The following is a 1110351-nucleotide window of genomic DNA, read 5'->3' on the forward strand; positions in this document are numbered from 1 at the left end:
ACCACTTTCCTGAACTAAACTGGTGTTCTTTTCTTCCTGAATACACTGTCTGTTATTCCATATTCTCATACACACACGCGCCCGTCGTCTTCACCAGGTTTCCTCTCTTCTACTTCCTACTTCCTGTTCCCTTGACCCCGAACTATTCTCCAAGCTCATAATACACATTACATAAAATATACATTTTCATTACTTTTTAACAAAACATAAAACATTTGCGCAACTTTCCCATATTATTAATATATTTATTTTTAATTAAGTATTTTAACAAACACTTTGCATTTAACATCCTGTAAACAATACAGTGCATAAACTCAACAAAGTTACATACCTTTTCATAAATACATTATCTTTTTAATACTCCCACACTGAAATGGTTTTAATTTTTAACCCTTTGTATTCCACTTATGAACTTAGGTATTTATGTATTTATGCTATTTTTTTTTTTTTTTTTTTTTTTTTTTTTTTACCTTTTAACACACACCCATTCCCCTTATTTCCATCGGGCTACTCTACAATTCCAATTGACTTCAAACTTGGTATACAGCTTCTGTATGATGATGTCAACAAAAGTTAGTGAAATTATTTGGATCTGGATCTGATTCTGGATTTGGTGCCACTTTGAAAAATGTTCCCATTGTCAGAGATAGGAAGTGGATGGATGCAGTAACTCGGTAAATCTAAATGATATCCAGTGTAAATTTCTCCAGTCCAGCCCTGATGGGGAGATGACCCAAACATAATGTCCACATGCTGATCAGGATCTTCTTCTGGATCTGGAACTGACACGAAATTTAACATGGGCCCTTAAGGGGAAAACATTTCAATCGTCTTTTTCTCTGAAACTCCAGTTCTGATTGACTTCAAACTTGGTATACAGCTTCTGTATGATGATGTCAACACAAGGGATTGAAATTATTTCGATCCGGATCTGATTCTGGATTTGGTGCCACTTTGAAAAATTTTCTCATTATAACAGATAGGAAGTGGATTGATCCAATAAATCAGTATCAATGATATCAAATTGGAATTTGAATTTTTTACAGATCTGATTGGAATATGACCAAAACATGGGCTATTTCTGTAATAGAATAAACACACAGAACTGGATGAGAATAAATGGATCTGGATACATTTCCCGAAGCTTTGAGTAAAAAAAACAACAACAACAAAACAGTCCAATTCTGTAAAAATGAAAATGTTTACATGTACAAGCTGTACTTGAACAGAACATGAACAAATATGAACGACCTCAACATTCTACAGAACGGTCAGTGCAATGTTACCAATATCCTGCCAGTTTATCATTTACACATGCATGTTCTAACTCACAGATCACAGTGGATCCACAAACACACAAAACATGTAATAACAGACAGAATATTATTCAGATTCCACATCCTTCTCTAAAGACATTTCAGTTTGTTCATATTTGCTCTGGGTCACAGTTTTTGTAAAAGGGTTTGTCTAAATGTAAACATTTTGTGTAATTTGGCTTTTTTTTTTTACACTAAATCAAAAGAGGAAAATGAGTGTTTTTCATTATTTATAGGTTCTTATAATAGTATATATAATAGATTCTTCGTCTTCATATCAGCTGTCTACACTGACGTCACACACCTACGCCAAGCACACACACACACACTCACATGTTTTAAACAGCTGTCAATGATATCTTTAGGGGTTTTTTTGGTAAACAACTTCTTGGTAGATTTAGAAACTACAAGTTTAGTTTTATTGGGAACAGGGGGTTTTACTCTGATGAAAACTATCTGACAAACCCATCCTTTCTAAAGCAGCCAGTGGTGAAACAGTCCAAGTGTATTTCACTGAACCAATGTTGTGTTCACTGTCAGACATTTTTTTTTACACATAGATTTTTGTTTTCAACGGCATGCCACCCTTGAAAAAAAAAAAAACAAATAGATTGTGGCTCTTACAGACCCATCTCATTGCTTAATATTGATTTAAAAATTCTGTCTAAAATTCTTGCAACACGTATGGAAAGTATCTTGCCCTGTGTAATAAATACTGATCAAACAGGCTTTATTAAGGGTCACAATTTGTGTAATAACCTCAGATGTCTTCTAAACACAATTCAGTTCTGTCAGCTGCACGCTGTGAATGGTCTGGTGGTTTCCCTCGACGCAGAAAAAGCGTTTGACCGTGTTGAGTGGTCCTACTTGATTTACACTGTACAACAATTTGGGTTGGGTTCTAATTTTATCAACTGGATTCAAATCCTTTATAATGGTCCTCTGGCTGCAGTTATTCCAAATGGGCTTAGGTCTAAAAACTTTGAGGTTGGGAGAGGAAACAGACAGGGCTGTCCTCTCTCCCCTCTTCTGTTCACTCTTGTAATTGAACCGCTAGCTGAGCTAATTCGAGGTGATTCTAATGTATTTGGAGTCAGCACTGAGCAAGGGGTCCATAAAATTTCTCTTTATGCCAATGATGTTTTGTTGTTTCTTTCCAAGCCTGCTGTGTCAGTTCATAGGGTTATTACAATTATCAGTGAGTTTAGTTTGTTTTCTGGCGATAAAATCAACCTCTCAAAATCTGAGGCTATGCCTTTGGGGAAACACCACCTTCCCAGTTCTCCCTTTAAGTGGTCACCTGCAGGATTTGTATACCTGGGTATTTTTGTCACTCCCTGTTTTGATCAGATGTTTAAGGCTAACTTTGTCCCATTACTTGACAAAATCAAACAAGACCTTGAAAGTTGGACCAGCCTTCCCATAGGCAGGATCTCACTCCTTAAAATGAACATTCTTCCTCGCCTGCTTTACCCGATGAGAATGATTCCTATTCTGTTTCCACACAAACTAATCCAAAAAATAAAAGGCTGGTTCAGTTCCTTTATTTGGAGCAAAAAAAGGGTTCTTATAAAAATGTCAACATTACAGCTTCCAAATCATATGGGAGGCCTGGATCTGCCAGATCTGAAAAAATATCAGGTGAGTTCACTTTTATTATATACCTGAGTAGATCTGTGAACACTCATCTGCAGTGTGGCTGGACATAGAAGCCTCAGTATGTGAATGCCCTCTTAAAAGCTTGCTTTTTTGGAAAAACATGAAAATGGTAAATAAATTTAGTAATAATCCAATAATCGCTAATACAGTCAGGGCTTGGCGAATGGCTCGTCACATTGAAGGGAGAACTGGGAAAACCTCCCCCTACACCCCTATTGTCAATAATCTGGACTTTCTTCCAGGTGTGCTAGATTCAGGTTTTGAGGACTGGGTAACTAAAGGCATTTCCACTTTCGGTTGTCTTTCTAAGGAAGGAATTTTCATGTCATTTGACCAAGTTGTTGAAGTCTTTGGAATAGGGAAAAACAATCTTTTTCGCTTTTTTCAGATAAGAGACTTTATTAAAAAAGAAACATCGTTAATGAAAGACAATGAGGTTCCGGACATTGAAAAGTTGTTCTTTGGAACTAGGAAGGTGTTACTTAGTCTGTGCTATAAAACTCTGAAAGGTCATTGTAAGCTTGATTCTCCTAGTTTGACTCAGTCCTGGGGAAGACAACTGGATATTGATATCACAGAAGATGTGTGGAGGGAAATTTGGAATACGGCCAAAAAAATTACTATCTGCAATGGTTCTTGGGCTTTACAGCTTAAACTGCTACATAGAGCCCACTTGGCGCCAAACCGTATATCTAAATGTAAACCGGGCTCTTCTCCACAGTGTTTCAAATGTAGAATATATGAAGGCAGCCTCACACACTGTCTGTGGTCCTGCCCTAACATTCAAGGAGACTGGGAGTCTGTCCTACTGGAAATTAGAAAAATTCTCAAAACTCACATTGATTTTGATCCTCTATCTCTTCTCCTTGGTTTACCAAATAGGTGGATCAGTAACAAACATAACAGGAAACTATATAATATTTTAACTTTTTGTGCCCAAAAGAACAAACTACTACCCTAGACTTCTGATAAACCCCTTCTGTTTCTGGAAGGCGGAAGCTGATACTGAAGCACATTCCACTTAACTTTTTGACATGCCTGACACACTCTAGGATCGACATATTCAATCACATTTGGAAACCCTTCCTGGACTATACTGAGGGAAATGTGTCCTCAATTCTGTCTCGAGCTTTCATCTGCTCTTGAATGAACTTTTTGTTGTATTGTATAGATATGAATGTGAGGAGTATCTGTCTCCATGATGACTATGAATCTCTGTTTCAGTTTTGACTGTGGTGCTGAGCTGTTTGGGTTTGTTTTGTGTTGTTTTGAAAAAATGAAAATTGAATAAATATATTCTTTAAAAAAAAAAGTCTATCCTAGCTTTGACAGGAGCCAGTGCAGAGAAGCCAACACAGGACAAATATGGTCTGTGATACTGGTTCTAGTGAGTACATGGGCAGCAGCATTTTGGACTAGCTGAAGGGTCTGTAAGGACTTTTGGATTAGCTGAAGGGTCTTTAAGGACTTTTTGGGACAGCCTGAGAGAAGTGAGTTACAATAATCTAGTCTGGATGGAATAAAAGCATGGACTAATTTTTCTACATCGTTCTGTGTTCAAATCTGTCTAATTTTAGTAATATTACGCAGATGAAAGAAAGCAGTTCTAGAAATCTGTTTTATGTGAGAGTTAAACGACAGATCCTGATGGAAAATAAGGCCTAGATTCCTCACAGTGGTTTTGGTCTCCATGGTAACACCATCCACAGTGACTACTTGGCTGGGCACCACATCCCTAACAGTTTTTGGTCTAAACACAATGACTTCAGCTTAGTTTGAGTTTAACAGCAGAAAGTTGTTGTTCATCCAATCTTTAATCTCTTTAATGCACTCTTGTAGTTTGGCTAGCTGATTGGCTTCATCAGGTTTAATGGATAAATGTAACTGGGTATCATCAGCATAGCAATGAAAGTTGATGGAATGTTTCCTTATTAAGTTACCTAAAGGAAGCATGTATATGATAAACAGTATTGGTCCAAGAACCGAGCCTTGAGGTACTCCGTAACTAACTATAGCACACTGAGAGGATTCATTATTAATGCTAACAAAGTGAGAACCATCTGTTAGATGGGATTTGTTAAAAGATAAAACAGACGATAAATGGAGCAGGAGAACCAACGCTGACCTGGACCATGTAGAAAACTGTCTGCTAGAAATAAGAATACGCTCACTAAAGTTAAGAGGTTTTTATTTATTGTCATTAAAAGTCACTGGTCACATCACTGGCCAACAGACGCCGTTAGTCTATACATTCATATTTCACAAAATATTACAGTATGAACATGGATGTGTCACAGAAGGAACTGAAGGAACAGATGATTTTTCTGCCTTTCCGCAGGTTTTCTATTTGAACACACTGGAACCCTGAGTCAGCACGCTGCATTCACAGCGCCTGGGAAAAACATCCCTGACTAGAGAAACCTCATCTGGTATGTATTTGTGTAGTAAAACTGTATGTTTGTACCTTTTTTTATGCAGGAATCAGTTTACTGTTAATACACAAAAATAAGATTCAACAGATGCAGAACATATGGTTTTACGTGTTAAAGTCTGATCAAACTGTCGTGACGGTGGTTTTCAGAAGGATTTGATGATGATGATCCAAAGCTTCAGTTGTAATCTGTAACTTTACAATCAGTTTCTGTATAAAACTAGGAGTTTAGCAGATGTGTTTTTATGCAGCATCCTCTCCAGATGTTACCTGTGGAGTTGAACTGGAACCTGCAGCTTTAGGCCTAACGTCAGAGCGCTGCTTTAATCCTGTCTCTTTTCATGCTTTTACAATCTGATTTAATGTTACTTTTGTTTACTATACTTATTTTAATCTTTTTTGCTGACTTTTTCTTCTTTAAGTGCTTGGCTGTTAGGTTAAAGAAAATGAGAAATTAGAGAAGAATTTTTTTTCTCTCTTTTTTTGTAAATACGACCGTAAATGCAGAAGTATTTTGTTAAAGGGGCAGAAAACCGAATCGAAGCCTTATCTTCATGTCTTTTCCAGTTTTTTCCCACAGGTTGTGAACGCAGCGTCACAAAAAAATGACGTACGCGGACAACGGGGGGTTGTCGGCGCCGTCTGAGGGGCAGGGGACGCTCTGGTCTGAAGGGTCATTCTCCTCCACGCCGAAACCAACCACCTGACGAGGGCCAGAAAACCAGCGCGTTGGAACGTGGGTGAAACAAAGACTAACGTTAAATCTAATGACACCAGTGAATATTACAGCAGAACATGGAAGTGTTGTAGTATAGATCATATTTTATATAAACTAATAGAGTTGTGGGATATATAAAAAGATCATTGAAATAGTCATATATAGTGTAAATTCGAAGGAACAATGCATATAATTATGGATTATAGCCAACTGTATTTATATGGGTTTCTATGAAGTGCACTGCAAAAATCTACATCTGTCCACATGTATTTGTCTCATTTCTAGTTCAAATATCTGATCCCACTGGAAATCAGACAGAATCACCTGAAGAGGAACTTTTCAGTCAGATAGAAGAACTGATTTATAGACAATAGATATGGAAAATCTGACTTCAAGAAATCTGAACAAGATAATTTTCACTTGGTCCATTGGCAGATTTTTTTGCTTGAATTAAGCAAAAAAAAAATTGTGTGTGTGTATGTATGTATGTATGTATGTATGTGTATATACACACACACACACACACACACACACACACACACACACACACACATACATACATACATACATACATATATTTGTGTGTAGACTTCTTGTATTGATCTAATTAGTGTTGTATTAAAGGGAGTGGGATAAACAGTTTGTTCCTGTGAGCTACCACTAACCCTGCAGTCAGTCTTCTTTTGTGTAACTGTATGAATGTGTCTTTGGTTTTGGTCGTCTTAGTTTCTTTTACTTATGTGGACGCTGAATTTTCTGCTGCTGTTTCTCTGTTCCAGGAACCAGGAAACCAGTTCAGCCTGAAAGAAGAGTTTCAGAGCCTCGATCTGGAGGAGAAACCACAGAGGATCAAGACCAGGACCAGGTCACAGAGCACAGACTGGAACCCCACAACAGGACTACAGATCAGAACCAAAGGCCACAACCACATACCAGAACCAGGTCCACAGACCAGGACCCACGATCACTTAAAAAAACAATCACTTTCCCACTAGAGAATATTAATTATATATTAATTATCTCAGCCTTAAATTTAAAAGGAACACAAAGAAAGTAATTCTGTCGTCAATTTCATTTACATTTAACCTGTCCTCAGTGATTCATCACCATTTATTAAAACATTATCCTCTGCATTTTTCAGCGTAAAGCAAGTATTTTCCTACATTTAATTCATGTAGATGTTCATAAAAGCTCAGAGTAAATTCAAACCTTATTAGATGAAATCAGGAAAAAAAAAAAAGGAAAAAGTGACTTTTCCAGCAAAATATATCATGAACTGAACATAAACCAAATGTCTCCATCCACTGTCACTGATCCAACTACTTCAGTTCCTCTACATGTATTGATAGATTAGTGCACAGGTGTCAAACATGCGGCCCGGGGGCCAAACCTGGCCCGCTGAAGGGTCCAGTCCGGCCTCTGGGATCAATGTGTGAAATGCAAAAATTATACTGAAGATATGAACAATCAATGATGTTAAAGTCGTTTTAAGTCAGTTCAATCTAAAGTGGGTCAGACCAGTAAAATACTATTATAAGAACCTATAAATAATGAAAAACACTCATTTTCCTCTTTTGATTTAGTGTAAAAAAAAAAAGCCAAATTACACAAAATGTTTACATTTAGACTAACCCTTTTACAAAAACTGTGACCCAGAGCAAATATGAACAAACTGAAATGTCTTTAGAGAAGGATGTGGAATCTGAATAATATTCTGTCTGTTATTACATGTTTTGTGTGTTTGTGGATCCACTGTGATCTGTGAGTTAGAACATGCATGTGTAAATGATAAACTGGCAGGATATTGGTAACATTGCACTGACCGTTCTGTAGAATGTTGAGGTCGTTCATATTTGTTCATGTTCTGTTCAAGTACAGCTTGTACATGTAAACATTTTCATTTTTACAGAATTGGACTGTTTTGTTGTTTTTTTTTTACTCAAAGCTTTGGGAAATGTATCCAGATCCATTTATTCTCATCCAGTTCTGTGTGTTTATTCTATTACAGAAATAGCCCATGTTTTGGTCATATTCCAATCAGATCTGTAAAAAATTCAAATTCCAATTTGATATCATTGATACTGATTTATTGGATCAATCCACTTCCTATCTGTTATAATGGGAAAATTTTTCAAAGTGGCACCAAATCCAGAATCAGATCCGGATCGAAATAATTTCAATCCCTTGTGTTGACATCATCATACAGAAGCTGTATACCAAGTTTGAAGTCAATCAGAACTGGAGTTTCAGAGAAAAAGACGATTGAAATGTTTTCCCCTTAAGAGCCCATGTTAAATTTTGTGTCAGTTCCAGATCCAGAAGAAGATCCTGATCAGCATGTGGACATTATGTTTGGGTCATCTCCCCATCAGGGCTGGACTGGAGAAATTTACACTGGATATCATTTAGATTTACCGAGTTACTGCATCCATCCACTTCCTATCTCTGACAATGGGGACATTTTTCAAAGTGGTACCAAATCCAGAATCAGATCCAGATCCAAATAATTTCACTAACTTTTGTTGACATCATCATACAGAAGCTGTATACCAAGTTTGAAGTCAACTGGAATTGTAGTGTAGCCCGATGGAAATAAGGGGATGGGTGTGTGTTAAAAAGTAAAAAAAAAAAAAAAAAAAAAAAAAAAAAAAAAAAAAAAGCATAAATACATAAATACCTAAGTTCATAAGTGGAATACAAAGGGTTAAAAATTAAAACCATTTCAGTGTGGGAGTATTAAAAAGATCATGTATTTGTGAAAAGGTATGTAACTTTGTTGAGTTTATGCATTGTATTGTTTACAGGATGTTAAATGCAAAGTGTTTGTTAAAATAGTTAATTAAAAATAACAATATTAATAATATGGGAAAGTTGCGCAAATGTTTTATGTTTTGTTAAAAAGTAATGAAAATGTATATTTTATGTAATGTGTATTATGAGCTTGGAGAATAGTTCGGGGTCAAGGGAACAGGAAGTAGGAAGTAGAAGAGAGGAAACCTGGTGAAGACGACGGGCGCGTGTGTGTATGAGAATATGGAATAACACAGACAGTGTATTCAGGAAGAAAAGAACACCAGTTTAGTTCAGGAAAGTGGTCGGACAGATGACAAACGTGACTTTAATGGTGAGAGACTCTGTGTTGTAACAGCACTTCGACTAGAAGTCCAACGTTAAAAAAAAGACAGACTGCGACCTCAGTAAGTTAGCTGCATGTGGCTAGCTATGGACGGACTAAGCTAGCAGGTTAGCTAACCGCTAACTGCAGAATGTACGGAGGATCCAGACTGAGCCCACAGCAACACTGGAGCTGACGGACAGGAGGACTGCCGATTACCGGATTCTGGATTTCCTTTTCCCTGGACGTGTGGATTAACATTTCTCGGGAGCTGGTGATACAGGTACCTTTTTGTTTTTTTTTTATTGCGCTATGAGGTGAAGAGGCCATTTGGTTTTAGGCTGCAGCGCACAGGCCTGCACAGCCCTTATAAACTGTGTGTGTGTTTTTGCATTGTAAATGGAAGATTTCAAGTGCATACAGTGTGGTTAAAGTGCTCTCAGTGTTTATAAAAGGGTTCATTTCAAGGGTAAATGTTTTAAAAAAGTACATTAAGTTACATTGCACTAAAAATGGTCTAAAAAATAAAATACTGCCATAGTTTAAATAATCGTTAATATTGTAAGAGATTACATACTTAACAAGAACCCAGGTTAGCTACCCCTGTCAAAGCAATGAAGAGCAAAGGGGCGCTACAGTAGTTTCGGAGAAGAAGACGATTGAAATTTTTGTAACAGATGACAGACGCCACATGACGACAATAGCTTACAGGCCGAAAATCAGTTTGCAATTTGCACAGAAGGATGTGGATGATACAAAGACACAGTTGGGCAATCCAAAACAACAGAGTAACACCACCCAGACAGACTTGTACAAGGTATGTGACAGTTTGCTGGTCGTGTCTGATAAAATAGAGTATCTGGAGTCTCAGTCCAGGAGAAACAACCTGATGATAGATGGCGTTACAGAGTCACCTGGAGAAAGCTGGACGGACACAGAACTAAAAGTGAAAAAGCTTTGAAGTGAGAAGTTCCAGTTCCAGAAGGATGTTGAGATGGAGAGGGCTCACCGTGCTGGAAAACCTAAAGGAGACAGACCAAGGCCCATTGTGGTCCGACTTCAGAAGTTCAAGGATAAATCCGAGATACTACAGAGAGCCAAATGCCTCCGAGGTACGAAAATCTATATTAACGAGGACCGCACAGATGCTGTTTAGATAAAAAGAAGAGAACTAATGCCAAAGCCAAAAAAACACTGGACTACATTGAAACTACAATGGATCCACATCCAGGGATAGATCCTGATAATAACTTTCTTTCTACCATAGCAACGGATTGCAATGATTTCACCCAAGAGCAGTATGAAAATGATATTAAATCAGTAGGTAAGTTGTCAATCATATATTTTAACAGCAGAAGTATGTATAAAAATTGTAATTCCATCAAAGAATATTTCAACAACACTCATCCATTCAGTTTCATTGTAATTTCAGAAACCTGGTTTGACATTGATAAAGGTATTGACTTTTGTTTAGAGGATTATGAATCGAGATATATGAACAGAAAAAAGAAAATGGGGGGTGGGGTTGCACTATATATTCATAAATCAGTAAAATGTATGATCTTAACAGAGATGACATTAGAAATAGATGAAACGATGGAATGTGTGACTGTAGAGATCCACAATGAAAAGAAGAAAAATGTAATTCTAAGCTGTGTATATCGATCACCTGGTTCAAGTATTGAACTTTTCAGTGAATGGATGGAGAAACAATTTTCTCCTGTAAAAGAAACTAAACTAAAAACTATAGCTGACTTCCTGGACATAATGTACAGTATGTCCCTTTATCCATCAATAACTAAACCAAACAGAATAACATCACACAGTGCCACGATTCTAGATAATATCTACACTAACATCATGGGAAATCAAACCACTCGTGGCCTGCTTATATGTGACATCACTGATCACTTCCCTGTTTTCACTCTGTTTGACTGTGACATAAAGAGAAGTAAAGAAGACATGAAAATTATTTGTAAACCAATCAGAATGGAAGAAATGATCAATGCCTTGAACAACAGTCTAATGCTCCAGGATTGGAGTACAGTCTACAGGGAATCCGACGTGGAGAGTGCATATGGTAATTTCTTCGATGTATTTATTTCTCTGTATAACACACACTGCCCTGCCAAAGAACTCTGCATAAAGAAAAAGAAAATAAAAACACCCATGGCTTATTAAAGAAATAATAAATGCTTGTAAAAAGAAAAATAATCTCTATAAATCGTTCATTAAGTTACAAACTAAAGAAGCAGAACAAAGATATAAGACCTACTGAAATAAATGAACAAACATAATCAGAACTACCAAAAAGCAATATTATAATAAATTATTATATGAAAGTAAGAATAATATAAAAGGAACTTGGGATTTATTGAACAACTTAATTAAACAAGGACCTACTAAAGCAGCATATTCTGACTACTTTATAGATAAAAATAGTGTAAATCACAGCATGAATAACATAGTCAACCATTTTAATAGTTTTTTTGTAAATGTGTGCCTGGAGTTGGCTGCAGATATTCCCAACCAAGGTGATGACCAATGTAATGAAACCATTAAAAGGAATCCATATTCAATTTTTCTGTGTGCAACAAATGAGCAGGAGGTGATAAACACTGTTCTAACGTGCAAAAGTAAGCTATCCACTGACTGTCATGATATTGACTTGATTGTTAAAAGAGTCATAAATAACTTTGCAAAACCTCTAACCCATATCTGTAACTTATCCTTCCATTCAGGTCGTTTCCCAAATAAAATGAAAATAGCAAAAGTCATTCCACTGCACAAAAATGAGAGTAAACACAGCTACACAATGTACAAATTTTCCAGGTCATATGAAATCTGGAGTTTGTAGACATTCGTGGAGGGGGCATGTCTACGATGTCCAGATTTTGTACAAACCCATTGTTTTTAAGAATCTTTGTGACCTAGGTATTAGCGCTCTTTCCTTGAAAATGACAACATCCGGTCTCAGAAAATGAAAAAGACGGGCACTTTTGGTCCATTTTCCATTTTGTCAGGTAATAACTTTCGTTTTTGTTACTAGAAAGAGAAAACGAACATCAAAGAAGTAACAATAAATGAACAGCATTATGGTTCTTTGTAGCAACGACACCAGCGCCACCACCTGGAGCTCCTACAGTATAGAGGGTCTGCACATACGTCACTTCCCCCCAGGCCACGCCCCTCTCAGTCAGACTGAGTGTCTTAAACCAACCTGCTCAACATGACGGAGTATAGCAGTAAACACAGCCAGAGAAAAGGAACATGGGAAATCTGAAATTAAATGAAGGACAACTGGACTGGACATGGATCTGTATGAGCTACCAAAGAACAAGTGGTCCGTGAACACTGACATGTGGACACAAATGGAGGATCCAGACCTGATCCAGGGGGGAGGGGATCATCGCTATTTGGACCTGAAACAGATATACATGGTTTCATCAGGACTGACAACCAGGGTCCAAAACTAGGGCCCAGAACCAGCTGATCCAAAGGCTCCAAAACTAGGGCCCAGAACCAGCTGATCCAAAGGCTCCAAAACTAGGGCCCAGAACCAGCTGATCCAAAGGTCATTTCCAGTCGAGCATGGACTGACCCCAGTGAATATATGCATGATCTACTGAGACTGAGCAGATTTACTGAGTCTTGTTCAGATCCAGTCCTTTATCCAACACAGATACTACTGCTGTGGACCAGCAGGGCACCACTGGATTCTGGGAAATTAGCAGATTTACACCACCTGTTTTTAAATTGCGACATTATTCTTGTAATATTATGGTTTTATTGTTGGAATATGACGACTTTAATCTCATAAACGAATGACATTTTTCTGAGTTCTTTTTGTAACTACAACTTTATTCTCATAACATTGATTCTTTTTGTATTCGACTTTATTCTCATAAAATGACAGGTTTTATATCGTTGTTTTATGACTTTATACTCGTAGTCACAAAGTGTTTTTCTTTTCTTCTGTGGTCCTAATACTTCGTCGTAGCTTTATTCTCCAGTTCCCCCGTCTTTGTAAAACTAGGTTGGCCTCAGTTTCCGTTAGTTTACTTATCATGTAGGAGCACAAGGTTCACAATCACAAAATGAAGACAAAAACCAGGAAAGATCTGATCATGAAACCAAGAGCTGCACTAAGACGGAACGTTAGCCAAAACAATAGGTCATTTAAGGTATAATTTTACCCAAAAATACAGCATCAATGAATGTTAGCTGACACCGAACAGGATCCACAGATCTAGGTTTGGTTTCCTGGATTTGTGGATCCATCTCCTTCTCTTTTTATTGTCTTTGGGTGTCTGTAAAACGATAGCTCCGACTGCTTTCAGAACCTGTTCATACAATCAATCACACAACAGCTCTTTCCCCATTTTTAATTAAATGTTGTTCTTCAGTTTAGACAGGATTGAAGCCAACGCTGTCACTCATCTCCCTCTCTCTGCCACTCAGTGGGTGGAACTGCGGTGACTTCCGCTAGCGCTGACGTCACGTGCAGACCCTCTATTGTTTGCCACAGACGTTCAAGTCTTCAGGTAGTGAGTACTCCACTTTACATTTCAGTCAGGAGCTTTGATGTCACTTTTTTCTAACTTCAATCAAGTCACAATCCACCAAATCATCTCATAATGAAGTCCAGTTAAAAGATTGTTGTGTCTGGTGCAGCATTAACTGACAGTATGTGAAGCAAGTGAAGCTGGGAGCAGCCGGACTGGGAAGCCACACAACAGAAGAGGTGAGGTGGTAGCTTTGCCAGACGGTCACTTGTTTGACATGAACTTTTGATTTATATGAATAATGCATCTCTTCTTTCCTTCAGAACAAGCTGCTTCTGTATCTGAGCCATCAGAAACAAGTGACCGCTGCCAAGGTCCATCCAGGCTTTATGTTAACGGTGAGCACAAACCCAAAAATGTTTTTTTTTGTTTTTGAGTTTTGTGTTTTTTTGACACTTTTATAAACATTTTAGTTTTACAAAACATGAACATGAAATTGAGGTCTAGGTATGGCGATTATAACATCAAACACGCATACAACATCAAATGCGTTTATTAACTAGTACTGTCACTGTTTGTAAAGTCTGTCCATTTTCTCCAGCGCCTTTTTCAGGGCTCCTCCTGGAGCCGCAGGGTGAAAGTCAGCTGTTCTATCAGTCAAATGTTTTCTGCGATAGAAATAAAAAAGCCTGTTGCGGGTGGCTCTTTCTGTAGCCAACATTTTGTTGTGACTCTTTTAGCTGATGTCAACAGAATCTTTAGGAGATAAACATTGTCTAAATCCAGTTTGTCTGGGAAGCAACCAAAATACAGTACAGTAAAGGAGCAACTGATGTGAAACTGATGTTTTGCTGGTTTTGAAATGTACAGACAGATTAGAAACAGCCAGATGAACGAATAGAATAGAATAAGTAAGTAAAGTAAGTAAAGTAAATTTTATTTATAGAGCACTTTTCACAGACAGAGTCACAAAGTGCTTAATAGAATAGAATAGAATAGAATAGAATAGAATAGAATAGAATAGCCTTTATTGTCATTGTGTGTACAATGAAATTAGGAAAATTAATATCGTTAGACACTTCTGGACTTTCTTTTTTGTTACTAGAAAGAAAATGAAAATCTGTTTTTTAAATTTGGTTTCCCTCAGGATTGAAGCCAACGCTGTCACTCATCTCCCTCTCTCTGCCACTCAGTGGGTGGAACTGCGGTGACTTCCGCTAGCGCTGACGTCACGTGCAGACCCTCTATTGTTTGCCACAGAAGTTGAAGCCTTCAGGTGGTGAGTACTCCACTTTACATTTCAGTCAGGAGCTTTGATGTCACTTTTTTCTAACTTCAATCAAGTCACAATTCACCAAATCATCTCATAATGAAGTCCAGTTAAAAGATTGTTGTGTCTGGTGCAGCATTAACTGACAGTATGTGAAGCAAGTGAAGCTGGGAGCAGCCGGACTGGGAAGCCACACAACAGAAGAGGTGAGGTGGTAGCTTTGCCAGACGGTCACTTGTTTGACATGAACTTTTGATTTATATGAATAATGCATCTCTTCTTTCCTTCAGAACAAGCTGCTTCTGTATCTGAGCCATCAGAAACAAGTGACCGCTGCCAAGGTCCATCCAGGCTTTATGTTAACGGTGAGCACAAACCCAAAAATGTTTTTTTTTGTTTTTGAGTTTTGTGTTTTTTTGACACTTTTATAAACATTTTAGTTTTACAAAACATGAACATGAAATTGAGGTCTAGGTATGGCGATTATAACATCAAACACGCATACAACATCAAATGCGTTTATTAACTAGTACTGTCACTGTTTGTAAAGTCTGTCCATTTTCTCCAGCGCCTTTTTCAGGGCTCCTCCTGGAGCCGCAGGGTGAAAGTCAGCTGTTCTATCAGTCAAATGTTTTCTGCGATAGAAATAAAAAAGCCTGTTGCGGGTGGCTCTTTCTGTAGCCAACATTTTGTTGTGACTCTTTTAGCTGATGTCAACAGAATCTTTAGGAGATAAACATTGTCTAAATCCAGTTTGTCTGGGAAGCAACCAAAATACAGTACAGTAAAGGAGCAACTGATGTGAAACTGATGTTTTGCTGGTTTTGAAATGTACAGACAGATTAGAAACAGCCAGATGAACGAATAGAATAGAATAAGTAAGTAAAGTAAAGTAAGTAAAGTAAATTTTATTTATAGAGCACTTTTCACAGACAGAGTCACAAAGTGCTTAATAGAATAGAATAGAATAGAATAGAATAGAATAGAATAGCCTTTATTGTCATTGTGTGTACAATGAAATTAGGAAAATTAATATCGTTAGACACTTCTGGACTTTCTTTTTTGTTACTAGAAAGAAAATGAAAATCTGTTTTTTAAATTTGGTTTCCCTCAGGATTGAAGCCAACGCTGTCACTCATCTCCCTCTCTCTGCCACTCAGTGGGTGGAACTGCGGTGACTTCCGCTAGCGCTGACGTCACGTGCAGACCCTCTATTGTTTGCCACAGAAGTTGAAGCCTTCAGGTGGTGAGTACTCCACTTTACATTTCAGTCAGGAGCTTTGATGTCACTTTTTTCTAACTTCAATCAAGTCACAATTCACCAAATCATCTCATAATGAAGTCCAGTTAAAAGATTGTTGTGTCTGGTGCAGCATTAACTGACAATATGTGAAGCAAGTGAAGCTGGGAGCAGCCGGACTGGGAAGCCACACAACAGAAGAGGTGAGGTGGTAGCTTTGCCACACCGTCACTTGTTTGACATGAACTTTTGATTTATATGAATAATGCATCTCTTCTTTTCTTCAGAACAAGCTGCTTCTGTATCTGAGCCATCAGAAACAAGTGATCGCTGCCAAGGTCCATCCAGGCTTTATGTTAACGGTGAGCACAAACCCAAAAATGTTTTTTTTTTTGTTTTGTTTTTGTGTTTTTTTTTGTTTTTTTTTTTGACACCTGTATAAACATTTTAGTTTTACAAAACATGAACATGAAATTGAGGTCTAGGTATGGCGATTATAATATCAAACATGCATACAACATCAAATGCTTTTATTGACTAGTACTGTCACTGTTTGTAAAGTCTGTCCATTTTCTCCAGCGCCTTTTTCAGGGCTCCTCCTGGAACCGCAGGGTAAAAGTCAGCTGTTCCATCAGTCAAATGTTTTCTGCGATAGAAATAAAAAAGCCTGTTGCGGGTGGCTCTTTCTGTAGCCAACATTTTGTTGTGACTCTTTTAGCTGATGTCAACAGAATCTTTAGGAGATAAACATTGTCTAAATCCAGTTTGTCTGGGAAGCAACCAAGATACAGTACAGCAAAGGAGCAACTGATGGGATGAACTGAAGGACAAGTCAAACAGATGAACAACTTCTCTGTAGTTTCACGTTGACTGAGCTGCTGCCACAGCTTCACGGAGGACAAAACTACAATGCCTGGCTTTTATTCTGGTTAAAATAACAAGCCTGTAATTCACAGAAACTGCTTTTCTTCAATTGTGTCATATCTGTTGGTGATACGATTTAATGCCCAACTTTTTACACAGCACTGTAGCAGATTATTTAGTTGGATCAGCAGTTACCCTGTTGACGTCTGTGGCTTCAGACTGTATCGTGAAATGGTTTTTAATTATTAGCTCGCTGCTTTAAGAATAATTTTTACACAATTTAGCTAAAATGACATTCATTCCTGAATATAAATGAGATGAAATTGTGGCCTTCATTGCCCATCATAATGTTTTCATTCATTCATTTTCTGAACCTGCTTTATCCTCACTAGGGTCGCTGGAGTCTATCCCAGCTACACAGGGGCGAAGGCGGGGTTCACCCTGGACAAGTCTCCAGTTCATCTCAGGGCTGAACATATAGAGACAAACAATCACTGTCACATTCACACCTGTGGGCAATTTAGATTAACCAGTTAACCTATCGGTGCATGTCTTTGGATGGTGGGAGGAAGCCGGAGTACCTGGAGAGAACCCACGCAGACACGGGGAGAACAGGTAAACTTCACACAGAAAGGTCCCACCCCCCATCGACGGTGTTGGAATGGAACCCAGGACCTTCTGTCTGTGAGGCACCAGTGCTAACCACTGCACCACCGAGTCACCCATCATAATGTTTTGTTCATGTTAAATCTGTTTTTGTCTGCCATATTTTTGTTAAGTCCTCTGAAGATGTTATTTTCTCTCCGTTTGCTTGTTAATTTATTTCTCTGAATATCCACTGCACATATATTCATGAAACCTGGATGAAGCGTAGAGCGTCGGCCATGGATGAACCCAGTAGTTTCTGGAGCAGACATGTACAAATTGGATACTACTTTTTTTTTCCCTCATTGCAAGATTTTGATTGAATTAAATGAGTTTCTGTGGAGGTATGTCCTACTTTTTTGGTTTTTCACATTGTTTACATCTATTGTATATTTATTGTATAGTTAATTACTTTGGAATCAATGAGCCTGGTGCTTGTGGATCAAATATTTGCCACCAGATACCACTGATTTAATTATTGCCTTTGGAAGTTTTTGTTGAAATAGTAAACTAATTATTATGTTGGAGTTCAGTCTCATGTTAAACTTCCAAATATGGAAATGAACAATCATACCATTATATTTAAGTGTCAAAACATGAATTCAAACCCAATCAGATGTTTGTTTTAAAAAGATGCAATAATATTTGTAATTTGGACTTAAATCTAATGCTGTTTATTGTAATGTACATAAAAGCCTGAATTATTTAGTTCAAGGCTGTTGTAAATTTGTTTTACCATTCTTATTTTTTTTTTTATACTGAAAATGTTGAGTTGATGTTGTGACTCCTTTGAGCCAGCAATGAGAGCTTAATGCCCTCATAAACCGTTATTGTAGCCAAACAGAAGCACCGCACCGGTTATAAACTTAGATCAAAGCCCAAACTAATATGAAATATTCGGTTACAGTCATGTAAAAGGTAGGTTTATTTCAGTGGCATTAGGTTTTGTGTAGGGTTATTAGTTGATTGTTGACCTCAAAATGAAAGACACTTTTGTATATATATATATTTTTTATTTTTATTTCTTTATTTTTTTCATTTTTCTCCTTTTTTTCATTCTTCAATTACAAAATACCATATACACATAGGCCAGAACATGGCATGGAGAAAAAAAAACAATGCTCGAGGTGAGGCAGGAAGAAATTAAATACAATTACATAAATAGGTAAGTAAATTAAATAAAAGTAAAGGAATAAACAAAAAGAGAAAAAAATAAAATAAAAATAAATAAATTACAACTTAAACTCTTCACATAAGGCTTTAGTCTTCACAGCTTTAGGGTTAGTGCAAAAGTTAAGTGTGTCTAGATAGGATTTCAAATAAGATTTAAAGACCACAGAGCTGGGTTTCTGGTTGGCAGACTTGCTTGTATGTATATGAAATTTAGCTAATAAGGAAATGAGATTAAGAATAAACGATTTCCGAACAGGCAAATCAGTAATAAAGAAACCAAATAAAATATCTTCAATTTTGAAGTTAAAAGAAATATCCAGCTTTCTATTAAAAAAAAAAAAAAAAAAAGATATCACACCAAAAAGTTGAAGAAAAGGCACATTCCCAAAACAAATGAGTTAATGTTTCATCTGAATTATGACAAACAGAACAAAAAGGGTCGACACTGATCTTCTACTTAATCAGAGCTGAATTAGTTGGATAACACCTATGGGACAGTTTTAAAGACACCTCTGTCACTTTATTGGAAATGAAACACTTCCTTGGTAATAACCATACCTTTTCCCATTCCACATCAGAATATAAATGACTCCAAAAAAAGATGGAAGCTGGCTTCCAAATTGTATCCCTTTGAATCACTTCTCTAATGCATTTATTATGAGTTGTTTTTACTCAAGAATGGATGTAAATTTCCAGTGTATAATTCTGATTGTGCAGTTTGAGGGCTAATGGTTGTTGAAGGACTAATAGTAGAAGATAGCATCAAACACAACTGCATATTCTCTAGGGAGTACCGGAGTTTTATATTCCAACCAAAATTCACTGTAAGTAAATAAGTGACCTTCCCTGTTAAACAACTGACAGACAAGCAGTGCTCCGTAATCAACCCAATTCTTTAAAAACAACGACTTACGTTTGAAACATATATTCCGGTTATTCCACATACAGGGTGTCCCATAAGTCTCCATACATAGGAGACATAATCCATTCCATGGTTCTAACATGTATTTCTTTCTATTTCTTCTTTCTAGTTCTTCAGCAGTGGAGGACACGCATTGAAATGTGTTCCTGACAAAATGGCAGTCATATAGAGCATATTGTAGAAATCAAAATGGTTTATGTCAAGAAACGTTTATTTTTCCTATGTATGGAGACTTATGGGACACCCTGTATAAGATTTGTGAGGGAAAAAGTTATGGAGGACCAACATAAAAGTAAGTGTTGATGAAAATGATAAAGTTTCTTTGGTCTAAATCCGGTATTTCCTCCCGTTTGCAAAGACATGAATTTGCACGTACCCTTGCCTCTGATTGGCTAGAAAGGCTCTTCCGCGATTGGCTACTTCAATCTTTATTTATTTTATTTCTTTTACTTATTTTTAATTATTATTATCTTTATTTGACTTGATTTGAGGCGTTTACTCATTTCCAAGGCAGGCTGTCAGTAGTGGTTTTTTTTTTTTTTTTTTTTTTTTAGAACGTTCAGGTGGAATTTTGGGGGTGGGAGGGGTGAGGCGTGACGTAATTTTCATAAGGGTTAAATATTAGGGTTATTGGTCTAAGCTCATGTCTCGCGAAGCAGATGTTGTGGGTACGAGTCCAGGTGGGAACCCCTATGGTCAGACGTAGGTGTAGACGCAGATGGTGAGGGAGGGTGCGAGCGGAATGACGTGGGGCGTGTCCACTGCAAGAAGGGTTGTGCGTGCGTGCGTGTCTGTGTGCGTGTGTGGGTGAGCATGGGTGAGGGTCGCTGCGCTGGCGTGTTGTCCTTTTGGGTGTGCGTCAAAATTACGTCATCCACATTCTAGAATAGAAATAGAGAATGCTTTTTTTTCTCTTTTTTTATGCTGTACAGACGCATTAATAGGGGTGAATGGATGAATGCATGGGAGGTATGTTTTGTATGTTTTAACCTAATAAATTATATTATATTTATAATTATATTAAATTTGTAATTATATTATATTAACTGTATAATTATATTATTAAATTTATAATTATATTAAATTTGTAATTATATTATATTAAATTTATAATTATATTATTAAATTTATAATTATATTAAATTTGTAATTATATTATATGAAATTTATAATTATATTAAATTTATAATTACATTATATGAAATTTAAAATTATATTAAATTTATAATTATATTGAATAATTCTTTTCTATCTTTTTCCTTTTTTTTTTTTTAATAGACATAAAAATATCAGGACACATCTACAGCTTGTAGAACTTGACATTTAGTTATTTGACATATTGTGACTGACATAAATGCCAAGTTGTCAATAATTTTTAGGGTAAATATCAAAGCAGTATTTCTTGTAAGTTTACGTTGGATTAATTGTGCAGCTCTAGTTTTAGCCTTCCTGGATGCACCGCCACAGGGATTCCCATATTCAGTCATTTGTCCATGTTTTGTAGAGGGATCCTCTGTTTGTTTTCTTCATGGAGCGGGACCTGCTTATGTGACCGTTGGCACAGACAGTCTGTGCAGGTGTCCGCACAGCTGCTCTACCGAACTGAGAAGAAACAGAAGAAGGGAGAAGAAGAGCCCGAATGAGCCAGTGCGTGTGGAAGTAGGTCAACAACACAGATGTGCCTGACCAAAGAGCATTTAATAAGAAAACAAGAGCTTTTGAAGGGGACAGAAATCAGTAGATAATTTCTGCTAGTGGCAAAACAGGCCGAACCTTGTGGAAGGACGGAAAAGGGTGTAGAAGCTTGTGGGCTCTTGTGGAGAACAGCCCGTGTGTTTACTGTGTGTACCCATGGAAAAGCTGCTGAAGACGGCCTGACCCAACTCTGCTTTTTTCACTCCAACTGTGAGTTTTTGAACTTCTGTTAGGAACAGGACTTAGTATTCAGTTCCAGTGAATTAGTTTAAGAATAGAGTGATTTGGTCTTCTGTTAACGGACGGGTTTTCCCGTCAGTTGAACCTCCAGAAGGAAGCAAACAGAAACAAATGGAAACACACTGAAAAAAGGGCAAAGGGAGGGCGCTTCACTTTTCAAATATGTACTTGGCATATACAGCACAGTTTAATTCATAACATATACAACAGTTTAATTGTGTTCTTCCTCCTAACATGTGTGGGTCAGGCTGACTTCTGAAACACTCCTGCTTTAGGAGGAAAAGCTCAGCTGCACTCGGACAGTTTTTCGCTGGGACTCAGAATAATGCTGCTTTGGACCACTCTGTACAAGGTAAGGATGAATTTAATCTTATGCAACGTTATTCAGAATGACTTTATGCACTGTTTTCACAGAGCCAAGCTGTTCTATGCTATTAGCACCGAGCAACATGAATCTGTCAGTGTCAATGCTAAGGTTAGCTTAAGCTACCACTTACGTTAGCTACACGACTGTTGGTGAGTAGTGTTTTATATGCGGTCATATTTCTTGAAATGTACACACAGCGTATGTTTTGTGTCGACTTCAGTCTAAAGTGTGTGCTTTCAAGAGGGCTGTTGACAACTGAGCTGAGTTTAGTGGGGCAGAGGCAGTTGGAAGCGGTGCAGAGGAGAGCTAACATGATGGTTCTCGGTAAACATCATTCTTTACATTTACATTACGGCTAAAATTTCCGAGAGACAGCGAGTGCATATTGCGGCACCGACACTACAGCATAATACTTCTAGTCATATATTTATGTGTTTTATTTGATTTAATCTTGTGCCTTTTGTGACTGTTCACTCTGCAGGCTGATGATGAAGCCTTCCAAGGATCCATTGAGGACACCATGGTAGGAATAGTACATTGTCAGACCAGGAGAGGCCACCAGTAAACCAGAGGACATCGGGGTTGTCCTTGAAGGCCAGATGGTACTGCAGGATCTGGACAATGTTACTTTTGGTGTTGCAGTGTTGTTGGGCTTAATGTATGCTTTCAACCTCAGCTGCCCCACTGAACTGAAGTATACCTTTGAAGTGCTCCAGAAAGTTGTGATGGAGCTCGACAGTGACACTCTCTAAGAAAGCCCAAGTTCTTAAAAACAAACTGTATCAGTGAGCTGTTGCCAGATATGACGTGGGTGAGACAACAGTTCACCGTGTTTGCTCCTTGGGATACAGAACATTGTTGCTCTTTGGTTGCATTGATGATGCTTTGTACACTGACAGAACTCACTTGCACTGCCTTTATATTTGCTACATCATATTTAGTTTAAAAATGGGGAGCCTTGCGTGGAGCATTGCTTAGCTTTAACACTTCTGAACCCCAGTCTACCATGTTAGTCCGTTGGAATATGGACTGTTTATTGCACTAGTACTGGACTGAAATGTTCCAACTCACATATTGCCACATTATTTTCATGTATGTTTTTGGTAATATTTGTTTATTACATCTGCTTACAAATTGGACGTCACAAGTGTTTTATGTTACTCTGACTGTTGTTTTTTTGCTCCACACTCTTGATTACAATTGTTGATATTGTAAAGGGAAAGGCTACTTTGTTGTGATTATTGCCATTTGTTTTTGTCCGCACATACCCCATTGTGATGCATTGTTACCTCCGCCAAGGAGGTTCTGTTTTTGCCGGCGTTGGTTTGTCTGTTTGTCTGTCTGTGTGCAAGATAACTCAAAAAGTTGTGGACGGATTTGGATGAAAATTTCAGGAAATGTTGATACTGGCACAAGGAACAAATGATTACATTTTGGTGGTGATCGGGGGTGGGGGGGACCATTGGGGCCCACTGATCTGCCTTGGCGGAGGTCTGCGCTCTCCGAGTGCTTTTCTAGTTTATTGATGTTTTGTTTTCAGTAGGAAGCTGGTTTAAGGACAGACAGTACTTTGTTCTAATAAGTGGTGTGTCCATACATTCATACATATATTTACACAGACATTCATACCTTAGATTTTTTTTTCTTTCTCTCATTAGGAAGCTGTTTTAAAGACAGACAGTACTTTGTTTGAATAAGTGAACATACTATACATAAAGAAGTCATGTTGGTTTAACATAGGTTAGTTTTGTATACATGACATAAAAGAATACATTTAAATTTATGTAAAAATAAGTTATGTTATTTGAACGAATAAGAATTGAGTATACATTACCAAACAATATTTATTTGTGTTAACATAAATTTATTATGTGCAACCGATACACATATTTTTTTCATGCAAATTGAACAGACTTTTTTTTCAGTGTACACTCAAAAAAAATGGATCATTGACTTAACATTTTTTTCTTTTCAACAGGTTCCAAATTGTTGAATTTAGTTAGCTGAAAGCAAAAAAGCTAAGGTAACCTTACTGTACAACGTTATATTTAACTAACGTATAATTAATGAATTGATTCAACTACTTCAAATCACTTCTGGTGGACAAAAGGGACATTAGCTGAAAAAACTATTTTTATTTGTTAGTTCGATAAAACGTATATACTTTAGCTCACCTGTTTTGTATTTTTTTACTCAACATAAACAAATTATGTTACCTCAACAACTAAAATTCTCACTCAGTCAATTGATTAAGTTTTTAAATTCAACTAATTTTTTGGAGTTAGGTAAACTAAATTCAAGAGTGTCAACAGGTTCCACACAAACGAATTGAGTAGAGCCAATGAAATTCTATTATCTTTATTGAACACATCAATGATATGCTGAACATGGTGCCATTATGTACATTAAATATACTGGCACTAGTGCCATTAAAAATAAATAAATACATTGTCTTTGGACTGACAATCACAACAATAAAACCATATTGTGCCCTTGCATTGATAAATAAGCAAAAACTCTTACTTTTAACCCATAAGGACCCAGTATGACATTTGTGGTAGTTCTAAAAGGAATTTTTCTCTATTTAACTGTCCTTAGGTGGTTTATCACCATTTATTGTAACATTATCTTCTGTATTTTGTGCTTTTTTTCAGTGAAAATCTCCCTCATCAGTAAAGTTGAGGGTTATTGTATCAATAACAGATCAAATTGAATAAACAGTGTCTTTTTCAGTCCAATCTGTCATTAACCCTTTCATGCATAGTGGTCACTACAGTGGACCATTATTCTACAGCTGTTCTCTTGTACATTCATGAGCTTGGTTGTTTTAGTTCCATATCAGCCGACACAGCACGATCCCATACACTGCAATTCATGTCGTAACTGTAACTTTGCTGTTCTTGATAAACTTGATCTGCACTAATATATTTGAGTGGAAATCAATTGCTTGTCATTGTTAGACTGTAATTAACATGTTTTTTTTTTTTTTTTTTTTTTTTTTTACAAAAAGGTTTTTTTTTTTTTTAAGTGAGTAATGACTAGTATTAGTGTGTGTTAAAATGTGAGAAAACATCAGATTAGCCGCATTAAAAATGTTTTTATTTCATAGTTTTCACACAGTATTTCAGTAAATACATTTCTTTGCCTCAGAAATTAAACACGATCCCCCCTGGAATATCTTACCAATATCATACATAACAGTGTAGATCAGTTCTACAGAGTGTGTCACCCATTTTTGGACTATATTGGACCGGACCTCTCTTTTACTCTATTAAAAGGACTGTTGTGCACTTAAATGATATTCATAAATGTAATTCCTGTACGTTGTAAGTCTGACCTACCACCTTCTGTATTAAGCTATGTTTTTGTGTTTTTATTTCCAATGTAAGAGCTGTCATGCATGTTTTGTTTGGTGTCTAGTCCTTAGAAGACACTTTTTTGTTGAATGGAAAACAAAAAATTGCAATAAACACAATGAAACAAAAATTTAAACACATGGTGTCCAGGTGAGTGGAAATTTTTGCACCTCCATGAAAAATAGGTTCATAAAAAAATGTATTCGCTTTGTTTTTTTAATGCCTAGAGGAATTAAAACATTCAGAAAAAAAATATCTTGACTAAGGCTCTCCTAATTCATGCATGAAAGGGTTAACTGAACATAAACCCAGTGTGTCCATCCACTGTCATTGATCCAACTCCATGGGTTTGACGGTGTTTCCACGGTAACTACAGAGCCTCTGAACGTCCAAATGTGTCATATCTGATGACCATGAAAAGATGACAAATTATTTTACACCAATTATTTACATGTATTAGTGGGTCAAAAAGGGATTAAACAGTTTATTTCAGTAGATGATCATGTTTAAATTTATTTGAATTGGAAATAAGTAAAAAGTGGAGAAAAAAAAGTCTTTTGCAAGTAGCAGGCATAGTAGAATGAAGGCAGAGCTAATGTATGAGTTGCAAAATTCAGATCACTTATTTTATAACGGGGTGTCAAACTCATTTTAGTTGAGGGGCCACATTAAGTCCAAATTGATCTTAAGTGGGCCGGACCAGTAAAAAAATAGCATAACAACCTGTAAATAATGACGACTCAAAATTTTTTCTCATTATTTTAGTGCAATCAAAAGTAGATTATAAAAATATGTACATTTGCAAACTGTCCAAACAAAAATGATGTGAATAACCTAAAAAAAAGCAAATTTCTCAAGAAAATTAAGTGCAATTTTAACAATATTACACCTCAACTTATCATTTATACATGCATATTATGGATTGGATCTACAAAGGCACAAAATATTGAATAACAGGAAGAATAATGTTAAAATTTCACTTTCAAAATTTCAGGTTTTTCACATTTTATTGTTAACGGATAGTTTGTAAATGTTAATATTTTCATCATTTAATGTAAGTTTTTACACTAAAACAAAGAGAAAAATTTGGAGTTGTCATTACTTATTTATATATGGAATGTAATATTATGTTTTTCGCATTCAACCAAGAAATTTTGGAGTCATTATTTATAGGTTATTTTGCTGTTTTTTTAGTTGAGATCACTTTGGTCTGTATGTGGAACCTGAACAAAATCAACTTCGACATCCTTGATTGTTAATATCTTGAGTGTGATTTTTGTGCTTTGCAAATTCATGGATTGAACCCTTTGGTGGGCCGATTTTAGCCCCCGGGCTGCATCTTTGACATCTGTGTTTTATAACATGTTATTTCATTGTAAAATACTGTAAATGGTTTATTTTTCTACAAGTAACCCCATAGTTGTAACTTCTGTAGAAGAGGCCAAGGTGTTTCAGACTAGTCTGTCCACTAGAGGGAGCTACTGTACTGAATAGGACAGACCAGCTGGGGTTTCTGGGGGTTATTCAAGTGCAAAAAGTCTATGTGAAACAAATCTATTCTGAAGCAGGGTTTAGTTTTATTGTTTTTAGGATGTTTTGAAAAATTGCTTTGACAGTATAATTGAAAGCAAATTAAATAAATGACACTGTAGTTCGAGACGAAAAAGAAACATGTGTGGAATTTCTATTTCAAAAAAAAAACTTTCACAAGTGTGGCTGGAAAACATTATAAAATAAAATGAAACCCATATTAATCATTGTGTGTTTGTTTTCTGAATGTGATGATGAGAAACAGGTTCATGTTTTGACTTTTTTTTTTTTTTTCATGTTTTGCCCAGTGTCTGTGCAGTGGTTGCAGCAGAAAGGAAACCGACTTCCTTCTGGACGTGAGACACACACTACTCATCAGGCCATCGAGATCAAGAGGGAAAACCCAGAATTCACAATGCCATTCCTTGTGACTTAGTGCTTACTGGTGTGAGTGTGAATGTGTGTTTGTGCACTCATATAACCACTACATGTGCATGCAAAAACAGCACGGTCTGAAATTCTCTCTTGAAATTTTCATTCGTCAATCCGTGTCCTGCATTTGTTGCCACTCCCGAGGCATGTGTTGCTCAGAGCATACCTGAAATTTTTGTGGGTTGGGAGAGCCTTTGAGCAACAGGAGTGTGTGTGTGTGTGGGGGGGAGACGACAACACAAGAGGTGTTTTAGTGTTCTGGGGAGACCAGTTTAGCAAGCATTTTCACTTCTGTTTCTGTCCCCGAAAGAAAAGAATGTACTACACAACACCTGACTGACACATGTAGTCTTGAATTAATCAGGTTGCAGTTGTAGTTTTGCATAATACTTGCAGAGCAGCGGTGGTGGTGGTGGTGGTGGTGTACCTGGCCTGTAAGATAAAAATAACCAGGATGGATATAACAGCATGTCAACACCTCTACAATCTAATTTCCTGGAGAGGCAAACTTTTTTTTTTTTTCTTTTTTTGAGTGCAGCTACTTCTCAGAGGTAACAAAGACATGCATATAAATGGAAACAGAGGTGAGGAGGCAATGAGACAGGAGGACAGTGAGACATATAGAAAGACAGACGGAGGGAGGATGATGAGAGCAGCAGCAGCAGCAGCCCCTTTGATGTGGGCCTCAGCGGGGCCTTGTGTGTCTAAGACTAAGGCAGGCCTGCTGAGGGAAGGGGATTTCCACCAGCACTCGGCCTCCTGCTTCCTCCGTGGGCTATAATATAACTTAAAAACACACTCTTAGACAAAAAAAAAAAAAAAACTCCACGGCAACCCCCCCACATACACACACACCTCCCTATGTCACTGCGGGATGACAGGTATTGTCAGTTTAAGACACTGTTTTATTACCACATCCCTTTGGGGGTTAAGTGGAATAGGATCTGCGATACTGCGGGTTACTTTGCTGTGGGGCTTTAGTTTCTATTCTTCAGCCTTGCAGCACATACTGTCATATTTTCAGACTTACATCACAGCACCTCAAACAGCTTTTGTCAAATTGAAGTCATGCACTGCCTGCGTTTTGCATGCACCACACATTATCACTGTATATTTATATTATTTCCACATGTGCGCTGAACACATCCATATCTGCATGATTATCTTCACTGCTGCAAAAGCCCTGGTGCAAGTTTTTCTCACACTTGTTGCACTTCACACGACGCTCACTCACTGTCTGTCTTCTACACAATGCCCTTTACACACCCAAACACACATGCACACACCCAAATACAGAAACATGCATTTGACTGTCAAAAAAAAGAACACTTTGGTATATTTACACACACTCATACACACTCACACTCACACACATTGGGCTGTGGAAAGTCCCTGGCACTGCTCTACCTCCTATCTCAGCTGCAAGTCTGCTAGTACAGGTGGCTGCTGCTACAATGACAACAATGCAAAGATAATATGCCCTGTGAACCTTGACTTGACTAGCTGCACGTGTCCCCATTGAGCCTAGGCTTGTTTATTGAGAACAGATCTTTAAAATGTGTCGAATTTAATACATTTGTCAAGTAAAACATGCAGCAACGAGCTGATTAGAATCAGCAGATAGGTTAGTGTGGTTCGTCCACTCAGAGGTTTCTTCTGTGCATTCAGTTATTGTTTCCAAAAGCTGCAGAAAACTTTGACTTATCTTTTCTTTTTTTTAAAAAAGGGGATATTTTGTGGCTTCAGGGTTTTGAGGAAATAAGAGCAAAGAGAAAGACAGGGGCGACAACATGCAAAAAAAAAGACTTGAACATGATATGTTTTGGTTTAGTTTCACTTGCAGCATTTTGAGGCACAACTTTAAAAAAAAAAAAGGCTTATATGTAGAAATCCTTTGGTGATGTTACTGTTTGTTTTTCTGTTTTGGGCATTTAGTTAAGAGAATATGAACTTGCAGACAGAGGTGATTTTAATGCACCTGGAAACTTGATACAAAATGCTATAAACTACAAAAACAAAGAAGAGGATGCCAAATCTACACAGGTATGCAGTGCAACAAGCTAGTCTGCTCCTACCGTAGATATGAAGGTTATAGGTATAGGCGCCCTACATTCTCAGATGGAACATGAGGCGTAAAAGAGTAAAAACATGATTAACCCTTTCATGCATACTGGTCACTACAGTGGACAGCTATTCTACAGCTGTTCTATATTTTATTCATGGGTTTTGTTGTTTTAGTTCCATATCAGGACTCTTATGCATCATCCAAAACACTTCAATACATACAATTACAGTAACTTTGGTGTTCTTGATAAACCTGATCTGCAGTAACATGTTTTAGTGCAAATCAATTGCTAATTCTTATTAGACTGTAATTAACAATTTTTTTTTTCTTTTTTTTTTTTGCATATCCTCCTGAGACCCAGCAATGCATTTTGTCCTCTGTAGGGGACAAAAGTTTGACAGTTTTACTTTAAAAATGCTGTCCATTGCAAAGGACATTCCATTAAAAAAATCAATAAATAAAATTTTTAAAAAAAATGTATTTGAAAAAACTGTTGCATGATGCAGTTTCCAATCAAGACAATTTTTCAATGTAAAAAAGCTACAACTGTCCATTTCCTGGGTCTCAGGAGGATTTTATCTCCATGAAATGAGTAATAACTAATATTAGAGTATGATAAAATGTGAGAAACCAGTAGCAATTTAGCAATTAGTGGCATTAAAAATGCTTTTATTTCATAGTTTTCACACAGTATATCACTTTCTGATGATGATTTTTAAATAAATGTTTCTTTGCTTCAAAACTTAAATGCATGGTGTCCAGCTGAGTGGACATTTTTGTAACTCCACGAAAAATACGTTCATAAAAAAAAAAAAAAAAAAAATCAATTGCATTGTTTTTTTCATGCCTAAAGCGGAACAAAAACACTCAAGAAAAAAAATATTGACTAAGGTTCTCATAATTCGTGCATGAAAGGGTTAAACAAAAAGTTACCAAAGTTATACAGTGAAAAAAACTTATAAGAAAAAGTTTTAGTCATAAATATTAAAATTAAAAAAAAAAAAGAAGCTAAATACAAAAGTAATTAAAATGAATAAAATTAGCAATTAAACCTTGAGAATGTCCCATGTGAAGTAAATGCAGACCCTAAATGTTTGGTTCATGTAAAGTGAGCCAATACACTGTGAGCAGATACAATGGTTATAGATACAAAGTTCAAGGAATATTTATTATCCCTGAAGGAGCAATTGATTTACAGCCAGCAGAAAAAAAATGAACAACTGTAACCACCATCAGTCATCCAACAACAACAAATACTGGCACAATTCCAGATTACACTGTCATTTACAAATGCACTACCTAGCAGGAGTAGAGGGAGGGACATTAAATAAAATATCTTCATAAATAAATAAAAACAAGTGTTGCTCTTTTTTTGTTTAGAGGGCAGGTACAGCAGACACATGTGCCATAGAGATGATTCATAGTAAATACTAATGTTAAATGACATGTTGTGTCTATTGGTTAAAGGGTTGAATTGGCCACCTGACTGTAAGTAACATCCACGGAATCTAAAACAAGACTGAAAAAACACCTCAACAACCCTTTATCAGATGGAAAAGCTCAGTGCGTTTCCACTGAAATTAAAAAAATTTCCCTCAACCCCAGACTTTTTTCACACCTTCACCATTATGAACATTATAGTTTATGTTGCAGCTTATAGTTTTATTATACCATTTTTTGTTTTTTTTTTGTTCCATCCATGTCTGTTTTTATACTTGTAATTTATTATGTATGGTGTGTTTGCTCTTGAGTTCTATCTTTCTGTTTGGGTTTTTTTACAGTTGTTTTTTTTGTTTTTTCTCTATCTTTTCAGATTCCCCAGAATTCCTGAGGGGTGGGGCTGGTTGCTGAATAACACTGATCAGTGGAACACACTTTCAGCGTTCTGCACTTATGTTCACCCACAATTGTTTAAGCCAGTGTACGGATGCATTCATTCATTTTCTGAACCCGCTTTATCCTCACTAGGGTCACGGGGGTCGCTTGGAGCCTATCCCAGCTACATAGGGGCGAAGGCGGGGTACACCCTGGACAAGTTGCCAGTTCATCGCAGGGCTGAACATATAGAGACAAACAATCACTCACACATTCACACCAATGGGCAATTTAGATTAACCAATTAACCTGTTAGTGCATGTCTTTGGATGGTGGGAGGAAGCCGGAGTACCCGAAGAGAACCCACGCAGACACGGGGAGAACATGCAAACTCCACACAGAAAGGTCCTATCCCCCGTCGACTGGTGTTGGAATCGAACCCAGGACTTTCTGTCTGTGAGGCCCAAGTGCTAACCACTGCTGTGTACGGATGCAAACTTTTTAATTCCATTTCTACTAACACTTCTGCGATGACGTATTAGGGCCACATAAGAAAATAAAATCACTTATCACAACAAGAATAAAGTCATAAAATATCAAGATAAAACCCATGATTTTATGAGAATAAAGTCAAATACAAAAAAGTCATAATTTTATGAGAATGAAGTTGTGATATTTTGAGAATAAAGCCTTAATATTATGAGAATAATGTCGTAATTTAAAAACAGGTGGAAAGAATATAATTTACGAGAATAAAGTTGGACCCACTCATCAGATACTGGAGAACTTGGAACATTTTGTGCGGTTCTATTTTCATTTGGGGTTCGTCCAGTCCAGCAGAAATGAAAGTTGCTGCTTCGCTTGTTACATTCACTGTAACCTGAAACAAGGCTTGAGGCTTACCATTTCTAAATTATGACTTTTTATCACACTTTTGCAAATTTATTTTCAAAATATCACAACTTCAATCTTATTAAAGGACAATATTATTTTCAATATAATTTTGAGGGTTTTTTTAAACTATGACTTTAATATTATGGCTTTATTCTCGAAATACTACGACTTTTTTCTCGTAGTGACAAGTGTTTTCATTTTTCCTATTTTCAAAATATTACAACTTTAATCTCATAAAAGTACAACATTATTTTTGTTCAATTATGAGAGTTATTAACCATGACTTTATTCTCCCAATATTATGACTTTATTCTCGTAGTGACAAGAGTTTTTATTTTTCCTGTATGGCCCTAATACATGATTGTACACTTCACTTTGTTTATGATCATTTGGAATGAAGCACAAAAGAAGAGAAACTACAAGAAGGGGGCAAACAACAAGCTCCACTGGCCAAATACACTCTGAGTTGCAGCTTGAAACAACTGAGCCTGGTTTGAATAAATTTCCAGGAAGTTTGAGTGACTTGGTGGAAACACAATGCATGCAGATTACCAGGAATTCTTTTACCCAGGTAAATAAGTTCCTGGTAATAAATGTTTCTGGGTATGTTGGTGGAAAAGATAGATATCTATTTTCCTATCTAAACCATCCTCCACCCTAAAGGTATTTATGAAGCTGGACTCTCTTAATCAACATGTTGTAATAAGAACAAATCTCACAAATACTGTATTCAATATTTACTGTCTCTGAGTATAGAATCCACTTAGTTTAGGACTAATTTCAGATAATGTAAATGTGTTTGAATGATATTAACCCCATTAAGCCTGCCATTATAACAGGCTGCCTAGATGTCTTCATGTTTTCTTTGCAATAAAAGTATCAGAAAATGTCCTTTTTGCTTATCTTAACCCATAAAGACCCAAACATCCACTGGAGTCCAAAAGCATCTACTGATCTAAACTCTTTAATACCTGTTGATAAATTAATCCTATCAATACATGTAAATATTTGGTGTAAAATGCAGTTTGTCATCTTTTCGTGGTCATCAGATATGATGACAGAGGCTCCATAGTTACTGTGGAAACACTCATCTTCTACAACATTGATTCACCAGTTAAACCCATAGAATTGGATCAATGACAGTGGATGGAAAGGCTTGTTTTTACATTCAGTTATTGATATCTTTGCTGAAAAAGTACAGGGTGTCCCATAAGTCTCCATACATAGGAGACATAATACATATGGTTCTAACATGTATTTCTTTCTATTTCTTCTTTCTAGTTCTTCAGCAGTGGAGGACACGCATTGAAATGTGTTCCCGACAAAATGGCAGTCATATAGAGCATATTATACAAATAACTAGAAGCACTTGGAGAGCGCAGACCTCCGCCAAGGCTGATCAGTGGCCCCCCCCGTGGGCCCCGCCACCCCCGATCACCACCAAAATTTAATCATTTCTTCCTTATCCCATTTCCAACAAACCCTGAAAATTTCATCCAAATCTGTCCATAACTTTTTGAGTTATGTTGCACACTAACAGACAGACAAACAAACAGACAAACAAACCCTGGCAAAACTAGAAGCACTCGGAGAGCGCAGATCTCCACCAAGGCTGATCAGTGGCCCCCCCTATGGGCCCCCCCACGCCAAGGAGGTTATGTTTTTGCCAGGGTTTGTTTGTTAGTTTGTCTGTCCGTTAGTGTGCAACATAACTCAAAAAGTTATGGACAGATTTTGATGAAATTTTCAGGGTTTGTTGGAAATGGGCCCCCCCGTGGGCCCCCCCACCCCCGATCACCACCAAAATTTAATCATTTCTTCCTTATCCCATTTCCAACAAACCCTGAAAATTTCATCAAAATCTGTCCATAACTTTTTGAGTTATGTTGCACACTAACGGACAGACAAACAAACAAACAAACAAACCCTGGCAAAAACATAACCTCCTTGGCGGAGGTAAACATAACCTCCTTGGCGGAGGTAAAAATGGTTTATGTCAAGAAACGTTTATTTTTCCTATGTTTGGAGACTTATGGGACATGCTGTAGTTTTTTCTTGAGTTTTCTCTGTTTCTGATATAATAACCTTCAACTTCAATCTGAGCTTTAACATCGACATGGTCAGTAGAATATATATATATATATATGGGAAAATACCTGATATTCACTGAAAAACCGCAAAATGCAGAGGATAATATTATAAGAAATGGTGATAAATCACTTAAGAAAAGTTAAATATTGAGAAAAAAAAACTATTTTTTTAACTGCCACAAAAGTAGTATGGGTTAGTTTGGTCAGTTTAACTCATCACTGTACATGTTTTCCTTCCAAATATCGTTTCGACTCGCAACAAATAGGTTGTTTTCGCCTCCTGATTTCGTTGAAGGACAGTTGGCTGGTCAGTGGGTGTTTTGTTTTGCAGGGTGGAGGCCTGCTCCCTTTTTCAAAACGGTTTATGTAACTGTTTGGTCAGGGAGAAACTATAGTGAAACATCCTCTGCACAATAATCTGTCTGGGTGGAGGGTGGCGCTTTTTAACGGACACTGAGGTCCAGATGTATTCTTTAGGTACTTTCCTGTGGAAGGCGCAGCCCCCAGTGTCCGTCACTCATGTTTCAGATGGGATATGCAGGCAGCCGACAGTGGGGATGGAAGGGGGTGTTTGGTGACAAAAACACAGACAACAACAGTATGGAGTATTAATAATCTAACAAATACATCTGGGGAAAAGGGTTCATGTGTTTTTACATGTAGCCAGATTAAGCAGCCTTTTTTTTTTTTAGTCATACTTTCAGTAGTTCTGTCTGGAAAATGTGGTATGTATGTATTTATTCAGCTTTAGATGTTTGGTTTGGATACTAATCCCTGCTGGGATGGGTGTAAGAAGAAATTTCTCAACATTACTGGTATCATACCAGAAAAAAACAGACTTAAACTGATGTATATAGGGTAATAGTGTAACTCCTGCTAAGACAGGTATGAAAATAATATGAATCACTCATATACAACATAGACTTTGGAAAATCACTTTTACTTTCTCTTTTCTCTTGTTTTTTCCTGTAATAACTTGCATTGCTCACTATGATCATGGCCATCTTCACTTAAGGAATAAATTACACTTTTACAGCAAATGACAGCATAAATATTAATAAGGATTTTACTTACAAAGTACTCTACTGCTATTTGGGTCTTTCCATGAAAATGGGTTTTTTTGGTATCTGGCACTTTCCCAGCTTTTTAGATCCAATAATAAAAGAGAAATTTAGACATATTTCCTCCCAGGACACTACCTAATGGTGACCTCAAAAAAATTATACTCTTTCTCTGAGCCATCCCAAAATTGATACATTTTTGATAAAATATTGACGCCAAAAATAGGACCAAAATTGAGACATGAAAACCTACCGAGGTGTCCGTGCATTTTATCTTGAAAACATCTCCTGAAATGGTCTTATATAGCACTATAAATAAAGACACTATTAAATTTGATGATCCTAGTGGTTTTTCTAATGCAGACATGCAGGTTTTTTATGAATCCGAAGTCTCATTTTAGGTTTCGTGTGTAACCCATCGTGTCCACTTGTGTTACATGCAGAACCTGCCCATTTAAAGAAAAATTTGTGATTTTGCAACAGCAGTCATCGGCCTTGCATAATTAGTCTGATTCCCAAAATGTACCTGTGAAAGAATAAAAAGATATTCGAAAAAAAATAGTAGCGCGTAATTTTCATGTCCTTTTCACCGTGTTACATGCTAATTTTCGTTTAAGGAATAATATAAAAATTATATAAAAATGTTTTTGTTGTTTTTATCTGAAAAATAGTTTCTGTTTTATCTCAGTAAATACTTCTTTTTAAAATAGACCCAAAGTGCTTCCAAACTTGCTTCATAACATTAGTCTACATCTGGTTTGAATTTTTAGCCCCTCTGTCCTGTTTTTAGGGACCAGTTTCATAGACGTGCTGTTATATCAAATGTTCGCATAAATATTGTCTGTCTTTAGATCTTTGTGTAACAATAGAATGTAGTTTTTTGGGGGGGTTTTTCAGCAAGAAGAGTGAAAACAAGTGACAACAACTAACAAACACAGAGCAATAATATTCATCTGGAGCTTTGTTATGATCACATGATGACTAGAAGTCCAACATCCACCCTCCCTCTGTCCCTCATCTGGAGTGTCAGACTTTATCAGAGTTTTTCTGCTGAAAAGAAAAACAGTTGCCTACTGTGGCTTGAAATTAATGTTGAGTAGTGCAGTAAAAATCCACCCAAAACCAAAATAATAGACTGATGTACAGACTAAAATATCCAATGTTATCTGATGATTCATCACTACAAATAACCTGAAGGCATCACCATCATTAGTCGCAGTCATTTGACCTGTTACTAATAGAAAAATGCTATTTAGTGTAGCTTTAAATATCATTTATGTATAGAAGTGTTGGTGATACCCAAAGCAAAAAGAGGCCAGTAATCCAGATGGAGATGCCTCTGACTATACAATAATCCTCTGGTCTGAAGTCGGACTAATGCAGAAGGCACCACACAGAACACCCACATGAAACCAAAAGGCTTTCCACTTCTATAGTTAGACACTTGGAGTCATTTTGAAAGGAGAACATCCACCCCTGTATTTATAGTGCAGCTTCCTGTCTGTTTATGTCCAGGTAGGTAAAGAAAACAAAGGAGAACAGAAAGAAGCACCGCTGCCTCTGTTGAATCATATGGGACACAGTGTAGATTAGAACATTTACTGTATCTCACATCATTTATTGAGCTGGATATGTCAAACCTGTGTGTGTGTGTGTGTGTGTGTGTGTGTGTGTGTGTCACGTATTAAGAGGAAGAACAGGGGCAAAGGTCACTGACATGGAGTAAGTTTGAGTCTTCAGGGTGGCTTGTATTGTAATTCTGACCATGCTGTGGTATGAACAGAAAAAAATCACCTCTAAAACCCCCCATGATGGAGACCAGAATAATAAAAAACTTAAAAATGCAACATTACGTGATGATTTAAAAATTTTTTTATTTATTTAATTTTTTTTTTACATAATATCTCTTTCGTTTTGGTTTTTCACCAGAATCCTGAATCACCACAGATGATTCCATTGTATTTCAGCCGTGACAGAAGAGGTCAGCCAGTAAAATACAGATATTTCTTCATCAGAACATCTTGTTCAGAATCTTAAAATGCTAATACAAGGAAATCTCCCAACATCCTGGAGGAGAGGAAACTCCCTGCTTTTGTTGTGTTCCAGGCCAGCCCACGCAGCAGCAAAACAATGGATATTTTTAGCCTTTTTTACTGTTAAATTTAACCCACTTACCAGCACAGATAAAATTAAATTACTATTTACATTTTTTGCAGGCGAGCACAAGCCTGTCTTCTGCTTTTGTGCTTGGGTGAAACCTTCATGGGGGAAATCTTTGCATTTTTCTTTTGTCATAGTGAGGACATGTGCGGTGAGGTGCATTCAAAGCCCACAATGCTGAATACAGACCTATGGCTAAGTGCTTGTTATGTCTGTGCCTCATACACACAACTGTATATTTACAGAAAGACTTGGCTGTTTTATCTTCTTCCCCTTAAATTTCCTCAAAAAAAAAAAAAAAAAAAAAAAAAAAAGAAGGATCCCACGCCTTCTAGAGTCGCTACCAGACCGGCCTGTTTGTCTGTCTGTGGGGAAACGGTTCATGACACACAGAGGGAAATATGAGAGGAAGAACAGCGGGAGGCAGTCAAGCAACTCATTGTCCTGAAGCTGGATTGAGGAGGACAAAATACACGGAGACGCACAGTGAGAGAGGAATTCCCCCAGTGAGTTCAAACGATTGCAGATGTGCGCCTGGCTGCCTGCTACTGAACACATCTGGGCCAGAAATCTTCCCTGCACGCCTGCTCCTCCATCCTCCCTCCCTCCCTTCCTCCCTCCATCTTATATGTCTCGTCTTTATAACACTGCCCTTCGCTCTACCCTGGAAAAGCAATTTAGAAGAACACATGGTAGGTGTAAACTACCACACACCAGCCAGCCAGGCAGCCGGTTCACCAGCTGCGGTGGATCCAGCTCAGTGTATCATGGGAGGCCTGCTAAGGCCATTATCAAGGCGTCTGGAAGGAGAGATTTGGCGGAGGGAAAATTTGGGGGATTTCAGAAGGGAGAGCTACAGCCTCTGAGTAACAGTGCTACTGGAGGTCAGCAGAAGTCCGCCACCTCTGCACAACTTTTACCATGCTGCAGGGACTGTACAGTTTTAAAGCATGATTTTCATTTCTCTAAACTACTGTCTGAATGAATCAGCTGTCCACTGCATACGCACAACTTGGGAATGATAGTAGGTTTTTTCACAGTTGATACAGAAGCAGATTATTGACACAATACATTTTATTGTACCTTACACTGTAAAAAAAAAACCTGGTAAAAAGCAGTATTATTCCGGCAGCAGGGGCACCGAAAAAATACTGTTAAATAACAGAAAATAACCATCTCATAAAAATACGGTAATTTTCCATGATTAAAATACAGTTTTTTGCCCTAACTTTACATAAGATTTTGCATATTTTTTTTTTTAACTTTTTAATGTTTAATAAAGTATATTTACATGTATTAAAACAATAAAATTATCTATCTATCTATCTATCTATCTATCTATCTATCTATCTATCTATCTATCTATCTATCTATCTATCTATCTATCTATCTATCTATCTATCTATCTATCTATCTATCTATATATATGTGTATATATGTGTATATATATATATATATATATATATATATATATATATATATATATATATATATATATATATATATAATTTTCAGTGAGACTAAGTTGTACAATCCACTGATAAAAACTATATTTGGACAGTTTTTATCAGTGCTTATACATGTTACACATTCACAAAAATACATTTATTTAACATTTTTGTTGTGAAACCTCCCGTAATTACACAAGATATTTGTCAATTAACAAACAAGTCTTGTTAAACTTACAGAACAAATACTTCTTTTATGGTTAATTGTCAGTAATTTTATCTGGTTTTAATATTTATTTTTTTTTTACAGTATTAAACTTTAAATTAACAGTTTAATCTCATAAATATAAAATAAAATTTGTGAAATTATGATACATTTGCAAATGTATTTTAACTGTATTTTTCTGTGACAAAAGAAAACATTTCTTTAAAAAAAAAGAAACTTTGTGGTTATTCACAGTTACAGTTTTTTCAAGTTATTTTACATTTCACGTGTAAAATCACAGTCTATTTTTGTAATTTCACTGAGATTTTCCTGTATCCTAAAAATACAGGAAGAATCTGTAAAATAAACAGTGAAAATTCTGTTAAATTACAGAATTTTTTTTTTTACAGTGTACTCTGTTTTACTATGTAAAGTGTGTTTGCTCTTGTGTTCTGTTGTTATTCTTATATTAAATCATCAATAAATTCTAAAACCTATCTATCTATCTATCTATCTATCTATCTATCTATCTATCTATCTATCTATCTATCTATCTATCTATCTATCTATCTATCTATCTATCTATCTATCTATCTATCTATCTATCTATCTATCTATCTATCTATCTGTCTGTCTGTCTGTCTGTCTCTGTATGTGTGTGTATTATTTTAGAGCAGTTCTTTTTTTTTTTATTGACATACCATTCTGTCCCATGAAATGTTCTGTCTTAGACCTTGAACTGTTATGTAAATTGAAACAAAATATGCAAGTAGGTAAATTAGTGAATAATGTATAGGTAGGTGGTCATTATTGTATATAACATGGTAATAGAAGGACAGACAGTTGAATGTTGCCAATCAGCATCGACAGTTAAAGACCTAGAACTATTTTTGTGTCAGCTTCCAAATGACTTTTCCTGAATGATTGTCACCGGTAGCAGTTTAGGTCTTTGAGGGTTAATCAGTTCAGTGTGAAGGTCACATGTACTTTATCGGACATTGAACTGCATGTTGATGTAGGTTTGGTCAGACTAATGTACAGGAGCAAAAAATGATGGCACAAAAAAGGATTGACAATAGAAGTAATCGTGCATGGGGAGTAAAATGCTCCCAAATCAGGCTCTGTTTTGCATCTCATCAAAATCACAATGATCTGTCAACAAATTACAGAACAAACAGTAAATGTGAATCTTGTCCAGTCTCTTTCAATCAATCTCCCACATACACTACGGCAGTCATTCCCAACCTTTTTTGCCCCATTTTAACATCACAAATTTCTGGTGACCCCAAACATTCGAAACAGAGACTTTTTTTTTTTTTTTGGCCAAAATTAATTTGTTTTTGATCAGGTAATAGTTTGCTATACTATGTTGCTAATAAACTCTAATTTTAGATGACATTTAGTCTATATAATGTATATTATTATGGATGGAGGCAGAAAAGCCAGGTGTAGATTACTGCACAAAGTGAGAATTTTATTTTCTTTGGTCAGGATATGTACAGTCAGTCCAGATTGTATTTACAAGGCTGACAATTAATATTGAACAAACAAGAACTCAAACTATGAATTATGAAAGAGCTGCAGCATCTGAAACTGACCACAATGAACATTTGAAAGATAAACAGTACCACAGTGCTTCAGTTTCAGCTTCAGATTTTGTCATGTCTTTCATGTATTGTGATTGTCTCTTTCAACTCACCACATATTTTTAATTAGCAAGTTGTTTTGTTTGTTATTTTCATCAATTACTAGAATTTTTAGGCGACCCCATTTGAATTCCAGGCGACCCTTGGGGTCCCGACCCAAAGGCTGAAAAACACTGCACTAAGGTGTAACTTACAATTTACAATAATTGTTATCAAAACTTTTGCCATAGTTTAAATCACAACATTCCTCCAGAGTACACTGTTATATTGACAACATGACTAAGCAATTTGACTAAGTTATGTGTACACAATGACACAAGGACTTGTCATTCTGATGACACTGACATGTTCAGTGGCACAGATTTACTTTTGAGAGATGAACAAAGGATTTTGAGCAAGAAACTGTCTTTTGCAGGTAATCCATGGTGCTTTGCTATTTGTACGAATTGTTTTGAGAAATGCACTTACTGTTTTGCAAATGTCAAGGAAGATTCGAGAAACACTGCAATAACAATACCAATCATTGTAAAATGTGAATATCAGAACAGGCAATACCTACTGCAGTTACATGTCAAGATGCACAAAGAACATCATGGACAGGAATTACTTGATCAGATAATAAAGGAACATATGAATGACTAAGCCTGCAAATCTGTTTTACATAACTTAAGTCTGGGACAATTTGTACTAATGATAATCCATAAATAGGGTTGAACCGGTCTCCAACAAAAACAACAGGAGATATTCCTGGCCCCGTCATCACTCATCTGGCAGGCTCTTATTGTTTACCTCTCTAAAAGAAGCCCTACACCTGAATCACTCAGACTTGTTTGTGCTCATCTGAGACAAGCAGCGTTCCACATAAGCAGCAGTCATGCTGCGTGTACGCATGTGCACACACACACACTAGTGGGAAATTCCCAGCAAAATTCCACTCTAGCAGTCCTCTGTGAGTACATTACATTCCTGCGTTTTTCATAACATCTCCATGCTGAAATGAAAGTCCAAATTTACAGTTGTGGGGCAGTTTTGAAGATCCAGCATAGCCTCAAGCTAGCAATAAATCTCACAAGACTGAGGATATTGCATGTAAGCTTATATCCCAGCTAGACTTCCTGGATGCAGTTCCTTTTGGGTAATGTGGGGGAGCATGAAGGAACAGGCAGAGGAGAAAAAGCAGGAACACAACAAAGGTTCTATCAACGAACGGATGATTTTTATCCAGTATAGTCAGACATTGTGCAGTTTCTAATAAAGTCTATGCTTTGCCAGAACACAAAATAGCATCATGACTAACTAACCGCCACAGAGAAATACACAGGCAAATCAGTTGTTCAGTTTTTGGGAAGAGTTTTTCATTTCAAATTCCCCTAGCATTCCCTGCTGACTTCACTGCTAAATGTAGTAATGTATTTTTAATCCAGTTTGACTATCTAACATAACCAAATAAGATCGATGAGGGCATGTTTTCCGTTCACGGACAATGTGGACATTCAATTAATGCATGCATAAGTGCGTGAAACGGGGGGATTTTTATAGGCGTACAGTAGTGTGCAGAAAATGAGTCATGCTCTTTGCTCACTTGGATCTTGCTCCGTCTCCCTCCTAACATGCCACAAGCGTGTCTATCAAGCTGTGGTCCTACACCAAGATCGCCCAATAATTGGTAACACAACAGTACCATTGTTCTTGTTGATTTTTTTTTATTTTATTTTTTTTACATATCGCTTTGAAGGACCACTTTCATCATCATGTATGTAATGGTCCAAAGCATAGTTGGTTTGGCTGCTGTTGCATGGTACAGTTGGCATCAGTGCAGAACAGCAGGGTGTTTCCTCTCTTCTTAAGCCATCAGGAGATTACTGACTGCACCCCTCTGTTATTACTGAAGCCACCAGGAACCACTGGCCTCCAAAATTACTGTACGGATGAGTTTTCCAGGTTTACTATCAGCCATCTTTCTGTACCTAAAGAATATCGCCATTGTCCTATTTGAAAGACTTTAAAGGTACAATATGTAACTTCTTAACATTAAATATCTCAAAAGAACTATGACAATTTGTTGACTTACATAGATAATATCAACTATCTTGAGCAATGTTCAGATTCAAAGAAATTCATAATTTTATTCAGTCTAACAGCCTGTTTCATTCATTCAGTCATTCAGTATTTTTGGCTACAATAATTTTATTAATTGCATGCAGTCGTGCAACAGTAATCTAATACAGAGCTTATTGACATGAGAACCTAGCTTTCTGTGATATGCAACCACGGGCTCATGCAAACCACCAAGCTAATTGTCACAGGCTTTAGTCCCTTCTCTAGGAGGGTTGCATTGTGGGCTTCCTGTATGTGATGTATGACCTTATATGGTGAGGCAGGGTCAGAGGTAACAGCGTGGGTTATGATGCCAATGACTTGGTAAAGTAACAAAAGTGTTATTACTCTAGCGGTATAGATGTATGAATTTCCTGCAGCTTCTGAAGGAGAAAATAAAAGGTCAGAGTTGTTCAGTGTTACGTAAATGTCTCGCTGCCTCTTTTAGTGCAGAATAGACCAAGGTAGTGAATCTGTTACCAACAACAAGCCACGCTAAATAGAAGACATGTAGCATTAGAGGAGCAATATTTTGCTTTTTTTAATGGAATTATGCATTTTAAAACATTTCCCTGCGGTCTACATAAACTGTAAATGCCCTGCTTAGGTCTGAAGTCTTCATTAATTCAACTCCACAGGTCCATATTCAACCCTATTTCTGAGTCATGAGCGCTGGCCCTTTAAATGCACATGAGCCACTTCACGCCCCACCCCCCTCCAGGTTGCTGGCTGTGCTGCTCTGTCCAACAACTGAACATTTTAGGTAGGGATGCTCCGATACCGATACGAGTATCGGGCATCGGCTCCGATACTCAGTGTGTGTACTCGTACTCGTAAAAGATATCCGATACAAATGCACCGATACCACTTACGGCCGTGTGACATTCACAGTTCGCTGCAGCAGGTACGTGGCGGTGGAATAATGTGTGTGGAGTGTGAAGAGTGTGGAGATTTTTCAAAATAAATGACGGTGATAAAAGTAATGCTGACTGCAAGTAACGTTAAAGACACAGACAGATACGGACAAAGTGTTCTGTCCATCCTCTGCGTACATTCCATCCATTTTCCAGGTGCTGGCGGATGCATACCCAGACAGAGTCAGACACCAGGAGTACGGAGCGATGCGGACCGCTGCCAGCGGAAGTGAAAACGAAACTTATTTCTCATTTCTCTTTTCTCTACCTGCTGAAGTTTCGCTTTTAAACCTTACCAGTGAAAACGCTGCAATGTTAGTATCACAATAGTGTTGCCTCTGTCATCTCCATGTTTGTTATTACTGACTTTCTTCTTCTCAAAAAAACTTTACTCTTCTTCGTGGTATTTGTCCAGTATGGTTAATTCAGAGCGGCGCCCCCTGGTGGATTAATTGAGAAACGCTCATTCCAACACATTAAATGTCAGTAGCAGCACTTTTTTTCCAGACTAATGAAAACGACAATAAAGCACATTTACAAAAGGAACTAACAACTGGAATGGGATTATTAAGTACTCGTATCGATACTCGGTATCGGCAAGTACTCAAATGTAAGTACTCGTACTCGTACTTGGTCTGGAAAAAAGTGGTATCGGTGAATCCCTAATTTTAGGTAACTGGCTCGAAGTTTAGACATATTTTCAGTGTGGACTACAACTACAGCCGCTGCTGACAAACAATTATGTTGTACTCGGAGAAATGTTCATCAGAAGTCTTGACCTTATATGTGCAAATATCGTGACGTAACTAGCTGTAGACGTAACAAATTAAGCAGGAATTAAAGCGGGTTGTAGAACTCCACTTGATTTTTGCCAAAATGAATATAAAGATAGCTTTGCACCACATGGAGGGTTCAAATTCAAACTTTTTGGACTACACAAATAAATGTACCAAAGACAAATAAAAGTGGTTTTAGTAAAATATGACCCCTTTAACACCAGAGGTCTGCATGCAGTAATTACAACAGAGGTAACATAGTGTTAATAATTAACTTAGAAGTATAATGAGTGACATTTATCAATTAACATATTTAAAAACAACCAGAACTACTTAATATATTTTGTTAACTTATGCAATTCTATCATTTTATCCAATGTATTGGTGCATTTCATTTGATCGCCTGCGCTGGCATCAAATCCCAACAAAGACAGCATATTAAACACTGGATATAGTGTTATTAATACAGGGAAATCCCACATATAGTGTTTTTGTAAGCCATCTTGCAAAAACACACAATCCAGTGGAAAGCTAAGCTGTGGATATGTTTCAATATCCATTTACCTTCATAAGATGTGCAACCAGTAGCTTATAACCAAGAATATAAGGTTAATAGCTAACTCACCTAATGTTAACATTTAACATTTCGTAAGGTAGATCTAGAATGAAGTGTCTTTTGACATGACTATGCATAACTAAAAGTAATGTAGACTGTAATGTGAAAAGTTCACACCAGTAGCCTCTGCCTACAACTCAACAAATAGACTTCCACTGGTTATGATAGCGAAAACAGCAGCTCCCATGATTCCCTGCTACAATGGTATATTGTAGCACACTGTAAAAAAAATCCTGTTGTTTTTACAGAAAACAACTGGCAGCTGTAGTTACTAGAACAATACTGTGAAAAACACGTCCAACTGTAAACACATTTACAGAGTAACATTGTAAACATGTAGATTTAAATGGTAAATGGACTGCACTTATTTAGCACATTTTTTACACCTTCATGGTGTCCAAAGCACTTTCCAAACCCACCAGGTCCAACTGGGAACAATTTAGGGTTCAGTGTCTTCCATGGACACTTTGACATATGGACAGTCTGAGCCAGGATTCGAACCACCAACCCTTTGGTTATTGGATGAGCCGCTTTACCAACTATACCAACCCATTAATTTACAAATTTCAAATGTTAAATTGTTAAATGTTTACTTTTTTATAATTTTTTTTATTAAAAAAAAAAAAAGCAAATATGCCGTTATTTCAACATTATGGTTTTGCAATTTAAACGACACCACATTGTTTTTCAATTTACAGTTTTATTTTCTAAAAATAATAGAAATACATAATTTCTACATACAGATCTGGTTTTGCTCGCATACTCTTCCTGTAAAAACTACAGCTGTATTTGATTCAGTCGTTAACACAAAAACATTTTCAAATAAACAACTTTGCATTGTATTGTCACTTACGGTTTTTTTATGTTGCAATTTTACAACTTTTTGGTGTTAATTCTACAGTCATTTTTTACAGTGCAGGGAATCAGCATCTTGTAGTGCAATCCTTAATTACAATTTGTGGATAGTATTTATTTTTAGATATTTATTACACGTCACCGTGCTATTGTTGTTTAACTGTTTTTACACTGCTTTTACATTTTTGTATAATTTTATACTCCTTATGTCTTTGACTTTTATTTGATTGTGCCTTTTAACCTTTATGCTTGAACTCTTAGACCTCTGCATAAGAATTCCTGTGTACCTGAATGTGTACAAATGCCAAATAAAACTAGCTAGCTAGCTGACATCAAACCATATGTTATGTTTAGAGGCGATTTCTCAAAGACTACAAGGGAAGCTCAGCTTCCTCTAAAATTATGAAAATTAAATGGTTAAATATGTACGGTTGTGTTGACATTTCATTGACTACAAATGTGTTAGAACATGTTCATCTCAAGGACGAGTTTGTTCAGAATCAGCTTTATCACAAATCAGCAGACTCGATGTTGTTCAATTCTCATACATTCCCGTTGCGCTGTTTTCTCATACAATCTCTGCTCAGTGCATTTGTCCGTAGACGCTCAGCGTCCATGCACTTCAATGGGACTGAGTGGAACAGTTTTTTTCATTGCCTCAAAACTGGACGGTAATTGGATAAATGCCATGATGTTGTCCCACCCCCGGACGCTCAGCGTCTCTGGGGGTGAATGGAGCTGTGGGCGGACCTCGGCCGGGCTGGACGCTGGGCTTCCACGTGCTGATTGGAGGATCAGTCGAAAGGCTGAATCCTGTTTGACTGACAGCTATTTTGAGATCTATTCCTTCACTTGACAGAGTTGAGTTTAATACCGTCGCACATTCTGCTGTGAAATCAAGAGAGAAACCACTACGAAATTACTTGTTCATTTCTTGCACTGTAAATAAAACACACTCACTGTACTTCCTTGTTTCAATTTAACATAATTTCAACGTTTTCTTGTTTACTTGGTACGATAAGGTCACTGACCATTTTCTTAAAAAGGAACGGAGGGCCGAATTTATGTTTAAATAACATGACTTTTTTTTTTTTTTTTTATGTAAGCTGATAATGAGCTTCCCCTCTCTGAAAGATGAGCAGCCGACACTGGTTTTGTTATTGTTTGTTATTGTTTTCACCCATTGCCCATAGCCACAATAATGACAACATATGCACTTTTTTTTTTTTTTTTTTACAAGTCAACCCTTAAATCTGCACCAAACTGTATATTTCTGTAAATAAAAAGTCAGATGAGTTCTACAGCATACTATACACAAACAATTTCAGTAAATTCTAAACCCTCCAGGAAAAGACATCCAGAAACATTTCATAATTACTGTGATTGCAAAGCTTGGCAAAATAAAACTGTAGCACATTACTGAGTCACTCTTTGGAAGTTTTCATCCTTACTCATATTGGATTAGGTTGTTTTCTGGTTTAAGCTTTTACAAAGTCAAAAATCCAGCTCCACAGCCTGAGGGCAGGGAGTACAGTTACACATGTTGTCAGCACATGAGTAAAAACCCTGCGTGTCTGGTTTGCAGGACGCTATCGAATGATGGGCATTACAGGTACACTTAATGATACAGCACGGCATGAGGCTAAAGCGACTGCAGCGTGATACAATGGGCAGAGTATGAGGCATGGCTGACAGCTCCAGCACACCAGCAGAACCTGATAGTTAAGGCCTGTCTGAATTCGCCTTCTGGTGTGTATTAAGAGCCACTCTGCAAAGCTCTAAGCCTCAAAGACAGAGAAGAGGACTCAGAAAAAGAGAAGAAGAGGTTTTAGGTTTCCTGCTGCCCCTGTGGCACAGCAGAGTGAGACATGTTTACTTCCTCATGTGGTTGACTTACTTAAGAGAATGTGAACATTGGGGTTGTTTTTGTTGTTTGAAGTCCTCGTCTACACGTGACTTTACTTCATATCCTGTCGTCGTGCTCTTAACATGGCTTTCATTTCATTTTTATGCACTCAGGCTCTACTGCTGTAACAGACAAATAAAAAAAACAGACCTTAGAGCTGAATTTCCATCTTACAAGACAAATCTCTGGTTAAATACAGGAACAAGGGAAGTATGTGGGAGTCGACTTTCTAAAAAAGCTCCTGATCTCATTCTACTCCAACATCCACCAGTGTGTGTTTCTTTACATATTTCTATTACATTACAAGCTGTGCACTTACTGTTTTAAATGAAAAAGCATTTTCTGTGTCTGTGAATGTCGCTTGTGTTCTGTCTGGGGGATTTTAACTTGGTTATTTCAGTCTTTTTGTGTCAGATGTTTATAGTAGCTGATGCAGCCTCAAACCAAACATACTCCCCCTTTATTCCATTCTGGCTCTATTATCACCGCAGACACCTGTTCTGATACGGTTCACTCAGAAAGACCAACAACTAAGGCCTCAGTCAGTGTTACTCATCCTCCATTGAGTCAATTCATAAACTTATTTTTTACTGGAAAAGGAAGAGGCAACTTCTTCATAGGTGGGACGAGACGGGTTCATCTCAGGGACATGGAGGTCACAGTCAAATTGGAGTTTCACTAACCTTTGCCATTCAGGTTAGATTACTTAGATGACCTAATTGGGGTTTTACTTTAAATTCTGCCGTTTACAAAAAAAAGTCGCATGAGCTTTCCTTTTTGTATCAACTGTTTTCCCCTTTTTAATTTCATGTTACTTGTCAACACTAAGGTGCAGAGCTAGTATATTGGTGGCAGGTGGTATAAAATGAAAATCTCTGCATAAAACAGCATCTGTCTCTGAGTAAAAACAGAGAAAGGCCCATGCCAAAACACACAATCATCTGTTCTACCAGCAGACTGCTTTAATTCAGCCCTTTCCTCTGGCTTTGGTTTTTAAGTAAACTGCAAAGTCAATTCACCACATGGCTATCAAAGTTAAGTGCTCAATTTTCCAGCTGAAAGTAATCAGCTATAGCTCGAAAACCGTCCAGACGCTGTGGTATGGATATTTTAGCATTCTGTTTAAGTAATATAAAGCATCGACCACATTATGTAAACACGTCTAAAGTCACTTTCCAACTGTGAGAGAATTACAACCTGGGCCCAGTCATGTGGCCTGCAGCACCGTGGTGAAATATGGACTATATGTATAAAAGAAAAAATGATTCATCCGAAGCATGAAGTCCCCTATGGGCTCAAATTAGAGTCAATATGATGTTGAGGTTGTAAAGAAAGTCTGAAGCTTGTAGTTGACAAACCTTTGTAAACCTGTAAAATAAATCTACATGAATGACTTAGATCATAATTTAAAGGGGTTTCATGTAATATTGATATTCCAAACCCCAGCAGAGGGAGGTCAGAATCAGAATCACCTTTATTCGCCAAGTATCTTGAAAAAAGAATACAAGGAATTTTACCCTTTTTTTTTTTTTTTTTTTTTTTTCCAACTATGCTCTCTCTGTACAAGAAAGCAAACAAGCACTAAAAAACAGAACTAAAAAAGAGTTTAAATATGGTAAAAAAAAACAACAACAACTAACTTTTGTCCAAAAAGTGTTTGAACATTTAAGTTAAGTAGTGCAATTGAAAGATGTGCTATGGAAAAAAAATGTGCAAGGAGAAAGAAGAGCAGTCAACAGGTTGAGGTTGTGAATTACTGTTATATTGCAGGTCATGTACCAGAACACACTTAGTACGACCAAAACTACCAACCAATCAATACTATGTTTTCACAAATTATAAGACTCACTAAATAATTTATAAAGCTCATTGTTCACACACATATCTGTATTATGTTGTCATCAAGTTTTCTTCCTCAAACTAAAACTTTCTGCCGCTTATTTTAACAGTCAAAATATCACTGTGGTTTATAATCTTCACACGCTGCATCAGCTGATAGTTTACATTATAGCTCTGTTAGCTTAGCTCTGTTTTTAGACTGAAAACAACCACAGTTAAACCACAAATGGTCAACATAGCAAAGATAATAACATCCCATAATAACTTTATATCTTCATAAGCCTCATAATCAAACTCACCCGTGTAGAACAGGAGTGTCAAACTCGTTTTAGTTCAGCCCCCCCCCCATATGATCTCAGTTGGGCTGGACCAAAAAAATAATACCATCATAATATAGAAATAACATCAACTACAAACTTTTTTCTGCTTTAGAGTTAAAAAAAAAAAAAAGGAAAATGACATTACAAAAATGTTTACCTGTACAAAGTATCATTTAAAAAAATGTGAAAAACTGAATTAATTTTAAGTGCAATTTTAACAATACTATGCCTGAGCTTTTCATTTACACATGTACATTACAACTTACAGATCATAATAGATCTACAAATGCACATTTAGGTCAAATATGGTAAAAAATTACATTTAACTTTCTTCAGACATTCCAGGTTGTTCATATTTGTTCAAGTTATTCATATTTCTTGTGAATGGGTAGTTTATGTAAACATGTAAACACATAGTATTCCTTTTTTGTACACTAAAACAAAGAGGAAAATATGGAGTTGTCATTATTTTTAGGTTATTATGATCTGACCCATTTGAAATAATTTTTGCATTTCACAAATTCATCCCACGGGTCAGATCGGACCCTTTGGCGGGCCAGTTTTGGCCCATGGGCCATATGTTTGACACCCGTGGTGTAGAAGCAATACTGCTATTTCAGCATCAAACTCCATTCTTTTCATTCACGGCTGTGTCCAGTGGTAAAAACAACAACAGTGCTACTAGCATTTATCACAGACTCGCTTTCTTTGACTCTAAATGTTGTTTCTTTGTGGTTCTCATCTATTCTTGTGATTCAAACACTGAGACTGGCAGAGTGACTCACTACTCCATCTAGTATCTATATAAATCCACCAGACTGTCACTGTAAATATTTTAAATAATTAAATCTCTACAGTTCATTTCAAAGACATCTTCGGCACGATATCAGAGCTGTTTATTTAGTAACACTTAGGTTATTGTTCAATATTTGACAGTAGAAATAGTTCATATATTCCCCTTTAAGCTTAACACACTTGAACACTGTATGAACATTACATGCTTGGTCGAAATTTTATTGACATTAACTTGAGCTCGTAGTTGGTTTTGCTTATTGCTCATTATCATGTTATGTTGGTTTGTAGGTCTCTGGCAAAAGGAACTGAAAATCCAGTACTTGAGCTGAGCCTGGTTTCCTTATTATCTACGTAAGTCTGAACACATGCAACATTTCGCTGGAAGGTGATGACAGCAGCACTGATAGCAATTTGGGCAGAAGAGCGGACGTAATACCTTAGCAGTAGCTGCATCAGTGAAACTTGCGCAAATAAATTAACAGCCCATCAGAAAAATCCCCAACAGATAATTTGGCGAAGAAATAGATTTCACCTCTGAAATCTGACCATCTCATTAAAGATAAAGAAACAGAGCAGGAAACACTTCAGATAGACAGAGATGCGTGTGAGGTTATATGTCAGCAGTTATTTATGAGGAAAGTAGTCTCAAAAGTTGCATATTAGTAGTTAGATAAAAAATTGTACTGTCTGTAATGTTCAACAAGCAGTAGTTTAATTTACAGCAAAATGCATATCTGTGCATGGAATCTAAATAAACTTTTTTTTTTTTAAATTTCGTAGAGGTTCAGTATGCAAGGTTTGTGTGTGCTTGTGCACATTTATGAAGCTTGTGTTGGTGCCTGTGCTGCACTGGGAATTGTTTGGCGTTCACAAACAAAGAAAGTGACAATAACATGTTTTTTGTTTTTTTGTTTTTTTTTTTTGCGATTTATTTATGTACCCTTTATTTAATCATGAGGTCCCTTGAGAGTAAAAGTGGGGACCTCACTAAGAAGACACATCAGTCCAGAATTCCAAAATTCACAAAATCAAATATGACAAACATGTACCAAATATAGATACAGATAAAATCAACAGGTAAAAACTAGAACAACAGAACAGAGGGAAAACACCATGAGACAAAATCAAGCTATATAAAGCAATTATATGGTTATGCAGCTTCTGAATGGAAGTGTAAATTCACCCAATGTGGTAAAATCATGCAGTTGTAAAATATTCTGAGAGTTAATCCCAAAAACAGGGGGAAAAATAACGCCCTCTCCACACTGACATGGGTATTTTTCTGTTTTCTGACCTTTGTTTTACGAAATATGTCTGTGCACACAACAATACCCAAACTGTAAACTGGACCGAACGCACAGACAAACCATAGTTAGTGTTGTTCAAACTGTAAACACTGTGGAAAAAACAGGAAGTAGCAGATTCAGAGGCTTTGTCTGTCATGAAGGTGAAGCAGCAACAACTTTAGTTATAAATTAAAGTTTCTTTAAGTTTTGTTTTGAAATATCTACACTTTGGGAAGGGTTTCTCCATTTTTGCAACCTGAAATAATGTTTATATGTGAACGAGAAGCCCATACTCACAGAAAAATATCCATCTTATAAGATATCTAAATTAGTGTTGACAGGGTATGTAAGTTCTATGTTCATTGTACCATCTAGATCAGTGGTTGTTAAACTTTTTACAGTGGAGTACCCCCTGAAATATACTTTTTAAGCCAAATACCCCCAACTCTCACTTCAGCCTTTTTTGATTAACAAAAATGAGGCAAAATTTGTTTCTGTGCCAAACATGTCTGTTTATATTTTCAAAACTTTGTAAACAGTCAACATATATTTAACTGTAATATATAAAAAACACATTTTTTAAAGTAAATTTGATGTGCAAAATATAAATTGAAAAGTGTCATCTTTCATTGATAAGAAAAATAAATACATTGGTTATTAATAAGTAATTAATAATTAATAATTAATAATTAATACATGAACCTTTCATTAACAAAATATAATTACATAGCTACTCAAATCAACTCATTTTGAATAATATAAAATAGAAATGTTCTGAAAATGTTACCAAAGCTTAAACAAGATGACTGACAATAAAACTATTATATGAATGTATTCATTATGCTTCATATTTCAGCATTAATTCTCATTATTTATTTTGTATTTGGTACATGATGACTTATTTACTATATTTTTCCAAAAACATTTCAAGTATCCCCTGCGCTTCTTCCAAATACCCCTGGGGGTACACGTACCCCACTTTGGGAACCCCTGATCTAGATGAATAAAAGTTATAATGGGTGAAATGTACTGGGTGGAATAAGACCAGGAAACCATGTTATAGAGTACATATGGTTGGTACTGGAGAATGCATTGGATATAAAATGTAAAGCCCTTTAATATACAGAACCCAGGTATCGCTATTGGAAATGGAGTTACCTAACACCAAGAAATAACTGAATAAAACAGACTCCACCTCAAAGATGACAAAATTAAAACTGTAAACTACACCTACTGCTAATTTCCATCTGCAATACATTGGAACTGTGTTACTTGACACTTTTTGTAATTGCAGCAACCAAATATTTGCACCATGCTCCACTTTGCTCTGTCACTGTTATGCAATCAGTCCAAAATGGCCTAATTCTGTTTGAATTTGCATGTTAGAGTCTCAGCCGGATGTACAAAGCAGTTCTCAAGAAGCGCTATGATTAATTGCAACATACCTTGAGGCTATTTTGCAACTATTTGTGTTATGTTTGCAACATGACAAACCACAAAATAATTTACAGGGAACAACATACACCTTCAGCTGAATGTGTGTGTAGTCAGAGGAAACCGACACACAGCTGATAATGGCATCACACAGAGGCTCAGTCAATCTGTAGTGCATCAGTCTGTTTCAGTCCAGTTAGATAAGCTGATTCCTAGAAGCTGCTCAGAGCATTCAGTTTCTCAGAAACAGTACGTTTAATGTGTACTGCGTATGAACATATGATTCAACATATGATGAATAAGCCCTTCTTTCATGAATATGTAAAGTTTCAGGAACAGTCTATATAGAAACCCACAAAATATTTTGGTGATATCCTGTAAATCTGGAAAAATTCAAACTAGCTCCGCAAAATGAAAATATTAAAAAAAAAAAAAAAAAAAGAGTGACTAATGTTTTATTTGGGGTTAAGATAGTTTTCTGTAAAGGCCTCATCATCAAAATAGTGTTTCCCATATTGCCTAACATCTTCATTTTTGTGCTTGGAAAACATTTGCCATGCAGAGTGTAGCATTTCAATGTGAAAATGCTTTTTCATAGATGCTGGAGATCCCCCTGCACTCCAAAACCCTGCCCCACGCCTCTTTGTGTTGACTCGGGGGTGGGGGTCTTTCTAATCTCAAATGTTAAAGCTGCGTCGGTACAGTATGAATGAGCCACACTTTCATACTCGACTGTGAAGATGAACAGGGGGTAACAGAAAGAGAAAGAACAGAGGTGGGAAGGGGACAGGAAAGGGGGAGGAAGGTGAGAAGTATCAGGATGGAGGGGCAAAAACGTGGGTGGGGGGGTTTACTGTTTGGGTTTTGAAATATCAAAGCAAAAATGGAGTTGAAGCTCCTCATGTTGCATGTCCTAGAAGCAGTAGAATCATGTTAGCCTTTTGTTTAAATCACATATTTCTGTTTTTCTAAAATGAATGCTTGTATTTAAGCACCTCCACTTTAAACATACATGACATTTCCTTTTTTTTTTTTTTTTTAAAATAGTATGACACCAACACTTTTAGATTTGCAGAACAAACACTTCTGCAGAATTATTACATAAGAAAAGACTCTTGCGGTTGTGCCGGCGTGGACAAACTCTTCTGCAACAATGGCTTTTCTATTAATTTTTAGATGATTAATGTTTCTTGTGAAAATATCTTGTTGCATAAATATGAAAATAACACTTTCAACACTCCCCGAATGTCAGCTATGAATGTGTCACTGATTATTTTTAAAAAATGGATTAAAAAAACCATGAAAGACGGGGACTTTTGGAAGGAAACCCAATCAAAACCACAGATAACTCCTGCTGGCACGCCGCTCAGTGGACTGCTAATCGCCGATGGTGATACCATGCTGACTAGATGTATGACTCATTGTCTTATGAGTTAGTAATTTATAAAGAGGAAGCAAACATCCTTTATTCAGCTGTATTAGTTACCTGGGACAGGGGGAAAATCCCTTATGACACAAATACATCTGCAGGTGTTTTTTTTTTCTGGAACAAGGAAATGGGAATTGAGCTCATACCAAATAATCAGACAGCTTCTTTTTTCAGAATTAAAGGAAGAAAGTTTTTCACTTGGCTTGTGATATGATAAGGAAATGTAAACCTGCAGCATGATGAGATAAACCACTCGAGTTAAGCCAAATGCTTTGCACCATCTAACACAATCTGACACGCATAGGGTAACAATTTTAGCTTTTCAATGCAAAAAAGGAAGCTGCAATTGCATGTAGTATTTGTAACATAATACTTTATGTGTCTATAAATGTGTTGAAAGAGATACAAACCCTGCAGGGACTGATAAATGAACAATAATGACTAAAAACTGCTTGTAACTTTAACCCCTTTCTTTTTGATTTTCAGTCATTCAGACATTTTTACTTCTAAGCGGAGCAAAATAAACTAATGACAAAGATGGATGAGTCACACTGAAGGATTTACAATGAAAGTTGATGATGAAGTAACATGCTCACAGGAAGATGTGTAAATAATAAAACGCATTCAGTCTCACGCTGGCACATTGTAGTTTACTTAAACTCAGCTGAAGTACTGTCAATATTGTGAGTATTTCTTGAGCTTTTCCTACATTAAGTCAAAAGTTCTACTACGGAAAAGGTGTTGTCTATTTCTTACACTACATCACAATACAATAGAGTTTGATCCTATTACATGGACTGACTGTACTCGGCTAGGCCCATATGAGTCCAAAACAGGTTACGATACCTAACCTATATGTAACTAACTGAACCCAGAAAGACCCAGTGCTACTTTGGTGGCAGTTCCCAAATAATTTTTCTCTCTATTTAGCCTTTCCTAAATGATTTATCACTATCTACTATAATATTATCCTCTGTATTTTGTGTTTTTAATTTGCCATGTTATTTAATTTGCTGATCATGCAAATGCTCATAAAAGCTCAGATTAAAGTTCATGGTTATTATAACAGAAACGGAGAAAACTGAAGAAAAAGTGACTTTTTCAACAAGGATATCAATACCTGAGCAAGTGTCTTCATTTACTGTCTTTTATCAAACTGTGGGTTTTACTAGTGAATCAATGTTGCACTGCAAAAATCAAAATCTTATGTATAATAATTTTTACTTGTTACATTGGCAGAATTGTTTTTTGTTTTTTTTTTGCTTAATTCAAGATTTTTTTTTTTTTTAATTCAAGATTTATTTACTTATTTTTGCTTAATTCAAGCAAAAAACAAAACAAAACAAAACAATCTGCCAATGGAACAAGTGAAAATTATCTTGGTAAGATTTCTTGAAATAAGATTTTCAAGATCTATTGTCTGAAAGTAAGTTCTTATATCTCACCTACAAGTTACTCTTTAGGTGATTATGTCTTATTTTAAGTGTGATGAGATATTTTAGGTAGAAATGAGAAAAAATACACTTGGTAAGATTTAGATTTTTGCAGTGTGTAGAGGATGACGGTGTTTCTACATTCACTATGGAGCCTCTGAACATCCAAATGGGTCATATCTGATGTTGATTTAAAACTGAGATACTGCATTTTACATTTTAATAAATTTACATGTATTAATAGGATTAGTGGATCAGCAGGCATTAAACAGTTTACAACTGTATGCTTTTGGTCACCGGTGTCTGTTTGGGTCTTTATGGGTTAATGTGTGCAGTGCACTACATGACACAGCACATTCAAACTTGTACATTTAAATATATTTATCTATTTAAATCATCATTCTTTCAAAATGAGATGTTATGGAATAGTCATGGGTTTGTCTGTGTTCTATGGTATCTACACACAAATTAATCATTTACACATGGACGAACGCCCCAAGTTCAGTACTTCATCACTATGGCAACACGCCGGGGCCTGTGACACCGGATGTAGTTGAGAATCCGGCCATTGAACTTCCGGGTGAAAATATTGTGCATGAAGATTTGGTTGCAAATTCATTTGGACGAACTTCTCGGTTAACTTAACCTTTTAAAATGTCTCGAGGCTCAAGTGCAGGGTTCGATCGACATATTACCATCTTCTCTCCTGAAGGACGACTGTACCAAGTTGGTCAGTATTGGGATTTGTTTAGACAAAAGCCGGCTCGCAGGCTCACTTGTTTGCTTGCTAGCTAAATGCTCTGTCATGGTTCGCCTAGCGTCTTATTAGCTGATAAATAATACTCCGGCAAAGTGAAAGTAGTGATATATGAAGCAGTCAACATCTTACTGATTGTTATGTAAGGTGTTATTTTACACATACTCTGTTGAAGCAAGTGTAAAATAAAACCAAGCAAAATAGCTAGTTAGCTTTTAGGCTAAATAGCATTGTTAGCATTGCCACCAAGCTGATTCATTGCTGAAAGTGTCGGGATAACCACACACTGGCTGAACTGTTAGGGGTTCTGGAAGTAAATCAAGTATTTCTCTTTATTAAAGTAACTGTATCATAATTAAATTAAATACTAAATGTTAATCTTTTTTCTAGTACGGATTGTGTTGACTGAGCTGAAGGGATAATTCGCCGTAAAATGTTAACTTTTCCTTTGTTTCTATGTGCAAAAGTTCAGTATTTGTTCATTTATTTTCGCCGATTCTCCTGTTTAGCTGAATAGGGCACAGGCAGGATGATGTTGATGTCACACAGATGATAAACAAAGGAACAACTCCGTACCCTCTTCTTATAGCCACATTTTTTTTGTTTTGGTTATATTCTAAATTTGAGTCCCATAGAATTGTTAATTCAGTGTCATTGGGTTAACCTGAGGTCACCTCATGACATTTGGAGGTTTTGTTTTGTTTATTCGCAGGGTGAGAGTAAAATGCTGTCCTTGCTTATTTCCACACCTCCACTGTCACTATTGATTCAGTATTATGAAATCCCTAATTGATTTCCTGTTTGTTAATACAGAGGATGCAAACAATATTGGTCCATAACTGACTCCTTGTATTGTCTTACTTTCTTGCAGAATATGCTTTCAAGGCCATAAACCAAGGTGGGCTCACGTCAGTAGCAGTCAGGGGGAAGGACTGTGCAGTTGTTGTAACACAGAAAAAAGTACCGGTGAGTTGACATCAGGGCAGGATAAGATAGGTGTACAAGTGTATCCTATCTGATCCAGTTCAGCAAACCTCATTAGAAGATGACTCAGTCTTATATAGCAACATACTGCTAAAGCTACTCAGGGGATAAAAGCTAGAATTGAAAATACATACATTACAATATAATCCTTCTGTAGCTGTTTTCTCTTTATCCAAATCAAAAGACTAAATATCAAGGTAGCAATATGAAATAGTCTGATCGTATTTCATGTTGTTCTGGAAAACTGAAACCACTTTTCTCACCTTCTGTTATGAGGCAGTAGAGTCACATCTGAAGGATTTTATCTAGGGCTGGATACTGAACTGCGATGCTAAATGTGACCCAGGGCCAAATTGTTAAACACCAGAGTGTCAGACAGGGTGCTTGTGCAGGTCTTGAAAGTCTTAAAAAGTATGGAATTTTGAAACGCTCTTTTCCAGACCTTGAAAAGTCTGGAATTTTGTATGAAAGTCTAAGTAAAGTATGGAAAAAAAGTTTCTCTCATAGTCGAGTTTTAGCATATGCTCAAAGGCACATAATCTTGTAAGATAAGAAATGTGTGAGGAAAGCTAGCCTGGCCAGCCATCTGTCTTTCTCAATGAGAAATCTGTCTGGAATCACGGGGCTTGAATCCAAATATGAAGGCGGAACTAACAGGCGTCGAGTAAACCAATCACAGCTAAGACTGATGTGATTATTGTCGCTTTTGTCAGAGACACTTGAGAATAAAGGGTGTTATCTGTAATTCAATCCTTATTTTTGAATCAAGTAAACAACCGATAACAGTTGTTTAAGAGATTTGTGGACTTGGAACTGACTTTGACTCGTGACAGAAAAAGAGTCAGTGCGTATGACGCATTATGAAGCACCCGCCCCCCAGACTTGTGATTGGTCAGTATAGAATAAATTGTGCATGTTTCACAGCGGCTGACCCAATTCCGGACTGTTTTCTTAGAATTGAATACACTGAGAAAACTGGATGGCTGGCGAGGCTAGAGGAAAGCATATACAAAAAACTTGGTATGATTTCCCTAACCAGTCAGTACTGGAATGATTCTAGTGAAACTTGTTTATGTGATATTCGTGCACTTTTGTGATTTTCATGTTTTGAAAATGTTTCTGTCAAAAAATTAGTTTTTCTACTACACACAACAGGTACAATCTCAACCAAAAAAGTAGGCATGCAAGTATAAAAGTACAAGAAGTCAAGTTCATGGGGAAAAAATAACAATTTGGAAAAAGTCTGGAATTTTTATTTGGATAAAGAGCAAGCACCTGATCAGATTAGATATTATTGTTTGTTCAACGGTGCTGAAGAAAGAAAAGAACAAAAATAGAAAAGTTGTTTGGCTAATTTTTCTCACCAACTCCATATCTGACTAAGACGTTAACCTACGATACATTTTTAATAAGAGGTGTGGGTTATTTCTCTATGACACCTCAGCTCAGAGCAGCTCAAACATACAGACATTCTAGAAACACCAGCTGGCGTTAAACCAGAGAACTGCACAGGAAAATAGACGCTTCACCTGATGATGTGGAGCAACAAGTCTTGGGCAGAAACATGAACTACCTGACAAGTAGTGGTGGAGAAATGAACAATTGGATGTTTAGCTCATATTTCTTGTTATGCACCACTGTGCCAGCAGCCTGGAGCACAAATATGAACAAGCGTTAATGATTTAAATGGACCAGAAGCGGCTGATTGCTTCACTATGGATCCTTTCATAAATTTAATGTGGAATGATTATAGCATCATCTGATCTATTTGTCATAAATTCAGAACAGAAGGTTTAGACGTCTGAAAGCTGCAGGAAAACCAATACACTGTCAAAATAGTGACAGTCCTGTACTCAGTTTGATACTTACAAGTGACGAGTGGAAGACTGTATTCTTCTGCAATAAATAATTATACTGTGTTATTTTTTTCACACAGCTACCATTTAAAGAACTCATTATATGACAGTAATTAGTTCAAGTCAATGCTTCTACACTTTCCTAACAATGAATATAAATTAAGCCCCACATACAAATGAGAAAGTAGTGCAAATAATTCTGCTCACAGTTTGACCTGTAACCTAAAATAAAGACTAAAATAAGATCTCGTAAGAATATCATTAAAGCACCAGATTGATAAGAGTAGTAGCACAGAAAAAAATGAAATTTAGTTGGAGCCATAAATCAGCAACTTCATGTCTGTCAGCAGGTAGATTTTCTACAGTCCAAAAACAGAGCCAAGAGAAGTTTTGAACTCTTGTTTTCTTTCATAGTATTTGGATTACTACATTTTTTTTAAGTAATCATTGAATTTTTGCCCAATGTTGCAAAAAAGGAAAAGAAAAACACTGCAGCTTTAAGCACTAATATGCAAATATGCTCATATCCTGAAGAGAAAAATGAGTAAAAAAAAAAAAAAAGTAGGCTAATTATAATTGCTATTCGTATGTAGATGAGCATCAGAAAAGGCAAGGTGAGAAGCAATGCTTTCTCAATTTTGCAAACAAATACTAATACTTCAATCTGAGAACGTGTCATTTCACCACAAAACTTCAATGAGTGTCAATAGTGGCTTTTCCATTGGACATCTGTGCAAAACTTTCCCAATATTTACTAAATGTTGCAAAAACAGAAGTGCGTAATGTCGGTTTTTCCATTAAATCACAGATGTAATGATTTGTTTATTTATTATCGCGAGATGACATGAGAAGTCATTCCATGAACATGGCAACAAACATTGATTTACAGATATATTCATTATTATTGTGTATTACCCCTCTACCCCATACTAAATTGAAAAATGATTCAGTTTCCTGGTGTGTCCACACATACCGCGCCATGTTTCTTTTAAAACTCTTCTTCTCTTGTTGTAACGTCTGTCAACATCCGTTTTTTTTTATTCATGTGACTCTAGTTGCAGAAAAACGTCTTTCCATTGCAGTTTTGTGTGATATACCCATTTCGCTATGCCCAAAAAAACACCTCTTGCCAGCACTTAAACTTCTCATCGAAAAACGAGAGTTTTGGTGAAATTATGTTTTTTTCATTAGGCAAATTTTTATGCGGAAGTTATATTCGCACAATTTGAGGGTCCATGGAAAAGCAACTACTGTCGGTTTATATGAATAGAGGTAAAAGTATTTTTTAAATCTGCAGCAAGTTAAATGACATAAAAGATTATCCATGATTAGAACCAATAATGTTGTCAATTAAATAAACAGTGTTTCAGTGTATAAAGTTATTATCCGCACCAAGTAATTTTCTTTCTACGAATGCCTTTTTTACAGGACAAGCTTCTGGATGCCTCCACAGTCACCCACCTTTTCAGAATAACAGATAATATTGGATGTGTAATGTCTGGGATGACAGGTAAATACTGAAATACTTTAAATATTGTTGGACTATTGGGATGTTATATTTGATTTCCTCATAGAATTCATGGTCACTGTCTATATTCTATAATTTTAATTTTTTATTTATAGAAACAGTCACTTTTTTCTGTATATTCTGATGATAAAAACAGATGTATGAATAAAAAATATGAACTGACTTAATATTTCCGTCAGTACGAATTTATTAAGGGCATATGTTGAGCTGTTTCTTTGCATTGTATTCTGTTTTTTTCTATGCTTTCTGTTTTTGCCAAAACTAAAGTAGTGCTGCTTCTTCAATTAGGAGGCACATAACCCTGTGAATAGCGCTGTTGATGTAATTCCTTATGTGGCGACAGACTTTTCTCTAAATGTTCCATAAGAAATTTGAGGTGGGATGCTTTAGAGCAAGTCAGCTGATTTTTTTTTTTCCTCACCACCTGCTCTGCACAATATCTTCAGACAGTATTATGAGATTAGTGTGTTAAATATTGTAACGTAATAATCGTGGTCTCATGAGTCTGCTGCTCAAAGATGTGCACAGATTAACATTGCTTTAGAAGCTACTCATATAAGGGCCAGATCAAGCAAAAAGTGTCAAAAATGAAAGTTTCACCTATCATTTCTCAAATGGGCTCATTTTTTAGCTTAAGAACTCTATTTTATGGAACTGTTTAAAAAATTTCAGTATGACTTGTAGAGAAAAAGTTATAATCAATTTACAATGAAACCTGAAAGGGACTCAAATATATAAATGCACTACTAACTTTAATAATAATAATTTTTCTTGCTTGTATAAGTGATATTTTAAGTCTGTGAATCTGTAGGAACTAATTATTCAACAGTACAAGAACATAGAAAGGTTATGTACAATCTAATTATTTGTAAAATATGCTCTGCTATTAGCTGTATATGTCACTTCAGTTGTAATATGTATGTTCAATAAAAGTTTATTAGCATATTTGTAGTGTTTTGGGTCCAGCAAAATATTTTATTCTGATAGTGAACAAAGTGACACACTGCTGTCCCCATGTCACAACATATTTGTGTTCATAAAAACTTATCATTTAAGCATTTTTTCCAATATTAATCACAGTTGTAGTTTAACATCAGAGCTGAAGTCCTCTGTTTCATTTAATATCAATTTCTTATGAGAACAGCATGTTTTGTACATTTGAGTAAAGTGAAAAAAAAAAAAGTTTATTTTGAATCCCTGTGTCATGCAGCAGTAATTTAAGTATTTTTTACCGCAAAATTGTATTTCTGTAAATTGTAACGTGTCATGTGAAAGTACTTACTGAGACCTATTCATACATGTATTAAACACAGAGATAAGTTATTTAGTTTTCAACACAGCTTATTGAACATGACATGTGCCCCTATGTCACCACTTGATCTGGCCCATAAAGGTGTTGTGTTACCACATGGTGTAAAGACTTTGCATGTTTCACACAGTAGTTCCTTCCACTTAGTATCAGTGACTTAAATCAACAATGTGGCTCAAATGGATCATCATGTAAACAGCACATCCCACACTGTTTTATGCAAATAAACATAAACTGTGCAACTCTTTATTATCATGGAAAATAAACACAGGGCATGCATTCACATGTAAATGAGGCACTTAATTATATTTCAGTCTTTGTCAGTTGTAAACTCCAGCAGCTCACACTGCATCAACAGATTAATTCTGCTCTGATCCTCCTACAGCTGACAGTCGGTCCCAAGTCCAGCGAGCCCGCTATGAAGCAGCCAACTGGCAATACAAGTACGGTTATGAGATTCCAGTGGACATGCTCTGCAAGAGAATTGCTGACATCTCACAAGTCTACACGCAGAATGCTGAAATGAGACCACTGGGCTGCTGTGAGTAGTGTTCACTGACTTTACTTACCCTTCACAAACAAGGCAGGATTAATTATTTTGTTTTTCAGCTGTTAAATTGCCCATTCTTATTGTTGCTGTAAGGGGAAACCTCGTAACTCCAGTTTTGGCCTTTCTTTCTTTCTTTCTTTCTTTCTTTCTTTCTTTCTTTCTTTCTTTCTTTCTTTCTTTCTTTCTGTCTTTCTGTCTTTCTTTCTTTCTTTCTTTTTGTGACTCTATTGGTCAGTCTTCACTTTAGCCTGGTGGTTTTAGAAATATTTAACCAATGAAAAATGTTGAAAATGGCTTGTGACTACATCTCTTATCAGTTGTTCTCAACCGGGGGGCGCGCGAGCACATGGGAGGGGGTTGCAAGTGACATTGTTGCTACTGTTGTACTTCACAACATTATAAATCACTCGCCACATACTCTCCCCCTGCTCACGGATTGAGGTCTGTGAGGGGTGGGTTTGCATATCGTCCACATTGTCCTCACCCCCTGGTTACAGAAGTGTTTTTGGGGGGCAGCAGGTAGTCAGTGATTAGGTGAGGGGAGCTCACTTTCACTTTCTCACAGCTTTTTCTACAGAGCTATATAACCTCCTCATATAGGTCCGTCGCGTTACTTTTACAATTACATACTTCCCTGCGCCCCCTGTCCTACAAATTTTTCAGGCATGGGGAGGCGCCAATAGGTTCATGATGCTGATAGCGGGGTGTGGTTCAAAAAAGGTTGAGAAACCTTGTCTTAACTCCATTCATTTATTTAGAATATACATCCTTTTACCAGTTTCCTGAAAAATAACCATTTAGAACATAAGAGGTTTCCTCCCAACAGCGACACTATGCATTTTGTGTTCATATAGGGATCCTGTTAGGTGAAGGATGTTGTTGAAAGATATTTGGTGTTTGTATTTAAAATTTGCACAAATGTTCAGGAGCTGTTTTCTCCAGAGGATTTATCAAAGCAACACAAAAAAAATGAAAACACTGGATCTTTATGTAACTGGGTCTCTGTTCCGGTATCTGCAGGTATGATCGTAATCGGCATAGATGAGGAGCACGGGCCCCAGGTGTACAAATGTGACCCTGCAGGATATTACTGCGGCTTTAAGGCCACAGCCGCCGGGGTGAAGCAGACAGAAGCCACCAGCTTCCTGGAGAAGAAAGTGAAAAAGAAACTGGACTGGACTTTCGAACAAACTGTTGAGGTACAGAACGTTCGTCATGCTGATGCAGTTCAGTTTGATAAGGCAGGAACATGAATGTGAAAGTCAGCTCAGGGGCTGCTGGTGAATTCCAGACGTGTGTTTCAGTGACCATTATCTGAACTATTAACACTGCCGTCAATTAACTGTAAAGAGGATGTGAAAAATGGTTGGTGATAATAAAGCCAGGCTCATCTTTCTCCTCCCCTCAGACTGCCATCTCCTGTCTGTCAACTGTTCTCTCCATTGACTTCAAGCCCTCGGAGCTGGAGGTGGGAGTTCTCACAACGCAGGATCCAAAGTTCAGGTAACAGATGCACGGTCATCGCTGCTCGTAAACATACATTAGCTCTAATCCAACTGCAACCAGGGTGTCCACGGCATTTGAGAAGTGAACTTTTGGCCTTCAAATGTCTTAAAAATCACATGGATCATGGACTATTATCCTATTGGTTTGTTTCTTTGTTTAACACTTTAGCAGCAAAACTATTGGTTGAATTCATACCAAATTAGGTTTATAGATTGCCAGTGACCCAGAATAGATGTGATTACATTTTGGGAAAAGTAGGTCAGAGTTCAAATAATGATTTTTTTTTTTTTTTTTAATCTTTTTTTTTCCCCCATTTACTCATCATGGCCAAAATTTGTCTATGCTGACATCAGCACATGCATAGACATGATGACATCAGCTGGATCTATGCCAAAATTAGCTACATCATGTGTGAGGGGTGGGGTTTGTTGTGCCTGGCACCACTTGTTTACATGTGTTTTGGGGAAAATTTGTGTTGATCATGTTGCAACAAAAATAAAAATAAAACAGACATGGAACTAATGATTAATGCAAACTGAGGCAAAAGATCCTGTTGAAAATGAAAGATGCACATTGTACAACATAGGAACTTTTTGCCTAAGGCCAGCCTATGGTAAAGCTGTACTTTTCTACTGTTATGGTTATGAAATAGGCTTTCAGTTAACTTTGTAATCGGCCTAAATACAGGGTTCCTGCATCTTAAAAAGTCTTAAAAGTCTTGAATTTACAAATCTGCATTTAATATTGTAAAAAAAAGAAAAAGTCTTTAAAAGGTATTAAATTTTGTATGGTAGGTCTTAAGTTATGTAGCCATAAACTTGTTGATTGTATTGTGTTTAAATGTGAAATGTCCAAGCAGCTAAGTAACGTTAGTCAACTCTGTTCCAACCCGATGATTTAGGCTACATTCAGACTGCAGGCAAATGTGGCCCAAATCCAATTATTTTGCCTATATGTAACCTGTAACTGCTCTGTTAAAGACAGTTTGAACAGCACAAATCCAACCCAGGCCACTTTCGTATGTGGTCCTAAATCCGATTCGTATCAGATATTTTGCATTGCGACTTCTGTCTGTACGGCCAGGTCACATTTATCTGACCTTTACATTATTGAAATGCGACAAACCTCACAATTCCCAGAAGTGTTTCTTCCATAAACACAGTGCGTGCCTGCGTGGTCACGAATTACATCAGGACCTCTTTTGTGCATGCGGGTCACTTCAGAGCCGCATTCAGTTCATACTTAAAACTGATAGAAGTCACATTTAATGTGTAATATGAATGAGCATACAAAAAAACTGGATTTCACCAGAAAATCTGAATTGTGCATTCAGACCTGCTTTACGAATGTAGCCTTATATTGAAATTACAAAGCAGTTATCGCTAGCTTTGCAGCCCCTGGGGAGAAATGACTTGGAACGGTGGGAATCAAGGCATTAGAGTAAATAAATACATTTTCCTAAATTCTAGGAGTTATGGATTTTTGGCAGTATGGCCTTGAAATGGGCATTAAATTCTGCTCTAAGTAGTCTTAAAAGGTCTTAAAAAGTCTTAAATTGAACTTGTAGAAACCTGTAGGAACCCTGTAAATAGCTTTTAGTGTACCATGTCCAACCCACCAGAACCCATATGTAACATGGAGAGTGTTGTTGAATATGTCTGGGATGTGAAAGTCCTTGTCCTTGTTGTTGTCTCTCCAGGATTCTGACAGAGACTGAAGTGGACTCCCACCTGATGTCCCTGGCAGAGCGGGACTGAGCGAGCAGATAAAGCGTCACCTGTTGGATTAAGTTTAGAGCATGATGGGAAATCCGTTTCCCAGATGGAGACTGGTGTTATCTTTGTTTGCTGTACATTTACCCCACTGTTTCATTCAACAATAAAAAAAAAAAGTTTTTGGAGTAAAATAACCCTTGTAGTCTACATCTTTATTTATTCTATTCTTTATTCTGTTTATTCTCTGTAAAATACAATTATGTATTTTACAGATGTAGAGCGTTACAACACCAAACTGCGCAGTCTAATGCCTCTGTTTCACCAGACAAATATAGAAGCAAAGGTAAATGTTTATGGGAACATGAGCGCTACAGAGCACAGCATTTTGAGCTTCCTGTCGTGGCTCCGAATGCATTGAAATCACATGACAGATCAAGGTGCTGTGCAGTGGTTACTTTACTACTCACTGGTGTCGGCTTCTGATTTGACCTCATTTTCTTGACATTTTGGCTTTTTTTTTTCTCTCTCTCTTTTTACGTACATGTCAGAAATAGATGACTTCAAATCACCGGATATACACAACACAAATAGTTTCTCTTTGCAGGGGAAATTTGTTCCTCATTGATACTTGTCGATGGTTTTTCACAATGCTGACATTTTACATTTAACGCAGCTGACATATATGGGGGTATAATGTGTGTGTGTGTCGGAGTTAAAACTTGATTAGTGTTCGTGTAAATGACCACGTCCAGATTAGTGTTAAGATGCTGACATCAACATGTAACCAGAAACTCATTGACCATTTCCCATAATCCCTTGCTCATCATCTTCTGCCCCTTCCTTTCTTTCTTGTGGGACTTCCTTCAACTATTACTAAATTTAAAAAAAATCCAACTCAAATGTCAGTTTTTCCTTTTCCTTTACAAAATGTTTGAGACTTTCTGTGTTAATTCCTGTGTAGAGCCTTTTTTATTTCTTATGTAATTTCCGCATTATGTGTGGAAACAGCCATTCACCTGTGTTAAAGGAATCGCTTGTCCTTAGATGAGTCAGATTCCCTTGGGAAAATCCCCCCAGAGTCCTGAACAGGTTAATGTTTACAACCTCCAGGATAGTTACAGGCTGTATAGTTGATATAACACTATAAACCCGGTCATTCACAGACACTTTTATGACACTAATTAAGGATTGGCTCAAGAAACAGCAAGCAATGCCAATTTTTTTTTTTTTTTTTTTTTTTTTTTAGACAATTCCTCTTTTTAACCCATAATGACCCAGTGCTACTTGTGGCAGTTCCCAAATATTTGTCACCATTTCTTATAATATTATCCTCTGCGTTTTTTTTTTGGTTTTTTTTTAGTAAATATGTATTTTTCTGTATTTACTTCGCTAATCATGGAGATGTTCATTAAAGCTCATTAAAGTTGAGGTTTATTATATCAGAAACAGAAAACTGAAGAAAAAGTGAATTTTTCAGCAAAGATATCAATAACTGAATGTAAAAACAAGTTTCTCCATCAACTGTCATTGATGCCAGCTCCTTGGGTTTTACTGGTGAATCAGTGTTGTAGAAAATGACAGTGTTTCCATGGTAACTATGGAGCCTCTGAATATCCAAATGGGTCACTTTGGAAATGTTTAATTCATTTTTATTCGTTATTTTATTTCTTTTTGCTCATTTTTATAATTTTTTCATCAGTTTTGTTCAGTTTGTGGCTTATTTTGTCTACCTAACGTATTATTTTGATTAATTTTCATTTTATTGATAATTTTGGCTGTTTTTGTTCATTTTGTTGCTTACTTTATACTGTTTAACTTCATTATAGTACATGTTTTGCTTATTTTTTTCATGTTATTTATAACTTTATATGTTTTATTATTATTATTATTATTATTATTATTATTATTATTATTATTATTGGTTCATTTTATTTAATACATATCAACCCAGTGTGACCATCCACTGTCATTGATCCAACTCCATGGGTTTTACTAGTGAATCAATGTTGTAGAAGATGACAGTGTTTCCACGGTAACTACAGAGCCTCTGAACATCCAAATGGGTCATATCTGATGACCATGAAAATATGATAAACTGTATTTGACCTAAATTATTTACATGCATTGATAGGATTAACTGTTCAAAAGTTATTAAACATTTTATATCAGTAGATAATGGGGGTCGGTTTGGGCCGTTTGGGTCTTTATGGGTTAAAAATCCCTGATGTGCACTCATGTATCAGCTGACAGGGAAATACTGGACTTCCCAAAACCAAAGTTTCCCGGTCACCGTGACACAGCAGCAACACATTTAAGAATTCCCGTCTTGATTAAACTATTTCCTCGTCACATTTCCTTGGTGGTTTTTTTTTTTTTTTTTTTTTACTGTGTGCTATATTCTAGCTTCTATTTACACTAAAGGGAGGGTGGAATATTCAGTACATTTTGTTCCTCTTAATGCTGCCCAGGGACTTTTCAACGCGGTGACTCAGAGACCCAGTGACCTCGCCCCAACAAGGAAATCCCAGACTGTTCCAAGGGGTTGAGTGTGAACCTTTTTTGTCTGTCGGCTTGAAGTCTACGTGATGACTATCATCTTTGTCACTTTGTCTAAAAGTGTGAAATGAGAAACGTCGCTGGTTTTACAAACAGGGCTCATGTGACAGAAAACACACCAGATCAAAGCCACATAGAGTCATAAACATCTTTTTTTATTCTGTTAATAGTGTTTAAATTCACACATCATATTTACAGGTACAAAAATAATATCTCTGTATTTACAATATATTACACTTCTAGTCTTGTATATACATATCAATATATATATTCATACAGTATGTAAAAGGACTACATGGAGGTCAAGGTCGCGCTGTTTTATGATTGTCGGTGCAGATTGTTCCGAGCTCTCCGTTCTGGACCGGACTGGACTCTGTCTTCATTCCCGTTTGTGGTCCCAGCCAAGCCCGGCCAGCCCCTGTGGACTTCTGGAGCGGTTATATGTGTAGGGGGGACGTATACCGATTCGTCTACTCCCCAGTAGCAGCTTCACTGTTGTTCACACCACCAGTAGAAGAACGCTTGGTCTTACTTTCCAAACTTTATGTCGTCATACAGCTGCAAAACAAGCAAAATGAAACAACTGTTAGGACCAATATTCAAGACCGGTTGTGTAGAATCTGCCTGTAAGACCCATAGAGAAAGGGATCTGTGTCATAGATCAGATACTGACCTCGTCATCTGACAGGTCCAAGTCGTCCATGTCGCTCTCGTCCGACTCGCTTTCAGGCAGCGGCCTCAGCTCCTGCGCCGTCCTCTCGAACAGCTCGCAGCGGATCTCTTCATTCTGGCGGCCGTAGGTTAGGTGGTACGGCGTGAAGCCCCCGTAGTTTAAGCTGTTGACATCGGCGCCGAGGTCGAGGAGGCGACGGACCAGCATTGGGTTCTGGTGGTCCACGGCCAAATGGAGCGCCGTCCGACCACTGCACTGTTCCTGATGGAGAAAAAAAAAGAGGAATAACATTAGATTCCTGCTTTATTTTTATTCATGTTTACATTACGGCATCTGGTTCATTTGTTGTTGTTCTTACCTGTGCGTTGATGTCTGCACCCAGGCCCACAAGGCTTTCAACCAATGAAATGTAGCCGTAGATGGACGCCAAGTGGAGGCAGTTGTGTCCTAAAAAAGAGAGAAATCAGGAAAATCTATTAAAACTTCAGCTTTGGAATGCTAAATAAGTGGCCCGCTGCAGTCCGTTCCCATGCTGCTGGTGTGATTTTAATAGAATGCGTACCACTGTAGTTGGGGAAGGACACGATGGAGGTAAGGTGGCGCTGGGAGTTCTGGGTAATGACGCCGAAGCAGGCCAGGGAGCCCCTCTTACAGGCGATGTGGAGAGCTGTGTTCCCGCTGTCGTCGGCCAGCCGGGGGTCGCAGCCGGCCTTCAGGAGCCTGTCCACCAAATGGGGCTGTTCTGTGATCACTGCCAGGTGGAGGGCAGTCTGTGGAGGAAACAGGAACGAAAACAGAAGGTTAGTTTTTGGAGGAAATTCTAAAATGTGTTGCATAAGGTGGGGTTTGTTTGGATTTGATATTCAGGGACTTGTGGTTACCTGTCTTTGGTGGTTCTGTACGTTGAGGAAGGGGTGGTTGTGAGACAGTTGGATCATCTGAAGGGCATGTTCATTGGCTTCATGAATGATAGCCAAGTGGAGAAGCCTGTGGTTGGGGTGGAAAAAAAAGAGAAAGAGGTTAGTTAAAATAGTGCTTTAAAAAAAAAAATACACACAGAGGAAGTGGTTCCAGCCAAATAAGAAAGAACAAAGCGGTGAGCAGTGGAGCGTTTCGCAAGAATGGAGTTTTGTCGGGTTATTTCCACCAGTTGTGGCTTGACACATCTGATGCTTTATCAGTTACTGGCAGAGGGCCAGGGACTTTCCTGAACGCGCACAGAGGCCTGTAGCGCCGCCCAGACTGCGCTCCCAGCCAAAGTACACACACACACGCACACACACACTGCACTGCGCACACACACATGTTAAAGAACCTCTTGTTTTCGTGCAACATTAGACTAAAATTTTCATGCTTTTGTATTTTTTGCAGCTTTTTACGCGTCTCCATTTCAGCTGCTTTTGCGTCTGAATGCAAATCACTTGATCTACTTCACCAAGCATTTGCAGACAGATATGCGTATTTTGCGCAAAGGAAAAAAAAAAGAAGGCAAAATGTCCACTTACGTGTCACCGTCCTCTGTCAGAGCCGTCATCCAAGGTTCATATTCGTGCGTACTCTCCTCCTTCATATTCATTTCGTCGAAGTCGCGGACCAGCTCGTCCTCTTTTAAGGAATCCAGGCCGCTGTCAAAACGGTCCTCCTGGCATCCCAGCATTTTCCCAGCGTGCTTGGGCTCCATGTCGTCGAAGTTATAATCCATTTGGTTGTGGTTCGACACTCTGTGCACATCCATGTTGACTTTGTGACTGTCACGAGTACAGCTCCGTATCTATCCAAAGGTCAGGGCAGGAATGGTGCAGCAGAGGGAGGCGCACTGGGTTTTGTGCGCTCGGATGGGCGGAGCATCTTGTTGGGGATTTCCAATTGACTTATCTTAGAAAAAGCAGGGAAATCACATTGAGCTGTGCTTTTGTGAGAAAAATCCCCCCCAAAGAGAGTCAGAATGAGAACTTGTAGTTTCCTATTAGGCACCTATTTTCACCTGTGATGTAGGTTAAGGGACAAATCAGTGTTTATTCTAATGAATGAGCAGAGCATGGGCATGAATGAGAGGGGAGACAGCCCCTGACATGCTCTTGAAGAATTCCCTTTGACATGGGGAAATTATCTGTTTTAAGTGGCTAACCATTGTAACATTTCATACTTTCCACTCCCCCTGCTTTTTGACCAAATTAAACCAGTTTAGAAAGGAAACCAGGTTGCATTTATGAAGATGAAGTTAAATTTACAGTGAACATCATTTTTTATTTATATTGCACTGTTAACCACATACTGTTACAATAGAACAGAATAGAATAGAATATTTTGAATACACTGAGTAAAGGTCTTAATATAAAAATAATATACAAATCTAAATAGATTGGGTACTAATATGTGTGTGTGTTTATGTATATATGTATGTGTGTGTGTGTATATACATATATATATATATATATATATATATATATATATATATATATATATATATATATATATATATATATATATATATATATGTATAGATAGATAGATGTGTATATATATGGGTGTATATGTGTATGTATGTATGTATATGTGTGTGTGTATGTATGTATGATGTATGTATGTATGTATGTACATATTGTTGGTTTAGACAAAGGGGTGAGAGCTAATAAGCTATGCTTCTTCTCACTCCTTTTCAAATATGACTTTTTTTTTTCTTTTTCTTTTTGCGTGTATCATTATTTTATGCTTCATTGAATTTTCATTTCTATATTATGTTGTGCAAAGAAGTCAAATAGTAGTAATCAGGAAGCTTGTATCATATCCATATTCAAAATAAATCAATAAAAACAAAAAAAACCCAAGGGTAGTACAGTGTTGTGAAAGTTTAACTATTAGCATAAATAAACATATGTTTAATATTTTTATTTCACATTATCCAATGCAGGTGTAGCGTCTTGCACTGAATTCCATATTATTTACTGCACTGATACTTATATTTAGACAAAACTGCAGTCGGGCAAACTAACTAAAACCTTACATTTTACTTTTTGTCCTTTTATTCAGCTCTGTACTGAATTTCTTTCCACATGTACAATGGCTGTTTGTATACTTCATGAGATTTATGCTGTTTGTTTTAAATTTACATCTAAGCTTTATTTCTTTCATATGTGGTGCTATTGTTGCATATAAGTACATCTATCATATGCCTGTCAGGAATATAAGTCTAGATCTTTTAAAGTAATAAAAACTAGACATTCTCTTTTCTATGGTCAGGTCTGCAAAATTTATCACTAAAGCTCTAACACATATTTTTAATAAGTTTTAAAGAATACATTTTTATTGAAACATATAGTGACTGGGTGTGCATGACTGAGTAATAGTGTGTGTATGCAGTTTATAAATGACAGAAACTTCCACCCAGCTTTGTCAGGACTTACAGACAGAAGAATGTGGCCAGGTTTCCACACTTCTTTCAGTCCTGGGTTTAGTACATGGTTACACTACAAAGTGAAGTCGCGGACTGCAGAGGAGGGGGGAAAGATTCTAAAGTTTCCTCATGGAGACTCCCTTATGAAACCAGACTTCATGTTCCACAATAGGATGTTCTGGACTTGCCCATCTAGAGTTGCACATGCTTAACACACCACTGGAGGTGAATTCCTGCAGGAAATACTACTGATCCTGACAAACATTATGTGAAGTCAGGAAATCTGTATATTTTTGTATAATTTTTAGTAGGTATATTTTATGTTTTGCGTAAAAGACCATGTGTGTTGTAATTTTCCATGTGGTCTTTTTGCATTTGTCTCACAATTGCTTTGTAAATATTTAAGGCATTTCTGCAAGAGGAAATTCCTTTCTCTTGCTCAACCCTGCGGCAAAGTGCGTGACAGATCTACCTGTCTGTGTTCTCCTGACATTTAAGATAAAATTCCCAGGTTCACTTGTGTTTACACTGTGAAAGGTACACCCGGTGAAAACATAGCAACAGTATCCAGGAGCAGTGAAGCATTCACACCTCTGTGGGGCGATACTCACAGATTACGCTGAACAAATTCCCAACACACACACACACACACACACACGCACACACACACACACACACACACACACACACACACACACACACACGCACATACACACACATACACACACCCATCAGCTGTGATGTCACTGTCTCATTCATCCTTCTGAGTGTCTATGAGTCTGCGTCACTTCAGATAAACGTCATTTATATAGAAACATAACATCTCCTCAGTGTTTTTTCTTACATTCCATACATGCTTTAATCATTGCCAGTTCTCATAATGAAGTATGTGGGGACAAACTGTTCTTACTGGATGGTGGGATTTTTCTCCTGTTGCCAAGATTACATGTTTGTGTATATAACTGTATATGGTCAGATATTCACACCCCATAGGAAATAATGGGACTTCCACCTTACATGTTTGTGATTTTTTGGTTTTTTTTTTTTTTTGTGCTGCGCAAGTGCTCTTGTCTCTACTTGCCTCATGTTTACTGGTGGTTGCTATGGAGACCAACCGCTCTGACGCCATTTCGTCGTCACATGCTGTAGATCGCCCTCTGTCTGCAAGGTTGGTAAAGTACAAGTCAGTCAAGCACCTTTGAATGTTGGGAAGTCACAAAAATTTTACATATTCTGACCAACCTCACCCAGTACTCACTGAAAATAAAGTCTGGTTTGCTCAAGTGCACTGATCTTCAAGCAAAATTAAAATAAATAAATAAATAAATAAAATTATATATATATATATATATATATATATATATATATATATATATATATATATATATATATATATATAAAAAATACATGAATACATATGCTATATACTATATAAGTCATTATGACCTTTTGAGGGGAAATTTATTCATAACGACCCAAACATCCATCTTATGAAGTAAACGGTTTAATACCTGTTGAACCACTAATTTTATCAATCCATGTAAATAATTGGTGTAAAATACAGTTTTTCATCTTTTCATGGGCATCAGATATGACCCACTTGGACGTTTAGAGGCTCCATAGTGAACATGGAAACACTGTCATCTTCTACAACATGGGTGTCAAACTCATTTTAGTTCAGGGGCCACATTCAGCTAAATTTGATCTGAAGTGGGCCGAACTAGTAAAATAATAACATAATAATATATAAATAATGTCAACTCCAAACTTTTCTCTGTTTTAGAGTGAAAAGAGTAAATTTACATTATGAACAGGTTTACAAACTATCTTTTCAAAAGATGTGAATAACATGAACAAACTAAAAAAATAAGTGTGATTTTAACAATATTATGCTTCCGTTTATCATTTGCACATGTACATTATAACGTACAGATCACAGTGGATCTACAAATACACAAAACATTTAGTAACAGGCAGAATCTTGTTAAAATTGCACTTCTCTTAAGACATTTCAGGTTGTTTATATTTGTTCAGGTTATTCACATTTTTTTGTGAAATTATACTTTTAGTGTAAATACATGAAAATGTTTACATTTCCAAAGAGAAAAATTTGGAGTTGTCATTATTTACATGTTATTATGGTAGTATTTTACTGAATCGTGCCCACTTGAGATTGATTTGGTCTGAAAGTGGAACCTGAACTAAAAGGATTGTTAATATCTTAGCGTAATTTTTGCATTTCACAAATTCATCCCAAGGGCCGGACTGGACCCTTTGGCAGGCTAGATTTGACACCTGTGTTCTACAACATTGATTCACCAGTAAAACCCATGGACTTTGATCAATGACAATGGATGGAGACGCTTGGTTTATGTTCAGTTATTGACCAAAAAAGCCATTATTTCTTCAGTTTTCTCAGTTTTTGATAAATAATCCTCAACTTTAATCTGAGCTTTTAAGAACATTTGCATGATCAGTGTATTAAATGGAAGAATATACTTGATTTTCACTGAAAAGTGTAAAATACAGGTGAAAATATTTTAATAAATGTTAATAAATCACTTAAAGAGAAGTTTAAATAGAGAGAAAAATTTATTTGAGGGCAACAACAAAAAATCTCACTGGGTCTTTACTGGTTAAATATGTACTATTTACCTTGTTTCTGTCTATGCCAAAAAAATAAATCTGTGTAGATGATTATATCAATGCCTTGTCGACATGTGAACAGTGTTTCAAGTCACTTAAACACAGATTTAAAACAATAATTAATTACTTAATCCATTTTTAAGTGCAGATATATCAAAACTCTGGTTTGTGCATGCCTGTGTAGGAAATGAAGAGATCAGAAACATTGATGTGACCTGATTTGTGCATGTGCGTAGTTCCTTTGTGTAATTAATATGAGACCAAACAAACCTGACATGGCAGCCCACTGCTCCTAGTCTGTGAGTGTGTGGGGGTCCTGCAGGTTCAGCTAGTGATGGGCTAAAAGCAGAGGGTCATTTTCAGTGTATGTTATAGGTCTGCATGTAAAATAGTCTATATACTGACAAATAATGATTCTTAATTCTTAATAAGTCAGTGCATGATCTGTAGTATATGAAGATCAGCATGGGCACATTTAGGATATGGACACATTGTGGGTGTGTGTGGAAAAAACTAATACGAAAACCTGAACTTTTAATATTTTCTGACATCATCAGTGTTGAAATCCATTACAAACAGTAGTTAATCCAAGCCTTTCTACCAGTTTGTTGTTGTTTTTGTGTTGTCGTGTGGACAGAGATACTTTATAAAACACAAGGCCAGTACACAGAGTTTTTTCTCAAAACCAAGGAGCAAAATACCTGTTTAGATGAACATCTGTATTAGTGTGGAATTTGTATTTGGTTACTTTTGCGTCACGTGACTTAGCTTGTTTAGACTAGATCAGTTAAACTTTGCCTAGCGTCAAGCATGGAAACCAGAGGAGTAACAGCCACAGCCAGGAAGGGAAACCAGTGCAGAAGAACCTGTAACTGTAGTACCACTGACAGCCACTAGATGCTGACTTCAAAAACCACAGACTACCACTGAGCATCTCAGCTGAAATATTAAGTACATGCATGTTATTGCTTTATTTGGACTCTCTATTGAGCGTGTTCCTTATTGCCCCTTTAATAAGATTTAATGCCTAATAGAAGCTGTGTTGTCTGCCTCGATGTCCTGCATTGACACACTGAATCTCTGCTCACCAAATTCTGTTTTTTATTCTGACAGCTCTAATTATTAATAGCTGAACTGGGTTAATAAGTTCCTCTAAACAGACTTATTCATGCGTTAGTTACACAATGTCTCATGAGGCTTGATGCTTCACTGTGAAAATTATTATTAGCATTAGCCCACCGTTCACTCCTCATATTTCCCCAGATCCACCTTTTTGTCCAAATATAGTCACTTCAAGAGCAGTTTAAGAACAAATGGGGCATATTACTGTGGCTACATCCACTTCTTTTATAAAGTCACAAGTAAAAACATATGAAGCCTTCGACCTCATACATAGAGCCATAATGGCTTTTACATCTTCATTCTCTGGTAGCCTGTTGCACCGACTCAACAAAAGTTTCGTCATGAGTCGAAATGTCTTTACTAGGCGACAAATTAAGCTTCACAATAAATCCACCAGTGTGTTCAGTCTGAGCCACAGTTATATCACATATAACTTTCAGGGAAGAATAATGCAACATCTTGCATTACCTCATGGATAAATCACTTTTATTAAGTGAATGGTTGTTACTTCATTGCCTGCATTAGTCTTCAGTTTTTTAAGGGTTTCGGGTGATGTCAACATCTAAACAGTGACTAGCTTGTCATATGAGAAAGTGAAGCAACAGTGGCAATTTTCATGTCAAATAAATGGAGCATGAAATCATAATTGCTCCTTTTCCACTTCCAAGTGTCATTACTGAAGGTATGCTGTCTGTCCCAGAAGTGTACTGTCTGGGACAGAGTGATATTTTGCTTTTTTTTTTAAAAATGGAATTATGCATTTTAAATCATTTCCCTGTGGTCTACATAAACTGTAAATGCTATGCTTGGGTCTGAATTTTTCATTAATTCAACTCCACAGGTCCATCTTCAACCCTATTTTTGAGGAATGACACCAGAAAGGTCATTTTGAGTGCTGGCCCTTTAAATGCAAATGAGGCACTTCACACCTCACCCCCTCCAGGTTCTTGGCTGTACTGCTCTGTCCCATTCAACCAACAACTGAACATTTTAGGCAATCGGCTGAAAGTTTGGACATATTTTCAGTATGGACTACAGCCGCTGCTGCTGACAAACAGTTATGGTGTACTCAGAGAAATGTTCGTCGGAGGTCTTGTGCAAATATTGTGACATAACTAGTTATAGACGTAACAAATTCAGCAGGAATTGAAACAGGGTGCAGAAATCCACTCGATTTTTGCCAAAATATGAATAAATATAAATATAAAGATAGCTTTGCAGTACCTGGAGGGTCCATGTCAAACTTTTTGAACTATTAGGGTCCAAATACACAAATAAATGTACCAAAGACTAATAAAAGTGGGTTTAGCAAAATATGACCCCTTTAAGTATTGTCAAGACTCTCTTTTTTAATTTAACCCATAAATAACGAACATCCTCTGTCGACCAAAAGAATCTACTGATGTAAAATGTGTAATACCTGTTGATCCATTAATCCTATCAGTACCTCTACATTACTGGTGTAAATTACAGTCTGTCATCTTTTCATGGTCATCAGATATAACCCATTTGGACGTTCAGAGGCTCTGTAGTTACCATGGAAACACCATCATCTTCTACAACATTGATTCACCAGTAAAACCCATGGAGCTGGATCAGTGACAGTGGATGGAGACACTAGGTTTATGTTCAGTTATTGATATCTTTGTTGCAAAACTCACTTTTTTTCAGTTTTCTCTGTTTTGATATAATATTTTTTTTTAAAATTTACTCTGACTTTTCATGTGCATCCAAATTAAATATAAGAGGTTCAATATAGGAAATGCAAAATATTAAGGATAATACTATAATAAATGGTGATAAATCACTTAAAAAAGGTTAAATCAAGAGAAAAATTAATTTGGCAACTGCCCCAAAGGTAGCTATGGATCTTTGTGGGTTAAAAGCGCAATGATTTTTAGCCTTAGCACGTTAAACCTATCTTACCCGGTCTTTATGTCAGTAGGTCATATCTGTACCTGTCAGTTGTCTATAAATAAATCCAGCTTCCCAGACGTGTTAGTGTCATTCATGACAACTTCCTTCCTGTTCGAAAAGAAACCTATTGCTCCATTCTTACAGTAATCACTCAGTGGACAACCAAACATCAACCGGTCCATGTCTAATGTGGGTTCAATGACACAGCAAGTTAAACACTCAGAGTTGACACAAACTACACCTACTTTGTGATTTCACAGTGTGTGGCTTTATTTTTTTATGGCTGTTTTCCATGGTTTGTGTGAAATAATGGGTAGCCACACACTCTATTTCACTCTGACTCAGTCTTTTCTCAGTCCGATACTTCAACTACGCTAGATGAAAAGAAAGCAGTACATGTATCGGTTATCACATTGAATTACACGCTTTACATGCCTGTCATGACTGCAATGGAGTCACAAGACAAGAATGAAGATCATATTCCGTGATCTTTATTCTAATGACAGTATTGAATGATCTCATGGAAGGAGTAGCGAAGAAATGCTCAGAACTATGGGAGGAGAGGTGAAATTTAGGCCAATAAATGATAAAAAGCTGTTCAAATGGGTCATTGGGTGTTAAAGGCCTGATCATTGTTAAATCATGTATCTTCATGAAGTAAAACATTTCAATGGATAATACAGCAAATATAGAACAAGAAAAAAACCTGCACACCACTTTAGCTCCTGAGCAAAAATGTCATAATGTTTCTAGCAGCACTGCTCAATACAGAGATGTCGTCTTAAATACCCCAAATCCCTTGCTGTTACATCATATCATCAATGATCTGAGAGGAAACTGCTTTAAGAAAAAAAGATGAGGAATACTTTTTCTCATTATTTCCCTAACCCCCGAAGGGCAGGCAAGGGGTATTGTTTTTAATTTGGTTTGTTTATTTGTTAACACTCTAACAGCAAAACTATTGGTTGAATTCATACCAAATTTGGTTTATAGATTGCCAGTGACACAGAACAGATCTCATTACATTTTGGGAAAAGTAGGTCAAAGTTCACATTTTTTATGAATTTTTTAATCTTTTTTTTCTTCATTTACTTATAATGGGCGAAATTTCAAATGTCTGTAGGAGCAAAACTATTGGTTGAATTCAGACCAAATTTAGTTTATAGATTGCCAGTGATGCAGTATAGCTGTGATTGCGTTTTGGGTAAAGTAGGTCAAAGGTCAAATTTTTTATGCTTTTTTTTAAATCTTTTTTTTCCTCCCATTTACTTATAATGGGCAAAATTTCAAATGTCTATAAAACATAAATTTTGTTTCAATTTACTCAAACTTGCCACATATATAGAGGCAATTGATATGCTGACATCAGCACATGCATAGACATGATGACGTCAGCTGGATCGACACCAAAATAAGCTGCAATACGTACAGAATTTGTTGTGCCTGGCACCGCTTGTGTATTGTTTATTGTTTATTGGGGATCCTCATTAGCTTCCACCACAGTGGTTGCTAGTCTTCCTGGGGTCCCAGTTAAAAAGACATCAAAAATTTATACATCATTCACAATAAATGCAACAACAATGCAGTAGCAATAAATTATAGTTAACTTAATTATGTGTGAAAGACAAATGTAGAAACAATACCACATTGAGTGGAAAATCAGGTTATATATCCATCATAAGTAGTAAATATACAGGACAGTCCTGTATAGAGGCTAAGTTATGACGGACCAAAAAGAAAAAAAAACAACTTAGATTTATACCAAGACATGTAAAGACAACTGCTACTAGGCTAAAGAATAAATAACTCAATGTTAAAAAAAAAAAACAAAAAAAAACATGTAACATTTTCAGAATACCTTCTGAGGGCCAAGACAAGATGCAAAAAGACTTTTACATATACAAAAATATGCAAATTGTGCCTCAAGATCAAAAACAAATTCAGCCCACAAAGTCCTCATTCATGCCTTTAGAACTAAAGAGCCCAATATGTAGATCCCAACAGTTCTCATTTAAGTAGAAGATATTGATGTCTCTCCATTTATGTGGGTGTTTAATTGTCTCAATACTCTTATTTCTCAGTACAGAAATGTTATGTTTTTCAGTTTGTAATATAATCTCATTTCTGATTGCTCTATGATATTCAACAGTCCAAGTTTAATTGTTTGTTTGTTTTTTGTTCTTGTAATGTGCCCCATGTACGGCAGTCCACACATGCATTTTATCATACACATGGTATTACAGGTAATGCATGAAACAGTGCTTTTTATGTGATTTATAAAATTTTATAAGTAAAGTGACATTATTGACATGAGCCACATGAATAACAGCCAGATGGATCAGAGAAAGTGTGAAGGTGGAGGCAAGAGAAGATGTACTTTCACCGGTGTATTACATAGATGTGGAGGTCTATTATGTAGCACCAGAGTGGGTTTAGCAGAACAGGTGTTAAGATCTGGGCTCATATTAATCCATAAAAACCCAAATATCCACCACTGAAGATGAGCCATCTACTGATCTAAAATGTTTAAAAGCTGTTGATCCACTAATCCCATCAATACATGTAAATAATTGGTGTAAAATACAGTTTGTCAACTTTTCATGGTCATCAGATATGACCCATTTGGACGTTCAGAGGCTCCATAGGGAACATGGAAACACCATCATCTTCTACAACATTGATTCACCAGTAAAACCCATGGAATTGGATCTATGACAGTGGATGGAGACACTTGGTTTATGTTCAGCTAATGATATCTTTGCTGAAAAAGTCACTTTTTCTTCAGTTTTCTCTATTTCTGATATAATAACTCTCAATTTTAATCTGAGCTTTTAAGAACATCTATATGATCAGTGAATTAAATATAGGAAAATACCAGATTTTCCCCTAAAAAAAATGCAAAATACAGAGGTTAATAGTATAATAAATGGTGAATAATCTATTTTGCTAAACCCACTTTTATTAGTCATTGGTACATTTATTTGTGTATTTGGACCCTAATAGTTAAAAAAGTTTTAATTTGAACCCTCCAGCTGCTGCAAAGCTATCTTTATATTCATTTTGGTAAAAATCGTGCGAATTTCTACAACCGGTTTTAATTCCTGCTTAATTTGTTACATCTATAACTAGTTATGTCACGACATTTGCACATATAAGGTCAAGACATCCAATGAACATTTCTCCGACTACGCCATAATTGTTTGTCAGCAGCAGCGGTTATAGTAAAAACTGAAAATGGGTCCAAACTTCCAACCGATTACCTAAAATGTTCAGTAGTTGGTTGAATGGGACAGAGCAGAATGGTCAACAACCTGGAGGATGAAGTGGCTCATTTGCATCAAAACGACCTTTGTGGTGTCATTACTCAGAAATAGGGTTGAAGATGGACCTGTGGAGTTGAATTAATGAAGAATTGAGACCCAAGCATAGCATTTACAGTTTATGTAGACCACAGGGACTTGTTTTAAAATGCATAATTCCATTTCAAAAAGCAAATTCCACTCCTTGAACATTTCATACAAGCCTCTGCTCTTTTTCCTTTGGATTTGTTGGTGGTCGAATCATCTGTTTCACCTTCTTTATTTTTGCTCTGCTTTCTGAAAATATGACTGAGCGCATCTGGAACAGACTGGTTGACTGAAACTTTCAAACTGAGGTGAAAAACTCTGAGATCCTCCCCCTGTGATGCTACAGTTTCACGCTGAATGTGCAAGTGCATATTTTTTCGGGGAAGTGTGGGTGTTTTTCGGAGAGGGGGTAATACCTTTATTTCCCTCCCTAACCATTCCCACGGTGTTAGAGATACAAACACACACACACAATGGGATTAATTATGTGTGCTGTGATCTGTTGTCCTACTGCCCCACTGCCACCAGGTATCTCTCACGGTCATAGTTTCACTGTCAGGTCCTCATGTGTCAGTTAAGTCTGAAAGCAGCATGAAAGTACATTAAAGGGCGTTGTTTTTACACTAGTGACCCTGTTTTAATCCATAAAGACCCAAACATGAATGTCAACCAAAAGCATCTTCTGATCTAAATGTTTAATACCTGTTAATCCACTAATCCTATCAGTATATATAAATAATTGGTGTAAAATACAGTTTGTCATCTTTACGTTGTCATCAGATATGACTCATTTGGACGTTCAGAGGCTCCATAGTGAATGTGGAAACACCATCATCTTCTACAACATTGAGTCACCAGTAAAACCCATGGAGTTGGATCAATGACAGTGGATGGAGACACTGGCTTTATGTTCAGTTAACCCTGTAAAGCCTGAACCATTACATCACTGACAGAAAATTCCAGTTCTTTGAAACTGGAGCCTTTATTGGTCCTTCTGAACAACCAAAAAAATGTTTTCCAAATGTCAATTTCCATGCATGAATTCCAATTTTGTATCATATTTGATACATCGGGTCTCAACGCTCAAATATTATTATTTTTGAACAAACAAAAACATAATATAATACAAACATGTCTGACAAATTGGTAATTCCTTTTCAAAATTGGCAAAGTTCTGCCTCCTTCCTCATTAATGACAGTCTTGTAGTGCAGTGGTTCCCAACCTTTTTTTGGCCCGTGACCCCATTTTAACATCACAAATTTCTGGCAACCCCAGACATTCAGAATGGAGACATTTTTTTTGCTAAAATTAATTTGTTTTTGATCATTTACTAGTTTTCTATGGTATGCTGCAAATAAATGTTAATTTTAGAGAACTTTTAGTCTATATAATGTAAATTATTTGGATGGAGGCAGAAAAGCCAGGTGTACGTTACTGCACACAGTGAGAATTTATTTTCCTTGGTCAGGATATGTACAGTCAGTCCAGTTTGTATTTACTAGGCTGACAATTAATACTGAACAAACAATATCTGAAACTATGAATTATGAAAGAGCTGCAGCATCTGAAACTGACCACAATGAACATTTGACAGATAAACAGTTCCACAGGGCTTCAGTTTCAGCTTCACAGTTTGTCATGCCTGTTATGTTTTGTGATTGTCTGTCAACTCGCCGTATATTTTTTATGAGTAAGGTTTTTATTTTTATCAGTTACAAAAAAGGCAAAAAGGTGACCCCATTTGAATTCCAGGCAACCCCACATAGGTCCAGACCCCAAGGTTGAAAAACAGTGTTGTAGTGTCACTGGAAAGGCCTGTGGTGAACGAACTCCTCCCTCCTGGTGGATTATCAGTGTATTGCATGTATCTAATTGTTTACGTCAGTTTTTTCAAGAACAAAAATATCACACTCATGTAGAGGGCTTCAGAACTCATGGATCAAATTTGATACATTTGGTGTTATACGGTTAATGATATGTTTTGCTGAAAAAGTGACTTTTTTTTTCAGTTTTCTCTGTTTTTGATATAAAAACCCTCAACTTTAATTTCAGCTTTTATGGACATCTACATGATCAGTAAATTAGGAAAATACCTGATTTTCTTCAAAAGAAAGCAAAATACAGACAATAATATTACAAAAAATGGTGATAAATCACTTAAGAAAGGTTAAATGGAGAGAAAAAAAAAAGTTATTTGTGAACTGCCACAAAAGTAGCTCTGGGTCTTCATGGGTTAAATGACATGAACAGTAAAAAAAATAAATAAATAAATTTTTTTTAAAAAAGTAAAATTAATCACATGTAAAAGATATGTTTTCAACAGTAGTTTAAGGAGCTGGAGGATCTCAAACTGTGCCCATGTGAACTTTAATGCATGTTAAATGATTTATATGGTTTAGACAGTGTTAAGCAGGTCGGAGGTGAGTTAAAGTGAAGGATCCTAGAGTTTTATTTTCTTTAGAAATGCAAAAAGAAAGATACAGTAGATCATGCGTGTCAAACAAACCTGTGGTGGGCCAAAACTGGTCCACTAAAGGGTTTAATCTGGCCTGTGGGATGAACATGTGAAGATATTAACAATCATTTTAGCTAGGGGGCCACATTCAGGTCACCTCGATGTCAAGTGGGTTGGATCAGTAAAATACTATCATAATGAAATATAAATTACGACAACTCCAAATTTGTGTAAAAAAGTAAAAACACATAGAAATATGTACATTTACAAACTATCCTTTCACAAAAATGTGAATAACCTGAACAAATACGAACAACATGAAATGTCTTAAGAGAAGTAAGTGTAATGTTACCAATATTCTGCCTGTTACTAAATGTTTTGTGTCTTTGTAGATCTACTGTGATGTGTAAGTTGTAATGCGCATGTGTAAATGATAAACTGAGGCAGAATATTGTTAAAATTGCACTTATTTTTCTTAAGAAATGTCAGGTTGTTCGTTTTTGTTCATGTTATTCACATTTTTTTCAAAGGATTGTTTGTAGATGTAAATATTTTATTGTAAAACTTTTTATATTTTTACAATAATTTTATTTTTTTCACTCCAAAACATAGAGAAAAGTTTGGAGTTATGTTATTATTTTACTGGTACAGTCCACTGGAGATAATACTGGGCTGAATGTGGCCCCTGAAATAAAATGAGTTTGACACCTCTGCAGTAGATCATAGAGACTACTAGAAAAATGTGAAGGAACAACAATTTAAAAGTCAGACTGTTATTTTTTTCAACATACAAGGTGATTTCTGTGTCCTCTGTAGGCCAGTCCAGTTTGAGGGTAAAGTGGTCATCTATTCTACTGATACTGAGTGCTGAGTGTCATGTGAGTATGTATGCACTCAACACAAACACTGTTCCAAATCAGTTTCAGCTGGAAAAGAATCTTTGCAGAGCAGTAAATAATACAAGAAACTTCCACCAAACAACCCTGTTCATCATCATCTCTGTTCTCTTTTGGGCTTTCTTCTCATGTTTGAGTTTTCCACATTCCTTTTTATGTGATTTTATTGATTGTCCATTGTGTCATCTGTCTCAACTCTGGACTTTATGGGGGAGAGGAAAAAAAAAAATCTCAGTATTATGAAATAAGCCACAACGACAGCTCAGACTTTCTGCACAATGTTACAACCCTAATTACAAATGAGACCAACAAAGTTTCCTGACACATTGGTATCAGTGTGAAAATCAACACGAGTGGCAGTGTGCTGCACACCACGGAAATAGTGAGACTACATGAAAAACCACAATCATCTGAGCTAAATCTTTTGTTGTTCAGTATTCTCATGCACAGATCTGTATTTGTTAGGTTTCAGTACGCTCTTATACATTTATATATTGTATCATATTCTTCTTACCGTAAGCCTATTTAAAGCTTATTTGTTTGTTGATGATATGCATGATTTAATGCAATACATTAATTTCTGTACAAACATTACAACACTAAAGCAATAACAGATACTTGTGTGGTGAGCACATACATTTTTTCATACATTTTAGAAACAGCTTCATTTTTCAGTCTAATCACATATTCATTTTCACATTTTTTTTTTAACCCTTTATAGGGCACTTGTAGAAATACTCTGAAATTCATCATTTTAACCTTAGTGTGTTATTGGAGGACATAACAAGACTTTATTACTTTTGTGAAATTTTTCCAAAAAAATGTTATTGTTGTGTAAAAAATCAAGGTCAATGAAGTTACCATATTTGGCTCCTTACCCATAACTAGCCAAAAATAAGAAATATATATATATAAAAAAAAAAATCCAAGAAAAACCCACATAATCTGAAAGGAACTTGTATTTGATAACATTAGAACATGACTTTTATAACACTAGAACATCAAAAGTGCTGATCCAGACCCCTGTCGACATCCACATTATGCTTTTGAACATCATTCCTGACATTAGTACCATTACTTCATGGTACCTAACAAAGCAGGTACACTCACTGTTCATGCAGAGGTGGACCTTACAGACCCTGTAGACCACATTGGACCTGAGATTGATGACTCACTGTCCTCACTGTAACTATCACTGTCACTGTCTTGTAATGTATGTGGAAATTACCAAAAATAGTTGCTTGCCGGATAAAGGGTTAATATATGTTTATATCTTATGTGTTATTTAGATGTAAATGCGCTGTTGCCGGCAGAGACTACCTGTAATTTTGTTGCACAACTGGTGTAATGACATAAAGTCTATTCTATTCTATTCTATTCTATTCTATTCTATTCTATTCTATTCTATTCTATTCTATTCTATTCTATTCTATTCTATTCATTGTTTAAGGTTCAGAATGTAGTATTTATTGACATCTACTGGTGACATAGCAGATAGTCCCTCTCTACAGCACTGCTAAAACATAAATGTCTCTCATTATAGAGTCAGTGTTTATTCATTCTAGGATTTTTGGTTGACTGTAGTCGACACTCAAACACGGTAGGTGACAGTTATGCATATTAACATCAGATGCCACCGAAAAACAGGAGAAAGAAGATGAAGCCTATTTGGACATGCTGTCAAAACATGGTCCAGATGATGAACTCCCTCCATTTCTCTCTCAATGCCTTGCATCTCTTTAAATCTTTACAATAGAATAGAATAGAATAGAATAGAATAGAATAGAATAGAATAGAATAGAATAGAATAGAATAGAATAGAACAGGTATTTATCGTCCTTATTAAAGGATCAATGAAAATCAGTTTGCAGCTCTGTTTCTGTTGAGTAACAGATTCTTTAAGTGCAAAAAGAGTGTATAAAACTATCACACAAGAATTTATACTGAAAACATACACAGAAAAATATTGACAATATGTAAAACTACAAATACTAAAATGTACAAAATGGCAACTCTGCACCACAGATAGAAGAAATATATGCAACGTATGCTGGATATATACAAGGTAAAATTAAATGAAATTAAAAACAAGGTGCATGAATTGTGAGTATTGGATGTTTTTATGTAATACTTCTGAGTATTGAGTATATTTTCAGCATTTTTATGATTTCATATACACTTCACATATGCTTTTGTAGCAATTACTTTTCACTTTGATTATCAGTATTATTTATTCTTCTTTTTGCAGTAGCCTCATAAATCACACCCTAAATAATGGAAGACTAGAGAAGGGATCATCAGAACACCCAGCTCCAGACCAGGTCTTTATCGCCCTCTTGTGGTTAAAATGCTGAATGCAGGTCCTAGAAATGCAGCACATTCTCTTGATCAGTTAAATAACGTTAATATTGTGATAAAACTCCTGTAAAATGCATATGAATAAAAAAACAATATGCTGATGAAAAATGTGAGTTTCGAGGCAAGGAAAATTCAATCTATTTAAATGATCACATGCTTCAGTACTTCTGTAAAACAATAGAAAAAGCCTCAATACCAGCACAGATATTCTAAAGTTTGTTGGATTTTAGCTGATATACAGCGGAGATGGTTTGTCAGACGGTCACTAGTGAAAGAGATAGTCACTGGATACACAGTCAGCCTGGGGGGATGGCTATGAATTTAAAGTAGTTGCATTGCTTTAGTTTCACACCACAGTGGAATAAAGGGAACTTTTGTTTTCAAACTGAAGTGATGAAGTACTTTTTCTGGTGATACACAAACTCACACAGGCTCTCACTTTCAACTGTTCATCAGTGTTCACAGCTCCAGCCTCCACCCACTCCTCCGTCTGTCCATCACTGCCTCCCAGGTGTGGGAGAAGGGAGTCAAACAGCAAATCATGATAACTTTAGCCCCAGGGTGCTCGAATCATCTGTCAATCAGCTTTGGCAGAGGCTCTGTAGCAGCTCTTCGACATATCCCTGCAGCTGAACAGGGTGTGTTCGCTGTGAAGACCTCCTGTGTTTTCAAGTAGCCTGACAGACTGACTGACAGAATGACTGACTGACTGACTACATGATGAGAGCTCCTACAGTTTTCAGTGGAAATCTGTGAATCTAGAGCTGCAGGCCCAAGCATACTGTACTTACACAACCTGTCAGACCAAAGTCAGCACATAGTTTTTCTGTTACGGTGTATTCTAACCACTTCTGTTCATTTAAATACCAAAGAAGCTGGAACACTGTACAATGTTAATACACACATAATACAGTAATTGGTAAAACTCATAAACCTATACTTTATTCACAATAGAACAGGGATCTGCAAGCTTTACAATCTAAAGAGCCATTTTTGACTCTTAAAAGAAGAAAAAATGTGACTAGAGCCAAAAAAATAAAATAAAATAAAATAAACACATTTACATTTTACCGTGAGGTGACAGTCCTTCTGTAGCATATTTGGGATTAGTTTGTTATTAAACTTTGAATTTCCATTACAGTAATGCAATGTTCAGTGCAGTTATTAAATTATACAACTACAATTAAGAAAACATTCAAGATTTGTACAGTTTTCTAACGATGTACACTATTTCCAAAAAAAATTACATTGTGTAATAGATAAAAAAAACCCCTCAATTTTCATGTATATGGGCTGATTTTTAAACAGCCAAACTATGAACAATTGCAAACTGAGTATCTTGTATTAAATTTGGCAAGAAAATAATGTAGTGTGACATACATTTTGGTTTATATGCTGTCAAAAAATAATTTTATTCTGTGTATAGCCTGCCCATTTTTGCAGATGAACAATGTTAGAATAGATTTAGGCCTACAACAATGTTAAAAAGTAATGGTTCATTCAATTCATTTCAAAATGCTCTTTATATTTTTTGACCCGAGGAACCATAGAGAGATGCTAAAGAGCCACATTTGGCCCAGGAGCCATAGGTTGAGGACCCCTGCAATAGAACATAGCAAACATGTCAAATGTATAAACTGATTAAATGGATCGTTTTAAGAACATAACAGCAATTATTTTTATTTTATTATTATTAATTTATTTATTTCGTTCATGGTTGTGCATTTCATCAGTAAACATTCAATAATCATCAAGTAAACAAACATGTACACACCCATGCTCGAAAAGGAGCAGGATGAAGAAAATCTTATATTTCCTGCCCCCTTTTAAATAATAATCACCTTAATGGTTAGCCATACACAACTAGCTATGAAATCATACTGTATAAAGTCAGACAAACCAACTAAATACATCCAAGATAGTACCAAATGAATACAAAACCGAGTGCAAAACCACATGTCCAGAAAGTACAAAACATAGGTAAATATAAACCTGATGAAATGATGCAAAAACATTTTACCTGTCCAAAATAAGTAAATAAATATGTCACAAAATACAAAACAAATATGAAGCCAAATGTAAAACTTACAACTGTTCATATAATCTCATTGTTCTTTCTTTATACACTTTTTTTCAGTTGGAATATGTTTTTACAGTCCTTCAGCTCATTATAAAAAGAATTCCAGAGTTTAACACCAACCACTGATACACACATTTGCTTCAAAGTTGTCCGTGCACACTGGTGCCTGAAATGACCTTTCCATCTATGCTCTTCATTCTCTGAAGTGAAGACAAACAGTTCTTGTAATTTAGCTGGTAGTGCTTTACTTTTGGCTTTGAACATAGTAATAACAGTCATAACAGTAATACATCCATAAGATCAAATCCTTTTTTAGTAATGAAGTGAAGTTATACATTCCAGTTTAAGTATTACTCATGAAACATCAAGCAGGACCCTCAGGCTCAGATGAATTTAACAAAAACATACAGGTACAGTTATGGCACACAAAAAAACTACAAATCCCATGTCTCTTTAAAAGCCGTACTAACAGTTGATTGGATGGCCGCAGTACCGCTCCTTGTGATTGGTCGACGGTGGCCATGTTTGCATCTCCAGCTGTCTAGATGCGAGCTAGCTAACCGGTTAGCTGTCTGAGCTACATGTCCCCTCTTTATCCTGGAAAAAAATCATCGTACAGCTCTGTCACCCCGTTAACACCGGTTTAACCGTAGTCACCATGCCGGTTCACTCCCGGGAGAAGAAGGAGAACAACCAGGAAGAAATGGAGGTGGATTATCCGGAGCAGGACGGCAGCAGCACAGACGAGGAGGACACGGTTAGCTCGTCGGTGTCTGAAGATGGAGACAGCTCGGGTAGGAAAAATAGGCCTTAAATATCAACCCACAGTTAAGTTCAAGAAAGACGCTTGTGTGTCAGACATGGGCTCAACACAATATATGGCTGCTGTTTAAAATGAGCCAACATTTTTGTTAAGGAGGCGGTTAAACAGTGTTCAACAGTAATGCTATGAATAATGAGGATGCTGGTTGAATAAAGGAAATGATCAGATATGGAAGTGATGCTAAGCTATTTATGTGTTTATGTGAACAGAGATGGATGATGAGGACTGTGAGAGAAGGAGGATGGAGTGCCTGGATGAGATGACGACCCTGGAGAAGCAGTTTACTGACCTGAAGGAGCAGTAAGTTCCCTTCTGTGGGGTTTCCAAGAAAAAAATAAACCAAAAAACATCTGTCACCTTCTGCTCCCTGCTCTGTGTTAACCCTGCATTACATTGTAGACTTTTGCAGACACTCTGAGATGCTTGTCATTTCGTATACCTCAAGGAAGACCCCTTTTGACCCCTTCCTCTGGCTGTCAAGACTTGGATCATCACTTGGTGTACAAGATTAGAGTACTCTTTACTCTTATTACTCTTTTCGCAGCATGTGTGTCTCAACTGAGCTTCGCCGGATAGTAATAAACGTAACTAAATAATATAACTGTCTTGCTGCTGCAGCCAAACACATTGTGCCATCAAGAGATAAATAAGATTTTGAGCTTCCATGAGCAAAGGGAAATCTGATTTCTCCCATGTGTCCTCTTTTTGTTGTTGTTGTTGTTGCTCTTTCTTGATACATTTGTTCATGGTTTACAGTAATACTCAGAGAATTGATTGGATTTGTCTTTGTTTTTATTTGCTTATCAGGTTGTACAAGGAGCGTCTGAGCCAGGTGGACATCAAGTTGCAGGAGGTCATGGCTGGCTGTGCACAAGAGTACCTGGAGCCTTTAGCTAACCTGCAGGAAAATATGCAGATCAGGACCAAAGTTGCTGGTAAGTTTGTGTGTGTGTATCTATGAGTGCCATCTTCATATGACAAACACAGCTGATTTGCAATGTCTTCTTGAATGAATGTGAAAATAAATTCCAGCTCTGTTTGGCCGCCTGTTACCTTGAGTGTAGAAGTTGCATTAATGTCAGATGTTCTTCCTTTAATATACAGTAGAGATCAGAGGTTTAAATACACCTAGGCTAAATGCATTGATGGAATTCTAAACACCTCATTGCAATATACAGAGCCTGGCCAAAAATATTTCACTCGACCACTTTTGCTTTGATTATAGCACATATTCGTTGAGGCATTATTTCAATGAGCTTATGCAAAGTTACAACATGTATTTCTGTCATTTTTTGGACACATAGCCTATCGTTGCTGAACCTAGACCTGATCAACTGAAGCCCTGAACCCTAGATCTTAACACTGCCCCCACAGGCTTGTACTGTCAGCACTAGGCATGATGGGTAATCACTATATCTGCCACTCTTCTCACCCTGATTCACTCATCACTCTGGAACCAATCTGGACTTCTCAGACCACATGACATTTTTCCATTTAAACACAGTCCAATCTTTATTCTCTTTATCAAACTGAAGTTGTTTTAGAAATGAGCTACTCACTGCATCAGTTAGAGTTAAAGAACTTGTTGCAGCTGACACACATTAATCACTGCAGTGATTATCCAATGGGAGAATCTGAACTATTTGGTGAATTAAATCCAGGTGGAGACTTTTTTTGGGGCTGATTGTGTACATTACATATTTTGGTCCGCTTAGGCTGGCTAGAGAGAATGTTTTATTTAATCTTTTATGTATTTTAGGGCATTCCCAGAGGGTCAGATGTTTAACATACGTTAAGTTTGTTATATATTAAAACAACCTGGAAACCTTCAAGAATTTGATGTAGTTATTTTAGAACCTTCAGAATGTCGTTACCAGGAGTCAGGGCTGGGTGATTATGGACATAAATTGTATTGCTATGTATGTTGGCAATATTGCAAATATTTTTCTGAAGTGAGTGAAAATTATAGTTGGAAACCAAAGCCATACAAAATACCTTAAACACATTTTTTAGCCTCTTTATCAAAATAAAGATTGAAATATATGACACATAAACATATGTACAGTCATAAATTTTTACAGTATGTCAAAGATAGTGTTTTCAAAAGTAGGAAAGTAGGTTAAGAACATATTGAAAATTAAATAAAATGTTTAAATATTAGCAAAAATGCCATAACTGTCGTAAAAATATCTGTGACAGTTAAATGTACATATTGGTTATAATCTGATATAGAATATCAGGAGATAAGGAAACTGCCTTCAACCATGCTACCTGGACGCAGTAGTGATTGTAATGTTTGTGATGAACCACACAGCAAAGAGAGATGATGTATTGAGATAGAAACCACAACAGGACTCACAAGTACATTTAGGTCTTCCTTAGTATATTGCACGCAACTGTGTAAGATCACTGTGTTACTGCAGGCAGTCTCTCACTCTGACAGCGCACACAGTTCAGTCTGTGTTTTGACTCCGTCTTTCTAAACTCATCATCTGTGTTGTTTCAGCAGTAAAGACGTCATGACGTGATCTGAAGTCCTTTTCATTTGGAAGCTGAACGCATGACATTAACACATCCACATTAAAGCAGATTAACCAAAGTGTTTTATTGCTGTAGAATCCCTATAAATGGGCTTTAAAAGAGTCAGGGGTGTTGATGGTATATCCTGTGATGCGACACTATCTGTAATTACATGGTCTGAATGTGTGTCTGAGTGGGACAGTGTTGTATGAGAGAGTGAGGAGAGTGAAATGGTGAGCCTGTATACATACACACCAATACTCCAGTCATTATCTGATTTCTGGAGTTATCAGATTATTCAAGTGCTCATGTAAACAGGATAATCTGATAGCCTTTATCAGATAAGGGCAGTAATCTGATTATGACAAATCAGATTAACACACCTCGATTTCTCCCCAGTACTCCAATGTCTTCCTGCATGTATACCAGTTAATCTGATTTATTTCATTCATTTACATCTTCGCATGTGTAAACACAATTAAAATTGTATAGAATGTAGTGAGCAGAAGACAAAAGGAAGTTTGATTGTACCATTACTATGTATGTACGTACGCCAAAAGAAATCCGATAATGGACTAGAGCATCTAAACCAGGGTTTTTTGATTATCGCATTTCATAAGTACATGTAAATTAGGGCTGCACGATATTGGAAAAAACTGACTTTGCAATTTTTTTTTTAACCTTGCAATATATATTGTGATGTGAGAAAATACTCAGGAGGATATAATAGCTGTGTGGTGCCAACATAAATGGTCAAACTAATTAGTTGTGTTACCTCTTGTTGTGGCAGCAGGTGCAAGGCACTGTCAACACAGAACATGTTTCCATATCATCCTTCTTGTAACTAAAATAATTCCTGATAGCTGGCGTTGCTTTTCTTTTTGGCACCAAGGGCCTGATTTACTAAGATCACAAATAACGGGTGCAAATGTGCTTGCTTGCACTAAAATATGCGTGTGCTATTGATTTGCGTGTCAGGGGTGATCAACTAAGATTGCCTGCGCAAATGACACCAGGTGCAAAGTCTTGGAGACCGCCCTAATTAAATGAGGATTTTGCGTGCGCTACTGGTTGTCGTCATGGAGACAGTGCACTGTAAAAACTGCTCTTGGATATCCCAGCAGTCATAAATATGAAGTTGCTCTTTTTCCACACAGAGGGGTGAATGGGCATTTCTCTGTTGTTGTTTATCAGTGGTGAAGTGTGTTATTAGTGAAATAAATACCTTCTCTCTTTATGTTGCTCTGCATGGTGAACGAAAACCTTTAAGTCAGTGCTGATATAGGCAGTTCAGGAGCCCAGTCACAACACTGTGGACATCGCTGTGTGTGTGTGTTGTACAGCGCTATAACCTGTCCCGTTTGGTCTCCCTTGCGTGCACGGCGGAGGTCTGCGCTCTATGAGTGCTTTTCTAGAAAAGACAGCGCAGACCTCCGCCAAGGCAGATCAGTGCCCCCCACCCCACCCCCAATCACCACCAAAATTTAATCATTTGTTCCTTGTGCCAGTATCAACATTTCCTGAAATTTTCATCCAAATCCGGGGCACTGATCTGCCTTGGCGGAGGTCTGTACTCTCTGAGTGCTTCTAGTTTACAACGATTTTCTCTTGTTTGTTGCTCATTTGTCAATATTGTTACCAGCGACTCACTCCAAACTGATAAAGAGCGATTGTGACTGGTGAATCGCTGTGTGTCACATACCATTGAAATTAGATGAGAACATCTTGAGTTCATTTGCCACCTACATTGCAGAACCTGCAATGTGATTATTGCACCCACGTACATCTCGATGTTGATGCTCAAATGATATATTGTGCAGCTCTAATGTAAATGCATTAGATCTGATTATTACAATTATACGATATACTCCCAGTTATCCGAATTTTATGGTCATGTAAACAGACTCACTGATGCCAGCAGCTAAAACATACTTCGTGACAGTTTGTACTCAATGTAGACGCCATAGTCATTTATTATATCCCACTGAGAACAAGCCGTGACACTTTGAATATATTCAAGGTATCACCCAGTGAGATGGAACGTACCTATGACTGTACTTTAGTTCTCCCTTCACACCCAGTGTCATTTGTATTCTGCAAAATCCAAAGATGTCTGCCACATGCAATAAATATGACAGATTTCCAAAAAGCTGGTATTTCCCTGGGAGAAACTTCAAAATGTTTCAGATATTTAACGATCATATTTGCTTAGATTAAAATAAATGGTCATCATTCGTGTTGGCTGCCTCAGTTTTTACTGTTTATCGCTGTCTGTTGTTGCAGGGATCTACAGGGAGCTGTGTTTGGAGTCAGTGAAGAACAAGTATGAGTGTGAGATCCAGGCTGCCTGCCAGCACTGGGAGGTGAGAGGCCCACCGATGAGTCAGGGGTTATGTGGGGTTGAATTCTGTTTTTATGACAAAAGCACCTTTTGTTCAGACAGACATCCACTGCAGAACCATCTGACTGTCGGTGCCTATTTTTCTTTTTTTATTTTCTTTCTTTTTTTTTTTTTTATGTTGATCAGCGTATCTCCTCCGTTTTTCCTTCAGAGTGAGAAGCTGCTGCTTTTTGACACTGTGCAGAGTGAACTGGAGGAAAAGATAAGAAGACTGGAGGAAGACAGACACAGTATCGATATAACCTCAGGTACCTGCTTGGCCTGTGAGCAGTGAATACAAAATATCAACCAGAAGGACCTGATGCAGATGCACGGTGGATCTCACTGTTTTTAATCTGTCCTCTTTGCTTTTCAGAGTTATGGAATGATGGGCTGCACTCTCGGAAAAACAAGAAAAAAGACCCATTCTGCCCTGTCAAGAAGAAGAAGCCTGTTGTTGTGTCTGATATCCTTTGCCCCTTATTGTCTTATTCATCCCATCTTTCATCCATATACTGCAGGATGTCTGTAGGTGTGTTTCCATGTACTTATTCATGCACATTTTGAAGTTTTGCAGTAGAAATAGCGAAATTTGGAAAAAAAAAACTCAGGAATTTTTCATTCACTTCTGTTTTTGACACCTGAAGGGGAAATGGAAACACCTTTTTCAAATAAAATCAACAGTTTGACTGATCAGTTGGTTATAGCATCTTCCTAGATATTCTATTAAATCACTCAAACACATCTGGGACAACAGTAGTGTGGACTAACAAGGATGCTAAACGGTTTTCATCTGTGGTAAACTTTGAAAACAGCAACAGAATGCTGTTCTTCTTCTGCACTTTTTTTATTACCATGTGTAACATAGTCTATAGCAGTGGTTCTCAGCTGGTGCTTTTCTACTCAAAAGTGGGTCATAAACCTGTTTTCGGGTTGCGGGCCTCTGTCTGGGAAAAAAATAATGTTGAGTAACCAATCCTGTGCTTTATTTTTATGGAGTTTAGAGCTGTCCATTCACACTCCCTAACAGTAGGTGGTGGTAATGCACTGTAATGCGAATTAACACCAGACATTTCACAGCATAAAAGACGACCCAAAAGTTTCTATTCATACCATGGAGAAACTCAGGTATGACGACTACATCAGATATGGTTTTACCTACATTTAGGACAAAAACCTCAGTGTGTTTTTATGCTTTATTAAGTGACTGAATGTACTTTTAATTTTTAACTGAGTGAACTTTTTAGTTTTGGTCAAAATGGACCTAATTTAATGTTAACCCTTTATAGGACACTCATTGAAACACTCTGAAATTTTAAAATTTCGACCTTAGTGGGTTATTGGACATTGTCATCTACCTTCTTGTTGGTTGCTGTGACAACAGTCTCCCTCCTCTTGCAATAAAATATCCGAGCAGCACTTGCTAAAAAGTAAACACAAGCAATAAAACAACTGTTATAAGGTCATTAACTGACAAAAATCTCTTATATTCACAATTTACAACTTTAAAATTTCTTTAAAAATCTCTCTGAATCACTGTATAGTGACCTCACTGAGGCACGGGATTGGCCCCATATTTAATGTTTTTGGAAATTACCAAAAATAGTCACTTGCCCGATAAAGGGTTAAACGGAAAATATCCACTTACCGGTCAGTTTGGTTTATCATTAAACTTGTCTTCTGTGTTGGCACACTGTGACATTCTGTATTATCTCAGGTTCAAAACAAACCGTCTTTTCATTAAATAAATTTGTGACGTTTAACTTTTATCAGTTTGTGTCGCAGCTTATCTTTGAGGGGTGATAGTGGGTCCTGAAGTCAAACCAATTGAGACCTGATGACACCACACACATAAGTTATTCAGTTCATCTGATAGAAAGGCCTGTAATTTCCATTTCTCTATACTTTAAGGTTACCTGATGTTTAATGGAAACATGGATAGAGACATGCTAGTAAGTCATGTCATGTCTCCTGACAGTTAAAGCTACACTTTTCCTTAGCCGATCATCACGGCCTTATATTGTTTATATGCTGCAAGACCTGGATATTCTTGAAGACTGGACAGCAATAAGAAAGGTATTGTCTTTGAAGTAGACATAGTTGTCATTTTTGTCAAGTGTATCTAAGCTGACCTTTTCACTTGTGTGTTTCCTTTCCTTTTTTTTCTCTCACAGGCGATGGCGTCTCTGGGTCCACACAGGGTGAAGGTTGACGGTAAGGGCAGCAATCCGACCCGTAGATGCACTGGAGGGTTGGTGAATTCAGCACCAACTATTGATCCTCCATAGATCTTCTTGCTTTCTTTCCCTGTCCTGTCTTTACATTTTTTATGCTGTCTCCTAACATACTCCTGTCTTCTTCCTTTTCCTCATCTCCCCCTCTCTTTGCTCCTTCCAGTCCCCGCGGTCAAGCCTGACAGACACCACCATGTGGCGCGCTCGGAGGATGGTCGACTTTTCTATGACAACCAGTGGTACTGCAGAGGACAGGCCATCTGTATCAACAGGAAGGACGAATATCCCACCAGGTGTGTAAATGTGTGTGTAGGAGGAGGTTTAATTAGCTGCAGTGTGGATGGATAGATGGTTACAGTGGTCAAACATTACATCTCAAAGCAAGATAACAAATAATTTTCCAGCTCATTCATGAAAAATACAATCTGTCCAAGCTAAAATGTGCTCCAAAAAAGTATTTTCCTACAGCATAACTTTTATCAGCTTCAAGCCCAATCACACAAGTATGAATGCAGAACATTTTGACAACATTTTGTCTCTTATGAACCTCATTTTTCCCCAAAGTCTGTTTGACGAAAAATAATGTTCTTTGTCTTTTGTTTAAATTGTACTTCACATAGGATTCCTTGTTGTGAGTTATCCTTTGGGACAGGGGTTCCCAAAGTGGGGTACATGTACCCCCAGGGGTAGTTGAAATTTTTTTGGAAAAATACATTAAATAAGTCATCATGTACTGAATACAAAATAAATAATGACAATTAATGCTGAATTATAAAACACAATAAATACATTCATATAATATTTTCCTTGTCAATCATCTCGTTTAAGCTTTGGTAACATTTTAAGAACATTACTATTTTTATATTATTCAAAATGAGTTTATTTGAGTAGCTAAGTAATTATTTTTTGTCGATGGAAAGGTTCATTTATTAATTAATGACCGATTTATTTTTCTTATCAATGAAAGAGGGCACTTTTAGTTTATATTTTGCACACAAAATTTACTTATATATTACGGTTGAATATATGTTGTTTGTTTTGAAAGTTTGTTTGAAAGTTTTGAAAATATAAACACACACCTTTGGCACGGGGACACATTTTGCCTAATTTTTTTTCAATCAAAAATGCTGAAGCGGAAGTTGGGGGTACTTGGCTAAAAGAGTATATTTCAGGGAGTACTCCACTGTAAAAAAAAGTTAGAGAACCACTGCTTTAGGAGATACTAAATTCATCATTTCTGTCTATAGCATACAACAACAGAGCATTTTGCTGTTCATCTCCTGAATATTGTGGAAAGTAATGGTAGATAGTTGAAATAAAATGAGGAGTTCTGCTCATTAGTCCAAGGACCGCTAAGTAAAATGCCCCAATTAAATATCATTTTAGTAAGTCACTTAATTTTAGCAGGTCTATTCCAAAGCCAAAGCACTTGTCATTTCTGTTTGATGTTTAGAGGTTCCCATTCCATAACTCTACTATCGGCCAAAACTGAAATAAATTCTTGGACTTCCAAGAAAAGATCAAATGGCTCCATGATGCACAGTGTTATAACTTGTGGAAACTTCAAACACACAGCACGCAGTTGGATGCCATAGACATGAATTATAGAGTTGTGTATATGTGTGGAATCCCAGGTTGTAACTTTCAGTCCAGTACAGATCCTAGTCCTGACAGTACTAAAACACTGACATTCTTTATAAGAGTTATATGCTCATGCAGTAGACGAAGTTTTACAAATATATAGTAAATAGAATTGCAGCTTAGTTGTAGTTATAGCATCAGTAAGTGTGAAATTATATATGTGGTACGAAAGAACAGTAATAATGTGTGTGTTTGGCCCAGAAGCACATTTCTCAGGATGTTAGAGATCATAGATGGGCTTGAACAAAAACAATGTAAGACTGCATGTTCTGCTGTTTGTGCCACCTGCATTGTGTGTTTTCAGGGCACACAGTGAATAGATGGTATGCATTGATGTCAGCTTTTCACATCACACCACCCCACACACATCCGCACAATGGCAAAACAATCCCAACAGGTGGTTGGTGCAAACAGCCCTGAATAACATCATCTGTTCATCTGCGCAACATGCCACACTGTATACTTACAATCCTGTGTAAAAGACCTAGGCCAACATTAGGTTTGTTAGTTTAGTAAAGTTCTAATGACCACGCGTGTATTTCTCAGTCGCTGTATTAATCTGACATATGTGAAGTATGTACAGCAGGAAAAATATAAGTTTCAGGAAAAAAACAGCTTCTATAAAACTAGAGTGGTCATATTTAGTGTGACCTCCCTTTACACTTAACATGTCTTTAACCCTTTTATTCAGATAATATAAGATTTAGGCTATTGGATGAATGTTCTGCTTTTTTATATAAGGTTTCGTTAAACACATGTCAGATATTTTTAACTGTTTGTGCTGTTTCTTTTCATGGGGAAAGGGGTCACAGTAAATAGTAAATTTAACTTTTACAACCCATTTAGTTTAGTTTTTTGTGTGTCTTTTAAGGCTGTACATATACAGTATTTTCAGGATTTTCCTGTTGTGTCTGAAGAAAAGAGAAGAAGAAAGAAATATGTATACTCATTTTAATCATGCAGAAACGATAAAGCTATAGGTGGGCTAAGACTTTTGCAAAGTACTGTATATTCCTGGTAGATGGAGATGAGTGATATATTTACACCACCAGTGCATGAATGTGTTATTATTATTATTATTATTTAGGTGTTATTACCCTTTTTAGCAGTGGTGGCAAAAGTGCATAGGGAGTAAAAGCAGAAATCTTGTCAGAAATGTAAATATTCAAGTAAAGTACAGATACCTGAAAATTTTAGATTGCAAATAAGTATGTAAACTTTATTTCTGTATCATTTTTCACAGATAAAATCACTAAGTGCTGTACAATATAAGTGCAGAGAGGTGTAAAACAAAAATAGGGCAATTAAAATAACACATTAAAATAATATGTGTACTGTGTTACTTCCCACCTCTGTGTTTTAGAAAGGAAACCCTCTGTTTCTCATGTCCTTTGTGTTGAGTGCAGTTTGATTTGTTGCTAATATATGTGTCTGTTTGTGTCATGCAGTGCCATCATCACCACCATCAACAATGACGAGGTGTGGTTCAAGCGACTGGACGGCACCAAGTCAAAGCTGTACATCAGCCAGTTGCAGAAAGGCAAATACACTATCAAGCACTCGTAAAAACCAAACGCACACGCACATCTCAGACGCCATCTCTACTGTGTTTCTCCTTTCTGTGTGGTATGGTTCTACATGCTTGACAAGTACATACGAACATATAAAAAACACACACAAAACACACATACATCTGTCTTCAAAGAAGTAACAAAAAAAAAAAAAAACTTGTGTAAAAATGGTCAATCACTCATCCGAGGGGATGATCCTCTCTGTAAATATGTACGTATGTTGATATCGACAAGGTCACAAAGTGTCATTTTCTCTGGAACGGAGACGAATGCAAAGTGCTGCTAAAAATGAAGGGAGAAGAAAAAAAATGACGCAGTAGCGTACTGTGAAGCGCGGAGCTCAGTCGCGTGCCTTTCTGAGACAAGACAATGCCTTGGCTTAAAAAAGGAATTAAAAAAAAAAAAAAACAAGTCCTGAGCTATCAATGCAGTGAAGCCTTACTCTGTTCTGTGTCAGCACCACGAGGACTCAAAGCAGGTCAAAGCGGGTCAGTTAAAGAGTGCGTGAGAAACCCTGATCCAGGGAAAGATGCCGTCGGCAGTATGTTTGATTTGCTTCTCCAGATGCACAGGGTTAGACTTGAATTTCATGCTCTACAGAGCTTCATAAATCTGTATTAGGATCCCAAGGGACCCCCGGTAAAAAAAAAAAAAAAAAAATCAGTTTTGCGTAAATTGAATTGCACAAGTGTTAATGTGCAGATGGAGAGTAAAAGCAATGATTAATCCATTTTGAGTATATGATTATGTTGTGCTAATAATGAGATAAAAGTATTGCTCGGTGAACCCTCCACATGGGTTTGTTGAAACCCACCAGGGGAGCCGCTGTACTAAGCAGTCTCTTGATGTTTTAGTGTAATTTTCATGGTAGTATGTTTTCTGTTCAAACTCAGGCCAGCCCCATGCACTAATCAGATCAGAATTGTTTTAATGGAGGCCTACTGTATTGAATCATACAGTAATAAGAGGCGGCCTGTATATAGTCAAAAAGGCAGCGTTTTGTGTTAATTTCACTGTGATACTCCTCCCTCCGTCTTCTGTCATATCGCCATGTGTCTTACAGTGCCTCCTAATCAGCATTTAAGGCAGGATTCAGGTTTTATTTGGATCAAGAACTATCACAAGCTCTGCTCCAAAGATCTGGTCTGCATCTTTTTTTTTTTTTTTTTTTTCTGTGGTGCCAGGGTCGTGACAGCCTCAAATTTATAATCCATAATGCCATTTTTTTTTCTTTGGCCGTTGCATATTTTTTATCTATAGGTTAAATAGTTCTAGTGCAGTGTAAATCAAACAAATCTCCTGTTCTTTCTCTGTTTTTGACTTTTCCTATTTCCCCTCATCTCCCTCCGTGTTGTCAGTAAAGATACAACAAAAACTTCTATGAAAAGCCAAGGTTACAAAGTTGTTAGGTGTTAAATCCGTCCATTTGAACCTTATTGTGTAAGTGTTAATGATACTTGGTTCGGCGAAGGGGATCTTACATTGTGTTGTATTTCCAGTTCTTTCTATTTTTAACACCCCAGACATATTTCAACATATTACCTACTAACAGTATTGTAAAGAGAGGTGCTTGTAACATTATATCATAGATATAAATGTGACAAAGTGTCTGAAGCCTCACGCTGCATCCACTGTAGAGAACAACTTTGGGAGGTTGTTGCAATTTTTTTAAAAAAAGAAAATGTCTTCTTTCTTTCTACCTTTTCATGCATCATGTTCTTTTTCCACATTTAGGTGGGAGGTGAGAAGAAAAATGTGACATTGTGCCAATGCATGTACAGCTAATTATTAAAAACTTTGTTTATATCATCTGTGGGGAGTGTAACTTGCACTTTAAATGTCCTGTACAGTTCATATCACAGTTAGATTTACGAATATAAAAGTGGTTTTATTATCATTTTGATTGATTTTAAAATTTTTATGTTTCAGTGCAATTTTTCAGGAGTTATGAGAAAAACAGAGTTGTTGAAGCTGAAAAAGGCTGGATGTAAGAATGCATGACTACAAGTGTCATTTATAAAAACCATTGTTTATTAAACGTCTCTTATTGTGCAAAACTATTTTATTCTTGTGCATCATGAACCCTTTACACTGGAGAAAAAAAAGTTGATTGTACCTGCAGGTTTGCATTTTCAGTTTTTTGGTTTTTAGTTTGCATAGAATACAATAGAATAGATCTTTATTGACACTGTCACTGGACCAATGAAAATTTGTTTAGCATCTCTGTTCTGCTTAGCAGCAAAAACAATTAGTGTAAAAAGTAGACTGTATAAAATATCACACAAAATACTAAAAAAAAAGTAAGCAATGTACAAAAGTTACAAAATAAAATATATACTACTAAAGTACTACAAAAACTACTGAAATATACAAAAAGCTAACTCTATACTACAGATGAGAAATATGTACAACAATAAGGATATATACAAGGTGAGACTAAGAAAAACAAGGTGCATGTATTGAGAGTATTGCACTGTCAATTAATGTAATAATATAAGAACCTTGGTTCAGTCTCCATTTGACAGACATTGTTTTTATCTTATCTTTCATATTGGCTCATATTTGTGTGTCTTACAAAAAATGAAGTTGGTTTGTTACTGCTTTCAATCCTCCACGTCTCAGCTTGGGTCAAGCTAATTTCCTTTTTCGGACTAAGAAGTGTTAAGATCAAAGCATTCCACTGAACCTTAAATATCCTCCTGGATTTGGCCTCGAATGCTCCTAAAAAAAAAAAAAAACTCTCTGATACAATCTTACATAACTCTTCAGTGTATAAAGGGACAATGTCCCTGACGTTGCTCAACCCAAAGTCACCCCTGAGGTTCGCTGAACGCTGGCTCGTCTCCTGCGACACACAAAGTGACTTATTTGGGGGGAAAATGCTGAGCTAGTCTTATTTGATAATGGCTCTTCAGTGTGCTGCGCTGTTCAACCTTTCACACACTTCTTTCTGCCAGAGATTAACACCACATACTGGTATCGATTGAAGATCTACTCTGAAGTGCCATTTCCCTGCCTCCCTTAGCGTCTGTGTCTTTACTCTGAGGCCTGTGGAGACGTCACATGCAGAACTGCAGTGACCTTTGTTTGCCCTATTGGTAATATTAAGTCGTCAGTCAGTTAATAAAGCTGTAAATGTAAAAGAATCAATCATAAGGCTGTGGAGACAACTTTTAACAAGATACATGGAGTCAGAGCTGGATGATAAAGCCACAAAATTAAATCTGTTCAATTTTTTTCAGTTATTGCCAATTTCACAGTTTTAATCCATTATATTTGTCCACATGAACTCATTAAATATGTTTTTTCATTGAAACTATACTGCATATATGTGCTACAGTGTTGCAGTCGAGATGACCTACATTGAGAGAAAGTATAACAAAGACTGAGGCTGGACATTATAATTACAACCATCACAGTAGTTTTCACACTGCATAATTTACAAAGTGAAGGAGGCTTATGTTTTCTGTTTAGGTTGCCACATTTTATTGAATTACTGAAGAAAGTTGGCTGATAACATCCTCTAGTCACAGCCTCTTCTCCAAAAATTTTCAATTATAGAGTAATATTGGTTGCATTTGACGCAAGAGTCATTTCACTGTAATGGCGGTGACAAATAATTCCGAGACTGTATAGATAACTTAATGATATCCACAGTTTTATCTTGACTGAGTCCTCTTTGTCTGAGGCAATGTAAAATCGGGTCAAAATGTGGTTCATTTTCAAACCAAGGCCTTCAGAAGTGGTCATGAATAACACACCACTTGTAAATGAGTATATGCATTATTATTATTATTATTATTATTATTATTGTTATTGTTATTCTTTTTATTATTGCTCAGGAGTGATTGAAGAAACATTAAATAAATACATCAAAACTAACAGGCTGAGTAGAGGAAACACTCATCTCTAGTTCTTTTTCACCTTGTTCTAATGCTAATCTGTGATTAATGACTACTACTTCCTTATATTACGCAAAAAACATGATTAAAAGTGAACACGCATAACTTTAATTTGTTTAGACTTCATCGTAGTCATAAGAAGTTAATAGCCTGGAGTTTATGAAGGTTAATATATTCCAGAAACCCGCATCTCAATCTTGTTTGGAGTGCCTTTCTGCATTTCCCCACTTTTTCCCACAAGGTGTCAGTAGTGGACCAGAGTTGGGAGGCAGCTGCTGCGTTAGTTAAGAGGAGGGAGGTGGTCTCTGAATCTGGGGCACCCTGCTGCTGAAGCCTTCCAGCTGATGAGAGAGAGAGAGAGGAGGGATGAAGGCACAGTTTGATCACAGCTCGCTGGCCACGTCTGCTACCGCAACAGAGAAAGAGGAAAATCCCCATCACCGCGTCAAAGGCAGCAGCAGCAGCAGCAAGGAACACGGCTGTGTCTTCAAACACCATGCAGCATCTCTCTAGAGACTTCCTTGAATCCCTGCATTCACACATTACTCTAAATAAATATGCACATGGATCTGCTAAATGTATGGACTTGATCAAATATGATTATTTTCTCCCCCAACATGTACTTGCACATTCATAACCCTAAAGGAGGATGCTTCCCCTGTTTGCATTCTGTTTATCTGTTATGGTACTGGTTGAATATATATGGTGCTCATCTGGAGGTTCTGGAGGGTTCTAGGAGCCACAGCGGTGGTGACGAGTCGGGTCCTGATGGATAAGCGAGGCTGGCCATCCTCAGCCCCATCTATACTTAATGAGTAACCAGAACTGGAGGGTCATTGGGATGTGTTTACTGCAACACTGGGGCTAATTAGACCGTGAAAGTGTCACACTGTGCTAAATTACTTATATTCCTGCCCCTCTGTGTATGTGTATGTGCATGTGGATGTATGTGCATGTGTGTCGTTTATGTGTTTTCTTTTTTCAACAGAACGAGACTGTGGATGTGTGGATCGCTTTGTGCATGCATGCATGTGCTTCGAGCCAGGCCTGTGCGTGGGCATGTACTTTTGATGCTGATTGTGTAAGAGAATGCTAAATGCATACATCTATAAGTTGACATCAAAGGGATGTGGCAAGCAAGCTCATCATCATAATAGACTGGGAAAGAGAGAGACAAAAAGAGAGTGAGGAGGATTCCAATGATAGCGGTTCAACCTGCTGTCTCTACCCTAGATGAGGACGGTATCACCTCTCTAGGTGTCTCAGTGCCACTGCCCTAGAACTCCCAATTAGCATTCAAGGTATAGCTATGTCTTTATCTAACACTGTCTAGACTCCTCTTGCATCAAGTTCTCTTGGTAAGGCTTAATTTGCCTTCCACACTGCAAGCTAGCTAATTATACTGCAGGTGTGGAAGGAAGTGACGATGTGGCTTACTATGTAAATATGAAGGTACATATACATTATGTATATTCATCCATTAACCCTGTGTAATTTTACATCATTCAGACATGGCTTCACTGGAAATATTAAATGGGTCTCCAGAGTCCACAAGGCAACCATAACCAATGAAATGACTTCAGATCTAATGAACTTTAATTCATGATCCATTTGGTGGACGGTTCTGAGAAGCACCTCAGTTTCCACACAGTGGTGTTCGATGGTTGATGAGTGAAGATAAGTGATGTGAAAGGGATGTTTCAAGGGAACACAAATGGTTTTTCACCAACATGGCTCTTAATAGGAAGTTTGTAGTTTACGTTGAATACAGTAACAGTCCTAATTTACTGAGCAGGATGGAGTGAATGGGTTAGTCAACTTAAGTTCCTCTTAATGGAGCATAATAATAAACAAGTGGTGCCGGGCACAACAAACCCCACCCCTCGCACGTATTTTGCCCATTATAAGAAAATGGGAAGATTTTTAGAGTGTCATAAAAAACTAGAACTTTGACCTGTCTTTCCCAAAATGTAATGACATCTACTCTGGGTCACTGGCAATCTAGAAACCCAATTTGGTATGAATTGAACCAATAATTTTGCTGCTAAAGTGTTAACCAGCAAAGAACAGAACAAAAAGCAATACTCCTTCCCTCCCCCTTCAGGGAGTGGGGTAATAAGATCCAGTGCTTGGGACCTTTAGAAGGTATGTCTTAGACACTGGTTTTATGTCATTTTAGTAAGCACATTGTTTCCATACCAAAGAAGCATTTTGATTCTTCTGGCAGTACCATGCCAACTGCCAAACCCAAGCAATGATTTGATTGTTTCCAGTGTCCTTTCTGTGATAGAGCCCCATTTGTGGATCGAGTAAAAGCCCATACACAGCACTCATTCTTCTTTCAGATCCATCGGAGGCCAGTAGATTTTCTGGTTGTGTTACACCCAGAGGGTTGTCAGTGTCCTAGTCATCGGCTTCTTCATCAGTTTTCACTGCTTTTGTCATTGTGTCCTAGAATCTACCCTGACTTCAGACCTGTGTCCTTCTCCTCAGACCTTCTTGTTTGTCCCACCAGGGTTTGAGCAGCATCTTTCTTTTGGTCTGACTCAAAACACCAGGCGAGCTCTTGGTTTCAGCCAATAAAAAGATTGTTATGCCCTGCAAAGCGGGGTACATAAATTGTCCAAGGAATCAAAGTTATCCCTTACTGCTGTTGAGCTAAATTTGGTCTGGCTTTGCAAATTTCCCCACAGTACCGGTAGTATGTACTGCACTGTGGAAATCCTCTGGGGTGTCAGCTCTGTCCTTGCAGACTTCTGAGTGTCCCACAGACCTTCAAAGCTAGAGAGGTGGCTATTGCTGAAGCAGTTCAAAGAATGCTGCATGAGGCCCTTTTCCACTGCAGGAACTTTTGCAGCAACTTTGAGCATTACCCGGAACTTTGTTTCCATCTAAATTACACGGGTAAAATCTTTCCCTTGCCCCCAAACTTTCCCTGAGGAAGTTCCTGGTAGGGAGGTAGTACTTTTCAGATTACCCAGAATTCTTGAGGGTCTGGCTGTGTGCTGAAGAACGCTGATTGGTGGACTACACCTGCAGCGTCCCGCATTCCGTTCACCTGCCATTAAGCCTCTATACGGGAAAGCAAACTTTTTTTTATTTCATTTCCACAAGCTTCATATTTTGATAATTTGCAAAATGGACCAAAAGAGAAGCTACAACAAGTGGACAGACGACGAGGTCCAGGCTCTTTTGAGTGTATTTGTGGAAGAGGAAACTCAGAGCAATTTTGAATTGACAACTTGAAATGATGTTTATGTAAAATTAGCCAACAAGCTGGCAGAGCTAAATGTAAGATACGTGCCTAAACAAATACGAGAAAGTTGAAGAAACTTAAGCAGGATTATAAGAAACTAAAGGACCACGATGGTCGCAGTGGATCCGACCACCAAACAAACAAATTCTATGACCAGCTGGAGTGGCTGTCGTGGACAAGCTGGTCCAGACCCTGGTCCAGAAGCACTAACCTTTCACACGTTTATTTCCCTTTTAATCTGAAGGCACCTTGTTATTTGTACCTTTTGTTTATGTGTTTAAAATTTTTATTAACCCCCCCCCAAAAAAAAAAACAAAAACATTCTAACCTAATATTGTCTGTTTATTTACATGGCATCAAAATATAAGTAGAATACAAGTACTTTTCAAGTAAATCTGTATGCCTTTAGGGTTTAAACGGGACTATATCTATAAAACAATAAAACAATAGAAATGAAGAAAAGGACCATCCATCACACGTTAAGTTGGACAGGATTTAGTTTAATGACTGAGAAGCTGAAAATACATGTTCTACCATTTTTAAATAAAAATGAACGATATGTAATGATGGTTATCTTCACCTAAAATGTATTCCAGAGGGATTAAGTAATTAAAAAAACAACATAATGTTAAGCTGAAACCACCCAGTACTGTGTAATTTTATTGTGCTAGAACTTAGGTTCTGAATGTACATGAACTGTACTTGTTACAAGTTCAGCTAAAATGTGCTATAATACTGCAGCTGGGACAGGTTTATGGGGCTGAAACTTTGCTGATGATTTTATAATTTTTTACAGCGTGTGTATATGTGGGACTCCCTAAACCGAATGACAGTAGTGGTTCTGGTACGGTCCAATAACTGCTCCCTTTGGTTTATACTGTCGCTCACTTTACAAATGTGTATACGTTTTGTGTACAGCATCAAAACCGAATTACACTCATTTGGGGTGAAATTACACTGGATTAAAGCAGAATGACAGTGAAGTTGGGCTGAAGAACACTCTCCAGCCCCCTCCCACCCCTGGCTCGCAGAAATCCCCTTAAATTTGATCCAAATTGGGTACATGTTTGTACTGAATGACAGAAGTATCAACCAAAGGACAAGGGAGCGGTTATTGTACCGGACCAGAACCACTATTATCATTTGGTTTAGGGAGTCCCACATGTACACATACTGGAACGGATGCATTTCACAGTCAGTCTCCTCAACGACTTGTAAAATCTGTTTTCTTTTTGAAGATGTTCTCTTCATGCATTCACAAATGTCTTTGCAAATTTCGTTTGTTGTCTTTCCCATTCAGATCGCATCGTTTTATTCAGGATGCAGTAAAACATGAGAACAACTTCGGCCTCCTCCATCCTGGGTGGATTGTGTCGCACAAACAATGAGGCATGATTGTTGGTCGCCATTTTATAGCGTCATTGTGCTTTTTGGGCCTTCAGTTTCTTTATCTTAGCACCACCTGCTGGACTGGAAGTGTAGTGCAGTTTCTTTTACCGCTCCACCTTTACGACATCATTCTGACTTGAATAAATTACCCTGAACTTTGGGGTGCAGTGGAAACGCAAAGCACACAGATTACCGGGAATTCTTTTACCCAGGTAAATAACTTCCTGGTAATAACAGTTCCTGGTGTTTTGGTGGAAAAGGGCCTATTGTAAGGCGGTGACAGCCTTGACTGTCATACTTTAAAGCTAAATGCACACTGTACCCACTCAAGATCTTCCAGTCACAGGAGTAGAGTTATTTCCGACTCATGGCCACAAATTCTGCTTTACATTTTTCTTCACCATCTGTCTGATATTTAAGGCTCTTTAACTCAACAGCAGCGTAATAAACAGCTGTCAAAATGCTAGCTGAAATAATCAGCCCTTTGGGGTGTTTTCATATATAATTTGCAGGACTTGCACAATAGTTTCCTTGAAGCCTGGATCCTTAACTGGAGAAGGTGCATCTGTTGATTCCAGCGCCGGTGAAGTCCATTTCACTGGTTTTTCAAAAGCGTTTTGAGTGAGAGGGTTGACCCAGAGATTTATCCAATCTTCTCTACACTGTCTTTTGTGTCACACACACTGCTATTAAGGTGTGTGCATCAGTGGTCTCTCCTTGTCACAACAGCTTTTGAGAATTTATTTTTAACCTCCCCCTAACTAACTGAGATGGCTGCATCCTGTGCTACTTTTGTGGAAACTGCCAGTTTATTCCCATTAGGCAGTTATCTAACCTGACTGCCCGTTCTGTCATCAGCTAAGAGGGTGAATGGCTCGTGTTCCCCTTTGAATCCATCTAAAATATACTCAGTGGAGGAGACCTTATAGCTTCTACCTTCAAACTTGTTGTCATGCCAGCAAACAAAAAGTTTGTTTAAGGTAGATGATGGCTTATTTTCAGTGCTTTTTACTCTGACCTCTGCAGGGGACAGAGATGAAAGACTGAATCATCTTTTCCCAACATGAGCTGTGGCATACATTTGCAACTTGCAGCACTTTTTCTGCTTTACCAACAGTGTTGATGGTAACCTCCCCATGGCTTTGCCACTGGCTGTACAACGGTATCTTGTAAACTGATTTGTTGGCACAGAAGAAACCCCTTAGCTGTCTGTGTGTGCTCAACAAAGAATGCAACAGCAACTGGCATCATGTTGATGATGTCAGTGATGCTTTACATTTGTATCAGATTTGATCTGTTAAATGTTGGCACTTGTTAAAGGGACAGTAACATGATGCTAATTTTCTTGTGTCTTTATGGTTTACTTCTATTAAAATATGAAAAAAAATTCATATAACTTTCTTTTTTGAGGACTTAGTCTAAAATTTATCCCATTTTAATCACTTTTGACAAAATTTTTCCACCATGGCAGAAATGTCAGTATAGTGTAGCTGTAAAACTTAAGGCTTATGAATGATTACATTTTCATTTATACAGCTTAGGAATACACGGTGCATATCCATGTACTCATATTTTTCTTTTTTGATTTAGAATTTTTAAAATAAGAATATAATGAAGTATAAAATATGAATGATATAAAATGTAAAAAGTTAATTTAAACTCAGTTGTATTTAGAAAGAAGATAAATAGTGATTCTTTTAAGTTTTTTCCCAGTAAATTTTTGAAACTTAAACACTGCTTATAATTAAAAAGAAAAAAAAAAACTGCTTACAAAAACAAAATTTGTGTCACTGCCAATAGTTTCGGCCATTAATTGAATACTAACATATAGTATTATTTAAGAGACCAACCAAAAATGAATACAAGCCTAATGTAAATATAGATTTATAAAATATAAATATGGAGCCATTTTAAAAATCTAAAACCAAGACAACCAAAATAATATAATACCATAATATACATACAGTCGTCCTCAAAATTATTCATACCCCTGCCATTTTTTTTGTAACTTTTTGTTTTTGTGATGAAATGAATGAGTTTCGTCAAGTTTGTTTGTGACTTATATGTGATACACAAGTGAGGAAATAAGAACAAATGATACTTGGAGAAATACTTTATTTCAGGAGTATTTTATTAGAGGATTTCCAAAAAATGCCACGTTCAAAATTATTCATACCCTAGGTTTACAAAGTCCAATGTCTTTTCTTAATAGTCAGTAGAATAGCCTTTGTTCTTGATAATGGTTCCTGTAAGTGTCCACAGGTTCTCTTCTGTCTCCTGTGGGGTTTTGGTCCACTCTTCCAGGACCAAAACCTCTAGCTGGGTCCGGTTGGATGGTTTCCTACCCATAATGCTAGTCTTTGGCTCCCTCCACAGATTCTCCATATGATTAGGTCAGAGCTTTGACTGGGTCATGTCCTTGAACCACTACTGCACTACCTTGATGGTATGCTTGGGGTCAGTGTCCTGCTGGGACATCCAGTCAGGACCAATCTAGAGTTTCTCAGCAGACACTTCCACATTGTCATCCAGGATGTTGATATAATCCTCCTTTTTCATGATGCCCTGTATCTTGATGAGGTTCTCGGTGCCACTAGCAGAAAAGCAACCCCATAGCATTATGTTGCCACCACCATGCTTGATGGCTGGGGCTGTGTTCAGCTTGCGTTCTTCTCCTTGCTTCCTTCAGATGCAGTCAACATCCATGTGGCCAAACAACTCCATCTTTGTTTCATCAGATCACTGGATTGATGACCAAAAGCTTGGATCTTGGTTAAGAAGAGCTCTAGGAAATGCCAGATGAGCCTCCTGATGTTTCATCTTGAGTCATGCCATCTTCCTGTGTCTGCATCCATGGAGAACTCCTTTGTGCAATACTGGCTGGATGGTTGTCTGTGATACCTTCATACCTCGGTTATTTTGGTGGCAACATAATGCTCTGGTTATAACCTATAATGCTAGGATGCTTCTCTGCTAGTGGCACTGGAAACCTCATGAAGTTACAAGGCATCATGAATTTAACATAATTATATCAACGTCCTGGATGACAGCGTGAAAGTGCTGAGAAACTCTAGACTGGTCCTGATTGGATGTCCCAGCAGGACACTGACCCCAAGCATACCACCAAGGTAGTGCAGTAGTGGTTCAAGGACATGACCCAGTCAAAGTCCTAACCTAAATCATTTAGAGGATCTGTGGAGGGAGCTAAAGACCAGAGTGATGGGTAGGAGACCATCCAACCGGACCCAGCTGGAGGCTTTGGTCCAGGAAGAGTGGACCAAAACCCCACAGGAGACAGAAGAGAACTTATGGACACTTACAGGAACCATTATCAAGAAAAAAGGCTACTCTATTGACTATTAAGAAAAGACTTTGGACTTAGTAAACCTAGGGTATGAATAATCTTGAACATGGCATTTTTTGGAAATCCTCTAATAAAATACTCCTGAAATAAAGTATTTCTCCAAGTATCATTTGTTCTTATTTCCTCACTTGTGTATCACATATAAGTCACAAACAAACTTGACGAAACTCATTCATTTCATCACAAAAACAAAAAGTTACAAAAAAATGGCAGGGGTATGAATAATTTTGAGGACGACTGTATGTGAAATATATTTATTAAACAAAGTACTCCCTCAAGATGCTATTACCACATTCATGTTCACTCTCCTCCATTTTTTTTTTTTTGTGTTGTGCCTTCATGCAAATATCCTGCCTCCAACATGTGCTGTGTAGAAGAATGCAAAGCATTGTCCAGATGGCAAATATGTTGCTGAAAGGAGTGGGATTTACAGTACAAAGTAAACAACAGAGCACAATGTGAAATAACAGTACTGCATTGAAGAACGTCTTGGCCTTTACTTGTAAATGTACATAAATAGAAGTGGTCATGCTGCACAAATGACCAGATTTAATGTGTATCCATCACTACATATAGATCAACGTTATTTATCCCAAGGGAGAAATTGTTTTTTTAGCAACTCAAGATAATAAAACATTGGAATCCATGAGAAAAATCCTAAACTTAGTCTTACATAGCAATGCATAATGAAAGTAACATGTATGTTTTTTGTTTTGTGTACTTGGTGAGGTCAAGGGTGTCACAGATGGATAGCCCACTACTGTTTGATTCATAACTTTTGACAAGTTTAAGACAAATCTTACACATAATTGGAAAGGTCTAAATGCCATCTTAAAAGTGCTCAAAGGGCAAAATTCAGTTTAAAATATTTTTAAATTAAAAATATCAAACACTGCTGCGTCACAGATGGACAAAAATGAACGTAATTTTTTTTGCAAGAATTACAAAGTTCTCAAAAGTGAAGTTCCTATGACATTTTCGTCCTAAAATATATTCAGTGTATACCTTAAACCCTCCACTTTACAACCTTATAATTGGTTAGAGGAAAAAAAAAATTGTATTATACCTAAATAGCAAGAGTTTTGTGGATGGACAAAGCCAAAAACGTCACAGATGGACAACAAAAGTAAATATCAAATTATACATTTTTTATTCCAAATTATCAATATCATGTACATTTTGTTTTACAATATTTACAACATACTAGGGATGCACCGATACCACTTTTTTCCAGACCGAGTACAAGTACAAGTACTTACATTTGAGTACTTGCCAATACTGAGTACCAACATGAGTACTTAATAATACCATTACAGTTCTTAGTTCCTTTTGTAAATGTGCTTTATTGTCGTTGTCATTAGTCACTAGTCATTAGTAACCATACTGGCCGAATCCCACGAAGAAAAGTAAAGTTTTCTGAGAGGAAGAAAGTCAGTAATAATAAACATAAAGACGACAGAGCTAACACTTATGTGGATACTAATGATGATATTGATGAGGGTAGTTGTCATAAATCTGTCAGTAGTTTTTCTCTAACTCACACAGTGGCTCTTTGAACAGATCTTCTACCTCCACGGTTCCCGTTGGTATTCTCCGTATGGGTACATATTCGCGAGCACCTGGAAAAGGGATGGAATGTATGCAGAGGACGGACAGAACGCTCTGTCTGTATCCATCTGTGTCTTTAACGTTACTTTCAGTCAGCGTTACTTTTGTCACCGTCATTTATTTTGAAAAATCTCCACACTCTTCACACTCCCCACACATCACTCCTCCGCCGTGTACCTACTGCACTTAAGTGCAAAAGTCATGCTGCCATAAGTGGTATCAGTGCAATTGTAGTACAAGTACCCACACTGAGTATCGGACTCAATACTGGTATTGGTATCGGTGCATCCCTACAACATACAAATAATATTAACATTACATTCTAAATGTATTTTGCATAGCTATATGCATTTATTAATCTTAAACACTGTGTTTAGAATATGACATAAATAATATAATAGCCAAATATCAATGTATTTGGAATAAATTTACTTTATTTATGAGAGTTTATAAAATGAACCCAGAATGACGGCAGAAAACTTTGTCACTTTCCAAACATTCACACTCATAAAACTCCTCAAATTTTTTTTCACCAATTTTTTCTCATTTCAGAATACATTTTCCTGAAAAAAATAAGTAATTACCTACCCAAAAATATAAGTTTGGTATAGATTATTGTAATTCAATTATTTAACCTTCCCTTGACTCCGCCCTACTATAGTTAACCATGAACTACTGCCATATGTCGAATCTATACATGTGATGTATGCTCACGACAGACCTGCAATTAGAGATTTTTACCACTGGAGATGTAATTGTTTTTGACTCCATGTCTTGAAATTAAAGACCTCCGATTGGCTGGTGGGCCTGTACGTGTCAGCTCCATTTAGCTGGCCAGACGGGTTCTCAGTATCACCTTCCACCTCCACACCCACTGTCCTCACACACCATACAGTATCTCCTCATTATGTCAGGTCTGGTATGCAAAGGAGCCCTAGGAACCACCGGAGCACTGTAGCAAGGGTCGTGTCTTTTTGTGTGTGTGTGTGTGTGTGTGTGTGTGTGTGTGTGTGTGTGTGTGTGTGTGTGTATGTGTAAACGATGTGCACTCGTGTGTGTCGTCAGGCTCCCCGGCCTGTGGCGGCACGTTTGTTATGATTTTCACAAAGACAGAGGATCAACTTCGGCATCATCTCCCCAAACAGATCAACACACAAACCTTATCATCCTCTCGTAGACTTGAGCTCACATGTTCAATATGGAAATGTAGTCAAATGGCCAACTGGCATCAACGACAGGATAAGAGACTACAGAGACACTGGTCGTCTAGGTGATTCTTCTGCATCATCATGTATTGAGGTTTTGCACAAACGTCACATGATCACGTGGTTTTCTGTTTACGACGCCATATTGGTAGGCAAGCTTTCCTTGGATCGTACAACGTGTTAAACGATGGACCTGCTAAACTCCTGTGTGCCGTTTATTACTTAGCTTTCACCAATTATAAATTAGGCATACAAACCGCTGGGTTCCATTGGTGGCAGCGGTGGTTCTGTTCTGCCGACCGCTGTTTATAGTTATTACCACGGTTAGCGTAGCTTCTCAGTATAGTTAGCCTGCGTCCCTGTGGCGCTTGGTGGCGTGGAAAAAAAGAATTGTCATCATGTGGTACAGTGATGAAGACCCCTTTAAACCTACCGGGAGGGCTTCCCCTGACCTATCACCCTATAGAGACAGAGTGATTGTGGATCTACCTGCTCCCTTTGAGTTTCCTCAGCTGGGTGAGGCAGATGGAAATGGCAGTTGGAGCTACAGCGGGCAACACCTGTGAGTTCAGCGGGGAGCTGGTGACAATACTCCCCACCTGTCTGTGCCAGTCTGCTTTTCTACAATGGGACAGCCTTCCTGATGCGGTCAAGTCAAATTATGCGGCCGTGAAAGAGAAGATGGGATCGGTTTTTGGACAGAGACAGTTCATGGACCGTTTTAGAGCTAACATATCGGTTCGTTCACCAGTTCTGGGGCAGAGCCTGGAGGTGTACGCGGCTGATGTGAGCCGGCTGGGAGCTGGTACTCGTGTTTTTGCCTCCAAGTTGCCCGCGCATCACTGTTGTTAGTAAACATTGAAACTCATCTATGGTGCCTTTATCACAAGCAGACATATTCGCAAATAACAAACCACGCAAACACGAGTCCAAAGACAAACACGATATAAAGCAACAGTTCTGACTTTCTGGATCCAGATAGCGTGCCTACCAATATGGTGGTGTAAACAACAATCACATGACCAGTGATGTCACCTGCAAGTCTTCAATAGGCCTTCTCTATTGTCATGACTGTTTGTTTACTTTCACCTAAAAGCACACATGTGCATATATGTGTAGCTAAATACATACGTGTTTCACTTGAATATGTGCGTGTGTTATGGACTGTGAGTATATATGTGTACACCAGGGTGTGTGTTTGTGCTGGATGCAGAATCAGTGGAGTGATAAACTGAAAACTCAACCAGCTATTTGGCTGCAGTCCTAATTGGCTGTGTGCTGTTGACAGGATGCTGACAGAGCACATCGCACAGACAGGTACTCTGTTTCTCTCTGTTTCATCTTTTGAGTTTGTGAAAATATTTCCTCTGAGGAATTCCCTGCTCTACTCATTTTCAGGCGTAAAAAAAAAAACTTAAGTGGCGCCCTTTGACGAGTTACAAAGCATGTTGTTTTTCCAGTGTTTGGAAACAGAAAAAAAGGAAATGGAGAGGCTGGAGATAGGCCAGACTTAATGAGAGTGTTTTTTGCTGCTTATTGGCCCTGGGCTCGTTTACTGTTCAGTGACCTGCTTGGCCTCTGAGTATATGTGTGTGTGCGTGTGTGTTTGTGTGCGTCTGTCTGTGTGTGTGTGTGTGTGTGTGTGTGTATGTGTGTGTGTGTGTGCACACGCACACACCCCTAAACAATTCCACACATAAATTAGCACTGATGAAAACATAATGGAATTCATTTTACACAGAAGCACAGAATCACTGCAAAGTAGGGATGACTGATGTGGACAGAAACTCTCATGTCTTAACACATTTTGCCTAAATGGTGATGTTTCTAAAATGGGTCAAATTGTCAGTTATAAACCTAAGCTATAGTCTTACATGTCGTTAGCGTCATAGCATAATTGCCTAAGTCATATTTTTTGGCCAAATTGTGATATCTGCATGAAATTAATCAACAGTGTTAGGACATTTAAGTTACTCAGACATCACAATTTTTTTTTCGATCAGTGTATTTTTATTAAGTCTTTCAAACATACAAAAAGTAAGACAAACACTGAGACATATAGCAGAGGTATAAGACGCCACAAAAAAAGAAAAAAAAAATTAAATTAAAAAAGTAAGGGGTTCCATTATGTAATTAATCACTTTGTACGCAGCACACATTATCCAGAGTCAAGGTGCATTATCAGCTGTTCTACATAAAAAATGAAAGGATGCCATACCACATTAAACTTTCCCATTGATCCATTCAATGTGTATCTTATCTTTTCAATTTTAAGGAAAAACATGACATCACATATTCATCTGCCAAAGGAGGGGGGTTTGTCATTCTACCAATTTAAAAGAATGAGTCGCCATGCTAAAAGGGAGGAGTAGGCTATACTATTTAAATGTGGCCTTTGGAGAGGGAGATTTTCTAATGGTACGCCAAGATATCACAATTTGACCAAAAATATGACTTAGGTAATTATATCCCCAAAATCGAGTTTTGGAGATATAATGGTTTTGCCCCAAGCGCCACCACCAGCTATCCTTCGTGTGAACGCGATAACTAGGACAGATTTGGTTGGATTTCTTCTCCCTTGACAACCAACTTAGGGGACCCCGAGTGGAAGAACCCTATCAATTTCAGCTTCTCTATGAGTATTATAAGTCATCCACATGGGGGCGCTTTAGTTGATTTCAGTTTTTGGGACATAAATCAAGCAATAATAGACCGATTGAGATAAAATTAAATTCATATTGATCATCTTTCAAATGTCCATTTTCTGACTACCATCCAGAGTTCATATGGTGTCATTTTCATTCACTAGGTGGAGTTTTGTGGGAAAAAATGGTTCTCTGACCATTATTCTCCCACTATCAGATCCATGTAGCGCAAATTGAGTTCAAATCGACTGTCTAACAATTATCATGGGTGGATTTATATAAACACTGCAAAAATCAAAATCTTACCAAGTGTATTTTTCTCATTTCTAGTCAAAATATCTCATCACACTTAAAAAAAAAGACATAATCACCTAAAGAGTAACTTTTCAGTGAGATGTAAGAACTTATTTTTAGACAAGTTATTTCAAGAAATCTTACCAAGATAATTTTCACTTGTTCCACTGGCAGATTTTTTGCTTGAATTAAGCTAAAAAAAAATCTTGAATTAGGAAAAAAAATCTGCCAATGGAACAAGTGAAAATTATCTTGGTAAGATTTCTTGAAATAAGATTTTCAAGATCTGTTGTCTGAAAATAAGTTCTTATATCTCGCTGAAAAGTTGCTCTTTAGGTGATTATGGTTTATTTTAAATGTGATGAGATATTTTGACTAGAAATGAGAAAAATACACTTGGTAAGATTTAGATTTTTACAGTGTAGCAGAGGGTTGGGGGGATTTCGGGGATATACCCTTGCTGTCAATGTAAGCCTCATTATGCTATGAGGCTAACAACATCCAGATCTATCTCCATACTTAGTTAGCCTAGTGTCTATGCTTTACATAGGTCTGGCTTCTCTGATATTGTTCTGGAAAAGGAAGAACAGTCATCTGACTTGTTTGACTTTTTGTTGTGCGATGCTGAGTATAGGATGCTGCAACAGTGAGTTTGCAAAATAGTGCTGGGGAAAGAAGATGTTTTGGTGGAACGTGTGTGCTGTGGTATCAAAATAACTAAACCCCTACAAAAATAAACTGACATATAAAAAGATGCGTGTTTGTCAAAACTTGTCATTTTCAAGGTGCAGTTGCAGCTCAGATGTTAAACTTCTTTCATGCGGTGAGGGGGACTTTCACTGTGATAACATGGAGATGGAAGACAGAAGGAGAGTGACGTTCTTTACACTGCACAACTCACATATTCAGCCCTATACGAGCAGAGAACTTCCAGAGAGTCAGACTGACAAGACAAGATGTTACTGACTTATCAGTGGTTTGTGAAGCAAAACATGATACACAACCTCCTGCAGCTTAAAGTGGACTGACTAAAGCCTGGTGCTGACATCCCATATGAAGGATGTTTATTAACATACCATGTGTACCCTGGTACTCGGCCCCTTTTGGAATGAATATGTCTTTGAGAGCGAGATAACAAGATAGAAGAGGACAAGACAAATCTGAGTCTGGTTTAGACCAGCTCTAAATGTAAAGTGTCATGGGATAACTTTTGTTGTGATGTGACACTATATAAATAACATTTTATTGCTTGATTTGATTGAAAAATGAAACATCAAAGCAAGTCTTGTGTTGCCAACTTTGCTACCCCCCCCCTTTTAGTTGTTATTGTATGTTTGTTTGTTTGTCAAACTTTGGCACTCAGCACGTCACCTCATTTTCAGTTTTATCAGAGAGAAATTCCAAAGAAACCATTTAGGGATATCTTCACAACATAGATTTCATTTGATCAACAAAAACTCTTAAGAGCTAACAATGCATTTTTTTATAGGATATTCCTGTTAGCTGTCAGGAAGGTGCTGGTGCATCATTTGGGGCTGAATAAACACTGGAAAAGGCAGCCCAGTAAGACTGGTTTCATACATGTTTTCCATTATTTGTTAATAACAGTGTGTTAAACTGGTTAACGTTTGCTGATGTCTTACCTTAGAGCACCCAAAAGAGTTTTTAGTGATGTTAATTAAGGTCAGAATATGAAAGAACCTCTTCAACACATATACTGGTCCTTTCTGTTTACATCTTTCTAATGTTTTAGAAATATTATTATAGTATTCTTACATTATTTCCTTGAAAATACCTGATCTATATCTGACTGATGGTTAAGTTATTAGCATGTATTAAAATCCCTCCACGAGTTCTCAAACACCCTTAAGCTAAAACACTGTTTGCAGTTGATAAATAGTATATTAGATATTGTTAGCCTCAGAGCATAACTGCCTAACTCATACATTATATAGACAAAAGTATTGGGATGTGTTGAATTCAGGTGTTTCTTTTCTAAGAGGGGTCTGGGATACAAAACAATAATGACAAATGTCATAATATAGTTTGCGTATTGATTATTAATATTGATGTTCATATCTCAAATCAGCATGAACAGGACATCTTATCAGAGGTGTCAAGTAACGAAGTACAATTTCTTTGTTACCTTACTTAAATACAAATTTTGGCTATCTATGCTTTACTGGAGTATTTATTTTTCAGCTGACTTTTTACTTCTACTACTTCTACTCCTTACATTTTCTTTACTCCTTTTTCATTTCAGCTTGTTTTCATTCTGGCTTGTCATCGTTCACATAAAAAAAAAAAAAAAAAACTATCCAGATAAATGGCACCATCCGGATAGAATGAATTTGATTGTGGTTGGATGAGAAGTATAAACATATACCATTCCAACACCCTATTGGTTTGTACACGATCCATCACACCTAACTTTTTGCACCATTCCAATACTTATATTCAACTAGTCATTATATCTTCTGCTCCACTAAACATATGTTAATGCTCAGTAGGACACATATATGGTTCTTTAATAGTTTTGTATAGGACAAAAATGCATTCATTTTCAATAGACATATATGCAGCTGAAACAGGTAGACTAGTGTATCCCAAATTTGTCAACATTAACATTTTAATATAACATTATAGTCATTAAGGCCTTTAGAAAAATTTTTTTTTAAGGAGGTGGGGTAGTGTACTATAGGCCCCTGTGGCGCCGCCTAAGCTTTTGTCCTAATGGCATTTTTTCCCCTTACATTTACTTTTATACTTTAAGTAGTTTTGAAACCAGTACTTCTACACTTTTACTGGAGTAAAAAGCTTGAGTTGATACTTTATCTTCTACAGAAGTCTTTTTAAACCCTAGTATCTATACTTCTACCTGAGTAATGAATGGGAATACTTTTGACACCTCTGCGTCTCATGAGCTGTAGCCATGATGTCTTCTAATATTTTTGTCCATATAGTTTATAAACATCAATATTTCCTTAAAGTTTAATGGGGAATTTTTCTTCTTCAGTGAGATGTGAAGATAGTAGATGGTTAGATGTGGTAGAAAATTATTATTTACAGTCAGGGCATGAAAAGTGTTTTAGAAATTTAGGGGTAGAATATTTAAAATCATAGTCATGGATTAAAAAAGAAAAAAAGAATATCAATGTTGAGAGAAATTAAGTAAAAACTATCTCTGAGGCATTTTGGAAGCAAAGATAACAATTTAAACCAAACTAATCAATGCAATGATATTTATCCCAGTATAAAACTATATTATGATATTTGTCATTATTGTTTTATAGACCCCTGACCCCTCTTAGAAAAGAAGCACCTGAATTCAACATGTCCTAATACTTCTGTCCATATAATGAATGACTTAGGCACTTACTCTATGACACTAACAATATTATATTGCTATATTATATTAAAAAGCATATTAATCATTGACTAAATACATGCACATTTGTGTATATATGAGGTCCATTCACACACTCACTCACTTTGACAAGTCTCTCATTCTTGGTTACACTTGCCATGGGGGCAGCTGTGGCTTGTGACAGAAGGGTCTGGTTCGATTTCCCAGACTGGCAGAAGGGTCATTGGCTGATGTGCCCTTTAGCAAGGCACTTGACCCCCCATTTGTTCCCCGGGCGCTTGATAAGTTAAGCCCACTGCTCTTAATCAGCAGTGTGTGTGGTGTGTTCCTACTTGTTCTAGTGATGGGTTAAAAGCAGAAGGTGTGTGGCGCATGTCTATATACTGACAAATAAAGAATCTTAATCTAATGTAGGACTGGAGATTAGCCGTTTGTGGGAGGAGCTTGGTGAATGGTTAATTTGATCCACAAAATAGTCATTTACTCCATCGCACCAATTCATCAAGTATGCATCAAGCCCAATATGTATAATCAAAAGCAGCAGTCGTCTTAGAGGCATTCTTGACTCTTTGAGGGTGAATACAGTACACAACAAGCACTTACAAAGCTTGTGATGGACAGCAGTGATACAAACAAAAAAGGGAGGTCGAGAAGCGAGCAACATTGAAACGCACTATGTCTAAAGACAGCAAACCCTCAGGCTGCTTTTACCCAACACTTTACACTGATGGGTCACAATGATATCACTTAATGCACTTCTTTCTCATTGTGCCGCTCATTCATAAATACATTTACAGCATCTCAGACCCCTTCAGGTGTGTTTCAACATTGTGTACACTTTATGTCATACACTGTATGTCTTTCAGTGTTGTACATGTTTTCATGCGTTAAGTCAGTGATGTTTGCAAAAATAACACAGAATCATCGTTATGTCAGTCAGTCTAGACTCATACATTAGGGAAATGTTGTGCTTTTCCCATCAGGTTTTGTGTGTTGAAACTGACATTTTTTTACTCTCAGCTTTTTCACGTGCATTAACAAAATTCTACTGAAATAGTTGTGATTACTGAAAAGTTATGTTAGATTCAAGTGTATGTGTGTTAAGTTTGTGTTAGCATAGCATAACTGCCTATACACTATGAGGACAAAAGTATTGGGACACACTAAATTCAGGTGTTTCTTTTCTAACAGGGATCTGGGATACAAAACAATAATGACAAATATCATAATATAGTTTTATATTGGGATAAATATCATTGCATTGATTAGTTTGGTTTAAATTATTATCTTTGCTTCCAAATGCCTCAGAGATGATTTTTACTTAATTTCTCTCAACATTTTCTTTTTTTTAATCCATGACTATGATTTTAAATGTTCTACCTCTAGCATTTCTAAAATGTTTTCATGCTCTGACTGTGAATAATAATTTTCTACCACATTTTTCTACTTTCATCACATTTCACTTTAACTTTAAGGAAATAATAATGTTTATAAACTATATGGACAAAAATGTTGGGACGCATCATAGCTACAGCTGTAAGATGTCCTGTTCATGCTGATTTGAGACATAAACATCAATATTTATGATATTTATCCCAATATAAAGCTGTATTATGCCATTATTGTTTTGTATCCAAGACCCCTGTTAGGAAAGTAACATCTGAATTCAATGTGTCCCAAAACTTTAGTCCATATAATGCATGACTTAAGCAATTATGCTATGAGGCTAACGATATTTGTCCCAGCATGAAACAAAACTACAACATAAAATTTACATATACACAGCAGGATTTAATATATTGAACATTTGAGGAGTCATGGTTATCTCAGCAAAAGCAGACTCCAACATCAACTTTACATGAATACAAAAAAATGTTGTGTAGTGAATCTGAAAATCACAATAGTTTAAATTTCAACTTTTCATAAGAAACCTTTAATAGTGAACCAACACAAAATTATTATATATAGATACCTGATTTCATTGTCTAAGTATTTCTTAATTGCAGTTTTTCTAATCTTATTATTGTGTGGTTACTCGGTTATATGTAATGTAATATATACATTACATAAATATAAGCATGTTAGATTGGTTTTAATTAATATAGGTGCGGTCGATTAAAGCTGTAATATGTAACATTTCTGCATTAAAATGTATAAAAACTACAATGCTGACATATTTACTTGCATTACATTAAATATTTCTGGCTGTGTTTTCAGATATTCTGAATTTATCTACATGTTTGATTACATGTCCATGGCGTCACATCATTTTTTATTAACTTTAACATTTAAATTTACTTGCCATGATTTCATTAGAATCAAATGACAAACTGTTTATATAAGGGCTGTCAAAATTAACGCATTAACGTGGATTAATCCATCATCATAATTAGTCTTTTCAAAAATGTTAACGCAATTAACCCATCTGCATCACAGAATGACTCTGAACATCTCTGCCAACGCATTTTGGGCAGTTTGTCCAAGTAGAGTTAGCGTCGCGCATGCACAAATGGGCAGGTGATTCGGTAGTGACAGGCAGCAGAACCAACCCATAAAGATGGAAGACGCTAAACAGTACGTTGGCTCTCTGGATGGAAATATGAGGACGAAAAAACCCAAGACAGAATTGTCGACTGACATAAAGTATTATACACACTCTGCAGGAAGGAGTTGTCTTTTCACAGAAGCACTCAGTTTAAAATACCACATCAACATGAAACATATGTTAGTCGGGGATTCTGCTAGCGCTTCAGCTAACATGTCTCCCAACCTCCTACAAACACATTAGGTGCATATATTCACTTCTTTGTTGAGTCTGTTTGCTCATGCAAAATGAAACACGATTAATATAGATTAAAATGAATGATATTTAATCGTGATTAATCTAAATTAATCTACAGCAACGCTGTGATTAATCTGATTAAAAATTTTAATCGTTTGACAGCACTAGTACAGTACTTTCTGAACTACTGGCCGCACCTGACTATAAGCCACACCTACGCTTCACCTGCCGTCTTCAACATCTCACCATCAACTCATTGATGCCAAGCTTACATGCAGCAGCTGTATTTCCTTCTTCGACAGCCAGATCGATTGTTAGCCCGTGAAACATAAATTAGCTGCCTCGTTATTTGAGCTGAGGGTTTACAGCGTGTGAAAAAAGTAGTGGCTTATAGACCAGAAATTACGGTATATATGATATGATTTCTTCTTGAGCCATACAGAAACACTTTTCTTTAGCAACGGTGGTGAAAAAAACTCCCATGATCCCATGCTACTTGTCTTTAGTTAATATCTGGACTGAAAGGCCCCATAGTGACAGGACTCTGATACTGTGCATTTAAAAAGCTTATTACACTCATTGTGGTCTTATAAAGTTAATAAAGTTGAGCAAAACAACATTAATTGTATATTGTGTTTCCTTCTCTCAAGGAATCTTCTGACTCAAGTATTGTTTGGGACTCGTGGGGACAGTGCACTAACAGGAGCTGAAGCATCCTTAATTCCCTTAAACTGAAGCGAGGGTTGAAAAGTTGAAACTGATGTAGCTGTGAGTGCAATGAGGAAAGGCAGGAGGAGTTTTAGAGCCAACAGGGGATGACCATATTTTTCAAAGTACAGCCTCTGTCTTGGTTTTAACACTGTTGTGCTCAGTCTTCTCAGACCACCTCTTTAATGATACATCACTTTCTACATTCTTGAGGTTTTCTCCCCCACCCCTATTTTCTCTTAGATCCTGTATCTCTTATAACTAAGGCCTTTCATTTGGATCTGAATCTTTTCCCTGGTCTTTAGATTCTTCATTTTCACTTTCTCAAAACTACTTCACACCCAGCGCACGGCAGAGGACAGGTATTAGAAATGCAACTCCCAGAAGTTTTATTTGGTGTTTTTCTTCTTCTTACCTTCTGACCTTTTCACTACATTACATAATTCACAGACTAAAAAAGGAACTGAACTGAGAGACAGACTCCAAGGGCACAGGATCACTGAAGTTTAGTGCGCTCACAGAGCTTAGAGTTCACCTCATGTGACTGTGGACAGGTTTAATATTTTGAAATATTGAAGTGATCCTCCAGTTTTAATAAAGCTTTACCAACAGAAGTAATAGCTGAGTATATGGCAGATGACATGTGCAGCTACTTTGAGGGTAGCAAACATGCCTTAGCTCTTTCCTCATTGGGATGCACTTCAACACACCTGTTTGATGGAGCTGACTGCTGTAAACAGTGCCACCTGACTGGGTTTTCTTATGAATTATTTAATGTATTGATTAATCTCCATTTTGTCTTGATTAAAACTATAATATGTAGCATTTCCCTGTTAATAAATCTCAAAAGGACCACACTGATCTTATATATATATATATATATATATATATATATATATATATATATATATATATATATATATATATATATATATACTGTATATGTGTGTGTGTGTGTGTGTGTCTGTGTACATGTATATATGTGCATACATAACGGAAAGGAAGGAAGGAAGGAAGAAAGACAGAAAGAAAGACTACATGTTACATAATAATAGTATGATATGTATATTAATTAACTTAACACTTAAAGACCTGAACAGCCTCTGGTGAACAAATGTATCTACTGATCTAAATGTTTAATAACTGCTGAACAATTAATCCTATCAATACAGTTAAATCATTGTAGCAAAATGCAGTGTCATCTTTTCATGGTCATCAGATATGACCCATTTGGAAGTTCAGAGGGTCCATAGTGAACGTGAAAACACCGTCATCTTCTAAAATATTTATTCATTCAGTGGTCATAGACACTTGTTTTATACTGAGTTAGTGATGTATTTTGCAGAGAAAGTCACTTTTTCTTCAGTTTTCTCTGTTCTAATATAATGGCCTGGATTTACTCCTTTATGAGCATCTACATGATAAATGAATTAAACACAGGAAAATACCAGATTTTTGCTGAAAAATGTAAAATGCAGAGGATAATATTATGATTAATGGTGATAAATCACTCAGGAATGGTTAGATAGTTTCTGTATCTATCCAATAAATCAGCCATTCGTTAAACTTTGCACCAATTAGCTAGGCTACTTGTCACCGGTTTTTGGTCAATAATGTAACTCAACGATGGACTAATGAATAGATTGACAAACTTTATTTGGCACTGCTGAAGTTCCTCAAAGCATATATGACTGTGATTGAATTAACAGTTGACTCTGTTCCTCCAGTTGTCATTGAGAAAAACACATGAGCACAAATGAAATCCTGCAGTGCATCATTGCTTTTCCAAAACTGACTTCCACTTCTGTCACCTACATTTCACTCCTGATGCCACATCAAATGCACAGCTGTGAGCTGAGCAGTGCTGCCAAGGGAATACAGAATACAGCGGGAATATGAGGGTGCTTGTCAGTGTCTGGGCCCATAGGCTTGGCCTCATCACAACTCTCTAAAGCTGACATCAGATTGGCTGTCATCTCCATTTATGATCAAGAGTGTGCCTGGGTATTATCGAAACTACTGTAGCAACTCTCTGTGCCGCCATTGTGGAGTTGAAAGGCGGTTGTCGAGCACGTGGTCCGGAGCCATTCAAGGACATGATGAGAAGCACTGACTCATAAAAACAAGAGAGAACACAGTGTGAAATTGTTGAAGTGCTACGATGCCTTTCCAAACCACTTTATTAGCCCATGCAGAGGTCACTCGCCTTATTACAGTGATGGAGCATGTGTGTGGTTAATGGCCTAATGATATCAAAGAGAGCCGGCCGTCCATATAAGGATTCATGATCCTCAACATCCAGACAAACACACCGTTCCTACTGAAGACTTACACCTTTAAGCATCAACCTGGTCCAACCTGGATACTGCGGTCATATATAGGACAGATGTACGCCATCGTGACGGAAAAGTGAAGATGCAGACCACAGTATTCTCCAGCCAGACTGTGTAAACATGAAAGCATGTAGGTGGATTTGAGTTTGTGCATGTGTTTCGACATTTGGATGTGCGTGGGCGTGTGGGATGTCAGAGAAAGACAGAAAGAGAGAGAGAGAGAGCACCACACATGCATAGTGTACAGCACGAGTGTACTTGTGTGTTTTCGCGCAATGGGGATTTCTTGGGGCTGATCTCAGCGATTTCTGTTGCGTCTCCAACAGTGTTGGCAACATGAATATTTATGTGGTCGTCTTGTCTTCGGTAAAAGCCTCGTGTTGTTCCACAGAGCCTGTTGGAGACCTGAGAAGGGGGGTCAGTGAGGGGGTGTGGGCTTTGTTCGCACCGCTGAGGTGAATCAATGTTTCATTGCCTTTTGGTCTGCTAAACCAGAGGCTAGGGGTTATTATGTCATTTTCCACGCATGTGCATATTTCTGATGAAGTTGGAGATGCGAAGGAATTCTTTTGTCTTTAGGTTTATAGTAGTTAAACATGTAATACTTGCATGTAAAGTTTGTTTTGGAGTCTGTGATGGACTGGGAAGTGGTTGGTTGTTCACATTAGCCAACTCCATCTCTAACCTAATGCTAACAACTTTACTATTGTAAACAAGCTGAAAATAGGCATTGAGGAACAGTTTTAGCTGGAAAACCAACCTCCATGACGTCAAAATCAGCAAACAGCCTTTTATTACCAAGGTAATAAAAACAGCTTCCAACAGAACACAGACACTTAAAGTGAATCTTATTTACTGAACATCTGGCTGTACATTGGATATAGGAAAAAAAAACATTACTGATAATTAATCAGTCAGTCATCAATCAATCTATATTGTTATCTTCTGTCTCTTTATTATTGACTTTGGATCAAATCTATCTGTGTGAAGATACCTGAGGAACAGATCCACATTATGATAATCACTATTGTAAAATGAAAATGATCTCTGTTCACATCACAAAAAATCACCCAAACACATCTGAAGAACATATCACATGACCAGGGTATTGATGCTGAACATGCTATGAATATAGTTAAAAGTAGTAGTATGAAAAAAACACACAAGCGCGCTGCACAAGTGCTAGCAGAGAAAAAAAAAAAAAGACAGAATCAGCTATAGTTCAGTATCTCAGTTATTAGTTTCTTGAAGCTGCTGTTCAAGGCTGAGATACGTTTTCTTTTGAAATCATGTATTCAACAAATTCAAGAACACATAATGACTGATTTAATTTCCAAAGCATTCCCAAAATAAAAAACATAAACATCAGCATTTCCAGAAGTCTCCCTATTAGCAATTCCTAAAATGCTGGAGGAGTGTGGATTCTAAATGTAAACACAGAAAAAGTGATACGTTTTACAAGAAAATTGTTTTAGTGTGGATGTAGCCTGAAACGGATGAACCCAACTTGATTTCCCATACCATACCATACCGTACCGTACCATGCCATGCCATGCCATGCCATGCTATGCCATACCATACCAACTTTATTTATAAAGGACTTCAAAAATTTTACAACTCGCCAAAGTGCCATACACAAATCACAAAACAAGGGAATAAATAAGTAAAACAGTGATAACAGAAGATGCAAAGCAGGTTAAGAACAGCAAAACACAACCATCATTAGGGGTGAGTACTGGCAAGAATCTGGCAATACGATACAAATCACAATACTAGGATCACGATTTGATATATCATGATATATCATGATATTGTTAAAGCAGTTTTTTGCTTGTTTCTTTCTTTCTTTCTTTCTTTTTTTTTAAGATTATTTCCTGGAAGGACTGAATTACACCAGAAATATGTACAAATACTAAACACATTTTTATTTGATCAGAACAGGATCTAATGCTATAGCACAACATTTTTCTAATTGTCCTAGTTTCCAAAGGAACTAACATCTGCCACTCTCAGACAGTAAAAAGTGCTTTTAGGATGCTTCAAATAACCTTTTTTTTTTAATAAAACAGTGTTAAATAATAATAAATAAGATAGCAACAACAAAGAAAAACAAAAAACAAAAATGAACCTCTGCCATATCTGCATTTGAATAAATACCTAAAAATATCAATACAGAACTTTTTAATATCAATACAGTATTGTGAAATGAAATATCGCGATATATTACAGAACCAATATTTTCTAACACTCCTAACCATCATAAAACAAAGACAAATTCAAATCTAGTAAAAACAATATAGGAAAAATCGAAAAAACATCTCACTCATTGATTAAAAGCCAATGAGAAACTGTACAATTTTACATGTGATTTATCTCTCATCGACTAGCATTTTTTTCTGCATGTGCTTGATATGTGAAACCACACATGCATGCATACACAACCACACAAACTTGATCAACACAGTACATGATGTGAATGTGTTGGAAAAACCAGCCCCCGAGCTCTATATTTATGAATAAGTAAATAGAATTTTCTGTCCAGTAGTGGCTCCATTTGCCTCAGCCCTGCCCACCCCTTCTGGCTGTTTTTGTTTTGGTTTGGTTTTTTTGTTCTCTCTCTCTCCCCTCTCTCTCTCTCTCTCTCTCTCTCTCTCACATGCACACACATATATCTATCACCCCTTTGGCTTAACAGGCGTGTTTGCACCTCCAGCTGCAACAGCACCAGTATGCCTGCATCTCCTATTCTTATGTAACCCTCAGAAGCCGAGCAAGCAGGCTCACTCTGTCTTTATGTGCTGGCTTCATTGAGCTTCAGTGATGCCCGGGGGGTGCATGTTAAGCCCCGCAGACTGCACACTGGAACATACATAAAGACAGAGCGCCCTCAGAGCAAGCGCAAGTCCCTTCTACCTGACCCATCCAACCACATACATGTTTAAAGCGGAAATGAATAGAATGATGTGTCTGCGCCTCTTTATAAGGAAACATTCTGTTCCCTTTATCTGTCAGTGAAGTAATGTAGGGGGCTGGGGAAGGGTGAAAAAAAAGGCTTTTATTGTGAAATGGATGCATCCTTTAATGGGTTAGAGAGCGGGAGGGAGAGGGAGACTACATGAGCAGCAAGATGCAAGGGGGGGAGCGAGCATGCACTAATGGAATCCACCATCATCCAATTGTTTTCAAGTCCAAATCATTCCAATAGGCTTTTTATAGAGGCAAATTTTCTCTGCTTCTGAGGCGATTATAACTGTACACAGTCTGATGTAAGTACGCCTTATTTTGGCACAATAATAATGTGAGTGAGCACTTCTCAAAAGGATGAGTGCCGGATTTTCCAGTCGGGTTATTAAGAGTACACCTGCGCTCATTAATGTTGCATCGGATCAGCTTCGGTGGAACATTCTAGCAGGATTTAACAAGCAAAAGAAATATGTGCTATCAGCACTGATCAGAAACAGCAGCTGTGTTCAAGGTTTGCCTGGTGGGTGAGGGTTAGAATTTACAGTAGCCGGTGTTCCCTCTGTGTCCATGTAGGTTTTTACTAAGGGGGTTGTTTGTCCTTTCAACAACATAGTATGCAGTCTACTTACACAATATAAAGTGCAATTACTATAATATGACGTGCAATACTACAAATAACATCAACATAATCTGTTTACATTTCAGTCATTTCTCCTCCTCTGTATGTTGATTTATTTATTTATTTGTTAGTATTATTATTATTATTATTATCTACACTTTGCCTTGTTTTCTATTTCTATTTTAAATGTTTGGGTTTTTTTAATGTTTATTTCATTTCATTATCCATCCTGTGGATTGTAATTTTGTTCATCATACCATATCTTGAATCTTGAATACTGATAAGCAGGTTAAGTACAAATAAAGTGAACTCAATGAAACGTATTGAATTTGATCATCAGAATTAGTACTTTAAAATAATTTACCTGATATTTTCTGCTCCTCAGACAATTTTATAACAAGTTGAAATCTTTCTTTTATTTATACATCTATATCTATATCAATATATCTATATCTATATCTATATCTATAAGTTTGTGTAGCAACAAAAAAGATAAGTGTGAAATTAAAATATCTAAAAATGACCAGAGCTATGTTATGTATTTTGTTGAGTGGACTTACATTATATTAAATATTTCAAACAATGGTCAAATTTCATCAAATGGAATGGCGCATTTTCTTTGGTTATCTATCACTGATGTTATATTGCCTCTAAGCACTAGATAAAACATTTGAGAGTGGCAATTATATTATTAGATTATACTTGGAAAAAGATATACGTTTGTATTTAGACCACACTTCATATATTTTTGGATAAATTGCATTTTCAATCTATTAGAGAGCTAATTTGTTCATATATTTCAATGCTGATTTAGCTAATTATGATGTGCAACCATGGCTGTTAGCCACCTAGCTACTGTTAATAGCTCACTTAGCCTGTTAATATATGAAATTATGGCTATTTCATTAGAATGAAAGGTGAGCAATGGTCACTAAATGTAATGTGAATAAAACTCAATAAACCTTAATTAGCAATTTTAATCCAGTTTACTGTAATTTATGGCTTTTGCTAGCCGCTAAGCTAGTGTGCACAAGAACCTAATGCTAATAGCTACTGTAACTCACCATTGGATAAGATGACTCATCTAATGTAAGATTAGCTTTAGCACACTGAACATTATGATAGGTAAAATCATCTGTTTTATTAGAACAAAATGACATAATGTGAATATGTGTTTCATACCTTGTCAGTAAATGTCAGATAACTTTTTTTTTTGCAACCACTGATTATTAAAACAACTTCTATTTTACAACCTCAAATTATACCCTGTGGTTTTGGAAACTAAGTAAATATTAAAGCAACTGAACATAAATTATTACTTATAAGTTATGTATTTGGAAAAATAAGGTATCCTCTGTCCATTGGTCTATTTTATATCTTTACAAATTGAATGTTAAGATTTGTATAATATATGCCCCCAAAAATAAGAGTGAAAGCTGAAGTCATTAGACATAACAATAAACTATTAAAATTTTAGAATAAAACAGATAAATGGACGTGTTTTCCATCTTTATGTACAACTAGTATCAGCTGAGCTTCTCTATACTAGGAAATAATAACCAATATATGTAAAAATGAATAGAAATATGTCTTCTATAGAAAGGATTTTTCTGGAGTATGAAATAAAGAGATTGGGTAAAAATGAATGTGACAGCCACCGACAGCTTTTCGGGGTTTTCAGTTCTTGATCAAAAAACTGGATCAGTGCCACAACAGGCGAATTCCTCCTCCTGTCATGCTCTGTCTGCTCAGAATACTGCTGGGTCTCATTATCACTGTTCTGTGTCGGTGACCCGGGTCTGGCTCGGTGCCTCTGGCCTGCCCAGGATCTGTGCCTGCTGGCCTTTACTTGCCCCTCTCACTTGTTGCCCCTCTCTGGAGTTAAAGTATGAGCTTTTAAATGTTGGCTTGTCACCGCACCAGCCTGCACCTGAGCTCTAACCACAGCCCAGTGAGTTCACCTGCTCTCACCGGCCTACAGTCCCTCTATTATTCATCAGCCTTCTCAGGTGACCTCTCATAAACACTCTGTTATCATTTAGGATCCAGTGTCTCATTAGCAGGCCATTCAGCTTCCTCAAATATTGCTTTTGTGACTTCATCGGACCGCTATCCGCTGCCCTCATCAGACCGGTTGATCCCTGGCCGTCTGTCATCTGGAGGCCGACACCGTCAGGCTGCTGTGATTGGCCCTCAACACAGACGCTCCAACGGAAACTGAAGATGCTTCAGCCAGAGGTGGCGAGTTTCAGCAGGCCGCTACCGTTATCTCAGGTTTTCATCTTTAAAGTCTCGGCAAGTCTCCTTGGTAACCGCGGATGAAGTGTACTTTTTTTCTTTCACCCTTTAATATGCTGGCACTCAGCTCAGTCTCATTACATTTAGAATTATATAATATATGTAGAGTATTATTTTTAGTTCAGCAAGCCGTGCCTCTATGTGTTTAGCTTCTGAGCTGCCATTAGTGCTGTACTGGACTTCATTGGGATGTCATCGTCCGCTTAGATTGAACTCCCAACACTAAATGGAACAGTTCCATTACTATCCAGTTTGCCTAGAGCTCTTTATTTAATCATGCTTTGAAGCTTTTGTACAACCTGGTGTGTGTGTGTGTGTGTGTGTGTGTGTGTGTGTGTGTGTGTGTGTGTGTGTGTGTGTGTGTGTGTGTGTGTGTAACTGTGGAGATATCTGAAGAAATATGTAAGAGTAGGACATTACCGTTGACATTTACTTAAAAAACTTTAATATCAATCTCTAAGTAAATTAATCTTAATCACCCAATCCAAGAATCAAAACATCATTTCAGTAAATTTTGGGGGAAGGCTGCTCTTTTCTAATTCTTTTTTTTTTTACTCTCTGATGGTGCTGTATTGACTTAAGGGTTGAGTAAATGATATTTAGCAACATCTTTCTTTAATAGCATTACCATCTAACAGTGAATTTTCAGTTTACAAGTCCCTTATTAGTGCTAGTGTTTTGTTTTGTTTTGTTTTGTTTTTGTTTTTTTGTCTGCTCTTGGCTTTTTAGTTAAGGGGATATTAACTCTGGTCCATAGGTGATGCAAATGTTCTTAAGCTGCTCTAAATCGTGGAGAGAAAAAAAAAAAGGTTGGGAAGTTTTTTTTTTTTTGGGGTGGGGGTGGGGGGGTTGCGCTATTGTACAAACACAGTGGAGTCCATGGAGGCAACTCATCTCTGTATTTATACACCTCAGTCTACAGTAACAAAATCACAATTCCTCTTTTTGCATGATCATACACTAATGAATATTCTGTTCCACTTCTGGAATTAGATCCCCATATAGTGAGCCTTTTGGTCTACTATGAAGGTTTTATTTTCATAGTCATCATCCCTCTGTAAGTTGATTGACTCATATCAGGTGTCTGATGTCTCATCGTGTAACAGGGTCTAAAGTTGCACTGTTCAATACTTATAGACTTGAATTACCATGTAATGAAAATGCAAACTTTGTAACTTTGAGCTCTGCAGTACACTTTATCTCACTGTTTTGGTTAAGGGCCCACAGCATTGCTCTTTTGGTTTACTCATCATCATTTTCAGCAAAAGCCCCCAGCTCTTGTTCATGAAAATGCTCAGATAAACCCACTCTATGGTGCCCAAACCTGCAAGCAGCAAAGATAAGAATGGCAATAGACCTGTAAGATAGTAGACTTGTATTCATTGGATAAATATGACTCCAAATTTGGGCTAATGTTGCTTTGTTTCTGCTGTTTGTGTAAATAGCTAAGTGATGTTACCAATTTTAACCCATAAAGACTCAGTGCTACTTTTGTGGCCGTTCCCAAATGATTTTTTTTCTCTATATTTAACTTTCTTGAGAGATTTATCACCATTGATTGTAATATTGCATTTTTTTCAGTGTATTTCATGTGTTTTCCTATATTTAATTCACTGATCATGTAGATGTTCATAAAAGTTCAGAGTAAAGTTGAGGGTTATTATATCAGAAATAGAGAAAACTGAATAAAAAGTGACTTTTTCAGCAAAGATATCAATTATTGAACATAAAAACAAGTGTCTCCATCCTCTGTCATTGATCCAACTCCATGGATTTTACTGGTGAATCAATGTCGTAGAAGATGACGGTGTTTCCACGTTCACTACGGAGCCTCAGAACGTCCAAATGGGTCATATCTGATGACTACGAAAAGATGACAAACTCTTTTTTACACAGAATTTGTGGATGACCAAGTATTAAACAGTTAAGATCAGTGGATAATTTTTGTCGCCAGTGGCTGTTTGGGTCTTTATGGGTTTAAATTCTTCCCGTAAAATGGTGGTAAATGGGTTGATTTCATGTTTGCGGTGGATATACAGTACAAACAAAATGCATACTATAGACAAGAAGACACTTAAAAGACTTAGGAAAAGTATGACACTCTCTCATATTTAAAGAAAATGTGTCATTAGTCACAAAGTACAAGATTTTGCAAAAAGTGAGAATTTTACAGGGTCTGCAATGGGTTTTTGGCTTTGAGTAAATTTAAGCTTTATATCCACTATCAGATTGGAGCATTTAGTGAATAAAAGAAATTAAATACTGGGGATGTATCAATGTATTTAAATGACAGTCAGGCCTGTAGTGGATGCTAAAATGACTGTAATGATTTGACTGTAGAAAAATAAGTTAACCCTATAACGCCAAACGTATCATATTTGATACATGAGTTTTGAAGCCCTCTACATGATCAGTGTGGGTTTTTTTTTTTTTAAAAACCTGATATATACAATTAGATACATGCAATACACGAATAATCCACCAGGGAGGAGGAATTCATTCACCAGAGGCCTTTCCAGTGACACTACAAGACTGTCATTAATGAGGAAGGAGGCAGAACTTTGCCAATTTTTAAAAGGAATTATCAATTTGTTAGACATGTTTGTGTTATATTATGTTTTTATTTGTTCAAAAATGATAATATTTGAGCATTGAGACCTGATGTATCAAATATGATACAGAATTGAAACTAATACAGGGAAATTGATATTTGAAAAAAAAAAAAAAAATTGTTGTTCAGAAGGACAAGTAAAGGCTCCAGTTTCAAAGAACTGGAATTTTCTGTCAGTGATTTAATGGTTCAAGCTTTACAGGGTTAAGAGAGTAAACTTATACATCTCCCCTCACTTCTCTACATCCACCAAACTGGATTCTGTTGTTATTTTTCCGATTAAATTAAAGATGTGCCATTAGGGATTTTATATATACCCCTATTCAATAAATGTACTGTCCTAAGCACAAAGAGGTGTGGCTTACACAAACATAAAGACAGGTGATTGAGTGGTTGATGTGTGAAATGACTCCTATGCTGTAGATTTTATAGTCACCAGGTCTTAAAACAACTGAGCACCTATGGGAGATGATGGATGTTAGACTTCGCTCTCATCATCATCATCATCATCATCATCATCATCATCGTCATCATCATCATCTAAATAGGGCAGTGTCTTTTGGAAGAGCAGCGTTTCATCCCTCTCATATACTCAACAAACTGGCACACATAAATACATGCATGCACGCCCAAACACATCAGACGACATTCCCCACCATTTTGATCTTTTGTTGGGGAGGCCTTTATTTGTCCCAATGTCAGTGAGGACCGGGCCTTTATTAGATCCTCTGCTCTCTGCCACAGTGTTTTCAAAAAACAAGCCAGAGAAGCTGCTAATTAAGGGCCAGGCTGCTGTTTGTATTTAACCAAAGGATCCTCCTCATTAGTTTGCTAGGCAGTAATTAGAGAGAAAGCGGAACGAGAGGGACTGTGTTTAAGTATGTATGTTTTTATCTACAGTAGAGGGCAAAACTAAATTGGAAATTGTCCCTTTGATCACATTATTTTAAATGAAATAAATGTGTAATTTGAAGTCTTGACTAGAATTATAAAAAAAAACAAAAAATAGACAAACCTTTAAATAATTACAGAAACAAAACATAGAGCATTTTATAAGAAACACCCTCTTGAATTCAAAGACCTTGTACTTAAAAAAGGGAAAAATGGAGAATCAAATAAAATTAAATAAATATAGAAATATGATAAAGAAACAAAGAAAAAACAAGACAGAAGAACTGTGATGGAGAAAGTTTAGCTTCCTTTTGTCTAGACGATGAGACAGACAGAAGTGTTTTGCCCAAGGACTTCATTAAGCTGCTCAAACAGCAAAACACGGCTCTCTCTGTCTCAATTATTTTAAACACTACTTGCTTTGCAGAGTAAAAGCATTTTCTTACTAAGCGGCGTATTTCTTAAAACTACTCCATGTAACATCAGTCATTGGTAAATGCAGACTCTCACCCCTTAGATCATATCCACCACACTGAATAATCCACTGTGTTGTTAATATTCAAAGAAATGTGCATTTAATAAAGCAGTTCTTTGACCCTTATAACATCATTTAGATTGGTGTTTCTATCATGAATTACTTTGAGGTTACTGATGGTGGACTAGATGAGAATTCAGTGTCAGTTCTACAATCAAAATGAGTACGAACAGGTTTTAATTGAAAAAGGAATGAATGAGTGGAAAAAACAAATCTGAAGTTCAAAACCTTTGACAGGAAAGCCCGTTAAAAGTGAAAACTCTACTCTCAGAACTGGATCATCCTTTGGATCACCATCAAATGGATCATGGTGGTATTGTTATGCAGCATGTCCAACTTTGTGCAGAGAAAATTACAAAAATGTCCAAACTATCTCCTAATGGTGAAGAATCATGTAAATCAGTGGTTCTCAACCTTTTTACAGTGGAGTACCCCCTGATATATACTTTTTTAGCCAAGTACCCCCAGCTCTCGCTTCAGCATTTTTGAATTTTTGAAAAATTTGTTTCTGTGCCAAAGGTGTCTGTTTGTATTTTCAAAACTTTGTAAACAAACAACATATATTTAACTGAAATATATATATATTTTTATATATATATATATATATATATATATATATATATATATATATATATATATATATATATATATATATATATATATATATTTAAAAACACACACACATTTTTTTAAAGTTAATTTTGTGTGCAAAATATGAACTGAAAAGTTCCCTCTTTCATTGATAAGAAAAATAAATAAATTGGTCATTCATTAAAAAATGAACCTTTCATCTACAAAAAATAATTACTTAGCTACTCAAATAAAGTAATTTTGAATAATATAAAATAGAAATGTTCTGAAAATGTTGCCAAAGCTTAAACAAGATGAATGACAATAAAACTGCTATATAAATGTATTTATTGTGTTTTATATTTCAAGATTAATTCTCATTATTTATTTTGTGTTTGGTACATGACAACTTATTTAATGTATTTAAAAAAAAAAAAAAAAAAATTCAAGTACCCCCTTGGCTTCTTCCAAGTACACCTGGGGGTACGCATACCCCACTTTGGGAACCCATGTTATAAATCAGGGGTGTCAAACTCATTTTAGTTCAGGGGCCACATTCAGCCCAATTTGATCTCAAGTGGGCTGAACCAGAAAATGATAACAGTGAAAAAAGTAAAAGTATATTATGATCAGGTTTACCTCTACAAAGTTTCCTTAAAAAATCTGAATAACATGAACAACTTGAATTGTCTTAAGAAAAAACAAGTGCAATTTTAACAATATTATGTTCTTATTCTTATTCTTATTCTTATTATGCCTCGGTTTATCAGTTTATCATTTTCACATGTGCATTACAATCACACAAAACATGTAGTAAAAGGCAGAATACTGGTAAAATCGCATTTACTTTTCTTAAGACATTTCCATTTGTTCAGGTTATTCACATTTTTTGTAAAAGTACAGTTTGGTAATGTAAACATTTTCATGTAATTTTACTTTTTTACACCAGAAAAAAGAAAGAGAAAATTTGGGGTTGTCATAATTTATAGGGTATTATGATAATATTTTACTGGTTCTGACCCACTTGAAATCTAATTGGACTGTATTTGTCTGTATGTGGAACCTGAATTAAAATGATTCTGACATCATTGATTGTTAAAATCTTCAGTGTAATTTTTGCATTTCACAAATCCATCCCGCGGGCTGGATTGGACCCTTTGACGGGCCAGATTTGGCCCCCAAGCCGCATGTTTGACACCTGTGCTATAAATGATTCTGGAAACTGGATCCTGATCTGGACCTTATTCTAGGAGGACTCTATTGGACAGACCTACCTTCTGTTTTTGAGTTCCAGACAGACAGACACAGACAGCCAGACCTGTTTGCAGAACGCTGTTGGGGGCGAGGGACATAACAATTCAGGGGCTCTTTAAAGGATGTTTGGTTACATAACTATATAACCAAGAATGCTTCTCTCATCTTGAGTTGTTCACTAATGTTTTTCAGGGTTCCAGGGTTGGAAAAAGTCTGATTAATCACTTTCTGTCCAACTGAAGGCGGATGTTAATTACAAAGTGAAGCACTTAAGGAAATGTTTTAATGTTTTAACCCCACTGACTCCCATTTACATGAACAGTGGCTGTTTCATTTGCTTGAATGATATAAAAATTAGAACTGGTCAGGCTTTCCAAACTCAGTGTGACTCATTTCTTAGAAATTCTAACCATCACTTTAAATTCTCAGCAAAGGCTCATCAAGGGAGGATGATGGCATAACTATTTATATCGAGGTAACTCTGTTCTGAATCAGCCCCAGCTCATCACTTCGGCAGGGGTACATTTGAGTGGGGAGATGAAGAGATGGAAATCGTCTTTTGGCTGGGAGAACCATCCTCATGCTGTTTCCAGTGGACAGGCGGCCTCCACTGGCCAATGAGAGTGGCCTGCCAGCCGCCCACCTGGTGACTAGGCCTCTGTGTGGGTGGACACGGCGGAGAGGACACTGCTGCTTTCCAGCCTGGTCTCTGATGCATATACAGAATTGTGTTCACTTTCATATTAATAAAGCCTTATTAGAGTGCGATGCCACAGAGTAAATAACTGAATTAACTCAACTTCCCTTGTTGATGTATTGTACATATTACGCAGTGGTGGGCCATGCATTTGATACCGGGGCCTTCAGTGGGGACTAACTCGACTTCAAACACCTCTTAATACCACCACTATGGCGTCACAATTACAGAAACCATCAATACTATACAAAAAAAACAAAATAACAAGGCATTACAGAGAGAGAGAGAGAGAGAGAGAGAGAGACATTTGATGTATTGGGTGTAAATACCATTATTAGTAATGCTGTAAACCCAGTTTAGACAACTCCAGACCTCTACACTAAAACCACAGCTGCACCATGTACATCATCTGGAGCAGTTCAGAATTAATATTTATCTAATAACATGACAAAAACATAAAAAGTTGAAATAAAAAAACATAATAGCCGACTCACCAGAGATGCTCATTATCTATATACAAACTCCAACCTCCTGTCTTTGTGCAGGAAAACTTCACTGACTCTGTCATAAATATGATCTGTGTGTTTCAGTTCCATCATTAAGTCCTTTTTTATGTCCATGGAGGCCAAGGCTGTAAGTCTCCTCAGTCCAGTCGTATTCCTGACATAAGTTTCTCTTCTTAAGGGCAGAGAATGTCCGCTCTGCCATGCTAGCTAGTGTCAGGGGTTGGCCGACCTCTCCTCATGATGTCCCACTTTTCTGAAAAAGTCCGCCTTAAAAATGTCTTTTTAAAGTATGTTTGAGACCAAATCATTGTCCTCTCCTCCATTAGCTATTGTGGGCATAAAAAATCTACCTCAAATGTAGTAATAGTTCAATTACATTTAATTAAAATGATTTTTTTGGCATGAATCAGAAAGAATATTGCTAAAGCTATATCAAATGAGTTTTGCTCTTACCATCCAATCAGAGGACGGATAAAAGCTGATGACACTGTTGGCCAGTTAGCTGACCATGTGAGGTGAAACTGTAATCTGATTGGTTGAAGGAGCAGTCCTGATGTTATAGAGTTTAAGTTACTCAAGCATTCACTACTCATTCTGAAGGCCCAGGGCAGATTAGATTAACCCTGGCAACACATAGAGACTGAAATCTGATTGGACAAAATATTTCACATCCACATCCACGTACTGGAAGCAGTGCAGCCAAGAGAAACACTAAGAAATGAAGAGAATTGTCTGTTGGGAATAAATTAATACAATTTCATGAAACAAATATTAGAATTTAGGTTGTAAATGTAGGTCAGTGTTTCTGATTATGTTTACGCCAGCAGAGAAGGCCTTGCTGGCCTTGACGGCCCACCACTGATATTACGTAGGTGTTCAATGCTCTGAAATTAGATGCAAAAGAACATTTTTTAAGATAAATATCTATGTTTTTGGAAAGGACCATTTTAGAATCTGCTTGACCTTATGCTTTGTGCTGAAAATTGCCCTGTTAAATAAGACTAATGGGTTTCTGATTTCTCCTTATACTTCATTAAGCAAATTCTTCTTTTTTTTTTTTTATGCCTTCAACATTGACTTTTTTTTGGTTTTCATGCTTGTGTACCTCCTGGGGTACCTCCACTACTGATATCTGCCTGGTTCTCATAGATTTTCACTAAACTGGTCTCATTTGTTTAATTTAGACTCTCTACTAAGTGTTCTGGTGGTCTATGTTTAGATTATTCCATAACCAAGACTGTTTTTAGTTTAGAAACACAAAACCAACACCCAGAACAACTCCATGACTAGCAAAAACTATAAGCATGCAAACAAACATGCTAATTTTACATTTTGAACCTTTAAAGTGTGGGCCATTCGTGTAAGTAAATGGTGAATTCTACTTTTCATTCTGTTATTATTTAGAACTGATGAGAGGAAAATGTTAACCAGCTAATAGCTGTCTTAGACTGCCTGATAGTTTCCAGAATTTATTTGTTTTTGCTGAAAATCAGCCTGTCCATGAAATTAATGAAAATAAATTAGCATGCAGATCTCCAAAGTAAGGGCCTTCCCATGGGCCTCAGGTTCATACTTTGTGTACACTTGCAATTAGGAAATGCTTCCTGATGTCTGTGTACTGCTTTACAGAACTGCTAGCATGGCTGTACACTTGTGTGTACGTGTAAAAGTGTATATGACCCATTCTTTGCAATAATGGTGATAAATAAACAACAGATAATATTTTAATGCTTATAACATAACTATTCAAAAAGACTAAAATAATGAATTACCGTACAATTTTGTGTGAGGTCTTGATCATGTTGTATCAAACAAATGGTTACCTCTGTTTCTATGTTAAGGTCTAACAATTATATGTGACACATGCTCGTGCAAGGCGATGCTGTTGTGCCTATATCCTCTTATTGGTGCTGAAATCTCCAGACGGTTTGCCCTCTGTCAGTCAACACAGTCCTGGATGAGCTTGCAGTGACTGTTGGCTGACCGACCCATCCTGGGACCGAATGTGCTGCCCTTCCCACACTGTCGCCTGTCAGCACCTTTCACATATAATATTATACAAATGCAGAGCCTTTCCATTCCCATCACATTTCTCCCCGTGGTCTCCTCCAACTACCCCGATGACAGCAGGTCTTTTTACCCCCCCACAGCACAAAATGTGGCCCGCGGCTCGTCACTGCAGGACAGAAAAATTCTGAGTCGGCTAGTTGCCTCAGCTTTCTTGGCACTCAAACGTACTGTCAATGCAGAAAGAACTGACAGAAAGAAAGAGGAAAGGACTGTGAGGTGGTTGGGGCTTAGGGGTTATACAAACACGACGAACAAATAAGTGATCTAAGCATAAACCAGACTGTCACAACATGTTGTCTGGCTAATTGAATTGTTCCTGGCAGCCCTGAGAGAGCACAGACCATTTTAAGTTTAGCTTTATTGAATTATTAAATTAGAAAAGGAGGACGTTAACATTTAAGGGAACATTCTCCAGACTTGTTCACTGAGTGAAAAGGGAATGGTGTTGTGACTTTCTGACTGTACACAGTCTAACAAGACCTGAAACATGATTACTTTTGAAAATTGTATTACTCCGAACTGCATCAGTGTAGACCGCCGTATCTACATTACCTAAAGCCCTGCCTATTCATAGTCATGACTTCTTTTGTGTCAAGGAACATTTGAGCCCTTTGTGTTTTGTTCAGACAGTGCGTACATTGACCATGAATAAATAAACAGTCAGGCACGTGTGTACATTGTTACGTGTGTGCGTGTACACATCTGTGAATGTGTATGTGTGTACTTATGCTCACAGGAGGATGGGTTGGATGTTGGACTTGATGCCCTGTCAAACCAATCAGTTGTTTGGGACACAAGCTTTGGCCATTCTCACTTTCATCTGCAGCTGCTGTTGCACATTTTCATTTCATATTAATGTCTAATTCATATTTTACATCTATCAAGGCCGAAGGATCCATTCACATATCATCAGTTGTGCCCATGGGGGATCAGAGTAACAGCCTTTACTTGGATGTCCTTGCCCTGTCTAATCTGCAATGACTCCACTAGCACCACTGCATTATGTTGCATTTGCATCGGATTGCCTCTGCATTGCCTCTGCAAGACTGGCCCCCTTTTCCCTTCTCCCCCTCCCCCTCTTTTCTCCTGTCTCTTGCCCTTTTACACCCCCCCCCCCCATCATCCCTTTCTCCAGTGTCAGGTTGGTGCCAATCTGCAGGGCTTGGCAGCGGGTTGTTGTGCAGACGGGGCAGGACAGGACAGGACGTGGCTCAGTAGGTCTGCAGCAGCACTGTTGGTGTTTGAAGTGCAAGAGTAGCGGTGTGCAGGTCTTGGGTATTGGCAGGGAATATGCAATGAGCCCAGGAAAGATTACGTTGCGGTAAAAAAAAAAAAAAAAAGAAAAGAAAAAAAAGGAGGGGGGAAATACATCAGAGGGAGGAAATCCCTCCTAGCAGGAGGATCCCAGCTCAGCGCTTTCTCTCTCCTACCCTTGACATCCCCCCTCCTTTTCCTCCTACCATCCTTATGCTTCATTCTGCCTTTTCCTCATTCCCCTTTTCTCTCTGCATTTTTTTCTTTTTCGTTCACTTGGTTTCTCTGCATTGATCTTATTCTCTCTCTCAGTTTTTCCCCCCTCCTCCAGTCCAGAAGGTTTATCTCCCTTGGAAGACATACTGCTGCTGATGCAATCCACTGTCACTAACTTCCCTCATCCATAGAAGAACTTTGTATATTAGATATATACCAATACTCATTAGTAATCAAATAGAACAATAACTAATATTTCAAAGTAATACACGCTTGAGGTAAAAATGTAAATATTTCTGACAAACGTTAAAATAGGATACCGTAGCTCAGTGGTTCCCAACCTTTTTTAGCTCGTGACCCCATTTTTAGCATCACAAATTTCTGGCGACCCCAGACATTCAATATGGAGATTTTTTTTTTCTTTTTTGCTAAAATGAATTTGTTTTTGATCATGCAATAGTTTGCTGTTCTGTGTTGCAAATAAATGTTAATTTGAGACGACATTTAGTCTGTATAATATATATTATTATGGACGGAGGCAGAAAAGCCAGGTTGAGATTACTGCATAAAGTGAGAATTTTATTTTCTTTGGTCAGGATATGTACAGTCAGTCCAGCCAGAATGGATCAAAAAAGATATTTAACTAACAGTGAAAAGTCCAAAATTGTAAATGACCTTTCAGATGAATTTTGAATGGATGAATGAAATGCTCTTGAAATAGCTAAACTATTGAAGCACAAGCACCAGATTACCATATGCTTTGTCGCCAATAGTCAACAGGGTTACAAAAAATGCAAGGAGAAGATGCAAATTAACAGCAAAAGATTTAAGAAGAATCAAGTAGGAAGCTCCCAGGAACCCACTGACCTCCAGTGCCACTATGTTCCAGAACTAAAACCTTCCTGGAGTTTCTAGAGTTACAAGATATTCAGTGTTCAGAGACATGGTAAAGGTGAGGCCTCTAAACAATACACATAGTTTGAAATATCAAGGCTGGTCCGAAAAATATCTGAAGAGAAATTCTTCAAAGGTTTTATGGATTGATGAGATCAGAGTAACTTTTGATGGACCAGACAGATGGAGCCATGGCTGCCTCAGTAACGAACACAGAACATTACTTAGATACCAGCAAGGTGGAGGTGGGGCACTGGTATGGGCTGGTATTATTAAAGATTAGACCATTTTGGGCTGAAGATGTACACAAAATCAACTACCAGACTTATTGCCAGTTTTTAGAAGACATGATATTTATGCAGAACAATGCTCCATCACATGCACTGAAGTATTCCAGTTTGTGGCTAACCAGTAAAGGCCTTAAAAATGGAAGAATAATGACATGGCTGCCCTCCTCACCTGACAAATGGAACGGATGAATGGAAGCCTTATGGCTGCTTCTGAAAAGAAGGGTGTATATATTGGTCACAATTTTTTTTTTTTTTTTTTTTGTATGTCAGAAATGTTTACTTGTTAAGTTTAAGTTATTATCCTCACTTTAACAGATGTAAATAAACAAGTGAGTTTTTTTGTTTGTCATTTAGTTGTAAAATAACTCTGCACACTAATAGTTGCTCATTAATTGTGTACACATGTATATTTTCCTAAGAAAGCCAAAACCTCAGTTTTATTTTCTTAAATATTCAGGTTGGACTTTTTTTTAACAATCTGAATTGACTAAGAGCATTATAGTTGTTCAATAATAAAACTGATCCTCAAAAACAAGTTGCCTAATAATTGAGCATACAGTGTAGAGTTGTTGCTCTTCCACATTAGGAGGAGCCAGTTGTTGTGGTTTTGACATCTGGTTAGGGCGCCTCCTTGATGCCACCCTGGTGAGGTGGTTTTTGGGAATGTCCAACTAGAAGACCCTTAAGGTGGCCATACACTGTGTGATTTTAGAGACAATTTCTCACTTGTGTGACTATTTCTGGGATCGGGCCAGATGTGCCTCTAATCGTGTGTCATGCTTCGTGCAGTGTACATGGGGTAAGGAGAAGCGATTAACACCTCACGACCACCTCACGACCAGCAATCGTGTGTTCGCAAGGAAAACAGAGCTGTTTGAAATCCTGCTCGCTCCTTGTGAGGGTATCGCACTGTCAAAGCAGTGCCACGAGCCGATGTGCCTCAAATTCTCACACTGTGCATGCGCGAATACAATAATAGCCAGCTACTGTAAGCTAATTCTAAGCTTACAGTAGCTGGCTATTGGCCTAGTGCAATTTAGCTTTTGCAGCTTACCTCTAGTTCCCTTTGCTGTAGGATTGACAGCCCGTACTGTCCACATCTGGCCAACCAATTCCTGCACCAAACACGTCGTCGTCTTTTCTTCTTTTTTGATTCCCCACAGATAATGGCACATATTGCCAAGGCAGCTCGTTGGTTTTTGTTTAGCACTACCATTTCGTGACTCACGCCAATACACAACTGTCTATGCACTTCCAGATTCCTTGGTATTTTAACGTTGTATTTCTAGATACAACACTCGAATGTGTCATGCGTCCTCTGTGAGCAGTCGGGTCGCATACGAGCATCAGTCTGTACAGTGTGTGAACATGAATCGTGAGCCTGACTTTACGATTGATTCGCACAATTTGAGATGGAGCTGCAGGCAACGATTGAAATAATCACACAGTGTACGGCCGCCTTTAGGCAGACCAAGGACATGCTTGGAGGGACTGTATCTCTTGACTTGCCTGGAAATGCATTTGTGTTCACCCAGAAGAACTGGACCAGGTGACCCAGGAGAGGGAGGTCTTAGCCTAAGCAGTGAAATGTTTCCTCTATCATTATATCAGGGGGGTGCCCTGCCCTGTGTCAGGTAATTTTTAAATTCTTTTGTAAACTACAACAGAAGTCCATCACTTTGTATAACTGTATGTCAGGAACAAAGCTGTTTACCTAGAAGAAACACTGCAGCACATGAATGGATAGACATGACTGTTGTGATGGAATTTTAACTTCTTTATCTAATTCCCTTCTCTGTTTCCCATATCCTTTCCTGAAAACCCTCCCCACTGTATGCTAACTTTCCTGAATACCCCCCACTGCCTGACAACTTTCCCATATCCTTACCCAAACCCCCGTATCACTCAATCAAAAGGCCCATTGAAGAGACTGGAGGTGTCACATGCAAATGGGATTGGCCCTATAAAAGGTGGATCCTGTGAGAAGCTCTTTGTCTTTTCTTCCCAATCACTGCTCGTGTGCAGAACTGACCTTTCTTGACAAAGAAATAAAATCTTGTCGGCCGGCAGATGTCTCTATTTCATTATTCACCAGCAGCAGAGAAAAATTTCCGTAACACTGTCAGTAAAAGTACTATTCAGTACTGTCTATTGTCAGTTTTTGTACTGAACCGAAGGTATTTTAACTGAGTAGTGTATATTGCTGACCATCTATCTCATGTGCTTTGTATGTGTATGCATTTGTTCTACACATAAATGTGTTGCGTGTGCATTATGAGGTGGGGGATATCCGGAGCCAAAGCACCTCTCTATACACAGCTTCCCCAGCCTTGTCACCATTAACGTGCACAATGTCTTTGCTACAGCTTAAACAATGTAGTCATTTCAAAAGGTAGGACTGGATAGCAGGATGTGACCTCCTGTGCTAAAGATTGTTGGTACGATGAAGATAATAGTGGCTCTTATGTAGGTAAGCCTCATGGTGCACATGGGCCCCATGGAGCAAACAGGTCTATGGGTGCTGGTGCCTGCACTCCAGAGGCCCAGTGCTGATGTACAGGGTCTCTCAGACTCTGGTTGCAACCAGCTGACAGCGCTCGTGAAGTTCAGTGGGGAGCAGGCTGTTCTGCCAGCCTGTTATTAAAGGGCTGTTTGTATTGCCTGCTGTTTTTTTCATTAGCAGGAATCTTATATCATCACCTCTGAATATTGCATGAGGTTCAGGGAGGCTTGGTTGTCGTGACACCGCCGTAATATTTCACAACAATCAAAGATGGATGAGCCTATTCTTCTAGGTAAATAGAGGGAGGCCTGGCACCGATGAGGAAAAGCCCAAAGATGGTGACGGTGACACTGACGCACTGTAAAAAAGGGCTGGAGGATTAGGAAGAAAAAAAAACAGAAGAGTGATTGGAGTCCATAAAAATGAAAATGCACTGTAAGACAAATGGAGCAGGCAGAGAAGAAGGTAAATGAAGGGGAAAGAGAGAGAGAGAGATAGGACAGGAGAGGGAGACAGAGCGAGAAATCAAGACGGAGAGAGTGACAGAGTGAGGAGGATAAAAAAGCGAGAGATGGAGCTATTAGAGGTTGAGAGAAAGAGTTAGTGAGAGACCCACGCTGCTCCCAGTAATTGAAAAGGCACTGGGACTGATTTAGAGGGGAGCTTAGCTGGGTTTGTTGGGATGGAGGTGGAGGTGGTGGCAGTGGGTGGATGGGGGGGTACGCTGCATTGCAGAGTATGAGGAGCAAGAACTGCCAAACCCCCTGTGGTGCATTGCTCAACCACCTCGATAGTCATCATTAGCGCAACACAGTGAAAACGACCCTCCAAGGTCCATAATAAGCAGTGAGGTTGCAAAAACATTATGGGAAAATCCATACAACCTAATTACTGTAGGTGTCTTTGTTTTTTGGCATGAATAATACAGTGAAATGAAGAAAAGAAAGGAGTGCTTTAAAGGAAAAGAATAACAAAAAACAGTAATGAAGTAGGAGGATAGTTCACATGCTGCCCCTGGAGAGGTCTGTGAAGTGCAAAAAATACAAAGAAATTTCACATCAAGTGTTTGCCTGTGTTTTTCAGTGTAATTTTAAGTGTGTTTACATGCACAAGTATGAGTGTCAAACAGGAAAAGTGGACAGTCACCGTGTTACCATGTCAGTGGCCATGTTGGTTTTTTGGGGGGCCAGAGGTGCTGAATTTGGACATGACGCTGGAGCTGGGAAATGAGAGGGGAAAATCAATAATCATTAGCCTCACAGCTTAATTGCCTTACTCATACACAAATGGACAAAGGTATTGGGACACATTGAATTCAGGTGTTTCTTTTATTAACAGGGGTCTGGGATATAAAACAATAATGACAAATGTCATTATATTGTTACCCTGTCCCCCAAAGGGGAGGCAAGGGGTATTGTTTTTGGTTCTGTTTGTTTGTTTGTTTGTTTTTGTTTGTTTGTTTGTTAACACTTTAACAGCAAAAGTGACCCAGAATAGATGTGATTACATTTTGGGAAAGGTAGGTCAACGTTCAAATTTTTAATGATTTTTTAAAATCTTCCCATTGACTTATAATGGGTGAAATACAAGTGAGGGGAGGGGTTTGTTGTGCCTGGCACCACATGTTTTGTATTGGGATGAATAACATTGCATTTGTTAATCTGGTTTGAATTGTTATCTTTGCTTCCAAAATGCCTCTCAACAGTTTCTCTCAACATTGATTTTTTTTTTTAATCCAATGTAGAGGCAGGACCTCTAAATTTCTAAAAGATTTTTCATGCTCTGACGAAATAATACTTTTCTACCACAACTAACCATCTACTTTCTTCACATCTGACTTAGGAAGAAAATTCTCCCATTAAACTTAAAGGAAATATTGATATTTGTAAATTAAGTGCCCACGTCAATATAAAGCTATAGGAGGCATATCACGCCAGCGTCTTTCATAAAATCCAAGTGATCATAATTGTGATGGCTTTGAAGACAAATTTGTTGTAGTCAAAAGTGGTACAGAGCTGAAAGCTAAGTTTCATTGAAGCCCAGAGTGGAGAGCTCTTTGTTACCTCCGCCAGGAGGTATTGTGATCACTTTGCTTTGTGTGCTTGTGTGCTTGTGTATTTGCGCGTTTGTTTGTTAGCAAGAGAACTCAAAAAGTTATGGACGGATTTTCATGAAATTTTCAGGAAATGTTGATACTGGCAAAAGGAAGAAATGATTAAATTTTGGTGGTGATCAGTGAGGGCAGATCTGTCTTGGCGGAGGTCTGCGCTCTCTGAGTGCTTTTCTTGTTGATCCTATGTTCCCGTCAAAACTCAAATGTCCGGCATTAACAAACAGGGATTCATTTGTGCAAGTGGTGCAACATTTTTTGGGCAAATATAGAGCTTCAACTTATGATCATGAATGGATGGGCTACAGAATGTTGCTTTATTTCCTCTCCACCTTGATTTCTTCAACCCAGAAGAAATTGATTGTACAAGAAACTGATATTCATATCAATAAGTAAATGTGACTGATTTAGCGCAGTTTATCTTCAGATTAAGAACACGCACAAAAAAAAAGCTTTGGTGCAAGATTGGAACATTAGTGTTTTGTTTGTTTGTTTGTTTGTTTTTACATGTTCTCATAAGTCAAAGTCCTGATGTGCTGTCAAAATTCTTATTTCAGATTTAGGATCAGTGTGCCTGATTTCGTCAAATACATTTTTTCATGGGGGAATGTCAAGCGAAAATATCACTGAGTAACTTCAGGTTCTTGCTACAACACATATAGTTTCATTAGTCATCTTTGTGTTAGCCTATGTGCAAACACAGTAATTATCAAGCTAGCTGACAGATCATATAGTACAATATTGAGTTAAACATTAGCAAATATAGTCATGTTATGCTAGCAGCCTTAATTTAGCCAAGCCTTTCTGAGTCAGTTGCCTAAGAATGTCCTTGCCAGTCATGTTCATATAACTTCTGGTATAATTTCACATAAGTTCTGTAAAATTTCATTCAATAAACAGAAGCTCCAAAAGTCTGACATGTGGGTGATTGAGCTGTCAATCACACATAGATGCTCGCCATCTGTGATGTTACCGGGCTGTAACTCAAACCAGCCACACCTTTAATTAAATGTAACTCAAAGACTTAAAACAGTCTGACTAGGTGACAATATAAAATTAGCTGTACAGACTAAAACCATTTTTATATGAGGTTGTGAGCACATTTCTTACTCTGTACTATCTGGCATTTTAACATGGTCCATGGAGACTGACTCCCTTTTAAAGACAGCCTCAAGTGGCTATTTGAGGTAATGCAGATTTTGGCTCAAAACATTTCATTCAGCCACGGAGGTAGCAAAATATACTGCCAGTTTGTGAAAGTTCCAGTATTTTCAGCTTCATCCAAGTGCTTGCGACACTGCATCTTTAACGTTAAAAGAAGTGAGTTATTTCTGTAACATTTTCAGGCACCAGGAATTTAAATATACACGTTTAGACTCATAGAGCATCATCCAAAACGCATTAAGCCAGTGCTAATGGACTCCCACAACTGTGTGTGGTACAAAGTGCCAGAAGCTTCCCCATATTGATGTTGTGCCTGGCTCAGCTCACCGCATCTACTTCCTTAACTTGCTAATACAGCTGGACACTACACAAACAAACAGGGCTCCATGTCGCTGCACACATGCCCTGTCTGCCCCCGCCCACACACACACACACACACACACACACACACACACACACACAGATACACAAACACAGGCAACACAGCCTCTAATAGACATACACACTGACCCATACAAGCTAATCAACACAAACACGTAGTCACTCCTGCAGTATGTCATGGGCCTCGTCTCATACGTGTGCCTGTTCTTTCCAGGGGCGCTGATACGTGATACCTCTGCCCGGTCAATCCTTCTCGCATTACTGCCTCCGCAGTGTGCTGCTTCATTTACACGTGAAATATTGATGTTCTTAATTTAACCCCCAGGGTGCTCAGGTGTCCCTTCCTACCCAGAGAGGAGGGGAGGCCTTTTCCAGGCAACCTGCAGCCTTTAGTGCTAAAACCACACCTGTTCCGCCTTGAGATTGGTTGGCAACGTGTGTTTAGCTCTGCCTCATTTGGCATATTGAAGAGCAGCAGTCTTAACATAGTGGAGCTGTCTGATGTGTGGAACTCCCACTAATCTGTATTGTACATCTGTCATGTAATTAATTAGTACTTTTGTGGATTATAGAAAATTATCATCAGGGAAAAACTATCCTTAAATCTCTAAACATTCATACAGTACTTGTAGTAAATGAGCTTATTCTGAATGTCACGCATCCAAACTTCTTACCAAAATATTTATGACCTCTATTAATTTTGTCTTTTAAGCACTTGACCAGCTGAGCTAACCTGGAAGAGATGCCTTTGAGACCCAGGTGTCAATCAACTTCACACCAATTCCTATTGGCTGAGATTGTGCTGCAGGGAGGGGCCTCAGAAGGCTGAGTGCATGTAGTTTGCCTGGATTTTTTCTAAATAAACCCCCATAGCTGTAATCAGCAGATGTCAGACATACTTCCCACTTCCTGACAGTATTTGGGCAGGGGTTCTTACCCCATCTGTCAGTACAGACTTGTTCCCTGTAAGAAGCTTGATTTGGCAGATTAAAACCTATCATTCCATAGAAGCTCAATGGCAGCACATTTAAAACAGATCAACAGACCTGATGTGACTGAGGAATGCAGGGATGTTTTATTTCCTCTGTCTTTGACATAATAGGAGACATAGGTGTGTGTGTGTGTGACTATATGTAGGGTTATGATAACATATAAGTGTTCACTCTCTCTTAGATTCATGCTTGATCTTGCCCGGTGTGCGTAGGAGGGTGGAGAGCTGTCTCAGCCTATCTTTGCTCCTTCCCAAACATGGTCAAATTACAGTCCAAATATAGTAAAACAATGTGGTGCTTACTTGACTTTTTGGACATTTAGGTAGTAATGTGTCAGAGGCCTGTCCTGTGCTCTCTGTGGATGTGTGGTGTTTTAAAAAGCGTGCGCAGCAGCAGCAGCAGCAGCAGCAGCAGCAGCAGCAGCAGCAGCCTTGTGGCCTGGTTTGCCTTACTAGGACAAGCCAACATGGAGTCATCAGCAGAAGCAGGAGGGTTTATTCAAACTCCCACTTGCCTTTTCAAAAACCCCCATCATCCCAGTTACAGCATGGTCCTGTTGCCTAGCAACCAGCTGGGTCTTCAGAGAGAAGAGAGGCGTCATAGATGTGTATGTATATTCACGGCTGAGTGCGAGAGCAAACACTCTGCCTCTCCCTCCCCTGTGAGCAGCTCACTCTCTCCACAACCTCAGCGCCGTGTAATGGAACACAGTATTACACACTCCCAGTCCTGCCTTTGCTCAACATCAAGCGCACCGAATGACACCGCACATGGAGAGAACGATGCTTGAAATAATTTATTCGACACATTAGACTAGTTGTTCAACAACATACAGACATGTTATGCTGTCTTGATAGAATAGTTTCACAATTAAGCATTTAAAACTTGAAGAAAAATGACATAAGACATGATAAAGTTCATGGTCTTTTATTTGAAAAAAAAATAAAGACTAGCATGTACAACTTGGAATGAATGTAAACTGAACTCAGGTGAGCAATGCAAAGACAGGTGCACTGACACTCTAACAGCATGCGCTGCCAACACAGTACACCCCTAACTATGCTCTTGTCTGAGTCGAGAAACAGAAGAAGAAAAAGAAAAGTGAAGGCCAGTGATTCTCTCTTGCAAGAAAAGAGGACAGACACTCCATCTCAGCGAAAAAAAAGAAAAAAAAAAAAGAAAGCTCACCGTAAGACTCTTTAAGTCCCCCCTCCTTTAAAGGGCAGGACGCACAACTACTAAGATGGCCGTCCAAATAACATAACAAAAACAAAAGAACATGCCAAACATTTGAAAATGTATTTTTTGTACATTGTTTTTTCACTTTTTATCTAGCATACAATTAAGTCCCATTCCACTTTACGCTTGAATTAGAATCTGGTATATTCTCTCATCTTAACAGTACAGGGTTCCTCTCCAAATACAAAAAAACTGTACCAAACCAACAAGAGGACAGCTTATAGTGGAATCAGCACGCTCTGGTAGCCCGGAGGAGGGATGGGGGCGGGGGGGTTAGTGCTCCGGTCTCAAGCTGCATGCATGAAGAACAGAAAACAGAGAGAGAAAGAAGAGATGGCCAGCCCAGACATTTACCACTAGCAAATGGAACTGGAAGGAGTTCGCCAAATGCTTTTGCTTTAGTCTGAAGGTAGTAGTTACAGGGTTGTTGTTATTATTTTACTTGTTAAGTACTGATGCTAAACTGATCTCCGGGAGGAGGGGACAGGATCACTAACCATCATTTTCATGCAGATATTTTTTGTATATTTTTATATTTTTCCTGTGTGGACAGAAGGATATTTTATTTCAACATTCAATTATTTTCTATACAGAAACAGTATGAATAAATGAACATTTTTTCCAAGAGGTAAGTAAAACATTTTGATTTTTTTTTTCTTTTTTTTTTCTTCTAAGAGGGGACAGGACGGGGCGGGCAAGCTTCACTTTGCAGTCATCATCTGTACAAACTCTGCAGAGACAAAGAGAGAACAGAAGACAACAGGACATCAGGTTCAGACACTGTAGCAGAGCCTGTTGCCAGTAGGAGCAGTCACCTGATAAATTGTTAAATGCTTTATTAATTTTTTTTAATCAACCTGAGCAGGTTCAGAAGACACATCCTAATTAGTGTCCCCTTTCCAAACAGCTTCCATGTTCATCTCATTAAACCCAATTGATTAAAAAGCCCCTGTGTTGTGCTTACAGTTGTGGAGCGAAATGACGGCAATACACTTTCTCACACATGCACACAAAATCAAATTAAATGACTAAAAAGGAAGCTTTTATTGTGCATAGAGTACATATTCTGTCTGTGGTACAAAGGGAGTGCAGAAGTAGGACACTTTTCAGCCTAGACTTATGGACTGTTCATAATATATCAACAGCCTTCTAGAAAATGAGCGCAGTCTCTCGTGTAATGTGCCAAGGGAACGACAGTAAGGGGGAGGGAGAAAGTGGGAGATAGGCAGCAAGAAATAGAGAGTGAAAAGGCTCCTGGCACACTGATGATAATTCAGAAGGATAGCTTTCTCCCATCTCTGTTTCAGTGCCCTCCATCTATAGCCCCTATCTAATAACTGATATTATGTGTGGCTGGCTTGTCTTGCAGTCGCCCTTAGAGAAATACGTAGCTTGGAAAATGAATTCTTCTGTTTCTCCCCTGTTTAATAATGGTACACACTATGGCCTTACAGCTAGTACCGCATGCTGGAAGTTTCTTTCCCATCTCGCCCATGTGTTACTGATTTTACCTTCGTAGTTGACCTGTCCGTCTCCGTCAATGTCTGCTTCTCTGATCATCTCGTCCACCTCCTCGTCTGTTAACTTCTCTCCAAGGTTCGTCATGACGTGACGGAGCTCTGCAGCGCTGATATAGCCATTTCCGTCCTGCAAATATGCAATATACAATCAAATGTGTGAAAAAGTAATAATCCCACAGATTACAACAAGAGGAACTCTGTACTCTTTAGACTTAATGAGGGGACATGGTGAAGGCTTTTTTTTTTAAACACCAAGTTAATTTAATCACAGGTCTGGACCTCCACACTTATTTTTAGGATTCACCACAAATTAAACTTCAAAATTTTATAGTTATGAAGTTACCCAGCATGGACTATCTACAATTTACACATTATGATGTAAAAACCTCATTTACCTTATCAAATACCCTGAAAGCTTCGCGGATCTCCTCCTCGCTGTCTGTGTCCTTCATTTTTCTGGCCATCATAGTCAGGAACTCCGGGAAGTCAATGGTGCCATTACCTGGAATGGGTGATCAATGAGGCACATTTAATCAGCAAAAACTGTAATTACTTAGAAGCAAACTGAGATAAGTAGAGATAATATAACCCAGCATTTAGCTGATGAAAAACAGACTAACTGGAAATATTAATTTAGTGCTACGGCACTTTCTGTTTTTCTCTCTCTGTTGTACAACAGTTGAGTTTACATTGTTGTACGGCCCATAATTTGTCTCCAGAGGCATTCCTGGTGGTGATGGTGCAACTTGAGACATGAGTAATCGCAGAGAGGGAAGCAGCCCTCAAATCACTTTAGTATACACCTTCCTTCCTGTGATAAACACAGCCCCTGCAGCCTGGGAGGGAGGTTATGTATATGTGTGTGTTTCCCTTACTTCCTCAGGGAAGCCCTGGAAAGAGGTTGTGGATGTTATACACAGCGCAGCAGGATTGCAGGGCTTGCCCATGGTCAGCCATCCATAATGCAGACGTACAGTATACTGTACAGATTGGCCTTGGAGGAGCTGATATAAATCAAAGGCTCGTCTCGTAGTGTCAGAAACCCTGGCTGCAGTTAAAGAGGGAATGACAAGAAGTGGGCGTCAAGAATGCTGACACTTCATCCCTCCTGTCCCCTTTTATCTAAGTCCCTCTTTTCATCCCCTTCAACTATTTGACACTTGTGTTTGTAGGTTGTCCAGATATGTGAGAATTCAGTTGGCGGCAGTGTTTTTGGTCTTGCTAATAGCAGCTGCTGGGTTGGTTGAGCATGTATGCACGCAGCTGTTGGATCAATATCCATGTTGCCGTTGTCAAGACGGGATTACCAGGGGATCAGACCCTCTTGACAGGAGGAAGGATCTATGAAGAGCTTTATTGAAACCACAGCAGGAAAGACAGGAGGGGTTGTGGTGAATCTAATGGAAGACCTGTATTTACTGGGAACCTGAAGAAGGGGCATGAGGGTGTATTAAAATTAAAAGTGACTACATGCACCAGAAATTTGAGGCTGCATTGCAGTGAAGGTCAGGGAGGCTGAGGGCAAAGTACCCAGGAGGATTAGCCTTGGGGTGGGGGGATTGTACACAGATTAACCAGTGACAGAGCACGCTTCAGAGAGAGAGAATGGAGAGCGAGAATGAATGTGCACCGGAAAAAAGGGATGCAGTAATGTGATGGGGCAGATGGTGATCTCATGGCCCAGGGTAACAATGTAAGGACCTGTTATCTAACACACAGAGACAGCCGGCAGCACCAAAGGAACACATGCTGCCAATGGGGGGGTTGGGACGAAGGCTGGGGGGGAGGGGGGTGTCCCAGTCTTGGAGAAGGGCAAGACTTGCAACTGGAAAATCATCAACTGACGGGCAAGAAGCAAGAAAGCCCTCGGGTGTTATCTGCTGTGCTTATCTGCACCTCAGGCCAGCTGCTGAAGTGGAGGAAGGAGGGATGGAAGACAGGGAGGATGGCAGGCAAGAAGAGAGAAAGAGAGAAAATGGTGGGAGGGAAAGAGAGAGATAGAAAGGCAGAGGGAGGAGGTGGGCGGCAGAGAGGGAGATGTGAAGAGGAGAGAATATAAGGAGTGAACCGAGTGGGAGATGGTGCGATTACACATAAGAGGTGCTGACGCAAACTATCGAAGGCTGAGGCATCTCAGCAAGCTCATATGTGTGTGGTCATCCTTTTTTCCTGCATCATAAAGCCACCTTCTATCACTCCGATGAGAACGAAGGGTAGGATTGTGTAACAATGAAGAGCCCTGCACTTCAGCCAGTATTTTTGTCAAGGATTTAATATGTAATAAAATGAGGTGAATCTTCTCACTAGGAGATGTACCCTGATTGTTGATGTCCATTTGCAATACATGAAAGAAATCATTATGTGTCTTCTGCAAGATCCCTGATTGATTTAAAGCAGGTGTGGTTAGCTTGTATTCTCATCCATGTGGCTAAACTGCCCCAATAAACTGCACCAGTTTTGTTCGATACTATAATCACAAATTGTGGTTAAGATAAAATAGCCAAGAGACTATTCCTACTAACAGCTCCATCTTCTCTTCCATTCATTGTAATTCATTGCCACAGCTTCCTTGTTTGGTAAATAAAGCTGATTTTCAATGGGCCAGCTGACATCCCATGGCTGCCGATGTGGGTACTGGATGTGCAAAGCGCAGAGAGGCCTTATGTAACCACTTTTATTTTCCATTACTAGCTTCACTGCTGTCTGACCTAGATTGCATCAGCCAAGGGAGGCAGAGGCAGAACAAGGGGATGTTAGTGATGGTGTGTGCGCATGCATATATGTGTGTGTTTGCTCTTGGGTGTAACTGAAGCAGAGGGGGAGGGCACTGAGGATGGTAGGAGGACGTTTCAATAAAGGGGCAGCCAAGCTGCGGTGCAATTGATTTCTCCTGATCAATGCGGTCCCATTTACGAAATCCTATAAGCTGACAGAGCACCACTGGGGTAAAAACCCCACTGACAGCTAACATCCTCAACTCCACCGCCCAAGGACGACCAGTTCTAGAGATCCTAGCCAACTTCTTTGACTCCCCTCTCTCTTTCCTCTATCACTCTCATCCAGGCTGAGCATCTTTGGGAGGCACAATGGACGGGGAAGGAAAACATCTGAATTATGCCACTTGATGGCCGCTCAGCACAGGCCGCCAACGCTGACACTCTGTTGACACTCAACCTGCTCTACTACTCGCCAAGCAAAGCACCTCCTGCACATGCACATCCCTGACATTGTCAACTATGATGGAGCTCGACACACACTGACTAAACTGCTGACACAGAGGGACACGTCATCTCAAAATAAAGCTGGCCGGACAGTTGGCTTGGACAGTTGGTTGACAGTTGGTAGAAAAGGGAGGGTGGTGGGCAACAGTAATGGATGCTCTCTATCTAATCCCTAATGCATTTGTAACAGAGGCTTTACATCTAAAATCGTGCAACAAAATGTTAACTTAAATGTTGCTTTTCTTGCTCCAAAGCAACATTAAAAAAATCTCTCAAATCCTGTGCAAAGTTGTGTTGATCCAATCTGTGCAAAGCGAATGGGAAAATGTGTCAGTCTTACTGTTGCGCAGCTATTAGTGACAGTTGCAGTTCATTTTGTTGATTAAAAATGGGGTGTGAACAGGAAAGGATCACAAAATCATCTCATTAACCTCAATACAAAAACCCTTCCTCATTTGTACCAGTTCATGTCACAAATATGTGGACTTCAAAATTTAACTGCACATTTTTATCCACCTTTTATATTTTAAGACTGGCCACTGCCAGTATTTGCAATAGGGCTGCTATGGTTATTTGAGAAAATAGTAAACAATGTTGATTAAAGTTTCCTTTGAGGCCATAAGGACATGATCAAATGTCTTGTTGGGTGCACTACCTCAAGTTATTCATCTTAGAAACAAAACAATATTAAAACTTATGACGCTGGAATCAGATAAATTCCTTTTCTTCCCCAAACAAACCCTCCAATTAAATAATAGCTGCCAGTGACACATTTTAGTTGCAGTGACAGACAAATATCCACCCAATAGTTGAACATTCAAACATCACATAATGATTGGATTAGCCCTTCTGTTCACAATTTTGCAGAAAAGTCTTGCATCAGCCTGTGTCAGATGATGTTTATACAGATAAAGACACACTAATATTAATTGTTCCATCTTGTGATTAGAAAACTGCTCCAACTTCATCATTTGGGATCTATCAAACAGGGATCATCATGCTCTATTTCCTTCACTTCATTTGCAAATGAAGCATGTGTATACTGACCGTCAGCGTCCACCTCATTGATCATATCCTGCAGTTCGGCCTCTGTGGGGTTCTGGCCCAGCGACCTCATGACGGTGCCAAGTTCTTTGGTGGTGATGGTGCCGTCACCATCCTTGTCAAATAAGGAGAAAGCCTCCTTGAACTCTGCGGGGGTGAGGGTAAAGGTGCAGGTTAGGTTACGGCAGCTGTGCAATAAAATGGGTTATGTTAGGGTTCTGCAGTCTGGTCGACAAAGGTTAATCGATTCTTGTTAGCAATGTGGCTACAGGGGCTCTATTAAATAACTTCATGCTTGTCTGTAAATTGGCCCACATGAGCATGAACTGAAATTGTAAATGTGCTGAGCCCTGAAACCACACAGGACTCTTATCTTTTACTGACAGAGGGAAAAAAAGAGAACAAGGCAGAATAGTGGAAGTTGTGAACAGAACTGTGCTGTAAGAAGTTCAATGTGCGCATACATCTCTTTGTACGAACAGGCTTCTAAACTATGGGCCATAAAAACCCATCCAGGGAATCTGAAGTGCAGGCAACAGTCAGTATTAGACTTGAAGCCTTAGCACAAACTAATTAGCCACAAAGGAGGCTTGGCTGAGAAGAAACTGTACCACCTCCAGTTTGAGTGCAAAGCACGCATCATTTATTTATCAAGAATATCAAGGTGTCTGGTTGATTGAAACTACTCTTAAGCTGAAATGTGTCTATTCACTCTGGCTTCATGGATTTCACTCAGTCCTGACTCATGATGTGCTGTAAATATTCTGCTCTCTGCTTCCTGTTCATTTTGAAAGACTAATGATCTATCAAGGGAGGGTGGGTGCCCAGTCAATCATGTTCTGCTTTCCTCAATGCTCTCCATCAGTGATACAGAAGAAGCTAGAACAGCTAATGAGACATATAACTTTACTCTTGAAACTGAGGACCTTTACTGAATCACAGAGGAATCAAGTTGGAATTGATCTACCAGTAGCCAGTAAACATGTGAGAAAGGACTTGGCTGTGTGGTGAAGTGGAATAATTTGTTCTGTTCCTACCTGCAATCTGTTCCTCTGTTAGTTGGTCAGCCTGTGGTCGGAAAAACAAAGAAGGAGGGGAAAAGGTTACAAACAAACAAGTTACTCAGCTGGCAATTATTCTTGAAACCTAAAGTGTTTCGTCATGACATTCCTCATCATTCCCTCCCACCCGCCCACCGCACATTTTAACACTGGAAACACTGTTCGACGGTCTGCTGGCCTCGCTGCTCAGCCATCACCAACAGGCTCAGCTACAGTCTACTCTAGAGACTGCCAACCTTTCACCATGACAATAACCCACATTAACAAGCAGCTCCTTTAGCTGCACTAAGGGTGGGAATGTGTAAATCAGCTAGAAGTGTGAGGTTGCTGTGGGGATTCAACCCTTTTTTTGTTTGTGCAGTTTCTCCATTTTTCCTGTCTCCAGTCCCATTTAAACTGCTATTGTAGTCCTGAAAATTATTTATCAGTATTAACTCACACTTTCTTATCAAGATGTTTCTTGTAAAAGGTTGTGTGACAGATGTAAACTCAAGCTAGTGCACAATGTAGAACTTGCCACAAGGGCACTGGATAAAACTGAACCACCAGCCAATGTGTTTCTCCATGTACAAAAAGTAGGCTCCACCATGGTGGGAGTGCTGGGCAACAGGCAACTGTAGTAAAACAGATGAAGTGCTGTCTCCAGACTGGGAGAACATATCTAGGCGGGGTTGTTTCAGGACATATCAGCAGTGGAGTGTTTTCCATGGTCCTATTGCTGCCTACCAACAGGGAAAAAGCCTGCTGTGTCGGCACTGTTTGGTTCCCTCCCAGCCCTCACTGGCTAGGTTTTCTGATGGCTGATAGTGACTCACACATACCTTAGATTGTTTAGGAGCAGGAGCATCTACTGCCAGGGCCAGGCCTTTCACATACACTGACCAAGCAACATTATGAAAGAGCCACTGGAAGGTGAATGGGTTCTCTCATATCTTTGCCTTCAATATAACATGAATTTATTACTATTGTTCGCAGACCACACTGACATCATTGTGCTTGGCAGTGCAGAAGGAACACACACAGACAAACATGAGCAGTCACACATGTGCATATAAACACACATTCCCTGTTAATGGCATTCTTTCTCAACACCAGTGCTTTCCATCCCCATGTTTCCTGTGAATCAGAGTAACCAGTTGTGCCTCAAAGGGAATTCCTACAGTGCACTGGTGTGTTTATGTGTTTATACAAGTAATCTAACTTTGGATACAGCAGTGGACACAACCAATAACAAACTCCAACTCAAACCCCATGGCCATGGAAACCTGAGCCTCATTAAGGCCATATTTGGAGGTGAAGATAGTCTATTTTGTAAATCAAGCCAGCAAATTGAATTTGTTGCATAATGATGAGATTCCGTAAGACTGGCTGAGATCACTGCATGACACACTGTGAGTTGACCTTTTAAGTTGTGATTTTCAGAAAACAAAAGGCCTCTCCTCACAGCTTCAACAGCAGCAGCAGCCGCGGGATGGATCGATCGAGTCAGCGAGGGCTCATGGATAAGATTAGCTGACATGATTCAATAACCTGTTCTGTTCACAAGAGCAGTTGCTTTTCTTCTCATTCCCCGCACCCTCCTCTTGTCTCCAATTCCATCTGTGGGAGTGGGAAATGTCAAGAGACAAAACAGCTCTGCTGATACTAACACGCCACCCAGCTGGACCCCAGTCTTCTCAGTCTAAAGCCTGTGTTTTCGGGTGCCATCTTCCTCTTGCTGTAGTTTTGCCTGGTGTTAATTTCTCCCTCTCCCTCTGCTGATGAGTCTCTCTTCCTATCTCCCTTTAGTCACCCTCTTTGTCATGACATGTTGCTCCTGCTGTCTCTTTCTGTCCCCCTGCTGTCTCTCTAAGTGGACGGGGTGTGGGGTTTGTTGACTCAGTGCTATAGATCCTCCCCTGGCACAGGCCCAAAACTGTTGGGACTCACAGTTGTGCTCCACCAACATACCCACCACTAGCCCATTCTGGCCCTTCTCATTTCTCCCTTTTCCTCATCCATCTTTCCCTTACACTTGAACATCAGTCAAATTCCTCCTCCGCCCCCCTTCTCTGTATGTCTCTTTCCTCTTTTTTTATATATGACATTCTGTACAGAGGAAACTCCCTGTGATTCACTGTCCACAGTGGCTTTTGACCTGAGTTGCCCACTGCCAGGCTTCCAGTCCTAATAACAGCTTGCAGAGGAATAGGAGCGTGTGTGTTTGAGGATGGAGGGTGCTCTGCTGGCAGTGGTTCGCTGGCATCAGTGGGTCAACCACTCCCACTGTTGCTTGGGCAGCCGGCCCCAGCAATGCGCTCCAAACAGGACTGTGGGAAGCAGGAGGTAGTTCACTGGGCCAGGGAGGAATATCTTTCACTCTCACTTGATGCCATTTTACAAACACACTGCATCACTTCCCTGTCCGCACGGGTTTTACTTTGACAGAAGATAAAAAATTGTGTTAAAGGTCAAGTTTGTCATTGTGAAGCACACAAACAACTCCTGTAGTAGAGAAAAAGGTGCCAAACCAGCTGTCATTCTGACATATGGGCGTGACACACATACACACGCTACCATGTGCAATCCCATTCACAATGACACAAGCACAAACACAAAGAGCCTGTGTGACACATGCACACACTCTTTCTATAGAAGCGCTCTCCTCTTTGAGACTGGACAAAGACAATGAGGCCTTGGGGCTTGGCTGTGTCTGCAGGGGGGAGGGACAGAGGATGGGTGTAAACAACACCAGCCTCTCTGCACCCTGCAGACAAGGCCGGTCCACCATATGGCCTGATGGTGGGTAGGTGGATGGGTACTCCTCCGCACCATGGACAGGACTGTATCGCTCCTAGACACTAGGGAACATGGGACATGGCTAGGTGTTGCCGCCAAGCATTTAAATTATTCAGTGCAGTGGATCAGATGTCCTTCAAGTTACTAAACATGCATCAGCAAACAAGAGCGTAACAGGAATAGGATAGGGCCTTAGCATGGTCTCACTACTTATTCGATACTTCCACCTCAATGGGGGAGGCTGTTTCCACCTCAGTGGGTGTATTGATGCAGACAAGGGGCTTACGCCTGTGGATTAAACTTTTCAGAGATGCTGATATGCAGGCTAACTCTATAACAATTCAACTTTACACTCCAATTACTGCGCTGCGTTGCAACGTGACACTGCATCGCAGCAAGATACCATATATGGGTTATCTGATCACAGCACAGGGGGGAAAAGAGGTCTATGGCTTCTTGACTCCCTCAAGCCATTAATGATCTATCGAGCTTGATAGTCAATGGATTAGCTGGAAGGCCTCTTTTCCACATCCAGATCATTTCCACTTGGTCGTCAGTGGAGGAGCTCCGTTTCAGTAGCTGGTTGCAGATATCAGTGTGCAGGAAAATGTGTCTCAGATCATATGAAATGTGACAACCACATCCTAACACAACTACACATACAGTGGTTTACCATAAACGCAGCTGCTACACATTCATTCAACACTCTTTACATTTAAAGGATATGAACCTGGTGTGGAAAAAGTCTGCAAAACTTAACAGGTGTTGATGTTTTGCGGTGGCCAGCACCAGAAAGAGCGTCTTGGACGACTCACATGGTTGCCAAATTTGCATAACATCAAAAAATTTGCAAAGAGGCAACCAAATCAGCCGTCATAACACAAATAGATAACGTAGCCTAAGATAAACCCACAGAGCCTGCAGTAAAAGGCGGAACTGCGTCTCATAGGGGTGTTAGAAATAAACCAACGGAGATATAAAAACCTTGTAATTACAGGATATAGTCAATTTCCGTTGCGGGGCATTGATGAGGCACAACAGTGTTATAGCCCATCATGGCACGGCTCGGATCCGGCGGTAAGATGGTGCAGCCTAGAAAAAGGGAAACCAAATGCCGCCTGCTCCGTTTGCCTCATAATGAGAGGAGTGTCCTTTTGCGCGCTCGCCTCGATGAGCAAATGTGCAGATTAAGATAACCTAACAAAGAATAACACACCTTTAGACGCATGTTTGGTCTGTACATATCGGCAGAGGGATCTTCTATGCTATAATATCGTTAGGCAGGCTCCCTAACACGCCTGCGCTCCTAAGGCGGATTGTAAAATGTACCCTAATGCACTTATGGCTGCAGAATTATGCTGTAATAACTCAGAATAGCTTGCTCGTTATTCCGACACCAGTAAATCCAGTCCAAGAATTAATTCGAGCTGCACCGTGCAGCCTAGAAACAGCTCCTTGACCCGATATAGCCGAATAGCCAATAATGCTGTAGTTAGGAATTGCGCAGTTATTGGGAAATACGGACCCATTTTGAAGGTGAACATCATTTCCGATATGAAAGCACAAAGTCGGGCAAAAAACTGCGCGTAGTAGAGCTTTCCGCTGTTCCCGAGCGTGTAAAATGCGCTTTGCGGGCGTTTTCCGTTTGGCATATGAATAACACATAATGAGGAATGAGCAGCAAATACAGGAAAGACACCAAAACATGAAAGCCACAGTTGGAGTTCACAACCTTTACAACAATTTACAAAAGCATTTTCCCCCCAACTACACAGAATGAATGACATACATACCATGTCGGATGGGTTGTGTGCTTGTTGGTCTGTGGAGGCAGACTAGGAGTGTGGTCGTTCCTTAGATGGAGTTCCACTGGCGGGTTAGGAGTGTGTATATTGGCCGTGGCCAGAATGGGGATTGCCTGTGTATCCCTCCGCCTCACTAGCACTGATCACTCACTTCCTTATTTCAATTCAGGGCTGTTGCAGCAGCTCAGGCCTCCAGCAACACATGCCAGTCAACATGTCCAAAGAGCCTGCAGTGCATGGTGAGCATCCTTTACACCCAGATCTACATGACAGCTGATGCAGTGGGGATATATAACACCGGTGATTGATGATGAGAAGTCATTTGGAGAAAGTTGTGCATGGACAGGATTAGATGAACATCACTAGGATGAGTTGTGTCAGGATGAAAACCTCACTGGAAGCTTCTAGATTACATATGATGACCTACTGGAGAAGTTCCCTTGTTTAGTCTAGTTAGTGTTACTCTGCACATGTAGACTATTTTAACATATTCTGAAGATTTACATGTGGGGAGCTCTTAGATCATAACAATATAGTACAAAGTGAATGCAATTTGTGTTAATATATGAATGAATGAATGAATGAATGAATGAATGAATGTTTTTATTATTGTGTCCTGCATAAAAAAAAACATGCCCAGCCCCTATGTGGGCTTATAAGACACCAAAAATACACACCAAAAATCAAACACCAGACAATAGGCACAATAGATGTGAACAAAACAAAATACTGATCTATTTAAACAAACACATCTGCCGCTTTTTCCAGGCTTTACAAGCAACTAATGCTAATTTATATACATTAGAACTAAACAACCATTTCATCTTGTCATCATCAGTGCTCCAGAACATATCAGGATTTCGGATACACATATTATCAAACAATGTAATTTACTTTGTCTCTGAGCTGATCTTCATCATCATTATCATAATCAAAGTTGTAGATTGCATCAAGTGGGATACATCAGAGTATAAATGGACAAAACAGGCCTAATCTAACTTGTTTCTCTGTGTATAACTATTTACCTCTTATCAAGGAAGACTTTATTAGTTTATTGTGGATAACAATTTTTGAATACCATGTCAAAAAAGATGAACATCCAAACTATAACAGGCCATGACTGTAGGCCTGTAGATCCAAACTTAATTAATCAACAGCCCTATATTAATCCACTGCATATACATGCATAAGACATTGTTTATTGTCATGATCTGTGTATTTTTCTGTCATTCATAGTCATCTTTGAAGATCATAATCCAATTAATTGGACCGACAAAAAATGTAGACTGTGCCTTTAAATTGGTGCAAACAATTGCAAGACCTTACAACTGCACTAGATATATGTAATAAAGATCTTCATAACAAACATTCTGAGCCGCTATAGACACATATAAAAATTTCTATGACAGTACAATCTGTCCATTTGCTTTGTCGCTGCTCCAGAAGGAGTGAGAAACTGTCATTACAGAGCACTAGTTTCCAGCCGCGGAAGGATACCGCTAGTGTAGGAAGCAGCCTGGTTGACACTGGAGAATTTGCCGTGCCGCTGTGTGACGACGCTTCTGATTGGCTGTGGCGGACCTGCAATATTATACTCCATGTGTCGGCGGCGCTGATTGGCTACACGGGACCTGCATTGCACCAGGCAGTGGCACTTGATTGAAATATAATAAATATAAATACAGCAAAGTTAAAAAACGAACGCAGCTTCTAGCGCCGCGTTATGTCAACTTTATTAGCCTCTCGTATATTTCGGATTCGTTTGGCCGTAGTGGTTTGGAAATGCGGCAGGATTTCACAAAGTGCGGGGTGAATATGTTTGATAGGCTCGATATGGGAAGTGCGCAGAGTTACTATTGGCTAAAGCTAGGCCTGTTGGAATGGACTAGCAAGCATTAGCAAGGAGGATGTGTGCTAGCTTTAGTGGTGCGTAAATGGGTTCGTTTATTGCGTTAAAAAACCTGTGAGTTTGTGTCGTATTCTCTGGACGCTGACTGACTGTACTGTCGTTAATTCAGGAGAGGTGGATAAACCCTGGTGAGCTTCGGCAGGTAGAATGACAACGCAGAAAATTGGCCAAACAGATAGTACCACAGTGTTGTCATAACAGTCTATGCTCTATCCCCCCTGTTTCAGAGTGTGAGGTGTCCCTGTCAAAAAGCACCACCCAGTGGACAAAAGCCAGAAATCAGGAACAGAATCAGGAATTTACAAGTGACGAGGTGCCAACACGGAAGACCGAAACCACACACATACATATGCATACACATTTGTGGAGGAAATGTCTCCAAAACATGTTATAATGAACAGGTTACTGGATGAATGCAGGGTTATATGTGAAGGCTGTTTCACTGAACCCAGATCAGTCACATGTAGAACAGATAGACTTCACCAGCAGGGATTCAGAAGATGGAAAAGGTTGGAATGAGTGACTGATGATTAAGGGTTTGTGTTAAAATCTGGAAAATTGTTCGTTAAGAAACTAATCCTCTCTTCAGGTCAAGTAACTTTAACTTCTCTTTCACTGTCATTGCATATTTTCCCCCAAATGTAGCATCAGCAGTAACAATTACATAGACTACATAACCACACATAGATCCCCTTGCTTCATCTTTAAACCCTTAAATCCACACACACGGCCTGCATACTGTATTTCCTTTTCCTGATGCCCTCATTGCAGCGCCACACACACACACACACACACACACACACACACACACACACACACACACTAATCACAATAAGGATCTGTTCACATTCACAGGCCGTGACAAAGGTCTGTCAAACTGCTTAATTCAGTTTCCTGCAGTGACAGTTCCAGTCACATTTGTTCTGGTAAAAGTGTGGTTAAACCCTCATGTTGACCACCTTAACCCTGTTGCTTCCTCTAAAAAGGCTGAATAATGTCTACCCTGAAATATTTGATAAGGATTAGTCAGCAGCCGTGCAAGGGTTTGAGCCTATCAGGACAAAGTACACAAATGGCTGTTAGGATTTGCAAGGCAAATAAAGTAGTTTTAGAGGCTGATCTTAACAATGCTTCCACCAAACAGGAATGTGAAAAAAACACTTCTGGTGATTAACCATTACCTCAGGTCTCATAGTTCAGTTTAACATTTGTTATGGCTTGTCCCATTATGTATTTGGGGATTTACCATTTTAAAAACAAGCCTCCTGAGCACCGTGAATGAACAATAATATGGATGTGGCATTTCAGAGAATGCCAACACCATGGTCAGCTGTGCCGTATCACCCCCCACCATCCCACCCACTCATCAGCATCTCTTCGCTTACGGGGGCGGTTTAGAAATACCCAACCAAGTGTTGCCTTGAGCTGACAGGACAAATGCCTCATTAAAACACACACCCCTTTTCTTGTAACCCTCCCAGCCTCTCTGGCCCAACACGTCATGCTTGATTTAAATGGGTTTTTTTTTTTCTTCCATGTGCTCAATGTGCTGTGAAGTATAAGCTGCAGTTGAAATGCGTGACTGATTTAATAAGGAGAGTGTTTCTGAGGAGGGGGCTCGCTGCAGCAGCTACTATATTCTCAGTCGAGCCTAAAGATGGCCCTGTAAAGTGGTTTGACGCTTGCTGCATGGGGCCACTTTCTGCTGAGTACTGACTTACACGTGGCTTCACATCAAGAGGAATTAAATCTGCGCTGCTGTTCTCCGCATGTCAGACTGCGGTACAGGCAGCTTAGCTGGATTTATTTAACCATTCTGTAATAACTTAAAGGCCGATTTGATATAAGACAGCCAAATCTAATCATACAGTCCGGCTGTGCCACTGCCACAGATGTATTAGAATGTGCAGGAACCCAAACACATACCAGAACTCACTTTGGCTTCTTTTTATTGCTTAGTAATGTTGCTTTTGAACACCTCAGAGTGAAGCATTAGTGCACTGACATTATGCAGCTCCTGGAGGCAATGCCACAGTAAAATGCTAGTCTGGATGATTTACCTCATTCTGTTTTAACCTCTATATTTATGTGTATCTGAGCTGTCATCAACAGTGCTAGTCATATGGAATATTCTAGTATTTAGCAAAGAACGTTTCTCTAAAAGGAGGGAAATGGAGAGGAGGGGCAGGCACTTCCCTCAGACCTGTATCTTATCTTTGAGCTCTGGAAAAATGTAATACTCCACTAGTATGTAAAGAAGACATTAAATAAGAACTATGACTTTGCATATTTATACAATTGATTGTTCGACACCAAGGGCAACAACACAAAGAATGAGCTAATTGAATAATTCATGAGATTAATTATCTGGAGTTGTTACAACACAGCAATGAAGTCGATACACAGGAATCTAATAAGAAGCACACGTGGACAGATGCTGCCTCTGTACAAACATGATTTGAGAGGGCGATGTGTGCTGAAACACTGCAATAAATTAAGTGGAGAAATTGGACGACTAACCAACATCTTTTGTGGTTTTGTTTATTTTAACACATAACAGTAACAAGAGAGCAGGATAAGCCAGACATGACGTGCACAAAATATAACAAAACTCTCTCTGTGAAGACAGCCGACTCAGCTGCTGCCTCCTCCTTTCACGCAGTGAGAATAGATAGATAAAGGGGAGGGGGGAGCAACAGGAAACAGAAAAGTTAAAGGTAGAGCCCCTCCGGTGTGCCCTCCTGCTTCTTGTACAGGACGTTTTCCTTTGACTTCTTGAAGTCCTCGTTGGTGACCTTCATGCGGCGCTCTCGTAAAGCCATGAGGCCTGCCTCTGTGCAGATAGCCTAGAGGGGGAAGAGGAGAGGAAGGAGAGGCAGTCAGAGTCAACTTTCAGAACAACTTGTATATATGAGCATTGTACAGTGTTAAGACTTTTTTTCCCCTTTGAGTGTTGTTCTATAAAAGACCACATGAGGGCGCCAGAGTTGAAGACGATGTGAGGAATCATTCCATCTCACATCGGCCTCTGAGTTCAAGCCATAGATTCTCTTCGTCTGTTCAGATCATGTACCTTCTAGAATCCTAAAGCTTTACTCCAAATACTGTTCATTCCACTTTCTCCATTAGATTGTAAACTGTAAGCCTCACCACATACTTAATTTTTTGTGGACTGAGTTTATATTTGTACTGAACATCCAGAGAAACCCCAAGAACAACTTCCAACATTTACTTAATTTTCTGAAATTAAATTAATAATGATAAATTCTTTGATATCCCGATTACGAATCTTCTCAAAACTTCATATCTTTTGCTAAGTTTTCACTGATTGCAACCAAATGTTAATTAATGTATTAATCAGATCTATTCATTTTTGGTTTTCCATAGAAAACACTGACTGCTACACATTTTACCAAATATAGTTTGAGCTAAAAATCCAGGACTTTTTCTTTTTTAAAACACTGTATTTTTCCTAAGACCTAAACAGCCACTGGCAACCAAAATCATCTACTGATCTAAACTGTTTAATACCTGATGATCCACTAATCCTATCAATACATGTAAATAATTGGTGTGAAATGCAGTTTGTCATCTTTTCATGGTCATCAGATATGACCCATTTGGATGTTCAGAGGCTCTGTAGTGAACGTGCAAACACCTTCATCTTCTACAACATTGATTCACCAGTAAAATCCATGGAGTTGGATTAGTGTCAGTGGATGGAGACACTGGGTTTATGTTCAGTTATTGATATCTTTGCTGAAAAAGTCACTTTCTCTTTTGTTTTCTGTTTCTGATATAATAACCTTTGAATTTACTCTAAGGTTTTATGAACATCAACATGAACAGTGTATTAAATATAGGAAAATACATGATTTACACTGGAAAAAATGCAAAATACAGAGGACAATATTATAATAAATGGCGATACATCACTTAAGAAAGGTTAAATCTACAGGAAAAAAATCATTTGGGAAAGGTCACAAAAGTAGCACTGGGTCTTTATGGGTTAATAGCTGATTTTTCATACTTTTGCTGTAATGCTGTATTTGTACTGTGTTGACTTTTCTATCTCTGTGTGATACTTCTTCCTTTCATTCATTCATTCATTTTCCATTTCATCCTTAGGTTTACCCTGGATGTGTCACCTGTTCATCACAGGTCTGACACAAAACAGATGAATGACTGACTCATACATTCATGTCTACGGGTGACACAGATCAACCAATTAACCCATTAAGGTGCATGTGTTTGGATGGTGGGAGGAAGCTGAAGTACCTGGAAAGAACCAATGCAATAAGATCAAAACCCAGAGGCGACAGTGCTAACCACAGCAACACCGTGCCCCTGTGATATTTATTGCCCCCCCCCCGAAGGGGAGGCAAGGGGTATTGTTTTTGGTTTGGTTTGTTTGTTAATATTCTAGCAGCAAAACTATTGGTTGAATTCATACCAAATTTGGTTTACAGATTGCCAGTGACCCAGAATACATGTCATTACATTTTGGGAAAAGTAGGTCGAAGTTAAATTTTTAAAAATCCCCCCCCCCATTTATTTATAATGGGCAAAACTATTGGTTGAATTTATACCAAATTAAGCTTATAGATTGCCAGTGACCCAGAATAGATGCGATTACACTTTGGAAAAAGTAGGTCAAAGTTCAACATTTTTTATGATTTTTTAAAAATCTTTTTTTCTTCTTCCATTTACTTATAATGGGCAAAATTTTAAATGTCTTTAAAAACAATTTTGTTTCAATTTACGTTAAACTTGGCACATATATAGAGGCAATGCGGACATCAGCACATGCATAGACATGATGACATCAGCTGGATCAATGCCAAAATAAGTTACAATATGTGCGACGGGCAGGGTTTGTTGTGCCTGGTACCACTTGTTTATTTATTTCATTTTTACCAACAATTCCTTTTTTAAGTTATCCTTAGGGTGTGTTGGATGTTCAGCACAAATTTCAGCCCCAATCCAGTGGAAAACAAACATCTGATGGGGCTTAGAACACACATAACAGTGATGCAATTTAGGGCTAGAACAGAGAAATAAAACAGTATATAAGGAGTACAGCTTTACAGTTTCACAAAGTCCCATGAACCTGAGAAAAGCATGGCATGAAGTGGGATGCTTAGGTGAGTTGGTATGAAATGACCCATAGATGAACTTACTGCATCACCAGGAGGGTCACATGACTCCACGTCTGTTAGAATCTGGGCTTTTGGAACCTTAATGTGTGTCTAATTTGTTCCATCTCACATAGTTCCAGATGAGTCACTGTTATGTGATGGGTGGCCAGATTTTAACCATCTACATACTTACTAATTTGAAAGACTTGTACCCCTAAAGCTTTCTGGAACTCTACCAAGCACTATTTGTTTCAGATTTTGGGGAATATAACGGTGGAAAATGCCTTGTAGATCAAAGACAGTTTTCCAATAACTTCCTCTTTTTGGGCTCGACTGGATGATACGAGTACGACTGCCAATTTGAAGCCCATGTTCCCTCCAGCACTCGTCTGAACTGGTACGGCTCCATTTTGCAGTTATTTGTGGGAAATGTCGTCTTATTTTCCACTTAAATGCCTTCCAGATATTAACTGATCAAACACACACCCCGCCCCCACATAAGGAGTTGCACTATCTCTGCACATTTCTGTTTTCTTATTATCTAAGTGTCATTTGCCTTCATGGACTGCATTTCCACTGCTGGAACTTTCTAGAAAAAAAACCCCAGCAGCCTTTAGAGGAACTGGAGGATCTAAATTTAGTTCTGGGGATTTAGTTCTTCCCAAAAGGCTATGTTTGGGAGGTAGTACTTCCTGAAAGAGGTGGGGCTTACTACTCTGAACCTTTCTGACTGGTCAGTATTTGCAGTATTTTATTTCAGACGTTGTGAAAAAGGTGTAGTAAAAGTAAAGAGAGCCATGATGACGACACTCACTGGTTTCTGAAAGGCAGTTTTAGAGCCAGTAGTGACCATATTTGGACACAAAGGTGGAGGTCAGGGAGCATGAGTGATGATGGGTGAGCTAATGCTAAATGCCAGCTTACAGACACTGTAACGCTATCAATGAATGGTCTTGTTAGAATAATTTATGAATTGCAACTCCAGTCAAGGTATCTGTCAGAAAAATGAATGCATGATATTTTAAATAACAGGTTTATTCAGTAAACAAAAGCACCACAAGTCCGACTCAAAAGACATCAAAGCTTTGGAAACCTTGAAAAAGAATGTGTCAAATGTGTAAATAGTGTTGACCATTTGATCATAATGGGGAGCTGAATGAGTGGAGCCACTGAACATTCCCAGGTGGAGGGGTTCAGGTATGAGCTGTAGCAGCTTAAACGTCAATAGCAGAAACATTAATGATGGAGAAATGGAACATTAGATGGATTGAAACATGGTGAAGACTGGTTCAAGACAATAACTATGAGGCCTGTTGGACTGTTTTATGTCAATGGAAGGTCTTAGGATGCCTTGAAAATGTCTTAAAAAGTCAAAGTCAGCTTCTTCAAACCTACAGATAGCCTAGTACTTAAGATATAACAAAAGGAAATGAGACCAGACTGACAGTAATAACAGATTCATCATCATTGGGAAATAATAATAATAGACTGGACTCAATATGAGCGTATGGGAAGCAGACCAGCATCTAGTGGCCATCTGTGATATTACACATTATGGCACAATTGTCCACAGGTAGAAGGAGGGGTTTAGACCAGGGATCTCAAACATATGGCCAAGTGGCCAAAACTGGCCTGCCAAAGGGTCAAATTCAGCCCGTGGGATGAATTTGTGAAATGCAAAAATTACACTGAAGATATTAACAATCAAGGCTTGTCACACTCATTTTAGTTAAGGCTCCACATTCAGACCAATATGATCTGAACTACAATAATAGCATAATAACCTATAGATAATGAAAAAAAAACTAAATTTTTCTTGGTAGTTCTTCGAGGTTCAACTGGACTAGTTTAGCTTCAAAGAGCAAAACTAATCCAGCTGATCCTAGAAGAACTACCAAGAAGAATAATGACCTGGGTAAATGAGAAACTGAAAGAGAAATTGTTCTTATTTTTAACAATATTATACTTGTTACCAGTTGTGTGTAATGCACGTCTAAATGATAACTTGAGGCATAATATTGTTAAAACTGCACATATTTTTCTTACAAAATTTCAGTTTTTTCAGGTTATTCACGTTTTTTTTGTAAAAGGATACTTTGTCAATGCAAATATTTCCATAATTTAATGTTTTTTTTATTGCACTAAAAAAAGAGAAAAAGTTGTCATTATTTATAGGTTATTATGTTATTATTTTACTGGTCCGGCCCACTTCACATCAAATTAGGCTGAATATGGCCCCTGGAAGAAAATAAGTTTGACACCCCTGGTTTAGACAGACATTAAATGTTAATGTAAAATCTAAATAATGAATTTAACTTATTTTATTTCAAAGGGTGAGTAAAATGTGAATTTCCTTCAGCAGATGAATAAATCTGATCTCAGTCGCAATTAGATGTTACTTTTAGAACCACACGGTCCAGTCTGGATTTCGCTTTTTTTATTTTCTAGTTCTTCATTAATTAAAAGGAAGAGTCTCAGTTATTTAACCTGAATTTTTGGTTCTGCAAACTTTGTCCCAATCAGGCTCACCATTGTGAACTGTGACCTATTTCAGTCCATATTAACAACAGAAGGAGCGGACCCCCGTTCCAGATGTTCATTCTGCACTGTACAGTTTAACCACAGATGATGAAATGGAAAAACCTGGGCTTTTAATGGTTTGCACTGAAACCACCTGGGTACTCTTCCTCAGGCTGATCTCTCAAGGCCCACGTTGGAGGCAGCGGTAGCTTTGTCTGTTCTGGGCCTTTTAATTATGGGGATATTTACTTAAACACAGCACATGAAAATAATGCACCTTAATGGTGGATACCACTCATTATAAAGGAGGATAAAAGGAAAAGGAAAAGAGGAAGTCTGGGGCTACTGTAGTTAAAGGATAGTAGAACATGGTGAACTCAGTGAAAGGCTCCTTATATACATATACACAGGGTTCATACACATTTTTCAAGGTCAAATTCAAGCACTTTTCAAGCACTTTTAAGGGTCAATTTAATTTTTTTTCCCAGCTCAGCACCTTAAAAAATACATATCTACAGGAATACGTATACTCATGATTATTTTTTTTCACTTTTTATCACAATGATGTACATTGTATTATGCTATAATCGTCTAAAATTATGTTTCATACGAGCTAAAAGTTTAGAAATTAAAGGAGAACACAAAGTTTTATCTAAAAAAAGGGAGGCTACTTGGCGTTCTTCAGACACACTCGCACCGAGACAAAGATTAAGATAAAAATGGACCTGGATTGTACCTGAGAGCACCCGCTAATTTTCTTTTTTGGCATAAACTTTTATTTTCCAAAATGTATCACCTCTCTGTAAGAAGCTTTGGTTAAAATTGCAAGCACTTTCAAGCACTTAAAGGGGTCATATTTTGTTAAACCCACTTTTATTAGTCTTTGGTGCATTTATTTGTGTATTTGCATTTACATTTATGCATTTGGCAGACACTTTTTTCCAAAGCGACTTACAGGGGAAACCAAAATTAGAAATAAATAAATAAATAAATATTGGACCCTAATAGTTCAAAAAGTTTGAATTTGAACCCTCCAGGTGTTGCAAAGCTTTCTTTATATTCATTTTGGCAAAAATCGAGTGGATTTCTACAACCCGTTTTAATTCCTGCTTAATTTGTTTTGTCTATAACTAGTTACGTCACGACATTTTCGCGTATAAGGTCAAGACTTCTGACGAACATTTCTCCGAGTACCCTATAAATGTTTGTCAGCAGCAGCGGTTGTAGTCCATACTGAAAATATGGTCAAACTTTGAGCCGATTACCTAAAATGTTTAGTTGTTGGTTGTATTAACGAACACAAGTGGCTGAACGGGACAAAGCAGGACAGCCAACAACCTAGAGGGGGTGGGGCATGAAGTGGCTCATATGCATTTAAAGGGCCAGTGCTCAAAACGACCTTTCTGGTGTCATTACTTAGAAATAGGGTTGAAGATGGACCTGTGGAGTTGAATTAATGAAGAATTCAGACCCAAGCATAGCATTAACAGTTTATGTAGACGACAGGGAAATGTTTTAAAATGCATAATTCTGTTTAAAAAAGCAAATTATCAATCCTTTAAACTAAAATTCAAGCACTTTTCAGACCTTGAAAACACAACATTGAAATTCAAGCATTTTTAAGGATTTCAAGGACAGTATGAACCCTGTATATAAAAAACTCGTAAAACATAAATATCTACAGGTAAATATATGGTTCATTCTAAGGTAATAAACTAGTCTGGCAGTGCACTGATGAAAATAAATCATCAATATCCTATTCCATTCTTGCACCAAATGCGACCGTCATCATTCAAGCTCCCTTTATATCCTGAATACTTTTCATTCTGCAAAAGCAGCTCTTCTCGATGCTGTATTGTTGCATCAGGTTCTGTAGCTCGGTCTTGTTTTCACCATTCTGCTGAGCCACAGTCTGATCTGACTCTGTGCCAAGACTTTCTGAACTTACATAATCAATAAATGGCCCGAGCCACTGAGCCAGACCGAAGCGAATTAAAAACGAACCGACCGAAAGCATCTCCAGGGTTTGATTGAACACGACCTCCTGCTCTGTGCAAAATCCATTCTTATGTTAGGATAACGTAGAGTCAGACACCATGATGAAGAGGAGGAGGAAACGGTAAACACAGGCCAGAGGAAGAATAAAACTCAGCAGTGCCTTTATGCCATCAAACAGCCTTACCTTAATGTCTGCTCCTGATAGGTCGTCCTTGGCCAGGATCAGGTCGTCCAGGGTGACGTCATCTGCTACTGTCATACGGCTTGTATGGATCTGGAAGATCCTTCTTTTGGTTTTTTCATCTGGTAGTGGAAACTCAATCTTACGGTCAATCCTCCCTGAAGAGGAACAATGAAGGGAAAGACAAAATAAACAACCATGGATTAAAACCAGGACAATATGACACAGATCAGAATGATATAATACTCCAATCCTTCCAGATGTAAGTAGAAGTTTTCCACTGCAAATTTAAGAAGTGCTGTTTATTGTAGAGGTTTGAGATTCAACATCAGATCTAATTTTGTAGTAGATTTCATTGATGTTGCTGTAGACCAGCAGACATGTTTTGCTGCCAATATTCCCAATCAACTGTGAAGAAAACTAATTAATTTTTCTAATTACAAAGGCTGTCAAGAACAAATGTTGTTCTTCAACAGAAAATCTAAATCACACATCTAAATCTGGTGTATTTCAGCAATAATGAGGCAGGATGGCTGGCCTCCCGAGCTGTCAATCAGACATACTGCTGATGTAAACAAAGAGGATGCCAAACCTCCATTAGGCATCTACTGACCAGGTCTGATGAGGGCTGGGTCAAGGGTCTCTATCCGGTTGGTGGCCATGATAACTTTGACATCCCCCCGTGAGTCGAAGCCATCCAGCTGGTTGAGCAGCTCCAGCATAGTCCTCTGGATCTCCCTCTCACCACCTGAGTTTGAGTCGTACCTACACAACACAAACAGGAAATGCACATTTATAGAAACCTCCATATGGTCTCAGATCCACGGACTCCAGGGAGCTCAAACTTGTTACCACTGAGCCATTTAATGGAGTTATTTGCTGGTGTGTTCAAGTGATGCAAACAGCTGGAGCGCATCTGCAAATGCATTCATTATTTAATGCAGTCAATATGCAGCCTACTATATAGCACTACTGTCTTGGGTTAGTTGTGTTACTGTCTGACACGCACACAAACATGTCTATATTTTAACACCAGCAAATACAGAACACGCGACACAGGAAAATTGCAATTTACTGAAGTGGCAAATTGTGACAGTCAGCAGAATAGGTATTAGGATGGACAACATAAGGCAGTGGCCTGAGTTACTGACAAAGCCACATTAAAATGAACAGCAGTTCTTAATGTTATATCAGACTTAACATATTATTTTTCTTAATATCACACAGCAATAACTCATAACCCTGAATTACAAAGAAATTAAGAAATAGCAATATGCTTTTGCAAAGGTTGTCAATTTCCTACATGAACTCAGTTAACAAATTAGCAAACTGGAACAAAATACAAAAGAGGTTCTTCTATTTAACAACATATTTTTGTGATGCTGGGCAAATAATGGTCGCTTAGCTATTATTAGGTGTTTCCAGTTCCAACAGGGTCATGTCAAACTGTGACACAGTTATATGTTTCATGTTCAACCGGCTCTAACTTTGTACATATATAACCTATATCAATGTGTGTTACATATTTCAGTAGGTATTTGTAAATACTTAAACATAGTAAGGATGATGACTGCATAAAATAACATTTTTGACCAAAAATATTTTAAAATGTGCTGGGTAACACAGTTTCATCAACATGGTTTACACCAAGGTGCTTCACATGAAGTTACGACAGGAAATTCACTTAAATCTGCCTATGATGTGTTAAAGGGGTCATATTTTGCTAAACCCACTTTTATTAGTCTTTGGTACATTTATTTGTGTATTTGGACCCTAATAGTTCAAAAAGTTTGAATTTTAACCCTCCAGGTGCTGCAAAGCTATCTTTATATTTATTTTGGCAAAAATCAAGTGGATTTCTACAACCCGTTTTAATTCCTGCTTAATTTGTTTCAGCTATAACTAGTTATGTCATGACATTTGCACATACAAGGTCAACACTTCCAGCGAACATTTCTCGACGTACGTACGCCATAACTGTTTTTGAAATGTTTGAAAATTAATAATTCCATTTAAAATAAAGCAAAATATCACTACTTTAAATAACATATTAGGATACACTGATGTCAAACTTTAGGAAAATATATTGGAAAATTTTAGACTTATTGACACAGATTCAGAGTAACACGGTTTTAATTCTTGATCCTATTATGATTTAAGGACCTATGTGTCTAGAAAAAATAGGACCAATGGCCCTGTAGCTTACCGGGCAATTAAAAGCTTTGGGAAATGTATCCAGATGCCATTTATTATTACCCAGTTATGTGTATTTTTTTTATTACAGAAACAGCCCATGTTTTGGTCATATTCCAATCAGATATGTAAAAAATTCAAATTCCAACTTGATATTATTGATAGTTACTGATTTATTGGATCAATCCACTTCCTATCTGTTATAATGGGAAAATCTGTCAAAGTCACACCAAATCCAGAATCAGGTCCGCATCAAAATAATTTCAATACCTTGTGTTGACGTCATCATAAAGAAGCTGTATACCAAGTTTGAAGTCAATCAGAACTGCAGTTTGGGAGAAGAAGATGACTGACATTTTTTCGCCATAAGAGCCCATGTTAAATTTTCCGTAAGTTCCCGGATCCAGAAGAAGATCCTGATCAGCATGTGGACATTATGTTTTGGTCATCTCCCCATCAGGGCTGGACTGTAGAAATTTCAACTTGATATCATTTATATTTACTGAGTTAGTGCATTGATCCACTTCCTATCTCTTGTAATGGGGAAATTTTTCAAAGTTGCACCAAAACCAGAATCAGATCCGGATCCAAATAATTTCACTAACTTTTGTTGACATCATCATAAAGAAGCTGTATACCAAGTTTGAAGTCAATGGGAATTGTAGTTTTGGAGAAGAAGACGATGGAAATTTTTGTAACGGACGACAGACGACAACGGACGCCGCATGACGACAATCGCTTACGGCCTGTTGGCCGGTAAGCTAACAAGTCAAATATTTTTAATATAAGCATTTATTATACATCACAGTAATAAGCTAACAAATGAGAGCACACAGAAAAGGATGAGAAGCTTAGATTTTTCTCATAGATGTGCTGCTCCCTTTACCTGACCCAGCAGCTAATGTCCAACTGTAAAGCTATGGACCTGTATGTTAGTTTGAATGAGGCAAATAGAGGTCAACTACTTTGAATCAAAACACTACTGCACTGTTGTTTTTGGGAACTAAGTCCTTTCTGCTAATATTCACATTATTAACCAGTTCTAAATTCACAGATGATGACATTGCTCATGAAATAAAGGTGTATTTGACATTCAGTTTTTCCCCAAAGTGGAAGCAGCTGAGGCTCCTTCCCGAACCTTAGGTAGTTCAATGTTACATTGAAAGTAAAAGCAGAAAATTGTACAGTTCTTCAAACATGTACTTGTTTATTCCTTGTTATTTTCCAGAGCTGTGTATTAAAATAAAGTATCTACACAATATTTAGCAAAGAATGCCTTGCAGCAGTAAGTAAAGAACTAACCTCTGAACCCATTTAACTTCTGACTCGGTGTTATCTGTCATACATTATCAGTGCTGAGTCTCTCACATTGTTGGTCTAAAATAAACATGTGTCTTCTTACCTCTTTGTGCCGATGGCATCAATCTCATCAATGAACACTATGGAGGGTGCATGTTCCTCTGCCACCCTAAAGAGCTCTCTGACCAGCTTCGGTCCGTCTCCCAGGTATTTCTGGATCAGCTCTGACCCCACGACACGCAGGAAAGTGGCTGATGTCTGATTGGCTACAGCCTTGGCGAGCAGTGTCTTACCTGTGGAATATGCACAGGGTCAAAAATGTATGTTCCTAACAGTTGCCCATTATGCTTTCACAAATGTTATTGTTTATCTGTAGAATATGACAATGGCAACACTTTTGAGAGAAACCCATGCTTCAGGAAGTCCATGTGACATTCCATTCATTATGCGCTGAGAAACTCTTCTTTGAATTTCAGATTTGTTGGGAACCCTACAGCTAAAATATCACACTACTTTTTTAAGCCTTGAAAAGTGTTTTAAAATGTCACATCAGAGAGTTCTGTCATTTTTCAAGGCTCACTATGGCACTGACAATATTTCTTTTCATTTCAAGCAATTATTAATACAAGCTTTCATTTCAAAATCATCACACTGGTTTATCAGCAACTATTATATCATTACTAGTATGTGACCCATGGGGAACCACAGGTGGTAGACATGGTAGTTTTTATGCTGGGGAAAGCAGACTTTTGTGAAAAGATGATAGTCTATATTTTATAAGTAGTGACATAAAAATTGTTTGGCAAGTCATTCTTTAAAATGTAAACGACAATTAATATACAGTATAAATACCCAGGCGCACCTGCAGTGAAATTGTGAGGTACAAAAGAAGCGCATGGAGGGGGGGGGTTCTGTAAGTACTGGGACGTACCTCTCCCTCTCCCTCTCTCTAATGTCACTCAGTACACACTGGCCGTCTAGCTGCAGGCGCCAATGTTAATACCGATATGTTGGAAGTACTGGAGTAAATGCGGCATTCCTGTCTTTAACTTCATTTCCAGTCATGCAGCATGGTACTGCGCTTCCGTGATTGTAAGGCAATTGTATTCCAAAATGACTCATATCTCCAAAAATATTGGTCCTATCAACTTGTTGAGATATTTAATGTGGAGATGGAACTATTCCTCAACTGTAGGTACCAAATTGGCAAGGTAAAGACATCTCAATTTGTCAGAAGCGTGCCGATACACACAGACAGATGCTCTGAGACCTTCCAGTATTATGATAGGGAAGATATCAAACAATCCTGTATTTCTATGGTTCCTTTCTGGGCCACCCCTCCCCTCAAGGGGGCGCCAAAGATCAAGTAGGCGTAGTATGTTCTACAGTTGGGAACCGAGACAATATCAAAATAAAACACGTACTGGATAAAGAGGTCTGTATTTTAGGGAATATTCTTTTGGTCTTCTCTCAAAAGGTAATCGATTGTTTTTCCCCTGTGTAGACTGGAATTAAACACAAGTCTTTTGGTGTGTGTGTGTGTGTGTGTGTGTGTGTGTGTGTGTGTGTGTGTGTGTAGGAGCACTGAGAGAAAACAGATTTGGAAAAACTGTCTCAACACCTGTGTGTCCCAACAGACAGACAACCTTACTGTTAGAAACATATGAGAGACTCTAGACATACAAAGAAGGAAGGCCTGTTTTAAATAGTATTTATAGTTAGTGGCTTAAGAAATACTAGGGAATGGGTCTACTTTATATTTCATAAATGCTCACTAGAAGGTGGTAAAGATTCAGAACAAACTGTAATGGCTCTCCTATATTAACTACAAGCACAAACGTCATCTGTGGAAGGTTTAGTTACAAAGTGACTGTATTGGAATATCAAAAGAGCAGATATTGTGTAGTCCCATGGTGTAGACACATTTAGGTTAAAAGTTGACAGGATCTTAAAACTTGTTTTGTTCAAGTGTGAAGTTCACCTGTGCCAGGTGGTCCATACAGAATGACGCCTTTTGGAGGTTTGATGCCCATCTCCTCATAATACTCTGGATGTGTGAGAGGCAGCTCCACTGACTCCTGTGAACAACAATACAAAACTAATCAGTCAACGAATGATCAATCCCAGCATCTACATTTAATTTAATGCATTGTTCAGATTCAGATGAACGTCATTCCCCTCACTCCCCTACTTAATATCGAAGACTTGTGTCAAAGAGAAAATCTCAACTTTAACTATGTTGAAGTGACTTTGCAAAATGCTAAAGCACTACTACAAATACTTTTTTAGCTCTAAGTTTCTGGAGTTCAGCCCTCTGAGCTTAAGTTCACCATGTGCATTCTAAAAGTCAGTTATTTTCCACTGGATTGGCTTGAAATTTGAACAGCATGTCCAAAATAAAATAGATGGACCTGAAGTATCTTTTATTTTCAAATGAATGCCTACTAAGTTTTACTTTCTCGCACCCTAATTTTGATTCTGTGCAAGATTAATGTAGTTCTCTGAAGTTACTTGATCCTGCATAAAAAATACCCTGCCATAGATCTTATTAATGTTGCTTCAGAGCTCTGACTTTATATTTTCCATTGGTGGGATTATGTGAATTTCCTCGAAACTTTTTAATCGGGAGTGTTCATATTCATAGCAGCTAGATAAAAATTTCAAGGTGTTATATTACTCTGACATCGTTTAATAATTTTTGGAATAGCTAGTGTTTCACTGGGTATAATATTACATTCAGTGGTTTTATTTCATACGCAGGAACAGTGTTGAATTCAAGGTTTTATTTCTGCTACTTCTGTTTTCGTTAGAGTTAAGAAAGTTGTAAGTTACATTGTGTAACAGCTTTGTTGTGAACAAGACTATGTCATCTTATTATCCCAGATAATCTTAGTTCATTAAATTTATGAACATGTATTATGAATAAATCATTGTCAGGATATCATTTCAAATTTGTATAAATGTTTTTACCACAATAAAGCAAATCCAGACCCAAAGAACAGGATGACATGATCTACTATGAAAACAATCAAGCCATTACAGGCTGTAAATTGTAAAGTTCCTGAAACTCCTTTGTTCTATAGTAAAGTCCTCAGAATCTGAAGTTGCACAGGTTGAGTTGAATGTGTGACATACTTTGATCTCTTGGATCTGATTGTCCAATCCTCCAATGTCAGCATACGTTTCCTGTGGGGCCTTCTCCACCTTCATCACCGTCACCAGGGGATCCGTATCATCCATCAGCACACCGATGACAGCATGAACCTACAAGTTCCAACAAAAGTAAGCAGGTAAGGGTATACAAAACCTCTAAACTCTTTCAAGGAATTGTGCTAATTACTGTGTCATTGCTAAATGAGAAACACAATGGAAAAAATATCTAGATTAACATGATTTTTTTTGAGAAAGACCTAAAAACTATTGCCCAAAATTACCTTATGGTTGAGCAGAACAGAACAGCCTGGCTCCAAAAGATCCTTGTCCACAAAGGACAGGATGCTCACATAGTGCTCTGATCCCACTGAGGTGGAAACAATGGCATGGTTGTCATCTATGATTTCCTCCAGAGTACCGACAGACATAGGGGTTCCCCGCAGGTCATCAACCTTTGACCTCTCCTCCTATAATGAAAATAACGGTTGAATTATGTAGCCTTTATTTGAAGTAGTAGTTTATTCGGTCATGAATTACTTTAAAAAACAAACAAAAACAACATATTCGTTGTTCCATATATAATCCGACCAAAGGGGTTTAGGCTAAAGTTAAGACTTATTTTGCCTAACCCTATTTGCAATTAACACAATGTTCCCATAAGAAAACAAACAAAATGTTATTCTCTTCAAAACCTTTAATTTACACTGTGAGTGCTTACCTCTTGCTTCTCCTCCAGAGGTTTCATTTGCTCCTGGTTTCTGATGAATTCCTCCTCCATCAATAGGTAGTCTTTAATCCTTTCCTGCTTGAGGAGCTTCAGGCGGCACTGGGTGTGAGGGGTGACTGAAAGATAAAGAAAGGATACCATACAGTTTGTAAACAGTACACTAAACCAATATTCATTTAATTCAAGTTTGAAAAAGACTATCAAAAATGCACTCTTGAGTAGAAGACTGGAAACAAAGCCTACACCAAACATTATAGAGAAACCGCTCCATTAACACTGAATATAGCTGTGATTCTGACAAAGCAACAAATGTACAGGTGAGACCTAAGAATCAATCAGATGAAACAATGAATTGTTTTTCAGCTCTTACCCAGAGGTAGTTTGCTGGCAGCATCTGGTCCCTTAGTCTTCTTCTTTTTCTTACCAACTCTGGTGGGGATTGGAGGTTCATACTTCTTTTTCTTATCCTTTAAAAACAAGAATAAGCATTACAGAGCATGTAACAGAACCTACCATAAACTACTACAATAGTTACAGATGCATTTGTGTTGTCAGTATTATCTATTAGACATAAATGTAAATGAAGCATGTGTTTATGAACTAAGAAAAAGCAACATCAACATAGTACCGTCAATTTAATTTATCTCATATCAGATTGTTTACATTACAAAAAGTTTGACATATTCTTTATTAATGCAACATTGAAATTCAGTATTATAATAAAACTGCAATTCAGAGGACCGTGAAAATATGAGTATTTGAGGTTTGACTAACTGAGCAGACTTAAGCTGCTAATAGAAGCTGTGTCATTCTCACCTTGTCATCCTTTTTACCTCCTCCTGGTCCATGTCCTCCGCTCTGACTTTGACCCTGTAATAATTTAAAGGAGTATTACTAGAAAGAATAGTATAGTGACCAACGGGTGCTGAAATATGTGTCCCATTACACATAACAAGCGAGTAGGCGAAGATGACAGCAGTAAATTTACTTGCCGATGCCGTTACCTGCTACGTTAGCCGAACACAACCGTAAAGCTAAACTCATACAATGAAACACATATCTTATATTGACACGAAAGATACACTTCCACGAATCCATTCAAACTACTCCAGCATAAGATAAAAAAAAACTCTGCATATATACATTAAAGACTACTAAATAAAGACCTAGTTTAAAGTATTGTCTGAAACGGAGTAACAAGCTAGCAACATAAGTAGCCTCAAGCTAATGAGGTATAATACTGTTATTTTAGAACAAAAATTATAAATCAGACAGAGTCCCATCTGAAGCACATGAGAACATCATAGATAAACATTCAACGGTTAGTTTTAACGCTTTGATGACAAATATTTTGTTATAATACTGTAAATATGCGAGCCGCTGAGAATTTTGCTTGCTCACTTACCATTGTTGCTCGTCGCTCTGAAATGACGTCAGAGGATACGGAAACGTAGATGGACAAACGTCAGGAAAAAAAAAAAAAAAACAAACGCCTGGAAAAAATAACGATAAAGGTTATATAGTTTATTTTAAAGTCCAGTTGGTGTAATTTAATTTTTGGCAGTTCAGAGGAAATTGTGTCTTTAAGCTAAACGAGGAGACGAAAGAGAAAAACCTCCTCATGGCATTAATTATTTTGTAATGTAATATAAAACTGAAAGTGACATTATATTCAAATTCTAGGTCAGCAATGCATTTTAGGCTCCACAATTTTGTTTTTGTTTGTTTGTTTGTAGGATAATTGCAGCATACTTGTTTTCAAAGTCTAATGAATAACATGCATTGTCATGGTTGTTGACCAATTCTGTAATGGTAGGTGTTTGTGGTTTATCTTTGAAACAGATAAATAGTCAAATTGGTTGCTGAATTTACTCCTTTCAACTTGTCTATTTGATCTGCTTTTTTAGGCATTAAAGACAACAAAGAGGAAAGGGCTTTAATGGAGGAGAGCTTGATCCCAGGTCCTCAATGGATCTGAATGGAGAGGCTACATCCATGCACAGATATGGCCATGTATTTTTAAGAGGATGACATGGTTTACAACATGACAGTCCACGAAGAAAAAGGGTTAAAGGTGGAAAGTATGTGGTCCTACTGTGGTGAAAGAGACAGCATTAAATGGACAAAAACTTATACAGGAGACTGATCTGAACCATTTACTGTCCAAGGGTTGAACAGGGTTCACACTAGTAAAGCCTTGCAAAATGGACAAATATGTAACAGAAAAAAGTTTTTTTTTTTTTAATCTTCCTGAGTGCATTCTTCATTCTGCTTATGTTTTTCTAGGGTCATGTGCCACCTGGAACTCACTGCCATCCTTTTAATCCTTCCTTTTAATCCTTTTCAATTTAGCATTCATACACGTGATAGATGCATGATGATATGCACAACATTTACAAGGCATTCCACCCATTCTAATGAAGTCATTAAGCTAATTAGCTAATTGTGCAGGGCTCACACCATTTGTGCAACTAATCCCCAAGTGAGACATTTTTATGTATTTGTGCAAAAGCTTTGCTTGAAACCCACTGAGCTCAACACAATCGGTGAGCCTTCTGTCTAATGTGGTATGCTTTATATTACAACATTACCCATTTGATCGTTTATCTGATTTATAAAGCACACCCTTTCCCCAAAATGTCAGTCTTTGCTGGAAAAATACATCCAATTTAATTTGCTCTCACAGTTGCTCAGTGTGTATTCATACGTGCATTATAGCTCTTATCAGAGACTCTGTTTTCACACCTTTTGTGAACATAATTGTGAAATGCCACCTTTAGGTATATTCACAGTGAGCCTTCATTTATCTGCGAACACTAAGCCTATCATTGCAGGAGTGTAAAACCAGCTACATTGTTAAACCCCATGTGACTATTCCATTAGAGTGTGTTCCAAACTGTATCCAACACACAGAATATCACAGGAGTGTCAGTAACTCTAGGAGTCACAGTGACTCAGAAAAGGGCTTTCACAAAGACTCTTTGTCCTTATGCATCTGTCTGAATACCCACTAGTTGTGCATGCATATGTTATTTGTGCAAGAACAAACGTCTGTTCCTGTCCTTGCAAAACATACTGGAATACACTGGCATTTGTTCAAAACTATTATTATCTGTGTAGGCACAGGGTTTCTAGCATATTCTCTGATTTGTCTTCGGCTACTTTGTGTGTGTGCTTCAATATGTCAGTGTGCAGGAACACTGCAATGGCAAAGTCATGTCTTTGCCGTTTGTGTATCATATCAGACTGTTTGAAAGTACCATTATCTCCATAGCAAAGAGTTGAGGCTGCTTGTTATTTTTGTCATTTTTATTATACTGTAGGAGATAGTGAAATGCAGTACTCAGATGCTCTTTTGTGTTCTTTTAATGGTCTCTGCTGTTAAGAAACTGATTTATAGAACAATGCCTTGATGTTTGCTGAGGTAAAACACAAACAATAGGTGGACTTTTTATTCAGATTTTCAGCAATCCACAAGGTCATTACCCGGGGATTTAAAGCATAAAATAATTAATACAGTCACACAAAAAATGAGATGAACTAAAGCGGCAGAAATTGCATTGTCAACTAAAGGAGATTCTGCAACATTGAGATGTTTCACAGAGTTATTAATCTTACAACTGCTCAAAATCATCCTAACAAATCTTAACCCTGTACAAAAATATCTCAGTGCATTCTGTCTTTGCTGGCTCGTCTAAAAGTCATTTTACACCAAAATCTAGCAATCAGACATGCTTAAGTCAAATATATAAAAGCTCAGCTGGTGACGTCAAAGGAGGAGCCTGCAGGAGTCCTAACCCTGTAATTTAAGCCTCTTCTCAGAAGCATTTACAAACAACAGAAGAGACCTATAGCCTCTCTCTCATTTGTAATTCTCAAGTGTTCGTGACAAAAGGTTTCCATGAAATCATTTACTCCAGTGACTGTGAAAATCTGGCCTTTAAACTGATTTCTCTGGATACAGACAAAAGCCAAAGGATACAAAAACAAACAAACAAACAAACCAAAAAACACACCATAATACCATTGAGCTAAAAATCAAATTATTAGCACTTGTTCCAGCTACCTACAGGTCTGGACAAAAGCTGGGTGTGAAAATGTCCTCCGGTTTGCATCTGTGCCACACTGGGCTGCTTGGATTATATGTATACCAGAGGAGAACCGCAGTTTCACGTAATAGGTTTCATCTCAGTCTCAGAACAAAACCTTTTCAGCTCAAGACCACAGTGTTTGCTTTGAAATGAGGCTTTCTATGGCGATTTGGTCTTTATTTTTGACCCTATATTTGCTGTGGTACTGAGTGAAAACACTGGTTGAGGACAATGAACAGAATATATTATGAATGTGAAACATTCATTTCAGTCCTGTGATGTAAACAAAAGTGCGTCATTGATGTATATGTTTTTTTAATTATGTTTTTTGTACTGAAGGATAACTAGTTTTCATCTTTAATAAAAGGTCAGTTAAAGGGTCAGCATCTACGATTTTTGTGTGCTTTTGTTAAGTTTATATTGTTTTGTGCTGGGGGCCGGCCACTTGATGACCCTTGGCCTACTGTTATACATTGTTATCACTTGTAGAGGAGCAGAAGAAAGGAGTTCAGCTTGAATTCCATTAGACTAATTTTTCCCGCTATGGTTTGATAATGAACTGACAATATTTTTAGACTTACGACAATAACATGAAAGATCTCTAAGGTTTTCCACCAATGCTTCAGCAAAGCATCAGTGTAAAATCCCATTTACTGCACAGTTAGCCATTAGCAAGTGGTTATAGGTATTTTTACTTACAGTAGTGAGACAATTTTAACTTGATTTATTTCTTCAGTGGTAAGAAGACACATTACACACATACTCCTACAGGTTAAAGTGGACAAACTAAACTGTTTTTGGGCTGACGGACAAGAAATCGACATGAACACATTTGCTATCCTAGCAATGTTAATGCTAACAATCCATAATACATCAATATAAGCAAGTGAGACAGCCATGAGCTTAGAGGAGTTGATTGGAACTGGCGTTATCTTAGATTTGGAGATATTCTGAAAATACGTATGTCTGTGTAAGTTCTCATTTACCCAGGTCATCATTGTTCTTGGTAGTTCTTCTAGGTTCAACTGTTTGACCTAGAAGAACTACAGAGAAGAATACTCTAAAAATAGTTAGCTAAAAATGTAGTTAGCATGGAGGAGGTTAGCTTATAAAGGAAGTTAGCTAAGACATTGGGTTACCTTTGAGAAAAAAAGTAGGAAAGAAAGTAATTTAGTTTATAAATTAGGTTAACTTAGAGGTAAAAGTTAGCTTAGAAAGGATATAAGATAAAAATTTGAGTTCATTTAGAGAAAAAGCTGGAAAGAAATTGAGTTAGCGAGCATCAACAAATACCTGGCCCCCAGCATAAAACAACCTCCAACACAAATTTCACATAATTCTGACTTTACATTTCTGCATACCAACTCAGTGCATGTAACACCAAGGCACAAAACCAAGTGAGACCATTTGTAAGGATGTTATTTCATTAATACATTTTAAAGTGACTGATAGAGATGTGTGACTGAGTGCAGGAGCTTGAGGCAGACTCTTTTTTTATATATCGCCATGGAAACTGAAGCCCTCATGAGGAGCATTCCGGCACACTGAGCCTGGTCCAGATGTGAGACTCCCAACAAACTGTCATGCATCATTCATGTAGCCGTGCTCTTGACTGGAGAGTGGGCCGTGATGGTTTGATTGTGAGATGTTGCTGCTGCAGGTCTGGCTGCTTGTCCATACAGTATGCACTCATGAATTCATACATTTTATAAATCTTTTTTTGTCTCTCAGGTATGGGTACTCAGGAAAGCATTTTGTTCTAACTAGTCTCACCCTCTTAGCTATTTCCAATCTAGTTTCCCCCCTATCTGTCCACACTAGTCTCAGCCAGCCGGTTGTTCATGATGCCAAGGGCGCCCACCCCTCCTGAGAATCCGTTCTGCCGTGAACTGGAACTGGACTGGCGCGGGTGCCCGATGGCCATCTCCGATAGTTGCTTCTGCATAATGGCCAGATTTACCTGTGGGAAGAGACAGAGATTGAGAAATCAACAGATGGGGGGAAATGTTTGCTGTCTATGTTTGGAAATGGTAGGAGAAAGCTGTCAGGTCTTGTGAAACCACAGTTAATACAATGTGTTGGAGGCAGCTGATTGAATAGGTGTGATATAAAGCTACTAGATGATGCATTTCCTCTTCTTTGGTGTTTTGTCTCAAACAAAGATTGAACAAATGTGACTGACAGGAACCAAACATCCACTCTCCCACACACCAACCTTTCCCTTTGTATTTTTTGTACTCTGCTAAGTATTGTGTAACAAATATAACCATGTGATGTATAATTCTGTTTTAAATGAGTCAACATTATATCAAATGAGGGGGAGTTGTGCACACTTCAGCTGACACAATAGCTCATTCATAAAAAAGACCAACAGAGTTGATCATTAAAGAGGTTATGTGTAGTATTTCTACTTTTTTTTTTCTAAATTACCTAAAATGTTTGTGTATTTATAATACAGGGTTCAGAGGGTGTATTGGATTATCGAGATATCAACAGGCGAGGGGATTTACGTGACCATTAGAGGAAGTCGTGAGTCACTCTATTGATCTCCTGTGGGGATGAAAACTAACACCGAAGGGCCTTCGACCAGAGTGTCAGAAAGTGATGAGAACTGCTAAGAAACAACTTTTATAGTCAAAGAAAGTAAACTGTCATTGTTTTGACCCCTGGACACAGTTCTAAATGAAAAGAACAGAGTTTGATGCTAAGACCGCAGTGTTTCTTCTCCACAAGTGAGTTTGATCATGAGGTTTACGAAGGTATAAAGTTTTTATGTGATGTTTTTTTCAATGCTAACTTTGTCATTCGTTGATCCATGGTTCAGACTAAACTCTTCTAGACTATTCTGACCTTGTTTAGACGATTCCAAACAGATCTTTAGTGCAACTACTGACAACACAAACCATACAGGAGAGGTGATTTGTGGTTTTACTGTGGCTGTTTTCTGTCTAAAAACAGAGCTAAGCTAACAGAGCTATAATGTAAACAATCAACTGACCATATGAAGGTTGTAAAGTGTTATTTTGACCAACTGTCAAACTGAGCGGCTGATAGTTTTAGTTTGAGGAAGAAAATTTGATGATAAAATTGTAGTATATGGGTGCTTCTACGAAACTGGGTTCATTTTGGTACCTGGCACCTTGCCCGCTTTTTAGACCCAATTATAAAAGAGAAATTTAGACGTATTTCCCCCCAGGATGTACCTAATGATGACCTCAGATAAATACAAAAAAATTCTACTCTTGCTCTGAGCCATGCCAGAATTAATGAATTTTTAATCAAATATTGGGGCCAAAAATAGGACCAAAATTGGGACATGAAAAGCTACCTAGGTGTCAGTGGATTGGATCTGGACCACATGGCTTGAAAGGGTCTTATATACCGCTATAAATAAAGACACTGTGTTAAATTTGACAATCCTAGTGGTTTTTCTAATCCAGACATGTGGGTTTTTCATGAATCTGCTGTCTCAGTCCAGGTTTCGTGTGTAACCCATTGTGTCCACTTGTGTTACACACAGAACCTGCCAAATAAAACACAAATAAATCATAAGTGATTTTGCAACAGTGGTCATTTTTGAGAAACACTCTGTCTAGCATATTTAGTTTGATTCCCAAAATGTACCTGCAAGAGAATAAAAAGATATTCAAAAAAATAGTAGCACATAATTTTCATGTATTTTTACCATGTTACATGCAGATTTTTGTATAAATTTTTTTTAAAAAATAATATAAAAATGTGTTTTATCTGAAAAATAGTTTCTCTTTTATCTCAGTAAATATTTATTTTTAAAATAGACCCAAAGTTGCTTCCAAACTTGCTTCATAACATTAGTCCACATCTAGTGTGAATTTTTTGCCCCTCTGTCCTGTTTTCAGGCACCAGTTTCATAGAAGCACCCATATGTGTGTAAACAATCAGCTTTACACTTTATTCAGTGAGTGACACAGTCTGTGGATAGATAGTATTGATTCAGTGGTGGTTCTGCTAGGTGCACATATGCTCTGCTGCATGACTTCAGCTTGCAGTAGAGAGTTTGGAATATCAGTACTACACAGAACTCCTTCAAATTGGTGAAATACAAGTGGGCAATAGTCCAATGTAATGTGACCTTTTTTTTTTGCTAGTTTTCAAGATAAGGGCACAGATCCTTTTGAAAATAGTCTTTCTTTTCAACTCAAGCACACAAGTATGAACTGGTATTTAAAAAAAAACTTGAAAAAATACTGCAATTTTCATCGACATCTGTACTTACGGGTGTGAAATGCGAGGTTTTTGTTGAAGCATGAATTTAGTCTGGATATTGACTAGCCCTTCAAGCAAATGACCTAATCTGCCACATGTGGATAAAGTGCCTGTCTGCACTCTGTAATTCTGTTGAAGTGTCTGTCTATTTTTAATTCACTTTGACTGAGGCAGGTGATTTACAGTGTTCGGTTCGCTAGACTTATCATTTCAAATGGATATTTACGAGGCAACCAGACCTTTGTTTTTGTCTTTCACCTCAGCCAAAAAGGGTGTTTTTATTCTCTTTAGAGTCGAGATAATTATAACATGATCACATGTGCAACTGCAAACACTCATCTTGTCATTTAGCAATCGGTTCCTCAGTAATCATTCATTTTGTGCAATTACTGATGTATTCTTTTTCTCACATCTTCGACATCTCTTTCGCTTCAACAACCAAAAGACTTACAGCATAAATCCTCAGGCAGAAGGGACACTAATCTTGTGTAATTTGAAATCATTAAATACATATTCCCTGTTTAGAGCGTTTATCTGGTGTTAACAGTCAGTTCTGAGGCTGAATCAAAGCGGACATGGTGTTCCTCTAATCCCAAAGGAGGGATAAACAGCGTGTTGGTTTAGGTATTGTAAATACAAAATATTATAGTCATCATTTAAATGTGTACAGTAGGAATGAAATATAAACATACCAAAAATAAAATATTCAGTAGGACACCAAACAAATGTCAAGGCTCCTGGGTGCGTAAAATCTAGAAGTTCTTTAATGCACTAAAAAAAACAGATTTAACTCTAGTCTGCTTTATAAAATACAGCTCTAGTTATGTAAATGTGTATACACAGTAGCTAATATGTATGCACCAACAAAAAGATGAGTAAAAAGCCTTATGAATGTTAATTTGAAATACTTCCTTATTTCCTGATTTCTGCATCTATAGGTCTCTCAGGAAGAACAGTAAGAAAATAAAATATGTGTTTTGTCGACTCTGTGAATGAGCAAAACATCATGGGAATTGTTTTCATCACCGCTACTGATGAAAATCTGTCCAGAAGTAATTAACATCTTAGTCACATTGTGTGTAGGTTTGGATATTTACATTATGTCGCTTTGTTCCTTAATGAAACAGCTCAAACTAACATGAAACTTTAATGTTAACACTTAGATACACAATGTTTATAGGGAATTTCAATGGTGTTAATCAACAAATTTGCATTTGCTGCTGTAATGATATATAATAAAAGACATAGAATGATATTATGAAGCAGCATGTTCATTTTAATAAAGGGGATACCAATTTCAGATTTCTTTAAATTTGAACATTGTTGGAAATATCAATGTGTGTCATTATTTGTCGATAGTGAAAATCTTATTGCTCTTATTACACCATCGGGATGCTCCTAAAGATCACAGCACACAGACTAGGCTATATCATGTCATATCTCAGGCGTGTATGAGTTACAATGAATTTCGGCACTGATCTTGCCAGAAAGCTGTAATAAAGTATTTAAATATGATCGCGCTTATGAGGAGGGAGGTGACTGAAAGCAGAGTAAGTTAATGACTGCTGCAAGCAACTATAGGGAAACAAGATTATTGGCAAAATGTTCTCTCTGCTCCTCATGTGAGCCATTACATCAAATCACTGCTCTGAAATTATAGGTTGCTTGTAATAACACATTTGATGACATTATGTCACTTTACCACAGACTATCAGCTCTACTTGCCTCAACTTTTGCTGGACTTGGCTCAGTTTACAGCCAGAACACTGCATTTCCACTTAAGTTCAAGTACCTTCTCTATGTGACTGCTCATCTTGTGACGCAACATAATCTATTGTAACATTATCTTCACTGCAGCTACAAGCGAGGCAATATAGGAGGAAGATAAAGCTTAAAACTCTAAGTTATTGCCCAAATGAAACATTATATTAAGATATTTTCAGGTGAGAATATAATTATTTAGACTTCAAATTTGCGGTAATTTGTCAAACAGAGCCTGCTCATGTGAACAATTTTGCTTTTACGCTTGGCTTAGTGTGGCGTCCAACATTCCAACATGATGACACACATACATAGTGGCCCAGTGATGATTCTTGTTTGACCAATCTGTGATCGTCACAATTGTACATTACACTCATTGATGCTGATGAGTAGGATGGGCAAACTCACTTCCTGGATCAAACCGGAAGTGACAAGTCTGGGAGTCATTATAGACTCAGACTTAAACTTTAAGTTCCACATAAAGAAAGTCACTAAAACGTCATTCTTCCACCTCAGAAACATAGCCAAAGTAATGCCGGTTATAAATCGAAAGGATGCTGAAAAACTGGTCCATGCTTTTATCTCCAGCAGACTGGACTACTGTAATGCACTCCTTCCAGGTCTCCCAAAAAGCACCACAGACAGACTTCAGCTGATTCAGAACTCTGCAGCTAGGTTATTAACCAAAACCAAGAAGAGAGAGCACATTACTCCAGTGTTGGTTTCCCTGCACTGGCTACCGGTAACCTACAGAATTGATTTTAAGATACTACTCCTCACGTATAAAGCTCTAAATGGAACCGGACCAAGTTACATTGCAAACTCACTGATCAATTATGTACAAACTAGAACACTGAGGTCATCAAACGCAGGGTTACTAGCGACTCCCAGAAATATTACAAAGAAAATGGGGGACGCAGCCTTTACTAACTATGCACCAAAGTTATGGAATACAATTCCAAAAGACATTAGAGAAGCCAGTTCACTGAATATATTTAAAACCAAATTAAAAACATTTTTATTCTCATTAGCCTTTGAAAGGAGATAAAAATGGGGTCACAATTCAGGAACCAGGAATGTGCGTTTTTTATTTTTATTTTATTTTATTGTATTTCTGTTTTTATTTTTTATTTTATTGTATTTCAAATTTCATCTTATTTCTTGCACTTCAAAAATTCTATGCATAATCAAATATTTTAATGTGCGCTGCTTTTATTTTTATTTTTATTTTATTGTATTTCTCTCAAATTTCATCTTATTTCTTGCACTTCAAAAATTCTATGCATAATCAAATATTTTAATGTGCGCTGTTTTTATATTTATTTTTATTTTATTGTATTTCTCTCAAATTTCATTTTATTTCTTGATGTATAATCAAATCTTAATGTATTTTAATATTGTATTTTTTCAATCAATGTGAAGCACTTTGGGTTACAATTTCTGTATGAAAGGTGCTATACAAATAAAGTTTAATATTATTATTATTATTATTATTAATAAATATCATTGTGGCTCATTTGGAACCTCCCCCGGTGCTCTCCTCTGTCACATAATGGAAACATAAAACATTTCAGGGCAAAATTGGCTGATACCATCAGTGGAAATGTGGTGTGAGAGTGCTAGCAACATACTTGGCATTTGACATGAGGAATATTGCAAGTTGTCAGTCACACCTTGCTCTGGCCCCGAGGCTCTCACCTTATTGGCTGCTAGGAAGTCCCTCATGGAGATCATCTCCCCAGACATCCTGCGCCCAGGGTCAGTCTCACTTTCATTGATGGCATCTGTCTCGATAGAGGGGTCTCTGCGGGTACGTAGGTGGCCCGGGGCCACCACATTGCGTCGGGGGTGCCGGTGGGGATGATGACCCCTCTTGGGGAAGCAGCAACGGCAGGGGGCCTCTAGTCTCCGCAGCAGCCAGTTGAGCACCTGCTTGATGACGATGGAGATGACGTTGAAGAGGGAGTAGATGCAGCAGACACCAGTGAGGATGAAGAAGAAGTTGCCCACCCTGTATGCTGCTGTGGTTTGGCCCTCGTAGACAACCCTCTGGCTGCTCACCATATCCCCAAAACCAATGGTGCTGAAGGCCACAAAGCAGAAGTAGAGGGAATCCAGGTAGCCCCAGCCCTCTGCTGCTGAGTACATGAGTGAGGCACAACAGGACACCAAGATGGCCGCTGCACCTAGGATGAGCATGACGCAGTAGACTGAAGGCTTCCAGCCAGATAAATCCTCAGCTTTGCCTCTACCGCCTCCACTGGCTTGACCTCCCTCTGAGACACGCCGGCCATTTTGTGGGAGCACAGCCTTGTTATGGCGTCGTTCGTGGCAGGACTTGAGGACCACAGCGATTACGGTGATGACACGCTCCAGGAAGAGGTTGAAGAAGAGAATGGTAGCAGCACAGCCGAGAAGGCCATAGAACATCAGAAAGACTTTTCCTCCAATGGTGGCAGGCGTAGTCATCCCAAAGCCTATGTGCACATAAAACATCACAAAACAATTAGAAATACATTCACATGCACTATACATGTCATTTTAAAGACTCAGGATGTGATATTAGTGTTGAGTTACAGATGATATCTTGCTCAATTCCCTTGTCGGTGTTTAGATTTTATATTCTGGGCTTTTGGGTTAAGATAATAAAAAGTCTGGTCTATGCTCAAACAGTTGACCAAAATGTACCTTTAAAAAAAAAAAAAAAAAAAAAAAGAAAAGTTCAGTATTTGAGAGTATGGAGTATGGAATATGTTTGTTATTTGTTTCATTCCATGTCTAAGCTAAGGAAGCAGCTGTTGAAGAGCAGAAGGCAGACCACTATCATGGATGTACCCAACCTTGACAATTAGCTTAAGGCACAGAGATGTCGCAGATATATGTGAGGTATTGAGGCCATTTCTGTGTGGAATGAAGTAAATGACTATAGAGCCAACAATGAATACATACTGTCACATAAATTGTTAAAGCCCTGTCTTCAGAGACAGTTTCATTTTTCTTACTCTGCTACAGCAGTGTCCTTCACACATTCAGCCTGTGTGTTTTAATGAGAACACCACACCACTGCAAGTAGCATTAATGGTGGCAGACTAGCATGTTTCTTATGTGTTTATAATGATTCTTCAGCATGATTTGGTTGTTCAACAATACCATGAATGCATTTGCATAACATGTTTTGCTGTCATGACAAATGCAAAGGCGTTCAGATTATGTCATGATGTATCTTCTGCATAAACAATACATTATGAGCTCAGAGAGACAGAGTCAAAAGTCAGACTGAAGTGAATCAAATGTCAGCGTGAGAGACTGGCTGCAGTAACTCTGAGATTGCAAAGCTACATGCAGTTTGTTGTTGAGCAAAACCTAAATGCCTTGTCATGCATGGTTTGCAGCACAAGAACTTGTCTTCACTACATAGTTCATCTCAAACATAGGTTTAACTGGATACTGTTATCTTGGTTGAAATTTGTTAGTACAAACTGTGCAGATCATGTCAGTGATGACTCATTGTTTGCCAGTTTTCTTTAATTACTAATATTTCATATCAGCATTGTCAGCGACATAGTCATTCAAGGTTCATATACATTTTCAGAATGGCTAGGCCACTTTTGCTAACTGTTCAATATTTTGTTTAATGTGCATTAACAGTTTTGGTTACTTCCTATATGTTTGTAAGTAACTTGTGTTTTGGCAAGTATTTCAACTTGTTTATTGAAAATTAGGCTAAAATAGAGTTTTGTCAGATCTTGTATGGCATTGGCTGTTTTTAAAAATTATATACTATATACAGTGGAACACAATACCATGAAACTGCGTAAATATACACACTACTTTTAATTGGCATGTTATCTGTACGCATTCTAAGCTTTCCTCCGCGTTGAATATCATGCACTGAGGGTCAGGATTAGTGTTAGCGGTTACAAATATGTGAACTGGAGATCTTGGCATAAGTTTACACGCGATCAAATGGCATTGAATAGCACGCGAAAGGATGAAAATGTATAACACGCCAAATGCCATAAGAACTGGCGTGACATACAACGCCGTTTCATGAGATCAGTCTCTACACTGATAGGATATATTATGATATATGTTTTGTCCAAGTCGCCCACCATCAATTTAACAAAAGCACATAAGAACACACAAATCTTATCTCTGTATTGAACCTTTAACTCTGATGAGACCTCCAATAAAAAGGCAAAATGAAAAGAGCAATGATAGAAACACTGTAGCAGAACATGGCAGATTCCATGGAGGAGACCCTCTATAGATACATAATGGTTCAGTCTATGGCAGGGGTGTCAAACATACGGCCTGCGGGCCTAAACCAACCCTCCAATGCAGGGGTGCCATACTTCAGTCTGGGCCGGTATCCTGCATGTTTTAGATATTTCCCTCTTCTATCACACCTGGGTCAATTAATGATCAGCTCATCATCAAGCTCTGCAGAAGCCTAATAGTGATGTAATGGCTTCCAGGTGTGACAGAAGCGGGAAAATATCTAAAACATGCAGGATACCGGCCCTTGAGGACTGGAGTTTTACACCTGTGCTCCAAAGGGTTCAATCCGGCCCACAAGATGAGTTTGCAAATATTGCGTAAGACATGGACAATCAAGTTGTATTGACCACAAAACTAAATTCATATATTTTTCAGTTCCAGATGCCCTTTACTAAATGTTTTATGCATTTGTAGATTGCAATTGTAATGCACATGAGTAAATGATAAGCTGAGACATAATAATGTTAAAATTGCACTTATTTTTGTTAAGAAATCTCAGGTTGTTTATGGAAGTTCAAATTATTCCTATTTTTTGTTTAAATATGACTTTAATGTATGGCTTTCGTCACCAGTTTTTCATCAAACTGTCACTCGTTTTTTGTCAGTAGCAAGAAGTAATTGAAGCCATTTCCGTGTTCATTGCTGCTGCGGTCAAACTGCAGGTGCGTGGAATTCCGACGAACCCCGAGTGACAGTTTTGTTTCGGTTTGGTTTGGTACATAAACAAATGGACTGTTTGTGGTGAGGTACACTTCGAAGTTCCTAACTATGAGGGGAATGATTCAGGTGCATGATCACGGACAGACTAACAGATTCATGACACTTAGGCTATCACTGGGGTTTTACAGATTTGATGAAAAATTGGTGACGAAAGTCATACACAGCTTTAAGGATAGTTTGTAAATGTAAACATGTTCATAGTGTAATACTTTTTTGTACTAAACCAAAGACAAAATTTTGTGTTGTCATTATTCTTAAGTTATTATACTAATATTTTACTGGTCTGGCCCACTTGAGGTCAAATTGGTCTGTATGTGTCCCCTGAACACAAATGACTTTGATATCCCTGGTCTAAGGCTATGAGAACACTGTATTATGCAGGAGATTATGCACAAATAAAATAAAAGTCTTCTATTCTGTTTCTGCAGCTTTCCTAAATCCTATACACTGCACCTATGATTCTGACACAGAGATTTGTTGAATGAAAGGATTTCATTACTTATATCCCCTACATTTGAAAGTGTACAGTCTTATACATACATTTTAACATCTTTGTCCAGGTATAAATGCATAGAAACGTGTAACCATTCCACTGCTTTAGCTCACCTTTATGTGACCATTATGCGAGTTGCTAAATACTGATTGCCTCTTCTAAATGAGAAATTCACTCAAACCCCACAACTGCTTCCTTAGGCTGGGTTGCCATTGGTGACATGTGCGCTCTCTGTAACTCATTCACTTCAATAACTGAGATGTTTTCTGCATAAGCCCGTGCCTGACGTTTGCCTTTATGCTCTACTGTTGTCTGGCAACAAAAAGACTCAGCGGGGACACTTCACATTATAATTTTTCATTTTATCCTATATTAAACGTTCAAATCCATTTTAAAAGCAGGTTTTAATGTGGAAGATACCAAGATGTGGAGCAGATGACTTCCCTTTTGTCTGATGTGAACTGGCAAATGAACATAATGGGAGTCAAAGTGAGAAGTCTTTCAATCAGATGCACTGATCCCAGTCTTATCTTCTTTTCATCCCTCATTTAATATCGAATGCTCAGTGGAGCAACTGGCTCTCCATCTGCATCCTGGTCAGTTCATTCTAAACACAACAACGCTACGGACTTTTTCAACACCTGCATTGTTTTGGATACCAGCATTGTTAAGATGACAATTAATTGTGATTCAGATAATTGATGATGCATGGTTTTGTTGTCTTTATTCATTTTATGAAATTCTATAGTATATGGCTTGTGTGTACTGTGCTTATACACATTCAGAAGAATATCAATATATCGGCACTGAGCACCAGAGCGCATAAATCAACATTTGATTTCTGTTTGCCTTTTAGGCTTTGAAAACAGAGGCTGCACAGGGAAGACGTGCAGTAAATTATAAATATACTCTATCTATCTATCTATCTATCTATCTATCTATCTATCTATCTATCTATCTATCTATCTATCTATCTATCTATCTATCTATCTATCTATCTATCTATGTAAAGAGAAACAACTGATTAAAATGGGTACTGATAAAGGCAAACTGACTTGAGAAGAAGGGGAAGCAATGAGTTGTCACAATTACATTCACTGTCAAATCTCAAACAGTGGAAAATGATGTGGGAATATGTTTATTTAGAGATATATATGGAAATGTGACACATCTGATGTTTTTATCCAGCTGTTTTCACACAGGTGGTTGATGACAATTATCACAATGACAGAGTGAGCAGTAATGACTCATTCATTCATAATTATTCCATTATTAGATACTGTCTTCGTGCACTCTGTTGTATCTAAGTCTATCTCAAAGACTGGGTCATGGTCTTCAGGTGAGTCACAGGTGACTATTTGGGTCACCAATTACCTTTTGCATTTGCATTGCAAATTTTCAACAAGAGGCATGTTTTTGATAGACTTAAAGCTTAGTTCCATTCTGATAACACTGATCATATCACTGACTCCAGTGTGAATGGCTTGTTTTCATTCTGTTCATTATCTGTGCGTATCCATTCAAGAGAATTGCGTGAGACAGAAACAGCGATGAAAATGCTCCTGAATGTTCACTGACACACAAATTCACTCTAATCTATGGAGGTCTATGATGAAGTGGGTCACGAAGGCTTCACATTTTTTAAAAGTGGGTCTCCAGATAAAGGGTTAGTATTCCCCCACCTTCACATGATTCAGTGCTAGTTAAAGCTTTAAACTCTGGATTATCCTGTTTTTAGGATTGTTATTGAGGATCTAATATCTATCTATATATTTATATACTTACTGTGTGTTCAAAACCTGAAGATAATTTGTGGAAAAACTGGTAAATGTACTTTAGATATGGACTTCAGGCCTCATGAAGAATCAGCTCAGCTCAAAAAGATTTCAAATGTTTTAGACACTGTCTGAGAAATTGTCTCTTGTTCTTGTGGGTTGTGACAGTTTTCCACTGTAGGAACTGACAGCAATCACCATCATATTTGGGTAGAAGCCTGTGATACCTGGTGTCTGATTCAGAAATGTGTTTATTATCACTTACACCACCTAAACTGGATGGAATAAAACATCAAGGTGTTAGTTAAAGAAATGAATCTTGAGTGACAAACCCACCTGTTCATACACTTTTATCATGTCCTCAATTTGCTGATCTGGAGTTCTAAGATGTCTAAAAAAAATTCTGTACCGCTTGCACAAATGATCATCCATGAGTTCTCCGATCCCAATCACAGCTTTCAGCTTTGGACAGCACAACATTTTCAGGTGTTGAAATCCATCTGAGTTTTGATCACTTTAGTTATTTATTTATTTTTTATTATTATTATTTTTTACTACCCCGCCCTCCAATGGGGAGGCAAGGGGTATTGTTTTTGTTTTGGTTTGTTTCTTTGTTTGTTTGCTTTTAACACACTAGCAGCAAAACTATTGATTGAATTCATACCAAACTGAGTTAATAGATTGGCAGTGAGCCAGAATAGATGTGGTTACATTTTGGGAAAAATAGGTCAAAGGTCACATTTTTTATGAATTTTCTAACATTTTTTTCTTTTCTCATTCACTTACAATGGGCGAAATTTCACATGTCTTTAAAAACATCAATTTTGTTTCAATTTCCTTCAAACTTGGCACATATATAGAGGTAATTGATATGCTGACATCAGCACATGCATAGACATGATGACATCAGTTGGATCGATGCCAAAATAAGCTACAATACGTGTGAGGGGCGGGGTTTGCTGTACCTGGCATCACTTGTTTTATTTTATTTTCATATAGTAAAAAACATACACATGAATTGTTGTTTAAAATTTGTGATGTATAGTTACCAAAAAACCTCAAGGGGCTTATTGGCAACCTCCAGATTTCAAAGATTCTTTACAACTGCAATTAAAAACAGAAAAATACATACAAGCTGCACAAAAGTACATTTTCTATAAATAAAATTCCCTTAGAACTTATAGAACTAAAACTCTTGCATAATATATATTACATAACTATATAGCCTGAAGCGCTGGAGAAATTCTGGTTTCAGATTTAACCAGGGTTGTGTAGTTCAGGGGCAGGTGACACCAACTAAAAGTCCATATTTCAGTTCACTGTTCTAAATAACACTACAACATGACTAAATTGTCCTCCAATACATGCAGCAATACCTGCCTTCATTTCCACTAAAATAAAAAAAAGTCTGAAAGTTCCCTGTCTTCCAATCCTTTAATGTAACAACTTCCAGATCTGGACCATCTTTGAGGAGAAAAAGATATTATAAAGACCTAACTTGTGTAAAATGTTCAAGTCTAAATGTGCTGTAGATTTGGAGTTACAGGGACAGACAGACAGGCAGACAGACAGACAGGCAGACAAACAGGCAAGCAGACAGACAGACAGGCAGGCAGACCAATGGACAGACAGGCAAGCAGGCAGGCAGACAGACAGGCAGACAGACAGACAGACAGACAGGCAGGCAGGCAAACCGACAAACAGCCAGGCAGACAGACAAACAGACAGGCAGGCAGGCAGGCAGTCAGACAGACAGGCAGACAAACAGGCAGGCAGACAGACAGGCAGGCAGGCAGACCAACAGACAGGCAGGTAGACAGGCAGACAGACAGACAAGCAGGCAGGCAGGTAGGCAGACAGACAGACAGGCAGACAAACAGGCAGGCAGACCGACAGATAGGCAGGCAGACAGGCAGACCGACAAACAGGCAGGCAGGCAGGCAGACAGGCAGACCAACAGACAGACAGGTGGGCAGGCAGACAGACAGACCGACAAACAGACAGGCAGACAGGCAGGCAGGCAGACAGACAGACAGGTACACAGACAGGCAGGCAGACAGACAAACAGACAGACAGACAAACAGACAGGCAGACAAACAGGTATATAGACCTGACTGCTCCTCACAGAGTAATAAGGAACTACTCACTAACTACTCAGTATTAACCTGATTCATAATGAAGCTATGAGTCAGAGCTTATTAACTGCTCATTACTGTGTCTCACTTCATAGTAACATTCTGAGTTCTTCCTGTGCATAAAATTAAGAGGTGGACACTTAGTCAAATTTTGTGTCACCTCTTGCTCTTGGTGGGATGTGTGAGAAAAACCCCTTTTTTTAAATAGAGCATTAAACACAGATTCTGTTACATCCCTGTTACATTTGCACCATTTACACTGGTACATTTGCAGATTTTTATACTACTTCTATATTTTCAACATTTTACCCTTTCATACAGTATTTTTCTAATTTCCACATATTTTTGATTGCACACTATTTTATATTTTACATTGTTTAATATATGTATCTTTTGTGTCGTTATTTAGATGCAAGTGCTCTGTAGACTGCTGTAATGACAAGAAAGCCTCTTCTCTTCTCTTCTCTTCTCTTCTCTTCTCTTCTCTTCTCTTCTCTTCTCTTCTCTTCTCTTCTCTTCTCTTCTCTTCTCTTCTCTCCTGTGTAACTACAGTTGCTGTATTACACTGATACTGCCATGGTTTGCTGTAGTGTAGAAAGGAGGCCTTGAAACGGTCTTGTAGGTGTTCACCACCTACACCTCCATGGTTTACTATAGTGATCATGTGTTTTCCTTCTAGACCTCCAAATGAAATAATCAATACATCTGCAAACACAGACACTGGGAATTTTATTCCCATTGGCTCACTTGAAAAATGCAATACCAGTTACCAGACTGTTTTAATCTGTTTCACTTAATCATGTAATTGATAAAACGGTTCATATGATCAGCTCACTTTGATCCAAGACAAACCCTGACATTGCATCAAATGTAGGTGATTTAACTGTTAAATGTATGATGTTTGTGCTAAATGATAATTTTCAGGTGGAGTGAATATTAAAGTGACAAAAAAAAAATCAAACGTGTCATGCATGATAAAAATATATATATTTCACAGCTTGACTAAATGCCATTGTGTGATGTCTGGGGGGGTTGACTGCATACATTCAGATAAGTTGCCAAAGTGTTAATTGAGTTGGAGATGAAGCTCTGTTCTAAACACGATGCTAAAAGTCAAACGGCTTTTTTTTTTTTTTTTTTTTTTTATAGCCGTGCCTTTCTATCCTCCTTTGGTGAGCTCAATTAAATGTGTCATTGATGAGTCATTTGACCTCTTTATTAGAATATGAGGAAAAAATTGCGAGAAAATACTGTGCAACTGTGTCAGTATAACATCAGTGTCACCAAGGCTGTGGGTTATATCACAGATAGTTCAGTTTTTTTCCCTCCAGTCTCACACCTACTCATGTATTACAAGTGAAAACACATTTGTCTGACTAATACATGTGCATTTTTAAACAACCCATGGGCCATTCAGAATAAAAATCATCAGTGTTTTTTTTATTTTTGCTGAAGTGTACACTAAACACAGGAGCCTGCGTGTGTAATTCATCTGACCACACATGAGATATTCAGACAGTGTAATGCACTCCTGCACCATTTGGATGCAGACATGTCCACTAATGATGTGGCTGTGGGATTTGTCCCTAAACTGTGTGGCAAACCTGACAGCTTCAAATAACATGTGAACACCCAAATAATATAAAAAAAAAAGACTGGTGAGAGTGAGAATTAAAAAGATGAATTAACTTGAATTAACTTGATATGTCAAAGACGGATGATTGTGGATTCATGACATCAGGGCTATGATTCATGCTACAATCATGATAAAAAAAACAACAAAAAAAACAAAAAGCAATAGACACGGTGTTTTTCCCAGTCAGTCAGATATCTCCTCTGAGGACAATGCAATACGAGTGGACATGAATGGTCAGAGGGGTCAGGAGTGCGGTGTCTCTCAGACTGACGTATTCATGTTGACAACTGTCTATTCCAGATGTCATGTGACTTTTTTTTTCATTTGAGAAGAATCATCAAGAGGATGAAACAATGAAATGGGTCCACTGTAATTTCCCAGATAAATAAAGTCTATCTATCTATCTATCTATCTATCTATCTATCTATCTATCTATCTATCTATCTATCTATTGTATCTTTGTTTTTTCATCCCTTTTAATCTTCGCTGTTAAGGCTTTGTCATAATAAGTGACAATTTCTATAAACCATTATGAACCTCTTCAATTTGCAGAGCGAGATGCTGAGCAAGCTCCATGGAGCAGAAAAAAATGGTTGTACACACAAAAAAATCTCAAAAGATCAATAGGTTTATTATCTCTGAGCCTATAGTGCTATCTGTGGAAGATTTCTTTCTCTTTTTTTATGCTTGCCCTGCCGTGGTGACACTGATAGCCCCCCTCGATTATTCTCAGACAGTCTGGACACTGTGAGAGCATATTGTCAGATACAAATCTTGGTCCGACATGTTCATAAAATTGCTTCCTTTTTTTTTCACACCAATCCCCCTCCCCCTCCCAGTATCAGGTTTTCAGTGTAAGATCAGAGCTGATACAAAAAGAAAGGCCTTTACTGGAAATACACTTGTATGAAACACAGGTAAAGAACAGAAAAAGCATGAGTTAATTCTGTCAGCCAGTTCAGTCAGTATGTTGGCTTAGTCATAATCACAACAAAAAGAGCACTTGACAACTGCTATTTATTTATGTAACACCTGTGCTTTTCCTGCTTTTGACAACTCATAATAATCTATGTTAAATGTCTTCTAGTCAGTTTGGTGTGCATTTTATAAAAGTTTTGGTGCACTATGGTGAAATGGATTTGTAACATAGAAAATAAATATAGTCGTGGAAAAAATTATTAGAGCACCTGTTGTTGTCTTCAATTTCTTGTTTATTTTAATGCCTGGTACAACTAAAGGTAAATTTGTTAGGGAAAATATAATGATAACAACAAAAATAGCTCATAAGAGTTTAATTTAACCCTTTCATGCACGAATTATGAGAACCTTAATCAAGATTTTTTTCCTGAGTGTTTTTATTCCTCTTTAGGCATGAAAAAAACAATGCAATTGAAAATTTTCTTATGAAAAATAAATAAATAAATAAACAAAACAAAAACAAAAAATTAAGTTAAAAAAAGACATACTACTACTACTAATTATAAAAATTATCTTATGAACCTATTTTACGTGAAGTTGCAAAAATGTCCATTCAGCTGGACACCTTGCATTTAATTTTTGAAACGAAGAAACATGTATTTACAGATAAATTGGGTGAAAACTCGGGGGTGGGGGGCTGTAGTTCTGGGGGTGAGAATATGCTCTGAAGAAATCTACACAATGTTACCAATTCATGTCAGACAAGCTATGTAGTGTCTTAAAACTTTAATAAAGATATGTGCGAAAACAAACAAACAAACAAACAAAAAAATCCATGAATATATAAGAGAACAGCTGTAGAATAGCTGTCCACTGTAGTGACCAGTATACATGAAAGGGTTAAAATCTGATATCTAACCATTTTCCATGGTTTTCTTGATATTAACAAAAATTGCGTAAGTTCAATATCAATAGCTATGGCATTGTACTGACAAAAACAGTGCTTTTAGACATTCCATGTTTTCTTTTCTGTCTGTTTTAGTCACATGATACACACAGGAGTTAGTACTTGATTGCATAACTACTGTTTTTGATGACTTTTGATGATCTAATAATTTTTTTCCGCGACTGTATCAGGTGTGGTCTGATATGACTTTGGAAGAAAACAGTCCACTCCCACGCTCATTGTGAGAAGTGGTTTTGATATTTTGGTGGGAATATGATAAGAAATACTGCACTCATGAGTTAATTATTGTTGTATTATATAGCACTTATGAGGATAAGACAAACAGAGTGGCTGTGTTAAATAAAGGGGTGTTTTTTGTTTTTTCTTCATCTTACCAATGGTTGATACCACAGTTCCCACGAAGTAGAACGCACCAGTGAAGTCCCATCGTGGTCGAATAGTGTCCACTCGGATCCCAGCTACGTTTGCCTCCTCATAGTTCCTCAGGAAGTTGTTCAAGTCTTTCTTGCTCAGGTTGTACTTCTGGCTGAAATGCTCGAACCTCTGCGCCCAACGCTCCTTGGCCTCTCGCTCCTTCGGCTGCTCCAGCGCTGAGAAGACAGCGGCGCCGCACAGGAGATAGACGATGATGAACAACGCCAGCAGCAGGAACCTCGCGTTATCCTCGTTGATAGGACCGGAGCCGCAGCAGCAGCCGCTCCTACATGCCATTATGTTGCCGTTGTCACCGGGGCGCAGCTGCAGTGGGGGACCCGTGGCATGGTGCTGCCAAACAGTCACAGTCCTCTGGAGAAACTGAGATTAGTTACTGGAGGGGAAAAGTCCTTGGCTTCACCATGTAACGGTCAGAAAGCTTGTTGTGGTCGTGTTGTCCGACGCGGTGGCATTTTGCGTCCGAATCCGAATCCAAAGCTTTGAGCATTCTTCAATGACTTCTCCGTTCGTTTGTGGGGGCTCTACTTTCAGGTCTGCCTCGATAAAAAATGCTTAAAGTGGACGATCAGATCCGCGCAGCAACCTGTGGATGCAGCGAGTCGTGCCGTTGTGCTCTGCGATCCAGCCTCTCCAAAGAAGTCCCCACCCCGGAGCGCGCGTTTTACGCACCAGTGGTTGACCACCGAGAGACCCAACAACTTAAAGCCGCTATCCATTATCACCATTTACGACCTCCAGCTCACTAAATGTGCACAAAAACAGTCTCATCTTATTTTTTTTACGGTAATTATAAACTCGAATTCGCTATTAGGAACGAAATATCCTCAAGATGTTCGATCTGACCTCAATCGGGGAAGTTTCAATCTGATAGTATAAACTTGGTTTGCATAGTCAGATCAATATCTCTTGACCTTTCCGAGCTCTGATGAGGGATTCATGCTCCTGCCTGTGCTTACCCGGGGACGAGTTGAGCAAATGTCACAACGGAACGAAGGTGCGAAATAAATTATTCAGCAACACAGGGACTACCGAAAGCGCTATGACACGTTAAACGGGGAATTTAACAAAACCGTGACGTATTCAAGGCCATTTCAGGACCATGGACAGAGACACAGTCTATATGTACAGTAGAGCGCATAATGAGAACAGAGGGATTAAAGGGGTACTTCATTTATTCATAGAGGGTACTTTAACCCTTTCATGCATAGTGGTCACTCCAGTGGACAGCTACTCTACAGCTGTTCTCTTGTATATTCATGGATTTTATTGTTTTAGTTCCATATCAGCCAACACAGTGGATGATTATGCATCATCCCATACACTGCAATTCATACCATTACTGGAACTTTGCTGTTCTTGATAAACTTAATCTGCATTAACATGTTTGAGTGTAAATCAATTGCTTGTTATTGTTAATAGACTGTAATTAACCCTTTCATGCATGAATTATGAGAACCTTAATCAAGATTTTTTTTCCTAAGTGTTTTTATTCCTCTTTAGGCATGAAAAAAAAAAAAAAACAACAACAACAATGTGATTGAATTTTTTAATTTTTTTTTATGAACCAATTTTACATGGAGTTACAAAATCATGCGTTTCATTTTAGAAGCAAAGAAACATGTATTTACTAATATACTGTGTGAAAACTATGAGATAAAAACATTTTTAAAGCTGCTAATCTGATATTTTCTCACATTTTAACAATACCAGCATGGAGATAATATGCAAACAAACAAACAAACAAACAAACAAACAAACAAACAAACAAAAAACTTTAATTACAGTTTAACACCAATTAGCAATTTTTTTTTTACACTCAAACATGTTATGGCAGATCAGGTTTATCTAGAACAGCAAATTTACAGTAATGGTATGAATTACAATGTATGAGATGATACATAAGCGTTCACCGTGTTGACTGATATGGAACTAAAACAACAAAACCAATAAATATACAAGAGAAGACCTCTGAACAGCTGCCCACTGGAGTGACCACTGTGCATGAAAGGGTAAACCACTTTTCTTTCTTCTTTTTTTTTTTTTGCATATTATCTCCATAAAGTGAGTAATAACTAATATTAGAGTATGTTAAAATGTGACAAAACATCTGATTAGCAGCATTAAAAAAAATCATTTCATACTTTTCACACAGTGTATCAGTAGATACATGTTTCTTTGCTTCAAAAATTAAATGCATGATGTGTAGCTGAGTGAATATTTTTGCAACTCCATGAAAAATAGGTTCATAAAAAGATTTTCAATCGCATTGTTTTTTTCAGGCCTAAAGAGGAATAAAAACACTCAGGAAAAATATATTGATTAGGGTCAAAAAACAGTATTCAAAATCTCTCTGAAGGGACATTTTAGAGACAATTTGACCCACACTTTTACTTTTAAATTCATTTTTGCTTCAGTTGGACCATAAGGGATTATCCAAAACAAAGAGCTACTTTATATTGAAATAAATGTTGGGATGGCAATCAATTAAAGTTCGCTCTCTGACTGGATGTTACTGCGTTTTGACCCGTTAAAGTTCTCATACTTCATGCATGAAAGGGTTAAAGGTATGGAGTTGATAAGACCACATATAGTACATCTATTAAAAAGACAGCTCAAAGTAAACAGTATCTGTAAGAATGAGTTATTGTAGTCTTTAAACAGGAGGGATCCATTCATAATTAGGCTACAGGAAATACTTCATTAAGGGGAAAAAAAACACATTGGTGAGTCTAAATAGCCCCTTCCAATGTTTGCAGGGTTCATGAATCACACACTGATTATATTCATGTCTGGTTTTATAGACCAGGCCAAATCTATAGCACAGTGCCAAGTATCAATATTTCACTGGCAATTACTTTGAGATTGGTGTTGATTGTAGTGTTGTTTCCCCACTCTGTGTAGCTGATACGAGTCTGGAGGAGCTGTTATAAGCAAACAACAAGTGATAAATCAATGCCCAGGACACACAGCAATGGGCTGATTTTTATACTTCACATCAAAGAAACAAACATAATTCTCCAGTTTTTGTGTGTGTGCTTTTTTGGGTTTTTTTTTTTTCATTTACAAGTAAACTATAGTTCGGATAACTGAGTTTGGCATCCAGCGTAACGTCTAAAGTTAGGTTAGGTTAGTTTATTTCAGACACAGACATAATACAAAACATATAGAGCAAAAATAATAATAATAATAATAATAATAATAATAATAATAATAATAATAATAATAATAATAATAATAATAATAAACAATACACAAATAAAAAATCAAAAAATAGAAAAATAATAATAATGATAAACAATACACAAAAAATCAGATAACAGAAAAAAAGAACAACTGTTGTGAAGAAGAAGCCACTGCTTATCCAATCCTACCCCCTGATTCCAGTCCTCAGACTGTTGGTGCTTAATCACTTGATATATAACATAAGATTGTGACTATCTATAAACACACCCCTACTAACCTGTACCCCCATACAGTCACATACACATATACATACACACATACAGTCACACATACAGTCACCGTTAATAATCGAATTCACTATTTTTTCTGTTATTAGAGGTTCCAGAACTTTTTCTTCTCAACAATAAAACATAAATATTATGTTTTCTCTGAACCAAAACTTACAAACCAACATCATAGATTACATCTTTTATACTGTGCATATTTTCATCATCAGATGCCTTTCCTGTGATTTGATCTTGTTACATATCATCATCATCATTATCATCATCATCATCATTACCACCATCATCATCATCATCATCATCATCATCATCATCATCATCATCATCATCACCATCAACCTTTATTTTTACCTGAGAAATCACTGATGGTTAACCCTAGTTTGCAATGCAATCAAGTCACAATAAAACAAGCAACAATGCACACATACACATAAACAGGAAATAATATAAACTAACACCAGTGTAAAATGCAGTTAGATGAACTATTTTAAAAATGAAACCAAATAACATCTGTGGTCTCTCCTCTATATTTTCATGGTTTTGTCAACTTTTATAAAATCTTTTTCATTCTTAATTTGGAGAATTTATTCACATATCATATTATTCGTATGTATTTTACCCCAATATTTGGTGACCCAATGACAGTATCTCTGTGTCTTGTTGTGGGTTCAGTTAAGTTTGGATCTGGACCAGTCTCTCAGCCCTTTTTGGCATCGTCATCCTTATTCCATAAAGACCCAGCACTACTTTTGTGACAGTTCCAAAATATTTTTTTCCTCTATATTTAACTTTTCTTAAGTGATTTATCACCATTTGTAATGACATAATCCTCTGTATTTTGCTTTTTTTTTCAGTGAACATCATGTATTTTCCTATATTTAATTCACTGATCATCTGGATGTTCATATAAACTCAGATTACAGTTGATGGTTATTGTATCAAAAACAGATAAATTTTAAGAAAAGTGACTTTTTTAGCAAAATATATCATTAACTGAACATAAACCCAGTGTGTCCATCCACTGTCATTGATCCAACTCCATGGGTTTTACTGGTGAATCAATGTTGTAGAAGATGACGGTGTTTCTACATTCACTACGGAACCTCTGACCATCCAAATGGGTCATATCTGATGACCATGAAAAGATGATAAACTAAATTTTACACCAATTATTTACATGTATTGATAGGATTAGTGGCTCAGAAGTTATTAAACATTTTAGATCAGTAGATGGATTTGGTTACCGGTGGCTGTGTGGGTCTTTATAGGTTAAGAAATTGTTTTATTACAGCTTAAATGTGACCACTCACACACAAAATAAAGAATCTGTATTGACTTGGCGTGACCCTACCTTCTAATGGACGAAGTACACCAAAATCATGCAAGCAAAATGCTGCTTGACACATCAGAGCCACTGGAGCCCCTCACTTAAGGGTCAATCATTCAGGCTCAATTGTGGAGGTAATGCAGACGTGAAGGATGACTCATCTGACCATAATCACTTCTTTCTGTGAACAGTTGATGATGGTTTTTGTACCGCTGACCTATCAAATGTGCATTCATCTTAGTAATGCGGGTCAGTGCACTGCAAAGCTACAGTAATATCCCTCCTCATATAACTATCAATGGACTGTCTCTGCTGACAATCTGATAATGTCCTGCACTGACTTTTTCAGTCACCTGATGATTTTTTTTTTTCTGGTTTTCATAATTTTTTTTCTTTCTTTTCATAACACAAAGGCATCATAATAAGTGTGCTCTGTCAATGGTTGTTTCCAGCCCTGATGCCTTTCCTATAGAACTAGATCCATTTAAGTCCATATTCCTGCAAGTTGAGTGTCTTCTATAATGACGCCTCTTTCCACATCAGTCAGAGCTGCTTCTCCTTTTGCCAAAATCAGAATCAGCAGGGTCTTCTCAGTATTTTTAGACGCCAAAGCCCATGTTCAGCTCTTCGATTGTGTCATGCAGTGCACCTATGTGTGTTTTCAGCCTCCTCCAGCTGTGTTGATGGTACTGCAGCTGGCTGTCCTCCTCTGGCCCTCAACGCCCACTATGTTCTTAAAGTTCTGAGACATGATCAAAAACTCTTTCACTAACTTCTGTTTGCAAGGGTCTTGCTCTCCAGCTGATTTGCTAACATTCTCTGAGAAGACTGCCATACTTGGTGCACTTTTTCTCTAATTCCTCTCCACAGTACTGTCATGTCCAGGAGCGTGACCTGCTTTGAGGAACACCAGAATCATGTCAAGCCTTGAGGTGGTCATCACAATGTGTTTCAGGAACTAGCTTTTCTACCAGCTGCCACTCCTGCTGAGGACCAAACAGGACGTCCTGGTTTCTCCCCAGCTCTGACTTGTTCTGAGTCAGGTTTTCTTGACCCACATGTCTTTGAATGTAGGAAAAAATGCATTGCTCTTGAATTAAGAAAGATTATTGCTTAAAATAAGGAGGAAACATTGGTTGCATATGTGGCAAAGTATTGGTTGCTCATGTCGCACATTATTATAGCTAATTTGTAGATCATTTGTACTCAAAATAAGCTGAAAATTCTGACCTAGAAAAGGGGAGATACATGTTAAAAAGAAGAAGAAGAAACAGGTTGACATTCTTGCACTGCCAAAATATTTTTTCTATCAGTACTTAAAACTAGAAAAAAAAAAACCAAAATACTGTAAGTAAGCTTCCCTTTCTTGAAAATCATTTTTTACAGTGTGGACTCTGTGATAATCTTTAAGACCTGGCCACACTTTTACTAATATCCTGATGCAACAGCTTTGGCTATACTCAAGAATTCTATGTTTTGAGCTACAGTGGACAGGCTGGTGTCTCTACTTTGGTCCAAACATGGATGGTCTGATGGGATGGGAAACTCCTCCTGGAAAACTGCCTGGAAAAAGGATCTTGATATGATTGTGTTCAGCCTTTCACAGTTCAAACCATTCAAGTTTGTCCAGTATTTTCTCATTGTTCCCATGAACTCATTGCTACCCTTCTGTAGGTCAGGGGTCACCAACCCTGGTCCTCGAGATCTAGTATCGTGCATGTTTTAGATGGATCCCTCTTCCAACACACCTGATTCAAATGATAAGCCTATCATCAAGCATTGCAGAAGCCTGATAACGACCGTCAGGTGTACTGAAAGAGGGAAACATCTAAAACATGCAGGATAGGAGATCTTGAGGACCAGGGTTGGTGATCCCTGCTTTAGGTCCAAACCTCCTTGTCTTTGGTGATGTTCATGTGGAGAACTGGAAAAGATGCTGCACCTACAGTACTTGCTGCTTCCACCTCTTTTTTGCTTCTTCCACTGCTCTCCACTTTCTTTTCAGTAGAAGTCAGGCTTTGGCCTCCCGCTGATCTGATTTTTTTGAAATAACAAACTACTGACATCTTTCATATGTGAAATTTGTCCTCTGGTCTTTCTGGTATAATCTCCAAGATTTCAACTGTAAATTGAAATTGGAGTTGTGTGTCCTCTTCTTTGAAACTGTACTAAAGTCAGCTCAGATCATCGTTTAATTATTTTCCACCCTGTGGGCTGGGATATTGAACAGTCTGACTTCTACAGACACCTTTTTCACAATTCCCACACTGGATGCTGAAACATGTCCTTCCCCATACAGGTGCCATTGTACTGCGTCTTCCATAGAGACACCAAACTGACTTCACACCTGTCTCTCTTGTTCTTTTCAACAAAAGACCTTTCACTATTTCCAAAAGCTTTGTTTTCACTCCATGAGAGTAAAATGTGTTGCTAAGCATTCTTAGCTCTACAGAGCATGAAAATATTGGATTACCATTTTGTTATTATTTCCAGATTCATGACACCCTGCTGGGGATGTGGTGGCTATATTAATAACATAAATCATAGCACAGATTGGTATTGAGTGAGCTTGCATTGCAATTGTAATTTTACCCTCTAATTATGTGTCTCTTTCTACTCAAGAATGCTTTATAGCATCATTTATTTCTATGAATATTTGTTGACCAGAGTATGATCAATATGTAGTATTGATATTTTCTATTCTATTGATAACTCTCACCAGCAGAAGGAGGTGGTGTGCCAGAACACACTGAGTTCTACCAAAACCTCAACAAATTAACGCTTTGGCCCATTCCCAATTTACCTCTTGGCCCTTCCCCTTCCCCCTCCATTTAGCGTGACCATGTGACGGAGTAGGGGTGTCCTGATTCTCGATGAGTCGAAGGGGAAGGGCTAAGGGGAGGGGCAGTTTGGCCCTCAAAATGGACATTTTTCAGGATCACACTACAAAGGGAGAGGTATGAGAAATCTCCCATAATTCTGCTAGAATCATCAGCAAGATAGAGGTAAACACAGCAAAAAAGTGCAGCAGTGTGATGAAACACACAAATGTACAAATTTTCTTTGTAAAGAACTTAATCATTTGATTGACCGTTTAATGACGTTTCAATGTGTTATAAGACCACATTTCTGCAGTTTGCGGTTGATAGCGGTGGATGCCCAAAACCCATGGAACAGAGACGATTACAGCTGTTGACGGCACGGTGAATTCTTTCAGAATCAAAGTTGTCACATCTGTTTATAGCGGCATCGATGACTGCTGATGACGTAACAGGTCTAGAAGAGTTGTCGTATTTCATAGGGGAATGTTTCCACCCCTCAAGGGGTAGTGCCAAGAGCAAGGGCCAAGGGGTAGGGTAAGGTGGGGGGGGGGCAAGGGGTGAATTGGGATTGGGCCTATGTATCCACTGATTGTATCACTGAACAAAGTGCGAGGCTCGCATCTGTATTATGGTATCACTGAGTTTTCTCTTCAAAGAAAAACTCATAGTACTAATAACACTGTCACCATCAACTGATTAACATTATAGCTTTGTTAGCTTTGCTCTGTTTTTAGACAGGAAACAGCCACATTAAAACAAATCATACAAACCCCCTCCGTTTTCTGAACAGTTTGTGTTGTCACAAGCTGCACATAAGATCTGTTTGGAATCATCCAAACAAGGTCAGAACTGTCACAGTTTAGACTAAACAAACAAATGTCCAACTTAGCAAAGATAATAACATCACGTAATAACTTTATACCTTCATAAGCCTCAAAATCAAAATCACCTGTGTAGAAGAAATGCTGTGATTTCAGCAACAAACTCATTTCGAAAAGAAAACAACAAGAGTGCCTCTAGCTTTTATCATTTTCTTTTAGTCTAAAAGTTGTTTTTCATCACTTCTCTTTCTGACGCTTTGGTAAAAGGCATTAGTTTTCCTCACCATGGGAGACTGGCAGAGTGACTCACTACTACTTCTAGTTTATCACATAAATCCTCCTCTACAATCCAAGATATTGTTGGAATAACATTCTGGTGATAGTTCTATCTAATGATAGTTTCTAATGATAGAAATGCTACCTATAGCCTATTTAAAGAGACTGTAGTTTCTTAAATTGGTACGTAATGACAATTTCATGCATTATGTTTTTTTCAGAGGATGCTATTACTATTGTTAGATGGACACATAAGTAACTTACTTTCTTTTCCCAGTTCCTTTATGCTCTGTATCTTCTTTCCAATTAACAGCACATCCAGTTTGCAGTCTATTAAACTGCAGGGAAGCACTGTGTCTTTTCTGATAATGTGTTTTGTCTACTATGAGTCGGCATCTTTTGCTGAGAGGAGGTAATGTAATGGTGTGCAAAAAAGCTGCTTCCAAATAACAAGATGTTGTTTATTCAAGTAAATGTTTCTATAATGTTCTGATGATTAGGCAATCAACTGCAATATCCTGCAAACTGAGGATAGATAAAACAAATGTAGCTGCTCTGAAATCCAAATAAAAAGTACCAATAGAAAGTACCGTACTCTCTTGTTGTTTTGTTTGCATTTCCTGTCATACTATGAGTAACATGGGATGTCCCTGTGGCAGAAGGGCTCATTTACATGAAAAATTACTTTCAACTTGAAAAACTAAATAGACATTCATTCAAGTGGTTCATAACTTTCCACAGACCATATTAGTTATTAATATGCTCTAAAAGCCTGATAAATGGTTCTGAGATTGAACATATTCATTTATAGAGAACGCTGAAGCATGTAATCTTGTTTATGAAATTTGCTACTGAGTCCTTCTGCTCTGGATGAGATCTGTTTCCATGGAAATATGATTGAAATATTCAAATAAGGGGTATTAAGGAGCTGAATGTTCAAAGTGTAACCACAATAACCTTCTAACCTGCTGAAATCTTTAATAATCCATTAGTTTGTTAGTCCTGCTAGTTCAGTGTGTGTGTGTGTGTGTGTGTGTGTGTGTGTGTATGTATATATATATGAATATATGATCTGTATAAACGCTTATTTCTCAGCTGATATGATGACAGCGTTACAGTTTCACTCCCAGCAACTATGACTTCACCATTACCATGTAATCCACCAAGGTCACAGCCATTTGTCATCAGCCTCTACATCAGTAAGTGGCCACTTTACCTCATTTCGCCGCGATTTTTAGAAGCAGCAGCATCATTAGGCTAGGCCCTAATGATGTGGAAACACACACATACACACATGTGCCCGGACACATATACCAGAGGTCTGAAGCATGACCTGCATTTGAACTGTTGTGGACCACAAGCCTCCACACCGCTGAACGGATCCTGGAGTTGCTTCAGGTTAGTTTGTTCAGTAGGTGGGTGACCATGACCTTTAACATAGCAGTTTTCTGGCTTCGGGGTAAATTTCTTGATGATGTAGAGAAAGGTAGAGAATGACGGAATTAAAAATTTAGATCAATCATATATCAATATTACAATAAGCACGTATGTGTGTAAATTCAGTCAGATACATCGATCCTTGCATAAAAATCTGATAATTTAAGTCATGAGTTAATAGCTCTTTTGATGTCACTGCAACCTTGACCTTAGGCCACAAAAGTCCAATCAGTTCATCCTTTGGTCTAAAATTTAAAGTAATTCTGTCAAGCCGTTATTGTTGTGTTGTGTTTTCAATGTAATGGTGATGGATGGATGCACAGATCTTTTCATAATGATGTGGGGATGCATCTAAAACATAAGAAAACAAATTTTGTTGCTACATGAAGCACCACATGAATGATCATATGATGAATGCACCATATGATGAAACATATCATTAGCCTCATATGATTGCCTAAGTTATACTTTTGGCCAAACTGTGATATCAACTTTACTGTCCTAAAACTACTGCTTCATTTTATGCAGATATTAAAACTTGACCAAAAATATGACTTAGGCAATTTTGCTATAAGGCTAATGATATGTTGTAGTATCTATAGCAGGTTTACTAAAACTCCAGCACGAGGAATAAATTCAGTTAATTCACTCTTATTGCTATAATACTGATTGGCAGCGGAAAACACTGAGCAATAATATGATAATATGGATTTGTTTTCACTGGAAGAGTTAGAGAGTTATAAATGTTGATCCCACCAAACCCATGTCGAACACAAAGGAGAGACAACCAGATGAAAAGGAAGTAATAGACATAACAATACAAAAACTACCGATCAAGACAGACATAACTCAAAACATCTAACATGACAACAGCAATGCACAGTATTCACAAAAAGATTACAATGATGAGAAAGCTACAAAAAGATTTTTAAAAATTACATTAAGAAATATGTTTTCATAGGGAAGAGTCAGAAAAACTGTTGCTCTTTTGCAATTGAAAAAGTTTCGAATTCACTGTTATCACCAATTTGATGCTCAGTCTTACTATGAAACTTCAAAGGTTCTTTTGTAAGTTTTCATCTGTCTGTTCGTTATTCCTCCTTTTATACTGTTCATGAAAAACTCCCAAATAAAACTGGAAAACACAAATGAAGAAGTCAAACTTTATTCGAGGCTAATATAGTGACTTATATTAAGCTTTGCTGGTTTGATTTTTAAAATACGGCAAATTAATTCATATAAGATCTAAATGAATCTTTACATGATAAAGTAAGTGTGAAGTAATTAGATACAGCTACAGTGACTTGTTCATTAGTTCACAGTCAGCAATGGGAAGTAATATATCTTGAAATAAATCCTCATGACTCATGCATTAGTTAAACATAAAATATACTGTGTGTAACAAGTTCCCGTTCGTGTCCTTACATTGAGTTGGATCTGTGTTTGGAGCTGAGCTTTAGCTGATATTAGCCAATATTCTTATTATTTATTTACTACTTTGCCACTTGTCTCTACTAATAGATTATTAAACTGCATACATGTACATACTGTACATACTATAATATTATATTAGAACATAATAAGCTACTTCTGCTTATTATTACCTCTGCCAGGAGGTATTGTGATTGCTTTGCTTTGTTTGTTTGTTTGTTTGTTTGTTTGTTTGTTTGTTTGTTAGCAAGATAACTCAAAAAGTTATGGATGGATTTTCACGAAATTTTCACTACATCTTGATACTGGCAGAAGGAAGAAACAAGAAAAGCATTCAGAGAGTGCAGACAAGGCAGATCAGTGCCCCCCCCCCCAATCACCACCAAAATTTAATCATTTCTTCCTTGTGCCAGTAACAACATTTCCTGAAAGTTTCATGAAAATCCATCCATAACTTTTTGAGTTATCTTGCTAACAAACAAACACGCATGCACACAAAGCAAAGTGATCACAATACCTCCTGGCAGAGGTAATCATTAAATTTTGGTGGTGATCGGGGGTGGGGGGACAGATCTGTCTTGGTGGAGGTCTACGCTCTCCGAGTGCTTTTCTTGTTATTATTATTACTACTTTGCCAGTTGTCTCTGCTTGTACTTTCCAATGTGCAATTACATTTTTTTCACTACTGTTTTATATGTGTACATATATATATATATATATATATATATATATATATATATATATATATATATATATATATATATGTGTGTGTGTGTGTGTGTGTGTGTGTGTGTGTGTGTGTGTGTGTATATATATATATATATATATATATATATATATATATATATATATATATATATATATATATATATGTATAGACAGGGTGGGGAAGCAAAATTTACAATGAACATTTAGTTGTTTTTTCTCAGCAGGCACTACGTCAATTGTTTTGAAACCAAACATATATTGATGTCATAATCATACCTAACACTATTATCCATACCTTTTCAGAAACTTTGCCCATATGAGTAATCAGGAAAGCAAACGTCAAAGAGTGTGTGATTTGCTGAATGCACTCGTCACACCAAAGGAGATTTCAAAAATAGTTGGAGTGTCCATAAAGACTGTTTATAATGGAAAGAAGAGAATGACTATGAGCAAAACTATTACGAGAAAGTCTGGAAGATACTATTAAAGAAGAATGGGAGAAGTTGTCACCCGAATATCTGAGGAACACTTGCACAAGTTTCAGGAAGCGTGTGAAGGCAGTTATTGAGAAAGAAGGAGGACACATAGAATAAAAACATTTTCTATTATGTAAATTTTCTTGTGGCAAATAAATTCTTATGACTTTCAATAAACTAATTGGTCATACACTGTCTTTCAGTCCCTGCCTCAAAATATTGTTAATTTTGCTTCCCCACCCTGTATATATATATATATATATATATATATATATATATATATATATATATAGATAGAGAGAGAGAGAGAGAGAGAGAGAGAGAGAGAGAGAGAGAGAGAGAGAGATAAATAGATAGATAGTTATGTTATATTGTATTGCTTTTTATTGCGTTTTTCTTGTGGTGTTTCTTTCGTGTATGCTCAGTGTTGTGCTGCTTTTGGAACCTCAGTTTCCTGAGAGCTCTGCCTAAAGGATCAATAAAGCTCTATCTCATCTCATCTCTTCTCATCACATCTGTTTCTAAGCTAATGCTAACTAGCGTTGCTGCTGTAGAGGAGCAGATGAGAGGTAACGAAAAACTCAGTTCTTTAAGGTTGACCTTTAGATTTTCATGGAAAATACATTTCAGTTCCTTGACTTATAATTGAGTCTGGAGCAGGAGTATCCAACCAAGAGCTACCAGTTCATTACTCATGCCTGGCAAGTTCCCTTAAACCCCAAAAATATGCACATAAATAAGTTAAAGGTTAAAGGTGAACTCACTTTACTATCCCTGTAGGTAAATTCAGATTCTGTGTATTACCTGTACTAATACACACACAGTATCTAGCATTAGCACACACTACAAGCAGTCAGCTGCCATTGAAAGAGCTCAGGGACCAACTCCAGATCTTCATCAGCACCATGGTCAAGGACACGACAGGAGAATTAACCTACAGGTATGTATTTTTAATGGCTGGGGAAACCAGAGCACCCAGAGGAAGCCTGCCTGACACCTGGACCCTTCTTGAATATGCTATTTTTGAAGAAAATCATATGGTAAGACTGTCCAAGTTACTCTCCAATCATATACACACAAACCCCACTCCTACAACATGAGTATTTGCCAATCAGCAGGAACACATATAAACATTACAGTGGAGAGTGGACAGCATAAAAATACACTGTTCTCATGAGAAGTGGGAGAAAGTATAAGGACAAGGCAGTGAAAGAAGTACTGCAAGTAGTTTACATGGGATACAAATGTACTTATTAACGTTGTCGGATTTTACAGAAATTTACAGAAGGTACAGATTATTTAAATGTTTAGTATATAAGATTTATGCCATGTATATGATGCACCCTCAAAATGAACATCCAGAAACTTGTACATCTTCATTTTGCAACTTTTATTAACAAAACAAAGATACGTCCTAGTTCAGCACAAACACATTTAGCTTCAGCCTAAATACATTACATTCCCGTCACTCCCTTTATTTTTTTTTTTCTTACGGCGACAGTGCTCTTCTCAAAGGGTAAGTACAATAACTTTTCTCCCTTCAAAAATGAGGTGAGTAATGTTTTTAACCATTTTAACAATAAGACATGAATTGAATTACATTCTTATTTAAAGTAAATTTAACTTGGCACTATGATATCAAACCAGCAAGAAATGTAAAATTATGAACTTGGTATGTTTCAGTGCGCTACATATACACGTGTCTGACAGACAGACAGATATTTTCTCATGTGTTTTTGCCTTTCATCCACATGAAAACTCATGTTTAGGTCACTGAAAAGTTTCTGAAATCATTATCATTATTACTTCAGAAAAAATCAGCCAAAGTGGGAGACTGAGCTCTTGAAATCACATTGTATGTTAGATCAGGTATTATGGCATTTGGCGCGCTATACGTATGCATTTTCGTACGTTCACGTGCTATTCAAGGCGTGAACATACACCCAAAAACCTTAGAATACGTGCAAATAATACGCCAATTACCACCAATTAAAAGTGGCATGTATATTTACGCGAGTCATGATACCACGTTGCAAAGTGGAGATTTTTAGAAAACTCCATTTTCGTGCTTGTGTGTACAAGGTGAAATGGAGTTTTAGGGTAATGTCACAGTATGCAAGAAAAAATGCATCACTGTCATGTGTCTAACCATTGTTTATCCTGACTCTAACCCTATGGCAATGCTCTATGACATATTTATGCAGGTTCATTTGGATGAAAACCTTTCTGAAAACGATCTGGTAGGATGTTATCATTACTCTGCCCCCCGAAGGGGAGGCAAGGGGTATTGGTTTTGGTTCGATTTGTTTGTTTGTTTATTAACACTCCAGCAGCAAAATCATTGGTTGAATTCATACCAAACTGGGTTTATAGTAGGGATGCACCGATACCGATACGAGTATCGGCATCGGCTCTGATACTCAGTGTGTATACTCATACTCGTACTCGTAAAAGTAATCCGATACAACTGCACCGATACCACTTACGGCCGTGTGAAATTCACAGTTCAGAGCAGCAGGTACACGGCGGTGGAATAATGTGTGGGGAGTGTGAAGAGTGTGGAGATTTTTCAAAATAAATGACGGTTATTAAAGTAATGCTGACTGCAAGTAACATTAAAGACACAGACAGATACAGACGTAGCGTTCTGTCCGTCCTCTGCGTACGTTCCATCTGTTTTTCCAGGTGCTGGAGGATGCGTACCCAGAATGACAATACCAGGGGGAGTATGGAGCGGTGCAGATCCTCGCCAGCAGAAGTGAAAACAAAACTTATCGCTTATTTCTCTACCTGCTGAAGCTAAGCTTTTAAACCTTTCTAGCAAAAACACTGCAATATTAGTATCACATTAGTGTTACCTCTGTCGTCTCCATGTTTGTTATTACTGACTTTCTTCTTCTTCTCAAAAAACTTTACTCTTCTTCGTGGTATTTGTCCAGTATGGTTAATTCAGAGCGGCGCCTCCTGGTGGATTAATTGAGAAACGCTCATTCCAACACATTAAATGTCAGTAGCAGCACTTTCTTCCAGTCAGACTAATGACAACAACAATAAAGCACATTTACAAAAGGAACTAAGAACTAGAATGGTATTATTCAGTACTCGTATCGGTACTCGGTCTTGGCAAGTACTCAAATGTAAGTACTCATACTCGTACTCAATCTGGAAAAAAGTGGTATCAGTGCATCCCTAGTTTATAGATTGCCAGTGACCCAGAATTGATGTCATTACACTTTGGGAAAAGTAGGTCAAAGTAAAAAATTTTTATGAATTTTTAAAATATTTTTTCTTCTCCCATTTACTTATAATGGCCTAAATTTCACATGTCTATAAAAACATAAATTTTGTTTCAATTTACTTCAAACTTGGTACATATATAGAGGCAATTGATATGCTGACATCAGCACATGCATAGACATGATGACATCAGCTGGATCAATGCCAAAATAAGCTACAATATGGGCGAGGGGCGGGGTTTGTTGTGCCTGACACCACTTGTTGAAATCTGAGGTGGGGAAATACCTGTTTCTATAAATGTATACGTCGCCTTAGAGGTACACAGAAGCATCTAATCACAGAAATGGAGTATAATGTATATAATTATCTTTTCATTGTGGACATGTTAACATCCACCCTTTTCAATGGTATTTTCACCTATCGGACAAACCCTGACACATAAGCTTATAATAGAAAAACTGTAAGGCCAACATTCAAATATGACAGCTTTAATAAGATATAATCTTCTGTTGTCTGGAGCTGTGTTTGGTGGCAATGTCACTATAACAGAACCAACATGAAATCAGTTCAAACATGATTAAAAAACCTTGCATCGTCCATGCCTAAAGTTTGGTTTGATGTTCTATTTTATAGTATTTCTGTATTCTGTTTTTTTTTTTTTTTTTTTTATTTCTTTCTCCTCTTTCATTTGTAACAGCACGGTCACATGCACATATTGCCACAGCTGTTCACAAAAAAAAACAAAAACAAACTAAAGACCCAAACATCTATATTTCCTCACTATGTTATATATTGTACCTTTTCAGTATATGATTTGTATGATTATTACCAAATTACATTGTAATGTAAAGCGTAAATACAGTTAAAACAGTTTGACTGGAAAGTGGGTACAGGACTTCTTTAGTATGTTGATGGTGGCTAGAATTAAGAACAATCGTAACTCTTTAACCCCTGAGACATTATTTCAGTAAATGCGCTGCTGTTAATTTGCATCTGTTGTGTTCCTTTTCTTCAGTGGTTTTGTTTTACTGTGTTTTAGGGTCAGAACAGGGTGGAATAACAGAAAAAGACAAAGAGAGGAAATGAAGTTTTACAGGTTTTTACTAAATAAGGCACTCAGAATGTACATCAATAAGAGATTTGGGATGTTGAACATGAACTGTGAACTGGAACACACTGAACAACAACAAGTATTTGAATTTTGGCCCAGTAGTTTTATTTTGAGGCTCTTTTTTAGTTAATCAGTCCAGGTGCTGTTTGGCAACTGGTTGAACTCCAAAAAGCAGTTACTCGGTCAAAACCTAGTAAAAACACTGTAAAAAACAAAAAGTAAACAAATTTTAAAAATAAATAAATAAATAAATCTATTTTTTTACTGAGTCGCTCTCACTCACTGCTCTGTTTTGCCCCCTATTCCACAGGCATTGGGGGCTGCACTGAGCATGCTCGGATGTCCATGGAAATAGTAAGGTCCGTTCTATCAGTATGTTTTGAAATTTTTCCTATTGAGCAAATGGTTGAATTTTTATGAATATATCAAATAAATCCTACATACAGAGCGCTCACCACAGATACATTACGGGTTAAAGGGTTAATGTGTTCTAAGAAGCCACTAGGGTCATGCCCCTGAATACAGCCCTGCCTTACCAATGTTACAGAGAGAGAAAAAATTATTTAGCATATATTACATTTATAGCAGATTTAGAACCAACCATGTCCAACTGTGGTCTATCCTGCAGGAAATGCTTAACCTTTAACACCATGAACCAGACAAAGCGTGTATGTTCACTGTCATGGAGAATTGTGTTTGCTCGTCGTATCCCACAGTGTAAAGCTGCAGTCTTTGGCCTGTGCTGCACTTAAGCAAACTGAAGTGGGTCACATCTATTCACAGCTGTAGTACAGAGATCAAATATCACCCACACCCACTCCATGCATTGATGAACCTCAAGTGTACAGACGAGGGACACAATGATGTGGGACACAAAGTATTTAACAGCTGTTTTGTTTGTATTTTATGACTTTAGTTTGATCTGGTCACTACTCAGCTGAACAGCGTCTAATTGGATTTTTCCCCTTTCTTAAACAAATGTTAAGATTTCATTCAGTTTTGTAGAAAATGTTATTTAGACAATGGCTACTGCCACAGTACTGTGGCACGAAATATCTGTTTGTCTACTGCCACAGAGCCAATCAAATGTTAGCATTTCTACTGTGACAATAAGCAGTAACGACATTTTGTTGCCACAGAGCCAATCATAGATACTGTTACATAAAGGGGCTCCTATTTTTAGGGGTATTTCACTCAGGGGTGGGTTATGTCACTGATGTGTTGGGTTTGATGCAGGTTCTTGTGTTGGCGCAGTGTCATAATCCAGCAATCCCCTAACCCTAATCCTATTCTTAACCCTAACACATGGAATGTAACCCCGGCCCTGGGCGAAATGAGCCAAAAAAATAGGAGTGCCGTTACATGGACTCATCAGCCTCTTGTCGCCACAGTACTGTGGTGATATCTGGCGTATACGCCCCATGCAAACAACAGTGAAATTATATCAGTCTGCAAAATATTGTTCCGTCTACATGACATCAGCGTTGTCGGTGCCCTGAAACGGTATTTTTGGAGAATGGGTCCCAGAACGGAAAAATCTCACAATGCCGCCCTTGCGTTGCTGTATGGATAGGCAAAACACCACTTTTTGGAAATGATAACAACAATAATGGTGGATAACAGAGTAGTGTTTGGGCTGCAGGTGCTGCTAAATTTATTAGGATTACTACAGCAAAACTTGCCATCTTCTTCTTCTTCTTCTTCTTCTTGTGTTTATGTTTGTACTCAGCGCGCTGAAGAAGATGGACCTCATGCACATGCTCATTGCATTCTTCTGTGATTTTAGTGTATCCTGCAGCTCTGTCTGTGTTTGCATACAGCACCACATACAGGTGTGGCATACATATTACACTGTTTTAATCCATTTTTCCTGTTTCCACCTAGATGCAGATATTTCTTGAAATGATACATGTATGGATGCAAAACTTTTAAAATCTCCAAAAGATCTGGTGACTGGTACCCTAGCCTTTTCCTGTAACTGGAAAGGCCCATGGCATGTGTGATGCTTATTGCCACAGTAGGCTACTGTGGCAGCAGGGTGGCAGGTTACCTCTACACATGATAGAACGAGAGTGCTGATTGGCTCTCTGGTAACAGACAAATGAGAAAGGTAGTCCCTCAGTACTGTGGCAATAAACACTTCGTATTAGTTTACACCTCACAGACCCCTCTCTTGCTAACTATCTCTCTCCAGTAAAAAGACATGGATCCACTGTGCAGAAATAAGGTAACCATAGTAACTACAAATGAGGTTATAAAGTACTGTATATAAACAACAGTAAAGCACACAGAGGCTTAAGGTACAATGTGAACCAGTGCTCAGTCTGCTGTTGTGGTGTCTGCAGAATGGAATATCTTATATTCTGTAGGTTTATCACTGAAACAAACAAAGCAGCAGGTGTAATTTTGTTCTCTCACTGCTGGATCTGGAAGCCTGGCTGTGTGGCATTGACAGAGATTTCTTTGCCTTAGAGAGCCAAAGACTGACAAAAACCTCTCCAAATTTGACTGTAGTTAATACTGTGTGATGGATGATGGACTCAGTTATTTTAGATAGTTTGGATTTTGTATATTCTGTCATTATGTGGAGCTTGTTTTGGAATCGGTTTTATTCTGGGAGCTGGTCATTTGTTATTTGTTGATGTGACCTAATTGCATTTCTAGGCTGTGGATTTCACACATTCATGAAAACAGCCTGTACAGCTTTATATGGAGAGGACTTGGGTCAGTTTTTCCATGGAAATTCTGATGCTCGCTCCTGACTGTCTTAATGCTGGTTATTGTTAGCTTTTAAATAAGGAAGCAATTAGCATTGAGTATTACACAACCTGGAACAACAATTCACTTAAGCAGACAAGAATGCACAATTCTTACATATTTACTTAACCTTGGTCAATAATAATGGTATGAATTAGTATACTATATGGTATTAAATTTTTTTGTAATTATCTGGCAGATGGTGGACTTAGTGACATAAGGTTCAAGAGCCATAAGTTAAGTCAGATGCATCTTCTATTCTTGCATCATAATCTGTTTTGTGCCATTTTTTTTTTTAAATTGCCAGCAGTCATAACCAAAAATGTTTTGTGAGATCACTATGACCTTGACCTTGGACATTTAGACACTGAAATCTAAACAGTGCATCATTTTAGTCAAGTAAAAATGTAAGAATTTTGATTAAAACCCAATATATTGCATTGATTAAAATAGACAGAAATCAGGTAATTGTAACCTTGACTTTTGGTCACAAAAATACTTTTGCTTCATCCTTCTGTCCAACTGAAAGATTGTGACAAAGTGGGGAAAAAAATGAGATTGGGTGCTCATATGACTAGACAAACATGAGATCCCATTGACCTTGGCCTTTGACTTTTGGCCACCAAAATACTTTCAGTTCATCCTTTTGTCCAACTTTTGTACCAAATTTAAGGACATTCACTTATATGTTTAATTACATTGTGTTCAAAAATTGAAAGATATGAGGCTACAGTGACCTTTGACCTTTAGACACCAAACTCATTTCACGTCTTCACAGTGACTGTAAGCTGTTGGTACAATTCTCTCTTGCAATAGCTACTGTGATGTCACTCATTGTTTTAAGAACTGCTGTGTTGAAGCCATGAGTTTGACCATCACCATGATGACTGATGATTGTGAAGCCGTAAGTGACTGTATATGGACAAAGGGGGCGAAGCTACAGGAGCATGAACAATAATGCTGCGTTTCCACTACGTGGAACCGGCTCAACTCGACTCAGCTCGACTCAACTTGGGTACCAGATACTATTCCTGGAGACTGTTTCCATTACAGTACCTGGACGTCATAGCGATGCAGCGCGTTACTTCCGTGTCGTCTGCTCAGAGCGTCGCTGATAAACTCGCTCGCTACGTGTTGTCTCGTCAAACTCATGCTGAATTTTTACGTCGGCCACCAAAGACTGAATCTCCTGACTGAATGGTGTAGTTTTTCGGGCTGTCATCATGTGGATTAAGCTACCGCTACATTTACTGTAAACTTTCACATCTGTTTTTTGTAAAACGGTGGATCACGGAGACAACTCTCTGACCAATCAGTAGTCTGCAGTGTTTACACGTCACATTTTAGTATCTGGTCCCCAGTCTTGGAACCTCGGTGGAGGTGATACCAAAAAACTAGTACCAGGTACCTGATTACAGGTCTTTTTTCGTAATGGAAACACAAAAAGGTCGAGTCGAGTCAAGACGAACCGAGCCGGTACCAAGTAGTGGAAACGCGGCATTAGAGTCGTAGGTGAGATAATGCTAAATGCTAGCTCACTGACTTTGTACAATGGTAATTTTTAACAGCAAAATCCACACCTCTAAATCAAAGCTCAACATAGCAGAATCAAAGCCTTGTATTTGCAGTGACAGCTTATTAATGGAGCAGCAATTTAGAGATGAAATAGAACTCTTATTAATGGATCAGAATCGGTCCTGGAAACATATTGATATAGCATTTTTAGCTAGGGCTTTCTGAAGTGCTATTACACTTTAAAATACTTGAGCATTGGTTTAATTTTTGAGCCAAGGTCCTTGTCCTTGTATATATAAGTAGCCAGAAACTATTGTTGTGAAGTAAATTTTTTGAAAACAAGACACCACAGAGGGGTTTAACCCATAGAGGCCCACTGCTAATTTTATGGAAGTTCCCAAATATATTTTTCTCTCTATTTTAACCTTTCTTAAATGATTTATTACTATTTATTCTAATATTATCCTCTGTATTTTGCTTTTTTCTGTGAAAATCGGGTATTTTACTATATTTGATTCACTGATCACATAGATGATCATAAAAAGCTCAAATAAAGTTGAGGGTTGATATATCAACATAAAATGCTGCGCACTTTTAATACACTTCGGCCAAATATAGTGTTGTGTTGAAAGTTACTGCCCTATGATTTAGATTAGATTGTCTTTGTGTAAAACTTAATACATACATATTTATTCATGGAGCAAAAATATAAATGCACAAAGAAATATTTAGATTTTTTTTAATGTAATGAAATAGAGTATATGGCCAACAATAACAGCATATTTTCCTTAACAAATGGACTTTATTTTGTGAGCATTATAGGCAGTTGAAAAGAAATAGTCCAGGAGTTACGGCATCAAGAACACAATGGGGGTCAACGGTCCAAGTTTACAGACGTTAATAACGAGTGTGTCCACCATTAGCCTCACGCAGAACAGTACACCGGCAGCACATAGATATCACCATGTCGTCAACTGTGGCCTGGAATGATGCACATTCAGTCGTGCTGCCACTGCTGTAACGGACAACCCAGCTTTGAGCATGCCAATGGCACGCTTCCTCATTACAGGGTGTCCCATAAGTCTCCATACATAGGAAAAATAAACGTTTCTTGACATAAACCATTTTTATTTATATAATATGCTCTATATGACTGCCATTTTGTCAGGAACACATTTCAATGCGTGTCCTCCACTGCTGAAGAACTATAAAGAAGAAATATAAAGAAATACATGTTAGAACCATATATGTATGGAATGTTATATGTCTCCTATGTATGGAGACTTATGGGACACCCTGTATTTGCGACATCTGTGGCATGTTGACAAGTGACAAAAGGGCCCAGTTTGGTGTGCCCTTTTATTGCCTAGACTGTAAGGAGTGTCTATGTACTGGTCACACAGATTGGCCACTGCTCTGTCACACTCCATGACTCCTCTGGGTCGAAAAACTCAACCTTTGAGTATACTCACTGGGAGTGGCCGAGTGAAACTGGACCACTATATTTGAGCAAAACAAATCTATCAATTCACAAATAAATCATAAATCTGAGCAGATTTCATGAAAATCCATTTTAACTCACCATTTTATTTTTGTGCATTTATATTTTTGTTAAGTGTATTTGAAAGTACTCAGAAATTATAACTGCACAAGGTACAAGGCCATTTAACCTAGAAAAAAGTAGGTCAAGGTAACTTATTTTCAATAAGCTTCTGCTCTATGTCAAGATGCATCTTCAGTATAAATCTGGTGCAGATATCTCAATGCATTCTTCAGATAATGTGATTATGTAGTAGAATGGACAGACAGATGGACAGACGACAAAACGATTAGAATAGCCCTTGGAAAACTGAAAAAAGTGACTTTTTTAGGAAAATATATCATTAACTGAACATAAACCAAGTGTCTCCATCCACTGTCATTGATCCAACTCCATGGGTTTTACTGCTGAATCAATGTTGTCGAAGATGACGGTGTTTCCATGTTAACTACGGAGCCTCTGAACATCTGAGTGGGTCATATCTGATGACCATGAAAAGATGATAAACTGCATTTACACCAATTATTTACATGTATTGGTAGGATTAGTGGATCAACAGGTATTAAATACTTTATATCAGTAGATGGTTTTATTCACTGGTGATTGTTTGGGTCTTTATGGGTTAAAGTGTTGTTTCCTGTCAAACCTCTTCAATAACAACATGCCAAAAGGTAATTACGGATTTTTTTTTGCCTAGTAACACCAAGAAATTATCAAGCACTGCAGCTTTAAGCATCTGAATGTTTTCTAGTCTGTGATACCTTGTCCATTGTGTTGGACTAAAAGCAGTGGGCTTCTCTTGCTCTCAGTTGAACTGGAGCTGCATCAGAATAAAGAGAGAGCTGGATTAAGTCTGAGCCAATTTAATGCTTTAGGTGCCTCAGCTGATTTGCATGTGCATGTCTCAGTGGGGATGGTATAGGCATTGCTATCCATATCTTCACACTTCATACATATTCATATGTATTTGTATATCCATGAGAGGTTTTCTGTGCATGTATGCAAGAGCAAGTTTGGGTTTTAGGGAGTGTGTGGAAGGCCTTCATCTTCTCTACCTTTGATGCTCACTGCTTTTCCTGTGTTTTTTGTGAAATGCAGGCGGGATAATACTGTTCCATTTTGCCTTCCAATGCCTGTACACACTGCAGCCTCTTCAGTCTGCAGTAATTGGTCAGGGTGAGATAATGAGCTGGTTTCATTTTAGAAAGAGCGGTCGGCTGCAGAAACACGACAATAGTAATAACTAAGATTAATTGGAAGGGTCTGTGTTTCTGTACTACCCCATGCTGGCAAACATGTTGAAATAATGATTTCTCAACCCCCGGGAGGCGATGACAGTTGGGTTTTGGTCGGACATCCTGACAGATGGGACATCACCCATCTCAGCTGGAGGGTTCTTAAATGAAATTGTGATGCAAGAAGCATATTCATTTAATATGATGAGGCAGCTAATAACTAAAAAGAGCATATGTTTCCATGCAATACAACCCTGACAGTGTGTCATGTATGTTGGCGGTGGTAATGAGCTATTAATGAGGAGAATAATGAGGTAAGACTGTAATGCTTATAATAGTTACTTATGTTTAATGAGTGTTTTGTTGTTTTTTTTTTCTTCTTTTTTTTTTTTTGCGTGTTTAAATCATATGGATATGTATTGATTAAGACCATTAAAATAATCAAGGAATTTGTGTCAGTTTAGTATTCTCTAAAAAAAAAAGAATGAGTGAAATTTCTGTTGCTATGCTCACTGGGGTTTCTGCTGTAGCTCTTACATTCATACATGCAGCTTACAGAGATAGGTACCTGTCAAAAATTTCAGACATATCTCCAAATTAGTCTATAAGATGAGAATGGAAAGGATCCAAATGCAGACACATGCAGATACACAGGTAGAAAAGTAGATGAGTATGAAGAAAACTGGGAAATCTTAAGAAATATGAAATTGGAAAAAGGACCAGAATAGAACATCAATTTGAGACACAAGAATAACATGAAGAAAACAGTCTGGAGCTCAGGAACAGCAAGAAAATATGTAATTATCTGGTGGTGTATTGGATATTGGGGTGTCCATGGCTCAGGTGGTAGAGGGGGTCATCCAATAACTGAAGGGTTGATGGTTCGAATCCCACTCTGTCCTAGTTGTGTCTGTTGTGTCCTTGGGCAAAACATTTCATCCTCCAGTGCCACTCACACTGGTGTATAAATAGAGATGGAAATTGAGAACCAAATCCCAGTAGCTTGATTCCTTGGAATCGTTTGCCTGCCTGCTTAATGATTCTGCTTATTGATTCCACCTTTGTTGTGCATGCGTGATGACATCATGCGTACGCTGCATTGTTTTGGTCAGAACATAGCCAACATAGTGTTGAGGCAGAAATGGTCTAAAAAGACAACACCAGGTCCACTGGAACACTGTCAAAGCTTCCATTTTTTCAAAAGGGTGGAATCCCTCCAATATGCTCAAATATTTGTCCACAGCATGTGATTCATTTACAAGAATGTCACATATTTGATACGCTACTTAGCGACGTTTGTGAATGGAGCGGCAGAGTGAGCGCTGAGCCCAGTTCGGGTTCTGGTGTGGAAAACAAACGTTGTACCCCCTCAAATACAAGTTTCCGAAGGTAGGAGAAAGGAAATGAGGTGCACAACAACAGGAGATGAGCCAAGCCGAGTTGAACTGGTTCGACGTAGTGGACATGCGGCAATAGAGGAATTAGTAAAGCGACTTTAGTTTCACTTTCACTGCACGTGGCCACCACAGTCGCGGCCGCCATCCCCCCCCGAACCGGGCCTGGCATCATCTGTTATTATTATTTGTACATACTGTATATGCTATATTTTCGGTGCAGATAGAAATATAAAATACAGTTAATACAAACACCCGTTTGTACTGTTTTATTCCCTCACCCAATGAGAATCCATAAGAGAATTGGTAAGGAATCAGATCGATAAGCAAAATCGATGATGGAATTGGAATTGTTAAATTCTTAACGATTCCCATCCCTATGTATAAATGTTTGGTGGCGGTCGGAGGGGCCGTAGGCTCGAATTGTCAGCCACGCTTCTGTCAGCCTGCCCCAGGGCAGCTGTGGATACAAATGTAGTTTACCACCAGAGGGGGAGTGTGAGAGCGAATGAATAATGGGTCAAGAATGTAAAGCACTTTGGGTTCTAGAAAAGCGCTAGAGAAATCCAATCCATTATTTGAACTGGGAAATCAGAATTTCCCAGTTGGAAATATCAACTGGAATGACCCTGAAATCTGATGCAGAACTTAGAAAGTCAGATGAAGATTGTAGTACTCTGTTTATGGTTTTAATGTGACACAAAAAACAGAAAGGCTGATTGACACACAACTCAATCAATCAATCAGATATTATTTATATACCGCCAAATCATAACAAAAGTCATCTCGTGACACTTTATATATAGAGCCGGTCAAAACCAGACTCTCAAGTCAATTTACAGAAATCCAACAGAATCCTCCAGGAGCAAACACTTGTGACTGGTGACAGTGGAAGGAAAAACTTCCTTTTAACAGCAGAAACCTGGAGCAGACCCTGACTGCTGGAGGATGACCATCTGCCTTGACCAGTTGGAGTTAAAGAGAGAGGGTAAAGAAAGAGAAAAAGAGTGACAGAGAGAGATTGGGGGAGGGGGGAGAAGGGAGAAGGGGGGAAGTAGGGGGAGACAAATGGATGCACTGATGCACAGAAAACTGAACGAGAACTGTCAAAAGTAGATCAGCTGGTGTTAGTATAATTCCCAATAACCAGAACAAAGGTCCATGACTGTTAATACTACTACTACAAGTACAAGTATTAACAGTGGCTGTACTACTACTACAACAGTTTGTACAAATAATAGGAACCTCTACCATCTATAGAACTATATAATAAACACTATCACGTATGTGGATAAGTGAGTGATGATGATGATGAAGGCAGGAGAGAGACAGTCCAACCTTTATTGCAAATTACAATGTAATGTTGTTTTTGTTGTTATTAACTTGTACTGCTATTTGTCTAATTTCACACTTTTACTGCTAACGTGACAATCAAATAATGTTGTTATGGAAATGTTTAGTGAATTTTGATGCTTTACTGAAACTCCTGCTGTTGATTTTTAGAACTGCTGAAGCCAAAACAGGAATTTTCAGTATTTGAACTGAGAGGTCTCAGACTAATTCTCATTTGCGCTGGAATAGGAGAGGAGTTGGAATGAGTAGGGTTACATCCTTTATCCCCCACTTTTGATGTTACTATTTCCAGAGTTATTATAAAAGTAGATGTTGATCCTAACACATCTGAAATGTGACTGTATGACTGAAAAGATTATCTTTCAATATGTGGTCACTTTGTAGTGACTCAACATTGAAATATGCTAAATGGAAATTTTTTCACCTAATTTTTTTTGATAATTGTGCGACAGAAAACTTAGAAACTGTGAAAGACTTAGCACCATGTCCCTGCAATCTATTTATAAAAGCCAAGTGGCCTCTGTGTGCGTGTGTGTGTCCAGGGATTCACACAAAATCCAGAAAGAGCTGACTGCTGCAGTTTGTCACACTTATGCATTTTTTAGCTTACCGGCCGACAAGCTGTAGGCTATTGTCGTCATGCGTCTGTCGTCCATTACAAAACTTTCAATTATCTTCTTCTCCGAAACTACAATTCCGATTGACTTCAAACTTGGTATACAGCTTCTTTATGATGATATCAACAAAAGTTACTGAAATTTTTTGGATCTGGATCTGATTCTAGATTTGGTGCCACTTTGAAAAATTCCCCCATTATAAGACATAGGAGGTGGATCAATGCCATAACTCAGTAAATATAAATGATATCCAGTGTAAATTTCTACAGTCCAGCCCTGATGGGGACATGACCAAAACATAATGGCCACATGCTGATCAGGATCTTCTTCTGGATCTGGGAACTTACGGAAAATTTAACATGGGCTCTTATGGGGAAAACATTTCAGTCGTCTTCTCCAAAACTCCAGTTCTGATTGACTTCAAACTTGGTATACAGCTTCTGTATGATGATGTCAACACAAGGTATTGAAATTATTTTGATCCAGATCTGATTCTGGATTTGGTGCGACTTTGAAAAATTTTCCCATTATAAGAGATAGGAAGTGGATTGATCCAATAAATCAGTATCAATGATATCAAGTTGGAATTTGAATTTTTTACAGATCTGATTGGAATATGACCAAAACATGGGCTATTTCTGTAATATAATAAATACACATAACTGGGTGATAATAAATGGCATCTGGATACATTTCCCAAAGCTTTTAATTTGGCCAGTAAGCTACAGGGCCATTGGTCCTATTTTTGGTCAAGGAAGAGACTAGCGAAAACAGCAAGTGGATAGGACCAATATTTTGGGAGATATTAGTAATTTTGGAATACAATAGCCTTACAATCACGTTGCTGTGGCCAGAATGCTTTGGCTGGACAAATGTGGTACAGCAGGTATGAATACACAACAGCATAAAAACTACCGCATCTAGAACCTGTGGATCCCCATGGGTCACCACGCAAGTAGTTCATAAATATAGTTGAGAGTCTCATGAATACATTTTTATTCCACTAACCACATATTTTCTCAAATTCTGACAAATTATGTCTAAGGCACATTTCCCAGCTCGGCCCTGATAAGCATCAATAACTGCCAGACTCATTCTCCTCTTGGACAGGCGGTAATGTGTGATTTGTTCGACCTGGTCTCAGTCGATCAGAGACTGTTCTTGTTGCATTGAACTGTTGCCAAAGATGTACAAAGGTATAATGACTGATGTTCATTCTTCTGGATCCAGCTGTTGAGCTCTGACCAGATTGAAGCAGAAAGTGGCTCTCATTCTATGGTTTTCACAAACAAGGTACCAGATACTATTGTGAAAGGCTAAGTACAAAGGCTGAACCCAAAAGCAAGACCACAAGTAAATAAGGTTTAGTGTTTTTATTAAACACTTTCACAGAGAACAAGGTACAACACAGAGATAATATAATTTCTGTGGAGCCTCTGGTTCCGGGGATAAACGTCTGGGCTGCGGGTGGATACGGCAGACGACCAGCTTGGCCGAGCCGGGAAAACCCCAACGGAATCCCCACTAGGGACAGACAGAGGGTGGTCAAAAAACAAGCCAGGTCATACACGGAAAGACAGTTTAACAAGCAACGGTACATGGGGGACAGGCTGACTCACGGTAGTAATACAGGCGAAGGTCAAAGCACAGGTGATCGTTGGAGGCTGAGGTATAAAAGGGAGAAGGCAGATACAGAGTCGGGAAAACGAACCAGGTCGGGAACAGGCAGGCAGGATAGGAACAGGCTGAATCGGTGGTCGAGGGACGAAAACAGGTCAAACACGGCAGACAAACGAACAGGATCCAAGAAATGCTGGTTAGTGAACACAAACGAGTTGTAGAGCACAAACTGGCAAAGGAATAGGGGAAGACACAGGGTTTAAATACACAAGAGGGCGGGAAGACAATGAGACACAGGTGGAGATAATCAGGGAGGAGCAAGGTAATCAGGTGAAAGGTGAGCACAAAAGGAAGTAAAGACAACAGACAAGACACATGAGGGAAACTTAACAAAATAAAACAGGAAATGACAAACAAAACAGAAAAGACAGACAAAGTCCAGAAGCCGACATGACAGTACCCCCCCCTCTAGGGGACGGCACCGGACGGCCCAGGAACCTCCGGGTGGCGCTGATGGAACTCCCGAATCAGGTCCGGGTCCAAAATGTAGGAGGCGGGCACCCAGGAACGTTCTTCAGGGCCGTATCCCTCCCAGTCCACCAAGTACTGGAACCCTCTCCCTCGACGACGGGCTGCAATGAGCCGGCGCACCGTGTAGGCTGGGTCCCCATCGATGATCCGGGGCGGTGGAGGTGGCTGGGTGGGGGGGACTAACGGACTCTCCTTTGCGGGCTTGACTTGACTGACGTGAAACGACGGGTGAATTCTCATTGTCCTGGGTAATTTGAGGCGTACAGAGACAGGATTAATAACCTTTGATATAGGGAAAGGACCCACGAACCTGGGTGCCAGTTTTCGGCTCTCCACCCTCAAAGGGAGATGCCGGGTCGACAGCCACACACGCTGGTCACGCTGGTAGACCGGAGCTGGAGTCCTGTGCCGGTCCGCCGCAGTCTTGTAGATGCCAGACGCCTTAAGCAGAGCCTGTCTGGCACGAATCCAGGTCCTTTTACATCTCCGTATCAGAGCCAGGGCTGACGGAACGCTGACTTCCTTTTCCAGGGCCGGGAACAGAGGAGGTTGATAACCATACACTACATGAAATGGAGACAGACCAGAAGAAGCACAGGGTAGGGAATTGTGGGCGTATTCCACCCAGATCAGCTGACGGCTCCAAGACGCCGGGTTGTGGGATGCCAACACCCTGAGACCGGCCTCCAACACCTGGTTGAGCCGTTCAGTCTGACCATTGGACTGGGGATGGTACCCCGACGACAGACTGACAGAAGCCCCGATGAGGGAGCAAAAAGCACGCCAAAAACGTGCAACAAACTGAGGGCCCCTATCAGAAACTATGTCCTTAGGGAACCCATGCAGACGACAGACATGAAACAGAACCGCCTCTGCGGTCTCTTTGGCAGAGGGGAGCTTAGGTAATGGGACAAAATGGACCATTTTAGAAAATCGGTCTACAATAGTTAACACAGTGGTATTACCGTCAGACGGGGGCAGTCCAGTCACAAAGTCTAACGAGACATCAGACCAGGGTCTACTGGGGACGGAAAGTGGATGTAATTGACCAACCGGGGCCCTATTGGAGGTCTTGCACGCCGCACAGACAGGACAGGACGCGACGTACTCCGCCACCTGCTTCTCCATGGCCGGCCACCAAAAGCGCTGTTTAATGATGAACATGGTCCGCTGGACTCCCGGGTGGCAGGACAGCTTGGAGGTATGAGCCCAGTGAATAACCTGTGGGCGGAGGTTAGGGGGAACAAACAGACGGTCTGGTGGGACGCCAGCCGGGATGTCACAGTCCTTTAAGGCCTCAGAAACAGTTCTTTCAATCTCCCAACGAACCGCCCCCACCACACAGGACCCAGGTAAAATAGCTTCAGGCTCAACATTAGCAGTATCAGGTGCAAACAGTCTGGACAGAGCATCGGGCTTCACATTCTTGGAGCCCGGTCGATAGGAAAGTGTGAAATCGAAACGGGTGAAAAATAATGCCCACCTGGCCTGACGAGAGTTGAGTCTCTTGGCGGTCCGCAGGTACTCCAGGTTCTTGTGATCAGTCCATATTAGGAACGGCACCTCCGTTCCCTCCAGCCAATGTCGCCATTCCTCCAGGGCGACCTTTATGGCTAACAGCTCCCTGTTGCCGATGTCATAATTACATTCTGCTTTAGTCAATCTTCTGGAAAGGAAGGCACAAGGGTGGAGCCTGTTGTCCTTAGGCGACCGTTGCGAGATGACCGCACCGACCCCCAGGTCAGAAGCATCCACTTCCACGACGAACTGGAGAGCTGGATCCGGGACTGACAGAACGGGGGCCGAAGTGAAGACGTCCTTCAGCCTTCTAAAGGCTTTTTCAGCTTCGGGACCCCATCTAAACACAGACTTAGGAGAGGTTAGAGCATGCAGGGGGGCAGCCACACTACTGAACCCCCTAATGAACTTTCTGTAAAAGTTGGCGAATCCAAGGAACCTCTGGACGTCCTTTCGACAACTAGGGTTAGGCCAATCCCTAACTGCACTAACCTTCTCCGGGTCCATCTGCACACGTCCCTCTGCAATGATGAACCCAGAAAAGACACAGATGGCCGGTGGAATTCACACTTCTCTGCTTTTACAAATAACTGATTCTGAAGGAGTCTCTGGAGCACTTGGCGGACATGATGGACGTGTGACTCGACATCCGGGGAAAAAATCAGGATGTCGTCTAAATAGACAAATACAAAAACATTGAGCATGTCACGCAGTACATCGTTTACCAGGGCTTGGAAAACAGCGGGGGCGTTGGTGAGACCAAATGGCATGACCAAGTACTCATAATGCCCACTGGGAGTGTTAAATGCCGTTTTCCACTCGTCACCTTCTCTGATTCTGACCAGATGGTAGGCATTACGGAGGTCTAATTTAGTAAAAACCTTCGCACCATGTAATAGCTCAAAAGCAGATGACATGAGTGGTAATGGGTACCTATTACGGACAGTGATATCATTTAAGCCACGGTAGTCAATACAGGGGCGGAGACTCTTGTCTTTCTTGTCTACAAAGAAAAAACCTGCTCCTGCTGGGGACGACGAGGGTCTAATTAAACCAGCCGCTAATGACTCATCGATATATTTTTTCATGGCGGTGGTTTCCGGGCCAGACAGGGAATACAATCGTCCCTTAGGGGGGCTGGTACCAGGGCGCAGGTCTATGGCACAATCATACGGTCTGTGGGGAGGCAAAGAAGTTGCACGGGCCTTATTAAAAACTTCTTTGAGATCATGATAACACTCTGGTACCTTATTCAAAGCAGGAAAATCAGTCTCAGGTTCCTTCACGGTCTCCACTGAAGCCACAACTGGCTGAACAGGAACGGACGGGGAATTCTGGGACCGGGTCTCTTCCCTGTGGCTGGCACAACCCTCGCCCCAAGACAGAATCTCTCCTGTCTTCCAATCGACCCACGGGTTGTGCATAGTAAGCCACGGATGACCCAGAATGAGAGGTTGGGAGTCAGAGTGATATATATGAAAACATAGTCTTTCTGAATGGCCATCATTGAACTGGAGAGAGACTGGTTGAGTGCGCAGCACCACACGACAGATGATGTGATCGTCTAAAGCCCGTGCCTCCAGGGGGCGCTGCATCGGCACCAGATCCAGGTTGAGCTGTCTGGCCAGTCTCTCATCCATGAGATTAGCGTCTGAGCCGGAGTCTATCAGGACGGTGTGCTGCCGAGAGACAGAATCAGAGGACAAACAGACCATAGGCTGCACACGAGATGAGTTAACCATACACACCGTCCGGCTCAACAGCGAGCCCTCACCAACCGGAGTCTTGGGCTTCAGCGGGCAGCTGGCGACCCAATGTCCCTCTTGTCCACAGTATAGACACAGTCCGGTCGTAAGACGACGGCGATGCTCCTCTGCGGACAGACGTGTGCGGCCCAATTGCATTGGCTCCTCCCTCGAGGCTTGGCCAGATTCCGGTACGGGTAATGGAGGATCTACAACCTTCTTGTCACGACCAGCTGGATGGATCCCAGACGGTTCAGACTGCCAGATGCCCCATTGGTCCGAGACCAAAATGGCAGCTGAGATGACGTCATCCAGAGTGTGTAGTTCCTGACGGAGCGCCATCTCACGCCCAATGGTGCGGTTCAGTCCTGACTGAAAAGCAGTTATTAATCCTGCCTCATTCCAACCCGACTCTACTGCCAGAGAACGAAACTCACTCACATATTGTCTGATCGAACGGTCTCCCTGCCTCAGCCTCATAAGTCTCAGTCCAGCCTGCTGACCACGAACAGGATGATCGTATATTCTTTTAAGTTCGGTCAACAGGCAAGACGCTGACTGAGTTAGGGGTGAATTCTGCTCCATTAGAGAATTGAAAAAACTTAATGGAGGCCCTTCCAACAAACTTGCTACATAAGCGATCTTAGCTGACTCACAAGAAAAACGTCGGGGTTGGGAATCAAAAATTAGACGTATCTGGGTGCAAAAGCTTCGACATGTGTCCGGGTTACCTGAATACTTTGAGGGAGGAGGGATGTTGGGTTCCTCCGAGGCTCTCACAGGTGGATCAGAGGATTCAGGTTCACTCGGTGGACTATGGGCGGACGCCTGATTACGGGTGAATTGGGAAAACTGGGTGGCGAGCTTAGTCATCTTGTCCAAAAGGGAATGCAGAATCTGCTCATGTCCCCCCAGGCGTTGCCCCTGGGAGCGAACTGCTTCCCGGACCTGGTCTAGGTCTGCTGGGTTCATTGTATTGGCCAGTTTGTACTGTGAAAGGCTAAGTACAAAGGCTGAACCCAAAAGCAAGACCACAAGTAAATAAGGTTTAGTGTTTTTATTAAACACTTTCACAGAGAACAAGGTACAACACAGAGATAATATAATTTCTGTGGAGCCTCTGGTTCCGGGGATAAACGTCTGGGCTGCGGGTGGATACGGCAGACGACCAGCTTGGCCGAGCCGGGAAAACCCCAACGGAATCCCCACTAGGGACAGACAGAGGGTGGTCAAAAAACAAGCCAGGTCATACACGGAAAGACAGTTTAACAAGCAACGGTACATGGGGGACAGGCTGACTCACGGTAGTAATACAGGCGAAGGTCAAAGCACAGGTGATCGTTGGAGGCTGAGGTATAAAAGGGAGAAGGCAGATACAGAGTCGGGAAAACGAACCAGGTCGGGAACAGGCAGGCAGGATAGGAACAGGCTGAATCGGTGGTCGAGGGACGAAAACAGGTCAAACACGGCAGACAAACGAACAGGATCCAAGAAATGCTGGTTAGTGAACACAAACGAGTTGTAGAGCACAAACTGGCAAAGGAATAGGGGAAGACACAGGGTTTAAATACACAAGAGGGCGGGAAGACAATGAGACACAGGTGGAGATAATCAGGGAGGAGCAAGGTAATCAGGTGAAAGGTGAGCACAAAAGGAAGTAAAGACAACAGACAAGACACATGAGGGAAACTTAACAAAATAAAACAGGAAATGACAAACAAAACAGAAAAGACAGACAAAGTCCAGAAGCCGACATGACAACTATTAAAGGATGGTCAGACTGAATTGTCAGCTCAGACTTTGAGTTCAATATTTCAGTTCAGATGTCAAATTGTATTTTCCATTGAGCACAAACTTACAGAAGCGGAACAGATCCAGGAGTATATATTCAGAAACGGCTATAAGGATAAAAGGGCTGCCCCCATTCAAACACAGATTTTACATCTATGTTCAGTATGCAGGTACACACTGAGACTCCTGCTAAACACTTCACTCTTTTTATTTCTCTATTCTTGACATTGGCATTTAACCACTTATGCAGAGTATTTCAGGAAATCTGGGTCTCTTTTTTTCATCTATTTTATTTTATTAGTATTGTTGCTGTCTTATTTGACCTAATGTGCTGCCGTCTACTCAGGGAAAAGCAGTGCCAGAGAGTGCACAATCATCTACAGACAAAACATTACATCTCTGCTGTTGAGTCGTGCTCAAGGACACATTGACATGGGTGGTTCTAGCAGACAGTGCAGCATGGTGCAGGTATCACTCGAAAACAGAATGGGTACTTTTCTGTGCTTTTTTAAAGGCTTTTTCTGGCACCAGATGACAGATGTTACATTCAGCATTGAAGACTGAATTACAAAGAGCCTCCCAAAAGAACATTCAAACAATCAAAGTCATATGTTTAAATGGTTTAGTGGCAGATGCCTCCTTGGTTTTCCTTGTATTTTCTGTATCTTTGAAGAATCAAACATATCATAAAACACCCTAAAAGACCACACACAGTGTTTCGCCTTCTGTTGTGATATCACGGTGCGGCAGACTGGTTGCCATGGCTATTTCTAGTGACCAGCCTTTTGATGTGTCATAGCAGCCTTTCCAGTCTATGTTGTAACCACGCTTTCACTTTGGTCAACCAATCAGACCCAGAGACCAACACTGACATTTCTTTTTCATCTGATCAAAAAATGTGTGAGGAATCGGTATCAAAAAATAATGCGACGCTCCATTTACACACATCAGACCATAGTCTACATTCTGTTTGATTTAAGGAAGGGTGTTGATGAGATTTTCCAAAATGGTCCTTTTGGTCGACTGTGACTGTCTGCATATACCACAAGATATGCAGACATATGACAGAGCTGTTAAGTGCTACCCTGTGTATGTGAACAAATACATGATAACCACGCTTGAAGGAGGCTGTCAAAAAGAAAGTACACCACATTGTTTTTGGAGCCAAAATTATTAGCTCTAGTTATGCAAATGGCAATGTAATGTATGATACTACCTCTTAATTAGAAGAGAGATCACCATGGTTTCAGGGTAGAGCTCAAACACAGGAGGAGCTGATGGGAAAAAAAGCATTTCATGGGAAGTGTTGGAGACTGATACTGTTTGTTTTGTAACGATTTAGTTGTAGCAGATGGGTCTTTAACACACAGTCAAACACAGACACTTAATTTTACTGTGCCTCTGCATTTGTACTTATCTGTAAATGTGTATTCATGAGCGCTTTTATGTTAATGTTCAGGGAGTTTTTTGTGTGTAGACACCAGATTCTGCATGTTTTGTGGGTTTCACAAAACAAGACAACAGTGTATCAGGGTTTTTTTTTTTTGCCAGTATTACTTAAGAGACCTCAGTGCAGCCATCGACATAAACTGAGAAACAAACAATGAGAAAATGCCAGAGGGTCTGGCTCAGCACCAATAATATCTGGAGATGTAATGATGTGTTTTGTGTGGTTTAGAGCTGATTGCAGTGCATGTGATTATGTGTGTATAGTACATCAGTGTACAGTACCAGATGCTCTGCAAAAAGTTTGCATAAATTGCAGTTCGTGGTTTGAGCTAAAGAGAAGGATTAGCCATTTTTTGTTGTCTGCTCAACAGCAACAAAACATTTATTGTGTTTTTGTGATTTTTTTTGCCAACAATAGTGTTCAAGAATACGTAAGTAAGGCTTATGCAAGAATCCGACAGAACAAAGGTCACCAACAAGCCTTAGAGCAACCTTCGGCAGATTGGATGAGGTGGAAGGAAATGCATTCCCATGAGGTCCTCTTTGATATCATACAATGATGAGCTTATTGTTAGAAATTAGGCCCGAGGCTAAAAAGTATCAGGGGGAACAGGAATTATGTATGAACATGCTGTATGAATGCTAAGTGGGTCATGGTCATGATCATTATTAAATGAAAAAATATGGCTTAATACACACAGAGTGAAAAGAATCTTTACGATACAGAAACCTATAGCATATCACAGTCCAGTACAGTGTGATTTAGGAGTGGTTTGTCTGCATATATGACATAAAATGTTCATAATTATGTTTTCATTAGTGTGTAATCACCTTAAATGTATTATTGATATTCACAGCTGTCAGCAGTAGAGAATGCACCCACAGCTCCGAATACTACCAACTATTTAAACAGAGACTATGGCTGAATCCCAGTTCACCCCTTGGCCCTCCCCCTTACCCCTACGTTTTGTGCGTACACGTGAAGAGGTAGTGTTGTCCCGATTTTCCATTAGACGGAGGGGAAGGACTAAGGGGATTTTCCAGGACCACACTACGAATGGAGGGATAGGAGAAATATCCCATAATTCTGTTTGAATCATTGGCAAGATGGAGGTAAACACAGGCAAAAAGTGCAGCAGTGTGATGAAAGAAACACACAAATGTACATATTTTCTTCATTCATTCATTTTCTGAACCCGCTTTATCCTCACTAGGATCACGGGGATCGCTTGGAGCCTTTCCCAGCTACTTACGGGCGAAGGCGGGGTACACCCTGAGCATTTCACCAGTTCATCGCAGGGCTGACATATAGAGACAATCACTCTCACATTCACACCGATGGGCAATTTAGATTAACCAATTAACCTATCAGTGCATGTATTTGGATGGTGGGAGGAAGCCGGAATACCCGGAGAGAACATGCAAATTCCACACAGAAAGGGCCCACCCCCCGTCGACTGGTGTTGGAATCGAACCCAGGATCTTCTTGCTGTGAGGCACGAGTGCTAACCACTGCACCACCATGTTGCCCCGTATTTTCTTCATGAAACACTTAATTATTTGATCGACTGGTAAATGCCATTTCGATGTGTTATAAATCACATTTCTGTGGTTTATAGTTGATAGCCGCAAAAAGATGACCAAAGCCCATTCAACAGAAACGGTTACAGCCGCTGACGGCATGGGGTATACTTTCAGAAACAAAGTTGTTGTATCTGTTTACAGCAGCATCGATGACTGCTGGTGACGTAACAGGACGCTAAGGGTTGTCCCATTTCATAGAGGAATGTTTCAACCCCTAACCCTTGCAGCTCCATTTCGAGGGGTAGTGCCAAGTGCAAGGGGGCCAAAGGGGAGGGCTAAGGGGTGAATTGGGATTGGACCTCTATCCTTCATTGAATAAAGCTCTGAAGGTCATTGTTTTCACACATTATTTTTGTATTGTCAATGGTATCATTAAGTGCTCTCCTTCCAACAAGCAGAAACACCGTATATTTTTAATTTAAAGAGATTATATGCACTATTTTATAATTTCTACTTATTTAAGTATTGAAAAAGATATCTATAATCATCATCAGAGTGTTTAAAATAAAGAGCTCCCATCCGAAGTTGCCAAGGTATTGGACTGTAGAGGTATGAACTGAATTCATTTGCAGCGACAGGGGTTTATATGACCACTACAGGAAGGAGTGAATCTCTCAGCCGGTCTCCCATGGTGAGAAAAATGAACGCCACGGGGCCTTAACCAAAGTGTGAGAAAGTAATACGATGGAATATGAACTGCTAGGAAACAACTTTTAGAGTCAAAGAAAATGACTCTGCAATAAAAGCTACAATTGCTAGCCCTTTTTACACAGCACTTCTGTTACGGGAATATTTCACCTTTATTCCAGAACGGTGTCTGTGTAAATGAAAGGGTGGGATCATTTGGTCCCATCTTTATCATGGCTTTGTAACGTCTCTGGGGGTAGTAACAGAGCCATGATAAAGGTGGAATGAGTCCCGAATGCTATGTAAAACAGTGTTTCTCACCGCTACCTATGCAAGGTTTTTGTTTTTTGTTTTTTTCAATTGAATGATGCAAGACAGAACATAAGAAGTGAAAGACAACAGACTAGTAATGCATACAAGACAAGACGAGACAGAGACAAGCAGGGACTCAACATTTTAACAGTTTGAAGGTGTTGAAGGCGCATGTGTTTGTGTATGTGTGTGTGTGTTTGTGTATTTGCGTGTGTGTGTGTGCGTGTGCATGTTCATGTATATATACCTACATACATATGTGTGTGCATGTATTTGTTTATTACCTATGCTACGTTTAAGCTCACGTAGATGGGATCACCATCTCACCTTTTTTTCTAGGATCTCTCTGTAAAAGTGTCTAATGTTGTTTTCACCACTGGATACAGATATAAGTAAAAAGAATGGGGTTTAATTCTGAAATTGCAGCATTTCTTCTACACAGTTTGATTATGAGGAGTATGAAAGTATAAATTTATTATGTGATGCTGTTATCTTTGTTAAGTTCACCAGTTGTTGATCTGTGACTCAGAGTAAACTGTGACAATTCTGACCTTTTTTGGATGATTCCGAATGGATCTTAAATGCAGCTATAGACAACAAAAATGGTACAGAAAATGAAGGTAATTTGTGGTTTTACTGGCTGTTTCCTGTCTATAAACAGAGCTAAGCTAACAGAGCTATAATGTAAACTATCAGCTGATGCAGCAAATGGAGATGAAGATGAACTGACTGACTGTCAAAATGAGTAGAGTTCGAGTTTGAAGGAGAAAATCTGATGATACCACAATACAGATGGGTGCACAGTGTACAGTCTGCGGATACACACATAGGGTTGATTTGTTAGTGTTTTGGTCCTAAATGTGTTCAGGTACGTGATTTCCCACTGCTGGTTAGAGTTTGGAATATCAGTACTAAAAAGTAAGAATCATTGTAAAGTTATTGCTTTTTTTTTTTTTTTTTTTAAATTGTTATTGATCTTTTAATCTGTTTTTCATATAGTATGGTGTGTGCAGCTTGACCTCTTGGCCAGGTTCCCCTTGTAAAAGAGATCTCTATCTCAATGGGATTTTATCTGGTAAATAAAGGTTAAATTGAAAAAAATAGAATAAAACTTGTGGTTTCACTACCGTAGTTAAAATTAGCCCTTAGTGGGTCTTCTTTTAGAGTCTGACATATTGCACAAAAAGGTTTCACTAGTCAAAATGGGCAAAACAAGTAAAACTAGCAAAGGCCTTTTGCATTTTTGCAGCCCCTGTAGTAGAGGGTTAGGTGAGGGGTGTTCAATTCAGTTTGCAAACCTCACCACAAGATGCAAACCACTGAAAAGAAAACATCTGCACTTATTAGAGAGGATTTAGTATTACCTGACTTGGAATTAGAAGTAATGTTATTCATCAGTCTTTTAACACTGTCTCGCCTGCACTAAATACAATAAACAGCACATGTCCCCTCTCAGCCACTGTGACTGTTCTGTCACCGCAGCAGCTGTAAATTAACACTTTGCCTCTCAGCAGTTATCCACCAGTACACTGCTGTAATAATCTTTCTGAGGAACCCAGGGAACTGACGCTACAGGACTGATATTGCAAAAGGGAGGAGAGCTCACAAGCTGTGTGTACTCATGATAGTTTGGTCATCTCCCCCTTGTTTGCTCATATGTCCACTCCAGATATCTGTATGTGAACAATAAAAAGGAGTGAATAGTGTTTACTCTTTCCTAAAAAAAAAAAAAAAAAAAAAAAAAAAAAAAAAAAAAAAAAAATATATATATATATATATATATATATATATATATATATATATATATATATATATATATATATATATAGTATTTCAGCCAACTCTATTGGTAACGCTGCATGAGAATGGGTTATTTTTGCTGTCCTTTCTTTTCTGCCCAGAAATAAACACAAGTAGGTTATTTACTCTCTTGATCTGTACAGTAAATATTAAACCATTAGCTTAGCACAGCAAAAAGAGTGGAAGCAACATATGGCCCAGTTCTGTCCCAAGGCCCAAAACTCTCTGAAAGCACTTCAAAAACTCACTAATTAATACATTATGTGTGTTTAATCATAACACAAACAGAAACCAGCAAACCAGATGTAATTACTAGATGCTAGGAAGCAACAGCAACATATCTTGTCATTTCTTCATTGGCTCTTTGTGCACGCATTAACCCATGAAGACCCAGTGTTATTTTTGTGGTAGTTCCCAAATTAATTTTTCTGTCTATTTAACCTTTCTTAAGTTATTTATCCACCATTTATTATAAAGTTATCCTGTATATTTTGCATTTTTCAGTGAAAATCATGTATTTTCCTATATTTAATTTACTGACCCTGTAGATTTTCACAAAAGCTCAGATTAAAGTTGAGGGTTATTATATCAGAAACAGAGAAAACTGAAGAAAAGGTTGACTTTTTGAACAAAATCTATCATTAACTGAACATAAACCAAGTGTCTCCATCCACTGTCATTGATTCAACTCCATGGGTTTTACTGGTGAATCAGTGTTGTAGAAGATGACGGTGTTTCCACGTTCACTACGGAGCCTCTGAACATCCAAATGGGTCATATCTGATGACCATGAAAAGATGACAAACTGTATTTTACACCAATTATTTACATGTATTGATGGAATTAGTGGGTCAACAGGTATCAAACATTCTAGATCAATAGATGGTTTTATTCAGTGGTGGATGTTTGGGTCTTTAAGATTTAAGCAAGATATGATTTGCTCATTTTTTATTTAATGTTGTTTTTTTTGTTGTTGTGTTTTTTGCTCATGATGCATAGGGTTATTAATAATTTCACTGACACAAGATACACCATCTGGTTCAGGTGTAAACCAGAGTCAGACTGAGTTGTATGATAGGAGAAACATACCATTTCACAGCTCACACATATGGTGAATGTTGAGCCAGCTTTGCATATTGTCAAAGGTGTGACAAAACACAAGTTGCTATAAAATATAGAACGATGTAATACACGATGCTGGCAGTCAGCTGAAGAAACTTTGAGAATTTTACGGATAATATGATCATATTTTTAATAACAATGTCAGTTGATCTGTAAATTGAAAGTTTACATATTACTAAGGTTTATGATTTGCACCAGCTACAATAGTTCCAAAATGTCCAGGAAAAAAAGATGCATCTGCCTCTGTCCAACACTGTTCCTATTCAAACAGATATCCACTGATGTCTGTAAAAGTTTGTAGTTTTAGCAGAAATTATAATGACCACTCATGCAAATCTCTGTTTTTATACTGTATTAAGATACAACCAGGATATACAGGAAATATGAACAGCATTAAAAACCAAACTTTCAGCTTCTACAAATCAACGTGTCAAGTAATTAGTGTGACTACCCTTTAATCAAGTCTTTACCTCTTTTACTGTATTAATTTTACACTATGTTTTATTATACACATGTCAGATTATCATACAAAGGTTACATTAAATGCTTACAACCTGTAGAAAGCATTAAGTTCTGATTTTTTTGTGTTAATACGTAGCAACTTTTCCTGTATTTTCTAGCTGTATCTGAAGAAAAGCAATTTAGAAATATGTGTATGTAATATGAGTGCATTGGTGCATTGGACTGTTGCTCTAATTGCCTGTCAGTATATCCAGTTACATCCAGAGACATTTCAGTCAGAGTCTGTTGACAATGCCCCTTGGAAATCGAAAATTACCTGAGATAGAAAAGACAAATTCTCATTTAAGAATCAATCTGGCAATCAAAAGCTAGTTCCATTGTTGTCATATACTGTAACTTTAATCTTACACCTAACAGTTTGTAGATTTAACCCATAAAGACCCAAACAATCACCAGTGAATAAAACCATCTACTGATATAAAGTATTTAATACCTGTTGATCCACTAATCCTATCAATTCATGTAAATAATTGGTGTAAAATGTATTTTGTCATCTTTTCATGGTCATCAGATATGACCCATTTGGATGTTCAGAGGCTCCGTAGTGAACATGGAAACTCTGTCATCTCCTACAACATTGATCCACCAGTAAAACTAATGGAGCTGGATCAATGACAGTGGATGAAGACTTTGGGTTTATGTTCAATAAATGATAGATTTTACAAAAAAAAAGTCACATTTTCTTCAGTTTTCTCTTTTTTTGATATAATAACCCTCAACTTTAGCCTGGGCTTTAATGAACATCTGCATGTCCAGTGAATTAAATATAGAAAAAACAAACAAACTGATTTATACTTAAAAATGCAAAAGCATGCAAGAGCATAATATTAGAATAAACGGTAATAAATCAATTCAGAAAAGTTAAAAATTGAGAAAAATGTATTTGGGAACTGACACAAGAGTAGCACTGGGTCTTTATGGGTTGAAGTCCTCTGAAAACACTGGTTGCTGTGGCGCATCGTTTGGAGAAGTGGAGGTGGTGTTGGTGGTGCTTTCAACATTTTCAACAAAAGAACATGAGAGATGCATTTCTATAAATGTGTTTAATATGCATTTTATAACTTTACATTAGAAAATGTCTACAGAAACGGTCAAATTTAGGTGATTTCTGCTGTTTTTTGAAAAGAGGTAAATGCTTATAGAGGATGTAATAGAAAATGTATATTGCTCCATATGTTGGCACTTCATCTTAGCATTACATAACTACCGCATCTAGAATGTGTTAGAATTATAAGATGTTTTATGATTCTTAATTAGTAATCTCTGATGTGTGAATAACCACTTGACCTTTGCCATAATAAGCCTTACTCCATCTCCTATCCATCTTACTAGTGTAAATCATGCAAATTCCTGTTTGTATCTATCAGGTTCATGCCTCATGCGTGTAAATTAGGTCGCAAACAGTTTTTAAGTGCAAGATCTGGTCAGCAAACAAATAAAAAACACAAGCACTGTCCAAAGGATTTTTGCTGTCTAGTCAGTAAAATAGTACCAAAAGCTTGTAGTGAGATGAGTTCTGGTATTTTTAGTTCCAACTGAAGAGTATTCCAGGCAGAAGGGACAGCAAAACTGAAGGCTCGCATCCCCATTTAAGTTCAAGCCCTTGGGACATTCAGGTGATATATCATATGTCCGTAGGGCATAAGGATTATTGGTTCTCTGAAGAAGAGAAGATAAATATGACGGAACCAACCCAAGAAGAGCCTTATAGATCAGGGACAACCAGCTCAATGAAGGCCACGCAGCTTTAGCCTACAATTCACAGTGGTGAGTGAGATGACTACAGCCTGTGATAAATCTAAAGTACAATAATAAACAGTGTTTAAAGATTGCAGACATTTATATTAGGCGCTCATATACAGAACATCACCATAATCGAGCATTGGTTAAAAAGCAGCTGACACAAGGTATTTACGTGCACTGAGGGAGAAGCAGGATTTGTTACGATAATAGAACCCTATCTTAAACCTTAACTAAACCAAGTTTGCAATATGGGCTTGGAAAGAAAGCTCCTGATCAACCAGAAATCCAAGGTACTTATATGTAGGTAGTTCGCACAACCAGTGAGCTCCCAAACCATTTAATAGTGTCGTTTCGGGCCGAGGCCCTTCATCAGACTGAGGACAGAAACTTACACAGGTGTTCTATATGTGGCGTCTAATCACAACACGTGACCCGCGTTACACGTCATAACAGAAAAAAATATTAAAACTTTTCAAACATATGATCAATTGTAAATGATCAAGTCTTACATTTCAGAGTATCCTTCCTTTATTTTTTCTCACGTTCTACTTTTTTGGGATCCTGCACACCTCTAATTTTGGATGTGAGTGTCGTTCACCTTTTTTCATGACTTATATGTAGGTACTAATTCTATTTGAGTACCTTGGGCAGTTGTTATCGGCTCAATTATTTCTGGTTTGTCCCATTTATGTGCAAATACCGTGACTTTGGTTTTGTCCGCATTTAAAACAAATTTTAGTGCCTGCAAATGAGACTGGACTATATTAAAAGCCGACTATAAAAACTCTAACGCCTGTCCAAATGAAGAAGAGCAGCAGTAAATTACAGTATCATCAGCATAAAAAACAATACATAGCATTTGGAAGGTTGTCACACATTTTGTTAATATAAATAGTAAATAAAATTGGTCCTAGGACTGAGCCTTGAGCCCTGGACTGAATAGGAGACTAGATCATGCCTCTGGCTCGTCCATGAAAAAAGACTTCACAGCCATTTCAGAAGAAAACAGCAATAGAACACTGTGCTTCTTCGACTCAGATTCAGATATTTTATTCATGCACTGAGAAAGAAAAATATATTATACATGAGCAGTTTACAACAGATGTACATGAAAGGGAACCCCAAAGAAGCAAGAGTGCTCATAGATAGGGGACCCAGGCAAACAACAACATCCTCACCCACATTCCCCTTCAACCCCCCACCCCCCAATGACGCACCTGCATATTTATCACCACATATTCACGTGCAGTCATCGGCACACACCACACACAAGTATCCACACAATCCCACATAGGTACACATACACACATACTCAACATCATTTTAAAAAAAATACATGATTCTGACAGATTATTTTATACATATGAAGACAGAAGTTTCTAACATTTTTATATGAATTTTTATTGCAGCAACACATCATCAGTAGGGTAAGACTAACCTGTGTCACAACAGTCTACTCTGTTTTTTTCTGTAATGTAGTCTACAGCACTGTCTACTGACGACACAATGCAGCTTAGTTTATGAGCTACAAACCAGCTGATTGAAATGCACACACTTTGTATGTATGTTTTAGCAACTTTTCAAAACTTTGCTAAAAAAATTTGCTTGACATTTTATGGAAACACAACCAGTGTAGCACCATGTTGTAGACTTACCAAAGCTGGTAACATGACTAAATATGACACTAGACTATGGATGGGGAGATTATCCGATATGCATCGGAACGCCGACATGTGCGTGCACGATCCCAGTGCACCGGTAGACAAGCTGCAAGTGAATGAAAAGTTTGGAATGATATCACGATGCATTGGTTATTGAATGTTTGTATCGATAAAATTCGATCCGTTCAATAGAATATATTTTTTCTTGCATTTAAAAGTGTTAATTTTTATTTGGGTAAAGTTTTTCTTTCCTTCAGACCCACATTACTGTGCACCGCGGATTCACGGATGTGTACACTGTACACTAACAGTCTGAGCTCCACAGATGGACTGTGGCGCAAGCACCGCCAATGAATACTGTACTGTCTGTATGTGAATCTGACAGACACAGAAGGAGGAGACCACATGTGGTTTCTGAACGTGTACTTCTTACTATATCAACTGTACTGAATACTGCCATACATACGGAGATACTTCCTTACACAGTGTCATACACATCCAACACCACATCCCAGAATACTTTGCACAGGTGTCTCTGAAAGTGACAGAACCTTTTTCTGTTTTACCTTCATTACAAATACATTACATTACAAATTGATTCAGCAAGGGAGCAAGAAGTTGACTCTTAGAAACATACAGAGAAACAACTTTGAAAACAAAGTCCTAACTTTTTCACCTGACTGAATGTGAGGCACATGAAATAAAGCCACTTTGTAAAAAGTCGTGGTCTTATTTGATAAATAAATAATCAAGCTCATTGAATTGCACTGCATTTTTTTTTTTTTTACCAGAATGAATGTGTTCAATCAGAATGTGCTTAATTGCTCTGTATCATGATTTGGGTGTGAATCGTATCACATCGCATTGTGAGATGCCATACACTTATTGGATATATCGGATCGGAGATGCTGTATCGAAATGCGTATCGTATCAGCCTTACAACTAAGATTCCCAACCCTACACTAGACACTAATTTACCTTGTTGGCAAGTTAATATATTGGATTAGACAAGTTTTTAATGTCTAACAGTCATCAATTTTTGATAATTTGCCAGTGTTTGCTATCATTATGTGTTTGTTACAATGGCACAGGTTCATCAGGGGTTACACAATGCATTTTGCATTTTAGTATTTTGCACTGACAATGGATTAATGTTGTAAAGTTATCACCTAATCATGTTTTGTCCTAGGTTTAATTCATACCCAATTTTGTTGTTTGTTGATTAAGATTATCAATTATAACCTGTTACTCTTCAAAATGTCTCACTAGCTTGGTTTCCATTACAGTTTTCCACAAAATAAAAGCCCCATTTCTACAATTTTGACAAGTACAATTGTTACTTGTAGGTGTTTCCATTGAAGAGTGTTTGGCTTCTGATGTATGATTCTAATAAAGTCCTCTCCCACGACAAGTTGTAATTCTCATAGAATACTGTATAGTTCTTGTAAGACGCTCGTTTAATGAAGATGGACACACTGAGTTTCCTTCCAAACCTCCTTGGTGTTGGCACTGTAGTGTGGGTTCATCTACTGCTATTGTGGTGACTGTCTAAAACAAAAGACGAGGGAACGTATAATCGTCCCAAGGCAAAGCCCTATTTATGGCAGCAGCCACACAGAATGGATTTCCGGGAGAGAACTGCACATCAGGAATTCACCAACGAGTTGTGGATCCAGAATTTTCGAATGAGTGTGTGACGTTATTGAACCTCTCATGGCCTCTCAAGGAAGCAGTTCCTACCCAAAAGCAAGTCATTACCGTACTGTTTTCACCGATACAAACTAGAGCCACCTGTTCTGAGTACAGGGTCATAGGTGAGACATTTGGCGTGAGCAAAACCACCATGCACAGATGTGTGAAAATGTGCAAAATGTGTTTCCATTACACTTTTGCGCTATACTTCTATATCAAAACATCTCAAAAGCACTTCATGAGAGCGTAAAAACTTTTTTGCAATCTTTGACAGTTTTTGCAACATTTCTGTGTTTCCATTACCAGTTTTCTATTGCACAATTTACATTTTGCACATTTCTGAGGGTAACAGAAACCCTACTTGTGTTAAAACTGTCATGATGGAGAGAATGAACGGACTCACGCGCCATGCTGAGGGGAGTAAAAGGGTTTATTAACAGAAAAACAAATGAGAGGAACAAACAGAAAACCTGAGGGGACAAAACAGCAGAGTCCACAGAGTGAAGAGGATGATCATGGTGGTGAGAGTCCGGGTTATGGCAATGAGGTGAAATGGGTTGAAAGTCCGGGTCAGTCTGTGGTGGTCTGTGGATGAGCAGCAATGATCTGGCACTGCACTAGAGCAGAGGAGCAGCTTATATAGGCCCCTGATGGAGATCTGCTCCAGGTGTGTTGCCAGCAGGTGAAGTTGATAATAAGTCTGAGGGAGGGGTCAGAGGTAACGCATAAGCGCACCGTGACATAAACACTGCATTAAAAAAGGTACCATTCTTAGTGGAAACATTCTTTACCATAATGATCTGTTGGTTTGAACTTTACACCAGAGTAATAACGCTGAACCTTACATATAAGTAGTGCAGCTACACATAGGCACAGAGTGTCTTGGGTTAAATTCCTACTTTCTCCAAACTACTCACAAAAAGAGGACTGAATGTATAGTTGGCACAATATGCCACAGACTGACTTTTGACTCCTAACAATCTAATGGAAGTATTCCCTCATGAATTTAACATGAAATCCTAAACTGGATTCTGAAAACTGTAATGCATGAATACGTACAAAGAACAAATGTGCTCTCTGCAGTCTGTTCAAAATAATAAAGGGAGTACAAAGACATCAGGGAAAAGAGAGAACGTCGTGTGGGAAAAACAGAGACAGATCTCAATTTTCCTCTCATTTGTGTGTCTGAAAATCACCAATCTGTGATTTCCACTCAAGTCTGAATATTCAGAACATTTGTGGCTTGTATAGAATGGGTGCAACATTTACTTGGGTGACAGTGGGGTGACAAAACTGTCTGTAATGGTTGAATCTCCTAAAGGGGTGAGACAGTCTGGGATATAAAACAACACTGACAAATGTCATAATATAGTTTTATACTGGGATAAAAATCATTGAATTACATTGGTTAGTTTGGTTTAAATTGTTATCTTTGCTTTCAAAATGCCTCAGAGATGGTTTTTACTTAATTTTTCTCAACACTGATGTTTTTGGTTTTTTTTTTTTTTATCCATGACTATGATTTTACATGTTCAACCTCTAAATTACTAAAATATGTTTCATGCTCTGTCTGTACATAATAACCATCTACTTTCTTTACATCTCTCTTAAGAAGAAAAACCTCCCATTAAAGTTTAAGGAAACATTGATGATTATAAACTCTATGGACAAAAATATTGGGACACGTTGAATTCAGGTGTTTCATTTCTACCAGGGGTCTGGGATACAAAGCAATAATGATAAATGTCATAATATAGTTTTATATTGGGATAAATATCATTGAATTACATTGATTAGTTTGGTTTAAATGGTTATCTTTGATTCCAAAATGCCTCAGATGGTTTTTACTTAATTTCTCTCAACAATGATGTTTTTTTTTTTTGTTGTTTTTTGTTTTTTTTTTATCCATGACTATGATTTTAAATGTTCTACCTCTAAATTGCTAAAATATGTTTCATGCTCTGACTGTTAATAATAACTTAAAATAAACTTTACACCAGAGTTATAAAGCTGAACCTTACATATAAGTAGTGCAGCTACACATGGACACAGAGTTTCTTGGGTTAAATTCCTACTTTCCCCAAACTACTCACAAAAAGAGGACTGAATGTATAGTTGGTACAATAGGCCACAGACTGACTTTTGACTCCTAACAATCTAATGGAAGTATTCCCTCATGAATTTAACATGAATTCCTAAACTGGATTCTGAAAACCGTAATGCATGAATACGTACAAAGAACAAATGTGCTCTCTGCAGTCTGTACAAAATAATAAAGGGAGTACAAAGACATCAGGGAAAAGAGAGAACGTCGTGTGGGAAAAACAGAGACAGATCTCAAATAAAGTGAATTTTTCTCTCATTGTTGCGTATGAAAATCACCAATCTGTGATTTCCACTCAAGTCTGAATATTCAGAACATTTGTGGCTTGTATAGAATGGGTGCAACATTTACTTGGGTGATAGTGGAGTGACAAAACTGTCTAATGGTTGAATCTTCTAAAGGGGTGAGACAGTGGACAAACCAGGCTAAACAGAATCAGGAAATCACTCTGTGTATTGTTCTTGTACTTGTTTTGCTTTCCATTTGTGTATGTTTTATACATCATATATCGCTAGCCTCACAGAATAACTCATACACTATATGGACAAAAATATTGGGACACATTGAATTCAGGTGTTTCTTTTCTAACAGGCGTCTGGGATACAAAACAATACTGACAAGTTTCAGTATTTTTTTTTTTTTTTTTTTTTTTTTGCTTCCAAAATGCCACAGAGATGGTCTTTACATAATTTCTCTCAACACTGATGTATTTTTTTTTATCCATGACTATGATTTTAAATTTTCTACCTCCAAATTACTAAAATATTCTTCATGCTCTGACTGTTAATAATAACTATACACTAGAGTAAGAAAGCTGAACCTTACATATAAGTAGTGCAGCTACACATAGGCACAGAGTTTCTTGGGTTAAATTCCTACTTTCCCCAAACTACTAACAAAAAGGGGACTGAATGTATAGTTGGTACAATATGCCACAGACTGACTTTTGATCTTAACAATCTAATGTAAGTATTCCCGCATGAATTGAACATGAAGTGATTCCTAAACTGGATTCTGAAAACCGTAATGCATGAATACATACAAAGAACAAATGTGCTCTCTGCAGCCAGTACATAATAACAAAGGGAGTACAAAGACATCGACTGATGCGGAGCGAGAGAAAGTCCACATTTAATTGGGCTCATACAGTGTCAGACTGCCAAAAGGGGCTGCGTGAAGATTAAAAAAGAAAGGCCGAACTGAGAGCACAGCACTAGCAGCTCTTTATCTCCCCTACCTTGCTCTTCTGTCCAGGTCCACCCCTCTACTTGTCTACCCACCCACCCACATCACTTCAAGGAGTCAGCGTTCCCTGGCAACTTGGGTCAGGAGGTGTAGTAGTGATGAGAGGCCAAAGGTGGGGAGGGGAAGGCAGAAATGTATCTACGTTATAGAAGAGGAAGTGGGGGGTTTTGGATCAGGATCCAGCTTCTGAAGGTAGACTAGAGTGGATTATAGCATCATATCAACCATAGAGAAAAGGTTCAGGATGAATGAGGGATAATGAATTTACCATAAGCATCAATCTATACCTTCAAAACACTCGTAGTTCATTGAAGAGAAACGTAGAGGATACCTGCTTTTGAATGGCTCTTCAGAAATTTCCAATTTACTGACCGAAATACAAATTGGCCCTTTTGCAATCAGCATCAATTGGCTTGTTACCTTGGTTTAGGAGGAGGCACAGAACGGAGAGTGGAAATATAGCAAAAAGCAGAAAAGAAATAAAACAGGATGGAGGATGAACAGAAAGCAGACTGAACAAGATAACAAGTGGTGATGATGAGCAGGAGTTTGCGGGTAGACATAAATGACTCTTGTGCAGGAGAAATGAGCCCTGTGGTTGAAGGACCAAAAGACGCTCTTATAGCTGATAGAAGTGTGTGTGTGTGTGTGTGCGTGCGTGCATGTGTGTGTGTGTGTGCGTGTGTGTATTTGATTGCACTGTTAAAGGCAGTTCACATTTCAGCCACAAGTGCTATTTTGATCTCCTTAATCCCAAAAAGCCTGTATTCCTGAAGGAGTCCAGATGTAGGTCCGGCACATTTAGTAACAGTGTTACCGTGTCATGGCTATCTTTAGACAGCTGCCTAATTAACATCTTCTTGTGACATAATGAGAGAAAACAAAGCTTGTGATTGGCTCAGGGACTCTTGAGTGTCTGAACAGGGCTTTTGAGCTTATGACTTATTGTAGTGGGGGTTGATTGTATCCTGATTCTACATACTATCCTGTATAAAAGTTAGTGATTATACATCTAAAGGTCAATTTAAATACCACCAAATGAAAGCCCATATAGCATAGATATAGAGAAAGTAGAAACACATCATTATAGCTAAATGTGAGGAGGCCAACGGCAGAAAAATGGCTGAATGTGAGATTTCTTAGATCTGACTTTGTAAGTGTTTGACAATCTGTGCACTGGTTGTTAAAAAAAAAAAAAAAAAAAAAAACAGGATAGGAAGGTCAGATTGACCGCAAAAAGAAATACCACAAGGTCAGAGTATATAACAGAAAATCAAAGAAAAATCCTTGTTTTGTGTGAGAATAAGGAATGATGTATGTCTTGTTAGAATGATTTCAGGCTGTCTGATGAAAGCCGTCATACTAGGCTGTAAATCATGACTAAAAAAATGAAAGAACTATATAAAACAAGTGGTGCTATCACAGGATGTATGCAAGAAGTGTTGGCAGGACACTTGCATCAAATGTAACCTTTTATACTGAATGACATATGTACGTTTGTATGTGGTCGTGACGTACAGTCTCAGACCTTGTGTGTTTACAATATGAGCACATATGCTGTGGGTACAATAAATAGTGTTGTTTGTATTCAGAAGAAAGCCAGAGGAAGCCACGTTTTTTCACACTGTGTAGGCTGATCTGTAAATCAGTGTGTACTGTGGAAAGCAGGCTGAATGAATGCAGCCTTGATTATATAGCTCAACAACCAGGATGGGATATAATTGGACAAAAAGGGGTTTGTGACAGTGACGTGCAGTCAGAGGAGGCAGGGGAGGCAGAGCCTCCCTTGTCAATCTTGAAAAGAAAAAAAACTCAACTATAAAATATAATAAATGTTGATAGTTGTCAGCTGGTATGTCCTATAAACTCATTTTCTGTTCGAATCCAATATTGTTATTATTATTTTTTTTTTTGTCAATTAGAATAGCAGAATTTCCACATGCTCCGTTCAAATACAGGGAGGAGATGCGTTGTGAGGCAGCGCTGTGCTGTGCCTCCAGGAGAACTGTCTCCTCCCCTCATGAATTCTGCTGGTACCCGATGAAAATATTGTGTCGCTGTCCCTCTGTATATCGCAATTAAAATGCTTTCAAACACTCTGATTATATGCTCTATCCTTCCATAATCTGCATAACGTATGGAATGTATTTCCGTAATGTGTTTAGGCTCGCAGATTAATCATAAAACCGCAGTGAAAAAGTCACTAGGGGAGGCAAACAGTACCCCTGCCTCATGATAGATGGCGCCTGTGAGTCCACAGATTCATGCACTTATAATCTTCTTCGTTCTTTTTTATGCCCTTTAATTCACCTCATCAAAAATGGAGGATTACATTTCTGAGCTGAGAATGGATGGATTTCATGTACAAATAAAGGTAAGACCATAAACTTTTTTTATTACCTCCGCCAAGGAGGTTATGTTTTTGCCAGGGTTTGTTTGTCTGTCTGTTTGTTTGTCTGTCCGTTAGTGTGCAACATAACTCAAAAAGTTATGGACAGATTTTGATGAAATTTTCAGGGTTTGTTGGAAATGGGATAAGGAAGAAATGATTAAATTTTGGTGGTAATCGGGGGGGGGCACTGATCAGCCTTGGCGGAGGTCTGCGCTCTCCGAGTGCTTCTAGTTTTCAGTTTGGAATGGCTCTTTTTGAAGGTTCCCTGTTGAGTTCCTGCCAGTCTACCTATGCTGACTTGATGCAGAGCCCATATACCCAGGCAGAGCCCATATACCCAGGCAGAGCCCATATACCCAGGCCATTCCTTTTGCTCACTCTCTCTATTCCAGTTTCTCAGGCCACCATATATTTGTAGATCTGGCTCTGAAAGAGTCAGTGCCTCCCCAGCCATGAAACCCACTGCACGTCACTGGTTTGTGACCAGCTTTGACTTCTTTGTGTGGGTGAAGTACCGTGAAGCTCATTTGGACATAACCACTGTGAGCTCACCACTTGATCTGTGGGGAAGTCTTTTGGTAACCAGAGGTGACCATACTTGGATGAAAGGGTGGATGAGGGGAAGAACGAGGGGTGAAACAAAAGATCTTGTATCACAAAGACGTTGTCCTGTAAATAAACCTGAACCCAGTGTCTCCTAAATGACTGTGATCAGAGGGAGAGAGAGAGAATGTCATGTGGATGGATTAATAAAACTGAGACAAAGCTCAAATAAAGTGAATTTTCCTCTCATTTGTGTCTGAAAATCATCAATCTGTGATTTCCACTCATGTCTGAATATTCATAACATTTGTGGCTTGTATAGAATGGGTGCAACATTTAGTATGGTGACAGTGGAGTGACAAAACTGTCTGTAATGGTTGAATCTCCTAAAGCAGGGGTGTCAAACTCATTTTAGTTCAGGGGCCACATTCAGCCCAATTTGATCTCCAGTGGGCCGGACCAGTAAAATAATAACAGTGAAAAAAGTAAAATTATATTATGATCAGGTTTACATCTACAAAGTTTCCTTAAAAATCTGAATAACATGAATAACTTGAATTGTCGTAAGAAAAACAAGTGTAATTTTAACAATATTATGCCTCGGTTTATCAGTTTATCATTTACACATGTGCATTACAATCACAAAAAACATTTAGTAGCAAGCAGAATGTTGGTAAAATTGCATTTGCTTTTCTTAAGACATTTCGGTTTGTTCATGTTATTCACGTTTTTTGTTAAAGTATAGTTTGGTAATATAAACATTTTCATCTAATTTTACTTTTTTACACTAAAAAAAAGAGAGAATTTGGGATTGTCATTATTTATAAGTTATTATGATAATGTTTTACTGGTCTGACCCACTTGAAATCGAATTGGTCTGTATGTAGAACCTGAATTAAAAAGATTTTTGCAACATTAATTGTGAATATTTTCAGTGCAATTTTTGCATTTCACAAATTCATCCCGCAGGCCAGAATGGAACCTTTTGTGGGCCAGATGTGGCCCGCGGGCCGCATGTTTGACACCTGTGTCCTAAAGGGATGAGACAGTGGGGAAACCAGGCTAAACAGAATCAGGAAATCACTCTGTGTACCATTGTTGTACTTGTTTTACTTTCCATTTCTGTGTGTTTTTTTATATCATATATCGTTAGCCTCATTGCATAATTGCCTAACTCATACACAAATGGACAAAAGTATTGGGACACATTGAATTCAGGTGTTTCTTTTCTAACAGGGGTCTCGGAATGACAAATGTCGTTTTAAATCGGGATAAATATCATTACATTAAATCGGTTGATTTGATTTAAATTTTTGTTGGTTTGCTTCCAAAATCCCATAGAGATGGCTTTTACTTAATTTTTCTCAACACTGATGTTTTTTTTTATCCATGACAATAATTTTAAATGTTCTATCTCTAAATTACTAAAATGTTTTTCACACGCTGACTGTAAATAATAACCGTCTGCTTTCTTTACACTTAAGAAGAAAAATCTCCCATTAACCTTTAAGGAAATATTGATGTTTATAAACTATATGGACAAAAATATTGGGACACATCATGTCAACAGCTGTAAGATGTCCTGTTCATGCTGATTTGACATATAAACATCAATATTAATAATCAATATCATATTTATGATAATATAAAACTATATTATGACATTTGTCATTACTGTTTTGTATTACAGACCCCTGTTAGAAAAGAAGCACCTGAATTTAAAATGTTCCAATACTTTTGTCGTGTAATGTATGACTTAGGCAATTATGCTGTGAAGCTAATGATATGTTAACTCAGTGGTTCCCAACCTTTTTGGCCCGTGACCCCATTTTAACATCACAAATTTCTGGTGACCCCAGACATTCAAAACAGAAACATTTTTCTCTTGGAGATGTCTTACAGCCAAATGGGTGAAGAAATCTTTCCATTCTCTGTTCGGTCCGGTTTTCTGACTGTGACTGTGTCCGGGCAGGTTGAAGAGCAGTAACACATGCGTCAATCACAATATGCCCTCTCAGATATTACATCCTGCATTTTTTTTAAACTTAATTTTTATTAGGAAAAGTGTGCAATGTTTTAATTATGATGAAATATATGTTGAAAAATATTTTTAATTAGTAATTTTTTTTTTTTATCAATTACTAAAAATTTCAGGCGACCCCATTTGAATTTCAGGTGACCTCACATGGTGTCATGACCCCAAGGTTGAAAAACACTGTGTTAAGTGCAGGTGAGGGAGACAGGAACATTTGTGTGAACATGCAGCAGACTACCCAACACAACCAGTAATTTATATAAAAAAATAAAATAAAATCTCTACTCTAATACCAACTTCGTGTTACTAATTGTCAGGATAATAGGCCTAATTAGCAGGCGAGCTGACACACCATATAATACAATACCAGATTACTGCTAATATTAAGTAATGGAGCTATGTTATGCTAACAAGCTGAATGTTATAATTAACTGTAAATATAACATTTGCATAACACGTGTTGACAGTCTTGTTAGTATATATCTTCAGTGTATATTTTAACCGCAACTACAACAGAGGTTTCCATCAGGAGAGAAATATGTTTTATTCAAGAAACAGAAGCTCTGGAAGCAGCAAGTGACCTCCCAATTACAATTGTCAATCACATTGTTCGACTTAGCTCTATATATGAGCTCACTGTTGTTTTTCTTCTATACTGTACTGATGTGATTCATTCCAAGCCCCCAGGATTTAAAAAAAAAAATGGTGGGTGAGATTGATTTGGCATCGTGGTCAAACTGCAGTTTCTTGGCTCATCAATTAGCACACTTCAGCCCAAGTATCTATATGCGATCACAGGATGTAGTGGGATACATGATCATGTAGTTCTCAGATTAGCTATATAACATTAGTAAATTCTAAAAGAGTGGTATAATTGTCCTATTTATGTTATTTCATTTGTATAGTATATGTAAGATGTCAACCAGAAGTCGGTAAGACCACAGGATGTCACAAGGACGTATATATGTAGAAAATATTCAAGTCGCTTTCACAGTCAGAATCCATAATCAGAGTATTTTCAGGGTCATGTGGCAACCTGTGTTATTATACTTTACGTTTATTTTAAGTCATTGTCATCAAAGACTATATACAGCATCTAAAACATCCACAATAATAATATTACCTTTTTTATATAATGCTTTTCAAAATAATGTATCTTTTTTTTTTGTTTTGTTTTTTTGGGGTTTTACATAAAAAATAAAAGAATAAATAATGATTAATAGTAAAATTGGCAGATTTTTATATGCTGCTTGAAGTTGCAATGATAATAAAAAACATCACGGTTCCTGCAACTGTTGGGGATGTTAGATGTGAGGGGATCTCACATGTGGAAATATTTTTTGGGGGGTTACAGCAACAAATAAGTTTAGATTTTAGTTTATTTCATTGAAAGAAATAAGCAAGTGGTTCAGAAAATGAATGAATGCATTGAATAAAAACTGATATCATTCTGCTATTAATGTTTTCAATACACAGGTACAGGTTGTACGGTTGGTATTCTTAAGAATAGTGTCATCAGCATAGAATGGAAATTTCCTTTGTTTATGAAGACCAAAGGGCATGGAAAATAATATAGGTCTAAGCACTGAACCCTGTGGAACTCCGTATCTTAACTCTTCTGAAGATCACTGATAATTTCCCAGGTCTGAACAGAGACCCCACTGAACGATATAAAAGACGCAATCTTAAACCTAACCTCATATGTCCACCCATTTATTAAGACATTCAATTAAAAAACTATGATGAACAGTGTCAGAAGTCATGTGTCGACCACAGACCACAGTCAGCAATGAAAGAAAAGAGATGTGCAGGGGTACAGTTTCTATGCTATTATCTGACCCAAAACTTGACGGCAGTTTCTTGGAGAGACCACTGCCATTCATAAAATAAAAACTACAAGCGATAAGAGTTTTGAGATTGTCAAGGTTATCTTGGTCTAAGGTTGTACTGCTGTTTTGATAAGACAGAGTTTTGCCCCTGGTCTCAGTTACATTTTAGTTAATATTTCATAGAGGTTAAGGATTCTGAGCAGGCAGAGGTCATAGATAAATCATGTACTGTTTAGTGTCATAGAAAAAAGATGTTGTCAAAGAGGGTGGACTTTATTTTTTATTTACAACATTGATTAGGGCTCCGGGCATCTTTTATGAGGTCACGTCCCTTGCTAAATTTACTTCTTGATTTAAGGACTTCATTAACCCATAAAGACCCAGTGCTACTTTTTTTTTTTTTTTTTTTATCAATATTTTTTATTGTTTTTCAAAACAGGCAAGTAACTTGCAGGAATACATAAGAAATTAATAAGATCTAAAGAAAGAAAAACAAAAATTTAAGTAAAATAAAATTCAGTGTACAACTCAAGATGATAAAGTACATGATGTTGCATCACTAGTAAACTGGCTAGATTCCATATAGATTTGTACAAAAAATAAAGAGGTGAGTGGAATGTTACGGACCACTTCCCTGGCCAAGGTCTTCATTAATTTAAGCCATACGGTCCAAAAAAGGCTGCCTAATCTTATTAAATGTCTTTAGATTATTACTCATGTTGTATCTGATCTTCTCCATGTGAGGCACAGAGGTCAGGTCTGTCAAACATATTTTGAAAAGAGGCACAGTCTCAGATTTCTAAAGGCTTAAAATGAGCCTTTTTGTGATCATCATCCCATAGTGCACTGGGTGGACAGATCATGAGTCCTTAATGACAGAGAGAGAGTACCCAGTGCTATTTCTGTGGCAGTTCCTGAATGATGTTTTCCCTGTTTTTAAGTTTTTTATGTGATTCATCACTATTTATTCAAATATTATGCTCAGTACTTTACATTCTTAAGTGAAAATCAGGTATTTTCCTCTATTTAATTCACTGATCATGTAGATGTCCGTAAAAGGTCAAATTAAAATTGAGGGTTATTATGTTAAAAACTGAGAAAATGGAAGAAAACATGACTTTTTCAGTGAAATCTAACATTAACTGAACATAAACCAAGTGTCTCCATCCACTGTTATTTATCAAACTCCATGGGTTTTACTGGTGAATCAATGTTGTAGAGGATGATGGTGTTTCCATGGTAACTATGGAGCCTCTGAACGTCCAAATGGGTCATATCTGATGAGCATGAAAAGATGACAAACTACATTTTACACCAATTATTTACATGTATTGATAGGATCAATGGCTCAACAGGTATTTAACTTTTTGTATCCATAAATGATTTTGGTCCCCAATAGATATTTGGTTCTTTTTTTTTTTTTTTTTTTAGTGATATTTAACAAGACAATGTGGACAGAAAAACAACAACAACACATAAACAAAGACAAACTGAAACAAATAAACAAACCAAAAACAACAACGACAGAGTATTGACAAACAACAACGACAATGTCATACTACAATGAAAAAGATCATAAATGTAATAGCAACTAAACAATATAACTTGGTTAGGCGCGATTGGGAAAAGGGGAAGAGGGGGGTGTGAATGAAAGCGAGAAAGAGAGAGGGGGGAGTGAGGGGGAAAATAATAAGTGTTGTAATAGTACAAAAATATATAATAATAATACCAGTAGCCTAATTTGCTAGTATTATTGTGGCAGCGGTAGCGGCAGAGGCCGTCACAATACAACGAGTTAAAGAATTTAATATTTATAATAATGTATTTGTATCAGTTACTATCTGTTTTGAGTTTACATGAATCAGTATTTGGTTCTTTATGAGTTAACCCATCAAAACCCACCGTGACTTTTGTGTCAGTTCCCAACTTAATTTTTCTCTGTCTCGAAACTTTCTTAAGTGATTTATCACCATTTATTGTAATACTATCCTCTGTATTTTGCATTTTTTCAGTGAAAATCTGGTATTTTCCTATATTTAGTTTACTAATCATGTAGATAATAAAGATAAATAATAAAAGATGTTCTTAAAACCTCAGATTGAAGTTGAGGGTTATTATATCAGAAACAGAGAAAACTGAAGAAAAAGTGACTTTTTCAGTAAAATATGTCATTAACTGAATGTAAAAACAAGTGTGTCCATCCACTATCATTTATCAAACTAAGTGGGTTTTACTGGTGAATCAATGTTGTAGTTGACGGAGTTTCCACATTCACTACGGAGCCTCTGAATGTGCAAATGGGTCATATCTGATGAACATGAAAAGATGACAAACTGCATTTTACACCAATTATTTACATGTATTGGTAGGATTAGTGGATCAGCAGTACATCAGTAGATGGTTTTGGTTGTTGGAGGTTGTTTGGGTCTTTATGGGTTAAATATCTCCAAAACAGTGATAGCGCTGTTTTCCCAACTCTACTTAATACACGTCATAAGCTACAAGTGCCACACTAAAGCTATAATAAGCTATATTTCATATGATGAATATTTGCTACAAGCTGTCAGATTCAGAATATTACTGTACCGTTAACCTGTTATCTCACTGATACAAAAACGGTGCTTGTACAAGATACTCAGTTGTATGAATATTTAATAAAAGTTCAGCTAAATGAAAACATGCATGACAGCTGATGGAGGCAACAATAGTGAGAAAGATGGAACCCAGGGGAGCCCAACACGTTGATTATGATTGACTGGTCGATCTCAAAGGTAGTGCAGGTAGATCTGTCCTCCTGATGGTGATTGATGTAAAAGGTGTCCAGTCTGAGATCTCAAACAGTTAACGGCATGAGCTACAAGTTTATTCTCCAATTTGTATCTACCAAAGAAGGGCTGCAAAAGTGAGCAGGAGAGCTGGAGCACATACGAAAGTAAAAAGTATTCCACTTCCATCCAGAATGGAAGGAGGACTTTTTTCACTATGTCACAAAACATAATTTGTCATTCCACCTTTATGCGGATGATCTCCAGGTCTATCTCCCTGTGCTTCCAAATGATATAATATTATATAATATATAATATTTGAGGAACACTTGCGCAAGTTTCAGGAAGCGTGTGAGGGCAGTTATTGAGAAAGAAGGAGGACACAGAATAAAAACATTTTCTATTATGTCAATTTTCTTGTGGCAAATAAATTCTCATGACTTTCAATAAACTAATTGGTCATACACTGTCTTTCAATCCCTGCCTCAAAATATTGTAAATTTTGCTTCCCCACCCTGTAATTTTTGGCCCTTCTGATTTTCACTATAATGCACCATCCAACCTCCTACCAGCCCCTGTGAGCCAGGCTGATAGGAACCTAGGAGTGATTTTAGACAATCAACTGAAGCTAGATAAACAGATTAATGCAGTTGTTAAAGCAAGTTTTTTCCAGCTTCGTCTTTTAGCCAAAGTGAAGCCATTCCTCTCTTGCAGTGATCTGGAGAGAGCGATCCATGCTTTTATCAGTTCACGTCTTGACTTCTGTAATGCACTTTATTATGGCCTCACTCAGCCCTCACTCCATCACTTACAACTGGTACAAAATGCAGCTGCCCGTTTCTTGACCAACTCCTCCAGATTCAACCACATCAGCCCCATCCTCTCCTCTCTACACTGGCTCCCAGTCTGCCATCGTATTGATTTTAGAATTTTAATGTTTGTTTTTAAAGCTTTAAATGGTCTAGCTCCTCCCTATTTATCTGAGATTTTAACAGTTCACCGCCCCAGCAGAGCCCTCCGATCGTCCTGTCACATGGTTTTGGATGTCCCCAGGTCCCAATATAAACAATGGAGTGATCGTTCATTTGCTGTTGCTGCACCAAAACTGTGGAACTCACTGCCTCCTGACTTGAGAGTCCTTACTGACCTGCCCCTGTTCAAGTCCAGGTTAAAGACTCCCCTGTTTAGACTGGCTTTTAACCCTTAGCGCTGAGACACTATTAGGTTTTAATCTGTGGTCTCTTTCATCGATGTGTGTTGTGTCCTATTGTTTTATGCATATTTATGGTACTTGATTAACCTGTTGTTTTTTTTTTAATCTTATAATTTAATCATGCTTTTAGATGTAAAGCACTTTGGGCTTCGTTATGTTGTTGTAAAGTGCTATATAGATAAACTTTGATTGATTGATTGATTGATTGATTGATTGATATTTAAAGTGTGTTTGTGTGATCTGTCAGTTTTCCAAATGTGGAGAGGCACTTTGGAACCGTTCTTAACCCTTTGTAGTGCACTCACTGAAAAACTCTGAAATACAGGGTGACCCAAAAAAACGGGAATTTTTGAAGTGCGTATTGGCAGACATGAGCAAGTGGCAGCACTGTGAGACAGTGACCTTGAGCAAGTAAACACACCCTCATTTTAGTAACCATGGATCAGTGGAACAGTATCCCAGCTGAGATGTTGCAGCGGTCAATGAGGAATCTCAACAGTAGATTTCAAGAATGCATTCGTACAGGAGGACGCCATCTACAGGAAGTAATTTTTAAAAAATGAAAATTCCATCATTGTTTCTTAAATGGCATGTTTTAAGGTTTCAGTTACTATAAATAAAATATTTTTCTTCCATCACTCTTGGTTTTATTGGATTGTTAAAAAGTTCCCGTTTTTTTGTGTCACCCTGTACAAAATGTCAACCCTCGTGTGTTATTGGAGGACCTAACAAGACTTTATGGCTTTTGTGAAATTTTTCCAAAAATTGTATTGTTATGTAGAAAATCAAGGTTAATGAAGTTACCATATTTGGTTCCTGGCAAAAAAACCCAAAACAAATTCAAGAAGAAAAGCACATGCAAGGTGAAAAGAACATGTATTTCAGAACATTAGAACATCACTTCTAGAACATTACAACAACAGACACCTTATCCCTTTGAACATCATTCCTTACATTAGTACCATTACTTCATGGTACCTAACAAAGCAGGTACACTCACTGTTCATGCAGAGGTGGACCTTACAGACCCTGTAGACCACATTGGACCTGAGATTGTTAACTCACTGTCCTCACTAGAACTGTTGCTGTCGCTGCCTTGTAATGTGTGTAGAAATCACCAAAAAAGGTTAAATAAAGAGTTAAAAAGTACAGCACTGACGTGTCTCTGAAAAGTGGAATGACAAAGAGAAAAAAGATGGAGCTACAATCACAGTTAATGGGACAATAGTCATTTATCCCTCATGACTCAGCTGAATCTTTTAAAAAGCAGCTGAAGACCTTCTTGTTTAAATAGGCTTTTACTTAGGTGTGGGTTTTATGACCATTTGCTTTCATGCTTTTATGCCTGTGTATTTTACTGTGTGTTTTTTTGACTATGTATTTTATTTCTGATTTTATTGTAAAGCACTTTGGGATTTTTTTATTCTGTGATAAGTGCTATATAAAAAAAACTTATCATGAAGATTATTAAGTGGAAATCATGACTGATGATCATTTGGAAGTCTGCTTGAGGCTGGTACCAGCAGCTACTGTCCAGACTATACAACCCTGGCTGACTGTAGTCGATGTAACGCAGGGTACACACATGAAGATAATCGGGCTTTTTTTGTCCTGATTTTCCCCCTTCCCAACCAAGGACGGCAAACACCACATTATTTTATGTCTTATAAGATTATCCTGTGGTCTGAGGTGTGTTAAGAGTGAATTTGTCCTAATAATTGGCTCTGAAATAGGTTGAAGAACGTAAATATTAAACTTGTTCAATATTTACGACCAAAAATCTTCATGTGTGTGGGGAAAGCCAAAGACTCCCGAGACATGGCTCTGTGAATTGTGACGTGGAACGGAAAGTAGCCAATCAAGTAGTGAGCTGACTGTGGAACAAGGACGTAGGTGTAAATAAAAACAAGCATGGCCGACCTGAAATATAAAGTTCAGTGGACCTCAGAAATTCAGGATTTTTCCATCAAAAATAATCCCAAGAACACCATCATTCCCTCCTCTCATATGTCCTCTTCCATGTTGCACTTTGTGTCTTCCAGTTGATCACGCAAGATTTCTGGTTTGGAGGACTGAATCCTAGATCGGTGGCATTCTGCGTTCTTTTCAGTTGTGTGTGTATGTGTGGTTGTGTGGGTATGTGCGCATGTGCGAGTTTAAGTGTGTGTACATATGATTGTTTACTTGCGCTTGCACTGTCTTTTTTCTGATTGTTTTTTATGTTATATACCTGTTGTGAAGCACATTGAGTCTGCCTTGTACATAAAATGCGCTTTATAAATAAAGTTGAATTGAACTGAATTGGTTCCAGATAGCAATTACCTTTGGGCCGGATCCACATTAAAGCCTTTACATCCGTTTATGGCTTACATCCGTTTTCTGACTTTGGACCAAATCTGTATCTGATCTGTCTTTCAGCTCTCTCTTGCAGTTCCAGAGTTGTGCTGGCTGACAGATTCGGCCCAGAACAGTCTCCCATCACACAACCAAGACTGATTTTCAAAGTTGTAATGCTGATCTGGACCAGAATCGTAATATGAATCTGGGCCAACATGATTCTTGTGTATGTTCTAGATGTGATTGAACGGAGCTGGGCCAGAGCTGGACCGTTTCTGTAGAAGATCCGTTTTGCGGAGCAGTACCTGTTTTGGGCCCGATGTGCGTTTGGACACCAGGACGGATCTGCCAAACAGTTTCAGGCCGAATCGGTCAACGATTCTGTTCCAGATCCGTCCCAATGTCTCTTTGCTATCTGGGGTGGGACAGAATTGTTATGTGCGTGGTGTGCGGTGTTGAGATTATTGGAGCACACCACACACAGTACAATCAAAACTGTTCAATGCCTGATTTTTTTTATCTTCATGTGTGGGGTCTGTAATGGACAAAAAAATCACTTCAAATTTAGAAAATCCTTATGTGTGTGCCCCACTTTAGAATTCAGAGTAAGATATTGAGTAGGAAATATATTGAAGTGTATTGAGTATTGTTCAGGCATTTATGCAAGGTTCACCTATTATACTGCACTAAGTTCACTCAGTGTATAAATTTTGCAATTTTCAATGTACGTGGATCATTTTGACAGGGTTGTTTTAAAAGTAGCTCATAAGCTGAACGGTGTGGACACCTTTAGTTCAACCTTTTGTTCAATGTGTTATATTGAAATGAATATGTGAAGGTGTTTTCACATTAATGCTGCCATTCAGTACATTGTCCTTCTGTCATTCAGTGGGTGACTTTAGTTGGCAGTATGTTGACATTGTGTGCATACATTGAGCTGTGGTATGCACTGTAGAAAGCTGTGTTCCCAGCAGGAAGAAAAACTTAACAGTTAGTGAAAACTGTGACGCATTTAAAGCCCAAGAGCAAGATATTTCCTTCAAGGGTAAGTAAATCCCAAACCAGAGCAAAATAGATTTTGCAGTTGAAATAATCAAGTTGACAGAGACATGACTCCAAATGAATGCTTATATTCCTCAGTATCAGCTAAATGCTTAAATAGGCAACTATCTGTGCACATGTAAAAAGAAATACTGCGAGTGCTGCTCTCTACTGCCTCTAAAGTAACAAACAAAACCAACTGCAGAAAAAAAAATTTTTTGAATAAAATAAATACAGAAACTTGTGCATTGACTCGTGGGGATCCACAGGTTCTAGATGTGGTAGTTTTTATGCTGTTGTGTATTCATGCATGCTGTACTGCATTTGTCCAGCAGTCACCGCCAAAGCATTCTAGGTATAGCAAAGGAATTCTAAGGCTATAGTATTCCAAAATTACTAATATCTCCCAATATATTGGTCCTATCAACTTGTTGTTTTTGCTACTGTCTTCCTTGACTGAAAATATAAAAGTTCGCTAAACTGCAGTAGTCTGCTCTTTCCGGATTTTGTGTGATTCCCAAGACACATATGCACACACACACAGAGGCCACTTGGATTTTATAATATAGATTTACCCATAAAAACCCAAACATCCACCGATGACATAAATCATCGACTGATCTATAATGTTTATTTCCTGTTGATCCACTAATCCTATCAACACATTGAAATAATTCAGGTAAAATACAGTTTATCACCTTTTCCTGGTCAGCGGCTCAATAGTGAACATGAAAACAACCTCATCTTCTACAACATCGATTCACCAGTAAAACCCATGGAGTTTGATCAATTTCAGTGGATTGGGATGCTCATTTTTCTTTGTAGTTTGTGATGTGTTTTGCAGAAAAAGCCCATTTTTCTTCATTTTTCACTTTTTTTGATATAATAACCTTCAACTTTAATTGCTAAATACAGTGGATAATATTAGATAGATAGATAGATAGATAGATAGATAGATAGATAGATAGATAGATAGATAGATAGATAGATAGATAGAATGAACATACTAATTAATTGTTTATGAAATCCCATATTATGAAATTAAATATAATGATTTGGTTTACTATAAAATAATGCAAATAATGTATAAAGCAAAATTAAAGTTACTCCCTGTCTGTGTACAAGGGTTCTTCTCAACATGAGTCTAAATATGATTTGCGAGATGTTTGTAAATTTGTTGTACAAAAAGCTAAAAAAGAGACAAAAAGAAGATGCATATCTGATGTTGGAGTTAAACTATGGAATGAGGCCAGCATGGACTTAAGAATGTGTAGCCCATTTTTGATATTTAAAAAAATGGTACGTAAAGCAATTTTTGAAGGATACAATTGTTAAGCTCTGATAAGTAATAGCTAAATAATTTATTTTTGATTCTATATTAAATTATCATTAATTTGGTGGGTTAAGTTTTCTGTTTTTCTGGTTTATTTTCACCTTTTTATGTTTTGTTTGTTTGTTTGGTTGTATGCATTGCTGTTGTTTTTTTCTTTTTCCTATATTGAATGCTGGGTAGCTGAATTTGTTATGTAGGACTGGCATTAATAATAAGCATTCTGCTTCTGCCTGTGCCTTTCAGTCATTAACCTGTTGGTAATGTTTGTAATGTTTGTAGTGTTGTTGTTGACACTGGTTGTATTATTATGTGATGACTGAATAAAGAATTTCATCATCATTTCATCATCATCATCATCATCATCATCATCATCATCACCATCATCATCATCATCATAGATAGATAGATAGATAGATAGATAGATAGATAGATAGATAGATAGATAGATAGATAGATAGATAGATAGATAGATAGATAGATAGATAGATAGATAGATAGATAGATAGATGTACTTTATTTATCCCAAACTGGGATATTGCAGCAACACAATGAATGGTGATAAATCACTTAAAAAAAGGTTAAATATAGACAAAAATTCATTTGGGAACTGACACAAAAGCAGCACTGAGTCTTTACGGGTTAAACAGTCATCAAGTTTGTTGACATTTTCATCATCCAAGAAACTCTCAGCCACGGCTCCTAATAATGACACCACTGAGTGGGACTATCTCAGCCCAGATGGTGTAAACACAAGCTCAACAGCATAATCCTCTGACTAAAATATATGCTCTTTTTGTGTCCTCCCAGCTGCACAAGTAATTGGTTAGGCGAGGCTTTTAGAACACAAAGGTGATGAGGTTCAAAGTGATTTCCATAATGTCATAATAAAAAAAGCATTAACAAGGCACACAGCTAAAACAACACACGTTAAAAGAAGAGCACCACTTAGAAAAGAAATTTGAAAGGTACAAATTAGAGGCAATATCAGGGATGGTTATAATTCTTCAGAGAGTTTGTTCTCGTTCTCGTGTTTCGTGTTTGGAGACTATTCATCTTCTCCTTGTTTAGTCTGGGCTTGGAGGAAGTACACAGTTATCATTTCAGCAGAAGTAGATGTAGCAGAATAAGCTTCACCCTTTAACCCCTCAGACATTATTTCAGTTTCAGTGTCATAAAAGCTGCTGTGAGTATGTGTTTGTGTTCCTTTTCTTCAGTGGTTTTGCTTTACTGTGTGTTTTAGGGTAAAAACAGGGTGGAATAACAGAAAAAGACAAAGAGAGGAATTGAAGTTTGATAGGTTTTTGCTAAATAAGGCACTCAGAATGTACATCAGTAAGCGATTTAGGATGTTGAACATGAACTGTGACTGGAACACACTGAACAACAACAAGTATTTGAATTTTGGCCCAGTGGTTTTTGTTTTGGGGCTGTTTTTTTCCTAAATCAATCCAGCTGCTTTTTGACAAGTGGTTGAACTCCAAAAAGCAGTTACATGGCAAAAAAAACAAAAAAAAAAAAAAAAAAAAGGAAAATCACAACAACTCTGCAGACAATAGTAAAAACAAAAAGACAACACAGAAAACGGTGCAAAAAAAAAAAGGGAAGAAGAAGAAGCCCAAACTGTCTATTTTTATAGCAGGTCAGTCTCACTCACTCTGTGTTTTGTCCCCCATTACACAGATGGTGGTGGTGGTGGTGTGTGTGTGTGTGTGTGGGGGGGGGGGGGGGCACTGAGCATGCTCAGATGTCTATGTAAACACAAGGTCTATTCTATCAGCATGTTTTGAATTTTTTTCTATTTGATAAATGATTGAATTTTTTACAAATATATAAAATAAATCATACATTCGGAACACTCACCACAGACACATCAGGGGTTAAAGGGTTCAAGGCCACTGGTCACTTTCACTGATCATGTACTTCTACTGCATCAAGCTGAGAAGATACTGTGTCAAACCTTAGAGACCTATAACTACTTATGTGGTGACTTACAGTGATTCATCACAATTTATTATTTTATTCTGTACATTTTTCATTGAACATTATGTATTTTCCTATATTTAATTTACTGATCATGTAGACTTTCATAGAAGTTCAGAGAAAATTCAAAGATTATTATGTCAGTACAGCAGTGCTTTTCAACCTTGGGGTTCATATGGGGTCACCTGAAATTGCTCGTAATTGATAAAAATAAAAGACTTACTAATAAAAATATATGTTGAATTGAGAAAGACAATCAGAATACATAAAAGACATGACAAACTGTGAAGCTGAAACAAAAGCACTGTGGTTCTGTTTATCTGTCAAATGTTCATTGTGGTCAGTTTCAGATGCTGCAGCTCTTTCATAATTCATAGTTTGAGTTCTTGTTTGTTCAGTATTAATTGTCAGCCTTGTAAATCCAAGCCGGACTGACTGTACATATCCCGACCAAGGAAAATAAAATTCTCACTTTGTGCAGTAATCTACACCTGGCTTTTCTGCCTCCATCCATAATAATATACATTATATAGCCTAAATGAAGATTAAAATTAACATTTATTTGCAACATAGTATAGCAAACTATTAGATGATCAAAAACAAAGTAATTTTAGCAAAAAAAAAAGTCTCCATTTTGAATGTCTGGGATCACCAGAAATTTGTGATGTTGAAATGGGGTCACGAGCCAAAAAAGGTTGGGAACCACTGCAGTTCAGAGATAAAAGTGATGTTTTCAACATTATATATCATTAACAGAACATTAACAAAAGAGTGTCTACATCCACTTTTTATTGGTGAATCAGTGTTGCAGAAGATAATGGTCTTTCCATCACTAAACAGACAAACTGACCATATCTTATGCCTCTGAAAAGCTGGGAAATGGCATTTTACCTGAATTATTGAACTGTAATGGAACGATTAGTAGTAGTGTATTAATTTAGGTTTTAGAACTGACTGAGGACTGAGTCCAAAAAGTTGATAATTAAACATTTTATTCAGCTTTTTAGGTCGCTGAGAGAAGCTGCTACTGGTTGAGGTCATCAGCCAGAGACCAGGTTCTTGATGTCACTGAAAACCTGTCAGCCGTCTTTTGTATCTTTTTCAGACAACATCGCACCATTTTGGGCCAAAAATGGCAATGATGTCTCCACATTTAAAAATGTCATTGCACTATAATTAAAGGTCAGCTTTTCTCTTGTTGAAATGCTCATTTTTGTACCACAGCTGGATAGATTCACCACATCACCAGGTCCACACATACCTAGCAATGCCGCTACGATTAAAGGTCAAAATTGTAAAGTCTAATGTGGTACCTTGGATCCCACTGTTCTGATTTAGATGGAAGTTTACATGTTGATCCATGTTGGTGCTGCATCCTTGTGTTTGACACAAAATATCACTGATGAGCCTGATCAAGGGTGCTGTTTACACCGAGATAGCAAAGTTTCACCCTCAGTCGATCCTCATTCAGTTTTCTGCCGCTAATGATTGGAATTCTTCACAATAATCCCTAAAACTCACCTCATTTGTATATTTAAAAGGTCAGTGAAAGTTCCACTTCAGGACCACTGCACCTATTGTTCATGTTTCTATTTGTTCTGTGACATAATGTGATTTGTTGTATATTTGTTGTACATGTAATCTGTTCTGTTGTTCATTCTGTTTGTGTGCTGCCTCTTGACCAGGTTGTTATTGAAGATGAAAATCAGTTTTGAACAAACTTACCTGGTTACTGGTTAAATAAAGGTTATATAACCGAAATTTAATAAAAATAACAAAAGTTTAAAAGATAACTGCACCATAAATCCCAAGATAGTATTGTTTGGCTTCCTTTTTATTGAAAATTATCTGTATTTTCTATTTTACTTTAACAACGATGACCTATTTGAAGTCCTTGAACTGAAAGAATAATGTAGGTGACCTCTTCTTTTCAAATAATCCAGTGTTAGACAGATAATTATTCTGTTTGTGACAAAGACGGGTGATGATAGTGTAGTGCAGCTAAGTGGCACTCAGCACTTCCAGTGATCATCAGGTACATTGTTCAGTGTGAGAAAGAGACATTGAATTGAGTCCTGTCAGATGCAGCTAATGGTCCTTTATCTTTTTGTCCAATAAAGAAGGATGATTCAGATTGATGTGTTTGACACAGTTATTCTGAGTTTTTTCTCATGAGGGAAAGTGTTGATGTGTTTTCAATAGAAACCACAGTAGAAACCCTCATTAACTTATATAAGTGTATGTGCTAATTTATATAACCATAAATATATATTTATAAGTATTGCTATAAAATACATATCCTCAGTTTCCTGAGGGTTCTGCCCAAAGGATCAATATAGTTATATCTAATCTAATCTAATCTAATCTAATCTAATCTAATTGAAAAACATGTTATAGAGCAGTTTTAGAATAGTTGTAGAACTTTTACATGTTCTCCTACCGTTTCTACCATTTTACCTGTAAAGAACTTTAATTGTGATGCCAGTATAACCTCCTAATCATTGTGAAGTAATTAATAAAAGTTTGGGTTATTACTTGTGAGACAAGACTGCTGTGCATGTTGATATCTAAGGATTGTGGGAAAGTAAACTTTCAGCATCCAGCAGCCAGTTAACAGCACTCTGGTGGAGACCAGACCAAAGGCAAATAGGTTACTGTTGCCATCTGGTGGTCAAAGGTAAACAGTACACTACTGAAGGTGTTGAAAATCACTTGAAGTTCTTATTAATACTCATTTATTATTTTATCTCCTGTTTTACTACAGTTTTTGTTTTTTGTTTTTTTTTTTTTAACAGATAAATGGATTTGCACATGGACCAATATATGTAGTTCTAAGCCACTTGTCTTAGAACTTATACTTCAGATCAGTATGAAGTTTGTATTAAATGCAGAAAAGGCAAAGCATTTATCAAGCCCTCCTTACATCTGCCTAAAGTGCCTGATTCATCCATTCACACACACATACATACACTACCAGTTTAAAGTTTGGACTCACCTTCTCATTTAAATGACATAAAATGGACCACAGATGGCAACAAGTGCTCAGCATCACTGAACTCCTTCAAGACTGTTGGAAAACATTTCAGGTGACTACCTCATGAAGCTCATTGAGAGAATACCAATAATGTGCAAAGCAGTAATAAAAGCAAAGGGCGGCTATTTTGAAGAATCTAAAATATAAAACATGTTTTGAGTTATGTCACACTTTTTTAACTACATAAATCCATATGTGTTTATTCATAGTTTTGATGCCTTCAGTGAGAATCTACACTGTAAATAGTCATGAAAATAAAGAAAAACCAGGTGTGTCCAAACTTTTGACTGGTAGTGTCCCAGTGGTGGTAAAACTCTGTGTATGGTTCTTGCAACTTGGGGTGTTTTTCTTCTGTGCACTTTGACATATTTAACAATAAGGATAAAACCAGCAACCCTGCAGTTTGAGCCACAGCTGCCCAAAGGTGCTACTAATCTTAACACCTAGCCATGATATCCCCCCAAAAAGTACTTAAAATAGACACAGCGCTGACCAGCACTGAATAGTACTGTGTCTATTTATATTATTTATAGTACTGTAAACAGCAGGGTTAGGCAGTTACACAAAAACTGATCTTTAAAAAAATTAAAATAAAAAAATATCTAACTTTTATTTCACCAGATAAGTTAGAACTGATTCTGCTTGCCAAAACTTTATTTTCTATATATCATATGTTTTATTTATTTTCAATACAGTGTCTATAAAAAGTATTTACATCCTTGGCTTTTTTTTTCTCCCATTTATTGATTTTATGAATGGATTGATGGTCAGTATAATTTGGCTTATTTAACAACAATTAATAGGTGTTAGTAGTCTCACCACGAGTGAAATGGAGATCACCTGAGTGCAGTCAATGTGTCTCAAGTGATTATTGTAAAAAGGCACGTGTCTGGAAGGTCCAATATGGAGTTAAGGACAATAATACAGTGAAAGTAGGGGGTCGATACAAAACATTTCCAAGTAACTGAACATCATCAGATCTGAGCTGAATCCATCATTAACCCTTTAACCCCTGACGTGTCTGTGGTGCTGTTCTGAATGTATGATTTTCTTCAAGTATTCATAGAAGATTGATCTGAGCATGCCCAGTGCACCCCCCGCTGCCTGTGGAATGGGGGGCAAAACACAGAGCAGTGGGTGACACTGACTGACTCTGAAAATAGACAATCTGGGCTGTTTTCTTTTTTAATTTTCCTTGTCGTTTTTTATTTCTGCTGTTGTTTGCTGTATTGTTGTGATTTTCCTTCATTATTATTTTACTGTGTTTTTACTGAGTTTTGACCATGTAACTGCTTTTTGGAGTTCAACAAGGTGCCAAAAAGCGGCAGGACTGACTGAAAAAAACAGCCCCAAAACAAAAACTACTGGGCCAAAATTCAAATACTTCTTGTTGTTCAGTGTGTTCCAGTTCACAGTTCATGTTCAACTTCCTAAATCTCTTACTGATGTACATTCTGTGTGCCTTATTTAGTAAAAACCTGTCAGACTTCAATTCCTCTCTTTGTCTTTTTCTGTTATTTCACCCTGTTTTGACCCTAAAACACACAGTAAAACAAAACCACTGAAGAAAAGGAACACAAGCACATACTCACAGCAGCTTTTATGACACTGAAACAGACAACAATTCACAGCAGCATGTTTACCTGGAATAATGTCTCAGGGATGAAAGGGTTAAGGAATGGAAGAAGTGTGGGAGATGAAAATCTGGCTAAAGCAGAACATCCTCACAAACTGAGGAGACTAGTGAGGGAAACTACTCTGACTACTCTGAAGGAGTAAAAAGCAACAACAGGACTGGACTAGAGCTCAGCCTCAGACATGTGACCCAAGACTCTAAGCTCACCTGTCTGGCACATGTATGTTTACATTGTTTACACTTCCACATTTTTATACTCCTTTTATACTTTTAAATGTTACCCTTTCATACAGTATATCTATAATTTGCACATATTTCTATTACACGCTTCTATATGTTTGTATCTTATTGTGTTGTTATTTAGATGGAAGTGCGCTGTCGCTGGCAGACACCACCTGCACAACTGGTGGGAGGAGGAGGTAGAGCGTTAACTGAAGAGTTGGCGGTTTCAATCCTGCTCTGTTTTGGTCAGTCCATTGTGTCCTTGGGCAAGTCACTTCACCCTCCTTGCCTCCAGTGTCACTCACACTGGTGTATGAATGTATATGAATATTCAGTGGTGGTCAGAGGGGCTGTAGGTGCCAAGTGGCAGCCACACTTCTGTCAGCCCGCCCCAGGGTAGCTGTGGCTACAGGTGTAGTTTACCACCACCAGAGGGGGAATGTGAGAGCGAATGAATAATGGGTCAATATGTAAAGTGCTTTGGGTGTCTACAAAAGCGCTATGGAAATCTAATCTATTATTATTATTATTATTATTATTATTATTATTATTATTATTATTATTAATGACGATAAAGCCTTGTTCTATTCCAGGGGTCTCAAACATGCGGCCCGGAGACCAAATGCGGCCCACCATAGGTTCCAATCCGGCCTGTGGGATGAATTTGCAAAGTACAAAAATTCCACAGTCAAGGCTGTGGAGCTCATTTTCGTTCAGGTTCCACAAACAGACCAATATGATCTACAGTCAAATAATAAGAGCATAAAAACCGACAAAAAATAATGACTCCATATTTTCTTCTTGATTTAATGTGAAAAAAATAATATTACACTTTGCCTATAAATAATGACAACTTCAAATTTTTGTCTTTGTTTTAGTGCAAAAAATAATGTTAAATTATGAAAATATTAGCATTTACAAACTATCCTGTAACAATAAAATGTGAATAACCTGAACAAATATGAACAACCTGAAATGTCTGAAGAAAATTAAGCATAGTTTTAACTATTTTCTGCCTGTTACTAAGTGTTTAGTGTCTGTAGATCCGATCCATAATACACATGTAGAAATGACCAGCTTAGGCAGAATATTGTTAAAATTGCACTTATTTTTCTTAACAAATTTCAGTTTTTTCAGGTTATTCTCATTTTTTTGCTTGAATAGTTCATAAAAGTAAGTATTTTCATAATTTAATGGGTTTTTTTTTACACTAAAACAAAGACAAAAATTTGGAGTTGTCATTATTTATAGGTTATTATGTTATTATTTTACTGGTGCGGCCCACTGGAGATCACATCAGGCTGAATGTGGCCCCTGAAAGAAAATGAGTTTGAGACGCCTGTTCTGTTCTATTTGATTCAATTTGATTTGTTTCGATTCGATTCGATTCGATGAAGGTTGTTTGATCTGATAACACCAAAAAGGAGCTTCATCAGACAAAGACCATGTTTGGCGGATACCAAACACTGCACATCACCACAAACACACCATCCCTACTGTGAAGCATGGTGGTAAGTAAGTAAGTAAGTAAAGCTTTATTTATATTGCACTTCTTAAAACAACATGCTACAAAGTGTTTCACATAAAGGAAAGGTAGATAAGAACATATAAATCAAATCAAGTTTTATTTATATAGCGCCAAAAGTTATCTCATGACACTTTACATATAGAGTTGGTCAGAACTAGACTCTAAGCCAGTTTACAGAAACCCAACAGAATCCTCCAGGAGCAAACACTTGTGAGTGGCGACGGTGCTGAGGAAAAACTTCCCTTTAACAGCAGAAACCTGGAGCAGACCCAGACTCCAGAAGGATGGCCGTCTGCCTTGACCAGTTGGGGTTAAAGAGAGAGAGTAAAGGAGGAGAAAAGAGAGAGTGATAGAGATATAGAGAGAGACTGGGGGAGAGGGGGAAGGCAGGGGGAGACACATGGAAGCAGCTGATGCACAGATAATTGAACTAGAACATCTGTGGAACTGTATAATAAACAGTATCATAACTATATGGATAAGTGAGTGACGACGATGAAGGAGGAGAGAGGCAGGACCACAGCAGCAGGTCCAGAGATGATCCTGGGAAAACCTGTGATGAGCCTGGGAAAACAATATAAATGATAATGAACCTCCATACACAAATATATGCATACGCACACACACACACACACACACACACACACACACACACACACACACACACACTACACTGTCCTGAATTAATGAAATGTTTGTTTATAAAAGTGAGTTTTTAAGAGTCGCTTGGTGGTGGTGGTGGTGGTACCATCATGCTGCTGGGATGCTTCTCAACAGTTTGTAAAAGGATAAAATGAATGAAACAAAGTATAAGGATTCTCTCAAGTGAACCTTTATTTTCCAATGACCAAAAGCATACACAGAAATAGTTTAACTGTTTATTATTTTTATTTATTTATTTATTTATTTATTTATTTATTTATTTATTTAATGGTTGTGCATTTCATCAGTAACATTCAATAATCATCAAGTAAACAAACATGTACACACCCATGCTCGAAAAGGAGCAGGATGAAGAAAATCTTATATTTCCTGCCCCCTTCTAAATAATAATAACCTTAATGGTTAGCCATACACAACTAGCTATAAAATCATACTGTATAAAGTCAGACAAACCAACTAAATACATCCAAAGATAGTACCAAATGAACACAAAACCAAGTGCAAAACTACATATCCAGAAAGTACAAAACATAGGTAAATATAAACCTGATGAAATGATGCAAAAACATTTTACCAGTCCAAAGCAACTAAATAAATATGTCACAAAATACAAAACAAATATGAAGTCAAATGTAAAACTTATAACTGTTCATATAATCTCATTGTTCTAACCATCAGAATACAATTTTCTTTTTTGCCTTCCTGTTAAAAATCGTGCACATGACCTCATTTCACCTCCGGCCCAGTGATGCAGGAGTTGCACCCAAGTTCAGTTTAACACCTCCACCATGAAACTGACAGCCGGCTCAGTGAGACTAAAGAGCCATGAGATGTGTTCATGAACACTCAATCACACATGTACACATTCAGTGTACTGGTGACACCTCTGCCCTTCCGTGTCAGGTGAAATGACTTCTTTTCCTCTGTGGTTCCCCGCCGGCCTCGTGACCTACGGCTGCAGAGGTGCGGCACGCTTTGTCGTGACAGTCCAAAAACGGATTGACGACCTTGTCCATCCCCTCTGGACATCTGTACACCCACTCAGCGCCAGACGATCAATCTGTCTTTAAAGTGCATGTTGTGCAGTCAGCGACCATCAGAGGGGGCTAAGACACTCTACTATTGTTTGTTCTTTCTCCTCTTTGCTTCACATTTTTACTCCCCAGCATGTCTTTTCGTTTCAGTATTTCTCACTCAGTTTCGTGCGTCCAACTTTCTCCTCTCCTCTGTGTGTGTGTGTGTGTGTGTGTGTGTGTATGTGTGTGTTTTTGCATGATTGCATATGTGTATGTGTGTGTCTGTGTTAATTGTGTGTACTGTATGTGTGTGTCTGTGTGTGCACATGCTTGTTCCGCTCTCTGTTGTGGAACAAATTACACAGCGGCTGGGGAGCCAAATGACTAATCAGTGGTACACAGATTAAAATCCAATTGCTGCAATTTGAAGCCACACAGGAGTAGTATGGGAAATTAACTACTACAGTGTCTGCTAGGCTGTGTGTCTACACTAGACATACCTGTTAGATGTTGATCTTTTAATTAGGCCCATAGAAACTGTGGATCAAAAATGGTATATATTGGTGAAAAAGTAGCAGTAGGGGTGGGTGATTTTTTAAATGACAGATGATAACAGAAATATACATGAACTCCTCTCAAACTGTGAGACAAAGTGGGTCTCAAGCCAGCTTGACTGTAATCTGCTTTTGTAAGACAATAAAAATGGTGAACAAAGTTAAACCTAACCACAGTTGGTGGTTAATATGTTTATATTCACCAGGAGGGATATTAAGAAGATGAAGTGTTGTGTTTATGATAGAGCAGGGGTGATGGGATGTTGTCTACAGTCGCTCAATCGCTGTATCACCCCCCCTCCTTCCCCACAATAACCGCTCATCAACCACAGGCTAAAGTGGCCTTTGCCAGAGTTTACAATCTCTGACTTACAAAGAGAGAGAATGGATTTTTTTGTTTGTTTTCATTCTTTAGTCTAAATTTACAGCTCAGCAGATGATTTCCTTTTCCTCACATAAAACCACATTCAGGGAGAATAGGAATAATGAGTGAGTCCTGGCCCAGGCCTGTAGGTGAAACCAGCCAACTGACTCTGTGTCTTATTATACTACCATTTTTTTTTTTTTTTTCTTGGATGTACAGAAGTGAAATATGCGCTCGAGGACGGCTGAGACACAACATGAGCTCCTGCCTGGAATAATCTCAATGGCAAAAAATAATCTCATTTTGCCTGGGAGTGTAAAAATCCTGTTTGCATGGCTGTGGCGTGTGTCTTTGTGGCTGAGTGTCTTATGGCAAGCAGGAGACGTGTGCACAGGCTGTCTCTGAAACCATTACAATCACACTGGAACATTTCATTGGGGATGAATTGAAAACATGCTACGTTTACCTTTTTTTAGGTATAGGTTATGCACACAGACAGCATGTTTCTTTTGTTGATACCGACAGCAGAAATAAACATCTTTTTACAGTTTAGAACAGAAAATGGTTTTGGGTCTCGACAGCTAATTCTCTTGATTTTTGTGTACTGTATGGGGGAGATTTTTTTATAAATATATAAATATCTCTGTGTGTGTGTAATTGTAAGATACAAATTAGTAATGACGCTGTGAGATGAAAGTGTTTTCTGTCTGATGTGTTGATGGACAACCTTGTGTGGCTGCTGACTTGGATATTCACAGCTTCAGTTTATTGAATAAAATATTATGATGATGATGATGATGATGATGATGATGATGATGAAGATGATGATGATTATTATTATTATTATTATTATAGTAGTAGTAGTTTTTTGCTCTGACAGTTCAATAGTAGCAGTTGTATTTCGTGAGTCACAGTAAAAAAATAAAAATCATAAGACTCTGTTCACTGTTTTCTCTTGCTGTACTTTATTGTAAATTTGTATTGCATTTTATGGTTTGCCACCTAGCGGCAGTTAAGCTAAAATAAGGTAAGATAAGATAAGATAAGATAAGTTAAGATAGGGCCATAATTGCACTGAATACTGCTGGACATTAATTAATTGTGTGGAATGCTGAATGTTGTCCAGAGTATATGATGATGTTTTATGTGTCTTTTATACTCCTAGTTTTTATGCTGCTTTTTTTTTTTTTTTTTTTTTTTTTTTTTTTTTAGATATTTATGCCGTCAGGGTTTTTCTTTTATATTTAAGTTTTTATACTCTTTTATATGCATTATTTATACTTTTTGTTTATGGCACCTAGGACGACTGCACTTTTTAAATTTCGTTGTACCTGTACAATGACAATAAAGAGATTCTATTCTGTTCTATTCTATTCTGTTCTATTCTATTCTATAAGATAAGATAAGATAAGATAAGATAAGATAAGATAAGACTTTATTGATCACACTGTGGGGAAATTTCCATTTTAAAAGCAACAACAAATACAAAAAAAGTGCAGAAAAGACAGGCAGAAACACTCAAGAGTGCAGCATGAAATATAAGAGAAATATGCTATTTATATTACTTGTACTGTGCATACATAAATATTTTTTACATATTTACAGTATGTCTGCACATGATGTGATATGGAGGGATTTACTGTCAACTGATGTATAGTCTGTGATGTGAACTGATGGCTCGCTTCGGGGTTACTGCCATGACATACATGAAATCCACATAACTATTTATGATGTATCTGAAATTACTTTGTGGAGTTTAACATAACGCTCTCAGTCAGTGTAGTGGTGTGGAGTTTTCAGTGAGTTAGCATTAGCTTAGTGGGTCTCGAGGACCACAGCTTAAAAATAGAGCCAGTATTAAAGCATCTACACTGACAGCCACTAGGGTCAGCTCCAAAATGTCCATAGACTTACACTGAACTCATCTCAAAAACTACTTAGAAATGATTTTTTTCCAGGACTCATTCCAGTCTCTAATAAGTGATCTTGTCCATCTTTTTCTGGCAGAGAGATCAAATCTACACTGTGTCCTTAAAGGGGTCATATTTTGCTAACCCCACTTTTATTAGTCTGTGGTACATTTATTTGTGTATTTGGACCCTAATAGTTCATAAAGTTTGAATTTGAACCCTCCAGGTGCTGCAAAGCTATCTTTATATTCATTTTGGCAAAAATCGAGTGGATTTCTACAACCCGTTTTAATTCCTGCTTAATTTGTTGCGTCTATAACTAGTTACATCACAACATTTGCACATATAAGGTCAAGACTTGTGACGAACATTTCTCCAAGTTTGCCATAACTGTTTGTCAGCAGCAGCGGTTGTAGTAGAAACTGAAATTATGTCCAAACTTCGAGCTGATTACCTAAAATGTTCAGTTGTTGGTTGTATTAACGAACACAAGTGGCTGAACGAGACAGAAAGCACGATTAACAACCTGGAGAGGGTGGGCCGTGAAGTGGCTCATTTGCATTTAAAGGGCCAGTGCTCAAAACCACCTTTTTCATGTCATTACTCAGAAATAGGGTTGAAGATGGACCTGTGGAGTTGAATTAATGAAGAATTCAGACCCAAGCATAGCATTTGGGCCATTCCACCGAATGGGTGCCATTTCCATCCCCAGGACATTATATGTATAAATGTGCATGAAAATCAACTCTAAAATACATTTTACTATTAAGCAAAGTGTCCTGCACATTGATCTAATTGCAAATTTCAAATATTTATTTGAAAAAATTAATAAAAACTACCTAGAACACTGAAAAAAAGCATTTGTCGCCTGTCCCCATTCTCTAATGCTGCACTTTGCCATGAAATATAATGATTAAAATACTTGTAAATGTTTTTTTTTTGTGTGTGTGTGACTCCATATTCCATCTATGCTTTAAATAAATTTTTTTCATGAGAAATCCATAATATTTTTGTGAAAACATTCATTTGAGTCGTGTCCCTGGGTTCTCACTCAGTCCTGTTACCCTAACACATTCTCCCCTCTGAAAAATTTGGAATTTTCCACAAATCCCATGTTCAGCAGGAAGTTACATCAGATGGATTTTCTGAAGGCCATGGGAAGATCAAAACTAAGTTCTTTCATTTTTTTTTTTATATATATTTGAGGATATTGTAACTGTGACTGAGTAGGTTAATCTCAACGCTCAGTCCTGTTACCAAAATTATTTCTTAGATGTTATTTGTTTATCTTAAAAATACGTATTTTTTGCAAATCCCAAGAATGTGTTCAGTGTCCTCATGCTATTACCATGAATGCCATGTGGCTGCATTTCATGAACTTGCTAATTCTGTGCTAAAAACTCATTCCTGTTACTTTCAGTCCTGTTACTCAAATAAAGAGTAACAGGACCGAGTAACAGTAACAGGAGTGAATAGCGTCCTCTGGTTTATTGATTTATCAGTGAATGTTACTCAATATAATACTATTCACTTTATTTTAAAGTTTTACAGTTGAAATTATTCTATTCATTTGGCTAGTTCTGTTATAGTATATAGAGCAATCTGCACGTGTCTGTGCAACCTCTAAATATTAATTAATTTGCATAAAATTTGGACCGAAGTAATTTGGCCAGATATGGAACCAAATGCAGGGTTCTAATCCAGAGAATCTGAAAAAAAATTTTTTTGGACCACCCTAACACAAACACACTCATTCCTGTTACTTTCTCCTTTAAAATGAAAAAATGGCTTTGCAGTTTTAAGAAAATTACAACTTTCGTACATATATAGTGATTTTTTAGTCACAAATATTAATTATTTTAACATGTAACCAACCATTTCTTTAAAATAAACACTTTGTTGAGAGGAAAACAAAGGAATTAGTTGACAAGCTTTTAAGTGTGCTTTTTAAATGTCACATGAGTTTTGGTAACAGGACTGAGAAAAATGCAATCATCTTCCGCTTAAAAACCTTGTAAAAAATGAAATAAAGTTGCCTGAGATGGACCAATACACATTTTGATTAGTTAAATATGTGTGTTATTAGATTCAGTGTTGAAAAAAGATAAAAAAATGAAGTTTAATTTGGAAGAGTTATAACAAGCAAATGGCACCCATTAGGTGGAATGGCCCATTTACAGTTTATGTAGACCACAGATAAATGTTTTAAAATGCATCATTCCATTTTAAAAAGCAAAATATTACTCCTGTAACCCTTTCATGCATAGTGGTCACTACAGTGGACATCTATTCTACAGCTGTTCTCTTATATATTCATGGATTTTGTTGTTTTAGTTCCGTATGAGCCAACACAGTGGACGCTTACGCATCATCCCATACACTGCAATTTATATCATTACTGTAACTTTACTGTTCTTGATAAATCTGTTCTAGAGCAACATGTATAAGTGTAAATCAATTGCTTTTATTGTTATTAGTCTGTAATTAACAGTTGTTGTTTTTTTAGTTTTTTTTTTTTTTTTTTTTTTTAAGTTGTTGGGTTTTTTGCATTATATCTCCATGAATAGAGTAATGACTGGTATTAGAGTGTTAAAATGTGAGAAAACATTAGATTAGCAACATTAGAAATGTCTGGTAAAGGTCCATAATGTCTTCCACATATAATTATTGTAAGTAATTCATTTATCAGACAAACTAGCAAAGCAAATAAACAAACAACTACCCCTGTCTGATAAATGAATTACCAACAGTAAGCATTAAAATGTTTTTATTTCATAGTTTTCACACAATATATCAATAAATGCATGTTTCTTTGTGCCAAAAATTAAATGCATGGTGTTCAGCTGAGTGGACATTTTTGCAGCTCCATGAAAAATAGGTCCATAAGAAAATTTTCTTTAGGCATGTGTTTTTCATGCCTAAAGAGGAATAAAAACACACAACAAAAAATCTTGACTAAGGCTCTCATAATTCATGCATGAAAGGGTTAAAGCATCTTAGAGTTGCAGTACCACTGACAGCCACTAGGGTCAGCTCCAGAATGTCCATAGGCTTACACTGAACTCTGAACTAAAACAACATTTTTTTTTTTTTTTTTTCCAGGACTCAGTCCAGTCTCTAATAAGTGATCTTGTCCATCTTTTTCCTGACAGAGAGCTCAAATCTACACTGTTGCCCTTAAAGTTGAAATAGTTTTGTTTTCAGACACATTCCTCTTTTTATTCCTATTTATACACATCAGGAATCACCTTTGACCCGGAGCAATGATAACATACTGAGTCCAAGTTACACTTTATCATCGTCGTAATCATTTTATGAGAAGAGGTAAAAATATTTTATTCCAACTTCACAACAATTTTTATTTTATTTTATTTATTTATTTATTTATTTTGAACATGCAAAAAAAAAAAAAAAAACAAACAAAATCAAAACAAAATAAAACATTCAAATGGACAGAATCTATCTCCAAGCACATACAAGTCTGAATTTTGCATGGTCGAAAAGGAGTAGGAAGAAGTATGAACTTAAACAGTATAGTAGTAGTTTTGGTTAATAGGTTACAAAATGACTGTTATGCAGCACTTAATGAAGTTTACTGTTTCACCCAGTCAGTAAGGTAGCATTTACCATTAGCTCACCCATGAAACCTTGAAAATGGTTTTGAATCCCTCAAACTCCCACAGTTCTGTCCCTTTTTTCCAATAATTGGTCACTTCATGTTCTAAAATGCCAACTTTGTGACGGTCAAATCACAAATTATTGACTTCAGATCAGCAGTTCAGAAATCAATGGGTGACGTTACAGTTTCCTCGGTCACTACTAATATTACGTCTCTGGTTTCATTTTTCACTCTTCTCCATTTACAGACATTTTGATGATCGAACTGTATTAACATGTGGCTGACATCTCACAGGCTTCATCCACTTAATATTTTCAGAGCACATCCAAAGTTTGGAAACATCATGTCTCATTATTGTGAGACACATTAACGTTCCTACTGTTTATACGGAACACAGTGGGTAATATAACGATATGAAGATTTATTTTGACCAAACAAATATAAAAACATCCAATAAGAACATGAATTTGTACAGTAACAGCCAGACACATGAAAATGGCGAAGTGTGGGCTAATTTTTTCCTGGTAACACTAACGTTTTCTTTAACATTGTGCTTTTGTTGTTTCAGTAGTGTTAGACATTTCTGAGAAAATAAATTCATTTTTACACCTTTTTTTATTGATAGTGTGTTATTTCCAGAATATATATAATACTTTACACATTCAGATTCCTTTATGTGTGTTTATTACATATTTGACAGAACTTCACTGCAAAATGCACCCAAAAGAAAGAAAGAAAGAAAGAAAGAATACCTGTTTAATACCTGATGAGCCACTAATCCTATCAATACGTGTAAATAATTGTTGTAAAATACAGTTTATTGTCTTGTCATGGCCATCAAATACGACCCATTTGGATGTTCAGAGACTCCGTAGTTACCATGGAAACACCATCATCTTCTACAACATTGATTCACCAGTAAAACCACTTTTATAAATGCCAGTAATGATGGACAATTGGTTTATGTTTTGTTAATGTTATATTTTACTGAAAAAGTCGCATTTTCTTCACTTTTCTCTGTTTTTGATATTAAACCTCTCAACTTTAATGAAAGCTTTTTTGACCATCTACATGATCAGTGAATTAAATATAGGAAAATATCTGATCTTCACTTAAAAATGCAAAATATAGAATAAAAATCATAAAATAAAAATGAGAATAGAGAAATGTTCATTTGGTACCTGCCACAAAAGTAGTACTAGCTCTTTATGTTTTCTTTTGTTTTTTTTATTAGATAGAAAGTGACCATATTTGGACAGGAGAGAAGCCACAGTAAATGATGTTTAACTTCACTAAAAATGGGCATATAAAAATTATTTAACAGTCTTGTTGGTGTAACTTCTTCATTAGAAATGGAGTCGAGCTTTCTCTTGAGAAAACTAACATTTCATTGGATAAACAGAAGCGCAAATCAAGTTTTCATTGTTTGCATCTTGTTGAAGAAGAATCGAATTGCACTCATTTTCCTTTAATAAAGACAATCAAAATAAGAGCTGAAATGAGACTATATGCATGTTTTCATCTTGTTGCATTGACAGTATTCATTTTGTTTCACTTTTGTTCACTTTTTAAAAAATGTTGTTATGCCTTTTATAAACAATCTAATCACTGAAATAATGATTAAACATTGATTGTGCAAATTATTGATATCGATGTATAAGGCTTTGCTGGTTTGGTTTAAGGGTTTAGGGGTTAAAGGGGTTAATGTGCAGAGTTAATTACCCATAGTTTAAAAGATGTACCTAAGCAATCAGATGAAACTACCAGATTGAAAAAGGTTGAAAATATACACCTGGGCTTTTTTTTAAGCAATGTCCTGCGTATCCTTCTTCACTTGCAGAACTCAGCTCACCTGGGGGACGCTGCAGCCCCTGTGGACATTGAACGACTCAACTGAAGCATTCCTCAGCTCAGATGCCCTGTTCAAGGGTAACCCGCATGGTGGCTGCTGAGGGGGAAAAGAGTTTGGGTTTTTCTCAACAATCAGTCAGACCCTCTCCACTTCATCTTCATAATCCCACTTCTTTAACCCTTTATTGGGCAAGAGACTATTTTTGGTCATTTCTGCATGCATTACAAGACAGTAACACTGAGAACAATGAGTCAGCAACTTCAGGTCAAAGGTGGTCTGCAGGTAATATTTTAAAGTACGCACATGTATCTGCAAGCGATTTATTTATTTATTTTTAATAAATATTATATTTCTATTTTCAGTTATTTATTAACTTATGTATTCTCTCTTTCCTATTTTCTGTCAGCTCAGTTATTATTTTTGTATATCACATATTTGTTACTTTTTGCGCTTAACTGATTTTCTACTGCACAGAGACTTTGTTATAATGTTCTTTTTCCTGCTGTTGTCCCCTCTTGGAGGGTCTTGGGGTTGGTTTGGGCATGGGGGGGGAATAACATGCATAAAGTATACACTGTAATTCCGCTTCTTTGTATGTACTGTTACATAGCTAAAAAAAGATTAATAAATGTGGTCTACAGGGTCTGTAAGGTCCACCTCTGCATGAACAGTGAGTGTACCTGCTTTGTTAGGTACCATGAAGTAATGGTACTAATGTAAGGAATGATGTTCAAAGGGATAATGTGTGTGATTTTAAAGTGCTTTTATTGGTTTATTAAACTCTTAATGGTCTTTGCCCTGTTTATTTATCTGATTTGCTCTCTCGGACCCTCAGGTAGTAATCTTTTAACTGTTCCTAGAGTACACACAAAAAGTCATGGTGAGGCCTCATTCAGCTTTTATGGCCCCCAACTTAAAAACCTATCTTTTTAGTTTAGCTTTTAGTTAAACTCTTACTTACTTAACGTTGTTTTACTCTGTTGCTTTTATTTTATTTTTATTTGGACAATGGGGGGTTTGGTGTAAAGCACTTTGTGCTACATGTAATATGTATGAAAAGTGCTATACGAATAAAGTTTGATTGATTGATGTTAACAGGTGTCTGTATTGGCACTTATGTTGGTCTAGTGCTCTAAAAGTGATGTTACTTTCACAATACATGTGGGTTTCTTGTGCATTTTTATACATAATTCTCAGATTTCTTTTTCTTTTTTTTTTGCCACTTATGGGTAAGGAACCAAATATGGTAATTTCATTAACCTTGATGTTCTACATAACAGTAAAACATTTTGAAAAAGTAATAAAGTCTTGTTTTGTCCTCCAATAACACACTAAAGTTGAAATTTGGAATTTCGGAGTATTTCTATGACTCCCCTGTACCCTTTATAGTTTTTTTATAATTCTAAATTTCAACCTTAGTGTGTCTTAGTGTGGACATCGTCATCTACCTCCTCATCAGTTGGCGTGATAACAGTCTCCCTCCTCTTGCCATAAAATATTTGAGCAGCACTTGCCAAAAAGTAAACACATGCAATAAAACTGACAAAAATCACTCATATTCACTATTTACAGCTTCAAAATGTCTTAAAATCTCTCTGAATCACTGTATAGTTATAAAAACCAACATGCTTCTTGACCTCAATGAGGCACGGGATTGGCCCCATATTTCATGTTTGCGGAAATTACCAAAAATAGTCACTTGCCCGATAAAGGATTAAAGTTTTGGTCTTCTGTCTGGAGTTCAAGTCATTTTCTCGCCACTTTTTTTCTGGCCAAACAGCCGACATTACATGTAAAATAATGATTTCAGAATGGCGTGATTATAAGCTTCTATTTAGTCCTATAGCCATAAGGCACGCCACTGTCAATAAATCATTAAATCACTGTACCTCGGGGCTTGGTCATAGCACTATCCAAAAGCCATTACTCCAGATGGTGCATTAGGATGAATATCATTATGATGATATCATCCCCCACAGGTCCTTTCTTTCTTCTGTCATTTTCATCCTATCATGTTTTACGGCTAACCATCACGCCGCCATTTTGCCATGTGATCTTTAACTTGGCCTCTACAGCCAGTATTGTTCTCTCACGACTGTACAGATGAAAAGTGCACGCATGCATTTCTATGTATTTTTGCTTTGGATTAAAACTCTTTGAGCAGGTTGTTCTTTTCAGCGTATTAAGGAAAGCTCTTGACAATCCTCAACCCAAAGAGGATTCCTCAGGCTGAAACAATTTCCTCCCCTGCTCTTCTCTTCCTCTTTTGACTATATATTTCTAAATTTACCCATCCATTAGCGGCCCGACACAGAAGAAGACAGAGTTGCTTGAGCTTTTAACAAGACTACTTCTTCTCTTCAGTGTCATGCTCTACTGGGCTTCAAAACACACAGCCCGCTTTTGTGTCTTTATTACGGTGGCGCTGAAAGAGAGATGAGTTTGAGGCTGTATTGTTGAGCTTTCATGTGCACTTGAGGGTGTGTGTCTGTGTATGCTCTTAAGAATAAAAGGGGGGTTGGCATCAATTAAGTTTTGGGGTAAGTATTAGGTGTGTGTGTGTGGAGTTATGTCCCAGTTATCTACCACAGATAATTGATGCGGACAAGCTCAGCTGAAATCGCTCTGACAGCAATAGGCACAGAGAACGCTTGTGTTGATGGATGCCCATGTCAATCTTTCGGAACCCCCCCCCTCCCTCCCTCCAGTCAGTCTCACACACACTTATACAATCTAAAGCCATGAGTCCTTTTCAACAGGGCTCAAAAGGAGCAGTCTCCTGGCACACTGTCACCAGCTGAGCTTCAACAGAATAGTGCTCAGAGGGCAAAGAGGGGGGAGGAGCAAAGAGGGGAGGATGCGAGTGGAGGACAGTGGACAAGGGGGAAAAATATAGGAGGTGAAGGGAGGAGGAGGAGGAGGAGGAGGAGGAGGAGGAGGAGGAGGAGGAGGAGGAGGAAGAGGTGGTAATAATATGGTAACAGTGGCAGGAGATGAAGGGGAGGACAGGGGATTGATGAAGAAATCTAAAAGTGGAGAGAAGAAGAAGAAGAGGAAAAAGAAGAAGAGGAAGAAGAATGAGAAGAGGAAAAAGAAGAGGAAGACGAAGAAGAGGAAAAAGAAGAGGAAGAAGAAGAGGAAAAAGAAGAGGAAGAAGAAGATGAAGAAGAAGAAGAGGAAGAAGAAGGAGAAGATGAAGAAGAGGAGGAAAAAGAAGAGGAAGAAGAAGAGGAAGAAGAAGAAGAAGAAGAAGAAGAAGAAGAAGAAGAAGAAGAAGAAGAAGAAGAAGAAGAAGAAGAAGAAGAAGAAGAAGAAGGTGTGTTTCCTTAACCTATCCTGAGGTATGAAGAGTTTGGGAAGCTGCTCAGCTTTCTTTCTTTCTTTCTTTCTTTCTTTCTTTCTTTTTCTCTCTTACGCACTCTAACTTTAGAGCTGGCTCAGCAGAGAATGCATAGATATTAAAGTGGTGTGATTAATTTAGGAAGCAGTGAGCTTTTCTGGCCGACACACACACACACGCACGCACACGCACGCACACACACACACACACACACACACACACACACACACACACACACACACACACACACACACACACATTAAGGTTGTAGAGGAATAGCCTTTCAAACAGGAATTTATCCTGAAGCATTATCTATCAGGTTTCACAATTGCAGTAACAACATTCGACCTCAGTTCAGATTTATCTATTATTCAATTTATCTATTATTACGATGGTTATTTTATGTCAGACTAAGGCTACCAAACCCACAGCTAATATATAACAAACTTTTATTCAGGTACTTAAAAGTGCAGGAGCCAAAAATAGCGGGAAGAAAACACCAGAATTAGAAAATACACATCGTCCTTCGGCAGCTCTGTCTTTTTTCATCCAAATCAAAAGACTAAAAATATAAATACATATAAATATAGATGAATTTAAAGTGTCTTATGCTGCTATAAAGGAGCTTCCTGTTGAGACATGGTGTACAGTAGTCAAGCCACATTCAGCTCGATCAGTGATTGGAATTTACAGCTTTCAATCATACATTTAACCCCACCCCCGACTGTCCTAATACACCTGTTATTGGTGAAATCAGGGCATCAAGGGATAGATTTTCTACAGCCTAAAAACAAAGGCAACAAGTAGATGCAGAAGTTTCTTGTCCTCTCAGACCACATATGCTGAAAAATTTATTTTGTTTTTTATGTAGAGTGTTGCTGAAAAGTATCATTCCATTTTAGACTCCTATATACGTACCCCACATTATTTCACATAAACATATCATCATTGTTGTCATCATCATTCCACTTCTTATGTTTGAAAGTTGTAAGATAAAGATTTGATACAAAGGATAATTAACAAGCATTTATAGCACAATACATCATTAAATATTAAACCAGTGGCAGGGATTATCCTGGATTTTAGGGGTTCTATGTGTGTTTTAGCTTGTTCCAGACTTTGGGGATTAAAAAAAAAAAAAAAAAAAAAAAAAAATATATATATATATATATATATATATATATATATATATATTTTTTTTTTTTTTTTTTTTTTTTTGTTTTTTTTTTTTTTTTTTTGTTTGGGTGGGGAAGCAAAATTTACAATATTTTGAGGCAGGGACTGAAAGACAGTGTATGACCAATTAGTTTATTGAAAGTCATGAGAATTTATTTGCCACAAGAAAATTGACATAATAGAAAATGTTTTTATTCTATGTGTCCTCCTTCTTTCTCAATAACTGCCTTCACACGCTTCCTGAAACTTGCGTAAGTGTTCCTCAAATATTCGGGTGACAACTTCTCCCATTCTTCTTTAATAGTATCTTCCAGACTTTCTCATAATAGTTTTGCTCATAGTCATTCTCTTCTTTACATTATAAACAGTCTTTATGGACACTCCAGCTATTTTTGAAATCTCCTTTGGTGTGACGAGTGCATTCAGCAAATCACACACTCTTTGACGTTTGCTTTCCTGATTACTCATATGGGCAAAAGTTTCTGAAAAGGTATGGATAATAGTGTTAGGTATGATTATGACATCAATATATGTTCGGTTTCAAAACAACTGACGTAGTGCCTGCTGAGAAAAAACAACTAAATGTTCATTGTAAATTTTGCTTCCCCACCCTGTATATATACATATAATTGAGTGTTATTATTACTGTGTCTTTGTGCATAAATTTGGATAAAGTAGAAAGGATAATAACACCCAGAAAGCTTAAAAACACAACTACAGTGTGAAAGTCATTTAGTTAGTTTTGATTTCATCCATTTTGATTTTCTATTCATTTGGCTCAGGTAGTGGCAAAACAGTTCCGAGCCTGCAGCTAAGCCTTGTAATGGTTTGAAAGACCTTGCCTTTGTCCTCTGACATTTTGCAAAACCTAATGTGTGGTCAGGCTCACATATCAGCTCCACCAGTTATTTCTGTTTTCTTTTTCAGTTCAATAAATGTTCAAAGCATCCAATAACAGACAGAAATTGGAGAAACATTCCAAAAAGCTGAAAACAGATTTATGTATTAGAAGTTCTTCTGTCTTTTTCATATTTATCTGGCGTCCTTGCTTATAAAACCAGGATATTCAGCTCCACCCCCAGCAGATACAACAGTAATATGATGTGATCAGACCGATACTTCATCATACAGGGTTACTCAAAAAGAATGAATCAATTTCATGACGCATTGCTTCAGTTCTCAAACATTATCATGGATTGAAAGAGGAGTTTTCTAAGTTTGAGCTTTTTTAAATGAAAAAGTGCCCCAGCGATGGATTGGTCAGAAGGGGGCCCAAGACCTCACTCTTTGTGCTTGGCCTGTGAGATCCCCAGACCTCACCGTGTGTGATTTTTTTCCTGTGGGGATACGTGAAAGATCGCGTTTATGTTCCACCGCTACCCACTAAACGCGATGACCTTAAACATTGAAAAACAACAGAGATCAACTCAGTGGATCGTGATATGCTGATACGCATCTGGGAGGAATTCTCTTATTGTGTTGATGTTGATGTTGTCCACACTGACCACTTGTAAGACAAGAAATAAAAGTTGATTGTGAGTAGAATACTTGTAACTTGGCTGGAGTTTTCTATTGCTTTTCCTTTTTAAAATATTGCAAAATGTAACTGGTTCATTCTTTTTGAATAACCCTGTATATAACCTGTACCTATACCTATACCCTGTATATACCATATTTTCTGGACTATAGAGCGCACCTGAATATAAGCCACACCCACCAAATTTTAAAAGAAAAAAATATTTGTACATATATAGGCCATACCTGACTATAAGCTGCAGGTGTCCACGTTGTAACAATATTTACACAGAAAGATGGTAAACAGAAAGAATATTTAAATATTTATTTCCATACCTTAACTGCTTTTTTCCAAACAGTGCCTGTAACAGGGCTGTAAAACTGCAGTAAAACAGCTGGTTCAAAAACCCAGAAAAGTCACTGAGCTCTATCTTCATCTTCCTCCTGCACATTGAAACCACTGAAGTCGTCTTCTTCAGTGTTTGGAGTTGAACATCCTCAGAAAGGCTCCGTCACACACCTTCTCAGTCTCTCTTCTGTTGTCGCTCTCAGTGGCTCTTCCGTGCAGCAGCTCTATTTCCTTCTTGGACAGACACATAGATTGCTTTTAACTTAAAAGCTGCATCACATGCATTTCTTCGTGTGTTTTCCATGATGAGGGTTTGTGCATGACACGCAAAATGACTGTTAAAAGTTAAGTTTAAAACTTCTCCTCTTCGCATCAGCTCTTCCACCTGTCTGTTTCACTTCCTGCTAGAGCGCCCCCTGGAGGCCGTTAGCCCATAAAAATCTATACTTGAACCGCATCATTGCATAAGCAGCAGGGTTCAAAGCGTGAGAAAAAAATAGCGGCTTATAGTCTGGAAAATACGGTAATGCATCAGTCAGAGGCGCCAAAGTTTACTTACATAAAGGATCTGGGTACTTTTATGAAAACTTCCCACAACTTGTTTGATGCATCTTTTCCCTTCTCTCCATGGCTCTTAATATCCCTGTTTTTATCTCCCTCCTTCTGCTGTTAGTGAAGGCAGATTGAGGCTTAGCTGATTGGCCAAACCAGAGGGGACTGATGAATTAAGCACGACGCTAAACACTTATACCTCGTATAATAGAGTGTGTTGCTGACTACCTTTGTGTAGGTTTCCTGTCTGTTTGCTGCAGCTTTTACTGACCATTTCAAACAGAACAAACATGTGTAATATCAAAAAAAGAGAAGAAGAAAAACCCAAAAAACTGCTAACAGGAAATGAAACAATTGCTGCCTTGTATTTCCAGGAAGTATACCATACCGGTGGGGTGTTGTGTGCGGTGGCGGCAGTCATGGTGGGCACTGTGATCAGGATTGGACCGCTCTCCTGGCGTGGGTAGCGTTCATATTTTCCCTGCCACAGGCGCCCGCGGTGCTGTGCGGGGCTGGCTGGCAGGCTTGGGGAAAAGGACCCATCTGTTGTATGAGATTATGTCAGACCAGGAACAGCACAGGATGTCACCTGTTTGGAGAGACTCATGGGAGGTGGGATTATTGGGAAGAAAGCGTGGATATAGGAAGGGATATTTGGGGGGTTTGGAGGTGAAGTTCTCAAGACAACATGTGTTCTTTCATCCTATTGAGTCATATGTGTATGTTTAATGGGATTCTATGTGTGTGACTGTGCGGCTGCCAGCCTGAAAATGTGTTTACAGTCAGCGAATCTGGACTCGAAAAGAAAGAAAACGCAAAATTGGTTCATTTATTGTTTCACCTTCCATATATTTTGTTCAAATTCAAACCAAATCTTATCTATATAGCACCAAATCATAACAAAAGTTACCTCATGACACTTTACATACAGAGCTGGTCGAAACCAGACGATCTCTTTGTTGTTGCAGTTTTTTTCATATACTTGATAATGTGGGTGTATTCCATTTTTAGACAATATTCTTTATCCAATTCTATTCACACAACAGAGTCTATATTGTTTTCTTTTGTGAGAAGCATGTGCATATCAACACACAGATGCATCAAAGCTCCTGAAACATATGAGCAGTTTATTGTTATTACCTTAGATTTGAGGTTCTATGCCACATTTTCTGACAGTGTATTGGCTTTGGTCTGGGTTGAAAAGTACATGAGTTGATCAGAATAACTGTCTTCAGATTGTAATAACATGTTTTTTCCTTTTAAATGTTAGAGGTTTATTTTATTTTACTTTACAGAACACTATACTTCAATAATAGGGCATTCACTTGCCTGTCCGACCAAGTGGTAAAAATGATGATGCATGTATTATTAACCCATAAAGACCAAAATATCCACTATCGACCAAAAGCGTCTACTGATCTAAAATGTTTAACACCTGTTGATCCACTAACCCTGTCATTACATGTAAATAATTGGTATAAAATACAGTTTGTCATCTTTTCATGGTCATCAGATATGACCCATTTGGACGTTCAGAGGCTCCGTAGTTACCGTGGAAACACCGTCATCTTCTACAACATTGATTCACCAGTAAAACCCATGGAGATGGATCAATGACAGTGGATGGACACACTGGGTTTATGCTCAGTTATTGGTATCTCTGCTGAAAAAGTCTTTTTTTTTTTCAGTTTTCTGATATAATAATCCTCAACTTCAATCTGAACTTTTATAAACATATACATGGTAAGTAAATAAAATATAAGAAAATACTTGATTTTCACTGAAAATTCACAAAATACAATAAATGGTGATAAAGATACAATAAATGGTGATCAAGAAAGGTTGCATAGAGGGGAAAATTCATTTAGGAACTACCACAACAGTCACACAGGGTCTTTATGGGTTAAATTGACAGTTATTGTATATAGATTATATACGAGAGAGAGAAATATTTTAGTAACTGATCCTAAACCCTGTGTTTCCATCCACCCCCATTTATCAAATTTCATAGGTTTTACTGGTGAATCAATGGGCATTCACTTGCCTGTCTGACCAAATGGTAAAAATGATGATGCACGTATTTTTAACCCATAAAGACCCAAACATCCACTATCAACCAAAAGCATCTACTGATCTAAACTGTTTAATACCTGTTGATCCACTAATCCTATCAATACATGTAAACAATTGGTGTAAAATGCAGCTTATCATCTTTTCATGGTCATCAGATATGACCCAATTGGATGTTCAGAGGCTCCATAGTTACCATGGAAACACCATCATCTTCTACAACATTAATTCACCAGTAAAACCCATGAAATTTGATAAATGACAGTGGATGGAGACACATGGTTTATGTTCAGTTAATGATAGATTTCTCTCTCTATATATTAAATCTATGTATAATAACCATCAAGTTTAACCCATAACGACCCAGCATGACTTTTGTGGTAGTTCCCAAATAATTTTTTTCTCTCTATGTAACCTTTCTTAAGTGATTTATCACCATTTATTGTATTTTGTAAATTTTCAATGAAAATCAAGTTTTTCTTATATTTTATTTACATATCATGTAAATGTTCATAAAATCTCAGATTGAAGTTGGGGGTTATTATATAGGAAACAGAGAAAACTGAAGAAGAACAGACTTCTTCAGCAAAGATACCAATAACTGAACATAAATCTAGTGTCTCCATCCACAGTCATTGATCCAACTCTATGGGTTTTACTGGTGAATCAATGTTGTAGAAGATGATGGTGTTTCCACGGTAACTACAGAGCCTCTGAACGTCCAAATGGGTCATATCTGATGACCATGAAAAGATGACAAACTGCATTTTACACCAGTTATTTTCATGTATTGATAGGATTATTGGATCAACAGGTATTAAACAGTTTACATAAGTAGATGCTTTTGCTTGGCAGTGGATCTTTGGGTCTTTACGGTTAAACTGAACTTTTATGAACTATCTACATGATCAGTAAATTAAATATAGGAAAATACATGATTTTCAAAAAAACACAAAATACATAGGATAACATTACAATAAATGGTGATAAATCCCTTAATAAAGATTAAATATAGAGAATAAAATCATTTTTGAACTTGTGGAACTTTGGAACAGAAGTGACCCCCGTACTGTATGAGATACGTTGGATGTAAGCGAAACTTAATGAGCCCATGGGAGAAGATATAGTATAGTAAGAAGATATAATGTGTAAGTAAAAACTAATTTTGGACACAGAGATATTTGACTAACTTCTGACCAACAACAACTCGATCACAGAAGTCTCATATTTTCACTTAAAATGTATCATAGATGAGTTCAAATTTATCAGAACTGTAACAAATCATGACCAAATCTGGGAAAAAGGTCTAAATAATTTAATAATTAGGCAATTTCCTTTCATCCTTTTCTTTCTATAAGCGTTAATAAATGGAACCGCTGTTGAAAATGACAAAAGAGGGTGCATCTTCTGTCACATCACATTGGTACCCTAAAGAGGACAAAGTGCTACTGAAGGAATCAAACCTTCAGCCAAGGTTAGAGTGATGCACCGCCTGCATCCAAATGGCTGTAAAGCAGAATCCCTGCCTGCAGGTGATGAATGAGTGTCATGTCAGCAGGGAAAGAGAATGGGAGGAGGAGGCGACGAAGAGGAGGAGGAGGAGGAGGAAGATGAAATTTGGCTCCAGAGATGTTTCCTACAGGAAGCTGAGGCACAGACCTCAGGAAGCCCTAACCCCTTCATTCTACCATCTGTGGCTCAGAGGTGTGCGAGTGTGTGTGTGGGAATGTGTATAATGTGATATATAATGAATCAGGAGACAGTTTTAGTAGTTGGAGAAGGAGGACACTGACAGCATGTATTAGAACTGAACTTAATCATTTTTATTGCTTAAAATGATTATGTTGCTGTTTATCTGCATACACGTGTTCTTCTTCGGTGGTGTCCCTCTAACTCCACCTTTTATGAACACACACAAAACCAGCACTCCCATAACCTCTTGCACCTCCACAGAACAGAACAGATGGGAGAACAGGAGAGAGGGTTCCCACGTCCGCTCCTCCGCCTCGTGCAAACTCAACCCATTACGGCCCGGCCCGCCTCGACCCTGCCAGAACCGCCATGACTCAGCCAAAACACACGCACCGACACACACACACACCTCTGCTGGAAACCGCAAACTCCAGAAATAAACAAACTAATACGCTCACAAACACTGTTTAACACACATTTATGTTCAAAACCACACACACACACACACACACACACACACAAGTGAAGTGCTTTGGCTCTGCCACTGTGGAGAGTGACACCGGCGAGCCAAATTATGATGAGGTAATCAAACTGCAGTCAGAGGTGAATGCTTTCATATCTATCTCCAAATTATAAGGACCCTGACTTTAAAATGCTGTTGTGATCAAAGCCTGAACACAGGCACAGCAGAATGTGACCGCGGATGCCAAAAGTGAAATAATATGCTTCATTTCCCTGTTTTTTTCCCTGCTGTCGGGCGCTTTAAAGTGTCTATCATCAGACAGTCTAAGAGCATGCACAATGAGACTACAAGTGGGAAATGACAAACACATGTTAATATTAAACTGCTCTGTTTCATTTTATTGTAATTAAGTCATGGTATGGACTGGTAACTATCGCGCTACCTTGGCGCTGAAAATTAAAACAGCTAAATGGAATTCAGCCATTGACAATATGAATATTTATATCTGTTAGTTTCTTACTGAAAAACAAGGGTTTAATATTTTGTGGATATTTTGGAAAGCAGGTATTTTTCTCTTCCTTTGGGCCTCATTTACATATCCAGTAGCAGAAAAAATAATTAGACCATCAAAATTCATCAAAAACAATGGTTATGCAATCAAGTACTAACTCCTGTGTGTATCATGTGACTAAAACAGGCAGAAAATAAAACATGGAATGCCTAAAAGCACTGTTTTTGGCAGTACAATGCCATTGCTAATAATGTAAGAACTGAAGTAAGTTTGGTTATTATCAAGAAAACCATGGAAAATGGCTAGATATCAGCTCTGAAATTAACTCTTATAAACTATTTTTGTTGTTGTCATTATATTTGCCCAAACAAATGTACCTTTACTTGTACCAAGCATGAAAATGAACAAGAAATTGGAGAAAACAAGGGGTGGACTAATTATTTTTTCCGCGACTGTATATACTGTTTATTAAGTACTGCACCAAGCTTTGCTAACTAGCGAGCTAAAGAAGTAAGCTAAGCTAAGTAAGTAAGTAGCTAGTCTAGCAAACAAAACCACCACTAATACTATTTTTTATTAAATGTACTACATTGAAAAGCTTTCATTGTGTAGTGCATGGGAACTTCCATCAAACTGCATAGTGTATGAGAAAGAACGTGTAAAATGGAGGCATATGGCCCCAGTAAATATTATGTAAGTAAAAGACATATACTAGTGAATGTATAAGCAGGATGCTAGTAGCTAGTTGGGAAAGCACACATTTCACTTATTTGACTTTCATTAGGGGTGGTAAATCTATTGCAAAATATTGTATTTATAAACTCATAATAAATAAATACATACATACATACATACATACATACATACATACATACATACATACATAAAATAAGCAATGTATGTACCATGTAGTCATGCCAGTGAAGTATTCCTTCAGGACCATATCTGAGACCATCTGATGTTCCACTTTATGAAGAAAGATAGATGAATATATGTAGAATAAAATCAGATTTGAATACAGTTGTCACAAATTTGATGTGAAAAGGAATGGAAAATATACATTTTTATGTTTCCATTCAGTACTATTGGATGGAAATGCTTACAATTATTTAAATTACCTCATCAGTGAAATGCAACCTATTCTTTTTGATTTTCTAACAAATGTTTTGAACTGGACAACAGAGCTGAAAAGTCCTAAAACATCAGATTTCACAAAGATATTTTGGTTCAGTTTGATGATTATTGATGATGATTTTGTTTATTTTTCATTGATTTTTGTTGGGTTTAACATTTTTATTCATTATTTTAATTAGTTTTCTTCTTTTTTTGAGTCAGTGTTGTCAGTTTTGTTGATTTAGTGCTTGTGACTATTAATAATTCATTCAAAAGGGACATCACAAATAGTGAATTTTTAGTAATTTTTTAAATTATTATTTTTATTTTTAGCTGCTAAAGATATGAGTAGAAAAAATGCAGTTGTGTTGATTTGACTGACAATATTATTTTAAGAGCCATTCTATGTAAGTGTAAGTCCACCTTTCAGCAGTGGTAACATGTCCCGTATTATGTCACATTTGGTTTGTGGAGATCTGTTCACACTAAGACAACATTTAACATACTCTAACAAATGAATAAAAGCTGAGTCTGTATAGAAACATTCTCCTGACAAAACATTTTGACATGTTAAAGCAGGAAAATCACAAGTATTACAAATATTTCACCGCTCCACTGGTGTCCAACTGTGTTTTCTGCTATGACATGACAAAACGAATGCCAACAAAAAGACAAGTGGATCAACTAAAGCTGAGTTATATTTCTTGTTTCACTTTAATTCAACATATCACCTGTTGCTGTTGCTGCTGTTTTATTTTTCACAATGTTGGTTGGTTTAACTGTGAAATGACACTCAGACTGAACACAGAAGTCATGTCGGATCATGTTATGTGAATAAATCACTAAATCCCCTCACATTCCACCTGCTCGACTGGGAGTTAAACACCTGGGCTTCACCCCTTCTCACCACAAACATTCACACTTTTTACATATCTGTCGATGCTGCTACACCAGACAATTCTCTCACTCTTCTCCGCTGACAGAGAAAGAGATGGCATCAGCATGTCACAAAATCAATGGCAGTTTCATGAGGAAATCATCTCGCTGGCGTTCTCTTCTTTCGCCTCCTCTGGCTGTTTTTCTCCCGCCAAGAGAAAAAAAAAAAAAAAAAAAAGAGGGAGGGAGGGCGACGGTTAGCGGATGGACACAGATAGCGACGGATTTCAGTACAGGGCTAAAGCTGGGTAGTAATCGATACGGAGTTGGCAAAAGGCCGGTGTGAGGGATAAACAGTGAAGATTGCTCAGAGGGGCTAGCATTGATGTGTGATTAAAGTCAGAGAATCCCCCTGCCGTCCGGAACTTGTGAGTGAGATCTCTGACGCCAGGGTAATTGGTCTCGGGGAAAATCAATGGATTTGGCGAATGAGCTAGTCACATCTGTCCTGGCTGCTGGACAGTACAGGGTAGACGCTGACATTTTCACCTGAGGCTGAACTTGACATTTATGTTTGAATGGGCTTAGGGCCTCAGTTGACCCATCGTAGCAAAAATGTGGCTAAAATGTGCTACTAGTGCGTTCAGCCACCATTGAGGACAGTGACATGATTTCCCCAGAGTATTTTAGGGTTTAGAGATTATGCCCTAACCTTTATTTATACATTGATCCCAGCTTAAGCATATTGTTAACCTCACAGCATAATTGCCCAAGTCATACTCTATGTCAGGGGTGTCAAACATGCGGCCCGGGGGCCAAATCCAGCCCGCCAAAGGGTTCAATCTGGCCCGTGGGATGAATTTGTGAAATACAAAAATTACATTGAAAATGTTAACAGTCAAGGATGTTAAGATAATTTTAGGTCAATTAATTCTAAAGTGGATCAGAACAGTAAAATACTATCATAATAAACTATAAATAATGAAAACTGCAAATTTGTCTTTTTGTTTTAGTGTAACAAATATAAAATTACACAAAAATGTTCACATGTACAGACTAGTCTTCTACAAAAATTTTTTTTTTGTATTTTAATAATATTCTCCCTGTTCTTTAATGTTTGGTGTATTTGTAGATCCACTGTGATCTCTAAATTGTGATTCACATGTATAAATGATAAACTAAGGTGTAATATTGTTAACACTGCACTATTTTACTGAAGAATTTTCAGGTTGTTCATATTTGTTCTTGTTATGTTCAAGTACAATTCATAGATGTAAACGTTTTAATTACGAAATTTTAAGTGTATTTTTGCGTGTATTGTAGGATATTTAAGCACATTTAGGTGTATTTTTGCGTGTATTGGAGGATATTTAAGCATATTTAAGTGTATTTTTTATTTTACGGAATTTACAGGATGGGGAAGCAAAATTTACAATGAATATTTAGTTGTTTTTTCTCAGCAGGCACTACGTCAATTGTTTTGAAACCAAACATATATTGATGTCATAATCATACCTAACACTATTATCCATACCTTTTCAGAAACTTTTGCCCATATGAGTAATCAGGAAAGCAAACGTCAAAGAGTGTGTGATTTGCTGAATGCACTCGTCACACCAAAGGAGATTTCAAAAATAGTTGGAGTGTCCATAAAGACTGTTTATAATGGAAAGAAGAGAATGACTATGAGCAAAACTATTACGAGAAAGTCTGGAAGATACTATTAAAGAAGAATGGGAGAAGTTGTCACCCGAATATTTGAGGAACACTTGCGCAAGTTTCAGGAAGCGTGTGAAGGCAGTTATTGAGAAGGAAGGAGGACACATAGAATAAAAACATTTTCTATTATGTCAATTTTCTTGTGGCAAATAAATTCTCATGACTTTCAATAAACTAATTGGTCATACATTGTCTTTCAATCCCTGCCTCAAAATATTGTGAATTTTGTTTCCCCACCCTGTACTTTTTTCACTCAAAAGTTGTTATCCTTTTGTTTATATTACTTTACTGGTCCAGCCCACTTTATATCATATTAGGCTGGATGTGGCCCCTGAACTAAAATGAGTTTGACACCCCTGCTCTATGTGGACAAAAGTATGTGGACACGTTGAATTCAGGTGTTTCTTTTCTAACTGGGGTCTGGGATACAAAACAATAATATAGTACAATATATCATAATATAGCTTTATATTATGATAAATATCATTGCATTGCATTGGTTTGGTTTAAATTGTTCTTTTTGCTTCCCAAATTCCTCAGGAATGTTTTTTTTTTTTTGTTAGTTTGTTTTTTTCCTTTTACAACACTGATTTTTTTTTTTTTTTTTTTTTTTTTTTATCCACGGGTATGATTTTAAATTTTCTACCTCTTTTCTACCACAACTAACCATCTACTTTCTTCACATCTTAGGAAGAAAAATGTTCCACTAAACTTTAAGGAAATATTGTTGTTTCTAAACTATATGGACAAAAATATTGGGACACATCATGTCTACAGCTGTAAGATGTCCTGTTCGTGCTGATTTGATATATAAACATCAATATTAATAGTCAATATGATATTTATCACAGTATAAAACTATATCATGACATTTGTCAGTATTGTTTTGTATCCCAGACCCCTGTTAGAAAAGAAACACCTGAATTCAACATATCCCAATACTTTTGTCCATTTGTGTGTTATGCTATGAGGCTAACGATATTTAGATATTTACATTTTTAGGCCTACAAAAATAAAATTCTAGATTCAGCCTCTGCATTTTAACATGAAAATGCATCATTATCTGTTCAAAGGCAGTGAACCTTTTGGCAGTAATTAACTTTTTTTTTTTTTTTTTTTTTTTTTTTTTTAATTTGCATGTATTTATTGTAATTTAAAGCAGCTAAATATTGTGTTTGTACTTTGACCTAAAAGCATCATTTGAGTGTCCTAAAGTTATGCCAAAGTGGACATGTGCACTGAATTTATTTATTCAGACAGCACTGAGAACCACTAAGAAAAAACACGCATTAAGTGAGTGATACAGTCTGTGGATACATAGCACTGATTCATTGGAGGATTTGGTCATAAGTATGTTCTGGTACATGAGTTCTCACTGATGTTGAGAGCTGGGAGGTTGGAAAGATAAGATAAGATAAGATAAGATAAGACTTCACAATTTCACAGTTAATGGCAGCAACACACAATAAGCAAGTGGAAAGAAAAAGACAGAAACACAACCTGCTACACTTTTTTAATACCCCTACCCATTAGATTGTCTTTGTGTAAATTTCAATGCATTCTTCAGATAATGTGATTACGTCGTTGAAAAGACATGTCGCTATTTGACCTTGGAAAAGTAGGTCAAGGTGACCTATTTTCAATAGGCTTCTGCTCCATGCCAAGATGCATCCACAGTATAAATTTGGTGCAGATATCTAAATGCATTCTTCAGATAATGTGATTACTTTGTGAATGGACAGACAGACAGACAGACAGACAGAAAGACAGACAACAAAACAATTACAATACCCCTTTGGCCCAAAGTTGGCTGAGGGGTAAAAAATGACAAACAAGTGAAAAATGAAATATAAAGAGAAAAATAAGAAATTTGGTAGTTATATAAATATTTATATAATATAGAATTAGAATTAAAGTTAAATATTTTTTTTTTACATATTTACATTCTTCTGCCCCAAAACATCATCAATCCATCCATGAGGATAGTTTCATAATGTGGTGAATACAACAGTTTAGTGCAAACAAGTCCTAACATAAAGTCACATAGTTACTTTCAAAGATCAACCTCCAAAGAAATGTTTTTGACAGATTTCTTCCATCAGTAAGAGCCAAGTTGAATCTATAAAATCAAGTTCCATCATCCTCCCCAAGCAAAATATGACGTCTGACTCTGGTTTGTTCTGTTTGTATTTTTAGTTGCCCCTTTTTAATAAGAAAAAAAAAAAAACATTTGTCATGGAAAATAAATTGTGATGAGAGGAATTAGGTCAGTAACTTAATTTTTTTTATCCCAGTCGCCATCTCATGCTCTGTTCAACATGACGGCTTTCCGTAGCACGGGCCTTCATTTTCAAAAAGGTCATTGATGATGCAGGGACACATCAGCATACATCTGATCCAGTGACAGCTGTGCCTGGGAGCCATCTCTCTCACAGCGTAGGCCAATTAGAGAGGTCTTGTATCAATCAGAAATCAAATAACATCTCATCAAACCTCCTGTCTGGTTTTGATTCCCCCTCTTTCCCCAAGAGGTCCAGGTTTCCCCCTAGATCCCATCTCCATCTCCCCGCAAATCTGCGCACTTGTGCTTATGTCGTTTTATTTTTTCAAGCACCCACCCACATGCATGAGCGTAATACACATACACACACATACACACACACACACACACACACACACACATACGGCCCAGGGCAGTGAGGGACAGTGCAGGTAACCAACCCAATTAACACCTTAATGAGGCAGTCCCCAGCTACAGTCTGACTTACTCTACATGCACAGCAGAGCACACAGTTCTCATCTTCCTGGAGTCAACACAAAGCATCGAATGGAAAAGACAGATTCCAAGTCTGAACCACAGAAACACATTTAGTTAACATAGTGATTCACTTAGACTGCAGGCAAATGTGGACCAAATCCAATTTTTTTGCCCGTATGTGACCTGCATCCGATCTGTTAGAGACAGTTTGAACAGCATAAATCCGATTTTTTCAAATCCGACCCAGGCCACTTTCATATGTGGTCCTAAATCCGATATCTGATATTTTGCAATGCAACTTCAGTCTGAACGGCCAGGTTGCATTTATCCAACCTTTACGTCACTGAAATGCAACAAACATCACAATTCTGCATCCCAGGAGGAGGAGCAGTGGGAAAAACATATTTACTTCCATAAACACAGTGCATGCCTGCGTGGTCACATATTATGCCAGAACCTCTTTTGTGCATGTGGGTCACTTCAAGGTCGCATTCAGTTCATACTCAAAACTGATAGAAGTCGAATTTAATGTGTAATATGAACAAGCACACAAAAAAATCTGATTTTACCAAAAACTCCAAACTGTGCTTTAAGACCTGCTGTCTGAACATAGCCTTAGTTAAAATAGTCATTCACTTCCTTTATGTTCAGACTGCAGATAAATGTGGTCCAAATCCGATTTCTTTTTCTCATATGTGACCTGTATCCAATCTGTTAAAGACAGTTTGAACAGCATAAATCCGATTTTTTCAAATCTGACCTGGGCCACTTTCATATGTGATTCTAAATCTGATCCGTATCTGATATTTTGCAATGCAACTTCAGTGTGTGAACAGCCGCGTCTCATTTATTCAACCTTTACGTCATTGAAATGCACCAAACATCACAATTCTGCATCCCAGGAGGAGGAGTAGCAGGGAAAAATATTTTTACCTCCATAAACACAGTGCGTGCCTGCATTGTCACATATTACATTGAGTTCATACTCAAAACTGATAGAAGTCAGATTTAAAATGTAATATGAACAAGCACACAAAAAATCGGATTTCACCAAAAAATCCAAATTGTGCACTGAATATAGTGTTACACTGTTGTGTCAACTTCAGACACACAGGAATAGTTCTTTCATAACTGAGTGGAATGACCTAAAAGTACAATATTATCAACAGTCTCAGGCCACCTTTAGCTTTGTTGTTTTTGCATGTTGAAATGAATATACATATTTATTTCTCATTCTCTTTTATTCTTTTCTTCAGGCACAGCAAGCAAATACAGGAAATATGTGCACAGCCTTAAAAGACACACAAAAAACTGTACTCTACTCTCGAGTTTTATTTTTTTATTTATTTATTTTGGTGTTTTATCTTATATTGTATCATAGCATATTGTTTCATGGTATGTTATACTGTTACTGTTTGATTGTTTGTTTGTTTGTTTGTTTTGTTTTTTGCAGTTATCAAATGTTCTAAAATAGTCAAATTAACAACAACAATAACAAAAACAAAAATCATAAAACTGTCTGTTTCAAAATTCACCCAATATGTAAGATTTGTGTGCAGTAATGTTATTCTATTTTACGTATACTTATACATATACATTATTCCAATAATTATTTGCCCTTTGATGAGGTTGAGGAACCAAATCCCCAATGAAAATGGGGAAATGGATCAGTAACCATAAAGAAGATCTCAGCTGAACACTACTTATGTCTTTGCTTTGACTTTTGCATGTAGTCAAGCATCTAAAATGTGTCCAAACACATCTCTGAAAGCCCCACTACTGTCCCACAATGCTTTAAGAGACAGTTCACTCAGGTCCCTTAGAAAATATTAGATCAGCGCTTCCACATTTTTTCTGTGTTGTTCTTTTCTTGTAAACTATAAAAACCGTGTGTGTGTGTGTGTGTGTGTGTGTGTGTGTGTGTGTGTGTGTGTGTGTGTGTGTGTGTGTGTGTGTGTGTGTGTATTTACAGATGTAGAGAGAAAAATATCGTCATGGTCCGTGGTGACTTTGTTAGATACAGAAAAAATGTACAGGGAATAGATATCATTCTCTGAGTCCTGGACACCTAAGATGTAGCTCAGAACATTGTCAGAAAATAAAACATTGTTTATTTTGTATCTGTAAGTCATTTCATCCTGTAGAAGGAGAAGAAAACTGCCATTCAACGGGACTATCCCCGCTGTAGAAAGAGGTGTTATCCATTCATGTATCATGTCGAGAGTGTTGAAGCCAGCATTACTTCTTTGCATATCACACAGCTGTGGACAAACAGAATAAACAGCACTCTGAAGTACATGAATAATTCTCAGCGAGCGTGCATAGCAAATCATAGAAGTGTGTAATGGAGTGAGCTGCAATGTGCCTAGAGAATTTCCTCAAATATCAAGCAAAGATTAAGTAAAGCAATGTTGAGCGCAGTCACAAACACTGCATGAAGCCTTGATTAAATTTGATTTTAACTGGTTTTGTTCCAGTTTAATAGACCTTTGAGAACCCCTATTGCTATAATGTGTTATTAGTTTTAGTCGTAATGACATTGGTAAAGGCATTGTGTTCATAGCGGTACACACTCTATGACAGAAGGAGTTTACAGAAGAGATAGATAGACAGAGAATTCTCGACTTAAAGTTTTTTGATCTCGAACAAACTTTGAATCTCCTACTTGTGATCAAAGCGGCGCGGTGACTCAACCTGAGATTTAGTTTAGCCACTTGCTCTGTTCTCAGAGTTGAAATACAAGTTTGCTTGGAATAATAATAGCACCTTGATGAGGCGCTGTGCCGCACGCAGCAGCATTAGGGCAGGCAGTTTGATTCATGGCTCTGACAAAAATCCTCTTGTTTATGATCACACAACATCTGTTGACGGTGAATCACTCCTTGTAATCAGCGCTCTGCCGCCATTTGATCATTTTATCAGTCACAACATTGTGTGACTGTGAGTGTGTGTGACAGAGAGAGCACTTTGTAACCAAACATAATGTAGACGATTCAATATCCCTGCAGTTCACTTACTTGTGTGTAAAATCGCACTAATAAACAAATATGTACATGTGTGAGGTTGCATTTCCAGCGTAGATTCAGTGTTGGATGAATAAAGCCATAAACAGCATGTGAACATGCACACGAGCCTTTGAGGGCCCGTGATGGTGGCAGTTTCCTCCCATCAAAGCAGATAAACATCACTGAACTGATCAAACATCCACCAGTACCATTAATTAGAATGTACTAAACACAAAAGATGATGATGTAGCTGCTCCAGCAAATAAAGCTGAAGTCTGACCCTGGAAATCGGAACCTGACTGTTATTCATTTGTTTTTGAAGCTGAAGCTTGTGCTGCTGCCACTTCTAATTCCAAACACTAATTCAAAGAGGATTCGTAGGCACTTTTTCTAGGTCAAACATCGCAACTTTGAAAAGCCTTTTTTTTTCTTTTCCTCTTGCTTTTTTCCTGCAATTCTCTTTTACTAAATAGCACTTCAGTTGAAAATGACAAGAGTGGAAAACAGAGGAACGCCGCGCTGTAAAGGTTACAAAGTGAAGCTGAACATATGATGCAAAAATCTTGTATGAGCTGGCACTCTTGATCTCTGACAAAGGATTATAATGCTGAGAGGCCTTTCTTTACTCATGCCTGTTTTTTTTTGTGCTTGTCCACCAAGACGCCTTATGCTAAATCCCCCCTCTGCTTCCCAAATAGCTCAGAGACAAAAGCCAGCACGCCAAAAGAGACTGAGGGACCAAATACAAGAGGCCTTGATCCAGAAGGGCTTAGATGTCGGATGGCTTGAAGGGTGTCGCTGGCCTCCAGTGCCTTGTGATAATCTGTCATTTTTGTTCTTATTTTGGCAACATCTTGGTGCTAAATGGTCACCTCTGTGGTGTTTTGTGATGCTGTGCCCAGTAATCACTGTCACAGTTACTTTGACACAAGTGGACTGACAGCAGCTGTCACAACCACACATGTGTTCTACTGCCACGAATAAAGACGTCATAAATAACAAAAGAAGATTTATGTAGACACACACACTCATGTCTTCACTATGCAAATGTATGCAGCTTGTTCTATATCAGGAGTCTCAAACATGTGGCCCGGGGGCCAAAGGATCCAATCTGGCCCGTGGGATGAATTTGCAAAGTGCAAAAATTCCACAGTCAAGGCTGTGGAACTCATTTTCGTTCAGGTTCCACATACAGGCCAATATGATCTACAATAAAATAATATATAGAGAGTATAAAAACCTACAAAAAACAATGACTCCATATTTTCTTCTTGGTTTGATGTGAAAAAAATAATATTACACTATGCCTATAAATAATAACAACTTCAAATTTATAGTTAATAAAATGTGAATAACCTGAACAAATATGAACAAGCTGAAATATCTAAAGAAAATTAAGCAAAATTTTAACTATTTTCTGCCTGTTATTAAGTGTTTAGTGTCTTTGTAGATCCGATCCATAATGCACATGTAGAAATGACCAGTTGAGGCAGAATATTGTTAAAATTGCACTTATTTTTCTTAACAAATTTCAGTTTTTTCAGGTTATTCACATTTTTTTGTTTGGATAGTTCATAAAAGTAAGTATTTTAATAATTTAATGGGGGGTTTTGCACTAAAACACAGACAAAAATTTGGAGTTGTCATTATTTATAGGTTATTATGCTATTATTTTACTGGTGCGGCCCACTGGAGATCAAATCGGGCTGAATGTGGCCCCTGAAAGAAAACATTTGGTCCCACCTTTATCGTGGCTTTGTAACGCCTCTGGAGGTAGTAACAGAGCTGTGAATCATGATTCCAGAACACTATGTAAAAGGAACACCTCTCCTTTCGCAACTAAGGTGTTGTTTTGATGACGTATTGCATGTATGACCCTTGCACTGGGGGGATTTAAAAATGAGCGTGGGTCGTGTACAGTAAACAAACATATCAATGCAACCAGAAAGATGTCAAACTGGGGAGACACCGAGATCCGCGAGCTGTTGTCACTTCGGGCGGAGGACTCCAACCATGCTAATATTTGTGGAATGGTGAAAGAGAGGTTAGCAACACCGCTATGCTCAGGGTCTTTCCGACACACAAGTTATACGTCACGCTATTCGCTGCGCTGCATTACCACCCCTTTGATTCCGGAACACAGGTCCGCTGCGTAAAAGTCCAGCCTGTCTCACCTGGGTACTCCTTTGGCTTGGCTGTGGAAATCGGTCAATGGGTGCAAAAAGGTGGAATCACCATCTCCCCTTTTTTCCAAGATCTCTGTGTAACAGTGACTAATAAGTAAAACCTGAAGCCTTTGTACTTGGCTTGAGTATTTCCTTTTCATGCAGCTTCATACTTCTACTCTGTTCCATCTCAGAGGAAAGCACTGGTTTATGTATTCCACTATATCACTGCATTCATCCACCTTCTGTGCAATGAAAACTACTTATCACCAAATGTGTTCATTCAGAACCGTTTTGATAAACTGAGTTAAAGATGTAGAAAGTGGGGAATAATGTAAACAAACAACACAATCTGAAAATATACACCTTATATTTGCAGTTTTCTCCTTCAAATAAAACAAACAAATATAGAAAAGATACAATGCTAAAGGTAAAGCCAGAATATGGTTAAAGCAGTAGAGCAGTATCTGACATAATCTGTCATTCAACCTGTCAACTCCCTACCTCACTGAAAACATATATATCATCCATCTATGCTGAAAATCTCCCCGTTGATGGAAAGTCACAGGGGAGAGTCAAGAGCAGCAGTTCTCAGCAGGGGCTGTGGCCCACTAGGGGGCCTGAGAGAGCTGCCAGGGGGCCTTGAGATAGTGCGACTGTTTCGAAGAAAAATACAGAAAAACACACAAATATGGCAAAATAAGGAGAGAAACAACTATAGAACTAAACAAATAGTTGGTCTGTTGTCTTAATTTGTATAAAATAACTATCTAACCCAGGAGCAACTAAAAAATGCATTGATCAAAATGTAGCATTGGGCAGTAGCATGGCCATAAATAAGTATTTAACCCTTTCATGCACACTGGTCACTACAGTGGACAGCTATTCTCCAGCTGTTCTCTTGTATATTCATGGATTTGGTTATTTTAGTTCCATATCAGCCAACACAGTGGACGCTTGTGCATCATCCTAAACACCGCAATTCATACCATTACTGTAACTTTGCTGTTCTTGATAAACCTGATCTGCAGTAACATGTTTGAGTGTAAATCAATTGCTAGTTATTATTAGATTGTAATTAACAGTTTTCTTAAACAAAAACTTATTTTTAGTATATTATCTCCATGAAGTGAGTAATAGTTAGTGTTAGAGTATGTTAAAATGTGACAAAACATCAGATTAGCTGCATTAAAAATGTTTTTATTTCATAGTTTTCACACAGTAGATCCATTTCTTATATTGCATCTTAAATACATGTTTCTTTGCTTCAAAAATTAAACACATGGTGTCCAGCTGAGTGGACATTTTTGTAACTCCATAAAAATTAGATTTGTTAAAAAAAAAAAAAAAAAAATCTATCACATTGTTTTTTTAATGCCTAAAGATGAATAAAAACACTCAGGAAAAACACTCTGGAAAAAAATCTTGACTAAGGTCTTCATAATTCATGCATCAAAGGGTTAATGTATAAATATATAGTTTATAACAAATAATAGTAGTGAGCTGCTTACAACTACTTATCTTTGGTGCAGGAAACACAAAAATCACATCAATTTTAACCTTTTCAGTCACAACCTTTGATCCAAAATCCTACCTGTATAATGCACGTTTCGGCCCCGCCCTGTGTCCATCACATTGATGTCCGATCGATGTTGCAGCACAGGAGTCTGTTTTTACAGGTTTTCCTCAGCCTTCACAGGCCCAATCACTGCCAAACTCGCCAAATGAATGGAAACATTACCTGGCTACCTACTAGGCACAATTTTATGTCTGTATTCAAATGTTGTCAGGTATTCTGGGTGATTTTATCCATCCTGGCTCGCTCAGCCAGGCACAACAGATGTGACATTCGCGGACGACTCGACACTTTTGAACGCCTCTTTTAAGTCAACGATAACAACCGATTGTGAGCCGTTCGTTTACATGCCCTTCTTATATTGAAATTGCCCACACTGCCTTCATGCTTCACCTGTGTACCACATCAGTCTGAATTGTCCATGCTGCCTTCACCTGAACAACTAATGACATCTCCGAGCTTCAGTTGTCTGCAGCACACTCCATTCACTTGAACGCAGCTATGTACACAGCTAACTTAAGGGGAGGAGTTATCAGTGACAGTCCAATTGACTGGACTGAAGAAATTTACTGCTAGATCAGGGAGGAGCAACTGAAAAAAGTGGAGATGTGGGATTAACTGGAGGAGCATCTTCTTCCTATAAATGCAGATATGCACTTATGTGCTGGAAAAGCCGGGCCCTGGTGGACCCCAGCCTCACCACAGTTATGGTATGAAGTACCTGTCTGCTGTTCTACTCTATGCAACGGACCGTGAAACATGCTTCAAAATCTGTTTCCTTTTACATATTTGACGGTTTTTCAAAAAAGTAACGCAATAATTACTTTCCCTGATAACTAATTACATTTATGAAGGAGTCATTCCATCACTAACTCAATTACTTCTTTGGACAAGTAATTAGTAACTATGACTAATTACTTTTTAGAAGTTATTTGCCCAACACTGGTGGTTATGCTGCCGTTCATTACATTTCTACTCCTACCAGACCATGCTACAATGTGAAGGCTGCAGTTCACTACCACTGTATGGATTTAATCATGCTTGACAGGCCAAACAAATACATGCTCTTCCCTTCATGCCTCACATGTTGTCTCAAATTATTACCTGCACAATGCATGATTAAATGGTAGTTTACAAATGGATAGTGGTGGCACACAAGTTCTACTTATCATGCTATCATAAAATTGCACCATGAGTACAAAGCTGCTAGTAGGAAGAATGTGTAATTGTAAAGGATTTATATTTGACTAAATCCATGTTTTGATTTGGTTATGCTGTTTTTGCATCGTTTTGGTCATTTGCGTTTACGCTATGTGGCCGTTGATCTTTCAGAGTCATCATTACCTGTGCACTCATGCAATTCCTCTCACTTGGACTCAGGATTCTGTGAGGAGAGGTAAGGTTTAGAAGTGTTCCTGTTTATAAAGTGTCAAAACATGGTAACAGAGGTGCATATGTTACATGATAAAGTTTTGTTGTCATTGTGTTTATTTGGACTGTATTTATTTATTTATGCACTTCTATCGAGTACAACAGTTTGTGTAATATACTAAGTTTCCAATTTTAAGTTAAACTAAAGTAGCATGGCAGCAGTTTTTCAGTTTGCTGCATTGTTCCCTTTCTTTTAAAGGTGTGCTTGTGAGAAGTTGCTGCACTGATTTTCATGTTTTACACAGAACCAATTCCCCTGTTGGTGAGGGATAAGTTGCCCTCGTCTCATTCCCCACCATCCACAAACACAACATAGAGGTAGTAGCAACACTAGGGTGTCAACCCAACAAACACCGGCTACAGATGCACTGCTATAGATTAAACTCCCCACCAGTACATGAAATAGTTCACATGATCTTAACCTACGTCTACAGTAGTAAAATGCAACATATACATTGATGCAGCAGTAAAATGAATCCCAAAACAGTGACAGTTACGACTCTAAGTGCATTCTGCTGATAAAACCTACAAACTTTTTCTTATGTACAGTTTTAAACGCAGACCTTTGAGTAGGCACTTGTATGTTTATATGTTTCAATCATTGCCACTGATTTGAGTGATGATGTAGTTCAGTCCAGACTAACAGCTAAGCATGCAAAAACATATGCAACTAGAAAAGCACTCAGAGAGTGCAGACCTCTGCCAAGGCAGATCAGCCCCCCCCCCCAATCACCACCAATATGTAATCATTTGTTCCTTGTGCCAGTATCAACATTTCCTGAAAATTTCATCAAAATCTGTCCATAAGTTTTTGAGCTATCTTGCGAACAGATAAACACACAGACAAACAGACAAACCCAGATGGAAACAAATCACCTAAATCTAAACCTGCAAGTTTTTTTTTTTCCGTTTCACATGCAACTACATTCACAGGTTCTGTTGTCTTCACTGAGCACTTTGGGATATGTGACCCAACCATGACCTGGGTTGTCAATCTCTACAGACATATTGACAGCAGACAGCAACGGCTACCTTAGGCAGCATTTTACAAGCAGTGTGAGCCTGAAGTATGAGGCAAAAAATGTGTTATAATCCTGTCTCATCCTTGAGCTGTTTTCTTTTTTTTTTTTTTTTTTTTTTTTATTTAAGAAAGGCAGATTTGTTTTTCACTCAATATTTGGCACAAAATCAGGTTCCATTTTTGTTTATTTATCCCACTTATCTTCCACTTGTCCCATAATAATTTCCCTCGATTTCTCCATTAGTCGCTTACTGTTGGTACTGAGTGTTTCTTTGTGTGTTTTGCCACTGATGTTACAGTATGAGCCCATATATATTTATTCTAATCAAACCAGTGCTGCTGCAACCAGAAACATGCAATTCAGTACAGCCTGTATACACCCAGGGATTTTTCCCAGGAAGCTGTGACCCACTTTATCAGTGATTACAACAGCAAATATGAAACAAAAAGAGTGTAACTTATTTTTATTGAAATGTCACACCACATTGAGTGTTTAATGCATGGCCAAACACACAGCCCCTATACTTACAATACGACTAGAACCAAAATACTACCCTGGGAACTTTGCAGCCGATCAAAATGATCCTCTGAGGTCTATGTTTAGACACAAGGAACCCCTGAGGCTGAGGTTTGTTTTGTTCAACAGGGTATACAGTTAAACTACACCATGATGAAAGTGTGTCACCCACACAGTACGGCACCCACAGTGATAAAAGATCATAACTGACTATTCAGCTTCTGACAAAAAGCCGCATGCTGACAACATTGGCGAGTCGTACAATTAGAAAACTGCAATAAAGACTCTTGACGGCTCACTTTGATGCTTTTGCCAGGTATACAGCGTTGTATTCTATATACTACAAGCAATACGGAAAACCAGTACCTTGGCTAACAAGTACTTTGATCAACCATTCCCGTGACCACTGTGAAGTTTGTCACGGTCTAAATGCTGAGAGGTTTCCACTGAGAAACACTTTGCGGTACATTTTGGATACTTTATACAAACAGACAGAACACAGAACAGAATCCAGCGAGTAAAACTGTGTGTTGTGCAAATATTTGTTTTGGTTCTGTTCTGTGTGATTTTTGTTTGCTCGTTTGCTTACATCTGTCCAAAATAAACTGTAACTACAACCCAGTGAGGTAGCAAGTCAACTGAGTGAGGCAGCAAAACTTCATAACCACTTCAATTTACTTCTCAGGGCCCATGACTGCTGAGGGTTTGGATAAATTCCATATTTTATTGCTTCAAGATTTATTTTGGCATTTTTGGTGAATTTTGATAGAAACACTAGAGAGAGACAGATGGGATGACTTGCAGCTAAGTGCCCAGAGTGCCTTTGGCTGCCATGATGGTAACTTCCAGCTCTTGAAGTATAGTAGTACACTCTCTACCAGGTGAGATACTTGAACACCCCAAGAAAGCTGGAAACCAGATGAGCCAAAAGGACATTTTGAGTGACATAAAGATATGCACGGCCTGACCAAGAAAGTCACCAACTAACTCAACAGATATGATCCTTCCATTGGATAATTACTGAAGTGATTGTTATGTTACAGCTGCAACAAGTTTTTTAAGTCTACCTGATGCAATGAGTAGCTTCCCACTCCTTAACCCTGTAAAGCAGGGGTCTCAAACTCAGATCCTCAAGGGCCGGTATCCTGCATGTTTTAGATGTTTCCCTCTTCCAGCACACCTGACGGTCGTTATCAGGCTTCTGCAGAGCTTGATGGTAGGCTTATCATTTGAATCAGGTGTGTTGGAAGAGGGATACATCTAAAACATGCAGGATACCCGCCCTCGAGGATCTGAGTTTGAGACCCCTGCTGTAAAGCCTGAACCATTAAATAATTGACAGAAAATTCCAGTTCTTTGAAACTGGAGCCTTTATTGGTCCTTCTGAACAACCAAAAAATGTTTTTTTTTTCAAATATCAATTTCCATGTATGAGTTTCAATTTTGTATCATATTTGATACACTGGGTCTCAATGCTCAAATATTATTATTAACAAAAACACAATATAACACAAACAAATCTAATAAATTGGTAATTCCTTTTCAAAATTGACAAAGTTCTGCCTCCTTCCTCATTAATGATGATCTTCTCGTGTCATTGGAAAGGCCTCTGGTGAATGAATCCTCCCCCTGATGGATTATCTGTGTATTGCATGTATCTAATTGTATACATCAGGTTTTTTCAAGAAAAAAAAAAATCACACTGATCATGTAGAGGGCTACAAAACTCATGTATCAAATATGATATGTTTGGTGTTATAGGGTTAACCATCAATTTAAAGGAGTAGTATGCAGGTTTGTGGCCAAAACTGGTACTGCAATCACATTCAAATTACTGTAGATCATGGCATCTCCTACCCCCAGACTAGGGGTTGCCAGATCCAGCATGAGCCAGATCCAGCACCTGGTTGGCTCTCCCGTGATCCATGGGAGACCCAGGCCCGATGAGGCCCGGCGTCGGTCTTCAAATTCTTCTCAAATTCTCACTTTCAGCCATCTCCATGTTTCAAAAACATCTCCCATACATATCCTTGTTTTGTTTCTCACCTTGTCATGATGTATTTGGGAATAATAAGAGGCCCTTTAGTGTTAGTAATGTCAGACATTTATGATCAGAAATATTCCTAGCTGCAGCTCAGTGAAAAATGGCAACCTGGATGCCGAAACGCTACTGACTTCGTGATTGGGAGATAGGTGATGGGTGGAGCATCAGACCAAAATAAAAAATGACAATATAAATAGTACTTGTGGGCTGCCACTTATCTTTTCAAATGCAAATATTCTGGTGGGACTAATACTGTCAGTGATACAGTATTTGAAGTGAACATGATTCCTTAACGTCTGGTGACATTCAGGGCCATTTTAGGATTACTTGGAACATAAATCTTACATACAGCTTCTTTCATAGAGAACATAAAGATTAGAGTGTAGTTCAATGGAAAAAGGTCTGATGAGTCCAGATCGACCCTGTTCCAGAGTGTTGGGCACACCAGGGTGAGAAGAGAGGCAGATGAAGTGATTACCCATCATGCCTAGTGCCTACAGTACAAGTCTGTGGGGGCAGTGTTATGATCTGGGGTTGCTTCAGTTGGTCAGGTCAAGGTTCAGCAATGTTATGTGCCCAAAAAAAATGAAGTCAGAAGAACACGAATCAACTGAAAGACCAGGGGCCTCATGTATAAAGACTTGTATGGATTTCATACTGAAACCTGGTGTACGCTTAAATCCAGAAAGGTCCATACGCACAAAAAAATCCAGATGAATAAAACTGAGTGCACACCCGAATCCACGTGCACTTCCTTTATACATCCCAATCAGCGTGGAATTGACCACATATGTTGGAGTACCTGACTCCTCCCTCTCCACGCCCACATTTGAATATGCAAATCAGTATAAACAGTAGGCCTGTAACGGTACACAAAATTTTCGGTTCGGTATGTTTTCGGTTTTGAAAGCCACGGTTCGTTTTTTTTTTTGGTTCGGTACGGGAAGAAAGAAAACCCCTCAAAATGTCTTTAATGCATTTATTATGAATTTGTGAAAAATTTTCCCACAATTTTTGACACAATAGAATATAGAAAAACAGGAATATAATTCTGCTGCTATAAATCAAATAGAAAATAAAATAAATTATTAATATTACTACGTGTTTTATACATTAATATTGCTCTTTTCCCTGACAGGTAGTTTTGAACAAGCAATAAAAATCAAATCACAGTTCTATCAGTTCACATTCTGCATAAAAATACCAAAAAAAATCCACATGAAGTGCAACATTAACAAGAGGACAAACTGGTATTCTCTTTAAACAAACTGAAGAGCAACTTTGACAACAAAAAATTAACCAAATTATTTATTTTAGGACAGATAACAAACAGTTTAGGACACTTAGTGTACGTGCGCGCGCACGTGTGCAGGGTGCAATTTGTTGGGGAGATGGGTTTTTTTTTGTTTGTTTTTTTAGTTTTTTTGGTCGGAGCTGGGGGGGGGGTGGGTGGGGGGTCCATAACTAACGTAACAAACGCTGGCGTGAAACGAAAGTGAAACTTTATATACCTTCAACGTCTAACTCAGGGTTCTATTCCTCTGTTATACAGCGTGCGAGAGAGAGAGAGAGCTAGTGTAAGTGTTTTAGAACTACCGTAGTTCATAGGCGGTAAACAGCGTCCATCTTATTAACGTCTCTTTCCTCGTTGTTGTCTTTCACTGGGACCTGAACTGATCCCAAACAGGACTGTAATGATGGCGGAGGGTCTCTAGTCTCTTCCTTCCAGGTTGACATCATATTTGTTAGGGTTTGTTTTTACCTTGTATTAGCTGCTATTTCAGGTCACTGTGTGCTTCCCTCCATATGTCCGTGTGGAACTTGCGCAGATTTTAAGCTCCACATCAAACAATGTCTTTCGTTTCTATTTCTTTTTCTCAACATACTGTGCCGTTTTGGTACAGCTGTGTACCGAACTGGTGTGTACTGAAACGGTTCGGTTCGGTACGTGTACCGTTACAGGCCTAATAAACAGGGTCTGCAGGTGGGATTCCCTCTGGGATTCCCCTCTCTGCATTCTCAGATGATGACGTCAAAGTGGACATGAACCAGAGGCCAAAACAGGTGGAAAAAGAGAAAAGGATGAACTCAGCCTGTTTGAGCAGAGAGTAGACGATATTGTTGGTGACACTGGTCTCACAGGGCTGACTCGGATCACCCCCAAGGTAAATATATATTTAGTATTTGTGTAGCTTACACATTAGTTCATTCTACGGGTCATACACAGTCTGATCACAGCCAAAGAAGATAAAGGTTCATGCGTAATCATGCCAGGATATAAAAGAGGAAATCAAAGACTCTGACTCATTTTTAATCACTCAAATTATTATTGTCCAACAATGAGGCAGGAGACGGTGAGGTGCAGTATCGGCCTTCTATCACAGAGGCTTCCTGTTGCCTCCCCAGCATTAGCCGGTCCTCTGGTCCGCTAACAGCCAGCTGCTGATGCCCGTCCAACCGGCATGGGTCCGTGCTCACCCGAGTCAAAAGAGGACATTGTGAGGACAATCATCAGTGAGCACCTGGACTGACTTACAAATGTTCTCACAGACATTAACACAACATTAAATGTATTTATCAACCAGTGAATGTTGTGTCCTTGTCTCTTATGGTTGTTGCTGGGCTTAATGTCCTCCCGGGCAGGATTGGCATTGATGGGTCCAGGGTTCATCTGGTTCTGGTGGTTTTAACTTGTCTTTGTTTTTATGTTTGTATTGTGTTGTTCTTAGCCCACTTAACACCCTGTGTTTTCACTAGTTTTATTTACTTATTTAATTCCTTGTTTTATGGTTGGTGTACAGCACTTTGGCCAGCTGTAAAGTTCTTAAAGTGCTTTATAAATAAAGTTGGTATGGTATGGTATGGTATGGTATGGTATGGTATGGTATGGTATGGTGGGTAGATGTGCTGCTCTGGCAGTAGGATGATGTGCCGGTGTGTTCATTGTTCATCTGTGTATCTTTGATGTGCACATCGCTCTGTGGAATGACCTTTTTCACATTATTAACAGTTTCTCAGTGTCACCTCTAAGTGTCACAAGCGGTTCAAAAGCACCAGAAACGTACGTACCCCAGCTATGGACTTGGTGTGGAGCACAGCACATTTCCACGGTCATTTCACTCTTTATACATCTGAACGTGAGCGTGGAAAAGGGCGTATGCCAAGTTTTTGTGCGTACACACGCTTTATACATCAGGCCCCAGGTCTGAACACCAGTGGATTCTTTATTTGATGATGACACAGGCATATCCCAAGATGACAGTACCAGGATTCATCAGCTTCAACTGTGTAAGGGTGGTTCAGGAGCATGAGACATAATTTTCCCACATAGACTGACCACCACAGAGGCCAGACCTGAACCCCAAGGAGAATGTATGGGATGTGATGGAGAAGACTTTACACAGTGGTCTAACTGTCATTCATTCATTCATTTTCTCAACCTGCTTTATCCTCACTAGGGTCACGGGGGTCGCTTGGAGCCTATCCCAGCTACATAGGGGCAAAGGTACACCCTGGACATTTCGCCAGTTCATCGCAGGGTGGTCTAACTCTCCTAGGTCAAAAAAGAATTTACAGAAATAAATGTAATGATGTTTATTATGACATTGTGTAAGTATTGCATGGCTTTCTACCTTCTGCTTCTACTTCAAGCTTACTATCTACTATCTACCGACTAATACCAGCACTGTTTCTGCTATTTGTCTTAATATTCAGCAGCCTATTCCCAGTGTTCTGTAGTTGTCTTTCAGTTGGTAATATGGCTAAATGATATTAATTAGTTATTAAAGTTTGATGAGCTAACCATATGTAAGGACTTTGATACTGTGATTGTTTCATCTGAATGGATTGTGTTTCTTTAAACCATTATGGCTTTGTTCTAATTGCTATTAGATATGCCGTTTGTTATTCAATACTGAATGCAACATTGGTGCAAAAAACAAAAAAAAAGTGTGACTTTTTTCAAGATGCAGTAAGTTTTTATTGTATTTTATTTTTTGCGAACTCCAAAGAAATTGGGGCAGTGTGTAAAGTATAAATAAAAAAAGACTTTTTTTGTTTGTTTGTTTGTTCGTTTTAAAGAAAATGTACTGTTTTAAGAAAAAAATAAGGTAATTTTGAATTTGATAGCAGCAATGGATCTCCAAAATGCGGCCAGGTGATTGGTGCTAAAAAAAAATTAAAAAAAACAGCTAGAGGACCATATTGCAAAAAATTAGCTGAATTGGTAAAAGGTCAGCAACATGACTGGCCACAAAAAAGAGCATCTTGGTAAAGTAGAACCTCTTAGAAGAACAAATGAATGGAGGTTTTCCACTCTACTCGTACCAGCAACAAAACTGCTAACAAATTGTGGAACAGTTTCAGAATAATATTTCTCAACATAAAATTGTCAGGCTTTGAATATCTCATCATCTATATAAAGCGTAATATAATTAAAGGATTCTGAGATACTAGGGAAATATACACAAGGGATAAGACTGATAACCAATATATGATACCTATGATCTTTGGTTGCTCAGGAGCCACTGCATTAAAACCAGGCATGATTCTGCAATGCAAACACTGCATGTGATTCAAATACAGGTAGTTGTGTTTGTAAATAAATTATAAAATACCATTCATTTAATATTCTGTTCACCTGTAAACTGCAGCTGAACAGAGTCCAGGAAAAATTTCCCCACGGGGACAATAAAGTATGTCTTATCTTATCTTATCTTATCTTATCTTATCTTATCTTATCTTATCTTATCTTATCTTATCTTATCCACATATAAAAAAAAATATTACAAGGATATCAGCTCTAGTTCATACACAAACATGTTAAGTGATGTTATTACACCTGCTATGAAACTAATAGGTAAAAACATGGTGGTGCAACATGGCGAACATAGAGGAAAACCAGAACTTCTGTAGATATACACAGTTCATTGCAATGAGCTTTTTTCTCACAGGATTGTACATGCATAATTATGATTATGATTCTCCCTTTCCGCATTTAGATCCAACAAAATCTTATACACTGGACCTTTAAATCCACAAGTGCAGTAGTGATCCTGACAACTCATGACAAGCAACACTGCGCAGAAAATGATGAATGAAAACATTATTTTTGGTCGGCAGGAACCTATGACTCTTTGCATCTACAGTGTCTATTTAAAACTTTACTGATGCTCATTTGGGGCTTTAAAGTATACAGCTCATTAAGATGACTGACAGGTGTCGGGGTGTGAACTTCAGCAACTGAGTAGGTGGGGGAGGGCGTAACAAAAACTGTGCTGCAGCAAATGATGTTAGATCTTGTGTTGTCATGTTCGTTTATGAGGTTTTTAGTCCAAGGGCCCAGAGGTGAAGCTGGTACAGAACCAATCATCATTTCCTAAAATGGCTGAGGTGGTCAAAGCACTATAACTCCTAATTTTGTTGTTCATTCTTTAAGTGAGTCTCTCATTAACACAGAGGACTTCATTCCAAGGGCAGCGCAGCACTGAAAAGGTTCCAGCGTTGTAATGAGGCAAAAAAAAAAAAAAAAATTACAAAGCTTCTTTGACCCTATTCAGATGCCAAGGGCTTTATGGCTTTATGTGCCTATTTATGACCACTTCCTGGGTGCATCTGAGAGGAGGGGTTGGCGAGCGTAGGGTGCCACAGTGGCTCTATCACTCTATTAACAAAGGGAGGACACACAGCAGAGCAGCACATTCATCATCTAGCCAGCAGCTCTGTGGAAAAGACAATACACATTGCTCTGAGCTCACATTTGCTTGTGGCTCTGCAGATGTACTGTGTGTGTATGTGTAGCTGGTGATGTTAGACGTGGTTGAGGTAAGTGATAGCGACATCCCACAGATCCTCTCCAGACAGCTAAGAAAACTCTAATGAGCCTGTGAACCTGCTGCTGTGTATTTGTGTGGATGTGCGATGCTTTTGTGTGTCTGCTCTCACACACATTTTACATGGATGTTGTTTTCAACTGTCCAACCCTGACACTCAATAATAAACACAACACTTTTGGAGTGATATATCTCTTATGGATTGGAAATGCAGCTCTTCATATTCCCTAAATAGGAATTCAAAATGAAATCAACTCAGTCTGAACCACAGTATCAGCTGTCTCCCATGGTAACAAACAATCCCGCTTCCTCCCTTCCTGACCATAAAAAAAAGCACTTGGGTGATAAACACTATTCTGTGCTGTGGTTTATTGTTAATACAGATTGAATTTGTGTGTGCATGTGTCTGTGTGGCTTTAGCTGTGTGTCATTCATGACAGCCGCCCAGCAGGAGGGGAACACACACTCCATCTTGTGACCTTCGCGGGTGCTAACGTCGTTGCCATGGCAGCACGGCTTGATGCTTTCTGACAGGTCTGATTTGCCCTTGACAGAATTACGGCTGCAGGCCTTGCATCTCCCCTCGTCCTTGTCTCATATACAGTATATACAGTGTCGCTCTCTCACACACACACACTCACATACACACGCACATATCCATATGCCCACACACATGCTTTCATGCAGTTAAATTATATTTTAACTGCATATGCTTGTGGTGTGCTTCCCGGCTGTGAGGCCCCCTGCTGGCCTGTTACAGCTGAAGACTAAAGTGAGATGAGACCGTTTGAAGAACAGAGACTTTACACACTCACAGAGAGCGCAACACACTCCATCTATCCTCCCTCCTTTTCTCTCTTCACTTGACTTCCCCTGGTGACTCTTTATCTTGGGCTGGTTCACAGGGTAAAGGTTCAAAAAGGGCTGGATGGAATCACAGGATGGGGCAGGTCTGAGTGTGACTTCACATCCCAGCTGCTCATATACTGAGTCATGAGCAGATATTTCACTATATAATAGATGGCAGTGTAGTAAGATAACCTGATATATCAGACGCACATACACACAGGCAAGCACACACACCACTTCCACTTTCCTCCCTGCTCTTAATCTCTGTCGGGGCTGCATGGGGACCCTGAGTGCACCTCCCTGACATTGACAAAGCGCTATGGGTGTTTTTGGCAGTCATCCTCCCCTCACCTGCCCCCACAGCTACCTGCTCACCACTTCATCAAAACCACAGGCCCCAAAATGGCAAGGGATCCATCAACTTCCCACGCTGTGAGATGATGTCATCAACGAGGGGGACATCTCCTGGGGGATTGTTGGTGATGGCTGACATGGATCAGAACCACAGAGGAACTACATAGCCTGCAGTACTGCGGAAGGAAACAAAGAAAAAGACACTGCATCAACTATAAATACACACACAAAAATATCTGTGTTTGTTTCACTCACTTGACGTCAGAGCTGGTATTTTTATCCCATTGTTAACTGGTGTTGTAATTAAGTAAGACTGGTGTTGTGGAGTAATAAGTTACATTAACAGTTATTTAATTACAAATACATGCAATTTTAGTGTAATTGAAATTGCTTTCAGTTACTGAAAAGAAAAAAGTGATTATTAAGTTAAAACTATAACTTTCCATGTATTGCTGTCAGTTTGTTTGTCCTTTAAATACTTGTGATGTCTTCTGGTAGTTATGCTCTAAAAACCTCCCACCCGTAAGTTATATTGTAGTACAACAGAAAACTTATAATATCACTGTTGAGGTTTGCACTCTCTAACATTTGTCTTTTAGGTCTTCCATCCACTCATCCATTTTCCACCAGTTATCTAGGTACACATCAGAAGCAGAGAACCCCAGACCCTCTTATCAGCCAACTCTTCTGGCCCTTCCTGGGGGGCGACTGAGGCGTCTCCAGGCCAGTCATGACACATAACCCCTCCAGCATTTCTTGAGTCTTCTCTGGAGTGTCCTCCCCATTGGACAAATCACCAGGATGGTGTCCAGGAGGCATCCTGGTCAGATGCCCGAAGCACCTCAGCTGGCTCCTCTTAATGTGTGGGGGGGCAGTGGCTCCTCCCTGATGACTGAAACCCTCACCCTAATTCTAAGAAAGAGCCCAGCTACCCTGTGCTTGTCCACAGCCTTGTTCTTTCTGTCACCACCCGTAGCCAAAGGTGAGGATAGTAGTGTATATCCACCGGTAGATTAACCATCTTCACCACAACAGACTGATACAGTGTCTTCATCACTGCCAATGCTACGCTGATCTGTTTTTCGGTCGGCTCTATCTTTTCCTCAGTTGTGAACAAGACCCCGAAATACTTCAACTCCTTCACCTGGGGAAACTCATCCCCAACCCAGAGGCATCACTGCATCATTATCATCATCTTTGACTGAGGACAGTGGCCACAAATGTGTAGATCTTCGTCTGATTCACACTCGTGCTACAAACTCCTCCAGAGCTGAAGGTCACAGCATCATGAAGCCAACAGGACCAAATCATTAGCCTCATGCATAATTGCCTAAATTGTTTTTTTGCCAAATTGTGATATCTATATAAAATGAATCAGCAGTGTTAGGAAATGAAATACGCAGATATCACAATTTGACCAAAAATATGACTTCGGCAGTTATGCTTTGAGGCGAACAAAATCATCTGTAAAAAGGAGAGATGCAATCATGAGGTCGTCAAACTGGAGCAGCCTCTAGCTTCATTCAAGCAGAGGACAAACAGGCCATAGCAGCAGGACATAGACCCCATACTCCCAGAGCAGTCCCCACAGGATGCCCAGAGGGACACAGTCACAGCCTTCTCCATATGTGTATAAACAAATGTGAAGTGGATGGGCAAACTGTCATGCACCCTCCAGCCTCCAACCCTGTAGAGGGTCAAGAACTGGTCCAGTATTCCATGACTTTTAGGGCTTTTATTACTCTAATCAGTTTTGTCTGATTAATCATTCAATTAATCAGTTAATGATAGGTTTAGCAGATTAATTAGTTCCAGTAGGACTTTTTTTCAGTAGAAGCTGGAGTCAGTAGTGACCTACAGCTAATAAAAGGCTTCTACTACTGTCTTTGAAAGAAAATAATCACTAAAAATATAGGCCTAATAATAAGAAAAAAGAATAAGAATAAGAATGCCCACATAGGTTTTTGTGTTGAGTTTAATGTTCTGTTTATTACCTCTTTGATACTGGAGTTCAGTCCAGTTTAAGTGAAGGGAAAAATAGTCCATTTCAGACATTTATGATGAATTTTCAGTGTCATTATTTTTGGTGGAGGGGTGGGAAGGGTCTATAAAAATTCACTTAAAAGAATTCACTATTAATTGACCTCAAATGGAAAGTAATCTAAAATTAATGAAATGTAATAAGTTGCATTCATTTTATCAGAGGTGTCAAGTAACAAAGTACAAATACCTCATTATCTTACATAAGTAGAAGTTTTGGTTATCTATACTTTACTGGAGTTATTATTTTTCAGCCGACTATTACTTCTACTCCTTACATTTTCACGCAATTATCTGTACTTTCTACCCCTCACATTTTAATAATAACCTTGTTACTCCTATTTCATTTCAGCTTATTTTCTTTCCAGCTTGTCATCGTTTAAATTTTTTTTAAAAATCTAGATGAATCGCGCCATCCGGATAGGGTGAATTTGATTGTGGTTGGATGAGAATTATAAACATACACCATTCCAACACCCTGTTGGTTTGTACATGATCCATCACACCTGTACATGACACAAATCACGTCACACTCCAGCAAGGACATACAGACGCATGTAGCCTAGTATGAAGATGTCCGAGGCAGAGACTCAAGAGAACTCGAGTGAAAGGTCCCGACTAAGCACCAGCGAGGAGGTTGGTATTAGCCAGGAAGACCATTTTCAATGGGCATATATGCGACTGAAACAGGTAGCCTAGTGGATCCCACATTTTTCAGTATTAACATTTTAATATAACATTATAGTCATTATGGCCTTTAGAAAAATGTTTTTTAGGGAGGTGGGGTAGTGCACTATAGGCCCCTGTAGTACCACCTAAGCTTTTGTTCTAATTGCATTTTTTTCCCCTTACACTGCAAAAATCTAAATCTTACCAAGTGTATTTTTCGCATTTCTAGTCAAAATATTTCATCACACTTAAAATAACACATAATCACCTAAAGAGTAACTTGTAAGTGAGATATAAGAACTTATTTTTAGACAATAGGTCTTGAAAATCTTATTTCAAGAAATCTTACAAAGATAATTTTCACTTGTTTCATTGGCAGATTTTTTTTTTTTTTTGCTTGAATTAAGCAAAAAAAAAAAAAGAAAAAAAAAAGAGAGATGAGATATTTTGACTAGAAATGAGAAAAATACACTTGGTAAGATTTTGATTTTTGAAGTGTACATTTACTTTTATACTTTAAGTAGTTTGGAAACCAATACTTTTACACTTTTACTTGAGTAAAAAGCTTGAGTTGATAATTCAGTTTCTACAGAACTCTTTTTAAACCCTAGTGTCTATACATCTAACTGAGTAATGAGTGTGAATACTTTTCACACCTGTGCATTTTATTCATAAATTGCTATGCTTGTTATCATGTCTCTATGTACTACTCTATATTTTTACCTCCGCCAAGGAGGTTATGTTTTTGCCAGGGTTTGTTTGTCTGTTTGTTTGTTTGTTTGTTTGTCTGTCCGTTAGTGTGCAACATAACTCAAAAAGTTATGGACAGATTTTGATGAAATTTTCAGGGTTTGTTGGAAATGGGATAAGGAAGAAATAATTAAATTTTAGTGGTGATCGGGGGTGGGGGGGCCCACAGGGGGGGGTGCAGACCAGAAAATTTCATCAAAATCTGTCCATAACTTTTTGAGTTATGTTGCACACTAACGGACAGACAGACAGACAAACAAACCCTGGCAAAAACATAACCTCCTTGGCGTGGGGGGGCCCACGGGGGGGGCCACTGATCAGCCTTGGCGGAGGTCTGTGCTCTCCGAGTGCTTCTAGTTTTCCTTATGAATTAATTTGTTTTACTTTATTTTGTGTAATAAATGTCACCTGTAGAATTAATAAAGCTTATTTCATTACTCAATGAGACACTTAAACTATAGCTGCTTTACATGGGGCTGCATTTGTAACAGTGTTCGCAGATATTCTGAAATTTATTATATTTTAAAGGTAACCCTCCCAACACAGTGGTAGATACATGAGACTAGTTCATGAACAGAAAAATGAAGCATATTTTAAAGGCTGTCAGTGATGGTGAAAGAGTTAAAGTACCAGAGCTGTTCAAACTGCAGGCATCTCTCCGGGGTGTGGGTCCTGTCTGTGATAAATTCACAGGTTTTACACATTCTCCAGCTGCTACACAACCAGGTGATATCTGAATTCAGTCTTAGTGGTCACCCAGCCTGTGAAGACTGTGAATAAAACAACTCTGGAGCCACTGGGAGAGCATATTCCTCCACTTTTGGCAGAGCACCAGCCACACCCTGAGTGCCAGACCCCAACTGATGGTAAATCAGCAAATAAGGTAAAATGAACACATGTACCGAACTTCCAGCTGGAATTCCAGACACAGCATGATAAAGTGTTGTACAAATATGTGTTAGTGAACAAAACAGGAGTTAGTGTACTGCGTAATGTTATACGACCTCATATTTTCGTTTCAAAGTTAACAGTTAGCAAAACTGGTAGCTAGCATTAGAGTAAATAGCTAATGGTGGTGATGCTAACTGGCTAATAACAGTTATGAGTTAGCATTAGCAGTATTATTCATAGAAACACATACAATTAGATTGAGCTAATTACATTATTTATAGCTTTTATTAAATGCATATAAGCTTTACAATCAGAGACAATGGAAGATGTTGATTTCATGTACACATTTCTCCTCTGTGCCAAGTTTATAATGTCGTTAGCCTCATAGCATAATTGCATAGCATTGTACAATAAAGTCATATTTTTTTCAGGTTATTGCCAATGATACAAAATGAAGCAGCAGTGTTCGGAGAGTAAAGTTACGCAGAAATCACAATTTGGCCCAAAATATGATGTAGGAAATTATGCTATGAGGCCAGTGATTTCTCAGAATATTTGGGCTTTTACTCTAATATATTTGTATTTCTTATATACCACTACAGGCTGTTTGACCCATGCCAGTTTCATGTTACTTTTAAGGCTTACTATCAGGTCATCGTCCTGTAAAGCTTGCTCATTAACTTATGGCTACATGTTGTATTTGTGCTTATGAAGTGGTAGAGTACTTAGATTAAAAAGTTCGGACATTATTTCAAAGATGTCAATGTATTGTATTGTTGAGATGTGAACAGAATTTATTCACAGTCACGGGCTGATGTGTGACTGTGAGGGTACAGTATGTGACCACTAGAGGGAGTAATGAGCTCCTCTATCTGTCTCCCATAGCAATGAAATATAATCCTAAAGTGAAGTTGAGAATAACAACTGGCAAGAACAAACTTTGAGAAAAAAGTGACATTGACGAAAATAGAAGAATTGCCATTGTTTTCACCACTGGACACAGCTACAAAGTTAAGTAATGGAGTTTGATGCTCAAATTGCTGTGTTTCTTCTACACTGGTGAGTTTGAAACTTATGAAGGTATAAAGTTACCATGCTTTGTTTGTAAGTTTGCAGTTTGTTGATACACAGATCACACTAAACTGTGACAGTACTGACTTTGTTTAAATAATTCAGAGCAGATCTACTTTACAATTGCAAAATCAAACCGTACAACAAAGGTGATTTTAATGATGTAGCACATGAAGATTATAAGACAACAGTGTAATTTTGACTGACTAGTGCAGATGTGTGTAAACACTGAGCTTTATACTTTAATCATTGCAAGTATTCAGTGGTGGATTTGGTAACCACAGATGTATTGTGGCACAAGATTTTCCCCTGCTGTTGATAGTTTGCGATATCAATACTATGTACAGTTAGGGTTGGGTGATAAAACGATAAGGATATATATCGTGATATAACTTTTCTCGATAGAAATATGAGACATGCTCGTTACAATTTCAATAGGATTCATTCATCCAGGTTTTGAAAGACATAAAAACAGCCAATCATAATTAAGTAGCACTGCACCGAACCAATCACACTAGAGCCACGACAAGTTCGGTTGACACACACAGCACAGACATAAGAGCAGCCGCAGCACACACACTAATGTGCGGGAGGTAATGAGTGTTCCCTCTGGTGACAATTTGACCAAGAACTCGGGCGACCGGGTTACTGAACAGTAGGGTGGGGCATAGAAGCCAGGAATCGGACATTCAAAGCATGTTAAGTTTCATTTTCGGTTTACGCAAGTTATGGCAGTTAAGGAACGCACCCCCACATACATACCCCTGGTATTGTTTGGTGAAGATGGTCTGTTTTGTTTGTGTTCTCTTTTAAGCTTTGAAAGCTTTTGCCCACTGGTCAGACTTTTAGTTTAGTTTTAAATATATGTACCTGTTTTATATCTGAAACAGTTGTATAATGTTCTTCAGTACATGTCCTGTTCAACCTCTGACAGAAAATAAATCCTATTTAAATAAAAAATAACGTTCTGATGTCTTCACATCTAACTTATGAGTAACAGAAAATTTAAGCTAGATAAAAATAAATAGTGATTTGATTTATATCGTGCGACATATCCATATCCTCTAATATGAAAAAAATGATTGTGATGTGATTTTTTTTCCGTATCGCCCAGCCCTGCATACAGTATAGCTCCTTTAATGTGGTCTGTTTTTCATTAGCCTTTACCAACAAAGTAACAAAAGTAGCATCGGAACTGTAATAAGTTGTTGCTCCCTGACCAAGGCCTACAGTCCATCCCATCAACTAAAGCATATCCCTGAGTATTTCACTACGGTTTGTATTGTATGTCATGGTTTTCCAGCCTGGCTGCCTGTAAAACAGGTAAAAACCAGTGGTCCTCCACAGGACTTTGACGTGTACATGATTAGTACATGACTGTGTACTGTGTGTTATTATGTAATCTCTCGCTATAGCTGTTGTAAATCCTATTTGAGGTAATGTACAACACTTTAAGGCTCTCTAAGTCCTCTTGCCTGACACTCATCCTGAATTTGCATTTTGCTCTTTTCTTCATTATTCCAGCTATGTCTGGTTTTCCTGTGGTAACTCTTAGTGATACATAAAAAAAAATGCTTAGCTCGTCCTAAAAGTCGTGCGGTCTTTATAGCTGATTATGTGAGGTATTCGCGTCTCCCTTTGTATCTCAATGGCCTGTACCTGTGTATGCCATTTTTCTTCCCCTCTTTACCAGAAGAATTTGGAGTCCCTCCTTCATTCTTCAGCCCCTTAATTGACATAATTACCGGATTACAGTGTAAAGCTGTAACAGTGTCACTCCTGGGCTGCAACCAGCGAGGTGACAGTGCTGAGGCGGGATCCACACACCGCCTCCCTGGTTTGACACCAACATCCAGGAGGACAACAAAGATAAGGACAGCTAGAGGGAAAGCCCTCATTCTGACAAGAGCAAATTAACCTGCTGTGCCCGACAGAGAGCTGCCTCTATCTCCTCTCTTTGCCCCATGCATACTCTTGCCCCCCTTACTTTCATTTCCACCTCTCCTGTGGGCCTCCTTTGGCAACTTTATTTTAGAATTTTTTTGGCCTGTTTTTTTATGCATTTTAAGTGACAATGAGGTGTAGGCTAAGGTATTGTCTTTCAAGGCTCTCTGTGTAAGGGTGGATTGAATCGAATGGGACAGTATTTAAAGTGGTAGTTTCAGTACTGTATAGCTACTTGGAAAAAGAATTGTTGTATATTCATTTATTTAGAGGGAGCCATGTTGCATCATTGTGTTTCTACTGTAGCTCAGAACAGACTTTGGCTCCTCCATTTATCTGTTTAATGGTAAATGGCATCAAATGTGGAAAAAAAATGTGATATAGTCTGATACAATAAAAATTCCTTCTCAGCCGTGGCATATGATCCATTTTATGTGCAGTGGTACTGTCCTCTTGCTGAATGTTTTTATTTTCCTCTTGTTTAGTTGTGTTTTGGGCCTTTTTGCAGTGAGTGTTTACCCCCAACTTGTAACAGTAGGCATAACTCTATATGAATGTAATACCTCACATCATGATGAATTACACAGATAATTCGGGACCTAAACCATAAATTGTATAGAAGAAGTGGACCTTGCCTTCATGACAACAAATAATGTTTTTTTTGTGTGGCATTGTTTTGTAACGGTTTTGAGAAAAGCATTAAATAACAGTGAAGTAACACCACTTCCTCCATGTATTCACTCTCCAGTAGAGTTGGGTCAGGTTCTGGTTGGAGTGGTCCGATCTAGTGTCGAAGCTTAAACCAATATTGATTTACTATAACCAGCTAAACTGACATTTGTCCTTGTGAGGGATTGTGACAAATTCAAAAGTGTCTTGCATTAGCAAACCATTGGTGACTGTCAGAGCACTAAAACCAGTGAATTTTGCCTTAGTAACAATAATTTGTAACAAGCAACATGATGTGATTAACATATTTGTTTATTAAATGGCCACTAGTGTCTGACAAACAATTTACTGTCAAGCCAAAACAGGCAAAACAAAGGAGGATCATATTTCAGCAGAGATATGCACGGTACACATTGTGTTTATTTACTCAAAAGTTTATGTGGTTTTTGGGGTGACATGAGAGGAGAAATGACAGAATAGAAACTGTACCACTATGGAAACATGGCAGATTTGAAGCTGATGAAAGAGATGAGTCATAAAATGTAGACAATGTGACACATGAATGCTTCAGGAAAAAAAGTCATGGCAGACCTCATGACAGCGCTACTTTAGTTTTGCATAAACAGAACTATATTGACAGTGCCTCTCATTAATTAGTGTTTACTGGGATTATTTAGCGCTTACAATCATTTAGTGTTCTAATAACCTATAAACAGAGTCAAGACGAGGTGCAGAAATCTCGCATATTATCCAACTACTCAAATTACAACAAGCTGAAAGACTGTGGGGTGGCCGCGACTCAGGAGGTAGAGCAGGTCGTCCAATAACCAGAGGGTTGGCAGATCGAACCCTGTCCTAGTCACGTGCCGTTGTGTCCTTGGGCAAGACACTTGACCCCCGTTGCCTCCAGTGCCACTCACACTCACGTATGAATGTTTTGTGGTGGTCAGAGGGGCTGTTGGCGTGGATTGGCAGCCACGTTTCCGTCAGTCTGCCCCAGGGCAGCTGTAGATACAGATGTAACTTACCACCACCAGTGTGTGAGAGTTAATGCATAATGGGTCCAATGTAAGAGCTTTGAATATGCAAAACAGAAAAGTGTTATATACATCTAATACATGATTATTATTCTAAAGATTGTAATGGAATTCATACTCAGGGGCTCTAGCTCTGAGGAGTTCTTCAGTGGCCACCTTAGAGGACAGTGAGGCAAGGGGTATTCATTTAGTAGAACTCTGCTTCACCACTAGATATGACTAAATATTACATACTGGACCTTTACCATCAGTACTGAACTTATTAATTATTGTAAAACCCCAGAGTTGGAACCCGTCCTCCTGCTCCCATTATCATGTCCATTTATCCCTCTTATACATGTTTCATTTAAAGAAGCATGTCGTTTTCCTGCACACATCTCCCTCTCACACTGTCCCTATCTTTCTTCCTCTCTCCGTCCCTCTCTCATTATTGGCGGAGCGGTACAGAAGCCTCAGGCGTTTCACCTGCTGTGGGTCGTTACTAATCATATCCTGCAGCTAAATTGACTAAAATGGCATCTTTATCAGGCCTTTGTTGTCCATAATACCTCTGCGACACCCCAGGCATGGATTAAATCCTTACATATCTGAAGTCATCTGCAGCCACCAAAGTGTGTGTGTGTGTGTGTGTGTGTGTGTGCGTGTGCATGCAGTTGCTTCTGTTCACCTTCGGGGAGCCCTGGCAAGAGGTTATATGGAGCAGCAGGTTGGCAGGGAGAGCCTGTAGTCACTCATACATGCATGTATGTGATGTGTATAGGGGGTGGCTTTGTGTCAGTTTGCTTGCCCGTGTGTACAGGGAGGACCCATGGTCTCATGTCTAATTAACGTCAGCAAATTGGTTAATAGAAGCGCTCTTTGGTCTGTCTGTTGACATGTGTCCTTCCTGCTGTACACACTAAAGGCCCCTCACGTTGTCCCCCGTGAAGAAGTCGACAGGTAGACTAAACCTCTCAACATGACCTCTACTGTCAGTGCATAGTCAACCTTAGAGACGTGTTGCTTGTTTGTCTCTTTCTCTCCCTCCTCCTTGGCAATATCCGCCCCTGCCTTTGTTGTTTCTATAGCTAAAGCTCTCACTCAGCTCCTGCTAATCACAGTGTCACACATCAGTTACACATCCGTCTGCTGTCCAGACGTTTACATAGCCACTGATGGCAATTCCGCATGCACACATGTATACAGAGTACACACAGGATAATAAGAGATTGATGAAATTCTACAGGTGTGGGCTAGTCTGTCTGTGTGTGTACGTGTGTTAAAAGATGTGTTTGAGCTGTGCACAAACATGGTGAGGTCGTCAGGCACAGCTGATACCTCTCACAATCAGCTGCTTGTGGGAATATCAGTTGTCCTGTCAACTCAAAAGTAATTTACTGTAGGCTACGTGAATTTGGTAGTTTAGGTAACAGATCTGTACTGTGACACTAATAAAGAATGATCTGGATGAACCAATGACTCCTCTTATCATTCTGAAAAAGTGGGAAGAACTCATTTCTTGAACGCATTTCTTGAAACCATTCGTAATCATTCACACTAAGTTAAAGATTCAGAAACTTTAGTGTGAGTGTCAGTGTTTGCATGCTGGGGTGCCAATAAGGGGGGGGTAAACATGACAAATTCATGGGGCCCAGCATTTGTAGGGGGCCCATAGAGCAGTGGAGGGGGTCCAGTGGATAAAGGTTAGAAGTTGTGAAAATTTCGTGAAAGGTTCGCTGTATAACAGAGGCATAGAAGTCAGGAGTTGGATATTGAAAGCACGTGAAGTTTCAGTTTTGTATATCCGATAGATTGAGAAGATACTGAATTTATGAAGGGTCCACAACGTTTATGCTTTCATGGGGCCCACAATTGGTAGCGGCACCCCTGTCAGCATGAAAGACTTGCAAGTAGGGAGGTGAACCCTGGCATTAACAAGGTTAATTCCCAGCCATCAAGACTGAGGCAAACCAGGCTCATTGTGCAGCGTAACTCTTTGACAAATCTTAAGTGCAGCTGCTTTCTTGAAGGTTGTTGTTGAAGGACTTTGAAAATGGTATCATATATTTGAAGAGGAGAATAATGACAAGTGAAATAGTTGAAGTCTGTAAATCAGACAAGGTATTAGATGATGTAAGTTGCTGCAGGAATAACGATCAACCTTCTATTAAAATTTTTTCGCAAGGTATTCACATGGATCTCATGTGCAACAGGTTACCAAGGAGTTGTTGAACCTTTCTATGTCCTCCATTCAGAGTGATGGCATAGTGACGATGGTCAGACCTGTGTCAGTGGTTACCATTGTCTTTCTGTCCTTTCATTAAGAGTGAACCCATAGGTCACATGTCATCCAAGTATATTAACACCTGAGGTAGGAAGTGGAGGACTAATATGATTTGGACTTTAACACTGGAGTAGTGTCAACTGATCTATTGTATTTTAGCGCAATCTGATCATGAACAATAATCACAGCACAACAAGAAGTAGAAGTATGATGATCATTTCCTGTGTTTTATGATGAAAAAAAAAGCTACCCCATAATGCAGACTTTGGCTACATGTATCTTGTTTCAAATATATGACTGACAGCTGTAATCACCAATCGCTGATCACATTCAGTCAGATGCAGTCTGGACATGATTCTACTGCTCTTGTCCTGGAAGCCTGGGAAAGTTAACTTAACTTTTACATAATAGCATGAACAACAACAGGTTCATTTGTGTTTATATTTAGTGTTATAATTTGGACTGACAGGACGGAACTGCAGACAGAAGTTGTGTTTTTCAACCCTGGTTTTGGCTGCTACAGCTGAGTAGTTTAGCCAAAGTTTGTTATGTACAAGCTTTGGGTTTGGTTGATCATTTATGTAATATTCTGTCTAATATTAACTGTTATCTCCAAAAGAAAAACAAACATAGAGGTGAGGTGTTAAGATGCTTCAGGACAGTGAACAACGGTCAGCTTCACTTTTTCTTTCTTTAGCTTCTCATGGCTGTATTTATTCGGAAGTTATTACTGTCATGAATGATAATGAACATGTCTCTAATTCAATGCAACAGAAACTAGCTTTTCACAGCATCCATAGATCTGCCATATCTTGTGCTGAACTGATGTTAGGTCCTATGCACAGAATGTTTCAATATGTTGGTCTGTGTTGATGAGAAGTCTCTTCAGCATCAACATACAGGGAGTACCCGTGCTATTAATAGTAACATAGTCAGAAATAATTTCCCTTTTTCTTTCTTTCTTTTTTTTTTTTTTTTGCTTCTGTTGTTTTATTCACCATTTATTTCATGGACTGTTGTTGTCATAATGAGGTTGCTAAGCAGCCAGCATCATATCCTACGACACTGAGCAGAGTGCCATATGGATGATAAACCGATATTTGTAAAGAAATAATTATAGCACATAAGCCCCTCTTCAACCACAAATTGCTTATTTAAACAAATAGCATACTTCCTGATACTGTCATTAGTGACCTTTGAAAGGTGCTGGAGCTGTCACATAATTATCAAATTGCTTCTCTGAGTCGGTTTTTCACAGTGGTATGTTGGAGTATGCTTCATGTCCTATTTCCTGTAAAACTGCATTGCATAAATCAAAACCTGATTATAATGAGTGGTTTTGCAAAATTAGGACACAGTTCCACAGTTTTCAAGAAGATCAACTGTTCGATTCTTTGTTTAAACCTTGGAATGGCCGCTGTCTATTTAACAGTGGATCAAATCGGTGTCTATTCTGTTGTCAACATAATATAAATAAGAAATGAGAGCAACTGACTGAATCAACCAAAATTATAACCATAAGCAGTCAAGTCCCGTTGCCTTGTCAGACTAACTGGAAAATAAACAGCACCATTAAGTACTATAGTCCCAAAATATGCCAGAAACACTGACTGTTTACTCAAGATTTCTGGCCAAAGATCTCAGGATTAATATGGATTTCTGTGTATCTGATATCTACATATTGCAGTCTCTCTCTTCAATCTGCTACTAAATCACAAGAAAATATTTCAGTGCCTGTCAGTAATGACAAAAATGGCATCCATCAGTTTAATTACTATTTATACACTTAACTGTGTTTTCAATACTTTTTATTAAAAAAAAGAGAGAGCTTTTTAAGGAACACAGGAAGACACAATTAGACATTAAAAAAATACAGAAGTACTCTGATTGTTTGAGAGAGCTTTTGGCTCCAGCATGTAACAAAAAATGTTGGTTTGAGGCCACTGGTGACTTGGCAAAAACAGGTTGTGTATTTATCCATTTCCCTTTTTTGTCTCTCATTGCTGGTTCTAGTCCAGTTCTGGCAAAGCACTGAGTTAAAAAAAAAAAAGAAAAAATACTTTGCCACTTTAGAAATACCAAGCCACCAAATGCTTTTTTCACACGCCCAAGATGTCTGTGTAACGGTGCTCAACAAGGGGGTCGCAATCTAATCTTCTTGACACAGCTACTGCTTGGCTCTGAGAGTCAGCGCAGGCCCACAGCATTTCCAGAGTCTGTCAGTAAGCGCTTTGCTTCTTGGAAAAACCACATTCTGCCTCCTGACTGTACCTTTTTTTACACCCAAAAATTATCATGCTGGTAGGTTTTTAAACTTTGATAAAGTCTGTGAAAATGTTCAATTATGGTGCAATTTTTGTCAGTGTGTCACATTTAACATCACAACCACACCAGAAATAGGGAACAGTATTTATAGACCACTAACGGTGCTATGGTGGTCACAGTTTTTTTTAATATTTTACTAGTTCTCTTTCACTGCAAAAATCTAAATCTTACGAAGTGTTTTTTTTGCTCATTTCTAGGTAAAATACCTCATCACACTTAAAATAAGACATAATCACCTAAATCACCGGTGCCAAACATGCGGCCCGGGGGCCAAATCCAGCCCACCAAAGGGTCCAGTTTGGCCCTTGGGATGAATTTATGAAATGCAAAAATTACACTAAGATATTAACAATTCTTTTAGTTCAGGTTCCACATTCAGAACAATTCAAACTCAAGTGAGCAGGACCAGTAAAATACTATCATAACAACATATAAGTAATGACCACTTCAAATGTTTCTCTTTGTAAATGTAAATGTTTTCATGTATTTACACTAAGACATCGTATAATTTTGCAAAAAAATATAAACAACCTGAAATGTCTTACGTAAGTACAATTTTAACAATATTCTGCCTGTTACTAAATGTTTTGTGTATCTGTAGATCCACTGTGATCTGTAAGTTATAATATACATGTGTAAATGATAAACTGAGGCATAATATTGTTAAAATTACACTTATTTTTTCAGTTTGTTCATGTTATTCACACATTTTGAAAAGATAGTTTGTAGATGTAAACCTTTTCATAATGTAAATTAACTTTTTTCGCTCTTAAACAGAGAAAAGTTTGGAGTTGACATTATTACCTCCGCCAAGGAGGTTATGTTTTTGCCAGGGTTTGTTTGTTTGTTTGTTTGTTTGTTTGTTTGTCTGTTTGTTTGTTTGTTTGTTTGTTTGTTTGTTTGTCTGTCCGTTAGTGTGCAACATAACTCAAAAAGTTATGGACAGATTTGGATGAAATTTTCAGGGTTTGTTGGAAATGGGATAAGGAAGAAATGATTAAATTTTGGTGGTGATCAGGGGTGGGGGGGCCCACAGGGGGGGCCACTGATCAGCCTTGGCGGAGGTCTGCGCTCTCCGAGTGCTTCTAGTTTATATATTATTTTGTTATTATTTCACTGGTCCGGCCTACGTCAGATCAAATTTAGCTGAATGGCCCCTGAACTAAAATGAGTTTGACACCCCTGACCTAAATAATAACTTTTCAGTGAGATATAAAAACTTATTTTTAGACAATAGACCTTAAAAATCTTATTTCAAGAAATCTTACCAAGATAATTTTCACTTGTTCCATTGGCAGATTTTTTTTTTTTTTTTGCTTAATTCAAGATTTTTTTTGCTTGATTCAAGCAAGTGAAAATTATCTTGGTAAGATTCTAGAAATAAGATTTTCAACATCTATTGTCTAAAAATAAGTTCTTACATTTCACTGAACAGTTACTCTTTAGGTGATTATGTCTTATTTTAAGTGTGATGAGATATTTTGCCTAGAAATGAGAAAAAATACATGTGGTAAGATTTTGATTTTTTCCAGGGTTCAAACTCAATGCTGACTGAATCATTTTTGAGAATTGTTTTAAGGGAAGCAGATGGAATTTATGGCTGATGTATATCATAACACTCAACCAGAAAATGGTAGGTCTCATGCTTCCGTTACTTCTGACTCAAGTCGATATTACCTGTGACTATTACAGAGTCATGTGACCCAGGAATGAATGGCTATTAATTGCAAAGAAAAGGTTAAAGTTTACTCACTTCATTAGTCCCATAAGGAAATTTTTCCCATCTCTGCATTTTACCCATCCTAATAGACACACAGAACCTAGCATTAGCATTAACACATAGCACACATTAGGAGCTCAAGATTTTGGGATTAGGAGATCATATTTCTTTTTTTTTTTTTTTTTTGGATAACTTTCTTGAAGATTGGAGTTGATTCTAGAGGAAATCTGTGAACCAAAAGGCAGAGTTGCATCAATGTGAGGGGTGAGGCATGACTTAATAACAAGAATAACACAGCAGACAGTAGTAGTCACATTAGTCTTGTACTTTTGATCTTGTTTCTTTTAGGTCATTTTTGTTTTTCAGTGACTTTTGTCTTATTGCATCTTTTACATTGTTTTCATCTGATTTCTTTTATGAATGAAGCCTCTCCTCCACATTTCATATTGATTTGGTGAGGTCAACATTTATAACGCTCCTCTTCTTCCTTAAAAATGAATTAATATCATATTGTTGCTATATATTCAAGTCTATCATCACACTTTACTGTTAAATTTTCCAGATTTCTTACCCAGTTCTGTTTGTACTTCTAATTTATTATGTACAATGTGTTTGCTCTTGTGTTCTATTTTATCTATCTATCTATCTATCTATCTATCTATCTATCTATCTATCTATCTATCTATCTATCTATCTATCTATCTATCTATCTTTGTGTCTGTCTGTCTGTTTTACACTGATAGTAGTGCAGCGGTTAGCATTGTTGCCTCATGGTGAGAAGGTTTTGGGTTCAAACACAACACCGGCCGGCTGGAGTGTGGACTTTGCATGTTTTCTGTGTGGGTTCTCTCTGATTACTCCACCTGACTCCCACCGTCTAAAGACATGCACCTAATAGGTTAATTGATCCCTGTAATAGCCTATAGGCAGTTACAGAAATTAATGGGTTGGTGACACAGTGAAAACAGCTCTGGGGCCCATTCTGGGTCTTGACTCAAAATTTGGGTGAGGCAAGTCTAACTTATTTACTACAACTATAGTGAGTTGTCATTCGCACCTGTTCATACAAGCCCATACAGCAGACATCAGAGTCTCCTCATTAACAGAGCCAGACCATGCATACTGTTATTTTAGGGTCCAAATAAAACCAGAATGACTCCAAATGTACTCAGTTTGGGAGCTGGGCTTTTAGAACCAGCATCTAGAGTCTGTCAGCAGTATTACACTTCAAAATGCTTCTGCACTGTCTTCAATTTTAAGCCCCTTGGGTATTACTTGCATTTTTTATTCCTCTTTCTTTCTGTACCCACTCTTTTTATTTTAATTTCATTTTCTTCATTTTGACTCTGCACAAATGTCCCAGATAGTGCAGCCTTGTACTGCTGATCTGAGTCAACATTAAGGTCTGAGCGTTGGCTTGTTTGTCCTACATCTATAATTGACTGACAGCTGTGAACCTGGGAATCATTGTACATAGATATGTTTGCTTGTGTGTTTGTGTGTGTCACGTGTTCCATTTATCCCTGCATTGGCAGCCAGGAATAGCTCTCTTGACCCTGCTGTGCTCACGTGTGGAAGCTGCCATGACAACTTAACATGATACTACATCATTCTGTGAATCAGTATGTTCTACATTGCTGGGAGGTGTTACAGATGGAAACTGGTTTTGGGGTTGGTCATCTAGTTTCCACATTCATTGTGTGTCTTAGTGTTTGCTTTTGTCTCATTTGATCTTCCAGCCTTGTTTCTAGCAGACTTTCAGCCCTGTGTTAAATACTCATCATTATTCTTGTATTCGCACTGTCCTCTGTCTGTGCTCGTCTTCCCAACAGAAGAACAGCAAAGGTTCAAAGTGATGGAACCACACTGAAGGTCAGAGCGTATTGTGTCAACAATGACAAATTGTCATCTTTGATGATGAAAATAAAGTTAAATAGAAGCACGAGGGAGGCAGACAGAGGGCGAAAAGCTGAGGCAAAACAGAAGAAAAGAATGAAAGAATTAAAAGAGACAAAACACAGAGTGAGGGTGAACATGAGTTAGAGTGAGTGACAGATAAAGAAAGGGACCAGGGAGTTGGAGACAGAATCGGATGCATGTACAGACTTGTTGTCTGCCTGGACAGAGGCTAGTGGTGTTAGGGACTCCATCCTGAAAAGAAAATGAAAGAATCTGTATCAGCCCACAGGCATCTGGTTGACATTGCATAAAGCTGCATGACCACCAGGGATCTGTCTTTTCAGTGTTGGCCTCTTTTCCTTGTTGTTTTCAATGGTATGAACATATTATTGTGCATTCCCAATAGTATGGGACAAAACACGCGCTTCATGTTCAATATGCCAGGTGTTGGAAGTTGAATGTAAAAAACAACAACAACAAAACGGAACACAGCACTCTGAAACATGTTCCCAGTGATCTGCACCAGCACTGTCATCAGCTGAATATATCCAGCCAAAGCAGGTTATCGTCTTATATGGATGGTATGAGTCCAGAAACCCTGAGCTGTATGGGCCTCAGATGTAATTTCTTTTCCTCAGTACATTAAATGAATGAATGATGAAATTATTGTAACCAGTCAGGGCAGTCACTTATTTCTTTATTTTCTCTTCAGCTGGCCAGTTCAGCAAAAGAAAAAAATGATGCATGACAAGTTGATGGATGGTGATAATAACAGGTTTGTATAGGCCACTGCGGCATTCAAATGATCTCCAGTAACCTACATAGCACGCCTTATAAATATATGTCTCAGATTTGCTTTGTCTGCATGGTTTCACAACCATATGGATAAACATAGTATGGTTGCACAGAAACATAATATGATTCTCGTCGCATAAATTTAGAGCTAACCAGCATCGAACCACGACAACAGTCTCATTTATTTAGTCAAATAGATGGTTACCCCTGTTTTATCCAATAGGAGAGGATGATTTTCGAATGTTTTTTATTGTGTAGCGTCAAGATAAAAGTCAAACATCTTTAAATAGGTAAGGGTAAAGAAGAAAATGCAGTGTGAACAAAATCACACTAAAGACACTGATCTTTCTTAGCATTTCACCTACTTAAAAACAGAATCTGCAGAGGGGTTTCACATCATGGCACCGTCATTATTCATTCTAGCTCCTGCATTAATCAGTGGCATTACTTTATGAGCACTGACCTTAGACATTTTTCTGTCCATACGTCTTTGGATAAGCCTGTAGATTCTGGACGTATTTCTATGAATACATTTTTATGTCTTCTTGTAATTGAATGAGTTTACCAATTCTGCACGCTATATGTTGGATCTTTGAAGTCTAAATTAACCGCAATGTCTGTCGGACTCAAGAATCTGTAGCGTGTATTCACAAGGTCACTATGCTCCCTTGATCAGTTGTATGGCTATTTTTAACAACAAGCCAATTTCCTTTAGCAATCTTAATGATTGCGAAGGGAAATTGGGTTCATCTTGAGACACTGGCCTTTGTCCTTGAGGTTTTTATAATCTGATGAGTGTGGTTTGGATGTTTCATTTCAACTTGTAATTCATTACAGTGAGGAAATTGCTAACTTTTCACTTGCTAAGAATTTCTGTCCATTTGTTTCCCAGATCTTGGCTGTACAAGTAAGAAAATCTGTGTATGCAGCGAGTGCTAAAACCTGAGTGTGGTGATGAAGGCCATTGGAAAAGGGATAAGTGATTCAGCAGGCAGATCAATAGAGAAAGATCCATGCCTCCCAGCCGGCTCAATCAGACCCCCTGGGGGGTGAGAGAAACATTAGGAGACGGAAAGATGGACAGAGAGAAGTGTGTATGTGGATGTGTGTGTGAAAGAGTATGCTTTCCTCTAAGTCTTGATTAGCCTAGGAGAAAGAGAGAAAATGTGGTTCTTTTGTCTTAGTGCTTTGGCATTTCATTCTTAACTGCCATGCCAATAAACCACATTAGGCTGAAGTGAATTATAATAAATTGAACTGAACTGAAAAGGACTGATAAATAGAGCCTACGTCCATTGGTATGGGGGCTTTTCTGTTGATTTGATCATGCATTCATTTTCAGAGATCCTTCAAGCAAATGGCAAACAATCAAATGTGTGAGTCATACTGAGTCAAAGCACCGACACCATACCCTTGACACAATGTTGAACTTAAGGTTCATTAAGTCTCAGTCTTTGCTGCCCAAATTACTCCATTTCCTATGTTGAATGATTCACATTCCTCAGAGGTTCGTCCTCTAACCATTTGATGTGTGATTGATTAAAACAGAAGCTGGCGTAGGGGCAGTGAGGAAGCCTCATCGCACAGCTGCACTGATGTTAACATCTCTGGCTCCTGGTGTGGATTTCAGCATTGACCTCTGCAGAGACATGTAAGTCAACCTCACAGCACCCCATTGTCCTTGTATGACCGTCACACTAATGCCCCCAAGACAGTTCAGTTCAGCCCTGATGAGCAAGCATACGCCGCAGCCCACCTCACATCCGCCTGCACTTACTCTGAGATGTTTTCCTTACTTGAATAATGTATCAATTTCTACAGAAAAGGCAATGTTTGCATTTCTCTCTCTCGCTCTCTTCCCCTCTCTCTCTCTCTCTCTCTCTCTCTCTCTCTCTCTCTCTCTCTCTCTCTCTCGATGGTTCTATGGTTCTCCCTTTTCAGTCTGAAAATAGAGTGCAGAAGAAGGCTGTTGCTATGGTGATACATCCACTGGCGTTGCCCGGGACATTTTTAGCCACGCGATGCGCGGGGGGATTTAGCTCGCCTGTAACTTTCTGTAATTTCCATTCTAATTATATCACTCCTGCCTGTGCTGTGTGCCACCGCATGGGGTAAAACAGCAGAGCATGGCTGGGTGAAGATCCTAGTCACTGCTCTCTCCGCTGCCCTCACTCCACATTATGCGATGGTACCGTATAATATCACCATTCAAAGACAGAGGAGAGACAGGGACAGGGGGAGCGAGAGTGAATTTGTGCGTGTGTGCTCGTTGCACTGATATATGTGAATGAGAAACTGAGACAGAGAGAACTGCTGGAGCAGAAAGTGTAATGCTGCAGCTGTGCCGTACATTACAGATATGGTGGGGATGGCGTTACTACTGACTGAACAAATCAAATGACAGACCAGCTGAGATTAGTTGGGCGCTCTGTTGATGCTGGACTTAGCACGGGGACCAGCAGGGGGTCCTAGCTCTCACTAATCACCATGCCTATCAACCATGCACACAGTATTCAACCAAATGAACACTGGTAATACAATCAGTATTTTTCTCATCCTCACTATTTGGCTATTGTTTTGGCACTTAATGACCATAGAGGTCTTAAAGGGTTTACATGTAAATCTACATTGTATGAATTATATACTCTGTATTTATGTGATGATTTATCTTGTGTCTTTACCAATGACAAGGAATGTCATCACCAATGACGTCTGCATTACTACATGACTAGAAATTTATGTTCAATAAGTCAATCATTTGCAGAATAATCAAATATAATAATAGTAGAATATTAAATATCATTAGATTTATATTGAAGCCTGCTTTGTTCAATTATTAAACTTCCACAAAACACAATTTAATATTAATACTAGTGCTGTCAAAAAATTCAAATTTTTAATCAGATAAATCACAGGGTTGCTGTGGATTAATTTCGATTAATCATGATTAAATATCATTCATTTTTCATCTATATTAATCGCGTTTCATTTTGTATGAACAAACAGATTCAAGAAAGAAGGGAATATATATGCACTTAACGTGTTTATTAAACACCTTCAACAGTTTCAACAAAACAACTTGAAACAACTGTTCTGCCTTGTATTTTTTTGTCCTCATATTTCCATCCAGAGGACTAACGTGCTGTATAGCATCTTCCATCTTTATGGGTTGGTTCCGTTGCCTGTCACTACTGGATCAATTGTCTATTTGCACAGCGGTAACTCTACTGGGACAAACTGCCCCAAATGGGTTGCCAGAGACGTTCACAGTCATTCTGCGCTGCAGATGGGTTAATTGTGTTAAAATTTTTAATCAGATTAATCATGGTGATAGATTAATTGACAGGCCTAATTAATACAATAAACGCAACTGATAAAAAACTGAAAGATAATCATTTGTCAGCAGGATCCTCAAAGCACCTTCACTAATATAAACCACATTCAACCTAGAAGTTTAAAAGCTGATTTTTGGTCTTGAAGCTGATTTTGGCTTTTTCATGAAGGAAAACACCAGACGGCAGGTAGAACATTCAGTACAATGATAATCATAAAGTATTTGTTCAGCAACATATATTTAACAACAATGGAATATTTTTGTAATATTTTTTTTTACCTCATAATTATCATTTAATCACACATGACTCTAAATCAAACTGCAGTCAAATATTGATTATTTTTGACACATTATTTTCATCCTGTCTTTAGGCGCATAAGTCATATTTTGTACAAAAATAATGAATAACATTTTGAGCTTCTTGGCTCAGCTACGAATGACAGAGCTATGTATAAATCTACAGTCACATTTTACACAATCCATACAATCCACAATCTTAGGTTGCTACTTAAATAAAGTTGCGACCATATGTACAGATTAAAATTTCCTCCAGGATCCAGAATAAAGTTCAATGAAATGTAGTAAATCTCAATTCAGCCCCTCTGTAAATAAAATAAACAACAAGCTGCACCTCTTCTTCATCAGAACTATCATTTGAGCTGAACAAATAAAACTGAATCCTGCTGCGAGACCAACTTTAGCTTTTGATCTCAGAAACTGAAATCTATGAATGTGATCAAAGTTAGAAACTTGCGGTCATCCAAGAGTACAGATTTAGACGTGGTTCTTTATTTTTTCTCAATAGAGCTTTAAATGGGGGGGGGGGGTCTGTAAAGGCCTCTCGTGAAGACCATGCACCAAAAACCCTATCTCAGCTTTATCTCATGCACAAATGAAAAAATCCTTTTTGGCTGAGAGAGAGTAACTTAGGACTTTGCTACCAACTATTTTATAAATGAACAAAGGGGGGGGGGGTATTTTCAAGCCACTTATTGTAGGTACTTGGAAAGCAGTAACCACCAACTGTGATAAAGAGTTTTGTTCCAAGATCCTGTGCCCACCATTTGGAAATTAAAAGAGACACCTGTTCTAGCTAAGCAATTGACCGAAACAAATGACAATATTAAATGGACAGAGCAAAACTTTTGCTGAGAAAATGTGCCAGATAGTCGAAATCTGAGTGAAAAATAGAAAAACAGAAAAACCCTGTAGCCTCAAGTTGTGGACATAGTTTTTTTCTTTCCATTTCACTTTTGTCACTGTATCTATCAAAGTGTCATCATTCCCATCAGCCACCACACCAAAGGAAAACATTTTGCTGTAGGTGAAAGTGGGAAAGTATTTACCAAAGTGAAGGATTATTCCAAAAAAAAGTGTTGACTCTAAATAATTCATGGACATCAAAGGCCTTCCTCATTGAACCTCATGAATAAACCAAAGCTCCGGTCAAGCTCAGTGTTCCACAGCACAAGAACCTGGGGGAAATATTTTGTATTATTAAAAACAAAGAAAGAGCAGGCAGAAAAAAAAAAGGAGAGGTAAGGGAACACGGTAAATAGGACAGTTCAGATGAGGCACCCCTATCCAAGTAGACAGATCAAGTTGTTTAAGGGTCCTGAAATGTTAAACGAGGCATATTTTGTGGTGTTTAACCCTTTAACCCCTGACGTGACTGTGGTGAGCGTTCTGAATGTAGGATTTATTTTAAATATTCCTAAAAATTCAACTATTTGCTCAATAGGTAAATTTTCAAAACATGCTGGTAGAATAGACCTTGTTTTTTCCATAGACATCTGAGCATGTCTAGTGCACCCCTCCACCACCTGTGGAATGGGGGGCAAATAACAGAGCAGTGAGTGAGACCAACTTGTTATAAAAATAGATGGTTTGGTTTTTTTTGTTTGTTTGTTTTTTTTTGTTTTTTTTTTACACCATTTTCCTTGTTTTTGATTTTTACTGGTGTTTCCACTGTTGTCGTAATTTTCCTTTATTTATTTATTTAGTTATTCGGTTTTTTTACACGTTTTTACCAAGTTTTGACTGTGTAACTGCTTTTTGCAGTTGAACCAGGTGCCAAAAGCAGGTGGACTGATTTAGAAAAACAGCCCCAAAACAAAAACTACTGGGCTAAAATTCAAATACTTGTTGTTGTTCAGTGTGTTCCAGTTCATAGTTCATGTTCAACATCCTAAATCTATTATTGATGTACATTCGGAGTGCCTTATTTAGGTAAAAACTTGTCAAACTTCTATTCCTCTCTTGGTCTTTTTCTGTTATTCCACCCTGTTTTGACCCTAAAACAGACAGTAAAACAAAACCACTGAAGAAAAGGAACACAAGCACAAACTCATAGCAGCTTTTGTGGCACTGAAACAGACGACAATTCACAGCAGCACATTTATCAGAAATAATATCTCAGGGGTTAAAGCAGTGTTTTTCTACCTTAGGGTTGGGACCCCATGTGGGGTCGCCTGGAATTCAAATGGGGTCGCCTGAAATTTCTACTAATTGATAAAAAAAAAGAAAAAAAAAACACTTAATGACAAAAAAAATATGGTGAGTTGAGAGAGACAGTCACGATATGTAAAAGACATGACAAACTCTGAAGCTGAAACTGAAGCACTGTGGTACTGTTTATCTTTCAAATGTTCATTGTGGCCGGTTTAAGATGCTGCAGCTCTTTCATAATTCATAGTTTGAGTTATTGTTTGTTCGGTTTTAATTTGCAGCCTTGTAAATATAAGCTGGACTGACTGTACATATCCTGACCAAGGAAAATAAAATTCTCACTTTGTGCAGTAATCTACACCTGGCTTTTCTGCCTCCGTCCATAATAATATACATTATATGGACTAAATGCCGTCTAAAATTAACGTTTATTTGCAGCATAGTATAGCAAACTATTACATGATCAAAAACAAATTAGTTTTAGCAAAAAAAAAAATGTCTCCATTTTGAATGTCTGGGGTTGCCAGAAATTTGTGATGTTAAAATGGGGTCATGAGCCATAAAATGTTGGAAACCACTGGGTTAAAAGGTTAAAAGCTGAAAGAGGATGTTTATACCAAAATATATCCTGCTGCATCAGGCAAAACTTAGAAATACAATTTTCTCATATTTGGAGACAGACTCATAAGCAGCGTAGAAGTAAGACAGTGTGCTAAAGACCGTGCACATCGTCAAGTCATACTTTTAAACTGAAGCATATGTAATGAAGGGCCTGACTGATGTAGCTGTTCCCTTGTTGACCACGACATCTTGTATTTCCTAGTGTCATTTTACGCTCCATTAGGGCTGCTGATGTTCATTAAAGATGACTGCCCTTCAGCAGATGTGGCATCACGGACTAATTACAACTTTTAGCAGCCAACGCCCCCAACCTTCATTCACTGTCAAAGTGCTTAAAAGACAGAAAACAAAAAAGAGGTTCCCACTGGCCTCGAGTATCAGCTTGGATTATACTGCATGGGTAGATGCATTGTTCAGACTAGTTTAGTGGTGACAACAAAAACCTGGGATTCTCCACTGAAGCAAGTGTGTGAAAGCACTTAAGTAAAACAGACATATTTTAGATGCACACATTGTCATGGAGGTAAAAGGTCCTTTTTTTAATTATTTAGCAGTAATTGCTAGAGCTTTCCTGATATAGTCTATCACAACAATCCATTATCTAATTTCCTCAACCCCTCTCATGGATACTCATTTACTCACTTGGGTTGAAAAACAATTATTGGAAACTAAACTGCATGTGTTGCTTCCTAAAAATAGTTTACTTTTGTAATTTTGTGCCCTTGCTTTCATTTTATTCACAAGGAGAATGCTTACGTGCCTAATCTCCTACCAGCTGGAAGAAGATGAATGTAATGAGATTCATCATTTCCCATTTTGAAGAAAGGACAAAATTGTTAATTCAGCGTTATTATTTCAACATTAACAAGTTGAGACAAAAGTGATTTGTGAATCAGATATTGCCGAATTAATCCATTCTGTTGTTTTTAGATATTGTCTTTGTTTCATCCAGCAGAGCAGATCAGCTGGAAGCCACATATAAGATATATACGATCCAAGTTACCAAGAAGCATAGCAGTATTAAATAACGCAAAACAGGTTCTGGATCACACATCACTCCGCATTCTCTACTGTTCCATAGTTCTACCATATATAAGTTACTGTGCAGAGGTTTGGGGCAATAACTACAACAGTACAATCTATCCACTAATCATTCTACAAAAGAAAGCAGTAAGGATCATTCACAAGGCAGGTTACACGGATCACACAAATGCATTATTTTTACAGTCAAAGTTACTAAAACTCAAAGACATCATAGAACTACAAACAACACAAATCATATTCAAAGTCAAAAATATTCTACTACCAGGAAGCATACAGAAATTATTCACTGAAAGGGAAGGGAGTTATAATTTAAGGGGTAGATTTCATTTCAAAATTCAGAGGGTGCGCACTACTAGGAAAAGTTTTAGCATATGTGTGTGTGGTGTTAAAGTATGGATTAGATTGAGGGAGGAGCACAAGGAATGTTCAAACATAAGAAAATTCCAAAACACTTATAAGAACATGTTTTTCAGAAGATATAGGGATGAGGGTTATTAATTGTCACCATATGTTCACTGTTGTTTATGTATATATTTCCTTCCTTGAGTTAGTTATTATTTGTTTATTTATTCGCTAGCACAACTAAGAAAGGCATTGGTAAAAGATTATATGTGTATTTGTATGTTGTGTATATGTATAAACGTATATATGTGTATTTGTGTTTGTGTGTGTGTGAATAGATATATAAATATAGAAGAGTAATGTAGAAGGAAGAGGGACATATATTATTAATTATATTGTAGGGAGAGGGGGTGGGATTAAATAAGTTGCACTTCTTCCCACCCTTTTTCGGGCATGTAAATGGAATTATTGTGCTTTTCTTCTGACTAAGATTGTTATGATTCTTGATATTTGTATTATTATGTATGTTTGCCAGTGCATATATGTTAAATTTCATTGCATGTTCGGAATAAATCACTAAAATCACTAAATCCAAGTCACTGACATAGACAAAGACGTAGCCAATGTGACGTTTGAAGCATCATCCCCATCTTCTGCACTGTCTCAGTTCATATACTTTTGTTAGAACATTTCCATTCAGTACACTGCATAGACTAGGGACTTTTTTGCACTGTATGTGAATTTAAACAGGGTGTTACCTCAAAATATAAACATATAAACATTGTCATTTTGCATGTAGTGGAAATGATGATCACAATGTTACAGTATGTATTTATTTATTTTGCCATAATTGACAGTATGAACACCCATATGCACTCAGAATAGCATATTAAAACAGAAAAGTAGGTAAACTGAGACAAAACATTGATTTCTGGACTCTTTGACAAGTGATTTTGTTGTTCAATTATATTTGCGAGTACTACAGAACTGGGAAAGTGAAATGCTAAGCAGAAAAAATATATATGTTAAATATTTAAAAGTAAAAAATTAAACTGTTGCAAACCAAAATCCTTTGCTTAGTGTCATTACTTATTTATTTCCTGTCTTGAAAACAGGAGCACCAAAAGCCCAACTCAGGTTGTGGCCAAGCTGTCAATCAAAGCCCAAATGGCAGGGATAATGGAGGTGCAGCATTGTATTAATTAGCACTTCCACCTCACCTGTTCTTTCTGCCTCACCTAGGTTTCCTCTGAGTCTTCTGCTTTTAAAATCAGGTATTTATAGATAAATTCTCCTGCCATTAACCCTGACCACAGATGAAGATAATGGAGATCTACAGTTAGCCCCTGAGTACTTTCAATGGCAGCTCAATGCTCCTAATGTGTGCTAATGCTAATTGCTAATGCTAAGTGCTATGTGTATTAGGATGGGAAACATGCACAGACCAAATTTACCTATATAGGGATAGCAAGAATAGAATAGAATAGAATAGAATAGAATAGAATAGGCTTTAGTGTCATGGCAAAAATACTACTGTGCAGTGGAAATATTGTTTTCATATTCTGTAAAATGCTCATAACAAATACAGAAAGCAATTAGGAAACAGTTAAGAATAAAAATATAAAATCAATCAAGTAAAAAACACAAACAAACACAAAAACGAGTCCAATATCAATAGAAAATGTGCAGGATGGACGGGTGTTCGGTAATGACTGCAGTTGTAATGATCAAATATTATAAGTGATTTAAAGCAAGTTAAGCTTTAATCTTTTATCTGAGCCTTCGATAGTTTTCATGTAACATTGCACACTCCTCTAAAAGTCTAAATAAGTCCCTCTTCCACTGCCGGCCAGTTGTTTTACCAGATGTGTTTATTTAATATGCTGCTTCGTTGCTGTTCAGATACACTAAGAGATAAATGTGATTTCTACTGCTTCAAAATCCCATCTGAGAAAGACTAAACACCCTAAAATACATTTTGAAGTGTCCCAACGCCGCAACAGCGTGTTAACGGAGACTCATTTAAACTGGAAACTGTTGAAACAATTTAAGTGCAGATTTATCTCGTAAGATGAAGTGTGAACCTAATGAGACTCCTTCTTTTGTCACAAATACCATAGCTATTGTTAAGACGCGATCATTAGAGAACTTTAGATAATCAGTGTCACCTTTGACAGAGAAGAATTTCTTGTTTCACCTCCCAAAGACCAAGAACAGCAATAATCCATCTAGATGTAAAATACAAAGAAATGTCTATTTTCTGCTCGTTCATCCTGCAGCAGTATTGATAGAGAGGTTCATCTCAACAGGTTCCGTAAGATGAGTTCTGGCAGGGAGTTAAATACAGTAGGAAGAGTTTTATATGGATCACAAGTGTCCAAAACTTGTCACAAATCTTTGGTTTTATTCCTTTGAGAGGTGATGTAAGTATTTATGGCTTAAAACAGATGTTAAATTGACGGGGATGCAATCTGTGGCCAGTGTTCACCATAATGGGTTCTTGCCCTCCAGAGTTCTGCTTGGTCATGTGACTGAAAACTATGAATAGATGTATTTACACACTGGAGGCATTGTTGTATCAGGTGCAATTAATGCATTTTTTTTTTCTTTTTAATTTTATTTTATTCCACAACCAAAAAACTGAAATGTATGTTTTCTGACAGAGGCATTTTTTTCCCCAAATGTTGAATAAAAAAAATAATTCAAAAATAAATAAATAAATAAATAAATAAATAAATAAATAATACTTTTTATTTATAGGCACCACTGATAGCAGCAACCAGTCACACTGCAAAAATCAAAATCTTACCAGGTGTATTTTTCTCATTTCTAGTCAAAATATGTCATCACACTTAAAATAAGACTTAATCACCTAAAGAGTAACTTTTCAGTGAGACGTAAGAACTTATTTTTAAACAACAGATCTTGATAATCTTATTTCAAGAAATCTTACCAAGATAATTTCCACTTGTTCCATTGGCAGATTTTTTGCTTGAATTAAGAAAATAAAAAAACAAAAACAAAACTTGAATTAAGCAAAAACAATCTTGAATTAAGCAAAAAATCTGAAATTAAGTTCTTATATCTCACTGAAAATGTACTCTTTAGGTGATTATGTCTTATTTTAAGTGTGATGAGATATTTTGACTAGAAATGGAACAAATACACTTGTTAAGTTTTTTTCCAGTGCACATTCTGCAGAATAGATATTACCACATAACAATAAAGGAGGAGTTTAAATTAAAAAAAAGGTCACAAAAATGATTAAAATACTGACTAAACTCAAGGTGTGAATCAGCATCTGTATAGTGATGGAAAGTAAGTGAAATCTCTGGAGGAAGAGCTGGTGCACATCTTTTATTGAAGTGTTGGCATTTTGCTGCCAGTATCACAGATGCAAAATATTCACGGCTAAATATTTGATATTTTGTGCTTATTCATCATACACCCAATATATAAAAGCCTTTAGCCTTAAAATCTAATAAATGGAGCAATAATTTAGAAAAGGACCAGCACAACACGCATTAAAGAGTCCAGATTAAGGAAATAATACCAGAATAACTCCTAAAAATAAAAAATCTTTGACTCATTTTGGATTTTTTTGGAGTCTGTATCTAGTTGCCATCCATTGTATTATACTTTCTGATACTTCTACATGTTGCCCATTTGTCCAAACAGACATTTGTAAGTTTTTCTTCTCCGATGCACACATGCTATATCACTTGTGGCACTAATAATATGCTGTGACCACACTCTACATGCCTTTTTTTTTTTTTTTTTTTTTTTTTTACAAAGAGGAACTTTCCTCTCTGGGTCAGCATGCATGAATCTTTCCCCTCTGTCTCTCTAGCTGTCTGTGTTTGGCCTGTACACATTGCTGTCGTGCAGCTGACCCACTTTTTCCAGCCAGTACAAAAGATGGTTAACATGTGTCTGCTTGTGCAAACAAGTTCCTTGTGCCTTTAAATACTCTTCTATTCATTTCTAGAATAAATTACCGTTTTTGCTTTTGGCAAAGGCTGGTTTTGAATTGGCCTATGACAAATATACAGAAGTAAGTTGGCCTACTTCTGCTGCTAGTGACTAGTTAATGTAGGTATTGGTATTTTTATTTCAGCACTTTTTCAGCTTCAGCAAATTTTACTCCTGGAATGTGTCTGTGGCTTTTTTGGCAAAGGGCCGTGCATCTTTCTCTCCGAGTTAACATTAGCAGCACTAAACATGACTTAGCCAATCTTATTAATAGCGGCACTAAAAATTACTCAGCACAGCCTTTTGCTTGTTGTATTTGACGTGAAAATTGTCATCTAAATAGTCTATACCATATATAGAAAAGCAGATATATATATAGATCACAATATTTTCATCATGCTCTGGTGATGATTAGCCTCACTTGGTGTCTTGCAGAGCTAAAGTGGATATTGCATACACAAATGGCCTTTGTAAGAGGCAGCACACACTAGCAAATATAGACCACTGCAGTATTTGGATTGAGCACAAGAATGAAATCAATAGGATTCAGGACCCCCTACCCCCTCTCTCCCCGTCTTTTTTTGTGTGTCTCTCACACACTCCTCTTTCTTTCTCTCCATCTTCCTCAATCCCCTCTACTCCTGAGTAGAACCAAAGCAGGGAGGCAGGCTCAGTTCCATGGGAGGGCCTCTCTCTGCCGCAGATAATGGTCCATTCCACTCATTTTGGCTTCCTTTTATTTGTTCACATCAACATCAAAGCCTGTCCGTTTCCTCCGTTGGGGAGCAGGGCTTTAAGTCTTTGACTGATCTGCCTTGTTCACTCGTAGCGCTGCCCTGGTGATGTCCATCCCTCATTGCACGAGCGGCAAACACACACTGGCAAAGGCACTCGAACAAACATACTCATACACACACTAGCACACAGGGGACGAGCACAGATATACATTGTACATGTATATGCAACAAAAAAACATATTCACTCACACTGAGGGGAGAGCCAGATTTTTTCAGCATTCATTGTGGTTCATCTTCAAGTGTTTACGACATGGCCTTTTTAATGCCAGAGTTGATCAAGTCACACCATTTATAACTATAAAAGGGTGATTATAGTTCACAACAACTGAACTGGGAGTTTAAAAACATGAACCACAATGAATACTGCTACACAAACTAAAAGGAAATACATAAATCTTCTTATATAGACCATAGGGGCCCAATATGTGATCTTTACAAATGATGGTTGTGTTTAATCATATTAGATGTGACAAATTCTTTCCTCCAAGGTTTTCCTCATATACCTGCAGAACTAGATTTACAAAAATAACTAACCCTAATGCAGAACATACAATCTAAGCTAAACTCTTTAAAGTAAAAATGAAAGGACTCACTTACTAAACTAATGAAACTGAGAGATTAAATGAGACTAAGACTTAAAATCATAACACTATATAACACCGCTCTGAGATCCTCCCTGTAGTCTTAAAAGTTCCCTATTCATCTGTCTCAGTAATAAACAAAATTTGGCTTGAGAAACAGCTGACATCCCCCTAATGTTTCCAGTAAACGTTCTGAATATGCCTGTTATCATGAAACAAGCGAATTTCCTAGAGACTGTCAGCATAGCAAAATAATTTGACTTAAATTTCAAAGTAAGCTTGATAAGCCTGAATAGCAGATAAAAACATGTGCTCTACTTATCAGCGTTGTCCGCACAGTTGTTCAGTTTCCCTCCAGAAAGTGCCGTTCAAGGGCTTAATGGGATGAGAGGTCCATTCTTAAAATCAGGGCAACCCCCCACACACACCACCACCCCCACCCCCCATGTACACACACACACACACACACACACACACACACACACACCTACACACACACACACACACACATTTATACACTCATGTAGATGCAGAAGGCACAATGGCACAAGATCAATTACTGATCAGACGATGGAAGCTTCCTCTCTTGGCTTTCTTTAGAAGTCAACCTCTCCAGTTCACTCTTAATTGGTCCCTAATCTCTTCTTTTCTGTATTCTCTTTCTTCTCCTCTCTTACACTGGCTTTATTCTGTCTGTCTAGATATCTGTCCTCTCTTTGCCTTCCTTTTTTCTCTCTTCCTCTTTCTCTTTGCCCGCTGTCTGACCACCCCCATTTCTTTCCCCTTGCGTCTCTTGACACCGCTCCTAATTACAAAACACACAGGGGCCATTAGCGCGGACCTCCAGCCGACGCCTGTCCCTTTATCCATTCATCCCCTCCCCTCCGTCGCTATCTCTCCATCTCTGTCCTCCTTCTTCCTCTGTTCTTGGTCAAAAGTCGCTTTGTGTGGGGACCCGTTAGGCGAACAAAGGCAGTAGGCTGCAGCGGTGCTCAGAAAGGTCACAGTGATGTACAGCCCTCGGCGCTGCCACCAGGGTCAGGCCTGTCTCAATGGGGATGCACTTAACGCTCACACAGCCAAAAGCATTAGGCTATTTTGAATGAAATGCATGTTGTCTTGGCTGAGCTTAAAGGGGAATGCCACAGAAACTAAAAATGAGGATGAGTATTAATCAGGGGTTTCCACACTTTTTCAACTTGAGACACAGAACACAAGTTTGGTGCCTCCCCAGGAATCAAACTTACAAAAAAGCATCATGAATCACCATTGTGTATCATTTTTTACAGAATTTTTCCACAATCAAAACATTAGATGAAAACTTAGTCCACGTTAAAGACAATCTTGCAAACCAGTAATGTTGGAAATGTCAATCACAACTAAAAAGATAACATCAGCCAACTGGGCTAACGCTGGCAAGTTAAGTTATGCTGCATTTCTACTGACAGTATCAGCTCATCTCGCCTCGACTTGACTTGGTTCAGTTTGGCCTCCAGCACGTTATGTTACCACTACAGGTATACTCCTCCCTCACTGCAGCTGGTCATCATAGCATTGCAGCATAAATTATTGCGATGTTATCTTCATCTTAAAAGTGGGGTAGGAGATCTTGGAAAAATGTTTCAAGCACGCTACATTTTGAAAATACACAGTTCAAAAGTCCAAACCCCTTTCTTCAGACTTCTTCTGAAGCCACGCCTCCAGAGTCCTGGCACGCGCACTGCTTGTTCCCGAGGGTTCACAAGTGCTGCATGGCATCAATTCACCCCGGCTCCAACTCGTGGATCCATGCATACCTCATTCAGTCTCCTCTAACACCTCTGCTCTTACAGAACAGCCCCAGTTCATACCCATCTGGCTAACGTTATATTCCCTAATGATTTATGTTGGTGCCAAAACAGTTTGCCGGTGAAGTTTACATCGTAATATGGCTAATATAGCCAAGCTCTAGCTCTGACTTCATTTCCTGTGCAAGTGCTCCAAGCCTCTGAGAACATACGTTTCATGCACGAAGAGGGGTACGCACACAGGGGGGGAGGGACAAATGGCAGTTGAGTTTGATAGACATATCACCATTCAATCATTTCGATTTTATTTTTGTGGTAGAGCATTTACTTTATTGGTTGTAATCAGGGGTGTGAAGGGGATTTTAAGCAATATAGTAAAAAATGCTCCAGGAAATCATCTCCTACCCCACCTTTAACTCAGTGATGAGTAATGCATCAACGGAGGAGGAGAATTTAAAACTGTAAATTAGAATTTTTGGAAAAATAATAGCAGTAAGTAAGTTGTTTACATGATTTATCAAATTAGCGCCATCATTTTCTGAGATTTCTTGCTAGCTTAACTTGGTGTTACATGATACATTAACTCACATATGTAATCCGATGTGTACGATTTTACATCACATTTAGTTCCACTTTGGCTCTCTTGGAATCTCTGTGAAGGTGATACTAGAAAGAGTATCTAAGAGGTTGTTTGCACGTGATGTCATGTCACAGCATGACCCCCAGGTGGAGGGCAGGGAGTGATTTTCTCCTTAAAAAAACACTGAAAATGCCTGTGGTTTGAGTCATTTGGTGTCACTCTGGTCAATAAATCCAATAAACTACAGGGAGCCTTTAGGAAGTAAGTTAACATAAGTGGCTGTTAATTAAGGGAAAGTATAAGAAATTCAAACACCGGAAAATGGCTTGGAAGCCTTTGTTTCTACTGGATTTTGTGTACTTCAACTGTGTGTGTAGGAAAGTAAATCTTAAAAAAACAGCTGTAAGCAATGGCATTAATAGTTAAATCAGGTAACTGATTTTAGTGATCAGCCTGTCTAAATTGATCGCTATCAGTAGATGATTATTCTAAATAAATTTGACAGTCTGTTAATCTGAATTTTACTAGTGATAATCATATTCATTGTAGCGGTAGTTGTCATTTCAGTATGTTATTATATTGCTTTTTTGGTATTAAAAGTGGAATGGTCTTTGGTTGTGACATTTATGACCTGATTGTCCAGTTCAGCAGACTCTTGGATAAATGGTGTTCTATTTTGTTTACTAAAGGAAAAGCCTGTAGAAACTGCAAAACTGTCCTTGCTCATCTAACACTTTGCATTACAGAGCATTGATCTACTTCATGACGGAGGCTCTGCTTCATTTTCTGTGAATTTTCATTAAGAGAACATGACTTCAAAGTGTAGCAGCACCAGCCTCAGGTATGAACAGACCTCAAATGAATGAATACAAATGAATTGTTTAAACAGTGTTTGTACATGAATGATCATGTCCAGGGTTTTTGATCCATATACAGTAAACATTTCCATAACTTAGCCACATTGATCCACATTTTTAGTGACATGTCACCAGTCCTCTGAGACTCATTAACCCAGTCATGTTAAACGAACAACTGTAACAGTAACATCAAGGCACTGTGGTGTTGATTTAATCCATAGCTGTCATTTGTCTTCTTGAGCAATACTAGTAGTACTAGTAGTAGCAGAAGTGTCCTCTACTGCCTCGTTAGCAGAAAAACTTTCTGTTCAGTTGAAAAAAAGCTTTTCTTCATATCATAAGGGCCACATCTAACATATTTTACACATCTCTGTCTAATATTCAATCTAAATTTGCCAAATCCACACTTCCCCATATCTGATCCATTCTGCTGTTTACTTGCCCTCCATCTGAGTTTCGCTCATCACCAGAATCACATTGTTACATGGTTGAATATGGCTGGAAAAAAGCTATCAAGAGTCAAGATATTCTGATTCAGTAAAAAGCTGCACTAGGGAGCTATAATGTCAGCAGTCCGGGTGAAACACTAAGTAAAGTAAAGTTATCAGGCAACATTCAGCTAAAACAGCTAAAAAGATAACAGCAGTAGTTGTGGCTATTACAGCTAACAACATTTGGAGAGTCTGTTCTGAATATTCACTCTTAAATTTTCATTACTGAGCACTTCCCCAAGTAAAACACACTGAAATCTCTCCCCTGTATTTTGAAAGACTCTGGTATGGCCAGAAAGAACACAATTTTCTGTCAGTCACGAAGACAGACTCACGTAACGTAGCATTGTCATGTATATAATCTGCCAAATGGATCCTTGATGTTTTTTTGGGCCAAGGCGATAATTTAGTGCCAAAATTTACGTGCATAGAAACCATAATCAGCGTACATAAATCCCACTCTCTGCGCACTCAATGCTGCCGTCTACACGATCGCCGTCACTATGCATGTTCGCTATCCTTTTTTGCATGCTCGTTGTCATTCTCTGTGCTTTCTAAGATTTCATGGTTGCTGAACTATGTCACTCGGGGGGCGGGCATTGAACAGAACCCCTCTCCCTCTCTTTGTGCAATAACTACCTATTTATTCTCTCATTTTCTATTTATTTTTTTCCCTCACTGCACTGCCTCACCAGTATTTTGTAACTTATTTTATCTCAGATGTTTCTGATTTTTTTTTTTTAACTATATGTGTTTTTATTGCTGACCCTGCGTCACCATTTTGTTCTGCAGTGTATCTCTGATGTAATTTGCCTGATTCTGATTCCCTCTGATTGGTCAGTTTAGAAACCTACTGTCTCCAGGTCAGAACCAATCTGAAGCAAACCAGGGCTGGTCATCTGGTGCTATCCCGCGACAGCCTTGCACACTGAGGTAAACACACCTTGCCTTGCCCTGAAGATGGCCATTTCAATTTTATGCAGACCAGATGGTAGAGAGAAAAGAGGTACGTTGAGGAGCAGACACAAATACAAAACCTTTGTCAGACTAGAAGCAGTGGCTATGTTTACAATACACAGCATGGCTCTGGATGACCCACCCTGGTTTGCTTCGGATTGGTTCTGACCTGAACACAGTTGGTTTCTAAATTGACCAATCAGAGGGAGAGGGGTTCTATTCAATGCCCACCCCCAGAGTGACAAAATTCAGCAGGAGTGTTTAGAAAGTACAGAGAATGACAGCAAGCATGCAAAGAAGGATAGCGAGCACGCAGAGAGTGACGGCAAGCGTGTAGACTGTGGTAGCAAGCATGCAGAGAGTGGGATTAATGCATGCTGATTATGGTTTCTATGTGTGCAAATTTTGGCACTAAATTATTGCCATACCAGACCCTAAGTTTGGGAAATGTAGAAACAAATTAACTTAGACTTGTCGTTTTCAGACCTTGAGACAAAACAGTCCAAAGTTTAGATTTTTTCTTTTTTTTTTTTTTTTAAATCTATGAAGCTGCAGTCTTGGAGTTCCAAGTGAGTCTCTTTTGGGTTCATTAAAATAAAACATATTTGACGTCCATTGGAGACAGATTAGGGCCATGCTTTAATGAAATAAATGCAGTGTCCCATGTCAGATTTACACAAATCCACCCACTCCTGTTTCCTCCTCACGATGTCAGTAAGTAGGAGTTTCTGTAATAACATTAACCTCAGTGACCTCTGACATACCGCATTCGTAATTTACACACCCATCGTGTGTACAATGGCCGGTGAAATTAGATAGTTCAGTGTCTGAATGAACAACTTCTGTCTGACTGTTGGTTTTCCTTTAAAGTTGCAGTTTCGAAAAGTTTGGTGAATACCAGTCAGGCTTTGGTTCAATATTAACCCATAAAGACCCAAACAACCATGGGCGATTTACTGATGTAAATATTTAATACCTGTTGATCCACTAATCCTATCAATACATGTAAAAAATTGGTGTAAAATGCAGTTTGTCATCTTTTCATGGTCATCAGATATGACCCATTTGGACGTTCAGAGGCTCCGTAGTTACTGTGGAAACACTGTCATCTTCTACAGCATTGATTCACCAGTAAAACCCATGGTGTTTCATAAATGACAGTGGAAACACTGGGTTTATGTTCAGTTAATAAGAGATTTTGCAGAAAAAGTTATTTTTTCTTCAGTTTTCTCTGTTTGTAATACAATAACCCTCAACTTTAATCAAAGCTTTAATGAACATCTACATGATCAATAAATTAAATATAGGAAAATAACTGATGTTCACTGAAAAAATGCAAAATACAGAGGATTATGTCATAATAAATTGTGATAAATCACTTAAGAAATCTTAAAAATATGCATAAAAAGTTATTTTTTCTTCAGTTTTCTCTGTTTCTAATACAATAACCCTCAACTTTAATCAAAGCTTTAATGAACATCTACATGATCAATAAATTAAATATAGGAAAATAACTGATGTTCACTGAAAAAATGCAAAATACAGAGGATTATGTCATAATAAATTGTGATAAATCACTTAAGAAATCTTAAATATAGAAGAAAAAAATGTTCTGGAACTGCCACAAAAGTAACACTCTTTATGGGCTGAACTTTTATGAATATCTACATGATCAGTGAATTAAATATAGGATTTTTGCAAAATAAAAAATAAAAAGAAAGAAAGAAAGAAAAATGCTTTGGATAATATTATAATAAATGGTGATAAATCACTTAAGAAAGTTAAATATAGAGAAAAAAAAACTATTTTGGAACTGCCACATAAGTAGCGCTGGGTCTTTATGGGTTAAAAAGGGAAGGAAAGTTGTGTTGCATTTGAAGTCATTGTTGCCAGTGCTGATTTTCAGTACTTAACTAAGGGGATATACTTTGTCTAGCTTGTTTGTATTTTCTTTTACCAAATTACATTCACCTTGGGGGTGCTAAGCCAAGGATGCAGTGATGGCGTCTTTGCAAAGAGTCTTGAGGGGCAGCTTCTACATTACTCTCCATTACTTTAAACCAAGTGTTTTAAGTTAATTAACACATTAACACAATCATAGGGTGTTATGTTAGTAGTACTGCTGCGCAATTAATCAAATCACAATTATGAGTACAAATCAGTTTGTGCAGCTGTATAATAGCAAAAGATTACAATTTAAGTTTGACATTTCCAAATGAGCAATCTGTTCATTTTCCTTGACAAACCAGGAAGTGGACTGAAATCACAGTCAGTTTTACCCTCAATAATCACAATATGACTTTTTCACCAAATCCTACTTACCATTGTACAAGTCAAGTGGATCTTTGAGAAACAAGAATCAAAAGTTTAATTAGATACGTCTGCCGTCCTTCATCCTCATCTGTTCATGCGGCTCTCACAGTTAGAATCAGCATATAATAAGACTTGAAGAAGGGGAAACCTAATAAATAGCAACTATAGAGCTGTGTAACCTTCACAGAAAAATGATAAAAAGAAAAGGAAAAAAGGAAGATCCCCAGAAGTTGATGTGAAGCACAAGAATAAAATGAGAACCTGCTGTCTTCACTAGCAATAAATAATGGATGTTAGAATATTAAATGCTACCATTAAGTTGACCTTTGACCCTCTGGATATAAAATGCCATCACTTAATTTGATCCCTATCTGGTCAACAGAATCTACTCTGTCCATGCCAAATCTGACAAATATTACTCAAAAGTTCTTGAGATGTTATGTTATTGTGAATGAATAGAGAAGAGGTGACAGTGACCTTGATTTTTAACCTTTGGCCACCAAAATAATCTCACTTCATTCTGGTATCCAAGTGAAAATTTTTGCCAAATTTCAAGACAGTCCATCAGGTTGGTTCTAAGATATTGTTTGTTGGAGTTAATGGGGACTTTTATTCACACACACAGAGTATGTTGGAGGTACACTCATATGAAGATTATAGCAGTGTTAAGTAGTGTTGTAGTCAAGACCGGCTAGACCAAGACCAAGACACTGCAGAGACCGGAAGGTATCAAGACCGAGACCAAATAAGTGAGTCAGTGACAAGACCAAGACCACGAAGAATTGGTCTCGAGTCCGGTCTTGGTCTCTACATCACTAGTGGACTGTGGAGGGCTGGCATTGTCTGTGAATAAAATGTAAACAATGTAACATCTTTTTAAGATAGATGCATCTGACTGGTTGCATTTGAAGAGGGCACATAATAAATAATGATACTATTCTGTGATGATGTGGTTTTTGTACAAATACCATCGAGACCGCTATGTTTGAGACCAAAACAAGACCAAAGAGAGTCGAGACCAAGACAAGACCGAGACCGCAAAAAATTGATCTTGAGACCAGGATCGGTCTTGAGAACTACATCACTAGTGTTTAATGGCTGAAATGTTTGCCAGTCTATTTGTTAGTTTAATTAATATTGTTATAATTACTATTCAGGCCCATAGGTACATAGGCACATCAGGTAATTCTGTTACATTCACATCCTGGCCATTCTTTGCATATTAAGCTTACTGAATGTTACAACTTTTATTTCCCATGTTTTTGGGAAAAATAACATTGCTGAACCTGGATCTGAGTCAACCCCAGATCATAAAGCTGCCCCCACAGACTTGTACTATAGGCACTAAGCATGATGGGTAATCCCTTAATCCACCTCTCCTCTGACCCTGATGCTCCCATCACTCTGGACCAGGGTCAATGGGTACGGTTACATGACGTTTTTTAAATCCGATTTATTTTACCGGAAGAAATTAATTCGGAACTAAAGTACTTTCTCTTCTGTTTACATGGAAATGTTAAACCCGAATAAAGGTTTACATGAGAAACGTTTATTCAGTTCTCACAGCCCTTCTGTTAGTAAAGTAAGTAAAGTAAATTTTATTTATAGAGCACTTTTCACAGACAGAGTCACAAAGTGCTTTATCAATTCAAATCAGAATCAAATTAAGTTTACAGAGACCCAACAGAATCCTTCAGGAGCAAACACTTGTGATTGGTGACAGTGGCGAGGAAAAACTTCCCTTTAACGGGCAGAAACCTCGAGCAGACCCAGACTCCTGAAGGATGGCTGTCTGCCTTGACCAGTTGGGGTTAAAGAGAGAGAGAGAGAGTAAAGGAGGAGAAAAGAGAGAGCGATAGAGATATAGAGAGACTGGGGGGGGGGGGGGGTGACACATGGAGTACGTTATGATGAATACATAGAGTGTAATCAGTCTGTGGTGGTCCTGGGTCAGGTGGGAGACTAAAAAGCCTTTTTGAACAGGAGGGTTTTGAGGTGTTTCTTAAAGCTCTCTACAGAGTCCATGGACCGTAGGTGTAGAGGCAGGTCATTCCATAGGCGTGGTGCCACAGCTTTAAAAGACCTGTCACCGCGTGTGCTAAAACAGGTCCGTGGAACCATCAGCAGGTGCTGTCCTGAAGACCTCAAGCTACGAGTCGAGCTGTAGGGCTGGATCAGGGAAGCAATGTATGCAGGGGCCTGGCCATGTAGGGCCCGGAAAGTTAGCACAAGAATTTTGAAATGAAGACGATATAGAACAGGGAGCCAGTGGAGAGATTTAAGGATGGGAGTGATGTGGGTTCTCCTGTTTGTGCGGGTCAGGAGCCTGGCAGCAGAGTTCTGGACAAACTGTAGACGGGCCAGCTCCTTCTTGTTTAAGCATGTAAACAAGCTGTTGCAGTAGTCTAAGCGAGAAGATACAAAAGCGTGAACGATCATCTCGAGCTCATTTGTGGACACCATAGATCTGAGTTTGGAGATGTTGCGTAGGTGAAAGAAACAGTTTTTGACTAGGTGTTTGGAGTAGAATTCTAAAGACATGTCCTGGTCAAAGATGACACCCAGATTCCTCAGTTTTGTCTTTACCGAGGAACTCAGGTCTCCAAGGTGATGTTTGATCCCTGGGATTGCACTATCCGGGGCAATGATGAGGGTCTCAGTTTTGCTGGAGTTCAGCTGGAGGCTGTTATCATTTAGCCACTGCTTCAGCTCTGACAAGCAGTTGATTAAGGAACTCAGTTTGTGGGGCTCAGAGGAGTTAAAGGAGCAGTATATCTGGATGTCATCCGCGAATAGATGATAGGAGACATCACTATAGTGTTGGATAATGTGGCCAAGTGGGAGGACATAGAGTAAGAATAGGACTGGTCCCAGGACAGAGCCTTGGGGCACACCACACAGTAGATCCGCTGAGTCAGATTGGAAGTTGTTTATTGACACAGTGAAGCTTCTGCCGGTCAGGTAAGAGGAGAACCAGTCTAGCACAGGACCTGACATCCCTACCAGGTCCCTCAGTCTCTCAATCATTATGGTGTGGTCCACTGTGTCAAAGGCCGAGGAGAGATCTAGCAGGACCAAGACCGTGGATTTCCCGGAGTCAGCCGCCATCAGGATATCACTAGACACTTTTAATAGTGCGGTTTCTGTTGAGTGGCGTTGTCTAAACCCAGACTGAAAAGTGTCATAGATCTGGTGTGTCTCCAGAAAAGCTGTAAGTTGTTTAGACACTGCTTTCTCAAGGATTTTGGCCAATAGGGGGAGCTTTGAAATGGGCCTGTAGCTTTTGAAGTCTGTGGGGTCCAGTGTGGTTTTCTTTAGTTTAGGTTCTATGATGGCCTGTTTGAAGGAGCTGGGAAACAAACCAGTTGAGAGCGACAGGTTAAAAAACTTTGTGACCCATGGTCCAATAGTGTCAAAGACACCGACAAGGAGCTTATGGGGGAGGATGTCTGCAGAGTTGGAGGAGGGTTTCGTTTTGGATAAAAGTGCTGAGATGTCCTCCAGTGTCACAGGGTCGAAAGAGGACCAGGTTTGCAGAGGGGGATCAGATAGGGTCAGACGGCCAGAGGGTGGTGGATATTGTGTTTAATATCCCTGATCTTGTCTGTGAAGAAGTTTAGGAAGTCATTGCTGTCAGCTTTACAGAGCACAGGGGCAGCAGGGACAGCAGGGGACACAATGGACTGGATTGTGTCAAAGATTACTTTGGGGTTTTTCTTGTTTGTGGCTATAAGTTTGTGGAAGTAGCTGGATCTTGCCTCCTTAATCATTTTATTTAATGAGGTTATGAGATCTTTAAGATGTAACCTGTGTACTTCCAACTGGGTTGATTTCCAAAGACGCTCAGTTTTGCGACAAGTTCTCCTTAGGTTTAAGATGTTTTCATTTATCCAGGGACAAGACCACTTACGAGTGACATTAGTTTTCACGGGAGCCACCTGGTCAAGAATAGAGCTGCAGTGTGTGGCAAAGCACTGGATAAACTCATCAACATCGGCTGTTAGCTTAGTTTAGCATAGTCACTGCATTTCAATGGTCACACGTAGCCAGTTTTTTTAAGGTGATTTGTTGTCATTTGTAAGCGATTTTGTGAAATCCGAGTCTCCCTAATTATTTCTTTAGATCTGCATCTTACTGCACTCATACAATCTTGGGACTGTTGTGTTGACGAAAGTTGGAAAATCTTTTTGTTGGAAGGGATGCATGCGCTAAATTAGCTTTGCTTTACCGTTTTAGCTTTGCATTAGTTTTTATTTCCCAAGAGTTTATTACTGCAGTAAGTCACATGGCCATGATTTGAGCCTCAATTTGTGATCATATTGACCCCAGTGGACTAAAGTAATTATTAGGGAGAATTGAATTTCACAAAATCAGTCATAAAATACTACGGATCACCCTTGAAAGCCTGGCTACGTCTGATCATGGGAATGAAGCGATTATGCTAAGCTAACGGAAAGGCTGTGAGAACAAGGCAGTCGGTGCACTGCAGTGCAAACTGTTTTGCCCAATTATCGAACTCATTAGCGCATGACAAATGAATTAATAAAAAAACAAGTGGTGAACTATTCCTTCAGGGTTTTCCAGGCTGGTAGATCCCATCAGAATAGCCCACTGGAACGGTTTGGTAAGATTATACTGCAATGCATATTCTTCCACCAGCGCAGAATGTGTGCGTCATCGCAACAGGACAAGACAACGAGCATGCGCAGAATGGAAGGAATAAAGTCCAAACGGAATAAAGGGTTTACATGTCCGAGGAATAATTTTGTTCGGTATTTAAAAGGGGATTAAACCAGTGACTTTATTCGGATTTAAATTTATTCTGAACTATTCTTTTTCAACTGGAATAAGGTGTTTACATGGTCATCTGAAATAGGATCTAACGTTTATTCAGATTAAACCAGGAATAAAAGTTGTCATGTAAACACACGGACTGTGGACTCATCAGACCACATGACCTTTTTGAAACACAGTCTAATCTGTATGTTATCTATCAAACTGATTGTTGTTTTAGAAATGAGAAGCTACTGCATCAGTTAAAGAACTTGTTAGAACTGAGACATATTGATCACTTCAGAAATTATCTAATAGAAGACTTATTTATTTGTGCAGTTAAATCCAGTCAGACTTTTTATTTTTGACCAGGCTGTGTATATACAGTTGCTTATGCTTATGTTTGGTTATTTGCATTTTGGTTATGATTTCTAATGAATGTCAGTCAAGAAACCTGTGTTATCACCAGAAATTAAGTGACTTGTCCCCAGAATGAAATGTAATAGTTTAGTGAGATAAGAATTCAGATGGATAGAATTATTATTCATTGAGGAATCAAGGAATCAATTATTAACTAAAGAATCAAGGTTTAACCCTTTCATGCATAGTGGTCACTGCAGTGGACAGCTATTCTACCATGTAATTTAACCTGAACTTCTGTAACAGTACCTGAATAATATCTGCATGAGTGAATATAAAGGCTAGGAAATAAAATGTTACTAATATTTAACCCATACAGACCCAAGGTTTTTTTTTTTTTTTTTTTTTTGGTTTTGTTTTTTTTAATGGCAGTTCCCAAATGATTTTTTTCTCTCTATTTAACCTTTCTTAAGTATTTATCACCATTTATTATTATATTATCCTCTGTATTTAGCGTTTTTTCATTGTACAGTAGGTATTTATTTATATTTAGTCTGTTGATCATGTTGATGTTTATTAAAACTCAGAGTAAATTCATAGGTTATTGAATCAGAAACAGTGAAAACAGAAAAAAGTGACTTTTTCAGCAAATTTATCATTAATCAAGTGTGTCCATCCACTATCACTGATCCAACTCCATGGGTTTTACTGGTGAATCAATGTTGTAGAAGATGATGGTGTTTCCACGGTAACTATGGAGCCTCTGAACATCCAAATGGGTCATATCTGATGACCATGAAAAGATGAAAAACTGTATTTGACACTAATTATTTACATTTTCATGGAGTTAAAAGAAATTTCTAGCTGAGTGGACATTTTTTTAACTCCATGAAAAATAGCTTCATAAATTTTTTTTAATTGCATTGTTTTTTTCATGCCTAAAGAGGAATGATATCACTCAAGAAAAAAAATATTGACTAAGGTTCTCATAATTCATGCATGAAAGGGTTAATTCAGTAGGCACTTCTGTCTTTATTGTTTGACTGGTTGATTTCGAGCTTGTGCACTCTATGTAAAGTGTTATTTAAATTTCACAATAAGACAGAAATAATATCACATCCACATATTATATGCACACCATTATGTGTACACATACACACACACACATATATATATATATATATGTGTGTATATATATATATATATATATATATATATATATATATATATATATATATATATATATACACACATATATATATATATATATATATATATATATATATATATATAATAATCAACTAGTAATATACACCCCTACTAGCCGAAAGGGAATGAGAAGAAGTAAAATGTATTTACTCCCACCCCCAGTTTCACTTTTCCATTGTATGGTTGCAGTTATATCAGAGAGATCAGTTGTAAACATGCATTAATAAAGAATGTCAGTGACTGAAGGAAGTTCTAATTTATCAGTTTTTCTCACTTCCTGTAACTTTAGAAACAAGGTTTCACTAGGGACACACCAATCACTGAGCCTGGATTTGTCTGAAACTGTACCCAGTGTAGGAAGACAAACTGGTTAAAGTGCCTGCATTCATTGTCCTCACTGGTGTGAATGGTTCTCTGTGTTTGTGTGCTGTGAGTGATATTTGTGTTAGGCTGTGCTGCTTGTATCAGGACTCTGGAGAACCAAGAAAATTGAATCCCATTAGTGTCCTATTCAGCCTGTGTGTCTCTGCTTGTGTATACAGAGCTATCTGAGCCGTGAGATTTGCCCCTGGATGGCATGTCTTGTTCTGTGTGCATGAGTAGCATGTCACACACTAGCCAGCTTTGGTTCAGTTGCATTACAGTACATTGTGTTGTAGCTATGTAGGCACTGATTCCGAAGTAGCCTTGACCCTGCATCTGAGCATGTGTGTGTTTTGCGGGCCCCTGTTGCCGTCCATTTCTCAGTCAGGATGCTGCAGCTCCTGGTCATTACAGCAGTCACATGTTAGATTTATGCCGCTGCCTGATGTTTCATGGCTTTATAAAAGGGAATGAAAGTGGATCTGAATGGCTGCAAGAAAGAGCAGAGGAGTGTGAGTGAAGAGAAAGAACAAGAGAATGAGGGAGAATGTAACAGAGAGGGAGGGGTGGTCCAACCCAGTCATGGCCTCAACATGACGCCTTGTCTTTAATGCATTAAAACTGAATGTAACATTTTGGTGCTTTTTTCCTTTAACCCATAAAGACCAAGTGTTACTTTTGTGTCAGTTTCCAAATTAATTTTTCTCTCTATTTAACCTTTCTCAGGTGGTTTATCACCACTTATTTTAGTGTTATCCTTTGAATTTTGTCTTTTTTCAGTGAAAATCATGTATTTTCCCATATTTAATTTACTGATCATGTTGATGTTCATTAAAGCTCAGATTAAAGTTGAATGTTATTTTTCAGAAACAGAGAAAATCGAAGTAAAAGTGACTTTTTCAACAAAATATATCATTAACTGGACATAAACCAAGTGCCTAGGAGTGTAACAGTGCACTCGTTTGTAGGGGTCTTCAAGACAATACAGAGGTGTACCGAACAAATACATGTAGCCTATGTGAAGAACACAAACACTCGACTTAAGTTTCCACATGAACCTTGAAGCGGAATGCACACAGTATGAGCAGGGTGGCCACAAGCAGAACCCATGTGGAATATTTGATATCCTAAACGGATGTCTAAGCAGTACACACACCCTGCACATGCTGAACATGAACCAGCATCACAGGTACAAAGCCAAAGTTGGAAGACCCTCCATCTTCTCGAAGGTCTCTGATTTGGGAGCATTTTGGATTCCCCGTCAGTTATGTCAATGGAGAGAGACAAGTCGACAAAACAAGAGCGGTGCGCCGGCATTGTTTCGTGAAGATCGTTATATTTCCGGTAATACGTCAAATTTCATAACACATTTAAAATGACACCACCCAACTGTTAATATTACTGTTACCAAGAGAAAAACTGCAGCCCAACTACAGATACCAGCAGCATTTAAACAGCCTTTAACCAGAAGACCTACACAGTAGTACAGAAACTTCAGCTGCAGAGTGACACTTCACTGTTCAGAATATGCAGCATTTTTACTTCAGTTAAGGTTGTTTTTTTATGATATTGGGCTCCTTCACTGTACCGAAAACATATCAAAAATGTATCAAACTGAAGACCCCTTTACCAAAAACGTACCAAGCTGAAATTTTTCTGTACCTTTACACCCCTACCATCCACTGTCATTGATCCAACTCCATGGGTTTTACAGGTGAATCAATGTTGTAGACGATGATGGTGTTTCCACGGTAACTACAGAGCCTCTGAATATCCAAATGGGTCATATCTGATGACCGTGAAAAGATGACAAACTGTATTTTAAACCAATTATTTACATGTATTGATAGGATTAGTGGATCAACCAGTATAAACCCTTTTAGATCAGTAGATGCTTTTGGATGCTTCTAGCTGTTTGGGTCTTTATGGGTTAAGACCATATGGGGTGTTTGTGTTTTTACTTTTGAGACCAAGTGCATCAACTGCATATTTTTAACTTCAAAACCAGGTGACGTTGGCATATTTTTTTTCACATAAGGGCAGGTGGAGGGTTTGTGTATTTTTATCTAAAGGACCATATGTAGTGTTAATGCATTTTTACTTTTAAGACCGTGTGTGACATTTGCAGATTTTATATTTAAAACTGGTTGAAGCATTTGCATCTTTTTTCCTGGTAAGACCTCGTGCAACTTTAACATGTTTTTACCATTAAGGGGTGTGACCATTGTGTGTTTTCACTCTAAAACCAGGTGTGACATTGGAATACTTATATACATTTACATTTACATTTATGCATTTGGCAGATGCTTTTTTCCAAAGTGACTTACAGGGGAAAACCAATCAAATCAGGATATAGGATATATACTACTAAATATAAGTTCTGGATGCAACATTAATGTGTTTGACATTTAAGGCCATATGTGACATTGCATTGTTGCAACTGGATTGTTTTTACTTCCAAGAGTAGATGTAATGTATGTGTGTTTTAATCTGTTAAGATAGAGTAAATTTGTGTATTTTTACATTTAAGACATTTAAGTGCGACATTTGCATAATTTGACCTTGAAGACTTGATTTGATATTTGTGTATTTTTATCTTTAAGGTCATATGCAGCTTTGCATTGTTGTTGTTGCATTGTTTTTACCTGTAAGAGCAAATGCAACTTGTGTTTTCTATCTTTTAAGACTGAATAAGTTTGCATATTTTTACATGTAAGTGCAACATTTGCATAGTTTTACCTTTAAGAGAGGATGCAATATTTATGTGTTTTTAATTTTAAGACAGAGTGCAACTATTGCATGTTTTTAATAACATTTGCAAATTTTATGTTTATTACCAGTTGCAGCATTGTGTCTTTTTTCTTTTAGCACCTATCACATGCTTTTACTTTTTTAAGACCAAATGCAACCATTGTGCATTTTACTTTCAATACCAAGTGGGATATTGGGATAGTTTACATTCAAGATATTTTTTTTCTTTAAAGGTACAGTGTGTAACTCCTCTATCCTAGGTGGCAGCAAATACCTGAATCAATGCAAAGACAGCACAATTTCTCTGTTCCGGTGTTGCGCTTACCTAAAGGCTGGCACTTTGGGACAAAAAGCCTTGGCTGTATCTTTTGCGATTTTCGAATACTTCGTTTCCACAACCCGCTAAAATGGCAAGTACCTCATCTTCTCTGTCATCACTTCCATCAACCTGGTCTCAGAATTCCATGTAATGATGTTCTGGAGGCGCTGATATGGGGGGGTAAACATGACAAATTCATGGGGGCCCATAGAGCAGTGGAGGGGGCCCAGTGGATATAGAAGTGGTGAAAATTTTGTGTAAGATCTGCTGTATAAGAGAGGTGTAGGAGTCAGGAGACGAACAGTGAAAGCATGTTAATTGTCATTTTCGTTTCCAAGGTATTATAAGTGACGTTGTTTATGGACCGCACCCCCACATACATACCACCCCCCCGCCTCCCGGTCGGACAGATTGAGAAGATAGTCAATTTGTGTTGGGTCCACAACGATTATGCTTTCATGGGGCCCATAACTGGTAGCAGCGCCCCTGATGACGTGTAATGAGCACGGACCCCTACCTCAAAATCTGTGGTGGTATCGCCGAAAATTCCATGATGGACCCACAGAAATTATACCAATAAGTCAGTCACAGGCATCAACCGTGGTCCCCACGCGGATCCCCTGATTCAAATGTGACCATGCATGGACCATGTCCAGGGGTTGGACAAAATAATGGAAACACCTTAAAAATTCAACAAAATATAATTTAATATGGTGTAGGTCCGCCTTTTGCGGCAATTACAGCCTCAATTCTCCGAGGTATTGATTCATACAACTTGTGAATTGTTTCCAAAGGAATTTTAAGCCATTCTTCAGTTAGAATACCCTCCAACTCTTTTAGAGACGATGGCAGTGGAAATCGACGTCTTACTTGAATCTCTAAAACTGACCATAAATGCTCAATAATATTGAGGTCTGGGGACTGTGCGGGCCATACGAGATGCTCAACTTCATTAGAATGTTCCTCATGCCATTCTTTAACAATTCTAGCTGTATGGTTTGGGGCATTATCATCTTGAGGTGAAGGTGTTTCCATTATTTTGTCCAACCCCTGTAGGATGAGTGACCCCGAAGCAATTATATTTGAATCAGGGGATCTGTGCTTGGTCCACAGCTGATGCCTGTGACTAACTTACATTGGTATCACTTCTGTGGGCCCATCACAGAATTATTGGCAATTAAGATTAAGATTAAACCCGCCCCGTTCTGCAGGCGGCTACTTCGAATTTTGTCCTCTGTAGGCTCATGTAAGGGAAAAAGTGGCGGTTATAGTGGCAGCACCCAGCAAGTAGTACCCATGTATATTTAAACTAGAGCCCGACCGATACCAATATTAGGGCTAAAAAAAGCAGATATCCAATATATCAGCCAATATATGAAATAAGAGCATGTATATACACAGGATGTACCAGTCTTATATTAGATAAAGGTCGACATGTGGATTAACAGTTGCATAAATCTTTGTTTATCTCACAAAGATAATTTACACAACTTTAAAACACTGTATAATAGTCTGAAATAGTCTTATATCAGACTAGTAAATTGTTGTTTTTTTCTGGACTGATTGAGCGCTATTTTTCACTTATAATCAGTACTTAGACTGATTATTGGAAAGAACACTATAAAAATCCTACACACTGTACCTTTAAAACTGGATGCAATGTTCATGTGTTTTCACCTTTAATGCGACGTTGCATTGTTGTCGCAACGTATGTGTGTTTTAAGACAAATGTTTTAAGAGGAATTTTGTAGATACTTGCATAGTTTTACCTTTAAGACTGGATGCAACATTTATGTTATACATGCTTTAATGTTTGTATATTCTATGTTTAGTATCAGTTGTAGCATTTGAGTATTTTTTCTTGTAAAATCCAATGCGATTTCCAACGGTTTTTACACTTAAGTACCTACTGTAAAATATTTAAGTTTTTAGTTTTAATACTTTGAGCACGTCTGCAGTTTCATTTACCTTTAGGACCAAGTGCGATGTGTGTGTTACTTAACCTTTAAGACCAAATGCGTCTGGTTATTATAGGTTAAACTTCATTCCTCTCCTTTTTGAATGTTTTCCTTTCTTTTTACATAAATCTTTTAGTTCTTTGGTTTCAATGTTATATTCAAAATAAATAAACAAACACTGACTATGTTTTAGTGTTATTACATTTACATTTAAAATTGAGTGCAATTTGTGCATTGTTTTAAAATGTGCAACCGGTGTATGAAATCAGTGTTTCATCAGTGTCAGTTTTTAAGTTTGAGGAAACTGTTGAGTGTGCTTTTAAGATTTTTTTTTCTCAGTGCCATAGGTCATAAAGGAGGAGGTCTTAGGTTAAAGAAGTACTTTATTATCAGCCACTAATGAAAACAGACAATTACTTTAGTCAGCTAAGTAATTCAAGAAAGAAACATAAGCAATTCATATATAAATTTATTTATTTATTTATTTTATTGGCATGAAGAGCAGTTAAAGGCTAAACCCAGATTGACCCCCTGCCCACAGTCCACACCACCCCCACTCCCAGCCTGACCCTGCTTTACCCGGCTCCAAACGGCAGATGGAAGGCTTCATTACTGCTGCAGCTTTGAGAATGACAGCAACACACAAACATGACAAAACACACAGATGCTGCACAGAAAAATAAAAAAAATAAATAAATCCTGTAGTGGTGCCTTGCACTGTCTTCCAACCATTTGTCATTACCTGTACGGTAGATAAAAATAATTATGACTCATAATAATATAGGGAAGGAACAGTTGTCCTCTCTGCACACACACACACACACACACACACACATATGTAAGTCTTGCAAGACAGTCATCATGCCATGTCTATGCAATACATAAGCTCGTTGGTTTTGTTTATTGTTTGTCTCCGGGCACTGGGAGACCTTTTTGCACACACACACACAGACACACACACACACACACTCAGACACACACATTACGCAGGCGCTCCAAATTGTTCGATTAAGTGGGTCATCCTCTCCTACAGTCTCTTGAAAGAGAAAAGAGCTTTTTTTTTTGTGCGTTTCTAGCCGAGAGGCAATCGCACCCTTCCATGGTTTTGGCTGCACCTTTTAAGAGTATTTATGGAAATGACAGTACGGCACACTGGAGGGCTGCACGCTGCTCGGTTGCTTAATGTGTGTGTTTGTGTGTGTGTTTTACGTGCATCCATGTGCGCACGTTTACAGTTTTCCGAGGAAGGATTCAAAAGCTTACTTGTGTGAATTTTAGCCATTCATGTATGCAATTGTGTGGTTCATCATTACTGGTAATTGAAAGTTAAATATCTTACCAGCACATTCACCGTGTCTGACATAGAGATGGAGAAGGGACAGATGACGAGTCCATGTCTCTGTTTGTGTCTTTCAGGACAGTTGCGTGCAGGGTGTGATTTTTCAAAAAAAAAAAAAAAAAAAAAACAGAGAGGGGGATGTTTTGGTTTTTTTTTTTTAATCATGAAAAAACAAGCAATCAACAGGAATAATTCTTTTTTCAGTTAACAGTAGGCCCTATTACATGTCCAACAGTTGAACATTCATCTTTAATGCAAACTAAAAATACATGAAACATTAAATTTTCTGCAACAGCTACATCTGTGATGTGGGAGATGGCCTCATTCAGTTTGAGGATAAGGGCCGATCATGTGAACATGGTAGAGGATTTATGGCGAACAGGAAACTCAATCAGACTGTAAAACGGAAAATAAAACCTCATCAATTGAGATTTCAAATCATGTCAAAATAATTCAGCTAATTAGACTAAGTAAACAGTTTGCTCTGATGTCGGACTTCATGTGCTGAACACGTACAATGGTGCCTGCAGACATATGTCCATCCGGCCTGCTGTGCATACCTCGTGTACTGATTGACATTTGAGAGAGAGAGAGAGAGACTGATATATACAGAGAGAGATAGGTAAGGTATACAATGTATTTATGTGCATGGGGACGTTTGTGAATTCCGACACTGCCAACAGTTCAGTTCAGCTGTTAGTGCCAGTAATGTAGGATACAGGTGAAAGAAAACTCAGTCACAACCTGCCTGTTATTTCAATTTTTTTTCTACATATTTATTCATCATTCTTTGGTGCAGATTTAAGTCACTTTGAACATTTGAATATTCAGTTTCAGAGGCATTAAGCACGTCTTATTCTTCCCATCCCCTCACCCTCCCACCCCTGGTCCTACATGACATACTTAGTAATAAAAACAGCAAAGTACTCAGAGAACAAAAAAGGTCAAATAAAAAAAATTAAAAAACAGAGAATAAAATAAAATTTTAAAAAGAAAGAACAGAAGAAAAGAAAAGAAAAGAAAAGAAAAGAAAAGAAAAGAAAAGAAAAGACAAAAAAATTGCCAAGTAGTAGACTAATCTGCTTATTCACAATTACATCCTACACGCAAGATATGGACATGCAATGTTATTAATATTATTAGAGAGTACACAAGTATATATAGTACACCAAACAGGAAAAAGAAAGAAAAAAAAAATGTGTGTGTGGGAAAACTGCACTAAAAGCATTTTTTGTAGTTTAGAATGTCTTAAGTTTTTTTAAGTATTCATCAAGCCTCATACTTCTTGAAATTTTGATGGGTGACCTCTCAAATTCTATTTAATCTTCTCTAAATTACAAAAAAAAAACATGAGGTCGCTAAGCCATGAGGATGGTTTTGGGGTGGTTGCTGATTTCCATCCAAAGAGTATCTATCTTCATCTTCTAGCTAATAGTGTTGAGAAAGCAATAATGTGCATTTAATTTTTTTTGCATAATTTATGGCTAGGAGAGATTTCAAAAATGGCTAATCAATTGGTTTTTAATCATTGATGGAGTTGTCTCCCCCGAGGATGAAATTCATTCAGCGGAAGTAGGGATGTAAAGGGGGGGTTGATCCCCAGTCCCCCCCCCAAAACAAATGGCACCCTGGTCGTGTGGCGGTCCAGTCAGACCAGACTGCTCTTCACTGAGTCTTTGGAGCGGTTGGCCTCCAACAGCCACAGCTGCACAGGAAACACCGACTGTATGAAATGAACAGGCTTCACATTAAATATGAGTGTAGAAGTCATCAGACAGCATTCAGAAAGCCTGGTCGACAGCAGTAGAGTTTGGCTGGAACTAATGAACATTTGTATATTATTGTCTCATAGGATAAACACTGGATACAACAACAGTTCATTAACCCATGAAGACCCTGTGCTACTTCAGTGGCAGTTACCAAATGGATTTTTTCTCTCCATTTAACCTTTTGAAATGATTTCTTACCATTTATTATAATAACGTCCTCTGTATTTTGTGGGGGTTTATTTCCAGTGAGATTTCAGGTATTTTCCTATGTTTAATTTTATTGATCATGTAGGTTAAAAAAAAATCTTTTTTTGTAAAGCACAAACAATAACTATGACATTTATCTGTTTGTCAAATTTCTATTTTCTGAAATTTTAATTTTCTGTCTTTGTTGTGCTATATTTTTTCAATGAAAATATATATATATATATATATATATATATATATATATATATATATATATATATATATATATATATATATATATATATATATATATATATATATATGTATAAAAAGCTCAGATTAAAGTTTAGGGTTTTTATATCAGAAACAGAGAAAACTGTACAAAAAGTGAGTTTTTCGGCTAAATCTGTCATTAACTGAACATAAACCAAGCATCTCCATCCACCATCATTTATCAAATTCCATGGGTTTTATTGGTGAATCAGTGTTGTAGAAGATGACACCATGATGTTCACCATGGAGCCTCTGAACGTCCAAATGGGTCATATCTGATGACCATAAGATGACAAACTGCATTATAAACCAATTATTTACATGTATTGGTAGGTTTAGTGGTTCAAAAATAATTAAACATTTTAGATTTTGATTGTTAGTGGCTGTTTGGGTCTTTAAGGGTTAAAGTATTCCCTTAAAATAACTTAAAACTATAACTGGAATTCTTGGTGATTTTCTACCTTGATTCCTTCTCATTGAAGAATTACTTTATCACTCAGTAGCTGTGTCCATCAGGGTATTTTACATACATTTTTAGGTGTTGTTTTAACTCTCACTTGAAATCATCCTCTATGTTACTTTTCTGTTTCTTGTCCACACAACCTCTGTTTTCCAAAATATGCCAAATTATAATTCACAGTGACCTCAAACTGGTATAAAAACTAAGATAAACCTTTCTTTCCATTTTATTATATGCTGTGTACATATTCCTCAATTAACAAAGGATGTCACAGATGCAGGAGCATTTGTCTGTCATTAAATTAACAACAAAAAGTTAAGTTCTAATTAAATAATTAAAAAAACATAATTTATTTAAAGTATTGGTTTTGGTGTTTGAGATGTATTCATTTCACCACTTCTGTCTGTCTCCAGTGGTATCCATACTGACCTCCATCTACTGCAGATGATACACTGAGTCATACACCTTTAAGACCTAGATTTGGTGCTTGAGGTGCGGTTTCATTACACAAAACAACAACAGACACATAGTACACATATTGAGGTGTGATGCCCATTCTTTTTGACTACATGGATAGACACAATTGGAGTAATGTGTTCAAAATTTCTGTTTTTGTGATTGTAACCCATAAAGACCCAGTGCTATTTTTGTGGCAGTTCCGAAACGAATTAATTTTTCTCTATATATAGTAATTTAACTGCCTTTTATTATAATATTATTCTCCTTATTTTGTGTTTTGTTTTGTTTTTTCGGTGTAAATTATGTATTTTCCTATATTTAATTTACTGATCATGATCATGATTTGTAAAAGATCAGATTAAAGCTCGATGTTATTTATCAGAAACAGAAAACTGAAGAAAAATTTACTTTTTCAGCAACTATATCAATAACTGAATGTAAAACCAAGTGTCACCATCCACTGTCATTGACCCAACTCCATGGGTTTTACTGGTGAATCAGTGTTGTAGAAGATGATGGTGTTTCATATTCATTATGAAGCCTCTGAACGTCCAAATGGGTCATGTCTGATGAGGGTTTGAAGCTGACGAACTGCATTTTACACCAATTATTTACATGTATTGATAGGATTAGTGGATCAACATGTATTAAACGTTTTAGACCAGCAGATGCTTTTTGTCACTGGTGGCTGTTTGGGTCTTTATGGGTTAAATGGGTGAATGAGAGGCCTAAACGTGGAGAAAAATACCCATTTTGTTATACACAGTTATACACAGTTAAACACAGTTATAGTATTTTTCTTAAAGTCTACTCTAACACTTTGTAAGTAAAACTGTTTTGAAGGTTTTTAATGTTTAGAGACTGATATCAGGTAAATGCAGACAGCAGTGCTTTCTCTCTATAACAGAATGAGTCTGTTTCAACTCCTCTCCCTAAAATCTGGTTCTTTTCCACAGAATCTAAACCCAAACTTTACCTTGTCGTTTGTCCTGGATTGAATGTTCTCTCACTGCACAGACATCTTCAAGGAAATGTGTTTTATAGTTGGATTATCGCCGCTTCACACACCTTTGTCATTTAGAAAGTATCTGTGCTAATCCATCACTTGCCATGGTGACAGGACAGATAAATTTCATCTTGGCTAGAGTGTCAAAACCGGACAACAATACAGGTAGTAAAGTGACAAAGATGTATTAGCCCTCCTGAGAAGACTGCCGCATATTTGAGGTGTTTATCGTCCCGTCTGCTCTATCGGTGTCAGATCATTCTCTATAAGAATCCCTCTGTGCCCTACCAAAAATATTACAGGACAGGCAACTTAGACTTAAACATTTTTCAGCATGATGATTGAACTAGATTTTAATGTTTGTTTGTTGATAAAGACACAGTGTAGTGCCCCCTAGAGGTAAGACAGTGTAGAATTGGGCATAAAAATTCAGCTTTTAAGGGTGATAAAACCTGATAAGGGATATCAGGATAATGACGTTTTAGCCAATAATTATTGTCATAAAATTAATTTTAATTAATGATTTTTATGTGGCTGTACCATTAGTCTAATATAATAAAGAAAAAGCCCCTTAATGGCATCAAACACTGACACATGGAAATAAAGATTGTGCCTCTGAAGACAAAAATTGCAAAATGATTGTATAAATAATAAAGTAACACACATAGATTTATTGATTGGTTTAATTTATTATAGATTCATGCGCATAATACGCAAAGCCCATGATGTGCAACAAAGGAAACCAGAGTGCAAAAATTATGCTTTCCACTAAACAAACCACCCCTCCTGATTTTTTTTCCCCCCAAGGTTAAGAGACAAAAGTACAAACTTCAACACTGAACTCAATCCCTCTATTCTGTCTTCATCAGAGTCAAGAGTCTGGATTGTGGATGAGAATTTCATTAAATATAGATATTCTTAACTCATTAGAATAATACGGAAGCATATTGCATTCACACCAAAAATAAAATTTGGCTATGTTTTTACGAATAAACTAGATAATTGTCTCGTAATTACGAGAAAAAATAAGTTACAAAAGAAATTCTCAGTTTTTCTTAATTAACTACAGGAGCCGGTGTTTGGAGCCTGTAGCCTGGCTTCCTGCAGGGCACGACGCGGTGACGTGGGAGTTGGAGTTGGCATTAATGAAGTCAAATAAAATGATATTCGCCAGCATTAAAGAAAATATAAACAGCAGAAGAGAGCAAATGTGTATTAATTTATTTGTCGGACCTGATGGAAAGCTTTACTCAGTACTAGATCCGTGGAGCAGCTTGGTCTCCCAGTTCACTGCAGTTTAGAGCCCCACCAAGCTCCACAGGAGCCGGGCTTTGAGGGCGCTAAGTGGGGCTTGGAGGTCGGAGCACAGCTTGGTTCTGTGTTGTCTCAACGAAACTAGTTCCATGATCCTTAAACAGAACTGGTTCTGTAAACGGAACCGGTTATGAGAACAGAACCAACTTCCCCCGAAGGGTTTTCAGCAGCACAGGTAGAAGGAACTCCTGCCTGGATCAGCCACTCCTGGCCCATTGACTGAGAAAATCAGAGCTGAATTTTTATTTTTTCATAAAACAGTATAAAATAATTTATTTAACAAAAGGCTCTGTTTTTCTGTTTTTACAAGATGATTATCTCGTTAATTCAGAAAAACAGAGCCGAATTTAAATTTTTTCAGAAAACAGTATCCGTTAGTTCAGAAATTCAGAAAAACAGTCGAATTAAAATTTTTTCAGAAAACAGTATCTCATTAATTCAGAAAAACAGCCGAATTTTATTTTTTGTGTGAATGCAATACGCTTCCATAGAATACAGACAAAAAAAAATATGATTCATTCTCAGTTTCACACAGTTCACACAACTTGCCATCCTGTCATTCAAGATTATAAGTGAAGATGGACCAAAACATCTGTAAACTACTTTCTTCTAATTGTGCTCATGCAACACAATAAACTATTACTCTACATATATTTAAGTTCAGTTTTCCCCAAAACAGCAGGAACCTCTGGTTTCCACAAAGAACTGTTTAATTTATGCCACAGGAAAACTTTATTCCTCATTTATTTACTATTTTATGATATTTTAGTGAATAATTCCACAGTTTGATCATTTAGGATGTTTTCACACCTGAATTTCATTCTGATTCAGGGAGTAATGTATTACAGTGAAGGTGTGATGTTTTGATGATGGCGACCCTCGTGCCTGAGAGACAGTGGATGCTTATGGAGGCACTGGCATGGATTCCACCCGGCAGCCACCCAGGTGCCGCGGCTTCGTGCCACTGGTGCTGCGGCTACATGCCATTTTCACCCATGGCACGAAACCACGGAATCCTGGGCGGCTGCTGCAGAATACATGCCAGTGTCGCCATATACGCACTATATGCTGTGCTGCATCACCGCCCCTTTGATTCAGGTCTGGTTTGCTGTGTAATGGTTCAGCCTCACTCACCTCTGTTACTACTTTGGCTTGGCTGTGGAAATCGTTCAATAGTGGAAAAATGGTGGGACTGCCTTTTTTGCAGAATCTCTGTGTAAAAGTGTTGGTTGTGGAACAAGAGGTGTTCCTTTTACACAGCGTTCCAGAATCATGATTCCACATTTATCACAGCTCTGTTACTACCTCCAGAGGCGTTACGAAGCCGCGATAAAGGTGGGACCAAATGATCCCACCATTTCGTTTACACAGACGTTGTTAAGGAATAGAAGTGAAATATTCCCGTAACAGAAGTGCTGTGTAAAAGGGGCTCATCTGCTCCTCCATCCAAATTGTTCCTCACTTGCTTATCCAGCAGCTGACAAAAAGGTATGAAGCTCACTAAGCTCATCAGCCTACTGTCTGTCTGGCAGCAGCACTTTTTCGACAGAGCCGCTCTGTTTTATGGTAATGTTTGCGACATCCCAGCGTAGCATGCTCAGAGTAGTAGAGAAAACTGAAGTTGTGTATTTCTATCCCTGTAGTCATATTCATACTGTAAATGAATTGCTCTGCAGAGCAATTGCAACCGAGCTGAGACCGCATGGAAGATCATGTTGTTTTGTTCCGGAACGGAGCGCAATTACTGCTTTCACATATGCCCAATCAAACCAAGCCAAAGACTTGTTCCGGAACAACAGCTCCAATCAATTCATGTGTGAAAACACCCTTAATTTTCTCATTATTGACCCAGGAATCCAGCCCATATTACTCTGAACCCACAAAAAGGAGACCGAACCCCTAAAACACAATTTAAGCTAGATATTACTGATATTATCAACACACAGGGTTCATACGAGTGTTTGAACTCTTTGAAAACGCTTGAATTTTAATGTTGCGTTGTCAAGGTCTGAAAAGTGCTTGAATTTTAGTTAATTTAAGTGTTTGCAATTAGAATGCTGTGATTTATTTATTTATTCATTCATTCATTCATTCATTCATAATATTAACTCTGCCAGGTTAGATGCCAAGCTGAAGCTACTTACAGAGAAATGATACATTTTGAAAAATATAACTTCATGTCAAAACAAGAAAATTAGCGGGTGCTTTCAGGTCGACTCCAGGTCTATTTTTATCTTAATCTTTGTCTCAGTGCAAGTGTGTCTGAAGAACAGCAAGTGGCTTCCCTTTTTTTGGATAAAACGTTGTGTTCTCCTTGAATTTCTACATTTTTGCTATTATGAAACATAATTTTACATATTTATAGCATAATATAATGTACATCATTGTCATAAAACTGAAAAAAAAAAAAATCATGAATATGTATTCCTGTAGATATGAATTTTACCCCGACGATAAGGCACTGTGCAGGAAAAATTTGAAAATGAGCCTTAAAAGTGCTTGAAAAGTAAGAATTTGACCTTGAAAAATGTGTAAGGTCCCTGAATACAAGTGAAGCTTGTACAGAGGGGGTTAAACCTCAAATGGAGAAAAAAGTGATAGAAAATGGTAAGATATTGGTAGTGAATAGTGATGTCAAACAACACAATAGCGATAAGTTAATTAAGTAATAATAGCGATAAGTTGATTATGTAATAACTGTGACAGGTCTTTACCAGTGACGAAATGATGGAGGAGTTTTATCTTTAAAAATAAAAGTCCTTTGTTACATCAAAACGAATCATTATCAGTGGCCGTCCACTGTAATCTTTGACTTTGCAGACATAAAGTACATTTAACACGATCATCTTCTTTCACTGCACAAATGAAAAATCTGAATTTAATGGGTGGAGTGACCAGCAGCATTAGTAACATCATAAAAATCTTGCAGCCAAATGTGATCTAGTTATGTAACATTTATAAGTGTGATATGATTTTGATGTGACAGAGCAGGAAATCAAACCAAATTAACGATATTAGCATAATTACAGATGTGCGGTGAAACTATATTCAACTAAAACTCTCATTATAGTTGCTTTACTCTGCATTTTATACCATAACTGAAGAGGATTTCACGGAATGACTTTGCTCTAAATTTAACATATAATAGAAAAAATATTGATACTTGGTCATTCATGCTGCATTGTGCCTGGTTTTAGGGATAGAACTGTGAAATTACTGTGGGAGATTTTATTGTCTACAAGGAATAAATGTGGGTTGTCTTAATGTAGGTGGTTTCATCCAATCACATTTGAATATAATAAGATTTAAAACTACAAAAATACATGTACCTTTGAATAAAAAGATCATTCTACCGCATATAATGTAAAGCTCTGGGATTAAAGGTTAATGAACAGTGTATATAATCACGTATGGAGATTTAGGAGTAAAGTGTGTACAGTACGTGTGTGTGTGTGTGTATGTGTATGTGTGTATATGTACCTTTGCAGCTTATGTCTGCACTCAGCAAGGTTGACATGAATCTGAGAAGGAGTGTGAAGGGCACAGCACCTCAGGAGGAATGACACAACACATGCCCTACACACACACACACACACACACACATCTACAGTACACACAAATACACCTCCTCTCCTTTCTTTTCTTCTCTCTCTTCGATGACTCATCCCACCCAGGGACAGCCGGCGAGGGAGAGGCAGAGTGAGGGAGGAGAACCAGAGAGCAGGATGGGGAGAGAGTGAGAGGCGACACAGCAGTGGAGAGGAAAAAAAGCTGGTTTATAGATTCACACAGAAAACATATCGTTAGCCTCATAGTATAATTACCTGAGTCACACACAAATAGACAAAAGTATCGGGACATGTAGAATGCAGGTGTTTCTTTTCTAACAGGGGTCTGGGATACAAAACAATAATGACCAATGTTATAATAGAGTTTTATATTGGGATAAATAAATTGTTAAATTGTTATCTTCTTGTTAGCTTCCAAAATGCCTCAGAGATGGTTTTTACTTAATTTCTCTTAATTTTTTTTATCCATGACTACGATTTTATATGTTCTACGTCTAAATTTCTAAAATATTTTTCATGCTCTGACTGTAAATAGTGACTTTCTACCACAACTAACCATCTACTTTTTCACATCTCACTTAGGAAGAAAAATGTCCCATTAAATTGTAAGGAAATATTGATGTTTATAAACTATATGGACAAAAATATTGGGACACATCATGGCTACAGCTATAAGATGTCCTGTTCATGTTGATTTGACATGATTATATAAACATTCATTCATTCATTCATTCATTTTCTGAACCCGCTTTATCCTCACTAGGGTCATGGGGTAATTATATAAACATCAATATTAATAATCAATATGATATTTATGACAATATAAAACTCTATCATGATATCTGTCATTATTGTTTTGTATCCCAGACCCCTGTTAGAAAAGAATCACCTGAATTCAATGTGTCCCAATACTTTTGTCCATATAGTTTATGAGTTAGGCAACTATGCTATGAGGCTAACGATGTGTCATAAAGTATTGTATTATTGACCTTTTCATTTCAATGTAACGCTTGTCCTATTGTAAAAGTTATTCCCAGCTGTTAATTCCCTCCAAACACGATAACTGTCAAACGTCCCACTCTGAGTCTCGCAGGCGATTCCCTTACCGTTGTCTTTTTCTGTTAGAACACTTTTCCTCCTTTGCATGGCGGCGGCTCAGCGTGTAGCTCCGAAACAACAGAAACCCCCTCTAACCGGCTCGGCTCAGCAACACGCTGAGCTCTGCTCCTGTCTGCCCTCATCGCTCTGCTGTGCTCATTTGATGGTATCTGTTAGAGAGATCCCAAACTTCCTAGGCGTTCCGGGTCTGTATCACTGTACATCACAGACTGTAGACCCAATGCTTAACTCCCTCCAAATCCCATAGTCTCTAATGTCTTTATCTTATGGTGTGAGGGTATTTGAGGAGCTAGACAGACTCCTGAGGAGCCGGGGATGTTGTCACAAGAGGTGATTATACTGCATTGAAGGAGGTACACTATTGAGCTGGCTGTATTGCTGAGGATAAGAGTATATTGCTGAGGATATGTCTGTATTGCTGACTGCTGCAAAGCCTGGAGATAGTTGAGTGGTCAGGTCCCATGTGCCTATGGAGCTTCGTACAGCATATGCCCCTACTGCACCATTATTCTACCCCGCCTGATCATTTAAGGACACGAAGGTTGCTTAGTTTTTACAGTCGTCCTTTAAGCTAAAGGTCCCACATGAGCCTTCAATCTTAAATTCACTTTGTATTGAATATTATATATCAGCTCTGTGCTTGTGAAATAACAAAACAAACATTTTTACAGTACACAATAAAATTGACTCTTGACCCCATGATCTCAACTCACAGTAGCCTGTGTGATTCATGTCATTCCTTACATAATATTAAAACCTCAAAAACAACTTAGCAAATGTAAACATTTTATTTACGTGTATGAAAGAATCATGCATTTGCTTGTGCACTTGCATGTTGGAGTCTGTTTTGCGCTGGGATCTGGTCCTTTTTTGCTGTCAACTTACTTAATAAAAAAGCTAATATCTGACACATCGTCTAGTTTTTTCTTGCTGTATGTACTCTGCCGGAATCACAGAGAATATTTCCACAGCGTAGCGGTGGGATTATCAATTTTTCTTCGTTCCTCTGTCTTTATGTTGTGACTTTGAAAGTGTTCTTGCTAGGTGAAAGAACCAAGTCACAACAACAGCAGGAAAATAGAAGGTTTGACAGCAACACTCAACAGTTTCTCTTTAATTTTCGGTAATTTTTTTGGTGTATGGAATTAGCCATTTTAGAATGATGATACACTTCCTGTTCCACACGTTCCAAAATTAAAGCAGGAGGTACCAGACCTATTGATAGAACAGGCATGGTCCTGACAAGGCGTGGATACAATACAAAATACAATACACATAAGACGCGTGAGATTTTTAATTAAAATCCTTAAATTTGCTCGTGAGGTCTTCAGTCACTTTCTTTTGTTCATCTGCAACATTGTACATCACACAATGCAGTTAGCCAGCATAAAAAATGCCACGTCCCCATCACAACACACTTTCACAAGCATGCACAAATCTTACAGAGTGCACCTTTAAACTTCCAGATATTGCCTGATTATGTTGAAAATGCATTACTCAAAACCCAACTAAAAAAATCCCTTTTAATTGCTGCAACAGCATTTGCAACTGTTTGCTACAAGCTAACTCTATATGTATCTATCTATCCATTCTCTGTCACATCATGCCTGTTCCTGGGTGATTTTGTAGAAACCTGCTGTGACACAATCAGAAAACAACTTACTTCCACTTCATGGCTTTAGTCTCTCTATTGCCATTCTCTTCATTCATATTCGACCTCACTCCACCACTACTGCTCTCTTCCTTTTTCATTCAACTTCTCTCTCCACATATCACATCGCCCTGGTGTCCCAATGTCTTGATAAATTTAAAGCTGCAGAAGCCAAAAATGGTGGGGAAATTTCTTGAATTCCTTGTGAAGCTTTCTCCTTTCAGTCCAAAAAAAAAAACTAAAAAAAAAACCTAACTTTAAATATAGACAACCCAACTTTTCTAAGTTACACTGTTGAACCACAGAGTAGAGCAAACACATTGGAGGAAATCTGAACAGCATTTGGTACTTACAGCTGTCAGTCATGTATTTAACCCCATAGTGCCTGAAAACACCTGTGATTAGTCAACATCTGCATCACAAGACGATTTTAACCCTATAAGCCAAACGTATCATATTTGATTCACGAGTTTTGAAGCCCTTTACATGATCAGTGTGATATTTTTTTTCTTGAAAAACCTGATGTATACAATTAGATACATGCAATACACGGATAATCCACCAGGGGGGAGGAATTTGTTCACCAGAGGCCTTTCCAGTGACACTACAAGACTGTCATTAATGAAGAAGGAGACGGAACTTTGCTAATTTTGAAAAGGAATTACCATATTTTCCGGACTATAGAGCGCACCTGAATATAAGCTGCACTCACCAAATTTTAAAAGAAAAAAATATTTGCACATATATAGGTGTCCACGTTGTAACATGAGATATTTACACAGAAAGATGGTAAACAGAAAGATTATTTAAATATTTATTTACATACCTTAACTGCTTTTTTCCAAACTTTGCCTGTAACATGGCAGTCAAAATGGCAGTAACATGGCTGGTTAAAAAACCCAGAAAAGTCATTGATCTCTATCTTCATCTTCCTTCTGCACATTGAAACCACTGAAGTCGTCTTCTTCAGTGTTCGGAGTTGAACAGCCTCAGAAAGGCTCCGTCACACACCTTTTCAGTCTCTCTTTCGTTGTCGCTCTCAATGGCACTTGTGTGCAGCAGCTTTATTTTCTTTTTGGACAGATAGATCGATTGCTTTTAACTTAAAAGCTGCATCATATGCATTTCTTCATGTGTTTTCCATGATGAGGGTTTGTGCATGACACGCAAAATGATTGTTAAAAGTTAAGCTTAAAACTTCTCCTCTTCACATCATCTCTTCCACTTGTCTGTCTCGCTTTTGCACTTCCTGCTAGAACACCCCCTGGAGGCTGTTAGTTCGTAAAAATCTATACTTGAGCCGCATCGTTATATAAGCTGCAGGGTTCAAAGCGTGAGAAAAAAGTAGTGACTTATCGTCCGGAAAATACGGTATTATGTTTGTTTGTTCAAAATAATAATATTTGAGCATTGAGACCTGATGTATCAAATATGATGCAAAATTGAAACTCATACATGGAAATTGATATTTGAAAAAAAAAAAAAATTGGGCAGTTGTTTAGAAGAACCAATAAAGGCTCAAATTTCAAAGAACTGGAATGAAAGAACTGTCAGTGACTTAATGGTTCAGGCTTTACAGGGTTAAGATATACCTCGCATGTAACTCACTTGAACATAGTCATGGTTTTTGGAACTTTCAGGTTTCACTGACACATTTGACCTTGGTGATGGTGTAACCAACGTTACTATCTAGTCAGAAATAGAGAGAAATTATCCAAACAGCAGAATGAACTGTTCATGAACTATGATGAGACCTTCAACTTGGATGTCATGTTTGTTTTTACCATTTAAAGTACTATACACTGAGGTCTTACCACAGCAGGTGTGTTTACTGACCTTCGATCCTTTGCTACATGTCTTCCCATCTTTCTCCCGCCCCTGCTTTCAGTCTCTTGTGATACCTACTAAAAGCAAAAATACTATTTTATTGTTTTTAGTCATTATAGAAGTTAAAAGTAAAATTTATGTTACCTTGTGTACTTGCATTAATTCTGCATTTCAGTCTGTTTTGCACTGGGAAATAATAGTTTTGTGGTGTTAGCTTACTCCATTGTAAATCTGTCAGCTGTCAAACACATTATACTGAGCTGTATGTATAGGGCTTGGGTAATTTTCAATGCAAAAATCCTTATACCTGCCCCTGAGTTCTTAAATCCTTCTCCTCTCTAATTTCTGCAACACTACCTACCATTAGCTTACAGTATGGTGAGGTAACATAAAAAACCTCCCTTTATAACACACATTCCAACACAAACTGTAATATAAGCCTACAAGCATGTGTGAATCTTCCATGTTGAATCTTTAAATCATATCCTAAATTAACCTCAATATAAATCCATTCACCGTGAAAGCATTAACAAAAGGGATTTACGTTAACAAAGATCAATTTCTTCATCAGAGTTTACTGCAGCATATCGTCTCATACCTTGCAATTTTTATGTTCAAAATGACCTTTATGCTTCTTTCCCTGCTTTTGGTCATTTTTAACTGCTCTCACACCGCCCCGCTGAAATGGCAGCGGGAGTCAAGGTGCTGCTAGATTGCCTCAGATAATGCAATGCTCTCAGGCGAAGCGCAGGTGTGTGTGTGTGTGTGTGTGTGTGTGTGTGTGTGTGTGTGTGTGTGGGCCTGCCTAGCTGCCTCTTGAGGGAAACTTTTCTGGTCAGAGATCCAAACTGATCCCCCAAAAAAGGTCTATAGCAAGCCCCGACAAGCCCGCACAGCACGCCACTAAACAAACCTTTCTCCTGTGCTTTTGGTGTGATTATCGGACACCAACCGTACATGATTAGCAGCATGAAATCTGAAAATTTAAAAACCAATTTGCAGTTATTTCTTAGATTATAAGGAAAATGGGTGTTAATTGATGAAAACACCCATGGAGCAACATGGTCAGAAAACAGAAAACAAGACAAATGGTGATATTCTCCATAGTTTGGATTTGTTGTTTACAGCAGTACATAATGGAATTAAGTTACCGACAAACTGGGTTGTTTTTGGCATTTTGTTGTATACATTATCATCATCCTTACATTTGATGAAATATAATTGAAATGCAGAAAGAGCTAACATGGTCTTTATGTCATTTTACACTATCGGGTTCTCTGTTCCTTCAGTAACCTGAAGTATCAAACAAGGGCAAGGAGGTCAGCTTCAAAGTGAATCTACTGCAGAAGAGTCTTAAAATTGCAACACCACTGACCATGGGGGGTGGGTCCAGTAAACCCTGGGTCCCACAGTATGTCCTGGCAGACAGCTTGACTGTAGTTGTGGTTAGTGTGTTCCACTAACAAACATGTTAAATGACTTCATTATGTAGCACCTCATGATCTTAAAATTAGTGCTGTCAAACGATTAAAATTTGTAATCAGATTAATCACAGGGTTGCTGTGGATTAATTTAGATTAATCGCGATTAAATATCATTCTTTTTTTAATGTATTTTAATCGTGTTTCATTTTGCATGAGTAAACAGATTCGAGAAAGAAGGGAATATATAGATGCACTTAACGTGTTTATTGAACACCTTTAACAGTTTCAACAAAACAACTTGAAACAACTGTACCGTCTTGGGTTTTTTTCCTCATATTTCCATCCAGAGGACCAATGTACTGTTTAGCATCTTCCATCTTTATGGGTTGGTTCTGCTGCCTGTCACTACTGAATCAACTGCTCATTTGCTTATGCGTGACAGTTACTCTACTTGGACAAACTGCCCCAAATGCATTGCCAGAGGCGTTCAGTCATTCTGCACTGCAGATGGGTTAATTGCATAAAAATTTTTTAATCAGATTAATCATGATGATGGATTAATCTGTGTTAACATGTTAATGTTGACAGTCCTACTCTAAACATTTTACGAAGCCATTGATCTAGTGTTTAGTAGTAGCTCACCCGTGATTCCTTACAGACACCTCTGACCCCTTGCATTCCCAAAGCTGCTCCCCAATGTCCAAATACAGTCACTTCATGCTCCAGAAAGCCAATATTGCATTGGCCAAATCTGAAACAAGTAATTCAGGATGGTACTTCAGAAACCAATAGGTGAAGTGATGGTTCCTCTGTCCATTACTAGTAAAAACATGTGTGAAGAAAACCCAAGGTTAATGAAACATCATCCCATGTCAGTTTCACTTGACACTGGGTGTTTTTTCTACCAGGATGAACATGAATGAAAAGAAGATTATCTAAATTACTTTCCAAAAATAAAAATTCAGTTGAAATTAGAAGTTAATTTTGCAGTTTAGTCACTTTCAAATTGTAGTCATTTTTTTGTTTTCATTTCTAAAAACCAAAACATGATTTGGATGCTTTTCAATGCCAAGCTGAGCCCCTCCTCAGTGAGGGGCGGGAAAGTTCCTCTGTGATTGTAGAATTAGAAATTCCTGGCAGGGATAGACAGCCAACGGCTTGGAGTCAGCATACAGAGAGCTCCGGCCTAGCCAGCTGCTGAGAGCTGCCATCCCCAGAAACAGAGACCTTGGCAGGGGATGATGTTGAGACACACTGGGTCCACTCCTCAGGCCTGGAGCCCTGTGAGTTCTGCTCAGCGGAGGAGAGAAGAGAGCCCGGCCCGACAGGAGGCTTTGCTTGTCAGGCCTTGAGCGCGTTGAGTGTGTACTTGTCGGGGTGTGTGTGTTTTTGTAAGTTTGTGTGTCAGTTTGTCTGCACCAGTGCGTACGGCTTTGTGCTTATGTGTGCAAGCCCGGCACCAAGTCCAGCTGCAGCAAGATTTATAACGTTGCACGCATGTGTGAGTGTGAACGTAGTTTCTGTCACCCACTGGGCCTCACACACATTCCAAAATAAACGGCTCCCACTGAGGATTACTATCGATCCGTGTGGAGCACTCAGCTGCATTTGGAAAGAGAAAAAGAGAGGGAGAGAGTCGTCCACTTCCTCTCTCTCTCGCTCTCCCTGTACTCAGCCTGTCTTCTGAGGAATGTTATGTGTCTGCCTGTCTGCAGAAAAAGTGTAAGGGATGATCTGGAAACACAGTCCGCTAAAGTGTTACAATGACAAACCACTGCTAGCTGTCTTTCAGACATGTGAGACAAGGAGTGTGTGTGTCTGTGTGTGTAAAAGAGAGGGAGAGGGAGCGAGGGAATGGTAAAAGGAGACAGGGAGACTCTTACACCTCCCTCTCACTTATTTTCCTCGTCTGAAGTAAGTGAAAATCTTTTGCTTGTCAGACTTGAGGGAGAGATGGGGTGAGAAGAAAGAGACAGTGAAAAGTGGAAAAACACACACGGAGAGACATAACAGTTAGAGGAAATAAAGAGCAATTTGATTGACAGCCAATACGTCTGCCTGTTTCCTGTCACACACACGATTGTTGACCCACCCCCTCTACCCAATTGAGGCTTGTGGGTAGACAGGCCATGAAGGCACAGCTGCATAAAGAATGACGGATCATAACGGCTGTCAGGACTCTAACTGCATGTGGGCAACATGTTTATATTTGCAGTACTTTTATATAACACATTGGACATTTTACCCATTTTCATCCTGTTACCATTAGCTTTAATCCTTAACTCTTAATCCTTTCAGAATGACCATTGCATTGTATTTGTTTTAACATGTAAATCCACCTGAATCCTTCTGACAGAACAGGGATACAAATTGTTATCTCTGTTAACAAAGAAAGAAATTTTACAATAAGAGCTAGATTTCAGCCAAAATGTCTTTTCCTAAACACATCTTTCTGTGACCTCATCACTTTTACCATCAAGGACAAGAAATGTTGCCAAGGATAATCCATAAAGACTAAGGAAAAGACAACAATGGCACAGTTATTAGTTTGGCTTTGCCAAGATACAAGAACAAATGTACGGAAAAAAACTACTAAAGCACATTCTAGATAATTTATCCCATTCAGCTACACTACAAACAAAAGGCTATTGGGCTATTTTTTTCAGTTGGGATTCTTGCACAGCACTTTTTGACTTTTTTGTGTGTGAACTGAATTGAAACACATTTTTTTACTGACCAGACACAATTTTATTTACAAATGGCAAAAATGACAAAAAAAAAAAAAAAAAAAGACAAAAAACTTTTAATATCTTTAACTTTTTGTTTGTTGTGTATACCTGAAATGTTTCTTTAGTGTTGTATTTGTTACATGAACTTGATTATGGCCTCTTAAGTGAGGGTGGAACAGATAGATATAGATATAGATATAGATATAGATATAGATATAGATATAGATATAGATAGGCTTTATTTGGAACATAAGTAGGCAAAAAAAATTATTAATTCAAACAGGACACTCCAATATATGGAAATAAATCAAGCAAAAAATGAAAACAAATGTCAAACAAATGTCACACAAACTATTTCATTGTGGCTCTTTAACAATACTTTCTGTCCAAAAAGGAGTAGAAGTCAAGCTTATATTGTCCTACCCCAATTTTACATGACTTATTGGAATAGAAATGAGCAATGAAATATGGGCTAGCTTTACAAAAAAACTAGATGGTCACCCGGTGGTGGATAGCACTTGTGCTTCACAGCAAGACGGTCATGGGTTCAATTCCAACACCAGTCGATGGAGATGGGGGTGGAACCTTAATGTGTGGAGTTTGCATGCTCTCCCCGTGTCTTTGTGGGTTCTCTCTGGGTACTCCGGCTTCCTCCCACCATCCATGGTTAATCTAAATTGTCCATAGGTGTGAATGTCAGTGATTGTTTGCCTCTACATGTCAGCCCTGTGACGAACTGGGGACATGTCCAGGGTGTACCCCGCCTTCGCCCATAAGTAGCTGGGATAGGCTCCAGTGACCCCCGTGACCCTAGTGAGGATAAAGTGGGTTCAGAAAATGAATGAATGGATAGATGGTCACCATTTTCACAGTGATTACTCACTCCCAACTAGTATGACTGTATGAAAATAAAAATGTTTTGACTCCAGAAATTGGGACAAAGATTAAGTTTTTGGTGACTGACACATTTGACACTGCCAATAGATGAATTTGTGTTTCAGTTCTTGTGCCAGTTAGAGCCTTAAGTTGTTTTGGCTGTTGCCATTTTGGCTTTTTGGAGATGTAAGTCATATTTGGACCGATCCAAATAGATATGCGAGGGTGAGCTAATGTTAAAGGTACGGGAGACTTTCGAGACTAATTTTTCATCAAATCTGTAAAACCTCAGTCATATCCTCAGTATCATGAATCTGTAAGTCTTCCTGTGATTACTCACCTGAATCTCTTGCATTACGGTGAACAATTTTTAAGTGCCATCCACCATAAACAAAACCATTTGTTTACAAACCGAGCTGGGAGGGAACTCGGGCATCTTCGGAATTTTGTCGTGATGTGCATTGTGGGAAAGGGAGGTTCGTGCAGCTACCTGACAGTGGCAGCACAACCATATGATATTATATGGATGAAACACGACAGGAAAACGGCTGAAACGCAGAAACGTCTGGAGGAATATGCATTGAGGGAAGAGAGCTCCTGCCGTTTCCGCATCGTGTCTGTTCCAGCTGCCGCTGTAAGGTGGCTGTGCGAGCCTTCGCTTCCCACAATGTACGTCGCGACAAAATTCCAAAGATGCCTGAGTGACCTCCTGGTTTGGTTTGTAAACAAATGGTTTTGTTTATGGTGGATGGCACTTCAAAATTGTTCACCGTTATGTAACAGATTCAGGTGAGTAATCACAGAAAGACTTACAGATTCATGATACTGAGGATATGACTGAGGTTTTACAGATCTGATGAAAAATTGGTCACAAAAGTCTCCCACACCTTTAAACACTAGCGTACTGACATGGTAGAACTGCAAACTTCATGAAACATCTTTTTAGTGTAACCTTTTAGCCACAGCTACGTCTGAGCACATTGTGTTGTATCAGGTTCCAGTGATCTTGATCTTCAGCCACCAAAAATGTAATCAATTCATCCTTTAGCCCAAGTAAACTTTTGTGACAAATTAGAAAAAAAAACTGAAGTTCCTGAGATATCACATATAGAAGAAGGGACAGTCTTTAGCTGCTAAAATCTTCATCCTTGCATCCAACTGAACATTGCCAAGTTTGAAGACATTATGTCTCATGATATTTTAAATATTAAACATAACAACGACTGTCTGACAGATGGACAGACATTATTATAGAGATGAGACGTACACGCATCTAAAAATACATTTCATTTAATAAAAAGAACAGCACAGTCAGTCACACCTGTCAATCAAAACCAAACATACCAGATGTCAAAGCCTTAAAATAACCTTAAAATCTTATTAACAGAGGATTCTACACTTTAACATGCTTTACATTGGCCTCACCTTCAAGTTGCGGCTGTTGCAATATGTGTTCAGCATCCTGGTAAACAAGCAACAGTTGGTTCTCTTCAAATTATAAGAAACTCTCTCTCATGTCAAAGTCTTGCCAGTGTTGCATCTTGAACAATAACACAATGTTCAATAACACAATCGTCCTGCTTTGCCGTGTAAATCTGGACTTTCAGTGAGCATCGAAAAGTGGCGGAAGACAGCAGTTGCATCCGGTTGTTTCCATCACTGCTAATCAGGGCTAACTACTGCGGAGTCATTTGACCCGGGAATGAACGCTGATTGTTAGCGATGGTACATTTTCACACTGAAAACAAAAGTCAGATGTTAGTGAATCTGTTGGCCATTGTGACAGGGGGTATAATTGTTACATTTATAACCGCTAAAGTGGAATAATGTGGTAAGGCTTTCAGCATCTGTGACTGAATTCAGATTAATTAATGATATTCCTTAAGGCTGACAATACAACAACACTCAAAATGAGGAAATAATTAATGTAAAGTGAGCATGGGAAACGCTGAAATGTTAAGTTCACTTTGATCATTTTACAACAACAGTGTTGCGTTCATCGTCTCCAAATGGGTTTAACATACTGATGAAAGTACAAAACACATAAGCACGTTGGAAAATTACGGCATAGGCAATGTTGATTATTTACTTTCATTCATGCCCAGATGGTGTGTTGCTTTAAGGGTTAGTGCAGTGGTTCCCAACCTTTTTTGGCTCGTGACCCCATTTTTAATATCACAAATTTCTGGTGACCCAGACATGCAAAACAGAGACTTTTTTTTTTTTTTGCTAAAATAATTTGTTTTTGATCATGTAATTGATGTAATTGTTTGCTATACTATGTTGCAAATAAACATTAATTTTAGACGACATTTAGGCTATATAATGGATATTATTATGGATGGAGGCAGAAAAGTCAGGTGTAGATTACTGCAGAAAGTGAGACTTATTTTCCTTTGTCAGGATATGTACAGTCAGTCCAGCTTGTATTTACAAGGCTGACAACTAATACTGAAAAACAATAAATAACTCAAACTGTGAATTATGAAAGAGCTGCAGCATCTTAAACCGGCCACAAAGAACATTTGAAAGAAAAACCGTACCACAGTGCCTCAGTTTCAGCTTCAGAGTTTGTCATGTCTTTTATGTATTGGGATTGTCTCTCTCAACTCACCAGTATTTTTTATTAGTAAGTTGTTGGTTTTTTTTTTTTATCAATTACTAGAAATTTCAGGTGACCCCATTTGAATTCCAGGCGACCCCAAGGTTGAAAAACACTGGGTTAGTGTGAAATGGAACTGGGGGCAGCATTGTCTCTTTTCTTAAAGGACGATCCAGTGTATCCTAAAGGAGACACTACAGGGAAGAATTAAGTGTTTAGAGACCCTGAACCTCATCATGGATGCCATTTAGTTACTTAGGGGTCATTTCCCTCAGTGAAGAACACTCCAAAGTGAACTAAAAGACTATTCAACTCCATTTACACCTGATTTTACCACGTGATCTATATTTTGAAGAACTAAATTGCCTGCTTTGTTCACACAGAAAACACATCTAAAAGACTTATTGCAAATATGAAATGAGTGTTTTTTTATGCTTAAATTTTGCAGTGGATTGCTTAATGTCTTTATGTCTTAATCAGTAAGAGGAGTTAATTCCGCGCTGATTGACTTGATGCCACTTTTACAGTTTAAATTTAGAAGATTGCTTAAGAGGCTCCATTTGCTCGGAAACTTGAACTTGATTTTCTTCTGCAGATAAACAGCCTGTTAAATTTTCCGTTGCTGCTAAAATCATGATCACACGTCTCAGCTTAATCGCGCTACGTGGACTTGATCTCACTCTTTCACTGCTTCTTTGTGTTGTCTTTGTTCTCCTCTCCTCTCGTCTCCTCTCCTCTCCTCTCCCCCTGTTTTGGGGCTCAGAGATAAGATCTTACTGAATAGCAAACTTTGGAAGACATCTTAAAGATCCCCACTGTCACTTCAGCTTAATGCAGCCCTCTGGGCGCTCAGTACAAACACACACACACACATACACATGGCCTCCCACTAATAATAGGGGCAGGGAGAAGCTGCCTGGATTCGAGGACTCGTAAACACACTTCCTTCTCCCAACAATTCTCTTTGATCTTTATCAAACAAAACAGTTTCCTTGGTGTATTTTGTGCTTCCATCTTTTAACTTGAACATGCTGCATTGCACTTTACCCACTTCGATTTTCCCCACCCATAAATAAAAGGAGAGGACATTTGGATTTCCTGACTTTGAGCTTTCAGTAGACCTATCTGCCACGTCTGTCAGATCCATTAAATCAGAAGTGTGCAAGAAAGTTCTTGTTAACCGTTTCATGTGACAAAATGCTTACATATCATTCTAGCCTGTCTGAAATCCCTAATCACATTTTGCTTTGTTTTAGTCAAATATATGCATTACTTTTTGAGGAGCTCAAATGGATGTAGCGTGCATCCTTATCATACCAAATAAATGCCACTCATTAAGACTGTCTGCAAAGGTACCCTGACTGTTTAACTCAGACCCAGTTCAAGCTTCCCTACTTCCTGTGTTCTCGAGAAAAAAAAAAAAAAATCATGTCCTTCACTTTCTGGATCCCATGGTCCATAATGATCGGATCTCTGTCTCCCATAGGCGGGCCGTTGCTATGGTAACCTGATGACGCTCTGAGGAAGGAGGAGAGAGGGAGGGAGGGGCGGTGATATGAGGAAGAAGGTAGCTGCACCCAGGATTGAGTATGTTTGAGAGGATGTCTCACTTGGTTTAAAAAGCTAATCCTCATTCTTGTATTCTCCATTAGTGCCTCATAACTAATGCGTTGGAAACTATTTTGGAAACAGATGGAGCAGCACTTCGGGCATTTATGTGTGTGTGGGAAAACCAGGAATGTATTTTCACATGTATTATGTAGAAAACTGATTTAAAGGTCGCTTTGCCAGTCTTTGACTTCAGCACAAACATAAAAAAATATGATTTATGATCTGTGCAAATAGGTCATACACAGCTCAGGTTTAATGTGCAGAGGAAATGTCCCCTCCATCCTCCTCATCTATAATGGCTCCTACACCCTTGCATGGCTCTGTGCCTCTGCTTCTGCCCTGCTGTTGCCATAGCAACCACTTGGGTACAGACTCAAAACAAGTTACTGAGAAAAAAAACCTACATTCAGCCTTAGGATGTTAACTGGTCTGAATGAGATGGTTTGAACAGCAGCCATCTGTAGCACTGCACAATTATTTTTCTGTCTGTGTTTAACTAAAGCACACTGATCTGTTTGCTCTGCAAAAATCCACATGCATGCAGTTTGTGATTTTGTGTGTGGTACCTTCACATTTGTGTGCACCCAGTTAGGGTTTGGCGCCACCATCAAGAGTGTTATCACAATAAAGAGGCTGATTATCAGTCAGTATATTGATAGTTATCATAATAGATGTCAAATCATTATGGTTTTTTGAAGGATGAAAGGCTGATTTCTATGGAAGATGAAGAAACTATATGGTTATATGTGGTTTTATTAATGGTAATTAATGGTTGTAATGGTAAACTATTCTTAATGGTTAGAAAATGAAAAAAAAAAAAGACCTGTAACAGCAGAAAACATTAAAAGTAAAAGAAAAAAGTAAATGCTGTGACATTTGTGAGTGTTTTTTAGGTGACAGTGCAAACAAAATACACCCACAAGATAAAAGAAAAATGTATACAATGATCATGATCATCATTCTGTACAAATATACATTATTACTGCATGCTCAGTCCTACAACAAATGATTTTTTTCTTAACTTTTCTGTTTATATATATATGAAATAAGTGAGTGTTAGGGAGTTATCCAAAACAGACTTGGAAAGAAATTATTTTCAGGCACAATGCTAATGACTTTTGTGTTGGTGTTTTATAAAAGGACTCTTTAACTACATGTATTTTAGAGTCAGACGCTGTTTTTGGTGGAAAAAAAATACAGATGCTTAAAGCGGCTGGCCTTTTGTTTGTGTCTCCGTTGCGTGGATCGTCTCGTCCAAACCACAGACGATCTTCGGCTGTGCTTTCTGTACACAACAGCATTCTTTCAGTGAAGTAGGCAGGCGGTAGGACCCAGGGCAGGCGCCGGGGGAAGTCCTCTGCTGCTGGCGGGGCAAGGCACAGCACACAAACACACACACGCACACACACATACACGCACATATACACAAACTCACATAACGCACACTCTACCGAGCAGAGGAGAGAGAGCGAGTGCAGAGAGAGGGATAAACAGAGAGAGTGAGTGAGAGAGAGAGAGAGACTATAGGAACGCGGCGGCTTGTGTGTGTGCGCGTGTGTGTGTGTGTGTCGGTACGTAACGGCGCGCGGCTTGGTGGTAAGAAACGACTGGCGGGGCGGATATGGAGGGGCTCGGGAAAAACGCTGGGAACTGACCGAGCACCGAAGCGAAGAGAGAGAGAGAGAGAGAGAGAGAGAGGAGCGGACGGAACGGACGGCACGGAAGGAAGGAAGGACGGAAGGAAGGAAGGAAGGAAGGAAGGAAGGAAGGAGAGGAGAGGAGGAGAGAGAAGTCTGACAACGGGGGAGAGGGAAGAGTGTGAAGAAGGGGCTCGTCTGGAACGCGGAGAGATCCTAAGGTGACTTTCCGGGGCTTTTGGTGGCTGAGTCTGGGCTGGAGGTGTGTGTGCTGACATGAGGTGCATGGCTCTGCACTTAAAGGGAAGAGTGGAGGTGTGTGTGTGTGTGTGTGTGAGAGTGTGAGAGAGAGAGAGAGAGAGGAGGGGGGTATAGGCTATGTATCACAGTGGAAGTGTGTATGTGTGTGTCTAACCTCTATATATAAATATGTGTGTGAGAGAGTTTTGTGGTTGTTTTTACACAAGCTAAAAAAAGGGGGGACCAAAGTGTGTAAGTGAGCTGACCGCTGTAAACTGGAGTGAAGGGATCCAAAGGAGTCCATACTTTATAGGGAACAGTGTGATCTCATTCCAACACACACTTCTCCAAAAAGGCTGCCTAAGTTGAGCGAAGGAAAAAATGAGGATAACGCTCCCTTTAAAGAGTCTCTTTAAACTAATGTGTGTGTGTGTGTGTGTGTGAGTAAGCAGAGTTTTTAGTGCAGCAGGTATGGTAGAGTGGTTGCAAAAGCAGCACTGAATGAATTTTCTGTTTTGTGAGAGCTCCGTTGACACTGCTTGATAAGTAGTAGCAGTTTCTTATATATGTGTGTGTGTGTGTGTGTGTGTGTATGTGTGTGTGTGCCATAGACGGCAAACAGGTTGAGGGAGGCAGATCTGATCAGACGCACAGCAACAGAGGAGAGAGCGTGGCACAGGCTGAGCAGCAGCACATTGGATTACACACAGACGAATACACACACACACACATACACACAAGCTTCATGGCCAGCAGAACAGCTGGGAGAAATGTGTGTGTGTGTCAGTGCCCGAGAGCATCTCACTTAATGCATGCGTCTGCCTTTGCACGTGCAGGACTGTTTGCTTTTGTATTATCTTTTGCTACTGTGTGCATGTGAGTGTGTGTGTGTGTGTATTCATCTGAGGCTGTGTAAATATGTATGTGGAGGGAAAGAATGTTCTGTCGTCTCTTCAGACAGACGGCGAGTGTTGTCTACCTCTGTCTCCCCCTGGTCTGGATGGAGACGGGGGGGGGGGGGGGTCTGAGGGTGGGAGAGGAGGAAGGAGGAGAGGGGTTAGAAAAGAAAAAGAAAAAGTGATCAGATGATGGAGAATGAGGCGAGATGAGGAGATTAATCCGAGAGACTGAAAGGGAGACAGAGGTGGGAAAAAGGGCTGATGGAGGAAATGGGGTAGGTTTTAGGACTGGAAGAAGGAGGGAAATGGAAAGAAAGCGGCAAAGGAGGAGGAGGAGGAGGAGATGGAGTGAAGGAGACGGGGCTGACATGCTCTCTCCAGGAGTGCTCAGAGTGCTGCTCATTCATAATTCACCTCCATGGCAAACGTTCATTCACATATTGACCCCCCATGGCTGCGCTCAATGGAGTTCTCACCCCTCCACCTCTCCCCGTCTCTCAATGGACACCCCTGTGGCGCGACGTTCAGTTAGCCCGAGCTGCTTCTTTTTCACTTTTGAGACAGTTCAGGGTCTCCCGAGGAACCAGATACCGTTGTGTCTGTTATGGGTCTTGTGACACCAGTAGTTTTTCAATTGGACGCTCTGATGGGGGGTTTTGGGGGGGTTTGAATAGTTGTAAATTGAATATTGAATTCAGACTCCACCCCAGACACAGATAATTGGTATGGATAGCTCAGTGGGTTAGTGCTCTCAGTACAACTGTTGTTAGTCTGATTCCCTTAACACAGCTAAAACAGTCCATAATGGATCTATTATTCATGTATGAATGAATTGAATCGGCGGTTTTGAATAAAAACATCAGACACTTTCTTGGATGCCAGAGCATGATTTATTCAACATAAATACTCAAAAATGGCTTGTTTGATATTTTCGATTGTATTACCCACGCCTGGAGCTACACTGCAAACCCACTGCTGTGCACTGGTCAGCTGTGGCCCATGAGCCATATGGCAGAGCATCTAAAATGCACCGTCAGAAAAAAAAAATGTACTGCAGGGGTACAGTACATTTAGTTCTATGCTACAGAAGTGCACCTTATCAGCAAAAGTGATGAAAATCTCCTGACTTACTTAGTTTTTAGGGGTTTGATGGACTAAATGTTTACACAGTGAAAAGAGGACACAGACGGCTCAGTGTTGACATTGTTTCTTGGTGTTACAGCTACAGACAACTGGTTAACAAAGACATACATGGATCCTGTTGTGGTGCCTTTGTAATGCATATTGTTAGAGCTTAAATTAATGTAAAAATATGGCTATAGCTGGAGCGAGGAGGCACTTCTGACTTGGTATCATAGATAATGGCTCTTCCACTCCTGTTGTCAAGGGCTCGATCCAAGCACACTAAATATAGTTAAACTAATTAGGCAGCGTTCACACCCACCAAAAAAAAAGGAAAGATAACATCTTCAAAGCATCATTAACCACCTCTAAGACCTTGTTTCCCCATCGCTGCTTTTTTTTTTTTTTTTTTTTTTTTTTTTTTTTACATCATTATCAACAGTGAACCCTTTTTTTTTTTTTTTTTTATAAGATTCAGAATTTTCAGATTCAGGATTCAGAAAGGGTCACATGACACATGGCAGGTGTCAGTTGATGGTAATTTGGCTACTTGTACTGCTCAAAGTAGTGGTGAAGTACTTATTACAGCTGATCTTGAAAAACTGGTAAATCTTTCTGCACCAGTAAGATGATAAACTTATTAACAGCTATACAGCTCCATGCTTGTTTCCGTTTTTATTAATGTTTAAGTAGGTAGTGGTGGTGCTAGCTCTGTCTGGTGTTGTCATTTATCAGGTGTTTTTCCAGATGTGTAGTGAATATCAAGTAAGTATCTCTAGGGGTAATGCAACTCATGGCCGCCAGATGCTGGCACCAAAAAAAAAATCTAATTTCCATTAAAAAAAAAACAACAAGTTTCCTCTAAAAATACTGAGTACATTTTCCCCCAGCAATCATTCTGGTGTTATTCACTTTATTTGGACCCTTTAATAAGTGTTCTAGTGGTCATTTTATGAATTATTCCTCCAGCGACAATTTGCCAGCAAATAGCTAGAAGGTGTTAATGTCTGATATTGTTTGTCAAACCACTCTCATGTTCAGGTGGAATTTTTAGTGCTTCTGTTTATTCAAAGAAATCTTTTTCATATAAACTGCTCTGTAGTTGTTGTAGGGGTAATGCTACTCTACCAAGACTGTGAAAGGATTTTGTTTTGCAACATTTTCATTACTTTCACTGGTACTTTGTAATATTTGGCTAGTTTGCATAAATTAGTTACAATTATTAGCATACATTTAAGTCCCACCCCTTCTGCTGTACCCAATCAGAACTTATAATGGAAAAAAATAAATGCCAGTCAATAGTTTTTTTTATTGCCAACTACAACTGTTTGTCTATTTAAAATATAATTTTACGAGTCAAGAAAGTTGCAGTTTGTGGTAAAGATAGTTAAAACACATCTAGTTATGTGTGAAATGGCTCAGTGTACTGTGTCTCTCATCTCACATGGTACATATCGTGACTCTAAAGCTACAGTTATCTTGTCATACTTCACTGTGATCTTTGAGAGTTTCAGTTTGGAAACTGAAAAAACTCAAATGGGGCTCCGGGATCTATGAGTTGATAACTGTGTCGATAGCTCATATAACCCTCAGTTTGTGTGTCATAGAGTTTCCTCAAAGGTGTGAAGTTGTGGGTGTGAATAACACCTCACCCCACCCAAAAAAAACTTCACTTTTTAATCACCTATGAAATCTGCCTAAATAGTACAGTGTTCTAAATCGCGCCCTGAACCATCAGATGCCCCAAATACACTTTGAAACACAATTATAAACTTTGCTGACTTTCAAAACATCCATCAATAGCCAGCAGGAAATTTGCGGATTCGACAGTGTAACGTGAGAGTGTATCTTTTTAATGCCATGGCTTTAGTATTGATGGAAAATGAGCTCAGCCTGCTCAAAAAGTGCACTTTGTAGTTGTTCTAGTATAAAACACTTAAATTACACTAAATAGAAGAAACAACCCACTTTTTGCAAAAATATTGGTACGTTCCTCATTTAATTAGCCTATTTTAGAGAACAAAACCTGAAGAGGAAATAAAACCGCTTTCTCTCTTTGGGCTAAACATAACTTTTTCACTGATATAGAACTTGTTTAATGACAGACTGTACAGTCCGTCATTTCTTTTCAGGGTTTGTAAATCGGTTAACTGTGCCTGATATGTTCTAGTTCATGTGTTAAAACAGCAGGAGAGTTAAAAGCAGGGTTTTAAATTGCAGTGGAAACACAGTCGGTCTAAGTGGCCAAGATGGCTTAGAAGAATAATGCTCCTCTGTATCCCCCAGGTTATAATTGTCTTCAATAGGCCTCCTGCTGATTTGAAATGGACTCATTGTCCACAGTGCGGGGCACCTCTGCTCAATTAGCCTCTCGCTACTTAGTTGTGCTGAGCTATTGCTGGTCGCATCCTCACTCAGTGGCACACAAGTGCCTGCACACTAATACACACTGACGGGCATAGCAGAGACACACACTCACTCACTACATCACGCATTAAAAGACGTCAGCGAGTGTAAAAATAGAGCTTATAAATGGGGAAAAAGTGTTTTATGTTTACAAGGGGTGATGTCATGTTTGGTTTAGATCCATAGCTGACAAATTGGAGGGCAGCTGTGGCGAATATCAGCCTGCTCAGCTTTGGCTCAGTTGTCTTGAGTTTTTTCTGTGCTTTTAAAGGAGCAGAGTTCAAGGAAATACAGTTTGTGTGTGTGTGTGTGTGTCTGTCTGTCTTTATGTTTGTGAGCGTGTGCTGTTTTCAGCGGTGGAGGCATGCACACGGTGACGCTGCTGTGGTTGCCAAGCAACACAGGAACGTGGGTGGAAGGATTTCCTGTCCTTAGGAAGCTTTGTTTATAAGTTGGGGGGGAGAGTGAGTGAGTGTGTATGTATATTCATGTGTGTGTAGATTTCAGTGTGCATTTCAGCTGTATGTGTGAGTGCTTGTGTGTGTGTGTTTTTTATGCACTCTTTGCCTCAAGTAAAAGTGCTACAGAAAAGTCACTTAAGACACACATTGTGCTCAACACACATACACACACTGTACACAGACAAGGCGAAAAAGGACCCTTTCTAGTCTGTTGAGTTGGATTTGCGTTGCATAACTCATCGAGCCGCTGTGTCTCCTCCTCTTCAACCCAAACACTCTCACCGTGTCACAGACGCCACGCTTACGCTGGGCCGCTTCTCGCTGATGATGTCATCAGCAGGCCTCATTTTATGTCTCCTCTCACATGAGATTGCAATTATGTGTTCTTACCCTGCATGCAATCACAAAAACACACACAGACACACACACACACACACACAGCATGCCTGTCCTGCAGGCGTTGGACCCCGTGATTACGTAATTGACATTGAGTGAATGGGATGACGTCAGCTTGGCTCTCTCTTACTCCTGTCTTTCTGGCTAGCTACAGTGATGTCATAAGTGGATGCAACCATACGCGCTGTGTGTGTTTGTATGTGTGTGTAGGTGTGTATGTGTGTGTGTGTGTGTGTGCTTTGGCATGCATGATTGTGTGTGGAGACAAAAATGACCTCAGGAACCATCTGATTTATATAATGTGTTTACTCCTCCCCTTCTTTTCCCTTTTTCTTGTTACTTTTCCTTCCATAAAGTGAAAAGACTTCACAGCTAATCCATACTTCATTGTGTCTTCTGTAGCAACGTAAGGGATTTAAAGATGCAACTGCAGCACGAACGCTCACACACAGCCTGTTGCTACCCCTCTGAGAATGGCTTTTGTATGAAATGGATACTTCACTGTCTCACAACTGGTAACTCCATCGCCTAGTTGCCCTTCGTCTGCGACCGTCTGACCTTTGTTGATTCTCATCCTTAGAGGCGGCAACAGTGGCAGGCAGGCAGTGAATGAAAGGAGAATGAGATGATGCTGGGCTGTCTGCACAGATACTGTGCGTGCCAGTTCTTATTTTGAGAAAAGAAAACACGGCGTCATGGAGAAAAACGAGCGATTCAGTGCTTGGCCTTCTTCAAGCTCCCCAACAAAAATATCTGTTTTTAGCCTGCTGTTTGAACGAGGGGTTTTTAAGCAGAGAGGAAGAGTGCTCTATTTGTGTCTTGGGTTGAATAGGCCGCCTGTTGTTTTCTCCCAGCATTGTGGTTGGAGCATCAGCCTGGATAGAACTGGGAATATTTAACAGACCTGAACATACACAAAGACACACAAACACTTTGTCTTTCTGCCGTCCTCTCCTTTTTCTCTTTTCCTCAAACCTCAAACCCCAAACCAAAAGGGATTTCACTCCACACAGTGACTTAAGAGTTTATAAAGTAAAGAGCTGCACGAAAGCAGCACGCGCACACACAGATGCACGTGGTTTAACTCACACACTTGCACATGCACAAACACAAAATATGCAGATTTTCCTTATAAACTGATTAGCATTAGCTTGGCCTTACAGAGGCCAAACCACAAACTGTATTGCACATTCCGCTAAGCACCAGCACACCGGCATAAGAGTGAACAGGACGGTTCGATAGTGCTGCAAGTACACGTACAAATACATATGAATACACACCACAGTTAAACCTATGTATACTTTAGATGATACCTGGACAAAACGGCAAAGTCCACAACTTAAATATACTTACATTACACAGTGACAGTACTTACACACATATGTACAAATACAAATGCACATGTTACACACATGCACACGCTTCCCCCCTCCTCCCCTATCCCGACCAGGAGTCTTAGGGCCTTAGTCAGCGTCTGTGTGTCCATGCGTGGGCCTGTTCCCTGGCAGTGTGAGGGGAAAAAATACCTTCCCATATGATGTAAACACCAAAGTCCCTGTGTGTGTGCATCTATGCAAGTGTGTGCGTTTGCTCAAAAGCTTCTGTGTGTGTGCGTTTGTGTGTTGTGTGACTGGCATTCTCTGAGATAGGATTCGCTCTCTGTGACAGTTTTCCAAATTATTCCACAACACTTTGCACTTTCTTTTTAAAGATAAGTTTCTCTGCCATCCCTGCTTTGTTCCACTGCTCACAGTGGAAAAGAGACGGCAAAGATGGAGGAGACGGAGCAGCTGACAAGTGACATCACCAACTGAGGCAGATACAGAGGACACTGCTTTTAGCTTAATTTTTCAAAAGCCTCATCTATTCATCTATTGCACTAAAGATTTAGTTAAAAAAAAATACACCTCATGTCATTATTTGTATCATTCCAATACATACATCTTATAGAATGTGTACTTGTGTGAGTGTACACTAGAATGCATACAAATCAGTTTATTAAGAAACATCACATACAAACAAAAATTATGCATCATTAACTGAATGCAGCTACACATTTGAGTGAACTGGCATCAGGATATGGTCACAAGTGTTTTACAGCCTACCTCTTAAATGTCCAGTATGTTGCATTTTTGATGAAGATGTGCAAAAACACCATCTCATTTGATTCCCTGTCACCAGTGTTTAATGTTTAACATTACTTGCAGCTATTCCAATGGAATCAAATAGTGAACATATATCACTAAATGAGGTGTGATTAAGCTATTCTACCTTAGCTGAAATGATCTAAGTGTCTAAGTGAAAAGTATGTTTAGGGCTTTTATTGGGAAAAATAATAACTGAAGGGGCTTTTACTGTTGAAAGTTCTAGCAGTAGAAATTGCATAATGTTTATATTTATTTTTATTTATAGAGATGATTTATACTTTTGCATGACTTTTCTTTGCTGTCAGCAGAACTTTCCAACTGAGCTGAAACTGTTATAATACTCTCTTTAAAGCTGCCAGACGCTTTTGATAAAAGCATTAATTTTACCACAGAACACTTGTGTTTGCTGGTCTACCACTGCCTCAATTATTTGGTTAAATGGTTTGTGTTATGATCTGACTGTGGTTGTGCTTGAATCCAAACTACTAAATGAATCAAGGCAAGATACTACACTAACTATTGATGAGCAGCCCCACATTAAAAATAAAAGAAGAATAAATTCACCTCTGAAATACTCTGGACTGACCATCTCCAATTTGCCTCATATTTTCAGAAAATAATATTATTTGTCCGTGGAAACATCATGCAAAATTTCAGCCTTTGTCTTCATTAGTTTTTGACATATTGGTGATCTGAAAAAAAAAAATTGGAGATTTCACGTGGACCGACTCAAATCCAAACCAACCCTTTAATTCCAAATTGAAATAGTTTGAGAGAATCAAAAGAATCCATTTAATTTGGGGACATTTAAAAGATGTACTTCATGTTCGTAGTGCCACAAAGATATACTGATACAGTCTCTAGTCCTGGTCAATCTCCAAACACTAATACTGTAAGTCAGCAGCTTGTCTTTATTGGACAGCCTCTGCTCTTGTCTCATAAACCCCACACTCCTAGTTTGTAACACTTTACTAAAGTTTGATTTGATTTTAAGTGAACAACCCTGTTAACATAATCTAGTTTCTTTTAACCCTTTATAGGTACTCAAAAAAGTACTCTGAAATTCAAAATTTCAATCTGTGTGTTATTGGAGGACATAACAAGACTTCATTACTTTTGTGAATGTTTGTAATTTTTTATTGTTATATAGAAGATCTAATTTAATATGTGTATTATTGTTATGAAATGGACAGTTTATTTTTGTTTTTGATATGTGCACTATTACTGCTACAAAAGGACAGCGTTTACTTTCATGTGAAATGCTGCTGCAAAATGGACAGTCTATCCTTGATACATACAGCAATTTTTTGTTTTGTGCATAGTCAGAATTTAGTCTGATATGTGAGGATTTTTGAGTTACTTATGGGATCTGACATAAGAATTTAGGGTAGGTTGAAGGATTGGGTAAGGGGGTGGGAGATTATACATTAAACTTCATCCCACTCCTTTTCAAATGTTGGACTTTCTTTTATATAATCCTTTTGTAGTTTGATTTTAATGCAAATTTGAAATAAATAAATAAACAAAGTCAAGGTCAGTGAAGTTACCATATTTGGTTCCTTACCTGTAAGTGGCCAAAAAAAAAAAAATCCAAGAAGTAAATATAAATAATACAAGAAAAACACATGTAAGGTGAATGGAACATGTATTTTAGAACATTAGAACATCACTTTTAGAACATTTCAACATAAGTGCTGATCCAGACTCCTGTCAACATCCACATTATCCCTTTGAACATCATTCCTTACATTAGTACCATTACTTCATGGTACCTAACAAAGCAGGTACACTCACTGTTCATGCAGAGGTGGACCTTACAGACCCTGTAGGCCACATTGGACCTGAGATTGTTGACTCACTGTCCTCACTAGAACTGTTATCACTGTCTTGTAATGTATGTGGAAATTACCAAAAATAGTCACTTGCCTGATAAAGGGTTAAAGACTCCACAGATCTTCCTCCAGAAGAGCATAAACTATTTTCACATGCCATGTAGTAAACAAATGATACTAATCTGCAACGTCCGGGTAAAGGGGTCTGTTTCAGCCAGGGTGGGAAGGACCGGTGTACTTTTTAACCTTAAAACGGTGCATGACTGAGCTTCTGCAGAACCCTGTGTTCCCTCCCCAGCTCAACATTTATGCTTTAAAACACCACCGCCCACTCAGGGATAAAGGAGGAGAGGACAGGAGCCTTGTTCCAGCGATAACCTATAAACAATTCAGTACATAGATGGGCTGACCTACCTGCTGTGCTCATGAAACACGCTTTTGTGAGTCGCAGGCAGCTTTTGCTTTTTATTCTAGGTTTGGTAGTATTATTCACAGGTGCTGGCTCTGCAGGGATGTAACAGACAATACTTGGAAAAAACTGGGTGTCGATTAAAAGCAGGGTGTCTGATTATGGACAGGGGACTGGTTAATGTAAAAAAATAAAATAAATAAGAGCCCAAGTACAGGTGGATAAACATCCTTCTCGTGCAAATCTGGTGCCACAAAACACAAAACTAAAAGTGGTAATAGAAATCCACAGCACACAACATACAGTATGAGAATATTTAGTCATAAAATTCAACTATTATTGTCGAGTAGGCTTTCAAAGTCAGTTTTTAAATGCCGCTGTTCTTTACCTCAAATTTTTGTTTCGCTACTGCAGTTGAAAAGAGTCCTTAGAAGTAAAATGAATAGTAAAGTCGGCATTATTTACAACTAGCATGTAAAATTCAAGCAATGATTTGCCTCTAATCAAATCTAAGTCATAATAAATGTGAATCAGTGAACATAAAAGGCATGAATCAACAAATCTGGAACTGAACAACAAACTAACCAAAAAAAATGTAGGTGTGAGCATGTTTAAGTCCTATTGAGAAGCCTAGCATTCACCATTAGCTACTGTCAAAACCTAATTATATATAACATTACAAGAGGTTTTTGTGTAAGGACAAATTCCCAGCACTTCCACTGTTGGTGTTGATGTTGACTTTAATTAACAGCTTAATGCAGTGACTTGGTTAAACAGGAGCTTTGTACTAAAAATGATCAATTTTCAAACAGAAGGAATTAGAAATAAAGACACTTTCTTCAAATAAAGGTCTGTTAACTTCAGTAGCTTAGGTAAATAATAGCCATAGTCACTATATGAGGAAATACAGTATCTGTATAAATAACAATAAGATACACAAACTGCAATTCAAGTTTGCTCTTACTGTGTAACAATTGTTTTTAAGACTCAGTTCCAATGGCAAGTGCACCTGTGACGTACACTTTATCGTGTGAGACATTTAATAGTCAAACAGAGCAGTCTATAAAAAGGGTCCCAGAGACATGAGTGTATATGGTCCTCTTCTACCTTACAGTAGCTGCACACAAACAAGCTAGTATGCTGCTAACTGTACTCTGGTTTCACTGAGGAGTGCTAACAATGGTGCAAGATTTATTGTGGTCTATTATGAAGCACCAGCACATTCAACACATTTCTTCGCAGACGTTAAGCAGCAGGTGCAAAACAATCATAGACTGTCAACATATTCATCATGACCACATTCAGATCTGGTCAGGGGCGCGCAGCAGATCACGCTGGAAAAATGTATGTGCAGTGTGTTTGTTGCTAGGCAACTTTGTCACAATACCCCTGTGACCTTCCGACCCTGCCAAGTCTAGTGTAACTGTCCCCGTCTCACACTTGTATGCGTGTGCGTATGTGTGTGTTATCTGAGACGATGGTGAGACTGCCGCATAGCAACTGAGAACAGCTGTGATTTTGCTGTGGTTGGGACGAGTGTGTGTGTGTGGCGTGTGTGTGTGTGTGCGCAGTTTTGTTTGTGTGCCGCCGTCACTGTTCATCAATGCACACACCCACAACAACATAATATGGCACACTGTCACATCCACAGCTTGATAGGAGCATAGACTCAATCAGCCAAAATGCACACACACATACACAGACACACACAGACACACAGTCAACCCTGTTGTCAAATCACAGCCGAAAATAGAGAGCGGAGGGAGCAACGGAGCAGTCATTTCCCTGAAGATCCATTCATGTAAAATACTGTTATTCAAACCTCCCTCCCCCTTATTCAATAGTCTTATTCATCTCTCTCTTGACTGCAAAACCAAACACGCCTTGTCTTCTGCTTCCCGGCAAGAGCTTTTGTGTCCGTGTACATGTGTGTGCGCAAACACACGCGAACGCTCGTATGTGTATGTGTATATGTGTGTGTATTTTCTCCATAAGAGGAATGTCCTTGGCCTGTCCGACCCGCATGCTCCCACTGAGCCCTCCGTCAAACACCTGGGGCGGGCTCTCCTGCGCAGCTCCACCCAATCAGCAACCTGGCAGTTAATGACATCAGTTAGCGGAGGATCTTTAGGACCGGCCCCTCGAGGTGATTCGTCTGAGAGAGAGAGAGAGAGTGCTCTTATTGTTATGATGATTAAGTGTTATATGAAGGGCTATCAGAGGAGAGCCCCTTAATGAAAGTGGAGCGCAGAGAGCAGCGGCGGTGGAAGAGGCAGAGCCGTAGAGCTACAGAGGAGGCAGGGAGGAATGAAAATTGAGAGTAAGACCGGCTCCGGAGAGAGGGGTGGGGGGAGGTAAATAAGAAGAGTTTAAGGTGGGAGAGTAAGGAGAGGAGAGGTAGAGATGGTGAGAAGATGAGAGGGGTGCACGAGGCTGAATATTCAGCAGCTGTGTCCAGACTTGCTGACTCTGGGTGTTCATGCTCTGAATGTACCATGAGAGGTAGGCACTGTGAGCAGGGAAATGCTGTAAAAGAGCAAAGATGAAGGAGAGAAAAGGGCCACAAACGCATAGAAACGTGTTATGCGGTTTTGTCTAAGTGTGTTTACGCGCTTTGTTTTCATGTGTGCTTGTGTCTGTGCAGGAATGCAACAAGCGTGTTTGTGTGTAAGTGTGGAGTTTCCCTTGCCGTTTGCTAAAAGAGTGGAACGCCCTGCCTCAGAGGAAAATTCCATCTTCAGCTGCTCCTACTTTCTTGTAAATCATCACACTGGGATGTCCAGCGCATTCTGTTGTTCTGTGAATAAACGGTTGTCATTCGCCTTTTTTGTTGAACACAGTTTCCCCTCCGCTTTCTCTTGTCGGTTCAGTGGATGTTTGCCTTCGCTTCCCACGGTGCCTTTTGACACTCACACTCCCTCTCCTCCTCTTCCCAAGTGCAGTAACTTGTTGATGTTCAGCTACTGGTGTAACTATTTGTGGAAAGAGTTGTACCAGCAAAGTCCTCTTAACCTCACAGGCAGTAATTTGTTTGTACTTTTCCTTTACTTGTGCGTAGCTATTTTTGTGAAGTCACTTTATGTTGTCTAAAATCCATCTCTAAACAACATAATAGCACCAGCTTGAGGTATTTAAGTGTTTAAGAGTGGGTTTTTCATTAAGTAGCTTCCAGCACACCTAAAAATATTTGATTAGTATAGGTCCCTCTGGAAAGCTGCAGTGTCTGATAGTGTTTTACAGGCTTACGAGAATACAATTATAGAGGAAACACTGGAGAACTTGGTGTTATTTGCCTTGTCTGCTTGATGGTTTGTCTCCACACAATGCTATTTTACAGGAGCAGTGTCTGAAATGTACTTTCTGACTCTCCCGCCAAGGGAAGGAGAAATAAAATAAAAGATTTCAAGAATTACTTCACAATCACAACTGCTGCTGCTACATAATATGCAGTTTTCATTCAAATCTGTTCTTATTTTCAGGAGTATATTGTGTTTAAAGTCAAAATCACTCACTGACAATGACCAAATCACCATAAAGATGTAATTTTGGAGTCTGAGATTAGATTTAAACTAGATTACTGCGGCGCATCTCGAAGACCATCGGTGTGTAGATCGTAAAGGCTCATGTTGATGCACTACAGAACATGTGTGTTTAAGACACGCCTCCTTTTGACAGTAGGCTAATGGTTGGGGTTAACTTCAGGCCATCTACACATCATTGGTGGGAGCTGCTGTGTCAGTGCTGAGAACTGTTGTCATAAATGCTGTTTATAGAAGTGTTATATTCTTGTTAAATGAAGGCAAACACAAAGATGCACTTAAAGGCTTCAACTTAACGCTATTTGTAAGAGTTCAGCAACCATGTAGAGAAGGAGACATGTGAAATATCATAGGTTACAAATTACTCATTATTTAGTACTTTAGTGTAAAGTAATGTGTATATTTAAGTGATTGGTTTTCTTGCAAATATGAGAAAATTGGGCAATGAAGTTAACCCTTTAAGCACAAGCAACATAACTGAACGAAACAGACAACTTCACGAAATCGTAATATCAAAACTGAATATTTAAAAAAAAAAAAAACCCTTTAGCGCCTAAAGGGTTAACCCTCAAAGACCTAAACAGCCGCTGGCAACCAAAGCATCCTCTGATCTAAAATGTTTAATAACTTCTGAACCACTAATCCTATCAATTCATGTAAATAATTCAAGTAAAATGCAGTTTCTCAGCTTTCATCATCATCAGATACAACCCATTTGGACGTGTAGCGGCTTCGTAGTAAACGTGGAAACAATGTCATCTCTTCTAACAATGATTCATTAGTAAATCACGTGTAGTGGGATGAATGACAGTGGTTGTTGATCATTTTTATGTTCAATTAATAAAATATTTTGCTTAAAAAGTCACTTTGGCCTCAGTTTTCCCAGTTTTAATACAATATCCTTTGACTTTACTGTGAGCTTCATGAACCTGTACATTATCAGTAAATTAAATACAGTTGTGCTCATAAGTTTACATACCCTGGCAGAATTTGTGATTCTTTGATCATTTTTCAGAGAATAGGAATGATAATACAAAAACTTTATCTTTCACTCGTGGCTAATGGTTGGGTGAAGCCATTTATTATGAAACAAATGTGTTTGCTCTTTTTAACAGAAACTGTCCAAATGACCCTGATCAAAAGTTTCCATACCCTAGTTCTTAATCCTCTGTATGGACCCCTTTAACATCAATGACAGCTTGAAGTCTTTTGTGGTAGTTGTGGATGAGGCACTTGATTTTCTCAGATGGTAAAGCTGCCCATTGTTCTTGGCAAAACACCTTCAGTTCCTTTAAGATGTTGTGTTTTCTTGCATGAACTGCATGTTTGAGACCTCCCCAAAGTGGCTCAATGATATTGAGGTCAGGAGACTGAGATGGCCACTCCTTCACCTTCACTTTTTTCAGCTGTAGCCAATGACAGGTCAACTTGGCCTTGTGTTTTGGGTCATTGTCATGTTAGAACAGCCAAGACTGTCCCATGCACATTCTGTCAGGGTATGTAAACTGATGAGCACAAGTGTATAGGCAAATACCTGGTTTTCTCTGAAAAATACAAAATGCAGAGGGTAATATTATAATAAATGGTGGTAAATCACTTTGAAAAGGAGTTGCCACAAAAATAGGTCTGGTCTTTGAGGGTTAAATACTTGAATTTAGTCCATTCAGTGCAACAGTACTAGACAGTAATTACAAAAGTAAAGGCTGTTGTCGGCTGAACACAGACAGGTAGACAGCCTCGGGTTATGCTCGGAGCAGTGTGTGTTGATTCGATTGGCTGTCGGGAGGCGGTGCAAATTCAGGCCAATCAAACTCCACACTCAAACTTTAAGCACATGCTGCCAAGTGAATGCAGCCTGTGTAGATAAAGAGGCAGCACCTTATAAACCAGACATAAGCAAAATACAGTATGAGGCCCAGAACAGACTCTGGGACTGTGAATCTAAACCGAAATACAAAAAAATATGGAAAATACCCACACATGTCATCAAGAAAGGGAGCTTGATATATACAGCTGTAAAGTTAAAACATTTTAAGTGCAGGACCCAGGCCTTCGGAGTTGCAATTAGCCTGTTGAACATCAATCTGTCACATTTACCAGATGCATGTAGTTTAACACAATTCAGCACTGTGTGTTTCATGTTTCCTTTTAAGCTGTCCAACATGCAGCGTTTCACTTACTTTATCTACAGTAAACCAGTGTGCCCTGCAGGAAAAAAAAAAAAAAAAAAGTACTGAACACCCCATACTAGCCTTGATGATGTTGCAATCAGATTTATCCCAGTGGCTTTGCTGACCCACATTGTCCAGGAATCTGCCAGAAGAGGTGATTCCCACTCTGAGACAAGATTTAAGGAAATTGAGTGATTGTTATTTTCTACATGTCAGCTTTTTATAATCACTAGCATTTTGATTAGTGGCTATAATTTAATTGCATACTCTTTCAGTCACGGATTACAGTACATGTAACTAGTTCCTCACCAGCATTGGCAGCAGCAAGGTGGAACAGTTGAACAGGGCCTAACACCTCATAATGGCTGCACTCCAGGGTTCCTAGAAGCCCTTTTCATGGGAGACAAAGTCAGTTCAAAGCAATTCTGTGGCTGGACCTGTGTGGAAATCCTGTCTCAGGGCATTATAAACTACATTGCACTTTTGGCATCCAGTAAGCTATCAAAATTTGTGGATCCTCAGTGTTACTCATGGATTATATTCAGTTTTTCCTCATGTACCTGTGGCAACACGCCTACATCACCTCAGTTCCATTCGGCTTTTAAATGCAGGGTTATTTTTAGCCTGAATGGTTTCTTTAGTATGTGTGTGTATCTTCAATTATGTTTAGTGTTAATGTTAATGTTAATGTTAATGTGGGTGTGTCTTTGAGTTCGTCTGTATCCAACAGATGGACTAGTTCTCTATTTATGCAACAGACGTTACTATCACTGGCATTCATTTGGCACTTGGCAGATGGAAACTTAAAACCTTGGAGTGCTGTCATCATGTCAGAGAGGATGTAAGATGACCTGCAAGTATACAAAACCAGGTATGAAGTAACCCCCTGAAGTCATGGAAAAATATATACAGTTGTTGCACCGGTGCTCAAGATAGATTATGTTACACTATTAAAAAAAAACAACAACAAAGACTGCTGAAGTTGAGAGAGATAAAACATCAGTTGAACTCCACTTTCCTTTAGAAACCTCCAGCTAAAAAGGAAGCTTCATCACATATTTTGTGCTTGTAGAGAGGATGCCCACCCCCCATACCCACCCACCCTTCCACTGTGCCCCTCCTTCTTCTCCCACACATCACCGCTGGCTAAAGGAATGTAGCGGAAAACGAGGGACTCAAGATAGAAGATCAGAGGCCTTAATATGAACCACACTGTGTGTTGTTCTCCTGTTTCCCATCTCCTGTGTTCTCCGCATCAGGAGCGAACAGCCTTTGATGAATATCTACAAAGAGATTTGAGACTTATAAAGAGCGGCAATTTAACCAGGTATGTTATCTTAAGCCTTGTAATTTGGGGATTCGGTTCACTCATAGGGGGAGCCAGGGGAGCTGAGGTGTTTATCGGGCCGACTCGCGTCAGGTCTGTACATTGAAATTAACGGTCGGAGGGTTATCGAATCAATGACCGACAACATCTTAAGATCTGTTCTCTCTTTCTTTGCCCTGTTTTTGGCATGTATGCGAGTGTGTGTACTGTAACCAGTGTTGTGCAAGTTACTTCCAAACTGTAATCCATTACAGATTACTCGTCACTGTTATTGAAAAGTAATTCCTTACCTTGCAATATTACTGTCTCAGAATTGCGATTGTAATGCGTTACATGACTCCTGTATGATTTTTGAGTTACATGCAGACCTTTGTCATGAATGGCGTGTGCGAAGTAGAAACCCCCCCCAAAAGTCAAATAATTACCCCACCACCACCACCAATACAAGAGATACAAGAGAGCCTTGGGACACAAAAATTTGCACCCCGAAGTACATGTGGACGAATAGCTCATTAAGTAATGCTATGGTCTACGATATTCCAATCCCAGCAGGAACAGTTGTATTTTTTTCAATATTTTACATGTTCAAACTGGGGGTGCGACGACAGTAGATTGTAATCGATAAAGAATTCTAACTAGTCATAGAAACGTTAGCTTACCTTGTCATTGCTGATCACAGGGATCATGCTAACTAGCTTCTGTAAAGCAGGGTTGGGGTTAGTAATGAGTGGCCAGTGTACTGTCTTCTGCCATCTTCACCCATTGGCTGAACACCAACAGGAAATAGAACTTTCCTGCTGCTTTTTTGATTCCTTAAGGTCTCAAAGTCTTGCTGTTTTTTTTTTTTTTCATTTGAGCAATTAAAAGTTGTTGTAATGCAAGCGCTATTGAACATCTACCAAGTAAAATATTATTGAAAATTCATTTGTAATGCCTTACACTACTGTCTTACAGCAAAAAGTAATCTGTTTTTGCAATATGTTACCCCTAACACTGACTGTAACCGTGTATCAGACCTTGTCTTTCCCCTGAGTTACACATCTAATCACGGCACCATCATCCCTCATCCCTAATTCTGTTGGCAGTGCCTGTCAAACAGCATACGCTGAAAGACGGGGTGACTTTGAAATGCTGCTAATGACCCTAGGATATAACTACCCTCTCTGGTTTACTTTCTCCCCCACTCACTCAGTCATACTTTCTTGTCCACTCATGTCATCTGTGCTTGCGGTCATTCTTGTTCAGTGGAAAACAGTAATACAAGGAATCATACATCAGCACAAAGACAGAGGAAAACGAAATGATTAGATCAAATGTACAGAAGGAGTAGTGGACTGGCAGGTGGGGAAAGTTGTTCGGTTAACAAGTTTCAATGTTATTAACGTCCAACTGGAGCTGCATGACTTGGAAATGTCATATTGTAATTGGTTTTTGCAGACAGCAACGTGATAAACGAATGATATCATGAATATACCTGCGTGATTGTCAATATCAATGTTTCTGAATCCACAACATCACCATACAAAAGAGGTCATGTTAATTCTTTGCAGTGCTGATCTGCTTTTTGGCATCCATTTCGCCTGGTCTACACCCCGAATAGTCATGTGACCGTCTGCTGCACAAGTTTCACAAATTTTTTTTTTTTTTTTTTTTTTTGCTGTTACAGGTGTGGAAGCTGAATAAGCAAACTGCACACAATCAGCATCAGTGACTGCAATTCTATGAGTCATGCAGTTAGTGTTACATGTCAGTCATATTTGACCTCATAGTGTCCATTATTGGAGTGATGTTATTTACCTCAGCTGCAGGAAAAACCAGGCTTGTATGTGATGGTAACTTGTATTAGATGAAGGCTATTATTTCTAATGTCCTTTGTTTAAGGAGGATAAATAGTTTTGAGTCACTCACATCTGTGATACGTATTGTAATGCACTTTTCTACAAACACAACACTTCCTTAACTGTTAAAATTCCCTTTAGCCTCTCAGTGGATATAATCTATTCATAATTTTACAGAGCTTTTATTGGAGAAACACTGTCATCCTGGTTTCAGTTGTAAGTTTTGCTGAAAAAGTAAGACACACACCTGCAGTGCCTGAAAACACTTCAAGCAAATGATCTAGAAGGGCTTAAAACAGTCAGATTACTGTGTTGAATGCATTATATTACATTGTAGAAGTGAACCTTGTACTTGCTCTGGTAGTACATTACATGACAGACACCAGAGGTTTATCCATATTATTTTTTTACCCAACCTAGATTTTAGAACCACTTTTGTTTGTATCAGCCTCAACACTGATGACTATGGGCAACCCAATTTGTCACTGACTCCCAGTTTTTATTTGAAGAAATACAGTAGTTGAGGTTGTATGTTTGCTGCATACTAAAACATGCAACTACAATATAGAAATTTCAAGACATTCTCCTTCCAATACATGCATTTTAGCTTTAACCCATAAAGATTTAGTGCTACTTTTGTAGCAGTCCCCAAATGAATTTTTTTCTCTATTAACCTGAAGTGATTTTTCACCATTTATTACAGTATTATCCTGTCTTTTGCATTTTTAAGTATATTCAGATGTTTTGTTTTGTTTTTTTTTTAATCAAAAACAGAAAAAAACTGAGGAGAAAGTGACTTTTTCAGCAAAATATATCATTAACTGAACATAAAACAAATGTCTCCATCCAGTATCATTGATCCAACTTCATGGGTTGTACTGGTGAATCAATGATATAGAGTATGACGGTGTTTCCATGTTCACTACAGAGCCTCTAAATGTCCAAATGGGTCATATCTGATGACAAACTGCATTTTACCTGAATTATTTACATGTATTGATAGGATTAGTGGATCAACAGATATTTAACAGTTTAGATCAGTAGATGCTTTTGGACAGTCTTGGGTCTTTTATGGGTTAAACTTCTGTTATAAGCTGACAAACTTTTGTGTGGGGTTCCGTGAAAAGACTGGATGTTAAAAGCATTTTCATTTAGCACAGTTGCAAGAATTAAGAAATCTCCTCTTTGATAGAGCCACAGAAAGACATACAGTAAATCACATATAATAAAAAAAAAAAAAAAAACCATTTGAAATTGCATAGCCAAGAATCTACCTTGTGGACACTCCAATAGACAACAGATCAGTGTGGAACCAGAAGGCTTGTTTCCAGACCTGTAGGGATGAGAATCGAGAACCAATTCTTTTTGAGAACCAGATCCCAGTAGCTCGATTCCTTGGAATCGTTTGCCTGCCTGCTTAACAATTCTGCTTATCAATCCTGCCTTTGTTGCACATGCGTGATGACGTCACGTGTACGCTGCATTGTTTTGGTCAGAACATAGCCAACATGGCGTTGATGCAGAAACGGTCAAAAAAGACGACACCAGGGCCACTTGTAACACTTGCAAAACTTCCATTTCTTCAAAAGGGTGGAATCCCTCCAATATGCTCAAATATTTGTCCACAGCATGTGATTCATTTGATACGCTACGTAGTGGCGCTTGTGAATCTAGCGGCAGAGTGAACATCAGGCCATCATCCGGGCCCAGTTCTGGTTCCGGTGCAGGCAACAAACATCATACCCCCTCAAATACAAGTTTCCGAAGGTAGGGGAAAGGAAATGAGGTGCACAACAACGGGAGACGGGCAGAGTCGAACTGGTTCTGCAGCAATAGAGGGGATTCATAAAGCGTCTTTAGTTTCACTTTCACTGCACCCCCCCAAACTGTAACTGGTGTCATCTGTTATTATTATTTGTCCATACTGTATATGTTCTATTTTTTGTGCAGAGATGGAAATATAAAAGACAGTTAATGCAAACACGCCCGTTCGTACTCTTTTATTCCCTCACCCAATGAGAACCAATAAGACAATCGATAAGGAATCAGATCGATAAGCAAAATCGATAATGGAATCGAAATTGTTAAATTCTTATCGATTCCCATCCCTACAGACCTATTTTAAAACTGCTCTTTATGGAGTCTGCCAGAAGAACCTTCATTAGGTATAAACGCACCAAGAGAGCTTTCACCTTTAAATAATTTTGCAGTATGTTCCATGAAGAGAAACCACAGTAAATAGTACATAAAGGCTTTTTTTTTTATGCCTAATTCGTTTCTGACCTCAGGGACTGATAATAACAAATCCTGTGACTACAAAGACTCATTTCTCCACCTGCTTTTTGAAGAGATAAAGAAATAAGCAGAGAGTTAATACAGTCAGAGTGGCCTAAAACTGTAGCAGAGAATAAGTCAGACTGTGCAAAGGAGCGGCTGTCAGCTCCAGCGTGGAAGGTGACACTGATGGGAGACAGAGTTGCATTTGTACGGTATATACAGTGGCTAAGGAAAAAAAGGGGTGATGGCACGTGAATATAAAACTAAATAATCAAGTGTTTGCACTGAAATGGCAGCAGCTGTACTGTCTCAGCTAAAGGGAAAAAAACACATGCTTAAAATAATACTTGATTTCATCGTAAATAGAGTTTTTTTGCCATATCTCTGCTCCCTTTACATCTTTATCCATTGATTTTAGCACAGCAGCAAACCCATTACGGTGTCAATCTTGTCCATGTTTGCATTTCTAAGACTTTCTTTCGTCTATGATGGTAATTTTTTGTGAAATGCACGCTATGTTTTGTCCCTTTTTGAAGATCTCGCGTAAGGTTGCAAATCAAATCTGCAGTGGCGTCTGGGTGTTTAAGTGGTTTGAGGGTGTTCTCCAGATGAATCGTACTCTGGCTCATTTCCCCTCATGGTAAGGTTTGTTTCGCTGTGGAAAAAAAGAAAACGACCACACCGAGACTGTCTGTTGGTCAGGTCCAAAGGTCTGACTCAGCTTTATTTTGTTTGGGCTAAAAGTCTATCGTAGGCAGATGGGCTTCGCAGACGAAGCTGTGTATAAACAATATCAACAGCTGCTGGAAACCTGTTGGAAAATAAGGCAAGGTCTGACAAGGAGGATGTACAATTAAGTGTAAAGCTTTGCTGATATTTGGATTGACAGAACCTTCTTTTTACTATGTTTACCCCTTGGAATGTATAACCAGTGACATGAGACATTTTCACGATTTTCTTGCATTTCACTTTATCTTGTGTTTTATGTGAAAAGAAAACAAAGCAAGAGTAAAATACAGTTGTTTTGTTTTTTTACTTAAATGTATTAAAGGTCAGCCACAATGAAAGCACAAAACAAATATGCAAAGTTTGACAGCAATACTAATCATTCATTTACTCATGTTCTGAAGTCTGTATATTAAGATGGATGTCATGGGACGTCCTCAAAATTGAAAAATGTCTCAAAATGTTTTCTGGCTACATAAACTGAAGACCAAACACAATTCAGTAATCCTCTTTCTTTACTTAAACTATATGCTATAGATAACTGGAGAAACACTTTAAATTAAGATATTGCTAGAAGCAAACAGGTTGCATTTTAAAGTTTTGATGAGCAAGAAAGAGAAAATTTCAATTCTAAAATCTCAATTAAATCGATTCAGTATATTTCTCAGCCCTCTACTTGGTCAACCTTGTGCTACATTCAGACAGCAGGTCTTAATGCACAATTCAGATTTTTTGTTGAAATCCAATTTTTTTCTGTGGTCATTCATATCACACATTAAATGCGACTTCTATCAGTTTTGAGTATGAACTGAATGTGACTCTGAAGTGACCCACATATGCAAAAGAGGTCCTGACGTAGTACCTGACCACATGGGCACGCACTGTTTACCGAAGTAAATATGGAGGTGTCTCGTCTTGGCGTGTTGTTGTTTTTCCCACTGCTCCTCTTCCTGGGACACAAAATTGTGACGTTTGTTGCATTTCAATGACATAAAGGTCAGATAAATGTGACATGGCCATTCAGACTCAAGTCTTATTGTAAAATATCAGATACGTATCAGATTTAGGACCACATATAAAAGCAGCCTGGGTCGGATTTGAAAAAAATCTGATTTGTGCTCTTTAAACTCTCTTTAACAGATCAGATACAGGTCACATATGGGCAAAAAAAATCAGATTTGGACCACATTTGCCTGCAGTCGGAACGTGGCCTAAGTCTTTCTTCAAAGTCCAGCAATTTAAAAGCAACTTGCAGCTCTTGTACCTTCCATATTTTGGCTTAATTTTTAGATAAGGGGAAAAATCTGCCTTGTGATGTTTGTCTTTGTACACAGTCTGTGTTGTGCTTTTTGATAAATTTCAAGATGAAGTGATTAAAATCAAACTTTTTTCTCTTGATGTTCTTTAATTTTTACTAACAGGCCATCAAAATCACCAAAGATTACTGATTAATTATTTTTTCTACTTTTTTCAACTTTCTTCAACATCACCCTCCTATTGTTTGCAGCCCAACTTGTCACCACAGTATTCCTACTTAAGTCTGGGAACCTGTGTCTTGTTTCATAACCCTCTCTGTCTTCTTGTATTGTAATCTCATCTGGAATAGAAACACAAATTCTTTAATAGACAAGTCATCAATCCATCCTGAGAAAGATGTGTATTTGGGTTCTACTTCTAACAAAAAGTTACTAAGAATCCTTTAGAGATGTGTGTTTGGTCATGAGACAGATGATCAGTTTCTCTTTGTTAGAGCATCACATTCTTTGGAAAAGTGGTCAGTCACTGACTTTGGAAAGCATTATTAACTAGATAAAACATGCAAGGTGCAGAATGGTGCCTTTTTTGGTCTGTTTTTTGAGTTTGTAAACATCCACGAATTCTGTTTTGTCAGCATTCAGAACACATTTCAGTTGACATAAGGTATCTTGTGCAGTGTTAAAAACAGCTTGTAGGAGTGGGAGGGAGGAGTGAAGGATGTAAGTTGTATCATCAGCAGAAGCGGTGGAAGTACCGTCAGCAAAGGGAGGCCAGAGAGGACCGTATAGGCATCTGACAAACTGCTGCCTCACACTCTTGTCCTTTCTCTTTTTACTTTTTTTGAGTACACTTTTTTTTTTTTTTGCACTGTGATCACCATCTGTATTTTAAAGGGACAGTTTCTTGATCACAAACCACTGTCATCACCAAGTTTTTAGGTCATTTGCTTATTGATTCCAATCTGCCACTTCAGCCAATTTTTTGCAAAAGGCTCAAAGAGCAGAGCATGTTGGAGAGCCAGAGAGGGGTGGACCTTTGGAACCGGACAGGCTCTTCCAGTGGTTGTTGCCATGGTTTTTTGTTGTCGGGACAAACTGTCGGCCAGTGGCTGAGAGCCTGAGCTGCTGTTTGTTAAAGATAAGTGGAAAAGCCAGAGGGGAAAGAGAAAGAGGGAGACAGACGGACACAGAGAGGGAGTCCTGCTTAATTTTTTTTTTTTTCTGACTGCAGGACATTCGGATGAAAAACACTCAGCACCTCAAAGCTTCATCCACCCCACTTCTCCTCTCGATGTGGGGATCTCGATAGATCATGCTCCCCCTCTTTAAACAGTTCACCAAGCTTTTCTCCTTGGGTTTTTCTGACCCACACACACACACATACCCCTCCCTGCCCGCTATCAAAGCTCTGCTGGCTGTGCACTGGCCGCTTTGATATCGTATAGTGTTTCTGGCAGTCTCCCTCTCCCTTCTCTTTTTCTTCCTCTCTCGCTCTTTCTCCTTTCCCACAATATTGTAAAAGAGCACGGAGCGCCAACAGGGACCTGCTCACTGTCAAAGAGAAAAGACGGGGAGGCCTTAGAGGGAATGAGGGAGGGACTGGGTGAAGGAGGAGAGGAAGAAGAGGTAGCAATACTGAAATAGCGCCTGTTATCTTTTATCGCTGCTATCATTGTTGTCTAGACTTTGCCAACATTTTTATCTTAATTCAGTATTGATTTGACATATTGATTTTGGATCCTTTATGGAATCTATTTTTGTTCATCTTTCAACATTTTAAAAAACCCACTTATTTCATTTTACACAGCTGCTCCTTCCAAACACTGGAGGTCCTGCTTCAGAGCCTGCAGCAGCTTTTGGGCTGTCTTTGCACACATTAAAACTAAATAATTGATATTACTCTCATGACTGTGCATTAAGACTGGAGCTGAGTCAGGGGTGATTAGCCTAGCTTAGCTCAAACACTGTAAATGGGTGCAAGTGGCTAGCATGCTATGTCCGAGGTTCAAAGTTGCACTAAACACTAACATGAAAACTGATCATTTGTGGTTTTAGAAGTTCTGTGCTATTTTCGGACAAAACTACACTGTGACCGTCTGCCCAGTTGCCTGGCAACTTCCCTTTGACAGCAAAACTCCACGAGGCCACTTCACTTCACTGTGAAGGCAAGAGTACTATACAATTACAAACAATTTTAGTTAAAAAAAAAAAAAAAAAACAGTCATGGGATGTGTAGTTAAACCACTAGCAATGTCAGTTAATGTTGACAAAGGCTGTTTAATTGTTAATGTTGTTTTTATTTTTAGGGCTAGCATAAAGCAGCAGAAACATGGTCTAATCTAGATGCAACAAAGTACATCTGGTGTCTCTTTGGGACCCAAACTTTGAAAAATACATCAAGAACTGCAATAGATCTACTTTTTATTGACCCTTAAACTATCAGAACACTGTCAGACTTTCTTCTTGTCATTTTGTTATTTTTTATGTCTTTCTATCTTGATTTGTGTCCTGTTCATTGTGTCCACAGTGCTCAGTTTTTGCAACACTCCATTTCCAGTCATTCTAATGGTCCTTACAACCTTTCTGCTTAACCATGTTATTTAAATAAATATAACACTATGTTCAAAGTCACAAATTGTCAATATTATGTCATGCTTTTGAGGTTAAACATGAGATTGGAGATGGAGTGTTAATGTTAAGATAACTTCCTGTCAGCTTATACCAGAGTAAATGTATAGACATCTACATTCTAATTGTATTTTCCAGTCAGAGCTTAATTGTTTGTTTGATATTATGAAAGAGTCAGTGAGAGACTGAAATTGAAATGGCACTCAGGTGTTTTACAAGAGAAAATTCTCCACCCTTTGTTGCAGAAAATAGTCCAAATGACAGAAGACAGAGAAATGCTGACAGACAGCGTCTTTCAGAAATAATATAATTAATCAAACAAAAGCCGAGTGTCACTTTAGTATTTTGGAAAGTGACTTTCGATTCCAACGGTAAACAGCAACAAATAATGTAATATCTTGCCAATTTTTGTCACTTCATTTTGTCATTGAGGAGATGGGTACAGGTGTAAAATGAGAAGGCTGAAGCATGATTGTTTATTTTTTTTGTAAAACACTGAAAGACAATATTAAATGATGAGACAATTTTCAGTCAGTGCTTTTAAATCTGTGTGTTTTAGCAACTTCAAACCAAACGAAGACTATTATCATCTAGCACGAGTCATTTTCTTTTTTAAGCCTGACACCAGAAAAACACCCTGAGTTGATTTAAGTGACTGAGAAATGAATAGACTCACCGAGCGAGCCAGTAGCTGAGTGACCATGCACGAACTTGCGGTTGCATGTGGGCCTGTGGTGTGTCATGGCCATTACCATGGAAGTCTAAAGCCCAGGGCCTGGGCTTTTTTTAAGCTTGACCTCACTGTCACAGTCAGACCCCCTCCACACACATATAAACACACACTACCCTGTGTTTTACCAAGGGACCTCTAGGCTGCACACACACACACACACACACACACACACACATACAAGTCACCTTCAAGCGTCCACAACCTCAGTGTGCGTGTGTGTGTGTGAGAATCTGATTGTCCGTCCTCCTCAGAGAGCGAGGCCGAGCGTGACTCCATGATCGCTGGCTGCTGATGAATCATACCAAACTTACTCTGTGTTTGCTTGATGCAAATGTGTGTTTGCTTTGTTGGGTAGCCTACTTTGGAGGAAGGAGGCTGCAAACGTCTGTGTTTGTGTGTGTGTGTGTGTGTGTCATCTTGAATTATTCACTGGCAATATTTGATTTTCTTGCACCATACATTACATTCTGAGCTTTTACCTGTAGGAAAGTTAAAGTCACAGTGTATAAAGTAGCTTTTGTTGGTGAAACAGTGTAGTGTTGTTCGTACAGAGGGAGCTGTGGCCTCATTGATGTGTCTTGTGCTTTCATTTTTCAATTTGAAAGTTCTGGGGCTCAGTTCCCCTAAATATACTGTGCATTATGTGCTGATTATCTGCCGAGTTGTTTTGCCAGTAGACAAAGGCTATAATGTTTAATGCTCTAGCGGGACAGGCAGCGGCTTGAACATACCTTACTGAGGATGCTTTAAAACACATGTAGCTCTTCTGTTGGCACTTGTTTTTGATTACTCTTTTTTTTTTTTGGTTTAAGCATACTATATTTCCTAAGCCTTTATTTACTTCAGCTGCAGAGCGTACCAGACCTTAGTTTGAAGGAGGTTTGTGTTATAGACAGGCCTTTACTTCTGAGTAGAAATGTTCATATTTCGAGTGAAACCCAGTCCAGTTTGCAATGCGAGGTTCTGAATTACGCTTTTGCACAAACACAACACTTCGTTAAAAGCCCTCTAATGTTTCAGTGGATAGAAACCATTCAGTGCTAACAGAGCTTTAACATCACCCTCCTGTTGCACCTTTAAGAGTCTAGAAATGACAGTTCCATTCATAGTAAGACACACACCTGCAGTGACGAAAACCAGATTACTCTTCAGATGAGTGATGTAGAACAGTGTTTCCCAACCTTTTTGATTCACTGCACATATTTTACATTAGAAAAATCACAAGGCACACCACCAAAGAAAAATGTTACAAAAAGTATATTTATTGATCAGTTTGCTCAATTTACTTACTCAGTGTGAAACCTAGGCCTGTTTAGTTGAACACAAAGCTGATATTCTTGCAGGAATTGAAGAAAGACACACACGGATCTTCCTCAACAGCTCCGAGTCTCTGTTTTTTTCATCTTTATAGCAGTCATTGAAAAGCCCAACTCACATAGATAGGTTGTGGAGAAAGGGAACAGAACTGAAATAGCTTTGTTTGCCAGAATAGGGAACTCCTTGGCAGCAGTCACCGGACACTCTCCCGGGGGAGGGGGGGTGCAAGCACATTGAGGGTGCAGGGGCAACATTGTCGCGAGGCATTTGGAACAAGAAAGGTGAGGGGTGCGTCAGCAACTCCTCGGACAGACCCCCCTGGTTTTCAGATTGAGGTCCGTCGTATAATCCTCGATGACCCTTTTTCTTTTTTTTTTCTTTTTTTGGGCGTATTATTTTTTGCTTCCCTGAATTTTCATTTCTATATTATGTTGTGCAAAGAAGTCAATTAGTAGTAATCAGTAAGCTTATACCATTTCCATATTAGAAATAAATCAATTAAAAAAAAATAATAATAATAATATTAGTATAATAGAGGCATATTCCCCACCCCATCACTAATGAGGGAGGCTTTATCAACAGAATGCAGCCCATTGGGGCCGGTTCACTTTCATTTTCACTTTGCAATGGGAAACAGGAGACCGTTGTAGAGTGGATCATTGGCGTGTGCAGTCATACGCATCTAAATCACGCCGCTTGCTTAGAGTACCAATCAGGTGAAATTGGATAATCTTCCACGGCATACCTGATGATTTTTCACGGCACACTTATGTGGTTGGGAAACACTGATATAGAACAACAAAGTGATGAAAACAGCTGGGTAATATTATACTGTTGAATGTATTAAATTAAGCATGTAGAAGTGAATATTGTGCATAACTGGTTTATTTATATAATTTTTTTTTATGCCCCCTATATGTGAGGACTGATTGCATTGATCTCAACCTCAGCTATTATTAGAGATCTGAGTTGCAATTATTTCTCTTTTTTTATGAATTAGAGTTTGAAAGTCCCATTTTTGGTTGACAATTAGTAGGAGAGTCCACTTTTATGCGTGTTCGCATGCAGTATATAGGAGTGTATGATGTATTTTGAGGCTGTGCACCACAAAGTAGAGTAGAAACCAATGTGGCCAAAGCTAATGGGAATCCAAATAAAGACCAGAGTGTCTGTTTACAACGGGGGGTCAACTGGGGTCCAATTCCAACACATGGTTTAGAGTTTTAACTTTTCCTTTTTTTCTTTTTGTTTTTGTTTATATCCAAGAGGTGTCAGTGTCAGTTATTTTATTTAGGAACTTGTATGACTTATATGGTAGGGTTCACATTAAAAGTCCATGGATCAGGTTAAAATAAAGCTTTTCATAAAATAAGCTACATGTTGGAAAACCTTTCTGCCAGAAGGTTTGCACTTATCATACATTAGTAGGTCTACACAACAACAAGATGTTGATTTGGAATGGTGTTGATCTGTTGTATTAGTTAGAGAAAGAGTTGGAGAAAAATGAAACTTTCCAGAACCAAGCTTTCACCATTCTGTTTTTTTCAGTCATCCAAAACTTAAAGATATGCACTCTGCAAAGAAGAAACACAATCTCTTTTAAGATGTTGGCACCAGCGATTTTTTTACCTCCGTGGTTATTTAATGGAGACAACTGGATTCATTATTACTGCTGCAACCAATAAATCGATCTGTAAAATATCTTGAAATGTGATATATAGGCCAAAGTGATATACAGAGGTATAAGCAATCCAAAACCTCAAGATATTCAGTGAGCAAACATTAAATATTACAAACAAAATATTGAATCCCTTATTTAAAAAATCAAACATGAAATTTTCCTGTATTGTCCTTTAAAAAAATATTGCTTTTTATTTTTTTCAAGTGACTAATGGCCTACTTGTTGAACTACTTGTCATTGAAATACCATCATAAGAGTTCCTTTTTTTCCTCAAGGACAATAGATCACAACACAAGCAGTGCTACTCACATAATGATTCACAGTATAGTATAGTGTATAGCGAACAGATCATCTAAGGTGTCACAACACCTGCAAGGTATTTAACATTCCACTTTAATACACAGGATATATTCGTGGAAAAGCAGCAAAAGGAAATAGTCATCTGATATCAGTTCTGCTGCGAACTGCATGAGTTTCAAGTGATGTAAACAAGACAGTTTAAGCCTTTTGAACACGCAGTGTCAGAAATGTCAACGAACTGGAAAAGGGCTAATTTTCTGGAAAGCGAATCAGTTGGAGTTAAAACGTCTGTAATAAAGAAAGTCTCTGATTTGTCAGTCAAACCATCTCTGATCTATATTCAGTCTTTCCAGATGTTACAAATCTAATGTCTGTCTTGTGATGTGAAGTATGTTGCAGAATACAGTACCCCACCGCTAAAACTGAGTAGTTTATGTTTCTTTCTATTAGATAGTCAGTAAATCAGCGAATATTTTCTACTTATATTATACCCTACACACAGAAAGAGAAATATTCTATTTGAGTAAGATTCTTAAGGTTATTTAATTTTTAATACTCTCTTTGCAACCGGTCATATATCGCTCTGGTGAATCTCTATCTTCTGCACAGACCAAACTGGTCCTCAGGAGAAAAGCCCCTTCGTGTGCATCAGAAAATGCATATGTTTGTGTTTGTTGCCTGTGTGAGTTGCCAGGGAGGCTGAGAGCAGCGGCCAGGACCGAAAGGGTCAGAATCAGTCCGCCGGGACACCCTGACCCCTGACCTCTATCCCATAACTCTTTGCTGCTGTGGACGACATAAAAGGAAGACACAGCGAGACCTTATAGGATGTGATTGGTCCTGCTCTGGTTGCCAAAAGCCCTCTGGAACCCTGATATTTGTCGCCGGGGAAAAGCAGGAAATACAGCAAGGGGGGTGGAAATGATTTTCATGGGCTGAAAACGGAGAACATCACAAGGCTTCCTACAACCGGTGTTGACATATATGTAGCAGAAGTTATTATTTCCCCGTCTCTGAGAGAGTTCTCATTTTCTCGTTCTCTCTGTTGGTCTTCCTCTCCCCTTCCATCCATCCAGCATGTGTAGGAGGGATAAAGGTCGTCCTTTTGTCATCAAAACTCCAGATTAGTTTTGCCTCGGTGCATCTGACTCTCTGCTTTATCACTGTGGCCAGAGGAGCCACAAGGTTCAGCTCACCCCTCTGCAAAGTAATAACTCCTACCAGCTTCTATTCCATTCTTTGCTGCTATCTCCTACACTACTATTACTACTCCTTTCTGGGGTAGGGGGGATTATTTTCATGGCTGTGGCTTTATTGGGCTGTATAGTGAAGACTGACAGCAAAGCGAGGAGCAGGAGGATGTGACATGCAACATATGTCATGAGCTGCGATCAAACTGACAAAGTTGTAATAGTCATTTTAGTCCGCGGAGACCCAAAGCAAAGTGTAAATGCGCCACTGACAGCTTGTCATAAGCCTATCTTGGTTTTATTTTAATATTTCTGCACTGATGTGGTTTTGGGGTTCTGTAACTTGATGACTTGGGGATTTCACTAAGAGTCAGTTTGGCTAATATTACAGCAGGCGGGATCCAGACAGAGACAGAAATGAGGTACATTATTGAAACATTTCTCCTGGCTTTGGCACACTGTAACCACTCGCAAGTCAGACAGAAAAAGCTGCCAACAGGGAATGAAGATCTTCGGAGGATTACGTAAATGTGGCATGTGATTTAGACGAGTATCTGGGAGAGCATGAATGCGGCGTAAAATGATTACACTGTCAATTAGAGCAATGTGAATTAGCCTACACCCTCTCGGCTCTCGGAGGAGTTTGTTAACCTCCTTCCGTCCGTGTAAACACTGGTGGCTTGTGCATCTAGTTAAATAGGCTCAGGAGGGTCAGAGGTCAGCAGGGTTACATCAAGGTCAATAACAGATTGTGTATTGTCTCATCCTCATAAGCTCACAACACCGCTCCTCATCTGACTTCATAGACGTTTCGTGGTTGATTTAAAGCTTCTCATCTTTGAATGACTCATGCTCCAGAGTATATTGATTGTAAAAATGTTTTGCCTTTAACGGCACAGCATTGTTAGGTGAAGCTCAATACAGCTAGAGCCAAGCAGTAGACTGAGAATTAGGCCCTCCCCGTGCGTTTGTCAATATCTCGTCAGACATCCGGTGACATCCAAGCCGTAGCAAAAACATAATTAATACAATGAATAACAACCACAAAGGAAACGTCTTCGATTTAGCCTCGAGGTGTAGTTTTTATTAGACTGAAGGGTGAAAAGGCGGTGATAAGTTTAGTGATGGCTATTGTTTGTAAGATATTTATAAGATACTGCATCTAAAGAGCTGGGTAATGGACTTTATTCACACCGCAAAGTATCTAGATACTGTCAGAACTTGAAAAGAGCCTCGATGTAGATGCCTAAGGAGACCATTATACATCGTCTTCCATTAATTACCTTGATGACACATATTTTTTACACTACACCAGTGTTTTTCAAACTTGGGGTCGCAACCCCACGTGTGGTTGCCTGGAATTCAAATGGGGTCGCCTGAAATTTCTAGTAATTGATTAAAAAAATAAATAAAACATTACTAATAAAACAGATTTTCTAATGATTCAGTGTATATATTATTATAATTAACACCACACACTTTTCCTAATAAAAATCCAGTTTAAATAAAATGCAGGATATAATATCTGAGAGGGCATGTCTTGACTGACCCGATCTTGCGACCATGTCCGTTACTAAACTTCAACCTGCCCGGACACGGTCGAAGTCAGAAAACTGGACAGAACAGAGAACAGAAATATTTTTTCACCCGCCCGGCCCCGCTAAGACATCTCCAAGAGAAACTGAGAAGCAGACACCAAAAAAGGTGCATTATAAATATTATATAGCCTAAATGTCATCTAAAATGAAAGTTTATTTGCAACATAATATAGCAAACTATTACATGATTAAAAACAAATGAATTTTAGCAACAAAATGTCTCTGTTTTGAATGTCTGGGGTCGCCAGAAATTTTAAAATGGGGTCACGAGCCAAAAAAGGTTGGAAACCACTGCACTACACTTTTCAAGTACTAACATTACTGCTTTAATATCTGTGTATGTTTGTCATTAGGGATGGACATTTTCAGTGCTGTTTGAGCAATTTAAGCAAATTTGTCAGTTAGTTGTGATGTCATTGTAGATTGGTAGCTGTGGCTCAGGAAGTAGAGGGGGTCATCCAATAACTGAAGGGTTAGTGGTTCGAATCCTGCTCTGTCCTAGTCATGTGTCATTGTGTCCTTGGGCAAGACACTTCACACACCTTGCCTCCAGTGTCACTCACACTAGTATGAATGTTTGGCGGTGGTCAGAGGCGTGGATTCTCAGCCACGTTTCTGTCAGTTTGCCCCAGGGCAGCTGTGGCTACAGATGAATAATGGATCCATAATATAAAGCGCTTTGGGTGCCTTGAAAAGAGCTATAAAAATCCAATCCATTATTATTCAAATAATAATGTCCAACCAAGTTGTGAGTGAACCAAAATGATACTTTAATAACTTGTTCAGACTTAACATGTTCAGCCAAAACAGTGTCATCAACATTAGTTCCACATCTCTCTGAAGTAAAACATAAACCTCCTTCCACCCCCACCCCAAATAAATTACTTAACTATGCTTACCATTTTGACTTATCAATCAATTATTCTTCAATATCACTATTTTTCATTTGACTTTTTTTCCCTTTGTGGCAAAAAACCCAAAACATGCCAACACAATTCAAATGGATTAATAATAAATACTTTTTTTAATGATGGACTTGAATAATCGACTTAAATATACGTGCTAACCTAACAGGATTAACACCCAAAAAAAACAAGCCATGATGTAACAGTGTTAAAATTACCACATTTAGACTGGCAATGGGCCTCTTTTAAAATGAGTATTATTGATGTAGAAAAGTTTGGTCAACACTGCTTTTCCCAGTACAGCTTTGATACATTTTCATTTATTAATATTACACAAGCAGACCACCTTAAGTTCTTTTTTAACCTCTTTGACTGGGGAGCTGAAACAGAAAAACTAAAGAACTGAAACAGTTATGAAAGTGCTTTGAGCAATTATTAAGAGTTTTTTATTATTAATTTAATCTATGAAAGGTCATGACAATGGTCCATCAGAGTTGAATTCTGACCTTGAAAATAGTAGTTTTGACAAACATTTCAAACTTAGTTGCTTAAATGTCGATATGCAGCTAAAGGCCTTTTATTTTCAGTCAGTATCAGTGAGTCGAAGGCTTTATGGAGGAAATTTACTGTTGAATATGGTAGTAATTACCTGCTTTCTTTACCTGTAACAGTCTTCATGGCAGCATCGTAATAGGGAGTGAGTGTGTAGCACCAAACACCAACTGTTTAAGAATGACATTTCAATTGGAGATATTCATTTATGCTTACTGAGTGGTGTAATTTAAGTGTGTTTTGAGGGCACGGAGGGTAAATAAAGTCAGCATGGAGCTGGGTCACAGAACAGAAACACACCACATACACTTCGACTGCTTTAAATCACATCCACGGACACACTGACTAAATGAAAAGTGTACTTATAGACTGTAAGAGAGAGTACTTCTAGTCGCACATAGGCAGTTAAAAGCACACAAGCACTAAGCCAAACGCGGACATGCCAAACAGAAACAAACACAAATCAAAACAAAGCATGCAAACACAAAGGAGATCCAGAGAATGAAGAAGACAGAGAGACAAGCACAGGCCCATCTGTCAAACAAATTTGAGGATGCTTCTCACACACACTCGCACACAAACGCATTCAGACACACACACAGCAGGCATCATTTAGTCTGAACTTGAGCGATATCTGCCTTTGTCCTTTAGCAGTTGGTCCTGAGGGGGCCGCTGTAGAAGTTGCATGAAAGTTTGTTTAGAGCTGAGCAAGTGTGTTAAGCTTTATGAGAGCCCATGGGAGACATGGTGACACACACACACATAAACACACACACATACACATCTACACATACACAGGCACGAGGCTTGGTCGGCAGCTCGCGCTGGCCCCAACCAACAGTGAGGAGTTTGTTGTCATAGCAACAGTAAAATGAGATGACTTTACTGTCAGCCGTAATGTTTCATGGCCCCCTTGCCGCTATGGCAACATAACAAGGAGGAGGAAGAGGAGATGGAGAGAAAAGAGAGCATCAGAGCCATCTCTGCATTCCAGTGGACTCCTACTAGGAGCAATGTCACTACGATGCCCCAACAAGACAAACACACACACACACACATCATGACAAGCATGTCAAGCACACGCGTAAATACACTCACACAAAAGACAGACACACGCACCTCGAAAAGCCTGTTAAACTAAACCCACCTCGCCCATCCCTTTTATTATGTGCTCACTATTTTCAGCTCTGGCGTTATCGTCACTGGGGCAATTTGAATTCATTATGCTCAATGTCAATATTGGTGCAACAATGCTGTACCTCAGACAGGTACAGCTTGTTGAATGAGCGTGTGTGCTGTCAGAAAGTGTGAGAAGTGAAAAGAGAGGAGAGAAGTGGGGGGGGGATCAAAGACATCAAGCGCCGGAGCCGAAACGTTCCCAGCACTGAGGAGAGTCAGCTGGAGCAGCGGGGTGACTATAGGCGGGCTGACTATACGTAGAGCAACAGCACAGCAGCTATACATCACAATGCTATATTTAGCTCAGTCCTTCCACTACAGCCTATCAACACTGTTTAGCAGAGTTATCAGCGCTGGTAGAAAAGTGAAAAAAGGGGAGACGGGGAGATAGGTGGAAAGAGCGACAGACATAGAGGAGGGACGACGGGTGGGGGGAGGAAAGAAGGGTGTCAGGACTAGAGACAGAGGAGTTGTTTTGCTCTGTTGCCATGGTGACACGGTGGCCAGAGATGTAGCAAACTGACAGTTGTCACGGCACAGCGGGTTGCCATGGGTGACAGCTGTCAGTCAATCACACAGAGTGAGGGGACAGATCGGCTGATGATCACCTTGGATTAGAGAGCGATCGCACCACACAGGGGCCGGCCAGAACATATCTGGACTTAATCCTCATGTCCTAATGGCGCCGCTGTTTGTGTGTGTGTGTGTCCACTTATGTACGTGTGCATGCTTATAGTTTGCAGCCCGTGTTTGTTTATGTATCGCTGCATCCCCCATCTTCCATCTTCCCCCTCTGCATCTCCATTTTTTGCCACAATTTGAATTTATGTGTGTGTTTGTCACGTGTGCATCCTAGCTGTGTGTTCTGTGTGTGTGTTTGCGTGTGTGTCCAGACTCTAAAACATGTTCACAGGGTGAGTGGAGCAGATTACATTTTGCTGTAGCTGCTGCCTGGGTCCTTCCCACAGCTGTCAGTGCTAGAGGACAATCAAAGTCCCAGTTGTGAGCCTTCTGATTGTGGTGTGATACTCAGGCCTGTTCACCAATTATCACACTGCCTGTGTCTAACGAGCACAGCGTTGCTCTTATATTACTGGAATAATGGTCTGATTACGATGGGTAGGAATTTGGGTCCCACACTCTGATCTGTTTCCATTGTTTCTCTCAGTCATGGTCATTTCTGGTCACAGATATTAGTGGGTCAACTGATTTGTTAGTTGTTTTTGTTTTTTTTCAGGCCAGTGCTGCAGCCAAGGAGACCAATACCCAATATTTAGAACCAATGTACATTTGTAGTAAAAATGAGACGTTACAGAGTCGAAAGAAACTTCATTGCCTTTAAACAGACAAATCAATCAAAATAGAGGTCAATTCAGTAATACTTCAGTGATGTGTAAATGATAAGAACTAGTAAATAAATTAATGGTCATATCTTATTTCAGCATCGATAGGCTGTTATTTGTAATGTGTGAGTGTTTCAGCTGGATTGCATTTCAATCTGTACAGTGGAATGAAAATGAACAGTTGTCACACTGTGTACAATAATACGAGGAGTCTCACCTGTGCAATTCATGTCCTCGTTCAGTCCCCGTCAAAGTCAACTTGTCAACTTGCAATTTCTCCTGCTCAGACAGGAGAGAGATGTGCAGCTTTCCTACGTATCTTTATTTTATTTATTTTCGAAGGGAGATTTTTTTAGAAATACTTTAATATTTTGTATTAAACTTTTGGACTTTTACCTTCACACTTAGTTTGTACATGAAAAACATTCCTGTTTTCACTCTTATAATGGTCATTGGAACTGATAATAATTATGTAATACTAGGATGCTGTGAAGCTGTGATATTTTCTTAGATGGTTATTGTAGTCGGAAAATCCTTTACATTCCAACTGTGTATGAAACCAGTCAGGCAGTGCTGTGTGCAAGGCATTGCTTGAGACCACAGAATGGTGCTTACTGACAGAAAAAGGGGGCTGTAAAATTATAAAATATTCATAAAAATAGTAAACTAGACAATCAGCTAATACTATGTTGATCCTTTACAGATACCCTGCAGAAAAACTGTGTCCGACCACTTAGACCAATGTAATGTAAAATTTAAGAGTTACAGTCTATTCTACTCTCATTCATTGCTTCAACCTTGATAATTATATTTTCCCCTCACTGCGAGGATGCTGGCACAGTTCCTGTGACCCTGCAACTATTAGACCTTTAACAGCATTCGTATGTTATGACAGCAACCCCTTGTAATGTCAATACTTTACTGGTACGCTAGTAATTAGAGGGTAGTTGTACAAGGCAAGATTTCCTCAACCAATGAAGCACTAAATTTGCCATCCCAGTCAGAACTGGATAGAAAGCCCCAGAGAAAAATGATGATGTATACTTTTCCCCTCAGATGTAACACAGCCTAATTGGGAATGTGGTCAGAATCTTGTTGCGTGTCTCCACCCTTGGCCTTTAACAAAAATTAAGGCATCATATGAAGCACCAAGTGAATTTCACAAGCTGACCTGGTTTTTCTTCTCTCCTTTTCTTCCCATTTCTCCTCCCTGCTCCTCCTCCTCTCCTCCCCTTCCTGCTCTCCTTCCCTCCCCTTTGTCCTGGCTTTCTCTGTTGTCTTCCTGTTACAGGAGTGAGCCCTGGGCTGGATGGGACCCACCATGCCCCCCAGTAAGAAGGCTCAGAGCCCCAGTAGTGGAGCCAGTGCCTCGCAGGGCATGAGCCCACCGTACCGGCAGGGAGACGCCGCCACGGCAGCATCTGAGGCCGAGGCGGCCGACCTCTCTCTGTCCCTTTCCGCTTCCTTTTCCAAGGCTGAGGATGAGGAGCTCACCAGCCTCTCTTGGCTCCACGAGAGCACAGACCTCCTCAACAGCTTCAGTCACTCGGGGCTGCGTAGCGTCTCCCCTCTGCAGGACCCTGACGGTCAGCATCCTCGCTCCCCCTCGTCCTCGTCTCCTTCCCCGGACGACCCCCTGCTTGGGGATGCACACTCAGCGTACGACTTGGCGGCAGGGGCCAACCGCAAACCGCCGTACTCCTTCAGTTGCCTGATCTTTATGGCCATCGAGGATGCGCCAAACAAACGTCTGCCAGTGAAGGATATCTACGGCTGGATCTTGGAGCATTTCCCTTACTTTGCCAGTGCACCGACAGGCTGGAAGAACTCAGTACGCCACAATCTCTCACTCAACAAGTGCTTCAAGAAAGTGGATAAAGACCGGAGCCAGGTAAAGACAGCAGCAGTGAACAAAGTACTGAATGAATTTGTTAATGCTTATCATATATCATAGCAATTAGGGCTGCAACTAATGATTATTGCAGGTGTCAATCACCCTGTTAATTATTTTATTGATTTATCAATAAGTTGCTTGGTGTGTAAAATGTCATAAAATTAAGAATTTTGAGTAGTTATCCCCAAATGCAAAGAAGAAGTCTTTAAATATCCTATTTTGCCCACAACCCAAACAATTCAGTGTAATGTTAGTTAACTGTAACAAATTTAAGAGGCTGAAGTAATGTAATTTTTCTTAAGAGGTTCTTCAGACTTGATGACAATGAATGAATTAATTGTTGCATCTCTAATAGCAGTGTCAACTGTGACCTCTCCATAAGTATTCAACACTACTCTAATTCTGAAAATCAAGGGAAAAATTAACACTCTAGATTTGTTCAGCTGCAGTCATGTAAGATCATTGGTTTGGTCTAGAAAATTGTTTTGCAGGATCATTGATAGATTGTCATGGAAAGAAATGTCATTCTGTTGGACTTCACATTATTTAGACCATCATCCAGAATCATCTGTGTGTTCAGTTTCCACAGGTCTCAAGGAAGTCGGAAGTTTAGACCTTTAAAAGTTTCGGACTGATCTCTAAAATGGATTTGATTCTAAGTTTAATATCACTTTTTTGTACAAAGTTCCAAAACCAAGCCAAGTGGAACCAGTAACCACTTGGATGGGACAATGTGAGGAAAATCTGCAATGTCTCCTAACATCAGTGTAATGATGGCTTGACTGTAATGAACTAACCTTATAGTCAGCATGTATTTACCACTAACATTTGATGGTAGATGAAAGAGAGATTGTGAAATGTTGATGTGAGAGTGAATACATGCCGCATGAAAATGAATGATTGAAGATCACTTACAATTGACACTTCTGCAATGTGTTTATTGCACTGTTAATATCACAGTGATGATGAATATACATGTTATTTGTCAGCTCTGATAACCACGAGTGTAAAACGTTCAGTGGTATTTATTAAAGAGCTACTTCTAGAACTGAAAAGTAAAAACTGTCCCTGATAATGCTACTTCTTTACTCAAAAACAACACATTTATTCTTTGGTTGAAACCTGTTGAAATGACACCAGCTACACCTTGTGCAAGAAAATATTCAACTCTGTAGGAACTCTGGGTATTAAGGCATTCGAGTCACATGAGATGTCAGAAAAACATAAATCAACAGAGCCAACAGCAAACACCTGCCACTGTCATCCAGTGTTCTTCTGTATTCACATCCAGAGTATCGCTTTTGTCCGGCCCCTCAGTGTGAACCGCTGTGCACTAACAACTAGATCTCAAATTTCAGTCATAATGGTCTTAAAAGGGTCTTAAAAAGTCTTAAATCTAGCTTCAGCGTCCTTAAATTAATGTTGAAACGTTACATTAGTTCAGCAGCCAGGCAATTTGGCGACCCTTACACCGACTCAGGTAAAGAAAATTTCAAAAACCCAACCCCGACTCGAACCGTTTCAGGGATTTTTAATCACTTTTCATCCATCATTCCCTGAGTACTTGTGGTAAAATAATACTGCAGCCGCACGGTAAATACTGGACCCATTATTCACTCTATCATGCGTGGTTATAACTTATTTCACAGCCAGACAGTTATCAGCGGTTTGCAGGCATATCCAACTTGAAGTCAAACATATTCTGTATTTTGTCTACAGCTGTACCAGATTCGGCCTTATCAATAGTTGATGATCTCTGCTTTCATAGTTCTCTTTCACTCTGACGTTCTGTGCTTTCCCAGTGGGAACAGCATTTCGCTTTTGATTTAAGTCTTGATATAGTCTTTTATTTTACCCCATTAAAGACGCAGGGTAAATGGGGAATGAATCCCTCACTCAATTAGTGCTAAATTAATACTGGAGGATTTAATAACACAGATGCCAGCAGGCTTTAGATTTCATCTCGCCCGAGGGTGTTGGGGGTGGGGGGGACAGTGCGTTGCAATGTTAGGATCAATGCTAGCATTGCGTGTTTAGCTGATACAGATTATACAAGGGGATATGGGAGCTCTTTATGATTTCCTTGACCAGCGTGTGAACCTGAGCTCTTCTTTTTGACTAAGCTGTGTGTAAGAGGGGGGAGAACAAAATGGATGAAGGATGAACAGGACATAGTGTGTGTGTGAGTGTGTGTTTTTTATGCACACGCCCTCACGCTATGCTGTCATCTGGCCCTTGACTACAACGGCAGAGTTTCTCTTGTATACATATCTCCATAGTAACTAGGTTGCAGTTGACATAAAAGTATGCTGTTGCTGTAGCAACGGGAAAACTGATTTGGCTTTACTGACTTAGGCGTGTGTGCATGTGTGTGGCTGTGTGAAAATATGTGTGTATGAGCTTCAGATGGGCACTGAGGTGCTGAGTGGGGGAGAAAGGGAGTATGTCCTCATCTTGTGTTATATGCACATATGCCTGTGTATGTGTGTGTGTGTGTGTGTGTGTGCATGTGTGTGTGTAAAGCAGCATGTGTAGAGGTGATTTTGGCAAGGACAGCCTGTCTTGTCTTCCTGCCACTGCACACCATTTAAGACAGCGTGCTAATTAACCCTTCAAACCTATTCCCCCTCTCTGACACGCACGCACACTTGCAAACACACACAGGGCATGTCTGACACACAAACAAACACACGTAAGCACGCATGAATGCTTAAAAGTACTCACACACATACACACACTGGCACACGTGAACGCTGTGTCGGTGTAGAAATGAGGGCACATCTCTGCAGACTCCTACTCTACCTGCCAAGTGCTGCGCTTTATCTGAAGCTGCAATTACAGAATCTCTGTAATTTCAGTCAGACTCTACCATTGAAAGGTTTTCACTGAGAATATCTGCATCTGAATACTCTTTTTTCCCTCCCTCTTTTGCATTTTCCTTTACCTGTTTATGTCTTTGTAGACAGAGTGTGCAATTACAGGGGCTAAGATATTTCTTTTCTGTCTGTTGCATTATGTTTTTACTCACGGCTCCTTTGGCAAAAAGGAAGAAAGGCATGGGATTTGGTTATGAGCAGGTCAAGTTATCGCTGTGATCGACAGACACACAGCGAAGGCCAGGGAAAAGGGGACAGCGAGGAGACGTGGCTTACTGAGAACACACCAAATCATATTTCCATCAATTTACAGAGGTGGAGATTAATATGACAGTGGCCTATTTGTTCCAGTGACTGTATTTCTGGGTCATATCCAGGCAGATGACAAGATGGGGACTAGTATAGAATAAGCTGGCTGCTTTGCGTGTGCGTGCGTGTGTGGATATGCGTGTCAGTTTTGCGTGTGAGAGCGCAAAGTTGTGAGGGAGCGTGAGAGAGTGCAACTCCCACGGTTGCCATGGCTTTGTTTACAAACAGGATTCTTCACTGTGCCGAATGACATGCCTTAATGACAAGTGTTGTTGCCCTCAGACTTCTGGATCAGCGCTAAAGATCAGTGTTGTAACAACACACACACACTCACAGTGATATATCTCCCAAAGCCTCTTATGAAATCACGGCAGAGAGAACAGGCAGTTTTGTAATCTAAGACTCACTATGATGTCTCGTGGTGTTGCACTTAAGTGTGTCACCTCTAACTTAACCTTGGCCCGTTCGGATGAGAGGTGCCCTGTTTTTTTGGGGGGGTTTTTTTTGGATTTTGAGGTAGAGAATCTGAAGTGAACGTAGCTCACAGTGTTTCTCTGAGTTCAATGTTCGATGCTATCACAAAACTAAGCAACATGTGCAGTGTGCAAAAGCAGTGTTGAGTTTTAATGATAACAGTAGGACTTGGGAGAAATAAACTAATCAGAGTTAGCGCCATCCTGTTTATCTGAAAGTATCTGCTTGACTTCCTGGGGTCTCATGATTTGCTAAATGGTGGCTCCATCTGATAGGTTCAAAGTTTGACTGTGAATGCATGGCAAGTACAAATAAAATCATTTTTGACATGATGTACATGGACTTAGAATGTTGCTGTGCACATTTATTTAAATATAAATGATAGAAATAGAAATAATTCAGTTTAATGTACATAATCATGATAATCATCTCCATTAACATGTGACATATTTTACTATGATTTCCTGATTGTTCACCATTATTTGACAGTCACTCTTCATCTTGTTGAATCTGATTCATCTTTTATGAGTTTAATGTAGAACTAGTGACACGGGTTTATTATAATTTTGTGTCATGGTCCAATATTTCAGTAATTTTGTATAGTTAATAATAGCAGAACTATTAGAATTACAGTACAGTGGTGGAATAAAGTTAACAGAACAGATAATAACATTGAAAAATTGCAAGAAAATGAAAAAAAATATAGGAAATGAAAAGGATGTTGTGGTCAAAGGTCAAGGTCGTTTAGAGTTTCCAAAACAGGTTTTTAGTCTTGACTGCTATTACTGAAACAACTCTATGAACACATGATGATATAATGATAGTGAGCGCCTCTGATTGAGCGTATCAATCCGTTGGTTCAGGCGGTCACAGTGTTTTCTCATGATTGTGCTTATGGTGATAATGAAAATGCATTTCTTGAATAAGGGAAAATTTACCTTACTTTGAAGAACGTACATTTTCTTGCCTCAGTTCAATCAGTTACATGAAGTCATAAAGCCTGAACTAAAAACCAGCAAAGCCTGGAAGGTGTCATTATTTTAATTTTGTAAACTCACTCCAGCCTAAGTGTGAAAACACTTTAGGTTTCAAGTGAAGATGGTGTCTCTCTTTAGGAAGTGTAATTAAGTACTGTGTTTCCTCAGATAAATAATGGAAGTCAATTACAACTCTGATAATGGCGGAGGGTGAGGTTAACTTCAAAAAATAAAGACTGGTCCCCAAATACAGGTCAGGGTTAATACACTGTTATGGTCATATGATGCATATTAAACATAATGTACATTTACACTGCTTTATTTTAATATATTCAAGAATTTAATCATACCACTTTCATCACTTTGTTCTCGATTGCTCATCTAAACTCCACCCACAGCAAGTGAATGTGTGCTAATATAATAAAAACTGTGGCTATTAGTAAAGTACAGGCTCTGCAAAATGGCAACAATTTCACAATAAAAGTGTTATTAAGAAAGTAATGGTTTCTGTCAAGTGAATTATTAATATAAGCTGCCCAGTGTAATGATGAGGCTTAGTGCTAAATGTGAGCAATTGTACTTATCAAACAGAAGGAATTAGAAATAAAGGCCTGTTACTTTCTGCTCTTTTGGAACATAAATGCCCCAGCCACTATTTGATGAGATACAGTAAACACTTTATCTTAACAGCCAGAAAATGAACAAATGCCTCCTTGATATACTTTGAAAATATATATCTGGCTTTCTTCTAATGGTTTGAAGCTTGTGTGATGTGTTTGTTTCTGCAGTAAATATTTTGTCAGACTAAAGTATGTTAAGCTAAGCCTTGGTGTCACATAAATTTTCTTCAGTGTAGCTGAGGGGATGTGATGTGAACATCTGTGTGCTCTTTGTTCTTTAGTACTTTCAGGTATGTAGGTATGTTAAAACTATGCCACTGTGACAAGTCTAAGAGGAAGCAAGACCTGAATCAGCACTATGAAATAAATGAGAAATTGACAGCATTTCATACCAGCATCAGTGACCTGGTCCAGTGGAGGATGAGGAGGAGGAAGAAGAGGTTGTTTTCCTCTAACCCATAAAGACCCAAACACCCACTGCTGGACAAAATCATCTACTGATCTAATACCTGTTGATCCATTAATCCTATCAATACATGTAAATAATTGGTGTAAAATACAGTTTGTCATCTTTTCATGGTCATCAGATATGACCCATTTGGACGTTCAGAGGCTCCATAGTGAACGTGGAAACACAGTCATCTTCTACAACACTGATTCATCAGTAATGCCCATGGAGTTGGATCAATGACAGTGGATGGAGACGCTTGTTTTTATTTTCAGTTAATTATATCCTTCCTGAAAAAGTCATATTTTCTTCAGTTTTCTCTGTTTCTATTATCATAACCCAAAACTTTAATCTGAGCTTTTATGAACATCTGCATGATCAGAAAATTAAATGTAAGAGTATACCTGATATACACTGAAAAACATATCATACTGCACACTTTTAATCCCCCTCAGCCAAAAATAGTGTAAAATTCTGTTGTAAGTTACTGCCCTATAATTTACATGGAATTGTCTTTGTGTAAATTTGGTGCAGAAATCTCCATGTATTCTTCAGATAATGTGATTACGCTGTTGAAAGGACATGTCGCATTTGACCTTGAGAAAGTAGGCTTCTGCTCCATGCCAAGATACATCCACAGTATAAATTTGGTCCAGATATGTCAATGCATTCTTCAGATAATTCGATTACATTGTTGAATAGGCAGACGGACAGAGAGACGACAAAACGATTACTGTGTTTAGTGTTTTTACCCCTCGGCCAACTTCGGGCCGAGGGGTAAAAACACTAAATATTATAAGAAATGGTGATAAATCACTTAAAAAAGGTTAAATACAGAGAAAAATTCATTTGGGAACTGCCTTAGGCTGCCTATATAGTCAACACGTGCGGTGGTATGTCCGGCCTCTGAACTGCAGCAGAGACTGAATCAGGACGGGGAATTCCAATCTCTTGTTCAACCTATGCAAATTCTAGACGAGGAAAGGTATTTCCAATATTTCCAAATGTCTGTCTCCGACCTGCTGGCTCGACTGGCTCACTTTCTGCTGGAGACTCTGGTGAATCCCTACCGTCTTCTTCTTCTGTAAATGTAACAATGTGTTAAATTAAACTACAACGCTTGCCTTTTACCCCTGCCAGTGACGTATGGTATTGCATGTGTCGCTGTGTCGCGTATAAAAAAAAAATGGACAGCACATTTCGAGACACAAGCACACATCATGACAGCCAATCCGTCTCGATGCATCGCAATACGTTCACGTCTGTGTGCCCTTGCGTTGAAACAGCACTTAAAATAGCACTGGACCTTTATGGGTTAATAGAAACATACAGGAAAGCAAATTAAATAGTTAATTCTTCATTTTTCCTCCTCTTCTTTATCTTCTTGAAGTAGAAAACAGCTGATTACTCATCTGCGTTTAAAGTTCACTATAATAAAATACTAAAAAAAAGTTTTTACATTCCTATGATGCACATTCACTCTTTCAGATAAACCAAAAACTACCTTAGGTGTTTCCATCACCATTTTCTAATGTGAAGTTTCAATATAAACATAACAATAAGTTGATGGAAAGACGCCTAATATTGTTTACAGTCCAGTGTCAGTTTTAATCTGGCAACCGTGACATGTATTCAAAACTGGAGGCAGGGTTGGCAAGTGTCGTGAACTTCTCTAAACTTTGCCTTCGATTTGATTGTATTTTCACACGCAAAAATACTCAAGTGCACAAATGACAACCACAGTGGTCCACAGTCTGGAGAAACCCTTTGGGATTAAATTAAAACCACATGGAAAACAGGTTTGGTAGTTCTGGAAGAAAAGTCAATTCATAACACCTGTAGAAGAAAATGTCCACATATTACCTTGCTTTTTTTTTTTTTTGTACAAGCTGACAAAAAAGAGCCTGTTGTACACCCGGAGTTTAACTCTTACACTTGACAGGGCCTCTTTGTCCTCTTGTCTCTTTGTTGTCAAATAAACATCACATATGGCTCTCAGTAGGTAACAGAACTGCTCTGTATGGAACAGGTTTCTGAAAATATATCCACTTTCTCCGACTCGTTTTTCCTCTTTCTGTCTCAGAAATACAGCGGAGGGTATTTCCGTATTGTCGCAACATGCACTGAAACGTCTGCTTCATTTTGAATAACAGACCTTCAGCTGTTTGGGGTTTTTTATGTGCTGTACATCTCAATTTATAGTTTATGTGGTCCACACTGTACGAGTCCTGCAGTACAGTATATAATTAAGCCTCTGTTTATCTGTATGTATGCAGTAAGTAACGACAGATCCATGCATCACAGTGGGTTAATCAGGCTTAAACACAGTTAGGTTTAATGCTTTTACTCTGACTGTGCATGTCCATCAAAAATTAAAAAAAAAAAAATGCCGCCGCCATAATACTTGAGATTAGTCGTATACAGTGGGTTAAGTCACGCTGCACATGAAAATGTACTGGACAACAAAACCGCTTAATGCTGATAGCTCACACATTTTCTTTGCACACTGACTTTCATTTCGATGGTCACTTTGCAGCTTTGTCCTCTGCATGGACCATAAATCTTTCATTTTATGCACTTATTGAGATGAAAATGTATTTTCTCCATTTGAAATAGCCAAATAATAAAAACTTTATTTTTAATTTTTGGAGATGCACAGAGTTTAACACTTACCAGTAATGCTCATGTTGGTTAAACAGTTATAGAATAAGACTAATTACTTCTAAATTCTGTTGAAGAAGTGCCCACTAGCAATATGTTATACAGTGTCTAGATGTTTTTTTGATTTTACTCTGGGGTACTCTGCCTAATCCCATTTATTCCCACTGAAGATGTAAATCTTAAAACTTGGGCCAGAGGAAAAAAAAATCCTTATTTGCTTCCTTACTGAATGTTTAATGAGAAGATCAATATCTCTCATGGCGGTCCACAAAATATACAGCCAGCTCCAGTTAGCTTAGCATAAAAACAGACATGCAATCCAGGAAGGGAAACAGCTACAAGCTAGTATTGTCCAGAGGTTTCAGCCTTTTCATCCCATCCAAGCCTTAGTATTTCACATGTGATATTTTGTTTATTAAATCAACAAGCCAAGAAAATGATATAGTGCCGCACATAAACTTCAGTCAACTTGTCTTTCTTTTTTGGAGGTCTTTTTTTTTGTTTCTTTTTTTTTCTTTTCAAACAGAGCCAGCTGTCTACCTTTGCCTCCAGTCTTTATGCTAAGCTAGCCATCCTGGCTGTTCTGCATATGTAACAGTTGCATATGGGAGTGTTGTCAGTCTCAGCCAACTCCGAGAAAGGAAGTAAATATGCGTATTTCCCAGAAGGTCCTGCTCTGTCTTTAATGTCTTCAAATACATGCTAAAGTCACAGAATGGATAGCCATGGGTTCATACTGAAATGCTGCTTTTTAGTTGTGATATAGAGCATATGTGATGTCCTGAATGGTAGTTACTTAGCTTGTCAGTGTTGATGGTTATTGATGTGAAAAGGTAATAGTGCGGGCTAGGATGTAGTAGCAGAGGTATAGTCTTACATGCAGGGTCAGTGGCAGCAGGACTTTTTAATATCTCCCATTTCCAAGTGAGACCAGCCCCCACAGCTTATGTAACACAGGAAACAGATGTTGGCAACACACAATCATCTCTCTCTCTCTCTCTCTCCCTCTCATTTTCCTTCTCTCTCTATGCCTTTGTCTTTTCTTTCTTCCCCTTTTGGCGTTTACTCATGTTGTACCGTTTCCAATGCAAGTTACGGTGTGTTGACAACACCTAGCTATACATTATAATCTTGATATATGAAAAGGCTGCTTTTTTTGTTATTAAAATGTATCCTCACTACAGGGATAGTTTGAATTAAATCTATTTTTTCATGGTAACTTGGCTTAAATTGTCACCAACTGAGTTAAACTGAGTTTTACTTTCACTGTGTATGAGATATCTTTTTAAGTAGGGGTTAACATTTTGAGTTGTGGATTATTTGTTGTGTAATCCTGCTCTTTGGCTGCAAACACTTCAGCAGAGTGACTATTCCAGCACATAGATGGGATTCAAATAGACTCATAATGTGGAGAAAAAAAAACATACTCATCACAGAAACCAAGACCAGACAAGGATGAAAAGAGGAAATGGTGTGATTGGGCTCCAAAAATCCAGTTTCAAGAGAATGTGAAGACTGCCGCGCTGGCCGGATCTAAAGCTAGATCTACCTTTGTGTGAGGATCCTCCTTTTAAATCTGTGATACTGTATCATTGTACATCCACACAGAAAACTTTAAATCAACCTCTGACCTTAAAATACTCTTCCTGATAATCGATTTTGAGGCTTGCTGCCTTTTTCTCAACTTTGTGAATTCCATTTCACCTTCTCTAGCCCAGATGATGCCTGTTGCCAAGGCGACCGCTATAACCCAGGTGACAGACCCTTCCTATGAGCTGCGCCCTGTGATTGGCCTATTGACCGGGGGAGAAGGGGGGTGACGAATGGAGCATTTTGATTGGCTGGCTGCTTGGCAGAGGCAGGGGCCCCGGCAGACAGAACGTCTGTAGAGAGCATTGATTTAATCGGCTGGCAAGCGGGCAGACAGTAGGCACACACACACACATATACACATATATACACAAACGGCTGGCGGGCTGGAGGTGCAAGGGGAAATTTGGCCCAGTGGGGGTCACCTCTGTGGGAGCGAGTGTATGTGTGTGTAATATCATGCTCTCCAGGAGAGGCGTTGCTGGCAGTAATAGAAGCACTCCCAGGAGCCGACCATGCTGGGTAATATCACACTCCCTAGGGAACCAGCCGTACACACACATGTAGACGCACATGCATAGACACATAGAGCAGAACATGGCACATATGGCCTGTGTACAACACAACTGACATACTAATGCAAAGACCCAGACAGGGGGCCGCAGATCAACAGTGCGCACACATCCTATTAGCTTCTTGCTCTGATAAGTTGGATGCTGGAGTGAGTTGGAGCACAGTTTCTGGCAGGTTTTTGGTCATCCCAGAAGACACAATAAGACACAAAGTCTAAACAGACACTCTACATGATTCTGGATCATGTAGCATGCTCTTGAGAACACTCCTCATTATACTGGATACCTGTTTACACTGAATAAAACAAAACTAGCACAATGTTGTAGTGTATGATTTGAGATTCATGACACATCAGTGTCTGCATCTAGTACAGGTTTTCTTCCACAGGGACACACTGATGAGGGTAAAGTAGGTGAAGGGACACTCACTGAGCAGTGGAAGTGGAACATGAAACATATCGTCGCTGTCAGGCAGAAACCTCGTAAGTTCCTTTTCGGTCTCTTTTAGTTTTTTTGTCAGGAAAATGATTCTATTGGTCAGTCTTCATGTTGGCCTGATGGTTTTAGAAATATTTAACCAATGAAAAATGTTGAAAATGACTACATCTCTTAACTCCACTTATTTATTTAGAATATACATTGTTTTTCCAGCTTCCTGAAAAATAACTGTTTTGGACATAAGAGGTTTCCGCCTGACAGTGACGATATTCTGTTATATTAAACCATATGAATGGAGTTGACACGACAAAACGCCAAAGGCTGAGTTCAGAACACAAGACCTTTATGTTAGAAAATGTTGACTGTTGGCAGCTGTATGTGTCAATCTGGTGGACACACTGAAAACATTACATAAAAAGAGTCCTGTTAAGGGCAGTATCAGCTTTTAAATTCACGTTCACCTCACCAATCAACAGATATGATCACTGGCGTAGGTCACATTTGACACACATTGCGTAATGTAAAACATGGATGTGGTCTTTCTCTTTCGTAACTTCACCACGACATGACTTTGTGTATTTTGTGAGTGTGTGTAACTAACTTTCACTGTATATTTTTGCATGGTTGACTTCTTCTGTCTGGGAAGTAAGTTGGAAGCTGACTGCCTTGAACTTGTGATGCTTGTGACAAAACAAATCAATGCCATCAATCCATCAAAAATAGATTCTGTTGGGGTAATTCTGGTGGTGGGTCAGATTGCGATGGCCCTCAGGCTGTATTTTGCTAATATATGGTGTAATGTGACCTCCCTAAATCTCACTAGTTGCGTGTCCATAAAAAAAGTAACTTTTGGAAAATCACAAAAACAGAAATGTGAATTGTGAATGATCTACGAATTTCACCCATAAAGATCCAAACATCCACCGTTGACCAAAAGCATCTACTGATCTAAACTGTTGTTCCACTATTCCTATCGATCCATGTCAATAATTGGTGTAAAATACAGTTATTCATCTTTTCATGGTCATCAGATATGACCCATTTGAACATTCAGAGGCTCTGTAGTTACTGTGGATCAATGACAGTGGATGGACACACTGGGTCTATGTTCAGTTAATGACAGATTGGACTGAAAAGACACTATTTCTTTTTTTTTCTGTTTTGATATAATAACCTTTGAATTTACTATGAGGCTTTATGTACATCTACATGATCAGTCAGTTAAACACAGGAAAATAGATGATTTCCACTGGAAAAACTGCTAAATTCAGAGGATAATATTAAATAAAAGATAAATCACTTAGGAAATGTTAAATAGAGAGAAAAATTCATTTGGTAACAGCCACAAAAGTCACACTGGGTCCTTATGGGTTGAAATAATCTAGGTTACATTTTGTCACCAGCAGGAAGCAGTTTAGGTTGTGTTAGACATGGCTCTAATAAACAGAGGAGAGGGGGCAAGAAGGTTCTGGTTGTGTTTAACCAGAAATGTTTAATGTTTTATATGAAGATCTGGAAAGACACAGCAAACAGATGGAAACTAAATTTAAGTAAAAATTGGCTACGTCACAATTTGTTGAAAAAAAAAAAAAAGCATTGCATCTATGAGAAATCTATGTGCATTTACACTTTTACAAATAAGAATAATAATAAAATTAAGCTATAAATGAGCAAAAATATTGTGAAATTTAAGATTTTTTTTTTTTTTTTTCAAATTGTTCTCTTTTTTTTTTTTTACTGTCTCCTCTATTCACTGATATTTTCAACAGTAATATCTTTTTTCTTGTAGGATATTGTCTTATGGTTTCTTCAGAGACATTACATCCCAGGTCATATCCATAAGTTATGATCCAAACACCGCACTTCTCTCCTCCAATGCCAGCCTTTTACTCAACGTACATAGATGTAGATGTAGATTTGCTTCTGTGACTGCCTCCGCTTAAAGGCGGAACAATAATGGCCGCTTTATTTTATGTACATATACTTTACATATTTATCTGGCAGAAATATCCCATTTGTTGTTTTTATTTTAAAGCTACAGGAGGCAGGAATCCCACAGGCATCTGAAAATACCCATCATCCTCTTGCAGTTCTCTCCTCAGTGTCGTAAGCATTGACTGAAACAAGGACATTATCGTGTCACTATAGATAAATAAACCCACAACATCACAGTTAGAGGAGCTGCCATGCTGCTGTTGTGACCCATTTTAACATCCCCCAGTCTCTGGAACGACCCATGATTGGCCTAAATCTTCCATGATGAGTTAAATTTTCTAATTATTGAAAACAGAGCAACGATGAAGTGAAAAAAACAGCTTGACTTACAATACTGTGGAATGTTCAACCAATGTAAAGAGGAAAAAATACAGACTGACACTTTAATACAAGGGGGCTTCAGAAAGGGCGTGGAAAAAGAACATAGCTTTGACATGGTTTAAGTGTCATAGCCTCAGTTTCACACAGATGGACTTAAAGGCTGGTACAGTATCAGCGGTTGCAGAAGTGTATTGACCTAGATGGAGCATATGTTGAAAAATAACCATCATAACCTAAACCGTTTTTTCCAACTGTCCTTTTTCCACGAACTTTGTAAAGTTTAAAGTAGGGTTAAAATATAAGTAATTGGGTTTTGCATCATCACCAGACATTAGCTTGTGCGTGTTACTGTAAGTTTGAGTCAATCATTTTATATTGTATCTCACTTTTACAGTGTACTTAAGTGCAGTTCTTAATCTTTAAAGTATATTGGACATGAGCCCAGTATATGTCTGAATAAATCTGAGGGGTCATGGGATGTATCGTATGAAAGAAAAGGAAAAAAATTATGTACTTGTGCTTCTTTTCTTCAATGGTAAATAGCACTGAATTGAGAGAAATTTATATATAAATTTCTCTCGTGCTTTTGTGGGGATTATATTGTTGATAAAAAAGTAGTAACAGCGTGTTTTTCTTTTTTCTTTTTTGATGTAATTGTGACAAAAGCTGTAATCTAACTTATCTGCGTGGCTGAAAACATCAAATACTGTGCAAAAGTCATTCAGTTTTGTTGTTTCTGCAGGGTTGGAATGAACATACAGGGTGGGGAAGCAAAATTTACAATATTTTGAGGCAGGGATTGAAAGACAGTGTATGACCAATTAGTTAATTGAAAGTCATGAGAATTTATTTGCCACAAGAAAATTTACATAATAGAAAATGTTTTTATTCTATGTGTCCTCCTTCTTTTCAATAACTGCCTTCACACGCTTCCTGAAACTTGCGCAAGTGTTCCTCAAATATTCGGGTGACAACTTCTCCCATTCTTCTTTAATAGTATCTTCCAGACTTTCTCGTAATAGTTTTGCTCATAGTCATTCTCTTCTTTACATTATAAACAGTCTTTATGGACACTCCAACTATTTTTGAAATCTCCTTTGGTGTGACGAGTGCATTCAGCAAATCACACACTCTTTGACGTTTGCTTTCCTGATTACTCATATGGGCAAAAGTTTCTGAAAAGGTATGGATAATAGTGTTAGGTATGATTATGACATCAATATATGTTTGGTTTCAAAACAATTGACGTAGTGCCTGCTGAGAAAAAACAACTAAATGTTCATTGTAAATTTTGCTTCCCCACCCTGTACATGTATTTCTCACACGCCTTTCTTCAGATACAATAGAAAAATACAGGACATATATGCACAGCTTTAAAAGACACAAAAAACTGAACTGAATGGGTTCTAAAGGTTCAAGTCACTGTTTATTGTGACCTCTGACCCCTTGACATGAAGCAGCAAAAACAGTTAGAAACATCTGACATGAGTTGAATGAAACCTGGTTGAAAACATCAGAAAATTAAGGCAATAAATCTCATTTTGTCTGAACAAAAAGTTTAAAGTCATGTTGGGGGTGGGGTTGGGGGGTGGTCACACTAAATACTACCACTTTGGTTCATAAAAGCAGTTCTTATTTTTAGTGCTTCACATACTTCCCATAGATCTGGATTGTATATTAATCCTGTAAAACCTGACCCATCAAAACTAGCCACAAAATTCAACTGAAAAAATATTTCAGTTGAATTTTTAGCTTTTAACAATTTTCAAACAAAACATTTTGCCATATAGTTTTGTGTACAATATTTTTTTTCACATTTGTGCCTTTTTATAAAGCACCTTATATACCTGCAGTATCAAATTTAATACACACATTTTTAACTCAGTTTAACTGTACTATAAAGAATCATTTATCAAATAGCTATGCATTATTTTAGTATATGAAGTACTTATTTAAAAAAAAAAGAAAAAAAAAAAAGAATAACAATATAAATGTTATTCTTAATGTAACTTTTTGAAAATGACCAAAGACCTTCCTGCAAAAAGTGTGTAGATGATTTAACGAAAGCGGCCATATTGAAAAAGACTGGAGATGATAATCCACCAGGGGGCAGAAAACATGTATCAGGTCATATAAATCAGGTTTTTAAAGGAGTGATATTTTGCGTTTTTAAATTAAATTATGCATTTTAAAACATTTCTCTGTGGTCTACATAAACTGTAAATGTAAATGGGTCTGAATTCTTCATTAATTCAGCTCCACAGGTCCATCTTCAACCCTATTTCTGAGTAATGACACGGGAAAGGTCATTTTGAGCGCTGGCCCTTTACCCCCTCCAGACTGTTGACCATGCTGCTCTGTTCTGTTCAGCCACTTGTGTTCATTAATACAACCAACAACTGAACACTTTAGGTAATCGGCTCGAAGTTTGGCCATATTTTCAGTACAGACTACAACCGCTGCTGCTGATAAACAATTAGGACGTACTCTGAGAAAAGTTCGTTGGAAGTCTTGACCTTATATGTGCAAATGTCGTGACGTAAATAGTTATAGACGTAACAAATTAAGCAGGAATTAAAACGGGTTGTAGAAATTAATATAAAGATAGCTTTGCAGCACCTGGAGGGTTCACATTCAAACTTTATGGACTATTAGGGTCCAAATAAACAAATAAATGTACCAATGACAAATAAAAGTGGCTTTAACAAAATATGACCGCTTTAAGGCAAGTACTGATTTTGTTGAGGTCTCAGAACCTGGTGCAGGAAATATAATACAAATGTTTTTATAGGGTTAATACGGAGACAGAGAAATGCATATATTGTCATTATAACTTTACGAAACTTACAAACCTAATGTTGGACTTGGACGTTTGCAGTGTCTTATACAGAGTATGTGAGAAAACCAGAAAAAAAATGCTTAAGCCACTGTGTAAAAATGCATGTGTTTTCTTTTAACGTTCTTAGAATTTGTCTCCAATTATTGCTCTCAAACACAGCTCTGGCATATCTGACATTTCCCTGTAACAGATTCCTTACAGTATTTGCAAAAAATCAGAAACTAGCAGTTCTGACATCTCCCCTCCCTCTATCCTGTACCTGTATCATATCACAGAGCATTACAAAGTGAGCAAAACATGAGACAGGACGGCTTTAATTTTATATTTACTCTGCCTCCCTCTCCTCTCCTCTCCTTCTTCTTCTCCGTCTTCCTCTCTGCCGTACACAAACTCTAGATTTTACCACGTTCAGATGACAAGGCAGATGAAAGCGTGGAGAAGGCTCTGAGAGATAAAGACAGAGAATGTATTTTCATGGCGGCCTGTCTCAGTTCCCTCCCCTCTCTCTATAATCTATAGGCTGGTTTCTCTGAGATTGGGAGCCGACAGCTTCATTAGGTGAGAAGTGGGGGGGTACGAACTGCTTTGATCTAAAAATACATGCCATCATCGCTTTTGGAGTGGAAAAAGTTAAAGAGTTTCCCTGTGTCTTAATCAGAACAAGCTTCATGAGTTTTTTTTTTTTTTCATCCTCCAAGACGGAGAGAAGGACTGGGAAGTATTGAGCAAGATGGCATTGAGCATGTCCTACAGGATGTCCACAAAGTCTCCTTACAATTTAAAAAATGTATTACAAAAGCAATTCATGAACTCATGTCCTCAGCGGTTAGCAAAGATTTGAATCACATTGCATTTGTTGATGAAATAGGTTCTGTTAAATAAACCCCTGCAAATGTTTACCTTGACCTTTTGACTGAATATGTGTCACCAAAACTGGATGACCTTCAACCAACCATCATTTTCCAGGTAGATGATGCACTATCACATTGGGGACTGCATGTTGGTGGGTTCCTAAATCAAACATTTCCAGACCAGTGGATTAGAAAGGATGGCCCAATTCCCTGGACACTTTGTTGACCAGATATCACTCCCCTGGATTTCTTTCTATGGGGTTATGTTAAAGATATCGAATAAAGATACGGGACGTCAGCGACCTGAAGTAAAAGTTCACTGATGCCATTGATGAGGCTATGATACAACCAACATGGCAAGAAATCCAGTACCGTCTGGATGTGCTTTGTGCAACTAATGGTGCCTGTAGTATATAAGTGGATCTATTTCTTTAAGTGGAATCACTCCACTAGTCGCTGGTTTTCCCTATAGATGATCTGCCATTCATATTAATATCTTGAGTTACTTTTTGTTGAAGCAGCGTATGACGTTCGTCACCAATTTTTCATAAAATCTGTAAACCTCGAGTGATAGCCTAAGTATCACGAATCTGTTAGTCTTTTCATGATTACACACCAGAATCGCTTCCCTCACGGTGAACAACTTCGAAGTGTATTCAATCATAAGCAGGCCGTTTATTTATTTTATTTTATTTTATTTTATTTTTTTTATTTATTTATTTATTAGGGACAGTGCACATTAATGAACATCTACAACAATTGCAGCTGTAAATATGCCAGATTGTAGCAGCAGTGCTAATTTCCATCTGTAGTCCCTAGGCAGGTGACAGAAAAAACAGTTGACAAAAAGGCAAAACATCATAAAAACACACAGAACAACACAGTGAGGACAGTCTACTGATGGTCGCAGTCTTGGTTTTCCTTCATCCAATGTTGAAGTTGTGATTTGAAGGAGGTGTATGACTGTGAGTCTCTTATGTTGAGTGGTAAACTGTTCCAATGTTCAGTTCCAGTGACTGAAAGTGTAGTTTGTCCAAAAGTACTGCGCCTGCGTGGCAACTCACAGTTTCCTCGAGCTGTGGCCCAGGTGACCCCTCCCACTGACAGAGTGGGATTTGATAAAGTCTGTCAAGGGAGGAGGGGCAAGTCCATGCAACATTTTAAATATTACGCACAAATTTTTGAAATTCACAAAATTATTAAAATCAAGAAATTTATATGTATCTAAAACAGTGCATTTTATGTAAAACAATTTTATCTAAAACAATTTACTCAGGGGTGTCCAACCCTGGTCCTCTAGAGCTACTATCCTGCATGTTTTAGATGTTTTTGTCTTCCAGCACACCTGACGGCCGTTATCAGACTTCTGCAGAGCTTGATGATAGGCTTATCATTTGAATCAGGTGTGTTGGAAGAAGGATACATCTAAAACATGCAGGATAGTAGCATGTAAGGACCAGGGTTGGACACCCCTGGTTTACATACCAAACTGAAACCAAAATCAAACTGTCACTCAGACCTTTTTTCGGAATTCCACGCAGCCGCAGCAGTAAGAAGCAGTGAAGCCGCTTCCGTGTTTGTTGCTGCTGCGGCCATACTGCAGCTGCGTGAAATTCCGAAAAGGCCCGAGTGATGGTTTGGTTTCAGTTTTGATTTGTTATGTAAACAAACGGACTGCTTGTGATGGAGTACACTTTGAAGTTGTTCACCACGAGGGAAGTGATTCAAGTGCATAATCACAGAAAGATTAATGGATTCGTGATACTTAGGCTATCGCTCGGGTTTTTGAGATTTAATGAAAAATCGGTGACGAATGTCACACACTGCTTTAAGTAAAGTCAGAGAGAATTCATGAATAAACCTTCCTCCTAGTGTGCTTTGTTACTTTGTACTTTGTTGTTGCAAAGACACAACAGTGCCCATATAGAGGTGTATTAAAAGAGGCAATTTATGTCTATGTATTTGCTTTTGTCATAAATGTGTTAAATTGTAAGGAGACTTTTCGGACACCTTGTATATTAATTTTCATTCGTCTGAGTGTTATCTTCCGTGGAAATATGGGAATGGTTGTGTGGCTGGTGTTATTTTGAGGGAAGGGAAGCAGTAATCTACCACTGTTTGAGCCTGTAGATGCACAAAATGTTGTTTTTCTCATGGTCTTTATCTTGGCGGGAATGCAGCAGAACTGTGTGCACAGGTTTTTTGGTAAATAAGAATCCGGGACAAGGTCTGGACTTTGAGCTTGTTTGGGCTTTGGACTTGTTGGCTCAGGTCAGTGTGCTGTACTGTTTGTGATGTGCTTTAAGGGGGCCCGATAGTGCTTCCAATAACATCTCTCTCATCTCTCCTCCCGATGCCCCTCGCTGCCCTTCCCTCTCTCTTACCGCCTTCTATCTGTTTTTTTTTTTTTTTGCTTACAGAGCATAGGCAAAGGCTCCCTGTGGTCCATAGATCCGGAGTACAGGCACAATCTGATCCAAGCGCTGAAGAAGACGCCGTACCATCCATACTCGCCCAGCCTGGCCACGCCCTCCACCTCCCCACCCACCCTGCCTCCGACATTTCACCACAGGTAAAGCCGGTCCACCCTCTGCATGATTGATTGATTGGTTAATATGAAACATGATTTGCTTAATCGCCTGGCAAGTGTGAATTGATTGATTTGGGTGTTTCATTCATAAACGCATGCATTCACAATGTCACTGGCCCTTTAAAAGCCCTGTTCCAATGTATATCACAGTATAAACAGTGACGATCATCACATATTCGCATTTACATATCTAAGAGTTTAAAGAATTGAAAGAAAGTGCAACTACAGACCCATCTGTCCTTGTATTTTTTCCCCCCATTTCCCCCATTTATGTTGTTCAAAGGGATGTGCACTTTGATTTATTCCTAAAGAATCAACTGAATCCACTGAATCAAAGATTAGATATTGCACATATTTTTCTTCTTGATTTCTTTTGTTCAAACAGGAAGAATACGGTATGAGACTCTTTACACATACTTTCATTCAGATGAGTTCAATCAAAGTGTTTTCTAATTCTTTTCATTTCCTTCTTACTGATGATATTAACAATAACTGTATAAAACCATGTAGTGTGATAGGTGAAAGTGTGATATTTTCTGAGACAGCTGTTATACTGTGCAGCCTTAGGCAGTCCCACTCTTTAAAGCTGCAGTGCTTGATAGGTTTTAGTGTCACAGGGCAAAAATGTCATAATAACCTTTCAGAATATTGTAATTGTATTGGGTCGGCGTGGTGGTGTAGTGGTTACCACCTCTGCTTCACAACTAGAAGGTTCTGGGTTTGATCTCAGTCAAATCACAGCCTTTCTGTTTTGAGTTTAGCTGTTCTCTCCATGCTATGCAGGTTTCCTCTGATTTCTACCACCCTTAAAAACAAGAATATATAGGTTAATTCAGCTGTTAGGGCCCCTGACCACAATACTGATGAAGATCTGGAGTTGGTCCATAAGCACTTTAAATGGAAGCTCACTGCTTCTAATGTGTGCTAATGCTAATGCTAATGCTATGTACCGTGTGTGTATTAAGATGGGTATAAGAGACCAAATTGCCCTATAGGGATAATAAAGTGAGCTGGATCCACTTCTGCATCCTGTGTTTTTAGTGGTCTGTGATTATCAAATTTTGTCTCATATCTGTTTTCAGACATGTAGGGAGGTTAAAGACTTGATTGACACCTCTAATGACAAATTACTGACCAGATTCTGTCTGATTCGACCTGGACTGGACTCTGCTCTTCTTCTCTGTGTTTCAATACGGAGGCTTAGAAAGTGCTTTGACTTTTTCATCAGTCTTTATATTTAATATTCTTCCAGATTTCAGCTCCTGCAGAATTAAATGCATATTAAAACTGAACTGAAGCTGAGTGGGTTAGTCCATTTGTAATACATTTACAAAAAAAAAAAAAAAAAGACACAGGCAACCATTTGGAACAAATTGATCTTTTGATTAACTTTGATTTGTTGAAAAACCTTCAACCTGATCCCTAGACTCTTTCAGATGAAGCTTCTCTTCATTTGTCTTAAATCCATCATCCATTACAATCAGCATCAATAAATATCTATATGATTCTCATGAAAACCAGGAGAAAAAAAGTTATAATTTACCCCCTTACTTTGAAATTACTTCATTTAAGAAGGTGCACACATAAAAAAAAAGTAGAATGTATAACGAAAGACCAATTCGTACTATGTCATTGTATCTTTATCTGTTTGTCACTTGTATCAAGACGTATAATTATCTGCTGATCGCTGCTTGCATTCTTGCTCGGAGTTTGTTATTCTACTGAACTTTGCACATTCATTACATGTTCTGATGGAGGTATGGGTTGGGTGTATTTAAGTTTTCTCATCACTATTGGCATCTGTCATTGCCACATATCACTAGCAGGGTTCGTACGGGTGCTTGGAATCCTTGAAAATGCTTGAATTTCAACGTTGTGATTTCAAGGTCTGAAAAGTGTTTGAATTTTAGTTTAAGTGCTTGTAAGTGCTTGGATTATAAACCAAAGCTCCTTACAGGGAGGTGATACATTTTGAAATATAAAACTTTGTCTAAAAAGAAAATTCCCAGGTGCTCTCAGGTCGACCCAGGTCCATTTTTATTTTAATCTTTGTCTCAGTGCGAGTTTGCCTGAAGAACACAAAGTGACTTCCTTTTTTTTTTTTTTTTTTTTTTTTTTCGATAAAACTTTGTGTGCTCCGTTAATTTCTAACGTTTTTGCTATTATGAAACATAATTTTAGATGTTTATAGCATAATACAATGTACATCATTGTGATAAAAATTAAAAATCATCACTATATGTATTCCTGTAGATATGTATTTTACCCCAGTGATAAGGTGCGGTGCCTTAAAAGTGCTTGAATTTGACCTTGAAAAATGCAAATGAACCCTGCATTAGGTCTACTATACAGCAATAGTCTTTGATTCTTGTCTGGCCTCAAATAATATACTGAATGTACAGTTGCACTGGAAAAAATCAAAATCTAACTAAGTGTATTTTTCTCATTTCTAGTTAAAATATCTCATCACATTTAAAATAAGACATAATCACCTAAAGAGTAACTTTTCAGTGAGATATAAGAACTTATTTTTAGACAATAGGTCTTGAAAATCTTATTTCAAGAAATCTTGCCAAGATAATTTTCACTTGTTCCATTGGCAGATTTTTTGCTTAATTCAAGATAATTTTTTTTTTGCTCAATTTGAGATTTTTTTTTTTTTTTTTTTTTGCTTAATTCAAGTGAAAATTATCTCGGTAAGATTTCTTGAAATAAGATTTACAAGTTCTGTTGTTTAAAAATAAGTTCTTATGTCTCACTGAAAAGTTACTCTAGGTGATTATGTCTTATTTTAAGTGTGATGAGATATTTTGACTAGAAATGAGAAAAATACACTTAATAAGATTTAGATTTTTACAGTGTACACAAATTCCACAGATACTTAAGCTCATTTTAAGTATTTTCTTGTATTGCTGTTGCTTGTTTCTTCTCCTTAAGTGTCTAGATTGAAATTGTCAAAACATTGTGAAAAAAGGTTCTTAAAGTGTGAGCTCAGTGTGTTTAAATCAGTTAACAGCCTGGAAATATTCAATCAACTGTCATGTAAGAAAAACTATTATGAAACATGTAACATGATCAAACCGGCAAATATTTGTTATTTTTTGCTTGAAAAGTCACTGGAATTATGAATTAATTACCCAAGTGGATGCTGATTTCTTATCTTCTCCACCAGGCTAAATTAATTCTTCTCTGTAGCTCTAGTGATGATCTACTTTGAGTCACGATTTTATTCAAACAGAGACGGGTTTACATGTGAGTTCCTGCGTTGGAATTTGAGTGTATATTTGTTTTAAACTATTTCTTCAAGAGCCCAAATGCCAGAATGGACTTCTCGAAACCAAATTGAATTAAAATCCCACTAAATGCCATTATATTCAGCAGATGTTTTAGAGTCTTGTTCTGACAAAACAATCACCTTCAGATCTGAAAAACTGACAAGCGTTCATCGCTATTTTTTGACGTTTTACTGATTCAAACAAATTGCTAGCGTAGACAAATCCACCCTCTCTGCCGTTTCTTCCTGGTCCCTCTCTCTCCATCTGTCGCTCTCTCTCCACCCACCTGGCTCCAGGCGTTATATAGCTGACCCTCCCCATCTTTTCCTTAAATCCTTTTGCACGCTGTTTTTATGCAACAACACTCCCATCCTCCCTTCTATCTCGCTCACCCTCAGGCACATCACAGGTGGTTGCCTTTTTCTTTTTTCTCTTCTCCCCCTCCTCCTTCCTCCCTCTCCCGCTTTCTCTGGTGTTTCCTTCCGTTCGGGCCTCTTCAGGTCATCTCCATCCACATTTCCCACCGTGTCTTTTTTTTCCCCTCTCTTTTAATTCCTCCTCTCCTCTGTCCATCCTCTACTTTGGTTTTTCCTGTCCTCCGGCAACTACCACTGTTCTGCTACGCTCGTCTCACTCTCTTGTCTCCTCTTTTAATATCCCACACACCCTCCCGCTCATCCTCAGGCATACATTACAACTAGTGGGGCACCCAGTACTCCGTCTTCTTTATTTATCCCTGCTGTGATTTATTCCCCTGTTCTCCACTCTTTTCACTCTCTCTCCACCACTTTATCATTCAATTAAATCCTCCTTTGTCCACATTCACTTCTTCCTCCGACCCCTCGCAATCCTCCCACACACCTCTCTCCTCCCCTGTACATCCACCTGTGTTGTTTCCCTCTCCTTTCCTGACCTTTCCTCCCCTCTCCATCCCTTCCCATCGCTAACTTCTCTGTTTCCGGCTCTTCTTCCCATCCCAGAGGATCTGTCAGTGAGAGGTACTATTAGTCGTCTTTTTTCCCCACTTCTTTCTTCCTCTCTGTTTCTCTCTCTCTCTCTCTCTCCCCGACTAAAACCCTGCTCCTCTTCCTTCTCCTCCACCCCCGCCTCCGCCGCCTCCCCACCCCGCTCCCCAGTTGATCCGGGCAGGTTGGCTTGCAGAGCCAGCGGACTGTGTAAGACAGAATAATTGGTTCACCATAAAATGTAAAAGTGTCATTTTGAACAATGAGGTATGGGGAAGTGGAACAAATTGGAGGCCGGATTCGGAACACGGTTGTGGGAGGGGGTGGTGGTGTGGTTGAGGAGAGGAGAGGTCGTGGAGAGGGGGGGTAGTAAAGTGGGAGCAGGGGGAAGTTGTTCATTTGCATTGTGACACACAGTGGGAAATGAGAGAGTAGGTGAAGAGAGTCCATTTGTTGGTAGTGTAGCTGGGGTCCCTTATGACAGAGCACCTGAGGAGTGTGTGCAGTGTGTGTTTCTGTATGTACGCCGTGTACAGGTCATTTCTGTGAAATTCATTTTGCTCTTCTTCAGGGCCTAATTTTAGGGTTAAGATCTGGGTGAAGGTAAGATCTAACCTGGAGCTGGGCTACATTAGGGCTGATTATCGATGCAGTTACTTAAAGCATGTCTAGGCTTCAGTAATCACTCACAAACAATATTTGTAATAATTTTAAGAAAAACCACTGTAATAAATCTTGAGTTTTATGGTATTTTCATATAAAACTGGTTTTACACAGATACTTTGTTTAAGGTTCGGGGCCACGTGGGTTCGATTCCTGGCCCCCTCACCCACATTTCCTGTCCTTCAACACTGTCTAAAATAAATGCCAAAAAAACATTTTAAAAAAGTCTTTAAAAACTACTAATGGAAAGGTTCACGATCATCATTGATCCATGTTGCAGAGTCAGAAATTTAATTATAGAATTTCACAGCATGACTGCTGCTATGACCTACGTTTACTCAGCAACCAATAGGAAGTCAGCATGAAATGATACCCTGATCAATGCCTCAATCCATGCAGTTCATGTAACTCACATATGCTACTAACCTCAACAGTTTTTCCAAAATTCTCCACAACCAGGTCCTCATTCATCTCTTTCCCCTTCATTGTGGAACTTTTACCATCCATGTTAAAACCAGCTTTGTATTGGTGTGACCATTAGCTTCATTTCATTATTTGTAGCTGTATCCTTGTGCTTGTGTTGCGTTATTCTTGTACATTTACCTATGGTGGACCTAGTGATTCAGTAAATGTTATCATCTCACGGTCTACATACACATCGAACCCAAGCTCACTAGATCCATGTCACACAATGTGGCTGCTGATAAACTCAGTGGACTGCTGAAATCTCTGTCTGCAGGAGCCAATACTGGTAGATGCATGATGCATGTGCTGAGGCTGAAGAGATTTATGCTGTAGATGGGGAAATGTGGCACCAAATGATAAGGAAGTTTCTGCTAAGTAGTATTACCTAAGCAATTTGGTTGGTGTCACAAAACTATTTATTTTTGGTAACCCGCTATAGGCAATATGGCCTAAGATATTACCATAATAATTTTACTATCAGTTCAATATCATTATTATCAAAGTAAGTGTCAAACTATTAATTAAAGGTTCAAAAATTAATTGTGCGTGCTCACGGTTTTCTGGCATGTGCTGAGAGACTGCGGTTTGTTGATATCAGCTAACTCCATTTCTGAGCTAACAGCTTTTTTGGTTAGCAACATTTGCGATAACAGGCTGTGGACTGATTTCTATGAGGTTTTTTTTTGTTTTGTTTTTGGGGGGGGGGGCTTATACTGATTCCATAGTCCTTCATAGTTTCCTGAACAGCATTCAACGGTAGCTACCATTATCTTGGAAATGAAGTTAGATAATGTTGATAAATGAATAGATCCCAGGACAACAGATTCCACCACAAACTTCACACCTGAAGCACACGCAAATCTTACTTTTTTTATTATTATTACTTCACGTTTAAAGGCTGATTTGTTTTCTTAAATGAAAGCATCCTCCTCTTTTTCTTCCTTTATTCCTACACTAGCACATGGGTGCCCTCTACTGGTCTGACACGTGCACATTGAAGATGAGACTCAGGTGTTGTCTAAATTTTGAAATTATATCAACAATTTATCGAACATTTATGTTTATATCAAGGACATCTTCATCATGGTTTGACATTATTGCCCAATTCTAAGCAGTCAAGTAATTGTTTTATCACTTACATTTACTAGTTTTGACTTTGCTAACATTTCACTGTTCTCACTATATGAATCAACAGAGTTCAAAGATTGAAATCCATCACAGTGAATCGTTCAGTGTCTTTTCTTTTCTTATTATAAGCTAAATGAAACACAGGAGCAGAACAGAAATGTTTTTAATAGAAGCCTTGTCCAAATTCACATATGGCTGCAGTTTATCCATCCTTTCTTTTTGTCAGAGGGAAAAAAATCAATGTCTCCAACTTCTAAAGTAAAACATTGTTCTTTGGTAACTTTGCCGCTTACCTTTGCCACACATTTATACCACAACTTTGACAAAATATATCAAGGCTTTTAAACAATTGATTGATTTGAAAGCATTTCACGCTGGTTCCAGCTGATTTTTTTTTTTTCTCTCTGCACCCTTAAATTAATGGAAACCAGTGGCTGCTTGAAGGTAGAAAATCAATAAAAAGAATTTATAGTATGCTTTAGAAATTTCCCAGCAGCAATTTACAGTACATGCACAGCTTGTACATTATGCACAATTTGTTGCTAATGGGCTAAAACACGAAAACCAGTTGCACAGGTCTTCACTTCTCTGGTGACAATGTGCTTCCCGGTCCATCTCAATACTGCTGGATCCCCTCCCAGTTTCTAAATGCATTAAACATGTCAGGCTGAATCAGTGAAGATATGCAGACACATAAAAAAAACTGCATTTGAAGTAATAATACAGCAATGAAAAACATTAATCCTGAGGTTTTCTTTCAGATGCTTCAGCAGTTTGAAACAGTGTGAAAGTAAAATATTTTCTAACATTAAAGCCACTTAATGGTAAATTTAAGGGGAAAATCAGAGCACTAGAGGTTATTGATTATTTCTATTACCCTCTAAAGCTTTGTGTAATAATTTTGCACAATAGGGGAGCTTTGGATAGAAGGTCAGAATTTGCAACTGCATTCTGTTACACTTTTTTATGAAAATAGATGATAAACAAGGTCTGCTGCCTGGAGCTTACATGTTGAATCAAATCACACATGTTGTATTGCACTGAAGTTTATTCGTGACCTTAAAAATGCCTAAGCATTTCCAATCATTGCAGACCTTATAGCTTCGTCTGGTAGCTGTTATGATGACATCTGCAACTTTTTTTTTTTTGGATGAAAATACAACCTGCATTTGATATAGCAGAGAGTTGCTTTAACTCATTAAGACCCAGTGCTACTCTTGTGGAAATCCCTAAATGGTTTTTTCTCTTTTTTAACCTTTCTTAAGTGATTTATCACCATTTATTATCATATTATCCTCTGAATTTTGCATTTCTTCTTTGAAAATCAGGAATTTTCTCATATTGCATTCACTGATCAAGTAGATTTTCATAAAAAGCTCAGATTAAAGTTTTGGGTTTTTATATCAGAAATTGAAAAAATTGAAGATAAAGTGACTTTTTTAAACAAAGGTATCAACTAAACATAAACAAAGCGTCCCCATCCACTGTCATTTGTCAGACTCCATGGGTTTTTTACTGGTGAATCAATGTTGTAGAAGATGACAGTGTTTCCATGTTCACTTTGGAGCCTCTGAATGTCCAAATGGGTCATATCTGATGACCATGAAAAGATGACAAACTGTACTTTACACCAATTATTTGCATGTGTTAATAGGATTAATGGTTCAGAAGTTATTAAACATTTTAGATCAGTGGGGGGTTTTGGTCACCAGTGGATGTGTGGGTCTTTATGGGTTAAAAGAGGAAGATGATGAATTGTGCATTCTTTGTATACTAAAACAAAAAATTTTAACCCGTTTTACAATATCAAATAAAATATTAACAGTTTTCCTTTATATATATCTTGGAGCCCAGTGGGAACAATCAATATAACACAATATCTTTCTCAAGAGCACTCAGTCTCAAGAATATTATGTTATGGAGTGTAATGACCGTGAATGGTTGCACAGCATGTCTATTATGTTAAGGTCAAGGACTGTCTCAAGCAGTTCCGCACAACTCACAAGTGGAAGATGAATGAAAAGCATGAGCAGATATAAAGGGAGAAGAAGATATAGTGGTGGAATGAAGAGATGTGTGAAAAAAGGAGGGAATGAAAAGCAGGTGAAAGAAGGGGACAGCTAAGAACGGGAGGGTGGCGGAGGAAAGAAGGAGAGGAAGAGAGCAATGACGGTTCTTTGTCCTCTACTCTTTGTCGCTCACACTTCTCGGTTTTTTCACGGACCATAATAACTCACGCTGCACGAGTCAACCCCCACCTGCAGTTTTCCTCCAGTGTGTGTCTGTATGTGTGAGTCTGCACGATGTGTTTGAGTTCAATTTTGCTGTGTGTGTGTGTGTGTGTGTGTAGGTGTGTATCCTATGCATGCAGTCCGAATGGGTGGATGTGGATGTGATAAATGAAAGGATTTGTGTGTGTGTTTGTGGAAGGAAAGGAGAAAGGAGGGAGAGGAGTGGAGAGGAGAGGAAGAGCATGCTGGGTAGGAGGTCAGCTCCATGGTGCATTCCTTCACACCCCATCAGCATCTGGATGAGAGGAGGTGGAGGGGAGGGAAGAATGGATGGAAGGAGGGAAGGGAAGGGAGTCTCCGGGGGGTTGGAGGGAGGAGCTCTCTCTCCCTCTTCTCTCTCCTCTTCTTCTCTCTATTTCCTTCTTTCCTCTCTCCTTCCCTCCCTCCAAGAAAAAAGATGAGGGGAGATGTTGATGGTATTGGTGGTGGGGTTGGTGGAGCGTCTGCTGTGAGTTTTTTTTTTTTTTTTTTTTCGCCCACTACATTAAATGCACAGGATTGCCATGGCAACGGGAACGCCGCCATGGCAACACATGTAGTATAAGGCAGGTGCTGTCGCGCTGTGAAGCCATTTGTTGAGAGAGAGAGAGAGAGAGAGAGGACGGCGCAGGGGTGGGAAGAGAGACAGAAAGAAAGAGTGAGGAAAAAGGAGGTAGAGAGAGGGGGAAGAGAGAGAGGGGGGTGAGATGGGCGGGGGGTGGGGTGGTAGGGAAAACAGACAGGCTGTTAGCGCAGGAAAAATATGTTATCGCCGTGGCAACGCAATGTGGCAACTCTCCATGGCAACAGCAGGTGGCTCAGGGCTGAAATTTGCGTTTGCTGCTTTTGCTTTCCGTGTGTGTGTGTGTGTGTGTGTGTGTGTGCGTGTGTGTGTGTGTGTGTGTGTACAGTAGAATTGTGTGTGCACATGCAGGCGTGTGTGTGTGTGTGTGTGCCCATATATGTGTGTCTGCCTCGAGTCCATCTTTCCCCTGCATCTGGTGAGGTGAGAGCCACATCAAGTGCACACGTCCAAATCCTCTCATTCAGCAGCTTAGCAAGAACATAAAACAGACAAAAAGGAAAACACTCCTGATGAGTGGAATCCAGTTCACAGCGGCATCTCCAGGTGTTTTTCTGTCTGTCCTCTTGTTTGTGTTACTCATAAGATGACGGTCTGTTTATGAGTGTGTGAAGTGGTCAAGGACAGCCCCCTTTTAGCTACAGAGAGGAAGGAAAGGAAAAGAGCAGTCAGACGTGTGGTAAATGGGAGCTAAAGACCACTCAACCTGGGGAAACCTCTCACAGCCTCTCTCTCTTTCCTCTCTGCTCTTCTTCCTCTATCTCCGTCCCTCTGTCTTGAAATCATAAATTCAGCGACAGAACTGTATCTATTGTCTTCTTGTGTGTGCAGGATGTGTGAGTGAAGATGTCTCCATCTATGTGAGGAATGCCGTCATTACCTCCCTCATTAGTGGTGCAATGATCACCTAAACTGAGTCTCCGGCTTTGTGTGCTCCTCTGTGTATGTGTGTGTGTGTGTGTGTGTGTGTGTGTGTGTGTGTGCATTGCAGAAAGTGCAAACCTCACTTTTAATGTATCACACACACACTCATCCGCTCACATGAATATGCTTGAGTGACAAGAGCGAGTGTTAAATGTGTGTGCGTTGATGAGAGTTTTTTTTTTTTTTTTTTGAATGTGTGTGTGTGAATGGACCAGTGGCGGGCGGTGGGGGGTTGTCATGAGAAATTACCCCCATGGACTACAGCGGCGAGGCTGTAATTCTCCGAGGTAATCACAGGGAATAATGGCAACAGTGGGACACCCGGGAATCTAATCACTATAATCAGAAGCACTGGCTTATGGGCTCAAATTCCTGCCTTGCTATCTGCCTCGTGATGAAGCCCGCTGCGCTGGTTGGCTGCTATAACATGATCAAATGATTGACCATTTTATTCTTTCTCTTCCCCCTTTTCCCCCGATCCCCTCTTCTTCTTTTTTTCTTCTTTTTTTTTGTGGCATCCCCTCCTTTTCTAGTCCTCCATTGTGGTCGGGGAGTCCCCTCTTCAGAAAGAACGGTGGAGTCCTCCTACAAGGTACCGTTTCACCTCTGCAAAAGTCTTCCACTGTATGTGTGTGATCTCCCGCCTGTTTCTTTTTCTTTCTTTTCTCTTTCTCTCTCACTCTTTTCCCTCTCTCTCTCTCTCTCTCTCTCTCTCTCTCTCTCTCTCTCTCTCTCTCTCTCCCCTCCTCTCTTGTGCCTCCTCCCCTCTCCTCTACGGATGTGCCAACTCCAATCATCTCAATTCCAAATCCCTCTTTTTAGAAGCGCACCTTGAGAATACCGAGTGCTGAGTTCTGACACTTGGCTCGGCGCCAGAGGAGGAATGCTTTTCTATGGAGGCGTATTTGAAAGTTTAAAAAAAAAAAAAAAGAAAACAGGAGTGATAGAGACACAGCAAGTGAGTGAGAGAAAAAAAAAGAATGAGGGGATAGAAAATCTCAGCTTCAAATCAGAGGCTTGGGAACAATCCCCCTGCCTCCTTTTCCTCATTCAGCACACACAACCTACACTTACTCCTTTTCACTCTTTCACTTTATACGCCTCCTTTTCCCTCTTTCCCATTATTCCTTGCTTCTCCTCTCCACTCATCCCCCCCTCCCACCTCCCTTTCCCAACCCGACAACCCTCCCTGGTGGCTGGACGGCAGTTTAAATGGACATTCAATCCCAATCAGGGAGCACTCCGGGAGCTAGCTGGGCTGCCGAGCCCTAAATGGAGGGGGAAATGGATACATTAGGCGTCTGCGGCGCGCCCTCCATCGCCGCTGATAATGGAGTAGTAATGGTCAAGGAGCCGAGGTTGGAGAGAGTGTCTGAAAACCTGGACTCCCTCTAGACACGCACAATCTGAGAGTGATGTGTCTGAACGGCTGGTCGGCCGGACAGATGGACTGAAAATAGATAGATGGAGATGGAGGGGGAGACGGTTGGGAAGGAGGGGGATTGAAAGGCTGCTTTGGCATGTGACAAGGAGAGACAGGAAAAGGAAACTTTTGTAAAATGTGTTTTTGAAAGCAAAGTCTCAGAATTGTCGGGCATGATATTTGGTGGCAGTAGGGAGACAGAAAGTTGTGACAAGACAGCCAGAGGGAAGGACAAGGAGGGGGATGGAGGGAGAAAGAAGACGAGGGAGGGGGGGGTAAGAGGTGGACTTCTGGAGAGTGAGTTTGGGGCTGTTAGTGCCCTCCGTTATTACTTCCATCTCCCATTCCCAGAGCTTTCAGACCTGTTCGTTTGAGCTGATGTGGGCTGAAATCTGCCTCTCCCTGTGGCCTGTAACAGCTCAGGATGAACACAAGGACAAAGCCTGGCAGCTGTGTCCTCAACCCACCCAACCTCCACAACCCCCAAAGTTCAGCATTCAATAGCTCTAAATAATAGAGGCTCAGCTTTGCCTAAGTGTTCCCTTTTTACTCACGTTACCTGCTATCATCCAAGAATTCAGATGCACTAATTTGGAACCTGCAAAGGCCTTATTAACCTGTCAGATGCAAAGGAAGGGTGTATCCTGCTCAGCTGCAAAATTGTCGAAGTGTTAAATGTTTAATAGCAGCATATGTGCATACAATCAATCGGAAACTTCAAAAATACATTACTTTGAGTCCTGGATTAGATGTGCTCACAAGGATTACCCTGCAACTCTTAACAGAACAGAACAAACTGTCTGTCTACTCAGATATCAGACAAGCAATGTCAATGAAAACATCAGATGTTGCAGCGAAGACAGCATCAGCTTTTAGTTTTAAGGTCTTGTAATTTTATTGAGTACTCTGATAAATGCATGAGTTATGATTTCAAAACCTGATGAAAGTGGTAAATATTATCAACAAAATGAAAAGTCAAAGTTATTGTTCAGTAACACAGTGCTTGTCAATATTATATTTGCTGTTTGGGGTGGAGCTCATTTGAAGTATACTGTAGTTTACAGAACTGCATCATGTTCTTTAACAGGAGTTTTTAGTTCAGGGGCCACATGCAGCCCAATATGATATGAAGTGGGCTAGACAGTGAAATAACAACATAATAACCTATAAATAATGTTACAGTTATAGAGTAAAAAAAAATTAAATTACGTTATGAAATTGTTTACATCTACAAACCATCCTGAATAACATGAACAGCCTCTAATTTCTTGAGAAAAGTAAGTAAAATTTTAACAATATTATGTCTCAGTTTATCATTTACACATGTGCATTACAACTTACAGATCACAGTGGATCTACAAATACACAAAACATTTAGTAACAGGCAGAATATTGGTAAAATTGATGTTACTTCTCTTAAGGCATTTTAGGTTGTTCATATTTGTTATTCCCATTTTTTGTGAAAGGATACTTTAAGAATGTAAACAGTTTCATGTAATTTTAACTTTTTACACTAAAAGAAAGAAAGATGTTTGTAGTTATTATTAATAGGTTTTTATGATAGTGTTTTTCTTTGTCTGATCCACTTGAGATGGAATTGGTCTGAACTAAAAAAAAAATGTTTGACACTTTTGATTGTTAATATCATCAGTGTAATTTTTGTATTTCACAGATTCATCCCACAGGTCAGATTGGAGCTTTATGGCCTTATGTTTGACACCCCTGCTCTATAAGATAATTCTATGGTTGTTGTGTCGCTGTTCTGAGAAGTTCATATCTTTTAAAACTCAACTCTTAATGAACAACAGGCCTGTTATCAGCTTTGTATGACACATACAGTACATGTCCATGAGGAAGTTTTAAAAGGTTTATTTAGCTTAAGAAAGATAATTTTCTAATTGTTATGGAGTAAAACATACAATATACCAGTGTTCAACATTGAACTTTTTTTAATTTGCACTTTTTAGTGAATGCATCAGAAATCTACTACCCTTAATTAAATCCTCACCTCCCCTTATCCAAATTGTTTTATTTGTTCGAGATGATTAAATAATCAGGACAAGATGCTGTCAGCTCTTCTTACATCACCCTCTACATTGTTAAAAACTTAACATACCTCATTCACAAACACACATCCTCTCATGTCACCCAGCTGAACTCTACTCTATTTCTAAGATGACTGAAGTCTTCAATTTCCCTTCAGCTCATATGCGTCTTTACCTACCGCTGCTGTTTAATTCTTTTTTTTGTTTTTTGCCACTTGCACTGGAAGGCAAATGAGTTTCATTTTACTTGCCCCAGGCATACAGGCAGCCCTTATTTTCAAACCATGTATTTGCCTGCTGCACTGTACAGATATTCTACTCCCCTGCATTTCACAGTAAAATGTTCTACTTCCAATTTCAGGGATTTTAGTTGGAACATTACAGATGAGGAGAATACCAAAAACCTAGTGTAAGCACAGGTGTTTTGCTGCAGTTTTACAATAAATGACTCTAGATACAATTACAATACATCATGTAACATTATGTCATGTTGCGCAATTGTACGCACTGACCATGTTTGAAGTTTGATAGCATGATGTGACGTTCAGAGGTGGCTGACAGATTCTGTTCATTAGCACTGAGTCTATTTCGTTTCATACTTCTACTGCTCACTAAGCGACATTAACAAAGTGTTGCTTTTATTTTGTCTCCCTCCACTGTAAGTCATAGCACATGTCAGTCAGCTGAGCACTCAGACTCTCAGCTGGAGTGTCAGATAGACAAGCCAGTTAGACGTCCAGTTAAAGTGCCAGCATTCTCAGCCCACCAGCAATCTAGTCAGTCAGTCAGTCAGTCAGTCAGACCATATTAACATGCATCCTGCCCTCAGACACTGGATTCACTTTACCACACGGCAGCCGAGGAGGCAGATACACCGGAAGGAGGGGGTGGGAGGGGCTGGGGGGCGGTGTTTTGACTCAGCGAGAGGCCACTTTCAAACGGTTGCATTCTCAAGGTCTGCTGGGAGTGACCTTTGAACCTTGGGGGCTGTGAGTGTGAGTTCAGCCAGCGCATGTGTTTGTGCGCGCCCGTCTGCTGCGCTCCTCTGCTGGCCGTGCAGAGGCTGCAGCCTGCAGGGCCATGTGGAACTCATTTAACAGGAGAGCAGAGGAGGCTGAGCGCGTATACGAGGGAGGGCCGCGATGCCCTGGAAAACAGGCAGCCAGGCAAAGACGTAGGAAGCAGACAGAAAGGCAAAGCAGCTGACCGGGCATAGGAAGAAAGACACACTGGAGGATATTTTCTTTTCTGGAAAAAAAAAAAGGCAAAGATGCAGACAGACATCTCTCGTCTGTGTTTACATTGTTTCCTGTTACCAGGCATTAGGGTTGGATATCATCTGAATATGATTGATTCTGGCTTGGATTTCTGTTCTGCTTATTAATGCTGGTTCTCAGTGATTCACATCCAAAAAAAGAGGTCAATGTTTTGATAATAAAAATATATTTTTGTGCTTTTAAGTGTTAACTGATACAAAGTAAACAGTGTCTACTCTTACCAAAGGTATATTAGTAAGCCATGTTAAGGTTAGGGTTACAACTGAGCCATGTTTGAAATCGAGTAAATCAGGCTCTGATTTAGCCACGTGTTTCAGGTGAAGTCTAATACATGTATTTTTTTCCTCACAGTTGTTCTATTACAAGCCCAATCCTAGAGGAAAGACTCATGAACTTTACTGAGGGTGAGGGTTGGATGTAAAGGGCAGATGTCAAAAGGTTTGGCTAACTTTTAGTAGTCTTAGAGTCAAACACACTTATTTTAGCAACCTACAGAGAGTTATGGTCCTTTTTATAATAAAAAAAAAAGGGTTATTGTGTTTAATATAGCATAAGTAGAACCAAAATGAATGTTGTTACAGATACCTGGTACTTTTGTTGTTGGTTGTAATTAGGAACAGAGCTTCCCATTCTACAATACATAGCATTTTTAAGCTTGTAACATGTATTGCTCAATCTCAGCGAGTGGGCTTTGGGAGCGCTGCCTGCTCTCTCCCAGTTTAGTTTGTCACCTCATGTCCTCAGCATATGCCTCAGACTTTTTACCTGTGGAGTTAGCGTGCTCGCTCAGTTGGAGATATGAGTCACCGCTAAACTGCCTGAAATCAACAAGAGGAGCTGGAATTAGAAAGACAAAGAGAGGGATAACGCTGGGAGATTTTAGACTGCAAAGCCAAGAAAGTTGTCTGTGCTTGTGCGTCGCAGGTGTGTGTATGTGTGTCTGTGTGTGTGAGTGTATCTAGGGTAAACAGTGGTGGTCAGGAGGAGTGTGTCGCTGAGCTATAGAAAGGCTATGTCAAACAGAGCTTGGTATTTCCTTTCCCCCTTTTCTTTCTCTCTCGCGCACTCTCCTCTCTATCACTTTCTCTGCTGATGCATGATCTACCACTCTGTGGCATGTGGAAGGGGAGCCGTTGCTATGGCAACCCAAAGCCTGACTGGAGCAAGAGGTGGGGATTTGGGGGAAAGGAAGGGGAGGATGGGGGGGCAAATGGAGGAGAGCGTGCATGTCAACCTGGGTAGGCCTAATGCACTGCCCACACACAAGCATACAGTGAGTGATCAAGATTACAAAAGAGACTCTGTGCAGGGACTTACTTATAAGGTTATGGAGAGCAGAGCTGGAGATATCAGCGGCAGAGCCACGCTAACTGGAGTCAATAAGATTACTGTGGACACAGGCAGCAAGGAAACGGCTACACAGACACGGCAACAATGACAAATGACAAACAGATCTAACATAATTCATCTCTGCATGTTACAACAGGGTTCGGCACCAAGCACACAACATCGCCAAGTCGATTTCTGGGGGGGGCGCTCTCCACAACAACTTGTATGTTTTAATGAGCTTGTGGTTCCTGGGGTAAATTTAATTTCTCCTCATAACATCGATCATAAATTTATTGTAGGGCTTTTAAAACCAGAAAGTGGAGACATTAAAAAAAAAAAAGGAAGCATGGATGTATGTATTGCCGCTGCGGCTTTTTAGAATATGCACCTTGGAAATGATTCTGCGGCAGACAAAGAAAACAGCAGGTCATCATTTAGCGAATGCAAACTGACCCTAGAGATGAAAATGACAGCTGTTAGAGTGAACTGGGATGGCTGCGGTGAGCAGTTAGCCTTGAGTAATGAGAGTTTTTGGCTCAGATCTCTTCTCTTCTCTTGTCTTCTCTTCTCTTGTCTTCTCTTCTCTTCTCGTCAGCTGTTTCGGTGTTGAAAGTATAAACACCATGTTGACCTTGATTGAAAATGTAAAGCTGCATCAGAGACATGTTATTTCTCATGAATTGTAAATGTTTGTTTTAATCCCACTGTGGGTTTTAAGTGGAAATGTTATTGATTCTGAAGGAGAAAATGTTCCAGTATCCAGCAGAAATCCCCCTGGACACCTTAGAAAAAAGCAGAAAAAAGTGTTCAGAATCAAACTCCTGACAATAACAGTGACTACAGGCTCATGCATATACCTGTTGTCAGATTGGATGGTGACTGTGGGTAAAGTGTGATCCTCAGGTGTCCCCACAGACTCAAGTCCAGGCTTTTGGTGGCCCACTCAGGGATTTGTTTCAAAGCTGTTCTATTATCCTGGCTGCGTGGTTCAGGATGTTGAGCTGCCGGAAGGTGAATCTCGTTCCATTCTGAGGCTGAAGGGGTTTTTCTTTGAGGATCTGTTTGTATCTGCCTCAGTGTAGAAAACCGTGCACAGGTGATAAGCAGCACCTGGTTTTTGCCAGTCGTGATGCTTGGCTTTCCACTCGGAGAATTCAATTTTTGCCTCATTAGTATAGAGAGAGAGAGAGAGAGAGAGAGAGAGAGCAGTATTTGGTAAACTCCAGGTGGGCTTGCCATATGCCTGTTAATTCAGTAGAGGAGAATGGCAGAGTGCTGCAGAGATGGCAGCTTCTCCGGTGTCTTTGAAACTCAGTTAGCGTGGTCATCATTGGGCTCTGTCCTGAACAAATGGACAGCTCTTGGATGACAGGATGGGGTTTTATCCACCCAACCGTAACCGTGTTTCCATGTAATTGTCTAGTGAATGTGAAGGAAACTTTTGAAAAGTTTAAAAAAAAATAGACAGGAAGAAAATGCAGATTAGGCAGAATAAAAAATCAAGTAGGTTGTGTCATCAGAAAGTTGTGGGACAGTATAGGCTATAACAGACACAATGCACTGAAAAGGGACTTCTTGTTTGGGGATGATGCTTCTTTACCAGATCCAGATCCTGGTGGCAGATCCTGCCCCAGTCATTACTAATGGGAGAAGTGAAAAAGACATATGAACACCAGGGGTGTGACGCTACAGAGAAATTTCAGTTCAATACGTTTTTGGTACAGCAAAATGCTCCCGTTGCTCATAAATGCTCACAAATCGGAGACCTTAGAAAAAACGAAGGGTCTTTCAGCTCTGGCTTTGTACCTGTGAGCTGCCATGCTGGTTCACGTACAGCATGTGCATGGTGCGTGGATGGCTTAGACGTCCGTCTAGGATATCAAATACTGCACATGGGCGGCCACCCTGCTCATACTGTGTACGTTCCGCTTCAGGGTTTCTGTGGAAACTTAAAGCGAGTGTTTGTGTTCTTCACTTAGGGTACATGTATTCGTGTATTATACATGTACACCTCTGCATTGTGTTGAAAGCTCCAACCTGAACCTAAACTGTTTGGTACAAACGGGTGCACCATCACTCCCCTAATGAACACAGGTTGTGACACTGTGTGGTCACAGAAGTAAAGAAAGAACATTTATAACATTCTAAATGGCATTTTTCAGACGCACAGATCAACAAATATTACATTTGTTTTGTGTTTCACCATTAACCACTACTTATATTTTTTCATAGGTTGGTTCTATGGGGTGTAGTGCACATTGTAGGACTTAAGCTCTTGATGAAGATATTGCGTTAATAAACAGAAGTTGAAGGGTGTGATGCTACGATGCTCTTTTCATGTACTAAAGCATAATTTGGTCTCCTCATCAGTCAACATGTATCTGTTGCTAGTTCCACAGACTTTCCACACTTCTTCTCCCTTCCCTCCTCCTCCATCCTCTTCCTCTCCCTTAAAGTAGATACAACAGATCAGTCCTATGAGTTAAATCTCTAAGTTTCCCTCTCCCCAGTCTCCATTTGCATGTTAAATCTTTGTCAAATGTTGTCATTTCCATCAACCTTTTCTTCTGTGATTCTTCAAAATGCAAATAAAAACTAGAGTGATGGAAACACAGAGTTCATGTATAGTCCAAAGTACTCACATCATCTAGTTCCACAGAAAGAGGAGGTCATCATTACGGACAGATGTGTGCATTTCTAAATCCTCTCTAAGATGCCATCTAGTAGCAGTAGCAGCACCACTAATAGACTGTGTTTCTAGTTTTGATGTGTAATACACAGTTCTAACCTTGTTGGCTTTAGTTTTAAAGTGTGCTATCCTCTCTTTCTGTCCCGGCTGCCTGCTGTTGAACCCGTAAGCATCAGACAGGCTGGATTTAGCCTGGCCCAGCGGTCGTTGGTAATTGAATGATTCGCAGCGCCCTTAACTCAGTTATGACGCTTTCCTGCTCAATTTAACCTTGCCTTGCTCATCAATATTGCCCTGTTGGCCTCCTCAGACGGCCGGTGAATGCTCATTGAGCTGCTCCCGAGTCTTTATCGAGGTCCGATGGTGTTTTGGAGGAATGGTCTTCTGTGTTTCCTCTCGTCGTCAGGATTAACTCGCGTTTCCGTGTTCGTTTTCTTCTTATATTCCTGTTCACATTTTGAAGTGACACAGATATATCACTGCTTAATGGTTCTGTGTGTCTGCTGTTTTTTTCCCAGTTCCTCGTGGTGTGATCCAAAATGGTGCCCGAGTCAGAAGCCAGGCACTATTTCCTGTGATAAGACCCCTACCTGTAAGCCCTGTGGGGAGCAGAACCTCTGCCATCAGGTTGGTAAACTTTACTCCTGCTTTCCTCAGCCTTGTAATTAACCTGCACAAACACATTCCCTAACAGACACACCCACAACACACACCCACAAGACCTCAAACAAATACAAGACAAACACAAAAACAACAGGCTTTGACATTTTCATTCATATTTTTTTTAGTTTAATTTAGTCTTTAAGTTTGTTTTAGATTCCAGTTTACCAAGTGCATAAGTTTTAGACTAGTTTCAGGTTGTATGAGGAAAGCTTAATTAATAGAGCCTGAAAAGGTAGGAAGAAGAATTATGAGAATCAGGGTGGAGAAATAGTGTTACAGCAGCAAAGAGCAAGATGTGATAGAAAAAAGAATAAGATATAATAAAGAAAGGAGATGATATGAAAGGGATATAGTAAGCGTACTGCTGTATATATTAACCCTAAGCTTACACTGAATGATGGTATTGTGTGAGTGAATTTGTCAATTTTAATTTGAGCAAAAAAACAGTTTTATTCTCAAACACATGAACCATTACCATTTGTCGACCCACAGCAGAGCTCAGTAATTAGCACCTGGAGCTAAATCAAAAGCGAAATTTTTAATATTCTGCGTTATAGCCAGTGAAACTGCATAAAAAACACACTACTGGATCAGAGTCAAAGTGTTCCCATGCAGGACAGTGCTGCTTTATGTGTGTAAATTTAGCCCCTTTAATAAAATAGTATTTTGTTTTTCTTCTCCTTTTGGAATTTTACATTGGTTTGACCCCTGCTGTGGGATGTTGCTGCCACCTGGTGGAATTACTCTGTTACTGTTTCGTGTTTGCAACAAAACAAAACTTCTACCTCCAGTTTTTTTCATTTTACTTTGTGTTGTCTCATTCATTCTAGTTTTAATTTATTTTTTGTCTGTTTTCTGTGGTTTTTATTTAGTTTTTCTTCTAGAATAACCCTGCTTAATGCCAAACATTTCCACTGACACCTCTCATAATTACATCTTCATAATGATCAAAAGTCGGAGGCATTCAGAAGCTCCCTGCTGCTCAGAACATTTTATCCAGGTGTGTTTATATAACGGTATCTCACACACACTTCCACGCAAACACACAAACAGGTTTATTAGAGGGAGAGGCCTCATGATTCAAAGAACATTCGGAGCATGCATGGACATGCACATCCATCATAGGAGCATAAGAGTATGATGGTCCACACCGCATAATGAATTAAACATACCCAAAGGCTCACTAAAGGTATGCAGTGAATATTTGATCACTGTAAGAGGTGCATGTTTTTCTTATAAGATATTAATATGCCAGCCCTCTGATTCTGAATGGAGAAAATGTCCAGGGGACAAGGCACACTGCTGAAGCTCCTTTGATTTATTGGATGTCAGAATGCACCACTGTCCTTTAACGCCTTACAGAGAAAAGTGTCTCCTGACTAATAGAGCAAAATGCTGGATGTGTTGCACTAGAATGTGTAAGCTGACGTATAGTGGACAGTGGCTAAATGGCTTCAGTGCACAATCTGTGGCGCTGTGACTTTGAAGGTTGTGAGGTCCTCTGTGTGCTGAGCAAGTCCCACCACCGCAGGGACCACAAAAGCCACTCAACATGCGCCATGTGCTTTGAAAAATGCATAGGTGGCAATCTGAAAATGAGTCTGCTCTTTTTCTGTGAGGCTGACTCTTCCTTTGGAGATACAAGGTTTTAATCTGAGCAGAGAAATATGAATATTAGGCCCTGGAGGGTGTTTTAGGGTGATAGATTATCACCTGAGCGTTTTTGCTTCGGGGCCAAATGCATACCAAAATGAAGTGGAGCGTATACAGGCAGGCCACCTGGCTCGCAGTCTGACAGCACGACTAACAGTTTTCTCTCCCGCTCCGTGTCCTTGCTTCATACAGATCATCCCTGGGAGATTATCTAAGCCGAGGACAGGACAGCCCATCCCGCTACTCCCCTCCGCCCTGCGGCGAGGACCTCCAGGACGACCACACTTACAGCACGGCCAAATCCCCCAGCAGGCTGTGCCCCTCCCAGGTCGCCGCCCCATCCTCCCCTCTGGACGACGACGACATCATCGCTGTGGAGATCCAATCGGACGTCAAACCCGAGCCCCGGGAGATCCCCCTGGATTCTCACGTCACCACAGCCACTGCTACCTACATTTCCCAGCAACCCCTGCTGCGCGGACAGAGACGTAGTTCGGGGGCGGGGGCGGGGGCTGGGGTGGTGACGCTGGCGGGGAGCAGTTTGCCCTGGACCAAAAACCGAGGGGTGAGGGGCATTAGCGACACGCTGCCGCTGAAGAAGCGGCGTGCGGCGGCAGCGGTGGAGAAGCCACCGGAGAGCGACGACGAGGAGATGAAGGAGGCGGCGGGGTCGCTGCTTCACCTGGCAGGGGTCCGAGCCTGCCTCAACAACATCACAAACCGCACCGCCAAGGGCCAGAAGGAGCAGAAAGAGGCCCTGAGAAACTAAGACATGAACACACAAATACAGTAGAACAAGTACATAGTCACACAAACACACACAGATGGTATACAGCTTGAAACACACAAAACACAACACAAATACATACTACACAAATAGGTCAACAGGTAACGTTACTACAGCATTAGTCTCAACGGACACTTCTCATCTCCCTCTATCTATCTGCAGGGCATTAGGTGAATCCTACTTATTTGTGGCAATATCAAAAATCTATGTTTTCCTACATGTTCAGCAACACTAACATCAATGGGTATTTCTCATGTGTCTTTGTTGTTTTTGTTGTTTAAAAGGGGATGAAAGCCATAAAAAAAGCATGTTTTGTCACTAATTTGGACAAAGTCGCACGCGACAAAAATCACATTGAGGAGCGAATATGAACAGAAGATGGCTGTTTTGTCTTACCTGTTTGTTTCTATGTGAATCTGTAGCAATCTTGTAGTGATGCCAGCAAGGCGGCGAGAGCCCTGCGGAGACGAGCCTCTTTTTAACCAGACTTAAGAGCTCTCCTGGCGGCTCACTGGCATCACTTCTCCTACATCCACGAGCACAAATGTGAGACTGTGCCAAAGATAAGCGACCAGGTTGCTTCATGTAGCCGATACGACAGCTGACAAAAAAAAACAAACAAAAAGAAAATGGATTTAAAAAAAAAAAAAAAAAGACAGAGAAGAAGAAACAGAGGGCATAGTAGTAGTGAAGAGCTGGAAGAGAATGACCTTAAGTGTCAAAATAATTGTAAAACCCAATGTGATATATATTCATGCACTTAAAATTATTTTACGCCACTTATAATAAAAGCATCATGGGTAAAAACATGGTTTATTTCAAGAGCACTCATAGTATTTAAGAATAGATATATTAAAATAAAAAAAAAAGGTCATGTTTATCACCATAGAGATGGATAGTGTGCCGGGTCTGAGGCAATATCTCCTTCATTTTGTTGTTGTTGTTGCATAATGTAAACGTCCCTGAAACCTTCCCAGTACTTCTGTCCATAGACGTAGACACCTGGTATAGATATTGTAGCTACCAGCAGCTACCACACCTTCCAGTTCATTTTTACAATGTCAAAGAAATATATACATAAACTGTGGGTTTAGATTTCTGTTTGTGTCTGTTTACCCTCACTTCTACCCTCATAAAGATATAAGCAATTTGTCCCGTGTGGACAACTCTGTAAAAAGGTTAGAAAATATTTTATTTTTTTCCTTTCTTAATTGAAGCAATTTGACCTGCAGGACTTTCTCAGTTATATTGCATGGGTGCTTGTAAATAAGATAAAAAGCAAATCTTTTTTATTCAAAGATCATGTAAGATAAACGATGTATTTAGCATGAAGCATGACTTATTTTCATATAAACCTTGATCCTAGAAGAAAAAGTTTTGCCGCCAATTCTTATACCCGTGATTATATTGGATTTTTGTTTTTGTTTTCTTTGAATCTTTTTGGGTTCTTTTTCTGAGCGGGCTTTCAAAGACACGTCTTCAGGGAGGAAATGTGGGAGATCACTCTGCAATTAGAGGCCTGAGGGTGCCACCTCTGGGCTTTTGGTTCAGGCTATGTAGGCCAGCTGATTCACCTCTTAGGGGGTGGGCTTCCGTCTTCTTCTCCCTGTACAGTGATTTTTTGGTGTTTTCAGTGTTGACCCCCACCCCAGTGTTACTTCAGAACACATCTGTTGAGTGTGTGAGTTTATGTGCCCAGGAACACACACCCTTTAACATTGTGCCTGCCTGCCTGCCTGCCCTCAGTACTTCTGTTCTCATGTCTCCGACATGTTTTGACAGAACATTACCTGTCTTTATTTATAACAGTATTGTTTCTTTTTTTCTCCTGTGTGTAAATGTACATGTGTCCTTATTTCCCATTGACATTGTTCAGTGTAAATGTGTGCATCAGACGGGCATGGGAAATGTGTTGTCCTGAAAGAACCTCATATCTCTGAAAAAGGCTACTTGTTTGGAAGTGAAAAGAGAGCAGAATGTAAGAGATGGCATAAATGACAAAAAAAAAAAGGTTTGTTTTCTCTTATACAGTATTGTTAACCCATTTTAAGTAAAACTAGAGGAATTACTTGCAGTTCTGGATATCAAGCTTTCATACAGTCTATGATATATGATATATATTGGATATATATCTCAAGAGCCCAATCTGGAGATTAGAGGTTGTTCTTTTATATTTTGTTAACCTGTTAGACGTGTATGTGTACCTCACTTACAGTCATGAAAAAAATGGATTGAGATTTGCAAGGGCAGCAGAGAGCTTTGACATTCTTAGCATTAGAAGTGATATTTTACAATGACTGCACTGCCACTTTTTGGCATGCTTTGCTAAAAAAAATGGGAATGCATCAAAGTATTCATTTGTCCCTGATGTGCAGTGATATAGCCGACATAAAGAGCAGCTTAGTAAGAGAAGTCGTAGGCTGAGCATGGTGGGAAGTTTTGTTCACTGGTGTTGCAACACAGACAGACAAGGTTTTGTTTAAGATGAATAGACATTGAGTGTTTGTGAGCGAGCCAAGCAGGCAAACAAATGCATGTCCGGTCCACTGGTACAGTCTTTTCCGAACTGTAGCATGCATCACTGACTCTGCATTTTGTAAGGTATCCATGCCCACATATAAAAAAGGCTAAAGGAGACACTGTCAGTGTTGTTGTTGTGTGCCATCCGTCTCTTGTCTGATATCTGTCTGAGTGCTCCTGCAGCCCAGGTCAAGCACTCTGCTGTATTTGCAGTAACAATCCACTGTTGTGGTGACTAATAATGTGTTCGGTTGGCAAGAGGCATGTCAGAGGGAGAATGTGTTGCTTTAGCAACCACCTTTTTTCCCTCTGACTCACTCAGTGACATGCAGGAAAGATGAACTCCTGACCTACGTGTCCTGGAAAAACAGAGCAGCACATATACCTGGGACATTTTAAAGCAAAGGAAATAATATACTTCACTGCCTGAAAAGCCCCCAAAAACAAGTGTATCTTTCAAACCTGCCAAACGTACAATGAAATGCTCTTAATATAATAGTTGCCATTTTTTATTTCTTTTAGGGTTTTTATGCGCATTTTCGTTTTATGTTTTGTTTTCTCTCTGACAAAGTTATCTACAATACTGCCATTATATTTGGTGACTGTATGAGCTGAATATTGGAAAGCCATAGGTTAGAGATGTCAAAATGCAAAACTGTTATTGATCTGTGAGATGTGATGCAGAGTACACCCAGGTGTTGGTTTTCAGTAAATGTTCAATTCTCTCCTTATCGTGCAATCATATTGCCAAAGAATGATTTCAAGACCTATTTCATCACTACATGTAAATATCAACGTTGTCCAATACCGTGGCAAAAAATATATAAATGTTGTTTTATTTTGTTTTCCATTTTCTGAAAAACTACAATGATGTTTATGTGATGTATTGTCTTCCAGTTGGTTGCAATAATAAAAAATACAAGTTGCAGAACATTAGTTTGGCTGTCCTTTTTGACACTTTTTAATAGGATTAAATGTGCACATAAAGTAGCGTTTATATTAATAATACATGCAGTAGTAGCATCAGTGGCTACTAATGGGGGCTTAGAAATTAGCAGTGAAGTGTTTTTGTTAGTTTAGTCATCCTCTGTGTGAAATATAGCAAAACCTGAAAAGAAAGCATATCACCCATTGCTTCATTTCCCCGTAATGTGCAACAACCCCTTATACCAGTAAAGTGCTGCCTTTGTGAGACTGGAGACTCTTTAATTTGCTCTCAAGTCTGACCCCAATCATTAACCTCGCATATTCCCATCAACAAGGGTCTTATCATAACCACGCTGCTTCCACCAGTTAATTATTCATTTACTTCCTCTAATCATTTAAGTTCAATACTTCTGATTAAAGTCAAACTCTGCTTTCCCTCAGGGAAAGCTGTAAAAGTGTTAAGTGTACCGAAGAGTTTGTCTTTGCCTTATCAATCTGAGTGGTGCCATTTTGGAGTCGTGTGGCAGTGGAAGCCCATTCATAATTGAAGCCGAGACAGGCTTAATCTCGAGCCAGTGCCTCCCTGAGCAGCACGCTCCCACCACCAACACAACTGGAGCTAGCAGCTCCTCTGTTGCTATGCAACTACAGCAAAGAAAGAGGGGGGGAGAAAAAGTGTGCATTCTCCAGATCTTTAGAGAGCATCATACTACTCAGTTACTGAGAGTGAGACTCAAAGGTGGCTACGACATGCCTTGGACAACAAAGCTTTGTGTGTGTTCACCCGTAAATCAATAAGCATCTTCTAGATACAAATCTCCAATCAGATTTTTTACTTATCACTTTATTATTTTTTCATTGTGACAAAGAAATAGGTGACAAGTAATTACAGAAGTACATCCTCCTCATTAGTTTCGGGCAGGCCCTTAATTTCCTCTCAGAGAAATAAATTATGTTTCTTCTGTTCTGTTGTGACATTCACACACCATTTCAGAGGGTGAGGCGGAGCACACTGAAGTGCTAAGTGGATTGATGCACAGAGAACTGTGTGTTTGCTGGTCTATATCATCCATATCCACCGAATGACCAGTAAGGCAAGTTTCCATGGAGACAGAAGTGGAGGTAACATTCTCTTGTCAGCTCTCATTTATTGCAAAGCTTTATTGTTTCTGGAAATGCTCCCCTGGTAGTGAGTGCAGGTGAATTTTTGGATTGGACACACACCACTTACAAAGCTCATTGAAAAATTCACTTAAATCTTGTTATGTTGAATGGCATGTAAAATAGCTGCATGTTATAAAGTGAATGGGTTGTCTCTGTGTGTCTGTGTGTGTTTGTGTGTGTGGTGGAATCACAAAGCAGAGGCTTGCTTCCTGGACTTCTGGTATGCAGTGTGATCACACTCTTGTGGTGGCATTGTGTTACTACATGAAATATGTTGAAACAAAAACATGGTGAGGACAACAACAATGGTGGTAATAAAAGCCACTCAGATACTGCTAAGCAACAATATTTAAGACATAAAAATTCCCCTCTGAAAATCCTATCAAAATGACCTCTGTCATATGTTTATTGAACTTTCTTTAACGTAAAACATGTGAAGAACAGAATCAGACACATCCACGATTTATTTAGTTTAAGTTAACACATTTGGTAAGTTGACCTAATGAAAAGTGATAGATAGATAGATAGATAGATAGATAGATAGATAGATAGATAGATAGATAGATAGATAGATAGATAGATAGATAGATAGATAGATAGATAGATAGATAGATAGATAGACAGACAGAAAAAATACAAAACAGAATTTGAAAAATATGACCACATGTTCCTCCAAACCGTGCACAAATGAGCTGCTTAAGATAAATATAAGTTTGATTTTTGAGCAGTAATAAATAAATAATAAAATCTATTGCAATTGAATCATAATGACCTTTTCTGTTTAATGTCATCTGGACTTTGCAGAAAATTACACTGAAATAAATTACCAATTACCAATAAATTACCAACAAATTACCAAAATGGATGATAAATTATTATGATTATTAGTAGTAGAAGTACTATTTATTACTAACCTCTCATAACTATGCTCGAAATGAAAGAAGACACTCTTGTTGGGTTAAATATTATACAATGTACTGTCTGCGACGGTTACGGCGCCTAAATCGTTTTAACCGGCTCCATTTTATGTATTTACAGTAGATCTAATTCAGTAAACAAGATCACTACGCATTATAAAGCTAATGCGCTCTAATCGGTCACATTACATGTAAACTTCATTTCCCAGAAGCAGCCGCGACGTTGATTAGTAATCATAGTCTTCTTGAAATCTCGCGGTACGTTCTGTTTGACCCTGCCCTATGTCTCGCGCACTCGCAGCTCCATCGCTCAGTATATAAAGCAGGACAACGACGGAAGGAGGACGGCTGGGGAGTCGCAGCCCGGGATTGTAAATAAGACCGTCAAAACTGTGTTTTATTTACAAAAGTGATGCCGGCTGTTTTAAAGTATCGTTCCCAGTTGTTTTAAACCGTTTTTCGTAATTTTTGGCTCTATCTCTCGCCTATTTCCGTGTGGTTTTTACACTACGCGTATAATGGCGAGCTCGGCTAACTCGAACCCAGTGGTAAGGATCAATCTCTAAGGATTGTCAGCGGGGAAAAATGGGGGTAAAGTTAAAGAAAAGCTGTCGAAGAGCAGGTTTTATTTATTGCAGTAAAAGTGAATACGCTTGTGCAAACACTGCATTGGTCTATCAAATAAAATTATAACCGAGTCAGTCATTCGGCCATTTTATTCAGTTTTCGAAACTAGTTTTTCTCTCCTTCTCAGATTAAACATTATTGATAAAGCAGTGGTCGCTATTTGGGGTCTGTGTCGATAAGAATAGGAATCCGAATAAGTTAACACTGGAGTAAAGTTCAGATGGAGTGAAATGTTATTTTAAGCTTTAGTGTGTCCATGAGTCGGCTAATAGTTGTTTCATGATGCCTTAGAGGTTTGTGGTCTCTGTTGTGTTGCTGAATTGATTTGAGACACTATTAGCATTAGCTTAAAGGTTGTGGTTTTACTTTGAATGTCAGCTTTGCTTTTTTTTATACGACTCAGTGTATTTGAGACAAGTAGCGTATTTTGCGTAATTTCTAAATCCAAACGTACTCAAAGCACCTTCTCATCACCCACTGCGAGTGTATTGCTCTCGTTTTCTTTTATTCAAATATCCTTTTCCGAAAGTCGTTGTCAGTAGTTGAAACGTTCAGTCAACTGCCTCATCATTGTCCACCATTCCACGACCAGAAGGCAGGACAGCCGTCCCAAACCACCACTTTGACCCATCTCATATCAAATTTGTCCTGCTCCCTACCAAAAAAAACAAAAAAACGGCCATACTTATTTGTCAAAGTTGAGCACTCATATGTTATTACACCGAAAATATCCTCCACAGTTCGCCATAAAACGTACACTTTGACGAGGCTGTCGAGCGCGCGCTGTGTGCCGCTCCGTAAAATGGCTTCCACGTCTCCCCTCTCTGCGCTTCTGGACCTCCTCCTTTCCGCTGCCTGGTTTTATACAGCCATATTGGCTCTCTAATATAGACTGCCGGGGATGGGAAGGTGCTACTCGACGCTACGTCATCGGCTCTACATATAAACACCAGACTGCTTTAAATAGTGGAGGAGCAGACGGGCCGAGGGGAGGGAGACACAGTCCGAGGTCCGTGCCGTGGACATCGGGGACAATGCGGAGCGGGGAGCGCAGTGCGACTTCGGCTTGTGTTGACACGACGTCCCCCCCCAGTATCGCTTCCTTTATATTGTATGTTGTCGGTGTGTTATGCGCGTGCAGGCCACCCCTGTCACGAGGGCCGTATACGTGGATGGCCGTGGAGATTAAAATAGGTCAGTTAGCATGACAAGCCACGCAGCGAATAGATAAAAGCCAACGGATTATGTTGCATGGCCTGGTTTCAGGGTTGACTAAAGGCTGAGGCTGCGTGGATGTTAACACACTCACATATAGGGGTGTAAGAAAGTAGCGGTTCTGCAATATATTGCGATATTTCATTTCACAATACTGTGTCGGTATTAAAGTGTACTGTATCTTTATTTTTAGGTGTTTATTAAAATGTAGATATGGCAGAGGTTCATTTTTGCTTTTTTGTTTAAATTTTCTTCATTATTATTTAACATTGTTATATTAAATAATGTTAGTTCCTTTGTTGGGGTTTTACAAAAATAATGTTCTGATGTTAGTTATGAACTAATAATGGATTGGATTTTATATAGCGCTTTTCTAGACACCCAAAGCACTTTACATTATTGATCTATTATTCATTCGCTCTCACATTCTCCCTCTGGTGGTGGTAAACTACATCTGTAGCCACAGCTGGCCTGGGGCAGACTGACAGAAGCGTGGCTGCCAATTTGCACCTACGGCCCCTCTGACCACCACCAAACATTCATACGCATTCATACACCAGTGTGAGTGGCACTGGAGGCAAGGAGGGTGAAGTGTCTTGCCCAAGGACACAACAGCACATGGAGAGAGCAGGATTCGAACCTCCAACACCTACCCTTCGGTTATTGGACGACCCGCTCTACTACCTGAGCCATGGCCGCCCTAACTATTAGACTAATACAACTAATAGAATGTGAACATTTGAACAGGATCTTAAACTGTAATGTCTATAAAACATCATTTAAGTTTGAACACAGGAACATATTGTGATATAGCATTAGATCCTGTTCTCATCAAATAAGAATGTGTTTAGTATTTGTTCATATTTCTGGTGTAATTCAATTCTTCAAGGAAATAATCATTGAAAAAAGAAACAAACAAAAATATTGCCTTTTTAACAGTATCGTGATTTATTGTATCATGATGCTAGTATTGTGATTTGTATCGTATCGCCAGATTCTTGCCAATACACACCCTTACTCACATACATCATATAACCATATTAGAGAAAGGAATGCCTGATTGATATTCAGAAGTAAATACAATACCTGGTTATGACTGTAATATTTTCCTACTTAAACCTCCATAGATATGTATACATATTTACATTACTCTTGGGATATTTATTTGTTATTGACACATTTATTTTTTTATAATAACTGAGATTATTTAAGTTTTCACTAGTCTGTGTTTAAAAGGTTTTCCCTTTTTGTGTTTGTTTTGTAGCCTAAACTATACAAGTCTGTCATTGAAGATGTGATCAATGAAGTGCGAGAGCTGTTCCTGGACGAGGGAGTCGATGAGCAAGTGCTTCTGGAGCTGAAGACGGTAAACGTCCTCAGCAGTATTGTTCCTGTGAACAGCCACTAAAGGAGAAATATCTAAAACACCAGCTTCCCTTTCCTTTTTACTGTCTTTATGGTTTACTCTGTGTTTTCTGCTTCTTTCTTAAACGTTTACACTTTGGTAATAAGAATAGGCAAGGCAGATTTATTTGTAGAGCTGCAACCGATTAATCAACTCAAAGTGATCCAAAAAAATCATTCAACTACAGTTCTCCTGAATCAAAGCTTCGTTTCCTTCATTTCTCTGCTGTTAAACATTGGTTCCACTGTTGTTTCACACAGACGCTTATTGTGACGCACAAAGAAGCTTCAATTCAGGAAAACTGCAATAGAATATCTCCCTTCAATCAATTCGAGTCAATTAATCGAATCAGGAATTTTTTTGCATTGGCTTCAAGCACCTAGTCGATTAATCGGTTGCAGCTCTATTTATTTGTATAGCCCAATTCATACACAGGGCAATTCACAGTGCTTTACAAAAATGGAAAAGAGACAAATTAAAAACACACAATTACAATGAAAACATAATCAGTAAAACATGAATAATCTATTAAAATAAAGTAAAAGAGAAGAGTGCAGACAGAACACTTTCAGTTGTTATATTCACAGTTGAACAAAGTCGTTTTCAGCCTGGACTCAAACATTGTCAGAGTAGAGGCCTGTCTCACATCATCAGGAAGACTGTTCAAGAGTTTAGCTGCGTGGAGCTGAAATGCAGCTTCAGTGTGTTTAGTCCTGACTCTGGGCACCAGCAAAAGACCAGTCCCTGAGGTTCTCAGGGTCTGAGATGGTTCATGTGGGACCAACATGTCAGAGAGTAAAAAGTCCATTTATCTACTGAAGTTTGCTCCAGATGTATTCATTGTAATGCTAATGTATGCTTAATGCATGCTCTGTGAGTGCCATCTTGCCATCTGTCATTAGTAATTGTTTACCTCTGTTTTTGTGCATGATGCCTCAGCTATGGGAGAACAAACTGTTGCAGTCCAAAGCAGTGGAGGGCTTCCACACCGAGGAGCAGGCAGCTCTGCAGGCCGCTCAGCAACAGCAACAACAGCAGCAGCAAGTTCAGCAGGTCCAACAAGTGCAGCAGGTGACTCAGCCAGCGCAGGCTCAGCAGGTCATCCTCCCTCCACCGCAGCAGCAAGGTTAGTCACAAATGCACAACAACAAATAGGACATGTTACATTTGTGCCTTTTTTGTAATCATTACGCAAGACATTTTAAAATGAGAAATGTGGCTATTTTTGTGATCAGTAGTCCACAAGTGAACATTTTTCCAGTTTTGTTGGGACTACAGTTTCACATTGAGCAGTAGATGAAATCATGTTAAGTTGTTCATTATTATAATTTTATATAACAAAGGTCTTATTGTGATAAGTAGTTTTGAAACAAATAATGATATAACCATTTGGTATTTCTCTTTACAGCTCCCCAGCAGCAAGTTATTGTTCAGGATTCCAAGATTCTACAGCATATGAGTGCAACAGGGATGGTATGTGGTTACATGGGAAAGTATACGACAAATACACTCCTTTGAATTGCTTTGTGGCTATGAATAAGGTGTATTTACCTATGCTTTCATACGTAGAGGGAGGAATTTATACATATTACTCAAACATAAAGTAAATGAATATATGAAAGTAGAGAAACTGCAGTTGGCATGCAGTCTTATCTCATAGGAAAGTTGCAGTTGATGTTGTAGTGGTAAAGATTGTAAAAGTGTGTGGTATTCAGGACTCTGACCTGGAGTACCAGAGATGCAGGGGTTATTATGTAGCCTTAACGCAGTCCTGTGTTTGTGTTCTGCATAACAAACAGCGTCTGTTCAATTTTACACAATGAAGTGTGACTACTTTTCCTTCCTGTTGTACATCCTCTTCATGACTACACCTCTCCAATAAGCCTGTTAATATGAGACCTCCATTCATGCTGTTCTGAATTTTTTTTTAATCCTCATAAACCAGGGCAGTTAAAAAAAAAAGACTGTTTACATGCACACCAGTATCCCTGTGTTTTTCAGAATATGACATAATTCTGCATAAGATACAGGTCACGTGAACAGAACATGAACACAGACAAATGGAACATTTTCTGATGAAGATTTGAGATGAGTAGATGTAGTTCTGGCTTCAGAAGCATTGTTTGGACATGTTGAAAGCACATTTGTAGTAAGTCTGTGTCTGAGACGATGTCTCCTCTCTGCGTCGTACACAAACCAACAAGCCAACAACAGTTTCTGATTCATGAAGAAACCCTACTGCTTTTTAAACATTAGAAAATACATGGATATGTGCAAGCATTGGAACACTGACCTTTTCAAGATGGTGTTTTGATGGAGTGAAAATGAGCCTGTGTTAGTACAGTGAACAAGTCTTCCACCAGTAGAAACCTCTCTTGTGTTAATTACAACATGCACAGCTGCATGTAAACAGTAATATTGTGAATATTCATTGTCATTAGCCCTGTGAACCGCCGTAGTGTTTGTGGAATGGGGGCAAAAACCAGAATATTTTGTGCTTGTAAACAGAGCGACTGCTTTTATTACAGCAGCAAAGGGAGCATAAATGCTAGCAGTTAATTGTTAGGTGGTGGTGCAGAATGTCATGAATTTTAAGCTCTCTCTGGGGAAATACTCTTAGGTCATAAATACCTGTGTGTTGTATAATGTGTGTTTTAATTATGTTCACAGTGCACTGACGATCCTTTTTTGGCTTCTGTACTGGAGTATTAGTCAGATTTCTGTTCTGCCCAGGGCCTCAGTGTTCATGTGTCTGTCAAAGTGGTTGTCACTCCCACTTCCTTGTTCCAGTCATGTATCATGTGTGTACTCTTTTTGTCCTCTAGAGTGCAGCAGCTACCGCAGCAGCCCTTGCTTTGCCCACAGGGGTCACCCCGTACCAACAGCTCATCACCAGCCAAGGTAAGAAACACACACAAGTTATCAGCTTTTCAGACAAATGTAACGGATAAACAGCAAAAGTCCCTTTAATTTGTCACATTAAAGATATTGGTGGAGCTCAGATTTTTGTCAGTGTGAGTGCCAGAGCACAAGAGATGCAAGTACGTTAACGCCTTCCTGTGCCTTTGTGGCCACTCAGGCCAGATCCTGCAGGTAGTCCGTGCTGCTAATGGGGCTCAGTTTATCATCCAGCAGCCCCAGCAGCAGATCCTTCTGCAGCAGCAGATGCAGCCAGGTGGTGTCCAGGCCCCAGTCATCCAACAGGTATGAGCAATCACACATCCAAAATGCACACATGGAACACCCAGCTGTAGTAAATAGAGGCTTTTTGGAGTAAAGATGAAATGGATGTTTGGATATATGTGTGGGCGAAATGTGTAACTCAAGGGAACAATGAAACATGGTTTCCATGAGAGCAGGAAAAGAGTTGACTGATTTTCCAGTCATGGAATATGAAGGAAAAGTAAAATTTGTTGTCTTGAATTTATTTTGACATTCTACCTTTTTCCTCCAGCTGAAAATGAACCACAAGAACACAATTTAAGCTCTCCAAAATGAATAACACTGACCTCTGAATTAGGGATGTCTGATATTGGCTTTTTTGCCAAAAAACGATATGCTGATATTGTCCAACGCTTAATTTCCAATTCCGATATCTACCGATATTGCTGCTGATATATGTGGGATATTAAACTAATTTTAGGTAATATCACATATCTCCTGTCATGGAATTAACACATCATGCCTAATTTTATTGTGATGCCCCATTGGATGCATTCTCAAATGCAACAAGGCTTTCAAAATGTAAACACTGTCTGTGCAAAGAATACATACTTCAGCTTAATACTAAAGCCAAATCAAACAGTGTCTTGCCTGTGTCCCTGCTGACATTATACAGCTGAATCTGTTCCATGTCCTCATTCTGAATCTGAACTCACTCTAACAGATTCAGACTAGCTGTCCTTTGTCTTGTCCCATGTCTGTGTGTCTGTCTTCTCCTTGAATGTCTTCTATAAATGTCTCTTTTCTCTTCCACCTGTCTGTCATTTTCTCCGTGTTGCTCTGTGCCCCCACCCCCACCCCCCCACAGACAGACACACACATACTTCGTGTCGTACCCGTGCCTCCGTGTTTCCCGTGTTCTGTGTCCGTCTCCCTCACCTTCTATTTCTCCGTTCCTGTCTCTAAATGGCTCTTCTGTAACTCCATCATATATTGAATTGTCAGACTCTGTCTCCATAATCATCTTTAAGGCTTTTGAAACTGCGCGCGGTTCCTGCAGAGTCTGCATTTCCTCATTCAATGACTGCCGCTGGATGCGTTGCCATGGGATACGGAGACTCCAGTGCGAAAACGTTAAACCCGGTCTGTCATTTTTCCAAAAAAGCTGCTTAATTGTTTGTTTTTGGACTATGGAAAGTAATTCACACGATCCGCAACAGCTTCAACTACAGTATAACAGTGAAAACACGGAGTGACGGAAAATCTCGTCACTGGCGGAGAAAGAGTTAAGTTGTGGAAAAAATGCCATATTTATTTATTTTCTCTCCCTCCCTCCATGAGTCTATTACAGTGTGGCAACTCTACTGTACAATTTTGAAAACTGCGCATTTCTTTCAGCTACAAACAATGCTTCATTTACACGTCGGTAAATGCCGGTGAAATCAAGGCATTATTTTATCAGTTTTAATGATAGGGAAAAAAAATGATACCGATATTCACTGATATTACATTTTAATGCCAGTATCGGGCCGATAATATCGGTGGGCCGATATTATCGGACATCCCTACTCTGAATGGACTAAATTATATTTTAGTCTGTATTTATGGATGAGACTCATTTCAGTTGGTGTCCCTCAGTGAAGTTGTTGAAAATCCTATGAACACACTCCTGGGTCATGTCACATGCAGTGTGTAGCACATGCAGGTTGACTGATAACTGTTTTTGAGTACTAGCTTTATAGATGAATTTTGTGCTCATCTTTTTTATGTCTCAAATTACGCGCGTGTTCCAGACTTCACCTACGTATTTGTGATTCACATCTGGCTATTAGCACAGCACTACATGTCTATTAAATCAGCATTTTAGCATATGGGATCCTGTTAACAGATGAGGAACGGATGAACTTAAGAATGAGCATCTGCACTTCAGCAGGCCAACATCTACAGACTGTAAGTAATGATTATCTATAATCTAATGATCTATGTATAATCTTTCTAGGTTTTGACTCCTCTCCAGGGAGGCCTTCCTCAGCAGACAGGAGTTATCATCCAACCACAGCAGATTGTCTTAGGTTCAGGAAACAAAGTTCAAGGCAATACACAGGTTGGTAACACTTAACCAAATAAGTGAAACATGTTTTGTATCTCCTGCCTTCTAAAGCCCTGTGTCCTGTCTGTCAGGTGATGCAGGCAGCAGCCATGGCACCACAGCCTGGTCAGGCAGCAGCTCAGGTCCAGCAGGTCCAGCAGGCCCAGGGTGCAGCTGCACCACAGGTCACCACCCAGCCCCAGGCCCAGCAGCAGGCCCAGGCCCAACCCCAACCTCAGGCCCAGCAGCCTCCCATGATGCTGCAGGTGGATGGAGCCGGAGACACTTCCTCAGAGGAAGATGAGGATGAGGAAGAAGAGTATGATGAAGACGATGAGGAGGAGAAAGACAAGGATGGGGGAGAAGATGGGCAGGTGGAGGAGGTAAATTTAATGTCTGCCAGCAACTTTTAGAAATATGATGTGAACCTTTCAAGACTATTAAAGCCATCTTGGCTTCAGCAGTGGTCTGAACAGACTATTTGGGATTTCTTAAAGTTCATCCTGTGCATAATTCAGAGGGAACCTTCCTTACTGTGCTTCTCCAAAGAGGAAAATCTCCTGACGGTCACAGACTGCAGAGAGCAAAAAAAAAAAACCTGTGTTATCTGAAACAGTTGACAGCGTTGTTGTTCAACTTGCTGGTTTTGCTTCCTCATTAGGAGCCTCTGAACAGCGGGGATGATGTCAGCGATGAGGAGGACCAGGAGCTGTTTGATACAGAGAATGTAGTGGTCTGCCAGTATGACAAGGTAAAAAAAACCTTCACCCTTAACCTACGCTCTTTATCTGATCCAGGTTGAAGTGTGTTTCAATACCCTTTTACAGCTGCTGTTTCCATCACTGAGGTTACTGGAAATGGAAAAATGGGGGAAAATGTCCTCAATTTCATGAGTGTTGTAACATTGGCTTCTCCTCGAGTCATGACAATAGATATTTTAGATATTTAGGTAGTGGTGAGAACAACTCCCGTGATCCTGTGCTGCTTCATGAAATCATCAAACTCCATCTTCTGGTATTGTTTTGATTGTAAGATCCCTGGTGGTAGAAATGACACCCTGTCAGTTTAATGGAACATAAAAACACCTTTTACAAGTACATTCTGAATAATGAATATTTAACTCGTATGAAAATATTTTTGGAGGTGGCAACAGGTAGTGTGGACCTATGAGACCAAATTATTCTCAGGTCCATTTTAGGTGAAAACATTGATCGTCCTGTCAGTCTGTGTATCGTAGCATGTATAAGGTTAATTATACTGCCACCTGCTGGTGACACTATGCAGCTTAATGGTTCATAAACTAGGTAAAGGATGTGCCTCTATTCTTTTTTTTTTTCCTTTCTTTCCACAATTCCAAAGTTGAAAAATGTGCATGACATTTACAAAGAAACTATTGCTTAATAAAATGTTTAAACTTATGTTACAGTTCATTGATATTCTGTTCAGCTGTTAGGGATCTACAGACTGCGTGCAGTGGTTAAAAACACTGAAGACTGTGTCCACTCAACTGAAGCAATGTCCATCTGTCCTTGACGCCTACAACATTCATTTCCTTCTCCTCAGATTCACAGAAGTAAGAACAAATGGAAATTCCACCTGAAGGACGGGATCATGAATCTGAACGGGAGAGACTATGTCTTCTCCAAAGCCATTGGGGATGCTGAGTGGTGAAGTAGACAAAAGAAGAAAAAAAAACAGACAAAGCAACAGGAGCAGGGACTCTGTAACTCCTTCTATCCAGTTAACAGACACTTCAATATCCTTCCATATCCTGTGACTGGATTGATTTCAGGAAACTTCTTCTGAGACTTTGAGAATCTGACAAACCCAAAGGACTGTGAGGTACTGTAAACCTGGGTGTCGTCAGGAACACTCGACTCGCCTTGTGGGGGAAGGGGAAAGCCTGCAAATGGTCATTTTTATTTTTCTTCCTCCAGGCATCTTTACCTTTTTCCCCGATTGAATTCAGTCATTGCAAAATAAGCATTTTCACATCATACAGGTGTAGTGGACCAGGGTGGCCTGACCTGCCCCGCCACAGGAGGTCAGAAGTTATTCATCGTGACCCCGTAGATGGAAAAACAAACACCTTCATTAATGCACTGTAGTCGGTTGACTGGATCGAAATTGAAGTCATAACTTAGTGCCACCAGTCAATTTTGCTGCCTTTAGAACGGCCAGAATCAACTTTTGGCTTTGAATTTCTTTTTTCTTTTTTTTTTTTTTTCTTTTTTCGTTATCGGATCATAATTCTGTCTCAATTCATGTTTATGAACATGGTGCTCCAGAGTGTTTTATTTAGGTATTGTTTTAAACATTTTTTTTAAAAAATGTCTTTGATGAAGGTTTAAGAAAACAAAGTTGAAATTACACGGATCTTTAAAAGTGAGTAATAGTTTTTAAAACTCTTCTGAGGAGTGGTGAATCCAAACCAGTATCGTTGCTTTTACCCTTGGCTTCTCTGGAGCTTCATTCCATCTTAAGAAAAATATATATGAAAAGAAAAAAAAAAGGAACAGATCCAACACTGAAATCATTTGAGAATTGTACAAAACGTCTGTGAGTCTGTCCCGTTGGTGTATCCTCTTTGCTTTTAATTTAGTTCTCTGCAGCCGTCGCAAACATTTGCACTGTCAGTTTATCAATGTGTTGTGAAATCAGTCGGGCAAGTTAAAAAGTAGCCACAGTGTGTTTTGTCTGTGGGGGTGTGTGTGTGTGTTTGTTTGAAGGAAAGTGACTGACTGTACAGGCATGTAGTGAGTGTGCACGTATGTATGGTGTGTGTGTGTGTGTGTGTGTGTCACTGATTTTCTCTGGAAATCTATTAGTAATTCTTTTCTTGCACACCCAATAATCTTCAAAACGTCACGTTTTAACAGTAAAATTTCACCTGTAACGTTCTCTTTTTTTTCTTTGTTTTTTTTTTGGTGGGGGCATGGTGGAGATTTTTGTTTTTCTATTTATTCCTGAAAGTTGATTAACTGTTCTAATTCTTTGAAAGGTTGGAAAGCCGCACCAAACTGTGCTCTTATAATCTAAGTGTTCCTTTTTTTTCTGTTGGCTGGACAAAGCTGCATAACGCCGTGTTCCAAATCATTTCGTCCACCATATGTTTTCCTGTGCTTTTCATTTTATTCATGACTTTTAAAATGAGAATATTTTCTATCAAAGTGAATTTAACCAGGGGGCCCGTGTGTTTCTCTGCAGTTTGTTTTTAGTGCCCCTGTTGCAGCAATTTGAAATAAAGTCTGTGTTTTTTGGCTGTTTGTGTCTATTTGCTTACTGGTTGGACTCTATAAAAACCTGAAACTGGGAGAAACTATAAAACTGAGAAGTCAACAATAAGAAATGAGTGCATCTATTTTGTTTTAAGGACTCGTAAAAACAGAAGTGACTGCCTTTTTAAAGAGTGCAGTCGGTGTTAAGCAGATACAGAGTTAATAGCCCATCACATCTTCAAAAATAATTAAACCGCCATGGGAGGGGATTCTAGCACGTATCAAATAAAACACTTCTTGAAAAAATCATCACCGTCCTCAGACTCCAACTTCCACTGTTATTATCCACTAAAATTAAAATGGCCCCAAGGTGCTTTTTAATGTTAGTCTCTATTATCTGATATTGTGCCTTTTTTAAATTAAAGTTTTCTTGTTTTCACCGTTATAGGTAAGGTTATGAGCAAGATTACAGCTATTAAAATGTGCTCTTGTTGTAATCTAATCACTGTTAAAAATTAACTAAATGTACTGTTTATAACTACTTCTTAAAATTCAATTGTTTTCAAACTGTGTAAGGTTGTGCTCTGAATGCATTTAGTTTACTCTTGACACATTAAAGGGTCAGTGTGTAATCAAATCATGACAAAAAAATTTTAACAAATTTTGAGATTTTTTCCTAAATGACAACTTAAAGGTTCATTTTGCATGCTCTTGTGCTGACATTAAGCTTGTGTTGGACTTTCTCTGTGCTTGGAGCTGGTCATTTGATGTAAGCCAGGGGTGTCAAACATGCAGCCCGGGGGCCAAAACCAGCCCACCCAAGGGTCGAATCCACACAGGATGAATCTGTGAGGTGCAACTGAAGACTCACTGCAAAAATCTAAATCTTACCAAGTGCATTTTTCTTATTTCTAGTCAAAATATCTCATCACACTTAAAATAAGACATAATCGCCTAAAGAGTAATTTTTTAGTGAGATATAAGAACTTATTTTTGGACAATAGATCTTGAAAATCTTATTTCAAGAAATCTTACCAAGATGATTTTCACTTGTTCCATTGGCAGATTTTTATTTTTATTTTATTTTTTTTTTAAAAAAGAAAAACTTAAATTAAGCAAAAAAAAATCTGCCAATGGAACAAGTGAAAATTATTTTGGTAAAATTTCAAAAATAAGTTCTTACATCTCACTGAAAAGTTACTCCTTAGGTGATTATGTCTTATTTTAAGTGTGATGAGATATTTTGGCAAGAAATGAGAAAAATAAACTTGGTAAGATGTTTTTGTTTTTTTTTTTCCCAGTGTATTAACAGTCTAGGACACAGGTGTCAAACATGCGGCCCAGGGGCCAAATCTGGCCCGCCAAAGGGTCCATTCCGGCCCGTGGGATGAAAGCGCAAAAATTAAACTGAACAGTCCAGGTTCTCCAAATCCTTTTGGTTCAGGTTCCACATACAGACCAATGTGATCTACAGTAAAAATAACAACACAATAACCCATAAATAATGACAACTACAATTTTTCTTTATGAAAAATTATGTGGAAAAAATTTAAGTGAAAAAAACTAACATTACACTGAGAAAATATTTACATTTACAAAACTATTCTTTGGCAATAAAATGCAAATAAATACATAAATAAAAACAAAGATGAACAACCCTAAATGTGCAGTTTTAACAATATTCTGCCTGTTACTAAATGTTTGGTGCATTTATGGATCCAGTGTGATCTGTAGTTGTGTTAATAATAAGAGATGGAATATTGTAGAAATTGTTCAAATTTTAGTTCCAAACTCCAAAATTTTAACAATATTCTGCCTGTTACCAAATGTTTATGGAACACTGTGTGTAATGTTCATGTATAAATAATAAGTCCAGGCATAATATTGTTAAAATTGCACTAATTTTTCAAATGAAATTTCTGTTTTTTCAGGTTATTCACATCTTTTTTGTAAAATGTAAATATTTTCAAAATTTAATTAGGGTTTTTTTGTACTAAAACAAAAAGAAAAACTTGGATTTGTCATTATTTATAAGTTATTAAGTCATTTTACTGGTCTGGCCCGCTTGAGATCAAATTGGGCTAAATATGGCCCCTGAACTAAAATGAGTTTGACACCCCTGATCTAGGGAGTCCAACTGATTTTAGTTCAGGAGCTACATTCAGAAAAATATGACCTAAAGTAAAGTAATAGCATAATAACCTATAAATGATGACATTACCATTTTTCTTGGTAGTTCTTTTAGGTTCAACTGGGCTAATTTTGCCTCAAAGAAGCAAAACTGGTCCAGTTGAACTGAAAAGAACTATAATAATGACTTGGGCAAATGAGGAATTGAATGAGAAATTATTCTTTTTTTAGTTCCAAACTCCAAAATTTTAACAATACAGCCTGTTACCAAATGTAAGTGTAACATTGTGTATAATGCACATATACAAAGGATATGTTGAGGCATAGTATTGTTAAAATATAATTTTTCTTACAAAATTTCTTTTTTTTGGTGAAAGAATAGTTTGTAAATATTTTTATAATGGAATGTTTTTTTTACTAAACTAAAACAAAGACAAAAATATGTTATGTTTTAGGTTATAATGCGGTTATATTACTGGTCCGGCCCATTTCAGATCGAATTGGACTGAATGTGGTACCTGGAAGAAATGAGTCTGACACCCCTAATGTGAGCCAACATTTCTCTTAGCTAGTGTAACTTCACAAAAGAGGGAATCAGGAACACAACAGAAGATACGACCCGAATTATTGACATAAACATCAGTGTACAGGCTGTTATTGTGTACAAAGTCAACCAAGACATTTGGTGGAAGTGACATTTACCCTTATGAGGCAACTTTCAAATGAAGTTTTCTCTACATTTAAACTTCACTAAACGACTTCAAAACATTTATTATATTAACCTCTGTATTTTACATTTGAAAATCAGGTATTTTCCTATATTTTATTTACTGATTATATAGATGTTCATTTAATCTCAGAGAAAATTCAAAGGTTATATCAGACAAGAGAAAACTGAGGAAAAAAATGACTTTTCATCAAAATATATCTTTAACTGAATGTGAAAATAAGCATCAGCAACCACTGTCATTTATCAGCCAACATGGGTTTTACTGGTAAATCAATATTGCAGAAGATGACGGTGTTTCCACGTTCACTACAGAGTCTCTGAACATCTAAATAGGTCATATCTGATGGCGATGAAAATCTGAGAAACAGCATTTTACCTGAAATATTTCAATATATTGATAAGTTTAGACATTTTAGATTAGTGGACGCTTGATGCTGGTGAAACTATGTCTTTTAAGGTTAACAACCATTCCTAACGATGTATAAACCTGCCATTAGCGCACAGATCTTACATATGGAATCTTTAAGTCGTCCTTTAGGAGGAAAAAGTCGGAAACTTCTATTGCTTAACCTTGATTAGAGACATAAGTTAATTTTATTTTCTTTTTCATTTCAACTCATTTCCTTACTACATCTAACGCACATGTGAGACCCAGAATCTGGCCCAGCCTGGCTTTAAGTCCTCTTTCTAGCTGCGTAATCCAGCGTCTGGACGGCTGCACAGCATGGGCGTTCTCCCTGCCGCTCCTCTAATTCCTCCCCAAACTGATACAATCCCCGCATATTTCCTTTTTAGTAATTATGAGATAAAGGTGTGGTGCTGTCTGGGATTAAAGCTGAATCAGAAACTACAGGGAGATTTGGTCCTTGATTGTAAATGGATTTGAGGCAGGCTGTCACTTCTACCATATATCACGCTTCACAAAGACTCATTCAGCCCCGAACAAACGCGGCAGAAGCAGAAAGTATCCCTAGCTGTTTCGATGAAGTGGGCCCTCTCGCTGCTCCTGGGCACTGAGACATGAGAGTCTGAGCTGCTGGGAATGAGGCTTATAATGAGGCCCTGGAGATGTCTAGCTTACAGTCTATAGCTTTTGCTGCTTTACCACCTAACTCCCACTGACCAATCAGCTTCCTGCTCGACTCCAGTGGAATGTTGTAGCCGTAGACGGGCCTGCTGGCTCTGGCATGTTCGGTTTCCCGTAATCTCGAAAGATGTGTCTGAAGATCATCAGAGCAACGAGTCTCGATCCAGGGGTCTCGTCTAGGTTTTTCTTCTGTATTTTCCCTTAAATGGGAGTTTAAGGGAAACTAAATTCAATGTTAGTGAGTTAAATCTGATAAATCCAAAACCCTTTTACTGGTGACACTACATTTTGCTCATATGGACCTTTACGCGATCTTGCTTACACTAAAAATCCACGAAACAACTGCTGAGTCATACACAGCCCAGTCATAAAAAAGTCATCATTTTGTCAATTCTCATTTCTTGAACAACAATCAGTTTGATAAAGAACATAAAAATTAGACTGAGTTTAATGGAAAAAGGTCATGTGGTCTGATGAGTCCAGACTGACCCTGTTCTGGAGTACATCCTGGGTGCATAAGGACGAGAAGAGAGGTGGATGAAGTGATTACCCATCATGCCTAGTGCCTCCAGTACAAGCCTGTGGGGGCAGTGTTTTGGTCTGGGCTTTGTTCAGTTGGTCAGGTCTAGGTTCAGGAACGTTATGTGTCCATCAAATGAGGTCAGATGAACCTGAATGAACAGGTCTGAACACACTGGTCTACATTTTTTTTTTTTTTTTTTTTAGAAATGATGTGCCTCAGAGATTAAATGTGCTAAATGTTACATATTTTAATAAGACTAATTGGAAAACAAATGACAAAAGTACTGGTTTGCTGATATTTTCAAGGAAAATGATAAAGTGTTATTACACATATATACAGGGTGACCCAAAAAAATGGGAATTTTTGAAGTGCGTATTGGCAGACATGAGCAAGTGGCAGCACTACGAGACAGTGACCTTGAGCAAGTAAACACGCCCCCATTTTAGTAACCATTGGCGGCTGTGCAAGAATTGTTCGGTAACCGTGTGATCTCAAGATTCGGTAACGTTCCCTGGCCCCCTAGATCGCCAGATTTATCCGTTTGTGATTTTTTTCTTGTGGGGCTATCTCAAGAGTAAAGTGTACATGACTCAACCAAGAACTCTGGATGAGTTAAAACAGAGAATTCAGGATGAAATTCACAGTATCCCAGCTGAGATGTTGCAGCGGTCAATGAGGAATCTCAACAGCAGATTTCAAGAATGCATTCGTACAGGAGGACGCCATCTACAGGAAGTGATTTTTAAAAAATGAAAATTCCATCATTGTTTCTTAAATGGCATGTTTTAAGATTTCAATTACTATGAATAAAATATTTTTCTTCCATCACTCTTGGTTTTATTGGATTGTTAAAAAGTTCCCATTTTTTTGTGTCACCCTGTATATATTGGTTTATGTACATTTATACAATAGATTAATAAATCTTCCACTAGATAGAACCTGTAAAGTGAATGTATTATAATGTGCAGACAGTGTTTTGATGTAGATCTGGTAGCTCTGACACTAATATTCCTTTGGAGTTAAACCCATTCTCTTGTTAATTCTTAAATTTCACATTTTGACCCAAGACTGTATCTTGGAAACTTCAGCCAATCAGCATTTTTGACTTGATTTTTCTTTATCAGTGACTCAAACGTGGTAAAATTTCACTATTTTTATTCTGGAAGCATTTTACTTGAAGATCAATGACATCAATGGATTTTTTTTCCACATATTCCAAGATAACAACACCAGGAATCATCATCAGGATCAGACAGTGAAAGAGACCATGCAATGCAATCTGCAAATGGGTCTGTAGGTAATACTACTGAGACACGGACATGTGACATGATAGCTCGGTGGGTAAAGATACTGGCTTCCATGTGGGAGACCAGGGTCTGAATCCTGGCACAAGTGATAACACTGACATCTTTTCCCTTGCATTGATTTCCTATTTTTTTTAATGCCATGTGACCTACCTGCACTACCTTCACCCCTGGTCTGAATGCATTGTCCATATTTTCAGTGGAAAAAGACACTTGTCAGGGACATACCTGAATTTAACAGTAGTGTAGTGGGAAAATATGCCCAAAATATGTTTGAAGGATAAACGGGTGAAATTTACATTAAAAAAAATAACTGTCTGAAAACACATACTGTGTATTTAAAATTTAACCTATAAAGACCAAAAGCATCTACTGATCTAAACTGTTTAATACCTATTGATCCACTGATCCTATCAATACATGTAAATAATTGGTGTTAAATCAGTGGTTCCCAACCTTTTTTTGGCTCGTGACCCCATTTTAACATCACAAATTTCTGGCAACCCCAGACATTCAAAACAGAGACTTTTTTTTGGCTAAAATTAATTAGTTTTTGATCATGTCATAGTTGCTATACTATGTTGCAAATAAACAGTAATTTTAGATGACATTTAGTCTATATAATGTATATTATTATGGACAGAAGCAGAAATGTCAGGTTGAGATTACTACACAAAGAGAGAATTTTATTTTCCTTGGTCAAGATATGTACAGTCAGGCCAGCTTGGATTTACCATCCTGCAAATTAATACTGAACAAACAATAACTCAAACTATGAATTATGAAAGAGCTGCAGCATCTTAAACCGACCACAATGAACATTTGACAGATAAACAGTACCACAGTGCTTCAGTTTCAGCTTCACAGTTTGTCATGACTTTTATGTATGTGATTGTCTCTCTCAACTCACCATATATTTTTTATTAGTATTTTTTTAACCCTGTAAAGCCTGAACCATTAAATTATTGAAAGAAAATTCTAGTTCTTTGAAACTGGACCTTTATTGGTCCTTTTGAACAACCAAACCATTTTTTTTTTTTTCAAATATCAATTTCCATGTGTGAGTGTCAGTTTTGTATCATATTTCATACATTGGGTCTCAGTGCTCAAATATTATTATTTTTGAACAAACAAAAACATAATATAACATAAACCTGTCTAACAAATTAGTAATTCCTTTTCAAAATTGGCAAAGTTCTGCCTCCTTCCTTGTTAATGACAATCTTGAAGTGTGATTGGAAAGGCCTCTGGTGAACAAATTCCTCCCCTCTGGTGGATTATCTGTGTATTGCAAGTATCTAATTGTATACATCAGGTTTTTCAAGAAAAAAAATATCACACTGATCATGTAGAGGGCTTCAAAACTCATGTATCAAATATGATACGTTTGGCATTATAGGGTTAATTTTTATCTATTACTAGAAATTTCAGGAGACCCCATTTGAATTCCAGGCGACCCCACGTGGGGTCCCGACCCCAAGGTTGAAAAACACTGTGTTAAATATAGTTTGTCAACTTTTCACAGTTATCAGATATGACCCATTTGGACGTTCAGAGGCTCCGCAGTGAAAATGGAATCACCATCATCTTCTACAACATTGATTCACCAGTAAAACCCATGAAGATTTAATAAATGACAGTGAATGGAAACACTTGCTTTTATGTCCACTTATTGATATCTTTGCTGAAAAAGTAAATTTTTCTTCATTTTTTTTTTGGTTTCTGATTGATAACCTTTCAATTTACTCTGAGCTTTAATGAAAATCTACATGATCAGTCAATTAAATATAGGAAAATACAAGATTTACACAGAAAAAATGCAAAATACAGATGCTAATATTATAATAAATGGTGATAAATCACTCAAAAAAAAATTAAATATAGAGAAAAATTCATTTGGAAACTGCCACAAAAGCAGCTCTGGGTCTTTATGGGTTAAATTAATATTTAAAATAGTGGTGCATGAGCTTCGGTACATCCTAGATGTGATATGTGGTTATAAAGCATCCAAAAACCGACTTGCAAACTGTGCCACACCAAAAAATAATTTCACCAGCTGCTACTGATTGATTGGCCTCCACAGAGTCCAGACCTGAACCCCACTGACAATGTTTGGGATGTGGCACAGTGGTCTGACTCTGCATCAAAAATACAAGATCATAGCAAAAAATGAATGTCACCAATTGACAGAAATAAATGTTGTGACTTTGTGTAAATATCATAAATGCATCCCATAATGAAAGCTAAAGGTGGTCTCGTCTTTAGGTCAGGCAGTGTACATTTATCTACTGAGTTCAATAATTATCATACATTTAATCTGTTTGGTTAACCCTGTCTGCCAAAAGTGGTCTTATATTTACATTTTTTAGGTTTATCATGGCCTGGATGATGTGACTAATGACCCTTTGCAGCATCTTTTACATTTTGATAACAATTACACTTCTGTGCCTGATCATTAACTAGGTTTTATCTGCTTGTAACTGCAATACATTAACAGTCAGCTCAGTAATTATTGTACATTTACTAAAAATCAGCTTTTTCTAGGGTAAAAAAAGATCCGTTTTTAATCCAAATGGGTTGCTTTTCCTTTTAAATGTACTGTTATTTGCTAATCACAGTATCATGGAGCAAATATATATAAAAAATATATATATATTTCAGATTCTGCTAAATCAGAATCTGTTAATTATTTACAAGACATTAGCTCAATTTACCACCAATTTCAACACAAACTAGTACCATGTGGGCTTTTTGACCACTTTTAAGGCAATGGGATGATAATTTTATGCATATCAGCAAATGCCAGCAAAGAAAAAGTATTAAAATACTAACATTACATGGAAAATATTCTGCTACAGCTACATTTTTTGAGCTCTAAACCTCATTGAAGTCAAAGTATGGGAGTATATCAGCAATATACTTAAAGTATAAAAGATAAAAGTAGTCACTACGTCACAGGTGTCAAACATGCGGCCCAGGGGCCAAATCCAGCCCGCCAAAGGGTCCAGTCCAACCCCTGCGATGAATTTGAGAAATGCAAAAATTACACTAAGATATTAACAATCATTTTAGTTCAGGTTCCACATTCAGACCAATACAATCCCATAATAACCTATAAATACTCACAACTCCAAATTTTCTCTTTGTAAATGTAAATGTTTTCATGTATTTAGACTAAAACAAAGCATAATTTTGCAAAAATCTGAATAAGCTGAACAAATATGAACAACCTGAAATGTCTTAAGAGAAATGTAATTTTAATTATATTGCACCTGTTACTAAATATTTTGTGTATCTGTAGATCCACTGTGATCTGTAAGTTATAATGTACATGTGTAAACAATAAACTGAAGCATAATAGTGTTAAAATTCCACTTTTTTTCCCCCAGTTTGTTCATGTTATTCACATCGTTTGAAAGGATAGTTTGTAGATGTAAACATTTTCATAAGGTAATTTTACTTTTTCACTGAAAAAAAAGTTTGGAGTTGACATTATTTATATATTATTATGTTAGTATTTTACTGGTTTGGCCCACTTCTGATCAAATTTAGCTGAATGTGGCCCCGGAACTAAAATGAGTTTGACACCTCTGCACTACATAGTAAAATGGTCCCAGTCACAGTTTTACTGATATGTGTATTGGATTCATAATGTTTTGCTATAGATGTCAAAGGTTTAGTTTTATCTACTTATTGCTGTTCAATTTACCATAATTTAATTGACAGCAACGTATCAAATTCTATAAGATTGTCATATATACACAGGCTTGTTTCAAACTTTGTGTCAATGTATTTTCCAGCAAATCCAAGAGGATTTCTAAAGAGTTTATTTAGCTTAAGAAGGAGGAGAGTTTTCTCAACATATAAAGGAACACTTTATCCTTCAGTTTATCACAAACAATCTAAATCAACATATTTGGAGATTTTCACTGGACAGGAATGGGATGGAAAACACTCATGTAAATGTAACAGAGTAAAAATTAGCCTCTGAGATGTACTGACATAGAAATACTATAATACAAGCATCACTTCAGTAAATGTGCTTGATTTAATCATAACAGCTTTTAAAATGTAAGAAAGATTGTTATGTGAGGGCAAGAATCGTCTGCGTTCACTGTTTTGTGCATGTTTAATCAACAAAAATTTTACATTTTTGATGTCACCCAGTTTACTTTGAGGAGCCTGGACCTGGAGTGCAGTGGATTACTCTACATGGATGTTGATCACGTGTAAATCATCTTTACACCTTAGTGAAACGTTTGCTTGAAAGGAGGAAATATAAAGCTCTAGCCTTGGGTTTTATGTGTGGTTAAGATGAGTGAAACTGCTTTCAACAGCAGAAGTGGAAGATGAATGTTTGTGCTGACCCAAACCCTGGTTTACTCTAGCAGCCACTCAAGAGTTTTCTATGAGACGGAGCGGAACTTGAGCCTTTAAGAGGACCGTCCACGTCCACTGACCCACAGTAGAACGTAAGGAGTGACGTCATAAATGCAGGGATTTTATGTTCCCAGGACCAAGGACGGGTGGGCGGATGTTGGAACACTGTGACCTGGGCTGCTCTAATTCTCCTGGAAGACTTTTAAAACCCTCGGACCGGCTGCTTCTGTTCCTCTGCTCAGCTCTTCTCATGATTCTTTTCCCACTTTCACTTGAGTTTAGCAACTTAATCTAGTGTTAGGAAGATGCATCGCCGGGCCCTGCCCTGCTTATTTGACGAAGGGCTCAGAGTTGGGTTTATTTGAAATACAGGGAGAGGAATGATCAGGCCAGCCTGAGAACCAGCAAAAGAAGAATGTTCAAATAAATCCAGTCCAGGTCTCAATCCGTATGTTTGGCCCTGTCCGCTAATAAAAGTGGGCTGTGAATCTGAAGGCTTACAACCCACAATATCTGTATAGTGGGGTAATTGAAGGAAACCATAGACGGGGTTTGAATCCAGAGTTGTCTGCGGGTCTAGTTCCCCATCCAGTGTTGGGAGTAACACATTACAAAAGTAATGCACTACAGTAACGGACTACTTTTTGCTGTAACGCAGTTGTGTAAGGCAGTGGTCCCCAGCCTTTTTAGTACTACGGACTGGTTTCATGCATGAAAATTTTCTGCAGACCGGTAAGAGGTGCAGGGGTTCCAATAACAAAAAACTTTGTCAGTTCAGAGCATGTGATCTGAAACACTTCCACTGTATATCAGGCAATTCCAGTGATTCTACAGTAGAATATCAACTCACTCTAATGCAGAACCAGTGGAACCCTGGACTTGTTTCCCTGCAACTAGACGGTCCCATCTGGGGCTGATTGGAGACTCACAGTCCAGGTGTGTTCCGTATATCTAGTCTACTACTTGGTAATTCATCATCGCAGAAAACACAGCCACACAAAGATATGAGGCTGGAAACGGAAGAAGGACTTTCAGGGCTTTTGTGGCAATATCTGCATATTCTGCTTTGACTTTAAACCAGAATGCACAGAGGTTTGAAGTTGTCTCAAACACAGATTGATGTGCCGGAGCAGTTTGGAGGCGCTTGTGTGTCACCTGTTGCGATGAACCTGTAACTGAGGCAGGAATCCTGATATTTCCTTCTAAATGCATCTTTCTGTTTACAGGAGTCTGTGACCCTTCTGCAGTCTCATCGTTTCCTTGTTTCTTTCCGAAAAAGTTCTCCAGTGAATTTAGTTTTTGGCTCATTTCTTTAGCTTGTGTTACAACTGATTCATGAAATGGCGCACAAGAGTCTAGTGGTTGTGAGGCGAGGGCGGAAACAGTCACTTTTCAAAATAAAATCTCCGCAAGACTAATGGAAAAAATTGCTTTAATATTAATCGCAATTTATTTTTTTTTTGCGGCCCGGTACCAAATGATCCACGGACCGGTACCAATCCGGGGACCGGGGGTTGGACACCACTGGTGTAAGGCATTACTAATCATTCATTCATTCATTCATTCATTTTCTGAACCTGCTTTATCCTCACGAGGGTCGCTGGAGCCTATCCCAACTACTTATGGGCGAAGGCAGGGTACACCCTGGACATGTCGCCAGTTCATCACAGGGCATTACTAATCAATTTTCAGTAATATTTTACTCGGTACATGTTCAACAGCATTTGCATTACAACACACTTTTCGCCCATAATTCAACTGCTCAAATGAAAGAAAAAAAAAAAACAGCAACACCATGGGACCTTAAGGAATCAAAAATGCGTCAGGAAATCTCTGTTTCCTGTTGGTGTTCAGCCAATGGGTGAAGACAGCAGAAGACAGTCCACTGACCACATGGATGTATGTTCATCACTAACCCTAACCCTGCTTTACAGAAGCTAGTTAGCATGATCCCTGTGATCAGCAATCACAAGGTAAGCTAACGTTTGTATGATTAGTTGGAATTCTTTATCAATTGTGGATTTATCTTTCGGCGTCTTTGGCGGCACACCCCCTGTTTGAACATGTAAAATGTTGAAAAAAATGCAAGCGTTCCTGCTGGGATTCGAACATCGTAGACCGTAGCTTTACTTACTGAGCTATCCGACCACATGTACTTCAGGGCACAAATTCATGCATCCCAAGGCTCTCCTATCTTGTATTGCATGGGGGTGGGTTATTACTTGACGTGTATGTGTGTGTGTGTGTGTGTGTGTGTGTGTGGGGGTTCTACTGTGCATGCGCCATTTATGACAAGTCTGTATGTAACTCAAAAGTAATACAGAAGTCATGTAACGCATTACAATTCTAAGACAGTAATATTGTAAGATAAGGAAGTAATCTGTAATGGATTACAGTTTGAGAGTAACCTGCACAACACTGCCCCCATCCAGGCCTAAATCTTCACACACAAATATGCAATGACGTTGATTTTCATCAGCCTCAACGCGCACACACTCTGAAACAAGTATGATCTGTGAGTTAATGCTAACTGGCAGTGGGAAGGGGAAGGGGCCCTCATGAACACAGCCAGCCACATCACGGTCCCGCTCCGTGCACTCTTTAGTGTTTGAAGGGTCCACACTGGACTGTTGTTAATGGGTGACTGGAAGCTGTGGAAAACATTCAGCTGAAATGATGTCCTGTTAGGAATTTACAGTCGCCTGGAGCGCAATCAGGAGATGCCACTCATAATTTTTTTCAACTTCCAAAAACTAGAAACCCTTCCAGCCCTGAGGTTTCACATATTCCATTGTTCATTTAGTGCATAAGAGTGATACCAAGTCAGGAATGCCATTCTACACTTTCCATACTGAAACAAGCTGTGCAGCAGTCCACTCGAATATCTTCACGGCCACTTTGCAAGCAAAATTAAGAAAAGGTCCAAAATGATCCGTCTTTCCTGGAAAGCCCACCCCCACCCCCATGTTCATCTGTATATTCCCTTGAAAAAAATGTCACCCAGCAGATGAAATGCTATCCAGATGTTAAGCTGCCATTGGCTGAGGGTGTCCTTTAACTCATAATAGCTCGATATCGCACAGCAGCTCACACGTGTCTCAGCTGTATTTGCTTTAAGCTCTCCTGACGAAGGCAAAAGCTATCTCCACTGAATGTAAAAGTCACTTGTTTCCGTAAGAGGATGGAAAAATATCACGATCATGCAAGAAAAACAACCATGACATTCCAAAGGAGAGACAAGACTCTACCAGTATATATTTGTGATTATCATACCTGCCTGTAATTTGTAGAAAATTGCTAATAATCAAAATACGTCTTGTGTTTAGCTTTGTAATTGGATCACATGCTCTCAGGAAATGAACTTGCACCCCATGCAGACAGCTTCTTTTTTGCTTTTCTTTATCAGTGTTAAATAAAACAAAGTAAAAATATCTGGTAGCTTTTAAAAAATGATAGAAAGAAAATATTTTATGCCTTCAGGAAAGTGATACATCAAGTTTGATTCAGGTTAAAATCACATGAAAAAAAACCCCACCTTGTATTGTTATATTTCAGTTCTAAACCCCTTAGCATGTATTTACATTATTTACAGAGAAAATGGTAAGAAATAAAGAAGTGCAGTGTTTTTAGTTTTCAACAAACTGGATGAAGTTTTCAAAGTGAATGGCACTGAGCCAGCAGGCACTATTAAAAGTAGTGTCTTTCAAAGGTCCCAAGACCAATATTTTTTTATAGGTCCCACATTTTGGCAGAAATAGCCAATTATACCTTGATACATAACTAAACATATCCAAAAAAAAAGGTTTCAAATGTTCATATATATATTTTCACGTTTCTATCTTCTTTTCCCTCCTAATAATTTCTGTTTGATTCCTCAGTCGGTCACAATCCACAGGCTAGAAGTGAGATGAAGCCGAGCTCATATTTCAGTGACACTTGATGCTCTCCACCAACTGGAACCATAAAATCATCTCAGCCCAAATTGTGAAAACAGCTGAACTTGGCCTGAAAATGGAAGCAGATACAGAATCCCGGAGCTTTCTGTTCAATATCCAAACAGATCTGTCCACAAACACTTCAAGGCCTCCTCTCCCTCACCTGAACCTGTCTCGCTTTTACGACCTCGAGCTGGTGTTTTGGCTCACGTGTACAGGCTCTGGCTCTCTTCAGGGCTTGTCTGCTGGCTGACTGCCTGCTGGTAGGCATGTCCAGAGCACTTCTTCAGGTGAATGGGCACCTCTTCCTGACCTCCTCCCCCTCCTTTACGGATCTTATCCTTGTCTCTGCGTACCTGAGAAGTCCCGCTGCTGCCTTTCGACGAAACTGTCTGGCCTCTGAACAGCTGGGCTCGCTGTTGACACAGACCCACCTTACTGAGGAGGATGAATATGTCCCCCATGAAGGCTTTAGTGAAGATCGCATAGAGGAACGGGTTCGCACAGGAGTTCAGTGGATAGAAAAGCACCAGTAAGATCTTTGAGTTAGAGACCGTGATGAGTGGTCGGTCCAGTACAGCTGACATGGCGTAAAAGGAAATTGGCGCCATGCACAGGAAATCAGTAAAGATGAGCACAGCCATGCGCTTTGCAATGTTGGTATCCTTGGACCCGGAGTGGTAGTGAGGGTTGTGGACTGCACAGTAGATCCTGAAGTAGCAAGCGCAGATAACAAAAAAGGCCAGGATGTTGAGGACCAGCACTGAAATGATATAAATCTGTGCCGCTGTGGACTGGGTGTCCATGGGGAGACAGATGCTGACCTTCTGGTAACTGCTCACCCCGACCAGAGGAAGCAGGGCCAGGAAGAGGCAGAAGATCCACCCGCCCAGCATCACGGCTGCTGCGTGGTGCAGTCGAAGCTTCCGATCAAGCCGCATAGCAAAAGTGATGGCGTACCACCTCTCCAGAGTGATCACGGTCAGAGTGTAGACCGACAGCTCGCTGGCAAAGACGGTAAAGAAACCTGCAAGTCCGCATCCAGGACCCGTCTGCCAGTCTATGGCGTGGTTAAAGTATTCGGCTCGTGTATGGAGGTCCACAGAAGCGATAAGGAGCAAGTAGATCCCCATGCACAGATCTGCGAAGGCCAGGTGACACATGAGGAAACGGGAGACTGACAGCTTGTAGTGGCTGGTGAGCAGCACCAGAAGCACCACCACATTTCCCAAAACGGCCAGCAGACTCACAAACCACACCGAAACTCGCAGGAAGCCAAAACCCATTATGTCCTCACAGGGGTTGAACTCATCGGGTACTGGCGCGCACGCTACCTCCTCTCCCTCCTCGCACACCACATAATTGTAACCACTGTCAAAGTCCTGGCTGGTGTCCTCCTGGGGGTTCTTGAGGGTCTCTCCGAAACCCACATTCTCATCTGGTTGGCCCCCAAAGTAGGCGTGGTAATGGAGGCTGCCATGGAAGTCACCTCTCCTCCAGTCTCTGAGGCTTTCATCGTTTACGTCCTGATCCGGGACCGAGGCCGCCATGCTGTCCTCCTGGAGGGACGGCATGCGAAGGGGCCCCACGGAGCGCTTGTGATGCTGGTCGTAGAAAGCAGTCAGATTGCAGATTATATACTCCAAAAAGCTGAAATACACAAAGACACACACTAAGGGTGGTGGAAGATCCTTTACTTATGCTAAGTCTAGAGCAAAGTAAAAATACTTCATTACAAGTGAATAGTCCTGCATGAAAAACCTTATATAAACACAACTACATATGCATAATCAATACAGTGTTTTTAAAGTAGTGAGGTAAAAGTGCATCCGACTGATATATTAGATATGAAATTAGATTGTTAACAGTGAAGTACAAACATTGTTACTGTGTTAACTACTACTTTACAGTTTTATAAGCAGATAAATGAATGATGGAGGAAAGAAGAGTAGTTCCAATCCATAAATCTAAATCTGTTTTTTGCTTCTTCTTTTTTTTTTTTTTACATTTTGATCTAATCTTTGAATTTAGTGATATATTGGATTCTCTGAACATGTATTTATGTATGTTTAAATGGAAAAATCACTGATAGGTGAAGCTGTTAACAACTCATCTACAACATGAGCCTGACCACGCACCGCTTTTTATAAGACCTCGAACAAAAGGTTAGAAAAATGTGTTGTATTGTAAAAGCTTGTTTTATTATCGTTCCATCATGAATAACTAGTAACTAGAGCTTTCAAATAAATATAGTGATAAAGAATTGTCATTATTTACCTCTTTAATTCAATGGAATAGAAATGGAGTAGAAAGTATAGTTTATTAGTTTAAAGCAGCATAAATGAAAATACTAGAGTAAAGTATTGTTGCCTACAGTACGTGAGTAAATAGTTATTTTCTACCACTGGACATATAGATAATAGTATATATAGTATTCATACATATAGTATATTTACCCTATAATAGTTTAGATTCAATGCATGAAATAATTCTGTTGTATAAAGAGAAAAATGTTGGTGAAGTCCTCAAAGCATTAAATGTATAATCAAATCATTTATACATCCAGCTGAAGAAAAGTTATTCCTGTTTTCAGAGTTGTTATTAGTCGGGCTCAAACTTCTTCCTACAATAACAGCAGTGAGTGACGGTAATTACAGGAGGACTGAGAGAAGTTATAGGTAAACACGTCAGAAGGTTGATTCAATCCCTGCCAAAACCCACACGATACAAGTGCGGCTAACCCACTCTGTTTGAAACTCCACGAGAAAACTAAGGACTACAAGTGCATCCTGTTGGTGATTGTTTGTCTCTAATACACTTTTAGCCCAAGCTTAACTTTTCTGACTGTGCGTTTTATGAATGTGAAACCTGCGGAAAGCTCACCCTCGTTTCTTTTTGAGGTTTTTGAAGCCGCAGCAGTGGCTCGGGTAGGTCAGATTGGCAATGGTGAGGTGCTTGAAGGTCTTAATGGGTGGCAGTTTCTTAAGGGCCCAGGTGTTATGCGCCTTCAGCTCCCGGAGAGAATCCATACCTGTGGTCGGCAAGGAGGTGATACCTGTCATGGACACGTCTCTGGGTGAAGGAGAGGACAAGAAAGAGTTGAGGAAAACCAGTTCATTTGTCCATATATACTGACAGTCAATAGAAATTTTTGAGGTAGACATGTATGCATATTTCTACTTGTAGGGGGGTTGTAATTATTCATTGTGGATTTATTGATGACTTAGTGCTCGGGTAGTTGAGATAATGATTAGTTGTCATGTTTATGTTTATGTTTATGCATTTGGCAGACGCTTTTTGCCAAAGCAACTTACAGGGGAAAACCAATTAAATCACTCAATCAATCAAATTTTATTTATATAGTGCCAGATCGCAACAAAAAAGTTATCTCATGACACTTTATAGAGTTGGTCAAAACCAGACTCTAAGCCAATTTACAGAAACCCAACAGAATCCTCCAGGAGCAAACACTTGTGACTGGTGACAGTGGAAGGAAAAACTTCCCTTTAACAGCAGAAACCTGGAGCAGACCCAGACTCCTGGAGGATGGACGTCTGCCTTGACCAGTTGGGGTTAAAGAGAGAGAGTAAAGAAAGCGAAAAAGAGAGAGCGATAGAGATAGAGACTGGGGGAGAAGGGGGGAGTAGGGGGAGACACATGGAGGCAGTTGAGGATAGGTGAGTGATGATGATGAAGGCAGAAGAGAGGCAGGACCACCGCAGCAGGTCCAGAGATAATCCTGGGAAAATCTGTGATAAGCCTGGGAAGAACTTTATTAAAATATTTAAAATGGAATGTCTGCTAGTGCTAGGACAGGAGGTGCTCCTGGAAGAGCTGGGTCTTCAGGAGCTTCTTGAAGATAGATAGGCAGGGATGCCTCTGTTCTCATAGTACTTGGTAGAGCATTCCACCAACATGGAATGACCCATGAAAAGAGCCTGGATTGTCTTGTACAAGGTCTGGGGACCACCAGACAACGTTCCCCAGACGAGCGGAGTGGTCGTGGGGCAACATAAACTTTTATCAGTGCACCTAGATAGGTAGGAGCAGACCCACTATGAATTTTGTAGGCTAGGATTAAGGATTTGAATTTGATGCGGGCAGCTATGGGTAGCCAGTGTAACTCAATGAGTAACGGGGTGACATGTGCCCTTTTAGGCTGATTGAAGACCAGACACGCTGCTGCATTCTGGACCATCTGTAGTGGTTTGACAGTACAAGCTGGGAGGCATGTTGTCACAGTTCATTGCACATGGGTTAGTCTCTTTGCAAAAGTGGACCAAATACACATTGAGCAATACTCAGTGGGTATCTGCACAATTTTAGGATTGGTTTTGAAGGCCTATATAAAGGCCCAAAAAAGGCCACCATTAGTCCAGTGAACGGCTCATGCCACATCTATCACGTGAACAATGTCTCCGGGCACTGGGTATGGTGGAGGCCGGTTTGAGCTCCAGTGATATAGCTAGGCCTATGTATGGGCTGTTCCCAACCCACAATCAGAAACCTGGTTGAAAGCCACAACACCACAGGCTCTGCTGACGATAGACCGCGTCCAGGGTGAGAGAGAGTGACACCCGGTATTGACTGTTGTGACTTTGTGTTTGGCATGTGCCATTTTCTTTTGTTAAGTTTTTTGTTTTGAAATTATTCTTGAAACTTTAGATCTTTATTTCTGTATGCCAATATCCTAAACAAATGATTCATATGAAAAAATTCCAGTTTAGGGTTTCAAAATAAAAATTATGTCCAAAAATATGGTCTCAAAGTTTTCATTGACTGTGAGTGTATAATCAGTTGTTCTGAAATTTTTAAGACCTCATATGAATATAACTGAAGATCTATTTGTGCTGAATTTCAAAGATGCTCCGGATATGAATACAGAACAAGACCAGTTTGATGCCCAGTGTTTTCTTCAGCTTTGTGTTTCCCAGATTTTTAGTCGCAGTAGTTTAAATATACAAATCTCTTTAATGGGGTCATATTTTGATAAACCCCCTTGTATTAGTCTTTGGTACATTTATTTGTATATTTGGACCCTAATAGTTCAAAAAGTTTGAATTTGAACCCTCCAGGTGCTGCAAAGCTATCTTTATATTAATTTTGTCAAAAATCAAGTGGATTTCTACAATTTGTTTTAATTCCTTCTTAATTTGTTACATTTATAACTAGTTACATCATGACATTTAAACATATAAGGTCAAGATTTCCGATGAACATTTCTCTGAATACACTATAATTGTTTATCAGCAGCAGCAGTTGTAGTCCATATGGAAAATATGACCAAACTTCAAGCCAATTGCCATGTTCAGTTGTTGGTTGTATTCACGAACAGAAGTGGTTGAACAGGACAGAGCACAGCCAGCATTCTAGAGGGGGTGGGGCATGAAGTGGCTCATTTGCATTTAAAAGGCCAGCGCTCAAAACAACCTTTCTGGCAAGGCAAGGCAGGTTTATTTATGTAGCACATTTCATGTACAAGACAATTCAAAGTGCCTTACATAAAACATTAAAAGCATTACAGCAGAAGGCATGAGAAAAACAAACAAACAAACAAAAATCAGATAAATAGATAAAACAGACAAGCAGATAAAACAGATACAAACTTTTAGCTTAAAAGGAACAGTGCAGATCTGAACTGATGAATCAAAACTCTATTTAAATACAGCTGAGAACAGGTGGGTTTTCAACTTGGATTTAAATAAACTAAGTGTTTCAGCTGATTTGAGGTTTTCTGGGAGTTTGTTCCAAACATGTGGAGCATAGAAGCTGAACGCAGCTTCTCCATGTCTGGTTCTGACTCTGGTGTCATTACTCTGAAAGAGGGTTGAAGATGGACCTGTGGAGTTGAATTAATGAAGAATTCAGACCCAATTTACAGTTTAGGTAGATCACAGGAAAATGATTTAAAATGCATAATTCTATTTTAAAAAGCAAAATATGACCCCTTTAAGTCATTTCGGAAAGGTTAAATGTAGAGAAAATGCATGATTCCGTTTAAAAAGCTAAATGTCCATCCTTTAATGCTTTTATACCCAAAATACATATTTGTTATTTTCAACAGTTCAACAGATCGAACTAAATCAGTCATATTTTACTGTTAAAATTTAAGTTATATTATCCATAAGATTTGCAGCTGCTTCTGTGCTTAGATGGAATTTGTGTTGTGCTGGAAGCTGGTTGTTTGATTCCATTTTTGAGCTAACAGTAGCTAGTGTAGGCATTGTTGCTGCTGTAGAAGAGCTGAAGGGCAGGACTGAGGCATGTGGATGTTCAATCACAAGTCCTTTACACTGAAGTCAGTTTATCCACAGGCCATTATTATGGATGTAGGTAAAGGTAAATTCTGATAAAACAGGTCACTGGTAGCCATTTGGGTGTCTACACATCTGCTTTGTGGTGCTTTCCCTCAAAACATACAGAAAAAAAATTCCATTCAGCCACAGCGGTGTTGGGTCGCACAGAAATATGCTGTCATAAAAGTAAGGACAGTATGAGTGTGTAAATGTGTTTTGTGTTGCCTATGATGGCGATGGTGCCTGTTGTAGTTGTACGATATCTTCAATTTAGTAATTCACATTAGAACAATGATCCTCAGGTGATTTAGTTTGCATGATGGTAGCAGAAGCACTGATGTCATAGATTGCAGGTGTTTATTTTTAATTATTTCTTAAAACCATGATATTTAATTTAAAATGTATATAAAGCCTTGTCATGAAGAGGGCTGGGCTTTATTGATATTCCAAACGTAACTACGGGACAATATTGGCTGATGGCAGGAGTTTACTGGTGGCATTTTCTAATGTTCCTCATTTGTGAGTTTTCCTCTACAAGGTGGAGTGGAAATATGTTACTTTAATTTTCTGTTTGTTTCGATTGAGTGCTAAGAGGAAATAATTTAAGACATTTAAAAGTCTAAAATTTACAAGTCTGATGATAAAGGGGTTGGTGATGGGAAGAAACTGAAGGGTTTGCTGGTGCTGATGATTCCAATGCCTGGACATAACAATTCATACCCATTTTTTTTTCTCTGATTCATGACATTGTGGATTTTCAGGGGCATCAATGAAATAGCTGGCATTCACCCCCCAAATGCCAGATTTGGAATAAGTACAGCCTCATAAATTCAGAAAGAGAAATGAGACAAGATAAGACCACAGAGCCATATAGCTGGATTAAATAACAGTCTCCATCTGTTTCCTAGAATGACCGCCTCAGTCCATCATCATCTTTAAGCAATTACAAGTTCTATTTCTTGTGCTGGGCTGACATGCCAAAGTCAGCTCAAACTCATCGGGACAAAGACATACATGGGACTGACAATCTCACCAACATCCTGTGCAATCCTATTATCAGGAAATTCCACAGACAACCCCCCCACACCAGAGGCCACAGAGAGGCCAAGATGCCTTTTGCTTTCTTCAGTTTCCTAACCCATAATATCTGTAAGTCACTTTATCTGCCGATTAATTTGATTAAATGAAAAAACACAAGCCAAACAATTCCCATTTGCTAAGAGCCTAACACTTCTTTAGTCTCATTTGTTCTCTGTCCTGTGCTGTTTTTCCTCTCGCGGGACACATTGTGTAAGGCTGTAGAAATAGGAGCACAGACCTTATGACTGCTGCGCTCATTTTGTCATTCCCAGATGTTTAGCTCATGACCTCATGGAGGTGACCTCACTCAGGACATGTTCCTCAGTGGAACACAGGAGGAGGACCTGCACACGAACCCCAGGTTTTATAAAACCAGACACTTAACGGCTCGATCAGAGCCACAACAGCAACTAGATAGCCGTGGTAAATGGTTTTGGCGTTGAGACGCTTCAGAAATGGACACACAGCTCTAAAAATTTAGCAAACTGCGAAAAAGATGACCGTATCTGAGAGGTTCCTCCCTCACATGGTTGCACACAATGCGTGTCAAGTTTCCTGGTCAGAGACACAGCTGTGGAAGCCGGATTTATTGTACACCTTTGATGATACGCTGTCCCATTTTGCAGACATGTCTCATCCAGTCTGCACATAATGTAATAGTTGAAATCGGACAGCTTCAGTAATGCAAGCACCACTAAGCTTATGCTTACTTGATAAACATGCAAAAAAATAATTATTTGACTAGAGTTACCATCTATGCATTCATTCATTTTCTGAACTTCTTAATCCTCAAGGTCGTGGAGGTGCTGGAGTCTGTCCCTGCCAGCAGTGGGGTGAAGGTGGAGGACGCCCTAGAGGTGTCTCCAGTTCATCACAGGGATGATATACACAGACAAACAACCATTCAAGCTCATATTCACACATATGGATGGTTTAATTAATCCATTCTTTGGATGGTGGAAGGAAACCAGAGTACCCAGAGAGAACCCACTTAGACACGGGGAGAGCATACGAATTCCACCCAGGAAGGCAGAACCCAGGACGTTCTTGGTGTGAGACAAAAGTGCTAATCAGTCCATCCAACATCAAAAAAAGAAGAAGTATAGGCTGCAACTGGTCAAATTACACTTTACATCCATGTCTGTTCAGACTCATGTGGGGAAGATTTGGATTGAATTAGTGAAAGGTATTAAGTGTATTTCTGGTGAAATGGAAGTTCTCACTGTGTCCACTTACGAGTCCAGTAAATCACTTCCAGTGAGAATCCTGTTGTCCTCACTAGTTATACAAAGCAGATAAAAAGTCGGTGAAAACTGGCCAGAAAAATTACAGCTTATAACAGTGTCACAGTGAAGTTCCCCTTCAACATTTTGGATCTAAAATATTATACCATACCACTGAAATCTAATGCAAATTTCAAATGAATGTTTGAACCAAATGATTTGAAGACATTCTGCCAAGTCTTAGCTGCATGAGAGTCATCAGAGTAATGCTGACCTTTGACATTTTGGATGTGATTTGATGACAGGTGAGGTCATTGTAAAGTTGACCTTTGATGACGAAAATCAAATCTGTTCATTTACCTTTCCAGCTAACATTTTTTCCACTTGGGCTTCACTGACATATGCTTTGCAAATAGCTGTTATTTTTTGATCTTAATGAGTTTTTTTTTTCAAAGTGAAGAAAAAAAAAAGATATTTTCTTTCTAAATCACAAAGCTTTATGTGAAAAATGTACTGCATTCCCATAATACAGTGTACATTTTAGTCTGTGGTGCTGGGACTTTCAGACACAGTTCTACATAATGTCTTAAAATCATTGTGAACTGCAACCATTTTCTACAACTAAGCAATTTTTTTTTTTTGTATTGCAGAATGTTGTTTTCATTTGTATTTATTTGCTCAGATGTGTGTTAACTTGGGCAAAATAGTAGACGGTGTCATGTTAGGGTCATTTTTCATTATGTTTTTGTAAGTTTTGAAAATATGTATTCAATATTTGTTTTATGTGATAGAATGTAAAGCACTTATGGACAAAGTGATTAATGTCTGGTAAGGAATGCGTGTTATCAAAATAGACACTGTTAGATACTTACAGAAGCATAGGGCCGCTGATGGCGCCTGCAAAAGCCCTTTCATCCATCCTGGTCAAATACTTATTTCTGTGAAGGTCCCTGTACAGCAGAGCAAATATTAATAAATAAATGAAATTAAAAAAAAAAAAAAAAAAAAGAAGAGTGGCTTTTTTTGTCTATTATCCTTCCCACTTTCAATAAAGAGGCGAAGTGGGGGATAATATTTTAATTTGATTGAATGAAAAAAAAAAAAAACACATAAGCCCAATATTTTCCCAAGCCTCATCAGTGCACGTTCTCATGTTTGTTTTCTCTCATTTCGGGGGTGAAACATGACAGTCAGAAAGGTCTCAGTCACGTTGTTGATTCAGATTAGGTGTGTATAAGAGGGGCTGGAGTACTCTTTAAACACACTCACTACATATCTCCCTGAATCCCTTAAATCTAATAAGGATAATAGACCTGTGAGGTGTGTGTTTGTCTTGGTCGGGCTGTGCTGGGATCAGTTCTGCCCTCAGAGTCCATTAGGCGCCAACACAAACACCTCTGTGGTGAGGCAGACTAGTCACTCACCATTGGCTTAATTAGACTCTTCTAAGGGCCTGAGCTGTGTGTAGGTGTATTGAAATGAGAGGGGGGTCTTGAATTAATGTCATTAATACCTCATATCCTGAGTATGTAGGCTTATGGTGACGAGACGAGTAGAAAACAGCAAAGAGGAAAAGGAAGCGACGGTTACCTGGTCTCTAGTTTTTTGAGAGAAGTTATGGGATATACACATGTAAAATTGACATCATTGAGTCTGACACAAATCTAGAGCTCAGTGTCACAGAGTGTATGGGAAGGGGGGGGCTCTTAATGCAGACTTCCTGATAACCACTTTTGGAAACATATTTTCCCATGAGAACTCCAGCTTGCTAATCAAGAGCTGGGCTTAGGTCCTTTTTGAGTACATATGAGAAGGCCCAAAGAGACCCAGCTGTGATCCCGCTGCTTTTTGTAGTGTAATTTTGGGTAAGGAAATACACATGCCAGATGTCAGAAATATTTTCATCCAGGCCGCATACTGAACAAGCGATTTGGCGAAATTGTATAACCTCTAAATTGACTGATTTCTGCGTCCCGAGTGACAGAAACGACGCTAGGCTGAATAAAACCACTTTGTCTCCCGAATTGGATTGAGTAAAAAAAAAAAAAAAAAAAAAAAATCAGTTCAATCTGTGGAAGCTCATCAGGGGAATAATAAACACCACTTGAACCTAATACACCAGTAAAAACACCATCACACTGCTCTGATTATTCAGTCTGATAGTGTGTTTATTAAGTGGATTTGTATCTGAACCTGTTGAGCAAAAGTGTTAACAGACGACGTGTTTTATCACAGAAGCTCCATGTACTTACACTTGGTCTAACTTGGTCCCATTAAACGCATGAGGGTGAATTTCTCTGAAGCCGTTTCCGTACAGCATCCTGGTGATAAAACACAAGAAGCATTCTTTGTTAACCCTTTATAGGGCACTCATAGAAATACTCTGAAATTCTAAATTTCAACCATAGTGTTATTGGAGAATATAACAAGTCATCACTCACTTATCCATATAGTTGTGATAGTGTTTATTTTATAGTTCCATAGATGGTAGAGGTTCCTATTATTTGTACTAACTGTTGTAGTAGTATCACATCCACTGTTAATACTTGTATTTGTAGTTGTAGTATTAACAGTCATGAACCTTTGTTCTGGTTATTGGTAATTCTACTAACACCAGCTGATCTACTTTTGACAGTTCTAGATCAGTTATCTGTGTGTTAGTTGCATCCATGTGTCTCCCCCTTTCTCTCCCAGTCTCTCTCTCTCTCTCTCTCTCTCTCTCTCTCTCTCTCTCTCTCTTTAACCCCAACTGGTCAAGGCAGACGTCCATCCTCCAGGAGTCAGGGTCTGCTCGAGGTTTCTGACTGAAGTTTTTCCTTCCACTGTCACCAGTCACCAGTGTTTGCTCCTGGAGGATTCTGTTGGGTTTCTGTAACTTGGCTTGAGAGTCTGGTTTAGACCAGCTCGATATGTAAAGTGTCATGAGATAACTCTTGTTATGACTTGGCACTTTATGAATAAAATTTGATTTGATTTGATTTGTTTTGATTACTTTTGTGAAATATTTCTAAATTTTCTATTGTCATGTAGAAAATCAAGGTCAATTAAGTGACCATCCTTGCTCATGAGTTAAAAAAATAAATAAATAAATAAATTCAAAAAGTATATATATAAATACATATATGTATATGTGTAAAACAAGAGAAACACATGTAAGGTGAAAGGGACAAGCATTTTAGAACATCAGACAAACATAAGTGCTGATCCAGACCCCTGTGCACATCCACATTATCCCTTTGAACATCATTCCTTACATTAGTACCATTACTTCATGGTACCTTACAAAGCAGGTACACTGTTCATGCAGAGGTGGACCTTACAGACCCTGTAGACCACAATTGACCTGAGATTGTTGCCTCACTGTCCTCACTGTCACTAGTCACTTTTCCATTAACCCTCAAATTGCACAAATATAACTTGCACATATAAATATACCTATTGGAAAAACAACAATTTTGATGAAACTCTCGTTTTTTGATTAAAAGTTTTTGCGCTAGCAAGAGGTGGTTTTTCGGGTGTAGCGCAACTAGAGTCACATGAATAAAAAAAAAAAAACAATGTTGATGGACGTTGCAACAAGCGAAGAAGAAGAGTTTTAAAAGAAACATGGCGCGGTATGTGTGGACACACCAGGAAACCGAATCATTTATTAATTTAGGACGGGATGGAGGGGTAATATATAATGATAATGAATATATCTGTAAATCAACACTATTTTTATGTTCGTCGATATGTTTATGGAATGACTTCTCGTGTCATCTCATGATAATAAGCAAACAAATGATTGCATTTCTGATTTAATGGAAATACTGACAATACGCCCTTCTGTTTTTTCGACATTTAGTAAATATCGGTAAAGTTTTGCGCAGATATCCAATGAAAAAGCCACTACTGTCTTGTTATGTGTGCGGAAATTACAAAAAATAGTCACTTGCCTGATAAAGGGTTAACCTCCTGAGACCCAGGAAAGAGAAAGTTTTAGCTTTTTTTTTTACATTGAATAATTGTCTTGACTGGAATATTTAGTAGGATATTTATTCTTTATTTTTTAATGGAATGTCCTTTGCAATGGACAATATTTTTTAATTGAAACTGTGAAACTTTTGTCCCCTACAGAGAATAAAAATGCATTGCTGGGTCTCAGGAGGTTAAGGTTTCATTGTCAATGTACTGGAAGAAGGAAAATAGTCAGTGTCTGTGCAGTAGTGGCAGAGATAACTAGGATTAACTATTTACATTTTGTGGTGAGGTTTTGTCTGTCTGTCTGCCTGTCTGCCTGTCTGTCTGTCTGTCTGTCTGTGTAATTTTGTGGTTATATGCCCAAATTGTTCAGTAACATGCTGTTGTGTATTAAAATTGCAACCCCTCTTCCCCTCTCTCCATCATCTGACCACATACATGTCGATGTGTCAGTTCTGTGGAAGTGTCTGTGTACTTGTTTTTGCAATGTTTGTGAGATTCAGATGAGTTCAGAGTGAGGACATGTTTGCAAAGTGAGGTCATTTTGGCAGGTCCCCATGTCTTCTAAAGGCTATTTTAGGGGTTTTGTTACATTTAGAGACTTCAGTGTTACAACATTTCTGTCGTTCATTTTGCAAAACACAACAGATTTAACCCTTTCATGCATGAATTGTGAGAACTATAGTAAAGATTTTTTTCCTGAGTGTTTTTATTCCTCTTTAGGCATGAAAAAACAATGAGATTGATTTTTTTTTTTTTTTTTTAATGAACCTATTTTCCATGGAGTTACAAAAATGTCCTCTTAGCTGGACCACCAGTGTTTAATTTTTGAAGCAAAGAAACATGTAGACTATTTAAAATGCAATATCAGAAGGTGATATACTGTGTGAAAACTATGAAATAAAAACATTTTTAAAGCAGCTAATCTGATGTTTTCTCACATTTTATCATACTCTAATATTAGTTATTACTCACTTCATGGAGGTAATATACAACAAAACCTTTTTGTTTTAGAAAACTGTTAATTACAGTCTTATAACAATTAGCAATTGATTTACACTCAAACATATTACTGCAGATCATGTTTATCAAGAACAGCAAAGTTACAATAATGGTATGAGTTGCAGTGTATGGGATGGTGCATAAGTGTCCACTGTGTTGAATGATATGGAACTAAAACAACAAAACCCATGAATATACAAGAGAACAGCTGTAGAATAAATGTCCACTATAGTGATCAGTATGCATGAAAGGGTTAAATGCAGGTCTAAGATGCCATAAATAAAATGTGTGATAATGACAAATAATACAATTTGTAAAGAAACATTAAATGAGTTCAGGATCCTAGTAAACATGTCTGTCTTTTACTGTTGGACAGGAAGCAAAATCCAACCAAACGCATGCTGTAATATATACTTTGCATGATGAAAACACTGTCTAATCTTGGAATATCAAAATAAATCATCTGCTTTGAACATTTCTGTACAGCTTATTTACAGTATATGTGTACATGCAGATTTCTTACACTGTCAGCACTTCACTGGTGATGCCATGCAATGCGTTGGCGGGGATCTCAGCGATGTAGGGATGATCAACAATTTCCCTGCAAAGGATGACAGCGAATACAGGAAATGAAAATGGTGAATGAAGACGTTTCAGTGGAAAGTGGCATAGAGAGGAATGCGGCGCTGATGAATATGTTCTCAAGTATCATGACAGGGTGGAAAATCAAAATTAGGCAGCAGAGCCAGTTACATGGAGAAGCAGATACGTACATACTAGTGGTGGGCAGTGATTAAAATTTTTAATGGCAATTAATTGTGTGGATTTCTTATAGTTAGTTAGTTATATTAGTTATATGGGGGGGGGGGGGGGGCTGGCATCAACAGCGTGTATTGCCTTTAAGTGATATTTCAGACTCGATGTGCTCCCATGATAAACAATAATTCCACATTGCAGTGCTTACAAACAACTTTGTCCTTATCAACCCCACCATCTGAAGACATTTAAAATGAAAATGTCCATGCAAAAGACCGGTACTTTTCTCCATGTTTATGTCCACACCAGTTTATTCCACTTGTGAGTGACTGACAGGAGTCTTAAGCCCACTAATAAGTACTAATACTAATAATAAGCCTAATAATATGTGATGTTCAGTTGTTAGAAGCAAGCAAAGGGGGCCCTTTAGTGGTCAGAATAAATTGCACTAATGTATGTTTTGTCCTTGCGGTGTTTCCGTAGCCAGTTCAGACATAAGAAGGAACTAACAGACACGTTTCTTTCACTCTGTTTGTGTGGCCCCAAAAACGTTTGCCTGTGAGTATTTTATGTTCCGTTGTTGCAAGAATGAATAATATAAAATATCTCTGATGTGAACCTTTGTTGCTGGATAAAAAGACGTTGTGAATCTTAAATTAATCTTTAAATGCTAATCGTTAGTGTGTCTATGGATTTTCCCATTCAAGTTAGCATTGAGCTGGCGATCTTTTTCCCATTCATTTAAATGTATAATGCCATGTAAATGTACTAAAGCAATGAACATAACTCGGACATATTTTGTATGTATGTTGCAGTTTTACAGTGAGTCTCAAATAAAAGATTTGGAGAGAAGTTTTCGGCGTCTGGCTTTTCTTGGGAAACCTGTTGTCTATCTGCTGAGCTAATTGCTACACGCACACAAGCAGGGGCAGAAGAATAGGGGTTAGAATAAAACAGCATTAATGTGAGATAAAAAAAATTGTCGGCGTTATTTAATGAATGTGTGAACGCGGTAATAACGCGTTAACTTGCCCAGCCCTAGTACATACGTACTAGAATATACATAAGACTTAAATAACTACAGAATCTGTTATCGCTACGGGTTCCAAAAGTCAGAACAGAAATGGAAAAGAAAGCTTTTCAATGTTCAGGTTCCATTGCCTGGAACAACCAACAGAAGGAGATCAAACTGAAGAAACTGAAATACATACTGAAATACTAAATACATTCAAAGCCATTCTAAATGAATGGGAAAAGGATAAATCTGGATGTAGATGTATTTTCTCATTGATTGAATCAGATTCTGTTTTGAGATGCTTTTACGGAACATTGTTGTTATACTTTTAGTACCTTTTAAATTATTTATAGTGTTTTATATGTATGTTTTTTGTTTAGTAATTTATGTTTTAGAATTGGCTTTTATTGTGTTTTATGTATATTTTTTGTGTGGATGTACGGCTGTGATTTGTATTTTGTGTAACTTTTGCTGCTGCTCTCTCGGCCAAAACACTGTTAAAAAAAAATTATTAATCTCAGTGAGCTTTTTTCCTGGTTAAATAAAGGTTAAATTAAAAAAATAAAAGACAAGCACATGCAGAAAGTTGGTTTGTAAAAAAATATCATATGTAACACAGACAAGAAAATAATTTACATTTTCCTAAAAGAAAAAAAAAAAAAAAGGTCTGCTATTTGCTACTCATTCTTACAATGAAAAACAAATCACAGTAAATGACCATGAATTTTTCATTGTTTTGTTATTTGCTCAATTAGTGTTATTGCCTGGTAATTACAAGCCCTTTGTGCAGTGAAGAAACAGTCTCCATGTTCCTGTTTGTTGCCACAGCCAGTTAGAACTTGAATGGGTGACTGGAGAAAACTGGATACGGGTTTATTAGTGTTCTTGGAAAGACAAGACTACAAAGGCAACATGGGAAGATTAAAAACTATTCCCTGCTGACGGAGAGGAATTTCAGATAAGCAGGCCGTTAGCTCAGCTTAACACAAGACCAAAGCAAAAAACAAAACCACAACATGAGCTGTTTGTTGATAGTTTTCTGTACTTATTTCCATTTTGCTGTTGTGTTTGTTAGTTTGTTTTCAGCATACAATAAACTACTGAGATTTAACCCTTTATAGACCCCTAGAAATCCTAGAAGACAGCTTTTGTTACAATGCTGTGTCAAACTCGGAGAGGGTGTACCATGTCATTTTTTTTTTTTTAACCCACCACCACCACCGCTCTTTGGAGGTCAACTATATTTTTAATTACAGCTTGTGTTCAAGTAACAGTCTCAAACTTTATATTCACATGTTCATCCATTCCTTGCTTGTATACATATACATAGAGGGAGGGCTCATATAGACGAAAGTGTACAGAGACAGGACGAGACAAGACAGTGGGACAAACCAGCTAAGTGGTTGCTGTTGAAAACACAACAAAACATGTGAAATTCATGTCAACAAGTAAGACAGGACAAAAAAAGATACTAATTACATATTCATCATTATACATTAGCGTGTGTGTGTGTGTGTGTGTGTGTGAGAGAGAGAGAGAGAGAGAGAGAGAAAACAAAAATAAAAACAAAACCATATCTTAAAAAAAAAAATAATAATAATACACAAAGACTCAGATATGTATAACAACTAATTAATTAACTAGTTAGTCCTTGTTCAAAGAAAGAAAGAGGGACAGAGGCAGAGGACAGTCACTTCTATACAGATATAATGCTTAGTCCATTTTAACGTCCTCCAAGTATGTGAAAACCATTTTTAACAGTCTGTAAATGTGTACATTTCTTACAGTACATCATCTGTGTGATTTGCCTTATAAAAAGGTCGTCATATTTTATACTAGAAATCTTTATTTATGAGTTGTTAGTAACTTACAGTATGAAGTTCATGTCATTAGAGTGGATGTTACTCAGATCCGGAAAGAATTTTAGGCCAGTATTGAAAATCCCCCTGAAGAACACACAGATAGAGACAGACATCACCATTTAAATAGCCTCAAATCACTTATTGGCAAATGTATTTCTGACACAAAAATGGCAGCTTTAAGAGTCATCCAGTTTTGGGCTGGTGACAAAGTGTGGCTTTTTAGAGGACTGATGGTAGGAGCAGGCCAAAATACACCAGCTTAAACTGGTGGACGAAAACAACAAACTATAATTTTGTACCACAGAGTCATTTACATGAGATTGACATGTTAAGTATTGTAGCCAAATCTTTTGGATTTCATCTAAAAGGTATGCAGTGACTTCTATGAAGACGCCACTGCATTAAAGTCAAATCCAGCAGGAACCATACTGAAACACACAACACTATAAATAGATTACAATGTTAAAATTACTGCCAGACAGAAGAATTTTAAATACACATCTCTCATCTTTTTGGGTTAGTGTAATGTTGTCAATATGTGGAATTTAGTGCCAAACAGAGAATGTGCGCCAGGACAGAACAATGAAAAATACTCACAGGTATTTGAGGTTTGGGAGATTTTTAAAGGCCTCAGGGTCGATGTAGGTCAGACTCTTTGCGTTTCGGATCTCTCTGAAAGCACAAACAGGCAAGAAAGAGATGTAAATGAAATGCAGTTTCAGGTAAAAAGAGGCTTTGAATGATTAACTCAGACTCCAGGTACAGTATCTGAGTCATAGGAGTAACAGACAGAAATCCATTTATTAGAGTTCTATTAAAACGATCTGTTGTACAAACAGACACGTTATTCTCACATATTCAGAAAGTCACACTATTAGGTCTTAAAACTTACTGACAGATCAGAGCAAGATGTACGCCAGTGTGTGAGAGGAAGGAAACTCACAGCAGACAGCCAGCGCCGGAAGTAAAGCCAAATTAGTGTTTCATTAGTGTGTTTACTCTGGTCCGCCCTGGAATGGACTGAACACCATGTGGTGCTCTGGAACGTGTGTCCTGGCCCTTCTTCACACACCTGGCAAACCGCAGTCGGCCCAGCGGACCGAGTGTTTCAGCCAATGGAAGCCCTGAGCGGATGAACGCTAATGCTGGTGTGTATAAACTAGAGCGAGACCCATTCATCAGTCAGTGGTTTTATCTGAGAAGAGTCCAACAGGTAACAAAACACCTGAGCTGAGCTAAACAAATGGAAGAGAGAGTCTGGAGTCACAGTGCATGTTCACATACACTTTTCCAGAAGGCTACTCAAACAGTTCTGCTGGAAATGTATTTATTTAAGTTTTTAATAAAATTTACGGGTGGTCTCCTCCTTTCTTTGTTCAGTTCTGGTGAATTTGGCTGGTCATGTTAACTAAGCAATATGAAAGGTTTGTGGTTTGGAAGTTACCAAGAAGTGGAATTAGGTTCATTAAGCCAAGGTAAACTGTACCATCCTCACAAAGAAAAGAAGACCATGACCTGACAAAACCTAGAAAACACTCTTTTAACCCATAAAGACCCAGCACTCCCTTTGTGGCAGTTCCAAAATGAATTTTTCTCTAGAATTAACCTTTCTTAAGTGATTTATCATCATTTATTATAATTCTATCTTCTTTATTTTGTGATTTTTCAGTGAAAATCATCTATTTTCCAATATTTTATTTACTGATCATGTAGATGTTCATAAAAGCTCAGATTATAGTTGAGGGTTATTATATCAGAAACAGAAAACAAACAGAAAAAGTGACCTTTTCCACAAACTATATCATTAACTGAACATAAATCAATTGTCTCCATCCACTGTCATTGATCCAAATCCATCTACAGAGCCTCCAACTACAGAGCCTCTGAACATCCAAATGGGTCATATCTGATGACCATGAAAAGATGACAAACTATATTTTACACCAATTATTTACATGTATTGCAGTGGTGGGCCGTCAAGGCCAGCAAGGCCTTCTCTGCTGGCGTAAACATAATAAGAAACACTGACCTACATTTACAACCTAAGTTCAAATTTTTGTTCCATGAAATTGTATTAATTTATTCCCAAAAGATGATTCTCCCCATTTCTTAGTGTTTCTCTTGGCTGCACTGGTTCCAATCTGTGGATGTGGATGTGAAATATTTTGTCCAATCAGATTTCAGTCTCGATGTGTTGCCAGGGTTAACCCTTCAAACCCTAAGCCTAAAATGGTCCACCTAGACATTTTTCTTATTTTGACTATAAAAAGGTTAGAAAATATGCTGTGAGTGAGTCCGTTTGCTCATTTTTCCAGAGCACTTTTTTCCCCAGATCTTTCAAAATCTTGTAATCATTTACAATTTACTGCATGTTAGAATATTGCTACTATTGCAGCTTCTTCTCCAGCTTCTGGTACAGGCGTGATTGACATTACTGTAATGCCCAATCAAGTCTATAAAGTGCAACATCTCAGGTTTCAGAAACTGCTGGAATTTTTCCAATTGCACAAACAGTGAAAGAGTTACAGCCATCCAAACTGCATATGCTCAGGGTGTGTCATCGATGACACGTCAGGTTTTAAAGAGTTAATGTAATCTGCCCTGGGCCTTCAGAATGAGTAGTGAATGCTCATGTAACTTAAACTCTATGGCATCAGGACTGTTCTTTTAACCAATCAGATTTCAGTTTCACCTCACAGGGCCAGCTAGCTAGTCCCCAGCGTTGTCAGAATTTATCCTTCCACTGATTGGATGGTAAAAGCGAAACTCATTTGATATAGCGTTAGCAATATTCTTTCTGATTCATGCCAAAAAAGCTCATTGAATTTAATTGAAGAATTAATACATTTGAGGTAGATTTTTTTACACTCACAATGGCTGACGGATAGGAGGAAAATGATTTGGTCTTGGACATACTTAAAAAAAAAAACATTTTCCAGGTGGACTTTTCCAAAAAACCTGGACATTGTGAGGAGAGGTCAGCCAACCCCTGACCCTAGCCAGCTAGTTCAGAGGACATTCTCTATCCTTAAGAGAAAAGAATCATATGTTAGGAATGCAACTGGACAGAGGAGACTCTCAGCCTTGGCCTTCATGGACATAAAAAAGGACTTAATGATGGAACTGAAACGCACAGATCACATTTATGACAGTCAATGAAGTTTTCCTGCACAAAGAAAGGAGGTTGGATTTTGTATATAGATAATGAGCATCTCTGGTGAGCTGGCTATGATGTTTTTTATTTAGATTTTGTATGTTTTTGTCACGTTATTAGATAAATATTAATTCTGAATTGCTCCAGATGATGTACATGCCTTGCTATTTTATGTTTTTTGTATAGTATTGATGGTTTCTATAATTCTGACGTCATAGTGGTGGTATTAAGAGGTGTTTTAAGTCGAGTAAGTCCCTGCTGAAGGCCCAGGTATCAAATGCACAGCCCGCCACTGTTTCATGGGATTAATGGATCAACAGGTATTAACCAGCTTAGATCAGTAAATGACTTTAGATGTTTGGGTCTTTGTGGGTTAATGCAGAAAGACTGAGTATAGAGTGAAAACATGAAAGAAAAGGAGAGATCCTGGCCTTAAGTGAAGTTTTGCTTTTCTTTAAATATGTAAGACTGATTCTTTTTTGCACACTAACAAAACTGTACTATGAAGTAAAACCTTTTTAATTCATCGTTTAACTTGCTGGTGGCACAACACAACTTCCACCATCTCTCCCTTACTTCTGACTGCAGCTGCTGTCGGCCTCCAGCAGCCAACAGGAAGCAGAGCATTAATTTGTGTCTGACCCTGAAGGAAACCTGAGAGAGATGCCATTATCTGATGTATGGCACCACACCACACCAATCAGTGGCAAATAGGCCCCCGAGATCCAAAATACGCTCCGAGAAAACAGATACAACCCACAGCTAGCAGTCTGAATTACTGTTTCTGTCTGTGTTTTCATATCTGGAATTAGGCAGCTAATAGGGAAAGACACTAAAACCAGGGATAATTAAGATTAAAAAAAAGGCAACAAAATGACACACACATGCATCAAACGAATTCGTGCAGCCCTCAATCATGACTGTTCTCTTAAAACGGCTACACATGTCCATATTTTACGCTATAGTAGAAGGGAAAAGAAATTGCGTATATAGTTGTTCACACAAAAAGCTATGTTACAAGATGCTGTAACTTGGAACAAATCATTCACATGGCCAGGAAGTCTTGCAATAATATATGAAGTGCTAGGATGTGTTCTGCTGGAAAGTGTGTGGTCCACCCAGAGACTGAGCCATAAATCTTTATCCCATAATTGAGAATTGAGTGCACCTTGCTAGACTTTTTCCCCAGAGCTGCTTCAACAAGAGCTGGAGCATGAAGAAGACGAGGCGAGAAGCCAAAAACCAGTTGTTATTTAGCCACTCCAACTCTAATGCTCCGTCTAGTCTTACATATACCGCAACGGACGAGTACTAATAATGAGTTGTTTCATCAAATTAATTTCTTTTATCTGTAATTCTACAACATAGTGCTTTTTTCAAATGCTTGTGAAGCAGAACACTCTTTACTACTTTGATAAGGAGCAGTAAGTGGTGTGAAGGTGGGGAAAAAAAAAAACAAGTCTAATGTGTTTCATCCTCACTTCTTTGCTGCTGGCAAGGTTCAAAATTAAACATTTCTTTTTCTCCAGAGACCAAATGGAACAGCTTAATCAATAAAGACCAATAAAGAGTGTGCCCTTTTCCTTTAGTTACTCACATGTGGGTGATTTTCCTCAGGCTGTAAAACGAGTGCCTCTCCAATCTCTCCAGTGTCGTGTCCACTGATATATATCTGAAAAAAAAAAAAAAAAACCAATAAACAAAGCTTAAATGAAATGTAACGTACAAGCACCCTTTGTTAAATTGGTCAAATAATGTAATGGCTTTTCTTTAACATGTGACTTTTAAGGATGAAGCAGTTGTGTGGGGGTGAAATTTAACACCTGTTTTCATAAATGAGTTTCAGTGTGCGGTTCTGAAGCTGCTCTTTTCTGGATTTATCAGCCCACCTTGTCTAAAGCCTCCCAAGTCATGGGCAATTTTACAGGTATGTACCTCACATATACATTACCTAGTCATCAGTCACTCTGCTCCCATTTGTTATTACTTGGTAACAAGTATGCTCTTTAAATAAACTCTGAACTTAGCACTAGAGCAGTGTTAAAAATGACTTTCCGAGGGGGTTATTAGAGAAAAAGACAAGCACGTATTATGATTACTTACAGTAATTAGAAGGCACTTTACAAAACAAATCACTAATGTTCATAAACTGAAAAAAAAAACATATTTTTCAAGAATCTGAATGACAGTTTTAATATTTTTTCATCTTTAACTGGAGTCTATCGTTTCAGATGGAAAACAAACAAGACAGCAATGGAAACACTGGCTGTGTGCATTTATGGCAGTTAGAGGCTTACAGAAAACCTCTCATCCACCTCAGTCTGCTTTCATGCATGACTTGGATGTAGACGTCGGACTTAGCGACCGAGGATCAAGGCTCAAGTGTATATTTTACCTCTACGCAGAGACTCCACCTCTACTGTGAGCCTAAACTCACCACACACCCAAAACACTGTGCTGAAATACCTAGCCCATGTCCAAACGCTGCTGCGGTCGAAGGACCAACATTCCTATTCAAGGAACGCATTAGCGCTTCCAGCTGTGATTAGGAGCCAGCAGTGATACTAAGCAGAGAGCATATCATCTGCTTGGGAGGGAGACAAAAAGGAAAGAGGGAGGCAGTTTGGAACTGGGATACATTCCAGATCGCTTGCTTTTCAAGCAAAGCGGTTGAAAGACAACAGGTGTAAGTGCAACTTTGAAGAGTTTGTGTTTGAATACAGTTGATGAAAAGTGTGTAAAAGTGTGTGAGTTTTGAATGTAGTTGCATTGGATGATTCCCAACTCACATCCATGAGATGTTGACCATGTGGCCAAAAGCTTCTGCTGGCACTGACGATAGACGGGTCTCAAAAAGCCATCTGGTGACAAAATAGACACAAACATAATTAGTTGGCACTAGAGCTGCAACCAACAATTATTTTCATTGATATATCTACTTGATGAAAACTAATAAACATTTATTGTATACAACATAACTGAAAAGAAAACATCTTCTAGAACCAGTGATCCAAAATCTCTGACTCTAAAAAGTGACATAAAACTGTATAAACTGTACAATTCTGCTCAAAGACTCTTTGAAACAATTAATTGATAATGAAAAACGAAAAGTTGGGGAGTATTGTGGATTGATTAACTGATCGGTTACTGCAGCCTGGTTTTACAAAAAACAGTGTCCTTTCTTGATATTTACAGTTTCACTTATGTTTTTGTCCAGTGTTTCTAGACACAAAGAGACCTAAAGGGTAACAGAAAAGGAAAAGTGACCAATTGTAACATCACATGGAAACATCCTTTTGAAGCACAACGGTAAATAGACCCCCTTCTGAGGAAAAATTGGAGAAAACAAAGACTTTGATCTAACTGGACCTGAGCTGGCAGCCAAATCAAACAATGTCTGGGTCTGTTTAGGACCACATTTTTAAAGAGAGGTTGGGACCTGTGGAAGATACACAGACAACAAAACAGACCACCACTGTAGTAGATAATAAATATAGCTAGGGCACCGAGTGAACATTCAGATAAAAGCATGTTTAGAACATAGAAACCTTCTGCAGGGGATTTTTATGGCAAAAATGAAGAAATAAATGTTCAAAAGTGATGTAGGTGAGAGGATGTAGGATAAATGAGATTCTAATGCTAACGTTAAGACTGGATACAGTGAAAAAGCTAGTCTGGATCTGTCTAAAGTTATTACCCATAAGGACCCACTGTGACATTTGTGTCAGTTCCCAAATACATTTTTATCTATATTTAACTGTCCTTAAGTGATTTAATCACCATTTATTGCAATCTTATCTTCTGTATTTTGTGTTATTTTCAGTGAAAATCAGGTATTTTCCTATTTTCCTAATTTACTAACCATGCAGATGTTCATAAAAGCTCAGAGTAATGTTGAAGATGATCAAAAAATATAATAATAATAATGGGTTTTACTGGTGAATCAATGTTGTAGAAGATGACGGTGTTAACTATGGAGCCTCTGAACGTCCAAATGGGTCATATCTGTTTACCATGAAAAATGGCAAACTGTATTTTACACCAGTTATTTACAAGTATTAGTTGATCAATATGGATGAAACAGTTTATATCAGTAAGTGACTTTGGTAGATGGTGGATGTGTGGGTCTTTATGGGATAAGGTAGTCCATGTTTTGAAGCTTATGAAAAAAACTATAGATTTAGCTTATTTATGTCACGAAAACAGACTAAAAAAAAATGCTGATTTGTGACTAAAGGTAAAGAGCTAAGAAAAACCTTTATTCTTAGCCAGCCACATTTAATCTTGTTATCACTGAAGGTACAAGACAACGAGCAAAGTTTGTGTCATGTAGCATATACCGTGTCAATGTATGGACATTAATGGTTGTTTTTGGTAGGTTTAAACTGAACTAAACTAAACTGTCTCTTTTCCCTAGTTCCAGTTCATCAGAATGCTTCCAGTGAAATCTGAGCATTTTTCTCTAACATTTTCTGTAAAGTCAACGTTCTACACGGTATCAGATCAGTCCTTTTAGGTCTACATTGTGGGGTCCATGTGTTACTTTTTTCTGTGTTTACTGCAGATTTTGTTTCGATTCAAGAATCACAACACAAAAATAAAAGAAAAGGATTAAGATTGCAGCCACATGTGTTGATGCTGTTGTCTTCCAGGCCCATCCTGCAGTGGGATGCATTTGTACCGCATCCTGTGCGAATGGCAACATTTAGAGACTTTGAACTTACAAACAGGTATTAAAAAAAAATGACTCAACTGAGGCCACCATCTTTGTGCACCTTGGGCCCATCAAGGGAACAATAGACTAATTCAGAGACTGAGATCTGGCCCCGTGAGTCTGAATCACGTTCATATGGGGGGGTTATTCAGTTAGTTAGTAGACGCGGGAGCACAGCACACACACACAATTTGACAAACTCAAACAAACAGAGGGACACAGAGCAGACCCTGACACCAAAAACCCCCATCATCTACGCTGTTTTGCCGCCGCACTCAAACTTATAAAGCCAGCGTGCATTTTCCCTCAGGAACACGGAGCCGAGCCCAATGACTGAGCCCATCACACAGGCTTAAAGAGAAAATTACTCCCTCAATTTGTCATTTTGGAAAGAGCCCCAAGAAAACAAGCAGGTTGGGAATTGAGTTTGAAGTGGGGAGAAGCCACATAATTCATAATAGTGTCAGTATTGGATTGACAACATAGCTGTGTTTACTATATGGGCTCTGTCTCATTTTGATGCGTAATGGCTTGTGGTGACTGGTAGAAGTGGTCAGTTACATACTATATTCTCCTTATGCAAAGGATGAAAACTGCACATTTCAGCCTGTGTTTTTGCTTTGTATCTTCTCCCATGTGAAAATGCAGACTCCTGTTGAGACAATTCTGATGCGTGGATGTTGATTTATGTTCATTTTAACAAAATTTCTCTGAAAAAACACATACAGTGGTAAGAACAGGTGCTTGATGTTAGGGTTTTGTTTTTTTTTTAAATTCAAGTTTTAGGTTGAATGGAGAGATCTTGTTGTCAAATAAACACATGGGGTAATAGTTACAGAATGTGAGGTAATATGAGCAGTTTCCACTACATGATCTTTTGGTACGAATTAATAGCCTGGAGAATGTCAGTATTTCCAGTAATCTCGGCTCAGCTCATCATTTTCAATATTTCATTTCTTATTTTACAATTAATCCCAGTGCTCATCTGTTACCATTCAGGAAACAGTATTAGAAATTCACTTGTATTTGGTCATTTTTAGCAGATGACAGATACAGGGACAACTAATATGAGTTATCACATGTTTAAACTCCAATCCAAAAAAGTTCTGAGGTTTTTGCGAGACTGAAACTGCTGTGTTTTTGTTCCTTTCCCTTGAAGTCTTTTTTCCTCTTAATTATTCTCAAATGGAACTCTCTGGGTGTTTGAGAAATGTGCTGTAAAAGGTAAATATTGTATTTGAATGCATCGTCCAGACGTAGTCAGGAGTCACGCTACGCAGGCTTTTTAAGCAAGTCTGTGCTTTCCTTTCCACCTCTCTGGCTCCCAGTGACACATGCAGTAACCTCCACCAGCACATACACACACACACACACACACACGCACACACACACACACACACACACACACACACACACACACCGCCGACTAAGTGTCCACATATGCTCTCTCTCTTTTGCATGCATGAACTCACACATGTATAGATCTCTGTTTTGGATTCATAATTTTTCTAAAAAGTTCTACTGAAACATAAAATAATTTTGACCAAACTCGAATTTTCCAGAATGTTTCATGATGAACTCATCTGTTAAGAATTTCTTTTTTTGATGTTGACAAAAGACATTCTGAAACATGATAATTACTACTAAAAAACAAATTTTAATATCGTACAAAACTTTAGACCTAGGCCTACTTTTGTGGCAGCTTCAAAATGATTTTTTTCTCTACATTTAACCTTTCTTAAGTGATTTATCACCATTTGCTCTAATATTATCCTCTGCATTTTGCATTTTTCAGTGAAAATCAGGTATTTTCCCATTTTTAATTCACTGATCATGTAGATGTTCATAAAAGCTCAGTCTAAAACCAAAGGTTATTATGTCAAAACAGAGAAAACTGAAAAAAGTGACCTTTTTTTCACACAAAAAAATATTAACTGAACGTGCGAACACCCACTGATATTTGTCAAATTACATAGTTTTATTGGTGAATCATTGTTGTAGAAGATGGCGGTGTTTTCACATTCACTACGAACACTCTGAATGTCCAGATGGGTCGAATCTGATTACCATGAAAAGCTCAGAAACTGTATTTTACCTGAATTATTGACATGTATTGACAAGATATGCAGATTGGAAGTTAAGATCAGTAAATGCTTTTAGTCTCAGAGGGTTAATTGTTGTTTTGACTCTGACAAAAAGTATATTTGAGGTTCTAACCTAGCAGATATTTCAACCTCTGTCACTAAAAACTATTTTTGTAACATCTATAGGCAGAGGTAGTGATTGCGCAAATGAACTGACAGTCCTGATCTAGTCCAAGTCACTCGGATTCAACGCCCCTGGCCGGTCCAGGGCAGCGGGGTCATTCATTCCTCAGTGTTGTGTAGTCAGACTTCCTCACGCCTCATCTGGTAGGACATCCCACTCAATACACTGTCTATTTTGAGCTTATTTGGCTGATATTTTTATCAAGGTGCAGACATCCCAGTGCTTGGTGGCATGCTTTTATGTCTTTCTATTGTCCTGGAAGGCTCTGAGTAAACTTTGGGCAGGAATGTGAGGAAATTGTGCACGTGGACTTGTGAATTGGAGCAGTGATTGGGAGATAATTTCATGTGATGGGTTGAAGAAAATTGGTATTTGGGGTTGAAGGATGGAGCGATGTTCCGATAAACTGGAAGAATGGAATGAGGATTATCATAACAGTGTGCAGAATCTTCTACTAAACCTGAGCAGAGTTATGGTTGCTTCAAAGTGAGCGCTTTCAAGGAATTGTGCGATAGTCAGCCAGTGTTTTTATATATGATTGTTTTAGAGCAGGGGTGTCAAAGGGGGCCAAATGTAGCCCGCCACATGGTCCAATCGGGCCTATGGGATGAATTTGTAAAATGCAAAAATTACACCCAAACAGCCACCAGCAACCAAAATGATCTACTGATCTGAACTGTTTAATAGCTGTTGATCCATTAATTCTGTCAATACATGTAAATAATTGGTGTAAAATACAGTTTGTCATCTTTTCATGGTCATCAGATATGACCCATTTGGACGTTCAGAGGCTCCGTAGTGAACGTGGAAACACCATCATCTTCTACAACATTGATTCACCAGTAAAACCCATGGAGTTGGATCAATGACAGTGGATCGAGACACTTGTCTTTATGTTCAGTTAATGATATCTTTGCTGAAAAAGTCACTTTTTTTCAGTTTTCTCCGTTTCTGATTTAATAACCCTTACCTTTAATCTGAGCTTTTTATGAACCTCTACATGATCAGTCAATCAAATATAGGAAAATACATGATCTACACTGAAAAAACACAAAATAAGGAGGATAATATTATAATCAGTGATGATAAATCACTTAAGAAAGGTTAAATATTGAGAAAATTTTATTTGGGAACTGCCACAAAAGCAGTACTGGGTCTTTATGGGTTCAGATATTAACAATCATTTTATTTCAGGTTCCACATACAGACCAGTTCAATCTCAAGTGGGTCAGATCAGTAAAATACTATCATAATAACCTATAAATATGACAACTCCAAATTTTTATCTTTGTAAATTGAAGTGGCAAAAAAAAGTCATTTATGTAACTGTCAAACCCAGGTCACTTAGGCCATTCATATCTGACATTTGTGTAATTCCTATCTAACTATACAGACTCATATCATTATATAACTTGTGTGCCTCTTACTTTAAACCTCTTCTTTCTCTAAGTGATCACACTGACACAAAGCACACAGCATCCTACACTACCCATATCTAATGTCACAGTACAGTCCTGGACCATCGTACAGCAGAAGGACATGGAGTGTTTTGTCTCATGCCATCGCACATGACCAGAGGTTCCCCCATCATACATCTTGTGGTTCTCCCCCTTTTCATAGAAGAGGGACCCTGAGTGTCTCCTGTCTATCTCATGATGGCTCCATGATGTTTTGACCACTTGTCAGCTGACTTTAACTTAGCCGTCATTTCTATAAGAATCATTTCTGTCATCATCATCATTGTTTTTTTAGAGGAAGTTCTTTAGCAAGTTTTTTTTTTTAGTATACTGAATATACTAACCTTAAAGTCAACCTGGTTACTAATCCACCTGTTTTGGTCTGTTTTGTCTTCTTGTGCTGTATGCAAAGCTGCTGAATACTTGAATTTCCCTCGGGATTAATAAAGTATCTGTCTGTCTGTCTGTCTGTCTGTCTCTGTCTGTCTGTCTGTCTGTCTGTCTGTCTGTCTGTCTCTCTCTCTCTCTCTCTCTCTCTATCTATCTATCTATCTATCTATCTATCTATCTATCTATCTATCTATCTATCTATCTATCTATCTATCTATCTATCTATCTATCTATCTATCTATCTATCTATCTATCTATCTATCTATCTATCTATCTATCTATCTATCTATCCCATATCTTGTGTCTATAAAACCTCCGTGCCTGTGCTCCTTCTTACCCCTTTTCCTCCTACATTTTAGCCTTATGCTTTTGTTAGAGAGCGGTCCTTCTTGCAAAGGGTGAATAAACTCACATGTAAGACCAGCTTTGACTTTTGTGTTCTCTACTGACAGATTTTTCCACCACAAAATGCAAACATTTTTATGTAATTTTCCTGTATTTACACTAAAACTAACTATCATTCCACAAAAAATGTGAATAACCTGAACAAATATAAACAACCTGAAATGTCTTAGGAGAAGTGCAATTTTACCAATATTCTAAATGTTTTTGTGTATTTGTCAGTCCACTGTGATCTGTAAGTTGTTATAAAAATGTGTAAATGATAAACTGAAGCATAATATTGTTAAAATTGCACTTATTTTTCTTAAGAAATTTCAGGTTGCTCATGTTATTCACATTGTTTTAGAGGATAGTTTGTAGGTGTAAACATTTTCATCATGTCCGGAAAGTTTGGAGTTGACATTATTTATATATTATTATGTTATTATTTTACTGGTCCGGCCAACTTCAGACCAAATTTGGCTGAATGTGGCCCCTGAACTAAAATGACTTTGACACCCATGTTTTAGAGCATAGTCAGTAGAGCGCATTATCTTAAAATATGACTTTGCACTTTCCAGTTCTTTGTCCACAATGTGAAATATGAGGACTGATTTAGCAACTGCAATGTCAAGCAAAAATACAGTTTTAAATATAAGAGAGCACAGAACACCAACTTGGTTATTTCCACATAAAACTCATCTAGCGTTGTAGAGTGCAACAGGACCATCTGATTTATCATCAAAGAATGTTGATTTAAATGGAAACACCCTTTCTAACTCTTCCACTTCTGTTTCCACATCTGCCACATCTCTCTGAAGGGCATGTGTTTCCATCACTCAAGGCCGTTGCAAACTTGTCGCTCACTGTTGCATAATTTTCGCCTGTGCTCCAGCAATTTAAGAAGCGCAAAAGCCCCAGAGGTGACCCTGACATAGGCTGTTACATCATTCGGTTCCATGCTTCCCTTGTGATGAGACAGATCCAACACATATCAACTGTTAGTGTGACTTTAAACAGTTACCCATTGGTAACAATATCCAAAACAAAACGGTCCTTTTATTAAATACTGAGAAGCCTTTAACTATAAATTGCAGATGAATCACTGGTTTTATTAATTGCCAGATATTTTATAGTAAACTTGCACATGTGCACATGTGAATTTAATAAAACAGTTGATGATTAATAATAAAGCAAGAAAAAACAGACTAAATCATTTGTTTTTATCTTCTAGATATTTGTGTTGATTTCTCCTCCTGTTCAGGATGTAAATGGATAAGACATAAGTTTTGAAATATTGATTAATAGTTGATTTTAAAAGACAAATAATTATTCATTTGAGCTATATTTAACTATTATAAATAAAAGAACTGTGAAAATGACAGTATCTTTCCAATCAAATGCAGAACAAAGGTGACATTGACAGCTTGAGCCATTACTAATACTATGAAAGACAAAATCCCTTGAACTGAAATAACTACTTAACACCGCAGGCAGCTTCCAACTCCCTGTGGGAACACTTTGAAGGAATATTCATGATATTATAATGATTTTTCCTTGGGGTTAAGAGCACATTCAAAATGCATGAAAAACAGAAAAATTACTTTTACATGTGCCTTTTGTACGCCTACTTACAGCGTCTCCGTGCTTGCTGGGAACCTGGGGAGAATATCAATGTCAGCGCAGGAGATGGTGTGAGCCTTCCACTCAGTGCAGTCGCAGGACGGGGGACAGGACGCAGCCTCCGACGCGGCGCTGCGGATCAGGCGCACAGTGACGAGCGCAAACCAGGCGCACGTTACCACCTGCATGCCTGCGCCGCCGTGTGCTGTCAGTGACGGTGGAAAATATCCCCCGGCGTGACTTGGTGTTTTTGACCCACCTGACAGTCCTCTCGGTGTCCACAAATACCTAAGCAGAGTCAATAAATATCTGGTAGGTCATGTTTGCCTGGGTTATTGTACTGTGGTCCTCAGGTGACGACGGGACAGGGAGTGTGCGCACACGTTGTTCTGCGGGGCCCGTGGAGTTTCTGACACTCAGAAGGTGTGGATGTTATGGGACGGACAGCTGCAGCTCTGCGGTGGGTTTTGGAGGTGGTCTTCAGACTGAGGGGTGGGTGGACTCAAGGTGGTATGGTAGTGACATACTCTAGAAAGTCTTTAAAGTCATATTTTTTGTAAGATGGGAACTGGGTTTCATTAAAACTGGCAATTGTATTATTTTATTTGCACAATAAAAAAAGAAAAATAAATAAAAAGTGGAAAAATAAAGATCAAAATTAAATGAATTGTGCAGGTGAGGCAAAAACTCTTATAAAGGATAAATAAGCACAAACAATTAGAAAATAGCCAAAAGAGTGACAATAAAAAAAAAATAAAAAAAAATCATAATTAACCCATAAAGACCAAAACATCCACCGTTGACCAAAAGTATTTACTGATCTAAACTGCTGATTCACTAACCCTATCAAGACATGTAAATAACTGGTGTGAAATGCACTTTGTCATCTTTTCATGGTTATCAGATATGACCCATTTGGACTTTCAGAGGCTCCGTCATCTTCTACAACATTGATTCACCAGTAAAACCCATGGAGTTGGATCAATGACAGTGAATGGACACATTTAGTTTATGTGCAGTTAATGCTATATTTTATAGAAAAAGTCACCTTTTCTTCAGTTTTTTTCTGTTTTGATACAGTAACCTTTGATTTTACTCTGAGCTTTTATGAACATCTTCAGGATCAGTTAATTAAACATAGGAAAATAGATGATCTTCACTAGAAAAAATATTAAATTCAGAGGGTAATATTATAATACATGTTGATAAATCACTTAGGAAAGGTTAAATAGTGAGAAAAATTCATTTGGAAACTGCCACAAAAGTCACACTGGGTCCTTATGAGTTAAAAGAATAATACAAAAATAATTAGCTTCTTACATGGTGGAAGGAACCTGCCCCACCCTCAGTTGGACACTGGGTCAGAGAGGTGATCTCCAACCTTAAAGTCGAAAAAATCCGATATACATTACGTGGATCTGAACAGAAGTTTCATAAAGTGTGGAAATCTTTTTTAAACTTCTTTGACAATCCTATGACGCATGTATAAGGCTCTTAACAAGTCAAGATGTATTTGTATGTAACACTTTGATATGTGACTTTATTTATGTTTACAGTGCCATATTGTATATGCATATAGATCTGGTGACAGCAAGGGGTTTGGGAGCGTTAAGTGGGTTTTGTTTGATTTTTTATTTTATTTTATTTTATTTTTTTATGTTTGAATACCTGTGTGTATTCTGTATTTGAAATTTAATAAACATATCTAAACACAAAAACAATAAAAAAGCATGTTTTTTAACCACTCTTATCAGTTCTGTGGAAGACAAACGATCACTTTTTTCTTTTCTTTTCTTGTCTTTTCTTGTCTTTTCTTTTCTTTTCTTTTCTTTTCTTTTCAAACACTCTGTAACTGAAGAGCGGCAGCACAGGCGGAAAAACTTACCGTTGGACAATGTAGTCCACACATAATGACTTTCCACACTCCTTCATGGTACTTTGCCTACACTTCCCGGCATCCTTTGGAGCGGCCGTGCCCCGTTGTTTTCCTGCTCAGACGCGGCTAGTTTAAGTTGCCATAGCTCGGTGAAGCTGAGAGTTGTTCTTCTGTTAGCAGAGCGACAAAACGAAGGCTCATTTGTAACTTTTGAGGCATAGGTCTTAACAGTTTTTACCCTGTAGCAGCTAGACATATACAGTGTTTCGGCATTTTTGCTCGTTTCTGTAGGATAAGAAGTTGGCTAACGTTGGGTTAGCTTGCTAATGTTCACAGAGGGTAGTTGCCAGTTGCCACTTGTTGCTAGCCAGGGGGAGCATCACCCACAACAATGCAGCCCGACACGGTGATTGACTGGGAAGAGGGGTACCGTTTGGACTGTAACTTTAGTGTTTTGCTGATAAGATAGCTTTTTATCTGTGTTAGTCGTTGGTTTAACGATGACAACGTCCCTGTGTTTGCATATCACTAAAATAGGTATTGTAGTCAAACTCCAGATCCCGCAGAGTTTGTGGTTTAATCTGATTAACGGTGCGTTCAAAGCTAGCGTGGACACCGAGGGAGAAACAAGCTAGTATTGGTTATTTATCATCAGGGTTTGACGTTCAGCCGCTTTCAGCCACTCCGTAGTTATTGGACGTCTTATGCTATGGATACGACCAGTGAGTCTGATTCCTATGACAGGACTCGGGGTCCGAGGCCCCGGGGGCGTGAAGCCCACCGCAGACCCAGCCGTGACCGGGGTAGAGTCAGTGGAAGTACGACTGACGACCGAGGGGCAACCATCTCTGAGAAAATCAGCACTCTGGCAAACACCTTACAGGTACTCTGCTCTGTCACAGATACATGCTCAGTTTTCATCCAACTCTAAGTCCAGAACATTAGTTTGTGATGTGCACAGGCTTACATGTACATTTATAACATTACAAGTAGGGCTGTGTATCGGCAAGAATCAGGCGATACGATACAAATCACAATACTAGGCTCAAGGGATGTCCGATATTGGCTTTTTTTTTTTGCCAAAAACCGATACGCCGATATTGTCCAACGCTTAATTTCCGATTCCGATATCTGCCGATACCGCTGCCGATATATGTGGGATATTAAACTAATTTTAGGTAACATCACATATCTCCTGTCATGGAATTAACACATCATGCCTAATTTTATTGTGATGCCCCATTGGATGCGTTCTCAAATGCAACAAGGCTTTTAAAATGTAAACACTGTCTGTGCAAAGAATACATACTTGAACTTCAGTTGTGGAAAAAATGCCATATTTACCTCCGCCAAGGAGGTTATGTTTTTGCCAGGGTTTGTTTGTTTGTTTGTCTGTTTGTCTGTCTGTTAGTGTGCAACATAACTCAAAAAGTTATGGACAGATTTTGATTAAATTTTCTGGGTTTGTTGGAAATGGGATAAGGAAGAAATGATTAAATTTTGGTGGTGATCGGGGGTGGCCACTGATCAGCCTTGGCGGAGGTCTGCGCTCTCCGAGTGCTTCTAGTTATTTTTTTTCTCTCCCTCCCTCCATGAGTCTATTACAGTGTGGCAACTCTACTGTACAATTTTGAAAACTGCACATTTCTTTCAGCCACAAACAATGCTTCATTTATGCGTTGGTAAATGCTGGCGAAATCAAGGCATTATTTTATCAGTTTTAATGATAGGCGAAAAAAACGATAACGTTATTCACCGATATTACATTTTTATGCCAATATCGGGCCGATGATATCGGTGGGCTGATATGATTGGACATCCCTACTAGGATCACGATACGATATATCATGATATATCATGATACTGCTAACCCTTTCATGCATAGTGGTCACTCCAGTGGACAGTTATTCTCCAGCTGTTCTCTTGTATATTCATTGATTTTGTTGTTTTAGTTCCATATCAGCAAACACAGTGAACACATGCGTCATCCCATACACTGACATTCATACCATTACTGTGACTTTGCTGTTCTTGATAAACCTGATCTGAAGTAACATGTTTGAGTGTAAATCAGTTGCTAATTGCTATTAGACTTTAATCATTTTCTTTTTTACAGATTTTTTTGTTTGTTTGCATATTATCTCCATGAAATAAGTAGTAACTGGTATTAGAGTATGTTAAAATGTGAGAAACCATCAGATTAGCAGCATTAAACATGTTTTATTTCATAGTTTTCACACAGTATATCAGTAAAGCCATGTTTCTTTGCTTCAAAAATTAAACACATAGTGTCCAGCTGAGTGGACATTTTTGCAACTCTATGAAAAATAGGTCCATAAAAAAATTTCAATTGCATTGTTTTTTTTTTTTTTTTGTTTGGTTTTTTCATGCCTAAAGAGGAATAAAAACACTCAGGAAAAAAAAATCTTGATTAAGGTTCTCATAATTCATGCATGAAAGGATTAAAAAGCCAATTTTGTGTTTGTTAGTTCAGAACTAACATCAGAACATTATTTTAGTGCAATCCCAACAAAGGAACTAACATTATTTAATAAAAGAGTGTTAATTAATAATAAACAGAATAGAAACCAAAAAGAAAAGCAAAAAACTAAAATGAACCTCCACAATATCTGCATTTGAATAAATACCTAAAAATATCGATATAGTACTTTTTAATATTGATACAGTATTGTGAAATGAAATATCGTGATATATTGCAGAACTGATATTTTCTTACAGCCCTAATTATAAGTACTAATCCAAACTACTATTCACCCATAATTATACCTCCCATAATAAACCTTAAAGGAGTGATATTTTGCTTCTTTAAATGGAATTATGCATTTTAAAACATTTCCCTGTGGTCTATATAAACTGTAAATGCCCTGCTTGGGTCTGAATTCTTCATTAATGGGCTCTATGCACAGCCACACTACTTGATGAACTTCAGGTGGCTCCTTTATTTCCTGTTTCCAGGTGTGCCTAATTAATCAGTTGTCACAACAAGAAGTAGCTTAGCAGGCACACCTGGATTAATCAGTGTGTCCAATAATGATATATTGGACAGGAAATAAAGGAGCCACCTGAAGTTCAGGAAGCAGTGGGGCTGTGCATAGAGCCCATTAAACTCCACAGGTCCATCTTCAACCCTATTTCTGAGTAATGACACCAGAAAGGTCGTTTTGAGCGCTGGCCCTTTAAATGCACATGAGCCACTTCACACACACACACACACCCACACACCCACACCCACACACCCACACACACACACACACACACACACACACACACACACCCACACCCACCCTCCCTCCAGGTTGTTGGCTGTGCTGCTCTGTCCCATTCAACCAACAACTGAACATTTTAGGTAATTGGTTCAAAGTTTGGACATATTTTCAGTATGGACTGCAACTGCTGCTGCTGACAAACAATTATGGTGTACTCAGAGAAATGTTTGTTGGAAGTCTTGACCTTATATGTGCAAATGTGGTGACATAACTAGTTATAGATGTAACAAATTTAGCAGGAATTAAAACGGGTTGTAGAAATCCACTCGATTTTTGCCAAAATGTATATAAAGATAGCTTTGCAGCACTTGGAGGGTTCTAATTTAAACTTTTTGACCTTTAGGGTCCAAATATACAAATAAATGTACCAAAGATTAATAAAACTGGGTTTAGCTAAACATGACCCCTTTAAAATTCTTTAGATTTATTGTATGTATTGTATTTCATTTTTACAACCTGTGTTGATTCACTGCTTGTCATCTCTTGCATTTTAAATAATGATTTTCTTCTTTTCTGTGGCAGAGCACAAGCAAAAACTTGACAAAAGTAGATCAGATGCTGGGCCAGTACAGGGAGCACACAGATGATCAAGCTGAAACCATGGCACTGGTGAGACAGATGATCTCTTCTCTCACTTGATTATGATGTATATTAGACGTGTGGACAATGTAATCAAATCTTGAGGGAACAAATATTCACGTCTTGTTGTAACATACTGCAGGATTAATATACTCTATGCATGTATTTATTTGCAGTGTTAATGTAATAGGGTGGGTCACACAGATATTGGCAGTGAAAAGTTTCATCTGTTTGTTTTAGACTGTTGTTGTCTGATTTTCTAAGTAAAAGGTGTTTCAGACTTACCTCACTGCTCACATTAATTGATGAAATAGTAGCCATCTGCAGTAATATAGAAAATTAAGGATGCACTGTGGTGCATCGAGAATTGTTGACAGGTTGACAGGTGAATCTGAACTGAAACGTGAGGCCAATGGAGATTCACACCTTAAAGATGCAGGTTTGATGCTGATCTTTCTCATTCACATCTGGCCTTGTTTTGATCCACGGTTCACACAAATGCGTGCTGCATTTAAAGTAACCTGAGCTTAATTTACTTTTTTACGTACAGTTACTTGAAAAAGAGACAAATTGTCATTTTCTGCCAGGCTTTTGACAATTGCCATACAATCAACATGCAAGACAATACGTAGTGCTTTCAAATGTCCACATCTTCAAGTGTATACTGGTAAAAGTTCTAGTGACATTTCAAACCAATGGGAGTAAATTGTTACATAAATATTGTCGTCTTAAAGTAAACTTTTCAGTAACCTTCATTTTTCTTTCTCTTACAATTTCATATATTATGAGTTTCCACTTTACAGGTGTGATATTTTTATTTCCTTTTTGGAGTATTTACGTTGTTCCTTTTTTTATTTTCTACACTTATATTTTCATTGCTAATCACCATGACACTGTTTGCCATGCAACTATCATTTGCACATCTATTTTTGTGTACCAGCTCAGGGAAAGCCTCGAGGAGTCAATCAGTCAGCTGCAGGCACAGAGGGGAAGCAGACACAATGGGACTCGCAGTGCCTCAGCTTCAGCCTCACCTCTGCATACCAGTGACCTGGACGTTTGTTCAGGATCAGGTACAGAGAAAAACAAAGGGTTTTGCTGAGAATTGTGGTGCTGTAGTTGAAGATGCCAAATAGAGCATGCGGACATTTAACAGTAGTGTCTCTTAACACAATATTTAAAAGAAAATTAGCTACTTTACTTAATTATATCAAGTCCTGACCTCTGTGCAATGTTAAATGTAAAAATGTTTGCAGGGTTTGTGTTTGTTTATTTATTTGTCCCATAAGGCCCTCCAACAAAAGACTTGGCTCCCCTTTTATCATATGCATGCTTGTATCCAAAACAAAACCTTACAACATATGTATGTTTGGGAGTCCAGATGGCCAGCGTTTTTTCCCCACCTCTCCACTGAGGGACTATGGAAGTACGCCAGGAAGGAGGAGGAGGCGGTCCCAGTCTGCCAGCGTTCACTTCAAGGATACCAGTATGTCGAAAGAAGATGTAAGTAATAGTGGCAGACCTGCAACAGTACAAGCAGTGATTTTGTTGCTCATCAAAATTGAAAATGTATATGTCAGGTTTACCTCTCTTATCAAGTCTTCCACACACTTACCTCAACGTAACTTTATTATTATCTAAATGACTGTAATTTGGAGACTGACATTGTGTTTTGGAGTTATGATATATATTTTTTTACTCTTCCTCACTGGTTATAAAAGATGAACATCTTTGCAAAGGCAGTGTTTTCCTTTTCTCACATTTTGAGTTTTGTATTCTGCTAACTTCTGTGACTGTCACGTATAGATCCACACTTTGCACCAATCTTTGAGGGATCTGCGCTGTGACCAGGAGAGACTAACGGATGACCTGGAGAGAGAAATTCTCCGAAGGAATAGGTATGGGAAGGGCAAAGTTTTTCATTACTCTTATTTCACATCAAAATACTATATTATTCTTTAAGAGGATGATGCTTTTCTGTGTATTATATCATTAAGAATCTTAAACAGCCTCACCACTGAGGATGGGTACCTTTCACATTTAAACCGATACGGTACCGATACTTGGTTCCTGTGAACCAGTACCGGTATACAACGGTACCTGTTTTTGGTACTTTTTGTGTGTATGTGTGGTGATTAAAGTCATTTTGTCTATTAAAAAAAAAGCAAAAACTTCTGAATTCTGGATATTTATTTCTCAACATCACAAGTGAAATAACAGAACAACATAAAACTTGAGTAAAGTGTGTGTGGGGGACGGCAAACAACTTACAAATAAATATGATATATATAACATTTTTCAAACTTAAGTATTACAAACTCCCTCTAGCTTGAACAGTGCTGCACACGTTCAGCAGTTCTTTTTCAGGAACACCAACATATCTACTTTTTTTGGCAGAGCTGAGCCTGCTCCACACTGACTTTTTTTTTGACGCCACTTCTCCCGCGATGCTGACTGTAGGTGAGAAGTCGCCGCCTGCTGCAGGTGCAGTGACGGTGCCTGGTGCAGGAGTCATAGCCTGTGCTCCTTTGGGCCTTTCTGATATTGTACATTCCTCAGTCTTCAGGTGTTTATTATGTTTGACTAAGTGTTTCCTCAGGTTTGAGGTGTTGCCGTGGTTGCCTTTACATTTAGCATTACAGATATTGCCGTCGTCACCTCAGGCAGACACTCCTCCACTCTCTCCCCGATGCACACAATGCGAGGATGCGTTCAAGTACCGAAATGTAGTACTTTTTGACTCAAGAGCTACTATCCTGCATGTTTTAGACGTTTCCCTCTTCCAGCACACCTGATTCAAATGATAAGCCTATCATCAAGCTCTGCAGAAGCCTGATAACGACTATCAGGTGTGCTGGAAGAGGGAAACATCTAAAACATGCAGGATAGTAGCTCTTGACGACCAGGGTTGGTGACCCCTGCTTTACGTGAATCAATACGAAGAAGTACTGATGGAATTTGGTTGGTACCAATAAAAGTGCAGAATTCGGTACCCATCCCTACTCACCACTGATAGTTGTACAAATACAAGTTTAAGTTTCTATAAAAATTAAACACAGGTTAAGTGATTATGAATTAACCAATGAGACTATAGATAACAGGTATTACCCAGATTTTTTCACTCGGCTTTCTTGGTATGAGCCATGACGAAAGCTGTCTGAATTCTACAAATGCAAAAGTAAAAGGAGCCTCAATGTTTCCTTTAGTGCAGGGGTCACTAACCCTGGTCCTCAAGAGCTACTATCCTGCATGTTTTAGATGTTTTCCTCTTCCAGCACACCTGACGGGTCGTTATCAGGCTTCTGCAGAGCTTGATGATAGCCTTATCATGTGAATCAGGTGTGTTGGAGGAGGGACACACCTAAAACACGCAGGATAGTAGCTCTCAAGGACCAAGGTTGGTGACCCCTGCTTTAGTGTCTGCTTTAACAGAGGATGTGCTTCATTATAAATGGAGAGGAGAGAAAACTGTCCTACAATTCACTGCCGCAGCAGAAACATCAGCCAACCACACTTGACACAAAAACAAATGATCAACATGACAGAGTGTGGAATATTATTCATCCTTTGCACCCACTGTCTAATATGATATATCCTGAACTATAAACTATATCTGAATATGGACATGACTCTGCAGTAGATATAAAAGGTAAAGTTGGATGTATCAGTATCAATCATTGATATTCAACTCCTTCAGTCACAGATGCCTTCATAAAACCAAAATATAACTGTTTTAAGTTGAAGCAGAGGATGTTTTTTAACTTCTAAATTTAAAATAACGTAGTCAAATATATTTTATAGTTTTATAATAAAATTTTTTGATTAAGTCATTTAATTTGATATTCAGAATCAGGACTCATGACAAATATGAGTGGACACGAGGATGAGCGCGACTGCTTTGTCCTATATTTAGGTATATTTCTGTTGTAACTATGATAATGAAGGCATATTTTTACTGCAGTCTGTTTATATCTTGCAACAAGCAACATAACAATGCACCAGCAAAATATCCAAGATGTGTTTTTGTAGTCCATCTTCAAAACACTGTAGTTTCACAGTAACAGCATCTGTCTAGTGGAAGTGCAAATGGATTCTCTCAGCACCTCGGTGGGTTTTCCATAGGTCCTTTTGAGTTCTTCTTTTCATCTTTCTCCGATCTCATGACACTTACCTTCAAGGGCCAGGAAAAGTGTTGTAGAAACACAGATGGGAGGTAATTCTGTGGACCTCACAAATGCAACCTATGTGATCTCTGTTTCATAGAGTACCATAATTGAATAGGGGAAGCATTTTTTTTGTCAAGATATTGATCTTACACTTCAATATTCACCATATGTTTGCAACCATTCCATAAAGCTGTGAATAAAAATAGGTGTTTTAGAACTTTTGAAATCTCCTTGAGGAGAAAGTGATAAAAGTTAAACATAAATTGAGAGTCCAGAAAGTCAAAAGGCGGTATGTCTTTCTCTCAACACGCATTAGAATTTGACATTTTGAAGTTATTAAAAAATCTCACCCTCCTCAGTGCTGCTGACCACACCAAATTGAACCTCTACCATATTTCAATGTCTGAAGCTGCATAATTATTTTTAGTGGAGTCACATTATGCATTCGCATTTTGATTATTGATGTCTTAGAAGGGGATTTTTCAAAACGACTGAGAACTGTGCTGTGTAAATATCTTCAGTCTGCTGGATTTGTCTGTCTTTTTATAGGGCTGATATTGACACCAGGCGAGCAATGGAGAGCCTCACAGAGCACATGACAGCCTCCCAGAGACAGGACTCAGTGAGTTGTGGCTGGCTATTTCCCCCTCAGTATTTTAAGTGTGCTTTCTAGCTGTGGATGTCAGAAGAAAAGCAGAGCCATTCGGAATTTAAGTACACACATCACTGTTATTGATGGATGAAAGCCGCACCATAGAGAAAGCACTGAATATGCAAATATTTTTGTTTTCTAAGCAGAAAATGTCTACAGACAAACGATTTCCTGTTTTAAAGACAACTTCACTCAAGTCTAACTTTAGCAAACATTTCAGTATCATTTCCAGGGACATGACTCCTCTCTGAATCATCACTACAGGGAAGAATATGCTGCTCCAAATGACATGTTTAATATATTTTTTTTATCTTGTCTATGGGTGTGACAAGATAAAGGTATTAATGTGGATGTGATATTTCCTGATTATAGAATGAATTTGCTCACCTTGAACTTAATTTGTAAAAGATATTTTTATCACCCTCTCTTTTAATTTCCTGTTGTCTCATTTATCATGTCTTGATGCCAATCCTGTTCTGCGTGATGTTTGCGTGACCTGAGGCGTCATCTGTTTCGTTGTCTGCAGGTGTCGTCTCGTGTGGAGCGCCGTCTGCAGGAGCTGGAGAGGGAGATGGCCAGTGAACAAAGGAGCATGGAGAGAGGGAGACGGCCTGATCAACGGGGAGCCATGTCTGATGGGCTGCAGGAGGTGACGTTTGTGATCCTTCTGTCTCACACCTCCTTGTTGACACTCCTATGATGTTCTTCCACATTCAAAGACAACACCAAAGTTCAAAATGTGAAAGTAATCAAATGGAAAATAAGATATTAAAAGGATTTATTATGGAAGCATTTTGGCTGATACAGTAAGAACATGAAAGAACTCTAAAAATAAGCAATGCCAGTTAGCTATGCATGTATTTCATTTACATTCTCATAATTTCTTAATGTAAACCATATTATCATTATAGTTGATTATATATCATACACATAATTGCAGTTACCAACGTAATCATCTTTCTCTGCTCATTTTTTCCCCACTAGCATGAGAATAATTTATTTATACATCTAAAGTACACCTAATGAAGAAGAGCAGGAATGAATTTGCATTGAACATAGGTACATTCAGTACAGCTTGTCTGTTTGCCCTTAAAGCTTTGTAAACTAAAATTACACATTGCATAAATAACATGAATATACCAAGCCTGTTACTGAAATGTACAAACAAATGACTCATAATGATAGGTATCAATAGAAGCTAAGCGCCATGAGGTGCCTTTGCAAGAGTCAAAGCTCAAACCATTGAAAATGATGTGAAAACATCTCTGCCGCTTTCATCCAGCAGTTATACAAGAAAATGGAGACAATTATCACAGCTATGTAAAATAAGTGCAGTCAGCACAGATGATTGCAGGAAGGCGGTTATGTAATAATTTTGACAGCCATAAGTATTGTAGACAGTTTGGGCTGTCAGTTTTGGTGCAGAAAGGTGACAGACTGAGTGTTAAATCCTGGTTTTACCCTAAACATAGAACTGAGATAATGCCAAAAAATTATATGTCCGTAATTAGTGTGATTTAGTAATTTTTCACAAACAAAAGACTTGACCAAACAGATGTAAACCAATGTAGTTCTAATGTCAGTGTAAATAACTGTTGCAAGGGTAAAAATCCACAGTCAATGTGTAGTCTTAACATCTAAGCTTTAACTGAAGCTGATATGAGTCCTTAAGTCTCAGTCAGTTAATGTAAATGTGTTTTAAAAGCAACATCAGCCTGTGAGTGCAGTATTCCTACTGTAGCATTTTACACAACATTCCTGTATTTTTGGAAAGATACCAGGTCAGAATACTGAACTATTATTAAGTTCAGCTAAACCTGGCTGGAGGAATAGTAATTGTATCTATAGGCATGCAAGTTTTGTTTTGCAATACATTTAATAAAAACGCGAACCTATCCTTTCAAAAATAATTCACAACTCCTGTAATTAATATGCTTCTTAATGATATACAGGGAATTAAAATGCTTTCATAAATGTTGTGGCAAACTGGCCAATAAATGCAGTACACTTACATTGAAACATGTCCAGTTTTCACCGGACTTGCTAATTCACAATGTCTTATAAAACCCTCTTGTGTTTGTGCTGTTGCTCTTTGTTGTTTTTTACAGCAGCATTTTCCCCTGTGCCACCTAGCCCTCTCATTGCGCTTTATGAGACTATAAAGCACACCTAGGCAATTACTTTGATGCAGGGAAAATGGTTGCTAAGTAAGCAATTGCTGCTTTGCTGTATTTTGTGCCAATCATTCTTTTTTTTTTTGGTGTGCATTTGTCTAAAAGCATTAATAGCAGAGAGAACACTGTCATTAGATGTACTTTAGTGTTGTAGACTTTTCACATAGCTCGATGCACTTAACAGATGCCCACAATCAGTAGAGAAAACATTACTTTGTATAATGCTCTTTTACCTTGCTGCTGTCCATACTAATCACTTAGGTTACACAGTCATCAGCAGGGTCTTAGGTTCACTTTCTGAAAAACTGAACCTCTAATGTCTTTGTTTTGGAGAAACTTCTATAAAGTAAGCCTGCCCTTTAGTTTGTCACCCTTCTGCAGTTCATTATATGTCCACAGAGGGGCACTGTGTAGCTTTATCTACACAGAAATCCTTCATCAGCAATAGTTTTCAACTCACTGTGTAATGATAGTAACATCTAATTCATTTGCATGCCTCTCCTCCATAGTGCCCTAATGGGACACCAGCAGGGCCCAGGGCGATGGGAAATAATGCATTTGTCCAAAAATTAAGGGTAAATAAACAAGCATGAGGAAATGAAGAGGAAAATAATCTCTTTTACTACTAAAGAGCAGGAGAAGAGGGAGAGCAGAGGGCACATTTATTCCCCACTGATGGGCCCGCTGTGATGTGAATCAAATAGATGATGAGTCACTTGGGTAGATGTTATTGCTAGCAGCTGGTAATTCATCACCGCAGCCTGCTCAGAATGAGTGGGATTGAGTGGGATCTAAGCTCTTGTACAAATCCTCCATGATGCCTCTATCTTGTTCCAAGAAGATGAGAGAGGAGGGAAATATTGTGACGCAATAGCATCTCTCATCTTGCATTCTTATTGTACTTTCATATGTGTGGCCTTTGTGTAATGCATTCAATGACCTGTGTGTGACTTTGTGTTTGTAGTCTTCAGGCAGACACCAGGCCCTAGACAGAGAGGAGAGCATGGCAGCCAGGCTACTGAAAGTTGAACGAGATAAGTCAAAGGTGAATGAATTCAGTTTTAATTGTAAAGGGAAAATAATCTGTTCATGATTTACAGTTTGAAGTGTGCTGCGTAAGTTATTGCTTCATTTATGCCATTAAAATTGGAGTTGTTTGCATTTAAGTCTTCACCAAGGTAGTTAATACATCCAAACATTTTGTCTGACAATTAAATAGAGCCCATGCCTAACACTTCCCTAATTTTGTGTCTGCTCAGATTACTGTATTTACGTTAAAAACGGGAACTCCCAGTAGACCCCAGGAGCTGCATAGCTAATTTTGCACTACTATAGCTTAAGTCAGGTGATGCTTATCTTGTAGTTTCCAATGCATCACACTAGCCTCTTGTTTATACCACATTAATTTCCAAAACAACTGTGCATTATGCATTGCCTTGATGGTGTTATTGTTGTGCTCTCCTTAGATGGAGCAAGAACTGGATAGAGCAAGGAGACTGCTGGAACAGTCAGAGGATAGCAGAGAGTCCCTCGTTCAGCAGGTTTGTTTATATTTGTTTGTACTGTGTATATATATATATGCAGATGCGAGTAAATCCTGTGAGGGGGAAAAAAAACTGTGAAGAGCCTTCTAAGGAAACTTCATTGTGTTTTTGCCAAATGTCATACAATAGGATGTCTCTCTCAATGTGTTTACCCACATGGCTGATGACCCCCAGGTGGAGGACATGCGTGGGGAACTGCTGAGGATGAGAAAGGGGAAGACTGAGCTTCAGAGGGGCCGGCTGGAGACGTCTCAGTCCATTGCACAGCCACATGGCAACCACATTGAGAGGGAGGAGGGAAGAAGTGGACCGGGGGGATCAGGTAACTGATTTTAGGACTATGAAGGTGAGGGAAGCTCATAAAAGGAAGGGCAGAGAAGATTTCAGTACTTTAAAGAAAAGATGGTGCTAAGGGACACAGAACTTGCTTGACTCAAACAGAAGAGGGGGAGAAGCCCTGCAAAACTTACATATTAGTTATTTAGTGTTCATAATAATAATATTGATTTTACAGCATCTGATGGCTTTAAAAAGATTGAAAAAGCTGAAAACGACATATTCTTCTGAAAATGTTTCAAGTTCTGATGTAGTTCTAAAAGTATGTTTTCCTTCCTCTTCATTTATACTATATAGTGCACAGCAGGGGTCACCAACCCTGGTCCTCGAGATCTACTATGTTTTAGATGTTTCCCTCTTCCAACACACCTGATTCAAATGATAAGCCTATCATCAAGCTCTGCAGAAACCTGATCATGACCATCAGGTGTACTGGAAGAGCGAAACATCTAAAACATGCAGGATACTGGCCCTCAAGGGCCAGGGCTGGTGACCTCTGGTGGACAGTGTAGAAGTGCAGTCTGTAATCAGGGTTCCCGTGGGGCCTTAAAAAGTTTTAAAAGTCTTGAATTTCTAAATCGTCATTTAATACCTTGAAAAAGTCTTTAAAAGGTATTGAATTTGATATGGTGGTTCTTAAGTTATGTTACTATAAACTTTTTCACTGTATTGTGTTTAAATGTGTCTGGGAAATGTCCAAACTGCAAAGAAAGTAACGTTAGTCTACTCAGATCCACCTGTTCCAACAATTTATATTGAAATTAGGAACCAATCATCACTAACTTTGTAGCCTCCGGTGAGAAATAACTCAGAACAGTGGGAATCACATATGGGGCCATTATTGTAGCAGTATTATTTGCAAATGCGTGTGGAGAGTTGAGTGTCCGCATCTCAATCTGTCTGTGTGCAGTCGGATTTGCAAATGTGTAAATGAATCTGTAAATGCGTGATGAGATTTGTGTGTCTGTACAACAATCTGCAAATGTGTAAAACAACTTGTGTGTGTGTAATCAGATTTGAAAAGTCAAAGTATTTTCACTACAAGACCCAGAAATACAGACAAATCATTGGTTACAAGTCAAGCGGCGTCTCGATTGGCTCTCTTTACACACGTGAATTTTGCTACACTTCTGCCGCGAGAGATCCACAAATGCGCAGCGGGATTTGTCTGTAAAACCAGGGTTTGCGTGCCTGGGCTCAGGCTGCCCTGGGCTCAGGCTCACAGGCTCCCTCATTCTGGCTGCGTTCGGCTTTGCTCGTTCTTGTACCTGACGTGAGTTTACGTGAGTTGTGCTGAAAAAGATCTTTCACTGTTCATTTTAAAAGGGTCATGGAATCCACCTTGTGAAGAAGAAGAAGATTAATCTTCTTCTTCTTCGATTTTTAGTGGCAGTTGGTGAACCTTGCAAGCACAACTCACGTAAACTCACGTCAGGTACAAGAACAAGCAAAGCCGAACGCAGCCGGAATGAGGGAGCCTGTGAGCCTGAGCCCAGGCACGCAAACCCTGGTTTTACAGACAAATCCCGCTGCGCATTTGTGGATCTGTCACGGCAGAAGTGTAGCAAAATTCACGTGTGTAAAGAGAGCCAATGGAGAAGCCGCTTGACTTGTAACCAATGATTTGTCTGTATTTCTGGGTCTTGTAGTGAAAATACTTTGACTTTTCAAATCTGATTACACACACACAAGTTGTTTTACACATTTGCAGATTGTTGTACAGACACACAAATCTCATCACGCATTTACAGATTCATTTACACATTTGCAAATCCGACTGCACACAGACAGATTGAGATGCGGACACTCAACTCTCCACACGCATTTGCAAATAATATTGCTACAATAATGGCCCCATAATCACAGCATAAATCAATGCATTTTCCTAAGTTCCAGGAGTCACAAATTTTTGCCAGAATCGCCATGAAACAGGCTGTGAAATAGGCATTAAATTTTGTTCTAAGTAGTCTTAAAAAGGTTTTAAAAAATCTTAAATTCAACTTGTAGAATCCTATAAGGACCCTGTCTGACAGACAACATCATGAAGCACTATCTGAAATTTAATGGGGAAAAAAAATGATTTAGTCGTCCATTTTTCTGAGGTTCTGAGTGTGAGACCTGATGATGAAGTATCCAAATGCCATAGATAAATAGCATAAGCCGTAACTTGTATATTGACTACAACATTTGGATGATTTATTATATTTAATCCTCAAAGGCCTGAGCACCTCTATCTGTAAAATATTTAGTAACTCTAACTCATCAGAATGCTTAATTTCAGAAGCATCTTGTCTCATTTGGAACATTCAGAGACTTTGTAGTCAACGTAGAAACACTGATTCACTAGTATTATCCATGTGACAAATGGCAGTACTCAGACATACTTGTTTTTATCTTCAGTTAATGATATATTTTGCTGAAAAAGCCTCTTGCTGCTTTAATGTTTTCTGTTCGAGTAACCTTTGGATTTCCATGGTCAGGAAGCTAAATAAGGAAACACAGAGGTTAATATTCCAGTGAATGGTAATCAATCACTCAGGAAAGATGAAATCCTGAGGAAAAATAGGACGTCAAGAATACCAAAGTGCAGCTTTCTGACAAATATTTCTCGGTCCTCAAGGGCTAAGACCTGAGTTTCATGAAAAAATGCATAATGCAGGGGATAATATAATAAATGGTGATAAACCACTCAAGAAAGATTAAATGTAAAGGAAAAATCATTTGGAGTTCACCCCAAAATTAATTGTAGGTCTTTAAGGGTGAATATTTGCAATCTATATTAACACTGTACCTATAAAATCAGAAATACACTGGACTTGTAAACACAAACAATTTATCAGTAATTCAATTTTTATTGATCACAAGCCATATTTTCAGTTGAATATTTACAGTGTTGTTGCACATTACAGATTTTTTTCATATCGTGCTGGCCTAGTGTATAGATAATTCATCCCAGACAGAACACAAAATGTGTATCAGAGTCTTTGTTAACGGATATGTCCTCCAGCTCTTTGTTCTACTGTCCTTGTCTACTTGCACTAATCAATTCTAATTACAATTTGATTATGTCGGGGTGTGTGTGTGTGTGTGTGCGCGCGTGCTTGTATACGTGTGCAGACCGCACCGATCTGGAGAGAGAAGTGGCAGAGCTGCGAGTTCAGCTGTGCAAGGCTTCGGTCTTAAGTGAAGTTGAAGAACTGAAAAGGGCTTTGGAGTGCCGGGAGAAGGAGAAGGTCCAACTCAGCTTGGAGGTGCAGGTGTGTGCCCTTATCAGCATGCTCACATGCACTAATAATGGCTTTAGTTGAGCTGCTGGGTAGAATTCTTTGCGGTGTACTATAATGCAGCTATTCCCAAGCTTAAGAGTCTTGCAGCCCTCGAGCCCCCCACTCAGTCACCACTCTGATCAACACTTAAGACGAAGATCAAGCATTTTCTTATATCGTTAGCCTCATAGCATAGTTGTATAACTCATACACTATATGGACAAAAGTATTGGGACACGATGAATTTAAGTGTTTCTTTTCTAACAGGGGTCTGGGCTACAAAACTGTAATGACAAATATAATATAGTTTTATATTGTCATGAATATCATATTGATTATTAATATTGATCCTTTATGTCAAATCAGTATGAACAGGACATCTTACAGCTGTATCCATGATGTGTCCCAATGTTTCTGTCCATACAGTTTATAAACATCAATATTTCCTTAAAGTTTAATGGGAGATTTGTCTTCCTAAGTGAGACGTGAAGAAAGTAGCCTAGATGGTTAGTTGTGGTAGAAAATTATTATTTATAATTAGAGCACGGAAAATATCTTAGAAATGTAGAGGTAGAACATTTAAAATTATACTAATGGATGAAAAAACAAAACTAGTGTTGAGAAAAATTAAAAACCATCTTTGAGGCATTTTGGAAGCCAAGGTAACATTTTAAACCAAATTAACCAACGCAATGAAATTTATCCCAATGTAAAACTATATTGTGATATTCGTCTCTTTTTCTTTTTTTTTTGTGGCCATCACCTGAATTCAGCGTGTCCCAATACTTTTATTTTTTGATATGCTAGGAAGATAACAATATATTTCTTTTACGTCAACTGAATCTGAGTGGACGTGGGCTTGCAATAAGGCATTAGGAAATTAAGAATCCATCCATATACACAGTTTGTAAAGCAACAAATCTATGACCTCGAGTGCAAATAGTGAATTGTTACACCTGTATCCTGGCTGTTTAAAATGAAATGATATAAAAACACTCAAATATAGATTTTTACAACATCAAACCCAACAGACAGAAAATACTGTATAATTTGAACCTTGAATCGGACCAACTCTCACTTATCTTTCAGTCTGTCAAGTTTTGATGCAGTTTTTACAATCCCTCACTGTTGGACTCCCTGTTGTGTATGGTTGACGCATTTAATGACACAGAATAAAGTGCACACTCTCACAAATTCATGAAACAATATTACACTTCCTGACAATTAAAAAAAAAAAAAAAGTGGGATAAATGGACATTAGCTTGTAATTTAAATCCCATGCTTTTGCAGATGTTAATGATCATAAATGTTTATGGTAATTTCAAACTCAGAAAATTATAAGTAGCCTCTTGGAGCACACCTGCAGGTCCATCACAACTTGCCAGGGAACCCACGACCCACACTTTGGGAATTACTGTTCTCTAGAATTACTGGGGAACACTAAGAACACCAAAGAAAGCACAGCACATAGATGCTTTTGACTTTGACCATGTCGGCACCTCCACCCTGAACAGGGTTATTTCAGTTTGTCGGGTGCCTCTCATCCGTGGCTGCATCCTCCGCCAACTCCATGCCATTTGATCCTCTTAAAATTGTCAGATGAAGTGACAGTTGGAATAGGAGATCAGAAGTCAACCAGCAGTCCTTTATCCTTCTCAAAGTGGTGCAATGTGTCACTTCTATCACTGTAACAAGACATAAAAAAGTAGGGGTAATCAAGGCTAAGGTTTGTATCAATAAAATGTTAGTAGAAATAGCTACACTTTAAGCATTGGCACTTTTCCTCAGTCTCTGATGTTTCTTTCACTGAAAATGTGTTTAAACTCCCACGCTTCCCCTATTGCCGAGTAGGTGTTAAAAGATGAAGTGGGTGTTTGCATGTATCACCTGGGGCGTCTCTTATGGTTTTTATGTCTAAATCAAAATAGACACGGGAAATGTTTCATTTTATCGGTAAATGAGCAAAAATTAAGTATAATGAGGAGAATAGGGTGAAAGATTCAATTTCCCAGTGGCTTAATTTATACAGCGTCTGAGAGGTCTATGACGAACCAGTCTGTGACTAATTACTCTTAACTGACAGTCTTATTCAATAACAGTACCTACATTGTTCCAGGGTAACCTTACTTGCCCTTACTTTTTACTTCAATCAAACTTGAAACTTCAAAGTGATGGTGTTTTGTTTTTTTTCCTGTAGATATGAAGTTAATCCAGTGCAAGTCTCCTTTCAGACTACTTTTTCAGACCGGTCTTGCAGATAATCCAATTGTCAGCAGCATGTAAACACAGTGTCATCTCTTATGATTTCTCTGTCTTTGCAGCTGTCCTCTTTGCTCCCTTCAATACCATCAGTTTTTATCTCTCCTTAAAATCTCTAATCTTCCTGCTCTCATACCTTTTCTGAAAAAAAAGAAAAAAAAAGAAAAAAAAATATATCTTCATCCTTTCCTCCATTACCTTTTTCTTCCTTTTCCTAGCGTCTAGGATACCCAGTTCATTTTTTCACAGTCCTGTGTCTGCCTTTCTTCTGACTCTCCGTCTTATTCCCTGCATTAACACTCACACAAACACACATGCCCTTGACCTTTTATATTTTCTCTATACCAGGAGTTGTCTTCAGACTTGGCACGGCGGGAGCAACAGCAGCTCCGAATGCTTGAACAGTTGCGGGAAATACAGGTATTACTGTATAAGTGTATAAGTATAGGAAAAGGTCCATGACAATATTGCCAGAGTGTCAGTTTAATTGTAACTTAATTTTAATCAAGATATTTTTAATACCAGGTGATTTCATGTATAGAATGTGTTTGAACCACAAGAATGTTATCCAAGAGACGAAACATTTTCAAAAGAGCTAAACCAGTCCAGCTGAACCGAGAAGAACTACCAAGAATATTGGCTCATAGTTGTTATTAAAATTCAAATTATAATAGGTTTATTACCTCACATTAGGCTATAGGTTAAAAAAAATGAGCAAATGTTGATTTGACAACTGAAAAAGTTATTACAATGACCAACCTATTAGAGGCCTTTAACTTGGTGCACTTATATTGGATCATGTCTATAGGCAACTCATGCCTTGGTTTACATGTCAGTATGCTTTGAGAAATGTCATAAGTATGTCCTCATCCAACTGCAAAACAAATCGACCTATGGGTATAAATAAAAGTAACCTGAACCTGAAATCAATACAGGGTTTCTGTGGGTCATTAAAAAAGCATTAAAAGTCATTAAATAGATTTTGTGAAAATTAACGCCTTAAATGGCATTAAGAAACATTACATTTGATGTCCAGAGGTATTAAAAAGATTAAATACACTTGATGGGAAAAAAACATTGTTTTTCACAATTTATTTTGATTATATAAACATGTAATAATTTTGTTTGGAAGTATAGCGTGATGACTGACAGGCAGAACCTTTAATTGGCTGTTGTTTATGGCTGGTGCACTAAGTCACAACACTGGATGCTTGGAATGCAATGTGCTATGAGCGTGCTCATACTGTGGCAAAAGAGCGGAGGGAATATTAGCAAATGCCGGAAAAATGGGGAAAGGCAAGTTTCAGCAGAAGTGATTGGAGGATGAACTATTCAGAACCTGGTTAAAGCCTGTCGACGGTAAACCATCATGTATATAGAAAACTGTATCTGCAGTTGGACATGGGCATTAAATTTGTTTAAAGTAGCATTAAAAAGGGCATCAAAAAGCATTAAATTAGATTTGCTGATACCTGCAGAAACCCTGTAACATCAATCCATGTTCCAACACGTTAAAAATACACAGATTATAATGGAGATGCAAAGAAAAATTCTTCATACATTCAATCATCCTTTCAGAGCCAAGAGCAGGAAGAGAAGAAGGAGATGGAAGCATTACTCCAGGAGAGCAAGAGGAGCAGAGATGAACTAAAGACCAGGGCCCAAGAGGCTGTACGTCAATGGAGGGCAAAGTGCAAGAGACTGCAGAAGGAGCTGGAGGACGAAAGAGCCCAGGCTCAATACCATGCAGACAAGGCCTCGCAGGTGGGTTGAGACATGTGCATTCATTACACAGGGTTTGACACCACGGCATTCAGTTGCAGTTGTGGCTAATTAACCTCTGATCTTTATAATATGAGCTATACTTCCACATTGAAGGAAGTCCATCAGGGAACCGAAGGCATAAAATACTGTCACTGGTATTCTTCATTTTACAGAGAGACCATGTAAGAAGCACAAGGAAAAACATTATTTTGCTGTACATTAGTCATTCACATCGAGTCTGTGTGTATGTTATAATCAATTTAATAGTAATATATCAAAATTAGGAGTCTGTCCCTCTGTGTTTAAGATAAATTATCTGGGTAGTCTCCTACTTTTTTCTACCTACCTGAAAAATGTGAAACACAATACAAAATATGTACTTACACTAGCACTGTATAATCAACAAACTGAATTTTTATACCATCGAAGCTGATGTAATTAGTTTAGATCGGCATCCACAGTAGTAATGATACCAATTAATCTCAGGTACTAATCTACTGCATCTGTGTTTTTATCGGGAAGAAAATTTCAGCTCTTTGTATTTGCACATGCCTGCACAGCACTCTCATCAGCAGTAGAATCCAGCAGAAGTGTACCAGACCATGGTAAATCTCACTACAGCACGCTGTCGGCACCGGTGGGTAACTGCGGCACAAACACCAGTCAACATCACTTGTTGGCTTCCGGCTGTTCTGTCTGAAATGTTCGGCATAGCAGTGCTGCTTCTGGCTGGTTTAGCAGCTGGCTGGCTGGCAGCACTGTTAGCAATAACCGACTCTTTGCTGCATTTGCTTAACAGTGAAGTCTGGTTTACCTATGACTACTTTTAGTTTTGACAGCATGCTCATAAAAGTAAAATGAAAAGAAGCATGCACAATGTTGTACAGGAAAGGATTAGGAAATGAATAGATTTACAGTAGGATAGATGACAGATGTGTAAGAGAAAATAACCAAATACTCTTACCTGATATGCAGTATTTATGAAAATGTGTAGTATAATTGACCTGGACACTTTTTTTTAGTTGAGCTGGGCACATAAATAAGAATAAAAAGCATCCTCTGTGCCTTAAAGTCATTTAACTGGATGCATTCATCCATATTGAATGCTACATGCAGTCCTCCTGTGAGCAACACAAAGGAATGACTAAATACTTTTTTAAAACCATCAATATAAGTAATCTATAAAAATACTCTGGAGCTTTTTATTGATATTTCTAATCAACCCAAAGAACTCTACAATAGTAGAAACAAAGTGTAAAGTAGTCCACACATTTTTGCGCTGTTTGTTGTTATGGTAGTGCTTGGTTCAAAAATTAATGTCTGTCTGTTGTTATCACCTTGAAAGTCACCTCCCAATGATTTTCATTGTGTTTGAACTGAGTGAGTCACCTTCAAACTCAGTCAGCAGCCTCGGCCTCAGACAGACAGGCAGACCGACAGGCAGACGGACTCCCACCTGGCATGCTCCACGTGATGTGAATTAATTACAGAATCATTTCTGCCCCCTTAATGAATTAGGGGAGAGAATCAAGTGCTCAATTAAATGATTAGGTTCTGAGCTACAGCAAAGTCTTTGCAAAATCCAGTCAAAGCCAGAGTATTAGAAGCAATCTGCCTTGAACAGACCTGACCATTGTCCCTTATCAGGAAGCTGAGAGCTAACATTTTCCTATCAGTGCCAGAGCTGGTACTGCATATGTTTCCTTCTCTCTCCCTCTCTCTGTCACTCTTTCTCTGGCTCTCATTATTGGTAGCATTTTTCTTTGTACTCCATCTTAAGCTTCCTCTTCATTTTGTCATTCTTCATTTCCCTTACCTCTGCCTTCTCTCACCCAACCCTTCCCTCTGGTGTTCTTGTACCCCCCCCCCCCCCCCCCCCCCCCGCCCAAACCACCACCTCCAGGCAGCCAGGGAAAAGGACAGCTCTCAGGCCCAGCTGAAGGCGCTGATCCAGCAAACTGAGGCGGCCCGCAGGGAGCTCGCTGAAATCCTAGGCCGCTTGGCCCAACGCGAAGAAGAGCTCCATCGCAAGGACGTGGATCTGTCCGAGACCCGCCAGCGCCAGTTGTCACTGGAGCAGGAAATCAGGGAGGTGTGGAGATGAACAACCAAAAATAGAAATTTCTTCCTCTAATGAGAGTCAGTAGCTGTGTTTTAAAAATCTTACATGCCTTGGGTTACCTTGGGTTAGTTTAACAATGTGCATCTGGTAATTTCTGAAATCTTTTTATTCTTCCCCGACATTTACATCTTTTTGGTCTGCTGGATACAGAAGGATTTTAACATACTCATAATCCATACATTGTTATTTTGATATTATTGGACACTATAATGTTATAGTTTTGGGGCATTTTTTGACATTATCAGAGTCAACATTGTGTCAACATAGACTTTAAGTATATATCAGGGTTTGTGCAAGTCCTAAACTAAGTCTAAAATCCACAAATCTGAATGTTAGGCCTTACAGTGTCTTGAATACTATATCAAGCAGAAGACTTATGTATCAGATTTAGTGTTTGGTTAAAGCTTCCTTCTTACTGCAACTCATGGATGAAAACACTCGAATAAGGAACTCTGGGTCTAATGACACTAGAGTCATGTGGGAAGTCAGAAAACAAAGCTGCTGTAAAAATCCCCCAAAAAAACTCTGGTCCTGTATTCACCTTACCAAAAGCACAACAAATTGTATTGCCAGCGTGACTGGATACGAGACCTGCAGAAACCATTATCTATAAAGTTTCGGAAATACTTATTAGACCGCTTGTGATTTTTCTTTAAAAAAAAAAAAAATAACAACCCTCCAACACTGCTATTTTTGTTTCAAATAAATCAAACCAGCTAAATAATAACCTCTGTTTATAATGGAGATGATAAAATCTGGTTAAAAGAAAATGAATTTAATAAATAATTATCCAAGTAAAAATTCTGTTCAAAAAGATAACATACTGAAAATTGTAAAATTACTGAATTTTACATTAGATCATCAAAAACCATGGAGACATTATTATGTGCATCATTTAAGCAGAACACAATAACTATTAAGGGAAGAGGAATGTGTGATGTGGAGAAGATGGTCATTCTGGAAGAAGTAGAAAATTCTACTTGGTATCACAGTGATTTGAATAATTATTCCCAAATCTGTATTCTCTTCCCCAAATGATTGTGTTTTGTGGCGATCTCTTTATGCTCTTGTTCAATTAAACAATATGCAAAACAGATCATTAGTTAGAGAGAGGCATTAGATGGCTCTTACTGGGTTCTGAATAACACTTTAACTCCTAGGTAAGGGAGGCCTCAGCTGCCCTAGAGGAGGAGACTCGGAATCAGGCCGCCATCCAGGCCAGACTGAGGGAAGAGAACCAAAGACTGGAGGAACGAGCTGACACCCAAGCCCGTCATCATCAGCGAGAGGAAGACAAACAGGTGGAGCTCCAGGCTGCCCTGAAGCAGATGTCCTCGTCCCACGCTCAGCTATCCCAGCGGTTAGCTGAGGAGGAGAGCTCCAGGAAAGACCTGCAGAAGGGCGCTGCCGAATTACAGGCCAAACTTAAAGCAATACAGGAGGAGAAGGCGGCGCTGGGGCAACAGCTGCAGGTCGAGAGGGAGGTTCATCGGAAGGAACTGGACAACATGAAAGCAATAATGGAGGACAGCAGGTCAAAGAAGGACCGAGATGTGCAGGACATGCTCAAACTCTGCCGACATGAGCGGGAAGAAATCCAGGCACAGATGAAGGAGGTGAAGGTAGGCCACTGTATGAAAGTACGGATTAATATGTTTTTCCAAAGGGGATAAATGCAGATGACAAATTAAAGGAAAAACAAGATGAAGTGTCTTGTGGTGAGGGGTTGGGCTTACCATGTGCATGTGAACAGCTTCAGTCCACCTAAACAGTGATTCTCTCTAATGGAAGAACGAACAATATTCCTCCAAAAGATTTTCCTTCATGAGGTGTTGAGAAGACGGTGTTGGTGAGCACTGTTCCAGTCAAAGTCAATCAAAGGTGTTGATGGTCTTCATGGTTATTTTAGATGACGGTTTTGAAAGGTTTTATTTTGTATTTTGGATGTTGTCATTTTGGTGATTGGGAGCAAGAAAAGACAATATTTGGACAAGCATGTGGAGCTAAAGTTAAACTACTTTCTAGATTTTAACACATAAAGTTGCATTTGATAATTATGCTGTATTATATAAATACAGTAATTAGTATAAATAATGGCAGTACAAAATGAACAATGCTCCAAATATAGTTACTGCAGTTACAGACAGTATTGGGATTAGCTACCATTAAATTTTAAGAAACATTTACATAATTAAATCTCCATTTCACAGTTTTATTGTATAACCTCTACAGCTAGTAGAGTTCTTTCTCAGGAAAAGTCATGTTGATTAGCAGTGAAATTTCATCTTTAATGTGAATGGGCTGGTCACCCCTGTCAGCGGACCATTGATCATAGCACCCACCACCTGTCACCACCACCAGCCACTCTCTTAATCCTGCTTAACTTTACACCACGTTCTAAAATATTGGGCTGTAAATATGCAGATTTCTGCTGTTGGGAATGGGAGTGTCTTACCTTTTGGAGTCAGCCTCAAATGGCAGCAGTATTCTTTTCACTGTATTTCAGTCATGGCTGCTGCTTGCCTGAGATCTGGTGGCAGTGAAGGTCATGGCATATGATCGACATCATTTTTCTACTTAACAAGCCATTCAGTGAGGCCTCATGCTCTATGGATAGGGGGTATCATCAGCCTGGAGGAGACCACTCCCTCCAGGTTTTTCATTTAATTTGTCACCCATCTGTGTATTCAGACATACCTAAATGCCCTCCACACGCAACTCGTAGCTCACATATCAGATGTTTCACACTCGCTTAATTTGTCAAGTCTTTTGAGATTGCAAGGTCATAAGCCAACCAAAGAGAAGGCATGGATCATAGAGTGCTGCTCTCTAAGTGACATTTAGAATATCATTGGCACTCACTTTGAATTCAGCACAGGGTAACATGCCTCCGCTACTAAACATCTGGCATATTTCCGACTCAGCGAGACACAGACAAAATTCTCATTTAGAGTACTTTTCTTCATTGGCCCCGACTCTGTCCTCAGAGGACGGGTGAACCGAGGATAGCTGAGCCCTTAATGGTGTGTGGTGCCCCGTGGATCCTCACGGCTATTCCAAAGCTCTGAGCGTGAATATTTAAAAACCCCGATATCAGACCTCCAAAGTCTCATCAAGGCAGCGTTGGAGATAGGGGACTCCACTTCACTTACCTCCCCAGTACCCCACCACCACCACCCCCTCCCTCTGTTCAGTATCTCCAAAGATGAGTCCTCTTGGGTACATTGTTTCTTAAGGGGCATGGTCCTTCCTGATATGGTTGAGTTTAGCCCATTAGCTGTGCTAAATGGCATTAATATCTGACATAGCTCATTGTAATGGTGTCATTTCAGAGTGCGGTGAGGACAAGGGCGTTTGGTGGAATGTTTTTAAGTACTTGCCTACGGGTGCTGCAGATGTCCCTAAGAAGCCCACCCAATATTCATGTAGCATAGCCAGAAGCCTAAATTGCAGTTTTGATACAGTCAACTGTCAGAAAAAGCTTAAAATATTCGTATTTTTTGTCCTTGTGCTCTCACTCTTGATTTCTCCTCCACTCTATCTCCCCTCTCACTGTCTTCCTCTGTCTTAATCCCTCTCTTACGGCTCCTCTTTCTAGTTCTAATTTTCCATTTTCCATCTATTTTTCTCTTCAGTCACTTCTAGCACTTGGTTTTTTTTTCACCTTTCTCTGTTTGTGTCTCTTCTGTCACACACAGTCCTCGGTTATTGCTTTTCTGTCCTCTTTACTATATCTTGAAATATGTGTAAATAAATAGTTGTAGATTAAAACCTAATGTCTAAGGCTGAAAGCTGGACTAAGATATGTCGCTAAGAATTTCAGCCCTTATTTCTGACTCGGAATCAGCACTCATGTATTCTTTGCTCTTTGCAGTAAATGTAATGCCAGACCTTCTAATGAACACTGTATCTGATTAATGTTAATTAAAACCACTGACAACTAATTATATAATGTCAACCTGTATGTTTGGCATTCTGTTAGTATTATCCAATGAACAGTGGTGGCACATGTATAATCTGTTTTGCTCTACTTCAGTATACTTAAGTATAACAAAATCACACCGACACAAAGTGCAAATTGTTTAGAGTTGATATTTTTGGAGCAGATTTACCCACAGTCTTTATTATAATAAATGGTTGCTTGTGCACGGTGGCCTTTACCCCTCTCTACCAGGCAGATGCAGCATCAGACAAGGAGCTGTGTGGGGTGCTGCGCATCAAGTTGGACAGGATGAAGGATGAGTGTGATAAGCTGGCATCGCAGCTGAGCACAAAAGACGAGGCACACACACTCCTCCAAAGAAAGTACCAGCTCCTCAAACAAGAACTGGACGACAAAGTAAGCCTATCTGCCTTTGCCTTATTGTTTCAAAAAGTGACTAATCTAATGGAATGATGTGAGACCTCCAATATATGCAGACTGTCCAATGTCCTAGTAGTGATTGTGAAATACGTTTTTTGCTCAGTAGATCTTCTGCAGTATTTGAGCTGATTCTAATTAATTGTGACAGACAAAGTCCAAGGACATTTAAAGGAAATGAGAATCATTTTACATGAAAAGACGAGCTATAAAGATATGACTGTGTTTGGCAGCGTTCCCTTCACTGACTCTGCAGGTTTCACATTTTAAGTTTGCTACGTTATTTGATACATAGCACACATGGAGAAGCAGGGCATTGGGCTGTGTGCACGTAAACAGCCACACAATGCAGTCACAAAGGTATTTGTACGTACATTTTAACTCTTTCCCTCTATCATATTAGTAGTAATAGTAGTAACAAAAATACATAGTTGTTAACCTTTGGGGACATTTCATTTCCTTCCTTCCTGGCATCATAGATCTTGGATATCTGCGAGGTCATGTGATCATACAAACCCCAGAATGGTTTGAAAGGTTAAGCGGCGCTAAATCAGCACTATTTTTAAAGGTGCTCTATCAGTGCATGCTCAGGTGTTTTACAACAGCAGATGGAGTATCGAACCTCTGCTCACTTATCTGACAGGGCCCTGATAAGTCGGAGGAACTCTATAGGAGATCCATGTATTGATTTGAAATTTGGTGAATAGAGAAAAAGGAGTTCTTATTAATGTGACATAGGTGGTTTATTATCCAGGGACAGGATAATGATCCACGGTCCCTGGGCAGCACTGATCGGTTGGTTCCTGTGCTGTGGACATATCGACTGACCGTGTCCTGGTATAGACTCTGTAGCTATTGATGGTGTGGGCCAGTGTTGAGGGAACCGAACAGCGCTCCAGTGCCCAAGGTTATCTGTCTGTTATTGACCAAACTGTAACAATTTCTGGAAATTATCTTGTGATAAACAAAGGTACTGTCAAAACTGTTCTGCAGTACTATGGCCAACCACTTTCACATCTTCTGGGAGTGTCCCTCTGTGGCTCCATTTTGGAGATGTGTTCATTTCCTCCTGGAGGCAGTTCTTCATTTTAAAGTTGTTTTGACTTTAAAACCATGTACCTCAAGTGTGCAAAGAGAGATAAATGTGTATTGAGACTACTCTTAGTAGCAAGTAAGAAGGCCCTGACCAGAAAATGGCTGAAAAGAGACATACCTACTATAAATGACTGGACTGATGCAGTTTACAGTATATATGTTGTGGAGAGAATCACATTTAAACTGAGATGTAAAATTGATATCTTAACAGAAAATTGGTTAAAATGGTTCACATATATTTCAACTGTAAGGCCTGATTTTGTATAATCACAGTGTGCCCCTACAGGGGGCATATCCTCAAACTTTACCGCAGAGAAGAAATTAATATAGGTATATGAGCATATTGATGTACATGTGGACTAAATGTTACTCGAATGTTGGATTCACCCCCTGCTGTTTGTTCTGTTATTGTTTGTATTTGGCTTATGTCTTTCTCAAAAACAACAATAAAATGTACATAAAAAAAAAACCAAACAAAAAAACTGTTCTGCAGCAATCAACAGTAATCTGTTGAATCTGTATTTTAAAGTTCCAAGTGTCAGAACTGAACATATCAGACCATGCTGCCTACATTCATCCACTGCTTGACCTGTCATCCCTCTCCCTACCTCCACAGGTCAGGTTAAGTGAGCGGAGGCATGTCTCTGAGTCACAGCTTATTAAGCTGGAGGAGAAGGTTCTGCAGATGGAGGCAGAACAAGAAGCAGTCCTGACATCCATGGGCGAGGAGCTGGACGCAGCCTGTCGGGGCCTGGCTCCAAACGGCGAAGACAAACTCCAGGTATTCTGATTTTATGTAGAACATTATATTCATTTAGCCTATTTTTTTCCTTTTCAATCAGTGTTTGGCTGATGAGCTGATAATGAGTAACGTGAGCAATCAAGTGGCTGTTTCCACACCCAGCAGATAAAGAGAAACACAAGCATCCCATTGGTCCAAGATTGATTTAATATTGACTTTGTGTTTAGCTCTGATAGCTCTCCAAGTACATGAGTTTTAGTTTGCTAGTTTCTTAAACAGTCTGAATGTTGAAAACGCATATACTTACATATAACTTGTGCAGAAACATAAAAGTCGATGCTTGCAGGTAGAAATGTAACAATATAAAAAATTTCATTTCACAGTTATTGTGACCAAAGTTATCACTGTTATTGTTATTGCGGTATTGTTGAAATGTGCTCAAAATGTTCAAAAAGTACTTATACATACACTGAAATAATTTAATCAAGTTTTATTTTGGAAAAAAAATAACATGCACAATTAGGGCCGGGTATCATGGCCAATTTCCCTTATCGATTTGATTTTGAGTCATAAAGTTCTCAATCAATTATGATTCGATTTGATCCAATATCGATTCGATCCAGTATTAATTGATTGATTCCGATTCATTAAGTGATACCAAAGTACAATTTTGAGCTGTAACCTGATTTTTTGACTACTGCAGCCATACATCACATCAATACACTGGTATCAATATTGACATTGGGGTGGGGCTGGGGGGTGGGTGAAGTGGTCAGTGATTGTCAGAGCGGTGCTAAGTGAAAGTGAAGATGCTTTACAATTCCTCTGACTCTCTGTGCCCACTCCACTGCTGTATGGGCCCTCCAGGAATGCTGGGCCCCAGGAATTTGTCATGTTTGTCCCCGTTAACGGCGCCCCAGCTATCACCAATAGTTGAGTGTAGCTCCAGATTGATATTCGTAGAACGACCGACCTCCATGATCCACCTCGGAGAGCCTCCACCGACCAGACAGTCCATTTGGCCAGTTTGAGTTCGAGGCTAGTAGAACCTCCCACTGAGGTGTTTTCCCCACCCTTCCTCCGCGCCCCTCCTGCGCTAGAACCGTCACAAGTGAGATCAAAACACCCTGTCTCCCCCAGGGGCCCGTGAGACAGAGCAGTATCACCGTGAGTTTTTCAAAGTGTGGTAATTAAACATGGTTTTAATGATAATTAGAATTTGAATCGGTAATACTAACCGTCTGGAATTTTACCGTGGTTTATTATTATACCGGTAATCGGTACATCCTTATTTGCAGGTGTTTCAAGTTTCCTTCCACTCTAACTAGTCAGACTTGTACTATTTTGCATATTTCCACGGTGATGGATGCCACTTGTTCGAGTAGGAGCTGATTAGTGGAATTTGACTGATAGCACACTTGATGCTCCTAAAATGTCATTTATCAGATAGGTTTAGTGAGTTTCAGTCACTAAAATTCTTAATAGGTGTTTTCTCTATGTGTCTGAGTCCTGATATGAGAAATCCTGTCCTTGTTGCTGCATGAAGCCAGGTTTCCTTTGCTGCTCGGGGCTAATGAACCCACCTAGCTCTTATCTGCTCATATGGATTTCCTAATCTGGTCCAGCAGTCTGCACCCAGATACGTGAGCCAGCACCTTGTCCCATTTGTAATCTGTCATATTGAAAAGAAGTCAAACTGAGTAGTGATCAGCTTAATGAGGGGAATCATTAACAGTTAAAGGGTGTATTAGGTTGAATTTACCACATGATAACCTCCTTCCTTCCTCTTCTTGAGACTCATTAATGCAAGAAGTTGTCGGACAGGGTAGTTTAACACTGAAAGTTAAAGGAAAAACCTCCCAGTAGAAGTGCACTAGCATACTGTCTGTGGAAATCAGGGAGTACGCCACACTTCATACAGGTCTATACTTACACTGACAACAAAGTTAGTTTGACTAGTTGTAGTTTTGGAACACTGGTCATGTTTGGTTGTCTTTCCCCAGTCTCACCTGTCTCCTCTTAAATTAAAGTTTTTTTTAAGATTAAGTGAAATGCCATAGTGTTGATGTCATTCCAGAAAACACTGCTCCTTCCCCTTTACTGTTAGTCTCAGTATTTCTGCCTTATTTTCTCCTAAAACTTAAATCCTCCCCATTTTCTCAGTGGGGGAGGGGAACAAACAAAGTGTAACCAAAGACACAGTCGCATGTTTTTCGCATTCGGAAACAGACGTATAAACAGGCAGTCACACATTTAAATTAGCTGGGGCAGACACTCGGATTCCACCGTTGCTGTTGCTGAGAAAATAGTGGCATTACTTTTACTTCAACCCCACAGACAGCACTTTTAACTCCCAGCCTACTTGTTCGGTTTTTCAACAGTTTCACCTCCTTTTTGTCTGCCACCGCACAGAGCTGCCTTGATGGTTCAGGAAAGTGTAAAGAGAGAGCGAGTGTGAGGCGTAGAAGCCTGTTTTATCCTCCCACGCAGTCACACGCTCTGCCATGCGGTTGTACACTCCCAAAGACGGGGACCTCTGCACAGCAGTACACCATTTCTTTTTGAGCTGCCGTGGCAACATCTTGGGAAATTCATTTTGCTTGCATCTGTGTTTGAGTGACAGCTTGAAAAAGTTGTTTGACACCTGTGCAATGACGATGTTGTTTGCCAAGGCAAAGGACAGAAAGGGTCCAAAAAAACCCCGCTGTGTGCTTTCCATATCTGTTGATCACGCGTAAACACCTTGCCACAAGGGTTTACTTGGAAAAAGGCAGCGCTGGCTTTTTTCTCAACTCTGTTCATGACTGTGTATGAGTGTTTACATATGAAGTTGTGTTGTTTGGCTTTTTTTACTCATGTTGTAGCAGACTTCTCCATTCTTCCAGCGTGGATGCCTCCTTTTTACTGGATTTGCACAATGTCTTGCGGAAAGGTTGAACAAGGAATAAATTATTTACATTCCATCTTCTAATATTCCATAGGAGTGTCTCACTTTTCTGTAACAGAGTGTGTGTGCAGGTCCTTAAAGGGTCTAGAACAGGGGTGTCAAACTCATTTCAGTTCAGGGGGCGTATGTAGTTTTATGCGATCCCACATGGGCCAGACCAGAAAAATAATAACATGCGTAATAACCTATAAATAATGTCAACTCCAAATTATTCTCTATGATTTAGAGAAAAAACTAAAATTACATAATGAAAATGTTTACATCTACAAACTATCCTTTAAAAAAAAGTGATCAACATGAACAACTTATTTTTCTTTGTCATACACTGCAGTACCTCATATCTAATAAGTGCAATTTTAACAATATTCTGCCTCAGTTTATCATTTACACATGTACATTACAACTTACAGATTGTAATGGATCTACAAATATACAAAACATTTAATAACAGGCAGAATATTGGTAAAATTACACTTCTCTTTAGGATATTTCATTTTGTCCATATTTGTTCAGCTTATTCACATTTTTTTGAAAGGATAGTTTGTAAATGTAAACATTTTTATGTAATTACATTTTACACTTCAGCAAAAAGAAAAATTTGGAGTTGTCATTATTTATAGGTTATTATGATTGTAACACTAAACTGAAATCATGTTGAGACCCTTCATTGTTAATATCCTCAAATCCAGCAATCCTGCAAATACACCCCTTGGGTCGGATTGGACACTTTGGCGGGCCAGTTTTTGGCCTACAGGTTATATGTTTAACACCCTTGGTTTAGAATATCTAAATGATGAAGGGTATAGGATTTTGGAGGTTCTCACTATTGAAAGAGGATGCTTTAATCATGTCTTCATTGGATGATAATTACCGGGTACCTGAAAATAAGAACTGGATGAACCTATAGTGGGTGCAGGTACTGTCCTCAGCTTCTGTTCCATGAACATGTTAATACAGATGGAATCAGACTCCACTGTTCAGGCACATTACTGTCTATGTTTGAGTGTGGACCTGAGTTCATATCCCCTTAACCAGAAATCTAGAACAGTCAAACTCAAATCTGGCTCTAACAAGGGGTTTTCATTTTCACATTTTTAGCAAGCGGTGACCTCCAGGGCTGGAATGTGAAGCCAGTGTTTAATTGTCCAGAACTGCAGTAACCTGAATGGCACCAAATGCATGTCACTCCCCCTAGACCCCATGTAAAATAATTAATTTATTTATTCAGTGTGAACAGTGAGAGATGCTTTTAACTGAGCACAGCTCTGTAACATCCAGCTATGCAGTTTTTGGGGTTTAAACACAACAGAAATTGCACCACTGTCTGCCTCAAATCTGTAAACTATAAACATTTAAAAAAAAAAAAAATCATCTTACATCACGACTTTACATTAACCTGCAGTGACTGAATAGGAAAATACACTTGAGCTAAAACTTAGACTGAAATTTGAACAAGAACACTGAAATGTCATTAAATTGAAGTGTCTGATATCTGTCGACACTTTTTTAACAGAACATTTAAACAGTGGTAAATGTGTCGACATGGTAACACACTTGATATAAATGAGTCTCATCAAACAAAGCCTTAAAAAATTACATGACAAACAACAACCTGGTTGGCAACTGCAGGACGTTGTGATCTATGAAAATAGTTGGATACAATTAGACCAGACATGTCTAGTTCCCTTTCAGGTGCTGTCTTTCATGTGTTCCTCTGTTCATGAGGGCTCATGGGTACTGTAGTACGGTAGTTAATGAAGTAAAGAACGACCTTTTAACCTTTAGTGGATAATCCACACGTGGAGCTGGCCCACGTCTAGAGTTTCAGAACACTGGTGGAGATGTGTACTTGACTAAGTGCCATTTAGTTTTATGTGATTGTGTTTGTCTGTGTTTCTGAGTGCCTTTCTGCCTCCTCTGTGTGTGTGGCCAAGTGTGTGTGTTTTGTCTGTGTGTGTCAGCAGTCATTAGGAGTTGGCAGACAGTCAGTTTGTATTGCTGATGATGACAAGCTTGTCTAGGAAAGAGGGAACATACTCCCTGAGCTCATTTTCATGACACACACACACACACCCTGTATGTAGGTGTGTGTGTAGTGTGTGTAACATCATAAACTGTTAAATACAGCAGCACACCAATTTAAGTTGGCAGAAGTCATTCTTAACAAACTTAAAGGTTTGACAGAATGTACTTCTTCTGTTTTTCATCCTCTTCTGTTCTTTGTCCATCAGCAGTTTTGATGTGCGTGTGTTTTTTTTTTTTTTTTTTAAATTTTCCATTCTTTAGCTCCTGTGGTGTCATGCAGATACCTAAACAAACTGGCAGCTCCTCTGAAGTTCAATCTGAATACATCTCCCAGATTTGCACACTGTGTGGTTGAATTTTCTAAAAACAGATTCTTGACTTGCAGGGAAGCTCACATTTGCATTTGTCTGCTCTGTTTAAACAGGCGATCTCACAGAAACCTGGATTAGTTAAAGACCCTCACCGCTGGATAGCAGAGACAAAGGTACGCTCTTTAAATACAGTAGAGCTGTCATCGTAACAAGGATTTCTGTAAAATGATCAATTACATAATAGACAACATAGCATTAGCATATGACACAATACACATGAACACGGTGCTCAGTCCATTAGCTCGCAACCTAGTATTAAATCAGAATCATATCAAAATGATAGTGCACAACTTAGTTTATTCTTCTGTCATCTAAAAGGCTTTTACCACCGTACTAGCCTTTAATAAAAACCCACATCTATTGAAGTATACCCTTGCAGAATAAGATCATTTATTATTAAAGAAACCTCTTTTCATAGGTGAGCCCTTATGTGCTGTGAGAGGCAGCGGCGATACTAATGAAATACTCTGCCGCACGTCTTCCCATAATAATCAGAAGGGCAAGGACTTTAGTAAATGACACTACCCTTAAATGTTGAGTCATAGTATGTTTATTTCCAGAACGGCACCACAGTTAACAGAATCCTCTGCTTTTACTGAGGTTATTTAACTCTGAAATCTCTTCCTCTTTTACACTCGGTGTTTTTCCAAGGTTGATGTGTGTTGAAATTATTGTGGAATGCAGACAGACTAGACAGAGTAATTATTAGCCATGGCCAGTTGACCCAATCTCTAAGCCCCCCCCCCCCCAAGAAATAAACAAACAAAAAAAACCTTCTGTCCAATGTTATCAACCATGTAATTTTCCCCAGTATGTGAAGCCTTCAGTGGTGTGTTTGTAGAGTTCACACATACACACATATAATCATTTATATACTTAGTCACTTAATGTGTACCAGTGATTTCTCCATTAGTTAAACTCATATTTTAATGTATAATGGAATACACCTTTAAATGAAAGTGCCAATAAGGACACCATACATTATATAAACCCTTTCACTGATTTATAGATTTGGATATTTAAGTAATTTATTACAACTTCCTAACAATTTAATTTACTAACATCCATAATCCCTCCATTGTTTTGTGAGGGTTAAAACTCAATAAATATTGTTAAAGTAATACTGAAAGTTACTTTATTTGATTTGACAGTCAAAGTTTTGTGTTGGAGATATTCCCAAATTTGACACCAAGTTTGTTCATTTTTACTGCATATCGGCTCCAAACATCATTTCCTTTAATTTGTCACCCGTCTGTATATCTGCTGTCAAACTGCTTTCAAAGTAATGTGCATTTATAGTGACATAACACTGGCACACAAGGTGTAATTGGCTATCAGGTTGGGTTTATTTTAAGCACTATCCAGTGAGTTGTTGTGGTTAACTTCATCAACCCAATTTGTGAACTGTTCTGTACATGTGTGTACACATCATTACTCTGAGAATGCTCCACTCCACTCAACCAAGTAGCCACTGAATGTTCTGTTACTGACTCCCCACTGAAATAGGTTTAACAATATAGCTAGAATTCCCCTTAAAGCCAGAGACAAAATAAAGATTGTCTTTGGCAACTTTACAGTGAGATGTCATGAGATGCATAAATGTGCAGCTGAGACTGATGATGCAAGTCTTGCAAAATGAAAACTCCACTAAATTTCCATCTAAGTCTTTTATTGTAAAAAGTCACACCAGTCTTTCACTTTTGTCATTTAAAGGATTAGGTTTTAAATTAACAGCAAAAAGATGAAACACAGAATTAATGCAGAGAAAACGGTGTTCGGTTAATGTGTCATGACATCAAGTTCTCTGTCAAGCAAAAGCTCGACATAATTGATTAAAATGACGCTGAAAGGCAAACATAATGTAACCTCACTAGCACGTTGACCTGTAGGGATCCACGGGTTCTAGATGTGGTAGTTTTTATGCTGTTGTGTATTCTTACATGCTGTACCGCATTTGTCCAGCAGTCACCTCCAAAGTGTTCTGGGCATAGTAATATAATTATAAGGCTATTGTATTTCAAATTACTAATATCTCCCAAAATATTGGTCCTATCAACTTGTCGTTTTCGCTAGTCTGTTCTTTGACCAAAAATACATAAGTATGACAAACTGCAGCAGTCAGCTCTTTCTGGATTTTGTGTGAATCCCAGGATACGCACACACAGAGGTCACATGGCTTTTATAATTTAGATAAACATCACTAGTTTACTTACAGTGTAAAAAAAAAAAAAGTTAAATTCAGCATCATTCTTCATTCCTGTGCTACGATTTATTTCCGACAACAGACTCCGGTTACACTTCTATTTGTATCACTTCTGCTCTTTGTCCTTCAGTGTTGTTGGTGGAACAGTGACTAGTGGCTTAGAGAACAGCCTCAGTCATGCTTTTGTTTGCCATTTCCTGTTGTGTTAACAGTGCAATACTTGTCCTTCCACATGAATGAAGATGGCTTAGGATTGTTCTTCTCAGTAGAGCTAGTACAGATCTGTGCAACAATACAGTTACATCTTCACGTTACCTCTCATGGTTCTATCAACAATTTTAGGTATCTTTGCTTATTTGCAGCATAAGTACTACTAATGGCTCCTTTTTGAGTAACATATTGATTGTTTTTATTGAATCGAACAGTCCAAGCTGCGCTGGCTGTGTGAGGAAGTGCGGGAGTGCAACAAAAGAGAACAGAACCAGAGGAAGCAGCATCATCAGACTAAGGATCAGCTGAAGGCCCTGAGGCGGAGCCGAGACTCGGAACAGGCTGCGCTCCTGCAGCGCCTCGACCAACAGGAGAAGCTGCTGCGTTCACTCAGCGCTGAAAAGAAAGGTATAAAAAACACACACACATTCATGTTGATCACACTGACTCCCAGCTGTTCTTTTTTTAGGCAGCTTGTATCAAATGAAAAACAGTAAACAAAAATTTCAGTGGTGGTCCACAATTGTAGGTGTGAGATTTTACTGTAACCAGCTCTGTATCTGAAAACAGACGGCCTCGTTAGACTCACATTCGCTGTTTCCTTCCCCTCATTTACATCTAATCACATCGTCATTAAGAGGAATAACAAATTCAAAGCCTTCGTATTATTTAAGTGTCTCTGTTCCTGATGACTTTTGTGTGTTAAAATGGCTGTCTGTGTGTGTGTGTGTGCGGATAAACAACACATAAGACACACATGTACACACACACACACACACACACACAACTCTGTGTGTTTATGATTACAGATGTTTGAGAAAGCTTCTTAATGTGTGTGAACTTTGAGACTTCTTTGGAAAATGGACTTGTTTTTCAGTCCTGAGTCCATCTTTGACTGAATTTCTTCTAATGAGCTGTACCCGCCAGAGGAAGAACAACTTGTTTGTAGCGCTTCATCTGAACAATACAGGGAAATGGGCCTAATTTGGGTTCCATTAACAGAGAGAAAAGGGTGTTAAAAGACACAGGGACGCCACAGAGGGACTGATGGGCATGGACGGGGAGATAGAAGGCCCGTGAAAACATCATTTCACTGTAGGTTTTTTAGGCGTTAGCTCTAAAGCACTGCACCGTTCTGATAAGCAATCTGATGATGCATAAGAAGCCTCATCTCCAGACCCCGGCTGGAAGTACGGTTCACTCTATCTCTGCATCCAATCAGCCATTTGACAGAAGTAGCCCTGTCTGTCTTCACTGCAGGCAAATGCACAGATATGGACTCTTCAGTAATTAGAAGGAAGACTAATCTGTGTTTCACAACAGCTACAAGATTTGCTTATTTGAACTGAAAGCATGGGAATTAAGATTTTATCGACTCTGCTTTGAATATGGGTAATGTGACTGCTCAGTGATTCTCTTGTTACGAAATTATTACAGAGCAACATAAGACTTACAAATCCATGCATGAATACATAGAGTATAATGAGCAGTACCAAAGAAAATGCACTAATGACATGAGGCATTTGCAACAGTACACTAGTGCCATGCATAATTATGTCTTTGTTTACCTGTCTGTCTCCACCAATTTAATTCCACCAATTAAAACGGGATATTTTAATGTAGTGAGATTAAGTTTCCTAAAACTTTTCAGCAAATCCAGCAGCTTGCTAAGCTTTTTTGGGTTTACTTAATTGTCTGCCCAGTTGTTATTTGTGTTTTGTTAGTCTTTTTTTATTGAAAACATGCCTTAATGCACCACTAGATGTCGCTAAATATCACACACTGAACTGTGACAGTGGGTGAAAAGTTTAGAAAGACTTTTACAGGTTGTTAGACGATCTGCTCAGGAAATAAAGACAATAAACACAGATTGTGATGAGGTTGTAATAAAATTCATAAGTACCAGTCCAGAAACTCCCAAGGCAGCATTAGTTCTTAGGAGAATTCTACATTTTCCTTGTAGCACATAATGCATATTATATTAACAGATTTTCCTTTTTTGAGTAATGTCTTGTCAATATTTAGTTAAAACAATTAAAGCAGTTCATTTACCTGAGCTAAACTTGCATAAATATTGTGGCATTTCCTTAATAAAATTCAATTGCTAAAAAAAATCAGAGTAATTTATCTACATCAAGATTTCATTAAGGAAATAACCAGGGATTGTAATTGAAAACAGTTCAGTGCTGCAGTCAGAAACAGAAGTAGGTAGGCAGTAGGTAGGCAGTGTTTGCCTTTCCTCCCTCTGGTTTAGTAAAAATATTCCACTTGCAGCCAACAGTGTTTGGAAAAAATGTTTCATGCTGGGATGAGCAGCGTTCATCACTTAACCACCACACTTTTCCATTATTCACTGATTGAAACAGGTAAAACTAATCACAGCAGGTCCTGCTGGTGGTAAGTGTCTGTTCCGCTCTTCATCCTGGTACCAACACAGTTTAAAGTTGAATATTTTTGATACTACGTGGATGTCCATGTCCACGTTGCTGCACTTGTCAAATACACAGCACTGACCTCATAAATATGGACTGATGAAATAATATGAGAATAAATCACACAGTTCTACATGAAGAAAAAAAACCTGCATGACAGATTCATTTTTAAAACATAAAAAGCGTTTGTCTCATTGTAAACGGATTCATCAGATGTCTCAGCTGACTCTGATGCCACTATGCTGACATGACTTTGACATGTGTTTTATACTCTGTGTCCTTTATCAACACAAAAGTTTTCTTATGCAATTTTTCTCATTCCAGAGCTGCTGGAGAGGAGTCGCAGTAAGGAGGAAGAAATGAGGAGCCTTCAGGTCAGTGTTGAATACAGTTACAGGTATTTACATCCTCTCATTATGAACAGGAGTCATGGCAGTGCCATGGGCTTTAAGTGATTTCTTCAAACTGTTATTTTTCCTGGGGCAGAGGGTTGTACAACATACATGTTTAAACAGGAAAAAGTTTTCCTGGGGTCAAATACCTAACACCGACTCCCCCAAGCATAGCTCTGGGCACTGCGGCCATACAACTATCTTTTATCTCATGTGACCAACAGACTTTCATCCAGACTTATTCTTATTTTTTGGCCATGTGGTCAAGCTTGGACAGCACAGCTCAGTCCATGGTGACGTGAAACTCCATTAACTGTACATAGTAACAGATGTTCCACTGATGTTCCAGCCTGCAGTTCACTGCTGGACGGTGCCGTTGTGGTCCCAGGGTTGTTTCTGGTCATCTGAACCAATTTGGTTTTCTTCCACACCTTGTCAAAGTGGCTGTATCTCCTAACAATTTTTTCCATACTGATAATATCTATATGGATTTTTATTACAACACCTAATATTTGATAATGGTAACAGTCTGAAGACTACCTCGAGACTGAAAGTCTTAAACACTATTCAGAAGTGTTTGTACATTTGGAAATGTCTGAGGTTAACATACATCAACTCTGCTGATAAATGTTGTGATCACATTTTCAGATTGTCTGAACTAATCCGTTTGTTCAGAAATGTCTCCATTCATGATTTGTACAGATCTTCAGTGTTTTTTTTTTTTCTGATCTACACTGAGTCTCTTGGACGAAGATGTCTCTGTAATAGATGATGGTCAATCTATGAGTGCCATCAAACAACCCTCTTTCATGTTGCCACTGAGAATGTACCCTCTGTAGTCAGTCATGGTCACTGACAGAACCTCTGAATTAATAATCTAACATACACCAAATCCTGTCTTTTTTCCATTAAAGATTCATATTGTACCTTGATTTTGAACAGCTGAAAGAAATCGAGAGCTCAGTTCTGCCATGACATTCATGTCCACGATGAGGGTGTGTACATTTCTAATTCTACCTGTCGTTTTTTCATCTGTTAACCTGCACTCTGAACAGTGGATTTCTATCCAGCTGGCCTCATTTCAACAATATAAGGGGAAAAAAAAGACAGCTGGTACTATTTTTGTTTATACACTACATTTTTTTTGTTGGCTTGTTTTAAAATAACTGCTGGGCTTTAGTCATCTGACTTACTGTGGTGCAGTGCTACAAACATTAGTACACAGCCCCGGGCCTGACAGACTCCTTACAGCCTTGCTTGGACAAGTAGCTAATTACTGCAGACATGAGGCCTTGGAGTTTAAAAGCCACCAGAGGCCTTGTCTCTGTCTTTCAATACCACAGCATCTACACTTGGCACACCACCAACTCACCTAGTCTGGAGTGGACTGGCCCCCAGCGTCTGACCAGCCCTTTACTCCCCATTAAACACTGAAACACATACGCACGCACCCACCCACCCACACACACACATCACAAGTGTCTGCTGAACAGTGGGTCTTTACAAGTGTGTGTATGTGTGTGTGGATACCGGGTTCCCATCTGTGGCTGTGCGATGGCACCTGCCAGAACTCGTGTGCAATTAATCAGCCCTCTCAGACCTAGTCGAGCTTTTAATTATGAAGGATGAGGTGAGAGAGATACAGAGAGAAAAGACAGATAGCATGAGGGACATAGATGAGTTTATACAAAATAAATAAATAAAAAATAAAAAGCTGGGCTTGGTCTGAGGGAGAGACGGAACCCTTGTTAGAAATCATCGTCACTTTGCATGAAGTGTGGGAGAGGCAGCCGGTGGGCAGGTGTGTGTTTGAGTGGCAGATAAGAGGCATAGCATCACTTATGCATCGTTAGAGAGAGAACATCAGTCAGAGCAGGATGAGCAGCCGGAGTGGTGTGTGTGAGATAAAAAGCCTGTTGTGTGCTAGACTTTGCCTGGCCCCCTGTGTTCCCTTCCCTTGTTACCCATTTACAGTTGGAACACTATTCCTCTCCTCTGTCACTGCTCTCCCACACACATGCACCAGGTTCCTATGCTGGTCCACCATCCTGAACACTTACTTGGACCTACTCTATTGTAAACATAGAATACCATCTAATTAGGTTCTATCTTTTCTGTTTGGTCTCTCTTAGTTTTTCTATGTAGGGAAATAATGTGGTGTTGTTTTTTTTTTTTTATCTTCACAGGATCGTGTTTTGGATCTGGAAATGGTGAGATTTTAGTGTTTTCAGTTGAAAAAAAGTTTCAAAAGACCTGGATGTTTTGTCTTGAGTTTCTAATAGTACTCCTGGTTTAATTTAGCCATGTGGGCAGTTCTGGGACATTACTGTTGACATTGAATTTAATGCAGATCGCTAGTTACCCTGCGGAAATGTAATCATTAATAAGGTACTTTACTTCATTAAAATAATAAAACATTTTTACATTGGATTATTTTCTACCTAATGGACAATAAAAATGAAAATTCCTAAAAGTTAAATTTAAATCAGACAGGTTAAATGTCACTGATTATACTCAAACACTGATTAAAAGTATGGTGATTTTAAATAATTTGTATGATTTCAGAAGTGAACTGTTGCCTGTGAGGTGTGTATGTTCAGTGTGGTGGTGTGGTCAGTTAATTGCAGCCGTGTATTACAGACTCCCATTGCTTGGGCTAATTTGCATTGATTTGATTGGAGGATGAAATCATATTCAAAGAGAGCCAATCAAAACAACACCCAAATGAACAGAGTCTGTACGGATGTAGAGACAGCTCATTGGAAACTATCCTACCCTTCATGGTGCTGCATTCAAATTTGTCCCAACTGGCTTTGCTGACCCGCATTGTCCAGGATGCTGCCAAAACAAGGCGTTCCTGTAGAAAAGATTCAAAGCAACAGAATGAATCTTATAATGTACATGCAAGCTTTTACTCCAAAGTAATAACATTCAACTGTAACCCCCAACATTTTTATTAGTAACTGTAATTTACAGATTTTATGAATTACACTTTTACCTTCACATTGTAATCCAATTTGATAACACTGGTACATATAGCTAGTTACTTTCAACAGAGTGTAGGCAGGTTGACCCAGGTTTGTATATTTTTAGTAACCCATCGCAGCCACCATAGGTTTGGAAATGATAGCTTTAGTCAAGGCTCACAGTTCTGTTAATCATCATAAGTCTTGCTGATGGGGTTAAGAACCAAGCTGTACTGACAATACAATATTGACCTCAACGTCCACACTGTTAATGTCCACCTCTAACGTCCTTAATCAGCTATTAGATGTCACACTGAAATTACTTAGCACCACTGAAAGGATATATTGACCAGGGCACTTTTTACAGGCTATTGAAAAACAAAAACAAACAAACAAAAGCAGCTGTCTGATGCCTTCTGTCCATCCATCACTATTATGTGGCACGCTTGGTCACTTCAGACTTCAATTACCTGTCAAGAGAAAGAAGAGGGATCGCCTTGGACCGCCATCAAGTCAAATAATTCCTGCTTAGCACAGTGGTTGGATGAATCGACTCTTCTCTTCCTCTCAGTCCGGGCTGTGGGGATCATCCACAGAGTCTTGTATGTCTGTCAGTGTGACGCCGCGTCACAACCACTTCTTTTGATGCCGAAATGCTCGATCTGAAAGGAAATGGAGAGTGTATTGAAACATACATTGAAAGGATGAATAGAATTAAGTGGAGCTAAAGTAGTTACTTATTCAAAGATTGTGCAAAGTGTTTCACAACAAAAGGCCTCAATTAGCTGTTGAATTGACTCGGCACTATGACATCATGTTGGCTACGACACGGCTCGACAAATGAGCACATTAATTCATACCACAGCAGCTGTGAAGACAATAGAAGCCAGGGAAAAGGCTGTACTCAAATAGTATAGATGAGCATCGACCTGTGTGTAGTGACGTTTCCTGAACCAGTGGCTGCCACTGGGGGGTAACAGTGCACATTTAAAGTCTGGGCAGTAAAACACATTTAAATATTCAACCATTTTGACTGATCTGTACATAGTCTTAATAAAAGTTGGTAGTTCAGTTTCTAATGCCTAACATTTCCCAGTCTGTCTCATCATGTGGGGAGACATAAATAAAACATTACGGTGCAAACAGCGTCACTATTATTTAGACAGTACATCCCATTATCGGTGCTAATACAAAGACATGAGTAGACCCTTAAAACCCACACACACCACATCCAGCTGTGCAGCCGTCATCAGTAATCATCTGTTCCGATGACCCTTGACTAGTCAGAACGTCTCATTTCACTAATGCGTGTTTCATCGATTCCTCCTTCCTTACATCTCTTCTTTCATCTTTTCTGTGGTCTGAAGAGGGAGGTGCTCTTGAATGAGGAGGAAGACTTGAGGGGAAGGGTCGATATTAAGGGATTTGGGATATGGTGTTTAGGGTTTACTTTGTAGTACCGCATGCTTGGACTGTCCATATTCATAATAGTGTTTTCTCTACGTGTTTTATTTCCTTTAGACATTTACATTTTAACAGTATTCGTGGCATCACTGCGCTGTCATGTCATCCTCTGCTTCCTGTTCTGACCAGTGACAAAAGACGATATCTAAAATATTTTATAACCTAGAACTTTAGCAGATGTATTGACAACTCTGTTCAATCTTTCTCCACACAGACATGTTTGTAGGGCAGCTGAGTGTTGTGGTGGTGATAGTAGATCTACTAGAGATTGGACAATACTGTTGCTACTGTGGGATCTCACATGGTTCCATGTTGCAGATCCAGTTTTCTCACTTGGTCGTGTTATTTGGACAAGCCCAGCTGCTTAGCACATTAAAACCAGTAACACTTGAAAACACTGGTCTCATTTGTATTGCAGTTTGAATCACATGACCAGACATTTTCCACTCATTTTATTTTGGCTGTTATTGTTCTCAGTTCGTGCTACTACTGTTGGTATTTATTTTACTCTAGTGCTGTCTCATATGAGGCAGCTATTTTTTTATGAAATTTTGCTGTAAAAGAAAATAATCCAATGTGATAAAATAGAGTACAGTTATTTCACACTATTTCATAGCTGGCTTTACTGATATAAACCCCTACTGTGACACGATGTGAAAGAAGGTTTAGTCTCTATCGCCTACTCTGAGCTAATAGATGACGTGTGTTTGACACGCAACAAAAAGTTCACTTAAAGGTTAATTAATTGCTTGTATGTTTGTGTTTTTGTGTATGTGTTGGTGCCAGAACACAAGACTAGCCCTGGACCACTTAGAGTCAATTCCAGAGAAACAGTGTTTGATGGAGAACTTCAAGGATTTAGAGGTGGGTTGCACTTGGTTCAGTTTAGCTTGAAAGGTGATGATAAAATGAAATGCCCTCGAATGCTGCAAAAGCTAAGAAACTTCCTATGGTGTCAATTAAGCAGAAAGTAAATGCACAGGAAATCACAACAGGATGCCTTGTAAGGCTTTGGTGAAGGCCAGTGTTAGTGTGTTCATCTAATTAATAATGTTCCTACATGTACTTTAGGTGCTTGTTCTGTTCTACTCTCCACTAACTCATTTGTGCTTGGTTTACGACGGTCTCCCTTTTGTGCCTCCAGGAGTCACAGCGGCAAAGAGAGCTGGTAGAGCAGCGCTACACCAAGTACAAAGAAATCGTCTGGGATTTGCAGCACCAGCTGGACGAGTCTAAACGCAGGATCCAGGAGTACAGAGTATGCCACACACAGTGTTACAATGCTGTAGCATAAAAAATGAGCTTTATAATGCCTTACAAGAGGCTGTAGTCCCAAACAGCCCACACCTTTTCTATTTCAGACACTAATTGCTCTGCTGTTGAAATAGCAGAGGTTTGGATAAGGATAGCCTGACTTTGAGAGCCATTTATGAGTCTAACTCGCCCACATTGCTGCCAATGTGTGCACCTCACCTAATTTGCAACTTGTATGAATAAATGAATAATTCCACATGCTGGTAATGCATCATGGGCTGACAAAGTGGGCCAGTCTCAGGCAAATGGCACAAATGTACACTTAAACAAAGACCTGAGTTTTGACTGAAATGTTACTGTCTTTTACTGGTAATTGCTAACGTTATCATTGCATCTAAAAAGCAGTCGAGGGAGCCATCAAGACATCATTGTTGACAGCTGATTGCCATCAGTAGTTTGCAACCCTCCCTAAACAGCCATCGCGTCACTTTTAAAATGGGTTTAATCTGCCAGATTACCCCTCTGGTTTGCCAAATGACTCCCGTGTTGAGCAATAAGTGAGGACTGCATTAGCCTAATAGCTGCTGCCTACTCAGAGTTTGTTTAAGGAAAAAAAAAAGAATGGATTGGATGTCTTCACATGACTTCAATCTTGATCTGAGTCCACAGTATCGACTACAGCAGCTTCATCAGCACATTTAGTAATCTGTGCACACCTACCACCATGTCTCAGGTAAGTGAGTGTTTAAGAGCAGCTGTAAACAGTGTATTTATTTAAATGTTCTTTGAATTAATTAGTTAATTAATAATCTGTGTTCTGTGTGGACTGTACAACCAACCAGACAGAACTCCTACATTTCTTTATAACTAGGACACTTACTTAATAAATGCCATTATTATTCAGAAGTCATACAGGTATATCACTCATAAATAGTAATTCTGCTTTTGGATTTTCTGAATTAGGTACAATTGCAAATGTACTTCTGGTTTGTTTTTTTTTCACCTATACTTAAATATTAAAACTTGAGTAAGATTTTGGACGTGGACAAACATAACAATGCTAGTCCATGTCTATGACTTGATCTTCAAGTATTAGATCAAGTGAAAAGTGAGATATTTTCTCTACTTTGCTGAGTGTTTTTATCTTGATCAGTACTTTAGTGCTTTCCCACACTTTTATGGTCCCCAAAGTACTTAAACAAAACCTTACATTCACCCATTAACACATACTCTCATATACCAGTAGGCGGCTGTGGCCATGCAGGGCACTGCCAGGCCCTTCTGGGAGCCGACCCTTTGGTCCTTGGACGACCAACGCTCTACCAACTGAGCCACAGCCACCCCAAAGAAATATATAATCTACTGTTACGAAACATAAAACTTGGCACGCAACAAACTAATACTATCCACTAATCAAATTATTATTTCATAAGTTCATCTTGTTTTCACCCTGACATTAATGTATTCAGCATCACAATAGAACACCCAGTTTCCTCTTCCTTTTCACCACTGATGTGAATAGTATGACGTTATTTGGGAAAAGTAAAACAGTCAATACCAGGAACAGGAAAATAGTTTTCTTTCAGACCACTTGAATTACAATATGCTGAATGGTAATTATGGAATTTTTGCTCAGCGATGCCAAAAACCTGTCATGAACTCAAGCTTTAAATCCTCTCATCATCCAGGACGAGAAGCTGGACGCCACATCTCGGAGCCTGAGACTGGCTGCTCTGTCTTCCTCCATCAAAGGCCCAAACACATTCCTGAACAGCTCGCTGAGATCTGACACATTTTGTGAGTATTTATATACTGCAGCTGCACAAAGTCTGCTCTGACACCTTATCTATTCGCTGATATGATGCCAGTCTTGTTTTTTCTGCTCTTCTGCTTTGTGAGATAATTTGACAACGAATGTGTTATTTTTAAATATTCTGTATGATTCCATCTTCAATGAAAATCTAGGTCATTTTGCCAAATCAATGAGGATTATTGATTCACTTTATTACACGTCACTCACTGTCACAATCTGACTCTGATGATATTCTCAGAGATGTGGTTATTTGTCCGTGTGGCTGAGGGTCACTTAATTCATCTTCATTATGAAGCTGAAGTTGTGAAATATATGATAAGTAGCAGCAATGTAAGAAAACAGCCACATTTCCATTCAGCGTTTCAATGCGGTGCCCAGGGCTCCAGTCAACTAAACTTTTCACTGATGTTCTGAAAGTGTCTGTGTTGCGCTGCCAGTGGCTCACAGCCAAAATCACTTGTAGCACTTCCCTAAGCTGCTTACAGATATCTGGCACTGTGTGACAGAGGAACATTCCCTGTTGCTCTGTTTGTTTTACCTCCAATTCTTATGGTGGTCTACAGTGTTTCAGCACTAGTCTTAATCTAAAGTACAATTATCACAAGGATGGATGATTAACTCTGCAGTAACAGGTCGTTCAATCAGATATAATACATTTTACATAAAAACATTGATACATGTGTACAGCTGTAAAAAGGACGCTTTTTGTCTCTAAAACTGACTGTCCCTCTTTTTGTTCTCTCCTCGCTGCAGCCCCTCCCAAACGCCTGACCAGCTCAGACTTGGATGACTCCACAGTGAACGGGACCAAACCCCTCTCAGATTAGCCCGACCTCCAGTGAACCTTTATCTGTATCTGTCCAAACCCAAACACACGGTGCTCAGTCCAGCCTGATCCTACCTGCCTGCTGCTCAACCAGAACAAAGAGTGACCTGACTGTACTCGGAGGCCTTGCACTCAGATCTAATCCTCCTCGGCTACCTCAACCAGGCAATCACCGAAGGTGCTCCAGAGCACGGGGCAAAGACTGGGGTTTTTACAGCCAACTTTCACAAGTACTCGAAAGAAGAAAAGAGTTTTGACACTGTAAAAGAGAAAATACACTACTGTATAGTACTTGACATGTTATTTATAAGAACTGAGAGTGAATGTATTTAATGGATGTGAAAAGGGTTTGCACATTCAGGAGGAAACCAAAACAGTTACCTTTTTTACTACTACATATAACTGTTCAGCAGCAGTTCCATATTATTTATACTATGACCAGCCTGGACTCTCCATCTGTCACGCTGATTTGTGCTAAAATTATTTTGTCTGCCTCGACTCAAAGTGAGAACAACTGGTGCCTTTTGGAAAATATGCAATTGTGTTTTTTTCCCCACACATACTATGTTGGCTTTATCACAAAAATGTGACAAATCTGTGCTTCTATGTTTTGCCACTGCTTTTAATGTAATTAGCCAATTTTATATTATATGACTTTTGTATTATTACATCATGCAGTATGTCTTTGCAAAAACACATTACTGAAAAACACAAATGCCTATTTTTTAAGTAATGTTAAGGAAGCGTATGTACTAAAAATAAATATGGCAGAACACTTGACGTCCCCTTGTTTTCAGAGTGAAGTGTTTGCTTTGCAGCTGCTCAGAGGCTCCAGCTTCTCCCACTTTTACTTTTTCCTAAAATCGTTCATTGCAAAGAACAACCTGAAGCCACCCAAGAGAGACGTGTCCTCTTAATTTACTGCTAGACTTCAAAGCCCTAAACAGAGTACCTGCTGTGTAAACATTTCTCAAAGTTGTATGTAATGTTGTTTGAGCTGCAACGCCGTAGACTCTAAGAAGGTAAGGATGTGTACAGTGTAAACATGACCAAACCCACTCAGACCGACCTCCGTGGACCCACTGATTAAAGGACTGGACTCAAACACAGGCCTGCTGATCCAACGCTGCCCACTGTTTTTAGCCAGAGCCCAGTGGTCAACACTTCAGTGGCTGATTAGTAATTGGAGTAAATTACAGTACTAGGAATAATTATTTTCACAGCAATCAAGTGAGTCTTTAGTTTCCCTGGAGTCACTTTTAAATACGCAACAAGACAAGCTTAACTTCCCAAATGGAACACTGCACACACCTTTGCAAATCCAGGCTTGTGGGTTTTTTGGGGCTTTGTATGCCAGCTGTACAACACAAATCCTCTTCTTTAAAGACTCCTCCTCCTCTTTAAAATCATCCGCAGGTTCCTTTTGTAGTGCAGCCTGTAACATTCAAAGAGGCCAAAAATTAATTGACAGTTAAGTAGTTTTCTCTATGAAAATCAAAGTGTGGGAGTTTTGGCATTTTGTTAAACACACTTGAGTGTACTGTACATCCTGTGAACAGCACCACTATCTCTTTAACATCGTTTTCAAATGGGAAAAGCTTTGTATTTAAAAAGAGGCAGAGCTATAATAACATAATAACAGAAAGTGTTTTAAATGGTCCAGGAGATGACAGGTCTAGTCTGACAGAATGTGCCTATGTTTTAAGAAGTGGCATCCAGAGGAAAGCAAAGCTCAGCCAAGCTTACAGCAAAAATGATCTGCGAAGCTGTACTAAGCCTTTGCTCAATCCCAGTTCCCCTCTTAAGTTCTAAGTACATTTGGAAAGCCGAGGTCCAGAGAAAATATTGAATAGCTCTCGGAAAGAATCAGATCAACCACACTTCTCCTATTACTTCTTCCAGTCAATTCTTCATTTATCTGACATGCACTACTGTAGCTGCCTCTACACGCTTTAGCTCTAAATACAGACAGAGGATGTGTTCACAACCAATCCAAGACCGGGTGAAAGACAAGTCAACATTGCACTGTGATACAGAATTAAGGATTGTTTTGCTGTGTAGTTTCCATTTCACCTGTCAAATGAGAACAGATGGGGCTTCAGCATCAATATTTTTATTCCCTGAAATGCTTCAAACTTGTGCTCTTACTTAAATTGAAAATTGATGAGTAATTTCTGAGCATTGCTCCTCCCTGGTCATTCATTACAGTATTGATATATTCTCATTTGTCTAAATAAATCACATTTCCTCGGCTTGACTCTCAGTCACTCACAGAAAACCTAATGTACTTCTTTATACTGTACATCCCTTGGAAAGTGTCTGCTTATCTAAGCTATATTAGGTTGCAAAACACATGCAAACTCATAGATCAGTCCTGCTGTTCCCAGCAGACTAGTTCCCCCATTTACATTCTGCCCCATCATTAGTCCAGCTTTACTCCACTTTGTCAGGTTGAAAGATGGTAATGAATACATTCACAACTCTCCATTGGTTTGTGTTTATTTGTTTTTCCAGGAGAGGAAAGTACAGACTGAGTTAAAAGGACTTTGTAATCTGCATTTGCACATGCATGAGAAACTTAACACACGTCTGTCTGAGCTTGTCAAAATAAACTGCGGCATAACATTGAGAATGATTTGAAATGTGGCAGCTGTATTCAGGAGGACTCGCTGAATGTGTCTCTCCCTTATTGTGTGAATACAGAAAGGCTGGGAAATCAGGTCATTAGCAGGGTGATGCATGTTCAGAGCTGACAATCAGCAGATGCAAACATGGGCCCGAAATCACATTCAGGCGCCCTGATGATCTCTCGGTGCATTCTGTGTACAAAATGCTGCATGACAAACATTAGGCTACGGTAGGAAATTACAAAATATGGCCTGCCTTCTACTTAGTGTTGAATTCAATGTGGCTGATCACCAGTGTGACTCATTCAGGTGTTACGTCAGTGGGTAATGACAGAATGTGTTGACAACAGCGGCAGTATTCAACTCCTTCAGTGAAAGTACTCATACATACATGAAAATACTCCATGACTAAACACAAATCCAAAATGACTTAAGTAAAAGTAACATCAGCAAAATGTATATGAAGTTGTGCTACAGTGGTCGCTGTTGGTGTTTTCAGATTTGTTTGCCTTCATATGGTTAATGTTGGGCTCATTTGACTACTTTATGTGATTGAAGTCAGTGCAGAACCGCAGGAGCTCAAAAAAAACAGGCCTGTTTTCAACTGTAGGATAATGTAGGGCTGCACGATTAATCGATTTTAAATCGAAATCGGATTTTTTAATTAGTACGATTTTTAAAAAAGGGAAATCATAAAATCGATTTCATCTCTCTCGTACCTGCGGGCCGTGCGCTTGCGGGCTCCCGTAGGCTCCTCCTCCTATCAGTGACAGCGGTCTGTCACAGAACTCCGTGCAATGACCGGACTTTAAATGTGTTCATGAGCCCGCAGTACTTATAGCAATGTAAGCCGTGGCTTCACGCACGGATCCCGCAACTGAAATAGAACTGCATGCGGATCACTCATCTTCCGTTGTCCCGGATCCGTACCGTACTGTCTTCTTCCGGTCCGGGTCTCGGGGTCATCAGCCTCAGCAGAGGAGCCCAGACAGCCCTGTGCCCACACACATCCACCCGCTCCAGGATAGAATCCCTCCAGCGTGTCCTGGGTCAGTCTATTCCACGCACGGATCCCTCAGTTTAAACAGAACCGCATGTGGATCACTTATATTAACCTGGTCCACGCATGCACGCACGCACGACTGATGCCTGTCACTGACTTACATTGGTATCACTTATGTGGGCCCAGATACCCAGGAAAAAAACAAAAAACAAAAAAACAATTAAAAAAAAAACAACAGCAACACACACACACACACACACACACATATATATATATATATATATATATATATATATATAAATTTAAATAATTAATTTAGTCCTCTTACTTGCTAAATTTTTCATTCACAAATGTAAGTTCTGTAACACAAAAACAAATATTATTTATTTTTTGAAAGATGTTGAACTTTATTTAAAGCTGTTAGATAAATCTGGAAACAAAAAGGCTATAAAAAACATAAGTATTTGCTCTGATTTGGACATTGTATTATAGTGTATTCCCCCTGGCAAACTTATGTTATTTTCTTGTTGCATACATTGTTTGTATACTCTATTTCATTCAATAAAGATTTAATTAAGAAAAAATAAACTTCTGGGGGTTCATCACGCGATACCATCACAGATTTGAGGTCAGAGCAGTGCCTTGCATTGTGGGCTGCTCACAAAAACGACATGCTGACTTCTGTTGTCTTTTGTAGTTTTACCCAAAAATCAAAATCAAAATCGAAAATCGAGTTTTTAGAGGGAAAAAAAAAAATCGGGATTTTTTTTTTTGCCAAAATCGTGCAGCCCTAGGATAATGCATTTTATGATGAATCTATGAATTTGGTTAGCAGAAGGAGAATCTTCTCAACCTTCCCAGCGTGCATCTGGGAGGCAGATCCATGCTGAGAGACTTGGGTTTCTCTGATCCCGGTTCTGTTTGGTTCTAGACTCCACCCTGCCTGTGTCATCCAGTGTCTGTGTCATTTGTTGTTCTTTCACTACAGTGTCCTTTTCTTTTTTTTTTGTCCAATAATCCCAGCCAGTCAGTGGTGTAGTCCAGGGTATATGGCGGTACACAGAGTATACCTACTTATTTTTCAGTCAGCATTGAGTATACCCATTTCTAAATCCCCTTTATGTGTATACCATTCAGTAGTATCTGAGCCAAATTGCCCATGTTTTCCCCTAGGATGGTGAAGCCATGACCCGCCCTACTCTGCCTCTAATTGGCTAGTACTTGGTACCATCCCCGATTAGATTGGTTAACTTTAGGCATGAGGACTGATGAGCCAATCAGTGGCAGAGTAGGGCGGGTCATGCTGAGGAAAATATTGCTAATTTAGTGCTAGAGCCAGAGCTCTGCTTAGCGCTGGCCATCTCTGGAACCTAATTGGACACCTCAGGTGCCAGTGTCACCCCAGTAGATTGACAGGTCACTGCATATCTCATTGACAGATGCGCGATTATTGGAAATGCGAATGAGAAAGGCAGAATAAACGTCTTTCAAATGAGTGACACATATGGAGAGAACCTACTTTGATGGAATACATAACTCTGAGGTAAGTTTTAAGGTGGTTTTCAAATGAGTCACTGTTTTAAACTACTGGCCATATGACTGCACATTTAGAACAAAAGTGATTTCGTTGCCTATAGTTCAACTACGCCAGTAGGCTTACATTATGAAAAGCCAACGTTATCCTATGTTTGATGTTGAATACATCTGACATTCAATGCAGCTGCTTGTGTGACCAATAACACCTACAAACTGCTCCTGATCAAGTCATGATAATTTTTAAATGGTGAGCAAATACTACTGATGGATTTTTGGGTAAACTAAATAGAGTAGTCTTATATATCACTGTTTCTAAAACGCTGTTTTCTGGACTACTTAAAAAAAAAAAAAAGGGGGGGGGGGGGGCAAAAATTGAAAGTATACTCACTTCTACCACTACACCGCTGAAGCCAGTCAAGGTAGATGAATGTCTACCTGGAGCTGGTGTAAAGTTTTTCTGTCCCACTGTTGCCTTGGGCTTGATCCTGGAACATTTGTTGGGCTTAATTGAAATGAACTGAAGTGTTGTTACTAGTGTCTAAACTCATCATCAGTACAGTAAAACGTATCTAACACGTTCATATTCCCTATCAGCAGGTGAACAATCCAAAGCTTTGTGAATTCTGTTTCATAACAATAGGAAGAGCTTAAAACCAACAAAAAGATCACAAGGCTGTGTTTTCATGGTCTGTATTCATACTGAAAACCAAAATCAACAGAGCTTCACCCCTCACTTTGTAACAAGCATTTCCAATCCACACATTTGGATTTCACTGGACAGGAAAAACTGACCTCTAATTAAAGACGTCAGACAACATTCACCTCTGAGATGTAGTGGAGTATAAAGAATAAATACATGAAATCAAAGGACCCCCTATTTTGACCTAGGTACGACACCTGAGTAAAATTCAGAAAGCCCTTATCAAATAAAACAGAAGGTCAATGTGCATCCAAATACAATTAGATGTTAAATATCAAATAGAAGGCTAGTCCACAAACAAAAACAGATGCTTCCAGTTAACTTTGATCACACAGACACTCCGTTACATCAAAACAGAACATATAATCACTTATGTCACTTAATAATATAATTGCACTCTGCTGCTATAACTCAGAACATTGCATTACCCACTTAAAAGGACTTAAGACTATAGTCATTACTGTCACCTGTACATTCTGCATATTTGACACTGGACTCACTTTTGTGTGTGCGTGTGTGTATGTGTATGAGTTTTTTTTTCCTTGAGTATTTTTACATTGTCTTTTACTTGACTGTTTTATGTTTATATTTTATTCTTGACTGTATAATTGATGTGTGTATTTTACTTGAGCACCTTACAGAATGTAAAACCATCTTTCGTTGCACTGTACAAGGGTATTTTGCAGTGACAATAAAGCTTATTCTATTCCATTCTCTGTCCACATTTCTGCATCCGTCCTAATACAGCTGGAAAAAGAATTTCATTTCAGCTCAACAGTGTGAAGACAGTACATCTAAAAAAAAAAAAAAACTGCAACATTTGACCAAAGCTCAGGACTCATTGCCAGTGGTTTTCATGGGGATTGAGAGCTGTTCACAGCATGATCTGTGGTCCAGGTTTTCTCTTCCATGGTCCAAAATGTCCTCAACTGTGTGCATCGATCAGAGTAAAACCACATCCCAGAAACACCTTCGTCCTGGTTGGTTACAGGTAAGATGTAAACAGTCATCGCAGTGGGTCACCTGGGTGAGCAGAGCGTGTACTTCCACCCCCATGCCTCCCTTACCTCACAGGTCTGATGTACTCAACTACTTAATCAACTACTCACTCATCCAGGAACACACTACTACCTGCTGCCTCTGCAAAGTTAAAACCATCACAGGAGATCTATCCCACCCTGCCCATCACCTGTTTGTCCTGCTGCCTTCTGGGTACACACCACCGGATTTACCAATAGCTTCTTCCCCTGGGCTGTGTGGACTGTTAACACACACCATATCTCAATGCAATGTGCAATAAACCACTCACCAGACATATGCCTCATGTTTGGCACATGTATGTTTACATTACTATATTTGCACTTTTTACCCTCAGCCACACTGGCCGCAGGGTATTGTCATCAGTTGGTTGTCTGTCTGTCCAAAAACTTTGCCGTACACTGATAAGTCAGGCCACTGAGGGCAGTAGTATGCCTGATAAGTCAGGCCAAGGGTTTTCAAGTGCGAGCAAGTTATATTTTTTATACTACTTTTATGTATTTTTAAATGTTTTACCTTGTGATATATCTCTAATTTGCACATGAATTTATATTTCATACTACTTCATATTCTTTAACCCTTTCATGCATGAATTATGAGAACCTTAGTCAATATTTTTTCTGGAGTAATTTTATTCCTCTTTAGGCATGAAAAAAACAATGCAATTAAGAAAAAAAATTATGAATCTATTTTTCATGGAGTTAAAAAATGTCCACTCAGCTGGACATTTTTTAACTCCATGAAAATGTAAATAATTATTGTAAAATACAGTTCTTCATCTTTTCATGGTCGTCAGATATAACCCATTTGGACGTTCAGAGGCTCTGTAGTTACCGTGGAAACACCGTCATCTTCTACAACATTGATTCACCAGTAAAACCCATGGAGTTGGATCAATGACACTGGATAGACACACTTAATTTATGATAGATTTGCTGAAAAAGTCACCTTTTTCCTGTTTTCCCTGTTTCTGATTTAATAACCTTTGAATTTACTCTGAGTTTTAATGAACAGCAACATGATCAACAGATTAAATATAATAAAATACCTACTTTACACTGAAAAAACGCTAAATACAGAGGATAATATAATAATAAATGGTGATAAATCACTTAAGAAAGGTTAAATAGAGAGAAAAAAATCATTTGGGAACTGCCATCAAAGAAGCGCTGGGTCTTTATGGGTTCGATATTAACATTTTATTTTCTAGCCTTTATATTCACTCATGCAGATATTATGCAGGTACTATTATAGAAGTTCAGATTAAACTACATTATAGAATAGCTGTCCACTGTAGTGACCACTATGCATGAAAGGGTTAAAATATGTATTTTTTTAAATTTTTTTTATTGTGTTTTATTTAGTTGTATAGTACACGGTCGATGGAGACCACCTGCAATTTCGTTGCACAACCTGTGTAATGATCATGAAGCCTATTCCATTCTATTGTATTCTGTTCCGTTCTATTCTGTTCTATTCAAATTCCTATAAAGATAGCTAGCTTCTAGAGGAGCTCATGCTAATCCAGGAGCAATACAGTTAGCTTCATGTTAAGGTGCTGCTAGCATTGAAATAAATAAAGTCATACTTCATTTTCAGCTTAAAAATGCAAACCTATTCATTCGCCTTTTCTATACAGATTCAGTAAGATACCGGTTCTAAGGTATTGTTGAATTGGGTCAAGATCCAGTTGTTGTGTTGCCTCAGAGCTCCAAGGCAGATGTCTCATCTCCTAAAGCCCTGAGGACTTCATAAATGTGTGCCACTGCTGACCGAGCACAGCCTGTAACATGATGTATACATAAGCAGACAAGCTTATCCTTAAACCCTCCCTTGCTAATACGGCGCTTCCTAAAGTAAAGGCTCATTGAATATTAGCCCACTAAAACAGCCATTAGTAAACACAGCAGCGCCTTAGTGTTGCTTCTGCCTCTCACAGCCAGTCAAACGGCGCTGGGGTGTTTGCCACCGCTGCTTTCTGCCGTTATAGTGCTGGCGTAAGTCTCTGCAGCCATCACCGAGGCTGATTCCCATTAGAACAAACCTATTTGGCTTGCATTACAAACCCATTCAATCAGGCAGCCATGCTCTGCTTTTTCGTTTAGGCCCGGAGGCTGAGAGTGTATCCAGCCGCTGTCGTTCAATAAGTGAATAGGGTTATTGCAGCTGAGTCTCCGTATCAACCTCATTTTCTCTTGAGCTCAGACAAAAAAACAAAAAAAAAAAAAAACGTTTTTTGTGCATTTGTCGTGCAACAATTTGTATTTAGAATCCATTTTGAAATCAGATGAAGGGGTGTTCACTGTGTTTGCACATTGAATATGCAGCAGTCACAACTGAGTGGGGTGATTTCCATGTTTGATGGCAGACAGGTGCGGAGGAGCAGCCATTCAGGCCCCTGGTCACGGTGCCAGAATGACCTCTCCTGGCACCATGAGTGGGAGCCTCATCACGTCCTTTATGTGACGCTCGAGTGCCATCACTTGTGAGGACGTGCGCTAAATCACATGGAGAGCCTCATGACCAGACGGCAACTGTTACGACCCAGTTGTGAATTGACTTGAGTGACGGCGCCGTAATAGTTGCACATTCAGTGTCATTTAGCACTTATCACTCATTGAAACACAGGACTATGTGATTTGCCTGCAAAGGAGGTTTAGAGACCGCGACTACATAGGACCCTGGGAGAGTTGGCGTTGAATTCCCTGCTGTTTTCCTCCAGTGTACATTTGTAATTAGCTTATTATACTTTTATTTCACACTGTTGTCATTCTGAAAAAAAGGCTTTGGATCAAATCTACAAATCAAATACAACAAAACCTGCTCTGTGCAGCTGCTGTGATAATATCAGATAATATCTGAGACCAACTGGAACAAGCAGGAATACCATTTGGCTAGCTTAGAGAGATTTGAACAGCTGTGGGAAAATTATGCTAAAAATTGGTGCAGTGAAGAGTTAAACATCATTATGACAGAGCTGTCGGCAGCGTCTAAACCCAAAATTTCAATTATACTAGGTCAGTAAATAATTGGGAGGGTTTTGTTGGATGCTGATTTACACTGGGAGACAGTAAACATGGATGCAAACATGAAGTGAAACAGCAGCAGTGTGGAGAGGGAGTGGGGAGGGGCTGTCTTAAGGCAGAGAATTCTTCACTGCATCTTCAGTTGACAAACTTACATTTTTCTCACTGTGGATTAGTTTATATCAAAGAAGGTACACTGTGAGGAGTGCTAGTGAGCAAGGGATAGCAGACGCAGCATTGTTCAGAGCTCATTAGTACAATTTCTCCATTATTTCAGCCCAAGTATTTAGTCTAACAAATACATCTAGTCTTTCATTTAAACTATAGAAACAGTCAGACAGTCCTTACACAGCTGTCTGTGTCACTGTAAAGAGCCATGCCTTCCAGTCACCTTTAACAGATGCTTTATCTACTCCTTGCCTATGGTCATGGCTTCTGTCTCTTTAAAGACATGTTCATTAATGGCTCCTTTGCTTTAGAGCAAATTACTCAGAAATCCAACATAACCAGGTCACACCTCTTCAGGTTCACATCTCCAAATGTGTCACTCAGTTCCCTCCACAGCCTCCAGATTCAATCGATGACATAACATTATCCAGAAGGGAAGAGACCGGTGACATGGATTCGTTATTAATGACAGAATACATGACAAGTCTCAACTCTCTGAAAGGCCAGGGGGGCCGATCTGGGCACAGAAATTTAAGAAACTGAAGAGGAGATGGGAACACATTCATCTTCAGTGTGGATGATGCATATTAATATGCAGTTAAACTACACTAAAATTGAAGGAAATTATTCCCCTTTGCATCCAATATCCCATGTAGCCCTAGGACACCCTAATTAACATGTTTTGGGATCATCCCATGTTACATAAATTTTTGGTAATTAACATTTGATATGGTTTTCAAAACTAGTGATAAATCCTTAGAACCACTGCTTCACTTGGTACGGTGACTCATACTAAAACAACACCAAACTAGAAGCACTCGGAGAGCGCAGACCTCCGCCAAGGCTGATCAGTGGCCCCCCCCGTGGGCCCCCCCACCCCCGATCACCACCAAAATTTAATCATTTCTTCCTTATCCCATTTCCAACAAACCCTGAAAATTTCATCAAAATCTGTCCATAACTTTTTGAGTTATGTTGCACACTAACGGACAGACAAACAAACAGACAGACAGACAGACAAACCCTGGCAAAAACATAACCTCCTTGGCGGAGGTAATTACATATGCTTTACTGAACTATGACCAAATTTCACATGTTACTTACTATAGATGTCCAAAACAGTAATAGTCATCTTCTGTTTGTACGACAATTTTTATATGGTATTTGGGATTTTATTTGGGAGGGGATTGATGCTTGACTTCATAGAGACATGAAACTAATGTATTGTACTGTTTCTGGCAAAATGCCACATGTAAAGTGTTTAAAGCAGTGCATGACTTTCATCACAATTTTTTTCCAAATTTGTAAAACCCCAGTGATAGCCTAATTATCACTCATCCATTAGTCTTTCCATGCTTACGCATCTGAATCACTTCCTTCGTGGTGAACAACTTTGAAGATGACTCCATCATAAACAGAGTCCGCATGTTTACTTAACAAATCGAAATGTAACTCGGGCCTTTTCAGAAATTTTGTTGCAACATGCATTGTGTGAATGGGAATTCCACAAAGCCACAGCAGCAACAAAGATGGTGACCAAGCAAAAGCTGTTTCTCACAGATTCGGCAAAAAAATGAGTCAGATCACTACAATGTAAAACTATACAGTCCACCAGGGTTATTTTAAAGAATGAGTACAGTTGGTGGATGGAGGTAGAGGCAAAATTTAGATTCAGCACTCACGAAGAGACAGCAAAATTGCTGCTGTGTGGAATTCCCATTCCTGCAATGCACTTGTGGACTGTTTATGAACTCTGTTTATGATGGAGTCATCTTCGAAGTTGTTCACCGTGAGGAAAGTGATTCAAGTGCATAAGCACGGAGAGACTAATGGATTAGTGATAACTAGTCTATCACTTGGGTTTTACAAATTTGAAAAAAAAAAAAAAATGTGATGAAAGTCATATGCTACTTTAAAGTGTTTTAAAATTAGCTTTAAAAATGCTTTTACTACTACTACTATTATTATTATTATTATTATTATTATTATTATTATTATTATTATTATTATTATTATTATTATAGTGGAATAGGTTTACTTACCTAGTATTTTTTTGTTCAATGATGACATATACTGTGAAAAGTTCAACTTAATAATGCCTTTTTCAATTCTAAAACACTTAACATACATAAAACCATTTCCAAATCACGACTTTCAGACCAAACAGTATAGCTTTATTCCTCTCCACCAGAGGCTGTTGAAAACCACCACTTGACAAGGGAACATTGTCAATTATCCCAGACACTTAAGAAACACAAACCAAACACAGATGAGCTCTCTTCATAGTGCTATAGTACAGCTTTACAACATCCTCACCTGAGTGTTTGGTCATCACGTAAAAAAATGGAAGCAACGAGAAACATACCTAAGACACAGATTCCAAACAGGCTTCACCACTCCACTACTAGATGATGCTGGTAACTACAAGAAGAAAGTCTCAGAAACAACATCAAACACCTCAAGGGATGTTTCAACTGGAGTCTAATGCCTTAACCTGAGACACTGCTAGAGGTGAACGCCTCCACCGTAACTGTGGTATTTCTAACTCTATAATCCCACTTTGCCCTATTACCTTCTTTCACTCTCTGCTCCCACTGCCTTTTTATAACTGTGCATTAAAACAATAAGTAAATAGACTTTAAATCTTATGCAGCAGACTGACTTTTATCAGGCAGGATTTTTCCCCTCATCGCCCTAAGTCACCTACTGATTATAATGCTCCAACATTTGCACAATGGATTAGGGACATGTTGTACTTCGTTAAGTTGGAGAAGATAACATATACCGTTAGAGGGTCAGCTGACAAGTTTAGTGGATTGATATGGCAACCTCTAGTTAGTCATGCTGATGCTCTAGGCTCTGATAACATTACAGCTGAGTAAAGTCTTGGTACATTTGTATGTAACTCGGAGCACTGGAAGTGAAGCACTGGACAGATTCCTGATACATCTGAGTGTTCACATTTTTCTGCCTTCCCTGTGCCTGCATGCCCTGGATAATTATATACACTTCTCTAGAACTGTCATAAACACATTTATTTATTTATACCTTTACATTACCTATTTATTTATTCTTTTACATTTGTATATTTATGCTTCCTTCTATGGTTTGGTTGGACTGAATGTGGCAAAGGATGGGGGGATGGGGATATGTTAAGTCCAAAAATTCAGATGTCAGCTTTGTTTAAAAATATATAGATATCTCTAGTCTAGCTTCTGAATGTATGAGTTCCCAAACAGCTCATCTGATTTTAACAGCATCTATTAAACATCTTGAAAGTTATCTGTCATTATTGCTTCTAATCACATTATATTTTACAGCCATTGTAGCCACAGTCACCTCCACAGCAGCTTAAACCTCTTGAGGTTCACTTACCCTTCTTCATTCCCAGCCTCTGTGCTGTCCTGCCTTCTTGGCCTGTACAGACAGGAGTGGGGCCGGCCTGAGCTGGGGCCCTGGGGAGTGAAGCTGCAGCTGAGATACTCATTGCTTCATTGGGATTCTCACAGGATCCAATCACACAGTCAAACTTGGACTGGAGGACCGTCTCCCTGGGTAGCAGATACCGGGCATGAACAGATAGAGTTTTGAACATCATTCGCTGACACATACAGATGGACACACAAACATACAGTAGAAATGTGCAGCCACGTACTCATGCACCCTCCACTGGCATCATACAGCCTCCGTCTGTCCTAACAAACCACTGATGCACTTGAGTGCAGAGCAACTGGAGCAGTGTTTTGGTGCTTCACCGAGAGCCTCCTGGGCACTTCAATCAACCTACTTGAACTTTCTCATGCTTTTAACAATTGTTCTTTTTTTTTTTTTTTTTTTTTTTTTTTTTTTAGAGGAAACCATTTGAGGTAATGTCACTGTAATGCCAGTAAAATTATATAGAGTTCATGCAGATTATGTTAGTAGATGCACTTTAACAAATAGCTCAAAATTACTCTAGATTTTGGTGTTTCTTCTTCAAAAAACAAGACTTAATACTTAATATGACCTGAATGCATTATATATGAAAGTCAATGGGTTCCCTACAGTCCTGAGCTGCCAGACCTGGTCCCTAGATGGCACTGTGTCCACTAGCCGAGGAAGCAGCCCTGCTGTTTATCATGCAGCTGTGACAGCCTGTAAAAGCTTTTGTCAGTGGAACTGAAGATTTAGAGGCCAGATTAGCGCATTCATATCTTGGCAGTTAATTAGGGCTGAGGAGCTAACTGAAAGCTTTGGCTGCTGAGTGATGGAGCGAAAGAATAAGAGGAGGGGTGTTCCTCGTGGGGAGACGCAAAAGTGAATTAAGTGCACATATATACACCTGACTATTCTGCTAATGTATCACTGTGTGCACCCGCTGAGACATATGAATATGAATGACAATGCTTAACACATACTTGTGCAACCACTATGCCATTTTGTGAGCGTCTTTCAACTTTGATGCTACTTAAAAATGTCTATTATGTACACACACCTCCATCCACACAGAAACATGCACAAGCTTTATTTGGAAGTTTGTGCATGTGTGTATGTGCACGCCCTTCATAACACTGGAGTTAAGGTCGGCAGACTCATATTTTACCTGTCAGGACTGATCACCATCGCCTTCACAGTTGCTTTGCGTTTGTCCGTAGAGGATACAGCATCTCCCCTGAATCTTTACCGAGAGAGAAAAAAAAGCTGCATGTCTACAATCCATACAGAAGAGCCATAAAATGCTACAGCTGCAGATATTCCCAGTGCTAAGGATGTTTTACAGCACCCTGCCTCAGTGTAGGAAGCAACAAAAACAGATTTCATCTCTAATCACTGACAGAACTGATGTATTGCTCTTATAAAGCTGCTGTTTATGTGAAGGGAAAAACATGCCATAAAATGTTTAAGTGGAATTAGCCAGTTCATTAGTTGAAGTAAAATTTCATGGCAGGTCAACTGTCAGGCTTTAAATGCATGAATTGGAGCCGGGCTGCTCCCTTGCTGGCGTTCCAAAGACCTTAAACAGGGCAAAGGCAGAGCTAATGCAGTCAAACGCACGCACAAATCCATTTGGAAAAGCCATTAGCAAATGTAAATTGTTTTTCTGTCAATTAAGATATGAATTATCCAGTCGACATCAGCGGGATTGATGTAATCTACTTCTACTAATTTGACTAAAAGGAAAAGTAGTTGCTACACATAAAATCCAATCAATAAACTTTGTCAGCCAACAACTGTGTAAGCAAATGGGTTGTGAATATCAAATGGATATGTTTCCTCCTCTGGCACCCTGCTGGTGTAAATGTGAAAATGACAAATGGTTATGAAAACAGAAAATTCCTTTCTGCTCTTTGTCACTTTTATTGAACCTCTATGCAGACTTTATTTACCCTTTACTACTTTTTATTATGATTAAAATATTAATTACAAAAACATGATTATTTTATATAAGCACATGTTTACAAAACTACACCACTTTTTTTCATTTTCTTTTCTGATAGTGATTTATGCTGCAATTACACTCTGTTTCTTGTTTTTGTTTCTCTTACGTTTAGCATCATATGAAGTTGGAAAAGGACCTTATTTAGTATCAAGATGGCACAGAGCACTTTCCATGTGTACAGGATTCAACAGTCATATTTCTGGATTTTACAATTCAATGATTAGTGGCTGGGTTGGAATCTAATGTTGTTACAGTAATAGAAGAAGCTAATATACATGTTAACGTGTATTTGGACAAACTGCAAATCAGCCCTGACAGTTTAGGAACACATGTGGAAAGGTATAACCACTGGAGCACGAGGTGTGATACTCAGACCAGATAAATATTGAGTGATTGGGTGAAGGGCAGTCATCTCAGGGAAAAAACACTACAACACTTGACAGCATGTGGCTAGAAAACATATGGCATGAACAGCTCAAACCCTAATGGACAACACGTGTTTCTGTAACTGTAGATACTTTCAACGTTTTTTCACAGTATAAAAATGTCTACTTATGAGAGAATGTTTAAATTGTCTATCAGTACCAGTAAGACAACAAACATTTGGATTATGTCACGTTAATGCTACCATTCAACCATTAGCTTAAATGACTCTATTGAACACACCTGCTGATAATTACCTACATATTTATCGTAAGGAAAACAATTCATATTTACCTGAGTGTAGCTGCACTGAATCTTGTCTTTTCAGACTTGGTCCTACATTTGGAGCCAGTTTACACTCGTAGTAATTTATAAACTTTGGCTTAACTTCTATGTTACTCCAAAACAAACCACATCTGTACCGGAAATGTCATTTTCTCTACGCATGTGCGAGAATACTACTTCCGGCCACTATTTTCTATAGAGGGAATGCACATACGTCACTTCCCCCCTGGGCCACGCCCCTCTAAGTTAGACTGAGTGGCCAAAACAAACCGGCTCAACATGGTGGAGCATAGCAGTAACTACAGCGAGACCAGGAAAAATGTGGAATATAACATGAAATAAAAGACAATTGGACTCGACACGGATCCATACAAGCAACCAAACAACAAGTGGTCTACGAACATTGATATGTGGCCGGAAATCACGTATCCTGACATTTATATGAACCTGATTTCAACGCCGGGAAAATACCCAATGCAAAGGCTGAACGCATACAAAAGCCAAAGAGTTGTTGACATCCTGGTCATCGTTAATTAGAGGATTACAGCTGGTGAGTGCTTTCAATTCAACATACTATTGTTTTTGAGGTTTTATGTCAGTGCAGACGTATTTTCTTGGCGGTGATTGCCAAGGTAAAGGCCCAACAGTAGTGCTCACAGTTCACTACTGATTTACTGGAGTTTAACCCTTAGTATTGACCCAAGTGAGTGTATGATCTAGTGGTACTGTGGAGATTTAAGTAGAGTTAACATCAAATACTTGATACAACACAGCTACAACAGCTTTGTGCTAGAGTACCCTCTTATTTGGAAAACTAGGTTAGCCTCAGTTTAAGCTAGTTTACAAATTATGTAGAGCACAAGGTTCATAATCACACAATTGAAGACAAAAACGTTTCAGTTATGAAATATAGAACTAAATGACAGATGCTAACATTAAGAGCTTTACTAAGAAGTAACGTTAGCCAAAACGATATGTAATTTAAGGTATGATTTTATGCAAGAACACAGCATAAATTAACGTTACCTGACATGAAATGCCAACCACAAATCCAGGTTTCGTTGTCTGGATTCCAGTTATTTCTATGAATTGCAGCGATCCATCTGCTTCTTCCGTCTTTGGCTTTAGGTAGCCACTAAAACGATAGCTCTGAGTGCTTTTTAAACCTATTTGTGCAATCAGTGGCACAACAACTCTGCCCCATTTTTTTTTAGATTGTTCTAAAGTTTTCGCAGTATTCAAGCCAAAGCCGCTACTCATCTCCCTCTTTCTGCCACTCAGTGGAGGTAATTGCGGTGACTTCCGCTAGCAGTGATGTCACGTGCATACCCTCTATAATTTCTGACAGTTTTTGAGATGTACAGACATTGAATGTTACGTCTGTGCTTTAGCTGTTACGAGATATAATATTATGTTTTAGGACAAATAAATTTAACCTATGTTTTCCCCACAAGGTTTATCAGATATTACAAGCTAACAGCATGTAAGGATACCTAATGAACTAGCCAACTACAACTAATTCATAGACTGAGGAGGAAATAAAAGTAGTTTAAGTAATAAAGAAAATATTACTAATTTTCTTTTCCATTTCCAATGAAGAATAACAATGCACACCTCCTGTTAACTTTTTTTTTTCATCACCAAAAGCCTCATTTTTTATACATGCAATACTCACCCTACCTCAATGCAATAATCACAACTCATGCACCTTGTTTTTAACCTTTTTTTTTTTTTTTTAAATACTGTGCATATTTCTTTTATCTGAACTGCAAAGTTGAATGACTAGAATTTTAGTATTTCTTTGTAGTTCTGTATAATATCTATATTTATCAGTATAACAGTTTAGCAACAGAGCTGCTAAACTGACTTTCATTGTTCCTGTTAGTGACAATAACGACTTATTCCATTCAGATATCTGATGATTTAATTCCTATAAAGACAGGTAGCTACTAGAGCAGCTCATGCTAATCCAGGAGCAATAGTCAGCTTCACATCAAGGTGCTGCTGGCATTGAAATCTATAGTCATACTTTATTTTCAGCATAAAAATGCAAACCTATTCATTTGCCTTTTCTATAAAGGATTCAGTAATAAAATATTATTTTAATGTAGATAGTTGAAGTCTTAAGTTTAATCTTATTATTAATAAGTAGTTAATATTTTAAGATAGGATTCCTTTGTTTCACTTAGTAAGCTTTTAGAATAGTTTGGGTTGGTTGCAACCAAGGTTATAATAGTTTTGAATTTTTCATTATAGTTTAGTTTTATTTAGTTTTGACTTTTTTTCTCTAATTCAGTTCGTTTTAATTAGTTTTTAGAGCAGGTTTGCTAGTTTTTATTGGTTTTCGTTATTTTCTAAATGCTTAGTTTTAGGGTTTTTTTTATTTTTTGTATCTTTTATCTTCTTCACCATTGAATTCAAATAAATCCCAGACAGGACTCTGCTGTTTTCTCCCAACTTTAGTCTCCATGTTTCCAGGTAGAGTGGGGACTAGAAGATGACTTTAAATGACAAGTGATGAGAAGTGACGGACCATTAAATGTCATATGGTGCCAGCAGTTAAAATTGCTTGAGGGAAATAAATCGATTTCATATCAATCCGACATTGACAAAGACGAAAACTAAGGGAATTTTATCCATAATTTTTATACATTTTAGTTAGTTTTGTAAGCACACAATACAGTTTCAGTTAGTTATCATTTTTTTCTTTTAATTCTAATTTTTATTTATTTCAGTTAACGAAAATGTTTTTACAATTTTAGTTTTCGTCATTTTGTTAGTTTTCATTAACGATAATAACTTTGGTTGTAACATCTTGGTCTGCATACCAAGCTGACAGATTTATGAACACAGGACTTAGGTTTTCCCTTAGACACACTTTTAAATACACATTTGCACATAGGATTGCCAATCATAGGAAATAAGATGTAAACACAAAGTAAGTATAAGGTTTTACACAGAGTTATCACATCTGCTTGACTTAGTCACATGACACAAGTCCATTTTTGGTAACCCAACCCACCTAGCCCACAGGATCAGCCCATAGTTTGGGGATCAGTGTACAAAGAAAATAAAAGTGATGTGCGTTGGAATGTCTGTACCCATTTTCTTCGTGGTGTGTGTCCTTAGTACTAAGGCTTTGTTTCTGATCAGATCAAATCAAATTAAATTTATAAAAATGAGACCGAAATGAATCCTGATTCATTCGTGGAGCTTCCAACAAACACACTAACAGTAAGTTAATAGAGTAGAAATAAAAAATAATATGAAAGTACACACCTGTTTGCTATTTATAGCACATTTGTGTTAACTTTAATGTTACCACCAATAAAAGTCAAACAAATCATCTTCCCTCTTAAGAACATTTAATAGAACCAGTAAAGTTGGATATTCTTTAAATGATCATAAACCTCAGTGTGCGCTTCCTTACCTTTAAAGGAGTGTTTCTTCCTGTCTGGTTTCACCTGCAAACTATCTAGCCCCTTCATTAAAATCCACAGCTTGTACAAAATCTTTTTATTCAGTTTTCCTGGCTTACATGAAGGTGTGCTTGTCAGAAAAACAACATTTCCCCCCTCTGACATTAGACCTTTGTGCAGCTCATAGAACAAAACCATCTTCTCAGCCTGGCCTCTGGAAAGTCATTTATGCTGGAAAATGAAATGTGGGTTAAATATCATCTCTTGATAAAATGCATGTTGTTTTCTCACAGATTAACTTTTTATTATGTTGACTTTAGTAGAACAAATTTCCACACATTTTGGATAAAAAGAAAAATCAATCGTAAAATGTGGGTCTGCTTCAGAATGTAAAATCATCCCCTCGGTGGAGCGAATCCCTGCTGGCCCTCTTGTTCCCATTGCCTGTGGCAGGATGAATGAGTTAATATGTAGTCATTGTGTGAGCTGGATATACTCACACACACTGCTCTGATATCCCACATCAATGGGCTATTGCAAGTTAATGACCAGCTCTGTGAAGGCCCATTTGCACGAAATATGGACAGTGTAAAAACGAGCAGGGGAAGCAGGTGCTGCTGCCATTGAGTAGCTAATAACCTGGCCATATGGTGGTGGAGAATCTCATCTGGATGTGCACTCTCACAAAGACCTGACTCTAAAGAAACCCAAAGCCATTCCTCTACTGTAGTGAAGACTCTGGACCCTTTAATAACCGGTTTCCCCCCCTTTCGTTTTTCTCTTGTTGCATCGTTGAGCAGTGTATGAATTTACATAATCATCTATAGGTAAATGATAGTGTTGAGCTGCTGTGCTCTGGACTTCATTTGAATGGAAATGATACCACTTTTTAGTATAAAAGGAAATCACTGAAGTGATAGCGAATGGATGAGAAATTGCGGTTTGGTGAATAGTCTTCTGTGAAGATGATATCTGTCTCTGTCTGCTCACCATGTCCTGTGCCACAACATGGATGAGTGAGTGACAGCCACCCGCACTCAAACATCCAAAACGTTTGGGAACAACATTTTTTTTTATTTCTGGGAATTGTTTGGAGTCAAAGGAGCATAAGACAATAATTAAGTGGTTGAAAAAGCCAAGTACCAACACAAAAAATCAAAGTGAACGTACACACTGACTGATTTGCATGAAAATGAATGAGAACAAATAATTTCAGCAATAAATAATTAAATAAAAAAACAACATACTGCCAGAAGATAATGTCATAAAAATGAGACATAAAATTAAGATACACAATAACAGAAAAAATAGAAATAAAATGTAAAAAGACAAGTTGAGCAGACGAAAAACACTGACATACATCACAGTATTTTAAAAAAAAGGAAAAAAAAAAAGAAAAAAAAAAACAAACCCAAACCCCAGTAAGTCAGTAAGGTGCTAGCAAAAGGTCTCCAAATCCATCATAATCTGTCTTTATTCTCTTGTTCTGTTTTTTAAATTTCCAATAAAAAAATAAATAACATGAAATTAATTTCAGAATAAGGAGGAGTCCCTAATACAAGATCTGAGGGAGGAGTTTCCTATTAGATTGACAGCCTTCCATGGTCAAATATTCATGCGACTTAGAGAAACACCATCCTGAGAGACTAGGCTTCTAATCTAACAACATTTGCTCCCCGCCTAAACAAATGCTTTTGTGCACATCATGTTATATCTCCAGGCATTCCTGGCAAATGGATAAAAATGATTTTTACGTCATGTTGCTACAGCAGTAAAATTAAATCAAATGGTCTGTCTATACAAGAAGAGGATTAAAAAAAAAAAAAAAAAAACAGAAACTTGAATTTTCTGTACAATATTGACCTGCAAAGCACAACGGCTATGATGTAATAAAATATGTAAACATATTTGCTGTTTTTGACACAGTCGTCTGTGACAACAGATAGAATTACACATGTTCACACTGGTCTTTAGCCTGGGTGATTTTTTTTTTTTTTAAAGATTACAACAATTAAATCTCTTCCAGACACAAATTATGATAATGCATTTGCCACAGAATCTCAGGAAATGTAAGAAGAAAGAAAACTGGACTAAAAAGTAAAATGAAACCAGAGGAAGTTGTAAAATCTGACAAAAAACAAACAAACAAAAAAAACCCAACAACAATGAAACATTTTGCCTGGATCCTGCGCACTTTAAAACCATCTTGAATTTGGATGCCATGCATAGCAGTCCAATGCTTAGCTGAGTGGGGAGAAAAACACTGGATACAAGACTGTATCCCATCCTGCTAAGAAGACTGTGAGCACTGCCTAGTCAACTCTAACAGAACATCGTCCTTAAAAAAATAAAAAAAAAATAAAAATAAAAAACAAAGCAAAAACAAAAAAAAAAAAACCCTCCTAAATTTAATAAGTTAATAAATTAAAAAGGAAATTAAAGACAACTTTAAGTACACATTTACTTTACCTCAAATCTCATCCATGAGAGCTACATTGAATGAAACCTTTTGTAATGCGAAATCATGTTTTGACTTCCAACTTTCCCGACAATCATAGTTTCTTGAGGTCCCTCACTTACACAGATGCCAGCACCACGTCACATACACCTCACATGCATGCTCAAAATGGCCGAAATGACAGTGATCGTATTTTACAGGGTTACAATGGACAAGGTTGTTAGAGCTCCACGGGTCACACACCTCTGACAGTCAACTTGGGGTCGCGTGGATGTTCCGAGTGATGTTATTCACACTGCTAAATGTCTCCAGCAGGGACTCCTTAAAAAGGTCCGTATTTGAGTCCTGATGAAGTTGCACTGCATTGTCTGTCTGTAATGCTTACAATAGTAAGTGTGCTTCCATAAGCCATAGTTCTTTTGTAAATGTTTCAGTGACTCATTACATGTTGAGTTCTCAAGAGATTTCCTCCTGTTTAAATCACAGTTGCCAATATGGTACTGTCTAAGTGTTTATATCTTTGTTTCAAACTGTTTATTTTTTTCATGTGTTGGGAAATGACTTGATTTCTATACATAATATTCCTTGTCCTTGTCTTTCGGTCTCTTGCTACTGCCGCTGCCTTTGGCGCTGCCGCTGGGTGTTTTATCCTTCACCACAGCGCCATTGGTTTGCGCTGAGTTGCTGATGTAGTTGCGTGTCTCGTCCACCTGGTAGGAACCCTCGTCCCTGTTCCTGTACTTGTACATGGCGTAGAGGAGGATGAGGATGCAGAGGGCGGCGGCTGACACAATGCCCACCACCATGCCCGTGGTGCTGCTGGACTCCCTAATCACCTCTGAGGCCCCCGGTGGCACCCGTCGCACTATGCCAGGCACAGTGGGCAGGGCGGCGGGCACTGTGCGCAGCATTGGCGAGGTGATGAAGGGGCCCCGTGGCTTGGTGCCGTCCAGATCGAAGGACGTGGGCAGGGGCAGCAGGACTATGTCCGGCTGCGGGGGTTTTACCTCGCGGTTGTTCATTTTTCCAGCAGGCAGCTTCGGTGGCGTGTCCGAGGGGACCGCCGCCGGTGGCGTGCCCCGGATGTCGGGCAGAGGCGAGGTGGGTGTAGTCCTACCTGCCTCAGAGGCTTTGCTAGGCCTCAAGTCCTTGGCCTCCCACTTGGGCGCGAGGGCTTTGTAGCCGCCTTCATAGGCCGATGTGGTCAAGATCTTATCTGTTACCAGGGAGAAGGTGGTGTAAAAATCTTCATCGTCAGTCGGGGGCAGGCTAGAGTCGAAAGCTTCGCCAGAGCCAAACCCCGAAATCACCATGCCATCATCATCATCATCATCATCACCATCACCACCATCACCATCATCACAATCATCGCTGCCTCGGTCCGACAAGCAAGGTACCCCCGCCTCAGTGGCCATGGCCAAGGATTCTTTGGTGGTCTCAATAATGGTGAGGACAGGGCGGAGGGTTGGGGGGAGGGGGATGAAGGGAGAACGGGTGGATACAGAAGGGATGTCTATGGGGTCCTCGACTAGCACGGGGATGACTAGCTCCCCTCCTGGAAAAGTGAAACAGAGAAACAAAGAGCAAGTGAGCGAGCGGAAAGTGTTCCATCAGCAAGGCAGAAAGAAGCAGACAGCAAAAGAATCAGTAACCAAAGAACGGAAAAAGCAAAGCTCAACATAGGGAGGAAATCAACTCAAGAGAAACAGAAAGAAAAAAAGAGAGAACAAAAAATACTGTACCAGTGCAAAAACAATGAAACTCAGAACCAAACAAGACCCAAACTGAAAGAAAACAACAGCCATAAATAAAGTATACATTGCATCAAAAGGCTTTGAGGGATGCACAAGGGTGAGCCACATTAAACCGACTCCACATAGTAACTCCTAAACAGCAGCATGTTTTATCAGGACTGAAATCTATTAAAACTAGGCACTAGTCTGCATGTGCACTATATACATCATTGATCATGACTAAAATAAAAGAATTATGTGCATATGCTCACACAAATAAAGCGCTATCTGATACTGCTGCATATTTTTCCACATAAACGACTCGTTCAGGTTTTAAGAGGCTTCTTTAATTTATCTAAGTGTAAATCCTTTTTCACAAACTCTGAGCTCTGTGGATAAAAGAAGCAGAAGGTTTTAGCATTCGTTTGCAATTCAAGTGCAAGTCAGCGGGCCTGAAAGCAAGTTAAGTGAGAAACTGCTTGGAGAGGCTGCTCAGTGAAGCGGTCTTTAACCCCTGTGACCTACACGGGGCAAACAAATCTGAACAACTCGGGCATCATGAAACTTAAAAACAACCAAAAAAAAAAAAGACTGAAACTAGAAGTGAGAAGAATTTTTTTGAGCCTCTTAAAAACCTGAAGAGATCTGTTCGAGCCCTGATATGTAACACAAAAGAAAACTGTACCAGCAGAAGTCACACCTCACTGTTTGTTAGTGTGTAATAATTCATTCTTAACATTAGTGGGCTCCCCTATTTGCCCTAGCCTCGTGCCTTTTGACCCCTACAGTTACCACAATGGCACAAAGTCACCTGGCAGTTCAAGAACACCTGAATGTTTGCTGATTCATAGGATTTTTAACAGCACAGTCTCCCTTTTAACAGTTTGTGCTCTTCACCTTAGAATGAATATTACTCATTCACACATTCAAAGACATTAATATTTAAGAATCTAGAGACTTAAAAATATTTCTACATCTGCTTATTTAAGTGTTATCCATTCTGCAGCGCTTTATACTGCGCTTTATTGGCAATATGTGTTATCTGACAACTACAAAGAGTTTGAAACATTCAGATGTCTCTTGAAGCTGCTTATCCTCTTGCCAAAGTGGCTTGTTTATACATTGCAAAGGCTCACAAACAGGGCACTATAAAAGAGATGCAAACCTTTTGGAACAATAAAAGAAAAAGAACACAACCGAAAGAAAGAAAAAAAAAAAGAAGGAAACCAAACAATAATTAAGGCATTGCAAAAAGAGTTCAGAGTTAGAGCAAACATTGTAAAAAACATTCACAAAGTAAAGCCACAGATAGAGCTATCCAGAAAGGGATTAGTACGTAAGTAGAAAACACAGGTACAAAACAATAAAGGAATAAAAAAAAAAATAGAAAGAAAGAAAAACAAAGTCAGCTTGGAAAATCATAAAAGCCTACGAAAAATGAAACAGTTTTCAAAGGAAGAAAGCATACCATCAGTTTTGTCAACTTACATCAACAAATTGCCCGCATGATTTTGGCAGGAAGAAAAAAAAAATTTACAAAAGAAAGTTGTGTAAGAATGCCTTTGGACAAGTTAGGTTAGTTTCTTTTTTTAACAATGTCTGATTAATTAGTATATATTCCTCTTTTTAGACAGGATGGTACAGGGAGGCAACAACACATACATCCACACATCATGACATGAAAAATAATCTTCACCATTCTGTTCAGGATTTTTTTGTTCTTTTGATAGTTATTTATTTTTCTATAAAAAAGAAAAGTGTATATCTATAATTCTTGCTTTGATAGATAAGTCTCTCCATAAATATCTACAGCCTGATTAGACGACTCTTTTCTCATTGTTTTTCTTTTTTTTTTTTTTTGCTCGACTTTCATTAGTTATGAACAAATGGATGACTGTACATATCTTAGAAGCTATACGTAAAGGGTTCGAGGAGGAGGGAGTGTGAAACGGGGTGGGACCTATGAACATACTAGGAAGGAAATGACATAGATGGGGGTGAACGTGTACATCAGTTGCCATGTCCATGTAAAGGCGGCACGAAGCGGTCGGGCGGCATTAGAGCTTTTGGCTGTAAGGAAGGGATGGGGATATACAAACAATGAGCATATACATGCCCATCTACAAAAGAGAACAGCACTCTCAACACTGACAGTTTTACAAACCCTAAGCTGCAACTTCTTTGCCATGCACAAATTAATCGACTCATTCATTGATTAAAACCAAATTTCAATCAGAGATACAGCTATTGAGTAACAGAAAAATACTATAAATAAATCAGCATAGAAACAGTTTGGAACAGTTTTCACAAATAGTAAGGGTCCACTTTGGAGGTTTCTTCTCTTTTTTCTCTATGAAACCATGGATTTCTAATTCCGCCACAGCTGTTTGTGTGTGATACCCAATCATTAAAAAAACAAAACGCTTCTGTTTTTCAATTAGACATTAATTCATAGAGAAAAGAGGAAGTTTCATTCTAATTAGGGAAGAAAATCATCAAAACACTGGCAGTAGTAATTCTAAGCAAATTAGCAGATATTTCAAATTGGAACATTTTCAGAAAGAAAACAGAGATACACATATATGTGTCTTTACATATATGTACAAAAGACAAAAAAGTAAAAAACAGATTTGCAAGCAAGAAAGAAAGGCATTAAATTTGTCACACTATCAAAGATGAACAACCAGAAAGCACACACTGAGGCAGACAAAGAGAGGGGGGGACAGTTTATAGGCAAAATGTCACCACCTTCATTTAACTAATAATAAAGACTTTATTATTAGTTACTTTAATACATTTCTCTTGTTAGTATTTTAAAACACAGGACAGGGCGTGCAATCTGGATGTACGTCAGAAAAGAGAGGTAAATCAGACATGGTTTTATTTTGGATTTTAGTTCCACTATATTGGGTATAAATGCATGCGTAAGTAAGTTGCATTTAGGGAGAGTAATATACAATAACAATACAGCAAGCCATGGGTCAGGTGTAGGGGGAGGGGCTTAGAAGGGTGAAAGGTCAGTAAAAGGTCACTGCCACCAAGGGCTGTGGGATATTTTCTCAGGCAGAAAAAAAGACACCATTCATCAGCAGTTAACAGGGGAGAAGGTGCACCATGGGTGATGTATAACCAACATTATGTGGCATTTAGGCCCACTGCATTCGCTAATTAATCAAGGGGCGTAGCAGAGTGATAATTAATGAGCTGCTTTTTATTAAATGTTTAGATGCTTTGTGTTATGTGCATAACCAACAGCCTTCGTTTGACAGATAAAACACTGCGTCTGGGATGGAGTTCCACAAGAGGGCACGGGGTGTTGCGTTTGTTTGTGCCTCTGATGAATTTAAGGAGATGTGAGAGGCACATTTGTCTTCACATATCTGGTTTTGGTTCTTCCTGCGCACGCCGCCTACAGAAACCTAATTTATTAAGCAAAAACAGAGTATCTGTCCTCTATGAGTTAAGCATTATTGAGGGAATACGGAATCTGTCACACTGCCCTGACTGTGTATTATCAACAGTGACACCTTAAATGTGGATTTCCTGACTGGCCAAGCATGGCTCAGACTGGCAGGAGCAGCAAAGGAACACACTGATGTCTGATATGACGATACCAGGGTTATTATACCGAACCAAGACAGCAGCCTCATCGTCACTAATGCAGATATTTTTCAAAACAAATATTTCCCCTATTAGTTCAGTTCTGTCCACATGACCTGTGTTTTACAAATATCTCCACACACGGGAATGAAAAAACAATGACAAACACTCAAACAAACCATTTGTGGTTGACCTTCAACCACAGACGTTATGAATCAACTAATACCATGGGCTTCAGATGCAGAGGCTTTTGCCTATCAATGAAACTGAGCACCAACATCAAGTTAATTTGTAAACACTGGTGCCCATAAAGGTGGAATGAAATATTTTTACCTCTTCTTGTGAAATAATTGTGATATTGGGATTTATTTTAAATGTGTATAAATATCTGATGTGCATACATAGGAATAAAAAGAGGAATGTGTCTAAAAACAAAATAATTCCAACTATATGGGCAACAGTGTCTGTATAACAGGGCTGTCTGAATAAGGTGTGATATCGTGGTAAACATACTGTGGAATGTTAAAAATCTTCAATTTGGAATATTGGATTATAAAAAAAATATTTAAAATGTTGGTTTTAATGACTGTATGTATTAATGTAGACAAGGCCTTAGACTCAAACTAAACTGGCCATTAACTTAAAGATAAAGAAAAATAATTTTTCAAAAACATAGAAATTAAATAAGGACCACACTGAACAATGAAACACAAACATTGCAGGTGAAATTTGCTTTGTTTCCATTTTTCCTCAACGTTAACGGCTCATGGTCTACAATGGATGGCTTTGTACCACAAGGGACGTTCAATAAACAGTGGCTTTTTAAATAATTTTTGAAGTCGTATGTTATTTTGTTTTATCTTTTTCACCTTCTATAAATCATGTATTCCTACAGGATACCTGAAAATCTAGAACTAGAACTAAAAAACTAAAAAATAAACTATGTATAAACAAACTGAATCCTGAAACCAAACTGAAAGTACACATAAAAATCACACTAATACTGTGAAAGTATCAATGCTGTAATGTGGCTGATTCAGATTCATTCCTCTGTATGATCCCCTCGTCTACTAAAACCTGCTGCTAATGTTGCATACACCTCAGATAATATTCCAGTCACAGAGGAAACTCATCGCCCTGCTAAATAAAATCAACAACAGCCGCACAGAGGAAGTGATTTCATTGGAGACCTCATTTATCTACCTCTGCCCTTGTTGTCTTGGCCTTGTTTGCATCCTTTTGCTCCATTCTTAGCTAACAGCTTTCGGCGACTGTTAGCTTTGCGCTAAATCAACAAAACACTTGGGTGAGGAGGGGTAACTGCTGCAGTTAAGGGTCTCCCAGTAAAGTCAGTGCAGAGGACCTTGATGTTTTTGGTAAACACTTTAATCCTGTGTAAGCTTTTACACAAGCGTTGCTGCATTTCTGAACCAGACAAACACTGCACTTTCTAATGGGTTTGCTTAACCAGATTGCGTTTGTTTTCTGCACTCGTAAAGATGGATGGGGATTTTATTCTAAGCCTCAGCCTGGCTGGTAAATAATTCTCCACTCCACTAGACCTACAGTCTATTATAATATTTTCTTTCTTTTTAAGGAAAGGAGGTCACGACTTCAGATTAATAAGTATTTCTCTGTTCTGGCGCCTACTGACTAGTCTTGGCATCGATTAAAAAAAAAAAAAAAAAAAACTGATTGTGCAGAGCAACAAAGTAGACAGAAATAATTTTGAACTACCAAAACAATAGCATAAAACAAATTCCATTTCATATCTTCTCCTCGTTTCAAACAATAAAAACACCATCTGCAGCATGCCAGTGCAGGCCTTTGAAGAGGCATTAAGTAAATATAGGTGCTAGTAAATGGCTGATTGACTGACTACCTCAGCAGCTTGGAGGCTACAGATGCAGAAATCTTGAGGCAGCAGTTTCTCTTCACTTTCTTCTACTGCCTCTCTCTTTTCCTTCTCTTCCCTCTCCTGGTCTGATCCCCGTGTCCATCCACTGTTTGCTGAGGCTTCCGAATGGAGATGAATCCTGACGTGTGTCGAGGATTTGACGGCGCTACACCATAAAAAGCGGAAAGCCCGTGCACCAGCAGCACCAGCCATGGATGAACTGAGTCAATGGGATTTCGACGCAGCAAATTGTGGGTGAGTCAGTGGTTTGGGGGCCCTGAAATCCCATTGTAGCTGCATGCATTGTACGCAGAGACCTGCTGTAGCAGATTAATTCACCTCTACCCACTACAGGTAGGGAGCTGATTACCAGAGAGCCAGTAACACACAAGATTCTCAGTGTGGACACACTTAAAGGGACATGCCAGGGATTATATTGGGGTGCTATGCAATGGCTGAGTTTCTAGAAACATGTACCTTAAAAAGCACTTTACCCTGCCATTAAATTATCTTATCTGGCATGCACACACCCCAGCCAAGAGGAGTCTAATTTCTCACAGATGGACATTCACTTCCATCCTCAAAGTTGTATAATGTTCCATTTAGAGCTCCAGAGAGCGGAGAGGTTTGCTCTAACGGAGCAGAACTACATCTGGCTGGAGGAAGAGTTCCCTTCAGGGGTGTCCTGAAGCCACGGCGCATGGCAGATAGCTCTTAATCCGTCATCATGTGGCTGGCCGCAGTCTGGCATATTAAATTGGCATCTCCAGCAGCCGTGGCGACTCGGCCCTGTCAGCCGGTCGATTTGCTGTACAGCCATTAGCTTGCACCTTTGCACTCAGTGGACATGTGTCAGCTGAATAACCTTTAAACTGATCTGGGGCCTGTGTTGAAGTGACAGCCAGCCCGATGGGGCTTGACGGAAGCCACAGCTGACGCCGCAGGGAAACCCAGTGATCCATGCCTATCATACTTCATCCTGTATCCTACGCATGTCCGGATGCTTCATGTACAATAATGAAGAAATCACATGACATTACATCCATGCTTCCAGTCTTATATTATTTTGAGTTACAGATTTGCGACTTTACCAACCCAGCGGCCAGTGACACGATTCATCTATAAGTCTGTGATCTGTGTTCCACCTCATCAAAGGATGATAGAGTGATGGTGCATGGATCATTTATGGCCTTTTTATTAAACACACTCTTTTTATGATCTATTTGACTGTCAGGTAGAGTGCAACAGTTACCCTGTTAGCAGAGACTTGTGGGAGGCTGTCCTCTCTAGAAAAATGACAGCATTATTCATTTGTTTGAACAGCTGGAAGGAACCTACCTGTACATTTCTGCTCAGCAGCAACACAGGAAGTAGTGTGACTTTCTTATTATACTCATTATACAGTAACAAAGTAGCTGTGGGTGTGGAGACTGGCATAATGGACGAGTGGGCAAAACATCCGTCCTTCCATATGGGATTGTGTCCCACCTCCTACAAGCTGTCAACATTAATTTTCTTCAGTGATGAAAGCATTCTTCCCCTGACTCTAATCCTGCCTTAATTTACTGTCAACTTATTAAGTTCATATGAAGAAAGTGATACTACACTCTTTCTTATGTACATATTAAGCAGATACATAGTTATGTTAACATTTACTTTGGTCATATTTCTGTCCACCTGGTGAACAGGTTGAGTCTTTTAGCTCTGCATTGTTCTATATTAACATCTAATAGACATATTGTCTCTTTAACTACCAAGTACTTCAGTGTGTTCTCTGACTCTTTACCAACTTTGTCTGTTCAGCCCGGTTCCCATAGTAAAATGTTTCCATTCTACATTTCTACAAAACACAGTTGTGTACAATCCCAGTGTTTCTGAAATGAAACATTTTTGTGTGTATAGATCTGCGTATGTATACCAGTGTTCAACATTTAACTGCCCATGGTGCTTTCCAATTGTACATTTATGCTCATATCTAACTATTAAACACACTTTAAGGCTAGGCGTAGGCACTGGCAGCTCTTGGTGAGATTTAAGGAAAGATAACAGGACTTTAAAAGAAAAATAGTTAAACCACCCCGTCGACTGAGGTAAGACTAAATAGTTGTGGATCCCTTAATTGTACATTACATTGAGATTGTACAGTATGTATCTGTGCTTGGCAGAAACACAATGACAACATGTCATTCTTGCAAAAGGGTTGTTCGGCTGCTTGGCATTGAACGAAGCATCTTAACAGATTTACAACGAGTGTGTACTGGAGCAACTGCAGTATGGCTGAGCTAGAGCAGCAGAGAAATACACAAGCATAACTAATAAAAATAATAACAGCTCTCCGTTGTTTAAGTGTTCCAAGACTGTGAACAGTGTCACTGTGACAGAACAGTGCAAATGGAAATGGAGCAAAGACATAATTCATGGATTAGTTGCACTTGTGCTTTTCCTGTTACAACAGGTCAAAATGTGCTCTATGTCAAACGCATCAAATACCATTTATATCACATCTTTTTGACATCCATCCTGGTGAAACCTAGTAAAAGTATAGAGTAAATCTAAAGGGAACGTCTGAAGGGAATGTTGATGAAAGTCTTAAAGGATTTTAGGTCTGTGTACAAATCAAACATTCAGATTTACACTTGTGGATTTATGAAATTCATCATTTGCACCAATTATGACAATATAATTACAAATTAATCACAGAATTGCAATGATTACACGGTAATGACAAGCTACAATGCGGGTAATCACTGTGAAATGAAATCATAAATTGGCTTGCTGTTTGCGGTTCTTTAAACTGAACATCCCCTATTTATCACCAGTGGCTACTATGGATCAGTGTTTATGAGCTGGTGCGTCCCTGCACATAGTTACACTCAGTGTTCACTTGTTAAGCTGAAAGTGATCGACACATTCTGCTCTTCAGAGGAAGATCACAAATATGTCACCTCGCTGCACACTCCGTATTTGCTCTCTTGTGGAACTCACATGGGATAAAGGGGGGTAAAGGTAAGGTTTAACAGTTTTAGAAAACACAGAGACAACACGAGTACGAGACAACCACATACAGCAGACAGGACAGGCTGTTTGGCAGAGACAGACGAGGTACTGACAGGAGACAGCAGGCACAAGCACAAACACGAGACGCCTCCGAGGGAGGAGCTGCCGAAGGTAACAGCGGTGGTCCGGGCCCACCGCTGTAGCCCTGAACACACACTGACATGTAGTAGAAGCCAGCTGGGGGTTAGCCTGGGATTTATGGGTGGAGAAGAAGCAACACACAAAATGGATGCCAATCATATGCATGCAGAAGCTGGGGGAGTGGGGGAGAGGGTTATCAGTTAGTCTATAGAGCTGCAGTACAGACCAGTACAGTGTACATGCCACAAATGCCTTCTACTTGGAGCAACAGATAGAATAGAAAAACAGATATACTTTGTGGCAATAAAAGTCTTTTTATGCCATCTGCATTCAAACAGACATGTATATGCAGAAAGGCTAAAAGAAAGAAGGTGGGTGAGTCAGGATGGACTGGGGAGGGATGGGGGGGTAACACTCGGGAGGGGACACAGGGAGTCATTCTTTCACACACAACTTTCTTGAGACAGAATGGGGTTGCCTGCACAAGGCCAAAAAAAGGATGATGGCAAGAAAAGATTTTGTTGCCGTTCATTTCCCTATGTTGTATCGAAAATGGGAGGAGGATGTTTCTTTAGAAGCCATATGGCACAAAAATAATAAAACACAAACTTGATGAGGAGGAGAACTTTGAATTTTCCAACCACCAAAAGTTCATGCGGCACAAGATGAGGCAAAAACGGGAGGAGCGGCTTTATCCTTGCTTGGAGGATGGACGACGGATGATGAGGAGGACACCAAATCAAATCAAAATCAAAATCAAAAAAACAAAAAAACCCAAAACACAACAACAACAAAACAAGAAAAATCAGCCCCAGTCACCCCACCCTGCACTCAAACCACCCCAAAGCCCAAAATAAAGCAAAAACAAAAGCTCAAATCTGAAGCGAACCCAGCAGCTGGGTCCAAATCGATACAGAAGAGAGATGTTCATATGTGCATCACAGGAGTAAAAACCAAACCAAATGCAACAGAAAAGAAACAAACCAACATCATGTCATGCAACTGTTCATACGACTGGAAGCGGGGCAAGGAATGAGGATATGAATTTCTGTGTCAACATGGTGAAATGTACAGTATGTATGACTGTGTATGACTACGTATGTTGCCACTATATGAGGGGAGGGTACCATGTTCTCATTAAAACTTGAACTACGCTTTGTTGCACTTCCACTTTTGAGAATACTTGGGTTTGAGGTTTTAGGAGTGAAAAAACACAAGTAGGAAAAATTCATTCAGTTCATTAAATGTGTCTGACTTTTAAAACGACTCATGCTTAGAGATAAAGAGGCTGAGTCTAAATACTGCACAAACGCACTGAGAAAATGGCTTTGTGCTCACATCAAAAAGCCATAAGTACAAGCACCTAAACATGGTCATAATTTCAAGGAAACAAATGTTATTACGACGCGATAAGGCCTCAAAGTAAATGAGTTTCTTCAACCGATTGGGGGGAAATGGTGAAATTGCTAGCAGAATATCTCCTAAATTGCACAAAAAGACCTGACTTGCGGAAGGAAATAAATAAACGCCCGATTATCTCTAACGTTTTCCGAGCACAGATAGAGCGAAAGGCCAATGTATTGTTTCAGCTTATCCTTATTAATAGCTGTGAAAAGTGGACATATGCTCGGTGCTAAGCTGTGGCATATTTAGCCAGATTAACGCTGCATCAATTAGTCCGCTGTGATGCCGTTGTGAAGGACAGTGAAGCAATCAAATAGTCTGGGCTGTTAATGATTTCCAGAGCGCCTAAGGGGAGATGCTTTTTACATACAAGAGCCAGTATCTAGAGCGCCCGCCGTCTCCCAGTTTACACCATACAATTAGGATAGACGCCAAGCGCTCCTGGGCAAACGCGTGACTGACAGCTGCTCATTCAAACGTCTGAAGTCGTCCAAACCCAAGTTGCCTCAAAATAACCACTCGTTTTAAATCTACGGTTTTATTCTGAGCTCTGTTTTTATTTTCCAACCCCGCTGAGTGAATGTCTTATCACTTTGATCTAATCACAAAGTGATCTGTGTGTGTTTGTGTGTGTCTGTGTGTAGAGGGAGGGAGGAAGAGAGACGATGCGCACAGAAATTCGAGGATATCTGTTCTCTATTAGAATGTTTCAGGTAAGGCAAGCCTCCGACGAAGGAAACAGAGGTACAAACAAGAGAAGAAGGAGGAGAAGGGAGGAAGAGGCTCTGTTGCAGTTAGTCTGCTACATATCACAGTATCTATGCTGAAAGCATCTTTGTTCTCGAAAGAATCTCAAAATGTATCCTCTGTCAAAAGAGACGCACACACACGCACAGCAAGAGGAAATCAACCATGTACAGGACAGATACATTTTGAAGCATCAGTGCGGGCGACATGAGGCTTGATACTAATTTCGTACTTTGTTAAGTAAAGTTTTGCTCTCGACCGAATGCTGAGAGAACAAAATTAGTATCAATGCTTCATCATGTCTGCAACCAGTGGCCCCATAGCTAAGTGTAACTTGTTTCAGAGATGGACGGTGTTAACTTTAACTACAGTGGCTGTCAGAAAAATCCTGACTACGTGCTTTGATGTACTAACACCAACTTAAAACTGACCTCCTATAGAAAACATGCTACAGTATGGATATAGAAACTTAACTCTTACTGCTTTCATCCATCTCCCAAGAGCTCAGAGTTCTTTAAACTTTAGATTTACACTGAGAAGCCCTAGAACTAGTGTATGCTTTTCATAGTGGCTACTTTCCAGAAGTCTTTTGAAGTTACACTTGAAGCTCCCATGGGACATGATGCTAAGAGGAGAGGTTCCTCGGTAGCAAATCAAAGAAAGATAAGGAGAAATAGACCAGGATCTGAGCAAGCACAACTCGACACACCCATCCCACCTGCATGTCCGGAGTCGCACTCTTCCAGGTCCTCGTCGTCGCTGGAACACTCTGCCGATGAGACAATGTCATCTGTCGTCTGTGGGTGAAACAGACACATCCACATCCACATCCCCACACACACACACACACACACACACACGCACACACACACACACACACACACACACACACACAGAGGAGTGTGGTTAGACCCAGAGCAGTATAGTGCCATTCCATTCAAGGATATCTCTGCTCACACAGACCTCTCTGCCTGTCCTTCGGCTTCCATATATCACTTGGAGTCAATCATATTTCACAGTGTTTATCATTCTTCACTTTATGTGCTTTCCACCTCCGCAGATAATTGTTTTCCTTCACCCACCGCACACTGCCTCCGATTATTTATCGCCCCTCTCCTCCTCCATCGTCCACAATCAATGGCCCCACCAAGCCCTCACAGATCAACACCGTCCTGGCTCCTGATTTGTGCTAAAGGGTGCAGAGGGTGGGAGGGGATGGGGCCGGCAGTCTTGGGAGCTACTTGCACAACCAGCGATGGATTATCTGCACCCTCCAGTTCCCACAATTCTGATTTATCCCCTCACCCCCCCAACCCTTGCCCCTTTTTTCGGGTCGACCCAAGGAGGACAGAGGAGGGGGAGGTTGTATTTCAGCAGTGGTGCGCTGGGCGGCCAGCGTTTATTAGAATGAATCAGCGGGGCGATAAAATAAGCCCTGTCACCGAGCAGGGTTATGAAATCAGAGTGCTGATTGAGTTTTCCAGTCCTGGCCGAGGGTGTGGGGCTCTAAATATCATTGAGTTTGACAGACTAATGAAACGCGCCCCCATGCTTGCACTGCTGCTTTCAACAGGGCCCAGAAAAAGCTGTCTGTCTTGACTACATGCATGCACCTGGTAAAGCAGAGCATGCATGTTCACCACGCCTCAGGGAAAAAAGTAGGGTTTTCCAAGCATATTCCTAATGTGGACTGTGATTAGGCACAATGGAGTTATTTTCTCTATCAGTACATTTGATAATGTGTTAATGTGTGTGTGTGTGCAAGTGAACATAATGCATCACATTATGTACTTTACTCCAGCATGAGGAGGCAAAAACGAAGCAAGAGGGGAGGCTCTAAACTAAATTGCTGTAAAATATGGCCCCTTGGCAAACATGACATTATTTATTGAAGCCACATTACGGGCGTAAAAGTCTTGGTTATTGCTGAAAGAGGGTTATTGCTTGTTATTATGATAGCGGCAGATGTGGGAGGCAGGGACACAGAGAGAGAGATGAAAAACCACAGCCACTTCAAAGTCTGTTCCAGCAATTTCAGCCCGAGACCATCACACCATAACCCAGCATCAAGTGAAAACACTGCCTTTCTCTCGTCCATTCATGCTGCATCTCTCTGCAGCTGCTGCTTACAGCGGCTCAGCTCAGAGCAAACGTTTTCACAGCCAGTGCTGCAGCAGCCTCGGCTATATTTTCTAAAAGCTAAAATTTTGTTGGGGAAAAAAATAAACTTTAATAATTATTTTAGCAAGTCCCCATATGTTCAAATTAGATAAATATGTTGGAACTGCAGCGACTCACCTCTATCGTTACAGAGTGTGCAGCCAGTGCATTTCACCACCACTGCACCCCTCTGGGACTTGTACATTATGTAAATGTGAAAGTAATTCTATATACCATGTCTTAGTAGAATATGTAAAGTTCTAACTGAATATTTAAAATGTTAATTAAATGCTGCCATGTTAGCAAAAAGGTGGAAAGACCAAGCTTATTACAATCACTGTAATAAAAAAACTGTTTAATTTAACCTTTAGATTTAAAGAAAATAAAATCAGTTCAATAAACCATTAAATGTAATAAATGAGTCAGTTAAATTTGTAGGGGATATACTTATATAAGGTAGAACTAAAGAAAAACGTCAGAATAATCAGGCCACCGTTCTCTGTATTTTCAATTTAGGTTTTAAATATTATCAGCTGCCTTTTTTATCTTTATTATTATTATTTCTTCTAGATGACCATTATTTTCTCCTTTATTGCACAGTATTGGCTCTAACACGATGCATAGTTCCATAAAGTTCTGCCTCATACAATCTTCAATGTGCAGCTGAATTATATAGTCTAATAAATGATGATGTGAAAATTTACAAGGTGATCTACAGGATATTTGGCAGGTGAGAAGTGGGGACTGCTCACATTGGTCATGAAAGAAATAAACACTTTAAACGTATTGCTTGATATCATAATTTTCCACCTCACTGCTGTTCTGCAGTCCTGCTACCACTGCAGTGAAAAGGAAAAGCAGCTCCCTCTCAGGCAAAGGTTGCCAAATATTGTGCAAGCATTGCAGCTCTATCCATATTCAGGCTGTTATATTTGAGTAAAAGGCATTAGTAAACATTTATGTAACGAGCCCTATGTTTGAATGCCACAAAAATCAATAACTAGTTAAACAGATAGATGAAGACAGTAAATGCATGAGCTTTGACATGTGAAAAGATCCATGGTAATGCTGTTACAATGACTGATGTCGCTGCTTCTGAGTTAAGAAATGTGAGTGGCAGGCTAATCAATGTAATAACAGTTAAACAGCACCCTGAAGTAAACCTCATCACACTTGTTTGTAATCTCTGTGCTCCTTGTTCACATACAGAGGCCAAAGCCTTGCACAGCGCTGCAGAAATACCTGGCTCAGCTCGGGCATTGTGAAGCTTGCATTTAGACGGCAGAGGAACACACTCCAGTTGATGTGTTCACTTTGCATTTGATTGAAAATCATCTACAGATTCGGGGTGAAAGACTCACTCATCTACGCGACTTTGATTCCACTCTGAGAAATTGAAGAGGGCTTTTGAGGTGTGATGTTTGACATTTGTAGACCCACTAGATGTTCACCTGATTCATTTTCATAAACATACGATGTATCTCGGCCTGTCACAATGGTTCAGGTTGAAGTGCTTCTCATGAAGGGTTTAGGGTGCCATTTTTCCGCATTTGGGCTAATGCAGAACCAATGAAGTGACACACAAAGCTCACAGCCTCCTCTCAGTCGACCAGAGACGTCGATAATAACATATGGCATAAGGCTAGATGCTGTAAATGCAAAAAGGAGCTCATGGAGCAGAAAAGCCATAGACTGCATGTGTGTGCAGTGATGGGTGCCTACAGCGGGGTATAGCATAATGATGTGGTTGGCCAGCGGGACTACAAAAACTGATTTCACAGCTGGGGAAATCCAATTCTCTGTCTAAATCTCCATAACATAGAGTGGGATATATTTTGGCAGCAAAGTGATTTCTTTTTTGGTGTAATTATTCTTAACAAATGTTCTCATCGTCATTTTTAAGAGAGTCTGGGTGTGGGGGGGATTTACAAGCCTGCTTGCTGCGTGTGTGGGAAGGCTTAATATGCATGTGCATGCCTTCTACTTCCTGTGTGTAAAGAAAGCATATCATGCACTATGACTTCAATACATAAATACTGTATGTGCATCATGCCTGATTATCCTGATTACTCTCCCTTCAAGTCATACTCATATTCCTAACTCCACAAACAAACACCACAGCCAAATCAATAGTCTGACTTCATTAAAACAGCATTTACCTCTGACCACTTCAGCAAATCAACTCAAAGGATCACACCGGCGATCGATACAGATAGACAGCCTCCTTGGGAGATGTGTCTCAAAATACACAGCTTTTAGTTTGACAGCTGATGGAACTGACACAAAGAAAAGGTAGAATGTGATGTGATGGTCTGTTTCTGTCTGGACAAAGCTTCGTTTGTGTTTAATCAGGAATTCTAGACTGACTATGGCGAATCAGCCAGAAGCAACGCAGAGACCATTAACAGGCGAAGCCGCAATTACCTCACCAACTAAATGGGGTGCATGGTAGATCACCAGTCAGGCCTGACCTTAGACTGAACAAAAGGGCTGCAAGATTGATTAACGGGAACCTGAAAACTTGGGGAGCAAATGTTTAAACTTTTCACCTCAAGGAAAATGCTGCGTTTTATTGTCAATTTCAGCATATCATTCGTACAACAGTAAAAGGATAAGTAAAATACTTCCCATAAGCTTATTAGTAGCAGCAGCACTGCGGGCTGCCATGCTCTGCTATATCAAACAGATAAGTGCAACCGGTGTTTGGCAGATTTCCTCCACAGCCAAATAAAATCCACCATTCAATACTGCCGAGCCACAGTTTTCACACTTTAAAGTCTGTAAAGTTTTCCAGAGGAGGAAATCTGCTCGCCATTTACAGCATGTCCTTCAGAAAAGATGCACAGCATGTCTTTATGTGGGCTGAATATTAACGTATCTGCCACAGATAAGCAACAAACAAAGCACATGGACACAAAATTATATACTAATAACTTGAATCTAATGAATCTAATATGCCTTAATCAGTCAGGGAAAATTATCACATACCAGAGCTACTTTTTCAAAATTGGAATTTAATTACATCAGTGTCGACAAGTTCTTCTTAAAATACACCAGGATTTAACTGTGTTTATGTTAAATTGTCTTAGGGTCACATTAATTACACACTGAATATTTCTGATTGGAATAAATCAACCCATTTGCCACAAAAAACATTGTATATTTCTTCAGATTTGATATTTATACTCTGAATATCTGAAGAAAAAAGTGCATTTATATGATTTCTATATATTTTTGTAAAATGACAGTATTTTCAATTCTCATTCTGTGTCTTTCAGAGATGATGTTTATATGTAACTTGTGTTTTTATTTTTATAGATAGGTTTATGCACTTGAGGCTAGGGAAAGAGACCAGGGTTTGGTTTCATACAGACACCCCCCCCCCAAAGAAAAAAAAAAAAAAACCTCACAGTTGGTTTGTGGATATTTTAACCAAACCAGTGTCTTGTGCTAACATTAAACAAGTACTTCTATTGCTTATAGCAAAGCAAACCTGTGTGTCAGGATGCAAACTCAGGTCTCTGGTGATAAAGTTTGTATATCCTCTTCCTCCCCAGTGAGCTCTTGCCTTAGGAGGAAAGGCAAAAAAGGATCTTTAAATAAAAAATTACTTAGGGATTAAACATATCTGTGGTTTGCAGAATTGTACAATAGGAACATGGGTGGAATAAATGCAGAATAGTACCAGGAGCAGCTGTTGCACCACTGCTGTGGCTACAGTTGAGTATTCTGCTGAGTGTGACGGTGATTTGATCGGCCACATCAAAGTGACGACTTGTGCTCAGCAAAGGGGAGAGTAAGACATAATGTACTCGACCACTGTCTATAGTTTTCCCTTGGGTCAGTAAAGGCAGCATAAAGGCTAAAATCCAGCCGTGGCCTTCGGGGTACAAACACGACATGAAATATGAGCTTGACCAGTGGTGTGTCTTGGAGAGGTGAAAGAAATCTCAGTGCACATGTTTAAATACTACACACTGAGTCATATCATCAGGAGAGTGCATGAGAGGTTGCTCCTGAACACACCATGGCCTTATCATAATAAATGACCTTCACATGTTTTATTTTTTTGGCCTGAGGGAGAAAGATACACTGAAAAGCGAAGCCTTTGGACAATAAGGGAAGACTCACAACATTATAGATCCACATTACAACCCCACTATCAAACCCAATTTGGTTTATTTACAATGCCACACACTGCCCACTGGCTAAAACTGACTCTTTTCTGTACTGATGGGAATAAACCCCAAACAAATCAATTTTCCTCAAGCACCTCATCCTGGCAGTCAGTTGCCATGGATATCCAATGTGGCTGCATGTTCAGAGATCAAAGTGACGACGCAAAGGCAAGGGCAAATCAAAGACACAGAATTCAAAGCAACTCCTTATACCCCAGGCACCTCTTTGGTCACCTTGGACATACGCATTTTTCTCACATGTTTGATGGAAATACATACAGCAGACTATTTTTCAGGTTGAGAAATAGTCCAGAAATTGTCAGAAATCAGAGGTCAGACCTACTCCCGTTCTCATCTCCTCTTTCTCGCTATCTCTCGCCAGTTGCCACCCCCCACCCCATCGACCCCCGCACCAAAATAAGATAGTCATCTCTATGGCGGAAGCTTCGTCTTTCTATTGACGGCTGTCTGATGTGCGCGTTATCATGTCCGATCTGGGCTTTGACAGGCCGACAAGGGAGAGGCTTGTATTACAAGGGGAATCAATGGCACCAGGCCATATCCCTATCAATAGGCTGCCACAACTCTTTTTGCTCAGGCTCCCCGCTCTGTGACAGATAAGATGGTTTATCAGACAAAAAATGAGAAAATGAAGGAGTGGGAGATGTTGTAGCACAGACACGTACCACTGATGAAACATAAAATTCTAGGAATACTACATTGTACTGCTAGAAATGAAGTATTCAGAGCCTTTAGTCTGAAAAATGTAGAAATAGCACATTGTAGACATAATCCAAAACAAATAAAAAATGCTCCTCCAAACTCTGCTTTGGTGAAGTCTGGGTTGGACTCTGTTTGTGTTGCGAGCTGGTTGTTTGGCATGATAACAGCCTGCACACTGATTTCTTTGTAGAGGACCTGGGATGTTGTTTCTGTGAAAATCTTTACAATTGCCCTAGAGTTCTTCAGCAGCACTTCTCTGCTTCTGTACAGTGGCAAAAGTCTGCAACACTAGCAACTGGAGTCGACTGTTGTCAACAAATGAACTGCAACACAAACTCAATGCAAATCTTATATACAGGGTGTCCCATAAGTCTCCATACATAGGAAAAATAAACGTTTCTTGACATGAACCATTTTTATTTATATAATATGCTCTATATGACTGCCATTTTGTCAGGAACACATTTCAATGCGTGTCCTCCACTGCTGAAGAACTATAAAGAAGAAATATAAAGAAATACATGTTAGAACCATATATGTATGGAATGTATTATGTCTCCTATGTATGGAGACTTATGGGACACCCTGTATTTAAACTTCTAAGTAAACCAAAAAAGTATCAACAGCAAATGACTTTAAATACCAGAGGTAAAAGTACATTCCATGCACAATGGCTTGTATATTATGGAAGGTCATATTACTATCTTTTCTAACAGTACTTATAGTTAGAGGGTTTGAAAGATAGATGTAGTAGAAGCCCATCGCTTCTCCACATTAACTTAAACATTCTCAAGATTTCTAAGCTAATGGTTGGTTGTGCGGAATGTTGTTGCTGCTATTGAAAAGCAGAGTAAAAGCACTAAAGAAGCTGAAATCAACTGTAAGGATTTTTTTCAGAAAAATAGATGAGTCTGCTACATAGTGTACAGTGAGACAGTCATTATCTTAAAACTGAATTAGCTAAGCCCCTACTGTTTCTGGATGGAGAAAGCTAATATTGGAGCACATTCCACTTGACTTTTTGACATACTTGGCACATTCTAAGACTGACACATTCAACCGCATTTGGAAACCCTTCATGGACTATAACTGAAGGAAAAGTGTCCTCAATTCTGTCTCAGGCTTTCATCTGCTCGTAAACGGACTCTTCTTATATAGATATGAATGTGATGGGAATCTGTCTCTATGCTGACTCAAAGTTTGTTTGTTTTTTCACAGTGGTGCTGAGCAGTTTTGTTTTGTTCCTTTTGAAAAATGAAAATTTAATAAATATATTCTTTTAAAAAAACAGAATTAGCTAACAACATAAACTTCACATAAGCACACATGCATACCCTAATCTTACATACTTACCTGTATGTACTGACAACTGTACTTAGTTTCATTCCACCACTGGCTGTTACCAAATGTTAAAAACAATATTGCTGAAATATGCAGCAACTAAGGTAGTACAATAGACTGGGAGCCCTGCTGTTAACCTTGGCCTAAATAAGGATAAATTACAACAAAATGAGCTCCACCATCCACTTGTAGGGTCAAGGCTACATGCTAAATAATTCTCTAGATCAAATATTGATATTTGGAATGAGCAGCCTCGCTGGGCCATTCTTAGAGGCCTCCTGTAGTCAGCACATTTCTTTTTAGGTTTATGGAGAAATGAAAGAGGGCAGGGGAGAAGAGGTGGGAAAAACAGCTGGAGAGAGGGAAAAAAAAACAGAAAATGCATTTAATTTGTTCACCATCACCGTGTTGGTTTCAGCAGAATGGGTTATGTGCCGAGTATTTCTCTTTTTCTCAAGGACCTGCCTTTGTACACAGAGCAGTGAGGGTTGCTGGCTCACAGCAAACTCTAATTGCCCTGAGGCCATAGGCAGCCACTTTCAAACAGGGTCATTCATCTTCCCATGGAAAAGGAAATGGTCTTTGGCCCTGATCCTTAATCACCCCCCTGCCGCAGTGTACAAGGTCATCAGGGAAACCCAGTGACAAACAGACTCACACACATACATGCATGGTACACACAGTAACTGAAAGATTAAAGGGAGTGTGCGGGCGGTGAGAGACAGGTCCAGAGGAACATGTAAGGTGAGCAGACAAGAGATAGAAGGAAATTTCCTCTCTCCATGCGAGTCCATGCCATCCGCAGGTGAAACTGGAGCATTGATTTGGGCTCTGAGTTATGGTTTGTGTTACCGTTTGTGGTTCTGCCTTCAAAGAGGAAGTGAGGAATTCATGTGGATGTGGCGGTGAGCTGCAATGAAAGCCGTGACCAAAGGAGAGGCTGAGAGAAGATGAGAGCAAAAAAGGAGGAGGAGGGGGGAGTCAGGACAGGACAGGATTGAAAAGGAATCCGTTTTACTAAAAATCACACTGGCAGAGACTGGGCTTCTAAACAAAATTAAATCAACACTGCTCAGAGACCTGAGGCAGTGCTTTGGAAAACAAGACCCCCATCTTGGTCAAACTAATCTTCATGTTCTTCAAAGTTCCTCCCTTGAAGCCTCATTACTGCTGTAAACAACCAAACTTTAGTCTGGTTCTGTCCTGGAATAAAGTCCCATTTGATACTTCAAACATGTTTTATTTTTCAAATGTCAGTTTTACATCTTTTTTTTCATAATCAGTCAGGACACAAGATAATACAGATTTCATTTCGCTTCATTGATTTTCTTTCTGTCAATGCACATCAGAGTTATGGATATTCAGAATTTTTCATCTAGTCTTTCAGTTTGCTTTTTTTGTCAAGTTTTACATGTGCAGAGGGAGTTTTATTTTATTTTTACATGCATCTGTGGATCTCTAACAGCTTATCTTTCAGTGGGTGTAAGATTGAAATCAATTTTCTTAGATATTTCTTGTCAGATTGATTTGAAACTTGGTAGGTGGGCTGTTGAGATGCTGCTGATGCAAGAAGAGTGGACGTACTGAACCTGCAGGTTTTGTTATTTTGGAAAGACTGACTAATTTTGGATTAGTTTTGATTTATTTTTAGTGTCAAGGAAATCTTTAATTTAAAGAAGCAGAGAGAGGTGGGATAAAAAGATGTACGACATATTAAATATGGTTTATTAAAGGTTAGTGGTACAACATGAAGCAAATCAAGCAGGAAAATGAAAACAAAGGTGACTTTAGCTGCAATTCTAATTTGATTTTGTGTTGCGTTGTTTGATATACTTTTCATTTTGAGTTTCTGTTAAAATAAATTTGTCTTAGTTTTACTAATTGTAAAACACCTGCATCATGTGGTTCATCTATTTGTGAATGAATAGAAGAGTGATCTAGTGTATCTTGATGGCAATTAATGTGGTCACATTAAATTCAAATTTGGGTGGATGTAAAAAAAAAAATTCTGGGCCTTTTTTCAGCTCACTTAATCCCTCTTTTCCATTGGCTTCTGTAAGATCAACCACTTAGTTGCTGCAGTAGATTAAGCCCCATAATTGACCTAAAAATGACATAATTTAAGCCAAATTGTTTGGGACACACTTTTGTGACAAAGACCTTACATAAACTTGAGCTGACTTCACTAATTACAACAACACAATCAATGAGTAAGACAATATGTTCAATGGGAGGTTCTATTGACTTTCTATTCACTATGTGTGAAGTCTGCAACAAATAACTGAAATTGGACCTTGCACTTTCTCCTCATGGAGCACATTTTGATCTCCCTTTTCAATCCATTTCAATATCGCCATATTTCTCACCGTCAAAGGCTATTATGACTTCAAGGCTGTAATATTGAATCAATGTAGGCGTTATGTAATGGCTTCTGCTGGCAGCTTTACGTCTCCCAAATTAGCTGGGGGTCCCATTTGGGTTCAGTTTCTAATGAGCACAAACCAAATTAAAGCATTCAATTTAGTCTCTTTTTAGAAGATGAAAGTTGAAACGTAATCACTAACCAATAGAGAAATTATTTAAAATATACTGCGTGTCGAGCTTCCCCCAGTACATCCACATACTTTGCTCACATCAGGCTGACTATCCATGCACACAGACACGCTGTTCATTCTTCTACTATTATCAATTATCACTGACTGCTATTAACAGCAACAGGTTTGACTGAAGTTTAAATCAAGTCTCACAGGAGGAACATTTCTAGGCCTCGCTAACAGCTCAGCTGAGCAACCAGTGTAACAGAAGACATTACTGCTGTCAAACATCAAAGACTGCATCTCTGTGATACATAATTGAATCCTATTGAGTACAGTACAGACGTGGTAAAATCTGTGCCGATGCAGCAACTGATATGTACATCAGTGAACGTCTGTAGAGATCTTCTCTGTCTTTCTTCCTTCCAACACACTCTAACTTGCAGACTATTACATGTGTGTAAGTTGGTGTGTGTGTAGAACATCATGTGTTATCTGCAAATATATTCACAGAAAAACAGTGTACAAAGGTTCATTACCATCCATGTGGAAAAAAAAAAAAAGTCACATGTTCAGTTCCATCCTCCGCCAAATCACCCTACCCTATTACTTTTTCCTGCATACAGTACAGAACTCATGAAGCTTCACTTGATGCTGTAGTATTTATAATTCAGCATTTCTGGGAATTTGCTGCAGACTGTTACGCTAAATGATGAATGTCAATTTCATATTTCATATCTGTGTAGTGCAATATACATGATGTGACATGTTTGGCCGCGGGGGAAGAACTATCTTCAGCCAAAAGCTAAATATTAAATTAAAATCAAATCCCTAAAAGCGTTCAATACAAATTATATCTTACGGGAAGAAAACTCATAATCACTAGATCTTAAAGTGTGTGAGTTCTGGTTAAAGTTACTAAAGATACAACTTCATGAGCGTGTCAGACTTGCTGTAACACCATGTTGCTAAAGCATTATTTATAGTTTTTTTTCCATACACACTGCATAAATTTATACAACATGCAAATATGCCAATTCTGACAGACTAGCTGTTTCCCTCTGCGCACAGGCCTCATGCTAAGCTGAGCTAATCACATCAGAGCTATCTGTGTTCAGTGCAGACAGAGATGAAATTAATATTGATCTTCTCATGCATCCTTAATCAGGACATTTCTCAAAATGATAGAATATGAAAACAAGAATAAAGCTGCTAAAATATGAAGCAACAAAAAAAACATGGAGCACAGGAGTAACTTCAGATATCCTACAGAGAGTGCTGAAGAAGTTCAGGGAAAGAAGGCAAAGTCTTGTAATAGTTTTGTTCTCAGAACCGTTGTGGTGGAAAAAAGTTAATTACACACCACCAAGAGTGTGGGATCTCAAAGCAACTTCACAATGCTTTTTTCTTTTTAAAAATGACTTGGCAAGGGATTAATAGTAGCTGTTCCACTTTGATAATCCATGTAAGTCTACTGGCATGGGCTTTGGGATCGATGACATCTGTACTGTAAAGAACTACAATGTGAATTTGAGATGTCCACATGCATGGTTTTATTTTTTTTTCATGCTGGATTGTGTTAAAATTCAGCACATTTAGAAGGCACTTTCATGGTTACAGCGACCTGCAAAGTTAATTGCATTGCATGATGTATGAGTGTTTTCATCCTGAGCTGTACATGTGGCTGCTGTAACAGTGCTATAACCAGTCAGCCATTTCTCTCCACATGATGTGAGCCTGTACACCTCCCAGAGCATGTGCTGATGTCCCGCTGGTCAGCTCAGAAACAAACTGCACCGTATGTGTTTGTGTGTGTAACCGATGTGTGCTGTTTGCTTGCCCCTTGCTGTTCAAGTGCCCCGTCGTGTCAGTGACGGCTGACAAGACAGCAGGTTTACACACACGTCCACATATGCGCGCACACGCAGAAGCATTCCCGCAGGATCTATAAGCTGTGTTGTGAGGCATGGGGGGGACATCCATTACAAAAACCCCCGTGGTTCAAAACCCCTGGAGCTAGCCGCTGGTTCTCACACTGAGAGACAAACTGCCCTCGACTCACACATGCATGCAGACACACACCGAACAACACGCGACACACATCTTCAGATATGAAATTGCAAACACCCACAACACACGTTCACACTGAGAAGTCTGATGGATATGGCTCTATGTACATATTCTCTCACGCACCGAGTGACATGAAAAATTCATAGAGAATCACAGCCGAATGTCGCGTACACACTCCAGCTACAGAGAAGACAGACAATCCTTGACAGTGCCAGAATGAGTTTGTCATGTTGATGGCACAAAACTATTCAGCATCCAACATTCAAATCCTCTGATACTGTGGCTCTCCTCTGTTCTGTACTGACAATTTGATGCAGCAGTGGTGGAGGAACTATTCAGATCCTTTACTTAAGTAAAAACAACACAATACTCCATTACAATGACACATCCTGTACGAAAAATCCTACGGTAAAAGTGCAGAAGAATTAGCTGCAAAACACACTGGTTTGGTCTTACATATTATTATATTTTAGCACCCTGCCTGTTGAATACTTACTGTTCCACTCTATGGTTGACCATTATTTCTAAATAATTAATTTCTTGATTTTCTAAATAAGTAGTTATGTTGATAAGAAAATGATACACATCTATTTTCAGTTTTTGGATCTGTTCATTAATCTATAAACCTTTTTCACAGTAGACATTTGGATTTGTTATGCTGGAAAACAAATGTAATTACATCTATTCACAGTGGCTGCTTTCTACAGACATGCATCGTTTCCAAAGTTCCGGTGTGCACATGTTGGCTCCTTGCTCTGGCTTTCTGGTGCACTTACATTAGAATCAGAATCAGAATCAGCTTTATTGGCCAAGTATGTGAACGCATACAAAGAATTTGGCTTTGGTATTTCTTTGCTCACGGCGTACAATTCCAACATAAACTCAAACACACGTAAACATAGATCTAATATAAACAAGCAACAATGGGTTGAGATTAACAGTGGATTTGATATATGTACAAAGTGCAAATTGGAGTTTTATACAGTAAGTGGATGTGTACAGGGATCTGGTCTATTAAAAATATATGTTTATGTATATATTATTTACAGTGGGTTTATATTGCAATATGTACAGATACATATATATGTGTTGTTCATTACCTTCTGGTATTGTTCTTACCATTGTTGATATGTGCTGCCCTTTACCATTAGTGGTATTGTAGTTTTCTTACCATTGCTGGTATGTAATTATTATAATGTAAGTTAACGGTTAACTGTTACCCGTGGTAACACTATCATGAATGTACTTTGTTTCTTTTTTTCACACACATTTTGGTTATATAATGTAAATACTGTCAAATGAGTTTATTCTAATTTGGTATAGGCCTATTTGTTCATTGTTCTGGCTTGAAGTCTAAAGACAGGAGTGAGTATTTAAAACGTTATGTTAAGTTATTTAATGATGAGAATGGGGGTGGGATTAAATAAGTTTTTCTTCTTCCCGCTCCTTTTCGAGTGTACATGAATGTTTTTGGAATTTTGAACTTGCATGTATTCTGTAATTGTTCGAAATAAACAAATAAAAGAGAAAAAAAATTTATTAGGATCACCTGTGGGGTTTTTTCTTGCAGCAAAATATCAAAATGTCTGCTGTGAAAAAGGTGAAAAAGATCAGTTTAACATTTCTCAAAATAACGTCAAAAATCAGTGTTTAGTGGAGCTGTTAACATCTGAAATGTAAGGCTGACTACATGTAAAGGTTGTATTTTATAAGTTTTTTATGTGTACTTATTGTGTACAATGGTCAGCTGTAAAATAACTTGTAATTACATATGTCTGTTGTCAAATAATTGTAGTGAATTACAATATCGCCCACTGAAATGTAGTGGAGTAGAATTACAGGGTAGAATAAAATGGAAGCTCAAGTAAAGTAGAAACATGTTCAAGTGTAATTGCAAACTGGCTGTAAATGTATGTAGTTACCACAGGTGACATAACCAAAGGTTGACTGACTCTGGAGTGTGTGTCTGTGTGTGCACATACATATGCATACAGCTTAGGTACCTTAATTTGGCTGCGCACAAATGCAGATGTATGACACTGAGATTAAGACATTTGTGTAGAACTTGTGTGATCACATGAGTGTATATGTGTGTTCTCTGCTAATGAGCAACACACCGCAGCACGGTCACCATCAGTCTGCCGTCTCCTAATTGGTCCTACTGAGCAACTAGCGGACCTCCAGCATTCATCTCCCATAATTCATGGGGAGCACACAGCCAGGGTGCCCAACAGAGCAGCTAGAAAGAGACAGAAGAAAGAAAAGAAGAAAGAAAGAGGAGGAAGGAGGCGTCTCATAGAAAAACTGCCTACTAGTTTGACCTTTAACACAATTACTGGCGGGTCTGGGGATGGTTGTAACGGTAACTGATCACAGAGACTAACTAACTGCAAAGAGAGGACGGCTGACAGCAGGTGCAGAAGTCGAGCAGATCCGCCGACGCATGCTCACAAATACACACACACACACACACACACACCTGTGCACACGCCCACCAGTAAATGAACACACTGATCAAACATCATCGAGCAGACTACCACTCGGAGACACGCAGCATGCTGCACAGCGCCTTTCTCACTACCTCTTGAAGAGAGAATAAATCAGTGATTATCATATATCCCCAGGCGTTTAGAAGCATCCCTGATGTACTTTAGATAGACGGTGTAGAAGAAACAAGTAGAGGAAAAAACAGCGAGGAGAAAAAGGGAAAGTGGGCATCGTGGTAACTTAGTGTGCAACACTTTATCTCACAGCGGCAGTGTGAGCTGAATCTGGTTCATGACCTCTGCTGGATGTTGTCTTGGCTCTCTAAACTTCCCTGCACTGCCTCTACCCTTTCAAATACCTCAGAAAATAATCTGAACACATACTCCATGTCAGTTCAGTGTAATTCTGTCATCATAGAGTGTGTGAATCTGAGCGCCTCTCAGCAGGAAAAAAAAAAAGCCCAATTAAACTACAAACAATTTACCTCTCATTTTCCCGTCTCCTGAGCACTGGGCCAGTTGAAGATGATGGACGCGAGCAATTTCTTTAACACGGCAACCATGCAAATCACTTTCAATGTCTCTCCCTCAGCTGTTTTCCCCCACGGTACTCGTAGATTGCAGCCTCCCGTCCTAATTGTTCCCAAACATCTCAGGCCAGCAGCGCGAGTTAATTGAGAACGAGAGATGCTGATCTCCCATGATAGAGGCTGGCATAAATGAGTATTCCCAAAATGACTATCCACATCAAGCCTGCAAGCATAAAATCCATTCTTTGGTTCAACCAGAATCCTGCAGAGGAATAGCTTAGGTAACCACCTAACAAGCTACACCTGCTGCAGTATACTATAATTTAGTCCAGTTTACTACATTTCTGCATAGTTATGTCATTTTCATGCCATTAGTTTTCAGAGACATCTGTATGTGACCATCAAAATACTGATTTTCTTTGCAGGAAACTACCAGGAGAGTTTTAGTATGTGTGGCATGACTTCCAAATAATTATGAAACCATTTAAATTTTAACACCAGTGACTTGTTATGAGCACTGAAGCTCAAAAAAAGTTTTTTTTTTTTTTTTTATGGGAGAAAAAGTTGTTAATAAAAGAAGTCAGTGGTCCATAAGAAAAGCTCAAATGCTGCTTACAGTAAACGTGACTATATTTAGTCCATTAGTCTTGTTTATATCTATTGACCATTGCATTACTTCTTTTCTATGCCTTATTTACTTGTTTTGCCAGGTCGATAAGTAACCAAGTGGTGCCAGGCATAACAAACCCTGCCCCTTGCACGTATTTCACCCATTGTAAGTAAATGGGAAGATTTTTAAAAAATCATAAAAAATTTGAACTTTGACCTACCTTTCCCAAAATGTAAACACATCTGTTCTGGGTCACTGGCAATCTATAAACCCAATTTGGTATGAATTGATCCAATAGTTTTGCTGCTAAAGTGTTAACAAAAGAATATACAAACTGAACCAAAACCAACACCCCTTGCCTCCCCCTTCAGGGGGCGGGGTAATAATTAAATATTTATGAGAGTAGTGTGGAGTTAAATGAAGGCCTCCTTGGAGAGGGTGACATGTAGTCATGGTCAAGCTGCACTTTTGCAGAGAACAGAAGAAACTCAAAGTACAAATTTCACATTCAAGAGTGTAAATTTATTTATGTAACCAATTCTGTGCGCATCGATCTGACTTTATACAGTGTGTGAAGGCATGCTAACACAGTAAGCATTAGTCAAACCATAGATGAAACTCAGCAGAGCAATGTCTTGTGTTGAGTGGTTGCAGCAGATGCTCCACAGGCTTTGAGAGGTAAAGAGTTTAAAGGCAGCAGGAGTTATCTCAGCGCCAACTCAGTGACGTTTATTCAACTCAGATATGATGTGGCACAAACTCATTATAACTGCTGTTGCATTTTTTTTCTCTCTAAAAGACTACACTGGACTTAAAACAGAATGTTTCTTCTGTCAAAGGAAAAACTGTCAGTGCTAAATATATAATATATATAGAGGATCACTGCACTTGGTTTATTTTGGTGCTTTTCTCTGTGAAGTGGATTTAAAGTGAAAACTGAAGTTGATTTATTCCAAAACTATTATTTGAATGTTACTTTACTTTGGTTGGTCTTTTACTCTCAGTGTTCTAGTCTAAAGCAGTGCTATTATAGTTGATGAAAACTAAGACTAAACTAAAACTAAAACTAGTGTTCAACTTTCAACATGCTCAACAATGGAACTAAAATACTATAATGACCCATGCAACATGAGAAAATGAAATTAATTACATGAAAAAGCTTCTGTTTTCCCTGAATGTTAATAGGTGATGGTGAACAAGAGTAAAATTTCTTTAGCCTAATATGGGAACATTCATCAATAAGTTTTAAAACTATATTTGAAGTTTTAAATCTCTCAAGGTAGAGCTTTGTGAAACCACCTCAAAACTCTGATCCCTAAAACTAAATAAAACTAAAACACACAAAAAAAGGCTGATGCAGACAAATAATGTTAAAACATTTTTAAAATACATACACATATATGTAAAAAAAAAAAAGAAAACCAAGTCAGAAAAAATCTCAAAGGCACACTGATGCAAAAAGAAAAACATTGTTCACCTACGGGGGCAATGTATTCATCATGTAAAGAGAATGTGCTTGATTTTACAACTTCATGTGACACAAAAAAGTCTCAGATTAAAATGGTCTTTTAACTGTTCTGTATTTTAATTTATTCTGCCTCATCTTTAATGAGCAGGTTTACATAACACATCTACAATTTTTGTTTCTAACTTTATGTAGCACCCAACCCTAAAGTTTTTTTTTTTTTTTTTTTTTTTTAAAATAAAAGGTAAATTCCTTAAGATATAAATAAAAGTACTTGGGCACTCCTACAAAATAAAATGAACGGAAATGGAACAGACTAAATCATAACAACAACAACAACAACAACAATAATAATAATAATAATAATAATAATAATAATAATAATAATAATAATGATAATAGTAAGAATAAGAATAAGAATGAACCTTGTGACCCAGGTTCTTTTATCTGTACATCCACTCTAGTAGAAGACAGGGTGTACTTTCTTGTGACCAACCCATCCTATAACATCTTCTTCTTGTGTGTCATCCCCCTGAGGACCATCTGACCCAGAGAGCAGCCAAGAAACTCAGCGACAGTGAGAGAAGCAAAGAAAACGAAACGTGCCTGTCGTGTGCATCTGTCCCCGTGGAGCTATCATTAATTAAGCGTGAGATTGGCTCTCTCCACTCCCCGCCCTTGTCTCTCATTCTGTTGATCCTTAGACGCTGAGGGATTCAGCACTTCTCACCTCAAAAAAGAAACAGCTAGCATTGGGGAAGTGGACCAAAAATAGATGTGAAGACAGATACCGTAACACACATATTTCAGTCTACATGTAAGCACACACACATTCAACTATTACAACGACTGGGAGTCCAGCGCTGTGTCAGATGCCTATAGCTCTCTTTCAGGACTGCAGTACATCACTAATGATAGCTCAACTCCCTGTACTCCCCTATACTACCCTAAGGGGTGGAGAAATCTGCCAAACTGGTACAGGTCTTCTCCTTACCTCTCACACCACGGTATTTGACAGCCAACTAGGGAACTGTAAAATTAAAGGCCTTGGCAAATGAAATTCTGTGACACAGCGGTGTGAATCAAAGCAGACACTGCCATGGGAACATGGGTGTGGAAGAAGAATGAACATGGCGCGCTCTCAGAAGGAATTCAAAAGTAAAGGACTGAAAAGTTATTGGGAGTAAAAAAAAACAAAACTTTTATTGCTAAGTTATCAAAGAGCTTCATCTTGCTAACAGCCGCATCCTTTGTATCGACAAAGGAAGGATCACTTCATCATTTCACCTTGAAAAGGAGAGTGGTTTATATAGAGGCTCTTTCATAGCATGCAGACCTTTATTGACTTCCCTTGATATTAATAGCCCATCATACAAAATGCCATTCGCTGTTGTTGCTTTATTTTTTTCCTTAAATCTCATGTGACCTTGTATCCAGTGCAGGAAACAGTGGTGTAATGTATCTCAGCTCAGTCATTGCTGTCACTGTAGATTCCATACATAGACGGAGCACAAATACTTGAAACCTCATATGTGACAGCTTCATTTTTTTTCTATGTCAGTCTTTTCCAAATCGTGGGGTATTTAGTGGTTTTCTGACTATGGCCTACCCACACTGAAGGTGATAGAAACGTACATATGTCAGCGCTGACATGTCGAGCCATCATCACCACATGGCAGACAATCTGCTGTTGAGGTGAAAAGGCTGATAACACTAGGGCCTTGTCTGTCGTCCACTGACCAACCTTTCCTCCCGTCCCAAACCCTCCCCACCTCACCCCTGAGGGAGAGTTATTGCTTTAATATGAACAACGAATGGTTCAATTTGTCCTCTGGGTGTCAAAGGACTGCTCGGTGTGATTACTTTCTTGGCACAGCAGTGACATTCATTGGCTTGGACTCAGGACGTATTGGAGAAAGGCCTGTGTTAGGCTGGATCGGGTGAGTGACAGATAGAGATGGACAGAGAGAAAGAGATATGTAGAGAAAAAGAGCAGTGTCCAGGCCAGCGTTGTACACCTCAATGAACAGCAGCACTTCAATCCTCGATAGAATGAGAAATACAGTATCCTGACCTTGACTGATCAAGCAGAGAAAAAAGCAACGTGCTGACAATCCACCACCTCAGTATGACAAAAACAGTGAAAATACTGAAAGATGGGGGAAAAAAAAACCTCACTGTTTCACACAACATAGAAAGTGAGTATCCAAACAGAACTAATCACATGAAAAATATGTTAAAGGTAGAATTTGTAACATTCAAAAATGAGTTAAAATTATCCCCAGACTGTGAACACATAGCAGTTAAAGGTGTCAGTGTATTGTGTTGCACAGATTTCCATAGCATCCAATAGCATAGCATCGCGGTTAGCATGCTAATAATCTAGGCTCGCATTGTCCTGCCATTACACCACAGCTCTAGAGTAAATTGTGCGTCACTGGAGAGTCCTGTCTGCCCTCAGTCCAATGTGAGATGAAGAAGCAGCGCGACTGTTTGGGCTGATGTCACGGATGTATTGAAAGAAATAAAACATCCATGGTTGGCGCTGGACTGGAGCTGTGACTGCAGTGATTACCACACAGTTCTGATTCATTAGCTGCTATTACGCTGAAATACGTGTTAATAGAGACAGTGTCAATATGCTAATAATTAGTACCTCACTTTAACACGTGGCTTTTTGACTATACAGTATGAAGATACACACAGAAAGGCTTTTACCTCCTACAGGTTGCAATATGTCCTATTGAGGTTTTGCACAAATGTCACATGATCACGTGGTTTGCTGTTTACGACGCCATATTGGAAGGCAAGCTTTCCTTGGATCGTACAACGTGTTAAACGATGGACCTACTAAACTCCTGTGTGCCGTTTATTACTTAGCTTTCACCAATTATAAATTAGGCATAAAGACCACTGGGTTCCATTGGTGGCAGCGGTGGTTCTGTTCTGCCGACCACTGTTTATAGTTATTACCATGGTTGGCGTAGCTTCTCAGTATAGTTAGCCTGCGTGCCTGTTGCACTTAGCGGCGTGGAAAAAAAGAATTGTTATCATATGATACGGTGATGAAGACCCCTTTAAACCTACCAGGAGGGCTTCCCCTGACCGATCACCGTATAGAGACAGAGTGATTGTGGATCTACCTGCTCCCTTTGAGTTTCCTCAGCTGGGTGAGGCAGATGGAAGTGGCAGTCGGAGCTACAGCGGGCAACACCGGTTAGTTCAGTGGGGAGCTGGTGACAATACTCCCCACCCGTCTGTGCCAGTCTGCTTTTCTACAATGGGACAGCCTTCCTGATGCGGTCAAGTCAAATTATGCGGCCGTGAAAGAGAAGATGGGATCGGTTTTTGGACAGAGACAGTTCATGGACCGTTTTACAGCTAACATATCGGTTCGTTCACCAGTTCTGGGGCAGAGCCTGGAGGTGTACGTGGCTGATGTGAGCCGGCTGGTAGCTGGTACTCGTGTTTTTGCCTCCGAGTTGCGCGTGCATCATTGTTGTTAGTAAACATTGAAACTCATCTATGGTGCCTTTATCACAAGCAGACATATTTGCAAATAACAAAACATGCAAATACGAGTCCAAAGACAAACACGATATAAAGCAACAGTTCTGACTTTCTGGATCCAGATAGCGTGCCTACCAATATGGTGGTGTAAACAACAATCACATGACCAGTGATGTAAGCTGCAAGTCCTCAATACAACAGTTCAAATGGTGTTGAGATTTGGTAAAAGCTGAGCTAAGTTACCTGTCTTTAGGGCTATCAGACTCTTTTGACATAAAGAGAAACCACACAGAACATGAGGGATGCAGGTTTCATGCTGCCTTAATTGATTAGTAGGGCCTATGTTTGTGTACAGACCAAAGCCACACAATAAGAGGTCCCAACAGATGGACTTCTGATTATTATAGAGGTTATCTACTGTTATTATCGATGGAGAGTTTTTTTTAATTTCCCTGTTAGAAAGGGCAGTAAGACTTCAAGGTAAAATATATAGTACAGTCTACTCTCGTTATACTGCCAACTTCCGTTCACGGCCAAATTGGCGGTATAGCGAAAATGGCGTTACAACGGGTTGCGTCCATAATGTGCATGTCTTTACTATATGATGTCTATGCTGCCTCCGTTAATCCGTTCTAATTGCGTTTCTAAATAAATCTTGATTCTGTTATGTTGTAAGGGATCATTTAAAGTGGGGAAACATTTTAAGCATTATTATACCGTGTCGGGAAATGACACCATCATCTTGAGGCTCTGGCTTAATCCCACGTCCTCTTCCCGACATCCTGACCTACTGAGTGTTCTGCGATAAATGAACGGTGGCTGTTCCATAGACCTACTCGTAGCTTGTCGCGATCAGCGTCTGGTGCGTTTGTTTCAGTGCATTGTTAAAATTTATGTGTACTCGATGGCAATCACGCTGGCGGTATAACGGTCGGGAAATCAATGGTATAAGTGTTGTTTGTGCATGGAACTGGGCTGGTGGATGGCGATAGGCGGAAATGGCGGTAGCTAATGGAATAATGCATTGGGGATTTTTGTGCAATGGTTTTGGTCGGCGGTGAGCGAAAATGGCAGTATAACGGCGGGCGGTTTAACGAGAGTAGACTGTATAAATATTGACTGGCTTTGGTTGTCAGCATGTTCTGGTAAAATACTGCTCCCCTCTATGACAGTATGTTTGAATGTTATAGATCAAATTATACCTTTAAGACAAGTTCTTCACACATTTCAACACATCTTTTTCCAATCATTTCCACACAGTTCCTCTATCTCGCCTCATCTCCTATCATCCTTTGCTTTACCTGAATAGTGGGTGGTGAGCGCTGTTTGCGGGTGGTTGTGGTAGACAACGTGGTCGTGGTCTCAATAAAGGTGGTGGACATCTCCGGTGGCACTGAGGTGGTGGTGCGTGCAGCGCCCCTGCTGGCCGGCACGTCGCCCACCAGCCGTACGCTACCGTTCACCTTGATGTTAGCGTGGCCTTCTGCGGCCATGTTGAGCACTTTTAGGCCGTTGTAGTAGAGGCCGGAGAGCTGGCCCTGGTAGGGCCGCTTCCGGTCGTTTCCGCCAATGGAAATGGTGGCCTGGGTGTTGAAGATTGTCAGCTGCCGTCCTGATGCAGGAGGGGAGTGAAGACACCATCAGTATGTGTTACATGAAGGATTAACCTGATGTAACACATATCTACATTTTCACATGCACCACTTTCAAGGAAGCTACACTTTCACTGGAGGAACTGTAGATACAGTAACTTCAACAATGTCTGTTACATATTGCTTTACTTCTTGATTAATGTGGATATGTATGAAAAACAATGGAAAAAGTGAGAAAAGGTTTGTTACAGCACACCCCCCCACACACACACTTCTGTTTATATTAAATGACTGCAGCTATTTTTCCAGATGCTAGAACAGATAGCAGAAAAGGCATCACTGAACCTGATAATGCGGGAAAACACTGTGCATATATAGTAGTATTATTGCAGGAGTGTACACATGCAGGTGTGAAAAAAAACATGTGAAAAATGAGCTGGAACACTTAATATTCTCTGGACAAAACAGTGGACTCATGCGGTACAGTGATTAATAAATATGTATACAGGCTTTGGCATATTGTGATAAAGCATGAGCAATATGCACTCACTACATGTCATGCTGACTTTCATTAGGGAAAGCCTAAATATCATCGTCAAAACACATTGCTCATGCATTAATTATGAAATGAAAATGCGCAAAACTTTCAGAATACGGGAATCATAATTAAAAATCTCATTTGTATAATTTACAAACACATAACACTGCAAGCTTGTATTTGCACAGTAATAATAATAATAATAATACATTGGGCATGGAATGACAGGGATGTAATCACAGAAGCAAAAATGAAATAACGTGTGGAGTCATGCATGCAGCAGTAATGGAATTTTTCAGACCTGTCTGTGTTTAAGCGATTGTTAAAGGGACTTTATAATCAGGTTAAGATGTTTATGTGCAATGATTTTTAAATGCGGTTTATAATGATATTATGTTGAACTCAGGGCGCACAAAAAAAAGAAAAATAAAAAAAAAAGTAAGGGAACAGACTTCCCAATCCCCAAAAATATTTTAAAAATAAACAGGACTTAATCTCACAGCGCTGATTGAAAAGCGCAACTCTATCAGGGAGCAGTGCACCTTGGCAGGCTCACTGTAACATTTTGCTGTCAAAAAGCCTCCAATTAGCTCTCCATCACCAAACAAGTGAGGATTTTATCATGTGTGATGTGTATAACTACAATCAGATAAATTCCAGCAGGGAGAAGCACCTGCTGTTTGGAAAGTTTTCAGGGGGATATGCCCACTGATTAGTTTGTTCGCAAACACTGGCGAGCCAAGGGAGCTAATTCTCTTCTCAAAACAATCGGTGCACTGTTACAGCATAGATAATGCCTTTTCTTAGTCAAATGTGTACAAAAGATTAGGGAAGGTTTGGTGCTTGTTATTGTTGCACCGTTAAGGCGATGGTGTAGATCTTTTCCCAGTCCCTTTAACTGGACACCATGATTAAACAAAACTTTCAAAAGATGACGATGACAAAAAGGGCATGGGGGATTGAAGAAAAAAAAAGAAAATAAAAAATTAAGGAGAGAAGAACAGAACAGCGCTTTTTTTTTTAAAAGTAGTTTTTTAAAGGGTTTAAGGGATGGTTATTCATTCTCAAAGGTTGAAGGGAACAAGCCGATGAAATGACAGAAAATAAAAGGTAAACATTCTAGAAGTTTGATAAAGATTTACCTTTCTCCTGAAGCCAATCTTCTACTGGCCGGGTATATTTGAACGGGATTTTCTTATTTGCCATTTGATAGCGCTCAATGTCGCTGTTGCCTTTAAAGTTTGAGAGTTTAACAAACATCTTGAAACAGACGGCAACAGCAACAGACATCACACATTTATACAGTGGTTTATAGTGAGTTTATCTTTGTTTAGAAATATTTATAAAAGCTTTATGATTCGGTTTTTCAAGTAGCTTTAGGTGAAATTTTAAAATGCATATTTAAACAGCACACTCCACACCACTATATAGCAAAAATATCCATGGATTAAAAGCACAACACATCTCCAAAGGCATAAATAACCTGAAAGAGAAGGTTACATGTGAAGGAAAAGCACAAAAAATACAGTGTACATAACTCTTATGATATAGTCATTATGGCATAATTCAAACAGAATGGGATATCATGTGACTACAGAAGTAGACATGCATTAACTGCCTTTCTCTCAAGCAAATTGGAGGTAATTTATGTGCACTAATTCTCCCACTGGACACCACCTGCTTTTACATTTCAAGGGCCAAGGAATGATTTGCTTTACTAGCTTATTTGAAAAAAAAAAAAAGAAAAAAAGCTAGCAGTTTTTGCATGGAGGGAGGAAGAGGTAATTTGAAGTAGCACAGACCTATTGGGGCTGGGAAGTCCCACAGTGACACAGATTTGAGGAGGACAATGCATACAAATGAGATCATTACTGACATGGTGGGAGGCCTTTTGGGTAAAAAGCGCTACCCCAGCTGCCACATTTCGCCTCTTGTGAGACTGTGGCTAACATGCTCCAGGTATATGGGAATTAAAGATAATAGACCGCCTTTACGGGGCAATCTCACGAGTGTACTTGGTATTATTTCTGGCATGATATGATTTTTTTTTTTTTTTTTTGTGCGTGAGCCAGGATGAAATATTTTTTTCTGACAATCACAGAGGCATTCCCTCAGAAAGGCTCGGCGAATGTGTCGACACTGAGAATTGAGACGTAAAGCTCTGTCTTCAAACACTTTGAGGTATGACAAACAGTGTGAAGCCTGTATAGGTTTATGAACAGCCCTGTGATGTCACTGGCTCCCCGGGTGGGATGGTGTTTAGGCACTGGTATGATGTCGCTTCATGTGAAAGGCCAGGCTTTATAATTGAGAATACAGCTCTATTTCAGTTGCTGGAATCCTGTCAGATGACTGATCATAAAAAAGTCATGCACAGTCATGCTCGGAGGGATTCAGCCGACTTGTGGAATGGCCACACTGGTTTCAGCCATGATATCATGTTTATTTTTAGACCCATTTTCACCTGCTGAGAAAAAAACAACAGGACTGAATTCTCTTCCGTTACCTTAAACTTCTTCTTAAGCATTTATCAGGTAAAACATACAGTTCTCCCCTTTCTGCCCTATCTTTATATCGTCCCCTTCCACCTTTACTATTCAGAGGAAAAACAGCCAAATGCTCAGTTTACAGCCAGCTGGGAAGGAGTGTGGATATGGCTGCGAGGGAGCTCAAGGAGCTAAAGGACTGTGTCTGCAGCGTGCCAGCAGGTTAATCAGCTACTAGCAGGATGCCCTCCCCATTTCTTTGATCTCGAGCGGGTTTCGGGGGCTGGCCAAATACACTCTCCTCTGGACAAGGGCCACAGAGGGAAGCATGATGATTGTATGTGAAACCGGGGGGACAGACAGAAAGGTTAGAAGTGTTGGGAGTGTTGGAGGAAAGACCAACACTGTATTTTCACCATCCAGTTTCTTCCACAGTTTGCTTTTTTTAATGCATTCTCAGACTGTTATTTAGCTGGAACTCATGTCTGCAGTAGGCGACGTGGGCTCGCAATGCAATGCTAATGGCGTGGACTCAGGTATAGCTCTTACATTGTTCTAGGTGATTAATGAGGTGACAGTCCCCCTGTAATGAATACACCACAAGCTAATTGTCCAACTAATGAGAAAAATCTCTCTAGTTTGTCAATTTGATATTCAATTTCTAAAGGTGACTTAAGAATAGATGACCTTGCCAATAAAAGCACTATTGTTTGTTATTAAATCACTTTGCCTTGAAGGATTTGTGTTTTTTTTTTCCGTTTTACACAGATATTTCATCAACCTTTCAGTGAAACAGAGAAGAAAACACTGAAACTAGTCTGGAATTCTCTCACTCTTACAGAGACCCATTTTCACCTCAAATCTATAAACACAGTATGGAATTTCTGCAGCTATGCTATCACTCAATCACAACAATGAAAAACATAGTTGATGAAGCCAACTACTACATGTTATCACTGCCAGTGCTGATAAGTTATACATAAATGTTTACAGACAATATAACTAATCTAAGTTTTATTCATATTGTGTATTACCATAGCATAAAATAATTGGATATAATGTTGTCAGTCCAGTGTGAAAGGATTGGGGGAATTCTACAGGATTTACTTCATGTATAATTATACAAAAATGAGAACTGTTGTGTTCTCATTACCTTTGAACAAGTCTTTTATATCTACAGAGGAAGTAGGTTGCCATATTGGGTCACCATGTCTCTATTACTCAGAACTAACACTCTTCTTTTTTGTGTCTCATGACAGAAAGCATCCAGTGGTAAACTACATTATCATCATCTATCATGTCTGAATGCGCCCAGAAAACAAACACAGACTGTGATGGGGGACTTGTAGATTCTTAGCGGCCACTGTGGGGAAACAGCAGTGCGATACAATATAGATGTTACCAAATATTACACACAGAACCTCTAAATGTTAACATCAGTAAAGGGTATATTATGCCTCCAACAGCGAACTGAATAAAATTGGTCTGAACACTGAATTAATTTGAACTTTGAACTATTTGATATTAGGCCTGTAACGGTACACGTACCGAACCGAACCGTTTCGGTACACACCTGTTCAGTTCGGTACACAGCTGTACCAAAACGGCACAGTATGATGAGAAGAAAAAAAAAAGGAATGAAAGACGTCGTTCGATGCGGAACTTTAAATCCGCACAGGTTTCACATGGACCTAATAAAGGAGCACACATTGAACCAAAACACGAAATAGCAGTTGATATAAGGTTAAAAAAACCAACAAATATGATGTGAACCTGGAAGGAAGAGACTGAAGACCCTCCACCATCAGTCCAGTCCAGTTTGGATCAGTTCGGGTTCAGGTGAAAGACAACAATGAGGAAAGAGACGTTAATAAGACAGACGTTGTTTGGCCCCTAGGAACTATGGTAGTTCTAAAACACTTACACTAGCTCTGTCTGTCTGTCTGTCTGTCTGCCTGTCTATCACGCACGCTGTATAATAGAGGAATAAATAGAATGTTGAAAGTATGTAAAGTTTCACTTTTGTCAAAAACAAAAAAAAAAAAAAGAAAGAAATCCGCCATGCACACAGGCACACACAAATACACACAGCATCCTAAACAGTTTGTTCTCTGTCCTAAAATAAATAATTTGGTTCATTGTATTGTTAAAGTTTCTCTTCAGTTTGTTTAAACAGAATACCAGTTTGTCCTCTTGTTAATGTTGCACTTCATGTGGAATTTTTACATTATTTTTATGCAGAACGTGAACTGACAGAACTGTAATTAGATTTTTCTTGTTTGTTCGAAACTACCTTTGAGGGAAAAGTGCAATACTAATGTTCCACATACATTTAGTAATATTATTAATTTATTTTATTTTCGATTTGATTTATAGCAGCAGAATTATCTTATTCCTGTTTTTCTATATTCTATTGTCTCCAAAAATTGGGGGAAAAATGTTAAAACATTCATAAATGCATTAATAGACATTTTGAGGGGTTTTCTTTCTTCCCGTACCAAATCGAAAAAAAACTAACCGTGGCTTTGAAAACCGAAAACGTACCGAACCGAAAATTTTGTGTACCGTTACAGGCCTATTTTATATAGTCTAAATACACAAGTCAACAATAGTAATTTTTTACAGCTGTAGTGAGAAATGTTACATATTACAGCTTTAAATACTCACATTATTAAATGTTTGCTCACCCATTGTACATTACTTTAAATAACCAACTTAAATTACCTCAGTGTTTCTTATACTGTAGCTCGTCTTATAACACGGACATGCAAAATGCTCTTCCTTGTATTATTTTTGTACGTCTTTTTAGCCCTAATTCACTATCTTTTCTCCCCGCCAAAACAATGTCTAAATGTTTCCCCTTTAGTGGCAGCTATTCAGTCAACACAAACACTGGCACGGCGACAGTCATCTGCTGATTTGTCGCCTCGTCCTATGCAGTTTGCTTGCCAGACTAAACTCACTGGGGTTCCATCACAGGGCCAGTGCTTAGCGCGCATCAAAACTGTGAAAATGGCTACCGTGACAGGCTCCTGGCATCCGCTCCATTTGGGGATGATGAGTACATTTGATATACTGCGGCCCTGTCCAAAAATCATCATTCCACAGCACCACTCTGTAGCTATAGCTGCTGCAGCCTCTGGTTATGAATATCCTGCACCACCCACCTCCTTTCCAATCTACACCTTACTTTCATCTCTGTCTCCCCTCATCTCTCTCTCATGCTTTTCATCCGTCTCCCCCATCTCCCCCAAGTTTCCTTCTATTCCCTCTTTCTCTTCAGCCCACGATCCATCCAGCTATGCTCTGCTCCTTCATCTGCTCCCTGCTATTCTCTTTCTCTCCGTCTCACTCCGATGCAATCAACCCTCCTTGCTCTTCGCGGCTGAAAACGGGCTTCTTCAGCTACAGCCACATTTCGGGTATCATTTATCCACTTTTCACTCACTCCCCCATTCCCTTTCTCTTCTTCTGGATCCATCTATCTGTCTATATGTCAGCTCTTTTCCTCTTTTATCAACTTATTCCTGTCATCTACTCCATTAAACGCTTCTGCATTCCTCAGCGGCTGCATTTCTTTTCTATTCACCCGTGTCCCTCTGTTTCTCCTGCTCGCTCTCCCTCTGCCCTCCTTCTATTCTCTCTCAGACGTCAGACAAAGCCAGGGAGTAAATTCATCATTTATCAGGTCGCTCACAAAATTCTGGCGTTGAAAGGATGAATTAGACCGGCGGCTTCTACACTCAGCTTAGTCTGAGTTCTGAGGCCGACAGAGATTGTGTCTCAGATTGGGCTAATCGTGTTTGGCCCCGGGGACGCGTGGGGTTTTATCTCGCTCCCGAGGAATTGTTTTGCCTGCATTTCAAGACAAAGAGTGGCAGATACTTTGAAACACTACTGCTCATTGTGCCCGCTTCAGGTTGAGGGAATTGTAACATTGTGAGCATAATACCTTGAAAAAAATAAAAATAAAAAAACATGTGAAAGTGAACACATGTCTGTTGTTGTACACACCATAACTGATGGCATCCGAACAAATAATTTCCCCAAGCCCAAGGAGAGTAGTTAGGCCGCCGGTCATTCATCTGAGACAAGGCCTGAACATGAGCCAGTTCCAGCGACGTGTGATGCATGATTTCTATGTGACTCAATCTAGTAATTCTTTGATTCAAACCCGTGCATTAAGATCATGTAATCCACAATCAAAGAATGTGGGGATTTCAGAGTGTTATATAAGGAAATTGGAACCCTCTCACTAAACAAAGATGAGCCCCTGCAGCAATGTGGGCTGTCACAAAAGTACACAGGATTGGAGGGGAGATGCACAGCCCTGATGAACACCGACTGGAAAAGGATGAGAAATGAGGATAAAAAGCAAATTTGGGGACAAAAAAAGAATGGAGATCTGTCGGGGCACTGTTGGAGGGGGAGAATAATTAGAGAAAGGAAGAGACAAAGCACAGATACACGCAACGCCCACACGCAAACACACACTAAAAACACGAAATACTGAGGCCTGATGGGACTGGGCTGTTCTATGGGAGGAGTGTGGGTCTATTGTTGTATAGAAGACTCAGATTATGACGCAATCCCTTTCTTCATATTTTCAGGATTAAAAATGACAAATTGTGCTTTGTAAAGCAGCATTGTAGATTGTTTTAAAGGCAAATAAATAGATAAATTTATGCACAAGGGCTTAATCATACAAGGATTGATGAGGAATGATTCTAGTTGTAAATGGACATTTATAATTTCAATTCAGAAAAACTAATTTATGAGTGTTTTGCAAGACTGGTAAAGAGTTTATTGTGTCTTCATGTATTGAATGGGCAAACAGGTCATGGGAAATGTAGTTATATCATTTCAGCCACCATTTTACCTTTGTTTTCGTGGTGTGACCACAACAGTTTGATCATCCGGGTCAAAACATAGTAATGTCCATTCAGAGAGCGAACTTTAATTGATTGCCATTCCGACATTTATTTCAATATAAAGTAGCTCCTTGTTTTGGATAATCCCTTACGGTCCAACTAAAGCAAAAATTAATTTAAAAGTAAAAATGTGGGTCGTTTAGCCACACTAATCTGTCAAATTGTCTCTAAAATGTCCTGTCAGAGAGACTTCGAATACCCTTTTTGACCCATCTCAGTACTAGTTCTTCTTGCTTAATCTGACAGATTTCTGAGTAATTCATATAGTTACTGATATAATGTAGCCCCCATCAGATCCATCAGTTGGTGACAGCTTTCTGCCATTCAGATAGAGTCACTAATTCACTTTTACGTCAGTGTTCCTCATGCCTTCACCCAGACAAGAGAGAACATTTACAGAAAACTCGCAGTTCACGTGTGATTTGACAGAAGGAGAAGAGGAGAGAGCACCGTGGTTAGTTTAAAACGCTGTCATCGTAGTTTGTGGACTATTGTCGTGCTCGTCTGATGGGTATTGAAACTTTGAAGACTTAATGACCATCTGGAGCGTGATGGGACACTCATCCCACTGAATCCACTCATACATTTTTGTAACAATTTCATCATGTACTGCTGCAATACTAGAAATGCACTGCATCCTGTTATTTCTGACAGTGTCACCACTGACAACCACTAGACAATGGTGTTTTTATGATTCAGTAGATTTCAGTAGTACTTTTTATCATAGTCTAATTCGATGTGAAAATGATCTATTCTGGTTGTTTATCCAAATAACTGAATAGGTTTATTACCCTGTGCACCAAACATTTATAGGATATGGTTAATGCTAGTGTAAATAATTCACCAATGGTTGAAGCTTGGTACAAAAGTAAATTGAATGAGGATATAATTGAAACTCTAGATTTTCATGCATCTAGATAAAGTATTAACAAAAAAACTTGTCCAACCATCACCAACTCACTGGTGTATATTATCCTGATAAGGTAAATGCTGATTTAATGGCTTTTAGTTTAGTTTGTCTCTTAACAATAAAAACAAAAAAAGCAAGAAATCAATGACATATGCACCCATTAACGGTCAATAATCACAGAAAAGTAATGCAATATAATAAATTTAACAGAAATGTACATATGTATCAGTTCATAATACAGTTTGAGAAGAAACAGAAAGAAGCTAAAGTTTATCTAGTCCTGCTCCTTCCTTATTTTCAGTGTCAAATTCTTATCTGAATAAATGTCCTTCATCGGTTATCACGTTAAAATAGAAAACAATAAATGACTGGTCATAGCACCTTTGCATTGATTATTTCCCCATTGCGCAACCATTCTGCCAGGAAATTAAAAAAAAAAACAAAAAAACAAATAAACTAGAGAACTAAACTATGGAGGGTATACTATGTAAACCCCAAACATCAAAAATAAACCCATCAAAAATCTATCAAATTACACAAACAATAATATGAAAGTGGTATGATTACTCAGTATATTTGTGTGAGTCAATTAACATTTGTTTGTGTTGTATTTTAAATAGCATTGAATTATTACATGACTAAAGTTTTCAGTCCAGGAACTACTATTGAATCATCTACTTTCAATCAGTACCACTTTAATGAAAGAACTGATGAACACCCATTACTTGTGTGCTTTTCAGAGTCTGCTAACAATTGGGTCAGTGAAGGTGTGTATTTATACTTATGTGGTTTTGTGAATGCAAAATTTGTCCGAGTCTGCAGGCAGGGTTTGCATCCCATTTTTCATCTGATAAGTGATATAGAAATGTTACTACGTATGTCCAAGTCAGATTGTTACCACATCAAATGTTTAGCCAGAAATGAAGCTGACAATTGCATGTGCATGTGTGAAAAGGATATTGATGGAGTATTATTAGAACTGCAAGGAATGACAGGAAAGCAGCTAAAATGTCAAAAATCTGGATAAAAATGTGACATTTACTACCTCAAACCAAGGTCCTGTGCAATAAAACATAGTGCCATACAAAGTGTTTAACATCTCTATACTTTTGCGGGAAAACTTTGCAAACACTGATGATGAGATGTCCAATGAACACGCCCCAAGCTATTTTGCCAGGAGCTTTTACTGACAAGCAATCCAGCAACACCTTTGTCCTCAACTATTGTCTAGCAGGAGAGAGAGGGCATGCCCAGATCCGGTAACTGTTTATTGAACGACCTGAGAGCCTTGTGGCGGCTTGCTGCCTTCAAGTTAAGCACTACGAGTGTGTGAAAGCAGTCGATGAGTCTGCACCCTAACATGTAATTACTCATGAGATGACAACACCTTTACAAGGGAGGGAGGGATTGAAAAAAAAAAAAAAAAAAAAATCAATCATCGCTGAATTACTATCACTGAGTGTCCTGCAAATTACCTGTGCCGAAGAGAAAAAGAAATTACGACGCATTCGATCCCCCTCCGACCTCAACTCCATTCCAAGACAATGACAGGCGCGCAGAAAGGGGAACAAACCTCAATGGGATAACTTGGAAGGAATTCAAAGATAAAAAGCTTGAGTTCTCGATGTTGTGCATTGTTTAAAGTGAGAGGCAAACCCGAGAGCTGTTTAGCAGTGATCTTTGAATGGGTTCTGCTCTGGATCAGTGATATTGACATACTTATTGATAGAAAATGCTGAAAACCACCATTGAATACTGATACCAAAGGTACTTTTGAGATAATTATGAAGGCGGTAGGGGGTAAATTGCAATGTGAAACTAGAAAGGGCACTCAGTAGAGAGCATACCTCCGCCAAGGACCTGTACTCCTGCAATTCAATCAAACGGCCTATCTCCAAATATTACACAGAGCGATAAAGTTTATGAAATTTAGTGCAGTATTTGCGCAATCCTGCTGATAGTCAGGCAAATAAACAAACAGACACAGGCAATTACATTACTTAGTTCCTGGAGGTAATTACCACCCATTAACATCAGACAGAGTTCTATTAGTCATTCAGTTCCTTCAAAGAGTGTTTGTGCATATGCGAGGTTGTACATGCATATGGCAGCGATGTGATTTGTTTTCATATGTCTGCCACACGTTATGGAGTTTCTCAGTATTTGCCTACGTGAGTGTGGCTGAAACGCAGTTATGAAACCCGTCTAACTTTATCTGGTCAAAGAAAAGCGAAAGACAGCCAACGGCAAAAGAAAGCCAGAGACAGAAGGGATTAACATCACCTGCGCTGGCATTGAACCAAACCAAAACAGTGTGCCAGGTCACGCCAGGAGAGGATGCTGCCCTGTCCTCTGTGAAGGCGTGCGGCGAGGAGCACGCTGTAGGGCTGCTGATACATAGGGCTGCAAAGTGAAAGAGATCAACTCCTATTTGTTTGCTCCTCAGCACTGGAGAGCATCAGCATTTTGTGTGATATTTGGGGGTGAAAACGAAATTTTGCCATGTGAAGCACAGTTGAATTCCTTGACACATTTTTTTTTTTTTTTAGTTTATTCGTTCATTTCATGATGTGAACCACTGACTGTTTAAACTGTCATTACAGTTATTATTAAAACATGTAGCAAATTGTAAATAACTGCTAAATATTGACATTTCTGGACATATTTTCTGACATTTTTATGGTCAAAATAAGAAAAATAAAACTCCAGGTGGACCATTTTACGCTAAGGGGTAAAAGGGTTAAAGGTTTGGCATCCAACTGTTCCACAATATCTAAAAACAACAAAGCTTATGTTTTGTATTTATGCTGATGACTTGTGCACTTATATTATATCAGGGATTAAAGCAAAAATTTTTCATCTGACTGAAAATTTTCTTCTGGTCAAAATCATTGGCCACTATTAAAAATGATGCAATACAATACTACTATAGCGTACAAGTTTATATAGTCAAATTTGCAATACTGTAAAACACACTGAATGGGAGAGTGTGAAGGTGTAGAAGATCAGTAACATGGATAGAAAAAATGTCATGAGTGGTATTGGTGGGGGGTCTGGGGGTCCTCCCCCAGAAAATTTTTAAAGCTTCATGTCAATTTTGGTGCTCTCTGGTTAATTTTAAAGGGTATGAAAACCTTTGAAGCAAGTGAAAATAACTAGAAGAAAACCTTACTGCAAAAAATGAGTGAAAAACTTTTTATTTAACAATTTAGGAACTCCTAAAACATAACTCCAACTCCAACTGCACATGAATTTTGGGGAAAATGTCTGTGTAAATGTAACCCTAACCAACTAATCTTTAATTTTTTCTGCTTTTTGGCACTTCGTACTGTACCACACAGACAGAAATAAGATGCTAAACGGGTCAAAATAAAGCACTTATGCAGTCGGGCGCGTAACCGCGTAAGGCCGCGGAGCGCACAGCCGCACGCACGGGAAGGGCACATACACACAACCACACACACTAGTCATATACCGGCAAGAGGAGATAAGCTATTAACCCAAACATGAAGGTCCATAGATCAGTTCTGTCTTCTTCCCTTTTCGCTGTGGTTCTTTCATAATGAAAGCTACTTGTTAACACTAAACTAAAGTTAGCGTCTGGAGGCTGAACTTCGGTAAAGCTGAACTTGTCCATGTGTTTCTGAGGCACAGAATGAGCAGCGTTTCCTTCCAAAGAGAAATAGTCATCAATCTCTCCTCCCGACATAAAAATAAAGAAGTCATCGTATTATCATCACTGTTAAAGCTATCAGCCCCCTGTGCGTGGCATGCCTGTGTTACACACCTGCAGATTCAGGACAGCAGATCCAGGACAGACCCAGGACAGCAGACCCAGGACAGGATCGCGGTGCCGACTGGACTCCGCGAAACACGTGGGGAAGTTACTTCAATATGACTTTTTTCCCCCCTCAATTTTTCCATTTGACGGAGAACTTTAATCCCTATATTATATCCAATGTTTCCAACAAATTCAAAGAAAATGCTAATTTTATTCAGTCACCATAATGAGCCTACTTCATTAAAAAGTGAATAGTGTCATTTCCCTTGTAGTACAAAACAGTAAAAGTCAGATAAAATGTAACAGACTGATAACTGTAAGTTAGTCATGCAATTATAGTGTGTATAATTGACATAACTATATTTATAGTTTTCTATGACATTCAGCCAGTGGCTTATAAAAACTACCAAGCTAATGAGGACTGTGTGTAATCTATGTGTAATATTAATGGCCAACTTACCACTGGAATACGTCGAGTTATCTAATGTTAATATTTAGCATTTCTTTAGTTAACATTACTCGCTGCTATTTCATTGGAATTAAATTATAGAAGATGAACATGAATGTGAATGTAATTTTATTACATTGCCTCATCTGTAATCATGATTTTAGCCTGGGGTTACTTGGTGGAAACAACTCCCATGATCCAATGGTACCACCCAGTATCATCAAACTACATAGCTTACTATTGTTTTAATTGAAAGACCCCTAGTGGCAGAAATCACATACAGCGCTTTAATCTTTGTCTATTACATCTACAACTGTTTCCATCTAATTACGTCTTCATGCTATGGTGCAGTTTTCCCTCAGAGATCGATGAAGTTCCTATTATTGTTTGTCATTCCAAAGTCTTCTTGCCTAAACTGTCACTTTGCGCCCACGTTGCTTCCCTGTGTGTCTGCACTGTTTGACTAAGTGAAACCGAGGCGTGGGTAACAGTGCACGAAACAACAAAGGTGGCCTCTCCTAAGCCAGCTGGCATGAAGACACAGATACCAAAGACCACGAATGCCAACTCAGTTTCATAGAAGCAGGAATGAATTTCCTCCTTCCTTCTTTCTTTTTCTCTTTCTTTAAGCGGCAGCACATCTCTGTTCCAAATGAAGGCGGTACCTGAGCCGCCAAACGGAGTGGGCTCTGTTTGATGACCCTATTTGTATTCTGCGGCTGTGCTGCTTCTTCTGACCTGGGAATGAGAGATACAGGCAGGCAGCAGCTTTATCTGGCCAGCAGGCCACCCTTGGTTTCTACCTCTATCGTCCTCCCTTTGCTTGCCCACTGACCGAATGCCTCTTGGTGCCTTTCAATCCCTTTTCTGAAATGGACTGGCCAGATGTTGCACAGTTAATGCCTCTTGCAAGACAATAGATTCTAGCTCGGTTTGTTCCTCTCCTGTGGAGTCAGGTGTGAGGGCATGAAAGGAGGGAGGTTTTTGTTTGAGGCATGGTGTACCACAGGAGCTTAGTGTGGGCCAACTAAAGTGACTGTATGTCCTTTAGTTTGCTCTCTGGGTATGGGAACAACAAAACACTCACTCACCACTATTAAATGAGGTCACGTAAACAGCATATTCTCTTTGGCTACTCTGAATTGTGCCTTTTTAAGACATGTGGGGCACACTGATGTTATTCCAATTTTTAGGAGGATTTGTTTGGACATGTATTTAGCACATATAGAATGTTTTTACTGCAGTTTTACCACGACTGTCAGCCACAGCTGTTTGTGTGTACATTGGTCTCACAGACCTATTTTCACACTTTGTTAGCACTTTGCCAGTGCTGAGTGCAGGTGCTGTGACACTGCATTTGCTAAACAAAGTCATAAGAGAAGTTTTAATGCGCATTGTAGCATTAATATGACTGGATCCCTACATAAGAAAAAGGCTCATAAAAAGATGTATGTCCTTGTCATAACTTGTCATTTTCAACTTGTAGATGCAGCTTGGATGTTGCTTTTCTAAATAACGAGGGAGATTTTCAAAGTGATAATGCACAAATAGCAGAAGGGAGGAGAAAGACAATCCTTGTGCAACGCTGTATGATTCTAGCAGAACACGACTAAATAAACAAAGAAGAAAAACACTTACTTTTAAATATTATAAATGGGTATCAGTTGGTTTTTGGATGTGCAGAAATATAACATTGAGCCACTTTGTCATCATTTTAATAGGGATGCACTAATACATTGGCTGAAAACCAGAAGCGGCCATTTTTTTTTGTTTTATTTTTGTTTTTTTTTGTTTTTTTGGCTGTCATCTGTCTATCAGCAAATACGATTGCATTACTGGCTGCACTGGCATATGTCAGTAGCCAAATTGCTGTTATTGGCCCAGATTTTTACAATGCATCCATAATTTCAATGTATTTAACCACACATTGAGGCATCGTAATCAGGGGTATAGATGGCTGAACGTAAACAGAAATATTAGTCACATCCTCCAACAATGCAAAGTGCTTCAAAATGTTGTCTTTTCTAGAATAAGGTTAAGAAAAAAGCTGAATATTTTGTGAATGTAAATGTCATTAGTGAGAGCAACAATTAGAAGTGAGGCTTTAAATGTCAATTTCCCTCCTTGGTGATGCCCTTATATTAAACAAATAGGTGATGTCCAGTGCTTTACAAACTGTGGTTTTACTCCATTTGCTGTAAAAACGCATCAGACAGAGGACATAAAATGGCGGTACCTGAGGGGAAATGCTCATTTACTGGCCAGTTGTCAACCTGTAAGGTGGCGTTGCCCCCGTTTCTGGTGAATCGAACCAAATGGTATTTGCCATCGTTTACTGCTGTGGTGGTCTCCTTAACACTGATGTCCACTGTCCCGATATTGAATGTCACTCCTACTTTGCCTTGTTCCTGCAAAAAGGCAGAAAGAGAGAAAGTGCGGGGAGGAGTTAGAGGTCTGAGTCGAGCAAGGTTAACAGACACTAAAAACAAAATTAAAATGAACCATGAAAAAGTAATAAATTAACTGGAATAAAAAAAAGAGTTTAGAAAAACATGAAAAGTAAAGAAAATGACAAGTAAAGCAAAACACAACTGTAGCAAAATCAGTGTCATTTTCAGTTTCCTTGTTGATTTGCATTGTATGGTCCATAAGTCCAATATTAGACCTATAATAAACAATGTTTTTTTTCTAAATCATATTGGTGTTCTTTCATCTTGTTTTGACCTTCTTTAAAACTAGGCTTTCTTAAATAATACCAGAAAAATTGTGGGTGAAAAGTGACAAAAGTCCTTATAATAAAAATAAATCAAATCACACACTCATGAAACTTAACCAACATAAAAAAAAAAAAATCAGTAATAATAAATCAGAAGAAATCTATAATCTTAAATTCCAGACAGTATGAATCCTGATAGTAAACAAATCTAGGGTTAAATCTAGATGAATTTCAAAATATAAAGTGACATGAAACAGATGATTTCACCCGTTGTTTTGCAGTAATGAATTAATTATACAATAAACTAACTGTAAAAAGTTCAATAAAGTGACTTGGATGAATGCCCTCGGCTTGTGCTAATGGTGAACTAGTCAGAGAACCTGAGGACGCTAGCACGCTACGCTTCATTATACCACTGTAATGTGATGAAAATAGGCTGCCAGCAGAGATTGTAATGATGAGTAATGCTCCCTGCAGCCTGTCACTGTGAAACTGGCAGGACAGATGCCTTTTCTGCTGCGGTCCTTATACACTGTATGAATACCATATGTTTTGTTTAGGTCCTAATGCTAAACCAGTTATACCATGTCCATAAATCGTGATGTCTTCCCATCATCCCGTGCCTCCACTCCCCTCGACCCCAGTGATTTCCATGAGCTGCCGATGTATTTTATTGTGACTACTCGTGTATTCATATGCGTGTAGGCGTTACAGGCAAAGGGTGTTAGAGCAGAGGCAGGGCTTGAGTGAGTGGCAATGTGTTTTCTGTGTCATTTGTTTTAATCCCCCACAGGGAATCTCTCTGTGTAATTACCTACTTTGGAAGCCTCGAGCAGAGGGACCGTTTCTCATAACAAAACCAAAATTAGGAAGGCTCGCACAGGGGCAGACACATTTTGTTAATTGATCAGCTGAGACACGGGCCCTGCATGGCTGACTGTTACAGTACACACCTTGATAATGTCAAACTGAAGTTAACAATGCTCAGCAGTGCAAAGCGTTGTAAAACTAGCGCTTAAACTAACACTTCAACTCGCTGACCTCTATTTAATGCTAAAGGCTCTCAGAACTATGGAGGAGCAGTTAATAAGGCCAACAGTCGATCACGTTTTTACTTCTTCTAACTCAGAGAACATTAGGGTACTACACCACCACATTATTACACAAGCACCTCACCGCCTAAAGAAAAAAAAAAAAAAAAAAAAAAAAGCAACATCTTTCCACATCCATACACTTTTTGATCAGTGGCACACACATTTTGCTGAGTTAGTTCACTGTGCATTTTTGCTTTATTTATAAAACACCAAAAAGAAATACATAAGAGATCAATAAGAGACTAATATTAACTTTAAAATCAAGTTTGTTCCTTTCTTTCTACTTTTTTAAGTAGAGCACCTAGAAAAGCGCCATAGAAACCAGACAGCTCTCTTTTCATTTCTCTAAATTAAGATCCCATTTTTTGTTTCTTTGCATTTTTTTAAGTGCAAGGGGGCAAGAGTATATTTTGGTCTTAATTTAATGTACAGTACCTCTGCGGGAGAGGTAATCTTTCTTTTAGTTTATAAGGAAGTGGAGAGTTGTCCCCAGTACGTCGTAAAATGATTTAGTGTGCAAGGAAACCATCCAGTGTTGGTGCATAATATAGATTCTTCAGTAAGTCCTTTAATGTGCCAAGACCATATGTATGTCTCATTCTTATACTGTACACTTGAATCTTTGTTTGTTTATTCATAAAAAAGATGCACAGTGGGGGTAAAACAAATTAGACCCTTTACTGAAGTAAAAGTACCAGTACAAAAATGCAGAAATACTCCATTACAAGTAAAATTCCTGCATGAAAAATGTTACTTAAATAAAAGTAAATAAGTAACAGCAGTGGAATTTTGTACCAGGTTGATTCATACAATAGGTCATTAATGGTGAAGCGTCAGCGTCGTCACAGTATGTTACTGTCTGAGCTGCTGCAGATAGAGCGAGTGTGAACTACTTTATTTCTAGTTTTAAAAATAGGGACACCAATAAATCTGAGGGATCGTCACATGATTAATGGGAGAGGAGAGAGGGAAGAAAGCCCTGAAACACAAATCTGTTTTGGAACTTTTTCTGTAATCTTTCATTTTTGATGAGATGTTGGATATTTTGAATTTTTATTGGAAACGAAAAGGAAAACTTGATGGCGCTGCTATGGTGGGGATCTGAAATACATTGAAAAATCCCCTGATCTAACCAAGACTTGGAATCTTATATTCAGCTGTATGGTCTCATTGATCCTGTTTTGAGAATAAGACATTTGAGATTGTGTTAGATTATAATGATTGTTTTGCAAATATTTATTTTGGGTTAGCTTTGCTCATAAATCTTGAAGTAAATTAATATGCACATGATGCCAGAAGTCTAAAAGGAAGGAAAACACTGAGTTAATATTCAACAATGCATTGTATTTTTAAAACTTTTCTCATTATTTACTGTGTAAAAGTTGCTTATTAAAAGTAACTAGTGGATAAAGCTGTCAAATGAATGTAGTGGAGTGAAAGTATAAGCAAATACCAAAGAACATAGAAATACATACATATAAATGCAGCATAGGCAGCTTAACTCGGATACATATGAACCCAATGACAAACTACTTTCTTGTAAGACGTCAGAACCCAAAAGCTTGAACTCTCTGGATTAATCTTTAACAATACATTACATTTCAAAAGCTTGTGTCAAATATTTACCTCAAAAGTATTTTAAAGGAGTGATATTTTGCTTTTTTAAATGGAATTATGCATTTTAAAACATTTCCCTGTGGTCTACATAAACTGTAAATGCTACGTTTGGGTCTGAATTCTTCATTAACTCAACTCCACAGGTCCATCTAACCCTATTTCTGAGTAATAACACGAGAAAGGTTGTTTTGAACGCTGGCCCTTTAAATGCACATGACCCCACCCCCTTCCAGGTTTTTGACTGTGCTGCTCTGTCCCATTCAGCCACTTGTATTCGTTAATACAACCAACATCTGAACATTTTCTGTAATCGGCTCCAAGTTTGGACATATTTTCAGTATGGACTACAACCGCTGCTGCTGATAAACAACTATGGTGTACTCAGAGAAATGTTCATCAGAAGTCTTGACCTTATATGTGCAAATGTCATGACATAACTATTTATAAAACATAACAAATTAAGAAGGAATTAAAACGGGTTGTAGAAATCTACTCGACTTTTGCCAAAATGAATATAAAGATAGCTTTGCAGCACCTGGAGGGTTCAAATTCAAACTTGATGAACTATTAGGGTTCAAATACAAAAATAAATGTACCAAAGACTAATAAAAGTGGGTTTAGCAAAATATGATCTCTTTAACTAATAAATGTAGTAGAATATGAAATACAAAGTAACTGGAGTAAATGGAATGGCTCAAATAAAGTACAAACAGTTCAACCCTGTGATCAAATACCTGATTAAATACCTGTCAATGTACTTGGTTACCAGTGGGAATGTACTTAGTTACCAAGGTGTATATAGAGCAACAATAGAACATGCTTGAGGCCACAATGCAAGAAATAACAGTTTCTTCTGTAACCATTTCTATCTTGGATAATAATGGAAAAGGAATGTCACTGAAGACATGAGAAAGCCATCTCCTGAAAGCCGAGGGAGAGCTTAGAGTGGGAGGCAGACGAGCATGATATCTGGATGCGCACTTAACATCTCAGTCAGAGAGGCTGTAAATGGGCTCTTAATTTAAGTAGTTGTCATTAAAACTTACAGCAACAGAAAAACGCATGAAGTAAAAGTATACGTCCACAAGTGTACGGGCATGCACGCTGCTTATTTGGCAGCAAATATACATAAGGCATGCACCTACACAGTCTGCATGCGAATGTGCTGATGATTTAATGTGACAAGGTGATGTTCAGTGTGTGTGTTGTACCGTGAAAAATACTACTAAAGCATCCTAGCCCCCCTGACTAATGACAGGACCTTTCTCTGGTATGAAAAAAACAACATGTCTGACGGCCCGAGCGCATACAAAGCACAGACAGACACATCAGCACGAGTACATCCACCGTGACCTTCAGAGGCTCTGGCAGCCTCGGCTCTCCTGTGTAGTCGCATCAAAGCCACATCACCGACCCACTAATACCTACAAACAAAGACAGATCGTCACCCCCCCTGGCCCTGGTACAAACAAACAACAAAACACAACAATTGTACACCTCTGTAACCGTTGCTGAGTGCCTCAGGGCGGTGTGCACACAGGCGACTATGTGTTCTAGTGCTTTGCAAAGCCACGCTCAGGCTCCCTCTCCATACTCTCCTACTTCTTCTGCGCTACTCTTGTTGTCCAGCTACCCTCCTCTGCCTCTGCCGCCCACCCACCCACCTGCCTGCCCACCCTCGTGCTGCAGCAATGTTGGATTGACAGATCCAATTACGTTTTTTATTGGCCTGTCGCTCGCGAGGCGGGAAGGCACTTCATTGTCTCCTGAGCAAAGGGGAAAAATGGCTATTGTTCTCTTAGTGGAAAAGATGATGGCCACTATTCCAGGCGTAAACAAATGAAGCGCGGAGAATCACTTCCAAACTTGCACACTTGCATTCAAACAGATATATGTACACACACACACACACACATACAAAGTCACAGTGTAACCTTGTGGCAAACAATCTGTTTTCACTGTGGCAGAATAGTATAAAATATGGAATGTGTCTCATAGTTAGAGTACAAAAGGTGAGTAACAGTAGCTTCACTGTAGAATAACTTTACTTACAGTTATGGCAAACAGAATAATAATGAAATCAATAGATAAATTAAAGGGATTAGCTTTTTATTTTTGTAGCATTTGCTGGAAAATTTCAAAAGCATTACTAATTTCCCATGAAGCATTTCTGCACCACAGTGACCTACTTGTCCCCACTCAACATTGGAGGATGGAGCTGACACACAGCCAGGACAGGAAGGTATTTCTGTCCTGGACATTCAAGGTTTAATTCACATTCATAGAGGACAAAGCAGACCACAGTGTTGTTGTGCAGTGCAGTGTTTGTCAGGAAAACCGCTGCTTTTCACATCAAAACACTCCATTTCTAACTTGTAGAAACACCTTGAAGTGTTATTTTAAAGTTGAATGCTTTCTGGTCAAAATGCCTACAGAGCAACTACCTACTTAGCAAATTGCACGGTGCATACCAGCTTGTTAGCCTTGATGGAAAAAAATGCTGGATTCTCACCCTTTTTGTCAGACAAAAAAAGCACTGTATTTCCATACACTTGTAGAGTGCATCAATAGAGCAAGTCCTAATATACATTCATAGTAACAAGCGAGAGACGACCCACATTCATTCAGTTACATGCAACATATGCAAATATAAGACATGACTGAGCTTTGTAGGTTTGTAGCTTATTCTACTGTCAAGTTTACATATAATACAACATATAAAAACATCTTAACTGCATTGCATATACAGTTAAGTATATAATAGAACGTTTGCTTGGCCCCACAACATGAGAAAATATGTGACTGAATCAGGATGCATGAAAAAATAAACAGAGCTGAAAAATAAATAGTAATGCCAGAAACTTTAAGGGTCTTTCCTTTTGAAAACAAAACATTAATTGTACTGTTGTGTTACAAAGTTGTGAGGATGTAAAGACAGCACTCCATTACGCTTTTAGCAGTGCACCATCTGTATTATAAGAGCCAAGTGGCCTCTGTGTGTGTGTGCATGTGTATGTGTGTCTGCTTTATAACTGATATAAACTGGACAGAGCTAGCCTTTGCCTTTTGGAGTACTTATGTATTATGGGTCAAGGATCAGACAGGCGAAAACAGCTTATTGATATGACCAATAATTTTGGAGTTATTAGTTGTTTTTCAGATTACAATGGGCGTACAGGTGGCTTGTGGAGGAGTCCATTCACAGCTGCAAATGGATCTGGATCAATAGAACCACCGGGACACGACAAAATGAACTGGGTCTGGCTGTGATCGCACACTAACAAGGTCAGTCTGGTTCTTACTGTGGCCCGGTTGCTGGTGACAGACCATTTTGCGCAGACTCCGATCCGAAGGACCGGAGTTCAGCGGATTCGGACGCAGGACGGCAGTGAGTCACAATAAACCATCACATTCAGTCCTGTGTTAAAGTCTGGTCCATGTCGATGTCAATACAAAACAAAATGAGGGCCTTTCTATTTCTTCCTAATCTGTGTGTTATATCAGTAAACTTAGTCAAGTCATCAAGTAATGTGAATGTGATGAAGTCATACAGTAATGATGTAAGGCCCTTTCAATAATTATGAATGTATTCTTTTCTGTTACTTTTAATTTCAATACAAAACACAATGAGGGCCATCTATATGATAAAAGGTAAGTGGCCTCTGTGTGCGTGTATGTGTGTCTTGGGATTCACACAAAATCCAGAAAGAGAGGACTGCTGCAGTTTGTCATACTTATGTATTTTTGGTAAAAGAACAGACTAGCGAAAACCACAAGTTGATAGGACCAATATTTTGGCAGTTATTAGTAATTTTGGAATACAATAGCCTTATAATCACATTGCTATGCCCAGAACGCTTTGGCGGTGACTGCCAGACAACAGCGGTACAGCATGCACGAATACACAACAGCATAAAAACTACCACGTCTAGAACCCATGGATCCACACGGGTCAGTGCGCTAGTATTATATAATTTGTTGCCTATCAAAGCATTATAATGTTACTTTAGGTACATTGCATTATGACAGTACATGAACAATTTCACTGGTATGTAACCCAGTTAAAATAATACAAGTTGACTAATGTAACAGTACATAGAAGGGTATCTATTCTGTCATGAATTTGTGTCTTTGGAGCAACACATGGTCATTCAATCAGCACTCCATTAAATTCAGAGAAAACACTGACTAAATAAATATCAAAATACAGAAGGCAGAGTGGTAATTCATTGGTAACATGTGTAAAAGCACTATCACATGCTCCCACTCCTTCTATTTAACAGTAATCATGCATGCCGGCTGTTTTACTGGCAATGGAATAGGGATTGTCTGTGCGTCACTTAAGTGTACAGTATGTGTGGGCATGTTGTGTTCGTGCTCTGTGTAACTAAGACTGATAAATGAAGCCCCCCCCCCCCCCCCCCTCCTCCTCCTCAGCCCACCTCCTCCACTGTGAGCTGCCCTGAGCTCGGCACGAGGAGCTTCAGTGGTCCCATGTGACCCGACACACACTGACATCAGTAATCAGGCCCGCCGCAATCCAATTCAGTGCCGATCAATGCCTGCAACACATGGAGCGCCCCGGGCAGAGTGAAAGAGAGAGAATCACTCAAAGCGGTGGTGGGTGATCTTGCAGACAGCCCATCAAGACCCTTAGCAGACAGCTGCCGTACAGGGGACAAACTGATCACAATAGACCCCATCCCCGACTCGCTGAATGGCCATTCTGCTAAGCCACAGGCACAGACAGATACATACATCTGAAAGCTATTTTATGGAGCTAAGATGGGTCGAATTAGCACGTTTAGCTCTGCTGGGGAGAAAAAAAGCTGACAAAAGACTTATGGAAAATGAAATGGATAAATGTATGTGGTTATGCTTTCGCTCCCTGCAAGAAGATGTGCATTGAAAGCACTTTAAGGTCAGAGAATGTTATTAAAGTGGGAGTCCCCACCCCCACCCCCCGACACACAAAAGGTATAGCGTTGCAATCAAACCTTGATTGAAATCTGGTACGGGCACAGAGTAGTTGTAGTGGGATGACTCCAGTGGATCTATATTAAGTCTCAAATGGGGAGGAGGAAGATCTGATATCAAGAATGTGAACATGTCCCTTGGTGGGAGTTTGGGTTACATATCCACCCTTTCATCTGACATCAGCGCTCAAGTTAGCTTTTGCGGTCAGGGCCCATCAAAACTGGATCATGGAAGTGGAATCAATAGACTGGAGAAGCTTGGACAACATGAGGTGCGGTGGATTGATGCACCTGGCCTTCACAGTGCCAAAGCCATTTATCGTCAGTAATTGACAGAGATAACTCATAGACGGCGCAGTGATTTGTAGCTGTCTATTCCCGTGCGCGTCAAGCTCTAGAAAGTCAGGAATTTGCCAAAGGGACGGGCTTGTGTATTTGGTGGCCTTTTCGCACCGTGGCCGTTTCTTCATGTACTGATAGTATGACAAGCCCCGGGGCTAGACAAGGGATGGGGATATTTGTTGTGGTCTTGAAATTGTGTAATGTTGTTTATGAAAATGAAAGCTCTAATTACAGAAAGCGTGTCTCTATCTCTGCAGTAAATTAAATGGATCAGTCCTATTAAACACAACACATACAAGCAAACCATTAGGAAATAACCTTTTGACAGCTAGAGTGAAAAAAACAAAACAAAAACATCTGTAGACCCTGGATCTCAGCATTGATCATATGCAAGTAAACTGCAAACCCAATTATGTTTTGAAATGTAATGTGTGTATTGCCTTTTTCAACAGGGAGGAGATAAGAGAAGCGGATGTAGGTGTTTGAGTTAAGGTAATAAAAGCACTTTGGCTGTGGTTAAAAAAAAATATGCTTTGGTTTAAATATTAATAAATATCTGAGTCATTTTTAATCACATCTTTGCAGACTTGGTATCTTTGCTAATTTGAATCTTACCAATTAAAAGTTAAATAATGCTGTTAAAATCCAGCAGAACAAAATATCTTTTCTGTGAACAATTAATATTTACACAGTTTTTCCAGTTTGAGTTTATGTTAATTTATTACTCTTAAACAAATGTATTGGGTTTTTAGTATCACTGGTTCAAAGTCCCATAGTTACTGGTCTGAGAGAACATAACACTTCTTCATCTACTCTTGTTTCCAGATAGAAAACCTCTCCAGTGATGCAGATTTTGTCTAATCCCAGATAGGTAGGGGGTAAACTACAAGACTGACAGCTGTAACTACTGATCACTGATCAGATTCAATCAGATGTGACCTTGACAATATTCTATTCCTCTAATATTGACATGAAAGCTTGGAAAAGTGCCTTGGCTTTTTCATAACAGCATGAAACAAAGTCAGTTCATCTGTATTTATATTTCGTCTTCTGTTTTAGACCAATAGGAAGGAAGCTGCGCATTTTCAAATATCAGCATTTTCTCCACTTTTTTCTCCTGCAGCTTTACAATAAAAATAAAAAAGGAGGAGAGGACATATATATTTTAATGTCATGAATAAAACACAATTGATGTCTATGTAGCGCCTTGCAGTGATGCAGAAGAAGTTGCGCAGGCTGAGGGGAACCATAAAAAGACACTCATTTAGACAATATGCACAGTTCATTGAATAAAACACAGCAGACATGGCTTTACTTTTTCATACCAGAAGCAGTGACTGCAGTGGCTTCAATGTTCAGGGCTTCGTACGGTGACAGCCTTTAATGCACTACTCAAATAAACATTCCTCTGAAAACTGTGAAACTCCATTAATCATTAATTTGCTCAAACGCTCAGTCAGACATTCATAATCGGCTGCAGAGCTGTTGTGAGAGGGTGATGTGGGAGGATACAAGACGCAGAGGCCTGGTGCCTCTGAAATATTGATCACACCTAAAAGAACCCAGAGGTTTAAAACAGACTATATTTTACACCTGAGAGGGTCGGGAACAGCTTCATTGAATGGACAAGAACAAAATGGCTTCCACCTCGCTTTACTTAGTGCTACTATAGGTAATTGCATGGGTAATACCAGAGAGTCCATTAGCCAGTGGGTTAATGCCCAGGAGTGCCAACCACTGTTAGTCCAACCTGAGGAACTGAAGAAGAGCCATTGCATTTTTAATATAAACACAAGCAGCAACGTTTGCCGGGGAAGGTAATGGCTTTGACTCCTGCGCAAGGGCTCAATGTCAAACTCTGAGCCTCGCTCTTTGATCCTCTGCCGCAGAATATGAATCGCGCAGGGTCAGCCTTATCAATTATTTACACCCACTCTTTCTCTATTTCCTGTTTGTCCGCTCTTGTGGCTGTAACTTGCCCTGACACTAATGGCGGACAGCCTGGTGAAAACATTTATCAATGTTACCGCAGAGTCCTCTCCAGCTCTATACTATCACTTTCAGCCTTTTGGAACCCGGAGTACTGACACTGCACTGATCCTAATCATCACTACCATACTTTACTGCCTGTGTCCCAAGCTGCACTGTCTGAGTTAAGTCATTGTCCCTAAAAGAACCCACAGAGGCTACATCCTGTACTGATTTTTATCTACTGTAAAGAATTAGACCATTGTTTATTATTTTCTTCTATAAAAGTCCAATCGAAAACATACGTAATAAAATTTACATATCATAGGAAGCGATAGGAAGTGATTGGTTCCAAGATGACCCTCAGCTGTGTAAAAACCTAGCCTTTATCTATAGATACTAGAGTGAACCTACACTCATCAAACACTGGGATGAAGGCTCTGTGTTGAAGTGCATCTCTGTACTTTTTGTGAGATGCAAGCCAGAAAATAAGGATGATTTGACCTGGAAATTTTAGATGTGTTTCTATATTTATTTTTAATGTGAGTAGATTTTTATTTACTTTAAAAATGAGTCACTTTCCTGACATTATAGAAAATATTCTATACAATGATTTCAATGAAAGGGAGTTGGATCAAATTTTCCACAGCATAAACCATGAGTTCAGTCTGACTCATTATGGCCAAAATCTGTTCTGTGACATGAAAGTGGCCTTGACCTTTGACATTTGACTACCAAACCCTAATAATGATAAATAATAACAAATGACTCCCCCTAGGTGGCCCTTAGACATTATGTGAGTAAGAATAGTCAGATGTGTCATCACAGTGACCTTGACTTTCATCCACCTACATTTTTTCAGTTCATCATTCAATTCAAGGGCACGTTTCCCTGAAATTTAAAGCTATTCAGTCACACTTTTCTTGAGATTTCATCTCAAAATTAACAGGGGTCAACCTTTGGCTCGAAGTCACACTGCTACATATACCGTCTAAATGGATAGATGGGATGTGTATACCTCAGTGCCCCTCTGCTCTTCTACAAGGTTAACAGTGTACAATAACCGCTGCTGTTAACTTAATAAGCCTGTCCAGCATAACACACCCTCCATGTAAACATACATAGACCTTGAATCAGGGGTGTCAAACTCATTTCTTCCTGGGGCCGCATTCAGCCCAACTGGATCTCAAGTGGGCTGGACCACTAAAGTAATAGCATCATAACCTATAAATAGTGACAACTTTTTCCTCTTTGTTTTAGTGCAATAAAAAATGAAAATATTTACATTTACAAACTATCCTTTCACAAAAAACATGTGAATAACCTGAAAAAACTGAAATTTTCGAGAAAAATATGTGTAGTTTTAACAATACTATGCCTCAACTTATCATTTATACATGTGCATAACACACAATGTTACACAAACATGTGGTAACAGACAGAATATTGGTAAAATTTGGAGTTTGGAACTAAAAGATTTGCCAAGGTCATTGTTCTTGGTAGTTCTTCGAGGCTCAACTGGACTAGTTCTGGTTCAAAAGCACAAAACTAGTTCTAAATCAACAAGGTGGAAGTGCTGCTGGGTCTTCTTGGTCATTATCCACAGGTGCTCTTTGGAAACTTGTGGTGTGTCTTTTATTTGGAGTCAAAAAAATCTGCATACACATGCAAGATTTCAAAATATATTCTTAGGCCCACTGTAGGATTTGTGTAAATATAAAATACCTTTATTACTCCATGGCAATCTTTTAAAATACAGCCAATGTGTTGCGACCTCTGGTCTTCATCAGGGCTTTTTTCACCACTGGTGGTGGATTTTTTTGACTCCAAATGCAAAACTAGTTCATTTGAACCTAGAAAAATAGAGTTGTCACTATATATAGGTTATAATGTCATTATTTTACTTTAGATCATATTGGTCTGAATGTGAAACCTGAACTAAAATGAGTATGACACCCTCAACTGTTAATATCTTCAGTATAATTTTTGCACTTTGCAAATTCATCCCGCGGGCCAGATTGGACCTTTTGGTGGGCTAGGCCCCTGGGCCGCATGTTTGAGACACCTGCCTTAGATACTGTGCCTAAAAAACATTCAGTATATAAGATTTCCACCTACTTGTATGCTTACGTGAAGTTACTATTGAAGTCTGTTTTGTGCTGGGTGTGGACCTTAGCCAACTCCAATTCTAAGCTAACAAATGTTTTGCTTCCATGATAATAGCTTGTAGATGTATTTCAGTGTAGGAGTGTAGAGCTGTTTTGTTTTGTTTTTTTTCTCTTATCGTCACTCCCAAGTTCTTCATGCCTATCTGGAATGGCTCTATCATCATCAAGCAACCAACAACCAGCATCCAGCACAGACTGTAACAAAATACAGCATAAGCATATGAGCGAACACAAATGTTACATGTTATACCTTTAAACACTGCCAAATCCTAAACATAAGCTGCATATTTTATAGTACTGCAGTAAATTACATTTGAGCGCAACTGCAATAACACAGCAACATACCACAGCAACATACATTGCAACGTTCATTTACATTATTGTAAATTCTGACACAAACAGCACAGTGAATGAAAAATACAAGTAAGATTTATTCATTTTTTTAACCTTCCATATAATTATATGTGTTCATAGCATTTAAACAAGAGATCACTTTGTTCTAACATATTATTATTGATAGACTGGAGAGAAAAAAAAAAATTCATAAGGGGCAGATCCTTTCAAAGGTACTGAGTGATACTCCATCACTGTTTATGATCACACCACTACCCAGCTGTACTAATTATAATGCACAGAGTATAATTACAAGCTCTCTAAATCACAGAAGCGTGGTAAAACTTTAGCCATGAATTTTCATCTGCCTAACCTGCTGCTGCACTACTTCATTTATAAAATCACAACGCAATGTGTGCCGCCCACCAGCAACATCTAATAAGGGCATATGCAAAAGCAATGTGTCCCAGACGCACACACACACACTTTACATAGTTAAGATTATATTAATACTCGACTTGGACCGATGTTTTACAACAGCTGCTCAGACAGCACTGGGCATAAATCTTACATTGACTGCATTTCAGTGTTTAGAATTGATTTTGTTTCATCACTAAAACCCTTCTCCAATGTCCATTATGGCAAAAGTGTTTTTTTGTGTGACCTCACACTGTGCCGTGTTGGGCAGCCTGGTCCCTGCACGCCAGGGGGCTCATTTAGAAAAAAAAGAGCCAATGAATGGGATTTGTGCTAGATGGAATAATATGCTGTGAAAGTCCATTAGGGAGTAGGCTAATGAAATTGAAACAGCTTGGTGATCAAATTAGAATCTGTTCGGCAGATATTTAATTTAATGTGCTGCTGAATTCGAGCACTTTCTATTTGGTAGCCCCAGAATGAAACTAGCACACAATAAATCAAGCAAGGACACAATTCATCGTGCTACCTCTCCTCCCCTCATTTTTCTGAGATGAGCAACTTTACAACGTCTGTATTTGCAAGAAAGTCCCTTTCCTGCTGCATTTTCTGAAATCAAACTGACTAAAGCGTTTCTGTCAGTTAGAAATAAATTAAAACAAGTACAGGCATACCAGTCCGACATTAGAGAGGAAACTTTATCTTTGACCTTTAAGTGTTTTCCCATAGAGAACACCTTTAGTCACAATCTCATGCATCATTGCAGCTGCTTCATAAAGCATCACAGGGTGAAGTTATTTGAATAGACATACAAAAGATTTCAGTTTGTTTGAAGAGCTGCCCTCTGTATTTTGCACGCTCCCTTTACCATGTCTTGGGTAATATGCAAAGCATAACCGCACTGGAACAAAGGGAGGGGGAAAAGAAAAACGACTCGACAGTGACTATTATAGATAGCTGCACATCAGCCAAATTAACAAAACAGATGGTAATTATTGGAGCAAAAGATACAAATTCCTAAATAGGGGGAAGCCATGCTCTTTCTAATAAATGGGATGGCCAGAGTTGCTCTCTTGTCTTGTGTGTGGTAGCCATAATCACAACTTTGAACGTTAAGCAAAGCATTGGCCCATAGTTCACTGAATGAGGAAAAGAAGGCAGACAAAAAGATGGAGAAAGAGAGAGGGATGCCGCTTCTCATCCATCTGTTTGTATAAACATACTATTCTGGGCACGCACTTCTAGGCACAAACAGACGGGCGGATGAATGTAAACACACAATTGTGCACACACACATACACAAACATTCACACACTCACACACAGACGGTTGTGTTTTTTTATTTTGTCACAGCCCTTGTTTGTCCAATGTTGTCTCTGCATGTTGCATTAAAATTAGAAGTGCTAACACCCACATGCCTGGGAACAGGTGTTAAAATGCTAATGCTAATGGCTGCCGTCTACAGTAGACAGTGTTCTGATCCTTTCCCGTCTATGTCAGGTGGAGATGGTGGAGGGCGAAGTGAAGCCAAAGAGGCGAAGGGGGTGCTTGTTGCCCAATCAGAGGAGATGATGAGGCAGAAAAAAAGGGCCTCCTCTGTTCTCTGCCGGGGGGAGATAGTTGGCAGCACTAGCGCCAAAGCTAGTTGGATTGCCCTGAAAACACACTGGCAGCAGAGGGGGTGGGGGGTCTGTTGCCAGGGGTAACCTGCCCAGGATCAAGACTCTATGCTGCACCTTGCCTGCTGAGGTGTCGGGGATGAAGGCGAGGAGGGGGGAAAGGGAGGAAAGACTTGCAGGATGAAAGTGGAGGTGAAGAGAAATAAACGAGAAGAGCGGCTATGAAGTGAAGTGGGGCGAGAGCGGCAGAAAAATGATTAACTGAGAATAGAGTGCATGGTCCCAACCACAGTCCGCTTTTCTTCTCTCCCGCTTTGATTGTCTACTGAAGAGGAGATTCATTTTATTTTGATTTGAGATTCATTTAGTTTCAAATCCTCCAAGTCTTTCTATGATAATATCAATTCGTGGTTCGCCTCCACCCACTGCGCACTGAGGACTGCTGCTGTTTAAATTCGCACCATTTGCAGTGTAATTGCTTCAACTTTGCGGAGATTATGATTCAATAGGAAGATAAAGTGAATTGCCCCTTTGTATAAATACTTTTATAATGAAAATATATTAGTGTGGCTAGTGAATAGTGCACAAAACAATACCTGTAGTATGAACCTACACCAAACAGATCACATTAAACACAGCCAATTACCATCCATAAGTGACAACCTGTCCTGAACCCTCACTGTGCCCTTTGGCTGTGACCTGGAGCACATTTAATTCAATGTATAAATGAGTACCTGAATGGGCATAATGCATGAGTGAAGTCAAAGTCTCCTGTGGTGATGGCTCAGAAGCCACACTGGGCTACATATGCCATCTCAGTGTGCATGGCTGTCATGTCAGCTTGATACTGGTCAGCAGCCCAAGTCTCACTTTGCACTCATTCATTTCCAATTCATGACCACATCCGGTGCATTAGAGCTGTGTTAAATCAAGCAGAACGCTACCAAACTCATTGGAATGCATAAAAAACCAGACACTGAGATTCTGATGATTGATTAAAGATGCTTTCGAAGTGTTCGTTTAACCAATTGAGGGCCTTCATTCTTCATTAAGGAGTGATATAATACTGAAGGAGAAGCAGGGGGTGAATGTGGTGCCGTGTGAATTACATGTGAAGATCGTCTTCAGAAAGTAAAATTTGGGCAGTGGGTTAAAACTGTGATTTTTGCGATAAGCCAGACTATCAGAACCCCCGCCAATGAGCAGCATGGGGTATCTCCACAGCTGTCAGAATGTGCCAGTGCCGTTTAGAACAACTTTCATGTCTACAGCAAGACTGAGAGGTGATGTGGACGGAGATCATGAGCAGGTGGGAAGACTGAACAAACAAGTCAAAGAAGCAGAACTGAATGGTGGGGAAGATGAAGACACAGAACAGGGGAACACTGAAATGGAGACATGAATAGCCAGTACCTAAAATGGCTGAATAAACAGAGGGAAATCTAGGTCGGTCTGTCTCTCCCACTTGAAGGAACGTTGAGCCAAGTGCCCTACTTCTTGAATGCTTTGGACACTTTCAGGGCAGGCCATCGTCAAACTGAGTCTCCCCTACACTTCTGGACATGTTAGCGCTACTGTACGACATCTCTGCACAAGATCTTAATTGAACTACATAAAAACATTGCAAATTTGCATTTACGTCTCCTAACATCCTCCCCGCACGCTTGTCCTTCCTTGTCAATTATTCTTCATAATTATTTTTTCCTCTCTATTTCCAAACGGCATTATTTTTCATGAAATTAATTGGCCCAAAAGTAATAAGGCATCAGTCATTTTTAAAGGCAATTTTCTTTTCCATAATATGAAACTGCTAAAAGATAAGTGCATATCAAAGGCTCAGCAGATAGCAGTCATTGCTGTTCTCCTCTCCCACAATTAACAGTGCTGCCTGGAGAGAGCAGGCATGAAATCTAGGTGATTGGAATGCAAGGAGATGCCAATGTAATCCTAAGAAACGCCATTAACGTTAATCAGGGCGTTCCAAATGATTGATCATGCCGATGCTTCGCATGTCGGAGAACCATGTGCGTATGCTGACGATGTCGCCTGTTGTAAGCATGTCAAAACGCGTGATCAAAGAATGCGAAGCGTTTATCTCACTTCTTTTATCAGGCTTTTTAGGATTCTTGTTGCATATGTGGGAAGGCTGTGATGGTTGGCTGATAAATACTACATCAGCAAATGTGCAAACGTGAGTGATGTGATGCCAAATCCTGTGTTGTTTTGCATGCATTTTCCGGGTCGTAACTCTATGAAAGAGTCTGGGCGAGAAATATATGCATATATATTTATTTTGGCAGTTATACAGATTTTATTTTGAAAAAAACTAGGGCATAAACAGGGAGCCAAAAAAAACAAAATCTTTAGTCTGTAATTTCAGCTACAAAACAATATCAAAAGACATAGTTTGAAAATGTTGTGAAGTACTGAGGTATCATGGGAGATGTTTTCAACACCGTTGCTGATAAAAATCTGTTGTGACTCAGGCAGAAACATGTTTAATGGTGCACAGTCTATTCACTTCATGTTGTCTCATTCAAATAAAGCAAGTAAGGTTCACTAAAACAATGTTAGCATTAGATGACTTGATATTTTTTATGGTAGTTTCAGACAGATTGTTACTGTACACGTTTTGTTTGCTTGCATTCGTCACTCATCACACACAGTCATAAGCTAAAATGACCTTGTGACATATAAAAAAAATAACTCTCTTCTGATTACTGTGTTGCAAAATGGCATGCAAATAATACAAAAGATGCAGTGTGACTGAAATACAACTATATTATGGTTAACAGGTATAATTCTGTGACACTGTATGATTTACACTGATCATTCTCTGATGTTGTATCTGTATTTAATCCATGTTTTCCCCTTAAAATGCATATGATACTACTATGAAATGGGTCGTTACATTTAATAAAATGACTGGTTTTCCCCAGATTCAAACATTCTTGTGGATGTTTCATATAATCTGAGCATATGGGAAAAAGATGTGTTTATCTCACAGCTTTTATCTGGCTTTTTAGGTTGCATATGTGGGAAGACTGTGATGCCTGGCTGATAAATACTACATCAGCCCGAGTGCAAACGTGACTGATGTGATGCCAACTCCTGAGTCAGTTTGCATGTATTTTCCAGGTACTAACACCATGAATGTGTCCGGGAGAGAAAAATAGATCTATGCACTAATGCTGACACTTATATGTCTTTATCTTTTTTCTACTTGGAGAAAACCAAGTAAAGTTTTGTTGAGGGCAGAGACAGGGGGCCAGAGAAAATACTGTCAATCTTGTGAGACAGTGGGAGGTTGTTTTTAAATGTCACAGTGACTCTCAAGATCTGTCCCAGGTAGACCTGTGTTACTGCGTCTGAACAATCCTGCAGATGTACCTCACTGAGACTCACTGCTGTGTCATGCACGGCCAGAAAAACACACAACACAAAACGCCAGACTAAGACTATGCCACCTTAGCTGCAAGAGACTTACCAGAGTCATTCAGTTAGGCTGAAGGCTGTCACATGAGCATGCTGGGATGTCATTTCATTGTCTGTGCAAGAGGGTGAATTTAGGAGCAACAGGGTGCATTTTTTTAACAAAAGACTGAAAAAGCTTTCCTTTTTAATACAGAGTCAAATTTTCTAGAGGCCTTTCTTCAAGCGTGCCTTCACTATTTCAGCAATGTTTAGTTTTTCCAAAGACTAAGCTGCGGGGAGACAAAAAGCAGCGCAGCCTGACAAAAAAACACGTATAACCGCAAAGGCTTTCAAAGGCAATTTCCCTTCCGCTAATGTTGAGCGAGCAAGCCATACTCCAAAGGTATTAGGGGGGAGCGGAACGTGTTCATGCAGTGTGCCTAATCTCAATCAAAAAATGAAAGGGAAAAAGGTGACAAAAAGTTCAGATTACACGTCCAGGCATTTAAGACCTAAACAATCTTCAACGGAGTGAAAGAAGGACAGATAGAGGTAAAAGAGCACAGAATGAAAACACCACCTCCTGCTGCTTCCTTCCCCATCTGTGTTTGCCACAGCAGAGCAAACATTACTTTATGTACTCTGTCTTTCACCTCCCAGCTCCCCTGCCCCACTAACAAAACAGCCCCTTCCTCCTCCCATTGCCACCACCTCCATCTCCATCTTCTTCTTCTCTTTCTTCTTCCTTGAACGAAGTTGTATGGAAACTAGGTGCTGCCTCTGTCCCTTTGCCAGATGCTGTGGAGAGTCTGGGCCAAGTCAGGCACAGTGGGTGTCTGTCATTTTGGGCTCGCTGTCGGGTGAGTTTATCTGTCATAGAAGGCGTCCTTACACTGCCGCCCCTGAAGGGAGATTAGACACACTGCGCTGACTCTCTCTCCACTTCTATCTATGTCTGTTTTCCCTCTCTCTGTATCCATAGCCCTTGTCTGCTGCTCTCTCTCCCACTCTCTCTCCCCATCAACATTCCTGCTCTCGCGCTGTCACCGTCTCTGTCCTCTATCTCATTCTCTCCACCTCTCCCTCCCCTTCCCTCCTGCTATTTGTCAGTACGCGCTCCACTGAGCCAGGACTGTGAACAGGTTACAGTAGTCAAGAGGGGAGGTCCACCAGGATCAGCCATGCGAGGCACAGATGGGCCTCCTTGTCCGTCTGGTGAGACTGTTGACACAGGTTACAGCAGAGGAAAAAATGCACATCATGCATTTCAGTCCTGTTTTTGAGCTGTAGTTGACAGGTGCGCTACAGAAATAATAGCAGATTATACTTTGGATAATGTCAAAAATAAATGCCTGTCACAATAAGTCTTTTTTTTTTCTTTGTCAGCTGTAGAGGCTGTTTGGGCAGATGCATATGAACCATGTAACCTGTCTTCCTAATATTCTAATTGTAGGAGCCATTCTTTATGTTTGTTTGTTTTATGTCTAGTTAATTGTGGATTTCGGATTTGAGTTAGGGGAGGGTAAACGGAAATCTATTTAAGGGTTAGGTAACTAGGTCACTGGGAAGGGATGGGGAGATCGTACAGTTTTTACTGCTCATTCAGTAGTCATGTTGTCGTGTAATCTTCGTGAGACGTTGATGTGACCATCTAAGAATGTTCAATAAAAGTGGAAATCTCTAGCCTCTGTCCCATCCCACCTTGCCAATAGTTTTTGGTCCTACTCAAGGTTGTCTGGTTTCTGGAAGAATTTTTTTAAGATTATGTCCACAGTTCTAGATTCTGATATAACACCTTGTCCACTTATTGCCATCTTCTGAGTCCCCCCTGAATTATCTCAAGTTCACCACACAGAAGCTAAATGTGTTAGCATTTGCCTCTTTAATTGCCCGTAGATGTATCCTCCTACATTGGAAGTCGCCTAAATCTCCAGCAGAACATGCCTGGATAATGGACGTAATGTCTTTCTTGAAACTGGAAAAGATCAAATTTTCTCTCAGAGGATCAACCGAGAAATTTTACATTATATAGAAGCCTTTCTTCTCTTACTTGGATAAAACATCTATAGAAAACACAACAGAATAGAACAGCTATAACACTCGTAATTAAGTGAATGTGGCCCAGTGGGGGTGGGGGGGGTAGTACTTTTCTCCTTTTTTTTTTTTTTAACGTTTTTGTTTGTTGTTGGTTTTTTTTTTTGTTTGTTTTTTTTGAAAACTGGAAAATTGGACATATGCTTGTACCTGTGTTGAGAGGACATGTGTATGGAAAATATGTCCTAATAAAACGATTATTAAAAAAAATTTAAAAATTTAAAAAAGTGGAAAGCTCACCGAAGGATTCTGTCTGGACCTTAATTGCTTCGAGGTGTGTCAAAAACAAGGTCTCCACCTGCACCCAGCAGTGACAGGTCAGTCACTACACTAATGCTCTCACCATGTTCCTCACCAATACGATTGGATTTGTGTATCTAAAAACTTTAACTGTGTCATTTCTACAGCTACACAGTAACAAAAGATGTAGTTGGATAATGTAAAGTAGTCCATGATCAAAGAAAGCAAAGTGTTCGCTGCTTTGATCTGGCCTTTTAGGGTTCTCCTGCATGTGTGAGAAGACTGTGATGGTTGGCTGATAAATACTACATCAGTGTAGGTGCAAACATGAAAGCTGCAATTCCAAATCCAGTGTTGTTTTGCATGAATTTTCCAGGTACTAACCCAGTAAAAGAGGCCGGGAGACAGATTTTTTGGCACATGCATCTTAGAAAAATCATCTCATATTTAGAGAAAACTAGATAGAAATTCACTGAGGGCAGAAAGACAAATCCAGAGGTTTGCGTAAAACACTGGTACTGCATAACAGTCAGATAGATTGTTATTAAAGTATATTAAAGAAATAGCTCTCAACTGGATTACTGTGCTGTAAAATAACATAAAAACAATAAAATGTTATTTATTGTGACCAAAATACTACTGTATTGCTGTGACTAAATATAATTTTGACTGTATTCACATGCTATCATTATTTTCAGCTGAATGAAATGCAGTGTAACACAATATTACTAACAGCTCTGAATTTGAACCATGTAAGAAACTGAATATGATCTAAGTCCACATGTTAACACAATACTTAACTATTGTAGCTATAATTTCACTAAAGGCAAACTGATAGTAGCATATAGTAACTATAGAGTCTACAATAAACTAAACTGGGTTTAATGTCATCCCTGCCAGCACTGCAGAAGACAATTTTTCATAGTGAAGTTTATAATTAGAGTGTTATCCAACTTGTGCCATCCCCCGAGTGGCAGCGCTGGCACACAAGAGGAGAAAGCCCCTCGGAGGCTTTTCCGAGCAATAGGCATATGTAATGAGTCATGAGGTCCCTCTTCGCTCCAAATGACATTAATTGCTGTCCATGCAGAAGCCTGCTGGAAAACGGCCAACACATGCGCAGGTTAGGGCAATTCATCACAGGGAACGCAGCAAAAAACAGCCACATCATATTTATCTAAAACAGTGCAGGTTGCATCATGTTTATGTCAAGAATGTTCAGTTCAGTTTATGAAAATATATCTTAGCGAGGAGGAAAATGCTGTGTTTTTAAGTGAATAAGCTTGTTAAACCGCAAAAGGGGGTGAAGGAAAGTTTTTCTTTCTTCTTTGGCCGTTCTGACATGTTCCAGCAAAATGTGAATGAATTAAAGATAAAGTGAGAAGAATGAATTAACCATGTGCTCCTCAGCCTTCACACCAACTTAATCAAAGGGCTCTAGTGAAATTCAGAGGGGAAAGGGACAGGAGGTTTGAAGGGTCACTAGAGCTCTGCTTTTAGCCATGTCCATCCCCCGTAACATCTGTCACCTTTGTGCTGACGTACACTGTCATGGCTGTGGGCTTAGATCTTCCGGGAGGGACGACATAGAAGGGGTCATCCGACGAGGACTGATTTAACACACATGATCTGCCAACACAGCTCAGCTTAGACTTCCTACTAATGGCATGAGCTCGATTAACCCTCACCCCAATTTACCATTCATTTGCATAGATTATGGAATACAATACATTGACAGAACTTGAAAGAAAACTTGACCCTAGTGTTCTTTTAAGGTTCATACTGTTTTTTCACGTCTCATTAAGTTATGTTTCAGTTAGAGTGGGATCATCGTAACTGAAGCCCCAAATATTCGCAGTTACTAGACTAAACGTTGTCCATAAACCTGGAATAAATTTTTTTAGCTCCTCTCATAAAATGATTGGGACAATGTAATTTATTCTTGATAGATAAAGGGTAACTGGGACTCAGTGTGTAATTGTACCTGGTCAAAGGTGATAACTGATGTGTATAAATATGAATAAAAAGAGGAATGTGTCTGAAAACAAAATGATTCCAACTTCACAGGCAGCATTGTAATAACAGGAATCATCGTGGACCATTATCCCGTCTGTTATTCAGCATTTTTCTAATCATCAGTAAAGCTGGGTATTACAACGGATTGATTCTGATTCACAAAGTCAGAGTTCAATTTGATTTCCAAGTCAATCAAATTCAATTCAGCATTTTTTTCAGGATATTCCTGGAATGCCAATTTTCCTTAGTTATTAAAGACATTCTCATAGAAACAACATGATAAATCATAGAAGGAGCCACCTAAAGTCATGCATTAGTTAAAAAAAAAAAAAAAAAAAAAAAAAGAAGAAGAAGCTTACATTAATAATTAATCCTAAAGCAGTTACATTAATGTACTTCTTAGTTAACATTGCCAACAAGACCCAATAAGTGCTTTTTTAAGTGCAGATGTGACTAATGGGGTTAAAGCTCAACCTTTACTTGACCACAGAAAAAGGGAAACTATAAAAATGTATTCCAGGATTTTATTAATTGAAGTCAAGTCACTGAAATGAAGACTGATTTGAATTAGAAACTTGATTCTTTGAACCCAGCTCTAACCGTGGATATCTCTTCTTTCCATCAGATATCAGATAAAATAAATAAATGTACTTCTTCAAGTGTGATGCCGCTGTGTTTCTTTGTCTGTAGTCGTCACACTGCGCCACGCTTTCAGTGAACTGGAATGACTAACAGAGTCAGATTTCGGAATACATTGAAATTACATTTATTTTTCCTTCATGAAACTTCAGGGAGCTATTTTGTGCTGCTGGTGGCTTTCTTCACTTTGTTTTAAGATAAGGTTAAAAAGTTCTCTTAATTAAAAATATGCTTAAAGGTAATGGCATGTTGGAGTTTGTTATTCTAAATTTTGACCCTAAGATTCTCATTTTTACTGTAATGTTAATGTATAAGCATTTAGAAATATCATTGCTCCCTGAGGTTATAGAAAATGAAGGAATGATTACTAAGACCTGGACTGGACTTCATTTCCAGCTGAGGATTAGAAACAGATGGAGTGATCTTATACTTCAATAAATACTAGGCCTGTAACGGTACACATACCGAACCGAACCGTTTCAGTACACACCTGTTCGGTTTGGTACATAGCTGTACCGAAACGGCACAGCATGTTGAGAAAAAGAAAAAGGAACAAAAGACGTTATTCGATGCGGAACTTTAAATCCGTGCAAGTTTCACACAGACATATTGAAGGAGCGCACACTGACCTGAAATATGAAATAGCAGCTGATATAAGGTAAAAAAAAACAGCAAATATGATGTGAACCTGGAGGGAAGAGACTGAAGACCCTCCATCATCATTACAGTCCCATTTGGAATCACATCAGGTCCCGGTGAAAGACAACAACAGGGAAAGAGACGGTGATAAGACGGACATTGTTTGCTGCCTATGAACTACGGTAGTTCTAAAACACTTACACCTGCTCTGTCTCTCTCTCTCTCTCTCTCTCTCACACGCATGCTGTATAACAGAGGAACAGAACATGGGAGCTGGACGTTGAAAGGATGTAAAGTTTCACTTTCGTTTCACGCCAGCGTTAGTTACGTTAGTTATGGACCGCACCCCCAGGTATATAACTGTACACCCCCCCTCCCTCCCCCGGCTCTGACAAAAAAAAAAAAAAAAACATCCCTGGCCTAAACAGTTTGTTAGCTGTTCTAAAATAAATAATTAGGTTAATTTTATTATCAGTGTTGCTCTTCAGTTTGTTAAAAGAGAATACCAGTTTACCCTCTTATTAATGTTACACTCCATGTGGAATTTTTTTGTTGTTATTTTAATGCAGAATGTGAACTGACAGAACTGTGATTAGATTTTTGTTGTTTGTTCAAAACTACCTGTCAGGGAAAAGTGCAATACTAATGTTTAAAATACATTTAGTAATATTTTATTTATTTTAATTTCTACTTGATTTATAGCAGCGGAATTATATTATTCCTGTTTTTCTATATTCTATTGTCTCCAAAAATTGGGGGAAAACTGTTCAAAAATTCATAAATGCATTAGACATTTTGAGGGGTTTTCTTTCTTCCCATACTTTTACATTTTTGTTCTGGTCTACCTAGGGCTGCTCGATTATAGGAAAAAAAAAAAATCACGATTATTTTAGCAATAATTGAAATCACAATTATTAAAAACGATTATTTGTTAACCTTAAAGTTGTTTATTTTTTTCTTGCAAAACAATGTAAAATATACTCTTTAAACATAAATAAAGCTTTTAACCACTAAAACAAAGTATGTTCACTTTTGTACGAAACAAAAAAATCTTTGAATGCAAATAAGTGTACTGTAAATTCAAGTATGTTTCCTTTTGTAAATAAATAGTGCACTGGAATTAAACTGCTATAGACTTGCCATAGAACTGTAGCAATAAAAAAAAAAAACACGTAAAGTGCAAATTATAAATTTAAGTATGTTCAATGTAGTATGAAACATAGTAAACTCAGTGGCGTGCCGTGAGGTTTCAGTTAAGGCCTTCTGTATACATCAGCCATCTAGAAAACGTATGTTAGGGTTATACGGGTTAGGGTTAGGTTAATACGGGAGTTGCAGCGTAAAGAGATTCGGAGACTGAAGATTGCATTGCGGGCGAAGTTGTAAACGGAGTTGTTTTTATGTGTTTTAGTTTTTCATAAGATTATGATAAAGGTGGCGGTGGTTAAACTTTAGGTGGTTACAAAGGTTTGTTGTGTTAGCGGTCGGTGCGGACACAACTACGAAACACTTTTTGCACGTGATGTGTTTTTGCTCTTCGTCTTCATCAAACCCAAAGTGATTCCATACAATTGAATTTGACTTGCCCTTTTTGTTTACCAAGCACTTCTGCTGTGATTCTCTTGCTGTTTTTCCAGACTGCTAGGTACAACTTTCCTCTTGGGGTGGACCTGCTGGCTAGCAGGCAGCAGTAGCTTAGAGGGGGGCGGGGCAGAGCAGCTCATGGTAGCTTGCGTGTGCGTGAATTAAAACAACTCAAAATTAATAATCGTTTTTTCTCGATTACATAATTTTTGTAATCGTTGCGTGTAATAATCGAAATCGTAATTGAATTTCGATTAATTGCACAGCCCTAGGTCTACCCATGCTCAGTCAGTCTTTTTAAGTATGTGTGAGCTTGTGGGTTTGCATGTGTGTGTGTGTGTGTGTGTGTGTGTGTGTGTGTGTGTGTGCGTGCGGGTGAGTGGGTGGGTGTGTGGGTGGGGGGAGGTACTGATTTTTAAACTGATATGTAAAGCACTTTGTGCTACAGTCTTAATGTATGAAAAGTGCTATATAAATAAAGATTATTATTATTATTATTATTATTATTATTATACCAAACTGAAAAAAACAAACTATGGCTTTCAAAACTGAAAACGTACCGGACCGAAAATTTTGTGTGCCGTTACAGGCTTAATAAATACACGACAGGAACGTAGAAATTTAACAGCTTTTGTTTCTCCTCTAAAGTTTCAGGTAAACACTTTATCATTACAAAGCATCACATATCGATTAAAAAGATTAAAGACTCCTTTCTACATATTCCTTTTGGTTTAACTTCAGCTCTCTAACCTTAAAACGACCTCTTGCAAAATCCAGTCAGCAAGAAAAAAAAAAACGATGTGTGTACAAAGCCACACAAAAAATATATGCACAACCATTGAAGAATTACACAAAGTATGTCATCAGGACTAAAAAGGTCATCACCCTATTGGTTGACTTGGGCGCCGAATCATTCTGTATTCTATTGGGGTCTGTGGCCTCACTGGAGCCAGCTTTGACCTGACAGGAAATGTGGTTTGTGTGTGTGTTAGTATGTGTGCACTAGGGCACAGAAGAACTGGAGCTCACTCTAAAAATAGAAAATATGTTTTTTTAACAATAGAGAGACAGAGGAAATGGCTCAGGGCAATGGAGGAACAGAACAAGAGATGTTGAGATGGAAGACTTGGCTGTCATGTCCTTGGCCATCTGCCCCGCTCCCTGCCCAGAATGTTAGCGGATCAATAAAACTCCCAGATACACTCTATAACCTTCAGTGATTCAGTGCTTATAATAATTCTATAAAAGAGCCATCCAGTAGGAAATATCTTTTATCCCTATAGATTGCTTTTTCTGATGATCCCAGGCTTCATAAAAAAGTGATATAGCTTTTTTGTCTCCTTGTCAATAGAGCTTTGTCATGCTGCGAGTCAATAATGGGAGGATTAAATAAATACAAACTTGCACTCGCTAAAATGCACAGGTACTCACTTTCACATTTTCACTCCATCTGTGAAGAAGCTTCGCACTCAAATTTGATCCCCCTCTTCTTTTATCAGAGAGAGAGGGAGAAAATAACAACTTCTTGCTCCTTTTTTTTTTTTCTTTTTTTAACCAGCAGGCGCTTAATCCTCCATGAATACATTTGCAGTGTGTACATGTGTGAGTGTGTGTGTGTGTGAGTGAGCCAATCTGCCACACCGTCACTGATATTGAAGGCAGAAGATTTTTTTTTTTTTGCCTTCTTTCCGCTAGATTTATTTTCTAATGTTGACGTTTATCACTTGAGCAGGCCTGCAATTCATCATCACCCCCCTCCCCCCTTCTTGTCGATAATCCGAAAGGGAGTCAATTTGCTAAAATCTGAATCTCTTTCTTTTATTTGCATTACTCCTTCCCCTTCTTTTCCTCTCCTCTCAGCCTTCCTCTCTGTGGCGGCTCAGGTGGGAGACGGCAGAGGAGCATAGAGTGGCTGTAACAAGGTAACGTGAAGCCTTGCAGGGGGATTTAGGAGTGTCTTTTGGAGCTGTGATGGCACCTAGCCTTGTGTGTGAGATGCACCTCAATCGATTCCAAATCCCTCTGATCTTTTATTGGGTGCTCGTCACAAGCTGTCCCGCTCATCACTCAAGCACACGCAGAGTAGTGTCTGAAGCCAGGTAAATAGAGGAAATTGTAAAATGACGCCGCTCCTGACTGAAGTGAGGTGCTTTGATCTCCGGGAGCATCTGTCTCCATCTGAGAGTGCAGTTACTTAAAGACACTACTGTATTAGTGCGGTTGGACAGGGTCTTAAGTGGACGACAGGCTCTTCAATTGGAAAACAACAGCAGCAAACGGTTACCTGACTCAGGCAACATTAGCATTAATGCAGAGTTACCTTTTTGTCCAGGTGATGGAAAAAAAAGGAGTGATATTTTGCTTTTTTAAATTGGAATTATGCATTTTAAAACATTTCCCTGTGGTCTATATAAACTGTAAATTCTGAGCTTGGGTCTGAATTCTTCATTAATTCAACTCCACAGGTCCATCTTCAATCCTATTTCTGAGTAATGACATGAAAAAGGTCGGTTTGAGCGCTGGCCCTTTAAATGCAAATGAGCCACTTCACACCCCACCCCCACCAGGTTGTTGACCGTGCTTCTCCGTCCCATTCAGCCACTTGTGTTCAATAATACAACCAACAACTGAACGTTTTTGGAAATCAGCTTGAAGTTTGGACATATTTTCAGTATGGACTACAACCACTGCTGCTGACAAACAATTATGTCGTACTCAGAGAAATATTCGTCAAAAGTTTTGACCTTATATGTGCAAATGTCATGACATAACTAGTTATAGACACCACAAATTAAGAAGGAATTAAAACAAGTTGTAGAAATCCACTTGATTTTTGCTAAAATGAAAATAAAGATAGCTTTGCAGCACCTGGAGGGTTCAAATTCAAAGGTCCCCAAATACATAACTAAATGTACCAAAGACTTATTAAAGTGGGTTTAGCAAAATGTGACTCCTTTAAATAAACCCAAATGTTACACTCATTTAAGCTCTGTTGAACTCTACATAAATGCTACAGGGAATATATTTAGCAGCTAAAACAGTCAGTGTTCAAAAGCTGTTCTCTCAATACATTTGCATGTCCACTGACACTAAAGTATTCTGATGACCAATGCCCTGTCCACACTAATGCAAATGTTTAGTAAAACAGTAATTTTTCCCTACATTTATGCCTTAACTCCACATCCACGGTGTCAAAACTGCTTTTGAAAGTGAAATATTTTGTGTAATTTTTGTCACGTCAAATTTTTCTCATGTCTATTATTGCTTTGTGTAATGAACCTGCTCTTGGAACATCAAATCAGTGTATGACCTGCAGTAGATCAAAGTCAACACAGATACTTTTGGGAGATGAACCAGACTGATACTATGGACAAATCCACATCCTGTAAAGAATGCACTTTAACACCCTCAACTAACACTTAAGGTTAATTAAGTTAATAACTGAACATCTTCTTGCTGTTCATTTTTATGACAACTTAAAGCCTCTGCATCAGCTACATCCAGTTTTATCCAGTGTCCACAGTTTGAAATCCAACACTAACTGTTTGTGCCAGTTCCTAGTCATTTTTGTGTTGCTGTGTGGACAGAGATACTTTTAAGTGGAAGAAGAAAATATGTATTATCGTAGACAGTGCTTATATTTTCCAATTCTGAAAACATGATATTCCATTTTGCTATTCCAAATTAGGCCTTGGCAGTCTCTGACATTCCACACTAATATACTCATTAGAAGGCTAATGCAAGGTTTTTCAATTTGCCTGAAACTGTAGTATGAAACTGACTGCATACTACCCAGGTGAACATTACAGTATGCTCACCCTGGACACAACAACAGCAGATATATCTCAAAATTAAATACAGTCATGGCAACAATGAACACTAACAGAAGGTGAGCACACTCGGAGCACTGTGTCTGGAAAGATACATTCCACTGTTTATTTACACAAAAGTATGCTCAAGAGTAGCATTAGTATTTGTTTTCAGATGGCCTGCTTGTCTCAAAGTTAGGATTTTCACGTGGGATATGATTCCAGTTTTTTCATTCTTTGGACATGTGGACATATGTTGTTTTTTTTTTGTTGTTTTTTTTACCACAGCCTCTGACAGTTTATTAGCTGTAAACAAACCAACGAGTCAACACTTTCAGGGGTGATGTAGAGATGAATAGCTGAAAGAAAAGGCCACATTGTGGTGTGGTCAGAGAGAGAAACACACCTGCTTTTTCAGACTTAGATTTCAAGGTTGCAGAAAATGTGGTGAGTCTAACTTGTTCAATAAGGCTAAGTTCAAGGAGGGTTGACTTTGTGTTTTTTTTTTTTTTTGGTTTGTTTGTTCTTGTTTTTTTACTATGGTGGTCTCTTTTATTTCTCATTCTCTCATTTTGATGTCTGTCACTATGTTTTGTATTTGTTATTAATGCGTACTGCTTTTATAAAGTTTGGAAAACAAAATAAAAATTTGATCACAAAAAAAGAAGGCTAAGTTCAAATGGTTGAACCTGTCTGATACCAGCAGAAAACTTTGTAATTACAAGTTTGGGCAGGGCTAACTGGAATATGCACAGCTTCACATCAACATGAAGATTAACGGAATGCTTATTTTAATCAGTAATGCCACAGAAATACTGCCTTTTTTGGAATCATGGAAAAAACACTACAATATTGTGTGCATGTAAATGTAGTCTCTTAATGTGTTTATATGTAGACTGGGTGAATATTTCCAACTGATACTTTTTATTCTTGGTGTAATCATTTGAACCATGAACCCAAAATACGGTGATAAAAGCACCGCTAAGCTGCATGCAAAATTTATTTTATTCAAGTCTTTCCGTAGAGAATTTGAAAGATACTTTACGACAAGAAGCAAATTACTGAGGACATTTTGCAAATCTTTGCCATCATGTTAAATTAACTGGTTAGTAATTTTTTTTGTTTTTTTGTTGGGACTGCTACCTGGAGATGTATTAGAGAAAGAAGACAAATACCTCTTTAAAATTCTTATAATTGCTACCAAAAAAGCCATTACAAGGAAAAGGCTCAAAACTGATGCACCCCGTGAGGATCAGTGGCTAGCTATAATAGAGGAAATCTACTCTATGGAAAGATTGACTTATTACCTATGGCTCAAGGAACATATCTTCATACAGCGCTGGAGAAAATGGCTGGACTATATACAAAACAATGCATAAATACTGCTGTCTGTCAGTTAACTATTTTGTGTTCAACCAGTGGCCCCTAGTTTCTGTATTGTATTGTCTGTTGATAAATCTATTAAAAATGAAGTATAAAAAACAAAAACTGGTTAGTGATGGCTTAGATTAATTTTAGGCATGAAACAGGTACCGATAAAATAGCCACATTTTGCCGGGACCTCTGTGAGTAACCCTGCAGTAAAGTGGGGGCTTTAGTAGAGCCGTTTGTTTCTCTGCAGTTGAATTCAAGCTGAGTGAGTGACCGGCTACGAGGGCCCAATCTAACCTTTGGTATGAAAACAATGGTGCAGTGGCAATGTAGCAGAAAAAGAAAGAAAGGAAGAGATAAGAAGGAGAGAGAGAGAGAGAGAGATAAGAGGGAGAAAGCGGGTGGGGGTGATGGTGAAGCAGGAGTGGGTGGGTGGGTGTCAGAGTGAAGCAGAGAGGCAACACATTATTTGGAATTCACAGCCAATGTGCTTGTGTGCTGAGACCTATCTGAGCCAAGTTTGTCTCTGATCCTGCTCTGAATTCTAAAATACCCACATCTTTCAGTCTCTTCCCAACTCCTTTCCTCCCACCTCATCGTATTCCTTTATTATTTTTTTTTCTCCCTTTTGCCCCCCCCCTTTTCATTCAGCCTCTTATATTTGTTCTACTTTTGGGTTGTACATGATGCTCTATTCTGCGTCTCTTTCATCTTCTCCTTCTGTCTCTTCATCACTGTGAGAATAGGATTCATGTCCTACCATGAAGCTGTGAAAACATCAGCATCCCCCAGAGGGGTGGCTGTCAGAGAGCAAAGCAGGGAGAGAGGCACACTGTTTGTTGTTCCTCATTGAATTTTTCATCTTAATCCATAAAATATACATTGCTGAAGCCAGGGCTAAGGCCACAGCCCACATGAGTACATTGTAATAATGTTACTCTGTTTGTCCAACTTGGGCAGTTATTACTTGCTGTTGCTCTCCTGAAATGAGGGTGGGGGAGCTGGTGTGGTGTGTGAGTAGGTCAGCAACATAAACTGTTCCCTCAGGAGAAAAACCTTTGGTTGACACGATGACTGACAGGCCGATGTCCCTGAAGAGCTCTCGTATCATGTTTGGAGTGTCAGTGCCAGCATACTGCAGGGTGAGAATTTGTTGAAGGAGCATGTGCCTGTGAGAACGTGTATGTGTTTATATATGTACATGGTTGTAGTAGAGTGTGAGAGAAAACAAGTGAGAGAGAGAGCGTGTGGTTGAGAGTGACTGAGAAAGCAGAGTGGGAGAACATAAAAAGCAGGTGTACTTGTACAACATATGTTTGTGTGTATCCATGCATATGTGGTTGGAGAAAATACAAGACACAAAAAGGGTTTTGGTGTAATGTGCATTTAAGTGTCTGTCCGTCTTTTTCTGTGTTCTTTAGTCAAAGTGAAAATGCGTACAAAAGCTGTTAATTATTAATGACTGCAGGCACCAAACTCTCAACCTCCTTTGATTATTCTGTGTCAACTTATGAGTCACTGACAATACCTCACCAGAGGGGCCAATGAACTGTGTTTTCTGCAATATCCTCTCACCTTCAGCTATGAGGTGAAATTTTACTCATTTTTACAACACAGACGTTTTCTCTCGGGGGGTCGGGGTGGGGAGTTGGCATCCAAAGGTATGTTTTATGACCTTCAAGCTGCTCTTCTACAGATTTAAAACTACGCAATCCACGACCTACTCTGGGTAATACGGCTTCAAATAAACTTCGATCCGTCCACTGAAGACAATCCACTTTTGGGAGTTTTTAACCCCTGAAAGTGCATTCCTGAGTTAATTTGTCTTTTAATAACCAGCTCAAATTAGAAGCATATATTTTTATTTGTGAGCTTTGCTGGATTACAAACTGGGCAAAAGCCGACAGCTGCCCCGAGGCCTCAACCTCCCATGGATCTGCAGACCGTCAGGTTCACTGCGTGTCATTTCATTAAACTGATGTAATTATAATCAAGTTCAATTTGTAATTTGGTGTTAACAAAGTAGAGACATGGGTAAATTAAAGTAAAAGGCCACTGTGAAGTACCTATGTTAGACCACCAGAAAATGTCATGCATGTCAAACTACTCTGTGAGCCATCATATATATGAATGGCAATAATACAGAGTTGAAGTAGCAGCAGTCTGACAAAAAATGAATCTATGACTCTGCTTTAGTGGTGTGAGTGGGATGTTCAAGCAGTCTGGGATTTCTGCAAAGACAGGAAAAAGTATCATCTTCAGTTGCCAATTTTTCAATTCACGGCAACCGAATTGTAATATCTTTTCTCTGATCATTGTAACAAGTCTAATGGTTGTTTATTTATACACATACAGAAGTCTGTGCGCACATAAAAAAACCCACAAATCAGATTTGATATGGGTAGGAAATGACAGATACCAAAATGAAGCTAATGCCCCGTTTCCACTACGTGGTATCGGCTCGACTCAACTTGACTCAACTCGGCATTTTTTGCGTTTCCATGATGAAAAAGGACCTGGAATCTGGTACCCAGTACTACTTTTTTGGTATCACCTCTGCTGAGGTTCCAGGACTGGGGACCAGATACTAAAACATGACGTATAACACTGCAGACCACTGATTGGTCAGAGAGTTTTCTGTGTGACCCACCGTTTTACAAAAAACAGATGTGGAAGTTGACAGTAAATATAGCGGTACATTAATTCACACGATAACAGCCCAAAACTACACCATGGTCAGTCCAGGAGACTCAGTCTTTGGTGGCCGATGTAAAAATTCAGACGAGACAACACGCAACGAGCGAGTTTATCAGCAACTCTCTGAGCAGACGACACGGAAGTAACGCGCTGCATCCAGGTACTGTAAAGTCGGTAGTATCTTGTAATGGAAACGGTCTCCAGGAATACCGAGTCGAGTCGAGCCGAGCCGAGTTGAGCTGGTTCCACGTAGTGGAAACGCGGCATAAGAGTCTGAGATAAACGGCTAATAGTCAAATCTCTAATGCAGTGGTTCCCAACCTTTTTTGGCTCGTGACCCCATTTTAACATCATAAATTTCTTGCGACCCCAGACATTCCAAACTGAGCCTTTTTTGTTTTTGCTACAATTAATTTTTTTTTGATCATGTAATTGTTTCCTATACTATGTTGCAAATAAACCGTTAATTTTAGATGACATTTAGTCTACATAATGTATATTATTATGGACGGAGGCAGAAAAGCCAGGTGTAGATTACTGCAGAGTGAGAATTTTATTTTCCTTGGTCAGGATATGTACAGTCAGTCCAGCTTTGATTTACAAGGCTGACAATTAATACTGAACAAACAATAACTCAAACTACGAATTATGAAAGAGCTGCAGCATCTTAAACTGACCAAAATGAACATTTGAAAGATAAACAGTACCACAGTGCTTCAATTTCAGCTTCAGAGTTTGTCATGTCTTTTATGGATTGGAATTGTCTCTCTCAACTCACCATACATGTTTTATTAGTAAGTGTTTAATTTTATCAATTACTAGAAATTTCAGGCAACCCCATTTGAATTCCAGGCGACCCCAAGTGGGGTCCTGACCCCAAGACTGAACAACACTGCTCTAATGATAACGAATTATGTGGAAATGTGATGCTAATTCCAGTTAACACAGTCAGAAAACCTATATGTTATGTTATAATATAGCGATGTAACTATGACTAGGCTGCTGATGACCTTATGTTACACCACAGTATTTACAGGAATGACTACTTCTACCTGTGTAATAACATGACTGGACATTTAGCCACATAAACATAGAAAGATAGTTGAATTATTACATGTACTTGTGTTCCTGTCCATAGAAAAAATAAATCTTTTTTTTTTACACTAAAAATAGGTTCGCCAACAAAATACAATTTACTTAATAGTATTTATGATGGGAAACATGGACTGTATGATGTCCTGCCAATGCACAGAATAGGGGTCTACACTGCCCAGTAATTCACATTTATGGCACACAATGCTTATGTAAAGTCATAACATTCATTTCTATCCAGAGTCACATCACTTTTGATGATGGAGAGGAAGACCACTGTATAAAGACAATGATATCTCATGTTCCTTGAACCACTCTACCACTTTTTTTTTTCTTTAACTGTCTGTCTTTTTTTGGTTGGTTGACAGGCTTGTTTTTATACTGTATATACATTCACACTTTTCTTTTAAACTGTTTTGTACAACGCACCACAAGAGAGTTGTCTCTTAATTTTGTTGTACATATGTATAATGACAATAAAGGCATTCTATTCAGTTCTTTTCTATTGTACTCCACTCTACGATATCTATGTTCTGTAATGTTCTCCAAGAATGCTCCCTCCCAACAGGTTTTCTATTAATTTCTGCCATATTTGTATAATATCAGCTGAAGAGTGAGCATTCTAACTTAATTATGTGACCCTGTATTTCTGAGTGTAAATGTTTATGTAATAAATTGAGTCAGTTTCTTAATAAATACATCAGACTAACAGACCTTGAAATGTGGAGCATGTAGCACCATTCCACTATAAATAAACAAGATGTTCTTTGATTCTGTCTGTAGTATGAAACTGCTGTGTACATGATGGTAACGGCTCCAAACTGGACCGCTAGTGTTTGACCCTGTGTCTAGTGCCGACGATATTCTAGTTTCCTATTTAAACAGCAGTCTTAGGGGGAAGTAATAGAGTCTGTTGTATCACCTGGAAAAATCTGAATAAAAAAACATCAGATAAAAATGACTCCGCTGTTCAGAGAAATACTTATTTATCAACAAAGTTGTAATAATGCTGACTGCGTGTACCGCATGCAACTAGTTGTGAAAACAGCTGCGAGGTATATTTTCCCAGCTATTTATTTCCGTTGGGGGAATCAAATGTGGGAGGTAAGGAAATACAAAGTCAAATAAGAAGCTGTAATGTTATCAGAGGCCATGAGCCATAACTGCGATAATATCTATCTTTCTCTGCCGAGGTAGGGTAACTTGATAGAAGCAATACATTCCTGGCCATATACGCGCTGATGCACACAGGTACACATCAAACATCTTATATTAGGTCTGTCAGAGGGAGAGCGAGCAGGAGGCAGAGGGAGGGAGTAGGCAGACGGGGAAACAGACACAGTTCGACATAAAAAACATTCAGATGGAAAAGAGGCAGACGGATGCTTGGGGAACAACAGAAGTGACTAAAGTAATGAATTAATTATGCATCTGGATTGCATTAATGAAAAAAAAAATGCATGTAGCAGTGTATGTACTGTGTGCGTGTAGCATGTGTAAGGAAACATGGATACGGCTTTTACCATCTCCCTCCTCGTCTCATTCCACATCTTGCGTCTGAACGTGTCTGCTCGTCTGCGCTAGCAGTTTCAATTATCTAACAGACGAACCTTTTCTCGAATTAACACGAGAGGAAAACTCAAGGAGGTAATGGAATTCCTCATGCTATAACGCCATTAGAAAACTGCAGCCTGACTGGTTGTCAATGTGTGTTTTTGAAGGAGTTATTTCCAGGGTTAGAGAAGTGTGACAACATTTATTTTTAATGAGCACTGATTAACATGACATGAAAATAGTGTCAACGACAACTTCATGAGCAGTCGTTTGTTTTATGATGACCGTTATCCATGAAAAAATATGCTTTTATTCCCATGTAAAACACAAGTGAAAACCATTAAAACAAGACTGCAGGTAATCTTTCTTCCACATCCTCAAATCAAATACTTTAGAATAAGGAGAGCTGATAAGTGCAAACGAAAGCAGCTCGATTTATAAAGACTTTAAATGTCACATTTTTTCATCTACCGTTTTTTTTTTTTTTTGTAATGACTTTGTATACTGCATGGCATGTTTTTAAGTTACATCTCAGAGAGCTTGTGCCTTTATCTTGTCAGGTGTCGTGCTGTGATTTTCTCCCTTAATTGGAAACTAAAAAAGCTGCCAGACATGAAAATTGATGGAGCGTTCTTTGCCTCCGTTACCTCTGTCTCCAACTTGTCACCTCCGACGTCTCCGCAGATGTGAGTTCATCTGGACTCACTGGAGCCATGCTGAACTAAAGTAAACCTCCCTCAACTCGCATTCTGTAGACTTTCGACATAGAAAAAAAAAAAAAAAAAAGGCTGCGGGGTCGTCATCCACGCATTGAAAACCAGCTCAAGCTTTCAGTCACGTGCGATTCTCCTCTTTCAGCCTCACCTGTCAATATTCATTTCCTTTCTAAAAGAGTGGCTTTTTGGATGCTATTGGCTGCATAATATCTACCTGCAATTTACATTCTAATTTTTCAGACACCGGGGATTAAAATGGATGACATCCACATCCCTGGTTGTGTATTCAAAGATAAACAACACACTGCCTTTTTCATCTTTAATAACACACCAATATTTGACAGTTCTTTTAGATTAATCACACTAATAAGGTCACTGCAACTGCTTTTATGCTACAATACTTACCGTCGTTTCTTTAAGGTTAATTGTCCTGTCTGGTTTGCTTGTTGTTTGTTTCTACACTTAATTACAAAAAAAAAGTTTCCCCCTTTACATGATGTAGCAGAGATTAGAAGGATTTCTCTGTGACGACTTGTGCGAGTGTTTGTTTGTGTTTGTTACATCTTAAATAATCTTCACCTGCAGTCATGTGCAGTCCCTGGTGAGCCACTGTGAGTCACGACCGGCACATCTAACCGACGGCTTAGAGGTTTTTCTGTCATGGATTTAAGCGTACACACACGCAAACACTTCGCTTCACACTTTAATATGTGCATACACCTAAACACATTACTCCTAATCACTGTGGTGCTGCCAAAAAAGCCCCTATTTTAGCTCATCTTTGAGTTAAAAGTAACCTGTGAAGAAACGTCTCGTCATATTTGTTTTTCCACGCAGCTTTAGGTTTACAATTTAATAGAAGATTCAAGTGATGACTTTCTATATGCAACATAAAACTCAATTATTCTCGTATCCTCGTCCTTTTTAACGTTCTGCATTTAAACTCAGAAATCAAATGATCTCGTAAATGAAGTGTGGTGGGGAAATGTTGTGCTCACCTCCGCAAATTACCCAAATTGCTCCCTCAGATTTCAACCCAAGCATGCAGTTGTTCTTAGCAGTTAAAATGTAAACACTACAATCAGCATTTTAATTCACGATTGCCAAACAAGCCGTAAGCTAATCACGGCGAGGAGGCAGAAGAGATAATGAAGAAACGAAGGGAGAGTAAGACTAAGGGAGTCAGTGATTAGGTCTTGCCTCAGAATGTCTGTTTTATACTGTGCTCTGGGCTCTGCATGCTTACCAAAACGCCATGTGTGCCCTTTTTGTCACGAGCGTAAAATTCATACAGCACGTCAAAGTTAAGGTCAAAAACAATCACGTTCTCTTGGTGAACTTTTATTAAATCAGATTGAGGGGTTTTTCAAGTGGAAGATGGGACACAACCTATTTTCACGCCCTTTTGTTAACTCTACCATCTTATATATTCAGCTATTAACGATGTTAGAGAGTGGCTATCTCACTTTTAGCGAGGTGATTCTCAAGTACTGACCTAATAATTGCAAAGGCTAAGGTAATAGCCCAGGGCCAGATGAGACCTTTGGTTAGACATATATCCAGAATCGGCAGGTGTAATGCCTTTAACCTTTTCCCCAAGATTCATTACTAAATGCATAATACTGACAGCAGAGACCTGACATCTGTCATTACGAGTTTAGGTGAACATAAGCCAGACTGGAACCTCAGCTCAGTTAAAATCTCGCCAGACACATTAAACTTTTAAGTTTTTGTACCTACGCAATAGAAAATACCTGTATTGTGTTGACCTTCCTAAATGTCGCAGTATTCTGATACTGCAAAACTGAAGAATGTTTCATCCTGATATCAACACGAGGAAGGCACATATTTGTGCACTGTTCTAAGGATGTAATCAAATCCACTGGCTTACGGCTAAATATTCACTCAAGGACTAATTAATTATTTAATGTTTACCTGTGGCTAAAAGTCCATTTTCTTCATATGGTCACTGTTCAATACATGTGTAATTAAAAGAGAAATAAGCCTTGCAGTGCCTTGACTTCAACCATGTAATTTACAGTTTAAGGGTATAGTCACAATTAATATTAAATGAACCCACTTTGTTTGTACCCATTCAGCTGTCAGTAAACCATTTAAAATATTAGCAGTGCACGCAGCACTACCCCCAAAAAACATACAAGGTTCAAAAGATGCTGCTTATCTAAATGAATTGGTCGAATCTTGTTGCTTTTTTCTATTAATAAATTCATTAGTGCCATGAGACTGAAGGAATGAAGACATTCACCGCCCAACTACTTACAGCCAAATTATAAGAGATACCCCGCTTGGCTAGCTGTGCTGTGATTTGTAAAAAAGAAACTAAATTAAAAATGCAATTCCTTTCAATCCTTTAGAAGTTCTTGCAGTTACTCAGTGGGTTAAAAAGCAGGGAGGCGTTCCCAGCATTGAACTCACAGGCTGAACTCACTACTGTACATCTTTATCATTCTCTCTTGATCCGAGTCATTCCACTTCCTGTCTCACCTGCATGTGCAATTGCCCGTGCGTACACATACACACACATATTTGTTATCGCTCTATACCGTAAAGGCTGCTGAAACTGCTTGTTGTTGGCCCTCATCTTTGCGCAGCAGATGGCTGCTTTTCTGCACCACATGGCCAGCACTCAGGAGATGAGGGGAGCTCTTTAAGAAGAAAAAGACTTTCAATCTGCTTTAGCAACTGTAGCTCCTCCTCATCATCACATCCATTTCGCACGGCGTCAGCACAGACTCCGCCACCCCCCCACTCAACACCCCCAAATCACGTCTCTATACCTACACTGCAGTGATTTGACGCTCTGGATTCATCTGGTTGCTGTTGATGATTATGTAAATACTTAATGCTTATGTAAACCAGTCAAATGCAAGGTCACAACTGAGAGTATTAAGATGCTGTAAGGATGTGCAGCCGACTGGCCACGAATTTCAACTCACAGACCCCCCCCCCCCCCCCATTTCTATCATGTTTCTCCAACATGTGGGAACACGCTGCATATGTATGGAGGGCTGCATTTATTATTCATGCTGGGAGTCAGTTCCAATGTGTTGGAGAAGTAGGGTTATTCTGGAAGTGAGCAGAGACTTAGAAGAAGACTTGGAGGGGTGAGCTATCTTTTTTTCTTTTATGGATCTGTACTGTTTGTATAATTTGGTTTCGGTATGATGGGCTGAATGTGGCCTTAAGACTGCAAAAAGCAAACATGGAGGAATGACTCAGGCCTGTTTGTGATCTTCATCTTGGCCGGCCAGTGATTGTTGCAAATGCTTAAATGGCCAAGAAACTGTTCATAATTAGCTTGTACCAGTCTCAGACTAATTAAATAACAGACTTTAGTAGAGTTAAAGTGGTGTTAAGCATTAAGTAATGCAGAATTCTCAATGGACAACAGAGCAGAGCTGCACTTACAATGTGGAGCATGATGTAGTCCCCCAGACGTGGGGCGCTGTCGATGCGGACGAGGATGCCGTCTTTAATGGTGGTGCTGAAGCCCACAGCCAGCCGATCCGTCCGTGTGCTCGGCCTCTCATTACTGGGCCATGTGTATGTGATCAGACCCCCTCCTTTGCCAAAAATGTAGGTGGTGCCAGCTGTGAAGACAAAACAAATAAAAAACGACAAGGATGAGATTTGATGTAGGAGAATAAGTGACAAATGGACAGAAAAGGTAAACCCCTGTACAAAGATCTACAAACGAGGCACTAGGAAGTACAGTGTCACCAGCTTGACACATTTGTGACAACATCCACACTATTTCTATAAACACCTGTGATTCTTTTTCAGCTTTTTTACAACTGCTTTCATGTAACTGTGTCAGTGAGCCACTTTAGATTTTTAATAAGATTCACTCGCCACCACCTTTCGGGTAGAAGTCAGTACCTCCCCTTGCGCCATCTATGACCTATCCAGCTCTTAAATATAGTCCCTTTCCAGGGAATAACAGCCAGTATGGTCAGAACCGGATAAGTCTCCCAATCCTCATGTATTATATATGAGACCTGCAACCAAAGAACAAAGGCTGGCACAAGAAAGAAGAGAAGGCAGAAGGGAAAAAAAAATCGAAGAACCTTCGTTGGGTCTAATTTGACAAATGCAGAATAGAAAAAAAGGGCCTCAGTACCACTGGGGGTAAGGAGGCGCACCAGAATGAAAATTTTTGTTATTACATCAGCCTCTATGCAGATCTGTGTCAGATTAAAGCCTGTGATTGGATCAAGTCTGACTGTGAGCCACAATTTCTGAGGAAGATGGTTGTGCATTTCCGTTTTTTTTAATCGTCACACGGAAGAAGGAAAAAATAAGTTGCATTATTTGGTTGCAGGGTTGGATTCGGTTCCAACTTATGAATGTTCCCTAAGGTGCATCAGAATTAAAGCACAGAATCCTTGAGCTGCTTAGCCATCTCATCCACATTTAGGCACAGATAATCAAGAGATCAAAGGCATTAGACCTACAGCAGACAGACTAGTGGGCGAATCAATATGGAAGACGAAACAGACTCCTGTGGCCTAAGGATAGTGGAAAGCATTTGGCCCACCTTAGAGGCCGACAGGGGATTGCTAATGAAGTCTCTGCATTCTTGCATCAACGTATTAATTCTTTTTTCCCAGCTTCCATCATCCCTCTGCATCCCCTTCTTCCATATCACCTCTCTCCCCCTGTCTCCCCCCCTGCTGTTCCTCACTTTTCCATTCACTTCCTCTCCAAGTCACCTGAACATCTGTTTGGCCTTGTGATGGGTGCCCAGCTGTCCCACTGTTTCCCCAATGAAGCGGCCAACAATCTGCTCTGTGGTCCATAATACCCCGGAGACTGCACGAACATATGGATGAGAGCGAGTAAGAGAGAGGGAGAGGCTCTCAACCAGATGAGTGTCTCTATTTGCCTTCAGGCACACAAACAGGTCTACATTTTACACCTCTGGTGTCAGCATTGCAAGCCACCAGCTAAGGTTATCAATGTGACATAAAAATATCTTAACAAGTGAAGCATCCAAAACCCCCAAACGATGGTTTCACTTCTTGTAACTAATGACCGTACATGGCTGCTTTAACACAGACGCCTTTATTCTGAAAAAAAAAAAAAGAAAAAAAAAAAGAAATAATCTCTCAATGACATTAACAACTGAAGCTTATCTTTGCATCATCTTTCACCTGCCTCAAAATAGCACATTTCCTCTATGGCATAACGTCTGGCTGCAAACAAGGCACTGATGCCACGAAGACAGCAGATAGCAGCCTGCAGCCAGGTTGCACCGGATCTGGCCTGGCTGTCTCATTGCCTCAAAGTTTCTTCTTGCCAAAAGAGTTCAGGCAGACTTGGGATCAGTTTTCCCAGCAAACGAGCAAACTTCGCCTATCTCATCTAACACACACTCTTTTTTTTCTGGAGGGGATGACGATGATGAGCAGCAAAGATATAAGCACCCCGGGGAGCCAATTATCACATTGAGGAGATTTGCTTAGTGTTTCAAGAAGACAATGTTCAGCATGAAACACACACAGGCAGCCACACGCACACAGACTGACTCACACACGCACACAGACGCGCAAACAGTCGGGCTAACACAGGCTCAAATGCACATCGTGATGCCCAAGTATAAAAGTGTGCAAACACATGTGCATACACACAAACACTTACAAGCATCATGGCTTCTCACATACAATCACACAAGTGGGTGATTATCTGCACAAGTACAGAGAAGAGAGAGAACCCGAGATCGGCAAAATGTAGCACATTTCCCTAACAACCTGCTGGGCCCAGACTGCACCGGCTGTATTTCCACACACAGAGGAAGTCCACTGCATATTAATTCATTGTATGCTAAGTATGGCATCATTTTAAATATTCATCTGAAACATGTCAATGGTGCTAAAGGACTGCTCTGTATGGACGGCAATTGTGGAAGAAAATCTGTAATGCAGTAATACATTCAAGGTCAACAGTTTTATCATAAAAATTCCACCATACAGTGAAAGGGCCTTTCCAGTGACAGGGATTTTCCACAGAAGGTGTGATTACAGGAAACACCGATACAAATATCATTAAAATGAAAATGATTAAAATAAAGAATCTAATCAGAAGAAATGCATGTTTTAAGATTTTTAATATATTTAGCATATATGCACTCAATTCTTTAAACCTGTGGTCATTAGACAGGGCCCTAGTATGTTAAAAGTGAGTTAATTTACTAAGGGGCAACAACTACAGCTTGAAAATGAAGCCAGTATGAAAGAATAGTGTGACAATAGATGACAGAGTTCAATTTTCTTTCTTTTTTAAATTTTTTTTTATTTTACTTACATCTGTTCAGTGACTTTAAAGTTCTACCAGTATGTGAATGTGAGAGGGAATGAATGATGGAGTGCTATAGAAATCTAATCCATTATTATTATTATTATTATTATTATTATTATTATTATTATTATTATTATTTACTATTAGTAGTAGTAGTATTCCTGTTGTTGTATTTCAAAAGGTGCCCTTACAATAGTACCAATAGATTTTGTTAAGGTATGTCATTACAGTAATTATCTACTAATATTAGCCTCTATTTGGTATTGTACAACATAGTCACTCAGCTAGCTTGGTAATTATTGCACTTACACATTACTTGAAGTGGATATTACTGCCAGCTGTGTGCATTAACATTAACATTTAGCAAGTCGCTGAAAATTCTCAGTAGCACTGACATTTTCCGTAGGTGGTGTTTTCAGTAGGCTGGCCATAGTGTTAGCTTGGTGAGGTTCATCTATCACCATTCACACTTTTCCAGCCCCACCTCCTTGTTCAAATATTGTCACTTCTGGTTCTAAAACAAACAGGATACAAACAGGATGACAACTGCAAAAGAACAAGATTGAGGTTTCAAGACATCACTCCACAAATAACTAACATCACAGCACAGTGGTTCTAACCTCTTCTTTTTACAATTAATGATTCAATATATAGTATGACATACACGTACAAGTGCCCACTCTGAGAATATATTATATTATATTATATTATATTATATTATATTATATTATATTATATTATATTATATTATATTATGTAGTCTGGCCATAAACCTCAGATTCACGGCTGATAATTTGTACAAAATGTTGCAAATGGTACCGTTATGTAGAAAATAAATTCAGTCTGTATTCTTAGTCTTTACCAACACATTTCAGTCCTTGATTTTCTTGGAAACAGCACACTTACATTTCTGTAACACACTGTAATACATTATGTTCATTCAGTCAAATACTGTAAAGCAGCTGGGTAAAACTTGGATTCTCTGCTTCTTGAAATATGGCTGTGAAAGTCGTTTTGCTTTGTTTTTAGTTGTGCTTTTCTTTTTGCATAATGCCAACATATTTTTTTATCTGCTATCCTGCCGACTGTCGGTACTTTTTAAGCCAAAGTATTGTCAGAGTTACTTACAACGCTGCAACGACGGGCTCGTAAACAACATTCAACATACATGCCACTCACAGCTGCGAAGCCCTGGTGAAAAGCCAACTTCAGGGAAATTATCATCAAAGGAATCAAATCTACAAACAGATTACTGCACAAGATGTTATTTTGGTGGATCAGAGGGGACTTTCATCTCCCATCTTTGAATAATGCAATCTTGCTGTGGCCAGTGGGTATTGGAGGGAGGCCATTTGAAATCTAATTGTAGCATATGGGTGCTCTTATGAGTGAAGGGATAGAAGATAGGAACTCCTATGCAGAAATGACCAACGCTGATCTACCAGTCAATGTTAACAATAAAACCCATCCAAAAGAGCGAAATCTATGGCGAGTTAGTTATGATATAAAAGCACTGCACTGATGCATTTTTCTCTGGCTTTGTGATTCATTGCATCTGCAGTGTGCCTCCGTTTAGAGACAAACTGTAGATGAGAGACTAGGTCAAAGCTTTGGCCTCCATTTCGAAGAGGTCCCCTGTGGCGTGGGAGAGCAGACAGAAGGTCAGGACACCTGTCTGCAGAACAGAACCATGTCCTGTCCTTCAGGCCCCCACGTGACACTGCCCAGCTAAGGGGGGAAAAAAAAGGAAAAAAAGAAAAGAAAAAAGAGAGGGCATGGTATTTTTTTCTCACAGAGGAACAGAAATGATGAAAAGTCATGACCACTGTAAATCCCACATGAAAAATGGAATGGTAAGAAAGAAGACATCCCATCATTTATTTGCTGTGTTGACAGGTTTACTAGCTAAGAAAACCATACACTTAACTGACGTACTGTATATAAAGATAATGATTTACAGAACAAATGATTTATGTATGTTTTAACTGGTGTATGCACATTCACTCTTCTTTTAACACATTTCAACTGCACAAGGTGATAATGTTCCACATGAAAGTGCAAAAATAGCAAAGATGCAGCATGTGGACATCTGCTATAAATGGGTAATTTGTTGCATTCAGGCTTTACACCATGCTGCGATAAAACCCTGTGTTTTAGAGGCACACAGTTAAAGACTAGTACTGTCTGTCCAACAACAAAGTCTGCAAGGATGCAGCGGTCAAGAGTTTTTCTTTCTTTTTCTTGTGTGCTCATATATGTGTGCATTACCAACCACAAAAGAAAAAGGTGGCGCTGCCAGCTACCTTTTACCCATGAGGCACAGAACTGCAGTGGGTAAATGCACTAAACTTCAACTCTTTGTGTTGGTATGAATGCGCACACACACACATGCACAGTCATCTGCATAGACATGAGCCAGCACACACATACGCAAGCACCCGTTCTTCTTTCTCCTTGGTGTGTGTGTGTTGTTTATATGCTTTTATGTCTTTTCCCTTGTTATCTCTTGGGCTTTCTGCAGCGCTGGCACCCCAGGGGATGGAAAAAGAAGACAAACATGGTTTGATGTGGTCGAATTTTCTGCCATCGGAGAATGAGGAAAAGAAAGAGAAGCCTTAAAAAAATACTGAAAGTGAGATGCAAAATGTAATTGCCTCCTCAATCACGTTCAAAAGAACTCTATCATCACAATACTTTCCCCCGCCGTGCTTCATACATGGGGAATTATTAGACTTGCTGTCCTTCACACAACTACAATAAAGAATCATCGACAGAGGAATCGAATTGTGAGATACTGAGCTGTGTAATCACCAGGATTTATCTCCATTTTACAGCCTCTTATCATTTCATAATTCATATTTCCAACTGTTGCCTCTCCCCTCTGGGATCGAGCAAGGGACGAGACTGGTGATTGAAAGCTCTCTCGCTTCCTTTCTCTCACTCTTTGTTGTGCTATCCTCAATTAGCTGCTGGAAGCAAGTTTACACCAAAATGTATATACACATGTGTGTGCACCGACGCTGTTGGACTTTTAATGTATTTCTACAGCCAGTGGTGGAGAATACACTCAGGTCAAGTAAAAGTAGCAATAGCATGGTGCAAAAGTACCCTGTCTATTGCAAGTAAAGGTCCAAAAAGTTGCTAAAATACTTCTGAACACAATCGAACTTGCAATGATATATTTATTTGCACTAGTTCCAAAACACTGCAAATAACTATAGTCCTATTTAAAACTTCAACTCTGTGCAGGAGACTTTTTGCAACTCTTCATCTAGAAATAGTTGTATGGAATGTTGCAACTGGTAAAGGCGTTGGTCGTTGCAGTTACTAAAAGAAGGTAAAAAGTATAATATTTGGCTGTGAAACATAATTGAATGTAAATATAAAGTAGCTGAAAATGCAAATATTCATGTAAAGGTTCCTCAAAAAATTTACTTAAATATAGAACCTGAGGAAATGCACTCAATTCACCATTGTCTGTGGCACATAAAGTAAATTCAAGTTAAATGTGTGTTTTTAAGTGTCTCTAAGTTGTCTCCACATGTCTATTTGTCCCATCTCTCACTGACACCAACAAAATGCAGAATATGATTGATGAAGGGCAGTGTGCTGTGAAGAATGTCTATGTAAAGAAAACAACCAGCCTTGAATGATTTACACTGTCTGTTACCCTGTTATAATAAGCTGTAGCATTACCACACTATATGGATTCACGCGCCAAAAAACAGGAGTAATAGAAGTGGAAGAAAAAATGAGGGAAAAAAAAAAATACGTTGGACAGAGCCATGTAGTGAGAAGCTGAATGTATGAGCAGGCAGTCAGAGCTATATTATGATATATGTGCCAAGAATATATTGTAAAATGCATATTATGTTTACTCACTTGCACTGGCCATTAGCTATATATGCACGTATTTTTAGCCTAATTCAGTCAATTATATGTACATTTATGTATGGATAACTCTGCAATAAAAGTTACGATGACTCATAGGGATGGCAAAAGAAGACAAAACAACACAGGCTACAATTATGGCTAAGAAAGTTATTTCCCAGTCTACACAGTGCTTCAGAGGATTGCATGGATTACGCTACATTGTAAAACATTTTGTCAGAGTCATATTCTTACTTTATGAGCCAGAGCCCACTAACAAATGCAACAAAACGAGGCAGAGGCTCAGGCGGCTTCTGCTGCAGCTTGGGCGCCAATAGCCAGGATGATGAAGTCAGAGCCGCTGGGCAGTGGCTCCACTCGCTGGGATTGAGCAGTCAGAGCACCAACGCCAAGAGAAGCCAAGCCTCTCTGCGGCAGTGATATTTAGTGTTGACAGCTGAGTCGGATTCTGTTGTTGGTGCCAGTGCAGGGAGGTTGAGGGGAGTGCAGGTGTGACAGAAAACATCCAATGTCAACAGGAGGCGGAGGGGGGAATTACTGGGCTGGTGTAACCTACTGTACATTCACTTTACAGGTACACCAGCCTACGTGTGATGCGGTCTGATTCAACAGCCTCGCAGACAAATCCTGACGGTGATAATGTGCAACAGTAAATTTTTTATTTTTTTTCACTGTTTTTGAGAGGTGTTAATTTAACCGAAGCCTGTAATTTACCATATGGTGCTACTGTGATTTTGTGTTATATTTAGAGGTGTTTCTAATATTTTCTTCACCACACTTATAGCCTTTCACCAGGGTGGAAATTGGGCAGGATTTGCTGACTCAACGCACCAGTACATTTGGCCCACAAGGTGATATTTGTCAGCCCTCATTTATGGATTATGTTCCTGGAACCGATTTCAGCAAGCAAGTGGTCGACCAAACCAACTGGAAAATTATTATTGTACACCTTCCACAACACGTTCTTCCCTGTAGCTTTATTATTCTGTAATGCACATAATTAGATTGTGCTCGAGAACACTTGAGGTACGATGGTTTCCCATTGATGCGCCACACGGTGAGATGGCTCAATCAGAAAGTTCTTATCTTTTTCGTCACCCTTCAATGGCGGGGGACATACTTGACATATTTTCATGATGAACTGCTTGATTTGCCACCTGTATTATGTTACTGGTGCAGAAGTGGGGCGAGCGAACAAGAGAGAGTGGAGAAAATCACTTCTGCTAAAAGGAGAAAGGGAAGACATGGAGAATAGAGGAATGCAAATGGAGAGTCAAGTGGTGTAGTCTGAGATGTTCCAATCCCCCTCTCACTCCCCTTCTCTTCAGACTGGCTTTGTAATGTCAGATCGCTGGAGAAGAACAGGAAGATCAACTCACAGATGCCCATTAACAAAGCAGTCATGTATCCCCACTTCATGTAACACTGCAAAGGCGCAAATGTGAGTACACCGAAGTGAAAATACACCCTACACACAGACTTGGACAGCAGAAGGTGAGCCATAACAACTCCCCCCTCATTACTGCAAAACTCTGATAGCCAGTCTCACCCTCCCGCCCTCTTCGCTCCTCTCTCCCCCCCTGCATTACTGACACTCTTCTCTGTTGTAGCAGCAAGCGGACAGAGAGGAAGGGCTTTAAATGATTTTTTTCTCGCTTCTCTGGAGATGTCAGCTCCTATTCTCTCTGGTTGGAAAAGGAAGAGGATGAGGAAGAGAGAAGGGGGTCTGAAGAGGATTTCAGAGACTGGAGGGAGGGTGTGTGTAGAGGAGTGGAGGGTGGTGGCGGGGGTTTGCAGCTGAGATCCACGCAGCACTCTAGGCTACAAAGAAGACCTGTCTGCTGACTTTAATGCTGCACGCTGCCACCAGTAGAATTTTTAGAAAGGGGAGAGAGACGTTGCACAGAGATGAAAGGGAAGAAAGTCTGAGGTAGGAGAGATGCAGTATGATGACGGGTAAAAGAGGAAGAGACGGATTCACAAAGGTGGGCAGCTAAAGGTAGAGCAAAGGCAGCTTGAGATGTCACAGATTGCAAATAAATATTTGGGACACTTTCACACAAAAGCTCTGTAAACCCTGACTCAATCCTGCCTCTTTCTTTGGTGAAAATTAGCATTCTGTCAGCTCAAGTGTTGATGTTCACACTGCTCTCAGCGAAATTAGGACATGAGTGTCTCCTTCCCATCATTCATAATGCATGACACACAATGTGTGTGAGGCATATCACTTCAGAGACAGGCCACACCAAACCCTGCTGAGGATTAGGTGAAGAAGATCTCCTAAAGAATAAGGGATTCCAAGATGGCTCCGAGTGGAAGCATCATTTATAATTGAATCTTCCCCAGAGGATAGTGCAGCCTGTCTGCCTTTGCCAAGGCTTCACGGAGAGCCCAGAACTCCTCTCGCTCACTTCTGCCCAGTCTGTCTGTCTGTCTCTCGCTCGCTCTCTCTCTCTCCCCCTTTCTCTGAAATAACTGAAAGGCCCTCATACACAAATACAACACACAGCAACCTCATCCACTGATCTTATCCCAAGGCCTTTATGACTCAACCCCCCGTTGGACCCAATTACTCATTCTGGACTTTGTACAAACTTGCCTTTTTTGGATTCAAGTAGTGGGAAAAGTTTAGATTTTACAACAACAAAACGGTGCATCTTTTACAGCACCTGTTATTATTTAGATCTGTACATTATGCTGCTAATGTGAAGACGGAGACTACTGCACCAAAAAGTTACACTGCAAAACAAACAGCAGCCACATATCAGAGGCCAAATATCCCAAGATGGAATACTCTGGTGTTAGCATTTATAAGTGAAGAGGAGGAGATGACTTAAATGTACAAAATTGAGTAAAAAATACAGTATTTGGTGTGAGACACACCAGCTCTAGAGGATGAATACAGATAATAGGTCTTTGATTAAAAAAATAGCTCTTCAATTTTGTAATTAGCAGCCTTCAAAACATTTTAATATTTCAACAACTATCAAATCTTTTCTCTCACAAATTATGTTCATATGAAGCCAAACTGCATTTGTTATAAATGTAATATTTAGTATTACAGCTTATTTCAACAGAAATTATTAAATATTAATTTACATAATTTAATTACTTCAATTTTCACCACTGAAACAACTCGATTTGCAATAAAAGCTGACTTTGACAACAGTATTATTAGGTTTAGGCACTGGAGGTGTGGAAAAATACCAGGGCATAGGTTAAAACAGAAAGTCTTTAAAGATATGATTAAAAAAATGACACACAATCCAAACTAAAGTATTTTCCACACCTTAGACAATGCATTTTTATTCAGTTACGGTAGACAAGAGGTGTACTCCTGTTCAATGCCAATATACATAAATGATAGCATGAATCAATGTGTGGACAGCTTTATGATTATTACAAAACATAATTGTGTTTCTGCAAGAGTGTTTTTCAAGAATCATTAGTTATACAATGATGCTTCTATCTTGAAATTTCTTCTTGCAGCATCCACTTGAGGAAGACCATTTGTGTGTTTTTTAATTACATAATTTAATCAGCCATCTTGTAGTGTTTGAGAGTATACAGTCTGCTTTTACCTTTTAATTTACCTGTTTTTCGGTTGAGTGCTGAATACATGGTGCCTAAACACTTTGGCTGAATAAAAGAAGGGGCTTCCTAGTGAAGCAGATAGTGAAGCAAAGTTATTTTTCACATGATGTCAACAAACTGCAGTGGTAAATGGATTGTACCATCTCGGTTTGTTTGCCTCAGACCAGCTGCGTATAGAATACAATATGATGGACCAAATCCAAGCAACCGATGATGCTGTTTTGCTTAGTAGCACGTGTCTGATGTTAAAGAAATGATGATTAAAAAAAGCCACTGAAGTTCTTCACCTTCTTCCTCTTTGGCAGCATTTAACAGAAAGTCAGAGAATGTAGAAAGTGATAATTACGGTAGCACTTATATGGACGTTCTCACACACAGTAATAGCAGTTTTAAATGGAACCTGACAAGTACAAATAAAACGTTACTGAAGAGGAAGAGTGAGTCTTACACTTCCATGCCAACCCTGTCAAATAACCCATTCTTCTGACATAGCGGCTGTGTGTTTCAATTACAGATAGTTTCTATTTATAAAAATAACTTGAGAATCTGTGTCTCAGATGCCCACCTGCCTTTGAAGAATATGGATTAGAGAGCTGGATGGACGGATGCTAAAAGGAATCAGCGTCTTGTATGAAGCAGGGCTAATCTTCCCTTTGATATCGACAACATCAAATAGAAAAGTACTTGAACCTCAGATGCAATACACCGTGATAGCTTTTCCTCGCAGGGGAAAACAAACAACACAATCAAGCTGACAATACAGATCTCTGTTTTTGAGATCAAAATCAAACTGTGAATAAACATGCCTGATGACCTTTTTTGTTTGCTCTGTGCCTTGCTTTTGTCTGAATTTGATGATTGCCCACTGAAACACAGCCGTATTGTCTCCTCCACAGCTACACCAGCTGTGCTGTGGTTGGCATAGCAACCTTCCATCCTAGCCAACAGTATTTGTGACAAACCTGATGTAGTTTGCCACAACACCTACATAAAACACCTTTACATCTCGCTGATTAACTCATAAGGAATTCCTTTGCACAACTGATGAAGAGAAATATTTAAATGTGCACTGCAGAAAAAAAAAGGAGAGAAACGCATACACTCACCGAATGCTGGCTGAAATGAAACAGGAGAAAAAAATTCAATCAAATATGTACACTGCTGCCTCCCTCTGAGCTGACAACTTCAGGTCTACAGAAACATTTAAGGCAGCACTCCATGTGGCCCTGCATTTTTGCTAAACAGCCCTCCAATTTAAGTTGAGACCTGCCATCATTGTCAACCTTGATGAAGTGATTGGTTTTGACAGGTAGTTCTTATTTCACTGTGACAACCTATAAAATATGCCAGGGTCCACAGTTAAGTGCACCACTCTGTCGACCATTTATGGTAGCAATCAGCACATGGTGACGGCCGTACATTACAGGGAGTCTGAAACTAGCTCCCTGCGGGGTTTCACCTATGCACTGCCAACCTCTGATGGTGGTCCTGCTGTATTATTTGAGGTAGCGGGGGGTCAGTTTTTTCCTTTGAAAAATTGGCTTTGAGTGACAGAACTACAGGTATGGGTAATAATACTGTAAGTTAGACTGAAAATTCATAAAACTTACTTCCTGTGTAAGTCTGATTTATGCATAGATGTAGGTTTGGTCAAATAATGCTAAAGTGTATACAGAGAAGCGTCAGTAGAGGACAGGAATGGTCACAATGGCTTTAGAAATATTAAAATGAGAAGATGGCATACTATTACAACCCATTAGCCCAAATTGAATGTTACCATTGTAACCAGTGTCATTCCTCAATGAGAAGTCTTGGCCTTTTGTCAACGGAGAACAGGTCTGTTGAGTCTAAACCTACACCCAACTTAGGTTGAGGTTGCATCAACTGCAAAATTCTAGGCTGGTACCAATATTTAAATTGACAATGTGGCCAACAGCCAAATATAATGTTAATGTCTTTTTATTTTATTTTTGTTGTTATGTACATCCCTTTTGTGCCAGGAAAATCACCTTTATGCTTATAAGAATATGTAAGTGACCCAATTCAAAATCTTTCAGCCCATCATTACATTATATTAGTATGACCACAAACTCAAGTTTACAAATTTATGAATAAACATTTATGTATGACAGAAATACATATCAACCACTGCCATTAATGAAATGATATCTTATATGGTGATACTAATGTTCAGTTGATGCATCAGTTCATCAGTCAAATCAATCTACCAAATTTTATTTCTATAGAGCCTAATCAAAACAAAAGTTATCTCATGACACTTTACATACAGAGCCAGTCGAAACCAGACTCTCAAGCCAATTTACAGAAACCCAACAGAATCCTCCAAGGCCAAACACTGGTGACACTGACTGGTGACAATGGCAATGAAAAACTTCCTTTTACTAGGATCAGTGCATCCCTAGTTAAGACTCCATGAAAAGAGTGGATGTCAAAAGGTTAATAAATACACTGTGAGCCATTTTAGGCTTAACCCTATCCAAGTAGGGTATTTTTGTTTCAAAAATACTGAGATGATACATATGCCTGGTTTGCAGAAACATATAAATGGGTTGACTATTAATACCTACTTCCAAATCTGGACCATCACTTTACCATAGTGTCATTACTCACCAAACCACCAGAACATTATCTCTCTGCGAAGACTGCAGACCTGCAAATATCTACTCCTGAGAGTGTGGAAGCTGATCTGAGGACTGAGTCCCAACACTAAGAAACTTCATTTTGGGTTTTCAGTTAATTTGTCTCCCATTTGAACAAAACGCTATACAAAAAGGCCCACATAAAGTCTAAGACACTATGAGACAGATAGCATAGTCTCCAATTCAGACAGTCTTTGTCACTGCAACCAGGTTCCAATATTGGAATGGTAGTTGCGGTTTTCCAATTCCCTCTGGCAGGTGGTTTGACTCTAGCCCTCTATTGAATGTGTCAACCTTATAATTAATGTCCCCCTTCTCTTCAATTCACCTTCCTTCTCTTCTCTCCATTCTTTTCTTACGACACTTACTCCTCGACCATTGACCAGCTACCTGAAGTGAGTCTTTCCGTAGTTCTTCAGACTGCTCCAAGGACATTGAGCCTGAGACAAAACACAGTAGTGACTTGGGCCATAGGGAGAAAATTTGGCGGCAGAGGCACAATCCATCTCCTTTTAGTGATTTAGCCACAAAGCTGTGGAGAGGTCGGTCCTGCACCACCTCCTCTGTTATCTGTTTCCAATCCTTTATCAAAAAAGGGAGAATGGGTTTAGGAGGAGGAGGGGAAGAGAGAGCGCAAAGCAGATAGATTTTTAAAAGGCTACTGCCACGTAAGCTATCTACAAATAAACAACTGGAGTTGTAATCAATGAAATGGGGAAGGAAAGGACAAATATGGGGTAAAGCGTTTCCTCTTCAAAGCTGTAATTAACAAAATCCTTAGTGGGAGTTACATATTGGCAATAGACCGGAGGGCATGTGCCAGTCTCATTGAGGACAGGACAAAGACACCAAGTGAACACGTGTTTGAAACAGTGCACACATCTGCCTGTGCATATGAGAACTGGTGCTGTGTGGCAAACTTGTGTGGAAGAGTATGCATTTGTGTATGCTGATCAGCAGCCAAGGCTTAGCTGAATTTGCCTAGGGTGAGGTTGAGAGGGCTCGGGGGAGATGGAAGGGCAGCGGGATGGAACATGCTGGCCTCTCAGTGTGTCTTAGTGCTGGCCTAATTAAAGGCTAAGCCAAAAAGCTCTTCACGTTGTTGCTGCCGCTCTGTGTGTGAGCATGCGGATGTGTTTGCAATTGAAAATGGTTCTGTGAGTGTTCAACCTCATGTGGCCTGTGACCCCAGATTTAGATCTCAAATTTCTCAATGCACAATTTGTTTTCATGAACGGCTACAAATTAATTAAAGAGATCTCTTACCGTAATGAAATAGATGTTTCAGAAATATGTGTAATGCTACAGACTAAAACTAAATACTAAAATTAACACTCAGTGGGTGGTCTATTGAAGGCAGCAGTATATAACAGAACCACTCACATCTAATGCCCTGATTTGGGCTTTTGGACTTTCCAGTTTAGTCGAAAACCCAAACTGCAGGTAAGAATCCCTCTCCTGGATCATGGCTTGCACCAAACAGATGAACCTTTGCCCAGCCAAAAGAAAAGGTTTGCTTTGCTTCAGTGCTTTTTTGGATGGTTTGATCTTGCAGACAAATAGCAGGAAGTTACAGCTGGCTATCAACAGTCACTACACACATGAAGAAGAAAAAGAAACCAAAACATTAAAAAAAATGAGCCAAGGTTGTACAAAGGGACGGAAGAGACATAGTGTTTAATAGAAATATGTTCTGGTGAAGTACTAAAAAGCAAAATTTAAAAACACATAAAAATGCAGAAGGTTTCAATGTATTTCTTGAGAAGATGAGCAGGGATATAGAAGAACAGGAGAGCACTTGAAGTGTCTGCCCCTGGTAATCAAGCTAGAATAATAATAGTAGCACAGTGGCAATGAAATGAATCCGTTCATTCATTTTTCACCATTCAAATGGAAAAAGGCTACCAGCTGAATTGGCAACCCACCATTCGACACACACCTGTCTACAAATCAATGTCAAGTAAATGCAGAAAATAGATTGTAGCTATGTGACGTAAAGTTCTTTAGTCTGACACTGAAATTGCTATGTGAAAACAAAAACCAAATGGATTGAATGTATATATAGCGAAAAAAGCATGAACCTTGGCTCAAGCTTTCATGGGTGAAAACAGAGAATTCACTGCATATGTTCAAATCTATTACCTTTATAGCAATATACCAGTCTTTTTAATTGCCTTTGACCTTGATTGCACATCGCTGACCATAGATGGCATCCTGATCTTTAAAGTGCTCTATGCAACTAAGTGTTTGCATGCGTCAAGTTTTCAGTGTATGTCAGCAGGCATGTACACAAAAGCTGCCAAGTGTTTGTATCTTATTCTTCTCTCCTCTCCTCTACCCTGTTTCTCTTTCTTCTTCTCTTAAACTTTCATTCATATACTTCAACCCCACCCATACCAGCCAGCCCCGGTTGCTGCTTTGAAGATGTACTTAGCTGAACTGACGAGAAATTTAAAACGAGTGACGGTGGCTTTCAACAGCTCATGAAAGGCAAAAGAAATCTGCCACTCTGTGCGAGTCAAATGGATGGGGGAATTGTTGCGGTGGCACGGGTAGCAGGGACAGGGACTATAGGCAGAATTTTAGTACAAAGCTTGCTTCAATCCCTCAGCCCGAGCTCTGTACGCATCTTGGCTCATATGGCACACATGTAAATTAGCATATGCACAAGAAAGACAAAGAAAAGCTCAGCCAGCAGAACCCTTGAGCTACCTTTGACAAAAGTGGGACCGAAAAATGCATCATTCAAATAAAATTTGGCATGTCTTCATATAACAGGTTATTTATTCCCCTTGCCCTGGGACAATACATTGACCAAATTGAGAAATTTATTCCACTGCCCAAGGGAATCAAGCTCATTAAAACATATTACCATGTCTGTCATATAGAGACCTACTAATAAGCACGTAATCCATTTCTGTTCAGAGGAAAAAAACGTGTGAATGCTTGGTGACTTATACACTTTCGATGTGTTGCGGTAGAAAGGCAAGGTGACAGAGCCCATTGTATAGTCTAGACATGAGCTCTTGTTTCATCAAAGGGAAGACATCAATCCACAGGCTGAGCCAATAGGGCAACAGGTGCCACAGTCACACAGAGCCTATCAGGATCTGACTTCATTTTACTGTGGTGTTGGATATGAATACTGATAGGGATGTGTTCAGCTGTACCAAGGGTGGCATAAGCAGCAGCACAGGCTATGCAACAACAGCCGTAAATATCTTTGAACTTTTATACTGTTACTTTATGTATACATTTTACACACACAGCACAAGTTGTATTGCTTTTATGTTGGTGACCAAAGCCTGTTAACAGGAGGTTCAATAGTTGAGTGGTAGTCCCTGTCTGGTATTATGGACAAAAGGCATATGTTCTGTATTACTTACAGTGGTAGGCTGCTCACCTTGAGGTAACACAGTGGGCTACAAGAGGAGAATAATAATATACTGAATGTGATCTGCACCTAAACCATTTGCTGGAGGAAAATGCGAAAAAGCAGCTACAAAAACGAGACTGTAGCCTTTTCAAGTCCATCATTTGTCCCCACCGGATTCCAGAGCGCCGTGTACCGTACTGGGTGTGATGTGAAACATGAATGCCCGCATTCTCAAAATCTCATTCGACAGCTATACCTCGTGTGCTCTCGCTCCAATTTTAAAAATCACCTCAGAGCATTTCCCATCTCGAGCGCAAAGTGGCAACCCCCAGTCCTAGAGCCGCTCTCAAACCTATAAGCTCCATCAAGTAGGTTGTAGATCCTCGGTGAGAGGTTTGCCGCTGATTCCAAGGTCTGATGAGGTAAAGGGCAGAAAAGCAGCCAAGAGGTTACAGCCAGATCGTCAAAAGTAGTTCAGGTACAGTACAGTCTGATGGGCTGTGTCAGCCAACCGTACAAAGGACAAACAGGGAGGTCACTAGCACAATACTGCAAAAAGGATCTGAAAAAGTCTCAAATTAGCAGAGATTTATAGCATATGTGATGCTTCTCTACTCGTGAACATAGACCTCCATGTGCATTTGGCTTGTTCTGTTTTCTGAATTCCTGCATAATACTTCTTTTTGTAGATCCAAATAAACAAATAATATAAAATAACAGCTACATCGGATACAAGTAGACAATTCAAGCACTACGCCAAGCTTGGAGATAGATGTAGACGTGACCATTTCTGCTCTACACAAACCTCAAAATCTCGTCTTTATTGCAGAACATGGTGATTACATATTCTGTTAGAAAAACCAGGATATGGCAATAATGGAATTTTAAATGAAAGAAGTGTCAAGGAAGTAAGTGAGGATGAAAGATAGCACTGGGAGGCATCTTTCTGCCATAACCGTGCATGTATACATCTACTCAATGTGCAACCCTGACATCAAACATTGAAACAAAGTGAAAACATCAAAGCTGTCTCAGAGAGAACGTTTTGCTCTGTCAAATTTCACATTACCATGATCAATTTAAACTTTTATTTTGTTCCATCAAGTGCACCACAAGCACCCTGCCAGCGAGTACAATAGAAGTTCTTCAGACTGATGGCATTTCTATGCAAGCTGAGAAACATACTGTGTTATGAAAAAGGGAAACAGACAGGACGGGTTCACAGTAGTGACTTAGCTCTGTGTGTTTGTGTGTGTATGCATATGCAAGTGCATTTGCATGCATCTGTGCAGGTGTATGTTTGCATATGCAGACTTCAAGTATAAATTTTATCCGGAGCGACTCCTACTTATTCTGTTGGCTGTGGGTAAATATTTACATTACAGTATGCTGATTGCTTCACTAATGGCTGGTGCAGAACACTCTATTGTGGCGAGATGAGGGGCCTGAGAGGCGAGATGCATGGTTTCAGCGTGGTAACTAAGGGTGGCAGGACTGAGAGGTGTAGTGCTGGGAAATAAACTGTTAATGTGCTCGCTGACAGCAAAAAAACGAAACAGAGAAATGGGAATGTATGAAACCTCAGAACCCATTACCCACCCCAACATTCTCCCACAAACGTTCTCCACATAGGCCTCCCATGACTATCTGTCCTGCTCATTCTGGCCAGCTGCGTTTGCATGTAAAAATAGATGAAAACACACTATTACACAGGGGAAGTACAGTAATTTGCACTGGCAATACTAGTACAAAAAAATCATTAGTTGAATACTAAATATCCTCATTTTATCCCTTCAAGATTGCAGTTGTTGTAACCTCCAAAGAATGTAATAAAATATTTAGACAGTTATCTGAGCTAGCAAAACCAAGCGGGAGAGATCAGACTTAACAAACAAACTCCAAAGAAAAGTCTTCTCTCCCTTTATCTCAGTTGGTTTTTCAGCATTTTCCAACAGAAAGTGATGATAATCAGGAATCACCAAAAATGAGGGACACCACAGCGCCTCTCCATATTTCTCATTCTCTCAGAGACATGGTGGTTGAGCTATCAAAGAGCCCAACAAGGTTGTCTCTGTGGTTTTTGAAGGTAGAAAGAAGGCCGGAGAGTGAGCCGTAAGAGCCTTAGTTAGTGTTCGCAGTCCTCTGTGTAACACTAAGGTTTCTTTCTCATTATATGCTATCAACGCTATCAGGTTTGGCTGCAAGGTATTTCACTTATCACAGAGGAAACCCAACAGACTCTGGAGCTCCTCTCTCACCAAACACTTTAATTGGATCTTTTAGCACTAATCTGCTGCCCCCAAAACACTGCCTGGGTTTTAATTAAACAAACGCCATATTAGATTTCACTTAGGGCTCCTTGAAATGCCATATTTAACTCATCCTGCAACCCTGCAGGGAAGTGACACCACCAAAAATCACTTTACATTGCTTAGTGTTTACAAAATGACACACCAGATCTTGTGCAGCGCTACAATCCTTTTGAAGCATGTGTTTAGTTGTTAAAGCTATGTTTCAGTCTGAGCTGGGGCTGTCCTGGTGTAATCAGTCAGGGCTTCTGTGCTAAGCCGGTGTCTTCATCCCTTCACAGAGTAGCCTCATATGGACGCTGGTACCACAATATTCCTCAAACAACCCAGCTGCCTCATCTTGACACTCCTTGGCTTCGATTAATACCAGGATTATTCAGCCAGAACACGTCAACAACACTCATATTTCTCTCTGAGATAGGGATAAATGGATCATTCTCACACTGTCAATAAATCAATAAAACATTTCGCTGATGCAAAAAGAGTTCCCACGAGAAAGGTGACAGGCAGGGAGGGGCTGGCCCGCGCCGCTGTCCCACTTTGGCTTATTTGTCTTTTTCATCTTTCCAACTTTCATCAGGAAAAAAAGCATCTGACAGATGGATGTATGGGACATCAATGAGACATAAAAGGAGGAGAGAGCTTTGCCTTTGTTTGCACCATTTGGTTAACAATTCATCTCAACATTTGTTTTACCCTCATCAGCTGATCACCTCAAGGACCAATTAAAATACTCTCCAAGCAGCTGATCAAATTCTGCACAATGAAGAGGGACTTAACAGACCTGGAGGAAAAAGCTCACTATACAGTGCTGTTGCCATTATTTGGACAACACCACACAAACAAGAAAAAAGGATCCAGTAATGCACCCCTGGGTACAGAAATTAACCTGTGTTTTGCCCTATTGCTGACAGTCTATCAACTTGTGCAAGCCTAAGAGAGCTATCTCCGAGTCTTGGCCAACGAGACTTTGACTATTTCCTCACTTACAACCACTTACTGCAGTCACATTGAATCAATGCCTGTGGATAGTTGATTGGGCCAACCCCTCCCCCTCGAAAGCAAAGCCTGTCTCCTAGTATATATCCTGAGCACACTTTTCTTTGCATTGCCTGATACACATCCACTTGTGCTCTGCCCAAGGGTGCTTTTTACTTCTATTACAAGATTTTAATTCTCTTTGATGATAGGCATCTAACACAGTGCCCTTAACCCTAATCTCTTACTCTGCTCCTCGTCTTCTCTTTGCTGTGGCATTCAGGCAATCATTACCATGCAAGATATGAGCGTAACTTTTTGGGGTATTGTGTTACAGTTGAGCGTATTTCATTCTATAGGAGCACCTTCCTATGCAATGCACACTTATGTAAACATCCCTACAGGCATGAAAACCATTATTTGTCTCCACACGAGACGCTACTGTGGTAGTAGTCACGGTTTTATACTCCTTATCCAGCTTTTATTAGCACTCATTCTCAATGCAAATGAGAGCAGCTTCAGCTATCAATGCCACCTGAGCAGCGCCAGAAGGAACAGCAGGGGCCAAAACATTCCTGCAAGTTCCTGATAAAACAATTAAATAATCTCTGAAAGAGAGTACTCCATAAATGATAAATTATACCCCTTTTAGAAGCACATTTTTGAGTCTTCCTTGAAATACACACATACTACAGATTAAAGATTTTTTGCTGGGTATTTAGTTGGGATGATATTCTGTTGGAAGTAGTTTTTTGACAGTCTGCAGCCATTCTGGGGAAGAGGAGGTGTGAAAAAAAAAGAGAAAGGGAGGACAGAGTCAACTGCATTAAGGTTTCGATGACGGCAATGAAATATTGCTGAGTGGAACTTCAGAAACTGATTTGGATACGAAAAACGATGGAGAGTGTGGAAAGGGAGAGAGAGGGAGGGAGAAAAGTGACAACAACAACACCACAAAAAAAAGGGGGCAATACCAAAAGGCTTGCTGTGGGGATCACTAGGAGCTGCAGGAGTACAAAACAAAAGAAAACAAGTTGGTGACAGATAAAGCGCCAAACAATCTTTGTCAAGACTTTAACACATTTCCCTCCAGTGGCTCTGATTCCCTCAGTAGGCTCCAATTCCCCCTCTAGCTACAACAGACCACTATTTCCTACCTTTGGGTGTGTGTGTCAGGGTGATTGTGTGTTGGACTGGCTCTCTGCCTAGCCAATTATGTCCTTGTGCTAGAGCCATCTCCCCGTCCCTGACCTTTACCGCCCAGCTCCCAGCAGACCGCCCTCCAACTCCACCACTTTGTCTGAATGTCTGTCCCACTATCGCTACTCGCTGGCCCACAAAAGATGAGGAGAAAAGTGCTTTCTCTTTTTCTTTTTCCTGCATCTCTGAGAAAAGCATTCCAATCCATCCTCCCTATAACCCTCCTCTTTCTCTATTCCCCCCTTAACAAAGTGCCTGTGCTCACAAATGTTTACAATTACGTGCTGCGTCTTTACATAGATGCTGATACATGCTTTGTTTATCATTTTGTCGGTGGGATCAATTCTATTAATATCTATGAATATGCTCTGGCTTTCTTGCTGAATGTTGATCTCAGGAGAAGAAAAATCTAAATTAAATAATAATGCAACAAGATCTGCCCATTACGTCCTGGTGGCGTAGCCCAGCAGGACTCCACAATCCAATCAAATAGCAGATAATGAAAGCAAGAAAGCAATTTAAAATAGGAAGTATCCTTCAAAAGCAAAAAGGCAGTGGTTCAAGTAGATCTGAAAATATAATAATACATACTTTCCCATACTCTTTGCACATCGTTCTTGCTGTATGTCTTTTATTACTGTCTCCGGTCTATCACTTTGTCTTTCTCGTCGTAGGGCACGATAATTAAAATTCTTTGAAGCTCTACCTCTCCAACTACTTCACAGGGACAGAGTTAATGGAAGTCACTGGCTTCTACCAGACCTTAGACTTTAAATTGAATGTCTCCACTCCATTTGAGTGCTGTACGAAGATAAAAGGGCAAAGTGATAGGCTCTTTGCTTCCTGTTCATAAGGCTCTAACTAGACAACTGGAGACACTTTAATGGTCACTACTCTGCATCATATTCATGACGAATGAATACTAGTTGAATGTGAGTGCCAATAAAATGGGCTGATTGTCTGCCGTGTGAATACTTGTGCGCGCACATCGATGTACACGGAAGCGTAGTGGACAAAATGGCTCCTTAGAGATCTGAATTTGATGTGTTTGGCTGGAAAACCATCTGTCCCTTCTTGTTGTCTCTATTTTCACTGGCTCATGTCTCATCCAAACATTTCTGAGGATGCAAGGCTGCCAGCAGAGAAGCAAACACGGATGATGCTGTGGCAGCTTTAAGAGTGATGCATTTTTTGTGTCCTGTACTTTTCCAGAAATGTTTTGTGTTTGTGTGTTTTCTTGCTTCTCATTTTGCTGTCCTCTGTCACTATATGGTGTTATCAAAAGCAGAGGGGGGTTAAAGGAACATACTGTCGGAAGCTTTGTTGCTGTCTACTTCACGCTCACTTCTCATTAAGAAGAGGGCTGTGCATATTGTATAACTGCCTCTCCCTTTGCTCACCTTCTTTTCCCTGATTTCCAAACCAAAGGGGTTTGGCTGTGTTAAAGCATATGTGTCTTTGATGTATCCTTCAGCTTGAAACAAAGACTCATACTGTTACCTTCCCACACAAATACACGTATGTATATACTTGTCAATTTATTCGCTCCTACGCCTTAGTTGTGGGTAGCATCAAAGCGTCAGGCAGCTGTGCAACAATGCCTCAGAGCTGATTAGTAAAGCTTCCATTAGTGTGGACAGTGTCCAGCATACTGAATGCAAATATTTGCTGTTTTCTTAAGGGAGATGAATGACGGCTCTAATACGTTGATTTCGCACTGTTTCCTTTCAAATCACCTGTGATGTTACAGTTTTCTATAGACTCCCCTCCAGCATCAGAATGAATACATCCCCTCAGGACCTCACTGTCAGCATCTTGCAGGCTTGTTTTCTTAGAAAGTAGTTAGTCCACTAAAACCTAATGACTTGCTCGCGCTAATATCCTAAAACATCATCATCACAGAGTTGTAGGTTAAGACCCCTGCTTTGTCAGGTAATTTGGTTTATGTGGCTTGAATGGGTTATTTAAACATCATTGAAAGCTTTACTTTAATGCAAGTTAGGTGGAGACTTTGCAGTTGATGCATCTTTAAGTATGGAATATTATTTTATATCCATACTGCCCAAGAACGTCTTGGTACATGTGCAAGCGGAGAGCCTTTGAAGTGGATCCATGCTGGGGTGCATTCCGCATGGTAGGAGAACTGCTCCGGGCAATACCACGGCTATGCAACGCAGACATACATGGGCAGATACACACATCCAGACACATACAGTATACACATGGACACAAACAGTTGGAGGCAATCTGAGACGGAGGAGCGACAGTATTCCATGAGACAGGAGAGTGGGCTGCAAAGCACCGTACCTGCCAGCTCCTATCTAGTCGGCAGCCTCCTGGAAACCAGACCTAACCAGACTCGCCAAGTTTGTTTAAAAGCACAAAAATTTCTCATCTCTTTAATTTGGCTTTTCTTTCAAATATTAAAGCCATAATCACTGACATTATGTACTTGTTTCATCATCTATGAAGAAAATGTGAATGTTTCCAGTTTCTACGAAGGCACTGGACACAAGCAAAGAGCTCTTATTGTGAATTGTTAAATTAGACAAATACAGAGTAAAACAGGGATGTTTGTTGATTGTAGTAGGCTAACACAGAAGTTAGCCTGCCGTTAGGTCTACTGAGCTGGTGGGACATTTTCAATGACTTCTGGGCTTGTGTAGAAAATCAACTCTCCTGGCTCCTCCATTTCATGCTGTCGCTGACTTTTTTATTATCACTGATGCCACTCTCTTTTGTGGTGGTGGTGGTCTTGATACTGCCCTACATACTTCAGACTTTACACACGGAGGGGCAGGGAGATCCCACAAAATGAGCCACTGAGAAAATAGAATTACTTTTCAACATTACCAACATGTAACTACATTGTACACCTCTTCTTTTTGGCATGACCTGATCTGGTTCACCACAGTGCAACACAAAAAGGCTGTAAAAGTGAACTAATGAGTAAATGAGCTTTGGCATTTGAAGTGATGATGTTTATGTTCCAATAACCTCTACAATGTAATTTAGACTTTGAAAAAGGCCTTCATAAAAATTCACAGGTGGGGTTTTTACTTCTGTATTTTATATCCTGGAACAAACCATGAAAGTCTCTAAAGCTTGTGTTACCACAGATTTGATTTCAGGTATCTAACCAAGGACCAATTAAAAAATAAAATCGACTTGGAGAGAACGAAAAGTGCAAATGCAAATTGATTTCCAGGTTTGAATCTCATTTATGCAACATGCTATTAATAGAAGACAACACAGTCCAGGATCATGAAGGTGCTGCAAACAAGATCTAATACACAATATGTTTACATTAACAGCATAATATTAGCGATGGTTTGCCATGATGCTGCCCTAAAGCAACACAAGAGGTTTGAACTTTAGCAAAGTGTGCTGAACATCAGTCTTAACCCCTGAGTAAAAAACCCATCTGCTCACTGAATCATCACCATACGCTCATCTCTCGATTGGCACGGTGAGCCTCTTCACTTCATCAGCAACAGCCATAAAGATCAATACAGCACTTCAGTATCGATTCTGCATTCTGTGGTCAAAGCCAACTCCAATAATCACCTGTGTTCACTCATCAATTACGCCTGCTCCTCTGCTAAAGGTTAGATAAGGTGGTGTTTTTTCCCCCCCAACCAAGAACCACTGCCCTGAACAGTAACAATAACTGCAGGCCATGAAAAGAAAGATAAACGAGTTAGGTGAGCACATAGTGTCCAGTGATGTCAGCATTGTTCTAGTTGCAGTTTTAAACAAATGCTGACAGTTTAAAAAAAGAAAAAAAAGGTGAGGGTATTATGGACTAAAGATCATGCTGGGCACAAAAAAAGAAAACAATCTGTTTCCACATTACAGAAAACTATTTTTGTTGTCTTTCTGTGTGATCTGTAAGCAAGGGAAGCAGTGCAGCCTTTTACACAGAGAACATTAAGGTCAGCCAAAACATTAATTCAGCCTGCAGTATAAGTTATTCAAGCTTTAAACTTACAGACACGCACACATACATAAGGATTTGACATTTGAAAAGTGCGACGATGTTGCCTGGACTTGCACTGATATGTACACTATGGCATTGCAGTGGGGTGAATATCCGCTTCTCTTTCCTCTCCTCTAGTACAGCCCGATAAGCTTTGCTCCGGCTTGGCCAGATAGACAGAACGGGGGCTGAGGTTTTTATTTTTTTATTTTTTCCTCTGCTGTGTGTCCTAGATGTCTGCACACAGTGGCAGCGCTGCATTAATTCGCTCAGACGCTGTCACGAATGCGGCTCAACGTTGCCCCAGCCCGCGAGTTGGCATGAGGCTATAAAGGAGAGAAAGAGCTTGGATGGAGAGGATGGAGTGAAAAGCAGAGATAAAATGAGAGAATTAGACAAGAGATAAAGACGAGGGGGGGAGGAAATGATATCATGGATAAACGAGGGATAGAGATGAGAAGTGAAGAGCAGCTATTGATGAAAGCGAAAGGCTTTGCATGTTGGTTTGTGGAATTAACATTGTGACAAACCATGCGTGGGCATCTGTGGTTAGCGCCATTCAGGCGACACGTGGTTCCTCATGCCTCTGGATCCGAGAGAGTGATACTGTATAAGGATAAGCCTGTGTCTCTGCCGCATTCAAAGATGTAATCTGTACTGTATTCACACTATTCTGAGGCTAGCTTCTTTTCATGTGAGCCAGTTCAAAAGAAAGAAACTCACAAGGAATAAACAGCGCTTCATCCCCTGGTATTAGACAAACACAATGCATTATCATCACTGACTAGCTACATATCTAGGCAATGGCTTAAAAAGATGGATATCTCTAAGCTGTAGATATCCTGATAGTTAGATAAGCAGATAGAGCCTGAATAAATTACATTTTGTCATTACTTGTATTAACACTCTACAGAGGCTGATTTAGCAGAGTCGACTCTAAATCCTGGACATTTATTAATAAAAATTGCACTCTCAAGTGAACCAGACCTTTATTTCTAATTTCCCCTACAATATGAAACCGTTTATCATATTTTACTGTGTCATGCGACCATTCTCTACTTCCTTTTCTCATTCAGTTTATTGTTGTGGCTCCATCAGTATTAACAGTCAAGCACAGAGTCATTTGGTCGGCTCCTGAATGGGAAGTTAGTAAATGATGAGAGGCAAATAATTTTTAGATCCTGTTTAAACTGTGTTACCATCCACACATATCATGTTCATCAATTTAAAAGATACGTTTTTAAGGGAAGAAAACTGCGGTTGGTAGCACAGATGGAAAAGAAACATCTCTCGTTGCGCCTGATACACATCACCAAAACTTCCATTGCTGTTACCGTGGAGCATTTTACCTCTATTTTCAAGAGTGAAGTGAAAAAGTACAGTTGGGTCATGTTGAAGCTGCAGAGACATCTTCAGTGACCTCTGTATATATTGTGGAGACAGAAAATGATGATGTTGTTGCCACCTCCACAACTTTGTTCAAGTTTGTAGCCGCGTATTCACAGATAGTTCAACAGTTTTCATATGAAATGCAACTTTCTTGACTTGTAAAATTATCTTTTAAAGTGATAAACATCATATATGCAAATGATGGCAGAATTCAAATAGAATCAAAAAAATTACTTATCTCTCTTTTTTTTCTCCCCGAAATAAGGTCCCATGGGGCACAATCAGAAGGGGTGGGACCTCATCTCCTTACATATATTAAATTATAACCACTGCATCATGATATGTATCGTGTTGCCAGATTCTGGCAGATTCACGTCCCCATTGACTGACCCTTTAAGTTTGAGACTGTAATTTTAGACTCATGCCATTATGTAAAACACAATCCTTCTTTAAGAATTTACAGTAGCTCCATAGTTAGCTGAACCAATAGCTGGATAATGATAAAGAGGAAAATTGATTTTGTGATGCTAAAGAATGGAAAGGCAGGTCTTGTGTTTGGAAAACAAAATGTGCTTAGTTTACAGTCTGTGCTGATAAGGGCAGATAGAGGTAGGAGTGAAGTCAGGATCAAATGTGGTGGCTAGAGGACAGTCAGAGAGGAGAAAATCAATTAGAGGGGGAGAGAAAGAGGCAGGGAGGGCGAGCAGGCTAGTTTTGCATGTGTGTGTAATAGTATCATCAAGTTCACAGCACTGAGTGTGGAGCTGAGTGATTTTATGTGAGTGACGGACAAGACAAGAGGAAAGAGGAGGAAGAAGAGGAGGGGATGACTCACATCCTGGTGCAGATACAGTAGCTGCAGTGTGCGGACCACAGATGACCTCTGCTCTGACTGTGCAGCAGGGTTAACCAAAAACTAAGACAAAAACTATAAAAACAACAGCTTCCAAAAGTACAAAAACTGTTAAAACAATGCAACGTGATCTAAAATAAAGCAGAATTGCTCAAAATCAATATGCACGATATGAATCAGATTTGATGCATTCTTTCTGACTGTTTTTTTTAAGCTTCTACACATCCTATCTTTCCTGATAATATCTGAAAAAAACTAACATGAAAAGTAAACAAAAACTTAGGGCTAGTAAAAACTGGTCAATTAAAAATAAATAAATAAATAAAAATAAAAACTTCTGCACTCAGAATCACCTAAAATAACAGACTAAATGAAATTATCAAAACTAATGGAAATTAGAATCCTAATTTTATTTTAATTAACTGGTTTAGAAGCATTAATAATTCAACACAAAAGGTGGAGCTTTACAAGAACCTCACGCAAAAGTACAGTACACACATACCAACTACGATACACACTTCTACACACATATACATGAAAGGTATCATGTACGAGTCAGTGTCAGATAAAGTAAAACGGATAATAGCTTGGCGTGGTATTATTGCTGCGATTAATCCGTTGGCTCGCTTTTCAACACTTGATAAATCAAATCAAGGAAACACCCACTCCCACCCCCCCCCCACACACACACACACACACACACACACACAGATACAGGCATGCATCGAGTAATGAGCGTCTAATCAATCTTGCTCAGGCAGGGTGGTTGCTGTTTCATCCTGCTAGTAAGGCTGAGCTGCTCCTTGCACTCTTCAATCTGACAAATATGGGACATATATTGTTTACATCTACAGTGCCCAGGGGGGCTTTTGGAACCCATATGAATTATCCATATCCACTAAGTGCCCTGTAAAACAGGATGAATCACAGGTTAAGGCTTACTTTAAAGTCTCACCCTGTTATGTAAGACTGTGGGTAAGCCTCCCTGTCTCTGCTTTTCTCTCACATCATTTTATGTTAATATAATCAGTTTATTTTCCACTCAGGATTGCTGCAAAATGTATGTATATGGCTTACTATGAAAGTACAGGCTGTGATTTGCGCTACAAAGTTGGAAGCTTATTTACAGAGAGGCGGTTTGTAGCTGTTTTGAAAAGGCAGGTCTGTACTATAAACAAGAGGCCAAGGAGCGGGCAGGAAAACACTAGTGCCCTCTGACCCACTGTGACCTGCTATGGCACAGTGTTGCTCTTCGCCAAGTGCTAACGATCCCCCCAAGGGAGTGTTTGTGTTGTGGATGGTACGGTGTGTGTGCTGTGTGGACTGCTGCGCAGAGATGACAGAACTCCTTAATGGTGTCAGTAAATGCCTTTAAGAGTTGTCTTCATGTAAATACTGAATACTTTAGAGGCATATTTGAAACTTTGTCAATAAATAAAGTACAAATTGCTAGGTTTCCAAACAACTTTTATGTGAAAATTGAGGAAGTGACAAGAATACATAATTAATGGAGCCTGACTGAATAGTGTTTTTAATCAGCCATGGCAAAAACAAAGGCAGGCAGGCAGGTGACAATAGTCTCCAACTCAAAACATGGATATTTACTTATGAACAAGCCTCAAAACACCCACCTTCATTTTATTGTGAAGGCATGTAATGGTAATGTTGAGTACCTGCACTGTGTGACACGGATACAGCAGGGGAACCAGAGGTAGAGTATGTACTGCAACATGATGAACAAGTCAGCAAAACCTGGTTTACTCTCCCCAAAACAAACCTTTTATTTCAAAATACTGCCACTAGTCTGAAAATCTCTCAATTGTTTAGGTCTAGAATAACTCTTTGATATATTTATAGGATATAAACCCAGTAGAGCTGGGACGTCTTGACTCAGGTCAGCTAGTCCAGCGTCCAAACTGCACACGGAGAAGCAGCATTTAGTCGTTATATATAAATAAAGTGAAGTAGAGATTGAATGCACCTCAAATGGAGACATCCATCAGTTAAAAAAATCAATATGTAACAGATGTGAATAATTTACATGCACTAATCACACTTAGGTGCATTTCAACACAAATTTCACATAAACACAAAGGCACACACAAACTTTACATATTGAAGCCGTAAACCCAGGTTCAAATATGATGACACCCCATTCTTACTGCATTGCAATTACTTTCTTTTAATATGTTTTAGAATATTACTCTCTTTTATAACTTTCATTTACTGGTAATTATTAAAACAATATCATTAAAAGTGCAATCTTTTGTCGTTTGAGCAATCCATTGCTGTTTTCTTGCGCTGCTCCTTTTGTTTATGTAAAACACACTGAATTGCCTTCGTTAATGGAGCGTGTTCATTTGCATCCACCTGTTCATGCCTTAAATGCACCAACAGGTGGATGGAAATATGCCAGATGAAGTTGAGAAATAGCATTATTTAAATCTTAATTTGCCTCTATACTTAAAACTAGAAGGAAAGAACAAAAGTGGAGGTTTAGACAGTAGATCCATGAGGATGAGTTAGTGTCTCCTCCACAGCAGTTCTACTGTAGCTGTGTCAAAAGGATCTCAGAGTAATAGGTTTGTATGTTCCCTGTGTGATGTGTGTGTGTTAGACTGCTATTTGTTATTCTTCACACACACTCGCGGTCCTCCTACAAGTGATTATTCAGACTGTGCATGTCAGGACACAACGCACTTGTGTCGGAACACCTTCACTGACCCATCAATTCTCCCTGCAGGTATTCCTTCATAGTCAGAGCCAAAATTGGGCTCAGGCCGGCTTGGTCTGCCTGCCACTCTCTCCTCCTGGCTGGCTTCGTGTCCACATTAGTGGTGCTAGCAAGATGATATCATGTTTCCGGCTGGCCAGCGAGCCTCTTAGCCAACCCTGGCTGTCTGTTTGCTAAGGGACTGCAGGAAGTCCCAATGCAATATCCACTCAGTGCGTCTGGGCAAGCCCATTAGCTACTTTAGCCTGAACTAGAGTGGGTTGGAGAGGCTTTCCCAATCTCTCTTTCTCTGTCTGCACCTCTCTTTTTTCACTTGTGCACTCTCTCCATCATCCTCTCACTTCATCTCTCACCTCTCTCCATTCTCTCTTTCTCTCTAAATAGTTCTCTACCTCCCTTATTTACTCTCTACATCTCTATGCTTCATTCCCCTCTGCAATTTTTTTTTTTTTTTTTTTTTTTTGACGTGATAAACCACAATGAAAGAGAAGTATTGCATTAGAAACCTGGCAGAGTAAGAGATATTTATCCAGTCCTTGCTGGGCAAGATGGAGGGAATTACAAATATTATATTTGCTTGGCTGTAAACATATTTATCAGGGGATGAATTATCTCTTGGTTGTGGATGTGTCTGCAAAAACATGTTTGTCTAGACATCCGGCTCCACCTCTGGAGAGCTGTGTATTAACAAAAAGCACCTTTGACATGGGGTTACTAAGCTTGAAGCTTGCAAACACACTGTGTATTTACAGGGGCATGTTTTGCTTTACCTACATAAACATATTACAATAACAGGCTAATTATTTCTATATCCCTATTCACATGGGAATAGTCTTACCTGTTGACATCTAGCAATTTTTGCAAGCTTTGATCTTAATCCAAAGCAAATCTGCCATGTCTGTAAAATGAGAAGCAAAAATTCCTCCACAAATTAGCTACTATGTCTTACCAAATACAGACATGTCATGTAATAATGTTACTCCTATGAAAATTGGCATTTCTGTGTTTTGGGGGATGCAAGCTTTTTCATTTTTTTTCTACGCCTTTATTCGGCCTCTTTCCCAGTTGAGAATTATGGAGGCTGTGTTGGCAATTCTAAATGTCTGACAGCATTTTGGGAGCAAATTCAGGAGCTCCATGTTGCCTACACGGCATAGAGACCCATTTGCAGAAGGAGCAAGCTCAAATCCATCACAAGAGCAAAATCTCAAAAGATTATGAGATGGTAGTGTGTACTAAGGAACATGTTCCTATCACTCAATAGGCTCGGCAGACATTACATGCTATTTATAGTTATTTTAGACCAACAGCTACCAGCGAGACACATCATTCTGCTATTAGGTCTGAAGTATTATACTAGTTAATTTGAGAAAAAAACACAGACTTTGCTTAGCTCGTGCCAAACATAACACAGATGTAGATGTACTTTCTAAATCTAAGCGTGTACAGACTGGGTAAGTGCACATGAATGACCGTTTTGGGATCAAGTTGGCTTAGGAAGGATTTAACCCAGGTTTGAAAAGGGTTCAGGTGCTGTGATGCATTTACATACTACATATATTATTACAGTATTCAGTAAACTTCTGACTGATGAAGTCAATGCACATTTCCAATTTCACATAAAGACAAAAACATTCTTTTCCAGCTAATATGACATTTTCTGTCAATAGATCTTTCTGTTACATCACATGAACCTTACAATGGTAGTGACACCCATGCTGAAGGTCCTCTCAAATTGACATAGTGTCATTGATTTGGTCAAATAATGAAACGACTGTAAATAATACATCTTTTACTGTGGCACACCATAGCTAATATATAACCAATTAAGACCGTCATGTATCATAGGTGATTACAAAAATAGCTGACATCACTAAGGATCGATAAAAATGTTCATCTTGCTGCCAACAGCTGAAAAAAAAAAACCTAAGAAGCATTCACTGGAGTGCTAATTAATTATATCAGACACATCATGAAGCGTGTGTCTTTTAAGGTTTCTGCTGTATATGAATCATTCAGCTGTTGCCTGAAGGTCAGGGTCTGAAACCCACATGTATCAATGAAGTCAATCCGCTCAGGTCCCATGATGTCACAAGGTGAGGGTCGGATCAGAATGAGAAAAAGGGAACACTTGAAAGCGGGGAAGTTCTCACGTCTCGCCCACCTACTGTGATGGAGACTGTAATGAGCTCAGAGTGAAGTCACTAAAAGGCAACGAGCAGCCCATTAGTTAACCTTATGATGCCACTGTAGGTCACATCCAACATGATTCATGACCTCGGCATTAAATCTTCTCACCATCTAATCTCAGGAGGTTCTATTCCTGTCTCCATGGAGACAGACGAGACATGAGAGGCATAGCCGTTCAAACTAATTGGCTATGGGATCAACACAAGAAAAAGGTAAGGGAGGTAAACGCAGAAACTCCTGACAAAAAGCACTGAGTGAATTTAAACGTCTAAGGATTGAAATGAGCATAAAAAGTGTAAAATTACTTCTATAGGGTTGGCTCGGCTCCTGCTCATCCGATTTTTCATTTGCATCGAGGACAGAACTATAATCAGTAGGGGTTTGTTCAAATGAATAATCATTTGATGGATAATTATGAGATGTGTTAAGCCCCTTCCTGTTGGAACCATAGCCATAATTATAAGAGCTGCAGAGCATAAATATAATTAATAAGCAAAGGCTGGAGTGACCAAGTAGGGGGGAAAAAGCAAGCACCAAGTTGCTGGAGAATGAGTTAGGGAGGACATACTTCCCTGGTTAATTTGCAGAGTAAGCAGATTCAGGAGGAAAAGAAATACAGTGAAGCAAAGAGCTTTAGAAGGGGGGCGAAAAGATGTTTATCCATATGTTGGTGGAAGGAAAGAAATATGAGCAAAGTGAGAATGTTGGAGAAGGAGAGGTGGCGGAGGTAAAAAGTGAGACTGAGCTGAGCAGGCATAAAAAAGAGAGATAAAGGTCAGGATGAGAGGGAAATGGAGGAGAGGGGCAATGATGTCACTGTCACCTCATTAACATTTTTGTTTTTCGCTTTTTTGTTTCATTTCATTCTTTCTCTCCCTCCACTCCCCTCGTCTCTCCTCTTCTCAACTCTTTTGCTTTCTTTCTCATCCTTCTTTTCTCCTTTTCTCCTCTTCCTCCTTCTCTCCTCTCTGGCAGGCTGAAAAACGGCCTTGTCTCCTCCAAGATAAAACGCCGATGCTTGGGAGGGCAGAAAGAGGGGCAGAGAAGGCAAAAACCTAAAATAACCACATAATTAAGCCCCCATAACAGCTCTTCCTATTGATTTGCTGTCCAGAACATAACCAGGGAGCAGCGAGAAGAGTAAAAACAAACAAACAAACAAACAAAAACAGGGCAAAGTCGAGCAAGGAAGAGCAAAACAAAGAGGGAAGAAAGGCAAGCGAGAAGATTTTTTTTCAAATACGTATCAACTTTGGCATCTCTTTTTACTGAGACATGAAGAAAAACACAGTCTATGGAACAGAAACCTTTTCGTCTATCCCCCAACCATCATACTCCCTCACTCCCCTCTATTTTTTTCATTTAATTCTCTACCCATCATGAATAGCCAGAGGGCAATATCATTTAAGTCTACTAGTGTGCTGCATAATACGTGCACACCAATCCACACTTCATCACGGTAGGCAGTAACACAAAATGTACAATGCTCTCGGTTCATTGGAATAATTCATATACGTGCTACATGTGGGAGCAGTTATTATGCAGCCGCTGCACCTGGACCAATACATTTTACAGGAGACTGAGGGGTCAAATACATTTTTCATAACTTCAGCTGTGACAACACAAACCGTTCCAGTATGTTGCCATGCTATCTCCACAAGCCACTGAACCCACTGAGGAGGAAAACTAATACTTTGGCATTTTGAATTCTCGGTTATTTCCTTGCCCTTGCCACAATACGAAAAATAGGTTTTTAGCCATTGCCCTTTGTATATTCTAAGGAAACTAACAATGTCACAGTCAGACAAATAGATTTAGTTCAGTCACCTTTGGCTGATGGCGGAGAGTTTGTTTGCTCTGGTTTTGTTGGGGAACATTTTACAGAGGTCATATAAGTAGAAAAATACAGGGAGGAAAAAAAGTAGTTGTAATCAGAGGTAGAAAGTCAAGAAGTACAACATTTAAATAGAGTTTTCTAGTGTCTGCATTTTACTTAAGTATTCATTTCTCTGACACGGTTTTACTTCTTACATTTTAAAAGGGCCAGTGTAAAATTCAGGGTGATTCAGCAGGTTCTAACTGCAGAAAGTGAATATTCATAATATTCAGTAGTGACAATTATGTTTTCATTAACATACAATCATGGAAAAAACACAAACCATCGTTTTCATTGATTTTAATGTGAGCCATTTACAGTATGTCTACACAGGGTACATGGTCCTCCATGTTTGTCCAGTAGCCCGTTAACATTTTATACCCTGTGATATTGAGCGTTAAGATGTTTTAACACTTACTATGGAACAGAGTTTATAAGTCTTTCACTAAAAAGCCAAAAATGGACAAAACAAACAGCTCTGTAAAGTCTTTAGTGGCTGCAATTTGTGTCTTCACCACAAGGTGTCACTAAATATTACACACTGAACATTAGAGTAATTACTTTTGCCTCTTAATCATTAAATTTTAACACAAATATCCGTTTTTTTTTTCTACTCCAAACAGGCAGTATAATTGTATCAAGAAGAGGAGTCCAGTCACTGTAACTCTTAATCTGGTAAATTACCGGAAATTGCATCACTATTGAAACACATATCAGATGAGACAAGATCATCCCAACCCTAGTGAAGTGTACAAACATACTGAGACAGCCATTATTAAAGATTAAACAAAGCCTCATAAGGAAAGAGAAAGAGAATATGTACTTACTACCACACTTTTCCAACATTATTTTAACCGTTCCATCGTCATGTTTTTATTTCTGTTGCTGATATTTAAAAAAAAATGGCATATTGGTTTGAAGTGAATGTTATTTTTGTATGTTTTCATCCATTTTATGTTAACGTGACATCAAGTTTGGTTAGCTAGGTGGTAGAAATGCTTTATTGATTATGAACTTTTTAATTTTTACCTGAGTAAAGGAGTTGAATTAGTTTTTCTACCTTTTTAGAAAAGCTTCAGCACTTACTGCTACTACTTAAGTGAAGAATGTGTGTACTTTTACCAACTCTAATGTTACAACATAACTGAAATTCCATCAACACATTACATGCACTTTTAGAAATCTAAACAAATTAATGGGTAACAGAACAAACTGGCTGCAGCACAAATAAATCAATGTGTTTTCAGTACACATTACTGATGGTGAAGGAGTTCTCCCACTCTACATGAGATACCTGAAGTAAGCACATCATATATTTATAGGCATATTTACCACACCAGCATCTTTGAATACACATAGATCCAAAGGCTTCAATAGGTTTCATTTCCATTAGAAAATGTTCACCTTCTTTTAAATCATTCTTTCAGCAGCAAGAATAAGCCATTCTTCAGTTAAACTAGCGTCGATACTGCCACTTTCCTGCACACTGTGTCAATGGCCTGAGGAACAGAACCAGCAGAATGAAATTCAAAATGTCAATCCTTTGATAATTTGTGAAATAAAAGGAGGATTTCACGCAGCCTTCAGTTGAATTCTGGGGCCGTGGCTTACTACAGAACACATGTGACAGTATCTTTGCCTCCATTTTAACCTTCTTGAGACTTATAATACAGCACAGGTCCATTCTGTCTAGAAGATGGTGTTGCCAAAGCCACTCTCTTCAAGGTGATCCTGCATCAAACGATTGCCACACACATAGGCACAAGGCGCACACACACAGTTGCTCTTTTATTCTCCTTAAGTGCTAAGGGCAAAGCTTCAAAGCAGGTCAAACCACTCTCACAGTTGTTATTCAGTTGATTCACTCACTTTTAAACAATGTCTGCTCAATTTATAGTGAAGCAATGAAGCTTTTACTCTCACTTCAAGTGCACCCACTGTAAATGGGTGCAGTGTGTGATCTGCATTTTTTTGGACTTCACATACTGTACTTGCATTTGTTAAATGCTTGTGAAACAATTACTTCACTGCTATAAATGGGGCACATTACACCGCGTGGTCACATGATGTATCACAGAGATATTTTTGTCTAACTTAAATATTGAATAATTAATAGGCCAGTTGTCATGACTGGACTTTCAGCTGCTCACAGGAAACATGCTGAATTTCTTATGTTAATCCAGTTGAAATTATAAATACACAACCAAAAACACACATCCCAAAAGGGGATGCACTGAAGCTGACACTGATGATGAAATGGAGAAATCACCAGAGAATTTCCTGCACGGAGTTTAAACTGTATGACAAACAGCATTCAGACATATTTTCAACCATTCACTGTAAAATACAACATGGAAGTTATCAGCGGGCTCTCTCTGTTCCTGTACCTTTGTGCCTATTTAATGAGAAGGCTATGTTTTTCAGCATCTCAATAAATAAAAAAATAAAATAATACTAAAATAAATTGTTACTAGATATTCATGCCTGTGGCAGCCAGAACACATTCCCTTATTTATGAATACCTCTACTCTGTTTTGCCCTAACAGCGAGGATCATTCCTAGTCACTGGCTCTAATTAAGAGTTTACATACGCAGAGGGTGCAAGTCCCATGTTGCATTTGTTTGTGTGTCTGTGAAGGTGTATGGGTATATATTAAGTATGTACACGCATATCATGGTTCACTGAGTGTATATATGTTGAAGTAAGTGTGCTCGTACAGTAAACATTAGCATGTATCTGCTGTGTATGTTTGCTTTCAAGGTCTCCTCTGAATGTGTAATTACAAACACACCAAAACCAGGGTCAGTGTGTTGCTGCTGAATTGTAAACAGACAACAAATACACACATATATGTGCACAAGCATACACATGTATGTGCATGTGTGCAGAATAACGAGCGTCCTAATCTTCTGATTTTATCCCTCTTCTTATCTCACCCTGTACTGAGTCGCCACATTCTGGATGCAAATTTACACAAAAGTCAACCAGAACCAATCTGAACCGACTAATATACAGATAGGAAACTCTGTGACCTATGAGCCATGCCGTAATAGTGCATAACAAAGATCGGCAGGTGGGTATAACATCATAAGGCTGACACTCTATATTCTAACAGGTCGATTTCAGAGAATGAATTGAAATTGGAGAACAAAATCTAAATTATTATAAAAAAATAAAAATAAAAAAAAAGGGACAACATAATTGCAGCTTCAGGTTCAGCTCAGAAATTGAGAATGAGCCTGTATTGTCTGATTTAAAATGATGACAAAATAAAGAAATGGAGATACGTACCAGTGTGATCAATCAGCACACTGCTTACTGGTGCACAGGAACATGTATTACACCTAAGGCTTTTAAATGGCTGCCACCCAGTCCCTGCCCAGACTCTGTGCTTTGTATGGTTTGCACATTCCACATTAGTAATGCAGATCCTCTCTCCCCTTCTCTCTGCCTGTCAGGCTCATCTGCTCCAATAGCCCTCAACGTGCTAAAAATGAGCCCTCTATGAGTTAAAAGGAGTCAAGCATAGACCTGGCTCAAATTTATTTTTCAAACAGATTCGATCCTCCCTCAGGGATTGATTGATCTGGTGTGACACAAAGTCACAGACTGGATTCTCCCAACGGCTGCGTGCAATGCTGAATAAAGCAAAGAGCCCTTAAATTTGTCCTGCTATTTTCCATTTGCAGGCGGACTTTGCACTGTGTTAAGAAATTTTTACTCCATTTGAACATTTTTTATCCAGCAGCGTGGTAACAATATGAAACGTCATGCTATTAAATTGAAAAATGATTGTGCTGTCACTTTTTATCACAGTGACTACCTAACAATCCAAATCTATTTAAAAATAAATGGATGTGAAATGCTTAGGGTTTTCCAGTTGTGAAACTATGCAGTGAATAGGGGTGATGAAAAAATATGTATCTACACAACTTATTATGATACGCTTCTCTATGTACTGTGTGAGCTCTATTTACAACCATGCACTGAAGTCATACAGAACAACTGTAAAATACATTAATAGTAAAACAAACTGAACAATTAAAAAAGCAGTAATGACCAATGGTAATGCTAAAAACCTGTGCAGAGTGTACTTTGTACTTGACAGCACAAAAAAGATCCATCAGCTGATGTCTGTGAAGCAGCTAATGGTACAAATACATCACATTAAGTACCTATAAAACAAAAGTCAATATTGAAAAGGCATTTGACCACCAGGGCTAATTCTCCCTCCTGGGTGTGTACACTCAGTTGCAGGAAAAAAAAGAAAAAGAAAAAAAAGCTCATGCTGCTGTTGGGAAGAGAACAAAAAAAAAAAAAAGAGAGGACAAAAAAATCATGAATCACATTTAAATGTTCATAAAAAGTCGGTTTAACATGCAATTTGTCATACCACACGCTCACACATATGACAAACTCCTAATTGGAACACACTTATGAAGTGGATAGAGCCACTGTCCAATTTTTCACTCTCAATCAGTCATCAATTAAAGGAGAGTGGGATGATTGTGATTCAGGATTGCCGCTTGCTCTTCAGTTGATAAAGTCACTGTGGGTGTTTTGCTTGTCAGTGCCTTTCACTGACAATTAAACCTATAATCTCATAAACGATATACAGCTCCATGATGCAGAGCTGCTGTCAACTATGGTTAGTTCTTCGTAATGTGGTGGAAGGAAGACTGAGAGGTAGAGTGAGAAAGAAAGAAAGACACAGGGACAGTGGGAGGGAGGAAGAGAGAGTCAGTTATAAAGAGAAAAAAAAAAATGATAGAGAGGAGGCTACAGATGGCTCCTTTTCACTCAGATCATTCATGATGACAAATGCACAGGAAGAGAGATAGCCAGAGAGCAGATGAGAGCGAGAAACAGGAGGCATGAAAGGTGGTGATTGAACTCACCGTGACCAGCTCGTAGTGAGGCCGGGGAGCGGTATATGGATACAGGTGGCTGGTGGTGCCTGGGCCCCTGAGGGCCCTGTGGGTGATCGGGCCGGGGCAGGGCAGGGGGCAGGGGGGCTCCAGGGGTAGGGGACAGGAGATGGAGGTCTGAGGAGGAGGAGGAGGAGCCCTGGGCAGAGCTCAGCACCATCCATTCCACTGCCAGCAGCAACATCCAGAACAGTTGGCCCTCCAGGGGCTTTCCTTTGGGGAGCATGGCTCACGCTCCCCCTACCAGGTATTTATAAGAGAGTAAAGCAGATGTACAAGGATCTCAGAAAAAGTGACCTTCCCGTAGCCAGAACACAGCGACAAACTCCATACCAGAGAGAAATATACACCAGCGCCCTCTTAATGTATGATCCGACTGTTCCCTCCAAACAAAACGCAGCTCAGCCTTGTCTCTTGGACTCCACTCATTCGAAGGCAGCAGATCTCCCACTGGTCTTCCTTTGCTTGCTTGCTCTTTGAACCAGAATCCAATATGTCTTTACTTTCTGTTCTCGTCAGGATCACCCTGTGGCTGCTCCTTTGATGACCATGTAGAGTACTCGCGTGCATGCAAGCAACTATAGCGAGACTGTGTGTGCACTTTGCGGGCGACACCTGGAATGTGTCCCTGTGCACCCTTCTTCACCTGCAGGCGAAGAGAGTGGGTGACAGAGAGGGAGGGGGGGGGCAACCTGCGCTGCAGCCTTCTGCCCGCTCACACCGCTTCGTTCAGCTCTGCACAGCTCCGCTCTGTCAAGCCACAGATAATACACAGCCCCGACTATAAGACCGAGGAGGAGGGAGAAACGGAGGGAGGGAACGAAAGAGAGACGAGGAGCTGTACACACTCCAGCGCAAACTGTCAGCTTTCTGTCTCTCTATCGTCTCGGTAGTAACAGACTCCCTTCTCCCTCACAATTCAGCTACAGAATCTCTTGCAACGTGAAGATCCCCTCTTGTTCTTTATCTCCATCTTTAAGTTTGGATCCAATATTTGACTGACTTTTTGTCTCTTTCTCCTGATATCTCTTCTTTTCTTTTTTTTTGTTTTAGTCCCTGGAGAAGTGGAGGTCTGGCTTGTTAACCCAGAGAGACCCAAACTGATAGCTCTTTGTATTACTCCACAGGAGCGAGAGACAGATTTGCAGACAGATAAAGAGAAAGAGAAAGCCAGGGAGAAAGAAGATGATGAGAAAATGAGAAACCGCTCAGAGGGAGTGAGATGGAGGGGTGTGGGGGGGGGGGGTGAGCGAGGACGAGAAAGAGAGAACAGAGGAGAGGGAGAGAGAGAGAGAGAGAGAGAGAGAGAGAGAGAGAGAGAGAGAGAGAGAGAGAGAGAGAGAGGATGAGAGTGGGCGCAGGTGAAACTAAGCGAAGATGATGGGACGGAGGAAGAGGGAGCGCGAGGAGAGAAGGGGAGGGGAGGGGAAGGGGGAGGGGAAAACTGGCAAGTGGGCCAGCCTATGCAAATCCTCCCTGAGCAGTGAGCAAATCAGGGAGGCAGGCAGCCACTGCAGAGGAGTGGGCTGCCTTTAGTCACAGGGAGAAGAGATGTAAGGGAGGCATGATGGGGAGGAGAGGGAAGAGTGAGGGAATGGAGAAGAGTGAGTGAAGGATGAGAGAGCGAGGGGATGTATTGAAAGGGATGTATAATAGAAGCACTACCACTGTATCTGGTAATCCTGGAATCGCATTTTCGAACCCTGCTTGGGGGTACGTGGCATCACTTTCCCCGCAACTGTATGTGACCTCCTCTGTCTCGGTGTTTTGATGGTTCTGAAATGCCTATTGAAGACAAAACCACTGAACTTAAAAATAAAACCATGCATTATGCACATGGTAACCGAGTTAGTGCATTTCAAAAGGGTGGAATGTCTCCACACTCTGACAGAAATGACGACAATAAAGGCTTCCAGTCCCTGTTCTGTCAGTCGTCGACTTTTCTGAAGGGAAACTGTCCCTGGGGCTTGAGGGAGGAGATAAACACTCCAACTGCGGTTTAATCACTCTGTCTCTCAAACTATATTTTGATTTAACACACATGCTTGGCATTTCACCGCTTACCATGTAGATCAACAGTGGGACAGTAATGTCACTGACGTACTGTAGTGAGGCAAAACTTTTCAAATGCGTGACTCACTGATGGTTTTGAGGAGGCTCTGTGTACATCCACTTCACAGCTCCGGCTTTACTCGCCTTCTGTGCATTTGTCAAGATGTCCCTTTGTATTTTTTTCATTTAGGAGAGTCCTTATCTGAGACACCCGGGGGCGCAATTATTGCTCTGCTTGTTGTGAGCACAGAACAGAGATTATGTTTCATGGGCAAATGACTGACAGAGGAGAGAGGCGTTTATTGATCCGTGTAAAAAGACGGCGGTATGGAGAGAGAGAATGAATACCAGTACATATTTAAGTAAATGAGTAAATGGATACATTAAAGAGCTACATAATACACCAGAAATGGAGAGCTGCACATTGGCAAGATAGTCAATATATAATGATTTTTTTAAGTCTAATTTTAGGAAAACAGTCATGGAATAAAGAACACAGCACAATGTACGTACCAGCTGTTGTGGCAGTCAAAAAGAAGCAACAGAATATAAGTAAACAAATCATTTGTATGAGTCTTTATTACATAATATTATATTAAGTCAGGGATTAAAGCAAAAATTTTTCATCTGGCTGAAAATTTTCTTCTGGTCAAAATCATTGGCCACTATTAAAAATGATGCAATACAATACTACTATAGCGTACAAGTTTATATAGTCAAATTTGGCAATACTGTAAAACACACTGAATGGGAGAGTGTACAGGTGTAGAAGATTAGTAACATGGATAGAAAAAATGTCATGAGTGGTATGGGTGGGGGGTCTGGGGGTCCACCCCCAGAAAATTTTTAAAGCTTCAGGTCAATTTTGGTGCTCTCTGGTTAATTTTAAAGGGTATGAAAACCTTTGAAGCAAGTGAAAATAATAACTAGAAGAAAACCTTACTGCAAAAAATGAGTGAAAAACTTTTTATTTAACAATTTAGGAACTCCTAAAACATAACTCCAACTCCAACAGCACATGAATTTTGGGGAAAATGTCTGTGTAAATGTAACCCTAACCAACTAATCTTTTATTTTTTCTGCTTTCTAGCACTGCAAATACCAAGGGTGTTACTCATTCATTTAATTTTATCTTCGTACTGTACCACACAGATAGAAATAAGATGCTAAACGGGTCAAAATAAAGCACTTATGCAGTCGGGCGCGTAACCACATAAGGCCACGGCGCGCACAGCCGCACGCACGGGAAGGGCACATACACACAAACACAAACATACACACTAGTCATATACCGGCAAGAGGAGATAAGCTATGAACCCAAACATGAAGGTACATAGATCAGTTCTGTGTTGTTACCTTTTCGCTGTGGTTCTTTCATAATGAAAGCTACTTGTTAGCACTAAACTAAAGTTAGCGTCTGGAGGCTGAACTTCGGTAAAGCTGAACTTGTCCATGTGTTTCTGAGGCACAGAATGAGCAGCGTTTCCTTCCAAGGAGAAATAGCCATCAATCTCTCCTCCCGACATAAAAATAAAGAAGTCATCTTATTATCATCACTGTTAAACCTATCAGCCCCCTGTGCGTGGCGTGCCTGTGTTAAACACCTGCAGATTCAGGACAGCAGACCCAGGACAGGATCGCGGTGCCGACTGGACCCCACAAAACACGTGGGGAAGTTACTTCAATATGACTTTTTTCCCCCCTCAATTTTTCCATTTGACGGAAATCCGTCGTGGTGACGGAGAACTTTAATCCCTGTATTAAGTTGTAATTATAAAACTATGGGTATATCGATTAAAGATATTAATGGTCATTTATTGTGAATGTTGGTCTAAAGGTGCAGTAGGATGAATTTGGCTGTGGTAGCTCATGTAAAGTTCCTTAACAATGGATGTTTGGATGGTTTTTGAGAGCGAAAGCTGGTTGACAGAGTGGTGATCAATAGCAGTCCTAGAATCTGCCAGTTGAACATGATGGAAACTGAGACAGGAAGCAGGGTAAGAGCACACTGCTAATGTTAGCATTAGCGACAGGAATCATAATTACAGCTAATAGTCAGCTAGATTTTCTAATTCTCCTGTTAGCCGAGTGCGTCGACGTTTCTTCCCATCTCATTTTACGTTGTTATATTAGTGTTGAAGAATCAAATATCTGAAGACTGATTACAACACTGCTCTCTACTGGTCAGACGTTCAAACACAATAAATACTAAAGTTCTGGCCTCAAATGTCTGTATGTCAAATATTAATTAGAACTCAAAGTGTTTGTACCACGTATTGCAATTCAGAATACCTTCTTTAACCCTTTATTGAGCAAGTGGCTAGTTTTGGTAATTTACACATACATTACCAGACAGTAACAGCAACAGTTAAAGTAAGGGCAGTGAGGCAACAATCTCAGGTCAGATGTGGTCTACAGGGTCTGCAAGGTCCCCCTCTGCTTGAATAGTGAGTGTAACTACTTTGTTAGGCACCATGAAGTAATGGAACTAATGTAAGGAATGATGTTCAAGAATTTTCATTTTGTCTTCCTATCTTAATGATACAGGGGTTATTTTCTTTTGTTCAGACAAAGTAGTTGTAGAGTGATGTTCTCATACCTGACATGTTTTGGCTGCCGAAAACATGTCAGGTATGAGAACATAACTCTACTATTACTTTGAACAAAAGAAAATAACCCCTGTAAGTAATGATGTTCAAAGGGATACTGTATATGTTGACAGGTGTCTGGATCAGCACTTATGTTGTTCTAATGTTCTAGAAGTGATGTTCTTTTCACCTTACATGTTTTTCTTGTACTTTTTATATATACTTATACCTATAATTATTTTGATTTTTTTTTGCCAATTATGGGTAAGAAACTGAATATGGTAACTTCATTGACCTTGATTTTCTACATAGCAATACATTTTTTTGATTTTTTTTTTTTTTTCACATGATACATTCTTGTTACGCCCTCCAATAACACATTATGGTTGAATTCTTGAATTTCAGAGTATTTCAATGATTGCCCTATAAAGGGTTAAACACATTTACCGTAGTTATCTCAGTGCTGACAGATTACATTCATATCAGCCTTATCATCAAAGTTGTAGGATTTCATATTATCTAAGACTTCAGATACACAACATTTTCAACAACGTAACATAAAAAAGTCTTCACTAGTTCAGTTGTAAAAGGTATGTTTTACCATAGCCTTAAAACCTGACGTATGAGCAAAATGTGGGCTAAATGTATCACGACAATGAAAATCTAATTTGGATGCAGGTTTTTTTTTGTTCACTTTATTGTCTCTATAAAATATTCAAGCTCTGTTATTGATTTCTGGTCCACTAGAAGCTGTGGTCTGCCACTGAGGAGACCAACTCCAGGTCCAGAACAGGAGAATGAACCTAACATACATGTGTGTTTCCTAAGCAGATTATTTTATATCCATTGAGGAGAAGCTATTTGAGAGTTAGATTATGTACAGACTGGAAACAAAGTAAAGAAACACACCATAAAAGGTCTTTGGTGTTGGGCCACAAATTGCCACCAGATCATCTTCAGATCTCCTCAACCTTGATCTTCAAAGCATGTGTACTCCACGGGAAGGACATAACACCGCTGTTCGAGATGATATTGCCTCATTTGGTGTTTTGATGATGGTTCTGGAGAATGCCGTCTAATCTGTTCATGTCCAGCATCGTGTGTCTGTTCTCAGAGTTCAGAGTAGACTGACTGTCAGTCTCATGCTGGCAGTTTCATGTTTTATGAAAAGAGCATAACAAAAGCTGACGAGCCAACAAAGACATACATCAGTTCTGACACCTCATCTAAATTATCTGCTCGTGTCAATCTTCTTTTGGACATGTGACGAGACATGCCAAAACATTTCGTTGTGAGTGCATCTTTTAGTGTCACTCTTTTGAGAAAATATTGGTAAAACAAGAATGTAGATTTCCAACTTTAATTGAAACTTCATCTAGTGTACTTCATCTCAGTACCAGTAGTGGGTCGGCAGTCTGCTTATGCTTCTGTATAGCCCTCATAAATTCATTTCAGAAAACACCCTTGAGGCTTAATAGGCGATAAGCTGCAGCTACTTATGCCTAAGAGGTTCCTATTTGTTTTTAAGTAAAGAAAATAGTCAAGCATCAGCAGGAAATGTCTCTCTAAATTTTGAAAGCGTTCCCAAAAATTTAAGTATTAATAGTAGTACAGATGACTATAAATAAGCAATGAAACTGGCAAACAGGAGGAGTGTAGGAACAAATAAAATACATCTGCATTAGTGAAAAATCTGAACGTCCCTTCAGCACTTTAAATAAACATGTGTCCTGTAGGTTTAGAGAGAAGTACAAAGCAATATGTCATGTTGATCACAGCACCCTCGCTTAAAGCTAATGTGGACCATCTAGAAAGGAGATATTCTCTTTATAGAGCAGTTCAAGAGACTGAGCAGTTGATCTGCAATCTTGTTGAAACGACCCATTGGGGTGTCTGGCCTTTCAACAGCGAATCAGAGCATTTATGCTGCAGATGGAGGCTCTGGCTCGCGTGTACGGCAGCGACAACAATCGCCTGCGACTAGGCTTGTTTTACTTCATTTGCATACATACACTCACGGATAAGCAAACAAGCTACCCATACAATACACACATGCTTACACACATACAGGTAAATACAGTAGTTAAAGAGCAACCTGATCATCTGGAGCAGAGTCATGGTCGACGCTTGAATCCGAGATGTCTTTGGTTCCAAACGAGTCGACCGATAAGAATCTTGGGAGTGTAGGGGTCTCATGCTGACTTGGTAATGAACCCTCGTCAGGATCAGGGCTAATTAGTGTTTTACATTCTGATTTCTCTGTGGTGTCTCTCTGTGACAGATGAAGTGTGTTCCGCTTGCCCTACACACAGGCAAATGGAGCGCAAAACATCTTAATGTCACAGAAGAGTGGGGACACAGAGAAAGGAGGATTAAAAACTCTCAACTCTATTAACCTCAGCAGTAGATTCATAACTGTAAAGCACCGTTTCAAAGCAAGACGTTGAGCTTTTTCTGTGAGACAAATGGCAAACTGAACTAAAACAACAGCGGCAGTTAAGTGAAACTCAATTAATCTGTCATTTTTCTACATTTTTTTTTTTTTTTATAAGAGTTATTTAAGATATAACTACATACACTACTGTTCTTTATGAAATCTAGTAAAAGTTGATGGTTAATGGTTACATTTTAGGTTTTTTCTTCTAGTTGTATCCATTGTGTCTAACATAACTACAGCAGTGTGATGTTTCAGTGTTGCAGAACCGACATGCAAACGGCTCCAAACTTATGCTTTTTTTCCCCCTTTTTATTTAAGAGACTGGCTTTAAGGGAGGTTTGGCAGAGGACAAAGAGTGTTGCTGTGTATTTGTAGCATCACAGCCTGGCACAAGAGAAATATGATGCACTCCCAAGTGAGGAAAAAAAAAACTACAGCGACAACAGTATTGACGGCAATATGGTAAACAGCATTTGAAGCCATCTTTCAAGTCAGCTTTGCATCTCCTCGCAAAACTGTGTTCACATGTGTGATTTTTGTGTCTGCGTATGTGGAATTCTAAATCTTGTGTTCTTCAGACTCAGAGGCATTGTGGAGCTTCATTTTGAAGACAAGCACCAACCCTTTAACAAAAAATATATTCCCAGCACATATTCATAGCATGACATTAAAAATCTAAAACCCCACTAGCATCGCCACAGTGTTCATTATAAACCAACACATGTAAGAGTAGGAGACGTTGTTTCCTGTGGGCGACGATGGGAATAGTTTTTGATATAAAGTGAATTTATGAGATCAAGGGCCAGATCCACAAAAGGTTTGCAAAGCTTTTGTCTACACAAAACCGGTACAAATGAGACGAAAAAAGTGTGTAATTCACAAAGCACCTGCAAATTGTGAAATTCACCACTAACTACACTGCCCAGCAGACTGCATCAATGTTGCATCTGTGTCATTTGCATGGATGTAAATGAGGAAATATTAACACATTCAGTGAAAAACTGCCTGCTTTCTATGCAAATAAGTCTTGATGCAAAAACTAATTCACAAAAGACCAGCACAGATTGTTACACACAGTTGAGTTGGTGCGATGAACAGAACGGGGAGACGGTGTGCACAAACTCACTCCTCTGTCACTGCCTTTCTTGTATCGCTCTCTTTCTCCATGTTTTCAAGGTTTGGGTGATATTGAATTAATGCTTAATGTTAATATGCATGAATTCACATATTGGAGCGTTCAGGTTTGTGCAAGGTAGAATGGAGTTTCTGGTACTTAAATATAAAAAAGTACTGGTCATCAGATATTACAAATATTCACCTTATCGCCCCTCAATCCCAGAATGAAAAATCAGCAGAACACGCAGCGTTAATGACTGTCAAATGATGACAGCTCTGGTGTTAATGAACCTATACCTGCTGCAGTGTGGGTAACAGTGTACATTTTGACAATTTTTAATTTAGTTTTAGTCATATTCTTTAGACGAAAATATTATTTAGTTTTAGTCATAATTTAGTCATCTAAACTATTTTAGTTTTAATCTAGTTTTAGTCAACTAAATGTCATTACAATTTAGTCGACTAAATTCTTATAATGATATAAAGGGTATCTTAGGTCATAATTTTAGCTTAAAATAAATGAAACTTCTAAGTATTATAGACTGGCATTAAGGTTTGAATGCGCAGTACACATACATTTCACTGTTGTTCTTTCAAACACAAATGTATCTTTATTTTAGCCACAACTTTCATTAAAGGGCATCACAATTACAACAGAAAAACAATAGAGTAGAGTCCTTCTTTCCCCGGCTAAGATGTGCATTAATCATAACAAATTGCACATGGTATTCTCCTTGAAAATATGGATTGTAAAAGCAGCAGTGCCATTGGTCGATAATAAACCAATTTAACAATAAATAGTGCTCACCTGAAACTACTTCATGGCTAAAATGGTCAAAAACATTTCAAAGGATGTCACATATAATGCCACTAGCAATTTGAACTTGGTATCAAAAAAATGGCATAGAATTGAAAATAAATTTCTAAGCCTTGACAACAACAGCAGTAAATACCGCTGAATAATACCGGTGATAACGGCGCAAAATAGTTAACAATGCGTCTAGTTGGCCTGAATATCAAACATAAAATGTTCCCATACATCTGCTCTTCTCTTTCTCCCAACATTTTTCACTTTCCATGTGCAGCTTTACTGTCGACTCGACACACTCTGCCAGCGGTTCGATCAAAACAAATGTAAGTACCTTTTGCATTGCTCATAAAGTTGAGTTCTGATTGGAGCCCTTCTCAACTCGTGCAGCCTCCTCCACCTTCCAATTGGGTCTTGTTCTCAAGTTATCCCACCTCTTCCTCCTATCGAGTGGATGTCGTTTCAACCCCTCCCTCTCCCTCTTTCTTCTGACTGGATCTCATTTCTGGCCAACCTATTTGTCTAGTTTTTATTTGTAGACAAAAGTGTCACTAAATTTAGTCAGTCTTTTTGCTCCTGTGAATTACTTTTTATTTACTCATTGTCTCGTTTTCCTCACAAAAAATATGCAGTTGACGAAGACTATGACGAAAATTATTCGCCAACAAAATTAACACTGGTGAGTAAGACTGCACACAGTCTCTTTTGGAGTTCAGAGGTGCTTTAACACAAAACAGAAAATGTTTATTACTGTTTCTGCACATTTAGAGTATATTCAGTGACACATAACATTAGTTTAAGAGTAAGATATTAATCAAACACATTTCAGATCTATGTGAATTACATTAATGAGCAAAATTTTGATGGGCGCTTCATTAGATTGTGTTATAGATGCAAAACAGAGATGCATGAAAGTTGGTTTGTGGTTGTCAAAGGCTATGTATGTGTGCATATCTGCTTATTAAAGACATGCAATTTGAAGGCTCTTGCAGGAGAAAAAGAATGCACTTGAAATACAAGAAACTCCAAAATGAGTTAGCAATGCAAAACAAGGACAAATTACAAACAGACATAAAACTTTATGGCTGTTTTGATCCAGCATATTAATCTTTTGTGAATAAGAGTATAAATGCTGCACAGTTCACTGCATGATCCATTTGTTGTGGATAAGAATTTTGTGATTATATTAATAACCACCAAAAGCCATAGTTTTCATCTGAAAGTGGCATATGGACACCTTTTTTAGTCTAGTGAGTGAGTTTAATCTCACAGTCTTTATCAAATCAATAGCTCTGTTAGCTAGCAAGTCTATTTGGAGTAGATTTGGATAAGCAGTTTACTGTATATACAAACTGACTTTCAGAATTAGCAGAAGACGCTGTTAAAGCTCACCAATACTTTCTCTAGTTCCTGTAGAGGAGACATTCTGCTTAAATTTCCCACCCACGTCTTTACTTTAACTCCCATTAGCCCTGCTGTAGAGCTGTTAGAAGGATTTTAAACTCATCATCTTCATCAGGAGAAATAACTGTTCAGACATCTCGTAATGGACAAAAATTGGTAGTTAAGGGGAAATCTCAAATCAAGTGAAGGGTCAAGGGTATCAAAATTATTAGGAAATGCAACGTGGAGAGCATAAATATCCATAGTCAGTTTTATTTTATGGTTTTAGCTCTGAAATAGATTCAGACACACAGGAAAACTTTGGCCCATACATATTTTATGGCTTCTGACTGTGTTTTGGGTCAACACACACGGGTTTTGACATGACTAAGACCTTCTCATAAGCCGTCGGTGGTAAACACGCACACATATGAACAAGCACATGTCTGTTTTTTCCTCCTTTATGCACATACAGTGAACTCATAGCCCGCCCCCGGCTAAAGTGCAGTAATCCATCCATTGCTCTGCACTGTAGCCTAACTCACTTAATAATGAATGAATCATAAAATCAAAACTGACAAGCAGCAATTGAAACGTGGCCGTTTGTTTGAAAGATTAAAAATGCAGCAACATTCGTATGACTTATGAATGAAGCCTGAAACCTCAATTGAAGGACAACAACCCAGGCTAGGGTGAACTGAAAAAACCAAGTCAAGAGGAAAAAAAAAAAAAAACCAACAAAAAAACACAAATACACAAAATGCCCGCCCAAAAAGGGACCAGTGAGAGAGAAAACACAAGCAGGCCTGAAAACTTCCAATGAGCAAACGCTGAGGTTCCTGACCATAAAGAGGTAACATATGTAATGTACAAAAGCTAAACAAATGATAATTAATGTACCGCCCACATCATGTCGCGCTCCCGTTGTTGTTAGAACTTAATATCTACAGATGTAGTTTGTACAGAACATTCACCATTCCACTCATACATATTTACATCTCACCTTCTCTTATCTAATGTTAAAAATATGTCTAAGAATTAAGTTTATTGGTAAAAAGGGACACTTTGTTAGAATCTTAGAATTTCTTAGATTCTGATGTTGCAGAATGTAATGATATGAAACTTAACCCTGAGGTCCTCCTCAGGCATTTTTGTACATTTTTCTCTCACTCTTTTCTTTTTTTTTTCTCCATTTATTGATTATTTTGACTGTATTGCAGCTTTTGGCATGAAATTTGACATAAACATTCCTTTTTAGTTATATTTTTGAAATCCAGTGTCTTTTACTCTTAGATGTGTTTTATTTTCCCATGATGCATTTTGCACCCTCTGGTTACCTTCGTGGACAAAAATGTACACGCACAAAAACTGCTGTGAAATCATACATCAACATTTTCCTTTGTTTTTTTTTTTTGTTTTTTTTTTTCCCCATAAATCCCTTAAACAACTTACCCCCTGCTAAAAACTACCAAACATTCAACAGTTTTCAGGATTTTAACCCTTTAAATGCCAGTTTAATCATTTGAACTCTGAGTGATTTATTACACACACACAAAAAAAACCCCACAAAAAATTGAATATTTTTCATATAATACATAGTAGGTGATTGAAACATTGGTGGTTATTAGAGCCTGGGATATGTCAAAGATTAACAACAAACTTGATTTGATTGCATTAGTATTTGTTCTGTAGTGTAAGACACTCCCTCTGATTACCCTCGTGGACAAAAATGCCCCATTGATTTCCATTATAACCACATTGTTTATAACTGTACTTTCTCTAATGTCAACATTTTATTTAGAAGACAACTAGTGATATTTGACATTTTTTGTGCATTTTACCAGTTTCAAACATTTTCCCATTGTAAGCTGATGCATGAAATTCAAGAATTTCAAGCATTATTTATTACATGGAAATTATTCAAATTTTTGTGTTTTTTTGTAATAAATCATTTACAATTCAAATGATTAAACTGCCACTTATTGGGTTAAAATCCTGAAAACTTTTAAATGTTTAAGTTGTTTAAGAGATTTTTTTTTTTTTTTTTTTTTTAAATCAAGAAAAAAATGATGACTTATGATTTTATAGTAGTTTTCGTGTGCCTGCACAGTTTTGTCCATAAAGGTAACAAGACTATAGTAAATCTGAGGAGGGCAAAAGGGTTACTAAATGACAAACTGCATTAGATAACAGTAATGGGACAAAACATATTTATAGTCCTGTATGTGTAGATTGCAAACAGCAAGGATTAAATAAAGAGTAGAGTTCACGATGAAATAAACAATTGTCTCGTAGTATATCAATATCCTCTTGAGATCCAGTAATGCATTTTTGTCCTTTGTAGGGGACAAGAGTTTCACAGCTTTACTTAACAACACCGTCCACTGCAAAGGGCATTCCATAACAAAAAAATGTATCTGAAAAAAACTGTTTCATTATGCTGTTTCCAAGAAGACAAAACTTGTACTTTCCTGGGTGTCAGGACAATATGGAGAACTCAACTGGACATCCTATGCTGCCTTTACTAATGAAGTGTCACTTAGCAAGTTTCTAAATCTACACCAGCTCTGAGAAAGCAAAAAGAAAATTTCCCCACAGCGTCCAGTGAAGTTGGCACACACACAAAAAAAACATTTTCTTGTGAAGCAGCTGTGGCCTCTAGAAACCAGCAGCACAAGACATCTGCTAGCCAACAACTAAAGAAGAACAGCGTTGTGAAGAAGCCTATAAACAGAAGACTATGGAAATTAGCTACAACAAAGACTGTTTTATTTATCTATTTTTTTTTCTGCTGACTTTCCACTACCTGCAGAATAAACCAGCACCACATTGGACACACAGGCCACGCTCAGCACAACGATACGGCCCTGGCCTATAGATCCAACATTAAAAAAAGAGTGAATGTCAATTGATTTGGCTCGCCTTGGCAAAAAAGAAAATAAATTACCTCGAGAGGGAAGCTATCTCCATTTTTGTACATCAAAGCCATCCAATGGAGCTTTAAGTGGACCCTTGTGAGCACCACGCTCACCCTCGAAAAAAAAAACAGGAGATAACTGTTCCCCTTTGGGTTGCACTGACTTCGCCCAATCTCTCATCCAGAAACTATTATGAAGGAACCTGCATGGGAATACTGTTGGTGTGTAGTTATTTCACTGCCAACTGCAGATCTCATGATATCCAACTGTAGACCTGCACCCTGTCATGCTTTAACCCAACACAGATAAGTGACAGGGCGATATTATCATGTGGCATTTTGTAGGATGGAATGGCTCGGAAGGTGTATATCTAAAGGTTCCAGAGATAAATATACCGTCTAAAAAAAAAAAAAAGGGTGCTTCAATATATCTTTTACATACAGACTCTAGGAAAAAACAGGAAGCTGTACAGTACAATGCAAGGCTTTGAATAGAGTGAACGCACATGACATCACAGTTACAGCAGCGTTCATGTTGAATGTCACAAAAAACACATTTATCATGGGAAAGAGCTATTGTGTGACTGAAGACACACATCCTTAGTCTGCCAAGTGTACACAATTACTCATCTAACAGCCACATACGCACATGCTTGGTAGCAGCTGCGCCAAATTCACAACTATTGGCTTGAAACGCAAACATACGGAACACCTAAAACGCAGGTATTCAACCAGAAAAGTGTGACTAAGCATCAAGTTTTATGTACGCCTTCAGGCTGTCGTTTGTGTATATCCCCTGTGGCGAAATCAGGAAAAATGTCAGGAAAGGCGATAGTTCTAAGAATAATTATTTATTTTATTGATGGTTTTGCAGTTTCTTTTAGTATATGTGACTGAGGGAATGTGTTGCACTGGGAAAGTGACACCAGTGTAAACCTTCTATACTGTACAGCTACAGATTCTCCAGCCTTTAGAAGTACCACACAGTTATTTGACATAAAAATACTTTCTGTCACCACCGGATGTGTTTACTGAAACACTGCTTTACACTCTACAGTACAGCTGTGGCTTAGCCTGACTCATTGCTTCATACAGAGCAGTATATGTTGGCTTTGACAACCTTTGCTGGTGTAAATTCTCTTTTGTATTTGCAAATCATACATACAAATGCGAGTGTAGAATACATCCTCTCGCCCACATTTTTTGCTATACATCTATTTTATCTCTGACATTGTATTGTTTGAGCCATTGTTCTCGAGGTGATCCGGGATCAGGGAAGCCACACAAAAACACAAAAGGTCACAATCACATAAGCTCAAATGTGCACAAAAATGCAGTCATTCTATTACTGTAAGCAAAAGTGATAAAGTCTTAAACTGAAGGATCAAACTGTAGCACTTGGGGAGCTCAGATGATGTGACACGGAGGTTTAACATTTTTTAAAAATCCTGTACAGAGTGTGGAGTTTCCCTTTATACACGCTGACTGCACGGAGGTTATTTGATGCAAGACAGAAGAAGAAGAAGAAGAAGAAGAGAGCGTGTGGAATTGGCAGTACTTTACAACAGAATGGGAGTTTGATTGCTCTATTTCACAAAGCCTGATGGTGCCTTTTTCCCTTCCTCAACATTTTAATCCCTGTCTTAATGCACTCTGGCAAATTGGTTCCAGAGGATGCACACTGGTTTGCCAGTATGCTGATAAAATGGTACAAGGTGCTAGATTGCAAGAAAATGGCAATAGAGAGCATTTCAACCTTGGAGACTGACACTAAAAATACCCATATACAGAACATTTTACAGTTTCTGTGGGGAAAAAAAGAGCTTGCTTGTATTCCCGGTATATGCACTGAGCAGATCTGCCCCCTACCATTTCTTAGCTTCGTCAAAACAGTTTCTGGCCAAGCGATTTACAGGCAATATATGAAATATGGATCATACCTCATTGAGGGAGAAAAAGCCTTGGGAATTTGCAGCATATGTATGATGCATGTGATGGCTGAGTGGGTGAGAGACAAAGATGATTGCTTATGGGATGGTGCAGGAATGAGAAACCATCACAACAGTAATATGCTCATGTTGTTTGTACACATCTGCACATTCAGGTGCTGGAGTATGGATGGCATCTACTTACACATACATTTACCTTTTTTACGCAACTGTACACAGTGTTCCCTTACACAAACATAAACGTGCAGAGGTGGCAAAAGTGCACATTCCTTACTATAGTACAAGCACACACTTGTGCCGGTAAAAGCTCTGATTCTACTTTTTTACTCGAGAAAAAGTGGGGGAAAAAAAAAAACAAACAGTGTAGATGCAAGTAGTTTGTTGTTTCTGTGAAAACACTATTCTAACATCAACTCGCAATGTCTGCAACAAAACAAAATGATGTCATTCTCTCTGTTCCTGTCTGCTCTTACTGTCTGATTTGTCTTCTTCCATCTTATATGTAATTTCTTATCATGCATAATGTGAATTCATGCCAAATGATAGCCTTTTGTAGGCACCACTATTATTTAGGTTGAAATTGGTCTTGGTGCTGGTGAAAGCTACACAGTGATGCAAAATACAAATAAATGTTTCTTTCAAATGCATTAAAACTAAAGTTACAAACAAAAATGTCATAGAAAGTGCAACGTATACAGTATAGTCTGTGTTAAATTTAAGGAGTAAAGGAAAAAATGTCAGATACTAATACTCAAGGTAAGTAATCATCCCCACATTATGCCCAGTTATTGCATAATGATTGTTTGTTTACAACAGCACATAATAGAGTTAACCTATCAGTTGATCTCTCCATAAAGAATATACATGTCTAAATTTGTTTTTGTGTGTTGTGACAGGCACCAGAGATGAAACACAAACCATCAAGTCTGGTTTAAAGACATATTCCATGCTAAGATACACCACAGCCTTTAATACATGTGAGACACAATATTAAAGAGATGCTATAATTGGCTTCTACGTGTTAACACTTGCAAGGTAAACAGCAGCATGAGCACAACATACAATGCATGTGCATTCTGCAAGGTCTTATACAAGTGCAGTTATTGTATGGTGAAAACAGAACATTACTGGATCATTATGGAGTGTACTGCAGTGACTATTCAGCCAGGATCTGCTTTGTTTTCTGGATGACCCCTTGTCTTTGTGCTGTAGCCTCCAGTGCTGACGCCCCCACTGACCAACTAAGTGGAACCTGTGTTTTTATTGTTGATTAAAAAAGACTAATAGTCATTTGTGTGACTAAAATGCCCTTTAGAGTAACAGGGAGAGAGAGAGAAAAAAGAAAACCTACCAGCTACATGACACTCAACAAGTCAGTTACAAATCAATTCAACACCGTCTCTAAAAACCATCGTGATGTTGTCCAAGATTCCACCTGTTCAACACCACTTGTGAGGGGACAACAATACACACTTGTGTAGTTTGAAAACAGCATCGTTGTGCGCTCAAGTGTGGCGCGGAGTGACTATTCAAATGCCACCCCCACGCCTTGTCCGTCGTTCAGAACCTTAATTTTGCTTGTTTTTGACAAAAGCAACATGAAGCAGCTCTCGAAATGCTCACACCTGCAGCTCAGCCCACGTGTGTCACCCACAGGCCAGCTGGAGGTTGACTGGCAGCTAATTTGTCAAACAATACACAATCACCTGCTACCCTGCGCTACCACATATGTACGTGCACACACAAATAAACACACACACTAATATGTGCACATACCTGAGTCCTCTCTCTTCTCTGCCTCATTTCCCTTAGTAAAGTGACGGGGCCGCTGATGCTCAGTTGTCAACCTGTCTCCACATTCTGGCAGAGCATGTGTGTGTGTGTGTGTGTGTGTGTGTAGGTGCCCACATATGTGCTTTTGCATCAAAACACACCTAATCGGGCCCATATAACAGATGCTGTTGTACAGCAGGTATGCAAACCTCTCTGCCAGGTGTGCTTCCACAACTCTGCTGTCACTGCAAAATTGTCAGTACCCTGGAACTCATGATGTGTACAGAGATGTTTTAGGTCACATCCCCGGGGGCAAAGTTATGACATAATGCACAGAGGACTACTGCACCTCCTCTTTTTTTACTGAAATAAACTGGTGTTTAGTATCACAGTGCTCTAATAGGTTTCCACCATCTTATGATTGTCTGTTCTAAAACATAGCAGAGCCATAATAACCTTGAATTATAATGCATTCCAATAATGATATCATGCTTCACCAGCTGGGTATAAATTAAATGGAGGATTTTTTTTAATTACCCCAGGGTAGCTGAATATTGGCCATCCTGCCCTGGTGAGACTCAGTGCTGATACTGCGGTGGGGTGATAAAATTCAACCACAGGCCCCTTTGACCACCATCCAGGCTTGTTTCCATCTTCCCTCCGCTTAGGCTACCTGTGCCGGTCCAATTAGAGTTGGCTGAGGGTAGGACAAAGCATGGTGGAAACACTGACATTTCACACTGGGCGCTCTCTCTCATGAATATGGAGCAGAGTAATTATGGCTGTGAAGCGCTCTCTCTCCTTCCCTAGGTGTGGATGTACAGATTTTAGGTCACTTTCAGGAGAGGTGAATAATATGTGATTAAGCAGGGAGGGGTCATCGGAGACACACATCTTGTCCATTCTAACAGGATACAAATAGTTTATCTGTAACAGTTATGAAAACTAAGCAGTTACACAAGTAGAGAAGTTAAATAATGCATTTAAAAATAAATGTTTTCCTGCATGTTTTGTGACATGCATGCTCTAGCAAAGCACTTTACTACCCCTCAGTGTCACCACACATTTCAAATAACACAAAATAATTTAATGAATTTAGTATAATTTATGTTCCCACTGTGTCATTTCCATACTTCCATTACCACATAAGTATATTCAAGCTAAACACCCCCCTCTAAGTCTGTAACACACTACTTTTTCTCACTAATTAATTCCAGACACTTTGGCTCAGCTTCATTCTTTTGCTGCTGTCAAACTCAACATTTCCTGCAGATGTTTCACATTAAAAGCCTTCCAACAGCTCTAATTACACTATCCTAACAGTCTGTTTTTAAATGTGAAACATCTGCAGGAAGTGTTATCTATGACAGAAGTGGTAAAATGAATGAAAGCAGTGCTAATTGAAATAATGTTTAAAACCAAAAGGGTTACCAAGAAAATGACCATTATCTTACATGACATGATGAATAATGATCACATATACTGTAGAGGGAGTACCAGTTCACTTGTGTGACACCATCATTTCTCCAGCTCAACCTTTAAAATATGCAGTATAAGTTTCCCTTTGTGGGAGGTGAGTATAGGCACATGATTTGAGTAGAAAGATGTGTGCATTGCCTTTTGCTGATATGATTAATACACACATAGGCACATATTAAGCACAAAAAATATTTGTAATGGGTTCCTTTTCACCACATTTTTATTGTTATATTCATGTGGATCAAAACAATGCCAATAGAAAGTTAGTGCCTGCCAAAAATTGGAGTATAATGTAACAAAAAGCAAAATATAGATAATTTACAGGCCATCTGCTTTTCACGCACACACACACACACACCCAGAGAGAGAGAGAGAGAGAGATAGAGAAAGAGAAAGCGAGAGAGACGACTCAACCAGTTTTCCAACTCATTCCATAAATTTTACATGTACACTCATTTGCTGCAGTACTTCACAACATAATTTATAATTCTGGACCAGTTAATGTGATCAATTAAAGAGATTAAATGCAGTGCATACCTCAGAAGAGGCAGCTCAAACACAAACAGCCTAGCTATCTTTAGGGATTAGAGATGGAGGCAAACAGCAGTTAAAACAGTGTGTTCAGACAAAAAAAACCTTAAGTGTCCCAGAAACCAAAGGAAAAAAAAAAAGCTTTTTACCTAATTCATGCACACTCGTTTCATTTCAGCGTTGTGTGGGGCGTCTCTTGTGATTAACTGCTATTTTACAGGTTCTCTCCTCACCTCTGCTCTCTGTTTTGGCTGACCCCCTCAAAGCTGTTAAACCAGGTGACACACAGCTTCTGATGCCAAATTTCAGGCTTTTTTTGAAATGAGAAATACAGATGATATTAACCCTTTATAGGGTGTCAAGTTAGGTCGAGGTTAGGGCTCCTCAGGCTGATATAGGCATAGAGTGGGAACATATGATCCAGGGTAAAAGCAGTGATTAAGTATAATGTAATATTAACATGATGATTGGGTTGATTTATTATACTGAGTTAAATACATGTATTGTAATCAATGAGTATAGTTAAAGTAAAACAATGTTCAGATTAATAGTGATCCATTTGTAGGCAAGGGGATGTGTTGAGACATGTTAAAGCAGAGAAGGGGCATGTCAGGACATGTTTTGCACGAACACAGTCAGTAACTATTGCAAAATAAGAGAAGTGAGAAAAACAACCGGCTATCTGCCGCACCCAAAACTGGTCAAAACTGGAAAGAAAGGGAAGTTCCAACGGAGACATCTGGACATGACTCATCTATCGATGAAATCAACTGGGTGTAACCAGAGGATGTCTAAAGCTCTGTTAAAAACTAAAATTGCGGCTATTGAGCCTCTGTCCATAGCCCTGAAAAACAATACAAATATACAAAGTATAAAACGAGGTGGCTTAACACATACCATTTCATTATATGCTGATGATTTGTTATACATTTCTAATCCCAGTAAAACCATACCAGAAATACTCATTATCTTAGAAAAATTTAGTAAAATAACAGGATACAAACTTAATTATAACAAAAGTGAATACTTTCCAATTAACAAACTTACGGAGACATACCCCAATCTCCCCTTTAAACTTTCAGTAAATTCATTTGTATATTTGGGTGTGAAAGTTACCAAGTCTTTTCACAGCTTATTTAAAAATAATTTTATTCCTCTCTTAGAACAGTCCAAAACAGATATCAAACGATGGTCCAATTTACCATTATCTCTTATTGGGAGAATAAATACTGTGAAGATGAACATAGTACCCAAATACTTATACTTATTTCAGACAATACCCATATTCATCCCGCTATCGTTCTTTAAAACTTTTAATCAAATGATCTCCTCATTTATCTGGAATAATAAATCTGCACGCATAAGGAAAGAATTTCTAGAGAGACCTAAAACTTGTGGTGGACTCTCTCTCCCAAATCTTTGCTCATACTACTGGGCTGCCAACCTTAATGTTATTTCTCTTTGGATAAAAGATTGGAATGGCACCATCCCTGCATGGCTTCAGATTGAAATGGCCACTAGTAGTCCATATTCATTGCTCTCGCTGCTCTGTACACCTTTACCATTAACAGTTAATAGTATTCATGGAAATGTGATGGTAACCCAGTCACTACGTATTTTAAAACAATTTAAAAAACATCTTGGTATTCAGACCGCGTCTATTCATTCCCCTATTATGAATAACCACCTTTTTCAACTATCCTGGATGGATAAAGGCTTCCAGACCTGGCAAGATAAGGGCATTCAAAGAATCAAAGACCTGTACATAGATAATACATTTGCTAGTTTTGAACAGCTTTCTAAAAAATATTCTTTAAGATATTCTCATTTTTATTGCTATTTACAAATCAGGGACTTTGTACAAAAGAAATTTTCCAATTTTCCAAATCTACCCCCTCTTTCCGGTTTGGATAATGTCCTAGAGGTCAATACGATGGACAAGGGCAGAGTGTCAATGATTTATGCTCAGACTTTGGAGACTCTGAGTCCGTCCGTATCTCACCTCTGTGAACAGTGGGAAAGCGACATAGGGATGCCACTCTCAGACAAGGAGTGGGACATGGCACTTCTTAGGGTCCATTCCTCCTCCATTTGTTCACGACATTCATTAATTCAATTCAAGATTTTACATAGATTGCACTTCTCTAAAGTTAAACTTGCAAAAATATTCCCTGACATAAACCCTATCTGCGACAGATGCAAGCAAGCCCCAGCAACAGTATACCACATGCTATGGTCCTGCTCCAAACTGACCCCTTTCTGGAACTCTTTTTTTTTTTATTTTACTTCCAAGGCATATGGGTGCCATATTCAGCCATCTCCTCTTACTGCTATTTTCGGTCTCATTTCATGCACGGATGACTCATTTCCTTCAGTTAACCTACAAAGAGCTGTGGCCTTTGCATCTTTACTAGCTAGACGTACCATTCTCTTCAAATGGAAGGACTCATCACCTCCAACACACGATCAATGGATTAGAGACATCATGCTTAATATAAAGTTAGAAAAAATTAGGTGCACCCTAAATAACTCTATCAATAAATTTTACAAAATATGGGAGCCTCTTTTACACTGCGTGAATATGTTGCCTGGCTTGGAACTTTAAAAACATTTTAGGTGTTTATATTGTAATTGACCTGTTTTGCTTATTTATTTTCTCTCCTCCTTTAATGGTATCAGAATGCACTGTCTTGACTGTCTTTATGTGTGTCTTGTTTGTATTGCCCCTTTTTTTTGGTTTTGTTTTGTTTTGCCTTGGATTCTGTTTGTTTATCATGTCTAGTGTCAATCTTTGTATTATAAATACATGGCTTGAAATTATAAATGTCATACTTGTGAAATGAAAAGTTTTATAAATGTTGAAAAGTTCTATAAATAAAGTTTAAAAAAAAAAAAAAAAACTAAAATTGCTATTATAGCTTTTCAGAAGTCGAGACGCTCTGAAGGAGAGGGTGCCCTACGTGTTATACGTAGAGATTGGACTTAGAGCTATGCTCTTTCAGGACCAGAAAAGAGTGTGGCACATTGGCTTCTAAGTTGTTAATCTTACTTCTCAAAGAATGCTGGAGGTTTTTCAGATAGAGTAACTTTGCATTGATGAATCGAGATCTGAAGGCAAAGACCTATCTCATCTGAGAAACAAAAGATCAAAGACTTTAAGACAAGAACTGTCTTTAAGAGAACTTCTACCAACTCCACAGGGACATTTGCCAACAAACAAGCTGTTTACCAGGATTTGTTGGATTTTTCCCTGCTTTGGTCCAAACTGGAAAAGAAGATGATTTTTATATTTCTTAATTCTTTTTCCTTTTACCCAGCATTGAATTCATCCGTTTTGGCCAAGCTGATGAGTTCCTCTTCTAAATTGTATTAATTTTTATTTTTTTCTGAATTTGAACTTTTTCTAATTTTTCTTTAAATTCGGAAACAAAAGTGTTTCCTTTTTCTTCCCTTGAGGACATCAAGCAAGGCAACAATTTGGGACATTTTCAAAAGGAGTCAAAGGACTGAACTGTGGGTTGAGGGATTGCAAAGGGGATTGCGTTGAAGTAAGGAAATTAGGAGACAGTTAAGTTTAATGATCCGGATAATGATTTATAAATTTAGAAGTTCAGTGTAATGATTTTATTATTGGTTAATTGATTGATGATTTATGTATATGCTTTGCTTTGCTACAAGTGCCTACAATAAATTTATAAAAAGTAAATTCTAAATTCTCCTTGAATTATTCCCAATGTGGTACATTATGTTGGTGAATGTAAAACGTTAGGTTATTGTGTGCATAACATCTAAAGGTCCTAAAGGTATCTTAGCCATAGTCTACCTGTTATTGATAATGTGTCCCGAAGGCCTATTATTCCTGGCTTTCAAATTATTACCTGTCATGTAACAAGTACACTAAATCCATGTGAAACAGCTGCCATAACCAGCTGGGCTGGTATTATTACTGACCATAGAGTGGGTTTCTCCTGGCAGTTCTGGTACCAGAGTTAGCGGGGCAGAGGTTGGAATTAAAGGTAGTCAGAAGACAGGCAAGTGTTTCAAAATTTGTTCAGCTAAGTAGTATCTCTATGGGTTAGTGCGTGAGGGTAAGACCCCAGTTCAGCCATGAGAGATCAGGACCCTATATAAACGGAGAGCTGAACCACAGTAGAACCGAGGATTTAACAAGGGCACTCACAGAAATACTCTGGAATTCAAAATTTTAACCTTAGTGAGTTATTGGAGGACCTAACAAGAATGTATTACTTGTGTGATTTTTTTTCAAAATTTTTATTGTTATATAGACAATCAAGGTAAGTGAAGTTACCATATTTGGTTCCTTATCCATAATTGACCCAAAAAAAAAAATCCAAGAAGTAAATATAAAAAATATGTAATAAGAAAAGAAAAATAATAAAAACACATGCAAGGTGAGAAGAACATCATTTTTAGAACATTACAACATAAGTGCTGATCCAGACACCTGTGAACATCTACATTATCCCTTTGAACATCATTCCTTACATTAGTATTATTACTTCATGGTACTTAACAAAGCAGGAACATTCACTGTTCATGCAGAGGTGGAACTTACAGACCCTGTAGACCACATTGGACCTGGTATTGTAGCCTCACTGTAACTGTTGCTGTCACTGTCTTGTAATATATGTGGAAATTTTCAAAAATAGTCACATGCCCAATAAAGGGTTAATGGCTAACAAAAGAATGTAGTATGACTAATTCGTAACCTGAGATATACAAGATACATGGAGAAAAGTGGTGAGAAGAGCAAGCAGCGTCAATATTTCAGCTGCACCTAATGGAGGATCTGAGCATAGCTAAAATAACTCAGGACTCTGTGTCTTTTTTTGCCAACTCTTGCTAGGCTAAGTGCAATCCCTGATGGGCCTCGACGAAGGCAATCAAGCCTGAGCAGGAACATCTGCCTGAACGTCTCTGAACATCGCGCATGCTGACGACAGCTTTAGGCTTTTAAAAAGACACTGGCTCACATATACTCACATGTTACTCTGTCTCACGCCTCGGGTATGCCGCTTTCCTGCCATTCTTTTTTTCCCCTTTTCAGAGGAGGAAGAGAGCGTTGCCTGCTTTTATGTAAATGTTCCTGCAAATATATTTTGGATAACCTGTGAGCAGAAGAGGGGGAAATTCTGTTTTCTATATCTGGGAACTGAGAAGTTCAAAAGGTTGTTTTTTTTTTTTCCCATTTCACCTGGGTACTTTTTGTTCCGTTTGATTTTCAATAAAGTGTGTAAACTGTGACTTATAAGTAGCACAGCGTGTTCTCATCAAAGGCTCAGTGTTTACAGACATGTAAGGAAAATCCAATGTGATAGAAACCAAATTTTAACAAAATCACACAGTGAAAGAACAAATGTTGAAAGAAACAAAAAAACTAAGAAAAAAATAGTATTGCTCCATTAATATCTACCATTAGCCTACATTTTAAAGTTAACATTTTTTTTTTTTTTTTTACAAGTTGGGCTAGTTTAATGTTCAAAGAATATTTATCTTAGAAACTGGTATCGCTTGATCTCATCTCATCTAACACTACTTTCATGCCTCTTTAGATAGCTAACAGGATTCGACTGCATGTTTAGACGCTATATTCACCGGCTTCCTAATCTGCGATAATCCTCACTGGAATAGCACCCTTGTACTAAAATAAGAGGGGTTTATTTGGATGTCACACCAATTGTGAGTTTCCTTCAACTGGCATGCTTTTCCCACTTTTCCACCACATTTCTAAATAACCTGACACCTATTTCCTATTCATTTACTTCCCGCTACAGAGGTTACAGTTAACCCATTCACTGCAGGTTAACTGAATAACCACTGTCAGATTGCAATGACAAAAGTTGATATTGATTCAAATCAGTAGCTGAAACTTGAAATGACACCGTTAAAGAAGGTGCAATAAAACTCAAAGTCTTTAAAAACACAAATTTAATTCGTACCTAATAAGATTGTTGTAAGAAAGACACACTGAATGACACAGCTAAAAGACATTATAGATGGCTCTTCTAATCAGGAGATTTTCAGTCAAGGTAGCATCTATTTTACCCCATCACAGTCCCCCATTTACTTCCGTATAAAAGAGCAATGAGACGAGTGCCGGTTTCCTACTTAATTATCTCTCTAATGGAGAAAGAGAATGGCATTTAATTACTCGGCCCCAGATTTAGACTCATGGCATGCAAGAGGTAAATGGATTTAATGTTGCGAGGATAAACGGAGCTGCGGCAGTGATATGCAGATGTTTGCACATGTGCAGCAGGCGTAACAAAATACCACACAGCGCTTGATACGGCGTTCCAGCCTCTCGTCTAAATCTGCTCGGTTAGTATAAGAGCTGTAAGGAGTAATCACATGGCATTTAAAGCCCAAGTGCAAACCGTAAAGGATCACGCCTGTGCATGTTATTGAGTGATTATCTGTTTCAACGTCAGTTAAAAATACCCATGCAGGGGAGGACTGAGGTTGACACCCCCAAAGAGTTCACACTAGCATTTCAGCATGCTAACAATTGCCAGTTAAGATCTATCCAAATGTGCATCATTAAGGAAGTCAGGGGGAAATAAATGTTTGATGTTGCCACTTTTTCCTCCTTTGAGTCACACCTTTTGTTACCGATACAACAAATGTAATGAATATTTTTATATATTTGAAAAGATATGCAAATTTTACAGACAGATTTTAACACAATATATTTTAATGTGACTTTCTCACTTTGATTCATTCAGCATGATCCATTGTATTGAGCCTTGAGGGGAAAAAAAAAAAAAAAGAAATACATCGCACCAACTGTCATGTTTGAAAAAAAATGTCACCTTTTCTCATTTCTTGCCATCACTTCTTTCGCATACGCCACACATCAGATGACAGTCAGCCAGTGAGACAGCATGGTTGGCTGTGCTTTCGTATGTTATCTGCATAAATCCACACTCTTGGACTGAGAATGCAGAGTAGTATCAGAGGAGGAGCAGATCCCGGCAGGCTAATGACAGCACAGCCTTACATGACTCTACCTGGTGCTCCTGGCACAACATGTGGCTTCCCTTTGGTGTGCAAATTAGAGTAAATGGATTCAGAAGACCAACAGACTGCATAACAGATGAACGCCAAGTGGAAATCGTCATACTCACCCTGTCAAGTACTATAAGTCTTTTTTACAAATACGATACAATACAACAATTTTGTGTTAAGCAGCAGCTGAGTTAATTACCAACATCTACAATCATCACATTGGAGTCTATAGACAGACAACCCTTGAAAAATAATATCATTTACATTTTACTTGTATAAAGAAAACATAAGCTGCTAATTAAAGGGACGCATAAAAAGCAAGTACACTGTATATACATACTGTATATCATGGAGAACATACAGTAAATCATAATAGCAAATGAATTTGTGGTAAATAAATTGTTAATTCTAAAAGATGTACAAGATGTTTGCACATTTTCACATCTTATCTTATTATTAAGGTCATATAACCCATGTTTAACTATATTACACTGACTTCAATCTTTTTACTCAGGGCCTAAAGTCATAACAAGTATTTCTGCAACTTTCAAGAAGTTCCATTCCAGACTTTTTCAGACCTTTATGTGTGCATTTTAAGACCTAGTTGTTAGTGCAGAGTGGGTCGTGCTGAAGGCTGGACTTTGGTGATGCTCCTGATGTGAATACAGAATAATACTGGGTGATGGCAGTCTTTTTCTGGTAGCGTTTTATTGCTGCTTTATGTTTTTTTTGTTTTGTTTTGTTTTTTTCTTTCCGCTCCCTGTGCAACTCTAATGCCTTTATACCCAAAGTGCCTAATTTGAGTGTTTTCTCACATAAGGTGCAGCGGGCGTCAAATTCATTATTTTCAACAGGCTTCAACCGGGCTCTAACGGCACCGTTTTCAAGCCAGATCTCACTGAACATGCACTTGCACACAGTTTTAACTTATCACCTCTAGAAGTTAGCCCACACACCACACTGTGACACACTGGCTCGACGTGAACAGATGTACAGTGTGTATTAGTGGTAGCTGGTTGTTTGAGTGATCAATACAAGTCTTTCTCAAGTTAGAGGTCATGCGGCTTAAAATTCATATGATTTTATTTAAACCTTTCACGGCTCTGTAGACAGCCTGAACAACAATGCGTGTTTATGTATTCAAAATTCATGTAAATAAATCTGCTATTCTGGGCACCATTATCCCTGCTCTTATTTACTTCGCCTTTCTTCACAGTTTCCTTGTGCAAACTAAATGAGAGGAAGGTCTTTGTGTCTGTGCTCTGATTTCTCCAGGATTAGCATTAATAGCCAGACTCGGGGACTGAAAACTAGCCATTTGTAATTGCCTGCCTGCTGCAGAACATTTTTCCTCGGTCAAACAAAGCACAGGCAAACACATGTACTGTGTGAAAGATGTGTGGAGTACGTACTGCAATTCTGTTCAAAGTATATGAAAACATGTATGTGCTCATGCGAACACAAAAATGCATCTCCGGTCGCATGGGGATACTGCACATCAGTGGAAAGGGAGACCAACAGATCCCAAATAGCCCACATTATACCTTCAAGCAGCTGTAGCATCAGGCTACTGAAGTGTAATCAAAAGCCTGAGTCCGCCTCAAGGTCAATTCATCAGAGAAGTTATCACGCCTGAATTATACATGACAGCCTCTGTAAACTATAAATGTTGAATATCCCATTTGCACATAGGAAATTTCATAGAGGAAAAGACACAAAATAGGAAAAAAGAGGAAGAGGAAAAAGAGATTAGTTCTAACAGTTATGGAGAAATGTGAGACTAAAAATAAAATGTCAGTGGGGTGAAACAGCTTTTTCATGCCAAGGCAGATGGATTTAGGACAAGCATAAATAACGGACTGTTGATGTTCAAATGCAGTGCACGCATCCATCCACAATCTGAGACCGAACAACCACACAGTAAACATAAATTATGGACAGTATAAACAAACACGGACAAATACTGGCACGGATACAATCAGATCAAAATAAGAGATGTTTTATTTCTTCATGCTAACAGCTTGCCACCATATATTTAATGTGGTGTGAGTGGGCGGCATGACAGAGAAAATAAGGTGACTGGAGTTGATCTTATTCTCATTTGCTACTCAAGATGGAGCCTTGAGCTGTTGAGTTCCAGTGTCGGACTCTCGCTGTGAACCCAAACGAGCAAATCAATAGCGTATCGAGTGAGGTCAGCCTCCTTGAACTCTCACTCTCTGCTTCACTCGTTCACCGTACCTCTCTGTGCGTCTGCCTCTCACTCACATGTGCTTTTAATCTCAGCAGAGAAAGAGTAAAAATGTGAGGAGTGGATAACCAGCCTGGCAAAGGCTGCCGGGACTCGGTCGAGTCTGTAAACACGCAAAAGCTACTGTATTGCATCACATAAAATCATTGCTGTCTGAGTTTTACATTGCACATGGCGACTGACGTCTCTTTTGAATTCACTATTAACCCATAAAGACCCAGTGGTACTTTTGTGGCTGTTCCCAAATAGATTTTACTCTCTATTTAACCTTTCTTGAGTGATTTAACACCATTTATCGTAATATTATTCTCTTTATTTATTTATTTATTTATTTATTTATGTATATATTTATTTATTTTTTAGTGTAAATCATGTATTTCCCTATACTTAATTCGCTGATCATGTAGATGTTCATAAAAGTTCAGAGGAAATTCAAAGGTTATTAAATCAAATCAGAAAAAAAAAAAGGAAAAAGTAACTTTTTCCGTAAAAATTTCATTGACTAAACATAAAAACAAGTGTCTCCATTCAGTGTCATTGATCAAACTCCATGGGTTTTTCTGGTGAATCAATGTTGTAGAAGATGACGGTGTTTCCATGTTCACTGTGGAGCCTTTGAACGTCCAAATGGGTCATATCTGATGACCATGAAAAGATGACAAACTGTATTTTACACAAATTATTTACATGTATTGATAGAATTAGTGGATCAACAGGTATTAAACATTTTACATCAGTAGCTTTGGTCAGTGGTGTGTGTTTGGGTCTTTATGGGTTAAACAAGAAACTAATAAAACCGAAATAAATTGTTTAAAATGAAACCTCTATCTACTCCTTTACAGTATTACATGATTTGTTAACGTCATATTTAGGTGTTGTTATTAAAGTGTTGGTTAATATGGTACTTTAAATCTTTATAAGATACTACTTATCTTAATTATGATCCAATAAGTGCACAGTTAAGTGCATGTAAATGCAGAATAAAGTACATATTAACCATAATAGAGCAATTAAAAGAGCCTATTATAATAAATTCTGTGGCTTTTATTCATATTCTTAGGCAGCCTCTTGTAAGTGCTTGTTTTATAATCTAACAATTACTGTTTTTATGATGCTGTTATTAACATTTATATGGTCCAAATAAAACATATTGTTGATAAGGCACATTATACCTGTAAAGGTCCTATAAAGGGGGCTTACAATGAGGACCTTAAAGCTGTAATATGTAACATTACTGCATTAAAATATCTAAAAAAGAATGTTTTAACTCATGTATTCACATTACACTAAATGATTTCAACCATGTCCAAATTCAGAGATGTTGGTTTTTTTATTCATTGTAACACAACTTCATCTGCTACCTCACTCTGATTATTGTTCAGATTCAAAAGACCCCTAGTGACAGGAAGTACATGCGTCTATTCGATATACTGCTCCCCTTTACTCCTATGGGTCAAGAGTCATAACACTGAACCGGGCCAAGGTTGGGAAGATTAAAATGAAACTTGTCGCAGTGGAGGTTGCCACACTGAGTAGCCAATCGCCTGTTGATTTTGTTTTTTTCCCTCCCATTAGGAGGGCATGGGGCTACATAGAGCAGAGTGATGGTGTGTGGGACATGGGGTGACAGCAAGAGAGCCTTAAATTAAAGATTTCCCGTCCATGAAATGAAAAAAGGCCAGCAGGGCCAATAAAGTGGCTCCTGTTGAGTGGACGTGCATGAGTATAGCAAACTACCGACTAACTACTTACAGGCACACGCACATAAATACACACCTTTCACAAACACTTGAGCTTCTATCAACCATATACTGTCACACCTGCCCACAATATATCCTTGTGCAGTTGACAAACGCGTGGCATTTGGCACGCGTGTGACTGTGTGTGTGTGTGAGTGTGTGTGTGTGTGGTATAACACTGACAGTGATGACATTATCCCTGCCCCTCTTTTGTTAGGAAACCACAGTGTCTTGTCTCATAAATAAAGGCGAGGCTCCATTAAGACCAATGACTGTATCCATCCTCCTCTGTCTCTCATTATAAGGCCATCTGCATCCATCGACACACGCATCCCTCCTGGCAAGGCCACATAGGGCCCATCAGAGACAGGAGAGCCGGCAACGCTTCATCGCCGCAGCCCGCCAGTACAGCCTGTTTTGACTTGATGAGGTCATAAAGATAGCGATAGCATGTGTGCTGACACTCATGCTGATGCAGGTGAATACACACCTTGGGAATTTGGGAGCATTTTGTACCAAGGAGACAGACGAACACACACACATACACACACCTCCATTTCTGTTTACCCTCTTTGTTTCTTTAGCCAGCTTTTCTGCCCATTCTCTCTGTCCGAATCATAAACCAGTGTCACTTCAGCTGGAAAATGGCCTCTGTTCCGCCCACACACACAGCGCTGCTGAGAATAAAACCAGCCTTCCTGCCTGTCGACTCGCTGCTCGTCTTTCTGTGCAAGCCCCTGCTCAATCATTGATGAGGCCAGGTCCTCTGGTACGTATGAAAGGACTGGGCAAAGGAGTGCAATCACCATTAGGCAGCAGAAGAAGCATTAGTGAGAACTACATATTAAAAATCCCCCCATCCTCAGGCAGATAGTAATGGTGCAGAGAGCACACACACAAAGGAGGAGGGAGGAACAGCCATACAGAACTTCCCATGAATCATTGATAGAGGGGAACTGACATGAGAGGATTGTACATTGTGTTTGAAGGTTTAAGCCACGAACACGGTTGTTTCACAATTATAATCAGTGCAATGTTTTGTCTGTGTATAAACACACAGACACATAAGCGACACTGCAAAGTAGAACATAAGTGTGTTACTATTCATCCCTCCTCTGCACTGTCTGGGTCTACCGTCTGCCGTTATCATCTATTTTTCTGAGACCGTGTCCCTACTTACTCACTCCTGTCCTCCCGCCCTCCCTGTCTGTCTGTCTGTCTGTCTGTCTCTTCCCTCCTACAATTTTCCATGTAATCACATCTCTGTGTCTTTCCCGCCTGTTTCCTTCATTCACACATGGCTGTTGGCACTCAGAGACAGTGATGCCACAGCATTTGTCAGGGGCGACTAGAGAATACAAGGTAATGTTTCTTTCGTTTCATCAAGACCTCTCTCCTCAAACAAAAGTGGAAAACAAAAATGCATCAAAACAGAAGGAAGGGATAGAGCTGTGCAATATGATGATTTTACAAAATGCCATTTTAGATTGACTTTGTATTTTTTCATAAAACTATGTTAGTTTATCAATGGGTTATTAAAGAGAATCTCATGTGCAATACTGATGTTTATATATTTTATAGTCACATTTTAGGAAGACAGATATTTATTTTATTTATACCTCTGAGAAAAAAAATTCCCAAATGCCATGTCAGATAGGCCGCAGTGAATGTGAATTAAGCATGTATTATTATGTCAACTATTTACTAATTGAATTAACAGAAATGTGCTATGTAAATAATAATGCACTATGATCCAGTCTGGTCATTATATACTAATAAGGTGATGGAGGTTGTGATCACCCTGAAGGTGTTAATTTTGATATAACTGCCTGCAAACTCTACATTATTTTGCATCTTATACAACTACTTGCTACAGAAATCAATAGTGTGACAACAAATAATGACATAAACACGATCTCGAGTCTATGATCAGATATTAGCCGATAACAATGGTCTGTTACACAGAGATAACCAATCATAATGGAGTACGCAGCAACACCATATATGATGTGTATATGTGTGTATGACCTGGTTATGAAAGAAAGTAACAGATGTAGGCTTTATAAGTATATATTAAACCTCAGGAATGTGTAAAGTAATGCACATAATACAAAAAAAGTGAAACATAGGTATCACTTAATCTCAGATAATAAAACCGTGATGATTATATCACATGTTTTCATACTCTGAGAGCAAAAGAATAAATACCTAACCCCATCCTGGCTTCCAACCTTTGCCCATTTCCACTGATTCCACGGCTCTGCTTTAGGAAAGTAGAATAAAGGAGTAAACAGAGAGCAGAATATCTTCATAATAGATGTGTTTTTGTGTGGCAGGGAGTTGAAGGGGTGACCAGGGAGCGCTACACGGGGAACTAGGCTCAGCACTGTTTCTTTGCTGAGCTCTCTGTAGGCCTGCCTGAGGTTCACTCTCCATATTACTGGATCAGAAGCAGCTCTCAGCCCGCTGGGTGAACTCTTCAACTCGGTGCTGAGTGAGCGCACGAGCGGGGCAGGCAGGCATAGCCCTCCTGTGCTCACACTGTAGCCCTGAGATAGGCCCTTTTCTGCATGTAAACACACAAGACCAATCTAGTGCAGGGAAGCTGCACTCAGCTGATAAAGTGCTACCCTGAGTGAACCTCCAACCTCTACATCTTCTCACTCTCCCTCACTGCGCTTCTCCCACTCGTGCTCAGTTTAGAATCTCTGGCCCAGTCGTCTCCTCTTAGTTAAACAGTGAGAGAGGTGCCAGGAGGTGGAGGCCAAGCCGGTCACAGTTCACAGTTTAATGGAGTTTCTGGTTTGGAAAACACAGACGGTAAGTACACATGTAAATGGATAACGGGGGTCAAACGGGAACACATCAGAAGAGAATTTCAACATCTCAAATGAGGCTTGGCAAAGAAAAAGTTTGTTTTAGTGGCTCAAATTGATTTCCGCTCCTCTTACTTAACCTCTATTTTAGCTTTTTTTTTTTTTTTTCTATAATCACTACCATCTTCATGTTGCATTCGAGCAGAGCTTTGTGGAGGCTTATTAGTCGGTGATGGAACAGACACATCTGGACGTCGGAGAATCACGGCGTCAGAAGAGCACCCAGATGGATTGAAATGCAATTATATGTGCTGGGTTAATTATGTTCCTCTGTTGTTACACTGCTGAGGTGTAAGAACACACACTAAAAAAAGACTGTGTACACACAAAAAAGAAAAATCGTTTAAATGTAGAAACAGATGTCCCCGGCATATTGATAACAGTTATTTCAACACCAACGCTGCCTTCCCTTGAAGACTAAATAACAGGGCTCTGGCAGGAGGCCCAAGAGATACATGTTGTTTGAGGGTTAGAAGGGAACGCCCAGTATAGAGCCACAACAAGCAGGAACAAGAGGCTACACTGGTCACAGCAATGGGAAACCAGCTATTTATGAGATACTTTTTTTTTTCTATTATTAGAGGAGCCATATACATGTACACAAATTGTGCTCAATGAAGCCCTTCATGTACAGCTTTTTCTCATCTGGGCTCATAGCAACAAGCCATTTTATAGCAGAAACAAAAGAGGAAAGGTTGTGTGCCAGCTATAAACATCACATGATAAAATCAAGTGTAGCAAAGAGGGGTTAGCATCCAAAACAGCTGGCTACTTTTGGTTTTGGTCACACCAAAACATTTTGCAGCATTTGCTATTCCCTGACATGCTATCAATTTCAAAAATGGTTGAATATGTCATTGTCTGTAGGATACCCAAACTGCATGTCTCAAGGTTTCAGATTATGTCAAAGACATTTTCCTGAGAAAAACACATCACTCGATTTCTCTTTTTCAATTGAAAAAAGATGAGAGATTTGTGTGTGTTTCTCTGGGGAGCAGTGTTTGACTGCATCTCCTCCAAGTTGCAACTTGCTATCTCTATCTGGTGTGGATGTCATTAAATGAGCAGACCTCCAGCTGCATTGAGTGTTGTGGCATTTGCTCACTGGGCCGTATTAGACAGCGGCTCGACAGCCTTTAAGAACAAGTTCAATTGTGTTTGGGAATACTGAGATTGAAGAAGGCCAAATATAGTGGAGAGGGCCAAACAATAGATGTCAAAGATGTCATCTAGTTTATGTTCTCTGAAAATTATCCACGGGACTGACAGGGAAACACAAATAAACTGAGTGCTACTTGAGCACAACATGCAGTGGTGGTGGTATGTCATGCCCTAAATCTGTAATTATAATGCCATTTGCTTTGTTTGAGTTAATGTCAGCTAGTTCAACCATCTGTATCCATTTTGGTGCAGTATTTATTCTGCTGTAGCAATAATGACAAAAAGTCCACAAAAATAGAAATTCTGCCTCTCCAGAGCTTCTCATGCTGCAGGAAAATAATTGCTTATCGTCTGAAAATTAAAAATGTTTATTTAGGGCAGGGAATGGAAGAAAGGAGAGGACTAGAGAATTGGGGAAAAAGACACTCTGAAAGTTTTTCAACTTTGGCTGAAGCATGCATTGTAATCACAGCCCTCTTTTTTACTGTGGCTGAGCAAAATCAATCGCTGCGATTTGTGTGCCCGGCAGACTTCTAACAAGAGCAGCCAGCTGGAAAATAGGTCCACCGTCACCCCAGAACACCTGGCCGGTCCAGACACTGCATGGGTGCTTCCTTTCGAAAAGCCACATGTGCGTGCGCACACACATATAAGCCGGAAAGGGCAACCTTTGGCTTTGTAATCTCAATGCCGATGAAGGCTGAAAGAGTTGTGATTGTCACAGGCAGCACAAAGCAGACCAAGGCAAGTTCTACTATGGCTGTGATCTCTATAGAACTGGAGACGAATAAGACACAACCTCAAAATTGGAGGCAAACGGCAGTGCGGTAACATCCTGTTGAACTGTAGAGAATAACAGGTCAGAAGACACACACAGACACGTTGTGGCAGTACATTTTGTCTTGCCGTTTTGTTTGACTGGCATTTAGACTATCCAGGATTATGCATTCCAGAGAAGGTTTTTAATTTCCATTTTGTATGGCATGTCGGTAACTGTGTTTGCAGAGAATTGTCAAGCAAATTTGAAGTGAACATTTGAAATGTCACAAAAAAGAAAACGAAAATGTGAATTAGTTGCATTCCAATCAACTGGTCTGGAATGAATAAAGATAAGTTGCATAGTGCTGTCAGAAGATAGCAGAACAGGCAACAGGACAAATGAGTAGAAGACGCAGGGTTTGCGAATTGGAAACAAAACCAGTTGTCTGCATTGATGAAGAAGAGGGAAGAAATACACAAAAGCAGTCAATGGAAAAAGGTCATGAAGTTCTGTGAAAACTCCTGAAACACCATAAACCACTATGAGAAATGGACACAGCTGATAAGTTGTGTGACTTTGTTGCGACAGCAAAACATCCATCTCTTATTGAGCAGTTTAACTCTTTAAAAAAAAGCCAAGAACTACCTTGAGCAAGGCTGAAAACTTGTGAAAGTGTTTGACCTTTCCTTTTAGAGTAACTGTAGTGTTTGGCATCTGCTGGTTTCGATTTTACAGCATCAACTCACTGTAAAAAAAACAAAACAAAACAAAAATCTCACCTATACAATCAAAATGCAAGCTGTTATTTTAGGATGAAAAATGGATCTTATACATTTTAGTCATAGCAGCAGCGGCGCCGGTGGACAGGCACCCAAGCTTAAAAGTGCTTATGTAGGCCATGACCTGCAGATAAAATTTAGCATTTTGTCACGCTGTATGCAAAAAATCTTCCCAATTCTTCTCTCATGTGCAGTGCAGTTTTTATTATTTAACCTCAGATGGAGAAAATATGTGTGCTGAGCAGATTGCATGTTTCTTTGTGTGTGACCTTAATATGCATGAGGTGTTAAATGAAAGAGAAAAAAAAATGTGTCCTGCCACCGTGCAGCCTGGATTTTGTCCACCCAAATACAACTGTTTGTGCCAACGAGTGCAGAGCAGCAGTCTAAACAATATGTCAGACCGCTGTAATGGCTCTTTGTAATGGAAACAAATGCCATTGATCAACACCACCATCCACTTTCTAAAACCCGTCTAAGAGGCTGTCTCAGTCAAACAGCATATTAAATGACTGGCTACACCACATAATATTATGTGCAAACAAGTCTTTTCAGCAATATGTGTGATTTTCCAGATGGCTGGCCGCTGAAGCCTTTTCTTCACTCAATCAGAATATCTTACACGATGATGATAATGATGATTATTATTATGTTTTTACAACTAATTTGTGGGAAGTTGGTTAGTTTCAGGGGTTAAATGTCAGATACAATCAGAACACCCAGGCTGATTGCTCACTATGCTAGTGTGTGTGTCTCTTTATCCCTGGACAGGTTGCACAGGCGGCATCCATTTGCCCGTCCAACTGCAGCCAAGGAGCAGCAATATCTGGCCCACAATATAATGCATCACCAGTCCCATCAGAGCTCACAATGCAGAACGCTAACCATAACCCAAGCACCTGCCTCCCAGGATGGGGCTGAGAAAGAGTTGAGAGCTGAGAAAGATACAGAGAAACTGAGGGAGAGAGAAACAAATTCCTCCTCGAGTGCAGCTTGAGGTGAATTTAGTCTCAAATTGTTAAAGTAAGATAGATACCAAATGAAAGAATTTATAAAGAAAATGTGGAATCCTGCCTCTTTCAAGCACATCAAAGAACACATTTCTCTTGAGCAGCAGGGGGGTGAAATCACAAGGCAGACTCAGCTCTGGCTCCCTTTCATGAGTTCTCCCCTAACATTACAGATTTAATGAAGTCAAATTACAGTAGGCTTTCTAAAGGGAAACTGTGACGGAAACATAATTTATCACTGAAATAACAGGAGCTAGTGATTGAGAAATATGTTTATCGTAAACGACAAAGAAAGCTCTAAATACCATATTATCCTATTACAGTCCATTATGATGTGCCACATAATACTTACTCCTCCCCGACTACTTGGTTAAACTAGTTCTATAGAAGTTAAACTGCAATACGCTGCAAAAAAAAAAAGGGATTTTAAGAAAGGAAATATACCTTACAATTTCTTTCTCAAGCACGTCTTTCATTAGAGAGGTATTCTAATTTTGATATATGCAACTTTGTCTTAAAGTATTCAAGTAATACTGAGCTACATTTAACAAGTAATAAGCTAAACCAATAGTTTGCATAATATCCCAGGAGAGGAACATTATTGTATAAAGAGTGAAGCCACTTTTGAACATCACAGTTTGATCCTTAAAAAACTGTGTATTCACTGCTTGGAGGACTCTCACAGTTATTATGTAAGTGCCATATCGCAATTACTGGAGCTAACCACGATTATCTTCATATTCGTGGTAATCGTCTATATTCACCTGTGGAAAAACATACAGATGAAAAGAAATGTCAATTACCTTCATTACTTCCATATTATTTTCAATATCAGTAATTTCTTCCCACATTCCCATTATAGGTTTGTATATCTAAATTATGTATCTTAAATCTGTCCTGTCCATTCATCTGTATCTGTATCTGAGTTCTCAATGCTGAGATGATTCCTCTTCGTAAATAAGCTATATATACTGTATTATAATAGCGACATAATATGAACAGAAGACATTCATATAATTATTAACAAGTGACATCGTGACAGCCCTAGTAATGAGCTTGATTTGCTTAAATGTTTGCATTTTTGGCAGGTTTTTCAGTGGTTAGACTATAATTCTACCATGAATAAATCCAGTCAAGCAAAATGTGCTTATACCATTGGCAAATTTTTCTTCATCCCAGAAAATATGGTAATAATTGAGAATGTCTGGCTACTTTCTAGTGGGGCTATTTTTACACCATTCCAATTTTACCTTCTTAAATAGGAAAAAGGTTGCACTGTGTGTCACTATATGCTTACAGTGATAGTCATTACTGTACCTAACCTCTTCTAAATATATATCATTTAGGTTTTCATCCCAGGCTGTAACAGGGAATGATCTCGTTTAAAAAATGACCACAGTGTACCTATGCAAATTCAAGCCAACCATCAAGTTACACGTTCTGACATCTCCGGGGAGCATGTGTAGCCTAATTTGCAACACAGTGAGGTGACACATGGATGTGAGTGGGGAGGGAGAACCGTTGTGGCCTGTGGCACAGCTCCCCTCGTCTCTCCCTCGGTCTCTCCCTCCGTTTCTGTCTCTCGTGATCTCTCTCAAGCTCGCTCCTCTGTCCTTCCTTCCCCTTTAACTTTTCTTTGCCCTTCTCTCTGTCAGTGCCTTCCTCAAACCCTCAGTGTCCGATGTCAAAAGTAGACAGATGATAATAACGTGCAGGGAAAAGTCAACATGCAGTAAAATGCAACTTTAGTCTGCTAACAGCATTAATTAATGGGGGTGAACGACTTAAACACCATTTTTGGCACTAGGGATCTCTCAGTTAAAATAATAATGAAATATGTAGTTTGATGATGTCATAATGGGGTTGTGGAGTTGTTCTCATTGCTGCAGCCAATGAAAATAAATACAACAGAGCTCAAGTAGAAATCATACATTAATTTACATTAGGATTAACTATACACACACACACACACACACACACACACACACACACACACACACATGAGAGTCAATTATAAGACAGATTTCTAACAAGTGGTTCCAGGCACAACAAACCCTGTCCCTCGCACATATTGTAGCTTATTTTGGCATCGATCCAGCTGATGTCATCATGTCAAGGCTTGTGGTGATGTCAGCATATCAATTGCCTCTATATATGTGCCAAGTTTGCAGTAAATTGGAACAAAATTGATGTATTCATAGACATTTGAAATTTCGCCCCTTTATAAGTAAATGGGAGAAGAAAAAAGATATTAAAAATTTATTAAAATTTTTCTCTTTGACCTACTGTTCCCAAAATGTAATCAGATCTATTCTGGGTCACTGACAATCTATAAACCCAAATTTGGGATGAATTGAAGCAATGGTTTTGCTGCTAGAGTGCTAACAAACAAACAAACCGAACCAAAAACAATACCTCTTGCCTCTTTCGGGGAGGCAAGCGGTAATAATGGCCAGGGTCCAGATCAATACAACCAAATAAAGGCAAGTTCTAAAACACTGGTCAGGTAAAAAACATAACATGGATCAACTTCTGATGTCTGTCTTACAATGTGCTGCCAGTGACGCACAATGTATATCGTTAGCCTTATTGAATAATTACCCAAGTCATATTTTTGGACAAATTGTGACATCTGCTAACTTTACTCTCCTAACACTGCTGCTTCATTTTGCATCATTGGCTATAACCTGAAAAAAAAATGACTTAAGCAATTAAGCTATGAGGTTAATGATATTTCTACTGTTGTAATATAATACGTTCAGCAATATGGTGGTGCTGTTTTATTTGTCTAGATCACATATCCAATAGTTTGATTTCATTCACTGCTTCTAGTACAAGCCTCCTTCAAATACAGGCCAGGTACCTACCGTGAAATAAAGGAAATATATTCCACATTATGTAATTTCAGTGAGTTAATGTAATCTAAATGGCAACTTAACAGACATTGGTTCAACTTATCTAATTGTAAGTTTGCCAATATTATTATGTTATTGCAGACATTAGCCTAGTGGTGAGCATCAGTTAGTGGTTGCACACTGTAGAAAGTAAAATCAGTTTTTGAAATATATCTATAAAATAGCTCTCTCCAAGTTTACTGTAGATATTGGAATAAGTCACAATCACATGTACACACAACCCCCAAAACTTTTTTCCATCATTAAAATTTCTAGAACAGGTTTGATTATTAATTGCGTCGGTCAGAATGGTTTGACCAGTCAGAGCCACATGTAGTATGTAGCCTACTTTCATCAGATCAGACAATACTATTCAGGCGCATGATGAAGAAAATGAAGAGGAGGGGGAGGAAGAGGAGGAGGAGGAGGACTACTCACAGACAAAAAATGAGAGCAACAGTTTGGAGACAGAGAGGGCACTTAGCCCTTGTAGAAACTCAGTCTCAATAGCTGATGCAATCCATTACATTTTGTATCGAATCTTATTTTAATAAGTATCACATTGGACTCAATGACGAAGGTTTGTGTGTGCAGTGATTTTTCTCAGATGACGGGTGACAAAATTCTGGACTTGGTTTCCTTTATACAGAACAGTCTTCTGTATAATGGGAAATATGATGCCAGGGACAGGCAACCAAATGCAATGGCCTGTTACAATGAATAAAATTCCAGATTTGTATTTTTTTTTTTTTTCAATTCTAATTTTCTAGTTTTTTGGAAGCATTTGATACAATTTAAGAACACAAACAAAAAATGTGTAACATCGGCTTAGATATGCTTATGTATGTAGATATGTTTTAGTTGTTTATAGATATTTTAATGGAGAATTGTGACATGGTGTTGTAGCTTTAAAATCACATGAAAAGAAAACTTTAAACAGAAAAAAAAGAAAAAAAATGTTGCTGTGAAATACTGCTCTGGGGTCATAGCAACAGCTGAAAGATAAACAAACATCAAGAACTACTGGTAATTATGATTTCATCTAAATATGCTTTGGCTTCCTCAAAGCTATTCGATGTAACCCATCACACTTTGGTTCTCTGTGAATGTGATCTCTTTTCTTCAACATGGCCTAAAAGCACAGACTTGAACTGAAAACAAAGCTGCCTTCTGAACAACCTACATAAAATCTCCCACCTCTTTTCCAGTTTTTATCTCGTTCCAAATATGGCTTGGAGAGGGCAGCATTCATCACTTGCCAGTGGCACATCCTAATGAAGCCATCGTTTGTCTGCCTAATGGCACCTGGGCTCCATCTGTCATTGGCAAGCCAACGCAAAGACACGCGGCGTTCACCTTGCCAGCTCTCGTTCGCTGACAGGAAGGGGATCACGTCCGACCTTACTCTACGTGTGTCTCTTTTTGCGTGCTGTGAAAGCCGTGTAACGACTCTACTGTGCGACGTGGCCTCTTGCACTCGACCTGCACACGGCCGGCTGAGTGTTTTTTGGCCAGGAGAAAGCGTGCCACTGCCACCGTGCCACAGTTTCCCCTATGTGGCTCGGACAGGGAGTGTGACATATGTCTGTGTTGTCAGGAATGTGGGGTGGGTGTGAGTGTTTGCAGCTCGACAGCTGGAGCTGGGCTCAGCAGCATCTCTTAGGGGAGCACTTTATGGCTCTTGCGTCTACTACTGCCATGGCCTGAAGGCTGGTTTGACAACAGTTAACCTTGGATTTATCTAGCCCACTGCCGAGCTCTTGAGCACAGACACACACACATGTACTCATACAAACAGCCTCATATGATATGTACACACTGGAATGGCACACTTCAGCCCCATGGTACACTTCTCATACTAAAGGAAAAAAATGACACACCTCAAAGAACAGACTCTTCTCTTTGTTATGCACAGATGTGTCATACATACAGGCAGCAGTATATATCATAATATATACCTGCAAAAATACCTGTCAAACTGTCGCATTTTCTGTAGTAGGTCTGTAGTATTTACCAGCTGAGCTTCTAGGCCAAAACTAAAATATATTTTAGCGTAAAAATCCTCTTTCCCATTCATTCTCCCAGTTTGCCATCACTTAGCCAGGATTACTTGCATGCGTTCTCATGCCGGGGGGTGGAGGGGAAATCCATTACATTACTTTATGGTGCTACATCTGTTTAGCCATCCCTGCAAATTAAAGCACCTCCAAGCAGGCTCATCGCTCAGCACACTCAATTAAAATGACTCTGCCTTGTGCACAGATATGCTTCCTGGACCACTTTTTTTTTCCATTCTACACTGGTTTTTGCAGCCAGGAAGGAATAAGATGAAGTAAAATAGATAAGCGTGGAAAAGCGCACATTTGTCACGGATGTAAGTAAATTACCATTCTATTATTTGTTGCTTGATTACTGTGTATACCCTAAACTCTGGGAGTGTGGCTGTGAAATAGCAGCTAAGCGTGTGAGTGTTATATATGCATGCACTTGTATACTCCATATTGTGGACACTATTACATATTTATGGCTTGATGCATGTAGGTAGGTGTATCGGTATGCACACTCCTGTGTATGATCACCTTGGTATGGGTCTGCATTAAAGCACTGGTGTATTGCCATGGTGTTTTATGCTGTTGAAAGCCTGGTGCATCTGTATGCATGAGGCTGTATGCAAATAAAAACTCCAACAGCAAAAGCCAGCTGATGCCATTTTCATTTTCCCGCAGACAGTTGTGATGTGAATCATTTTCCAGTAGGCTTCTCTGAGCATCCCAATGTGGATATTTCGACTTGCTTAATTAGCTCAGTGAATTTGATGTAGTTTAATTAGTCTCACCAATCGTTCAATAGGTAAAGCTTCGGGCTACATTCAGACAGCAGCTACTAAAAGTGTGCCAAATGTGTATTTTTTTTCTTTTTTCTTCAAATCTCTTGGAATCTTTCATATGTTCTCCTACATAAAATGCAAGTCGTATTTTTGATAACGTGACATCATTCTGAACAGTCATATCAGAATCCATGTGGGTTTCATGTATCATTGGACATTCTATACAAACCTGCACTGATGAAATCCACCCAGTGAATACAAGTTAGTGTGTTTTCGTTTGCAGTGTTATGAACATCTGCCTTATCATCTGCTCGTGTACTTGCCGACTTCCACTGCACAACAAGTCATAAATATAACACACGGGAAAAAAATATAAATCTTACCAAGTGTATTTTTCTCATTTCTAGTCAAAATATCTCATTACACTTAAAATAAGACATAATCAGCTAAAAAGTAACTTTTCAGTGAGATACCGTATAAAAACGTATTTTTAGACAATAGATCTTGAAAATCTTATTTCAAGAAATCTTACAAAAATAATTTTCACTTGTTCCACTTTTTTTGCTTGAATTAAGCAAATAAGATTTTCAAGACCTATTGTCTAAAAAAAGTTCTTATATCTCACTGAAAAGTTACTCTTTAGGTGATTACGTCTTATTTTAAGTGTGATGAGATATTTTGACTAGAAATGAGAATAATACACTTGGTAAGATTTAATTTTTTCCAGTGCAAATAACAGTACATAATACAATTCCCACAATGTTTACTTCATGTGAAATCTTTTGCACGTGGGTGAGTTCAGGACCATGACTGGGCCACATTTACTAAATAACGGCTAAATAAAATATTTGGATCTGAGTAATAAATCTGAAAAGAGCATTAAGTTTTTCAGTGTGAATGAGGCCTTACTTTAGCCACCAGACGTATCATCAAGTCATGTTGTAAAGCAAGGATTAATAAGAACATAGAAAGAAAAAAGCTGAGATTGTGTTTGGCTCTGGTGTTCAGGGATTCATGCTAAAAAGAAGAGTAATGTACTGTAGACTACATCTCCTCCTCACTGTCTTGCTTTCTCTTTCTCCCTTTCACAGACCTCTGCCTTATTGAGGCTGACAATGGACAAGAGCGGCATGGCAAAAAGTAATTATGAGGAAAAACTGCATAGCTGCCCACGCAATCATCCGTGTCAGAGGCCACACAACGAAACACAGGGCTTGCTTAAATGAGCCTGACAAGCCCAGAGAATATTAATTTTCTCTACCCTGATTTTATCTCCTCACACATGTATTATTAAACTCTGTCTCATCAAGGCCACAATATGCGAATGATGAATAGTTGTCCAGATTGGCAATGTGGTTCCTCGAGGTGTGTGTGATACTAAGGGTGGTTGAGCTGGAGGTCAGACAGACACACACAAAAACAATGAGGGATCGAAGACGCACACACATGCGCTCGTACACGACTCCTAGGTGAGTGGCCCAGCAGGAGATGGTCTGAGCGATCTGATTGGGGTGCTGACCACAATGAGATGGTAGACGCCCCTCTGCCCTAAGAGTGAATGGTGGAGACATCAACTGTAATAACAGCCACTTACATGACCTCACTCCAACACAAAAAATGTACACTGAACGTACTGCAGTTCAGCAAAGTTAGAATTACAGGGTTGGCCTTCTGATTGCAGACTCCTCGGACGTATATACAGGTACATACAGACTCATTACACACTATTCGGGTCCAATCAGCACAGTTCCAGGTTTGGAAAGGAGTCCTTCAGGTGTCCTACATCAACAGAGAAATGTATGCTTTTTATCTGAAATAGTAACCTGTAATATTTGGACTTGTAAACTAAGCAAGCTCCTGAACACACTTTTGGTTGTGTAAATTACCACACCAGGTACCAGACGACAATTTCACTCAAGAGGTCAAACTTTAAACCACTTCAACAATCACAGTGCGTTTATGATTCCATCATGAGTGGATGCAAAAACAGCCGCTAAAGGTACTTTCATCTAGTATGGGGCTGACACAAATACACCTAATCAGCTCAAAAGGAAGGAAAAATGACGTCTGGTTCTGAGGAACACTAACGAGGCCATACTGAGTGTTAAAAGTATGAAAATCACCACGTATCTTTTACAGCATGTGAACTACATGTTGTAATCAAAAAGTTTGTGATGACCACTGACTGAGTGAATTTTAACAAGTAGTAAAAAAAAAAAAATGCACAAAAAAAATACTTGCAACATTGTGATTTTTGAAAATACTAATACTAATACTAATACTAATAATAATAATAATAATAATAATAGTAATAATAATAATAATAATAATAATAATAATAATAATAATAATAATAATAATAATACATTTTATTTATGTAGCGCTTTTCATGGAACTCAAAGACACTTCACATACAGCAGATAAAAACAGAGACCAAACACATTAAAAACAGGTAAAAAGCAGGTGCAAAAGGAAGGTACATGAATATAAAACAATTAACCATTAAAATTAAACATTAAAAGCAATCTTAAATAAATGAGTTTTTAAAAGGGATTCAAATGTGTTGAAGTCGGAGCAGTGTCGGATGGCAGGTGGGAGGGAGTTCCAGAGGGTTGGAGTAACAATGGAAAAGGCTTTGTCCCCCCAGGTTTGGTGCTTGGTTTTTAATGGTGGGGCGAGGAGGTGAGCAGAGGAGGATCAGAGGGTGCGGGAGGGGGCATGGGGCTGAATTAGGTCAATGAGGTAGGTAAAATAAAACATTGTATACATGAAGGGAAATTCCAGAAAGCATGTCAGCATGTTGTGCCACTAATATAAAGCAGGTGGACAATGATGTTATCTGGAACTGCATTTTACCAAACAAAAACTGTTATTGTGAGGAAAGCAAACACTACAAAAGACGTGGCATCATTGGTTTGGGGTAAGTTGTTCTAGGACACAATGTGCTGTGACTAAGAGGATGGTAAATTGTATTAATGTCAAGGTGATCCTTTTAAATTACGTAAATCAAATTGCAGCTACATGGTGGGTTCGCAACATGCTCTGCTGTCATTATTATGCTGGGAAACAGAGATGGCAAATAATGTCTTCACGTTTTAAATCTGTCAGATCTCAATGTATTATCATCTCGCTCCTTATGGCTCCACTCGGAGTTGCATCCCTGTGCGATTATCTATCTCAGCTGTCAATCTTCACTGCTGGAGTTTACATGAGCATGTAGCATAGCTGGAATGTCGCGCACACACTTGCACACTCAAACCACACACACGGACGCACAAATGAAGCAGATATGGTTTCGCCAGAAAAAATACAGGATGATAAGAGGCTTCCAGAGCAGCAGAGAACATGAGAGGGAAAAAAAAAGAGAGAATCGTTTCTTTCATCTGATATCACAACAGATCCCAGCAGAGAGGGAATGTGCTGTAGTAGCTATAGGACAGCTGAAAAGATAGGGCAGGAACATGGTGCAGCTAAAATTAATAGCAAGGCAGCTGTTTGAAAGGCTTCATTGAGTTTCTCTACTGAAACCTTATTGACATCTCAAAAGTAAGCTCAAAATTTCAGAGATTGGAAAAAAAAACAAAAACAATCTGATTTATCATCTTTGTTGGAGAGCAAGATGCACAAAGGATTCACAAACACAATAGTCACAATTCTATAGTGTCTCAACTTTTATTTAATCAACTACTATTTACATTAAAAGGGCTATCACAGTATCATAGCATGCCAACATCTAATGAAGAAATGTTTTTAGCAAAGGCATGCATGACCTGCTAATGGTGCTACGATAATGAGGAAATTCTACAGCCTATGCAAGTCCTTTCAGTTTCAGAAATACTGAAAACTATTGATGGCACTTGATAGCAACATCATTTAGAAATCATTATTTCAAGTATCTATTCAGGCATTTTTTCCTCTATATTCACATGGAGACATTAGAGAGAAATGACAATTATCTGGACAGAATGAAAACGAGGAGTGTTATGTTGTTTGTACAGATTATGACTTAATTACAAAACTAGCGTAATCAGTACCACATTATGTTTGTATTATAACATTATTGTAATTTTCAAAGGACCAATTTAGCAAGTGGCAAAACCTACATCTTGAAAATGAATCCAGTGCAGAAGTGTCAAGACCATTTTGTTAAATGTCTTATGTAATTGCTGAATCACAATTCACAGTAGTATTTAGCATGTTAGCATAATTTAGCTACATTAACTACTATTCCCATTAATTTGATATTGCATTACACATTAACATACTAATTAGTGTGTTTATAATTACACTATGATGACAGTAATATTGTATGATGTCATAAAGTCATACATAACAGCTTAGTTAGCAGCTGAAATATAGTTGGCAGAGTTTAACCTAACATTTATGTAGCCGAGTGTTTTCAGTAAGTTAGTGTTAGTTAGTGAAAGCATTAACTTGGCAAGTTTTACATTTTTGTGCTTTGCAAGCTCCACCCTTTTGTGCAAATACGGTAACTTCTGGCTCCAAAATTCAATACAAGCTTTCTAGTTCACAAGATAACATGTGACTTAACGATGGACAGGTCCATTACTTTTATACAGTTGGTGCAGATTAGTCATATACATGTGCATACATACAGTGCATAATATGGAGGAGGAGGGTCGTGTCTAAATTAGACCCCAACCGATATGGGGCCAATGCCGATACCAATATTGGGGCTAAAAAAAAAAGCCGATATTGGATATATTGGCCGATATATGAAATAAGAACATTGATTTACACAGGATATAATAGACTTGTATTAGATAATGGTGGACATGTGAATTAACAGTTGCATCCTTTTTTATGTCACAAAGGTAATTTACACAACTTTAAAACACTCTATAATAGTCTTATAGTAGACTAGTATGTGACCCATGGGGAACCACAGGTTGTAAATGTGGTAGTTTTTATGCTGAGGAGAGAAGACTTTTGGGAAAAGATGTGTCTATATTTATTAAGTAGTGACATAAAAATTGTTTGATATATCATTCTTTAAAATATAAATAACATTTAATATACAGTATTAATACCGAGGCATGCTTGCAGAATGGAACTGTGAGGTACACAGGAAGCAGGTGGGGGGTGAATAGTTTGGGGGGGGGGGGGGGTAGCGGCCCGTAATTGTCAGAGCGGGGAGATATAATCAGTGGAAACATTACTCATTGCCTGTTATATTTATGTCCCGATTAAGTAAATTGCTTGTTTTGAGACAACACTGTCTTCATCAGGCGACACTGTCTTTAACAGCATCTACAGTCAATAAAGTCTCAGCACCCCAAAGTTTACAACAATAAATGGAGTTTTATTTCAAAGCAGCAGCATATTAAGAGACGAAAAAAAGCTCAGTGGGAGACACTATTTCTTCAAAATATCAGGATCCCACCACATCCGGTCCATATTCATTACAGAGGAAACACATTATTAGAAATTTTCAAAACCACCTGGGTGGCTACTCAATTTTCATTCAATATTTTACCTGCAGGAGAAATATAATCAAAATTGACTTCTGCACCCCAAACAGTTGGCACTGGCTCCTTTTATATCTCCATGAATTTCTCCAAAGGGATTTCTACCTTTTTACTTTTTTTCCAAGTCCATTTTTAACAAAACTCCACTTTAGTACTTAGTTCTTAGTAAAGAGACTGGCAATATTCACTAATAGAAATGTGACTTTCCTGAAGCAATAGAAAATTGTAACCTTTGGGTTGAGAAATTTAGCAGTAATTCACAGCAGTCCCCCTTAACTATTTAATCCTTAAATCCAGATTTACATACCTGAGCTAGGCATGCAGACACACATCAAGCCCTTCTCTACTAGAATACACTGCATTAAAGTACACACACATACACATAGTTGCCACGTGCCGGGCTAACATGTCCTGGGGATACAGAACATCCGGAGGATAGCAACACTGCTGAGCCCAAACAAAATCAGCCGGCCCATTAAATGAGGCGTGACTCAAGAATCGTGCGTAATTTCTCTTGATGGTGTCTCAACGTGTTTTAAAGTCATTTATATAACGACGGCGATGATTCACGGAGGAGGCGAGCAGAAATGGAGCAGAAAAAGAGCATATTGACTCTCTTGAGTGTCCCACGAATTATGTCCCTGAATGTACAGTAGGACAGATAGTGGAAGGTCAGCATCACGGTTTAAAGCTGTGGATGTCAGCGCTGTGGCACCATGGCACCAACTAAGTGCTTCAGTTCAATACAATTAGTTTTATATTTGCACCCCACAGTGGTAAAAACATAATTTGAATACTCATCCTGAATATATACACACACACACACACACACACACACACACACACTGCAAACAAATCATCCATCTCCATAAAGCTGAGCTGAACGCTATAAGTGTTTTGAGTGTATTCATTAGAAAATCCTCCAAATTTAACACCTTAAGGTAACAGTTGCAGGACAGACTGTGTAAAGTGCAGACTCTGGTGTCATTCCTCAGTGAGGTGAAAATGAATAAAAAAAAAAATGAGGTGATGGATCACAAAGTTTTCATAATAAAATACCACAGTCAGCTGTTCGAGGAGAAACTTTATACTGCTTTCTAAAGACACCCTAAACACATGCTAGGAGAATCCAGGTGGCTTTGCTCAAACCAGCGGATCACTGAGGTAGAGATTAGGGAATCGGTGGGATGCGGCATCAGCCAGGGATGTCCTCTGTGATTAGAAAGGCTTAGATGGCAATACCGCCGGTGGAATGAGGAGATACCAAATCATCACTTTTTATGCTTTTCACTGGGTGAATATCCCCAAAGTGACTTAACATGTAGAAATATCATTTTAGCGATGGCTGCCCCAGTTGGAATCAAAACTCAAACCATTAAAAATTGTGTCAGCCTTCTGCATAGCACTACTAAGAAATCCAGCAAATGTGTGGTTTTCAATCAGCCACTTATCATTGTTTAAATTACACTAACTTGCTGAAACGGAGGATAGACAGAGAGGAGATGAAGAATCCATTCATTAACTAGATAGAAAACCCAAAAAACCTGACCAGGAGAGTTATTGTTCAGTCTGTTTTTCTTTTTTCTTTTATATGATTGCAGGGGTGTGTAATTGTAATGGCAATCGTCTGGCTTTGGCAGGAATTTGAAATCAATTTGTCAGCTACTTTACATGGAAATTGAACTTGCAAAGCAGCATTTTAAAAGAGTATGATAGAAAACTGTGTTCTGAGGCTAACCATAACACCTAGCCGTGACTGACCCACCTAACACCAAACAAGAACAGTAACTAAATATATCTGCCACATAAATCTGTCTCCTGTGTTTTATTCTTCTTGGTTTGGTTTTACTAAAGCATAAAGGCTAGATTAATGTAACTACAAAGAGGATTTAGAAGCACTGGATATGATTTTCTATCAGTGGGTTTATTAAATGTGAAAGAAAATATGATTTAGGTCATTTTTCACAACCATTAATTAATTAATTAATGTGTGATGCATTTCCAGGTTACTCATACAGCCTGGATGACGCCATGCTGTCGGGCCACAGCACACCTGACCTGGTATATGTTACCCTCCTCATAACAGGCTTTTTGATACCTTTCTTATTTTATAATCCAATGAGCACAGTCGGAGGTAAAGCCTGTCGTCATCCTTCATCCTCCTTAGCGCCAGGGATGTACTGATCAATGCGGCTCTGACAGACAACATTACCCACAACAGGCATCATGTTACTAACACAGGGAGCTAATAATATGCAGGTGATAAAACATCGATCTCCTGCCACAAATATACAATTAAAAATGTTTTTGCACACAAGGACGAGCTCTCCTGTAAACCAACATGAGTGCAAGACTATGACTCATGTTACTTTTCAGTCGCATCAAATATCCTTTTCCTAACTGATGGCAAAATATAGCATGTTGTGTGAAAAACACTACCTGCAAAAGTGGCTTCACTAGCATGTGATAATTGGCTACTGTACAGTGACAGCTATAACAAACTGATTTTAACAGCTATAAAAAGCATTTCAGACACATCCCCGCCCCCCTTTTCTCAATAATTCTCTCTCAGGTTTGGAGGGTGTGAGAGGATGGGAGGATAGAAATGGATGTAAAAAGAGGAAAAAAAAAAAAGCAAGGAAGGATGCTGGAGGGTTTGCATCTTTGCAAATGATAACAAGGGGGGTAAGAGGGGGGAGGAAAAGAAACAGTCTCAGAGGAAGCCTAATCACTTTCATTTTGCATCTCTGAAGAATTAGACCAAGTTAAACAGAGCAAAGCCACCACAAAGACTGCGGAAAGTGAAGTGATGCCGAGTTAAAGATGTGATAATGGATGGCTTTCACCTTGAGGTCATTAAATAATTATCTCGTCTTAGGTTTTGAGAGCTCGTGTTTTAACTAGGCCATTGTATCACTCTGGATCACAGCTGCTCATATGGAACGACATCTCTCCTGTTTAAATATGGGTATAATGGGATATGTATGTGATGTTGTTTAATGCTAGATCTATTATTTACAGTTCCTAAGTGTAAACTGAAGTAAATGATATGTATGTGCACTGTAAATGTTTTGTTAAGGGATTCTGCCTTGCAATCAAAGTCGGTTAAAAATCACATTAATGTATTCATCTTGTTTCATAAATTAAATACTGTGACATTATTTAAAAGATTTTCAACATCCCAATACATGCATAAATGCAAAAAAAAAAGGGAAAAAAATGTAGGATTTGCTACAAGCCGCCATGCTTTTCTGGCAATTAAAACCCAGATGGTGGTGATATGAAGGTCAAAGTTCATGTCCTAATTGTATACATTCTACATGCACTTTAAAAGGGCAGCTGTGGCATGTACTAAAAGTAAAAATAAAAGGTAAGCATTGTATATTTATTAGTGTATGTTTGCTATCACTTGCAGTAATTTTATCTTGGATACAGGATACAGCCCTCCAAGCCATTAAGTGCAGACAAAACTGAGCCAACCAAGTGTCTGTCTCTCCCTGTAATCCTTAATAAGAGGAACCAAAAGAAAGAGCCATGTTTCCAATTTGTGCTGCGAGAAAACTCTTCACTCCCATCCTCTTCTTCATTTTCTGTCTCGTGTGCCCTTTCCTGTATTTTCTCTCTCACTGGGCTTTACTGGAACAAATCATTAGTAACACATACTGCTGTTTTTCTGTGTGTGAGCCCGGCTAATTTTGACACACTCATTATGCCTTCTCTCTCTCTCCCTCTGTCTCTTGCCCTCTCCTCTTCCTCACATACAGATTTTCTCCTTCTTTCTTTCCTTCTTTCTTTCTTTCTCTCTCTCTCCTGTCTTCTTTCTGCCTGTACCCAGTCGCTGCACAGTGGGCCGTGCAATACATCACTGTACGAAGTGGCCTCTCTCCTGGGGGTTGCCGGGGGTGAAGGCCCAGCTGGGAAGGGGTCGAACAAGGGTCGCAATCCAATCTCTGTCCAAAAAAAAAGTTAGGATGACTCCGGGGGTGATCAGGCTGTTTTCCTGCCAAGAGCCTGTTGAAACTGGCATGTTTTTATATTCCTCACTCCCATCCATGGGAACATGGAAGACAACATGGACATGCTTCCTCTGGCTTGATGTCATGCCTCCTTGTATGTTTCCTTTTTTCTGCCTTTTCCTTCCATGTTGGAGCAGAGCAGGGTGTGCTTAGGGCCGACTGCAGAGCATGGCAGGAGGAGAAAAAAAGAGTGAGGGAGGGAAGCAGATGCTTGTGACAGTGTGGGGGCAGTAATGAGGGTCCCTACGTAGGAGAAAAATTCAGTAAGGCCTGAATACACAGCCCACTCCTGCACACACGCAAAAAACAGCAAGGGAGTAATGGGCTGGCAAAAGCCTGGGGCCAGTCTCACTGACACACACACAATCACCAAACACTACAAGGTGAATAATGAAGAGCAAAACCACTGCCATCACCGGTGACCACTCACTGAGCACAATAAAAGCAGCCAAAAGTATATTATCCTGAACATTTTTGTAAAATATTCATTTAGAATAAACAAATATCGTGGCTGGCTCAGGTAATTCAGCTCAGTTGCAGAAACATGGGAAAACGGATTTCCTGGCACTCTCAGCCATTGTGTCTCATGCCAGGACGGCACATATGACATCCCAGTGTGTTCCCCAAGCCTGCCTAATATGCACGCAAAGCCTTTCAGAAGCATTACCCTGCTGATGGGAGATACTTTTATTGTTGCGGACGTTTCAGTAAGGAGGTTCGATTCACCACAGCGAGGACATAGAGGAGGGGAAAACAAACGGTACTCGCCGAGCGTGGGGTTCACGTTGCCGCAGAGACATTCAAGAAGTGGGGCAGAGGAGAGAGTGCGTGTTGAAGTGAACAAGGTTTGAAAATAGCCTGAAATAAAACAGAGACAGCGCGGCTGTGCTAATGTGCACACGCACAGAGTGGAGTGCTGCAGAAATGCACACAACACAGACAGAAGAAGCATGCATAAATACATGTACGACACATGGCTGCTTACCCTGACAGGATGCAATCTACAGCCTAAATCAGTGCTGGACAGTTTCAGCCAAGGAAGATTGATTACAATCGATTATGTCACCACAGGAAGTGCTAAGTCTTTATCTGTCTCCCTTTTAAGGCCTGCAGATCAATCCAGCAAGCCTGATTTGGTTACGATACCTGTCAAGAAGAGGAAAGACAGCACAGAGCTTGTGTAATTCTTAGAAAATGATTTATAAAAAAGACCTCCTGTGTGTAATGTTGTGTCTGCTGTGATGCATTATTTCTTCATTCTACACTACATCATCATGACCTTTGGAAATTGCTCATTATATTGAGGCTGTGGCTTTTTAGCTCCAATGATTAACATTTTAAATTTTAACCGAGAGTGCACATTGAGGCCGAGCCGTTTTAAATATGCACACTAAGACACACCAGAGGTCTTTAAGTTACTGCAGTGCTTCTTTTTTCCATAAGATAAACTATTAAAATAAACTGGAACGTCCTTAAGAACCTCTTTATAATTTTTATTTCCTGTAAAGTTGCCCAGACACTAACCAAGGCTGAGGGAGCACACTGGGACCACACTATAAGCACTGTGTTAGCGAGTGTGTGTGTGTGTCACTTTATAACTTGTATCTGGATCTTGAGGAGTGACAGCAGTCAGTTTGCATTACTCGTACAGTTACAGTGATGTATTTGACCCTGGTGTTTATCCTAGCCTCTCCTCTCCCGCGCAGACGTGAACAGACAGTGACACAGTTAAAGCTGCAAACACAGACTCACGCAAGTAACACAAATGTGTACACACACACACACACACACACACAACACGCACGTGGACTCACTGTTACACATTTCCCTGTTTCCTCTTCTTGACGCTTGGGAGACAATTTGAAACGGTGGGTCCGTGGACGATCAGCCCTCTGCTGTAATTGGGTCCCTTGTCACCCAGCAAATTCATGTCAGCATTGGTCGCATGGGATACTAATCTAAATGGCATCAGTGTCCTACTTTGTGTGTGTGTGTGAGTATATGTGTGTGTGTGTAAGGGACAGAATGTGTGTTATAGAAGGCAAAAAAGGTGTGGTAACTTCAAAAAGCAAAGTGAGAGGGTGTATATAAATATAAGATGGCTGCTTGTGTATTAGGTTTGGGGCTGTCATTGGACTACACTGAAACAATAGTGTAATGTGAAAACAACAACTAGAGCTTTTGGTTCTGTTTGATTTATTTACAGTAGACTCCGAGTACATACACAGGACTGTAAACTGCCTTTTTGCACTGCTTACAATTTTGTTTTGTTATTTTGCTCAACCAGAGATTTACCATCTAGAGATTACAGGTTTGAAAGATTTAATTGGATTTAAATTAAGTAGCTAAGGTTGAAATAAAACTGAAATCTACTTTTTTTGGGGGTTGTTTTTCATCTGATTTAATATGCAGATACACTATCATTTTCCATTACCGTTTTCTGCCTTGTCAAATCATGGTCTAACATGTTACAATAACAGTCACAGGCTGCACCATTTCATATTTTCCCTGAAACTAGTCAATCAAAACGAAACACATTAAGTGCCTACTCTCTTCAGATAAAATTCACAGCAATCTCCCGATGTGACTATCAAGTATTTCCTTGGAAAGCTTAAATTTGGTGACTAAAGACTTAGAGGGATAAGTGCTTAGTATGTCAGAGTGCTGTTATGTGAAATTAATCAACAGCACTTGAGTAAATCAGAATAACATATTCATCCAGGCCACTGTATAATGAATATAAATGATGACCTTTGAAGGGCTGTTTTTTTCATGCCATGTTTCCTTAAGCAGGATGAAGATGAGCCATTTTTAAACATGAAAGCTGCTGTGAATTGGAGAGCAGAACATGCTTACACCACATCGTATCCTCCTATTCTTATATTTTAACAGTGATGACATTATAGTGTTGAATAGTCCTCAAAAGTGTGAACAGGGTTATAATAACACTGCACAATGCAATGGCAAAGAAAACAACTATTATGAACTGTCATTCTGACTTTATTTAATTCTAACAACATAAAAATTTCTGCATCTGTGATCCATAGACAATCAAGATCAAGCAATTTAGCTTTGCTGTGATATGATGCACCTATCCACACATTAGACAGCAGGATGCTGATCAAAGTTATTGCTTGATGGCTCCTATAGAGGCAGGTGGGGAATCTGCAAGTTGCGTCTGTAAACTCAGAGCAAGTTAGAACAGTCTACCCGTGAAAGTCTGCAAGTACCATCTGTGGGGGCTAAGTGATGAACTAGGAAGCTGCTGACACCATAATTGCAGACATCCAGCAATAAGGCTGAGAAAAGGGAATTTAAAAGTAGTAGAGTGAAGCAAAGAGGGAGAAGGGTAGGATGGACAAGATGGATAAAGAGAGGCCCAAACTTTGAGTGAGAGGTTAGTAATTATCAGCAGAGAAAATATTAGGCACTAAGCATGTGGTCTCTTTTGGCTTTTAACACTATGTTAATACAGTGTTTCCTCAGACGTCAGTGTCATGACACACGTCATTCCCAGTTTCTGTGAGCAGCCAAAATGGAGTATTAGTGTACAGTAACACCAACAACAACGACTGGGTCTGAAAAAGGAAACCAATGGGAAATGTCAAAACCTGCAATTTCTCAAACGGACACTTGAAGCTGGCTACAAAAATGAGTCAGTCTCTATAGACACCCCCCATTTTAAATGCCTGGTTTTACAGCAGAAATAAACATGTTCACAGCCCAGTACATGAATACAGCTTTAGTCTCTTCTCTTTTTTTGATAAGGCTACAGTGAATCTTAAATTTGCACTTAATTAAATGGTGGTTGTATTACATTCGGTTCCAAATGAAGTATAAAGTCCAGTATGGGGTTTGAACATGTCATGGCCTTGTGGTCTTTGAAACGAGACTAGAGGCTCTACTGTCTGAGTGGAATGTCCAATGGGAGGAGGGACTCAATTCACTGAACAAACAACTATTTTGTGAAAACTGCTGGTTCCATAACGATCAGATGACCTTTGAGATGATCTTAACCATATTATCCACAGATTACAAAATGAGGGCACCGCATGATAAGGTCTCAAATTCACTAAACGATTGTTTTAAGAGAGAAGAAACAACTTGAGGTGCTGCAACCGGCTCATTTACAGCGGATCTAGGGTCTATCATGTCACCAAACCATGGAACACATGCATTTTTAAGCTTCTTTTCTTCTTAAAAATAATCAAATTCACCAAAACATGTCACTAATCTCCCATCACAGCTAAGAAATCCACTCTGATGTTCAACAACACTAACTGTCATAAGCACTAGACGAACATGTGGTGATCTCAGAGACGTGATACGAGTGGTTCGCAGTGATACATGTCACCGAAGCTTAAGTTAATAAGCCACAGGTTAACGGTTACATTTTCATCAACAGTGAGATGGCCAACAGTGGAATCTTTCATGTTTTGACAGAGTACTTTTGAGCAGATGCTATTAGGTGTTTATACATTAACCACATTTGACATTACTGTTATCAAATGTAGCTATGTCAACATTTATTAAGTAGGTGAAATTAATTACACTTTCTAGTTAGCTGAGCAGTTGATTGCTGTTTTCAGTAAGTTAATAGTGGCGTTAGCTTGGCACGTTTCACCCATTCCCCCACTGTGCTTTCCCAGATCCCTCTGGTCCAAATACATGGCCTCTTCTGGTGACTTTCCTGGTTGTAATGCCAAACTTGAGACTTCTAAATGGTGCTCTGAGGCTACTGAGTACCATACTGAGTACTGAAGCTAAAGCAAAAGGCAGTTTGTAAGTCTTCAAACTAAGATAACAATCTCAGGCTTATCAAGGGGCTCAATGTCCCAGCCATGTCTATTTCTACACCCTTTTGTCTATTAACAATAAAAAGGAACAACAGACTGCATAATATCTACTTAAAAAGGCTAGCATGACCAAAATTACACTCAATATTAACATTAAGACATGGGTGCTTCTATAAAACGGGTGTCTAAAAACAGGACATGGGGGCTAAAAATTCAAACCAGATGTAGACTAATGTTATGAGGGAAGTTTGGAAGGACTTTGGGTCTATTAAAAAAAAAAAACAAAAAAAAAAACATACATACATACATACATACATACATATATATATATATATATATATATATATATATATATATACATACACACACACACACACTGAGATAAAAGAGAAACTAGTTTTCAGACAAAACACATTTTTATATCTTTTTACTACAAAAATCTGCATGTAACACGGTAAAAAGGACATGAAAATTATGCACTAGGCAGAGTGTTTCACAAAAATGACTGCTGTTGCAAAATCACTCCAGATTTATTTGTGTTTAAATGGACAGGTTCTGTGTGTAATGTGAGTGGACACAATGGGTTGCACGCCAAACCTGGAATGAGACTGCCAATTCATGGAAAAACCCGCATGTCTGAATTAGAAAAAACACTAGGATCAACAAATTAAACACAGTGTCTTTATTTATAGCGGTATATAAGACCATTTCAAGCCATGTTTTCCATATCAAATGCATTGACACCAAGGTAGCTTTTCACGTCCCAATTTTGGTCCTATTTTTGGCCACAATATTTTATTAAAATTCATTAGTTTTGGGATGGCTCAGAGCAAGAGTACACTTTTTTTTTTTTTTGCATTTATCTGAGGTCAACATTAGGTAGACCCTGGGGCGAAATATGTCTAAATTCTCTTTTATTATTGGGTCTAAAAAGCTGGCAAAGTGCAAGGTACCAAAAATGAACCCAGTTTCATAGAAGCACCCACATAAATACAGTAAAAACTCTTTACAATTATTATAACACAGGAATTATATTATATTGTGATTTAATGCGGCAGAACAGAACACAGTTGCAGAGCAGGGCAGGCAAGATCTCTGCAGCCCATATTCATGTGCAAAACCTGCTGCTAGGTGACTAGCAGTCAACGCATTATTTCCTATTATTTCAGGATCACAAAACAGTAGGTGTTGGATCACTTAAACGGTCAGGTTGGTGGGTTGAAGTCAGGTCCTCCGGTGGACCGTATGTTCTCTTTGGAAATAAATGTCAAAGGTAATTGCCGTTAAGAAGGCCTCACCTGACGAAAATCATCAGTTTCATCTAAAGGAGAGAGTGGACTTCTTGGTCACCTCCCCACAGGGGCATAATTCCCATATGAGTGCCTGTCAGACGCACCAGCGGGGTTCTTCTGCTGAGAGCTCTTTAAATGGTGAAAACTAATGGCTGTAAGGCTATCAGACAGGGCAATTTCATCTCTTTTTTTCCCTCTCGAAGGGCCAAATCATTTCATCCCTCAACCTTAAGATGACTGACCTTACTATGGCAACCAAACTCAATAAATGTCAGGGCTGCCCTACGTTCAAACCTGTACATACTAATTGTGAGACCAGATGTTGGCAATTACCTGAAAAGGGACAAAATGACCCAAGTAAGGAATGAGTGTTAAAGGTGCCTGTCAGTACACATCAGACATATGTTAACAGGCCTATGTACAGCTGTTGATATGCAGCCAGAGATTAAAGTTTCATTTCAAGTGAACCCAAACAGGCCAGCACATCCAGTACTCATGATTCCTACTGTGTTATAGCGAAGCCTTATATCCTTTGTAGTCTGCTTGGAATGGTTTACAGTCCTACCAGAGTTCACTATATATCAGCTTCATCTCTGGGAGACAAAGGAGAAAAAATAGGCTGGAAGATGAGCAGAGTACAAGAACAATAGACTGACAGAATGAGACCAGCTCACCTTTACTTTTTGATCTATGCACATCTAAATTGGTGTTGTGAAACATCAGGGTGGGGGTGTTACGGTTTGTACTTGCTGGTGCAATTGAGTGCAGAGCAGGAATGCTGTCTGCCAGTGACAAATTACTCGTATTTGTGTGGCCTTTCAAAACCACCCGCCACAGTATAGCAATTCGGACTAGCTACAAGAGAGACTGATGAGAATCTGCCAATTGATTCTGTCCATTGTTCAGGGCAGGTAAGTAAACATGACACGAAATGGGCCTCAGGACAGTTGCATAAGCGCTAGAAAAGCACAAGGGAGAAAGAGCCTCTCCCCCTTAACATATTTGAAACAAAAAAGAAAAAAAAAAAAAAAAAGCAGAAATTGTTATTACAGTACCATGCAAAATGTTCACCATGCAAACAAGTGCACACAAAATGTATAAAAAGGAAGGCCAGTTATAGCTACGATATTCTAAAGCACAGACTGTTTAAACTGACACTCCGACACACTGACAATAAAAAGTTGTTTTCAAACACAAGGATAACATGATTCTGCAGACGAAGTGTAAAAAGACAAGATCATTTGATCTCAGTCGAAAGATACCTGAGGAAAAAATAGTGAGAGGCGAGAAAGATGATGAAAGAGACATATACAGAAAAAAAAACAGGAGTAAAAAAGAAAAATCACAGGTGCAAAGGAAAACATGCGCGTGAGCTACATTTACTCAAGACATATTCCTGCCCAAAACCCTGAAGTTCAGGCGAGGCGAACAAAGTATTGATTGGGTGATTTGTATGTGTTGCTGGTGCTCCTGAAATGTGTCTAGGAACATGTGTTGATGGATGTGTCTGTGGCTGGGCTCTCGGTCTGTGAGGGCCAGGGTGGGTGCTGGGAACGCTCTGACAGCCTCAAGGTTAGCCGCCTGGCACCAAAACAGATGGATGCCCCACATCGTAACTGTCTGTAATGTGTTCAACTCAATCATTCCCTCCCTCGCTCGCCTGCTCTGCCTCTGTACAACATCTCTCTCATTCGCTCCTGGAGACAGTTTGTGAGAAGTCTCACAGGAGTTGTACTGTATGCAGTCTAAGTCATTTTATTTATCACACCGGGAGAACTTTAACATCTTCTCCTGGGTGTAACAACTTTCATAGAAGATTGTTAACAATTGTGTGTAAACAATCTTTGCGTCAGTGGAATAGTTCTACTTTCTGAGACTCCTGAAGCTCAGAAAATATTCAGACACAGACCATATGTAGGGCTTTCCTACATAGAATATATATTAAAAAAAAAACACCAATGGTTCAGAAGCTCATTAATTAACTACGGTGTCTTTGGAGCTCTAACATAATTAAGAAATCTACTATCACAGTTTGTTTCTTATAGGAAAATGACATGACTGTAGCCACTTCCCACTGTCAGCAGTATTAGACATTTGAACAAAAAACAAATTGCAGATTTCACAAAGATTGATTTCCTCAGTTTTTGGCTGCTTGGGGACAGCTAAAAAAGCTGAATACAAAACCCTGATATACAAGTTATCTTGGCTATTTAGACACCCAGTAGGCAGTTGAAATATTAAATTCAATATTCACTGTCAGTTTTCTTTCTATTTTTTTTTTTACCTCTGATATGTTTTCCCATAACGTCTCACTTTTTAGCTGTTAAATCATCCACTAAACTCACCAGTCACTGACTAATTCAGCTTGATGACTTTAGAGCAGGGGTCACCAATCCTGATCCTCAAGGGCCAGTATCCTGCCCGTTTTAGATGTATCCCTCTTCCAACACACCTGATTCAAATGATAAGCCTATCATCAAGCTCTGCAGAAGCCTGAAAAGGACCGTCAAGTGTGTTGGAAGAGGGAAATGTCTAAAACACGCAGGATACCGGCCCTCGAGGACCAAGATTGGTGACCCCTGCTTTAGAGTGACATGGAAAATAACTTCCTTTGTGGTTTATAATGCAAGGACAAAAGATATATATTCATAAGATAGTTTTCATAATCTTACACAATCTTCGTAAAGTATTGTCCCTAAACAAGATAATTAACACTGTAACTACAAACACTCTCTGGATCAGGAGTTGTTGCAGTTGTAATAGAGTAGAGTGGTTATGGTTACAGCACTGCAAAAACAGTCCAACTAGAAAAGGCCAAATGTGTTTAAATACAACCAAATTGTCTTTTATTAAGAGTAGTAGACCTTAAGAAAAAATACCAATATTTACTGTAAGTTGTGCTTAATAGGCAATGAAATCACAGATCTTTTAATATCATCATCACAGAATATGATGCAAACCATTGTTTAAGCTCGTTACTGGTGTTACTGGAGTTCAGTATGAGTCAGAAATCTCTTATTAGAACAAAATTAGATATATTTTCTTAAAAATGAGCTTTTTTTTCTAGCAAGATTTTCCTTTTTAGGAAGAAAAAAAAAAAAGAATACACAGCTTTTTCTTTCCGCAGTGTGGCTGCCTGAACGTGCTCAGAGAAATAATGAGCTGAAACAGCCAAAAACCGAGGGGATCTACAGCATCTGGTTTTAAATCTAAGTTTCGTTTAAATATTATGCCACCCAAGAAATTAAGATACAGTATACTCAGATATGAAAATAAAAATAAATGGTCTTGTAACATTGAATAGTGTTATGTTTTCCAACACAGCCATTTATTGACACAAATGAGGAGTTACATCTCCCGCTCGTCTCCTCCATCTTTTTAGCCCGGTTTACATTCTCTTTCTTCTGGCCTCTGGGCATTTAGGCTCCACAGCACTGCATATATCCAATTATACCGCAGCTCTGAGCATGGCGATGACACATCGATTGACACAAGCGACATCCAGTCTTATCACAGTGACATGATGCAGTGCTGGCCAAGCATCATTAGCCTGATCAGCCAATAGGGGAGCAGCTTGTTAGAACCCCAAGGGCTGAGCATGCAGCTCTGGTTTTAATACAGATATCATAAGACAAGAAGGCCAAGTGATAAAGTGATGGGGAGAGGAACAGAAATTACAAAGCTTCAAGGGGTAACATTATATTTGTGCATTCTTGTATGTGTACTGTACGTGTTAAGGCGGTTCACTGAGCCGGGCACTGTTGGGCAGCTACACTTTTCCTTGAGCTTTAGCTGAATAACAACAGGAGCTACTTTCTGAAGAGATCAAACTTCTGTCTTTCCAAACATGTTAAATGTGACGACACTGCGGGCAGCTGTCAAATCGTTCAGCGGCTGTTTAAGCATTTAAGCCACCTGGTCACATGATCCCTCAGTCAAATGGGCATTTCCAGTTTTGTCAGTGGTGCATAGACACCATATCGGTAGCCTCAGTCTATTGCTGATACAACCACACATCTGCCTCATTGGACTCGTTAGAACTGGCCCTAAACACATACAACTAAACAGGGGAATTTCAATGAGACCTCAAAGTCTCACTGAAATTGGATGAGAAATAAAATCCTTAAAATGCTTTTCATTCAGAGGAACAACTGCTTCCCTTATTTGTATGTGTTTACAGGCCATTCTTGACCAGTAACCAAAACCATAAGTCGGAAATCTTGTCTCCTCCATGTTAACCATGTTCAATACAACATCCCCAAAGGTGATTTCTGTCTTTTTAGGCAGACATCAAAAGACTGATTTGTGTTTTAGTCATCCTTTGTCTGATCTGTCTGCTTTTAATAAGTTACTCAGTTATGTAAAAACAGGTGCTAACAGCGACTGACAGCTGTAATGACCAATCAGTGTCAAGAATCCATCAGATGCTCAGGCAGAGAGCGCTTGTGTCACATAAGCAGCGTGGTATTTAACTTGACTTTTACATAATGGGTGGAGGCACCGTCACATTGTTAGTCTTTATGTACAGTCTAGGGTCCAATATGGCGAATATATGTGGCACAATATGAGTAAGTCTTAGGAGAGAGTGAGATCATTCCAAAGTGTGCTTTTGGGATAGGTTGTGCCCTGAGGACAAATCATTCTCTGTGGGACTCTTTTGGCCTATTTCTGATCTACCTGTGGTATTTATAGACAAATGTTCTCATATTACTATGCTCCACTTATAAGCCCTCTCTAGCCAAAAGGTACTTTCAAATGAAAACTTTCATTAAACTTTGGCAGAAATGGGAAGAAAAGTACTGTTTCTTTTTAGTTCAGTGTGTTAATTTCTCCCCATTTACTCTTCCCCTTCCAAATTAATCATAATATGGCACAGGTCCAGCTCTGTGACTCCTGTGGTGTGCTTTATAGCCAACTAAGCTCTGCTCAACACCTGTTGGCCAATCCCAGCCAGCTCCAGCTACTTAATCCCATTTACAGAGACAGAAGGTTAAATTATTCATCAGTCCAATGAAAACTCCTCCAGTATGCATGAGGATGTCTATAGATACCCTTGCATATTTATCAGAGATGTGCGCATGTGTGTCTTTTTGTATTTGCTTGTTTATTGTAAAACGCTCACTCATCATTGACGTCATGTCAAACAGAATAGTGCCATTGTGTGGCTGCCCTTTTTTCCCTCTAGGTTTAATACCATGGAGCAGACACATCAGTCAATAGAGGCAAAATGCTGTTATTATTGGTGATTTTCTACTCAGTAGAACATCATGGACCAGAGGAAACACAGCTATTTTTCCTCACCCCCACCACCTCTTTTGTCCTTTTCTTTTTTCCTCCTCTCCCCAACAGGCAGAGGAGAAATGACTACGGAGTGAATGGTGTGATTCTTTTCTTTTAAACGGTGAAGGAAGCATTACACTGCAGTGTTGTTATTTACCATATGTAAGCAGTTAGCTGGATATGATTACAGCCTTCTGAGCTAGCCCTGAAAAGTAAATTGAGGACACAGGGTTAAGCCGGAGTGTAGGGTTGGCTGCGATTATCACACTGACAGAGAAATTCATCGCTAAATCTATCTAAGCAATTACTGATGTCAGTCTGAAACTGACAAACAGTTTTCCTTTGCCTGTCTTCTGCCTCCCTCCCTTCTCTGCTCTTTCTTTCAGTTTGTTTATCATGTTCCTGACTGTGGAACAATGCAGCGACCTTTGCAGAGATAATTCTATTACGTAAGTTGAGTAATTGCTCTGGATGTGGAGGAGGATTGTGTGTTGCTCTTCTTGCTTGGCCCACAGCTTCCATGTCCTTGGATTTCAAATGAAACTCTGCGGTATTCGTAGTACGTGACAGGGAGAGAGAAATGTGCATAAAAACAGGAAGAAAAAGGGGAGAGGAGTAAGAAAAAAAGACAGAGAGAAGAGGGGGATGAATAAGGGACGACAGGGAGATGGAGATGAGCATGACAAAAGCAGTGAGCCAGAACCAAGCACGATACTATAAAAAGAGTCTGACCCCCCGCTCCAACCCTCCCACCCTCTTTTTTGTAAGCTATGTGGGGCACTACATGTACCTCAAGACTGTCCAAGTACCTCTAAGAAGGACTTCTGTGGTGCAGAGAGCCCGGCAAATTTCCTTTGTGTCTTGTTCCCATAAGTAAAGGTGTGCAGTCACAAAGTGCAGGCTGCAGGGAAACACGCAAATAAATGGAGGCAGTGTAGATAGTTGTCGCCTGCAGACTATTTTTTTTTCTTCTCTGCCACATAAAGCCCCGTCGGCCACACTGAAGAAGTGCAGAGAGGGCACGGAGGCCTGACGCTAACAATCTGCACAGATGAGACCGCGAGAGGCTTTACTGGCAGAAATGTTCATTTTACTTTGTTCAAGTTTCTTCATTTGAACAGTGGATAGAGACGGAGTCAGAGAAGCAGACAATTACTGATATTTGCTGCCAGCTATCAGAGAGGGAGACCGAGAGAAACAGAGGGAGAAGCTGCACTCCCACATTGTTAATTAGAAACTCTCTCACAGCGCTGTGCTCACTGAATAAAAGGCAGTCACACAGTGGCAACGACACACTCACACATGCACAAGAAATAGACTGTATTCACCGGTTTCATTTTTATCGAGCTACTTGAATTGTACAATCAAATTGTATGCGATATGATTGTATTGTACTACACTGGATTTGGCATTGTTTAGGATATTCTCTCCATGATCCATAACTATAGAAATTGGATGGGCTGGGGATATGTAGGGGGGGATAGATAAAGAGAGAGAGAGAAGTACAAGAGGCAAGGCATTGGAGGAAAATAACAGGAAAGCTGATTTCATGCTCGGAGGATTGCATCTCATTTTCTCCAAGTGCAGAGGGACAGTGTGCAGTCCTGCATTACACTTATGCATTTACTGCCACCTGGTGGTTTTTATCTGCACTGCTGAACTCACTAGAACCCATCGTGCCTCCCATACACGAATGAAAAAACTTAAAAACCTAAAGGCAGACAGCCTCTCACTTCTGAGGACTATGTGGCATAAGAGCTTTGAGGCACAGACTGGAAGATTTTGCAGCGACTGGGAATCTATTTTCAAAACTGCAACCAGATTCCTTCTATTTTAGTTTTTTGTTTGAGTTTAAGCTTGATCTACACACAACAGAAAGACTGAGGAGATATCATCAGATCTGGGGATTTCTGAGATTGTTGCAGGCTAATTTAGTGCCTGGGCTTTTAAGGTCAGAGATGAAAACTGAAAATATGGAAGATGCTGAAATGCTCAGAGTTGAGCCTATAGGGGGCGTTAAAATTACTGTAATGGTTAAACTGCAGAGGTAAAAGAGGAAATTGAAGAGGAACAGGAATTGCATCTACTCACTATTGTCTGTTTTCACAACCTGTTGGATTCTGCTGCTACATTTCTGCTATACTCATGCTTTTTGTTTGATTTTGCGTAGAATTTATGTGTCAGTTGACTAAAATCTCCAACAATATTAAACTGGTTTGATTTTACTAGATCAGGATGAGAAGACGACTGATGTAAAGACAACTTGGAATGAGTCTATGAGCCCTTTACATCAAACATCTGACACGTTATAAGTTTCAGTTCTAATAAAATTCATGATAATGGAGATTTGTCTGTGATGGTGAAATTACTTGAGAAGTCTTTGCTGCGCAGGAAGTCAGGAGGTAAACCAGACTCATTACCATGGGTAGGTGGTGTCATGGAGTCAAGGAGAAATACAAACCTACCTGCTGAAGCAGTGTCAAACCAAGCTGCTTGTTTGCCTGACTTCAACTCTTTAACCTTATTCCCCTTTCACTTCTCCTTTTTTATTTATTTTCTTGGTTCTAACACAGGAAATGAAAAGAACTTGCTTGAAAGGGCTCCAGAAAACGAGAAAATCAGCTACAAAATTCTCATTAGGGGCAATACCGCTCAGTTAAGAATGCTATTATACGCTTGGACAGTCCAGTCAATATAAGTGAACATCTATCTCCAAAACCAGCAAAAAGAGAAATAAGGCTTAAACCTGCAATGTCATGAAGATGTAAAATAAGTTACTGTCCGAGCTCTCGCGTTTCAAGAAGAAATATGCCTATGCCGATATGAAATCAATGACACTTCCCTCTCAGTCATCCCGGGCAGGCCAGTGAGGTGAATTAATGAGGGCTTTCTCATCACTAATTAACACATAAACACAGCACTCATCACATAGTGTGAACTGGAGTCGATTATTTGCCCAATGTGGAGAGGGTGATGTTTTACAGAGGGAGAAAAAAAGGCAAGCTGAGGTTGGGAAAAGTGGGGTGGGAAAAAAAAAGAAAATTGGAATTTGAGAGATATGAAGTCATACACAGCAGTTGGGTCTAACATCAGAAAGGTCTGGATGATTAGGGGATGCCAGCGCTCACAGAGAGCAGCTCTCCTAACAGCCTCCACCACCTCATTAGTCTGGCCCAGCAGCAGTGTGCCCCCACTATTAACCGCTAAATGAAAGACCGCCAACCGTGATTACTGAGGGGAAGTCCCCTGTCGTCAGGGGGATAAGAGATCCCTACGCACACATCCATACACACTTCGACTTCTACGACAGCTATTTGAAGGGCGTTATGAAAAGATGACTGAGGCAAAAGTGGATATTTTACACATCATCAGTCACAGCCGTTCACTCAGAAATACAAAACGTTAAAGCTGCGGACATCAACCTAAGCTGTTACAACAAATTGCCCATGTTGCAGTAAAAAAAATACTCCCCCTCAAACAATTGTCAACAACTCCATAACTCCAAAGCTTTTATCAAGACTTAAATCCAGCAAAAATCTGACAAAAACTTAATAAATGCATGAGTGACAGAGCCTGAGAGTCCTTGAGCCAAGGATATAGTACTCACTCATGCAGAGAGGCTGTCATTGGCTTCACAGGTGCACCCATTTTATCTGGTCATGGGTCTGTGTAGAAGTGTGTTAGTGTTTTGAATGGGCGTTTTTATGCGCTTCTGTTCAGTGGATTTGTTATGTAATACTGTAACATGTGTAATATGTGATTTTTGAACAGCCAAGTGTTGAATACACATTTGTTAAAAGGAGCACTTCAACCATTTTTCCTCACACTTGTAAAAAGATAAGGTGCTTTGGAGAGACAACACTGGAGCGGGAGGCACTGACACCTCTCTTTCATACCTTTTTTAACAATTTGGAGCATTGTGACCAAAAATAATGAGATTCTGAACCCAGAAAGTTGATTCTGAGCTGGGAAGGAAAAAAAAACATAGTAGATTTTCACTTGACCTGAATCTGGAACTGTGACAACATCAAAGGCCGTGTCATATTGTTCAGGTTGAGAAAAGGATGGAAAAGACAAAAAACGAATGTGTACTAGACTGGCAATAAAACTTGATGCTTGGTGGTTGTATAGGCATCTTCTGAGTTGAAAGAAAAGCTGTATTCCCAAAGGACTGGACAAGACTAGTTTTCCTTGGTTGTATGTATGTATATGTGTGTATATATATATATATGTATATATATATATATATATATATATATATATATATATATATATATATATATATATATATATATATACATATATATAAAAATCGAATCAAACTAAAAGAATTAGGACAAAAAACCAAGAAAGAGTTGTAAAAAATGGAGTAATATGTGACTACAGTTGCGGAAAAAATTATTAGACCACCAAAAGCAATGGTTATGCAATCAAGTACTAACCCCTGTGTGTATCATGTGACTAAAACAGACAGAAAAGAAAACATGGAATGCCTAAAAGCACTGTTTTTGGCAATACAATGCCATAGCTATTGATGTAAAAACTGAAAGTGATTTTGGTTATTATCAAGAAAACATGGAAAATGGCTAGATATCAGCTCTGAAATTAAACTCTTATGAGCTAGTTTTGTTGTTATCATTATATTTGTCCAAAGAAATGTACCTTTAGTTGTACCAGGCATTAAAATGAACACGAAGATGAAGAAAACAAGGGTGGTCTAATAACTTTTTCCAGACTGTACATTAAAGGAAAACAATAAGTTCATGAGAGAAGTCCACTGATACAGGATAATAGTTCAGGTCAACTTTCAAAACTTCTACATGTGATTAGGAAAATTGTTGGAAAGCTCCTTTTACGTACAAACAGCGAAAGTACAGAACGACAAGCGTCCAGTGGTACTCACGGTCATTGCAGTGAGTCCCTGTGTAAGACGTCATTGAGCAGTCGCACGTGAAGTTCTCCCACTGCTGGATACACACGCCCATGTTGGCGCACGAGTCCTCCTGGCATGTTGTACTTGGGCCTGGGAAAGTGGACAAGCGGGAGAAAGAGAGAAAGAGCACAGGTGCACAGTCAGACGACAGAAGGCGCTGCTGCTGAACTACAACAGTGCAGGACTCATGCAGAAGAAGTGAATTCTAAAGAGATATGCGGCTCGAGTGCCTACAAGAAAGAACAGAGAGAAGACAGTGCCACCACAGGAAGTCTGACCCGGAGCATAACGCGTTTAAAACATTCTGGGGAATCCTGTTTTCTGCTGCATAAAGCTGCATTCGCACTGGCGAGCTGTGGAAGAGGTGCCAAGTTTTCACAGGATCAACAGCACGCCTCTCAAGCACTAAGAGCATCAGAAAATACCCAAGCTTAATTCATGTAAAAGCTGCTGTATGGGATGCTGGTTTGGATCTAAAAAAAATTAGCATATGCAGCAGTGAAAACATGAAGCTGAGGCAAATGCATTGATGTGGCCTCTTGTGATGACACTGTCAACTTCCCTTCGTTTCCTTCTTTTTTGACAATATGTGCAGGTGGACATGCATGCGGTTTTTAATCATTCCAACAGGTAGTTATTTTAAAAAAGTTTTATCCGAGTAAAACTTAGGACGCTGCATTCCCTCTGTGGACAAGCACGACGAGACAGAAAAAAAGACCTTGTACAAACAACTCCATTAAAACAATATCCATTTAAAAAATTGTACATAAGTGGCCCTGTAAACATCTGTTTGTGAAAATGCACAGAACACAGTCGACACTAGACAGACAGGATTCATGAAGAGAAGAGAACGAAAAGAGAACTTGAGAACATGTAGTGCATATCCACGTGTATGCACTTGAGTCAGACGGAGTTGAGAAGGGTATTCAAAGTCAAACTGGATGTGTGTTTGCTATTCCTCTACACCACACATAGCTCTTACTTTTGAATACTTATACTGAGAGGGAATGCAGATAAGGACAAGTGCACAGCATAGATAATGAGATAAACAATCCCCCTCTGGAGTCTAGACAGACACGGGGGAAACCTTTACAAAAACCCACCTGATAACCACAGAGGAAACAAACAAAAATAAATAAGATAAAACAAACAGTCCAAATAAATGGCAGACAAATGCAAGTAAACAGTGTTTAGAAGCAATTGTCTTGTGCAAGACAACGTGAAGTAGAAAGACATTTGAAGTGGAAAACAGACCAAGTTTGCCAGCTGAAAGTGCATTTCGTGTGTAATGTATGGTAACAATAGTTAACCCAGGCGTCCCCGGCATTCAGAGCATACAAATATTTAGACCTCTGATCTGTGTGAATCTCATGCACATGTTTGGGCCCAGTATGCACACCTCGGAGCTTGTTCATTATAATGAGTAATGGAGTATTTCACTGTGTTTGAGTGTTGCAGCAGGATGCCGCTCGCTCTCTGAATAACACTCATCTGGATGAAGTAGCACACACCATGGGTTTTTGAGAAAAATGAGAGACCGACAGAGAGAGACCTGGTACATCAGCGGTACACTGATAGTTTACATGTGCACTGACACACTCACTCTTTCCCGTCTACATCAGTACGTCTGTGTCACAACTGACATTTCCACACAAGGACACACTACTCCCACAAACAATGTGCCTGCGCTTTTAGCTGTTGTCTGAAGCGTTCTGTCATTAAACTACCTACATATTTATGTGAACATCACTCAACTGACCTCTTCTGTTTACTCTTTAATTACAGTGTCCACTTAAACTGTTTGTCAGAAATGCACCCACACTAGTTGCTATTTTGACCTGACATTTATCTCAATGTAAAGTATTTTAATGTGTTGTCGTCTAAGACAGTTGTTTATATTGACAGTGCTGTGGTACGGAATGATATTTTATATAGGTGCCTGAACAATTATTTTGCCCGCTGATGGTCTCTCTGTCTTTTACTCTCTGGAACCGTACGTTTTTTCAGAGAGCGAGTCACCTCTGCGACACCAGGGGATTTTATCGCCATGGTGACACCCACGATGCATTACACATAGCAGACTTTCAGGCAAGCAGGCCTCTGAGAGGCGGAGTTTTAACCCACTACCTTGCAGGTCGGCTTTGGTGAAACCAACTTTGTTAGCGCAGAAAGAAAATAACAAACAGAATAGAACAGAGCGGAAAACAAGAGTAAAGGTTAGTGAGGACCGGCATTGTTAGTGTCCTCAAAACTTGTACAAGTTTGTCATCATGGCAAAGTGCAGCAGCATGGAAGGCTTTGTCACTGACAGTTGAGCTCCTCAACCATGACATATATCTATCTTTTTTTTCATTTTATATATATATATATATATATATATATATATACACACAAAATAATCAAATGTTTCTTTTTGCTTTAAATAGCATACGTACATACACAATATTCTGCCTGAAACAAAGGTTTCTAAGCAGCAGTAGTGTAATTACTGAGAGCTCTTACAGGCCTGAATCAGTTATATTTCAGATCACTGTGTGATCTGATCTTCTGCTGCCCTCTAGAGGTGTTCAATGGAGCCTTCAGTCACACATAAGGCAAAATTAAACACTGGTTCAGACCGCCAATTTCACTATTTACTTGAACGTCTAGTATGGATGATAATAGACTCAAATGTTCTTGTATTACTTATCTGAACAACAGCAATAAGGAGAACTACATATGCTTATTGAGCTCTGGGAGGATATTATCAGCATCTTTGCAGTCTCTTAGTATTAACACACGTAAGTATGAGTTTGAGGAAAAGGAGATGGAAAACATGCAGGAGGTTAAGAGCCTTTTGGGTGAAGCAGAAGAATTTTCCAAGTGGTAAATTAAGATGTATTTCTATGTTACACAGTTGCTAGTTTCAGTTTTCCTTTTTACTACAACCATGAAGTTTTTCCATAACCTGGAATAAAGTGGTCTTAATTTATCATTAAATAATAATTGTATGTGTTATTATTATTATGAAATTCTGATGCAACTTAAAACCTAATATGCAATTATTAGAGAATGTAAGGGATAATTTTTAAAAACTTATCAAATACCAAGTGAGGGAAAAGAAAATACGTAGGATTAACAATGCCAGGGAATCGCTTTAAGGGCTACAGAGGAGACTTCTAATTAGTCTAATAAATCTCACACGGCAGGTCATGTTTCTTATATGCCACTGGCAATCTGTACCTTCGCAGCCACGTTCAATCTGCCCACTGCGGAAAAGGGCATCGTTGATGAGGTCGGGGAGGCGGCCGTTGAGGTCAACCGAGGCTAAGCAGCCTTGGAAGCCCTCCCGTGAGACCACCAGCTTAGGGAGGTTCTGATACATGTTGGGACCCAGTCCACCGATGAACAAGTCACCTGGAGGAGGAAGAAGTGGAGTGTGAAAGGATTCAACAGTCAGTGTAACTACTGTATTAAACTAACATATACCACTGGGATTGAATGTACTTTTTTTTAATACCTGACTTAATGCTGTCTAGGAACTGAAAAATGAATCACAATATGAGCTTCATTAATCTAAATTAATTAATTGATTACTAAATCTATTGCATATATCAATATTTGTGAGAGGCATTTATATGTATTCAATACAGGAGCCAAATTGAAACTAAATATCTTTTACGTTTCTATTATATAACCTCCTGAGACACAGTAAGTAAACGTTGTCACCACTCTACTTTAAATAATTGCCTTAATTGGAAACAGCATGATGCAACAGTTTTTTTCAGATACATTTTTTATTTAATTTTTTTTTCATGTAATGTCCCTTTCAGTGGACTTTTTTTTTTTTAAAGCAAAGCTGTGAAACTCTTGTCGACTAGAGGACAAAAATGCGTTGCTGGGTCTCAGGAGGATAATACACCTACTAAGGTCTACTGTGCAAAACCACTGTTTTCACATGTTTTTATATGTAGAGTTAAGTGCATGTTAATCCATGACAGTGACAGTGAATAGTGATTTATTTTGGACATGTTAGATGTAAACTAAGAAAAAACTCAACAGTGCAAAATGAAGCAATGAGTTAACACTTAATCCTACGACAATGGACGTTCTGTGTCCAATGCCTGTCTGACGTGTGTCCCGATGTTGCAGCACGGGAGGGCGCATGGGTGCAATGCCGCTGTTGCACCACGGGAGGGCGCTATTGTACAATGGCACCAAGAGTACAATGCCACTAGTTTATACAATTCTTATTTATTTTCATACATATTTGTACAACAAAGTTTTAATGTGCAACATAATACCTATTATGCCAACACTTTTAGACGTAAATCTAAAATAAATGTGTTATTGTGCACCGTGTTTACATCCTACATTTCAATTTAAGTTGGATTTTAACCAGTAAACAGGCTTTGTAAACATTTATACACAGCCCACAAGACCTATGTTTACCCTCATTTTCTTCCTGATTAAGCTGTTTGTCACAAGAAGACTCAGTTTGCACCTGAGCATCAGTTCGAGTCTAGATCCATGACATTAGCACCTTATTGTTAAAGCCCTGTCAATAATAGAAAGGATTTTGAACCACTTAACATACTGCTAAAGTCAATAATCACTAAGCTCAGGTAGCAACCTGCTGATGTTGACTGAAATTTTATGTTTAGTAAGGGGCCTGGGGACGTGAAACCCACTGTTGTTTTTTTGTAGATATTTCATTAAAGTGTCATTGCAGAGATAGTGCCTTTGAATTCCCAGTGCATCAGGATGTGATACCTTTAAGGTCCAGGTTTTTGGCTCCGTTGACATTCTGGGTGACTGATTTTGTGTCCACCTTGAGTGTGTGTGTATTGGAGGCATCTCGCGTGATGACCACATTATGCCACTGGTTATCATTCAGTGGGTTGTCGCTGTTTCCCTTCAATAGACTCGGCCCATTCCCCAGGTCGAACACATAGTGGATGAATCTGTCAAAGAGGAGGCGCAGTTGATGAATACATCTGAATTTGGTTCTTGTGTGTACGCATGCAGAGGTCTCTTATCACCCCAGACCTCATGTATTAGAAAAGCTTCCACGATTACCTTTCAATGCTTTGACACTGACAAAAGTTTAACTGACAAAGAAATCAATCATTGCTTATGAATAATAATGTTTGTAAGCTTACTAAAGGGACAACAAAGATTCAGGATCAATAAATACTTCAGTGAGCACGAATGCATTTATAATGTATGAAACTGAACCCACATCAGTACGGTTATTTAAAAACCCTACAATCATCCCAGGACTACCGTCAAAATAAAAAAAAAATTAAAAAAAACAATAACCTATCACCATAGTCACTTTGTCACTCACCCTTTAACCAGCTCCACGGCAATAAAGTCATTCCCATCTCCGCTGTTGAAGATGATAAAACCATCAGGGGACGTGGTTTTGAACTGAAAGAACAGGTGCATGGTGGTATAGGCCTGCAGAGTGGCCAAGCCAAGGTAGCTGCCTTTGGTCTTGAAGGTCACAGGGTCAGCGATGATGAAGCGCATGCCGAAACGGGCATTGAGCTCACAGAAGTCAATGTCCCCGTTCTTGCACATGTCGATATACTGCATGCCGTTGAACTTGAGGCTCTGAGAAGGGAGACGATGACAGATGATTAAAAGAAAAAAGTGATGTTCCTTTTAAGTTAATTTTACTCTGATGTGCTTTTTAAATCACTAGGGTTTAAGAGTTCTCACATACATGTCTCTGAAATATGCCAATTTTAATTAAAATTTTAACTAAACTGGGTCAAATTACACATATGTTTCTAGTGGTAGATTTTCCTGATCAATGAACTCATCACACATTATGGCATTAACAGAAAAGCCAGTTTGTCGACATGTCGACGTCTGTGGCACAAGTCGACGTTACTTTGGAGGAGTCGACTAGTCATGTGTTATTCTCTCTCTCCCTTCCATCACCCGACAGCGCACAAGCCTTCATTCAGTGCATGTCGATACTCTCATCTTTCTACATGAAAACATGGAGTGCAAGGTAGGGATGTGTGGATTAGCAGAGCTGGGTCAGGTTGGTGCGGATCCAAAAAAATGTCACTGTATTTGCGGGGCGGGTCAAGTAATTCCACAAATCCCGACCTGTGCATCACTAGCGGAAGGTCAAGACTGAAGGAAGATGACTCAGAGTAGGAACTAAACTGACTGTGATCTAGAAAAACTATGGTCTAAGTCATGTTCTGGCACCCATGTAAGCATGACCAATATGGAATAATAATTTGGACAGTCAGTGTGTTTGGATTATTCTGTTCATTTATTTCATGAAGACAATGCGCTCTTTTCTCTAACACGCTGTGCGTCTTGGCTGCCGCTGTCTATACTTTTTCCTACTTTATGATGTTCACTTCAATTGAAAAGAAAATTAAGGGTGCTAGCCGATGTTTTGTTTTGGTTAAATGTCTGAGAAGGACTGCTGATGCTTGTGTCTTGCAAGTGTTTTATTCTGCACTTTACTGTACGTTGTTAATGTTCCAGTGAACGTTAGTACAAGTTGCTCATTGTTGAATGGCTGTGTGTCTGTGTTGTTCCTCCACTGTCAATGTGATGAGGTCATCATACGACTAGTCGACTTGACTTCGACTTTGACAAATAAGGCGATCTGAACAAATCTGAAGTCACTAATGTCCTATCACACATCATCAGAATTCATCTAAAAGAGTCTGCACCAGAGGGGATTATAGAATATGACAAAGAACAAAATACCATGTTGTTCTGTCACGTAGTATATACACAGAACAATACACCCACAGAAATAAAGCACATGATAAGGAGCATGTTTCATTTCTTTTCTAACACCTTTAAATCAGTGGTTATTGGATAATATATCATGTTGCCATAATCTAGAGTAAACTGTTTTACAATTTATCTAAGCTTATCTTCTCTTTGTTTTCTTTTTTTTGTAGAGACACATACATACACACATATGCATACATACACACACACACACACACACACACACACACATATATAGACACATGCACATACGCAAGTTCACATACACTTAAATAGATAAATAAAGGGAAAGACAATTAAAAATAAATAAAGTAAAAATAAATAAATATAACAAAGCAAAAAGGTACACAGACATTTGAGCCACACAGATATGTTGGTAGCTTCCATACCTTCTACAAAGATGAATTCTCTTTGTTTTCTAATGACACACAGGCATCTCACTGTTTCGTAGTCATGTGCTATTGCTGTTTTTTTTTTGTGTGTGTTTTTCATATAGCATCGACTAAACAGGACCGGTAGATAAACACACAGATTGTATGGCTAAATTTGGTGTTGCTCGGACTAGTTAATGTCCACTGTGCCTGAATATATATATATATATATATATATATATATATACACACACACACACATATATACACACACACACACACACATATATATACATATATTTTTTTTTTATTTTTTTTTTTTTTATTTATTACAATCAAGATGACAAGGAGACACCTTCTTATTGAGAATAATGTATCTGTTGTTGTTCATACCTGCAGATGCCCAATGAAGGAAGAGGGAGCTGAGGAGACAAAGCGCCTTTCAGTCAAGATGCCCGTCTCCACATTGTTGAACTCCAGTCGAGTGTGATCTCCTGCCATTTGACCTGAGATACAAGAGGCAGAAGAAGAGAAAGGACAAATGATAAGAAGAGCTAAGAGACGGAATAACACTTAAAAGTTCAAGACCAACCAAAGTCAGTAAAAACAGTCATGCAGTGAAAAAAATCTTCCGTTCTCCAACGTTGTACTTTTACTTTTCATTAAGAAGTTTTACAAGGTCAAAATGCAGATTTTTGAAGTGAACTGACATCTTGGAAGTGTAATCCATATCAGCTCTACCATTAGCCGAAGAAGGGATTAGTGAGTCAGCGTATGAAATTTAATAGAGAGATAAGAGTCATCCCCTATAATCATGCATATCGAGGATATTGGGAAACAGCAGGTAATCAGTCTGCACAGGAAGTACCTTCAGCCATGTCGTCATCCACAGTGAGTTTGAAGTTTTTACCGCGGCGGACCACTCGTACTGAGTGCCACTCGTTGTCGTTGAGTTTTTGTCCGGCATAAAGAACCTCAGGGCCTTTGCCTGAAGAGGAGGCTTAGTTAGTCAAGGAAAGGGGGAGGCACAAGCACAAACCAAATCTTTGTTTTTGCATCTAGAAAAATATTTGATCCATTTGAATTGATTAAATTTAACAAAAGTACATTTTTATGTCCAAATGCATTTTCTTAATTGTGTAGCTACTTTATTTGCCATGTTAGTTGTTAGCATTAAGCTTCATTAAATACTTTTTAAACAAAAATCTGGTTTGGATTTGACAACACAGGGAAATTATACAACTACAGCCGACAGCCAAATAAAACATTGTGTTTGCCGTTACTCATTCAAGGACTCTATTCACCCTAAGAATTTAGTCACAGTGTCCATTTCACCTTTGGTTACATCCTATTCATGGTGTTTGAATACTTGTGTTGATGTTGAGGAGGTTAAGCTCAAAAACTACCACTAGAGGGCAATCTGGTTTCACTGCTGAATCATCTAAGACAACACCAAAGCTACACATTCAGGATCTGTACCATAATATTGCACACCTTTAGAAGGTCTTAGGTATTTTTGAAGCATTTTGAGATTAAACAACAAAGGAGCCTGAACCCAAAATGTAGCAGTGAAACAAGATACTGCAAACTTTTCTCCATCCATTTTATCACCTTCTAAATAATGTATCGTGCTCATTCTGTAATCAGAGCAATGTTAACTGTATTCTGGCTGATTAATTAAAGAACATGATTAATTTAATTTGATTAAATAATGTTGAGACATAATAAAGAGTGAACTTGCCTGAACAAAATGCATTTACAGTGACAACACAAGAGCCAATTAAATCCTGAAAAAAACAATGATCTGCTCCTCTGGAAGCTCTGCAGTGTACACGAGTGTGTTTAACATCCACTGGATCATTAATTAGTAGAATAATGATAATGATTTGGTGACTGTAAAAGAGCCACTTCAGTAAACACTGAAACCTCAACTCTAAACCCTTCTGCTCTGTAAGAGTCCGCTACAGAATATGACACTTGGTTTGTGGATATTATAAAAATAAGAGTCCTTCTCATGTGTAAGAGCATTGAAATCAAATTATTCTCCTACAGTATATATTGCATGTGTTCTAAGGGAAGAAATGACTGAAGAGAAAAAAAACAAACAAACAAAAAAACAAATGAGACACACTGTAATACTGTAATATCTTACAGCATAATTGCAAACAATATTGTCCACAGAGTCTGAAAGCGCAAATGTTCAGTGAGTAGCTATAGGCATACAGGGAAAGATTAAGAACAAGTTGCCTGAATTAATTTGTGAAATTGGCCATTTAAAATATATAGAGTACATTAAGTCAGATTTGCATAACTTTGATCTCTGGCTATTACTTTTTCCCTCTTATCTGAGAAATCCTCTTATCAGCGCCCTGCATTCACACATTTCTGCCCCTACATCTAGCACACAGGCTAAAATCAAACATTGATTGAAGGAATAAGGCTCCAGAAGAAGAATGTTGACTTACTGGTGTTACAGTTTATCCTGACACAGTCTAGATGGGGAGGGGAGAATAAGTGACAGATGAAATCGCATCCTTCAAGGTTACAGCTGCAGACATCCAAGAGCAAGAAAAGCCACCTTCCGGGGACGGTCACATGACGCCGGCGACCATTTTAGCCTGGTTGTCCAAGTTCTTATTAATATACTGATAATGGAAATCCAGTTTATTTTCAGTTTGGCATCTTAAATCACTGTTAAGTCTATAGTCAATAATATTGTGCCAGCACAGGTCAGTGTTACTGTGCTGATTACACTGTTTGGTTTTCTGATTTACCTGTTAGTACAGGTGAAATGAGCACATCCTACCATAAATCCATCATGGACTCAATGAATTTTAAAATGGTCGCTTGCAACTGGCCACATCGATTTGCCACTCAGCAACTGAGACCAAATTATTACTACTAATGCACTACAATACTGGAAAATCAATCACTTTATATAATGCTATGCTGATACTGTTGATGTATTTGATCGAGATCTCTGTCGAAGGAGAGCCGTGAAACTATATTTAGAAGGTGCAGGGTGAAAATCCATGTGACCAGGCTGGTCATGTGCCGTCAACCGCAACAGAAAAGTGGGAGCAAACAGCCTCGAGCCACGCAACACCAACACCATACAGAGGCCAACCGACCCCCCCTCGGAGGGTCCCGTGTATGGAATTTAAAAGACTAGTTTTGGAATAGTGCTTGGAAAATGACCACTTTGGGCGATTAAAAACATGAAATATGCACTGCTTCATGTTTTTAGCAGCAGCGGCGACTGACTACACTGCCTTCTATCATGAAGATGTAAAATATATTTTATGTGCATGTACAATATATGTATTGTATTACAGGGTGTGTGTTGTAGGATTGTTGCTGGCCTCTGCTCCACTTAAAATGTACCACTCAAGCCACAATCTGCAGGCGCGCTGGGTGCTGTGGCATCGGGCTGTTTGCCAGACGGGCCGCAGGCTCTGGGCCTTTGAAGGGGTGAATGCCATCTTTGAACAAGGCATGGGAGATGCCAGCTAGACCAAGGGTTACTAATGGACAGAGAGAAACATGAACCTGCTATCATGAGGAAAAAAAAAAAATAGAAAGTTCACAGGAACAGATCCACACAATATGAATGCAAACTGTCAGTGCAGCAGTTCAATGTACAAACACTTACCTGTTCTTCTAAATAGATGGCAAGAGATAACCTAAAATGTTTCTATCTGAGATAAGGCATGTCTACAGACAGTGCCATCCGTCATGTCTTAGAATAATGTATCTGTACACAATAATGAATATGACTAAATGAACTGTTCAAAAGATGTGCTGCAGAGCATGGATAACTTTGTTAAGTGTTAGATTGATGGATATAAATATCTACAAAAAGGCATCAAGGCAGAAAAAATTTACAGTCCAAGCAAGTCAAAAAACAGTACATGCAACTACAAAGACAAGCTACGAAAACTGGTTTAGTATGTGTTAGGTCTGATATAAGGTCTGAGCCATGAAGAAAAAGAAAGCTGTAAAAAAAGAAAAATATAAAGAGGAAACACAACAGCAGCAAGGCCTTCCCGTAAACGTCTGAGGTCAGCCAAGTAAGACGGTTTATACGATACCTAGGTTGACCGTCAGTTTCACCCTTCCGCTGTCGAGCTCCAGCCTCAGTGTGTCCGCTGACTCACGGGACGTGGCGGCCATGAGCAGACCAAACGCCCGCTGAGACATGAAGCGGAGGGAGACGTCTTCTGCCTCCGTGTGCATGACGTTCGGAATCACAACCTTCATGTACATGCTGCCGTCGTAAGACAGGATCGATGACTCTACAACAAGAAGAGACCATTGTTTAATGATTTAGCACGTATAATTCAGCTTTATCGCAAATAAAGTCTGAAATCATAATTACACAGCAAATATGGGAGTATTAACATTTCAGGGACAGTGTTAAATAGTTGATGTTGTATTAACACCATGTTGCTATAAAATAACACTGTCAAAGTTGTCAAATCACAGTGTTTTTAACATTGATATTAAATGTAACCCTGGTTGGAGTAGATCAAGCCACGCCTTCACGTAACGGTTCCACATTCACACCAGAATGAGCAAGGCCACACTGACTCATGATGTTTCAAAATGGTCGCTTCAAGAACAGGTGTTCTGGCTGATTACGCCTTCAACCACATTATTATTATTATTATTCCACTAATTAGTGGAAGAGATTAAACACACCTGTGGAGCCTGATTGCTCTAGGAAACTTAAAGTAAGGAACCATGACAGACGGGAAGGATCTAAGAACAGGGCTATAGGTTATCTTTGCTTGACTTTTTCAAGGAGAGAAAGAACAAAACTCTAAGCTTTTAAGACTTAAAGCATGGGAGAAAAGTGTTACTTTTGATACTGTATCTCAACATCATCACTAGTGTAATGTGGATACAACACTGGAAACTGTTGTGTGGTGTTACTTTTTAACAATAAAGAATGTTGAACCAACTAAAACTGGGTGATAATCTTTTAACATTTTCAAAAGTCTTACCTCGACACTGTACAGTGGGGGAAACATATAGACACTTTGAGAGTGTTAATTTCAACACTGTGGGTGTTAAAATTAACACTGGCATTTTTGCAGCATATTTTGCGTATCCACAACAATCACCTCCATTCAGTGAAAAAAAAAAAAGCAGCTGGATTGAACTACTATAAATGTCATTTATCCATCACTATTTCATTGTTCTTGTACTCTGTTAGATGTAGCTGCTGCTCTTTTAATGGCATCATCTCACTGCACCTAACTTCTATTAGTACCTGTCATTATCAGTAATAGCCTTAGTATAATTAACTTCTTTGTGTCAAATCTGCTCTCTGCAATTTCCATTTACAAAACCTAAAGGGCAAACAGATATGCAATTTGCATTCATGTGGTTATGGTTGTACGTTTAATTCTCCTTCATTATGTGTATGCATATGAATACATTAGCATAAAGATTATACTATACTAGTGGCTTAAAAAAGAGAAAGACAAATCTGTTATATGTGAAAGTTAATTGTCAAGTAAAATTTCATTATTGTGACATACTGAACACACATTTGATCAAACATCACTTACATGTGTAGTATGCGGTGTCAAGAAAACAGTACACACTGCGTCCATACAAAAGCCCATGATACCATCAAATCCATACAAAGTGCACCAATGTATTGCTTTATATCCTTCATCATCTTCTGACAGCTCTGTTTATATTACAGAGGATTTGATAAGATAAGCAAAGTGTGTGCTATGAAAGCTAACACATAAACACACATACGTGCTCAGTGAAGGAAAGAAAACTGAATTGAAAGTGGGAGCGAGTTATGCATGCGCAGTATATGCCTTATATTTTATCAAAGGAAAACAGGCATCAACGTGTCCCATATGGGCGCTTACAGCTGTATTCATCATCCATCCAGTGACAGGTAAGAGTCTGGGAACCCGGGCTGCCGTACAGCTCACACGCTGCTCAGACTGCAGAAAATTAAATCATCATGCGACTTCCTCCTTTCACCGGCAACACCCTTCCACCGATGACAGGTGGGGTCTTTTCTCTAATTGTAACATTTTAGTTTGACAATGATGCGTGGCCATTTTGGAAAAAACAAAACAACTTGGGGAACACAGACTGTCTTGTAGTTTGAGACAGTAAAGGGGATATTTGTGGAGGTCTGAGTCCTGCTGGTCTGGACTGTTCTGTTCCCTCTCATCAATGCAAAAAGGAGGCAAGAGCTGCCAGAGCAAAGGAGGAGAAAGACTGTCAGCAGGCTGGAAGTCTCTTGGGGAGTGAGACAGATTAAAAAGGGTATCCAACCATGAAATACCTGTTTTGACACCTCAGCTTTTAAAAGAAAAAATAGCCCTGTGGCCTCAGAAATGCACCAGCATTTGGCTGCGTCTAGGGAAATGCAGAGACTGTAGGTCTAGGAGCAGCACATGAGAGACGGGTTGTACCTGTAAACGATGCAATGTCAGATCTCAGACTGTGTGCTGCTGATTTTTTTTCCTGTTTTTTTTTGGTACGTGGGGTGCACTGAATTAAGTGTCATTTTCCAATCGATTTGTGAAAAGAACATTTACTCATGCGAAAAGGAATGCATAATAAGAAATATTGGATTTAGCTTCACTTAAATGTCAAGATTTATTTGGAATGTTTTAAAATTCATGTATAAGCAGAGTGAAATCAGTCAGCCATTCATCTTGCTAAGCAGCGCACGGCTGTAAAATCTCACAGGCTGCATGTCTGTGTTGCCTTCAGGGACGGTGTAAAATCCATTCTATGAACCCACCATAGAAATTACACGAGCCTTCTCCTTCTTTGAGCCTTGCACATACATACACACAATCTAGTCACATATATACACACATGCACATGTACACGTACACATGAACACACACATGATCTCCTAACTGACAGAGGCATGTATTGATTTATGAGCCAGGTCAGGTCCCGAGCTCACAGCGGTGAAAGAGAAAAAGTGGTCAATCTGCAGCTCTGAAAATGTGAAGAGACAGAGAAGGACACGGGAAAAAAAGCACTACTCACAAACTATGATGTCCCTAGGTTATATTGAATTTCTCAGAATTGGGCTGGATGCTTTCAGCTAGTGGAATTTGACATTGGGGTGCTTATCAATAGTGGAATGTGTGAATTAAAATGCCAGTTATTAAATAGAAATATTCTGAATAAATTAACACAATGAGACACACCGAGCAGCTAATATGCTTCTACGGGTTTTGTTTTTTTGGTGTTGCAGGATCCTGTTTGAGGTAAACCAGTCCCCATCATGTCTGTCTGTCATCGATCACTCTCTGCTGGGATCGGATGTGTTGTAGTCAAATGGCATTTTATTGTCTGAGAGCAGAGATAGAAGTTCTTGGTTGACTGCAGTTTGCTCTAATTTATTCCCACCACATGTCTCTCACTGCTTTGAGTGGCAGAAAAGCAAAACAAGGTAAAATGGCTGAGTTTATTTTGAAGACCCACTCGGTTAATTTAAAACCACTGAGGGTAGGTTTAAGAGGAAAGAGAAAGACAAGTCTCAGCCTCCCCAAATAACTGCCTAAGAGTGATTGACAGGAGAGAATCACATCCTCTGCTTCACACTGCTCCTCAAGGGTCAAATATATTTCTGCACATTTTACCTATGAAACCAGAACAGCAGATCACAAACAGTTTTAAATAATATTAAACACAAGACAAAAAAACAAAAATAGCACATTTATAGCTTTAAATAACATCCTTTGACAAGTAATCTTGCTTGTTGTCGCTTGGTTAAATATGGCAATGTTTTTGTCCCAATCCTAAATAAAGACAAAATATAGCAAATTTCACATGAGGATGTGAGTCAGTATGAGGTGAACTGTGGTTCATGAACACACCAGCTGTAGCTGTGGCTGTGTTGGTCATCCAGCCTCTATTCCCCTCAGAAGTGTCCTCCTTTCTAGGTTTATACAGGTGGCCTCCATACAGCTCTGCCATACTGAGCACACCACCCTCTTGAAGACTAGAGAAATTCAGATCCAACACAGCTATAGTGAATTTTGTCTAACAGATTTTTGTATTTAAACCAAACAAGGAGGATTTGAACATAATTTCAGGTGATTCATTTGGCAATTACTTGATTTCTAGAGTTTTGAGAGGTAAATCTAAATATAGAAATGATGACCAAAACCCCTTAAAAAGAAGAGGATGAAAATGCAGTGTTGTTCCCCAGAGGACCACAGATTTCTCAAGTGTTTTTGACTGTGTCCTTTTTGCCTTTTCAAGAGCCAGAAGTGACCATATCTGAATACAAGGACGGAACAATGACCTAATCAAAACAGGGAATTTTTTTTTTTTTCCAACATAACCAACAAAATTTTAGATACTATAAATTGTTAAATGGGTTTGATATCAGAAATGTTAACTTTGTGTATGTATAAAAATTAGCAGGTTAACTCTTCAAAGCAAAACATAATTATTGCTAACATTAACAAATGTGTACGTATGTGCATGTAGGTTATGTGACAACAGCACTGGGAAATCTCACAATCTTAGATCTTAATTTGTCATATGTTCTACATTTCATATGGATCATACAGATTGTGTCACTAGAAAAAACAAAAGAATTGTCCACCTTTCCTTCTCAACTAACATTCATTTTCAATGCCATGTTTATCAGAGCAGTTATAACATTTTTAGCGTGTAGCACACATATTGCACCGTCCTAAGTGGCTGCAGCATTAATGTTTATACTTGAGCGTCTGTCTGCCCTAAAGTGTTCACATTTAGTCATTATCTTGCAGAATTAAGAGTTTGATTCAGCTGCTGAACAATAACCTACACTGCATCTGTTTTAAACCGATGCTTTACAGTCACTTACAGGTGTGAAAATATTTATGATTAGGCCATTATAGTCCAGGTAATTAATAGAAACTCTGGCAGTTGTAGGTATGAGAAAATATCAACAAGACTTCATCTAGATATTGTGTATGTAGATATGTTGCTCCATAGTTACACAGAAATGCAAATTCTACTCAGATGTAGGGATGGGAATCGAGAACCGATGCTTTTTGAGAATCGGTTCCCAGTAGCTCGATTCCTTGGAATCATTTGCCTGCCTGCTTAACAATTCTGCTTATTGATTCCGCCTTCATTGTGCATGCGCGATGACGTCACACGTACGCTGCATTGTTTTGGTCAGAACGTAGCCAACATGGTGTTGAGGCAGAAATGGTCTGAACAGATGACACCAGGTCCACTTACTTGGAACACTTGCAAAGCTTCCATGTCTTCAAAAGGGTGGAATTCCCCCAATATTCTCAAACATTTGTCCACAGCATGTCAATCATTTACAGGAATGTCACGTATTTGATACTCTACTTAGCGACGCTTGTGAATGTAGCAGCAGAGTGAACGCCGGGCCAGTTCCGGTTCCGGTGTGGGCAACAAACGTCGTAACTCCTCAAATACAAGTTTCCGAAGGTAAGAAGGGAAAGGAAATGAGGTGCACAACAACGGGAGACAAGCCGAGAAGAGTCGAACTGGTTCCATGTAGTAGAAATGCGGCAATAGAGGAATCAGTAAAGTGTCTTTAGTTTCACTTTCACTGTACCCCACCCCCACCCCCCCCCACCCCCCCGAGTTGGCCCGGCATCATCTGTTATTATTATTTGTACATACTGTATGTTATATTTTCTGTGCAGAGATGGAAATATAAAAGACAGTTAATGCAAACACACCCGTTTGTACTCTTTTATTCCCTCACCCAATGAGAATTGATAAGAGAATCGATAAGGAATCGGATCGATAAGCATTATCAATAATGGAATCCAAATCGTTAAATTCTTAACAATTCCCATCCCTACTCAGATGGCAAAAAACATCACTCAACTCGACTTTATTCATACACATATTCAGCCTGAGCTTAAAGATACCAGAGAAAACTAGAGGGAAACTTACAGGTTGTTGTAAATTGTCTAGATTATATAAGAGGTGAGAAAAGTGTAATAGATGATCATGCCTCAAAGGCCGTCCAGCCCTAAATACTAGCGAGCTTAAGGAAACATTTACAAAACAAAACCCTGTCTTTTCTACAGTAGAGCTGTCTGTGAGGTAAAGGTTACAGCCAACCCAATTCAGTCTCTGCATTTTACCCATCCTAATACACTTTAACGTTAGCATTTAGCATATTATAAGCATTGAGCTGCCATTTAAGGCACACATAGACTGACTCCAGGACTTCATCAGTACGGCGGTCAAAGGCACTGATAACTAACTTACAGTGGGTATACCTGTTTTTGATGGACGGGGGGATCTGAAGGACCCAGAGGAAACCCACATGGCGCAGAAACAAGAGGCAAATTCAGTACTGACCAAGGTTATAATAGTTTTGGATTTTTCATTAGTTTAGTTTTATTTAGGTTTGACTTTTTTTTTCTCTAATTCAGTTAGTTTTAATTAGTTTTTAGAGAAGGCTTGCTAGTTTTTATTAGTTTTCATTTTTTTTCTAAAAGCTTAGTTTTAGTTTAGTTTTAGTATTAATTTTAGTTTTGTTGTATCTTTTATCTTCTTCACCGTCGTATTCAAAAAAATCCCGTACAGGACTCTGCTGCTTTCTCCCAACTTTAGTCTCCATGTTCCCAGGTAGAGTGGGGACAAGAAGACGCCCAAATGACAAGGGACGAGAAGTGACGGACTGCGAAGTGTCGTACGGTGCCGCTAGCTATAATTGCTAGGGCAAAATAAATCGCTTTCGTATCAATCCGACATAGACAAAGACAAAAACGAAGGGAATTTTATCCATAATTTTTATCCGTTTTAGTTAGTTTTGTAAGCACACAATACAGTTTCAGTTAGTTATTGTTTTTTTCTTTTAATTATAGTTTTTATTTACTTCAGTTAACAAAAATGTTTTTTCCAATTCTAGTTTTCATCATTTCGTTAGTTTTCCTTAACGATAATAACCTTGGTACTGACTGGGAGTTGAATACAGACTCTTTCTAGCAGTAGTGTTAACCACTACACCACTGCTTGAACAAATCTTACATTTAATAATATAAACAGAGGTTCTGAAAATCACACCTCACAGGTAGCCAACAATGATGGCACCACCCACCTGTCAATCAAACCAGACAAACCTTAATCATGCATAATTTTAAGACCGTGTAACATGACAATGGATATAAAAAAGGGAAACTATCTTTTTTGCCTTTAAACATTTCTATTTCTTAAGATAGGCATGTTAACATGGGTGTTGCTTTCGGAGTCATCCACAAGCATCCATTTGAGGAACAGCAGGTTTCCGTACTTCTGCAGTGGCTTTATTTTACGACCCCGGGAGGTTGTTGCTTGCAAAACACTCCAGGGTGTATAAAACTGAACATCTGTCTGAGAAATTGGGTTTTCAGAGCCATATAGCCACTCAAGTTATCAGCTGTTTATTTGTCTGTCGGTAAATCACACACAGGCTTTGATGGGCTGCTTTACACGATTGGAGCTATAAAAGACTGAAAGTTGACAGCTGAGCTAAACGTCGCTTTACATTTGTGAAGAATTAAACATCAGGCTCTGCTTAAAGTGAAGACCTGCTGCTGTGATTATAGTTATTCAGACCCAACGTAAAGCTAATTAGCGGGCTTTAGCGAGATACTGCAGGTGATTGCGCTCCACGCGGCCCCAGTTGTGCATATGTGTGTTTAGTTTTGTATACAAATCCACTCCACAGAATATCTCCTACACATGCACAGCACAGTGGCCCTGCGACAGTATGTGGAACTATTTCTTAAAAGAGATATCAGCAGCTATGAGGATGTCATTTCAGATGGTAATTAAGCTGCTACTTGTCAGTCTGTATGTGTGTGTCTGTGTGTGCGTTTGCATGTGTGTGTTTTCCAGTGAGCCCTGCACTTTACATAATTAGCAGTCCAATTGAAGCAGAAGATGGAGGAGGAGGGAAGCTATTAAGTGAGAAGCTTCACAAACATTCAGGGCATGGAGTGGGGAGTATACTCGTCAAATCTCTTTAGCACAGTCGCACACACACACACAAACGTTAGCCCTGTTCAAACTCTGAAATCTGTTTTCTTTCCCTCCATTTTTCCTCTGTCAGTACTCCTATTGTTTGTTTGCCTTGGCAGTAACTGTGTGGGATTATCTAATCTTTTCTTTTCCTTGAGATGTGTGACAAGTCTTTGTTTTGATAAACAAACCAACAAGGGCCTTGACTGTCATTGCAGTGTTTCATGTGAATGCCTGTCAACCATTCTCACACACACACACACACACTTGCATAAAATAGCCGAGGGATTGTGGACATATGCAAATGGACCCTCATTCTAATTCTAACCCTAAAACCAGTGAAGGCCGACCAAAACATCCTCATTTTGTAGATCAGATGCTCACTTCAGTGGCTGAAAATGCTAAATTCTAACTGGTTCACACAACGTTTGCCACACAAGAGCAGAGAGACACACAAACACACACTTCAGGGTCTGCTGTCAACAATCTTTAAAGTTCAAAAATCATATCCTCACCCCGACGCTAAGGATAAGGACACTGATAAAGAATCTTACAGGCAATAAGTGTGCCTCAGTCTCCTTTCTGTGTCTGTTTGTGAACAGTGTGTATACACGCTGAGGCAGTAGGAAATGCCTGCACTCGACAGAAGAGGCTCTTGGCTGTGGACGTTATCCGCAGTAATCCTCTCCATGTGATTCACTCTGGAGACACATGCATGCGCACAATTTCATACATGTGCACACACACACATACAGACAAATAAAATACTACTCTACAACATAGGGACATGAGAGCACCCAAAATATCCTGCCAGACTACAGTATTTTGAAAGGCATAGTCCAAATTCAATAATATAAACCCTACATGTATGAAAAGTACTTATTTCAATAATACTAAGAATGAAGACAGATGTGGGAAAATACATATTAAATGCAGAAACAGAAAGTTAAATGTTGCTGTGAGTGAAATGGTTTATCCGGTAAACCTGGAGCATGAATATATATATGTCCTTTAACCTTGCCATCTTTGCTGTTTTATGCAAATGTTCGACTACACCCAAGAAGACAGTCAAGATTTGGAAGCTGCTAAAAGTAAAACTGACCTCAGAATATCTCTGGGGGTTTAACAGGGCTGTTATTCTGACTGCTGACTCAATGACACTTAACCTAGTGCTGACACTAATGAATTTTATAGCTTGTTTTCAGTGTCAACATTAGTGAGTGTCTGGGTATCGTGTTCTCTGTTATGTTGCAGAGGGAACATGTAACCCAAAGAGGACTTGTTTGCAAGTCCACAGCATTGGATGATATACCAGTTATAGGCTTATAATGCAGCCCCTCAGTAGACCCCATTCAGGCTGTGCTTATTCAGCCCCCCTCCCCATATCCCTTGTGAAAAACTCCCTGTGTTTCAACTGGCCACTCTGACAAATCCAAAGTATATTAAACAAGTAGGTAAGCGAAACACTAGTACCACCCGGCAGAAGTTGCTGTACACCCTGGATGTCACCATGTCTCTCCTTCTCTTCCCAATGATTCACAGTGACAGTGTGGGAGGGTATGATGATGTATTGTATATGTTTGCGTTGGACTGCTGACTGAAAAGTAAAGTGGCCCAGAGGGGCAGTGAAAGTTTCCTCCTGCCTGTGGAGTACAGAAAATTATCTTAGCCTCACAACATTCATGTTTTAATGGACGTGTGAATTAGCAAAGCTCTTACGAAAAAGCACAAACAGCATTCATTCTGAGGCGGCGGTTTTTATTTCCCATTCTTTTTCATCTTTTCTTGCTGCCTTCTTCATTTCTCCTGCTCTCCTTAAATATGCACTGCGACAAGAAAAGCCCTAATATGTAAAACACAGTTCTGTCAACCCAGATTTAAGAAATAGTTCATACTAAGCACTTTGAAGAACGACATCCCCTTCAGACAGTAAAACTCAGGAGAGGTCAGTACATTTGCAGGGATTATCAAACATTGTGCCGTGCTCCATCTAAGCATACAGAGATGAATTTATCAGGATATCAAAAATCACAAGGGGTGGTGTAGTGTCAATATGAAACAGTAAGCGGTTTTGTGCATATTGAATAGGCTTTACACAGGGATGAGGTAAATCCGTACAGCTTTATCAACATGTGACAGATATAATCTGGATCTGAACAAGCTTCAGCACATTCAGTTTTGAGGTGAAATGTTGCAATGGCCGCCAAACTATATATTCTTACTGAATTCCAGGCCGAAACATATTAATGACGGCATCATTCCCAGAGTGCTCTTGGCTTAACCCCACTATGGGGAGAAGTCATGAAGTGGCATTCTTCAGCGGTCTCTCTGGTAGCTTACATCACCATAAGATGGATTATTCAAAGCCAAGTGGCTGTATTTGACCTGAAGGATGTTGAAGTTATGATTAATGATGGTGTGTAATGATTAATGGGAAGTAAACTCCTGCTTAGTGGGTAGCGACACATGAGTCAGGTGTACATGAGGGCAACGATAAACACAAACGCAAAGAAAACCACAAATACCTGAACTTTAACCGGTGGTGTGCAGAGACTGGAGGGACTTCTGAAAAGCTTAGCATCTACACCAGTACTGAAGGTCGGGCTAGGTCTGAAGGTGCACATTTGGCATTAAAAAACATCCCCACCTGGGCCATGTCTCGAGTGAGCGCTTGTGATCGATTCGTCCATTTCAAGTTCAACAGAATGGATCTGTAATGATTCTTTCCAGACTGAACACACTGTGTGACTCAAAAACCACCAACAGCTTTTAGCATAAAACTTTGTGAATCAGTCAATACTCTTTAAATGTTGATATTGCAACTTTGACCAGTGTTTTTGTCTTTTACTTTAAAAAGGTTCTCCTGCATGCCAAATCCTTTAAGTGATGATTAAGTCTCTAAGCGTTTCAAATATTTATATGAATTTCCACTTGGTTAAACAAACTGCAGATATTCTTTTTCTTCATAGAGAAATTAAGTACTGGGGGCCTTGTTTGGTGAAGCATAAGGTGTGAAAACCACCCGACCTTAAGTTTCCTTCGTCAACATACTCAGAACTTCTTTGTGGGCTTTTAGAAATGTTCACCAGTCCTTTAAACACCACAGTCTGATGTTGTTGGCATGGTGAGTTTCACTTTCGGGGAGGACTAATTTGAGCAAATAGTTCTCCTATCTGCCATAGAGTATGTTCACAGAATGTGGAATCTATCTTTTACAACCAGGTGTACTTCAGATACAAGGATGTTGCAGAGTGAGCACACTGTAGTAACTTAAGTAGTGGCTAGATGGAGAATGTTCCAAGGTCCTTGACTGCAGAAATGTGACCTTAAACACATCGAGTGTTTTTTTTTTCTTTCTTGCTCTCACTCTAGACACATCAGTGCAATAAGTGGAGTGAACATTCTCAAGGGGTTTGTAGAGAGATACTTTGGCTAGCTTGAATGTGTAAAAACAGACTGAACCAAGAGAAAAGGGTGTAAATTTTCTCTACTGACGTACATAGAACTTTAACAACCAGAGCTTGGGAATGCGGGCTGACTAAAGGGCCATTAGAGTAAATTAACTGGTCAATTTTCAGGCCATTTCTACTAATAAAATGTAAAATTAAGACAAAACAGTGATGGATAAAAGATTTGGGCCAAAAAAGATCCTTATGACTAGGGATGCACCGATACCACTTTTTTCCAGACCGAGTACAAGAACAAGTACAAGTACTTACATTTGGGTACTTGCCGATACCAAGTACCAATATGAGTACTTAATTATACCATTACAGTTCTTAGTTACTTTTGAAAAGGTGCTTTATTGTTGTTGTTATTAGTCTGACTGGAACAAAGTGCTTCTACTGACATTTAATGTGTTGGAATGAGCGTTTCTCAATCAATCCACCAGGGGGTGCCACTCTTAATTAACCATACTGGATAAATACCATGAAGAAAAGTAAAGTTTTTGGAGAAGAAGAAGAAAGTCAGTAATAATAAACGACAACAGAGGTAACACTAATGTGGATGCTAATGTTGCAGCGCTTTCGCTAGTAAGGTTTAAAGTTTCGTTTTCACTTCGGCTGGTGGTGGTCCACACCGCTCCTTACCCCCATAGTGTTGTAAGTAGGATGGAAACCGGCCGAGCCCTGGGTAGTTGTCATAGATATGTCAGTAGTTTTTCTCTAACTCACACAGTCGCTCTTTGCAAAGATTCGCTACCTCCACGGTTCCCGTTGGTATTCTCTGTCTTGGTAAGCATCTGCAAGCACCTGGAAAATGGATGGAATGTACGCAAAGGACAGACAGAACACTCCGTCCGAATGTGTCTGTGTCGTTAATGTTATTTGCAGTCAGCGTTACTTTTGTCACCGTCATTTAGTTTGAAAAATCTCCACTCTTCACAGTCCCCGTTCATTACTCCACCGCAGCGTACCTGCTGCTCTTAACTGTGAATGTCACACTGCTGTAAGTAATGTCGGTGCGGTTGTATCGGATTACTTTGATGAGTATGAGTACAAGTACAAACACTGAGTATTGGACCTGATACTTGATGCAGGTATTGGAATCGGTGTATCCCTACTTATAACCACTAGAGTGCTCTGATCCAGTACAACAATCCAGTACAACAATCCAGTAACAATCCAGTGTTGTAACCATTTGCTCACATACATTGTCAAAAACTATAGTCATAAATTCAATGTCTTATTTGTTCAGATTCAGCTGGTTATCATTTGTTAGTGAAAAAAGCAGGAACAGATAAAGATAAGTCAGCGCATGTTGTCAGTGTTCAGGCGAGTTTTTGGAAAATGAGATAAGCAAAGAAAAATTCTACAAAGACTTGCGGATTAATTAAGTGTGTGCATGTGTATGTGTGTGTGTGTATCTGATACAACAGTATAAAGCTGACAATATCCTTCAAAATGATAGTCATAGCAGTGCAACCAGCAGAAACAAGAATATCACTTGGATTTTAGAACTTAAATCATCTTCATTTCCAGATACTTTAACAAGATGTTCAACAAATAGAACAGCATGTTTATCTGTAAAACTCCTCCGCTTCAACTTCACTGAGTTGTACAACATTTTTTGTTAGGGTTTAAGCCACTGAGTTTGGTAATTAAATATGCAAGACTCCAGACAACAATAACGGTCCTGGCTACACAATGAATTTGTTTAACAGAAAGTCTGCTTATTGCGAAAAAAAAAAAAAAAAAAATACAATAGGGTGTTTAACAAATTTTAAAATAGCTCTGACTGTAGATTCTCGCCATTAGAAAGGATGCTTAGTGAGAAACATGTCAATACAAGGACACCACACAACCACACAACACCATTAGGGGGCAGCAAAGTCAAAGTGCTGATGCTGCTGCTAGTGTCACCAGCTGCTCAGGAGGCATGTGAGGAGATGAACAAGGTGGAGAAAGACGATGAAATAAAACAGCAAAATAAATGAAAACCAGAGGAGAGAGAAGAGAAGCAGTGAAAATGTGATAAGTAAAGCAGAGGAATTCAGTAAGTGATAGTGAAACTTAACTGACATTATAATGAATTTAATTCTAAGAGATTATGTCACTATAATCAAGTCATATTAAGGCTGGTTTGTTTACCATCCAGACAATATTGTAACCTCTAGGGAGGGACGGTACCATTTCCACTAGCAAAAGAGTGTTTTTCCTCCTCGTTTTATCCTAAAAATCAGTTAGACTCTGCGGGAACCTTCATCTGTAGCTGTGAGAGGTTCGGAGACTTGTCAATTTCTCAGATGGCCGAACACTGAAGGCTTGATTTCCTCTGTGTGTTCTCTCTCTATCTCTATCTCGCCTACTCAGGGTGTGACTGAGTGAGTGAGAGGGAAAAACCACACAGAACGAAAAGACAGAGTTTTGCGCGTAAAAGAGAGGAAAAAGTCAAATGAAACATAAGAGACAGAAAACGGAGGAAGATGTATGCAGCACATTTCCATCATCTATTCCTGGTTTTGCATAGTATGCTACAATGAAAGTAAGGGTTTACATAACCTAGCACAGCGCCTAAGTACGCATTTAATTACAAATGGGGATTAGGGAGCGACAACATAATGTTCCAAGCAGTGGAAAAACGAAAACGAACAGATCGTTTTAAAGTGCAGTAGGATCTGTTCTTCTCCTGGGTAAACATTGTCAAACAAATCTCTCTCTGTCTCTGTGGCATTTTGAACAACTCAGTCAACAGTCGGAACTTCTGTCTCGCTCTCCCTCAATCCACTGCCTCTTTCTTCCTTGTTCCTTTCGTTTTGATGCACTGTATGAATTTATGTTGCCGAGTTGCATCAGGTACGACTGTCACACCGCTTCTGCACAAGAGGACGACTGTCAGCAAGTCTGTTGTGGCGACGGAGGTAGGAAACACCATGGAGGAGAGGAGAGGAGAGGAGAGGAGAGGAGAGGAGAGGAGAGGAGAGGAGAGGAGAGGAGAGGATTCATGCTCCTCTTCAGGGAGATTACCACAGCTGGCATCCACAAGAATTAAAATTCAATCTACATGACGTCCAATCACTTAGAACCTTCTCTCGGCAAAACCATCATCTCAGCAATAGAGACAGAAAGAATAAAAGGATAGTGAAATCCCAATGAATTCATTTCAGGATGGGAATAAGCCATTCCCTAAGTCACGGTGCTGTAGTGTGTCCATGGTTGAACCACAGAACGAGGCTTGAAAACATGTGACACACTTGATAATGCAGAAGATAGCAAACTCATTTTTCTGCTCAATTCACCGATTATTCAACAGCGGGAAGCTGATAAGTGTTAAAAGACAAATGGAACAAAGCTGAGATGAGCGGTGAATAGAAGGGCCTGTTTTTGTCGCCTGGACTAGGAAATATAAAAATGCAGGGCCAGGCGTTTTCTACACAAAGCGCAATACAAGCACGTTTCAGCTTCATATGAAATAGGATTAATTTAGCATGCTTCCCTAGGCTGCACAACAACTCAAATGGAAGTCACACACATGCAGGCCGAAAAAAAATCACAACGCTTAGGCTTAAATGTGGGCTTGTATCTTCAAATATCTAAACAAAGAAAGCTAGTCGCAAATATATTTAAAATATTCAAAATCTAACAGGAGAGTACATTCACTTCACTACATTTTATTGCCTTGAATTTTTTGTTTCAATCATTTTGTCATAAGCTTTTATTTTCCCATTTGATTCTGCAGATTGTTTTCACATACAAAAGGCAGAAACTGTATGAAGGATTGTATGTGTGTTTTGACAAGCACCTGTTTTCAGTGGCTCAGCCTGCATGAAAAATTTCAAGCTGTGTGTCAGAGCACTTTGACACATCTATTCTAAACACAGTCAAAATGTTTTTGTCACACTGCTGACATTTAAGACACATTACTTTAAAGTATATATGGAGACAGATTTTTTTTCTTATTTTGTCACATATCCAAAATACTCCTACATTTGGCTATGCTTTTTTTTTCTATAGGCTGGCCACGCAAGTTACAAATCCTGTGCTGAAGAAAAGACAGGTGATTTATCTTGATGCAGAAGTGACATGAACAGATAAAATATGAAGTGTCATACTCCCACTTGTCGGTAACAGTTTGAGACATTATTATTATCGCTCTGTGATATAGTAACATTAGGTGTAATGGTGAACTGCAGGTGCAGCTGCTGCTGATGCTTCAAATCTACCACCTGCAGTGCACCACGGAGGCATCACTGAGGCATCATGTGCTAAATGATGTGAATCAGTTTCCACATCCACGACCAGTGAGCCTTTACTGTCGGCATGTATGCGTATTAAAACTTCTAACTAGAATTCACTGAGAAAAGCATGAAGGAAATAACTGTTCTTAATTTTAGCTGGAATCCAAACACATTTCTTATCGTGGCAAAGTTCATGTAAATTAGGATAAAATAAAACCAATACTGCACTCGGTGGGATAAAATGTATATACAGTATAACCTACTTCAATGTGCTTTACAAGGCTCATTGCTCAGCATTCTCCTGTTAATTCTCTGCCGTCATCTGTTTCCATATTTAATTTGTCATTGTTTCTATAACCCATCTTCGTCACTGTCTTTCCTCTCCATTTTCCTCGTCTTCCATTTCCAACCCCCCTCCTCCTCCCCAACCTTTGTACTGTGTTTGTATGTGCTCTCTGGCCTGTTAGTAAGGGCAGACCTTGAAGTGTCATTTTCTCTGTCTGCGGAGATAAATGTCCCAGCAAAGGTGCTTATCACCCGTTTACGATGAGGAGAGGGGCAGGGGGAGAGACGAGGACGAGCCAAAGACGAGGGGGTGAAAAGCAGCTCCAGTACACACAAACAGGAAGGGTTATATGGTAGATGATGGGGGGGGGGGGGGTCTTTTAAAGTTTTATCATTTCTTAAAAAAGGGAGACACAAACAAAAAACCCTCAGAGTTTCTTTTTTCTTTCATAGTCAGGCAGTCAGAAAAGAGTGAGAAAAAAAAAAAGAAGTTCACTCCAAATGACAAAGGTAAGGGTATGGGTAATTAAATACTTAGTCATGCTTTCTCAGCTTCTAAGGTCTTCCTCACCCTTCCCTCTGCGGGTGAATATCTACCTTATGATAACACAGGAAAAAGGCTTGGAGGCTGGGAAGGCTTCAGTTATACATCTCATTCTATCTCACTCAGCGATAATGGCTTTCTCCAAATGCCAACAGCTAAGTTGGAAAAAAAAAAAAAGAAACCTTGCTGAAAGGTGAGTGGCTATGCAGCGTACACTCAGACGGCTGCACGCTTATCAACCTTGAAGTGATGTTCTTTTATTCAAACCAAATTGTCTGCCGGTGTACTGTGCACATCAACCCATCCTGCCAAACACAAAAATGACCTTGGAGACAGACCTGCAAACATTCACTAATTCTTCCTTTTTGAGTCTGTGAAAGCTTTGGGGGCTTTCAAGGTTTTGCTCTCTATGATCCGCGCACTTTACAGAATCAAAATACAACATGAAATGAGAGACATGATATGTGTTTAATATCACCCATTTAAAGTAAATGAAAGGACATTTTAAAAGTAAAGGATGTAAAAAAAAAAAAAAACAAAGATCACACAGAGCTATTGAAATTACTGGAGGTAATTTACAAAAAAAGAAACAAAACAAAGCCTAAATTGAATAAGCTTTGTCCATTTTTGTAAACACAATTTTGTTTTTTCATGCTCTCGGCACAAAGTACTTTAATATTACAGTTCTTTTCCTTAAAAATGACTTAGACTTCCCTTCTAACTTGCAGCTAAACCAAATGTGTTTATGACCAGAAAGAGCTTTTGGCAACTAAGATGCTGCAGTGCAAGTCTGTATGGTTATAATTCAATGTACAAAATACAACATGTGCACAAGTCTGATTTGACACTTGGGATCAACTCATATGTGGTGGTAATTGGCAGCTGACCTCAAAAATTATTGCGCTAAGGCGGCCTTGCAATTATGCAAGGGCTATTATAGGGCTCGAGGATTAAAGGAGACTTTGAGCAAGATTGAGTTTTTTTTTCCCCACTCTCTACGGATGGACAAGGCGTTTATATAAGAATTTAAATTCAGCCACTCCAACACTGTTGAAACAGGCTTTTAGCATATCTGAAGAGCAAACCTCCTCTGAATACAAATAGGTTTGGAAAAGATTTTTTAAATCAAAAGGTTATCACACTGGGTGCAGAGAAAGTGCACTGGAGATGCCATTGATTTGAAACAGCATTGGCTCCACTGGCTCACGACTAAATCCCATCTGAGATGTATTTCCGATACCTCCTGCTGTACTTTAAACCAATACACAGTCACAAATAGAATGCACACTAATGATGACGGCCACATTTACAGTTTATAGCGGATGAGGCGTGAATGAGAGATGACATGGGTGTATATATAAATAGCATCAATGAGCGACTGTATTCATCTTTTGTGCTAATCTATACTGATCCATGTGAAGAGAATGCTACATACTAGGAAAATGTGTGTAATTTGTCTATGTGAATGTTATGTTTTAAGGCTTGACAAAAATGTGTTCTGAGATAAACATACTAATGTAAATGGATACCTCCAGAATTAATCAAAAATAGTGCATTGATGTTAGGTGTTAGATAAACTGTGATAAATACAATACAAGTAACCTTTACACAGATGTTATGCATATGGTGGACATTTTTACTTAAGCTATGTAAAATCTTGGTATATTACAAGATTTTGGATTATAACCCCTCATAATACATACTTTACTTGAGATTTATAAAAGCTCTAGTGTGAATGATTTACAAGCAGTTAATGAAAAGCTTAAATGGCACAAATGACATATCATGCACAAATACTAATTATTGTTTTAATGACTTAACACTCATACATTTCGCAATTTTGGATCCCAGATAAAACATGAGGAAACACAATGATATCTTTGGTTGCAAAATAATTATGTGAGAGAGGTTACAGAAGACTATTATCTGTCTTGACACCAAAGAAAACATGGGACAAAATTCAATGTCAGAAATTTAGTTTGACCATCTCCCAGTATAGAATGACACATTGGTTAATGTGACAGGTGTGTTTATGTCATTCAAAACTATGAAAATCAATCCCTCTTAACAAAATTGTCATCCTGGGTACCTTTTTAAGTAGAGTCATGACCAGGTCCACATTGTCCTGGTTCCCCTAAGCTTTGGATTGGAGTCTGTTCTCATAAACACAACTATATTAACAGGTGATCATCAGCGTAGAAAACTACTGCAGTATAGTTAGACGTACTGCACTTGTTAATATGGGGATGTGGTTACTTGCAAATTCAGTAGAGATTCAATAGATTTTGTGATCACACAGACTGCATATGTGTTGAAGGTTTATTACATCCCTGTTGCACAATGAGGCTACTGATAAACTTATGAGACCACTAAATGTGCACCATCTGCAGGAATCTTTTGAATTAGCTGCTTGCATCAACAGAGGGAGTAACTCACCACTGCCATGTTTCTACAGTGCAGCATTAACACCTTCCCCTTGTGTTTAAGTTTTAAATGCATGAAAGAACCACATACATTTTGTTTATTGCATCAAGGCTTTTTTAATTCATCAGGAACCTCTATTTCAACTAAATAATAACAAAAAAATTAGTTTTCACAAAATTATGAAACGCTCCGGTTGAAATTATGACCTTTGTGTTGTTGGGGTCGGTTTTGACCCAGTTATAAAAATAAGATTATAAAATAATAATTAGAGCCAAAACTGAAATCAGAAGTTCGCTGTCAGCTAACACACTGACAGCCAGCTCCTCTCCCAATCATGTGAGCTTTTAGGGATTCTCATTCTGCCTTGTTATCCAGTATACCTGCACAAAAACAAAACAAGCAAAGATGGGCATGTCCACACGTGACGTCAATTCAGTATAGAGTTGGTGACTTACAGAGGGCACATCAAGGCCCACACCAAAAATATTAAAACCAATATTTTCATGGATAAGGAAGCCCAACAAGGTAACTGAGAGATGACAAAACAAATTGGATGATAGATAATGGTTTTTTGAGTATTTTACAGCTGATTTATTACATGGGTCAAAACCGGCCCGTTAACATGAGAGATGGTAACAGAGGTTAAAATGCATTATCATCACCTACTATATTACATATTCTTGGGTATTCCCTCAGTTGCTTTAAGTGACATTAAGCCATTTATTTGTCTTTTAAGTTTGTTTGTTTTTTTTTCTTTCAGGTTTTAACTTTTTTTTTTATTTGGCAGTAAATGTTGGAAAAATTATCACTTTTGACACTTAAGCACAAAATAAAGGCAATAATAATGTCGCTATGAGATTGCAAGATTCAATATAAAATGGCAGCGGGCATCAGTGTCATCCAATTTCAGTTCAGCAATTACTGCCTGTGATTAAACTCTAAAAGCCATGTGGCAACCCATTATTTCACTGCCACTGTGCATGAACATTGAGGAAAAATGAGCAGGTAATTGCACAATGTGTGATCGGGTCTTTCCATCTTTATGAGAACCAATCTGATTGATGTGATTAAGATGTGTGTTAGTTTGGGTGGGAATGTAATGATGCGCTAAAAACTGACCTAACACGAGGAGCTTGTCCAATTTCAACCAATACTCCACTTCTCCATCAATCAATTAAAGTTTTAATGATATTGTATTAATGTGGGAGTTTTGCTGATGAGCAGCGGTTTCATGTGAAAGCAAAAGGAAGCCAGCGCCATCATGAGTGATGCCACCGCTGATCTGCGGCGGACACACTTCAGCCCTCAGCTCAGGCCCGGAGCCATCACTGCTCCTTTCCACTGACAGTAGGGAAAACACAGGCACTTACTGTATGTGGGCGGTGGCATCTTGTCAGGGAAAATGCAATATGCATTAGACACAATCCAATCTGTCTCCAGTGGATTGGTGTGTGTGTGTGTGTTCTTTCCTGACTGCGTATCTGAGTGCGATTGTGTGGCAGTGAATGTGTGTGTGTGAAGATGCAGCAGAAAGACAGAAAGAGGAGAGTCTCAGTGGGATTGCTTGGCGCTAGGCTGGCACACCGTCAGACAAACACACTTCATTACAGGCCTATTTACCTGATTAACTGGGCTACTTTATCAGCTGTACGGCACTCACAAACACACGACTGTCAGCAACACCTCGGCTCCTAAAAGCTCCCTCCCACACCCACACAAACAGACCCGCGCAAGGTTTACAAACACAAGGCTTGACTTACTGACTGACTGTTTGAATGACTGAGCAGCTTGCTGAATTGCGGCGGTGCGCCTGGGAAGACATTCTTCCTGTTTCGGCAGAGTAAGTGGAAGACATCAAATATACCTCCCTGTAGTCTTGAATTAATGTCACCTCTTCCAAGTTGGACTCAAATATGACCTGAATAAGCTGTTGTACTAGAGTTTTCCTTATGGGGAGAAATATTTGGGTAACCTTTTCATGTAATGGAATGTAACAATCAAAAAGAAATAAAGCCTCCAGCTGGCTTCCAAAAAATGAGACGGAGGACAAAGCCCACCTTGAAACATTATCATTACAGGAAGGTAATGATTTCTGTTCTCTTCTCTTTCTGTGAATCTGACTGCAGGCTATGCGAGAAGAAAATCATTTCTCAGCATCACTTTTTTTAAGTACTACACCAAACTAAACCTGTAAGCCTGACTCAACCCAATTAGACATGTACTACATAGATCGATGTTCCAAAAATAACCTCTTTGCACTTAGAAAATGACTAAAGCTGGTAAGGTAGGTAGACAATAAAACACAATAAGATGAAAAACTAGCTTAAACAAAAGAAATAACATTTTTACCATGTGCAACACTGTGTAAAGGCAATCCTTTCCCCTAAAACCATAGTTATATATTTGCCAGTGTTGTATTTTAAGCAAGCAGCTTTTCTCTTGGCCTGTTGGGGCTGCATTGAGCCAAGCTGCTCTATTTGAATTCAGATCACAGGCAAACGAGTTCTGGCAGGGCTATGCTCCCAGTCACAACCCAGACATGAGGGGTCTATCAGGGCCAGGGCCCCTGTATCACACACCTGCATGAGGCATTGGCACTGCTTGGCTGGCAGAAACACACCAACTCCAGTTAAAGGGAATAAAATGGCATGGCTAATCGTGCGAATGGATGCAAACGTACATACAGCGTGCAGACACAGGCACAAAGGGTCACACAAAAACATGAGTGATGATCATCTTTACTTTTAATTAATCACCTTCAGTACTGGGATATATGCACACAGTGTCTGGCTGGCTCCCATGCTGGCACTACATCTGTTTGTGCGATACCACGGCCGACCTCTGATCACAGGTGCTGTCGTGTCCCGTGGGCTGGGTTAAAGCAGACACGCCAGACAGAAGCAGCATGTGCGTGTACGTGGAAAAGAAGAGGCAGACTAATCCTCCTCTAACCAGGGAGAGGTGGAGAGGAAGAGAAGGATTTCAGGATGAAAAGGAGAACACAGAGACACCAGAGATAAGAGACGCTGAAACGATCCGAGCACCAAACCTGGCACACATACCAGGTAGAAAACAAGAGACAGAAACGCTGTTGTCTGTAAGTTGTCGCCTGGTACGATCTTTGATCTCCTCAAACATTCTAAAATATCTGTCAGGTTCCATTTTCGTTCTGGTAAACAGAACAAGAAAATTGCTAGCCTCCTTAGCTCCCCGTGGAAGAGACGAAATTACACAGAGCAACGTGTGTTGTTCAATACAAATATGATGAAATCATCTTGAGACTCTCATTTCTGATGATTCCATTATTTGAGTTCCAAAAATATCATCAGAGCAAAATCAGTGGAACTACTTGGCTTTTCCCTGGGTTTTAAGAATTATAAAAATCAACAGCTGTTCTTGAGGGGGACATTTTGCTGTCAGAAAGCCTTTTATAGGAAAAAAAAAACAACAGCAGCCAGTAGTTACACGTTCAATCCGCTTAGCTTTTCTGTCCAACACCTGAAATAAACCGTCACACGCAGTATTTCACAAGAGCAGAGGTTATGTTTGTCTTAAAACTGAAACATTTGGAACATAAATGTGGTGTGTAACGCTTCTATTCTGGAAAAAAAACATGATGCAAGAGACATGAGGAGACTCCAGTTACACACACACCACAATGCTGTACTCAACAGATACAGCCTGTGTGTACTAGTTGTACATGAATCACAGCAGGTTATTACTCCAAGGACTTGAACTCAGCGCTCTGACTAGTATTACCGTCCAGTACAAATCCCGCTCTATTCAAATCTCATAAAAACACTGTAGCTCATGCAATGCTGCAGCAGAATTCATACTCCTCAACTAACGAGAAATATTTACAATTTCAGAGAGAGCATGTTCCAGTTCTTTAAATAAACATAGTAGTGGTGGCTGAATAAACCATCACATCCATCTCAGGCAGAGATACTGCAATATTTAGTGCTAATTTATGTGGAAATAGCTGTTTATTGGATAATAAAGGTCATCTTATGCATCACATTTTCATGATTAACATTATTTCCTGATTAGTGTGTTAATTATTTGGATAAGTAGCTAATAAATAATAACTACAACCTACCATGAAAGGTTTTATTTACGCCTTTTCTGATCTAAATATTTAATAAAAAAAAAAAAAAAAAAAAAAGAAAATCCAGCACAAGAGTAAGTATACTATTCATTACAAAAATTCAATCATTTATGCAGGGTAGGCCTAATTAGGAATAGAGTTGTTTACCTCTGCTGTTAATTACCATAGATTATGAGTACGGTTTACTTCAGTGGTTAATGCTAAAGGCTAACAGCACTTGTATTACTGATCTGCAAAAGTTGCTTGCACCACCTCATAGTGTTATAAGAAAGTTTTTTGTATAGGTCTGTATGGGCATAAACAAACTGCTTACAACTTGAAAATGTGCTACAAAGCCGTGCTGCCACATTAGCTGTTAGCATCTGCTCGAGGGACTGTCTTGTTGTGGCGGCACAGAGCATCATTTTATTAGGACTCTATTTAAAGGCCTGCCACACTTTTTGGCTATCAAGTTTGGGCTGTTGGGGATAAAGTCTCATTTTCGGCGTGCTCAGGAGCGAGAGCTGACACAATAGGCGATAATGTAAACAGCGTAGCATCGATGCATTCCGCCCAAATCATATTTAAGTAACCAATGTGTCGTTCCAGGCAAATAATAGATAAACTATGGAGGTCTGTGATGGAACGCAACAGATTTCCTTTGCCTCTCTAGGAAATCCATTTTTATTAAAATATCTGGAAAAAACTTCAGACAGAAAACAAACAAACGCTTCTTTACATTTCAGCTCAAAGTCATAGTCAAAGGCCAATTATTGTAATGTAGATGTATAACCTTTGTTACCCTCCCCTGGAGAGCACTGATCTCTATCGTTTCACCTCTTGTCTCATCATAGGAGCGCAATTCTCTGCTGTATGGTATAGTGTGCTTGAGATCAATAGTAAGAGCCATGTGTGAATACATCTCAATGGCTGTTTGATATTGTCACCAGGGAGCTCCAGGGGCTGCTTAAAAGCATGGAGGAGGAAAAAAAATAAACTGTTCCTCCCGTATGACTAATGCATTCCTTTTAGTTCTAAAATGCACCGCGTTCAGTGTGAAAATGAAAAAGGTGATTTCTTCATTGTCATCTGTGTGTAGACAAGAATTCAGAACTAATCTAACCATTTGACGGTATTTAATGTGTACTGTAACTACTGAAATTGGTCATATTTGTAAATTCAGCACACATTAAAGGAGTGATATTTTGCTTCTTTTAAATGGAATTATGCATTTTAAAACATTTCCTTGTGGTCTATATAAACTGTAAATGCTATGCTTGGGTCTGAATTCCTCATTAATGCAACCCCACAGGTCCATCTTCAACCCTATTTCTGAGGAATGACACCAGAAAGGTTGTTTTGAGCGATAGCCCTTTAAATATAAATGAGCCACTTCATGTTCCACCCCTTCCAGGTTGTTGACAGTGCTGTTCTGTCCCGTTCAGCCCCTTGTGTTCGTTAATACAACCAACAATTGAACATTTTATGTAATCCGCTTGAAGTTTGGACACATTTTCAGTATGGACTACAACCGCTGCTGCTGACAAACAATTATGTTGTACTCAGAGAAGTGTTTGTTGGAAGTCTTGACCTTATATGTGCATATGTTGTGACATAACTAGCAATAGACGTAAAAAATTAAGAAGGAATTAAAATGAGTTGTATAAATCCACTCGATTTTTGCCAAAATGAATATAAAAAAAGCTTTGCAGCACCTGGAGGGTTCAAATTCAAACTTATTGAACTGTTAGGGTCCAAATACACAAATAAATGAACCAAAGACTAGGGGTGTAAGAAAATATCGGTTCTGCAATATATTGCAATATTTCATTTCACAATACTGTATCGACATTAAAAAGTACTGGATTGATATTTTTAGGTATTTATTCAAATGCAGATATTGTGGAGGTTCATCTTTGTTTTTTGTTTTTCTTTTTTGTTTATATTTTATGTATTATTATTCAACATTGTTTTATTAAATAATGTTAATTCCTTTGTTGGGATTGCACACAAATAATGTTATGATGTTAGTTATGAACTAATAGAATATGAACATTTGAACAGGATCTTAAACAGTAATGTCTGTAAAACATAATTTAAGTTTTAACACAGTAAAATTTTGTGATATAGCATTAGATCCCATTCTGATCTAATAAAAATATGTTTAGTGTTTGTGCATATTTCTGGTGTAATTCAATTCTTCAAGGAAATAATCATTTTAAAAAAAGAAAAAAAAAAAATCGCCTTTTTAACAGTATCACGATATAATGTGATATATCGTATCGTGATCCTAGTATTGTGATTTGTATCGTATCGCCAGATTCTTGCCAATACACGCTCCTACAAAAGACTAATGAAAGTGGGTTTCGCAAAATATGACCCCTTTAAAAGTCGGTGGGTCAATATGAAGAGCATTCCCTTCTGGATCTTCAGAGAAACAGGTTAAAATATAACAGCTTCTATTCCACCAAAAGGATGAAGTACAGTTATCAGTACACAGACACGACACAAAGGGAGCTTCAATCAAACCTCTCAATTTACTGTCTACTCTTCTCTCCAACCTTTACTTGAGGTCATACGCTACGGGTAAAAGACCGAAAAATAAGAACAGCAACACAAACAGTGGAGGTGAGGTTCCTCCGCAGGGTGTCTGGCCTCGCTCTACGTGAGAAAGCAAGTGTTTCAGCTGATGAAGAAGGCTCCACCCATATCGAACTGCTGTGTCTTTGCACTGACACAGGGGTGGTTTGGACCGTTCAGCGCTGACCCCAGGCCAGATTCAGAACACACTAAAGGTGCTGCTGGTTTCTCCTGAGGGGTCGGAGGAAGTTAAAACAAAACAGAGCAGACACAGCCCTGGCCTTAATGACAGACATAAATGAATGGATGCGGGATGAAAAGAGTGTGGATAAAATAACCTCTGTAACTAATTATAGTTGTGATGGAGTACAATGTTAAATGCTTTGAGGGCTACGGCAGTGTCCGTTTGTTAAGTGGACAGGGTTAAATACAAAACGGTACAGAAAAGTCAGCGGCTGATCCAAGTCTGGCTCACTAGAAGTCAATATTCTAGGCAGGATCGTCATTCACCTTCCTTCCATTAGCTGAATAATCGCTTTGAAAGTCTCCCTTGATATGTGAACGACCTGCAACTACACCCTGAAGATTACAACTTCGACAGACTTCAGTTTCATGAGTCATTTTCCCTTGTAGAGATTGTCATTTTATTACTATAGCACACTACCCCGAGTGCACATGTACCACTAAAACAATTTCTCTCCACTTTACTACATTATTTGTGTTGCAACATCCTGTAATCAGCGCTGTCAAAAACCAGCCAAAGAACCCAGACAACATTTATCCTTAGTCAATCATGATAGTGTGTCGACATAGGTCTGAATATGTAAGACTAGGCTGAGCTCTCATATTGGTCAAAGTCCAAATATGTTCAATCCTATAAAACAGCTGTTTGGTTTCAAATATTATATTATAATCTTGCATCACATGTGTCTCTGAGGTCAGGAGAGACATTATCTAATGTTAACTACAGGGTAAAGAACAATTACATCCTCTGGATATAGTAAGATATACAACTGCAAAAAAAATAATTAGACCTCCCTTGTTTTCTTCAATTTCTTGTTCATTTTAATGCCTGGTACAACTAAAAGTACATTTGTTTGGACAAATATAATGATAACAACAAAAATAGCTCATAAGAGTTTAATTTCAGAGCTGATATCTAGCCATTTTCCACAGTTTTCTTGATAATAACCAAAATCACTTCAGTTCTTACATCAATAGCTATGGCATTATACTGCCAAAAACAGTACTTTTAGGCATTCCATGTTTTCTTTTCTGTCTGTTTTAGTCACATGATACACACAGGAGTTAGTACTTGATTGCATAACCATTGTTTCTGATGACTTTTGATGGTCTCATAATTTTTTTCGTAACTGTATATGACTTACACAAAATATAGGAAATGGCCAGTGTCAAGATGAAAGTGTTGGTTTCATGAATTTAAAAATAATTCACAGATTTCTAAACATTTAAATATCAAAAAATTATACATTTTCCCTGTTTCTCACTAACTCCACTCCCACTCTTCATTAATTGTCTGTATGACTCAACCATTTGGAAATTCATACAGCACTTTAATATACAGGGGTAGCTTTCAGTTGACCATCTAAAAAGATAGATTTGTATATAAATATTCTTAGTTAAGTATGAGTTAATTCTATATTATATTTTAAGATTTTTACATTTAAATGCCAAGTATTACAAACTTTGGTCTTAAGAAGAAAAATATATGTGATTAATTAATCATTTTGCTATGATTTACACTCAATTGACAGACCCAGTACTTTCATACAAAATATTTTATGGGACATATTTCAAAATATGACAGAGTTTTTATAAAAGGCTTGCACTCTGGTGATTAATTTTGTCTTTACTGGCTAACTGTTCCAACAGCATTTTATAGATATAGATATAGATATAGATATAGATATAGATATCTATTTGAAACCAAACATGTATTGATGTCATAATCATACCTAACACTATTATCCATACCTTTTCACAAACTTTTGCCCAGATGAGTAATCAGGAAAACAAACGTTAAAGAGTGTGTGATTTGCTGAATGCACTCGTCACACCAAAGGAGATTTCCAAAAATAGTTGGAGTGTCTCCATAAAGACTGTTTATAACGTAAAGAAGAGAATGACTATGAGCAAAACTATTACAAGAAAGTCTGGAAGATACTATTAAAGAAGAATGGGAGAAGTTGTCACCCGAATATTTGAGGAACACTTGTGCAAGTTTCAGGAAGCATGTGAAGGCAGTTATTGAGAAAGAAGGAGGACACATAGAATAAAAACGTTTTCTATTATGTACATTTTCTTGTGGCAAATAAATTCTCATGACTTTCAATAAACTAATTGGTCATACACTGTCTTTCAATCCCTGCCTCAAAATATTGTAAATTTTGCTTCCCCACCCTGTGTGTGTGTGTGTGTGTGTATATATATATATATATATATATATATTTTTTTTTTTTTTTTTTTTTTTTTTTTTTTTTTTTTTCAAAACTTCTAGTCTTGTCATTTTAAGTCCTATTATTGAAGGTAAAAATCAGCTGAACAGACCGAGCCTGTCTTTGAATCTCAAGAGCTGGAGGGTGAATTCACAGTCCCATGGGTTATCACCTGACGGCAACAGTATTCACTGAGCACAGAGATACGATCACAGAGACTGGAAAGAAAAAAAAAAAAAAAAAAAAAAGATCACAGAGACTGCTGTGTGGGAGGAAGCCGAAAAGGACAAAAGAAGAAAAAGTAGAAGAAGAAGAAGAAGAAGAAGAAGAAGAAGAGAGTGTCTAAGGGAATGTGGAGGTGGGGGGTTGTAGAGTGAGGAATATGGGACTTAATGTTGTCTTCTGTGGGTGGCAGGACATTGAAAAACCCTGACTCGATGCTGCTAAGTCAGTACGCTGCATTAATTCTCTTTTATGCAGATACAACATGATGTTAAGTGCTACTAAAATACACACAGTTGTTGAGCTCAGAAGAGTTGCCTTAAACAGACAGTCACGCCACCCTGACTCAACTCATTCACATGACAGGTCATCCACTGCGCATTTTTCCAGATGCTAAATTTATTTTTTTTATTATTTATGGCTAAAAAGTCTCTATTTAAGATTTACTTTTGCTTCTAGTTACATTTTTCTAAGGCACAACTTATCAGCATCACTCAACCTTTATAATATATACAAGAGTATAGGGATGCAAGAACAATTATTTTAGGATTGATTAATCTGACTTTTTTTCTTTTTTTTTGATTAATTAAGTAATTATTTGGTCTGTAAAATGGCAAAATGTTGTTTCCTAAAGGCCAAAATGACAAATGAGAATGTCTGGTCTGGTCACAACCCAAATATATTCACTTTTCTGTCACACAGGAGGAAAAACACATGAAAATATTCAGATTTAGAGATGAAGAGGGAGTCTGTGAAATTTTTTTCCACTTAAAAATGACTCAACGAGCAAAGTAAAGGGCATTAATGTACTGTCCCATGTTACTCTCACAAACACTCAAATTAAAGGATTTGGTAGAAATTAAAACAGCACAAATATTATATAAAGCAAGAAATAAATTACTTCCAAGTAACATACAGAAATCATTCACAAATAGAGAGGGTGGTTATGACTACAGACAGAAACTAAATATGAAATAATACTTTGCTAGAACAAATCCTAAAAAGATGTGCATTTCATGTTGTGGAGTGGTTTAGTGGAACAGAATAGAACTAAATATCAAACCATTTGAAAACATCACAAAACTTAAAAAGATGTATAAAAATCTTATTTTTCAAAGACATAGTAACAATGACCAGGAGAACAATAATAGTTATTGATGCTACATTATCATTTGTTCCCTTTTTTTCGTAATTTAATGACTGACCTTTTCTTTGTTATGAACGGTATACATTAGCTGATTAGCCAAATCATGTAAAATTGGGGTAGGACAATATAAAGGCAGCTTCTTCTTACTCCTTTTTGGACAAAAAGTACTGATTAACCTTATATCAGGCAAGTGACTATATTTGGTCATTTCTGCATACATTACAAGACAGTGACAGCAACAGTTCCAGTGAGGACAGTGAGTCAGCAATCTCAGGTCGAATGTGGTCTACAGGGTCTGTAAGGTCCACCTCTGCATGAACAGTGAGTGTACCTGCTTTGTTAGGTAACATGAAGTAATGGTACTAATGTAAGGAATGATGTTCAAAGGGATAATGTGGATGTTAACAGGAGTCTGGATCAGCACTTATGTTGTTGGAATGTTCTAAAAGTGATGTTCTAAAATACAAGTTCCTCTCACCTGTGTTTTTATGTTTTTTATTGTATTTTTTTTATACATATACCTCTTGATTTTTTTCTTTTTTTTGCCATTTATGGGCAAGGAACCAAATATGGTAACTTCACCGCCCTTGATTTTCTACATGAAAAAATAAATAAATAAACATATATATATACAGGGTGTGGAAGCAAAATTTACAATGAACATTTAGTTGTTTTTTCTCAGCAGGCACTGCGTCAATTGTTTTGAAACCAAACATATATTGATGTCATAATCATACCTAACACTATTATCCATACCTTTTCACAAACTTTTGCCCAGATGAGTAATCAGGAAAGCAAAGAGTGTGTGATTTGCTGAATGCACTTGTCACACCAAAGGAGATTTCAAAAATAGTTGGAGTGTCCATAAAGACTGTTTATAATGTAAAGAAGAGAATGACTATGAGCAAAACTATTACGAGAAAGTCTGGAAGATACTATTAAAGAAGAATGGGAGAAGTTGTCACCCGAATATTTGGGGAACACTTGTGCAAGTTTCAGGAAGCGTGTGAAGGCAGTTATTGAGAAAGAAGGAGGACACATAGAATAAAAATATTTTCTATTATGTACATTTTCTTGTGGCAAATAAATTCTCATGACTTTCAATAAACTAACTGGTCATACACTGTCTTTCAATCCCTGCCTAAAAATATTGTAAATTTTGCTTCCCCACCCTGTGTGTGTGTGTATATATATATATATATATATATATATATATATATATACACATCAAATTATTTTATTCCACAAAAGTAATAAAGTCTTGTTATGTCCTCCAATAACACACTGAGGTTGAAATTTTTAATTCCAGAGTATTTCTATAAGTGCCCTATAAAGGATTAAGAGTCACAATGAAATAGTTATACATTTGTGTGACATTTGTTTTTCTTTTTTGATTGATTTATTTCCATATATTGTCCTTGTATAGTGTCCTTTTTAAATTGGTAATTTATTTTGCCTTCTTAGGCTTGAAATAAAGTCTATCAACACCTACTGTAACAGCTCTACAGGTACAATGTATTAAATGTCTATCTGAATGTAAGGTGCACACCGATTCCAATCCTCACTCGACAGTGACTTATTTTAAGCATTAACAAACACAATATGTCGCCTGCCTTCTTCAGTCACACTAACTGCTGGTTGCAACAACCTTTTCTCCAGATCCTCATTATTCCTCCTTAAAGTATATTTCTTTATACACCTCAAGTTCTTAGGAAAGAACTTAAAACCCTCTACTGATAGTAAAAAAAGTGCAGAACAATCTGAACAATAGTCCGATAACATACTCTCCCACAGCTCAGAGTGTCCCTATCTCTGCCGTCTCATAAAAACTTAATGCGGCCAAGCTCTTAAAACCCAGACAAGGGGAGACCATTTCACCAGCACAGAAGTTCAATTTCACTCCAGAACCTTTTCTTACTAAAAAAAAAAAAAACAAAAAAAAACACTGATTTTCCAAAGCCACTTGGCTGAAGAGCGGAATCCTATTAAATCTTTCAACAAACCTTCCATAAATATTAGGAGAAAAATGTCCCAAATCACACTTCCTCCTGTCTAAAATAGAACCCTGTCCACTTCCTGGGAAAAGCTATTGTTAGGAGACAGTGGCTGCATCACTACTGCTGCTACAGAACCAGATTTAGGATACCATTAAACAGATTTCCATATTGTAAAACTACTTATTAATTGTTGTCGACATTTAGCATTTTCCAAACACACAAAACAAGTACTGTATCACTGTAAGCACTCAGAGCTACGACATTTCTCGCCGCAGAAAAAGAATGCAGCTGCTTTACCCTTTTAAAAGGTCCTTCAGCAACAAATCAATAAAGCCCTGTGACAAACCCAATAAGAAAACACAGCACACACTCCAAATAAAAGAAAAATGACTGTGGAAAAAGTCTCACCTCTCTCACAAGTGCTGTCCCAGAAGCCGGTCCCAGTGCAGTCGCACACAAAGCGGTTCCATCCCTCCTTACAGGCGCCGTTGTTCTTGCAGGGGTTGCTGTCACACTGTTTGCCCGTCACCTTACTGCACGACGACTTGATGCCGGTCACATTCTGGGCCTGCGCTATCTGCCGGATGTCCTTGCTGCGTCCGTCAATGAACAGATCCCGGATGCAGCCCACGTAACCGTAATTGAGCATAGCGGTCCACAGCTCGGTGGGCAGCACCAGGCCGGCCCGGTTGTCGGGCAGACCACCTAGATAAAGGTCCCCCTCCAGGTCCAAGATTTCATTTTCCCCGCTGGCTGTGAACGGCGTCCGGCGGCTGTTTACCGAGATGATGCCTGGAAGAGAAAGAAAAATCAATTATACTGTGTGTAAACACAAACACTGTACGTAAGGGGAAAAAAATTAAGAATACAAAAAAATAAAATATCAAATCTACTCAATTTGCTCTTTAAAGATCTGCCAGAGGAGTGAGATAATGTTACGAGCCAGAAAACACAACACTTGTTTCTGATACAGTAAAGCAGTGTTTTTCAACATTGGGGTTGGGACCCACCGTGGGGTCGCCTGGAATTCAAATGGGGTCACCTGAAATTTCTAGTAATAAATAAAAACTAACAAAAAAAACAAAAAAACAAAACAACTCACTAATAAAAAATATATGGTGAGCTGACAGACAATCACAATACATAAAAGACATGACAAACTGTGAAGCTGAAACTCAAGCACTGTGGTACTGTTTATCTTTCAGTTGTTCATTGTGGTCAGTTTCAGATGCTGCAGCTCTTTCATGATTCACAGTTTGAGTTCTTGTTTATTCAGTATTAATTGTAAGCCTTGTAAATCAAGCTGGACTGACTGTACATATCCTGACCAAGGAAAATAAAATTCTCACTCTGTGGAGTAATCTACACCTGGTTTTTTCTGCCTCCGTCCATAATAATATACATTATATAGACTAAATGTCAACTAAAATTAACATTTACGGGCAACATAGTATAGCAAACTATAACATGATCAAAAACAAATTAATTTTAGAAAAAAAAAGTCTCCGTTTTGAATGTCTGGGGTCGCCATAAATTTCTGATGTTAAAATGGGGTCACGAGCCAAAAAAGGTTGGAAACCACTGCAGTAAAATAAAGTAGCTGGGATAGGCTCCAGCGACCCACGTGACCCTAGAGAGGATAAAGCGGGTTCACAAAATGAATGAACAAATGAATGAATGTTTGTGGTAAAATACTGCAATGACAGAATTAAACTGAAAATAGTAGACATTTATCACAGTAAACAACTCATATTCCAGAATTTGGCATGACAACAGAAACATGTGTTCAGTCTGACAAAAACCATCATTTCAGACGTAATGTGACGAATGACTATGTTTTTCTTAATAATAAGCACTTGGTACAACTGAGCACATTAGTTGTACCATTTAGCATGTCTGAAAATGGCATAATAGTAGGTTTACTTTTTTACATTCACTTTGCAGCCAAGCAGAGGCTAATTTCATGCCCCCTTGTCTTAATTTTTATGTTCTACTTGTTAAAGTGATCTAACACATTTTGTATAAAGCACTTACAGATGATTTCCTGCAATAACATAATTAAGCTCAAAATAGATGACATTTATCATCCTCAATTTACTGAATTGGGCACCGCAACAAAAAACACATGTAGAGTCTGACAAAAATGATCATTTCAGACTGAATGTGAGATTAATGGTCCCCTTTTTTCTTAATACAAGTAAGGACAGGGGTGAAAATGGCAGACGCATTTTGGTCATTTCGCTACATTAAACAAAGGCGATGGCAAAACTGAGAACACCAGTGGGAACGACAGAAATAGCACAGTACGCCTGTGTTTCTGCTAATGTCCGGTCTGAGTAGGTGGAAGGTGCAAATGTATGTTTGGCAGCTAAAATTACACTGATGGCTGACTGAGTAACACACTATTTAGGAGCACTATATTTGAGTAAGAAAATGATAGAATGGTAGACGCCGCACTGGCATGAAACAAACAAAAAAAAAAAATAAATTATACATCCACATTTTTATGGATGGATGTATTGGAAAAGCTTTCAGACTGTGGAGCTGAATATTACTGGATGTCATATTCATGTATTTATAATTACTGATATATGTTTGTTTTAAATCCACCATATGATAAAAGAACTTCTACTTTTTATTTATAATAAATCCACACAAAGAAGCCTGTCTGCTGAATTATGGATATTGCTGTATATCTCTCTTTTCTCCAAATGTCTTTTACTTCTACTTGTGTCTTTCACAGTTACTCTTTGAGATGGGGAAAAGCACTCTGGCACAATTTGGACAGCTTGACACAAGGTTTTATTTCTTTTGACTGATCAACAGCAGGGAACGCTCACAGAGACAGGAGTCATTACCATATATGGAAGAAGGGGAAGTTTCTGGAGTGACTGGGTCAGCAACAGAAAAACAGGCGCAAAAATGCTGGACAGTCTTGTACAAAGATGATCTGGCACTGAGTGTGTGTGGGGTTCAGGCTTATATAGGGCCTGGGCTGATGGGAAATGGAGAAAAGGTGTGTGAACAGGTGAGTGGAGTGAAACTAATAAGATCAAACGAGGACTCGTGTACTGAGTGGATCTGGTATGAACTATTACACTCTTATGCCATGTTTTCATGTTACTGGACAAACTGATAGTTTCTCATACATTTTTGCATTTCATCCACATAAAAACTCTAGAGTAGGTGACTGAAAATGATTTCTGAAATTGCCAAAGTGGAGATTTTGGAGTTTGAGGGTCCAGAAAAAAATGCATCAGTGTCATGTGTGAAACCTTCAATTATCCGAATCTTAACTCCATAATAGCATGATAGCACACAGAAAATTTTATATGATGTGTGTATGATGTTATTACTGACAATGGAGGTGGTGAGATGTCCATTTCTATAAATAGCTGGCTATATAGCCTTGTGTTAACATGTGAAATTATTTTTATAGGGAACTGCTGATGCCATCTTGACCAGGACTCCGAGAGAAGACGAGAAAATGTATCTAAATGCAGCCATCATGGCTAAATAAAGAATGAATAAATTATATAAATAAAACAAAAATAAATATTGTTAAAATACTGTTGTATTATGTATCGTTTGTGACATTTAAGCTTGAAGGTATTCTCTAAATTTTGACACCAAGATACTGTAAATATCAAATTAAATTAAAATAGTTATCCTTCTTCTGGGGGACTAATATGCAATAAAAGCATTCAATCTAAACTAATATCAAACATTAATATGTACCATTAGAGTACGCAACTATTGTCACCTCAAAGTTAAAGTTAATAGAATAACATAAATGCAGACTGGTGGTCTAAACAGATATAATTAGACGAGGCCACTGTTACATGTGATGTCATTTTGAGTACACAGTTGCAGGTGTAGACCATCAGTTGCTGTTGCTCCACTAACATCCTATTTAAGATAAAATATTGTGGTTTACTCACTTCAGTACAGAGTTGACATAAAGACTTATAGCAGGCCAAATGGGGATATTCATCAACCTTAATATAGTGCAGTGATAAAGTGTCAATATATAGTGAATATAACGCAGATTTACTTTGGCCAATCGGGGTTGGAAAGTTGTTATAAGAGAGAGCAGCAGTAGTTACTTGTCACAAACAACCAACCTGTGGTTTAGTGATGGTGGCTTTCAATCCCTAGTGATGGATATTTCTATTTGACTTTGTAAACAGTCAATTACCAAGCACTTCATTGCAGCTTATTGTGTATGTACTCCCTCCTTTTTTCCCTTTTTGGTGTTTTAATTTGTTATGCCATCTGCTGTATTTCATTCATCACCATGTCACGTGCTGTGAAATATGAAATATATTTAAGTAATAAAAATCTGGTTAAAAAAAAAAAAAGTAAAAAATGGTGATGCAAATCTTCCATTATATTGTGAAAAGCAAGGTTGCTCTGCAGTGCCAAAGGAAGGTCAGATAAACAGTGAAATCTAAATTTGCAGGTTTAGTTTCACTGCATCTGCAAACACAGCGGTACATGCTTAGAATCCAAATTTACTCAATTGAATAAACACAACAAAAATAATCATAAAACAAGGCAATATGTACCTAAATGTATGTATGTATAAAGCTATACATAATTTATATGTTGCAATATTATAGCAACTGCATAAATCTGTCAGGATGTGCTGGCTTTCAGAGCCTTCCTCTGTATCCATACACCCAGAGAACAACACTTACTGAGCCCATGAAAATGTAGTGAGACATAAAAACATAATTTATTCCACAAAACATAAATTTAGAATGTCTGAAAATGGCGTAATATGAGTTATCACAACCTACTTTTGTTACATTCACCTTGCAGCAGTCTGGCTGGAATTCTTTGTGGACAAGAAAATTTAATTCACTTGCGACTCCCATTAACATTTCACTCAAGCCACAAGTGTGATTATGCCTGTACTTAACCATCCCTCAGTCTGGTATCCATATATCTGTCTCATTCCTCTTTTTCCCTGTGAAAATCCTACTTTCTACTCTGCTATCACACTGGGAGCTGTGCTGGTGATTAATCAAAGCAGCGAGCTCTGACACACGGCTAAATTGGCTGCTCTAACCTGATATATAACACAGGCTGTAGCTCCGACTAACACACCAGAGTTCTCTGGAGGATCCCACCTAATGCGGAGATTGGAGCTCAAGGCAACAGAAGTTTCTACCCCTTTTCTCTAATATAATCTTCTTCTGGTACTTTCTGTGTATTCGGCCGTGTTTTGAGGTCAGAGGACACACGGATGGGAAAAGCGTGGGGAAACAGAGTCAGTTTCTATATCAGGAAAAATATGACTTCATCCTGGCAATAAGTCATGTCGGAAATTAATATACTGAGGAAGTATTCTGCTGTGATGTGGAAATAAACAATTACATTGTAGGTTTGATGCTCAACTCAAGAGCTGCTCTACAGTGACTACTCCATTTTTCTTGATTGAAAGTGTCATAAAAACACAACATTTAAGGTCAGCTGTAACTGCATTTGCCTTCCATTTATATTCATAGTACGTCTTTCCTGCCCAGAATCCATAATTAAAAAGAAATAATGATTATTTTGTTAAAGATACAAGTAAAATGACAAAATATTGATTGGCTTGGTTGTCACTGTGAGCAACTGGAAAGCAATGACACTTGTCAGTATCTATTACATTTGCTGAGGTAACAATAAACTGGGAACTCAATATGATTTTAATTATATAGCTATAAATGCTGATAGTTTAAATTAGTATACATGGGTGCTTCTATGAAATTGGTCCCTAAAACCACGATAGAGGGGCTAAAAATTCTAACAAGTTATAGACTAATGTTATGAAGTAAGTTTGGAAGCACTTCACTGAGATAAAAGAGAAACTATTTTTCAAATTAAACACATTTTTATATCATTTTTATACAAAAATCTGCATGTAACATGATAAAAAGGACACAGAAATTACACGCTACTATTTTTCTGAATATCTTTCTATTCTCTCACATATACATTTTAGGAATCAAACTAATTATGCAAGGCAGTGTTTCACAAAAAGGACCACTGTTGCAAAATCACGATTTATGTGTTTAAAAGGGCCGGTTCTGCATGCAACGCGAGTGGATGTGCTGGGTTACACGCAAAACCTTAAATGAGACTGCCGATTCACGAAAAACCCGCATGTCTGAATTAGAAAAACGACTAGGATCGTTAAATTCAACACAGTGTCTTTATTTACAGCGGTATATAAGACCATTTCAAGCCATGTTTTCCAGATCAAATGCATTGACACCTAGATAGCTTTTCATGTCCCAATTTTGGTCCTATTTCTGGCCCTAATATTTTATTCAAATTCATTAATTCTGGGATGGCTCAGAGCAAGAGTATAATTTTTTCTGCATTTATCTGAGGTCATCATTAGGTACATCCTGGTGGGAAATATGTCTAAATTCATGTTTTGTTTTTTTTATTGGGTCTAAAAAAGATGGCAAAGTGCCAGGCACCAAAATGAACCCAGTTTCATAGAAACACCCATATGCTGCAGTGTGTTCTTAAAACAGTATTTAGGATTATATTCCTCTTGGTGTGACTGTGTTGTCTTGCACCATTTTGTTACTGGTCCACAGCTCTGAGACTAACTATGTCCTAACTGATTGACTGTATGACCAAAGGCAACAGATTTTTAATTGAGCTACAACTCAGCTTCCTGACATGAATCGTTGTTGAAGTTGTGCTTGAGCATGTGGTCCAAAGAGAAAGTAGGGTGGGGAAAACCCAAGAGAGAGATGTGTTAACAAAATTTGTACACAAAAACCCCACACACATATACTCCTTTTCCCTCATGTAACGTGGTCAGAATCTACAGAAAGTGCAGTGCGATGGTATGCACCTCACACATACTTCAGATTATATTTCAGAGAAAGCTGAAAATATGAATATGAAATGTAAGATTAATAATATCAAAAGTAAGCTACAATTTATAATGATTATTATGTTTTTCACAGCAGAAATAATTACTGTTTCCTCAAACAGGGGAAAATAATAAGGTAACAGGCTGTTATTTGTAGAATTGGACAAGAGGCAAGCCTTTATTTCTAATATGCTCTGCTTAACAAGTATGAATAGTTGTATTTAGTATGAAACAGTCAGATTGTTTCGATGAATGTATTAACCCATACAGACCCACTGGCGACCAAAAGCATCTACTGATGTAAACGTTTAATCCCTGCTGATCCATTTATCCTATCAATATATGTAAATAACTGGTGTACAATGCAGTTTGTCATCTTTTCATGGTCATCAGATATGACCCATTTGGACGTTCAGAGGCTCTGTAGTGAACGTGGAAACACCATCATCTTCTACAACACTGATTCACCAGTAAAACTTATGGAGTTTGATAAACGACAGTGGATGGACATACTGCATTTATGTTAAGTTTATGATATCTTCGATGGAAAAGACACTTTTTCTTCAGTTTTTCTCTGTTTCTGACATAATAACCCTCCACTTTAATCTGAGCTTTTTATGAAAATCTTCACTGAAAAATCACAAAATACAGCGGACAATATTATAATAAATGATAAATAATATTATAATAATATTATGATAAATCACTTGAGACAGGTTACATACAGAGAAAAATTATTTTTGGAACTGACACAGATGTAGCACCAGGTCTTTATGGGTTAAATTAGACTAGTATAAGTGAACACTGTTTAACCTTCGGCACATTATATGACAGGCACTAGGCCTTTGTTGATAATATTTTCAATCTGGCTTGTATTTAAGAACAGACTTATACAACCTTGGCTATAATTACAGCTAGGTCCTGGTTTTTATTTGAGGAATTACATATATACAATTTACACTGGACTCCAAGGTTTATAAGAGAATTAATACTTCATGTGATTTTACTTTCTTATTTACTTGTTGTAGAGCCTTAGTTCTACCAACTTTAGTGAGTTAACAGCTCACAGATTGACATCTCCCTGATGAGTCTTTACAGTAATTTATTAATAGTACAGAGCTATAAGCAGCTGGAGGTGTGTGTCAAAGCCAGCTGTAGTGTTATGCTCTGAGTTCACACGCACACTTACTTTAAATATCTAATCAGACTGTTTTCAAGACGCACCCCTGCTCTGAATTGCACTGTTATTTTGTTTGCAATTCCATAACAGAAATAGACATTTTTCATACCTACACTCCTTCATTTGGAAATCAGTGAAATTCTGTTATTTTCTTTTAAAATAACTTGTGTTACCAATGACTTGTTAAAGTAGTGTCGACATTCACTTACATCTAACAGAGGGAGGGGGAAACAGGCGTGTGGATCGATATTCATAAACTAGATCAATGCATGCACTTGGGTGTGTAAATACAGTGAATAGAATGTGTCTATACATTTCATCGTTTGTGTGCACACATAGCCTTAGTCGTCAATCTGTACAGTTTTATGCATGTGGCCCCAGGATGTTCCAAATGTTGCTCCAACTGAACATAATGGACAGCAAATCCTAAACATTGGCAGGGTTGTTATACTGAAACATAAAATAATACACAATCCACGCCAATGGAGAATTTTTACCAAACTGAAAACTGACAGATTCAAACTACAACTAAAGTTATTATTGCTAAACTTAAAAAAAAAAGAAAACTAACAAAAACTAATGCTATTGTCACACTTAAGAGTATTGGACGTCTTTTATCTCCCTGGTCTCCTTCTTACCTGAGCGCCCGTCTCTCTGGATGTCCACATGGTGCCAGGCTCCGTCGTTGACCTTGGCTTGCGTAGCTTTGACCTTGATGGTGCCAGAGCCCATGTCCAGCAGCAAGTACAGCCCTCCGTCCAGCAGCTCCACGGCAAAGAAGTCCACCTTGTTGTTTTTCTGGCCCTTTGCGTCCCGCCGGTCCTGAGGCTTCCCGTGGGTGAAGAGTATGAGCCCGTTGGGTTCAGAGGTGCGGAAGTCGAAGGAGATGGAGCCCACGCGTTTGGTGTTCCATTTCGGTAAGGCCAGGTAGGAGTCTGGGTTCTCGAAGTTAATGGGGTCGAGGGTGGGAACGTTTTCACACTTGAAAACAATGTCGCCCTGGAGTTTCATCTTGGGGTCCACTATGCGGGCGAGCCGGGACAGCTCAAGGCGGATATCATTGTTCTTGTAGACCACCTGGGAAAGAAACACAGAAACAGGTTCTCATACATTTAAATATATAGATAGGTCTTTAAATCCTTATTCAGTCTAAAAATCTTCAATGAGACAGAACCATTTCGGGACTTTGGGGGGGGGGGGTGAGTTCTCATTCGCCCAGGTCATGGTTCTTCTAGGTTCAACTGGACTTGTTTTGCTCTTTTTTCTTCATCCAAGAGACTTTTCCAGTTGATTATATGCTATTGCTCACTATTTATAGGCTGTAGCTCCCATATTTCCAAGAAGCAGTGAATTATAATCAGGCATTTCTCTGTTTGACCTATTTATCTGCTTTGATTGGATGTTTTACAAAAGTAATACTGATGATACTCTTATACTGGGCTTCTCAACTGGAATTACTGACTCTGTGGGAAATGACAATCCCTACCCACCTAGATATTTTTAAAGATAGTTTGACATTAGCTTCACAGTTAATTTACTCATTCAGATGACTAAAAGTTACTCCCTTCTGTCACGGCTTCCATATGTTATTTCCAACTCTGTTCTACTGTATTTCTACTTTTCTAGGCATATAAACAGTTTAATTTGTCAAATCTACTCATGAAACTGACAAGGTGTGGGTGATGTGATACTATATGTAATTAGTGTTGAGCGTTGTTTTTCTTACATCCCCTTTTGTGTATGTGTAGAGGTTCAACTGTGAACTGTCAGAGGAAAATTGCCTGGTGGAATGCATCAAATGGACCATTTCTGTCTGATAAAATACATTGTCTTTATGCTTGGCATGTACTACTCTGTCTTGGATGTTTATAAAGGTGATAAAATAAACTGTAGTGGAGTTGTATCAGTGTAAATATTTTAATCAGTCGATCTCTAGTCTCTGCTCTGGAAACATAAAAGAAATTCTCAAGCTTTTTGTTTTTCTCAGTAGTAGAACCATTAGTAGTACGACGGCAACATATTATATCTTTCTGCAAAAAGTAAGTATAAAGAGTCATTGATGGAATGATCAAATGTCCTATTTTGATTACTTTTAACTGTTCCACAGGCTTGGCTGAAAACTAAAGATGTGTTTGCATTGAGGGCCCCGAAGCTCTTAACAAATCTGCCCACAGAAAGTCAGTTTGGCAAAGTCAATAAACCGTTTAGGAACGCTCTTTAAACATGCTTTTATCGGACAGGCTTTTCTGGTTTTACTTGTGTTTTAATTTCTTTGACAGGTCTTTTAAGTTGTTAAATTGGATTTGGTTGTTTTTATGCTTTTTTATTTTATTTTTTTTAAGTTTTACTTGAGTTTTAATTTCATTGACATTATGTCGTTTTATTGGGTTCACTCACCAAATTGCTTCTATCCGTTTTCTTTTAAAAGCTGATGATTTGTGACTAGTCTGCCTCTGTGAAGCACTTTGTGACTTAGAGTCTGAAGACTTCTACATAATTACAGATTATCAGTATGAAACGAATCACTATCTTGCCTCATTGCATTGGTTTAAACTGGCACATTCTCAGAGCATTTGCCGACCGACGCTTTGTGAGCAGCTGCAAGTTTCCAGCTTGTTTCACTGAGTCTCTTTGGTCTCAGCAGGCTTTTAGAGTAGATTTTGTTTTAGTCCATCACTGCAGGGGATATATGTGGAGTAATGATTGAAAAAAAATATCTATTTCTGTGTCAATGATTTGTACTTCATTACAAACTGTGATATCATAGCATCACTAACTGAAGCTACATATTGCCAATTCAAAGACAGCAGGATCGATAAAACTAATATCTTCGAGGGTGTGTGGGGCACAATTTGTTTCTCGTTCGTTTTCTTCTTCAACTTCAATTTATCCATGATGGAAAAGGAGACAGAGCGCATGTCTATATTTTCATTTGATTGAACACCTGCCGACTGAGTGAGGTGCGAGAGGGGATGGCTAAATTATTGGAGAGTCATTCCCTCTAACGTTAAAAAAGCAGCGGTCCTTATAAACTGAGACTGAAATCCCCAGGAGTGTCCATGACCCTGTGAGAATATATCCAATATCATACCTATTTACCTACAATAAATTTACCCCTACCCCCTAATCCATAAATGTAGAAAGCAGCTCAGTGTTACAGTCAAATACAAGAAAATAGCACAGAAAAGGGGAGCAGAATATTGTCAATTGGAATCCATTCAAGCAGAAAATTAATGTCTTTTCTTTTTTCTTCTGGGGAGGAAAACGTGCTTTTTCTGGCATATAGGGCAGTGTGTGCGCGCAGGAAACAGCAACACTGTTAGAGGGAGCACAGCTGTCAGCAAACAGATTTTGCTGCTGTGGGATTACCGATAATCCTGGAAGATTTGACAGTAAATCAACACAGGTGACCCGAGCAGTGAGGAGGGACGACAAGAGGGGGCAAGAGGGCGGGGAAAAAGTGTGTGTGTGTATGGGGTGCGCATGGGGGGGTGGTTGTGGTAGTAGAGAAGCTGGCGGGAATAAGGGCAGCGGGAAAAAATACAAAAACGGCAGGAAACTGCACAAGAAAGAAAATATGTCAGGAGGCAAATAGAGAGAAAAAGAGGAGGAGATCTCGAAGATTAAATGCTGTAAGGCCAGCGTGTGCCACAGGCTTTCAAAATATACTAAGACTGTGAACAATACACACACACACAGCGATGCACAGCAGCTGTCAGTGCTGTTAACCACCATGTTTAATCTTCTGAACACGACACAACAAAACACGTACCGCATGAGCATTTAATCTACTGTTAATGCACCACACAATACTAATGAATAAATACAGGCGAATGAGGGTACCTGCTAACAGAGTAAATGAGCTGATAGCTACGCAGCTGTCCGGTGCTGAATGTGACGAAAAGATGACAGTAATGTTTGCTAAGCGTGCAAATATGACTCATGGCTCGAGGGATCATTTCTGTTTGTTCTTTGTGTTTGCATGCGATTATCTGCTAAGCATTAAAATTGAGAATAAATATAGTAAAAAATCTGGCCGTCTCTGCAGTTATTGTGAATCGGCACCGCCAGCGTTCTGAGCTCAAGTTACCCAAACAGCCATCAAATCTATTGCACAGTTTGATTCGATGTTTATCATAATTTCACAAACCCAAGTCAGTCTTACATGAAAGCAGGGGATGATTCTGAAAATGATATTCTGAAGAAATGTTGCAATGCCCTATGGCTCCGAACACTGTTGGTTGTAAGCACCATTAACACTGCACTGATCTCTACGAAACACTGATGTTTTCAAGCATTTTCTTTTTGAAGCAAAATACCTTGCATTCCACTTCTCAGCAGACCTCTCTTGGGCGAGAGAACAAACTGAATATTACATGAAAAAGACGAAAAAGACGCTTTAAAGCTGCTCATATGCAATGGAGAACTTTTTTAATAGTATTGCGATGGTCACTATGAGGTTCTTAGATGTAAATCACTCACACTTGGCAAAGTTCCTGGGCACTCCATCTTAGTGCCAGATACATATTAAGTGGAACTCTACGCAGAAAAAATAATTAAACTCTTTGATTCCTGACTATAAAAGCATTTTTTTAGTTCCACATGAGCCTTTTGGGACTCCCTTGGTGAAAACCACTGAACTCGTGACAACCTTGCTCTGTCTCTTAGTATGCTTGGCATTGAAGAAGCCTTTACAAACTCTCTGCAGTGTTATTTGGGATGTACTAATCTTACAATGAACCAATGCCAATATGTTTTGGGATTATGATTTTGTCTGTTCTGCAACAGGCCGATCAATAAGGTAATCGAAATGATGTTATAAAAGAGGAACTGACTACAGCAGAGATGTATACCTCATCTTTTCCTTTGTTATGGCTTTGCTTTGCTATCTTTTGGCCTATCAACAGCCTTATGGGGCCCATTCATAATGCACGCACAGGGGACTGTAACGACTCCATAAAGCCAAGATCCTCCATCTCTGCTCCTGGATGGTGTATTGATCGGGTCTGGTAAGGAAACAAGAAGAAGGGTGAGGGGAAAGGCAGGTGGGTGGAGGAAGAGTGTGTGCGTGCGTAAACACACACTCACATACACATCTTCTCCCTAATCTACTTCAGATCAGTGCTCATGTCCTTTGGCCTCAGCCACAGCTGCTGTCAGCTGCTGATTTAGCCCCAGTGTTAATGAAGAAGCAAGGTAATTCCACTCAAGTGAAGGGAAGATACACACAGACACACAAAAAGCAGTTAGGGGTTTTTGCAGAGGGGGCCCTGCCTTTGCTCAAACAATACTTTTAAAGGTGAATGCACAAACTAAGACAACAAATACATGCTTGAATAAATATTTTATAAGCAACACAACTGATGAGAATAGAAAAACAAAATGTGTTACTTGCAATTAGATAGTCATAAATTACTGTGATGTGTTGATTGGGTTGTGCACTGCAGCACTACTCGGGGGTCAGTTCTCACATACCCACACTTATCTCCACACTTCACTTTGGAAGGTGCAGCTGAAGCTATTATCATTCTGGAATAGGAGGAAAAACTTTCTGGGATATTTATATTTCTTTTAACCAGTCACAGTCATCTTTGGCAGCTCCAGAGATGGTGTTGGGAGGAACTCCTCTGAGTGGAACTGGACACATTTGCACTATGAAAATGGCACAAATAACCATGTAGGCCTAGTTTACTGCTTGCACGATTCCAGTGTTTGTCAAAACTTTCCAGTTTTCAGTGTCCTGTTGGTAGTTCAGAGGGTTATTTCATGCAGTGAGCAGGACTTTGAAAACAGTAAAGAAGTAGACACTGGAAGACCAAAATGACCAGTGGCTTATTCCATATGACTAACTGCTCTGAGTCAGACTACTAAATCACAAATAACATACTCTCCAACCTACGTCTAAAGCATATAGGTGGCAATGCTTAACAGTGTTAGATGACTTTTGTTATTGATCACAGGGTCAGTTTTGACCAGATAAGTAACTGTTGACCAATCATGCTTATTCAAGTTATAATCCTACTATAATGGACGTTCTATGTCCGACACGTGTCCCGATGTTGCAGCACGGGAGGGCGTACGGGTGCAATGCCGCTGTTGCACCACGGGAGGGTGCTATCGTACAATGGCACCACGGGTTCAATGCCGCTAGTAAGATACAATGTTCATTTTATTTGGCAAGCACTTATGTTCTCCAGCTGTTCTCAAACCTTGAAAAACCTCAGCAGATTATTAATGAATTAATTAATTATTCAAAGAGTGTTAGCTTCATTATACACTACATTGCCAAAAGCATTCGCTCACCCATCCAAATAATCAGAATCAGGTGTTCCAATCACTTCCATGGCCACAGGTGTATAAAATCAAGCACCTTGGCATGCAGACTGCTTTTCCAAACATTTGTGAAAGAATGGGTCGCTCTCAGGAGCTCAGTGAATTCCAGCGTGGAACTATGATAGGATGCCACCTGTGCAACAAATCCAGGCATGAAATTTCCTCACTCCTAAATATTCCACAGTCAACTGTCAGCTGTATTATAAGAAAGTGGAAGTGTTTGGGAACGACAGCAACTCAGCCACAAAGTGGTAGGCCACATAAACTGACGGAGCGGGGTCAGCGGATGCTGAGGCGCATAGCGCGAAGAGGTCGCCAACTTTCTGCAGAGTCAATCGCTACAGACCTCCAAACTTCATGTGGCCTTCAGATTAGCTCAAGAACAGTGCGCAGAGAGCTTCATGGAATGGGTTTCCATGGTCGAGCAGCTGCATCCAAGCCATACATCACCAAGTGCAATGCAAAGCGCCGGATGCAGTGGTGTAAAGCACGCCGCCACTGGACTCTAGAGCAGTGGAGGCACGTTCTCTGGAGTGACGAATCGCGCTTCTCCATCTGGCAACCTGATAGGCGGGTCTGGGTTTGGCGGTCGCCAGGAGAACAATACTTGTTGGACCGCATTGTGCCAAGTGTAAAGTTTGGTGGAGGGGGGATTATGGTGTGGGGTTGTTTTTCAGGAGCTGGGCTTGGCCCCTTAGTTCCAGTGAAAGGAACTGGGAATGCTTCAGCAGACCAAGACATTTTGGACAATTCCATGCTCCCAACTTTGTGGGAACAGTTTGGAGCTGGCCCCTTCCTCTTCCAACATGACTGTGCACCAGTGCACAAAGCAAGGTCCATAAAGACATGGATGACAGAGTCTGGTGTGGATGAACTTGACTGGCCTGCACAGAGTCCTGACCTCAACCCGACAGAACACCTTTGGGATGAATTAGAGCGGAGACTGAGAGCCAGATCTTCTTGTCCAACATCAGTGTTTGACCTCACAAATGCGCTTCTGGAGGAATGGTCAAAAATTCCCATGAACACACTCCTAAACCTTGTGGACAGCCTTCCCAGAAGAGTTGAACCTGTTATAGCTGCAAAGGGTGGACCCCCGTCATATTGAACCCCGTAGACTAGGAATGGGATGTCACTTAAATTCATATGCGAGTCAAAGCAGGTGAGCAAATACTTTTGGCAATATAGTGTATATAGCTGACCTCTTGAGCCCCTGTGAGCCTAAATATGACCACTGATTGACCATGGCTTTCCATTCCTCACTCAACACTAAAAAAAAAGCTGCCCTTTTCTGTTTTTGTTTCAGTTGTGCAATACATTTACTGTTTGATACATTAATTTCATTGTTTGATGCATCCACCCATCCATCCAATTATTTTTCATCATAACCTTAGTTTTTGTTAAATGTTGCTTGATAACTTTCTACACTTTCTGACTTTGTTCTGAATCTACTATATAAATACAACCATAATTATGACATCCATCCATCCATGTGTGTCATTTTAAAATCTGATGGTGAGCCGGCTACATAGCCTATAATATAATATAACATGGGTTATTAAAACGGCTTGAGACACTTTACATACCAAAAAACAAGTACTTAAGTGGCTTTTAGCATCATGTCTAGGAAACAGGGACCTTCAGTAGTAAACCGTCTCTGCTTTTATGTGCAAAGTATATTCTGTTGAAGCTGATGATGTGGATTAAGATGTAAGCACATCAAATAAAACCTAATCTATTTACACTCTGTTGGGCTGGATTTACAAGTTTTATCAGAGGATAATTTAAATTTCGTGGCACATAAATCCCAAAGTCCCTATATGATTCTTTGGTGAGAAGAAAAACATGGCGTTGGTGATGTGAGTGAAGTGGCTCTTTGATATAGTGAATTACAAAACAAAGCTCCAGACCTCCGTCATGCAGTTATCTTCAGCTGCTGAACTACATTACTCACTGCAACCCATATCCCCGGTCATACACGCACAGACAGAAGCAGTCCATTCAAGTCGGACACATATTATCACGCTGGTGACTCACAGTTCAATATATACTGCTATACTTCAACCTCCACATCTAACTCAGCATCTACGTACATCTGATTCAAGGTTCCCACCTGTGAAAACAAGTCTGTCACTTCCTGCAAATCATTTTAATTCTTTCTAGGTTTATAGCTACCCACTGATGGACAAATTGCTCATAGTAGTTGAAAATGAAGTGAAAATACACCACTACAAGTAAAAAGAATGTAAGCAATATCAATAACTCATATGAAAATTTAAAGTACCCATCATGCAATATGGCTTCTGTCAGTGTTTTACTATTAGATATATTTTCATCAGATTACAGCTGTACTGAAGTGTTTTACTGCTGTAGATGGTTATGGAGGAGCTCATTTGGATGGTTTTATATAGTGAGGGTGACTTTAACTGATTGAAGTATAAAATAGTATAAAATGGAAATATAAAATAGTATAAAATGGAAATATGAAATAGTATAAAATGGAAATACTAAAGCACAAGAATGTCAAACTTGTACTTAGGCCAGTATTTAAAGTAATACAACAGACTTTTTCAGCCTTCAAACTATATTTTCAAGGTCATTTTAGTGGTATAAAAACTCACAATAGGTTCAATTACAATTATTTTGTCATCACTCTAAAGCGTCAGTATCGTCTGCACTGGCACTATGCAACTTTTGGGTTCGGGTCCGGACCCCTACACAAAAAGAACTACAAAATTTGACTGCTTTACAGCATACGTCACTGATACATCACATAATTGATGGATGCATGCGCACACAGTGAACGTCAGTAAGGAGTCTGGTGTTCCGGCATTTGAGCTTTTATGTCTGTTATTAAGGAATAAAGGAGACGAGCTCCAGGGGAACGTTCGCCTCCAAAAGGATTTTAAAGATTGTTGTGTCATGGCTGTCACCGAGACATGGCTCACCGAACAGGACCACAACTCCGATCTTACCATTGATGGCTTCGGGACCCCCTTCCGACTGAACCACAACACTGAAGTAACAGGTAAACCACAGGGAGGTGGGGTATGTCTGTATATTAATGAACAATACTGCAGCTCTGTTGTTATTAGACTACAAATCTGTACACCAGACATTGAACTTTGGTCGGTGTCATTATGCCCATTTTACCTCCCACAGGTATTCTGTTCGGGACTGGTACAGGGAGGCAAACCCCCTTAGAACTGTAAAAAAATAAAAAATAAATAAGAAACGTCCTGCCCCCTCAAATTGAAGTTTGAGAAGTTTCAGGAGGTAGGGAAAAGGTAAATGAGCTTCACAACAGCGGGAGTCTTAGAGGAATTAGTGACGCATCTTAAGTTTCACTTTCACTTTCATGCCGATTCTGCCTCACATACTGTATTTGATGCTGTACAGAGATTGCAGACCATCTCACCGGAGGCTCCGAACTTTATATTGAGTGATTTTAATCATGTCTCACTGAGGAGGACACTAGCAAATTTCTATCAGTATGTCTCCTGTCTTACCTCAGGAAGTTTGCAGGCATCAATGACTTGTCAACAAAAGTGCAAGTATTACTGAGACATAGATTTTGTTACAGACAATACCATTTCTTGACTTTAGGGGGACCCTGCGAGCAAAAGTTCTGTGGTGTTGCTTTAAGCAAATATATAGCTAATGTCACCAAGACTGAATTTCAAAGAATTTAAGAAACAAATTTTTACAGTCACCTGGAGCCTGATTCTGTAAACCTGCATTGTTTGCTAGCTTCACAGTTTAGCCTGTAGGGGTTAATGGTGAAAGGTGGAGGTATTCCATTAAAGTCTGAGGTCTGCATCCATCCATCATTGCTCCCCCCTCTAAGGGAACATTAAAAAAAATAGGAATATAATTAAAAGGACAGGGTGACATTTGCATTTGTATTGGAGGGGAAAACAAGCACTGCCTGAACATGCTGTGGTGACTAACACAAAACTAATGACGACAATGTTCCTTTCAAATGCCAAATATTGGACTCTTGCCCTCTCACCACTTCTTCTCACTTACTCATCATTCTCTCAGTCTCTGCCCATTTCTGTGTTTTTTTTTTTTTTTTTTTGGTTTCATATCAGCCCTACCCTCACCTGCTAATGTCGTCTCCTTTGCTCTCAGTACCCACCCCTTCACCTCCCTCTTCTGACTCATCACCATCCTGTCGTTTTCCCATTTCCTGCATGTGCCTCCTGCTCTCTTGGCTGAGCGCTCCATGACACCTCATGCCCTGGCCACCCCCGCATTCTGACACAAGTTGCCACGACGCGGCTCCGGTGCCACTGCAAGCAGACGGCGGGATTGGATGGCGTGAGAGTTAAAGGGGGTGGGGGGGGTGGGGGTGGAAGATGAGGTTGCAAATATTTTTTATTTTTTTTTAAAAAGCACTGACAGCATGGCACTTCAAACACGAGGCTGACTGGTGAATGAGACGGGCGGCTGCTGCCCACTGGCCCTCAGTCACGTGATTGGTTGCAGTCCACATGGCAGAACACGAGTGTGGGTGGGGCATGTTTGTGTGTGTGAGAGTGTTGTGTATGGATGACATCCCATGTAGCCTAAGGCACCAGATGAGTGCGGTGGAGACTGAACAAGAGAGGAGTTGTGATGGCAGCATGCAGAATCCCTTTTGTTCGATTGAAAGAGAGGGAATAGAGATATCCGCTCAGAACAACACATGCTTCCATTAGTCTATTCATCAGAGTTCCTTTGGAAGTGATGCATCCTTTGCTTTTTTTAAACTCATAATAAACAGAAAGCAACATGCAACTACATTCCTATTTCAGCAGCAAATCAAGTGGTTCACCCTTTTTGATGCTAGCAATAGGCCAAACTCTGAGACGGAATCATTCGCTCATTATGTGAAGATACTGAATCCAAAGGAGGAGGTGGAGAGAGCAGGGAAGAATAAAAGTGGTGTAGGAGAGCAAGGGAGAGGCAGAAACAAACAGGTGAAATATAAGGAGTACATGTAGGTGAAAGGGTGCCTGTAAATACGTGACCCATAGAAAAAAAAAAAAAAAAGACTTACTGGATTTTCTTATAAAACCACATACGCGATCACATGGTCTAGTCATGAGCTCAATGTGTCGTCTTGAGATCCCGGGTACCGAGCAGCATCATGTCTGCTTAATGGAGCAACGTATGATGAACAGTTTAAGGATCGCACAATGTAACCACAACCAAGCCACAAGGTGAATCACAACAATACTTCTGTCCACCTAACGCTTGCTCTCATGGGCCAGCTCATGCTGAGTCATACCTACTGGGATAATATTGGAAACAAATGGAAGATACGGCTGCCTCCATATCACTGCCGAGAAAGGAATCCATTTATTACAACATTCTAACTGTATTTGCTCACGTATGCATATGATTTTCACTTTTCACATCTAAATAGCATTTATTACTGAAGGAAATGTAAATGCAATGCAATATAAATATACTGATTCAACACTGAATATCTCCTATATGCCTTATGACAGGTTAGTATTGTTCATAAATTTTATTTTCAATATTTTTCAAACTTTTATTTCCCATTTTAGTTTAGATTTAAGAGTATTTCTTTAGAGTTTTTTATGATTATTATCAGTATTATATATAGAGAGATATAACTAAAAACTGTGTACCATTGTGTTCGAATGTTCTGTCAAGATCAGCTAAATACTAACACAAGCCACATATAAGCCTTTAAAATGGACTTTAGACTCTTCTTGAGAAATGTTCCAGACATTTTATCAACCTCCACTACAAGGCACTTGCTCATATTCAAAGTAATCCCAAATACCTCTGGGACTTTCTCACAACTTTCACTGCGATGATGCCAGGTATGGACGGATTAATGGACGAACCATGATGCCATCTGCTAGATAGCGTAAAACTGGCACTGCTAAAAAAAAAAAAAACCTGGAAGATAGATTTCATGTCCTCCCAAAATACTGGGCCCTAGTATGTAATAAAGTGGCAAGGATGAAAACTTCAGACATTTTCTCTGTTTCAGTTTTTTAAAGACAGACTGAGTAGATTTAGGAAATTTTCATTTCCAAGTGAAGCATGGTGAGTCCAGGGTTGTTTTCCTGCTGAATCGGTAAGTACAGTAACATAGGTAAGAAAAACCTCACAGTACTTTGTTGTGGCAGTATTGTGTACCAAATAAACTCTATAGAGCTGGCGCACCTGTTCTGGTCCAACTGCTCATTTATGTTTCATGGTTTGTGGAGGACAGACTTCAATGGTTGTCAAAAGGTAAAAAAAAAAATGCTCCAATGTTGCAAGAGCACAAACATAATCATGGGGCTTTTCATGCTGTGGTTATTTGGACTATTCCCTTGTGTTGTACACCAGGTGGTGATTAATATATTTTTCATCGTTACTACTCTGATGCTACAAAGAAGTAGGGTAGCTTTGTTTTTGGCTAAATTCTATATTGGAAATGAACAGGACTGAAAACATCATGCAAACTAAACCAGTTTTCCTGAAAAGAACATATACAGTACATGTTCAAACAGAAATTCTTGCCCTGCCTTCAAACATTGCCGGGGTTGCATTGGAGGGGGCATGTTGTTTCAGGTACAGGTGAAATAGAGTCTGTGAAGTAAGCTTTGAGTAAAAGATTCATGATTTTGAGGATTCCTTAAGGAAAAACAACTGCACAGTGTTTTTAAGTTATGAAAAGACAGAAAAGCAAAGTTGAGCGGGGTGCCTTTCTGTCTGTGTCAATGAACAGGCAGACACTGTGTCATAACAGTTCGAGGCTGTATGTGGGATGAATTAGCCAGTGTAGAGAACAGAAGCCTGAGTCACTAAGCTGAACACATACAACAAGCTAGACAAGGTGACTCTCATGGCTATTGCCCAATCAGGGCTGATTGTGCGGTGTCCATGCACATAAACATGCAAAACAGGTTGAACCAAGCGAGTGTGTAGTGGTCTGATGAAAGCTAGCTTGACTAAATGAAAAGGCATATTGGAAGGTGCTTGACGGAGCTTGGCAAAACATCACTAGACTACTCATGTCAAAATGGAGAAGGTTGTGATGGAAGAGGAAAACAGTCAGGATGAGAGTATGTAGAGGGGCCAGCCTGAGAGATGCTGTGGGATGCCAACATCCCTGTAGCACACTTCAACTACGAAAGGTTTGACACACCAACATCTGAAACGCTCTAACAGGATGCTCCAATCTTTTCACACTTATTTTATAGACTGCAATCAAGAAGTGAACATAGGCTCCAAGAAGTCATCCATTGGTTTGCGGATTAACATATTGAAGCCTTGAGTTTGGCATTCTGGCCTTCTTGAATTTTTTTTTTTTTTTCTTTTTTAAGCCCGAAGACTATATTTGGATTACAGGATGGAGCTGGGGTAAAACTGAAACACCCACCAAACACCTACTAACCAGAAAATGTTATGGTAAATGCCCCAAAGGAATTTTAGGAGCTTGGAAATAGTAATATTATCATCACATAATACAGTGTTAGCTTGTCTGCTAATCTGTTGATTGAGGTTGGAGTTAGGGAGAAGGACGGGGTGATGGGTGAAATGGTCTAAACTGCCACTACTGCTTACTGAACTTATCAAAAATATTGACTCAGTGTTAAATAGAAAATGCTAAGTGACCACCAACTGATTTCAGGTACTTGCTAAATGTTAACCAGTAACAACTGTATTGTAAAGTAGGGTAATACATGTAATGCATATAAACACACTATTTAGCAGTAATGAGCTAATTAGCTGACAGGCCATATACTGCAACACCAAAATACTGTTAGCATTATCTACCAAAGTTCTGTTATGCGTACACTGGGGACTGTAGGCTTAAGAAATGGTAAACTTCACGAAACGTTCCTTTGAGATCTTGTTAGTATAACTTAATCGCAACTACAGTAGAGCTGGCTGTTCTGGAAAAAAAAGTTTTAAAAGTCTGCTTTAACTGCAGTATTCCATATTTATAGAGAGAAATTGTGATTTCCTGAATCAGAATTAATGGCATATATGATTATTTGGACCAGTGGTCTTACACTTTATATTTCCGCATTGGCTTTGGTTTTAAGCTGTGGTTGTTGCCCTTTGGTTTAACTGCCAAATTATCACATTATCACACTAAAACCTTCAATTACTGTAACATTGTATTCTTCAAGGCAAAGGCCAAAGCTAATTTATTTGTTAGTGTTCTGTGTATTCAAAAGTGAAAATTGTTTTTTCTCCACTGTTTACACACACTTTGTGGTCTGCTGGTTTTGAAAGTAGAGCTCAGATTAGTTGTATGCTACTTAAGGTGCCTGCGGCAAGCACTGGCAAATGAAAGGGAAGCTGTTTCTTTGACTGAAATCTGATCTAAGCATCAGTTTCTTCACAGGATGAAAATGCAGAGAATCAATTAATCACCTAAGTGTTAAATATCCCCAGTTTATATGATACGTCTGAGACAAAATGAGATAAAGCCCTAAATTGCATCTCTATACCTAACTGCTGTCACTGCACCATCATATCATTGTTCTTGCTCACTGCTCTTCATGCTTTCAGCCATCAGTGCTGCAGCTGTAGATTGCCAGTGTCAGCTGGCCAGGGCTGCCAAGGCTGTTTATCCTAACGCAGGATCAGATGGCTTTCTAATGAAACTGAAAACTGCTTTACAATTCCTCCAAAGATGAAAGTGTGCTCTAATAGCGAACTATAGTGACAATTTTCTGGCTAGATTGCAGTCATCTAAAATACATTAGCCCTGTAATATAAACAGAAAGGGTGTTTCTTTAACAATATTACAGCGTTGTCACTGTTATTACATAGAAAACATGAAGAAGAATAAGAGCAAGCAAGGTAAAGAGGTCCAGATATATAATTAACCCGTACATAAAACAGTATTAAAGTCTCAAAGACCAAATCATTAATGTGGAAATTACAAAGGAATAATTTTCAATCAAAGCAAATACTGTCACAGACACAAACCCACTGACAAGTAAAAATACAATCCTTTTCTAAGACTACTGCTTAACTGCAAATATTGATCTAGACTTTTTTTATACAGCTCTGAAGAACCACTGGGTCTCACTTTATTATCATTACTTTCTGCAGTGTAAGTAATGGTGGCAAAATGTAAATAACTGGACACTTAATATATTTTTGGCCCAATGTAATAGCTCAAGGAGCCAGAAAATACATTATAAATGTCTCAAAACAACAGTCCCTTGTTTTTTGTTTTTTCTTTCTAAAGCATAGGCCAATATTTCTCTCCGAGTGCTGCCCATTGGGAGGCGTTTTAGCTGCACACTCAAGCTGATGCTGCAAATTACATGTGACAGAAGCAATTTTGAGATATTTCCCTCACACACAAACTGCAGTAAGTGTTATGAATTAAATTAAATGGGGGAATATTGAAAGTCTGATACTTCCTCTGCCAACTCAGCAGCTTTAATTGATAATGCAATTTTATTTTCCTCACCTTTTACTTCTCACCATGACCAAGGTAGGCATGCCGATTATTTTTTTCTGCATATCTTACACAGCTGTCCTGAGTCAGTACTAGACCATCAGTTGTATGTGGCTGCACATTTGTGGATAAGTCCTGTGTTTATCCACTTATCAGAGTACAATAACCCACAGACTTCACCATAGACTATACTGAGAGCTGCATCTAGCCACTGTGACACTCGCTGGTTTGTGGACTATGATTCTGAAGCCTTAATTCTGACACTTTGCCATCAGACACCATCATATTTAAACATTATGGTGGAGCTCAGAAAGTCTGATGGATGAAGAGGTAAAACTTGCAAAGCTGATACTGCTATTTTGCTGACGCAACAAAACAGGGAGATGCTTTGTTAAAACGTCACCAGGTAATTTCTAATTTCTAATTGCTAAATGTTAATACATATACAGCTCTGGAAAAAATTAAGAGACCACTGCAATTTCTTCTGAAATCAGCAGGTCTCCATGTATGACAGCCATTCCATTCCTGTGACTGTTGAATTCCGACACAAGCGCACCTTATTCTATTGAATAAACACCTGATCCATGCCTTATTTAAATCAAATCAAAATCAAATTTTATTTATATAGCGCTAAATCATAACAAAAGTTATCTCATGACACTTTACATATCAAGTTGGTCGAAACCAGACTCTAAGCCACTTTACAGAAACCCAACAGAATCCTCCAGGAGCAAACACTTGTTAGTGGTGACAGTGGCAAGGAGAAACTTCCATTAAGAAGGAGAAGTATAAAAACCACGACTGTGGCCATTATAATCTTCTTACAAAAGGCAAAAACAGTGCTATTAGTACCGCAGAAGTAATTGGTATCAAAAACTAACTATTGAAAACTACTGGACTTCTGCTCTGACAATGTTCCCAAACTCTGAGGACTGGTTTTTCTATCAGGACAATGCTCCTGGCCTCAGCTAGGTCAATAAAGGTGTGGAATACGGACCACCACATGAAGACCTTGACATGGCCAACCCAGTCTCCAGACCTGAACCCACTTTGAAAACTTCTGGAGGAAGATGGATGGTCACAAGCCATCAAACATTGCTGAGCTTCTCACATTTCTATGCCAGGAGCTGCATAAAGTCATCCAATAGCAGTGGTGGAGAGAGAAGACATGTGAAAGCCCTCATTGAAAATCAGGGTTATTCCACCAAATATTGATGTCTGAACTTTTCCCAAGTTACAACATTACTTTTGTGTTGTTTAGAAATGAATATGAACTGGTTTTCTTTGCATTATTTGAGGTCTGAAAACACCTGCATCGTTTTTGTTATTTGACCATGTGTCATGCTCTGCAAATACATGCTCTAACTAACAATAATTAATAATAATAATAATAATATTTATTTGGATTTTGGATAAATGTTGTCGGTAGTTTAGAGAATTAACCAAAAATATTCATTTAACTCAAACATGTACCTAAAAATGGTAAAATCAGAGAAAGTGATCATTTTGCAGTGGTCTCTTATTTTTTTCCAGAGCTGTAGATGCCACTAATATCGTCAGCTTTGCTTGAGACCACAGGTTACTCTTCCAAAAAAAAAAAAAAAACTTAAATACAATTATTAAATAAAATTATTTAAAAAATGAATAATACATAAAATTACATATAAAACTCATCATGTAAATAATTTCTTAACCCATGTTGTGTAACATCCATACTGTTCTAATTTTTAAGTAGTAAGGAATAATAAATTAATTAATTTAAATTTTTGCTTGCATTTCTAATCCTTTGTCATAAACAAGACACTCCCCAACTCCACCTGTCACCAAAACATTTCAGTCTTTTAATCCACCCTGTAATAACTTTTTAATCACTCAGCCAAGTCTCTGAAATTGCTATTACTCTTTTTTTTTTGCTTAAACTGTTGCAGATGATCTTTCTTTTTAAACAGGTTACTCTACTGACTTGTGCTGTTAAAGTGTGTAATGTTTACGATTCATATTATTGGTAGAAATGGATTTCTGGATCAATGTCATGTTCTAACTTATAAAGTTTGTAAAAAATCAAAATAGTTAAAATCTAAGTATTCCTTTACAACTAATATTTTACCTCATCTGTCCAACACAATGGAACAAAAGCAGAACATGCCCTCCATAACCCACCTCTTCATCATGATGTTAATCAATCCAGGTCTGTTATTTATCTAAAGTCAATTTAGGCTGTTCTGGGGTACCATTCAGTCTTACCATTACTTTACAGTACAGTACTGAAATAAAACACTGGCTAATGCAGTTGTACTATGCTAATAGGTCATACATTAAAGGTTAGGTTAAAGGTTAACTCACTTTATTATACCTGTAGGGAAATTCAGTCTCTAGATTCTACCCATCATAATACACACAGCATCTAGCATTAGCACATTAGTAGCAGTGAGCCGTCATTGAAGCGCCCGGAAGCCAGTTCCCCCGAGCTCTTGGTCAAGGTCACTGACACAAGACTTAACCTACGTACACCTGCATAGTGTGGATAGAACTGGCAAACTAGAGCTATATATCAACAAAAAAGTGCAATTCAGTGAGAAGAGCGGTGGATGAAGTGATTACCCATCATGCCTAGTGCCTAAAGTACAAGCTTGTGGTGGCCATGGGGTTATGATCTGGTGTTGCTGATTTGTCCAGTAATCAAAGCCAAATGAGTTCCAACAAATACTGTATGTGACTTTTTTTTAGACCAGGCAAGGTTATTAGTAAAGATATAATGTATGTACATAAGTTAGCATGTTTTATCCATTTTTCCAATGTCATTCATTCATCCCCACATATGTAGAGTATATTTTCTTGTATTAAATAAGTCCTTCCTACCTCTCTGAGGCAGCCCATGAAATTGTTGCTAACTGGCGATCCAGGCAGGTCAGCAGTGCTGGGGCTCCCACCCACATAGAAGAAATCATCTGAGCCCAGCATGGTGTAGTCTTCCTGGGTATAGCCGGTGGTGGTGAGGATCCCATCAACAGAGATAGTCACCTGTTAAGGGGTAACACATAGCCAAAGCCAAGCCATTACACTCTGGGATAAGATTCTGCTGTGTAAAAAAAACACACCTCCTTCCTTGGTCTGCATTCAAAATGAGTTACTTAAGCTTTTCTTTAGGTTTCGACTGAACGCTGGTTTCTCATTTAACCGTTTGAACAGAATCGGTTGGTACCTTGAAGCGATTGTTTTGGACCAGACAGCGTTTGGATTTTGTTAATGGAATTTTTGCCATAGGATTCACAGGACAGGTAAAGAAAATATGGCACAGGCATATTTTCTTTATCTTTGATGGGGGTAAGAGAATGGATCCTAGGTTTGGTTCTGAAACTTCAGGTTGGGGGGAGGGTTAGTACAATGTTCAAACCAAGGACAAATTGATTGCACTTGTCTTAGGTTTCGGGTTTTATCTGATAACTGCAGACACACATGTATGTTAAACACACACAAACAGCACACACAACAACATTCACGCACCCACTCATCTGACTAACAGTCTCACAGTCTCTCGCAGACATCTACATCTATATATCCACGCACATGCAAAACAAAGGGAGGCTTCTCACACCATATCAATGTGCAAACCAAGGTCATCACTGTTAGAAGGCAAATTAAACACATTTAACTGGACATGTAAGGGAGTAAGTGGATCAATGGTGCCATACAAAGCTTGAGCAGGCCACACAGGGTGCAGAGGCTCATGCACAAGACCAGAGCCCATATTCAAACACGCTCTCAGAATAGCTGATACTGATCTCTGATCAGGTTTAGCTCAGGTGTCATGGTTCTGCTGTCGCTGTCACTGGACCAGACCAATAATCCTAGATCAGTAAGCTTATTCTTAGAAATGTTATGCATATGGGCCCGGGGTGATTGAGGTTAGCAAAACACACAAACACCACTTTCACCAGCATGCTACAAAAACACACAGAGGGGGGGCAGGGTGAGTGATACGGTGAAGGGTGGAAGGTGAGTGAGTGAATTAGTGTTAGTGGTTATTTTCGGTGACAGGGTTGAGGTCAAATGACTTTGGGAGAGGTGAGAAGTCAATGAGGTGTGGGCATGCCATGCGCCATAGTGAACTGGAAACAACTGTCAGAGCTCCCGCAATGAAGGTTAAGGGTTGCCATTTTTTGGAAGTTTCTCTTTCAGGGCTCGGTGTTGAGGTCGAGACCATCATGTTTGTTGGAATTGTGGCAAGCTTCTGTCAGTTCTGGACGACAGTCCTCACAAAAAATGGGGACTTTTTGTGTGAAAAATAAAAGAAAAAAAGTAAGTTGCCCTCTCAAAGGCAAAGGAGTCAATTCTTTTAACTTGTTGGTAATCTGCAGTAATGTGGAAGAAACAAAGAGAAAAAAGTAAAAGCCAAAGTGGAAAAAAAACAGGATGGGGGATTGTGGGGTAAAGAAGGAGGTTGTTGGCAGGTCAGGGAGGAAATTGAGAAGAAGCGAAGAAAGAATTGCCTGGTAATACAAACCCATCTCCTCATTTTTTGATAAGAGTGTCTAGGATGGAACTCAAAGAGAACGAATAAAAGAAGAGAGGGGGAGGGGACACACGGCAAACCCAAAAAAAAGACAATAAGAATGATATCTACCAGACAATGTAGTTTGTTTACCATAGCGTGTCCAATGCCTGATTGCTTTCCAGAAAAAGGGGAAGAAAGGAAATCAAAAGAATAGTGAACAAAAAAAGGTTGTTAATAAGGATGGACAGAAAACAAAAACCAAAACCAACGATGAAGAATTAGGATGTTAGTTAGTACATTAGTTGGTTAGATATTGGTTAGTAGTAAAAAATGACTTAATCATGGATGAGTTAGTGTTGCAGTGAATAAACACTACATGATTTGTCAGAGATTAGGAGCAAGTAAGCGCCATCATGCCATCCTAGCCAAATTTTGTACGTCAGTAGTCCTGCGAGAAAGAGCACAGAAGAGTTGTGTAAGAAGTGGGATTGACAAATAAAAACTTGTGTAGGATGGCCTCAATCCCAACAAAACTTGTAGTGTTTTTTCACCCTTAGTCTAACAAAGTGTGCCTTTCAAAGAAGAAAGAAAATGATAGTGAAAGAAAGACAGAACTGTAGAAAGAAAGAAGAAAGCAGGCAAGCAGCCGTTGGCTCTCAGCCTCTAACCCCCTAAACTGGGTGTTATCCTGTCGGGATTTTCCAGCTACGACTATTTACTAACCTGTGGGGCAAAAGCTTACTGTAAGGAGGGTCAGGAAATCGGCACTTACTTGTTGTGCTGCTCTGAGAGCAACGGTAAATGCTGCCTCACCTTGCAGACAAACTAAAGGTCGACCAAGACATTATAGTCACTTTACACAACTTCCCATTTCTGGAGCTAACTCCACACAGCAGTGGGTTTCTTTGCTCTGTCTCCACAGCCTCGGATTCGAAATAGCCCTTCCCAACAGCAACACAAGCTAATCTTAAATGACATTAATGATAAACAATGTCTGTCAAGTAACAATTTATATTTGTGTGCAACGGATGCATAACTTTGACAGAAATGTACTGTATCTGTGTCTTTAAAAAGTATCGTGATCATCTGTGCTATAAATACTGCATTAATGGACGGCTCAAAGGCAAACAGTCTCGGCTTGGCTTTAAAGTGAACGTCTCTATTCTACACAAGCACAAAAACAGTTTCTGAAAGCAAGGAGATAATGACAGTGCCTGATAGAAGTGTCAGCTTACTGGACTGTAAAGCACAGAATCATCGGATAACTTTAATTTGAAGACAGGAAAATTCAAGTTCAATATGCTGATAAACAGGAGAGAAGTAAATACCTAGCATAAAAGTATTTAAACTAAGCTATCAATCACATGCTGCAAAACTGCTTTACCCTGTGTTTTTTCAGCGACTCATTAAGTGGAACAAGAACTTAATGAAATTAAAAGAAAAAAAGAATTACATGTAGTTATAAGACAACTGAAAAAGAATGACATCTCTGTTTAAAATGTTTCTGAACTGTGGCGATGGAATGACAACTAATCAGGTGACATTTTTTTTTTAACGCCAGCTCTTTCAAAGCTCTAAGAAGCAGCTAATCTAAAGCCAAAAAATTCCAGCTGTCTCCACAGTCCGTCCATCACTGTTACCCCCGATTACCTGTCTCAGGTTGCGCGTCACTTTGATGTCGTGCCAGGCGTTGTCATTGAATTTTCCATTGACTGGCTCCACAATGGCCTCAAAGGCCCCGGAACCCAGATTGATGACGAGGGACACAGCCCCATCTTTTAGCGCCAAGTTGACGTAGTCTGCGGATTTCCCCGTGTGGAGGAGGAGGCCGTTGCGTTGCCAAGTCTTGAAGGACAGCGTGATCTCGTCGCTGCTGCTCTGGATGGGGTTCTGCGACAGGTCGTAACAGAAGTACTCGGAGCCACGGAAGGTCGCCACGTTCTCCTCCCTCGCTGTAAACAGACAAGAAAAATGCCACTCTTAGGTTTGGTTTGTCTTTGGTATCTGTTCAAGGCGGTCATTAAGTACATGTTTCAACACCTACATCCAGCACATGACCCTCCTGTTGCAGAGTAATCATGGTGAGAAAAATCTAAGACTAAAACTAGCTGTGGAAATAGACTAGACTAGACTAAATAGACTATCTGAAGTTAAAACAGGGCAATATTTTGAGTAAGTAATACCAAAAACAAAGATTCTCCAGATTACTTTTATTTATTTATTTATTTTACAAATAATGCATTTTTTTCTCCTATCATTATAATTGTTCATTGTTGTTTATTGTTGATATTGGACATGTATGTCTTATAGATTTAATAAAGTATTTTGTACAGATTATTTTCACATATGTTGATTTGAAGTAAACAAAAATCCTTCCCTAACACTGGAGAAAAAAAATGTTTCATTTATAGCCAATCACCAGCCCTTTCAGAAATAAAAATGGAAGTTTTCACAAACACAGCCTACATAAAACCTATAACAAAGAATGCAACAGAAACTTAAGTAAAGTAAGATTAAAATGGCTCTGCACACTGGGGAACTTTAATAAACAGTGTTTTGGTTAGTTAGAGCAGATTCTTTCTTTTATTCTACCATTTTTCAGTTTCTATAAATTAAGCTGTTCCTCATAACAGCAGAAAAATTAAAACTTAAGGTAAATACAATCCATGAAAATCCATAAAAGCTAAACTGAAATAAAAACTCACAAATGATGTTTTAGACACCAAATGGTCATTATCACTTTCATACTTGTTGTATAATGATTTTTAACATGAAACAGTATCTGTATTGGTTCCTGCATCAATCACACAGCAGCCTCCGTAAATATGAGAACTACTTTATGCCACAGAGAAGGTTACATTAAGCAAACACTCTCACTCACTCACAAACACACACACACACACACACACAATGCAAGGCTCTCCATAATTACAGCTATGATAATCCTATCATTCAGTTCAGATCATAAAATCCTGTCTGTATGACCAGGGGTTTAGGTTTCGCATAGAGCCTCTAGACAGACAGACTACTCGTGATGGAACACTATTCCCTGCTAATGGTACGCATAAATCAAACTTTGCCTGATTTTACAGTTTTATATCACTCCTTTGTTGCAAAGTGACTTCCTGAGCCCATTTTTTAGATCGACGCAGAGAGTAAGGTGAGACACAAATCGAGGGGGCTCGGCGGACGGGTGGATGGAAAAAAGTGAGAGAGCAAAAATAAAACGGCCGCACAGGTGGAAAGACAAGACTTGGTGAGAAATAAGTGGATCGGAGGAGATGTGTCACCCTGTGATCTGTACGAAAATAATTGACACCTTTCCCTGCTGCTTCGTAAAAGGTGATCTGACACACTGGCCGGAAATGGTCTGGGGGAAATCAGTTAGAGACAAGGTCAGACTCGTGGTCAATTATTTCCACAGTGTGTTAAGTTGGATATGGCACCACTCATTCAAAGACACAGATAGAAGATTCCTCTCTGGAGAACACAGTGTTCAAGGCAACACTTTTTGGAAATTGCAACCTTCAGACAAAAACATAACAAAACCAACTAACTGCAGTAGCACTTGGTAACAGTTACTCTGTCATTACCTGCCAACAAAACCACTTTCAAAGTGTCATTTCATTTCCTCTGTCCTGCATTTCGTCCATACACTCACAGAAAAGTCATGGGGGCAAGAAGCGAAACGGGAACCAAAAAAAAAAAAAAAACACAAAAAACCCCCACAAAAATAGGAAGACAGAGAGAGATAAATAAAAGACAGAAGGAGAGAGAAACTGCAGGCTGTAAAGTGTCAGTTTGTTGTTTTGGATGAGGCTATATGTAAACATGAGGGAGAACGGTTGTGGAGCTGACAGAAAGACAATGAAGGAGAAAAAATGAGAGTAGAGTCAGAGAAAGAGAGAAATAAAAGGATAGAGGCGTGGGACTGTGGGATGATGGGGCACTGATCCTGAGAAAAAAAAAAAACAACAAAAATTCTCCCTTTGGAGTCAAACTCAAGTCTCTGCACAACACAGAGGCAGGAGGAACTAGCATGGGAAGTGATTCAATGGCCCAGTTAAAGCCCTCTTCCACATGTCAGGGGAATAAATAGAAAGCCATTATTACCACCGAGACAGACTCACGCTGAAGCGCAGAATATACTTCAAAAGTTAAATCAAAGCCCCCTCTGCTTCTACTGATTCCATGCATCTAATCTTAATAGTTGCACCTGCATTCTTCCACAAACCTGTAGGAGTCTAAACCGTATCTGTACTTCCATGAAAACCAGTCTCTATCAAAGTGAGAGTCGTCAGAAGAGGAACTGAACAACCAGATCTGTAGACCACGTTGGCTCTAGTGGGCTTCAAATCTTGCCTCGGGGGCCCTTGCATATGCCTGATGGCAAATGACATGCAATACGAGCAGGAGGATTCAGACGAGGCGTGCGGTGTGGTGATGCTTCAGAAAAACCCCAGACACTTGATCTTGTCCACAATCACCTAAGACAAGGTAGAGGTCATTGTCATGGCAACTTTATCCAATGTACTCTAATTAGGTAGTCCATCATGTGGGTCAGATTTCAAGACGGGTTGACGGTCTTCAAAAGGATTCCCATCACATTATTATTTAAGTGTGAACCAACGCGTTATGTAAGAACTTGACTCTTAACAAGTTTTCACTTTATTATGCTTTAATGCCTGCATTTTGTACAAATAAATAGCCTGAACTTGACAAATTTCCGTTCTTTTTGTGATAAATTATTACGTACTGCTGTGGTTGTTACAAAATACAGGGGGTGTGCTTTTAGCACTTCTAGCAACTGCATTTTGAATAAGCTGAAGCTTTTTGGTGGTTTCTGTAGGGACCCTGTCAACAGATCCAGGCAGTAGTGAACTCAGCTAGAAGTAAAAGTGTAGTGAGTTTTTTTTTTTTTTTTTTTCAAGACAGCTTTTGACATGAAGTAACTGAGTTTGACTGTAGTTGTAAGAGAAATATAAAAAGCTTGTAGCGTTACTAATTTCATAGATCTGCGTAAACTAAGATTATTCTGAGACTGATTGAGTTTTTTATTTGGAATATAGCACAAGTAAGAAATTTAATTGTTTAATGTAACTGAATTTAGTTCAAATGAAATATGTAATAGACGATAACACACACTGTTAATTGTTCTGTAGTAATTAAGGAATTGAAAACACTCAATATGATGTAAATATTTTAAACCAAGAAAATACATAACATAGTTGGCCTAGCAGATTGGTCATTACATAAACTATTGCAAATTCATCCTAAATAGTGCTACTCCTCTTTTGTAATAATATCAAAGTATACAGTAATTTATTGCAAAATGTGGGGAAATCAATTATATATTATGTTCCAGCTAAGCATTACAGAGAACAAATGTGACATGTTAGAAAATCCAGATGTTAATACATAATGAAGTGAAAATTTGTAAAGTCACAACATAACTGTATGCAGTTAAATGCATAACTTACATAATTAAAGATCAAACATAAGCATTGATGGTGTTGAATCTTGGTTGTGTCCAGTACTAGGCAGTGACTGACCACAGTTAGAGACTGTCTGACTAAAGTGTAAATGTAGAGAAAGATTCCAAGCGCGTTATAGTTCCTAACATAATGTGCCTGCACTTGAAAACCCTCAGCCTTCAGTCCATGCCCAGATTTCCTTATCATTGACTATCTGCCCCCCACCACCGGTTGAGAACTACTGGTACACGCCAAAGTTTTTGCACATAAAGACAGACAGACAAACAGACAACGAACTGATGACAATACCCTGCGGCTAGGGCCGAGGGTAAAGATCAGTCGAGGTTTTAGTAGCTCAAAACATCTTATTTAAAGTCAATACACCATATATATATATATATATATATATATATATATATATATATATATATGTATATATATATATATATATATATATATATATGGGTGGTGCAAATGTATACAATTTTAATGAGTGTTACAGGTCTATGGAATTTTTTGACTATTCCAATGTGTAATAATTATACTGATGTAATTACAAAGTTGCTGTGGAGCTGTAAAGGCTATCAATATAACATTGTGCTATGAATAATAGAGAAAGCAAATTGATATAATGTAATATTTGTGCACCTCAGCAATATTAAACCTGTGGTAAGTGTATACGGATCCATAAAAACCAGGGGAAATGTATTGCCTGTTGAGACATGTTCTGCACAGATCTGTGGCTTTCATATCGATCATGTAGCCGGGTCATTTTCCCTTATTTTCGCCATAGTCATCAATATTCCATTTGTGTGCTGCCTGGCCCGTGCACTGGGGGCTGGGGTTCGATTTCAAAATCCACTGGAAGCAATTAGCTCCTTCATTACCATCTCCCATTCTCTTCCGCTCCCTGTTGCCTTACACACGATGCTGCTGCCTGGACCTGCTCTTCAGTCTGACACCCATGGGACCTGGAGCGTGGAAGCACTGTCACCTTACAGAGCTCCAGCCGGCAACCTTCAACCTCCTTAAGATCGCCTCGAGATATCGGACTGTCTCTAATCATCGCAGAAAGTAAAAGCCTCTGTCAACGTCTAAAAGGAAGTCACATGAGTCAAACGCTCGGATTAGAGATGGAAGACGTTGTGATTATAGAGGCAAAGTACAGAGTTTATCCCAGGATTCTACAGCTGCAAGGGTTCCAAAGCCGTGGGCCTCATTGCACATGGATGCTAACTAGGCAACTAACTCTGGTGCCAGTCCCACCAAGACATTTCTCTGCTGAACTGAACTCTATTTGTGCTGACATCTGACACATCAAAAGCATGTTTGCACTATGTTCTGCAGACAAACAGACCTGTAGTTTTAGACTTAATTTTAGCATGCTAAGTGCTGGTTTTAGCCATTGTTTGTGTGATTCTCTGGAGAGCAGAGCCCATTTAAGACAGTTGTATCAACCAAAACACTAACAAAATATGAAAATCTGTCACTCTCACTAAGTTTCTGAACAACTTTTTTTTTTCTTTTAAAACTTCTGCACAGACTTTTCTCGTATCACTTTGAAAAAGCACTATAGTTATCCTTTAGTACATTATAATTTAAGAAGAAAACAATTCTGCACCTAGTCATGGCCATGATTACAAGCTAAAAACTCAACACAAGATGAATATTGTAGGCTATCACTGGTGGTTGAATATGTGACCAACAGCTTTAGTTATTGATCACTGCTAAGATTCTGCCAGACATGACCCTGCTGCTCTACTGCATGGCTCATCACAGAAACAACATGGCAGCTCTCATAACCATGATATTTTGGTATCAAATTCTGGTATTTTCTTCCTTGACTTCTTGCTCCTGCAGCTTGAAGTACCAAATAATCACTGAATCCTTTTCTTGCAACCATGACCCTGAGCAAAAGTACATTTAACTAGACGCAGACTTAGAATGAGAGTAATGCCAAAAAGAATTCCACAGAGTTCAATTGAAAGAGAATATCCTCTAGTTTCTATGCAACCGAAACTTTGTGTGACATACTAAAGAACAGACATGCTACATCAAGTAATTAAGGACTGTCTGTAAGTCTTAACATGAACTTTTTTAAATGAAAAAATAACTGTGAGTGCTTTCATAACAAAATAACTGTCAGGGCCACTCCATTTGAAAGTGAACTTCTTATGTTTTATGTTCTGCTTGCGGCTAAAATACAACCTATACAAGCTCCTGGCTCAGATCTAACCCTGACCCTAACCCTAACCTTAAATGGGTCACCACTGACCTGCTGCAATTTAAGAGGTGGATGTGTGTTCAAGTAGGACAGTTAGCTAAATCCAGACATGTCCTGTTTTTTTTCTAGCTATCACTAACTATGCAACCATGCAGCTTTAAGCTTGGCAGGGAGCCAGTATATGTCAAATCTATTTGGAGCATCATGGGTGATATCTTCCTTCAAAGGCAGGCAGTAGTGTCAGACAGACTTGTGTTGGAGGGAGATTTGGCAGAATATGTTCCACAGTAAAATTAGACCGACCAATTACTACCAATGCATTTAAGGCGACAATCAAACTGAAATAAAAAGAAAGCCGGAGTACTGATGTACGAGGCAAAAGGCAAAGTCATGTGTGCAAGGGTTCAGCGCAGTCGAAAGTGATGAATAAACTGCACCGAATGTGTCCTCTTCATGACAATTTTCAAGATGTCACATGACATATCTAAAAGGGTGAAGTGAATTGTCACCCTGACACTTCTTCTCTCATCTCGTGTTTCGCGTAACCTTGTGAAGCCGTGGCGAACGACCTGTCTGGGACTGCTTTTGATGTCTGCACGCACAGACTGTGGAGGGAGAGTGACAAAGAGGGAGACAAGGAGAGAGATAAACATAAACAGAAGTGACACGGAGGAAGCCAAAGAGTCTAGAACAAAAGACCCAAAAAATAAATAAATAAATAAATAATAAAAAAGAGTAGAGATGGAAGCAAAAGACAGTGAAAGGAGAGGAGAGAGGATGAGACAAGGAAAAAAAAAGAAAAAGCAGAGAGGCAGTGTGAGTTTGAGACGGGCAGATGGAGGGGAAAGACAGACAGAGGCACTTCCAATGGCTCTCCAGAGAAACAAAGTGACAGTATGTGTTAAGACTAGCAGTGAGGAGGCGTCTCTGAGGCTTGTGATTCCAGCGCTGATAAACCTTATTACTGCACCTGATAACACAGAGCCCCCCACTGAATCCCTATCTTTCTACCTCCCTTTGTCTTTTCTCCACACACATATACGCTACACTATAAACACAACACTTTCTAACGCCGTATTTCGATCATCTTTGCAATTTCAGAGTGGAAGGCTTCATAAATTGGTTATACAGTAAGAATTATGATTTCAAAGGTCCTTAAAAAACCTAAAGGATAAAAGGCACTGCATTCACCATTCAGATTGTATCATTACTTATACTTCTACCATTTCATTTCTATACAAGGCGCATAAATAAATTAGTCCCCTCAACTTCATCATGTTCAAGCCATGGAAATTGCTGCAGGGAGAAATGATGCAGACTTAGAAGAATGCAGCATCTTGACTGCGACAGGGAATGATTCATTATGGCGGACTAGCTACTCTGTGCTCAGAGAAGAAGCATGCTGGTCAGTCTAAATACTGCTTATCATCTCTTCTATTAAGACAGAAGAGGCTTCTATCTCAAATCTGGCTGAACTCTGATAACTCAAAGATGACTTAACTTCATGTTTAAATCCTGGGTTTTCACATTACAAAGGTAACTGGGTGCTTCTATGAAACTGGTCCCTAAAAATAGGACAGATGGGCTAAAAATTCAAACCAGATGTAGACTAAAGTTATGAAGCAAGTTTAGAAGCACTTTGGGTCTATTTTAAAAATAAATATTTAGTGAGATAAAAGAGAAACAATTTTTCAGATAAAACAAATTTTTAGATTTTTTTATATTATTTTTACACAAAATACACATGTAACACGGTAAAAAGGACACGAAATTACAACTACTATTTTTTAAAATATATCTTTATTCTCTCACAGGTACATTTTGGGAATCGAACTAATTCTGCAAGGCAGAGTGTTTCACAAAAATGGCCGCTGTTGTAAAATCACACAATTTATTTCTGTTTAAATGGGCAGGTTCCACATGTAACATGAGTGGACACGATGGGTTGCACATGAAACCTGGACTGAGACTGCCGATTCATGAAAAAAACCATGTCTGGATTAGAAAAACCACTAAAATCAACAAATTTAACAAAGTGTCTTTACTTATAGCGCTACATGAGACCATTTCTAACCATGTTTTCACGTTAAAATGCACTGACACCTAGGTAGCTTTTCATTTCCAAATTTTGGTCCTATTTTTGGCCCCAGTGTTTTATTAAAATACATTAATTTTGGGATGGCTCAGAGCAAGAGTATAATTTGTTTTGCATTTATCTGAGGTCATCATTAGGTTACATCCTGGGGGGAAATATGTCTAAATTTCTCTTTTATTATTGAGTCTAAAAAGCGTCAGATACCATAATGAACCCAGTTTCATAGTAGCACCCAATTATTTATGCTGTACTTCCAACTCTACAAAACATATACATTTCTAAATTTGTTATATTTCATTTCTAGTTGTTCTTGCAATTGCCTTTATTCTTTGATAATTGTCTTCACTATTCTTAAAGGTTCTTACTCTAACACCTGCACATGCACTCACAAAGAGTATGTTAGAGTCTGTGCCATGTTAGGAGATGTTCTGTGATGTAGTGTTGTTCATCGCTGCTGTGATCACAGAGTAGAGGCAATAAAGAACTCAAGTGGGAATATTCCACTGGGAAACTTTCTTGGGATCCTCTACATTGATGGTTAAAAAAACTTTTTTCATGTTGAGACCCAAAAGTGAAATTTTAAATATACAAAAATGCATAATGAATTTCCTTGCTGACTTTTGCTTTTAATTTGACACTAGAGACAACTAGAAAAGGGAATGTCAGAATCTCAATTGCAACTAAAACTAACCATGTTGGCTAGTTACTGATCACAGAAATTATTCTTCCAATATGAAGTCTGTCCAGTAATGACTTTTATTAATGGATTGGCTCTCCAACTAAAGTACATTCAGTTCTCTCCTCTTCATCTCCAGTAACTTTAATTAAACATTTAAAAACTCATTGTGTTTTCCTTTCGACTCAGAAGCGAGGGAGTCACAGAAGTCACAATCACCATTTCCTAAGCTAGAAATTCAACACAGTCAACAAGAACTGAGGTCGCATGACATTGTTTTGTACTTTACCGGCTATTTTAGATCCTGACTCTAAGGCTACATTCAGACAGCAGGTCTTAAAGCACAATTCGTAGTTTTTGGTGAAGTACGCCTTTTTGTGTGCTTGTTCATATTACACATTAAATGCAACTTCTATCAGTTTTGAGCATGAACTGAATGTGACCCTGAAGTGACCCGCATGCGCAAAAGAGGTCCTGACGTAATATGTGACCACTGATGTTTCTCACTCCTCCTCCTGGGATGCAGAATTGTGATATTTGTCGCATTTCAATTACGTAAAGGTCGTATAAATATGACCTGGCCATTCAGACTGAAGTTGCATTGGAAAATATCAGATACATATTGGATTTAGGACCACATATTAAAGTGGCCTTGGTAGGATTTTTAAAAAAAATCAGATTTGCACACTTCACACTGTCTTCAACAAATCAGATACAGGTCACATATGGGCAAAAAAATCTGATCTGGGCCACATTTGCCTGCAGTCTGAACATAGCCTATGACAGCTGTTAGATTAGTGATGTAGTTGGCTAATGCCAGTAAATAGCCAGTGCTCAGTACAACACAAACACCAACAGAAACTCAATGTAACCACACAAGCACCCAGAAATCTTCCATAGTACACATTTAATGTTATTTTATTTTTATCACCGTTGTTTAACAGGGTTACTTGTTTTTCCTACAGCTATTCTTTATTTACAGTTTACCAAGTTTATCGTTCTGATCACTACTTTCCTTTCTGTGTCCTCAGTTACAGCGCAAATGAGGCCTTTAATTTTCAGAAACTAAATAAAGGTTGACAGAAAAGCACATCATTCTGACTAAATCCTCTAGAAGATCTTGTTGACTTCAGTCTACATACCCAAAACAAAAAAGAAAGAAAGAAAAATATGTAATCTGGAGCACAAATAGTGAGAGCGTCTCTGAGGAAGCCAAGAACTAGAGACAGTCCAAACCCTTTGGCTGTCCTTTCTTGGCTTTCCTTAGCGGTGTAATATATAATCTTAAAACAGAGAATGTCTGAAACACTGAAGCCTTGGACCTGTTGACCTCCTAAGATTTCACAGTGGACCTGCTTATCAGTTGGAATTCTGTTTTTATATGAGAACTTTACTTACTCGCAGACTGTTTACTCTAACTGTGCCAAGCTCAAATAGTTTTACACGGCACAAGAAAACATGGAAGCAATGCGTTAATTTAATGCAATCCCCAACTGTAATTACAGTCACATGTACTTGTGTCTTGAGGATGTGATATTGACAAGAATATTAACTTACACATTCACACAGTGGGCAGGTTGTTACTAGCTTTCCTTCCTGACTTGGATTATATTTCCTAAATCCTCATATTTATTTGGGATAGTGTCGTCTTTTGTGAAATATAGCTATAGACAAATACATGCAAATACAGTCATAAGGATTAGAGTAAGAAAACCTTCAAAGAGCAAGTCAGTAACCATCTCTGTAACACATTTTGAGTTATAGAGATGGTCATTAACTAGAGCTGCACAATATATCATTTAAGCATCAGCATCACGATGCACGTGCACACAATAGTCATATCACAGGTCCTGCAATGTAGGAAGCAAATGAACTCAACATCTTCTCATCTAATTTCAATCTGGGTACCTGACACACACTGCGCGCAGCGATCCACCAATCACAATCCTTCTTAATCAGTTTGCCGAAGCAGACCATGCCCCTGCACATCACAATCCTTCTTAATCAGTTTGCCGAAGCAGACCATGCCCCTGCACATGGAGTGAGTCACTGGTAACAACATTGAAAATGAGCAACAAACAAGAGAAAATCACCAAAAATGAAGACTTAGTGCCAAAATGAAAAGCAACGTCAGTTATCCTTTGACCATTTACATCAGCAGCAAACAGCTATTACATCCTCCTGAGTATTTTTTCATATCGCAATATATATCGCAGGGTTAAAAAATATCTCAGTGTCAGTTTTTTTCCAATATCGTGCAGCCCTATTACTAAATATAGAGATGGTAATACTCACCATCTCTATGACACTTCTTGGCAGATTGTGATTGTTAGGCTTTGATGAGCCAGGTAACATGGCAAACATGGTGAACTTCACATATCTGACTTTGATACCAGGGCTTACAGGGTGGGGAAGCAAAATTTACAATATTTTGAGGCAGGGATTGAAAGACAGTGTATGACCAATCAGTTTATTGAAAGTCATGAGAATTTATTCGCCACAAGAAAATGTACATAATAGAAAATGTTTTTATTCTGTGTCCTCCTTCTTTCTCAATAACTGCCTTGACACGCTTCCTGAAACTTGCGCAAGTGTTCCTCAAATATTCGGGTGACAATTTCTCCCATTCTTCTTTAATAGTATCTTCCAGACTTTCTCGTAATAGTTTTGCTCATAGTCATTCTCTTCTTTCCATTATAAACAGTCTTTATGGACACTCCAACTATTTTTGAAATCTCCTTTGGTGTGACGAGTGCATTCAGCAAATCACACACTCTTTGACGTTTGCTTTCCTGATTACTCATATGGGCAAAAGTTTGTGAAAAGGTATGGATAATAGTGTTAGGTATGATTATGACATCAATATATGTTTGGTTTCAAAACAACTGACGTAGTGCCCGCTGAGAAAAAACAACTAAATGTTCATTGTAAATTTTGCTTCCCCACCCTGTATAAAGCACCAGTATATGTCAGAAATTAAAATGAACGGCACATTTATGCTTATTATAATTTTAAAATCCTCACATAAGTAGATAACTCTTGTTCATTTACTCATGTTTGCTATATTACTTTGTGAACAACAAAACAGAAGCAATAGAGAGAAGTCTGGCACAAGGTGTAAAGCCTCAAGTGGTATAAACATGCCCAGTAGGAAAATTTAATTTTCTACTCCTCCATGTTAAAGCGTAAACACTATAACTTGAAAAAATGATCTGAAAATTGTTGGAACAGCGTAAGACAGGTAAATGTCAGTTTGAAATTTAACTGCATTAGTGTGGACATGGCCAGAGGCTCCCTTTTGGCTACTGGCTGCGACAAGCTCTTCGCTGTCACCTTCGCTGTGTTTTCCAGGATGTTTGTGTGCATGTGTGTGCTGCTAAAGCTCCTTATTGGTCGGTGATGGTAGAGTCTCCATGGAGTGAGTGATGAGGTTTGGAGTGACAGCATAGGGGTGGGGGTGGGAGGGGTGTGGCGGTGGTGTGAATGGTGAGCCATGGAGGGATGGTGGGTGTCTGAAGAATGGGGGCAGGCGCCTGAGGTCCAATCCCATCAACTGAGGCAATTGTGCGGAGCGAATACTGGAGTGAAGAGGTGGGGGATGAGGATGAGTTTCCAAAGGCAAGAGAAGGAGGGAGAGAGAAAGGGAAATGTACCGACTGCACTTCTATTACAAATACAGGACAATTAGGAACAGAAGTAATGTTTAAACATGGAGAGTAGGTGTTGAGGAACATCACCGACTAGACTTCTTTTTTTTTTTTTTTGATTTCTCCAAACGTTCTGCAAAGAAACTTGACAAGAGCATATGCTGATGTTCCTCCATGTAAACATCCACTTCTCTTCCACGAGCACACCATATGTTTTCAGATTGACCCTAACACCTCCCATGTAGCTTCACAATTATTTCAAGGTGGTTAGAAATGTAAAGTGTAGAGACCGGACAAATGCTTGAGAAATTGTAATCCATCACTGGGAACATTTAAGGCCAGGTTTATGTCCACAAAACACAACCCTCTCTGTTTGCTTTAGCAATCTGCATGAAATTAGCATTTGAGTTACAAAGCCAGCAGCTAATTACGCAATCAGCATCTGGAACTGCCTTCTAGGCGCACTGTTTGACTGAAAGAGAACTCTAAACATTATCAAGTGTCATACGCTTTGATGTGAGGATAGGAAATAGGAAATTTGACATATTACAAAATATGTTATATATTTCAACAAACACATTAACACTAAAGTACATTTGAATAATATTTATCCACTATATTGGAAAGTAATGTAGTTTGATACCTGGCATTTGTTTTGTATAGTCATTAAAGCATCATCACTTATGGAGTGTATTCAAGGAAACAAAGAATCAAAGGTCAGACCTTATAGCCTATTAGGTAACAGGTTCAGATATAATGTATAAGACTTAAATCTTTACAGAATGAAGGTGTGTTTCTTCACTGTGTGTAGAATCTTCAACAGAAACCTCACCAGCACTTGAGGCATATAAAAAAGAGACCTGAGGCATTTCTATAAGTAAATGTGTAATACATATTTAAGATTAGAGCAGCACTCAGACTAAGCAAATGTCCTGACACAGCTCTGGTTTTCACGTTTTGATGACATCACGGATTCTTTCGTTGCTGTCGGCTTGTGTTTTTTGTGTGTCAAGAATCGATTGCACGGCTCTACATTGCAGGCGCAGCATACGTGATTCTCCATGTGGTTTTCCCTTTAAATAGGCTGTAACTCTGGATTACGTTAGTCTGAAGTCATCTGCAGTCAGTATTATTTCCATTAACAATCAAACAATCTTTGACATAGTGTCTTCTGAATGTCGACTGTTGCATCAGCGTGACAGCTGCCATCCTGAGCCAAAATGGGAAGTGACGGGAGTGAGCATTGTATCGGTTTCGTATTCTCCGCCTTTCTGCAGAGCAGTATCTTGATAGACTTGCATCACTTGGCAGTTTTGACTTATTTGTTTTCATGTGCCTATTTGACATACTATATGTTTTACCAGAAAATATGTTCTGTTTATAAACCAAATCATTTAATTAGTCTAAAGCTGAAAGGATATATTTGTATATTACATTTGCCTATTTGTCTAATGTCCTGTCCATATTTAGTGAGGAGCACACAACCTGTCGATAATGTGAGTGGTGTTACTGTAAGCACATAATGTATGAATAAATCTGCACCTTTGTGCATGTGTGAGAACACGTGTGCATATTTGTGGTAGTGTTTGTATTTGAGTGAAGGCTCGCTCTACAGAACAGGGTTATGAGCAGGCGGGGCCATCCCTGGAGCCTGTCAATCATCCAGAGTGGCGGTGCCTTATTGGCCATTATCTCTCCTGTCAGAAAGGCGGCTGTGCCTCCACCTCAGCACATCAGTCTCTGTCAGTTCACATGCTGCCTGTGGAAAGAGCCATGGAGCATGAAGCCGCATGCTACCGTTATCATTACTTTTAAGTGACATCAACCAATGTCTCCTCTCACTTTATTACAAAACAAACAGAATCTACATTCAGTTTATAAGACTTGGTTGATGAAAAAACTCAAATTTGGCACAAATTCATGCAATACCTTTTTTTTTTACTCTACTGATCTAGCTTCAGTCTATAATTCTCTACACTCACATATAAAGCACCTGCAAATATGCAATTAACAGGCCCTTTCCACACGGAACCCCCTCACACACACACACACACACACACACACACACAATACATACAGCAATTTCCACTTTCCTGTAGCCTAATGTTTCTCACATTTACATTTTACACTTTTAATTTGGTGAACAATGACATCAAAACTATTAAATTCCTTGTCATATTACAAGTCTCATGTTTATGTTATGTATCATGTTCTTTATGAGTTTCAGTGTGCATTTAACTCAGTGGATGTTGCAGATTCTCTGTTTCTGTTAACACACTATCTAAATCTGTAATAATAAACATGAGAAATGAGAACCTAAATAAAATTAACATCTGTATTTAGTATTATAGTATTATTATAGTGGTCTTGATGTGAAGGTCTTTGAGAAGTTGCTGCTTAGAAAAGACATCTTAAAGGGGCCATATTTTGCTAAACCCACTTTTATTAGTCTTTGGTGCATTTATTTGGGTATTTGGACACTAATAGTTCAAAAAGTTTGAATTTGAACCCACCGGGTGCTGCAAAGCTTTATATTGATTTAATATTGATATTAACTTTGGCAAAAATCTAGTGGATTTCTACAACCTGTTTTAATTCTTTCTTAGTTTGTTATGTCTATAACTAGTTACATCACGACATTTGCACATATAAGGTCAAGACTTCCAACGAACATTTCTCCGAGTACGACATAATTGTTTATCAGCAGCAGCGGTTGTAGGCCATACTGAAAATATGTCCAAACTTCAAACCGATTACCTAAAATGTTCAGTTGTTGGTTGTATTAACAAACACAAGTGGCTGAATGGGACAGAGAAACATGGCCAACAATCTGGAGGGGCTGGGGCATGAAGTGGCTCATTTCCACTTAAAGGGCCAGTGCTCAAAACTACCTTTCTGGTGTCATTACTCAGAAATAAGGTTGAAGATGGACCTGTGGAGTTGAATTAATAAAGAATTCAGGCCCAAACATAGCAGTTACTGTTTATGTAGAACACAGGGAAATGTTTTAAAATGCATAATTCCATTTAAAAAAGCACAATATCACTCCTTTAAAATCTTCTTGTACATGTAAGATAAAATTACACTAAATGCTGGTTTGATACAATAGTCTCGTTGATATCTCACAGATGTATGATGTGCCACTTAAAAAACTAGCTAAATAAATACTGTGGCTGAATCAAGCTCTACAGGGAGGGTAACTATACAGATATTTAAAAAAAAAATTCATCATGGTGAAAATTAATGTGTTAAATAAAAAAAGTAGTTTGACCCTGTTCAGTGTGGGTAATTTTTTTTCAGTGTGTTCTACAGATGGTCCAGAAACCACAGTATGTATTTTTCTGGGTGGGTAGGTAATCATTGTAATATATGATTTGATCATTATAGCCCCATTTAATGTCCACTGGAAAAATTGGCTTGCTTTGTGTAAATAAATGCAGCAGGCATTCACCTTTATTTTAATAATTACATGCTGCCAGGGACCAAAGTTGTAATTAAAAAGAGAAAAGAGCAATAAACACACACTTTAGCCAGCTAAGCCCCATGGGGACATGCTTCTATTGGTTGATTTTTTTTTCCCCCTTTCACTTCTTTGGTTAAATCAATATGGTTAAGATTCAGATTTTGTCTAAAACTGATGCATATTCAAGCACAATTCATAAACTAATGACAGTGGTAGAGATGCAAGGTCCCTCTCCTGTACTTGAAACAGATTAGCACACATTCCTAGTGGAAGCTAAGGCCATCTAATATTTATTACGTCTATAACTTACTCCCCTGTGTACGGCCTGAACATTTAGCTGCGTGCAGGGAGGCGAGGGGTTAAAAGGGGAACAGTGGTGCCATAAAAGGGACAATGAAATAAACATGACTCACTGCGAAAGAGCCCTTAAAGCCAATATAATCTGGATGGCCTGGAAGAGTGTTGTGCCGATGGCGCTCAACAATGGGCAGCCTCCGCAGGCTTGAACCTTGACCCTCACCCCAACAGCCAATCACATCAAATGCTGTTTTAAGATGGCGGTGAAAAGCAATTTGGTGACATGACTGTCTGCTCAGAACAGGTCAAATCAAAGAAGATGCAGCGATGAATTTCAGGTATTGTTGAAACCAAACGCGGGAGATGAGTGCAATCATTTCTTGGATAGCAGTGGGGGGAAATTTGAGGATAAAGCAGCAGACGACTCAGACAAACATATGCAACACTAAGCTTAGCAAAATAAAAAAACATAAAAAATACACACACACACAAACACACACACTCACATACACATACACACAACAACAACAACGCTGCTGTAGCTTTAAATCCAGCTAGAACCAGTTGTAGCCTGTAGCCAAAACAATATGTGACTCTCGCTCTGTGCTTGTAAGACAGTGTGTGCTTGTGGTGTGTGCTTGTGGTGTGTATTGTGTGCGATTGTGTACAGGCATTTGCAACCATGTGCTCCTACAAGAGATAAGAGTAACGATGGATTATTCTCACCTTTCTCAGGCTTTAACGGGAAGGCTGATTGCAAACTTCACACATGCAAATCAACAGGATATGATAGTGTGGTAATACAGTGTGTGTACAGTGTATCCTGGACCATAACTAAGAGGATACACACATAAACATCAAAGCCGTATGATAATGTTGGCATATGCTGGTGACAAAAAGCCAAACTAATCACACAATCACTGCACACATGATCACATGGAGGCAACACGACGCTAGAGGCTGTTTTCACTACAGACATCTTTTCCATGTACCTTCCCTTCCTTTACTTTACTACAAACATTTTTTTTTTTTTTCCTTAACACGTGCAGAGCTTGGCTGACTAGAAGAGAAGTCAGCAGCTCCAGCATTCTCCAGCCTCATTGCAGAATTTCTAAAATTAGCAGAGTATCCAGAGACTCTCCAGAGAGATTTGGTCCACTGAAACGTCTGCAGTCTCAGGGCATCATGTCAACCTTTATGTCTTCCTTGCGTTCCATTAAGAGTACCAGCATATGTGAGGTTTTGTGTCATTTTTTTCCCCTCCCTTTACACATCCTGAGCCGTTACATACATTGAGGCAACTGCAAAATGATGCATATGCAGATATAAAACATCTAAATGTGAGTGTGGGTGTTTTATGAAAAACAAATGGCAGCTGCTTTCTAAATCCTGTTTGGGTGCAATCAAATCAAGTGATCCTGACATGCTGGCGTAAGTACATGATTACTGTCACTGAGGATAGTGGTATTTACCATTTGGTGTGTGAGGTTTGCCCACAGTTACTGTAACTATGCTAATCCAAGTTTGTTAGATTAGCAGCTGTACTGAATAGACCTGCAAGGGTGTTGGTTTTTCTGACACATCAGCAACAGCAGTAAGCACACAAACATACTGTACTTATGATTAGGGCTGTCATGACATCAATATTTTACACTTCAATATTTATTTCATAAATTTTTTTGTAATATCTAAAACACTTCATTTCAATTTAATATATTTTTCTTGTTTTGAGTTATCACTACTGTGAATATATCATTATGTAAATAGATGTTTTTGGCTTCAGTCGATAATACACTTTTTTGAAATGGTAGCTTCATTTAACTGATCCAGTCAAACTCATTTACAAAAAAGGTTCTGCATAAAGTTTCCAGAGATCCAGACACCACTTGATGAATCACCAGAAACGTTAAAATAATCATAATTGTGGAGCTGAAGCAAGAAACCATTGCCTGAGACTCTTAATGTGCTGTACTTTCATACGTAGATCTATATATTTTTACTTCCAAGTACAAACTTGTTAAAAACATCTAAAAAAAAAAAACAAAAAAAAAACAAAAAAAAAAAACTAGACCTATGGTGTATGTTTTCCTGCTTTCTGTGCAAACATTGTATTATGTTTCCAGCAAAGTTACAATTCAGAGAAATAGGCTATATAATTGAATCACTGTAAACAACATTTCCATGTGTTTACAGTGTTACCTGTCAGTGGTGTTGTATCCTGTTTACACCATCAGCAATGACACCATTTATGTTACTTGACTCAAATAAAATGACATAATGTATATCGGTAAATATTTTGTAAATGAAACCTATTTATCAAGTTACCTCTTCGTTAAATTCTTTGAGTGACAACATTCCTACTGTTATTGCTGTGAAAGGTAATAATGGATGTGTTGAACCCACAACCCACAGCAAATGACATTTTGTGCCACTGTTTGTACTGACCTTTAGCAACAGAAATTACATATTGTGCATTTAAGTAATAAGCCAATTTACCAGTTTTGTACAATGATACATAAACCTTTGGTAAGTATTTATTTTCTGGTGCACTAGCAAATGAAATGTTTACTGTCAAAATAAAATTCATTCAAATGAAAGGATCTACTTGACTTTTGAGGGAAAATGATCATTAAAATTAACTAATCTACTAATCAGTGAAAATAGTAATTTGTGACACCCATAATTATAGTGATGCCCGAGTCATTTTGCTGTCATTCAAAAGCAGAGATGCTGTGTCTGACCTTTGACCTCTCCAAACAATGAATAACCTTGAGGCAAAAGAACACGTCTATACACAGTCAATTTTATGAGTAAAATAAATGCAGTTCACATGGAAACATGAAAAATAAAGAATGTATGTCTCAAATTAAAAGGCTCTACTTGGACATTCAACCAGTGGTGATTGTCCATTTTCCACTCACACACACACACACACACACACACACACTAGCCCGTTGTCTAGCTGGAAAGTCAATAACATTATCCCCTCTCCATCTCAGCGACAGTTATTTGTCTGGAGAGCCAAACGGCTCTCTTCAATGACACTCTGGAGATGAGGGGATAAATCACCACTTTGAAAGGATGAGTATGTGCAGAGGAGTGGCAAAGAATAAGAATGAGAATAAAAAATCGCAAAAAGAGAGGAAGAAAGAAAAATAATCCCAGCCACTCACTGAGACGTACAGTCAGGTAAGTCAAGGTGGTATGACTTCTTTTTTTTTTCTTTTTTAGAGAATTGCAGATGATGTCAAGACAAGCCATTCTGAATGTGAGGACTGTTCGGCTTCACAAATCTTCACAAACCTCACTCAGCCTGTACCCTTGAGTCTCCCTTTCGCTGTCACACTCACTCTCCATCTCCCCCTTTTACTTCATCAAATAGAGAAAAGGTGCTTTATTTGGCCTGGTACTCTAAAAGCATCCCCTTTGTCTCTCCACCACCACCCCCCACCAGCTCCCCTCTCCATTTCACCCTGCTCTCACTCCCATGGGAACCTTCAAAATACAAGGAGAGAGGAACAAATGCCAGAAGGCTTACTGCTAGTTGGATAACACAAAAGTGAACACCTCATGGACTTATGTGCCCTATTTCCATTGTGCTAAGGACATAACATCAAAAAATTTAGGCTGGCTCCAGCAAAGGAATGAGTCATTTTCATGCTTTGCGTATCACAATACATCCACAAAGAAAGACATAATACTACTAATCACAGTTTTTATAATTTTGCTCATATATGAGGCCGGTATTGTAATTTAACATTGGTAAACATCATGAAATGATGTCATTATAAAACCTTCTGATGGTCTTGTTAGTGTAAAGTGTATTTTATATAAAAGCAGACAGTTACTGTGATGTTTACTACTGTTCTGAAACCTTGAGTCTGTATTTTAGTTATTACATTGGTTGGTACATTAAGTTGCACTAAATAACTGTTATGTTACCTACACATAATGTATAAACAGGCTCACCCCTTACCTGCAATACCGGATGATGAATTAGTCATTCTGCTATATTAATGACATGGTACAATAGAAACTTTAATGATTTTCAGGACATATACAATGACAGTCTTGTTGGTATCACTATTATTGAGTAGAAAACAAATAACCACTGAACTGAACATCTGCGTCAAAAGAAAACACACCTAGACAAATGAATCAATTAATACATGAATCTGTATCAGAGAAACTAAAACTCAAATAATAAATTAATAAATTCACAGCTGGACATGAACCTACACATCCAAAATGAGGCACTTCTAAAAGGAACTTTACTTTTTTTGGCTGTTATTTACTGTCAAAATCACCACAACCAGTGCCTTGTTCTTCTAAACCCAGCAGTTTGTTAAATGTTCTACTGGCATCAATTTATTGGACCGGGTAATTAATCCATCTAAAATCCTTGCATCAACAGCATGTCAGTTATGTAAGATGCACCTACCAAACTAGGTTGACTTCTACTGCAGCTATGTGGACAAATCTAAAACACATTATCCACTGTCAATTAAAGCTCACAGGGCAGTTGTTAAAGCTTTCCAATAGACCTCAAATCTTGTTAATGACTACCAGTATAAATACTAGTACAATATACTATACTACTAGTATGTGTGTGTGTGTGTGTGTGTGTGTGTGTGTGTGTGTGTAAATAAATAAATAAATAAATAAATTATATATATATTTACACATACACATACAAATAAAATAAATGAGGCTAGTGACTTCTGAAAAAAAAAAAAAAAAAAAAATTACAAATCAGGAGAGACTTTTAATGGGTGTCAGTTTGAGCAAGGACTTTTTGGAGAAGGATCTGGCAGAGGTAGTCTGTGGAATTACTCTGTAAAGATACTTGAACACTGGCTTCAATTTCCAGCCCTAGGTCACTGACCCTCGGGTGGGTAGAATCTGTATCCTACTAATTTCAGATACAGCAGGACAGACAACTGTGTGATGTCTAGTCACCTTTAACTTTTAAAGAAAGAGGGCATCCCACATCTGTGAGATAAAGTAAACTCATGCAACAGTCATACGTGTGTGTGTGTGTGTGTGTGTGTGTGTGTGTGTGTATATACGTGTCTGTGTGGACCAATCTAAGTAAATGCCAATTCCAGTGGGACAGCTGGCTGTATGGTAGAGTGGTCATCTCCAACCTGCAGGCTATCACTCCAAATGTCTATTTCTAGAGCCTGGATGACTACGTGTGTGTATGTGTGTGTGTGTGTATATGTGCACAACCAGTTCGAGCTGGTGAGGAGTGTGACTGTTGCCATACACCAGAGGCTGCTCCAGATGGATGAGGGACTGCATGAGTAATGGAATTTCTTTTTAAAACTAGCCTCACTTCCTTCAAATTTTGATCATTTTATTACTTTTCTTAATAAGCACCACATAAATAAAGCAATGAAAGTAAAAAAGAAGTATTGAGACAAATGGTCAAAAAAGGTAAAGACTATATTATGCCCATACTATAAAGCTTATATGGAAATGAGGTACTCTTAGTGTTATTTAACCTAAATGGCTTCTATCAACACAGTAACCTCTGCTGCATTTTTATTGACCTCCCTCCACACTTGACTGATTTTTAATTGGCTGTGCTATAACAAAAGCCACAGGGTGGAAGAAAACTGAGGAAATAGCCACACACACATACATGTCCACACTTGTATTGCTTTTCAAGAGGATAACGATGGCAATGACGATGATGGTAATGATGATGATTAAAAAGGTTTATGTCTGTATTCCAGGGAGCCAGTGGAGAGGAGCTAATTTTGTTTGACAATGCTATTTGAAGGAAGGAACAAAGACAAAAGAATAAAGTGCTGCCTCTAAATCTCAAAAGGGGGCATCTAAATTATTACAAGTTCGTGAAATCAGCATTAGAGTTTAGGGATCCATGCGTTTTGTGGATCTGTGTCTTCTTTGGTGTTTAGTCAAACACTTTGTCCACAGTGTACTACATCTGAAACATTAATGAGCAGCGGTGAGATGAGAAGAGGAGAATTTGCTGAATTGCCATGATGACCACGCTTGATTTGTAATTATTAATGATGACACATTTAATCTGATGTGGCTGAGGAATCAGGAGCCTGTGGCTCCACAATGGAAGCTACTGTTACTCCAGCGGGTCGGCTATCTGGCTCCAGCTTTAATTTTACTCTGAAATGCAGCAAGATAAATTATCTGCAAACTCACAGCATTGAAATATTGCGTATCAAATCTTTTTGCCTGCACCATGACAAACTCATCAAATCCAGAGGACAGTAAAGTCCCAAATTTGGGACTTGAGAGACCTAAGCAGCGTGAGATGTGATTCTTTCAGCTATTTCTGGTGGTTTGGATACAAAACGACACAATATGTCACATACACACACATTAATACATATAAACCACAGGCAGACACTTTCACAAACCACATCAAAGATGACCTCACCAGCACAGAGAGTAACTGTTGCAGTAGTCCATTAAGAAAAAAACCTCCAGAGGTTGACTCCTATTTTTGCACTTCACCGTGGAGGACATGCAGGGCAGAACACCACATAAATGCTCAAAAACTTATTAGACCATAAATTTAGACCAGTAATTCATAAAAGATGACCTCAAACCAAGCGATGGCTGGGCATAACGAATGAGGAATACCGAGGTCGCAGCTTTAGAAGGAATCTACGTGTGGGTGCTGTGTATGTGTGTGTTTGTGTGTACGTGCATATGAATGGAGCTCTTTTATAGAACTTTCAGTTCCAATTTATGATCCATTAACTTGTAATAAGCTCCATACGTTCCCTTCTGCCCTGAGAATCAACAGCGAAGGGAGTGAGAAGGAGAAGGGAAAGGGCATTTAAAAGTCGGCCACACAGCTACACAATGCAACGATTAGCTCGGTTCTGGTTATGATGTGGCATTTAACAGGCGCTCACATAAGCATACAGCCAAGGAGGTTCATTCAACAGTCACGTCACGCTGGATTAATAGTCAACCCCCATCTTTGGATTAGGGTAGCTGTGATGTTGCTATGTAATTAACTACTGTATGTGTCAAATTTATCCCAGAATACCATGCGAGTCCTCATATGTGCATTGACATGGCCGCCAAATTAGAATGAGGCAGCTCTTGGAGGTCCTTCATACCAAAAGATAGGAGAGCTACCATCATTAAGTCTTCAGTGGCTTATTTAACAGCAGGGAGACTTGTCAATAACATGGGTTTTAGGATCACAGATGCAGCAGCTCACCTCCCTTTGATCACTGATGAAAGGTTATTGACAAAAAAATGTCCTCACGGAGAGCCCAGCCTCTGACCCCTCATTTCCCTCCCAGATTCACTGCAGGGTGGTTTGCTGGAAGCAGCCTCACTGTTCTCAACATCCTATTGAAGGAAAAGGCTGCAGGAAACCTAACTGATCTATGCCTTAAGGCCTTTCAGTTAGAACATGGTGTGGACTGCCCTCACGGACTGGGTTCTGCCTACTGTTCAGAGGAGTTGCGGACTCACATATTGGCCCCCTTCACATGGATATACACAAAAACAAAGAATAACTTGTACCACTGCACATGCACACCCCATTCATGCAACTGGCCACTGGTTGTGGTAGACAAATCATGTGCAATATTGTTTTTTTTCCTTCATTAAAAGGGTTGTTCAAAGAGAGCAGAATGTTTCATCCAATGGAAATGAAGAGCAAGACCAAAGACCAAGATTGCAGCAACACAAGGAGTGTATTGTACACTAGTGATTATTTATAATCATACAATGCTAATATTTGCGACAAAAAAACAGGTAGAGGAGAAGGAGGGGGCTGCTAAAACATTGATATTTCATCTGGAAGCCATGAGTCTCTGTTTTAAGTCTAGTGAAGTATCAATCTATTTAGTAGATGCTGTGATATTTCACTCAAAGTATGCATATATTTCAAAAATAATTAAGTAATGAATTCCTTAAGGACCAAAATGTGTCTGTATTACACTGTCATTCATCCAGTCGCTATTGAAACATATGTTCCAGTCAGAGGTGTGAAAGAGCAGTGTACTCCTTAAACACATTCACATTTACTGCAATCACCAGTCTCACACACTGCTTAAAACAAGGTCACCATCATCACCCACTAATATACTGCACTGAACCCTATATGGGCCACTGATCATCAGCTGACTGAGCATTTAACAGCTCGATGCATGAAAGGCAAAGTCTGTTTCTCCCTGTTAGACCTTTGATATTTTGAATCTCAGTCGTGAGAGGAACTGCTCAAAGTCCACAGAGATGATAAAATGACTCACCCTTTGAAATCGTTCTGTTTAAGAGATGTTATAAAAACCTGGCAGTGACACCAGTCAGGTTAGTGAGCACTTTAACTGTGCAGTACACACCGTTCTTGTCAGCTGAACCACTTCATTGACTTGCCCCTTAATGACAAGAGTATATGGCTTCTTTCAAAACCTGAAAAATATCTTTACTTTTACACTGCGCTGTAAACGTAGGTGGTTTGTCAATCTTTGTGTGTGTAGTTAACATACACATCTATGGCACTTTTGTATCTTTGTCTATTCTTCAATCAATCATTCAATTAATTATTGCATGTCACCTTTAAAAATGATGACCAAATGTTAGTCTGTCAACCATGGAAGCACATAACAAATATGCAAAGTTCTGTTACATGAACAAACTGAAAGCCTGCACCAACCATGACTCATGAACAGAAAAATCATATCCTTTATAAGTAACACCAGAAGTGTCAAGCAAGTGTGTTGTTTAGTTGCACCATCCCAGTGAAAAGTATTTTCTGCCAGTAAAAAAACAATAGTTTAAGTTATAGCTAAAGCGGTCAGCTAAGGTAGCCACAACACACTGACCTGATTTAAGGCTTTTGAACACCAAGTCAGTGTTTTCTGTCCAAAATTACATCATATATTATCATACAACCTCACAATGTCTCAGTCAGGGTTGTATGATGCCTCTTAAACTGTAGTCCACCGTTAAGGTTTTGGGAACAGGTAAAATATTCTTTTCTGTTTTGTTATTGCACGTTTTTTGCAACAAATAGAATAATGCATCAGAATGAAACGTAAAGTGTCTGTGCATATTTGTATAAAGCACAAATAATGCAAATAAAAGAGACTTATAGCCTTTGTCATCACTTTAAATCACATATGAACTAGCAAGCAGCAGTAGCTACAAAACTAAAAATAAATCAAAAATAAAATAATAATAAAATAGAAGGTTGTGATCAGGCTTTGAACAACAAGTGTGAATGACAGTTTGCTCGCCTTCCAGAGATTCTGTGATATGTGACGCTCTTTAGACTAAATACGGTCACTACTTCATCCAAAGTGCCAACATTGTGACAGCCAAAATTCAAGACTTCAGTCCAAAAACCATGAGTGACATCAAAGTAGTCCTATCCACTCTTCATATACAGTCTATGATTCCATTATATGTGCCAATAAATAATGTTCTTAAATTCCATTTTTCCCCCTATAGTCCTCAGTTAAAATAGGTTATTAAAAATGATGGAAAAGTATGAATACTGACTGAAATGAAACATTTAATTGCAAAGTTTTCCAGCTATGTCGCACAACCCTAAACAAATTTGACATCTTTTCATGGAATGATTACCTGGCAACAGAAGAATCAGAAGCAAAATGGCAGCAGCTTAAAATGTCAAAAGCTGTTTCCGCTGTGCAAGTGTGGAAATGAAAATAGGGGTCTTATTCAGGGCTAAAGAGGTAATCACTGCATTTTTCTTGAGCAAACAAGAGCAGTGTAAAAACACTGCCAAGAAGAGTAAAGCAAAGAGGAAGAATCAAATACTGGCTAAATCAACAAACTTGAAACAAGTGGTGCCATGAATATTCCCGTTAGCCCCCGAGGGCAATGCTGCATTCTGCATATAGTAGTCTTTTCTTGCCCCTTTCTTTTCGTCTCTCCAGCTTGACTTCAAAGACTAACTCTCTTGCAGAATCCAAGTCAGGTGGGGGGGGGGGGGGGGGGGGGATAAAGCACACAATATGCTGAGTGCACGCCATATCACACATCTCGCACTCTTTTATGTGTTAATCACCGTCAGCCCAGCAGTGGATGGAAGACGAATGAGAATGTAATGAAGATTTAGGTCGTGGGAAGTGACTGGCGCAGCCCATCTCCCTCCTCACCCCCATGAAGACTCCCTGACATCTGCTTGCTCCATAATTTGTATGCACATCTGCTGCGATCGGCGAGTGTTGCGGGCATATGCCACATAAAAGGAAAACATTCTGACCTTTCAAGCTCAATCATAAAACGTGACGATGGCAGTGAACTGGGCACCTCCCTGAAAACTCAACTGGTGATTCTTTTGAACATCTGAGAGGACTGGCTTTGAGAAAATTTGCCTTGGAGAGTTCATTAGTCCTTGTGGTGCTAGTAAGCCATTTTAGAGGTGATGTGACCCTTTCTAAATCATAAAGCAGAGCGCAGGTTGCATAGCTCGAGACGCCTATAAAGTGTCACCGGTGGGCAAAGCAGAGAGACAGGTGGGGAAAGAGGCTGAGACAATCCCTCCTAGACAGAGCCCCGGCTTTGATATACTGTAGCAGGAAGAACCTCTATTTTAAAAAATAAATAATGAAATAATGAAATAAATTTTCAAAAAAGCCAGCTTGAGTCTGGCAGCTAGAGAGCTCTATCAGGACCAAGTCACACATCTATCAGGGAAAGGCACTTAGGCTATTGGGGATAAGGCATGGAGGCATGAAGAGAGGCTATTTCCATGGGGAGTCCTTGGAGAGGCCAGGCCCAACCTGCTAGTGAAGCCCAGCAATGAGAGGTCTCTCTGGGGGACTGCAGAGGATAAGAAGCCCCGGCGGTAGAACTCTCACGTCAGCACTTCAATCACGCCTAATCCCTGCTTAGTACACCCACTGCTATGGCAAGGAGAGAGAGGGAAAGAGAAGGGAAAAATGGTGAGAGGGGAGGCTAAGCAAGATGAAAAAAAAGAGAGAAAGAGATGGAGAGAAACAGAGGAAAGATAAAAGCCACAACGACAATGAAAAAAAGATTAAGAGAGGAAGAAGGAGATGAGAGACAAAAGGGAAAAAATTGCCAAAGGAACCATCAAAGGTGAGCAAGTGGAGGTAGTGCGTGAAATTGAGAGTGGCGATGTAAACTCAGGCGGGCTTAAAACATCAGAGCCGCCTCACACAGCCAACACATACATATTTTTGTCATTTTAAATCCTATCCAGGTCACACGAAATCAGAGCAAACACATGCAAGGTATGAAATATTAATTATTAGGAATGTACATATGCTTATGCAAGAAAAAAAAATACTGCATAATTAAAGGGATCGATAAAATATACTTCTAGCTATAAATCATTAAAATTATAATATGGAAAATATGTCACCACATGTTTTCTATATATTAATTTTTGTGTTGACACATTAAATGACCTCATACAACTCTGTGTCCATTTTAAGGGGGGTGAAAGAGGATATGCTTGACTAGTCTTCTATAAAGAAGAGTCCCTGCCACGCCACCAGAAATATAACCAGAAAACCAAGTGTTCCACTTGTCGGACAAATTATATGTTCCCGCTGTACTGATCTTCCTCTGGGACTGCTTGTGTTTTTCAGCAGGGGATACGATTATCCCAAAAAGGCAAAACGATACAATCTCTGTGCAACTGTAATTGTAAAAAAAAAAAAAATCACAGCATGTATCTGTAATAACAGATCCGGTTTATTTTCTGATAGCGGCTCCTTGTTTTACTTAGTCGATTCTCCTTTACTCTGTAGTGGATGGGACAGAGAGGCAGTCTGAGAAGATAAAACAGCGTTGATGTAGAGATGGAAATCTGCGCTCTGTTGACCTGCGATTACTTTGCAGAAATGCTGCAGGACAGCGGCATCTAAACCTAATCTGATGAATGCTGCACATATGTACAGTATGTGTGTATCACCGTGCTTACATTTTTGTGTATCCATGAGCATGTGTGCTTATGTGTGTGGATGGAGGGACAAGAGAGGAGAGGAAAAAGGGATGGAGATGGAGCAGATGGACGAGGGGAGATCAGTGAAAGAGGATTACGCCACGTCAAACCATCATCGCACTCATAAAATCAGTCCACCCACATTGCTTCAGAGGCTTCAGAGCCAATGTAGAGCAGGGATAATTTAAGGCCCACAGTCTATCTCCCTCTCTTACTCCAGACAGCAAACTGCTGCTGAGAGGGAATGGACAGAGGAGACAGTTTAAATTAAGCGCAGGGGATTCTACAAGAAAAGGGCGATTGAGACTGCATCGAGATAAATTGTAGAGGGTGATTGTGCAGGAAAGCTGGGAGGGGATGGCGAGGCAATAGGGCAAAGGCTGTTTATGTATCACTAACTCACAAAAACAAGAAGAGGAGACAGGCATGATGGTGCTTTCTGTTTACACCTGTATGTGTGTGTGTGGGTGGTGGTGGCTGGAAATGTTGCATCGTACATGTAATTGCTTTGAGACTGAACCTAGCTCCATCAGCACTTCCCTGACATTTGATTTTTACTGAGAACCACAACACGATTACAAGCTCCCAATAAAATGATGAGAAGTGTGTGTAACTTTACATTAACTTGAACTTAAAATCAAAGGAATCAAAGCTGCTTTACAGTTTACATAACATTTGCATATACATTCAGAGTTGTTCTTTATGACAGCAGCAGTGGCAAGAGTCTGACAACTTTTATCCAGGAGCAAAATTCCTACAGCAGCAGCAACATAAGCTCAGGCTTCACTGAGTTGGTATGAACAGTGGCAAAAAAAAAAAAAAAAAAAACTGAAATTAAATCAAACAGGCCACCTTTAAAATATTAAAAATATTCCCACACGCTTATACAACACCCTTTTTCCTCATGTGGTGCATGTATAAAAAAAACAAAACATCTTCAGCATATTTGCAGTTGTTACTAAACAGACATGAACTATTGAAGAATACTGCGCCTCCTACTGTGCCACCTATCACTTTTCATTTTGTCATTGTTTCATTCCAGCTTTCATCCAAACTCAACAGTATTCTTGCGAACACTGTGCATGAATTAGATCCATTTACATGAGAGATGGTCTCCCACAATGTGGCTTGCAGAAATTCACAGACAACTTTATTAATATAATGTGATAAATTGTTTCTTCAAATTTTTTTTTTTTCTTTTAATTTAATCTATTTATTTCTGCAGAAATCACACTATGATAATCATTATCATGTCTGCTGGAGAGACTGTGGAAACCAAACTGTAAGCCATTATCACATCCTCAGTGAGTTATGACAGACTGGAGCAAGAGAGATCCATATTACAAAGTCAATTCTAAATACACAGGCTGTTGTTCATCGTAAACTTACACATCTTTGTAAAAAGCCTTATTTTATCATTCCAGCTAAGGCTGTGGTGTGATATGTACAGGATAACTCAAAAATGTCATGCAACTTGGTCAGATCAGTAAAGCATGGGTCAAAGATGAAGACCTTAAATTTTACATAAGGCTGTTAAATTGCCTTCTTTGACACTGGAGTGCTCTGGGTTAACTTAGAATGTTAAGAGTACAATTTGGTCATGTGATATCAAATGCATCATATGATCAGGGGACTAATAAAGTCACATAACAGGTGTGTGGTGAATCAGGGACAGAGAAGTAGTTACACTGAAGTATCACCAAAACTATCTGATCTTGTCTCTCTACATTACAAAACAACTCCAGACTTTCTCACCTAGATAGTGGTTATCAGCTTTACACAAGGTTTTACAGAGGTTAAAATGCTAGGTGCAAACATAGCTAAAGTTTTAAGCGTTAAAACATAAACATATTAGTGTGGATAAAGAAAAAAAAAACAAACAAGTGGCATCAACAGACAGAATGGAAATATATATATACTTGTGGTTTGTTTGTGGATAAATGATATTTTGGAATAAGAAGAGTTGACTATTGACCTTGGCTGAGATTTGTACACTGACTGCCCTTCTAGTCTTCACATGTAAATATCGTACTCTCTATGGATTCTCTTCCCTTCTTATCCTCTTCTATTATTCTTCCGCCATATATGGTACATGTACTGTATATCCTCATGAATTTAGCATACATTCAGGATCTAAAATACATCAGAATGAGACATTTGTCAGTAAAAGTTTATAAAACATTTATGGAAAAAAAAAATGTTTTATGCAAAAAAAAAAACAAAAAAAACTTGACCTTGGATCTTTTAACCCAAGTCTCTTTTGTGTCACATTACAATACATAAGGTGCTCGTTTCAGCACCGTAGTCTGCACCAGTGTCTCAGTACAAGAATAATGCTGTCTCACTGAGGAGCAGTATTAAACATTCAGCACCATGGACAAGGCCATTCTCTGCCTCTGTTCCAGCCGAACCTTTGGGGACTACTGGAGTTTCATATACATACTCATGTTATATGCTTGCTGTACAGTACATCTAAGGCTTTTCTTGGCAGTCACCATAGCTTAAAGAGGTGAGGACTGGCGGACGAGGTGCCCCCCAGAGGAACGGTCTCATCTTCTCTTTGAAAGCCTGCCAACACGGAAGCATTTCTGGCTCACCGGTCAATTATGTGAATACTCCCATCCCATCCCACTGCCCATCCTACCAGCTGCCCTTGAAAGAAAAAAAAAAAACAACATTGTAAATGACATCTCTCCCAGGAAACGATTATTCTCTCTTACTCTGGGTTTTCCCTGCATAGAAGGTTACAAGGTGGTCGCCTCCGTTGTATTTAATGCCGCCTCCAGCTGTTGACCAAACTCTAATCGTTTTAAAGTAAAACATTATATAACAAGTGCAAACAAGAGCCATACTAATGCATCGATGTGGTGGTGAAATGGTGCTGCATTGAATTCCACACAATGTTCCATGATGACAACCTGCTTTCTTCTATTATAACTAAGGGTTACAAAGTGACATGAGTCATGAAATAACCTTGAACGGCATGTTTTATTGATCCAGTTGTGTTTTAACTGTAATGACGGTCCTCCATTCGTCAGCATTTACAATAAAAGCTGTAGACATAGCGTACAGTACACCAGCTGATTAAACTTAACCTCACTCATGGCATCTCATGAGTTAGTGAAAAACCTTAAACTAGGACTGGGCCATAAAACGATAACGATATAGATCGCGATATAACTTTTCCTCAATAGAAATATGAGATATGCTCGATACAATTTCGAAAGAATTCATTCGTCCATGTTTCGAAGGACGTAAGAACAGGCGATAATTAAGTAGTGCCGCACTGAACCAATCACACTGGAGCCACTTCAAGTTAGGTTGACGCACACAGCACAGACGTGAGAGCAGCCGCAGCATACACGCTAATGTTTGGGCTATTGTGGGAGATCATGACTGTTCCCTCAGAAGAAAATTTGACAGAGAACTCGGGCGACTGGGTTACTAAACAGTAGGATGCGGCATAGAAGCCAGGAGTCGGACGGTCAAAGCATGTTAAGTTTCATTTTCGGCTTACTCCAGTTATGGCAGTTAAGGAACACACCCTCACATATAAACCGATGGTATTGTTTGGTGAAAATGGTCTGTTTTGTTTGTGTTCTCTTTTAAAACTTGACAGCTTTTGCCTGCTGGTCAAGCTTTTAGTTTAGTTTTAAACATATGTACCTAAACTTATTTATCTAAAGGAGTTGTATAATGTTCTTCAGCACATCTGTCATGTTCAACCTCTGACAGAAAATAAATCATATTTAAATCAAAAATAACCTTCTGATGTCTTCACAACTAACTTATGAGTAACATAAAATTTAAGCTTCACAAAAATAGTGATTTGATTTATATATACATATCGCTATCATCTGATACGAAAACAATTATCATGATATGATTTTTTTCCATATCACCCAGCCCTACTTGCTGACTAAACTGTTTATCTACTATTACACTTGAAAAAAATTTCAAAGGTTGAAAAACAAGTCAAGTGATGTGTCATTTTGGGCAACATCTTCAGCATCTGACATTAACTCTACCTGCCTAGTGTTTTTATGGTAGGAGATACATAATTGTGTGGTATGGTAACATATATATTCCCTGATTTTGTTCATAAGTAATTGTATGATAAAGTAACAGTATAAAAAATATTGTTGCCATGTTGTTTAGGCATAAAGGTTATTTTATTCCATTATAATTATCTGAACACTAAGAATATGTTGATTGTAAAGTGTTAACTATCTCCGGTTGAAGGCATGGTGCCACCCCCATGTCCTGATGAGCCAGAAAAAGTGTTAGTCATCTTAAGTGATGTCACGTACATCTATGTAAATCCCATTCGTGGTGCTATCCCATGTGGCCGTGCGCCACATACTCACAGATTTTTCACGTACCTATGCCCGCCGCACAGTACCACACTATGCTCAAAATGTCTAGTAATTAACACCATCTGCAGTGGGCGGGCTTCACGCTAACACCCTGGTATGTAATGGGTGGTGCGTTCTAAGTCCATCTGTGACTAAACGTACAAATATGTACACAAAGGACATGCCTGTATACTCGTATGTGTTTTACGGTAGTCGGAGACACATGGAGATGCAGGCGTTCACAAGCCAGAAAACAAACAGAAGAGGGAAGATAAGAGGGAGGACACAAGCTGCTCCAGCATTTATTGATAGCAAAAAAGGGTTGGACTGTCTTTTTCAATAAACACTTCGTGTCCCTGGCACTCTTTCTCAACAAAACACACTCAGCAGCATATCCAAAACAGCAAGACAGCAAGAGCATATTAATTAGTGCAGTGTAGGATGTCTCATGTCCGGCAAGGAGGCTCAACACAGGGATGGGTGGTATGGGTTAAATGTATGCCAGACAAAAATGTGTAGCATGGACAATAATGGTATCTATCACAATGCATTCATTTAGCTTAAAACTGTAACATGCATGGTGTCTATTACTCTATTCCAAAGACATTTTTTTATCAAGCAAATCAGAGCAGCAAAGACTGTGAGTATTATCAGTGCACACGAGAATACTCACCCATCCCATCTTACATTAATTATTAAATATTACCCTAGCTTATATATCAAGACCTAACTGTGGTTGAGATTTAAGGGCATCACTCCAAGAAACTTTGTGATTTGATGGGATCTGATTAAAAAGATTCAAAAGTCTACTGCAATGATGGCCGTTTTAAGTTATTAAAACAATACAGTTACTTAGAATGGATTTAGGTTGTCTTAAGGTTTAACAACCTAAATTTGTTTAAAGTTCAGATCAATATAATAACTTAAAATATACATATTAAACTCAAAACAACTCAGGTTTTTAGTTATAACAGTGCAGGACACAACATTAATGTGCTTTATTATAAAGTTAGAACTGTTAAAAAGGGGGATATACACAGGAAATAGGAGTCCCTTCTTAAGACAATCTGGAAAGAAATCTTTAATTCGCTACAGCATGGTGATATATGAAAAATTTATGCTGTATGACCATGTAAATACCGCAGACATTCCATTTAGGCAAGACAATTTCAGACTGTGAAATTTTACCATGTTGGTTTACCAGAATGGGTAAAAAAAAGTAACAGTGATCACTTTCCCTGCTTTTACAAGCCAAAATGTCTATTAAAACCTGTATACCTGATGAACCAGCACTACTCAGAGTGGGGTCTGAGGAGTTGTCTTTCATCAGGTCAGTAAAATGACACAACTGATATGGCCACAGAAAAATAAGATGGTTTCATCAGACCAGTAAAAGAGCAGAACAAATGTTTAAGAAAAAAATGTCACGAGTTTCTCTCAGAATGCCATTATGGGGTTTGCTAACCGTGACTCACACAGCTGATGTGACTCACAATTCCATACCCTTGAGGCAAATATATGGTTTTTAAAGACGCACATTTGGTTTCAGAAAAATGAGCTATTATTGGCATCAACACAGAGCAGGTGCTACATGCAGAGGTAATGTTCTTACACCTTGTCTTACACTTGAGGCATCTCCGTCTCTTTTATTTATATCACAATAGGCACATCAAGCCCATTATGCACAGGGGTCAAGGTGCTAGAAGATGTTTTATTTGAGTGACATAATAGCTCCAATGCTCCCAGGTGAAGAGGAACAGGAGAATTACGCAGCTTTCAGACGAGTAATTTGTCATCATCCTTTTTTTTTTTTTTTTTTGCATTTTGGTTGTCCTACTCTGCTGTGTCTCTGTTTTTTTTTTTGTTCCCCCTGTGCTAAAAGGAGATGAATCCATTTTGTGCTTTAGTGTGTGGGAAAAATTCCAACAACAAACGTTTTACAGCCCTCCCTCTTCATGGGAGCTAAGAGGAGCTCAGCTATTTTTGCTGCGGGGGAGACGAGGCGAGGCAAGTGGAAAACGCACGCTTGCTCAGTGTTCGGCTGCTGCTGGTGGAAATGGGGAAGATGTGAAAGATAAATGGCTTTGTTCTTTGTAGACTCGCAGCAATATAAAATTCTTTCTTATTTACCTTTCCCTAAAAAAATAAAAGCATGGGGGATAACCATATTCATGAATAACATGACAGTGCACATACGAACACATGAAAAAAAAAAAAATGTTTTCATTACTCCTTCCTCTTCCCTTCTCATCTTTGACAAGAAGAAAAAAGGACTGTTCATGGGAAAATTGTGCAAAGGGAAAAAGGGAAACGAGTAATGGAAGTCATTTATAATCAAAATGACAACCAGCTCCAGTTGAGACAGAGAGAAACCGAGGGAGGGAGACGCTGGTAGACAGTTCGAAAAGGGAGTACTGGGAGGTGAAGCTAAGATTGGAGAGGGACTGTGGGCTACTGGGAGGCTGCGCCGCCCCTTAGCATCTGGGTGAAGTTCATTAAGCAGTGGGTCTGTTGTGGAGGGACCGAGCAGAGACAAGCCGAGGCTGTCGCTCCAAGGTCACGGCTCCTCCCCAGGGGTCATCGACTTTAAAAAAAAAAAAAAAAAAAAGGGGGGAACTGGAGATGATGATGAAGCTGACGACGGCAACGATGATAGATGATGCACGGATGCCTTCTTACATTCTTCTCCTGCTTCGTAGTGTAACAGAACACAGGCATGACTGCACTGAATCAATGGCCAGCAACAAAAATGGAAATCAAGTGTTCGCTGCAACAGGGCGTACATATAGGAAGATGTTTCATATCTCATTACCCACACACACTATTATCTAACACATCACCCAGGTGGGAAATCCAATCCCACTGTATTTGGCTCGTATGATGTCTAAGTGAAGACAAAAAGGCTGTAATAAGCTTTACGAGCTGCCACATTTGTTAGGAATGACAGTATGTTTCATTTGTAACAACATTATACGGAAAAAATAAGTCAAGTGTTTTCAAGAATGTAACCTGATTAAGTCTAAAATGTTGAGGATGCAACGTACCATGTCAGCACCATTTTTATATATGTATGAACTGTGCATAAAAAGCTCATAGTTAAGAAAAACTTAGACAAAATCTTAGAAAAGCAGTGAAAAAGTACTTTGATTAAATAACGAAAACAATGGTAATGTTCAAATAGACAGAAAAAAATGAGCCTAGAGTGAACAATGCTGCACAAAAACTAAACAAAAAAAGTAATGCAGGTAAATTAATATTTCGCCACAATTTTTTTCCAGTGTACAAAACTAAAATGTCTTTGTACAATTCATAACTGTGATAAACAATGGTTGTGTGCATCATACTTGACGCTGTGCTTTCCTTCATTGATCATTCTTTTATATAAACCAAGGCTTTCCAAACAACAGAATTAAAAAGAAAATCTGAAAACTAGACTGACTTTCCATCATGGACAGTGTTACTATGTCCAAATAAAATGTTCACTGAAGTATTACGCTACGGGTTTTTGTGTGTTATTGACTGTCCTGTTGTTGATGCAATACATAAAACAGGTTATTTTGGTGTGAGGAGGCATGGGTGAGTGAGAGAGGCTACTGCTGATATACGCAGCGGGGGACACAGAAGACTCCAGTTGTCTCAGCGTCGCAGGCCCGCCTGCCACATGCTGCCTCTGTTTTCGGCCCGCGATCAAGCACAGGTTCCGTATGCATCAAGTTCTGGCTTCGGTTTTAATGTTAATGTCCATTAGAAGCGTGTCAGAAGTGGAAATCTTCAAGCGCGCAGCTGTGACTGGTTTCGTCCTCCTGTCCCTCGCTCACTCTCGCTCCTTTCATTTCTTATATCTCAGTCTTTCTTTTTGTCTCTCACCGCTCAAGTACAAAACATGACTGTGCAGCTGCCAACAAGTCTTCATAGCCTACCTGCTGACGTTATGAGGAGTGTGTTACTGTGAAAGAAATACACCGGGAGAAAATGTCTTTGTCTGAATTGCACACAATCAGCAGTGGAAGTGATTTGGGTGCTTCAATGAAACTGGGTTCATTTTGGTACCTGGCACTTTGCCAGCTTTTTAGACCCAATAATAAAAGAGAAATTTAGACATTACCCCCCAGGATGTACCTAATGATGACCTCAGATAAATGTAAAAAAAATTATACTCTTCCTCTGAGCCATCCCAAAAGTAATGAATTTTAATAAAATATCAGGGTCAAAAATAGGACCAAAATTGGGAAAAGAAAAGCTACCTAGGTGACAAAACATGGCTTGAAATGGCTACAAAGAAAGACACTGTGTTAAATTTGATGATACTAGTAGATTTTCTAATCCAGATATCTGGGTTTTTCATAAATCAGCAGTCTCATTTCAGGTTTTGTACGTAACACATCGTGTCAACTGGCGTTACATGCAGAACCTGCCTATTTAAACACATATAAATCACGAATGATTTTGCAACAGAGGTCATTTTTGTGAAACACTGCCTTGCATAATTAGTTTGATTCCCAAAACGTACCTGTGACAGAATAAAAAGATATTTGGAAAAAATAGTAGTGTGTAATTTTCATGTCCTTTTTACCATGTTACAAGCGGATTTTAGTATAAAAAATATAAAAATAATATAAACGGGTTTTATCTGAAAAATAGTTTCTCTTTTATCTCAGTAAATATTTATTTCTAAAATAGACCCAAAGTGCTTCCAAACTTGCATCATAACATTAGTCTACATCTGGTTTGAATTTTCAGCCACCATGGCCGGTTTTTAGGGACCAGTTTCATAGAAGCACCATTTTGCGTTGTTTGGTTGTTTGGAAATCAGAGCCAATTATAAACATGTGCAAGTGTATTTTATGCTTCACATACAGAAGCTGCTTTGACAATAATAGACTTGACATGTAAAAGTAGTGGTGCAGAGAAGACAGACGTTGATGAGATAGAGTCATGATGAACACTATGATGACAGCAGGCCGCTGCAAAATAACTACACAGCTCTGCACTTGTCAAACTGGTCAACTAAAGTCATTCTACTCACTATGTCGTAGACATCAGATTACTGCAACTCAATTCAAAAAGCCATGAGTAAGTCATTTCAAGCCATTAGTGCAAAGTCATGCATGCTTTTCATGTTTATTTTTACTGTCCAATATAAAGCGAAGACACAAAATGACCAAAAAAATACTTCAGAGTTCCTGAATGCCATTGTAAATCTCTGCCGACCAATCATGTTGGAGTTTCATTCATGTCTATCCAGACTAAAGATGGTCATTACAATAACTGGAATGCAGAATAATCAATGTAAGACAATTAGTCATGAAAATATTTCCTCCTACCCCCGTCTCAAATAAAACTTCAAGTCATATGTCGATTATGCTTACTGTTTTGATAAATCACCTAATCAACTGTATGTGCATATCCCTAGTGAAGGCTACAAAAACGACTTCTTCACACACATATTCAGCCTGACAACTCTGAGGATGTCTGCAAACAGTACTGACAGGAACCTGAGAATATAGTGAAAAATGTGACATGTGAATGTAAAAATATGATCATAATCTCTCTGTCTGTTCCTGAGGTATGGCTTGGCCAGAAAAAGTTATTTTCACAGAATGGAACAATGACAAAGTGACTTTTTCAATATAAAATATCCTCACTTTTCATCCTATTGCATTTTCATGTGTGTGAAAACTAACTGGAAAATTTGCACATTCATTCTTGAACAATGGCCAAAATCTTTTCACAGTGAACCTCACCTTCGAGCTTTTACCTAAAAAAAATCTTTTGGGTTTAAGTCAATATTCGTGCAAATTCAGAAAAAATCCTGTCTGAGCATTTGTGATGCATTTCATTCACAAGACCAGAGTGAAAACCCTAAAACAAAGTTTTAAATGGGTCATATTTTGCTAAGACCACTTTTATTAGTCTTTGGTACATTTATGTGTGTATTTGGGGATGCTAATAGTTCAAAAAGTTTGAATTTCAACCCTCCAGGTGCTGCAAAGCTATCTTTATATTAATTCTGGCAAAAATCAAGTGGATTTCTACAACCCGTTTTAATTCCTGCTTAATTTGTTATGTCTAGAACTAGTTACGTCACATCATATGCACATATAAGGTCAAGACTTCCGACAAACATTTCTCCAAGTATGACATAATTGTTTGTCAGCAGCAGTGGTTGTAATCCATACTAAAAATATGTCCAAACTTCGAGCCGATTACCTAAAATGTTCAGTTGTTGGTTGAACAGGACAGAGCAGCATAGACAACAACCTGAAGGGGGTGGGGCGTTAAGTGGCACATTTGTATTTAAAGGGCCGGCGCTCAAAACGACCATTCTGGTGTCATTACTTAGAAATAGGGTTGAAGATGGACCTGTGGAGTTGAATTAACGAAGAATTCAGACCCAAGCATAGCATTTACAGTTTATGTAGACCACAGGGAAATGTTTTAAAACGCTTAATTCTATTAAAAAAAAAAGCTAAATATCACTTCTTTAAGGCCACAACTGTCACCTGCACAAAGGCAAAAAAAAACAAAAAAAAAAAAAACAAAGTTTGTACGGAGGTTTTGTAAGTCATGATTGATAAAATAAATCATCTAAATGTCTAATTTAAACAAATAAATGGTCAGACCTTATTTTGGCATGAGAATACATGTCCTCATTAAGGTGCATCTGCAGTTTGATTTGGTCCCTCTGTTCTATTTGTTTCCCATCAACGCTTCTTTTTTTCCCCCCTCATGCCCCTAATAACACTGTGTGATCTATATGTGTCAAATATGATTTATCCAATCTCAGAGAGAAAATAATGCTCCCTGAAATCATTAATCTTTGGTTTCTAACAAACTGCGACGTGCGGGGTATTTGGGAGTGTTAGAGAATATAATACAGTGTGGCGCTGGTCCTACATGAACGAGAGTATCCATAAAGGCCTGTCAGATTAAGTGTGCCAATTCCTCAGTCTGGATTTATTATCATTATGGGTTGTGGAATGCTGGTGAATACTGCCTGCATGCAGATGAGGGGCCCGACGCGGACACGTCAGACCACATCACACTCCATTAAGTTCCACCCCGGAGTGTGAGCGTGAGCGTGTGTGTGTTCGTAGGGAAACAGTAATTTTAATGTGTTCATGTATATGTGGAGAATAGTGGGGGAGATGTCTTGCTGATAGGTAGAATGTGCACAGAATATGAAACATGTGAGTGTGGGATAGCTGGGGGAGAGTTTGTGAACTATCCTGCTCTTTGCTTTCTAGTCTCTTTTTTCTAGTGTGTGTAAAGCATCCTTTTATTTTCTTGGTATGATGCCTCGACACAAAGAAAAACAGAGCTGTATCACAGTTGCTCCACAGCCAAAAAGAGAGAAGAATACTGGGACACTTCAGACAAGCTTACTTTATATCAGAATCATATATGCACAGGGATAATGCAGGGGACAGCGGCGATAATTTATATTCATATTCCACTTCTCAGCTCTCCCACATGTTGACAAAGGACAATCTAAAGCTGTGAGTGTTTCTTCTCCCACGGTTTCATCTTTGCACACACTCCACCTATTAGCATGCCTTTGTGTGCACCTTTGGCATATACTGTATGAGTGTCTACCCAGCGAACAAAGCCCTAGAGCTCCAAAAATGCAACTCCTATCTCCTCACTAGCTGCTTTCTGTCTTCCACTTCGCTTGATCTTTACTCTCACTGTTTGCTCTCTCTCTCCCCTCCTTTCCTCTCCTGCTTCCTCTCATTACTCTTTTCCTCTGTCTGTTCTTCTCTCAAATTTGCCATTTCATTCTTTCTCAAGATCTTTTTTTGCTCCTCCAATGCTTCTCTGTTTCTGCCTTGCACTGGTTCAACAGACACCTGTGGTGACTGCATGCATGATTTTTGTTAGATATTAAAAAAAAAAAAAAAGGAAAATCATACACCAAGAGAGAAAGACTGAAACATGGATAGGAAAAGAGGGGAGGAGTGGAAGAAAAAAAAAATATTGACTTTCACTGTTCAATGCTGAGTCAATGTTTGAAGTTTGAAGGAAGTTTTGCTGAAAGCTTAAATGTTTGAGAGTATCGACGCAAGAGGCAGGGAAGAATAACAGAGGACTACAAATGAGGGATAGCTGGAGACGGACTTCCCTTTAATGTCTGCTTAAGTAACATGTAAAATACATAACAGTATGAACTGATAATGACTTGGATGTTAGAGATTTGCCCTTTATTGATTTCAGTACATTATGATACGTATAGAATCCAAAGACTCAGGCTTCAGTTGCTGCTAAATGAACATACTTTCATCCCACCTACACTGGACTCAACTGGTTTGTTAAACAGCCAAAAGAAAACCACTTTTCCAAACTTTCCAGAGTAGATCCATCTGTCAAAATATCGATATAACCTAAAACATGACCACAAAGTAAACAGCATAAGAAGTTAGATCATCTGAGGGCTTTTTTCACTTTTCTACTTTATAAACTTGGATTTTTCTTTCTACAGTGAAACTATGACTTGCGTTGCAGACAAAAAAAAAAACAGTGAATGTGAATGCCTCTGAATATAAGCATTTTCCCCTTGAAGGTTTGAATTTCTACATGAAATGATTCCTTGTGTTCTCTGTACGAACTGTGCACAGACAGTGCACAAAGGCAGAGAAGAATTGAGCAAGTCTTGAAGATTTAGTGCAACCACAGTTCAGAAATATTCTGAAGAGAAATTGAAAATAATTTAATGGTCCAGGACTAACCTTAGCATTTGTTTTTTAAGTTGATGACTGTAGTCAGGATAACACTGAGGTTAACTGTTGAAAATAAAGAACCTGCTGGAATAGGTGTTGCTGAAGGGTCCTTGTTAGCATATTTATTCTGTAATTATACAAAATGTTTCATAGTAAACCTCTTTGATTAAAATGCTTCATGTCTAACTCTATCTGTAGACACTCAAACTGCTATTTCTGGACACACCAACCTGACTATCAGTCGTCGCCAGAAAAGGTAGCCCGACTAATCAGTCGGCTCCTGTCTCACTGACACAGTCAAAACAGTGTGAAGAACACACCAAATTGACTACCGACTTCAGTGTACGTTCTGCACTTGCGCAAGACATAAAACCGTAAAATGACGAATAAACACACAGCTCGCTGTCATCAGTCATTGTCAGCAGAGAGTGTTGAGTAGTCAAGAAGGGTTGCTGTTGTACTTGTTGAACGGATGGCTAGTAATAGGAAGATACTGGTGTTGTTAGTTCTCGGGCTTCTTGTGGAGGAAGAAAGATGTCACAGGCGAAAACAAAGGAGAAATCACACTATGCTAACAATGCTAACAGTGCTCACTTCATGGAATGAAAGTCCATAGGCAACACTGACTGGTACTCATTCAGATATGATATGAGCAGTGAATGGCATATTATAGAAGACAATAATAGTGTGAAGTACCTTGGCATAGCTGTATTCACATGTAAATTTCTTGTTCGCTGATTCACTAGTCAAGGGTTATCCCTCCACTAATCAGATTGGTCCAACTGAACGATGGGTAGTGGCCAATTACACATGTTGAATCGGATGAAAAGACTGGCGACGGCAGAGAACACACCAATCAGATTCATGTCACTGACCTTGCCAGACCGGCTGACGCTGTCTGACCGCTGAAAATCAGGTTGGTGTGTCTTCGCCTTTAGGTTCCTTGCCTGCCAGTGAAGCAGGTTAAAAATACAAGTCCAACTAAGCTATAATGGAGCTGCTTTGTCAACTAATTCTAGCTGTGTGTGGTGTCTTTACAGACATCAGTGAAGCAAATGTGAAGCTAATGTTTGAAATCTTAGTATGAAAATAAAGTGTATTTTGAACAACTGGATGGAGTTTGTGGTGAATACACAAAAAAAAAAAAAAAAAAAAAAGAGTGGAATATTGTTAGAAGGTGGCGCTAAGGGCTACATTACACATGACCGTAATAAAACACAGTACAGAAGAAGAGCATTTTGGAGCCATTTAAAGTGACACAGAAGATGTTCGAGAGTTTTAATGGAATATCGAGGAAAATGGTATTGAAAAAGTCGACTCCTCCAAAGGCATTTCCATCTCACACACAGAAGTACATTACCTCAAAACTAGCAAAAGTACCTCAAGACTGAGAACATGTTTTCCAATTTTCCATTAACCTTTTCTAATACAACACAAAATGTTGATGGGACACAGCTATCAACACTTATTTGCTGTCAATATCTATCCTTTTCCTTTTACAGATCAGCTTCTTTCATTCACTGCTGCATAGCTTTGAATTCCTAAATGTGTCCATGTCTGCCACAGTCTAAGCAGAGAAATAATAATAACAACAAAGTCCAAAACTTTGTGTCACAGCCACTGTTTTACCCAAGTGCACCCGGTCCAAATGGACGGCTGTCAACATCAGTTGGTCTTAATGCACAAACACTTTAAGGGCAGTAAAGCTAACCGCTCAAGGATATTTGTCAGCTGAGTCATGTTAAACTGCAGCATTCAATAGAGCCTGACCTCAAATATTACTCCCTCCTAGGTGCACGGTCTGTGCCGTATGACCACATATGTGTGCTTCAAGCAAGGGAATAAGAGGACTTGCATGCATGAAAAACTGCAGCAATAATTACTTGCCCTCGATTTGGGAAAAAAAGGGGAAGGAAGACAAAAAGGTTAATAAAACGAAAGGTAATGCGACACAAAAAGAGAGGCAGAGCTGAAAGGAGAAACAAACACGAGGAAAAAACAGTGACAGCTTAAAAAGAAAAAAAAAAAACAAAACAGAGGTAGGGGGAAAAAGGTGTCAACCTACACAAGAGTCACTATCCCATCTGGAAAAGGAAAGATGAATGATGGAAGCTAAATGAAATGCCACTCTGGGTAATGGGAAAGAGCCAGCGTCAGGAAAGCAGGTCACTTGAATTGCAGGAGATGTTCTTGAGTGGCTTTGCCCTCGGGCCCTGCATTCAAGCTTCATCCTCAAGAGTCGATAATATTAGCTTTAACACGCACACACCCTCGCCACTGCCATGTGGGCCACTGCAGGCTACTTGTGTGAAAATCTGTATGCATCTTTTGTAGCAAGAAATTTCACATTTGTCCATCCGTCTGTGGATATTTTAATGTATTGAACAGCAGAAGCTCAAGTCACTGTGATGATAATCATAATGGAGCGTGTGATGATATTCTCTCTCATACTCATTCTCCTGCTTCGTGCTTTTTGGCTCTTAATGCCTCAATCCCTGACCTCTTCTTTTTTTGTGCTCTGCCTTCATCCCTTCCTCCTGCACCCACCACCCACCACCCCCACTCCATCCCTCTGACCTGGATTATACTTTTTTTTTTTTCAGCTCCCTGAGCTGAACAATACGCTCCAACGTATTAGCATGCAGCCCAGCCAAAAAAAAACCAAATCCTACTCGAGCCCACCCCCTCCTCTGTGACTGTCCCTCCTCCTCATGGTCCCTCCCTTTGGCCTCAGCCCTCCATCTTACACTCAGTGACTCTGCTTTCTGGTCATTCTCCATTTCCATTGCCTCCTCACCATGCCCTGGTTGTCTTCACATTCCTTCATCACTTAAACCCACTCTTTAAACCTCGTCCTTTAGGTCTGCCATCACTCTCACCCCTCCTTTCTCTTTCCATTCGTTCCTCATTCCCTCACTGCCATCAACACTCCACTGCCCTGCCGCTGGAGTGCTTGAGAGAGAGGAGCAGCACGCTTCATTTAATGACAATAATTAATTCTCCTTCTCCCGATCTTAATGAGCCAAATCATTCACGAGCCCGAAAAAAAGAGAGAGTGTGTGTGTGTGGAGGGGGATGAGTGGAGGGAGTGAGTGAGGGAGAAAAGAAATGAGACAAATGCCTCTTCATCCTTAATGCCTGTAAACGCAGCTCTGACAGCCACCCGCGGCTCGCCTTCACACTCAAGGCATCCCTCACTCCTTCTAACACACGCTCACTTGTGCTCACCTTGTGATTACGTACCTACCTCACTCTCTTGAAGCCGAATCTGACTGATGATACTTCAATGAAGCTGATTTCAAATATGAAAATCTTTTACAGCCCATAAGTCACACTGTCAACCCCTGATTCTAGTATCCGTCTGTTTCCTCTCAGGCTATTTAAAGCTGGTAATTCAATCTAAGTAACTCATGAAATAAAAACAACCCATTCTTTTTTCATAGCAAATAGCATGTATTGTTTTGTGTCCTTGGCTACAGATGATAATGGATTGTGCAAGGACAATTAGCGCACATAGGCAACTGGAATTAATCACAGAGCGACTATTTTCCTCCTTCACCATTTCCACATCTGTATACTCATTTTTGCCTCAACTCCTTTGGTTCATACACATGCATAAGAACACCAACCTCCTTTCTGCCACATAACTGACTGTCATCAACAACTTACATGTGTTTGGACGTGACTGGCATTACCTGTAACCCTGTATCTTCACTGCTGTCACTGTATGGCCTATATGTCTAAATGAAAACATGCCGGAGGTGATGCAGCACAGCACCGCTTATCTGCAGTTCATGTATATATGTGGGAGAAAAAAAAAAACAAAACTCCCACATATATAGTTCCACTTCAAGCAGAGCTCAACAATAACTCATTAATGATAATTATCACATTTTTCCCCCTGAATAAAAATAACAAATGTTCAGTATAATTTCTGTATTCAAGTTTTATTTCTGTATTCAAGTCTGCAACACACATGCTCATGCCATGAACCAGGGGAAAGGAACCTCAATTACCATTTGGTCAATTTAGCTCAGAAAAAAAGGTTATTTTTTTTTTTTTTCTTCAGGAACAGAGGTTAACATCTGACTTGTGACATCTTCCTCTGTTTGGCTGGTGTTTGTCATGTTCTAATAATAAAGAATAGCTAAAAACAACTACATTTTTGACTTATTGTGTTAATTATCAATATTACGATAGCTTTTTTTTATCCTTTGGGCCATTGTTAAATTCAAGATACACTAGCACTTTTAGCACAAAGTCAGTCTTACATATTTTAGTTGTTTGACTAATGCACTTGTTTTCAGATAAAACCTGCTCTCACGGCATCACTTTGATTTTGCTCTGTTCTGCCTTTGTTCTGTATGTTGTCTAAAGGAATACTTAATAACTATGCTGTGGTCTAAGAATTCCTTGGTCAATGTCTGTTATTAATGTGTGAAGAGATGAAAAGGTTGTGATCCTTGAAATAAGGAATTCTGACTTTGATCCTGTCGTTTTTGTCAGTATTTATGTGTTGCCCAAACAGCTTCTCATTTCAAGCACAGAGGTATTCAGAATCAGAAATAAAATCTCAGTAACACGGTTTAATATTTTATTAATAATATTAAGAATTTCTAAAAAAGACTGACACAAATGGAATGCTTTACTATGAAAACCATCCCAGGTAACAGGAAGTATCTCGTCAGGCAAAAGACCAGCATGTAGCCTTGATTTAAGACATTTCAGCTTTGTGTGCAGTGTTACAGCTCCATCAGAAGCAGTGACTGCCTTTCCAGGTCAACCTACTACAGCCAGAGGCAGTGTGGCCTCTGTGGTCCAAAGCAGATTTTGTTTTCACTAAGGTTAATTTAATGTAGCTAACAGCTTGGAGAAAATGAGGGTTGTTTTATTTGTGATTGGAGCACACCCCCAACTGCAGATCAGGTCTGCAGGGATTGCTCAGCTGATGTACAGCCTCAATACAAACTGCCTTTTAGTGAATACAAATAACAAACTGACTGATTATTCATGAAGGCCAACCTTTAAACAAGATGCAGTTGTGCAGTATGATTAGCTGATAGTAATTATTCAAAGGCAAGTAACACTTCCGCCTGGTTCATTTTAGTGTAACTTTATAAATAACTGAAAAACAGACTAAAATAACAATTTACTATAAAACTAGACTATAACTACAGAACATGTTGGACAATGTTTCCACTGCCAACAATCAGTTTGCCAAATTTCATAACAGCTTACTCATGAGTGATAACTTGGACATGGTGTGTGGTGCCAAATATTGCGTGTACCTTCTGCTCTGGAGTGAGATGTCAGCTGTTTTCACAGCTTGATCTCCAAGCTCCTTAAGATCAGAGTGTTTGGCACATGATCAAAAGATCTCACAGGATTTAAGTGTAAAGATCCACCCTCTTCACAAGACCCCATTCATCTGCAACACTACAGCAGTCTATGGATTCTTCTTAAGTCTTTTACTATCATTATTCCCCAGGAAGACCGATTTGACATTGAGGCTGAGGGGACGTCAGCAGAGATCTCTGTCCCAGTTAGAAAGTAGTCAGAGACTGAAGGATGTCAAGTACCTCCCTGTGCAGCCCCAGACCATCTCGATAATTCTAAGTTTTGTCATTGAAACTTTTGTTGTCAAGTGGCTAAATAAAGGTTAAACAGCAGTAAAAATCAATGTAATTACCCTGCCTGTCCAGCCTGGCTACAAGACACTAATGCTACAATTAATAGACAAGGATTGACAGATGGATTAGTGTTTTAAACAGACAGAGAGATTATTCCTCTGAGCAATTACAAGGAGAGGAGAGGAGAGGAGAGGAGAGGAGAGGAGAGGAGAGGAGAGGAGAGGAGAGGAGAGGAGAGGAGAGGAGAGGAGAGGAGAGGAGAGGAGAGGAGAGGAGAGGAGAGGAGAGGAGAGGAGAGGAGAGGAGAGGAGAGGAGACCCATTTTCCTCCTCCAGTGTGATCTGTGAAGGAGAGTGACATAAGAAAGAGAAGGGTTGACTGCAGCATTACATCACTACATTCATTGCTCTACCTCTTTGCCTCTTTGCTGACATTTCCAACTGTGAAGCAAGCTACCCAGGGTCAGAAAGTATGTCTCGCTGCCACAGCTGACCCATTACATTGCTTTGAAAGGCGGTGATTATGTTGGCGAGCTAGCGAGACAAAAACACAGAGGCCCAAACAATAGCGGGAGGTCACCTTGATACAGCTGCCTGCCGGAGACAGTGCTCGAACGAGGAGAAAATGACTCAATTACAAGCAGGCGCGCAGCGGAGAAGCGGAAAAGGGGGCAGGGATGGAGGAGCACAGTAAAAGAGATGGACAGGGAATAAAGTAAAATACACATTGAGGCATTCCACATGTCATTACATTCATGCAGTGCTGCACTGGTGAGAAAAATCTGCAAACCAGATTAGTGGATTGTGCTCACTTCAGAACAGTTCAATTTTCAACATGAATCTGGGAAAATATTCATTATTAATTACGCTTTCAATTTGAGCCAGTAAAACTACATCATCATATCATATATACAGTATATATATATATATATATATATATATATATATATATATATATATATATATATATATATATATATATATATATCTCATATTTATTCTACTTAAATTTAAAAATCATTATTGTTGTACTCTGTTTTGGCAAAGTTGTTTCTTGAAACCCTAATGTTTAAGCTGACCTTTTCTTTCAGCAAACAATTTTAGCTTACATATTTTTTCAGACATCTGCATTTTTATTTTGCTCAAAAAAAAAGGACTTTCAAACAAGCCACTGAAGTCACTGAGTTATCGACATTTTTTCATATCAGCTTGAGTTCATATGAAAGACAGATTTATGACTTGACACTGTCAATATCAGCATTGCTGGTAAAGCTACATTCTGCACATTCTGCTAAATATTGCTGCCAGTGATGTTACAATGTTTAAGATATTTTTCTCTGTCATATGTGACATGAACTCTGTCATATTTCTTTTAATGTTATGTAACAGAAAACTATCTTCCATCAACAAGCTCTTAATTCATTCACATATTTTATTCAATTATTAATGAACATTCCTAAACATGCTGTCAACAAGTCTTTTCTAATATAAATTAGTTCTTTTTGCCACTCATACTATGATATTTGGTCATATCAAATGAAAGCTTGCTGTTTCTTAAAAAAAGTGCCCTACTCTGTTCCAGTTTGAAGTCCAAAGTAACAAAGCCATCCACTCTAACCATCTTTCTGCAGAAACCCCACCTCTTCTTCATCCGCAAGCTCAAAATGGGCAACATCTGACAGGCGTCAAGTTAAACTGACAGAATGACAGCACTGTCCCATACATCGCCATGGGCAACCATCTGTTTTTTTTGTTTTGGTTTTGTTTTTTGACTGTGAAAGTGTTTCACATAAATCAAGTGCCTGGAGGGACACACCTTAAACATTCCCCTCAAAGATCCCCTGAGCCACAAGCTCATCCTCTAGCAAACTGTTACAAATATGCTGAGGAGTCACTATGCCACTCAACAATGAAAGACATTTCACCGCACATTTTTACATAAAGTGAGTAAGGCTTGCACTGCCAAAGGGAGGCATGCAGCTGTATACAAGGATAACATGGAGACTTAGCAACATTTATGAAACTCTGCCAAAATATTGCCTTTGCTGACCCTGAATGATGCAGAAAAACAAATTCTTGCCTCAAAATCAAACTGACATGACTATTGCAATGTATTATTCACAAGATTTCCAAAACACTGTATTGACAGGCTTCAGCGGATTCAAAACTCTGCATCGACGATTGCCTTGAAAAGAAAAGACACAGTGTGTTAAGCCCGCTCTAGTCAGGCTGCACCAGCTTCCAGTATCTCTATTTTGAATTGATTTCAGGCTCCAAATGGCCTTGGACTCCTTTACATTGCTGATTCTCTTGCATCATGCACAAACACACTGGCACTTCCCCCAACTCTACCCAGCTGGAGATGTTGAGATAATATCTTAAAAGTGAGATTTTCAACAGAGCTTCCATCCTCACACAAAGCCAGGGAAGTTCTGAAGGCTTCTTTAAACCTAGCGGTGCCCGATGGAGAGTGAACTCCATAACGCTTGGTTAAGAAAGCAGTCGCACCAGGCTTTGTCAGTACCAGAAGCCACTGAGGTCACCGCTCATGGCTCACCGTGCTGTCAAAGATTTCAAGGTGACTTGCAGCAACAGGCCGACTGCTTCTTTGTAGAATTCTACTGTAAAAGCCAGACAGAAAAACTCTCTGTTCAAAGGCTACACTGTGCTTCTACTGAATAAATGTACATCTTAAAATGTATTTAATACGACTAAATGGAAACAAAGATGTTCATTACAGTGGAACAGAAATGTGGCAGAGAGACCATGGAGAGGAAAACAACAGAGACGATTACATTAAAAAGGACAGGTCACCTCTATTTGCGTCAGTTGTGAACTGTATCAGTTGGGAAAAAAAAGTGCTTCTGAGAATTTCCCAGAATATGTATATATGTATATTTATACTTTGAAGAATCTAACTGAGTGCACTATGGCTCTATGTCACAATAACATGTATAATATAAGTGCACACAAATACTGGGATATTTATCAGCTGGCAGCCTTGGGTTTGTGACTACAGTACATTTGCCTGTTTATCAGAGTGAAATATGGAGTCGCCTGCTGGACTATTATACAGCTTCTCAGGGACAAACAAGGAGTGATTGAGAGCATAAACTATGGTGGTACGTATGTATGTATGGGTGAATTTCTCAACCCAGTCACAAGAAAACCTGTTTGTGATTTAATCTCAACATTTCTGAACAGAAAAATGTCTTAATTCAGATACTTCCATGAGTACATTGTGTACAGTGAGAGCTTACTAACTTGTAGAGTGAATTTTGACAGGGTTGTATCTCAAGTCCAATGACATCATTGTGCAAATACTGGAATAAACAGGTACAACGTTTTTGTTATTTTTTAAAATGCTTAATTGCACTTGCATTCAGGTTGTGGGGGTTGGGGCATTAACAACAACAGTTAACAGCGATTGTCACCCACCAAAAAACCTGCCAGCTTGTTCGCTCCATCTACTTTTCAAGTGTGTGGACTTTGTTTCACCATGTCAGGTGGAAATGATGCTGCCATCTGCTCAGACAAAACATCATGTCATTGTGAAAGTAGCTTTGCAATAAATTTAAGCACTAGACTAAATGTTGTAGCCTCTGGAAATTTTGTGGTCTGTACTCTTCTGTTCTCTAACCAAGCTCTTTTTCCATTTTGATAATGTTCGGTACCATGGTGGTGTTATGAAATCAAACATACTGTATGTTTACATTAAAATGCGCACATCAACATTATTGAGATTTAATGGTTCATGGTACTTTTCAACCACATCCCTCAGAAATTTTGTACATACTGTGAGGAACTTTAATGGATTTCCATGGTTTGGTTTAATACAGAAATGCTTCACAAAGATATTATTGAAGAAAACTTTCAATCTATTTAATATCAAACCAAACCGTGATGCTTTCCTTACACCTACAGGAGCCAAAAAGTGAACTCTGGTGTCAAAGATGTGATGCATTTTGCAAATCTGCCATCCATCCCAAACCACTCCAGCAAATTGATAAATGGTAACAAAAACTTGTAGATGTTTCAGTGACAAATTCTCTGTATCTACAGTTTGCAAAAACAATGGCAACACTTTTTCTGATGACTGGGTTGGGATTTTTAATGTCAACTCACCTTTAATAAGGAGATACATAAAATACTTTTTATATCACACTCACTTACGAGTTTAGCGACTTGTCAAAGGGAAGGTGTCATGCATTTAATTGAACATCACACCTTTGCATATATAACACATTTTAATTGGACTTTTTCCATCTAAACTTCAGCAGGTAGGAGTATGAGTTCTCATGGAAGGAAAACATAGTGAATGTTCATATAAAATAGTCATTTGATCCTGTTATGACAAAAAAAAGTCACTCTGAAATGAACGTCTTTATGGCACACTGTTCAAATGAAACCTTTGTGTGCTAAATATTTTAGTTTCTGGGTTTAGTGAGCCTCTACCCCAGGTTTAGCAGGATGCAGTCCCTGACAAGACCTTAGCTACAGCGGAGTTCACACTGGCCCTAAGCTAGAGCTGTGGCCCCATTCTGCCAGGAAAACCAATTACTTAGTGTTTCAAAGCCCAGTGAGTGCCCGAAAGGGGCCCATCATTTAACCATGAGACACTCCAACTTCACTCACTGCCGGCCTTTCAGCGCTGGGTCAGGCTGACACACAAATACACCATCAAAACACACATGAAAACTTAAGCAACAAGAGACAGACACTTAGTTCTGATGATGTTAATGTAATTTATCACTTAAAATGAACCCAGTAAAAGTCATGGTGTAACTAACAACACAGTCACTGAACAGAGTGAAAGCAGCATGGCTCCTCCTTGTCATTCATACAGAAAGTTATTCAGCTCAGAAAGTTGCACTACTTTGTAAACTGTATTTTCAATTAAATTTTAACAAGTGTTGGACAGTGAGTCACGGCTAACCAAGTGGCCTCTCAGCACCACAGATAGGGTAAGCTTTCTACTGCTCAGTGTCTTCTTACCGCCATCACTCACTCTCAAACACACACACACCATAAACACAGGTGCACCTGAACGCTCACGCTCTGCCGCACACAGAGTAACGTCAGGTCTGTAGTACCAGACATAATGTCATACGTTACCCTTTACGGGAAGCCTCATTTAGCTCCAAGAAGCTATTCTTGGTTTACACTGTGATATATATCTCTATCTGCAGTTCATCAAGTGGATTGTGAGGGGTAAAATCTTTAACACAAATCTTCTCCGGACTGCTCAGTTTGCCCCCAGTAGACTCAATATGCTCACTCTTTGTCTTTCTCGCTCTATCTGTCTCTGCAGGATAAGTTAATGAGTCTAATGAGAATAAAGACTGAAGGGGAGAGAGGAAAAGACAGAGAGGGAAGGAGAAAGGGGGGAGAGAGGGGAAGCAATCAGATGTGGCTCTGCCCAGCCCTTGGCAATGACAAAGTGGAGCAATTATGCATGAAGGCTGTGACATTGACTGTGGCATCACCTCTTCTGCTGATCTGTTAAAAAGCAAACATACTGTATAATTCACGAAGTCAGTCACACACACACACACACACGAGGAGACACACACCCCTCTCTGCTAAGCATGTTCAAGGGCACAAATGATCATATGTTGACAAGTTTACACACCTACACACACATAGGCCATTGGTTGGGGCAAGCATTTCACAACACAGGTCAACACAAGGTCAGAGCTGTTCCCCGATCTTTCCCCCACTGGGTGTGTTAGGTGATGTGCACCGAAAGTATTCCATCACCTACTTTTAGCTTCTCATATCTCTTTTGCTCTCACTCTCTTTCTCTCCAACACACGCCTCTTTACAAAGTACACGCCTGCAGGCCTCATCATCCCTCTCCACAGTCCCATTTGATGTCTGGCTGCATAATGGTGTCATGCTTGACAGAAATATTGATTACTCACAAGAATGAGCCTTCAGTGGCTCTGGTTTACACACTCGCCTATAAACTCAGGTTCCCATGTGGTCATAATTTTATGTATGGACACTGAATCACAGAATGGAGTAAAGTAGGACTGTATACAAGGTACAGGTGAACAATAATTTAACGGACATTACACTACATCAGAAAGACCATAAACTGCATCATAAAAAAAAAAAAACAGTTAATAATGATGCACATACAGAAGTGTTGCTTAAATGGTTTTTAAGAATAATTCACACTACTTACATCTCCTTTTTTTTATACAGGCGCAATAGTATAGGGATTTTATCTCCACCTAAATTGGATTTAATGATCCATCAAGTGGCTCCAAGAGCTATTCAGCTACTTAGATTACCATAAGCAGAATCTAAGGCCAAATACACGATGAAATAGGGGAAAAAAAGTCCAATCAAACCCAAAATGTCATGTGCCAGGTACCAATAGAGAGATAAATTTGGTTCTGTTTCAGTTCTTAAAAGCCACAAACCTTTGGAACACTACATATACATTACAGTCTACGTGACTACAGCACGCATCAACGCATCAACCAGTATGCCCACTTGGCTAGATATGTGCTAGCATGCATAGCTAAACTCACAACAGTGTCAAAGATGAATCACTGTAAATGGTTACATGTGCAGCTTCAATTTAGCAAAGGAAATTACAACAATGATGGCAGAATGCAATGCCCGGGGCAAGCCGTTCTTAGTCATCTGCTGTTTTCATGGTTAAAATGAACTGTGGACATGCTTGCTTGCAGGGTAAAAGTTCATATATGGGTAACTGGATCATATGTTTTTATTGTATACATGTCCAAATTTGGCGCTGCCTTTTCTTACAGTTTCATCACTTCATTTTTTTAATATCCAAATTGTAGCTATTTGAACAAACCAATTTTAAAAGTGCTTTAATAGAACATGTAATGTCAAAGGTAGGTGAAAAAGTAATCACTAGTTCTGAAAAAAGATAAATAACTTCCTTACACTGTAGTTTTCAGCAAGCATTAATCAAGCAGGAGTAAATGCATTAGTCAGGTGGCTGTTCATGCAGAAATAAAAGAAATAGACAAGTCAAAAAGATGACAATTGTACGCTTTACATGTACCCTCAAGGAGACAAATAATTAGACTAAAAGTAATTACCATTTGCAACTATGCTTTAATGAACCTAATAGTGCAGGATCAGACATTTTTATCACGGCGACAAAGACTTCCCTGTCTATAATCTGTCACGTAAAAAGACACTCACAAAGGCTCACACCTGTCCCCATCTACAGTAACATCAAAAACCTGCGCCACAGTGTGTTTCCTCAGCACATTTCCGTGCAACTGATCAGCCAATTAGAAGACTAATTATTGTCTCTTGCAGATCTGTCAGACTATGCAGGCGTGGGGGGGTGGGGGGGTAGATCAATAGGATGTGTTAATCTGAGCAACACACAAATACACACATACACACTGCTAATAGGATGAAGATGATCAAACACTATCAAATGCCTGTGCGAGTCTCTCAGAGGACCCAGTGTCAGGAGCTAAGGCAATGGGGGTTAATGGGCGTGCTGCGATCCTTTGAGATTGGCAGACAAGATCATGCGAGATCCACAATTCGCTTAGCTAAACTGAATTTATGTAAAAATGCAGAAAAATGAGATGAAAAGACTAATTATGTTTTCTTTACTGAGGGCTTCAGGGAGGGTCAAGGCTGGAACTAAAGTGGATTGGGAACAGGTAGTACATGGAAGGAAGGGACAGACGGACAGACGGACGGAAGGCAGGAGGAGGAGTATTACAAAACATGACTGAACTTCAACTGAACTGGGAAAAAAAACAGTAGGATATCACAAAATAGATGAAAATAAGGAGGGGCAGATGATGTAGTTATGGGAACTAGGGAATAGAAGAGAGGAGGGGTGCAGACGGAGAAAACCCGAAAGTGAACTGATGACAGTCCGATAGCCAAATGAAAAAAACTAAGGGGGGAGGGGGGTATAGAATGAAGAGAGATACACGAGGTGGGGGTGTGACTAATGGCCGAGGGTAAAACAGTGATCAGAGCTTGAGCAGGAGGATGGAGTTGAAAGAGAGGACACAGATTGAAGTGAAGTAAGTGAGGAGAGGTGACTCAGTAGCAAAAAAATAAATAAAATTGAAAATTAAGCTGACAAATCATGGTATGTTGTGAATAAAAGACAGCAGTACTTGAAGCATCTCCTGCAACTTACTGTAACAAAAAAATCTAAAATTGGAGCGTCACAGTCATGGTCCAAAAATAACAGCTGCAAGGTAGATATATTTTTGGTTTGATGAGAAAATAAAACAGGGTCACCAGCCAGGTAGCCAGTAAATAAGTTGGAATCAGAGTGCTGAGCTTGTTTATTTGTGTCGGTGTGGGTATGATATTCATTATGCTTGGCTGTATGTTGTTATAGGTGCCCTACCACATGTGTTTTATTATTTTTGTGATAATGTCCAAAGTTCTACCATGGACTAACATTTTTTGTGGAAAAAATTCCTTGGTTACCAAGTTTCAAGCCATTCTTGACATTTATGTTTTCGCTGTGTTTATGTTTTGTTTCTTTTTTTCATGTCTTTTTTTGACTCTGTGACTCAGTGTACCTATACTGCGATATTTCTGTGCAAATGGCAAATACACTCTATTCTATTCTATTCTATTCTTCTAACATGGTATAGAAAGCCTCAACTCGATTTGTGTCAGTTGTCATGAATATTCAATATGCTAATCTGCTTGACTCTGATTGGCGAACAGCTAGCCGATAAGAGCCTGGCTTTTCAGAAGACTGCCGCCATGGTACTGGTCCAGGCTTCAACTGCAACCTTATTACGAAGCCTCTGCTGAACTCGCAAAAGTTGATGAAATAACTCTTCAAAATGTGAGTAACAGAAAGTAAATTTCGATAGTGCTGTGGTACTGTTCCAAAAATAAACTGAAGCCATTTGATCCTCAACTCTGGGTTCTTGGGCAACATGTGCATTGTTGAAGTTCTGTAATAACAAATAGAACAATGGTATATGAAAATAAGATAAAATATTGTTAGCTTGTAAGTCACTGAAGGCCAACCTTGTGCTAAAAGTAAAGATAAAACTGATTTCCTGTGGCTATGAAAGAGAGCTTTTTTTTAACTGAGAGTGTGATGTTTAGTGGCATCATTGAGTGTCGTTACACATTTAAACAGAATATCCTCCATCCACCCAGCCTCACCCCTGATGGCCACAAAAAACACAAGACCCACATTAGAATGAAATGTTGGCTTTGTCTGTTCTGATCTATGCTTTTTAATTAAGTGGACATTAACTCTAGACCACTAGCACCTTAATATTGGATGTCACTCACTATAAAGCAGAAAAAAGGAGATCAAGTCCATCCTGATCTATTCTCATTTTCATGTGATTATGCACTTATAAAAAATAATTATGAATATTATATTTAATTTCTGCAATTAGATCCTCCTAAATCCCTCCACATACACTCTGGACCTTTAATTTAATTAACAACCATCAAAATTAATTTATGGCTGCTAAAAAGATATTTTTGACTGTAAATGTTCTCAGTTTATCAGTTATTAGCAGATGCCTCAAAAAATAAATTGCAGAGCCTGTTCACAGTAGAGTCCTCTGAGTACATCTGATGTGACAGCACCACTGGAAGTGCATGCACTATTAACAGACAGTCTGAAAACAGCTGCCGCTTGGTTTCAAAAGCATGAAAACCTACAGCTCAGTATGAACATACAACCAAATATACCTTCTTTCCCTCCTGAAGCCTACCAGCACAAAATTGCACACATGGCTGGACACACACAGCACACAGCAAGTGTAGCTTTGGGAGACGATCAGTGCTTGATTATCTTCCCTCAGTGCAGCGCACCCTGAGCAGAAGCAAATCGGTTGACTTCATTAGCATATCATCTGCATAATGGCTCAGCCAGAGCAAGGGCATTTGCCTGCTATGTGGTTCATACCATGTCTCATTCTGGGCAGGGGGTTACAGATTCTCTTTAGAATATATTTTACTATAACTAAGAATATGCAGAGTCTGTGATGCTGTAAGTGTTAAACGCATTTGATATCTTGGCAGCAAAACAAAAAAAAAAAAATTAGTTGAAAATAATTTCCCTCTATTGTGCCTCTATAGTTTCCTTGTTGATTCTTCCAATTCTAAGCCTTTCTGTGGCAAATTAAAGCACAAATATGTGGGCATGACTGTTTGTACAGTGAATATTAATTACCTCCATGTTTCTATTTTAGCTGTGAACACTTGCATGAGCACAACTGACAGACGCACTTCCTTTTGAAAAGTGTGATTTTAAATAATCAGAATTAGCTCATGCTGGTCTGATCACACAAAAAGACCAGCTGGTCTGACCTACCTCATAATTTTTACCTTCAGTTCTTTCAGTGAAAAAAAAAAAAAGCCATGCAGTTATCAAGGCTTTTACAATATTTATTCTCTTCAAATGATGAACTGTGAAAGGTTCTCAGTTCTCACCTCACAAAAGTCTGCCCTTGGTTAGTGTTTGAAGAACAGCCCCTTCTTTAACCTTTTTTTAAAAATTTTATATCACTTACTCTCTTACTGTAATGTCAAAAGGAGTCACGGGTAGTTTTTCCATTAGCTCCGGTTCCTTTCTGCTCACTGCTATTGTTGGGGTTCACAGGTTAAAATTTCACCATACTAGATACATTTATTTTTTATTTGAGAAAGCACTTTTGTAGTTGTCAGTGACAGATCATTTGAAAGTACCAGTAATACTAGTTTTCAGCAGACAAACAGAAACATGTGTGTTGCATATAAAGCACACAACCTGTAGGGCAGAGTCCTTAAAGCTTAAACTCTGAAATTTATGAGCGAGTTTTGTCAGTGACAGGGGGTGTTGTTGATGTATTGTTTTGGAAAATTCTATGATAGACTCTTGACCACTGACTTATGATCATTTCAAGTGATCCCGTTTTTCTGATTGTTTCGTCCGCTGCCTAACATACTACTAAATAAATGTAAAATCTGTTGAATAGTTTTTGAGATATCATGCCAGGCAACCAACAAACAGAAAGCCAAACAGTGCTGAAAACACAACCTCATGGCAAAGGTAACAAACAGAGACAGAAAGGATAAATTAAATAAAGAACAAACAGAAAGGAGAGGGAGAAGTGGATAGAAAGAAGTAGTGTGTTGGAGCAGTGGTTGCTGCATTTCTTACCATTCTGCTGCCATGTTTGTTTACTTTCTCTCTGGTGTGAACATCTATGCATGGCTGCAGCCATCACATCTACACATGTCACCCCTCTGCACGGTCCCACAAACACTGAGCACAAACACACACATGCTGCTGCAGATTCCTAAGCCTTTCCTTGCTCTCGCACTTAGACTCTCACAATGCAGCCCTTTAAGCTACATCTTAACCTAGTTCTTCGCATAAATCCTACTCATAAGGTCTGAGGCACTTCACGAACAATGCACAGCTTTTTGGAGTTTTCAGCCAAGTGTGTACACTTGGTGTACTACTACTCCCTCGCGAGAACCTTGTTCTTAAACTGTGATGTCTTCATTTGCCAAAATAAAATGTATTTTCTGGATTCATGGAGGATTATCTGAGGAGTGACTCAAAAAAAAATGTTTAACTGTTTTTAAAGGCAGATTTTGAAGGTAAACGCTTAGAAAGAAGCAACTAAAATGCTACTACTTCCACAAAGATGACACATTAAAGTCAAAACCAACATACAGTGTTTTAGTAAGGTGTTGAGCCATTGTGTGCCACTAATATCAGCATACCTTAGCAGTGACAATCCAGAAAACAGCAGTTTATGAAGCAATTGTTTCAAGATTCAGTTCAAGATTCAAGAACGTTCATTGTCATGTGCATACCAAAATTTTGACAGGAGGATCTTGGCTGTACATGAATGCTCAGCTAAAAATCTAAAACACTAAAGAATATGTACATCTGTTTATGAGTGTTAAAATAGTAAAGTAGGTGAACTCCTGCAGCTGTTATATCTATGTATGTATAGTTAAATAACAGTTATACAGTTATAACATTTTTATTGTAATACTCTAATCCCTAATCCAAACCATAACCAAGATGTTTTTGTATTTAAACTCGATCAAATCTTATTATTATGGAGCCCAAGAAGAGACATGAAGAAAATAAAAATTTTTGTGTTATAGCGCAACACTTTTGCAAGATAATGCAATCATATTTGCTTTATCTTGCTTGAGGTCTGTACCATTCTCTGGACACTTGGCATACATCCACCAGTATCCATGAAGCTGTCCAGAACCATGAAGCTGGGCGCTTATGAATTCAACCAACACTGTGAGGTTTGAGAATTCTTTGCACCTTGAGTGCCCTGTGCCGCAAAATTCTCTTGAGATGCCTTTCACTGATGACAACACCATGTCTACTAGCTAGTACTGCTGTTAAGTCTCAGTATTTTAAACTTTATTCGAAATAAAACTCAGTCAAATTCTCCCCTTCATGCTCCATCATGTATGATGATCAGATAGTTTAGACTTAATGATGATAGCCTGCTCTTGACCCGGAAATGCAATATCTCACTTTCTCTTGCTAATATAATTGCGTTATATCACAAAAACTATTGCGTTATAACACAAATATATTTATTTTCTTCATGTCCCTTCCTGGGCTCTGTATATTATACATGTTTTTTGATATATAACATCTTCAGTATTTTGTTTGTGTGTCATTTTGGTATTCATGGACAAATGAACTCTGTCAGACACAAAACTTGGGGCTGAACTTTAACAATTTTATGGCCAGTACCAGATGGTGTAAACCTCATCTTTCTGTATCTTTCTGTTTTTTTCCAGTGATTCCAAAGATTGTCTGTTTCACATAATGCTACACAAACAAATAATTCCCAACCAATTATACTATACTTACTTACATTATGGATGTATTATTGTCATTGTACAGATAACATTACAATAAAAGTCAGTTCAGCTTAATTCCATGCAGCATAATTATTTTGGAAAAAATCTGAAATCGCTAAGTGTCCTTAAATCTCTGACTTAAAATATTCACCATAAATAAATAAAAATAAAACCAACAATCCTTGTGAAAAACATGTAAATGAGTCTGACTCCATAACCTAATATGTGTGAACAGTTTCAAAATAAACCAAACTTAACACATTTAATAATAACAGAACAGTCTCTACAAATGTGTTTTGTATCATTTTCTTTTAGCTAAAATAGATTTAATAATATCAGTACTGAAAATTATCATTAAGGCACTGCTACTGAAACCAATTTATTGGTAACAGAACTGGTATGATTTTTTTTTAAAGAATACCCAGCCTTATATGGGTGTTTAATGCACTTATTGTATTAGGTTGTGTTGAAAAAGCCCATGTCCATCAGGTTTTTCCTTTAATTTGTCACCAGTCTGTATATCCCTATCTGCCCTTTTGCAGTATGCATTAATAGACTTTATTGTTATCACAGCACATGGAGAGAACATGTTTTATGTTTGCCCAGCAGCAAAGCTGATAATGAGTAGTATTTCATGCAAACATTAATTATTTTGTTGAGAAAATGGCTTAAGCAACAGTAATATTGGTTTGGTGATAAGCAAATAAAGATGGACAAATATGTCAGTTACATATTCACATGTTCTCTCATCCTCTCCTGCTCTCCTTTTCTCTCTGTTGCATAACCACTGACGCACTCATGATCCGTGAAAAAGCGGGAATCAGTTTTGCTCGGTTGATCCCAGGGGTCAGCAAGCAGAGAAAGAGAGAGAAGAGGAAAAGGAGTGGGGGTCAAAAGAGAGTGAAAAAGAAACAGTGGGGAGGAAAGACAACCAATGGTCAGGTTGGCATTGGTGAGCGGTTTGCGACTGAGAGGGTAAGAATTGTGCGCAGTAGCTCACAATGTTTTCTGAACCTTTGCCCGTTGTCTGGGGAACTGCAGATGAAGGAAATGGCTCGGGGGAAGGGGACGCACCATGACAGAGAATAATGTAACGGAAAACAAAACTAAATGGAAAAAAAACCTCCCAATAACAGAAAGAAGATTATGAAAAAAAAAACAGTGAAGGAAATAATATAGCAAACAAATGACAAAAACATATAAAAGCTGAAAAAAAAAAAAAAAATGTTAAGGAAATTAAAGAAAACACAATCAATACTTGGCCTCAGATGCCAGAACCAAATGTGATGAAACTGATGCAAAATCTGCTTCATTCCTTAATAATACAACTTGGAACCTCAAACAGAATTGCTTGTTACCTCCACTTGTCTGGCACTGATCTAAATAATTTAGGTCTTAGTTGAAATGCGTTCTGGCAGGAGGAACTTGAAGGGTGGAATTTCAGAAACAATAAGTTGCACAAGAAAACTCAGGTGTAGAGGAGGACGTCTGTGTTCACCGCTCATATTTTCTGACTGCTTGAGTAGCAGCCGGTCACTGCAGAAATCAATTTGGCCAATGCCCTCAATTTGAGCAAGTCTGAAATCTACCTCGAGGATAATTTCAGGTTGAGCGTCTGGCCATTAATAGCCGTTTATCAACAGCACAAGCAACGTGTGCCAAAGCCAATAAGAACCAGCTGGTGCTCAGAATCCAGTGTCTGAGGGATGACAGAGAAACTCATTTTCATTGGTGATACTGAGCTGATGCAAACACACCAAACCACTAAGGGCATCAGGTGCCTCTCCCTATTTCATCTCGACTTTAAGGCTGAAATAACACATCACATTAAAAGAACTGAACCTCTGGCCAATAACTGTGACCGGGTGAGTGTTTTAATAAACAACTCCCTTCATGTAAACGGTATCACATTATTCTATTTAGAGCTAAAACAAGTAACTATTTTTAGCCTCATTCATATGCTTATTTTGATTAAACTAAACCAGAATTATGGAGAGTACTAAATTATTTTACTTGCAAACTGTGGTGATATTTGGGTGCTTATATGAAACTGGTACCTAAAACAGGACATGGGGGCTAAAAATTCAAACCAGATATAGACTGATGTTATGAAGCAAGTTTGTAAGCACTTTGGGACTATTTTAAAAAATAAATACTTACTGAGATAAAAGAGAAACTATTTTTCAGAAAAAAACACATTTTGTTATTATTTTACATTATATTTAATACAAAAATCTGCATGTAACACGGTCAAAAGGACACGAAAATTACGTGCTTCTATTTTTTAATTTTTTTTTTTTATATCTTTTTATTCTCTCACAGGTACGTTTTGGGAATTGAACTAATTTTGCAAGGCAGAGTGTTTCACAAAAATGACCACTGTTGCAAAATCATTTGCGATTTATATGCATTTAACTGGGCAGGTTTAGCATTTAACGCAAGTGGACACGATGGGTTACATACAAAAACTCGAATGAGACTACCAATTCATGAAAAAACCTGCATGTCTGGGTTTAAAAAAACACTAGGATCATCAAATTTAACACGGCGTCTTTATTTATAGCGGTATATAAGACCATTTACAGCCATGTGGTCCAGATCAAATGCACTGACACCAAGGTAGTTTTTCATGGCCCAATTTTGGTCCTATTTTTGGCCCTAACATTTTATTAAAAATTAATTAATTTTGGGATGGCTCAGAGCAAGAGTAAGTTTTTTTTGCATTTATCTGGGGTCATCATTAGGTACATCCTGGTCTAAATTTCTCTTTTATTACTGGGTCTAAAAAGCTGGAAAAGTGCCAGGTACCAAAATGAACCCAGTTTCATAGAAGCACCCATTTATATATTCACAGTCTTACTCAGCATTATATATTAAATAAATAAATGAACCAGACTGGTAAAATTTCTTGTATGGATGCAGCTTAAGCTTAAGTAAGTGAAACTGGCTCATGTTAACCACACCAAAACATTAATGTAACATTAAGATTAATGATTCAGTACCAACAAACACACTGTGAGTCAAGGCTACTGTTTAGCAACCACAGATATGTTTGAAATGGAAATCAGTGGTTACAGTTAATCATCATATCTGAATGTGATGAGATGGTTAGATGCAGGTTTGTCTCTCTCCACACGTAGTTTTGTCAAGATGCTTACATTGCATAATGAAACTGCTGCCTTTATTGAACTTGAAGGTAAATTAGTCACTCAAACGAGGCCAAGGATTTTCCTTGTGTTCGACTGTGTTCACGTTTAGCTGAGGCTATAATTTTTACTCCACTTCACTTCGGTAGCATGGAATGAATTTCTTGATATGAGATCAAATCATTTCCTTTTATCTTACTGTATAATAGGGTCGTTTTAAATTGCAGTGAAGTGAAATATACTCAAACAACGCTTCAACTTAGTAAGAGTCGATGTCGTTCATTACTTCCATCCCTATCTATGTCATGAAAAAGGGGGAAAAAAATGCTAAGAATTTTCTGTACTACAATGAGATGTCTGAAATTCCTCTTTTCTCACCATGTCCAAAATCATACTGTATAAAAATCCATAAAATGGGCGAGCACATTTGAGAATTTGAACCCATACAATGTTGGTAGCTCATGCAAATGTACCCATTTTTAGGGAAAAATTGCATTTATGCATCTAGATACACACTATTAGCTTCTTGCAAGTATTAGCTTTTATGCAGTATTTTGTTGGTTCTTTGTAGACAAATGACACATGACCTTTAACTAGTGTTGTAGGTCTAGTGTAGCTCTACTGTGCTACTCAACTGGCAACAAAATCACTAAAGTTAAGTGCTGGATCCAAAGTCATTGGGATGTCTTTTGCCAGGCCCAGTACACAAACCAAAAATCTCTGAAGAGGATGGACAGAGCCTTACGTAAATCCTTCTGAAGCCCTGGCAGCATCTGTGGACAGGCGGTAAGCGCAAGCACAGCACTCCATCTTGAGCCCGACTGTGATGTGAGACTCATGATGTCCACAAACACAAGAAAGAGTATGGAGGAAGAGGAGGAGCGCGTGAGGGAGGCTAACAAGAATACAGAGGCCGACAGAGATGAATAGCAGGGGACAAAGGCAGAGAGAGACACTGAGGGAGATGGAGTCGGGAGTCAGAGGAGGGGTGACAGGCACCGAGAGAATATACTGTACATAGACCGGAGCGTGGCAGAGGCAGAAAGCAAAAATCTTGGCTGTGTGAACTTTGCAGCAGGACTTTGAGGGGATAATTAGGAAGAGTGACTCCAGAAGAGAAGAATAAGTTCCCAGTCCTAAGCCTTCATGCAGGGGATTAGACTCGGGCTGAACTCCTCACTCCCAGTGCACTTGCTGTCTCTGAAGTAGAAGCGCCCCATTTGCAGAGCTGTGTCCGAAGCAAATACAGCTGCACTGTTTGTATGTCCACCCTGGAGTCCACACAGACCCCAGCAACAATTATATTAGAGCATATCTAGCATTTAAGCATCACTCAAAGGCATGAAGCATCGACTTATCTCTCTGATCTAAAACAGAAAGAATTTCCAGCTATAGCATAAAATGGAAATATGTCACCCTATGTAGGTAGACCCTGTCATGTTATCAGCAACACACTGAGCGCTTCTAATGCATTAAACGAATGTACTTTTGTTCAGAGAGGAGCCATTATGTAGCCCTGTGTGCTGTGAGCGTGACCTGCAGGCTCATCTTTGACCTTGGGCTAAGCTGTCACACCCTGATAAAACCAGCCAGGTGTTGACTGAACACCCATCACTGATGATCACTGGGGAGCAGGAGAATAATGATGACAAAGGTCAATGAGTTCGATTTGAGCAGCACGCGATGGTCAGTGGACTGTGACTTGGTTCATTTACTCAAATACTGAATTCAAACACGATTTTAAGGTACTTTATTTGAGTATTCATATTTTATGCTGCTTTATACTTGTACTCTATTACAATCTCAGAGGGAAATATTATATTTTTTACTCAGCTACATTTGTCTGGTGGCTTATATTACAAAAAACTTTTAAGATACAGTCCATTAAAAAGTAATTCAGGGATTTTCAACCTTTTTGGTTCTCACATGGTTTCATTTCTATTCAAACACTGAATACAGATTTATGTATCAGACTTTTTTTCCTCTTCCATTAATCATGTGAAGAGCCCTCAGATTTATCTGGTGTCCTTGTCCAATGGATATAAAATAGTCCAAACTAGTTTCACCTCCAGCAACTACAAAAGTAACATGGGGCTCTGAAAATTATGCTTCACTATTACTAATCTAATATACAATATTAGATTAGTAATTGGGACAAAACTAGTGCTTTTACTTTAATAATTTCACTGGATTTTTCTGATAATCCAATCCAACTTTATTTGTAAAGCACTTTAAAACAACTGCAGTCAACCAAAGTGCTGTACAGAAGAATAAATAAAAACCAAAATAAAAGAATAAAATAAAAGAATAGATTAAAAGACACAGAACAACTGTACAAAAAACTGTGATGTACAGAACAATAAATAAAACCAAAATAAAAGAATAAAATACAAGAATAGATTAAAAAACTCATAAAAAGCAGAACAATTAAAACAATAAAAATAAGACCAATAAACCAATACCAAATAAAACAACAGAATAAAAATAATCCATTCAAACATCTCACATGGTTTCAAAAGCCAAGGAGAAAAGATGGGTTTTAAGAAGAGATTTAAATTCAGACAGAGATAATAAATGGTAAATGGACTGAACTTCTATAGTGCATTTTCTACACCTGCAAGGTGACCAAAGCGCTTTACGAGGCCTCACAATCACACTCATACACCAGCAGGCAGCTGCTGCCATGCAAGGTGCTGCCAGGCTCTACTGAGAGCAATTTAGGGTTCAGTGTCTTGCCCAGGGACACTTCGACATGTGGACAGTTGGAGCTAGGATTCAAACCGCCAACCCTTTGGACATTGGACGACCTGCTCTACCAACTGAGCCACAGCTGTTGAAATAGGTACTTTCACTAAAGCAGCACATTTATTTGTGAGGGAGTATTTTATAAATTGCTGTATTGCTACTTTGGATCTGAATACTTATATCACTGACAATGGTCCAGCATGTTTTGGTCTTGACCTGCGCTGTAAGCAAAAAAGATATTAAAGACATTCTTTTAAGTAGTTGTGGAACAATTGCAGGTCTTAGCAGGGGTTCAAGTACATTCAGAGGAAACATTTGTCATGTGCAAAATACTCTGTTCTCTTTTTATTCTCCAAAGTATAAACCAAAGAGATGATGTTTCATTAGAGCGCAGATATAGTATGACCTCAGCGGAGTCCATATCAGTAGTATCAGACTACAGGTTGTGCTGCTGTATGTCGCTAACTAGAGCAATGTTGTTAACTGGAGCACACTCCCTGGTCCACTGCCATGGCTCATAAAAAGTTTGCTAGAACGTCAAAGCTATGCATCAAAAAAAGCTTCAACTCAGAGCCAAGAACAATCTGGACTTCATTGTATTGCAAGGGACCAAACCTTGCACGATAGATGGCTCAGGGCGCGTGCAGCATGAGCCCAAGATTGCGGAACGGGGATGACAAGGTGCTCCATATTTTGCATTAGAAACATAAGGCCTCGCAACACTGAAGTACTCCCGCGGCCCCTTCATCTGCTGCACGGTGGCCTCTGACCACTGTGCCATTTACAGTACATAACCACAAACTACAGAGACATGAATATAATAGCACAAGGACCTGCTGTAAGGCACATTTCCATTGGACAGTGATCTTTGTATTTCTCAGGAAAAAGTCACATAATAAGTTATGCAACCTCAATCGTGCTTTGGTTACATGTCACTGTGTCTTAGATTCATCTCCATTTACATCTCTAATGAAGGCTAAGAGGTTTCTGACATCTGGAAATCAGAGAGTTTTACTTATATTAAGTTTCACCTTGAGTGAACCCTACATTTAAATAAACGGGATACATCAAATTACATCCTCTAGTGATACATTACCAGGAACAGGGGCACAGAAATACAGATATTATTATTAAAACTCATAGCACAGGTAGACATGCAAGATGCAGTCAGTGTGTAATAAGAGGCACAAGGCTAAGACTCCTGACGCCGTTTCACGCCACTGTTAAAATGAAGCTACTACGTCAAGCTTGTGTGTCTGAGCAGAGCTGTATTCACATCTGACAGAACAGTGAACAGCAATTACAGTTGTCAATCATACTCAACTCCCCGACCTGTCTCAAAACATGTATGATCAGCCCATCGTAGGGTAGACTTCCTACAGCCCGAAAACAGAAGGGAGTACAAGTATCACTTCCTCCTACACCACTTGAATTACAACATGCGGAAGAATAATTATTGAATTTTTGCCCAATGACACCAAATACTAACAAGCACTAAAGCTTCCACTGACAACTGACATACTCGCCCACTATTTTGATAAACAATTTATTGATTTGGGTAAATTTTTAATTATTCCATCTTATTATGTTTGAGGCTGGTATCCTTTTTACTCCTCTATAACAATAAAGTCAATACCTTGGCATTATAGAACAAATTAGGACATTTGAGGTTGTAAACTGAAGTTTTGGGAAACAACAATTTACATTTTTCACCATTTTTTTTACATTTTATAAACCTAAACACTAATCAATTAATTGGAAAAAAATGCAATCACATTAATAAACAGTTAAAATAGTCATTAGTTGCAGCTACAGGTGATCATAGATGACAGTTTTCCACTGTACCAAGTGCAGCAGCGTCACTGTATCTTAACCGTATTGACATTGTGGACAATGTGTTATGAACGTATGGACTTGCGGCTATTCCATCATTCCCACCCCTACTTTTTGTGTGTAACACTAGATAGTGAGTGGTCTGAAACATGATTAAGCAAATTTTCTTGCTTTCCTCTCATTTTTATAACACACTTTCTTCTTTCTAGGGACATCTTAAAGTGCGGCATGCACAAGGATCATTGGGAGGTTAATTCAGATATAGAGCCAATCATTCACATTTACAGCTCAGGGACATTTAGAGTCCCAAGTCCATCTAATTTGCATGTCCTTAGAGAGTTGAAGGAAACTGGAACACCTAAAGAATCCCCTCATGGGCTCCACAAGGAAAAGGCCGGATGTGTGTAGCAAAGCCTGGGTCGTTCTTCATATGTTTTCGTACTACACACAAAACCACAGTGGGACTTGTATAGACACTGACTGAAGCCACCGCAACCCAAATATGCTGATTTGAAGCTACTATACAGGACTTCTCTTTTGTTTTCACACAATCCAAGGGGAGAAAGTGCAGCATTGAGCCGGTTGTTTACAATATAAAAACAACTGTACTCGCACTGATATCAAGGAAGATGTTTAATTCAGTTTTCTCTTCTCGTCTATCCAAAGGAGGCCCAAACACATACATGATCACACACAACTCTGTAGTGTATCACATGCCTTTGATAAATGAATAATGAGGATATTCTCTACACGACTGCAAAGCGTGCAGGCCACAGTTACTGGCTCATTCAAATGAAGCCAAATGTCATGTCAAATTCAGCAATCAGCTCCTTTTCAGTGTCTCACATCCAATTAAACAGACACACAAACACACGCAAACCAGCATATACGCCTCAACCTCACACCATCAGTATTAATATTCAGCATTTGCAAAGACACTGAAGAATCCATCGTCAAGCGCTCATCCTTATACATTAAACAATGACAATCAGCTGGAAATCACTCAATCTCCTGCTCTGACGCCACTTTTCTTTCCATCTCCGCTTAACCCTCGTCTCAGTCACTCATCCCTCATGCAACAGTAAATGTGTGCTCATTAGCAGGAAAGCGGTCCCCTGATTTTCACTTTTCACACCAGACAAGCGCGCATTTATAAGGAATACACACACACACACCAGTAGCGACAGACGTGCGAAATGTAACTCAGCAACATAAACACGCATGCAGTCACGAAGCCCTTGCAGAACAGATGACAGTAAAGTTTGGTGGGGAAAAAAATGGGATTGTTGTACCTTTGTTTCTACCTACAGTTTTTGGAGAGGAGAAGGGGGATCCGTAGAGATAAAGGAAGGAAGAGTGACATCCCGCGTGGAGCAGCGGAGAAAGACAGCAGAAAGTGGGAAGAAGCTATTGTTAGTCTACAGTAAGCTTCAACACTGCCGACTGACACTTTCATGCAAAATGTTGACAATCATGCAAACGGTGAAGAAATGGGAGAAGCATATGTGGGCAGCACACTCAGTATACACAACGGACACTTCACAGTTTTAGCATGCATGTCTTTCCTTTCTTTTCACTGTTTTAAGGACTGCATCTTTAAAAGTACTGATACAGCCAAATTCTTTTGGGTTTCATGTGAGCTTTCAGGTTTCTTTGCTGGCAGCTTGGAGATGCACAGCTGGAGGTTACCCATTGTTTTTGTTTTGTTGGGTTTTAAACGGATATGTAGAGGAAAACTCTGTTGCCATGATGAAAAGATGTCTTTCTCGGCTCTAAAAAAGTCAGACTTGTCATGAAGGCTTTCAGTTTTTTCAATTTGTGTGGATGTTTATATTCTGAAACAAAATTGAATTTTGTCACTGTGAATTATTCTGGTATTTGTAACTGCTTTAACATCAAAGTCCTCCTTCACTCAAAAGCATTTTTTCAATGTTTGTTTGACTCTTAATGCAGAATCGTTACACATTTTAACGGTTTTCTTACATCCATCTGTGAAAGAAGAACATTTGTACACGCTACCCAAAGCATGAGACTTTAAAGGGTAGGTTCTGCAACATCTACAACAAATTTGGAGCCAATCATGATTACAATTGTGGCGTGTAAATTTGGATTTGTAGTTGGTAAAATATTCAAAGTGTGAACAACAAGTGAACAGAATAGCATTTTTAAGAAATTAATATTTGCATATTTAGACCAAAAAAAAAAAAAAAAAAAAAATTCTCAAAAAGGGGAGAATAAAAGATGCAGAGTTGAAATTTTTGATCAGATCATCTAATGTTTTTTGGAAAAATTATAAACTCAAATTGTTCGATATAGAGTTTTATTTTGTCTTATAGCATGACCAAAGAGAAGCAGGTAATAGATTTTAGATGTTCTTTAGGCTTCCTGAACCTAGATCTAAGCTGTCGCTCCACATCCCAGTGATTTAACTACCGTACTCCTTCCCTCCTTTTCATCCCCACCCCCACTCCGCCGTGTCACTGCAAAGGTTGTGCAGGAACAGTGGAGTGTGTCACTGCATGTTAGCTGTGCAACTGAGAACAGTACACAATTATGTAATACACAGAAACCTGGGTGAAACGAGGGTGAGGAGACACAGAAGCAGAGAGAGAGAGAGCGCCGAAGGTGAGATGAGAACATGCTATGCCGCCATGCACCCTAACCTCCCCAACACACACAAACACACACAGCCTCCCACTTCTCTGCAGCAACAATGGGAGCATTGAAACACACAAATGCACACAGACAGGTAGCGAAGGCACACTGCGTTAAATTACGCCCCAAAACCAAGCCAGGCGGAGAGTGAGCAAAAAATAAGAGATCCAAAAAAGAAAAAATAGAATGAGAGTACCTTGTTCTGCCTTCAGGTGTGCGAGGCCTTGAAAAGAGAAATCAGACAGACAGGGACAGAGAGAAAATCTGAGAACAATAACACACCAATACTCAAGTTGTATTGTTATTATGCATGCTTTGCCTGCTGGCAAACCATGGCTAACACACTAAAAGCAAAGCTTTCCCAAGTGCATTTGAAAGCTTTCCATTCAACCAGACAAATAGCTAATAAATAAAGCAACGCAGTACGTGAAAGTGAAGTAGCTCTGCTTGTTTACTTAGTACATTTCAATTAATGACAATTCAATTACTAGTTCCATTCACCCTCCTTTAAAAGCGAAGAACATCAAACATACAGCTCTGGAAACAATGTAGAAACTAATGGTTTTGATTTTTATTGGTATATGCTGTGCTATAGATGTGAAAAATGAACATTTTCACTTTTTTCTAGAAACTACTTTCAAAATATACATAAAAATATTGAAGTAGAGCTTTTCCAGCTTGGATGTGCACTAAACTTAGAAAACACATCAGGAATTACTTTAACATCTACAACATGAAATCTAAATACAATGACATGTATTTGTTTCAGTATAAAAAGACATCACAAATAATCAAATTTTGTGTCATAAAATAAAATATGCCTCAATTTTGAACAACTTTTTAACACTTAACTGAACAAACTAACCAACTGCTCTCTACATTTCGTATTCCAATCCCATCAGAGTGAGAAAAGAATATTCTTCCATTTCATTTGTAAAGTGAATTCCTAAGGCACTGTCACATAATTTACTTGGTGGGAAAGTTGGTAAAAAAAAAAAAAAAAAAAGTAGACAGAGCATTTAGAAGAAAACAAATGAATAGAAAAAGATGTGCCGTCTTGGAATAATATAAAAAACACGATAATATTGACTTCAAATAATGCAATACTAATGTTTCAAATTAATGTTTAGTGAAATAACCTTGATTTTTGTTCCAATCAGCTTTTGCGCATCTTGATATTTGCTACTTGCACTACTTTTGACTTTTGATGCTACTTGGCACAAAAACACAAAAAAATATTTTGCTTGACACGAATCACAAGGGGTTAAGTCTGAAAATCAAGAGGAGTGTCTTCATTTTTTCCAGAGCTGTACATATTATAATATAATGTGATTAAAGTAACTGAAAACTACAATTAGTCCTTGTAAAGACTCACCTGGTTTTCTCTGGACTGCTGTGGAGATGTCAGAGAGAAAGAGGGAAGAAAAAGCAAAGAGAAGTCTGGCATTAGCAACACACTACAACTCCTTTTGCATGTGGATCTAACATGCAAAACAGACCACACTCTTCTAAATATTGTGTTTCATGTAAGGGAACAAAGTGCTGCCCCTTGACATGCCTGTTTAAAATAACTACTTCAGAGTAAATCCCTGTGGAGAGAAACACATAACATTTCATCTGTCCCATCTACTCAGGGAAGCAGATTGACATTACACCTTAGCAAACAACTCTTTCACATTTCGAATATCGTTGAGGTGATAATATTCCACATCTCGCATCTCACAGAGCGCCTCACACACATAAAAGAGGCATAAATCCACAGCCCTGAGGATTTATGGTGTTAGTGAGGTTTGTGGATGTCGGGACGCTTCTTGTCAGACCCATACCTTTGTTCTCCACCTCCCAGTTTTTTGCCCTTTCAACCCTAATATTTCTTCATTGCTGACCCAAATTCAAGACACCGTTTCTCTCAGAGGAATGCTCACTGTGGGAGTTCGCAGTATGTCGGGGGGGAAAAAAAAAAAAAAAAACACACATTAAGCTTCATCCCTTGAGACAAATATCCTCACCAGGATCTCACCCGTGCATGACACCTTGTGGGTATCAAACATGCCAGGATCACTTAGGGCATACAAGAGATCACACGGTGAAGGTGCTGTCTTGTATTGCCGGATTTAACGCTCAGCTATTATTTGACTCTTCTAATCTCAAACCTGGTGTTTGTAGCTTAAAATTAATATCGAAAGACTTCTATAATCAGTCCCTCAAGGGCGCCAATGACTGGCAAGAGGAAATTAAACGAATCTTAATAATGACAGACTACATTAGACTTTTAAAGTGTCGGCTCTAATACACAATATCAGATATGACTCAGCGCTGTGCCTTGATCTCTGCCCAGACTGCACTCGTTGGTGTTTCCCACCACTGAATACAACACGGCGTATTCATCCTTTATCATTCCTCTCTGGCAGGATTAATTGCTTGTCAACAAACTGGATGGAGAAAAGAAATATCCTTTGAGGGGCAAATAGTGTAGAAGGGGCTGGTGGAGGCTAGGTGAGGTTTTTTCTTGTTTCCTTCAGGGAGTCCAAAATGGCTGCTGCTTCTCCTCCCACACGAGAAGGATGACATTGGCAGAGGAAAAAGAAGGACAAAGCGTGGAAGTGGTGGGGGGTGGGGTGGGGTGGCCAGCTGATGGACAGTGGTGCAGCTTCAGTTCGCTGAACCGGGGGGACAGAGGACCCCTGAATGTTTTGTGCCCGAATAAGCAGCCATGCGTGTGTGTTTTTTTGCCTCACTATTCCATGCGTGGGTGCTTGCATGTTAAAGGCTCAGTTCACCATGTAGCTAAAGCCTTTTGTCTTGATGCGACAGCGTCCAGAACAAGCCAATGTGCTGTGGAGGACATGTGGTCCGAGCGTAATCCCCTGCTCTATTTTACCAGCAGCTTCGCCACTCAAATCCAAACATAATTTTCAGCTTGGGCACTAGACACAAATGCCCTCTGCACTGGAATCAGGCAAGTCCCAGCACCATTTTTTTTCCCCTTTTTTTCCCCCTGACCTACTTTTTATAGTAAGATTATTGTAACTGTCATTTTTTCCATGTCTGTTTATTAATCCCCAAAGCTAAGCCTGAAGGCACCATTTCAGCACTTGCTTAACAGTTTGCTTGCCCTGGCCTTCAATTACTAGCCTTCCATCAAGTCCCTGAATATTTCTCAGCAAAAGGATTCATTTTAAATGCAGGATGTGGGAAATGGGTGATCATATTACATATTCATTAAACAATCCAATGTAGCTCTTAATAACCTTGACCTTATGTGTTTCAGTGCAACTTGAAAAACCCTAAGGTATTCAAGCAGCTTCGTAATGTCGCCCCTATTAATTTAATTGAACAGAATGAGCAGCAGTATCCAGATCATTACCATAAAAGATACTGATATTTGCACAGCTAATGACAGCCACCAAAGCAAGTTGATATTGAAGATGGGTGCGCAGAGAGGAATGGTTTTAAAGTTATCAGTGGCACACAAGGTGAAAGGGGCCGAAGCTAAAGCCGCAGATTTGCCTGCCAAAGTCAACACGTGTGGAGAGCGAGTGGTGAGTGGTGTCTAATTTCAGCTCATTGCCCTGACACAGTTAGTCACACTGATACATCCTGATCCACATGGGAGGAGAGGCTGAACATGTGTTTTATGGCCAACTGTTTATGGTGCTAAGCTGTTAGCCGAGCTGGATGGTTTTGGAAGAGCCGCAGGAGCTCAGAATAACACCCGACTTTTTCATGAGTATCACAGTGATGAAATAATGTTTCCATGATGCACCTAAACACTGCACTGATCTGTCTTTTTTTTGGGTTTTTATGTTTGTTTGTTTTTTCCCAGCACAAACGGATCTAGCCTACTTTCTAGTTCTCATCTCACATGTTAATGCTGCCCATTCCTCATATTTCCCTTCTAGGCCAGTGGGCTAGCAGGCTACCATTAGGAAAAATACATTCAAGGCCCAGTCCACTCAGTCAGTCAGCCATCTGCCCGTTTTAACGAGCAGCTCCAGGGCCTTGATGCACTATGTGTGTGTTTGTGTGCACATATGTGGATGCAAATGTGTCTGAGTGCATGCACGTGAGGCCTGGGCCGTGCAGTCTGATAATGTAAGAGATAAATATTCACAGGTTTGACAGATTGCTTCCATTGCTCATTAATGTAAGAACATAATCAACAGTATGCTGACTAAGACAGGTGTGCTAAACAGTTGCTTTCACATTACTCCAACCAAATGGTGAAAATCTGATCGTTTAGAACATCCCCTGAAAGCTTTCTGTGCTTGCGCGCTACTTAAACAACAACACTTGTGGACATAACAATAAAAAAAATCCTGCGTGAGTATGCAGACAGACTGAGACTGAACTGATGGTGGTGTTTGTGCGGGCATTTTCCAGGCAAATTAGCCATCTCTGTTCTCATTATCCTCCTAATTATGGTTCTCTGTCTCCGTGGCATAATCAACAATCAGCCACATCAGTTAATGGGAAGGCAGAAAAGAGTAAGAGTCAGATCAGCTGGGGAGCGAACATGACTACCCTCCTCCCTGCCTCACTCCTTTATAGTATGAAATAGAGGATGGTGGGGAATAGGTGTGGGATGTGGGAAGAGACGTATATGTCAGCAATGTACAGAAATATCGATGTATGCCAAGTTGTTCAACAAACCCTGAATGTCTGAGGTTGGCAAATGGCAAGAAAATGTTTGCCTACAAAGTTTGCGTTTCATCTTCTTGGTTTAGTCCATCACCCACATCCTGCCTAGACTGATTTAATAACCAGCCTTTTAAGAAAACGTGCAACCATTCAAACCCAGGTTGGCTAACACTACAACACCTGTGACCCACTAACATTTGGTCCACTATTAGTTGCAGCTCTACAATAAAGCGCATATATTGAATACTAATCCTGGTATAATATAGCCTTAGAATGTTTGTGAGAGAAAAACAGAGAAAAAGAAGGTGGTCCGTGTCCAACAACTGACCTCATGGGACAAATTGGGATACAACATGCCTGCGGTGGGCTCACGTGTCACACTCCCTCTACCCCTGAGCTGAGATGTGACCATTTTTGTAACTGGCCACACTGTCTGGCTCAATCACGAGTGGATGGTGAAGATCTCTGGTTCTTTTAACACAAGGATGTCATAGCTCTCCTGTCAGCTCTCAGACAAATGCACCTTCTTCTCCTCCTTCACCTCCTTATCCTCCTCCTCATCCTCTTCCAATGACTCTTTGACGGAGGCAATGAGCAAATGGCACAAAGGAAAAAAAATTCCAGTCCCTCCGCTTGACTGCTCTACAACCAGCACATCGCGTGCTGTCCTGAACAATGCCACAGGCTAGTGCTCGGGATTCAAGCTCCAAACAGCTTCATTTGAGCAGCAAATGATGGACATATTATGAAACCAAATACAACAAAAATTGCATCTTCCACACTGCCGCATGAAAAAAAATTAGACGCAGGCAGTGATGATGAAAAATAACGCGTCTGAATTATATTAGACAGCCAAAATAGCTTGGAGTCAGTGCTGTAGCAATCAGTGAGCATTCCCCTGATGTTTTCATTTTTTTGTGGGAGAGTAGGAGTGGTGGGGGGTAAAATGGAGTCATCCCTCAGCCATGTCAGTCTGATTTACAGAGGCAGGAACTGGGTCAGCGGTGGAGGAAACTCGACATGGGTCTGTCCACACAAAGTTATCTTTACAATTCATAAAGAAGACAGTGAAGCATGTGAGATTAGAGTAAGTAAATTGTGTATTCTCTGCATCATTAGTAAATATATATATATATTTTTTTTTTAAAATGGAGAGGAAAAAAAATAGGGTTCTAGTGATGTAGTGCCAAAATAAATTAAGTGAAAGCAGGTTATTCTTGGCATCAACAGAACCTAACACTACAAGCAGCGGGTGTGTTTTGAAAAGTGTAAGTTTTAAGCACTGAGCGGCCTTGATCAGAAGCACAGCCATAAACATTGAGTGGTTCACTGTACAGTTCAAGGAAAGAAATTATTAGTATTTCCTGGAGAGAGAGAAAAGAAGCAAGAACAGCTTTAAAAACTGGTGAGTAACTGCTTAAAAAAAAAAAAAAAGAAAAAGAAAAAGCTCTGTATGCTTATATCTTTAGTAGAATACCGTAGAATATTGTCAAACTGCTGCATCTCATTACACTTCCCCAAGAAGAGATGACCTTGGCACAGAAGCAGAGGGAAAATAGATAGAGTTGTTTCTCATCCAAACATTGTGTACCTTTATGTCGCTGCACCACCTTGCAAGAGCTGAATACATTTAAACAGGAAAAAAGAAAACTGTAATTTCAGTCATATCAGCTAATACTGTATCCACCAAGTCTTCATCAAAAGTAATAACTGTGAAGGCAAAGGAAATGCTGAGCACATCACCTCCAATTTAACTCCCACATGAAATTTGAAGACTTTCTAAAAGAAGCTGCTAGAGTAGCAGCCCACAAAGAAATATTCTGGTTGCATGTCTTGTGTGCATTCCATTCAATCTCTCTAGCACATGGGAATATACTGCAGCTACCAGTGGTTTGTATAAATTACGCTGTTGTGTAAATTCTACACTGCAATCAATGCACATTTTCAAGGCACTTCATAAATGTAGTTTGGGGGGAGCACAAATCGTATTAGGTATAGCAAGAATAGCAACATAGTAATAAAAATTACATTTCAGGCAATTCAACAGATTGTATTGAGATTTATGGTGTGCCTACTGAGCTTTAGACCACACATCATGAGAAGATGTGAAAAATAGCTACGGAGTGTTAAAAGTCACTACGATGGGTTAAGATGATATTTTTTAAGGTTTACCTGGGGGGAGAAAGCAATGCTGCCTTGAGGACAGCTCTAAATTTGTAAGGAAACCCTCTGAATTTTTTACAAAGGTTTTAATCAATATTCAGCGCTTGACACAGAAAGCTCTGGAGCCAGCCCCCTTACCTTCAGTGCAGTATCGACCTACATATCCAGTTTTGGAGCAGTCACAGTAGGTTTCTCCATCTGCCAGGGAGCAGATCCCGCCATTCTCACAGGGGTTTTCTGTGCAAAGGCCTATCATCTCCAAACGCACTTTCTGGCTATTGATGAGCGTGGGCAGCTTACTCCCATAACTGAAATCTGTGATAATTCCCTTGAATGGTGGTAGCTCGCGGACAGAGGGCAGGGTGATTGCAGACGTGCGGATGTCTCCCGGGAGTCCTCCGACGAAGAGGTCGCTTACAATCTTCATGAACTGTCGCTGGGGCCGCACTTCTTCCGATTTGGTCTGGCCGTCCACAGCCAAGCCAGTCCGCAAATTGTGCCTGTTGATGGCGGCGAAGTGCCAGCGGCTGTCGTTGACTCTTTTGTCAGACGTGATGGTGGTTTCGGCGCAGTCGATGCTGAAGCGAAGTTGCAGCTTACCCTCATTTACTGTGAGGATCAGGAAGTCGCAATATCCTCCGTCGTCGAAGTAGAGCACCAGGCCTTCTGATTCTGAAGTCTTAAACTGAAAAGTCAGGTCACTTCTGGAGCTGGCATCCCATCGTAGGTAGCGAGCCCACTGACCTTCAGAGCCAGTAAACTCCATACCTATGCTCAGGCCCAGCACGGTACTTAGCAGCAAGAGGACATACCCAGGTAGACCGTTGGGATTCATCGTAGAGAATAACAGGGTGCGCCAGAAGAGGGTTAGAACTGGGGGACAGATCCTCAGAGTGATAATAACATCTGATTATGGCTGTGTTCCAATATTTATCTGTTAAATGTTATATTCCACATAGATTATTCTACAGTCAAGCAGAGAAAGCAATATCCTTTTTTTTTTTTTTGGCTTTTGAGGCAGATCTAATGTTGATAACGGATGGAATGTAATCTTCTCAGCCAAGCCTAAGCAGCTCTATATGGAAAAATATCCAATTTACATATAAAGTGGACAGGTGAGAGTCCACAGACGAAGGTGATGCTTTGTGTGTTATGTCAGTGATTCAGAGCAGCGTCTTGGAATTTTTCTTTGAGGCGACTTCCCGGATTGAAGCGCATAGCTTTCATCGTTGGTCCAGTTCCATGCCCCATGGTGTGATCTCCGGCTTCACACACACCTTTGACAGAACTGCAAAAGAAGACAGAGTTCATGAATATATCATTAAGTAGGAATTCATTTTTGCCAGTCGCTTGGCATGACATAAAGCCACTTGCAAAGAAAATATTTCATCCACTGGTATTGAATTGGAAAAACCTACAAGAAAAAGAAACAGGCCAAACATCTGTTGCATGTAAAAAAAAAAAAAATGAATATAATTCTACACACTGGCTATGTACATTTATAGAACTCACAGTGAGTGAACTGTGAATGACACTCTGTCAGATGTGTGATGACATGATTCTAAGGTAGAGCTGCATAATTTGGAGAAACATATGATATTATTGTAGGCAATATTGTGACTGCAAGCTCTTATTTTGAAATGTGTATGTGCAGTCCAAAAGATCATGAAATAACAGATACTGTGTTCATATTTTTTCTAACTTCTGCAGCTAGATTGCCCTAAATCCTTGTAAATCTGGACCTTTAAGTTGCAGCCTTTTGCAACTGTGTCCTGCGCAAACTGATGTGATTCGATTAATTGTGCAGCCCTACTCTAATCATTTTAATGTGGCATTGTCAACATTACATTAGCATGCATACACACCAATTTGAAGGGTAAAGGAGAAGACACAGGTCGAATACCTGATACACCTAACAGTACATCAGATCTAAAGAAAATCTACTCAAACAAAACAAAGCAGAGCTGACTTTAGTGCCAAACATAATGAGGATACTGGGAGGTCGATTTAATGCAAATTTAGCTCTCTATGTGGCCAGTAAACACCACCAAATAACCACCAATAACATCCATTAAAGGTTTATGAGCATTTAATGCAGGGCTCCATTTCAACCACTTAACCAGGTTATTTGAAGAATGACTCAAACAATCCTTCATATCCTACAATTCCACTTTAATAACCTTATTTCAAGTATTAAATTCAAGGTTAGTTGTAGCTCAGCACCAGGGTATACCTTGGAAACATTCAGTACACTGCTCCTGTTGATGCTATGATGAGTGGAAATCCATTGAGGTGAGCCCGAACATGTGTTTAGCCTCAAACGTTAGCCTGCTATCTGTAAAGGCCTGCTGGGATCCTGATAAATATGACTAATTATCCACCGCCACTCTCCTGCTTATTTGCATGTCTTTGGGGGATTACAATCATAAACAGCTATTCAGAAAGATGTAAGGATTGTACCACTTCATATTTGAATCCCATCCCTATTAACATTTTATACATTTTCTCTCAGCAAGAAATTATTTTCATAACCTAACCCAGGTGACACTAGTATGGAATATTAAATCACTCATCAGCCCTGCCTTGCTACACATGTACTCATTCAATTCTATTCAAATTTGCTCAGCAGAGCTAGAAATGATTCACATGGTGAAACCTTATATGTGTGTGTACTCTTCCAGCCCTTTGCCCTTGCAATTGTTTTGGCAGTAGGCTGCCCACCAGACAAACGCATTGTCCAATCATGACAGTAGCACAGAACCATGCAACACAATAGGCCCTTTAACCACCTGCCCTGAATAGTTAATCTTGCTGCAGCAGGCGAGCTATTGAATTCTAGTAACTGATACCTATGCTAATGCACTGTGTGTGCATGCAGTGTCCCAATACAGGCGTGTGCATGTGTGTGTGTCTCTGACAATGCTGGCTTGCCTGGCAGGATCCTTGTCTTTGTCTTAAAAGTGACTCAGTGGGACAGCAGAGAGGTTAAAAGGTTCTGCATGGTGAAAAAAAACCCTGAATACAGCTGTGTCAATCCAACCTGCCAACTGAAGATGTGCAATGTGCTGCGTGTGTCTTCAGAAAGTAAAGCTCGACGTGCCCATGAAACCTGAGATGCCGGGCTCCTATGAAAATTGGCCCTGGCTTCTATTCAATTAACATGACTTATTGTGTGTATTGTCTCAGTGGGGCATCAGGTGTCCTGTTAGCCATAGATTTGTCAGTAAAGGCACACAATGCTAACATGGGCCCCTTTAGCTAACTCTAGATTTATTTTCTCCGGCATGACAAAACCACTAACAACAGCCCTTAATTAACTCTTAATACAACATTTTAATATATATAATATTGATACAATTCATGCATGATTTAATATTAAATATTAAACATTAAATGTGTGTCTGGGCCTTTCACTTACTTTTAAATGTCCATACGCTCCAATATTTAATGTCTCAACTGTCCACCTGCTAGCTACACTGGAGGCTAAGCTAAATAAGGCTAATGTGGTGACAAGTCACATTTCACACAGAATATTTTGCTGACACTTTAGCTCACAGGCTCGTTATTAGAGCTACCCTTCAGCTAACCCCCACGCAGGCAGATAGCATCCTTAGCAGTCTTTACTCTGGGGGGGGACACATGCTATTTTTGGTCTACCTATTGAAGTACACATAGCTCCAACTTAATTTTCAATTAATTACCAAAAGTAGGTCGGACATTTCAGCAATGTAAAGATACAGCCACCTCAGCAGTAGCATTAGCTAGCTCTAGTTCTCGATAAATATGCCAAAAATAAGCCTATATTTACCGGAATATACACGTTGAATTATTAAATAGTGCATGATATGAGATGGTCTTGACAGGACACCGTCACTGACCGGCTATAAATGATGCATCGATGCATGTAGCGGCGGTGCCACTGATTTATTGACATGTTTTGTAATATAGTCTGGCCCCCATCACGCACTGGAGACCCCTCTGTCCCCCCGCTGAGCTCCCTGTCCATCACAACCCTCAGCCTGGAGGAGCCATTTACTCTGGCACTAGTCACAGTAGACGGTGTACGGGGACTCTGCTGGCCTGTATAGGGGGGTCCCATGAGGAGGGGACCCGGGTTTGTGGTAGTCTGGTGCACCGTCAGAGTGGGCCTTTAGTGGAAATAATGAGAATTCACCTATTTCTTCTAACTACATTATAACTTGCATGTGCGTATTGACAATGTGTAACCTTATGAAAAACCATTTAACCACAAGGGTCAGATATCCATTGGGGGGGATTAAACTTATTTGGGGGATATTAACATGTAATAGCCTGCCCACTCAAAGCAGTCTGAAAAACACACAATCCACAGCCACGGGGCCTGTGTTCATGCAATAAATGGACGCATTTTAACGTCCTTCTGTGCTCTGAGTTACAGTGGATATTTAACCATGATTAAGCAGCAGATAGAAAAAAAAAATGCCTAGTGTACAGCATGAAAATGTTATGAATCTACAAATATCACCTCTTTTTTTATTATAGTCAACATTCCCCCTGGGATGAAGCCACTCTATAAATTCTGTCAGCCCAGACCTGCAGGAATATTAAATGATATGTTCCACGCTGCGCGTCTTTATAGAATCCCCGTCGGATTTGTCAGTCCCACACAGACGTGATTTTACGCGACGAGCGCAATAACAGACCCTTGGATGAATATTTAGTCTGGAGTCGTTTTTATCATTTAGCGAGGTGTCTGGAAACGTCCCTTGACTGTAAAAAACCGAACAGAAATCCGACCCACAGCCCGGCACCGATAAATAAAACAGTGGGCAAACATTTTCCAGCGCTCCAGCTTTCCCTCCGTTTCTCGCACGGTGGCACTCTGGCTGTTGCTCTGGCTCCACGAGCAGCCGGTTAAAGAATTACATTGCCAAATTTTGATCACGAGCCAAGGTTGCATATTGAAGAAATATTTGCAATCGGCGAGCGGTCCCTGCACTTTCCGAAATTGTGTATTTTGGTAAAGCATTCTGAGCTGGCCCCACTGAGAGATGCGATCCACTGAACTGAAACTTTCCGACTCAACGCTCTTCGCTCATTTGGTACATACACATGTATACTATATATATATAAATCTGTGGCAAATTCAGCAATAATGGCTTAGTATGGTCCGTTGGGACGTTTTTACGCACAGATCTGACTCTCTTCTGTGGTTAAACTGCGGTAAGAGCTTTTAAACTAACCATCCAAAGCCTTCCATGGCGCTTTAATCCCCGTCTTCATTCCAAACTCACCAATTCCACATCAGAACCGCAGGCAAAGCAAAAATAAATAAAAAAGGAATTGCAGCAGGAAAACTTGAGAATCGCCTAATACTTCTTGTAGGATACATGAAAAAAGGAATAACCCAGTTTGAATTTGTTCCTACCTTTTTTCGTGTAGACAGATGATTCCGGACGGGTAAAGCAAAGGTACAGATGGAGCAAATTATACAAATCCAGAGCAAAATTCCATCCAGAAATCTTTGTATGTTTTGCAATGCGAGTATGCCCGGGGCGGTGAGATGCTGATGCTGGTGATGAGGAGATTATTATAAGTGAGGTGCGGTGGAGGAAACAGCGGCGGTCCTCCTTCCCCCGGCTCAGTGAACGCGCATCTCTCAGCTCGGCTCACTCAGCGCAACTGATGATGGGCCCTGGATTTCTCCCACACTGATGCTCTGACCCGCCTTCTACCCAGTGCTGTATGCTCAGCGGGGAACAATCATTTCACTTTAGGAGAAAATATGGAAAATAGCCCCTCAGGAAAAATTACCAGTAATGAAAACTCTTTAGTCTTTATTCTAAAATAGGCGCGTTATTTGCAGCAAAAGCCCTCCGCATGGGGCACGGAAAACGCACGACCTGGACTCTAAAACGCACCATGTGTCGGTCAGACTGTCGGGGCGGACTTTAAACCTGAATAATAACAGTTTGGAGATATACAGACTTCATTTGGTCGTCTTAATTCTTTATATTCCAAAAAAAAAAAGTCTACGTATTCAGTGGTAATCTTGCTCCATGTATTAAAGCGTTAGGCGTGTAAAATGAAAGGTTGCTGTCCATGGTGCTGATCAAAGCTGAGGAGGAGTCATGGAGGTGCTGTCCTTGGTACTGAAATACTAAAGGAACAGAAGGGCCATGCAATAAGAGGAGAGCTGTGTTCTCACTCACAGCACACGGACAAACCTTTGTTTTACCAACAAAAGCCCCTTCAGTTTTTGCAATTTGAAAACCAGAACAATATTTATTTTATTTGTACACTTACTGCAGTTGCAATGACATAATGCAGCTACGTAAGGGATGGAATACGCTTTGGATAGAGCTTCCCGTTTTTTTCTACGACAAATATATAGGAAAATGTTGAAAGGGATACTAGTCCCATGGGCTCAAGTAACCCAAGTGTGTGGCTAATATAGCTAATGAACTCTATGTGTGTTACTTACGTATTGTACTGTATGTTCCTTACATGACAGTTAACAAAATGTATACAAAACGTGAAAGTTCTCCTATCTACAAGGTTCCATATGACTTTTACAGTGTATTTGTCAGAATTTTCATTGTACTACCTTGTCTTCTGCTGAAAGAGATTTAAAAAAGCACAATTAGAGAGGTAGGAGAAGATGTGAGTGATAAGAAAAACAGAGAAAATACATACGAGACAAGAACGGGTACATCTGTAGAATCAAGTCACACAACACAAGAGAACACAGAGCTGAAGTGAAAATGGGCCAGTTTGCAAACAGCTGCACAAATATGCTTTTGTGCTGCAGATCATACAGATCTAATATCTAGGTTCTGCAGGCAGAGTCTTGAAGGAGTCTTAAGGGACCTTTAGTTTGTTCTAGACTAAGGGTCAGACAGTAAGGTCCAGCCTGAGGTTCTTAAGTTGATCTCTGACTTATGACAAACTCAAATGTCCTTACACATGCATCGTCAAAGACTGAAAACACTATAACTGACAACAATGCTAAATTTAGTCACACATGGACTATTTTTGCACTAATTCAAATCCCACTTGATGCACTGAAAAATAGCTCAAGGCACGAGGGGAGACTTTTGACTGAGGCTGGACTAGAGGGAGACAAACGGAAAAAGCATCAATGACCTCCTCTTTTTCTGTGAAGGATAGAAAAAAAAAACAGACCACTGAATTCTGGAGAGCTGGATGTAGTAAGTGGAAGTTTATTTAGGTCTGTGTGCGACTGAATTGTAAGATACTGATAGACAATCATTTGGTCTGTGCAGGACAGTTTATAGTTTATAGTTATAGTTTATATTTATTTTGGGTACGAGACATTTCCTCTCACTATGAAAATATGTATGGCTTCATAAACATGCTAAAATCTAAGCCTGCTGTTCCTCTGTTTCTTATGTATTCCCAAACAGAATTTCATTTTGACTAAATGAAGAGGTGTAATAACCCAAACTAACCTAAAAAAATATGAACATGTGCTTTCTGTATAGAGAAGGAGCATGTGGATGGAAAAACTACTGGTTCCAAGATGCTACCATGAGGGATGCCACTGCTGCTATCTGTAGAGGAAAACTGAGAAGTTGGTTAAAATAACAGAGTGCAAGTATATTCTATTAGGAAGGTAAGATGTGAGCTGAAACCAAGTAAAGGTAGAGATTAACCCACTGCTGGAGGCGACGAGGAGCAGTGTTCAATGAGGCACTAAAGTCTAATAGGACTTAAATTGAAAACATTTCTGAAACTGTGGTAAAATTGAGGCCATTTGTTTCTTTGAAAGGGGCTGCAGGGCTAAAACAACATCTGGGTCGCTCTGGTTGCCCTGTTGCTGTACTGCAGACCTGCATGGCCTGGATAAAGAAATGGGCTGCATGAATGCATCCGTCTTATTTCTGTCAGACACTGTACATTAGTCTACAGGACAAAAAAAATACTTTTATTTCATTATTATCCTGGGTTTTATTACAGTTAAAAGACAACGTCTGACAGATGGGTGTCAAAAGCTCTTTAATGAAAATAAGTGATTTTTTGTGACTAATCATGTATAAATATAGATTAAAGTTGCAGGAACTGAAAGTGGAAAAAGCAGCAGAGTCTGAAAATATACACCTGCCACTGCAGCTCCCTCCTTTCAGTCCAAATCAAAAGACTCGACAAAAAATATAGATGACCAGATGCTGTTTCACACAACTTTCCAGGATTCTGTTTCACACAACTTTCCAGGATTCTATGCATCAAGCTAGAAAGTCAAGCAGTAGAGTCACATCTGACAGAATCTGATCAGTTGCCTGATCACATATTTCCAGACTACCCATGTGGAAACACATGAGAGGCTAAGACCTACTGTTGTGGAGTACATTTTACAGCCTGAAAACTGACTTGAGAACAACGGACAGAATTCTTGTTTCCCGTCAGACCACTTGAATTGCAATACACTGAAAAACAATATAGAAAAATTTGCCCAATGACATAAAAAAACTATCAAGCAACTATTACGCACACAAGCATGAGAGAATCTTTCATACTGATCTTTAAAATGGTTATTCTAGGTTTTCTGTCAGCTTTTTCAGCTCACTGACTTTTTCATATTGCAAGTACATCAAAATGACCCATCCATGGGCTCAAAACCAAAGCTAATCAAGTGACATATTACCTTTAGTGGCTAATTAAAACTGAACAGAAATAAAAATAAATAAATAAAAAACAACAGTTCTACAGCGTGCAGCAACAGAGAGAGAACGAGGAGGAAGAGTAACAAAGACAGCTTCATGTTTGGAGAAACAAAGTGAAGAAATCATTACAGTAAACATAAACAATATTCCTGCACTTAACATAGCTTGTCTGACCCAAACAACCCTGAACAAATTAATGTACACACAGACACAAATGTAAGCATTTCCTCAGCACATAAATACTAGTATCAGAGACAAAAGTGCCTTAGGCATCCATAGCTTTGCACACAAGGTTTTATAGCCTCCTTTTCTCTGCACTAAAAAACATAATAAATGAATTATAACTCTTTGATAATGTCTTCAAACTGAATTCAGCACAAGCGTCTGGTTGTTCTGTAATCACGAAACGAATTTCCAGCTGCCACAACAACTGTTGCAATATTTACTATGTATTATATATACCATGATACAAAACTCTATGAATCATAGATGAAGCTTCATGGAGCCTGCTTTGGGTTTGTCCGTGCTTAGTCATCATGCAGATTGATTGGATGAAGCCGTTGTGTTGTACATAAGCAATGTGTGGGCACACTGGAAAATCTGGGATGTGACAGGCAGTCCAGCATGAGCCTCTCATTCACAATACTACCTCTGGCATCTTTAGTTCTAGGACTTATTGGTTTCTTCCTTCCTGTATACTTTTCATATTTTAATAGCTCTCTTCTTTACTTTATCTCTCTCCTTTAGGATCTGGTCCAGTTTATTCTGTATACATAACAGAAGACAATCCCTTGCACCAGTGTACATACTGTATATTTCTTAACAGACCACTGGATACATCACATTAGAGCATCTGGTGTCCAGTGCTACTCCCAGATCCATGGCCTTATGGCTGTAGTGTTTGCCCACAGACGTCTGAATAGGAGTTTGATCCTCAGCTTACTCCTCTCTGTGATACTAACTGCAGTGCTGCACGAAGCTGAGTGCTAAGCCTCCACTTACCACAGATACAGTAGATGAGCTGCTAACCTATTAGCCTCAGTTTAAACAGAGCTTATGGTCGATCCACAGATGGACGGCTCTCTGACTATTGTCTGCATGTGAATGCATAAGCATGCACAAAGCAAATATCCAGTATTTTCTCTGAATGTTCCAGTGTTATGACTCATTTAATTACTGCCCTACAAACTATCATATTTCACTGAGAGGTGCAGGATATACAAGGCCTTCCTGTGTGTAATTGTTTTCTTTTAACCTCTCTTTATTCAGGAATTCCCTTTGGGATAAAAATCATCGCGACAAAAGCTCCAGTTGAGGCAAAAATTAAAAGTTGAGAAAATAAAGTATGTCAAAGGAGACAGACTACATTATTCACCATATGATATGCAATTGTTCCCTTTTTTTTTGTCAAGGCTTTGAACCTTCTCTCACAGGAAAGTTCAATGAGCTGTGGACTCTTAAAAGACTTTACCATGAATGAGATGCCAAATAAGAGAAGTCTATTTTAGCTCTATGTAAATCCTTTCCATGTGGATGTCAAGTGATAAAGCTGTAAATATAAAAATATGAAGAAACTATATAAGTTATTTCCACCAGTTCATAATGCGGAGTTTAAGTGGTGGATGTTTTAACAACTGCTACAGTGACCTGAAAGATGATGAAACGTTGGAGCTGGGAATAACATCAACCATGAACTATATGTGTCCTAGTAAAAAAAACTGTAAAACAAATACCAATATTATTTGTCACAAGGTTAGGCACTGTTAGAAACACCAGCTATCACTACCGTTTTCAACTTGGAAATTCCCCAACGTCCAGTTTAAGTGGAATATCATATGCTATATCTTTTATAAATGTGTTTGAGTTGACTATCCTATTAATCCATTAATGCTGCTATATGAGGTGATGTTGAGAAGATTTTACATTCGAAACCATTTTTAGTTTGAAAATCTGAGGACAGGCACATGACAATTTTTTTTTATTTTTTACACATTTATTTATAATTTTTTGGTATAGATTTAAGTTACATTGAACATTTGAATATTCAGTTTCAGAGGCATTAAGCATGTCCCATTCTTCCCACCCCTGGTCCTACAAAACAATTTTACAGTTGACTATTAGGCCTGTAATGGTACACAAAATTTTTGGTTCGGTACGTTTTCGGTTTTGAAAGCCACAGTTCGGATTTTTTTTCGGTTCGGTATGGGAAGAAAGAAAACCCCTCAAAATGTCTTTAATGCATTAATGAATTTTTGAACGTTTTTCCCCCAATTTTTGGAGACAATAGAATATAGAAAAATAGGAGTAATATAATTCTGCTGCTATAAATCAAATAGAAAATAAAATAGATAAAATATTACTAAATGCATTTTAAACATTAGTATTGCACTTTTCCCTGAAAGGTAGTTCTGAACAAACAAAAAAACCCAATCAGTTCTGTCAGTTCACATTCTGCATTAAAATAGCAAAAAATTCCATATGAAGTGCAACATTAAGAAGAGGGCAACCTGGTATTCTCTTTTAACAAACTGAAGAGCAACACTGACAACAAAATTAACTTAATTATTTATTTTAGGACAACTAACAAACTGTTTAGGACACTTTGTGTATTTGTGTGTGTGTGTGTGTGTGTGTGTGTGTGTGTGTGTGTGTGTGCAGGGTGCGACTTGTCAAAAACACAGAGGGGGGCGGTGCGGTTATATATGTGGGGTGCGGTCCATAACTGACGTAACTAACGCTGGTGTGAAACGAAAGTGAAACTTTACATCCGTTCAACGTCCATCTCCCGGGTTCTATTCCTCTATTACAGTGGCGAGTTCTCATAGACTGCAAGGGAAGTCCGGCTTCCCCTAAAATTCGAAAAATTAAATGGTTAAATATGTACAGTTGTGTTGACATTTCATTGACTACAAATGTGTTAGAACACGTTCATCTCACGGTCGGGTTCGTTCAGAATCTGTTTTATCACAAATCAACAGACTCGATGTTGTTCACTTCTCATACATTCCCGTTGCGCTGTTTTCTCATTCGATCTCTGCTCAGTGCATTTGTCCGTAGACGCCCGGCGTCAGTGCACTTCAATGGGACTGAGTGGAACAGTTTTTTTCATTGCCTCAAAACTGGATGGTAATTGGATAAATGCCACGATGTTGTCCCGCCCCAGATGCCAGGCATCTCTGGGGGTGAATGGAGCTGTGGGCGGAGCTTGGCCAGGCTGGATGCCAGGATTTCACATGCTGATTGGAGGATCGGTCGAAAGGCTGAATCCCGTTTGATTGACAGCTATTTTGAGATCTATTCCTTCACTGACAGAGTTCAGTTTAATACCGTTGCGCATTCTGCTTGTGAAATCAAGAGAGAAACCACTACAAAATTACTTGTTCATTTCTTGAACTGCAAATAAAACACACTCATTGTACTGCCTCATTTCAATTTAACATAATTTCAACGTTTTCTTGTTTACTTGGTACGATACGACAATTTTCTTTAAAAGGAACGGAGGGTTGAATTTATGTTTAAATAACTTGACTTTTTTTTTTTTTTTTTTTTTTTTGATGTAAGCCGACAATGAGCTTCCCCTCTCTGAAAGACGAGCAGCCGCCACTGCCCTATCATACAGTGGGTGTGAGAGAGAGAGACAGAGAGAGAGAGAGCAGGTGTAAGTGTTTGAGAACTACCGTAGTTCATAGGTGGCAAACAATGTCCAACTTATTAAAGTCTCTTTTCCCGTTGTTGTCTCTCACTGGGACCTGATGTGTTCCCAAATGGGACTGTAATGATGGCGGAGGGTCTTCAATCTCTTCCTTCCAGGCTGACAACATATTTGTCGTTTTTTTTAACCTTATATCAGCTGCTATTTCGTATTTTGGGTCAATGTGTGCTTCTTTAATATGTCCGTGTGGAACTTGCGCAGATTTAAAGTTCCACATCGAACAACATCTTTAGTTCCTTTTTCTCAACATACTGTGCCGTTTCGGTACAGCTGTGTACTGAACCAAACAGATGTGTACCGAAATGGTTCGGTTCGGTATGTGCACAGTTACAGGCCTATTGACTATTTTTTTGTGTCTCAGTCCCTAGGCATGAGAGCTAATTATTATTATATATTGCAAACATAAACTGGGATAGGCTCCAAGCAACCCCCGTGACCCTAGTGAGGATAAAGCGAGTTCAGAAAATGAATGAATGAATGAATTGCAAACATACGACATAAGTCAGTATAACGCTGCATTAAACTACGCACACGATCCTCACCTGTTCTAGTTACTGTCGAAGTCCCAGACTATATATACTCCGCGACCCACACTTTTAGATCCATTTCCAGGCACTGTAGGGGTCATTAAAACTACCACTGCTTAAACTCTCTATTAATGATGAAAGGAGAAGGAGGCCCCATTATTAAGTGCCTTCTGAATTTTATGGGACAATGAGTTGCTTGTAAAATATAAAGAGGTGCTGTAAAGTAGAAAAACTATCCAATTAAATTATGCTGCTACTTTGAAAAAAGCTGCTTATGTGAGTGTTTTCTTTGCAAGTAATTAAGACAAGCCTTATCTCTCCACTCAGCTTTCAGTTTCTTTACTGAGAAAGACTGACATCCACCTAAATGCTGTATTCCCCAAAGGATACGAATGCTTACATTATCTGATTAACGCACATAGATATGTGTGTATATTATTCTAGCTACAGTAAGCAGGAACAATACATTTCAACATGCCTGCTGCCAGTGGACTCCACCTGTTATGCTGTTATCAATAATCCATGAGGGTCCATATTATGCTGTATCATGGTTTACCACCTCCGCACTGAAGGTCACATGTGTTCTCATTGGCAAACACACACATGCACACACAATGATGCTGATTGATCCTAATTGTACTTATTTTACCTCAAACCCCAGCTGCCTGTCTGGCCTGCTGGATGTGAGGCCAGTCATTGAAGAGACCGTTAGCGGGTCAAAGTGATTACACTATCAAGGACATCTATTAGAATCCAATTTAGCCAGGTTGGGTCCTCAAACAGGCCCAGCTAACCTCCTTAATGGACATTCATTTATCTCCCGTTGTTTGGGAGCTGTTGCGTGCAAGGTCCGCAGCTTTGGTGCTAAGCAGGATGGATGTGATATTTAGATCAATAGGTCCAGCTTATGGGGAAAAATGCGATGGTATACAGATGATAAGAGGGTGATATTTCATTGTAAATGTCAGAGTAATGTAACCATCAATGCCCAGGGTGTGTGAATGTGCAAACACACTACAGAAGGACATGCACTGTATATGCAGCAACTTACAGAGCAAGGCATATGAAGGCACCACTTCTAGTGCTCCCTCTCACACTGCTGAGAATCTATTTGAATAATGAGGAGAAGCACCTGTCAGGCTTGGTTATCTTGACACATGGACTGTAGTCCTAACACCTACATACATCTAAAGGGGGGAAAGAGAGAAAACGAGGGAGAGCACACTCACTGCACTGCAGGGTACCTGCATGTTTTTTTAAACACATACCTTGGAGCCTGAATAGACAATCGCCAAATAGGTGCTGCTGCCGTAATGCTGCATCAATCTCTAGCTTCACTGTGAGAAACCGCTGTGCTCAGATGAGATCCATCATTCTTCACAGGTTTAAAATATGCTATATGTGAAGAACATATAAGAAAGAGTATGTGTAAGTGTTTTTGTTTTGTTTTTTTTAAAGCTAAAAGCACTTCAGAATGGTATTTCCATGTGGTATTTTTCTTACCGGGTCTATTGTGTACTGTGCCTTTAAAACATGGATGATCTCAGTGCCCTAAAGACTGAATTGTAAGTGTTTTGCCACATCCACCCACTGGGATCCACTGGTTCCTCTTAGTATGTTCCTTCCCTCCATCATGTCCATTCTCCAAGTTCCCTGTTTGTGAAAGCACACACAGCTCCATTAACTTGACACCAAATCCCAATGGGACTTCATGTGTCATGTTTCGTCTTTAAACCACAGTCTAGAGAGAGTTAAATAAAAAATTAAACAGAGACATACTGTACTTTAAGAAAAGATACAACTAGCTGGTAATAAATCTAATAACCTCAGCAGTTAATTAAGCTGCTTCATATTAGATCCAGCTATTGTCACTCATTCATATTTATCTCCACACTAATATTCTACAATGTTGTAAATTTGATATGAATTGTATAAATATTTAGATATTTCAAACTAGGCACTGTTTCAAAAGGAACATTTTGAGATTAAACTATGAGAATATGCCCATATTATTCAGATATTAGAATTCTTGGGAAATGTATGCAGCACATTTAGAATATGTATTTCTGTTTATCTTTTTACAAGCTGTTGTGACACACGGTCACTTGTCTGATCTGCAAGATTATGGACACATGCACAGTACAAAAGGCTGATGTTTTTTAATATGTGCAGATGTTGGAAGGGTGGCATTTTCAAAAGGTGGATGATAGAGTTAAATGTGAATAAAAATTAAGCATGCAGTACATCTTTTCTGCCACTAGGTATTTCTCATTGGTCAATACCCATCACAATAAAAGCCTTAAACATATACACTGTTGTTGTTGTCACTGAATAAAATAGCTTAGATACTTATTTTCATGAAGCTCAGTTATGTATATATATGTTGTATTATTTCATTCTAGTGAAAAATCGAAATATTAAATATTAACGTTGGCTTAATCTAGTCGATATGACACTATATCTATGAGACAAGATAAAATCAACAGTGTACAGAAAATAAATTACGAACTGGAAAAAATTCATATCATGTAAGTACAAAAGTCTAGCCTAGCTGTTTCTAAACATATGTACTGCAACAAAGGCAAAAAAATAACACAAGTGTACTTATACATGTAACTATGCTGTCAACTAGTAAAAACAAGATTAGTAACGGAACAAAAATGTCTGTCACTCTTCATTATAATTGCAGAACAGTTCAACTTAAAAAGACTCTTGACAGAAAATCATTGTGCCGAGACTAGACTTAAACCTTCAGGACCACTGATGTTTCATCATCTCCTCCACAGATTTCAGCTCCATAGATAAAGTAAAAGATGGATCAGGGTATTCTGGTAACTCAGTGGGTTATACCAGCAGCCTCATGCTACAGTGATTTTAGCATATCCTATCTATCTTGAATCTCTTTTGCAGCACTTGTTGCATTGTCTTGTCTCTGCTAACCCGGCTACTGTAATGCATCTGAAATGCTACAAAAACCTCCAAAAGAAAACCTCATCTTTTTCAGAACAAAAATACACAAAAATCAGAAATGAGTCTCATTGAAACCAGAATCTATTGCCTTAGAAAATATTATTGTAAAATGTAAATAGTTGAAGCCCATTTTGGAGATCAAACATGATATGAACACTGTGGCATTTTCTAGCCCCAATTATATTTAAAAATAGGACCAATTTGCCCCGTAGCTCATCGGCATGTTCTATGAAAAACCAATAAGTTGAATTTGCAAGGTTGTCAGGTTTTAGCATAATGTTAGTGTCTGGTGGTCTTGATGCAGGAGATCAATTTCCCAATAGAAGTTGGTGGTACTTTCACTGGAGGAGAACTCAACTAATTAAATGAAAGTCCATATATGACTTCTTATCAGTGCTCAATAGTAACTATATTGATATTTCCAACCATTTACATGATACAAGCCATCAAAATATGACCCATCATAAGTAAAGGTAAATTTTTTTATATTTAAAAAATGTCAAAAATTAAAAAAAATCTCAAAACTAACATTCTTTGTAGACATTGCCCCAAGGAAGCAATAAGATGGCAACGAAGATGGCGATGAAGATGGCGACGAAGACGGCAACGAAGATGGTGACAAAGATGGCAACAAAGACAGAGACAAAGATGGCGAAAAAGACGGTGACAAAGATGAAGACAACAAAGATGGAGACAAAGACAGAGACAGAGATGGTAAAGACGGCAACAAAGACGCCGACATAGATGGGCGACAAAGACAACAAAAACGACAAAGATGACGACAGACACAGCACTTTCACAATAGCTCATGGCCATCATCAGCCAATGAGCTACAAAGGAAGAAGAAATACACTCTGTATGCAAGGTCAACAGCTCCTTTAGTGATATCAGGGGAAATGGAACAGAAAATAAAAAAACTTTGGTATCAAAGTGAAATATTGCTTTAAGTGTAGCATCTGACGCCACTACAGATCCAGACGGGCAAAGGTTTTGGCAAGACACTGCTGCCACCTGGGCACCCGGACAGCCTGACACCTGGCAGGGCCAACTGTGTGATACCTAAGTGTTTCAGACCGCGGCCAGATGGTTGCGTGAACAGAGATCACACACGCAGACAAACACAAAGTCACAGACACGTACAGTTTGGCGTACAGTTGCCTCACACAAATAATTCATGTGAGCCAGATGCACTGCAGATCCACTGTCTACGTTCTTAAACACATGCACACTGAGACACTGCTCTTACGAGGGCTTTATTCCTGGGAAGGTGAAGGGCTTTTTACACTTGACAGTATGGTGTTAGTTTGCATTGCTCTTCACTTTGAAAGACATGAGTTAAGAACACAACAGCTTGTATCATATTATAAAGGACAAGAAAATATCTCTTTGGTCATAGTTCTGATACATTCTGAGCTAGTGTTGGAGAGTAACCAGCTATGGTGTTACAGATTTTAATTTGGAAATGACTGAAACATGTTACAATTACTTTTCCCAGTAAAGGACAGGCTGATAATTTGATTGGGCCAGTTAAATGAAGCCAAGAGGACATTTTCACTACTACAGGTATTGGCTGAGGGTGGATCAATAGCATCCAATAGTTAACATTAGGCTTCTCAATTAGAAATACTTTGAGGGAAAATAACATGCAGTTGATGTTTATTTCAACATTTATTGATGAATTTCTTTGAGTTTGACATTAAATGATTCAGAATTAGATGTATTTAGGTATTTATTACTTAGTGTTCATTTCAAGAGTCACCTTGCCAGTTAAAGTAGTCATTGTCAGACATGAACAGTGTATTTTCCATGTCAAAATTTCTTGGACAAAATGATATCATCCAATTAATTCATTGACCTCTATCTCAAATGTATTCTTTTCAGTAAAAAACTGACATATCTATTTGGTTTCTTTGAACCTTTTGACATGGATGCATTCTTTTAGCAAATTTCTATGCAACACAGGTCAGAAAATATACTAGAACATATTTGTCCTGTCTGAATTATTGTCTTGCCTGGTGTTAACAGATGCACTAAAGGTTCAGTGTTGAAGTCCATATTACAATTCTTCTCTGGCCTTTATTATGTCCGCAGAGGAAAATCGTTTCTGTTTGCTTTGAAAAGTTGATGATTGATGACTCATCTCTTGTATTTAGCAACCTTTGAGAATGTAGATTGGATTTCGAACAGAGCTATATGAATAAAGATTATTACAATTATATACACCCAAAACAACAATCTGATTTTTTTTTTGGATATTTCAGAAAATACATATTATTGAGATGTTGGTTACTGCATTTACTATAAAATTTTAAAGTACCTCATTTGTGTAGAGGAATTGATTGATGATTAGGTTAACAAAACCAGTCTTTGTGAGTCATGATTGTCATTAGAACAAAAATGAATGGTTGGGAATACGAAGAGAAGCATAAACATTAATGCAGGAACCCTATTTTCCTATCTTACTCATGTCAGAAAATGACTTAAAATGACAGTATTACTAGTTTTATATAAGTCTGAGCTCTAACTGTCGCGTAATTGCCAATTACTGAGGCTTTAGGGTGAATAATTACTAGTCTATCTTCTGTAGTATGTAAAAATCTCCCCAAAACAACTGTACTACAGTCTGCTGTAGTCTGGGTAAAGTTGTAACAGATGTGATCCACCCATGTTTGACTCCACTTTCACCCACCCACCTCCTTAGACAGACTACAAGTAAGAAAGACAGTTTGTCTTGTACACAAATGCTTTTTTTTGTTTGTTTGTTTGTTTGTTTTTTTAATGTTGGAACTGCAGCGACAAAGGGCAGACTCAGGATTTTGAATAAGAACAATGACAAACAAAAAAAAAACATGACACAGGGAGACAGACACGAAAGATAGAAAAAAGCCCACTGCCCCTTTATAACTACATCGCAGTGAGAGTGGGTGAAACAAAAAGCTGGCACAGAGGGACAAACAAAGTGATGAAAGCAAAGAAAAATCTGAAAAGGATGACACATTTCTTTCATTTGCAGAAAGAATGCCTGCTTATCAAAGTAACATACAATGCAACACTGAAGCAAGAGTCATTCTTTTCTTTTGTTCTCCCAGCAATTGTACCGGAAATCATATGGCACATAAATCATGTGGACATTTCTTTATTTTCACCATGCACGCACCACTGCCATATGCTTTCAAGAGGGAGACAATTTGTTTTTCAAGGGGCCCTTGGAAAAGAGCTTTGATGCCATCCAAAAGAAAGAAAATAAGAGAAGAGACATATTCCACTGAAGTTGCCGCTCTGGAAGATAAAATGGAATACAGGGGAGAGGGTGGCATGTTATATCAAAGACCTGGAATGGCTCTCTGATTTGATGATGTGGTGGGAGAAAACTGACCATTCCCAGTGCTAAAGTGTAGCTACCAGTAAAACCAGCTCCATCCTGCTCTCTGTTTTGCCATCAGTTCATTCATATTCTCTACCTTCCATCACCAAAGCAATCGCTCATGTCTCAGTCATAATGGAAGGTACAGCAGTCACTTCGACCTAGCGAGAAGGAGCTGCTATTATTCCCTCATTGCGTTGACGGATGATTCCTGGATGCGATAGCAAGAGAGGGCGAGAGAGAGACATAATGTAGAGTGAGAGAAAGAGATAGAATATAAGGGAGAAGGGTAATGTTCTGGCCGCTAATGTTTGTTTTTCAGATTTGAAATAAAGCTGCTGCAGGGAGATAGGAGACAGATCAATCAATGCACAGAGAACAGGGTTAGCATTCTGGGTCTAAGCAGGTGATTTGTCTATGGGCTGAAATGGAATTGGACATACATACAGGAATGGTTATGAATATGAAACCAGGCAGTGACTTTGAAAATGGAACAGTTCAGGATGAAGCGCTTCAGTAAGCCACAGAGACTACAGTGGGAACAAGTGATGTAGTCTGCGAGGCAGCCATTTTTCATAGACGTGTATAAATTCCCCCTACGAGGGCTTGGGTTCGCTTCCTTTGGTATTTTATGTGCTGTGATCCTTCTTCTTCTGTAACACTTGCTGACTTCCCAGCACTGAATGAAAGGGGGCCAGAGAAGTGTAATTCATACCCTTCGCAAAAAATATGCTCAGTCTGCGGTTGCCGACTTGAAGATCTTAATACAATGATCACTTGCCAAATCTACATGGAAAGCAGCATGATCTCTCTCACACATTGGATTATTAAAATATGGAGGATAGCATCCACAGTTCTTGTTCAGTGCAGAAATACTTCTTTCAGTTCAGCTGAGGTAAAGCTAATGTAAGAACTTATAACGACATGTAAGTGGTTTCATTATGTCGCGGAAAAAATTATTAGACCACCCTTGTTTTCTTCAGTTTCTTCATCAAAGGTACATTTCTTTGGACAGATATAATGATATCAAAAATACCTCACAAGAGTTTAATTTAAGAGCTAATATCTAGCCATTTTGCATGGTTTTCTTAATAATAACCAAAATCACTTCAGTTCTTACATCAATATCAATGGCATTGTACTGACAAAAACAGTGCTTTTAGGCATTCCATGTTTTCTTTTCTGTCTGTTTTAGACACATGATACACACAGGAGTTAGTACTTGATTGCATAACCATTGTTTTTGATGACTTTTGATGGTCTAATAATTTTTTCCGTGACTGTAATCTGCAATTGTTTCACTGAACTCCACTTCTGTAGTTCTTTTGTACTTTAAACCACTTACAGTAACAAATAAAAGCCAGAGATCAAACTAACAACCCTGCAATTTGTCGACAACCTACCTCCTGAGCCACAGCCGGCAACAATTTGAATTTTGGTCAAGAAGGATAATCTGAATATAAAATTAGATCTACATACAGTGCAACAAAGGCTGTACTTTCCATTTCCAAATCCACATAATTAAGAGCCACTGACTATGTGGGAGTTTGTGGCTGACAGGGAGCATGTGCAACAAAATGTGAATATTTAGTTCAAACTGAAATTAGCTGTAATTAGTAAATGTCAAAAGCACAAGCATAGTTCAGTTTAAAACTAAGGTATAATTTAGCACAAACATTTTGTTGTTCCATCACGTCTATTCAGCCTTAAATCAACCAGTGCCCTATGAATCAGCTGTGCCCTTGTGATTCATAGCAGCTGATTTGGATCTGAAATGTCCTTTCCTCCCACTTATGCTATCTGATTGGCTTCCTGATGTGGCTTCCTCCCATCCCCTTCTATTTGTCTAATGAAGAGACTATTGATTACTCATGCAGACAGATGGACAGACAGATGGACACAGAAATAGTGACAAAGAGAGGAATAAACACACACAACAAATAGAGAGGCAACACGGGGAAAGGGGACAGACAGACCAACAACAGACCAGCAGAACGAGCCAAAAACTATGACAGATTCAGCCAGAGGGTTTAAAAATATCTGACTCATAACCTAATTCATGAAACATTAATTAGTTGCAATTGAGACAAAATATGTACATAGCTTTTCATCTTTTCCTCAAATCCAACATAATGACGACTGGGGAAAAATACAGTGTGTGGCTAAACGACTGCCAATAAATCTCTTCAAAGAAAAACTTCAGATCTTAACAAGAAAAATTATGCAATACAAAAGGGAAAAACTAAAGTCCTCAACCTCATACCACCCACTGTTCATTCAAGCTCATGCTGTGAAGCCAGAACTGCATATTATTAAAATTTTATATTTTAGTGGTGATGACCAAGCTTCAAAATATATAAAATAAGGGTGAATTAGGTTAGTTGCAACCAAACAGCAGTATTTCTGATAGTCTGTACACCAGATTTATTGATTTTTTTTCCCCAAAATGCTGCTACATGAGCACAGAATGTGAATACTGTTATTCACTCATTCATTCATTTATTATCTGAGCCCGCTTTATCCTCACTCGGGTCGCTGGAGCTTATCCCAGCTACTTATGGGCAAAGGCGGGGTACACATGTTGCCCGCTCATCGCAGGGCTGACATATAGACAAACAACCAATCACTCTCACATTCACACCTATGGGCAATTTAGATTAACCGATTAACCTATCAGTGCATGTCTTTGGATGATGGAAGGAAGCCGGAGTACCCAGAGAGAACCCCCGCAGACGTGGGGAGAACATGCAAACTCCACACAGGAAGGTCCCACTCAAGGTTATTATCGTTCACGAAATCAAACGAAATGACGAAAACTAGAATTGTAAAAACATTTGTGTTACTGAAATAAATAAAAACTGTAATTAAAAGAAAAAACTAACTAAAACTGTATTGTGTGTTTACAAAACTAACTAAAACATAAAAAAAATTCTGGATAAAATTCCCTTCATTTTCGTCTTTGTCAATGTTGGATTGATATAAAATCGATTTATTTCCCTCAAGCAATTTTAGCTGCTGGCACCGTATGATATTTAACGGTCCGTCACTTCTTGTCACTTGTCGTTTAGTCGTCTTCTTGTCCCCACTCTACCTGGAAACATGTAGACTAAAGTTGGGAGAGAGCAGCAGAGATAAATCTGGGATTCATTTGAATTCGACGGTGAAGAAGATAAAAGATATAAAAAAACTAAAACTAAGCAGTTAGAAAATAACGACAACTAATAAAAACTAGCAAACCTGCTTTAAAAACTAATTAAAACTAACTGAATTAGAGAAAAAAAAGTCAAAACTAAATAAAACTAAACTATAATGAAAAATCCAAAACTATTATAACCTTGGTCCCACCCCCATCAACTGGTGTTAGAATGGAACCCATGACCTTCTTGCTGTGAGGCATGAGTGCTATTCACTGCACCACCATGCATTAAAATTTAAAAAAAAAATTATTGCTGCACCAGTGACTCATGGACTCTAATTATTCACTGTCCATACACAAATTGTTAGCATTGTCACTGATTATTGCTATGCATCTATTTAATGAATGCACAACTCTTTTAAAAACTATATCATATGCCAAGTTAAGCTCATCCATGATGTACGATTGTTATATCATCCACCCCTGCATTACAAGCTGCTGGAGCCAAACGCAGGGGGAAAAAAAAAAAAAACCCTCTCTCCTCTTAGTCCAGATCAAAACACTAAATATAAATACAGATGACCTGATGTTTCATGCTTTTTACAAAAAAGTGAAGCCACTTTTACAAGTTTCTGCCCAGTGCCACAGAATTGAGAAGTTGAGTCACATTCAGGTTACATCTCCCTCCTTCCTGCCTGAAAATGACCGTGACTAAACAGAATCTGAGCATTGCAAAGTACACGCAGAAGTTTTGTGTCCTCTCAGACGACTTACAATATACTCAATGGTAATAATGGAATTTTTTAGTCAGTTATGTTAAAAAATAATCAAGCATTCTAGTTTTAAAGAGTTAAAATGTAAATGTATTCAGGTTGGCCCAACTGTTTATTTTTTTTTTTTATAGGAAGTAATTATTCCACTATGCAGGCAGAGGCACAGACAAACACAATAGGAAATACAGACACAAAAAGCAGAGTTAAAAAACAAGAAAATACAGACATAATATATTCATGAGATTCATTACACATTACGTTGCCCTCTGAGTTACTTCTATCAGATGAGTATCCCAGCTCTACATCCTCACTCTCCTCTCTCTGTAGTCAAACCCCTCTAAGACAGGGCTGTAAGGGAGCTGATCTCCTTTGATTCTCTTGGACTAGGAGGAGACAGACAGAGAGAGAGCGAGAGAGAGAGAGAGAGAGAGAGAAAGATTGCACGAGGGAAACGCAACAGCCCCTGTCCTCTCATCCTTCCGCCAGAGCACACTTGTTTCCCTCAGAACTTCTGTATTCTTCCCAGGGCCAGAGAGATGCAGTGAAAGTGGGGTTGGTGGGGGGTAATGGGGAAGTAGGGTGTGTGAGGGGGTGGTGGAGAAAGGTGTAAGGAGAGGCAGGGACTGGCTCTGCATACAGACAAAGATTTAGTCAAGAAAGAGCAGGACTCTGAGGGAAAACAGGGAGGAAGAGAAAGGGTAGAAAAGTCAGGGATTAGTCACAAAAGGAGATTTGAACAGCCTCTGCCGTACTGTCTCAGCAGTAGTTGAATGTGTTTCTTTTAATAGAATTAAATAGACCTTTGGTAAGGAGTCATATGCGCACTGTGACACAATCTGAAAGGGGTTTAATGCATATCAAGAAAGAGGCACCAATTATCCTGTCAATATTAATTATAATTTCAAGCTAGTGACCATTTTGGCTATATATAATGCACTTAAGCACCTTTTGTTTTGACAACAGAGAGAAGAAAAGTAAGTGAGAGGAAGGAAGAGGTAGCAAGAGACTTCTGCTTCTTAGCTGCACTTTCTAATTGATTTGGTTTCTTAATCCCTGTTGGATTGAGTTAGTGCAGGGAGTGCGGCGTGATTGAGGCATTTGAATTCCCTCGGTGAGACGAAGCGGCGGCGGCGGTGGCAGCATGGAGGTCATTTAAATTGAATCTGGATCAGTCACCGCTCATGTTTACTCTGAGGATTTGGCTCCGACTGACAGCCAGGACTCAGTCTGTTTAGACAGATCATCAGTTAGGCTATCGACTCGACCCGTGTTTGTTTGTGCACACATTGCCTCCCTGACAGGGCCGCCGTCACTCACCGTGGCGTATGCAGCACGCGTGTTACTGGAGTGCACAAGATGCGCGAGCTGTGATTGTTTCTTGAAATAACTATCAAATGTCCATTTTTACCCTCATGTCCCTACATGCCATGTTATTCCCCTAACCCTTCCATTTTTTCCACACGGCTTTACTGTAGATGAGTGCAGAAGCGAACTTTGCTGGCAGAGGAGGAGAATATCCATGCCAGAAGTGACTATGGGTCTCTTGACATTATGAGGTTAAGCACAAAAGAAACACATATTGAGGCTTAGCTCTGGACTAATATTGGAATGTGACCATGAAAGACATTTCTAATCTGCTCAGCCAAAATCACATTAACTCTCCTAATGTATTTTCTCCACACTAACAGAGCCGGGCCTGGGAACATTTTTAATGGGAAACTTTCCTCTTTTGCACAACCGCTGGTGAAGGAGAGAAGGAAAAAAGTAGGACAAAATGCTTCTTCTGTAACTAATCTACACTGATTTTGGAAGCGGGGGGGATGTGTTTTTTTCACCTATGAGTGCATGCATATACAGCTAGAAACAAAGCTCTGCAGATCTCCACTAATAAACACAGTGCAGATCTATCAGAGTCACTTTCCGCAACATGTCAGGGCAAAGAAAAACTGCCGGTCATTCCAAACATGAAACAGCTCTCCGGGCAGGAATATAAGAAATGGCACCCTCCTGAAATGTGAAGCCAAGCAGGGCGCCACTAGAAGACAGATGATTGGCTGTCAGGATCTCTCTAAGACTCGCTGATCATCATACGGAGCACGCAGACTCACTCTTGGGTCCCCTGGGGCATTGTGAGAGCTCGGTGTACAAAGCAAGGCAAGGAGAGGAATGAGAGTGAAGAGGAGGTCATTAGGAGCTGCTTTGTTGAGGAGAAGGGTATGAAAATGAGGGCAGCACATGTGGCCAAATACAAACTCTCTCTCCGAGGCTATTTGTGGAATTCTTAATCACTATGCACGCACTTACAACTTATATGCCACATTTCCATAAGTGGTGATCATTAGCTGTCGTGATAGTTTGATCAGCATGCCCTTTTGTGTGACTATAACATGTGTTTAAGCTGCCATGACCACATAATGGAGCACGACAGTGGGATATTTCCAGGGTTGCACACCCATACTTACAGCTCAGGCAGTGAAAGCCAACAACATACCTTCACAGCAGTGGCACTACTATTGCATTTGCTTTCTTGATTGTATTTTTCTGCTTTTTCTTCTCTATAAAACATGCTTTGCAGCCTGAATCACATTTCCATTCAGGCTGTACTTTCTGCAAAATGCAATATCAATATCAATCAAAGGCTTTAGGATATTAAGGGTCAGTGTTTACATATGGATTTATGTGTCAATTCTATCACTGAGGAAACACAAGACAACAATTTCATTCCAGTTCCAGTGATTTGTCAAGCAAATATGCAGAGTGGTTCTTCAGGATATATACATGATTATTCATCTTGGGCTCAGATGATGGTCTCTCCACCCTATTGCACAAAATTACACATCATTAGTGCAATGTAGATGGCAATGGACTCATAACACTCGAGATAAGAGGTACAGATACTTGGTGCAAAAAAACAGAAGTAATAACGCAACCAATCTCCTCTCCATGCTGTCTTGTCACATAGTTCTCATCCTGTTATGTTTGTCATGTGTATGGATGCACCAGGGATCATCTGTTCTATCTATTTAGGTCAAAATCAGTCTTCATGATGAGAAGGCACGTAACAGTGCAAAATAAGTAACAACATAAATCACTTTAGTCTCCTAAGACCTAGCGAAGGGTTTTCTATCCATGTTTGTGGACAACAGTTTCACAACTTGATACAAAAAAAATTAATAAATAAAAAAATGTCCACTGCAAAGGACATTCCATAAATATATAAAAAAAAAAAAAAAAGGATCTGAAAAAACTGTTGCATCATGATGTTTCCAATGTAGACAATTATTTAATAAAAGAAAAAAATAGGACCAATGGCCCTGTAGCTTACCGGCCAAATTAAAAGCTTTGGGAAATGTATCCAGATGCCATTTATTATCACCCAGTTATGTGTATTTATTCTATTACAGAAATAGCCCATGTTTTGGTCATATTCCAATCAGATCTGTAAAAAGTTGAAATTCCAACTTGATATCATTGATACTTACTGATTTATTGGATCAATCCACTTCCTATCTCTTATAGTGAGGAAATTTTTCAAAGTCGCAAAAATCCAGAATCAGATCCGGATCCAAATAATTTCACTAACTTTTGTTGACATCATCACAAAGAAGCTGTATACCAAGTTTGAAGTCAATCAGAATTGTAGTTTCGGAGAAGAAGATGATTGAAGTTTTTGTAATGGACGACAGACAACGACAGACAACGACAGACAACGACAGATGGCAATGGATGCCACATGATGACAATAGCTTACGGCCTTTCGGCCGGTAAGCTAAAAAAGCCAAAACTTGTACTATCCTGCTACAGCGAGGCTCCTGGCCAATGCAAAATAAACTACTCATAGTGCAATATAATGTATGTGCAGTATAATTAGGTTATTTTTCTAGTAACTTTTATCTGACTCCCTGAACGACAGCACAAAAGTTCCTATGTGTACATGTATGCACAAATGGAAAATAAAATTTTTGAATCTTGAATCTTTAAAACTGAATCAAGAAACCTAATTTGAAAATGTATGGGACAGAAAGTACAGATATTTACAGTAAAATGTAGGGAGCAAAAGTAAAACATTCAGTACAGATAGTTGATAACCTACAGTATTGAAGCTCAATTCAATTAATTTTTCTTTTTATTCAGGACATTTGCCAAAGCAACATTTCAGTGTACTCTCTGCATTGTGAGACAGGATTCTTGTGTAAGATCTTAGTGTTGTTTGAGTTTGTTTAGAAGACCAGTTTGTGTACAGTGAACTGTATCACAAAGCAGGATTATGGGGTTAGCGTGGTAACTTCTGGTTCAGCTGAAGATTTCCAGTATTATAAAAGGTGGTTTACTTCTTTCATCTCCTTCTAAATCTCCATGGTAACTTATCCTCCAAACCCTACCTGCTCCAGAGCAGGTCACGTTTGAGACAGCAGATCCAAATGTATGAAAACACCACCTACTGACCAGTACTGAACAATCTATTCTCCTGTAGACCTCAGTGTGTGGAATAGAAAAGAAAAAAAATAGGAAAGAAGCAAAGGAAAGAGTAACAGACAACATAAACCCTTTAGTTTTCCTTTGTGATGTAGCCAGATATGTAATCTGCACTAAAGCATTTGAGTTAATATCTTTGACAGTGAGTCTGATTTATACTTTCATTTAATTCTGTTTGAATACTTATTCTTTAGATATACTCAAATGATTAAAAGCACTATAAGGCTCAAATGTACGGTGGCTCAGAGGTGCAACAGTGCAAAAAATTAGCCACTATAAGAAAACAAAAAGAGAACAGCCCAAAAATTATTCACTACAAGAAAAAAAAAAGAGAACAGCCCAAAATATTACCTACTATAAGAAAAAAAAAACCATCACCCACCTTTTCAATTAAGGGGGCGCTGTTTACCTGAAAGGTTTCTTGCTTTAAAATTAAGGCCACCACAAAAAATAAAAGCATAGGCTGAAAATGTTTAAGGCCTTCAGCTAATATGGCTAATGCTAAGAAAGTAACCCACCGGAAGTGGAGGTCGGTGCGCTAAAAATAAAATTTTAAAAATATTTACATTAATATAGTTGGCAAAGCGGTTAAACAATTCATTAAGGTCCCCATGTCTGCTAAAGGTTAGAATTGGGTGTTAAATGGTTAAGGTTAGGGTACGGTTGGATTAGTTTTCATTAGTAAATGGCCCTTGTGTGCACTGTGTGAAGGTTCACTGCTAAGCTAATGTTAACGTGAAAAGTTTTTTGGGCTGTTGTCTTTTTTTTCTTATAGTGGATAATTTTTTGGGATGTTGCACCTCTGGGCCACCGTATATTTGAGCCTTATAGTGCTTTTAATCATTTAAGTATTTTTTTTTCTTATATGGATAATTTTTTGGCCTGTTGCACCTCTGGGCCACTGCACAAATGGCCACACCATGAGAACACACTGTTTAATAGAATAAATATTTGTAATTAAAGTTAGATGTACATGGCTTATGCAGTGGACAGTTTGGTGTCCCTTTGCCTCCTGGATTTCACTGCAGCAGCTTTTTTGCTACTGTAAAAAATGTGAATTTGTCTTTATAAAAAAATATGCAGCTGATTTTGATCTGTTCATGTTTGTGATTGGCTCTTGATGCCAACTCTGCCTTTTTTTTTCATTTTATTTTAAACTGCATCCATATCGAGTCAGAAACCCTACGCTGAGTATAAGTGAGTTGATAAACCACCTTTGTGACTACGTGGGAATGTTCATGCCAAATGCTTGATTTTGTTGAGGTGAGTAAGAAAAATCCTAGCTCTGTTAAACTTGGTTTGTGATGCAGGTCGCAGGTCTATGTCATGCTTTATGTAGACAAACTATGTTCATGCAACAGAAGTAGGTCCTATCTTCAGTGCTTTTAGCTCTTATCTTGTTTAGCTGCTTCCATTCAGAGTTATTTTGCCTTCATTCAAATATCATTCCTCCTCCTGTGCTGCATAGGAGATTATTTCCATAAAGAATAATATACCTTTGTCTATTGTCATACAGTATGCAGTATATAATTATGATGTACAGCTTTAAATACAGCAACTGTGGAAACCTGGTGACAACTTAAGAGTTGACTGGAGAATGGTAACAGGATCAAAACTGGGCTTGCTCTCTCTGGGACAGACAAACTGGGTATGAAGCTACCTCAAAGCAGAGCTGACCACTGATAACTGGAAACCAGTTGGAGTGGGCATCTGGGTGGACAAAACCAGGTGAGGAGTGGCTTGGAGGCATGTTGAACGGGCAGGAGGTTAGTAAGCAGGTAAGCAAGGCCACAGAGCAAACACAATAGGAAAGGAGCATGCTGGAGGCAGGTGGTATGAAAGAATCTGGCACCTGATGAATAGTGGAAGGCTGGTTTATATGCTGAGCTCTGATTGCCCGATGGGAAGCAGGTGAGTGGAAACAGGTGGCAGAAATAGCTGGTGGGAGAAAGGGCAGACAGGAGGGAGTGTCTCGGAGGTGGAGAGAGAGTCGGCAGACAGAAGAATGGATGATAGTGGACCATCACAGTAGGGGTCTTTGTGACTTTTTCATAATGACTGAATCCAACAGCACCAGTTGTGATGACTCATTTTTCACTGTTTGGCAATTATTATGTCTATTCTCCCCTGGTGAAAGATGTGACATTTATATCACAAGAGACCCTCATTTTTACCACAGTGATAATTGAAGTGAGGCATCCATATATGTAGCCGTTATTGCTGCAGACCTGAAGCCTATGTTAGATGAAAAGCACAGTTTCACTAAAAGAGGATGTCATTCTATTTGATGATATTACAATAGACTGTATAAAAGAATCAGACATACTGCAGCCACTGTGATGTGACCCAGTCATTTTTTGGATTACTGTTATAGGCCATCTTGACTTTTTAGAGCCAGAATTACCCATAAATGTACAAGATGTCCAAGCTGGTGAACAACTACCTTTTACCAAGTAAATTCAACAAAGGCTATGTTCAGACTGCAGGCAAATGTGGCCCAAATCCAATTTTTTTTTTGCCCGTATGTGACCTGTATCCGATCTGTTAAATACAGAACAGCACAAATCAGATTTTTTCACTTTCATATGTGGTCCTAAACTGACACGTACCCGATATTTTGCAATGCGACTTCAGTCTGAACGGCCAGGTCACATTTATCTTTACGAAAAACTTTACGACATTGAAATGCCACAAACGTCACAATTCTGCGTCCCAGGAGGAGAAGCGGCAGGAAAAACATACTTACTTCTGTAAACACAGTACTTTTACGCATGCGGGTCACTTCAGGGTCGCATTCAGTTCATACTCAAAACTGATAGAAGTTGCAATTAATATGTAATATGAATGAGCACACAAAAAAGTTGGATTTCACCAAAAAAATTTTAATTGTGCATTAAGACCTGCTCTCTGAATATAGCCTCAATAGCAGACTCGCTATTGTGAGCACCAGGATATTTTCTGAAGGGTTGTTTTGTCCTGCTTTGTTAATGTTTACTATAAATGGTAAAGAAGCATCATGATGAGGTAACAAAAGTCAGAATCCACACATCAGAGACGACTCTAACCTCTCTCAATTACATGTTATCACATCTCCCATGAAAACTTTTTTTTTTTTTTGGTGGGGTATCTTTTTGGACTTGTTTGGATTTTATAATCTGGATACTTTTTCTGTAAAACAAACATAGTGGTCAAATGTAGTCTCATATCCAACCCCAATCTCCACAGTTCATTATCCCTATGTCTGGCACTCTCCACTGTTGTTCAGGAATAGGGCTAGTTATCTGGGTTCTTCTTGAATCTTGGTGTTGAGTACAGGATAATGCAACAGCGTACTTGCCCTGCTTTGGGAGTTTGAACATGCACCCACGAGGAAGCATGTCATGGCATTAAAATGACTAAAAGCCTCCAAAGGAAAACGACACATAAAAAGGCTTGTCCTTGTTAAAACCTGCCATTTTCACAGTGTAGTAGCAACTCAAAGGTTGTTCTTTCTTATAATGAGCATGACTTTCAAAGAGTTAACGCACAGATAGTGGAAGGGAGGAGAATAATAATCCTACATCTACCTAACAGAAATATTCAGCAGAGTACTTCCACCAAGCCAAAGTCAAATGTATAACTAGTGTGGTGCATGTTGCATTAATAAACAACCTATAAAATGAACAGGCTGGTGTTTGTGTGACCAGTATGGCCTGAGATCAGTAAGTATCAATGAGTACCAATAAGGTAAACTTCAATAAACATTTATGTTACAAAATCAGCTGATGGTCGTTTTAGTACAACTTCTTAACCACAACTACAATAGCCATGAGAACCAGTGGTGTAGTCTGGAGTATAGTACGGCGGTATACGGCATATACCTACTTATTTTTCAGTCAGCATTGTCTATACCCACTTCTAAATCCCCTTGATTTTTCCCCTAGGATGGTGAAGCCATGACGCAGAAGCAGAGTAGGGCGGGTCATGCCAAGGAAAATACTGCTAACTAGTGTTGGCCACCTCTGGAACCTGATTGGACACTTCAGGTGCCAGTGCCACCCCAGTTGACTGACATGTCACTGCACGTCTCATTGAAAGATGTGCGCTTATTGGAAATGTGAATGAGAAAGGCAGAATAAACATCTTTCAAGTGAGTGACACATATCGAGAGAACCTACTTGGATGGAATACATAATTCTGAGGCAAGTTTTAAGGTGGTTTCAGAATGAGTCAGTGTTTTAAACTACTGGCCATATGACAGCACATTTAGAGAGGAAATTTTTTTGCTGTGTGAGTAGGCTAATGTTATGAAAGGCTAACATTATCCTATGTTTGCCTCATGTTGAATACATTTACATTCGTGCACCTACTTATGTGCCAGTAAAACCTACAAACTGCTCCTGATCAAGTCATGATAATTTTCTCATAGTGAACAAATACTACAGGTGGATTTTTGAGTAAACTAAACAGAGTAGTCTTACAGGGCGTTTTTCTGGACTACTTAAAAAAAAAAAAAAGGCAAAAATTGAGAGTATACCCACTTCTCCAGGGACCACTACGCCACCGACAACAGTATATTATATTCAATAAACAGAAGCTATGAAAGTCCAAATCAGAAGGCAAGTGAGACCTAACGTCTCAATGAAAAGGAAAAAAAAACTAAACATCAAATACACTTATCAGGGGGTCCAAATAAAGTGAATGACACCCAAAGGACTCCTGGAAAAAAACCTCAGCATTTCTAGACAGAAAATACAAATTGGAGCCAGCATGTAGTGGTATTAAAGGTGCAGGACTGTGGTTATTGCAAGCAGCTGAGCGTCTCTCCCACCGGCTTTTTTTAATATAACATAAGAAAAGAAATGACCTCCTTACATTAGTTCATTCCCATTAAACCATTTCTGCAGTGACAGTTTTAGGTCATCTTTTTGTGAAGAGGTCCAGTATCTCTACAGTCATCTTTCCAGGTCCAGATCTGCAGTATGTAGAGCTTCGTACCGTGGTGATATAGTGGCTATAAATTAAAGGTTCACACACGCGGGGCTGTGCTGGAGAAATGCATTTACCAAACATACTGATGTGGAAAATTGGGTTGGTAAGGGATTTGTAGTGTTGGTTTCGACATTAGAGTAGATTCACACTATATGGTGAAAAAGTAATTCTAGTCACTTCACCCATGAAAAGTGACCAATTGAAATGCAGAGCGACTAAACAATAAAAATGGATCTTTCTGTCAAAGGAAAGCTGAACTTCTACTTCTTATTTAGTATTTTAGATGTGAAGTCATTAAAGACAAACTGATTAATCAAGTGATGTTTTTGCAATTACTTACATCAGGTTTCATGATTCCTTGATCTATTTCACTTCTCTGAAGTTGCTCAGTTTAATGATCATGGCCCGTAGCAGCCATCTAGCTCGTACTTTGGCAATACATACTAGCTCTGAGACAAAGTGACACTGCATTGTGCAACTCTGGAAGTTTAACAGTAGTGGTATAAGCAGTGATTTGGACTTTGATACCATGGTTGTGGTAATAGCTGTTGGAGCAGAGACAGCAGGCCAGCAGATAGTCTCTATGAGCAATTCCAAAATTGAACAAAAGCAGATAAGACTGTAATCTCAGTAATGGCTGAAATGGTTTTCCTGTCCCCATGGAAACGGATGAGGGTCAGTAAGCCATGATTGTCCTGGTATGATCTGAAACAATAAAACAACAGAGATGCAGAAAGTATGGCTCTCCACATAGTACTCACACACCTTTGTTTTTGCATAAGTGGAGGAATTTGCAACAACCTTCCATTTCACCTGAGTGAACTGAACATTTGGCATGAGCATGTCCCCCCCCCCCATCTTAAAATCCTGCCAGCCATGCTCTCACACTTGTAGCAGGATTACCATTATTTATTTTTATTGTTGGAATCAAGACAAATGAAATCACCCAGCACTGTGGAATTGATAATGCCAAAAATTGTATCTCATACTTGCTGGACAGGTGTTTACGCTGTTTTTCTATGTCTACAGAAGCATGCTTCAGCTAATTGCAAATTACCTCAAGTGATAAATTGAACTGCAAATATATAGTGCCAGAAAAGGTAATGAAACCACTAGGGATGTCAACAGCTGAGAAAACAAAGTGCAAATATGAAAGCTTGAAGGATCCCATAGAGGTAACACAGGTATGCAGCGAGTCAGAGGGGAATGTCATTCCCATAAAGAATTCAAGAATTCAATTATGTCTTTCAGACTCTGGTTCCTTTACACCTCAATCATTCCAGAGAACAGAAAGAAAGAAGGAAATGTGTATATATAGAGAGAGAGTGAGAGCACCTGGGTGAGATGTGAAGAAGTAAGAGAACAGTATGTGAAAAAGAACTGAAAAGACAGACAATGAAAGAATGTTTTGCAGTGAGTAGAGCGCATTGCTGGCATTATTCCTTGACCTGGAATTAATCAACAGGAGATGCCATTAATCTTGATGGACTGTGGTGCATCGCACTGTTTCCATTGTTAGCTCAGGCCCACCACCACCTCAGTTGCTGCCTGTTTAATTCAGCAGTGGCCGCTTCATCAGCGCTGGGCTTTATTATTCACAGGAACATTTGATTTAACACGGCATTCAGTTTTAATAGGGTAAACACTGAAAGTCACAATTACAAACATACTGTCACTGTGGATCCTTCTTCGTTAAATTTGTTTTAGCTTGCGGGAGTAAATTTCATTTTGCCACTCAAAGGAAACGGTATCTACAAACGCAAATTAAGCCCTGATGTTCCTCTGTAGAAATTATCTCGGTGTTGTTTATGTATGCACAAATGGATTTAAACAAATATGGTGTACAGTTTATTCAGTGCTTGCAGAGTAGACCATAAGACACAATGAGAACAACACTACTGGAGCAACACGTATACTACTAATATACAATATTGGAATAATTTTAATCAGTGCTCAGATTACAGGTAATGCAGTTTTTGCATGAATAAGACTACATTTTACCCATCACACTATTTAGACACAACAGAGTGAAATTTGCATTCCAAGTATTTAAGTAACCAAAACACTTTGTTTAGAATCAGGAAATATAGTGACATAAATCCTCAGTGACATTTTCATGCCTAAAAAAGTTGAATTAACTTTGAAAGGCAGGAACAGCTGCCATGGGTAAAGAAATGAAATTGACATGGTGGCCAAAGTGTTAATGCTGTAACCTGGCAATTTTGTGTAAAACAAGATGGATGCCCATTGTCCCCTCCCATGACCTTTGATTGGATTTAAATCCCACCGCTACTTCGCGCAAACCAGTTTTAACTTGGATTGCGCAATTTGCCCCTGCCCACTCATGCATGAAAACCTGGGTCTGTAAATTTGGACAAATATCCACCAATCCCCTACCTACCGATGTCCATAAAAGAAAATTTCAAAAATCATCAAATGTGGAACTGGGGGTAATTTTTCAAAATGTATAGGTTTTTTTTGACACACCCTGTATACTGTTTAGATTAGTGTTTGTCAACCTTTTTGAGCAACCGCCCCTTTTCACCCCCCCACCCCTTGTAAATATTTTTTTAGGGGGGGATTGGGGGTGTCATTGCACTCTGTTAGAGGTTGTGGGGGGTTGTGAGTTACAGTGCTCCGTAAACAAGTTGCTGAGCTGGGGGAGGTCTGGGGTCTGATGGAGCTTATATTTATATGTGTTGCATAGGTACCTCCTTGCAACCAGGGGGGTGGGGGGCACAACGTTACCACCGAAGGGGTGTGGATGCCACAGCGTACCTGATTGTGGAGGAGTGGAGGGGTCACAGATATTTGCGACTGACATAACATGCTGCTTGATACTGATACAAATACAGACTAACACCCCCCATTCAGCGCCCCCTCTCTGCTTTCTCGTTCCAAACACCCCCCAATGGTGTCCCACCGCCCCCATTGACAAATGCTGGTTTAGATATTAATTCATTCATTTTGAGTCATTTTCATGGCTTTAAAGTCCTTCTGCATTAAACCAAACACTGGTGTCTTTCCCTAAATCCAAATATTACCATGAAATGTGTTAAGATTTTTACACAATTAATAGATATTGCAAACCCAAGATAAACACCAAATTACAAATCATTTTATGTTCCAGATGTTTCCCTGAGGTTATCATGAGGCTTAGGCATGGCTGTCTGCATTATCTCTAACAACTGTGGACCATTACGATAACCACATCTGTGTACAAATGCTGGAAAACCTCAAGCAAATAAAACATCAGACAAACTTAAAACCATGCTAAACTTGCCAAATAAAGTTCGCAGGGAAAGTACAAACATAAGTTTTGGTAAGTGACTAAGTTTGGATGCAGTATCAACATTTTACTGACTTGGAAAATATGTATATTGATTTAATTGACCAATTTTATATGTAAAAATCGTATATACATCATTATTATGTCTCAACCAAATATATTTTCATCTGTAAATGAACTGTACATAAACGCAACTATTACCAGATTTATTCCTCTGAGTTGTATATATAGTAATTAAAAATATTGCTTTAGAAAAAAAATAAATTGACCCTGATGTTCACTTTCACTTGGCCAGGCCCATTTGAAGGCATAAATTTATTCTGAGCATTTCCTGTAAAAGGTTTCCACTCATTTCCAAGTTTATAAACTGCACCCAACTAATGTTCAACAATAATGAAACAATTAATCAATTAGGAGCTTGATCATTATAACTGCAGCAATTTTTAGGCCATTTTAAAAAACCAAACCAAATTGTAGGAGCTTTTCCTTATCTAATGGAATGCTGACTTTGGTTTCGGATTACAGGTCATTTAAAACACAATATAATTTCAGTACTAGGGGTCTGGCAGCATTTCATAAAAAAATTAAAATTTATTACTTGGTCTTGTAATACCTTATCCATATGCAGGCATATTTCTGCTGCTTTACTTGAAGCAACATGGTAGCTTCCATAAACATGATGATTGGAGTTCACTTTTCAGTAGTCGTTTTTCCATTGACCCTCAAATTGCACAAATATAACTTGCGCATAAAAATTTACCTAATGGAAAAATGACAATTTTGCCAAAAGACTCATTTTTCGTTTAAAAGTTTTTGCGCTGGCATGAGGTGGTTTTTCGGGCGTAGTGCAAATGGTGCAAAACTGCAATGGAAAAACTTTTTTTAGCAACTAGAGTCAGGTGAATTAAAAAAAACGGATGTTGACGTATGTTACAACAAGCGAAGAAGAAGAAACATGTCGCGGTATGTGTGGACACACCAGGAAACCCAATCATTTTTTAATTTAGTACAAGATAGAGGGGTAATATATAATAATAATGAATATATCTGTAAATCAACACCATATGTACGTTTGTCACCTTGGTAATGGAATGACTTCTCGTGTCATCTCGCGATAATAGATAATGTGATTTAATGGAAAAACCGACATTACGCATTTCTGTTTTTTCCACATTTAGTAAATATCGGTAAAATTTTGTGCAGACATCCAATGGAAAAGTGACTAATGATAACAAGAAACATTGCTGGAAGACGTTTCTGATTTCCAGCTCCTTCAGCTTTAAGTGAATCACATCTGGTTCTGAGCTAGAATCAAGTATGTCATTGCTAATTGCCAAATAATTGTTGATGAGTAGCGTTTTAACCTTTTACCGCACAGTTGATTCACAGCACTTCTATATGCACAAACTTGGGTGTTCAAGATAAATCTGAAGTGTTCGTCATCAAGTCTACTTCTGCTGAATGAGTTGGTGATTGTATGAATATTTTAACAGCACTTTACCGACTCGTCGCTCACTTTGGCCATCGTGCATTACCCCAGTTGAATGACACCATATGCTTCCATCGGGTAAAACATCTGACACAAAGCACTGCAGATGGGCGTAGCGTGGCACCAAGTGAAAGCAAAGGACAGTTAAGCCACAAAGGAGACATGAGTAATCAGACTGAAGAAATGTCACTTTGGCTCCTGCTGCCTTTTTGCATTGATTGGATAGAGACACAATTAAAAGCGACAGCTGTGCAATCAATAACAACCCCCCCACCCACCCACCCATGCACACCTCCCATTCACCCACAGGCAGGAATGCAGACCACCTTCTCACCACCATCTTTTTACATCTTTCTTTGCATACACTCACACGTCTTGGACTGAGGAGAAGTGATTCGGAGCGTGACCAAACGTGTCATGCAGCAGCAGCAGACGTTATGTAAGAGAGTGATCCCTGCTTGGCTTGTTCTCCTATTCACTCACTCATTGGGTTTCGCCTCCAAAGGGTGGGAGTGAGGACTCAGCAAAAAAAAAAAAAAAAAAAAGAGCCAGAAAACACCCATGAACAGCTCGTGTTGGATCTAAAGCCTCCCACGTGCTTTCAGTTCTTCACGCTCTCATATGTCACTGAGGCTCATATCAACACCTTGGCCAACAGTCGAAATCATGGTGTTAAAACTGCAGGGAAGGAGGAGAGTGCTGGTTGGACTGACATGTGGTAAACATTGCATGACAAATAACCTGAGAAGCTTCCAAGTTATTGTATTTACATGTTTTTTTCTCAGTAATTTGTCATACTTGATGTTGTTTCATATTTTGAGTTAGATGTGATATAATTTTAGGCAGAAAGGGGTCAAATATAAAACAGATAAGAGATTTGTCCCAACATACGTAGTATTACCACTGAATAATCTGCAGACAGGATGGCTCTGGCTTTAAATTCACACTATATGTTGTGGCCTTTAGTGATGCCCACGTTCACACTATAACATAAGTGGGTGAGTAATGTACATGAGCAAAAATATCTTTCAGGTGGGCGCTCATTAGATCACAATTCTTCTCAAAATGTTCAAAGATTTCACCCGTAAAGTCCAGAAAGGATCCTGTATCAGTGTTGATCATACTCTGACATATTTCCAGACATGGCAAAAGCACACATTCAAGTTGAAGAACAGGTACTTGTGTAGTAGGTGTGAAAAGTTTTAGGCTGTGATACTAAAAAGTTGGACTTCGAAGGACGTTTCTACTGTCTGCTGCTGTAGTTTAAATAATGTCTTATCTGCTCTAGGTTTCCCAGGTTTTGTACACAGATGCAGTTATCATCCCGGTCCGCATTAATGTGATGTAAAGACTACTAGACCATTCTAACTTCAAATAAAATAAAAAAAGAACAATACACTGGAAATAACAAAATTTATTTCACTATAATGGGGAAATCAGTTTTCAATCTCAGTAAATGAACTCACTACATTAGGATGCCTTTTCCCAGCAGTACAGTTCCCCTTTCATGTCTGTTTTTAATCTTTTTTGTAACATGTAATTTTTGTCTTGTCGAATAAGAACTCAGGCTGCACTGACTTAATGTTGTGAAAGCAAATGTACAATGCCTTTCACAACAAAATTAATGACAAAGCACAAAATCATGAAATCAGAAATTACAAGTGTGATTCAGTTTGTTACGCTTTTTACATAATTTTCCTCTTTTGCTTTTTATGTTATTTTTATCTTGTTTTGTCAAAGATAGTGCAGCTTACACTTCACCCATAACACAATGTGATTGTGGTCGCTGGTTATACTGGTTACATTAGCCACTTTTACACAGGGATCCTGGAAAAAAGGTGAGATGGTGATCCCACCTTTTTTCCACCATTGACCAATTTCCAGAGTCAAGCCAAAGGAGTACCACAGGTGAGACAGGTTGGACTTTTACACAGCGGACCTGTGTTCCGGAATCAAAGGAGCGGTGATGCAGCGCAGCATATAGTGTGATGTATAACTTGTGCGTCGGAAATACCCCGAGCATAGCGGTGTTGTTAACCTCTCCAGAATTGGCCTGTCTTTCACCGTTCCACAAATGTTAGCATGGATAGAGTCCTCCTCCTGAAGTGACAACAGCTCGCAGATCTCTGAGTCACCCCAGTTTGACATTTTTCTGTCAAACTAATATGTTTGTTTACTGTACATGGCCCACGCTCATTATTAAATCCCCCCGGCAAAGGGGTCGCACACGTAGTAAGTTAAAAAATGTCAAACCTTGGTTGCAGAATGAGAGGTGTTCCTTTTACATAGCGTTCCAGAATCATGATTCCACCTTTATCACGGCTCTGTTACTACCTCCAGAGGCATGACAGAGGTGGGACCAAATGATTCCACCATTTTGTTTACACAGACCTTGTTTTGGAATAAAGGCAAAATATTCCTGGAACAGAATGGGGCTGTTGATTCCTCTCTAGTTGAGTGTAACAAGCTAGTTATCTTACCGGCCGACAGGCCGTTAAGCTATTGTCGTCATGTGGCATCCGTCGTCGTCGTCTGTCGTCCGTTACAAAAAATTTCAATCGTCTCCTTCTCCGAAACTACAATTCCGATTGACTTCAAACTTGGTATACAGCTTCTTTATAATGATGTCAACAAAAGTTAGTGAAATTATTTGGATCCCTATCTGATTCTGGATTTGGTGCGACTTTGAAAAATTTCCCCATTATAAGAGATAGGAAGTGGATTGATACAATAAATCAGTAAGTATCAATGATATCAAATTGGAATTTGAATTTTTTTACGGATCTGATTGGAATATGACCAAAACATGGGCTATTTCTGTAATAGAATAAATACACATAACTGGGTGATAATAAATGGCATCTGGATACATTTCCCAAAGCTTTTAATTTGGCCGGTAAGCTACAGGGTCATTGGTCCTATTTTTTAAAAAATGTAAGGAGTGGAAATTACAACTATCTGTAACAACAGTAAAAAAAAAAAAAAAAAAAAAAAACAGTAAAAAAAACGCATGATGACAATAGCTTACGGCCGGTCGGCCGATAGCCTAATAAGAACTCTAGTAAATAATGTAATGGTATTTTGTTACTTCCCACCACTCCATGCAACATTTCTTAACAGAGAAAGAGTACCAAATAACCAGATTCATTGACATAAACTCCTCTCAGTCTCAGCGAGCATAGACTGTGCTGCCATGGACTGAATGTCCCGCCCTGTTGACACACCGGACATGTCGAATTGGGATCAGTGCTCAGTTGGTGTGTGCTGTGCTTACCCGGGCTTATTGCGTTACCACCATGCAAATTGGGACAGAGTATTTATTTAGGGATCATCTGTCTACAAGTCCACAATGTATTAAAAATCCAACACAAGGGATCGGGTGGATGTGAGAAGTGTAGGGATTGTAGCAGTTGGAATAAGTTTACAGCATCTCATAAGATAATGCATTTACAGGGGATAAGCTGAGCTTCTGTAGATTTCCCTTGGTGCGCTGTGCCATGTGTTGTTCTTGTCAGGGAAAGGAAATAGAACCGTTTCTTCCCCACAAACACTCATATTCTGTTTGCACTTGTAGTAGTCTTTGCTCATACACAGGCCTGTGTTTGCTTAGTTAGAGGGCTAAATGATATCATGACCTGCAATTACTAAAGCTAGTGAGATGAAGTGTGTGTTTCTGTGGAGTCTACTGTACATCTGGGGTCCCCCCTGGGGTAGACAGCAGCTTTGTAAGCTCCTTTAGCAGGAGATAACTCTGTGAGTAGATTAGTTGGGGGTTTGAGGTCGGTTACACCCTCTGTCCTGTCTGTGTGCCCGACGGTCACTCACACTGTGGATCAAAACCACCAATCCCTGCTAGATCCAGGCTACAACGCCAAAGAGTGACACTCCGATCCTCATTCCTCAGAACACACAAATACACACAGACGTCCTAGAGACAGATGTAAATACATCTCTACCTGATGTGTTTTCCTTTAACATCTGCTCTAGTCATGGAATACAATACACTGAGCCATTGTGCATTTTTGTGAAACATGATATATAATGTTAACATAATTTGTTCATTCATTTTTTTATCATGTTAAATCAAGCCTTTATATTTCCATAAAGCTAGCTGCTGTAGTGCCTAAAACTAAACATAAAAATAGTAAAATAGTTACAAACAGACATATTTACTGTGAGATATGGCTGAATAAGCCCCATGTGTGCCTTAACACTTTAATACTGACATATGTTGATTGTTTTGGTTTAGAAATGTTTAGATTATACAAATCCATCTTTACCTAAATTTTGATGTTAACCTTTACTCTGTTGAATGTTCAATCATTTTTTACAATTAAAGTTACCTAAAAAAATGACAAACTAATTAGAAGAATGTAAAGCATTGTTCATTTTTAATCGCTCTGGGTGTTCTGTTTTTACTTTATTATATTAAATATATCAAAGGTGATGTTTCCCTCATGGAAGAGCAAGGAAACCTGCCTAAACTGGAGGCCAGTGTCAATATTTTTTGGAGTACATCCTACCACAACATCTGTCTTCAGGTTTAAAGCTTTGTAGACTGATGCACAGTAGTCTCTGCAAACCAGGGAATAACTTACAACATCATCAGCAGAAAACCACACCACACAAACACCACTTGATTGTGTAAAGGGATGAAAAAGACAATTTACTGCAACAAGTAAGTGACAAGATAGAGCATGCTGGTCCGGTGACAGTAAACAGGGACAAACTTCAGAAGGAGGAGTACATTTACATAACGTATATTTTAAAATACAATGGTAAAAAAAAAAAAAAAAAAAAAAAAAAAAATATATATATATATATATATATATATATATATATATATATATATATATATATACACATACATACACACACACACACATATATATACATATATACATATAGATAGATAGATAGATAGATAGATAGATAGATAGATAGATAGATAGATAGATAGATAGATAGATAGATAGATAGATAGATAGATAGATAGATAGATCAATCACTGCTTTGGCTGGAATTCAAACCCTGGCCTCCAGCACTGTAATCTGAAGCTATACACCAACAGTGCTTTGAACTGACCTATTTGCTATTTCATTATCTTAAGGCCCACACAGAGCCAGGCGGACTTGACTTGTGTGTACTCGAGATGGACCCAACGCAGACATCCACGTATGCGCACTCTGTGTCACACAATAGACTACCTGGTGGGAAGTCTTCACATCGACCTGTTTCAAATGCAAAATTGGTACGCTCGACTATGAAACCTCAAATGTATGGACAGTGCATGCGGAGTCCGCACTGCTCACACTAAGTGCACAGTACGCCCAACTCTGTGGGAGCTTTTACTTCTTTTCGGGATGTGATGTTTACTCCTGTGGGTGGTCCTTGGGCATGCAAATTTTTGCACCCTGAGGCTCTCCTATCTGTTGTATTGGAGGAGGGGGGAAGATCTACTGCACACGCACCATTTGTAACTAGCATGTATATAGTAAAGGGAGTTAAATCTGAACTAGATTAAAGTCTAATAATCATGAAGAGACAACTGTCTATTCAAGCACCATTTGGGTCTGCATGAAAACAAACATATAGCCACAGAAGGTATGTTATGTATTCTTATACAGTCAGAACTATATAACTGCATAACATTTGCTACAGGACACAGCCAGTGATTGAATGAATCACACAAAGTTGTCAAACACAAGCCTATATCTAACTGGTGTGTGTAGATAAATTTGACTACATTGACTGGCTGTTGGAAATGTGTCAGCATCTTGTGAATTATTACAGCGTTTTGCTTGACATCAAGTATACTATATGCACTCTCACATTTTCCTGTATGAACTACCAGTAGGCCTACTATTAAGTAGAAGAAACTTATGCTACTACATCTAAGCCTCAGTGTTAATTAGGATTAAAGTGTATATTGTGTGTGAAATATGACCATAATGCATAGTATGTTCTGTCAACAAAGCTAGCAGTCCTGCTGAGCAGGAATATGACAGCTCAGAGAAGGATATCACATATATACAGGGTGGGGAAGCAAAATTTACAATGAACATTTAGTTGTTTTTTCTCAGCAGGCACTACGTCAGTTGTTTTGAAACCAAACATATTGATGTCATAATCATACCTAACACTATTATCCATACCTTTTCAGAAACTTTTGCCCATATGAGTAATCAGGAAAGCAAACGTCAAAGAGTGTGTGATTTGCTGAATGCACTCGTCACACCAAAGGAGATTTCAAAAATAGTTGGAGTGTCCATAAAGACTGTTTATAATGTAAAGAAGAGAATGACTATGAGCAAAACTATTACGAGAAAGTCTGGAAGTGGAGGAAGCAACAAAAAATGTACCAAAGCCTTTATTAAACCTCTCAAATCCAAAATCCTAAAGGATCCAACCAAATCCATGAGAAAAATGGCAATTGAACTTGAGGTAGACAACAAGACTGTTAGAAATGCAGTAAAATATGATTTGAAGTTAAAATCTTACACAGGAACACCAAAACACTTGTTGACAACAGCAACAAATCCAACTTTAGCAATTTTTGGGAATCATGTTTATGGCTGCCTTCTAGCCCAGATCTAAACCCTCTGGATTATGCTATTTGGGGCGTTTTAGGGGCGTTTTGGGGCGTTCTATTGCTACCAATAGAACATCACACTGCAATGTCAACTTTCTTAAAGATACTATTAAAGAAGAATGGGAGAAGTTGTCACCCGAATATTTGAGGAACACTTGCGCAAGTTTCAGGAAGCGTGTGAAGGCAGTTATTGAGAAAGAAGGAGGACACATAGAATAAAAACATTTTCTATCATGCAAATTTTCTTGTGGCAAATAAATTCTCATGACTTTCAATAAACTAATTGGTCATACACTGTCTTTCAATCCCTGCCTCAAAATATTGTAAATTTTGCTTCCCCACCCTGTATACTTGTATATAGCGCCCTCCCCTCCTGTTTTTCTGGATCTGTCACTGAAAATATGTCCATGTGTTTGTTTTTGTAACAATTACAATGTTATTGTTGTAACCCTAGCTATAAATTTTTGCCAATCCTAACAAGCTAAGGTCAGTGGTACACCAGCAGACTGCTCCTGTGAGCTAAAAGTGCTGTTTCTACTGTGAATCTTGTGGCTTTGAAGTGATACTGTCTTCAATTTGCTGTTGAAAGATTCTGTCTGATCGGATGGTAAAATGGAGAAAATGTTCTAAATATGGCGTACATTTGAGCTGGGCGTTTACCCTGTACTCCTATACGCTTCTGTAAATGGCACCATGGTTACCATAATGTACTCAGGATCATGACCTCTGTGCAACAGTTATTTTCTCTATTTTAACATCATCTATGCCATTTTGAGTATTTTTCCTGAAGGGAGGATCTGCCATTTTGTGTCATTTGTCCAGCAGGGCTGTTAATCCATCATCCTATAGAGAAGCTACTACAATCATACATGTAATTTTGGGAATCATCCCATTCTGACCCATTCTGTCACTTAGACATGAGGATGTGTGGGGTTAAGTGCCAGGTCTTGGGTCCCACCTCATCAGCTCAAATTGTTTTTCTGTCACCTGGTAACAATTGGATCAGGATTATATATATATATATATATATATATATATATATATATATATATATATATATTTTTTTTTTTTTTTTTTTTTTTTTTTGCAAAAATTCTAAATCACATACCAGTTAAAATACACCAAAGTAAACTGCCAACTTGTTCAATTAAAACGGTTAAATTGTGTCAAAACACAATTCCTGCCTCCAGAACAGGAATTCAGAAACCTATGGATAATATTGCTGCAGCTCTATCCACTTTTATTTTATACAGTCTACAAGTTGTAGTCCAATGTACTTCTATTGGAGTCACAGCTTTCTGGATCTAGCATCTAACAACCATCAGTGATACTACACTTTAAAATACACTGGCTTCATTTTCAAGTTGAAGTTGTTGCTCACTTAGCATAGCTTAGCTTTAATATAGCTAGGCTACCTGTTTTAGTTTTCAAATTTACAGTAATTCAGAAAAGAGAGACAGATAGCAAAGAGTACTGAGCTAGAAATGTCAGTGTTCAGCAAGAACACCTGCAGTTTGCTTAAATGCATAGCAATATATAACATCATCCATTTCTTTTCTTTTTTTAGGTTGATGATTGGACAAAATGTTGCAGCTTTTGCAGTGAATATACTACTCTACTTGCTGTGATATTATATATGATTTCCAAAAATGTCACAGTATTTCTTAAAAGCCATTTGTAAGGATTATCGAAATGTAAGCAATAATTAAAGCATAGAGTTAAAATTCAGCAAAGAGTCCCAGTATATCTCAGAGGTAGCTTGTTCAATTAGCCAAGAAGAGAAGAACATATTTGACTGGGAGCTATTTCTAACATAATGGAGTGATTTGAGACATGATGAAAGACTGATGAAGCCCATCGCTCCCTTGCAACTTGTGTTAAGCTCAGTGTCCTTTCCAGTAAATTGGAGCGCGGCGTGAGAGCAAAGGGAGAGTCGGTGGGCCGGGGCTGGTAGCCTGTCGTGATTGGGTAATGGGCCTAATGTCCCGTGTAGTGCTTATCCTACCTCCCAGATGGATGATGATGAGGTGATGGGGAGGCAGAGACGAGTAGCTTCCCCCTGGGGACTGGAGAGAGGAAGAAAAACACTCTGATGCTGACTTCATCCCGAGGTGAGGAAAAAGAGATGGAACATGATGGGGGGAAGACAGATAGGAATGGTGCTATGGAGAGTGGGGGCTGTTCCTTTTACCATTACTAATTAAAAATGTTGCCTCTAATATGTTAAAATCAGTAAACAAGCCTAAAAATCAAGGGGAAAAAATTGTGCAAATATTGGACGTGTCATTTAAATCTGAACAAAATCACCCAATTGTATGTGACATCTTGTTTGTCTCTATGGTTTCTGGCTTTGGGAAAAACTAACTCATGTTTCCAAATATTGATTGAACTGTCTCAGACCGCAGAAATACTTGAAATGTCCTCTTTACCAGTAAGAATTATTCCGCAATCAGTCCCAACATAAATAGACTCCCTCTGAGCACCGGCTAAAAATGGATTTACGTGATTGCCTTTGTACACAGCCAAAACATTCAACAAGTACTTGAAGGTAGAGAATTAGCATCACCGCAAATGGAGAATTGGCTTGAAATTTGCTCCACAGTGCTGGGTGCCAAGTACTTGCCTTCTCCAAGGCCTGAGTCCATCTTTTGCTGTCGATTTGCTCCCTCAACCGTGAATGTATTTGAGAACGTTCCGGCATATCTACGTGAATGAAAACTGATAGGGAGAGAAAGGGCAGGAGAGAGAAAAACAAAGACATGGGGTACTGTAAAAAGGGCTTGAAGAATTGTCTCGGACAAGTGTGTTGGTGCATGGAGAATTCAGCAGACGTGAGAGCAGGAGATGGAAAGTGCAGTTAAAAGGAGGCAGAGAGTAAGCAAAAAGAGAGAGACAGAGATTGAGTGAAAGTCGGAGTGAAGATGAAAGGGGTTTGTGTCTATCCTCTCATCAACCCTGGGGCTGGATTGATAGCTGTCACCTGCTGAAATAGGTCCTCTCCTCAAGGGACACACTCTAAAGTATGACTACTGATGAGTGTTTGTGAATACACAGAAAATCAAAAAGCTATTTGAGTCGACCAGTGAGATCAATACTCTCTGAGATTCACACATTTTCTTTAGTGCCATCACATTAATTAAACCGAATTAAAAACAAGTACAGTGGTGGAAAGTAACAAAATACAAGAACATAATGGATAATGTAACAAGATTTTTAAAACATAACTTTGTACAAGCTTACACCAGTAGTTTCTAACTTTTTTGGCTGCTTTCGTCTCATAAAACAGTTCATAGTCAGGTCACATTTCACATGTCTATGAGTTGTTAAAACCTCCACTGAATAGTGATTGCTCTCCTCTAAACTTCTCAGTTTCCTTTCAGCAAATGCTCAAATCTTCCAATTTCTTGCAAACTCCCCCAAAAAAACAACAGACACAAAATAAGAGATTAGCACAAGAGTCAAATAATAAAAAAAAAACAGATATGACTATCACAACCTTGTTTTATTCTTAAGGTAAGATAAGATATACTTTATTGTCACCGGGTGGGAAATTCGTTGAAGGCAATAGTGCACGGGGGCTGCAACACCATTCAGAGAACATAGTGCAAACATGAAGACATCTAATAAATAACACTGCAGACACATGACAGCAATAACACCAACCATACTATGACATGGCATACTGAAACATGGGACAGGATACAGCACCAGTAGATAAATAAATAAAACTAAAACTCTTTCCTCTCCCATGCATGTGATGAGGCCTCACATGTATCTGGTGTACCCATTTATGGACCTGGACATAAAAACGCAGCAGCTCCAACAGTAACGACAACTAGATTTGTGTAGTTTATCAGATTAAATTGACTCATCAGTTGTTTTTGAAAATTCTGAAAACGCTTTTATCAGTTTTTTAGCACCAACACTCCGCTCATGCATCAGTATAAATACTCTCATAATGAGAATCTGCCAATCAGAGGAGCAAAAAGAGTACTTTTACTGCAATGCAAAAACTACTTCTGCCACAAATACTAGTTTACAGTTAGTACTTTTACATACACACACGTCACTTTTGCCACTGAGGGTCTCACAATGAAAACAATAGCACTAGATCAACAATGACTTTGCTATAGGGAGGAAAACAATAGATTTGATCTAAACCTGGTATGCTGATTCTATCCCTTATTTAGTCTAGACATTTTTCCTCCAGTTCTAAAAGATAAAAAACGGTTTGTTTTTTTTTATTGCCTAGTGTAAAAAAAAAGATGCAGTAGGAGACGTGAGCTATTGTTTTCCTTACCACTGCAATGAAAATAAGCAGAAAGCATGAATATTAATATACATATTAATATACATAAAAATAGTCATTTTATTCTATGAAATAACTACCACAAAGGAAAAAAATTATCATTACATAAAAAAAACACATGAATTTCTCTAAATTAAAAATTTTTTGGAAACATTTTAATGTTATTTTATTTTTCATGCATGGATCTTGCTTGTACAAATGACTGCCTTGGTTCTTTTATTAAAGTAGTGGATGTGAATACTTCCTCCACCATTGAACATATGTGACTATGCACGGAGGAAAACATTCTGGATACTAATATAGCTCTAAACACAAAGGTCCACTTTACGGTAGACACTGATGGAAAGCCCTTTACAGGATCTTGTTATGCGAGTACTCACTAACAGGAATAAAGAGACTGCACTTGTGTATGTGTAGGTGTGTGTATGTGCAGAAAAAACACATTAAGCCACAGAATTAACGGTGCATCGATGTACCTGGAGGCTCTAAGCTGCTACTTTCACAGCTGGGCAGAGGACAGCAGAGAGTCCTTATGTGTCTAATGAAAATAGAAAACGGGTGAACACACCAACCAACACACAAATCTCCACACCACATACACACAGAGTGAAAGAGTGCACTCTTCTATCGAAAGTGTTTTTCCAGAGAAAAACATTCACATGGTGAAAGTTAATTAGGTTGCTTTATTCACTGAATTGTCTCTGCTTCTTTGCAGTTAATTGCTGATTTTGTTAGATAACTGCACGGAAAGCCTTTGAATAAGTTCTGTAAGTACTATCTTTCAGCCCGCTTTACCATTGAAATGTTGGGATTAGCTAAGAAATATATAAAATCCAGTTTTTAGGACACCTCTTTGCATAGTAGTTTTTCTTTACAACTGATATATTCTCCTCTATTAGTGAACAGGAATTTGTAGTACAAAAGCTGTGACGACTTGTGACCTTCGTCGATAATGGTTAAACTGAATATGTTAAATTAAAGGGTTCGACTGGAGTAACAAACACAGAATCATCATCATCCTAACTCTATGAAGTATTTTAGTGTCTTAAAACTCTTCGACTGTGTTTTGATCAAGGTACGTTTATGCACATTTTGAAGCATCATATTGGAAAAGGTAGATATAAATGTAAAAAAAAAAAAACAAGAAAAAGTGGAAGTGACTTTTTGATGCATTCTAGCGGTGGTTTTTGCAATGACATATTGCAGTCAATTTAAGGTAGAATAAAGAATTTCCAAATAGGAAAAAGGACGTTGTATTTAGAGGAAAAAAACTCTTGAGATAATTGAGAAAAAATAAATTTTCTCTAAGATGATAAGTTCATTGTTTATACAAGAGACTGGGTTGTGAAGAATACACTAGTCTCCTGTATAAACAATGGGAAAAAAGCATAGAATGGAGTTCAAGGTGGTGATATTTGATTTGGTTAAGTTTATCAATCACATTAATGATAGAGCTATTTATAAATACCTCCCTAAACCGACAAAAACTGGACCAGGAAAAACCATAAGTATGCAGAACACACTACACTATATACACACTAAAGATCTTATGTTGGGCCTTTACACATATTTAGTAAATCTTCGATGTTTGAATTGATATGGTATCCATGTATATGGTATTGTTAAATATTTATTCTTTTATTTACTGTAAAATTGGGATGTAGAAAATAGTCATTCATTTAAAATATTAAATTCATGCTTATTCTTGTAATATATAAACCTTACTGTACATGGCTTGTAAAACAATAACCTGAATGTAACTTTGCATGTATCAAGTGTTTTTTTTTTTTACTTTACAAACCAGATTTAATATGTTCTGAAATCTTTAAGACTAGCCTTCTAATTCCTGTACATTTCATCTGTTTTTAAATTTCTAAATTTTATGTTTTTATCCTGGTTTTTATCTCAAAGGCTGTTTTTATCTTCTTGAGGATTTTTTTGTTTTATTGCATCTTGTTTTTATTTATTTGATCTTATTTATACATTTGATCCTTTTTCTTATCCATGCTGCTATACTGATGAATGGTGGAACACTGAGCACTTTTTGTCTTGACACTGAATCAAGCACCTGCCTAACAGGTTCAATGTGTTTTGTTGTAATGCCAAATGCTATCACTCTGTCTGCAAAACAAATCTACCCACGGGTATAACTAAAGCAACCTTTGACCTTGAACCTTGTTTTGTAAAGGCTATTACAATGAGCGCCAGACCATGACAATGAACCAAACCTCTGTGCATGAATTACCGATCAAAGGGGTTTTTACTCAACTACATTTGTCTGACAACTTTAGTTTCTTATCAGATTAAAATTTGAGACAATATTAATCTTTAAAGCATCATAGTTTAACCATTAAACATGATGGGGAAGATGAGGAGGATGAAGTAAGAGTCTATAAAAAAGGAATAAAACCTGGAGCATTCTTCCAGTAGTAGGGGACAACAAACACTCCCTTCCCTCCATGCCCAGTGTTGATGACGTGGAAAGTCTCAGGGAGGACTTAGAGTGCCAAACCAGACAGCTTCAGGGGAGATTAGAGGAACTCCAGATGGAGAATGTGGTCCTCCACCTTCTGACAGACTTGCTATGATCAAATGTCAACATGCAGAAAAACCTGAGATAAAATTAGAAGGCAAACAAACAACAGGCTACCATTGTCAAGCAGACAAGAAACATCACACAAGACAAGGAAACACTTGTGGCAGCTCTAAACAAGACCAAACATGGCTTTGGATGGGGTTGTCTCGAGCAGCAGGAGCAGCAAAATGAGGGGAACCATATCCTTGTGAAGAAACAGAAAAATTGAAGTTCTTGAGAGCAGTCTGAGGATGACAGGCGCCTAAATGTAAGCTCATAAAAAATGGCAGACGTCACAGCTCCTGAATCAACTTGAGGAACTTAAGACCCCCCGTTAGGTTGAAGATGAAGAGCAGTAGAAAGATCCATGCTTTAGAGCGGCTGAATCTCACCACATCTAACAAGAGAAGTTACTCCTCCTCCGAGACTTTGAAGGAGTCAGAATTGCTAAAGATTGATTCAACCTGACCTTCGGCATCTGACAAAAGGAGAAAATGACAAGACAAGGACACGCTGAAGGCTGCTCTAAAAAACACTGAGCAGGACCTTCAGAACTGCAGTATCCAGAGGCAGGAGGAGAAATCTTCCTTCAGTCAAGCCACTGCACATCTAACCAGGACCCTGCAGGAGAATGAGGAGGAGTGGCAGAAGAGCTGCAAGCTGGAACAAATTGATGAGCTCCATGACATCTTGAGGAGGAAGATGAGAAACTTGTAGAAAAATGTCTTCTGGAGATCGTCAAAACACCCTACTCCCACACATCTTTAACCCTCAACCTTGAACTCCATGGGCCTGAAACCTTCTGACAGCTCTATGTAGCCCAGTTTATCTGCTACAAACCAGTTGATAGAAAATTGGCATTTTAAAAAAGCTTCACATTTGCTTGACTATTACATGGAAATATGGCAATTATTTTAGGCTGACAACTCTAATAAGCCATATTACACAGCTGATATTAGTGAAAAGGGAATGAACCCGATTAGTGACCAAAAACAGATCTTAGTTTGTTTACTACCCACCCAAAAATTCTGCATAGCCTTAAATCTGTTTGCTCTAAGAAACTGTATGCCTAAAGAAGAGAGAGCACAGAACAGTCAAAACATTCTAAGGCCACTCCAAAGCGTAAAGTGAGACAGACAGAGTAACCATCCAGCAATACCAACCTTGTTAGGGGGCACGGATAAAATGCGAGTATGTTTCTCTGTTTGCATCTTTGTGTGCCAGTCAGATAGACAGAGGATGAGTTGAGTTTCCTGCTGTGCTGGAATTTCCCCAGCTGACACTCTCACAGGAAGTCATCTCACTTTACACTAAGAAATGTGAAGCAAGAGCAACGCATGCTGATATTCTCGTGTACCGCTATATTGAATTCTGTTTTATTCAATTTTGATCTATTTTCTCTTTGTTTCCTTCACCCTGTCCCTTGCGGCCTCTCCGTCTCCTCCCTCCTCCTTCTTCTCTCTGCTCCTCGACTTTCCTTTCTAAGATGATGATAGTTCATGTCTGTTTCCTGATGCACAAACACTCTTCAGTGTTCCCCCAAACAATCCTGCACTAATGGAATTCTTCAATATTGTATGTTGAAGCCCTCTGGGTGTCGTTGATGGCCTGTTATTGGAGATTGGTATATATGAGAAGTGTAAGGAGAGTAAGCTGGAGCAGAGAAAGGAACTTTCTATGGTGTAGGTAAATGCAAAATTGAAGAAGAAAAGGCAAAATCAGAAAATGCAAAGGGGGAGCACTTTAGAAAGGCTAAATGCAAAAGGTTATGATGTTTTCCTATAGTTGTAAATTATTATAAATTGGTTGCCCTTTTAATCAATTACATTTTAAACTAATACAAAATAAGCACATTATCTTACACTGAAATCCTTATGGGGCAATCAAACCTGCAATAATTTACAATTTCTGACCAAAGCAGTCCTTTCCAAATCCAATTGCAAAAATTTATCCAAAACTGTGATGAATGCAATTTTTTCATTCATAAATATTTTGTAGTTTCTGGTAAACAGACATATGGTATTAATCAAGTCATATTTAATTCATTGCCTTGTAAGTTTTTCAGCTTTAAACCGGTCCTCTGGTTGAAAAGCCTCTGGCTCCATGAAGGCTCTGTGGCCTTGCAGTCCACATCTAGCAGGTGAAAACAGCAGCCGGTGGGAATCCTGTTTACCCGCTCTATCTTCCTAAAGCTCGCTGCATATGTATGCGGCTGGATTATGCAAAGTATGTCTTCACACCCCTTTAAGCCAAGAAAGGCAAGAATAGAGATCTTTGGCATGAAAGGACTTTATCTTTGTTTGTGGCTGCTACTGTCCCTGCTCTGTGTTGTATTCTGGATTTATGTAGGAAGTAAGGGAAAAAAAGCATCTTCATTTCTTCAAAATGCCGATGTCACAGGTGATGTGGTGCCAACCTGTGCCACATTCTTAGCGGAAAAAATAAATAGGATTTGGTGACATTTGAACCTGAAGTTTGTGCCAGCGTAATGGCAACCACCTTGGTGATAAAGCTGTGACTGCAGACCTTGGACAAACAACAAATGTCTTATTTCCCCCCCCGCAGATCCTGCTCTTTCACCAACTCAACCGCCTCTCCTCCTTTTCTTCGACCTCTTCCGGAATATCTTGCATCTTTCCATTTATCCACACCCTGCCCATCCTCCCCCCCAGACAACCTCTGGCCTCATTATGGGAAAGCTTTAGCATGCACGGTGGTGCAAACTGTAGCGGACTGTAAGCATCAACCGGCATCATAATACAGAGAGACAAAAGAGGAGGGGAAAAATGATAGTAAGTGAATGAGAGAGAGAGAGAGAGAGAGAGAGAGAGAGAGAAAGGTCTGAGGCGCTGGGGCTGCATCTGTGCAACAAGCCCCAGGGACAGACCTATTTCCTCCCATTAAAGACTATTTGCTGTGATCCAATATTTGAAAGGTACCGCAGGAAAAACACTTCTACTGTACTACAGCTCAGCTCTTTTTTGTAAAATATATTTTTGCAGGGTTTTAGGCCAAAACACAACAAGTTAAAGGCAATATTGCTGTGTTGCTTCTATTTGAAGTACGAAAGGTTACAGGAGGTTGGTTACACATACAGAATATATTTGGCTTCAAAAGGTAAAATTGCCTGTCCACAAACTGACTGTGAACAATGTGCTTGGGTACAGAGGTTACCTTCTCTATTTTAAAAAATCTCCTGGTAGAAACACCTGGGGAAAATAAAAAGTCAGAAGCAAAACAATAGTTCCTCTTGACAGTTTGCTTTGTCACAGCGGAAAAAGCAAGTGTAACAAATAAAATTAATAACTGTTATATTCAATTGTGACAGTGACAGAAATCCAGCAGGAAACCAAAGCTGCATTCATTTTTATTTTACTTACACCTTTGTTTTTCCACTTGTGACTTGTGTAAATATCCAGCTGAACAGTCTATCATCTTAACTGTTATACAAAAAACAAGTATCAGACAAAGGGGAAAATGAACCCACCAAACCATGGACAGATGGACTGTTTTAGAGATAAAACTTGTCAAAGGCATAGTATGTGATGTGTTTCAGATGCTATTCAACCATCCAGCATCACTTGTATCTGACAGAATTAGCTATGAGGCTGTACTTGGGCACAACAGGACTAACATCAGCACCCTCACAAAGACAAGGCTGACATGCAGTTAGCAGGTACTGAGTCAAAACAAACATTATGATTTACTCTGTGACACAACACAACTTAGACTGAGTTTTCACTGTTTAGGGGACATGCTGGTGGTTACTGAGGGAACACCAATGCAAAATGTTAACTAAGTATCCAAGCATTGAAAAGAATCATCTCAGGTCTTAGTAGTCTGCACTTCAGAATAAGAAGCAACAAGTATGAGGATGTAGCAATAAAACATAAAAACATTACAACAATGCCTTTCATGACTTATGTCTGCAAAGAAAATCTTTTCTCTTTGTTAAGAGACAAAATATCAATGTTATGAAGACAGATCTGTAAGTAAATAACCCTGTAACTGTAAAAGTAGGGATAATGTATAGTACATTTGCAGGCTAACCTGGAAGTTAGCACTGGCTCGGTTTCCTCAACCAAAGGCCAAAACAGAAGTTTATGACACTTACACTCCCCAAGATAATCTTCAAAAGTGAAAACCACTTTTATGACTTTTGAAGGATATGTCACAAAAGTAAAACATTAAAGGTAGGGTAGGAGATCCTGGAAAAATGGTTCGAGCAAGCTACATTTTGAAAATACACAATTCAAAAGTCCAAACCCCTTTCTTCAGACTTCCCCCCAAAGCCACACCTCCATTGTATTGATTGTACTTGCAAAGGGGGGAGGGACAAATGGCAGTCGAATTTGATAGACATATCACCATTCAATCATTTTAATGGGCCGGTTAAAATGACTGGATGTATTTTTTCAGTCCTGTCCGTTCCACAGGTGACAAATTTTTTTATTTTTGTGTTAAAGCATTTAATTAACTGGTTGCAATCAGGGTGTGAAGGGGATATTAAGCAATATAGTAAAAATGCTCCTGGAAAACATCTCCTACCCTACCTTTAACATGAAACTATAAATCAAGTGTATGCGTGTACATCTTTAATGTCACCACAGCTTCTAATAGATCTAGATGAAATGGGAACAATAATTCTTTAAGACAAAATGGGCATTTCAGGTCTTAGTACAAAAACATGACAGCATCCTTGTGTTTGTGTTAATCAGACCTTATTTCCGTATTTTTATCCAAAATCTATAGATAATACCTGGGGATGTTTGAAAAGCACATCCAAAGCTGTTCAAGGTTCAGCGTGTGATATTTAGTGATGTCTATCAATTAAATTGCAGAGTGCAACACACTGAATTCATCCAAAATCTCAGTAGGGCTTAGGTAGAGCCAGTGTTTGTTTGCCTGCTCCAGGGTTTTAGGTGAGGGGATTTTAACTCTGCAGGCAACATGCTCCCTCTATAGATTGGAACAAACAAACAGTGATTCCCATTTTAAGAGTTGACACACCAATTAAAATATAACGACGAATACTACATTACATTTATGCAGCTGGATCCTATATCCATTTAGATCTTATAATACAGTGGAATTTCTGTGCATTAATTTTTTTTTTCATAGTTTTTAAAACGAGAAAATAGCAGGTAGATTTTGAAAATCCAACCCTAGAAATATTTATTTTCCAAACCCTGGTCTATACAAAGTTCCTGAAAATCTTTTCAGTGGTAGATATTTCAGTCTGGTTCAAAATGATGGCCGAATGGCACAGTCTTGCCTCTAGCCACGCTGCTAGCATGTTTGAATAGATGTTTCGTGAAATGGAGTAATTTATGTATGATATACCCACACTATGCTTCACTTAGCTGTCACCACATGGACTTTTCTCTTTAACCATACAGAGGATATAAGCATGAATTATCTCAGAGAGATGCTGAAGAAGGAATACTGAAATGACCAGTTATCCTGCATCAGCAAATTGGTCCTGCAGGGGCTCAGCCTAAGCAGCGAGGCAGACAGACAGACATACCGTATATTATTAGGAAAGTAAATGCCAAATACCAAAGCTCCATCTCTATTAAACAAGCATTATTACGTGTCTTTTAAGACATCTTGAGACAGGCCAGAATGTTCTCATTTCTCTTCTTGTCATCATCTCTGTGATCAGCTGCTCAGTGCAGTTTTTGGTGCACTTTACTTCTCTTTTGTCGACAGATAGACTTTACATAACCAGCTGTCCAGCACACAGTCTTCCCAGCCATCAAAACAGCCACCGAGGCACAAAAGGCAAGCATCCAGATGAGCAGCCAGCCTGCCAGTCATCCACACAGACATTCAGACAGGCGGGCAGGAAGGCAGGCTTCCATTATGTTCTGGGCTGTGAGTGCTGATTGCTTGCCTGTGTCAGGATTAGCCATTGTGGCCGGAGCAGAGTGGATGGGCTCAGAGCCCGAGATGATGCTGAAAACCCCCTCTGTAAGCAGTGAGGGGCTGGAGTGTATTCACTGCATACTGAGTAAACATTTATGGTAGATATGCGCCAGCTTCCATGTTGGAACGTCACAACACAAGCAAGTACTTGAAACCTCGCACACGTACAAAAAAAACGACCATCACTCCCTCAGGGATACGGACGGACACAGGCGAACACAAAAGCAAACGACTGAGAAAGTACAGAGCATAATGAACAAGCTGCTCTCTCCTCCTTTTTCTTTCTCCATGTGTCCATCTCCTCCCTCATCCCTCCTTCCTCTGGACTCGTGCCCTGTCAGAGTGGTCAGCAGTAACAGGATTAGCTGGGAGAGAGAGCGTGACGACAAGCCAGTTTGCCGCCGTGCACTGTCATTATTGAAATACATTACACACTCAAAATGGAGCTGCTGGAGCCAAACTGCTGTCGACTTAATTACTCCAAAAGCACTTTGTGGCCGTGGCACATTTTAATAATTTCTTCCCCTTCTCACCCTGCTTCCTTCCGCCCACTGGTTTGGGATGTGTATAAAAACATGGCGTGCTTGGAGCTCAGTGTCCACTCTTGATTCTCCACTCACCCCTCATTTCACACATATTTTTTCAGTGCATCTAATTTTTATTCCTTATAAGAAAAAAAAAAAAACACTGCTTAAACCGCTGGTGAGTGAGCGTTGTGCCACCTAATAGTGAAAGAAACAGAAACACAGCAGTCAAACAGCTCTCCGTGTGTGACAACTGAATCTACCTCCACTTAGGCATACGCACACTTTGAGACCTAACAGACATCCCTTAGCGCAGCCATTTTTAAAGAGCACCTCTCATTTCAGGAACATCAAGCTCAAAGTCGGAGCAATCCCACTGCTTTTCAGCGCTCACCATGATGCACTTTTCCTCCACTCGCGTCAAGTTCAATTAGCTCCCAGATCAAATCTTACGACAAGCAAACTGTTGCGCTGGCAGATGCACACAGACCTCCCCCTGGTTGGCTGCTCTCTACACTTAACTTTCTCAGCAGCATCGCTCAAGGCCATATGACTTTACTCAATGAATTATGTATCGGCTCATACTCAGCTACGGCTTATAGGCTAGAACTGTCGGAGCATTTGTGGCCCCCGTGACCAGTGAGAGCCTTGATTGGTTATACAGTGAGTCCAAGTCCCAAGGGTTGAGAGGTCACAAAGGTTCACATGCAGGTAGATAATATTTCCAATAGATGTTAGCCGCAGGCAGGATGCAAGCCCTCGGGGAGCGGTGGGAAATAGGAGATCCATTTGAGGGCTGATGACAGTACTGCAGAGCAAGGAAAAGGAAAGACATAAAAAGGAAAAAGATTTTGGAAAAAAGAGAGGCTAGAGGGAGGAGGAAAAAAAGAAGATGAAGACAGAAAATGAAAGATGAAGAACTAGCAGATAAAGTCAGAAGTACAGTCACGCAAGCCACAATTAAAATGCTAACACTGTGCTTGAAAAACACCAGGGGTTGTGCACACTGTGGATTTGTTGGAGCTGTTGAATCACATATATGTACACGCGAGTATATATGCAGAAGCATACATGTGGGGAAGATGTCAAGTTAGATTAGCTGTACAGTGCTTCATTAGAATGGTGTACTTTAGATATTCAGCTATTAACCCTAGAGAACTAATACCTTTTTAAACATTAACATGATGTGATGCACTTTCAAACAGTCAACTCAACACATTTCTTGCTTTGCTTTTCTCTCCATTTACTGCTGCAAAACACTCAATATTCTGGTAAACAAAATATTCCTGCTAAGCTATTTACACGGCTAATGAAAATTAATATTCCGCTAATATTTCAGTTTATATGCATGCTCCGATTAAGGACGCCCTAACACGTTGTTCATCACATCAAAATATGTGGAAGCCACATTGCATTCCTCACATCAAAATGAGAGGTTTTCTACATGTTCTCTTGAATTGCTTTAGCCATCTTCTTGTAAAAGGGCAATGTTGCAATAACTCTGCATAGATAAAAACATGCTGATATCAGTCTTTCAATGTGTTTTAAATAGGAGAATTTCTCCCCTGACCACAGGTGTGGGGTTTTGTGTAAGGTATGCATCTCTGAAGTGTTTACTAGTCGGTTTTCTGTACATTACACAGCGCTGACTGAAAACAAAGAGGCTGTGAACCCAAACTGCAGTAAAAAAAAAAAAGAAAAAAAGAGGCCGATACCCGACACACACTGTATATTTAAAGGAGTGATATTTAGCTTTTTTAAAATGGAATTACACTTTTTAAAACATTACCCTGTGGTCTACACAAACTGTAAATGCTATGCTTGGGTCTGAGTTCTTCATTAATTAAACTACACAGGTCCACCTTCAACCCTATTTTTGAGTAATGACACCAGAAAGGTCATTTTGAGCGCTGGCCCTTTAAATGCAAATGAGGCACTTCACGCCCCACCCCCTCCAGGTTGTTGGCTGTGCTTCTCTGTCTCGTTCAGCCACTTGTGTTTGTTAATACAACCAACAACTGAACATTTTAGGTAACTGGCTTGAAATTTGGACATATTTCCACTATGGACTACAACCACTGCTGCTGACAAACAATTATGGCGTACTCGGAGAAATGTTCATCGGAAGTCTTGACTTTATATGTGCAAATGTCATGAACTAACCAGTTACAGATGTAACAAATTAAGCAGGAATTAAAACAAGTTGTAGAAATCCACTCGACTGTTGCCTAAATGAATATAAAGATAGCTTTGCAGCAACTGGAGGGTTCAAATTCAAACTTTTTGAATACACAAATAAATCAAACAAATAGCAAAGACTAATAAAAGTGGGTTTAGCAAAATATGACCCCTTTAACACTCCTCCAACTGGAGTAATTTCAGCATATCCCACGTTAATCAGAAAGCTAACCATGTAGAATAAGAAAAGTAGTGCAATATTAATGGTTCTGAGTGTAAAGGAAAGTCTTCTGAACCTAAAAGGACACACCCGCCTGCAACACTCCCTCGGTGAAACTGATAAATGAAGTTCATCCAAGCAAAAGTTAGTCTTTCCAGTATTAAACGGCAAAGGAGATACAAACATGGAATCCTCTTTCTTTCCCATAAGGCAGCACAGCGGGGCACATATGGTAAGGTAGATTTATCTCATTCTAAGAAGTACATTTATCTACTTTAGAAGTCTCACTGGATGAGATAAATGATAGCACCTGCGGTCACTGGGGAAATTAAATAGATTATTTTCTTAGTGTGCTGCAGTACAGATGGCACAAGAGCCCCAACTTCCAATCTTGTATTCATGCAATCAACACTCAAGTTGTGGATTACAAGATTGATTTTTTTTTTCTCTTTCTCAATTCTTTACGAGTTCAGTGTCTATATGTAAAATCTAACACAGTAGTCTCACCTGCACTACATAAACAAGCCTCAGCTCACTTTTCTCTGTTCACCTCTGCATCCATTTGGCAGTAGATCACAATGGAGCTGTGCACCGGTCACATCAACACATGTGGTAGATTCACAAGGATAAACAAAAAAGTGTGAAAAACAGGTACGTGGCAAGAAGCCTTGAGGTGCAAACTAGGCCCGGGGGAGTGATGAGTGTGAAATTACGCAAACAGCCAAATGTGGAAAATTGGAGTCAACTATGCACATGTAAATTTTACAGCCAACACTTTCAAATAACATATGCAAGAATGAATGCATACAAAATATGGGTAGAAACACACAAACTCACATCAAACACACACAAGGAGGGAAGTGAGGGGTGAAGTAAGAGACAGAAACCAATAATAGAAGAGCATAAAAACAGATGGAAACCCCTAGGAAACATATGTTTTACCCTCTCTATCTGCTTGAGATGGTTTAAATGGTTCTGATAACATTAGGGAGCTCTGTATGTGCATTGATTTCTTCATTTACGGGAAGATAAAACGGTGCAGAAACCCCAGACATCAGAAGGAGAAGAGAGAGGAGGAAGAAGACTATTGCGCCTGTACCAAAAAAGTGGTGCAGTTTTTTGCTCTGTTATATAGCCAGCTTTTATCAGACTAACAAGTATTTGCCAGAGCAGTCTGATATATCCTGTCCAGAAACTTAAAATTAAGAAACTACACTTTCGTGTTACCGCTGTTCACTCACTATCTTTACATGCACAGTAATGTCCCACTATTATTCTGAATATGAAAATACCAGTAAAAGGTCATGCAGGAGCAGAGATGAGTGTCCAAAGGGAAACAAATTTTGGGTCAAGAGGAAGAAACACACCTTAAACTTCATGAAAGACTTGAACGTTACCAGGGGCCTCATGTATAAAGCGTGCATACGCACAAAAACCTGGCGTACGCCCTTTTCCACGCTCACGTTCAGATGTATAAAGAGTGAAATGACTGTGGAAATGTGCGGTCCTCCATGCCAAGTCCATAGCTGACGTACGCACGTTTCTAGTGCTTTTGAACCCTTGGCGACACTTAGAGGTGACACTGGGAAACTTTTAATAATGTGAAAAAGGTCATTCCTCCGAGTGATCGGAGATACACAGATGAACAATGAACACACCGACATGTCATCCTACTGCCAGAGCAGCACATCCACCACTAGAACCAGAACCAGACCCTGGACCCATCAGTGCCAATCCTGCCCAGGAGGACATTAAGCAACAACCATATGAAGAGACAAGGACACAAAATTCACTGGTTGATAAATGCATTTAATTTGTTATTAATGTCTGTGAGAACATTTATAAGTCGGCCAAGTCGCTCATTGACGCTGCCAATTGTCCTCAGTATGTCCTCTTGTGACTCAGGTGAGCATGGACCCATGTTGGTCAGATGGGCATCAGCAGCTGGCTGTTGGTGGACCGGAGGACCGGTGTGAGGAAGCAACAGGAAGCCTCTGTGACAAGAGGTTGATACTGCATCTCACCGTCTTCTGCCTCTTTGGAAAATAATAATTTGAGTGATTAAAAATGAGTCAAAGTCTTTGATGTCCTCTTTGATATCCTGGCATGATTACGCATGAACCTTTATCTTGTTTGGCTGTGATCAGACTGTTGTATGACCCATAGAATGAACTAATGTGTGAGTTACACAGATACTAAATATATATTTATCTTGGGGGTGATCCGAGTCAGCCCTGTTAGACCAGTGTCACTCACAGTAGGGTCGACTCTCTGGTCAAATGGGTTGAGTTCGCCCTCTTTTCTCCTTCTGCCTGTTTTGGCCTCCGCTTCGCGTCCACCTTGACGTCATCATCTGATCATGCAGAACAGGGAATCCAAGAGGGAATCCCACCTGCAGGCCCCGTTTATACTAATTTGTAGGCCTGTAACGGTACACGTACCGAACCGAACCGTTTCAGTACGTACCTGTTCGGTTCGGTACACAGCTGTATCGAAACGGTACAGTATGATGAGAAAAAGAAAAAGGAATGAAAGACGTCGTTCAATGCAGAACTTTAAATCTGCGCAAGTTTCACATGGATATATTGAAGGACGTGCACATTGACCCGAAATATGAAATAACAGCTGATATAAGGTTAAAAAAAAAACAACAAATATGATCTGAACCTGGAAGGAAGAGACTGGAGACCCTCCACCATCATTACAGTCCAGTCTGGATCAGTTCAGGTCCCGGTGAAAGACAACAACGGGGAAAGAGATGTTAATAAGACGGATGTTGTTTGGCCCCTAGGAACTATGGTAGTTCTAAAACACTGACACTAGCTCTGTCTGTCTGTCTGTCTGTCTATTACACACGCTGTATAATAGAGGAATAAATAGAATGTTGAAAGTATGTAAAGTTTCACTTTCGTTACACAACAGCGTTCGTTACCTTAGTTATGGACTGCACCCCCAGGTATATGACTGCGCACTCCCCCTACCCCCAGCTCTGACAAAAAAAAAAAAAAAAAAAGTCCCCTGTGCACACAGGCACACACAAATACACACAGTGTCCTAAACAGGTTGTTCTCTCTCCTAAAATAAATAATTTGGTTCATTGTGTTGTCAATGTTTCTCTTCAGTTTGTTTAAACAGAATACCAGTTTACCCTCTTGTTAATGTTACACTTCATGTGGAATTTTTTTGTTATTTTTATGCAGAATGTGAACTGACAGAACTGTAATTAGATTTTTCTTGTTTGTTCAAAACTACTTTTCAGGGAGGGAAAAGTGCAAAACTAATGTTTAAAATACATTTAGTAATATTAATAATTTATTTTATTTTCTATTTGATTTGTAGCAGCAGAATTATATTATTCCTGTTTTTCTATATTCTATTGTCTCCAAAAATTGGGGGAAAAATGTTAAAAAAATTCATAAATGCATTAATAGACATTTTGAGGGGTTTTCTTTCTTCCCGTCCCGAACTGAAAAAAACCAAACCGTGGCTTTGAAAACCGAAAACGTACCGAACCGAAAATTTTGTGTACCATTACAGGCCTACTCATTTGCATATTTAAATGTGGCGTGGAGAGGGAGGAGTCTGGTACTCCAACATATGCGCTCAATTCCACGCTGATTGGGATGTATAAAGGAAGTGTACTTGGATTCGGGCGTATGCACAGTTGTATTCGTCTGGATTTTTTTGTGCGTACAGACTTTTCTGGATTTAAGCATGTGCCAGGTTTCAGTATGAAATCCACGCAAGTCTTTATACATGAGGCCCCATGTCCTTGATTTTGAACAGATATCACAAAAGGAAGGCTGTGTGTTTGTCTGCCACCTACAAAACACAAGGTTTATTCAGTACAAACATGTAACTGGAAGTTTCATTTTCATTAAGCATATGGCATTGGACCAGAAATATTTTGTGCATGTAGACATAGTTAGCGACATTATTAAGGTGTCTCAGGGTGCATTTGTCCTTCAGTGGTATGAATCTTCACAAGCATCACGAATCCATTCAAGTACAGTTCACTGGTTAATAATTCAAATGCAAAAAGATTCTCAGTGCATCTCAGTGTACTTTATCCTCAATTTTCTACATTACTGCCCATGGCTACTTCGTCATCAGTTAACACATCTGGACTCCCTCACATTTAGAAAGTGCTTTAAAAAAAAATCAGGCTGCTTCGAGTACCCATTATGTATACAGTTGCATCTTTTAAATATCCATGTCCTTGATACCAACCACAATAAGTAAACATTGCAAAGACAAGACTAAAAGGAGTGATATTTTGCTTTTTTAAATGGAATTATGCATTTTAAAACATTTCCCTATGGTCTACATGAACTGTAAATGCTATGCTTGGGTCTGAATTCTTCATTAATTTAACTCCACAAGTCCACCTTCAACCCTATTTCTGAGTAATGACACCAGAAAGGTCGTTTTGAGCGCTGGCCCTTTAAATGCAAATGAGTCCCTTCTCACCCCACCCCCTCCAGGTTGTTGGCTTTGCTATTCTGTCCCGTTCAGTCACTTGTGTTTGTTAATACAACCAAAACTGAACATTTTAGGTAACTGGCTCAAAGTTTGGACATATTTTCAGTATGGACTACAACTGCTGCTGACAAACAATTATGGCGTACTCAGAGAAATGTTTGTCGGAAATCTAGACCTTATATGTTCAATCGTTGTGATGTGACCAGTTATAGACATAACAAATTAGAAGGAATTCAAACAGGTTGTAGAAATCCACTCAATTTTTGCCAAAATGAATATAAAGATAGCTTTGCAGCACCTGGAGGGTTCAAATTCAAGGTTTTTGAGCTATTAGGGTCCAAATACACAAATAATTGTACCAAAGAGTAATAAAAGGGGGTTTAGCAAAACATGACCCATTTAAATCCTGCTTTACATGTAGAGACGGTAAGATTCAGTTGTCACGATTTCATACACATGATGTGTGCATCTCAAATCATTAAAGGAAAAAAAACTCCCACATTCTCACTGTTCCTTTAGTCTCTTGTTGGGGTTTTAATAGACTGTGCACAGCAATTTCCAAATAAAAAATAATGACTTGATAAAACTGAATTTCATTTGATTTTAATACATGAATTTGCATGCCGACACATTTCACCTGCAAAACTGGGCAGAGAACCATTTTTACTCTTGTACAATACTTTAACCTTCCATGATATTTTTTCCACGTATACGGATGTTTGCATGTTTGCTTCTATGTTTGCATCAGGGTCTTATGTTCTTGCCCTGTTGGGGGGCTCTTCTTAACACGGCACCTTCATCATTTAGCTCCTATCTTTTCTTTGAAGTTCCACCTCAAAGGCTGGCTTCAAAGCTTCATCTCTTACAAGAGAACGTGTTGCTCCTTATGTGAGGGAAATATCAATAGGACCTCTGCCTTTGCTATTATGATTTAATGGCTATGTTATTGAATGAGCCGAGCTGAAGAATTTATAATTAGTTTTGCTGAGGAAAATCATTACCATTCGATTAGCTCAACCCTACTGTTTTAGTGTGGTACATACTTTGCATATTAATTAGATGCATTTGTGTGCATGAGCATTTTGTGTGCACATTTGTTTGTGTGTGGTTTATGTGTAATAGCATGTGACTTTGTCTGCAGTTGTAATCATGACGTGTATATTCTAACATACAGCTACGATTTCATTCCAGAAGTAACATATGTTGTGAAATACATATAAGGTCGGATCTACTAAGATACCAATTTGCTTGTACTAATTTGTGTGCGCAATCTAGAATTTTGCGTGTGGAGTTGAACCACGGTTTGCGGGTGATTTATTAAGATTGCTTGTGCAAATGACAACAGGTGCAAAGTGTTGGAAACTACCCTATTTAAATGTGGATTTTGCGTGCACCACTGGTTGTTGTCATGGAGACAATATGCTGGAAAAACTGGTCTGGGATATGCAATCACTAATGATAACACTGCGCTGGAATGCTTTGTCATAGAATGTATAGCATAACTCCTCCTTGGCCCCAAATTATCCCCTAATTCATCTTGAAGTTCTAAAATGGCATTGCTGGGCAGCGGCATCGGATTCATTTTAGAGGTGGGGGGGCCTTGGGGGTGGTTGGATTGAATGACTGTCTGGCGCACATAATTTTGTCACAAAGAAGCCTAATGTCAGTGTGTATTATTAATCACAATAATAAGATCAAGTGGAAAAGTAGCCTACAAGAGTCCTGTAAAGTGTGTGTGTGTGTGTGTGTGTGTGTGTGTGTGTGTGTGTGTGTGTGTGTGTGGTGGGGGTACATCTTATTATATTATTTTAAAATACTTTAGAATCATTATTTCCACAAATGTTCACACAAGGGTGAAAAATGTGTTCTTTGTGTCTTGTTTCATTGTTTAATGTCTCCTTCTTGCGACAATAACCACAGCCATGTGCGCGCAACTATGCATACAAACCATTTGCAGCTCCCTCTGAGACATGTTAAATATCGACGCAGTTTCTATGAGCAAAATTGCTTTTGGGTTTGATAAATCACTTTGCGTATGCTAAATTAATATATTTACATTTTCTCCTCCCAGCACATGCACAATTGCGTGTAAACGCCCCATATTGCGTGCAGATGTGCTATTTTGCACCTCTGAAAGACGCAACCCTTAGTGCGCACTGTTAGTAAATCAGTTTGTAAATTTTTTTTGCATGTGCAATGTGTTTGCACACGTTTTTATACACACAAACCTTTAGTAGATCTGGCCCTTTATTGCAGGTTTCTTTGGCTATACAATGCAAGCATCTGCATCTTTCATATGTTTTGCGTAGACTCTATTTTATGCTTTTTTGCTGTAAATGAATGCAAAGTGCACTACACCACTATTAAAGCTTATTAAGTATGTGTAAATGGTTCTTCACAAAGTAGAGGGTTCAGTAAATACCCCCTACTCAGCCACACTTTTGGGCACAAGACACACAGATACACACATGGCTCAAAGGATAGTGGCCAATAAGAATTAGTCCAAGGTGCTTCTACATTAACTAAAAGGCAATGCAAAAAAAAAAAAAAAAAAAAAAGCTTAATGGCACTGATAGCTGCATAAAATAAGCCCAGAAAGGAGTCAAAAGAAGATTCTTGACACAGATTGCTAACCCTGAGTATTGCTAGTGATACAACCACATGTAGTGTAAGTGGTTTTGGAAATGGTTAAAGATACACCTGTACCTTCCAGCAGTCCTTTCACTAACCATATAAAACTACAGTGTGTGGCTGCAGGTGTGTGTGTATGTGTATGTGTGTGTGTGTGTGTGTGTGTGTGTGTGTGTGTATGGTGCTGCAGCCTTATAGGGAGAGACATCGTTACCCCCATTCAGTGAGAGAAGCTCACCTGTCGGTTTGGAAGTGACGTGTCAGGACTGATGGACGGTACTATAGGCAGCTTCCATAGCATAGCCCGCATTCACTCATGTCATTGAGCATCTCTGGTGAATTTGAGTGAGGGCATGCTAATTGGCTGCTGCGGTGCAAAAACGCTCTGACGTGGAGCAAGAGGAAAAGGACATGTGTGGTGAATTGTAGAAATATAAGAAAGCCAGTTAATTAAAGTTGTTTGATGCCGCTTTAATTTGAGACATTAATGAAAGGTGTGTCGAATCAATTTAAAGTAGTCAGATACTGGTTTCTGTGTTTGCAAACCACAGCGTGACATGGATGTAAATGTCGGGGCAGATTGGTTGTGGGATTGACAGGTGCTCCTTCCACTGTGTCTCTCCTGTTGTATGAAGCTGAACCGCCACGCTGTGAGAGCTGTCACTTCCATGAGTGTCTCTTACTGCCTGAAGAGATTAGAAACAAGCGGACAGGCAGATGGATGTCACTGCTAGCATTCCAGTAAGCGCTCCAGTTGGCCAGCCAGAGATAATGTACTTCACTGAGGTGGCCGTTCACTGTTGGATATTAATTAGTCACAAATTAGACTCAAAGCAAAGAAACAGGCCTTTGCTAAAAATCTATACATAGATGTCTTCTGACATGTTTCTACAGGGCTGATACTGACGTCAAATATTAGTTTCAGTTAAATATTAGTTTTTATTAGTAATATTAGTAGGGGACTGATATATCATTCCAGTAAAAATGAAAAACCTTGCTGTCAATTTTTATAGAGCAACTCCCACACAAAACTGTTGGAATGCCCTATAGCAGGTTGTCAAATCAAATAAAGCAATATTATTACGTCAATAATATTTATTGTCAATTTTCACACTGAAAGGGATCATCAATAATAGAGGTAAAACAATATACTGATTTTTTTCAATATCGGCCATCTGCCTTAAATTTTTTTTTTTGAAAGACAATATTTGATTAGTAGTAAAAATGTTATAAGATATTTGATCAGGCACCTGTGTGGACAGCACTTGAAGTTCAATAAATGTTAAAAAAAAAAAAGTACTATATGTACTGTATGTGTATTAATAATTTCATTTATATTGCTGCATAAAAATTTTAATTATCTGAGTGTTTCAATTGTATTTTACGGTCAATGTGCTTTAAAAAAAAAATAAAATAAAATTCAACCTTAAATATCAGCCTCAAAAATCGGCTGTAGATATCGGTCATTGACTGACCAAATTTGAAAAAATCAGCTTTAGAAAAACCCATATCAGCCGACCTCTAATCAATGATTTTTTTTTTCCTTGCTATATACATACTTTACTCCTTTCATTATTGATAGGTTGTTACTTCTGACATTTAATTCTCATATACTCCTGTGGGTGAAAGTTCATCAGAGCCAAAGTAATGCAATTTAAAGTCAGTTTATATAATTTCAAAGATTGGATGAAAAATAGTATACTGGTAAAAATAAATACGCTGAGTATTCGATTAGGAAAATCATCAACCACTTCTTGAACATATGGTATCTATACGAGGTGGTGGTGTCCCATCAGCACATGAAAGGCTGTAAATTCAGCTTGTGGATTCTAACTGATTCAGTGATTTGGTATAAAAAGTAAATAGATTCTACTACTATATTGATTTAGTTAGATCTTCAAATGTTTGCACTCGCTACATTTTTTCCCCAGTATGTGTTAATGTAAGCTTGGACATTCTTTTCTTTACATTCTTCTGTCTTCTTTTACATCGTCCATTATCTTGAGGTTCTTACAATACAAATAAACGTCGGTAAAATCCACACAGTGTGAGTTCAGTTTTTCCTTTGTAAAAGAGAATCGTTTATTTTGTGGCATATTCCCTATGAATGTGGGACAATGTAGATCCCTGTGCAGTTAGACATAATGCTCCAGAGGGCTCTAGTACTGTATATTGTATTAGCTTTTATTCTCTGTTAAAGAAAAGCAGAGAACATTTTTTGAGTAGAAATAATGTTTATAGAAGATCTTTATTGTAGTGCGGTTTGCTCTGATATACTGTGTATGGTTTAACAAGACCTAGTTTCAACAGGCTTAGTGATAGGAAATTTAGCAAGGCCCATACAGTCGCAACAGGCACTTTTATGGGAAATAACGGTAGGTTTAAGAACACAAAGTTATACTTTAATGGTGTCACTACTCTGATCTCTAACTTTGGCATGTCAGCAATTCTTGGGGTTTCTTTACTGTGTAGTCATGTGGCATTAAAGGTCGTAAAACACCTTGGTATTTTCAGCTGCTGGGTGATCTAAATTAAAGATAAGGAAGATAGAAAACGAGAGAGGCACAGAGTCCAGGAGGAATGTGCTCATTTTGATTGCTCTCAGGCATATTCTCTTTTTTTCAGGCACTGCAGGGTTGACTCTTATCTGATAGGTCAGCATGGCTCCTTCCCAACCCCTGAGAATGAGACATTACCAATAAGAGAGAAAAGTGCCCCAAGGTAAGGGCGGAGAGGTCACAGCCATGCTGTTGGTTTGGCAGTATGGTCTGGAAAATGTCTATATCACTGCTATAAAACTGAACAGGAGGGACACTACTTCATATCAGCAAGTGTTTAGAAACAATTCAAATGGACAAAAATGTCTTTGACACAGAGAAATAATGCCAAAGGGTAAACGCAAAGGCTATTCTTATAGACAAGGCTGACAAAATTACTACAGAGTTGGTATATTTCAGTAGACTAATCCAGAGGAAAAATCAAAAGATATAAAGTTTTTAAAAAAGAAAAATATGATGGAAAAAAAAACATTTTAAAAATGGAGTTCAAGGATATATTATAATTTCATTCGATTTCAAACAGGAAAAATAATTTCTGCATTTCTGATTCTGACCAGTGATGGGAGACTGAGGTACATTTCAAGCCACAACTAAGCATCTATGAAGAAACAAATAAACAGAGGTTCATGCAGAGAAAGATGTTGTGGGTAGAGTAACAGTAAGTCACAAAGGATGTGCAGACCTGCATGTTAAGTCCAAAACAACCAACTGGGAGTAGGGTTTGGAGTAAACAGCTCTTGTATAAGTGTTTTATGATGTGGCTAATAGGATGTACTGTATTGTTGGAACAATCTGGCCATTGGGCGACAATTTCAGTCAGTGTTCACCTCCTCTCACTATTTGCCTGCCGTGTTTATGAAAGAACAAAAGATGTAGCCACTATGCTGAAAATGGAACAAGACATACCTGGTTTTAAGGGGGAGGGGGTCGTCATTTTAATATCACCACCCTTTTCCCCATGTGCAAAATGTTCCACCAAAACAACTTCTCCCTTGGCAGTTTTTCTGCTGCTTCCTCCTCCCAAAACAGATGTGATTCCTTTAAAAGAAATACAAACTAGTCCAACATAGAGAGCTTTTTCCTCTATTCCAGAACAATAGTGGACTGAGCTGGACCTTCCTCAAGCATCCGCTAAAAGTTGGGCTCATGATTAAAGTAACCATTTCTTACATTTTGTAGGTTCATGGTTCATGTAGCACTGTTCTACGATACCAACTTTCATGTGGAAACTAAGCACCTGTCCAAAATGGGAGCAGAGTATTGGGTGGTTTCATTTATTTATTACGATCTACATGTACACTATATTGCCAAAAGTTTTCGCCCACCTGCCTTGACTCGCATATGAATTTAAGTGACATCCCATTCTTAATCAATAGGGTTTAAAATGATGCTGATCCGCCCTTTACAGCTATAACAGGTTCAACTCTTCTGGGAAGGCTTTCCACAAGGTTTAGGAGTATGTTTATGGGAATTTTTGACCATTCTTCCAGAAGCGCAATTTGTGAGGTCACACACTGATGTTGGACAGAAGGCCTGGCTCTCAGTCTCCGCTCTAATTCATTCCAAAGGTGTTCTATCAGGTTGAAGTCAGGACTCTGTGCAGGCCAGTCCAGTTCATCCACACCAGACTCTGTCATCCATGTCTTTATGGACCTTGCTTTGTGCACTGGTGAACAGTCATGTTGGAACAGGAAAGGGCCAGCTCCAAACTGTTCCCACAAAGTTGGGAGCATGGAATTGTCCAAAATCTCTTCCTTCAGCATACCAAGAGATTTTGGACAATTCCATGCTCCCAACTTTGTGGGAACAGTTTGGAGCTGGCCCCATCCTCTTCCAACATAACTGTGCACCAGTGCACAAAGCAAGGTCCATAAAGACATGGATGACAGTCTGGTGTGGATGAACTGGACTGGCCTGCACAGAGTCCTGACCTCAACCCGATAGAACACCTTTGGGATGAATTAGAGCGGAGACTGAGAACCAGGCCTTCTTGTCCAACATCAGTGTGTGATCTCACAAATGTGCTTCTGGAGGAATGGTCAAAAATTCCCATAAACACACTCCTAAACCTTGTGGAAAGCCTTCCCAGAAGAGTTGAACCTGTTATAGCTGTAAAGGGTGGACCAACGTCATATTAAACCCTATTGCTTAAGAATGGGATGTCACTTAAATTCATATGAGAGTCAAGGCAGGTGAGCGAATACTTTTGGCAATATAGTGTATTTAGAGTGGCCACCCATAAGGAAATATGCACATGTATTGGAAACAGCTACAGTAATGTAAATTTTATAACTTCTCCTTAATATACATCCACACTTTTGACATAAGTACCATGTCATTTGCTTTGTAGTTCTTATTGAGTTTTATGTGGAAACTAAAGGAAAGTTAACCAAGGAGTGAATGGTTGAGCATATAATAAAACAATCTGGAAACATCATTAAGCTTCACCGTTTTTGACAGAGTTCACTACAGAGGACTGAGCAGCTACAGAAAGCAGCTAGTAGAGCATTTAATATCACTGCTTGCGGTTCTCTCCATTTCGGTTTCTAAACCCCAGTTTGCAGCATAAATTGTTGATTATTAGTGGTTGATTTACATGGTCATTGGACAAAAAATATATTTATTCTATATCATCTGGTAATTGTTTACTTAAAGCAGCGTATGACATTTGTCACCAATTTTTCATCAAATCTATAAAACCTGTTAGTGTCTCCATGATTATGCACTTGAATCATTGCCCTCACTGTGAACAACTTCGAAGTGTACTCCATCACAAGCAGTCCGTTTGTTTACATACCAAACTGAAATGTCACACGGGCCATTTTGGGAATTTTGTTGCGAAGTGCATTGTGGGAATGGGAATTCCACACAGCTGCAGTATGGCTCCAGCAGCAACAAACACAGAAACAGCTTATTCAGTGCTTCTTGCTTCTGCGGCTGCATGGAATTCCAAAAAGGCCTGATGGTTTGGTTTCAGTTTGGTATATAAACCAACGGACTGCTTGTGATGGAGTACACTTTAAAATTGTTCAGCGTAAGGGAAGTGATTCAGGTGCGTAATCACGGAAAGACGAACAGATTCGTGACACTTAGGCTATCACTCGGGTTTTACAGATTTGATGGAAAAATTGGTGATGTACATTCCTCTTTGTAAAGGCTTATGGTCATGCTAGTTAAAAACAGACTGAACCCCACAGTTCAGTCTAAGCTGCCCTAGGAGCAGTAATGCTAGGGGAAATACAGAGCACTGAGTCCTATCACCTGTTTCTGGTACTACAGACCACTTTAGTCTGTACTTATAATTTCCAATATATAGTTTACTTAGTCTGTTCATCACTATTCTGCCGGTGTCCCTTTTCCCCACTCCCCTCTGGGGGAGTAGCTACTGTTTCAGTTGTAGCCACCTGGGACCCAATGATGACGGGATCTGAGATGGTCCCCCTCAGGTGCCCCCACCCTACTGCATCTTTACAGACTGGAACTACATCTGCAAATGGACGTCCATCAGTCCTGGTGCATCTATAGCCTGTCTGTCCATGGGAGTGGATCTCTCCTTCACTGTGGTTCTCCCTGAGGTTTCTCTTTTCCCACTGGGTTTTTGGAGTTTTTCTTTGCTGAGAAGGAGGGTCTAAGGACGGGGGATGCCCAGGACATTAATCCATTTCCTTCATTTGCTGTTTATTTTACTGTTTTTTGTTTTCATATCCAACTAATTCTATAAAGCCCTGTGAGGTAACCTTGTTGTGATATAGGGCTCTACAAACAAAACTGAATTGAATTGAACATCATACGCTGCTTTAAGTCCCTCAAGAGTTTAAAAAGAAATGCACATGAAGTCTCACATTCATTTTAGAAAATCCTTTAGAGAATTCAACACCATAGACACACTGGGGTAGTGCCAATATTTTGTGGATTGTTGGATGTAAAATCAATCACATAATGATTTGGAAAATGAATAATGATAGATACATAAGGATTTGGAATGAACACTATGCTGCTTCAGCTATAAAGAAAAGGGTAGAGGGAAAAAGTGTAGAGCTAGTCTTCAACTGAGATAATGAAAAAAATAAATGGCAACTGTAGTGATGTTAATTATTTATTCATTAGGTCCAAAGGGGCACTTCAGCTAAAGAAGTAGGTAGCCGTGTGAGAAACTGCAGGTGCTAAAATTTGCATGTCTTTTAGTGTCACTACAGTTGCTGCACATAGATACAGAGTTACACAAAGTTTGTAGATAATATGTCAGAGAAGAAGTGTTTAAATAAATGATGAGATGTGAATCTATGCCTGAAGTAAAGGCACAGTAATATCTGGGAGTTATATTAGTTACCGATGAGTTCACCAAACAAATGCAAGTGAAGAACCATAAAGCTCTTCCAACTGCTTCCAAAGATCCTTGGTAAAGTCTAATTTTAAGGTGTCTAGTGTCACAAGGTCTCCAAAACAATCATAACTTTTACTTGTAAATCATGTTTTGTTACAAATCTTTCCAAAAACCGAGTAAAATTAGGTTTCTTTTTTTTTATATGAGAGGGCTAGACAAGCTGTTTTTCAGGGGCTTTTCTGCTTCAAAAGAAGAGTACCATCAAGTGCAGTGAAAAGGGCAATTAAAATGATCAAAACTCTGCTCAGTATTGACCAGAAGCAAGTGAGTAGTGTTGGAAGTGCTTGTCAAAAAAGGCCTCTGAGAATTTACTAAAGGAGGCAGTAAAGTATGTCAGAGCAAAGAAGGGCATCGAGGCTGGGAAACGGCACAGTCTGTTCACAACAGTGGCTGTATACAGGCAACACATCCCTTACATCCCTTGTAAAATCAATACTGATTTAACAAGCCAGTCACCAGGAAATATGTTGCAGCTGTAGTTTTCAGCAAACTACGGATATTTACATTTTCAGTGTCATTTGTAGTGACCAATCCACTCTTATTTGTCTTTTCTCAATGAGCTGAATTAATTAAGGCCAATTGATTAAGGCCAATGACAGATTCTCAAAATCCGGGACTTTTGCCACCTGAGGATGTAGTTCACAACACATCTCCAGTAAGTTTTTAGGTTTAAGTTCTAAAAGTGCTCTGGTTAAGGTTTAAATATTAATAAATACACTGCGACTCATTTTTCATACTTTTTTTGGGATTAAACAAAGCCCCATTGACTTTCCTGAACCCTAACAAAGCCCTGTCAGTCCCTTAACCTAACCATAAAAAATGTAATAATGTTGCCATTTTAGAGACACACTTTCCCCTCAAAATGACAAATGCAATCAGAAACAGTGAGATTTATGTGCTTTGCAAAAATGTACAATGGCAGCGTTCTATTCTAGCAAATGGGTTGTGACCTAAAACAGCGAGACAAATTTATTTTTACTACTTTAAATTCACACAACAGCACATCTGTGGTAAAAATGTGAGCTTTAACTTGCTCCATTGGCAAATGCAGCATCTCCCCAGATAATGTGACAGTGCATTTCAGTACAACAGTGGTTTCATTCAAATGAAATTGAAGGGATTTTTCACATTTTTCTGGAGTGAAAATTACTTGTGTCATAAATGGTAGAAGCCCAGAATGGCTGTTAAATCATTTATTTAATAAAAATGAATATAGCTACATTTTTATGCACAATTTGGAGTATCACATTAGTAAAGGTTAATGGAAATGGCCTTTAGGTGTTTTTTTTTTTTTTGTTTTTTTTTTTTTGCCTTTTTGCCTTTTTCTGAAAAACAGTTAATGGGAGAGTGGAATGCCATTTCATTTTCTGATGCACATAGATTACAGAAGAACCAGATGTTTCCTGCTACTTCTCATATATTCCCAAATTTAGGAACATTTAAAATAGTGTCATCCATCAAAAAAAGACGTTATTTGCTTGCAGTCACTACCACTATTAACTATTAACTTTTTTTTTTTTTATTAGAGCCAAGCATGACATAGTTTGCCTATTCCTTCTCCTTCTTATAACATTATGGTGCCAGTGTTACACACTCTAAACCTAGGGTCAAGGCCCTCAGCTCTAAAATGAAGCCAGACAGGAAGTATCTTAAAGTTGTAATTCCACTGACAGCCACTGGGGGTGGTTCCAAAAACTCCTGGGTCCTCTGCACTTAACATTGTACTTCTCTCTTAAAATCCTGAATACATATATTTTTACTCCTCTGCTTATACTGGGACCCTTTGTTTTATTTTGACTAACTAATAACTCATCTGGTGGTTCATCTTTACATTTTTCCTCCGTTAACCAGATCTCTATACTGTGTCGGGCTTTGATAGACAGGTGTGTATGACAGCTCACTCACGTGCCAGTCGTTTTTTCAGAGTTTATTTTATTTAATAAAACATACAACTCCACTGTGGTTGTGGTTAACATGTTCCACTTACAAGACTGTGTAATAACTTTGTTACAGATCGCTAGATGAGGTTTATCATATTACCAAGTCAGTCAGCTTTTGCGCTTAGTTAACCTCTGGACCCCCCCCCCGTTTCGTCTGATTACAGTCACTTTTTACTCCAAAACAGCATCATGGCAATGGCCATATCACAAACCACTGGCTTCAGAAACCAATGGGTGACGTCACAGTTCCTCTGTATAGTCTATTCTTCAAATATGCAAAATTTACATTTTTTCTTTTTGTGTGGCATTTCAATATTCACATCAAATTCCCTTGACAATTTTATGCCATCATGACTAATGGTGATCCTGTCTATATTATCATTCCTTGCCACCATTCTATAAATAGCTTTCTGCTTTTAAGATGCATTTAAACCAACTTATATCTAGAAATCCTTATCAGTGAAAGAACTGAGAGGAAGGCTCACAAAACCTTTCTTTATCGTTCCCTGCACTGCTGGTGCCATTTACATGAGGGCAAGAGCAGCTGAATAGCAGTTGTTTACTCCATTGTCATCTGTGTCTATTGTATCTAAAAGGACCACCTGCTAGATGGAGTATGGGTGGAAAGCCTTCCAGGGTGCGCCTCAAAATTGCCACTGGGGGGCTGGTAAATAACAGCATGCTATTTCACAGGCTCACCGCCTCAGCACCATAATAAGCCACAGTGTTGTTTCCTCTTTTCATTAGTGAAGGTCAGAGCTAATTTAGGACGTTTTGGTGAGGAAGCAGGGATGGAGGAGACGATTGGGAAGGGAAGGGTGTGTGGTGACAAAATGGGTGGGGGTAAGTATTTAGCTTGGTTGCTATGGTGGTAGATGGTGAGGGGTGGAGAAATAAGAGCTGCTCTGACACTGATAAGACAAGTAAAACAAAACAGTGCCACCAACACACACACACATGCACACGATGCATACCCACTCCCTCTGCTCTCATACATTCACATATATGCACCAAAAGTCTTTGCCTAAGGCAGGTGATGTCAGTAACCCCTTCTACTGTAATTCATCCCTGATGACATGAAGCACAAAGCAATTTACACTCATCACTGACATATGTGTTTAGCGTTAAAATGATTAAGTATGTGCATGTTAGAGCCTTAAGGTAGAACTATACTCAAAACAAAATGAAGCTGCTGTCAAATGTGGCGCAGACTAAAATACTGTCTGTGCTCACTGAAACTTGAAGAATGTTTGGTTGATGACGCACCACAGCAGGAGAAGGAGCTTACAACTTGATGAATTGATGTACTGCAGTAGGAAGGAATAAGACCATCCTTCTGTGGAGCATTTTTTCTTTCCACTTAAATGCTTGATTTGTGCTCCCTAGTCAACGGTTTAAAAGCCAGACTTTTTCTGTGGTTTTATCTCTGGTCAAAAAATGAAAAAGCAGTGGAACTTTTCACAAATCTACAGGTTGGATGATCAATGAACAATGAAGGAATGCACATCTCCTTCTTTCTCCAGCTCTCTTCTTTCAGTCCAAATGAAAAGACCATGACTTTAGATGAACCTGATGTTTCATGCTGTTACAGAAAAGTGAACCCACTTTTCCAAGCCTCCATTTTGAAATTAAAGCAGTAGTATCACATCCAGTTTGCTTCTGATGAAATTGGATCAGTGATTGATAATTACAGCAGTCAATCATGTACTTAACCCCATCTACCATGTCTGAAAACCTGTCTGATATCAGGGGTGACGGCGGAGATTTTCTACAGCCAGAAAACACAGGCATGGAGCAAATGCAAGAGTCTTTTGTCCTCTCAGACCACTGGAAGTATAATTACCGCTGGAAGACCACTGGAAGCAGTTACTCTCGAAAAACTATCAAGCGATGCAGCTTTGAATAAAACAACAGAACAATCTAAAATGTGAATCTGAGAGTGAATGGTTATTAATCTGTGTGCATCAGCCATGTGATGAACTGGTGACATATCCAGGGCAGAGGTCACGTTAACCAAAAATATTCTGTCATTGATGGATTTTTTTTTTTTAAGATGACGGAAAATTCTGAAGGCTGTCCATCATTTTGACATATCAAAATACTGAGGGTAATGTACCAAAGAAAGTTTTCACACAACACTGTGAAAAGAACCTGCTCGCAGGATCGCTGGTCTGTCGCTCTCTTAACAAGGCATCAAACAGTCCATGACAGTATCCTACCAGTACAGAACCCTACAGCGCCACCGTTCACCTTTACAACACCGGTACTTCTGTCAAGTGACTCACCGTTGGTTCACCTGTAGTACACCCCCTGTCCAGTTGGTGGCGAGTGTACATATTAATCCGTCATTGTCAAGTCAAGCCATAACTACAGGGTGGGGAAGCAAAATTTACAATATTTTGAGGCAGGGACTGAAAGACAGTGTATGACCAATTAGTTTATTGAAAGTCATGAGAATTTATTTGCCACAAGAAAATTGACATAATAGAAAATGTTTTTATTCTATGTGTCCTCCTTCTTTCTCAATAACTGCCTTCACACGCTTCCTGAAACTTGTGCAAGTGTTCCTCAAATATTCGGGTGACAACTTCTCGGATTCTTCTTTAATAGTATCTTCCAGACTTTCTCCTAATAGTTTTGCTCATGGTCATTCTCTTCTTTCCATTATAAACAGTCTTTATGGACACTCCAACTATTTTGAAATCTCCTTTGGTGTGACGAGTGCATTCAGCAAATCACACACTCTTTGACGTTTGCTTTCCTGATTACTCATATGGGCAAAAGTTTCTGAAAAGGTATGGATAATAGTGTTAGGTATGATTATGACATCAATATATGTTTGGTTTCAAAACAATTGACGTAGTGCCTGCTGAGAAAAAACAACTACAGGTTCATTGTAAATTTTGCTTCCCCACCCTGTATATGCTACTTTGCTCGTGCTGACAGAGACAGAGTCTCCGTCGTTATTTTAAAAAGCCAAGTAAATGTGAGGGTATTGATAAACGTGGTGAAAAAAAGAGGGACTGATGCAGTGGAGGATGAAGGACAATTAAGTAATACTGATAACATTTATCAGCCAGCAGCACGTACAGTTACTGCATCATTGAGATGGTTTTGAACATTAAATACTACAAAATATGTCTCATTATGATTAAAAACTTGATTTGAAATGACGGATAATAACGTGTTATGATGGAATTTTTATGACCCTGTCCATCGAAATGACGGAGAATAAAAATGTGTAGCACAACCTTTGGTCTAGGGTGCACCCTGTTGGAAACTAGGACACCCTTGAGGTCCCAGTTGTGTTTCACATAATGCAAATGAAATAAACTCTTAAGGACAACAGAACAAAATCTCTATAGATGTCTCAACTTGCATCATAATCTGTTCATGCAGTGCTTTTCAATTATTAGCAGTTATGGTTAAACGCATGTAAGACACAAAAAGCTTGAGATTTGGCAATTATTGCCTAATCAGTTCATCCTTCATTCTAAGTACATGCCATGGTTGAAGAAGTTCCTCAAGGTTTTCCTGAGATATGGCCCTCACAAGAGTCAAGTTAACATTTGACCTTTCAGATATACAATGTTAAATTAATAACTATATTATCTTATCATATATGTATGGGAAATTGTCTTCATAACTACTGCAAGAATTCTAGATTTTTGGGGGGTTTTTGTGTGTTTTGCAAGGTCGGAGAGCCCTTTGACCTTTGACCCTAAGCCGCAAAAATCTAATCACTTCATCTTTGCATTCTATACTGTTCCTGATTCATCTTGCATAATGGGGACCAGCATACCTTCTTACAGAGATACACGGATGCTAGAGGCTTAAAGCAGTCAGAAAATTATAAAATAAGCCAACAAAACATTAAAATGACAATGCACGCAAAATATAACTGAAAGACAATAGAAATATTTTGTGACGATAATTATTGAAAAACAAACAAAAAACCCTAGTAATTATCATTTTATCACTTAAGAATATTGTCAGATAAAACATGCTCACAGCTTGTTTTGATCTGATAATCTAATAGTAATAATTGGTCTATTGAATTGAGATTGGAAGATTAGCCCTTGGAGAATATTCTCTATTTGTTGCTCCTCTCTATGTGCATGCCAGGCATATAAATAATGGGAAAAAATGTCACATTTGCTTCCTCTACATGCTTATCATGTGATAATGTGCTACATGTCCTTCGAGTCCATTCATGAGACTTTCCCCTGAACCTAAATTACAATATGACAACAGACTGCTCGGTGGTTTATCACTCCGTAAGCAGCACTGTCATTACTAAGCACTGGACAAATCAGTGGCACAGAGCAGAGGCAATTACCTGTAAATTGGTTTCATTATGTATAAAAAAACAAACAGGAAGGTAGCTGGGAAATGTGTTACATTCTGCTCTCAAGGAGTAAAAGAAAGTGGCTCTGATAAGAGGTAATTTAAGCATCAGATTTAATATGTCCTCTGTAATGTGTTCTTATGATACCAGATCTGTTTTTATTTTAGACTATTTTTTTCCTTTTAGTTGCAGTTACCCAAGATGATGACGCTCAGTGCTTTTCTGAGAAACAACAGCGCTTCCTGGAACGATAAAAGAAAGTCCTGCTTTCCAGATAAGATCAGGGATGAATAAGCACAGTCCAAGTGAAACATAACCTTGCCATTTCCAACTTTACCCCATTAAAAAGCAGTCTAATTCTTATCTGGTTCAGAATGAGCTGCATAAGCCAATCAAATAATTGAAGGGGAAACAAATATAATCTACAACTACTGTGATAATTAAATGTTATCAAGCAAAAAGCACAACATTAGTAACAAACAAATGTGACCATGTTAAAACTATACTATCGACTCTGGGGAGAATAGGCTTGTCATAACAAATATCTAATACAGTATCTGAGCCACTAAAACAGCAGCATTCCTGTGAAGAGAAATCAATTTCGAGCTCAACAATGAATCCATAAACCGTAGAAAAAGACTCCTACTCCCTCTCATCCATGCAGAAATTAGAATAAGCTCTTAAAAAAATAAAGCGAACAATAACAAGTTCCTTATCTATACCGCCTGTGGGATGAAACTGTAAAGAATAATGGAAAGTGAGGGAATATAATTAAGTGTAAAGAGTAAAGCATGAGATACACACATACAGTAGTGTGTGTTCACAACCATGTTAGATATGTAGAGGGCATGGAAATAATAGCAATAGATATCAGAAAAAAGAAAATTGAGATAGAAAAACAGACAGATTAAAAATCATTACAGAAATGATGAATCCATGAAGTAGTGGAAAACAGGTGTGAGTAAAAGACAGTTGGTAAAAGTGGTAGTTGGAAAGTTCCCCAGACAAAATAGAGTTTAATTTAGTGTTATTGTGTAGTTCAGCCAGCTTGGCAATTTCAACCAATAGATTTTTGGCAAACAAACTGCAACACTGAAGCTTTTTTCCCACTGAGTTTTGGGATAATTACATGTAGATATCCTTTGGCTGGTAGGAGGTTCAGTTACAAATGCTGACACATATGGGAAGAGTATTCCCAAGTGAAATTAAAATGTAAAACTCAAAGACTTTAGGTAGAAGAAAAAAGAGTTTTAGAACTTCAGACTTGGCTATTCATCTCTTTGCCTCATTTTTCTGTGTGTGCATGTGTGTTTTAAGCATTTATTTCAGAGTTTGTGACTGTACACAAAAACTCCAAACACACATAGACCTAAAAAAAAAATAAAAAGACAGCAACACAAATACTGACACATATGAGCACCAATACACACATACACACACCAGATCTGAACATGTACCACAAAAGGCAAAAGTAAACCAACATCAGTGCACAAGTGTATGTTACTGTTATGTGATATTGTGATGGAGCTCAGACTATGTGTTTGCTGGCAGGAGAGGTGTTGAGCCCCCCTGTTGTTCAACGCAGTAGTATAAGAACACACTCCACAGGACTCCAGGCCTACTTTTGTAACCCACTTCAAAAGCCACCAGGATACAAACTTCTGTCTATATCCCCATGCAGAACTCTTTTGCACCCTGCCAGCTCGATACTTCTCACCCTCCGCTCCGTCTCTCGCCCTCTCTCATCAGTCACGTAACCCTCCTCGCCTCGATCCTCACCTCCCTGCTTCCATCCCTCTCGACGCCCCTCCTCCCTTTCCCTTCGCTCTCTCTCATCAGCCTTACCTGCCGTCTTTTTCTCCTCCTCTTTCCCAAAGACGGAAAAAAAGAAAGCGAGAGGCTTAGCTTGTGCTGTCAAGAGAGCTGACGGCGATAAACAAGGCAGTGTGGGAGCTGCGGGGAAAGAACAACATGAAGAACTAACCCGGGTAGAGAACTACATTTCCCATGACCAGTAAGAAAACAATTATGTGGAAACCAAGGAGGACTTCAGCAGCTTGTAAATCATGGCAAAATAAAATGCTGTGCAAGTATTTCAAACAGCTTTTGCAAGTGCTCTTGCTCGTATTTGCACACTCTGTTCTTGCAGCTCAGCCAAAATCCATTAAACACTCTGCTTACTTGATTGCTTGAGAGGCAGACCCTGTGCAGTGATATTGCAGTTAATTGGACTCATTTGCATGGTGTTGTGCTCAGTGTCTGTTTGTCCTCAGTCAAGTGGAACATTGAGTTCTTGAACTCTAATTGTCTCCTGAACCTTACTGCTGAAACTTCAGAGTTTTCTGAGCAGACTGAAAGCCATCACTCTGAAATGTACATTCATAAAGGGAATGTTTATAGTTTGAACTTTAGAGGAAGAAAGACACATCTACTTAACGTCATGCGATCTTGTGTCTCCTCTAATGAAACTTAAAATGCTGTGGACGCAGTTGGCCACGTCCAGTGTGCATTTTTAAGTACTACAGTAGAAAAAGGTTCATGGCAATGGAAATTAGGAAAAATAGTGTTTTTTTTTTACCTTATGCCTAGTGTGGGTAGATTTGGCTTTTTAACAGACTACAAATGCTTAATGGAAGATGGAAAACACCTTTTCAAAATTAATTCTGAAATTGCAAGCATTTAACTCACATGACCGATCAACAGTTTCCACATTAAGAGGAGAAAAGGAACAAACTGCTGAAAACATATTATCACCCAGTTTATATCTGTCTACAGCTGCTTTTAGCATCATCAGGCTGTCGTAATAGAGTTACATTCAAATTGATAAAACATTTTTATTTTGAAGGTCACACTTTAATTAAAGCTTAAGTACTTGATAGACTTTATCATTACTGTGAAAAAATATTAAATTACTGAATACTGTAATTCAAGTGGTCCAAGGGGATGTAAGACTTCTGTACCTACTTCTTTTCAGTTTTGTTTTGGTTTTTTTCTGGCTGTAGATAATATAGTCCATCATGCAGAATCACAGATGTTTTCAGAGGCCTGATCAACATTCATAACATGCAACGACAACATGATTCCACTGCTCTACACTGTCTCTCAACACTGAAGCTTGGAAAAGTGGCTTCACCTTTCCTTAATAGCACATCAGGTTCATCTACACTAATATTTAGTCTATTGATTTGGACCAAGAGGAGAGAGCACTGTCACTTTAACAGCTGATTATTACTCTAGCCAACGTAGAGCATGTTCACTGATAAAGCTGCAGCTAAAGGTTGAGTTGAGTTTCTGTTTCCGGTTGTGCTGCAGCATCTGTATGTGTTTTGCTGGTCAATGTGTTAACCTCTTGTTTGAGAAGGTCAAGTGTGTGTATGTTTCTTCTATCAAACCACAGAAAATTATTGTGGACCCACAATGCTTATAATATCTTGGAGTAACAGGCAGTATTAAAGGTTCACTTTTATGGAAGGGAGAACATGTGTGTACTTTTGTGTTTACATGGAGCTTTTGTTACAGCTTGAGCTGTGTTAGGAGCTGCTTTCTAAGCTTGTATTAGCTATTGTTTTACAGTGGCAGAGATTTTTATGGAGAAATAAGCATAATTTCTTTACACAGAAGTAAGTAAGCACCTAGAAAATTGTTAGCTTTAAAAAAGAGTTAGCCAAGTTCAACAAACGACCAGCTCCCAACACAGACACCTCCATAAAACCTCATAAGGGGATACAAGCATGAAGTTTCAAAATGCAGTAATTCCACATTAAATATTTTTAAAGCAGAGCGCCACTGAATTCTGAAAATCGTTTTTGGTTTTTGGCAGTCTAACTGATGGAAACACACCTAATTCACATTTTATCTAACAATCTAGTACTACAAATCTGCTCAATAAATATAGAGATACAGATAGTCTTAATATCTTGCTCAAAGTGACATATCAAATAAAAGCATACTTTTAAGAGCCATAAAACCAAGGACTCCAAAACACAGAAGTATTTCTCCCTAAAAGTAATTGTTTTAAGAATAAGGGTCTGAAATTCCTTCATCCTTGGAGTCTAAATACAGTCTCTAACCTGATCAGAGGCATCAGTGAGCCAGCAGGGACATAGAGGTGGGCTTGTTTTTTTTTTTTATTGATGGATCACAGCGGGGAAGAGAGAGCAGGAGATGGCCGAGGGGCCCGATACTGTCAGGCCATCCTGATGGTCTGAAACATTAGATCTGAGGGAGCGATGTGGGAAGAGCAGGCTGTGTGTGTGTCCTAATAGGATCCTAGATCTGCACTATCTCGGAGTCTTTATGTCCCTGCAGCAGGCCTGATAGCAAACACTGGCAGATCAATTGATGGGGATGCTCTCCTTTTGCTTCCTTCCTGCAGGCTGTCACAGTCTGTTCAAGGCACCGGCTGGGTATGACGGTAACTGTGCACGGCAATGCAAATACAACAGTTTTTTTTTGTTTTTTTTTTAGATAAAGTATATTATGTATATTCAACATGATCTATGGGTTTTCACAATGCAGGATGACAGAACATAGCATTCATCTCTATAAAATAAATTACTGTGAAACTTTAAGATAAGAATATATTTACTTACGTTACTCGTAAGGTGTATTTACCATCCAACCATCTTCCAAACCACTTAGTCCTTGAGAGGGTCACAGGGAAAGCACGTTTTTTGTGAAATAAATCAAATAAATATATAAAATTGATAATACGGACTAAAACCTGCTGATGGTTCCACGGACCTGTTTTAGCACACGCGGTGACAGGTCTTTTAAAGCTGTGGCACCACGTCTATGGAATGACCTGCCTCTACACCTACGGTCCATGGACTCTGTAGAGAGCTTTAAGAAACACCTCAAAACCCTCCTGTTCAAAAAGGCTTTTTAGTCTCCCACCTGACCCAGGACCACCACAGACTGATTACACTCTATGTATTCATCATAACGTACTCCATGTGTCATCCCCCCCCCCCCAGTCTCTCTATATCTCTATCGCTCTCTCTTTTCTCCTCCTTTACTCTCTCTCTCTCTCTTTAACCCCAACTGGTCAAGGCAGACAGCCATCCTTCAGGAGTCTGGGTCTGCTCGAGGTTTCTGCCCGTTAAAGGGAAGTTTTTCCTCGCCACTGTCACCAATCACAAGTGTTTGCTCCTGAAGGATTCTGTTGGGTCTCTGTAAACTTAATTTGATTCTGATTTGAACTGATAAAGCACTTTGTGACTCTGTCTGTGAAAAGTGCTCTATAAATAAAATTTACTTTACTTTACTTTACTTTAAAAAGAAACCTTTCTTTACATATTAATGGATACCCAAAATAAATCAAGGAACATGATTGAAAGTAATAGAAACTACAAAATACAATTTACTAACACTTCAAAAATACTTTTAAACTAGTTTAACTCTATCAAAACATTTGCATTGGGCTCCATCTCATCCTAAGAACAAAGCATAATGTAATGAAATATTCAGGGAATGTTAAATGAGAACTGATGGGATTTTTAAATATGCAGAAGTAAAAATTTGGGCTCCAGGCTATATTATCACAAAGCATAACCAATCCATTTCAAAGGTGACATATTTCAAATGGAGGAGGCCTTGTCAAATGACATCCGACAGGGAAATTCATCCAGATTCAGTTATGTTAAGACAGATCCTGGGGGGAAAAAGGCCCCAGACATTACCTATTCAGTGATAACCTGGATGAGACATGAGATAACAAACTCTGGTTCAGCATTTGTGGCTGTAATCATTTTAGACAGCTGGCAGGAAACTCAAGTACCCTTAAAACTTAATTTTCCTGAACTCTTTGCTCCTTTATGATCCTTGTGCCCCCACCACTCATGTCCAACCCCCTGCTTTCTCACTTTCTAAAACATAATGTCAAACCCATGGATTGGATTTGAACCCATTGTCTTTCTCTTCATCCCACTGGGGTCATATCCTCCAAGGTTATCCATCCATGAGACAATGCTCTGGATGGATTCCACCTCTTCCAAGACCATTAGTTCTCCCAGTGGCCATTATATATAGACTACTGTCTACTGAATAATTCTCATTCCAAAACTGTAATGCAGGGGGGAAATCATTTCTTCTCTATGGGGAAAAAAGTTCTGTGTATATGGCCCAAATACAGGATAGACTACAGTAAAAAAGGTTCAACTCAAATACTGAACTTGAGTCCAGATTTACACTATTTGATATTATCCATAATCTTCTATTGACAGTTTGTAGCATTCATAGACAGAAGCCACAGATCAGAAGCAAATTGGATCTTGTTCCGTTAAGGGACAGTTACTAGCTGGGTTTGCATTACAGTTTTCTGCAAAATAAAAGTGATATTTCTACAATTTTCAACAAAGTTGCGGGTGTTTCCATTGAAGAGTATTTGGCTTCTGATGCATGATTCTAGTAAATTGTAAAGTCCCGTCTACCCATCTTGCATTATGTCGTAGTTCTTGCAGAGAGAGAGAGAAAAAGTGTGTGTGTGTGTGTTGGTGGTGGTGGTGGGGGGGGGGGGGGCTGTGCGTGCCTCACAATTTCACTCTACAGGTGCGCCTGATTGTTCCAAGGCAAACTCCTTATTTATGGCAGCAGCCACGCATAATGGATTTCTGGGACAGAATTGTACAGAATTCACCAACGAGTTGTGGATCCAGAATTTCCGAATGACCCAGGCAACATTTATTGAACTGTTATGTTATTGAACCTCTCCTGGCACTGGACTCATCATGCCTGTGACAAGTGAACATGCGCTAAATGTGTTTCCATTATACTTTTGTGCAATATCTCGATATCGAAACGTCTCAAAAACTGCCTCATGAGAGCGTGAACATTTTTTGCGATCTTTGACAGTTTTTGCAACATTTCTGTGTTTCCATTACCAGTTTACTATCGCACTTTCCTGAGAATAATGGAAACCCAGCTACTATGTGAGAGTTTTCAAAGATGCAGCATGGCCAAAAATGCACAGAAGACATCAAGGAAAAGCTACACACACCCTCCCCCTACAGCTGTCTCTTCCCCATCACAGGTATAGACTAAATGTAAAAATGAAGAATGTCAGCTATCATGTTGCTTCTCATGAGCCACTGAGTCTGTACAGCTGAGATGTGTTCAGTGAAGTCCTCAGTGCAGCTGTCAATCACTAATTTCTGTATCAGATATTATCAAAGTTGTTTTGACCAACAATGTCAGCAGCAAAAACCTACAACTAAGGAGAATCTGTGATCTAGGGTGACGGAAATCTCAAGGAAACAGAGTTATAGCACCTTCAACAAAACATTTGCAAATAAGGGGTTACAGCAATGAGTCTCTATCCATATTATTTACTTTGTCTTCATTGGTTTACTGCTGCATATCAAGGCAGAAACTACATGGCTCACTAGATTTCTTCAGATTTTGGAGGAAAGAAGTGCAAATTCATAGATGGCCCTTTTTCATATTAATCCTCATGTTTTTTGACAAATACATAGACTGTAAACCAACAGAGCAGTCAACAATTTTTGCAAAATGAAAATTTCTGTCATGTGTGACAACTTCAAGATATGCCATTATACCACAGCCAGTTATGGACTGTGGTCAGTGCAGCAATATAATAACTTTACAGATATCTCCACAGCTGCCACCTTTAGTTTGACTCGAACTGTAGTCCACTTTCACCCTTGAAGTGGTTTGTTTCAACAAGTGTGAACACAGTAATTGTTCTTGAGTGCAGATTAAAACAAATGATGCACAGAGTGTAAAGGTGAAATATGTCTGAAATTTTATGGAGTAAATACTGGATTCTGGATACATGTCTAGATCTAGCCTCTGAACACAGCATGGACCTGTCAATTAAAAATCCAAAAGTACCAGAACAGAAAGAATGTGGTATGAGAAAGAGTTAAAGAAAAGAAAAACTAAAAAAGAAACAAAAACATAGTGACATTATATTCAGTACTTTGTTGCTGCTGGCTCTGCACTACCACAGTTTGTTCGCTGAATCTAAGACATTGCATTTATTTCTGGCTTCCATGGGTTTTGTTTAGTACGCCCTACTGCCTGTAATGGCCTGGGCACTGGGGAGGTACATTTGGGGGAGCAAGACTATTGTCTGTTCTCCACCAAAGGAGCTGGTGTCATAGGATCTGTGAAGACAAAGCATTGTGAGTGTAAGACATGCTTGTTGAGCTTAAACTGCAACCTGCACACATTAATCATCAGCCGTGTGTGCAAGTAGCGCACACATGCCCTGGCATTGACCACACATCCTGTAACAGGATTACACCAGCTCGTACAAAAGCGAGAGGTTAAGTCTAGTGTCTCCTTGGTGAAGGAAGAAGACATCTGCATGTAGTGTACAAGACAGGGTGAGAGTGTGTGATTTGTGCGGTGGCAAGAAGGGGCAGCTTAAAGCTAATGGCATGTGAGGCCCAGCTGCTGGCTCAAATCTGTTGCAGCCATCTGTTTTGCCTTGCTAGTTTATAACAATCTCACTCCAGCAGGAACAAACACCTTTAAAGAAGCTGTTAAACTGTGAATTGCTTATGTTAAGGTTTGTAGAGCCTGAAGGTAAATGTCTTGGGATCCGACAGTTCGACGTGGCAACGCAGGCTTCAGTAAAATTCACAGTGACTGAAGAAATGTGCAGAGTAGAATGCAGTGAAAATGTTGAGACATGGCAGTCACAGTGGGCTCAATCTTTACGTGTGACCTAATCTTATGTTTGATAAATGCTGATTTGCTTTTAGAAAAGGTCACGCATCATTGCCTGAAAATCATTTGGTGATTGGAAAAGGGCCGACTCGTTCTGAATAACACTGCCTGCCTGAAAGGAATCAGTACTTTAGGTATGGTCCTTCATACTACAGGTGTAAGATTAACAGTGTAAGATTTAGGGTTATTAAGGAGACTGTCTGCAGGCGTTAAACATAATGTTCATAATGATGTTTCTATTAGTGTACAATGACAGGGGGAAAAAAGAACTGCTGTTTTCATAAGAATGAGCAGTTTGTATCCACAGTCCAGTGTCTAGTGTTGTCCTGCCATTTTCCTACAGTAGCTCAGAACAGATTTTCTCTCCTACTTTTCTCCACCTTATAGTAGCAGCCAGCCTTGAGGCATATTACCATCATACTAAAAATGTTCTTCTTAAGAATAGATTTGAAAACAGGCACAGATTCAGACCTAATCTCTGCAGGTAAATTATTCCAGAGTTTTGGAGCCTGGACTGCAAATAATCACCTTTAGTCACAGATCTGACTGAAAATAACCAAAAGATGGCAACGAGGCACATACCCTCCTAAGACCCTTGGCTTTTTTACGTTAAATAATTGTCTTGATTGGAAACAGCATATTGCAACAGATTTTTCAGATAAATTTTTTGTGGAAAATTTTTGTCTTGGACAGCAGTTTTACTTATATATATTTTTTTAAGTAAAGCTGTGAAACAACAAAAATGCATTGCTGAGCCTCTTAATCTCAAGAGGATATGAGATTAAGAGGTTCCTAATATTAAGGAGTCATGTAGGGCATTAAAAACAAAAGCAGACAGGTAACCAGTGTATTAAGGTCAAAATTAGTATGATATGATCTTGTCTTTGAGTTCTAGTTGTAATTCTGAGAGGGGGATATTGAACTAGCTGTGCTCAGTGGAGGGAAGCATCTTCCACGAAAAGTGTGTTAAAAGAAATCAACCCCACCCACCCTTAGGGATGATTAAAGTTGATCTGTATCTTTATTATAATTTTTTTTTTTTTTAAAGGAGAGAGGCGGCACTGTCTATTATCATTCTGTTTAGTGGAAAACTTCTCTGCGTTATTTGGCTAGTTCTTCAAACATCTTGGGTGTTGCTGCATGTTGAGACACCGTTATAGTACTTTTGCCAAATAGTATCAGGAGAGAAATGGTTTTTGGTGAAATATGCACATCCCTACAAAAGAAATAGACAAATAAAAAGATGTGTGTCTTTGTCAAAATGTATCATTTTCAGTGCAGCGTTGCAGCTCAGAGGTTGTTGTTGTGGGTGCCCCGATGCAGATAGAGGATGGATAATGACAGCAACTGAAATACTTGTCCAGCAGATATACAAGCAAGGCCAGTTAAATACTACTTTTAGCTCTACACGAGATTAAAACACAATCAACAGGGACCCAAAGGAACCAGACAATAAAAGCTAATAAATTAATATAATGTATTGTACACACAGGTCAAATATATGACTAAAACCTATCTGCTTTTATTCATTTTCATCTTGAAATGCTACTGTGCGAGCGATATGTACAGAGTTTTACAAATTTGTGTTTTTTACAACAATTATTTTAACTAAACTTCACATGCATATTCTCCTGTGTGAAATTATTCCTGGCAGCTTCTTGACACTAATGGTGCATAGCTAATCATGATTTTATTCATTTTAGTTTAACTTTGTTTTGAGTCATTTCCTCACACACTGCACAGTTTAAACAGTTTCATATCTTCCCTCCACATCATATATATTATTTATGCTTCTTGTTTCTCTTTGTCAGTGCAATTATGTAAAAAACATAACATGTTTCTCGTTCCTTATATCTATAGCAAACACAAGCTCTGTCATAGTTGAAAGCCTTTATATATTTTATGTCTCTTGCGAGCATCATCTGTTTCTGCTGAACCTCTGGAGCTGCAGCGGCTTACATTTTTATGGAGATAAAAACCTATGTGACAAAACAAGCTGCGAGTATTCTGGGATGCACATCAAGAAAATGTATGCATCTTTTCCAGTTTGGTCCTCCTGAAGTGCCATTTACAAAGTTGTTTGTCACATTTTTAATTTCCACTCATAACTTCAGAGGAGCTGACATTCAGCGCTTTCATCCGACTTTTCTTGTGTGACACGGCATGATGTTAAAAAAAAAAAAATTCCCTGAGGCAGGAAATTTTTTTTAATAGGGACTCTGTTACAAGGCCCAAGGTTTTAAAAGATGCTTCTTGAACATCTGTGTAGCGCACAGGCAATTTGAGATAAGACTCACACAGGGGAAGTTAATTAGCAATATGGATCAGGCTTAATGAATACATGAAGTATATCTTGAGATGTAAAAGCACTGGATGCCTCTATTAAATACAACTTTTATTTCAACCCCATCGTAAAATTTGCACGTATGGAGTTCTACTTCATAATTGCGTGCATTTACCCGGATCTCATTTACAAATCATCCCACTGCCTCACAGCCTGTAGTGCCACTGTTCACTGAAAATGCACACTGATTTCTTTTATTTATTATTTCTTTTTTGTGTGCGATGGGAAGTAATTTTCTGTAATGCGTGATCAGGGTGTTTTGAAAGAGTCATTTCATCTCGCTGTGCTGGTCCCTTTCTCTGTAGGGGACCCGGCTGTTCCTGTTCCTCTATCAACACCAACCACTGAAGCTGAAAGATTCTGCTGCTGCTGAAGCTAAATGAGACTTCACACTCCTCTGCTTTCTGCTCCTCCTCCTCGCCTTTCTCTCCTTTTCTTCTACTCACTGTAGTTTCATCTTAAGCTATTTCTCACTATGCCTATTTGTCTTGCACTCATCCTATCTACATTCCATTCACCTGCAAAAAGAGCAAAAATGAAGTCCAGAGCGACAGTGAGAGCGTGGAAAACTAAAAGACACAGATGTCACTTAGTCAGAGAGGAAATCACGATAAGTAAAAATAAATTAGGGGAAATAGTGTGGGCCAAGTGAACTCAACAAATGTCTGTCACTTGCTTCATCAGCGTAATTCACTGTAGCAGGTGTTTGGACCCTCAAAGCCAAGTTTAAAAGGAGAACAATGGTGTCAGCTATTCATGTAATTAGAGTATCAGTGGGCGAATAAGTGATCAGTGGAGCAACCCACTCTCTGCCCACATTTGTTTTAATAATATGTTTCATGCTGCACCATTTCATGCATTTAGCTCCTTTTGCTCAGGAACAGCATTGTCCATAGCATGATTATTATACTTTCTATTGTTTAGGAGTAGAAAAAAAACAATAGCAGTTTTTCCATAGAGAGCACAATAAGTGTCAGTGACTTGATAATGATAAATAAAAGACCTACAGAAGATCTGTTTGTCCATATGTGCAAAAACTGCACTGGAAAATCCCATCTGGTGTAATTTCCACTGTGCGCTGAATTTCCTGCACAGCAGCTAAATGCCAAATTGACAGATAGATCTTTTTTAAAAGATAAATTATAGAAAGGGTTGGGGCAGGTGTTAAATATACAGTTGCTCAAACGATTGTTGGAAAAAGCTTTACGTGGACCTAGCTTTGGAAACGTTTAGACAAACTATTATATTCACAATAAAGAATTATCATGAAGAAAGTCTGATGATTTTAACAGATGTTTTGCTTGGAAGGAAACCGACCTCTACAGCAACTGTAACCTCTTATCTTAGTAAATCTTTATTTTAATAAACATGAAGCACCCTATCAACAACCATATTTGCATAACAGTAAAAGGTTTCCCTTTGAATCATACAGAATGTTTTTTGACTGATTTCATCATGGTGTAATTTTAGTAATGGCAAAAAAAACACTCGTTTCTACAAAGTCCAATTTACCTGCACCACAATTCTTGAGGTCATATAATGTGCTGCTGTCACAGCTGTATAAAAAGGAACTTATCCCATCTCCCATACACAGGCTCCCAATGAATGCCAAGTAGGAGTGGAAGGTGCATCTCTATACATATAAAATAGTACATGCAGCTTGTATTTCACAGTTTCTGATCTGCTCTGGACGGACAGTATCACAGTCCTCCATGGCCTCTTGCCCGTCCTTCCTGCTAGTTTAGTAGCTGCAGAAATAAGTGACTGAGATACACAGCAATGTCTTCAATTAGCATGGTTATTAAAGACAAAATACGCAGGTCATGTTAATGTGTATTTCTGCTCCCATTTTAAATCCATAAGCTTCCCTTTCCATTAAATTTGCCGAGTCTGAGGTTTGTTATATACCATTGCTGAAAACGTATTCTCCAGGTTAGCTTTTTAATAAATATAATGTTTACCTTTACAATTTGTTTACTCTGACCCTGCAACGTTCTTACATGCATCGTACATGTGTTTGTTTTTGCATGCAAGCATATCTCTCTACATTTGTATCATGCAGGCAGGGCTGGACTGAGACTCATTTTCAGCCCTGGAGTTTCATACCTCAGACCGGCCCACTTTAGATCACGACCGATTATTATTAAAATCATGCAATTCTAACCTTACATGTTAGGTCTACACACTGTTCTGCAAAGCCTTCTAATTCAGTGTATTTTCTAAAATATTTCCAATTCAGCGCAAGTAAAGGTTGCTTCACAATGTGGATTTATTTCAACAGTGAGTGCACATTGACATCTCCAACATTATTATTCCTCACAACACAACAATAACAAAATCTATATTTTTTTTCTTATAAGTGTTAACATTTTTCAAACCTTTAAAATGTTTGAAATGAAATTAAAGTATAAAAATATTAAAAATTAAAAAAATAAATAAATAAATTAAGCTTGCTGCACTTTCTAATAACTATTATTTTGGTATCCTCTGCAACAAAAGATTTCCATCACAACTTACTTGCGGTTTGTTCCATCGATGCTATTGAAAACTTTTGGTACAGTGATATTAGGGGTTTGATGAGGATGATAAGAAAAAAATATGTGTATCCTGTGACTGAGGGTGAGCAAAGCAATCAAAGCTAACAACAGACTCCTCTTCATCTGTGTCATTTGTGCCTAGTGGTTCAGGGTTGTGCTGCTGAGCTGCTCCTCTGTCATCAGTAGACTCTGCTCTCCCTTTCACTCTTCCTCCAGTTTCTCTAGACTCGCCTGCACCTGGATCACAATAAAAAATAATATCTACAGACATTTTGACTTACTGAACCAGTTCAGATCTTTACACTGGCTAAATATGCAGGCTTATTTAATATGACTTTATACTATTGCCTTTCAGTTGTGGGCTTTGTGTATTTACTGTCTCACTTTTAATAATAAAAATTAAAATAGGTCAGGACTATGGTTTGGGTATAGAAAGTGGTTTTACGGGAACTAATGCTTGTTCACACAGTCTGTTCCAACAGCTCACCTTTTCCTTCCATACTGACAGGAACAATCCCCTCATCACTACTGCCTCCTGGCTCTGCTTCTGACACTAAAGCACAGTTTAAAAATGCTCATAATTGTCAGCACAAATCTTCTATTTTCAAAGCCTTGGTGTCAGTTTCATTCATGTAGTGCTGAATCCTGGAGCATCTCAGAGCACCTTTCATACTGAACAGGCCTACGCCATACTCTTCATTGGAGCGTATTTCTTCTAATCCTCTTCCCTCTCTGAGCAGTCCTACCTGCCCACTCTGGACTTGTGGGCTCATGGCAGGTGCTGGATCTGGTTTCTGAATCTGAGAAGCTACAAGACAAAGTTTCCCACTTTCGTGGCGTCGCATCATACTATTATTTAAATGACATAACGTTATGTTCCACGTCACAATGCCACACAATTCACTGACTCGATAATTAACTAACTTGAAAGGTGGTTTACCCGGTTCATCGTCCTTATTAGTTGTTTCCAACCGGGAAGTCGTTTTTGTGAAAAAGTTGCAGATTTTGTCACATTTGGCTGCGTTTGCTTCCAGAGCTTTCCTCTTTTTAATTCTTGCCTTCTCCACACCACCCTTGCTCTTTCTATTATCCATGTTTCAAACAGCAAACACAGCTGACCATCGACATAGCCTACAGAGCACAGATCGTAAAAGCTCCACAGCTACAGTATAGAGCTACTAACCGTATGCAAGGAGATGTTACGCCAGGTCACGGTGTGTCCGCAAAAAAAAAAAACAGGAAGAAAACAAACAGTTTACTAGTAGAGGGGGTGGGGCCCAGGAACAGCAGCTGCAGATTACGTGGTCAACTCAGTGCTATGACTGAACACCGGCCCCCAAAAAATAAATAAATAAAATATTAAATACATATTTAAAGTGAACTCCGGCCCTCGCGGCCCAAATATTATACCGGCCCACCGGGAATTGTCCCGGTCCTCCCGATTAGCCAGTCCGGGCCTGCATGCAGGTATATGTATTTTGTTTGCAGATTTCTGTGCTCTATGTGGAAGATTTTGTAAATATCTTTTCAAAAATTGTGGTAGCTCTGAGTTGCTATCAATGGCATGTCTGACTATCAAAACACGTGACTTCTTTCTGTGAGTTAATAGTATTTTGCCATATTACATTTATTGTTCTTATTATTTCTGCTGGGAGGTTTTAAAGTCAAAAGCTACTGTTTCCATTTTTTATTTCATAATGTGACAAATGTGAAAATAAATCTGAAAATGAGAACAGAGCTATGCAAAACTCCACTTAATGTGTGAGTAAAGTAAAAAATGAAGAACCCAAAGTGTTTTACTGACACTATACAACAAGCGAAAAAGCATAATGACACCACTGTCAGAGATAACCTTCATAAAAGCAAAGATCTGTCATCTTTATGAAGACATTCATTAACTAATGTAGCAACAGCCACAAGTACAATAATAAATCAAAACACTTGAGCAAAGGAATCTTCAGAGAGGATTTCACCTCTGAGACAGCGCAAGAGTGATTGAGATGTGCAGTGCTTCGCAGCTTTACTCACTCACAAGCTAGACCTTTCTTTTCCAAGAGATGAAGGAGAGAGAATGACATTCAGAAAAGCTATAAAGTAGACATTTAATGCATGACTGATTGTACCGATCAAAGCAAGGACATCAAATAATATGATGTGCCATACCATGGCTAGTTTCAATCATGCAAAAGGTCATACTCTAGGTATGTCTACTTTGTCAAGAAGGTTTCACCTCTCAAATGATGGATTTAAAGCAGAAAAATTCAAAAGTACTGTGCCTTTTTGCTCTGCCCTGCATGAGTCACGCAAGAAAAGCTGAAAGTTCCCATATTCTAAAAATATATTCACTGTTCACTCAAATTTATTAAGGCTTTCAATTTCATTTCTCTTTTATCAACCTCTAGGCCTTTCTTTTATCTCTGCTGTAGCCTATTCATCAGGCTGTTTAATCTTTTTTTGTAATGCTCAGTATCATATGTTTAAATGGCTGTACATCACAGCGTAGATCAATGTTAAACTACCTTCTATTTCCATGACAAATATAATAGTGATGGTTTTGTATTATCTTTTGGACAGAGCTTACAGTTATTTTCCAGTCCTGTCCTGAACACACACAGTTATACACACTATCATCTGGGACCTGCCCACTACAATCACCACTCTTCTACCATTAGCTGCTGTGTGGTTCCACTGGAACAATTTGGGGTTTCTTCTGCGTTCAAGGACAGCTTAGCAGCAGTGGCTGTGGGAGCAGTGAGCCCTTTTCATTTATTTTCCCAACCCAAGCTGACAACATTTCAGTCAAAGGCCCACTCCCTAACCTCTAGGCTTCCCAGGTCTGACTTAATCTTTTTCACTAACACTTCACTGTGCACTTAAAAATCTGTCACGACCTACTGAGGCCACACCGAGCAGCTCCACTGAAGCAGCTAGGGGTTAACAGCCGCTGTCAAGGACATCTTGACAGAAGCTGCTCTTTTTGGATGCAGCTGGGTCGTATGGTCAGTTATTTACTATAATGGCAACTTACCAGTAAACTCATATTGACAGACCACCAGTAGAATAAAAAAACAGCACTTTACAGTCCATTAGAAATAACATGGTAATAGCAGGAGTTTCCTACCCTATTAATTACCCTACTAGTACCACATTATTACCCCTGTAATAATATACTGTACAGTATTCTCTACACTATGGTGGGGATTGAAGGAGGTATCATTAATATATTGACCCTTTGGAGGACCTTTTATTTTATTCTTTTCTTACTGCTTTCTTATATTGTAGCAGAATTATTACAATATTGTGTTGAAAGTACAGCTGGTCTATGTGGAAAAAATAATATGCTGATAATTTTGTTCATATCAGACAATATCAATATGTGTCACAATATAAATCAAACCACTATTTTTGTCAAGCTTAAATTTTAGTTGTGAAGACATCAGAAGGTTGTTTTTGATTTAAATATGATTTATTTCTGTCAGAGGTTGAACATGACAAATGTGATGAGGAACATTATACAACTGTATCAGATAAATAAAACAGGTACATATATTTAAAACTAAACTAAAAGCCTGAGCAGCAGGAAAAAGATATCAAGTTTTAAAAGAGAACACGAACAAAACAGACCATCTTCACGAAACAATATTGGGGTACATACGTGAAACTGAAAGTGAAACTTAAGGAAAGATGAGTGTTTGTGTTCTTCACATAGGCTACCTGTATTCCTTCGGTACACCTTTTTACTGTATTGAAGGCCCGGAACCAAAATGTTTCACACCCTACTGTTCAGTAACCCAGTCGCCCGAGTTCTCGGTCACATTTTCTCCTAAGGGAACACTCATTATCTCCCACTGCAGCCCAAACATTAGCGTGTGTGCTGCCGCTGGCTCTTATGCCTGTGCTGTGTGCGTCAACCTAACTTGATGTGGCTCTAGCGTGATTGGTTTGGTGTGGTGCTACTTAATTATGATTGGCTGTTCTTACATCTGTCAAAACATGGACAAATTAATTCTATCAAAATTGTATTGAGCATGTCTCATATTTCTATCGAGGAAAATTTATTTTGCAACATATATTGTTAACGTTTTATCACCCAGTCCTAGTTGAAAGTGTATAAATCTATAATATTATTACACTTCAACACTGTATTTTGCACGGATACAACAACAGACAGCAATAGGAAGTCACATGTGGTGTGCTGAAGCTCTACTTCATCTCATAAATGTGTTATGTTCTGTCAGTGTCATCTTTGTGCTTCAGTAATTCATCGGTCCTGAAAATATTTTTCAACCTGTGGGAAAATGGACACTTGGTCTAAAAGTTGGCACAGGGAATCTAAGCATGCGCAGTACACACAGACCAGTTTCTGTCATTGTAAGAAACACAGATTCACAGAGAGCATGTGCTGGTGTGATATCTTATATGCTAATTATCTGATGTCTGATATGTCTGTGGAACTAACTGTTTTACAAAACACTAGCATTATTTATGTTACCAGGTTTGTTTGCGGCTGTTGAAGAGCCTCTCAGTTTAAGTGTAAGTGCTGTTTGCGTGGATAATTTAATTTTCACTGCCATGCTCTGTGACAATTAAAAGTTAACTTGTAAAGTTAACTGGCTAAGTGAGACGCTGCTCTCTCCAATATTTAATTTTTAAGACCACAGCGGAGCAAAACAGACTATGATGAGGCACTATAGCCATTAATGGGAAACACTGCTGTAAAGTGCTTCCCGTTTTCTTAATTTCACCATTGCTTTAATGTCAGTTTTACTTCTTAAAGGCAAGAGGTCTGTCTATTGTCCCTCTTCTATTCTCTCACTTTTCTTTTCTACAGATACATGGCATAATACAGAAAAAAAACGAATAAGTGCAGTAGGCAATGTGATGAGTTAATGTTGAATATTTCTGCACAAAAGCCTGCTTACACAAACCTCAGAAAGGCACAAGGCCAGGGTTGCATCCTTCTTTTTAGCTCTGTGTCTGCACAACTGCACACGGCGACATATACACACCCATGTGGTGATCTCCAATGATGAGTAATGGCCAATTCAGCACGCTGATATGAAGCTGCAACATGGCTGAAAATGACAAAGACTACTATTATAATGCTTCATCATTCATATCTATGTCTCATTTAGGGCTGCGGAAACTCCATTACGTCCAAGCATTTTTTCATTTACATAGAAAGATCTACGGCAGATTCCATACATCATTATGCACATGCCATAAGCAGATTATATGTAGAGATATGGTGCCACTATCCAGATCCTGGCATCGCAATGACCTTACCTAATAAACCACACTGAGAAGCCATTTCTCATAATAAAGACCAAAGGCCCATTTATGCCCTACGTTAAAGATATACACGTATAGGGATGGAGTGTTCTGTCCATCCTCTGCTTTCATTATGTCCATATTTCTGTCCGTCCTCAGGGAGCTTGCAGATGTGAATCCAAATGGAGGAAACAGAGCAGTACCCCTAGGAACTGTGGGGGCAGTGTTGAGACTTAAAGAGAATAATTTTCAGAAATGGTGGAACTTTTCAAAGAGTGACTGTGTGAGCTGGTGAAAAACTATACATATATACATACATATACATATATATATATATATATATATATATATATATATATATATATATATATATATTTATGGCAACTACCCATCCCAGCATTAGCGCTACCTCCTCTGTCGTCGCCATGTTTGCTATGACTGACTTTCTTCTTCTCCTTCTTCTTAAAATACTTCTCTTCTTCACGGTATTAACTAGGATGTTAATTAAGAGTGGCACCCTCTGGTGGATTGATTGACAAATGCTCATTCCAACACAATAGATGCATGGAAGTATAAAGGCAGAGATGCTTGACAGAATTTATAACCAGGGTGCAATTTGTTGGGGGGGGATCAACCCCCCCTTTGGTTTTTACATTCCTAATTCTGCTGAATGAATTTCATCCTCGGGGCGGACAACCTCGCTAATGATTAAAAACCAGTTGAAATAACAGGCAGGTTGTGACGGACTATTCTGACTAGCCTACATTACTGGAACTAAAGGCCCCACGGAGTCAGGCATACTTGATTCCGTGGACGTCCATGTGTACTCAAGGTGGACCCAAAGCAGAACTCTCACAGTATGCACACAATGTGCCCGACTCTGTGGGACTTTCATCTGTCGGCAGTCTCAGAATTCGCGAACATCCCCATGCACATAAATACACAGTATACCTTACCTATCTCTCTCTATATATCAGTGTCTCTCTGTGTCTGAAAGTGACATTTTTGTGACCCGCCCCTACCCGACCCCCAGGTAATGTGCTGATCCACTCATCACTAGTACGGATGTACATCTGCAGGAGCCAATGTACAGTTTCAACTGCATCTTAATCGATTAGGTTTTATGTTCCGTTTTACAGTCTGTTTGAGTTGCCCGTTGGCCATAAATCCTCTCCCATGTTGTTGTGATCGGCCCTTATCCACGGTCCTGAAACTTAATTAGACCATCTCCCACATCGCAGGTGTGACTATTGCAGAAAATTAAATGTTTCATGTATTTTTTGGTTTGCATTAAAGATGAATGTTCAACTGTTTGACATGTAATAGAGCTTACAGTTAACTGAAAAAAGAATTAGGCCTATTGATTACTTGTTTTTTCATGATTTTGATATGGTTTTTTGACAAATCGCACCCTGTTTATAAGGGACATACCTATTTTTGTACGTAAAGCGAGCATAAATGGGCCTTTAAAGCGCAATTCCACCAACACAAAAAAATCCCTCATTACATTATATATGTTTATAGGACAAAAGTTATAAGAAGATAATCTGGTATAACTTTACAGTAAGTGAAACATAGCCAAGTATTACAATTAATGAGCATGGTGGATGGTGTTGCATACACTAAGAAAAGCTAAAATGGATTATCTGAAGCAGGGACAGGTTTAATATGTCACTCTTACGCACAAGATGAGTACTTTTTGTGCAAATTTAACAGCAAACTGGGGTTAAAACACTTTACTACATTGCCTCTGCAGTGTGAGAAACAGAATTTACTTGAATCGTCATAAATTTTGAAATATTCTGCAATTAATTTTCCAGTTACCAGGAAAAGGCTTAACAGTTAATATAGGTTCCAATTCTACCCCATAAACCATTTTGATTGATAAAGCACCTGAAAGAATTCACATCAACAACAAGGCCTTTCCTATATGAACTTTGTTAATTGGGAGTATCCTTCTTTACTAATATAACTTGCTCTAATCCATTGTGTAAAAAGTCGAGTTATTCCTCAGGAACGATGAAGCAAATCTGTAATCATGACAGAAAACTTGTCAAAATAATATCTAGTGTGAAAAATCTGGGGTGGTAACATATTGATAGAAATCTGTGCCACAAAATCCTCCAACTCTTCCAAGGGACTCACAGTATAAAGACCATTAAATAAGAAAATAATTAAAGTATTGATTTTCTCAACAACAATGGTGTTTACAACAAGTGCACTAGTCTCCTAATTATTAGGCTTATCCTGGCTTTGATTGTTTGCAAAAGAGAGCAATATGGTTATTCATATCCCTGTACACATGGTAAATGTGGTTACTAATTGCTGCACACTCTAAGGCAGATAATGTTTACAATGTACAAAATTTAAAAACCTCCTGTTAGTACTCGTCTAATTTTGAATCAAGTTGAATGAAAACAAGGCCACTTTGTAGCACAGTTAAATGCCAACATCACATTTGCAGATCTAACATATGGGTCCGATCAAGCGGTAACACCTGGAGACATCAAGTGCATAGTAACTCAGGCAACCTGCTATGTGTCTATCTGCAGTGTATTTTCTCACCTATGGTCCACCAAGCCCTTCAACACAGTAGTTAGTGTTGTACCAAATTAGTCAGGAATGGGGACCAGATTTATAAGCACTTTAACATTATGCATAACAAAATTTGGGGAGAGAAAATTTTTAGGTGAAAAATGTAAAATTACTGCTCAGTAACACGTGGACTTGAAACAGACATCAATTTTTTAAGCTTTACATTCAAAACATGCATGTAGAAGCCAATAACGTAATAACAGTTGATAACGTAATAACAGCCGATAACGTAAAAAATTTGGCATTTATAAAATGTAATAGGCCAATAACGTAATAACTGGCCAATAACATAATAAAAGTCCTGAACCGATAACGTAATAACTTTAGGCCAATAATGTAATAAATTATTACAATATTGGCTGGTTATTATGTTATTGGCCTGGTGAAAAAAAATTATTGGCAAAGAAAGAAAGAGAGAGAGAGAGAGAGATAAGAAGAGAGAGAGATTTTATCAGTTATATCTAATAAATGAAACTTAAATACAGTGATGTTAATATATTATGACATTATTGGCAGGTTATTACATTTGCAAAGATTTTTTTTTTTTTTTTTTTGTTACCAGGCCAATAACATAATAACTTTTGGCCACTAACGTAATAACTTCTTACCTTATTGGTTGGTTATTGCGTTATTGACTTATTACATTTTAAAAATGACAAATTTATTATATTATCAGCTGTTATTATGTTATCGGCTGTTATTGCATTAAGTAGGACAAAACCTTTAAGATATTATGTTCAACTATACTGAAAATAAATTTTGGAGTAACATATCGAAAAGTCTCTGTTTTATTGACATGAGAATGTGGTAACACGTGGACCGGCTGCCATAGTAGCATGTAAACGAGTCTTTACCATTGTATGCATCACCCAAAATGTATCAAAAGATCATTACTTTATGAAAGTTTCACTCGAATATCTGAATTATAAGTAACTTGAAAATGAAAAATTGGTATTTTTTGTGGTAACACGTGGACAGGGCCTTCTAAGCGACTCACAAGTGTTCAAACTCATAAATATCAATAATATTCACAAAATAATGAAAATTGAATACTATATAATCAACAGATTGAATACATTTTTAAAAAATTTTTGACATAATTTTTAGCAGCAAATTCGAGCTATGGCTATGGTGTAAAATGTACAATTGATCAAATCGGCTGTAACTTTTTTCTACAAGTGGTATTTTAAAAAGAATAAGAGTTCCAAAAAATATAGATCTTTAGCTAAAAAAAAAATCAGCCCACTTGATAAATGATGTGTGCAAATGTACTTTTTCATGATGATGTTCAGTTGCACTTGATCGGACCCATATATTCAACCTCCGCTTTGACCAATGCCTGCGCTATTCAAATGTAACGAATTTTCAGAAACTGGCAACAGAAAATGCCGATTTATTTTTGTCAAGGCTTTTTTCACACACTTGTTTCTGCTGCTCTTCATACATTGTGGCCTTTTATTGCTGTCTGCATCTAAAATATCACCCGTGTGTTTCTTGCTTTAATTCAGTCATCTTGTGCATACACATCTCCACACTGAGCCAGTACTGTAAATAAATCTGGCACTCTGTTCACTATCATTATGGAATAGGGTTAAAAAGGTATCTGGCCAGTTCCTGAGCGCAGGATGTAGCGACAACATACAGGGGTTGGACAAAATAATGGAAACACCTTCATCTCAAGATGATAATGCCCCAATCCATACAGCTAGAATTGTTAAAGAATGGCATGAGGAACATTCTAATGTTTATGGTCAGTTTTAGAAATTCAAGTAAGACGTCGATTTCCACCGCCATCGTCTCTAAAAGAGTTGGAGGGTATTCTAACTGAAGCATGGCTTAAAATTCCTTTGGAAACAATTCACAAGTTGTGTGAATCAATACCTCGGAGAATTGAGGCTGTAATTGCCGCAAAAGGCGGACCTACACCATATTAAATTATATTTTGTTGATTTTTTAAGGTGTTTCCATTATTTTGTCCAACCCCTGTAAGTTGTATCAGTGGAAGATGTGAACATAAGGAAGCATGCTGTAGTATTTATATGTCTAAGTCCCCACAAAACAATACTGTCTATAAAAAGATGTGTGTCTTTGTCAAAACCTGCCACTTTCAGGGTGTAGTTGCAGCTTGGAGGTTGTTTTTTCACTCAGCAAGAAGGACTTTTAAAGCCATAACACACAGATGGCAGAAGGAGAATGACAATCCTGCCACAGAAATACTCATCCTTTTTCCAACAGAGCCAGACTATCAATTCAGTGAACATTGCGGTGGTCCTGTTAGCTTACACAAGCACACACACATAATTACTCACTAAATCTGTTTCCATTACACCGATTCACTTTATGTTTTGGCAGTACGGCAACTTTTCCACCTTTACAAGCACACAAACTTTCTTGCAGTGTTTCATGTTATTTTAACTGTCACTGCCCCCATGTAGGACAAGGGAACAGTGGAAAGAAATGCTGTTAGTGTTTCTGTATTTGACTGAAGCTGTGCCTGTGCCTAGTCAGAGAGCAGTAGTGAAGTTTTCTTTGGAGTTTCTGAAATTAGTATATGATAAGGATGGGAAAATACATACGGATACACCAGTAGAGAAGCTGCAAGTGAATGAACATTTTGGAATGATATCACGATGCATCGGTTATTGAATATTTGTATCATTAAATTTGATCCATTCAATAGAATATATTTTTTCGTGCATTTAAAAGGGTTACTTTTTTTTGGGTAAAGTTTTTCTTTTCTGAAGTCCCACATTAACATGCACCATGGATTTGCAGATGTATACACTACACACTACAGTATGTGCTCTGCGGATGCACTGTGGCACGTGCGCCGCGTATAAATACTATATTGATTCAACTAGGGAGCAAAGAGTTAGGATGCCCCCCTTTTACATCTTAGTTTTCTTCACCATATTTAAATATCTGGGATTTTTATCTTTATTTTAACTCTACTAAAATGTGGAGAAAATATACCTAAAAAGATGGAACTAATGAAATGCTTTTTAAAATGTGTTGGTAAATTCTAATTAATAATTTATTTATGAGGAAAAAATTAATACATCCTTGTCGTCATTATTTAAACGACAGAATCCTGAAAAAGCCTCTCTAACAATCTTCAACTGGTTTGCACCTGACCAGGTTCATTCAATCTTCATTTTAGGCATTGGAAGGAATAATGAACATAAGAGTGTCCAAACTTCTCCTCCCAAATATACTGAATTTACCAACATATTTTAAAAAGCATTTCTTTAGTTTAACTTTTTCTGATATATGTGCTCCATATCTTAACATTGTTATTTAAAAAAAACAGAATGCCAGATGTTTATGTGGTAAAGAAAATTAAGATTTAGAGGGGATGTCCTAACTTTTTCATATCCTCCTAAGACCCAGCAATGCATTTTTGTCCTCTGTAGACAAGAGTTTCACAGCTTTACTTTAACCCATAAAGAACCAGAGTTACTTTTGTGGCAGTTCACAAATAAATTTTTTTCTCTCTATTTAACCTTTCTTAAGAGACTTTTCTTCATTTATTATAATATTATCCTCTGCATTTTGCATTGTTCAGTGCAAATAATATATTTTTCCCTACATTTAATTAGTTGATCATGTACATGTTCATGAAAACTAAGAGCAAATTCAAACGTTATTATATCAAAAGAGACAAAACTTAAGTAAAAATGACTTTTCAGTAAATCTATCATTAACTGAACATAAACCAAATATGCCCATCCACTGTCATTTATCAAACTCCAAGGGTTTTCCTGGTGAATCAATGCTGTAGAAGATGATGGTGTTTCCACAGTAACTACAGAGCCTCTGAATGTCCAAATGGGTCATATCTGATGACTATGAAAAGATGACAAACTGTATTTTACACCAATTTTTTACATGGATTGATAGGATTAGTGGATAACCAGGTATTAAACAGTTTGCATCAGTAGATTCTTTTGGTCGCCGGTGGATGTTTGGGTCTTTATGGGTTAAACAAAAAAAACAAAGTCCACTGAAAAGGACATTTTATTAAAAAAAATGTTATAATGCATCTAAAAAAAACCTGTTCATCATAACATTTCCGTTAAACGTCCGAGAGACTTTTGTGACCAATTTTTCATCAAATCTGTAAAACCTCAGTCATATCCTCAGTATCATGAATCTGTAAGTCTTTCTGTGATTACTCACCTGAATCTCTTGCATTACGGTGAACAATTTTGAAGTGCCATCCACCATAAACAAACCGTTTGTTTACATTCAGAGCCAGTAGGTCACTCGGGCATCTTCGGAATTTTGTCGTGACGTGCATTGTGGGAAACGCTGGTTCACGCCGCTGTCTGGTAGCGGCAGCTGCTACGGATGACGCGGAAACAGCAGGAGCTCCCTTCCTTCTATGCATATTCCTCCAGCCATTTCCACATTTCAGCCATTTCCGCGTCATGTTTCATCCATATAATATCATATGCTCACGCTGACAAAATTCCGAAGAGGGCCGAGTGACCTCCCGGCTCGGTTTGAAAACAAATAGTTTTGTTTATACTGGATGGCGCTTCAAAGTTGTTCAACGTAATGCAATAGATTCAGGTGAGTAATCACAGAAGATTACACAGATTCATGATACTTAGGCCTATGCACTGAGGTTTTACAGATTTGATGAAAAATTGGTCACAAAGTCTCCCGCACCTTTAAGGCAATTATTTAATGTAAATGTTGAAAATGTTTACTGACTGGATCTCAGGAGGATATGACTGTATGTGAGGCAAGTGTTCTGGTATTGCACAAAAGCCAGTTTGTGAAAAGTAATGTTTTTATTTGATAAATAATATTCAGGCTCATTGAATTCAACTGCATATTCTTTTACCTGAATGAATATGTTGAATCAGAATGTGCCTTAATCACTCTGTATCATGAGTTGGGTGTGAATTGTATCATATCGCATATTTTGTTGTGATCTGGTGCTATATAAACAAAATTTGATTGATTGAGTGATTTGATTGGTTTTCCCCTGTAAGTCGCTTTGGAAAAAAAGCGTCTGCCAAATGCATAAACATAAGCATAAACATATCGCGAGATGCCACACACGTATCTTTAATGTATCGGATCAGAGATGCTGTATCGAAATGCATATCGTAGTGGCCTTACAACTAAGATTCCCAATCCCAACTATAGTAAATGATATTTATGTAAGGCAGTTGCTTATTTTGGTCAATAGATGGCGCTGTTATATTATTTCTGCCCAAAGAAGGTTTTAGCGGTTGTAGCCATTTGTCCTTATAGGCTACCGTATTTCAAGGTGGGTGGCTGCACAAGCAACATTTTGTTCTAAAGGAGTGATATTTTACTTTTTTTTTTAATGGAATTGTGCATTTTTAAAACATTTCCCTGAGGTCTACATAACTGTAAATGCTATTGCTTGGGTCTGAATTTTTCATTAATTAACTCCACAGGTCCATCTTCAACCCCTATTTCTGAGTAATGGACACAGAAAGGTAATTTTAAGCACTGGCCCTTTAAATGTACACTGGTATATTTTCAGTATGGACTACAACCGGTGCTGCTGAAAAACAATTATGGTGTACTCCAAGAAATGTTTGTCAGAAGTCTTGACCTTATATGTGAAAATGTTGTGACGTAACTAGTTATAGATGTAACGAACTAAGAAGGTATTAAAACAGGTTGTAGAAATCCACTTGATTTTTGCCAGAATGAATATAAAGATAGCTTTGCAGCACCTGAACTTTCTGAACTCTTAGGGTCCAAATACACAAAAATGTACCAAAGACTAATAAAAGTGGGTTCAGCAAAATATGACCGTTTAATGTTTTTCTTTTGTTGTTTCTTTGTTGTTTGAAAGTAAGCACACTGTGAATGTCTCTCTCCAGTATAGTTGAATATTGGACTATTAACAGTGTAAAGTTATTCTGTACGAACAGCCTGTGTGTTGAAACAAAATTAATGGTTGAGGAAGTTTGAGAATCTATAATTTATTAATTATATTTTTTTATGTTTATGTCGGCCATGAGTGTGGCTAGTTTTAAGTTGTACATGTGCTAGCTTGCCGGTTCGGTCATTCATGAGTTGGTGGAAATACAGCGTTCATTGTGATGTTATAAGAGTTGTTTCATACACATACTCTGATGTTTTCACGCTTTCTTGTTGCTGAAAGGAGAAAAGCCGCAGCATCCAGCATCTGTGAGATTGTGAAAATAAGCGGTGCGGTCAAAGCCACGATCAATTGCCACCATGTGTCCGGCTCATCCCTCTGTTTACATCTGCACAAAAAAACCACGACCCAGTCTCTGAGTGGCCGGAGATACCACGGGTTTGGGTACATTTACAAACACGAAACACAGAATATTCAAGTGATATCTGGGGTGTGCATGCAAAGTCTTATGTCCCATCGACATAAACAGAGACATTTTTCTCAACAGATGTTTTCTTCTTCCATCCACATGACTTTCAATTTACGTTTACACGGCAAACCAGTGCAAACACTCAGACAAACCATTGCTCCCTAGCAGTGACTTCCAAGACGTCCAATGACTTCCTAGACTTCCAACTGAAGTAACTGTGACTTCAAACACTGGTGGATAAAACTGGACATAGTAGACAAAGAGGCTTTAATCTGTCATGAAGATGAGCAGCAACGAGTTCAGTTAAAAATTTTTGTGTGACTTTGCTAAACCCACTTTATTTGTCTTTGGTACATTTTTTTTGTGTATTTGGGGACCGTAACAGTTCAAAAAGTTTAAATTTGAACCTCCAGGTGCTGCAAAGCTATCTTTATATTCATTTTGGCAAAAATCAAGTGGAATTCCTGCTTATTTGTTACGTCTGTAACTTACGTCACGACATTTGCATATATAAGGTCAAGACTTCTGACGAACATTTCTCAGAGTATGCCATAATTGTTTGTCGGCAGCAGCATATATAGTCCATACTGAAAATATGTCCAAACTTCGAACTGATTACCTAAAATGTTCAGTTGTTGGCTGAACGGGACAGAGCAGCACAGCCAACAACCTGGAGGGGGTGAGGTGTGAAGTGGTTCATACACTCAAAATGACCTTTCTGGTGTCATTACTCTGAAATAGGGTTGAAGATGGACCTGTGGAGTTGAATAAATGAAGAATTCAGAGCTAAGCATAGCATTTACAGTTTGTGTAAACCACAGGGTAATGTTTTAAAATGCATAATTCCATTTAAAAAAAAGCAAAATATCACTCCTTTAAGTATTGGTTCAAGATGCTGAGGTGTGCTTTTTACATGATGTGGATTTGTTCATAACACTGGTCTGGTTTGTTTCTCAAAGGTATCCGTGTGACCTCGATCTGCTGCCACTGCCATACACTCATTTATACACCTGGATTGTTTGTTTTAGGTGCAGGTTCATTACACAAAGCAATAACAGAAATGCTCAAAACCTGGACTGATGCCATCGGTTTTCCAATCTCTCCTTTTCCCCATCCACGTGGATACCACAAACTGGAGTTTTAAAAAATCTTCATTTGAAAGCTCTTTTAAAATACAACATAAAACTGGATCTGAAACTGAATAATCTGGATGAGCCCCCAAACAGAGAAAAACATAAAAACAATAATTTTTAGTCATCTATTCAGTCATTCACTAGTTAGAATATGAGGCAGATTTTATGCCATTTTATATTTCTATTTGTAAATTAATCTTTTACTATTTTTATACTGTAAATCATCTGCATACGCTTGCTGAGTGTGTTTGTTTGATTGTGAATGAGCCACGCTGAAGATGATTTTCTGTCATCACAAATGACTATTCTTATTTCAGAGAAAAATATGAGTTTTGCAAAGTATCTGCATTAATCTGTGTAGGGCAAGAAAATATCAGCACAGAGGCAGTCAGTTTAATGTTAAATTACTCAAAGAAATTATAAACATTATAATTAAAATGTAACCAATCGCTGTCTGACTTCTTTGATGTTTATGAGAGTGCTATGAATGAGAATATAGTGTTGCCATGACAATGTACTGTAGAAATGCCCTTAAGGTTAAAATAGTAACATGCATTTATGTGACTTGTCCTGGCAGGAAAAGCACAGCTGTACCTAATAATGGTAACGATGGCTACGCTGAAGTGTCCATGAGATTCTCCAGAAGAACCAATTAAAGGAGTCAGCGTAAACACAAAAGTGATGCCCTGCAACTGCTGCACCTAAACGCAGCAATTAACTGTTAATTACACCTGCTGTGCTTTTATGAAAAACACAGACTGCTTCATGAGGAGGCTTTGATAATAAATTGCTTTAGATGTTACTCTGCAGTCACAGGAAGTCTTTCAAAGCATTGAGAGAGTCACGTATTTGCTGTTTTTCCAGTGAAAGTGAGAAATCTTAAAATGTGGCGTCAGAAAAGGGAGAAATATGTGCAAAATTACCGAAGAGAGGAAGTGATTAGTATAACAAAGTAAAAGCTGTGGGAGGGCTAGCTTGAAACCGTTTCATAGTTAAAATACACCCCTGAGCTTGCTAATTAACACATTTTAAGCACTTCAATCCACAGAAATACAGAATTTTGTAAGGATGATTTGTGGTTTAACTTCCTCTGACCATTTCCCTAACAATCGTTCATTAGCAGCTGCTGGGCTCCTGAGGATCATGGTGTGTCATTTGCTCACCTATACATGTCACTCACTCGTAGTTTGGTATTGAGAGTGCCAACCTCAGCAAACAGAAAAGCTGACTGTATTTTTCGTTCTATGAATGACCCCTGATACACCACAGTGAAAACTCGCCTCCCTCGCATTTTTTCTTTGTTTCTCCTAACTTCATTCTGGCAGGTGAAAAATAAACTTCGGATGAACGATGGTATGGGAAGGCGGAGGATTTGCAGAAAGATGCTATTGATCTTCTTATTCCTGAAATAATTTTGTATGGCTGGGAAACCGCAGCATCATCCCTTATCAACGTCTGCCAAAGCCAGGCAGTGGCCTCCGAGTTTAAAAGCTCTGAGAAATAATGCTTTCATCACCAGCGAGAATGGCAGAAGAGAAGAAATGAAAAAGAAGACAGAGAGAGGTGGGGCAGAGGGGAAGGAGGCGGCGTGAGAGGCGGACGAGAGAAGCGAGGGGAGTCTAAGACGCAGAACACAAGAAAACAGAATGGTCTGAGTCCAAACTTTTAGAGCTCCACAAAGGGCTGGATCACATGGTTGAAGAGAGACAAAAGAAGTGAAGCCCTCAACAGAACAGTGCTGTGAAATGTGCGTAAGGGTAATGATATGTACCACTGGGGTAGGTGCATCCAGTTCTGCACAGATGAATATGGGGGGTTATGTTCAAAGTACAGATTGTTTACATCACCCTGAGGCCTACGTAATGGGCTCTTATGCTACTTGAGTATTTACAAGAACTTGTTTGACCCTTCAAGAGCATTATATCCTTGAGTAATTTCAAACTCCAATAAGTTCTGTTTTTCAGTAATGCATTTTTGATGCTGTGGAATGGAAGGCACATTTTACTATGCAACAAAGTTTGCTGCATTGTCTGAAGATATTTTAGCCTTTGCTTGGCTTGTCTGACATTCTGTAACAGAATTTTCATATTTTCCAAATAGCTGTAAAAGCCTTTTTGTTCCACATTTTATTAAACTAAACATTCAATATCATTAGCCTTAAAGCATAATTGCGTAAGTCTTTTTGTTTTCAGATCATAGCCAATGATGAAAAATTAATCAGCATTGTTAGGATAGTAAAGTTACACAGATATCATGATTTGATCAAAAATATGCCTTGGGCAGTCATGCTAAGAGGCTAACGGTAAGTAGGATTCGCGTGCTCTTTGGTGAAATTTGTGTTGGAGCTTGAGTTGTGCTGGGAGCTGGTCGTTTGTTGACGTTCATTTGCCGACTTCATTCCTGTTGCTTCTTTAGAAGGAGAGAGGCCATGAAGAATAAAGGAATAAACAAAAAGATTTTCACAGGAATAAACAACCCCAACCCTCTAAACAGAAATCTGGGCAAAGGCAACTGAGCTGAGTCAATAAATGATCTGCTTCGAGTACAAAACCTAGTAAAAACACAGACATCAAATAAGCACACAAGCATCAGTAAATCTTATATATTGAACATTTGAGAATAGATTTTGAACAACAATACAATAAGGATTGTTTAGAGAAGAATAGCCAAACGCTGATTCAATATCACCCTCCCAAAATTCTGTAAATGAGCTCTCTATCACTTTAGTAGGAATGGAAGAACTAAACATCCAACTCAAACTAATTCTTCAGTGAATCTACAACTGTACATAAAACTACTGTTAAAAACCTAAACTAATTTTCTATTTTCTGAGCTTTTACTTCTTCTAAAATTGGCAAACATCCTATCTGTTGATTAATTGCCCAAACCAATTAAACAATCTCTAAATTGTCAAAGATGGAGTTATTTTTCACACAGATTACAATAAAAGTTATGCCAAAGCATTTGTGTTCTGTTAATTTAAACAAATATCAAATAGCCTACTAATGAAATAACAAAGATAAATGAGGTGTCAGAGTTTGAAAGTGAATGTCATACAGCAGTAAACTGTTTTCAAAACCAAAGCCCAGTTGTGGTCTTTGTCTTTCATTTACAGCTAGGTATGGGTCCGATTAAGTGGTTACGTAGGCGCAAAGTTGCTGTTCAATGACCTGTAGCTATTTAACTAAATGACACAAATACATTTATTCTATATTTCTGTATAGTTATTAACAAGTACTTAAAATGCTACGTATAATCATTTGCCTGAGTTAGCTTTATTATGTGAAAGTTACAAAAAAAAAACATGTTCAGTCACGTAGCCACTGAAAAAGTATATCTACTTTTTAGGGTTATGCAAAACTGTTCAACTATTGTTCTAAATGGACATTGGTATTTTAGATAACATGTTTATCTACAAGACTGCCAATTTTTGTTGCAAAATATTCATTGCCTTATGAATTAGAGAGAAAACACTCAGTTACGTAGTCACAAGGCCCCTTGGTCACGTAGCCACAGGCCTAATAGCCAACATTTAATGGAGGACTTAAATACTAAATACAAATCCTTGGTCACTTTTACTTATTAAATATAAAAAGTAAATATAGGCTAACAATAACAAAAATACTTTTGTCATCATTTTGATAAAATAATGAACAATATAAAGTAACAAAGCATTAAGCTTTCAACTATGCTTCATGTTTCAAATGTTTATCTTACAGCCTGTGATTGGCTCACACAGTTTTTTAATTGTTAATGTTCAGTCTCATGAGTTTATCCTTATAAGCGTCTGAATTTCTGCAGGACATTCTTGAAATCAGCCCTTGTTAACTTCAGTAGACTGGTCCTAGTTGGGGGGGATGGTGCTGGTGTCTCAACTTCAGTGAACACACACTGAATGTTTACTGGTTCAGGCTTCAAACCATTAGCATTAGTACACGTTCACTTTCCCTTGATCTGACCTGTATGTAAAATCTTCCTAAAGCAAATCATGTTTATCCGTATTTGTAAAAGGATCAATGAATGCAACATAACAACCTTCCCCTGAAAGCAACATGAGAGGGCAAAGAAGATGGAGTGTTTTGGAGACAGATGAAATAATACACAGCCCCTCTGTGCAGTACATCACAGGCAGCAGGGCCGGCTTCAACATTCCTGTCTCACAAAATGCGAACATCCCCATATCAGCATTCGTGAGGTGAAAAGTTGTGTATAAATCTGCTTATCTTTGAAGTCTATTCTCCTGATTCACAGTGGTTTAACTGGCTTGAGTCCGCCTGTCTTTCTTCAGGTAGAAGCCTGAGAGACTAGAATTTGTTTCGACTGCAGATGTTGGACCTGCCCTTCAACAAAATGGTCAGAACACATATTGGCATGCAAACTGTGATTTAAAATGTAAAATTACTTTATTTTGATCATGTATGAATGCGAATTACCCATGACAGTGGCCAGACATCAACTGATGGTGGATTTTTAAAGCCTGATGTGTTAAATAACCAATCAATCAGCCAATATCATCAGTAAGCCCGTTTACATGATCATAAAAATCCGATAACGGGGTGTAAACCTATAATTACCGTAATCAGATGCGACGCATTTACATGCACTTCAGAAATGTGATAATCAAAAAACCCTGGTTTACATGATTCAGTCTATCATTTGTTTTCCTTCAGTGTACATACCTTATGACTTAAGACGTAAACTTCCTGTCATTTTCAAAACATTTGGTCTTGTCGACCATGCCTACAGTGTTAGCATTAGCTGTCCTAATGTGGGTGCTAATAAGACTGTAAAATAGGTTACATGTTACTGCTATCCTTCATGTCATTTCACTGTTTGTTTACCTTTTTCCTGAGACTCAGGTTGTCACTGTGCAATTTCCATTCATACAGTTTTGTTTTGTTTTTTTTTGTTTTGTTTTTTTTTACATATGTGCAGATGTTAAAAAAAAAAAAAATTAAAGAAATCAGATTGACCTGTAAACATGTGTGAAGACATTGGAGTATTGGGGAGAAATCTAGGTGTGTTAATCGGATTTCTCATAATAAGATAACTGCCATTATGGGATAAAGCCTATCAGATTATCCTGTTTATATGGTCACTTGAATAATCTGATAACTCCAGAAATCGGATAATGATCTGAGTATTGGTGTACATGTAAACGGACTCACTGTCAGATCTAAGTCAAAATAAAGAACACTTTATATCTGCATCACTGGACCTTTCAAAACAAGTTTAGATCATGTTCAGATGCTGGTGACCACAGATTTTCAACGGTAGTAATGCAGTAATTCTGAATTTACACAGACACTTTGCCAAAGCAGCTTGAAATGTAATATCAGACTCTTTTTATGCTATTATGACCAATGTAAAACTACTGTAGCACCCAAGCAAGTCTATCAGAAAAGTCACATTTTCTATAACAGCAAATCAGGAATGTTAAACTAATAAAATTGGTCTATGTTCTGCTCTATCAGTAAAGCTCATCATGTCATTCTTCATTATATTATTCACATTTATGCTGGATAAGCAATGCTCTGACACCATAATTGCTGGGCTGAAGATGAGTCTTCATCTTATAGCACAGTCAGAGTATGAGAAAACAAAAGGTCCACATGAAAGACTCGAACTGTCTCACTGTCTCTGGAGTATTTCTCTTCTTGCCGCAATATATTTTGTTTATTATGATAGATACAGCGATTATGAGCTACTCAAACAGTCGCAGGTGACATCACTCATATTTCACTGAGGTGTAAATTAATCCTTCATTTATTGAATATTTACCAAATTTTTCATTTGGATTAGTTTTGTTTGTTGCTGTCCTCACTACTGCATGGAATTATTTATTTACTACTTTACCACTTGTCTCTACTAGTACTTTTATTCTGTTTGTCATTCTCTAACCCCCACATTGTTCTCAACCAGATAATGGATGTTAGATCTAAAATTTCATGTTAACTATTGAGTATGTTGAAACAACAGGTGAGAATTTCATGCCATTTCTGGAAAAGTAAGACTGTATGCAGTACTGGATGTTATGCTGAAATAAAAAATCCCACAATTTAGATTAGATTAGATAGAACCTTATTGATCCCTTGGACAGAGCCTTCAGGAATTAAGGTTCCAAAAGCAGCAGAACACCGAATATACACACAAGAAATACTACCAGAAAAAAAGCAATTAAAAAAAAGCATTATGATAACATATGTATGAAAAAAACTATAAAAGTACAGAAAAAAACGTGATTGTACATTGGAAAGTACTGGCAGAAACAAGTGGCAAGTTGTAGTAGTAGAAATAATAATAATAATAATAATAATAATAATAATAATAATAATAAGAAGAAGAAGAAGAAGAAGAAGAAGAAGAAGAAGAAGAAGAAGAAGCTTATTATGTTACAATATAACGTTATAGTGTGCATATATACATATATACGTTCTGAACCGGCCTTCTCAAATAAATGCAGAAGCAACTGCTCGCTTACCAAATACATATATATATATATATATATATATATCTATATATATATCTATATATATATATATATGTACAGACCTGATCAAAATCTAAGACCAGTTGAAAAATAGCTAGAATTTACCTTTTGCACATTTGGATCTTAATGAGGTTTTAAGTAGAGCTACAATATACAAAAGCAAGAAGGGGGAGTGAGACAAAAGCACTTTGAAAAAGTAATTATTGAAAACAACAAGTAAACTGAAATAGGCTGTTTATCAGCTGATCAAAAGTTTAAGACCATCGCTCAAAAAATTACAAAAACTCTCCAAACCAGAACAAAAAATTTCTCAGTAGGACTCAGTAATGAGTAGCTCCACCGTTCTTGCTAATCACTTCAAAAATTTGTTTGGGCATGCTTGATGCAAGTGTTTCCAGGAGGCTGGTGGGAACATTGCTCCAAGTGGTGAAGATGGCTTCACGAAGGGCATCAACTGTCTGGAACTGATGGCCATTTTTATAAACTTCCCTTGCCATCCATCCCTAAATGTTCTCTGTGGGATTTAAATCAGGGGAACATCCGGGATGGTCCAAAAGAGTGATGTTATTCTCCCTGAAGAAGTCCTTCGTCAAGCGAGCATTGTGAACTGCAGCGTTGTCCTGTTTTTAAACCCAGCTGTTACCACACAGACGAGGGCCCTCAGTCATGAGGGATGCCCCACTGCAACATCTGCACGTAACCAGCCGCCGTTTGACGACCCTGCACCACCTGAAGCTCCAGTGTTCCACTGAATGAAAAAGCACCCCAGATCATGATGGACCCCCCTCCACTGTGCCGGGTAGAAAACATCTCAGGTGGGATCTCCTTGTCATGCAGTAACGTTGGAAGCCATCTGGACCGTCAAGGTTAAATTTTTTCTCATCAGAGAATAAACTTTTTTCCACCTTTCAGTGTCCCATGTTTGATGCTCCCTGGCAAAGTCTAAACGGGCAGTTTTGTGGCGTTGTAGGAGACGAGGTCTTTGAATTCGTTTTTTGTTTTTGAAACCCTTTTCCCGCAGATGCCGTCTGATGGTTATTGCGCTGCAGTCGGCACCAGTAAGGGCCTTAATTTGGGTCGAGGACCGCCCTGTGTCTTGACGGACAGTCAATCGGATCCTCCGGCTCAGCGCAGGTGTAATTTTTTTGGGTCTACCACTTGACTTTTTTGTTCCATAATGCTCAGGATCTGTCAAAAAATTTAGAATGACTGTCTTACTGCGTCCAATCTCAGCAGCAATGGCACGCTGCGAGAGGCCTTGCTTATGCAGCTCGACGATCCGACCACGTTCAAGAAGAGAAAGCTTCTTAGCTTAGCCATCAGGAGGGCATGACCGTGTGAATGCCCGACAGAAAATGAGAATTTTGAGCAGATTTTGGCTTTTATAGCCTGAGGTCTTAAACTTTGATCAGCTGATAAACAGCCTATTTAGTTTACTTGTTGTTTTTCTATAAATTACTTTTTCAAAGTGCTTTTGTCTCACTCACCCTTCTTGCTTTTGTATATTGTAGCTCTACTTAAAACCTCATTAAGATCCAAATGTGCAAAAGGTAAATTCTAGCTATTTTTCAACTGGTCTTAAGATTTTGATCAGGTCTGTATATATATATATATATATATATATATATATATATATATATATATATATATATATATATATATATATATATATAAAATGTGCAATCATGTTTTTTTATGTGCTTTCATAGTTTTTTTCATAGTTATGTTATTGTATTGCTTTTTTTAATTGCTTTTTTTCTGTGGTATTTCTTGTGTGTATATTCAGTGTTGTGCTGCTTTTGGAACCTTTATTCCTGAAGGCTCTGTCCAAGGGATCAATAAGGTTCTATCTAATCTAATCTAAATTGTGGGATTTTTATGTCAGCATAAGGTTCAGTACTGCATACAGTCTTACTTTTCCAGAAATGGCATGCAATTCTCACCTCTTGTTTTAGCATACACAATAGTATCTTAACATGAAATTTTAGACGTATCAATCATCTGGCTGAGAATAATGTGGGGGGTAGAGACTGAAAGAAACAACTACAATGAAGGTAAGAAAGCTCATTGCTATGTAGTGAGACAATCTGCTGTGAAATGTTGTATACAAGCTACTTTTTTAACAAAATCAATTGCAGCCACTTGGGTATCAGGTTTACGAAACACCAAACATGAAAATAATTGAGCATTTCTCTGTGGATGTAACATGGCATTTTAAGTTGTTTTTGTTTCATTGTAGACTGAAGAAAGTACATTTCGCTGTTGTTTGTGGGGAAAATACAACATCTAGGACATGGTAAAAGGTGTAAGTGAGTTCACAGTCAGTGATGTACAGTATCACTAGATGCAAAGAGTGGCACAGTTCATAGCTCATCATGAGAGTCCGCCTTAACCACGTGACCTTTGTGTGTTGCTGTTAACTTGACTTTCGTTAAAGGGCAGCGCTCCTCAGCTAAATGTCAGCACTAGATTGCCGCTCTTGTCTGTCCCTGGTTGAGCATGAACGGTCCTTCAACTGGTAGTTCTTCCATGTCGCTTCACTAAACATCCCTCTGGAAGAATGCATAACATCTCAAACTTCACAGAGTCTTGTACAATGCAGTCGCATATAAAAAAAAAAAAACTAGCATACATTTACACATACAGTGTTAGATCAAGAGGGCTTACGTGCATATCTGCTGCATGTTAATTTCCTCTCTACCTTTTCCTCAGACAAGATACACCAGGGTCGGCATTACTATTGAAATAATAATTTAAATTTTCAGAAGACTGCCTTACCCTGCACAGGATTGTGATTTAATTTACAATAAATCTTTAATACCTTTCCCCAGGTGGTGGTGTGTGAGGCAGACTGATGCAAATAGAGTGGGACATTGATTGAAAAGGAAGGAGTCTGAAAAGGGAATAAAGGGCACAGAAAAGAGATGATTAAAAAGTGGATGTATGGGCACCAGAGGCTAAAGAAGTACACACTTAAGCAGCACTAACTTCAGGAGGCTTTGAAACAAACTTGACAACAGGTCAAGAGGTGGCAAGAGAGGAAAAAAAAAGGACTAATAGAACAAATCGAAGCCAAATACACTGGACAGCCTTCAGTATGCTCTAACAAGAGTCAGGCTTCTATTAGGCCATACTCAGGTCAGTGTAGTAGTGCAGCTTGTCAACCCCAAAATATCAAGGCAAGAGATATTTTTTTCCACCAAAATGTCTGACAGCTGCCTGTTCCTATTTCTCATCAGGTTGCTACCACACATTACGAACTGCTACACAATCACATTTTCACACAAACATCAAAAAACATTCTTATCAGCTTTTACTGCCTGTTCAGGACCACCAGAGTCCATCGCCTTTACTAGCACGTAGAAAACAGAACACAACATCAAAAACACGTCCGCTCTCAGTTATAGCTGCCAAGAAAATAATGCATCAGTCCAGTTTTCTGGTACATATCAGACTTTTCACCCTACATTACATTCTATTTGGCAGAAGAAGAACCTCTTTTAAGTACAAGCATCTCATTTTGTTTTTGTCATTTGCAGTCTTCTCCTGGAATTGTCCCTGTTGTGTCACCTTCACCTTCTATGTTTTTTATATTCCTTACATAAATGACTAAAAATAAGAGAGATTAAAGTGTGATTGCAACACCAACAACATTAACGAAAGAGCGCAACAGGGCTGGAAGACAATCCAAAAAATATGACTCTTTTTTTTCATATGTCAGTATTTGGCAGCAATATCATATTAAGTATTGCGATTTTTCAACAAGTGTCCTAGTAATACCTGAAAGCTGAAGAAACAGGATTTATTGGCTGAACTTGAAAACATTAATGTGGGCTACATTTTCTGCCTCTCAGTGTAATAACAGGTGTAGGTCTGAATGCAGTATTATGCTTCATTTTGTCAAAATTGTGGAGATTTCAGAGTTTACAACCTGCAACAAAAGTGATCCTGTTTTTGTTTTGTGTGCATCACCTCTTAGCAGGCACCACCACATTTATAAATGACACTAACTAGAGTTGGGTCAGTTTCTGGTTTAGCCAGTCTGGTCCAGTAGGAGCTTTAACTGGGATGATTTAGTCAAACCAACTGGACTGATTATTAAGGTTGTACCAGATGAAAAAGTATCCTCCATCTAGACCCTGATTGTGGCAACATCAAGTCAAAATAGTTTTGCATGAGTAATAAGCAAAATGACAACATGGTGAGTATTATATTATTATAATTATGTGTGTCTGTGAGCTATGAGCAGTTTACTGTCAAGTTGAAGGAGATAACATACACATCATAATGGATGGCAGATGGTGTACTTCAAAGTTCATGTGTTTACTGGGTGAAGATTTAGTCTCAAAGGGAAATATACTACACTGACAGCACTACAGACTTGTCATATTAAAGATGGATAGGTGAGCCAAAAAATGTCCATGAAGCAGCATATCAACAGAAAAAAGGTTGTTATAGAACTGATTACAGCGTTCCATTAGCCTCATAGCCAGCCCTATAGGCATCGTGCCAGCACTGGAGATGCCGGTTTGCTCCTTCTTCTCCTTCTCATTACTTGTGGTTGCCAAACAGGCATTGGTGCATTAGCATCCCCAAAAGACTGGAGTCAGTCCCACTCTCATGCACAGGCACTGACAGTCTCATCCTTCACTGTGATGAGTGGGTGTTTGGTCTGGGTGTTTGGCTTTATATCAAACTGGGGTGAAAATTTTTCTCCCCGCCTGAGACCATAATGTGAAACAATAGATGTTTTTCTACCATCGTCACATAATACATCATACTGCTCAACTCTACCCATAATATTGCCTTTATGGAGATTCTTGCTTCAAACAATTTATAAGTAAATGCAACAGGTTATTGAAAGTGCTTAGCTCTTTCTTAAACGAGTGTTCAAAAATCTATGTGCAAAGATACAATGTACTGTGACTGATAAATAAAATGACCTACCCAATCCTAAAATATACTTCCAATCATATCTCCCAGAAAAGTAAACTGAATTCATTCTGTGAACCCTCAGAGTGGTGCTCCATTGTAGGCAGTGAATCTTAAAGGCCTGAGAGAAAAGACAGATGGCTAAGGAACTGAGACAACCTACACACCCACGCAAGACAAGGATAATTCAGGGTAAGCCACCCTCGTTGCAATACTGAGAGAAGTGTGTTTCCCCTCCATCGGGAAGTTGAGAAGCAGCTCCTGCAATAAAGTGCCTCATCTCGATGTCTAACACACACTCACACTCAGTGCCATTAGCAGTAGCTGGTCTGTCAGACAGAACAAACACTCCCACTTTTAATATTTAATAATGGCAAACATAGTCTCGCTGCAAGTGCCTGTAAATACATACCCACGACTGGGTGTGGGAAAACATGCATTAAGCCAACAACAACTCTGGGTTATGTGAACAGCAAGGCATGTGTTTCGAGGCACTGAGTATTGGAAGAACAGCGATGTTTCGAAAAATGGCTTTGGTCTACAAGTTAAAAATAAAGAACAGAACAACTTGACATCTTCTTTCATTTCAGTGCTGCTGTCGTTTGCCTCCACAGAAAGTACAAATTGCAACTAAATGCTCACACAAGTACACACACACACACACACACACTTTTTTCTTGAGAGTGCATTGAGATCAGTCTCAAGTGGCCAGTCTTTCTGAAACCAAGTTCGAGGTTGATCCATTAGTATCCGGGTCAGAGGGTATATTGTTCTGTTGTGGCCCATCCATCTCTCCTCTTACAGTGGAAGTATCAGGGGCTTACTGCAAACTGCTCACCCATACATACTGAACCATACAGTACACACACACATACACAACACTGCACAGTCCCGTGCGATATGGTGTAACCATCAGGCTCCTGAGGTATCGTCTCTGTGCGTGTCTTTCACCTCCGCTGGGTTGCAGCAGAGCCTCAGCATCCCTGACCGATCAATAGTATGACAAATTGACAAAAAACGGCTGTGATAAGGATGAATAGCCATGGATCCTGTTTTTCTGTCCTCCTTACAAGAGAACTAAAGTGGATATTAGGACCATATAGAGTGGTGAAACACCCTGTAACCCCGGTATTACACCTAAAGGAAAAGAAAAGTCTATTTAGCTTAGCGGAGTCAATTTACTGCAAAACATGAAAGGTTTGCTATTGGATTGTCATTTCTTCTCTCAACTCAAAGTGCACAAAAAACAAACTCTCTCTTGGTTTGTTTGTGTTTCTAAGTTTTGACATAAAAAAAAAAAAAAAAAAAAAAGAGTAGCCTTCTCTTACTGCTACAGTATTGGCTAGCCACAAATGCTCAGGTTCTTGCAAACATTTCCAGTAAGAGATCTGAATCCGGTTAGAGTGCTAGCTGTGGTTTTCCCCACACGCATCTATCCGGCTGTCTGTCTTCCACATTATGATTGCAGCCATCTCCGCTGCTTGAAAACCAATTTGTCCCATCCGCAGGCTTCTCTGCTTCTCATCTCTGTCCTTCTTTCTTGCTCTAATTTCTTTATAACTGTCTGTCACATGTCCTATTACACAATATTTGCCTGACTCCTCCGTTTACTGTATACACGAGCCATCAAAGAAGAAATAGTTTATATGAAATGTTTACTGTGCTTCACTGCTTATGTTTCACCAAGAGGAAAACTTCATTCAAATTAGATACATTGCAATAGACAGGACAGACAGACAGATAGATAGATACATAGATAGATAGACATACCTTTTGAACATAAATTTTAAGCAATCAGGCGTTGGGTGTAGGGATGCAACAATTACCGGTATAATGATAAACCGTGGTAAAATTGCAGACAGTTAGTATTACCGCTTTAAATTCTAATTATCATGATAACCGTGTTTGATTAATGCACTTTTCCGGACAAAACTCCTATGTTAAGATATGCTTTTATGTCAAGTATTTGAGTATGGTTTTAAATTTATTACAATTTTAATTGTATATACCTAATATTTGGAACCAATATTCACTTTAAAGTCTTTGAAAAGGTTTGTTTAGCATGTTGTGTTATTTATGCAATAAATCATATACGTTTTTCAAATCGGAATTTATATTTTTTTTGTGTGATTTTTGTCCTTTTGCGTTTTTATAGTAGGTGAAAGTGAAAAAATAATAGGCAGATGAGATAGATGAAGTTGTGCTGAAAAAAAAGATACCAAACATGGGTATAGTAAACATTTCTGTATATAGTATATAAAGGCAAAATCAAAAGTACTGTAAAATGGCCAAAATAGGATGAGACCACTAAGGGTTAATATTTGAATGTTTCTGCCAAGAGAAAGTGCATTGTGCCAATTATTTATTTGGCTTTTTTGTTTGTTTGTTTGTTTGTTTGTTTGGGTTTTTTTTTTTTCAAAGTACAACTTGGTTAAATAATTTCAGTGTGTGTTAGTACTTTTGAACATTTTGAGCACAATTTCAACAATACCGCGATAATAATAATAACCGTGATAATTTTGGTCACAATAACCGTGATATGAAATTTTCATATCATTACATCCCTAGTTGGGTGTGATGCAGACGACAGCGAAATCCACCTTAAAATAGGTCTATCCTTCAGTGAGCTCTACTGAGGCCAGCAGCAAAGGTGCCAGCTGCTCCTGAGTAACACTGACACTGACATTAATCATTAATCATACAAAACAAAGGGTATGTGCACGGCAGATGACACGCACACACCTGGCAACAATCTTAAATGAGAGATGTGTCTAATTTTAAAACGCATCCTCACAACAGTGTACAGCACTGTCAGACACATCTAGGGATTTTTGAATGGGATTTTAAGACAGATGTAATGACTATGCATAGAGAAATACCAGAGAGAGGGCCTGAGCGTAGATTTCAACCCTATGATACGTGGTGAAGACAAGAGAAGACTGTGAAGCCCAACAATCCAAACTAAGCATGAAATACAGGGTGGGAAGCAAAATTTACAATATTTGAGGCAGAGATTTGAAAGACAGTGTATGACCAATTAGTTTATTGAAAGTCATGAGAATTTATTTGCCACAAGAAAATGTACATAATAGAAAATGTTTTTATTCTATGTGTCCTCCTTCTTTCTCAATAACTGCCTTCACACGCTTCCTGAAACTTGCGCAAGTGTCTCCTCAAATATTTCGGGTGACAACTTCTCCCATTCTTCTTTAATAGTATCTTCCCAGGACTTTCTCGTAATAGTTTTGCTCATAGTCATTCTCTTCTTTACATTATAAACAGTCTTATGGACACTCCAACTATTTTTGAATCTCCTTTGGTGTGACGAGTGCATTCAGCAAATCACACACTCTTTGACGTTTGCCTTTCCTGATTACTCATATGGGCAAAAGTTTCTGAAAAGGTATGGATAATAGTGTTAGGTATGATTATGACATCAATATATGTTTGGTTTCATAAACAATTGACGTAGTGCCTGCTGAGAAAAAACAAGTAAATGTTCATTGTAAATTTTTGCTTCCCCACCCTGTATACAAAACCGGAAAATGTCTATATGTATGTCAAATGGGTTCTATGCACAGCCCACTACTTCCTGAACCTCAGGTGGCTCCTTTATTTCCTGTCTTTCATTATTGGACCACACTGATTGATCCAGGTGGGCCTGCTACTTCTTGTTGCGACTACTGTGGTCAGACACACCTGGATTAATCAGTGTGTCTAATAATGAAAGACAGGAAATGGTGGGGCCCAGTCCCTTGAACATCAGACGACTACATGAAATGAACTGACTGGGTGCATACAAAAATACAGCAACTATGAAGCAAAAAAATAAATAAATAAGTGTATAATATCTGACTCACCTCTAGATGGTCCTCTTGCGTGAGATTGCGCATGCGTTGGAAGAATTCAATGTGACATTATGTAAGCCTAAAATTACGGAGCCCGGGAAGGGACATGAAGAGAAAAAAATTATTGCGTTTATAACGCAATAGTTCAAAGTATTGCGTTATAATGCAATAGTTTTTGCGTTATAACGCAAAAGTATTGCGTTATAATGCAATAGTTTTTGCGTTATAATGCAAAGTATTGCGTTTAAAACGCAAAAGTATTGCGTTATAACGCAATAGTTTTTGCATTGGGATCTGCATTCGGGATCGGACAGGTCGGTCAGGTCAGACACACCTGTACCTGCAGTCCTGTGCCCTGTGCATGTGTAGTTCAGATGACCGTAACTCTGTCATTATTTTGTCCGATCAGAAAATTCCAACGGTTTCTGAACCTGAGACTCTGTGCTTTATGGACATTCTCGGGTCAGTGCGAAAATTTCACGGGCACCTGTCCTAGAAGACGCAAAATAAGCCATTCGGTGACTGGGAACGCACACAGCAGAGCGGATTCATGGAGCGAAGAACCGGAGCGCATAACAGAGTGGATAACGGATTAGATCTAGTTTGGAAAATGTAGGCAAGACGGACATCCCAAGTCCCATGACCCCCCCTGGAGGTTTACGGATAGATTTGTGACCGAAGGAGCGACTGATGGAGCAACATCTGAAGAAGAAAGGTAAAGTTCACCCAGTTCCATTTAGTGGATTTTCTACATGACTGAAGCACTGTCTGGTTTTTTTCTATGGAGTTTTACTTGTTTCACTTTAGTATATGTGTAAACTGACGCTTATACTGCATCGTGGTTTTATAGAATAAAGTACGAACCGTGTAGAGTATGTGTAGTTTGGAGTATGTTGGACTTTCTGTGCGTAAAAGTGCGCATGACGCTCTCCAAAATAAGAGCGCATACGCTGATGTTCGGTGACTTTTTTTCTTCAATAGTACAATTTTGACCTTGTTTTGTTTGTCTAATACATTGTTCTATGTGTGTTATTTTTCCATGTGTCCACCGGTAGTTACATTCAAGGATGAAGAGAGAGAAAGTCACGGTGATGCGCAAAGGCTCTGGTGATGAGAGCAGAGACTGAAGACAGTCCACACACAGATGAGGACGGAGGAAGAGCCTGATGATGATCAGTCCAAATACCACAGACTTCAACACATCCACAGGAGGACGGACTTTTGGTTCAACAGACTATTTTCCATGTGCAGACTGTGCCATAGGAGCACTGCCTGGATCAGAGCTGTGAACTGACACAAACTGTTTCTGCAGAACCACGAACATGAAGCACTCTGCAGACACAGAACGGACAAATGCCCTGTGTGTGTGTGTGTGTGTGTGTGTGTGTGTGTGTGTGTGTGTATGTGTGGGGGGGGGGCACACCTGTAGAGTTTGGATTTTTACCCTGTTTTTGCACAATAAAAGGCAAATACTCACACAGCTTGTTTTAAACAGTTTTATACTTTTAAAGTTCATATTTAACTTTCAAATGTTGTATCCATGTCTAATTTCAGTGTTTTTTCTGCTAAAACTAAAAAAAAAAAAACTAATTCCGTTTTTGTGTTTTTTGTCATTTTAAATTGTTATTACAGTATTAAAACAAATAGTGATTGCAATATTGAACGTTCGAAGTGGTCTGCAAAAATTGACAAAACGACTCAAAGCATATTTTCCGACCTTTTTATGATCAAAATAAGAAAACCAGTCCAGGTGGACCATCTGAGGCTCAGGAGTATAAAGGATTTTAATACAATGCGCACATCCTCCTTCTCATGTGCAGAGCATTCACACTTGGCGCACATACATCTGTATCCATGAAGCTGCACACAGACGTGAAGCTGGGCAAATAGGAATTTAATTAAAAAACCGTTGGAATTTTCCGATCGGACTGATAATGAAAGAGTTACGGTCATACTACACGGACAGGGGGGCGTGTCAGACCTGGCACGGTCTGACCCGAACTGGATTACAATGTATTATGTACGGACCTCAATCAAGAGAGAGCATATATGATTGCGTTATAACGCAAAACTATTGCGTTATAACCCAATACTTTTGCGTTATATCGCAATAGTTTTTGCGTTATAACGCAATAGTTTTTTGCGTTATAACGCAATACTTTTGCGGTTATAACGCAATAATTTTTTTATTTTTGCATGTCCCCTCCCGGGCTCCGTATAAAGAAAATGTTTAAAAAAAAAAAAAAAAAAAAAGGTAATTTAATGTAATAATATTTTGCAAGTCAACAGCTTCATGTGGTTGTAAACTACCTAGTGTTGCTAGCTTAATAAAACATAGCATAGCTTCACTGAAGGTACAAGTTTAAGCCTATACAATAAATTATCTTTCTTTTTGTTTGTGTTTCCTAAACGTTATGGCTAACCTCGTAAATTTCTTCGGAGTCTCTGTTCCAGCGGTGTCCTTTCTCGTTAAATTTTCGTAATAAACAACAGTAAACACATAAACTACTTCAGTCAGTTATTCCGTTTCTACTGATTACAAACCTGATGACATTCAACCTGTCGCCACTTTGAGTACTGCCCCCAGGTGCAGTACCATAGTTGACCACATGCGTTAATTTATGTACATCGCACGTTATATCCCAGAGGGCGCTGTTTCACTCAAATGTGACAGCACGGTGTAAATAATGAAGACATGAGCTCACAACGAAATGTAACGTGTTAATGGATAAAACATGACTTTTATTGATCATATTGCATTTTACACAGGATATATAGTGAAGAAGTCTGTTATTGTTGCGACAAGGGTTGCAAGCCTTGTAGAAAACTGATAAAATCAAATCTTAAGTGTAATGATAAAATTAAAAAAATTCAATCTATTATTTTTATTTTTATTATTATTATTATTATTATTATTATTATTATTATTATTATTATTACCTCCGCCAAGGAGGTATGTTTTGCCAGGGTTTGTTTGTTTGTCTGTCTGTCTGTTTGTTTGTCTGTCCCGTTAGTGGTGCAACATAACTCAAAAAGTTATGGACAGATTTTGAGAAATTTTCAGGGTTTGTTGGAAATGGGATAAGGAAGAAATGATTAAATTTTGGTGGTGATTCGGGGGTGGGGTGGCCCACGGAGGGGGCCACTGATCAGCCTTGGCGGAGGTCTGCGCTTCTCCACATGCTTCTAGTTATTATTAGTATTATTATTATTATTATTATTATTATTATTATAACATTAGTAGTAGTGTAACCTCACATCGAAAAGGGAGTTAGTGCATAGGTATCAACATGCAGCCCGGGGGCCAAATCCGGCCCGCCAAAGGGTCCAATCCAGCCCCTGGGGATGAATTTATGAAATGCAAAAAATGACTGAAGATATTAATAATCAAGGATGTTAAAATCATTTCAGGTCATTTCAGTCTAAAGTGGATCAGCACCAGTAAAATACTAACATAATAACCTATAAATAATGAAAACTGTAAATTTGTCTCTCTGTTTTGGTGTAAAAAAAAAAAAAAAAAAAAAGTAAAATTATACAAAAATGTTGACTTTTGCAGACTTGTCTTTTACAAAAAAAATGTGAATATCTGAAATGTCTTAAGAGAAGTATGTGGAATTTAATAATATTCTCCCTGTTGTTTTGTGTATTTGTAGATCCACTGTGATCTCTAAGTTATGATGCACTTGTATAAATGATAAACTAAGGTGTAATATTATTAACATTGCACTTATTTTACTAAAGAATTTTCAGGTTGTTCATATTTGTTCATGTTATGTTCAAGTACAATTTGTGGATTTAAACATTTTCATTGTAACAGAATTTACTTTTTTTACTTAAAAGTTCTTATTCTGTTATTTATATTATTTTACTGGTTCGGCCCCCTTTAGATCATATTAGGCTGAATGGGCCCTGAACTAAAATGAGTTTCACACACCTGAGTTAGTGTGTGAGTGCTTCAACTCACTCCTGATTTGTGCAATGTGCTAATGCCAGTGCTTGGTACTTTGTGTGCATTAGGATGGGTAAAATGCAGAGACTGAATTTCCCTTTGGGGATAATACCGATGATATTGGTAATATTTTGGTTAGAATACTTGCATCACAGTGATACAAGTTTCTGTGTTCAAATATGGCATCTTTCAGGAACATTTCTGTTGGGTGTGTGCATAATGTAGTTGTGCATGCACTGGCCCTTCTTCTTCCCATACTTCATTTTCTCTCAAAGTCAACAATGTGAGTTAAATATTATTCATTTATCATTTATTCCAGTTAGTTGGTGCCATCATCACATGCCTTAATGAGACCCTTTTTAGTCCAAAATCAGGTATGTGATGTACAGAAGAAAGATGAAGAAACATAATGATATAAGATAAGATAAGATAAGATAAGATAAGATAAGATAAGATAAGATAAGATAAGATAAGATAAGATAAGATAAGATAAGATAAGACTATTCATCCCACCATGAGGAAATTTCACAGTTGACAGCAGCACATACAACACACCAGTGCACGAAAAAGCCAGGTATAAAAAAAAATAAAATAAATAAAATCTTTGGTCATAGCTAAAAACATAAGTTTAAGATTGTATCATGTAAATTTATGTATGCTTTGCAAAACTAGACACCCAAGTGGGTCTCAAGTGGGTCCACATTCACATTGTAATCCTTGATAATTTTTTCCCAACATAAAATCTTACTTTTATAACAGCATGATCTTTTGCTTAGGTTCATTGTTTACCACTATAGCAGCGCAGACAATATGCACTGATTAGGTTGAATTCTTGTGCTTTGACTTGTGCTGAAGTATATTATTCAGAGGGCATTATCATGGCACATTGTATGGAATCAAATTGATCCTATTCATGTCACATAGTTGTTTGACAATAAACTTGTAAGATTGCTGAAATCTGTAGGCACCTTAAGGAACACCACAGATAATGAGCTATACAAAATAATCCCAATAGAGGCCTATGGGTGGTATTGTTTCAGCAATGATGTAATAACAGTAATGATATGATTGTCAGTGGAGTTCAGCACACTTAAACAATGACCTGAGGCCAGTGCTGACTGGCCCTCTCCACCACAAGCACAACAAGCTACTTCTGCAAACCATGCCGTGGAGCATGAGCATCCCCCAAAGCCAATTATCATACTCCCGTTGTCATCTTTTACACCCACATGCATAGGATTTATGTTGGTGTGAAAACACAAAACGTAAGCAAGCTATCTGAGACAGAATGAGTCTGCAGGATGGAAGATGCAAGGTAGAGGGGGAAGGAAGAGGAGGGGGAGGGAGAAAAAAAGTTTGGGGAGACAGCAGTCCACAAGGAAGGTGAGGGCAGGATCAGACAGTGGGAGTGCCAGCAGTGGAGAGAGACAGAGGAAGCTATGGTGTGACAGTGCCACTTAAGTGCAGCCTGACAGGAGGAATCATCCACACTGTCAGTCTGGGGAGTCAGCTCAGGGTAGGGGGAAGGAAGGAAATGGAAAAGGTGTGTGTTGCTCTGTGCGTGTGCATGTTTGACTAGGCTTGAAGTATGATGACTGTGTAAGGGAGCATCTGCAGATGTACAGGAGACACCGAATTTGTCTGCATTTTAATGATTTAATAAATGTATTGCTGTTTTTTCCCCTAACATTCATTTTGCATGAGTTTATTTCATTGACTTATTTGGGGCCATTGTGCTGCTACTTATTTTAACTCATAAAGACCCAGTGCTATTTTTGTGGCAGTTCCCAAATGAATATTGTCTATATTTAACCTTTCTTAACGTGATTATCACCATTGATTGTAATATTATCCTCCTTATTTTGCATATTTCCGTGTAAATCATGTATTTTCCTTATATTTAATTTACTAATCATGCAGATGTTCATAAAGGCTCAGATTAAAGTTGAGGGTTATTTACATGAGAAACAGAGAAAACTGAAGAAAAAGTGACTTTTTCAACAAGATATCATCAACTGAACATAAAAACAAATGTTGTCCATCTACTGTCATTGATCAAACTCTATGGGTTTTACTGGTGAATCATGCTGTGGAAGATGACTGTGTTTCCATGTTCACTATTGAGTCTATGAAACATCCCAATGGTTCATATCTGATGACCATGAAAAGATGACAAACTGCATTTTACACCAATTATTTACATGTATATTGATAGGATCAGCAGTATTAAACAGTTACATCAGTAGATGGGTTTTGTCACCAGTGGCTGTTTAGGTCTTTATGGGTTGAACTGGTTGGATCTGCCTTAATGTCAAGAATGTTTCCCTATACATTATTATGATGATCTGACATGCAATGGCCACAGATGTTGAATTTATTTTGCTATTGTTATTATATAATTGTCAATGACAGTGTCAGTACTGTACATAATAGTTGTATATTGAAACTTTGACCCATCCTTGATAGGCTTTTTCACTCTTTCAGTCCTTCTTTTGTTGCTCTTTCTTGTGCTCTTCTGTGTGACAGAGGAATGGTAGCCTTTTTGCCACTGAGGAGAAACAAGGCCATGAGGATTCTGGCAGCGTACTCTCTCTGCCTCAATTCAATTTATTTCAATTTAATGGAGATTTATAGGCTTTACATTTTGATCGCTAAACATGCCGCCAAAGCACATTCACACATGTAAACCCGAGTAATGTGTTATCACTCCACGTGATTGAAACAACTACTGTCAGGACAGACAGGAGCAATTTTTTTTTTTTTTTCAATCAACATTTAATCACTGCCAAATTTTGCCATGAAATGAAAAGGCAAATATTGTGAAGCCTAACACTTATCATAAAGATCATTAAATTATACATCAATCTAACTTTTAAATTGGAAAACTATGTGCAACAACAGTTTTTAAAATTAAATTGCAATTTGGTTTGTATGTATCCTAATAATATTCCAATTTTTGCACTCATTGCATAAAAGACAATATTCCTACTAAGTTGTGTTACATGTTACTGAAATGATAATTCCCCTAAGATTCTTGCAGTTCTGTATACTCCGATTACCAATGGAATGATGATGATGAAAGTTTTTCACCAGTAGCGGACTTATTTGACCTGTTCAGATCCTGCCTTCCCTCTTTCATTCCTTCAAACCACTTAATTACCTCCGCCAAGGAGGTTATGTTTTTGCCAGGTTTGTTTGTCTGTCGGTCTGTCTGTCTGTTTGTCTGTCCATTAGTGTGCAACATAACTCAAAAAGTTATGGACAGATTTTTGATGAAATTTTCAGGGTTTGTTGGAAATGGGATAAGGAAGAAATGATTAAATTTTGGTGGTGATCGGGGGTGGTGGGGGGCCCACGGGGGGGGCCACTGATCAGCCTTGGCGGAGGTCTGCGCTCTCCGAGTGCTTCTAGTTGAAAAATGCAGAGGTGGGAAATATAGCACAGCTACTTTATTACTCTACATAAAGCTTTAGTTTTAAACAGTTTTTTGGCATCACGGGGCAAAAATCCCATACTTTGCTTTGAGCATATTGTAATTCAATTGCCCAAAAGGACATGGAATATATTCAGGCCGTGGAAATCTACTCTGTGATGCAGATTTTGGCTCATCACAGGTGGTTTCGGGCCAGGTGAATATATTACTGATAGCAGTGATTACTGATCAGGATCACATTTACATGGTGACACTGCATTACAGTGAATAGCACTCGTGCCTCACAGCAAGAAGGTCCTGGATCGGTCGATTCCAACACCAGTCCATGGGGGTGGGGTTTGCATGTTCTCTGTCTGTCTCTCCAGGGATGGGCTCTCTCTAGGTACTTTCTCCCTCTGTCTGAAGACATGCACTGATAGGTTAATCGGTTAATCTAAATTGCCCATAGGTGTGAATGTGAGAGTGACTGGTTGTTTGTCTCTATATGTCAGCCCTGTGATGAACTGTACCCCGCCTTTGCACATAAGTAGTTGGATAGGTTCTGGTGACCCTAGTGAGGATAAAGTGGGTTCACACAATGAATGAATGATCAGATTTAGTCAGACAAGACCTCTCCTGCTCGTCATAAGACTCAACACAGAAGCATCAGGTCGTAAATATTTATATTTAGTCAGTTAGATTTGGACTGAGCAGAGAGAGCTGCAGAGGTAAGGCGTGTATTTTCATATTTTATAATTTTTTCTATGTCATTATGGTGTCTGTTGCCTTAATAGAGTTCCCAAATATCTGCACTCTCTATTCCGTGTGTAACAGGTTTGAGAAGTGGTAGAATTTTTGTTTGTTGTTGTCTGTGTTGTGTAGGTCTTGGACAGCGAGTGGAGGGGTTGACTATCCCTGGGAAGTAAACACGAAGGGTTCATAGTTTGACAGGGGATTGTGTGTCTTCAGTGCTGTGTTTTTTTGCTGACTTTTTATGGATCTGGCACTCTTTTCGTGAATGCTGCTGAAGCTAGACAGAGGTGAGCTGTAACTCTGTGAGAAGTTAGTAAGAGACAGCATAAAATGTACATACATATTCTTGAGTGCCTTATATTTATTTTCTCTTGTTATTTGTATCGAGCCGAGAAGTACCCTCTAAGAAAAATTTGGTTACGTGCACATAAAAACAATAAACATTCTTGAATCTTGAAAAAACTATGAAATATTATTTTTGTTCCTGATTAATTGTACAGGGTAATATTGGCTTTAAGTGACATACCAGAGTTTATTTTGGTATTGTTTTTCTTTGTTTAGTTGTCAATTTAACTGCCATTTTTAGGCTTGTCATGGTGTTAATTGTTATGCTGTTTACTGTTGTTACAGTGCTAAATATCTAATTTTTCAATTAATCCCTGCACTCTGGTGAGATGTGTTTTGGTCGTGAAAGAATCCTTCAAACACAAGCATTTGCTCATTTGCATTTTCTTATTTTTGGCATCTTACTGACTGCAATGTCTCTAAGTGTGGAGATATGAGGACCCATTTTTTGACGTGCAGTGTGACAGTTTCCAAGGATTCACTTTTGTTTTCCACACAGGCCTTGTACTTAGATTTGATGCAGGAAAGGGAACTGATTATTTAAATTTTGCCCAACTGAACACCACCACAATATCAAAAATAATACCAGACTAAATGGATGAGACAATAACAAATACATGATTCTTTGGTGTTTCCATTGGTGCATATCCTGCATGACAAACATACCAAGATGAAAACTATTGCCACTCTCTGCTTTTGCACTTGAAGTACATTCAGAGCCTGTACTTTAATCACTTTTACATAACTAATGAGGTGAATTCGTAGTTCTGCTCCTAGTCCCCTTTTCTGTTTTTCAGAATGATAATAATAATAATAATACATTTTATTTCTAAGCGCCTTTTAAGACACCCAAGGACACTGTACAACAAGATAAAACAAACAATCCATAAAATACAAAGAAATAAACAGATTAAAACAAATAATTACTATATATAAAAACGAAGTTGTAGAATGGAGAGTAGAGCTTATGGGGGGTAGGCTATTCTGAAAAGGTGAGTTTTGAGTCTGGATTTGAATGTGGGGAGAGAGTCACAGTTACGGATGGATGGTGGGAGGGAGTTCCAGAGCTGAGGAGCAGAGCGGCTGAAGGCTGATAGTACTTTTGTCATTTTGCTGTTGTGATATTAGTACATATGCAAAAACCTGTTGATAGTCACGTCTTTCACAATAGTTTAAATTCTGTGTTTCTCATTACAAGCACAAATGTTGTTGTTTTTTTTTTTTTAGAATGAATCTCTGCTCCATCCTCACAAACTGTTGGCTAGTCGGTTTGTGTACAACACACAGCTGACCGTAAACACAGTGCAGTAAAAACCCCACCTGAGACACATATTCCAAATGTGCTGTATAATAGTAACAATGCTCCTAAAACATGAATAACATTAGTATGTCCCACATGTCTTCAATGGAAAGTGTTCCAAAAAGGCTAAGGCTAGGAAAATCCAAACAGAATACTTTGTGGACGTGCCCAACATCAAATTCACAATATGCTTATTTATTCAGAGTGATGATTCGTTTGCATGGAAATGTAGTAAATGAGTTCTCTGGAGAGCTTTTGTGTGAAATCTGACAAAATCAGCCAGTGGGATGAATGTAACATACACCTGGCTGATTAGAGGGTATCAATCAAATGCTTCAGACATGACAATCAGGTGTGGGTTGTGTTTTAAGCATACTTATGTTTATCCGCATCATGCATGTATATGGCAAAAGGAGTGAAGTTTGGTTCTAAATGAACAAGTCCAGAATTTCATACAGTATCTCTGAATATTACTATACACATGACGGGTACCTCGTGATCTCCCTCTGCTCATACCAAACTTCCCTCTCTGCTCTCTCCGTCTTTCAACATTTTTGCCTTGAAGCTGAGGGGAAGGCCACTCCAGATGAATGACATGAGACATTATGCAAGCTAACTGTGAACATGGAGAGGCATTCTAAAAAGACAGCTCTAATTCAATATTAAACTAATCCATCTGGCCCACGTCACTGAATGCAGATGGCTATCAGGACCAGAAACAACCTTGAGCCCAAAGACGGAGGAACACTGACTCTCATTACTCAGTCTCAATCTCCTCTCAATGCGTCTCTATAGTTTTACTCTGACAGTCTGCTTGTGTATAGCCTTGTAATTCGGCAAGTTTATTTTCTCTTTTCTTTCTTTTAATGGTTGGAGTTAAAGCCATCAAGCAAGAAAATGTAGCATTCATTCTCGCAAAATGCTCTTATCAGTGGCTATATTAAAAGAATTCATTAGTATTTTCAATTTTATAACATTTCATCAAAGAACACTGATGTATGCAAACACAGAAGGCGGTGTTAATTTCCCACTCTTGCCACATAATTAGATGTCACTACATAAATAAAAACTGTATCCAACATTTTTTTTCTTCCAGTCAAAATCCTCATGTTGTAACAGCTACATACCTAGATCAATAACACAGAGGGGGGTGCACAGCCTGGCGTATGCACAACGCAAATGGAAATGAGTTCAGTATCCTCCAGTATTGACTCAAAAAAGGCAAATCCATGTCTTGGCTTTGTGATTGAGTTATACACTGCAGCACTAGGCTTGTTGACTGGATGATTTCCTATAGAAAGCAGAGCTCCAACCTGTGGGAAAAAAAAAAAAAAAAACAATTCCGGCCAAACAAAATAGGATTTAGCAAGTGTTTTTGATTCTTCCACAGCTTCATTTTCTCACAGTGTGTTTTCCTCACATTTCTTATTTGTAGGTCTTTTTTTTTTCACTTTCTACTCTCTCGACGTATGTTTTCTTCAATCAGCCCCTCTAGATTATATTCTTTCCACTTGGCATTTCCCTCCCTCTTTCGATCCCCCCCCCCACTTCTTCTTTTCCCTGTTCCTTTTTGTCGTCTTCTTTTCATCCCTCGTTTTTCCTTGTTGTCACAACCACCCCCTCCCCGTGTTTCCATTTCTCCTTCACCCTCCCTCTGCTCTTTTCCTGTGTAATCAGAGCTGTGACTGAGCAGTGTTTACAGGGTCTTCCCTGGGGCCCTCCAATGTGGCACATTCACTACAACTGCTCACCTCACCTCACCATCCATTCCCTCTCCTCTCGCTTTGGTCAGATTACAGAGGAAGTGACAGAAAACATAACCCTCTGCCTCCCTCTGCAGCCCCCTCCCTCCTCTTTTACATCCCCACACCTCTACCCTCAACCTCTCCGACCCCTGCTGTGCTCCCCCAGCGATAGCCGAGCCAGTAGGAGGTCTTCTTATCTTTCTGCTCAAATGGAACTCTGTCACTCTGGGCATCTTGGTTGCATCGCAGAGCCTGGTTAGGCAGACTGGAACATGATGATTTAACACTGACAAGGAGTGCTGACCAGCTGCGCACGGCAAGATAAACAGTCAAAGATGGAGCTGAAATCGTTTGTGTACACTTAGAGCTATTCAGCAAATCATATGGCAGTGATTTGCAAAAGTTTAGAAAGCTTTTGATGAGTGTGTGCACTGTTTTTGGAGAATTAAACATGTATTTTAATGAGCAGGCACAGATGCTTTGCTGAAGGACTTAATGTCTCCGGAGTGCAATGCTTTCTCAGTTTTTCCTTAGAACTCCAAACACCAAAAACTGGAATGTTACAGCAGAGTTGGGTTTTTTTTTTTGACATGTCTATTTGTGTGAGCGTCAGATGAGCTGATTGGCACTGGAACTGACTGATTGCTCTTGAGGGAAGGTGGTAATTTCTCTGTCATATTGTGACTGATTATAGCTCTGAAATATGTCACTGTTCCAACTCCATCAGAAGTTTTTGACAGCAGGCTTTGATGTGTGTTCACACAGGCAGGCAGACAGACAGACAGCTATCTAGCACCCACTCCATGGGAAGTAACACAACTGCCTTTGACTCAACACACACTGTGGAAGCCTGTGTGTTGTAAATTGTCACGAAATACTGCACTATTGCAGATGAATATAGACTTTGAAAAATGACAGTACTTCTGTTATCACAGCTTGTCTGCTTGAAACTGTCAAAGCATTTTATACAACATGTGCTTCAATAGTAACTGAAGACTGGACAGGCTGTTAGACAGAATATCTCACTTTCATATCTAATAAAGAATTTTTTTTTTTTAAATGTAAAAAGAAAAAAAAAGAAACAAGACAACTCGCCCCTACATGCCTCATTTAAGAGTGTATTTACAGGGAAGCTTTTTTGTCTTATGTGAGAAAAAAATTAAATGTCTGAGGAGATCAAACTACCTTTACAGTTTTTGCCTTGAGGCTGCCAGAACAGTATAACAGCAAACATTTTATGGAGGAGCACTTTATAAGCTAATGTTCCACTGGGGACGTGTAACATGAAAACTGAGTCACATCCCTTGCTTGTGGGCACAATATTTAGCAAGCCATTTTTTCTGACAGCACACTAATAAATTCAGTTTATTGGAAGTGAAACCCACATTGCAGGTGTATTAAATATAGATTTAGATTTATTATATTAGGACATTTCTTTCTTCCTGCAGCTTCTCACTTTTGTCGGATAAAATATTTTGTTCTCACGGCACAATAATTTGAAGTCCTTTTCAAGTTATTACCTCAGAATCAAATAGGTCATAGTCTTTTTTTCACCTGGGTCTCCACTGGATAAGGGTGTTAATGAGCATAGATACTTGCACGATTTGGGGTCAAGCCAGAAGCAATTCATTCCCATCATCACAATGAATTTGAATAAGGTGCTGAGGGTCAGATTGCAGCATAGCCATTATCATACTATGCATTTTCACTTACTTGGTTCATTCAGTACATTTCTCTTGGCCTTGTCCTTTCATAAAAAGTAAAAAAAGAAGTAAAAGACTAGCAAAATTTATACTATGTGTAAGTCATAAGTGGCATGAACTTATGCGGTAGTGAATTTATTGTGGTAAGTGAATCTCTTTTGACAAAGGTTAGAAAATAATGAATACTTTCACTTGGACAAGAAGAGCATCACACGACATATACGAAGATAGTCATCAACTCAATACCCTGCACTGACGCTGTTACAGCTAATCTATATAACAGTTCATAACTTTCATAACTACCAGCCCCTGTGAGCCAGGCTGTCAGGAACCTAGGAGTGATTTTAGACAGTCAACTGAAGCTTGATAAACAGATTAATGCAGTTGTTAAAGCCTCTCTTGCAGTGATCTGGAGAGAGCGATCCATGCTTTTATCAGTTCACGTTTTGACTACTGTAATGCACTTTATTATGGCCTCACTCAGCCCTCACTCCATCACTTACAACTGGTACAAAATGCAGCTGCCCGTTTCTTGACCAACTCCTCCAGATTCAACCACATCAGCCCCATCCTCTCCTCTCTACACTGGCTCTTATTGATTTTAAAATTTTAATGTTTGTTTTTAAAGTTTTAAATGGTCTAGCCCCTCCCTATTTATCTGAGATTTTAACAGTTCACCGCCCCAGCCGAGCCCTCCGATCGTCCTCTCACATGGTTTTGGATGTCCCCAGGTCCTGATATAAACAATGGAGTGATCGTTCATTTGCTGTTGCTGCACCAAAACTGTGGAACTCACTGCCTCCTGACTTGAGAGTCCTTACTGACCTGCCCCTGTTCAAGTCCAGGTTAAAGACTCCCCTGTTTAGACTAGCTTTTAACCCTTAGTGCTGAGACACTATTAGGTTTTAATCTGTGGTCTCTTTTATCACTGTGTGTTGTGTCCTATTGCTTCATGCATATTTATGGTACTTGATTAACCTGTTTTTATCTTATAATTTAATCATGTGTTTAGATGTAAAGCACTTTGGGCTTCTTTATGTTTTTGTGAAGTGCTATATAAATAAACTTTGATTTGATTTCATCTTCATTTGTTTATTGAAGGTTGACAACCAACTTAAACCCATTTCAAACTGAAGGTTCCGAATGAGAAGGAACCCTTTAAATCCAATCCAGGGAACTGTTGGGGATGTGTGAACTGGACTGTCTTGGCTGGACTCAAACCAGCTTGACTCACATAGTCAAATGACCTGTGAATGGTTTTAGAACATATGTAGTACTAGTTCCTCTCTGTAGCTCACTTGTTAATTTGAAATGCAGCGGGGTAAAAACTTGTTGGAATAGTCTGTGAGTTCATCTCCTTTTAAGATGAGAAGTATTCCATATTTAAAAAATATATATTTAGGGCATTTCATTAACTCCAGAAATGCAGCTGTAATAAATAACTGTCACCATATTCACTCAAATTATACCCCAGTACAAAAATAAGCAAGAAAAGCTGGTTCTTATTGTACTGATCTCATCTGGTAAGGTTGGAAACTCCAAGTTTCCCAAGTTCCAGAGGAGAGGCTTGCAAGTAGCTGCAAGTTCTTTGGGTGGTACAGTGGTTAGTTCTGTTGCCTCATAAGTCCCTTTTACATAGTACTTCTGTCATGGGGATATTTCACCTTTACTCTGGAACGACGTCTGTGTAAACAAAATGGTGAGATCATTTGGTCCCACCTTTATCGTGGCTTTGTAACGCCTCTGGAGGTAGTAACAGAGCTGTGATAAAGGTGGAATCGTGATTCTGGAACGCTATGTAAAAGGAACACCTCTTGTTCCCCAACCACAAGTGTGTCGTTTTGATGACGTATTACATGTGCAAGCCCCACGCCAGGGGGATTTAAAAACGAGCATGGGCCGTGTATAGTAAACAAACATATCAACGCGACCAGAAAAATGTCGAACTGGGGAGACACCAAGATCCGTGAGCTGGTGTCACTTCAGGCGTAGGACTCTATCCATGCTAACATTTGTGGAACAGTGAAAGATGGGCTGACTCTGGAGAGGTTAGCAACACTGCTATGCTCGAGGTATTTCCGATGCGCAAGGTATACGTCACACTATATGCTGCACTGCGTCACTACCCCCTTGATTCCAGAAAGCAGGTCCACTGTGTAAAAGTCCAGCCTGTCTCACCTCTAGTACTCCTTTGGCTTGGCTGTGGAAATTGGTCAATGGGGGCAAAAAGGTGGAATCACCATCTCACTTGTTTTCCGGGATCTCTGTGTAAAAGTGGCTACAGAAAGAAGGTCCTGGGTTGGTCCCCTACCACTGGCCAGCTGAGCCCCCTCTGACATGCACCTTGATAGTTTACTCTAAGTTGCAGGAGTGAAGGAATAGATATAGTTTCTATACGTCAGCCACACAATGAACTGATGAACTGTCCATATACCTCACCTTTAAAAAATATCAGCTATGTCCAGGCCTCCTGAAACCCCACAGAAGTTGAAACAGTTACAGAAATTAATGCAACTTTAAGTTCATCACGTTACAAAAGTTTTGTATAGATTGGTCTTTAAAAGTGCCTTACTGCCATCTGCTGGACTCATTTAACAAAGCAAAGAAAAACTGAATTAATTTTAGCTAAATCAGTTCTTTTTAAACACCAATGGCATACTGTGTTTTACTTATTGTTTTCCACTAGATACCTGGCAGAGAAACATATTGGTGTCATAACTGTAAAGCCAACCCAACATTCAGGCCTTCATTCTTCTATCCCAGCTACCACCCTGGACATGTCAGCAATTCATGGCAGGGCTGACATACACAGACAAGCAACCATTCGCTCATGCATTCACACAAATGGGGAATTGGCCAAGGTAGACTGACTGAATGACTCTGAACTGTGAACATTACACACAACATGACAAAACATACAATGGCTCAGTATGACGGAACATTTGGAACATCTATTTGCCAAAAACTTTACTCCTACAAAATGGTTCCTCAAAATGCATCATCACTGCTTATATGCAAGAGCTCTGTGATTCAACTTATTTGATGTAGATAGATGTGGAACACAAGGGCTGAATGGGGTTAGAGAAAGGTGAGTGAAATTATAGAATTTCCTGCTGAATTGTGAAAAAACATCTGTTTCCAGATTCCCACAGTACTTTACTATGAACCAACTTACCACTAATGGTTGCTGTTTTAGCCTAAACTCATATTGTCTGTAATCTTACAATATCCACAACTTCCTCTTGAGGTTTAGGGCAGTGTTTTTCAACCTTGGGTTCGCCTGGAATTCAAATGGGGTCACCTGAAATTTCTAGTAATTGTTAAAAAATAATAATAATAATAATTGCTTATAAAAATATATATGGTGAGCTAAGAGAGACACTCACAATCCATAAAAGACATGACAAACTGTGAAGCTGAAACTGAAGCACTGTGGTACTGTTTATCTGTCAAATGTTCATTGTGGTCGGTTTCAGATGCTGCAGCTCTTCCATAATTCATAGTTTGAGTTATTGTTTGTTCAGTATAAATTGTCAGCCTTGTAAAAACAAGCTGGACTGAATGTACATATCCTGACCAAGGAAAATAAAATTCTCACTTTCTGCAGTAATCTCAACCTGGCTTTTCTGCCTCTGTCCATAATAATATAAATTACGTATATAGCCTAAATGTCATCTAAAATATAGCAAACTATTACATGATCAAAAACAAATTAATTTTAGTTAAAAAAAAATAATTTAAAAAAAAGGCTCCATTTTGAATGTCTGGGGTCGCCAGAAATTTGTGATGTTAAAATGGGGTCACAAAACAAAAAAGGTTGGGAACCACTGGTTTAGGGTTAGGCTTATAACAAGAGAATTGTAAGGCATGGTTTGGAGTTGATTTGAACGGAAAAGGGAACTATTTTTGATGTTCAGTATGTGGTTGAAACACAACCTAAACTTCATCTGTTCAAACAATGGTTCAAATACAACCCTAACCCATGAACAGGTCCCTGGATAACTTTGAGGGCAAATATTCATGTCATGTGAAAATACATTTCTATTCCAGTATGTAATAAGATAATAGTTGACTTTGTGTTTGTTCTGAACACAGCATCAGAAGTGGGATTAGTAGGAGAGATTGAAAAGGGCACTATCAGATACGTATTTACAGTAACATCATCTTGTTATACATTTCAGGGAAGAACTGAGTGATGGCCTTTCCGGGGCTCTCACACTAAAGTTTGACACAGAAATCAGTGCTTTCCAACAGAGGGAAAAAAGTACATGGGGGGTTACGAGGGTCGGATTCCTCCATGGTGTGTGATTCCTCTCTGTCTGCACGTCCAACACCAATCCTTGTGGGGTATGGCATCAATACTCTCTTTTATGTCGGGAGACAGCGATCGATGGATCTCTCTTTCCCCGAACGGAAGCACTCCATATTCAGCGGTTGATTTCACGGCTGGATATCCGACACACCACTTAATGGATGTACGTGAATGTGTGTGTGTCTGCGTCTGTGTGTGTGTGGTTGAATGTACAGTTGCGGTGCTGTAATTTAAGGTGATTAATCAACATACAGTAGGGTTATTGAACTCAACAAGGGCAGCCAGGTTTTTACATTTAGATTAGTGTTCTCACAACTGCTAAGGTAATGAGAACACTGCAACATTAAATACATACAAAGTGCACTTCATTGTTATTATTCATTAGGCTGACTATACAGGGAGTGAATTCAGCAGTGTAGCTCATTAGTCATCTTTAAAAAAAAAACAAATAAAAAATTATTTATTTTTCTCCTATTTATAGGGTTATTTTTAGTTCTTCTGCTCTTATACAACTAAAACAAAGGCTGATGAAGGGAAAAATAGAAGAAAAATGCATGAAGAGGATAGACCTTACAGGCATAACAAAAAGAATGCATGATGTATGTGAATAAATTGTCATGTTCCCATGCTTGCCTGCAGGGGTACGTAATAAAAAATTCAGTTTCTCTTTAACACCTGCTGGTTTTGTTGTCATGTTGAGAAATCAGCCAGAATCAACATAGAATCCATACTTTGTTTGCTTTTCAGCTGGTACATGCTTTCTCATTAAAGTAAGCTTGAAAAATTTCCCATGAATCACGTGGTGTAAGCTTACTGGTGCAGAATCTAGTGCAATGTCTGAAAATCTTCCATCATGCCCTGTAGGGAAAAAAAAAATTACTAGGTAAAACACAGCAAAAGATTACATCATTCTAGTGTCGACTGGCCTAGCTGTATGACACCTACGTACATAGAGTTTATGTGAACGTTACCGGCAGTGCTCCAGGCTACATGTTAGAAAGGGGTGGTTTCCAGGGTTTGATTTTCACACAGCATTTGTTATAGCCAACATTTCAAACTGAAATACTTGCTGTGTAGAGCAGATTTTAATTGAATTGTGCAGGGCATTTCAATACAGACAGCCTTCATTTCAGACTATTGTACAATAGCGTCTCTGCCAGACTTTCACAGCAAGGTCTTTCTATTCAATGTATCTCAATATCCTTTCATTTTTTTTTTTTTTTTTTTTAAATTCCCATGAGCTATGTTTCAGTTCTAAAATATGTTTTAAATTTCTATCCAGTACATTAGAGAGTGACTGTGGTTTTCATTTTTTCCACAATAAAAGTGATGGATCAGCAGTTCAAGAGCTGAAGGAAGATGTTAAAGTGAAGAAAACATATAACTGAGTTGAAAGTCATGCACACTTAAAACATTTATGTGCACACAGGAACACAGAGACACTACGTCTAAAATATATCCCATTGTACACAACCTGTACAGACTCAGTCAGCAAGGTCATGGTAATATTAAGTGCTTCAGTAAA

The 1110351-nt window shown here is 38.8% G+C and overlaps 11 protein-coding genes and 4 long non-coding RNA genes across 20 annotated transcripts; 6 read left to right on the plus strand and 9 right to left on the minus strand.

The window, feature by feature from the left end:
* Window positions 1–57125: 57125 nt before the first annotated feature.
* On the plus strand, window positions 57126–66961 carry psma6b (proteasome 20S subunit alpha 6b). The gene is made up of 7 exons (XM_030129114.1): window positions 57126–57292; window positions 58191–58285; window positions 61588–61669; window positions 63382–63537; window positions 64567–64745; window positions 64955–65049; window positions 66752–66961. Exons 1-7 carry the CDS (start codon window positions 57217–57219, stop codon window positions 66807–66809), a joined length of 741 nt encoding a protein of 246 aa, XP_029984974.1. The 5' UTR covers window positions 57126–57216; the 3' UTR covers window positions 66810–66961.
* A 2496-nt stretch (window positions 66962–69457) lies between these two features.
* LOC115415548 (NF-kappa-B inhibitor alpha-like) lies at window positions 69458–71804 on the minus strand. Its single transcript, XM_030129144.1, has 6 exons — window positions 71502–71804; window positions 70878–70983; window positions 70559–70766; window positions 70355–70443; window positions 69997–70257; window positions 69458–69881 (listed from the first exon to the last, which is right to left on the minus strand). The coding sequence occupies exons 1-6, from the start codon at window positions 71729–71731 to the stop codon at window positions 69852–69854; spliced, it is 924 nt and encodes a 307-aa protein (XP_029985004.1). The 5' UTR covers window positions 71732–71804; the 3' UTR covers window positions 69458–69851.
* An 18937-nt stretch (window positions 71805–90741) lies between these two features.
* Window positions 90742–102100, plus strand: LOC115415345 (breast cancer metastasis-suppressor 1-like protein-A). The gene is made up of 10 exons (XM_030128878.1): window positions 90742–91006; window positions 91245–91335; window positions 91843–91970; window positions 95839–95918; window positions 96108–96204; window positions 96312–96401; window positions 97947–98011; window positions 98110–98149; window positions 98333–98462; window positions 101259–102100. Exons 1-10 carry the CDS (start codon window positions 90871–90873, stop codon window positions 101374–101376), a joined length of 975 nt encoding a protein of 324 aa, XP_029984738.1. The 5' UTR covers window positions 90742–90870; the 3' UTR covers window positions 101377–102100.
* Window positions 102101–153964: 51864 nt separating this feature from the next.
* Window positions 153965–165838, minus strand: calm1b (calmodulin 1b). The gene is made up of 6 exons (XM_030128021.1): window positions 165710–165838; window positions 161115–161145; window positions 160081–160224; window positions 156208–156314; window positions 155804–155939; window positions 153965–155022 (listed from the first exon to the last, which is right to left on the minus strand). Exons 1-6 carry the CDS (start codon window positions 165710–165712, stop codon window positions 154994–154996), a joined length of 450 nt encoding a protein of 149 aa, XP_029983881.1. The 5' UTR covers window positions 165713–165838; the 3' UTR covers window positions 153965–154993.
* A 4315-nt stretch (window positions 165839–170153) lies between these two features.
* On the minus strand, window positions 170154–186266 carry psmc1b (proteasome 26S subunit, ATPase 1b). The gene is made up of 11 exons (XM_030128849.1): window positions 186245–186266; window positions 185656–185709; window positions 185210–185306; window positions 184831–184955; window positions 184394–184579; window positions 184095–184223; window positions 182941–183037; window positions 181063–181252; window positions 178081–178232; window positions 177471–177625; window positions 170154–170476 (listed from the first exon to the last, which is right to left on the minus strand). The coding sequence occupies exons 1-11, from the start codon at window positions 186245–186247 to the stop codon at window positions 170342–170344; spliced, it is 1323 nt and encodes a 440-aa protein (XP_029984709.1). The 5' UTR covers window positions 186248–186266; the 3' UTR covers window positions 170154–170341.
* Window positions 186267–190626: 4360 nt separating this feature from the next.
* kcnk13b (potassium channel, subfamily K, member 13b) lies at window positions 190627–208796 on the minus strand. Its single transcript, XM_030128798.1, has 3 exons — window positions 208236–208796; window positions 196635–197413; window positions 190627–190890 (listed from the first exon to the last, which is right to left on the minus strand). The coding sequence occupies exons 1-3, from the start codon at window positions 208570–208572 to the stop codon at window positions 190735–190737; spliced, it is 1272 nt and encodes a 423-aa protein (XP_029984658.1). The 5' UTR covers window positions 208573–208796; the 3' UTR covers window positions 190627–190734.
* A 15394-nt stretch (window positions 208797–224190) lies between these two features.
* LOC115414631 (uncharacterized) lies at window positions 224191–246224 on the minus strand. The gene is made up of 4 exons (XR_003934689.1): window positions 246025–246224; window positions 243210–243221; window positions 241451–241453; window positions 224191–224205 (listed from the first exon to the last, which is right to left on the minus strand). It is a non-coding gene; the product is annotated as an uncharacterized LOC115414631 (long non-coding RNA).
* Window positions 246225–289574: 43350 nt separating this feature from the next.
* Window positions 289575–311195, minus strand: LOC115414628 (uncharacterized). The gene is made up of 3 exons (XR_003934687.1): window positions 311018–311195; window positions 295096–295105; window positions 289575–289585 (listed from the first exon to the last, which is right to left on the minus strand). It is a non-coding gene; the product is annotated as an uncharacterized LOC115414628 (long non-coding RNA).
* Window positions 311196–405229: 94034 nt separating this feature from the next.
* On the plus strand, window positions 405230–488977 carry ches1 (checkpoint suppressor 1). The gene is made up of 6 exons (XM_030127846.1): window positions 405230–405681; window positions 443224–443823; window positions 463218–463369; window positions 474194–474252; window positions 482942–483050; window positions 484932–488977. The coding sequence occupies exons 2-6, from the start codon at window positions 443242–443244 to the stop codon at window positions 485506–485508; spliced, it is 1479 nt and encodes a 492-aa protein (XP_029983706.1). The 5' UTR covers window positions 405230–405681; window positions 443224–443241; the 3' UTR covers window positions 485509–488977.
* Window positions 488978–491436: 2459 nt separating this feature from the next.
* On the plus strand, window positions 491437–502814 carry gtf2a1 (general transcription factor IIA, 1). The gene is made up of 10 exons (XM_030127848.1): window positions 491437–491602; window positions 494161–494262; window positions 495241–495427; window positions 495710–495774; window positions 497127–497202; window positions 497381–497505; window positions 499463–499567; window positions 499645–499935; window positions 500214–500303; window positions 501116–502814. The coding sequence occupies exons 1-10, from the start codon at window positions 491573–491575 to the stop codon at window positions 501221–501223; spliced, it is 1179 nt and encodes a 392-aa protein (XP_029983708.1). The 5' UTR covers window positions 491437–491572; the 3' UTR covers window positions 501224–502814.
* Window positions 502815–507114: 4300 nt separating this feature from the next.
* Window positions 507115–532112, plus strand: LOC115414632 (uncharacterized). Its single transcript, XR_003934690.1, has 4 exons — window positions 507115–507217; window positions 512391–512394; window positions 523700–523708; window positions 532100–532112. It is a non-coding gene; the product is annotated as an uncharacterized LOC115414632 (long non-coding RNA).
* tshr (thyroid stimulating hormone receptor) lies at window positions 516238–548458 on the minus strand. The gene is made up of 10 exons (XM_030127832.1): window positions 548053–548458; window positions 539997–540068; window positions 538805–538879; window positions 534651–534725; window positions 534063–534137; window positions 530944–531021; window positions 527711–527779; window positions 526331–526408; window positions 519743–519931; window positions 516238–518509 (listed from the first exon to the last, which is right to left on the minus strand). Exons 1-10 carry the CDS (start codon window positions 548226–548228, stop codon window positions 517066–517068), a joined length of 2331 nt encoding a protein of 776 aa, XP_029983692.1. The 5' UTR covers window positions 548229–548458; the 3' UTR covers window positions 516238–517065.
* Window positions 548459–550033: 1575 nt separating this feature from the next.
* On the plus strand, window positions 550034–597945 carry cep128 (centrosomal protein 128). The gene is made up of 25 exons (XM_030127831.1): window positions 550034–550799; window positions 553726–553812; window positions 554723–554855; window positions 555164–555285; window positions 555589–555680; window positions 558498–558570; window positions 559127–559249; window positions 561739–561819; window positions 562241–562315; window positions 562493–562640; window positions 565772–565911; window positions 568528–568599; window positions 569758–569943; window positions 571847–572035; window positions 573226–573687; window positions 576240–576404; window positions 578137–578301; window positions 583659–583718; window positions 586234–586426; window positions 588775–588824; window positions 591029–591052; window positions 594059–594136; window positions 594417–594530; window positions 596215–596323; window positions 597093–597945. The coding sequence occupies exons 1-25, from the start codon at window positions 550626–550628 to the stop codon at window positions 597164–597166; spliced, it is 3189 nt and encodes a 1062-aa protein (XP_029983691.1). The 5' UTR covers window positions 550034–550625; the 3' UTR covers window positions 597167–597945.
* Window positions 586279–611080, minus strand: LOC115414629 (uncharacterized). Its single transcript, XR_003934688.1, has 6 exons — window positions 610919–611080; window positions 610639–610814; window positions 598477–598600; window positions 592279–592470; window positions 591618–591699; window positions 586279–586414 (listed from the first exon to the last, which is right to left on the minus strand). It is a non-coding gene; the product is annotated as an uncharacterized LOC115414629 (long non-coding RNA).
* Window positions 611081–617866: 6786 nt separating this feature from the next.
* nrxn3b (neurexin 3b) lies at window positions 617867–972935 on the minus strand. Of its 6 annotated transcripts, XM_030127825.1 has the most exons (25): window positions 972485–972930; window positions 967216–968365; window positions 961649–961666; window positions 960470–960496; window positions 958911–958922; window positions 890163–890464; window positions 888663–888686; window positions 886877–887038; window positions 868884–869322; window positions 860591–860974; window positions 828854–829057; window positions 827228–827254; window positions 825631–825750; window positions 825156–825268; window positions 822965–823233; window positions 822388–822578; window positions 820858–821031; window positions 819763–819789; window positions 817606–817725; window positions 710624–710805; window positions 670316–670487; window positions 656666–656755; window positions 654695–655005; window positions 632505–632583; window positions 617867–620822 (listed from the first exon to the last, which is right to left on the minus strand). In XM_030127825.1, exons 2-25 carry the CDS (start codon window positions 967910–967912, stop codon window positions 619837–619839), a joined length of 5130 nt encoding a protein of 1709 aa, XP_029983685.1. In that variant the 5' UTR covers window positions 967913–968365; window positions 972485–972930; the 3' UTR covers window positions 617867–619836. The 6 variants fall into 6 exon arrangements, with proteins under 6 accessions (XP_029983685.1, XP_029983686.1, XP_029983687.1 ...); XM_030127826.1 differs by lacking the exon at window positions 888663–888686 and having other exon boundaries at window positions 819760–819789; XM_030127827.1 differs by lacking the exon at window positions 819763–819789.
* Between the last annotated feature and the right edge of the window lie 137416 nt (window positions 972936–1110351).

The sequence above is a fragment of the Sphaeramia orbicularis genome, chromosome 24 (assembly GCF_902148855.1).
Source record: "Sphaeramia orbicularis chromosome 24, fSphaOr1.1, whole genome shotgun sequence".
Classification (NCBI taxonomy): Eukaryota; Metazoa; Chordata; class Actinopteri; order Kurtiformes; family Apogonidae; genus Sphaeramia; species Sphaeramia orbicularis.

Bases quoted from the DNA above. Each gene is read 5' to 3' on its own strand.
- psma6b (XM_030129114.1), top strand. From the start codon at position 57,217: ATGTCTCGAGGCTCAAGTGCAGGGTTCGATCGACATATTACCATCTTC. The intron at 57,293-58,190 runs GTCAGTATTGGG...ACTTTCTTGCAG, and splicing joins AGGACGACTGTACCAAGTTG to AATATGCTTTCAAGGCCATA. The intron at 58,286-61,587 runs GTGAGTTGACAT...CCTTTTTTACAG, and splicing joins TAACACAGAAAAAAGTACCG to GACAAGCTTCTGGATGCCTC.
- LOC115415548 (XM_030129144.1), bottom strand. From the start codon at position 71,731: ATGGATGTGCACAGAGTGTCGAACCACAACCAAATGGATTATAACTTC. The intron at 70,984-71,501 runs GTAAGTGGACAT...CCCCAACCACAG, and splicing joins CTGACAGAGGACGGTGACAC to GCTTCTCCACTTGGCTATCA. The intron at 70,444-70,558 runs GTACGCATTCTA...TCTCTTTTTTAG, and splicing joins GTCCTTCCCCAACTACAGTG to GACACAACTGCCTCCACTTG.
- LOC115415345 (XM_030128878.1), top strand. From the start codon at position 90,871: ATGCCGGTTCACTCCCGGGAGAAGAAGGAGAACAACCAGGAAGAAATG. The intron at 91,336-91,842 runs GTAAGTTCCCTT...TTTGCTTATCAG, and splicing joins TTTACTGACCTGAAGGAGCA to GTTGTACAAGGAGCGTCTGA. The intron at 91,971-95,838 runs GTAAGTTTGTGT...CTGTTGTTGCAG, and splicing joins GATCAGGACCAAAGTTGCTG to GGATCTACAGGGAGCTGTGT.
- calm1b (XM_030128021.1), bottom strand. The intron at 160,225-161,114 runs GTAGGAACAGAA...TCACCCCCGCAG, and splicing joins AACAGAGGAACAGATTGCAG to AGTTCAAGGAGGCTTTCTCC. The intron at 156,315-160,080 runs GTCAGTATACAC...CACCCATTCCAG, and splicing joins CAATGAGGTGGACGCTGACG to GTAATGGCACCATTGACTTC.
- psmc1b (XM_030128849.1), bottom strand. The intron at 183,038-184,094 runs GTATGTCACACA...TGTTGTTCACAG, and splicing joins ATCAGATCCAAGAGATCAAA to GAGTCAGTGGAGCTGCCTCT. The intron at 170,477-177,470 runs GTAAGGCTGTTT...TTCCCCCTCTAG, and splicing joins TATCAGGAGCAGACATTAAG to GCTATCTGCACAGAGGCAGG.
- kcnk13b (XM_030128798.1), bottom strand. From the start codon at position 208,572: ATGGCATGTAGGAGCGGCTGCTGCTGCGGCTCCGGTCCTATCAACGAG. The intron at 197,414-208,235 runs GTAAGATGAAGA...ATGTGCACATAG, and splicing joins AACTGTGGTATCAACCATTG to GCTTTGGGATGACTACGCCT. The intron at 190,891-196,634 runs GTGAGAGCCTCG...CTCTTCCCACAG, and splicing joins ACTTCCTAGCAGCCAATAAG to GTAAATCTGGCCATTATGCA.
- ches1 (XM_030127846.1), top strand. From the start codon at position 443,242: ATGGGACCCACCATGCCCCCCAGTAAGAAGGCTCAGAGCCCCAGTAGT. The intron at 463,370-474,193 runs GTAAAGCCGGTC...CTCCTTTTCTAG, and splicing joins CCTCCGACATTTCACCACAG to TCCTCCATTGTGGTCGGGGA. The intron at 483,051-484,931 runs GTTGGTAAACTT...TGCTTCATACAG, and splicing joins AGCAGAACCTCTGCCATCAG to ATCATCCCTGGGAGATTATC.
- gtf2a1 (XM_030127848.1), top strand. From the start codon at position 491,573: ATGGCGAGCTCGGCTAACTCGAACCCAGTG. The intron at 494,263-495,240 runs GTAAACGTCCTC...ATGATGCCTCAG, and splicing joins TGCTTCTGGAGCTGAAGACG to CTATGGGAGAACAAACTGTT. The intron at 497,506-499,462 runs GTATGAGCAATC...TAATCTTTCTAG, and splicing joins AGGCCCCAGTCATCCAACAG to GTTTTGACTCCTCTCCAGGG.
- tshr (XM_030127832.1), bottom strand. From the start codon at position 548,228: ATGCAGGTGGTAACGTGCGCCTGGTTTGCGCTCGTCACTGTGCGCCTG. The intron at 540,069-548,052 runs GTAAGTAGGCGT...TTTTGTCACCAG, and splicing joins CCAGCAAGCACGGAGACGCT to ATGGCTTTTTGAGACCCGTC. The intron at 527,780-530,943 runs GTAAGAAATCTG...TTTTATCACCAG, and splicing joins ACCAGTGAAGTGCTGACAGT to GATGCTGTACGGAAACGGCT.
- cep128 (XM_030127831.1), top strand. From the start codon at position 550,626: ATGGATACGACCAGTGAGTCTGATTCCTATGACAGGACTCGGGGTCCG. The intron at 559,250-561,738 runs GTGACGTTTGTG...TTGTGTTTGTAG, and splicing joins TGTCTGATGGGCTGCAGGAG to TCTTCAGGCAGACACCAGGC. The intron at 569,944-571,846 runs GTGGGTTGAGAC...CACCACCTCCAG, and splicing joins ATGCAGACAAGGCCTCGCAG to GCAGCCAGGGAAAAGGACAG.
- nrxn3b (XM_030127825.1), bottom strand. From the start codon at position 967,912: ATGAATCCCAACGGTCTACCTGGGTATGTCCTCTTGCTGCTAAGTACC. The intron at 825,751-827,227 runs GTAAGTCAACAT...CCTCCTCTTCAG, and splicing joins CAGGATAAACTGTAACACCA to GCAAAGGCCCTGAGGTTCTT. The intron at 821,032-822,387 runs GTATCACATCCT...TTCCTCCTCCAG, and splicing joins CAAAAACCTGGACCTTAAAG to GTGACTTGTTCATCGGTGGA.